This window comes from Plectropomus leopardus, chromosome 24 (assembly GCF_026936395.1).
Source record: "Plectropomus leopardus strain MGB_pleo_1.0 chromosome 24, ASM2693639v1, whole genome shotgun sequence".
In the NCBI taxonomy this organism is placed as follows: domain Eukaryota; kingdom Metazoa; phylum Chordata; class Actinopteri; order Perciformes; family Serranidae; genus Plectropomus; species Plectropomus leopardus.
Genome location: NC_142199.1, coordinates 15,487,431 through 16,500,516, shown reverse-complemented (window position 1 = coordinate 16,500,516; position 1,013,086 = coordinate 15,487,431). Strand labels below are relative to the sequence as shown.

Here is a 1,013,086-nt window from a genome sequence, read left to right as displayed (position 1 = left end):
CACACTGACAGGGTTTGAAATGATGTACCTACTGTACGCGAGGCCTGTTTAAACATCTTTACAGGATTAGAGTGGAGTTAAACTGCTTTGCGGGCGCAGTTAATTGAAGCGGATGAGGTTTTTAATAAAGCGTGCAGTGTTAGCAGCTGACAAATGGCTCAGCTGACACACAGGGGAAATTGCATTTAATGGCATCAGGTATGTGCTTTGCTGGAGCTTATCACATTACACTGGTGGGTGCACATACACACACATTTGCACACACGCATAAATGTGCACGCCGTGCTTTCCACTCCTTATTTGGTGTGTGTCTATGTGCACGTTGCCCCACATTAACACACACGCACACATTAGTTTATGCTTACCTGAGCCAGTCAAGGTGTTTTCCCCCATGGCTTCCAATTATGGTTCAGCAGGATGCCTCGTGTGGAACACATAGGTCGGTAGGTTGGTTGGTAGATAAACGGACAGGCACACTCGACCTATTACTGTGACGCTGAGATTTTTAGGTTAGGTTTGCAGACAGACATGATTGGTGGAGCAGTGTGTTAACCCAATAACCATAACCCAAACAACTCATCTTAGGTATATCTCCTTAAAGGTGCAATTTTTTCTATTTTTTTGTCACAAATTAAAGGTGCAGTAGGTGATTTTAATAGAATACATTTCTTGTTAAATTCAGTTAATATTTTCTCACAGTCCGCTAGCTGGCTGTTCTGTGTGTGTGCTTAAAATAAAAGTGGTGTTAAAGTAGTGCCCTGGCTCTGTAAATGGGAAACAATCAAAGTGGCTAATAAAATGACACACAACCGGCTACTCTTCCTCTTTTAAGTCCTTGCTCACGATAAATAGTCCATGATAGTAAACTTAGGGCCATGTTTAGATGAGAATGGCCCCACTAGAAACGGAAATCTCTTTCCTTTGCGTTTGAAAAAAAAATCTGCGTTCATATGATAGCATTTTGAAAACAATCCTCGTGTACACAGATCCTCAAAAACAACCATATACACTGTAGTTTGCCAGGCCAGCAGTCAGTGGTGTAACTTTGTAATGACACACTATAGAAGAACACCACATGCCTGCGCATAAATGTGTTCTTCTACAGAAAGTTGAGTATGAACAAACAGGAGGACGAAGGCAAATGCAAACATGAAAACCGACAGTGTTAATAAAGTCAGTCGAGTCAGCAGCACAAACACAGCTTGGTAGTCTGCAGTTGTTGTTGTTTTTGTCCCCCATGGCTATTTGTCTGAAATGTAATGAGCAAGTGTGAAGTGCGGCTTTGACGTCATCGTTCTCACAGGATCCACGCATTGCTAGTTTATAAGGGACAGACGGGGTGGCGTTTTCAAAAATTACACTCTAGAACCCGATTTCGAAAGTTTGCGTTTTCAGGCCCCCAAACCACTGTTGTCATGTGAACCAAAGGCCAAACCACAACGAAAGTTACACGTTTTATGCAGAAACTGCTACATGGCCCCATAAATAACATCGGATCTCCTAAAGGAGTGCTGGTTCGAGGGGTATTTGGGTGTTGAGTTCAAATATCAACAATCATTCTCCAGAATCTCTTACTTCACCTTTAAAGAAAATGTAGATTCAACCTGCAGCCACAGATGACCACTTGAAGATTCTGTAGGTGACATTCAGAGCATTAAAACTGCTGCAAACCACTACTGGCTATATGAAGATATTGTGACGTAATGGCGTTCTGAGTAGAGAATGAAGTCACGCTACCTTTGTGTGTTGTAATCTGAGTGTCGTCATTCGTTGGAGTTTGTTGGCAGCGCGTACTTGTTGGTGCACACTTGTATTCCACTGGCTAGCTCACCACTTTGTACTGCACTCATATGGTATTTACCGCTGATAATGGGATGCTGTTGTCCTGGAAGCGTGGCGCCACCCTTGAATTCCCCCTTGGTAACATAGCTAGCTCTGTCAGCACTTTTGCCACTGTTTCATCCTGTTATAGAGTCAGCATCGTTAGCTGCTAGCTGTCAGCTCAGCCACCTCCATGTTCAGAGCTGTATCCAAACAAAAAAAAGACTTTCGCCTTGACAACCATAGTTCTCATCTTGTATAAAACGAACAGTCAATGCTGTTTTTATATAGTCTTTTTTCTAAACTTAACAAAGTAGTTTTGTTGACTAAACTTAACTGCAACCCTGTAGCCATGAGCGCTGGCTTTGCTGGTTACTCTAACAAAGGTTATAGAAGAGTCAAAATAAACTACAGTGTGTATGTTCATAGTAATGAAGGAGCATGTCGCCCAGTGCAACAGTGTGGATCATAGACGTGTTTTTTATATATATTAAACAATAATCAGTGTTTCCTCTAGGATTTTTTTCAGCAGCGGGGGCAGGCTCTCCGGGGAGCCGTGGCGGCGTAAACAAATGACACTTGACTGCAGATTTTAGTTTTATGCCCAGCATAATGCCCCTTTTTATTGAATGGTTGGCATGAAAATCGCTTTTTAAAGGCCGAATGTAAAAATACATCATGGCGTGTATATGGCTTAATGCTATCAATTAGTTTACTCACGTTAGCGACACTGAGTTGAGTTGGCACCAGGCCCAATTAACTTAAGCTACGTAACCTTAGCTTGCCATCAATATTTTGCGAATGTTTATTTAACTAATAATATCTATTATAAGTTTTCTTAAGCTAATAAGTCTACCTTTTCTCCGGTAAGTTGCACGCTATTTTCAAGCCGACACTCCTCTGACTCTCCGACCTGATGCCTGGATGCGAGTAGCTAATTAACGTCGGCACCAGTTAGTTCTGTTGGGGGGTGGGAGGGGGCGGTGCTATCTACCCCAAAGAGTAGATACGGAGCAAGATAGTTATCTGCCTCAGCACTCGCGACACCCAACGCAGTGCAGGACTGTGCTGTGATGCGGCTGTGGTGTATTTGCAATTTAAAAAAAAAAAACAACCAAAAAAAAAACGACATTTGAAGGAGCGGCGGGTAGGATTTAGGAGTGGCGGGCCACCACTCCTAAATGAGTGTAGAGGAAACACTGATAATGGAGGTCTATGGCCCAGAGGATGTATCAGGCTTGTACTTTTTTGATCTTTGTTGAGGATGCCAAAAAGTTTCGAATAATAACAAGACTCATCCATTCAATATCAAACTTGTTCAAATAACAAAAACGGAGACAAATTATCCAAAAACACACTTAATGTAAATAGAATAAACTCATTCTGTCTCCCCAGAATTCATGTAAACTGAACATTTTAAAGAGTTTTCAAAGAGGCACAGAAAACATTGAGTCTTGGGTGATCATATTTCATGCAGTGTAAACATCATAAAGTTTCAGAAATTATAAAATGTTGTAAGACAGTGTGGAATAAGACAACAACTGTAAAGCTACTTTAGGGAAAACAAAAGGAGATGGCTGTATCTTTGAAGTAACTTAATCACCAGTACGCAAGTTACTTTCGTATTTAAGCCCTTTTCGTGCCTGAGTGGCCACACAGGCCATAAACAAAACAGAGCAGGTGCTTGCCATCTCTCTTTTCCTGAATAAAACCCCAAATCCTAAGACTTTTTTGTATCTATTTCTTGCTGTTATTGTTGTGTCTGGATTGTCGGGATGCAAGAAAGGCAAGAAACTGTCAGAAAGCACAACACCGATTATTTCAAGTGATATGTTGGGAGACCGCTGCATAGATGCCCTTTAGGAGTTGTCAGTTTGATATCTCACCCAGAAGTGCACACACACTCACAGATGCATGCACAACACACACATACACACACACACACACACACACACACACACACACACACACACACACACACACACACACACACACTCACTCACTCAGCGTCCAGTCAGAATTTCCTCACATAAGAGGACAATTAGAGTGTCTCATTTTCCCCTAATATCAATCATACAGCTCATGAATAAAGACAATTAGGTCCTCATGATTCTATACAATTGCATCTGCCCTTTGAGCTCCCCCTCCGATTTGGGAGCGATGCCTCTTGGGTATATGGTGCTCTCATCACCGCGACTCAGTGTGAGCCACCACAGTCAATAATAGGAGACAAAACAGAGGAGGCAAGGGCCCGGTTGCAGACTAGATCAGATCCTCCGGACGCGTGTCACTCTTCATTAGGGAGGCGGGGTAGCAGGGGATGCCCTTAAGGTGAGGATGGCCACAGAGTGGAGGGGGGTAACAGGAGGGAGGGAGGGGCGGAGTGGCAGCTGTGGACAATGACAGAATCTGTGTCCAAGGGCCCCTCAGGCCAAACACCAGCTCTCCTCCACCCTGAACTGATCTCTCGCCTCTAGACCCACCAAAAAGGGAGGGAGGGAGGAAAAAGCGACAGAAATAGACCAGTCACACTCAGTGGACTTTCTATCCAGACTTGCTGTACTCAAGACTCCGACTGACATTGATGTAACACATCACATCAATGTGTCTAATGTCATATTCATAGAAATGTGATTGGTTTTCCTCAGGCATGGGTGGTTCCCCTTACAGCACAACAGCTTGGATAATGTCAGGTATTAATCTTTCATAGCCTCCGTTAAATTAAGCACTTTGATTCACTTATTATTAATTTATACTGATTGCTGCAATATTGCCGTACATGCAGGCGAAGGCAGTTACTAAAGGATATCCCACCCTGGGATTGCCATTTGGGGAGACAGTGATCTTTTCACAAGGATAAACCTTTCTTTGTGGAAACATTTGCAATGTTCTGAAGCAGCTTTGGTGATTTTTACTTAGGTAGTTTAGCAGTTTTCACTTTAACTAATAAATCTCAGCATCTTTTATTGGCCTCTATTTGTATACTCCTTAAATGCATTGTCAAGCCTCAGGCTGAAACTAACCATTATTTTCATGGTTAGTTAATTCATTGTATGGTTCATAAAATTTTGGTAAAAAAGTAATAAAATAAAATTTCAAAAATGGCCATTACAGTATCCTTAAACCTTAGATGACATCATCAAATGACCAGTTTAGTCTGGCCCCCAGTCTAAAACCCAAACATATTGCAGTTCTATCTTGAGACAAAGAAAAGAAGCAAATGTTTACATTTGAGACAATCATTTTTGCTGAAAAAAACGTAGACACTGAATTTATTATTCTAATTGTTGCAGATTGCTGCCTGTTGTTCGACAAAGCCATTAGTCAACTAAACCTTTCAGCTATTTAAGCCTAAAACAATGCTATATTTCCCAAATATAATATATAGATTTTCCCATTGTCATGTGATTTTGTTATTGCAAAAATATTGATTATAGCCACATTAAGAAGAGGTGATTTGGTGACGACTGTGGTTGCTGGTTGTAACAGCAAATGGGGTTTAATACTACAGTTGAGCAGCTTTTTTGTCAGAAATACAACAGCAGAGCAGCTGATGTATCCATTTGCAGCCAATTATTTTTTTTTTTAATTGGAAGTTGGAAGTATTAAAGGAAGTTGGAAATGCTGGATTAAAGTAGCAAACAACTATTTCCTATGTAAAGATATAATGGAGTAATGGTGTCCTGAGCAGAGAATGAAGGCATGAACCTCTTTGTGTTTTCATCCGAGCATCTCTGGTCTGTGTTGTGGTGTATTGTTTGACTGCTTGTGTATGTTAGTGCATGTGGGCTCCTGTGAGTGTATCCCACTGGCTAGTAAATTGCCAGCTCTCTGCCCTGCGGTGGTTATGGCTGATATCGGAATGGCATTGTCGCGGAGACATTTGCGATTTTTCATTTTATTTTCATTTTCATTGGTTCCCCTCTAGTTAACGCCATTAGCTATGTTAGCACTGTTGCTTTTGTTAGCACTGTTTATGGGGTTTGCACTGTTTGCTGCTGTCTGCCAGGTCAGCCACCTCCACGTAGAGAATTGTCTGCAAACAGTCGCCAACAAACCTGCAAACTCTGAATCATAGATATGCTCCTAATGTCTTGTAGAGCTCCTTTAACATTAGTGGTTATTAACTACCGGATTACATGTTGCATCGTTTTCTGTGAATCCCTCATTCTTATGCCAAAAACACACCGAGCTGCGGTGAAGTCTGTCTTGCTGCAATAATTACATTTTTCTGCAGTTTGGAGGTGTGTTTGTGTGTTTTAGGCAGAAATATATTATTTGTAACATAGGTTACATGTAACAGGAGTCACAGGACTCCTCCGACTGTTTACTGATGAGCTGTGGAAATTCTTTGGCTGTAGTTAGCCGCTAAAAGTTGCTATCCCCAACGTTTAGTCTGACCGCACTTTGCTGCAAATCAAACAGCTCAGAGCGCCCATAGCAGCTTTCCAAAGCCGCAACAGGCCACACTTTACACTGCTTGGTGTTTTTTTTGGTGTTACGTAAGCAATCTGGATCCAGACCGGGAATGGCGGAGTCTGCTACGAATATTATAAAACTACTTTATGGAGAGATGATTATTAAGTTTTATATAACTGGCTATTACAAGAAGTACGCAGACCATAAACACAGTCTGGGTCTGATATTATTAAAATCACAAGAATAACAACTTAATTACCGAAAAGTTGATATTTTGGACTTACTATGTTCTGTTTTTACACCGTCTTATCACACAGACCACAGCAGTATTAACGCAATCGCTGTTTTAGCAACACGCGTTTTTGTCATCAGCAATACATCAAAGTAATAACCTCATCTGAAAGAGGACAATGGGGGCCGTGACGGAGGCTGCGGCGCTCTCCTGCCACATGTAGGTGGCACACACTCGCCTTATTAGCCAGGTCAAACATAATCAGTGATAGACACGGCAGGGCTGCTTAATTATGGCTGGCAGCTGGCAGCGGGGGCCTTCCTTTAGGGGCCGGGTTATGCCCATGCATGAACCCCCCTCCACCACCACCCACCCACACTGCCCCGAATGAAGAATAAATCAAACATCCCTTTTGTTTGGAGTGATGCATGTGGCAGCCCCTTCATTTAAAGCAAGAATAAAAATGTGGAGAGAATTCGGGATTAATAGAGGGGAATGGGGCATTAAATTAGTGTAATTGCGAGGTAACAGGGGTGTGTGTGTGAGCATATGTGTGTGTGTGTGTGTGTGTGTGTGTGTGTGTGTGTGTGTGTGTGTGTGTGTGTGGGTTCGTAAAGGTAATAAAAATATCCCTCAACAAGAACAAATCCTTTTCTCAGAGCAAACCAACAACGCACCTGAGCTATTACAGGGCTCTGATTTTTCAATTTCATAACACGGAAAGCCAGACAGCCTGTTTGCTGCACTTAGGATGACACGACAGATGTATTCACACGGCAGCTTCCTCCCAACTAGGCAGAACGCACTCTGAAAAGCCACCTAAGCTCCTGTCGCAAACAGCTTGTAAATCTGCACTTAAATGAGAGCAAGCGAGCGCCCGACTCCTGCCTGTCTGCCTGCCTGCTGCGTCACCGAAAGAAATATGGCTTCATGAAGTTTGTAACCAGCACAAGGGGGGAAAAAAGCAGTCACGGGCTGATATACTGTGTGATTATATTGTTTCTGCGCCGAAATGTTGCTCCGATCAAAACAGTCCACTCTGTGCTTGTGCATGCAGCGAAAAAACAGCTGTGTGTGTGTGTGTTTGAGAGAGAGAGACAGAAAGAGAGACACAGTTTGAAGCCGCAAGCAGTTGTGCACTCTGATCTCCCAAGGCTGCCTGTCTACACACACACACACTCACACATGCAGACCCCCTGATTCAGCCCCCTCTGGTATATTGATCCACTTCATTCTGCCTCAATGAGATGCAGACAGCATCCCAGCACCCAGACCGCTCATAATCATGATATAACACTCGGCTGTATTGAAACCTGCCATAGGAAGGCATAAATCGGATAATGCAACGGCCGGGATAATGAACAATATCAGATGACATATGGATGTTGTCATGCACGCCCATAATGAAACATAAATGTGTGTTATGTGATGATGAATTGGTGCCCCCATGCAGAAGCAGACACACAGCTGCAGACATGTTTCTGTCCTGTTCCATTGACATTACAGAGGAAGTTATAAAAGCAAAGTGTACTTTTAAAGCGAGACCTTGGACAGCGCTCCATTCACACTCAGTTGCTGTGTGTGTTTATGTATGGCTGTGAATGTATATGTGTGTGTCGGTGTGTTTTGTGGATATGAACTTAAATCCACTTTCCTCTCTGCTCCCTTCCCCTTCAGCCTCCCCCATCACATCACACTGTAGCCATGGCAACTATTCTGATCGATTCAGTGCCATCTAATACCAAATGTTTCTCCAAACCAAAACTTAAACAATCAGGCAGTCGTCATGTGACTCGCCGGCGAGGTGACGGCTCCAGCAGAGGAGCATGATGGGAGCACGGTAGTCTGTCGGTCTTATTGAGAGCTGTGGCAAGATGGTGAATTCAGCTCAGTACATTTCAAATGATTGTTGTCCTATGCTGGAGATGTTTTTGGAGATGAATATTTCAGCTGATAATCACAGTAATGTCAGAAATTAATAGATACATAATTCATTTATTTGTTAAGAATTTAAAAAATGTCTTTTTAAAAAAAGACAGAAATTTAGAAATTACAGTGTTGGATCTTCCTATCGGCTGTGACTAACAACAACAATAATTTTCGGGCAGACAACTGGCAGTTGCTATGTAGTGAAAAGATATGTAAAATCAGCAGACTTGTGTATTTCTGTTGTAATTTTCAGTTGTATCTGTATCATTTGAAGACATAAAGTTTAGCACGGTGGTCAGACCCATCTAACGTTTCTACTGTGCATATTTTATATACTGCGCTGCTTTTCTCACGTCTTTGAAGAACCAAATCTTCAGTCACAGAAACTAAGCAATGCACTGCTGTCAACTATGGCTTCAGCAAAATGTATTTAGAAACCGAAAAAAGTTTCGCCTAAAAAGATCATTTTTAGGGGGAACATAGATTGATCATTCATTCATTCATTTGGAGTCAGAAAAAAAATCATTTCAACAGGAGATTTTCCTAAAGGCAACATAGGCAGCTGCGTCAGGTGCCACCCGGGGGGGGGTATAAAAATTCAAAAAACATTTTACAAAAATTGAGCATGATAGAAATGGTTAAACGGAAAACAAGAGACAAAATGAGATTAAGACAAACTTTGCACTTATTGTTTGTTATGTATTGTTATTGATTGTCATCTAAGTTGTTGGTTTGTGTTGATTTCTTTATCAGTTCTTGTTCTTGTAAGAAATAAATACCATGATTCTTAAACATATAATATTGAATAATAATAATAATAATAATAATTTAAATAATAATATTTTTAGTTGGGGGAGGGGGGTTGCTGGGGGAAGCTTGCCCACTGTGCTGAATGTGCTAGGTCTGGCACTGTTATAAAAAAAAACCATAATTTTACTGTGGCCCTGAGAGTTCAAAGCTCTGCAACTACACAAAAGCAAATGAATAAAACATCTTTGCCAATTTGAGAACCCATTTGTGTTGGGACAAAAACATTTCAAAGTGAGAACACACAACCAAATACAGGAATTTGCGTCAAAAACAGACAACAGAATACAGAAAACAAGCGAATACAGTCTGCAAAAACAGAAGTGTTTTTTTTCTCAATGCTGCCAGAGCCATCGTATAATACCAATGAAACAAAGAAAATAAAATGTAGTACAGACTTTAGTGTGTGCCCAGCAGCTGGAGGGGGTGCACGGGTTTATGTGAGGAGGATGTGTCACGCTTACTTTATGTCAACAGCCATGGATAGCTGGTCAGGGTTCAGGGTTCACACTGTGATATTTCACAATGTCTCTGTTCCCCTAAACTCGCAGAGCCTGCGTTTGTATCCAGAAGCGGTCTCTCGCAGTGGATCTCTCTTGTCTGTCTACGTCTTTTTATGTCTTTGTGTTTGTGCGTGCGGAGACAGAAAACCTTCCAAAACAAAAAGCAAAATCAAACACAGAGAGAAACAAGAAGTGAGGACGAGAGGAAAGAGAGAGGAAGGATGAATGAAGAGAAAGCTTATTACCAGAAAACAGATGGCCCCCCAATTCACAGTGGCCCCACGGGGACCTGGAGGGACAACTCTTTGCACCTCCGGGTTACCAGCGCTGCAGAGAGGGGTGGGGCACTTAAACACGACTCTGTGTGTGTGCACTTTTGTTTGTTGACTTGTAAACAAAAAGCAAATTTGTGACATCTCTGGCAAGGTGCCACTCTGAAGATTCCCCAGGAGTTCGGCGTGTTTAAAGACTTTCTGATACATCTGAAAATGGATCTGGAAAACAACTCAGCCGTGCCATGGCGTCGCCGCCGCCTCTCTTTCCTCTGCGGATGCTGTAAAAACCATCGGACTTGCGTATCTGAAACAGCGGAATAATCCCTTTAAAAGAAAAACCACACACACACACATTTGGCGTTTTTTATTCCATCAAACCCATCACTCAACATCATCGCTGGACGAGCTAATGTCACAACATCCGTAAAATGAGATCTCACACGCGCTCAAACATTCACACCCTTTCAGCGTCCGTGTGCATATGCAACTGTACGAGTGGACACACACACACAGATGACAGGCAGTGAGTGGAAATGAAGGATTTGGAGTTCCATCCCGTTACATTATGCAGCAGATGGCGTTCAGGCCAAGCCCGGCCAGGCCTCTCCCAGGAGAGAAAGAGTGAGAGAGAAAGAGGGGAAGGGAGAAGATGGGGGAGGTGTAGAAAGAGGGGTGAGGGACAAAGCTGTTGTCGTTTTTTTTTTTTTTTTTTTACTTGCGTGAATGCACGTGTTTGTTTCCTATTTTTTGTCAGACTCCCTCTTGGGTCGCCTGTGGGACAGAATCCTCGTTGTCTCCCCTTTTCTCCTCTCCCTCTCCTCCCCCCTCCTGCCCAGCTGAGGCTACACCTGAGCCCAGCCACGGAGGCCCCGACCCCAGCTGACCCGCCGCCAAGAGGAAGGAGGCAGAGGACAGAGGAGGGAAGAGGTGAGAGTGGAGGGAACGAAGAGTCACGGTAAAGCTGCAGGTAGAGGTGTGTGTTAGAGAAAGATTATGAAAAGAATAGTCCCAGTTTTCACACTAACTTCCATCTTTATTTCACAAGACCTAAAAAAGAGGAGCATGATTATCTCCATCAGTAAAGCAGCTGTATACCTCGACTAATTTGAACAAAATTCACACACACACATCCACCGCAGTTGACTTGATCAAATGCCACAATCAATACGCATACACACATACAAAGCGGCCTGTTAAGTCCCCCCAGATCTTTGCCCCTGGCGCTTTTTGTTTTGTGTTTTCCGAATTAATTGAGCCAGCGCTCAAGTGTGGGGCCAGATGTCACTGCGACCTGTGGGGATTATTAGAAATCTGTTTCCCTCATTGTTTATGTGGACCCCTTCAAACCACAACGCCTCGCACTCTTCCTGCTGAAGTTTCACGGAGAAACAAGCCCCGGACCAGATTGCTAATGTACAAAATAACAGTCTGCGGCTCCAAGGATGGACATGGAGCTGAATATCGACATGTGGGACATTCTGGGACTTTCTGTCCCACCTCCAATGACCGTGGCCTGTGCCCAATGACCACCAGGGGCCCCCTGATGCCCTCCTGCTTTGGCCCGAACAGCGGCATGCTCCTTGGCAGAGCTCTGGGCCTAATGAACTCATCAGCCAGCTGGAGGCCCTGGATGGAGGGACAGGGGCCACTTGGGGGAGGCTGCAGGGCCAAAGGGAGGCAGAGAAAGAGGGCCAGCCGGCCGGGGTGCTAGGTATGAGGAAGATGGAGGTGTAGGGCGGCCGAGGAGAACTTACCAACATAGTAAATGAGGCAGGTGCAGCTTCAGAGGGGGGCTGGGGGCCAAGTCAGGAGGGTCAGCGGGCAGGAGGTAGAGGTTTGGGAGGCTGCGGAGATAGAAAATGTAGGTCTGTGCTGAACAGGGATGGAGAGGAAAAGATGGAGGCAAAGACCAAATTTATGACTCCAAAATAGAGTTTGAAGCAAAGTTAGTTGTCTGCTGGCAGGAGCTTCATATTTAATGTTCAAACATGAGAGTGGTATCAGTCTTCTCACCTAACTGAGTGTAGTTCCCAAAATTTTGAACTTTGCTTTGAAATGGTTACACACAAAAAAGAAGAAAATAATCACTGTTTTTTAAAAATTTTTATTTATTTATTAGTTAGTGCAAAGTGCCATACAAAAACAATAAGAAAACAAAATATTATAGTATAGCATAACAGAACTTGCTGTTACTGATGTGCAAACTGGGGTGGTTATTGAGGGTATATGTGTGCATACATATTAATGAATATGATAAAATAATACTTAAAATAATACATTTAAAAAATGTAAATATAAATAAATAAATAGAAATGATAAACTCAGTAAATAAAGAGAGAAGTAGAGCGAGAGAGAGGAAAAATTAAACCAGAAAATAACCAAAGGTAACAGTTAAATGTTGCAAGCTGTGCCGGACTGAGTACATTCAGCTTCCTATGCTAAAAATTTTGCATATTTAAGGGCGGGGCCACTTGAGTGACAGACCTATGTTGCCTATAGGAAGATCCACCACTGAGTTATCAGAATAAGTCAGAATACCTTTCCTAAAGAAGGAGACTGGCTTGGTTTTGTACTTTAAATGCTGAAGTCAAAACCATTTCTAATCCTTTTTCATGAAGAATATGATTTTTAACGGTGTAAAAAGAGAATAAAAGATGTAGTTTTGTGTGAATTGCTGAACACAGCTGGGTCATTTGCTGACTAATAATTCCTCTGTTGCTCTCCAAAGTCATCTCACTTATGTCAGCATCGTCAACAAGACGCTCTGATCATCCCGTTCACCGCACAATCAACAAACTCATCATCCTTCTTCCCATCTCTCACTGCTCACTCCCAAGTGTTTTCTATCTGCTTCCAGTGTGTGTGTGTGTGTGAGTGTGTGTGTGTGTGTGTGTGTGTGTGAGTGCACGTCCACGAGAGAAAGTGAGCACCTTTGTGTGTCCATATGTGTCTGGGTGACGGTGAACGCGCTGGGCGCCCTGCTGGGAGCACAGATGGTGCCGAGGCCTGCCACTGCAGCGCTGACGATGGCCACATTCTCACATGAGACCCCCAGCTTTCTGGATCCCACACCTCCTGTTCAAGCCTGAACCCCCCCCCCAACACACACACACACACACACACACACACAGAACCAGGCCAGAGTCCAGGCCACTGCCTATTTCATTACCCTGGAAGAAAAGACAGACCACAACAACACATGGACAAGTTGGCGTTCACACACTGCCCAGAGTGTTCCCCTGTGCGTGAGTGTGTGTCCGAGTGATGTAAGTGATGCAAATGCGAGAAGAGCTACATCGCTGTCAAATTAAGAGTTTCTGATGCTAAACGCTCCACAACTTTCTTTCTTAGTCTCACAAACTGCACTTTCTACCACTTCGTCTTCATTTTTGCACACTTTCATTTTTCTCCTGCGTGTCTGCTCCACTCTGTCTTCTCTTTCGGCCAAATCTCTCCCCTCTCCCTCTCCCACATGCCCCCTGTGGCTCGCCGTCCACCTGAGAGAAGCCCCATACATCTCCTGACAAAGTGACTAATCCTTCCCATTTCACAGCTCCATCCCACTGCTCCCCGAATGTTCAAAACTGTGTGTATGCATGTGTGTGTGGCGTGTGATAGGTGACAGGTGGGAGTGTGTCGCGCAGGTTCAAGGTGTTTTTTGTTGTAACAAGCGGCTCAGACAGCTGCGGGGTCTACTGAGCTCTGACTGATTAGAGAAATAACTCCATCACAGATGTCTCATCACTTTGCAACTTTCTGCTGACAGCTTTTTTAAAATGACGTCCACCTGCACACGCACAAAAAAAGGCTATTTTTATGGTCTTTACAATGTTTTTTTTCCCTTGGCGTGAATACAATTTGATCTTTTACAAAAACTCAGGTTTCACATTTGCATCTTATTTCCTCAGAAACTCCGCGATATTAGGTCTCAGCTGGATCGGTGATATAAGCCCGGCAAAGAATAATCATAGCCATAAATCAGTCTACTGCTTCCTGTGTGTCTTCCAGTTCTGGATGATTGTGGCAACCACAGTGAGAGGGCATTTTAACCCAGACTAAACTTGTGTTCCTGAGGTGGTCCTTTTAAAGGAATATTTCGCCCGAAAATGAATCAATGAAGCCTTTTGATTGTTTTCAGAGGTGTAAAAAGTTGGATCTGTTCATTTCAGTAGCTTGCCAGAACTGAAATAAAACAACCACGGTTTTCAAATAACCATAGGGGGTCTAAATACTTCATTAATGCAATACTAATGGTCTTTTTAAGCACAATGAATTGTGTGAAAAGGACCAGCTGTCAGTAGATATGTATGCTGTGTGTGTGTTGTTTGTTCTTGGTGATACATAATTAAGTTTTCCACAATTTTAAAGTGGCAGTCCAACCCCAAATCAAAGATACATATTTTTCCTCTTACCTGCAGTGCTATTTATTGGTCTAGATTGTTTCGGTGTGAGTTACAGAGCGTTGGAGATGTCTGCTGTTCTGCAATATAATGGAACTACATGGCTTGTGGCCTGAGGTGCTCAAAGCACCAAAAAATATATCTGAAAAACTGAACAGCAATGTCTCTTTCCAGTAATCATGACACCTTTACTCGAGAATACGCAGACCTTGTTGTGAGCAGTTTCATGTGGGAACTATTTTCTTTCTACTAAACGACACCAGCCAACTGTATCACTGCCCAGAAAAAAGCGTGCATCTACTCAGGAGAGCTGGACGAGAGCAGGGATGTCCAAACTTTTTGAATGGCGGCAAGCTACCTCTCATTTCAAATTAGTTATTTAAAAAATGAGACAAATACAGCTGTTTGATCTCGAGTAAAGTAATCTACTTTCCAGCCCTCGCTGTTGACTTTACGGTTCTTTGCTACCTAGCAGGAATCGTCTGCTGCAAAGTAACCGTTGAGTTGTTTTCGTTTACTGTTTGTTTATGTGTTTATGAAAATTACTTCCACCTGCATAGTTCTTACTCGTGTATATCTACAAACCACGAAAGTCCAGCCATCATGAGGTAAACATTAAAAACGCAGAGTTTTGCTTGATTAACCAATAATGCATGGTGGACCACATATAGTATATTTTGAAAAACGAGCTGGACAGGCGATGCCTGAACGAGAGGCTCCTGCCCGTGAGAGTGAAAAACGTAATCATCGGTAGCTCCTCAACAGAGTCGTAACATTCGCTCAGTGGTGCTACATGAGCTAGCAGTAGATGCACGCTGCGGTCTGTGCGGTGATGCGGTTGGTTTGTGACGTTTGCTAGAAAGAAAATAGTTCCGACATGAAACTGCTCACAACAAGGTCTGTGTTTAGACAGGCTTATTAAAACCCGTATCAATCACAGTTAGCGATCATAACAGTTGATGATCGATAAAACGGTTGTATTTAAAATTTGATTCAATTTGTGAAATTTAATTGATTAATTGATAAGCCGTGCAGTGCTATATATTATATATAACATATTATATATAATATGTTGTTGTGAGCTTTGATTGAAGAAAAAAACATTTGGTACTGTTTGAAATTAGTTTTTGTTTTTATTTTTTCAAAATAATAGATTAATTGATCGTTAATTTGATCAATAATCGATTAAGGAAAGTGCCGACAATTTAAAAACCCAAATCACAGCTGCAGGCAGCACGAGATTAGCACACGAGCGCTTTTCCCGCCTTGAAACATCTGCTCGCATTTCTGATTCTTCATATTGCAACCGATTGCTCTCCTGGTGTCACAACAAAGTCATTTTTTAAAAACGGAGCTATGACCTAATGTGAGATTTAGTGCACACAAACAACACGTCTTTTACCAGCACCGTCATGACTAAACCAGGCGTCATCCCTCTGACTGAAATGACCATCCTCTGGTGACTACACCACCCTGCAGTTCGCCTCGCTGTCTCCGCAGTCAGTACATCAGCTGTGGGATGTAATTGCAGCAGGCACAAACAAAACAGCCTTGGAGGGGTCCTTCATGTCTTTGGCCGAGGGCCTTGCGGACTTAGGAGGGGTCCGGGGCGACGCAGACCACCAAGCATATAGACCATCTCCACTTCCCCGTCTGTAAAGCAATTAGGGTGGTGGGCCGTGTGTGTGTGAGTGTGTGTGTGTCCGTGGGCTCCAGCTGTCAGGAGGCCTCTGTCTCCTGGTCCTGACATGTCTCCGATACACCCCGCTGTGAGTCTCTCTGTGTCACACACACTCCACGGACCCGGCCGGAGCCCAAGGCGAGCTGTCCGTCATCTCACACACATGTGCACACACGCACATTCTCTCTCTCAGGCACACACACACACACACACACGCTGAGTTTTCACTGATATGGTCCTTCTGGCACTGTGGTAGTACTTCTCTCTCTCACTCACAGTGTGTGTGTGTGTGTGTGTGTGTGTGTGTGTGTGTGTGTGTTTGTTTGCGTGTGTGTGGTGGCAATAAGCATGGCGGTGGCTGCGGGCCACAGCAAGTCATCCGTGCTTCCCCTTATCGTTTTAATCACCTCGTTAGGCGCAGCTAGTCCCCACACTTACTGGCCACTGCCCCTCCTCTGGAACCATGCCCTGATGACCTGGTGCTGGTGGTGCCACCGGGCACAGGGATGCATGATGGGAGGAGGGCGAGAAGAGTGGAGGAAGAGAAACTTCCATCAAGTTTCCTTTTAAAAGCATCACTGTGGTCCTGCAGAGTTGTGTCAGTATGCCTTACAGTAATATAGATAATTAAATATTTGCAGTTTGATTGGATTTTTTTGCCTCCGTGGCAGCGATAGCCGAGGTTGGAGGCATTGTGTTTTGGGTTGTCGGTACATCGGTCTGTACATTTGTCTGTTTGTCCGTCCATCTGTCTGTTCATTCGTCCGTCCAATTTATTCTTACGAACGCGATATCTCAAGAATGCCTTGAGGGAATTTCTTCAAATTTTGCCCAAACATCCACTTAGACTCAATGGTGAACTATTTAAATTTTGGTCCCTTTGATGCCATCTGTCTCATTCTTGAGAACCCAAAATCATAAGAAAACTTAAAGGGATTTTTTTTTCAAATTTGGCGCAAACTTTTGAGTGGCCTGAGGAATGTACTGATTAGAGTTTAGTGGTCAAAAGTCAAAGGTCACTGTGACCTTGCACCCGTCTCATTCTTGTGATTGCAACATCTGAAGATGTCATGTTTTCACACACATGGATGTGAACTGTAAGTGTAACCTGACTGGCATGCAACTGCGTGGCGGTATTTGTAGTTACTGTTGGCTTTTTCAAAGTGATGTAAAGATATGGAGATGTGGCATCCTGAGCAGAGCATGATGTCATGCTACCTCCGTGTGTGTTTTCATAGCTTCTGTGTTCTTTGTTGTGATAATCGAGTCTGGCCTCACGTGCATTTTACCGTATGTGTGTATCCCACTGTCTAGCTCATTGCTTCTGCTTTGCACTGCACTCATGCAACGGTTGCTGCTGATATGGCGTTGTTGCAAAAGGCATATAGTTTGCCCCTGGTTAACACTGTTCGCTCTGTCAGCACCATTGTTTAGTGCAGTTTATGGAGTGAGCTGCTAGCTGCCAGCTCAGCCTCCCCCGTGTTGAGAACCGGGACAACTCTGGGTTTTGCATCCTGCCGAAGAAGATATGTACGACACTCAACTTCATTTGAGTAGTTCTGTTTTGTGCTACTTTGTATTTCTTCTCAACCTAATTTTATAATGACATACTGTACTAAAACTATATTTTTTGATAGCTATAGTTAATTGGCAGATTAATATCCAACATCTAAATACTTAAATAATACTTTGAAACTTTAATACTAAAGTAAAATATGATGCACTGCTAAAAATCCTAGTGGTCCTCAACCTTAAAAAACTAAGCACCTGTTCAGGGCACCTTGTCATGTTTCTCTGTCGCTAGCAGCTCCTTCAAAAAGACATTTCTCCTCCAGACTTCTCTCATTGTTTTTTTTTGTTTGTTTCAATAGCTGGTCGAGGCCCAAAGAGGTCGAATTTTCCAATATTTTGCCCAAAAATAGCAAAGACAAGTGAAAGTCAATACACATTTTTCTACCAGAACTTTGTGTTTCTGTTTTTCCTCCTTCTGAAGTTGAAAAAACCACTGGGCTAAACAGTATATACATTTTGTTTTTCCTAAAGAAAAACATAAATAACTGTTCAAAAAAAAAGCTCCATTTAAATTTCAGACAGCATAGGCTGATACAAGGAGAGACTTAAAAAAACAGTTTTGGATCTGACCTCCAGATACTTTCAGATTTCCCCAGTCTTTTCTTTTCTCCTGTCTCCCTTCTTCTCTATATATAACTATTGCAGCAGCTGCAAATACACTGGTAGTGATGTGTCAAGATGAGAGGAGGAAAACAGAAATCAAATATGAAAAAGGTCACATTCAGATTTGTAGGTTTTAGACAGAATGTTTCAAGGATTTATTTTCCTTTTATCTTTCTTGCTTTATTGTTGCTTTTTTCCCTTGGGGGTAAAATTATTATTTTTTTTAATCTTACCTGTCTTTCAAATGACTAACAACTCTGACATTTGCTCCTGTTAAAAGGTCTTCTTGATTATTAACGCTTTAAAAGTAACTTGAATTGGAATCAAGCATTTAGGTGTTTATTACTGTAGAAAAAGGTGCGCTCAAAGCCAATTGCACACATCTAAGCCTGATAAAAACTATTAAAAGCAACTCATAAATCAGTCATATGTAGAAAAGGAATAATTATTTATTTAGATTTAGATTTCACTTAATTGTCAGAAATAATTCTGAAATTTGTCTCGCCTCTCAGGATGTCAGCTGTTTCACAAACAAACAAAACTTAAAAAAAAAACAACAAAATCATACGGTAAACACTACAAATCACCACAGGCATGACAAAAAGTGGGTGCTGAGCAAAATATAACTCATGAATTATTACGTTCAGTGTCTACAAACCACACACGTCGAGTATATTCACAGTGTCGCTAAGGGAACAAATCAAGGAAACCAATCAAATCTGGAAAAAGTTTCTTTTTAATGACAGCAAACGATATGATAAATCAAAAACACTGATGCTGTATCGGTCTCTTTCTGTGCATAACCTTTATGTATTTATTTTAAAGTTTGAAGCTTTTATTATTTTCCAAAGCCAGAAGTACACAGACCAATAGGCTATGTCTGAATTTCCCATTTCCCTCCCTCACTGAGCTGCTTTTCCAATGTCCCCTCTGGGAAAATGATCCCTTATCTTATCTCATCTTATCTTAAATGACAAAACATCGAAATAAAGACATTTTAGGACCAACTTTTGACTTTAAATCATACCGGACTTGTTTTAAGCTGTAAATCTCCATCCTTCTTCCTCTCCCTTCACTTTGAAAAACGTAGTTAATTTTTTAATCATCATTGTAAACACAAAAAAAAACAAAAAACACGTGCACGAACTGACAAAGGCGGACACGCGTATTTATTTATTTTTCTCCCCATCTTTTATCATGCACACATCTCTGCTTTCCCTTTGCCCACTACTCCCACGGGAGGGAGAGCGCTTGAGGGCTGAGGGGCGTGAAGAGAGAGGGAGGAGGTGTGTGTTTGTGAGTGTGTGTGTGTGTGTGTGTGAGAGAGAGAGAGAGAGAGAGAGGGAGAGAGAGAGAGAGAGGGGGCGGCGTTAGACAATACCATTCCTCAAATATATTCCATCCCCTCCGTCCCTGAAGTGAGCCTTTATTAGTCGGGATCGTTTGGATCTTATCTCGCATATGACACTCGGTGGAAGAAAGACTAGAGGAGAACAGAGAGAGGGGATTATCTGTCAACTGCCTTCCGATCCGCTCCATCCTGACACGGGAGAGCCGCGCTTATCTCGCCCCTTTATCCCCATCTTCCACAGGCGGATGGACCAGTAGCCCCGGCTGCACTTTCTCCACTATCTGCCCATCTCTTCTATTGTCTCTCCATCGCTGGGATCACAGGGGGGGGGGCTCACTGATCCCTGCTCACATCATTATTATCGTCTTTTTTTTTTCTTTTAATCGACTAATCATCTGTAAGACTTGAGGACTGTTCCGATGTGCAGAAACATTTCCCTGCTTGACGTTTGACCCCCCCCGCGCGATTCCCATGTCGCAAGTTTCAACCTTGAAAAAAAAGTACAATTAGTTTCTTTTTTAAAAATTTCATTTAATTTTCCGTGAAGCTGAAGGTCCGTCTCCCGAACATCTGATGGTTGTTGCGGTGGAATATGAGTTAATTTGGAGTTGAGGCTCCGCGCAAGAGCGATTTCAAGTTCTTTTCCACAAGATTTTGCCTCCCAACTCTTTATCAAGGTGAGTCCCAAATTTGGATTTTATTTTATTTTTATTTATTTTTTTTACAGTCAGTTGAAAAATTAGTTTTTAAATGTTTGTGTCTCCATCAGCTATTTTTTTCTATAGCTGTTAACTCGTTTTCTAAAAAGCACAATAGCGCCAGTGATTTCATGTCCAGCAGATGTCAACATTATTTTTCCGTCTTATGCTTCCATGCTGTCAAGTCACTGTGGCCTCAGCCAAGCAGATGTGTTCATCACACTGTGACAGATGGCCGATTCTGATTATGTTAATTCACAAAAAAGGAGTTTTTTTCATCTAAAACTTGCATTATTCCTTTTTAGGTATTAACGAATAAAAAAGAATCGTGTGTAAACAAAATAGGACAAGTCAAACGCGTTACTGTGTATGTAATTGTTCACCTCTTTTTTAGACTTTAATACATGAACCATTAGAAGGAAATTTCCAGGCATTTATTATTTATAGAGTTTAATGTTATTATGCAACAAACGTAGTCTGCATTTGGATTTATGGGGGGGCCCTGGCATCCAGACAGGCTCCCGCTGTGGGATCTGTCATGCTGGGGCCTCGGGGTGGTAGAAAACACTAAAAACAATTACATTTAATTGACATTTTGTCATTATTTTTGTGAATTTCGATCGAGAAGAAAACGCACATTTTTGGATTATAATTTTAAATTATTTCTAATACAAATTCAAGTGCAGTTTACCTTGGGTTGGGATAAAAACAATGTTTTTAACAGTTGTTTTTGTCCACAGCACAGGTTCTTAAGGAGGAGTGAGTTTCAACACCAGAGAATAAAAATGATGCTGAGCCCGGACCAGGCTGAGGCGGACCTCTCCTGGACTCAGTCCGATCCGGAGACGATGCTCAATGGCCTCAAGTCGGCCGGCTGCACCTCAGACGAGCCGGCGGAGGGCGAAGAGAGGGCCAAATGCAAAGCCGACCAGCCCCTGAGCAGGGAGGAGAAGAGGAGGAGGCGAAGGGCCACGGCCAAGTACCGCTCGGCCCACGCCACCAGAGAGAGGATCCGGGTGGAGGCGTTCAACGTGGCCTTCGCGGAGCTGAGGAAATTACTCCCCACCTTGCCCCCGGACAAGAAACTCTCCAAGATCGAGATCCTCAGACTGGCTATATGCTACATCTCCTATCTCAATCACGTGCTGGATGTCTAAAAGAGAGAGACAGGAATGGTTTGGTTTGGGTTGATTGGACTCAAGCGCGTGCAGGGCGTCAGTTGGGTATGGCAAGGTTGGCAGCTGGGGTCGACTGATGAGGGGGATTTTTAAAGCAGATGTTTGTAGGCCTAAAGCTTTTTACAGCTGATATTTTGTTCTGACATTAAAATTTGTTTATTCCTGGGTGAAAAAAATAGTGCTGAACTTTTTTTCTCCCATGAGAAAGTCACAAAATAAAATATTAACCCGAATGAATCAATGCAATATATTTTTCTCCCAGTTGGAATAAAATCGTTAATATAAAATGACAATAACAATCTAACACCGGTGTCACGAGCTCCCATCAACCTTTTATAGTTAATATATTAATTCCCGTTTGGAAAATGTGGATTTAGGAACTTATTTCTTCTACATGACACAAGTCACGTAAGAGAAAAAACGGAATTTAACATTTAATTAATGGAATATACGTAATCCTATGTTTTAATAAACTGGCTGATATAAAAAGACAATATCGGCGTAGTGATATCGGTCTTAACACCTGTGTCACGAGCTCCCATGTTGTTTTAATTACTGACAAAACCAGCTAATTTCAGAAAAAAAAATCAGAACATTATGATGTAATTTCCCCTACCAAAATAAAATCATCTTGTCCCCGGATGCTGGGATTTTGCCATACCTTCAGGTTGACTGAGTTGACCCCCAGTGTGAGTCCAGTGTTGGGTATTGCGATGGCGGTAGTGGTGTTCAAGTTGCTCCGAGTGAAAGCCTCAACTTTCAGTCCAGACCGCTCACTGAACAAAAGCAACAAGCGCAGAGTCGTTTGAGCTGTTAGATGCAATAATGAGAAAAATGATTATTATCCGAAATACAGTGGGGGAGCATGGGCCGCCTGCACGAGCCCCGCGGGCATTCATGTTCTCTCCCAGAGGTGACGTAGGAGAGAAATGCGGAGGGATATCATGAAGAATTTGGTTTTGAGGGAAACTTTAAAAATCGTCCCAATAAATGATATTAGTCCAAATGTCATTAATATATCAATTTGAGGTCTGATTAAAACAAACACTGGGGGCGTTTTCACATCGAAATGAAAGGATGTAAACGATAGCTGCTTTAGATCTAGTTTAGACGATGTTTTCCGTAAAGGAAGAAAAAAATGCGTAAGTGCCACTTATGACATATAAAATTGTGACCTTAATCATTTTTTTTAAAAGTGTATGGAATTATTTATTTAATTGTGTTAATATTTAAGGCTAATTTATTTATGTTGATATCATAGGCTGGCGTCTTTTTGTATAAATGTATATTGTTTGTTGCTTCTATATTTTAGGCTGTGAAACTGAACTTGGAAAGTGATGGTGTTCTCTTTAAAAAATGGCACTTTCTGTTAATCCATAGCATAAGTTATTGGTTTGATGTATGTTTGATGTATGTCATTATTATTTTGTTATTAATGTCACGTCTATTGCCTATCAATAGCAACGATAAGCACTTCAAGATGGGGTTCAATGGCCCCATAAATGTCTATTTCCCTAAATTGTTGTGTTAAGAGGTTGCTCGAATAGAATAAGAATTCGGGCTGCTTAAGAAATTTGCATTAAATAAAAAAAAAATAAAAAGACAGAATAATGTAATCATGTTAAGAATGATTAACAGTTTCTACCACCAAGGGGTTATGATTCAGAAGCAACCCTGTTTTTTTGCTGTTACCAAAAAATAATAATTTCGAAAAATAGTCTGAATTTATTCTCTTCAATGTTTTGATGTTATATTTTGGTTTATTTATTTGTCTCTGCTTTGTATTACGAAATTCAATAAGTAATTTTATAGTGAAGAAAAAAAAAACATATCCTCTATCCAAAGATTTTTTGTCTCTTCAGGGTTGTGTAGGCTACTTGTTGCTTTATGCAGATCTTTTGTAGTAGAGGTGTCGTGTGACAGCTGGTTTCTAATGGACAAACTTTTCATATTTTCCGGTGTTATTTTTAATTAAAACGGAAATACTTGAAAAAAAAAAAACGTTTCCTGTTTTGAAATATGTTGAAAAGAAAGTTACATTATTCGTGTTTGTAATGTCGGAGAAAAATGAGCCAGCAGCGAGTCGCGACAGCTGCTGATATTCAGCTGATGGGAATGATGGATGCGGCACAGGATGACGTCAGGCTCACGGGGACACGCGCGCACACGTACACGCGCGGGGTGCGAGAAGCGCTCATGCAAATCAGCATAAATTCACACAACATTTAGCAGTACTGTATACACACACACACACACACACACACACATGCACGCACAATGCAAAGGTGAAATAAGTGCAAACCCAGTTTAGCATACAGATGAAAATACACACACATTTAGCCTACTGTACAAACACACAATGCATGATAAAATAAGTGCAAACCCATACAGAAAACTCTCCCCATACATTCACACTCTCCCGCTCTCTCTCTGTCTCTCTCTCTCTCTCTCTCACACACACACACACACACACACACACACACACACACACACACACACACACACACTGTGGTCAGCAGCTAAAGGCAGTGGTAGCCTACATGTGTGCTCCTGGCTGAAAGGCTCTCTCCCTCCCCAGAGAGGGGGCAGGTGTTACTCCAGACGAGCCAAGACAACCAAATTACTGGCCGTCTGGCACCTCCCGTGGGAAACCCAGAGAGAGAGGAGGGATGGGAGAGATGGAAATTTATGAGCGAGTGAGCGCCGAGATGTAATATTGCCAAATGGTATGAACAAAAAGATCCAAATATTTATATTCATTTGTGATATATACGCCCGGGCCCATCGATTGCGCTATAAAAAGCTTGTAGTCGAGTTACAGAACAGGAGATGTGGAGGATGTGTGAATGCTTTTATCCAAAGCACATTAGATTATCATGAGTGAACCTTTTCTGTTTTTACACAAGCATGGCTGGCCCCAGTGGGAATCGAACCCTTCACCCTGGAAATGCCGCAGTTAAGCTGTACCAATTGAAGGCAAGATACAGAATACATCATGTCTAATATCGATGATTGGAAACATTCGTTTCCATCTATCTATCTATCTATCTATCTATCTATCTATCTATCTATCTATCCATCTATCTAGTCTGTCCTCAGGTGGCAGCTGCAGTGAGGTTTTAGCAAAACCACATTTCTCGTTTCAAATCTTTTTATCCGTGGAGACTGAAGGTAGCATGAAATGTTCTTTCCTTTTCAGCTCAAGGGCCTCTTGTGTGCCTTTTTTTTCTATTTGGCATCTGTCAGTTTGTCAGTCATCTGCCTGACGTTTCTTGTTTTACCTTCAGCTGCACCCACACAGGCCGAGAAAGTTTGTGTGGTGACAAGGCTGCAGTTATAAGTCAGACTGACGATTTTTGAAAGTGAATTACAAAGTGAGACTCTGTAACTCTTCAAGTAGATATAACACATTGCTCTCTTTCAAATAAAAAGTTGAAATCTGGAGCAATAAAACTCACCCTTGTTGACTTAAGTACCCTTTTTGGCTTTGCTGTTTTTGCATTAGCTCCTGTGATATGACCAGTGTTAGTTTGTGTTAGCTACTGTTAGACAATTTTTTATTGTCACTTAATTGTGTCTTTAAAGAAGCTGTAGTCGATATTTTAATCATAACAATGACACTTTGAAAACAACGTGACAATATCAAAGGTGTCACTCATAGCTTTATAGCCAGTTTCAGTCTTGGATGGCTTACTAAATGGGCACAGTCCCAAGGATCCAAAATCTTAGGAACACCCCTGGCCTTAATCTGCAAATTGTCACTCAAATTACTAACCAGCAAGACACTCAAAAAATACCACAAAGAGACCCCAAAAGACCACAAAGATATGTAAAAGAACTGCAAAGTGACACAAAATAACTAAAAAAAACTTGGAAAATGACCAAAACAGATATAAAAATGACCCTTAAAAGACACAAAAAGGTGCAAAACAATGTCAAAAAGGCGTAGAATAACAAAACAAATAGCAAAACAACCACAAAGCATGTGTGTCTTGCTTGTGGTGGTGGGGCCTTTAACATATCTGTGTCCAGTGACCCCTTGTCTCATAATCCGCCCATGTGTTTGATTTATTTTTTAGCTCTTGACAACTTTACTGTTTTGGTTCATTCTCACTCTCAAAAAGGTCTGAAGACCCAAAATACACAACGTGCTCTGCAGCAAACAGCAGACAAACATGGTTAGCAACCAACTAGTGAACATATTGGGGTATTTAGCAGCTAAAGAGACACGTATTTCCCTCAGGAGTCGGTCAAGACCGAAAACAGATAAAAGACAGTTAATATTGGACTTAAATTTGGAGCCAAAAGCACAACTTATAAACTAATGCTTATTTCTGCTAACTGCTAAATGTGTAAACAAGCAACTGTTTCCTACCAAGTTTGCCATATTAGCTTAAAAGGTGATAACATGTCAGTGTTTTGTTTACCAATTTGTTTGTTGTTTTCTGGGACAGGTGTAAAGCACCTGACTGAAGTGAAATATAATGTGTCATTATCTTGTTACAGTGATGCTGAAGTAGCCATTGTTCAGCATGTTTCTTCCTTGGTTTATTTACACCAATTTGACCATTGGACTGTTTGTGTTAATTCATCAAAAAAAGTCAAAAAACCAAATTTACAGACATTTGCTGTCAGGTAGCTAGCAATGGGTACTATGACTGTTTGTGTGTGAGTGTTTGTGTTCAGTTAAGCAGGTTAACTCTTTTATTCCCTTCCAGTTTTCTCCCCTTTTTTCCGTCGTAAGTCGTAAGTGCCCAAATTTTTCATTCAAGTTGACACTCAACAGTAACGTTAGTGACAATTTGCAGGGCCAAACCTAGCACAATCAGCACCCTGGGCAAGCTACCTCTGGCACCCCCCACCCCATCCCACAAAAAATTAGCATCTTATTACAAACCAGAACAGCCAACAAACTAGTCGCTAAGAGTGAATCAGACTGTGTATTAACATAACTACAGGGTAGAAAACTGCCATGTCATGTACATATAATCAAATTGCGTAAACTTTGCCTTTATTAATTAGCCAGATAAAAAGGCCATAGCCTATTTTTAGAGTATTTTCACTGCTTTACCTTGTGGTAAAACAGCCCTTACTGACAGGGTTTGTATCCGTTATTTCTGACAGGGATTTGTAACTCTATTTTATTCTACTGAACAGCAGAGTTGCCGGTCTACCGCTGCCTCCATCAGCTATTGTGTAAGGTAAACAGGAGCAACTATTAAAATACAGTGTACAAATAAACTGATAGCGATTTTTTTTAGGTGGCTAAAATATGTTTTGCTGCTGCCCCGTTCGCAGCAGAACGTTGCTTAGCTTCTGTGGCATTGTTACAGACCCAAACCTTGAAGGGTCTGGACGGAATTTGACTTTTTTATGTAACATAAATACAAAATAATACCATTTAAAGTTATTCCTCACCCAAGAGAAAATAAAAAAAGTCCCTCCTCAGAGCTTAACTTTTTTAGATGCCTAACCAGTTTTGCACCACTTCTTCGCCCGTCATACATATTGCCATGGCGACTGGGAGCGTGCACAGAACACCTCGGCCAGTTCAGGTCTGTCTGAGGTGTTTGCATGACGAGTAGCTCGATTCTGAACCGCATTATCTAGTTGGTTATTCCGATTTCAAGAAATTTGATTTAGTCTGATTTCAGTCGAACAAACATGTTTAGGTGTATATTAAAAGTCCAATTTAGTCCGACTAACAATAATTCAACTCTGTTTACCATCATGTCCATGTACTGACTGATGAACACGTTAAGGTGAATAGCAATAGATGTTTGAATCTTTTTAGGGGGTGGAGGCATGGGCAGCAGCTTACGTTCTCTGTAGGAAGGCGGCTGGCCCTGACAATTCATGTCACCCTGGGAAACTGTGCACCAACTTGCACCTTTTCATTGATGTATGCAGTTTAAAAGTATAAATCTGTCACAATGGCAGAGGGCCATCACATAAATCACAAAATAAACTCTGAATTTGTTCCGTCACATCAGACACACTTAACGCTAACATTTAAATGTTTGGTGAGCATTCGATTTCTCTCAGAACATTTGTTCTTTCAAACCTGACAGGCCCGATATTACTACTATGTCAATGCTTTTACAAAAAAAAAAAAAAACAACAAAAAAAATTAGAAAGAAAAGAACCCCAATATGTTGCATCAACAGATTGCCCTCTTCAGAACACAAAACAAGCTCTGCGTTTCTGGCATGGCGAGGAGATAGACTTCTGCTCAAGCTTATTGAATGGAGGAGTCCATCTGTACGTCGCCGTGAAGCACCGCGAGGCCATTTGTGCTCCTCATCCCAAAAGCTTCCGTAGCATCAGTCCTCTTCAATTTATTCTTTACAAACCCCCAGAAGGGGCAGGGGAGAGAAAAGTGACAGGCGAAGCCCAAACTGCTGAGGGCACTGAACAGCCTGGCTGACAGTGTTGCCGGTGCATGCTTGTGTATGTGTGTGTGTGTGTGTGTGTGTGTGTGAGAAAGTACCACGTTTCAACACAACCCCCCCACTCTCTGTGCACCGTAGGCTTATGTAATGGTGGAGGCCGAGGAGTGACCATATGTCAGGAGGTGTGTGCAGACAGCAGGGGATTATACAGCGGCCATTATCAGCGTCAGGACATCCTTCTCCTCATCATCATTCAGGTACAGTCAAAGCCAGGAGCACACACACACACACACACACACAGAGGGCTCCACACACACCCATTTAATTCTGAGAGCTCACTAGCTCTGTGTAAATTGGACAGGGAGAAAGAGTATGACAACAAACAGCCATATGTTCACAGTACGAGGAACAACATTTGGGGCTTTTGGTGCTGCCTCATTTTTTCGCCCTCTCTTTTATTCTCCACGTCGTTGGGTATTATGGAAGTGTTCATGTTCAAGGCGAGAACTCCCCCGTCAATATTGCAGCGCTGTGCCCCCCCTCCACCCCCACCCCATCTTTCCTCTCTCATAGAGGTGTGTGTTTGTGGGAGTGCGTGAAGCGTGCACACCCCTGTGAGTGTGTGTGTGAAGGGTGCTCGTGCAGCAGAAGTACAAAGCCTGGTCCATGTGTTGAAATGCAGCCCCCGGGATGGGCCGTATTATCCCTGCCTACTTCACCAGCAGGGTCCCGGGGCTCGAGCTGGCTCGTGGCCCTTTGTCTCCAAACAGATGGAAATGGGCAGAGGAGAGGAGAAGTGGAGAATCAGAGAGAGAGAGGAGGAGGAGGAGGAGGAGGAGGGGGGAGGAATAGAATGGACGGAGGAAGGCGAAGGGGAGGGGAGGGGAGGGAGAAAGAGTCAGTCTGTTCTCATTAAGTGCTGTATTGAAGACGACGTCCCCCCACAATGCGTCAGCAGCCGCGGATGGTCCCCCTCTCATTCAGACTCACGCTCTGACCATCTGTACCGCCGGCCTGTCATAAGGTGTGTGTGCATGCATTAGGCTCCGGCACACGGCCCAATCTGGCGAGTTAAAACGGTGATATTCATTGGGTTTCAATTTGGTTAAGATCTTTTAAATCCAATTGTTGGGCCTTTGTTGTGGACGCCTCATTGGTTGTGAGTCAGTGTGAGTCAGGAGGGGAGTTTATTCAACATCCTGCTGTCTCTTTTTTGAGTCTCAGAGGACACACACACACACACACACACAGGCAAGATGCAGATTTATAATTACTGAATCAGAAAGACATAATCTCAACTTTAATCCTCTCTTATTATGACTGAAAAATGAATTACTTGCTCATCAGTGCCCCGTCTTGAACTTTATCCCCAAAACATTTTATCATTCCTCATTTTATTATTATTGCGGAACAGAGTGGTCGCACAAAGGCGCAGGTTTTGTTTCATTATTAGGGGGACAGACATGAAGTGGGGGTTCAGGGGCTCCTCTGCCAGTACATTTATAGCACTAAACACCTTATTTTCTGCATTCTAATGAGGTTTTCTGCACCAATTTCCTCCTTTGCCGTATCAGTTCATGGCATCTAATTTTGTCAGTTTTCTGCTATTTTCCTATTTATATTTAGGTGTACAAATGCACATGTTCTTAACATTGAGGGGAGCACCCTCTCCCCAAAAATATACTCCTGTGTGGTGGCATTGGGCTGCAATCAGTGACTATTTTCAGAAATAATTATAATCTAGCGATATTTTTTTTTGAATTGCATCTTTTTTTGTCCATACTATGTCATGGACGGCATTTTCCTTTGTCTCTCCACATAAACTTCGCCACGTTTTTACTGTGATAATCGATTACTTTCTCGATTGATTGTTTGTTCCACACAATGTCAGCTAAAAAAGTTAAAAACGCAAGTTTCTAGAGCCCATGGTGCAGTTAAAAGAGAGAAAAAGAGCCCTTCCTAGCTTAAGAATTGAAGTTATTTTTTTGCATTTAAACTTTCTTGTGTCCTTATATTTTTAGCTAGGCTCGTTGAATCTGCTAGGCAGCCCTCTGGGCAAAATTACCCGTCGTCAGTATTAATTAGGTACAAATATAAGTATTATATTGTACTTTAGTAGTGCACTTTGCTGCACAAATTTGCAGTTAATCAAAATATCACAAATGTTATTGTCAGAACTGGTCAACCTAAGACCTGCAGGGCCCCTGAGGGGGCCCAGGTTATTCTGTCATTTTGATCCAGCCTTCACCATAACCATACAGTAGCATATACATGCACCCACTGGGACTGGGGCCTTTAAGCCTTATTTGTCACATGCTGAATGTAATTGGCCCCCGAACAGAGAATCTCATCAGTTTGACTGTAAAGTGCACTGAAAAATATCACAACCTCTCTCTCTCTCTGTCTCTCTGTAGGTGTGTGTGTGTGTATGCATATGCGTGTGTGTGGTCTCTCATAAGCCGCATCTCTTCCCACTTCGTCTTCATTTTTACGCGCGTTCATTTTTCTCCTCTATTTACCAAAAACCTCTCTAAACTCATAAACTCCGTGTCTTTGGGGAGGAATCCATCCATCTTCCGGACACCAAATTGAATTGATCTCAGGGGCCCCCACCTCGCCTTTTCAATGGGGGCCATCTGCGCGCGCCTCACACTTTGAATAAACGTGAAAAAGTGACAGCACGTGCTGCTGCTGCTGTTCGCCGTCACACGACGCGCGTGCCTACAAGGGTACCTCGCGCTGCCATTCAGCTGTGTAATCTGATTTCACTGCTTTCACCGCAGCTGATTGATTCACACATCCGGACATTTAGGTCTTTTGTTTACTTGCAGATATTGATTTTTAAAAAGAAGTTGAATTAATCACTTGTTTAAATTAACTTTTTTCAAAAAGTTTTAACCAAGCTAACATAATTTAAAAGTGTCATATGAACAAGCAAGCGATTTGGCACAAAAAACTATGATTAAATTTTAGATTTTAAAACATCAGAGGTTTAAAATCCAGCAGACATGCTACAAAGGAGAGTTTTGAAATGCCTGTTTAAGTGTCCAGCTCATGTAATAGCAGCAGAGTGCCACATGGTGGCGCACTCATCTTAAACTAGAATGCTTGACAGCTGCTGATACACACATACTGCGAGATAATCATCATGACAAAAGATGTTGTTGATCCGTGAAGAATCAAGATAATTATAAAATAAAAAAACAACCCCCTAAAAAAACTCTTTAGTCTCTTATTTTTATATAGCCTATGGATCTACTAGAATATAAATATTAATAGAACCACTCCTGAATTTAAAATAAATAAATAAATACATAAATAAAGTTTTACTAGAGTGTATTTTAATATTGCGTACATAACAATTTGTTAATCTGCAATTTCTTTTCTTTTTCCTTTTTTACTTTCTATAAAGCTGCGTACACACACAAACATTGTTAGAAATTAAACACACATCTCTGCTTCCATCCCCCATCCTTGACGCAGCATTGCTGTTTATTTGACTCTCCATGGGGAGAAAAAGGGGTCATGTCCCAGTCATGACCTCCATTGTGTTCTGGAGGGGATGAGATATATCTAAGGGTGTGTGTGTGTGTGTGTGTGTGTGTGCGTGCGTGCGTGCATGTGTGTTTGTGTGTGTAAGGATGCAGTTCAAAGGAGGACAAAATATTGATTCATATACAGCCGTGTAATTGCTGGAGGCATCTGTTGCCTTGTGATTTGAACTTTCGTGTGTGTGTTTGGAGTCTGAATGAACTGGTGTGGAGACCCTCTTTGTCTCGTGACACAATAGAGGACGGATGGCAGCAACAGCAGAGTAATGTGAAATCAGTTGGTGTAGATATATGTTTTAATTGATTTTGTGTAACCAGATATACTTATTGAGGTGAAAGGTGCACGAGGAATTGGAAATAGTGTCTGCTTGTGCACATGCATGAGATGTTAAAATGTTAACCGGTCAAATGTAGTTTCTGTGATAACGTTTAAAGGAAAAGCATTATTTAAAGAACTGCCAGTTTTACAGGCGTTTTGATGCTGATGCTGTCAGCCAATCAAGGTGCAGCATCTGTACTGTTCTGGCTGCGTTCTTACATTAATTCCCATCCTTTTTGAATTATGACACATTAAAGCTCAATTTGGGGAAATTTGCTTTTTCACTTCATTTCCCATTAGTCTCTATGCCAAGATAAACTAACCGGTTGCTGGCTGTAGTGTCATACTGTATATGCACTGTAAAATAATAGATAATAAATACATAATACATAAATAATAATAAATCCTAATATATATTTACCCTAAGTTTTAAGTTTCCTTGAAATGTAGCTGTATTTACTGAATTTTGTGAAGTTGTTGCAACTCAAAAATGTAATTACCTTGTTCTCTCTCAGTGTTAGCAACTTCAGTAAACCAAGTTAGTCTTACTTAACGTGATCATCACAAAGAGGATTTTGTAAACGGTGAAGTGAGGAGATCTGCAAGTTCTGTTTAAAATGTTTAAGTATATGCAAATATGGTTGAATTTAATATGTGGTAATTTATCGTATGTGTAGACCTTGAACTAATGACTAAGGACAAAATCTGGACTCCGTAGATGGATCAGTAGGGAACCACTGCTCTACATAGATTATATGAAATTAAAAAAAATGTAATAAATTGAATGATTTTATTCTGGTACAGTAGATAAATCCAGACTCTACAACTTCAACAAACAAACCATACAACAAAACAATATCACAATATACATACAATAATAACAAAGATTATAAAAAAGTACGAATCTGCTTTAAAATTATAAAACAAATATCAGCAGACTTTATCAATCTGTTTTGAAAAGAGTTAACTTAAGGAGGCTTAGAGACACACTTTAGTGGAAATCATAACTATTATTCCAAAAGTGGATAACAGGCTGAGCATCATATATTCTGTGAACTTATTCCTGTAAGCCACATATACAAATATCTCTAAATATCGCAACTCTTAAATATCTCTTCCTTGGCAGACACTCGAGCAATAAAGCATTCCTGTAGTTGATGCCAATAAAAATACCAGTGCCCCCGAGCTCTTCCTGTAACACTTTACAGTGAGTTATAGCATATATAGCAGCAGAGGAGGGTCAGCGTCGGATATCAAATAAATCTGTGGTCTCCTTGATTAAAGGGCTAGACGTTACAGATGGAAAGGAGAGATATTTGTTTACATTCTCCTCTAAGAGGCTGCTCCAAGGCCTCGGTGACTTCATTGTGTCTCTTTCACCGACTGTGTCCAGGCCAGATTGCTATCACTCCACTGTTCTGTTCTGTTGCTTCGAGTGTGTGAGAGGTTGTATCACTGACAACTGTTTACCTTGTTCGACTTCATGAGCTGTGACCAAAACACTCCCTGAGAGTGGGTGGACGGCACAATAGCAGGAGCTTTGACTCTTGTCTAAATATTTAAAAAAAACCTCTGTAGAAAAAGTCAATTTTTCGGTTTGGTGTGATATGTGTGCTTGGTGACAACAGAAGATGTTCCAGCTTGTTTTATTGAACGTTGACATTGATGTTAAGCAAATCTAAGACTTGTTGAGGAAACAGCAGCAGTGTGAGATGCTGCCATTCTCCGCTCCCATCTGCTTGTTTAGAGCGACATCACTGGCTCCTAATAGTTTTTATCTACAGGAGGTGTTCATTCACAAATTATCAGCAGTGACAAAAGAATTACAATATTATTTTAAAGTGTTAGATATATACTTAATCTTTCCATGCTATAACATCAGTGCTTTTTGCAGTCACTTTTAAATGAGCTTTAAGTTAATGATTAAAATCATTTTTCCCCCAGTTGCCGTAGTATCTGACCGTGTAATGACAAGAAGAAAGTGATGGTTTTTGGGAATTAAAGTCATGGCCACTTAGGCACTTAAATGTGCACTTACATCAATTTATGGACCATAGCTCTTCGGATTTTTGGACGCATTTGGGGCAAAAATTAAGAGCGCAATATAATCAGATTAAGGCGTGTCATACATTCAAGTATGATGGTTTGTAGGTTCACTTTTTTAAAGGTGTAAAATATGCAATTGCAATTTTTCCATCTTTTCAAAAAGTTTGTTGCAGTCAAATAGAAAAATGAATTGAAATTTTAAGACATTTTTACAAGGTGACTGATAGTTTGTGGAAAACCCATAAGCACATGTTATGTAAATATAAATATTTCTTAACACAAAATCAGAGGGAGGGTCTTGGTGTTTTGGTATTTTTTTTTTTGCCATTCATTTTTGGATTTTTAACAACTAATAATGAAGAATTTAAAGCAAGCCTACCCTCATTGGGGCCCCTCCTGGTGCCCACTGTGAGAACCAGTGGATTAATTTACGCCCTTGTATACAACACATTACTGTAATTAACCAACTCAATAATAAGCACTTGTACTTGCTGTGTGTGATATTGGTGGCGCCTTCACGTGTTGCAGACACCCCCCCCTAGCGCCATATTTCCGTACTACAGCCCCATATGCTGAGAAGCTCTGCCCCCTGTGAAATTCCTGACTGCCAGGGTGATTCCTCCGGTCACCAAAGGGCTGCTTCCTGCTGTAGCCTACCGTGAGCTCTGGGGCAAACTATTTAATAACCTCTGGATAAATGATCAACCACGGGAATGATATCTCCACCGATAAAGGGTGAGTTATAATTAAATAAGGCGGGCGATAGTGTCGGTCATATGTATTCTGCAGATGTTAGTGTGCGGGCTCAGTAGTGTGTGAAGCTCTCTGCCTTACATGCTATAATGTCCTATATTGATTCGTGAAGCCTATAAAATGTAGGTTACCGTGTCTGCCTATTTTTATACTCACAGGACAAAGGCTGTTGTTGGGGCTGAATGCATGTTTTTAAAGAAAGACTTGGGAACACGCCCTTGCTGTCTTTGCTACCTGTATGAAAGGGAACGCTTTCAACTTCATTTGAATGCCCTCAAACTGCGGTCGCACCAACGCACAAACACACTCTGGGGGAAGTTTAACCGTATTTGTGAATTTTTCGCCACAGTGTCGAGTTTGTTACATTGTCGCTTTGGTCGTGGACACGTTATCATAGCGCCTGTGTCACGCAGAAACTCGCAGAGCCTCTGTGAGACAGTAAAAAGTCAACTATGTTTCATACGGTTGACTGGATCCGCATTACCCCGGCTGGTGCACCGCAGCTCAGCTGTAAACTGTAACCTGCGGCGGCAGAGTTGACGCGGACGGATACATTGTAGCACTCCCAGCCTCTGAAAACAACCAGTACGCCAAGAAACATGCCGAACAGCCGTTTGAAACCGCTGTGGCGTGATTTGGGTTTTCATGTAGTCGCATAAATGGGTTACTGAGGTGAGGGAGAGTAGGAGGGGGGGCTGTCGAGGCCACGGTGAAACCAGGGAGTTTCCTGCCGGTAGGTCCGCCTGCCTGGCGGGTCACAGGTAGAGACAGGGCGGGGAAACCTGCTCTGGAGCTCCACCACACAGACGTGACTACTGGTAAAGTAGCCTACTTTCCTATTTGCTTGAATAATTTTAAGTTTAATATAACTTATTTCAATGACGGTGTATAGTTCAGAAGGTTATTTGGGGTTTATTAAATGTGTTATAAGCAGTTATTCATGTGAAATTGGTCCGAAATGTTAAGCAGGTGCTCCTGTGGCACGTGCTCAGTGTGGGGACGGCTAATAAATAGCTGTTAATGGTTTTTGTGCTGCTGGATGTCTGCTGTTTTTTAGTCAATTTGTATTATCACTTGACAGGAATTTTTTTCATATAATTTTACATACTTATATTACAAAAAGGGGTTTTGTTGTCTTTACAAATGTTGGGCTGATATTTTTTTTCTTGCAATAAAATTTAATAACTTTAAACTGACTAATAGCAAAATATATTGTATTTATAGTAGAGTGCTCCAGGGATACATTTTTGTAGGCCAGCACAGAAGTTAACATCGCCATAGTTCCCTCGCCAAAAAGCTGATGGGATTTTTCCATCGGATTTTGGATCATTGCGGAAATAAGCTCTGTGGTTATGATACTTACACATTTTGTTCAGCAAGGTAATTTTCACAGATAAACACCACTTTGAGGATTTTTGAAGTGCAAATGCAATTACCAGACGTTTTAATCCAACTTTAGGCTAAGTGAACTACACTATGGTCACGTGACTTTATATCACCACCATAACGAGGCTGTAAAGCCACTTTTTGGCAATTGCCTTTTAACACATCTGTCGGCTTCAAAATTCAAGAGTGAAGTATTTACTGACGTATTTTGTAATGTATAACAAAATGTGAAAGTCTCTTCAGCTTGTGTGAAACACAGACCTTATTTCAGGCTTCTAACCAAAAACCCATTCAAAAAACCCACTGACTTTGTGACGATGTAAGTGCTAAAACGCTTACTCATATCCGTGTTTTAGGAACTTATTCCTGCTCCTTACTCTATCATAAATTATCAGCAGTAATGACGATGTAATGACTAGCTGGGTAAAAGCAACACACCAGTCTGCTTTAAATTACATTACTTTATTGTAAGGCAGCCTTTAAAACCAGGAAAAGACAACATTTACGCTATTATGATACCCATATCATGATAGTGGTAATTTACAATGACATAAAATGACAAATGATTAATCAGCTGTCTGTATAATGGATTTATTGACTCTAGTCATGCAGCTAATGCCAGGCAAACTGTCAGTTTTATCAGGGTCTCTAAGCATACTTTTAACAAATGATTTACAACTTTATCCCTTTTAAAGTGCAGAAATATAACAAATAGACTGCTACTTAGGATTCACGTCATTCTCTTCATGTAACTGAATGGACATGCTTAGTACACAGTCATGCATTTACTTTATTTCATTTAAACATTGTGAACTACTCTCTAAGTAAGGTAAATTGCAATAGAAACGCACTATTTCTCAAATAATCGCTTTCTGAGGAAAAGCTGCTTGGTAGCAGAGCTTGACACCATGAGAACGACATTAAATGGTGACAACAACTGCTTCTTCCGCTCTTTTAATTATGCAAGACCCTCATTACCACGAAGACTTGTTTGTTGTGGGTGAGATAAACGTTTGAGAGTTGCGCACAGATTCTTCTTCTCTTTCCGTCCCAGAAAAGTGGTGGTGGTTTTTCGTGACAGCTGCAGAGAGAATATTGGTAGCGATGATGGCACCTGTCAAGAGCTCTCAGATGTGAGGTGTGTGCTTGAGCACGGCGAGCCTCATGGGTGTGTTGCTTGCTTACGGAGCTCACAGCATGTGCGTTAATATCAGTTAAAATCATTTAAATGCAGGGTTGTCAGGGTGAAGTTTGTCTAGATATTTAAGTGTATTTCTGCGGTTTTTCCAGTCACATCTCTTGTATCAGCAGAGCATAGTGCTGCATTAGCCAGAAATCTAAGCTGCCAGTCAACTACAACGGCCTTTTGTGTCGCCTTGGAGATTTTCATAAACAAGAGGTACAACCACCTCATGTGCCTTCAAGGGACTGTTAACACCTTGAGTACTTAATTCATTTCAAAGAAGAAGAAAGGACTCGCTTTTTCACTCCTTTTCATTTCATCAATAGACAGCTTTGCCACAGTAGGACTTCTGGCTTCTTGTTAGTTTTCAGTGACGTCTTAAAAAAAACAGTCGAGTCTCCTGGGAGGAAACAGGCAATATGCCAGTGTCATTTATTCCTCCTGTCAAAGTCAGGCCTTTGCAGCTCAGCTCTGAGCATGCTCTTGTGATATGCAAGATAAACGCTGATACCAGTGGGGAAATCAGGTCATTGAAACAGCGAGAAGTGAGATTCACTGAGGTGAAATGTGTAATCACACATCACAAGAGAAGAAGAAGCTACAGAAACACTGAAAGGCATATCTAAATCAAACATATGGCCCGTAGGCCAAAACCTGCCCACTAAAAGGTCCAATCTGGCCTGCTGGATGACTTTGCAAAGTATGAAATTTCAAAAATAGTCATTTATACTAGTGCCCGACTAGTATTCTAATTCTTTTTTTTTTTTTGGATTGCTGGAAATGAAATGAAATAGATAGTTCATGAAATCGACTAGTACATTTTTGTTGAGGACATCTGTAATTATATACAGACAAAAAAAAGTATTCATGTAAAAAGATTTAAAAGTAAAACTCCCACATATCCATCTTGGAATGACTAAAAATCAAGGTGCTATTAAAAAAATAGCTCCATTATTCCTAGCAATAACTGACATTTTTAATTTCATTTTTACTGTATCAGAGTTTAATGAACTGCGAAATATCCGATGGTTTTACTGCTCCCACCCACCTGACGTCTAATTGGACTGTATGTGGCCCCCAAACTAAAATGTTAATGAATTATAAATGCATTGTGTAAATATAATTCATCAGTATTCTAAAAATAGATTTCGTTCGCCTCAACGAATTTTTAACATTTAACTGTAAATAAGTCCGACGATTGGCAGTAGATTGTCAGTCGATCCCTGACTCATTTTAAAATGAGCCTTGAAGCTCCTGGATCAGCTGATGGTACTCCCCGTGATTTCTCCTCTTTCGAAGAGTCTCATAAACCCACCAAGATCTCCATTTCTCTGTGACCGATGCACTATTTTGGGAACAGCCTCTCACACTCAGTTAGAGCCAGACCAATTTAATGCAGATTTTTTATACAGATCTGTGTGTTTACTGCACAGCAAAATAAAGACTAAATAGACCTGCACTTGTATAGTTCGTTTATAATCTTCTGACCACTCAAAGTGCTTTTACACTGCATGTCTCATTCACTCATTCATGCATCCTTTCACACACTGGTGGCCGAGGCTATCATATAAGATGCCACCTGCTACTCAGTAACCCTTCACACACAACCCCAGCATACCTTTAATGCTGCCAGTCTCCCAAAGCACTTGTCTTGACTTTATCTGAGGTGATCCCACAGTGTCAGACTTTGAAAACCCCCGGTGTATAACAGCTAGATAAGCTCACCGCAGCTAATGCAATCATCAACAGCAGGTTTATTTACTGACCGTGCAGGATCTGGTCATTGTGGTTGCCTAGTAACACCAGCACAAAAACGCAACAGGTAAAGGCCAGATGTGAATCAGGCATAAGGGTCTGAGTCAGTGTTAGTCAGACATACCTTACTGAGAGCAGATAGAAACTGATAGCGGTTTGTAATCAACGCTGCCTGCATGCTAACCATCTTTTCAGTCAATGGCAAACAGATTATAAGCATCCAGTCTTTTGAAATGCTAATACAGACTTGGATCTGCTTGTGTTGTGTGTCTCTCTGCTTCCGTGTGCCTCCTTCACGTCTCGCAGGATATCTGAGAGGTTAAATTCGGTGACACTCTAGAATGTTGATTGAATTCCACAGAATTAATGACCCTCATTTGCTCAGTCATGGACAGGAACACAGCGAGCATGTGACCGAGGCCAGACTTCCACCACACTGACTCGCTTTTTTGTTCCCTCGTGTCCCTGCACGTCTCGTGACCGCGGCCGTCACGGAGTTACCTCCTCTCAAGCTGAAGCAAAGTCATTATGTTGCACGAGCTGGTTGTCTCTTGCTATGATGCGAGCGGAGAATGTGTTATCGTCGTGATAATAGCGGCAGATTACGAGGGCGTCGTGGTTTTGGAGGGAGGGATGAGGCGAGAGCGAGAGGTGTCAGAGTACGAGCCGCATGCTGACGGCTGGACGAGACAGAGCTGGCTTCATTTCTGTGAATGACAAAAGCAGATGTGTTCAACAGATTATCTCAAAATCTCACGGCCTAGTTATCCAGAATAAGTAATTTGGTAATTATGTGATAATCCCTATTTTTGAATGTAAAACCCATCATCCCATGTTGGGTCTTTTCTCAGATTGGCATTATCCCAAGACCACATGTTGTCTACAGCTTCAGCCACGGTGGGGATAACTTGTCTTTTCCTGTCTTTTGTGCTATGGTTCAGTGGGATTATTATTATTCTAAATGAAATAAACCGCTGTTCTACGATGGATCAGTGTAAAAACTGTGCTGTAATGGTACAGGAAGCAAAGACGTACCATAAAAGACTGTGAGATTTCAGGATTAATCACTGTAGAGTGTGAATGAGACGCAGGGGGCTTTTCACTTCTATTCTGCAAAAAGAGCGGATGAACGGCTTGCATGAAAGGAGGATTCAATTGAAAACATAACGGATCATCCCATCTGCTTCATTAGATGCTTAATTTTCCGCTTCACACGGGGAAACTGGAAGTAGTCTTCCTACTCTATGCTTGACTACTCAAACAGTGTCTTCAGAGGGTCAGGTCAGTTTGCAGGGCAGCGCCTTTGTGGTTCAGTGACTTCAGACTGGCTTTAAAGGGACAGTTCACCCCAAAATCTACCATCAGAGCTATTCTAAGTCTAGAATGTTTCAGTGTGAGTTGCCGGGTGTTTGAGATTTCTGCCTTCTTCTTGGCTCGTGGTGCTCAAAGCGCCAAAAAAAAACCCCACATTTGAAACCTCAATAGCAATGTCTATTTCCCTGAATCATGACCTGGTTACTCAGGCTAATCCACAGACCTTGTTGTGAGCAGTTTGATGTAAGAACTATTTTCTTTTTAACTCACAACAGCTCATCTGTCCATTTGTCCATTTGTCCATCTGTCCATTCTTGTGAATGGGATATCTTAAGAATGCCTTTAAGGAATTTCTTCAGATTTGGCACAAACGTCCACTTGGACTCAACTTGTGTTGATTAGATTTTGGTGGTCGACATCTTGTCTGTCTCATACTAGTTAATTCACATGCTACTTAAGACCAAATTTCACAAAAAATGTCTAAGGGGCTGTTAACACGGCAACAGATCTTGCATGAAATGTTAAACTCTTGTTGCAGGTTTGCCTTTTGTTCACTCGTCAATAACGTTTTGAGGGCATAAAAACGCAAACTTTTGAAACCGGGCTCAAGAGTGAAATCTTTTGAAAGCGCCGCCTCTTCTGTTACCGTGTAAACTGGCAACGATGTTACGGCTGCACTTAGCGAATATGCGTGGTGTTCTGTTACGATGTGTCATTTCAAAGTTACTACTAGCCTGGCGTGCGTACTACTGTGTTTTCAGTTGTTTTTGCGGATCCGTTTACACATGATCATTTCACAGTTTTAACATATGAACGTGGATTTTTTAAAAAGCAAAGAAAAGTAGGGTCGTTCTTGTCTATACATGCCCTGATAGGAAAAAAACAATGATTTAATGACATTTTATATTTAAAAGTCAAAGGTCAACTTCACTGTGACACCATGATGTTCTGCAAAAACACTTTCTGGCTCTTATTCAGCATCATATCTCAGGAACAGAAGGGGAGACATTTGGTCAGGCACTGAATTGGTGACACTAATCTGTTCACCCTGAAACTGTGCTGATTGTATAAATCTTCTGAAGCATCAACAACCAGGAGTCTGTCAGGAGTGAACTGTCTCTTTAAAAGTTTTTAGTGTGTTATCAGCTCTGTAAATCCAGTCGGTTCTGAGTCAGTCTTGTTCTTCCCTGGAGTTTCCCTAAACAGCTTCAGAAAGGTCTGTTTCAAAATGACTCTTAATCAGCTCAAGCTGCAGCTGTAACAATACTGTGCGTTTCTGTGTGAGCTTCACACAGCGTTTGTGCCCAGTATAAACATGAAAACACTGAGGATGATGATGTTTGAGACATTACACTACATACTGCCAGAATCAAGTTGCCAAAGTGTCCGTGTTTCCGTGTACTCTCTTGAGCCGTTGATAATAGCATCCCGCCAAGTGGCGACGCTGACTGCCTTTATTGGACGTGAGAGGTGCAGCCGAGCAGAGCTGATTTGTTTACGGCGGCTGACAGCAGACGTCTCGTGGCTCCGGTGTAACTTCGCTCCGGCTCTGCGCTCAGAGATGAAAGTATTTTCTTGGGCTGTTTGTGCAACGTTGTTTGTTTGCATTCCCAGTTTAGGGCTGCTGGATGTTTATCCTGTCGCTGTTCCTCGAGTCAGCGCGCAGGTTGTTACACCTGTTAGCTTGTGTGTGTGTTGTTTTTCCTCCGTATGGTTTATCTGTCAGGAGACTTTTTTTAGCCCCGGTGTTTTGTTGGGGCATTTGAATCTTGTAGTTTTTTTTTTTTTTCTTGTGAATATCAGAGCTGAAACGCTCCGGTGCTGTGTTACCTCGAGGAATTTGGGATAAGTTTGGCACGCAGAAGTTTCCCTAGATAATGATACATGCGGGGTTCCCACGGTCATGGAAAACCTGGCACAGTCAAGGAATTTCACAATCACATTTCAAGTCACGGAACTAGTAAAAACTGTTTTGAAAAAATTATGGAAATCTGTTGCGTGCAATATATTAAATGACATTAATGTAATATAATGGTGAATTTATTTTCTGTTGCTGATGATGTGTCTTAGCTGAAACGTGTCGACGTGTGACAAAGTTGCGTTTGTTTCTTTATTTTCTGCCCGCGTTCTGTCTCTCCCTTCATGTCCTCTTTTGGGCAGACATGAAGGGATCACTTTTGGCTGAGGGGAGGGGCATACAACTTCAAATGGCTGCATTTTTCATCGATTTTACCACTGATTTTTGAAGAAAACATACATTCCAAAAGGGATTTTTTGAATCTTATTTGTTTGAAAAATACCGGGCAATGGAGCAAGAAAAAAAAAAACAGGGTCTTTGAAAAGTCATGGAAAAGTTTTGAAATTTTGTCCATGAAAATGTGTGGGAACCCTGTTCATGTTTCACAAAGTGAATAAAACGGCCTTGTCAGAGACGGCACCCCCTCGTGCTCCATGATTGCTGTGATATGTTGCCCCTCCTCCTCTCCCGCTCCTTGTTGCCGGTGTTTGCCAGGACAAACAGACAAGCCGGCAGCTCAGCAGGGGTCTTGGATTACTGTGAAGAACCTGCCAGGGCTCCCGGCCTCCCTCCCCTCCGCGGTAGGGGATTCCTATTTCAGCTTCGGACTCTCCCCGCAAACTTGAAGTAGTTCCGCTTACCAATTTTCTCTGGCACGGCAGAGACAGAAACCACATGTGAGAACACCCGCAGATCCTGTTTCACTTCAGCGTAGACCTCGGTGGCGGGCCTCTGGCCGGGCCCGTGGTGAGCATGTGTACTGTACTGTGTGCTCAGCGGGAAGTATCTGAAACGGTTAGCCATGATGTGAGGAGACTCCTGCACTCTGTTAGGAAATAATCGATCAGCTCCTAACCGAGCTCCTCTCTTTCCTCGTGGCTGCACTCTGACTGAACCTGGACCACGCACTCATTTAACCCTATTAATCCCTCATTTAGCTGCGCGCCCTTGCTTTTAAGAGGATTAAAACAGGTGATGGAAATACCTCTGTGATTGTGTCCAGCTTGCTGAGCAGTCATTATTCATGGGTAAATTCCTGCAGTCGAGCTTTAGCGGTGTCTGGATACGTCCGTCCTGATGCAGGCCTCTTTAAAACTTCTCAAATTGTCCACAGAGGCCAGAACCACATGTTTAAACCAGCATATATTGTTAATGTGAATGTTTTTTTCGAACACTACATGTAATAGATTTTTTAAGCGAGGTTGCACAGTCTGTATACTTACGTTAGATCAGAAGATCTTTACCATTCTGTCCACACTTTGCACATTACATTTCAGACAAATAGCCAAATAGCCGTGCAGCCATGTGTTCGTACTGCCGACTCTACTGAGTCTGTTAACGCTGCTGATTCTAGTGCGTGCGTTCGCCGTCGTCTTCTTCTGTGTTTTTACTCGCCGCTCTGTAGACGGATGCCTTTATGTGCAGGTGCACGTTGTTCTTCTATGGTGTGTCGTTCCAAGGTTCTTTGCTAACTGCTGGCCTGGCTGGCATACTGCGGTGATTTTGGTTGTTTTTACAGACGAATAACATTTTCATGATCAATGGAATCTTTTAGAATTTTGTTTTTTTTTTGCGAGAAACTTGAATAAGCACAGCCGTTAGATACTTGTTGACGTTTTCTCACATTAATCCATTTTTTAAAAGATGTTTTTCATGTGAAAGAAGTATATATGGAAGGTTTTTATTATTATCATTGTCGTTTTTTCATGAGAGAATGGGCCTTTTCCAAGGTAGTGTAATGACTGACTGACTGACTTTAGTTATTTAGGGAACACTCATTGTCTCCCTGTCACACCAAGGGGCGAATAAATAACAACAAAACGAAATCAACAACAACAACAACAGCAACAAAATATGAGCTGTTGACCAAGGTGTTATTTGGTGAACAGTTATAGTGGCCTCCTGTTAATTTCACTTTGAGACCTCCGCTGTAAACTAATATTATCAGATCTGAATGACCAAATTAAGTCAAATGAAAATGTGTTTGAGGCTTTTTTAAAACTTGGAGGACTTGAAAGTTGCCCATGTTAACAAAGGCTTTCAGAAAACCCCGCTTCACTTGAAGTACTGAGTAGGATCAGTAGCAGCTGGCGGCTGCTGCTGCAGCTGCAGAGAACCAGTTGAGGGAGGATTTGTCACCTTGTGAGGATGATTCAGGCATTTAAAAATGATTTGCACAACGAGAATATACAAAATATGCAGTTGCGCAACCTTCAAAGTATTTCCAGTGGTGTGACAGTCACGCTAGCATGCATACACACACAACAGGGTCACTCACAGATGTGCCGTCACCACAGAACTGGGTCATACAAGATGTTTTGTGTATTTTTGGACCCAGTGAAGTGTGTTTCCCTCTAAGTGGCAGATAAAGATTGTAGTTTAAACTAAGTGTTTCTCTTTCCTGGAGTCATGAATGCAGAAAAGCAGGGAGGCAGACGGGTCGCTCGGTTTCTCACCACCTCTGAGGCGACTGGAGTCATAAATCAGTTATAAATCTTTAGTGCTGGAAGCCGGGCCTCAGAGTTTCAGTGGTGGTTTCGATGGGGAGGCGCAGCGCGGCTTTAGACCATGTCAGGACAAAGTGGTGGTATGAAAGAGGAGATAGGAGAGCGTTTGAAGCACTCTGGATGATTGATGCTGATATCAGAAAATAGGAATGTGCTTTACGTCCCCTAAAATACTGCAAATAGATTACTGTAAGCCCAAACATACTGTCACAAACTCAAATAGCTCTCTGCTTAATATCAGCTGTTTCTGTCCCAGAGGGTTTATGGATGTTTAGTGGTGGAATGTAACTAAGTGCATTTACTCAAATACTATACTTGAGTACAAATTAAGTACTTTACTGAAGTATTTTCATACTTTTACTCCTCTACATTTATACTTTTTACTTTACTGCATTTATCTGAACACTTTAGCTGCTTTACAAATTCACACTTTTGCATAAAAACATAACAAGGGTTTAAAATATGTTTGGTATACATTCAAATACCAAACAGTTTGTACAAGTACAGCTGCAATATTTAGTTGATTAATCATTTGATTGACAGAAAATTCCCACCCCCTCATTTTATGACATTTTTAAATTTCTTTTTTTTATAAATTTCTTTTTTTATTTGATAATGTTAAGTTATAAAATTCGGAGTGTTTAAATATATATATATATATTTTTTTTTTTCAAATAAATTGAGGGGGTTTGGGGGTATTTTTTGTTTTATATATTCCTAATAATACTTACAAACTTTTACTTAAGTTCCATTTTTAATGCAGGACTAAAACTGTGTGTTATCAGTACTTATACTTCGGTAAAGGATCTGAATACTTCATCCACCACCGTGGATGTTTAATGCAGAGTGTTGGCAGGGTAGCTCAAAGTACACATGTAGGGAAGAGCGTGTTATCTGAGCAGAAATTTGACTTATGAGTTAAGTTTTAACTACATGTGTATTTCACACCTCACATTTTTCATCTCACCCAGCGCTGTCTGTGTGTGTGTGTGTGTGTGTGTGTGTGTGTGTGTGTGTGTGTGTGTGTGTGTGTGTGTGTGTCATGCAGGTATGATTGGTGAGTGTTTACAGCATGCCTCAAGCTACCCATGACTCACTTCTCTCTCTCCATTCGTGCAGTTAAAGTCAAACACACTTTTAATGTGACTCTTTTTAGCCAAATGTGTCATTCAGGCAGCTCTCATCTTTCACTTTACTTACTCTGACTGAACTCAGAGGTGAAATGTACCCGAGAACATTTTACTCTAGTGCTGGACCTAAATTTTTGTCCTTTATTTTATTTGTCCTTTTTGTTTTCATTGCACTTTGTACTTTTACTCCAGGACATTTCAGGGGGAAATATTGCACTTTTTATCTTGCTATATTTACCTGAATGCTGTATTTACTGTAAAAATTAAGATTTGCATGAAAAAAGAACCAAAGAATGTTTTGTGTAAGTTTAACTATCCACAGTTTATAGAAATAAAGGTTAAACAATAAATTGATTAATCAATAAATTATTAAAAAATAATTTTTAATCATTTTAAGTTTGGAAGGCTGATTTTCTTTATTTTTTAATAATTTTGATTATTTTGTGTTTTTTGTGTCCTTTTTGTAATAGAATTTTGATGTTTTTTAAAAAGATTTTTCTGCATTGTGTACTTTTACTTTTAATACTTTAACTTCACGTTACTGATTATACTTACTTACTTTTACTTGAGTAACAATTTCAGAGCAGGCCTTTTACTTGTAACAGAGTATTTTCACAGTGTGTTATTTGTACTTTTACTAAAAACTAAAAGATGTGCATACTTCTTCCAGTACTGACTGTGCCAAATCAGAAACTGTCTCCTGATCGTCCACTTTTTCCCACTAATGCGGTCTTTAAACCTCCACCTGCTCCAGGGGCCGTACATGGAATAACTCAGTGGCTTTATTCTGTGTCTCTGCAAACAATTTGATGCTTAAGTCGACTCCTGCGACTGCACATGATGCTATCAGCGTTTTTACTGCACGCTGATCCTCTTGGGAAAGAATGCAGCTTGATTTGACTAAAAATGACCTAATGGTCCAATCGCCCAACGTAATTCCCCTGTAACAGCCACTAATAATAATTCATGCAATTATTGCGCGACGTGGATATCCAGCTGGAGAAACTTGATGTCTTGAAGTCCATAATTTTGCATGGATTTAGTTCCAAGTATGCATCAGTAGAAGTTTGTTTTGGTTCTTTTCGTGCGTTGATGGGCGGTGTTTGCATTTTAACAACTGTAGCATGTCTACTTGTGTTTCAGCGGTGCGTCATCAGTTAGGAATGCTGCACAGAGGGAAATAAATAATGATTATTTACATCAGCATCTATTAAAGGTCCCGTATTTTGCTCTTTTCGGGCTCATATTTGTATTTGGGGTTTCTACTAGAACACGTTTACCTGTTTTTTATCTGATATAACACTTTATTTTACTCATACTGTCTGCCTGAAAACACCTGTATTCACCCTCTGTCTGAATCACTCTGTTTGAGAGCCTGTCTCTTTAAGAGCTCCTCCTGAAATAGCCCTGACTGCTCTGATTGGTCAGTGTTTCTGGGTCTTCCACATCTGTGCTCTCAGTGTTTCTGCACTGTCATAGCAGCCAGGGAATGAATGTAACGACACTGAAGCAGCAGTTTTTACCTTTTTATAGTAGTCGAGACATCACAACTTTACACGAGTCCTGACAGCTCGTTTAAAGGCCCAGTTTCTGATTACAGGCTGACTTTTTACAATATAGGACATTTAATTTGTGAGCGCAGTGTCAATCTTGAAATCTTTTCATACCTTATATTCTAAAATTTGTGGCGTTTTTTTTTTTTTTTATATTTTTGTGTTAAGAAGAGATTAAAATATGGCCTTATCTCAAGTCTTAGTTGACCAAGTGCTTTATTAGGGAAGTATCAGTGTTTAATACCGGCCTTAAACCAAATGGCCTTTCAAACCATTTTACTGTTGCTTACAATTTTTTTTCAATGTCGGAATAAAATCATGAGAGTTTTACCTCAACTGGTGCGCGCTGCCATGATTTCATCGTTTGGTGAAACGTGGTTTTGAAACTTAGTCGGACCTGTCTTATTCAGTTTTTCTTGTCTCTACCTTCCGACAAAATCAAACATGTTCAATATTATCGAAAGTTTATAGTTTTTACTCATGCAAATATATTAAGTTGAATATTGTCAACAACCAATAGCAGCGCTCTCTCCAGCACCAAACAGAGTAACGGGTGAACAACATGACAACATGAACAAGTCTCAGGTCTCTTGGAAAAGGAGGAGAAACTTTTGGATTTGTGAAGTGAATAAGAGTCCATGTTTCTCATGTTTGAAACACCTTTCAGTCCCACGGTCTCTTTCCACTAAAATAGCGCAGCTAAGGCTGGCAGCGAGTTGAGGCGACAAAATCCGAATGTAAAGTTTGTACACAAATACAATTTATCTTTTTTGGATTAAAATAATGCAGAGTACTCTTGAATACTCTTGAAATAGGAAGCCTTTTATCTTACTTTAGAGTTGTGTTTTTTTGTGGACACATAGGGAATTGTTAATGTGGCATATTTCCTAAAGGGAGTTTAGCGTAGTATTTTCCAGCAGGAGCAGGATGGGAAATTATCTCACAGGGAATCTACTTGCAATTTTAACCCTGCAAGATCCCCAGTCTCTGCAAAATCTTAAAGTGCATGACTCAAAACTCATGTTGTCTTTAGATATGAGAGGGTGTCAGACTTCAGTCTGTTTAAAGACTTTTCAAAGTCGTGTAGCTGCTGTAGTAGCAGCCTGTTGCAGCAGCTTGTGTTCCCATCACTGAAACAAAATCAAACTTTCAGAGAGAGTGCATGGATAATACAGAAATGTAAGCCCCATTTCTTATTATTCTGGTGGATTACTAAAAGCCGCATGTCATTCCATGTGTTATTTGCTATCTGAATATAAATGGATGTAAATAATAATAGCGTTCGGCATACTGTCCCACACTCTGTGTAAAAGTGACACTTGTTATTGTAACAGCGCATATTTTAAAGATAGTATCACATTTATTAAGATAGGAAATAAAGAACAAGCATCTCTTTGTGACACGGTAACTAACCAGTATTGTTCTGTATTTTAACTTGATTAATAGAAAAAACTTTAAATACATGGATTTATATTAGATTTTTGGTGTTTGACTTATCAATTAATAACTGTTTCCACTACACAATCCATGCCTCTGTATGTGTAGTCAGTTGCTGAAAATGATAATGATCGATGTTATCAACAGCGATTTTTCAGTTGTGAGAAAGCTGAACATTTTGGATTGAACATGTTATCCATGCCTCTTAACAAATGCGTCCTGTGTTTGTGTTGCTACAGACGTCACGTGACAGTTTGCTGAAAGACTTTCATTATTTCCAAATGAAGCGTGTCTTCGACACTAGCAATTCATTTTTTTCAGTATCATTAACGGCATCCTCTGAGCGTTGCTGCTGCGACGGTTTGGCTCAAGAGCGTCGTAATGAAAATGTAACATGCGTTATACTGATACAATCGACTGTTTATTAAAAGTGATGATGTGCAGGTAGAGCGAGGACGCTTTGTTAGGAGCAGAATTTCTTCTTATTTTAGTTGCCGTCACGACTCCCTGAGACTCCCACACTGGAAACACCTCTGTCTTACTGAACGTCTCCTGCTTTTATCTTCACATTCTCTCTGCGTTAGTCGTCTCAAGGCCTGTCAGTGTCAGACTTAAGTAGTTTGCCGTGTGTCAGAGACTTAAAGCTGCCTCTGAACAACAGTTGTCAGCCGTGTGGGAATAAGAGCAAATTGCTGTTTCGCAGTAGCGGTGTTGCTTTTATCTGGAACGCTCAGCTGTAGCCTCCTGAGAGCTGCCTTTAACGTAGAGTGTCACTGCAGGTTTGGAGCCAGGACGTTGTACAGCAGCTGCACATCAACACCGGCACATCTGAGGATTTATGCACGAGGGGTGCTAACAAATCTGTAACGATAAAAAGAGAAAGCGTGTGACTTGAATGATGGATTGTGTGATGCTCTTTTTTTTCTGTCTCCATCGTTTCAGCTCCTCCTGTCTCTGACCGCCAGATGTGGGCAGCTTTCCCAGACATTTCACATTTTGAATTCAAATTTCCCGTCTGTCTCCCCCCTCCAGGTTGATGTTTCCTCACCGGGCACCCCCAGGGTCGCTTTCAAGCCTGACTGCCGACAGCTCACCACCCCTGTCAGCCTCGTGAGTGAGCCAATCGATCGCCTCTAGCTCAACAACACCGCGCACAAGGTACCGCTGCGTCTGCCAGCGGTCCAGTTGAGCAGCCGCTGCGTCGCCCCCCCCCAGCCCAGCTGCCTGGGCGGGACTGCATCACCATGGACACAGAATCCACGTACTCGGGCTATTCCTACTACTCCGGACGCTCCCGGGGATCCCACAGGCATGGGTAAGACTGAATGCTGCTTTGTCAATAATTCTGTTTGCTTCTGTTTGTGCTTTAACCTGGAGGGTCAAAGACAAAGTGTCCTTTAATAATCACCAACTCGTGACGCGGAACCAATCAGATCGGGGGGTCGGACGTTGAGCGAGGCTACAGAGTGGGGACTGCAGACAGAGAGAGGCGGCATCATCGGAGCTAAAGTAGCCCGTGTTTTAATTTATTTTATCAGCTATAGGATTTTAAAAAAATTATTTCAAGGATTGTAGAAATGCTGAATATCGTATCCGATAAACGGCCGGGCCGAGAATCGACTGAGGCCTACTTTGGAGTTGTTGTTTTGCGTGACCAGGATTGCACCTGTTGTTCATTTTTCTGTACTGACGATTCAGCGGGTAAAGATTCATGTCCATCCAAGGCGAAGAGGTGCTCTATGAGTCACATAATACTGTTTATGGAAAAAATGAAACAACCAGCAAAATCCTGGAGGTACTTTCTGAAAGTATTACTTATAAGGCAATATTTTCTTTCAATTATTCCAGCATTTTCTGTCACATTGTAGAAGCAGAATCAGTTGCTTTGCTTAAAAAAAGTACTACTACCACCCTGTAAAAATACTCTGTTACAAGTAAAAGTCCTGCATTAAAAATGGCACTTCAGTAAAGTAAGTAAGTGAGTATTATCACTTTAACTATAAACAAACAAACAAAATAAACCCAGAAAATACTTTAAAAAAGAAGGGGGAAAAAACATCCCAAAATTACAGACAAAACTGAAAACAACAGCCCTAAAACTTAATTTCTAACACAAATCATGTTTTATAAACCCTTTTAAAAAAAAATAATGGAGAAATCTGAATTTGTAAAGAAACTAAAGCTGTCAGATGAATGCACTGAAGAAAAAAACATACAATATATTTATATATATCAATAACAAAAAAGAATTACTACTACTACAACTATTATTATTGTTCTATTACTTCAAGTACGACTACAATAATAATATAATAATACAATAATAATAATAAACTAAAATTATTTAAATCTATACTCCATGTAGAACAAATAATAATAATAATATTACAACTACTTGTTCTACTAATAAAAAAAGAACATATAAAAAAAAACAAATTTGAAAAGAAAATTGAAAATTAGCAAAATACTTTACAATTTATATTTGGTCAACTGGCTAACTGATTGATCAACTAATCATTTTAGCTGTACTTGTATAAACTGATGGTTACTTAAATTTATAACAAACAAAAAATCATATTTTTCAAAGTCGCCTTATGTTTTTTTAATGCAAACATTTTGTGAAAATCTGTAAAGTTACTTAAGCGTTCAAATAAATGTAGTCAAGTAAAGAAGTACAGTATTTCCCTCTGAAATGTAGTGGAGTAAAAGCATGAAGTTGCATGACAACAGAATACTTAAGTAAAGTACAAGTACCTTGAATACATATTTAAGTGCAGTACTTTAGTGAATTTACTTCACCACTGTACGGAAGTGACAAAATCTATTGCAGTGTGAATGTCAGTTGATTTTGATTCCCTTTCCTGTCCCTGGATTTCTACTTCCTTATCCTTCCTGTCCCCTGCTCCGATCCCACCTCTTGTTTACGTCCATCTTCCTCTGCGGCCCCGCGTGTGCGGCGCCCTCAGTTTGTGTCGGCGCATTAGTCTGTCAGCGGTGAAATGGCCGGGGCTGACAGGCCTCAGGAAGGCAGCAGGAGACAGGTGCCGAAGAGGGCGACTGAATGATGGCTCAGCGGACGCGTCGAGAGCCTGAGAGGAGATGAGAGGAGGGCATCGGAGAGGAGGCTCCTGTTCCACAACAGCCCCTCCCTCGTCACTGACGGCGCCCTACTGCGTGCTCGCCATATATCTCTCTGGGTTTCTCATTCTCGCTGCCACCTGTTGCCGTTTAAGGGACTTTGTATCTCGTGTCGTCGGCCACTTTTCTGTCGCCGTCTCGTTCCCCTTCGCTCTTTATCCTTCCAGCTTTTGTCCTCTTTATCTCTTTTCTACTGCTCGTTTTTTTTTTTGCTCCCATGTGTCCGTCGTGATATGAATGCAGCAGCTGGCCCTTTCTCGCTCGCTCGTGACCTCTCCTCTGTATCCCCCTCCGCCCCCCCCCGTCTTAAATGGATTCCTGGCTACTCTCTGAGGATGGGTAGGCGCAGGCGTATCACTTGTTCCCCACTCGCCCACATTCCCCGGGGCAGGAATGTGCCCTTGTAGCTCAAAGTTACTCTGAGCAAAAGTGGTCTCGCTTCGTTTGGGTTCAGCATTAGGGGGAGAGGTTAGCGGGTAGCGGTGGGAGCTCTTTTCCCTCGCTACTTCTGTTTCTGAAACCTTTAAGTGAGTGACAGGAAGTTGGAAGGAAACATTCTGCACGGGCATCCCCGCCAAACGCTTTTCCCGCTCCTCCGCTCCTGCTATGACTGTGCCAAAGCCACCGGCTGGCCTCTAATTTGATATTCAAAAAAAGCGAAAATGTTGCCTTTGAAACCCCTCGCCATCGTCGTCTGAAGGTAATCTTTTTACACCGAGGCGTGCCACATGTGAGGCAGCTCTGGATCACTGTGGTCTAACTACACTGACACCCGGGACACATCGAAGCACATCTACGCATATTTGTCAGTCAGTGTTCAACATGATTTATCAGAGTATAATAGGAGAATGAAATGGGATTGGCTTTGGCGTTCATTGACAGACGGTGCACGGTTTTTGGAGTCGTTTCCTCACACGTCTGGCTTTTTGCCCCCCCTACTGTGTCAAACAATCCCCAACTAGCGTCCAAGACACTTCCACAAAAAATTCCCCCGACTCTTCAGTGATGGCGGAGTATCAGCTCAGTCGGTTACTTCCTGCCAAAAGCGTCCACAAAAACACACTGATGACACCGACTTCTTTATTTGCATGTAGAAATGATTTTTAATCCCTTCTGAGCGTGTCCACTCGCACCAGAGCGAAACACCAGCACACAGGAGAGCAGTCTTTTCCTTCATTACGGGTATTACAGTACATTGTTGTGTTTCGCCAGAATCCAGAGCTGCACAATTAACTGGGAGGGAAGGGCGTTAATATGATTGTCAGTCCTTGGTTGTTAAATTTCATTACCGCATGACTTCTTGGAAGCAGCAAGAGGCTGCCAGTTTTTGTTTTCATATCATTGGTGCAGAACAACGTTGCTGACATGAATTCACGTTTAAATTACTGTGTAAATCTGAAGAGTTTGGTTAAATTAATTAGTTATGTCAATATTTTGTATTTTTTCCGTTGAAAGGTGTAGTTTCAGAAAATCTTTGGATTATGTTGAGTAAGTAAGTGATTTCTAGATAGTTTTTCATGTGTTTTTGGGGGGAAAAGGGCACTTTGAGCAGCACAAGCTGAGTGCCATCTAGTTCCATCATATTCAAGAGAAGGCAGAAATCTCTATGGCTGATGTCTTCAACACTCAACTCACAACAAAACAAGCAACATTGTTGAACAGAACCATAGGTAAAAGGCAAAATGGGAATATTTAAATATGGGGATGACTGTCCCTTTAAGGAGCTTCTCTACTTAAGTTTTTCTCTCAAAAGTTTCCCAAAACTTGGCTCCTTCACTCTGTCAAATTTGAGTGTTTAAATGATCATGAAATTGCAAATCTCATATTAGCAGCTGCTCATGTGGAAAATTGGTTCTTTTGATTGGTATAACTACCAATTATAGGGCAGCACACAGCACTGGCACGGGACCGAGGGAGTCATTTAAACTAATTCATTCACAGTTCTAATTCCATTTGGGGGTTCCTCAAAGATACGCCTCTTAAAGGAGACGCTTTACATCCAGCTTGTGTAGATTTGTAGTTTCTGGCTTTATTGGTACAGTGAAGACTGTGGCAATAAAATGTGGAGCTGTATAGAAGAATAAAACTTTGAGGAGAGGACTTGTCTGAGATGTGCCGAATTAAGACCACTCACGGATTCCTGACAAGGTTTTCTGAAATCCCGGCCCCTGAGAATCTGAATGAATTTAACAGAAAAACCCACTCTGAATGCTGACGATCACTGACTCTGCGATCTTTCAGCGCAGAGCCTGCGGGCTTCGTCCAACTGCTTCTGCAACTTTCTGAAACCGACAATCCAAAATTCATCACACCCACTTCACGCCGTGCTACGGCTTGATCCGATTTCAACTCACTTTTTTCACGCTTCACACAACTATTCCTGTTACTTTTCACGAGAACAGCCGAGTGAAGCGCCATGAATGCCCTTCAGGAGAGACTCTGTGGAAATGTGCTCTGTCATCCGCACATTCAAACGATAGCACGTCTCCGACCTCTCTCTCTCTCTGATAAACATCTTTTCTCTCCACCTCGCAGTGTGGAGGTTTGGAACAGCTATTACACTTTAGATTTCCAGCGTTCAGAATCGCGTCATAAGAACCACTTCTTCTCTATCACCACCTTTTGTCCCTGGAACGTGTCAGCCAGCTGTAGCGTTATCTGTATGAAGCTAATCCCGAGGAGCAGCCAGCCCACATGACTGCTTATCACTCCCAGCGCCCCTCCAATTCAACCTGGGTCAGCACCAGGCTGCATGCGCTTCCGTTGAAAACTGGATAAAAAGTCAATTTATGACAGCCTGTAGCAGAAAACCACAACCCTGACGCCTGAGCAAAGAGGATATGATGCCACCGACTGTCAACGACGACCAAATGACACAGACTGTTTCCCTGATCACAATTACAGATTTCTCTTGGTTTGAGCATAGATGGAAATGTTTGGGAGAGTGTAACTCAACAAAATACATAAGTGCAGTCATTTTCAGTCATTTTGCTGCAGAAAGGATTCACATTATAATTGTTGGATCTATTAAGCTAAATATTTTAAGGGAAATTTCATCTAAATTCATAGAGCAAATCAAAGTTCACGATGGAGAGAGCTTTCTGTTTAATACTCCCGTCACACATGGAGCTCTTCATTTCCTGATTGCTCGCTCTCGCCCTCCCTCCCTCGCTCTATAACGTGTTTATGGGTTTGTGATGACCCAGCTGAGTGTGTGGTTGGTCAGTTTTTATTTGGCTTCTCGACTCTACCCGTTTGGCCAAGGCCGAGCCGTCCGCCGGTGCCTTGGCTGCACTGACACCAAACTGTGTGTCACACAGGTGTGTGGGTTGGCCTGCCAACCACGGAGAGAGCAAATTGGTCCGCTGACAGTTTGGCGTGCCATGCTAGTTGGCTCCACTTCTCCAACAGGCGTCCTGCTATCGCTGTCCCTCAGTGTGGGGTGGAGAATGCGACCGCAGCCGCACTCATCCTCAGGTGTTAGAGGGAAACGCTGCTTCCAGAGTGTAATTGGCAGGACCGTGGCCCGTCTTGCCAGGCGTCTCTGCCCTCACAGGACCCCCCTACCGTCCTCTACCTCTGCTCCAAAAAGCCATACCAGTTTCAGGGATCCACGCTGGAAGTCAAATTCCATTAATCAAATCATAGCACAGCACGCTGCTGGAATCCCAACGAGCCGGCTGCATGCTAATGAGGCAGGAAGAGGATGTGGGAAGGTAGGAGAGGAGGTGTGTGTGTGATGGGGGTGAGGTATCCACGCAGTGCGATCTCCCTAGAAGCTTGCTGAAGGGGGAGTGAATCAAGCGGGGGGAGGGGAGGGGCTGGTAGACAGAGGCCGATCTGTTCGAAACCCTCCCCGGCTGCCCACAGGTCTGCCCACTTCTCCGCTCCCTGTTTTTGAGGGTCCAGAACGGCACGTTTCAAAACGTTCAATTTTCCTCAGTTGTGCAATTTTTGATGTCTAACTTGCATCATCTTTGAACCTTTTCCTTAACCATTCGCAGTCTTGCCAGCGTGCTGAGAGCCTCGTATTCCTTTAGCAATCAAAGAGGGATCGCACTTGCCTGAGGGTGGAAGCTCTCCCTGAGCCTCTCAGAGCTGCTCTGGTGTATCTGATGGAGAAACATGTTATCCTGCTGGTTGGCATCTGTAATGATTCTCCTGGCCTTATTCGTGCAGCGTTTGGTGTAAACATCCTTCACGCAGGTAGCTTAGCGCCTGTTGTACGTTCAGCTGAATGAACAGCTGTTTGCAGGGCACTTTTGATCTTATTTGGTGCTGATAGTCTCAAAGGTGCAGGAGCAGAAATTCCTCACTATCTGTCCTCAGGTGTCCAAAGACCATTATACTTAGACAAAAGATAACCATCGTGACAGTAATGTGGGGATATCCTCGGTTGTGGCTCTAAAGCTGTTGTCCTACGACGCTCAGTGAGAGAGGTTTAAAGACGGCTGTTCCAGGCAGGAATAAAATTGTTAGGATCTACATCTACTGACCAACCAATAGAAATGCAGCACACAATGATGCACTGATCAGCACGAGAGCATGCTAAATGCTAATAGATGCTAATACTTTCTCCGAGCTCTTGTTGCAAAATTGCAACATTGCAAAATCTTTTCTCAAGAACTCTCTTCCTCTTTGACTTGTTCCGACACATAATTGCCTCTACAGCGAGGGCTGGCTTTGTTTGTTTACATTTTGCTGTCACCACTACAGCGGCATAGAGGGATGACGCACGCAGACAGTCTTTTGTTCTTACGTGTTGACCTTGATGAATCTACGCCGTAGCCTGTGATTCAGTAGGTGATGTCATCGTGCAGTCTGCATGCATCAAAGTTGATGTCTTAGCCAAGTTTAATAAGATCCATGTGGTAAAGTGTAGCTGCACTAAAATGATGAGATTACAGAAATGTCACAGTCTGCAGGAGGCTTTAGGTAAAACAGTCTCTGCTCGCCTTTTTTCAGAATGCAGAGTCCAGGTCATGTCTTCAGCGATATGGATACCAAAGCAACATTTTCACATTAATGATGTGTTCACATCGAACACGATGCGAGCGTTTCACATGCCGAGACAACATACAAAGTTAATGTGAAGATGCACATATTCAGCCGGGCGACGTGACGGATAAATCCACCAAACATCTGATAGACTGTGCTCCACTCGGCTCTTTACTTACCGTAGCCGTTACCTTAGAGCTGCTTATTATTCTGCTGATGACTTTGAAGTAGGAGCGCTGCTTCATGGGCCCCGCTGCTCCTCCCAGTCTCCTCCTGGTTTCCTCTCCTCCCCAATTAATAACCACAATCAGTGACAGCCTTTGACTAATGTTCAGTCCTGCTGGAGTACCCATTTCTACAGTGATGATTATAGCCATAATGATATTTCAAGTAATAATGATAGCAGTAATATATTTAAGGGCTTACATCAACCTAATCTCCAGGATTTATTCGACAAGTATATGCCAGTCACTCCGTCAGTTGGAGCAGTTGCTGCAGGCTATCAGAAATGAGCTCTCTCTGACTGCGTGCACATTTGAAACACGAGTTGCTGTTGTGATTTTCTGTAGGAAATTGTGTCCACATTTAAAAGGAAGTACGAGAATAGAGGCGGAAAGCAGACTGGTTAACACCCTTTAATCAAAACACTTGGATCCAATGCAGCTCTGTTGGACTGAAACAGTTCAGCTCCTGTCAGTCATACTGGTTCCACTGTTGCCCCTGCAGGCAGGATATCCTGTACATTATGGTTATGAATTGTTATTGTGTGGGAAAGATTTGTGGTTCAGTGTTAGGCTGTTGTTAATGCGCACCAGATCTTATTTTGCTGCGTCAGACTTTCATTATCCAAACCTTCCATCTTCACTGCGACAAATGTTATTAATATATGAACTGGAGAGCTGTTCGATTGTTTCCCACATACAGTGAATAAATCTTCTCATCTAATGGCGCCATTGTAATGACTTACCTTTCTGCTAAATGCTGACTGCAGGTTTTACAGCAAAAACAACACTGACGACCCAAAACAAGCCAGTTGCTCCTGAATAAAAGCACCAAGGGTTCCACTATGATTGATATGATTATACCAATACTTTAACTTTACTAAAAACAGGGCTTTATCATAGCAATACTTTATTATAGTACTTTGACTGTATTTTAACAGTGCTTCATCTAACTTTATCGTAACCGTGCGTTATTAAACTTTATTAGAACAGCACTTAATTAGACTTAATCATAACAGTACTTTATTAAATCCTATTGTAACAGTGTTTTATCGAACTTAATTATAGTAACACTTTATTTAACATTGTTATAACGGTGCTTTATCTAATGCATACTCTAAGTATTATAACAGTACGTTTAACTTATTATCTTTGATAGCGCTTTATTTAACTTTATCATAATAGTATTTAACTTTGTTAGAACAGTGTTTGTTTAAAAATGAATTATAACAGTACATTGTTTAACTTTATTATCACAGCAGCACTTTTTCCAAATTAATTGTAACAGTACTTTAAAAAAAACTTGATTATATCATTACTTTGTTTAACTTAACTGTAACAGTGGTTTATTTTGCAGAGAAGTTTTCAAAATACCCAGATATATATTGTATATTGGGATTTAGCCTTAAAATACTGCATTATTCTTTATAGGCTGTATCGCCTAGCCCTGCGTGAAAGGTGTTGTGTAGAGTGAGGACCTGTCTGTGCAGTGCCCCTCAGCTCCACTGAGCACTGTAGCATCTTTCAGCTCAATGTTTTGGTTTTAGGGCCTGCAGCTTTAATGTTTTGCTTTAGTCTCACGGCTCTCATCAGTGGCATCTCCTGCTGCAGTTGGCATCCGCTTATTTTTTTTTTTTTTAAGTCAAAAAAGCTTGAAAACATTAATGTTCAGCAGAAACGGTTCGCAACTAGCTGGTTAAGCTCGCTGACTAAAGAGCCTGATACGTCCTGCAGGAGTTGGTGGAAACCAGACCAGAGCTAAAAATAGAGTGACTTACATTTTCAGGTGGCCAGAAACACCAACTCATTGCTAATGTTCAGGATTGTATAGATTTATAAGTGTCCCAAAGTTAAGTAAATGCAGCTTTGAACAGAAAAGTAACACCATTGTGTTCCTGTGTGTCTTAATGGAGAGAGAACAACGAAAATGAGATCTGTTACACTTCTGTTCTTTCGTTGCTCATTCAAAACAAGTGATGAAAAAACAAGCATAGAGTGAGCAGGAAACTTGATTTGCATTTAGCAAACAGAATCTACAAATGTCCTTTGTCTTCTTCAGGCGCGTAGCTGAAAAAGAGCCGCAGTACGTCTCTTTTATTCCCCTGATGTCCAATATGTTTGTCCGGTAATCTCTTTGCAGCATCGTCAGTATGTAATATCTATATGAGATCTGACAGCCGTGGCTCTGGTGACGGTCTGTCTCTCGTTCAGTCTGAGCGCTCCGACAACTCAGACACACACAACACTTGGGAAATACAACCGCATTTTGATGTGTGCGTTCGGCTAAATCTATGAAATACTGTATGTGCTGCGTCCAAGATGTCAGCAGCCGGAGGGGGAGGGAGACAGATGAGGGATTAACTGAGGCTGCTGAGCCTTTCTGTGGTAATGGAGCTGCAGAGCGGGCACCGTGCCATGTGGTGATGGTGATGCTGGGCGGAGGATGTGGATACGGGCCGCTCATGTGCAATGCAGGATTAGAGCTGTAAGTGCAGGGGGTCAGTGTGGCTAATGGAGCTCATATGTTGGGGACAGAGGGGCCTGTAGTGAGAGCGATGCAGAGATGCAGGGTGGAAGGATGTAGAGGGAGGGGACTATGAGGGGCAGAGTTCACGCTGGTTCAGTCATCGGAAATTAGACGGAGACTGAAACAGAGTGCACTTTAATTTCTCCATCTTGTATTGCCATATGTTACTCCTTGTATTTTGTAATTTTTATTTATTTGTGGGAGTTTTTTTCCTGGCACACAGAGAATTGAAATTGTGATAGAGCGAAAAATTCTGAGATTATGAAATAGCAGGCAAAGGTTAACATGAAATGGGAGCAGAGATATTTTTCTACAGTTTCAAAATGATGATAACCCTGAAACGATTTGAACCTGCACTGTAACTAATGTTCTTTTTTTATCATTATACATAGATTATTTGTTAGTTTGATTTACCAATGGCTGACACATCTTTTTGTATATTTTTCTTTTAAAAAAGAAATGTCACCAATACATGTGTCATGTAATGATTAAGATACATGAATTGTGTCTTTAAAAATACACGAAATGTGTCTTCTCCACCTTCACACAGCGAGCTGCTCTGGTCTTATTTGACTCAAAAAGAAGCCAGCTGCTGTCACATTGTCCCTGCTCTACTTAAATGTGCACTATGTCCATATATGTAATTCTGTGAGTCTCTGCTTATCTCTGAGACTTATTTGTTGTCCACTAAGCTCTTTGGCTGTAAAATAGGACAAGGCAGAAGCAAGGGAAGAGTCAAAGGCCAGGGCCTTGACGTCATCTGGGTTACACTGGGTTCTTTATTTATAAGATTTTATGGATACCGGTGCCATTATCGGTTCTACTTGTCGCTCCAGTTCTTTCTTGATTCCGTTATTGATCCCCTATCGTTTGCCTCCAGGATGGCTATTTCTGTGTCCAGATGCATTATGTTTTTGGGACATCTGTCCGTCTGTTTATCCATCCATTTGTCTGTCACACTCTCATGAGCATTATAACTGAAGGAAACCTTGAGGCAGTTTTTTATTAAATTTGGTTCAAGCATTAAAGCAATGGACTGATTTGATTTTGGTGGTCAAAGGTCACGGCCACTATGACCTTACAGCCGTCTTATTCTCTTGAACACGATACCTAATGAACACCTTGAGGGAATTAAAATCTGGCACAAACACCCACTCAGACGCAGTAATGAACGAACATCGCGGTCGAGGGTCAAAAGTTAAAGTCACATTGAACACAGAACACATGAAATTACCGACAAAGCATGACAAAATTTCACACAAATGTCTAATGGGATAAAATAATGAAGGGATGATATTTTATATCCAAAAGGTCAAAGGTCAACTTTACTGTAAATGAACTTTTACGTGGAACAAGAGTTAGACTACACAAGTTTTCATTGTCACGCTTCTGTTTTATTATCTGCAGGTCTGAACACAACAGCGTAGAAAAAAGGGCATTCAGCATGGCACTAATGTTAAAACAACATGGCATATTTATCCTCCACAACAGACGTGCTGATGGTTGGAAGGCAGTGGCATGTGTGCGTAAAGTGTCAAATACGTGGCATTCCTGGAATTTAAATCCATGTTGCGTAGAAAATTGTTTCCATATTTTGTTGGTGTTTCCACTCTTAGTTGAAAATATAATTTCACAGACATTACAAGCTGCATTGTTGTAGTTTTTCCTTGTACAATGAAGCCATGCTTTGGAGCATTTCTATATATCTGCCGTGACTATATGACTATATCATGACTCCTTCGGGAGCTTCATGTCTTCGTTTTGCAATGGGCAACTTTCAGAAAACACGCCAGCATCGACAGAAGGAATTAATATGCTCGGATGAAATATTATTTGTTCTCAACTGTTAAACGGTTCTCGATTTCCATCCGAAGTGAAAAACTGATGAAATACACTCATATTTGGTTCCTAAAGGGTTACTCACCCACGATATATATAGATGTTAAAAAAGTTCAGTCAAATTCAAACAGCAGAGATCTTATAACAGCAAAAATCTTATAGCACTCACGATCTGTCATTATTTTTTAACTTTGTAAAAACCCCTGAAAGCCAACAGTTTAGAGCCGAAACAATAAGTCGATTGACAAACAATTAATGTGCAACAGCTTTTATAATCATTTTAGTCACTGTCAATACAAAAATGCTCAAAAATTCTCAGTTTTAAGCTTTTTAAATATGAATATTGGCTGTAATTTCTGTTTTCGTAAATAATAAAATAAATATCTTTGGGTTTTTCACTATTCATTAGACACAATAAGACATTTGAAGAAGCACATTGAACTCTGGAGAATCGTGATGGGCTCCTTGTGATCAGAAAAGTGAACTTATAAAGCTATATATTTGGTTCGTATTCCACTAACCATGATTTGTGCTTTATCTTTGTCTTATAGGGAGCGAAGCCGGGACCGCCACAAGTCCCGCAGTAAAGACAGCCGCTCAGAAAAGTCTGTAACAATTAACACACCGCCCGCAGAGCCGCTGCTGGGGGACTCGGCTGTTCGGGGTGAGCAGGTCCAGGTAGGGCAGAGCGCCGCACCACTGCACCATCACTGATCCACTGTCCTGTATCTAAGCTGCCCCAGAAGCCTCTTTTACATGATTTTACATCAACAGTCACCTCACGGTTTCTGAACATTTACCTTCATTTACCACTATTGAACAATGATGCTAAAAGCTGCTTCTGGATGCCTCCATGACAAGATATCTGTACTAGTCGGATTTATAAGGGATTTGGAGTACAGGAGATTTATCAGTCACTAGTCAAAATGAGTTGGAATGATAATTGTGTTTATCAGCTTCGGCTGGGACAGGCCATCTGCTATTTGAGGGCAAAAGCCAAAAGGACTAGTCCACTTTTGGCGAGGTCGGGGCTGTCACTTTCAGGAAATCTGTCGCAGATAAATATCTGCAGAAGCACATGGACGCAGCAGGTTGCTTTTCTGATCATTAAAACTTTGTTTTCTAGATGTTTTGTTGTATTTTACTGGAGGGAGAGCGTGTAGTGATGATACGGTCCAGTGTAAGGTGGGGATATTGCTTCGGCGACCCCTGCCAAAATGGACCAGACTGAGCCAAAACAGCAGCTTAGCTGCTTTTGACTGTCAGTCAAAATTCAACCTCTCCCCTCAGGAATCATGCTCACTTTGAAGTCAGTGACGGCAATTTCAAAATATGGATTATGTGATGGATTATTTGATAAAAGAGAAATATCAGGTAGGAAACTGCTTATCGAGTAACCTTTTCGTTTTGTGCATACGCTAAATAAGAACTCCAAGACCTGCTGAACATGTCATGTAAAGGCTGCACCATCAGTATGTGTTTGTTTGGCTGTTGGTTTGTACCTGTCGTTCTTTCCAAATCGACAGTCGGCTGACTCACTTTGATTTCATATCGCAGGCAGCCGTGTGATTATGTTCCTTGGAATCAGATTAAAGGCGATCAGATAGCACTTGTGTTAGCTGGGCAGGTTGGCATGTTAAGGCGTGAAATCCCTGTGAACACCCGAGGGATACAAGACTTCTTGGTCCAAGACAATCACGGCGAATTAAAATGAGTGATGGCCAAATTAGTTACCTCAAGTTTTGTACAGCATTGTTGAACAATTTACCTTTATGACCCTTAAGAAAGAGAAATTCAAAGTACTAGTATTAGTGTCTTTCCAAATTTTGACCTATAGCCAAAGTGGACAATTTTCAAACAGTTAAATAGAAAATTAATTTAAATGAATAAATCATACATAACCAAACAAAAGTCCTGTGTGTATAAATCCTGCAGTGTGAAATGTTTTCAGCTCATAAATTCGGGTTAGTTACGTTGATCAGTTAAAACAGTGCGTATTAGTGCTTTATCCTTGAAGTTTGATATGTTATTAGTGCATGAAAGAGCCTTCGGTACGGTTGCAGTTAGCCGCAGGGACGTTCCTCCGAGTGCTACTTGTTCCAGGGGATGAGTCAAATTGCTGCTGTTTTAGACTGTAAGCACTTATTTGATGGTGATGTTACGGGTAATAAACATAGTTTGTGGTTTTTCCCTTGTTTGTGGGCACACTTTACAGCAGTCTTAACAATATGCATCAGCAGTCTGTTTCCTATTGGATTTAAAGCAGCCCGGCCCTCTGATCCACAACCAGAAAGGACTTTAAAGGAGCACTTCACCCACAACATGATCACTGGTAAATCAACAGCAGTTTTTACACAGAGATTGTGCTACAAAGCTGTTATAAAGCCTCTTCTTTATCCGTCTTTTGCAAATTTAGACAGAACCAAACGACAGCGGCATCATTCAGCTCCAGTGTGTGATGACACACTGTGTCCCCGCATCCCGCGATCAGAAGAGGCACGACATGTAACACAGGAGCGTTGGCCTTCTAGTGTGGCTCACAACATATTTGTCGGCAGTACTTTCTAAACAATAACAAAGACATAACGTGTCAAGAGCAATCATTTAGCCTCTCTGTGACATGGCAGCTGATCTTGTCCTCTGCAAAACTAGTTGCCGAACTCACACAACTCGTCATCCAGTCATATGCTCAGCGCTTCTCAATCACGTACATTTTCACTAACAAAAACCTTCGTTTTGGAGTCTGGCTTTGAAAGAGATCATTGCTAAGTCTCACTCTCAGTTCAGTTTCGAACAGTAAGGTTTGAGTGAACATGCACAAGCTGTCGATCGACCGCCTGTCATGTCAGAGAGTGAAATGTGTTCAGATCTTCTTCCAGAGTGCTTTGAAAGCGGCAATTTCAACACTTGCTGGCGAGAGTCAAACGCACTTAATGAAAGATGAGATTTGAGCACACAGACAGCCTTTGCTTACCCAAGACTGACCCGCTCTCTCAGCCAAACAACTGTCTGGCACAGGGGCCTCCGTCAAGTGCTCGGCTTAACCGGCTGAAGGGAAAAGATGACAAACACAAACACACCCAGACGCTCCGACGTTCACCATCATTTACTGACCTACTTGGCGCTCACTTTCCCTTGTGGCAAGACTCGTTAGCAGTGCCCGTGTGCGTGTGACTGTTTTTTTTGTGTGTCTAATTTTAACACATGACAGGATTTGCCACAGAGCACAGCCATCCTTAGTATTTCGCTCTTCATGTCTTATTCATGCCGTGGCCTGCAGTGGTGCCGCTGACAGGGCGGGGAGCGTTTGGCTTTAGTTTGAGTAATCAGGGCTACCAATTCTACTGAGAGAGAGGCTCAGCACAAATCCCTGTGCGTCTGCGCGCTTGTGCGCTCTCGTCTCACATACGCTCCTGTGTGTGAGTGTTTTGCGTCTGCTTGCGTCAAGTCTCGTCTCAGAGTCTAACTGTGCAGCGCCGCGCTCATTACTCCACTGCCGGGACTTAATCAGAGCGTCGGCTGACGGAGCAGCTCATCGCTCCGGGCAGGGATGTCCTCACTATCCAGCACGAAAGTTTCTCATGGCTGTGATGCGTCTGTGATGCCTCGCCACAGGAATTATAAAAGAAGAGCGGTCGCTTTACTCGGAAATGTGTCGGAAAACACGAATAGAGATTCGAGATTAACACCAAACCAGACAGGGAATGTTTTAGAGCCTGCCGTCGAGATATTGTTTATGTGTAAATTATTCACTTTGCAGCAAGCATTCACACAATGCAGAGGACATAGCAAAGCAGCTGTGGGAGTATTTTGACATTTATTTGCACTATTACCTCGTGTGTGTGTATGCTACACAAGGCTGGAGCCAACAGATGATATAACTAGTGACTACATACAGTAGCTGAGGTGTAGACTCGGGTCACGTGTCAGTGTCACTGTTCTGGATTTTGTTGTACATGATTACATCTGCACATTGCTTGCATATGTGAGATTCTGCACATCACAGTCCACTGAGATTTGATAAACTGTAAAGCTCTCGCGCATCACTGCACATTTTATTCCACAGCTGGATGGCCATCTTAGGCCTTTCAGAGGCTCAGACGCTGGTATTTGTTTATTTACAAGTCTTACTGGGTAAACTACCTTTATACATTTGCAATTTTATCCAACGTAGATCTGACCGGAGCTACAGGCTGCAAATCTGGTCTTGCTTCTTGGAAAGAAAGCTTTTATCTGCTGTGCTCCCCTCACTTGATATATACGCTTTAAGTACAAGAACTGGTCTCTGCCTGTTTTCGCTCCCTCGACTCATTTAGATCACGCAATAAGTCTGCGTCGTCGTTAAACTAAGGCCTCCATCGTCAGCCTGTTCTTTAGTGAGGCCTTACTGTTCATTGTAAACTGACGAAAGTGTATCTTCACTTTGGTATACATTTCCATCACAAATTTAGTCTTAAATTTAATGTGAAGTGGTATCAAAAAGGCCTGAAAAAGTCTCAAATTTAACCTCTTTTTACCCAAAAATGTTGAACTTCTAGCTCCAGTAAAACTGCAAAGCCTTACCAATAAAATCCACCAATTTAAAAGGGAATATTGCTTATTTCTGTGCCTTGTGAAGACCAGTTGTTCATGTTTTTTTTTGCATCTGCCTTGAGATTTCAGTGCTGCTTGTAAATCCACCTCTAAGATAGCTTGATATGTTTGAACAGAGCCCCTCCAGCAGGTTGCTCCAATTTCAGGAGGCAGGCCAAAGCTCCAGGCTGTATGCTAATGTGTGAGTGTGAAAAATACACTTCAGGTGCTCGTTCAGCAGTAAAATCTTACGGTGGAAACAAAATATACGAGCAGATGTTTGCGCAGAGTCTGCCTCTGCTGTGTTTTGCCGGCTGGCCGTTTGTAAAGGACAGTGGAGGTGAGCAAAGCCTGGACTGAGCTATCAAAGGTCTGTAGGCGAGCTGACAGTAAATTATGAGTGATTGGGGGAGTTTATCCTGCTGTTGTTGTAGGAAACTGGATATCAGAGTGGACAGTGAGAGGTGGATTGGAGTAGCTCAGGTCAGTGTAGCATGGCAGCTTTGCAGCTTAAGAGTGTGATGTGGAGGGGCATTGTATGAGGCGTCAAACAGGAGAAATGTGATATGTTTAAACCATAAAGCATTCTTTGAGAATTAGCGCCTTCCTATCCCAACAAGAAGGGAGAACGAAAATGGAGCTGGGTTTATTTATAGATGTTTTTGTGGGGTTTAGAGAAGGAAGCGTTTTGCCCCCGCATGTGTTCGCCAGTTCTTGTGTTCATTTACAGGTGCTTTCTGAAGAAGCAGGGAGAAGTCAGGTAATATAGGACACTTTTTGATAGATTATTCAGAAAACCGTCTATAATCCTGCAGATTATCTTAACTGTTACTTTTATAACGTGTTGTGATTTTCGGATAAATTTCTATAAAGAAATGAATAACACGTCCAGAACTCCAACCCCAACTTACAATCATTTTTGTTTTTACATCTTTATCTTTTTAGCCGCAGTTCCTTTATTTCTAACCTGAGAAAACCAACATGCAACATGGCTTTTCCTGCAAGTTTTGGGGCCAGTGGATTTTTTTTTTTTTTTTTGGATCTTTTTGCTCCGCCATAGTAGTTATTTCACTTCTGTAGAAATAATTGTTTCACGTAAAGCACATTCGAAACACACTTAAACCTGACTTGCATTAGTGACGTGTGATTTCACAATCTCTGCTTACCCCCAAATTTAAGTTATTTAATGGTTTAAATGTCCTCACAGAGTTCTTGGTATCTTTTTCTTCTTGTATCTGTCAGCCCGTACCCCAAATACTAAGGAATAAGAGAAAACCAGTTGTGCTTTGACAGCAGCGTTTGCTAACTTAAACAAAAAACTGAACTAGTTAGTTCTTTGAAGTTGCACTTCTCTTCTTCCCCATCCTCCCTCGACTCCCCTAACTCGCATCCCTCCACCTCCCTCTGTTTCACCTTCCTCTCGTCCTCCCTGCAGCTCAATTCATTCAGCCCAATTAAACTCAGCTGTGTTGTGATCTCAGCTGTTCACTGACTCGATCCGGACCTCGGTATGCTGAAGCGGCCCCACTCATGGCATTCTCTCGCAGATCGCGGTGCAGGTAGCTCCGTGGGGCGCTCAGGCAGCCATGTCGGACTCTTGGAGGAGGCAGAGCACTTGCGGTCATGTTTGGCATCTCTTTCCTGCGGTGAGTTCTTCCTGGCTCAGTCAGAGAGAATCCCGCTGAGTTTCATGGTTATCCCGGTGCTTTGTGTGTGTGTGTGTGTGTGTGTGTGTGTGTCTGTGCTTGTCGTAAGCTGCGTGCCGCGGCCAGGCTGCAAGCTCTGTGTGTGGGCAAAGCCGGAGAGAGACAGAGGGAGAAATTCTTAACATTTTTCACTGTAGATTTGGAGGTGAAGGTGTTTTTTTTCTAGTGGGTGGGTTGATTTTTTTATGCCTTAATTTGTGAGTGAACAGTGGATAGATGACATGCAACAAAATGACTAGATTACGGGACGTTGGAGGTCATGGTTGTTGCTTTAACGCCTCAGCCAACACGGCGCCCATCGGAGAAGTTTAATACCACTGTGAGAACTTTGTGGCTAAAGACTTGAGGTACGGTCAGCACAACAGGTGGTTTTGCTTTGGTAATTTAGAGCTTTTTTTTAATTTAAAGCTGTGGTATAATCATACCCTAGGTTACATGACATTGAAATTCGAAAAGATCACTTGTTATTGTCACAAAACAGCACAGCAAAATGTATTTTAATGTCTTCATGCACTGTGAACTCTGGCAAGTTGGGTTTATCACAGAAACTGACTGCATGAGAAATATAACTATTAGTCTTAATTTATGTTGAACATGTTAAGAAAACAGACCTCGCAGATCTCCTCACTTCATCATTGGCAAAATCCTCTTATTCATGATCACGTTAACTCAGACGACGCTGGTTTATTGAAGTTGCCATCACTTTAGAAGAACAAGGTAATTCCACTTGTCATTTTTAAGTTGCAAAAACTTCACAAAATTAAGTAAATGCAGCTACATTTGAGAAAACTTAACATTCAGATATAAAGTAAACATAAATTAAGATTAAGTCTTTCCCCACCAGTCTTATTATTAAGTTGCCAGCCAGTGCCAGCATTTTTGGTCACGTTTACTAATCTTTCAAGACCCCCAGAATATTTTGTGTTTTGAATATATAAACAATGAAAACATCAAAATAAAGAACATCTTCTGTTTTCATACACACACAAAAAAATTCTACCTTCTTCCCTTTTTTTTTTACACGCCTGAATTTGAGCATTTAAAAAAAGATAATCTGACAAAGTGGAGAAAATTGCATTTTTTTTCACTGTAGCTCCCCCAGACAAGGTGACAGGTAAACCCTGTCCCATAACTGTCTGCAAACGTTTTCTCTCTGTTAGATACTCCTACGGAGAAGGGTTAAATAATATCGAATAATTAAGAATCAATCCGACCCGCCTTCCTCCTCCCAGCAAAACACCTAACACCATAAACAAAACACAGTATGACACTCTTTATTTACATTATTTACTGCAGTTGGGGCACTTCATTTCAGCATAGTGAGAGTCTTGCGTTTTGCCTTTTTCCGCCCCGCTCAGAGGAGATAAAGACAGCAGTGCTGAGTTTGCTACAGCCTCACTCACCACTCGCCACTGCAAGTACTCAAACTCTGTCAGCAAAATGCCATCATGGCTTATTATTAATGAAGCGTAATCCATCTAAAAGATGTGAGGATGACAAAAATAAACACTCAAGAGCACAGTTTATTCAGGTAACTCAGACACAGGCTGCACTGGAGAATAGACTACTCCCTTAAGGGGACAGACACTCCCCCGAAGAAAATGGTCAATGCTTCGCAGAGCTTTTCATTTATTCACATCATCGAGCACAAGCTATATATTGGATTGATTTTAATAACTTTACAGAAGCCGACTTAAAGTCTGCACTGTATTATCTGGAAAAGTAGAAGTGTTGGACCGGGACTAGATATCGGCGGATACTCAACATTAAATGACTCGGACTGAATAAGGGTGCAAAAAATTTGAACAGGACATCCCTACAAATAATCTACAATGGTTTTCTCCATTTTGCACTCTCTGGGTTTCTGTCCCCTCAGTAGTCAGCACTGCCAAGGTGCCTTGCTTTGGTCAACACTGTGGATATTTTTTGCATTGGGCTTAATTCATTTTACAAAAAAAGGTTTTTTTTTAAATTCTGTTCTTACAGGACTGGTGGGTTTTTTTCTTCTCATTGTCAGCAAATGCCACGAAAAGACCAAGAATAGTTCATCTCCCATTATTTTAAAATGTTTAATCTCTAAATATTAAAACAAATAGTCACAAATACTCTCACTTTAAAAAAAAACAAAATCATTCTCACTTTTAGCAAGAGTTACTCAAACAGGACGAAATATTGCATTTCGTTAGGGACTATTTTCAGCTGTGGATTTGTACACGTTTGTTGTTCTAGTGAGTATTTGTGGCAGCAGGACAGAACACACACACACACACACACACACACACACACACACACACACACACACACACACAATACTTGACTTCAGATTCATTCACTGTTGTTTTTGGTTCTTGGGATTTATTGATGATAGGAAAAATATAGAACAACAGTGCACCAACCCTTTAAAGACACGCTGTCAGGTTGTAGATCAGATGCTTGGATGAACAGGTTTTGACTTACCTTCCTCACACACACACACATGAACACACACACGCAGCCTTCAGTGGCAGCGCGGTGACACCACAGTGCTCACTGGGTCAGAAGCAATGGACTGAGAGTGGCACTGAGGCAAGAGACGAGCACAGAATGAGAGAGGATGCCTGGAGGGAAGGAAGGATAAAAGGGAGGGAGGAGGAGGAGGAGGAGGAGGAGGAAGAAACACATCTTCTGGTTTGAGTGTAGCGATGGCACCTAATTTGTGTTGTTTACTCTCCTGTCTGGACTAAGATGTTTATTTAGTGTACTCCTCCACTCCCCTTTCCCCCTGTTCTCTCCTTACCCTCCATCCATCCATCCTTTTATTCCCCCCTCCATCCCTGCTGCTCTCAGGACGTCCCATGTGATCACACCCCCCCCAACTCATCTTCCTCTCTCCTGCTCTTCAGTCTCTCTCGCTTTCTGCTTTTCTCCATAAAGCCCCTTACATTATGTGGCAAGTGAGCGCCCAGTCCCATACAATATCTCCTGAGGCATGATGGGAGAGATTTCTATATAAAGACGGATAAAGCAGGGCTGGACTGCAGATCAGGAGAAGGGTTAAACACACACACATACACACACACACACACACACTCTCTGGATCGGGGGGAAGGACAGCAGCATGCAGAGACGATGTTTGAGCGAGCTGGACTGAGCTAAAGTTTGGTGAGGATTTTGGGATGCAATCGCCAACGGTGATGGAGGCGGGGGATGAGGTGCTGCAGGTGCTTGAGGTTTTGGAGAATATAGAGGAGATAAAGGAAGTGATTGTTACCACCATAGAAGAAGACACTATTAATAACTCACCTCCAGTGGCCAGCTCTGGAACAGAGACGAAACCAAGTCAGGTAAGACAGACATGTGTCCTGATGTCTCAGTCTTACTGTCCATAAACAGCAGAGGATGCCAGTTTTAGTGCTCACTGTTGCTGTTTATCCAGTTCTTATAGGAATGGGTTTTGTGACCCAGGATGCAGGCCTGCTCAGGCATAATTGCTGCTTTATTTGGATATAGCTGTGCGCTAAAACATATGTGTGTATATGTTGGAGCATGTGAGTTTTCAAAGAGCAAAGTTGTCAAAATATCGATTTACCGATGGATGGATGGATGGATGGATGGATTCTGAATATTTGAAGTGGTTTCAGTACTAATATACAAGAAGAGACAAGTCCATGTCATGTAGCCTAATCCAAGCCCTCAATGCCAGTTTCCCCCGGTATTGAAAATTATGTTGAGTCTCGATTTTCTTTAAGGTATTGTATCAAAGTGAGAGATTGCAGTGTTGTGTTAACATTACTGTGGTCTGTGCTCAAACATTAAATTATAACAGCACCATAGGCTGCCTCCACTGTGAAAAGAAGACATTAGTGTTTTTGTCACTTCAGAAATACACATCTGATTCTGAAATATAATATTCTTCTTTCTTTTTAATTGCCATGGCAGTAATGTTTTTTTTTGGATTGCAGGTGCTTTTTAATTAGTCTTGGCAACGGCCTGCATTTATCAACCTGCTAAAAAGAGACAAATTCCTCTAGAGAAAGATTAAAGTATTTTTTCTCTTTATTCCCAAACATAAGTATGAAAGCTATTTATTACATTTCTTACAAATTAAATTCTTAGAGATTGCCGGTGGTGTCTGATCCTGAATGAATGCAGTGCAAACTCCTCCTGAGACATATTTTGGTGTGATTGTAAATGATATAATTGGTCAAGATGTTGACTTTGTTACCTAAGCAATATATGTAGGTCATTATAGGGTACTTGAATATTTTAATTTCTATGGAATAGCACAAACAACAGGAATAAAACTGGCATTGACTTAGTCCCTTTCCATATATCTTCATTGACTGTACTTGTCATGATGATACTAACACGTGACACAAACTACCAGCAGCTGAATTTCTTCCTGCTCCACTTTCCTTTTCTTTGTAATGTTAGCCCTCTTTATTAATTCCAATGTATATATTATAAGGCAGGTTATATGAGGGCTGCCCCTTTATAGATGGAGATTTGAATCAGCAGTTGGAGCTCGTTGACTGTTCGTATTGAACAGCAGAATCTGACGTTTTTGCAGAATAACATCGCTTTGGCTCTTTCTGCTCTGAGCACATGTGATTAATCAAGTGATCACTTAAGAGCTTCTCTTAAAATGTGCCAACACACTTCAGGTTCGTCACTTTTCTTAAGTGTAATTCTGCGAGTTAAGTTTGACAGCTACTGGCCCGGGTTTCTGCATCACTTCTCACTCTAACACTACGTAATTGTTACACAGCATTCTGGGTTTTGCTAAATTAGAAGGTCTGTCCTCCGCTCCTGGTTACCTGATGTTTATGGGAATAATCCATTTCAGCCATACTGCAATTTACCTCTTTATCAAGCACTGCTCAGCTGTCGGTCTCCCATTGTCTCAGCGTCTTTCCTCTATCCTGAGAATTATTCGAGGAAACTTTTTGAAGTGCTTCCCTTCCTTGTCCTGACAAGTTGTTGGCAGCCGCGCACGCTGTCCACAGTCTGAACAAAGGTGGATTTAAATGGCTGTGAAGAGCTCTTTGGGAATGCATGCTGCTATATTTTACACATCTCGCCTCCCAGGAGTGAGTAGAGTGCACTTGTTTGTGCACTGAGCGAGGGGCTTTGTCTGCAGCCCACTTATGGCGGAACAACAGAAAACAGGCTTTTAGTGGATATTTGATTTTCCGCGAGAGACAATAGCTGTTATTTATACCCTAGTGGAAAAAGAATGAAGAAAATACTCTGTTGAAAGCTTTGTAAATGCACCCAAGCTGACATAGCATGTCAGTGAACGGGGACTGTATGCTAAATATACCTGCACGCACATGTAAAAAGCCACATAGTGCTGTCTGAGTGGCTTTTTTTGCTATTATTTGTGTTTTTGAAACAATAATGAGGCTGCATGTCGGGATGTGCAGAGTATGCTGATTTAACCACAAAAAGACACCTCAGACCAGAATAAAATACTGTAAGCAATTGTGGTATTTTGGCCAAAACAGCTGCTCCTGTCATAAATTATCATCAAAAACACCCTAAAGGCCGTCTGAGCGGGGCCCATACCATTAGGAAATCCCTCCAATCCTGACGAGCAGACCCGTAACGCAATCCGATGCATCCGAACAAGTGCCTGTGTGCAGTTCAGATGTCGTGCTGATGTGTTTAAAGCTCAGCGGCTCCTGTATCATATTGCAGCAATTAGTTCCCAGCCCTCGCCAACGTTTCATCAAAGAAATACTTTGATGGCACATTCTACGTCTTATCTGACCGCTCTTGCCGGGCTTTTTTTTTGTGACTGCTCTGCTCAACTGTTTTTAATGATGCCGCGTCCTTTCCAGGGCGGTGTGACGGAGAGAGTGATTTCCTCAATAGTTTGCTGCACATGTTGGAAAGGACGCGTGCCTTCGCGCCTGATTGCTGCTTGTTTTAGACACGCTTTGATTTTCGTGCGGTGTTCATTTTGGTTCTGTGGGTGGCTGCAGTGCCAAAGTTAACAGTCAGTCATTTTGAAGATAGTGTCTCACTGCTTACTGCGCGTCCTTCACCGAGACGTGTAAAGGAATTGTTTGGCAGACGAGAAAGCTTGATAGCTACCATTCACACGTCTGTGCACTTAGTATGAAGTTAGAGCCGAGATATAGTTAAGGTAACTTAGCATGAAAATCTAAGAAATTAACTTAATTAAATTAAATCCGAATTAACACATACTTGTCAGGAGAAGTGTTAATTTTAGCTTTAGGGGTGCTCGCTGTGTCCCTCCGCTTTCAGTCCAGTGACTGTATAGAGTGCTGCAGGAATGAGTCAGAAAACCCAAAAATGAGTTAGTATATTTGGACCTCTGGTTCTCTCCTCTTGAAGTTAATGGGTTTGTTTGGGGTTTTTTTTATGGATTTTTGGTTAGATTCCAGGGGTAAGTGCTGTGGTTAACACAAGCTTAAGAGACTTTTATTTTTTGTTTTCCAATACAAAACATGCAAGTAAATACACTTGTGAATTTTGAAGCTTTGACTTAACAGGGCAATGTGAGACAACACGACTTCATCACGCCACACACAGCTTTTCAGCTTCTCTGTGGTGCTGACTTTACAGTGATGGGACCGTGGTGTAGTTCTTTCATAACCTAACTTTTGCATTTTTTCTTCTGGCGATTGCATTTACACTTTAAAAATCAGAAACGTGGTGTTTATATGTGCAGTGGGCCAGGTGTATGGTTGGGAAATAGTTACCGCAGCTCCACTTTCCGATCGCTACTGCGCAGACTCTGGCTCTAAATGACGCCCGTATTTTGGCTTTTGTACTGTGGGAGGAAATGGAGATGCGTTGTCCACTGTTGCATACAGTCTATGTTTCAGTCTAGGGCTGAAACGATTCCTCGAATAATTCGAATAACTCGATTACAAAAAATGATCGAGGAATTTTCTCTGCCTCGAGGAATCGTTTAATTTTGCCAGCTCAAAGCATGGTATTTCGCCCGGACTACTTTTAATGCGGCACAACGCGCTGACGTCACGCACGTAAAGGAATAAAAAAGAGGCGGCGGATATGTTTGGTTTTAACCACGGATGTACAGGTAACGACGAAGAAGGCGACGAAAGCGAAAGGCACAAAGAAAAGGCAGAAAATGTTAAAAGTGTGGGAGCATTTCAAGCTGGACACCGAGGCGAACACTGCTGCGTGTATTCACTGTAAGACAGCGCTTGCATACCACAACAGTACGTCTTCAATGCTGCAGCATCTCACGAAGGCCCCTGTTTACTCCGAGAGCGGAGGACCGTCACCCGAGACAAGGCAAAATGAAGTTAACGTAGCGCTAATTAATGAGATTAACGTTACTGTACCTTGCTAACATAACGTTAGCCCTGCGGAGGGCTAGGTTTCTATTAATTATGACTACTGTGGATGCGTGGCTAACGTGCCTTTCATACAGGCTTTATTTAATCTGTAAAAACACAGCGCTGCAGAGTGATGAGGGTGGAAAATAAAAACATAATAAAGCTAACTGGGTAGTTAAAAAAGGAAACCAATGGTTCATTGTTAGGTGAAATGTCTTATTGTCCCATGTATATTTATAATTGCTCTTTAACTAAACAAAAATATGTTTTATCCGATTACTCGATTAATCGATGGAATTTTCAGTAGAATACTCGATTACTAAAATATTCGATAGCTGCAGCCCTATTTCAGTCTTTATGCTCGTCCAAGCTAACAGTCTCTGGGCTCTACCATGAGAAAGGTGTTAATCTTCTCGTCGAACTATTGGCAAGAATTTGAATGAGTTTGATTCCCAAAATGTCAAATTATTCTGGTTAATCTCTGAGCCCACAACATCACCTGATGTGTGCATCATGAAAAATGAAACTATATGTCAGAGCTTCAGTGGTTACTATGTGGGAACTGTGATTGGTCAGCTTGGGTGGCCTGTGTTGCAGAAATGTGGTCGAGATGGTGTCCGAGACGGAAAATATTTTCATCTGTCTCCCAGTTTTTGACAACCAATTATAGCTACAGTAATTATCACAGTGTACTCTGCTGCACCAGATCTCTCTGTTCTCCTGCAACTCTTCTCTTTTCTTCTCTCCTACATGTCTGCTTTACTTTTCTCTTATCTCTCCTACATGGCCTCTCTTCTGTTCTCCTCTCCTCATTTCTTCTTGTGAGAACACGTCATATCAGATGTTTCCGTTATTCATCTGTTTAGTCTGCGCTGTAACGCCTCAGCTCCTCCCGGATCAGAGGAATTGCTTGTAAAACCTCGCCTGCCTTGTATAAATCACTGCAGATGTCGGACAAGAGTAGACGTGACAGGTGTTTAGTTAAGGTGCGTATATTCGTGACGCATACGTAGTAATGAGCGGAGGATTTCACGTGTGTGTGTGTGCGGTAATCCTCTGTGGCCCCTGAACTGTCACTGTCCTCACTTTCCCTCCCTCTCAGGATCAATCCCTCTCCTTTAATTGGCTGTCTTGTTATTGAGCATTTCTATCGCCCCCTTCCTCTTTGTTCCCTCTCTCCTCGCTGCTTCTCTGTGTTTCACCTGTTTTCGTGTGATGAATGGGACCGGGCCTCCCGCGAGGCTGCTGGTACTGAACCAGATCAGCTTGTGGTGGTTGGTTAATCCCGTGAGGAAATGTGGGTCACTGATGTCTATTTTTAGTCATGGAAGCTGAGGGAAAGCCCAGGTAGAGTAGTCAGGATCCAACAACAACAACAGTGTGCTGAATTTCATTCACACTGAGCCAGGACAGAGTAGAAAATGTGCTTATTAGTATTTACCAGCAGGGCCACAACGATAAGTAAAAAAAAAATCATCAAAATTAACGGGCAAGTATTCTGATAATTGCTTCATGATTTGTCATTTATAATATGCTGGAGAAATATATTTAGGCAATGTGAGTTTATTTGTCTCGCACCTCTAAACAAGGTGATGGTGATTCAAAGTGCTGTACCTGCCATGTAAAAGGTTATTTAAGGCATGATTTGACATTATGGGGTTCGCTCTGATACACACTGAGTTATATAAGCAGATTGATACCAGTCTCTCTCTATTAAGCATTAAGTGAGAGCCAGGACATAATTGGCTTTGCATAAAGACTGGAAACAGGGGCACACAGATAGCCTGGCATTTTAAAGGTAAAACAAAGAAAACAAATGCCTTCCAGCACCTCCGGAGCTCACTAATCAACATGTTGTATCCATTTTTTTTTTTTTATCTGTACAAAAACTGAAGTGTAAAAGTAACAAGTTAGGGTTTTATCTGGGCGCATGTATTTTTTGACCGGGTGTAGTGACTTTTTGAAGGCTCCACTGGCTGCCTGAAACAAGATATAATGTGTTAGCTACTAAAATTTAGAGACACATGCAGAAATATGAAGGTGTTCGAAGCCCGAAATATTTCAGTGATTTGGTGAAATGGTTGCACAGGGTGTCTGCAGGTCCTTGAAATGTCTTAAAATGTCTTAAATTCACTTTTATAAAAATGAGGTCTTAAAAGTCATTAAATAGCATCACATTTGAATTTGTGCGGTCCTAAATGCCACACATTTGACCTATTTTCATTTACCCAGCTTTTAATTTGTTTTTGTCAAAATGAGTCAAGCTCTTCCTGAAGTCCACATTTCTGATGTTACAAATCTTGCCACTGAACCTAATACTGTCTTTTTATTTATTCATGGTCTTACCTTTTGGCAAAATGTAGATGAACCTGACTCACTCTAATAACCATGCTCTGCATAAAACATACCTCTGCACAGGACCAAATAAATACTTCTTACCTTTAAACATAACTGCGAAAAAGACGATTTGACCAGAAGTCAGTGTTTAATTTGGTAAAAAATGGTTTTAAAATGTCTTAAAAAGCATTAAATAGAAGAAGAAGAAGCCTCAGTGTCACTATAACGATGTCAGAATCAGCCCTTTAAGTTTATCTTAACACAGAGGAAGTTGGCGGTGAGAAGGGGCCTGCAGCAAGGCTCAGGCAACAATACTACTTGGTTAGACCCAAAAGGAGGCAAAACCCTCCCAAAGTCAGTGTGTCTTGCTCCTGTGTAGTAGAGATGGTGGAGCCATTGTCTCATAATCTGCCCATGAATCGACCAATTATTTGCTTGAAAACTTATTTTTTTATTTGATCTGTATAATGTCAGCAAAAATTGTCCATCACAAACTCCCAGCGCTCACTGTGACATTTTAAAATGTCTCGTTTTCAGTCCAAAATATTCAATTTACTATCAAAGATGACCAAGAAAACCACGAAATATGCACAATAGCGAAGCTGAAACCAGTAACTTTGATGCATATTGATGACTGTATTTCTACTATTAAACTAATCATCGCAGCTGTAGTTTCCACATCGCTCAGATTTACCCTGATGTGTTGTTTGTGAGTCCTTGCTGTGTACAAATGGTGATAGACTCGTTAAAAGAGTCCTTGAGCGGTGTGTGATTCAGAGGTATGAAGCAGCGGCGGAGCGATGAGTGTTGATGAGCGCAGGCATGAGGAGCTGTGACTCACGTCTCCCATGGGTGCTCTTGAAGTACACTGTGGCCAGAGACACACTCTTCCTTACAGCTAATGCCTATTGATTTCCTTTCTCTCTCACACACACACACACACACACACACACACACACTCTCTCGGAGCACGCTCGTCTTCACCAGCGAGACGGTGGTCAGACAGGATTAAGACTCCAGAGTCTGTCAACAGTCACTCCAGCCGACACCACAGGGATCAGCTGAGCCCTGTTACTCCTTCAGTAAACTACACTCATAAAAGTACAGTAGCAGTACAAAGTAGTATAAAGTACATTTACTCAAGTATTGTACAAATTTGAGGTACTTAACTTTACTTAAGTATTGTCTTTTCATGCCACGTTATACTTTTACTCCACTACATCTCAGAAGGAAATATTGTATTTTTTATTTACTTGAACGCTTAACGAACTCAACAGATTTTCACAAAATGTTTGCATTAAAAAAACACAAGAAGACTTGTTATAAATTTAAGTAACCATCAGTTTCTACATGTATAGCTAAAATGATTAGTCGATCGATCAGTTAGCCAGTTGACCAAATATTAATTGTCAAGTATTTTGCTCAACATTTAAGTCTTTTTTTTTTTTTTATTAGTAGTACAAGTAGTTTTAATATTATTATTATTATTTGTTCTACACTGAGTATAGATTTGAATAATTTTAGTTTATTATTATTATTATTATTAATATTATTTGTAGTAGTAGTAGTAGAATTAATAGAACAATAATAATAGTTGTAGTAGTTGTAGTAAATCTTTTTTTCTGCATTAGATATAGTTTTAAATAGATTTTTCTGCATTAGGTACTTTTAATATATTAAGTACATTTTCGTTATTGTACTCACGTTTACTTAAATAACATTTTCAATGCAGTGTTTTCCCGGCATGGTTTTAGTACTTTTACTTGAGTAAAGGAACTGCATGCTCCTCCACTGACTGCTCGTTACAGGACTTTCCTCTTCATGTTAACGAAGGCTCTCCGGTGCTGCTGTGTAACTGCTCCGGCATGCTCGCTGTCAGCCCTGATGATTTGTGAATCTCCATGTAACGGAGGCTTGTGGCTGGCCTTTTGTGGAGCACTTATCTCTGCTAATACAGAAAGAAAATAATGAGGTTTTGCTTACTTTTGTTCTCTCTGGGGGATAATTGCTGATGTGAGTAAAAGGCCTGTTGCGTAAGTCTCTGCGGAGAGGCTGAGGGCCTCTTCAGTCCGCCTCGCTCATTATTGATGAAGTGGCTTTCACTGTTCGGTTTCAAAAGCAATCTCCACTCCAATTGACTGGACTGAAATATGCATGAGTTATGTCTGTTTGTTTGTGTGCTGAATTATGTGATCAGATTTTTGTACCATCGCCTGTCAGATACAATCAGTCTCTCTCAGCTCTCCCCTTAAATACACAACGTTGATATTTGGAGTTGATCCAATGTTGCTATGGTGACAATACATCGATGTGGACCGGTATATTTATTTAATGATCAACAATCCAAGATTATCTATACATAGCAAAACATCAATACATGTTTTTAGGATATGCCTTTTTTTTAAAAAAATTCCCATGGCACGTCTGTGTCGCCATTTTTGTCGAATCACACCTCCTTCTTAAACAGGGCTAGTGCCAAGCAACAACTGCAAACAGCCGAGGTAAAGACTTGAGGATATTAACTGATATCGTGTCATATTGATCGCAGGCCCCTGATTTGAATTGACTTGAATCAAAGTTGTATGGGGACATACTTTGCAAGTATCAGCAAGTATCATATTTTGTCCAAAGACAAAATAAAATACTGTATCGTGATTAAACTTGTGATTTACACCCCTAGCTATCAGGCATATTATTTAATTTTTTAAAAAGATGATCCTGGACATCAGAGTCAAACGTCCTCTTGGACTCAAGAATGAAGTGATTATAATTTAAAGGTCAGAGGTTAAGGTCGTAAATCAGCATCATCTGTCGGTGAGAAGGGAAAATATTTCGTCAGATACTGAATTGGTGACACTTATTTGAGTGTTGTACAGATCTGTGCTGCCGGGGAGAAGGCGCGTGTTCGAGGTATTCAGGTTTTTACTGACATGGATGGAAACTGCAGGTGCGATGTGACTGGCTCGTGAGGCATACGGCAGGAGAACACATAGGAGAGCTGGGTTTTCGGGTTTAAATGTTCTGTTTGGCAAAGCATTGTTAAATTAACAGCGATTTGTTTTATGGACACGTGTTTCTCTGTTTACGCTGTTGCCTGCTACTCTGGACGCCGGATTGTTTTCGAGGCGACTCTGGATGACGTATTGTTCTGATGTATAGATTTAGATAGATTTATAGAAGCTTAATGTATGGAGTCCTGTCACTACAGAAAAGTAAATCAGTCAATAAAAAACAACTTTACATCAAACAAGCGAAGTCAAACTTCAGAGATTTATCTTCTGATTGAATTTTGATATCAGTTCAACTTCAGTCCTATTTTGTCCTTCTTTCTACTCTCTACTTTTACTTGCATGAATAAATAAGACGCAGACAGTCTGTCCCCTCCAGCACACCCAAATGTCAGGTCGCGTCCCCGCTGAGACGTCTCAACATCGTCGCTCTGACCTTCTGAACCCGAGTCATGCATTCCAACGTCTGCTTTCCAGCTCATGAGGTCGCTCGCTCGTGATGTTCGGCTCGTTCTGCAGCCGTGCGGACGGCGAGATGAGTATTTTGTAACGGCATTGTCGTGTCAGAGGTCAGGTGAAACTGAGACATTTTTTAAGGGCTGAGATTGTCCGTGAAAACCTACACCAACAAAACGGTTAACACGTCGTCTCCAATGAATCACGATGCTGCCGTTAATAGAAAAAGTTGCATCATGTTCAAGGCTCATCGTCTTGAGATTCTTGGAATATTTTTTTTAAATGCTTTTCACTTGGCTTTTATGTCTCACCAGCTTTAATAACGCCTTAAAAATGTGGGAAAAAAGTAGTGAAGCAAGCATGAATTTCTCTCATTTTCTTTCCATCCAGTCTGTGTGTATGCAGTATTGATTTTCTGTGTAGTAGTGAGAATTCTAAAATTAGTCTGTGAGTATAGCTTCGTTCCAGCTTCAAAGACAACCTGAGCACACTGCCCGGGTCCTCCCATTGTTCTGCTTCATCTCATCCTCTGCTGTTTTAACCCCTGAGGCCAGTGGGATATTCTCTATCCCAGTGCACCACCCTCCTCCTCCTCCTCCTCCTCCTCCACCTCCACCTCCCAACCCCCTCAGCCTAAAGTGATCAGAAAGCATCCCCTCTCTGCCAGTGTGCAGCTAATCGCTGATACCTTAAAATAGCATTCACATTGCATTTTGGTCGCAGCGATCTGGTTATTGAATGTTGTCGCTGATGGCAGCTGATTATCAGTCCTCGTGTCGCCGGCAGCACTCAGCCGCTCCCAGAGCCACGTTAGCAGCTTGTTATGACTGCTGTGTAAAGAGTTCTTATCTTTGTGTTGTAGCGGCTCTGCTGCGACACCGCTGACCTTCATTATCTGCGGATGCAGTCAGACCCAGACGTCAGCGTATAGCCCAGTTGGCAGCTCGCTCTGTTTACTTTTTCCACTTCCTATCTTCAAATCCTTTCGTTCTCACGTGCTTGGAAATAACATCCCATGCTTTTGTTGAGCTGTCGTCAAAAGCAAAATATAATGCAGCTTCACTAAAGGAGCCTCGGCTATGACAAAATGTTATCCAGTCTAAAGCAGCGCAGTGAGATACTAAACAGTAATCCAGAACGCTTCAGATGGAAGCTTTCTCTCCTAATATTTACAATCCTCTGATGCCGTCTCTCACATTTTCCCCTTGAGCATGGAGCTATATTGGGCCCAAACCCCACTCTACCATTGTAGTTTTGTTATTGTGCATTGTGCTGAAGTCAGTGGGTGCAACTCAATTCCCTAAAATCTTCCCTCCACAGAGATGTGAGAAAATCTGCAATTTGAGGAAACACCTCTTTATAAATAAAATAATGTGGACGATCATCAGTTTCTTATGTTTGTGCAAATCATTCAGCGGATCTCACGTGACGAACACATAATGAAATATTAGTGTGTGCGCATTTCCCATTAAAAAGTAATGTTTTACAAGAATCCAACATGCATTCAAAATGTATTCTGTATCCACTGTGTACTGTGCACAGATGAGTTGAGCTAGTTTGTAAACTGACTTTAATACTCAGACACAATAAATGCACGAGATTTTTTATTTTTAACTTTTTCTTATTTAATTATTAGTTATTTGCACCTATATTTATTGACATTTGTATGGAATATAATTATTTATAATCCAGGTTATGGTAAGAGGGTTTCACGGTTTGTAGAAAGAGATCGACAGCTTAAATAATTAAGAGAAATTAATTTAATATCTGAAGCATCGTGGTTGTGGAAAAAAGTAGAAAAAAACAAACAAAAAACAAGTTATCTTTTGTAAGATAATATCTTGTGCTAAAAAGTTACTTTATTGTTGGCGCAAGTTATTGTCTTGGACGCACAAGTTAGTTATCTTGTGGGCATAATTTATCTTTTGGGAACAGGTTGATTGTCTTGTGGGAACAATTGAATATCTTGTGCTTAAAAGATTTAAAAAAAAAATGCCTTTTGGAAATCCACGGGCTTGATAAAAGACTAACCCTGTGTAATTTGTTTATTCCTGAACAGACTCTCCTCCTCTTCCTGACTCTAATATTATCCATCATTCAGATTAAAAGGAGAAATGAACTTTTTCCCTTTTTTCAGATCTCTTATATTAATTTTCTCAGAAACAAACACTGAACAAATAAGGACACATTGTTTAGCAGACATGTTTACATATATGACAGAGCATATTTATTATGCATCTGGATGGAAAAAGTGAATAAATCATACACATTTTCTCACACATACAATGTGAAAACTGTATCTGACATGTATGTCCTACATGGCTGCATAAAATCGAAATATGACAAGTATAGAGTGAATGTAAAATAGAAGAGAGTAAAGGAAAAGGGACTGTATAATAGTAATAACGGGTCACACTGATGGCATAGACTGGATCAGTTTCCTTCCTGTGAGGATCCAGAGGTGAGGAATGATAAAATAAGGGAATTGGGATGTAACTGTCATACTTAACGCATTTTTGTTTCCTCCTCCTCACATTTCCAGGATGACAACTGGGGCGAGACCACCACGGCCGTCACTGGCACATCAGAGCACAGCCTCTCTCAAGAGGACATCGTCCGCATCACCAAGGACCTGGAGGACAGCGTGGGGCTGGACTGCCGCCGTTACTTCACGCTGACCCTGGCCGTGATCCTGGGTCTGCTGGTGTTCCTGACGCCGCTGGCCTTCCTGGTGCTTCCTCACCTCCTCTGGCCGGAGCGGCTGCAGAGCTGCGGCACGGCCTGCGAGGGCCTCTTCATCTCCGTGGCCTTCAAGCTGCTCATACTGCTGCTGGCCGTGTGGGCGCTCTTCTTCAGGCCGCCGCGGGCCGGCCTCCCGCGGGTCTTTGTATTCCGGGCGCTACTCGCCGTGCTGGTGCTGCTCTTTGTGGTCTCCTATTGGCTGTTTTACGGAGTCAGGATACTTGACTCACAGGTGAGTTAGAGATGTATAACATCTCGCACTGCTTATAAGCACATTTTGACTAAATATATACATGGAAATTCAAGTCCACACACACACACTCACAAACAGAATTAAATATTTCCAAAAGCAACTTCTCATATATTGCAGACACATTAATTTTAATGCCTTCAGGATTTCAAAACACAGATATTTGGTTTCTCTGTGTTTGCTGTGCGAGTCATAATTTAAAATCCCAGTTGGTCGCTCATTCAGAATGCATGCATGAAAACACAAAACACACACACACAGAAACAGGGGGTCTAGAAAGCTTGCAATCCTTTGGAATATGTCTGAATATTAATATGCTCTACATCTTGTCTAACATGTGTACGATCTCCTTTTTTTAATCCCTGCAGGAGTATTTGATGCTTTGCACATGTTGACTGCATTTGCATGCACTATATATATATTTACTAAACTGTGCATATATTCCATTAAAAGGTACAAATGAACCCCTTATAACGTCATTGTGTACAGGATGAGAACTACCAGGGCATCGTGCAGTACGCCGTGTCGCTGGTGGACGCTCTGCTCTTCATCCACTACCTGGCCATCGTCCTGCTGGAGCTCCGGCAGCTTCAGCCGTGCTTCTCTGTGTGCGTCACACGCTCCACGGATGGCGAGATCAGGCATTACAACCTGGGACAGCTCAGGTAAGAAGCACACATTGACTTGTCCTAACTTATAGGTGTTTGATTTTGTGCCCTCATGGAAATATCTAAAGCAAACATGGCAGACTTATGAAGTGATTTTTGTCAATGGTTGTTTCCTGTTATAAGGATTTTTTTAATTAACTTTTCAAAAGGGTCAGTAGTTTCTGAAAACAGTTGCAGATCAGGCAGGAGGTTTGTGCTCGGCTGGCTAAAATCGAGTTGCTATATGAGCAGCTTAAGGTCCTTGTCCTCGGACCGTCTGTCATTTTCTTCTCCTCTCATTTGGCCGGTATGACATCCTGTTACCCACATATCAACAATAAAAGTACGGCTGCCCCTTAAAAATCGGAGATGCGTATTATGAGTCGGAGAGTCGACTGAGATTGCTTCAAATCGAGCAGTCAGGTTTTTTTGTTGGTTTTTTTTGCTCGTCAGTGAGCTGTGTAGTGTACTTCTTGGGGCATTTTGGTCCTCAGATTTTTTGCTGTGGAGTGAGTGCTCTTGACGTTCATGCTACTCTTTGATACAAGCAGCCGTGTGCATGATGCAGCGGCACAGAGACTGTGCACGTTATCTCCTCTTCTGCTTCTGCTTTTATCAATTGTTGGCAAAAAATTGTTGTTGTGCATATCTGATCAACTGTTACCACTCTTAGCTTGTTTTCATGAATGCTGTCACACGGAACATCCTGCCAGACCCATGCAAACTAAAAACTTTACACGGAATAAAAACAAATCGTCAAATATTTTTATTAAATGGCCAAATCTGATTCGACTGCCATAATTCTCAGTTGGGAACAGCCCAAAATAAAAACGTACTTACACCTACACATTTTAATTGTATCGATTCACGCATTAAAGAATCTTTTTTCCAAAATCACGACCAAAATGAATTCATTTTTTCCGCTCGTATTTGGGGCAGCAGGACAGTGCCATGGATGCACACGCTGTAAATTAATTTGAATCGACCCCACAAACACAGTGTGGCTAATTGATTTATTTTGCAATTTAATCCTTAAAGACATGCAGGTGCATATTTGGTTGCAAGTATTACACATTTGGCCGTGCCTGATAAGTGGAGAGCAGTCTTTAACATTGTCAGACTAGCAGAGGCATTAATGGATGCTGTTAGCATTGAAAGCAAGAGAGCAGAATACACAGATGACCTCTGTGCACGGAGAGAGCGAAGATAGAAGGTGTAAGAGGAAGGGTGATAACAGGAGGTAAGGAGAGGTTGATGTGAGCGACCGGGGATACACGGGGAGAATGCGGGGGATGAGAGGGAGGGGAAAGAGGACGTGTGGGCGAGATGAAGGCAGAGGGAGCGGTAGAAACTGGGACACCTCATGTGAGAGAGGAAACGGGAAGTCACTGGTAACATCCTCGGAAATGGAACTGATAGAAGGAAGTGAAGAAAGTGAGGGATGAGCCTGAAGTAAAAGAGTGGCGATCAAGTAGAGAGGGAGATCGAATGTTAAAGTAGAGATGGAAGAAAACAAGGAGACAAGAAGGCGTGCGAACAAAGTGGCTGGTAGTGAGAGGAAATCATGCCAGGAGAAAAAAGGAGAGGGCGGGGAAGACTTCAGAGAGGAAACTCCTCAGAACAGAGCAGCAGACAGAGGGCGGAGTACAGAGGGACGACCCAGGAGACTGAGGCAGGGAGAACGCTACAGGAGGCTGTGAGAGACAGAACAGAGGAGGAGGGATTAATAGTTAATGAGACGGTAGCGTTGGAGAATCCTAAAATGTATGTGGGAATGAAAGAAATGAAAGGTGTTTGTGTGTGCTGGAAAAAACAGCTCAGACTAGACCAACCAGGTTTTATGACCTGACAGTGTGTGAGGAAAAACAGGAAGATCCCATTTTTAGACAAACACAGCAGCTCTGTTGCTCCCTGGTATCAATACACGCAGCCTCCAGTCTCACATATTCTCCTGCTTACAGGCAGCTTATAAAACATGATGGATTTATGGATGAGCTCTTTATGACAGGATGGATGAAATTGGATCCTATGTCTCCTCTAACACTACGATCTGGATTTTTCTGTAGTTGTAGGAAAACTGTATCATACTTTATGCGCCCTTCCTTCACAACATTTAAGTGTCAGGATGAATGCAGTTGAAACCCGCCTGGACAAGTCTTTGTACTGAATTTTCCCATGATTGTTAATGTACAATAAAGTCAGTTAATCCCCTTTCCCATTGCACAAGAAATCCACCAACGCCTGCTTATAACTGGCTTTTTTATCTAAAGGCAAAGGTTACAGTCTGGAGTCAGCACCAAGTTTAAAAGAGAATAAGTAAGAGATATTAAAAACGAAGCAACCGCCGTAACATTTTCACTTCTAAACACGCTGCTTTCTGTTGTTTGTTCACCTGTTTTTCAGCCTGTCCATGACGCCAAACATGACACATCCGTAAAAAAATAACAAAATAACATACTTGTATACTGAAAATGGGAAATGGCCTGTTTTTAGTGGTTTTTTTCATGTTAGAAAAACCTGCGTACACGTGCTCATTTTGGTGTAAGCATGTCATTAGACTCAACCAGTGAACTCAAAATGTAAAGCTGACACTGTTTTTATATTACCTCAAACTTTGCATGGCATTTCTGTCCTGCGGTTTCGGCTGACATATACAACAGTACAGGTGAATCTGTCATGCTGTGCTCGCACGACCAGTGAAGAAGCAACAGGGCAGTTACATTATTGCAGAGTCGCTGTTAAAGTGTTGCCCAAGCGCTCATTTACATCATTATGTCCACATGTGCTTGTGTGTGTTTGCCGCTTATAGCAAAGCACCTCCCCTGAATATCATCCAAAGTTTATATTCGGTCCAAAAAAACTAAATCTGTGTTTGATCAATGTCTGAACCCCAATTTATCATCACATTTGACATCTCCGTGTGCACCAAAATGCACAGAAAGGTTGCATAATATCAGCTATCTTTGCTCTGTCAACATTTCTGTAGGTCCTTAAAACTTAAAATATTTTACATTCAATTTTATAGATAATAGACTTAAGAAGTCAGAGATGTCATGAAATTAGGTTTCCAGGCCTGAAAATAGTATGGAAATCATTGAACGTTTTATGTGTGTGTGTGTGTGTATATGTATATATATTGTTTTTAATATCATTAATATTATTGTTTTAAATACTCTAAAATATGTGCCTAAAAATCCCCCAAAACATGTTTAACATTACATGAAATCACTTTCTTTGATTGTATAAGTTATATCTGGAGCTACACTGCATGACAGTTGAAACATCAAGTCATGAAAATGGGGTAAAATATTATGGGAAATTTATGGAAACACAGTGAAAATTTGTAGGAATCTGTTAAATAGTCTTTGTCTTGAATTGGTAAGGTCTTACTTGTCACAAACATTTCATTTAATATGAATTTTCTTTTAATATTTTTGTTAAAACGTGTCAAGTTCTTCTGTTTAAAAATCCCAGTTTCTTATGTTACAATCTTAAAGCTCACAATGAACCGAATCTTTAAACATACGCTTACATGTTGCCAAAATGTAGATTGTAATGTAGAACTCACTCTGTTAGCCATATTCCCACCTTCATACTTACCTGCAGTGCTTGAATAAGAAAAGTCAGAGTGTCTGATATGTTCACACCGTGTTAATAACACAGCACCAAACTTAGAAACAAGAACTTATGATCTGAGACTCACTGGAGGGCGACAGAAAGTTGAGGCCAGCTGAACTTTGATTCGTAGCACATCATGCCGCTTACGCAGTGACGTGTCGATGGATCTTTTTTTCAGATCGGTGACGATGCATTTTTCAGATAACCCAGTGCATTTAGTTTTTGAAGTAGCATGATTTTCTCAGCTAATTAAAATTAAAGTAGTGTAGTGACAAGGCTATTTATTAACTTTCATTTTAAAAATATAAAAATGTATAACTGGTAAATCGGAGATAAATATTTTATACTAGAATACTAGTGTGTGTTGCGAGTTTTTGCAAGAGGCCATGCTGCATCATATTGTTGGAGTATTGTTAGCACTGATAAACAGTAAAACACACATCAAATATGCACTGCTGATACTGTAAAGCTGAACTTTAAACTCCTGAGAAGTGTATTGATATTCATATTGATTTTGCATTGGTAGAAACAGGTCAGACAAGTGTGTGTGTGTGTGTGCGTGTGTGTATTGGTCTGGTCAGTGTGTCCGCTGGCTGCCTTGGGGGTGTTGTCCTTTGTAAGCGGTGCCATTCATCGTGCTTGGCCGGCAGCAGGCCTGGCCTCGCTCTGTTGTCCGTCTGTGACTGTAAACACACAACTAATTAGTGCTCCCTGCAGACGGCAGCGCAGCATCTGGTCAGCTTGAAACACATGCATGAACACGCACAAACGTCGACACGTGTGTGTGTGTGTGTGTGTGCGCGCGCATGGGTAATTGCACTACATACATGCAAATGATTCATGCACATGTAGCCACAAACATGAACAATGCGCCACACAGAGAAACCCAGACACGAGCGTCTGTTTTCTCAGCCAATCTCTCATGTATCTCCTCCACTAACAGGCGGCGGCTGCTGCTCACATTCCTGTTTTTCTGGCATCCATCGTTTGCCTTATCATAATGGGGAGCCAGCCTGGGCCCCGGGGCCCTGAAGGCTTGTCTCTGTCTGCCTGGTCTTTGATGCCAATCTGAGGACCAGAGGAAGCCTTTCTTGTCCCCTTGTCAGAGCAGACGTGTTGAATATGAACGCATTCCTTCCAGTCAGAGAGGGTGGGGGTTAAACACAGCGACTGCTGCAGACTTCCCAGTTTACATTCCCTGACTGGTCAGTCCTGAACAGCAACTTCAGAGAAGGCAGTGGTCAGCTACCTTCATCTGAAGGGCAGCTGGGTTAATAAGCGTTCAGCAGTTGTTTTTTTTAATGCCCACCTAAGATGCTGCTTCATGTACTGTACTGAGTGTTAAAGGAGCAGTTTGCATTGCAGCGGTTCTTGCATGGAACGTGAAACTTTTGTTGCGGTTTGGCTTTTCTTTCACACCACAACAGCATTTTTGGAGGCCTGAAAACACAAGCTTTTGAAACCAGGTTCCAGATTGTAACGTTTTTGTAAACGACTGGCCAGGCACGCAGACTGTTGTCTTTGCAGATTCATGTACGTACACGAGGATCATATTAGATAAGTAAATGCTGACAAAAGTTCTCCTTTGGGGAACATGATTTACTGTTGTTGTTGGTATAAAATCGAAATATATAGCAATACACATTATCACAAAACTCAGCATTTCCCAAAATTTTTGAAATTACAATGATATTGGTTATGTGACTAAAGTATTAGGATAATATCATGTTGTGGTGATTTCAGCCCTACTGTCATCTATGCCACTTTATTTATAGTACTTATGATATATTTTAGTCTCATATTTGAACTTGGTATAATATATTTCTCAGACTCAGGTTTTGCTTTTACTGGCATGATTTCATGTTTTTTTTCTTTTATAGATATATAATAAGCATTGTTGGAGGGGAGATATAAGATATTTGATAAGAATAAAGACCTTAAAGGGATAGTTCAACCAAAAATGACAATTCTGTCTGTTCACCCTCATGCTGATAGATAGTTGGGTGAAGTTTTATAACCCACAATGAACACAGCAGAGTCCAAGGATGAGTTTCATATGTTGATATAAACGGCTCATTCTGGGGTATCTAAAGCACAGTGACTCTTAGTTTCAGGTTATTATACACTAATGAGAACATAATTATGAGTATTATATTTCTCTATATTCCTGTTTCTACATCCTCCTAAATCCAACACACTGGAGCCTTAACTTGAACCCGACTTGCTCGATATTCCAGTGGAGCAGCTTGGTTTTAATGGTTCTGTCTCGTGTTTGCTCAGCGTTAACAATTGATGGAAGTTGGGAAGCAGCAGGAGCTCTGACTCAGCATTTATCTAAGTGGCCACTAAACAATGTCTGTCTGAATGCTTAATGGAAAAAAGGGTTTGAGTTATCTATGAGAGCTGCTATCAGTCTCCCTGCTGCCCCTTCGGCGGAAATGAGCGCCGCCTCCGGCCCTGCTAAATACTCCGTCCGTCTCTGATGAGTCTGTTTTCATAGCGGTCTGCTTCATGAGTGACGCACTGTTCTCTGAAACCACTCAAGCTGGTTTACTTCTGCCACATTTAATACAACAGTAAACACATAACTGTTAAAGTTCTGCAATATGGTTGTTGTTTCTTATAGTAATGACAACAATTTTTTTTTTCAACAATTTTGAGAGAAACCTGTTGTCTGGTCAGTGTGTCCTGGAAATGGAATCGTGACTAACTGAGAATGTCCCTTAACTCTTAAGAAATTTTAAAGAAATAGCAGCCTTTTTGTCGACATTACACCTTCGTTTTCCATTTTCCCCCTTTCAGTTTGTCATTTTCTGAAGATGAAATGAAAATCTATAAGTGGACATAAACAGACAGCACCTCTCCTCTTTTCACAAGTCGTTTATTTTTGGCTTGCAGACCAATGGAAACATCTGTCTTGTAACGCTGTTATCCTGCCATGATGTTACTGTCAGCTCTTGTACATGTGACTGTCACCAGATGGCAAAGCAGTAAGGATGAGTGACATTTTAATGCTGACTCGATGCCTGAGGGCTTTCTGACTGTCATATAAAAAATGACCCGTCACTTAATGTACAGTTTGTTCTGAGGAAGGAATTGAAGTCACGAGAGGTCAGAAAGTATCTGAAAGAGCTTTCATCAGTGGCTCCGAGGTCACGCTGCGATCCTCCTTTGGGATAATAGGAAGCGCATGCTAAAGGCTAGCATGCGCTGCTGTGCGTGTATATTGAGTTAGCTCTCCACGTGGCCTGAAGAATGACACAGGACACAGTGACGGCTCAAATCCGTCCACACGCAGAATCAACAGGGCCCAGTGTTAAGCAGCAAAGTCGTGTTTTGCGTCAGTTAACAGCTGTCAACATCTGCTGTCATCCTGTCAGCCAAATGCAGGTCATATAGGAACTGAGCTCTTGTGGTGTCACAGCAAGTAAACGGAAAGCTAAAACCTCTGAGCGCGTAGAACTGAGCAAGAGTGTGTTATTTGCTTTTGAATTAGTAAGAAGAAGAATGTGTTATTCATCTTTAGAAAATAAAGTCTCTCATTATCGTCTAATGCAGCTCACTTCCAGGAAAACAGAGGCAGTACATTTACAAAAAGAGCCAATGATTTATGTCACATAACATGCAAAAACACCCCTCTGTGTACAAGCGGTTTAATGGTGCTGTGTTATGAAGGACAAGACCTGGCATGCTCTCTGATCCACAGTGTGAGGGATCAGGATGTGGGCTATAGCTGCCGCTCACGAGCACACATCAGTCCCAGACTGCTTCGACTTATTTCTTCTCTAGTCGACTTTCTCCTGTCAACTCAAATGTCACGTCCTCTCATTCAGTGTGGACAGGATATGTTCTGTATTCAAAGTAAAATGTCTCACGGATAGACCGTTTAATTCAGTCACAACTTCCGTAAAACAGATCCAGACGTCTAAGCCCTTTGTAAAATGTACATGATAGTTTTGATGAAATTTATTCAACCTCATGCTGTTAATTTTAAAATCGACAAAGTCTGAGCATTTTAGTCTTTGTCAAAGAAAACTATTTTAGTGTAATTTGAGTTGGGAAAAAAAAAACTGTTGACATTGTATTCTTATTTAGTCATGTGGTTATATTGAACATTTAAGTCAGTTCAGTCAAGACAAGGATTTTACCATTTAAGTCAAACTTATTTCAGATTGGCTTATCTTATTATTATCTGATGAAAAACAAATAATGCAGCTTTGAAGAAAGTGTCTGGTTTTGTGGTTTGATGGTATCAGTTTAAAGGATACATCCAGACATGAAACATGTTCTGATTTGCATAATTACTTTGAACAAAGAGGATTCAACAGAGTCTCTTTAACGCAGACCCGGTCCCTGATGGTGTCGCTGTGAACTTTACGTTAACTTGCGCGCTGTGCTGGAGTCCTGATGTGGCGCGCGCAGAACAAAATAGAGATTTTAGTGAAGTTTTTATTTTTTAAGATTACATTTTAGTCTTTGCGATCATCTCCTACATGTACACCCTCATAATCTCCTACATGTATATATATCTATGTGAGACAGACAGATGTTTTTGTGATGGCGAACATATAAGGTCAAAGTTTTTCGTGAACAGAATTAACATCAGTGACAAGGAAATGTAGAAATCAGGTTTTTCTGTTTACAGTCAGAAGCAATGGAAGAAAATTCCTCCTCCGTCTTTCTTCCCTCCCCGATCTCCATGTGATGAGTCTTATTAAATGAACACCGTGTGCCTCTACCTGACCTTTCGTTTTCCTGTCCCCACTGTGGTATTTTTTCTGTCTTTCTTTTTCTGTTTCACAGAGACATTTTCTTTTGGCGGTGTGAAAAGTGTTCTGCCGTGATGTTATTTCTGTGTTTGCGGTATCAAAGCATAAAGGGAATTTCCCACTAAGACATTAATTTAAGTATTTAAGTACCACTGTCAGATCTTCCAGTTCCTCGGAGGCCAGTTCTTGTTTCACGTCTCTCTGTCTCTCCCCCTCAGTGTCCCCTTCTGTCCATTCTCCCGTCTCTCTACAGATTTAGTGCCTGTTTTCTTTCATCTTTCCACATTTTATGTTGGAATTGATATGTAGGATTTGTTTAATTTTTTTAACACATATTTTTTTGATTTGAAGCTCCCATATCTTATGGAAGATATGACTCTTTTGATTGTGTATGCAAGCCTTCGGCAAACCGTAGATTCAGCGATGGACAACGAGCACTTTTCCAATGTCATTATTGCACATTTTCTTCCGAAATGTTTCTTTTCTCCTTTCTGCCCACGTCCTGGCTGACAATCACCAGACGATACTTTCTTCAAGAAATACGAGGAGGGATTTTTTCAAGCGTAGCAAGTTTTCAAAGAAAGCCAAAAAGGTGTTTTGGCTAATACTCCGTTCTGTTTTACCCTCACCTATCCTCCCTGCTGTTTTTCAGTTAGTGTTACAAGATAAAAACATCCAGCGGCTAATCGTAATGTGTCTCACGTTCTTCTTTCACTCTTCTCTCCAGCATCCAGCGGGCAGCTCTGGCCATCTTAGAGCACTACTACTGTGACTTTCCAGTCCATAACCCCGCGCTGCTCTCCGCCTCCAAGTCTCGCGCAGCCAAGCACCTGGCCGGCCTCAAGGTCTACAACGTGGATGGTGAGTTCCCAGCAGCCCCTGCTGAGGGTGAGTGGGAAGCTCTTTGAACTTGGTTTTTCTGTGTCCTGGTGCAGTGGAGTCTCTAAAGTTAATGCTAGTGTTTCTTTTTTAACCTAATAATGTTGTCTTCATTGATTAAGATTATTGTAGTTCTGCAGCTAACAGTTATTTCCATTATTGACTAATCTTTTTAGATTTTTCAGATTGTTTTTAACATTGGCACTTTCAGGCAGCCGTTCATTAAAACTCACATTAACACTTTACACCAAACGTCCACCCTGCTGTAAGCCGTTTGTACGTTTCTGAAGCCCTGACAGAGACCTTTGAAAATGCCGCTCACCCCGTTTTAGCTTTAAAACTTTCGGGTCGTGTTTCAGTTTGGACAGTCAGAGACAGACACTTGGGTGTCAAAACAGTCAAAACAAAGCGACGGCTACATACCTTTGTTGGTTTTAACCTTCTCGTTTAGGTAACGTTACCCCTTTCCGTCGCCTGGGCTTCTTCTTGCGATTAATATTGCCCTCAGTTCCACTCTGATATGTCGCCTTGTTTGCTTTGGAGCAACTTTCGGTAAATGTATCACCTCTTCTTTGGTCCAAGCGAAGAAAACTTTTACTTTTCTCTCTCTGTAGTATTTTCCAAAACTAAGCAACCAGCAGCAGAGAAGACAATCTGCTTCCTGTTCACACCAGCGTTACCCATTATACAGAAAGTCATGTGATGTGCGTTTTTGGGTCTGTTAGTTTGGACAAAGATCATTTCTGAAACTATACAAAAAAAAACTCCTGTGTACTGACATTCGTGCGGATGCGCCTCACATTTCAAAAACCTGAACTACAATTTTTTTGGCATTTACAGCAACTTGAATTAGCTCATTTTTCTCCCTTAAAACTTATCATAATTCAACATTTCTGTGATAGATCACCCATCTGAAGCACATTTCAAGTCTCTGCAGGTTGACGTCCGTACTGTGCTGGAATGCGCTCAAACAAACGGCTGCCTGGGAGGAAGGAAATAGATCTCCATATCATGATTGGAAAATTGTCGACAGTAATGCAAAGCATACATGATTTGTAGTTAACGGGCTACAACATTCAAAAATGCAAGTGTGGTTATTTGATATGTGCCTCAAGACACCTTCTGGTACTCTCTCCTCTCCTGTGCTAACCCTGTAAGAAGCCTTTAGAGCTAAACTGAAAGCCTACTTTTTGGACAGTAAGTAAACGCAGCGCTGCTGCTCACTAAAGCACCCCCACACACTGCTGGTGTTCACTTTATAAAAGCTATCCTTAAATCTCTCTGCATGTTGGAAGTCCTTGAAGCTAAGCCTCCTTTCACGCAGAAGTACTGTCACTGAGTGAAACCCACTGGCTGACACTGCGGATCCACTCCTCTTCACTCTTTGCATGCCACAGGTTGATGAAATAAGTTCAAAGTCGCCTTTACAACAGCCGGCAGAATGTAACACAAACCCTCTATATTAAATTATTGCTCTCCCTTAAGTGTACTAAAGCTTCACTTAAGTGCACTAACTTGACTCCCACTTCGTTTTTTTCTATTTTTTCATTTGCCATTTGTCTCCCTCTTTTCCTCTACCTCCTCTTAAATGTTAGTGGGAGACGGTCGCGGAGATGGCTGATAAATCAATAGCTATTACGCTGCTGGTCTTGTCATCTCTCTGGTGTCTCATCCTCCTTCATTTTCATCCTTCAGCAGCTCCTCTGAGACCTCTCCCTCCCTCCCGCTTCCTCTCCCTCGCTCTTGTCTGGAGCTTTTACTCACCACTCCTTCTTTCTTTCTTTCTGCAGCCGCACAGACATTTTAATAAATAAGCCGAACTCAGGGACAGACAATAATCATTCCTTGATTAAAAAGTGGTGAAGCCCCGAGCGCAAAGCAGCCGTAACACTCAATTACTCTGTATTCAAATGGATTCAGGTGATGTTATGATGTCTGACAAGCTATTCGGTCTCCACACTGTTTTCTCAGCTCCAGAGAAATGAATTCCAGCAGATTGAAACGTGTTTCTGCAAAGATTTCTTCTCAAATATGGAAGATTTAAAGTGCCTACATAAAAAGAAATCAACATTTTGTTATAAGTTTTCTCTCACAACCAAAACATGTTAATTTTTTCAACTTTTTGACTTTAGTAACTAAATTAAAACTTTGTCCATTTCACAGAAACATCAAATAAAACACGTTGATTTTTAAAATGTATTAAGTTGTGACACAGATAACGCATGTATGTGGTCAGAGGTGTGTAGTTATTAGTTGCCTTTACTCCATTACGTGTACACAAGTTCTTTGTTACAGTAAATAGTACTTGATAGTTTTAATGCTGCAGAAATTTCACTCCTATCTGATTTTGTGATTTATTTGCCGAATAATATTGTAATGCGAGAGAAAACAAGCAAAGTGTAGTACGAGGGTGATCTTCACATGGAAATGTAGTGATCACACTCGAGACAGACTGGGAATGTTAATCTGGTCTATTTGTAGATTATCTCGATGTATATGTTATATGTAGTATATTATTTAGGTGTATGAGATTATGTAGGAGATCATTTTGGTGTGTATGTAGGAGAATATCTAGCTGTATATGTAGATTATCTTGGTGTATATGTACGAGATTATCTATGTTATATGTAGTCGACTAATAAAGTACGTAGAAGATTATTTGGGTGTGTATGTAGTCGATAATGACGATATGTAGGAGATTATCTAGGTGTACATGTAAATTTACCATAAATACAGGCGTGCATTCAGTGTTTGCTGGATTAAAGTTTTTGGCTTCCCAGCCTCTGATTATATTTGATTTTATTACTGTGTTTGATAACTTTTTATTGACGCATTTTAAATCCTCCATTCAAGAAAGTGGTCAAACAAATGCGCTCCTGACCTGCTCCTGACATTCAACACAAGGCTCTCAGCATATCGCTCACCCATAAATCCCATCTAAGTGCGGTAATACCGAGGGCAGCGTGTGCTGAAAACTCCCTCTTCTCTGTCCATGAATTATTCTGTTCGTGCACGATCCCCGCTCCGCATTAATAATTCACCAGCTCTGCCTTCTTTTAACCTGCATTAACATCAGGCGGGGTTCATCAGCAGCCTCCCACCCTAATCCCAAAAATGTAAACTTTTGAAGTTGCCGGAGACACTTCTTTAATTGGACGCGCCGTGCCTCCTGAAGGCACCGAGTGGCAGAGCAAAGGGAATGTTTGATTATCAGTAGCCACGTGTGGCTGAGCAGTGCGTGTTTAAGAGTTTCCAATGATCACAGCACATGGAACAATTAAAAATTACGACTTTGTGTGGCTGCTCACGTCAGCTCCTGGGGTTTCAGCATTGCTGGTGATAAAAGGCAACGGGCCGTGCTTTATGTGCGTCAATAATCTCTCCCTCCTCTCTAAAATCACCTTACACTTTATGTCATCACCGGGGATTTCTTTGTTCCTTTATTTTCATCTCTAAGGCTTTACCTGCGAGATTGTGAGATTCAGACACACATGCACACGCACACGTACAGTAACCTTATCTGTCTTATGTCTTTGTTATGACAGGTCCAGGTAACAATGCAGCAGCAGGACTGGCCCACTCCCAGTCCAGAGCCATGATCGCAGCCGCTGCCCGCCGCAGAGACACCAGCCACAACGACCTGTACTACGAGGAGGCGGAGCACGAGAGGCGTGTTCGCAAGCGCAAAGCACGGTAATCCATGCAATAGCTCACGTATGGAGAAATATAAGTTACGTGTAATATTAATACATTATATAGTGGCTTACATCCCAACATACAAACAACAGTGACAGTGACCATAAGAAGTCCGGCTCTTACCCTTTATCCACCAACACGACACGGGCTTCATGCACCTAATTTTTGGAGCATTTCAACCCAAAAAACAAAGTTCAGGACCAGGAAAGTTGGTTCTCAGTTGGAACCACAAAATAGCAGGTTTTCCTCGATCTGAAGCGCAAACTGTGAGGACGTCAGTGACATATTCTACAGGTTGAAAAGAGAGGATGAGGTATTGCTTAAAATGCTTCTTCTTTTTTTTGTAAAAACTACAATCTGTAACACCAGAGGTAGGTAAACATGTAGGTAAACGTGTAAACGTGTAGGTAATCAATACAATTAGCATCACGCTAATACTATTTACTACCATTGTGCATTCTGAAACACCCTCCGTTTATGACGCATCCTTAATTACAGTGGTTCTACTCAATGCTCGTGAGAACATTGTTATTTATTACTGCAATTGTCACTTTTGTTATTGTTGTCATTATCATTGTCATCATAATTACCTAATTTTCTAAAAAAAAAAAAAAATCCATTAATGTGAAATGATGTATGGTTTCAGCAGAGAAAACTTTGGGCAAGATTGTAGATATGATTGTACAAGATGCTGAAACCGGATTAAAAACTAAGTTCAAGAAAGAAAAAAGAACACAGTCTGGTTATCTAGATGGCAATACAGTTCAGAGAGTCCTGAAAGGAACCAGTTCAAGATCCAGAGCTGTTTTCTGTGTTCCCCCCAGACTGGTGGTGGCAGTAGAGGAGGCGTTCACACATATCAAGCGCATGCAGGAGGAAGAGCAGAAGAAAGCTCCAGGTGACGTGATGGACCCGCGAGAGGCAGCACAAGCCATCTTCCCCTCCATGGCTCGCGCCCTGCAGAAGTACCTGAGGACCACCAAGCAGCAGCACTGCCACAGCATGGAGAGCATCCAGCAGCACCTGGCCTTCTGCATCACCAACAACATGACGCCAAAGGTCATTTTCAAGGCTTTCATCTGGTTGAGCGGACTTTTCTTCTTCTACAATATGATAAAAGTATGTTTGTATCCTTCCCACAGGCGTTCCTGGAGAGCTACCTGAACCCGGGCCCCACCCTGCAGTACAGCCGGGACCACTGGCTGTCCCGTCAGTGGACGCTGATCAGCGAGGCGTCCGTCACCAGCGGCCTGAAAGACGGCACCATCTTCCTGCTCAAGTGTGTGGACTTCAGCCTGGTGGTGACGACGAAGAAGATCCCGTACATCCAGATGTCGGAGGAATACATCGACCCCAAGTCACACAAGTTCGTCCTGCGACTACAGTCTGAAACCTCCGTGTAGTACTCCGAACTTTCTTCTGGTTTTTTTTTTTTGTTAGTTTGTTTGTTTTTTTTTAATTCCTCACCATGTTTTTTTGCTCTCAAATGTTTTCATTTTGGGTTTGCAGTTTTTATTTGTACTTTTTTGGAATTTTTATATATTATATATGAATCTATATATTACACTCATGTTTGAATATATTGATCTTTTTATGTTTGATTTGGATGAAATCAAAAGAAAAAACGGAGGCAGGATTGCGCTTTCGGACGCCTCGGAGCGGTTGTGCGCACATGCAGTATGTGTGAATGTGTGCGTGTGTGTGTGTGTGTGTGTGTGTAAGTGTGTACGCACGTGTGTCATTTTGTGTCAACACAGTCTCTCGTTCCTTTTCTGTTTGAGATGCTGGAGCCAAACAAGACGGGAACATTTTGAGATTGTGAGGAGACTCTTGTCTCGGTCACTCCTTTATTCCCGTGGGACAGACAGACAAACCACTAAGGACTGCGATGGTGTGACTTGGATTTAGATATTTGGAGCCTCGTGGAAACACATGACACATATCCTGCCTGTGTTTCCATCTCGTCTACAACATTTGAAGATATCTGGATGCTCTTTCGGACACCAACAGATTCTCCACAACCAAATTAAACCCATTTGACGAAAAAGCAATCAGACTTTGCAACCAGTGCACATTTATGTTTGCTCATAAGTGAAAAGGAAACGCCTAAAAAGGATGCAACATATGATCTCCGCCTGCTCCAAACGGATATCAGACTGTTTTCCCTCTCCACAATCTCCTCATCACGACTCCAGGACACTTGTCGAGCTCCGGATTAACGCTTTTCTTGACAGCTGAGATGTCAAACTCCGACACGCCTCATGTCCAGGCTTCAGGCGAACCGTAGCACCCTTGAGGTCTAATTCAAGCAGCCAGAGTGGGACGCTTTGAGCTGTTTTGGTGCATGATTCTTCTCCAGGTGCATCGGAGCACAATCAGAAATCTTTCCACTCCAGTTGGGAACAACCCACACATGCCATGTTAAACATCGGGGTGACCTCCCGATGATCCGGAGCATAAGAGGTGGATGCATGCTCTAAAACATTTGCCCTGCCTCATCGGTTCAGTAAGCTTCTCAGGGCTTTCATATCTGCCGTATCTGCCTGACACGATGGAAGGGGAGGTCAGCGAGGTGGAGAGACAAAGCCACGATGTCACAAATAAAAAGTACTACTGATTGAAACAAAGTCCCCCTCTGAGGGTTACATAGCAGAAGATCCAAATACCGTAAAGTCTCAAATGAAAGCCGTTATTCACGTCAGCTTAGCCGGCATGAAGAATCAAGGGAAGCTCACTGACGAAGCCCAGGTGAAAAAAAATAAACCTGTCGCCTAGTACAACAAATCACATGGTGAATTTAGTATAAAGTTCATTTCCATTGCATTAATTCTGTCAGTACAACAAAGTCATGCTATACTCCCCACTTTTTTGAGTAGAGGTGGGCAATACGGAGAAAAAAACGTCACAATATTTTTTAACAAATACCTCGATATCGATATTGTGAAAGTATTGTAGGTTGACTGTTGGAGCTTTCACAAAATATTTACTCAATGATATTTCTGATAGATTATCATCAGTAATGCTTATATAATGACTAATGGTGGAGGAAGTATTCAAGTACTTTACTTTATTCAAAGTACTGATACCACATTGTAAAAATTGCTCTGTTGAAAGTAAAAGTCCTAAAAATGTTAATTAGGTAGTATATTATTTAGTATTTTTCTGAAAGTACCCTTTTCAGAAAAATCTTTAAAAAAACAAACACACACCCTGAAATTCAAAACTTTAAAAAAAAAGAAAGAAAAAACAAGAAAGTGACTTTAATATTTATTATAATAATTACCATAATTAAGTACACAATTCAGGAAAAATAAAAATCAAATCCCAAAACAATTAAAAAGGGATTAAAAAAAGGAAAATGGCTGAAGTATTTATTAAATAGTTGCCAAAGAACCCAATTTGGGAAAATAAAAAAGCAGTTTTGCGCGTTTATTTAACAATGATGACAGCAACTTCCATGTAACTTAAGGATGTAATCAATCCATATTTTGTGATTGTTTTGATTGAAAGACAGCTAGCAGTTGGAATTATATTGCATTAAACGTTGAACAAGGACAAAAATATGAGACTCACTCATGAATCACTCCAGAGTCAGTGGTGTGGAAATGGACATTATACTGAATTTATTTACACAGCGGAGCAGATGGATCTTTCTGCCACTGAGCTGAATAAAGGCCAACATCTGAAACTTTACGGTAATTATAGTATGATTTAATGTTCCGGGGCTCACAGGGTTTATTTGTGTCACTAGAATACACCACAGATGATAAAGAACCAACAGAGTTAGTATTATTAGTTAAAGCTGCGGCAGGGCGGTACCTCCTTCCCAACTGGACCGTCTGGTTTTCCTTCACTACCTTGTCCCACCTCTGTTGTCTGACAAACACGCTCACAGTCAATCCCTCGACTTCTGAAAGGATTTTTCTAAGGATTTCTGTCATCTGATGAATCTTGTAAAGCCCGAAAAATACAGTTTTATTAAGCTAATGGCACTAAAATGACACTTTTAGATCATGATCTGTCACAACTGACGCGGCAAATTCACCAAAGTGGTTAAAAGAGAGTCACACTGAGTTCATGTGCAACTCACTCAAGAAGAAAATACAGGGTTGTCCCCTACTGCCCCCTGGCTGCTAGAGCTGATACTGTCAGTTTGTCGTCCTGAGGGCAGCAGCAACATGTTTTTATATCCAAAATACTTTTCATCTTCACTGTAAACTTGTAACTGTTAAACAGAAAAGAAAAAAAAACACTTTAGCTGTTTCTGCAACATCTGCTTGATTACAGCTGCCACTGGTCACATTTTGTACCTACTGACAGACGAACTTTGTATGATCCCAATGTGACTGTGCCTCCTGTTTTTACACTGTATCTATTTATGTAAACAAGCATGTGTGTATGTCTGTATGTATGTTTGCCATTCCAGTTCACATGACCAGCCCCCCCTCCTCTCCTCCACATCACCGCCATCTGTCACGCTGTTGCCAGGTTACACTCCTCTGTCAGGGTAAGGTTTCTGTTGGACAGCTCTACGATGATGACGTGACATCGCAGTGTAAGACATGTTTCAGTTTCACAGCATTAGCATTCGTTCAAAAAAATAAACGTTTTTATGAACATTTGTAAAACCGCTGTATGGGACTGCACTGTGCAAAAAATCTTACCATGTAAATTTGATGCCTTGTTTTGGGATTCACTGCTGTTGTCCTTATATTTCTGTTTCTAGTCTCCTACATATCCCAGAGTGCTTTTCACTTCTCAGAAGGAGCATGACGTTTTTACTTTAAGTAAAAAAAGGTGGCTGGTTAGTATATGAATACTTAATTAGCAAGTGAAGGTATTTGTGAAAAGACCAAGTGTTTAAAATCCAACATGCTTAATGGCTGCGTTGCAATCTGGTGTCTTTTAGTTTCAGACTAACAGATTTCTGTGCTGATTTATTTACCTTAAAAGTGTTAATTAAGGTTTTTGTAACATGATTTATTGAAAGATTATTTCTTGGGGTTTTTTTCCGCCTTTTTTCGATAGGACAGCATTAGCATGACAGGGCGAGAGAGAGGGGATGACTTGCAGCAAAGGGCCTTAGCACCACGGACACCCGATCTACCAGGTGAGCTACCAGGCACAACATAAGACAGTTTGAAAGCTTGATTTTTTAATGGATTATATGATATGTTTTAAATATCTTGTTTGATTAACTGCCTGGTTTAAGGAGTTTAAAAAAAACATGTTAAAACCATTTTTTCATGTTTTCTGGTCAGTTTTCTGGAGTTCTTAATCACTTTTAAGTGGTTTTGACCCTTTTTATCCCCCTAACCAAACAGGCCCATATTTTCCATGTTTTTGTTCGGAAGTGAATAATAGGAATAGCATTTTTGTTTGTTTTTTTATTGGTCCAGTATTAAGTGACACCAGCTTTAATGTAATCTGCCTGACAGGCTCAGATTGTTATTTTAAGTGCATGACAGCATTTCAACTACAGAGATACACCTTTTTATTAGAGATTATTTATTAAGATTTCTTTTTGTTTAACCAGAAACAGCCCTAAAATTGCAATTGCTAAACTCAGTAGTAAGTATCTTATTGGACAAATTAAGGGCTTATTTGGAACAGTGAAAAGATGAACTAATGATAAAATGGTGGGTTTGTAGATAGCAATTTTGGGTTTTTTTCTGTTTAAACAAAAAGGTCTTCCTCTGTAGAGATCCTTTTCATTGTGTTTCAGACGCTGAGAAAAACAATCTGGGCCCGACATTTGGAAAAACAAGTATTGTGAGAGGACATAATTTAATGGTGCTCAGTTGCCCGCCGGGATTTAATTCAGCCTGTTTCCCCGCTGCTGGCTACAGCACTGTCTCTCTCTCTCAGTACTGGACCAATTTCAAGTAAGTTGTTCCAATAAGTCACTTTGACACAACAACAAGGGAAACAGGTCTAGGTTAAAAAATACCAAAGCTGCCCTTTAACTTTTGTTTAAAGCATGTCAAATACTTGAACATGTTAAAGTTTCAGTTAATTGAGCCAGTAATTATCTCCATGTTTGAGATGAACAACTGGATCTGCACCAGAATTAAGAAAACTACACGGATACATGTAATATTATTTTGTAAATTTAAGGTGATTTAACCCTATCAAACCCCTTAAAATGAAGTTTTTAAGACAGACAAAGAAAATCAGATTATCATTCTAGGCTTCTGAAGACACGTCAATCGCTGATGTTAGATTTGTCCCGTTCTTCCTGCAGTCAAACTGTGCAGCAATTTTCCCTTCAATTGTAATGTTGTAGTTTCAAATTCAACATGTCTCTCATTACCTGTCTCCCACACTTCCTCCTCAGCATCTCCATATGCACTAGTTTCCTGCCCCGGCTGCAGTGGTGCTAACACTCTGCTCTGTCGCTGCCCATTAAGCGTCTGGCCCTGCTGTGTGACACGCCGGAGCAAAATTTCAGCTTTCTTGGCCTTGATTTGGCGGCTTTTCGTTGTCATGAAGCTCAATGGTAATTGGCTTGCCATCAGCCTGTCAGAACAGCGCAGCCGGGCCTTGCGGGTAAATGAATGTCAGTGTCCGGTGCTGGAAACAAACAACCTCATACCTCGGCGAGGCCAGGCGTGAGGCCGCCTGTCGGAACTCATCTGTCCCCGGCTTAATCCCCCTTCCTGCTCTGTGCAGGACGAGGACGAGGAGGAGAGAGATGGAGAGGGAGGAAAAATGAGGAGCATTTGCATCTAAATGGAATGTTTTCTTTCCCTTCATTCCTCCCTCTCGGTTTGTTTGGTAATGACTTGGTTATGTGCAGATGGAGGCGGGAGAGGAAATCACTTCACTTCTAGTCTCGGTTTAAACACAAAAACGACACCACAACACATCTTACCCCGAATTTGTTCTTTGCTGTTTTATATTGACCCTCACACCCGTGTCGCTGTCATCTTTCCTCTCTTGGGAGTGATGAGGTGAGAATTCAGTCCTCCTGCCCTTTTTACAGTCAACGTACATGTAATACACCATCACGCTTGACACTCGCAGGCTTATGTAACCTAAAGGCTCTGCAGAACATCACAACGCTCGCTCTGTGACACTGTCTGCCTCCGTTTCCTCAGGAGAGAGCATGACATGTCATCTTGCCTCGGGTCACGTTTAAATGCACACACTGTTAAATGTTCTCATCTCTCAGCTATGGCTGCATGGATTATGTGTAAATCCCAAGCCGTGATACAAACATCCTGTTTACACACTGCATCACATCCACCTCCAGGGGAATAATGATTCTTGCATGGCCCTGTATTATTAATTCATGTCCAGCAGGAGTGTGTCCGCTCCTTATGCAGTTTGTGGGGCCCCCGGTGGGCAGCCTTTTAGCTTGTCTCACCCCGACTCCCCCAGCCTCACTGACCAGGTCCCTTCTCCCATTAGGAGGCATAATGATGCTGAATTATTCACCGATGTTTGAATAATTCAAGGTGAAAACACTCATTGACTGAGGGAGAAAATGTGCCAAACTGCTGTCTTGAGCTTCAGTCTGGACACTCCTAATGAGGGAGAGAATGGAGGTGTGTGTTCTCGCATGCACATTTTAAAAACAGCAGAGATGGTTCACATTAAAACATGCGCACAGAGTCGTTGTGGGCTTTTATTAGGTCCTGAATTAATCACAAGAAATCAATTCTGGCCTTATTCTAGGCAAACGAATGAAAACATTCATAATTTAATTTCACATTGATATATATTCACACAATTCCTCATAATTATCTAATCAGTTATGTCAATATTAAAGATGCTACAGTTGATTTTTTTTTATAGTGGCGTATGCGTAATTGATAGATGTCACTCATAGTGACAAACTCCCTTTTAGCTTTTGGGCCCTGACACACCAAGCCAATGTTAGGCTGTCCATTGGTAAATGTGGGCCGAAGGTGAGCGTTTTTTGTTCTAGTTTTTACAGTGTACCACATTGTTGGCATTAGTTTGCTCTTGATGGCTGTTTTTGGTGGATTTTCAGCCAGTTCAGCATGTTGTGATGGCAGTGAGTGAAATCTCTCTGATTGGCAGTTCAGCTCAGCACACGAGGAGGGAAACAGAAGTCAGGAAAGCAAACGGACGGCTAAAGTCAAGAGAGCACGAGATCGAAACACTTGTTATATTGTGGAAGAATTTTTTACGCAGAAACGGTTTGGTTTTGTGATTGTTTGCCAGCCCACTGTAAATATCATTTGTCCTTTTTACAATAGGTTGTGCTGCTAATGTGCTACTTGGATAACTAGCATTTTAAATCCGTGGTTTCTCTTTTTGAATGACGATAAACACATGACCAAACGTACGTACTAGTTTACCGTTGGCTGCCGTCTTTTTGGTGTGTTTAATCGCAACTTTTTGGCTAAGACAAAAGCAAAGTGAGGCGGCTTAACAGTTGGCCCGAGTCACCAGTAGTTCATCAATGTCGGTTTGATGTTTTGGGCCTTTTATCGTCTTTCTGGTCATTATTTTGGTTTCATGACCCACATCCTTTATTTAGCATAGTTTCCATTGTTCTGAGAAGCTCTAAAAACCCTCCAAATGTTACCTGTTCGGCACTAAACCTTTGACAGGCAAAGTTAGCGTTTAGCTGGGGAGCATAGTTGAGCATACAGCAGCTAAAAGTTTTTCAGACATTTCCACAGAAGTTGCGTTAGAGTATCGTTTATGGTTTGACTCCACGTGAATGCTAGCATCGCTCCGTATCTGTTGGATGTGTGAATAGGAAAGTTGGTAGTGTGTTTTCAAAGAAACTTAAAGGGTAGTAACTGACATTACAGTATTCACAGTTTAGTGCTCTGCCCCCAAGTGGCCAAAATCATTAAGAGGGTCTTGAGTATTTTGCTATCTTGATCCTTGGTAAGTACAGGAGTATTGCTGCTTCAGGTGCCGTGTTATCGTTGTTATAAACCACACGTTTCCCATGATGACCTTTAATGTGTTATGTGTTATCTGCCTAACTATTTAAACCACAGTCTACAGAGAGTATATATTTAGGAAACCATTCATTTTCTTTTAAATGATTAAAAAAAGAGAGGATTTGTCAGTGATCTGATTCTAATGTGCTGAAGGAGTTCAGTGTTTTGACCCTTTTTTTTGAACTGCAGCACACCAACCGTCCACACTCTGGTTAGTCATCACTGTCGTCTTCACCGTCTGGGTCGTGACTTTCATAGCTGTCCTCTGGTACGTAGCTGTCGGGGTTTTCCCGGTCATCAGCAGACTCGTCATCATCCTCCGTGTTCACCCTCCCAGACAAGACGTCCTCTATCCAGTCCTCCAGCTCTTCAGGAGTGGGCAGGTCCTCGTCATTCGACATGTCCAGCCACACGCTGTCCGCCTGGAACACAAGGTAAAGGCTAATAAACAATAAACAACAATAAAACAAGCGAATGCTTAAATGCCAAAAACTGCAGTTCCTCTAATGGAGTTAGTCATAGACCTACGTGTTAAAATGCTCACCTTCACATTATGTTTATAGCCTGGTACAAAAAGTCTTTTGACTCTTTAATTATATTCCCCGTTTATGACAACTGTACAGTGGTTAACGTTTATAAAACTTCTGACTTCTGGGTCGAACAGCTAACTTCCAGTTTAGCCTTCTGCTAAACTGAATGGGGATAAGATGACTTAATCATATGTCTCTTGTAGACTTTTTAAACGTTATTGGACCGAATGGATCAAATCCCAATATTGAAACGAGGTAGCAATGCACGATAATATTGACATGTCATCGGTATCGGCAGATATTGGCTGTAAAATAAATTATCGGAATCGGCCAACTTCATGAGTTCTGCCAATATGACAATATTGGCCAATATGTTTTTCTGTTTTTGCACATTGTATGAATATTACTTCCACTTAAAAGCATTGTATTTTATGTCTTCATCTGCTGGTGGGCCATCATGAAAAGATTATGCGTAGTATGATGTTAATTTCACTACAGAACAAACTAGATGATCACAAAAATGACGTAGGGAAAAATTGGATATATTGATATAGTTATCAGTTAATTGCAAAATGAGCTGTTATATACTGGCATATCAGATATCAGCAAAAAAATCCAAGCAACCCTAAAACGTCTTTTGTGGCTTAAAAGCACCTTGTACGGACCCGCAAGTTGTAATTCCACTGTTTCGGCACTATGTCAAATTGGGTGATGTCACGATGGTTATGCTGGTTATTTTATGCAGTGTATGGATTTGAACCTTTACTTACATCTGTGACATTGACCACACCAATCTGAGGTCTGAACAGGTCCAACTTGAAGGTTTTTTCCCAGTAAGTGGTGAGCTGGAGGGACGAGACAAACTGGGTTAACACAGAATATCAATGCCCAATTTCTTGATACTTTATATGTTAATGATGAGAACCAGAGGGAAGTCATCGGGGTCGATCCAGACGATGCTCAGCTCTGGGTTGTTGGTGTTGTCTCTGGCCACGTCTTTCAGGATCTCCAGGAACTCATAGCCATCTGAGGATGACGAGAACAGAACCGTTCACCTTCAAATACCACAGAAAGAACTGCAAAACCAAAAGGTAAAACACACAGACCTGGATCCTCCTCCTCGGCAAAAGCAACAATATGTATCCCATCCATGTCGTCCTCCTAGAAATTGAAGGGAGTTGAGTATTAATGCATCTCGAATCGACCTAAGTTAACCCTGAAAATGTATCCAAAAGAGTTTTGGCAGCCTGAACAGCGACTCACCCATGTTTCAAACATATTCTCTGCACGGAGCTTCCTCAGAGTAGCCCTGTGAAGATCACATTTTCATAAAATGCTCAAACACATGTTAACAGTGTTGAAATAATTCTGAAAGTTATGAATCTAATTGACCTTCTGTGTTGGTTGACAAAATCGACAATGTCCATCTCCGACAGAGGTCTGCCAGGCAGGATGGCCGGCTCCTCCATGAACGGCTCGTAAAAATTCACCTCGTTCATCTTGAGAGAGAGATGTTTGGCGACCTAAAACATACAAAATGACAAGATTTTATCATGTGAAGCTGATGGAGGAAAAAATATAGGAATTAGTTTATGCAAATTAGCTCGACGCTATAATACGGTACAGTACATCCCTTGAGGATTAATAAAGTTATTCTTATCCTGTCCTGTCATTTATCAAACGTCAGACTATTACTAGTCTACATTAAATTTTGTATTAACAAGCAATGTGTATGTTTGAGGAATCAAAAGTGGGTTTAAAAGTGATCCTCAGATTTGGACACTAGAAAAGCAGATTGGTGTATTATTTTGTTGAGCCAAACTCACGGATTTATCAAATGTTGCAAAGAACTTGATGTAAGGTTGAAACCGCTCCGAGGCCTCCTGAAAAGCTTTGTAGTCTGAGAATAAAGGAGAGAGAGAGATTGATGAGGAGCTCGAGCGAGCATGGCAGAAACCAAAGTTGGGAAAAGTAAAAACAGATTTAAGAGAGGAACTTAATCATTCACATTCTGCTCACATCCTCAGCCTAAATCTACAGTATGTGATCAGGAAGGCAAGCAGTGAAACACTCGCTTCATTCAATTTCCCATCATGACTCCACTGTCTCCACCCCAGTAACAAAGTCTCCCTTAATACAGTTTTATACGCTTGTAACGCGCTCCTGGCTCTGCTCCCAACAAGGTCACAACCAAGGACCAACCTATCTGTGGACAGAAATAGGCTCCGTAATGAAACTTCATGCCACCGTCATATCGGACCAGATAGCATCTTCCCTGTCTTCCTTTTTCTCCCTTTTTTTTTTTAGAGAGGAACTATAATTGCAGTTTGACCTATTAGACGGAGAACTAGAAGCTATTTAAAGGCTCTCGTGGGACGAGTGAGAGTGCCACAGTCTGGAATCAGGTTTCCCTTTAGCATGCTGATGTCGCTCCATTAGCCTCTAGATCCCATTAGCATCTGGGGAGCACAGCGAGGCAACTTTAAGGAGCAGAGAAACAGTGAAGTGTATTTTTTTATCCCATCACACACTGCTTATGTTTGTTCATGCAAACACAATGCTTTAAACCAGTGGCGGAAGAAGTATTCAGATCCTTTACTTAGATGAAAGTACAAATACCACCCTGTGAAAATACTCTGTTGCAAGTAAAGGTACTGCATTGGAAATGGTACTTAAGTAAAAGTAAGGAAGTTTAATCAGGAAAATGTACTTAAAGTTTTAAAAGTACTGAATTTAGAAAAATCTTTTTTTTTTTTTAAATCTACACACATACAAAAAAGTATGTGGTGAACTAACATGAATCTTCTCCCTTGAAGTAGCCGATGAGGCGGATGTCTTCCTCCATCCTCTCGAAGGCTCGCAGCTCCATGGCAGTATTGATCATCTCCACTGGGTCCTCCAGCACCTACAGGGGGCAGTATAACACAGGTAAGTGATTTTCACTGCCAAGAAATGTTTTGAAATCCACTTTGCAGAGTTAAATAAGGAGATTGATATTACTTATGGATGTGAAAGAGGTATCACCCCTCAAATCTGCTTCTCAGCAGGATAGTGACTAAGCAAGTAGGGAATGGCTGGTTCTATAAGTTAGAAGTCTAAACTCTCCTGGTGACATTATCAGTTATAGTGACATTATCCTATACAAACTTGTATAGGAGCCCCAGTGATGAGTCCTTAAACCCAGAGATCCATTATCATTTCAGCACCTCTGGTTCCCTCGTCTTAAAGTCAGTGGACTTTTTGAATGTTTTTGGTTAGTAAGCCTGAAAAAAGGTATGTTTAAAAAAGACAGATCCTACCAAGTGGCTAAATGAGACTACAGAACGTCATCACACCGAATTGTGCCAAACAGCGCCACACTTTACAGCCTCGCAGTGGTAGTGACACGACCGTTGCGTAGTTCGTTACAGCCTAGCCTTACCTTTTTACTTACGGCGATTGCATTTAGGCTTCAAAAATCCTGAAACTGATGCTTCTTTTTAAAGATTATCTTGCCGAACAGAACACATAAGTATCATAAGCGATAAATGATACAAAACACCAATGAAAGAATCCCACAGGCATTTTGACAAGGGAACCAGGGCGACGTTAGCCTCCAGGTTGGCCTACAGAAATGTGTCATCACTGGGGCATTTTTTAGGTGTACAAAAACACTTGTCAAATACAACTTCCAAAGCTGTGGCTCCTTTTGAGTTTACAAATGATTTAAGACCAAATGGATCAAATTCTGATAGATAAATGTGTTATTTTTCAAGGGTTGTGACACTCAGAAAATGTATTCACTGTTTTACGGACCTTCCTTTCATTCTGTACGCATAGGAAGAAATCTTTTTCGGCCACATAGCATCATATGACAGATGCCGTTCCACTGTTTGGACTCTACAAAAATTCACATAAAAGCCCGCTGCACTTGTGCTCTGACTGGCCCTCTCTCCATAGCAACTGTAGCTGAGGCTTATGGGTATTGTAGTATATGTAAGCCATCCACCAAAATGAGACAAAACACATTTGTTACTTTAGCAGGAGAATCTTTTGTTTCTATTTAAATGGGGATTGGAGAAAAGCGCTTCCCCTCCCACTTCTTAATTCGATTTCCCAAAGCGTCAAATTATACCTTTAAATTTTATTCACATGAAAATGTTACTTTAATACCTTCAGGGGGTAAGTGACACGTAAGCTTCTCCTGCTGGATCTTGTTTTACTATGAAATTCATCATTTACACGTATTCTCATGAGGCTGCAGCTGTTAATCGGCTGCAAAGATTAAACATCGAAAAACTTGCAGAATCAGATTTTCCACTCACATCCAACAGAAACTCCACCAGCGTGTCTGCGGAGAGCTCCCCGTCAAACTCGATGACACGGTCGTCCTTGAAGACGTACAAGCTGCCCACCTCCTCCAGACCTGATGAAACAGCAGTTTATGACTTCAAAGAAGGTAATTCTGAGGTTTCATGTTTACAGAAAAGTAGCTGAGACGCCGTTGTCATCATAGCTGAAGTGCATCACTGGCAAGCTTGAAAGCAAAATCCAAATTCAGACATTCAGCATGCACAAAGCGATGCGGCTGATGCTGCGGAGTAACGACACAAGTCATACCCAGTTTTTTGGCTACTTTGGAATCCCTCTGAGAGTCCACCATCCCAAAACCGATGTCCTTGTTCTCCAGGACCTGAGCTGTGAGCTGAGACAGACACACTGTCAGTCAGTGCACTGACACACTTTCTTTGTGATAAAGACAGAAAATCAAAATACTTTAACTCTTTGGACTATCTGTAAAAACTGAGTCAGGCCAGAAAATTACGTTTTGTCGTTTTTTGAACTCAGATCAACATTTTAGCAGCATAATAAATCAGTTTATCACCTAAAATATCCCTAGCACAAGAAGACAGGATGTTTAAACGTTGGTCCACACATTCATTTAAACTAGATTTTTGTAACGGTTTCAAGTCAACCAGAGAAAATTTTTACTGGACCTTTTTATTAATGCAGCTGCCTGAGTTGTAACTAGAGCAGTCAAACAATTTATTAAAACAGTTTTTAAGTCCATATTGACAAGGTGAAGCAAAATACTGTAAGGCTCAAGCATAAAGTGGGCATGTCTGTAAAGGGGAGACTAATTGGTACCACAGAACCCATTTTCATTCAAATATGTGGAGGTCAGAGGTCAAGGGACCCCGGTGAAACGACCATGCCGTTTTTCCATCACCAAAATTTAGCCTCGTCTTAGTCTTGTCTAGTTTCATATGATACCAGTTGGTGGCTAGGGACACTAAATTATCTGCTCCCCTTTTTTCAGCACCTGTACTCTCACCCAACACAAAAAATTCTGCCTCATTTTGGCCTCAGTGACAAACCTTTATTTATTTATTTTTTATATACTTTTTATTGGCATTTACCATCACGTACCATCGGGGACCACTGATGCAGGAAATCAAACTCTGTTTTTTTATATGATCCAGGCTCCAGCTCCGTTTCTGACGGCCTCATCCTTGAAAAAGACAGACTGGAATCGCCTTAACTATTTCATCGAGGCTTCTTGTTTCGGCCTGGATTAAAACCTTTTAGTCTGCACTCTGCACTCGGCTCGGCACTTTCGACACCGTGCATCTGAGCCGGCATCCGCAGCTGCTGCTGTCTTCGTCAATACGTCTTTTCATTAAAGAGGTGCGTGTGTGCTGAAAGCCCCCTGTGGAGTTTTCTTGTTAGAGGGAAGCTGTGAGTCAGAACTGCTCGCCTTTCAGCTCGAGGAAGGACAGCAGATTTATAAAAACCATTGAAGAGAAGAGACGTTTGCTCTGTTTAAATGTGTTTCTGCTTTAAGTGCATGAAACGTGACAGGAATGCCAAAATGAGAACTGAAAAGGTAAAGTATAGGTCCCTTTTTCGTTTCATTTCAGATCATAAATAAGACGAGAAGGGATGCAAGAGCACACAGACTTATTTCTAGTTCACACTCAGATAGTAAAGAGTTTTGGGAACACGCTATAATTACCAGAATGACCTAGAAACAATCCCAGGATGCATCTGAACCTCAGAGGAGGGCACATAATGGGATTAAATCACTGCTTGCCAGTAAAGAGAGTGTGCAGGTGAAACATGTGACAGCTGTGAATCCTTTCTCACTTTATTTGGAAGCAAACAGTCGACATGTCAAACTGGCAGAGGAAAGACGAGGCATTCAGTGTCAGCGTCGTACGATGACTCGTTACGACAGGTTCGAATCAAATGAGCTCGGCGGCGAGGCCGCGAGTGTAAAGTGGGAATTTGAGCTTCAGTTTATTGAGACATCTTTACATTAACAGTGGTATCAGACACATCAGGGCGACGTATGTCACAACACACCCATCTTTGATCAGCAGTGACGTGTTCTTGGCTGGATTCGAGTGTTGCATACCTGAAGAAAATGAAGGATGTAGACTGTCAAAACAACGCGTTGATTCACTCGTGAGCTCAGGGACAGAAAATTGCCAATGCTTTCAGCTAACTGCTAACAGTTTCAGGGTCCACGCCAAAAAAAAAAACGGCAAAAAAATATGAGATTTTAATATTAATTCCCACTTTCCTTGAATTAAATTTATTAATTTTTTAAAAGATTTTTATTTATTTATTTATTTTTTTTTGCATTTTTGCCTTTGTTAGACAGGACAGAGGATCGATAGTGTGAAAGCGGAAGAAAGAGGATGACGTGCAGCAAAGGGCCATGAGCCAGATTCAAACCCGTGGCCACTGCGGCAAGAAAATCGCCATCATTTATGGAGCGCCTGCTTTATCCACTGAGCCACCTGACGCCCCACACAGACTTAAATCTTTTAACCAGCCTTCGTCCTAATCATGACCAAATATTCATTTAATTAATCAATTCATTATTTTTTTTCACAGGAAAAAAAACACATGGGACTATTATAAAGAGGGCATGTCTGTAAAGGGGATATCTTTACGGTCAAGAGACTCCTGTGAAATGATCATGCCGTTTCTCCATCGCCAAAGTTTATTCTAACTTTGGAGCATTATTTGACCCCCTTCCTTGGGGCCAAATAACGCTGGCAAGCCAGCTTGACCCGGTTGGTACCACTGGATTCTCAGGTCGTCTAGTTTCATACGATATCAGTATCATCCCTCTAGCTTTAAAATTTAGACCGATACAGCCCCTTAAATACAGAAATGTGAGCTGGTGATCAACAAAAAATGAATACGATTAATGCGTCGACAGCCCTAATAGCTCTAACCTTGAATAAGGACATTTAAACAGCATCATAGAATTCCTGAAATTCAGTCATGACTTTTGATTTTGGTGCCACCTCAAGATTTTCAGTGGCCCCATCCGGACACCCCATAAAAAATTTCTGGGCCGTCACCGCTGAGCGACCGACACTTTCTAACAAGCTGCCGTTTATACAAAGTTCATAAGTTGTGACTAATGACTCTGTGGATAGTTGATAAATCATTTGCTTTCCAGGCTGTCCAGCCTTCGACTGGTTAGACTGTTTGATCACTTAACCTTTGCAACCGCAGACTGCAGTTGACTCAGAGTCCATGAAAAAGAAAGAATATCAGCACCAATCAACGCCTCTACTTTAACTCTGCGCTTGGCATTTTCCGCCTCTTCACTAACTCCTCAAACTCCCCTCGTCCCACCTCTGCAGACCCTCCTCCTCACCTCCAGCACCAGCTCCGTCATCTGGAACCGCTTCTGCAGGCCCTTGTTGGCGGGCATCGGTTCGTGGTAGAACAGGCACAGCAGGTCGTATCTCTTTAGAGCCTTCTTGTAGTTGCGCTCGTTGATGTCCAGCACCCTGTCCTTCCCGTCGAAATTGGGGAACTCGAGACCCTCCTCGGCACTGCAGAGGAAAACCAGGCGAAGGCAAAGGCCAGACAGCAGAGAGAGCCAGAGCTGCTGCATTGTGGCTCACTTGTGGAGGAGTTTGCAAACCAGAAAGTTGGCAGAGAATTCAAAGAACCACTCAAGGCCCAAGTTGACGAGATAATCAATACCATACAAAGTAGATTCGTCCAAATTAATCTACAGATTACCTCTCGATTACCTCTCTAGTAAATGTGAAATATTTTCTCTCTGTATCTCTCCCTCTCCACCTGTCTTCTGTCTCCTCCTCCCTCCGTCACTCAGTCTCACTGCTTCAGATCTCCCAAGAGGGTCTCACTCCTTCTTCCTTTTCTGTCCTTGACTGAGAATCTCACCGCAACAATCTACGGACAATCATCCATATCGTACTCACGCATGCCCTTGACATAAATGCAGAAATTAGAGCAGAGAAACTGTGGGGATTTCATCAGCAATTTAATAACAGTGATTAGGCTGTAATACTATATGCAGTGGAAAATGAAATATGCTTTGAAATGAACGATAAATGTATTCATTTCTATATTTAAGATAAGACTGTTAATCACAGACTGGGAAACCCTGTGCAAACCTTTCACTTAAACAGATCATGTATGTCCATGATTTATAGTTGTTCAGGATATCTGAAATGTCATGTTTTATTTAGAACTAAGCTTGGTAATTTATCTTTTGGAGGGGGTGGGGGATGCACTAAAAATGGGGGGAAAAGTCATAAGAGGTATTAAAATTAAAAGTAACACTCAATTATGTTTTTTGTCTAGTGTTCATGTTTAATTAATTTACAGACATGATTGTCATTTATTGTTTTTTTTCTACTTTTTTTTTGCTGTTGTGGTTATATCCTTTATTCGTGACAGATTTGTCTATTTATTTTTAATTTTAATGTTAACTTTTTTGCCATTTTACAGATTTTATTGCTGTTTATTATTCCTGACAGAGATTGCTGCTAGTTATGTATTTTTTATAGACTTTTTTTCATCATTTTACTGCAGTTCTGAAGGAATATGAATTCATTAGAGCATTAAACTCTTATGCTCAGTCAATTTTCCCTGAATACACGATGGTTGATTTATTTAGACAGGCAGACTGTGAATGTAACTTTAAAAGGCAGATTTTGTGGGGATTATCCCTTTAATGCCAAGCGGGGCTCCTCTTCTAAACATTACGGTAACGTGTAGGATTTTCGTTGTGCGGATTACCGTAATGACTGTATTCAGGCAGTAGTAACAGATCCCAGATCCCCGCTTTGTCTCCTCCTCAGACAGCGCTGGAGGATAGAAAGAAACATGAATCGCTCTTGGCTGTGGAGGTTTTTCACACTATTGCAAGTTTCTGCTTTATGTTTGGTTCCCGCTTCAGGTAATAACAAATTTAAACAAATGCGACTCGTAAAACATCGTGTAAACGTGTTTGTGAGAGTTTGCCGCCGTTTGTTTCGCTGTGCCAACTTGAGGTAACTTTTGTTGTTGGAGTCATTCATCACTTCACGAGCTAGCTAACGGACGTTAGCCCGCGAGCTAACTCAGCCAAGCGCGCTGTGCTAACTTTAAGGTTTGCACGAATGGTTGTTCCGCTTTAAGCGACACTGTAAAAAAAAAATGATATCGACCATGGTAGTTATATTCATTGAGGCTGGGCGCAGATGTAGAAACACGTCAGCTAAGGCTAGTTAGCACAAACAAATGATCTGGCTGGATGCCCCGACAGTGTTTACTCAGACACACGAAGGCTCAGCGTTTATTTTGTGCTGCATTTGTAACTTGAGCCCATGATGTGAAAAGCGTGCAAAACCAAAGCAGGATATTTAAGGTCATTTTAGGACACAAGCTCCTTAATGACCCAATGGCCTTGTTCGGGGACACTGACCTGATGCTGACCCAATAAGCTCCATTTCTCCTTACTGGATCTATCAAGAAAGCAACTTTTAGATGGCACATTTAAACCCAGATTGAAGCACAGTGTGAGGTGCAAGTTGCAGACACAAAACAAAGCCAGCGATTGACCATCAGATGTGAATCAATTCCATTAAAACCAAGAATGAAACTTCCTGAAATAACAATTAAGATGAACAACCCAATAATATGATTAAACACAATAACCTCATCATTTAACAAGGGGGGCAGTTACTTTTTCACACAGGATCATGTGGGTTTGGGTAGTATTTTTCTCTTAACAAATAAAGTCAGCACAGAAAAACTGCATTTTATGTTTACTTGGGTTATCTTTGTTTAATATTTAAATTTGTTTGATGATCTGAAACAGTCGAGTTTGACACGTGAAAAAAAGTAAGAAATCGGTAAATACTTTTTCACAGCACTGTATGTGTCCTTAGATCATTCTTCGGGTATTTTAAGATGGTTAAAGGCACAAAGAAAGACTCAGTGATCTCTTTTTTGTTGTGCAGTGTTCCTGTCTGGTTGATTTATTGACATGATTGTTGTTTATCGTTTTCTACATTCTTTGGTTGTTTGTATTGCTGTTCTCTAACACTAGTTTCCTTTATTTGTAGGTCAACAGTGGAAGAAAATTAGGGACAAGATTTCCGATGCTGTCAAAGGATACACTCCCTGCAATCCCGTCAACTGTAGCTGCCACGTAAGGTGTGTGTGATGCCGTCATGTCTTTGCTTTTCCTCATATATTGTAATTCAGATTTCTCTCAACTACCATGAATTAGATTTGTGAAGGAAATCACGCAGCAATAAAACTCTCTTGAGACTAGTTCATGTTTATGCACCACTTGTGTTTTTTTTCTTAAGATACAGACGAGTAATTGCTATAGTGCCACTGCGCAGGTTTAATTTTTGGATCGCTTCTCCCCTGCCACTCTCGATATCTGTCTCAGTGTCCTACATGATGACCTGCGGCCGTTCAAAGGGAGAATCTCTGAAGATCTCATGGCTGCGACTGTTCAAAGAGGGGTGGGCACCCACTACCAGATCATCGGTCACAAGTTGTACAGAGAACACAACTGTATGTTTCCTGCCAGGTGAGGAGAAAAAGTCTGTCATGTGATTATTTATTATGTTTGGTCACCTCAGAAGCCGTAACGGCTCAAGTTGAACACATTGTTACTTACTGCTCCCAATCAGCTGATTGTTTGCTCTTTTTGTAGGTGCAGTGGGGTGGAGCATTTCATCCTGGAGGTGATTGACAGGCTGCCTGACTTGGAGATGGTGGTAAATGTCAGGGATTACCCACAAGTCCCCAGCTGGGTGCAGCCGACCCTGCCCGTCTTGTCTTTCAGTAAGGTCAGGCTCTAGGCATTAGTTTTACGCACACACTTTGATACACACACAAATGCCGGTTTTGATCTGTGTTTTATGTTTGATATGAGTAGACAGCAGACTACCAGGACATCATGTACCCTGCGTGGACGTTTTGGGAGGGAGGACCTGCCGTGTGGCCCATATACCCCACCGGACTGGGACGATGGGATCTGATGAGGGATGACCTTAAAAAGTAACGTTCAGCAATTTTTTTTGTTACTTATTGGCATGAATCATTGATGAAGTATTTACAGAAAAAGAGTTGATAAATATTACACTGAAGCAGCAATTATTTGCAGTTATAGCCGATGACATACACAGGGCCGTAATAGACACGGGGTACCTGTCCCCCGCAGCTGCAGCGTCTGTTCACGATGCCGCCCGCACTTTTCCATAATGTAAATCGAGCTGGACAGCGGTTCAATTAATTTTAACCAAGAGTTTGTTTTTCCAAGTGGTCCTGAATGCACCGTGAGTGGATACGTGAGGTGGTCACTTGTCCTCCTCTTATCTCAGCCTGACTCAAATTTAAGATCTCGAAGTGCTCTTTTTCCTCTCTCACTGCAGTAATCTCTATTCGTCTGAAATAATGAGCTCTGGAAATCAACAAAAAGAGACCCAAAAGAAAACTTTATTGGCTAAAATGAGTTTCAGCAAAGCATGTTTCTCTGATAAATTCTGTCAATGAAAATGGCGTTTTCTGCTTTTTTTTTTCCTTTTTTCTTACTCAAAACGTACGTCCTTAATTTCTCCCAAGTCTTGCCTTTGCATGCTGGAGTATGTTTTTTTAATCTATATTTTATGGGTTTCATTGGTCCGTGTGTGATCCTTTACTGTGGCTGCCCACCGCAGAGGATCACCCCTGTCCTGTCCGGTGTTATTGGTTACTTGGTTTGGTTCCTTTTTTTTTTTTTTCTTTTCTTTTTTTAAGTCTTCCTCCTGAACAATCTGTCCCCTTCTGAAATGATTAAATGCATCATATAATTGTGCCTTTCTACGTGATGTGTTGTGGCAGGTCTGCAGCACAGTGGCCATGGAAGAAGAAAGAGTTCAAAGGATTCTTCAGGGGCTCCAGGTCCTGATCTTATTAGTTTGTGTGTTTACGTGACATTATACAACAATTTAAATGTTTTCATGTCAGTTATCACAGTTTCTTCTGTCATAACTCTCTACTCACCTTCTTCTCACCACCGTTGGCTGCAAAGCTGAGACTTATGATGAAGTGACAGTTTAGTCATTGTCGTCTTTGTTTCTCTGACAGAACCAGTCCAGAGCGAGACCCTCTGATTCTTCTGTCCAGAGAAGCTCCAGACCTGGTGGATGCAGAGTACACTAAAAACCAGGCCTGGAAGTCCGAGAGGGTCAGTCATTCTGAAACCACACCAGGGTTAAAAAGCACCTGTATAAGACACTATACAGGGTTCGTACAGTCATGGAAAATCTGGAAAATTCATGGAAATTCACAATTACATTTTCCAGGCATGGAAAAGTAATGGAACGAGTCAAAATCATTGAAAGTTTTGGAGAAATGTGTTTTTTAAATTAAATTACATTAATGTAACACAATAGTGAATGTATTTAATAATTTAGGGGAGGGAATACAACATTAAATGGCTGCATTTTATTTTTTCTTGTATTTGAATTTTTGGCAATTTTTACAGAAAACTTTTTTTTTTTTTAAATGGACATGTAGCATTATTTATTTTATTTTTTTAAGAAAACAGGTTGGGATGGCATTTTTCTTTAAAATAATTTTGGCCTTTTTTTCTTTAAAATTTTGGGCACTTTTTTCTTTAGAAAACTTGATTTACTAAATTTAGGGCGATTATTGTTATTATTATTAATTTTTTTTTTTTTTTGAAAGGCATGTTTATTTTCAAAATGGCCAAAATGACACCATTCATCACAGAAACTGTAAAAACATAAATAATCATTGAATTTTGAATTTCCTACTGTCCTTAAACAGATCATGTGGGACGCTGAAATAATAAGAATAGAGTTTGAATCTTATGTTGTCCACGACAGTGTGTGGGAATCCTGTATTTTGACTCAAAAAGTTGATCAGTATTAATAATTCACTAACCCGTGTCTTTCTGTCTGTTTTAGGACACACTAGGGAGACCCCCGGCCATAGAAATCCCTCTGGTCGATCACTGCAAATACAAGTAGGCCGGATTTTGAATAACAGACAAAATGTGACCTTTAAGACGCTGTTGGATGTCCGTCTCACTGAGTGAAGCACATAACTTGTGATCAGTCTTAACCGTCCCTTCCTACACCTGCAGATATTTATTCAACTTCCGAGGTGTGGCGGCCAGCTTCCGCCTCAAACATCTCTTCCTCTGTGGTTCGCTGGTGTTTCATGTGGGGGATGAATGGCAGGAGTTTTTCTACCCGCAGCTGCGGCCCTGGGTCCACTACATCCCAGTCAAGCAGGATCTCTCTGACGTCAGGTACCTCAGCCGGTGTCACACGTTTTCTCCTCCGTTATGACATTTACATGCAGTCCTGGTCCTTGTGTGACCAGTTTCACTGAGTTCCATATTTTGCATCTCTCTTAAGGAACGCCTTAGAAAACACATGACACGAGACCAAACATGCACTTTTTCAGTTCTGCCAGTTTTTGTCCATTTTTACTGGCACAAAAAAAAACTTGGACACAAGGTTTGAACATAGCAACAGTTATGTGTTTTAAACAGGATTGTCAAATGATACATTTTTTAATTGCCATTAATCACAGAATTTCAATTGTTAATTGCGATTAATCCCATTTTTTAATCACGTTTTTAGTTCCATTGTTTTGCATTAGAAAACCTGTATCAAGTTCATATTGACAAGGTCAAGCAACTCTTACCAGATTATCTTGATTTTGCAAAAACTGCAAAAGACAAGTATAAGTATTGTCTATAAAGCAATACTCATGGGTAGCCACAGAACCCATCTTTATTAAGATATCTTGAGGTCAGAGGTCAAGGGACCTTATGTCTTGTAGTTTCATGTGATATCAAATTCATCCCTCTAGAAATGTTGGCTAACATTTAAAGCGGTTAAAAATAAAATAACGTCTGTCAGCACCATATACATGTGCAGGTGATGTAACAGTTGAAACCTGAGAAGTTTCATGTTCAAATTCACACGCCTGCCTCCGTGCAGGTCACTGCTTGAATGAATGAAATCAGCACTGAAGGCACTTTTTAACCTGTGTCTGCACCCTAACATATTTTGGTCTGAATGTCCTCCGTGTGTACGTTATGCGTTGACATGTCTTTACGTGTTCTGTCTCTTAGGGAATTACTACAGTTTGTCAAGGAGAATGACGACATCGCACAGGAGATCGCCACGAGGTAACACATCAAATGTTACGATCGAATTTTATTGGTACTGAGCTGCAGCATCCGTGTATTTGGAAAAAGTCGGTGCTCCACTGTTCACGTATTTTTTTGCCTCTGCGCCGGCTATAGCCGAGGCCGGAGGTGTTATGTTTTCAGGTTGCCCGTCCGTCCGTCCGTCCGTCTGTCCGTCTGGCACATTCTTGTGGACTGGGAGTAAACTGATATTGGTTTTACAGAGCCAATACCAATTATCAGTAGTTAATGAGACTGATAACTGCCATTTGGAACCGATGTGCATTTACAATAAAAATGAAAATGTTTCTGTTCATATTTAAAAAGTGTAATCTAACAAATTCAACACAAAACAGATAATCAGCGAAATGTCAATTATCGCCCCGGCCGGTAATCTGTCGACCCCTTTTTGCGAACGCGATATCTCAACAATGCCACAAGGGAATTTCTGCAAATTTTGCACCTGTTTTTATTTGGACTCAGCAATGAGCTAATTAGAATTTGGTGATCAAAGGTCAAGGTCACAGTGACCTTGCACCCATGTCATTCTCTTGAATGCAATATTTGAAGATAATCTTGAGCGAGTTTCCTCTAATTTGGTACAAACGTCCACTTGGACTCAAGAACGAAGCGATTAGAATCTGGTGGTCAAAAGTCAAGATCATGATGACCTCATACTAAATGTTTTTGGCCATAACTCAAGAACCACCTTGAAGCTGTGGTGATTTTTTAGATCTGTTGTTCGTGTGAAGCGTCCATGTTTTCACAGACACGGATGCAAACTGTAAATGTGGCCTGACTGCTGTGCAGACGTGCAGAACGGCGTTGCACGTCTGCCTGCATGCGCGCACACAGTTTGACTTTCTCTCTCTCTGCCCGCAGGGGAAAGGACTTCATCCTCAACCACCTGCGGATGGAAGACGTTTCCTGCTACTGGGAGCGACTCCTCACCGAGTTCAGCCGTCTTCTCACTTACAGACCCAAAAGAAACAACAGCTACAACCAGGTCGTCCACGGACCGGGCAGGACGGAGCTGTGAGAGTGAGACTCCGCAGGACCAGGGCAGCTGTAGTGAAGGCAAGCTCTACATTATCAGTGTAATCACTGACTGCACCGCAACGTGCGATTTCTATACAAGCAACATTACATGTCGATAAGTCTATTTTTGTCAAAAAAAAGAACATGAAGTGTAGCTGAAGTGTAAAGCTTTGTCCAGATACTTCTTCCATTATTTCTAATGAATTCAGTCTTTTAGTCTAATGTGGACCGTGTGTTACTGTTACTATGTATTCCACGGTCTACAGGCTGTGGTTCCTAACTGGTGCAGCCACTGGGTCTGGGATTTATATATATATATATATTACTGTTCTCAAAAAAAAGGGAAAGTGTCTTTCTTTTTGCAGTAGGAAATCACACTGAAAAAATAAAGGCACTGTGCTGCAAATTAAAGTGTTTCTTTTGACATGGTCGCGGGTCTCTTGCGGTCCATTCAGTACAGACCTGCAAACCCACCAGCTGGGAACCACTGCTCTCTTGTGGGTGCTGCTGTACCTTCACACGTCACTCTGTGTCTTACATGCCAGCTCTGAATCACTGATCGCTTTCTGCTTCAGTCAGTTGATTTGCCACTAAAAGAAAACGCCTCTTTCGACAGCCGCTGTCTGCACTCACCAGCAAAGTAACATCTATTTTATGTGAGCTGTGTTTTTAAACTGTTGTTTTTACTCGTTAAAGGGGCACTGCGCCGATTTTACACATCAAGTAATCGTCATGACGAAGTATGACTTGACCCGTGAAAGCGGGTTTATAATCCTTTCCTCTAAGGATTTCGTGGACTGTTTTTTGGATCGTTGCGGCCCAGAATGCCCGATTTCACGGCAGCTTTTTGAAAAAACAGGGGTGCTTGTTGCTATCGTTCGAAGCAGCACCCCTGCTGCGCTTTCCGCCCTGTTGGAATGAGCCAACAGCAGCAGCATTTGAAGTCCGACACTAAGTCAAACAGTACCGAAATTCTCCCACCGACGCACAAACGGCTTCACTCTGTCATTAAAACACTGGGCGCTGTCACTGTGAGGGTAACTCCCAGTGCAAAGCTCGCACTCCAGCTACAGTCGTCTCAGGATAAACAGAGAGAGAGACAAAGAGGCGCTTAGCGAATCAATACGCTGCATGCAACCCAACACTGAAACAAGATCTTACCTGTTTGAAATAGTTTTAAGTTGCGGCGATCGGACAAAATCGCACGGTTCCGCATTACTGACGGGGATTGGCTTAGCCATTAATTGATGCGATATCAACCTGTGACTGCATGTCTTCTGTGGCTTTGAAGGGAGAGAAAATAACCCAGCTGAGGTCACAGCGATGTCCTGGAGATGACAGATCTTTTTCAAACAAGCCTGCATTAAAAAATAGGGAGTGTAGAGTTTGAAAGATATGTCAGGGAGTGTCTAAGTGTAGGATCAACTGTTTTTAGAGGGTTAGGGCCCCTAACTAAAGCCGATATTAGGCCAAATAAAAGTAATGGCCAATATTGATACCTGCTTGGATTCCTAAGTCCAAGGCTGTTGATGGGGAGGCAGGAGCTTTGCCGCCCTCTACTGGACAACTAAGGAAACTCTAGCAGCCCTTCACCAAACGTTTTTACAACATCATCATGTACTGTCTGATTTATTTGCCACAATGATGTCAGTGTCTGCATTTGGATGCATTGTGCCATACCTTTAATAACTTGAAAGCACAAAATAGTCATTTACAATCAGCGTTTCATTCCACACTAAGTGCCAACAGGAAGCAATAATGACAAAACCGTAAATATTTGTATTGATGTTATGTCTAGACGTTATGAAATGATAGACGAAGTATAGATGATACAGTATGATGTTGAATATGTTGTAGTATTCACATTGTACTGTGATTGTCACCCATGAAAGGTCATTTTTTTACACTGTTGTGAAGAACTGTTGTGAAAAGATTAGTTTGTGTATTTGGCCAAAAAGCTGTGATAAAGCGTGCCCGGTCAAAGTGTGACTTTCAGGTGGTTGTTGCAGCTTGTAAAGAATTTTGGGGGGTTTTGTGTCAATAAAAAAGTTTTGAAACATCCCAGATCCCGAGGGCAGTATTTCTTTTTTGTTAAGAACATAAAAGGCAAGAAACAACAGGATCATTATCGGTTGCATGAAGTGCTTGATACGCTTTTTTCCCACCGGGATTTAGTGTACGCTGTGGAAAGACCTTTTTTGTTGTAAATCCTCCAAATCACTTTTTATTTCCCTTATATGCATCAGTGAGTATCCCGATCAAATTTATTCCTCTCTGTCCAGTTTTTTTTTTTTAAAATTGTTATCATAATGATTTCTCAACTGAAGACACCCAAAATATTTTTTCTGTAAACTGTGCAGTCTTTGCAGCTTAGTGCGGATGCAGCGTGCTGTTCAGTCCTCCCACCGCAGGGTGGCTCTGTCGTCATATCCGCTTGCGTCGCTGTAAACTGGCCGATGTCAAAGTTCATCGTCGAAGTCACCGCTGAGAAACAAACTCTTACGAGGACAGTTACTGAAACAGAAATATGTTGAGTATTTAGCGTCAATGTGCGTCGAATTGGGTTGCGGCTCTTTTGACTGTTTAGGAATTCAGCCTCTCCTGTTGGTGAGTTCATTTAAAGAAATGTTTTATCACCGATATGCTAGAAGCTAATAGCATGCTAAGTGCGTGTGCTAAGGCTCCCATTATCGGACAGACAGTGTATTTCCTATGAATGTTTTCATATAAACACGCAGTTTGCGTTCAACCCTTTATTTTAATTCCAACGTGTCATTATAAGGTCAAGCAGAAGATGTATTACTTACTTTATTTCACCGAATAACTACGGCGAGATATTAGCCGAGTTAGCAGTAGCCAGTAGACTGCAGTCTGCACGGTGTGACCTGACAGCTTTGCTACAGCAAGCGAGGAGACACTGTGCATAATGTTTGTTAATTATAACGTTTCAAATGTGTTATTTTTATGTAAGAAAAGCAAACAATGATTTGCATAAGTGAAGCTGTGAGTAGCAAGGGTGTCTGACATGGCCCTAAATTGATTTAATTGTCAAGGGTGTTTGAACTTATTTTTGGTACATTTCAGGATATGTTAAATATAATTAAATATATGGAATAAAGTGTGGTAATTATACATTCATTGTACACTGGTGAGCTTTCTGTATTTCAATTTTCTGTAATTTTATAATTCTACTCCACATTTCAGAGGGAAATAAAGCACTTTTTACTCTTATCCAATTATATGAGTTTTAGTTGATGATGAATGAAAATATAATCAGCTAATAAATTATGTTATAGGTTGATCTACCCAGCAGTGAAACAAACCAAAAAAAGTATTTAGAATGACCCCCACCTTTACCAGCTGCAACATTAACCATTTTAAACATGAGCAAATCGGTAAGAAGGCAATGAGCAACGGAAGAAGAAATGACCAAAAAATAGCATGAAATTTGTAAAAAAGTTCAAGAAAGTCCTTGAAAAATGAGTTTAAAAAATAGGTTAAAAAAATTATAAGAGAAAAAAACACCTGAAAAAAGTGCCGAAGATAGTTAATTTTGAAACTTAATTTTGAATATGTAATTATGAGTTTTCCCCTACGTTATTTTGTTTTCCCTAAAAAGGTTCTCTAGCTTTTTAAAAGTAGTTCTTTAAATCTACTCATTGCTGTAATTTTTGAAACCTTTAATGCAAAGTTGATCATATCCATTTTCCCATGTTTTTGAAAGGAATCAGACTAATTTTCTCAGTTTTCAAAGGTTTAAATACTGGTGAATATCTGAGCATCTGAGTGCAGCATAAGAAATGTGATATCACTCCATGTTTTAAGAAGGTAACCGTAATGAACACACCAATGCATCAAATATTATAACCCAATAATTAAAGACATATTAATCTGATATGGGTCATTCTGCATAATGAATACTTTAACTTTTAGTCATTTAAGTATAGTTTTGTACTTTTACTGTGGTCAGATTTTAATGTAGGACTTTTACTTGTAACAGCGTATTTCTGCACACATTGATTAGGCATTCATTTTTTTTCTTAACATGAAATCCTGCCAATGGTTTTAAAATAGTTTCTTACGACAGAAGACAGAGATTATCAGTCTGATAGCGGACATTCCCCGATTCTTAAGACGACATTTTAAAGATGCGATGATAACTGGATGTTATTTTGGAGTCTGGACCAGCCAGCAGACCCTGCTCAGAGGACCTGACTCCCAGCAGCGCGTTGAAACATCTATGACACATTCTGTAGTTAATAGAGAAATCTCTCCCCAGTAAGTGTGCTTGTGTGCCCAGTGTGTTTTGATAGGACTGCACCATTTAACAGCTGCTGAGCTGAGCGGCCTGTGCAGCCCTGCCAGGATTTCATTTGCCTTAAGGCTGTTTATTTTGAGGATGGAGCTTAAAGTTGAGGCAGAGAGTGCAACATCCCAACCCATGGCCATGTGTTTCTGCCTCTCCTCAGCAGACCAATGCCAGCTGAAGCGTGATGCATCCAGAGCGGCCCAGAACGAGCTTCGCCCTGCAGAGACGACAGGCAGATTCGGCCCCTCTGGGCACGCCGAGCACCGGCCTACTGCAGGGCCTCATCCAGAGCGCCAGGCCTCCTTCCTTCTGCTTCCTGCTCCCCAGGGTCCACGCAGCTGATGTGGCTGCTGCCCAGCCTGCACAGATGCCCTCGTCCTCCTCCTCCTCCTCCTCCTCCTCCTCCACCGGTCCTGCTCCTGCACCCATCCCCTCTCCCAGCACCTTGCCAAAGACCATCGGCAGGCCAGAATTCCCAGACACAGGATGGGACCGCATCAAGGACCTCTTTGACTTAGAGTTGGTATTGTTGTTCCTCATGCACTCATTTTATCACCTTCACCTCTTTAGAAATTCTAATCTGTTTCACACTGTTAGAAAACAATAGTTTTCTGCATTAGTTTAGTTTGTTGTTGACGTAACGTCGCTGCCAAATCTGGAGCTGAAACATCATTTTCACCTTAAGTGTTTTGTGAAAATAAATGTCAATGTATTTGCTTGTTTTGTCCAGCCAACAATCAAAAACCCCATTTAAAGGGTTTTTTTTGGCAGTATTCACTAGTTTTTGTCTAATCAAGAAATAACAAGCAGATACATTGGTAATGAAAACAGTTGTTAGCAGAGGGTGTTTAAGTTTTTATAATCAGAGAGAAAGAACTTAGTTCTAGACTCACCTTTTAAGTCGTTGTTACGTGAAGAGAGCCATTGAAGAAAGGCTGGGATGCACAGACTGTGTGCGCAGCAGTAAATGAACAGGGTTAGAGAAAAGAACAAGAACAAGAACAAGACCTTTATTAGTTGTTTTAAATGAAGCTGCCTTGTTTTTGTTAATATGCAGTAATGTCTTTAGAATCACAACAAAGCAATAGAGTATATTTTTTCACTGATCATTGTTCTCATTTAATGTTATGTGGATATAGTAACATTTTGAGCAAATACAACCAAACATTTTTTTTTAAATAATAGTTACCAACTACGGCTTTAATATACTTGTTCAGAACCACATGCTAACTACAGCGTGTCTGCTTTACGACTCAAGAGTTGTTTTTTGCATAAGTATTTAAACTTTGAACAAATTAGCAGTTTTCAGTTTCAATTTCAGTAGTTACCTCTTTAGGTGGTGCAGGTTAAATTGTGTGTTAAAATCGAGAAATAAAAGGGCACTGAGTTGAGTCTTGTCTCCTGGCAGCGTGACACAGAGGTACCCAGAGGAGCTGACCAACATCATAAAGAGCGGTTTAGTGGCTGGACTCGCAGGCTTCATCTACGGAGGCCTGCCGGCAGCTCGCCACGCCAAGCAGAGGTATATCCAGCTGAGCCAGGCGGAAATCTACTCGAGCCGAGTGGAAGCAGTGGTAAGAAGCAGACAGACACCTGTATGTGAGCGTGTAGCACCGTCAACCCTGCTGCTGAGGAACAGCGTGAGCAGAGAATTTAAGGAAAGTCTGAGACAGAGGTGTAATGACGGTCACGGTAAAGGAGTGAATTTATGGTAAACTTTTCTCTCAATCAAACCTGTTATTTCATATTATACTGTATATATATATTTATATTTTAGGGGGCGGCAGTAGCTCAGTCTGTTGGACCCCTCCTCCTTTGTCTGCTTTTTGTCTCTCTTCATCATTTTCAGCTTTTCTTTTCATCTTTCTTCTTCACGTTATTCTCCTCTCTCTTCATCTTCTCTCTCCTGTCCTTTTTCTCTTCTTCTCTTTCTTCTCCTCCTTCTGAAAATAATAAATGCTATAAATTTGGATGCCAGTGTTAACCCTCGATGAAGTTCCAGCAGAAAATGATCGCACCACTGTGAACATTTTAAGCGACACACTGATGTCATATCACATCATAAGAACACGGCAGCAACCTCAACACTGCGTGTCCTCTGTGTCTCAATCAGCGCTCGGCTCATAATGCAGCGATCCGAGGTTTTGTGAGGTACGGATGGAGATGGAGCTGGAGAGTGGCTGCGTTTGTCACCTTATTCAAGTAAGCAATCACACTGATCATCCACGAACGTTTCATCAGGTTAAGAGTTACATTTGAGACAATAAACTTGAGAACACTTTATTGTGTGTAAGGAAACTTTTACAGTGAGTAAAGGTGAGATTTCGGCGTGTTTATTTGTATTGCACCTGTCAAGAACACGGCAATCCTGAGTGCTTAACACGGACAGAAAAGCGTCATCAAAATGTATAAAATAAATACACAAGGCGATATAAAAAAAACACATAAATAGGATTTTGAAAAGAGTAAAACAAGACAGAAGATAGAAATAAACAGAATAAGAAAAAAAAACAAATAGTACATTAAAATCTTCAGCACAGATATGAAAAAGTAGTGGCACGTTTGAGATGTTACAGTGCTGTGGCGAACATTTTACGTCCTGATTTAAAATTGTCTGCGTGCTGTTACAAGCCTGCGGATATAGTGACAGTTTGAGAAAAGATTTTTAAAAAATATTTTAGAAAAATGAAAATGGCCAGGAAAATTTTCAAAATAATTTCCCGAATCTACTAATTTCTTGTAATTTGTGGAACATTTCCCTCAAAGTTGCTTATTACATTTTGTCCAATGTTTCTGATAGAAATTGCACCAATTTGTGAGGTTTGGCGTTTTTAGCCGTAACAGCCGAGAACAATGTTATTCAGAATAGATGGTTTTATTATCCTCTAATGCTTTGCTTTTTGCGTTTACTATGTTCCCTCACCTGTCTGTCTGTCGTCTTCTCTCTCTAGTTCTGCGAGCACGGGGCTGTCTGTGTACAGAGACAAGTATGCCATCAGCCATTATGCTGCAGCTGGAGGTGAGTCACATGGTCACACCTGTTATCTGATTATTTTTATCCTTTTTTTAAACTGTGTTTAGAAGCTGTGGAAGTGCACTTTGTCACTGCAGGGCTTCTTCACGTTCACACATCTTCGCACATTTCCATGTGGGAGTTGTTCTGTATGAACTCAGTGCACTGAGCGGCTCCGCGGCTCGCTCCTGCTGCTGCTGTGTGCCGTCTGCCAGAAGTTTCATTAACAGCTGACAGATTTTAAATGTCAGTTGCCAAAAAATGTTTACTTTTTTTTTTCTTAACTGACTTGTAGCGTTCTTGCGTGTTGTATTTCCACACAAATGAATTCCTCATGTCGTCAAAACAACAGCGTCTGAGGATGTGGACGTATTGAAATGCTACTTCACCCACTGATTATTTTAAAGAGACAGTCGAGGCCCAAAAATATATATATATTTTTCCTTGTACGTGTAATATTTGTTTTGCCGTGAGCTGTTGAACGTTGGAAATAATGAGATATCGGCCGTAGAGACGTCTGCTTTCTCTCCAATGTAACAGAACAGGCTGGCACTCTAGTTCGCGTGTAGATGCACGTTTCCTTCTGGGCTGATTGGATGCGTTTTCGATGACGATTCTGATTCAGTTAGTGAGACACTGTAACGATCACAAGTACGAGTGCAAACGTTCGGGTCAGCCCAGACAGAGACGAGACAGAAAGCGGACCGACTGATGCAGAACACGTGGAAACGCAGTTATGTATATATATATATACTTCTCACTGTGACACAAATGGCTACTATCGGTTATTTACACGTCAGCTATCATGGTCCTCAGAGGGATGTTTCTAAATTTGCTGGCACCGGTCGAGCTCAGGTATCGCAGACTTGTATAATCCAAGACTTTGCCATAGATAGGTATGAGTTTACTGTAGGTAAATACACTAACAGGGGCTTTGATACGGTCTAGACTGACTTAGGTAAGATACGTATTTTCTGATATTAGTCTGGTAGCGAAATGTTCCAGAAACTTCTAAATTCCCTCCTGCGTATTATCAAATTTTCTGATGTCTTCTACCCCTTCTCTATATTCTAATAGGTCCAGGCTTTTCGATAAATCCACTGTGACTGTCCACTCGGGACACTGTTGACTCCCCCCCCGAGGAGACAGACAGCACTGATCCGTCTAGTATTTATTTTGTCCATAGCAGTCACAGATCCCTCCGTGAACCACAACGTCCCCAGTTCACCTGTGGCCGAGGGCCTTTGTTGCATTCCACTCCCCCTCTCTCCAACCTCATTTCCTCTCATCTCTCCACCCCAGCTTCATAAACGGAGCACAACAACAATGCCCATAAAATATTTAATAAAACCAGATTAGTCCAAAAATGTACTTTCCAGAAAATATCAGTTTATATTGTGCTGGAATGATGTTTGTTCTGTGCCCGGATGCGAATCTTTCAAAAAGTTCATAATGACAAGTACCCTCAATAATAGTGAAACAATTATAATCCTCGATTAACCTGATGACAAAAGGTTGGAACACACAGTACATATACCAACGCATTTAGTCCTGAATGATAATAAAACTGTGTGTGTGTGTGTGTGTGTGTGTGAGCGAGCAGCTGTGACTGGAGGCCTCTTCAGACTGAACCTGGGCCTGCGAGGGCTGGTGGCGGGGACAGTCATCGGAGCAGTGCTGGGGTAAGCTCGTCTCCTGCTTCCACAAGTGTCCACTCACACCCATCGATCACCCAAACAGTAGCGCATCAACTTGTTGCAGTAACTAATCCAGTTTGTCCCCTGAAGCATTTTAATGTGTCACGACAGCACCGAGTCCCGTCGTCAGAAGCTGCCACGCATGTACGCTTTTAACAGACACGCGTATCTGCTCATGCTCGTGTGCGTGTCCACGTTCACGCCCGTGTGCTTGAGAGCAGTGAGCACTCTGGCAGCCAGCTGCGCCCCTCCCAGCAACCCTCTGTCGCCCAGCTGAACCCCCCCCCCCTCCAACTGTGTTGGCAGTGCCAGAGGGACTCATGTGCACTGCAGAGGGCCGTGTTTTGGGTACAAGAGCAAGGAGGCAGGCCAAGGCAGCAGCTGCCCCTCTGCATTTATACCATCTCTGTTATTCCAGCCTCTCATCTCCATCTACCATAGTCTGATCTGGACTTACGCTTCACTCTATCTCTCTTCAACCCCTCTCCTCTCTCTCTGTCCCACTTTTCACTCAGTCCTCTCTCCGCTTCCAGCCGAGCGCACGGAGCCAGGAGCAGATTTGTATTTGATTGTCTAACGGTGATTGAGTGTGAGGTGTTTGATGGTGTAACAGACCGGAGGGGCCGGTTTGGATTGTCTCTGTGATCGTCGGATCCGTGTTGGCTCAGTCCTAGTCTTTTCGCCTGTTGGCTCCGCACTAGCACCGCCTCCTCCTCCTCCTCCTCTTCTTCTTCTCGCTGTCTGCCTGAGTGACCAGCCACCTGGAGCATTTGATGTGCGCAAACAGCCCCGGACCCGGCTATACCAGGTGCAGCCGGGGCAGAGGGGGGCGAAATGAAAGCAGGCAGCTAATCGGAAAGCACATCACGCTCCAGATCTCACCCCAGAATGGTCCTCTTGTCCGTGCACATGGCAGAGGTGTGACTGGGAGGTCCGGGTTGGGCAAGATTGCAGAAGAAGGCGTGACTGTTTCAGACTGAGAGGAGATTTGGCACAAAATGATGTGAATGTCAAACAGCTCGGTTATGCAATTTAAGTTGGAATTTTCTCAGAACTTGCCGTGACAATTAGGTTTGTTACAAAACAGATTATGTAAAAGCAGGAATTGTTTTGGCAATCTATTACACGGCCAGTTTCCCCAGTGCGGATGTGCACTGTAAAGTGTCGACAGAAATGCTTTCATAAGTTACAGTAGCTGATGTTTTTACCTGTTTAGGAGCAATCGGGGTGTCTACAGGTCCCAACACATCTTTCCACAAAGAGAGAAACTCCCGTGCGCTGTCCCACTTTTATTGCTGACATACTTATTGGGTGAAAATTGATGTTTCACTCTAGCAGACCTTCATCCTCTCTGCCCCCCCTCATATCTGCCATCATCCACTCCTCACTCACCACCGAACTGTCCCCAAACTCTCCAAAACTGCAGCTGTCACCCCAATACTGAAAAAAACGGGTTCAGATCCCAACAACTTCAATAACCTCCACCCCCTTTCTAACCTACCTTCATCTCCAAAATACTTGAGAAATAGTTGCCACTCAACTCCAGTCCGGTTTTCACCCCCGCCATGGTACAGAAGCTGTTCTCATAAAAATCACTAACGACGAAAATGATCTTTAAAAGGTTTTAAAAATGTAAAATATCAGTGTCTGAGTCCTGCAGACACACCGAGCGCAGGTAGTAACGAACGTGCTCAGACATTGTGTTCTCATGCAAAAATACTACGTAAAGCATTTGAATATGGTCTAAATACACATATGGTGTTTTTAATAACACGTGCTACTTCTGGTCAGGCTTCCCACCGGTGCTCTGATCATCAGCATGCAGTCTGTGGCCGGAGAAACTCTCAGAGAGAGGAGGAGGAGAGAGCGAAGGGAACTTTATGACCTCAAACTCTCAGAATGGTGAGAATTTTTTATGATATTATTTTAAACATAAGCCCAAATTTGCAACGCAGCTGTCCGACTCACTCTCCCTCTTTGAAATCACAAGGACGGCCCGTCTGCAGCTGACAGACGAGCTGATTGACGATCTGAACGTCAGCTCTCAGGCAGAAGAAACCAGTAAGGACATGCAAAGGATCCAGGAACTGCTGGCTTTACCGCCGAAGGAGGATGTGATTCAGGACTCACGCGGCCAATGACAGGAGCGGCACTGCGTGTGACCTGCTGGACACTGAAGGTGGGACTTCACACACCTGGGAAGGATACGTGGGTCACTTGTTTTCCTGGACTCCACACACTGGCTCCACACGCCTTCTCTCTATCTGAATGGAAACTGCTTGACATATGAATTAAAAGACACTGTTATACCTCACCTGCTGTCCTCTATACAACTACTGTCCTCTAGCTCTTGTGAGCTGCTCGTGTGTATGTGTGTTCTTGTACATCTATCTTTGCGAGAACCAGTTTGACATTTTGGGAAAGTGAGGATTGTTTGTCCCTGTGGTAGGACAGACCTCCAAAGGGCTGTTTGAAGGTTTAGACTTGGTTTAAGGATATGGGTCGGATTTAAGTTTACGTTCAGTTTAAGGTTTTGGCCGGAGGTAAGGATTTAGTTGTGATTGTTAAAGTGACAGTTAACCCCAAAATCAAAAATTTGTATTTTCCCTCTTGTCTGTAGGGCTATTTATCAGTCTGGGTTTTTTTTTCGTAAGAGTTGCCGAGCGTTGAAGATATCGGCCGTTTTCTCTCCAATATAACGGAACTAGATGGCACTCGGCTCGTGGTGCTAAATTGCCATTTTAAGGGATAAGAGTAAAGACAACATCCTCACCTGAAAGCGGTCTTCTATGCTGACAGATTAAGATATATCCTTAACAGACCTTTCAAAGTCAACACAGGTGAAACCGGCAAAGCGTAACAGCTCACTGCTCGTGCTGGCCTGCTGAGACCTGACCTCACCTTTCTTGGCATTGTTGGTTGCTGGAGTACTTCCTGATGTTTGTTCATTAGGTGTAGCTCAGCAGATATTTGTACGCCAAGCAACAAATGTCAATTCATGTCAATTACAAAATGGCTTTTTTTTTGTATTCCTCTTGTATTATGCGTAGAGTGCTTTTGACTTTGCCTCTTGGGCTTTTTCAGCAACTAGGTCAAACATAGCCGTGGCCCCTGGTGTAAACAAGATGTGACACATCAGCAGCTGGGGCCCAGGGTGCAGCAGTAACCGCTGACGTGCAGACGGACAGCCGATAGAGACAGATTGAGGGAGCTTTGATCTCTTGCAGAAAAACACCGGAGGTAAGGTTTAGAAATTGCTGTCTTTGGCTGCGGCCGAGCATCGCTGAGTAATGAAAATGATTTGTCCCGGTATAACACTAAGAAAGATGTCTAAATTCCAGACCTTTTCCCTTTATTGTTTGTTGAATGGCAGCGTTAGTTTGGCTGAGCCTTTAAAACTGGTTTCCTTAAATGAACTCTGGTCCCGTCCCATCACGACCAAGCGGCAGCACTCCTGCATTCCCCCTGAGGAGTTCTCAGGTATGTACTTTTGTGGGTGGAAACAATGTTAAAATAAGCCAATACATTATGTAAATGTAATGTCTGAAAACGTGTTAACTCTGGCGATGACGGAAAAAACTGCACTCTCGGTCAGTCTTAATTTTAATGAATAATGAAGTCGACACAGTTTATCTTTAGCGAAAATACATGTAAGGTTTAACGACAACACAAATCAGATTCGAGACGCTCTTGGTTACAGCACATAGGCAGACAAAAGAGGTACCAAAAAGAACCAGAACAACTGTTGACCCTTATAAAGTGTATTTCACACGTCTCACAGCTGTGTCTCACACTGGGGACTTAACGTCCACATTTTGCAGTATTTTAACCCTGAACACCCCGGAGGCCCCTCGCACGCCTGCATGCAGACACTGAGGGACTCTGAAAGGACCCAAACATGACCGTGGATGAATCATACTTTTATATAATTGTTATAATACCCGATGACATTCAGATACTTTTGTACTCGCTAATTTTTCATGAGAACAGGCAACATATAAGAGTTTGGGATCATGTAGACCTATCAAAATGAGACAGTAAAGGATGGTAGCTAACAGGGTATGAACACATATAAATGGGCTCTTGGTTCCCTCTATTGGAGATGTTGTGGAACTGCAAATGTACCCCCAAAAAAGAGAGTACACATAAAAGTACTTTTATTTCACTTGTCAGTAACAGACTATTTGACACAACAGAATTAAATCGTAACTGATAAAATGCTATATTACCCCTGCATTTAGTCCAGCATCTCTTTAACACATTTTTATAATATTTTTACATAAATACAAAAAGTAAAAGTTTATGAAACAACCCAAAGACATCAATGATAAATTAGCTTGCATCAAAGACTACTTATACTTGCACACACAGGCTTCGCAGTTAAATTGGTGTGTAAACACACTAAATGCATCATCCTGACACACCTCACCCTCTTGGCACTGGTGTCCAAACAGCTGTGCCATCACACTGAAGTTACAATAGCAGGATTAAGTAGTAGCCCAGGGGAGTGATATGTTTTTTTGATGAGCCTTTTTTTAACTGATGGTTTTAGTCTATGTAATTCCAGTCTAGCAACTGTATGTTCCACAGTGCAGGGTTATATCAGGATGCAAAACAAAGACTCAGATTCTTCACAGTGTTGTGTCAAAGGGGTCAAGCACCATGTCGTGCACACATCCTCCTGCAGGGATAAGGCTTTCATGGTCGTGTTGTGACCAGAGCGCAAACTAAATAATGAGCTTTTTACAATATGACGGCGTTTGTACTAAACTTTGGCCACATTCCACGTGTCTGTACTCGTGAACATCCACGTGATTACCATATTTGAATACAGGCGTGGAGAAATCATGTTGCTGCAGAGGCCGCCTTCAGGGGCTGCACGTAAACATGAGTGTTTTTACAGTGGGACATGCAAAGCGTGTCCTTGCAAACGCTTTTGAGCCAGAATTAATTTTTTAAAGCTGGCTCGGTCATATTCCCCAACTATTAATTATCAGGTAAAATAAATATACAATTAATTTAGGTAAATTATATGTCGATTGCTCATAATAAAAACACGGATACATGTTAATAGTACTACAATAGGTGTAGTATTCTGTTCCTAGTGGTAATAGTAGTAGCAAAGGTTGTACCAGCAAAACATAGAAGTGAAATAATATCAGTGGATTTTACTTGAGTAGAAGTAGCAATAAAGCCCTGTATTTAAAATCTTACTTGAGTGTAATGGAGAAGCATTAGCATCAAAGTATACTTAAAATATCAAAAGTAAAAATACCTTTTATGGAGAATTGCCCTTTTCAGAATCACACGTATTGGATTATTGAATTATAATTTTTGATAGATTCATGTGTTTGTAGTTTAATTTTTGCAACAATTAAAATGGGATCTAATTTAAGTTGATGTATAGAAAACGGGATGGCTTGACCAATTTGCAGATGTCGGTTATTGATACGGAAATATAAATAAACGAATTAATTTGAAGCTTTAAAATAAATGTTGTGAGGCAAAAGTGTATTTACTTCTGATACATGGGGGAGAAGTAGAAAGTTGCATAAAATGAAAAAAAAACCTCAAGTCCAAATACCTTAAAATTGTACTTAATTAAAGGACTTGAGTAAATGTAGACTACCAAGTACTGAATAGTAACATCTAAATGAAGCCGTAAAATAGGCCACTGAAGCTCCGCTAATAAACCCGCATTTGACGCCACATTCCATAATATCAGGAAATCCCCTCGTGCACGCTCATTTGTCCTTTTTATCCGGTCTGTGGTGTCTGCGGTTATTGCGATGTATCAAACAGCACTTTAAGACAGTTGCCGCGTACACGGAGTCTCAGCTTTCCATGACGTTATTGAAGTACGCGCATACCTGTAGTTGAGTTGTGTCGCGCGGACTGAACCGGAGCGCTGGTTAGTTGAGTATTGTGTCTCCCTCGAGGTGTAGTCTCGCGACAGCCGGCTACACTTTAATGCTCCGGTGATCATGGATATCAATCAAAAAGAAGATAAACTTAATCCTCTGGCCACCGCCGGCGTTTTTTCAAGGCTCTTTTTGTGGTAAGTGATGATCGTGAAATTACTGGATTTAACAGCGTGACATGAATGAGCAGTGAGCTGGAAAATTGTTCTGCAACCAGTTGATCCAGATCCTGGTGCATCAGTGAAGCGGGGTCTGAAGTGCACAAATTCTGATAGTGGAGCAAAACATGGAAGTCCTAACTGGGCGCTGCTGACATGTGACTGAAGTCGGGCAGCGTGGTGCATATTCAGGACGACTTTTCATCTGTAACATAAGGACTTTTTTAGTTGTGAAGGAAGTACCCAAAATGCATACTTGTATAAAAGCTCAGATATTTGACCACAAATGACTTTTGTAGAAGTTTAAGCCACGCATTGGGACATGACTTGAGTAAAAGTCTTAAGGTATTTGATATTTACCGTACTTGAGTATCAGAAGTAATTTTAGGATGTTAAATGTACTTAAGTTAGAAAGTGAAAGTACAAGTAATAGAATAGAATAAGAGCATTGGTAATTTTGACATTTGGCATTTTTCTCACATCTTAAAGTGTTTCTAAAAAAAATCCAGCTATTCCTTCATATGTATCTCCGCCCTTTTTGTATCTTCCCTTCCTTCCCCGTTTCGCTGTAAATAGCTAAAATTCTTAAGGGAGGCCTAATGGAGTAAAAGTGAAAGTTGACAGACATGTAAAAACCCTTGTAAAATACAGATACTCGCAAACAATGTATAAGTAATGTAACAAAGGGTTTTTGCTTTTTTACACCACTAGATGTACTAAATTACTTTTTTTTTAGTGGTGGATAAAATTCAGGAAAGACAGTACAGATATCTTACCAGTGTAAGTCACCTATTAGAATATTACTTGAGTAAAAGTCTTAAAGTATCCGATACTTACTGTACTAATTGTCAAAAGTGGTTTTATAATGTTAAATGTACTTAGGTATTGAAAGAAAAAGTACAAGTAAATGCTGTTAATAAAGAAGCAAGCGATCAGAGTTGTGAGGATTATGTAGTGTATTTCTTTGTGACATGTACACCAAATTCAAAATTGTTTATAACACAAAAAAACAAGGTCTGTTTCACAAATAAAACAGTTTTTCATTTCCTCCCCTTCTGTCTTGTTTAGGAACAAGTAACAAAAATGCTTAGTGGAGGAAAGGCTTACAGTTAATTTAGCAAATGTATGTGAGTTAAAGTGACAGAAATGTAAAAACTCAAGTACATATACTCAGAAATACTCAAGTATTGTAACAAAGTATTAGCACTTCTGGAATCATATTCAAAGAATAGGTTTAGCCATTAGTGGGCAAAAGTATTTTAATCGTTCAGCCTAAAATCATGGGAAAAACGAGACGCACTGGAAGTATGAAGTTGAATCAGAGAACTAGAGCTTTTAAGATTGGCCTTTTTTTTTCTGGTTGATCATTTTGCGTCTACATTCAGTGCGTAAATACCGTTCTACCCGGCGTACACAAGATAAGATAAAAGAATGATTGTTGCAGTCGGAGATGTGTACATGCATTGAACTTTGTTGACCCTAGAGAAGTAGCAGCTATCTGATCTCATGATCTTTAAGCTGCATTCTTTCTGTGTTCTTTCACACCAGTGCAGATAGTCAATAATTCAGAGCATTTGCAGCCCAAAGTACAACATCTTCTCTCACCCCAAAAAAACAACCAGACACTGAAAATGACATAAGGATGCTCAACAAAGGATAAAACAGATGCATCAGTAGATCAAAATAGCGACGGTCAGCTCCCTTTAACACAAGGATCGTCATCAGTTTTCTTGTGCTGCGTTCAGACGCCTTTAACAAGCGAGAAAATTGGTTTGATTTATTTTGAAATTTTTGGGGGGAGAAGGCAGTGAACAACATGGAAGGAAATGTCCAGCAAATTGGGGGGAAAAAAAGGTATAATGTGATGAGAAAATCTTCCGGAAAGTTGCTGGCGATTATATGATATAATCAGAAACTAATCTGATCCTCATATATTTAGTTATTCTACAAAAAAAAAAAACACCTCTTTTTTTTACTACTCTTTTAATTACTTTTTGAAGGTTATTTTTGTGTTTTCACTTTATTCTATTCTGTTTTTTCAGGTCATTTTCTTGTAACTTTTTGTGGATAACTTGCAACTTTTTTGGCCATTTTTTTTCCAAAGTTGCTTATTGCCTTCTTCCTGTCGTGACTTTGAAAGACATAAAACCAATTTGCTAATGTTTTGAGGGATTAAGAACATAAATAAAACATATATTCAACGGAGCTGAGGAATCTTATATTCAGTTTGTATGGACTTAAATCACACTAAACTGAATTAAATGAATTTGGATTATGACTCCAGTGACTGCGAAGACCTGGGTGTACTTTAGTCTGCACACCCGATCTCCCCCTCTCTTTGTCTCACGAGTCTTTAACCCATTATTAGCCGCATTCAGGCGGGATGTTTGGCTCAGCATGCGTGCCCTTTGGCCTCTGTCCTTTGGTTAGGGTGGGGCAGAGGTCAGGGGAGAGTTTCCTCAACAGTTGCTCCGTGGCACATGAAGCCAAAAAAGTTCAGTTTAGCGTGTGACATCAAATGAATCTTCCGCTTTGTTCCACATCGTTGGGTCCAAAGAGCAGACGCACTAGAGACTTTCACAGGTCAAATGTCTAATGCAGGCATGTCAAACTGGTCCACAGGGGGGCCGGTGTGGCTGCAGGTTTTTGTGCCAACCAACCAAGAGCACACAGTTTGACCAATCAACTGTCTGAAGACGGAGATCAGTTGATTAAATGAGTCAAGTCTGGTGTGCTGCTACACACCGGCCCCCCTGTGGACCAGTTTCACATGCCCGGTCTAATGTCTGGTTTAGTCTCCTGCTGACTGGAATGGGAATTAAATGATTTAATCGTGCTGCTGTCGACTTTGCAAACGGTATTCGATCAAATGCGTCAAATCTCGGTAGTGAAACGAGTCATTTCACTGAGGTTGAATGGGTGACATGACGGTAGCTGCGTCCATTACTTTTACAGTCTGCGCTTATGTTGTTAAAGGGAAAAAAAGCTGTGATTTACAGGTGTGTCTTTGACAACGTAAGCCGTTTTGTCTCACCGGCGTCACGTGACGGTTGTACTTCTGTGGTTTGGCCACTATGTCAAATGTGCTTCAAACCCCTGTGCTGTTCCCGGGGGCTCGCTTTAAGTCAACGCTCGCTTGCCAGAATTTATTTTCTTATGTTTCCCTCTCCTACACTGCTGAATGGTTCAGTTGCATACATCTTGTTGCGCAGGACAAAAACAAAACAGGGACCTGCTCATTGAAACATTGCTCCATAGCACCACAAGTGGTCATAAAGTTCCCGTCCAGTCTCTGCCACATACAGGCAAGAAGAGCTTCACGTAGGCGAGAACTATCTGCTGCTGCCGATACAGCAGCAATGGAAGCTGTCTGATATCCTGGTACAAAGCAGTTCTGTGTAGATATTTCATTAGTCGAAGACGCTCGTGTGCAGCGCTTCTTTGTGAAGCTAATGTAATCCATGCACCACAAAGCATTTCACAAGTAACCTGCTGTCAAAGGACAAACGTCACATCTGCTGCACAAACATTAGCGGCGTTTGTCACATTCGAGGTAAAAAAGCAAAATAAGATCTGTTTTGGTGACATATTGTTCTCTAACTGCATCAATAACTGTGTGTTTCAGCTGGTTAGCCCCTTTGCTGAAACTCGGCCACAGGCGCAGGCTGGAGGAAACTGACATGTACAGCATTCTTCCAGAGGATCAGTCTGAAATACTGGGAGAGGAACTACACAGGTACTACAGTACTGTGAAGACATTGTTTGACTACTACCTTTTCACTTGTTTCTGTCTTTCAAATTCTTAGTTGGCGGGGTTTTCGTCAACCGTCCCGTATTTGCTTCAAAGCGATGGAGTAATTTGAAAACACGGATCACATTTTTTTTAAAGCTCTTTTGAAATGTCCCTGTGGGTTTTGTAATTTTGGCAAAAGAAAAAGGAAATTCTGAAATTTCTGAGCAGCAGCCTGAGAGACAGGGATCAGACGTCTCCTGCAGCCAGACACTTTAATTCTGCCGGCCTTAGAATCTGTCTGCTCATGGGTATCGATGTTGTTGGGGAGGAGAATATAAATGGATATTACTGAACGTGCGTGCATTTTTGGAAAAGCACCCGTAAGATAAATTGATCTCGTAACTTAAATTTAACATTTTTCTCACGACTATTTGTTGACCGTTTGGTTTTTAATGATGTTATTTTGGTGATCTGCATCAGCTGGTCAGTGATCACCTGCAGCTCTAATGTAATGGTAATGCCACTAACTCTAACTCCCGAGCAGACAAAATACCATAACTCATTACAAACTGTTACTAAACACTCCATTTGACATCGGCGTAATTTCCGCCAAGGGTAACTGACAAGTAATAAGTGGTTACGTTTTTAAAAGTAAATAAAAATAAAAAGTATTATCTTTAATGTTTACTTTGTATTGGAAGGATTCTGCAAATATGGACGCTGACACAGTTTTGTTAAAAAAGGCAGCAATAAGTACTTTAAAGGGAAATTTCTTAACTCTTGTTTTTTAACAATTTTGATTTTACCGAACATTATTACTAAATTAGTTGCGTTTTTTCCCCCCGTGCATAATGACATGCCGCTGCATTTTCTTTGTTGCAGATTTTGGGACCATGAAGTTAGAAAGGCTACAAAGGAAATTCGGAAGCCCAGACTCACCAGAGTTCTTACTAAGTGCTACGGGAGGTCCTACGCTTTGGCTGGCTTGTTTACATTTTCGCTGGTATGTTCTGGCTGTTTAAAGTTTTTCTATTTTTGCCAGGTTACTTTATCGTGGGAAAGTTATAAGAAGAAGGCTGGCACACCCAGAGCCATTATTCCTAAAATATCTTGTGACGAAAATTGTTTGGACCTTCAGAGAACCTTTAGTGCTTAAAGGGATCCTTCAGATTCTTAAGTGGGATTGCATGTACGTTGTTTTTTTTTTGTTTTTTTTTTTAATTTTAGGTGGCTAAAACACATTTTGCTGCTGACCTCACACATTACACATTACTCTACGTTGCTTAACTTCTGCGTCGTCACTCCTACCGCTTCTCCAGACCGGCTGGAGTGACAAACTCCATCTACAGGCAAAATATCAACTATGTACACGACGTACAACCGCACTTAATTTAACGACATGTCATTTATAAGGAAAACACGCATTAATCAGCATTTATATTAATGTGCCAGTGCTAACCATTTGGTTTTTTGTTTTTTTTTTAAATCTGAACTAGCACTGCTTTGTGTGTTTTTTATGTGTGGTAAAGAGGTGTTTGATTTCATTTGTAAAAAAGAAAAATGTTTCCATAAGTGCGAAGCAAAGTAGCTAAAAGGAACCAGTGCAGACAATATTGTAGACGTAGATGTCTCATATCAGTACATCAGCCATGTATGTATAAAGGGATTGTGCAAATAAGCGATGAACAGTGAGAAATTGGTTTTTGTTACTGGACAAACTAGAAGAGACTGGTGTATTTTTTTCTACTTTTTGATAGAAAACAATTTGGACTCTTGGTAAGCTGTGGTTGTTTGTGTTTTGCGTGATTGCTGTGTAATATATCTTTGACCCTCTTTGTCATACAGGAGGCAATTAAAGTCATCCAGCCACTTCTTCTGGGGAACATAATCCTGTACTTTGAGAATTACGACCCGAGCGACCAGAGGAGTCTGTACGTGGTGTACGGTTACGCCGCTGCAATGTCGCTCTCCTCGTTCGGGCTGACCATCCTCCAACATTTCTACTACTATAACGTTCAAAGGATAGGCATGAAGATGAGAGTGGCCATGTGCCACATGATATACAGGAAGGTCAGTGAGGATTCAGCAGATTTGCCGCGTGGATGTCAGTGTTTCTGTCATCACTCTGGTGAATTTTTTCTGTGACGGTCACCATGTGAAATTTCTCCGGTCAGGCTCTTGGTCTCAGCAGTGGATCCATGGGACAAACGACCACCGGACAAATTGTGAACCTCCTTTCAAATGACGTCAATCGTTTCGACGAGGTCAGCAAAACAAGCTCGCACTTACACACCAACACAAATAGTCTGAAAACTGGAAACGGAAAGTAAATTTGAGAGATTTTGACTGCTACGTGATCAAAAGGCAATTAGGCGTAAATCTGAAGTTTGACAGTTATTGTACTTGTTTTTTTTTTTTTTGTTTTTTTTACATTAACCCTATCCTCTCACACCTATGTTACAGGTTTCTGACATTGTTTCTGGTGTTTTTAGAGCAGCTGATTTAACGTTTATTCAGTTAAATGTTTTTCTGCACCATAAAACATGACACAGTTTTTTATTAAGAATTGTGAAAAATGAAATACAGGACTTTTAGAGTGGTGCTCATGATTCCTAATTGTTTCTGTAGATTACACTCAATCTGCACTATCTGTGGGTGGGACCTCTTCAAGGAATGGTGATCATTGTCTTTCTTTGGTATGAAATCGGACCCTCGTGTCTGGCCGGTGTCGCCGTCATCGCCCTGATGATGCCCGTACAGACCTGGTTTGGAAAGCTCTTTGGCATCTTCAGGTAGGCAGCGGGCGAAGACGTAAAAGTCGTCTCCGATCATCGATTAGTCTAATTACGCTCGGGGTTTTTTTTAATCACCTTATTTTAAAATGTTTTACAGGAGCAAAACGGCGGTTCTTACCGACAACAGAATCCGCATCATGAACGAAGTGGTGTCTGGCATCAGGATCATCAAGATGTACGCCTGGGAGAAACCCTTCTCAGCTCTGGTTACCGAGATCAGAAGGTATGTACAAAAACGACGTCCGATAAAAAGAGCGGGCAAACTTTGTTAGCGGTTTTGCTCGGATCAGCTGGGCACGCTAGGGCTCCCGTTGTTTTTGGCAAACACATTTTTATTGATTTTAAACTTGTAGCAAGGTAGTCTAGTTTAGTTAGTCTGTACTTTTAATATGCTCCCAAAATTGGATGATCAAAAGGGATACGGACATTGGTCGAAGAGGTCGTAGTCGGTGACCGATGTAGAAAATGTAGTCCTCATTTTGACGAAAAGCCGAACTTATCTCCACGAGCCTCATTTGAGCTTACTTCATCATAAGTTTGTTATATGTTTATACATTATAGTGACTTTAGGTGTATTTTACACTCAAAACCTTAAAATATGCAAAATGTAAATCTCTCCGGTCAGGCTGTCTGGAAAACTGACGTCAAAATCAAAATTCTCCTTTTTTTTTTTAATATACATTGCGCCAAAAAATCTCAAACACTAAGAAATAGTTATCTCACACTTTTTAATTATGTGTTAACACGAATTGTTAATTGTTTGTAGTTTTTTCGCATTTACTCTGAGCGTTAGTTTTGTGAGTAAGTAAAGCTGCTGTTTTTTAATGTCAGGCACAGGCAGTCCTGCACCGACGGAGCTGCGACAGCTTTAGCCTCGGACAGATCGAAGTGTTTTTTTTCATTAGGGAGAGCAGAAGAGGTCTTCTCCATGTTTGCACAGCCTCCCCAGCATTTGTCTTTTTTTGTCAATGATAACCCCTCACGATGTTTACCCTGTAGTTAATAGATCATCTTTTATAGCCAACACATTCCAGTTGTCTCCTCTACTCTAATACATTTGACAAACTCTTGATATTTAACATTCAGCTGTTAAATAAACGGTCGGACGGGGGAGAAGAGCCTTAAGCTGGAGGTTTGGGTTTCTACGGCTTGTTTTGATACTTTCTGTCGCCACAGCTTTCACGAAGAGAGAAAACTTCACAGTTACTCTCGGGGTTAATCAGGCTGAGCAGCGATGACAGTCGTGGGGTGGAGCTTTGACTGTAACGCATGTCTGAAAGAGCTGAGTTTTACAAGTGGAGTTGTCTGAGGTATTTATACATAGTCAGTATATTATCTAATGGCACGCTGCCAATTTGGACAGGCAGACAGTAAAAAGTATCAACATCAGTCTGAATAGATGCTGTATTTACAGTACTTTGACCGTTTTACCTAGAAAATTTGCACTTGAGTGATTTTAAAAAGTTTGTTTTTGTTTCAATGTAACGTGCCATTGTCTACATTTATGCAATTATGCAATATTTACGTAGGACAGAGTTTGATATGTTTTTAAAAAAAACACCTGGAAAGTCAGGCAAGGAAAAGAATAAAAATATTCTGGGTCCTTGAAGTCACGAAAAGCTTTGGAATTTTTTTCCATGACAATGAGCGTGAACCCCGGTATAACATCACAGGATTTTTGAAGAAAATCTGCACTTGAGGAGGTGTTTTTTAAAAAGAAATCCTGGTTTTAGTGGCCCGAACATGCATTTGCACGTGGACGAAAGTTCAAAACGTTGATGTAAACGACTAAAGCACGCACGAAGGATAACTGACGGTGCACTAATGCATAACGAGAACCTCCTTGAACTTGAAGTCACCGAGCTCACTCTTGTCCACATGTTGTCTTCCTCTATTCCCAGGAAAGAAATCAGTCAGATACTGAAGAGCTCCTACCTACGAGGACTCAACATGGCCTCCTTCTTTGCCAGCAGCAAGATCATCGTCTTTGTTACCTTCACAGTCTACGTTCTCCTGGGAAACACCATCACTGCCAGCACCGTGTTTGTCACCGTTTCCCTCTACGGTACTATCAAACTCACGGTCACGCTGTTCTTCCCGCTGGCAGTCGAGAAGTTGTCAGAGACGTTGGTCAGCGTTGGCAGGATCGAGGTAAGTTTTTTTTCTGTCGTGAGTTACAGAAACATTTTTGTATTTCCGTATTAAGTTACGGTATTAGCCGAGAATCAAACATTTATCTGGAAACAATTATTTGTTTTGCAATTTTAGAGCACACAGTCTCCCACACGGGCTTTTGTTGCATTTCTAGCAGCGGCAATTTTTTTTTACCGCACCGTAGAGGTCTTTTTATATAGACTTTGCACACAACTACAGCGCTGCATGCCTGGATCATCAGCCATACATCACACGCATGTGTTTACGGAGGGACACGACCCCCTTTTACAGGCCCGCACCGAACATCACATGGAAACAGGAGCATCGTTAAATGAGTCACCAAAGATAATAGTTTGATCGACATTGTAAATGATGTCTCTCCATCGGCGCAGACCTGAGCCGTGTGAGTGTTCAGTTAAACATTACATAACCTACTTCTGTAACGATTTCCAGAGCACATTTGACAACGTGAATGTCAGAATGCTAACGTGCCTGGCCTTTTGAAGAGTTTCTCGCACTGTAGATAATTAAAAAAGATGCAAATGCCACACTTGCTGCGGTTATAGGGATCACTCTGTAAAGGCTTGGTGTCGATTAACTCCCTCAGGATTTTCTCCTGCTGGAAGAGATTGAGAGACAAAACTCCAGGCTGCCTGTGGAGGAAAAGAAGGGAAACGCCGTTGAGATGGAGAAACTGACCTGCTACTGGAATAAGGTGAATGTTCTGTCCTCAGAGTGATGTTTTACAGAGGCTTTTTATCATTTTACAGGACTTGTGGGGGTTTTTTTTTTTGGTTTTTATTTGAAGGAATTTTCACATTTTAGACACAATAAAACAAGAACACACCATTTAAATAGTCTTGGTTCAACCTGTCTAATGTCCATCATTGTCCCTAGGTATTCACAGAGATAGCGTCCATTTCTTTGCTTATATTAATAATCAGTGTTTCCCATTTTCTTCATTTTCTTTTCTCTAGACCTCAATGCAAAGGTCTAGAGTAGCCAACTTCCATTATGACGATCTCCTTGATTTTGTCCACCCGTTGTGTGAGACCTGGCGGTTCAGATTTGTAGATTTGTTTTTAGACTGTATATTGCATGTTTTGTAAGTCTCAAACATTTCAGTTTTTACACGAGGTGATCAAACGCCAGACCTGTTATGAAATAGAAACATTGCTACGAGGTTTTGTTCCTATGAAGAAGTACTGTTTTGTTTTCCTGTCAGAGTTGGGACGCTCCGTCGCTGCAGAGCATCTCCGTCAAAGTGAAGTCGCAGCAGCTTCTGACTGTGATCGGTCCGGTGGGGGCTGGAAAGGTCAGTGCGTTTGCGTAGAGCAATCTGAGCACCAACAAAGGGAAAACGTGTTGACTTCATTCATTGCGTGTCACTTTCTGGCCAGCTCACATGTCCATAAAATCCATGTTCCCAACAGTCATCTCTGCTGAGCGCCATCCTGGGAGAACTGCGTCACGACACGGGGACGCTGAAGGTCAAAGGTCAGCTGACGTACGCCGCCCAGCAGCCCTGGGTGTTCCCCGGAACCGTTCGCAGTAACATCCTGTTTGGGAGAGAGCTGAACCCCCAGAAGTATGAGAGAGTCCTCATAGCCTGCGCTCTGAAGCGGGTGAGACACAAGACAGGACTCGGCGCTAACCCGACTGCGTTTGTGCTTACGGGGATTTATTTATGTCTCTGTCTGTCTCTGCGTTGTGTGATATAACTCCATACCCTCCACTGATTTTGGGTGCAGGACCTGGAGCTCCTCCCACACGGAGACCTGACTCTGATCGGGGACAGAGGAGCCACCCTCAGCGGGGGACAGAAAGCTCGTGTCAACCTGGCCAGGTGAGAGGACAGCGACATCTGTCATGTCTGTGTTACGCAGAAGGCACACTTCCTAGAAATTAATCTACATGTTTTGCTTCACACATTAGCTTTTATTTCTACCGTTAGGAGACAACGGTTAATATTTGCTAAAATCGTCCACTGATATTATTGACCTGGTATTTGTTCCATTCTCATTAAAGTTCCCGTCTTTAATTTTCGGTCACCACATCGGTTCACCCCACTAAAGTGTGTGCGTGTGTGTTTTCAGGGCTGTGTATCAGGACGCAGACGTCTACCTCCTGGATGACCCTTTAAGCGCTGTGGACACTGAGGTTGGGAAACATCTGTTGGAACAGTAAGTCACTGTCACTTCTGTCCAGATTGTTAACGTGTCCCAAATAGTAATATTAACCCTCTGGTATCACCGAGCACCGAACATGAAGGAAACACGAATTAAGCTAGACGTTAGAAAGTAGGAAAAACTAGAAACTACAAAAAAGCGTCTTGGAGCCATGCCCCAAACCCAAGTGAAGGTCCACTATTTGTAATTGTAATTAAGTTTTTTAACCAAATTTTTGCCCTCTCTGCTAGAGCCTGTCTGAATTTTCAATGAACCTATATTGAAAATGATGCTGAGTTATTTTCAGGTGGTTGTATTCTATAGTTTGTCCAGCAGAGTGCGATCTTACTCGGTTGTTTACACGACTGTCAGCACTGTAAAAGGAGCAGATTAGACTACATAGGGCTCTGCCATAAACACACAGGCTGGATCCATTCCACATATTAATTCTATACAGTATGTACTGCACACATAGACTGCAGTAACAATAATGTATTTCATAGTAATATAATATATTGGGGGACACATTTCTCCCAATATTGAAGTATGCCCAGTATTTATAAATATAAGTCTAAATTGTAAAAAACCCCCCAAAAAAAAACAAAACTTGGAGGCAATATTTGAAAGAGTCGACTCTTGGCTTTCTAATAATGATAGTGTTGTTTTTGTAGGCCGAATATTAACCCTCTGCTGTCATTATGGACGTTTTTCTCCAAATGGGTCATTTTATTTATTTATTTATTTATTTATTTTTATTGTGCAATATGACATTACAGTGACAATACAGGACAGACAGAAAACAGGTGTGAACAAAAAACAACGACAGATTTTGTGTGCGTGTGTGTGTGATTTGAGAGTAAGAAAGACAGTAATATATAATATAATAGTAGTAATAGATATTACAATCGTCAGACATGGAGATGGAGATGAGTATACAGAAGGAAAAAATAAATACATAAAGAAAATAACATAAGTAACAACAACAACAATAATGATAATAATAATAACAATAATAGTAATAATAGTAATATCAATAATAGTAATAATAATAATAGTAATAATAATAATGAGGGTAGAAGAGAAGGGAGGAAAGGGGGGGGTCTTTATGAGATGAGATGTGATGCCTCATGTCCCTTCCCACCCACACGTGACCAGCCTGCGGCCCCCAACACCTCCGGACCCCCCAACCCCGCATGCCCGTACTGTGTGTGGCACAACACCTTACCCTATGTCTATATGTATATGTAGTCTTTATCATTATTTCATTTTTTTTTTTTTATTATCCATTGTATTTATTTATCCATTTTATTTATTTATTTGTATATTAATATATATATATATATATATATATATATATATATATATATATATATATATATATATATATATATATATATATATATATATATTTATTTGATTTAATTTTTTATTTTATTTTAATAAGATAGTCTTTTAAGCGGTATGTAGTGAATTAAAACCGAGGAGATGGGTTGTTAGGAAATGGCATTGTGTCCCCTTTCCTCTACTTAAACTAGTGTGTTGTGCTTTAAAAAGGTGATGTGCCACCTGAAAACAGTCCAGGGCGGGGATTTTGGGTGGGGTGAGGGTGGAGGGGACCACAGGCCGTGGCCCAGCAAGCGTGACCCAGCAGGGACCAGAATTAGTAATTAGAATTAGGTAATTAGTAAGTATAAATAAATAAATAAATAAATATATATATAAGTATAGTAAGTAAGTATATAAGTATATAAATATTAATAAATGTTAATCATGTAAATCATAATAGTTATAGTAATAACAATGGTTGTATCAATTAACCCCCCACCCCAAATAAATAAATAAATAGATAAATAAACAAACAAATATATAAATAGTGCTCACAATGAATGGGAGTGAAGGTTACAGAGGCTGTAGTAATTGATGTAATAATAGCTTGTTGTAGGTGATGATTGTAAGAAAGTGATGAATGGTTGCCAGATAGTGTCATGATTATTGTCGGAGGAGTTTGTATTTTCTAAGGAGATATAACAGTTTGTAAATATGTGTCCAGTGGTTATTGGTCGTCAGGCAGAAGAAGAAAGATAAAAATAAATAAATATATGAATCGGTGGTAATTACTAAGGATGGGAATGAAGGTGTCAGAGATCTGGGGCGGATGATGTGACTGGTTTGTGGCAGGTTATGATTGTAAAAAAGTGATGAATGATAGCCAGGTAGGGTTATGATTATTGTCAGAGGAGTTTGTACTTTGTAAAGAGATGTAGTCTGTGAGCAGTTTTTTCCAGTGTGTGATGTGTACGGAGTTACGAGACTTCCAGTTCACGAGGATAGTTTTCTTGGCGACAGTCAGCGCCACTAGAAGTAAACGGGTGTGTGTGTTGTCAAGTTTTAATGTGGATACGTCTCCTAATAAACAGAGGGAAGAGGAAAGTGGGATGTGGCAGCCCATAATCTGGGATAAAGTTTCTGTGATGTTTCTCCAGAAGCGGTGAACAGGAGTGCAGTGCCAGGTTGCATGAATGTAGGTGTCAGTGTGAACAGTTTCCAGAGGCTGAGAAGCCCATTTTTTGCATTTGGTGTCTAGTCAAATGAGTTCTATGGAGGATTTTGTATTGTATGAGTTGTAAATTGGCATTTGTTGTCATGAAGAAAATGTTCTGGCAGATTTGGGGCCAGAAGTCGGCATCAGGAGCAATGGAGAGATCAGTTTCCCATTTTTCTGAAGGTATGGAGGGTGATGATATTGTGGGGTTTTGGAAACAGGGGTGTTTTTTGATAGTTTGACTGAGGAATGGTAAATCTGAAATATGGATGTCTTTGCTAACTGTTTGTTCTATGTCTAACCAAATGCTATCTGACTGAGTGGGGTGGGTCCATTTGTAGATGTATTGAAGTTGATTTGCTAGTGAATAATAATGAAAATTTGGAGCATTGAGTCCGCCTAATCTTTTTGATTTTTGAAGAGTGGCCAGTTTGATTCGTGGGGGTTTATTTTTCCAGTGAAATTTGTTGACGGATGAATCGAGCGAATGAAACCAGGTGAGAGGTGGATGAGTGGGGATCATTGAGAGGAGATAATTGATTTTGGGGAGGATTGTCATTTTGACTGTTGCTATTCTGCCTATAATGGATAGTGGGAGGTTCATCCATCGTTGGAGGTCATCTTGAATTGTTTTCTGTAGTGGAGTGAAATTCAAGTCGGTCAACTCTGACAGCCTGGGGGAAATGTGGATGCCTAAATAAGTGATGTGACTTGTGCAGAAGGGGATGGGTGTTGTAAGGGCTGCCACATCTGGACTGTTGGTGGTTAGTGGCAGTATGGAGGATTTGTTCCAGTTTATTGAGTAGTCAGAGAGAAGAGAGAATGATTTGATGACCCTGATTACTTCTTGTAATGATGTTTGTGGATTCTCAATAAAAAGTAATATATCATCTGCATAGAGGCTGATTTTATGGTGCATGTTGGGGGTTTGGATTCCTGTGATGAGGGGGTTCTGACGGACGGCTGCTGCTAGGGGTTCAATGAAAATGGTGAACAGAGAGGGAGAGAGTGGGCAACCTTGCCTGGTCCCCCTGTGAAGAGTGAAGCTTTGTGAAGTTTGCCCGCTAGTAATAACTGTGGCTGTAGGTGAGGTGTTAAGTGTTGTAATCCAGTTAATAAATGATTCCCCAAAGCCAAAACTGTGGAGGGTGTGGATGAGGAATGACCAATTAACTCTGTCGAAGGCTTTTTCTGCATCTAAGGTGGCTATGATTGAATTATGGTTATGTGTGGTTGAGTGGTGCATTATATTGAATAGACTGCGTGTGTTATTGGCTGAGTTTCTTCCTTTGATAAATCCTGTTTGGTCCGGGTGAATATTTGGTCTATGAATATTTGATTTATTTCATTGGGTGAGTTTGTCGACTTCCCTGCTGAGTTCATGATGGTGGAGATTGTGGATTTTTCCTTATTTCTTTTGATTTGGTTTGCGAGATATTTACCGGATTTGTTCTTGTGGTGGAAGTTTTCCTGTCGGAGTCTGCTGATCATGAAGTTAGTTTTTTTATTCAGGATTTCATTTATTTCTAGTTTATATTGTCTTAATTTCTTCTCGTTTTCTTCTGTTGGGTTGGTTGCATTGATGGATTCTAGCTGTTTGATTTTTTCTTGAAGTTCAGATTCTTGTTTGTTTTCTTTCTTTTTCTTATAGGCTGAATATGAAATGATAATTCCTCTGCTGACGGCTTTACCTGTTTCCCATAGAAGCGCGGGTGATGGCTTTGGAGAATCATTTATTTCCAGGAAGGATGCCCACTCTCTTTTGATGAGGTCGTTAAATTCAGAATCTTTCAGGAGGGATGTGTTAAAGCGCCATCTGGTGGCCGGTTTGTGTGGTCTCGGTGGGTTCCATTCGAATGATACTGGGGCATGGTCACTGATGATGATGGGGTGGATTTGATGATCAGAGATATTTGGGATGATTGAATTGCTGGTAAGGATGAAATCGATGCGTGAATATGAATGATGAACTGATGAAAAAAAAGAGAATTCTCTTACAGTTGGGTGTTGTAGGCGCCAACTGTCACCAAGACCAAAATCACTCATGAACTGGATTGTTGTTTGTGTGGATTGCCAGGTGCGTGTATTGCTAGATGTGTCGGATCTGTCTATCGATGGGTTTATTACTGTATTAAAGTCGCCACCAATTATTATTGGGGAGTCAGAGAAGTTGGATATGGATGAAAAGAAGTTATGAAAGAAAGATGGGTCATTTTAAGGCCCCGAGCACAGAACACGAAGGAAACACGAATTAAGCTAGACGTTAGAAAGTAGGAAAAACTAAAAACTACCAAAAAGCGTCTTGGAGCCATACCCTAAACCCAAGTGAAGGTCCACTATTTGTAATCGTAATTAAGTTTTTTAACCAAATTTTTGCCCTTTTTGCTTGAGCCTGTCTGATTTTTCAATAAACCTATATTATCAGCTGATATCAGCATTTTACAGACATAATGGAGCAAACCAGCCTCTGCACATATTTGTTCCCAAATGTGCTGATGGGAAAACTCTGTTTACAGAGCATGTAATGCAGAAAATGATGCTGGGTTATTTTCAGGTGGTTGTATTCTATAGTTTGTCCAGCAGAGTGCGATCTTACTCGGTTGTTTACACGACTGTCAGCACTGTAAAAGGAGCAGATTGGACTACATAGGGCTCTGCCGTAAACACACAGGCTGGATCCATTCCACATATTAAATCTATACAGTATGTACTGCATACATAGACCGCAATAACAGTAATGTATTTCATAGTAATATAATATATTGGGGGACACATTTCTCCCAATATTCATGTATGCCCAATATTTGTAAATATAAGTTTAAATTGTAAAAACAAAACCAAAAAAAACAACTTGGAGGCAATATTTGAAAGAGTCGAGTCTTGGCTTTCCAATAATGATAGTTTTGTGTTTTTTTTTTGTTTTGAACTTAATTTTTATTTAAGTTTCATTCAAACTCATGTACAGGATCATAATCATCATATCTGCTGTTTCATATACAAGGTGACAATTATGGTACAACGAAATAGACAGAGACTACAGTGACGAAGAAAAATATAAAATAAAGTAGAATAGAGCAAGATGGAATAAAAGAAATAGAATTATATCAGTATACCCATGGCAGGGCTCCACCTTTTAGTGAATATATGTTTTTGGAGACTCAGAGAATAAGTTATTTGTTCCATTTGATATATTTCCTTTATTTTTTCAGGCCACATATTATGTGTTGGAGGGTCAGGCTTCAACCACCTCACTGTAATGCATTTAATTGCTGTAGCTAGTAGTATCTGTAAGAGATATTTTTTGGCTCTACCTTCCATGCCTCTTGGTAGTAGACCTAGTGGGGCTACCATTGGGTCCATTGTAATATTTCCACCAAATATTTTTTAAGTGTTTCAAACACTTCCTTCCAGAATACTTCAAGTTTTGGGAATAGCCAGAGGATGTGGGTCGGATTACCAATGTGTGGGCCGCAGTTTCTCCAGCATTTATTTGAGTTCGTAGTAATAAATTTAGCTGTAATTTCAGGTGTCCGAAAGAATGTCACGACGACCTTCCATTTAAATTCTCTCCATACATTTGAATTAGTTACCAGATGTATCTCAGTACAAATTTCCTCCCAAATATCATGTGATATGTTGGAATTAATTTCAATTTCCCATCTCTCCTTGACCTGTGCAGTATTATTCAAATTCATGCTCAGGAATATTTGGTAACAATAGCTTATTAATTTCTTATCCCATTTTTTTGTTGATAGTTTTGGATCCAAGACGCTGCAAAAAAGCGTCTTGGAGCCATGCCCTAAACCCAAGAGAAGGTCCACTATTTGTAATTGTAATTAAGTTTTTGGCCACATTTTTGCCCTTTCTGCTAGAGCCTGTCTGATTTTTCAATGAACCTATATTATCAGCTGATATCAGCATTTTACAGACATAATGGTGCAAACCAGCCTCTGCACATATTTGTTTCCAAATGCGCTGATGGGAAAACTCTGTTTACAGAGCATATAATGCAGAAAATGATGCTGGGTTATTTTCAGGTGGTTGTATTCTATAGTTTGTCCAGCAGAGTGCGATCTTACTCGGTTGTTTACACGACTGTCAGCACTGTAAAAGGAGCAGATTAGACTACATAGGGCTCTGCCGTAAACACACAGGCTGGATCCCTTTTCAAATGTATCACAGCTGTGGCTTTAGCTAACCCTCATACAAACAGACAGAGAGACACAGACAAGGCTTTTGTATGTCTGTGTGTTCACGCATCAGGTGTATCTGTGGCCTGCTGAAGAACAAGTGTCGTATCCTGGTCACCCACCAGCTGCAGCATCTGAAGGCGGCTGACCAGATTCTGGTGCTCAAGGAGGTCAGAAAACCGTTACAACGAAGCCCTCTAGTACCTCCTAAACTTTTCCCTTAAACCCTGTCACAAAGACAAATCTTATACTCTTATACTGGTTTTACCCTTGATAGCAGAGTTTTGTCTTGTTTGTGTCTCCCAGGGTCACATCATGGCTCAGGGTACCTACGCCGAGCTGCAGAGCTCCGGCCTCGACTTTGTGTCTCTGCAGAAAAGCGACGAGGAGCAGGAGCGCTGCTCCCGATCAGCTGACTCAGACAGACTGTCGTTACTCAGCCAGAGGACGAGTCACTCGAACAGTTCACACAGCAGCCTCCTGCCACCAGAGAGCACCTGCACCGATCATCTCTCAGTATGTACATTTTTAAGATAAAATCTGAAGGTGAAGTTGGAGTTATTTTAACAGTCTTTCATTTAAAGATTTGTTTTCGGCAGTAATTCCTTTAATTCCGTTGTCTGACTGCAAATCTCCTCGTAATATTTCCGTTTTGGTGTCCACGCTAAACCCCCGGCCGTAGACGTCCTCACGTACAGCTTGATTTAGCCGCCCCGGAGCTGAAACGTGCCTGAATGTGTTCAGTTTGAATGCGAAGTGTGACGACACGGATGAACTTGTTTTGCAGGTCGACACGGTTAAAAGCATGGCAGAGGAGACTCGAGCTGAAGGGAACGTCGGCAGCCACATTTATCTCAAGTACTTCAGCGCAGGCTGTAACCCTCTGGTGTTACTGGTTATAGTGGTGGTCAGTGTCGTCGCCGAGGTAAGCAATGACTCCTCTGACGCCTCTGACATTCGCACCGGTTCTTAAATGTGGACTATTTATTCCGACATAAGACTCCTGCCCATATGAAAGTAACGTTATATGTTAGTGTTGACACCCAGTGTTTCACTTTGATAGTGAAATGATATATTTTATGCGTCTCTCACGTTGTTATCCGTTTAACATATAGCTACACGTAATACACGTGGATGTTTCCAAGATAGAAGCGATTGACATGGAAATAACTCAAAGACGTAACAAAAACAAACTATTAGATGTGCGTGTAATAAGGAAAGGTAAGGAAATAATCATAATGACCAAAAACACAGTCTTTGTCATCTTCATAACTGGACAGTCTGATCCTTGCGTCATGTCACGAGCCGCAGTCCCCCTTTGACTTTTTTAATGTTGATTCTGCAATTTACATATATACTCCAGTAATTTCCTACCACAGTCATGATTTTAAAGTATAATAATGAATGAAGCTCAGTAATTTCAGGCAAGAAGCTTGTTCATTATTGATCTTTGTTTCTATCTCTAGGTTGCATATATTCTGCAGGACTGGTGGCTGGTATACTGGTGAGCGTTTTATCCATTTTGTCATGGGAATTAAAGTGAGTACCCTGGAGCTGACTACCGCCATGTGAATATTCTTGAACCGAGTATTTAATCTTTAGTCGTGTCTTTTTGTCTTTGGGTGAGAATAGTCACACTGCAGCGGTGAGGCTATTTGCACCCATCCCTAAAAAGCATTGTTATTAAATCGGCTCAGCTCAGGGCTGCAGCCTGCATGCCTGCTTGTGCACGTGTCGGTTGTGCAACAAAAGCATAAATTGTCGGTTGTCAGCTCCGTGCCCCAAATGAGTCGTAAGTTAACTGAAACTGTGGGAGGGGCAGTGAAATCTGTTGCTCTTTAGTTCCTGCTCACAGAGTCATAAATTCAACGAGGCGGTTAGCCCAGGAATGTCTTCAAAGAAGTTTCAGTTTAAAAACAACAACCCCCTCCCCCAAAACACCTTGGGGGAGGGGGTTTGAAATGTTTAATGTCATGTTTAAAACTGAAAGAAATTAATCAAATCTGTGATAATAATAACAATTGTAAAAGAAGGTCCGGCTGCATACATGTACTCCTAAAGAAAAGAAACAATAGAAACAAAAAAGAACCACGAACAGTTGAAAGTTGAGCGTGAGTTTCGCCGTGACATAATGACATGCATATTGTATTTTATTATATTCCGCTGCCTGAATCTTTTGCCGTCCGTCCCGGCCGATGTGTCGATCTTGTCGACCGACAGGGCAAGAGCGGAGCACGTAAACAGCACGGTCGCCGCCGTCAGCACCGAAAGGAGCGTCAATGCTACCTGCTCAGATCAAGAGTCCGGGCTCACGTTTTACCTCAGTATTTATTCAGGTAAGCCCTCCATACCTTTATCGCCACACATGTTTTGTTTGACCGTATTGCTTTTAATGCGCACGATGCTATAAAACCTATAAAAAGATGCAGCGTGCTCCAACGCGGCCGACTGTTTCCGCTTTCAGGTCTGACAGCAGCTGCCGTTGTCTTTGGCTACTCCAGGAGTTTAGTGATCTTTCACGGGCTGGTGCGATCGGCTCAGGCTCTGCACAACAGCATGTTCAGTGCCGTGATCCGAACGCCCGTTCGCTTCTTTGACGTCAACCCCATCGGTAAGTCCCGCTCAGAATTTACTCGTGTTTAAACTCGGGATCACTTAATCCCAGGCAATCTGCTCCGTAACCTTTTTTTCCGAGTTTGTTTTTTCCCGCTTCGTAGGAAGAATTCTGAACAGGTTTTCCAAAGACATCAGCCAAATGGACTCCATGTTACCCATCACCTTCGTGGACTTTTATCAGGTAAGAAATAACTGAATGAACCATTTCATCAAAACTACTGCGCATCCACGAAATTGTTTGTTTTGTTTGTTCAGTATTCCTCACGGAGCGATGCGTGTCGCGTTTCAGCTGTTTTTACAGAACGTCGGCGTGGTTGCGGTGGCGGCCTCGGTCATCCCTCTCATCCTCGTTCCTGTCGTCCCTCTGCTTTTAGTCTTCCTGTACTTGAGGCACTTTTACCTCCGCACATCACGAGATGTCAAACGCCTAGAATCGATAAGTACGTTCACGGATTCTCGCTGTAATTGTACCAGGTGCAGAATTTTCACCCAGACTTTGTCGTGTTTCTCGCAGCTCGGAGTCCGGTGTTCTCCCACCTGTCTTCGTCTCTTCAGGGCCTGTGGACGATCCGAGCCCTCGGCGCGGAGGACAGGTTAAAGAAGGCCTTTGATGCACATCAGGACCTGCATTCAGGTTTTTATTGACTTGATATTAGTGTTTATAGTCATGTTTTCACGTCACTTGTAAAATACATACCTTGCTAAAAGCGATCTTGTGTCTCCCCTGTGTCAGAGGCGTGGTTTTTGTTCCTGATGACCTCCCGCTGGTTTGCACTTCACCTCGACAGCATTTGCTCCATATTTGTCACCTTCACAACATTTGGCTGCATCCTGCTCAGAGACGGTGAGGAACTGCACGCACACACACGTACTGACGATCAGTCGTCAAACCAAGCTTATCGCTACAGCAATTGTTTGGATGCTGCTTTCAGCGTCTGTAATGTGACCGTAATGTGTAAATAAATAGTTAACCGCACCTTGGATTACTTGTCAAACAAGAACGAAAACATATTAACATGAATCCTTAACTCTTGTAATAATAAAGAGCACATTGTCATATTGACTTTTAACTAGCCTACGTACTTTAACGGGTTTTTTCCGCAGCGTAGAAAAGTGTCCCTTGTTTTCTGCGCGTCTGTGTCTGTCAGGGCTCAAGGCTGGAGAGGTGGGCCTGGTGCTGACCTACGCCGTGACACTCGTGGGAAACTTCCAGTGGACGGTGAGGCAAAGTGCCGAGGTGGAGAACATGGTGAGAGCTGAGCGAGCAACAGAAAATCTTAAACAGTTGAGTCAGCAGGCTGCGGGTGCGAGGACGGGAGGACGCGTCATTCGCTGATTGGAAAGAGCCTCTTGTCTCTTCAGATGACGTCAGTGGAGAGAGTGGTGGAGTACACGGAGCTGGAGAGCGAAGCGCCGTGGAAAACTCACAATCGTCCTCCTCCCAACTGGCCCAGCAAAGGCCTGGTGACCTTTGACCGGGTGAACTTCTCCTACAGCAGCGACGGACCGCCAGTCCTCAGAAACATCAGCGCCACCTTCCAGCCCAACGAGAAGGTGAGACGTCTCGGATTGCCGATAGCCGCAGTCTGCTTTTTCACGCACTTTGATCACTCGGTCTGTCTTCTGTCCCGCGCGTCAGGTCGGCGTCGTAGGCAGAACAGGTGCCGGGAAAAGCTCTCTGGTCTCCGCTCTTTTCCGCCTGGCCGAGCCGCAGGGGAAGATCTACATCGACGGCGTGTCGACGTCCGAGATCGGCCTCCACGACCTGCGCCAGAAGATGTCCATCATCCCTCAGGTAGACATCGGCCGACCCGATTTAAAGATGTACGAAAATGCGATGCGTTGTATATGTGAGGATTTCCCACTTTGGAACGAAAGGCAGTTTGTCCTGAGGCCGTGCCGAATTAAATTACGAATCTAATCTCGTGTTTTTTCTTTCTGACCTGTCCTCCCTCCGGTCCCCAGGACCCGGTGCTGTTTACCGACACAGTGAGGAAGAACTTGGACCCTTTCAATCAGCACACCGACGGAGACCTGTGGAGGGCTCTAGAGGAGGTTGGCGTCCAATCAGCACACTCTAAGCGACTTTATAGCTCGCGCTGTCCGGCGCGTCGGTCAAACGCTCGCTCTGCGTTCCCTGCAGGTGCAGCTCAAGTCTGCGGTGGAGGAGCTGCCCGGGAGGTTGGAGACAGTTCTGGCCGAGTCGGGCTCCAACTTCAGCGTGGGCCAGAGGCAGCTGGTGTGTCTGGCCAGAGCCGTCCTGAGGAAGAACCGCATCCTCGTCATCGACGAGGCCACGGCCAACGTGGACCCCAGGTACCGCCGACAGTCACCGTCGTGCAGACACATGTAGTTGTTTGTTTATCTGCTTGTGAACCGCATCCATCCAAAGCATTAAAGCATGTTCCGTGTCTTCGCAGGACAGATGAACTGATCCAGAAAACCATACGGGACAAGTTCAGAGAGTGCACCGTGCTGACCATCGCTCATCGTCTCAACACCGTCATAGACAGCGACAGGATACTGGTGAGTCCTTCATGCTGCCATCACAGTGCCGTGATGAGCGTAGTAGGGCCCAACCTCTTTTCGACTGTAACAGAAACGAAGGACCGCTTTACAAAAAAACAAAAACCTTACAGATTTCATTCTGCATTTCTGTCCACGTGAGACAGGTGTCCTTGTAAAAGTAATCTCTGATCTCTGTGGGACCGTCCTGGTGAAATCAAAGTTATAATAAGTAGTTGCTATGTAGCTTCTAAGCTATGTCTTAGTTGCTATGCATGTAGTGTCTAAGTGTCTTTGTTGCTATGTAGTTTGTAAGCGTCCAATTTTTGCACTGGGTCTGTGATACACTGTGAGTAAACGTACTACCCTTTAAGGCCATTATGGACAAAAATGTCCACTTCCAAAACCATTCATAAAAATACTATCTAGAAAAAAGTAATTGGCCAAATTTGTCAGAGTGAGTCTTTTAAATCAAAAATATCAAATAGTTAACCAACAAAAAAAATTTGGAAAAGCATTTTTGATATAGTTTTTTTTTTTATGAAAGGCTTTAGAAGTGGACATTATTGTCCTTAAGCAAAGGCATTTGTTTAAAGTGCTCCCAGATGTTTAAAAATAGCTAAAACCATATAATCTAAGTCTCTCCTAAGTCTCTGTAAGTCCCTCTTAGTGTACACTTTATAATTTACCTTATTCCAAAAATCGCTCAAAAAGCCATAGCGTAGTATGTCGAAAAATTTGAAATTAAGACAGCTCCAAAACATGTCTGTGAGCAACATATTATAACTTGTAGACACGCGTCATAGCCAAAAAAAGGCCAACATCATAATTTAGCATGTCGAAAAAATGGCCAAAAACATCATAATTAAGCAAGTTGAAAAAAAAACACGGAATAACTTCTCAAGACGTGTCATAGCAAATTATTATTTTATTATTTTCCCTCGAGGCCAAGGGGGGACTAGCGGCAAGGCGGCGCCCCTCCAGCAGATGGCGCCAAAGGCGACCGCACAAAAAGCCGGCCCTGTATCATAGTGTAGTAGTCACAATCAAGCTTTTCTTTTGTCAAGCGGCTTAGTTTATATGTCATAACTGTGTGATAATAATAGTATAGTACGTCGGAAAAAGACGTGCTATTACTGCTCCTACAAATGGCTGAAAACGACATAACTTGTAGAGACGCGTCATAATATACAACGTCGAATTTTTTTTTTTTTTTTTTGTGAAGTCCCACCACCAAATGTGAAATCACTGAGGTGCCGACGCTTCAACATCGCTTAAAACACTGGTGGCGCAGCGGCGTAGTGACACGGCCGTAAGATCACCGCGGTGATCAAGAGATTGCCGGTTCGAGGCCCCGTTCCTGCAATCAAAATCGAGTTTTTCTTTTGTCAAGTTCCGCCACCAAAAGAAAATGTCGATCACACAGACAGAGTTTTGGAAAGCCTGCTGGCTCGGTGGCTTACTTACATGGCCGTACATTGTATATTATGAAGCGTCTCTACAAGCTATGTCGTTTTCAGCCATTTGTAGGAGCAGTAATAGGGCAATAGTATAGTACGTCTTTTTTCAACGTACTATACTATTATTATCACACAGTTTTATGACATATAAAATAAGCCACTTGACAAAAGAAAATCTTTATTCTGACTACTACACTATGATACAGGGCCGGCTTTTTGTGCGGTCGCCTAGGGCGCCATCTGCTGGAGGGGCGCCGCCATGCCGCCAGTCCTCCTTGGCCTCGAGGGAAAATAATAATAATAATTTGCTATGACACGTGACAAATTATGATGTTGTTGGCCACCAACATCGGATTTTTTTTTTTTTTTGTTAAGTCCCACCACTAAATGTGAAATTAGTCACGTCGAAGCTTCAGTATCGCTCAAAACACTGGTGGCGCAGCGGCGTAGTGACGCGGCTGTGGAGCGTTTATCGCGGGGAACCAGAGATCGCTGGTTCGAGACCCCATTGTTACAACTACTCGCTGATGTAATTTCAATGGTTTTCTTGGGGCATAGCATTTCGCTTAAATTGTAATGAAACCGATATCTTACAGACAAACGTGACGGACATGTCATAACAATGTCAACGACGTCGTTTTATATGAGTTTATTTTTTTTTTAAGTCCCTTTGCCACATGCAAATTTAAATATCGATTTTCGCTTCGTGGGAAGCGCGGAAGAGGCTGGTGGCGTAGTGGCTTGGTGACTGTCTTCGGTGTCCGACGAGAACCGCAGGTAAGCGGTTCAAACCCCTTGCGGTGCCAGACTTGGATGCATCCCTGAGTCCGTGGGTGGAAGGGAGTGGAGGGGGCCGTGTCCCCTCCCGGGCTCCGGGGAGTTTCTTTACAAGGCGTTATGCTAAACGATGATGAAATCTTTCACATAAAAGTTACGTCGGGGGAGGAGCTATGTCAAACGTGACGCGGAAGTGTCAAGTGTAAGGGGGAGGTGTTAAGACGGACGTTGTAGGAGGGGTCAAGTCACATGTAGTGGAAGTGACGTCAGGAGGAAGTGACGTGTGGTGAGACTGTTAGCGGGAAGAGTAAAGACAAAAGAGACACAGACACAGAGACAGTGTCCGAGAGAGCGTCGAGGTGAAGACAACTGAAGACCAGAGAGCGACGAAGACTACGTTTCTTCGACTTTGTTTTCCTCCGTGAACACCGAGGCGAATCGTGAGTTTTGCCTCCATGTCTGCCTGCCGCGGCCATGACGTGTGTGTCAACCGACCGATCTCCTGCCGTGAGGAGGCCTTTTCCACCTATCTGAAGCGAAGGAGGAGATGAAGGAGAAGATGAAGGAGAAGATTGCTAAACGGTGAGTGAGTAACCACATTTTCTACCTCTGAAGTTTTCGGACTTTGTGCTCGTGTTGTTTAATACGGAGGACGAGGGGAGAGAAATGACGATAGTTAAAAGTTTACTAAGTGATACAGATTTAAAAGTAAGTAAAGTTAATGTTTTTATTCAAAATTTAAAAGTTGGCGGGAAATGTCGGGAGTATACGTAGCGATTGTTGATTGGTCGGCGGAAGTCACGAGGTGGGTGGAGCGGGGCGGAAGTGTGTAGGAAGTGTCATGGAGATTAGCAGAGCGGCGTTAGCTTTGTTTGGCTACTTTTCGTGTCAAAAAAACTCGAAGAAAGTGAGATTTTGTTTTTTGATGCTACAACACGTTTATAGTGCTTAAAGTGAAGTTTGAGCCCGTGTTTGTGTTTGTGTTTGCTTCAGCGACGGCGACGCTGAACGGAGCCGGACTGAGAGGACCAGAGTTGAGGACGAGACTGTTTCTGCTAAACGGTGAGCGTGCACTCCTCTGCTCGTGATGAAGGACTTTGTGCTCGTGTTGTTTATTTCGGAGGACGAGGGGAGAGAAATGACGATAGTTAAAAGTTTACTAAGTGATACAGATTTAAAAGTAAGTAAAGTTAATGTTTTTATTCAAAATTTAAAAGTTGGCGGGAAATGTCGGGAGTATACGTAGCGATTGTTGATTGGTCGGCGGAAGTCACGAGGTGGGTGGAGCGGGGCGGAAGTGTGTAGGAAGTGTCATGGAGATTAGCAGAGCAGCGTTAGCTTTGTTTGGCTACTTTTCGTGTCAAAAACTCAAAGAAAGCGAGATTTGTTGCTTCAAGTTTGGTGATTGTTGGTGTTTGTGTTTGCTTCAGTGACGGTTTTACGGAGCCGGACTGAGAGGACCACAGTTTCCCTTCCTCCGCACGGCGGACGTCTCCTGCCGTGAGGACAAGACTGTCTCCTGCCGTGAGGACAAGACTGTCTCCTGCCGTGAGGACAAGACTGTCAAACCGTGAGTGTGTTTCCACGTTTTTCCGCTCGCGAGGAGAGACTTTGTGCTTGTGTTGTTTAAAAGCGATAGTATTTTTTGTAATGTAATGCGCTGTGTGTAAATCTGTAAGTGTGTTGAATTTCTGCTTCTGTTTATTGCTTTAAATAAAAATCAAGTTGTAATTACAAAAACTGGCATTTAATGGGTTAACATTTTGAACATTTTTTTTAATGTATGGTGAGAACTGCATAATAATATTAGAATTGCTAATATTTAAGTTTATTTAATATATTTCTGTTAAAGTTAAATGTCACGTTTATTGTTGATCACTTTAATCTAAAAATATATTTATAATTAGAATTGTGTATATACTTTTATATAAATGAAAAATATACTTATAATACAATTATATATAGAAAAAATATTTTTAAAATTAGAATTATATATGTAAATATGTTTACTATTAGAATTGCTAATATTAAAGTTTATGTAATATATTTCTGTTAAAGTTAATTATTTTTATATATAAGAATATGTTTATAATATTAGAATTGCGAAACTTAAAAAAATATATTATCACTTACTGACTTTAATTAGAAGTTAAATAATAGTTAAATAGTATATAATTCAAAGTGTATTTAACATATTTCTGTTAAAGTTAAACATTAAATGTCTCGTTTATTGTTGATCACTTTCTTAATATAAAATATATTCTAAAATATATGTATTCTTGATCACTTACTGACTTTAATTAGAAGTTAAGTAATATATAATTCAAAGTTTATGTAACATATTTCTGTTAAATGTCACGTTTATTGTTGATCACTTTCTTAATCTAAAAATATAATTAAATTAGAATTGTATATATACTTTTATATAAATAACAAATGTACTTATAATACAATTATATATAGAAATAATATATTTAATAGTAGAATTATATATAAAAATATGTTTATAATGTTATAATGTAATATATTTCTGTTAGATGTTCTTGATCACTTACTGACTTTAATTTAGAAGTTAAATAATATGTAATTCAAAGTTTATTTTAACATATTTCTGTTAAATGTCACGTTTATTTATTAATCTAAAACTATATTTATAATATTAGAAAAATGTGTTTATAATATTAGAATTGTGAAATTTATACTTAACTTAAAATATATAAATATTATCACTTACTGACTTTAATTAGAAGTTAAATAATAGTTAAATAGTATATAATTCAAAGTTTATGTAACATATTTCTGTTAAAGTTAAACATTAAATGTCTAGCTTTATTGTTGATCACTTTCTTAATCTAAAAATATAATTAAATTAGAATTGTATATATACTTTTGTATAAATAACAAATGTACTTATAATACAATTATATATAGAAATAATATATTTAATAGTAGAATTATATATAAAAATATGTTTATAATGTTATAATGTAATATATTTCTGTTAGATGTTCTTGATCACTTACTGACTTTAATTAGAAGTTAAGTAATATATAATTCAAAGTTTATGTAACATATTTCTGTTAAATGTCACGTTTATTGTTGATCACTTTCTTAATCTAAAAATATAATTAAATTAGAATTGTATATATACTTTTATATAAATAACAAATGTACTTATAATACAATTATATATAGAAATAATATATTTAATAGTAGAATTATATATAAAAATATGTTTATAATGTTATAATGTAATATATTTCTGTTAGATGTTCTTGATCACTTACTGACTTTAATTTAGAAGTTAAATAATATGTAATTCAAAGTTTATGTAACATATTTCTGTTAAATGTCACGTTTATTTATTAATCTAAAAACTATATTTATAATATTAGAAAATGTGTTTATAATATTAGAATTGTGAAACTTATACTTAACTTAAAATATATATATATATTATCACTTACTGACTTTAATTAGAAGTTAAATAATAGTTAAATAGTATATAATTCAAAGTGTATTTAACACATTTCTGTTAAAGTTAAACATTAAATGTCTCGTTTATTGTTGATCACTTTCTTAATATAAAATATATTCTAAAATATATGTCTATTCTTGATCACTTACTGACTTTAATTAGAAGTTAAGTAATATATAATTCAAAGTTTATGTAACATATTTCTGTTAAATGTCACGTTTATTGTTGATCACTTTCTTAATCTAAAAATATAATTAAATTAGAATTGTATATATACTTTTATATAAATAACAAATATACTTATAATACAATTATATATAGAAATAATATATTTAATAGTAGAATTATATATAAAAATATGTTTATAATGTTATAATGTAATATATTTCTGTTAGATGTTCTTGATCACTTACTGACTTTAATTTAGAAGTTAAATAATATGTAATTCAAAGTTTATTTTAACATATTTCTGTTAAATGTCACGTTTATTTATTAATCTAAAACTATATTTATAATATTAGAAAAATGTGTTTTTAATATTAAAATTGTGAAACTTATACTAAACTTAAAATATATATATATTATCACTTACTGACTTTAATTAGAAGTTAAATAATATATAATTCAAAGTTTATTTAATATATTTCCTTTAAACGTTAAGTGTCACGTTTATTGTTGATCACTTTCTTAATCTAAAATGTATTTATAATATTAGAATTTTATATACTTTATATAAAAAAAATGTGCTTATAAAACAATTATATATAGAAAAATATTTTTAATATTAGAATTATATATAAATATGTTTAATATTGGAATTGTGAAACTTAAAAATATACATTTGTTATGTTGCTGCTAAACTGTGAGTGTGCAAGTGAAGCTGTGCTAAGTTATTGTGTCTTGCTTGATTTGTTTTAAGCTTTTACACTTTAAACAACACTCGGTTGGCAAATAAATTACATTTCAAAAGTAAAGTAATTAGCTTACATTACTTAACTTTTGATATGTAATTTATTATAAACTGAGTGTTGTTTAAAGTTTTCAGGTTCAAGATTGTTTCTGCTAAACTGTGAGTGTGCAAGTGAAGCTGTGCAAAGATATTGTGTCTTGCTTGATTTGTTTTAAGCTTTTACACTTTAAACAACACTCAGTTGGCAAATAAATTACATTTCAAAAGTAAAGTAATTAGCTTAAATTACTTAACTTTTGAAATGTAATTTATTTGCCAACTGAGTGTTGTTTAAAGTTTAAAAGCAAGAGACAATATGTTAGCACATCTTCACTTGCACACTCACAGTTTAGCAGAAAGGATCTTCGACCAGAAAACTTTAAACAATACTCGGTTGGCAAATAAATTACATTTCAAAAGTTAAGTAATTAGCTTACATTACTTTACTTTTGAAATGTAATTTATTTGCCAACTGAGTGTTGTTTAAAAGCAAGAGACAATATGTTAGCACATCTTCACTTGCACACTCACAGTTTAGCAGAAAGGATCTTCGACCAGAAAACTTTAAATATTGGTTAATAAATTACATTTCAAAAGTTAAGTAATTAGCTTACATTACTTTACTTTTGAAATGTAATTTATTTGCCAACTGAGTGTTGTTTAAAGTTTTCAGGTTCAAGATCGTTTCTGCTAAACTGTGAGTGTGCAAGTGAAGCTGTGCTAAGTTATTGTGTCTTGCTTGATTTGTTTTAAGCTTTTACACTTTAAACAACACTCAGTTGGCAAATAATTACATTTCAAAAGTAAAGTAATTTAAGCTTAAATTACTTAACTTTTGAAATGTAATTTATTTGCCAACTGAGTGTTGTTTAAAGTTTAAAAGCAAGACACAATATGTTAGCACATCTTCACTTGCACACTCACAGTTTAGCAGAAAGGATCTTCGACCAGAAAACTTTAAACAATACTCGGTTGGCAAATAAATTACATTTCAAAAGTTAAGTAATTAGCTTACATTACTTAACTTTTGATATGTAATTTATTTGCCAACCGAGTGTTGTTTAAAGTTTTCAGGTTCAAGATTGTTTCTGCTAAACTGTGAGTGTGCAAGTGAAGATGTGCTAACATATTGTCTCTTGCTTTTAAACAACACTCAGTTGGCAAATAAATTACATTTCAAAAGTAAAGTAATTAGCTTAAATTACTTAACTTTTGAAATGTAATTTATTTGCCAACTGAGTGTTGTTTAAAAGCAAGAGACAATATGTTAGCACATCTTCACTTGCACACTGTGGTCAATATAGATGACTAAACATATAGATAACTCTCTCTCTCTCTGTCATCCTTTAAGGTGCTGGACAATGGCATCATCCAGGAGTTGGACTGTCCCTTCACCCTGCTGCAAAACAAAGAGGGCATGTTCTACAAAGATGAGCCAGTTGCTGTATTTGTGCATTGCAATATTTCATTAAACTTTTATATGTTGAGCCTTTACAATGTCTGGGGTCTGTTATTTAATTGTTGTTGTTGTTTGTACTCGTTGTATTGTGTTACAATGAGTACAAAATATATATACATATTATACAAAATACTTATATACATATTATACAAAATACTTATATACATATTATACAAAATACTTATATACATATTATACAAAATACTTATATACATATTATACAAAATACTTATATACATATTATACAAAATACTTATATACATATTATACAAAATACTTATATACATATTATACAAAATACTTATATACATATTATACAAAATACTTATATACATATTATACAAAATACTTATATACATATTATACAAAAATACTTATATACATATTATACAAAAATACTTATATACATATTATACAAAATACTTATATACATATTATACAAAATACTTATATACATATTATACAAAATACTTATATACATATTATACAAAATACTTATATACATATTATACAAAATACTTATATACATATTATACAAAATACTTATATACATATTATACAAAATACTTATATACATATTATACAAAATACTTATATACATATTATACAAAAAACTTATATACATATTAGACAAAATACTTATATACAGATTATACCAAATTCTTATATACATATTATACAAAATACTTATATACATATTATACAAACTACTTATATACATATTATACAAAATACTTATATACATATTATACAAAATACTTATATACATATTATACAAAAATACTTATATACATATTATACAAAATACTTATATACATATTATACAAAATACTTTTATACATATTATACAAAATACTTTTATACATATTATACAAAATACTTATATACATATTATACAAAATACTTTTATACATATTATACAAAATACTTTTATACATATTATACAAAATACTTTTATACATATTATACAAAATACTTTTATACATATTATACAAAATACTTTTATACATATTATACAAAATACTTATATACATATTATACAAAATACTTATATACATATATTGATATAAAATTTATTAAAAATTTGTACTACCGCCACTGACTACACAAACAACTCCATACTACTGATAACTACATATACATACAAATAATAATTCATACATAATATATAATATACATAGAACACAATAATATATATATATATATATATATATATATACATATACAAAATACTTATATATAAATTAAAAATTTGCGCCGCCACCACCAACAACTGACTACACAAACAACTCCATACTACTGATAACTACATATACATACAAATAATAATTCATACATAATATATAATATACATACAACACAATAATATATATATATATATATATAAATTCTGTAACATTGTACAATTACAATACTACATACATTTCACATGAACATATATATACTTATAATACATCTATGAAAATTAAAATATACATGCACACCCCTACCCACGCAGTCGAACCCAATGTTTAAGACAGTTGGAAAAAACACTTGTGGTCTGGCAACGCTTCGCGGCGTTAGGACCACAAGTATTTTTTAGAAAACACATGTAGCCGCAGCATGCCAGGCTACATGTGTTTCCAAATAGAACTCAATATAGATGACTAAACATATTTTCTTACATACTTACATACATACATACATACATACATACATACATACATACTTACATACTTACATACATACATACATACATACATACACCCATACACCCAACATACATGAAAATTAAAATATAGATGCACACCCTCACCCTGGCAGTCGAAACCCAATGTTTAAGACAGTTGGAAAAACACTTGTGGTCACAACGCGCTTGCGCTGACCACAAGTATTTTTAAAAGGGAAAACACATGTAGCAACGCAGGCGCTAGGCTACATGTGTTTTCAAATACAACTCAATATAGATGACTAAACATGTTTTCTTACATACTTACATACTTACATACATACATACACCCAACATATATGAAAATTAAAATACAGATGGACACCCTCACCCTGGCAGTCGAACCCAATGTTTAAGACAGTTGGAAAAAACACTTGTGGTCACAACGCCGCTTCGCGGCGTTGTGACCACAAGTGTTTTTTAAAAGGGAAAACACACATGTAGCCATGGCAGCTAGGCTACATGTGTTTTCAAATAGAACTCAATATAGATGACTAAACATATTTTCTTACATACTTACATACATACATACATACATACATACATACATACATACATACTTACATACTTACATACATACATACATACATACAACCATACACCCAACATACATGAAAATTAAAATATAGATGCACACCCCACCCTGGCAGTCGAACCCAATGTTTAAGACAGTTGGAAAAAACACTTGTGGTCTGCAACGGCAGCGTTGTGACCACAAGTATTTAAAAGGGAAAACACATGTAGCCTGGCAGCATGGCGTTGTGGCTACATGTGTTTTCAAATACAACTCAATATAGATGACTAAACATGTTTTCTTACATACTTACATACTTACATACATACATACACCCAACATATATGAAAATTAAAATACAGATGGACACCCTCACCCTGGCAGTCAAACCCAATGTTTAAGACAGTTGGAAAAAACACTTGTGGTCTGGCATGGCCAGCGTTGTGACCACAAGTATTTTTTGAAAGGGAAAACACATGTAGCCACAACGCCGCTTCGCGGCGTTGTGGCTACATGTGTTTTCAAATACAACTCAATATAGATGACTAAACATATTTTCTTACATACTTACATACATACATACATACATACATACATACATACACATACACCCAACATACATGAAAATTAAAATATAGATGCACACCCTCACCCTGGCAGTCGAACCCAATGTTTAAGACAGTTGGAAAAAACACTTGTGGTCACAACGCCGCTTCGCGGCGTTGTGACCACAAGTATTTTTTGAAAGGGAAAACACATGTAGCCACTGGCCCGGCTTGGCTACATGTGTTTTCAAATACAACTCAATATAGATGACTAAACATATTTTCTTACATACTTACATACATACATACATACATACATACACCCAACATACATGAAAATTAAAATATAGATGCACACCCCCACCCTGGCAGTCGAACCCAATGCTTAAGACAGTTGGAAAAAACACTTGTGGTCACAACGCCGCTTCGCGGCGTTGTGACCACAAGTATTTTTTAAAAGGGAAAACACATGTAGCTCATGGGCGCCAGGCTACATGTGTTTTCAAATACAACTCAATATAGATGACTAAACATATTTTCTTACATACTTACATACATACATACATACATACATACATACATACACCCAACATACATGAAAATTAAAATATAGATGCACACCCCCACCCTGGCAGTCGAACCCAATGCTTAAGACAGTTGGAAAAAACACTTGTGGTCACAACGCCGCTTCGCGGCGTTGTGACCACAAGTATTTTTTAAAAGGGAAAACACATGTAGCCACAACGCCGCTTCGCGGCGTTGTGGCTACATGTGTTTTCAAATACAACTCAATATAGATGACTAAACATATTTTCTTACATACTTACATACATACATACACCCAACATACATGAAAATTAAAATATAGATGCACACCCCCACCCTGGCAGTCAAACCCAATGCTTAAGACAGTTGGAAAAAACATTAGGAGTACAACGCGCTTCATGCCAGACCACAAGTATTTTTTAAAAGGGAAAACACATGTAGCCACAACGCCGCTTCGCGGCGTTGTGGCTACATGTGTTTTCAAATACAACTCAATATAGATGACTAAACATATTTTCTTACATACTTACATACATACATACATACATACACATACACCCAACATATATGAAAATTAAAATATAGATGCACACCCCCACCCTGGCAGTCGAACCCAATGTTTAAGACAGTTGGAAAAAACACTTGTGGTCACAACGCCGCTTCGCGGCGTTGTGACCACAAGTATTTTTTAAAAGGGAAAACACATGTAGATAACTCTCTCTCTCTCTCTCTCTCTCTCTCTCTCTCTCTCTCTCTCTCTCTCTCTCTCTCTCTCTCTCTCTCTCTCTCTCTCTCTCTCTCTCTCTCTCTCTCTCTCTCTCTCTGCCTGTCTCTCTGCCTGTCTCTGTCATCCTTTAAGGTGCTGGACAATGGCATCATCCAGGAGTTGGACTGTCCCTTCACCCTGCTGCAAAACAAAGAGGGCATGTTCTACAAAATGGTGCAACAGATGAGCCAGGCTGAAGCAGCAGCCCTGCTGGAATTAGCCCAACAGGTAAGGGTCTTGTTATCATTCAAACAAATACAGTTCAACCTGTCTTAACTCAAACAATGACTTTTCACTTTCCAAGGCAACACACAAGTCTTGACAGCCTGGGTCAACTGCTGCACAACAAACATCAGTAAGATACTCAAAACTTTTAGCAAAAATTAAAATTACCACACTTTTCCTCCAAATTTGTTATTTGACAGTTTTTCTTTATTTTTTCTTTTTACAGGAATTTTGATTTTTCAGAAACTTTACATGAATGCAGAGGGAAGTAAGAGAAAATGAATGGTTCTCACTTAGAAATCAGATTGCATAGATGTGACACTTAGTGTCCTGAAAAGCCAACTGTGAAACTTACAGTTAACATGGTGCTACTCTTTCAATTGTCAGACTGTCACATGCATCTGTCTTTAATAAAACAATATTTGATTTTTAACTTTCTGAATTTTGTCCTCGTGTCTTGTTTAAACACTGAGGATTTGGTTCTCGTTAATCCTGGTCTGTGTGCGGTGCTACACAGATTTACATTATGACATTAATAAATAAGGCACTTACAGTTTTGTCAGGATCGAGAACCTGGTGATAAATATGAAGCACAGACAATAAATAGTGATACATTTCAACATTCTTTACAAAAATGACATCCAAGCTCTCCGCTTGGATGAAATGACAAAGTAATGTCCATGCATTTGGCTCAGCCACTCCAGGCCTCATAACATACCGTCTCTGCGGTGGTTTCGGCCTTTCCGTCAGGCCACTGTCCTGTCATCCGAGACTGGAGGGGCTTTCTTACGTCTTCTGAAGCTTCCCTGTGCTCACAGAGCCGTCTCAAAGATGACCAAGTTCCCGTCTGCCGATTCTGCGTGTCCATTTAATATGCTGGGCTGGCTTCTGCTGTCGTACGCCTGAGGAGGCATACACGGCAAAGTTAGTTAGGCCCAAAAACAAAACAGCATCTTAATATGTTTCTGCTCTGCTGTTAACACTTGCCCGTTTAGCTGCTTCCAGTAGAGCTGCTGCCTCTTGCTTTCCAGTCTGCTGCACCATTTTGTAAAAGATGCCATCTGGATCTTGAAGCAGGGTGTAAGGCTCGGCATAGGCGTTGATTTTCCCTGCATCTAGAACCTGGAGACAAAAGAAACAGAGACAAAGTACAATTTATCCAAAAAGTCAAGCGTGATGACAGAAAATTAAGCAAGGAAGGAAATCATAATGTCAACAAAGTGACAATATGGTGTTTCACATTTAAAATAAGTCACAACAGTACGTCCAATGTCCCTGACAAAAATCCCGAAATCAGAGAAATGTTGTTTGATAGTAAGTACAATTTGTCAGTTAGATAAGTATAGTATTCAAAAACAAATCACAAAAACCAAGTACGATAAAATGTCCAATTATATAAAATGTATTTGTCCAAATATATGGTAAAATGTCTTAACATTTGTCCAAACAATAATTACAAGTCACAATATCAAAGTCAAAGTATAACTTCAAAAAACAAACAGGCGTGTCACAAACAAATCTTAATACATCATTAAAAAAGTCGCAGAGAGGCTGACACTTTACTGATTTCCTGTGTGAACCCTCAAACTTCAATATGTTGTGTTATTTTCACTGCCGCTGGGCTGGTTTGTATCAATTTGGGGTTTAGATGATACTTTGTTGAGTGGATTTCACGTCATCCCTTCACTCAAATAATTTAAAATCTGTCACAATTTCTACATTCCTACATCCAATTCAATGACAAAGAACACATCTTTTAAAACCTGCTGAGTGTAAGACGCAACTCTCTGCACACAACTGTCTGTTTTTCGACAATCACAGATAGACGGACTCACCAGTATCCTGTCGCTGTCTATGATGGTGTTGAGACGATGAGCGATGGTCAGCACGGTGCACTCTCTGAACTTGTCCCGTATGGTTTTCTGGATGAGTTCATCTGTCCTGCAAAGACACGGAACATGCTTTAATGCTTTGGAGGGATGCAGTTCACAAGCAGATAAACAAACAACTACATGTGTCTGCACGACGGTGACTGTCGGCGGTACCTGGGGTCCACGTTGGCCGTGGCCTCGTCGATGACGAGGATGCGGTTCTTCCTCAGGACGGCTCTGGCCAGACACACCAGCTGCCTCTGGCCCACGCTGAAGTTGGAGCCCGACTCGGCCAGAACTGTCTCCAACCTCCCGGGCAGCTCCTCCACCGCAGACTTGAGCTGCACCTGCAGCGAGGGAGCGGCCGTTTTTAAAGACAATAGAGAGTACAAAATCAAGACGATTTAACTTTCAATGTTGTTCCAGACTTTTGAACGATCTCAAAACGAATCCGTGCACTAACCTCCTCCAGAGCTCTCCACAGGTCTTCATCAGAGTGCTGGTTGAAGGGGTCCAAGTTCTTCCTCATGGAGCCTGTAAACAGCACCGGGTCCTGGACAAACAAAAAAAACCCAAAAACTGTGAGTCATTTCATCAACTGACATCAATACAGTTGACATCAGTTTTGGATTTCATTCAGTTAGTGAAATTGTTAGAGGTCGGCCGATGTCTACCTGAGGGATGATGGACATCTTCTGGCGCAGGTCGTGGAGGCCGATCTCGGACGTCGACACGCCGTCGATGTAGATCTTCCCCTGCGGCTCGGCCAGGCGGAAAAGAGCGGAGACCAGAGAGCTTTTCCCGGCACCTGTTCTACCTACGACGCCGACCTGACACGCGGGACAGAAGACCAGGTTGAACACGGATGCGCGGGGTTAACGTGGCGAGAAACGGCCCGCGTGTGAACACAGATGCGCCTCACCTTCTCTTTGGGTCGGAACATGGCCTTCAGGTTGTGCAGCACCAGCGGTCCGTCGCTGCTGTAGGAGAAGCTGACCCTGTCGAAGGTCACCAGGCCTTTGCTGGGCCAATCGGGAGGAGGACGCTTCTGGGTTTCCCAGGGTGCTTCGCTCTCCAGCTCCGTGTACTCCACTACTCTCTCCACTGACGTCATCTGAAGACACAGACAAAGAAGTGGAACCCACATAAGAAGGACAGCTGTGGCTTTTATGACGTATGTAACTTACTAACATTTTTCAGAGCTCATCTCTTACCATGTTCTCCACCTCTGCGCTCTGCCTGACGCCCCACTGGAACATTCCCATCAGTGTGACAGAGTAGCTCAGAGCCAGACCCACAGAGCCAGCGTCCATCTCTAACACAGACGGGAAAGACACATTCCATGTTTTACTGCTGCGGGGGACACTTGATCTTTTTAACGTCCGGTGTCTAAACAAGATTTAAACTTGTCCTCACGGTTTCTGAGCAGCAGGCAGCCAAAGGTGACAACCGTCACAAATATGGAGCAGATGCCATCCAGACGCACGGCGAACCAGCGAGAGGTGGTCAGGAACAGGAACCAGGCCTCTGTTCAAAGGAAGGGACAGTGTTATTGATGCAGGAGCGGCACAGGAGCTTTCTCTGAAGCGACTCTGACGGAGCGGAGGCGAACCCGAGTGCAGGTCCTGATGGGCGTCAAAAACTTTCTGGAACCTCTCCTCTGCTCCGAAGGCTCGGATCGTCCACAGGCCCTGAAGAGACGACGACAGGTGGGAGAACACTGGACTCCGGGCTGCGGGGAGGATCAAAGAAATCCATTTCAACTCAAGCCCTACGCAGCTGCTCGTTTTTACTCATTTCACGTGTTTGGGGACACTCACTGGTGGACTCGAGGCGTTTGATGTCTCTGGAGGTCTGCAGGAAGTAGCGACGCAGGTAAAGGAAGACGAGGAGGAGGGGGAGTACGGGGATGAGGATCCAGGGGATCACGGACACGGCCACTGCGATCACAGAGAGGATCTGCAGGAACACCTGCTCGGAGAGGAAACACAAAATGCTGGTAATGCGAGTAACGAGTGACGCCAGTGACTCTGATGAGCTGCTGTTTCTTACTGTGTCATCTCTCCTCACCTGGATGAAGTCCACAAACGTCCACGGCATGTTAGAGTCCAGCTGGCCGATGTCCTTTGAAAATCTGTTTAAGACTCTTCCTGAGGTGAGACGGGAGAGAACGGAGAACATCGTACTATGGAAATAACATGAGCCTTTCAGTGAACATTTGCCAATACTTTAAACGATGAGACATCGTTGATGTACAAACATGACTAAAAAACATTCAGAGTCGCAGATCGACTGCTGCCTCGATGAGCAGTTTGTGTTATTGTGTGAGTTTGGAGTTTCACAGGGTTAGTTTTGGGTTTACAAAAGTCGCACAGTAACACAAACTAACTGATAAAAGAAGCACGGGCTTCCGTGTTTGCTTACCGATCGGGTTGATGTCGAAAAAGCGCACGTGTGTTCGGAGTATGGAGTTGAACATGCAGTTGTGCAGAGCCTGTGCAGACCTCACCAGCACGTGGAACAGAGCGATATTCCTGATGAAGCCAAAAACGATGGTGGCCGCAGTCAAACCTGTCGACGCAGAAGCAGAGCATCCTCCTTTACAGCACAGCGGGAAAACAAAGCGTGCGGTGCACGGTGCACGACAACAGGTGGGATTACCTCCGTAAACACCCAGGTAGAAATCGATGTTCAGCTCTGCCGTGACGTTCGCTCCGTTTTGGATGCCGGTGCCGTTGGTGTTGAGCTTCTCTTGCTCGTCAGCCCTGATCAGTCACGACATTACCGAGTTACACAAAAGCAAAGACAGTAAATCGTACAAAAGCAAAGACCTGTGAGGAATGTACGAATACAGACATGAATGTACAATTTCTGTTTCTTTTCATACTCACCAGTGAGCCAGCCACCAGTCTTGCATGATGTATGCTACCTACAAGACACAGAACACACAAGTCTTTACGTACCGGCTCAACCTGTTCCACATTTTTGCACCGTAGGAAGTGACATTCTCTTTTCTTGGAGTCTTCTTCACGTACCTGAGCCAGGACGTTGATCAGTATGACCACCAGCAGAACCGCGACGTGGGCTCCGGCTTTCAGGTATTTGACGTACAGGCTGGCTTTGATGGTTCCCTGAGCGCGGCTCTCCTCTGCCACCGTCTGCACCGGCTCTGCCTGCGTGGACAACGAGTACGATCGCAGGTTAAAGGATTACAAACCGCATTCAAAAATAACAAGACAAAAACATTTTAGGATGACTCGGGCCAATGGAATCTCACACACACACACACAAAACAAGATATATTTCAGGTAATAATCAATGACTTTCATGAAGGCACAAGTTGGTTTCGTCATTGTCACTGGGTGAATGAGTTCACACAGTGGTGATGTTGACAGTGGGTGTCTGGGTGTTTTTTTTCTATCCCTTTTAGTGTTGTGAGTAAGCTGTTATCATGGTCCTAAGGTGAGATCTGCTGTGTTCCAGGGCAGCTGCAGCTCACACTTTAAGTAAAAAGAATAAATATGCAATTTGGAAAGCAGGGTAAGGTCCAAACGCTCAGCAGCAATTACTGTTTGCTGCAAGAGAAGAGATGCGACAGAGAGCAACACACAATGAGCTGCAACTTCCTGTGTGTGAAACCACAGGGAAATCAATTTTTTGACTTTTACTTTTACTCTTACCTATGATGTATTTCACATACACAGTAATTCACAGTAACTGTGAATGATAAATGTTGAAGCCGGTGTGAAGTGATCAGCACTGCCCCCATCTGGGGAAATAAAGGCAGCATGTTCACTGTGTGCGTCAGACCGAGAGAGAAAAAGGATGCACTAACCGGTAAATTGTCTCCGTCTTTCACCGAATGCACGGAGGAGGTCTGCGAGAGCACCGAGTTCTGGGACAGAGTTCTGCTCCTGGCGAGGATGTCTTGAGGAGGCTGCTGTTGCTCCTCTTCTTCCTCCTTCTTCAGCAGGGAGGTGAAGTCCACCCCAGACCGCTGCAGCTCTGTGTATGTCCCCTTTGCCACCATGTGACCCTGACACATGAACACACACAGTTAGCATGCCAACACATGAACACTATCTCATGATGTACGCACACTTTGACACATTAACGGTTAACACGCTTCACTCAGCAGGCTGTCACGTTCAGTATGGTACAGAAGTTACCAAAAGTGTGGCAGTGAAGAGCAGTAGTTAGTTTCATATTAAATTCCACGTTTTTAATGATCAAACGTGGTTATTTGATAAACATTAACACGTTTCAATGTGTGCTCAACAACAAAACTGTTCACAAAAATCCACTGTGTTGCACAGTGAAACTAATGTGCACTGTTCAGACAACTTGCATGTGTTTACATCGAGTCAAAAGCTAATCCACACTGCCTGCTCAAGGCTGTTATGTGGCCTCGCTGTTCTGTATGTAACGTGTCCGATCAGGGAAAAAAGAGCCGGGGACAGAGGTAGCGACGGCCCCAACGTAAAGCCAGAAAGATGAGACTATGGCGGCACCGGTTTGACGTTTTGACGACAACTTTTATGTGCGCAACCCATCGCGGGACGTTTAAATAAGCAACTGTCGGCATGGTGAATTTACACGTGTGTAAAGGGAGGACTCGTGTTGGGAATGCAGGGTTTATGAGGGATGTGGTGTACGCATTGCTTAAAAACACCAACCTCTTTGAGGACAACGATCTGGTCGGCTGCCTTCAGGTACTGCAGCTGGTGGGTGACCAGGATACGAGGCTTGTTCTTCAGCAGGCCGCAGATGCACCTGACACGTGCACACACAGTGAACACGGTGCCACATTTTAGAGCTGAAGCATTTCATCAATGTTATCACAACAGGGCAGAAACTTGTGTTACAATCCGAAGCAAAAACAAATCAAAGCAACTTCATCTTATGTGTCTAAAAGTGCGCGTGCCAATTCCTTATCACAGTTGTTTCAAACTGTCTGTGGGAATGTTTGATCCAAGCGGAAGAGTGAAACAGGAAGAGTGGGGCCGACTTCAATTGTCCGCCTGACACGAGCAGCACCGCACCTCTTCCTGACTCCGCTCTCAAACTCTAAAGCTTTTCTTCATCTGTCTTGTGTCACTAGAGTTTCATTTTGTTGCAAAGCAACGTGGCCAAAATAACCTGCAACAACACCACGAACTAACAAAAGCACCGCACATATCCGTCACTCAGTGGAAAGGGTACAGCGGAGACTAGCAGAAGGGCAGAGACATTTCCAGGAAAGTTTGTCCTGTTGTGATGTGTCACTCGAGGCTTTCCGCTGCAGCTTTGAAGCTCTCTACCAGATCTAAACAAATCCACCGTGCGTAGGTCTAACAGTGTGTGAGAACTTAACGTGCTATTTGAAGAGCACTCCAATCCTGTAGCTGGAACTCACTGTTCGAAGAGATGTCTCCCGACCTCGGCATCCACGGCACTCAAAGGATCGTCCAGCAGGTAGATGTCTGCGTCCTGATACACAGCCCTGAAAAAACCCCGTTATTTTGTCAGACCAAAAATATAAAAAACAAAGTCAAGATCAAAATCAATCCGTGCAGCAGAACCAGAGAAATCGTCTTTTTCTCCCCCCACACATTCTTCTTTTTTGTCAAAACATTGTGCCTACGTTACCCACAATGCAACTCCATCACTGACAGTTTGGTCAGAGATTTGAGGGTAATGCTTGTTTGGTATTTTCATGTACCTGACTGCAGATTCAGGATCAGTTGTACGATATTCAAGTTGTACTTGAAGTAAGCTCCGATCTTCTTTTGTCTGTACTTTGACGGCTGTGGTTTTAATATCTCATTTATCGTGACAGTAAAACTTTAAAAGTTATCTTGAGGTCAACTCTGCACTCTCTTTTGAGGTGTAACAAAAACAAATGTGGACTGTCCTCTCACCTGGCCAGGTTGACACGAGCTTTCTGTCCCCCGCTGAGTGTGGCTCCTCTGTCCCCGATCAGAGTCAGGTCTCCATCTGGGAGCAACTCCATGTCCTACACGCACACACACGACAAAATAAATGTGCAACAGGAACGTGTGACGTTAACGAATGATATATCACCACTGACGCTGCAATGTCCTGACAAGGAATGTTTTAAAATGTGTTAAAGAAGGCGACATTTGTGTGGCTTTGAGTGACTTCCTGGACAATAACTCATTTCCCAAATTAACCAAATACTATAACTACTAATTAGCAATATGCAGAGATGCTCTGTCTGATCTGGACACGAGTCTCAGGAAGAGAGCCAGCTGAGGGTAGACCCTCCACAGATGTGCTTCTCACGTGTCTCGACATGTGCAGAGAAAGAATGCGTACACCACATCCCTCATAAACCCTGTTTTTTTTTTTAAAAAAATACAAGGAAGTTAGAATCTTGCTTTAAATCATCAGTTTTCTCAATGAGCTCAGTCTGATGCATCACGCAACAGAGGCAAGAGTCGTGTCAAAACACAAGTTGGGGAAACTTTTTTACTGGACGTTCTTCTCTTCAGCACATAGCAGAGAGAGCAGGTTACGAGTTCAAGTCTAAATTTAACCCATTTTCCACTTAATCTCTGAGTTTGACGGAGAAACTAAGTTGTATCTGATTACAAATGACACGAGCTGACAATCGCACAGATACTTGAGCGCATGTTAACGCACAGTGAGTCAGCGTATTGTTCTGACACAAACGCTGTCAGGAACATAACGTGATGGCAGATAAAAAGAGGGACTTGGCTTATGCTGCAGAGATAAGTCACACATTAAATGAGAGGAAGTGTCTGTGTGAGACAAGGAGCCAATCGAGATGCAGATAAGTGTCTGGTCTGCGTCAGAGCTGGGGCTTTATTGGGTTGTGTCCAGTTTTAATTGGACAGAGTCACAGGACTGTCGGGGCCCTCTCCTCTTGTCGGGTTAGAGATCCTGACAGTTCAGTGCGATCACAGTTCAACATCTGGTGTTACGAGCGGTCAAACACCTGAGAGAGCAGAGGGCGCCGCTAAGCATCTCGGATTGTTTACAATGATGTCATAAAACTCAGGTGTGAGTGATTCTCCAGCCACTGAACTAGCAATGCATGGATGAATGGAGCTTAAACTGACAATAAAACAGTCATTAAAAACATTTAAAAACTGAGTGACATTATGTGACTTCTCCTCTCGATAACATCCTGAGATGTGCGCTGACGGATGACAAAAACATCAGCAGCTTTATTTCTCTGCAGTGTATTTAGTTTTGTCAAAGACGTCATTTTTTCAGTTGGGTTTGTTTGTTTGTTTGTTTGTTTGTTTGTTTGTTTGTTCGCAGAACTACAGAAAAAAGGAATGGCCTGATTTTCACGTTAAGGGGTGAAGCGTTGTCTTTCGTCAACGTTGTTGTGCCGTTGTCGCTTTAGCGTTCGATGAGTCGGCTGTTGATCTAAACTGCGTTGTGTACCTGGTGTTTAACGACGTCGCGTAAAGCAATACTCAAAGCATGTCTCACCCTCTTCAGCGCGCAGGCTCGGATGACTCTCTCATACTTCTGGGGGTTGAGCTCCTTCCCAAACAGGATGTTACTGCGGATGGTGCCGGGGAACACCCAGGGCTGCTGGGCAGCGTAGGTCAGCTGACCTTTGACCTTCAGCACCCCCTTTTCATTCGGCAGCTCTCCCAGGATGGTGCTCAACAGTGACGACTGGATGGACGTGTGGACGCAAAAAAGGAAAACGTGAGCTACGTGAACTACCGGCAGCGGTGTAACTTATGACCGTTAACTTGCTCCAGTATTTACTAAAAGTCGCATTTCCTGCTGATTTCTCACCTTTCCAGCTCCCACTGGTCCGATTACAGCCAGCAGCTGATTTGACTTGAGAGTGAGGGAGAGGTTCTGCAGAGAAGGAGCATCCAGACTCTGCAGGGGGGTACAAAACACATTTCAACAGTATTACGTGAACACATTAACCCCGTGACACCTGTCCCCCGAGGACATCGGCTCCTAAAGGTTTACTTTCAAATGACCCGAATGTAAAACAATACTTTTTCTAAAAATTATATTTAACAACGTGACTGTTGTCTTCAGGTACAAAACAATGTCTTCGCGGCATCGCAAACATCCTTTTCAAACGGACATGATATCATCGTTGTTTGTAGCTGTTAAGTTAATGAATTTCTTCATGTCTGTTGAAACAAATTTCAGACTTTTGTACATAACATCTGCGTTTTTCATACGTGTTTTTTTAACGGTTCTCTGATAATGCAAACTTCTGGCAACCAGTTCCAGAGTTTAATCTTGAAAACACCACGCCCATCCTGTTACAACAGTGATGTCACGCCGCTAACCATTGGCCTGGCACGCATGCTACGATGTTTTCGGTTGTTTTTGCAGATCTGTGTACGCAAGGATTGTTCTCACAATAATATCAAAGCAGACTTTTTTTGAAAACGCAAAGGAAAGACTTCTCTGTTTTGGCCTTAGTTAGGAAACGAGACTTTGCACCCAGTTCCTTTTTCCGTGTTGCAGATGTAGCTGTTGGTTACGCCCAATGTTCTTTCCCGCTTCTTGGTCAAACAACTCTTCAAAGGCTTTTGACAAATGTGACAAATATTGACAAACACACCTGCATAACAATAACATGCTCGTGGCACCCACGGCAGCTCTCATAACGTGATCGACTGGCCGATAATAGCCGACTAACAATGCTTACGATCAGTTATTTCTCTGTGACCTCTGAGCTGCACCCGAGAGCATACATTTATCCACTCTAGAATCTGCAAAACGCTGCATTAACTTGTGTCTGCCACTGGGTTTTGATTTCTCCACGTGGGTCCTGATGATGCACTTATGATGACAAACTCAGAAATGGTCCAATCAGCGAGTTACCTAAACCAAGTCTTTGTGAACAAAACCAAAACTAACAGAGTGTTTGAGAAAGCCCGCTTCGACCTGCGTGACTTTCTGACGGCTCCTGTGACGCACTTTGCTGCCAATAAAACGAGTCAAAGGTTTGTCGTGACGCGTGCCGCAGAAACAAAGCGACTCGTGTCAACAAATGCTGCTGTCGCAGATTGTGAGGCCTCGCAAAGTCCTCAGAATCATAACTTTCAGAGAGGAAACATTTTAACTTCAAAGAATCTGACAATTGACAAGGAGAGTACAAAAGACCAGTCCAAATCCCTGTTGATTTATTTTTTAAAGCTAAAAAAAAAATCAAAGATTTCCCTTTTATTCATTAAGAATTTAATGCTTGGCTTAAATGTCAGGGTCAGGGCAGGACAGTGATTGCTAAAAGCTTGAAGCAAATTCCTGGCATCGCTTAATCTCGTGAATTTACTCGTAGCTTCTCAAAGTGTCTGACCTTGTCCCAGTAGCAGACCAGGTCCTGGATTTCCACGAAGGCGTCCTTCTTCTCATCCTGTGGCAGTGCAGATGTGCTTTTTGTGATCTCTTCCAGCATCAAGAATTCCTTGGCCATTAAAAAAAAACGGAATAGCGTCAGTGTCACGTTGTAAGGGTAATAAAGAAATCCATCGGCACGCGCACAGAAGAGATCGACATGTGTTTTAAGATGAGTCTTTCATTATCGAGTACATCGTTATGTAATGTTTCATAACTGGCAGCTTTAAAGCCGCATTCAAAGCTAACCATATCTTCATGAGGAAAAAGAAACAAAACGGGGAGATGGTGGTTTTACGGAGCTGGAGTGAAAGCAACAGCGCTGTGATTAAATGACAGAGAGAAAAGAACTGGACGCACCCACAACAAAGCTGCCTTTATCTGCTTTAATACGACTGCCTTTTAAAGCGGGACCTCAAAGACCACGCTCGCTGAAGACGAGTGGATCAAGTAAACATTTCACAGACTAAGTCAAATGGGAAAATTATTTTTGGCTATTTAAAAGGGAAACATTGACCTTTAACTGGAAGTCACAGCGAGATCTGCTGACTTATTTTTTTCCCTCCTCTGACTTCTTAATGACCGGCAGCAGCCTTGTTTAGCTGTTTTATACGCACATTTTGACTAAAAATACAAACCAATGTTTTGCAAAATCTGCACTGTGGCTGGTGGGCATCTGCATCCGTCTCGCAGGTTAAAAACATGCAATAGATGTTATAAAATCCAACACTAAACCACATGTTTAGCTTTACACGGTGAAAGCTGCGTACCTGAATCCTGCGGATGCTGACGCGGCTCTCGAACAGCTTCTCGATGGCGCTCGGGAAGAAGAGCGTGACGGTGAGCCGCACGGCGGTGTACAGCGACACCGTCACGAACACGCGGCTGGCTGAAATCTTATTTCCCAGGAGGACGTAGAGGGTGAAGGTGATGAAGAGGATGATCTTGCTGGCGCAGAAGAAGGAAGCCATGTTGAGGCCTCGGAGGTAGGAGCTCTTCATGATCTTGGAGATCTCTTTCCTGAGGGGACACACGGTGACAAATATCACACGGACTCACTTAAAATGTCACTTACAGAGAGCAACACGGATGGATGTTGTCCTTACACAGCCCTCATAGTAATGACGAGGGCTTAATGACTGATGGTCTTAGTAAGACGTGACTCTACTAACACTTTGCTTCTATCCTTGTATCAAACTTTTGATCCAGATCACATCAGTCAGGGGACGTGGTGAAGACAAATTAGATGTACGAGGCATTTAGCAAAGAAGAATTTTAATATTTGCCAACAGAACCCAAATTCTACCCTAAACCAGACTAGACTAGTTCACAATGCTCACATTTGTCGCACATATTGAATGTCATACCTGCTTATGTAAATGAGCGTCACGCAAATAAACGCAGCCTTCAGGCATCAACATTCAATGACGCCTCCCTCAATAATGCACGACAACCGCTTCACGGTTCGTTAAGACAGGGGCGTGGCAAAAATGTCACCTTTGTGTGAGCACGTTCTGGCAAAGTATGGTCATATTACAAAAATCCATTTACAAATGATGTAAGAGGCCACTCCCACTGTCACACCGCCGTCTTTGACACAACACGTTAATCAGCTGTTCTTCTGCTCGAGATCAATCGGGTCTCGTGAACGCCCTGTCACACCTTTTACTGTTGGCATGAGCACAAACTGTGGCCTAGAAAGGGTGGGGAAATGCTGTGTAGACTGTCACAGCCATAAATTGTACATTTGACTAAGATGCACCCACAACAAGTTGCAACACAATCGATGATAATGTCAGCGCTAATAATGTTTCACGCAGCTTGCAGGAGCTGAATCTGGTTATGTAAAGCATCGTGCCACCATAGCGAAACCAAACGCAGTCGTTGATTTTTTTTGGAGCTACTTTTTCTTGTGATGAAACGCTGCCAAACTATTTTACAACCCTGCATCAAAATTTGAATATGATGTTATTTAAGTTGAACGGAACTACTGCCGATCTAACTCGTGATAATCGTCAGCAGCAATTTCTTGAATTGCGATTTGAGCATTGGACTGCCTTCTATTACTGGCGGATGTCCACTATAAAGTACTTTAAACACTAAGAACAAAATAGCAATGTAAATATTAGACCACAAACTGATTATCTCAACAGGCTTGATTTGTGCGCCGGCACCTCTTTAAACCCCTACTTCGATCTAAAACGATCTTCGTGTCACTGCTAAGCGCAAGAATCATTTCATGTTTTTACCTTCTGACCTCAGAGACCAGAGCAGCAAAGGGTTTTTCCCAGGCGTACATCTTGATGATCCTGATTCCGGACACCACCTCGTTCATTATGCGGATTCTGCTGTCGGTCAGAACAGCCGTCTTACTCCTGTAAAGACAATGTGAGTTTGCTTAAATACCGCAGAAATATCGTTTCGCTCATTATAAACAACACTGAGGACTTTCTGAAGCGTGCAGTGAGCGCGGGTTCTTTGACTTTTTAGGTCACGCACACCACGATTGACACCAATCGCAGTTTGTTTTTGAGTGAGAGACGGTGCTTCGATGCTGCATTTAACCTGCCGAACAGCAGCCGCAGAGAGTTTGCTGATCCGGCGGGGAGTCAGTCGGCATTATGTGAATCTGCGAGTGTGCGTTACCTGAACTTCGAAAAGAGTCTTCCAAACATGGTTTGCATAGGCATCAGGAACATGAGGACCACCATTCCAGCCAGGCACGACGGACCGATCTCCGACCACAGCAGGCCCACGACGGCCGCTGCCTGGAGGGGCCCCACCCACAGGAAGTGCAGGAAGATGGTCACCTGTTTGAGAACTTTGCATGAGTGAACCGTGACTACTTTCCAAACATATATGAGTCACACGGTGATCGCTGAGGTCCAAGATTGTCCTGAAGAACCGTGTGTGCTCATCTCCAAACACTCGGTGCGAGGCGGTTTGAGCAGAAAGGGTAGAGTCGCTTTTCAAAACAATTCAATTCAAACCAGCATGAGAGCATGAGAAGGTTAATTAAAAGCAATCTGCCAAGAAAATAATGCCCTAAAGGCGCACAGTGCCACAGTGCGTCAGAGCACTGATCCTCACACTGGGAGATGTTGCGTTTCTCTGAGCGAGACACTGTAACCACCATGTAATATTAAATATGTCACACCCCTCAAACTAGTCTATCCTGTAGCTACAATTATACCCTGACATCAAATGGCTTATAAGTGGTGACTTGCAAAACAAGGTCAAAGACAAGTTCCTTGAGTTCATGTCAGCAGACTCCACTCCCTAATTTCACAAAGCATTAAACATGAATCAGTTGTTGCCAGTTGTGGAGACAAAGTCATCTAGGTTGCAGGGCGTCTAAAAATAGTCAATGGATAGGCTGCAGAAAATGTAAAGGATGCAGAAGCAGGTTTTGCAAGAGGTGTGCATTGAGGCGTAGTAATCTGCATCAAGTAGTTTGGAATAAGAACTGTAGCTGTGAAATCTGACACCGACCCACCGTTGTTTTGCTTCTTTATTAATGCTTATCTTCGGTGGAATGAGAACGAGAAGCGCTACAATTGCCGTCGCTGCTTCGTAGAGCAGCGGCAGGATTCGCAGCATGTCAGATTTCACCTGACGAGAGTAACGAGACTTCGCCGACAAGACCGATTTGGGTCAAAGTGTAAAGCAAAAGAGTCTATCTGGCAGTTTTCCAGCTTTAAAACACAATGCCAAAAGGGAATCTGATGAAGTTAATAACAAAAGAGAACTGGGTTAGATTGCAAAGTGCAGCACTTTGTCTAACAGTTTACTGTGGCTGCTTCTTTTTGTTCCATCGCACCATGAAATACTTTGAACTGGCCAACTGTTTGTAGATGCATTTTTGATGAACAGTAGCGGCAGTGCTAAATCTCACTGACATGAGAAAAGTCACCTCGAGGTTTCTACTTTAAGATCCAGTTTGGTTTGCATTAACTAACTCTGATTTAAGACTTTATTAATCTGATAAAATTTAAGACCAATTTTCCAAAATCAACATTTAAAAAAAATAAATTAAACAACATCAACTGACATCACTAGTGGTTAACGGGAATTTTGCACAAACTCTTTTCGGCGTTGTTAATGTGAGAAGCAAGTTACCGATTATTTTAGGATTTTATATTTAAATAAAATTCAAAAGGCCTTATTTTTAAAGGAATGGTTTCAATACCTTTGACGACTTTTTAAAGGTCTGCGGGGAACCCTGTTAATGCAGCGCTCTACAGACACCAAGTGTCATCGACGAGTCTCTTTTCTCGTAAAATGTAAGTCGACAAAGTTTAACTGACTGGAAAATGTCCTCGCTGTGGCCTCCCTGTGTCGGACGCATACGTAGTAATTGTTTGAATACTTCACGTGGACTCTGTTCAGGGGGATGCAGCTGGGTTTGCAAACTCGCACAACAGACAAAAACTACGACTCCCGTGACTCTCGTCTACAAGATCTTAAATATTACCTACATCGTCAAACTTGTTGACGTCATTGGAGAGGAGGTTGACAATCTGGCCGGTGGTGGTTTTTCCTATGGCCGAACTGCTGAGACGCAGAGCCTAGAAAAAGACAGGAAGCGTCATCGGTGAGGAAACAATCGCAAACGCTGTTCATTTAACAAAAGCGATATCCTGTGTGGTTAAATGTCTCTGTTGAGCAGCGATCGCGATAACGAATCGGAACTCTGTGTTCTCCTTGAAGCAGCGCGAGCGAGTCGTCCTCCTCCTGACCTTGTTGTAGATCATGTGACACATGGCCACTCTGATCTTCATGCCCGTCCTCTGGACGTGGTAGAAGTAGAGGTGATGGAGCAAGGCCAGGCCGATGGTGCAGATAGACAGGCCGGCGGCGTAACCCAGAGTCTCGTACAGAGCTGTCGTGTTTTCTGGATCGTACGTCTCAAAGTACTCAATCATCTTCCCCAGGAGAACCGGCTGGACCACTTTAATGACCTCCTGATATGCAGAGGAGAGGCAATAATTACAGTGTGACAGCAGACAATGACACTCGCAAGAGTCTGAAATTAACAATTATCACTCCACGGTGTGTTCTTACGATAATCTGTTGGCAGACGTCTCCACAAATTAATCGACACATTTACACGTTACATTTGTTTTGGGTTACGCAGAATGCTGACAAACCTGCTGAACATCTGAACATGCGAGTTTGTTCTTTGTCTTTTTTGTACAACTTGGTTTGGCTTACTTTAATAAAAAGACTGTCTTAAACACTTACTTCAACGAGGGTGAAGAATCCCAGCACTCCATATGGCTTCCAGTAGCACTTAATGATGGCTTTGGTGAGTCTAGGTGTCTGCAGCTCTTTGGTGGCCTTCTGGACCTCATAATCCCAGTATCTGTCAGAGAAAGATGCCAGATACATCACTGAAAAGTGGCTGATTGCAGTGGAACAGGTCCAAAGCAGTCTTGTCTCAGCACTTCAACACTGCGTATAAATTCAAATCAACACATAGAGATGCATGACCAAGAGCCCGGAGGCCTCGAGGCCACGTTTTCAGGGCCACGTGTCTACCGATAAATTGAAATTTCACTCGAAATTAAAACGGCCGTCAATAAGATGCTAGATTACTACCAGAAAAGATGACAGACCGTGAAACAACCGAGTAATCAAGAGCTGTGGGTAAAAATCTAAAGCTGATCCAGTAAAGTCCAGAGTAAATATCACGCCAAAAGGCATACTTTTCCCGACATCTGGAGAAGACAACCAGTGCGTCTTTGGCAGCCTCGAGTTCATGTGGGTTTATGTCTGGAAGACGAGGGGAGTCATCTCTGGTGTGGGTGTTTGTGTTTGGAAGATAAGCCTAAACTCCAGCTGTTTGTTTCTGAGAGCAGCCTGCACATGTTGCGACATGTTGTAAAACACACGAAAGAGAGCTACATTTATACATTGATCATTAACCTGACTGTTTTTCGGCCTCCTGATTGTGTAGGAAATGTTTGACGTGGTCGACTAGGGTCTTCAATGCAACAACTTACCGTGACTTTTTATGACTCACTGCTTGTTTATATACGAGACCAAATATTAACACTCACATTTTCAGCTCGGACATTTGGCTGGATTTACACTGCGTTGAACGAGTGACCCAATTCCGACTTTTTTCCTTCTCATGTAAGCAACAAAAAAAAAAAAGCACATGACATCAGAGAATTCTCGGTTTGGTTTCAGGCCTCAGAAAAAGCGACGACGGTCACCCAAAAATGACACTTCTGTCATCGTCTCCTCACCTTTGTGCCGATGGAAAGTCGGGTGAAGTTTTTTAATCCGCTAGAGTTTCACGAGGAAAAAGTCAATGCGCTCGTCTCCCAAACAATTGAAGTAAGTGGTGACCAGGAGCTTGCAGAAGCCTCCCACACACACACTCACAAAGACACAGAAAAACTTGTGGAGTTAGCAGCAAGCAACAAGTCCCTTTGCTGGATTTCAAACCACTGTGTGTGTGGAAGGCTTCCAGGTAGCTGGCGTGCAGCTTAAGACTACAACAAGGCTAAAACATGACAATGTAACTTTTATCTTTTGTTTGGGAGAAGAGTGCAACGCCTTTTCCTGTGAAAGTCAGGTTTATTTTTACAGTCTACAAAACTGTAAAAATAAACCTGACTTTCCATCGGCATTAGGGTGAGTAGATAATGTCTGAATTTCCATTTTCGGCGAACTGTCTTTTGATGACGTGATTACTTGTGCTCGGAAAGTGGAAAATACTACAATGGGAGACGAGGGCTCAAGCCAGTGGTCAAATGCACAGATCATCTGTCTTTTAAGCAAAGAAACTGTTAGGCGCAAATACAGGGTTCGTAATGAAACAAACACGTTTATGAGGACATTTGGTTTTGTTTTCACATGCGCGTTATTTCGTGCGTACACAAAGGTCAAACAGGTGTAAATGCAGATATCGAATTTGAGTCACTTTTAAGAGTAATCAGGCAGTCAACAAAAACAAATCAGATATAGGCAACAAATCAGAGTTGGGCATCGAGACTTAAAGTAAATCCAGCTTTTGAGATCAGCTGATTGCTGACATCACAGTAAGCCATCTTCAAATTAAACTACTACAGTCATTGTGTGTCAGTGTATGATATGTAAGTATGGTATTAGCTTAAAGATATGACCAGGATTAAGTCTGGGCTCAGACTACAATTTGCTGGACAAACAAGTTTCTTCAAGTGTGTTTGTAATATAACAGTGTTTACTTAGTAAAAAGCATAAGTATGTTGACTGCCAGACAACATCTCCAAATGACGGATGATCGCTCTGATGAAGTACGGTATTGAGAAAGGCACGGTCACGGTTTTTCGGGGAAACTTTGCACGACGTAGGGTTGTAGGTGACCGAACAATCTTCAACCGATCGACTGCTCGACGAGGGGAAAAGAACCTTGACGTAAATAAATCGCTGAATGAATCACATTTACGCTGACTGTTCAAGGCGAGAATATCACGTTCTTAAGCTGCCTCGACGTTCTGTATATAACTTCTGAAATCGGAGGACAGAGCGGTCTCGCCTCTGAGCTGGGAACCGAGCAGCGCAGGTATGACGCTTTGATGATGCGTTGATGTGTGCGACAGACCGCGGTAGATTTAAAAGGAGCTGTTAGTAGCTGTAATGGAGGTAAATGATTGTGACTGACAGGTTATGCCATTGTTATTAATAATAACGCATGTCGACGCATACGGTGTTTGTCACGCCTCCTTCGATGCCGCGATGCACCACACTGGTGGTTTGATTCTGTGGGACGACCGATCAGAATTTGTCCCGAATCAGAGCGGATCGACCAACCGCCTAAAAGGTGTTAGTCTTCTCACCAGAACCTCAGAGTCTGACAGCCTCGCTTTGCAAATGTGGTGATCAATGTGGCGGCCGATTTGATTGGAAAATAATGGAGGCGGCTGGTCTGACAACAACAGCGAGGATGTGCTGTGAATTGAATGGAGCTCATCACAGAGGAATCTGTGCTGAAGGTGCGTCTCTATCTATTGACATCTGTTCAAGATATCCCCGGAGAAAAATGCATCTTTTATCATATGATTCATACAACAAGACAGCCTGTTTGATCTTAGATCACTGTTGCTCTCTGACATTGGTTTCTGTAGCAGCAGCTTAATTAGTCAGACTGATAATGTATTCATAAATACATGCTCATGTGTCAGCGGGGTCTGTTGGGTTAAAAACGTCTTTTAAATTAAAAGTACATTCCTTCCTTGTGAGATCTTAAACATCTTTTGTCGTGTTCTGACTCGGACAAAAGCTATTTCTGATTTAGATTGTTGTCTTTGAGATGTAACAGACAATATCATTTTTGAAGATATCTACATTAGTCCCAAACAATTAAAGAATCTTTTCAACTGTGAGCGCTCAAAATTAAAGTGGCCGTAACTTTACCGTGTAAGGGAGCAACTTAATGACAAGTGACAATTATTTTCACGCTGAAAGATGAGTCCGAAAGCGTCTCTACCTCTGCAGTTCCTGTCCCAGATTGTCCGACTTATCCTCCGTGAGCACTTCGTACATGTCATCTTCCTCCAGCCTGCGTTTGTATCCTGTGCGAAACAGCGGATTCAGCCACCTGATGGAGACATAAAAGAGTCAGAGGGACAATTTGGAGTTTGACAGAAATGAGCACAGTGTATCTATTCAAGACTGTTTTCAGACGATCGTTTCAGCACGGCGGTGTTGGAGCGGTGCCATAACAACCACAACATGCACATGCAGCCGTGTTGTCAGATGCAATAATGTGAGCAAAAGGTGTCACTTTATCCTCTGTGAGTATGACTAAAAGTGTGGTGAGTCGGCACTTTATGATCTTACGTGGAGGTCGACGACGATTAAACTGGAATTGGTCGGCACACTTTGCAATCGCTGCCATATTTCTCTGGCATAATTTTTGTTACAATATTTCAACCGGCAGCAAATTAACAGTTAAAGTCTCAGCTGTGAATTAAAGCAGTTTAACGGACACAAATGTTTTCTAAAAATTTAGGATTTGTGGTTAAAGTCGAGTTTTTCATTTGTGCCGACCTGCTCCGTTAGGGGGTTGGGTGGCACAATACAGTAATTACTAAAGTAATTACAGTAATTACTAAAATGAGTAAATAAAGCAACCAATAGAACCAAATTAAATATCAAATTTGAACAGGAAAAGTGAACGTTTCAAAGAAAATCAGCCACATTTTAAGCTATTTACAAGTAAGAATGCTGAATAACTTTAAAATAAAACCTCTCAATGAGGTTACAACTGTTAATTTAAACACACACACACATTTGACTCGGGCTGCACAGTGACCTAACAGCAGCAGCAGATGTGCTCTGTTTCTGATAGAGGGATGGCACACACGTACGAGTTTCCCATTAGACCTGAGGAACCAGAGCAGATGATTCAACAGGAAACCGGCATTACATAAACGCGGGGAATACAGTCACGGGGCGGTTCAGATCACTTAACAAAGTGAAAAACTTTTTGAACAAAGACTGAAACCGTGGAAAAACTCCGTCAACTTAATGTTAACAGTCGACAGCAACACTTGTGGTTACTGGCTGCTTTCACTTCACATGAAGCGGGTCACACGTTACTAACGCTGTGGACAACAATGACAGAGAAACACACCGTACACCTCAGTACCGTCGCGGTGTGTTTGCTACGTGTTTAAATCCCCCGCTGACGGCAGCTAACAGCGTTTATCATCCGGGACGTCTTGTCGACTTACCAGAAGAATATCTTGGACAAAAGGCTCGCAGTCGCTGCCGGGTTGGTCTTGCTATCTTTAGTGACTTTTCCCATGGTGGTCCTCACTCACTCTGCACTCCCCCCCAAAACTTCCACCCCCTTTTAAAAACTGCTGCTCCGGGCTATGTGGCGTAACTTCGGCTCGCACTCATATTAAATGGCTGTAGGCAGCCCCTAGGTGCGTTACGTGTGCTCCTTCAGGAACACGAGCTAGCAGCTCTACAGTACAGTTGCAAAATAAAAAAAAAAAAAAGCATCTTAAAGGGGCCCGCCCCCCGACACTCCTGATTGGCCGAACACAAAGACTCGCCCCCATCTAATTGGCTGCTTTCTACTCTGCGTTCACGCGATTGGTTAAGAATATTGACAGCGCAGACAATTGGCTGTGTATTCAGCATAAACTAATTTAACTCATATTTACCTTGATTTATTTGGCAAAGTGACAGCGAGGTGTGGCCTGGACACACTGTCACAACGGGGTCACATTTACAGTCACCGTTTACAATGTCACGTGGAAGCCTTGTAAAGATACAGAGATAAACTACTCTCATATGTAAGGCTGAAATTACAGCTCCAAAAGTAACGAGGGGAAACTTGTTTATAGGAATTTAACCCTTTAAAACCCGGAACACTAACACTTTTCTTCTGCTGCGTTCAGAGGTATTTCTCAAGTATTTAAACCTTTGAACCCTTTCAAAACAGGGGAAAAGGCACTGAGCAACCTAACAAGAAATGTCCTGCAATGCGCAAGATATGAGTGGATTTAGAAAATTATTTTTTTTCAAGGAGGGAAAAAAATTGACAAAGCTTTATTTATAATTATCATAACTATAGGTATTACATATTTAGAATGATTTGACAAAATTATTTTTTTTTTCAGGTCATTTCCTTATTTGCCTTTGTTTTTCACTCTTTTTTTGTTGCTAATTTTAAGTAGTTTTCTAATTGTCAAATCATTTCTTGCTCTAAATAATTCTTTGAAGTTGCTAATTGCCTTTTTCCCATTTTTAAAAGAAATAAAGCCAATTTGCTTGGGTTTTGAAATAATTCAACAGCTACGTTAGAATTCAAGACAAAAAAGTTGAAGTGAACCTATTTGTACTGTCACAATACTGTAACATGTAGAAGTCTGTTTCTTAAAATTGACCTCAAACCTTCTAAGTACTCTGTCACACAAACAAGAGGAAAGGAGCTTTTAGGAGTTCAAAAACTAACATTGGGCCACTGGAATCATGTATTAAAGAGTTATTTATACTATATTGTGTTGAATTATTTCAACGGGTGCTTTAAAAAAAGCGTCAAAAACAGGAAATATGATTTCACACAGGAAACAGTTTATACATTTGCCAGCCCTTTTGTTTTATTGTGAAATCACATTTGCCACTTAAATACATAAAGTCAAAGCCAATTATCAGAGTTTTTCTGAAATTCAGTACTTAAAACAGTTCGGGAAGTGTCAGCAAGGCGTGGAGTGAATACGCTGTCAGAATGGGGCTAAATTTACAGTCGCAGTTTACAATGTCATGTGAAAGTCTTGTGAAGTTATAACACATTTCTTAAAGTCTACCTCACAGCATCACTATTAAGTACTGTGTCACACATAAAAAGTAACACAGGGCCACAAGGATCGTGTATTAAAGGGTTATTTGTAAAATATTGTGTTGAATTATTTCAGCAGCTGTGGTAAAATGAAAGAAAAGAAGTGGAAAAGTGAACCAGTTTGCACATTTTCCTACATATTCTCTCCAAACCAACTACCACAGTTTTCTAAAAGTATAGGACTAAAAACAGTTCAAAGGTGACTAAGCGAACTTCCTGTTCACGTGCGGCCAGCCGCAATCGTGTCAGGATTACTCAGCAAATTCTCTATTTCACACACAGACACACAGAGATCTTAATTAGTCACGTCATGCAACCGCACGGACTGACTTTATCGCCCGATAACAACAGTAAACATGCACTGTTGATCAGGAAATGCAGCGTGCCACTTTAGTAGCAGTTAAAAGCATTCCTCATCATAACTACTCCGTAGTTAAGTAAACAACCACAAAACATTTAGCCTCCGGCTAACTTTTGTTTGCCTCGCTCAGTTTTTCTGGTCCTCTACACAAACACACAGACGCGTGATGTACACACACACCGAGGATATCCTACAAATAAAGCAACAGATGACAGATGCCCTCTGACACACTGCAGGTGTTTCCTGCACTAAAATAAAAGACCTGGGAGAGAGCAGAGGCACTGCGACACCTCCCTCCCAACGCCAAACTCCCTTCACGCGTCTCCCATTTCAGCACCGAAGGAAACTTTTGAAAAAATCCAGTCACATGTAACCAAGGTAAACTATTATCCCGGCACTGACAGCCTAATGATAACAGACCGCGGCGGCCCTGGCCCTCACACCTCGCATGTTATCCGCCTGTTGATGTTTAGCCAGCACCGACTGGGGAAAAAGGCTAAAGGAGAAAAACCAGCAGGAGATTATTACAAGCAGCTGAACTCGGCCCAAAAAACATTCATTTGCGAGGGATCAGCGCTGCTTTCCCATGCTGCCCCGGTCCTGTGATAGGCCTACTTTTCCTTCACATGCTTCAGTGAGCACAAAAGAGGAAGCGCTCTCTTCATTTCATTGTGGTTACAGTTCGCCAGGTTGACGCGGCGTGTCTTATTGTTTGGTTTAGATTGAATAAACTGATGAGGAGAGCTGACTTAAACCAACTGCCAATCTTGATCAAAACACGACATAAAACAAGTGTGCAGATATGAAGAAATCTCCTGTTATAAACTATCACAGTAAGAGACTGGCAAGTTCAAGCGTCGTAATTCATATTGCAGGAGAGCAAAGGAACGCGGACGTTTCGAACGCAGGCCGAAAGTTAAGTTCAGCCGCCGTGGAGACATAAATGTCTAAAGTCAAGAAGCCACAAATTTGAGGGCGTAAATTTTAAAGAGTATAACAAAAGAGGCTCGAAGTTGCAGGTGGCTGATTTCGACAGTCTGACCGCGGTAAACATACACTTAACATTTGACTCCGGGGGGCGAAACACTGCTGAGAGCCGGGTCAAAGGTCTCCTTCATGAGGATTTGAAGCTGAGGGGATGAATATAGAGCCGCTACTCAACATGACAAAGCAGATTTACTTTGACAAACAGCATTCAACAGGTAAACAGGGAAAACTTCCACACTGCACTAAGGCTGGCACCACATCGCATTTCCGCTAAACGATTATCGCCGGCAAAAGGATTCACAATCGCAACAATTCATCTTAAACTTTCTTAATTTTGCATTTCCTCGCTTTTTTTGGGGAAATGAATTCATGTCAATATTTTGACTATATAAGGAGACGGATTATCAGAAAAGACATCCGCTTGTGTCGGCAACCTCTGTGATCAACAGTTTGGCAAAAAAGTTCTTATTATTAATGTTTAAAGTGCCCCCATCTTTGCCCTGCTAATCTCTCAGACCTTCTTTAAGAGTTACCGCCCCTCCCGCTCGCCGCACCAGCCTCAGCCTGGCGCCTGCCAAACTGTGGAAACTCCCTTTCCTCAAACATCCACATACTGTCGTCCATCACAGAACACGAAACGACTCTTAAACGACTCTATTTCCACTTACTCACTTCATCAGTTTGAACCCCTTGCTGAGCCATGTTATGCCGCTTAATGTGTCTTTTGGTTAATTCCACTGATTTCCTTATTATTAGGGCTTTATTGCTGTTTATTTTTTTATTGTGTTATGTTCTATTTTGGATTTTCTGTGTTGTAAGGTGACTTTAAGTGCCATCAAAGGTGCGAGAAAATAAAATACATTATAATTATCGGATTTTTTTTTTTAAAAAATCTGTGTGGAGCTAGAAAAAACATTTGAGCCTTATAATAGAGGGAAGAGCCTATTTAGTCTAAATTAGCCTATTGACATCACAAAGAGGTCTGAGTGATGTTTTGCCACAAGGCGTCTACTCTGCAGATGAACACTTGCGATTGTTCGCGCCTTAAAATTTGCAGCGATGACTGTTAAAGAAAACAAATCTGTTCGCGCACTATTAAATACTTGATTTTACACGCCGGCGACAGCCAAGAACACTTTAGGAGAATTTCCTCAAATTTGGCACAAAGGTAAACTCTGACTTGAATGAACTCATTTAGTGGTCAAAGGTCAAAGTCCCTGTGACCTCACAAAACCAAAGAATGCATGTTCGAATCATGACCAAATTTCACATGCATGTCTAATGGGATAAAATGATTAAGTGATGATATTTCATACTCAGAGTGCAGTCAGGAGCAGAAGCGGAAACGTTTGGTCAGATACTGAACACATGACACTAATCATGTTGTCTGATTTTAGATCTTCTCTGCTGAACAACACCAATCATTAAAATATCTTTTAGTCACAGGAAGCCACTGGACAGATGAGCTAGATGAAAATTCATGTTAACGATTAATCGGTTAATTCTGAGGATGTGTGTACGATTGTACAAGAAACCTCGTGATTTTATAGATCGCGTTTCTTTTAACGTTCGGGTTTGTGGCACATTTAGTGTCATCTTGCTCGGCTGAATTCTGATTTGCACTCAAAGTTTATCGGGAAAGACATCCGCTTTTGTCCTGCGTGAACAATAAGTGATTTCCCAGCCATAAGACAGGTTGAGATCATCATCTTATTATACATGTGCTCTGATTGGGATGCTATCAGCAGGTTAACAGAGATAACAACCTGCTCCAGCTGCTGCCCTTTCATTAGCAGATTTATAGGATTAGGCCCTCTGAGATTGCTCGGCAACAGCGGCCATGGAAACGCATCGGGGCTTCAAATATCTAGAGATTTACGCAACAATGTTCCCAGCACCTTCGCGCTGACATTACAACACCTGCGTTTAGTTTTCCTGGAATGCTGACTGGGAACGAATGTACCTGTGGCCGTTTTATGACCCCGGGAACTGCACCGGGATCAGGGTCAGTGGGGGCGGCTGCAGTGCAACGCCGTCTGGAAATGTTTGGGGTAATTATATTGCCCCGGAAACAATCCTTCTTTTTCTTCAAACAGAGATTAAGATCTAATCCTTGTTTGGAAAAGTTCTGCCATAAAACCGGGTGACCCACAACAGTGTAAACAGTTTTTCAGCACAAGATTAGGAATTTAATTAATTAGTAGCCTAAGTGGCTCGCTGCCTCCTTCAGCTCAGGGGATTGATTATGCTTTCACACTTCTCCGCGTGTTATGTTTTTACTTGGAAGTTCACGGCTGCCTTTCCATTTCTGACTTATTCTTTACTTCAACCACTATGTTTTTTCCTGACTCACCTTCCTGTCACTCTTTGCATCGCAGCTGCTTGTTCTGCAGCTTTCAGTGAGCTGAGAGCAGGACAGCAGGAGGCCTCTGTCAGATCATTCAGTGATCCGGCCCGCGGGGGGATTTTTTTACTTTGGCTTCTCTGGTTATTTTCTGCTCATCTTACCGTCACTGACAATTACAGTATTAAATCAAATCATGTCATCCGACTGTGGTAACATTTCAACTTCATCACAAGACGTGCTCTTAAAGGGACAGTTCACACCCAAATCAAAAACACATAGCTTTCTTCTTACCTGACTGACAATTTTATCAGTCTAAATTGTTTTTTGGTGAGTTGCTGAGTGCTTGGGGACATGAAACATGTGAGCGTGGATGACAAACCAGGTCAGAATTTGTGGAAAAAGAACAAATATGTATTTCAGACGTTGGGGTGAACTGTCCCTTTATAGCTACTATTTCAAATGAAAACACGACTGAACGCACAAAGCCACGATGCAAGTGCCCAAACTGTTGCTTCACTCACCCGTAGATGAAGCTGTTGCTGTGATGTCGGGTTGTCGTCGGCTGCTTTCGGGGATACAGTCTAACCTGGAACAAGAAGACTTTTTTTAAAATCCAACCAACAGGCACATACAGTAAAATTATTCCAAATATGGAAATACTTTTTAGCTGTCATTAAAAACTGTGTTTTTGTCTCGATGTTATAGATGCAGGAAAGATTTGTTTTAATACTGAGTCTTACACCCTGCTTCAAGATCCAGATTGCATCTCTTACTAAACATCTTAGGCCTGTTGAAGAGATGCATGCTTCCTTTTGCAAAGTGAAGGAATCCTGATCAATTCAGAGTGAGTACATATTTACGAAAAACATGAAAGCATTTCAGTTTGAAAGTTATCTCTCTTGTCTCTGTATTGTATGCAACTGAATATAGGTGAAAATGGATTTGCAAATCATTGCATTCTGTTTTTAGCAACGTTTCACAGGAAAAAAACAGCTTTTTGCAACTCGGGATGCAGACTGCCTCGATTTAGTGCTGCTGCTATAATAAGGACCTGAAGTACTGGACTCTGCCGAAATGTGATCAGATCTGAAGTGAAATGAAAAAAGCAAACAGCCCACATCATCCATTCATTCATTCATCAGTCAATCCACCATACAAGCCTCTCCTATCTCTGCTCCTCATCTTGTGCTCCTTCTCTGTCAAAGACTTTTCAGATCCTTTCAATTAAAGACTTCCTCCTCCTGCAGATCCCCTTGCAGACCCTACGCACACTGTGTGGAGTGATGACAACCGTGTGCGCCCTCCACTCTGCCACCGCCGCGCACAAACACAATATGCAGCTACTGATTGTGTGTCAGTGAATGACGTGCGCTTTAAAGCACTGGTTCTCGGACGTAGATGCTTGGCAGGTGGAGGAGAAGCAGCCAATGCTGACGCACCTGTCCTGGTCCGACCCTCCCACCTCCTCTCTGTGTCACATCTGAGGGAAAGATCTCCGTCCTGTCCCGGTCCGGACCTCAAAGCCACAGGGGAAAAATGGGCAACATGGCAACAGAGATTGTTGCATTTATTCTGACCATCTCGGGGTGGATCCTGGTGTCGTCCACTCTGCCCACAGACTACTGGAAGGTGTCCTCTGTGGACGGGACGGTCATCACCACAGCTACCTTCTGGTCCAACCTTTGGAAAACTTGTGTGACTGATTCGACCGGTGTGTCCAACTGCAAGGACTTTCCTTCGATGCTGGCTCTGGACGGTGAGTTGTGAGAGGATTGTGGTGGTTGTTGTTGCAGCAGCGCATGTTGTCTTTCTGAGGCTGTGCATCTGTGATTGTCCGTCCGACCGAAGCGTCGATGCCCGAAACACCTGTTGTTTTCGGATGAATGACCGCCATTGTAAACAAACGCGCTCGGAACTCGATATTTCCTGTTCTGACTCTGGCTTCAGGCCACAAACAACATTTGAAGTTAAAGGCCACTGAAGGCACGTGTCAGTTACTGAGCTGAGCTGGACTGATAGAGCCTCCTAATGTGTCCGAACGGAGCAATCTGAGAAAGTCACACAGTCACCGAGGTCACGTCCCATTACGTGACCGGAACAACAAGGAAAAACACATTCTAATGTCTTGGGGCAATTTAAAACATCTGCGCAGTTTTAAGACACTAACTTCTAATTTGTTGTGAATTGCTGTTGAGGAAAGCAAAAATATTTTGTAAAGGTACTCTCCATCACAAATTTAAACTCTTGTCATTTTCCTCTAAGCCTCTGGTTTAAAACAGCATTACACCAAAGGTCACAAAATCAAAATTAAAAAAAATCAGTTACAGTTTTCTGTTAGTCATTCCAAAACTTTTTTTGTGTGTGACAAAAGATTTTTTCATCTACCGGCAAAAAATAAGCAAAATAACTGATACTTTAAACCTAAAATAATGTTTTTGGGCCACTTGTGGGCAGCAGAAACGAGCTGTGAAGAAAGTCAATATAAAAATATTGTAAATAGTCGTGGATTATATCACTTTCTTAAGCTTCAATAAGAATCGTTTGACATTTTGGAAATTAAGTTGGTTTTTTTATGGCAGAGTTAGCTGACAAGATCAATACCGCTGATATGGTGAATGAAATTTTGGTTCAGAAGCTTTTATCGAATGCAGAGGAATACAGGCCTACTCAGGTTCACTAAAGTGCTTTTTGAAAATTAAAATATGTCAATATGCTAAAGTACAAACCCAAAACACAACTATGAACCTGAATTTTGTCTGAAAAATTTGCAAAACAGGTCCCCTTTAAAAACAAGCAATACCTTGTACTTTAACTGCTTTAAATCTCTAAAACGTGTTTCAATAGGTGAAATTCTCATTTTTGGGAAAAAACTTCTGGCACGAGCCAAAAAGTTTGGGAACCGCTAGTTTAAAGCGCGCTCCCCTCTCATGTGTCTCTCTCCTGAAGCCTATATCCAGGTGTGTCGGGGTCTGATGATCGCCGCCGTGTGTCTGGGGTTCTTCGGTGCCGTCTTGGCCTTGGTGGGAATGAAGTGCACCAAAATAGGAGGCTCGGAGACCACCAAGGCTCGACTGACCGTCCTCTCGGGCTCCCACTTCGTCCTCAGCGGTACGATCCGTGCCCCGGCATTTCCTTTGTGTCTGGATTTCGGGGGAATGCAGCGTTTGAGCTGCATTTTAGGAAAGCTGTTTAAATTTGGACTAATTAGTGTTCAACTGTATGACATTGTGAGCTCTTTCTGCTTGATTTCAGTCAGAATTTAGAGTAGAAATCCTCTTATTTCTCTTCGCAGGCCTCTGCTGCATGACTGCATGCTCCATATATGCTCACAGGATCACAACTGACTTCTTTGACCCCCTTTTTGTTGCCCAGAAGTGAGTATTCGGGATTAAAAGAAGGATTTGTGTGACAGCAGATCAAAAGCGCGCTCAGATGAAAGAAGGTCCGGTTGTAAATATCTCCACTTCGACCCTTTAGGTTTGAGCTGGGGGCCGCTCTCTTCGTCGGCTGGGCTGGATCTGTGCTGTGCATTCTGGGAGGACTTGTCTTCTGTCTCTCCATGTCTGAAGGCTTCAGTCTCAGGCACGTTGCTTGATTTTTGCTAACGCGCTGGATGCTAACAATGTGATCCCGCATCTGTCATCGGCTTAGAGGAAATCTGATTTGGGCGGACTCTAAACCGCGCTGAGTTACCAACTCGATCAGGCAATTTAAATAATTACTTTAACTGCAATGGAGAGATGGTGGCAGTCAAAAACATCCAGTAATCTCTCTCAACATCTTGTCTCATAATTGCTGAACCTACGGAGCAGATTGCATGATCATCACTGTGATTAGAAATGCAGCCGTTGACGGCTGAATGTTTCCTTTGTTACAGTCGAGTAATGGGGAGCTTTTCCCGACGCAAAGTCACCTTGACAGAGAACTTAAAGGGCAGAAATACAGAAAAACAATCCACTACGCAACAAAAAACAAAGACAATATGCCATTATCATTACCACTGGTTCCAACATTACAGCGTACCACTGCTTTGGGCGGGACAATCACTTTCTCTCCATTTCATCGCTTTCAAATGTATTAAAAAGGCGAAAAATTGAGCATAAAGTATGTTTCGTAGCTCATATCACTGTCGACTGTCATAGCTTTTGTAAAGCCTTAACAGGTCATAAAAAATGCCCTATAAAAGTCAGAGTACACCATGTCATAAAAAAAAGTCATAGTTTAATAGGTTACGTAAAAATGGTTAAAAGTCATCGTGCGCGGCCCTCAGTCAAATGCTGGCTCCTGAAAATGGCAGTGAGTAAAACTTTGACAACCCCTAATCTAGGATGTTAGTTTCAAAATATTGTGAAAATGCTCATTTTAGCTGTTACGCTGCTACAAATCTCTGCCAGTGGGCCACATTCACGATGTTTTTTAGGGCTTTATTCATTAATCTTTTCTTTTTTTTTCTCTATTTGCAGAGCTGAATACTCCTACTCCGGGGCGACGACTTTTGTGACGGCGCGCAAAAAGCACAGCAAAACTATCAGCGGCCTCCAGAAGGAAGCCGGAGAGCCGCCGAGGCAGTTTGGGAGAAATGCCTATGTGTGACATCGGACTCGATCTCGAGTTTTTTTGTTTGTGGAATTTATCCCAGAAGCTATTTTCATCGGTAAAAGCAAAGGACCGCATTCACTTTGATGGACTTCTGTGCCTCAACACCATAAAAACAACAGCTGGAAAGTGTAACACGTGTCAGTTTACACAATCTATAGATTTAAAGTGGCCAGATTCATTTTAAATATGGCGATTTTTTTGGGGGGAGGTGGGGGGCATTTCTGTCAATGACGTTACATAAAAGATAAGCCTGTTTTTTCCTTTCAGGGCCGGAAAATTGATTTGGCACAAAACGCAGCTCAAACTCTCCGGTCACCTTCAGCAAGCTGGCCTTTCCTCCCGTCTCCCATCGACTGGAGACAAAATAAATCTCTGTTTTGGAATTTGTGAGTCATATAAGCCAATCGGACGTCAATATTTAAAAACAGATTCAAACGCTTTCATTAAACGCTGGTGGCTGTCACAGATAGCAAGCGCACTGTTTGTCTGAGCTTACAGCTAAATCTCACGTTATATAAACCCGATGGGAATAACATTTAGGTTAGTTTCGTTGTCATAGACTACCATATTCAAAGCATGCTGTTTTGGAATTCAACAATGTGACTAAATATTATTTTGATAAGTCTTGTGTTGCTAAGTTGCCTTCAGTTCAAAGCTGCGTCAGTGAATATGTTTTAAGCGGAAACATGACTGACTTACAGGCCTCTCTCCTTTTCTTTGCCTCGACTGTTTTCACCTCAAAAGGGTCACGAGGTCACTCCTGACCCCAGACGTGGCTGCGCGGAGCTGGAGGCCCGACCGGAGGTTTCCCCTCATATCAGCCATCCATCCCCACCTACGAATTATAATCAATAGGAACCCCGGGCTATGTTACGCAAAACCTCCTGGCCCACCGTTTGGATACTTGAAGCAGCTGGCAGAGAGCGGCTGCCCTGTGCTTTCTGGCGCCTTCTATCCGTAAACAAGTGTCAGGTGTCCCGGGCTCCGCGGCCACGCTCGCTGATATAATGGTGGTATTGTGCTGTCTAATGTCTGCGTTTGGATGTTAAAACTGCGCATGTTATTCATCAAACTGCCTCAAGCTTTTAAAATACATGTACTGCTTCAAATTTAGATATCAATCGATAATTTGGACATTGTCTTTCGCACGTCTTTGGTGTCCTCTGAGCTTCTTAAACACCTGTGAAATAAAATTATATAAACTCTACAATTTCAAAGTGTCCTTTTAAAGAGCAGCCGACCTGCACACGTGGCTCCCTAACTGGGGGTCGAAACCCAACGAGGGGTCGTGAGATGATTACCCGGGTAGCAAACAAGAAATATGTTAATTCTGTAACGCCAAGTATGTTTGCAGTTTAAATTATTCTTTATCTTTGTTTGTTCTGTGCAACTGTAGTTAGACACAACTGTGCTTTGAGCTAAATGCTAAACAGGCATAATGTTTAACATGCACATCGTGTTCGGTGTGAGCAGCCGATTAGCCTTCAACACAACATCGGCGGCTTTTAGGCGAGTCAGAGTCAGCTGTTAGTTTTACAGGTGTTTGGTCTGACCTGATGATGGAGCGAAAACATGAGGGATCATCAAGGCCATTACAATTCATCTGCAGGGAGGCACGAGCGCCCGCACCTCTTAAAATAACAGATAGTTCCGAAACCCCTTTCTGCAGACGGCCCCAAGAGGTTTTGTCATATGTCACGGCTGCTTCGTGCTATCATTCCAAATTTTCAGGACTTTGTCAATCACTGAGTTTCAAATAACTTCAGATCATTGTTTCTGTTTTCCTTTCATTCGCGCTTTTGTTTTGGGGTCCTGGGGGATCCGAGTCAAAAGCACCTAATTGCACCTCGGCAGTTACAGTAGCTGGAACTGATTTCGAGTTCACGTCGGTCACGGGTCTGAATTCGGGGCTCCTACAGCTTTTAAGACTTTTTAATGCCACTCAATGTAAAATTTAAGACCGCTTTTAAAATGACTAAAGTTGAAGGGGGAAAACCACGAAACCACATCAATTACTTACTCGAGATCGTTTTGCCTTAAATGTTTACTTAAACACAGAACTTTTTCATGGGTCAATTTAAACAGTTGGATGATTTTTTTTTAAACTTTCTACAGTGTAACAAGAAATATATTATTAAAGTATCCATCTGGTTTGCCTTGAAAAAAAGCTCAGTGGTTATTTCACTGGATTTGGCAAATGTATATGAGTATTGTCGGTTCCTCTATCCTGATCTGCATGACATTAAATTTGATATATTATCTTTTTTGAAATAGATATCGCCAATTTCAGATTTCACGACGCAAAGTCAAAAAAACAAAATAAAATTGACAATATCCTCCTCCCAATGTATCAGCATTTTTACGACTTTTCAAAGACTGATTTAAGACGTTTCGACATCAATTAAGGCCTTAATTTTAGATAAACGGATGATGTGCCTTATAAGAATTTGAAGGATCTGTGTGAAACCTGTTTATTCAAAGTATTACACACTGCCAGGGGGAGTCGGGGCACTCATCAGTCAGTTCGAAGGACACACGTAGGTTTCGCTAACATGATGTTCAAAGTCAGAAATACATTAAAATGTCTGGGTCACAATTAAACTAATTAATTAATAATGAAATGATTAGAAAACATACAACAAATAATGGTATTAATACCACATATAGCTTTGCTGAGCCTCCCTCAATCACTGCAGGAGAAATGTCGGCTCTATATGTAAAAAAAACATTTTATAAAAGCAATATGCACCTGAGGCCGGGGTTACAGTATTTTTTGAAAGGCAAACAGCCTCTGAACTATGGCTAAATGCTTTATTCTGCAACACAAAATTATGTTTATTTATCGGATTATCCTGTAATCTCTTACAGCATCTTACCCGTGACAAACAAAGGAAGGACCAGATGCCACGAGTACAAACGCGTCCAAAACATCAAAGTGAGCAGTGGATTGTTGCCAATGATTTCATTAAAAGAAAAAAAAAAGAAAAAAACATGTGTGTGCCTGCCTAAAAATATTCAAAAAAAGGTCTTTAAATGACACATAATTACATGTTGCAAAAACACAGTGCTTTGTATGAGGGGAAACAAAGAAGGTTAAAACGCACTGACCTATTAACGCTCCGATGGGAAGGTGGTCGCTGCAGCAGCAGAGCGAGGACGTCTGAGGGCTCCGTGCCAGTACTGCAATCACACCAGCAGAGAGCAGTATTAATACACGTTTAACGGCAGACAGAAGTGATCAAACCACACAATACACCTAATGTTGTTTCCTTTGAGCTTAACTGTTAACAAATGAGCGAAAATACAACAATAACTTTGACTTGATATGTTTAAAGTCTGGTCGGCTCGGGTTACATAAGCACTCTTTTGTTCATTTCTGCTATTTTTTCAGTGTCGTGCTAATTAAAGCTAATTAAATCCACCCTCCCCAAACAAATTAAGGCCACCCGGCGGTGTACTGTTTCCAATATCTTCCTACCGCTACCAATAACTCTGTAATAAGCCGAGAGGACTCTGAACAAAGAGGAGCTCTTTCATCCCCGCTGAACATTCATCGCTCCCCCTTACTCTCATTACCTCAGATTTAACTCTCATTATAACGGCACAAAGACGTTATGCTGGAATTATGAGAGCCACACACACTGAGGTCTCGGTGAAATTACTAATAACTAGCAGCTTAAAGCCTGAGGCAAAGACAAGAACGATGCTTCAAGCTGCTTCGGTCCCAGCGGCAGTTTTACATTTTTCATGGAACATGTAAAGGTCATTAAAGGTGCGCCCCCTCCCCAAAAAATATCCAATGTTTATACAATCTGTCAATGGAAATCAAACATACAAAAAGTATTCAAGACAATCAGCAACAGGGGGCCTTTTGTGTTTGTCCACGGGACGAGGGAAAGAGAAATGTATTATTTCATTTAAAGCGCACTACATTTTTATACTTCAGGGTTTTATTTAAACAACAACAAATAGAAACAGAGGATATTTTCTTTTTTTTTTTTTCAGAAAGACTTATCCGAACCATAAGCCTAACCAAAAAGCTGATTCAGTCACCACATCCCATCCCACAGACCTCTTTTATGGGTAGCAAGTGGCCAGTGGAAGTATGAAATTGTCGAAAATGACAAAAAATTCAATAAAATGCAATAAACCCAGATAGAGCATTGGTAAAGGGAGTGCATGGCGATAAGAAAAGGCAGAAATAATGAGGAAAAATGAATAAATTACCACTTTTAAAAATAAATTAAAAAATAAATCAATTTTTTGTTAAATAAATTCAACAGTGCCAGTAATTTGGGGAATTGGGGATTTTTAATAATGTTTTAAGACAAATTACATTTTATACTCTTCAAGACTTTTTAATGCCACTCGGGATGAAATTCAAGACAAGTTACAATAGACAAAATTGAAAAAAAAAATTAAACATTAACAGACATTTTCATTAAGAGTCAAAGACAACTTTGTGCAAATGTTTATGTTTATATAAAACTTCAAATTTTTACTTTGCATGTCTGAGCATTTTCAAGACTCTCGAAAAATGAATTTAAAACATTTTAAAAAACAATTCAGGCATTATTTTCATTTTAATGAAGTCAATGCCTTAGAAGACTTGCCGAGGATCGGCAGGAACCCCGTCAAGCGATAAACGGATCGTGAGTGAAGGTCTGATGGCGACATGATGCTGTTTGGTAACTGGAGACGAATGCTGAGGTGAGCACTCTCAGTCCAGATTCAGACTCCACGACCATCAGCTGCGTCTCATGGGAACCTGAGCGACTGTTGTCTCTCACCCACATGTCAAACAAAACCTGGAAAACAGCAACACTCCTCTGACTCTTACCTGTGACACGCTCATCCTCTTTTTTCTGAGACGAGCAGCAGAGCAGGAGGCTTCTTCCGCATCTGAAGAATCTGGATGAAAAGTAGACCATCGGCTCGGGATGTAAGGGACCGCCATCTGAAGACAAAACAAAGAATACTCAGTGGATTGTGGATGAGTTGTCGAGGATTAGAAATAATTGGATAGATCCACTCACGAGATGAAGGTCCGTGTAGTTCAGATTTGGGGCTTCCTGATGACGGTTTTGGGCTGGATCTTCGTGGCCTGCACCATGGCCATGGAGGGCTGGAAGATCACCTCCATCGGGGGCATGGGGGGCTCCTCCATCATCAAGGTGGCCTGGTACTGGTCCAGCCTGTGGAGATCATGTTTTACAGATTCAACTGCTGTGAGCAACTGTTACGACTACCCGGTGCTCTGGTCTGTGGAGGGTAGGTAGCCCGTTTCGCACTGACAAACCCGCCGACTTCTAAACTGGTTTTAATGTCGACCTGTGTGACTGCAGGCCACATCCAGATAGTGCGAGGCCTGCTGATGTCGGCTCTCTCGCTGGGCATGCTGGGGTTCGTGCTCAGTCTTTTGGGGATGGAGTGCACCTTCATCGGGGGGAAAGACCGCTCAAAGTACAAGAAGATCTACGTCGGTGGATGGTGCCACATAATCAGCGGTAATGTCTGTTTTTAATAAGACAGTCAGCAGAAGAACTCGAGCTGTGTCTGTGTGTCGTCTCCGTGCTTAACGTCACTTAAGTTGCGGCTTAAAGTGAGTTAGATTTAAGATTTTTTATTGCTACTCAAAGTAAAATTTAAGATGATAACCAAAATTAAGGGGATAAAACAGAACTGACATCAATTACTTAAGAGGTACAATGGTGCCCAAATTTTTACTTCAACATAAAACATTACTTTTTGGTCAAAAAGTTATATGATCTCCTTCAAATACTGAAAAAAATTTACCTTTCAAGAGTGCAACACCTGGAAAACAAAGAACATGTTACGTTATTAAAGCATCAGCTTGGTTTGACTTGAAAAAAGTGAGTTTGTTTTTTGATTTAATCAGAAGTGGTAAATATTTATGAGTGTTTTCATTGGTTTCTCTATCCTGATCATCCTAACATTAAATTCTGAAAATTATTTTTAAATTATTTTGAGATTTCATGACAATGTTGCAGAAAAAAGACTCGTAAAATACTTCTCTCGATGTCATAGCATTTTGAATAACTCTTAAAGAATGATTTAGGACATTTTAATACCAATTAAGGCCTTATTTTTTGGATAACGAATTTAATGCCTTTTCAGATTAAGATTAATTGCCTTTTTTGCCTTTTCTGTCAAAAACTTTGGTTGATGAGCAGTACCTCCAAACTTTAACCTCAGCACTAAACTAAGTAAAAAGTAAATATTACATTTCAAAACTTCAGCACTGTCTGTGTGAGCACGTTAAGATTTTCAAACAGCATTTACCTCAAAGAGTTAAAGACGCAAATGCTGTCGTTATCAGCTTATTTTTAATGGGTTTGTTCAAACAGCTAACGGTTCTTTCGACACATTACTGCATTTGTGAATGATGACACTAAAGACGGTGAAATCGCCGAGTGTTTTCCAATAAGTAGACTTTAGTGTCAAATCTTCCCGCATTTTACTACGCAATAAGAAACTGGCCAGAATTCGGTTGGGTTGGTTTTTTTTTACCCTAGCAAGAGAGGCGGGAGGAGGAGGATTTCTTTGTTCCCTCGTTTGCTTGCTTGTTTTGGGATAAATAAAAAGAAACACAGACGTTGCATAGACACTGAACTTCCTTGCCTGTGTACATCACAGACTTGGGAAACATTAATGTCTTTTTCTGATTTTAGGCTGATATTACTTAGTTAACTGATACCATTTTTAGAAGGAAAAAAAGGAGACGTCTCTATTTTTAATTAGTTTCTAAAAATCTTGCATTTAAATATTGTGAAAGCACCAACGGTAATTTAAATATATATATAGTTATCATATAATGGAAAGTGGCTTGTGCCAGCTTTTCTGGCCATTTCGAGTCATCTTTCAAGACCCAAAGAATATTTTGTACAAACACTCTGAAAACACTCAATAGATCAAATGAAAAAAGAAACTCTCTTTTTCGTCAAGGTAAAAAACATTTGTTTGCACATTGTTCCACTTTTGATTTATCGGAAGTTCAATAGAGGCGAGTTTCATCGAAAAGACCACAATTTTTCTAGAAAGCTGAGAAAAATGCATTTCTGTGAAAGCCAGTCTGTCGAGCAAAACAGTGATTTGAACATTAGAATTTTGCCTTCAATGACATACAAGACATCTGAAAATTGTATTGCAAATGTTACTTTATTGTAAAATAAATATGCAAAGTACAGCACAATGCAACAAATCATGGCCCCAGAGAGGGAAAAGTCCTTTTCCATTATTCCTGTCAAACACACTTTTAACTATATATACATCAGTGAGTTAACTGATACCATTTTTAGAAGAAAATAAAAGAGAGTGAATAGGTCTCTAGTATTATTTACTTTCTAAAAATGTTGCATATAAATATCTTGAAAGCACCAATGGTCATTTAGAAAAAAAAAAACTATTTTTTTTTTTTATTTAAAATGCATTGCTCAGTCTTAATTTGAATCACTTCAAATGCATTTTTCTATTTGATACAGTCAAACAAATTCTAGCTGTTTTTTTAAGTAATTGTTATGTGCAAATGAAGTGTTTTTCTGTCTCTGGATGTGATTTCTCTTCAGGTTTGCTGTCCACGTGTGGGTATGCGGTTTATGCGCAGTATGTCTCAGTCGAATACTTCAACCCTGACTTTGATGGACTGAAGTAAGTTAACTGCATTTAAGGGAACATCGCCTACGTTACAATTAGAATATGTTATTTCTGTGGCCTGTGAAAGCTCAATCAATAATTGTGAACATGAGCTACTTTCATAACACCAGAAACCAGAGAAATGAGTCTCAACTGTGATGCCATTAAGTGTAAGTCTGCTCCATAGACAATAAATGGGAGTCCACTGATTTTTTTGTGTTCTTTTTTATACTAAAACAACCTTTAATCAACTGCAGGTCTAACATAGTTAGATTATCACCCGAGGTGCTCGAAATGTCACCTTTCCTAATTAATTGTCTATGCAGCAGCTCCAGGCAGAGTTATTGCATTTTAGCTTTGGGGATTTTGGAGAGAGTTGTTCATATTTACTAATATTTTGGACTTACTTAGACCACAGGAATAACATGTATCAGTTTTGAAAATAGGGTTAGTTCCCCTGCAAGGATTTCTTTAAAAAAAAAAAAAAAACCACCTACGTTTTGAAACACCAACAGGTATGACCTGGGCACCCCGATGTTTCTCGGCTGGGTCGGCTCGGCTTTTCACACGACTGGTGGTTTCTTCTACCTGTGGTCGGTGTGTACGCCGCTCTGTGGAGGAGAGCCAGTGTGAGTACAGTGTTGTGAATAAATAACTCCACTTCCTAAATAAATACCAGCGTCCCGTGAGCTCTGCGGGGGTATGACTCATTATCTAAAATGCATGAGGCCATGTGAGCAGGTTAAAGGTGGGAGTGTGCAGATGTGCACTGTAGACTCCCTCTCAACACGTAATATAACCCCAAAGCCACAGCAGCCACACAAAAACAGAGGGCTGGTGTTTAACAGCACAGTAAATAATAAACGGCATGCTGTGGATCAATTTCAACACTGGAAGGAGCTCAAGCAGCATGAATTTATTCTGGGGAATGTGAAGTTGATGAGACATCCTGCTGCGGAGAGTGAAAGAGACACAAAGACTAACATTTATTGAACAACCCAATTATTGCTCTAACTCACGTCACATGTCTGGTTTGGTTGAACAGTTGACCTGACAGGTTTTCTTGGCTGCCAGTCAACTTGGCATAAAAAAAAACTTTACCTTTTCAAGTTTTGCTTCTACAATTTGGGAACTATGCTCATTTGCTTTCTTATCAAGAGTTAGATGAGAGAACTTCCCTCATGTCTATGTGTTAAAAATGAAACTAAAGCCATCAGTGAAAAAGCATTGTTTAATTTTTGTTATTTATAACAATATATTCATTGAGCTTATGTGTGTGCGTGTATATATATATATATATATATATATATATATATATATATATATATATATATATATATATATATATATATATATATATACATACTTGAGAGGAGATACCGCCCCCAGTGGTTGCAACAAGGACTACAAATCATCATGGCATCCAGTAAAAGACTACAAGACCCACAATAAACAAGCAGCCAGGGCACCATTGCTGCAAATCAGCTGATAAGGAGCTGAAGGGGGAGGGGAGTCAGAGAAAAACATAGACAAAAACAGAGACAGCAAAGTTTTTAGTCATGTCACCAATAACAAAATGGATTCACACACCTATTTTTGTTAGGTTTAACTTCAGTCTCAAACGTTTGACCGTCTTCGTTTCCGGCACCCAGACCTTGAGGAGAAGTGAAAAAAATATATAAGTTGGAGTATTTTTCTTATTTTGCACAATAAATAAAAATCACATACATTGAAAAGCATTGTATTCATGTCTCCATGCACTGGTGGGCCATCATATGAGAATGCATCATATTATGTTAATTCCACTACAGAAGAGACTTGATGATCACTAAAATGATGTGAGTTTACAAATTTACAGGAAAAAAACATTTTAAAACACTGCGGGGTGAAAGGGTGCGACGCGTCGACGCACGTTACGTGAATCAACGTATTCACGTTATCGCTTACGTCGATGCGTCGCCCCAGCCCTATTTTACATTTACGAAATAAATATCTACGGGAAAATATCAAGCACAGTTCAGCATAAATATGGTAAATACGACAAAACAGCTAGACAGGTGTAGTTGACAGTTAGACAGGTGCAGTTAGACAGCTAAACATAATAACACGATTTTCTAAATAACACAATCCACCAAAGAGCTCTTTTAAAAATCACCAACTCCGAACTCCCCGGAGAGAAGTGATTTTCTCTTACGTTTTTGCAAAGATTAAATAAAATGTGATATTATCATTATTGGGCTTCAAATACAGAGCCTTGATCACTGTTTCCTCGCAGTTCTGGTCGTGAAGCTAAATTAAGCTTAACGCCTGCTGACTAGCTTGATACTGTATAAATAAACATTAAAGTATTGTTGATTGCGCATTTACTTAACTGTATAATACTGTCACATATTTCCTTGTGCTTTCATCGGCAATCAGACAGCCTGTAAGCGGGTACTACTAGCCGATGTAGCACTAGCCGATGTAGCACTAGCCGATGTAGCACTAGCCGATGTAGCACTAGCCCAATTAGCACTAGCCGAATTAGAATTAGCCGATATGCTACCTAGCATAACTAGCTAGCTAGCTAGGTAGCACATCGGCTAAAACAACATCGCTCAAAACAACAAGAATTGCAGCTGAAGCAAGCTACTCACTTATAACTGGATATAAATTTGATAGTGTCTATTAACAGGTAACTTTAACGCCATATTTATAGTTAATTTTAACACGATTGGGGTGATGCAGACTATTCCAAGCTACAACCCTCACACGTGTCCAACCAACAAACATTTACAACTCACCCACAAAGCCTCGTTGTAATCCACCAATCGATTAATATTCCGATAAAAACGGCCCTTATACATTGGTAAATGTTCAGACTATCGAATTCAGTAAAATATCAAGTCCAAAAAGCGAGATTATTACCTGCAGAACAATCCGCGGACATCCGCCATGACTTCCACCGCAGCTTCCCTCCGAAATCGCCATTACGGGCTGAACTCTGACCTTTGGGTTGGACTCCTCCCCTCAACCAAAAGGGACTGTCAACGAAAGAACAAGCCCCGCCTTCTTATTTTGAACTAGCCAATAGCAACTTCAGGGGCTCGATTTCTTAAAAAAACATTATAAATACAAATAAATATAAAAAGATCATTACTTTATTCCCTCAATGGAAGAAAATCATCACTCATTTGGACTTTTTATATATACACAATCAGGCTGCAAAGAAACATTTATGCCTTCCTATATTTTTTAACTCAGTCCCATTGAGAACATTGTTTTAATCTCTATATTTTGGCTAACGCCTCAGAAAAACATGCCCAAAAGAATAATTTCCTTCATTTTTATTTTCGGCCTTGAATATTTTGACAATGTGAGGCTTCACGCTGTGTTTTACAGCCAACAACCACCAACAAACATTTACAACTCACCCACAAAGCCTCGCTGTAATCCACCAATCGATTAATATTCCGATAAAAACGGTCCTTATACATTGGTAAATGTTCAGACTATCCAATTCAGTAAAATATCAAGTCCAAAAAGCGAGATTATTACCTGCAGAACAATCCGCGGACATCCGCCATGACTTCCACCGCAGCTTCCCTCCGAAATCGCCATTACGGGCTGAACTCTGACCTTTGGGTTGGACTCCTCCCCTCACTGTCAACGGAAGGAAAAACCCCGCCTTCTTATTTTGAATTAGCCAATAACAACTGGTTGTGATAATGACTGACACTTAGAGCCATGGAAAATCAGAAAAAAAAAAGTTTGCGGCTTGAGGGGCTGGATTTCTTATAAAACCATTAAACATACAAATAAATATAAACAGATCATTCCGTTATTTTCTCAATAACTTTTATGTACAATCAGGTTTCAAAGAAACATTTATGCCTTCCTATATTTTTTTTACTCTCAGTCCTATCCATAACTTTGTTTTCATCTCTATATTTTGGTTAATGCCTTGGAAAAAACATGTCCAAAAGGATAATTTCCTTCGTTTTTGTTTTCTGCCTTGTATTTTGACAATGTGAGGCTTCGCGCTGTGTTTTACAGCTATCTGCTCGCAGCTATATTCATCTGCATGCCTCTGTTTTCAAGAAATGATTAACCCTCTGCAGCCGGCTTAGTCGCCGACGAATAAAATTTGCAAAATTAGAAAAGTTTTAATAACTTTGAGACCGTTTTTCGCTCCGCTTACTTTTATTCGCCAGTAAAAGCTGCCGTCAGTCCGACGCATCGTAGCTCTGTCAGAAGCCTCTCTATCCAGCCTGGTAATTCTTGTGTTTTTACGGGACCTTGTTAAATGAATGCGTAACGATAGATCTGATATTTGGTGTCTTCCGTCCGTATTTTTAACCATATTTCGATGATACATATACATTATACACATTAGCGTCGATGCTAAACGCCATATTGGTTTCCCATAGTTCCTTGGGAGAGTATTTTGAACAAACGTAGGTGTGTCGACCAATCGGAAGGCGGCCCTATGCATCGTGTCTGCTTACGTATGCTACACGTCATCTGCAACAAACTGCATTGTGATTGGCCGAATCCAACCGTATCTAACTCTCTTGTTATGGTGGCGTTAGGCCACAGGGTGGCGCCATTGTGCATTGTGGCGCTTTTCCACTGCATAGTACCGGCTCTACTGTACTGTACTGTACTGTGCTCTACTCTGCTCTACTCGCCTTTAGTATCGGGTAGTTCTCTGGGGTTCGTTTTCCATTGATAGTACCCGCCGTGGGACACTCCCACTTCGGAGAAAGCCCATTTTCTGGTGCGCACCACAACTGCAACATGTCAGATGGCAACCTGTTCGCTCTACATCGGCATCTGCTGGTAGAAGCGTGAGTTGCAGCCACACAATCATTTCCTGTGAGCTCCCTTTTCCCCAGCCAAAAAGCCTGTATATATGCATATGTGTGTGTGTGTGTGTGTGTGTGTGTGTGTGTGTGTGTGTGTGTGTGTGTCTATTTATCTATCTCTCTATTTATGTCTCTACCAACAACTCAGCTCAGTTCGTACAAATCTCCCTCTGCTTTCTCGTCACAACACAAAACCTCAAACACCCGCATTTCCTGCGGCCTTTTAAAATTCTGTCTGGGTTTGGTACATGGATCTATCAGGTTTGGTACCGATCACGTGACGTTTCGAAACCCGTCTCGAGTCTCGAAGTTACGAAACGTTTCGAAACAGTTCGATCATGGCTTTTCCACTTCATGATACTGGCTCTACTCTACTGTACTGTACTGTACTGAACTCTACTCTGCTCTACTGTACTCAACTCTACTGTTCTCTACTGTACTCTATTGTACTGTGCTGTACTGTACTCTATTGTACTGTACTCTACTGTACTGTGCTGTTCTCTACTGTGCTGTACTGTACTCTATTGTACTGTACTCTACTGTACTGTGCTCTACTCTATTGTACTGTACTCTACTACACTCTACTGTACTCTATTCTACTGTACTGTACTCTACAGTACTGCACTCTACTGTACTGTGCTGTACTGTACTCTGCTGTACTCTATTGTACTGTACTCTACTGTACTGTATTGTACTGCACTCTACGGTTCTCTTTTGTACTGTACTCTACTGTACTGTACTGTTCTCTACTGTACTGTACTGTACTGAACTCTACTCTGCTCTACTGTACTCAACTCTACTGTTCTCTACTGTACTCTATTGTACTGTGCTGTACTGTACTCTATTGTACTGTACTCTACTGTACTGTGCTGTTCTCTACTGTGCTGTACTGTACTCTATTGTACTGTACTCTACTGTACTGTGCTCTACTCTATTGTACTGTACTCTACTACACTCTACTGTACTCTATTCTACTGTACTGTGCTCTACTCTATTGTACTGTACTCTACTACACTCTACTGTACTCTATTCTACTGTACTGTACTCTACAGTACTGCACTCTACTGTACTGTGCTGTACTGTACTCTGCTGTACTCTATTGTACTGTACTCTACTGTACTGTATTGTACTGCACTCTACGGTTCTCTTTTGTACTGTACTCTACTGTGCTGTACTGTACTCTACTGTTCTCTACGGTACTGTACTGTGCTCTACTCTATTGTACTGTACTCTACTATACTCTGCTGTACTCTATTCTACTGTACTCTATTGTACTGTACTCTACTGTACTGTATTGTACTGCACTCTCACGGTTCTCTTTGTACTGTACTCTACTGTGCTGTACTGTACTCTACTGTTCTCTCACGGTACTATACTGTGCTCTACTCTATTGTACTGTACTCTACTATACTCTGCTGTACTCTATTCTACTGTACTGTATTGTACTGCACTCTACTGCTCTCTACTGGAGTGTGCTGTACGGTACTCTACTCTATCCTACTGTACTCTACTGTACTGTACGCGAAGGTTAAATAGTGGACACAGATGTTCAGAAATGTAATATAGTGAGCGCATTAACACATAACATTGAGATATTACTTAATATCTTTTATTATTATTATTTCAGGAACCTTTATGTGTAAAGCGTAGTGCCACCTAGTGGCCAGAGCCCAACCATCACACAGCTGTTCAGACCTCAGCCACCAGATGGACTCCTTGGTCTGCTCTAGTGTTACACTTTATTTATTAGGCCTTGTCAAAATCCTGTTTCTAACTTTTAAGGTCATTTACATGACTTTTATCAGCTAAACCACAAACCAATGTATGCTAATGGGAGTACAATTACACAGGAAACACGAGCAAAGCTATATGTTATTTATTGTTTGTTACAGATTATTGATATGGCTTTTCATGCATTTATTATTTCATGCAACAAACTGCATTGTGATTGGCCGAATCCAACCGTATCTAACTCTCTTGTTATGGTGGCATTAGGCCACAGGGTGGCGCCATTGTGCATTATGGCGCTTTTCCACTGCATAGTACCGGCTCTACTGTACTGTACTGTACTGTGCTCTACTCTACTCTACTCGCCTTTAGTATCGGGTAGTTCTCTGGGGTTCGTTTTCCATTGATAGTACCCGCCGTGGGACACTCCCACTTCGGAGAAAGCCCATTTTCTGGTGCGCACCACAACTGCAACATGTCAGATGGCAACCTGTTCGCTCTACATCGGCATCTGCTGGTAGAAGCGTGAGTTGCAGCCACACAAACATTACCTGTAAGCTCCCTTTTCCCCAGCCAAAAAGCCTGTATATATGCATATGTGTGTGTGTGTGTGTGTGTTTGTATCAATCTGTGTTTTGTATAAAAAACTTTCATGCAGTTTGATGCCTGTTTTTCATTTTTATCATCTATAATTTGTCACAGCTAGACAGCACATGTAAATATTCATTCAACATAACACATAACTAAAGCACGCGACGCAGCAATTTAAAGTGCAAATAAAACTCCACCAGGCTGATCAGCTCTGGTTGACTGTAAACAAGAGTCTGCTTCACTGTTCTTCAAACCTTCACACAAATACACAAGCAGCTGCTGTAAGAGGACGGACTTACAGCTTCATCACATCTCACTAAGTGTTTGTACTTAATAAGTAAAGAATCTTTTATTTAGCAGTGTGAAAGGATGTGGAGGAGGTGGGCTCAGATCCTGGGCCTGCTGCTCTGCACACTGGGCTGGTGCATTGTGGGCTGCACGCTTGCTATGGACCACTGGAGGTAGGCATAAAAAGAGTTACACAGAAGGATGCACACTAGAGCACTTCATTACTGTAAATTTAGGAGAGAAAGTGTCTTGAGGAAAGAGAATAGCTATAAATAAGCTCCTGTTTTTCTCTTAATTTATTCATTATTAATTCTCTCTTTAATTTCCTTTGCATGCAATTAATATCAATTTATTTGATATAACACTAAGTAGTTGGGTGACAAAGTGACAATTTAAAGCAACTTTTTTAATAGAGATGGCAATTTCAACACCTTGAAACATTTCAGTACTTTTAAACCATTGATTTGAACCGTTTTTAAACATTTTAAAACCTGTTCGCTCTACGACACTATCTGCTTGTAGAAGATTGTGTTGCAGATATTTATTTTTGTTTTTTGTAAGCTATAGTTATATGTATCTATATAAATCCATATATATATATATATATATATATATATATATATGTGTGTGTGTGTGTGTTTGTGTGTATATATATATTTACATATGCTATTTTATTATATAATATGTATGTATGTGTGTATGTATGTATCTATCAATCTATCTATATTTCTATCAGTCTACCAACAACTCAGCTCAGTTCGTACAAATCTCCCTCTGCTTTCTCGCCACAACACAAAACCTCAAACACCTGCATTTCCTGCGGTCTTTTAAAATTCTGTCTGGGTTTGGTAGATGGATCTATCAGGTTTGGTACCGATCACGTTTAGAAGCCCGTCTCTAAGTATGTGCCGAAGCCAGAAGTGATGAAATGCTCCAAAACAGTTCGATCTTTGGTGTCGAATTTGCCATCTCCCTTCTTTTTAATATGGTCAAATAAAAAATAAAATAAAAAGGTTAAAAGAATAATCAGCACAGTTTGAGAAATCAGCTTGTCAGTTCATGTTTTCTTTTCTTTTCTTTTATTCCAAATTGTTTGGAAAAACATGAAGTTTTCCTCTTCATGATCAGTGCCACTCAGCCTGTGAAATCTGTTATATATCTTTCTGTGGCTCTGGAAGAGCTTACTGAAGTTTGAAAAAAACGATCCTAATGGTGTGACCAGGTTGTTGCATTATGGGAAATGTAGGATCCAGTGTTTTAGTCAGAATATCTCCTCCTCTGCCGTTTCAGTTTTGACGATTCTTTTTAAATTTGTCTATTGTGAGTAATAGTCGTGGTTAATACTACTGTTTATGTTAATTATATTCTGCCAATGGCAAAGAAAGTCTAGCAGGGCAAAATCACAGAAGAGTTGTGGTTAGAGGGTTCCTACAGCTTAACGCAAGTGACATTTAAGACTTTTGAGGGCTCTTTAAATGCCACCTTAACTGAAATTCAGTGGAAAATACTGAAAGAAAAGAAAAAAACATGTATTGATATCAATTATTGAAGGATTTGGTGGGGATTGTTTTTAAAGTATCACTATATGACTTTTAATGTCATGGAATTTGTTTTTTAAGTTACCCCTTAAGAAGCCTCTCTATCCAGCCTGGTAATTCTTGTGTTTTTACGGGACCTTGTTAAATGAATGCGTAACGATAGATCTGATATTTGGTGTCTTCCGTCCGTATTTTTAACCATATTTCGATGATACATATATATTATATACATTAGCGACGATGCTAAACGCCATATTAGTTTCCCATAATTCCTTGGGAGAGTATTTTGAACAAACGTAGGTGTGTCGACCAATCGGAAGGCGGCCCTACGCCTCGTGTCTGTTTACGTATGCTACACGTCATCTGCAACAAACTGCATTGTGATTGGCCGAATCCAACCGTATCTAACTCTCTTGTTATGGTGGCGTTAGGCCACAGGGTGGCGCCATTGTACATTATGGCGCTTTTCCACTGCATAGTTCCGGCTCTACTGTACTGTACTGTACTGTGCTCTACTCTACTCTACTCGCCTTTAGTATCGGGTAGTTCTCTGGGGTTCGTTTTCCATTGATAGTACCCGCCGTGGGACACTCCCACTTCGGAGAAAGCCCATTTTCTGGTGCGCACCACAACTGCAACATGTCAGATGGCAACCTGTTCGCTCTACATCGGCATCTGCTGGTAGAAGCGTGAGTTGCAGCCACACAATCATTTCCTGTGAGCTCCCTTTTCCCCAGCCAAAAAGCCTGTATATAGATATGTGTGTGTGTGTGTATCAATCTATCTATCTCTCTATTAATGACTCTACCAACAACTCAGCTCAGTTCGTGCAAATCTCCCTCTGCTTTCTCGCCACAACACAAAACCTCAAACACCCGCATTTCCTGCGGCCTTTTAAAATTCTGTCTGGGTTTGGTACATGGATCTATCAGGTTTGGTACCGATCATGGCTTTTCCACTACATGATACTGGCTCCACTCTACCGTACTGTACTGTACTCTACTCTCCTGTACTGTACTGTACTGTACTGTACTCTGCTCTTCTGTACTGTACTCTACTCTCCTGTACTGTACTGTACTTTACTCTACTCTGCTCTTCTGTACTGTACTCTTCTCTACTCTACTGTACACTTCTGTGCTCTATTCTACTGCACTGTACTCTACCGTACTGTACTCCACTGTGTTGTACTGTACTCTACTGTACTAGACTATACTGTACTGTACTCTATTCTACTATACTGTACTCTATTGTGCTGTACTCTACTGTTCTCTACAATACTCTACTGTGCTGTACTGTACTCTACGGTACTGCACTCTATTGTACTGTACTCTCAGTGTATTGCACTCTATTGTACTGTACTGTACTTTACTGTACTGTGCTATATTATACTGTACTCTTTTCTACTGTACTGTACTCTACTGTATTCTACAGTACTGTGCTGTACTCTACTGTGCTGTACTGTACTGTACTGACCTTTGGTATCAGGTAGTTTTCTGGGGATCGTTTTCAGCACCGCTTCAGGTACAGATGACCTCGGCGAGAAAAACGCGAAGGTTAAATAGTGGAGACAGATGTTCAGAAATGTAATATAGAGAACACATTAACACATAACATTGAGATATTACTTAATGTCTTTTATTATTATTATTTCAGGAACCTTTAACGTAAAGCGTAGTGCCACCTAGTGGCCAGAGCCCAACCATCACACAGCTGTTCAGACCTCAGCCACCAGATGGACTCCTTGGTCTGCTCTAGTGTTACACAGTTATTGATATGGCTTTTCATGCATTTATTGTAGTACAGTTAGAGAGAGACAGGAAAGAGGGAGAGAGAACAGGGATGACAAGCTCGAATCAAACCCGGGCCTCTGCGAAAAACTCAACCTGTACAGGGAGGACACTTTGTTCACTGAGCTAGAGGCCGTCACAACACGGGTGAATTATCAACAGGAAACCAGCCTGACCTTTCACATGAACAAGACACAATCAAGTTCAAACAGTAAATAGATGCTGCAGTGGCGGGTATGCTTTTGCTTGCTTCCGCTTCAAAAACCGGAAACCGGCCCTGCCCGGCTCAGCATACCGCAGAATGGATTTCTGATGTTGGATAATTCTATTAAAAAACTTGAATTAAAATAAAAAAAAGTAAACTACACTGTTAGAACTCTTCTCTCAGCCTGATGATTGCCGAGTACACATGTTTCAGCTCATGAATTTGCTTGGTTCAGTGTAAATGTAAAAGCCGTGATGTAAGTCTGCATTCAGTGGCCCACCCAGGGGTCATAGGTCATGTCACACTTTTTTTTTTTTCAATAGGATATAGATGGCTGTGATTTTGGGGGGTTGAGCAGCCTGTGGGAGATATGTCAGGCAGTAATGACTGAGATAAATGCTGAGCCTGTCGGACACTGTAATGCAGCATTTATTTATGTTGGGAAAAACATTTTGAGCAAATAAAATATGAAAAAATGTCACAATTTAAAAACATTTTGGTGCTTACACTAATGACTTGAGTTTTTCTAAAATCCTCAGGTACAGCTCAGCATGGGTTGAGTGAAAACATTGTTCACAGCTGCTCATTTATCTCTCTCCAGGGTAATCAACGTCCAGCCGATACCAGACCCTGAGCAGAACAAGTCCACCACAGCTCTGTCCTCCGTGTCCGCGATCACCTCCAAGACCAAAGTGTCCTCCGTGTCCGAGCTGTCGTCCAACTCTGAGCGCTCAGACCTGTCCGGCATTTCCTCCAGATCGGAGCGCACGGCCAAATCTGGACGCACGGCAAAGTCTGCGCGCTCGCCGAAGAGCGGGCGCGCCACCCGGTCTGCTGGGTCTGCGGGGTCGAGGTCAGGATCCGGGTCAGGGTCAGAGACCGGTGTCTCATCGAGGTCAAGCGTGTCAACTTTGTCCGGGTCCAGGAGCAGCGGCAGCAGCCGGACAGTGTCGTCGTTGTCAGGCAGCTCTGGGAGTGAGACCACAGCGTCCATCAAAAACTCTTTTATTTGAATAAACGCGGTTCATCATGTGAGGGACAAATATGAATAAATGTCACGGACAGATGCTTTTCTTTTCAGTTCGTGAATCCGTTAGAGAGCAAATTCAATCTGTGTTTTGTATAAAAAGTCAAATCTTTTTCCCTGAATTGATTCAAACAGTTTGATGCCTGTTTTTCCATTTTTATCATCTATAATTTGTCACAGCTGGACAGCACATGTAAATATTCATTCAACATAACACATAACTAAAGCACGCTTGACGCAGCAATTTAAAGTGCAAATAAAACTCCACCAGGCTGATCAGCTCTGGTTGACTGTAAACAAGAGTCTGCTTCACTGTTCTTCAAAGTATAATTTCCTTCGTTTTTGTTTTCTGCCTTGTATTTTTACAATGTGAGGCTTCGCGCTGTGTTTTACAGCTATCTGGTCGCAGCTATATTCATCTGCATGCCTCTGTTTTCAAGAAATGATTAACCCTCTGCAGCCGGCTTAGTCGCCGACGAATAAAATTTGCAAAATTAGAAAAGTTTTAATAACTTTGAGACCGTTTTCGCTCCGCTTACTTTTATTCGCCAGTAAAAGCTGCCGTCAGTCCGGCCTTGTCGTAGCTCTGTCAGAAGCCTCTCTATCCAGCCTGGTAATTCTTGTGTTTTTACGGGACCTTGTTAAATGAATGCGTAACGATAGATCTGATATTTGGTGTCTTCCGTCCGTATTTTTAACCATATTTCCATGATACATATATATTATATACATTAGCGTCGATGCTAAACGCCATATTGGTTTCCCATAGTTCCTTGGGAGAGTATTTTGAACAAACGTAGGTGTGTCGACCAATCGGAAGGCGGCCCTACGCCTCGTGTCTGTTTACGTATGCTACACGTCATCTGCAACAAACTGCATTGTGATTGGCCGAATCCAACTCTCTTGTTATGGTGGCATTAGGCCACAGGGTGGCGCCATTGTGCATTGTGGCGCTTTTCCACTGCATAGTACCGGCTCTACTGTACTGTACTGTACTCTACTCTACTCTACTCGCCTTTAGTATCGGGTAGTTCTCTGGGGTTCGTTTTCCATTGATAGTACCCGCCGTGGGACACTCCCACTTCGGAGAAAGCCCATTTTCTGGTGCGCACCACAACTGCAACATGTCAGATGGCAACCTGTTCGCTCTACATCGGCATCTGCTGGTAGAAGCGTGAGTTGCAGCCACACAATCATTTCCTGTGAGCTCCCTTTTCCCCAGCCAAAAAGCCTGTATATATGCATATGTGTGTGTGTGTGTGTGTGTGTGTGTGTGTGTGTGTGTGTGTGTGTGTGTCAATTTATCTATCTCTCTATTAATGACTCTACCAACAACTCAGCTCAGTTCGTACAAATCTCCCTCTGCTTTCTCGTCACAACACAAAACCTCAAACACCCGCATTTCCTGCGGCCTTTTAAAATTCTGTCTGGGTTTGGTACATGGATCTATCAGGTTTGGTACCGATCACGTGACGTTTCGAAACCCGTCTCGAGTCTCGAAGTTACGAAACGTTTCGAAACAGTTCGATCATGGCTTTTCCACTTCATGATACTGGCTCTACTCTACTGTACTGTACTGTACTGAACTCTACTCTGCTCTACTGTACTCAACTCTACTGTTCTCTACTGTACTCTATTGTACTGTGCTGTACTGTACTCTATTGTACTGTACTCTACTGTACTGTGCTGTTCTCTACTGTGCTGTACTGTACTCTATTGTACTGTACTCTACTGTACTGTGCTCTACTCTATTGTACTGTACTCTACTACACTCTACTGTACTCTATTCTACTGTACTGTACTCTACAGTACTGCACTCTACTGTACTGTGCTGTACTGTACTCTGCTGTACTCTATTGTACTGTACTCTACTGTACTGTATTGTACTGCACTCTACAGTTCTCTTTGTTCTGTACTCTACTGTACTGTACTGTTCTCTACTGTACTGTACTGTACTGAACTCTACTCTGCTCTACTGTACTCAACTCTACTGTTCTCTACTGTACTCTATTGTACTGTGCTGTACTGTACTCTATTGTACTGTGCTGTTCTCTACTGTGCTGTACTGTACTCTATTGTACTGTACTCTACTGTACTGTGCTCTACTCTATTGTACTGTACTCTACTACACTCTACTGTACTCTATTCTACTGTACTGTGCTCTACTCTATTGTACTGTACTCTACTACACTCTACTGTACTCTATTCTACTGTACTGTACTCTACAGTACTGCACTCTACTGTACTGTGCTGTACTGTACTCTGCTGTACTCTATTGTACTGTACTCTATTGTACTGTACTCTACTGCACTCTACGGTTCTCTTTTGTACTGTACTCTACTGTGCTGTACTGTACTCTACTATTCTCTACGGTACTGTACTGTGCTCTACTCTATTGTACTGTACTCTACTATACTCTGCTGTACTCTATTCTACTGTACTCTATTGTACTGTACTCTACTGTACTGTATTGTACTGCACTCTACGGTTCTCTTTTGTACTGTACTCTACTGTGCTGTACTGTACTCTACTGTTCTCTACGGTACTATACTGTGCTCTACTCTATTGTACTGTACTCTACTATACTCTGCTGTACTCTATTCTACTGTACTGTATTGTACTGCACTCTACTGCTCTCTACTGGAGTGTGCTGTACGGTACTCTACTCTATCCTACTGTACTCTACTGTACTGTACGCGAAGGTTAAATAGTGGAGACAGATGTTCAGAAATGTAATATAGTGAGCGCATTAACACATAACATTGAGATATTACTTAATATCTTTTATTATTATTATTTCAGGAACCTTTATGTGTAAAGCGTAGTGCCACCTAGTGGCCAGAGCCCAACCATCACACAGCTGTTCAGACCTCAGCCACCAGATGGAGTCCTTGGTCTGCTCCAGTGTTACACTTTATTTATTAGGCCTTGTCAAAATCCTGTTTCTAACTTTTAAGGTCATTTACATGACTTTTATCAGCTAAACCACAAACCAATGTATGCTGATGGGAGTACAATTACACAGGAAACACGAGCAAAGCTATATGTTATTTATTGTTTGTTACAGATTATTGATATGGCTTTTCATGCATTTATTATTTCATGCAACAAACTGCATTGTGATTGGCCGAATCCAACCGTATCTAACTCTCTTGTTATGGTGGCATTAGGCCACAGGGTGGCGCCATTGTGCATTATGGCGCTTTTCCACTGCATAGTACCGGCTCTACTGTACTGTACTGTACTGTGCTCTACTCTACTCTACTCGCCTTTAGTATCGGGTAGTTCTCTGGGGTTCGTTTTCCATTGATAGTACCCGCCGTGGGACACTCCCACTTCGGAGAAAGCCCATTTTCTGGTGCGCACCACAACTGCAACATGTCAGATGGCAACCTGTTCGCTCTACATCGGCATCTGCTGGTAGAAGCGTGAGTTGCAGCCACACAATCATTTCCTGTAAGCTCCCTTTTCCCCAGCCAAAAAGCCTGTATATATATATGTGTGTGTGTGTGTGTGTGTTTGTATCAATCTGTGTTTTGTACAAAAATCTTTTTCCCTGAATTGATTCATGCAGTTTGATGCCTGTTTTTCATTTTTATCATCTATAATTTGTCACAGCTAGACAGCACATGTAAATATTCATTCAACATAACACATAACTAAAGCACGCGACGCAGCAATTTAAAGTGCAAATAAAACTCCACCAGGCTGATCAGCTCTAATGTCTTTCGTTTTTGTTTTCTGTCTTGAATTTGACAACGTGAGGCTTCGCGCTGTGTTTTACAGCTATATTCATCTGCATGCCTCTGTTTTCAAGAAATGATTAACCCTCTGCAGCCGGCTTAGTCGCCGACGAATAAAATTTGCAAAATTAGAAAAGTTTTAATAACTTTGAGACCGTTTTTCGCTCCGCTTACTTTTATTCGCCAGTAAAAGCTGCCGTCTGTCCGACGCATCGTAGCTCTGTCAGAAGCCTCTCTATCCAGCCTGGTAATTCTTGTGTTTTTACGGGACCTTGTTAAATGAATGCGTAACGATAGATCTGATATTTGGTGTCTTCCGTCCGTATTTTTAACCATATTTCGATGATACATATACATTATATACATTAGCGTCGATGCTAAACGCCATATTGGTTTCCCATAGTTCCTTGGGAGAGTATTTTGAACAAACGTAGGTGTGTCGACCAATCGGAAGGCGGCCCTATGCCTCGTGTCTGCTTACGTATACTACACGTCATCTGCAACAAACTGCATTGTGATTGGCCGAATCCAACTCTCTTGTTATGGTGGCGTTAGGCCACAGGGTGGCGCCATTGTGCATTGTGGCGCTTTTCCACTGCATAGTACCGGCTCTACTGTACTGTACTGTACTGTGCTCTACTCTGCTCTACTCGCCTTTAGTATCGGGTAGTTCTCTGGGGTTCGTTTTCCATTGATAGTACCCGCCGTGGGACACTCCCACTTCGGAGAAAGCCCATTTTCTGGTGCGCACCACAACTGCAACATGTCAGATGGCAACCTGTTCGCTCTACATCGGCATCTGCTGGTAGAAGCGTGAGTTGCAGCCACACAATCATTTCCTCTGAGATCCCTTTTCCCCAGCCAAAAAGCCTGTATATAGATATGTGTGTGTGTGTGTGTGTGTGTGTGTGTGTCAATTTATCTATCTCTCTATTAATGACTCTACCAACAACTCAGCTCAGTTCGTACAAATCTCCCTCTGCTTTCTCGTCACAACACAAAACCTCAAACACCCGCATTTCCTGCGGTCTTTTAAAATTCTGTCTGGGTTTGGTACATGGATCTATCAGGTTTGGTACCGATCACGTGACGTTTCGAAACCCGTCTCGAGTCTCGAAGTTACGAAACGTTTCGAAACAGTTCGATCATGGCTTTTCCACTACATGATACTGGCTCTACTCTACTGTACTGTACTGTACTGAACTCTACTCTGCTCTACTGTACTCAACTCTACTGTTCTCTACTGTACTCTATTGTACTGTGCTGTACTGTACTCTATTGTACTGTACTCTACTGTACTGTGCTGTTCTCTACTGTGCTGTACTGTACTCTATTGTACTGTACTCTACTGTACTGTGCTCTACTCTTTTGTACTGTACTCTACTACACTCTACTGTACTCTATTCTACTGTACTGTACTCTACAGTACTGCACTCTACTGTACTGTGCTGTACTGTACTCTGCTGTACTCTATTGTACTGTACTCTACTGTACTGTATTGTACTGCACTCTCACAGTTCTCTTTTGGACTGTACTCTACTGTACTGTACTGTTCTCTACTGTACTGTACTGTACTGAACTCTACTCTGCTCTACTGTACTCAACTCTACTGTTCTCTACTGTACTCTATTGTACTGTGCTGTACTGTACTCTATTGTACTGTACTCTACTGTACTGTGCTGTTCTCTACTGTGCTGTACTGTACTCTATTGTACTGTACTCTACTGTACTGTGCTCTACTCTATTGTACTGTACTCTACTACACTCTACTGTACTGTACTCTACAGTACTGCACTCTACTGTACTGTGCTGTACTGTACTCTGCTGTACTCTATTGTACTGTACTCTACTGTACTGTATTGTACTGCACTCTACGGTTCTCTTTTGTACTGTACTCTACTGTGCTGTACTGTACTCTACTTCTACTGTTCTCTACGGTATTGTACTGTACTCTACTATACTCTGCTGTACTCTATTCTACTGTACTCTATTGTACTGTACTCTACTGTACTGTATTGTACTGCACTCTACGGTTCTCTTTTGTACTGTACTCTACTGTGCTGTACTGTACTCTACTGTTCTCTACGGTACTATACTGTGCTCTACTCTATTGTACTGTACTCTACTATACTCTGCTGTACTCTATTCTACTGTACTGTATTGTACTGCACTCTACTGCTCTCTACTGGAGTGTGCTGTACGGTACTCTACTCTATCCTACTGTACTCTACTCTACTGTACTGTACGCGAAGGTTAAATAGTGGAGACAGATGTTCAGAAATGTAATATAGTGAGCGCATTAACACATAACATTGAGATTTTACTTAATGTCTTTTATTATTATTATTTCAGGAACCTTTATGTGTAAAGCGTAGTGCCACCTAGTGGCCAGAGCCCAACCATCACACAGCTGTTTAGACCTCAGCCACCAGATGGAGTCCTTGGTCTGCTCTAGTGTTACACTTTATTTATTAGGCCTTGTCAAAATCCTGTTTCTAACTTTTAAGGTCATTTACATGACTTTTATCAGCTAAACCACAAACCAATGTATGCTGATGGGAGTACAATTACACAGGAAACACGAGCAAAGCTATATGTTATTTATTGTTTGTTACAGATTATTGATATGGCTTTTCATGCATTTATTATTTCATGCAACAAACTGCATTGTGATTGGCCGAATCCAACCGTATCTAACTCTCTTGTTATGGTGGCATTAGGCCACAGGGTGGCGCCATTGTGCATTATGGCGCCTTTCCACTGCATAGTACCGGCTCTACTGTACTGTACTGTACTGTGCTCTACTCTACTCTACTCGCCTTTAGTATCGGGTAGTTCTCTGGGTTCGTTTTCCATTGATAGTACCCGCCGTGGGACACTCCCACTTCGGAGAAAGCCCATTTTCTGGTGCGCACCACAACTGCAACATGTCAGATGGCAACCTGTTCGCTCTACATCGGCATCTGCTGGTAGAAGCTTGAGTTGCAGCCACACAATCATTTCCTGTAAGCTCCCTTTTCCCCAGCCAAAAAGCCTGTATATATATATGTGTGTGTGTGTGTGTGTTTGTATCAATCTGTGTTTTGTACAAAAATCTTTTTCCCTGAATTGATTCATGCAGTTTGATGCCTGTTTTTCATTTTTATCATCTATAATTTGTCACGGCTAGACAGCACATGTAAATATTCATTCAACATAACACATAACTAAAGCACGCGACGCAGCAATTTAAAGTGCAAATAAAACTCCACCAGGCTGATCAGCTCTGGTTGACTGTAAACAAGAGTCTGCGTCGCTGTTCTTCAAACCTTCACACAAATACACAAGCAGCTGCTGTAAGAGGACGGACTTACAGCTTCATCACATTTCACTAAGTGTTTGTACTTAATAAGTAAAGAATCTTTTATTTAGCAGTGTGAAGGGATGTGGAGGAGGTGGGCTCAGATCCTGGGCCTGCTGCTCTGCACACTGGGCTGGTGCATTGTGGGCTGCACGCTTGCTATGGACCACTGGAGGTAGGCATAAAAAGAGTTACACAGAAGGATGCACACTAGAGCACTTCATTACTGTGAATTTAGGAGAGAAAGTGTCTTAATTTATTCATTATTAATTCTCTCTTTAATTTCCTTTGCATGCAATTAATATCAATTAATTTGATATAACACTAAGTAGTTGGGTGACAAAGTCACAATTTGAAGCAACTTTTTTAATAGAGATGGCAGTTTCAACACCTTGAAACATTTCAGTACTTTTAAACCATTGATTTGAACCGTTTTTAAACATTTTAAAACCTGTTCGCTCTACGACACCATCTGCTGGTAGAAGATTGCGTTGCAGCCATTTATCATTGTTTTTTGTAAGCTATAGTTATATGTATCTATATAAATCCATATATATATATATATGTGTGTGTGTGTGTGTGTGTGTATCTATTTACATATGCTATTTTATTATATAATATGTATGTATGTGTGTATGTATGTATCTATCAATCTATCTATATTTCTATCAGTCTACCAACAACTCAGCTCAGTTCGTGCAAATCTCCCTCTGCTTTCTCGCCACAACACGACACCTCAAACACCTGCACTTCCTGCGGTCTTTCAAAATTCTGTCTGGGTTTGGTACATGGATCTATCAGGTTTGGTACCGATCACGTTTAGAAGCCCGTCTCTAAGTATGTGCCGAAGCCAGAAGTGATGAAATGCTCCAAAACAGTTCGATCTTGGGTGTCGAATTTGCCATCTCCCTTCTTTTTAATATGGTCAAATAAAAAATAAAATAAAAAGGTTAAAAGAATAATCAGCACAGTTTGAGAAATCAGCTTGTCAGTTCATGTTTTCTTTTTCTTTTCTTTTATTCCAAATTGTTTGGAAAAACATGAAGTTTTCCTCTTCATGATCAGTGCCACTCAGCCTGTGAAATCTGTTATATATCTTTCTGTGGCTCTGGAAGAGCTTACTGAAGTTTGAAAAAAACGATCCTAATGGTGTGACCAGGTTGTTGCATTATGGGAAATGTAGGATCCAGTGTTTTAGTCAGAATATCTCCTCCTCTGCCGTTTCAGTTTTGACGATTCTTTTTAAATTTGTCTATTGTGAGTAACAGTCGTGTTAATACTACTGTTTAAGTTAATTATATTCTGCCAATGGCAAAGAAAGTCTAGCAGGGCAAAATCACAGAAGAGTTGTGGTTAGAGGGTTCCTACAGCTTAACGCAAGTGACATTTAAGACTTTTGAGGGCTCTTTAAATGCCACCTTAACTGAAATTCAGTGGAAAATACTGAAAGAAAAGAAAAAAACATGTATTGATATCAATTATTGAAGGATTTGGTGGGGATTGTTTTTAAAGTATCACTATATGACTTTTAATGTCATGGAATTTGTTTTTAAGTTACCCTTAAGAAGCCTCTCTATCCAGCCTGGTAATTCTTGTGTTTTTACGGGACCTTGTTAAATGAATGCGTAACGATAGATCTGATATTTGGTGTCTTCCGTCCGTATTTTTAACCATATTTCGATGATACATATATATTATACACATTAGCGACGATGCTAAACGCCATATTAGTTTCCCATAATTCCTTGGGAGAGTATTTTGAACAAACGTAGGTGTGTCGACCAATCGGAAGGCGGCCCTACGCCTCGTGTCTGTTTACGTATGCTACACGTCATCTGCAACAAACTGCATTGTGATTGGCCGAATCCAACCGTATCTAACTCTCTTGTTATGGTGGCGTTAGGCCACAGGGTGGCGCCATTGTGCATTATGGCGCTTTTCCACTGCATAGTACCGGCTCTACTGTACTGTACTGTACTGTGCTCTACTCTGCTCTACTCGCCTTTAGTATCGGGTAGTTCTCTGGGGTTCGTTTTCCATTGATAGTACCCGCCGTGGGACACTCCCACTTCGGAGAAAGCCCATTTTCTGGTGCGCACCACAACTGCAACATGTCAGATGGCAACCTGTTCGCTCTACATCGGCATCTGCTGGTAGAAGCGTGAGTTGCAGCCACACAATCATTTCCTGTGAGCTCCCTTTTCCCCAGCCAAAAAGCCTGTATATCGATATGTGTGTGTGTGTGTATCAATCTATCTATCTCTCTATTAATGACTCTACCAACAACTCAGCTCAGTTCGTGCAAATCTCCCTCTGCTTTCTCGCCACAACACAAAACCTCAAACACCCGCATTTCCTGCGGCCTTTTAAAATTCTGTCTGGGTTTGGTACATGGATCTATCAGGTTTGGTACCGATCATGGCTTTTCCACTACATGATACTGGCTCCACTCTACCGTACTGTACTGTACTCTACTCTCCTGTACTGTACTGTACTGTACTGTACTCTGCTCTTCTGTACTGTACTCTACTCTCCTGTACTGTACTGTACTTTACTCTACTCTGCTCTTCTGTACTGTACTCTTCTCTACTCTACTGTACACTTCTGTGCTCTATTCTACTGCACTGTACTCTACCGTACTGTACTCCACTGTGTTGTACTGTACTCTACTGTACTAGACTATACTGTACTGTACTCTATTCTACTATACTGTACTCTATTGTGCTGTACTCTACTGTTCTCTACAATACTCTACTGTGCTGTACTGTACTCTACGGTACTGCACTCTATTGTACTGTACTCTACGGTATTGCACTCTATTGTACTGTACTGTACTTTACTGTACTGTGCTATATTATACTGTACTCTTTTCTACTGTACTGTACTCTACTGTATTCTACAGTACTGTGCTGTACTCTACTGTGCTGTACTGTACTGTACTGACCTTTGGTATCAGGTAGTTTTCTGGGGATCGTTTTCAGCACCGCTTCAGGTACAGATGACCTCGGCAAGAAAAATGCGAAGGTTAAATAGTGGAGACAGATGTTCAGAAATGTAATATAGAGAACACATTAACACATAACATTGAGATATTACTTAATGTCTTTTATTATTATTATTTCAGGAACCTTTAACGTAAAGTGTAGTGCCACCTAGTGGCCAGAGCCCAACCATCACACAGCTGTTCAGACCTCAGCCACCAGATGGAGTCCTTGGTCTGCTCTAGTGTTACACAGTTATTGATATGGCTTTTCATGCCTTTATTGTAGTACAGTTAGAGAGAGACAGGAAAGAGGGAGAGAGAACAGGGATGACAAGCTCGAATCAAACCCGGGCCTCTGCGAAAAACTCAACCTGTACAGGGAGGACACTTTGTTCACTGAGCTAGAGGCCGTCACAACACGGGTGAATTATCAACCGGAAACCAGCCTGACCTTTCACATGAACAAGACACAATCAAGTTCAAACAGTAAATAGATGCTGCAGTGGCGGGTATGCTATTGCTTGCTTCCGCTTCAAAAACCGGAAACCGGCCCTGCCCGGCTCAGCATACGGCAGAATGGATTTCTGATGTTGGATAATTCTATTAAAAAACTTCAATTAAAATTAAAAAAAGTAAACTACACTGTTCGAACTCTTCTCTCAGCCTGATGATTGCCGAGTACACATGTTTCAGCTCATGAATTTGCTTGGTTCAGTGTAAATGTAAAAGCCGTGATGTAGGTCTGCATTCAGTGGCCCACGCAGGGGTCATAGGTCATGTCACACTTTTTTTTTTTTTAATAGGATATAGATGGCTGTGATTTTGGGGGGTTGAGCAGCCTGTGGGAGATATGTCAGGCAGTAATGACTGAGATAAATGCTGAGCCTGTCGGACACTGTAATGCAGCATTTATTTATGTTGGGAAAAACATTTTGAACAAATAAAATATGAAAAAATGTCACAATTTAAAAACATTTTAGTGCTTACACTAACGACTTGAGTTTTTCTAAAATCCTCAGGTACAGCTCAGCATGGGTTGAGTGAAAACATTGTTCACAGCTGCTCATTTATCTCTCTCCAGGGTAATCAACGTCCAGCCGATACCAGACCCTGAGCAGAACAAGTCCACCACAGCTCTGTCCTCCGTGTCCGCGATCACCTCCAAGACCAAAGTGTCCTCCGTGTCCGAGCTGTCGTCCAACTCTGAGCGCTCAGACCTGTCCGGCATTTCCTCCAGATCGGAGCGCACGGCCAAATCTGGACGCATGGCAAAGTCTGCGCGCTCGCCGAAGAGCGGGCGCGCCACCCGGTCTGCTGGGTCTGCGGGGTCGAGGTCAGGATCCGGGTCAGGGTCAGAGACCGGTGTCTCATCGAGGTCAAGCGTGTCAACTTTGTCCGGGTCCAGGAGCAGCGGCAGCAGCCGGACAGTGTCGTCGTTGTCAGGCAGCTCTGGGAGTGAGACCACAGCGTCCATCAAAAACTCTTTTATTTGAATAAACGCGGTTCATCATGTGAGGGACAAATATGAATAAATGTCACGGACAGATGCTTTTCTTTTCAGTTCGTGAATCCGTTAGAGAGCAAATTCAATCTGTGTTTTGTATAAAAAGTCAAATCTTTTTCCCTGAATTGATTCATGCAGTTTGATGCCTGTTTTTCCATTTTTATCATCTATAATTTGTCACAGCTGGACAGCACATGTAAATATTCATTCAACATAACACATAACTAAAGCACGCGACGCAGCAATTTAAAGCGCAAATAAAACTCCACCAGGCTGATCAGCTCTAATTTCTTTCGTTTTTGTTTTCTGCCTTGTATTTTGACAACGTGAGGCTTCGCTGTGTTTTACAGCTATATTCATCTGCATGCCTCTGTTTTCAAGAAATGATTAACCCTCTGCAGCCGGCTTAGTCGCCGACGAATAAAATTTGCAAAATTAGAAAAGTTTTAATAACTTTGAGACCGTTTTTCGCTCCGCTTACTTTTATTCGCCAGTAAAAGCTGCCGTCTGTCCGACGCATCGTAGCTCTGTCAGAAGCCTCTCTATCCAGCCTGGTAATTCTTGTGTTTTTACGGGACCTTGTTAAATTAATGCGTAACGATAGATCTGATATTTGGTGTCTTCCGTCCGTATTTTTAACCATATTTCGATGATACATATATATTATATACATTAGCGTCGATGCTAAACGCCATATTGGTTTCCCATAGTTCCATGGGAGAGTATTTTGAACAAACGTAGGTGTGTCGACCAATCGGAAGGCGGCCCTACGCCTCGTGTCTGCTTACGTATGTTACACGTCATCTGCAACAAACTGCATTGTGATTGGCCGAATCCAACCGTATCTAACTCTCTTGTTATGGTGGCGTTAGGCCACAGGGTGGCGCCATTGTGCATTGTGGCGCTTTTCCACTGCATAGTACCGGCTCTACTGTACTGTACTGTACTGTGCTCTACTCTACTCTACTCGCCTTTAGTATCGGGTAGTTCTCTGGGTTCGTTTTCCATTGATAGTACCCGCCGTGGGACACTCCCACTTCGGAGAAAGCCCATTTTCTGGTGCGCACCACAACTGCAACATGTCAGATGGCAACCTGTTCGCTCTACATCGGCATCTGCTGGTAGAAGCGTGAGTTGCAGCCACACAAACATTACCTGTGAGCTCCCTTTTCCCCAGCCAAAAAGCCTGTATATATGCATATGTGTGTGTGTGTGTGTGTTTGTATCAATCTGTGTTTTGTATAAAAATCTTTCATGCAGTTTGATGCCTGTTTTCATTTTATCATCTATAATTTGTCACGGCTAGACAGCACATGTAAATATTCATTCAACATAACACATAACTAAAGCACGCGACGCAGCAATTTAAAGTGCAAATAAAACTCCACCAGGCTGATCAGCTCTGGTTGACTGTAAACAAGAGTCTGCGTCGCTGTTCTTCAAACCTTCACACAAATACACAAGCAGCTGCTGTAAGAGGACGGACTTACAGCTTCATCACATTTCACTAAGTGTTTGTACTTAATAAGTAAAGAATCTTTTATTTAGCAGTGTGAAGGGATGTGGAGGAGGTGGGCTCAGATCCTGGGCCTGCTGCTCTGCACACTGGGCTGGTGCATTGTGGGCTGCACGCTTGCTATGGACCACTGGAGGTAGGCATAAAAAGAGTTACACAGAAGGATGCACACTAGAGCACTTCATTACTGTAAATGTAGGAGAGAAAGTGTCTTAATTTATTCATTATTAATTCTCTCTTTAATTTCCTTTGCATGCAATTAATATCAATTAATTTGATATAACACTAAGTAGTTGGGTGACAAAGTGACAATTTGAAGCAACTTTTTAATAGAGATGGCAATTTCAACACCTTGAAACATTTCAGTACTTTTAAACCATTGATTTGAACCGTTTTTAAACATTTTAAAACCTGTTCGCTCTACGACACTATCTGCTGGTAGAAGATTGCGTTGCAGCCATTTATCATTGTTTTTGTAAGCTATAGTTATATGTATCTATATAAATCCATATATATATATTTATATATATATATATATATATATATATATATATATATATATATATATGTGTGTGTGTGTGTGTGTGTGTGTATATATCTATTTACATATGCTATTTTATTATATAATATGTATGTATGTGTGTATGTATGTATCTATCAATCTATCTATATTTCTATCAGTCTACCAACAACTCAGCTCAGTTCGTACAAATCTCCCTCTGCTTTCTCGCCACAACACAAAACCTCAAACACCTGCATTTCCTGCGGTCTTTTAAAATTCTGTCTGGGTTTGGTACATGGATCTATCAGGTTTGGTACCGATCACGTTTAGAAGCCCGTCTCTAAGTATGTGCCGAAGCCAGAAGTGATGAAATGCTCCAAAACAGTTCGATCTTGGGTGTCGAATTTGCCATCTCCCTTCTTTTTAATATGGTCAAATAAAAAATAAAATAAAAGGTTAAAAAGAATAATCAGCACAGTTTGAGAAATCAGCTTGTCAGTTCATGTTTTCTTTTTCTTTTCTTTTATTCCAAATTGTTTGGAAAAACATGAGGTTTTCCTCTTCATGATCAGTGCTACTCAGCCTGTGAAATCTGTTATATATCTTTCTGTGGCTCTGGAAGAGCTTACTGAAGTTTGAAAAAAAAAAAAAACGATCCTAATGGTGTGACCAGGTTGTTGCATTATGGGAAATGTAGGATCCAGTGTTTTAGTCAGAATATCTCCTCCTCTGCCGTTTCAGTTTTGACGATTCTTTTTAAATTTGTCTATTGTGAGTAACAGTCGTGTTAATACTACTGTTTAAGTTAATTATATTCTGCCAATGGCAAAGAAAGTCTAGCAGGGCAAAATCACAGAAGAGTTGTGGTTAGAGGGTTCCTACAGCTTAACGCAAGTGACATTTAAGACTTTTGAGGGCTCTTTAAATGCCACCTTAACTGAAATTCAGTGGAAAATACTGAAAGAAAAGAAAAAAACATGTATTGATATCAATTATTGAAGGATTTGGTGGGGATTGTTTTTAAAGTATCACTATATGACTTTTAATGTCATGGAATTTGTTTTTTAAGTTACCCCTTAAGAAGCGTCTCTATCCAGCCTGGTAATTCTTGTGTTTTTCACGGGACCCAGTTACATCAATGCGTAACGATAGATCTGATATTTGGTGTCTTCCGTCCGTATTTTTAACCATATTTCGATGATACATATATATTATACACATTAGCGACGATGCTAAACGCCATATTAGTTTCCCATAATTCCTTGGGAGAGTATTTTGAACAAACGTAGGTGTGTCGACCAATCGGAAGGCGGCCCTACGCCTCGTGTCTGTTTACGTATGCTACACGTCATCTGCAACAAACTGCATTGTGATTGGCCGAATCCAACCGTATCTAACTCTCTTGTTATGGTGGCGTTAGGCCACAGGGTGGCGCCATTGTACATTATGGCGCTTTTCCACTGCATAGTTCCGGCTCTACTGTACTGTACTGTACTGTGCTCTACTCTACTCTACTCTACTCGCCTTTAGTATCGGGTAGTTCTCTGGGGTTCGTTTTCCATTGATAGTACCCGCCGTGGGACACTCCCACTTCGGAGAAAGCCCATTTTCTGGTGCGCACCACAACTGCAACATGTCAGATGGCAACCTGTTCGCTCTACATCGGCATCTGCTGGTAGAAGCGTGAGTTGCAGCCACACAATCATTTCCTGTGAGCTCCCTTTTCCCCAGCCAAAAAGCCTGTATATCGATATGTGTGTGTGTGTGTATCAATCTATCTATCTCTCTATTAATGACTCTACCAACAACTCAGCTCAGTTCGTGCAAATCTCCCTCTGCTTTCTCGCCACAACACAAAACCTCAAACACCCGCATTTCCTGCGGCCTTTTAAAATTCTGTCTGGGTTTGGTACATGGATCTATCAGGTTTGGTACCGATCATGGCTTTTCCACTACATGATACTGGCTCCACTCTACCGTACTGTACTGTACTCTACTCTCCTGTACTGTACTGTACTGTACTGTACTGTACTCTGCTCTTCTGTACTGTACTCTACTCTACTCTCCTGTACTGTACTGTACTTTACTCTACTCTGCTCTTCTGTACTGTACTCTTCTCTACTCTACTGTACACTTCTGTGCTCTATTCTACTGCACTGTACTCTACCGTACTGTACTCCACTGTGTTGTACTGTACTAGACTATACTGTACTGTACTCTATTCTACTATACTGTACTCTACTGTGCTGTACTGTACTCTACGGTACTGCACTCTATTGTACTGTACTCTACGGTATTGCACTCTATTGTACTGTACTGTACTTTACTGTACTGTGCTATATTATACTGTACTCTATTCTAATGTACTGTACTATACTGTACTCTACTCTACTGTACTGCACTCTACTGTACTGTGCTATATTATACTGTACTCTTTTCTACTGTACTGTACTCTACTGTACTCTACTGTCCTGTACTGTACTCTGTTCTACTGTACTGTACTCTACTGTATTCTACAGTACTGTGCTGTGCTGTACTCTACTGTGCTGTACTGTACTGTACTGACCTTTGGTATCAGGTAGTTTTCTGGGGATCGTTTTCAGCACCGCTTCAGGTACAGATGACCTCGGCGAGAAAAATGCGAAGGTTAAATAGTGGAGACAGATGTTCAGAAATGTAATATAGTGAACACATTAACACATAACATTGAGATATTACTGAATGTCTTTTATTATTATTATTTCAGGAACCTTTAACGTAAAGCGTAGTGCCACCTAGTGGCCAGAGCCCAACCATCACACAGCTGTTCAGACCTCAGCCACCAGATGGAGTCCTTGGTCTGCTCTAGTGTTACACAGTTATTGATATGGCTTTTCATGCCTTTATTGTAGTACAGTTAGAGAGAGACAGGAAAGAGGGAGAGAGAACAGGGATGACAAGCTCGAATCAAACCCGGGCCTCTGCGAAAAACTCAACCTGTACAGGGAGGACACTTTGTTCACTGAGCTAGAGGCCATCACAACACGGGTGAATTATCAACCGGAAACCAGCCTGACCTTTCACATGAACAAGACACAATCAAGTTCAAACAGTAAATAGATGCTGCAGTGGCGGGTATGCTTTTGCTTGCTTCCGCTTCAAAAACCGGAAACCGGCCCTGCCCGGCTCAGCATACCGCAGAATGGATTTCTGATGTTGGATAATTCTATTAAAAAACTTGAATTAAAATAAAAAAAGTAAACTACACTGTTAGAACTCTTCTCTCAGCCTGATGATTGCCAAGTACACATGTTTCAGCTCATGAATTTGCTTGGTTCAGTGTAAATGTAAAAGCCGTGATGTAAGTCTGCATTCAGTGGCCCACGCAGGGGTCATAGGTCATGTCACACTTTTTTTTTTTTAATAGGATATAGATGGCTGTGATTTTGGGGGGTTGAGCAGCCTGTGGGAGATATGTCAGGCAGTAATGACTGAGATAAATGCTGAGCCTGTCGGACACTGTAATGCAGCATTTATTTATGTTGGGAAAAACATTTTGAACAAATAAAATATGAAAAAATGTCACAATTTAAAAACATTTTGGTGCTTACACTAACGACTTGAGTTTTTCTAAAATCCTCAGGTACAGCTCAGCATGGGTTGAGTGAAAACATTGTTCACAGCTGCTCATTTATCTCTCTCCAGGGTAATCAACGTCCAGCCGATACCAGACCCTGAGCAGAACAAGTCCACCACAGCTCTGTCCTCCGTGTCCGCGATCACCTCCAAGACCAAAGTGTCCTCCGTGTCCGAGCTGTCGTCCAACTCTGAGCGCTCAGACCTGTCCGGCATTTCCTCCAGATCGGAGCGCACGGCCAAATCTGGACGCACGGCAAAGTCTGCGCGCTCGCCGAAGAGCGGGCGCGCCACCCGGTCTGCTGGGTCTGCGGGGTCGAGGTCAGGATCCGGGTCAGGGTCAGAGACCGGTGTCTCATCGAGGTCAAGCGTGTCAACTTTGTCCGGGTCCAGGAGCAGCGGCAGCAGCCGGACAGTGTCGTCGTTGTCAGGCAGCTCTGGGAGTGAGACCACAGCGTTCATCAAAAACTCTTTTATTTGAATAAACGCGGTTCATCATGTGAGGGACAAATATGAATAAATGTCACGGACAGATGCTTTTCTTTTCAGTTCGTGAATCCCTTAGAGAGCAAATTCAATCTGTGTTTTGTATAAAAAGTCAAATCTTTTTCCCTGAATTGATTCAAACAGTTTGATGCCTGTTTTTCATTTTTATCATCTATAATTTGTCACAGCTGGACAGCACATGTAAATATTCATTCAACATAACACATAACTCAAGCACGCGACGCAGCAATTTAAAGTGCAAATAAAACTCCACCAGGCTGATCAGCTCTAATGTCTTTCGTTTTTGTTTTCTGTCTTGAATTTTGTCAATGTGAGGCTTCGCGCTGTGTTTTACAGCTATATTCATCTGCATGCCTCTGTTTTCAAGAAATGATTAACCCTCTGCAGCCGGCTTAGTCGCCGACGAATAAAATTTGCAAAATTAGAAAAGTTTTAATAACTTTGAGACCGTTTTTCGCTCCGCTTACTTTTATTCGCCAGTAAAAGCTGCCGTCAGTCCGACGCATCGTAGCTCTGTTAGAAGCGTCTCTATCCAGCCTGGTAATTCTTGTGTTTTTACGGGACCTTGTTAAATGAATGCGTAACGATAGATCTGATATTTGGTGTCTTCCGTCCGTATTTTTAACCATATTTCGATGATACATATACATTATACACATTAGCGTCGATGCTAAACGCCATATTGGTTTCCCATAGTTCCTTGGGAGAGTATTTTGAACAAACGAAGGTGTGTCGACCAATCGGAAGGCGGCCCTACGCCTCGTGTCTAGTTACGTATGCTACACGTCATCTGCAACAAACTGCATTGTGATTGGCCGAATCCAACCGTATCTAACTCTCTTGTTATGGCGGCGCTAGGCCACTGGGTGGCGCCATTGTGCATTGTGGCGCTTTTCCACTGCATAGTACCGGCTCTACTGTACTGTACTGTACTGTGCTCTACTCTACTCTACTCGCCTTTAGTATCGGGTAGTTCTCTGGGGTTCGTTTTCCATTGATAGTACCCGCCGTGGGACACTCCCACTTCGGAGAAAGCCCATTTTCTGGTGCGCACCACAACTGCAACATGTCAGATGGCAACCTGTTCGCTCTACATCGGCATCTGCTGGTAGAAGCGTGAGTTGCAGCCACACAATCATTTCCTGTAAGCTCCCTTTTCCCCAGCCAAAAAGCCTGTATATATGCATATGTGTGTGTGTGTGTGTGTGTGTGTGTGTGTGTGTCAATTTATCTATCTCTCTATTAATGACTCTACCAACAACTCAGCTCAGTTCGTACAAATCTCCCTCTGCTTTCTCGTCACAACACAAAACCTCAAACACCCGCATTTCCTGCGGTCTTTTAAAATTCTGTCTGGGTTTGGTACATGGATCTATCAGGTTTGGTACCGATCACGTGACGTTTCGAAACCCGTCTCGAGTCTCGAGATTCTGAAACGTTTCGAAACAGTTCGATCATGGCTTTTCCACTTCATGATACTGGCTCTACTCTACTGTACTGTACTGTACTGAACTCTACTCTGCTCTACTGTACTCAACTCTACTGTTCTCTACTGTACTCTATTGTACTGTGCTGTACTGTACTCTATTGTACTGTACTCTACTGTACTGTGCTGTTCTCTACTGTGCTGTACTGTACTCTATTGTACTGTACTCTACTGTACTGTGCTCTACTCTATTGTACTGTACTCTACTACACTCTACTGTACTCTATTCTACTGTACTGTACTCTACAGTACTGCACTCTACTGTACTGTGCTGTACTGTACTCTGCTGTACTCTACTGTACTGTATTGTACTGCACTCTACGGTTCTCTTTTGTACTGTACTCTACTGTGCTATACTGTACTCTACTGTTCTCTACGGTACTGTACTGTGCTCTACTCTATTGTACTGTACTCTACTATACTCTGCTGTACTCTATTCTACTGTACTCTATTGTACTGTACTCTACTGTACTGTATTGTACTGCACTCTACGGTTCTCTTTTGTACTGTACTCTACTGTGCTGTACTGTACTCTACTGTTCTCTACGGTACTATACTGTGCTCTACTCTATTGTACTGTACTCTACTATACTCTGCTGTACTCTATTCTACTGTACTGTATTGTACTGCACTCTACTGCTCTCTACTGGAGTGTGCTGTACGGTACTCTACTCTATCCTACTGTACTCTACTGTACTGTACGCGAAGGTTAAATAGTGGAGACAGATGTTCAGAAATGTAATATAGTGAGCGCATTAACACATAACATTGAGATATTACTTAATGTCTTTTATTATTATTATTTCAGGAACCTTTATGTGTAAAGCGTAGTGCCACCTAGTGGCCAGAGCCCAACCATCACACAGCTGTTCAGACCTCAGCCACCAGATGGAGTCCTTGGTCTGCTCTAGTGTTACACTTTATTTATTAGGCCTTGTCAAAATCCTGTTTCTAACTTTTAAGGTCATTTACATGACTTTTATCAGCTAAACCACAAACCAATGTATGCTAATGGGAGTACAATTACACAGGAAACACGAGCAAAGCTATATGTTATTTATTGTTTGTTACAGATTATTGATATGGCTTTTCATGCATTTATTATTTCATGCAACAAACTGCATTGTGATTGGCCGAATCCAACCGTATCTAACTCTCTTGTTATGGTGACATTAGGCCACAGGGTGGCGCCATTGTGCATTATGGCGCTTTTCCACTGCATAGTACCGGCTCTACTGTACTGTACTGTACTGTGCTCTACTCTACTCTACTGCGCCTTTAGTATCGGGTAGTTCTCTGGGGTTCGTTTTCCATTGATAGTACCCGCCGTGGGACACTCCCACTTCGGAGAAAGCCCATTTTCTGGTGCGCACCACAACTGCTACATGTCAGATGGCAACCTGTTCGCTCTACATCGGCATCTGCTGGTAGAAGCTTGAGTTGCAGCCACACAATCATTTCCTGTGAGCTCCCTTTTCCCCAGCCAAAAAGCCTGTATATATGCATATGTGTGTGTGTGTGTGTGTGTGTGTGTGTGTGTCAATTTATCTATCTCTCTGTGTGACTCTACCAACAACTCAGCTCAGTTAGGTACAAATCTCCCTCTGCTTTCTCGTCACAACACAAAACCTCAAACACCCGCATTTCCTGCGGCCTTTTAAAATTCTGTCTGGGTTTGGTACATGGATCTATCAGGTTTGGTACCCGATCACGTGGCGTTTGAAACCCGTCTCGAGTCTCGAGATTCTGAAGCGTTTCGAAACAGTTCGATCATGGCTTTTCCACTTCATGATACTGGCTCTACTCTACTGTACTGTACTGTACTGAACTCTACTCTGCTCTACTGTACTCAACTCTACTGTTCTCTACTGTACTCTATTGTACTGTGCTGTACTGTACTCTATTGTACTGTACTCTACTGTACTGTGCTGTTCTCTACTGTGCTGTACTGTACTCTATTGTACTGTACTCTACTGTACTGTGCTCTACTCTATTGTACTGTACTCTACTACACTCTACTGTACTCTATTCTACTGTACTGTACTCTACAGTACTGCACTCTACTGTACTGTGCTGTACTGTACTCTGCTGTACTCTACTGTACTGTATTGTACTGCACTCTACGGTTCTCTTTTGTACTGTACTCTACTGTGCTATACTGTACTCTACTGTTCTCTACGGTACTGTACTGTGCTCTACTCTATTGTACTGTACTCTACTATACTCTGCTGTACTCTATTCTACTGTACTCTATTGTACTGTACTCTCCTGTACTTTTTTTTACTGCACTCTCACAGTTCTCTTTTGTACTGTACTCTACTGTGCTGTACTGTACTCTACTATTCTCTCTGGTACTATACTGTGCTCTACTCTATTGTACTGTACTCTACTATACTCTGCTGTACTCTATTCTACTGTACTGTATTGTACTGCACTCTACTGCTCTCTACTGGAGTGTGCTGTACGGTACTCTACTCTATCCTACTGTACTCTACTGTACTGTGCTGTGAAAGGTTAAATAGTGGAGACAGATGTTCAGAAATGTAATATAGTGAGCGCATTAACACATAACATTGAGATATTACTTAATGTCTTTTATTATTATTATTTCAGGAACCTTTATGTGTAAAGCGTAGTGCCACCTAGTGGCCAGAGCCCAACCATCACACAGCTGTTCAGACCTCAGCCACCAGATGGAGTCCTTGGTCTGCTCTAGTGTTACACTTTATTTATTAGGCCTTGTCAAAATCCTGTTTCTAACTTTTAAGGTCATTTACATGACTTTTATCAGCTAAACCACAAACCAATGTATGCTAATGGGAGTACAATTACACAGGAAACACGAGCAAAGCTATATGTTATTTATTGTTTGTTACAGATTATTGATATGGCTTTTCATGCATTTATTATTTCATGCAACAAACTGCATTGTGATTGGCCGAATCCAACCGTATCTAACTCTCTTGTTATGGTGACATTAGGCCACAGGGTGGCGCCATTGTGCATTATGGCGCTTTTCCACTGCATAGTACCGGCTCTACTGTACTGTACTGTACTGTGCTCTACTCTACTCTACTCGCCTTTAGTATCGGGTAGTTCTCTGGGGTTCGTTTTCCATTGATAGTACCCGCCGTGGGACACTCCCACTTCGGAGAAAGCCCATTTTCTGGTGCGCACCACAACTGCTACATGTCAGATGGCAACCTGTTCGCTCTACATCGGCATCTGCTGGTAGAAGCTTGAGTTGCAGCCACACAATCATTTCCTGTGAGCTCCCTTTTCCCCAGCCAAAAAGCCTGTATATATGCATATGTGTGTGTGTGTGTGTGTGTGTGTGTGTGTGTGTGTCTGTGTGTCAATTTATCTATCTCTCTATTAATGACTCTACCAACAACTCAGCTCAGTTCGTACAAATCTCCCTCTGCTTTCTCGTCACAACACAAAACCTCAAACACCCGCATTTCCTGCGGCCTTTTAAAATTCTGTCTGGGTTTGGTACATGGATCTATCAGGTTTGGTACCGATCACGTGACGTTTCGAAACCCGTCTCGAGTCTCGAAGTTACGAAACGTTTCGAAACAGTTCGATCATGGCTTTTCCACTACATGATACTGGCTCTACTCTACTGTACTGTACTGTACTGAACTCTACTCTGCTCTACTGTACTCAACTCTACTGTTCTCTACTGTACTCTATTGTACTGTGCTGTACTGTACTCTATTGTACTGTACTCTACTGTACTGTGCTGTTCTCTACTGTGCTGTACTGTACTCTATTGTACTGTACTCTACTGTACTGTGCTCTACTCTTTTGTACTGTACTCTACTACACTCTACTGTACTCTATTCTACTGTACTGTACTCTACAGTACTGCACTCTACTGTACTGTGCTGTACTGTACTCTGCTGTACTCTATTGTACTGTACTCTACTGTACTGTATTGTACTGCACTCTACGGTTCTCTTTTGTACTGTACTCTACTGTACTGTACTGTTCTCTACTGTACTGTACTGTACTGAACTCTACTCTGCTCTACTGTACTCAACTCTACTGTTCTCTACTGTACTCTATTGTACTGTGCTGTACTGTACTCTATTGTACTGTACTCTACTGTACTGTGCTGTTCTCTACTGTGCTGTACTGTACTCTATTGTACTGTACTCTACTGTACTGTGCTCTACTCTGTGTACTGTACTCTACTACACTCTACTGTACTGTACTCTACAGTACTGCACTCTACTGTACTGTGCTGTACTGTACTCTGCTGTACTCTATTGTACTGTACTCTACTGTACTGTATTGTACTGCACTCTACGGTTCTCTTTTGTACTGTACTCTACTGTGCTGTACTGTACTCTACTGTTCTCTACGGTACTGTACTGTGCTCTACTCTATTGTACTGTACTCTACTATACTCTGCTGTACTCTATTCTACTGTACTCTATTGTACTGTACTCTACTGTACTATGTGTACTGCACTCTACAGTTCTCTTTTGTACTGTACTCTACTGTGCTGTACTGTACTCTACTATTCTCTCGGTACTATACTGTGCTCTACTCTATTGTACTGTACTCTACTATACTCTGCTGTACTCTATTCTACTGTACTGTATTGTACTGCACTCTACTGCTCTCTACTGGAGTGTGCTGTACGGTACTCTACTCTATCCTACTGTACTCTACTCTACTGTACTGTACGCGAAGGTTAAATAGTGGAGACAGATGTTCAGAAATGTAATATAGTGAGCGCATTAACACATAACATTGAGATTTTACTTAATGTCTTTTATTATTATTATTTCAGGAACCTTTATGTGTAAGCGTAGTGCCACCTAGTGGCCAGAGCCCAACCATCACACAGCTGTTTAGACCTCAGCCACCAGATGGAGTCCTTGGTCTGCTCTAGTGTTACACTTTATTTATTAGGCCTTGTCAAAATCCTGTTTCTAACTTTTAAGGTCATTTACATGACTTTTATCAGCTAAACCACAAACCAATGTATGCTGATGGGAGTACAATTACACAGGAAACACGAGCAAAGCTATATGTTATTTATTGTTTGTTACAGATTATTGATATGGCTTTTCATGCATTTATTATTTCATGCAACAAACTGCATTGTGATTGGCCGAATCCACCGTATCTAACTCTCTTGTTATGGTGGCGTTAGGCCACAGGGTGGCATCATTGTGCATTATGGCGCCTTTCCACTACATAGTACCGGCTCTACTGTACTGTACTGTACTGTGCTCTACTCTACTCTACTCGCCTTTAGTATCGGGTAGTTCTCTGGGTTCGTTTTCCATTGATAGTACCCGCCGTGGGACACTCCCACTTCGGAGAAAGCCCATTTTCTGGTGCGCACCACAACTGCAACATGTCAGATGGCAACCTGTTCGCTCTACATCGGCATCTGCTGGTAGAAGCTTGAGTTGCAGCCACACAATCATTTCCTGTAAGCTCCCTTTTCCCCAGCCAAAAAGCCTGTATATATATATGTGTGTGTGTGTGTGTTTGTATCAATCTGTGTTTTGTACAAAAATCTTTTTCCCTGAATTGATTCATGCAGTTTGATGCCTGTTTTCATTTTTATCATCTATAATTTGTCACGGCTAGACAGCACATGTAAATATTCATTCAACATAACACATAACTAAAGCCTTGACGCAGCAATTTAAAGTGCAAATAAAACTCCACCAGGCTGATCAGCTCTGGTTGACTGTAAACAAGAGTCTGCGTCGCTGTTCTTCAAACCTTCACACAAATACACAAGCAGCTGCTGTAAGAGGACGGTCTTACAGCTTCATCACATTTCACTAAGTGTTTGTACTTAATAAGTAAAGAATCTTTTATTTAGCAGTGTGAAGGGATGTGGAGGAGGTGGGCTCAGATCCTGGGCCTGCTGCTCTGCACACTGGGCTGGTGCATTGTGGGCTGCACGCTTGCTATGGACCACTGGAGGTAGGCATAAAAAGAGTTACACAGAAGGATGCACACTAGAGCACTTCATTACTGTGAATTTAGGAGAGAAAGTGTCTTAATTTATTCATTATTAATTCTCTCTTTAATTTCCTTTGCATGCAATTAATATCAATTAATTTGATATAACAGTAAGTAGTTGGGTGACAAAGTCACAATTTGAAGCAACTTTTTAATAGAGATGGCAGTTTCAACACCTTGAAACATTTCAGTACTTTTAAACCATTGATTTGAACCGTTTTAAACATTTTAAAACCTGTTCGCTCTACGACACCATCTGCTGGTAGAAGATTGCGTTGCAGCCATTTATCATTGTTTTTTGTAAGCTATAGTTATATGTATCTATATAAATCCATATATATATATATATGTGTGTGTGTGTGTGTGTGTGTATCTATTTACATATGCTATTTTATTATATAATATGTATGTATGTGTGTATGTATGTATCTATCAATCTATCTATATTTCTATCAGTCTACCAACAACTCAGCTCAGTTAGGTGCAAATCTCCCTCTGCTTTCTCGCCACAACCACGACACCTCAAACACCTGCACTTCCTGCGGTCTTTCAAAATTCTGTCTGGGTTTGGTACATGGATCTATCAGGTTTGGTACCGATCACGTTTAGAAGCCCGTCTCTAAGTATGTGCGAAGCCAGAAGTGATGAAATGCTCCAAAACAGTTCGATCTTGGGTGTCGAATTTGCCATCTCCTTCTTTTTAATATGGTCAAATAAAAATAAAATAAAAGGTTAAAAGAATAATCAGCACAGTTTGAGAAATCAGCTTGTCAGTTCATGTTTTCTTTTCTTTTCTTTTATTCCAAATTGTTTGGAAAAACATGAAGTTTTCCTCTTCATGATCAGTGCCACTCAGCCTGTGAAATCTGTTATATATCTTTCTGTGGCTCTGGAAGAGCTTACTGAAGTTTGAAAAAAACGATCCTAATGGTGTGACCAGGTTGTTGCATTATGGGAAATGTAGGATCCAGTGTTTTAGTCAGAATATCTCCTCCTCTGCCGTTTCAGTTTTGACGATTCTTTTTAAATTTGTCTATTGTGAGTAACAGTCGTGTTAATACTACTGTTTAAGTTAATTATATTCTGCCAATGGCAAAGAAAGTCTAGCAGGGCAAAATCACAGAAGAGTTGTGGTTAGAGGGTTCCTACAGCTTAGCATAAGTGACATTTAAGACTTTTGAGGGCTCTTTAAATGCCACCTTAACTGAAATTCAGTGGAAAATACTGAAAGAAAAGAAAAAACATGTATTGATATCAATTATTGAAGGATTTGGTGGGGATTGTTTTAAAGTATCACTATATGACTTTTTAATGTCATGGAATTTGTTTTTAAGTTACCCCTTAAAGCCTCTCTATCCAGCCTGGTAATTCTTGTGTTTTTACGGGACCTTGTTAAATGAATGCGTAACGATAGATCTGATATTTGGTGTCTTCCGTTCGTATTTTTAACCATATTTCGATGATACATATACATTATATACATTAGCGGCGATGCTAAACGCCATATTAGTTTCCCATAATTCCTTGGGAGAGTATTTTGAACAAGCGTGGGTGTGTCGACCAATCGGAAGGCGGCCCTACGCCTCGTGTCTGTTTACGTATGCTACACGTCATCTGCAACAAACTGCATTGTGATTGGCGAATCCAACCGTATCTAACTCTCTTGTTATGGTGGCGTTAGGCCACAGGGTGGCGCCATTGTGCATTATGGCGCTTTTCCACTGCATAGTACCGGCTCTACTGTACTGTACTGTACTGTGCTCTACTCTGCTCTACCCGCCTTTAGTATCGGGTAGTTCTCTGGGGTTCGTTTTCCATTGATAGTACCCGCCGTGGGACACTCCCACTTGGAGAAAGCCCATTTTCTGGTGCGCACCACAACTGCAACATGTCAGATGGCAACCTGTTCGCTCTACATCGGCATCTGCTGGTAGAAGCGTGAGTTGCAGCCACACAATCATTTCCTGTGAGCTCCCTTTTCCCCAGCCAAAAAGCCTGTATATCGATATGTGTGTGTGTGTGTATCAATCTATCTATCTCTCTATTAATGACTCTACCAACAACTCAGCTCAGTTCGTGCAAATCTCCCTCTGCTTTCTCGCCACAACACAAAACCTCAAACACCCGCATTTCCTGCTGGCCTTTTAAAAATTCTGTCTGGGTTTGGTACATGGATCTATCAGGTTTGGTACCGATCATGGCTTTTCCACTACATGATACTGGCTCCACTCTACCGTACTGTACTGTACTCTACTCTCCTGTACTGTACTGTACTGTACTGTACTCTGCTCTTCTGTACTGTACTCTACTCTCCTGTACTGTACTGTACTTTACTCTGCTCTTCTGTACTGTACTCTTCTCTACTCTACTGTACACTTCTGTGCTCTATTCTACTGCACTGTCCTCTACCGTACTGTACTCCACTGTGTTGTACTGTACTCTACTGTACTAGACTATACTGTACTGTACTCTATTCTACTATACTGTACTCTATTGTGCTGTACTCTACTGTTCTCTACAATACTCTACTGTGCTGTACTGTACTCTACGGTACTGCACTCTATTGTACTGTACTCTACGGTATTGCACTCTATTGTACTGTACTGTACTTTACTGTACTGTGCTATATTATACTGTACTCTTTTCTACTGTACTGTACTCTACTGTATTCTACAGTACTGTGCTGTACTCTACTGTGCTGTACTGTACTGTACTGACCTTTGGTATCAGGTAGTTTTCTGGGGATCGTTTTCAGCACCGCTTCAGGTACAGATGACCTCGGCAAGAAAATCTGAAGGTTAAATAGTGGAGACAGATGATCAGAAATGTAATATAGAGAACACATTAACACATAACATTGAGATATTACTTAATGTCTTTTATTATTATTATTTCAGGAACCTTTAACGTAAAGTGTAGTGCCACCTAGTGGCCAGAGCCCAACCATCACACAGCTGTTCAGACCTCAGCCACCAGATGGAGTCCTTGGTCTGCTCTAGTGTTACACAGTTATTGATATGGCTTTTCATGCCTTCATTGTAGTACAGTTAGAGAGAGACAGGAAAGAGGAGAGAGAACAGGGATGACAAGCTTCGAATCAAACCCGGGCCTCTGCGAAAAACTCAACCTGTACAGGGAGGACACTTTGTTCACTGAGCTAGAGGCCGTCACAACACGGGTGAATTATCAACCGGAAACCAGCCTGACCTTTCACATGAACAAGACACAATCAAGTTCAAACAGTAAATAGATGCTGCAGTGGCGGGTATGCTTTTGCTTGCTTCCGCTTCAAAACCGGAAACCGGCCCTGCCCGCCTCAGCATCTGACAGAATGGATTTCTGATGTTGGATAATTCTATTAAAAACTTCAATTAAAATTAAAAAGTAAACTACACTGTTGAACTCTTCTCTCAGCCTGATGATTGCCGAGTACACATGTTTCAGCTCATGAATTTGCTTGGTTCAGTGTAAATGTAAAAGCCGTGATGTAAGTCTGCATTCAGTGGCCCACGCAGGGGTCATAGGTCATGTCACACTTTTTTTTTTTTAATAGGATATAGATGGCTGTGATTTTGGGGGGTTGAGCAGCCTGTGGGAGATATGTCAGGCAGTAATGACTGAGATAAATGCTGAGCCTGTCGGACACTGTAATGCAGCATTTATTTATGTTGGGAAAAACATTTTGAACAAATAAAATATGAAAAAATGTCACAATTTAAAAACATTTTAGTGCTTACACTAACGACTTGAGTTTTCTAAAATCCTCAGGTACAGCTCAGCATGGGTTGAGTGAAAACATTGTTCACAGCTGCTCATTTATCTCTCTCCAGGGTAATCAACGTCCAGCCGATACCAGACCCTGAGCAGAACAAGTCCACCACAGCTCTGTCCTCCGTGTCCGCGATCACCTCCAAGACCAAAGTGTCCTCCGTGTCCGAGCTGTCGTCCAACTCTGAGCGCTCAGACCTGTCCGGCATTTCCTCCAGATCGGAGCGCACGGCCAAATCTGGACGCATGGCAAAGTCTGCGCGCTCGCCGAAGAGCGGGCGCGCCACCCGGTCTGCTGGGTCTGCGGGGTCGAGGTCAGGATCCGGGTCAGGGTCAGAGACCGGTGTCTCATCGAGGTCAAGCGTGTCAACTTTGTCCGGGTCCAGGAGCAGCGGCAGCAGCCGGACAGTGTCGTCGTTGTCAGGCAGCTCTGGGAGTGAGACCACAGCGTCCATCAAAAACTCTTTTATTTGAATAAACGCGGTTCATCATGTGAGGGACAAATATGAATAAATGTCACGGACAGATGCTTTTCTTTTCAGTTCGTGAATCCGTTAGAGAGCAAATTCAATCTGTGTTTTGTATAAAAAGTCAAATCTTTTCCCTGAATTGATTCATGCAGTTTGATGCCTGTTTTCCATTTTATCATCTATAATTTGTCACAGCTGGACAGCACATGTAAATATTCATTCAACATAACACATAACTAAAGCACGCGACGCAGCAATTTAAAGCGCAAATAAAACTCCACCAGGCTGATCAGCTCTAATTTCTTTCGTTTTTGTTTTCTGCCTTGTATTTTGACAACGTGAGGCTTCGCGCTGTGTTTTACAGCTATATTCATCTGCATGCCTCTGTTTTCAAGAAATGATTAACCCTCTGCAGCCGGCTTAGTCGCCGACGAATAAAATTTGCAAAATTAGAAAAGTTTTAATAACTTTGAGACCGTTTTTCGCTCCCCTTACTTTTATTCGCCAGTAAAAGCTGCCGTCTGTCCGACGCATCGTAGCTCTGTCAGAAGCCTCTCTATCCAGCCTGGTAATTCTTGTGTTTTTACGGGACCTTGTTAAATTAATGCGTAACGATAGATCTGATATTTGGTGTCTTCCGTCCGTATTTTTAACCATATTTCGATGATACATATATATTATATACATTAGCGTCGATGCTAAACGCCATATTGGTTTCCCATAGTTCCATGGGAGAGTATTTTGAACAAACGTAGGTGTGTCGACCAATCGGAAGGCGGCCTACGCCTCGTGTCTGCTTACGTATGTTACACGTCATCTGCAACAAACTGCATTGTGATTGGCCGAATCCAACCGTATCTAACTCTCTTGTTATGGTGGCGTTAGGCCACAGGGTGGCGCCATTGTGCATTGTGGCGCTTTTCCACTGCATAGTACCGGCTCTACTGTACTGTACTGTACTGTGCTCTACTCTACTCTACTCGCCTTTAGTATCGGGTAGTTCTCTGGGTTCGTTTTCCATTGATAGTACCCGCCGTGGGACACTCCCACTTCGGAGAAAGCCCATTTTCTGGTGCGCACCACAACTGCAACATGTCAGATGGCAACCTGTTCGCTCTACATCGGCATCTGCTGGTAGAAGCGTGAGTTGCAGCCACACAAACATTACCTGTGAGCTCCCTTTTCCCCAGCCAAAAAGCCTGTATATATGCATATGTGTGTGTGTGTGTGTGTTTGTATCAATCTGTGTTTTGTATAAAAATCTTTCATGCAGTTTGATGCCTGTTTTTCATTTTTATCATCTATAATTTGTCACGGCTAGACAGCACATGTAAATATTCATTCAACATAACACATAACTAAAGCACGCGACGCAGCAATTTAAAGTGCAAATAAAACTCCACCAGGCTGATCAGCTCTGGTTGACTGTAAACAAGAGTCTGCGTCGCTGTTCTTCAAACCTTCACACAAATACACAAGCAGCTGCTGTAAGAGGACGGACTTACAGCTTCATCACATTTCACTAAGTGTTTGTACTTAATAAGTAAAGAATCTTTTATTTAGCAGTGTGAAGGGATGTGGAGGAGGTGGGCTCAGATCCTGGGCCTGCTGCTCTGCACACTGGGCTGGTGCATTGTGGGCTGCACGCTTGCTATGGACCACTGGAGGTAGGCATAAAAGAGTTACACAGAAGGATGCACACTAGAGCACTTCATTACTGTAAATTTAGGAGAGAAAGTGTCTTAATTTATTCATTATTAATTCTCTCTTTAATTTCCTTTGCATGCAATTAATATCAATTAATTTGATATAACACTAAGTAGTTGGGTGACAAAGTGACAATTTGAAGCAACTTTTTTAATAGAGATGGCAATTTCAACACCTTGAAACATTTCAGTACTTTTAAACCATTGATTTGAACCGTTTTTAAACATTTTAAAACCTGTTCGCTCTACGACACTATCTGCTGGTAGAAGATTGCGTTGCAGCCATTTATCATTGTTTTTTGTAAGCTATAGTTATATGTATCTATATAAATCCATATATATATATATATATATATATATATATATATATATATATATATATATATATATGTGTGTGTGTGTGTGTGTGTGTGTGTATATATCTATTTACATATGCTATTTTATTATATAATATGTATGTATGTGTGTATGTATGTATCTATCAATCTATCTATATTTCTATCAGTCTACCAACAACTCAGCTCAGTTCGTACAAATCTCCCTCTGCTTTCTCGCCACAACACAAAACCTCAAACACCTGCATTTCCTGCGGTCTTTTAAAATTCTGTCTGGGTTTGGTACATGGATCTATCAGGTTTGGTACCGATCACGTTTAGAAGCCCGTCTCTAAGTATGTGCCGAAGCCAGAAGTGATGAAATGCTCCAAAACAGTTCGATCTTGGGTGTCGAATTTGCCATCTCCCTTCTTTTTAATATGGTCAAATAAAAAATAAAATAAAAAGGTTAAAAGAATAATCAGCACAGTTTGAGAAATCAGCTTGTCAGTTCATGTTTTCTTTTTCTTTTCTTTTATTCCAAATTGTTTGGAAAAACATGAAGTTTTCCTCTTCATGATCAGTGCTACTCAGCCTGTGAAATCTGTTATATATCTTTCTGTGGCTCTGGAAGAGCTTACTGAAGTTTGAAAAAAACGATCCTAATGGTGTGACCAGGTTGTTGCATTATGGGAAATGTAGGATCCAGTGTTTTAGTCAGAATATCTCCTCCTCTGCCGTTTCAGTTTTGACGATTCTTTTTAAATTTGTCTATTGTGAGTAACAGTCGTGTTAATACTACTGTTTAAGTTAATTATATTCTGCCAATGGCAAAGAAAGTCTAGCAGGGCAAAATCACAGAAGAGTTGTGGTTAGAGGGTTCCTACAGCTTAACGCAAGTGACATTTAAGACTTTTGAGGGCTCTTTAAATGCCACCTTAACTGAAATTCAGTGGAAAATACTGAAAGAAAAGAAAAAAACATGTATTGATATCAATTATTGAAGGATTTGGTGGGGATTGTTTTTAAAGTATCACTATATGACTTTTAATGTCATGGAATTTGTTTTTTAAGTTACCCCTTAAGAAGCCTCTCTATCCAGCCTGGTAATTCTTGTGTTTTTACGGGACCTTGTTAAATGAATGCGTAACGATAGATCTGATATTTGGTGTCTTCCGTCCGTATTTTTAACCATATTTCGATGATACATATATATTATACACATTAGCGACGATGCTAAACGCCATATTAGTTTCCCATAATTCCTTGGGAGAGTATTTTGAACAAACGTAGGTGTGTCGACCAATCGGAAGGCGGCCCTACGCCTCGTGTCTGTTTACGTATGCTACACGTCATCTGCAACAAACTGCATTGTGATTGGCCGAATCCAACCGTATCTAACTCTCTTGTTATGGTGGCGTTAGGCCACAGGGTGGCGCCATTGTACATTATGGCGCTTTTCCACTGCATAGTTCCGGCTCTACTGTACTGTACTGTACTGTGCTCTACTCTACTCTACTCTACTCGCCTTTAGTATCGGGTAGTTCTCTGGGGTTCGTTTTCCATTGATAGTACCCGCCGTGGGACACTCCCACTTCGGAGAAAGCCCATTTTCTGGTGCGCACCACAACTGCAACATGTCAGATGGCAACCTGTTCGCTCTACATCGGCATCTGCTGGTAGAAGCGTGAGTTGCAGCCACACAATCATTTCCTGTGAGCTCCCTTTTCCCCAGCCAAAAAGCCTGTATATCGATATGTGTGTGTGTGTGTATCAATCTATCTATCTCTCTATTAATGACTCTACCAACAACTCAGCTCAGTTCGTGCAAATCTCCCTCTGCTTTCTCGCCACAACACAAAACCTCAAACACCCGCATTTCCTGCGGCCTTTTAAAATTCTGTCTGGGTTTGGTACATGGATCTATCAGGTTTGGTACCGATCATGGCTTTTCCACTACATGATACTGGCTCCACTCTACCGTACTGTACTGTACTCTACTCTCCTGTACTGTACTGTACTGTACTGTACTGTACTCTGCTCTTCTGTACTGTACTCTACTCTCCTGTACTGTACTGTACTTTACTCTACTCTGCTCTTCTGTACTGTACTCTTCTCTACTCTACTGTACACTTCTGTGCTCTATTCTACTGCACTGTACTCTACCGTACTGTACTCCACTGTGTTGTACTGTACTCTACTGTACTAGACTATACTGTACTGTACTCTATTCTACTATACTGTACTCTATTGTGCTGTACTGTACTCTCACAGTACTGCACTCTATTGTACTGTACTCTACGGTGTGCACTCTATTGTACTGTACTGTACTTTACTGTACTGTGCTATATTATACTGTACTCTATTCTAATGTACTGTACTATACTGTACTCTACTCTACTGTACTGCACTCTACTGTACTGTGCTATATTATACTGTACTCTTTTCTACTGTACTGTACTCTACTGTATTCTACAGTACTGTGCTGTGCTGTACTCTACTGTGCTGTACTGTACTGTACTGACCTTTGGTATCAGGTAGTTTTCTGGGGATCGTTTTCAGCACCGCTTCAGGTACAGATGACCTCGGCGAGAAAAACGTGAAGGTTAAATAGTGGAGACAGATGTTCAGAAATGTAATATAGTGAACACATTAACACATAACATTGAGATATTACTGAATGTCTTTTATTATTATTATTTCAGGAACCTTTAACGTAAAGCGTAGTGCCACCTAGTGGCCAGAGCCCAACCATCACACAGCTGTTCAGACCTCAGCCACCAGATGGAGTCCTTGGTCTGCTCTAGTGTTACACAGTTATTGATATGGCTTTTCATGCATTTATTGTAGTACAGTTAGAGAGAGACAGGAAAGAGGGAGAGAGAACAGGGATGACACACAGCAAATGACCACAAGCTCGAATCAAACCCGGGCCTCTGCGAAAAACCTGTACAGGGAGGACACTTTGTTCACTGAGCTAGAGGCCGTCACAACACGGGTGAATTATCAACCGGAAACCAGCCTGACCTTTCACATGAACAAGACACAATCAAGTTCAAACAGTAAATAGATGCTGCAGTGGCGGGTATGCTTTTGCTTGCTTCCGCTTCAAAACCGGAAACCGGCCCTGCCTGCTCAGCATACCGCAGAATGGATTTCTGATGTTGGATAATTCTATTAAAAAACTTGAATTAAAATAAAAAAAAGTAAACTACACTGTTAGAACTCTTCTCTCAGCCTGATGATTGCCGAGTACACATGTTTCAGCTCATGAATTTGCTTGGTTCAGTGTAAATGTAAAAGCCGTGATGTAAGTCTGCATTCAGTGGCCCACGCAGGGGTCATAGGTCATGTCACACTTTTTTTTTTTTTCAATAGGATATAGATGGCTGTGATTTTGGGGGGTTGAGCAGCCTGTGGGAGATATGTCAGGCAGTAATGACTGAGATAAATGCTGAGCCTGTCGGACACTGTAATGCAGCATTTATTTATGTTGGGAAAAACATTTTGAACAAATAAAATATGAAAAAATGTAACAATTTAAAAACATTTTGGTGCTTACACTAATGACTTGAGTTTTTCTAAAATCCTCAGGTACAGCTCAGCATGGGTTGAGTGAAAACATTGTTCACAGCTGCTCATTTATCTCTCTCCAGGGTAATCAACGTCCAGCCGATACCAGACCCTGAGCAGAACAAGTCCACCACAGCTCTGTCCTCCGTGTCCGCGATCACCTCCAAGACCAAAGTGTCCTCCGTGTCCGAGCTGTCGTCCAACTCTGAGCGCTCAGACCTGTCCGGCATTTCCTCCAGATCGGAGCGCACGGCCAAATCTGGACGCACGGCAAAGTCTGCGCGCTCGCCGAAGAGCGGGCGAGCCACCCGGTCTGCTGGGTCTGCGGGGTCGAGGTCAGGATCCGGGTCAGGGTCAGAGACCGGTGTCTCATCGAGGTCTAGCGTGTCAACTTTGTCCGGGTCCAGGAGCAGCGGCAGCAGCCGGACAGTGTCGTCGTTGTCAGGCAGCTCTGGGAGTGAGACCACAGCGTTCATCAAAAACTCTTTTATTTGAATAAACGCGGTTCATCATGTGAGGGACAAATATGAATAAATGTCACGGACAGATGCTTTTCTTTTCAGTTCGTGAATCCGTTAGAGAGCAAATTCAATCTGTGTTTTGTATAAAAAGTCAAATCTTTTTCCCTGAATTGATTCAAACAGTTTGATGCCTGTTTTTCCATTTTTATCATCTATAATTTGTCACAGCTAGACAGCACATGTAAATATTCATTCAACATAACACATAACTAAAGCACGCGACACAGCAATTTAAAGCGCAAATAAAACTCCACCAGGCTGATCAGCTCTGGTTGACTGTAAACAAGAGTCTGCTTCGCTGTTCTTCAAACAATAATTTCCTTCGTTTTTGTTTTCTGCCTTGAATTTTGACAACGTGAGGCTTCGCGCTGTGTTTTACAGCTATCTGGTCGCAGCTATATTCATCTGCATGCCTCTGTTTTCAAGAAATGATTAACCCTCTGCAGCCGGCTTAGTCGCCGACGAATAAAATTTGCAAAATTAGAAAAGTTTTAATAACTGTGAGACCGTTTTCGCTCCGCTTACTTTTATTCGCCAGTAAAGCTGCCGTCAGTCCGACGCATCGTAGCTCTGTCAGAAGCGTCTCTATCCAGCCTGGTAATTCTTGTGTTTTTACGGGACCTTGTTAAATGAATGCGTAACGATAGATCTGATATTTGGTGTCTTCCGTCCGTATTTTTAACCATATTTCGATGATACATATACATTATACACATTAGCGTCGATGCTAAACGCCATATTGGTTTCCCATAGTTCCTTGGGAGAGTATTTTGAACAAACGAAGGTGTGTCGACCAATCGGAAGGCGGCCCTACGCCTCGTGTCTAGTTACGTATGCTACACGTCATCTGCAACAAACTGCATTGTGATTGGCCGAATCCAACCGTATCTAACTCTCTTGTTATGGTGGCGTTAGGCCACAGGGTGGCGCCATTGTGCATTGTGGCGCTTTTCCACTGCATAGTACCGGCTCTACTGTACTGTACTGTACTGTGCTCTACTCTACTCTACTCGCCTTTAGTATCGGGTAGTTCTCTGGGGTTCGTTTTCCATTGATAGTACCCGCCGTGGGACACTCCCACTTCGGAGAAAGCCCATTTTCTGGTGCGCACCACAACTGCAACATGTCAGATGGCAACCTGTTCGCTCTACATCGGCATCTGCTGGTAGAAGCGTGAGTTGCAGCCACACAATCATTTCCTGTGAGCTCCCTTTTCCCCAGCCAAAAGCCTGTATATATACATATGTGTGTGTGTGTGTGTGTGTGTGTGTGTGTGTGTGTCAATTTATCTATCTCTCTATTAATGACTCTACCAACAACTCAGCTCAGTTCGTACAAATCTCCCTCTGCTTTCTCGTCACAACACAAAACCTCAAACACCCGCATTTCCTGCGGTCTTTTAAAATTCTGTCTGGGTTTGGTACATGGATCTATCAGGTTTGGTACCGATCACGTGACGTTTCGAAACCCGTCTCGAGTCTCGGGTTACTGAAACGTTTCGAAACAGTTCGATCATGGCTTTTCCACTTCATGATACTGGCTCTACTCTACTGTACTGTACTGTACTGAACTCTACTCTGCTCTACTGTACTCAACTCTACTGTTCTCTACTGTACTCTATTGTACTGTGCTGTACTGTACTCTATTGTACTGTACTCTACTGTACTGTGCTGTTCTCTACTGTGCTGTACTGTACTCTATTGTACTGTACTCTACTGTACTGTGCTCTACTCTATTGTACTGTACTCTACTACACTCTACTGTACTCTATTCTACTGTACTGTACTCTACAGTACTGCACTCTACTGTACTGTGCTGTACTGTACTCTGCTGTACTCTATTGTACTGTACTCTACTGTACTGTGTATTGTACTGCACTCTACGGTTCTCTTTTGTACTGTACTCTACTGTACTGTACTGTTCTCTACTGTACTGTACTGTACTGAACTCTACTCTGCTCTACTGTACTCAACTCTACTGTTCTCTACTGTACTCTATTGTACTGTGCTGTACTGTACTCTATTGTACTGTACTCTACTGTACTGTGCTGTTCTCTACTGTGCTGTACTGTACTCTATTGTACTGTACTCTACTGTACTGTGCTCTACTCTATTGTACTGTACTCTACTACACTCTACTGTACTCTATTCTACTGTACTGTGCTCTACTCTATTGTACTGTACTCTACTACACTCTACTGTACTCTATTCTACTGTACTGTACTCTACAGTACTGCACTCTACTGTACTGTGCTGTACTGTACTCTGCTGTACTCTATTGTACTGTACTCTACTGTACTGTATTGTACTGCACTCTACGGTTCTCTTTTGTACTGTACTCTACTGTGCTGTACTGTACTCTACTGTTCTCTACGGTACTGTACTGTGCTCTACTCTATTGTACTGTACTCTACTATACTCTGCTGTACTCTATTCTACTGTACTCTATTGTACTGTACTCTACTGTACTGTATTGTACTGCACTCTACGGTTCTCTTTTGTACTGTACTCTACTGTGCTGTACTGTACTCTACTGTTCTCTACGGTACTATACTGTGCTCTACTCTATTGTACTGTACTCTACTATACTCTGCTGTACTCTATTCTACTGTACTGTATTGTACTGCACTCTACGGTACTCTACTCTATCCTACTGTACTCTACTGTACTGTACGCGAAGGTTAAATAGTGGAGACAGATGTTCAGAAATGTAATATAGTGAGCGCATTAACACATAACATTGAGATATTACTTAATATCTTTTATTATTATTATTTCAGGAACCTTTATGTGCAAAGCGTAGTGCCACCTAGTGGCCAGAGCCCAACCATCACACAGCTGTTCAGACCTCAGCCACCAGATGGACTCCTTGGTCTGCTCTGGTGTTACACTTTATTTATTAGGCCTTGTCAAAATCCTGTTTCTAACTTTTAAGGTCATTTACATGACTTTTATCAGCTAAACCACAAACCAATGTATGCTAATGGGAGTACAATTACACAGGAAACACGAGCAAAGCTATATGTTATTTATTGTTTGTTACAGATTATTGATATGGCTTTTCATGCATTTATTATTTCATGCAACAAACTGCATTGTGATTGGCCGAATCCAACCGTATCTAACTCTCTTGTTATGGTGGCATTAGGCCACAGGGTGGCGCCATTGTGCATTATGGCGCTTTTCCACTGCATAGTACCGGCTCTACTGTACTGTACTGTACTGTGCTCTACTCTACTCTACTCGCCTTTAGTATCGGGTAGTTCTCTGGGGTTCGTTTTCCATTGATAGTACCCGCCGTGGGACACTCCCACTTCGGAGAAAGCCCATTTTCTGGTGCGCACCACAACTGCAACATGTCAGATGGCAACCTGTTCGCTCTACATCGGCATCTGCTGGTAGAAGCGTGAGTTGCAGCCACACAATCATTTCCTGTAAGCTCCCTTTTCCCCAGCCAAAAAGCCTGTATATATGCATATGTGTGTGTGTGTGTGTGTTTGTATCAATCTGTGTTTTGTATAAAAAACTTTCATGCAGTTTGATGCCTGTTTTTCATTTTTATCATCTATAATTTGTCACAGCTAGACAGCACATGTAAATATTCATTCAACATAACACATAACTAAAGCACGCGACGCAGCAATTTAAAGTGCAAATAAAACTCCACCAGGCTGATCAGCTCTGGTTGACTGTAAACAAGAGTCTGCGTCGCTGTTCTTCAAACCTTCACACAAATACACAAGCAGCTGCTGTAAGAGGACGGACCTACAGCTTCATCACAACATCTCACTAAGTGTTTGTACTTAATAAGTAAAGAATCTTTTATTTAGCAGTGTGAAGGGATGTGGAGGAGGTGGGCTCAGATCCTGGGCCTGCTGCTCTGCACACTGGGCTGGTGCATTGTGGGCTGCACGCTTGCTATGGACCACTGGAGGTAGGCATAAAAGAGTTACACAGAAGGATGCACACTAGAGCACTTCATTACTGTAAATTTAGGAGAGAAAGTGTCTTAATTTATTCATTATTAATTCTCTCTTTAATTTCCTTTGCATGCAATTAATATCAATTTATTTGATATAACACTAAGTAGTTGGGTGACAAAGTGACAATTTGAAGCAACTTTTTTAATAGAGATGGCAATTTCAACACCTTGAAACATTTCAGTACTTTTAAACCATTGATTTGAACCGTTTTTAAACATTTTAAAACCTGTTCGCTCTACGACACTATCTGCTGGTAGAAGATTGCGTTGCAGCCATTTATCATTGTTTTTTGTAAGCTATAGTTATATGTATCTATATAAATCCATATATATATATATATATATGTGTGTGTGTGTGTGTGTGTGTATATATCTATTTACATATGCTATTTTATTATATAATATGTATGTATGTGTGTATGTATGTATCTATCAATCTATCTATATTTCTATCAGTCTACCAACAACTCAGCTCAGTTCGTACAAATCTCCCTCTGCTTTCTCGCCACAACACAAAACCTCAAACACCTGCATTTCCTGCGGTCTTTTAAAATTCTGTCTGGGTTTGGTACATGGATCTATCAGGTTTGGTACCGATCACGTTTAGAAGCCCGTCTCTAAGTATGTGCCGAAGCCAGAAGTGATGAAACGCTCCAAAACAGTTCGATCTTTGGTGTCGAATTTGCCATCTCCCTTCTTTTTAATATGGTCAAATAAAAAATAAAATAAAAGGTTAAAAGAATAATCAGCACAGTTTGAGAAATCAGCTTGTCAGTTCATGTTTTCTTTTTCTTTTCTTTTATTCCAAATTGTTTGGAAAAACATGAAGTTTTCCTCTTCATGATCAGTGCCACTCAGCCTGTGAAATCTGTTATATATCTTTCTGTGGCTCTGGAAGAGCTTACTGAAGTTTGAAAAAAACGATCCTAATGGTGTGACCAGGTTGTTGCATTATGGGAAATGTAGGATCCAGTGTTTTAGTCAGAATATCTCCTCCTCTGCCGTTTCAGTTTTGACGATTCTTTTTAAATTTGTCTATTGTGAGTAACAGTCGTGTTAATACTACTGTTTAAGTTAATTATATTCTGCCAATGGCAAAGAAAGTCTAGCAGGGCAAAATCACAGAAGAGTTGTGGTTAGAGGGTTCCTACAGCTTAACGCAAGTGACATTTAAGACTTTTGAGGGCTCTTTAAATGCCACCTTAACTGAAATTCAGTGGAAAATACTGAAAGAAAAGAAAAAAACATGTATTGATATCAATTATTGAAGGATTTGGTGGGGATTGTTTTTAAAGTATCACTATATGACTTTTAATGTCATGGAATTTGTTTTTTAAGTTACCCCTTAAGAAGCCTCTCTATCCAGCCTGGTAATTCTTGTGTTTTTACGGGACCTTGTTAAATGAATGCGTAACGATAGATCTGATATTTGGTGTCTTCCGTCCGTATTTTTAACCATATTTCGATGATACATATATATTATATACATTAGCGACGATGCTAAACGCCATATTAGTTTCCCATAATTCCTTGGGAGAGTATTTTGAACAAACGTAGGTGTGTCGACCAATCGGAAGGCGGCCTACGCCTCGTGTCTGTTTACGTATGCTACACGTCATCTGCAACAAACTGCATTGTGATTGGCGAATCCAACCGTATCTAACTCTCTTGTTATGGTGGCGTTAGGCCACAGGGTGGCGCCATTGTACATTATGGCGCTTTTCCACCGCATAGTTCCGGCTCTACTGTACTGTACTGTACTGTGCTCTACTCTACTCTACTCGCCTTTAGTATCGGGTAGTTCTCTGGGGTTCGTTTTCCATTGATAGTACCCGCCGTGGGACACTCCCACTTCGGAGAAAGCCCATTTTCTGGTGCGCACCACAACTGCAACATGTCAGATGGCAACCTGTTCGCTCTACATCGGCATCTGCTGGTAGAAGCGTGAGTTGCAGCCACACAATCATTTCCTGTGAGCTCCCTTTTCCCCAGCCAAAAAGCCTGTATATGTGTGTGTGTGTGTGTGTGTGTTTGTATCAATCTATCTATCTCTCTATTAATGACTCTACCAACAACTCAGCTCAGTTCGTACAAATCTCCCTCTGCTTTCTCGCCACAACACAAAACCTCAAACACCCGCATTTCCTGCGGCCTTTTAAAATTCTGTCTGGGTTTGGTACATGGATCTATCAGGTTTGGTACCGATCATGGCTTTTCCACTACATGATACTGGCTCCACTCTACCGTACTGTACTGTACTCTACTCTCCTGTACTGTACTGTACTGTACTGTACTGTACTCTGCTCTTCTGTACTGTACTCTACTCTCCTGTACTGTACTTTACTCTACTCTGCTCTTCTGTACTGTACTCTTCTCTACTCTACTGTACACTTCTGTGCTCTATTCTACTGCACTGTACTCTACCGTACTGTACTCCACTGTGTTGTACTGTACTCTACTGTACTAGACTATACTGTACTGTACTCTATTCTACTATACTGTACTCTATTGTGCTGTACTCTACTGTTCTCTACAATACTCTACTGTGCTGTACTGTACTCTACGGTACTGCACTCTATTGTACTGTACTCTACGGTATTGCACTCTATTGTACTGTACTGTACTTTACTGTACTGTGCTATATTATACTGTACTCTTTTCTACTGTACTGTACTCTACTGTATTCTACAGTACTGTGCTGTACTCTACTGTGCTGTACTGTACTGTACTGACCTTTGGTATCAGGTAGTTTTCTGGGGATCGTTTTCAGCACCGCTTCAGGTACAGATGACCTCGGCGAGAAAAACGTGAAGGTTAAATAGTGGAGACAGATGTTCAGAAATGTAATATAGTGAACACATTAACACATAACATTGAGATATTACTGAATGTCTTTTATTATTATTATTTCAGGAACCTTTAATGTAAAGCGTAGTGCCACCTAGTGGCCAGAGCCCAACCATCACACAGCTGTTCAGACCTCAGCCACCAGATGGACTCCTTGGTCTGCTCTAGTGTTACACAGTTATTGATATGGCTTTTCATGCATTTATTGTAGTACAGTTAGAGAGAGACAGGAAAGAGGGAGAGAGAACAGGGATGACAAGCTCGAATCAAACCCGGGCCTCTGCGAAAAACTCAACCTGTACAGGGAGGACACTTTGTTCACTGAGCTAGAGGCCGTCACAACACGGGTGAATTATCAACAGTAAACCAGCCTGACCTTTCACATGAACAAGACACAATCAAGTTCAAACAGTAAATAGATGCTGCAGTGGCGGGTATGCTTTTGCTTGCTTCCGCTTCAAAAACCGGAAACCGGCCCTGCCCAGCTCAGCATACCGCAGAATGGATTTCTGATGTTGGATAATTCTATTAAAAAACTTGAATTAAAATAAAAAAAAGTAAACTACACTGTTAGAACTCTTCTCTCAGCCTGATGATTGCCGAGTACACATGTTTCAGCTCATGAATTTGCTTGGTTCAGTGTAAATGTAAAAGCCGTGATGTAAGTCTGCATTCAGTGGCCCACCCAGGGGTCATAGGTCATGTCACACTTTTTTTTTTTTTCAATAGGATATAGATGGCTGTGATTTTGGGGGGTTGAGCAGCCTGTGGGAGATATGTCAGGCAGTAATGACTGAGATAAATGCTGAGCCTGTCGGACACTGTAATGCAGCATTTATTTATGTTGGGAAAAACATTTTGAACAAATAAAATATGAAAAAATGTCACAATTTAAAAACATTTTGGTGCTTACACTAACGACTTGAGTTTTTCTAAAATCCTCAGGTACAGCTCAGCATGGGTTGAGTGAAAACATTGTTCACAGCTGCTCATTTATCTCTCTCCAGGGTAATCAACGTCCAGCCGATACCAGACCCTGAGCAGAACAAGTCCACCACAGCTCTGTCCTCCGTGTCCGCGATCACCTCCAAGACCAAAGTGTCCTCCGTGTCCGAGCTGTCGTCCAACTCTGAGCGCTCAGACCTGTCCGGCATTTCCTCCAGATCGGAGCGCACGGCCACATCTGGACGCACGGCAAAGTCTGCGCGCCGCCCGAAGAGCGGGCGAGCCACCCGGTCTGCTGGGTCTGCGGGTCGAGGTCAGGATCCGGTCAGGGTCAGAGACCGGTGTCTCATCGAGGTCTAGCGTGTCAACTTTGTCCGGGTCCAGGAGCAGCGGCAGCAGCCGGACAGTGTCGTCGTTGTCAGGCAGCTCTGGGAGTGAGACCACAGCGTTCATCAAAAACTCTTTTATTTGAATAAACGCGGTTCATCATGTGAGGGACAAATATGAATAAATGTCACGGACAGATGCTTTTCTTTTCAGTTCGTGAATCCGTTAGAGAGCAAATTCAATCTGTGTTTTGTATAAAAAGTCAAATCTTTTTCCCTGAATTGATTCATGCAGTTTGATGCCTGTTTTTCCATTTTTATCATCTATAATTTGTCACAGTTAGACAGCACATGTAAATATTCATTCAACATACATAACTAAAGCACGCGACGCAGCAATTTAAAGTGCAAATAAAACTCCACCAGGCTGATCAGCTCTGGTTGACTGTAAACAAGAGTCTGCTTCACTGTTCTTCAAAGTATAATTTCCTTCGTTTTTGTTTTCTGTCTTGAATTTTGTCAATGTGAGGCTTCGCGCTGTGTTTTACAGCTATATTCATCTGCATGCCTCTGTTTTCAAGAAATGATTAACCCTCTGCAGCCGGCTTAGTCGCCGACGAATAAAATTTGCAAAATTAGAAAAGTTTTAATAACTTTGAGACCGTTTTTCGCTCCGCTTACTTTTATTCGCCAGTAAAAGCTGCCGTCAGTCCGACGCATCGTAGCTCTGTCAGAAGCCTCTCTATCCAGCCTGGTAATTCTTGTGTTTTTACGGGACCTTGTTAAATGAATGCGTAACGATAGATCTGATATTTGGTGTCTTCCGTCCGTATTTTTAACCATATTTCGATGATACATATATATTATATACATTAGCGTCGATGCTAAACGCCATATTGGTTTCCCATAGTTCCTTGGGAGAGTATTTTGAACAAACGTAGGTGTGTCGACCAATCGGAAGGCGGCCCTATGCCTCGTGTCTGCTTACGTATGCTACACGTCATCTGCAACAAACTGCATTGTGATTGGCCGAATCCAACTCTCTTGTTATGGTGGCGTTAGGCCACAGGGTGGCGCCATTGTGCATTGTGGCGCTTTTCCACTGCATAGTACCGGCTCTACTGTACTGTACTGTACTGTGCTCTACTCTGCTCTACTCGCCTTTAGTATCGGGTAGTTCTCTGGGGTTCGTTTTCCATTGATAGTACCCGCCGTGGGACACTCCCACTTCGGAGAAAGCCCATTTTCTGGTGCGCACCACAACTGCAACATGTCAGATGGCAACCTGTTCGCTCTACATCGGCATCTGCTGGTAGAAGCGTGAGTTGCAGCCACACAATCATTTCCTGTGAGCTCCCTTTTCCCCAGCCAAAAAGCCTGTATATAGATATGTGTGTGTGTGTGTGTGTGTGTGTGTGTGTGTGTGTGTGTGTGTGTGTGTGTGTCTATTTATCTATCTCTCTATTAATGACTCTACCAACAACTCAGCTCAGTTCGTACAAATCTCCCTCTGCTTTCTCGTCACAACACAAAACCTCAAACACCCGCATTTCCTGCGGTCTTTTAAAATTCTGTCTGGGTTTGGTACATGGATCTATCAGGTTTGGTACCGATCACGTGACGTTTCGAAACCCGTCTCGAGTCTCGAAGTTACGAAACGTTTCGAAACAGTTCGATCATGGCTTTTCCACTACATGATACTGGCTCTACTCTACTGTACTGTACTGTACTGAACTCTACTCTGCTCTACTGTACTCAACTCTACTGTTCTCTACTGTACTCTATTGTACTGTGCTGTACTGTACTCTATTGTACTGTACTCTACTGTACTGTGCTGTTCTCTACTGTGCTGTACTGTACTCTATTGTACTGTACTCTACTGTACTGTGCTCTACTCTATTGTACTGTACTCTACTACACTCTACTGTACTCTATTCTACTGTACTGTACTCTACAGTACTGCACTCTACTGTACTGTGCTGTACTGTACTCTGCTGTACTCTATTGTACTGTACTCTACTGTACTGTATTGTACTGCACTCTACGGTTCTCTTTTGTACTGTACTCTACTGTACTGTACTGTTCTCTACTGTACTGTACTGTACTGAACTCTACTCTGCTCTACTGTACTCAACTCTACTGTTCTCTACTGTACTCTATTGTACTGTGCTGTACTGTACTCTATTGTACTGTACTCTACTGTACTGTGCTGTTCTCTCTACTGTGCTGTACTGTACTCTATTGTACTGTACTCTACTGTACTGTGCTCTACTCTATTGTACTGTACTCTACTACACTCTACTGTACTGTACTCTACAGTACTGCACTCTACTGTACTGTGCTGTACTGTACTCTGCTGTACTCTATTGTACTGTACTCTACTGTACTGTATTGTACTGCACTCTCACAGTTCTCTTTGTACTGTACTCTACTGTGCTGTACTGTACTCTACTGTTCTCTACGGTACTGTACTGTGCTCTACTCTATTGTACTGTACTCTACTATACCCTGCTGTACTCTATTCTACTGTACTCTATTGTACTGTACTCTACTGTACTGTATTGTACTGCACTCTACGGTTCTCTTTTGTACTGTACTCTACTGTGCTGTACTGTACTCTACTGTTCTCTACGGTACTATACTGTGCTCTACTCTATTGTACTGTACTCTACTATACTCTGCTGTACTCTATTCTACTGTACTGTATTGTACTGCACTCTACTGCTCTCTACTGGAGTGTGCTGTACGGTACTCTACTCTATCCTACTGTACTCTACTGTACTGTACGCGAAGGTTAAATAGTGGAGACAGATGTTCAGAAATGTAATATAGTGAGCGCATTAACACATAACATTGAGATATTACTTAATGTCTTTTATTATTATTATTTCAGGAACCTTTATGTGTAAAGCGTAGTGCCACCTAGTGGCCAGAGCCCAACCATCACACAGCTGTTCAGACCTCAGCCACCAGATGGAGTCCTTGGTCTGCTCTAGTGTTACACTTTATTTATTAGGCCTTGTCAAAATCCTGTTTCTAACTTTTAAGGTCATTTACATGACTTTTATCAGCTAAACCACAAACCAATGTATGCTAATGGGAGTACAATTACACAGGAAACACGAGCAAAGCTATATGTTATTTATTGTTTGTTACAGATTATTGATATGGCTTTTCATGCATTTATTATTTCATGCAACAAACTGCATTGTGATTGGCCGAATCCAACCGTATCTAACTCTCTTGTTATGGTGGCGTTAGGCCACAGGGTGGCGCCATTGTGCATTGTGGCGCTTTTCCACTGCATAGTACCGGCTCTACTGTACTGTACTGTACTGTGCTCTACTCTGCTCTACTCGCCTTTAGTATCGGGTAGTTCTCTGGGGTTCGTTTTCCATTGATAGTACCCGCGTGGGACACTCCCACTTGGAGAAAGCCCATTTTCTGGTGCGCACCACAACTGCAACATGTCAGATGGCAACCTGTTCGCTCTACATCGGCATCTGCTGGTAGAAGCGTGAGTTGCAGCCACACAATCATTTCCTGTGAGCTCCCTTTTCCCCAGCCAAAAAGCCTGTATATAGATATGTGTGTGTGTGTGTGTGTGTGTGTGTGTGTGTGTGTGTGTGTCAATTTATCTATCTCTCTATTAATGACTCTACCAACAACTCAGCTCAGTTCGTACAAATCTCCCTCTGCTTTCTCGTCACAACACAAAACCTCAAACACCCGCATTTCCTGCGGTCTTTTAAAATTCTGTCTGGGTTTGGTACATGGATCTATCAGGTTTGGTACCGATCACGTGACGTTTCGAAACCCGTCTCGAGTCTCGAAGTTACGAAACGTTTCGAAACAGTTCGATCATGGCTTTTCCACTTCATGATACTGGCTCTACTCTACTGTACTGTACTGTACTGTGCTCTACTCTGCTCTACTCGCCTTTAGTATCGGGTAGTTCTCTGGGGTTCGTTTTCCATTGATAGTACCCGCCGTGGGACACTCCCACTTCGGAGAAAGCCCATTTTCTGGTGCGCACCACAACTGCAACATGTCAGATGGCAACCTGTTCGCTCTACATCGGCATCTGCTGGTAGAAGCGTGAGTTGCAGCCACACAATCATTTCCTGTGAGCTCCCTTTTCCCCAGCCAAAAAGCCTGTATATATGCATATGTGTGTGTGTGTGTGTGTGTTTGTATCAATCTGTGTTTTGTATAAAAAACTTTCATGCAGTTTGATGCCTGTTTTTCATTTTTATCATCTATAATTTGTCACGGCTAGACAGCACATGTAAATATTCATTCAACATAACACATAACTAAAGCACGCGACGCAGCAATTTAAAGTGCAAATAAAACTCCACCAGGCTGATCAGCTCTGGTTGACTGTAAACAAGAGTCTGCGTCGCTGTTCTTCAAACCTTCACACAAATATACAAGCAGCTGCTGTAAGAGGACGGACTTACAGCTTCATCACAACATCTCACTAAGTGTTTGTACTTAATAAGTAAAGAATCTTTTATTTAGCAGTGTGAAGGGATGTGGAGGAGGTGGGCTCAGATCCTGGGCCTGCTGCTCTGCACACTGGGCTGGTGCATTGTGGGCTGCACGCTTGCTATGGACCACTGGAGGTAGGCATAAAAAGAGTTACACAGAAGGATGCACACTAGAGCACTTCATTACTGTAAATTTAGGAGAGAAAGTGTCTTAATTTATTCATTATTAATTCTCTCTTTAATTTCCTTTGCATGCAATTAATATCAATTTATTTGATATAACACTAAGTAGTTGGGTGACAAAGTGACAATTTAAAGCAACTTTTTTAATAGAGATGGCAATTTCAACACCTTGAAACATTTCAGTACTTTTAAACCATTGATTTGAACCGTTTTTAAACATTTTAAAACCTGTTCGCTCTACGACACCATCTGATGGTAGAAGATTGCGTTGCAGCCATTTATCATTGTTTTTTGTAAGCTATAGTTATATGTATCTATATAAATCCATATATATATATATATATCTATATATATATATATATATATATGTGTGTGTGTATATATCTATTTACATATGCTATTTTATTATATAATATGTATGTATGTGTGTATGTATGTATCTATCAATCTATCTATATTTCTATCAGTCTACCAACAACTCAGCTCAGTTCGCATACAAATCTCCCTCTGCTTTCTCGCCACAACACAAAACCTCAAACACCTGCATTTCCTGCGGTCTTTTAAAATTCTGTCTGGGTTTGGTAGATGGATCTATCAGGTTTGGTACCGATCACGTTTAGAAGCCCGTCTCTAAGTATGTGCGAAGCCAGAAGTGATGAAACGCTCCAAAACAGTTCGATCTTTGGTGTCGAATTTGCCATCTCCTTCTTTTAATATGGTCAAATAAAAATAAAATAAAAGGTTAAAAGAATAATCAGCACAGTTTGAGAAATCAGCTTGTCAGTTCATGTTTTCTTTTTCTTTTCTTTTATTCCAAATTGTTTGGAAAAACATGAAGTTTTCCTCTTCATGATCAGTGCCACTCAGCCTGTGAAATCTGTTATATATCTTTCTGTGGCTCTGGAAGAGCTTACTGAAGTTTGAAAAAAACGATCCTAATGGTGTGACCAGGTTGTTGCATTATGGGAAATGTAGGATCCAGTGTTTTAGTCAGAATATCTCCTCCTCTGCCGTTTCAGTTTTGACGATTCTTTTTAAATTTGTCTATTGTGAGTAACAGTCGTGTTAATACTACTGTTTAAGTTAATTATATTCTGCCAATGGCAAAGAAAGTCTAGCAGGGCAAAATCACAGAAGAGTTGTGGTTAGAGGGTTCCTACAGCTTAACGCAAGTGACATTTAAGACTTTTGAGGGCTCTTTAAATGCCACCTTAACTGAAATTCAGTGGAAAATACTGAAAGAAAAGAAAAAAACATGTATTGATATCAATTATTGAAGGATTTGGTGGGGATTGTTTTTAAAGTATCACTATATGACTTTTAATGTCATGGAATTTGTTTTTTAAGTTACCCCTTAAGAAGCCTCTCTATCCAGCCTGGTAATTCTTGTGTTTTTACGGGACCTTGTTAAATGAATGCGTAACGATAGATCTGATATTTGGTGTCTTCCGTCCGTATTTTTAACCATATTTCGATGATACATATATATTATATACATTAGCGACGATGCTAAACGCCATATTAGTTTCCCATAATTCCTTGGGAGAGTATTTTGAACAAACGTAGGTGTGTCGACCAATCGGAAGGCGGCCCTACGCCTCGTGTCTGTTTACGTATGCTACACGTCATCTGCAACAAACTGCATTGTGATTGGCCGAATCCAACCGTATCTAACTCTCTTGTTATGGTGGCGTTAGGCCACAGGGTGGCGCCATTGTACATTATGGCGCTTTTCCACCGCATAGTTCCGGCTCTACTGTACTGTACTGTACTGTGCTCTACTCTACTCTACTACGCCTTTAGTATCGGGTAGTTCTCTGGGGTTCGTTTTCCATTGATAGTACCCGCCGTGGGACACTCCCACTTCGGAGAAAGCCCATTTTCTGGTGCGCACCACAACTGCAACATGTCAGATGGCAACCTGTTCGCTCTACATCGGCATCTGCTGGTAGAAGCGTGAGTTGCAGCCACACAATCATTTCCTGTGAGCTCCCTTTTCCCCAGCCAAAAAGCCTGTATATCGATATGTGTGTGTGTGTGTATCAATCTATCTATCTCTATTAATGACTCTACCAACAACTCAGCTCAGTTCGTGCAAATCTCCCTCTGCTTTCTCGCCACAACACAAAACCTCAAACACCCGCATTTCCTGCGGCCTTTTAAAATTCTGTCTGGGTTTGGTACATGGATCTATCAGGTTTGGTACCGATCATGGCTTTTCCACTACATGATACTGGCTCCACTCTACCGTACTGTACTGTACTCTACTCTCCTGTACTGTACTGTACTGTACTGTACTGTACTCTGCTCTTCTGTACTGTACTCTACTCTCCTGTACTGTACTTTACTCTACTCTGCTCTTCTGTACTGTACTCTTCTCTACTCTACTGTACACTTCTGTGCTCTATTCTACTGCACTGTACTCTACCGTACTGTACTCCACTGTGTTGTACTGTACTCTACTGTACTAGACTATACTGTACTGTACTCTATTCTACTATACTGTACTCTATTGTGCTGTACTCTACTGTTCTCTACAATACTCTACTGTGCTGTACTGTACTCTACGGTACTGCACTCTATTGTACTGTACTCTACGGTATTGCACTCTATTGTACTGTACTGTACTTTACTGTACTGTGCTATATTATACTGTACTCTTTTCTACTGTACTGTACTCTACTGTATTCTACAGTACTGTGCTGTACTCTACTGTGCTGTACTGTACTGTACTGACCTTTGGTATCAGGTAGTTTTCTGGGGATCGTTTTCAGCACCGCTTCAGGTACAGATGACCTCGGCGAGAAAAACGTGAAGGTTAAATAGTGGAGACAGATGTTCAGAAATGTAATATAGTGAACACATTAACACATAACATTGAGATATTACTTAATGTCTTTTATTATTATTATTTCAGGAACCTTTAACGTAAAGCGTAGTGCCACCTAGTGGCCAGAGCCCAACCATCACACAGCTGTTCAGACCTCAGCCACCAGATGGAGTCCTTGGTCTGCTCTAGTGTTACACAGTTATTGATATGGCTTTTCATGCATTTATTGTAGTACAGTTAGAGAGAGACAGGAAAGAGGGAGAGAGAACAGGGATGACAAGCTCGAATCAAACCCGGGCCTCTGCGAAAAACTCAACCTGTACAGGGAGGACACTTTGTTCACTGAGCTAGAGGCCATCACAACACGGGTGAATTATCAACAGTAAACCAGCCTGACCTTTCACATGAACAAGACACAATCAAGTTCAAACAGTAAATAGATGCTGCAGTGGCGGGTATGCTATTGCTTGCTTCCGCTTCAAAAACTGGAAACCGGCCCTGCCCGGCTCAGCATACCGCAGAATGGATTTCTGATGTTGGATAATTCTATTAAAAAACTTCAATTAAAATTAAAAAAAGTAAACTACACTGTTCGAACTCTTCTCTCAGCCTGATGATTGCCAAGTACACATGTTTCAGCTCATGAATTTGCTTGGTTCAGTGTAAATGTAAAAGCCGTGATGTAAGTCTCCATTCAGTGACCCACGCAGGGGTCATAGGTCATGTCACACTTTTTTTTTTTTCAATAGGATATAGATGGCTGTGATTTTGGGGGGTTGAGCAGCCTGTGGGAGATATGTCAGGCAGTAATGACTGAGATAAATGCTGAGCCTGTCGGACACTGTAATGCAGCATTTATTTATGTTGGGAAAAACATTTTGAACAAATAAAATATGAAAAAATGTCACAATTTAAAAACATTTTAGTGCTTACACTAACGACTTGAGTTTTTCTAAAATCCTCAGGTACAGCTCAGCATGGGTTGAGTGAAAACATTGTTCACAGCTGCTCATTTATCTCTCTCCAGGGTAATCAACGTCCAGCCGATACCAGACCCTGAGCAGAACAAGTCCACCACAGCTCTGTCCTCCGTGTCCGCGATCACCTCCAAGACCAAAGTGTCCTCCGTGTCCGAGCTGTCGTCCAACTCTGAGCGCTCAGACCTGTCCGGCATTTCCTCCAGATCGGAGCGCACGGCCAAATCTGGACGCACGGCAAAGTCTGCGCGCTCGCCGAAGAGCGGGCGCGCCACCCGGTCTGCTGGGTCTGCGGGGTCGAGGTCAGGATCCGGGTCAGGGTCAGAGACCGGTGTCTCATCGAGGTCAAGCGTGTCAACTTTGTCCGGGTCCAGGAGCAGCGGCAGCAGCCGGACAGTGTCGTCGTTGTCAGGCAGCTCTGGGAGTGAGACCACGGCGTCCATCAAAAACTCTTTTATTTGAATAAACGCGGTTCATCATGTGAGGGACAAATATGAATAAATGTCACGGACAGATGCTTTTCTTTTCAGTTCGTGAATCCGTTAGAGAGCAAATTCAATCTGTGTTTTGTATAAAAAGTCAAATCTTTTTCCCTGAATTGATTCAAACAGTTTGATGCCTGTTTTTCATTTTTATCATCTATAATTTGTCACAGCTGGACAGCACATGTAAATATTCATTCAACATAACACATAACTGAAGCACGCGACGCAGCAATTTAAAGTGCAAATAAAACTCCACCAGGCTGATCAGCTCTATTTTCTTTCGTTTTTGTTTTCTGTCTTGAATTTTGTCAATGTGAGGCTTCGCGCTGTGTTTTACAGCTATATTCATCTGCATGCCTCTGTTTTCAAGAAATGATTAACCCTCTGCAGCCGGCTTAGTCGCCGACGAATAAAATTTGCAAAATTAGAAAAGTTTTAATAACTTTGAGACCGTTTTTCGCTCCGCTTACTTTTATTCGCCAGTAAAAGCTGCCGTCAGTCCGACGCATCGTAGCTCTGTCAGAAGCCTCTCTATCCAGCCTGGTAATTCTTGTGTTTTTACGGGACCTTGTTAAATTAATGCGTAACGATAGATCTGATATTTGGTGTCTTCCGTCCGTATTTTTAACCATATTTCGATGATACATATACATTATACACATTAGCGTCGATGCTAAACGCCATATTGGTTTCCCATAGTTCCTTGGGAGAGTATTTTGAACAAACGAAGGTGTGCCGACCAATCGGAAGGCGGCCCTACGCCTCGTGTCTGTTTACGTATGCTACACGTCATCTGCAACAAACTGCATTGTGATTGGCCGAATCCAACCGTATCTAACTCTCTTGTTATGGTGGCGCTAGGCCACAGGGTGGCGCCATTGTGCATTGTGGCGCTTTTCCACTGCATAGTACCGGCTCTACTGTACTGTACTGTACTGTGCTCTACTCTACTCTACTCGCCTTTAGTATCGGGTAGTTCTCTGGGGTTCGTTTTCCATTGATAGTACCCGCCGTGGGACACTCCCACTTCGGAGAAAGCCCATTTTCTGGTGCGCACCACAACTGCAACATGTCAGATGGCAACCTGTTCGCTCTACATCGGCATCTGCTGGTAGAAGCGTGAGTTGCAGCCACACAATCATTTCCTGTGAGCTCCCTTTTCCCCAGCCAAAAAGCCTGTATATATGCATATGTGTGTGTGTGTGTGTGTGTGTGTGTGTGTGTGTGTGTGTGTGTGTGTGTGTGTCAATTTATCTATCTCTCTGTTAATGACTCTACCAACAACTCAGCTCAGTTCGTGCAAATCTCCCTCTGCTTTCTCGCCACAACACAAAACCTCAAACACCTGCATTTCCTGCGGTCTTTTAAAATTCTGTCTGGGTTTGGTACATGGATCTATCAGGTTTGGTACCGATCACGTGACGTTTCGAAACCCGTCTCGAGTCTCGAAGTTCTGAAACGTTTGAAACAGTTCGATCATGGCTTTTCCACTTCATGATACTGGCTCTACTCTACTGTACTGTATTGTACTGAACTCTACTCTGCTCTACTGTACTCAACTCTACTGTTCTCTACTGTACTCTATTGTACTGTGCTGTACTGTACTCTACTGTACTGTGCTGTTCTCTACTGTGCTGTACTGTACTCTATTGTACTGTACTCTACTGTACTGTGCTCTACTCTATTGTACTGTACTCTACTACACTCTACTTTACTCTATTCTACTGTACTGTACTCTACAGTACTGCACTCTACTGTACTGTGCTGTACTGTACTCTGCTGTACTCTATTGTACTGTACTCTACTGTACTGTATTGTACTGCACTCTACGGTTCTCTTTTGTACTGTACTCTACTGTACTGTACTGTTCTCTACTGTACTGTACTGTACTGAACTCTACTCTGCTCTACTGTACTCAACTCTACTGTTCTCTACTGTACTCTATTGTACTGTGCTGTACTGTACTCTATTGTACTGTACTCTACTGTACTGTGCTGTTCTCTACTGTGCTGTACTGTACTCTATTGTACTGTACTCTACTGTACTGTGCTCTACTCTATTGTACTGTACTCTACTACACTCTACTGTACTCTATTCTACTGTACTGTACTCTACAGTACTGCACTCTACTGTACTGTGCTGTACTGTACTCTGCTGTACTCTATTGTACTGTACTCTACTGTACTGTATTGTACTGCACTCTACGGTTCTCTTTTGTACTGTACTCTACTGTGCTGTACTGTACTCTACTGTTCTCTACGGTACTGTACTGTGCTCTACTCTATTGTACTGTACTCTACTATACTCTGCTGTACTCTATTCTACTGTACTCTATTGTACTGTACTCTACTGTACTGTACTGCACTCTACGGTTCTCTTTTGTACTGTACTCTACTGTGCTGTACTGTACTCTACTGTTCTCTACGGTACTATACTGTGCTCTACTCTATTGTACTGTACTCTACTATACTCTGCTGTACTCTATTCTACTGTACTGTATTGTACTGCACTCTACTGCTCTCTACTGGAGTGTGCTGTGCGGTACTCTACTCTATCCTACTGTACTCTACTGTACTGTACCTTGAAGGTTAAATAGTGGAGACAGATGTTCAGAAATGTAATATAGTGAGCGCATTAACACATAACATTGAGATATTACTTAATGTCTTTTATTATTATTATTTCAGGAACCTTTATGTGTAAAGCGTAGTGCCACCTAGTGGCCAGAGCCCAACCATCACACAGCTGTTCAGACCTCAGCCACCAGATGGAGTCCTTGGTCTGCTCTAGTGTTACACTTTATTTATTAGGCCTTGTCAAAATCCTGTTTCTAACTTTTAAGGTCATTTACATGACTTTTATCAGCTAAACCACAAACCAATCTATGCTAATGGGAGTACAATTACACAGGAGACACGAGCAAAGCTATATGTTATTTATTGTTTGTTACAGATTATTGATATGGCTTTTCATGCATTTATTATTTCATGCAACAAACTGCATTGTGATTGGCCGAATCCAACCGTATCTAACTCTCTTGTTATGGTGGCATTAGGCCACAGGGTGGCGCCATTGTGCATTATGGCGCTTTTCCACTGCATAGTACCGGCTCTACTGTACTGTACTGTACTGTGCTCTACTCTACTCTACTCGCCTTTAGTATCGGGTAGTTCTCTGGGGTTCGTTTTCCATTGATAGTACCCGCCGTGGGACACTCCCACTTCGGAGAAAGCCCATTTTCTGGTGCGCACCACAACTGCAACATGTCAGATGGCAACCTGTTCGCTCTACATCGGCATCTGCTGGTAGAAGCGTGAGTTGCAGCCACACAATCATTTCCTGTAAGCTCCCTTTTCCCCAGCCAAAAAGCCTGTATATATATATGTGTGTGTGTGTGTGTGTGTGTTTGTATCAATCTGTGTTTTGTACAAAAATCTTTTTCCCTGAATTGATTCATGCAGTTTGATGCCTGTTTTTCATTTTTATCATCTATAATTTGTCACAGCTAGACAGCACATGTAAATATTCATTCAACATAACACATAACTAAAGCACGCGACGCAGCAATTTAAAGTGCAAATAAAACTCCACCAGGCTGATCAGCTCTGGTTGACTGTAAACAAGAGTCTGCTTCACTGTTCTTCAAACCTTCACACAAATATACAAGCAGCTGCTGTAAGAGGACGGACCTACAGCTTCATCACATTTCACTAAGTGTTTGTACTTAATAAGTAAAGAATCTTTTATTTAGCAGTGTGAAGGGATGTGGAGGAGGTGGGCTCAGATCCTGGGCCTGCTGCTCTGCACACTGGGCTGGTGCATTGTGGGCTGCACGCTTGCTATGGACCACTGGAGGTAGGCATAAAAGAGTGACACAGAAGGATGCACACTAGAGCACTTCATTACTGTAAATTTAGGAGAGAAAGTGTCTTGAGGAAAGAGAATAGCTATAAATAAGCTCCTGTTTTTCTCTTAATTTATTCATTATTAATTCTCTCTTTAATTTCCTTTGCATGCAATTAATATCAATTTATTTGATATAACACTAAGTAGTTGGGTGACAAAGTGACAATTTAAAGCAACTTTTTTAATAGAGATGGCAATTTCAACACCTTGAAACATTTCAGTACTTTTAAACCATTGATTTGAACCGTTTTTAAACATTTTAAAACCTGTTCGCTCTACGACACCATCTGCTGGTAGAAGATTGCGTTGCAGCCATTTATCATTGTTTTTTGTAAGCTATAGTTATATGTATCTATATAAATCCATATATATATATATATATATGTGTGTGTGTGTGTGTGTGTGTATATATCTATTTACATATGCTATTTTATTATATAATATGTATGTATGTGTGTATGTATGTATCTATCAATCTATCTATATTTCTATCAGTCTACCAACAACTCAGCTCAGTTCGTACAAATCTCCCTCTGCTTTCTCGCCATACAACACAAAACCTCAAACACCTGCATTTCCTGCGGTCTTTTAAAATTCTGTCTGGGTTTGGTAGATGGATCTATCAGGTTTTGGTACCGATCACGTTTAGAAGCCCGTCTCTAAGTATGTGCCGAAGCCAGAAGTGATGAAATGCTCCAAAACAGTTCGATCTTGGGTGTCGAATTTGCCATCTCCCTTCTTTTTAATATGGTCAAATAAAAAATAAAATAAAAAGGTTAAACGAATAATCAGCACAGTTTGAGAAATCAGCTTGTCAGTTCATGTTTTCTTTTTCTTTTCTTTTATTCCAAATTGTTTGGAAAAACATGAAGTTTTCCTCTTCATGATCAGTGCCACTCAGCCTGTGAAATCTGTTATATATCTTTCTGTGGCTCTGGAAGAGCTTACTGAAGTTTGAAAAAAACGATCCTAATGGTGTGACCAGGTTGTTGCATTATGGGAAATGTAGGATCCAGTGTTTTAGTCAGAATATCTCCTCCTCTGCCGTTTCAGTTTTGACGATTCTTTTTAAATTTGTCTATTGTGAGTAACAGTCGTGTTAATACTACTGTTTAAGTTAATTATATTCTGCCAATGGCAAAGAAAGTCTAGCAGGGCAAAATCACAGAAGAGTTGTGGTTAGAGGGTTCCTACAGCTTAGCATAAGTGACATTTAAGACTTTTGAGGGCTCTTTAAATGCCACCTTAACTGAAATTCAGTGGAAAATACTGAAAGAAAAGAAAAAAACATGTATTGATATCAATTATTGAAGGATTTGGTGGGGATTGTTTTTAAAGTATCACTATATGACTTTTAATGTCATGGAATTTGTTTTTTAAGTTACCCCTTAAGCCTCTCTATCCAGCCTGGTAATTCTTGTGTTTCACGGGACCTTGTTAAATGAATGCGTAACGATAGATCTGATATTTGGTGTCTTCCGTTCGTATTTTTAACCATATTTCGATGATACATATATATTATATACATTAGCGTCGATGCTAAACGCCATATTGGTTTCCCATAGTTCCTTGGGAGAGTATTTTGAACAAACGTAGGTGTGTCGACCAATCGGAAGGCGGCCCTACGCCTCGTGTCTGTTTACGTATGCTACACGTCATCTGCAACAAACTGCATTGTGATTGGCCGAATCCAACCGTATCTAACTCTCTTGTTATGGTGGCATTAGGCCACAGGGTGGCGCCATTGTACATTATGGCGCTTTTCCACTGCATAGTTCCGGCTCTACTGTACTGTACTGTACTGTGCTCTACTCTACTCTACTCGCCTTTAGTATCGGGTAGTTCTCTGGGGTTCGTTTTCCATTGATAGTACCCGCCGTGGGACACTCCCACTTCGGAGAAAGCCCATTTTCTGGTGCGCACCACAACTGCAACATTTCAGATGGCAACCTGTTCGCTCTACATCGGCATCTGCTGGTAGAAGCGTGAGTTGCAGCCACACAATCATTTCCTGTGAGCTCCCTTTTCCCCCGCCAAAAGCCTGTATATCGATATGTGTGTGTGTGTGTATCAATCTATCTATCTCTCTATTAATGACTCTACCAACAACTCAGCTCAGTTCGTGCAAATCTCCCTCTGCTTTCTCGCCACAACACAAAACCTCAAACACCCGCATTTCCTGCGGCCTTTTAAAATTCTGTCTGGGTTTGGTACATGGATCTATCAGGTTTGGTACCGATCATGGCTTTTCCACTACATGATACTGGCTCCACTCTACCGTACTGTACTGTACTCTACTCTCCTGTACTGTACTGTACTGTACTGTACTCTGCTCTTCTGTACTGTACTCTACTCTCCTGTACTGTACTGTACTGTACTGTACTCTGCTCTTCTGTACTGTACTCTACTCTCCTGTACTGTACTGTACTTTACTCTACTCTGCTCTTCTGTACTGTACTCTTCTCTACTCTACTGTACACTTCTGTGCTCTATTCTACTGCACTGTACTCTACCGTACTGTACTCCACTGTGTTGTACTGTACTCTACTGTACTAGACTATACTGTACTGTACTCTATTCTACTATACTGTACTCTATTGTGCTGTACTCTACTGTTCTCTACAATACTCTACTGTGCTGTACTGTACTCTACGGTACTGCACTCTATTGTACTGTACTCTACGGTATTGCACTCTATTGTACTGTACTGTACTTTACTGTACTGTGCTATATTATACTGTACTCTTTTCTACTGTACTGTACTCTACTGTATTCTACAGTACTGTGCTGTACTCTACTGTGCTGTACTGTACTGTACTGACCTTTGGTATCAGGTAGTTTTCTGGGGATCGTTTTCAGCACCGCTTCAGGTACAGATGACCTCGGCAAGAAAAACGCGAAGGTTAAATAGTGGAGACAGATGTTCAGAAATGTAATATAGTGAACACATTAACACATAACATTGAGATATTACTTAATGTCTTTTATTATTATTATTTCAGGAACCTTTAACGTAAAGCGTAGTGCCACCTAGTGGCCAGAGCCCAACCATCACACAGCTGTTCAGACCTCAGCCACCAGATGGAGTCCTTGGTCTGCTCTAGTGTTACACAGTTATTGATATGGCTTTTCATGCCTTCATTGTAGTACAGTTAGAGAGAGACAGGAAAGAGGGAGAGAGAACAGGGATGACAAGCTCGAATCAAACCCGGGCCTCTGCGAAAAACTCAACCTGTACAGGGAGGACACTTTGTTCACTGAGCTAGAGGCCGTCACAACACGGGTGAATTATCAACCGGAAACCAGCCTGACCTTTCACATGAACAAGACACAATCAAGTTCAAACAGTAAATAGATGCTGCAGTGGCGGGTATGCTTTTGCTTGCTTCCGCTTCAAAAACCGGAAACCGGCCCTGCCCGGCTCAGCATACGGCAGAATGGATTTCTGATGTTGGATAATTCTATTAAAAAACTTGAATTAAAATAAAAAAAAGTAAACTACACTGTTAGAACTCTTCTCTCAGCCTGATGATTGCCGAGTACATATGTTTCAGCTCATGAATTTGCTTGGTTCAGTGTAAATGTAAAAGCCGTGATGTAGGTCTGCATTCAGTGGCCCACGCAGGGGTCATAGGTCATGTCACACTTTTTTTTTTTTTCAATAGGATATAGATGGCTGTGATTTTGGGGGGTTGAGCAGCCTGTGGGAGATATGTCAGGCAGTAATGACTGAGATAAATGCTGAGCCTGTCGGACACTGTAATGCAGCATTTATTTATGTTGGGAAAAACATTTTGAGCAAATAAAATATGAAAAAATGTCACAATTTAAAAACATTTTGGTGCTTACACTAATGACTTGAGTTTTTCTAAAATCCTCAGGTACAGCTCAGCATGGGTTGAGTGAAAACATTGTTCACAGCTGCTCATTTATCTCTCTCCAGGGTAATCAACGTCCAGCCGATACCAGACCCTGAGCAGAACAAGTCCACCACAGCTCTGTCCTCCGTGTCCGCGATCACCTCCAAGACCAAAGTGTCCTCCGTGTCCGAGCTGTCGTCCAACTCTGAGCGCTCAGACCTGTCCGGCATTTCCTCCAGATCGGAGCGCACGGCCAAATCTGGACGCACGGCAAAGTCTGCGCGCTCGCCGAAGAGCGGGCGAGCCACCCGGTCTGCTGGGTCTGCGGGGTCGAGGTCAGGATCCGGGTCAGGGTCAGAGACCGGTGTCTCATCGAGGTCTAGCGTGTCAACTTTGTCCGGGTCCAGGAGCAGCGGCAGCAGCCGGACAGTGTCGTCGTTGTCAGGCAGCTCTGGGAGTGAGACCACAGCGTTCATCAAAAACTCTTTTATTTGAATAAACGCGGTTCATCATGTGAGGGACAAATATGAATAAATGTCACGGACAGATGCTTTTCTTTTCAGTTCGTGAATCCGTTAGAGAGCAAATTCAATCTGTGTTTTGTATAAAAAGTCAAATCTTTTTCCCTGAATTGATTCATGCAGTTTGATGCCTGTTTTTCATTTTTATCATCTATAATTTGTCACAGCTAGACAGCACATGTAAATATTCATTCAACATAACACATAACTAAAGCACGCGACGCAGCAATTTAAAGTGCAAATAAAACTCCACCAGGCTGATCAGCTCTGGTTGACTGTAAACAAGAGTCTGCTTCACTGTTCTTCAAAGGATAATTTCCTTCGTTTTTGTTTTCTGTCTTGAATTTGTCAATGTGAGGCTTCGCGCTGTGTTTTACAGCTATATTCATCTGCATGCCTCTGTTTTCAAGAAATGATTAACCCTCTGCAGCCGGCTTAGTCGCCGACGAATAAAATTTGCAAAATTAGAAAAGTTTTAATAACTTTGAGACCGTTTTTCGCTCCCCTTACTTTTATTCGCCAGTAAAAGCTGCCGTCTGTCCGACGCATCGTAGCTCTGTCAGAAGCGTCTCTATCCAGCCTGGTAATTCTTGTGTTTTTACGGGACCTTGTTAAATTAATGCGTAACGATAGATCTGATATTTGGTGTCTTCCGTCCGTATTTTTAACCATATTTCGATGATACATATACATTATATACATTAGCGTCGATGCTAAACGCCATATTGGTTTCCCATAGTTCCTTGGGAGAGTATTTTGAACAAACGTAGGTGTGTCGACCAATCGGAAGGCGGCCCTACGCCTCGTGTCTGTTTACGTATGCTACACGTCATCTGCAACAAACTGCATTGTGATTGGCCGAATCCAACTCTCTTGTTATGGTGGCGTTAGGCCACAGGGTGGCGCCATTGTGCATTGTGGCGCTTTTCCACTGCATAGTACCGGCTCTACTGTACTGTACTGTACTGTGCTCTACTCTACTCTACTCGCCTTTAGTATCGGGTAGTTCTCTGGGGTTCGTTTTCCATTGATAGTACCCGCCGTGGGACACTCCCACTTCGGAGAAAGCCCATTTTCTGGTGCGCACCACAACTGCAACATGTCAGATGGCAACCTGTTCGCTCTACATCGGCATCTGCTGGTAGAAGCGTGAGTTGCAGCCACACAATCATTTCCTGTGAGCTCCCTTTTCCCCAGCCAAAAAGCCTGTATATAGATATGTGTGTGTGTGTGTGTGTGTGTGTGTGTGTGTGTGTGTGTGTGTGTGTGTGTGTGTGTCAATTTATCTATCTCTCTATTAATGACTCTACCAACAACTCAGCTCAGTTCGTACAAATCTCCCTCTGCTTTCTCGTCACAACACAAAACCTCAAACACCCGCATTTCCTGCGGTCTTTTAAAATTCTGTCTGGGTTTGGTACATGGATCTATCAGGTTTGGTACCGATCACGTGACGTTTGAAACCCGTCTCGAGTCTCGAGAAGTTACGAAACGTTTCGAAACAGTTCGATCATGGCTTTTCCACTTCATGATACTGGCTCTACTCTACTGTACTGTACTGTACTGAACTCTACTCTGCTCTACTGTACTCAACTCTACTGTTCTCTACTGTACTCTATTGTACTGTGCTGTACTGTACTCTACTGTACTGTGCTGTTCTCTACTGTGCTGTACTGTACTCTATTGTACTGTACTCTACTGTACTGTGCTCTACTACACTCTACTGTACTCTATTCTACTGTACTGTACTCTACAGTACTGCACTCTACTGTACTGTGCTGTACTGTACTCTGCTGTACTCTATTGTACTGTACTCTACTGTACTGTATTGTACTGCACTCTACGGTTCTCTTTTGTACTGTACTCTACTGTACTGTACTGTTCTCTACTGTACTGTACTGAACTCTACTCTGCTCTACTGTACTCAACTCTACTGTTCTCTACTGTACTCTATTGTACTGTGCTGTACTGTACTCTATTGTACTGTACTCTACTGTACTGTGCTGTTCTCTACTGTGCTGTACTGTACTCTATTGTACTGTACTCTACTGTACTGTGCTCTACTCTATTGTACTGTACTCTACTACACTCTACTGTACTCTATTCTACTGTACTGTGCTCTACTCTATTGTACTGTACTCTACTACACTCTACTGTACTCTATTCTACTGTACTGTACTCTACAGTACTGCACTCTACTGTACTGTGCTGTACTGTACTCTGCTGTACTCTATTGTACTGTACTCTATTGTACTGTACTCTACTGCACTCTACGGTTCTCTTTTGTACTGTACTCTACTGTGCTGTACTGTACTCTACTATTCTCTACGGTACTGTACTGTGCTCTACTCTATTGTACTGTACTCTACTATACTCTGCTGTACTCTATTCTACTGTACTCTATTGTACTGTACTCTACTGTACTGTATTGTACTGCACTCTACGGTTCTCTTTTGTACTGTACTCTACTGTGCTGTACTGTACTCTACTGTTCTCTACGGTACTATACTGTGCTCTACTCTATTGTACTGTACTCTACTATACTCTGCTGTACTCTATTCTACTGTACTGTATTGTACTGCACTCTACTGCTCTCTACTGGAGTGTGCTGTACGGTACTCTACTCTATCCTACTGTACTCTACTGTACTGTACGCGAAGGTTAAATAGTGGAGACAGATGTTCAGAAATGTAATATAGTGAGCGCATTAACACATAACATTGTGATATTACTTAATATCTTTTATTATTATTATTTCAGGAACCTTTATGTGTAAAGCGTAGTGCCACCTAGTGGCCAGAGCCCAACCATCACACAGCTGTTCAGACCTCAGCCACCAGATGGAATCCTTGGTCTGCTCCAGTGTTACACTTTATTTATTAGGCCTTGTCAAAATCCTGTTTCTAACTTTTAAGGTCATTTACATGACTTTTATCAGCTAAACCACAAACCAATGTATGCTAATGGGAGTACAATTACACAGGAAACACGAGCAAAGCTATATGTTATTTATTGTTTGTTACAGATTATTGATATGGCTTTTCATGCATTTATTATTTCATGCAACAAACTGCATTGTGATTGGCCGAATCCAACCGTATCTAACTCTCTTGTTATGGTGGCATTAGGCCACAGGGTGGCGCCATTGTGCATTATGGCGCTTTTCCACTGCATAGTACCGGCTCTACTGTACTGTACTGTACTGTGCTCTACTCTACTCTACTCGCCTTTAGTATCGGGTAGTTCTCTGGGGTTCGTTTTCCATTGATAGTACCCGCCGTGGGACACTCCCACTTCGGAGAAAGCCCATTTTCTGGTGCGCACCACAACTGCAACATGTCAGATGGCAACCTGTTCGCTCTACATCGGCATCTGCTGGTAGAAGCGTGAGTTGCAGCCACACAATCATTTCCTGTAAGCTCCCTTTTCCCCAGCCAAAAAGCCTGTATATATATATGTGTGTGTGTGTGTGTGTGTGTGTGTGTGTTTGTATCAATCTGTGTTTTGTACAAAAATCTTTTTCCCTGAATTGATTCATGCAGTTTGATGCCTGTTTTTCATTTTTATCATCTATAATTTGTCACGGCTAGACAGCACATGTAAATATTCATTCAACATAACACATAACTAAAGCACGCGACGCAGCAATTTAAAGTGCAAATAAAACTCCACCAGGCTGATCAGCTCTGGTTGACTGTAAACAAGAGTCTGCTTCACTGTTCTTCAAACCTTCACACAAATATACAAGCAGCTGCTGTAAGAGGACGGACCTACAGCTTCATCACATTTCACTAAGTGTTTGTACTTAATAAGTAAAGAATCTTTTATTTAGCAGTGTGAAGGGATGTGGAGGAGGTGGGCTCAGATCCTGGGCCTGCTGCTCTGCACACTGGGCTGGTGCATTGTGGGCTGCACGCTTGCTATGGACCACTGGAGGTAGGCATAAAAGAGTTACACAGAAGGATGCACACTAGAGCACTTCATTACTGTAAATTTAGGAGAGAAAGTGTCTTAATTTATTCATTATTAATTCTCTCTTTAATTTCCTTTGCATGCAATTAATATCAATTAATTTGATATAACACTAAGTAGTTGGGTGACAAAGTGACAATTTGAAGCAACTTTTTTAATAGAGATGGCAATTTCAACACCTTGAAACATTTCAGTACTTTTAAACCATTGATTTGAACCGTTTTTAAACATTTTAAAACCTGTTCGCTCTACGACACCATCTGCTGGTAGAAGATTGCGTTGCAGCCATTTATCATTGTTTTTTGTAAGCTATAGTTATATGTATCTATATAAATCCATATATATATATATATATATATATATATATATATGTCTATGTGTGTGTGTGTGTGTGTGTGTGTGTATATATATCTATTTACATATGCTATTTTATTATATAATATGTATGTATGTGTGTATGTATGTATCTATCAATCTATCTATATTTCTATCAGTCTACCAACAACTCAGCTCAGTTCGTACAAATCTCCCTCTGCTTTCTCGCCACAACACAAAACCTCAAACACCTGCATTTCCTGCGGTCTTTTAAAATTCTGTCTGGGTTTGGTAGATGGATCTATCAGGTTTGGTACCGATCACGTTTAGAAGCCCGTCTCTAAGTATGTGCCGAAGCCAGAAGTGATGAAATGCTCCAAAACAGTTCGATCTTTGGTGTCGAATTTGCCATCTCCCTTCTTTTTAATATGGTCAAATAAAAAATAAAATAAAAAGGTTAAAAGAATAATCAGCACAGTTTGAGAAATCAGCTTGTCAGTTCATGTTTTCTTTTTCTTTTCTTTTATTCCAAATTGTTTGGAAAAACATGAAGTTTTCCTCTTCATGATCAGTGCCACTCAGCCTGTGAAATCTGTTATATATCTTTCTGTGGCTCTGGAAGAGCTTACTGAAGTTTGAAAAAAACGATCCTAATGGTGTGACCAGGTTGTTGCATTATGGGAAATGTAGGATCCAGTGTTTTAGTCAGAATATCTCCTCCTCTGCCGTTTCAGTTTTGACGATTCTTTTTAAATTTGTCTATTGTGAGTAACAGTCGTGTTAATACTACTGTTTAAGTTAATTATATTCTGCCAATGGCAAAGAAAGTCTAGCAGGGCAAAATCACAGAAGAGTTGTGGTTAGAGGGTTCCTACAGCTTAACGCAAGTGACATTTAAGACTTTTGAGGGCTCTTTTAATGCCACCTTAACTGAAATTCAGTGGAAAATACTGAAAGAAAAGAAAAAAACATGTATTGATATCAATTATTGAAGGATTTGGTGGGGATTGTTTTTAAAGTATCACTATATGACTTTTAATGTCATGGAATTTGTTTTTTAAGTTACCCCTTAAGAAGCCTCTCTATCCAGCCTGGTAATTCTTGTGTTTTTACGGGACCTTGTTAAATTAATGCGTAACGATAGATCTGATATTTGGTGTCTTCCGTCCGTATTTTTAACCATATTTCGATGATACATATACATTATATACATTAGCGTCGATGCTAAACGCCATATTGGTTTCCCATAGTTCCTTGGGAGAGTATTTTGAACAAACGAAGGTGTGTCGACCAATCGGAAGGCGGCCCTACGCCTCGTGTCTGCTTACGTATACTTACACGTCATCTGCAACAAACTGCATTGTGATTGGCCGAATCCAACCGTATCTAACTCTCTTGTTATGGCGGCGTTAGGCCACTGGGTGGCGCCATTGTGCATTGTGGCGCTTTTCCACTGCATAGTACCGGCTCTACTGTACTGTACTGTACTGTACTGTGCTCTACTCTACTCTACTCGCCTTTAGTATCGGGTAGTTCTCTGGGGTTCGTTTTCCATTGATAGTACCCGCCGTGGGACACTCCCACTTCGGAGAAAGCCCATTTTCTGGTGCGCACCACAACTGCAACATGTCAGATGGCAACCTGTTCGCTCTACATCGGCATCTGCTGGTAGAAGCGTGAGTTGCAGCCACACAATAATTTCCTGTAAGCTCCCTTTTCCCCAGCCAAAAAGCCTGTATATATGTGTGTGTGTTTGTATCAATCTATCTATCTCTCTATTAATTAATCTACCAACAACTCAGCTCAGTTCGTGCAAATCTCCCTCTGCTTTCTCGCCACAACACAAAACCTCAAACACCCGCATTTCCTGCGGTCTTTTAAAATTCGGTCTGGGTTTGGTACATGGATCTATCAGGTTTGGTACCGATCACGTGACGTTTCGAAACCCGTCTCGAGTCTCGAAGTTACGAAACGTTTCGAAACAGTTCGATCATGGCTTTTCCACTACATGATACTGGCTCTACTCTACTGTACTGTACTCTACTGTACTGTACTGTACTGAACTCTACTCTGCTCTACTGTACTCAACTCTACTGTTCTCTACTGTACTCTAGTGTACTGTGCTGTACTGTACTCTATTGTACTGTACTCTACTGTACTGTGCTGTACTGTACTCTATTGTACTGTACTCTACTGTACTGTGCTCTACTCTATTGTACTGTACTCTACTACACTCTACTGTACTCTATTCTACTGTACTGTACTCTACAGTACTGCACTCTACTGTACTGTGCTGTACTGTACTCTGCTGTACTCTATTGTACTGTACTCTACTGTACTGTATTGTACTGCACTCTACGGTTCTCTTTTGTACTGTACTCTACTGTTCTCTACGGTACTGTACTGTGCTCTATACTCTATTGTACTGTACTCTACTATACTCTGCTGTACTCTATTCTACTGTACTCTATTGTACTGTACTCTACTGTACTGTATTGTACTGCACTCTACGGTTCTCTTTTGTACTGTACTCTACTGTGCTGTACTGTACTCTACTGTTCTCTACGGTACTATACTGTGCTCTACTCTATTGTACTGTACTCTACTATGCTCTGCTGTACTCTATTCTACTGTACTGTATTGTACTGCACTCTACTGGAGTGTGCTGTACGGTACTCTACTCTACTCTACTGTACTGTACGCGAAGGTTAAATAGTGGAGACAGATGTTCAGAAATGTAATATAGTGAGCGCATTAACACATAACATTGAGAAATTACTTAATGTCTTTTATTATTATTATTTCAGGAACCTTTATGTGTAAAGCGTAGTGCCACCTAGTGGTCAGAGCCCAACCATCACACAGCTGTTCAGACCTCAGCCACCAGATGGAGTCCTTGGTCTGCTCTAGTGTTACACTTTATTTATTAGGCCTTGTCAAAATCCTATTTCTAACTTTTAAGGTCATTTACATGACTTTTATCAGCTAAACCACAAACCAATGTATGCTAATGGGAGTACAATTACACAGGAGACACGAGCAAAGCTATATTTTATTTATTGTTTGTTACAGATTATTGATATGGCTTTTCATGCATTTATTATTTCATGCAACAAACTGCATTGTGATTGGCCGAATCCAACCGTATCTAACTCTCGTTATGGTGGCATTAGGCCACAGGGTGGCGCCATTGTGCATTATGGCGCTTTTCCACTGCATAGTACCGGCTCTACTGTACTGTACTGTACTGTGCTCTACTCTACTCTACTCGCCTTTAGTATCGGGTAGTTCTCTGGGGTTCGTTTTCCATTGATAGTACCCGCCGTGGGACACTCCCACTTCGGAGAAAGCCCATTTTCTGGTGCGCACCACAACTGCAACATGTCAGATGGCAACCTGTTCGCTCTACATCGGCATCTGCTGGTAGAAGCGTGAGTTGCAGCCACACAATAATTTCCAGTAAGCTCCCTTTTCCCCAGCCAAAAAGCCTGTATATGTGTGTGTGTGTTTGTATCAATCAATCTATCTCTCTATTAATTAATCTACCAACAACTCAGCTCAGTTCGTGCAAATCTCCCTCTGCTTTCTCGCCACAACACAAAACCTCAAACACCCGCATTTCCTGCGGTCTTTTAAAATTCGGTCTGGGTTTGGTACATGGATCTATCAGGTTTGGTACCGATCACGTGACGTTTCGAAACCCGTCTCGAGTCTCGAGATTCTGAAACGTTTCGAAACAGTTCGATCATGGCTTTTCCACTACATGATACTGGCTCTACTCTACTGTACTGTACTCTACTGTACTGTACTGTACTGAACTCTACTCTGCTCTACTGTACTCAACTCTACTGTTCTCTACTGTACTCTAGTGTACTGTGCTGTACTGTACTCTATTGTACTGTACTCTACTGTACTGTGCTGTACTGTACTCTATTGTACTGTACTCTACTGTACTGTGCTCTACTCTATTGTACTGTACTCTACTACACTCTACTGTACTCTATTCTACTGTACTGTACTCTACAGTACTGCACTCTACTGTACTGTGCTGAACTGTACTCTGCTGTACTCTATTGTACTGTACTCTACTGTACTGTATTGTACTGCACTCTACGGTTCTCTTTTGTACTGTACTCTACTGTTCTCTACGGTACTGTACTGTGCTCTATACTCTATTGTACTGTACTCTACTATACTCTGCTGTACTCTATTCTACTGTACTCTATTGTACTGTACTCTACTGTACTGTATTGTACTGCACTCTACGGTTCTCTTTTGTACTGTACTCTACTGTGCTGTACTGTACTCTACTGTTCTCTACGGTACTATACTGTGCTCTACTCTATTGTACTGTACTCTACTATGCTCTGCTGTACTCTATTCTACTGTACTGTATTGTACTGCACTCTACTGGAGTGTGCTGTACGGTACTCTACTCTACTGTACTGTACGCGAAGGTTAAATAGTGGAGACAGATGTTCAGAAATGTAATATAGTGAGCGCATTAACACATAACATTGAGAAATTACTTAATGTCTTTTATTATTATTATTTCAGGAACCTTGATGTGTAAAGCGTAGTGCCACCTAGTGGTCAGAGCCCAACCATCACACAGCTGTTCAGACCTCAGCCACCAGATGGAGTCCTTGGTCTGCTCTAGTGTTACACTTTATTTATTAGGCCTTGTCAAAATCCTATTTCTAACTTTTAAGGTCATTTACATGACTTTTATCAGCTAAACCACAAACCAATGTATGCTAATGGGAGTACAATTACACAGGAGACACGAGCAAAGCTATATTTTATTTATTGTTTGTTACAGATTATTGATATGGCTTTTCATGCATTTATTATTTCATGCAACAAACTGCATTGTGATTGGCCGAATCCAACCGTATCTAACTCTCTTGTTATGGTGGCATTAGGCCACAGGGTGGCGCCATTGTGCATTATGGCGCTTTTCCACTGCATAGTACCGGCTCTACTGTACTGTACTGTACTGTGCTCTACTCTACTCTACTCGCCTTTAGTATCGGGTAGTTCTCTGGGGTTCGTTTTCCATTGATAGTACCCGCCGTGGGACACTCCCACTTCGGAGAAAGCCCATTTTCTGGTGCGCATCACAACTGCAACATGTCAGATGGCAACCTGTTCGCTCTACATCGGCATCTGCTGGTAGAAGCGTGAGTTGCAGCCACACAATCATTTCCTGTAAGCTCCCTTTTCCCCAGCCAAAAAGCCTGTATATATATATGTGTGTGTGTGTGTGTGTGTTTGTATCAATCTGTGTTTTGTACAAAAATCTTTTTCCCTGAATTGATTCATGCAGTTTGATGCCTGTTTTTCATTTTTATCATCTATAATTTGTCACAGCTAGACAGCACATGTAAATATTCATTCAACATAACACATAACTAAAGCACGCGACGCAGCAATTTAAAGTGCAAATAAAACTCCACCAGGCTGATCAGCTCTGGTTGACTGTAAACAAGAGTCTGCTTCACTGTTCTTCAAACCTTCACACAAATATACAAGCAGCTGCTGTAAGAGGACGGACCTACAGCTTCATCACAACATCTCACTAAGTGTTTGTACTTAATAAGTAAAGAATCTTTTATTTAGCAGTGTGAAGGGATGTGGAGGAGGTGGGCTCAGATCCTGGGCCTGCTGCTCTGCACACTGGGCTGGTGCATTGTGGGCTGCACGCTTGCTATGGACCACTGGAGGTAGGCATAAAAAGAGTTACACAGAAGGATGCACACTAGAGCACTTCATTACTGTAAATTTAGGAGAGAAAGTGTCTTGAGGAAAGAAAATAGCTCCTGTTTTTCTCTTAATTTATTCATTATTAATTCTCTCTTTAATTTCCTTTGCATGCAATTAATATCAATTTATTTGATATAACACTAAGTAGTTGGGTGACAAAGTGACAATTTGAAGCAACTTTTTTTAATAGAGATGGCAATTTCAACACCTTGAAACATTTCAGTACTTTTAAACCATTGATTTGAACCGTTTTTAAACATTTTAAAACCTGTTCGCTCTACGACACCATCTGCTGGTAGAAGATTGCGTTGCAGCCATTTATCATTGTTTTTTGTAAGCTATAGTTATATGTATCTATATAAATATATATATATATATATATATATATATATATATGTGTGTGTGTGTGTGTGTGTGTGTGTATATATCTATTTACATATGCTATTTTATTATATAATATGTATGTATGTATGTGTGTATGTATGTATCTATCAATCTATCTATATTTCTATCAGTCTACCAACAACTCAGCTCAGTTCGTACAAATCTCCCTCTGCTTTCTCGCCACAACACAAAACCTCAAACACCTGCACTTCCTGCGGTCTTTTAAAATTCTGTCTGGGTTTGGTACATGGATCTATCAGGTTTGGTACCGATCACGTTTAGAAGCCCGTCTCTAAGTATGTGCCGAAGCCAGAAGTGATGAAACGCTCCAAAACAGTTCGATCTTTGGTGTCGAATTTGCCATCTCCCTTCTTTTTAATATGGTCAAATAAAAAATAAAATAAAAAGGTTAAAAGAATAATCAGCACAGTTTGAGAAATCAGCTTGTCAGTTCATGTTTTCTTTTTCTTTTCTTTTATTCCAAATTGTTTGGAAAAACATGAAGTTTTCCTCTTCATGATCAGTGCCACTCAGCCTGTGAAATCTGTTATATATCTTTCTGTGGCTCTGGAAGAGCTTACTGAAGTTTGAAAAAACGATCCTAATGGTGTGACCAGGTTGTTGCATTATGGGAAATGTAGGATCCAGTGTTTTAGTCAGAATATCTCCTCCTCTGCCGTTTCAGTTTTGACGATTCTTTTTAAATTTGTCTATTGTGAGTAACAGTCGTGTTAATACTACTGTTTATGTTAATTATATTCTGCCAATGGCAAAGAAAGTCTCGCAGGACAAAATCACAAAAAGTTGTGGTTAGAGGGTTCCTACAGCTTAACGCAAGTGACATTTAAGACTTTTGAGGGCTCTTTTAATGCCACCTTAACTGAAATTCAGTGGAAAATACTGAAAGAAAAGAAAAAAAACATGTATTGATATCAATTATTGAAGGATTTGGTGGGGATTGTTTTTAAAGGATCACTACATGACTTTTAATGTCATGTAATTGTTTTTGTTTTTTAAGTTACCCCTTATTTTGAGCTTTGGCGATGCAATGTTGGAAAAAAAGAATAATAACAACCTTATTTCCAATGTCTAAGTATTTTTTACACTTTTGAAATATTAATCAAAGACATTTTAATGCCAATTCAGGCCATTTTTCTTCGATTAATGAATTCAATGCCTTTTAAGACTTTTTAAGGATCAGTGGGAACCCTGTAGAGCAACGCAGTGCAAACAAGACTGTAAATGTAAATGTGTGTATTTGATGCATTTTCTCACTGGAGGGTGGCGCAGTTGGGGGGTCGAGGGGGCTCCTCAGTGGTGGTGACAGCTTGGTACTGGTCTGACCTGTGGAGGGACTGCTACGAAGACTCCAGCGCTGTGGTGAACTGTGTAGACTTCCGGGTGCTGTGGACAATCAAAAGTGGGTAAACTCTCAAATACTGACTCTGTTTGCTCATATAATGTAAATAAATACAACGTTAACCCATTCTGTCTGATGTCAGCATACATCCAGGCAGTCAGGGGGCTCCTGATGAGCGGCCTGTGCCTCGGCTTTATGGGCACGGTGCTCGCTTTCTTTGGAATGGAGTGCACGCGCATCGGCGAGGACCACAGCAGTAAGGACCGGATGTTAATCACAGCGTCTGCTCTCCATCTGCTCGGCTGTGAGTGTCATTTGTTTGCATTCACGGAGCCGCAGCTGTTGTGAAAGCAGCTTCTCGGAACTCACTGGTTTGTCTTGTTCTGTTTTTCCCATGTGTCATCTGCTTTTTTCCTCATGCAGGCGCATCAGACGTGGCTGGTTATTGTTTATACATAAACACAGTGGTTGCGGCTTTTTTACACAGCCGTGCAGATCCATCTAAACTGAGGTAACACGTGACCTTTAAATGACCCTCATCAACAGACAATGTGAGATCATATCAAACAGCCGATTTGAACTGTCATCTCCTCAGATATGAAATCGGTACCCCCTTATACCTCGGCCTGGTGGGGAGTTTCCTCATTCTCCTCGGCTGTGCAGTTCACTGTGCAACTGCGTGCACAGTTAAACATCCAAAGAGGTTTGTTTATATACCATTTAACCCTTTGAGACCCGGATCAACATCACTTCTCTCATGCTACGTTCCAACACCTTCACAAGTACTGAAATCTTCAAAGTCTGAGCAATTGGTTTAGCTTTATTTTCAAAAAAAGTGGGAAAAAAAGGCAATGAGCCAGCTTATGGTGTCGATTTTGAAAGTTACTTTGAAAGAAGCAAATGTCCAAAAGACTCTATTCACAACTATATATTTAAAATCATTTGAAAGAATTATTATTTTTTAAGCACTTTTCTTTATGTCATTTCCTTTTATTGTTTGTTTTTTATTTATTTATTTTCTTCTTATTTTTACAGAATTGGCTCGTACGTTTTACAATTATTTATTGCTAATTTTTGGGTCATTTCTTCTAAAGTTGCTCATTGCTCTTTATCGTTTATACGTTTTTGAAAGACATCAACACATAAGCTTTTGCAGGGTTAACTGAATATGATCGCCTTCCTCTTTAGACCCTGCAGATTTTTAAACTAAAGCAGATGCTGAAAAAAAATCTAAAGTATGTTAAATTAAACAAATACTCACTCGTGTGCACTGTTGTTTCTGACAATACTTTCTCTGCAGCAGGCATCCCATGGTTCCCTTTACTGCTGGAAAAGGAGAGAAAACAGAACACATTTTTGGACCGTCGTACAGGTCAAAAGACCTCAGAAACACTGCTTGCTACAAGATGTCTTCTGTTGTGGTTGTGTAACGCCGGACAGGTTTGGCCCATGGGCTAAAAGTTGAGTACTACTGGCCTGAATGCTGTTTCAAAGAATTTATTAGCTATTTATTATAATTGCTTGTTTGGCCTAAAAAAATGTTAACATTTATAATGACACTGACTGTAAAAAAATACCAGAATATGCTTCACAAACACAAGCACTACATATATGTCATTTGCAACTGTAGACGGCAAACTCAAAAGTTCTTATATTCCCAGAAAAAATACTAAGCTACAGCACATAAGTCAAGTATTTGACTAGTTTTACCAAATGTAAAGTACTACAAAGTAAAACAATAACATATATAACCATCTTTAACACTCTGTGTATACAAAAATAAACAACTGAAAAAAAGGTCTCCATCCTCTCTGATTATTTTTCAAATTGAACCCCCAAAAAGGCATCTTTACATATCAATTTAGTTTTCATTGTGTGATTATTCTTTTGTTACAGTTTTACAGTTAATAATTTAACCGTTATGTTATGTTTGGACCATCTTTAACAGCTCAAAAATCAAACTGTGTTGTTTTATCAGCTTTCTCAGACTCACTTGGCAAACAAAAGTAAGTCATATTTGTTCATGTATGATGTAATTAAAATGCTTTAAAGCCATTTCTGTATTTTGTCCCATTTGTGGCTAAGAGCAGGATTATCGCTTTTATACTTTTCCACATTTTGGGTTTCAATGAGGTCAGAAAAGACAAAGCGTTTAGAAAAATAACTGCAATGATAAGGTCATTTTAACAAACACCACGTGGGTTGACACGACAGTGGACGTAATGCTTTACCATTTCTGCCTGAGTGCTGGGAACACGAAGGATGCTTAGTGGGCAAAACCATCAAAAAGATAAGACGACAACACAACAGTGCTGGTGTGACACCTGCGCACCAGTAACGACATAGAGGGCGAGCTCAGACCAGTTTCCCACAGTGAGACATTGTTCAAACTGGGACTCTAAATTAACACATCTTTACTGGTTTTTGCTCGAGGACCAGCGGCACTCACCATGAAGTTCAGGACGGTGGTGATGTACGTGGAGATCGGCTGCTTCGTGTCCTGCCTGTGCGGCTGGATCCTGGTGTGTTCCACTCTCCCCACAGAGTACTGGACCTTCTCCGAGGTGGGTAGCATCGTGCTGACCACCTCCAACTACTACTCCAACCTGTGGAGGGACTGTATCTCAGACACCACGGGGGTGTCCGACTGCAAGGATTACCCCTCCATGCTGGCCCTGCCTGGTAGGATACTCTGAAAACCTCACAGTAAACATTCCTTTAACGTTTTATTAAGCTTTAAAACAGTTGAAATGATTTAGGGACAGTATGAAAAGGGTCAGGGTGAGGAGGGGGGCTGAATTTTTAAGAGGTTACAAAAAAAGGCAGCATTATCAATATTTACTTTGGACCCTCCCCTTGACTTAGGAGATAAAAGCATTAGCCTCAGCTCCAATAACTCTAAATAATATAATATATAACGCATTAATGCCTTAAGCACAATGCAATTAAGGTCCGTACATGGGGCCTTTTTTCCATTTTTTTTAATTAGCAGATGCGTTTCCTGTCTTTAGGAGTTGGTACCACGCCCTGTTTAAAGGCTGTATGATTATACTGGTATCATATCAAACTTGAAGACCTAAAGAATCCATGTCATGCTTGCTTCTCAGGAGCGGGGATAAATTATGCTCTACAAACTCTGGTGATGGAAAAACAGCATGTCCATTTAACAGGGGTCCCTTGACCTCTGACCTCAAGACATCTGAATGCTTATGGGTTCTGTGTACCCATGAGTCTCCCTGTTAAAGACATGCATATAGCTTTTTTTGCTGTCACTTGATTCCTAATCAAGACAGGAATTGCTTTACCTCGACAATAGGGACTTCAAAATGTTTAAAAAGCAAAATAATGGATAAGAAAATGCAATTAAAAACAAAGTGCCATTAATTGCTTTTAACTATTGAAATTCTGCAACTAATGAAGATTAAAAAAAATACATTTTTTTGAGAGCTCCAATTTATAATTTTCATACAGTCCCAGTTCAAACAATATTGAAAGAAAGCGCTGCAGACAGCACTCAGGGCAGGCGTGTCCCTTTCATTTACGTCCACTAAAACGTTTCCTTTTTCCCACTGACAGGCTGAGGCTGTTATTGTCTCTGACAATATGTATGTATGCACGCTGTTGTGTGTAACCTTGATACCTTTTTTTTTGTTTTCTTCTTCTTTTCTTTTACTAAAAGCCTACCTAGGGACGGAGGTGTTCTATGTTCATTTTTATTGTCCCTATCAAATAAACAATATCAATAACATAAATACAAAGAGGACTCTACAGAGAAATGTAACGTTTTCCCATGACTTTGGGATGCAGGACAAAATTACGTTTTTTTTTAATTAACTGGAAACAAATCAGATGAAATCTTTAGCATGTTCCCGTCTGTTTTATGTTTAAGTCTCACTAACGAAAAGTCTTGTTACGAATATCTCACGAAAGGTGACTTTTCAATGCCATGGCTGATTTCGAAAATGCAAAAAAAAAAAATCTGCAAGAACAACACATCTCCTTTCGTGTGACGTGGATACAAAACAGGAAACGGGAAAGAATTTAACTTCTCTGTAGGGTCTCTTTTTCTGTCATGCTGTCAGACACTTAAATAACTTACAACAACCATTTAACACTTTAAAATGCTCTAATGGTACATTTAACATACTAATTTTGTTTCTCCATTTCAAAAATATACACGTATATTTGAATTATATTTGAGTTTCACCTGTGTTCCTTCAGCGTTCCTACACGCCTGCAGAGCGCTGGCCGTCTGTGCTGTCATCACTGGTTTTTTCGGAGGCGTCCTCACACTCATTGGGATGAAATGCACTAAAATAGGTGGATCAGAGATCGCCAATGCCAGAGTTACCTTTGCAGGTGGTTTAACCTACCTAGCTTCAGGTAAAAATAACATTATTCAGATGACTTTGAGCATTGAATTATGTGAAAATGATGCACTCAGGATGCTCTATTTTCTGACAGGATTCTGTGGGATGATCACCTACTCATGGTGGGCCAACAAAGTCATTACAGAGTTCCTGGATCCATCTTTCAGAGCACAGAAGTGAGTAAAGCAGTGGATTATTGTTAAAAGGTCCGTGGAAGTGATATGAACAAACAGTGCAGAGAATCTAACCATAACTGTTGATATACCTCGATACTTGTTCAGATTTGAACTTGGAGCTGCAGTTTTCGTTGGCTGGGGAGGCTCCATCCTCCTCCTCTCTGGAGGGACGGTGCTGACTTACTTCTCTGGAAAAGAAGGTCTACCATCAAGGTAAATATCAAACCTCTAACATTTTATTTAAATGCTTGTATTACGTTATCTACTTTAGAACCACGACTACCTGAGATTAATTACGTTTACAGTTCTTCAGAAAGACCTAGGAGACCGGCCACTTACGCCACCGCTCGGACCAGACGCACCTACATGCTGCCGGCCTCGTCGTCCAGAGTGACTCTGGTGCCACCGCTGTTTTATGAGGGCAGGAGGAGCCGAGCAACCAGAGCAACAACCAAGAGCAGCAGGACCTTTAACAGGGACAGCTTCGTCTGAGCTGCAGGGGAGCTGAGAGAGTGATTTACAAAACCTACAAGGAACGTTTGGGTAATATACTTTGTTGCTGAGAATGAGATGAGAAGATCAACACCACTGTGGTGTCTGTATGTTCAATATGAAGCCAGAGCCAGCAATCTGTTAGCTTAGCTTAGCTTAAAGACTGGAATCCAAATCTGTCTAGTTGAACCTCTAAAGCTGGATTGCACCATCATTGCACTTTTAAACCTGAATAAATCATAGTTTAGGTTTTAATTCTGTTGCAACAAACTATTTTAAAATTAAGATTGATTTTAAACCTCTTAAATCACAATTTAGTTTACTCTAAACCTAAATTTAATTTAATTCTGTTGCACTAAACCTTTTTCCCAATTTAAACTGTGATCCAGGGTTAACTTTAAACCCACAATGGAGGCAGTTTAACTTTTACACTGGCTGCCTTTCTGAGATGGACTGAGCAAAATAGTCAAGTTCCTAAAATTAATTTGAGAGACAGACTTAAGACAATTGACTTTTATGATGATGATGATGAATTTTTTGTCAAGATACTGATTCACCAGGAAGACTGGGCCAGCCGTCACCATTAATACCGTTAAGCTGGCAAATTTTAAGCAAGCTAGCAACAATGTAATGTTTATTGTTATGGAAAAGCAGACATGCATACAGGTAATCCTTGTTGGTGCAATCTGGCCTAAAGATCACTAAGTAACATATTATATCGCGCATTTTCAGACAGAGTGAAGCTAGCTGTTAACCCCTATGTCCAATATTTAAGCTAAACCAAGCTAAGCTAAGCAGCTGCTGGCTCCAGCATTATATTTCATGCACAGACATGCGTGGTATTAATCTTCTAATCTACCTCTCTGCAAGAAAGCACATAAAAATATTCCCTAAAATATTAAACTGATCCTTTGATGAGGTTACCATGGCTGGAGATATGAATTATGTTACTAAAGCAAAGCTTTTCAACAGAGATCCTGCAACAAATCTGTTGTTTTTTTGTTTTTTTTGAAAAATATTTTGTATTTATAGCTGTCTTTCATCAGGCAGCATCCATCGTCTGTGGACCCTTTGAGTCTCTCTTGTCTGTCTGCCTGCTTTGTTCTTTTGAGACAGGCTGAAAGCTTCAGCATAAAAGAGAAATAATACACTCACTTTGAGCTAGAGTGCATCGGAGCATGTGATACCACTTCGTATTTGTTTACAAATCTGTCCAAAAAGAAAAGTGCTTCATGATTTAGTCACCTCGTGTAACCTTTCTGGCTGTCTTGTCTGCATCAGCTTGTTGCCACGTTCCTTATTTACTAGTTTTTCGACTTATAGATCACCACAGATACAACGTATACAAAACATTACCATCATTTTTTAAAATGTCTTTTTGTTTAATATATAATATGTAACTTTCTGCATTAAAATGACTGAAAACAACTTCACTAATGTTGTGTCTTGTTGAGTTGTCTACTTGCATCATCTCAAATGGTTCCAATGATGTTTAAACCAAGAAAAATCTGTCTTTTTAATCAAAGACACAGTCCATGTCACTCAGTTGCCATCACTTATGATGCATAATGCCCCAGAGTAATCTCTCACACACACACACACACACACACACACACACACACACACACACACACACACACACACACACACACACATATACCGAGATGCTATAAGTCACATATCTGATCACTAGTAAACCTCAGATTCCATCATGTTGAAGGAAAAATAGCTGAAAATATCTGATAAATAAAGCGTTGTGTCCTGGGGGACAGTTGTGCAGTATGTTTTAGGACTTTGGCCCTCTGCGAAAGAGCCAATGATATTTCAAGGAGGCCAAAGCTGTCAGAGCAGGAAGTGGTCACAGCTGTCACCCCTCATAAAAAAACCCCAGTTGCTCAGATTACAAAAGACTTTCATGGACGAGGAAGCCAATCAGAATGAAGCTCTGAAAGCCAGGATTTCATGTCTGCTATTGACTCAATGAGTCACGCTTGTAGGTGGTGGGAACTGGTGGAGGAAGTGTTTAAAACATTTAACACACCATAGCTCAGGGATACTCAACTTACGGCCCCAGGGCCAAATCTGGCCCTTGATAGGGTGCTGGATGGCCCCACAACAAATTCACAATAATAAAGTGATTTAATCTGGAATTGTCTTTGCACTTATAGTACACAAAAGGTGCCAGAGTGCAAAAATAGCATCAAAATAGAGCTTCTTTATCAAAAATGTGCCAGACAAGATCCCCCAAAACCCCCACCTGAGGTCCAAGCTAAGCCTCTAAAATCCCAGAAATCTTGTAAAATCATCTAAACATCCCAAATACTAGAAAAGTCCTTAAATCCTATAGACATGTAGTATGGGGCTGCTGCGATTGGCCCCTGGCCACCTGTCACTTTGCAAAAGTGGACCCCAAGCAAAGCAAGTTGAGTATCCCAGCCATACACTATTTACTTACAATATTAAGAAGTATTAGCATCAAATGTAATTACATTATCAAAAGAACTAATTGTCAGTCAGCATCTTAGTGTCATGAATTAATATGAAAACTCTACTTGTATCTGCGGTGCAGCTGATTTAAACTGCTTCATCTACTGAAGGGTGACGTTAGCTATAACTATGCATCATCTTTCATAAACTCATGAGTTATAAGTCATCTTCATCAAGTCTCGCATGCCTGGAAAAGTTATTAAACAAAAGGGTAAAGAAATTTGTACTAAATCAGTTTTGGTTAGTGTGCTCAGACAAAAATAAAGAACCTTTATGACCCACATTGTCTTGTTTGACAATATATGTATTTCAAAAAAACATTTTTTTATTGCTTGTATAAATATTTTCTATATAAAATCACATCTCATTTCGCCCAATTAGCACATGAAGGCGTTATAAAATTTGATGTACAAAATTTTACACAAACTACATACAGCATCTCATTTGGAGCGCGGGTTATATTTTATCGAGTAAACCAAATGACGAGTCTATCTAAAAGTAAACACTGGAAAGGTCTAAGGCAAGCAGAGGATTGGCACAAGGCATAGGGTGAAATAAAAAGTCAGTCCAAGCTCTAATCTCAGTAATCTCTATCATATTTATGATATGGTATTTCTTCTAAAAACACATCTAAATCTCTTTGTTACAAGGTCACTTTGGTCATTTTCAATATGGACCCTATTTAACCATATTTCTGTTTTCATGCGAATGATGAGAGAACATTTTTTGTGCTCTCCAATACTGGACCAATTACAAAAGTTCTGCTAGTCAGTGGCACTAAAACATGGGAAAATATGGTCCAGGCTGAAATAGTTACCCTTTAATAATTATTGCCCTCTCTGTCTTACAGCGTCCGTGTGTTATCAGTATAAAATATGGCTATTCGGCATGGACTGCAGGAGTCAGAGGAGTTGACTGAGGTCTCAGTGTCTGTGTTTGGCGTAGAGCTACATCACCTGATCAGCTGTAGAGTTTATTGTACTTATTGCTAATATCCTCAGAGTCACTGATGTCACTGAGGGAGCACAGGCTGCTCTTCAGGGTGCTTCCTGTTCCAGCTTCAGTCAGACCTGCGGGGAACAAGACAGCTGCGTTTACTTTACTGCTTTACAAGAAAAGTCCAATATAATATTCATCACACCATATTATTGATTTAAAAGCATTTACACTTAAACATATTCTGCTATAAAGATCGTAACAGATGTGGGACTGACCAGATTTGGGACCCTTTCCTGTGGAGGTTCCCCAGACGCTGGTGCTGGGGGAGTCCAGGCTCTTTTTCATTGGTCCAGAGCCCTTAGGCGCTTTAGACATTTCCTGTTTGTCCTCCAAGGAGGAGACGACCCACTCGCTGCTCTCCTCGAGATCCGTGTACTGCCGCCACACACAGAAACATTATATTTATGTTTTACCATCCACAACAACCTGCTTCAAGCTTATGCTGTTTCTCAGTAACAAATAATAATATGAAATGAGCTATAGCAACACTGTGCACCAAAGTTATGCACTGATGTGGCATTATCGAAGTGAATCTCACCGTGAGCTCCTGAACCTCGTCCTTCCTCTCTGGTAGGATGCTGACGCCCCCTGCTGGTTTCTTTGACACTCTCTCTGTAAACTGCTTCTCCATTTTTCTGGCCAGGTCATTGATTCTGTTCTCTGAGAGAAATAAACACAGTTTCCATTTCTAAATAACATCTGATGACTTATCAGTGTGATTTTTATAGGCCGTGTTTACATAGCAGGGAAGTAAAAACAAACAAACTAATAGCAAGTTTCAATGTTGAAAATAACAGATTTTTTTAAGGATTGACTGGAACCCTGAATACATACAACTAACCTCAGCAGAAAAATCTATACTAATATCTAATATTCCATATTTACTAATAAGACAAACATAGTAAACACATGTTTTCACTATCATCACATGTACCTGTACCGTGACTAAATAAAGGGGAGTTATTCTGATGGATGGTTTGAGCTGGCAGTGTGGAGCACTGACTCACCTTTGCCAAAGCTTTTCTTCTCCAAGTTGCCGTTCTGGTCTTTGTGACTCTGGAGACGTTTTGGGTCGATCTCCTGCAGCTCGCTGACCTCGGACCACTCGTCATCCTCATCACTGTCGATCTTTGTGACTGCTGTCTTGGTCACGCCACCAACTGACCCCCTGACCTGCTGGGAGTTGGAGGAGGATGAGTGCCTGGCTGGAGCCTGCTTGGACTGGACCGGACTGGGTTTGCTTGATCTGATTTGGACCTGGTTCAGTCTGGGCTGTGGTGATTTGCCCCTCTGGTGTTTCGGGGGCTGTTCTTCCTCCATATCTGTGTCCTCTTCGTCAGATTCCTCATCTGAACTGAAAGGAGGGGTCCTGAAGAGTCACAAAAAGAACAGATTATACCCAACATTCATCATTTCTCTCAAAGCTGTTCAAAATATTAACCATTTCTGATTTCCATTAGACCTAATTCATAACCAGAATATATTTTGATTGTTTCATTATTTTTCTGGGCTTCTTATGCCTTTGATTGGATTTGAAAGGTCAAGCATAAAAGGGGGGAGCGAGAGGGGTGGCGACACGTAACAAAACGCCGAGGCTGGACTCGAACCCGTGGCTGCTGCGGTGAGGACGCAGCCTCTGTACATGGAGCGCCTGCTCTATCACGGAGCCTCCGGGCTGTAACCCTTCATGTGCTTGTCCCTGCAAAGTTCTTTCATTACACAGCTGCACAGGCATCATGTTTTGAGGTCTTGAGGTGTGAAACTGGCGGTACAGATTTCCCTGAATTTCGATCTGTGCTTCCATTTTACACGTGACCCCATACGATGTTCCTGAAAGCATTCACTGGTCTGGCGCTTCTGAAAAACTGTAGCTCACAATGAACGTTCACTGTTACATTCATGGTTTACTGCTAACTGGACATCCAGCTCAGCTGCCTGTCCCCAGTGCGCACACACTGTCTCTTTCTTGTCACTCACCACATGTACCACACTGAACTGTTCTGTAGAGGCTGATACACTCCTCTGCTTTCTAACAGTGTTTACCTTTTGCTTGTGGACTGACCCTGAACCACAACAGTTTTTGACCAGAGCCAATTTAAAAACCTGAACATCCAATGTAACCCTTTTGAGTTCGGGCAGAAAATCAAAGGTCTATCCAAGAAACACGTTAACATCAATTAAATATTTGTGGATGACCACGAGGTTGTTTTTTTATTTTAATTTTTTTTTCTTTACTTGGCTGTGAAGGTCCTCAGAGCGGTCTTGGTGTTGGGTGTAGACGTCTTGGGTTGGGTGTTGGTCTTTGTCCTTGGTGCCGGCTGAGGGGTCTTGGACTGTTTGACAGCGGGTCCAGACATCACCTGGGTGGCCCTGGAGGGCAGGCTGCCGGAGCGAGGACGGATCTGCAACACTGCACACAGACAGAAACAAATAATACAAACACAGTTAGCAGTCAGTCACTGACGGTGTGTCAGAGCTTTAGCGAGCTTATGTGGCGGCAAACGAGCTTTTCAGATTACACTGATACAGTGACATGTACACAGTCAAAACCAATTACAAGCTGCCAATGCAAAAGTGGGTCCAGTCTGAAGTAGTAATGACTGTGGGCAGAGTAAGAATAAAGAGATGATCTCATGTGCTAAGAGGCTTTCAGATGACTCACCTTGAACTGATCTGGATCTGGCTTGTGACTCAGGAGCAGGGTCGCTGCCTCTCCTCTGCCGTCCCAGCTTCTTCTCCACAGTGCTGGCGATCTCTTCCCGATGGCGCCAGTAGTCAGGCAACCCCCTTGCAACGCTCTCCCGCTTTGAATTCACCTTGGCCAGGATGGAAGTGAGCTCTCTGTCCTTCAGACCACTCTGATCCTGAGAGCAGGCAGAGGAAATAACAAAGCAAGTGGAGTCAACGCTAGTAGCTAGTAGCTAGTAGTAACGCTAAAGAGCATTTTCTTTTAGATTCTGCTTTGTTCAGTACTTCATAGGCTTACTCAAAATTGTGGACTTGAGGAGACAAGATGCAGCAAAGGACCACGGGTCAAACCTGCTGCAGCTGCAGTGAGCTCAAGGTGAACTACTGGACGCCCAAATTAATTGAGATTTTAAGTGAGATTTGTCTTAAAAATTGCAAACTTACAGGCTTGACTCCCAGGTTCTCCAGCTTGTCAATAAGAGCTTGCTCCAGATCGGGCCGCATCTCTTTCTTGATGTTGGGGTTCTTCTTCAGAGCGCTGCTGGTCCCCCTCGGTTTCCTCTCCGGTGCAGGCTCAGGCTTCTTCTCCACCGGCCTTTTTTCTGAGAAGCTGCTCGAGTCTGTAAAACAAATCTCACTTTATAAGCCACTTATGGATAATCACTATCTAAAAACACATGCGGCAGAGAAAAAAAAGGGAAAAAAATGAGCATGCATTTGCCAACTTTCAGCAAGCTCCATGCCAGAGGTAGAGTCTGGTAAATGGATGTGACTGCAGTGGGGCGGGCAGAAGAGGAGAATGTCTACAAACAAGGCAACGAGATGACGGATGGATGCAATGATCAGCGATGCTGACATTTCAAGCGTCAACAAAGAGCTTACTTTTCAAAAAGTGTGATCTCAGTCCTGACACACTCAAAGAAAAGGCCGCCCACTACAGACTGATGCATCCATGCAGACAGCATGCAGTCGACTGGCTCTGTTGGTTTGCCTGTTTTACCTTTCTCCTCCTCTGACAGCTCCTGTATAGGGTCCAGCTTTAGAGCAGAGACTGGCTCCTCTAATTGGACAGCACATGAGGTCAAAGGTCATGAAAGGTCATTAGAAGTCAGATAAATCTGTGTTAAAGGATGGCGGGGGGGGGCTAATGTGGTGTCAGCACTGCTTCATTTAGAGTTTGCTGTCTGAAACAGCATTATGGAAATCCTTCATGCACAAAAGCACATGCTCTCCATCTCTGGGAGTCATCATGGTATATTTTCTTATGATAGCTGCTCTCTGAACTTACCAAGTACCACTCTTTTTGGTTTTGGCTCTGGAGCTTGTGCGCTGATAATCACTGAAAAACAGAGAATAATATGAATGTGTAGGATCATACAAGCAGTTTCCTTTAGTGAAAAACTTTTATGATGACAAAGTAGCTGACATTCATACCTGGCACTTCCACTATTTTTGTGGGTGGATTGGAGGAAAGATTCCTTATCTGCAATTTGAAAAAAAAAAGAGCAGTTATTACATTTGGTCTTTTTTTTTTGAAAGAGGATTCATTTTACAGATGTCAAGGAGGAATGGAACAGGAAACAGCAGCCGCACGTGTTAGCAGTAACGATGGGAAAATGTGGAGCTATTCCAGGAAAAGCATCAGCTTCCTGTTCGCTGAAAATCCCATCAAACGTACAGTATCATCATGTCTCAATACAACACAATCTGAGTCCATGCAGCAAATAGAGGAAATCCTGAACAAGCGCTGACCCTCCGCCTCACTTCCTCTCCCCACATAATCACACTGGGCGCTGATGGCTGTGTGTTTCGGTGCTAACCTGCTCCCTTTGAGCCTTGATGATTTGCTCCTTCTCCTGCAGCCTCCTCCCCATCTCCTGCTGCCTCCTCCCCATCTCATGCAGCCTCTGGATGCTCCCCTGCTGCTCGGACACAGTCGATTGCATACTGCTCAGCTCGTTCAGCAACTGCAGCATGACGGACAGAAGACACAGCTTTTAACAAAAGCTTGTTAAATATTTCACGTGCTTAAAACGGCACAATAATTATGACAAATGCAAAAACATACCTGGTTCTTTTCAGACTCATGTTGGGCCTTTATTTCCTGCAGCCTGGATTCCCACTTTTTATCCTACAAGAGAAGATTTTGTGCTCAAAATAACTTCACTTACTTCGATGTTCTTAAAAATATCTCCCCCTTCACTGACCTGTTTCCTCATTTGGTGCTCCAGCTTTTGCATGGCTTGGACCTGCATCTCTTTGTAGTTGTCCAGATCTCTCTCTGGCTGCGAGTGAACAGGGCTAGCTGTTTTTTCCTGCCTGGCTGTCTGATTCTGATTTGCTTCCTATGAATGAAACAATGTGTCAAATAGTCAATAAAAAGTTATGCTGGAGACCAAACGGAGGTCGCGTAAATACGCTATTAAAAAGCTACTTAAGGGTTTATCAAAGTATTCTTTTCGTACATTGAGAGCTTGAATATTTCGGGTGTAAAGAAATTCTATCTTTCTGTCCATGCGCGCCATCTCCTCGGCCTTAAAGCGCTCCAGTTCTCTCTGCTGGTCTCTGTACATGGATTGCTGCTCCTTTTCCTGAAATCACAACAAAAACAAAAAGTGCTCAGTCACTATGGAACCACAATGACTGGCAGAGTGTAGAATCTTTTTTAGGATGCATGTTTGGCATCTCTGCTTTAAAAATGATTAAAAATAGCATCAAATAAATTTACAGTCAAATCAATTAATGATTTCAGCTTTGTCAGAATGGCCCGGGTTTCCTACCTGAGTTGTTTTGGCCTGCAGGTCCTGCTGCTGCTGAACAATCTGCTCCTTCAGACTGCTGATCTCAGATTTGAGATTTTCAATCTGAGATTTCTTCTCACTGTCAGACCGCAACTCTGGTGGAATGAAAAGGGAAAAAATATATAAATTATGTGAAACAATGTCAAGTGAGGAAATTCTTATTTCACCTGCAACTATATCTCCACAAGACTCCATCCTCAAACTGTGTCATTTGTGATTTATCTGATCCTACCTTTAGTTCATGTATTCTCACTCTCTCTCTCTCTGTCCCCGTCTGCCCAGCAAACCTTTCTGACTTGTTGACTTACCGAACTCGTACTCGTCAGGGTGGCGGCGCTGCATGTGATTCTGGAGAAACGTGGAATTGAGGAAGGATTTATCACAATGCGGACACTAAAAGAAACAAACAAAATATGGGTGTTAATATATCTGCTAATGTATATTCAACAGATAAAATAAATCTCAAGCACTAAATATGGTGACTGTGATTCTTTGTGGAAACAACCTGCCCTCTCCCTCCCAAACTCAGACCAAACTATGATTCAACTGTAAAACAGATAAACCAATGCTCTGTTTCTGGTTTGCCTATTTCTCGGCTAAAATGGTTTTAGAAAAAAAAAAAAATCACTTTTTGACTGTTATAGGGTCAATAACATGACATCTAAATTTTCTGTCCAACTGCAATTTTTACGGTTAAAGACAAATTTAAATGCAAAAAAACATACCATATATATATAGTACCTTTCCCATGTGTATACTCTTACATAAACAAACAAAAAAGACATTACTTATTTTTAATTTTCATGTATTTTAAGTGTCAAAATATCATGTCGTGCGACCGTCCTGCCATAACTTCTGTTTTGAAAACTTCTCTGAAATATCTCTAAATTTCTTCAAATTCATTTTCTGCCCAAACTGTTTTGCAGTTCTGTATAAAATTGCACATACACATTTTTTCAAAGCCATGGGAAAAAGGCAGTGAGCAATGAAAGAAGAAATGACCCAAGAATTAGCAATAAATTAGCAAAAAGTACTGGAAAATTACATAAAATTGGTAAAAATAAATAAACAAATAATAAAGATGAAAAACAAACAGAAAGGGAAAAAACTCAAAAAACTGGGAAAAGAAAATAATAATAATGATTCTGCAACATAATGTGAAACATGTAATTAACATATGTATAAACATAGATTTTCCAAAGCTTTTTAAAACCGATTTTCTAAATCTACTCATTTTGTGCAATTAATGGAGCATTCCTTATCGAGTTGCTTATTGCCTCATTGCTTTTTCCCATGTTTTTGAGGGAAATGACACCAATTTGCTCAGATTTTAAAGAGTTAAATGCTCGTGACAGGCTTCGGAAAGCAGCACAACAAAAGTGATGCTCGCTTAAGGAGATGGAACCATCAAATATTTCAAATTTTTGCTAGAAAGTTGACAAACTCTCAATCAATTATATATTTTTTTCTTCTTACAATCAACAAATCAGCTGATTGTTTCAGCTATACACTGTGTGCACTGTGTGACATCTGCTTTTATGACTTGGACAAAGCCTTGGTCAACATAAAGACAATGATCACGCTCCAAACAGGAGCATCGTCTGAGTTCAGGCATGTGTTCCCAAACAGACAGATAGCGTGAGTGATGTTGATTAGCTCCCTGCGGCAGGCGTCCTCACACTCCAGCTCACTAACACTTAACAATGAGAATAGATGCTGCATACGCGCTACACACACATACACACACATCACACGCTACATTTCACTCCGCTGCTCATTGTGCCACTGACTTCATTCAATGTTAAACCTGCTGCTACTGATATCTTGTCGCACCATATGGCAGCAAAGATCTGATGGCAGCCATATGACTTGGAGAAGTGTGCTGCGACAATGAGAACGTCTGTATGTGATGCAATGACATTAGGGTTTGGAATAACTGTGGAAATTGGGAGCAGAATTAAATTATTGTTCAAATGAAAGCCCTGTGTGTGTGTGTGTGTGTGTGTGTGTGTGTGGACTCATGCCAAGCAACAAATGCCAAAGGTCCTCACACCACACAAATAAACACACAGCCTCTCTATCAATTATTGAGCCACCTCTGTTAGCTGAGCTACTAGCGCACACCTAGCAACCACATGCTGTCATGACACACTATATCTGTTGCCTTGGTAACTGCTTGGCGAGGTCAGCGGCAGCCGTACACTTGAGGAACAGAGGGAGATTTTTGATTTGTGCTATAAATAACCTAATGGTAAGGGAGCTACGCTATCAAGCAGAGACATATTTACAGGTGAATGGATCCAACAGATAAACCAGTGGTGTCTAATGTACAAAAAGTCTTCCACCATCCTAAAAAGCATTTTCATTACCAATTTTGTGTGTCTCACTCTGCTTTACTTGTCATCATGAAGAGGTTAAAAGGAGGGTTTTGATCAATCATTAAAATAATAATAATAAAAAACCGGTTATCAATTATTTTGAAATTTTACAATGCAACTTCAGAGAAAAAGTGATAGATAAAATCCTACTTCCCATCTCTGGGTATTTTTAAGACTTTTGAAAAACGGATTTAAGACATTGTAAAACCAATAGGGGCCTTATTTTTAGATTAATTAATTCAGTGCCTTATAAGACTTTATAAAGATCCGAGGGAACCCTGACGGAGGACAAAATGCCCTAAAAGGACATGTATATATGAGGGTGAAGGAGGTAGGAGTCAGCCAGTCATCTTGCTTACTGCTCTTGTCACCCTTTTGTAAGTGGATTAAAAAAAACCTAATTGCCACCAAATGACACCATCTGCTCTGCAGCTCAAATCCTATTCTTCCTGTCTCAAAACAAAGCTTATTATGACCAGACCAAAGCAAGGCAGCCATGGCAGCTTTTACAGTACAGAGCACTCATTTTTAAAGCAAAATATCGCTGTGCTCTGATAGTATTTTCCCTCCAACCCTGATGTGAAATGCACAAAGCCGGAGCTGTGAATAGATCTTGGGAACAATGACACAGAGGGGGCCCTGGATGGGAGGAGCGAAGGGGAGGGGGTGATGGAACTAGCTGCTTGCCAAACATATGTGAAATGCAAATGGTAACCGATATCCCCCAGAGGGTGAGCGTTTAGTGTGTCAGCAGTACCTTCTGGCTGCTGATGATCCGTGGTGTGAGCATGGACTGCTGGGTGCGAATAATCTTCTTCCTCTCCTTGAGCTCGTTGGTCAGCGTCTTCACCTTCTCCTCCAGCTTCTTCTGCTGAGCCAGCAGCTGCTCGCGCTGATTGCCGGCGTTTGCCAGCCTGTCCTCCGCTGCTTGCAGGTTGAGGGTGAGAAATTCCTGGCAGTGGAGGAGCCACTCCACTGTGAGCTGGGCCAGCCGCAGGAGCTTGATCAGAGCTGGATCCACGGGGCTTTGGCAACGCTGACATCGCTCCCCATCCAGGCTGCAGAAGGTGACGCTGCTGATGTGCTCCTGAAGGGCGTCCACATCCAGCTGGCTCACAACAAGGTCTATGTCCACTGCGTTGATGCGCCGCCAATCCACACTCTCCCTGCGCAGGCGGAACTTGAAAGGGAGGACGGTGGAGGCTCCGCTGGATGGAGTCATGCTGGGTGCAGGTACAGAGTGGCCGTTTACAGAGGGCTGGCTGAGCGGGGAATTCAGGAGAGATGGGATCCCCGCTGATGAATGGGTCCCCTGGGTGTCACCAGTGTAGGGGTAGTATGCTCCGTTGTGAAATGGCTGAAACAAAGACAAAAGACAGATTTTGAATCCTCATCAAGACACAAATCAATTCACATTAGCATCACATGCCCTGCATACACCACACAATCACAGGAGGAGAGAATGATAGAAAAGACAGCCAGCAGCATCTGCTTTAGGTAACACAGCAGAGCACAGATTTCACTACTGACGAATAAATTTCCATCTACCTATAATGCTGTCCTGATGCAGCCGTGCTCTGCTTACCATCTTCGACTGATTTTGCCTTCATGGGAAGAAAGAAATCGACCCGTCGTTTCTCTCCGGTTCCGCCCCCTTGCAGGCAGCTCGCGACAACGCCGAGCGTCCGCCACGTTACTATGGAGACAGAGACGAGCGTCCCCGAGGGGAGAAATGTTATCAAAACACTGCATGCAATCAGCAAATGTTTCCCTACATCGTGTAGGAAATGGTCTATCTCCTGAGGGAAACACAGAAACACACCTTTAAGTCCTTTACTTGGATTAAACGGCGTGTAAAAACAGTAAAAACGCAACCTAACGTAGCTGCACGAGGACGTTCAGCGAAAAATGGTTTCCTTGCTAAGAGCCGCTAATGTGTCGGCATCACGTTTCCGAAACAATCATTTCATGTCGAGGCAAGCTTTTTAATCCCCTTGCTTGACCTCAGTCCCAAACAATAGCACACATGCTTGAACTTGTCTGAGCAACCGTTAAGATGTCTTACTTTGAAACACAAAAACTTTCACAACATGTCACACAAGTAACGCGGTTACCTCGCTTAACCGTTACCTCTTCTTACACGGCTAGCTAACGGACATTTTTTTTAGTCTACGAGTTTTAAAGCGTTAAAAAAAACCATAACTAAAGCAGTATTATGCATCACTAACAATTGTGAATTTTACATTTAGAGTTCTAAACTGCTAAAGTGCATTGAAACGACTTACCGGAGTGTTTGTGTTTCTATTTCATAGCCTTTGAAAAAGTTTTCTGACGACGGCACCCCAGGCGGTTTGAGGGTGACGTAGCTGCTGGGCTCCACATTCCTAAATCCCTGCTTTAAAAAAAAAGGCCCGCCGTGAAGCTTCCTGCAATAGAAGCATAAATTTCCGGTGTGTACCTTCAAACTAAAACGTCATGGATAACAGACTGAAAGATAAAAACAAAATTCAAGGACCATCTTTATGGGTTGGTGTCGTTTTGAAAAAAAAATGCAAATAAAAACGTTTGAATTAATCGCACAAATTTACAGATGTGCAATATTCCACAACAATGCAACTGAGATGAACTATATAAACACGAGGAGTCATATGCATCTCATTTCCGGTGTTATTGTGGTGCATTGACGCAGCTCGCAGAGAAGGAGGGGGATGGGACCGCTGGGCTGGAAAACGGGGGAGACTGAAAACAGGGATGAGGGAGAAGGAGCCGAGGTTTTAGGTTTTTAGTTCCCACTTATGATCACGGAAAGAGAAATAAAACAAGACGTAAACGTTGGAAGCAGAGTACATGTTGAAACACCGAAATAATATCAACACAGCTAGAGGGATGCAAGAGAAGATTGGGAAACTTTGCGACATGATACAGAAGGTGTGCCGGGCTTGTTTTAGAGCTCCACCTTGTGGCTGAAATTAATATTGACTCATCAACACCTATTTCACATTGGGGCCCAATAATAAAATGCTGTTACTTTTTTCAGTTTTTTATAATAATAATAATAATAATAATAATAATAATAATAATACTACTAATAATAATAATAATAATAATAATAACACCAAACAAACAAAACTCTAGCAGTGAGGAAAGCATTCATATCCTTTTTTTAGAGAATTGTTTTTCAAAATTTGCAATAACAAAGACAGGGATGACATACGAATAGGATAGGAAGGTAGGGGTGGGTACAGATTAATAATGTACATAAAATGAATATAGGGAAAAACTGTTAACATTGAAAATTGAAATAGAGACATTAACTGTGGATGTGCAGGGAGAAGATGTAAATAGTTATTGTTGGGAGGCATCTTGTGGAGCTGGTGTGGGCCAAAAAGTATTTGAGTCATAATAATATTTGCAGCAATATTAATAATATAAATTTATAAACAAGTTTTAGGGCCACATTGAGGAAAAAAATGGTGACCAGTTGACCCGTGTTCTCACCTGTTTTTTAGTTTGCTAGCAAGATGTTTATTTCCGTAATACAATATCCCTTTTCTTGTAAAGTTACAACTTTTTTCTTGCAAAATTGTGACATTATACTCGTAATATTGCAACTTTATTGTGATAAAATACAATTTCTTTTCTCACAGAATTACTACTTTTTTTCTCTTAAAATTATGACTTTATTCTCATCAGATAGATTATAATAATCAGCATAAACCACCATGTTCTGAATAGACAAACTATGAACACTAACAAAGAGTGACATTTGCACTTTGAGACATAAAACAGCTCAATTAAACTGCAAAACCACAAACTACTCAGTCCATCACCAGGCATGATGGGAAATGGGGCGTTGCCACAACATGGCCTACACATAGACTGTCTATGAGCCTACAACCTAAAATCTCTAAAACGAGGATGATCGTGAATAAAATGAGGATTTAGTCAGACATGATTTTTTTGGAAAACTTTATATTTATCACGTTCTTTGTAACTAAATCAAACACGTACAAGCTGTCTTTTGGGACACTTTGACATGCAGCTAAACTAAGCTTGACAGTTGCGCTGCCATGGAGCAGACTTGTTTCGGCAGCATAAGTTACCATGGTTACGGAGCAGAGACTCACATAAGCCACGTTCATGGAACAGATCTCTCACTTTAACTCGTGAGACAGGCTTTTCCCTAATCCACCTTGAAGGAATACCCCCTCTGTATTTACCCTCTACCTGAAACACTGGGTTCTGCAGGCTGGTAATGACTGTTACAGCTCTGTAGCTGCAGCTTTTGATACTTTCACAGTATTGAATATGGTACCTATAGCAGTACCTATACCTGCATTATGATAAAAAAAAAAGGCATGACAATCCGTCTTTTTTTTTTTTTAAATATAGGACATTTGTTTTTTTGTTAATGTCACCATTATGTACAGCGTAGCCTCTAGTTCAGTGAGTAGAGTGTGCACCCCATGTAAGCTGACTCCTATGCGGTGAGCCAGGGTTCGAATTCGAACTCAGCTTGAGGCCCTTTGCTGTGTGCCCTCCCCATTCTTTCCCCTTTTCCTTTCACTCTCTGACTGCATGAAATTAAAACAAAAACCTGAATTCAAGATCTTCCCAATGTAAAAGAACGGAGCAATTATCGGGAAAATGTACTAAAAACTACAGTAGATAACTTCTGTTAAAAAGGTTTTTGTCATTTTTGCTGAGACTGTCACTTTATCCTGACAGTAATACATGAGACAGATAATCATTGAAAAAATGAGGTTCCTCTGGCTCCCCCCAATGTTCCTAATAGAACAGAGTGCATCAAGTCCCACCCTCACCAATGGGAAAACAATAAATCGCTCTCCATTGACTTTGTATGGAGTGAAGGTGCCTTCTTGAAATTTACGTCTGCTAGAAAACAAAAAAATGTTTAAAAGCTCTTGTTTGATGACATGCACTAACGACAATGTAAATAACCCACAGCTAGACTTTTAGAAACCTCTAGCTCACCAGGTAGAGTGTGCGTGGCTAAGGCCTCTGCAGCAGCCCAGGTTCAGGTCTGGTCTGATCCATTCCTGCACGTTAGTCCCTCTTTTCTTTCCCATCTTTCCTGTCTATCTGAAATTATCCTGTCAATAAAGGGAAATAAAAATAATGTTTGAAAGAAAGAAGCTGCTGAACTGAAAAACTGACAATATGACAAAATATGACAAAATGTTAGTGTATAAAAGTCACCTACTGCAGCTTTAAATGATCAAAGTAAGGTTAATACAACTAGGGGCCCTTCAAAGGGTTACAAAACAAACCCGAGGGATCATAAGAAAAACAATGGTGTGGAAAGTTTGAAATGTAGTGGAACAAAAAGTTCAATATTTCCATTTTTTAAGTGAGCAGCAGGAACATTATTTCACCAGTGGAGGTCAGTCGTGATCTGATGTGAGCTCTGTGGCTTTATTGTAGAGGAGTGATGGTGATTCCCCCCCTCCCGTCTTCTCTCTCTGTCAGAGCAAATGCTGCCTACTGCTGCTGTGATGGAGAGCAGCCGCAGGAGGCGACACAGTCTCTGCTTTAATGGGGAGCAGCGCTCAGCGGGGTGGATCCACACACACTTGTCTATGCACGTACGCTGCTTGTTTTCAACAATCAGTCTTGAAATTTTTCTTTCGATGTTTCCTTTAAGCATAAAATTAAAGAATGATTCACATGCAGGATGAAGCAAGCGCTGGCTCAGCAGTAACACAAAGTGAAACAAAGTGTGAAGATGGGTGGAGAGCTCCTTTTTTCCTTCTTTTTTTACATCACACACGCTGTCAAGAAACAACCTGCATGGGCACATCCCAGAGTGCTGAACTCTCCATCAGAGTCCCACTGCTGGAGGAGGCTGACTGTGTGCCATTTTCCCGTCCAGTCCCCAGACAGCTTCAGTCGAGTCCTGATAAATAGAGATTTTAATTCCTCCGGACAGGGCCTGTGACTGTCAGGATAGCCTGAGGCGGGCAGGGGAGACTCTCCTCACAGGCTGTGTCCGGGTAAAGACAGGCAGCTCTCACCAGTGGCATCACAATGAGGCGCTGAAGTTCAGCTGTAGGACAAGACGCTCATGTTTCCCGACACAAGTTTCCCCCCTTCCTCCGTGTTCCCACTCTCACTGTAGCCTCCAGGCCAGAGTTATGATGTTTACTTGAAAATAAAAATCCACACTTTTTGATGAGAGTTTACCAGAGCGAGAGACACACGCGCGGGCAGAGAAGTTGCGGCGTTGCATTAGTCATGCAGTAAAAAGGAGCAGGGGTGTGTGGAGGAAGAGGAGCGGACCTCTTGAGATGAGTAAGCACAGCCCTACACTCAATTTACTGCTTGATTTATGAGTTCATTTCCTGCGCGAAGTTCTCAGCGGGGGTGAGGTGGTATATCTTTCCCACTATAGGTAGCAGTGGCTCCACTTCCCAATCCCCCATGAGACCCACTTTCACCACTCTGGGCCTTAGTGGGACTATAAATAATGGCCGCTGTAACAAGTACACATTGAACACAGAGAGGAGAGGATGCTGAAACATCTTTATTCATGAAGGAGGTTCTTATCTTCCCCGGCAAAGGACGAGATGGATTCAGACCACTCTGCATACTGAAGTGCTGCGTACAGTCAGACTTCCTGTGTTTCTGCTTCCAGATAAGCGTCTGGAGATGTTTTGATGAGAAGGGGAACAGAAACCTTTGTTACAGCTGATTTTTCTGTATCTGTGCGTGCACATGCATTTCATAAATGAGGGAGGGATTCATTTAAATATGGTGACTTTTATCTTTTAAAACAGTTGAATCAGATGCAGCCTGAGGACTCGTCCACATGTACACAGATATATTTGAAAACACAGCTTTTTTTCTGTGTTGTGGCCCTTCGTCCACACGCACACTACATTTCGGGTCACTTTCAGTAAAACTGCTTCCAGGATAAAGATTTTCTGAAACTTAATTTCGAGTGTTGAGGTGTACAAAGGGAAAGTGCTAAATTGGCGGAAAAAAAGGTCAACGAGGGCAAACAGTACGGGACACACCAGGGCGACTAGGGCCAGGGACGCTCAGCACTGGTCCAACGTGGGTGGACCATGGCTGTATTATAGGGAAGTGTGGACGCAGCCATGGGGGCAGGGCCTCGTTCATTCCGAAGAGAGCTGCTCATTGGTGCATGAACCAGGAAAAAGCTCTTTCTCCGAGTGTAGAAGTATGTAAAATAACCAGATCTACTGGCCCCTAAAGCATCCACACTAGAAACTCACGGCAGCCGATTGCAGCCGAGTGTGCCCGAGCGGGTAACTATTACCGGCGGAGCGACTGACTTTCTGATTAGTGACTCGCAAGCTCGAATGGTAGTCTAAAAAATGTAACCTTGCAGCTCTTGCAGACTTTACAAATGTTATCAAACAGGGGGGTTTAAATCTAGATCGTGAAATGAGTCGTTTCGTGGGGGTTTTGGCGCTCCCAATTTTTTTTTTTTTTTTTTTTTTTACTGATTTACAGACATCTTTTTCCCGATGTATGACAATGGGAAAAAAGCCTCTCTGGGCCTACGATTATATCCATCTGTTGGTTTGACATGCTCTTGACAGCGCTTCAAATGTGTTTATACATCTTTTAATTGGACAGAGGTTGGTTTTATAACAATGCTTGATTTTTGAGAACCAATTAAGGGAAACCCCGTTCTCAAAAATACCCTTGTTCACGCGGGGGGACTGCCTATTTTTTTTGACGGCCCAAAATCCTGAAGCCCCCCATTAGTCCAAAAAATGTCATATCGGACCAAAAGCCCATTTCTCTGACAGCCTGTTACCTACTGCTCCAAAGTCTCATTTCGACAAAAACACACACACTACCTGCAGTTAGACGACTGAATGTCCAGAGAAAATGTGCGCATTGTATGTTTCTGTAAACCACGAATATGTTACGTTTGTAAACAATGTTGTAGTGAATGTATGGTTAGGTTTAGGCTCAAAACTCATTTGGTTATAGTTAAGAAAAGATCATGTTTATTGTAAAACACCCACGTTTGGTGGCAATAGAAGTCAGTGGGGGGTGCGTTGGTAAAAACACCTGGGATCAGTGGCTCAAATGCAGCTGGGAAATCTTGTGAAAGGTCGATAAAAATACCTGCAATGGGTTGCTGAAAAGCCACTGGTACACTAAAACTAACTGCAGTATGCAGCAGTGTACTTTGGGAGATATGGGTGTTTGTTGTGATAAAGGGCTGTCAGAGAAGTGGGCCTCTGGTCCAATGGGACATTTTTTGGACTAATAGGGCTTAGGAAATTTGGTCTATTGTAAAAATGGCTTGTCACCCTTAGAGGAGGGGTGCAAAGTAAAACGGTGCCACAATAACTTTGTCAAAAGTGCTTAAATGAGTCTGCAAGGAGGAAAACTATGGAAGATTTAAAATGCCTAAAAAACAAATTCATGTCACAATTCATTCACTTATTCATGTCAAAAAGCTATTTGCCATTTAACATGTTTTTCATTCCATTATGTCACAGTACCAGAGTTCCCACACATTTTCACTGACACAATTTCAAAGCTTTTCCATGACTTTTCAAGGACCCATGATATTTTTTTTATACTTGCCTCAATTGCCTGGTGTTTTTCAAACATAATTTCAGCTAGCAGGCACACGTGAAGACAGAGACCGGATGAGGGGAGAAGATGACATATCAGAGCAATGTTACATCAACAGCTTCACAAAATTAATTTTCAGCTGTGCTACATTACGTGGAAGGTTATCTACACAAGATTACTGTAACAATTTCTTCAAACACAACAGAATTCCATGACTTTTCCAAAACTTTCAATGATTTTTAACTGTATGAAACCTGGATCAACATTTATTTTCTTGTGCTGCATTCAGATGCTTTCTACGAGTGTTTGATTTTAGAAAACTGTATTGAAAAAAAACAGGGAAAATATTGAAATAAATATATTTATAATTAACATAATTATCTATTTAAAATAATATAATTCTGGTTATGTCCATGTTATTTATTTCATTTTTCACTTTCCTTTCTTATGTTTAGGTAATCGTCTCTTACTTTTTACCAATTTGTTGCAAATATTTGGGTAATTTCTTCTCAAAAGTTGCTTGTTGCCTTCTTCCCATTTTTGAAAGAAATTTGCTCAGGTTTCAAAGGGTAAAGGGGTAAAGGGTTTCGTTTAGTTTTTCTTATTCCATGACTTTTCCAGGCCTGACAAATGTGCTTGTGAAATTCTAACCCTTTATTATTTTGTTTGATTTGAGGCATTTTAAATCTTCCATACTGCAAAGTCTGACAGGCTGGTGTTTTGTTAACGCTCACAGATGTGGGTGCAAGGCAGTGCCAGCTCGCTCCCTTTTTACACGACTAGAATCCAGACAAATGGAAGTGTCATCTCAGCGAGAGCGCTCGCCACTGCCTGACCAACTTGAAGCCGAGCAGCAATCTAGCCCACAACTGCCCACCGGTTTTCATCTCAGACACTTTGTTGTCTATTTTCAACGAGGCAGCCGCAGGGGTCACAAGTGGTGAATCAGCCTTGTGGGAAGGAGAGATGAAAGAGCGCTGCGGTGGGGAGGGGAGAAAGAGAGAAGCATCCCACCGTTTCCTTTCATTGTCCCCTATGAATGTTGCACAGGTCAGAGGAGGTACCGGCACCAAAGAATTATATATAGCAGACAAATGACGAAGTTTGCACTGATTTTTTTTCCCTTGTCCTCCCACTGAGCTGCGAAGTTCGGGCTCTATAGGGCAAATCAGCCACAGCAGCAGCAGCAGCAGCAGCAGCAGCAGCACATCCTTCAGAGGGAGCACGGGTAATGGAGATCGAATATGTGGAGGGAGTACTGTATGACGAATGTGCTCATGGGTATAAAACTTAACTCAGACTTTATTGTAAGGCAGAACCGTACTCTGCGCATTTCCTCCAGGAGCATCTGATGAATTCAGGTTAATTGTTAATGCGTCAAACTTTTTCACATGGAACACTTAAGGCTCTGGCACGTTTGAAAAGAACTGGCTCCAAGTGAATTTGTGTCAAATTTGAAGAAATTCTCTCGAGGTGGTGGAGATATATCTTTCACGAAAAAGAGACAGGCGCATGGTTACAATGACCTTGACCTTTGACCGCCAAACCACCAAAACCTAATCAGTTGTTCCTTGACTCTAAGTGGACATTTTAGCCACATTTGAGGAAATTTCTTCAAGGAGTTCTTAAGATATCACATCTGACCCTGACCTTTGACCAACAAAACGTAATCCACTGGGAAGAAAGTGATGTCTTTGACGGCTCCAGATTATGCGTTTCAGCATTTAACGTCACATGAAGCATACAATGGACCTTGCCTCTCTGTCCATGATGGATACCACTGTGTGTGTGAAGCCAGCAGTCCGCAGGAGGTCCATATGCGCCGTCAAATGCCAAACACAAGGGTATTTGATTTAAATTCCTCTTGTAACTGCACACAGTTTAAATATTCCATTTCACCGAGAGATACGTCACAGTGCAGAAGCTGAAGAAGCTCTAGCTTTTGTTTTCAGGCGTTTAAGTTGCCAAATTTAGCGAGAATGTTGCTACATTGGCAAAACTGGCTGTAGCACTCTCTTATCATTAATCTACAGCCAGCAGTTTAGATAAGCTAACAATTAAAGCTACAGTGTGTAGGAATTAGGGGCATTCATTGGCAGCAGTGGAATAAAATATTCATAACTATGTTTTAATTAATGTGTAATCATTTGAAAATAAGAACTGCTGTGTTTTCCTTACCTTAGAATGAGTTGTTTTATGGAGCAGGTCATTCATGGAGTCCACCATGTTGTTCTTCAGTAGTCATGCACAGACAGACAGAACACTGGCTCTAGCTGTGGTCATTTGTGTCCATTGTAGTTCTCCTTAACGTTTGGCACACAGGAGAGCTCTGCAACCCCACTGCTCCATGTCACTAAATCCCACACAGTGGACCTTGAAAGACAGGAAGTAGGAGAAAACAGAAAAAAACAACAAATTGCCACTTTGACAGTTTTTGTAGAGATTTAAAAACCAAGATAAAATGTCTTGTCAGCTTTAGAGGTGCTGGTAATAAATGTATCACTCTAAAAGTTGTTCAGAGGGATCACTTTTAGAGCAATTTGATGAATGACTGACAAACGATGACGCTTGCAGGGGCGTTAGGGCTATAGAATATCGGGATGCACGATAATATCGTCAGTATCGGCAGATACTGGCTTGAAAATGAAATATTGGAAAGCGCCCTGATCAATATGTGTTTTGTATTTTGATTTCTGCTTGCAAAAGTGACATCAACCCCGCACATTACAGGAGTACATAGATATAGTAAATAATATTTATGTTATGAAAAAGATTACTTTCTCCCTTTGCCTTCAGAGAAATAATAAACAATTATAATGTTCTATTCTAACTGCTGTTCTATTTTTCCTCAGTCGCCACCTAAAATATTTTACAGAACTTTTATATGTACACTTTGTCTCTCCAGAATTGTAAAAAGTTCTTACATTCTGGAAAATCTGAACGGTAGGGGAAACTGAACTGTCTTGATTTATGTTTTGTACCATAAACTGCTGTCCAGAAAAATAATTAAAAAACAAAACGGAACACGGGAATCAGCCATCATGCTGACTTCTGTTGACATCACAAATCAATATATTTCTTTTTGAACTAAAAAAGTGAACATGGACAAAATATTAACCCTAAGTTGATATATTTTTCTTATTTTACACAATAAATGAATATTACATACTTTGAAAAGCCTTGTCTTTTATGTGTTGCTGCTGGTGAGCATGCATCTTAATTCCACAACAGAGGAGACTTGATGATCACTAAAATTAGGTGGGGATAAAGATGTATTTATTTACATCGGTATCGGTTGTTGGCCAAATTAGTTGTTTTTATATCGGCATATCGGATAATCCAAAAATCTAATATTTGGCATCCCTAGTGCTATTGTTCACCGGTGTGGATGCTTACATCATTAAAATGACCACTGTCAGTGTGGACGGTCACAGACAGACGTGAAAGTTATGTGACTCTCAGCAAAAAACAAGCCAGCCCAAGTGTTCAAATATTCCTATAACAGCACTTTTGCATAAAATTTTTGTGACAAAATCTAGAGAAGCCTCTCTGTGTCTCTGCACTCGCCGTTGAAGTCACCACTTGTTTTAATTGCTGAAATTCTCGGTGCACTTCCCCAACTTGTATTCACATGTACCTGTGTGTGAATGACGTTAAAAACAGCACTGCGCTATTGAAAGGAAACAGACAAGGAGGAATTTAATTCCTGTCTCACACTTAATCAGGCGCAGCTCCACGCAGCTAAAGTAGCACCTTGTTATGACATTAGCATTTAAAGGAGGCATTATTTCTAGACCATTGCTCTCCTGATTTCTTACCTGAAGGATCTAATTATACTTTCCTCTTAGTATTAAGTTACAGGATAATTAGTGCACTGCTTTTGATATACCTGAACTGCGGGGAGGAGTGTTTTAATGTGAGTTATGTTGACTATAATGTTAATACCAGCGTTCCAAGCAGCTACAACCTACGCTTTACAAATGTTGCCAAAATTCAGTTAGGACCATGACAGGAAGTGTTTGCCGTCCTTTGGGTAGCCCTATTAGAGACTAAATGTTACTTTTGACAGTTTGAACAAATGAGGGAGAAAGCAGGAAAAGAGGAGAGAAGATAACTGTCGCTCTCTTTGAGCTATGGCAGCCATCCAGTATGGGCCTCCTTTGTATTCAGAGAGCACCTCGTTTTTGTGTCAGTGCGGGACAAGAGAAGCACTTAACGTGACATTTAGAGATGCTCAGAGATTCTCTCTGGAGGCCAGAGGGAGGGAGAAAAGAACCAATGATGTTATCGCAGACATGTGTTTTAAATGCCAGGAGGGGTGCTTTGCCAGAGAGCTTTGGCCACAAAGATAAGGGAATAACCCGGGCCCTCTGGTCTTGCACCTCTTGCACCGGTTGTGGGGCTCACGTTAAGCTTTGTCTGAAATGGTTTCATCTCTTTTTCTATCAGATATGATCTTTTAAGGCTTACAGAACAATCTTCTTAGATTGTACATTAGGGCCGCTGTTATCCGTAGAAGAAATCCACACATGCACGGTGCATTTTAAATAGTCGGCCACAGGATGGGACACACAGCTTTATGAGTGGGCGACAGAAGCTTTCTGGGATTCTGAATCTTAACCAGATGGTCGTAATACACATCTTAACAGTGGATCACAGCCATTTGAAAGACTCGCAGTCCCCTGAATAATGTCCAAAAATCTCCCTGCTATTAAACTAAATATCTCTTATTGATGTGGGTTTATCCTGAAGGGACCTCCACAACAAGGCAGCATGAATATTTAACAAGTGAAGAAAGGTCAGGAAGGAAGGTATGGACGCTGATCTAATCAATCATCATTTCTGCGTGAAATGTGTTCAATTAATGCAAAACTTGTTTACGTGGCCGCCAGATGCAGACATTACAATAAAAATATATTTCTTATCAAACAAATCCGCGTAATGAGTGAATGTTTTGCAATTCAAATGTGCCCCATTCATCCATCTTTCTTCACGCGGCCTATGTAAGCATTTGTACTTGTGCACGAAATGCCGTAGCGCTTGATGCAAGGTCTAGCGACTCCTCCATACCCTCCTATAAATCAGGCAGGGAGTTAGATGTATGAAGATCGAGCTGCATAGTGATGAAGCTGCTGCGCGGGGAACGGAGTTTAGGGAACAAGGTTAGCTATTCATCACAAGACATCCTACCGACAGATCCGGAGAACTTCCACAGACTCATTTTTCCATTTGTCTCCCCGATATGGTGACTCGCTCCTGTAGGCTCTTTTATGCTTCATCACAGCCTCAGACACCTCCCTGAACAGTTTTCTTGGAAACGGCACCTAATGTGGGAGGAGAGCACAGCAGAGGCATCACAACATTAATACTGTCACTGCTGACAGCTGGATATTGTGGATTGGTTTTACCGGTACGAGCTGGGGAGGAAAGCTGATTCTGTTTGATCAGCATTTTTAAAAAAAAAACTGGGCATCATGCAGCAACGTTCTCTTCAGTTTTGCTTCTATTTTCTCTTAATTTTATGATGAGAAAGAAAAATCAAGAAAAGTTAAAAATCAATCAAAATTTTCATGACTTGAGTGCAAAAATTGTAATTTGTCAAGTAGTTATTTAATAATTGTAGTGGAGTACAATACTCCCCTCTGAAGTACAGAGGAGTAGAAGTAGAAAGTGGCATGAGATTGAAATACTATGAAGTAAAATTACCTCCAGTTTGTATTTAAGTACAGTACTTGAGTAAATGTACTTAGTTACATTCCAGCACTGGTCAGCAGAGGGATGCACAGAAATGACAGTAATTGGGATCAATGCAACAAGTATAAAAGCATTTCTTTAGCCCTGAAAATGAAAAAATCCACTCATTATAATTACTCTGAAACATGATCAAAATTAGAATTCTTAAAATGTTCCTCAAATGTAAAAATTATTTAACACAGCGCTGAAAGAAAATGTTTTTCTGTTATCCTTGTAAGAGTTCTCTCCACCACTCGTAAAATGTTCCTCTTACCTTTGAGAAGAGAAAAAATGAGAAAACATTGGTGAATTCTAAAAATCAATGGGGGTACTAACATAAAAAGAACAAATCGTGGATACAAGAGAAAATGCGTTGGTATATTCTTGCATGAAGAGCATTAACTGCTCTCATCATATTCTACCTTTTCTCATCATCTTGAACCACTGCAATTTGCCAAATGCTCCCTCGCAGACCCTTTTTCTCACTCCGCCACATGCTTATATTCTGTGTGTTTACTCAAGGAGGAATAATCCATTTGTACATTTCTCGCCATCTGAGGGCCTCTTGAATATTTAAGGCTTTGATGTTTGGTTGTCTAATGCAGTAACCTAAGCAGCTTGCCATAACCGGCCTCCCAGAGATTCTCCCTGCACGCTTCTCCCCTATTTTATGCAATGTGTGTGGATTTCGAAAATAAAGTATCCTTTTGAAGCCGCTCCGTGCTGCCTCCAGGGAAGGTGTTTTCTGTAGATAATGACTTCTTTCAATTCACACCTCACCCTAAGAGTGCTGCACAAATCTTTTTCTTTTTTTTTTTTCTTAATTCGTACTTGCTAAAGGCTTGAGTACCTGCAAATGTTGTGACATGAATTTAATCATGGTCCATTGTTGGTGCGAGCACACACGGCAGATTTGGCCAGACATTAATTATTCCATCTCTATGGCTAATACAACAAAGACGCCCAGCTGCCAGGTAGCTGGCATGGAGGCAATTTGGAAAAATAGAAGCATAAACAAGGCTGAGGGCTGGGACAGTTTCCAGTGTATGTGTGCTTGGAATGTGTGATGACCGAATTCATGCGGCATGCAGTCTTAAGCAATGTTGCTGTAAATTGGCAATAAAACAGTGAACTGTTGACTGCCAGAGTTACTGGGCACGTGGCCCAGACAGGCCCTGACTCAGCTCAAAGGCACGGTTAACCTGGCACACACACACACCAGCTGGATGGACCATTAAGCGCTATAATCAGTAGGAACCTCACAACAATGACATACTCGTGTCTGTGTGCACTGCATCATTTTCAAATGTAGAGATCAAACCTTAGACAAACTGGTATTTTCATTTTTTGTTGTAACACAATAAATGCAGTGTAATAAAAGTTTCCCCTGTTGAAGACAAACAGCTCAATCCACCACACAAAAACAACACTTAGCTTACTTCAGAAGGGTCGGTACTAGGCTCGATTAACACATTTTTTAACTGACCAGGATCGGTTATTTTGGCAACACCTGATCCCTCGTTAATGTGGCGTCGTAAACGGAGAGCATGACTTGCTGCAGATATTCAGGTTTTATTGTAATGCTGCTGCTCCAAAAAGGAGAAAGAGATGTTTTTTACATGTTCAGCTGAAGCTACTACAACACTTTAGGTGGAGTTGAGATTTTTGTTTTTCATTTTTACTGAACTAGTTTTAATATAATGCTATCATAAGTGTGTAATTGTGACCATTTTTTTCTGTTGTGACTGAAAAAGTTCAGCTATAATAGTGTTCTGTACTTAAAATATGCTGCATTAGGTGGAATTTTGATAAGAGATGTATCAAAGTATTTTTAGTTTGTTTACTTTGATATTTTGCAAAAAAAGAAAAAAACCTTGAGAAAGTGTTTTGATGCAGAATGCTTTTCTTGAATTGCACTTTGGTTTGGTGTGTCCCTGTGCAACTTTTTGACCGAGTCACGGTGACGTGAGGGCGACGCAGCAGGGGGCTTTCGTGAGAGTGAGTTCTTGGATGTCGGCTTGGTGCATTACGGCCTTAAGAGAACTACAGTGGCTGAGACCAAAATGCGAAAGGCCCTATGGAGAGCCAGTTGTTATTTGGTTTGTCCTTTCTGGGCTACTGTCGAAACAACATGGCTGACTCCGTGGAGGAGGACCCTCTAAGTATGTAAACTGCTCATTCTAAGACAAGGAAAACACGATTCTTAGTTTCAGGTGATTATACACTGACTGGGCCTTTAAATTATAAAATGAGCATTTTATAAGAGTCTTCCTAATAAAAAACAGTGACTTTAAAATTACTGTTTAAACGAACATGCACACTTTTTTCTCTCAAAAGAAGACATCATGCCTTTTTAAGATGAGAAAGTGTTTTGACACAATTAAGTTCAAAGAGAAAAACACTATTTACAGACATCCTCAGAACACATTGACCTAATTAAACTTTTTGATCCGGTAATACTCGACTGCTTTGGTAGATATGTGACTTGTTGGAGAGGCGCTGTACATGTTGACAAAGGCAAGAAGATAAAAAACTAAAAAACGACTTGGCAACTGTCAAATATTCCATGATACTTTTTTTTCTCCTTAGCCTTGATCACAACTTGAGTTCGCATGCATCAATAATCACATTTCACTTTAGGGTTTCACTTTGAACACTATATATGCAGCTGCATGAGAAATGTGTTTGAAATGTTTTCTCAAGAATGAAGGAATGTTAATTAAAAGATATTTACCGGCGAGGTTTAGACGGGCGCTGCCCTTAACGTCTTGTTATTCTTTTATAAATGTGATTATTTTTCTGTCTGTTCTGTTATTCGCTGCTTTAAATCTAATGCGGCACATTTATTCTGTCCTTGGGACTGTCTGTGCTAAAGCCTCCTCCTGAATCAGCCAGTGGAACGTTTACTTAGTGAATGTGAGCAATGCGTCTCTTTCAATTAATCTCTCATTAAGAAAGTAGAGCATAAAGATGTTTTGTGTATCTTACTTTAAAATGTGTCAGGGTCAGAATTCAGACACTTTGTTTAAAGTTTGAAGACAGTGGCTCTAGTGGATTAGTCTTTTTTTTTTTACTAAAGGAGGTTCCTAACAGAGTGAAAAAAAGGATCTAAGTGGCAGCCATGATAAGAGCTGATTGAATTCTCTAAATGAGAAAGAAAGGCGCGTCAATGCTTCCTTTCTTATCTCCTTTAGCAAAGGATGCACATCCTTTACCAAAGGAAAGAAGATAATGCATCCTGTAACATTTAAAGCAGTGCACCGACAGTTGAGCAAGTTCTACCTATGTTGCATACATTTTAATCATTATTTCCATCAAATCATACTAATTGAGATTCATGTCGATAAAAACGGTATGAGTGGACAGAAAGGTGAACACGAGCAACCACTTTTCAAAGTGCAAACCAGGGTTTTAGTAGTTTGTCTCCGGGACAGTGCGGGAATCTACCGGACAGACTCATAACGCAGATTTCTGTGCCTCATTTTGGTTCCAGTCTGTGTGAGCTGTGAGACAGAGAGCATGCCCGTGTGAAAAGATAGAGTGAGCGAGACTCAGTGCCAGGTCCACAAAGAAAGGATGCGCCCGCTAATAGCACTGTGATACATGCATGCGTGAGTTAGCACCAGCACTCTTTTAGCACCATATCCACAAAAGAATTTGCACTTATTAAATGCGCTAACACGCCCACGTTTGGCAGCTAAGCGCAATTTGCCTTCCTTTCACGTTTTGTTGGGTAAGCAGATATTGTCCCAGTGTTTCAGGCTTTTCTCCATATATCAGAGCACAGAGAGCATAAAATTTTACAGAAAGCATCAATTTTGTTTGTTGCCCATATATGTGTGTGTTGCAGCTAGCTGCAGCATCTCACAGCAGTCTCCAAAGTTAGACAGGCTGTGCGCTTTTACGCACGGAGAGGCGGTTGCTTCCTTTAAGAGGTTCAGCCGGAATTTTGAGTATTCTGCTTCACATCCACACAGGTCAGATGTCACACACAGATCCAAGGTTCAAACGGTGACATTGTTTGTTATAAGGCAGCCCTTATGGATGAATCCAGAGCACCATCAGAACTGTTACATATCAAAATCCAATATACGCTCACAACCCACATGATTCCCCCTCTGACTGTAGATTTCGCTCACAATATCACTCAATATCAGTTTGTATGCATTTCACCCTTTGTGCGTGCTTTGTGGATTGCACACTAGATTTTTCTCTCATTGCACAAGTGTAGCAGCTGCAAAAGCAGTGCAGTGCTTTTGTGGATATGGCTCTCAGTGTGCAAAGGCCTTTAGACATCATAGTTAAGGCCTTGACAGTGTTTAAAACTCACTGTTAGATGTGCATGATATGCACATCTAACCATGAAACCATGAAACCATGAAACTGTTGTCAAACTTGGCAGACCACATCCGACCAGGAGCTAGCCTCGTCTGTTGCAGCATAGAAGCAGCATAATGAAACTTTCCAAACTTAAAGACACAATCAACATATTTTCTAAGACTTTATAAAGGGAGTTCTCTCCACGTTGGGGCCCTGGATACTTTGTTTCCCTAAACACTCACGCCCTTGCCGGGAAATGCTAACAATATTTGTTATCAGGTGGGCTCTTATCTATAAAGCTACACGTGGTAGTGTTAGTGTTATCAGTGCAGCTTTGATAGAACCGCTGCAATGGGAGTCAAACCCTCAACCTGAAGTTTGACTCTCACTGCATCATAATCTAAAGGAAAATAAGTTTCTGTGCAGCAGGAAGAGAAAAAAACAAAGGACAGAAGCAAATGTAGAATTTTAAAAAAGACATACATGTGGTATGTTTGGCACTGAAATTGCACAGCAGTGTGTAAATGAATCAGTGCAGCCAGAAAAAGGTGACCTTAATATTAGGGTACATGCTACAACAAAGCTTGACGAGCGAAATTACAGTAATTTTCCCTCTGACATTCACTCAGTGGCTCGAATCTGCTGGAAGTGACATGCGGGGCCCTGTTTGGAGGAGACGATAAACATCCATCAGTGCTGATGGTAAAGACAGGAAGGCTGATTAGGCCGCGGCAGGACACATCACCATCAGCAGTGTCCCCAAAGCTTCAATTACCTGCTAGAAAATGCAGATTGTATCACAGACCTCCTCTCCGATGTCCTCGCGCTGTAGTGGAGAGTAGACCAATCTGGGTTATTCTCTGTCGAGCTGCCAAGGTGCACAGCATGGGCCAACAGCTTCCTTTTCATGCGGGACCAAGTGGAGAGAGTGTCCCTTTTGATTAAGCGTTTTGGACGGGGCTGTGGTGGGAGCCCGGCACAGGTTGGCGTGGTGCCGTCGCTGCACTGCAGGTCTGCGGGACTGCTGGTGGATCCCTGTGGTGGAGAGTTCACACGTCTTCAGTCTATCGCTCCACATGCAGCCGAGGCAGACTGCCAGAGCTGCCAGTTCACTGAAACCAAAGCTGCTCTATGGCTACGTCTAATAATATCATTTACAATCTACACATTCAGTCCTGAAAATAAAGCACAAGGACAATGACAGTACACCTCTAGAGACAGTGCAGAACAAATCACCACTAACTGCTAAGATGTTAACCCTCTGAAACCTGGAACAACATCAGCTTTCTTGTGCTGCGTTCGGAGGCTTTTCACAAGCATTTAAGCCTTTGAAACACGGCCAAATTGGTTTGATTTCTTTCACTAACATAGGAAAAAGGCACTCAGCATATTGGCATCAAATGTCCTGCAATGTAAAAAAAAATTTTTTAAAAAAGGTGACAAAAAAATTAACTGAAAATGAGCTTTAAAATAGAGAGTGAGAGAGACAGAGACAAAATCATTCGAAATAATAAAATAACTAGAGGAAAAAATCAAGAAAATATTTATAATAATTATTAGAAGTATATTTCTAAAATTAGGTTACAGAAAACAATTTTATATTATTTATTTTCATTATTTTATTTTAGCGCTTTTTTTTTTCTCAGGTAATTTCCTGTTTTGTATTGTTTTACTTTTTTTGTTTTGTTGCTAATTTCAGGTCATTCACGTTTTGCTATATAGAAAAGTAATAGTAATTAGTATGATACAAATAATAATAATAAGACATTTTATTTGTAGGCACCTTTCAAATCACTCAAGGTCTCCTCACTAGGTAAACTAAAAATACTAAAAATAAAAAATAATAAAATAAAAATAATGTTTTGGCCATTTCTTGTTGTGTTGCTCATTGCCTTCTTTCCATGTTTTTTTTTAAAGAAATCAAGCCAATTTGCTCAGGTTTCAAAGGCTTAATGTGCTAAATTATCAGATGAAGGTCAGTACAACATACACAGTTTCTCAATGAAGTGCTTTCTAAAAAAAATGAGAGAGATGAATTGACTTTCAGCAGAGAAATTAAAAGTACTTACAGGATTTGACAGCCACCATATCTCCAACCATGTTTGAGCAAATCTGTGCCAAAATGAATACAAAGACACCATTACTGGTGACGACACCTACTGTCAATAAAATACAAACACAAAAATTATTTCTGCCAGTCAAAGTAGAGCTATAGACTGTATGTGGTTTCACTTACATGCAAAAGCAGCTAATTTAGGCTATTAAAATGGTTAAGTTCAACCAGCCCCACGGAAGCGTTAGCATGGCTACACGTGGTAACAGGGCCGTATAGTGGCACCTTCACACTATACGACTTTTGTTGGTGTACTGATCACATTTTAAGAGTAACATAATGGAGTATCTTGAAGCTATTTATGGTTTGCACATTAAACAAGTGATCAGCAACAGTGGGCCACACATTACAAGACATTTCACCAGGAAGTCTCCCCAACAAATCTGTTTGGTCTCCCAATCATGACACACACGACAAGTGTAAAGACACATAGCCAAGTGTGAAAATAGGAGTTCTTTCCTTCAAAAATGGATGGATGCAAGAAGCTAGCAATCCAAGTTTTTTTGTTATCTGATGTGCAGCGAAAAGCCGAGAAAGAATAAAAAGAGAGGATTGTCTGTTCTGCTTGCTGATGTTCTGTAGCAGCTGGTATGACTCCTAGCCCCTCTTATTTCCCTCACATTGTATCTCACACTTTTATTGGCTTTTGGTCTGTGGCTGATGTCATTTTGGGTCCAAACTAATTTCACACCACAGGATTGAGACGCGCAGACAGGTCCAAATATTTAACCTATTAGTTATCTTTTGAATGTTTTCCATGCATCGTCGCATTTCTCGGATCATGTCGTTGAAAATTCAGCGATTGTCGCTCACAGAAATAAGCACAGATTTGCCTCTGATCCGGAACTTTTTCTCTGTGACCTCGAAAAAAAACTTTCAGCAAGTGGAAAATCAGGGCTTAAAGCAAATAGTGTAAATTCTCCATTAGGATATGGCTGTGTCTGTATTAAATCTGTGGATCAAATTTAGACTCTTCAGATTAGTGGCTTAACTTTGATACAAATGACTTTCTTCCTGCCTGATGTCTAATAATCTTTTTATAGTTAAGTTTAGTAACATTAAGCCTGTGCTGCCTTTATTTGTTCTATCTTCAAACATGGCACCATGATTTGGCATCCTGAACTTTCCCCAGTATTTCCACCCGCTCCAACAAATAATGAAACAACTGGGACCAAATTCTACCAGCAATGCAGAAAAACCGACAGCCACAATGTCAATATTAGTTATTATTATCAGATGTAGGTCAGCAAAGGTACACAGCTTCTGAATGATGCACTTTCTAAAATATTTGCAAAATATTTTTAACAATGTATAAAGGTTGCAGGTTCAATCCCACACTGCTGCCCTTTACTGCATGCAAAGTCTTGCTTAATTTTGGGTCATTTCCTTCTTCCCATGTCTTTGAAAATTAAGTCAATTTGCTCAGGTTTTAAGGAGCTAAATCTGCAAAAACAACTCTAACAAACTGGATTTAAGTGTCATTCAGTTGTAATGAATGGCCAAAAACTGCCCAAAACTTTGGAAAAAAAATACACAGTTTCCTGCTTCCATCTGTTAATGCTGACATGGCACAATTATATGGCATCCTGGCTTTTTCCCCCCAGTATTTCCAGCTCCTGTAACAGTGTAATGAAAGAACTGGGACCAATAAGCAGCCTGCGTATAATCAGCAACAGGTTGCCAGTCAGCACAACAAACAAACCCAGAGACAGGCAGCGAACCATCCGAGACAGAAGGTGGTTAGAACACATACGGGAAATTAGACAGGAAGCTGCAGCAGCACCTGACAAACGCCAGCAGGTAATACGGCCATTAAACACACAGGAACTAATGAGGTGATGAGGAGAAGCTGAGCAGTCAGGTGACGGCCAGGTGATCAGTGACAGCAGCTAGTGGGCAGGTGAGGCATGACACAAGTCTGACACCCAAAATGCAGAGGAGCAGGAGGCAGAGGAGGCAGAGGAGGACGAAGCAGCAGCTGTCGCCATGACAGCACTGCCATCTGTACATTCCTCAAGATGACAGCTTACACAGCACATCTGCATGCTCCGAGCTTCATTTTCACATGTGCACAGCCTCCACCTGTAGAGCCGATAATGATGATGTGAGCAGAGCGGCCTGCTGGTTTTGTCACATTTAAGCATCGTAATATTAGAAACTAGACGCGCTTGAATGCCTCCGTGCACCAGTCAAGCTGCACTCGGTTTACATCGATGTCTGTGAAAACACGGACGTTTAACACACATCTTCCCCACAGCAGCACAGAGGATCTCTACAATCAGCAGAGCCTCAAGACTAGTGTCAGCAATTCAGTATCTGACCAAATGTCTCCACATCTGTTCTTAAAATATAACACTGAGTAATGGACAGAAAAGTGTTTTTGCACAACATCACGATGTCACAGTTGACGTTTGACCTCTTGGAAATAAAATGTAACAACTTCCTCATTATAACCTACAACATATTTGTGTAAAATTTAAGCTAATGAATTATTAAGTTATGGCCAAAAACATGTTTTACGAGTTCACCGTAACCTTGACCTTTAACCACCAGATTGTAGTCAAGTGTACGTTTTTGCCTTTTTTTTTTAATTCCCTCAAGTCCATCTTCAGATTTTACATTCACAAGAATGAGACAAATGCAAGGTCACTGTGACCTTGATCTTAGATCAGGGTTGGAAATTAGCAACAGCCAGCAGCCAAATGCTGGTAAAATATGCAAGTGGTAACTAAATTAGCTTTTTTTAGCAGCAACTTTTTAATCTACTGAGTGGCTGGTAGATTTTAGAATCCATTAGCCACAGTGTCAGGTGGACAAAAAAAGTTCATTTCCAACCCTGCTTTAGATCAGCAAAATGCAAACACCTCATCCTTGACTCTACTTGAAAATATGTGCCTAATTTAAAGACAATTCCCTAAAGGTATCCTTGTGATATCACTTTCACAAGAATGAGACAAACACAAGGTCACCGGGACCGTAACCTTTGAACCCCAATATCCAATCAGTTTATCCTTGAGGCCAAGTAAATGTTTGTGCCATATTTGAAGAAATTCCCTCAAGGTGTTATTTGAGATATCGCATTGACAAGAACAAAACGGATGCAAGGTCACAGTGACCTTGACCTTTGAACTATGGCCAAGTCCAAGTTGACATTTATGCCAAATTTGAAGAAGAGGAAATTCCCTCAAGGCATTCTTTAGATATCGCGTTCACAAGAATAGTCCAGACGGATGGACGACCTGAAGACATAAGTCCTCCGGCCTCGGCTATCGCCACCACAACTAATTAATTAATTAATTAATTGATTTATTTAAAAAAAGAGAGAGATGAACATGCTGTGACTTTGCCTCTGCGCATTTTTGCATTACTTTAAGTATGTATGCTTGTTAAAATGAATCATTTTTATCGTCTTCTTCTCTTTGTGTCTTATTCTCATCCTACTCTACAACCTGGAGAACGAGCAGCAAGAGGCAGATATTTCTTGAGGCTGTTACGTTTTGGATAATTTTTCATTCTCTGCAACCGCAGCTGTGATACCCTACAGTTCTTTTTTTTCCCTTTAAATGTTCTCAATTTTTCTTGTGCAGCACTTTTACATTCCATTTGCTTTCCTAATGTCTCAGGCTGCTCATTTGCGAGAAACGCCTAGAAACTCTCAGCTCGCCAGAGGTCCCACCGCAAGAGTCCGAAAGTGAACCCTCTCAACATCATTTTAAAATCAATTCTAATTCCAATAACTACAAAATACGAACACATCTGCAGTCGCATCGGACCTGGGCCCTCACTGGAAATGAAAAAGACAAAAACAGATAAACAGAAATCCCAAACCAATCCAATCATAATTTCCAGGAAGCTTCAGTTCCATTATAGGGAGCCCTGTACATTGCTGCACCCGGCTGATTCAGCACTTTCCGAGGTTATTTCTCATAAGGCTTGTGTAGTGAGCGTCAGGGACCTCGTAAATATCCCAGCTGCACAGCCAGAACAACACAAGTCTCGCTTCACTGCACAAAACATTAATGCAGATTCTTTCCCATCAGGGATTCTGCTCAGATTTTAATCAGCGTGCCATTTGTAGAGACGGTTTCTGTTGCAGAATGAGGACTGTATCATATCTGGAGGAGGCCTTAAAGGTAAAGAGCACGCTGACACGGGATGTTATCATCACTGAGGCAAAATACCTAAAGTCCAGCAGTCCACTTCTGCATGACCTTTAGAAAATGAGATATTTCTTGTCCTGACACTTTCCATAACAGATTCCTTTCATGCACCCACTCCACCCTCCCTGAGGAGGAGGGACGGTGACTCCTCTTTGACACAAAGAGAGGTGAGCCACAGACTAAACTGCCATACAGATTAAGTCGATGTCTGAGCATGAGGGCAAAGTGCAGAAAGAGGATTGAATAGAATACATACAGAATGCATCCTGATTAAATCCCTTGATGGAGGGCATTTAAGGCAAAAATAACAAAAGCTTTTGATCAGTGCGGGCTTAAAGGAAAACCATTACTGAGGGCTAAAGTGCCTTTAGTTCTAGCCTGTAGTGTCCATACAGTAGTGCTGTGTATTCAACTGTACCGCATCACGTGTTCAAGTCTGTTGTCCAGGAGTAAAGGAAAACCCATTGATAGAAGAAGCATTAAGCTCCTTTACTTAAGTAAAAGTACTAATACCACCCTGCAAAATTACTCTGTTATAAAATAGTACTTCAGTAAAAGTGATTATCAAGAAAATGTACCTTAATTGTTAAAAGTAAAAGCACCTAATGCAGAAAAATCTTTCCAAAAGAACACACATTCACAAAAAACAAACTATAAAAACAGTAAAAATAAAAAAAATTCAAAACTATTAGAACAAGAATATATCCCACAAAGTCTAAATTATGCAAAGAGGGAAAAAAAACACCCCAAACTTAAAAAAAATAAAAAAACAAAAGAACAAAGAAACAAACTCAAAATGTTTTAAAATAAAAGTTGAAGAAAAAACAACAAAAAATTAACTCAACATTAAAAAAAAAAGAAAAAGACTTCAATGTTTAACAAGAGAGTAAGCAATACATTTTCTTTCAATCAACTGATGATTAATCAACTTATTGTTGCAGCTGGACTTGTAATAATAAACTCTTCTAATAAACTCTTCTTTGGTTTGTTTTTTAATACAAAAATCTTAATTTGAAAAGTAACTAAAGCTTTCAGATTAACGTAGTAAAGTAAAAAGTACAATATTTCCCTCTGAAATGTAATGAAGGAAAAGTATAAAGTACCACTAAAATGAAATACTCAATTAAAGTACAAGTACCTCAAATTCATATCTAAGTTCAGTACTTGAGTAAATCTACCTAGTTACATTCCAACTCTGGGAAAACCTATGTGGGATGATGATGAAACGGTGGGCACTCACATACACACACAAGCGCGGGCATGCACACACACATTTCTCTTACAAACGATGCCAATTATTGACTTGACATGTTGGAATCTGTCCATGGTGCTGAAATGACTCGTTGCTCGCCTGAGGATTTAACGCTTTCCTGTTGGCTGCATGCTAACTTAAATCACAGCAGTCATATTTTCACACCATGGAAACCTGCTTACAATAATCTTATAAAAAGATATTCAGATATATATCTACACCACTGACACACAGACTGAACACAATAGACCTGAACCAGTGATTATATCAGTATTAAAATGATAGCACATGGAATAAACACATACCTCTTATCATTTAAAGTCACTGAGTAATACCACAGGCACACACATTCACTCAGTGAAAAATCATTCAAATAGATCATTAAAATCACTGTTGTTTACATCACTTCCGCTGAAAGTCCCTATAGGTTTCCTATATTATTGGAATTAGTGATTTTCTGCTCGCAGTTGTTCCAGGCCACTCAAATTGCCACTGTGTGTGTGATTAGAGATGCGGTTGCGTCACCGGCTCGGCAGCCGGGACAGATGACTGGCGCAGATGTAGAGTCAAGCCCGCCAGATTAAAACCAGAAACCTTATTTTATGGTCTTCAAAATAAAAGCACGGAAATATTATTTAAACTCCAGCTGATTTTGCTCATACTTCCTCCTTAAGGGTTAACAGTCTTGGGGTGATGAACATGCCTGTACCAAGTATATACAGGGTGTCTGCAGCTTAAGGCGAGGTAGATTTAAGACTTTTTAATAATTTTTAATGCCACTCAGAAGTTTAAGACCAATTTTTTTATAACGTAAGTTGAAGGATAATTATTTTGCCAACATGTTTATTATAATGTTAAACATTACTATTCAAAGAGTTAATTATCCATGTCAAATGTTGAAAAACAACAAGCCTTTTTAAAGTGGAACACGTGGAAGACAATGAACACATTACATTATTAGAAAATTACAAATTTGGTATGCCGACAGAAGTGGGAAATATCTGGCATTTCTGGACCGATTTCTGGGCAATTTTGTTTGTCAATCTGTATGTGATATTCCAGTGCTTGGATTAAGTCAATTTAAAATCAATTATGGCCTTATTTTTAAATAATGGATTTAACACCTTTTAGGACTTTTAAAGGATCCGCAGAAACCCTGTATATAATTTTGGCCTGACAGTAGGTCGTGAACAGAGGCCCCATTCTTCAGACTAAAATCTTCCTCCTTCCTGCTCTGCCTCCTTTAATGCAGCACTGAGATGTGACAGTCCAAAAGAAGAATCTCCAGACTAGAAGAATACTGTCAACAGTAAGTTGATGTAAGCATTCCATCCAAATTAGACACCAAAAATAGCCGCACTTAAAAACTCAATTTGATCAAAATAAAATTGTGATGTCAACTTAATTATGTTCACCAGATGCCATAAAGAATATTAGTGATTTACTTTTTTTGTTGTTGTTGTTGTTGTTTTTAAATCAATTTTATAAACTTTTGACAGTTTTACACATAAACTTGCCAGTGTCTAGTTTTTCAGGCTGAAATCTAATAATTAGATTTTTCCCACATCAATTTATCCAATTATGTTTCCCATTTGCAGCAAAGAAACAGTTGTTATTTGGTTTTGACATTATACGCATGTGATTACCAAGTTGTTTTTTCTGATTGATTTGAGCTGAATAGAGAGACTAATAATTTGATCTTTCCCTAATCATTTTATTCTATACAAAACAGTTCGATATTGCAACACGCTGGCAAAGTTTTTTATTTTAAGATCCTTGTATCAGCAGATATTGGCTGCTGCTTTAATCGGCCAACATGCTGATTTCTGCCGATATCACAAACTGATTTTTTTTTTAATTGACAAAGCAAGGGTACAAAACATTAACCCTAACTTGGAGTAAATTTTGCACAATAAATGAATATTACACATATTAAAAAAACATCTCTGCATCTACTGTTGGGCCATCACAATAAGAGTATGCATAATACGAAGTTAATTCAACTACAGAAAAGACTTGGTGAAAAATTACGATAAAAGTAGATATGTTGATATCAGCATTGTTTATCAGCAAAATGGCGGGTTGCTTTTATATCGGTATATCAGATATCAGAAGAAAAAAAATCAATGTTGCATTGCATTAATAATATTTTCATTATTTTTTAAGCAGTTGCAATGTTGTTGTAATATGTTGACCAAAATTTTATTTTGAAAGCCTCGAAGGGAAGTCATAGTATGAATTGTGTCCAGCCTGTCTCTGGTGCTTCTGGCTCAGATACCGATCAGCAGTTGGCAGGACAGCCGAGCCCGAACGCGTCTCACGCGGGGATGTGCCGCTTCGCGCTGACGTCTGGAGAGGTGTCATTGCGCGCGAGTTATGCCAGCAGTTTGTCACATATAAGGAAAAAGGGTAGCTTAACGTTTTAGGGAATAACTGGATGTTTAGAGTGACAGCCTCAAGTTTGACAAGTGGACCTGTTCTCGTGCAGGACGAGATCCGTCAAAGCTGCCCTGCAGGACGTGTCCCTATGTGCCGGTGGGACTCAAACTGCTGCTTTTGAGCAGACAGGAGCTGCACGTTTTTAAAGTGAAGCGGCAGGATGAGACACGGGGAAGAGGAGCACGACTCGGACATCACGTTATCGTTTGTGCCGCCGGCGTGACTTCCAGTTTTCCACCATGGAGGAGAAGTTCAACAGACTCATCTTCATTCCCATCGCGGCGGTGCTCTTCTTAATGATCGGCTACCAGTATGTGTGCCCGGCGGACAGCAACACCTGCTACTTCACCACTGACGACAAAGGGCTTTTCCAGCGCTACTCCTCTGGGTTGGAGTTAGTTTATACGGAACCGGAGGGGGACGAGGACCTTCCCTCCAAAATCACATCCAAATTTAACTTCACGGAGCGGGACCTGGACAGGCACGTCGACTTCAACATCCGCGGAGATGATGTGATGGTGTTCCTGCACATCCAGAAGACCGGCGGGACGACGTTTGGGCGGCACCTGGTCAAAAACATCCAGCTGGAGCAGCCGTGCGACTGCATGCCCGGCCAAAGGAAATGCACCTGTCACCGGCCCGGGAGAGCCGAGTCCTGGCTCTTCTCCCGGTTCTCCACCGGCTGGAGTTGCGGTTTGCACGCAGACTGGACCGAGCTCACGAGCTGCGTGCCCGTGGTGATGAACAAGAGGGACAAGAAGAGTGCCCAAAAGAACAAAAGGTGAGGTGTCACCCGAAGGACAGGTGTACTCAGAGAGTGGGCGGTCGCTCACTCTTTTATGATATATTAAATTTAATTACTCAACTCATTAGCTCATTCACTCATTCATTCACTCACGCACTCATTCATATTTTCATTTGCTTCCTCTTGTTTTCTTTTACTCAGTTTTCATTCACTTTATTTTTATAAACTGATTTACTGGGTCACTTATCTTTTAGGTCAGTCAGTTACTCACTTATTCACTCCTTCCCTTTCTCATTCACCCCCTCAGTCACTCATTCATTCTTTAATTCACTTACTGGTTCACTCCCTCCTTCTCTCATTCACCCCCTCAGTTACTCACTCACCCCCTCACTTCAGTAGTTATTCACTCACTCACCCATTTATTTTCTCATTTATTCATTCACTCACATTCTCATTCACTTACCTATTCACTCATTTATTCTCTTACTTCCTCACTCATTCACCAATTTACTCACTCACTTATCCACTCACTCATTCACTTACTCTCTCATGTATTCACTCCCTCCCCTCATTCCATAGGTATTCACTGACTCACCCATTCATTCGCTCATTTACTTACTCACTCACTCACTCATTCACTCCCTTATTTACTCACTGGTTCACTTACTCCCTTACTTATTCAGTAATACACTCACTTACTTATTTACTCACTTCCTCATTCACTTATTCTCTCACAAATTCACCCACTCATCCCCTCATTTCATTAGTTATTCACTCATCCATTCATTCACTAATTTACTCATTCTCACTCACTCATTCACTCACTTACTCCCCCTGTTAAAAGCCCTATATAAGTCCTATCTGATATTATATTTATCAGTTGTAGTTAATCACTCATTTACTCACTCACTCCTTCAGTCGCTCCTGCACTTATTCTATCACCTATTGACTCACTCACACTTATTCCCTCACTTACATCATTCATTCATTCACTCAGAGGGTTGGTGTTAAATAAGTTACGAGAGTGCACTGACAGACTCCTGAGTGTAACTGAAATGATACCTTGATTAATTGATGAGTTAATTGACAGATAATTTATGGACGACAGTTTTCATAATTAATTAATCGCACAAACAACTAGAGGAGTTTTGTCAGCAGATTGCAGTGAGCTGGGATGCGTCTCTTTATCGCTTAGAGGCACTAAGTCAAAGGTAACTGGATTTTGTAAGAGAGTAGGTTGTTGCACAGATTTCTCCCTGGCTTTCAGTCTCCTCCCCGGCTGCTCACACCAGACATGGGTGTTCTTATTGGCATGTAATGTGGGCTACAGAGCTGTTAAAGCTGCCGTGTTAACATGCACACCACATGGCATGTCAACACCAGCAGCCGTCTCCTCCGGCACATTCAGAAGCAGCCAGCAGACGGGCCGCTTCCCTCTGTGAAGGTCTGTTTCAATTTCCTGTAATTACAGAACCAATACAGCTAAGCTTAAGGGAGTAAATCACTTAAGAAGGGCAGGGTCCTGTGAGGTGTGCCGCCTGCGTGTTAGAGCCAATTTGCCTTGCAGTTGGTCCAGAGAGCAAATCTCCATATGTTACAGAGAGCGTTAAAGGGGGACGGGGAGCGCCTTCAAGAGTCCTTCCAATCCATTAACTGTCCTCTGTGGCAGCCATCAGACTTAATTTAACGCTTTTAAATAGTTTTGAAGCAGCGCCTCTGAGCCATATCAGCACTATGAGTGAGTCAACAACACTCCAGTCAACACTTGTCAGCTCAATATAATAGTCAGTGAAAAATCAGCATTCATTAACATTGGCACTTAGCTGTGTAAAGGCTGCAATCAGACATGAGTTGGCTTCATTTTTTAAAGATGGGACCAAAATTGCACCGTGCAGCAATTTCCCCGCTATGAAGTGTCAATTTTTTGATTAAGGGAAGTGTGTGTTAGAGGGTCATGTTTCCACTCGGAGCTAATGAGTGGGGAATTAACTCTTGTGGGTGTTGACTTACAGGCTGAGCTGTCTGTGCTTTATCACTGCAGCAGCAATATCTGATACACTATGATACTGCCGAGGGTGATCTTTAAGCGTACTCACTGATAACGCGATACCTTATTGATCCATACAACAAAATACTCTTTCTGCCTGTTCCCTAGGGAGGTCAGAGGTCAGGGAAAATCCTGAGCAGCTTTGTCAGCATCTTGAGCAAGGACAATTTTATATCCGCTCTGTTGTTTTATCATGCATATTTTATATATCATTTTTGTCATGAGCTATAAATTCTATAATGTCTTACAGCAAAGTTTTATGTCAGAGCCAGATTTTTCCCAAAGGGGTGGTGCTTGAGTCAGGGTACAGACTCAACTTGCTTTGCTTGAAGGCCACTTTTACAAATTGACAGGAGGCCAGGGGACAGTCACAGCAGCCCCATACATGCTTCTTTATATGATTTTAGATTGTTTCTAGGATTTTAGGACATTATCAGGATTTAAGGAAGTTTCTAGTATTTGGGGATATTTGTAGGATTTTAGGATGTTTCTGGGATTTGAGGACATATCTGGAATTTTAGGACATTTCTGTATTTTAGCATGTTTCAAGGATTTTTGGGCATTTCTAGTGTTTTAGCATGTTTCTAGGATTATTAGAACATTTCTAGGGGTTTGGGACGTGCTAGAATTTTAGACAATTCCTATGATTGTGGCTTTTCCTAATTTCTATGACTAAGCTTCATAACCCTATAAGAATGTAGAACTTTGGGCACCCTATGCTCTGTACCCCTATAAGGGCATAGACCCCTATACCTCCCATCTCCTCGGGGCACAAGCTCTATCCCTGAGAAGATGTTGTAATTGTGTCCTCCAGTTATCTGTTTACACTTTTAAAAAAAATTAGTTCATTTTTGTTTTCCAAAACACAAAGAAGACAAAATTTACTCAAATCTGCTAATACCATATGTTTTCTTTTATTGTTTATTTCTTAGTGTTGTTCGTAGCAAAGTTTTTTATTTGTGTTGTAGCTCTTGTTCTCGTTAATAATAAATATATTAAATATGAGATATTTATTATAATAATAATAAATGGGGGGTGGGGGTGTCTTGCATAGGGCGTGGAATGTCCTAGGTCTGGCACTGTGGCACTGCCTGTGCACAACTGTCACATATGATTAGATGCAGTATATATCTATGTATATTTCGAGGAAGGTATCAAATTTGAGCCAAACGCAACATGAGTCATAACTCAATCCATACCCATGAATTTGTTGGACGACTCATGAGTCAGAACTCGTCCAACAGCCACAAATCTGTCACATGAAGTTCTCATTTCCCAGGGATAATGCCTGGTTGATTTTCCGTCCGCACACTTAAAACACTGTAAAGAGAATATCAGGGGACCATTGGATTGGCCTGGAAATAGACCATCAAATTAAGTGAAGCCCTCCTGTCGTTTCAGATCAAAGCTGCTGAGTAAAGACTTCACAGAGCTTATTCTGCACTCGATGATGTGTTGCCAGCAGGTTTCGTGTCGCAGATTTATCAGACCTGAAAGGCCCTTGTCCTGTCACTTTGGGCGACGTAGCTCGATTATGACAGACTGTGACGCACAGTTTGTGCATACGTCTGTCTTTGTGCTGAGGCATGTTACTGCTCAGCTTAATACAATATTTAACGCGACTCTGATCTGTTCTGTACGATCACCCTGCTTTGGTAGATTTAAGTTTGCTTTAGCTTTTTTCCATCTGTTCTTAGAAGTTAAGAAAGATTAGTTGTTTTCCAATAATCCCCATGGCTTTATACTGTTCCTGGAGTCCAGACATAATCATGAAGATTTTTGCAGGCTGAACCAATTTCATGTTTTTTCATGTCTCAAAACATTTTTTTCCTAGTCTGTTTGCAAAACACAGTCAAACTCAGTAATAGCATGTTTTGAAAGATGACTCTCGTCTTATACAAGTCACATATAGCTATGGGAATGCAGACAGCCAGGGATCAAACATCATGGGAATGGATGACGCCCACACCTATCTTAGGGCTACATCCTGCAGGCTGTGATGTAGTTTGCAGAGAGAGTCTTATCACAGCCCTCAGACCCTACACTGGTTTATTTAACTTTTGAGCACAAGATGTACAGCATTCCTACAAATCCCTCCTAGAAAGTACATTTACTAAAATACCAAACTTTTGAAAAATTTGAGTAATTCCGTTTTCTGCAACTTTATGCTTTTACTTCACTAAATTAATGCACATTTTCATCTGCTGCTGTGATGTGAATACAAGGCGTTTTGCACATTGAGATTAGCAGTTGGCGGCGCTAGTTCTCCCATCAGGTACCATTAAACCACTGCAGAAGAAGAGGGAGCACTAAGATGACATGACTAAATAAGGCAAAACCTCAAACAATGCAAAACAGGGGAAGAAAAAGATTTAAAAGTGTCATTTTTGTTTGTATCATGAATTTATTTTAGTAAGGTGGTCTCCTCATCGCCGCCAGTTTGTGTCTCTTAAATGGAGCTTGGAGCTACAATGTGAACGTTTTCGCGATATTCTGACCTAATTTGAATTTCAAATTTTAACTTCAGTATTTTGAGATTTACTTTGTGAGTTGTTGCCAGCTGGTATGCACCAATGTATTGGCCACACATAAATTTTGCGCAGGCTAAAAAGCTAGGCTCGAGACTAACAACATCCCGGGGACAATAGCGAATGTGTTTTGGACAAAAAGAGATGTGCCACAGAACGCTGTGAACACGAAAGGATGCTATAAACTTGCTATCAATGCGTCAGGGAGTGCACCCTTTTTTCATGGTGAACAACAAATCCATATTGAAACAGTTGGAGTAGAGCTAGGTAACATTATCTTTTAGCAGCTAGTGGCCGTAACTAGCAGCTAACAGAGTTTGCATTGAGTTACATTATGATGTGTTCAAGCTCCATTCAGTAAAAATCAGTATTGGGCGAAGGTAAATTATAAGGTTCTCATAATATCTTCAAATGTAATCTTGTAAAAATTCATTGTTGGCACAAAACGTGAATAAATACAGAGGAATTAGTTTTCAAAAGAATATATATTGGAGAGGAATTTTGATATAAAAGTAGTAAAAAGTCTTTGAAGCAGCTTTTCAAAACAAAAAGTGATAGAGAGTAATTAAAGGTTGTTTAATTACTTAAATATGTTGTGTGGTTGAATTTGCACTATAATCTCTAATACAACCCCATTAATCACCTCAAGACATGTCAGACTTATTTTTTGACCCACTGGAGGGGACTGACCCTGAGGTTGAGAACAACTGGACTAAATAGCCTAACAGTATATACATTAGCTACACCTTCACCAGCTATAGCATTAACACATTGATGCTTCAGTATTACTAATGTAATAATGTCAAATTTAATAATATGTCAGCCACAGTGGACATTTTTCTGCTGTACTTTACTCAGTTAGAGTGCACTTGTGTCTTCTGCCTCTGCTCCCTCCTTTCTGTCCCCTGATGAAATATATTTAGGTCTCAGCGGGGTTGTGAAATGAGGAGAAGAGTGGCTAAAAACTCTTCGGTGTTCACTGAATGTACAGACTTCTTTACACAATCATCTCAGTTGTGTCAAAACATCAGAATTGGTAAGAGATAAAGACTTTTTGACCTTTTCACTGTATCTTATGATGAATGTATTGCCCATTTGGTGTACATTATCCTGCTGGTCCGTTCTGAATACAGAAGCATCTGTCTGCTTTTGAGCACTTCATAGTCACCTTGAAATCACCTCTCTCCTACACACCACACCAGTAAAAAACACCAGCAAATACATAACGTGGAGATTAGTAATACAAATACTTGGCCATACCTACAATGTATTAGGTGCTAATGTTTCATATTTTAAATTATATTTTTAGTATAAATACCTGCGCCGTGATTGTGGGCTGCTGACATATAAAGTTACTTTAAAGTAGACACTTGTACATGCTTAAGAATAAATAGAGCTGTGCAGTATATCAGTGTTACATTGATGTGGTGATGCAAGACAAGATATCGTCAAGATTTTGGATATTAACTGCTGCATTACAGTAAAGTGATGCAATTATTCTTAATTTTTCAGAATACCTGTTTTTTATTATATGACATTACCCACTTAGTCATATCCTATTACTGATAATTGTTTATAAAAAATCTCATTGAGTAAAATTTTTGTGTGCAATATGTATTTTTTTGCTCCTTTCTTCCATCCTTTGAGATTTCACTCCTGACTTGGCATAAGCAGCATATGCTGTATTAACCTGCATCTATTGTTCCGCCCTCCGTATGTCTGGCAATTTCCCTCCTGCTATGAAAAGTTTAGTGAGTAACTCGTGGCCGGTTCAAGTAGTTTTTGATAGGCACACCAGTGGTCAATGGCTCCTGCGGGGCTTTGCTCACAGCACGGGGCCACAGCATTTACATCGCAGCGGGTTACAAAATTGCTGTACGGACCAGACGTCAAACCTGCTTCAATTGCCTGGCCGCCCTGTTCGTCCTCGGCAGCCGGCCTCACACTGAGCAGTCAGAGTGTGTAACCTTATTACTGACCTCATTATTTCAGATTAGAGCAAAGAATGCAGGCCGGCCAACACACAGATCAGCCTGAGACTAATTAGCCCAGTTCGCTCTAGACACAGTTAAGGTGGTTTAGCTATTCATTTGACAATAGCACCCTATTACTGGTGACAATAATGACACTAACGGCATTAAAATATGCAAAAATATGCAGGGAGTTGACATGGTTTAGTAGTCACACAGGGATGGTGAAAAAGATGATTTTATCAAAGTGCAGTTTTCAAGATATGCAAGTTCCCTCTTATTCAACCATGTTTCACTGATATACTTAGCAGACTATGTGGGGGAAAAACATCTGGTTGCAAGTTTTTGACATTAATCTCCCCTTGCAGTCACAGTGAGTCAGTTTAAATCCTCAACCAAAGAGAGCCATGTGCGGAGATTGCAGAGAGGGATGTACATTATTGAGAAAATTTGTTCAGTTTGAAGCAGAGTATTTCTTAAACGCTTTAGGCGTAATACTGCCCTTTTACTGTCAACGCTGCTTTTGACCGCAGCGTCAGTCCCTAAGCTTACACATCAAGTTAATTCAAGTTGCTGACAGCCACACATTGTTGTGAAAACTCAATGTGACAAGAATGCTGATTGACAAAAAAATGTGACCCTCAGTCGCCAGAAGTCATACAAACTGCACCGAGTGGATCTGTGATGTCTTAAAGTGAGACGAGGGAAACTTTTTAGTGAAGAAATAGCACATCATCTCACAAAAAAAGTTCATAAGCAATCATAAGAAGTAGAACTCAATAATGCTCAATTAAAAACACTCGCAGGTTTTGCTGCTACAGCTTTACTTGGTCTGGTTTGACCCTTATGGTGGCTAAATGTTAGCTCATGTTAACAAATTTGAGGTAAATATTGCTGCATGACAGAAATTACAGCTTGCTAATTTTATATATGCTCAGGCTGTTCTCATGCACTGTTTGTATGTATACCTACGAAAAGTAATACACCAAAATTCATACTATCCCACATAATAATTCGTATATAATCCAACAGTGCGCTGATGGAAGTTAAAAAAGAAGCAGTTTACCTTAAGTGTGTATCTTCATTCATTCATTCATTCATGGGCCGGACCGCTGGGCCCTTCATCAGGAGAGCTGTTGAAATAACATTTGGTTATTCTGGGTTGTATATACAATTTGGGAAGTTCATACATAAAATTGAGATATCTTTCTACATTTACACGATAAAGAAATCAATAGCTATATACTGTACATAGATTGATATATAAAAAGGTGGTAGGAATAAATAAGTGTTTTCTTCTTCCCACTTTATGTCTAAAATTACATTTTAGTGGTTTGAGTATTTGTGGATTGAGACTGACATATAGATTTTGTATCGGCCTTCTTTTTGGTCTTTTTGTTTTTGATCATTACACTTGGTTGTAAGGCTTGTTTGTCTGTTTTGTTTTGCTTTGATTTTTTATGTTAGAAATAAAGCCTCATTCGTTCTTTCATTCATTCATTCTTTGCACCACAGACGCAGCAATATAGCGTATGGTGTACTGAAGGTGAAAATTTCACTAAAAGTCTAAAAGTCTGCATTCACTCGCAGCAGCTGCTCCTCTCACCCATCGATCTGATAAGCTCTGAGTGGATCAACTGATCAATTATCTACCCCGCAAGTCACAAACTGCCTCTGAGGAAGAAAAGAAGAGATGGAGAGCTGTGCTGCACTCACTCACCTGCAAAAACCTTCTAAATTTAGAGAAGGGACACAGAATAATACATTGTGTCACCCACAAGTGGGAGTGTTTATTGGCCTGGTACGGGAAGTTGCATTCTGGTAGTTGTAGGTTTTTTACCTTTCAAGCAAAAGCCACTGCCACAGTCTGCTCTGTTTTCTCTGTTAATGTAGGACCAATTTCAAAAGTATTTGCATTTTGCTCTTGCATAGACGTCCTAGTTTTATGCGAGGATCCTCTTTGTATCGTCGAAATACTTATTTAAAGAATCTCGGTCAACTGAGGGGTCTGATGATTTCAATCTGCGACTTTTAGTGGGCAGCCTAAAAAGAGGCATGAGTTCTAACACTGGTGAGTTGGCTTTAGTACTTTTTAAGAGACAGTTTGCATTTCACTGAAGTTCTGATTCGTCACTTCTTGTGGGTGGTAAGGTATATGTACAGCACCTGACACCAGAGTTTTATTTTTGGCAAAGGGTGAATGTGCAGGTCTTTTGGGAGATCCTATGCTGCAGCGTGACGTGGTGATGTAGGCTGATGAAGCATTAAAGTCTCCCAGGGTAGCATTTAGTCGTAGTTTTTTGTCAATACTTCCTACATGACTCTGGCTAACCCCTGTGGAGGAGGCCAAGGCAATGACATCAAACATTTACAGACATTACGTGTGCTCATCCGTGTGTGTGTCTCTTCACACTCGTGACACAACATATCCCCACCAGCCTGTCGATGACGTCTGGCTGAATTAAGAATATCACCGTTTGCATGACTTGCCATATTGTGATTTATGTCACAATCTGCTGTGCCAGTATTATGGGAAATACACTCACATGCATTAAAGCAGAGTGGTGATCATGTTAGCAAGTGGCTTTAACTTAAAATTTATGTTATCTTTTTATTAGCTTTACCTTAAAATGTACAGCATTCGTCGATTAGAATCAAAGGACAAAGCTAATTATACCATTTAAGTTATAGCGTGACATTTTGGAAACTTATTTGCTTTCTTGCCAAGAGTAAAATGAGAATATCGATAACACTCTCACACAAAAGTGGTGTCGTTCTTCTCATCCAACTTTCAGCAAAAAAATGTATTCCCCAGGTTATTTTTTCATTTAGATCTGTACTGTCGTGGTTTTCTCTCGGCTTGGGCAATATTTGTGTATAAATTAAGAAATCTCAGCATTGTGAATCTCACCATCGTCAACAGTGCAGACGATGCTGAGATGCTGTATTAAGGTGATGCATGTGGTGCACAGCACGCACCATCAGAGGTCAGTCTCTTCTGGTGCAGCTGAGCTGACTGACATGGTAACAGCAAGTGATGGGGATAATGTTACAGGACTGTAAAAAGCTGGCCAGCAACAGCAGAGATAGCCAGAGGGGGAAACAGCATATATCAGCATTGAACTCTGTGATTCATGGGTTTATCTTCTCTAAATCAGACGTGTTGATTGTTGGAATGTTTTATCTTGTTTTTGTCGAGTTACATGAATTGAGTTTCATGATGAGTTATTACGGCAATAGTAGTTGGGTCAGACAAATAAACTTGTGTATTTCTGTTCAATAAGGAAAAAAGGTGTGAGAATATTTTCTTTATTGACACTTTGTGTGTTAATTGAAGAAAGGAAAATGTTAAGTGTGCTTGTGAATTGTAGGGCACTCGCCACTCAATCACATTCTTCTGAATTTAGCTACATAAGGGTGCGGCGTAGCCTCCACCAGTTGTAACTGACAGCGGTTGGACCATTTTAATGGGTTGCCCAATCCTAGACAATGCGATACATTTTACAATGACTAGTATCACCAACAGCTCAGCTTTTGCGTTTTGGTTTTTTTCCCTTTTTTACACAAATATCTTCATGTACTGTACACCCTGGAGAAATGTCAGTAAGGTATGAAAAAATAGACACCACCTTTTTACAGTTCTGAACTGCTTTCCAACTCCAGAAAGCAATTAAACACATCCTGTCTCAATAACTCACACACTTCCATACACACACACACACACACACACATACACACATACACACATACACACAGAGCCCTTTTTTCTGTCTTCTGGAAGCAATTATCATGATTTCCAGTTATAGCGCCCCATTTATTTATAACTTTAGCATTGGACACACTTTTGCCGTATTTCTACTGCAAGGTTCTGCTCGACTAAACTCAAGTCACTGTAGGTACCATATCCTTTTCTCTCTTTGCTTTGCCACTGTAGATAACACCCCTTCAGCTCTAGGGGGTTCTCAGCTGATCCATACAGTGACACCGTGTGAAATTACTGTGACATCATCTTAAACGCGAGGTACTGAAACTGCACTTTTGCAATTGAAAGGCGTGGTTAAACATGTTGCCTTTCTTGTACTTCTGGGATGAGTAAATAAAACAACTGCAGTCACCATTGATGGTATCTTGGCCATTAAAAGTTTGCGCAGACTGTCCCGTTTTGCGCAAGTAAAGATTCTGTCCAACCAAGCAGTGGTTTTCAGGTTTTAAGCTCCGCCTTCTAGTAACGGCTCAGATTGCTTGGAACCTCAACTACGAGTGTCCCAAAGAAAGTGCCAGATACTATCCACAAATTTTGCTAATTGAAAACCAAAAAAGAGTGGGCCAAGAAATTGTACAAGAAATTTGGCATTTGCTGTCTGCGTCATGGTGCTGTCCCACTGTGTTTCTGTTATATCTGAAGGTACAACAGATCCCTAATGTGTATACATCATTGAAACACCCACATTTAAAATCTGCATTTAAACCTAAACCATAAACAAATTAGAGCAGATGCAGAGCAGGGCAGTTTATTGCATGAGTGTGTGTACGATAATGAACTGATAATGATTTCTAAACCCAGCACTAATGATGAATTTTGATGTTTACTGCTTGTGTTGATGACATAATTATGCAGTCGGTGAGGTCTTGTGGGAAAATTCCCAAATATACCGCTAGCAATTACACAGTGTTCCTGTGTGAAAACATTTTGTAGTTGGCAGCAAAAAACCAACACTTTCTGTCATAAAATATATGTCTAAAGACATTTAGTGATAATACTATTTGCTTAATGCCCTACTGACCAATCAACTCATTTTAAAGTCCAAGTAACACTGCTGTAAGTTTCAGCCAGCAGCTAATTGGACACTGTGTGAAGGCGAAAGGAAGAACATTTCTGTTACTTGGAAAAAGAAAAAAAAAAAGAAAATTGATTCATTTTTTTTTTTAATCTTGATGCGATATACCACTTTAGGCATTTCTTATAATCAGTATCTCAACCAAATAAATAACATTTTAAAAAATCATTGTAAGGATTTTTTTTAAAATTTATTTATTTATATTTTAAATTTAAATTCGATTTAATTTTTTTACTTTAAATATATCAATCTTGTAGCCAATCATTGACATATCCCAAGCTGTGATAATTTAAATAAATAAAAAAGTAAATGAATAATACTTTGCAGAGAGTATAGTGAAAATGATTTATTTTACGTGTTGTTCTTTTTCTTTAAATGTGTCATCATGAAAAAAAAAAACCCTGGCATTTAAAGGGTTAAAATCCTCAAAACTAATGAATATTTGATATTTATGATTAAGACTGATGTTGGTTAAAAATTAACTAAATGAAAGTAGCAAATAATAAAAATGTATGTTTTGTTAATGTATGTAAAATATGTTTTAAAGCTTGATTTTAAAAAGCGCACTTTGTGTGCAGAACAATACAAGTGTGCAATATTAAAGCAGGCCCTAAGAGTTAAAGATTAACATAGGCGAAAAACACGACAACAACTACTTCCCTTTTCTTGGTTTGTGAGAAACAGAAGGAAACTGCAGCTGGTACCTGTGTATTAATACTGCAGAAAATGAGTATTGAGACTCAGAATCAATATGTCTCAATAAATCAATTGACAACACTGATATAGGATCAAGTTACTCATCCACAAAGTGCGTTGTTTTGTTAAATCAAACCCTTCAGTGCACTCCCTCTATGACAGTGAGCAGCGTCTTGTATTCTTGTGAGAAATGTGAGATATTCAGAGGATCTTGGTAATCTCCACACTCCTTAGGGGGATTAGGGGCAGTCGGAGACAGGTTTTATTATACGAAGGAGGAGGAAGGGAGGGGGGATTAATCCTGAAGTCCAGATTTATACGGAAACCTGTCGACTGGATTGAAGATTTCTTTTTACAAAAAAGTGTTTGTTAAAAGAGAAAAAACATGGCAGAGGGGAAGTCTCTACTAGAAAGAACATTATGTGCTATCCATCAAACTGCCTCGTGGTTTCTGTTTTCTGCCGTCTTGTCGGATGGATGGAAAGTCATCAGGGACTGTTGTATGTGACGCAGTTCTCATGCTATTGAACAGTTTCAAAGTCCTATATCTCTTATTTTCGATGTGACCCTTACATAAGAATAGTATCTAGCGAAGTGTATCGTTAATTTAATTTCCAGAGTAATAATAATGGGATAAATACACGCTGCACAACACTCAGGGATTTCAAAGAGCCAACGCCGAAATGCTGCAAGAAAACATACAACACAGTCTTGGAAGAAGCCTTCACATATTGCTTAAAAGTGGATTGCCTTTCAGAAATTCCTCAGTAGTTTGTGTGGGTAGATGTGACCTTTGCAGAGTGCAGTCTCCCATTTATCCTTTCCATATCTACATGGGCCGAGAGGACTGGCTGACACCTCACAAAGCTGCAAAGATTAAGATGTCAAGGAAAGGTTAAGGCTAAGACGCTAAAGCTACTAAAGCTGCACACGCCAGGTTGTTGTGTGTGCGGATGTCCTCGACACTATGCCCGTCGTGGGTGTGTTTAAAAACCGCATGAACTGTGGGATCTGGAAAATTGTATCTACCTTCAAACGCAGCCAAATTTTAATAAATACAAATGGAGCATTCTGTCCCCAGAAGATGATCTGCATCTTTTAATCTAAGTCTTAGCTGCAGCTCCTCCCAAGAGCTCCCCTCACCTAGTTTTCAGCAAAACCACATCTTCACACCCTCGCTTGCCCGGACACCTCGTCTTTCCGGAAGCGCTCTCGGTTCCCTCGTCTCCACACCAGCATCCCTGGGGCTTTGCCTTTATCGCCCAAAATAGCATCTCATATCTGCGACCAATGAAGATCACAGTGCAGCACCAGTCTCCTTGCTCATCACTTCTCTCCTCACACTCTGTGCTTTTGGAAGATTTATCAAGTTATGCTACCTGCCGACGTTCCCTATAACTGGGTTATGTTGTGGTGTGCTATTGACAGATCATTTAGGGCTGAAGGAGAGTGTCGAATTTTTCGCATGTGTACGTGCTTGCTGGATAGTGATCCCGCTGTGCGCAGATGGGGACGGGGATCATTTTGCTTGTAATTGGCACGCAAAGATTAAATTAGTACAAGAGAGAGAATCAAATGAGTGAAAATGGATCCCTCTTGACCTCTTGTTCTGGAGACTGATGTGATGAGACTCCCCACGTCTCTGTGCAGCTGAGCAGCTTTGCTCAGTCATCTTGATAACATCCCCTTTAACATGCCGCCCTGCTGCTGCTGAATCTGTACCCTCTGACATTCCTCTTTCATTCATCTAATTGTCAGTCTCGTGTACTTTTTTTGGAAGCTGGGCCCGTCTGCTGTGTTTTATAGCTTGTCCCATTTGTTATCCGTGCTCCTCTGTAGATACCCATTCACCCACAGTCTGGTTGCCTCAGCTGAAAATCAAACCAGACTGATATTTCTTTCTGCTCTGCCAAATGCAGCGTGTTATTCACAAAAACTTTCTGGTCTAAAGGCTGAATGCTCTTCCTGTTAAGAGGCTCATTAAATGCAAAAAATAACCATTTTAAGAAAATATTCGGTTTACTTTGTTGTAAAATTCCATTCGTTTAATTAAATAAAGTTTTAAACTTTTTTTAGAGACATAAATATCTCGAATTAGCTAATAAAAAATCTGAATTAAAGTTTGTAAAAACAAAAAAAACCCCAACTTCTTAGTTTATATCAATTAACAGTCAAAAATTAATTAGGGATGTGTAGGTGTGCTTTGATCAGATTTGACAGTGCCTGGCAATTTAAGTAACTCATCTGCTTTTAACACATTTTTAAACACATTGTTAAAAGATTTGCAATATCAAAACCTAATTAAATCTAAGCCAATTAGTGTTCAGAATGTGTCATCGCTGTCACCTTTTTCACATTTATTAAAATCCTTGAATTTACATAAATATAAATTATTTATCAAAGTGTAAAAACCTACATTCGCTGATTTTTGGAAAGCTGTTAAAACATTTTTTTTCAACTAGATGTAAGCCTGGAGTTGATCACACATTAGGTTGCAGTCTGCTGCAGCTAATTCCACAAACTACTGGACCAATCAGCCTAACAGTTTGTGTGCACATTTATGACTGTGTGCTCTAATAGTAGCTGTGATGCATAACTGTTAAAAACCCTGTTTTACTGACTTTTCTGATACCATCAACATCATTGACTGCTAATTCCTCCCTCTTTTTCAGAAATGATCTCAGCTTAAAACAAGAAGCATTTTGTAGTCTGTTAAAAGGCAGTGTAAGGAATTTAGAAAAATATTTGGGGGGCAGCTTTCGGTTCCACTGTCGGAATAGCTTTTTTCTTGTGTGAAATAAGACACGTTTAAAATGCCTTGTGCCTGCTCGGCTTGGGCAGTATCTATTTTTTCCCACCTTTTTTTCTTTTTTAATTTCACTGGGCTATAATGGATATGACAGTGTTTTTTCTACATCCTGACTTAAAAACTGACATCCATGCAGCATCCACAAATAGGTAAATTCTTGATATCTTATAGGCCGTTAAAGTAAGGCACAATGGATGATTATTTTATTCATTTACTTAATTTCAAATCTTTGCTGACATCTTGACTGTAATTGAACCGAGACAAACAATTCCACATGGCACAGCTACGTTGTCTGCATGGTCAAAAGTGGCCATGATCAGTGATGGCAACCAGAGGGTGGCTTCCTTTTGGAGACCTCCTCTGTACTAGCTGCACTTTGCTAGTTGCCAAAAAAGTTAATATGTAGTGGCTGTACTCGACTCACGATTATGTCTGTCGAATCGGATTTGGCAGTTCAATACGAATACTCAAAGATTTGTTTTGTTTTCTATATAAAGTTTAACTTTTGTGCGGGGCTTAGTGGGACGTTCAGTGTGACAGTCGCAGTCACATAATATAGCACAAAGGCTAATGACATGAACTACAGGTCACAAATGTGCAACATTTTTTGCAGACATTAGATATCATACAAAAGCCAAGGACAGCAGCATAAGGTCGCTGAAATCTCACCAATTCTAAGCAAAACAGCAGCCTTTCTCTCCATCCCTGCCAAGTATCTCCTCCATGCTGCTACAGGTACAGCTGCTTGAACCAAATAGTACTAGGAAAGTCAAGAGCATTCACTGCACAGCAAAATCTGGGGACCAAAATATCTCCAGACGTACACTGCACAGCACACTGACTAGCAAAAGAAAAAGAAAAAATGACTGCTCAACTCGCAAAGCAATCTCAGTCAACTGAGGGGTCTCCAACTGATGATTTGACTCTCCAACTTAAAGGGGCAGCTCTACAAGACGGCACACTAGCGTTCATGTGGGGTGTTGTTCATCACTCGATAACTGTGATTCCAGTATTAACTCTTTGTTTGGCTCTGTGTTGTCCTTTACCAACTGATGAGGCTGGCTCTTTCGCTGCTAAATGATCCACTTGCTTCGTTGTTTGCTGTTTGGGGCTGGACAGGGCTTTTTTTGGTCGCTGCAGCTGGAAACAACACAGTGATGCTGTCTGAGTGAACCTCAGCTGAAAAAGACTAACATGTTCTGTATAGTTGATGGAAACTGTAGAGTTAAGTGATGAAATCTGTGTGGGTTCATCACTGCAAATGACCCCTTCCACATTACGTACAGTCATTTGATCCATTGTTGATGTGAAATGAATGTTGTATGGAGGTGCTTTAGTCACATTTATTACCTGTGACATCTAAGATATTTTATTTCGTTTTCTTTAGGCTGCTGCTGATAAGCTTCATTATCTTATGTTTGATGTGAGAAATGTGTGTGAAGCTGTCATTATCACAAGTAAAGCAGCATTGAAAAGTGATTTCAGGGAGAATAAATTGAACTGTTAAAAAGATACATGTGACTAGAGACGGAGATGACTGAAGGTTATTTTATTTTTATAGTAATTCCCACTTGGAAGCTATGGTTAAGGGCTCCCTCGAGGGCACAGAAACACCTTTAAAATGGATCTGCGCCAAGTGTGCAAGTTATCAACACCTAACTTCAGTGTGAAATCGATGTGCAGTCCTGTGCTTGTTTTCAAACTGCCTTCTTCTCTCAACTTGGCAGATAGAAATGGCTGCCAGAGTGATAGTTCATCAATGGCGCTCATTGGAACAGTGTGAGGTGGAGCTGGAGCAGTAACTGTTCTCCAGAAACGCCTCAACTAAAAGCAACATGATGTATTTTCAATTTTAAAAAGATGAAATGAATGAAATTATTGCCGATCCAGATAGGTTTTGTACGGGCTGCTTCTTCGGCAGCATAAATAGTTTCCATCAAGGCTTTTATCATGAGACTGACTGTGTCCTTGATGGTAGTGAGTGAATTAACAAGGCAGATATTGATCTTTTGCTGCAAGTTTCCTCTGTAGCTTTTTGATGGTGATTTAGAGAGTGAGAGAGAGACAATTGGGGAGAGAGACAGAGAGAGAGCGATCAATAGTGTTTGCAGGTTTGCTATATGGAGAAAGGTGACAGGCAGCAAGAAGGGCATGAATGAGGCGTTGGATTGATCGGTGGCAAAATGCGACAAGCTGATTTAACTTTACGTTTAAGAGCAAGCCTGCATTATTACACAGACGCGCATGGTTGTCAATGATTGTGCCATTATCCGACAGAATTGGCATCTTGTACATTCACTTAAATCACCGTGAGAATATTAGATTTAAGCTCAATCAATCAGGCATCCACGATCAACGAAAATGTTCCCACTTTGTTCTGTCAGGCCTGAAAGACTTAAAAGCCATTTAGCGCATTAGCAAAGAGGTTAGGCACTGGCATGGAATAAACCAGAGCGAATGACAGATGATGTTTGAGAGAGATGGATGGAGAACAAAGGTTGTTTTAGCTCAGGTCAACCTCGTAAATCAGCAAACACCTCTAGGCACTGTTTCTCCTCTGGATATGCAGGGATTTCACAAGAGGAATGCGTCATTTTAAAACACTGGAATTATTAAGACTGCTATAATCAATATTTTTTTTATCAATAAAAGATCAAATTACTATGTGTAATATAAAAGGGGTCAGTTTTGGATACAAACTCACCTGACAGTTTAGTTTGACCCAGTTATGGGCAGTTTTAGTGTCTTTTTAGCATCTTTAGCTGACTGTTTTGGATCATTCTCACATCAGGCTGGGTATTGTTTAAAAAATGACAGTGCCAGTACAAATACCAGTACCGTTATAGTGATACTGATATCAACACAATTTGATATCCATGTGAATAAACTGTCATGTAGTAGAGCCATAACTTGTATTTTGGTGAACTGCCATCTCCGGCAACACAATGCACAGACTGTATGAGTTAAGGCGGCTGCTGCTGGAGTGTGAGCTCCACTCCAGGGGTGGTTGTTGACAGTCCACACTCAGTAACAGAGCTAACTAAGCAGCAGCAAGTGATAGTTTAGCGGATCAGCTGGTAAACAGTGCCACAAAATGAGGAGTGCTTGAGACAGTCAGGTTTTGCCGAAGCGGGGCAGGTGTGTGTGTGTGTGTGTGTGTGTGTGTGTGTGTGTGTGTGTGTGTGTGTCTGGGACACACATAGCAGAGCAGCAGCAGAGCCAGGCGCCCCTGAATCACACCAAAAAAAGCAGTGACTCTCAGCATAAAGACTCACATGACTATTTCGGTACAAATATTTAGCTGCCAGCGTGGCAGATTGCCTTCCAAGATTTACTCACCAAGCGGAAAATTTACCCGCATTTGGCGCTTGGTGGGTGTTAATTTTGGATCCCGGTATCAAGTACCAATACCGAGGCCTATTCTCTCCGCTCTCATGAGTGTTATTTGTGACATGGCAGGAGGCTCTAAAAAACGACTGACAGCAGACAAAGATAGCAAATGCGTAGTGAACATAGTGAAGCATTTACAGGCACAATAGCTCGACAGCAGAGTTGGTGAGGACCAAAACAGAGCGAAAACAGAGATAATATTGGAATTACATTCATCAGATGGCCAGAAACACAACTACAAAATAAATTATCTATTGAAAGCACTTTTTGACATTTTTGTATCAACATGCACTCCTACTGACACCATGACCGTTTTCTTCTTTAATAAAAGCTACAAGATGCCCAAGGTGACACTTCCTGTTTCCTGCATGAGAATCCTCAGCCATTCATTCATCTAGTAATTATTCTTGACCTTCATAATCTGACCCTGCCTGTGTCCCTGACACGAGTAAGAGGAGAGCTTTGACATTTGCTGGTCTTTGTCAATAGGTCACGTTGAAAGCACAGACGCAGAAAGGCGGGGTTGCATGGACATTTATTGATCTGGCTGTCTCGCGGTTGGTTGTACAGATAGATGATAGGCACAGGAGGAGGAAAAGACTGAGCTGTTTTCCAGGAAGTACAACAAAGGAACGCTTTGTGAGGCGCTTGTGTGTGTCCATCCATCTAGTGCTGTCCGTTCAACCCGGCGAAGATGGCAGGGTAATTCACTTAGCCTCCACTGTGGATGGCCATTATCTCTGGGTGGTGTGCCTGTCTGCGGGTGTGTTCTGCCATGATATCATCATGGCACTCACTTAAGTATATATCACAGCTGATTGATATCTGCCGTCTGGCAATAATTGCTAAATTGTAGACCTTTTAAGGCTGTTTGGCTGTGCACTCATTGCACTTCTCTCTCAATTAATCGAATTTCTCACTTTAGCAGTGAACTCGAAACAATCGCAGCCGTACAGATGCTTACTGTCAATGCTCCAGTGCATCTAATACACCGCAGATTTGTAACAAAACAACGTAACTGGTGGAAATTAATGCATTTCAAAGGTATTCCATGCGGGATTGTCGGTCACTCTCTGTAAATACGGTTTACTTTATTCTGTTTTACACTGATATAACCATGCAAAGGTACTCAAAGGGTTGGTTTCTTTAACAAATAATTGTAAAGAATATTTAACATTATTACACAACGTCAACCAATTCTAAAACAAACAAATAACTGAAATTGTTAGATCTGTGGCTTAGCTTTGCAGTTATTTGCAGATCAATACAAAACATTATTTCTTTGAAGAAATAATCCCAAACTGCCTGTTCACTGTCACCTTTGCTGATAGAGGAAAGAATATTTTATTTAAGATGGAAACTTTTAAAATGCAGAAATGATTTTACTTGAACGTGTATTTCATGTCATGTGAAACTGATCTGATAAGTAATTGGTAACTTAGGATGTTAAATAAATGTTACAGAGTAAAAAATACAATATTTCACTCTGAAATGTAGCAGGGTATAAGTAAAAAGTGGCAGAAAAAGGAATTGCTCAGATCAAGCACAAGTACCTCTAAATTGAACTCAAGTACAGTAATTACTTTAATATCATGAATTGCTTGAGTAAATGTAACTTGGTTACTTTCTACCACTTCTCTCCAAACTAGCTATTAGATTGATGCTACAGCTTTGTTCCTATGCTGAACCACTATTTCACTGAACTGCAATCAGAACATTTTTTCTTGCTTATTATGAAATTAGGTCATCTTGAGCAACATTTTTCACCGTTAATATATAACATTAACTGTCACAAACAGTGACTCATGGCTTGCTGTTGGCATAAAAACACTTATTCTATCTCTAGTAAATGCGACAACTGGATTTGATTGGATGGAAGGCGTACCAAACTTCAAGTTCTCTGTGACAACATGCACACACATTAGCTTCCTCTCAGCTGAAAAGGCACAAATTAGCTACTTGGTTGGCTAAGTAGTTAATGTAGCAAGTAAAATAAGGTGGTTGTCACGGATTGAAAGAAGGGGACACTAGGCAGTCTTCCATTAACCCTAAAATTGCACAAATTGAAGCTGTGAATATAAAATACACCAAATGGAAATACGTCAATGTTTTTCGCTTTTATAGGTCAAATGAGTCTATGGCTATGCGCTTGACCATCCGGAAGTTTTGAATCCACAATTCCTCTGTAAAATCGTGGACTATCACCTCCCAGAAATCCCTCATACATGGCCCCTCCAAGATATAAGGGACTCGCCTTTCCATTATTGCTCGCATAAAATGCTCACTCCATCTTCAGTTGGAAATAATGACAGCTAGTGCAGTGGCTGCAGTAGAAATAAACCTGCTGATGTTTTGAACATCCATCGCCACGCCATTCTTGTTATTGCTAAAGGAGAAGTTGCATGTTTTATCAACATTTCGAAAATATCTCTTAAGTTTTGCACAAATCTGTAATGCAAACCCTATTGTTTATTTAATTTCCAGCACTGCAGCTCACCAACTAGGTCACTTCGAAGCGTGATGTCAACACTGAACAGACTCAAATCAATCTGCTTCATTACTGTTTTGACAAACTATAGCTGGTTAACTTTAGGTATCTTGCTAACATAGCAAAAAATGTAATAACCTCTGAGTATGAGTGACACAGGGGTTGTCAGGGACAGAATTAACATTATATTTATTTGTATTGAAATGGGAAAAATTATGTCATTGTTTAACTTTATGTATTTCACAGCTCGCTGACAGCTTACAGTGAAGCGATCACGAGACAATTACACAATTAATAAAACCCCCAAGCATCGATTTTTGCTTTATATGATCAGTAAAAAATTATTTCATATAATTCAAAACATATACCGATATACCAGTTGGGCTCTCCTTTTGTTTTTCACTGTATTTAAGGCTTTATTTTTTTAAATTGATTCTTGATGTAATCAGGAAATTAAGTTTTTATTGTGCTATTAGTCAAAGAGGAAAATTTGCAAAGGCTCACTAGACAGCAGTCAAATGCACATCTTGAAAGGGAAAGGGTTAAAGTAAAAGCATAGCTTCCTGACACCAGAGTTTGGCAACAGTCAGTCAGAACAGGTGGTCCAGTGTGGTGAAGCGGGTGGACAAAAAAAGAGCCAAGGGGTTATTATCAAAGCGCACAGAAACAGGAGGACTAAAAGGCTGGAACAGTGGCAGCACAGATGGCTGCATACAATAACTGAAGGCCAGGTATACTGAGGTACACTGAGAGCTGATGAGGGAGTGTGGAGCAGGTGTGCAGGTGTGTGTGGAGGTCAGCTGATGTTAAAGGTGGCAACACACTGGGGACCACTGCTGGACATGGAGGGAAGTGCATGTTCCAAAAAAACAGGAGATATTAGGGACTGTGTGAGAGTTACTCGGCGGGAAGCGGTGGTCAAAATAGGGGGAGGGTTTTTGTGTTGTTTTTTGTTGGATGTTTTTCTTTTATTTCCCAAAGGAATGCTGTATCAAGCCTTCCCTTGTTGGATTAATTATATATAAAAAAGAAAATTTTACTAAATAAAAAAAAGATCAAAACAGTTGCAACAAAATGATGTTTTCCATGTGTGCTCATTAAGGTTTGCTATATTCAAAGGACAACAGTGATGTCTGTATCATGGCTTTATTTTCTAATAATAATCGCATAATTAGCTGACAGGATGGATGTGTTTGTTTTGCAAAACAGAGCAGAAGTGATTGAACATAAACTCTAATAAAAAGTGCTTTATTTTTCAATTATTCTATTTTAATTAATTCTGTTAAACCAAAAATTTAACTTCTATTTAAATTGTAATCAAGTATTAACTTTAAACCTACACTTGAGGATGATTAACTTAATAGTTTGCCTTTTTCAGAAGGACTGATCAAAATAATTGTTCCTTGAAGAAATTTTAGGGACAGATTCAACACAATTTCGTTTTATGATGCTGCTGAATTGCTCTCAAGACACCAATTCAGCAAAAATTGGACCAACTGTCAAACATGGCAGTGAAAAAAAAGAAAAGTTAAAACCGTCTGCCAGTTGCTGCCAGGCAGCCTCTTCCTTCCTCCCTGTGCTGTTGCCCATCTTTTATTTTTATCTTCTATTATTTGGCTGTATTACTTCATTATTAGGACCAATGAGTAAGAGATATTAGAGCATCCCTGCTAAGCCATCTCGAGTAACTTCTGGCACTCTGATATTTTAGCTAGCTAGCAAACTATGTAAATGTATGGTTTGCATCAATAAACTTGAATTAATTAAACAGATTAAATTGTAATTGTGCAACAGAGAACTGCTTCATTTTAAATCTGAATGTACTGACTTTAAACCTAGTTTACTTAAAATCCAATTAGAACTAATCTTTTAGATCAACTTAATCTTTGTTGGTACAACCCAGTAAATGCTTAAACCGCCTTGCTTTCTTACCACTGTTTCTTTACACATCATTTTAAGTCACTACAGAAAGGTTTTACAGTGATCAAAGTCAGAGGTATCATTCCTACTTGCTGGACTGCTAAATGGCATCTTTTGTGTCTGTTTTAAGATATACTATGCCAGATTTTCCTAAAAAACACAGTAGTACATCACTTCGCTTCTGTAAAGGTGTTGTGGGACTGTACTTTACTATCAGAGGAGAGAGGTGGCGGGAATGTGACTTTTTATTTTTAAATAAATACAAAATACTACCGGCATAGAAGCTAAGCGATGTACTGCTGTTGACACCACTGCAGCAAAACATAGTTTGGCCACCTATAAAATTAATATCAGTTTAAGTGTACATTATATTTGAATATTTACTCCCTTTATGTCACACAACAGCTGATGGAGGCAGCGGTAGAGCAGCAGCTCTGCCGCTTAGTGGAGTAAAATATCCGTTTCTCATGTTAGAGTCTGGTGGCTTAAAAGTAATCAGTTTAAGGAAGAGTTTGTTTGCACCATTTATATGTGATGCAGCAATATTTTACCCCAAAGTTATTGTACATAAACAGCTGTGATTGTGATGTAGTCAAACGCATAGACTGTAGGCAATAAATAATATCGGTCTACAGCAACTAGCTGAACCTCGGTGGAGTCTGTCATACTTCCATCAATAAATCGATTCTCCCCCAGTGCTTGTATACTGGGACAGGGACAGTAGTCCAATAAAATAGCCTAAACAAGCTATAAGCTCCATTTAACTGTGCATGTAAACAGACCGAGTGACAGGATACCAACAGATCAAAATAGGTTGAAAAAGGTTAATAATTATCTAATGCTATCACCAGCTTTTACTGTGTTGTAGCAAAAGAGGCTGTAATATAAATGTAGAGGGATTCAGGGTTTATTGAAGAAAGTAGTCACTCACTCAAATTAAGTGTTTCACCAGTTGAAATATGCCAGTGTGTGTCTTGGCACAGCTTTTGTCAACACAAATCGTCCAAACTTGCCCTCACCTAATCACACACACTCAGGTACTGACAAACCCGTAGAACCGTAAGGGATCTGATTTTTGGGAGCAAATCCAGCTCATCACAGCAGTATGCGCTCTTCTCAGCCAAATCCAGTCCACAGAGACTTACTTACAAGGAGAGAAAATCGAAAGGAAAACACTGGCGTACAGCAGCACGATAACAGGTAGCACAACAAAGAAGCATCAACAAGTTATAAGACTGCAAATAGGGAAAAGGGGAAACTGATCACTCCTGTAATAGGGTTTAAAGGAGAACTTTGCAGAGCAATGTTGCTGCAGAACGTCCTTGAATCTGAATTTTTTATTTAGTCGTTGAATGAAAGCTCCCAGAAAATAAACTGCAGCCCTGAGGAATGAAAGAAATAAAATGTTCAGCTTTTTATTTGGGCTTTATATTTGGTTGCTGTCTCTGACATCGCAAGGTCACGGTGATCTTTGCGCACAAGATGAACGTTTTCAATTTCCCTTTTATCTATGTTGTGTTCCTTTTGAAAAACTTTTTGAAAATGGCTGAAATTCTCCCGGCGCTGACTCCTTCAGTCACCTCGCTGTTATGCCGGTCATCTCTGAACTCAATAGATAAGAGCTGAAAGCTGTGTTTGTTGGTTGAAAGGTTTGTGCGCAGCTGGGTTACAGCAATTTTTTGAAACGTCGTTCGAGGCAGATCAGAGCGATCCAGAAACACGAAAGGTGCTGGAGACGAAAAAAACTCATTACCAGAGGTAGACAGGAGCAAATTGTTGTGACAAAAACAAAAATAATTTCACATCTGCAGGATATTAAATGCTATACCTGCTAAGTTTGCATTGCTCTCTGTGTCATTATTCTCTAAACACCCTCAGACGCACTCGATGATGTTTTTCATTTAAACTCTAATCACACTCTCAGTGCGCTCCATAGACTTCCAGCGCTGTGGTATTTCTTCCTGCTCATATTTCTTTTTTAACTGCAGCAGGATATGAGAAATTTGATGTATAGTTTCATCCTCCCTCACTGTGTTGAAAATGTGGCTCATGGTGTGCTATCAGACAGTTTCTACAGCCTTTGTATCACTCACTACACTCATCCAAACCTCAAATACCGTTTGCCGCTGTTATTCAGCTTAAGATGTTGTTTTAAAACAGAATGCTGGGGCTGTATGAATGAAATAAAATTCATATTATTGATGAAAATTGGGCTGGGGCGATATGCTCATCTCCCAATTAGAGATTGAGAGAATAAGACTATTATGATACTTGTGTGCCAATTTGACATGTATTACAATTTTTAAGTATTGCGAAAAATCACGATACTTAAGTGAAACAATTTTTTTCTGCATCCCTATGTACAGAGGCAAAAAGTACGTCTTTATGCTAAGCTTAATTTACTGCCTCCTGGCTGTTGCTGCATATTCAGTGGTACTGATTTTCTCACAATTCTCAAAAAGAAAATGAATTAGTGTATGCCCTAGAACAATGTATACTAATACTACTGTTTGTATGACATCCTACGAATTAGCGCCCCACAAATGATGTGACATGCTCAGTGTCTCTAAATCCCTTAAAACTGTCAAAAATCTGCTGGAGAAATGCAAATTTCTAAGTGTTTAGAAATTATTTGTAGTTGTGGAGGAAAAACATTAAGATAACATTTTTATACAACCTATCACCTTGTTTCTAAATTCTGACTCCTGTATGAGCCTAATTGGACTAGTTTAAAAAACAATGACACAAGTCAGTGACTAAAAGTTGACTAAAATGTTCAAGACTTTTTGTCGGCTAAAATATTTTGAGGCGTCGACTACAACCAGACTAAAACTGTAAAGGATACAAATGACTAAAATGCGACTTAAACTTATAAACATTTTTGTCTAAATACTAGCATTAATTCTAAAGTAGGTGCAAAAATTAACACAGTCTGTCAAGTGACTGCAGCCTTCTCAAATACATGGATTATACACAGTACACTTTCAGTAAGAAACCGTTTGAATAGTGCATGAGATCAGCCTGCACAGACTGAACAATAGCTTGAAGTCACAGAAATGCAATCTGGACACAAGCGTGTCCTTGAGTTTAAGAGCTTGTTAGACACCTCATCTTATGTAGCTCTTTATCTGTCTCTGCAGGAATTTCTACTACATCACCATGCTACGCGACCCCGTGTCACGCTACCTCAGTGAGTGGAAGCATGTGCAGCGTGGGGCCACTTGGAAAACTGCCCTCCATATGTGTGACGGCCGCCCGCCCACTCAGGATGAGCTCCCTGCCTGCTACAGCGGTGAGGACTGGACAGGCGTGCCCCTTGCAGACTTCATGAGTTGCCCCTCTAACCTCGCCAACAACCGGCAGGTCCGCATGCTGGCCGACCTCAGCCTGGTGGGCTGCTACAACATGTCGTCCCAGAGCGAGCTGGAGCGAGGCCGTGTCCTGCTCGCCAGCGCCAAAGCCAACCTGCGCAACATGGCTTTCTATGGCCTGACAGAGTTCCAGCGTAAGACGCAGTACCTGTTCGAGCGGACGTTCGGCCTGCGCTTCATCCGGGCCTTCACACAGATCAACAGCACGCGCGCTGCCAGCGTGGGAATCAGCGAGAAGGTGCGGTGGCGTATTGAGGGGCTGAATGCCCTCGATGTGGAGCTGTACGAGTACGCCAAGGAGCTGTTTCTGCGGCGCTACCAGTACAACCGGCAGAAGCAGCACCAGGAGGAGCGTCTGAGGAGGTGGCAGGAGAGGCAGCAGAGACAACGGCTGCACAGGACCTATCTGGCTGAGCTGTGGAGACTAGGAGGAGGAGGAGGACGGGAGGAGGAAGAGGAGCAGATGAAGGGGCTGGAGGAGGTAGCCACGACAGAGGACTACAGCAGCCAGGTGGTGAGGTGGTGAGGAGGACACGGGGACTAGAAACCAATGAACTGACTGATCGCTGTTTGATTCATTGTGCTTTACTCTCCTCCCTGTCGCTCCTCTGCTGTGAATCTGCCAAAAACCTCCTGCCCTCATAGCTCTCTGTCGGACTGCCATACGGTGTCTTAATATTTATGATGGATGTATTTGTCATGGCAACTTAAACATTTTGTATTTCTGTTTTTTTTCTCATGGCTATTTTTGGCACTGCAGTTGTGAATTGTATTAATTTATTCATTAGCAAGTGCTTTGAATGTCTTCAAAGCGGTGAAAACGTTTCTTAAAATTTCGCTAATAATTAGTAAAAAATATGCTTCATGAGGGAGGCCAACTTTAGTCTATTTTAAAAATGGTGAATGACTTGAAGGATCCTCTGTGTCATGTTTGTGATCTAGCGCCGTGTTGATCAGTGAAATCTTGTAGTTACTCTGTGGTGTTTGGCTTCATAAGAATATCAAAGCACAAACTTGGCAATAGTCTGCAGTGTGTTTTCTTTTCTCTCTCTCTGACTGATTAAGCTGCAATATACAGAAAGGCAATCTCTCGCAGGAAATGTGTTCAATAAAAAATATGCAGCATCCAGTGATGTAAATGTGTCCTTGATGGACTCTCTCTGGTACGCATGTGTACATGTTCTACCTTGATCCTTTTTCACAGCATGTTCTCACCATAAAAATCTAAAATCTTCATGCCGTGTGCCAACTTCTTCCATATCCACGCACGCACAGACACGCTGACGCACACTAATGAAGCTTCTTTTTTATTTTTTTCCTCGAGAAGGAGAGAGGAGAGCTGCGGGCCTGAAAGACAGGCTGTCAGAGCCAGTTTCAGCGCTCTTACATCACAGACAGAGAACATTGGTATTTCCACCATTAGGGCATTGATCACAGGCTCTTCACTTCCAAATTGATCATTTAAAGTTCAATTGACCATGACTCTGGCGCAGCAGAAAATAGAAGAAACCAATTGGCTTGCTGAATGCTTTCTCCTCCACAATCTGACAAACATACAGTACTCTGCTCCATTTGCACTCCGCTAGAAAAACAATCTATTCCGACACATTTTTACAGACGTGCCTTTGAGATGTTAGGTGCCGGGATGATTCATATTAATATCCTGCTTCTGGAACATTGTGGCTGTAATAAGCACTTCCCCAACCACTCCACGCAGACGTTTTTGTTCACGAGGAGGAAAATGAGGATGAGGAGATCAGTCAGGAGGCAGAAAAGGAAATGGCTGTGTCCACAGACCAAAATAGCCTCTCCATCCCCAGCTGCAGTCTCTATTCTACTTGCACAGCATGCAACAGAGAAAGATTAGAATTATGTAAGCCTGTGATAATGATGCTGGATTTTACTTCTCAGCGCACTCATGCACACAGAGAAGTGACAGAAACCTTAAAATGTTACATTAATTCATCCTTGTGTCATAAAAGTCTCCATTATTTGGCACAGCTCTCTAATTGTTTTGAATTGTGATCTGAACCATAAAACGGGTATTGCAGCAGTGTGACATATGGTCTCCAGGATGAAGCAGTTTGGACAAATAGTGTAACAGCTTCCTTTATCTACGGATCATGTCTCTCTGTTGACAGGGAGACTTTGTTCCGGGAGGTTTGTGTTAGATGAAGATAAACGGATGTTTTTTTGTTCTTACAGATTTTCTCTGTGCAGCGAAACATTTCAGAACCCTTTGGTTCTTCCGTCGTCAGCTCGCTCTCTCTCTGTTCAGCTACACAGAGAGCAGGATGTAGGCTTTTCAAAATGAGGAATGTGCTGCCTGCCTTGTTAGCTCATGGGGAAGGTGAATGCATCTGCAAAGAGAGCTCGGCTAAGTGCTCAGACACAACCTCAGAGTCTTTCACAGATCAGTAGCTGCAGGAGGTGTTGGTGGGCTGTAAAATCATTTTATCACACTGTTGGAGAGACAAACGCAGCAAACCATGATGATTGATATAGTCTGGTTTTGCTGTCGTTTTAAAATTTCCATTCATTTCCAAACTATTGGGGACTAAGAAAATGCAAAAAAAGAGGAAAAAATGAAATAATAAATACAGAATAAGTCACATTTTTAAAGAAACACGTGGAATATTTCAAGTAATAAGTAATATTCCAGCACATTTGCATGAAATGAATTGCCTGGGCAACTGAGTTTCTGCAAACCACCAACACACTACATTAGAGCTGTGCGGTATACTGGTTCACCTGGTATACAGGTCATAAGTTTCCATATGATACAAATATTTTAGGGGTCAACTGATATTGTTTTTTCAGGGCCAATACCTATACCAATTAGTAGTAGTTGATGAGACTGATAACCGATATTTGAAACCAAAATGCATGTACAATAAAAATGAAAATATTTCTGTTGAGAATATGACAAACTCCAACAGAGAATTTTATTTAAATGGCTTTAGCAAATTTGTAATCAGAACTGAAACTTTCAACATCATACACGGCAAGTTTCCTGCAACTTTTTGTTTATAAAGTTCAGTGAAAATGGAAATTAAAAAATGAATAAATAAAAATAGATTCCTGAGGTTTTACAAAGTAAAAGTTCCTCCCATTTTTTTAGCGTTCATTAAAATAAAACACCAAAACAGATAATCTGCAAAATGTCAAATATCGGCCCCAAGAATCAGCCAGGCCAATAATCTGTCAACCGCTACAATATTTCTTATATAACCGTTAGATCTGACCGAGCAATTTGATTGGTCGAGAGGCATTTCATGAGTGCTGATATACAGTACAATAAACCTGAGCAAAATCCTGCCTGATGCAAAAACGTCCACCTGCAGCCCAGGTGGGGAGCAGTTGTGACGGACAGGTTTTGGTAAACCGCCATTCACTGGGAGTAAACCAGCTGTCACAAGGATATGCAGTGAGAGAGAGACACAACAATCTTACACTAACTGCAGCCTGAGAGCCACCGCCATAGAGAAACAGTCTGAGGTGACGGAGATCACAGCAGTGAGTGGACACACACTGGAGCGACGTACTGTCTGATCAGACTAACTCATCTGATTCACACAGGCCGCCAAAGTGACTGACAACAGACTCTTGTTTCAGTGGAAACTCATGAATAAATGTTCATGACCCTGAGCAGCTGGTCTGTACACAACATGAAGACCGAGCTCCTACAGATTAGCAAACTGGTATGAAGGAAAATGTTTATGTGTTGCTAGGCAACAGCTTTCAGTTCCAGCGGTTGAGGAACTATTTGTGTCGACGGAGCCAAAAAAAGTAAAAATCATCACATAAACAAACAAATCATAATCTGTTGTCGCTCTTTACTGTAACTAATAAATGATGCTTGCAGAATATCACACTCAAGGTTGTGATGTTGTACTCTGCCTGCAACCTTGTGCCTGTGACCAACACATAGGGATGATATACAGTACCATAGCAATCTTTCTCATGATTTATTGCTTAAATATACCATCATACCGGCACATAGTTGAAACACTTGCTACAATGCTACAACAGGGCGCACACTGCATGACAGTGATCACCGTAAGAGCACCATGGTAGTGACAAACTGAACAGTGGTTTGAGAGGGGATCCCCATTAACTGCGTACCATTCTTACCATATAACATAACAATTAGTTACTGACAACTCACTCTCCAACAGCTCATTAACAGCCAGGCACACAACAATATGTGGCACAGAAACCATTTCTTACACTACTAGTTGCACATTTACAAATTTACTCGCAGGATGTCATGCTGGGTCCAGCTCACTAGCTATCCAGTTAGCATTACAGTCAATTTAGGAGAGGCTGTCTCTATTCAAGAAAAAAGAAGAGAGACCAGAGATGCACCAAATGAGCGGAGCTTTGTCTGTCATGTGGATGCTTTTTTGTTTAAACAACATCCAATTCCAATTTTGTCAAAAGACAAAAAAAAACTTCAAAGACAACACAGTGAAGCTTAGTAGTAACGTTAGCCTGGAGCTGTACTTTTCCAGACACCAAAGTTACTGCTGATAATCTTACATTCAATCAGTCTAATCTTATCATGGATTCAGAGAATAATGTGTTAACTCCAGAGAGTAGAAAAAGCCACTAAATCTATATAGAGGGGGAAAGAATACCGTGATTTAAAGTGAAAAAAAACAGTCAAATTTTAGGTAATACCATCCAGCACTACTACATCTACATATTTCAGACATATCAAAAATGTTTTTAAAGTGACGTACAGCGTACAAAATTAACTTTTTGACTCAGTGGCCAAGTTGGCTGGTAGATGAAAGCATCCACTGGCCAAAATGCTAAATAGCATTTTATTTATTTTATTCCCTCTATATGTACAACATTATCTACCAGCAGATGACTGCAGGTAGGGATGGGAAAAAAAATCAATTCACATAAGAATCTCGATTCTCGTTTTTAACGAATCAGAATCTATTCAAATATCCTAAACATCAATTATTCTTAACCCTCTAAAATTCTTATCATTTAGAAAGGGCTTAATATTTCTGAGACCGTTTGTCAGATCATCTTACTTTTTTGGCAGTGACAGCTGCCGGCTGTGCCGTTCACAGGGATGTCTCGTAGCTCTTTTAGAAGCCTCAGCATCCAGCCTGGGAATTCGGGTGTTTTGCGGGACCTTGTTCAATAAATCCACAATGACAGATCCGATATCGGGTGTCTTCCGTCCATATTTTATCTATATTTCAATGATTAAAGTACATTAGCATCGATGCTAAACGCCATATTGGTTTCCCATGGTTCCATGGAGAGAGGTCAGAGGTTTGTTTTGGTCTTTGGTCCAATCGGGAGGCGAATCGACGATTTGTATCCGCTTACGTATGCCACACGTCATCTCGAGCAAACTGCACTGTGATTGGACTAATCCTACTGTATCTATCGCTCTGTGTTATTAGTAGCGCTTCGTGCATTATAATAAGCTCTGGTAGCCCCAATAATAATAATAATAATAATAATAATAATAATAATGAGACAAGGGTAAATCAGGAGGCAGTGTAACAAGCAGCAGGGCCTCGTATGGATGTAAACTCTGTGTTCACTGCAGGCAGAGCAGGCAGGAGAATCAGGGCCCTCTCTGAAGTGTCAGGAGTGTGATGTGGCCCTCTGCAGCATCACAGAGAGGAGCTGCTTTGCAAAATGGCACAGATAATGGCATACAGTGGGACTTTTTTTTGGAAAAGTGTGTCCATTTTTTGAACTATACACATACTCATGTTTATTTTTTCACTTTCTGATTCCAAACACTTGGGAGAAAGGTATACTACAACAAAAAAACTTGTACATAATAAAACCTCCATAATTTCATACAGGCTTTGCTTTCATAACATAATATGCCACTGGCAAAACAGACTGGAATAGATCCTGAAATTACATCTCCCAGTTTTTGAATCGGAAATCGTTTTGAATTGAGAATCAATTCTCAATCAAATTGTCACCCCAACAATCAAAATCGAATCAAATCAAATCAAATCGTGAGATACTGAAAGATTCTCAACTCTAACAGCAGGTGGTATTTAAGCAGCTGATGTCCCCCACAGTAAAAACAAGTAGCTCTCAAGATGGTCAGGTTTCACCGCATCAGCACAGGTGTCTGTGTGTGTGTGTGTGTGTGTGTGTGTGTGTCTTGGACACAGACAACAGAGGAGCAGCAGAGCCGTGCACCTCTAAAAGACGCCAAAATACAGCAGTGACTCTCAGCAGTGAGACTCTCACATGACTATTTTGGTACAAAACTTCACCTGCCAGTGTGGCAGATAGCTCTCCACGATCTACTTACCAAATGGGAAATCTAACCGCATTTGGGGCTTGGAGGGTGTTTAATTTTGGACCCTGGGGATGAAATATATGCGCTGGCTTTGTATATTTCCGCATATGTAGCATTCCAGATATATACAGCCAGGACTATCTAGGTTCTTCAGTTTCAGTTCAGTTTATATCTAGCACTCAGGGATAACAGGCCACAAAGGGATATGTTTGAACAGCATTATTGTTTTGCAGAAAAATTATAAGTGAGCATATGTATATTTAGGTACCAAATCACACATCTCTCTCTCTCTCACACACACACACACACTGAGGAATTGAGGGTTCAAATCCCTTAAAATCATTCAAAATACACCACAAATCTCAGAAAAATAGGTATGTCCCTATTTTATGTCACTCTGGCTTAATTTAAGACTGTTTGTGTTCAACAGATAATTTTAACTTTAGGGTCCTTTAAGTTATCCTCACTTCTCTTCGAGTTTACCCAGTTTAAAGTTCACCTTTTATCTTAGTTAGGCCTATTTAAAGAGTTTAGTGCTACCTTATCTTTTACTCAACAAAATAAGACATGCACATAGTGGTAGTGGTGGTTGCTGGACCCAAGAGGGACACAATGTGAAGAGATAGAGATCCGCACACCAGGAATCTCCCAGTGAAGGATTTTATTCTGCAAACACTGTGATTGCAGAATAAAATCCAGTGTGATATAATAATAGTTTAGTCCTACCGTGATTCAGGTGGATGAGTCCCTCTCCCTGGAGTGGAGGTTGGTGTTGGGGAAGCAGATGACCTCCCGAAAAAAAATCCCCCGACAGGTGGTTCGCCATCTTCATTCTCCAGCTAACAGTGCAACACGAAAATATATACGAAATGATATTTTAGTCTCACATAGGTTCAAACTAATACATGTTAATGGTAAATTAAATTTGAAACGCCCCCTTAAAATGGCGGCCTTCACCTCTCTGCATTAACGAAGATAAACTTGACCTGTCAAATGTAGCTTCTCAGTTCGCTTTACACAAAAATAAAACACATTAAATACACAATATGAATGTAGTCGCGCTTTCTTAGCTTAGCTACCAGCAATTTCGTCGACACATTAGGGAAATAACATGCTAACTGACCCAGAATAGTTTTTAACTCACCGTGTCCGCGTTCAAAACTCTAACAAATCCAATATCCAGCGATATAGACAGAAGGTGAGCACAAAATCCTCCAAAAATTGAAAAATAAAAGTGTACAAATTCGCTTCTGTCCTCTTGTTTTTCTCCTCTGCTTAAAGTTGACGGTTTGCGCAGCTCGCGACTTCCCGTCTCGTGCTGTTCTCTGTGTTTTCCAGCACGCGGTTAAAGGAACAGTACACACAGTTTAACTGCAAAAACAACTGTAAACTGGTACTGTTAATACTGGTTAACACAAAACAATCTTAATTTATTGCTAACATTGTAGTTATCACTGCAGACCACTGTTTGAGCCCATCAAACAACAACAGTTGTTTTAAGAGTCATTTAAGGTGTAATGTCTTTGTTTCCAGCAGTTTTTAACCATTAAACGTGGATGTTTTCTAGTGATCTGTCACTGTGTTTCAGCCCATAAGATAATCTTTTCCTACCCATAATAACCACACATTAACCACAGTGGTTTCATTTTATTTGCTAGAATACATAACAATTTAGAAATGTAACATGGTTTGTGGAAAAATACAATGCCAACATTTATTGGCAAAATTTATTGAATAAAGATAGATGTAATCCTTTCCTAAATTCCTAATATTGCTTTTATCTCACGCTTCATTTCATATTTGGTGGCTTATAGCCTTACAATAACAACATTTTCTCAATAGTACAAAGAAAATAAAGAAAGACAGTTAGCGACAACAAAATAAGAAAGAAAGCAATAAGGAAAGCTTAAAAAAAAAAGAACATTACATTACCTAAAAAAATAAAATAAAACAAAAGTTAACAAAAAGTAGCCACAAAAAATACTTAAAAAGTGCTTAAGAAATACTAATAATTATGTGACATAATTTCAAATACATAGTTATGGTAATGATAATATAGTTGAATTTACATGTTCCCCACATTAAAAAATCTAAATCTACTAATTTCTTGCACTTTGCTGAACATATCTTACCAAGTTGCCTTTTTTCCCATTATACTGAAAGAAAGCAAACCACTTTGTTTACGGTTCGAAGATTTAAATACTGGTGAAAGGCATCTGAACCCAGCACAAGAAAAGAGATGTTGATCCAGGTTTCAAAGGGTTAACGTTTAGTCATTTATATTTACATTTCAGGTGTTGGCACATAAAACTATTTATCATCTGTGGGCGGCTGACAATGCAGTAACTACAGCTGTTATGCAGCTTTCCCGGCACCGTGTCTGAATAAGTTTATAGAGTGTCCACAGAGTCAATCCAAGAGAGATTAAAAAAAGGGAAAGAGGTTTTGGACAGTCTTCAGTCATGCAGCCGGCATGTCACTACCTGCCTTGCTGATAACAGCCAGGTGGACCAACGACCTGGCCTTGGAAAGCCAGTTAAAGTTGAAGTTAAAGTTTTCCAAACAAAATGTACTGAGGAAGGCCCTCCTGAACCTATCACCTGACAGAGTGTACAGAGCCAGGTTGAAAAACGTATTGAGACCGGCCAGAGGCCTGGAGATAATATATGCTGCATGCACGATGCGCTCCACCATGCATGGCGTCTCTGGCGTCCTTCGAGTCTCTATCCGCAACACACGCAAGATGTGATATGGCAGAAAACACACCACAAACACCACCAGGATTAGCACGGTCACGCGGCGCGCTCGCATCCGACAGGGACTGGATATGGAGGGCCCTTTCACCAACTGTTTCACTACACCGATGTAACACATGGACACCACCACTAGAGGGAGGAGATATCCCAGAGCAGTAAGCAGCCAGCCGTACCACCGCACGTCGTCGACGGGTATGGTGCTAGCAAAGTCTAAGCAGTAGGTCTTATTGTCGCGCACTTCCAAAGATATCATCGTCAACATGGGCGTGATCTCAGCAGCGGCGATGATCCAGACGGCCGAGCACGCAATTATACCCCAAAACTTTTGCTGCACCTGTGCAGCCCTCAAAGGCTTGATCACGACCACGTAGCGGAAAACTGCGAGACACGTCAGGAAGAGGATGCTCCCATACAGGTTAAAGTGAAACCCGAAGCGCACAAAGCGGCACATGAAGTCGCCGAGTGTCCACGAGTCCCCGTTACTGTAGTAGTACACCAAGAAGGGCATGCTGAGGACATAGAGGAGGTCGGTCAGCGCCAGGTTGACCATGATGATGCTGCTGCTCTTCCAGGGTCGCAGCTTTGTCAGATAAATGCCAATGGAGGTGACGTTGCCCACCAGGCCCACGATGAAGATGACGCCATAGGAGACGGGCAGGTAATAGCGTTTCATCAGTTGGTCCACATTGGTGCAGTTGTGATGTTCTCCGTAGTATAGGAAGCTGGCCATGGCTGAGTCTGAGGATGGAAAGCAATTTTACAAACATCGTCCAGTCGCCACGAGAAAATGTTGGTATTGAACTCTTTTATTTTATTGCTATCTTCTCTTATTTTAAAGCCAATAAAGTTGAAATGGCAAACTTGTTGGCAAACAATTTGAGTCCTGATTCTGGTGAATGTGAGTCCGATGTTTACTTACTTTTGGCTCTTTTTTAGTCCCCACCATCTCCTGAAAACATCTGTAACCTACCAGCTTGTTGCAAATTTGACAGTGAATTTCTGACGGGTTTTACTGGAATTTAATGCCTGCTCAGCTGTGAAGATATACCCAAACATTAAATATTCAAGCCTTTAAAAAAACAACAACACTGCGCTTAAATTGCTCAAAAATGCTGAAATACTCCGTAGAGTTGTGGGACACCTGCAGAGTCAGGTGGGTTTGTCACAACAAACAAGTTCAAACTAACTCTTCAACATAAATTTGTGGTCATTTCATTTATTAATGCAAAATATTGATGAGTGCATATTTAATTTTTTCAAATCATGCTGATTAGATTCTGAATTAGTGCTCTTTTGTAATGGATTTTGAGCTGAATATTTAGCCCATTCCTCCATTTTTTTTCCAATTCAAAATTCAGGTGAATACATGTACATTGTATGTTGCTGTCAAGAAAAAATAGACTGCGAGCAAATCATTCCCTTTTCCCTCAGTTGTCAGATAATCGTCAATTACTGCCCGAGGAAGGAGGAAGAGAGCAGGGACAGAAACCCACAGGCGAGCAGCCTAAGAAAGAAACAAACAATCAAGCAAACGCAGTGGGAAAGAAGCAAACAAAACCTTTTTTCCTCGTCAAACAGTCTGGTTTCTCAAAGCCTCTCAGGAAATGACAGTGCCTATGGCGTGCTGGCTTGATGGCAGCTTCCTGTAATGCTGTGCAGCGCAATCTGCTCTCATTATAGATGTGAGGAGATGTATGAGGTGTCATTTACACATCACATGTACACTCAGATTTCAGAAGGCAGGAACTTGTATTCATTAAAATGATTACATTTCGTGGGAAAAAAAATACAAACTCTATGCAAAAGCTAATGTCATCCAGCAGTGCTGAAACACAGAGAGGCTGAGTCATAAAGGTAAAAAGATACTTTTCTACTCACTTTTAGTTACAGTGTCCTCAGCAGTGCTCACTCAAAGCCTTCAGCGTCTCATCTCTGTTGTTCACAGGCATCCCTCCGTCACTCCTCCTCCTACTCGCTCCTCTTCCCTTCCAGTCATCCACACCCAGGGGGAAACTCCAGCATAGTTTTGTTTGAAAGCTCGCTGTTGTGTGCTTCACCTTCAGCCATGTGCACTAACTTCCTGGTGTCATGCTTGAGCTAATAAAGCTCAAGGGTCACTTTATTTACTCAATCAGGTTTGGCAGCACATTGGGGTTTTTTTTTTGATGAATTTAACTCTCAAGTGCACCTTTTGCTCAGGAAAATAAACTCAGGAGTTTCTATAGAGGTCTTTGTTATATCTCCAAACATGTTTGCGTTTGCCTCAATGTGACTGCAGCGTTAAACTTGGAGCAGACCTTGGTTTCTGATTCAAGTAATGAGGAAGTTTTGCAGAATGTTAGAAATAATCCTTAACACTTTCAATCCTAAGCAAATTGGCTTGACTTCTTTCAAAAACATGGGGAAAAGGCACCAAGCAATTTAACAAGAAATGGCCAAAAAACTGCGAGAAATTAGTAAAAAGTTTTTTTGTTTTTAAATGTCACTGAAAAAAGTTAAAATAAAAAACAAAAAAAAACAAATGAAATAACAATAAAACAAGAAAATGACCTTAAGAAAGCGCTGAAAACAATCTAATACCTAATTATGAGAATTATAAATATGAAGTAAAAAAAATTAATCATTTGCCAAGTTGCTCATTATGTTTTTTGTTGTATGTTTTTGAAAGAAATCAAACCAATTTTCTCAGTTTGCAGGGGTTTAAATACTCATGAAATGTTTCTGAACGCAGTACAAGAAAACTGATGTTGATCCTAGTGTCAAAGGGTTAAATAACAGTCATTCATGAGTGTCCGAAATAAAAACAGCTGCCACAGATTTTTATGAGCTCTATGAGCAACTTTCAAATCAATTCCAAACATCTGTAAGAATATTTAATTACTAACACTGAAAAATGGATGCGTGTTGTGCAGGACACCTGTGAGTTCTGCCTGACCTGTTGAAACGTCACTGTGAGCAAATGTCGAGGCTGCCAGCACGCTTTAACACAGCAGTCCCCAGTGGTGGAAATTAATTGTATTTTTATCAACCAGTCACAGCACTTGTGTTGTGCAAATGTAAAATGAAAGCATTAATTTGGACTATTTTTTTAGCTCTATTTTGTTCTCCACCAACTCCTAAGGGAAATATCTGGGTCTTAGCTTATAAATGCTCTGGCAACTTCACAAGCTAGTTGCTAACCTTGTCTGGTGTCTGATGCTGGGCAGGTAGAGTACAGTGGGTTAATGATAAAGTTTCATTAAAAAGACCAGTAACAGTAAAACAGAAACAGCCCTGCAGTCAGAAAATGTTGGCTTTGTACGTTTCTGCGAACCGTGGAGGCAGTATAAATTCCAACTATATATCATTACTTACGTTATCTTACCTGTAAGTGTTATTGAGCTTACTTGCATCCTTGACACATCTCCTTTAAGGCTGCAGTTCACAGTTGCAAACAATTCTGAAAAATGATTGCTTTCAAATGTGTAAAATCCGCCCATCTCCTGTGTCATTATCCTGTTAATGTGAGAATAAAAACACACTCAAACACCGTGATGACTCACTGTGAATGCATTCTTCTCAGTGTGGGGGGGGCATACCTCAACTCAACAGTCACGTTTCAACCTCTTCAGCTTGCAGTGCAGTATCCCACGATCACACTGACACACACATGTATATTTGTCACGTGTCTGAAGATCATTATGCCGAGCTCAAATGTCAATACTTCACCTGCTATTAACACACTTCCACTTCCTTGTTTACCTGAGAGTACAAAGACGCTACAAATATATATCTTCTCTCCCTCGGCTGCCCTCGACGTGTTGATACAGTCTCTGTAATGTCACTTTTCTGTGGATCACACAAAGTCAGAAACAGTAAAAGAAGCAGAAGTTTACAAATGTTTATTTTACAAAAGAAACGCTAGAAATGGTGTAAACAGAGCTTTAAAGATCAATCTAAATTGTGGCTTCTTTTTTTTTTTAATACTGTGGGGATGGTGCAGTCTTTGAAGAGGCAGCAGAGCCGAGTGTTTATAGTACAGATAAAAATCATCTCAGTTCAGAGAAAAATTAATGTCAAAGATCAACTCGACACACAGAAATCTGAGTGCAGAGGATGAGACGGCTCGGAGGCAGCTCGCTGGGGGAGGAGGGGGGTGTCAGGAGGTGCTGTTGGGGGGTTAAGAAAGAAAGAAAGTGTTTCTGTCTACAGTTTGGGCATCCTGGCAGCGTTGAGGCGCATGGACACACAGGAGGAGCCGGCAGCATAACGCATCTCCCTCAACATCCCACTCCACTGCTTCTTATCATCCTCATACCTAACGAGACCAGGAGGAGAGTCAGAACTCCAGCAAACACACCGCTAACCAGCCGAACCATGTAAATACTGGACCCATAACTTGTGAAGACTTACTGCCACACGTCGGTGACCTCTGTGGGAGCCACCTCCTTGTTCTCCATCTCCACCATGGTGAAGCCGCCCACAGCAAACAGGGAGCCGCCATTGCTCAGCAGGTTGACAGAGCTCCTCTCCTGGGGGAAGTCTGTAAAGGGCTCCCACCTGAGGAGAAACGACATTAGGAGAAGGTCAAGTGTAAGATGGAGCTCTCATTTTAGATGTCCTTTGTACCTCAGTGCATTTGTCCAACTTTCTTTTCTTTTTTTTTCCATATGGAGGCCCAAAGACTTCAATTTTAAATATATAAATAAGAGATTGTGAAATGAATAATATAAAATACATACAAAATAAAATAATAAGATTATTGTTTTTTTTTTTTTATTTCACCTATCTTTTCAAAAACTGCTAACAAACTTAGCCATTTAGCTCCTCTTGCTATTGTAAATACACCAACATGTTCTCAATCCTAATTTGTCAAACATGGCAGATTCGTCATTGGCCCGACACTGCGTTGATGCTCTGTGTGCCCCTCTAGCTTCTGTTTTAGGCGCCAAAGGACAGAATATCCATATCCGCGTTTTTTTTTTGTGTTTGTTTTGACAGCAAAAGAAATTAAAGTTTAACCAACACAACTACTTGGTACGGTTAACAAAAAAATGTTTTGGGTTAAAATTAGGATATTTGTTTATTAACTTAAATAATCTAATGACTGTTAACATGCTGATGACGTAATACTAACAAAAAACCCCAATGCTTGGCAGAGGACACAAACAGTGGTTTTCTGGGGGAAAGTCCTGTGTTTGGTTGACCTATTCACCACCTTTCCCTCCCTCCCAACCTGCTTAGACTTAATCAGGCTTTGAATTGCGTCATTGCTACAGATGGGTTTAGATTGGAGTTTGCTGAAAGCCACTAACCACGCTGGCGTTTGACATCCTGGGAAAGAGAAAAGGCTGAATAAACACAGTAGATTAGGCGTTAAATTCTATTGTTATTTAGCTTAACAAGGTAGCACACGCTATCTGCCGAGCCTGCTAGTTAGCCTCGCATATTATTAGTCTGCATAAAGCAGCCAGTGCTAACAGCAGCTGCTTAGTGGTTGATTTAGAGTTACTGCAGCAGACTTTTTATTTCAAACTTGTTTATCAGAGAAAGAAACTTTGTCAACAGTCAGTGCAGTCTCCTCTGTGTTTTGATAACCAACAGGAACTAGCTAGCTGTTTGCCAGCAGCTGGGTAGTAATGAGGAAAAATGCAATTAGGAAATATAAATCCTGATCGTGATGAGTAGCTTGTTAATTTTCTGAAAACATCAGGTTTGGGGCATCAAAGCTTCAGTGAGAAACATCCGTAATTAACTAAAACTCTGGGTGGGATAATAAAAAAACTTAATAATTCTGACATTTCTAAAACATCAATTTCAAAAGAATACTTCACTAAACGGATGATACTCATACTCAGATGATACTTACAGTTGAGGTTTAACATCAGTAGTTCAGGAGTGCTGGTGACTGACATTAGATGGGAATGAGTCAAAACTATCAGTAACTTTACATTTAAAGACTGATTTGGAAATCAATTGGCAACAACTGAAGATTTGAAGAGCTTCTGTCAGCCCTTCAATTTATAAGTTTAATGTATAAGTTGCTGTTTTTTTTTTTAATTTTCCACAATTTACTCATGTTTGTCTCATTATGTCTTCCTGATGTTACACTGGACACTTTGGGGCTCCACAGGATGTGGTAATCTGAGATGAATGATGTCTAAATGCATTTGTTCATGTAACATTTAGATTATTTTAACACAATTTCCCCAGTAAAATCTTAAAACAAAATCATACTTGTTTGTTGTGAAGTCATAGGCTTCACATGAATTAGTGAGGCCTTCCTCGTTGACGCCACCAGCCACCACGATCTTGCCGTTGTGGACGACAGATCCGAACATGGCTCTGGGCGTCTTCATGGCTGCCAGCTCCCTCCACTCTGACTGCTTGTGGTTGTAGACAAACATCTTGTTGAGGGCTTTGCTGCGGAAACGGAGGCAGGAAGACAATCGTGGGATTTTTGTGTCAAAAGATGTTACATGACGGCCAGATGGTGCTCTCTCAAACACACACACACACACACACACACACACACACACACACACACACACACACACACACACACACTAATGAATGGATGGCAGAATCTTGTGTTCCTTCAGCTCATTCAGAGTAATTGTTACAAAAACACCTTTTTTCCACATAAAACGTGAAAAAAGCAAAACAAAAAGCAGACAAGTAGAGGAAATAAGGATCATTTAGAGCAAACTTCCTTTGTAAATGTGATTAGCAGCGTGTTTGTGTTCCCCAAAAGACAATTAGACATTCCAGTAAACGATGATGAAGATGTCACCTCATGTCTTAATCACTTTTGCTAATGTAACTAATGGACTGACAATGTGTTTCAGCATGAAGCCTTCATTAGAGCCTCACTGAGTTCTGTTTTTAAAGGATGAAGCAGCCAATCGACAATCAGCAGGAAAACAGAAACGCATGACCAAACAGCTGAATAAACTAATACCAAAACAGGGAAGAAAACCTCATTTCCAAATAGAATATAACAAAGAAAATATAACCGGAAGAGAAAATACTGAGTACAATAAAAAAAGAAAAAGAAATTACATTTAAGTTTTACTATTTTTACTTTTACCTAGATGAGTTTTAACCCCTTGAAACCTGAGCAAATTAGCTCACTTTCTTTGAAATACATGGGAAAAAGACAATGAGCAATGAAGGAAGAAATGACTCAAAATTTGGCAAGAAATTCATAAAAGTTACAAGCAACTGACCTAAAAACAGTTTTAAAAATTAAAAAGAATGTAAAAACAAGGAGACAAACAAAGGAATGACCTGTAAAAAGGTGCTTAAAATTGTATATTAAATCTGCAAAATAATTTTAGATATTTAATAATGATTATTATAAATAGAGTTTTTACTCAGCTTTTTCTTTTTTCCCTAGCTTTATTGAAAATACTTTTCTAAATCTATTAATTTCTTGCAATTTGTGAAACATTTCTTACCAATTTGCTCGTCCTTTTTCCCATGTTTTTAAAAGTAATTAAACCTTTTTTTCAGGGTTTAAATACTTGTAAAAGGTTTGGAGGGTGGAGACAGAAAAGACAAAACTCCTGAAGGTATTTTCTTCTCACCATAAGATATTTGTTCAGTAATTGATAATACAATGTATAAGTTTTTAATCATGTTATAACTTTTAGAACCTGCCAGTGCGATAAAGGCATTTTTTTTGTAAAGTTTTATGCACATTTTTTCCTTTGTTTGTAAAAATCTCTATAAAATCTGCTTTTCTTTTCTTTTTATTAACAATAAATTCCTTTTCTTTTTTCTCTCCACCTTTTTATGTTCCTCTTCCAGATTTCCAGGCCTTGTGGATCTTTTCTTTTAGCCACACAGATTTTGGATTGATTTATTGTTTTCCATGGATTGTTAATTGTGTCGTCATTTAAAAAGAGTAATTCACACCCTGATTTAAGGCTTTAACACCAACTGAAATCAGTGCAGGAGCATCGCTCCTGTTTCCTCTCAATTATTAGCAGTTATAAACACTGAAGTGATTGATGAGCTAATAGTGTCAAATCCTGGGGTTTAAGGTTAAAGTATCACTGACACACAGAATACAGAATGTCAGACGTCTTCCATGTTTGTAACGTATCAGAAAGTCCTGAACTGTCGGGGTGTAATTTTTGTGGATGAAGTTGTGTGCAGCCCTGCAGTTTGGCGTGGTGGTGAATGATAGACCAGACTGCAAACAGCTGCAGCTTATAGCGTAAGGCCCCCTCTTTCTCTGTCTCTCTCTGTCTCTCTCACACACACACACACACACACACACACACACACACACACACACACACACACAGACCCATTTACTCACTTGTCATCTGTCTTTCCTCCAATGCTGTAGACCATTCCCTTGTGGGAGACGACAGCGTGGCCGTGGATCTTCAAAGGAAGCTTTTTGGTCTCACTCCACTTCATCTTCCTGAAGAATTCATATTTAAGTAACAGTTTTAAATGATGTCAAATAAGCAAGTTAAATATCAAAACTATACATCCACAAATAAACAGCTCCATTATGACAGAGGAAACAAACAGAAGAATGATGCAAATGATTAAATTATAGTTCCTTTTTTAAAAATTCTCCAATAGAAGCAGTTGTGTTATTTAATTATCACCTCAAACTGCACAAAAGATGAGATACAGGGTGAGACACAAAGACAGAGAGAGGGAGATAAAAAAAAAAATGGCACGAACTCAACATCGTAGCACATCACAGAGTCCAGCGACTCGTTGGTCTGGAGGTCTTTTCCAGCCACGGCGAACAGCAGGTTCTGGCTCTCTCCGATGTTGAAGAGGCATCTTGGAGAAGGCATGGGCGGCAGGGCGACCCATTCAGGTGTGAGAGGATCCAACTGTGAGGAAAAGTACAATAAAACACACTCTTAACCCCTGTTAGCCTGTGACTTTATGTCCTCGTGAAGAAGAGAGTGAATCATAGTACTGCATGGTTTCCATATATCGATTATGCTATTAAATACAGTTATTATTAGATATCAAAGGCCTGTGTCACTTCATTGTCTGGCTCTTTTAGGCCTGATAGGCAGCATGGGAAACACAATCCATCAGCTGACTGAAGACTGCTTTAGGAAAAAATGTATTCTTGTCAGTCTGTCAGTCATTCTTCTCTTTTTGTAGTTTGAGTTTCATTTAAGGGATTGCTATGCAAAATAGGGTTTAGATGAGCTAAAATACTCCCTGGAAAAGACAGTTTGTGAGTTAACGCTAAGTGCATTATGTTCATGCATACTCAGACTTTAAAGGTGCTACGAACGCAGTTTTATGAGGAGGATTTGGACATTTTGGGGAAAAGCTTATTTGTTTTTTGCAGTGTTAGATGAGAAGACTGATCCCACTGTCCTGTCTGTCCTCTAGAGTGCTGCAGGGATGATGTTCTTCCAATGCAAAAGCTGCAAGCTCATTTTCAGGTTTTTGGACTCATTACAAGAATAAGACATGATTTTTTACATTAAAAATCTAAATTTGCGTGCTAATAAAGTTGCAGTTTGCCATTAATTAAATGTAGTTAATTGTCGTTTTTTTCCGTAAATAAGGTCCCGTTTGAGACGCTGGAGGAAGGGGGCCTCGCCTCGTTATAAATATAAAAGCTAATGAGCAGGCAGGTAGTTTAAAGTAGCACAAAGTTGGAGGAAACAGCCTTACTCTTTAGACATTTCAACAAAAACGTGCCTACTACATCACTAACTAACATGTTATATCCCGTTTATTCTTCATATCGCTGCATAATTTGTAAAAAAAAGTGTAAAACCAACAGCCATGCTAGCTGTTTCCCCCTGCTACCAGTCTCTGTGATTAGCTAGGCTAGCTCCGAATATAATGTTAAGATAATGGTACCATCGTCTTTTCCCAAATATCCAACAATTGAATTAAATGTATTTTTAAAGGGAGCAATAGTAGATAAAAGAAAATGTGGTTACCAGGTAGAAGTAACATTGCAGAGGTAGATCTTTGTTTTCCTCGTCCACAAACAGTCCTCCGATGATGAAGAGCTGGTTCTTCTGCGACACCAGGCTCACGTGGTTACGCGGAAGCTGCTCCGACATGGCCGCCAGGTAGCACTCGTTCTCGTTGACATCATACCCCACCGCTGCTGTATCATTGATCATGACGATGAATTCACGTACGTACATGCCGTGTCTGCGGTTGTCGTTCAGGAAGCCGGGGAACGGGCTGTCCTCCTCGCCTCCTTCCACGCCAGTGCCCTCCTCCCCCTCCTTCATCTTGGGTTTCTCCGGAAGTTTCCCCTTGTAGGCGTCCCTGATGACCTGGATGGTCTTCTGGAGCTCGGGGTCGGCCTTGATGATCTCATCGGTCTCCACTTTGTCTTTGAAGTACTTCTCTGGCAGCAGACGGAAGCGGACACAGTTGAAAGCATCCTTCAGGACCTTGATGCGCTCTTTGTCATGGCGGACCCATGCCATGACCGCCTCGAACACCAGCTCCTCCTTCTCCACATTCAGCGAGTCTCCACCGATGATGGCGAACAGTTCGTGGGCTGCGAGCTTGAGGAACTCCTCGTCTTTGTAGAGGAATTCAAAACGGTCGGCGATGTAGTTGCGTGCAGCCACGGCGAGCCTGGGACAGCTGAGCACCAGGCCCATCCTGAAAATGGCCATGCAGTTGCTCATAGACAGCTTCTTCTGGAGGTAGTTGACGCAGACGGTAAAGACAGAGGGAATCTGGAATCTGTTCGCCACAGCAATTATGTCCTGCACGTTGTCGTCGGTGAGTTCGATCTCGGCCGAGTAGAGGTACTGGACGATCATGTCCAGGATGGAAGGGTTGACGTCTTCCAGGACCACCTCCTTGGTGTTCTCCACCTCCTTCCCGTCCTCTGTGAAGAAGATCTCCCTGAAGTAAGGGCTGCAGGCGGCCATGATCAGCCGATGGCAGGGCAAACTGCGGTCGCCCACCTTCAGGGTGCAGTCCACAAACTTGTTCTCATTCAGCAACTCCTTCAGCCCGTCCTGGAGCAGGGTGCTCTGGAAGAGGCGCAGCTCCTCCTTGATGGCGTTGGGGTCCATGGCGTGTCAGGAGGAACAAGGGGGTCCGTGGAGAGAGGAAGGAGACGGTGACCACAGGTCCTTTTGGCAGTCGGTCCTGGCTGGAAAAGGCAGAGCAGAGAAAAGGTTTCCACTGTGAAGACGCTGCAATTTAATCCTGTCCCACCCTAAATATAGCTCCCTCTGCCCCCCTGCCTGCTTCAGCTCTGGTGGAATCTGACTGGGCCGAATCACGGCGCAGCGCAGGCCTCGACTCGAGCAGCTGCTGTCACAGACTGAAAGTAGCAACTGGCTGCTCAGGCTGAGGGTATGCCACCATGATTCAGCTCCCAAAGTGTCATGTGGCGGAGACAATGCTGTCAAAGCCCTCGAATAGATCGCCTCAAGCTGTACGTGTGACTGGGAGGATATTTAGAGCAGCGGCCGTCACGTTTAAAAATATGTGTATATATGTCAATCATTCTTAACTTATTTAGCCGTGTTTACACAAACACCTATTTCTTTATACTTTATAATTTATACCATGACTACACAACTGAGAAAACCAGTATCAATAATCCTAAAAATAGGAAACACAATTATAGTCACTAATTACCACGACAGATACGACCAGGGCTGCCACTTACGATCACGTTTATTATCAGTTACTCATCAGCTACCTATTGTTTTCTCTAGGGACCTTCTTTAAATTACCTTTGCTTCACAAACAGTTCAAACTCCCAAAATATTACATCAACCATCAATTGTGACAAAGAAGAGAAAATTCTACATATGAAGCAACAGGATGGATGTTTATTTCTTGAAAAATGATCAAATCAAATAGCTAAATGGTAGATAATTAATTTCCCAGTGGGCATCAGACGTCATATGACTGCAAAGATTAGGAGCCAGAGTCATCAAATTTAGGTCAAAACAAAAATTGGATTGCGTGGATGTTGACATTGTGATGTTTTGCAAATAGTAAGTTTTGTTCTCTGTACCTTACAGCTAAATTTCCTTATTTTAAGTAAAGATGACATTCACAGGACATGCTAGAAAACATTGGATTTTGGTTACTTAACAACATAACCAACAAACTACTAATGCCAGTTACCGTCAGTATTTTACAGCAAACTGACGTGAGTATTGGACGTCCTTTCTGTCACATCACAACTTAAATCCAACCAAAACATCAAACAACAATGGTGGCCATGCAGTTAGGTTTTTGAATTGAGTAACTAATTATTGAGAAAATACACATTGCAGTTAAAATTGCAGTAAACATTTTGTTTTGCTTTTGTTTCTATTATTATCTAATTTCTAACAATTTATTCTTAGTTTTAAATTTTCTTTTAGCACTGTTTTTTTTCCTCCTACAATTCCTCAAAGGAGCCACCAAAGTCAATCAACAATCAGATTATTTTATGTTATTTTATCACAGCAATGCATGATTAAAGTAAGATTGAAGAGCACAAAAACATTTGTGCTAAAAATGGACCAGAAGCGTTTGGGTGCAGCAGCTGTGTGCAGAAACAGGTGATAGTCACACATACAAGCTGTTCTGTCCACCAATCAGCACAGTTCTTCCTTTTCCCTGCAGAGTGCATTATTGTCCAGCTGCTTGTTTTTGTGTGTGTGTGTGTGTGTGTGTGTGTGTGTGTGTGTGTGTGTGTCTTTGTGACTGTGTGTGTTACTTTGCCATTAAACCTTTTAAAACTCACCTCAATCACCCAGATTATTTCACTGCTGCAAATATTTACTCAGTTATCTTTCTTCTGTGAGACAAATGGTGTCAATTTCCTCACAGCCACGCGTTTTAGAACAAAATGTTAAAAAGGCCATTACTGATGTGTCTGGATCAATGGGATCTCACATTGTTACGTCTTATTTCAGTGGTCTGATAAAGTGTGCGGAGTGTGTAGAGTTAGGTAACATTTCTCCCGTGGGCAGCACTAAAGATAGATCAGACTACGCCACTTGTCGAGGAGTGTCTAACATGTAATTTAAGCAGAAGGGGAGAGCAGATTCTGCGAAAGAAAGCTCTGACACTTCCCTTAAGCCTCAGTAGATTAATAAAGCAAAGCTCTGAAACATCTCTTGAAAATATGTTTTCATTTTTGTAGAATATTTAGGGACTGTTTCTGGGGGTGGGGAGGAGGGCAGAGAAAAGTGTATGTTGCACTTCTATAAAAAAAAAAAAGCTGCAGCTTCTTCAGCAATATTTTGTTTGGTTTAAGGGACAAAACAAAGAATTTGAAGTGAACTACCTGAATTTAAACATTTTAATTCTTGAAAATTCTGTATGCAGCACTCATAGCGCTGATAAAGCAGCAAACCAGTATTTGCTATGTAAAGATATAGTGGAGTAATGGCATCCTGAGCAGAGAATGAAGTCACGCTACCTCTGTGTGTGTGTTGTAATCTGAGCTTCTCTGTAGTTTGTTGTGGAACGCTGTGCAGTGCATGCATGTTAGCGCAGACGTGTATCCCATTGGCTAGCTAAATGCGGGCACTTTGCATTTAACCCTTATGACGGTTACCACTGATATCAGGACAGTATTATTGCATAATCGAAGTACCCACCATCCAATACCCCCGGGTTAACATGATTGGCTCTATCAATGCTGTTGCCGTTGTTTAGCACAGTTTATGGAGTTAGCACCATTAGCTGCCGTGCTCAAAGTTTGCATTAAGCGCATTTAAAAAAAACAAGATTTTGCACAAAAATGCACATTAGCAGAGACATTACTTAATGCAAAATTTATGCCAAATGATACCTCCATTTAACAGAATATTATTTGTTTTTTATTGCAAAATAATCTAAACAAAGTATCTTGGTTACAGTTTGGCTAACTGTCAGATTACCTATAGCTTAGAAACGCGTGCGTTCGTAATATAAAAGTCCCAAATAGACATCAACAGTCAACAGGTTTTATCTAACTCTCAAATGATTGGTTGAACAACTGGTGGGATATAATGCTGAAACTGGACTATATATTAAGCTGTTATCAGGCAAAATAAGTCATTTCTTTAGAGATAACATTTAATCACTAATCGAATTTGTAACCTATGTTTAATGTATTTCTCAAAATAGACATGTTGGTTTATTTGCTACTTATTTAATTATCATGGGAAAATAAAGCCCTAATACAGATTTTCTGTGTAACTAATTTGGCCACTTTTTTATATGATATGGAAAGACTGAATTTTAATATAAATACAGTAAAGGAAAAAAAAATCATATAGTGCTGCTACATGAATGTGATGTCTTTGCAAATACTGTATTAGTTTAGATCAGATTTATTAAACATGTTTGACATAAAATGTTGTAAAATATGGATTCATACAGTCAGTACAGCTGGGGAATATAGTAACAAACCAGTTGCTTAACACTGTAAGTACAATTCTAGTATCATGTGCTGTTGTACCGACTTCAGTGACATCGGCATGTGTTACCCAGTAGAGGGCAGTGTGTGTATGTGTGTGTGTGTGTGTCCGTCCATCCTGCTTGAACAAATGTAGACAGTTAGTAGTAATAAGAAGTGAAATCATGTAAACACAAAACATCACATTTCAAATTCAGAAAAAAAACACATTCAAATGCACAACATGAAGTTACAGAGCATCAGTCATTTTATATATAAAAAGAACAAACTATATTTTATTGATATAAGTGATGAGAGGCTTCATGTGTGTCGTGTTATTGGCTCTTTGATGTGATTATGCGCTGATATGCCCTACAGTGATTTGAATAGCTACACTATGTCTTTAATGACATAACGACTGACTGATGTGATTTGTGATTCTGACATTGATGAGGCACCAGTTAATTACGAGTCAGTCCATTTTTTTCACAATCTTTGCATCACTCACAGACCGAAGAAAAACCATGATCATGTCCTAGAGGTGTGGGAATCCCCGGGAAAGTGGACACACACAGTGAGTGCTCGTCTGTATTCCTGAGTAGGCGTGATGGAGCATCTCCTGCGTTGGATGCGGATATAAAAAATAAAAAAAAACACAACGGAGGTATCTATCAAAGCTGGCCTCTCTTTCACTGTAATTAGAGGAGGATAATTTTACAATAAGTGGTACAGGAGGGGGCGCAAAGACAGGAACTGTAATGCATCAGTGATATGGAACATCAGTGTACATGTTTATGCCTGAGAATTATGCAGAAACTTTACATAACCCTGTGAAAATGGCTGGTATTAGCTGCCCCTCCTTGAAGTATCTACAGCAGATGTACGGCAGATGCGTTCACTCAGCCTCCTGGAAAAAGAAAACACGTGAGAAAGTCAATACTCTAAAACATTTGGGACCAATAAAATTGTTACGGCCTCATTTCGGCTGAGGAAATTGCAAAAAAACATAAAAGGAAGAAAACGACAGATTTGTTGTTCGACAGGCAAGGTGTGAATGACATAAATGGCGTTGATTTGGTGGGGATGAATCATGAGAGCGTACCTGTGGATCTGCCCATCACACACGTCCTCTTGCACTCCTCCTCCGTGTCAAAGCGGTTCTTGTTGCCGTTACAGCCTCCGTACCAGAACTGGGCGCAGGCGTTGGCCTGCTTGTCATAGTACCAGCGGATGTTATAGTCCCGACATGTGCCCTGGTCCAGAACCAGGCCGCAGCGAGGGTCCAGGGGAACTGTCTCTGCAGGAAAAACAGCAGATTCTATCTAATCATCCACACTGCATCAAAAATAATTGGCCTCCCTGCTCCCCACCTATATGACCTCATTAAGGAGCCTGTCAATCACAGAGCTCTTATCATAACCCCGGAGGTCTCTCCAGCACGTGGACTCGAAACACAGCAGACTGGAGCTTCACTGGAGATTCATCTATCAAGCCGCATCAAGCAGATCTGATCACATATCAATACTCACATACTGACAAAGGGTGAAGAGGATTTGTTACCTTGCATCTGGCTAACTTTAGCTGTAGTTTTACTATAAACACGCAGCTGGATGCTGAGTTTGACTCGACTTACAGGAATATTTTAGACCAGGGTTCCTAAAACTTAAAGGAAGTGGGATTTAGCACTTTTAAGACTTCTGAAATATTCATTTAAGGCATTTTAATACCAATTCAGTCCTTAATTTTAGACTACTTACCAATACCTTTTGGGACTTTTGAAAGATCCGCAGGAACCCTGTTAGACTGGTCTGTAATGTTCGGCTAAAAAAAAGCCAAATTAAGACCAGCCTGATTCAAAAGACAAAACTAGAATCATCGCCTCGCTGATTTATGCCTCTGCCAACCAGCCAGGTCCCAGTTTACATCGATAGCCATGACATGATGGATGTTTCTGCAAAGAAGCTGCAAAGTCTAAAACGTGGATGTTTACACACATCTCCTTCCAAGCAGCGCAGAGTATGTATAAAATCAGTTTCACTTCATTATCTGACCACATGTCTCCCCTTCTGTTCCTGAGTCATGGCGCTGAATAACATCACGACGTCACAGTGAAGTCGCACGTTAATGTTTTAGACATAAAATGTCTCCACTCATTTTTTCCATTGAGACATTTGTGTGAAATGTTGTCATAATTAGGGCATGAATTCTTGAGTTATGGCCAAAATGTTTTTTGTGAGGTCACCATGACCTTTTTGTACAAAGATCTAATCAGTTCGTGAGTCATGAGTGTTTTTTTTCGAGATATCACGTGAATGAGACAAACGTATCTCCGGTAACAACAGATGCAAACGTGGCTCAAAACATGAGGTTTGTTAACAGCGTTGTGGAGCTAATAATGAGCAAACCTTTGGAAATATGCAGCAGCGAGAACACTGAGGACTTCGCTCAAACACTGAGCTCTGCTACGACACTGTTACACTCTTTGCTGAATCCCTGTTGAATTAACTGTTGAAGTCTTTGAGAATGGAAATATTTTCTGCAAGAGTGAACAGAGCTGAGGAGTTTGATGCAGTTTCTCTCTAAGCCGTGATTTATAATTAAAAAGAAAAATAAATCTTTTTACAGCCAGAATTCACGGCAAATTTGTCTTGCTGAACATAGTCAAAAACATCCGTGTGAAGTCTGACTGTTAGTTTGATCTCAGACGCAGTCACGGTCGATCTTTGTCAAACCAGCTCCTGATTGAGGAGCAGGTTCAACAGAACAGCAGCAAAAATGATGAAGTTATCTGCAGAAATGATTTAGAGGAGCACCACAGAATAGCTCCCTTTACACGGATATTGGTTCAAGCTTTCTGAATTTCCAGCTGAGTGACCTTATGCGATACCATTCGAACGGTACACAATGTTTCTTTTATGAATTATGGTCTCGTCTTTTCCAAACTGAAGCACATTTTGCAGTTTGCAGAAATATGTCTGTCTCTTTATACTGTAAAACTTAAACTGTAATCTAGAGGCTTAAATCTAAATTGCTGTGGGAATAGTCCTTACGCTACATCTTACACAGGTACGTTCGTTCAACACATATGATTCGAACTTTTGGAAATTAATATGAAATTGACAAATCTGCCCAATTGGACTGATATCTATGACCTTAAAACTAGGAACTACACGTGCCGACTGTATCACTGCGCATACCGTGACAGCTCAAATGAGGATATCGCCTTCAAAACCTTTGCATCTCGTGCTGTCACAAGCCTCTCGTCCGTTAGTAGATGCACTGGCAGGTGTAGTTAGGTAGAAAGAAAATAGTTCCTACATCAAACTGCTCACAACAAGCTCTGTGGACTATCTTGAGTAACTGGATCATTATTTCTTGTTGGTGCTGAGTTTTCAAATGTATTTTTTCGGCACTTTGAGCACCACGAGCCGAGTTCCATCTCGTTCTAATATACTGGAGAGAAGAGGCATGTTTTACGTCAAATCTGGCTATTTTTTAATTCAAATATGTGTCTCAGGAAAATACTATTTTGAGGACACTTAAAGGAATGACGCATTCAAATCCCCTCATGTGGACGCTATAGTAATATACAGTGTTGCCTGTTTGTTTCTAATAGAACCTGAGGGTATGATTCATTTTATTTGTGTTGCCTGAAGAGTTCCTGCATCATTCACAGGAAGCAGCTTCACTTGTTTCCTCTAATTACTATGAAACTGTTGTGGCTGTGTTTTGTGAATGTGAGTGTGACGGTGTCATGTCTCTGCGTGACTATCAGAGACAATTATAAAAAGTGTAAGAGCAAACTGCACCGTCTGTACCTTTGGGAAGAGCTGGCTTTGGTGCAGGCACGTGCTGTATGGATACACCTGAGGATGATGTGGTTATTCTTGTAGAAGATGATGAAGAAGATGATGATGATGAAGATGAGGAGGAGCCTTGGGTGCTGGATGAGTCCTCGTCGTCTGAGGTGTTGCGGTTAAATGTGTCCCCTCGCTCTCTTCCAAATTGTGTCTCAGTGAACACATGCTGCCCTCCTCCTCCCTGATGGTGACAAAACCAGCCAACAGCGTTAAACAGTGCGATGGTTACATTTTCATAATGATCACACACTCCTGTGTTTCATACATGTGCTGTGCTGGATCCTTTGCTGCCTTGCTGGGTGGTTTCTACCCGGCCTCCGTGGCTCTGAGCGCTGGTGCCAGTGCTGGTGCCGCTCTGTCGACCGCTCACGACTTCCTTCTCAGTCACAGGTCGGTACCCATAGCCACCGACCACATAGTTCCCATTGTTGCCATTCCTGTTGCCATTGTATCCATTGTAGCCGTTGTTTCCATAGCCGTTGTAGCCGTTAGTTATCCTGTTATATATCAGGGCTCCGTTCTCGTCCTCACAGAACTGGCTGACCAGCTTGGATTCCAGCGCTGAGACAGAGAGACAAAGAGAGGAGAAGTCAGAGCCAGGGACACAGGACATGTTGTCTCTTGAGACTGATAGAGATTTTTTTTAGCCAGGCTAGCGGGAGATGGCAACAGAGGGTCCACCATTATGGTCCAGACTGAAATATCTTAACAGCTATCGGATAGATTGCAATGACATTTCCTACAGACGTTAACGCTCTGCAGAGGACGTGTCCTACCGACTGCAGTATTCCCAGACTTTTCTTTAGGGCAACCATGAGGTTCACATTAGAGAAATGTCTCGAAAATGATTGGATAGATTGCCAATAAGTTTTTCGTGAACTTTCATCTTGTGTATTATCTGGTCAACAGTGCTGCCATCTCTCTCCTATTTCAATTTTTGAGATCATTTCTATAAGCTGCCAAATATATCGACTGATTCAGACCATCAGGGAAAAAGAGAGATGAAGAGAGTAATCGCAGTCCACGGCTCTTCCGCTCTCCTCTTGCGCAGTGCGGTAGGTGTGGGGCAGGTGGGAGGACAAGAATCGCCGCTCGCCACAAGAGTACAGTTATAGTGAGTTTCTATGGTTACATTAATATTAAATCAAATCTGGTACGTGGTTATCTAAGCTTAGCACATAGTCTGGAAACAGGTGGAAACAGAAAACATGGTTCTGTCTAAAGTTAAAAGAAACCAGCCTACCAGCATCTTTAGAGCTCACAAATTACTCCTAACTTTATTTAACATTTGTGTTGAGACATTTCTTAGCCAACACATGAGCAGGTACCAATATAAGCTAATCATTTATGCAATAATCTCGTATCTCTGCACTAGTATTGATGCAGTGTAACCAAAAAAGAGTTCCTCTAACCTGGCAGGGTGTTGAAGTCATCAATGAGGAACATGTGCTCGCTGTCGGGGTCGGAGGCGATCAGATTGAGCTCTCTCATGAACTCAGCTTGTGTTGGGTCAGATGTGTTCACAATCCCCAGAGCAAACATCTCGATATTGGCAGCGTGTGCTTCTCGCACGGCGATATCCAGCTTCACGGGCTCTCGCTTGTCCGTCTGTCCGTCGGTGATCACGATGGCCACTTTGCTGACTCCCACGCGTGAAGTGTAGAAGGCCTCCTGGGTGGCTTTGCGGATGGCTGTGCCGGTGTAGGTGCCCTCTCCCATGTATGGGATGTTCCTGATGGCCTGCTTGATGTCCTGTTTGGTGACGTATCGCGCCAGGTTGAACACCAGCTTCACCTCCAGGCTGTAGAGCACCAGGCCGATCCTGGTGGCGTTACGGCCCACCGTGACCCGGTCCACCAGTGCGTTCACAAAGTCCTTGATGATCTCAAAGTTCTCTGGGCCCACGCTCTCGGAGCTGTCAATGACAAACACCAGCTCCATGGGCCTCTCCTTACACTTGATCCCACATCCTGGAATCACATCACAGCAGCGTATGAGATCATGGCTGAAATGTCACTTTGACGAGGTTCACAGTGTGGAATCTGATCTACTGATTCACAGATAGGATGAGACAGTGGCTTCGATGCAGAAACTCAGTCTCCTCTTATAACATGAAGTCAATACTGAGAAGGGAAATAAATATTGCAAAGATCACAAGATACTCTACCACAGATCTCTTTGATCATCCGAATGATGTCCTCTCTCTGAAATGAATACACCAACACAGCGTGAGTGTATAAATAAACATGAGCAGTAACTGATGAAAAAGTCATTCAGATCCTTTAATTATGTAAAAATAGCAGTATTTTTAAGGAACACGCTATCCTGCGGTTTATCAGAAACTTTCAAATTCGGAATCGCTAAATTTGGAGACACGAAAGGTGTGAAAAAAATGTAATCTGAAAAGTTACTAAAGTGTCAGACAAACGTAATGTAAAAAGTACAATATTTACCTCTCAGATGTAGTAGACCAGAGTATAAAGTAGCATAAAATGAAATATTCAGGTAAAGTACAAGCATCTTTAACTTGTACTTAAGGGGTAACTTTGGTATTTTCCAACCTGGACTCTATTTTTCCTTATTTTGTGTCTAATGGGGACAACAGTGTTTGAAACTGGTCGAGTAAAAGGCAAGACCTCTGCAGCAAGCAGCTGTGAAACAGGCTGCAATGTAAAGCCTGGTTCCTGGTCTCTAGTCAATAGAGCACCGTTTATTTACATCCACTAAAAGTACTTTTTTGCCACTGAAAGACTCAGACTGTTATAAATGTCTGACAACTTTCTGAAAAAGATCCCTACAGACATACTTCATTTAGATAAACAGTGATTGAAGGGTGCGAGCCTGCATATTTCCACATCTAACTGAGTGAATTAAGGGTTTATTTCATATCAACTAGAGCTGGTGATTGTAGGAACAGTGGAGAAACAAACCAAGATGTTTTCTGTAAGTTCTATTTTGCTTTCGTGACTTTGAATGTAGTTGGTTTTATGATGATAAAATGGCTGTTTATGTAAATGGAGTCTGGCGTGTTTGGCTGCATCTGGTGTAACAAAAAGGATCTTACCCTTTGAAAGAGGTCGACCTCTGTAGGGATCCTTTCCAAAATGTTGTCATGCACTTAGAATAACAATCTGAGCCTGTCAGTAGCAAAAACAAGCACGTTTAGTTGGTGCTTAACTGCCGGTGCTTAATTACTTGCAAGGATTACATTGCAGTGGTCTCTTTCAACACTACACCGATATTAAAAAATGTTGTCTCCATTAGTCACTTAGATACAAAAACATGGGTAAACAGGGCCTATTTAGAAAAATACCTTATTTACCCACTAAGTACAGTACTTGAGTATATATACATATTTACATTTCACTGCTGGAAAAAGCAGATGACAGAAAGAGAAGACTCACAGTGAGGCCGGCTTCACCTTTGACACCAGGGCGACCCTAAGATGAGAATATAAAAAGTAGATATATATTACTGTAAAGGTGTCATGAATTTAACACATTTTAAATTCTATTAACTAGACAAATATTTGCTCAGGTGACTGATTACAAGGGTAAGAACATCAATCCCATAAAGCAGCATGCAGTTAATGGACATATAATGTAACTCACAGGAAGTCCCGGGGTTCCAGGATCTCCCAGATCCCCTTTGATTCCCTTCAGTCCTCTCTCCCCTGCTGAGCCGCGGTCACCCTGATGCACATGGAATGGCGAAATGTAAGCAATCAAATAATAATACATGCACACAAACGCACATTCAAATACTCGAGGACAACATGGTGACTCACTTTAGCTCCAGGGAAGCCTTCTCCAGGCATCCCCCTCGGCCCCGTCACGCCCTGAGCCCCCTGTTCACCCTGAATCACACACATACATTTAATACTTAATATGTGCAGGGCAGATACTTGATTTTTTTTGTAAGAATATAGCTAGCCAACCTTTGGTCCTTGAACTCCTTGTCCTTGTGGCCCTGTTGGCCCTGGAGGGCCAGGCCGTCCAGGGTTACCCTGCAGCACAGAAGAGGCAGTAAGCATCACATTTGAGCAGTGAAACGGTGGTCTGCAGCTTAGCTGATGTCGCGTCTAGCTGTCACGCCATCCACCGTCCCCTCCTCCTCACAGTGTCAGTGCGTACATTTACTACGTCACTTTAGAAGTACTGATATGATAAAACTGCCTCACTGCTGGCCCTTTTTGTCAACATTGTTAAATGTTTACAGCTTCCAGAATAGATGACTGACTCAATACGACTTCAAAATGAGTCAGATGTCTCATAATTACTGGATGGATCACATGTAATAACCTCAAACTAGGAAAATCTGCTCTGATCCTTTAAACATCCATTAACAACATCCTTGCAACTCTACTTTTGCTACATAAATCAAACTTGAGTTGACTGAGCACGTTACACAACAGACCAGCCATGTATCACGCATGTGTGCCCAGTGATTCCTCTTTCTTGAACAGATTTAGAACGAATTTGTCACATTATAAAACAGCTTGTCATATTTCTAGGAAAAAAGCATTTGGAGGTGAGGACTGTCTGTGTCTCATAATACTGAGTCATGACTTTCTGACATCATCATTATTCTCTCAATATGGACGAGGGCTGGAGTCTGCCAACATGACGGCAGTCAAGTCCCCAATTAAATCCTGCCTACCTCTGCATGAGTGTGACAGCGCCCAGACCTGCAGAAACGCTGCTCTGAAGCCTGCAGGGACTCTGGACGGGATATCTGGGGACATATGGGTGCTGGGTGTTGCTGCAGTCAGGCCTGCTTCTCATCAGACAAGTATGTCTGCTGAGATTCACACTCTGCACCAATGTGTCAGAGAGCTGCGAGGAAAATCAGGATAAATCCCCCGAACAAATGAACTGGCAGCTTTAGAATATACGGCCCCTGTGGTGGGCACGTTCACGCACAAGATGAAGCACTCGTTCTTCCAATCTGGAACTCTTTGACTCCAGCAAAGACGTAATCCTTCAGAGAATATGACTCAATCACGACTGTTTGGCTGTATGTCAAATAAAATTACAGCAGGCTTTCTGCATAAGTAAACACATTGCAATGTTGTCCTTGACTCGTGTTTGCAGAAGCAGAAGACAGGCTGCTTTTTTTCGACTTATAAAAGGTAAATGAAAAGTCTAAATTGAAGTCACTGTAGTTTGAAGAACTGCAATGTCAAATCTGAAAAAAAAAGTAAAAGTTATGTTGTACCACAGGTCCTTGGAGGCCTTCGCCTGGAGGTCCCGGTAAACCAGGCAGTCCTCGGAAACCAACATCGCCCTGCAAAGATATATGAACACTTATAAAACAGCAATTCACAATCCATCAAATAAATGAACTCCTGTGCTGAGTAAAACCTCGTTTCCTTTAATTAGTTTCCTCGAACAAATGACCACATCTTTCACTGGGGAGATACTTTCACTTATCTTCAGCGCACATTCAAACACTCTGAAATTGATCTTACGGTATTGGACAATTGCTTCGCCTCTGTTTTTTTAAAATTTTTTTTTTTTTTACAGTGGAGGTTCATTTTGCAAAAGTCTTAACGTGAGGTGAAGTGTTACGCTCCTGATTTTGACAAAGGAACCATCTTTATCATTCCAGGTAATACATCACATCACGCTGTAATGCTTTCTCATTGCTACAAACATGCACTCACTTTGCAAACATTATTTTTGGTCTGACAAGTCCAGTTTCTCACCTTTGGTCCAGGGAGGCCAACTCCTTCTAGGCCGGGTTCTCCTGGAAGTCCAGGCAGACCAGGAGGGCCCTAAACAACACACGGCATCAACGTAGAGTACACTCTCAGAAAGGGTAAAAATATTAAAGGAATAGTTCAGGTTTTTGCTAGAAAGCTCCAGGAAATGACTAGTCTTTGCCAAGAAACAGTATGGCACATAGCCTCCCCAACAAACTAGACACAAATTGCTCATTAGTGAGTTTTAAACTGTCCTAGGGACGATGTTTTTCTGTACAACTGGAGGCTAACGTCGCCCTGGCTCCCTCATCGAAAAGCCTACGGGATTTTTCCACTGGAATTAGCACAAATTAAGCTCTGTGGCAAACAAACAATAATGATACTTACACTTTTAATAATCTTAAAATTGAACTAATCTCCTCCTCAGAAGCCACATAAACGCCTACCAACCCATCCTTTGCTCTGAATTTGCCCTCCTGCGTCTCCTTGCTATGGTCCTCATCAAGGATATACGAGGGTCAGGTACTGTAACTTTTGGTAATAAATGTCTCATGGATTGATGTACGGCTGGAACTGATGGGCAGAATCAGGAAGACAGATGGACGGACGACTAAATGTGCTGTGTACAAACGAACAGATTTATATGCAGACAAATGGGCATGTCCTGCTTTTAATCAGTTCCTCACCATGGGGCCCGGATAGCCGTCTCCTTTGGGACCAACAGGACCCGTAGGACCTGAGTCTCCACGGTCACCCTACAGAGAAAATCGGTCAATAACTCAGTCACACAAAAGACACTTAATGATTCACAGATAGACGTTCAAAGGAAAGTGAAGAGGAATGTGGATGTTGAAACAGACACATGTGCTGTCTGCTCCGTTTGTGCTTCTGTATTTTAACTTTTGTGCAATACATCAAAACAGGGGAAAGTTAGAACAGCAAAACATATTGTAGCATTTTATGATTTGAATTTCTTATGAACAAATGTTGACGTCTTCTCTGTTCCTGCTGGATGCTGGGAAACGATTCCCATGATGAAAGTACGCACATGTGCTGCTGGATCTGCCTCTCATTAAATCCACCCGATAATTGATTTTCCAAACATAGACTGTTCAGCTATGACAACATGCTTCAAGTGTGTGTCAACACGCAATCATCCAAGTTACAAACACATTGTTGCGTTTTAGAATCGAGGTTAATACTCAGTGTTACCTTTGGGCCAGGAAGTCCGTATCCAGTCTCCCCAATCGGACCAGGAGGACCACCTGGGCCAAGATCACCCTAAAACACACATGAGCACTAATTAACTTATCATCCCATACAAAGGCTAATATTGTGATTAGTTCTCAAATATACTTATTTGGCAGATAAATCTACTTTGCAGATTAAGATTTTACAAACAAACCCTGTGATGAGATTATATAATATGATGCATTGCTATACATGAAACAGTTGGGGCCCACAAAACATGGGACAAAAGGGAGTTGTGGGCCCCTGATCAGACCCCATAAACTCCCAAGACCCTCAAGATGTTGACGAAGTAAAATGAGATCTTTTCGTTGACGAGACCAGATGGAACAAAAATCAGCGAAGAGGAGACTTAAGTTATCGTGATGAATTAAACGTTGATTGCACAATGTCATGGCATTAGAATAATGACGCCGTCAATGTTTGGATCGGTTCTCCATGAGCCTCGCTCTCACTGAAAAGAGGAAGTGCTTCAACCAATGTGCCTCCCCTGGTAGCTATTAGTCGCCATGCCCATTTACCAAAAAGTATAATTATAAGTCATTTGTTTCCTTTGCGACAGCGGTGCCAACAATGACACTTCCTGGAAACACTGTGCCAGAAGACACAATTAGGTAAAGGATTTCCATACTTCCACTGCTGCTGCCATAACTTGGAGAAAAAACATTTTCTAACTTGCAAAAATCAATATTTTAATACAACATTTTGGTACAAGAAACACTGAATCAAAATGTTGCATAAAAGTAATGATCTTTGCAAGTTTTTGCAGTGTGTGTTAATTTTTCCCTGAGTCGTGTCCTGCTCGTCCCTCTCTCATGCACCTGTTTGGAAAAAGAGGTACAAACTTTTCTTTTGTTCTGAACTGCTGCTGACATGACGTCACTGTGTTTAATGTATTCTCGTGGAACGGGTCGTATGATATCCTGCACGCTCAACAGTTTCGTACGGTATCCTCACCCTTTAACAGGAATTGCAACCGCATGGTGGACATTTTTTGCAATCCAATTGCTTTACTAAAAATTCAGCAAAACCCAATTTCATTTTATTTAGATGTTTTTATACAATGCATTTTACTTATTTCATTATACTGTAATTCTATTCAATTCCATTTTTATCATATTAAATTGACTATTTTTTTACATTTCAAAACAGATTTTATTACTAGATTCGTTATTATTTGTATTTATTTTCATTTGTTTATTTTTTATATTCATTTATTCTGTTTGTTTATTTTATGAAGTTACTTTCATTTTCTGATTTTTATTTTATAACTTTGACAATTTGTTTTTTTACCATATATTTTATACAGATTTTTTAAAACTAGATTCTTCTTTTACTCATATCTAAATATTTTTATTTATTTTTTTCATTATTTTTTGCGTGAAGTCACTTTTATATTTCGATTTTTTAAAAAAAAAGAAATGAATGCATTTTGTTAACATATTCTATAGTCTATAACGTTGCATATATATTTTGCAAAGGAATTTCTTAGTGTGAGTGTTAAAGGGTTAATATACAGTTACATGATAAAAAATCAGCCCTGGAGGTTAGATTTAGGCAAGTAAAGTTACTATAATTTAGGAAAACAATCACTGTGAGGATGTATTGATGCCTCAAAGTTTCGTCAAAGTTCACACAGGTTTGAACACGTTTCTTGGAAAACATATGAACAGTTTGTGAGAGCAGCCTGCTGTGTTACCAGTGAAAACTGTCACTCCTGCCAAGAGTTTCTTCCACTTTCAACCCTTTCGAAAAAACAACTGAAATGAAGAGTATGGTGACTGTGGAAAAACTTGTTTTTACAGCATTTGGAACAATCAGAATCACTTGTTTTGTGTAAATGTGCAAACGAAATAGGCTTTCACAGTTTTCTAATATCACTAAAGGAGACCGGGAGTAGTCACCTTCGGCCCGGAGACGAAACGGCCTGGAGGACCCGGTAAACCCAACCTTCCCTGTGCTCCTGGTTCTCCCTGAAGAAGATTTAAACAAGACAAGCAGTTACAATCAATAACTCATAACTCAACTTTTCTCGTAATTCCTTACCACTGTATGCCCTTTCAGCAGGCCGCGGACAGAGTCTCATTGCAAAGAAATTAATTGGAATTGCTCAATAGCTAATCAAGCTTAACAGCTCCTCACCTTTGGTCCCGAGGGTCCAGCAATGCCAGGTGGACCAGTTAAGCCCCTAATTCCTCTTTGGCCTTGGTCACCCTTAAAAATCACATTGGGAATACAGTTATTAGTCTGATAGCAGTGACTCTACTTATTATATATAAGTCAGCAAAGAGTGCAAAGCATGCCCAAAAAAGGGCAAGAAACGTCACTTTTTTTCACCTTTTCACCCTGGGTGCCAATTCCAGCTGCCCCCTCTGGCCCTCTGAGACCTACAGGTCCCGGCTCACCCTACAGACACAAACATTCATGATGCATTACTCCATTACTGCATTAAGAGCTTGACATCGGTGCAAACAGACATACAGTAGGTGGTAAGTTTAACGACCTTCTGTCCAGGAGCTCCGTCCTCCCCCGGCAGACCGGGCAAACCAGACATTCCCGGTGACCCCGGCTCACCCTGAGGACACATTCATGCATCTGTGTCAGCTTACGGATTGGTTAATGTACAATACTGTAAAAATATGAACTGCTTTGACTGACCTTGGCTCCAGGGTCTCCAGCCCCTCTCTCTCCTGGGGCGCCAACCTCGCCCGGCAAACCTTGGTCTCCCTGTGTGAGAAAACATCCACTTACTGTTGCTAATGTTTGGTGCAGGAGCAGCATTGATTTCTGAGCCCCTGAAAGAATTAATTCACCAAACTAAACAACATAATGAGTGTATGTTCAAACCTTGGGTCCAGGAAAGCCCTCTCCTGGTGGGCCTCTGCTCCCTGGTGGCCCCCTTGGTCCTTCCACGCCCTGCAAGAAAGGATGGATGCAGTGATTAAAACAGAAGCCAATCATTAAAAATCACACTAAGTAAAACTGGATTGCTAAGGGACTGTATGAAAATGACTGCATGGTGGTCAAGTCTGAAAAATACTACACTTAGTTCTATAATAAATTAGTCATTGAACGTAGTCTGCTTCAGGGTTTCTACAGCATGTTAGATTTTAAGAACTTTTAATGCCACTCGGAATTCAATTTTAGACCAATTTTACAATTAGCCTACAAAAATTTGAGAAAAAAAATATGAAACAAGAAAAAGTACTACTTTTGTCTAAATGTCTATTGTATTTTTTTTTAGATAACTTAATGAATTTAATGCCTTCATTTAATAAAGACTTTTTAAGGATCTGTAGGAAACCTGTGCCAGCTGTACTGTCTTGTATTAGTACAAATTTAGTATCACATTCCTTTAACCCTTTGGAACCTGAGCAAATAGGTTTGGTTTCTTTCATAAATACAGGCATAAGGCCCAATGATCAGGCCAAGTAATTAGTAAAAAGTAAAGCTAAATGTGTGCTTTTTTCTGTAACCTAATCTTAAAAACTTAATCAAGGGTTTCACAGAAAAAAGGCATCTGAACACAGCACAAGAAAACTGATGTCAATCTGGGTTTCTAAGGGTTAACACTGTCTCATGATGGGCAGTTAAAAAAAGGGATACAATCAATCAGAGAAGTCATTCTGTCTTATTACCCACAAGGGAACTTGTCCCCCGGCTGTTTGTTAAATCTTGTTTTATAAAAAGCAAAACACGAGTTTCAACCTTCCGCTGCACCCCAGTAATTTTTCCACAGTCCCCAAATTAGATCGATATGGCATTTACGTTCAGGAATAACATGCAAAACTATAATTGTATGGCAGTTAAGATTCGAAACCAATCATTTTATTTAAGTACTTGCCTTCTCGCCCTGTATGCCAGCTCCTGGGAGGCCGAGCGGCCCTGGAAGACCTGGAGCACCAAAATCCCCCTACAGGATCAGATAGGACTGGAGGTTAATGATGATAACAACATGTAAGTGTTGATTGAATGACAGTGCATCAACCTCACATGCCAACTGGGATCTTGATTTATCACATGTGGAAAGCATCCAACTGTAAATGAGTCTCTGCCAAGATCTTGTGCATTTCCTTTTGGCTCGGTGACGGATTTATACTGTTGTGTAGTAAATTCCTTTTGTACAAAAAAAACTTGATGACAATTGCCTTTTCATCTGCCATTATCTGCCATGCAACATTAACGTCATAAATGTGTGATGTTAATGCACAGAGACCCCCGTAGGCACCGGTTTGTCATTACCACACAAAAACATTGCAATTATCTGTGATGAACTTCTCCACACGGCTACAGTAAAGCTGTCAGCACAATCTGGGTCAGGAACTCCCATGTAAAAAAAAAACAAAAAAAAAAAACTTTATGGTTTAAAAGACCCATGTTTTCTGCGGGGAAACATTTTTATTCATTCCCGAATGTTAACGTCATATTCCAGTGACATAAGCTGAATTATGTAACTTTAAAACACATTTTAAATCAGCTCATGTCATGTTCCGTCGACGCTCGTGGGTTAGAAGATTACCAGATGGCTGCAGTGATCTGCAGAGACATCCTGAAAGGTAGAGAGAACACCTTTCTGTAATTGTGTGACCATGTCAGTGCAGAGCCAGCTTTCTCACATTCATCAGCACAAAACTGTGAAGCTGCACTCCTCCTACACTCTCCAGGCTTTAACCTTGATTCATCACCTGTAGACTGTGACCTCATATATAACAGCACGCTGAATGCTTTCACTGGTGACTCTGCCAACTCTTGGCCTTCTTGGAACAGGACTCTGGCTTTATCTTCACGCCTGTGTGAAAGCATTTCAGCCAGCCGTCTTATTTACAGCCGCTCTGTACTCTACCTTCTCTCCTTTGATTCCAGCGCCTGGCTGTCCTCTGAGCCCCCGTGGCCCCTCAGAGCCTCGCTCTCCCTGTGAAGACACACACAAGTTATCGCCTCTATAGTGTATATAAAAATGACAGCGTGAGAGGATGTATGACGGATAATCACATAATCTGATATCCACATGAATCGTCCAGTACACAAAAAACTATAGAAGCCCAATGTGTTTTCTGATTGAGGTTTGTTTATGTTGATGTCTACATGTCGAGCTCGGGCTGAGGCTGATGGACCGCGCTGTTTACGGAGACAGTATCCAGACAAACATTTTACTGCCTGATAGTTTTGGCACCAAGCGTGGGTATACTGGGACTGCAGAGTGTTACCGCAGAAACCAACACAATGCTCTTCAAAGGCGCTGTGACTTCTTACAAGTTTCTCTTGTGACTTTAAAGACCCCTTCACCCCAGGATGTTTGTTTCTTGTTGGTTGCCTCCCCTCAGATGGTCGACATTTGCATTATAAACTGATGTAAAGAATCTGCAGACTTTAGCGGGCTGTTTCGGCATTCCTAATGTGAAGGGGGAGGTCTTCTCTGGACCTCCCAGAAATGTCAAATTAAGAGAGTGATCTGTCATCAAGCTGCAAAACTACAGACAGAACGAACACTGAAGCCAGATTTATGGTAGGGGGCGACTGACACTTTTGATGTGTGTCACATGACAGAAATGATGTCATTTCAGTTCCTTTTTATGGCACGCAGCTGGAAAACTTTTCATTTTTTAAAACTTTTTTTGTTGACTTCACTTTTTAAAAACTTTTTAATACCACCTAGAATGAAATTTAAGGAAGGTGAAGGAACGTGGTCGCCAACATGAGTGGATACAGGACCTGCTGTCACACTGGACACTGGGCCACAGGATAACAGGGGTGTTTCTGGGACATTTTATGAATGTACCGCCTCGGCCCACAGAGCAGAGAGCCTGGGATGATGGCAGGAGGACAGTAAATAAAGCGACCATCATGGACAGTCTGATAAATAACATCAGAACACAGCAGGACGTGTGCTGAGAACTGTCACTGTGAAATTCAAAAAATGTAAGATCTTTGTCACAAAATTCAGGATTCTGTTTACAAATGTAAGACTCTTTAAGGCCTTATTTTGAGGGTATTAAATTCAAGGCTTTTTTTTAAAAGACTTCTAGGTCTCCGTGGGGATCCTGTATAAATGTTTGTGTCCCAGCGTGAGCAACACTGGGCTGGATCCAGTTGAGCAGAACGTCAAAACTGTTGGCAGACATCATAAAATAGCTAAAGTGCATCTCCGCATCCATGTCACGCTTTTAATTAACTCACTGATTTTATAAAATCCTTCTGTTATCAAAATGCAAAAGGGTACAAAGAATATTTACAGGGTTTCTCACACATAATTTGTAGCAGCTAGCCGCTAACAAAACATCCACCGCCACAAACAGAATTTCTATTTTTGGAGCAGGGTCACTGGTGAGGAGCACTGTTAGAATACATATATATATTTATATCCAGTTTGGTTATGTACTGCACCACACTCTTGGAATGCAAAGATACTCTGGGCACAGACCAAGCAGCAGACTGGCAGGCGCAGTGAGAGCGAGGCTTATTTGTTATTCTTGTAGGGTCTACAAGTTTGCATCACTCGCCTCTACTCTCCTCCTCTCAACCATCGACCTGATCTGATCAGCTCTGACTGGACTGACGGATCAATTATCCACCCTGCGACTCATTCTCCTCAAACTGCTGCAGAGGGAAAAAAAACAACTCCGAAAGAAATCTGCCTGCGCTGCCTTCACGGACACAGAAAAGCGTGTGAACATGGAGAATGGACCCAGAACGATAAAAAAGGGAGACACGCACAAAATGAAAAAAAGGGAAGTTTGCTAGAATGATTTCAGCTCCCTGTTTCAAGTAACATGATGTTTCGAAACCCCTTGAAGTGTTTTCCAGCCCGTTCAGTAAAAGCGTTATATGACAGTAACAGTATGCTGCCAAAATCAGACTATGAAACACACATGGGAAGACTCAGCTTGGCTTCCTTAAAGCCAGAGTATGTAACCTATGTGGCGTTTCCACCAGCAGGTTGGTGAGGTTCAGGTCGGTATGCATATATTTTTTTCATTGTGAAAGGTTGTGAATGGTATCTTTAGTACCTTTGGAACCATTTTTCATACATTAGTAAGCTACAACTATAAATGAAAAGATGTCTGCAGACTGACAACATACAGGTGAGGGAACATCGGGCCGAGACAACATAGGGATCTGAGGGAACGTGGCACTGAAGGAACATATGGATTTGAGGGAACACAGGGTTCAGGGAACATAAACATGCTGCGGTTGGCACTGTGTAAACTGCTCATTGTGTATTTCCTGGCCATTTGTGGTGGCATCTCAAATTCTCCATATTACACAGGGGAAGAGGAGTAGGTGTGTTTTTAACCTTGTCTCTTTTGTAAAAGTCGGGGTTACTGACCATTTAAATGAGAAGACAGAGTAGTGTACTTCTCTTAAAAATGTGTCTGGAGAGAATCTTTAAGTATGAAAACAGAAAAAGCAGGAATATAAATACAGAGACGGATTAAAGCAGTAATTCAAGTTGACAGTAAGTAGAGTGAAAAGAGTTGCAGCATAATGCCTGGCTGTGTACGTCTCTGCAGATAAGTCCCTTGAGAACATTCCCCTGTCGTCCAAGGTCATCCAAGGACAAGAGAAATACAGTGACAGACACTGAAGTACACTGATTAGCATAGTAATGCTGCATTTGCATGGCAGCTTCAAAAAAGCATGGATGTATTGTCATAACACTGTGATCTCTCATTTTGGCACACAAGCTGGGCTGCTAATGATGTGGAAAAAGGGTAATATTGCTGCTGAGCTCCTGTGAATTCGGGGCTTGTCGAAACACGTCATGTGAAGACCGAGGAACAAAAACGGCACCTGCGAGTCCGCGGTCAAATCTCCTGTTGAGGAAAAAATGAGCACCCTCGAGGCCAATCTAAGGGCGCGAGATCGCTGCCTCCTGTTCAGGGCTGGAAACTAGCTGTTACCACCGAAAAGACAAGTCGACAAATGATAAATTAGATGAAGGTATGAGGGAGGTGGAAAAAGTATGATTTTCACCTGAGTTATAGTTATGCATTTTCTCATGCAAGGCCTCTCTGTTCGTGTTGTATCGTTGCCAAAAAATGATTACATATGTCATCACCGAAAAACATTCCATTATCTTAATGACACTTAATTGTCTGCTTTTATTATCAAAACAACAAAGGAATTTGATGGTGTTCGTTTAAAGAGCGGTGTGTTATCTCACAGAGATGATATGGCTTTGGGGGAGATGTGCAAAGATATCTGCGCGTTAACTGAACTCAGCTATTACTGTTCAAAATCAGAAAGCATTAAAGGAACTGTGATGAATGACTTTTCACATCTGGAGGAACATTAACGCTGATAGAGTTTCAGAAATAGTGAGGTCGTGAGTCAAAGCTGTTACATGCCTGGATCATCATGACCACGGGCTCTTGGTACAAATTTTTTCACGCTTTGGGGCGCACACTGTGTATAATGCTGCAGTTATGCTGGTTTCTGACATTTTAGTTATTTTGCTCAATAACCAGAAATGACAATGTAAGTAAATATTAACCTACTGATTCTTTCTATTTATGATGGTTTTCCTTGCATGGGAATATGTGTAAAGATCTGACTGACTGATATTTCCAAATAAAGCCAAAAACAGTTGTTTTTAGATGGACACCTTAAGTGAAATGTAAGTGACATTAAATGAGTTTTATAGTTACCTGAAAGGAACAGATGGCACAAAAATCTCCCTAAAATGGCCAATTCTGAAATTCCACCTTTACAAGTCACAACTAAAATCTCTCTGAATTTGCTCTGCTTTACTTTATGCGCATCAGTGTATGCACAGGTAACGTTCAGGTGCTGTGATATGGTTTGCAATACATTTTTGATAGAAACTGCTTAATTCCAAATCGATATTCACTCTAAAAGTGTAAAGTTTTGTTCGACTGAGGTCAAATCTTTCATTTGCTGTCTTATTTCTGAATTTACTCAGGCCAAGTACATTCTGATGCTTACACGATCGCAAAAATCTCACAAGTGTTACATTTATTATGATACCAGGATTATTTATTTAGACCTTGTAGTTGCAGAGAAATACTATATTTATTTTGGGCATTTAATTTTCAAGCAGAGGCCTGAGTCAATGGTTATCAAATCATATCACATATTTTGAATTGAATTACTTAAATTTGAATTTAAGTACTGCATTTGGTCTGACATTAAATGAGAAAGTCTCAAATTATTTGGATTTTTCACATTTTATTGAGTCATTTAACTGTTTGATAATACTTGTAATTTTACTCCTGTAATGCTATTTCAGGTTCTCGTCTGCACTTCAAGGTGGAGCTGAATGGCTCTATTTTTTTCGCCCAGAAACTGTACATTTCAGGGATGTCTGCCATGAATTTTGGCATGGAAGCCGCATCTCGAGTGATGTGGAAAAACACAAACAGCTTCTTTTGAAGCTATTAAAAAACAGAAAATAATGAGGTAAGGAAAATAATGATGAAGTCACAAAATAAAAGAAAATGGAACATATGGTGGTAGGGAACGTGTCTAATCTTTGGGTTAAGAGCAAGTATGCACCTGTGAGTGTGTGTTTGAGAGCGACGGTGTGTGTGTGTTTTTGTGTCGGCACATCCTGAGGGGAGACAGACACAGGAACAGACTCATTCTTTCCTCTCTCGGTGACTCACTCACTCTGTCACGTCGACAAGTGTCCTGGCTATTTTCCCGAATCATCAGTGCATCTGCCGCTCTGCACCGGCATGTTCTCATGTCCTCGATCATACCGTGAGCTAATGAGAGCCATGCTACACCGTATGCTGGATATGAACTTATGGAACTTCTGTGTTGTGTTATCATCACTTGAAACTTTACATGTTGTCAATTTCCTGTCATCACGTCCTGGAATCTGGAGGCCAGACGGGGCCTTTGTTCAGTGGGTCGGTGGGTGGATTGAAGGTGAATTCATGAGAAGGAGTCAAGAGGGTTCAAAGCTTTTAACTGGTTTGAGTGCTTGAGCCTCCTAATAGCCTGAGACACAAAAGACACTGACTCACCTTTGGTCCGGGGAGACCTTCTCCGATCTGTCCTCTCTCCCCTTGGACTCCCTGTGGCCCTTGAGGCCCCTGAGTAAAGCAAAACGATGTCAATGATCACTGGAAGAACACTTAAAAAAAACCCTCTTTCACACTAAATGTGTGTTAAATGAACAGAGATTATTCAGTCATAGTTAGCACCTATTGACAGTAGTAACCTAAATGTATTGCCGCAGCCAAGCAGCACATTTAATGACTACATGAGTTTGTAGGATTAGCTAAAAGTGAAGTTATAAATATCTCAATTGAGGACAAAAAACAAAACCCACTGTTTAAAAAAGCAACCAAATTTTAATGGCAAATTGGCCTGTTATTGTTTTTATTATTTTATTTATCATTATTAAAGAATGGAGAGCTTGACACAGTAGCATCAGTAACCGGGGTTTGGGACTTAGTCAAGGGTCAGTTAAAGTACTGTGCAAAAGTCTAAGGCCAACATTGTTTTGTTGTTATGAGGATCTATATATACATTTATTTTTCAGCCCCTTTACAAAGATAGAAAGAATGCTGAGACCATGTGCAATGCATTAAAACCCCAAAAGAGTCAAACTAAAACAGCTTCTTCAGACTGAAGTCAATATAAAGTGTGAAACATGGAATCATACAAGCATAACAAATAATAATAATAACAATACTGAGCTGAACATGTCGTGATTAGTGTTGTAAATCTCATATTGTCTGTCCAAGAGAGCTCAAGACATGCTGAGCGGAAAGGGAGGCCTCACTAAATATCTGCAACTTTAGCCTGCTCAAGTTGTTTTATTCTGAAATATTTGTGTTTTTAATACTGCATACATGTTTCCTGTATGTTCTGGTTTTACTTTTGTAATAACAAAGTTGAAGGTGGCCTAAGACTTTTGCACAGTACTGTACTTTTGCACTGCTACAACCTGTTGCCTTTGTGTTTTGTCTGTCTTTAAGACGCTTTGGTCCACTGTTTTTTGTATATATTATTTTTAGGGCTTTTAACCTTACTATAGTGTGGCCAGAGAGGAAGGAAAGTGGGGAGAGAGGGGAGGTGTGACACACAGCGAAGGGCCGCAGGCTGGAATCAAAGCCGAGTCACTGCAAAGGCCTGTATGTTGCAGACACTCTAAAAGCGGAGCTCGAGATCTCCAGTGTGCTAATTTTTTAAAAGTTTACACAAACGTAGTGGCATTTTGAGAGACCAGACAACATAAAGCAACCATTGCATCCCTGGATACCAACCATGTCGGCATGGCTTCTTCAGAAGGAGGCTAAAAAGTGCTCCAACTGTGGAATAAATTTTGGTGAGGGAACAGTTGGTAGGGCCATTTTTAAAGGGGTCCCAGATATCTGAAGGAAAATGGGTTTTATTGGTACCCACAGGTCTCCCTAAACTTGAAAAGGCCGGTGTTCAGTACATGTTTTGTTCCTTTCAATCAATGTACTCAAATTTAAGCTATTCATTTATTCATTTGAAGGGAAAGGAAAACCAGCCTATTTGAATCACCAAAATTAATCAAAACTGTGCATGCCAGCTATACGCCGATGGACGTGACCAGAAATTTGCTCCCTTTCATTGTGTGTTAGAAGCGACTGATTTGCTCTACAAAGCATGCTGGGATACCTGTGATACAGACCAAGCTGGCAGTGCAACGACAGAGAGTGACAATTTGAGAAATTCAAACAGTGCTCACATCAGCACAGCCACTCAAGCTGCAGCTTTGTTGACTTTCTGAACAGCTCTGTGTAAAGCCAGGAAATGCTGAAATAAAACTTCTGCAAATGCATCATAGCTGATCATCTATCCATGTAAAGAAAACATGTTTTTCTGCCAATGTTTTGATTATAATATTATTTATGTGAATCAGTCATTTGCAGTTTAATCTGTGAAATATGATGGAGTTTGTACTGTTACTTTTTTTGTAAATAAAACACTCTTGTGTGGAGAAAGGGGCGGGGCTGGATACAGGCGCCTGGTGGGGCAGTCGTGCATAGCGGGCATTTAAAGATACATAACACAACGAAACAGGACTGCTGCGAAACTCCAAATGTGAACTGTACAAGTATTAGTCTGTGCACATCAGATAATACCTAATGTTAACTGTGAAAAAGAAACCGAAGTATATCAGTATGTGATCCTTGACTCTCCATATTAACATCGTTTTCAACCGGCCTGTATACATCAACAACATTATAGAATAACTAAAATTCAGTTATGGCTTCTGGTTTTGGTGTCCCACCCCATTTGGATACCCCTTTGAGGAAATTCCAAAAGCTCCACTGTTTCTTACTCACCGGGGGTCCAGGCTCGCCAAGTCCTGGAGGGCCAGGAGGCCCAGTTGGCCCGTGATAACCGACATCGCCCTGCAGAGTGTGTGAGAGTGAAATGAGTGCATGAACAGGGTGGAGCACAGGTGCACCATTATGTTCTCATGACTTCACTTTCCAAAACAATAGGGTGTCTGACTTTACCTTCGGTCCCGGAAGGCCGATCCCTGTCTCCCCTTGGATTCCAGGTGGCCCAGGAAGTCCCCTTTCCCCCTATAAAAAGACAGGCAGGGACAGACACGTGCAAACAAACAGATGACAAAACACACTGTTGTTTGTCTGATTACTGAGTCCAAAGCCACATTTTGACATAATCGGACATCAGGAGAGCTGTCCCGTGTTGGCTGATGACCAAAACCAACAAACCAATCTAGTTCCTCCCACTCCACACTTCCATGCTGATTTTCCGTCCTCTAATATTTAGCTATTTTAAAGGAGGGTTTAGACATGTACTATGGGGTCCTTTCATTCCTTCAGTCAAGACTTTATTGGTAAAGAATGCAATTATTCACTCAGAGGCCGTAAATCACGGACACGGCGTGCAGCAGGAGGGCATGCGAGAGCCGTGAAAAGGGGAGTGGAAATGTTAGTAGGTGCATACCGGCACTTTTTTTTTTTTTTTTTGTTCCCCTTGCCCTTTCAGGCAAGTTGGGACAATGTTTAAAGCCAGACATTAGTCTGCCATTTAGGTGATATAGAACGACAGGCAGACAATCAACATGAACATTCTTCCAAAATAATTAAGGAGGGAACACTTGGTGGGGAGTGTGGGCTCGTTGCAGAATTGGCAGCTGTAACACCACAGAGAGGGCTTTTAAAAGTACCAAGAGACAAATAGGCTGACAAGGTAATAACAGATGAGGTACTTTAGAGCCGTTTCAAATGTTCCACTGGTGATGGATCATAACTCACAAACAAGTGTTCAAATGTATGGTCACCCCATCAGTTTGTAGGGCTACTTGACATTTGTGATGTTATTTATGCCCGTGATAAATTGATTTAATCTAAACGCATTTTAAATGTCAGCTTCGTGAGTGTACTGTTACTCTGCGGAGCAGAGAGAGCGCTTTATTATGTCACGTGTTTTCTCACTTTCTGTCCCTCCACATGCAGCAACGCATTTTATTTTTCACCTTTTTCATGATCTTTATGCTGATGAAGCCGCTGACATGGATGCCCTTTTAATTCAGCTATGAGAGAAACTTACTGAAATCAGACTGACAAAGAGTTCATGGCCCCGACACACAAACCCAGTTTGCTTCAGATATGCATCTGGTTTTTAAGAAAGGGGAGAGGCCAATCTTTGGCACAAAGCGAGCTTACTGGAGCGTACAGGAAGGACCAGTCGGAGGGAGGAGAGAAATGATTTATGTCTGTCTTCGTTTCCTTTTGTACTTCGACACTTCCCAGATTTCAGAGGTTTGGTTCATGCAGAAGCACTGAGACTGAGGAATACTTACTTTTTTGCCCATCGCACCTTCAGGCCCGTTATCGCCAGGTGGACCGATCACACCCTGAAGTGTGAATAAGCGAGAGAGGGTTAAAAAAAAGGGAATTGCAAAGAGCAAAGTAGCAGTTATTGTAGAGTCTCAAGGATCAGGCAGAACTTATCAAATGAAATAGCACAACTGACCGTACGCCAAACCCCTCCACCAATCAGTGACTGTTGCATCGTAGCTTAGCAACTGTAACTAGGCACATCAAACTTTGAATTTCTCTACATGTTGTGTTTTAATAGTATGGAGGGTGGTGTATCTCTTTTAGTTCTTGCAAAATCAAAAACACAAGAGCATAAACATCCTTCTATAACTTAAGTGGCTAATGTTAGTACAGCTGACCCCCTTTTTTTGGTCACTCAGGATGCAGTGTGCACAGGAAGCTGCAAACGCGGAGGCAGCTGCCTGGACGAAGAGATTGGTTGCATAGTTAGCATGCACAAGCTTGGAGGGCTAATTTGATTTGAAATGTCCAACTGAACCCTGTTCAAACTCCATATTGAAAAAATTAGAACGAACAGTCAAATATTTATATTGAACACCCAACTCCAATTCATTTGACATAATTCTAATGATAATAACTAATAAAAGTCCTAAAATGCTAGCACACCTGTCCAGCTAGCTTAGTACTTTTATAAATAACCTGTCCAAGAGTCCAAGAAACACACTATAAGCTTCCAGCTTTAATTTTTTGGGTTACATGTTCTGTTGCATTCGAAAAAACATGTGAACTAAGATGTCAATGCTATTATAGGACATGGCAGTTTTTTGGACATGAAAACACGAAAACTGCGTACTCGTTCTTAACTGATCGTTACTCAAAGCCTATAGACAACTTTGACTGATGTATACGTGTATTTGTTCGTATGAATATGTGTGTGTGAGTATCTATGTTTCCATTTTGATTTATTTTACTGTTTGCTTACGTATGTCTAAGATGTATACATGCATGTATATGTGTATGTTTCATTGTAGTTTTATATAATTTGTCTTTCAGTTTCTCTGATATGGGTTGGGGGGGGTGAAAAAAAAAACAAAAAATGGACAACGTGCAAGCTTTGCTTTTATATTTTGGTATTCCACGCTGACTGTACTGCAGTTGCTATGCTGTTGAAAACACGCAGAATAAAATAAAATAAAATAAAATGCCGCAAAGGGCCGCAGGTTGTGATTGAACCCACAGCTGCTGCTGCAAGGACACAGCCACAGTGGGGCGCCCTTTATATCAGGTGAGCTACTGGGCGCTCTTTACTATGAATTTCGAGAGGTATATCTACTATCTCTATCGCTGTGAAATGTGCCATGCTATTGTAGATAGACAGACAGTTGTAGCAACAATGATTAAGAAGGTGTAGGATTTAGCGAAGGGTCAGTCTGGGGCTTCTTTATGATAAATAAGATGGTAGATTTTACCTGAAGTCCACGATTTCCTCTTGGGCCAACAGTACCTTCAGGACCCTACAAAAATAGGAGTTGCTTAAAATTTTAGTCATAAAACAGCACTTTCACCTTAAACGGCTTGTGTTAGTATTTAATCATTGGATAAAATTTAAAAAATGGTGTTAAAAGGATATGGATAATAAACTTACACCAGTGATTGCCATCACATCTCTTTCAAATTTGACTTACATTTGAGATAAAAATGGGAAAGTAATGATTGTACTTGTACTTGGTTGCATCACTGAAGCAATGACAAAAGCCAAACTTAAAGTTACACTCGATGACGGTTTGAAGTTCTTACGACATTAAAAGGAAACGTACTCTGTCTCCCTTTACTCCAGGTGTGCCGCACTCCCCTCTCTCTCCCTGTAAGAGCAGGAAAAGCAGTTTAATGAAGTCCTTAACATTATGCAATTTTGCATAATTTCAAGTTTATGACACAGGGGGCAATTTATCCTGGAATAATGGGTTTTAATATCCCAGCCAGGAGCTGCTTTGCAACAACTAATGACATGGGATTTACGTAATTAAATTCCTTAAAAAGAAAAGTAACTAGAGATACTTGCAGACAGGCTTGACATTAAACACAGATGAATAAAAAAGGAGAACAAAATGCCATGATATTTCCAAAGTCTTTTTCTGTGTACGCTCCCTTTCAGGTCTGGAAAACATAACTCTTAAATCTCTCTCATTGTTGCAGATTTTCCACGAGTGTGGGAACCCGATACTTTGACAAACAATGGGAGCATATAGAGACTTTACAGCAGAATCCATACAATACCTTCTCTCCTTTGTATCCCGCTTTCCCCTGTGTGTACAAAACAGTCGTGTTAAGTCAGGAGGAGACCGAAACACCGCCACACAGACTGCAGAGCAAGACTTCCTTTCAGAGGAAAATGACTGATGTGCAAAATGAAGCAAATTTCAAAAGTTTTGACTGAAAATCTTAACAACTTCATTTGTGACCGTTAGCTCACCTCTGCTCCTTCCCGACCCGGAAGACCACTGAGCCCACTCTCACCCTAAAGAGAAAGAGGGACGTTAGAGTTTCTAGGAAAGGCGACTCTCCTGGTTTGTACTAGCAGTATTCAGAAACTGGCGGTTCATTTGTAATGTACAGTTTCATAAAAAAAAAAAACATCAACACAAAAAACGACAACAACATCAACAAAGAGACACGTGATGGTGAAATAATTGCGCAGTACCTTCTGTCCTTTTAGGCCAGGGCTTCCATCATCTCCAGGACGGCCCTTCTTGCCCTGAAGAGAGAAAAAACATATTAAGTCGATGCTTAACCATCCCTGACCCTAACAATAAAACTCAAAGTCTCTGCAATGGCTACCAGTGTGTTTCAGGATTGATTTTAAGATCCTTTATTAATTTTTAAAGCTCAAAATGGTTTTGGTCCGAGTTATCCATCCAGTTTGCTCTTATCTTATGAGCCCTCTCGTAACCTCAGGTCTGCTGGCAGTGGCCTTTTAAAAGTCCCAAAAGTTAGAACAATAACTCACAGAGAGGCACCTTTTTTTTTTTTTTTACTACCAACCATGATTGTGGAACAGCCTGCCTGCAGACCTGAGGGTAACAGAGGGGGTTGATATTTTTAAGATATTTTTAACCCAAGACCTCCCTTTTTTGTTTGGCTTTTAATGTTTTTTTTAGCTTTTACATTTTTGTTACAGTTTTGCTATACAAATAAAGTCCGATTGATTGATTGGATATCAAGGTTTAAAAAAGAAAATAAAGGGTGAATGAAGGGGTGCAAGTTAGTTAAAGGGCACCTATTATGCCTCTCCGTGTTTTGTGTTTTCAATATAGTGTTATAATGTCAGATGTTCATATTAAACACTGCCAAATTTTAAAATAATGAGGAAAACATATGTAGAGGTAATCTAGCAACGTTTCCAACTGTTTTTTCCCACTCTGGCTACACTATGACATCATGGTGTGACAGATTTTTCTATATGGTTACTGGCTCCAGATTCAGTATTGCAGGAGCCTACATTGCTAAATGAAGCTACACGCTAACATCAAAGAAACATGTAATCATGGATTCTGATGTTAATTCCTCAAATTTTGGATCATATTCCTGTTGGAACATGAGTGGTTGTGTTTCGAAGCTTTCAAAGGTGATCGTTGTGTCGCTATTCTCCATCATTCTCCAGCTGCAATGACGGTGCGGAGACGCTGCGATACGGACGACCTGGAAAAATCTGAGCAGACTTTTTCAGGAGGGAGCTTGAAGAGACAGGTGCTAAAACAGAGCGTCTCACAGAGAACGTGAGTGCAGGTGCTCCAGCACAGAAAGTATGAGGATATTTAATCGTTTGTTGAACATTTAAAGCATATCAACACGTTCTAGTGGAAACCTTAAATACAAGTATAAACCTGAAAGTGAGCACAACAGGTCCTCTTTAACTAATTAAATGCAATCTGCTGTGTGTGTGGCTCAAGGTAAAAGAAAACATGTTTTCTTAACCCTGTCAGTCTCGTTCTGAATGTTAAAATAATTATATTTTTAATATTTATTTATTTTTTTTTTATATTTTATATTTTTTTTTATATTTTTTGAGAGGATCGATATGGCACTTGTATATCTACAACTACGGCTACAGCCAGCAGCCGGTTAGCTTTACTTAGCTTCCAGTCTTTCTGCAAACCCAAATCCTAGTATGAAGACTTAACATTTATCGCTCATCTAACATTTTTGCACATCTCTGCAAAAACTGTACAGCTTTCTTATTCTTAACAGCTATATTGCACATATTTAGATATCATGTTATCGTACTTATACATCTCTACTCATGTGTCTCTGACAGATTTATATTGTGAATTTTTTTTTCTATATTCAAGTTCTCGAGTGTTTCAGTACTTATATTATTTTGTATCTTTTTCTTTCTTCTTCTTAATATGTTGACTGTAGGATTGTCAAACCATACATTTTTTAAATTGCAATTAATTGCAGAATTTCTATAGTTAATCACCATTAATCACATTTTTAATCCCGTTTTCAACTATTGTGCATTACAAAACAATACAAGGTGAAGCAATACTAACCAGACTGTCTTGATTAGGAACCACAGCAATAACAAAGAAAAAAGCATGGGACTAGCATGAAGTGGGCATGTCTGTAAAGGGGAGATTCATGGGTACCCATAGAACCCATCTTGAGGTCAGAGGTCAAGGGACCCCTGAAAAATGGCCATTTTTGCCAAAATTTAGCCTAACTGTGGAACATTATCCCTGAGAATAATACTCCAAATAACGAGACGCTAGCATGGGATAGTTGGCACCCCTGGATTTATACCCTTTATGTCTTCTAGTTTCATATGAGACCGGTTTCATCACTCTGGCTTTAAAACTCAGCCTGGTACCGCCTCTTAAAGATGGGAATGTCAACCGGCAATTAACATGATTTTAAAAAATGTATGCGTTAATCGCATAGTGATTAACACGTTCACGCGTCAACAGCCCTACTTTATTGTATGTTTAGTGTTGGACCAAAAACCAAAGTAAATTCCTCGTGAGTGAAAATGTATTTGGCAGTCACTCCTTTTCTGATTCTGTTTCTGATCTAACCCTAGAACAAAAAAGCGAATGGGTCTTTATTACTTTCAGTCTGGCAATAATTGGTCATCCTAAAGTCAATAGGACACTTTAGCAACAGCTGTAAATCGTGGTGTAGCTGCGCATCCATGGTTTACTTTCATGTAATGACGGCCAATAAAAAAAAAAAAGTCTTATTAGCTGCCTTTTGTTCTGGGATAGGCAGTATAAGAGCTCCTTTCATTGACTTCTACAGGCCTCATGGAAGCAGCATGTTTGAAGTGCAGCATGAGTCAGAGGGGCTTCAAGTTGTCTGCATGTGTGTGAGCGGACGAACCCAAACAACTGTCTGGCTCTTCTCTCGCTCTTCATGCATGTGTGTAGAGGACTATGCATGTTCTTATCTTTCAAGCATTTCCGCGTCTGTGCGTCTGTCTGCACACTCTGCTTCCGCCAGCGTGCGCCTGTTGCCCGTGATGTGAAACAGCTTTTGTTCGGAGCATTAGGTTTAAGGGGGTAATTACTCTGTTCTCATCCTGTGAAAATACATCAAAGCAAAACCACTACGTCTAATTGTGGCTGACCTTCTTTGCGTAATAAAAGGCGTGCTCACATCACGACACGGCTTTGGCAGGCGAAGAAAGTCATGCGTGTAACATCTTATCCGCCGAGCATGTGTCCTCAGACAATCCCCAGTGACTGGGATCTTTCGGCAGACGTGATTCTTCTGATTTCCCATGTAAATATGTGTTTCAGCCTGTTCTCAATAAACTGCACGAGGAATGTGAGGTATTTGCTTTACTCTCACTGCTGCAGGGAAACAGAGCTCCTCCAAACCGCACGATTTACTAAACCCCCTCAAAATCTGCAATTATGCAGCCTGTTAGCATCAAGGGTGCCTTTGTCAGCTACGTTATCCTCTACGGCGCTTCATGAGGAGCCAGTTTGGGAGCCATTTAGAGGCAGCAGAAGAATGTATGTGGTTTAAAAAAACTGAAACATAATCTTACTGTATGTGCGAAACAGAGGAGGGTCAAGCTTGAACCCCAGGGAGTTCAATGTTGGATAAATGAAATGACAGCATTATGAAAATACAAATAAATTGTCTAAAATACATAAATGAATTCGTGAAATAAACTCAACTTATTGTTATATAAATAAATAATTTCATTATTTTTATTTTTTATAATAAAAGAGTTTCATTTAGCTTACCAATGCTGCTAAAGTCACTAAGCTAGCCTGCTAACATGCTAGGCTTGGTTATAAGCTTGGATTAGCAAGCATCAAAGGGGAGGTGGTGTTAGCCGTTTTAGCACCTTCTGAGTAGTGCAACCAAAAAGAAAGACTGCCTGCCTGAGATCTTGTTAGTTTCTGTCTGTGTAATTCCTTTTTTACAGCAGCAGCAAACAATTGATTCAGAATTTTGACACTGTTTACATTTGATTGCTGCTAACAGATGCTAAGTGGCTAAATTTGGTTGCTCTTGTTGGGCTTGACAGCTTTAGAGGCAAGGAAATGAAAGGCAACACTGACTGATTAAATGGCATTATGCAGTAGAAAGGCCACTTGTGAAAAAATGGGGCAAATTAATTAAAAAGTGTACAGAGAAACAGTCTCGTGACCTCCGGTCTAATGGTCTGAAGATGATAAGCCTCTGGGGGCCGCTGCCAACATACCGGTTCCAGTGTACTCAGCAGATATGCGGGCCAAGACTTCCCTTTCTGTGCGACGCTCATTGTCTACAGTTCGATTAGCAACTTGAACCAGATCCAGACAACATTTCAGATAATCACCATAACAGGAGTTCTTAAAGGATCCCTAAATCGATCCACATTAAGTCATGGACCCCGATTTGATTAAATTTCACTTTAGGAACCTCCATCTGCTAAGCTTTATGATTCAGACCAGGATTCGAGGTGACGACTACAGCTGTGGAGATCACAGTAAAAAAAGAGAAGCCTGTGATCACAATAGTCACCTTTTATGATTTTTGGGTGCTTTTCATTATACTAACATGTCTCCCCCCTACCTCACTCGCATCTGTGCTCCACCCAGCGAGGATGTCCGAAAGAGATGCAAGGGAAAGACACAAAGAATGCATCTGTGTTTCTTCACTCTAAGCTCCTCCAGAAGCCTCCTCCCTCCTCGTTTCCTCACAGTTCGTTTAAGGGATTTAAGATCCTCCATCATGGCACAGGGGGAATATATCCAGGTCATGGGAGGAGAGAGCGCTCAAAGTTTGCTAAATGAAAAGCGTCTTTGCTCACGCTGGGCTCACTTCTATAAATAAATTAATATTGAAAATAATGAGAATTAAATCTTCCTAAAGTGATAGCTGATGGGTTCTGAGACTGCATTTTGGTCCATGATTGCTCAAACATGATTGGTCGATACTACTTGAACTAACAAGACGACTACAAACATACCAAAATATGATCCCCTTGCCTACAGATCCTGTATAAATATGCAGATATCTGTTCATAGAGACCAATAATAGAAAATAAAATCTCTCTTTATACTTTGTGATTCTATTGTTTCTTTTCTTTAGGGAGCACATGTGTGCAGCGAGACCGTCTTTCCTGTTTGGTTTTTCTTTCTTTTTTATTTGATTGTTTCTCCCTTCGGGAAAACATACTATTAGTGTGTGATATTGCAACATATACTTCTAATACATTAGATTATATTTATTTTATTTTTTGTCCGTCCAGACTTTGGTGTTAGAAAAAGAAAATGATGGTATGCTGTGCTGTGTGATGTGCGCCAATTTTGATTCCAATAAAAACAAAAAAAGAACAAAAAAACATGAAATCTCATTATTAAGATAATAAGCGATAAAAAAAAATCACTGCTGGTAGGAGGAATACTTACAGGAGGGCCGCTGGGTCCCCGCTCACCCTTGTCACACGCACACTTGCTCTGAGCCAGAGGACACTTCAGAGACACAATGACACAATGGGTTAGACACAATGTCAGACGGGCCATTCGGGGACGCAAATCAACAAATGTCCAGAAAGACCACAGTAGAGACTTACCCCTTCATCTGCCAGCGCCGTCTGCGAAACAAAAAACACAAGAATGTCAAGATGTTGTCAGACTTGCTGCATATGGTTCATTTCTCCCTCAGCAGCGCACAATCGCAGAGAGAGATCTGAGAAAACTTTTCTAATCTAAATCGGAGGTAAACTTCGAATTCTAGTCTCAAACTTATGCTGTAGGATTAGACTGCAGCCAAAAACACCTGCTACTCAAACACCCAATTAAAGTTGCTCACAGCTGGCCTGAGTTCAGTCTGTCAAATGGCCTTCAACCCCTCCTCCACCTGACTCTGCCAGCGGACTCACATCCTGCATTTCCTCTCGTAACACACACTTCTTGCCAGAGCCCCGTTTTTCACCCCACGGCTTGTGTTTCTCTTCAAAGCTAACCACATTCTCGACACAAAGGAGAGTGGTCGAAATTCTGCCGAGACTAAACACAAACCACATGCATTGATCAGTAAAATAGCCTCGCTCAGCATCCAGGGGATGATTCCGCAGTCGGGAGGGGAGTCTGAGAAAAACACAGACAGTCTTCGAGGACGGAGCGGTGCAGTCCAATGCTGACACTAAAGATTAAAGACAGTTTCTCAGCTGAGACGGAGGCACATGCTTATGACATACAGATGCTGCCTGAGCAGGGCAGCGAGATGAAAGTGTGGTTGTGGAGCAGCTTCTCTCGCACGCCAGCAGAAGTGCAGGCTGTCAGGTTCAATGCTGTCGCAGCCTCAGAGCCGCAGTTTGCTATGAAGTTCTCCCTTATCGTATTTGGATGTGTACCACCTGTGTCAACAGTGAGCCTGAGTTTGAAGTGGTGTTGGAGGAGCTGGTTGAATGATGTAGCGTGCATGCACGTTCTTGCAGGGCTCCTGCTCTATTACTGTCCCCCGATTTTTCCCACAAAGAGTTTTAATGCGGAGCACATGTTCCAGCTAACAGCCTGGTGGTGCAGGATGTTGCTGTGCAGCACATGTTCTCATTATCTTTGTGGAAGTCGCTTTATGAAAGCAGTAACCCCAACCACACAAGTCAAGACAAACAAATGGAAATGAAGACATTTTTCTCAGTTTCCTCCAAACACATGCAAGGCAAAAGAAGACTTTTAACGCTTTATATTTTTTCAACCAAGTGCTGATTTTAGAGTGAATGTCAGGAATAATATAATCTCTGTGTGATGACAGCAGACCTGTTACTATGGCAGCAGGGAGCAGGTGTATGTCAGGAATGCAATAAGACAAGATATAAAGCAGTGGGTGGTGTTTAAAACTGAGGAAGTGCTTATTGGGTTCATGGAGACACTAACATTTGATTCATTTGGCAAAGGTCGCTCTGCATTATGGCTTTTTGAAGCTTCCACCTGCTGTTACTGGGAATAAACACTAATAAAATATATATGCAATTTTGAAAATTAGAAGTGCCAACCAAATTTAGAAGCAAAGTGATTATATGCGATAATGGTTGATGCAAAGTGATTAGAACGCCGACTTTGAGAAATTTACACAATCTTGCAAGTGATTTTTAGATTTCTGCAAAAAATCTGAAATGTCAGTTCAATAAAACTTTCATTAACAGGGACGGATTTGTCACGATGCAAGAGAGACTACACAGCTTCTGTTAAACGAAAAGGCTGCGTGGGCGTAAAAGTAAAGGCTGAAATAAAGTTTAACTGAAAGTAGAGAGGAGTCATCGTCTCAGCTAATGGACTCAGTAATGTCGATGATACAGCCACATGCGTTCATGGACAAAATTTCAAAACTTTTCGAAGGCGCATTTTGTTGCTTAGAGTCGTGGTTTTTGATTTGACAGAGGAAGAATGTGTTTTCTTTCTTCATAAAGTAAACAGTCACGAAAAACATCACAAACTAAAAAGCTGACTGATTAGAAATTGAGTATCAGTTTCACCAACTACAATTCTACATCAAATCTGAAAACAAAGATTTTTTTACTCACAATCTCCTTGATGAATTTATCCACAATGCCTCTGTCCTGCAGGTTGTGAAGGTAGCGCGAGGCCGGGGAGCTGGCGATCAGTCGCAGCTGAGCCATATTGGCGGGCTCATTGGCTTCAGGTGTGATGCCTATGGTGAAGAAGCGGACGCCCTGGTTCTTGGCGTCAGCCACGGCTGAAAATATGTCCGGGTTCCTGGGGTGCGAGATGCCGTCGAAGAGCAGAACGGCCACCTTGATGCTTCTGAGATCCGACTCCTCCAGGTAGATACGCGTCAGGTTGGTGATGGCATAGGTGGTGTAGGTGCCGTGGCCGATGTACACGATGGGAGCGATCCGGGCCTTGAAGTCGTCTATGCCCCTCCACTGTTTGAAGGTCTGCTCGATGATGACGTGGCTGCTGTACTGGAGGAGGGCTGCACGGGTGCTGAGACCGCGGCCGGTCTGCAGCCGCAGGTTCTGAAGCCGGTTCATCACGTCTGAAGCAAAGCGCTTCTCCTGGGCATGGTTGTCCTTGGCGCTCTCTGAGCTGTCGATCAGGAAGGCTAACTCCAAACCGCAGTCTTCATCGATGAGGGCTGAAACGAGGAGGATAGCCAATATTAACAATGAGATAGAGAATGAAAGAGTGGGTCCACTATTTTTCCATCATTCTGTTGCTTCCCAGAAGAGTTCCTAATGTATTAAATCTGAACATTCAAGTTTTAGTTGAAGTGTTTATGAGTCACCGCCACAGAAGCAAAGCAATGTACCAATTTGGACGCCACGTGAGTTTAGTATTGCAAAGTAACACAATGACACAAAGAAAACCAACCGATGGATGCAGTGGTGGACCAACTACTCCCATGCTGTGCGAGGTAAAATTAGACCTGACCTTTGATGTCTTGCTGAGAGTTTGGTGAGAAAAACTGAACCCACTCTCATATCTGCAAGCTATATGAAGCTAGAGCCAGCTGCCGGTTAGCTTAGCTTAGCATAAAGACTGGAAACAGGGGGAGACAGCTAGCCTTGAACCAGGCTTTTAAAAGGAGTGTGCACATTTTGGCATTTCATCATTAAACGGCAGCTGTTTTGGCTTCACACAAACCTGTGACTGTGAAAGTATTTTCCCTGTATTTTCTGTTGCCAGGTTGCTTCTCTAGACCTTTTTATTAAGATATTGGTTATAACTTTCATATCCAGCCGAATATAAAGATCCAAGTGATTACAGCCAAATGGATTTTATGAGTCAGGGAGAAATCTTTATCTGCGGAGCCTTCAGAGGGGGTAAAGGTGATATATTGACTGTTTAGCCTCTATAGGCTGATTCCTCTTCAGGAAAAGTGTGATAAGTTCATGAATGTGACATATAATTTTGAGGAGGAAATAAAAGTAACTCAACTTGCTGCACCAACCTTCAGCAATGGAAGGAGGTCACAGATCTAATATAGGCTGGGGATAAATCACATTAATCTTCACGGAAATATGTCACAGAGAGAATGCGCCCGGGGAGACGGGATTCTGAGCGAATAAAACATTTGGGTAACAGAGCACTGAACGGTCACACAGGAGATGGATGGCTCTGAGGAGCCTGAGAGATACGATCAGTCCAAGTGGATTGCATCCTCCAGCGATGTCCTTGTCGAGTATCATGTTCTTTTTTTTTTTTTTTTATACCTGTGGCAGCAGGCTTTTTTACCCGGTGATGAAAAAGTGACAGATGTCCCGCCTGCACAAATTCCACACCACTTTTCCAAGTAAGAGCATCAGTGGGAAAAGAGCCAATAAAACAGCCCGTAGAAAAACATAAAATAAAGACTTCTTTAGACTTACCTTTGCCATTTTGTGATATGGAATTGGTCGGGATTTGTTTGCTCTTCTTCTTGGGTATCACCACCTCTTCCTCATAGTCTTCTTCATAGTCCTGTGCCCAAAGACCTTGGAGTCCCCACAGTAGCAGGAGCCAGTGCAGCGAGGGGACCATGACTTCCCTAAGAGTCAAAGAGAAAACACAGATGGATAAAAAGGACCCAGACACGTCCTCACATTTTAATAGCTTCAAAAAAAAACCTGCACACACTCTGAGAACAAGCTTTAACAAGCATGCAGGTATAAAGCATGCATAACTCACAATGCTGCTGACTTAGGTCTCCAATGTGTTCAGCTCTACAAAGCAGTCCCAGCGGTGAGGAAATTCAGAAAAAGTGCAAAAAGGTCAAAGAAGAGAGTCTTCATTCACAGTCAGTTTGGCTCCATGTCCTGTGCATCAAGCTGAGTGTCCTCTTCCAGGGCTGGAGCCGCTGAAACTGTGGGTCAAGTGGGCACCTTATGTTGACACCAGCAGCAGCAGCAGTGTTTGCCAAAAGTTTATACTGTACTCGCTCTCATGAGACTCAAGCCATTCTGAGCTTGCAGTAAATTAAGGGAAGTCCAGCCCTTTTTAAAACTCACTCACTCCCATTTAGGGGAGAGTGTGGGAGGGGTGCCTGGGGGAAGCATACACTCCAGAAATCCCTCGACATGACGGAGCAATGACTGCCCCCCCCCCCCCAGCCTCCTTTTTTATAGTGTCATTTTTACTTTGTTAGCAGTGCTGTTTAAAACAGGGACAGAAGAAAGGAAATCCCCTGGGAATAACAGCAATTTGTCCAAGACAGCTGCTTAAAATCAAAAACAGGACTTCATCAGTTTTTTTGCCATTGTGCTGTCGGGTAGCTACCACAAGGACATCAAGGTCAGATTCTTGGTAATATTTCTGGAGAGTTTGAAACATTGCACATGTTCTCGTTCAGGCTGATTTTAATATTTAAACAAAATCTGGATAACTGAAAAAAAAAAAAAGATTGTGTTAGTTTTGAAAAGGAAACAAAACAATGTTCTTACTCTCTCTTACGAAGTAAAAGTTGAATTCATAAGCAATAAAACACATCATTGCTTAACTCAATACACTCACATACCAACGTTTGTGATCCAGTAACAATATAATGATGCTATTAAGCGAGCTAGAAAAGATTCAGTTTGTCCCAGTGCATACCTATATGTTTAGTTTATCTTTTGGGGAAAAAAATGTATTAAAATACACTATTTAAACTCACCACTGTCTTCTGTCTTGGTGTTCACACACATTAGGCTCCACACTAAAACCCTACTGTCTTCCGTGTGGTCGTCGGCCGTTAACTAATTTTACTCATTTTAAATTTAGCTTAACCCATTTGCTGCACAAAGCTTATCAAATCTAGATATTCTGACCCACAAATCCTCCACTTGGGAGCAGCAGTAACATGCCGCGAATACACAATATTACGGTGAACTTGACAAAAAGGTGGTATTTCCACATCTGGCAGACAGCAACATAAGCATTCATCTGGACTCCTGTTATCTCTGACTGGTCTCCACCAAATATCTGACTCTTCATCTTCTAAATGTTCAATGTGCTTACGAGCTAGTTGCTAACTGTGTCAGTCTGCCAGTGTAGAGCGAATATTTACGGCTTTTTTGCTGTCGGCAACAAAAAATGGTGCTATGAGATCAGTGAGGCAAACAGTAAAGTTGCGAGCTGTAAAACCAAAACAATGAGATACAAAAAAAGCTATAAAGCTGCCAAGCTGAGGGGAACTGTGATAGTTCTCTGTGGGTTCATCACTTCACAACCTAATCGGCGAAAAAAGTTGGCATTTCACGTTCCTGCAATGTTCCAAATACGTTTTAATGTTATTATGCAGATATGTTGACATTTTACATCATGTTTATGGTTAGATTTAGACACAAAAATCACTTATGACAAAAGATTTGCAGGATTCCCACACATTCTGCTGGACAACATTTCAAAAGATAATTTCAGCAATCTCACACACACGAAGGGGGGGACGAAACGCAGGGAGAAATTTAAGAAAAGCACATCAACACATATTTGAACGACGTTACGGCGGGAAAAGACATTTGCCGTTATGTTACGTGACATGGAAGGTTATCCATGGAAGATTATATGTACAATCATAACAAAATTCCATGACTTTTTCAAAACTTTCAATGAGTTTTACTAATTCCATGTCTTTTCCAAGCCTGGAATGTGATTATGGCATTCCATGATTTTTCCAGGTTTCCATGATCCTGAGAACCCTGGCTTTATTTTTGGCTCAAAAAACATGATTTTGGTTTTACAATCATGGCTGGAGAAGCCACTGATGTCCCACTAAAAAAAGAACTGAATTTAGTGGCACTATCTTCAATAGAAAAACAATGAGGGGATGTTAAAAACACCCAAATTGGTAACTAAAAAGCCACTGGAACATCGCAATGACTCGCTAAAAACCGCAAAAATAAATCAGTTTTGTTAGGCTTAACAGTGGTTTGCAGCTTGGCACGCATCTCTCCTCGGTGTCACGACCTCCACCATCGTCTCAAGCTTCCAATGACAAAGTCAGCTCCTTTGATACATTTGTGTGAAACATACAGATTTAAAATACTCACGGTTTGACTAAACCTACAATGAGAACATTTCCTCTGTCGACTGGGCTGCACTTCCAGTGACCCCTTTCACATTACACACAATCATGTAATCAATTGTTGTTGCAAAACTACTTTCTATGGCTGCTTTAAAGTATATAATATGTATGTTTTCTTTAATTGTGTGCCCAGAGGCCTGGAAAAGCTGGAAAACTTTGGATAGGTGATTTACGCCTTAAGGCAACACACCTTGCAAAGGCAACGTACCATGATTCATCTGTGACAACACCCAGAGTGGTGATTTGTTAAGTCTTTCACTTGGCATGATTTACTGTAAACACACATTTCCAGGAGTCGGAAAGAAGAACATTTGTATGAAGCCACTGCAGCTTTTATGGCTGAATGCGTATTTCATTCTTTTATGACAGGATAGATGTTTGTCTTTTTGTCTACAGTCAGATTTCACAGCAGTAAACGGTATTCTTCCACAGTTTGCTCATTCTGTGGCCCGAGATCTACCCACTATACATCTCTTCTATACTCCTTAAAAGTCAGATTTTCTCGGTTAACACAAGACGAAGTTTCTTTTCTGGCAGAGGTGTCTTCAAAGCTGGATGTGAAAGGTTATAGCCGGCGCACTTCCTCCTCAGAATCAGTTTTTTATTGAAACCTGGTGCGTGTCCTTTTCAGCACCAAAGAAAAGTCTCATAACTCCTTAATCTTATTATAATTCCTATGTAGTCCTGGATCAGAGGAGTCTTAACATCCCATGAGACTGTCTGCAGCCATAAAAGCTGGAACTGGAATCACATAACTCTGCAATAGGGATGACGTTGACGTGTGTTTTTATTGCCTACTGTATTACTGAAAGCAAGGAAAGGTGAGCTGTCGCTCAAGAATGTTCCCGCTGAAAGATGGACCTCCTTAAATCTGCTCCTTTTGCTGCGTGTGGAGAGCTGATGAAGCAAAGCGAGGGTTTATGGGAATTATTTCTGTCGTTTTAATATTGTGTCTGCTTGGAGCTGGTTTGCAGTGAGAAATAGGAAGAAGCTGTCTGACCTTCGAGGTCTAAAAACGCTCTGCTTTGGCTATTTCACATAAACGAATGAAACTTTTACAGCTTCCACACTTGTTTTGCTGCAATATACGGCAAAACTAGGACACGGCATAGCACTGAATTTCAATCTGAGATGCTGTATACAAATGGAAAGCCACAGACTGTGAAGTTATGGTATGCCGAAATAGGGCAGCTGCACATCCTCGTGCCTGTTATGACAATCTTTTAAAAAAGCATTTGGTTTCATAGTTAACTTCTCACTTTCTTGATTTCGTTCACAGCGGGGATTCAGAAATAATGAGCCCACATGTTCACTATGCTGCATTTAAAGTGTGCTTTCTAAAAGCAGACCCCACAGTGTCTCTAAACCAAGCAATTAGGCGACATTCATTCAACAACGCACGCCAACAGAGGAATAAAGAAGGTCTTTTATTCGAAATGAGCGCAGTGACGCTCTGAGCAGATGCACGCACCAATAAAGGGCATCAATAAAAAGCAGGACGTGGCTTTTTTTTTTCTTTTAAATTCAGTGCCACACAGTTTAATTTGAAAGAGCAAATAGTTTCCTCAGAAAAGGTGTGTGTGGTGTAAAAAGAGGAGGAGGAAAAACAAAGCCAGAGTTTCTTTTATGACACTGCGGAAGCCACCACTTAGCTCTTTGATACTCTCTTCCCCTGCAGGTATCTTTCCTGTGACATTTGGTTTAACCACTGTTTTTACAAGATAATGCATGTTCACTCAACATATAGTTACCGCAGCGAGGAGAGCGGCCCGCTGATTGTTAGCGGGTGAGTGGCGAACCATATGGAAGAGTACTGAGAGTAACGAAAGAAATATGTATGTCCCAACAAGTTTTCATACCAATCTTATGCAAAGTGGAGCTGACAGCTACACCACCAGGTAAAACTGAAAAAACTCCTCATTGTGTAACCGTTGTGGCCTAAAACAGGAATGCGTTACGGGCTGCTGTGCAGCAAACGTTCAGTTCGAGTTGTATAAGTTGTCAATCACAGATTAAAAGCATACATGAGCTACATGCGTGTTTTTGACTGACAGCTGTTGTCTCAGTGAAGTGGTTAAACGAATTTGCGAGCCTTTATGCGGATGTTCAATCAGTGCTTATGTTAAATGTGGTCTATTAAAGCAACGAATCCCTCAGTTTGCGCTATATTGCCCCAGAAAACAAAAGCTTGCAGCTGCAAAACCTCTTATCCTTCCTGCATCCAGCGCCATCATTTGACATGTTCTGAAAATGAACACACAAATCTTTTTCCTGTCCAGTACACACTGGCTCAGCTTGATTAACATTCATGTGCTCATGAATCCATAATGGGTCATAAAATAGTGCAGCAATGGCGCTGACTGAACAGGCGGGCGAGCCAGTCGAGGCTGATGGTGCATTCATGTGCTCCTTCACTTCAGTGTGTTTATCAGCTTTAATTTAGAATTTGGGAAAAAGGGGGACTCTACCGAGGTGATGTGTTGTATTATATTGCTCAGAGCATTCGAACAACACATAAAACATGAAATGTGATCTGAGAAAAATCAGACGCGGCTGTGGCGGTCAGTGGGATGGCTGCTACTCACCCCTCAAAGAACGACAGATCATTGGTCAGTGACGATTCTTTAACGTTGCACTGAGCTCACATAGCATGCCGACACAGTGGGACACTGAATGAATACTTTATATTTATTAATGTAAATGTATACATGATGCCGTGTAACGCTCTGAGGAGAGGGTTAGTGGGGCAGGCAGCACTTGCTATCAAACGTCCATGTACTGCAATAGAGTGTCACAGAAACACATAATGAAAAAAAGCATGAAAAAGGTTCGATACATCAACATGTATTAACTCGGAGGAACAGATCCTGTGAAGTGAAGTCGGCCGCCCACTGCTACTGATGTGACAATGATGTCGCTGGATGCAGGAAGAACTACAGGATTAGTGTATATTGCTTAGGGAGCGTGCTCTATATGCTGCTCAAAAACCAAACACTTTTTCTTCTCTCCCCTTGTGCTGCAAACTAACAACGTTTCTAACATCAAAAATGACTTTGCAAATGTGAGTGCAGAGAACATTATGGATGAGGACTCCCATATTTAGCAATATTTACTTGAAGCAGAGTATACGGCTAAAGAAATGCAGTGGAGAGAGGCGCTTTTATGCTCTGTGTTTAGATAGCAGAGGTAAAAAAAATAAAGTAGAGACTTTCTTCCAGTTGTCAACCGCTATCATTTTCAAAATCCACCACTCCCATTGAAAACTGAATTAAACTGTGGCACAACCAAGCTGCAAACGTCACTCTGGTGGCCTTGTACTGTTTCAACAACAAGCCAATGCATACTAAGATTCTGTGCAACAAAGTGCATACTTTTGAACTCGATTACAGACAAAGCTCCCACTAAAACACAGTGGCATGAGGTCATACGTGAGTATTTGTTTGGATTACTTGACACGTATCCTGCATTCAAAAGACGATGTGTTCCACTGAACATGGGAGTCTTTTGTGTCCTATGTTGGACTGGATATGTCCACTGTGCTTATTAGAGGGTTTATGCAGTAGGGGATTAACAGGTTTTGTTTTTCTTTCTTTAAGTTTTAGCGTGTAATGCCTGAGTCTCTTTCCTTTATAAATGTCTGTGAGCTGAGCCGAGTTGCTTTTTTTCCTGTATTTTCTGTTGAATGTTATGTGTGCTGTTTTGCCCTGAAAAATAAAAAAAATAATAAACATATGTCAAAAAAAAAACAAGCCAATGAATTATTTTTTAAGATTCCAAGACGACTGGATGATGCGCGCTTGCTGGGTTACAGCGATCAGAGGAGACAAGGGCACTGAGTAACTACGTCTGCAGCAAACACCAAAATTATTACAATTTATCCTCAGGGGAACATAAATGTGAACAGCAGATTTTTGTTGCAGAGATATTTCACCAAAAACTCTCGGTTTCATCGTGGCGCTACAACAGCAAAAGATCACCAAATTCATAAGGATTCATCCACGAGGGACTGTTAGTGTCTGAACAAAAATTTCATGTCAATCCATCCAACAGATGCTGAGAGATTTCTGTCTGGACTAAAGAGCGAGTCTGACACTGACATGCTGACACTGCTACACCGCCTGCAGCCATGCTGCTAGCAAGGCTTAAAAGATCAGTTCAATAAAACAAAAGCATTTACGGCAAAACCTCTGCAGAGCTGCAGAATCCCAACTGTTTCAATCTAACATTATCATCACCTTCAAGGTCTTCCATCAAAAAAAAAAAAAATCTTGAAAAGTAGAAAAGTGTTTGCTCACCTTTTCTGCATGGAACATGTCTGGGAGGTCAAAGGTCACCTGCTGTCAAACTCTTCTGAGGCTGATGAATGGGGGCTTTTCAGCATCTGACAGAGACAATACGCAGGTGTGATTTGGGAACATTCGCAAGGATTTGAATAAAAGCTATTGTTCACAGATGACTCCGTAAAGTGACTTTTCTAGCTGTGTAAAAATGGTAACCTCTGCTGCGTTTGGATCACGCTCAGGAACGTGTCCATTCTTGAATCTCACTGTTGTGAACTCATTCAACCTGATCGCTGTGGCTACAGTAACTGCAACACAATCGCAATCTTTCCAAACACAGAGGAGTACTACATGGAAAACCTTTTGGGGAATGATTGCAGAGTGATCTCAGCGCTGCTCCCTTGACTATCTGCCAAACTTTTCTCACAAGAAATTTTAAAACAGATATTTGACTTTAAGTGACATTCAGAGCGTTCTCCTGCACATACCTGCAACAACACAGAGCCTGGCAACACAAAGTATTCTCAGCTGTCAGTCATCAGTCTTTACTGTGGGGCATGCACAGTATGCTTAATTCAAATATGTGCTGTGTTTTCACAGACAAATACAGACTAGTAGAGATGCATTTACGCCTGCAGATACGCACATAGTCACATGTGGGTAGGAGGAGCAATGCCAAGCCCTGTTCAGTCCGTTTCAATAACATGCAAACTATCAGTAGGTTTGTTTGGAAAACATGGATATGTCTACTTGAATTATAACATATGAAAATTGAATTATACTGGATATAACTGTAATTGAGTTTTTTAATAGAAGTCAGTGATAAAACTTGACTAGCTCTAATTCAGTTACAGATATCTAACACTACAGATACAGATATCTCACACTCGCAGGAAGTTAATGGTTAATATCAAAAATTAATATTTTGCGATTGAGAAATAACTTGTAGATATCTTTAATTGAAATTGCGACTTGTCAAAATGACATGACAGCCGTGTTGTCTTGGAAATATAACAAGTCAAACTCGAATTGCAGATATCTGTCATTGAGTTTGAATAGAAATCAATGGCAAAACTTGACTTATTGAAATTACAGATATCTAGAAGGAAAACCTAATTTTGATATCAATAATTAACATTTTAACAAGTGAGGAATTACACTGTAGTTGTCTTTAATTAGAATTGCCACTAGTCAAAATGACATCATGGATATGCTGTCCTGGAACTATAACGTGTCAAAAAGTAATTGTAGTTATTTGTAATTGAGTTTGAATAGACTTAAATGGTAAAATTCAACTTACTGAAATTAAGTTACGGATATCTGGAATGAAAACTTTCCACAATTAAGAAATTAATTAACTGGTGAGAAATTAACTGCATATATTTAATTAGAATTGCTACCAAAGCTGTTATCAGCGCTGTTAAATATTAAAGGGGCTTGTCATACTTACACAGATACAGACACACACAGATTTTACAATATGCTTTAAACTGAGCCGAGACAACTGGAAGACTTAAGCTTTATAAAATCAAATATATCAAATACTTATTAGAAAAATCGATTCACATAAGAATTTTTACGGGACCTTCAATAAATCCATAATGACAGATCCGGCATTGGATGTCTTTCGCCGATATTTTATCCATATTTCGATGATACAAAAACTTTAGCGTCCATGCTGAACGTCATATTGGTTTCCCATGGTTCCACGGAAAGGTCAGAGGTATGGTCGGTCGTGTCCACCAACCGGAAGACGAGTCAACGCTTCGTATCCGCTTACGTATGCCATACGTCATCCGGAGCAAACTGCACTGTGATTGGTCTAATCCTGCTGCGTCTATCGCTCTGTGTTATTGGTAGCGCCTCATGCATTAGAATAAACTCTGTTAGCCCCTATAATAATAATAATAACAATAATAATAATAATAATAATAATAATAATAATAATAATAATGAGACAAGGGTAAATCAGGAGGCAGTGTAACAAGCAGCAGGGCCTCGTATGGATGTAAACTCTGTGTTCACTGCAGGCAGAGCAGGCAGGAGAATCAGGGCCCTCTCTGAAGTGTCAGGAGTGTGATGTGGCCCTCTGCAGCATCACAGAGAGGAGCTGCCTTGCAGAATGGCACAGATAATGGGATAAGATGGGATTTTTTTTGGAAAAGTGTGTCCATTTTTCAAACTATAATATTTACAATGTTTATTTTTTCAATTTCTGATTCCCAACACTTGGGAGAAAGGTTTTCTACAAGAAAAAAGCTTGTACATAATAAAGCCTCCATAATTTCATACACACTTTGCTTTCATAACATAATATGCCATTGGCAAAACAGACTGGAATAGATCCTGAAATTACATGTCCTATATTTTGAATCGGAAATCGTTTTGAATCGAGAATCAATTCTGAATCCAAACGTGAGATACTGAAAGATTCACACCTCTAATACTTATACATATATACTGTACTCCACACACACACACACACACACACACACACACACACACACACACACACACACACACACACAAACCAAAATCCCCACATTCTATGTCTTGTAATACAACAGCATCCTCTAGTGTAAATATAGTGAACCCTCATCTGGGCTGACAACGTTCATGTGTCCTGTGTCCCAAATTCCCCAGTGCACAGTATTTTTGTAGACAATATGCACCAGATATTGCTTTCCATTGTATACTCAGCGTTTGTTTTAGCAGGATAAGACAACAGACATTTTGACTGAAAAAAATATCTTTCTAGTATACATTCAGTGAATTTTCTCAATTTGTATGTGTCCCTCACTTTTCAAAGTCCTATTTCTATTTCATTTCACTTTATTGTACTTTTTACTCTGCTGCTTTTATTGAATTACTTTAGTTACCTTGCAAATTTAGATTGAAAATACCAAATAAAACCAACAAGTAAATCGTGTTGTATTATCACAAATTAAGAGAAGGGGAATTCGCAGGCTACCAATAAGTACATAAAGTGATTCACATGAGCTCCACCTTTATCTGTAACACTGAAGTGAGGTGCACATTCGTGCATCAATAATGGTAAATGAATAATATATAGAAAATGGGCCAATGCCGAACAATAAAGACTTTTACCTTTGGCACTTCAGTACTTCCTCCACCACTGCAGACTGCCTTCGCTGGTTGGTTATGGCTGTTGGGTGTCTATGCAGCCTGAAAGGAAAACATGCAGACACTACTTTAAAAAATGGTACAAATGGAGATGTTCTGCCAGTTAAAAGTCAAAAGTCATGTAAAATTTTATATACACTTAGGCCTAATATTCTTCTACAAAATGCAATATTGCCCTGACACCCACTCGTGTCGTGCTATTTATGAAATCGTGCAGCCTCCAGTGAACCAGATTAAGAATAAACAAACGGTGGTGGTCCATTTACTTATACTATTGAGACACATGTGAACTAGTTTACTAGATTATAAACATTTTCTGTTACTCTATACTTCTACTCTTCACATTTCAGATAATATTGTACTTTTTACTCCATTACATAAATGTAACATCTACACTGCTTTGGATATTTTGCAGATACAAATCTCATAATCTTAAAATAAGATGAAAGAAATATGACTGCAACAAACTAAACCACCTGACAATAATAATCCAATAATATAATATTCTGAAAGGGCAGTTCTGTAAAATGAATATTTTCACTTTTGACACTTAAGGTACATTTTGCTGATATTACTTGTTTACCTTTAGGCAAAGTTCATTTAAGGAAAGGGATTTACATGGAGTATTTTAATATTGTGGTATTACTACTTTGTAGTACAAACTACAGTATTTTCCTCTTAATTGCAGTGGAGTGGAAGCATAAAGGGGCCTCGCGTTAAAAAAAATGGAATGGACTCAAGTTTCTACAGCGCAGCACCAGCCAACTGTATCACGGTGAAGAAGGCCAAACATCTGAATCAGCTCAAGTGAGCGAGCATTATTGAACTAATGTTACAGCTCAGCCGAGGAGGACGTCACTACTGTTTACATCTCGCCCTCATGAGCACGAGCCTCACATCCATGAGTAGATTCACACTTCCATCTGCACAGTGATGATGAAGTTCCTACATGAAACTGCTCTCAACAACATCTGTGGATTATCTTGAATAAGCGGATCATGATTTCTGGAAAGAGACGTTGCTGTTCAGTTTTCCAAATGTAAAGCACCACAAGCCGAGTGCCATTTAGCTCTGTTATATTCAAGACAAAGCAGACATCTCTATAGCTGATATTTCCAACACTCGACAACTCACACCAAAACAATCTCGACTCATGAACAGCACTACAGGTAAAGTCAAATATGACATTTTGATTTAGGGGGTAAAGTGACACTTTAAGTCACTCTCCACCGCTGTCACCTGCCCGCTGTTTAGTCACTGCAGGTCCAGCGTTTTAGGTCCACACCACTCATGCCCAAAGTCTGGCCCGGGGGCCAATTGTGGCCCTCAGACTGATTTTAAACAGCCTTCAGCTTGTCTTTTAAAAAATACTTTATAGTTAACAGAATATTTGTTCGCAAAACGAATGTGTTCTCTTAAATGCAAGCCAGAAAACAAGCAAACAAACGGCTGCCTAACATCAGATATTTCCTGCAACGTGACCATAACAAAGAAGCATACAGTTGACAGCCATGGCTGACTCTTTAAGGAGTGGTGGAAAGTTGAATTCTTTTTCACTGAAAGATGAAAGAATTGCATTTGTGTCATTTATATGGGATTTCTTTTTTAAATAACCATATGATGCGAAAAGCAGCTGGCCCCCCAGGAATTTTCACATTATTTAATCCTGTCCAGATTTAGAAAAGTTTGGACACCCCTGGTATACACCACTGACAGTGTGAGGACAACTGACCCCTTATATTGAGGTAAAATAGAGTGGAACAGCCTGAAAACTATCATTATACTGGTTCCCTCATCAAAAAGCCTAAAGGATTTTTTCTGTTGGATTTTGGATCATTGCAGAAGATAAACTCTTTGTGATATACAAACATTTATGATACTTCAATATTTTGTGTTCACCGCAGATGTTATCTAAGGCCTCGAACCAAAAATACACTTCAAAAACACCAAATGACTTTGAGACAAGGGAACACAGAGGTGCTGACATGCTAACAGATTTCCGGGTTTTAGGATTCATATCTGGGGTTCTCTATGGCATAAATGATTATGTCTTATGGTTTAATTTCTGTAAACACAGGCAGAGTTCTCTAATTCTCAGTCAGCACAGGAACCTTGCTGTGGTTAGTTTAGAAATATCTCTCAACTGGGAGCATTGTTACAGCCCTAAAACAGGATCTCCAGACATGTACAACTGAAGGGGTGCAGCTGAAAAACTTCACTCCCCCTGACATGGGACATTGTGTACAAATGTGCAATGACACTAAAAGGCTGCCGAAGCCATTTGTCTCCATGCAGATCTACACATATTGATCTTTTGATCTGTATAATAACTTCTTTTCCATGTAACCTTTAGCGCGGACTGTCATTCAGCAGTCACATTTAGTGTCAAATAGTCCAGCTCTGGAGGGCAGAGTGTCAGCTGGATGCGCTCCACATCCACGCATGCTCAGATAGCCTCGCTTACGTAGCGCGCGTGCGCAGTTCGCCTCGGCGGCCATTCATTATAAAGCCGCAAGTTCCCCTGTCTCTTTCCACCTTCAGCCATTTTGACAATGTTAGGAGCTGTGGGACGCTGCTGCACCGGGGCACTGCAGGCTCTCAAGCCTGGGGCCCAGCCCCTGAAGGCTCTCGTTGGATCTCCAGCCGTCCTTTCACGTAAGTCCTGCATGCGTGGTGTTTTTGAACGAACTCGTAATAAGAAAACAGTTGTTAAGGCGGCCGCCTCAGAAGGGCAGGGGCTGTGCTAACGTGTTAGCAACACGCTGGCTGCCCTGCCGCCGGCGGAGCAGGCCGGAAAATTAAAATGTCTGATTTGAAATGAGTTTGAGTTATTCTCGAAGTTTATATGGAGACATAATCGCAGATATGCACCCACTGACAGATGTCATGCGTTAGAAAACGACTAGGCTGTGTCTTTCTTGTGCTAGCAGAAATGACCTCTATGTAATGACATGAGGCGGTGGGAGACTGTGCACAGCCTGCTAAGTTAGCATCGCAAGTTGCGTTTTTAGCAAAGTCTGGCTAGTGGATTAGCAATATTGTATAGCCATCAACGCCTACCCGCAGATGCATCAAAAATATTTAGCTAATATGTTGAGTATGAAACGGTAAACTCTGTTGCCATTGAGTGTCCTGCGTTTGTCATTAGCAGCATTAGCAAGGTTAGCTCAAAGTACACTTCATTCATCTGACAGTCTGTCCACGTTAACGATATTTAGCTGGGGATATATCAAATTCAGAATTGGTACAGATCAAAAGCTACTTATAGTTCACACTTGAACGCTTATTGATTTGTCAGATGACGTCAATCGGTCATTTAATTTGTGTTTAAAGGCTTATAGTTTAGCCGATCCGTTGACAATGACACGGATCAGCACGCAGTTAGTAGTCTGGTGTATTTCAGTGCGCAGGGTTGCATATTGGAGACTAATGCCTGCTGCTGGCATTGCAAGGTCATGACTGTAACACACATGTGCAGCACACTAACTGCACACATTGTCTGCGTTACTTTACAGGCAGAGATTATGTCGCACCTGCTGCTGCTGCCAGCGCCGCCGCCGGTAAGATCGTGGCTGTCATCGGTGCCGTCGTCGACGTCCAGTTCGATGAGGGCCTTCCTCCCATCCTCAACGCCCTGGAAGTGGCCGGCCGTGACTCCAGGCTAGTCCTGGAGGTGGCTCAGCATCTTGGTGAGCAGCGTGCATTGTGACCTTCCCTCAGTCCTGCAGGAACAGACAGAGAGCATTTAAGTTATATATAGTTCACAGTAAATGAGATGGATGTTGATTATGTGTTTAGGGGAGAACACAGTGCGTACCATTGCTATGGATGGTACCGAGGGTCTGGTCAGAGGACAGAAAGTTCTGGACACCGGCGCCCCCATCAGAATCCCAGTGGGTCCCGAGACTCTGGGCAGGATTATGAATGTCATCGGGAGCCCATCGACGAGGGGTCCCATCTCCACCAAGCAGTGAGTTCACCTTGAAAATAACATAAATGAATACACTTATGAAAGAATAACAAAATGTCCTGCAGAATAACAATAATGTTAACTCTTAGATTGATAATTCTAAGTGTTTATTTCCCACCGCAGGACTGCACCTATCCACGCTGAGGCCCCTGAATTCACTGACATGAGTGTGGAGCAGGAGATCCTGGTGACTGGCATTAAGGTTGTGGACCTGCTGGCTCCCTACGCCAAGGGAGGAAAGATTGGTGCGTGCTCACAGGCGGCATAGATAATGGCTTGTGTACTGAAATCTCTGAAGCCACTGATCAAAATAATCCCACTTTTTTTTTTTTGCTCACAGGTCTGTTTGGAGGTGCTGGTGTGGGCAAGACTGTATTGATTATGGAACTGATCAACAACGTGGCCAAGGCCCATGGTGGTTACTCCGTGTTTGCCGGTGTGGGAGAGCGTACCCGTGAGGGAAATGACTTGTACCATGAAATGATTGAGTCCGGTGTCATCAACCTGAAGGACACCACCTCCAAGGTGAGGACTTTTAGCAAGCCTTGACAAGAATTTTCGAATTGAAACATTAAAAAGGGGGGAAAAAAAGGCCATTTACTGTGGCAAACTTACCTCAACTGCTGTCCCTGCTAGGTGGCGCTGGTGTACGGACAGATGAACGAGCCCCCAGGCGCCCGTGCCAGAGTGGCTCTGACTGGACTGACCGTGGCAGAGTACTTCCGTGACCAGGAGGGTCAGGATGTGCTGCTCTTCATCGACAACATCTTCCGTTTCACACAGGCTGGCTCTGAGGTCTGTAAAAATAAGTGTTAGAAGCAAAGTCACATAGGCAGAAAACTTTTCCCTAAAGATAAAAGTAAAATAGTTTACGGGGTTCTTGTGAGGTTGAATTTTAAATTTAAATGCAGTCACACTTACAGTCACACGTAGACCCCCGACTGTTACTACAAACCTATAAAGCGATTCTTCATACTGACAAGTCCTCTTACCTTTCAGGTGTCTGCCCTGCTGGGTCGTATCCCCTCCGCCGTGGGTTACCAGCCCACTCTGGCCACTGACATGGGTACCATGCAGGAGAGAATCACCACCACCAAGAAGGGTTCAATCACATCTGTGCAGGTGAACATGTCTTCGTGTTAACCCATCACTGGATTTGCTAAACGGCCTTTGAAAGATGTTTACGATTGTGGCCCGAAGGGAAACTTATTATTACAAAAACTGACCAGGTCTCATTTTTCTCCATCAGGCTATCTATGTGCCCGCTGACGATTTGACTGACCCTGCCCCCGCCACCACCTTCGCTCACTTGGACGCCACCACTGTGTTGTCCCGCGCCATCGCTGAGCTGGGTATCTACCCCGCCGTCGACCCCCTGGATTCCACCTCCCGTATCATGGACCCCAACATTGTCGGCTCTGAGCATTACGAAATCGCCCGTGGTGTGCAGAAAATCCTCCAGGTTTGGGACTCTAATATTTACTCTGTAGAAACATGTATTTTTTTCAAGGGGGGGGGGGCTTTTATCAGGCTAACAAGTTTACTTTTCCTCCTATAGGACTACAAATCCCTGCAGGATATCATTGCCATTTTGGGTATGGATGAATTGTCTGAGGAGGACAAACTGACTGTGGCCCGCGCCCGCAAGATCCAGCGTTTCCTGTCCCAGCCCTTCCAGGTGGCCGAGGTCTTCACCGGCCATTTGGGCAAGCTGGTGCCCCTCAAGGAAACCATCAAAGGCTTCAAGAGCATCCTTGGTGGTAAGTGTATGAAGTCACTGATAAAAAGTATTAAATAATTTTTAAGAAGTCCCTCAACTTATTTGTTGTACATATATTTTCTTTTACCTGTTTCCTTGTAGGTGAGTACGACAGTCTGCCCGAGCAGGCCTTCTACATGGTCGGCCCCATCGAGGAAGTGGTTCAGAAGGCCGAGAAGCTGGCTGAGGAGCACTCATAAACATCGAAACAATCTAGCTGTTTTGGAGAGAAGTGGAGAAAAACAAAAGGAGAGAGGGGTTCTGCGGTTAGGAGCACTTGGTTTGTAAAACATGTCAAAATGCAAATGTACCTGTCTCGTCATCTGAAAGAAAAGTTCTATTTAATGTTTCCAACGAAAGATGGAATAAAACACTGTCTTTACAAAAAAACAACAACTTGTCAACTGTATATTTCCTAAATGCTTTCATAGTTGTAGTTGAGAATCTTGTTCCTAATGAAATGGCTGTCATCATCCACTCTGACCACAAGAGGGCAGCCGTGAGCCATGTTAAGCTTTCTGAACTGTGTTGCAGCTTGTCACGCACTGAAATAAAACAGTGGACAAACTATGCATGAGTGTTTGTTTCAACTTCAGGGTAACAAACTTTTGAGCTAATTTGTAATATAATACGAGGAGGAAATACATGTAGCTTTGATAGTAAACACTAGATCTCAGTGCTATTATATATATATATATATATATATATATATATATAAAATAACTAATTGTAATGAGCATTAACTGAGACTTGTTCATTCATGAGAAGGGAGGGAGTGGTGCAACATGGGAGAGGCACTTCAGATCATTTTTAAGCACTGGGGAGAGACTTCTGGGTTTTTTTGTTTTTTTTTTTGGCTTAATGTAAGGAACATAAACTTTAAATGACTATAATTTGTATTATTTTAATTATCACCAAAACTCCAAACCTGGCAAGTGGGTTTGAAATGCATGCTTTTCTGTAAAGTCTCCAAAATCACACCATTTACCATAGCCAGAAACTTTAAAATAATGTTATTTATAGTGGAGGGAAGGGTTGTGCATTTTCTCTGTCACCTACGGCAGCTCACGGAAATATGTGAAGCTTCAGGGCAGGTCATGATATATATATATATATATATATATACATAGTGCTGCTTGAAAGTAAGTGAACCCCCGGCTGCATTGGTAAAGTAGAGCAGGTAACAGTCTCAGGTGACACACATTGATGTGCTTAATCATTTAAGCTAACCAATGACATGAGACATCCTTGGGAAAGGGTTTGGCCAGCATTAAAAGAGAGAGGAAACCAACCAAACCATTATAGTCCCATACAGATCAACAATGCTGAGAGGAAAGGAAATATCTAGAATCTCCTGCCATCAGTCGGAGTTGAAACTGGGATGAAAATGGATTACTCAACAAGACAATGACCCGAAGCATTCCAGCAAAACTACAAAGGAATGGCTTCAGAAAAAGAGGATTCATACTCTGGATTGGCCCAGTCAAAGTCCGGACTTGAATCCAATTGAAATGTTGTGGCGAGACCTGAAGAAGTTGGTACATGTGATATGTCCCTCCAACCTCTCAACTGGCTGAGTTCTGTGAGGAGAAGTGGGCAAAAATCCACAAAAGCAGATGTGAGAGACTGGTTAGTGGTCACAATTATGGTTGAAGTAATGGCTGCAAAAGGAGAAGCCACAAGCTACTAACCAAAAGGGTTCATATACTTTTGCGCACGTTTAATCTTCAGTTTTTGTGAAATAAACAACTTTTGTTGAATTAAGAAATGAAAACACATCTCTTTTTGTGTGTGTGCCCATTATTTGTAAGGTGTACTTTACAAATTGGGATCTGAATGTATGTTTAATAAGGTTGTATTAATGTTTTTTTACAAAAACAGTGACCATGCCTGGAGAGTTCCCAAACTTTCGAGCAGCACTGTACATATATATATATATATATATATATATATACATATATATCACAAAGTTGTTCCTCAGCCACTCCCCCCCTACTCTGATAAGAGTACAGTCCCCTAAGTTACTACTCTGCAGTGGGCTATTTATGATTACTTGCTACTTAAATTTAGCAGTGAAAGCAAGTAAATAACACCATCCAATTCTCTATTTTCTTAAGGAGACTTTAACTTAGTTGGATTTGGAATCCATTGCTAGCCTTGTTCGGGAGACTAAAAACCAGCCACTACAACTGAGGTTTGTCAAAAATCAGGGTTGCATATTGGAGACTAATGCCTGCTGCTGGCATTGCAAGGTCATGACTGTAACACACATGTGCAGCACACTAACTGCACACATTGTCTGCGTTACTTTACAGGCAGAGATTATGTCGCACCTGCTGCTGCCGCCAGCGCCGCCGCCGGTAAGATTGTGGCTGTCATCGGTGCCGTCGTCGACGTCCAGTTCGATGAGGGCCTTCCTCCCATCCTCAACGCCCTGGAAGTGGCCGGCCGTGACTCCAGGCTAGTCCTGGAGGTGGCTCAGCATCTTGGTGAGCAGCGTGCATTGTGACCTTCCCTCAGTCCTGCAGGAACAGACAGAGAGCATTTAAGTTATATATAGTTCACAGTAAATGAGATGGATGTTGATTATGTGTTTAGGGGAGAACACAGTGCGTACCATTGCTATGGATGGTACCGAGGGTCTGGTCAGAGGACAGAAAGTTCTGGACACCGGCGCCCCCATCAGAATCCCAGTGGGTCCCGAGACTCTGGGCAGGATTATGAATGTCATCGGGGAGCCCATCGACGAGAGGGGTCCCATCTCCACCAAGCAGTGAGTTCACCTTGAAAATAACATAAATGAATACACTTATGAAAGAATAACAAAATGTCCTGCAGAATAACAATAATGTTAACTCTTAGATTGATAATTATAAGTGTTTATTTCCCACCGCAGGACTGCACCTATCCACGCTGAGGCCCCTGAACTGGAGAAGTGGAGAAAAACAAAAGGAGAGAGGGGTTCTGCGGTTAGGAGCACTTGGTTTTGTAAAACATGTCAAAATGCAAATGTACCTGTCTCGTCATCTGAAAGAAAAGTTCTATTTAATGTTTCCAATGAAAGATGGAATAAAACACTGTCTTTACAAAAAAACAACAACTTGTCAACTGTATATTTCCTAAATGCTTTCATAGTTGTAGTTGAGAATCTTGTTCCTAATGAAATGGCTGTCATCATCCACTCTGACCACAAGAGGGCAGCCGTGAGCCATGTTAAGCTTTCTGAACTGTGTTGCAGCTTGTCACGCACTGAAATAAAACAGTGGACAAACTATGCATGAGTGTTTGTTTCAACTTCAGGGTAACAAACTTTTGAGCTAATTTGTAATATAAAATGAGGAGGAAATACGTGTAGCTTTGATAGTAAACACTAGATCTCAGTGCTATTATATATATATATATATATATATATATACATATATATATATATATATATATATATACATATATATATATATATATATACATATATATAACTAATTGTAATGAGCATTTACTGAGACTTGTTCATTCATGAGAAGGGAAGGAGTGGCGCAACATGGGAGAGGCACTTCAGATCATTTTTAAGCACTGGGGAGAGACTTCTGGGTTTTTTTGGGTTTTTTTTGGCTTAATGGAAGGAACATAAACTTTAAATGACTATAATTTGTATTATTTTAATTATCACCAGAACTCCAAACCTGGCAAGTGGGTTTGAAATGCATGCTTTTCTGTAAAGTCTCCAAAATCACACCATTTACCATAGCCAGAAACTTTAAAATAATGTTATTTATAGTGGAGGGAAGGGTTGTGCATTTTCTCTGTCACCTCGGGCAGCTCACAGAAATATGTGAAGCTTCAGGGCAGGTCATGATATATATATATATATATATATACATAGTGCTGCTTGAAAGTATGTGAACCCCTCGAGCAATTTTGAAGTTTCTGTTGTTTGTTATAGTGATTGTGCAAAAGTAAGTGAACCCCCGGCTGCATTGGTAAAGTAGAGCAGGAAACAGTCTCAGGTGACACACATTGATGTGCTTAATCATTTAAGCTAACCGATGACATGAGACATCCTTGGGAAAGGGTTTGGCCATCATTAAAAGAGAGAGGAAACCAACCAAACCACTATAGTCCCATACAGATCAACAATGCTGAGAGGAAAGGAAATATCTAGAATCTCCTGCCATCAGTCGGAGTTGAAACTGGGATGAAAATGGATTACTCAACAAGACAATGACCCGAAGCATTCCAGCAAAACTACAAAGGGATGGCTTCAGAAAAAGAGGACTCATACTCTGGATTGGCCCAGTCAAAGTCTGGACTTGAATCCAATTGAAATGTTGTGGCGAGACCTGAAGAAGTTGGTACATGTGATATGTCCCTCCAACCTCTCAACTGGCTGAGTTCTGTGAGGAGAAGTGGGCAAAAATCCACAAAAGCAGATGTGAGAGACTGGTTAGTGGTCACAATTATGGTTGAAGTAATGGCTGCAAAAGGAGAAGCCACAAGCTACTAACCAAAAGGGTTCATATACTTTTGCGCACGTTTAATCTTCAGTTTTTGTGAAATAAACAACTTTTGTTGAATTAAGAAATGAAAACACATCTCTTTTTGTGTGTGTGCCCATTATTTGTAAGGTGTACTTTACAAATTGGGATCTGAATGTATGTTTAATAAGGTTGTCTTAATGTTTTTTTACAAAAACAGTGACCATGCCTGGAGAGTTCCCAAACTTTCGAGCAGCACTGTACATATATATATATATATATATATATATATATATATATATATATATATATATATATATATATATATATATATATACATATATATCACAAAGTTGTTCCTCAGCCACTCCCCCCCTACTCTGATAAGAGTACAGTCCCCTAAGTTACTACTCTGCAGTGGGCTATTTATGATTACTTGCTACTTAAATTTAGCAGTGAAAGCAAGTAAATAACACCATCCAATTCTCTATTTTCTTAAGGAGACTTTAACTTAGTTGGATTTGGAATCCATTGCTAGCCTTGTTCGGGAGACTAAAAACCAGCCACTACAACTGAGGTTTGTCAAAAATCAGGGTTGCATATTGGAGACTAATGCCTGCTGCTGGCATTGCAAGGTCATGACTGTAACACACATGTGCAGCACACTAACTGCACACATTGTCTGCGTTACTTTACAGGCAGAGATTATGTCGCACCTGCTGCTGCTGCCAGCGCCGCCGCCGGTAAGATTGTGGCTGTCATCGGTGCCGTCGTCGACGTCCAGTTCGATGAGGGCCTTCCTCCCATCCTCAACGCCCTGGAAGTGGCCGGCCGTGACTCCAGGCTAGTCCTGGAGGTGGCTCAGCATCTTGGTGAGCAGCGTGCATTGTGACCTTCCCTCAGTCCTGCAGGAACAGACAGAGAGCATTTAAGTTATATATAGTTCACAGTAAATGAGATGGATGTTGATTATGTGTTTAGGGGAGAACACAGTGCGTACCATTGCTATGGATGGTACCGAGGGTCTGGTCAGAGGACAGAAAGTTCTGGACACCGGCGCCCCCATCAGAATCCCAGTGGGTCCCGAGACTCTGGGCAGGATTATGAATGTCATCGGGGAGCCCATCGACGAGAGGGGTCCCATCTCCACCAAGCAGTGAGTTCACCTTGAAAATAACATAAATGAATACACTTATGAAAGAATAACAAAATGTCCTGCAGAATAACAATAATGTTAACTCTTAGATTGATAATTATAAGTGTTTATTTCCCACCACAGGACTGCACCTATCCACGCTGAGGCCCCTGAACTGGAGAAGTGGAGAAAAACAAAAGGAGAGAGGGGTTCTGCGGTTAGGAGCACTTGATTTGTAAAACATGTCAAAATGCAAATGTACCTGTCTCGTCATCTGAAAGAAAAGTTCTATTTAATGTTTCCAACGAAAGATGGAATAAAACACTGTCTTTACAAAAAAACAACAACTTGTCAACTGTATATTTCCTAAATGCTTTCATAGTTGTAGTTGAGAATCTTGTTCCTAATGAAATGGCTGTCATCATCCACTCTGACCACAAGAGGGCAGCCGTGAGCCATGTTAAGCTTTCTGAACTGTGTTGCAGCTTGTCACGCACTGAAATAAAACAGTGGACAAACTATGCATGAGTGTTTGTTTCAACTTCAGGGTAACAAACTTTTGAGCTAATTTGTAATATAATACGAGGAGGAAATACATGTAGCTTTGATAGTAAACACTAGATCTCAGTGCTGGGAGGGAAAATATTTCTACAGTTCTTAAAACTACAAAATCCAGTTTTGCTGAATGGCAGTGGGGACCCAAAATACAATTATTACATCAAAACCTGTCTATTCACCTGCAGGATATATGCACCTATGCACCTATATCAGCGGTATTTGCACATTATGAAATAATAACTAATTGTAATGAGCATTTATTGAGACTTGTTCATTCATGAGAAGGGAAGGAGTGGTGCAACATGGGACAGGCACTTCAGATTATTTTTAAGCACTGGGGAGAGACTTTTTTTTTGGCTTAATGTAAGGAACATAAACTTTAAATGACTATAATTTGTATTATTTTAATTATCACCAGAACCCCAAACCTGGCAAGTGGGTTTGAAATGCATGCTTTTTTGTAAAGTCTCCAAAATCACACCATTTACCATAGCCAGAAACTTTAAAATAATGTCATTTATAGTGGAGGGAAGGGTTGTGCATTTTCTCTGTCACCTAGGGCAGCTCACAGAAATATGTGAAGCTTCAGGGCAGGTCATGGGATGTTTAATTTGGGATCCATTGCTAGCTTAGCCCGGGAGACTAAAGACCAGCCACCGCAATTGAGGTTTGGCAAAATTCAGAGGAAAAGGCGCCAGGGTATAGACCTATTATGTACATTTCTGTTGATGAACTGTTATTTTTTTACTTGGTGTCTTGGCTTTAATCACTTTAGGCCTACAACAAAAACTCAAGTTCTTTTTTATTTATTTTTTTAATATGACGCCACCACTGTCAGCCACTGTAGTTCTCTTGCACGCCTGGCACGAGAGAAATTTTAGCTGGTTGCAATCTGCCACTTACCCTGCACACTTCAATCCTTTTAAATACCTCCTGTGGAGCAAAGTCACAGTCCTGTAGCTGCTGTCAAAAGAAATTATATTATTGAGCACTCTTACAATTAGACATGTAGGGACATCACGATCAGGGCAATAATGGAAGCTGTATTTCAAGTTGGATTTCCACAAATGTAACAGACGCTGACAGAGTCCTGCTCCATTTGTACTTTGTAATCATCAGGCTGCTGTTTTATTGCTGCATCCTGACCTTTCGCACGTCTATCATCAAGGCCGAGCGTATTAGTTTGAACAAACTCCTATCTACTTGTAGATAACGGGACCTTGAATGTAAATGCCTGTGATAAAAGCCAGTCTTTAGAACATATTCAAAGAAGGGATACAAACCAATCACTTCATTTAAAATGTATTTTTTATGTCACAGAGCCATCCTGCCAAATGCTGGAAATACAAACATACAAAGGAATGATTCTTTAATCAGGAATACAAAGATAGTGGTAAGACGAGTAGACGTATACTGTCAAATTGCATAAAATGTCCAGATATGAATACAAAAACAACACAACTTATTGCACTTTCTTGGCTATAGGAATGGCTTCTTTGCTTAAGATGTAGTCAGCGACACAGGTTGGCATGTACGACAGCGGCAGCCAGAAAAGCTTGGCGTCCCAGCCTGGGGAGTAGCGGCTGCGGGGCCGGACAGCGGACACAGCGTGCTCCATACAGCCGACCACCTTCATCAGATCTCCATCACTCATCTTGGCAACTTTGTCTTTAATTAATGCTAACGCTAGGAGGGAAAATGAGTGGATATATTGATAAATTGATAAATTAATTCAAAACAAACAACTAAAATCAGAAAATCGATGATCCAAACTTACACTTTGGTAGATATTCAGGTCCATATTCATCTTTGATCTCCTGCGGCAGTCTGTCCCACAGCACCTGGACGTTCTTGCTCAGGATGGCAGTGTCGGTTACGTTTGTTTTGAAGAAGCCTGGCTCGATGCAGAGGACTTTGACACCGAAGGGCAACATATTTAACCTAAGCAGAACATTTTTATTTGGTTAGTGGTTGCCTGAAAAAGAATCTGTGCCGGCCGACTGACAAACAATTGACTGAGTGAGTTAATGTATCACCTGAGGTTGTCATTGAAAGCCTCCACGGCGTACTTGGAGACAGTGTACGGGCCGCCTGTGGCACTGATCCTCCCAAACACACTGGCTACATTGACCACCCTTCCCTGGGCCTTCTTGATTAGTGGCAGGACACTCAGGGTCACTGCGATCACCCCATTTACGTTGACGTCCAGCATGGACTTGTAGTCATCGATGTTCAGCCAGTCAGTGGGGGCGGTGGGTACGGAAACGCCTGCATTGTTCACTAGAGCCCATAAGCCTGGGAGGATAACACAGAGGACATCCAGTCAATAAAATCATGTTTAACACTTTTAAACTAAATGCGTTCATTCACAACAAGCAGCGGCCCTCTTTAAGGAACATTGTGTAAGATTTAGGGGGATTTAGTAGCACTGAACAGTAGAGATCGTAGACTGCAGACACATGAAGCTTAACCCCGTTAGATTCTTTCAGTGTTCACTGCTCAGGTTTTTACCAGGAGTCAAATTATGAGCAGAGGCCTCTTCCTTCATGTGTATTCTTTTTTTTTCTCTATTCACTTAACATCCAGACATTCAGGTGGTTTTTACTGAGAGCCGGATTATCCACAGAGGTCTCTTTGCACTGTAGAAAAAAATCTCACCAGGTGTTTTAAAACAGTAAAAATACAGAAAAAAATAATAGTCAGTGTTTGTCCGACACTCCTGTTGAAGACAGGCTGCTAACTTAACTCTGATGGAAACATGGTGGTCTTTGTAGACGAGGACCCGCTCCCTATGTCACATACTTAATACATTCTCTTCCCCTTCTGCCAATATATCCCCCTAAATCCTACACAGTGAAGCTTTAACAGAGCAGAAAAATGTAAAGCATGCCTGTACACGCTAAATACAATTAATTCAAATAATGAATACATTTTACAGTGAATGACTGTGAACATCTACCTGCAGCGTTTTCATGAACGCTGAGAAACAACAAAAGCTACATGAGGCTGTTCTCAGTATCTCAGTTTAGTTTAGATTTTGATGTGATGATGGCAATAGGTGGAAACCCAGCGGGCCACCACAGCAGTTTTATTGCAATCCATGCAATAATGTTTGAGAAACTTCCCCTTAAACCACATATGTTAACATCATGGTGGCGCGAGAGGAAGTTGGGAAAATCAATGTCAGTAGACTTCATCCTGAGGGGAACGCGAATGTTTGTACGAAATTTTATGGCAATCAATTAATCCAAAGGTTGTGGCGACATTTCAGTCTGGACCAACAAAAACAGATAACACTCCACACTCACCTCGCGCCCCCACTTTGTCCTTGATCATTGCTGCCACTTTGGCAACGCTTTCCTTCGACCGAACATCCAGGTGTGTTGTGATTAGGTTGCTGGAGCAGGACTTCTTCAGATCCTCTTCTCCCTTCTCTGTGAAACACGAGGCGATCACTCTGAAGCCCTTCTTGTCCAGATGGCGAGCCAGGAGGTTACCAAAGCCCGAGTCACAGCCTGTGATGTACACATACTTGCTGGCCTTGTCGGGGACCCGAGGCAGCTCCCTGACCCAGCGGTACAGGTAGTAGAAAACCACCAGGCCCAGCAGATACAGGTACATGGCTGTGAGAACAAAGAGGATTCAGTGCTGCATAATCATGATGATAAAGTATTTAAATATAAAATGTAACAAAACTACAATAGGCAACATTCTACCATTATATGCAATATGGTATACAAAACTGAAAAAAAGACTGTCATATCATTTTGTCTATCTTTCTGCCTCATTGAGCAAAACTCACTTCCCTGTTATTATTCTGCCAATTGCTCCAATAAAAGCAATAGACTTTGGGTGAAAAATTATATTACAACCATGGAAAGCAAGCGAGGCTGTCATGATTATCTATCCACTGCTACATTTAGTATTTGAGCAGCAGTTCAGGCAAACCAGTCGAATGGGTAGTTAGTTGTGTGTAAAAAAAAACTTACAAAAACATTACAAGCAATAGTCCACCTTCCATCTTCTCTCTTTCTCTGATCACTGTCTGTGTCGCAAGTGTTTGTCACATGTGGGGAGTGCCAACACAACTCTATGACAGGGCAAATAGGTCAGTTTAATTTAATAACACTACCACCACTACTACTATTATTAATAATTTTATAGCCTGCATTAAAGGGAAAACAAATCAAATATTGTCATCGGCAATACACTGATCAGCAAGTTAGACTGTAGAGACCATTATGTCCCCTCCAGTTGATACTGAATTGCTGTTTTTGAGTTAACTGGTGACCCCTAAGTGATTCATTTAACATTTATTTTATGTTATATTAAATGACTAAGAATACAGATCAGCTGAAACTGTACCATTGAACCAAATAGTGACCGCAATAACTGCAGGAAGTTTGGTGAAACAAGAGATTGCCTCAGAGGAAAGTTCTCAGATCTTAGTGAACAATTAGGCTTATGCCCCTTAAATTTTCTCCTCTTTATCCAAGTTCAGTGCTACTTACACATTAATGCATTACTATTACCAAAACTGTAATATCATACATAAACCTTGAAATGTATATTTATGTGTGTGTGTCTATCTATACAACTACATTTTGTGAATACACACACCTTTACTCTACCACTGCCACTAATTTCTACCTCAGAGCTTAAATGTTTCTATAAACTTCTTTTACACACTAAAACTCTGAGTAACTTCTGAATCATCTATGATAAACTAGACTGGAGGAAGACAGAACTTGCTTTCCATGACCAACTTTAAAATGACAGAATAACAGAATGTAATCTGTATTAATTTTGTCATCCGCTTATATACTAATTTAGATAATTATATTGCACAACTTGACAGTCAGAACAAACAGGGAGGAGAGCGAAGGTAGCGGATTTCAAAGTTCACGACTGTTAACCCGTGCTTTCTGTCTGATTAGCTGATTAGAAAGTCAGTGGCGTCTCTTATGGATTTGAAAACGACGTTACATTGTATATGTACAAGCTGTGTGACTTCTGTGTACTGCAGGTTATTTTTCAATGCGCGGATCACGGGATGCTTCTCAGAAAGTGCTGTACAACAATTTACAGAAAGTTTTTAAAAAATGTGCCAAACTAATTCACCGATCCCACCTGGCACGGCTCAAATCTAGCTATGCTCCTGTTGCGTAATACCAAATCAGACACAGGAACGAGTTATGATGAAGAAATGCTGTGCTGTTTGCTCCTCAGCTAAGAGCTTTCTCGCTGTTCGTGTTAACAACATAGAAAAAAAACAACACTGAGTGTCTCACCTGTGGAGCAGAGGTCTTCCTGTACTCTATGTACTGATACTGCAGTTTTATAGCAGGAAAACAGCCCGGTCCACCAATGGCAGAGGCGCAGCAGCAGCAGCCCCGAAGTCTTTCCGAGGGTGGACACGGCCAAGCGCCACCTATCGGCGAAGACAGCAACCGCAGCCGCGGAGGGTCGTTCAGCTCCGCCGCCGCCTCCGGTGACACGGCGAGTGAATGAATACATGAGTGCGGTGGAAGAGGACATACCAACACCTTTGACGTGTGTAAAAACAGCAAAAAACACCGAGTAGAAACTATCTTTTGCAAGTAAAATCCCTGCTTTCAAAACTTTTTTTTTTTTACTTAAGTAAAAGAACAAAAGTATCAAAATATACTTTATCACCGAGATAAACAACAGTTTATGAGTTCACACCTCTGAAACCTGAGAAAAATACTTTAATTTTAGTTTAGTTTTAGTTGTTGTTGATGTCCAGAAAACTATTTTTGTTACTCCTATAACTATACATCTAACATGTGAAATTATGTTACATGAAAAGAATACATATGTATATATATATATATATATATATATATATATATATATATGCATTTATGCTGAGTTTTTAAAGTTTGTTAAAATATACATTTAGAAAATATACAAATTTGTACCTTATGCCACATTACACTGTATAAACTATTATGTAAAGGATGAAATATTTAAATATGTGCATTATGCTACAGTGAACAACACATTATCTTTATAGTACAAATTAAAAAAAAGCAAAACAGCACAATACTTACAAATAATAAGTACAAACAATAGGTGCCTCATATATTAGATATATTCAATAGTGGTGCAGGTAAGAACACATAAGGATGATGAAGACTATTGCACAGATGAATACTTGCACAGAGAAGTGGTGTAATAGTTGCACAGCTAAGGCAGTGATGCATTAATGTGTTTATTACTCTGTCGCAGCTGGTTAAAGTTATTTATAAAGGAGAATAAGTAAAAAGTAGCATAAATGGAAATACTAAAGTACAAAGTAAGTGGTTAAGATCCTTAAAAATTGTACTTAAGTACAGTACTTGAGTAAATGTACTTCGGCTGTTTTCCAACACTTCATGAATTTATGTATTAATATGTAATAAATTACTGTAAATCGGGCCAAATCATCTGTGTGATGACCCTTTTACGCAAGAGAGACTCTGAAAATGTGGGAGTGTTTCTGTGCCTGAGATGTGTTTGGTTTTACTGGAGCGGTTTGTCTAAAAAGAGGAAATTATGACACCTATCCACTGTGTAAAGTATAATGTCTCTCCTCTGTAACTGCCAGGATAAAAACTGCTGCTCTCTCATTCACTGTTTTAAGGCATATGCACATTATTAACCCTTTAAAACCTGGTTGGACATCAGTTTCCTGATGCTTTGTTAAGCAGCCTTTTACAAGCTTTAATTTAATTCTTTAATTCTTGAAACATGAGCAAATTGGTTTGATTTCTTCCAAAAACAAAGTCAAAAAGGCATTGGCCAACTTTGCAAGAAATGCCCCATAAATTGCATGAAATTGGTAAATGGTGATGAAAAGAACGACCTCAAACCTGAAATTCTGCTTAAAAAAAGGAGGAGAATTAATTATCAAAAAAGGGAAAATGTCCAGAAAACTATATCAAGAATAATTTTAAACTCATAAATTTATCACTTTTATTTTTGCATTTTTTTCCTGGTAATTTTCTCGTAACTCATTTCTCGCTATGTTTATGGCCACATGTCGATGAGCCTTCTCCCCATGTTTTTGAAAGTGATCAAACCAATATGCCAACCATGTGTGTGCTGAGCATCATCTGAAGCGTTTCACAGTTTTACCACAGGGCGGCAGCAGTGTTGTTTTGTAATTCATTGTCTGTGCAGACGCTGCCTTCAGGTGCTCCTCTTTCCAATAACAGAGCTGCAATTACATGTTCCTGTACAAGTAAATGCTGCAATACTGTACTTGATGTTTCAATAGAAAATATATCATAGAAAAATCCAATAAGGTTGTTATTTTCACAGCGCTGCTGAAGAAAATGCCATTTAAATTGTTATTGCAGCCTTCAGACTTCTACACGTCGCAGTAACTCAGGAAACAAAGAAAACTGTAACATTTAAAGTTAAACTATTTTATACTGCATACATTTCGTTTATAGCTTAAATACATCTGATGGTACTGAAGTAAAGCAGTTACCTTTAGACAGACTTTACACAACATTCATACGTGGTATTGACCTTTTGAAATCTGAGCAAATTGAATTGATTTCTTTCAAAAACATGGGAAGAAGGCCACGAGCAACTAAACAAGAAATTGGCAATAAATTAATAAAACGTTTTGAGACAATGACCCAAAAATAAGAATTAAAAAAAAATTACATTAAGAAAGTGCAAAAAATATCTACGTTTTCTGTAATACAATTTTAAATATATCATTATAAGAATTCTAAGAAATTACAATTTTTTTTCTGGACATTTTTTTTCCTTTTTGTTATCTAATAATTGCAGCACAGCTTGACTAATTTTCAAGTAATTTTCTTGTCACATTTTACTTTCTTTTTTCTTTCAATTTTCCAGATATTACTTGTCTTTGTCCAGTGTTTTAGAGTGAAAGCAAACCTAATTTCTCAGGTTCCATGGATTTAAATACTTGTGAAAAGCGTCTAAACGCAGATAACAAAACTGATGTCGATCCAGCTTCTAAAGGGTTCATTTTAATTTTAATTTTTTAATTAGTTTTCATTCTCTGGCAGTGTTTTCCTCTTGCGGTTGCCCTTTCACTAAACTGAATAAAGTTCTTAATAACCTCATCCTGCACTTTTCAGCTGATGTTAAACACTCAGCTGAAGGATCCAACACAAAATCAATTATCATTTCTTTTCTTCGACATATTATCATGTTGGACATGTTCATAATTGTCCTTTTTCTGAGGGCACTTGAAGGCAGCAGTGAGTGACCGACAGTTTAAGGCCATCAGCAAGCAATCGGTTGTTTTCATGTTTAAGTGTGCAGCCCCAATCAGCCATTTTTCTAACAACATAAATCACAAGTATTATCTCCTACATCCTCTCCTACATAAGTGAGGGGCCGGATTGATAGATGGAAATTCAGAGTTTTGGTTGATTTTCAAATGATTAAAATCTGAAATATAAGCCTGTGTTTTTCCTCACTTTAATAATGGACACGAATCTTAAGCAGCACCTGAAAATGTGATACAAATGATGTTATTTTTAGCTTTTAGCAGTGTAAAAATGATATGTATTCTCCTAGATGTCGCATTCAGGGTGAATGTACAACATAAAGCTGGAAGAACTGGGAAGAGGGCAATAACCTAAATGTCAATGTGCAGCAAAATCTATACACAACTCATGCACACATGCATGTTGCAGCTTTAACAGAGACTATTATAGTCTATGATATTGTTAAATATAAACCCCTGAGTGCACTCAAGTGAGAAAAAGTGTTTTAAGAATTTCATTTCCATTTATGAGAAGAGAAATGTGTCATTTCTTCTTTTAAAAGTACACGGTCTTGCTTTAACTGATGGCTAAAGACAGCATAACTAACAAATTAACAAAAAGAGCACACTGCTATACAACGTGTGATGAAATAATGACAACCATTGAATATGTTGAAACTAAGGCTAAAAATAATAAACCTGAAAACCTATAACGTATAACGATGGTCATGAAGGCTGAGTTAACTTTACGTGTAACAGGTAATGATGCTGTATTTTTAGCTGACTCTGGTGCTACATTGTCTGTTTTAAAAGCATCAGCATTACCCAAAACGCCTACAAAAAGTGGAAAATATTACAAAACAATCTGTGCTGGTGGCAGAACCCTACACCGCACCTTTACAATGCACACCTGATGACACCACGACAAAACACTTTTTTCTGTTATCTGAGCACTGTCCTATCAATTTAAAGGGAAGAGACTTAATGTGCCATTTTGGCGTTGTGTTAACTTCACACCCAATAATCAGACTGCCTGTGAACACACAAACGCTGAGATATGACCCTGACACGCTGAAGTGTGTACATGAGCGGTCTCTCGTGCCAACTGGTGACGCTTATGTGGCAGCACGACTCACCTCATCTGAACACACACACACACACACACACACACACAAATGGCACACATGCATCATGCTTCATGCAGACTCATTGCACTGACATCACATGTGTCAGAAGGGCCAGATGAAAGTTTTGAGAAAATATGGTAAAAACAGAATCAGGAAGTCGAACGATTGTCTTTACAACATGTTTTCTGGACAAAAGAGGCTGCTGCTGTTTCTGTATCTCTGTTTCAAGTGCAGAATTAGCTGTATAAAGGTGTCCACGTGTCGCTGGCCAAGCCTGTGGGGTGGCAGTGGAAGGATTTGGGAATGTGGGTTTACACTCAGATGAAGCTGACTGACATCAGTCCCACATGTTGGGATCCCAGAACACTGTACAGTCAGAGAGGTGATGAATACAGGACGGCATTTACATCGGTTGCCTTAGTTAAGAGAACAATGAGCGTATTCCTATTTTGAATAGGACACACACCATGGTTCAAAAAACAACAATCGACATGGCTCGGTTATCCGAGGTGCCATCTGAATTATGGGCAACACATAAGTATGACGTTGGTCTGACGAAAGGTGTTACACCCCTGCTAATTCACCAAAAGTCTGATTTCCGGCCGTGCATTAAACAATACCCACTGAAACACAAAGCGCTCGAAGGAGTTAAACCCGTTTTTGATTCACTGTTGCAGGCCGGAGTCATTGTTCCTTGTGATGACTCTCCTGCACACACACCCGATTGTCCGGTAAAAAAAAATGCTGGTCAGCCAACAGAGATTTACAGGCTGTTAATGCCTCTGTCCAGCCACATCCGCCGCTAGTTTTGAATAAACACACAATCCTGTCATTAATTCTACCTGAAGCCACACATCTTTCCGTCGTGGATTTAGCGTTCTTTTCCATTCCCGTTCACAGAGACAGCTGCTTTTGTATCGTCATTTATTCCTTCACTTCTCCACCACGGTGCCCTTTTAGACTGTACAGTTATGCTTTGATGTTGAGAAGAATAAAAACAGCGTCTAATCAAAGAGGCTTAAGTGGAGTTCATGTTTTAAAGACGTCTATTACAATATTAGACCAGTTTTAGAATTTCAGAAAATAGCCAAGTTTTTTGTTGTTTTTCTTTAAGGGTTTTTGAAGCAGTTCAGCATAATTTACATCATCATTCACTTGGGAAGTTTGGCTTTGAAGATTACTTTTGTAATGCAATAAAACACTATAGTAATCCCCACTGTAAGTGAATTTATTGAGTCAACTGCCTCTTTGTGCATTGTTTTTAGTCCACTGAAGCAATCACAGCCTTGTTTTAAAGGACATTACACCAGCTATTAAAGTAACTGAAGAATTGTTGACTAAAGCTTCCGGTCGTCACTTAAATCCTATTAATCCCTGCACTAATCAGGATCTTATGAAGTCTTGGAGAAATAATTTCCACAGTCCAAATGCTACTTCAGCCAAATGTTAATGTTTAAACAGTTTGGTTGATGCTGCTTCAAGTTTATTAGTATTATCCGCCTGGTTGACAGGCAAGCCGGCGTAATAATCCCGTGTACAGTTTTAGGAACTACAGCATCCGTGTCCACACCAAGTAAACAAACAACTGGACCTTTATCTTCAAAGCCTCACATGATGTTTTCTTTCTCTGTAAAAGCACATCAGAATATGATTCTTAAACTAAATAATTTCAAGAATAGTGAATCTCCTCTTTGCCTGCTCCCTTACATAATTCTCATTTAAAGCCATCACCTGTGTGAAAACATAAGTCACGTTCAGTTAGTAAGGGTGCACGGCCTCTGCAGGTAAAATATTTGCCTTGAGGGGGTCACTGGCCTTCTTAGTGGCACAAACCGATAGGACACTTACCCTAAAAAAAAAAACACACACACACACACACACACACACACACACACACACACACACACACACACACACACACACACACACACACACTCTGTCCCCGTGGTGCAGCCAATTCTGTTCAATAAGAGCATGTCAGTCAGTGCCAAGACACACAGTGAGTCGTGGCACGCTGCTACACGCTGAGTATAACAACTGAATGTGTGGATACGGGACTTTAAGCAGAGGAGTGCTGCTGTTGGTTTAATTTGACTTGACTCCTTTTGTTAGAACTCATCATTATTTTCAATCAAGGAGCAGAAAAATAGCTTTGTCTTAAAAAGGAAACGCGCAGGTAAGTCTCATCTCTATGTGGAATACGAATGTCTCAAATTCAAAAGACTTTTCATTTTCGTCAAAGTGGATGACTGCTTGAAACAAAACAACAAACAAATAAACAAACCCATAATGTACTCTCAAGTGGGGTTTAAATTTTGACAAGACTGTCACATGCTAATTGTTGTTATTTTTCTGAAACGTGCCATCTCTTTGCTTCTCCTAGATGAGTCAACATGCCGACTGGATCAGTAAAACTGCAAAGCATCAAAAAACTGGGACAGGAAAACCACAGCTATGAGTTTTCAGATGAAGGTAATGCACACTGACAGTGAAGACGCTCCATTACACAGAAACACTCTAAAAATCAGCCAATAACATGGATATCTAAATAAAACATTTTGGATGAGAGTTACAGCTTCAGATGTAAATTGAAAAAAAATGTTGTTTCTTTTCGTATTTCAGAACCAGATGCCTCTAAAACGTAAGTACTCGAGAATATTTTCTGTGATTAAGGGAAATCTTGGATATAGTTTAAGATCCATGAATGACAGTGTTATGAGTAATACTCATTATGAGTGATGCTTGAAGTCTCGTGACGGCAGCCTCTTCACAGGAAATGTGGTAACTAGAAAGAGATGTTATCTCTGTGGAGGTCAGTGGCCATGTGGGCCTGCCCGCCAATCTGCGGGTGTGTGTGTTGGCAGGCATTTATGTGCTTTTGCTGATAGAGTCTCAGGTGAGACAAAAGGTAACATTTCCATTTATAGTGCACCTTTAACAGCACTGATCCATCAGAAATGAGTAATGAGAAATGCATTCTTAAGTAACACATTCCTGTCAAGAGACATGATTTTCTGCATGATAAGGGCTAACTCATCCTTACTTTCGTTATTGATTAATCAGGATATTATTCTTTTGACCAATCATTTTGTGAAAAATGCCAACCACAGGCTCTCAGAGTTCTCAGTTTACAGCAATATAAAACAGAGAACAGCATCATATCCTCACACTAGACAAGATGGAAACATAACTGTTTTGCTAAAAACAACAGTTTTTGTTAATGGTCACAACGGACACAATCAAATATTAAAATAGTTGATGATTCATTTTCTGTGACTGATTCATCTACTAGTTGTTTCAGCTCTAACAAAACATGCATCATGAGTTCCTGCTTGTAACTGTTGTAATTATGGCCCTTAAAGTTGATCACGCTGCAGCGTAAATGCACTGTGAACGACATTCAGATCATAGAAGAGCAAACAACTATTTGCTATGTAAAAAATATAGAGACAAATGGCATCTTTCATCGAGCATGTACTCTTAATTATATGTTTTGCACCTGGGCAAATTTAGATACACAAGGAGTAATGACCGTGAAAAGTTTGTCAAAATTTGGCAACCTCTCTGGTCCCATTTCATTTCTTCAAACTTAGTGAGCTCTACTCTCCAGCCTTATACTGTATTGTTTATGTGGTTTCTTAAAACCGTGTTAGTTCTGAGCTACCCTTACTGTTCTCTCTCTTTCTTTTTTCTGCAATTAGTATGATCTTACCATCGTTTTTTTTTTTCTGCTGTTATGGCCCCCTTTTATTCATTTATTATTTAATTTATTTATTATTTGTAAATGAGTTTATGTGGCAGAGGTTGAGGTTGGGAGGGTGGGTGGGAAGATGGGAGTAAATTGTATTTGGTGTTCACTAAAGAGATCAATCAAACAGCATCCTGAGAAAAGCTTTAAGCCTAACACGGCGGTTACAGCTGATAACGGCGTCTAACCTACAGAGGCGAACAGTGTCGTTAAGCGCCCACCCACATTGCAGACGGTGAACTTTTATTTCACGTTATGGGAAATTAAGTGAAGTGTGAAGTTTTTAGGTTTGACTGATCAATTCTGGCACCAAAAAGAGGAGAAACCAAACACAAAGGGTGAGGCAGGATGAAGGGAAACTATCTGAACGGACTTACAGGCAATAGGTGGGCAAATCCAGGGGGCGTGGCTGTTGAGCAGGTCACGAACAGGATACAGGTTCAGGTTCAGGTTCCTTGTCATCATGGCAAATATAATGATCTGGCAGGGAATGAGTAAAAAAAAAAAAAAACTGGTAAGAAACTGCAAGGCAAGAAAGGTAAAGAAAATGTCACAAATCAGCATGAGAGCTGTTAGTCGACACACTACAGAAAATAAAGCTGCAGTTACGTTACATTACGCAGAACTTTATCCACAAAGGATACCTGTAACTGTGTCATTATACACAACAAAATTCCCTGACTTTTACAAAACCTTTTAATGTGATTGCAACATTTCATGACTCTTCCATGTCTTTGGCGACCCTGTAAAGTGTTTAGCAGCTCAACATGTGTTCTGTCTTTTTCTATGCAGGAACGTGACAACTTCCAAGGATGATAGCAAGTGAGTAAAAGATAGCACCAGAGGCCCTTTATACTTTCACATATTCATCTCATATAGAAAACTAATTGGTCCTCTATTCCAAACAGAGATAAGGGAAATGCGGAGCAACCAGCGATAAGAGTTGGCTTCTTTGAGCTGGTAAAATATTTATTTTCCACTATGTAAGCCTCATTCTTCATCCCAGCTTGAGATTTGTCCACTTAATTTAAACGTTGTGCTCCTCTGGCTGCCCAGTTCCGTTTTTCCACATGCAACGAGGTGCTGATGATGGTGGTGGGCAGTGTGTGCGCGGTGCTGCACGGCTCGGCCCAGCCCCTCATGCTGCTGGTGTTCGGCCTGCTCACCGACACCTTCATCGAGTACGACATCGAGCTCAACGAGCTGAACGATGACAGGAAGGAGTGCGTGAACAACACGATCCAGTGGAAGAGGAACTACACTGTGGTGAACGACTGGAGCCACATGAACAATTCAACATGGGAGATGCTCAGCCCGCTGAAGCCCAGGTCGTGTGGGTAAGTGGGTTATGAGAAATGCATGAGGTGGCTTTTTTTCAACATCAAATATACCGTCAAAAGTGATTTCAAAAGTTTTACATCCGTGTTTAAGTGTACGTGGTTTTGTAGCCCTCATATATGATTCATTTACTGTACTTACTCTCTCTTTCAGGATTCTCGACATTGAATATGAAATGACCAAATTTGCCCTCTATTATGTTGGAATTGGCGCAGCTGTCTTCTTGCTGGGATACTTTCAGGTTGGTTTTTTTAAATGTCATTGCTTTCATACAGAGAGACTCATCTAAAATGAGTCTGTGTCATCCTTGCATCCTCTTTGAACCAGTTCAATCAGCATGACATATTTCGATCCTATCAGCTATGATACCTTGAAGGAAACGGTGTAACGCTGAAATCCTCTTGCTGTTTTAATATTATCCCTACAAACTTTTAAAAAGAGGTTGCGTGGCATCAGATTTTCTGAAAATAGCAGCTCAGACGACAGGAGAAAATTTTATTAAAATATTAGCCGACTCTGTTGGTCGGAGCACAAGCGGATGGTGGATGGTGTCATTGTTCAAGCACTACTTTCGTTTTAAAGCTCCACTATTGGTTTATTAAGCATTAAATTGGTTAGAGATTGTATTCCACTTTCATAAAGTTGGGAGACGTATAAGAATTTTAAAAAAGAACGGCCAAATTTAAATCAGGAGGCAGAGATATCCTGATTTTAATCCTTAGTATTGATCAGAATTGCTGGATCCTAAATTTCCCATTGAGCAAGTCAATGTTTCCATATTAGACTCACCATGATCACATTTTTTTTTAAAGCACAGGCTTCATGTGAAAGATGTAGCCTCCAATCCAAAGCTGAGACATTAATAGAGCTTCTCCAAAACCACAGAAGATTTTGTACAACCATTTCCCCCTTTTGAACGAGCTGAACTTCATCATGTAAAATCAGTATAGTGCCTCTTTAAGAGTTAGATTTGGTTTCCTCTTTTAACCCAGCAAATATTGAGACTCTGAATGACCGTTGTTTAAATGTCCAATTAAGACGTCCCGTTATGGTTCAAAAATAGTTCCAAACTGAAAGTTGTGCCAACATCAGCTGCATTATCTACTCGTCATCTGGCTGTCCTTTATGAGCACCCTTGCATGTTGAAATATGACATTAACAGACACATAGAGCGTGACGTATGACCTGCGTATGAATCAGTGCAGCTCGAGTTGACTGCCTGATCTAGCTCACAGGCGTTGCTCCAGTTGACCCACTTGGGACTGATACCTCGGTCTCACGGGTGACAGCCCTGTGCTTTATCCTTCATCCACCAGACTTTCTGTCTATGTTGTTCCACTTTGGACGTAGATACAGTATCACCATCTGGCCGTTTGACTCACTGCCGCGTTGGCATTTTTGGTGTCAGTCCAGGACAAGTTTTGGCCAGGGACGCAACATCACGGTCTGACCAATGTTTGCTGGGTAGCTTTAAAAAAGAGGTCAAAGGTCAGGGTCCTGATACCATTCTGTCGCCCTGCTTGCTTTTCTATCCAACAATGAACAAATCTGAGTGTTCCCCGTCTCTTACTGATACTCTCATAGATCTCCCTGTGGGTGACGGCTGCTGCCAGGCAGATTCGGCTCATCAGGAAATTATATTTCGGCAGGGTGATGAGGATGGAGATCGGCTGGTTCGACTGCACCTCTGTTGGGGAGCTCAACACTCGCATGTCAGAGTGAGTGGGACCATGATGACTTTATTTATCTCATGGAGCAGTTTGGAGCATCAGTGTGTACGTTTTACGGTGGTTATATCTGTCTTGCAGCGATATTAACAAGATCAATGACGCCATTGCGGATCAAGTTGCCATTTTCCTGCAGCGCTTCACCACCTTTGTGTGTGGTTTCTGCATCGGCTTTGTGAAAGGATGGAAGCTAACGCTGGTGATTGTTGCAGCAAGTCCACTGATCGGTATTGGAGCTGGTCTTATGGCCGTGGTGAGACCTCACTTCTCCGGACTTAATTTACTATTGACTTGATTTCTTGACGACTGTACTTGTTTTGACTTAACTTCTCGTGACCTGTTGATTGACCTCTCTTGACTTGTTGAATAATCTTATAGACTTTTTGACTAAATTTCTCTTGATTTCTTGATTGATCTCTTAACCTTTTGATTAACCTCTCTTGGCCAGGGTTCCTACAGCTCAAGGCAAGTGGGATTTAAGACTTTGATGCCACTTGGAATGAAATTTAAGAACAGAAGCCAATACTGAAGAAAAAACATGTACTAACATTAATAACTTACAGTTATGGGGTGATTTTTTAAAGTCTTACTTTATTTTATCATTCAAACATTTATTGTAACATAAGACATGAGTCTTTGGTTATGGTAATGCAAGAGGCATTTGGTTATTTATTGTTTTGAAGTTACCCCTTTTATTTAGAGCTTTTGCAATGAAATTAAGAAAAATCATAAAAATCACACCTCCAGTGTATAAGCATTTTAAGACTTTTGAAAGACTGATATAAGAAAATGTCTTTGCCAATCATGGCCTTATTTTTAGACTGATGGATTCAATGCCTTTTGAGACTTTTTAAGGATCTGCAGGAATCCTGCTCTTGACTCGTGAACTGATTTCTGCTGACTTGTTGATTGACCTCTTTTGACCTGATTAGTCTTGACTAGTTGATTAATCTCTCTTGACCTGTTGATTAATCTCTCTTGACCTGTTGATTGACCTCTCTTGACCTGTTGATTGACCTCTCTTGACCTGTTGATTGACCTCTCTTGACTGGTTGACTTCTCTTGTCTCAACTTGTCGACTCTGCTTGAAATGACTTTCTGATTCGTCTTCACGTCTGCATCAACTTTGCGTGCCTCTGTGTTTCTTCTAGTTTGTGGCTAAGCTAACAGGGATGGAGCTGCAGGCCTACGCCAAAGCTGGAGCTGTAGCTGACGAGGTTCTCTCCTCCATCAGGACAGTCGCTGCTTTTGGTGGAGAGAATAAAGAGGTGCAGAGGTACACTTTGCCCGACGAAAGATTAAATTTTTCAAATATATATTTATATGCAGCTGAGGTGAGCTCCTCTATTCCTCTACAGGTACGACAGGAACTTGATCTCAGCGCAGCGCTGGGGCATCAGGAAGGGTCTGATCATGGGCTTTTTCACCGGATACATGTGGATGATCATCTTTCTGTGCTATGGTTTGGCGTTCTGGTATGGCTCCAGCCTGGTGGTGGATACTGAGGAGTACACACCAGGAACGCTACTGCAGGTATCACACTCATCATATTAATGAGACACGGTTCAACCCAACCACAACTGACAGATTAGCACCGGAGCAGATGGCAAACTTTTCTTGTCGGGAGTTTAGATTATGCTTTAATTTGTGATTGGAGGTTTTTGTAACTAACTTTCCTTTATTTGGTTTTCTTAACCGACCAAACAAAAAAATTGTTTTGACAAAACTAGAATTACTGCCTTGATGTGGTATTCCTCCATTCCTTCCTATCATGTACTGACCTCTTTATTCCAGGTGTTCTTTGGTGTTCTGATAGCAGCCATGAATTTGGGGCAGGCGTCCCCATGTCTGGAAGCGTTCGCCGCGGGCCGTGGAGCCGCCACCATCATATTTGAAACTATCGAGAGAGTGAGAATGCTTCATGTTAAAATTTTGCAAGATATTAATCCTTACAAGGTATTGTACTTACACAGAAAAACATTGCCTCTTATTGACATGTCTCCTTTTTGAAATGTGCTACTGTCAGGAGCCGGAGATTGATTGTCTGTCTGAGGCTGGATATAAGCTTGACAGGGTCAAAGGAGATATTGAGTTTCACAATGTGACCTTCCACTACCCCTCCAGACCTGAAGTCAAGGTACTGGCTCAGGTCTACATTCATCATCACATAAAATTGAAGGTCGCAAACCATTTATAGGAAAACAATGTTACTGTCACAGATTCTGGACCAGCTTAGCGTTGCAGTGAAGGCAGGGGAGACCACAGCCTTTGTGGGTCCCAGTGGAGCTGGGAAGAGTACTGCTGTTCAGCTCATCCAGCGCTTCTATGACCCCCAAGAGGGCATGGTAGGTTTGACAGCTGAGACACTCAAGTCAGGACCGCTGTCCTGCATTGACCGTGACACTCACATTGACACTTTTCACACGCTCTCATTCCACCCGTCCATTTACTCATGCAATAAAATTTTATAGGCCTACCTGATAACATCACGGTATTAAACCGGACCCTCACAGCACACAGACAGAGCAGCATAGCACAACAGTAAAACAACCGTCAAGTGAGGCGTCCTTTGTGAAAACCCAGTCAAGCCAGCAGCAGCCTGGATGTCGGTGCATGTCTGTTTGTTCTGTTACGTCACAGTAATAATTTCTTTCATTTTATGCACAAAACAAAACCATCCCCAAAAGTTTGATAAAATAGATTGCATAACAGGTTTGCTGAAAAGTAGTGCAATAGATTTCTGTTTAAAATGGCCCTGATTTTAACAATAAACTGTTTCACTGCAAATTACTGCACAAGAAAAGTCAGCTCAAATGATACTGTCAATTTAAACCCCCATAAATTAAATAAAGTAATGTTTTCCTTCAGAGGTTTGCTGAAATTTTCAATATATCCTGTTAAGAGTAAGCAGGATTTATACTTTAATCGACACCGTAGCATCATGTGCAAGATGCAGACCTTTTGGGTTTTTTTGTGGGTTTTTTTGGTTAAATGAAAAACATTTCCCCTCATAGAAACAAAGTTTTTCTTTAATAATATTTCGAAAATTAGAAGAAATGTGAAGACATAAAGACCCCACTTTTAGTCTGCTAGCTGCTATGCTAATGTATGCAATGGGAAATGTCATAGGCTTATGCTAATAATGTAGGCATGTTGCATATAAGGGGAAAAACTTTTCTGGTATAAGACAATTGTTTTGTCGGTAAACCTTTTAAGAGTTATTGTGGAGCTGTTTTAACGCGATGTTTCTTGACTTCATATGAGTAGAGGGGAAGTCAGCTAGCTGCATGGCTAATTTATGAGTTGTAAAATGTCATAGGCTTTTTCTAATGTGTTTAGCATGTTGTATTTGTGGAGAAAATATTTAAAAAAGTGTTTTTCTGTACACTTTGTGACTTCAAAACTGGGGTTTTAACAAAACCATTTTTTTTGACTGTTTTTTAATATTGTCCCTATTAAGCCATGTTTAAAGTGTTTTAGATGTGTTACTTGAATTAATTAAACTTTACTACAGAGACTCAGCACAGTGGCACAGAAACCTCACAGCCATCTAGCATTTGAAATGTAACTGCAGAGCAGCGCAGACACATCAGTGCACAAGTATAAATCCTCACAACAGCATCGGCCACTTGCACAAGCTCAGGCGCAGACACTTATTATGACCATGTCAAATCTAAAATCACTTTACTATTCAGTTGCTTTCAAAAAAATGAAAGAGAAAATTAATTCCAAATACATGCCCTCATACTTCCACTCCCATTAAATCTTTTCCCTCAAAGGTTCGCTGAAATGTTCAATACAATCCTGTTCTGTGCGACCCTGACTATGGCTGTGATGTAAAATCTGAGGTCATATTACTATCTCACTCCTAACTCAATTTAAAAGTTGGCAGCCCTGCTCTCTCAATATACTGTGATTCTTCTATCACTGATCCTTTTTGTCAACTCCTGCGATTGAAGATTCCCTCGACCCACTGTAGCTGCCGACTCCTTCTTTTAAAGCTTTATTCTAGTCGATTCAAAAATAACCACCCCCCGAGGGTGATAGAAGTACATGATAATCTGTTTCATTATTCAGCCAATGGGTCCTAACAGCCTCATTTTTCACTTTTACTGGAATTAGAGGCCTTTGTACACCTTACTCTCTTATTCCTTTCAGCTTCTCCAGAAGGAAAAAGCCTCTTACAGCATAATGAAGATTATACACAAGACTAACAACCCTACCATTTGGAACTAGCATTGTTGCAAAAAAAAAAAAAAAAAATCACATTATAGCAGCAAAGTACTATAATAGCATCATCCATCAATTTTAGCCTAACCAGCTGTGTCCCCCACCTCAGGTGACCCTGGACGGTCATGACATCAGAGGGCTGAACATCCAATGGCTGCGTTCCCTGATTGGCATTGTGGAGCAGGAGCCTGTGCTGTTTGCCACGACCATCGCCGAGAATATACGCTATGGTCGACCCGGCGTCTCCATGGAAGACATCACCAGTGCTGCAAAGCAGGCCAACGCCTACAACTTCATCATGGACCTGCCGCAGGTGAAGCCGCACAGAGGATCTGAGTAATAAAGTTTCATTATTAGGATTGAAATTCAAATTCAAAGTAGTTTTAACAACTTTCCCTGTATTTTGTAACCTGACAGAAATTCGACACCTTGGTGGGGGAGGGAGGGGGTCAGATGAGCGGCGGTCAGAAGCAGCGTATTGCCATTGCTCGAGCGCTGGTCAGAAAACCTCGTATCCTGCTGCTGGACATGGCAACCTCTGCCCTCGACAACGAGAGTGAGGCTGTAGTTCAAGAGGCTTTGGACAGTGTAAGTCTGACTGGTGTATGTGCTGAAATTGATTCTGTTTTCGTCTCAGGTTTGGATGCTATAGGGAACGTCATAAAACAGAAAAAAGTCACTTTCTCTTGTCATATAATGGCATGAGAAAATCTTGCCACATTTCTAATAGAGCCAATTATGAAAAGTACATAAAATAAGAAAACAGATCCACCTCATAGCCAAAAAAGAAGGGAAAAATATTGGTAAGAGAAGATCTTAATAATAATAATAATAATATTGCAGAGAAGATCTTAAAGATCAGAACTGATACACCAATGTGTGTTTGATTTCACAGGTACGCATGGGTCGCACCACCATCTCCATCGCCCACCGGCTGTCCACCATAAAGAACGCTGATGTGATTGTTGGCTTTGAGCACGGCCGAGCCGTGGAGAGGGGCAAACACGATGAGCTGCTGGAGAGGAAGGGAGTCTACTTCACTCTCGTCACCCTGCAGAGCCAAGGGGACAAGGCTCTGAATGAGAAGGCTCGGGAAAGTAGGTCCAACTTTGGGCGAAAATATCTCAGAAACACAAAAAGTTGTACTGATCGTGATCATCACTCTTTGTTGTCTCTATTTCATCAGTGGCTGACGATGAAGAGGAGCCACAGAGGCTAAATCTATCCAGAGCAGGCAGCTACCGTGCCAGTTTGAGGTATGAAACATTCCCAGTCGCCTCGCCCCTCATCGTTTGCTTACTTGTGTATAATATCCTTTCCCTGCTCCTGCCTGTGCATCTAAATAGGGTTATTACAGTAGTCATTTTGAGGCTGAAATTGAGGCGTGTCATGGTGCAAACTGGCACCTTCATTTACTTAATTACCCTCTTAAATTCACTACGACACTTGGAGCATTTAGCTGACACTATCATCCAGAGCCACTTAAAAGTTCAACAGCAGAGGAGGTTTCAGGTCCTCTATCACATCCATTAAAAGCACCTACTAATTTGCTCAAGAACAACAGCAGCAGCAATATATTCCTGTGTCCTTCGACTAATCATGTGCATTAAGTGATGTATATAAAAGCAGCTCCTTTTTTGAGTTGGAAAGTGTTTTTGTTTTTGCAGAGCCTCTATTCGCCAGCGGTCCAGATCTCAGCTGTCCAATCTGATCCCAGAGTCCTCTGTTCCCATTGCCGGAGAGCTCGGCCCCAGAGCCTACGCTGTGTCACAGGCAGACAAGTCCGAGGTGTGTGTGCCGCTGGAGTGTTTGCATCCAATTTTATACGTGGGTGGCTGAAGCAGGTCAACAGTGATTACATAGCGTTAGAGTGTAAAGCCTCTTCATGGAAGTTTTTTTTGTATCGATCCACAGACAGTACACACAGTTAAAAGCTTTGACTGTCTGCTGATGCATATTTGTCCGTGTGAATGCTCAGAATGCCGTCCTGGAGGAAGAGGAGGAGGTTGTGGAGCCTGCTCCAGTTTCCAGGATTCTGAAGTACAACCTGCCTGAGTGGCCATATATGCTTTTTGGATCCTTTGGGGCTGCCATAAATGGAGGGGTCAACCCTGTTTACTCTCTACTGTTCAGTCAAATCCTGGCGGTGAGCAGCAAGACCTAAACAAAGACTTTATAAAATGTACAAATGTAAAATATACGTGGAAAAGGAGAGTTCATGAGAGAAACCAAATTGTAAAAACGTTGATGTTAGTTTCCTGGCTGTAATGCAAAGTCAGAAAATAATTGTCTGACAGCAACAATCTCTACCACTAAGTGAAAAGAAGTACTCAAACCAGTGGCAAAATAACTGAAAAGCTAATATCGCTGGCATTAGTTAAAATCTAATATTAACACTAACTGCTACAAATATGTAAGAAAAAAATAGCTAATACAGCCTGTTCAAATGCTGTGACTGCAAAGCTAGCAGTGGCTAACTGTCAGCTAACGAGCGTGTTAGATGATACGATAATGATGGCGTACATTTCTGCATCATGTTGCATTTGCATGTGATCATGTCGGGGATATGTTTTAACAACACTGTGGTTAAGTTTTGGCACAGAAACCTGTGGTTAAGAAAACATATCTTTGCTAAATATATCTTGTTAAAGAGGCACTACCTTGGCAGGGAAAGCAGCAATGTCTTGGTTAAAAAATAACTGTTGTTCTTGGCACTATCTAAAAAGTGACAGGCTGCGACAAAAACACCTACATTTGGAGCCTTAAAAGCAGCAAGAAATACAGTGACGAGTTGCTAAAACACAACTGGGCGGGAAATTTTCCCTGCTGTGTATGCACATTATGTATGTATGTTGATGATGGTCTTGATGGATATTAACATGCTGTTGTACTTGCATGTATGTCTGTGTGTGTCTGTGTGTGTATGTGTGTGTGTGTGTGTGTTTGCAGACATTCTCGGTAACAGATCCTGTGGCTCAGAGGAAGGAGATTGATAGTATCTGCTTGTTCTTTGTCATGGTCGGCGTGGTCTCTTTCTTCACGCAGATGCTGCAGGTAGAGTAACAGTCTGCTCCAGCAGGACTGATTGCTTTGCTGCCTCTGTACTGCCGTCACCCCCCGCACATCTTCAAGGTTGGGGGAAAGTCACAAGAGATCTTCTTTATTCAGGCAAATTAATACCTCCTTTGGATAAAAAAGATTTCCCTCCATCCTGCAGAGATGCTGTTCAATGATTGATGCATGAGTTCTGAAACTCCTGGGGTACAGGGATGGCAAAGGCGCTTTTTTTCCAGATGAGTTATATATTACGTTATGCTGAAGATCACTGTGTTATTTTGGATTTAATAAAAAATGTCCTGTGTCTCCAGGGTTACGCATTCTCCAAGGCTGGAGAGCTGTTGACCCGCAGGTTACGGCGGCTCGGCTTCCGAGCCATGCTGGGCCAAGAGATTGGCTGGTTTGATGATCACAGGAACAGCCCCGGAGCTCTGACCACGCGCCTGGCGACCGATGCCTCGCAAGTTCAGGGAGTGAGTTACAGCCTCAGTGTGAAAATATGGTGATTTTGAAAGAGTCATTCAACTCTATATTCAGCAATAACATGGCAGAACTGGATAATGTAACGTCACTGATTTATTTTTCTTGGTATCCTGACTACTTAAATTCTGCTTGGATGACTGAGTTAAATCCGTGAGAAGAATCAGCACGCTGCACAGTAGCATTATCCTCCTTTCAAACGTCTTCTTCACAGGCCACGGGCTCGCAGATCGGCATGATTGTCAACTCTCTGACCAACATCGGCGTGGCCGTCCTCATGTCCTTCTACTTCAGCTGGAAGCTCACGCTGCTCATCCTGTGCTTCCTGCCGTTCCTTGCTCTGTCGGGTGGCTTCCAGGCTAAGATGCTGACAGGGTTCGCAAAGCAGGACAAGCAGGCGATGGAGGCCGCCGGACGGGTCAGACATTGCTATTTATACTGTACAACTTCACCACAATTCTACTTTCGCGGAAACGGTGACATAACCGACTTATCTCACAGCTGCTATGAGAAAACTTAACAACAGTGTCTATTTTAGGCTCCAGGACCCAAATGCTCAGGAGTGAACTGATGGGATTTTGATTTTCAGATTGGATCAAATCTTGATAATGGGTTATTCAAAGGGAAAAAAAAGAATCTAAAATCGTATTAGATAATGTAATCCAGCCTTCAGTATGTGTTGTTCAAAACTTTTTGTAGGATTGGGGTATCTTTGATCCAAACAATCCAGATTATCATGATCCCAGCAGAGGGATGGATTCAGGGTGGATTTCAGGAAAAAAATGTAATAAAACTTTTAAAATGTAATCATAATATATATATATATATATATATATATATATATATATATAACCATACACTAGTATTATTATAATGCAGATATGGGAAAACTTAACGTTTTTTTTAAATTTTATTTAGTTTAACTTAATGTTTTAGAGATCATATTTTGGCTTAAAGTGCCCAGTTTTGTTGTTAAAGCGAGAGAAAAAAAAGGACCACTTCTGTGGCTCAAACCCGTCTGGAAACGCAGCAATTTGTCGCTAAAAAACATCCATGTTCATTGACTGAAAAGCCACTGAAAACAGTGATGACTAACAAATGTCTCTCTTATATACTGCATCACTTTTAAAACTTTGATAGGATAAAGTACATATGAGGTGTACAAATGAATTATATCAAAGGTTTGCAAAAATGTACTATGTCAAAATGGATTATCTGATCCTGGAGTACAAAACATGGGATGGTCATTCTGATCCAGATTATATTTTCTGAACAACTGGGCCTAGGTTGCAGTTGTTTCTCATCACTGCAGAAAAGCTCCACGGCGCTACAGCTGAACTCAGATCTTGATACAGTAACATTTTATTAGCTGCTCCTGTAATTGGGCGGTAAGTTAAACACAGAGCTAACACTGTCGGGCTCTGTTCCTACTGGGGCCACCCAGGCTTAAAATGCTGTCTTGGTAGAGACAACACATAGTGAATAAAACCTCGGGACAATACAGTGGGAGCCAAAAAGTTCACAATCAAAGAAAAAGTTAATTCACTATGAACTTCCTTTCCACTATCTCAATTATCTCCCTGCAGTAAACCCCACCCATCCCAATGAAGTGGATTAGATGAAAGTTTAATGATCCCTGTGGGGGGAAATTGGCTTACTGCTGCAGCATAAAATAGGATATAGATAAGAACAGAGCAAATGCTTTATCTATATCGAAGTCTCCCAAAAAACATGTAGGGATTAGGAATCACTTCTATTAAACTATCTGCATCTTTTCCCTCCTGTTTTTTACCGTGCCATTTAATCTGGTATTGGAATTTAACCCGAGTCCTTTTTATGCAGATTTCCGGCGAGGCGCTGAATAACATCCGGACCATCGCAGGCCTGGGGAAAGAAAGGGTGTTTGTGGAAATGTACGAGGCACAGCTAGATGCTCCGTACCAAGCATCCCGAAAGAAGGCAAAGGTTTACGGAGCCTGCTACGGTTTCGCCCAGTGCGTCGTCTTCTTAACCAACTCCGCCTCCTACAGGTTTGGAGGTTACTTGGTGCGACAAGAGGGGCTCCATTTCAGCTTAGTGTTCAGGTAAGAAGGCTAGCGAGTGGGGCGCCAAAACTTGGGGAGAAAATGACGAAATGTGCTTGATGGTCAGCAAAACGTTGTCGCACATATTAAAGCTACATTATGTCATTAGCTAGCCTACAGGAAATATGTTTGCTGTTATGCGACATTACAGAAAAAGTTGTTAACCGAAGATTACTTTAAGAATTAATTTCACTACACACAAAAAAATGTCATGACTTTTGCAAAACTTTCAAGGATTTAAGTGTTTACACGACTTTCCCAGGCCTTAAAAATGAGACTGTGAAATTTAGTGACTTTTCCAGGTTTTCAATGACCGTGGGAACCCTGTTATTGTCATTTATAACTACTTTCAGGCTATACTGAATTTTATCAGTAATATTTCCTTTTTTAATTTTTTTTCAATGGAGGACCTCACCACAACGAAAACTACTGTATAGGGACATAATTCAGGAATGCAAATATATGTAAAAGCTATTGCTTAAAATTCAAACCATAAATATCATCTAAAGATGGCTCTGATTTCACAACTATGTTCAGAATTATGACTTTTAAAATTAAAAATCTATTGCTTCTGGGGAAGGAGGAAGGAAACAAAGCTGTGGTGAGGCAGTGGATATATAAAAAGATACAGCGACTGATACATGACTTACATAATGCTGCTCTCTCTGGCAGGGTCATCTCAGCCATCGTCACCAGTGGCACAGCCCTCGGCAGAGCCTCTTCTTACACACCCGACTACGCCAAGGCCAAGATTTCTGCATCACGTTTCTTCCAGCTGCTGGACCGTGTGCCTCAGATCAGCATCTACAGCGATAAGGGAGATAAATGGGTATGAGGGCATATGTTATGCTTCATGTTATGTGCTATTCTGCCAAAAGCGCACGCCGAGGGTGTAATAAAATGAGTGCCGCCCGCACTTTCCATGATAGATTCAGAGAAGAATCCAGATGAAAAGTCTAATTTATTTTTCCTTTATTGCTTTACTTATTAATTTTAAATTAGTCGTGACAGAGATGTGTAGATGGAGAGAGGAGACGAGGAAGGATTGTTAGCCCTTTCATCACATATTGCTCATCTGAAGGAAAGAAAATCCAGAAAATACGAGCACACAGAGCCTCTTAAAAAATGTGAGGCATTTTGAACAATAAAAAAAGCTCCTAAGACAGTTATATGAAATTAAACTCTTTACTTCCCGTGTGATTGGAGAGTCTGAGCTGCCTTGTGTGGACAGGAGGTGGCACCCTAACACATCAAAAAACCCACACTAACCTTTGTTCTCTGTCATTGTTTGTGTTTCCTCCCCCTCCCTCTGCTGTGTTTTCAGGATAACTTCCAAGGGAACATTGAGTTCATTGACTGTAAGTTCACCTACCCCACCAGGCCTGACATCCAGGTCCTGAATGGGCTGAATGTGTCTGTGAAGCCCGGCCAGACACTGGCCTTTGTGGGCAGCAGCGGCTGTGGGAAGAGCACCAGCATACAGCTGCTGGAGAGGTTTTACGATCCTGACCATGGCCGAGTGGTGAGAACACACAGAAAAATACTGCAGATACGAAGTGTATTATGAATAGCTTTTAAGTCTGTTCTGGAAATGGTACAATTTTGAACTACTTGCCCTTGAGTATTTCCATATTCTGCTACCTCCTATTTTGCACTATTTATAGGGGAACATTAATTAAACCATTTTACTATATTAAATGTATCTGACAGCTAAAAATTACTCACTATTTTTCACACATAACAACCTAATAGTCATTAAAATGAGCTCCAACTCAACCAGCAACAATAGTAAAATACTACTTATACCAAATAACTAAATAAAACCAAACTTATCAGAAACAGAACAACCACTTGAAAATACAACAGTGTGATAAGAACTACTTAATATCACAGCAACTGTTTTTTAGGAAAAATTGATTTGATGTGAAATAATAACTTTTAGTTTGGCCCATGTTCCATCTGCGTACATGCAGGGGGCAGGGTTTATATCCTATACTGCAGCCAGCCACCAGGGGGCAATAAAGATGTTTTGGCTTCACTTTTGGGGAGCTGACATGCTGTCCATCTTTATATACAGTCACGGGCATAAACAGTTTGCTTAGGATATTAGATATTAGGCGTAAGTGTTGCATTTACAGCTTGTTTGCCCACGAACAACCAAACAAAAAACAGTTATTTTAGATTCTGAGAGAGATGAAAACACCACCTTCACTAGGGATACTGTTATGGTTTACCTGCACAAGAGGAATCTGGTGAATTCTTTGCAGATTTCAACAAGGATCATTATCACACCGTCACAGCAGATGCTGACCTTTATTAAAATGTCAGATATGTCATTGTGAAATGAATAAGTCATGCAGTATGTATCGTCTGCTTTCAGCTTACGCTCTCACGAGGCTCAGTTGTACCTAGACTGTCACTGTTTAAAGTCAAATCAGAAATCTGTCAAAGTCAAAGAACAATTGTTGGACATTCAGTGATTGAAGCACTTCTGACTCTCATATCACTTAATTTCCTTTATCCATTAGACATTTCTGCTGACTGTGTGCTTTATCTTTAAAAAGGGGCACTCCATCCAGGAAGGAGGTTTGCCTTAGTGCCAGGAAGGGATCCCTGCCAAGATTCAAATGGCCTTAATTGAGTTGGAAGTGGTTTGGAAACGCCTGGTCCTGATTCTGTGTTTGAGATTTAAAAAAGGCAGTAACACCTCTGCATAGTTAGGAGAGAAATCACAGTGGAGATGGTGTTATGATAGCTCATTAAGTGGATTGTATTTCCAGTCTTTGCTTATTGTATTGCTTTCTCCTAATGGTAAAATCAATCGCTTCTCGCAGCTGATTGATGGCCATGACTCGACTGGTGTCAACGTGCCCTTCCTGCGTTCAAAGATTGGCATCGTGTCCCAGGAGCCCATCCTGTTCGACTGCAGCATCGAAGAGAACATCAAGTACGGTGACAACTTGCGGGAAATCAGCGTGAATGAGGTCATCGCTGCCGCCAAGAAAGCCCAGCTTCACGACTTTGTCATGTCACTTCCTGAGGTACTGTGGACATTTTGTGTGGGACGTTTGTGATGAGAACTCAAACGTAGAGGCACGGCGGGTTGAAATGAGGTCTACTTTGTTTATGTTAACATTGGCAAAAGTCAGTGAAGCAAAAGTAAAAGGGGAGCCGGCAAACACAGACATCATGAAGAGAACAAAGGCACAACAGATGATCTGGTGAATGGCAGCAGAAGAGAGGCTGGTTTATACACACACTGCGGTTGATCAGGGACACAAGTTGCTCGATGTGTGAACGATAGGCTGGTGTGCCAAGTGCGTATCCTTTAAAATCACAAGGTGTCCTTCAAAATGCCACTACATGTTCCAGCTGATCATTTCCTCTTAAAGAGATTTTCACAAACTTGTAGGGAGCAACTTTAATACTAAAAGGAATGGCGTAATGGTGACCTGTTTACCTCTGCCCACTATTTGTCTACAGGCTGTTGCACTGACATTTAGACGTAGTTGGCGCATGCAGACCTGTGTCACATCTACAGCAAAATCATCAACACTGCAGAAAGTAGTTTTCCAGGGGCAAACTAAAGGGATACTTCACCCCTTGCCTTCACCATTTTAGTATTAAAGAAGTATTTCACCGATATAAAGAGGGTCCTCACATAAAACTAATCCGCATCTGCCGTAGAAAGATGCAAATACTTTTGAAATTGGTGCTACATGAGCAGAGAAAACAAAGAAAATGACACTTTTGCTCAATTGGTGGAAAACCTACAACTACCCGAATGCATCGTGGTCATACCAGACCAATAGATGCTTTCGCTTGGGGGTGACATAACATGAATGGGCCGTGTGAAACAACTGCAGCTGGTGATCTCGTGTTACAGTGAAACAGTGAGCTAAAACATTTTTCTACAAACATTTGAGGCATGAAATAGTGACAGAATCTTGGTTTATATTTGATCAGTGCTGCCAAGTTCGAGTGTTTGATCTCAGTTTTTCCAGCCTCTCTCTTCACTGTGCAACAGGCAGGATGGCGCCAGCTTCCTGTTCACAATATCTGGCTATTACAACTAAATAGGGAATTAAATATGTTTTTGAGGACATTTTTGGAGACCAGTCGGTGGTGCAGTAACATAATCTTGATTTATATTCAATCAGCTCTGCCTAGTTTTACCATCTGATCGGATTTCAGTCTGAGTTTGAAAGACCGAGAGAGGGGAAGATAAGTCTATTGATCAGCTCTACACTCTTTGTGTCCATGGTGTCTCATCTACACACACACACACACACATCATTTTCATACAAAGCTGGTTAAAAATCAGTAAAGTATCCCTTTAATTACCCATCCTGTATTACAATGAATTTGTGAAGACAACATTGTTTTTCTTGCATGCCTCAGGTGAACAAAGAATCCAAAAAGAGCAAACATTGTTGATATATTGAAGCCATTGGGGACCATTCTTTGTTCACTGAAAAGCATGCATGAAATCAATGTTTTCTTTACAAATTCAAAGGAACACTGTGAGTTATTGATAGATACATAATGATTTGGGTGGTGAAGCATGCCAATAATAAGTAATGCACCCTTGATCTCCAGTTTAAATTCTGTTATTTCAATATGGTGTCACTCAGTCACAGCGACTGACCAAAAGCCAGTTTATAAGCTTCTAATAATTGTATTTTCCCAAAATGCTGATGCATTACATGAGACTCAAAACCTTCAGCAGGAGACTGATTGCGGTCACTTCAAAGTGCAGGCCGACTGATACTGGATTTTTAAGGCTGATATACTTAGGAGTTTTAATGATATATCGTATGATGGTCTTTTTTTCATTTTTTTTTAAAAAACACATATAATCAGTGCTCTCTAGTTGAAAGGCTCCTTAGTTTTTGGGAGTTTTTCGTAACTTGGCCTGTTAGGAGCTGTTAGCCTTAGGATGTTTTGCACATACAGTCCCAGATGAAGGTGAGAAAGTCTGAGGGTGAGTTCTGGAAAGTTCCATTAATACAGGGCCTAAGGGGACTGAGAGAGGTCTGAAGCTGAGAGACAGAATGTGTCCGCATGATATTTCCTCACTGTTGCTCATTGTTTTTAAAAAAGGACACTGAATCAAAGTAAGGATCTTTACACCTCAACACCATTAAAATGCAATGGTCCACATGGGGATACGATATAATATGATGTCATACGATACGATACGATACGATAGGATACGATACGATAGGATACGATAGGATACGATAGGATACGATAGGATACGATACGATACGATACGCCACAATTCAACAGGATACAGGGTTGGAAATTAGCACCAGCAGGTTTAAGTAACATTCTTTAAAAGTTTGATAGAGGAACACATGACTTACCATAATGTTCTTTTCTGCCTCAGAAATACAACACAAATGTCGGCGCCCAGGGTTCTCAGCTGTCTCGTGGTCAAAAGCAGCGCATCGCAATTGCCAGGGCCATCATACGTGACCCCAAGATCCTGCTTCTGGATGAGGCCACCTCCGCCCTGGACACTGAGAGCGAGAAAGTAAAGCTTAAAAGAACTGAGCGACATCGTCATTATTTTTTAAATTCACACACATCAAATCGAAGCAGAGCGTGGCTGCTTGATATTCTTTGGGCACGGAGAGCAAGGAAGGCCAGCAGTTAATTACTATTACCATTAACATCATTATCATTCATCATCTCTATTATCATCACCAGCAGTTCACAGTTCACACCAGCCCTCCAGCAGAGCCTCTTTAAGATGTGGGCCGATGCTGTAGCTTTTCCAGCTCGAATAGCTGAACCATGCTGCGGAGCAAAGAGGCCTCTGCAGCGCACTGATACACTGGAACATTCTAATGATAGTAATCAACGCATGATTGTGAAATTACTATAATTGTGGGGCTTGTGTGTGTGCTGACTGGGAGAAGATGATGATGGTTCTTGCCTCTGTGTGTGTGTTTTTATGCTCGTGACAGACCGTGCAAGAAGCCCTGGACAAAGCCAGAGAGGGCCGGACCTGCATCGTCATCGCCCATCGCCTGTCCACCATTCAGAACTCTGACATTATCGCCGTCATGTCTAGGGGCTATGTGATCGAGAAAGGAACGCACGACCAGCTCATGGCGCTGAAGGGAGCCTACTACAAGCTGGTTACCACGGGAGCACCAATCAGCTAACTGCCCCGGGAAACCACAGCCAATTAGCGAGGCAGCCGAGAGGAACGAATGTAAGGAGCAGTGTTATCGCCGTACATCCAGAGACAGACCAGGACCGGAAGTATGCCATAGCCTGTAAAGAAAGTAAAATACACTGATTCACTCTCATAGTATTTATTTTTGGTTGGGGACACTGTTTTAAAGAGAGGGATTTTGTTGGGGTGTTTTAAGGTAATTAGGGACTGTACTTTATTTATCAGAGTAGGAGGGCGGCTGCGGTGTGACTTTTTTTAAGATAATGACCCTCCCCAGAGATACAGATATTTTTCGTTGAGCCTCCCTGAGTGACTGGGGGGAAATGGCCCTCCTTCCACTATAAATAACCACATTTCACTGTTTCTGGCCAAGATAAATGGAGTGACTTTGGAGATTTTCAAAGAAAACATGTCTTGAAAACCCACTTATAGGTTTTGAATTTCTGAGTCAAATCAAAAAACAACTCCCCCCATAGTCCCTTCGTTACTAATTATCTTTCTGTTATATTGGCATTTTTTGGTCTTTAGCCTAAATTTGATGCAGCGGTATTCAACAAATGTGCACCACAGTTCACCACAGTCTACTGCTTCATCCAGTCCTTTGGTGGTAATGTGCCTGTGAGCTGGTTTTATTACCAACAATAATCGACAGGCATGAAGCTCTTAAATTTCAAGCCAAAATATTGCATTATTCATGTCCAGACACAACACAGTCATGGCAAAACACCCACAAATGGTGATCATTTACTGTACTCTTACTGTACTATAAAAAAGATGATTCTTGTTACTGAGCTTTATCAGTATTATACATCATATATTTATATTTAATATCGCATAATTTTATTAATGGCTTTAAAGAAATACACAAGTTCAATTTTTTTGAAAACGTGCCTTATTTTCTATCTTGCTGTGTAAAGATGAACAGATTGATATCACTCTGATGTATGTAGACTAATTATTAGCCAGACTGAACGGCTAGTTAGCTTAGCTTATCCTAATGATTGAAAGCAGGGGGAAACAGTTAGCCTGGCTCTGTCCCACCAGATCCTCTGAAGCTCACTCTTTCACATTACAGCACATGACTACAGTAAAAACACAACGTGTCGTCTTTACGGAGTTTAGACAGGTGCAAAATCAGACAGGACCGGGCTAGCTGGTTTACCCTGCTGCTAGATTTTAGGTGGAGCTATGCTAAGCTAAGCTAAACATCCGGTTCTCGCCCTATATTTTGCCTTATATTAGGGTTGTGTTGTTTGTTAAAATACTCTATATAAACGATCTCTCATGTAGTATTTTTCTGCAAGCTCAGAGTTCATAAGTTTTGTCTGCCTATGTTTTCAGATATGGCAGAGTTCAAGAAAGTCCTTTTTTTGGTTGACGGTAAAAAAATACATTAGAATTTTAGTTGTTTATAGATTTTGGTCATAATATGCACACAATAAAAACAGCCTTATCTTTTTCATCTGTCTTTATGCCTTTAAATTTCCTGCCGTATGGTAGCTTACTAATTTTTTTGCTTCTGTGGCTTCTAGATGCTGACAGTAGCCTACATATTGCCCATTTGAGAAAATGACCAAAAATGCCATACGTGGTATGGCATAAAAAGTCAAAACATAACTTACCAAAAATGAAAACCACATTAACCACTTCAACATGAAGTATATTGTGTACACACAATATAAAATTATAATAAATAATTCCCGTTTAGTGCCCATGAGTTTACAAATTCAATTTGAAGGCAGCACGATTTATAATACAGGAATGACGGTTTATCTTCCCATTTAGCTCCCAGCAAGAAAGTGAATATTTCCCTAAATGTCAAATGATCCTTTAACATTTCAATAGACAGGAACCATTCAAAACCAAAATACCATGATGTCTCAATTTGTATGTGCTTTAAGATAATTCCTTTAAATTGCTTGGTCAGATGTATTCCTTAATTCTGTATGGATAGTTCTATTTTTTATGCTTTATGTGAGAATTAAATAAACCATCAAAGTCTCTGACCTCCACTGAATCTTATGTAGTGTTTGCACAAGTATGAAGGATGGTCTCATTAATCAAACACGTCCCAGAGAGCTCTGATAAACTTGCTTGCAGTCTTAATGAGCACCTGGCTGCTGTTGGCAACAACAGCTACACAAGTTGGCGCTTGACTATTTGCAAATACTGCCACATAACCAGGGTTCAAAATCCAGACTGATAGTCCAAGATGTATTTCATCTTTATTGCTGTAAAGTTGTTGATGAAAGGCAGTTTTATTTAAGAGTTTTAAAACAATTATGAGTTATGAATTCCCAAATGATATACAGTATACCATGAAGTTAGATCTAATATCCTCAATAATGTTTAAAACCTGTCTGTCTGTGGTCATTTCAGTCAAATATCAGAAGAGTGTATCACAAAGTGAAATTAGTGGGTTCACGGATACATTGAGTTAAAGCCAGTGCTTTTGTTTCAGTGTTATGAGTTGGCTCTCTTTTGACTCAGCTGCTATAATAACATTCGCTGCAGACCTAACCTGCTCTGGACCAGTTTATTTTCGGTATTTTAAACTGAAGTCTGGTAAAAAGTGCCTTTCATTAATCAGCTCCTTTGGAAATAGTGTCACTCTGTATTCTCTTTATAGTCAGTTTTCTATCTATGAGTGATGCAGATTCTCAGCTGAGGGAATTTGTTATATAGGCAAACTTTGTGAGCCATAATATTACACTGGTGATGCCACTGAAGGAAGCTGTGCAGTTGTCTCAAATCCCAATCCTGACGCTATCGGGGAAACTCTTCTCTCATCAAAACCTTTTACTGAACAAGTGTTGCAACTGTTGCAAATTCACACCGCTGCTGGTATGAATGTTTCCTAGCCAAGTATTTCACAAGTTCATGTCATTTATTCATCACATCCTTGGTGCCTTTAGAGTTTCTATGATAATGCTGCAGCAGCATGTAGATGATTAATAATAGCCTATCTGTTTACTGGTGTAGTTTTATGAGTTGGTTGGAGATAGACAGCTTCCTTATAGACTGCTGCGATGTTTTTGAGGAAGCTACCTGAAAGGTTTCAAAATGTTATTTATTGCATAAACTCAGTGGAGGTTAAAAGGATAGTTGTTGTATTAGTTATTTCAAAAGTGAGGCTGTATGACATACTTATGTGTAGTCAGTGTTTTACATACAGTAGTTGGTGTGCTCCCGGTTTGCAGAAACATAGGAACGTGCACCCCACAGGGGTTGATATCAAAACGTATTTCAGCCACTTAAAAAAAGAATCAATATCAATACAAAAAAATCAATATCGGTCTAAGCAGATGCTATATTTAGACTATTTTCACAGCTTTGCCTCGCTAACGCACAGCCTTTTCCTTTGGCACTACGTTTCTTCATTTCTTCAAGAGCTGATTTCTTCAAGAGCTGATCGACTAAAACGAAACTTCCCCTCTCTCAATACAGCATCCACTTAGCTTTGAGGTGCACACCCGTCTGTTTCTGCAAACCGGGAGTGTGCTGACTGGCAGCTACTGTGTATAATACACTGACTACACATAAGTATCTCATACAGCCCCACTTTAAAAATCTATCATATACCTTAAAACTATCATTTTAAGGAAAATTATAAAGGAGAGAAAGATCTGGATTTATTTTTTATTTAATCTCAGTTGTTGACAATATTGTATTTATTAGTGCATTTCTTGATCTATTCAGGTAAACCATTGCTTTTGTCCCTTTTTGGGCTCCACAGCTTTCAGCACAAAAAGAGAGAAAATAGCTCCTGCTTTCCGGTGCATTTCCACATGATGATAAAATAACTGACGGAAAAACAAGGGCAAGGAAACGGTCAGTGTGATGGATTACATATCTCAAGCTTGTTTCAGTCTCAACACCCAGAAGAAATTAATACAAATCACTCAATGCCTGTAAGGCACCGTAGAAAATCTGCCTTAAAAATGGATGAATGCTATTTTTGAAAAACTCTGTAGTAAATGTGATTTGGATTTAATAGGCTAAAAATGTTAAATCACTGGTATGGTCATTATATCGGAAACAAAAAAAATATTTTCTAGCTGTCAGTCAGTGACAAAATGACAAGATGATATGCTTGTAATAAACACAGAGAAGCGCTGTCAGTGTACCAGCACAGCAAAGCACAACAGCATTAAAACCTGCTGCTCTGAAATGCCTTCCACTGAGACACATGTTGGGATAATGCATGGCAGGGCTTCCTGCTATGTGAAGATAATGCCGGATGGCAGCATTTCAGGGCTTAGACGTTTATAGCTGAGAGCTGCTGCAGGCCTCTCCCTCTACTTTTTCACTTACATAAACCAAACCATGAATAAGCAGTTTGATAGCATAACACGGCTACTGAAGAACTCCGTGACTGAATGAATTCTCGATTCTGACTGATTCCCTACTCCATGTAAACGCGTGTTGATGCCACCGCTTGTGACAGCCGTACCGTCGGAGTGCAGATGTCAGAGACGCTCCATCAGTTAGTGGTAATATGTGATCACACCACACTGACCTCTGGGAAATTGAGTCTTTAATCACGACATCTCCAGACCCAGACTGCGGGTAAATTAGCATTCCTTAGATGCGATCTCATCTCGCGGCTTCTTATGCCAATTCATTGGGCGAGAGGACACTGTTTGACTTTGTGCCATGTAATGTCAATGCGATTCTGATTGATGAAAACAGGCGCCTGAGGCTGAGGGATGTGCCTCTGCTGGCTGTGAGAGTGATAAGCAAGCTCCGCTGTGTGTTCTCTATGATCTCAGTCCACATAAACAAACACCACACAGGCAAACAGAGAATTTCATATCGCTTCTTTTCTGATTCCAAATGTTGCTCGGTGTTAATAAGATTTATTTTTGAGTAGCACGGCATAAAATTTTAAAAGCGATGCTAATAATTCATTAGGCTCAAAAGGAATATTGATGGTAATTTCACAAAGTAAACTCACTTTATTTGGTGCAGGTGCATTCATGTGGATTATTGTGTGTGTGTGTGTGTGCCTCTCATAATTACATTTCCCCTTAATTTCCCCTAAGGATAATTTGTTTTACTGTCTTTTCTGCCCCAGCTTCACCTGCTGCGTGCTGGACAGCGAGTCTCTGAAGGATTTAAAGCGCTGACACTCAAGAAGCCATTACAGCTCACTGAGAGGATGGCCAGCAAATTGGTTGGCTTGAAGCAGCAGTAAATAAGATGGAGGAGACCCTTGTTTTTCGGCTTGTCAATAGTTGGCCTTAGGGCGGCGGTGTCTTGAGTCAGAATTTAAATGTGGTTGAGAGGAGAAGAAATTAAAATGAGACCTGGCTTCAGGCGAGAGGGAGCATAAAGAGAAAGTTCCACGTTTGATCTGCGGTAGCAGCTGCAGGTTACGTTCCTGCTGTGAGTGACTCTAAGTGTGTGTTGCTGTTTGAGGCTTCACTCAAAAGCTCAATCGTAGTAAAAGGCTTCCTTTGTTCGGGTCTGTTGAAGTGTCGTCTTAACTTAGAACATTATTCACTTGTGAAAATGGCTGTTGTGCACTGCTCAGTAACACACATTGCTGCGAAAAGTAATCCACCAAAATTCATATATATACCACTTGTTCATGAGCTGGTATTTCCACGTAATTGATAATGTTGCAATCACGTGAAAAAAACTCTGACAGATGTCAAGATGGAAGGAGTAAACAGACTTTAAGTCAGCGTAAGAAGTCATTTTGGGGTAGTGGATGGCTCAAACAACACTATTTGAGTTATTTTAGGGTACGCCGTCACCATCTTGCTCTAAATCTAATATACATAACTTTTGCTTAAGGCTGGCCATTTGGCTCTTGAGTTATGCTCAGGTTGGGAACGGAGTTAAAAGGAATCTCTGGGAAACTATTCAATGGTCTCAACATTTGACTTGTACACCAGCTAAGCTCCGAAAGTATAAATAAGTCTGTAAAGATCTCCGAAAGAATGCAAACAAAAGGAGGAAAAAAAATTCTGAATTTAGCTTTTACATCAACTTTAAGTGATCGTTTGAGATTTGTGAAGTGCGGCTGCATGAGATAACCAAAGTACAGATTATTACATAAAGTAGCTGGTGGTCAGTGCGCTCCCATTTTGCAGAAACAGACAGGACTCGCACCCGCAGCTCAGCATTATACTGCTATTAAGAGGGGTTGATATCAAAAAATATCATAGCCACGTTAATGTGGTTTTCAGCTGATATTTTGACATTTTTTTGCCATACCGCATATGGCATTTTTGGTAATTTTCTCAACCTGCTATTTCAGTGTTTTTGCATGTTTTTGGTCGTCACTGCAGCAGTGTATGCTATGATATGACTGGGCATGCTATTTCATGGTGTTGCCAGCTGTTTTTTGAACATGTCATATTGTGACTTACTAAAAAAACTTAATTATTTTTAGATTTCTCTGTGCAACGTTAGAAAAAAAATACTCCTAAAACCCTACTGCACATGTCTGAGCAATATTAAGCATCAATTCATTTGATATCATATGAATCATTGTATGTGCATGCGTAATACACAATATGAACTGCTGAAGGAGGATACATTTGAAAATACACGCGTGACCTTTGATCAACACAAAAGCAACACTACTGAGGTGGCAGAGACTGCAAGAATTAAACCTAGCTGCATAGGAAAATGGAAATCCATCCCAGATTTGTTTTCTACCCTGAATCTGATATTAGGTTATGAGTTTGTGTCTGGACTTGATTGGATTCTTCCTGCTTTAACACAGGAAGGCAGGGCCAATATTAAAAAGCTGCTGAGCTTTCATGTCTTTCCCTCTGTCAGGCTCAAACATGGTCAGTCCCATAAAACTGAAATTACAGCGCTCATTGTAAAATAAATCCATACTTGAAGATATATCATTAACCCAAGGGGAAGTGAAAAGGAGCTACAATATAACATGAGCCTAATTTCATCATTACTGATGACAGTCATTACCATTAAAGCTTTTCATTATCATAATCATTATTACAGCACCAATAACAGAGTGACTATGGCCACAGGGAGGGCAAGAGGCTGCATTAGAAGAGGATCCTGTCATAAGTTTTTTGTTATTCATTAATGTAAGTGCGTAAGGGTTCAGTATTAGCGGTGCAACGTTCAGGGACTGAGAGGAGGATAGAGACGTTTCCCAGAATCACTGTGCGGCAGGACGGTAGGGAACATATTGCTTCGGTGCCATAATAGCTTATATATGAACATTTGAGTATTCATAAAATAGAGAAACTCACTGAGGCTGGGACCACCACGGTGCAGATATTATGGAGGACATATTTTCGTCAGGATCCAGGGAGAGTGCCAAGGAGATGACGATGAGAGGAAAAGCTGCCAGAAGTTCAGATGAGATTAGAGCAAGTTTACTGAAAGCGATGAGTATCACCAACCACTGATACAAAGGAATGACTGAATGACAGAGACAACCAACCTTTGTGTGTGGAGCCTGAATGTTCTTCACACGCCTGCATGGGAGCAAACATTTCCTCGCAAGTTGCACCTAAAAAATGCAAAAAAAAAGTGTTTAGAAATGGTCACCTGACTTTTTGATTTATTACTGTTGCTCTTAAGAATCCACAGACAGGTACAATCTTGTGTCTTTTTTACGTCATTTGTGAGTCCTGGAGGCAATTTAGTCTCTTATTTGATCATTTTGTGTTGCTTTGAGGTCATTTTGTGTCTCTTTGTGGTTGCTTTGTGTCGTTTTGTAATTATTTGTGTGTCTCTGAGGTCATTTTTTTGTGTCTCTTTAAGTCGTTTGTCACTTCGTATTCATTTTGTGTCTCCTTGTGGTTGTTTTGTGTCTACTTCAAATTGTTTTGTGCTTCTTTCTGTTTTTTGGCCCTTTCTGCAGTTATTTTCTGTCTTTTTGCGTTTCCTTTGCATCTCCATTTGGTCTTTTTGTGTTTCTTTGTGGTAATTTTGAGTCTCTTTCTCATCATCGAATGTTAATATGTTAAGTGTAATTTTACAAGCGAAGGCCGTGGGGCCCTGTGACACTTTAGGCCCTTGTGTCCGTGCCAGGTAAGCCTATTCAGTAATGGTGCTACCCCCCCTCTAACGTCCACTATTGATTTATCACACTCGAGCTCTGCCTTGGGATCCCGAGACAGATCTTTGCACTCCCCACCCAATCAGGAAGTAACAATCACACTCTATGAAACCCCAGCGCACCCGCTGTTCATCTTCATTTTTCACTCAGCTACCTGGAAAAGATTCAAGTCATCACATGTCGTGCAACATGTGCTATTTGCCACTGCAGACCTTCAGGAGCCACAAGACCTGCTTTTGCTGCCTCGGCTGGCATCACCAAGTACTGACTTAGGCTTGAATAGCAGTGTCAATTCATTGAGTTTGCACAACTTCATAAATTAGTGGAAATTGTGGCAGCAACACGGCAGCCACGCTGCATGTGTGAACACCACAAGCATGAAACACGCTGCAGTTTGGTGAGGCTGCAGTTACGCACTGCTGCACGTGCTGTGTGAAATGGGTCTGAAGATACAGACAACAGCATTGTCAGGCCGAATAACAAAGAGTGTTTCATCGCAAACTAAGACTGTTTAGTTGTGGAATTTGTGCTTATAATTGTGGAAAAACAGCTGCAGCACGGCAGCAGCGGCACGGCAGCAGCGGCGCGGCAGCAGCGGCGTGGAAGTAGCGGGGATGTCGCTCTTATTAAAATTAATCACGATTCCTTTATATAACCTGCATTCATATTTTTAATTTTAAAGATAAAATCTTAGAATCACTTTACACCTTCAAGGTGACCTTTAAGACATATGGGGATCATTCTGCACGTAGCACAGTGTTGGACCATATGAATAAATGACATTATGCCTCTATTAAAAACAGAAGTCAATTTCCTCCTCATCTTGAATATTACATTTTTTCTAACGGTGAATATACCTGATAAAATCACAATTATAAGACATAAATTGCTAATTATAGCCTGTGATTATTGTTTAGTTCTGAGTACTGCGGCCGGCCTTGGGTGAGCCTATCTATTACTGAAGCATTCGAGTGGTAATTTAGGTTTCTGCTGGCAAGTTATGAAGTTTTTTTAATAGAGCTATGTAAGCAGCTCAGCTTGCATAAGCGTAGACCTTTGTCACCCTGAATTTACCGTTTGCTAAATAACACGGATCTGTGAATCGTAAAATCAAGGTGATTATTTTGTATGATGGGTTTTCCAGGTGTACTTTTTCATTTCAGAGCACAAAAGTGAACCTTGCTAATGTGCCATTCAGCATTTATGGACAGAATTTGCACAGCCTGCCTAAGTCACTCACAATTGTTTGTTTGAATCAAACGTGCCACGGCGACACAGTGGAAATGATGTGAGCATCAGGCTGAGGATGAAAGCCCAGCGTTCTGTTAACATGCAGGCCGGTCTGGACGCACATTAGATCTGAAGCACACCTCACGCTGAGCTGCATCTGTGTGCACTGCAGCTCTTTGACCTTGGACACTGCTCAGTGGAAAAGCGCGTTTCACATGTATGAAGTCCACGATTAATCTCCTGATTCATTAGTAGAGCGGGCTGATACCGAATCTCACTCTGCCGTCTTTAAACCAGGGATGCCAGGTTATGAGCTGTTTGGGGTTCTCGCTCTGCTGACCCTAGTGATAACAACATGTCCCCACTGGGATAAATAAAAGTTGTTTGTGGACAGCCATATTATATATATCATGGCTTGGCGTTCATTGTTGCTGCAGCTGCAGCTCCTGGGAACAAGAACAACCACCCTCCTGTAACCTCATGTGATTTGTTGCACCTCCTACCCCGCCGATATTTCTCATTTCAGCTCCACTTCATGAGAAATCACCTCATTCAATTCCCTTGAAAGAACCCAAGATAACATTAATGTGCTTCTGTCTAAATAGTATGCTGTCTGAGAGCAAATTCTCAATCAGATACAGTCTCTGAACAGGCCCATTAACGGGATTAGCAAATAGCTTTTCAGCAAACGAGGCAATGATTGACCTTGCGGTGATACTCAGCTGAACAACCTGTGAGCTCTGCCGATGCGCACCCAGCTCATTGAGTTTTGTTGCACTACGCGGCTCTGACATCCCACTAAGTGAGCTGTGAACGGCTGACTTAAAAGAATATCCAAACCAAGACATCAGTCTGTAGCAGGCCTTTGATACTGAAATGAGCAATTTGCAGAAATAGCATCTCTGCAGAAACAGCAGCGACTTTCCTGCAGAGTGACAGCTGCTGTTTACCACCTGTGTTTATCAACTCAGACAGAACAGGTTGGTTCTCATGATTTCTGTTGGAATAATATTCAACCCCGGATGCAGGCGGACTATTTTTATCATTATATGGACATTTAACATACAACTAGTACAAACATGCACAGAGTGTGTAAGCTTGTTGCTGCTACCATTAAATGATAGGCCTGTATTACTGATGCCTGAGTACAGCGTGACGCCATATGTGACGAACATATACTGACACACACGTGCTCAGAGAGTTTTCCTGTCTGACAGACATCCGAAAATTCACACGCAAAAGGCCATGCCTATTTATGCAACAGACAAATGAAGTAAAAGCAAACAACAAACATCCATTGTAAAATCTGAGAAGCTGATTTTACTTACTTATCACCTGGAAAAAATGCAACTATATATAACTGTTAATCTTAAATTATGTTTACTTCATATCTAATTGTTAAGTTTACTTAAAGGTAGTTATATTTACTTAATTGTGTGAAGTTGTTGCAACTTAAAAAGGAAAAGTTGCATTAAATCAAACTCTCTAAGCTTTAGTAACTTCGGTAAACCAGGTGTACTCTGCCTTATATCTGTATTCTGTCGGTCTCACACTTGTCAATCATGTTTGTGTAATCTTAAAGATTTAAAAAGAACTGCTAACTTCATCACTGGTAAAATCCTTCTGCCATGATCAAGTTACGTCAGACTAACTTAAGAACAACATCATTTCTTTTGTCATTTTTAAGTTGCAACAATCTCACAAAATTAAGTCAATACAGCTACATTCTCGCTAACTTAACACTTACGTATGAAGTAAACGTAAATTAAGATTTATAGTTATATTTGCTTTACTTTTTCAAGGTCTATCAATGTAATATCCATCATCACAATAGCTGCAGGAGGTAAATTTTTCATACACGCAGAGACAGGTATAGGTTATAGGTTATATGTTTTTTTTAATCTATATTCTGCTTTTATGTCTATATCTATATATTTTTTTTGTATTTTATACTCTCCTTTTGTTTTGACTTTATGTTTAATGGTGCACTAAGCCACTGTAACGTGAATTTCCTTGGTGTGGGGATTAACAAAGGCTATCTTATCTTTTTACAGATATGTTACAGTTGCGCATTATTATGTAGCAGATATGTTGAATTTTTACATTTCAAAAACGCTGTGTATAACGCATGGTTATGTTTAGGGAAGAAAAAACTATTTGGTTAAAGTAAGAAAAAGATCATGTTTATGCTTAAAATGTTTGGTTTTGGGAGTGGGAAAAGTAGCCATGTCCCTGTAAAAAAAAAACCAACCTGCTCCTCCTGCAAAATCTTGTCAGGAAACGCAAATAAGTCTTTGTAAAACAACAAAAAAAAAAAACTCCCTGCTCCCTGCTGCTCCACTTCTTTTGTACTCCAACTACGAATCCCAGCAGCCCCAAAATTACACACAGGGAGCGTGAGAGCGCCCCCTGGTGTCAGCCGCTGAAAACACACTTTGATGTATATATACCTCAATGGCACTCAATGAGTTAATATGATACATAAGTGAAAATTTAAGACACAATATTTTGCAGACATGCACAACAAAAACATTTTCTCCTGGCAACTGGGCTGATATTTCAGACTCAAAAAACGACCTTTGATCCAGCAATATATGGCTGAATCAATCAAATATAGACACGATTTTTTAGATGGTTGTGGTAAAATATGTAATTATTATTATTATATAAATGCATGTATTTTACCTTGCTCTCAAAACTCGGAGACCAAGAAGATCCAGTTCTTGGAGAAAACAGCTCGTGTTTCAGAGCCAGTCCTCTGTTGGTGATTTTCTGCCACAAAGAAAAACATAGTTGTGAACATGTTGGTATTTATAAAAGAGAATATCTGTGTTTCTGATTCAGTAATGTTGTAGATGATAGATGCTGCCTGTTTTAAATGAGAATTGTCTCCTCCCTGGGAACATAAGAGAATAGAGAAAAAAAAATCACATTTGTTAAGAGATTGCTTTTGATTTTTCCACACTTAAATCATAAATTGAATTTAAAATTGACACAGTTTGCAAAGCTGAGAAAATGTTACGAATAATCTTTTACCTTCCCCATTACTAAGAATAGAAGCTAGTTCTGATTGTTGTGGGATTGGTCTTTATTCATATCTGGACAACATAATGTTTGCTTTGCAAATACTACATAACATAAAAAAAACGTAATTCTAAATCTAACACAAAGGTAAACATCAATCCCAGCTCGAGATCTTCTCTTTAGATGAACCATTTTGCTCCGATGATCAACAATCCCACAGGGAGAAATCCATCAAGGCAGAGGCAGAGATACCAATTTCTCATCTGCCAGTGGTCTCAGGGGACCAAAATGCAATGCAGCCACAAAACATATTGTGTTTTGACTAACGGTCGATTCGCTCCCCACCTACAGGTTTAACCCCTCAAGCTCAAAGCAACAAGTTCACACCAGCTCTCTTTCTCCCTCCAGATGGCTGGAAGTCTGTCTGGAAAAATGGAAATCATAACAGCAAGTACAGACTCGCACTGATGAAAAAAAAGGATTATTAATGAATTTACATCCATTATATATTTTTCCTTAGTCCATTGGGCTCAGATGATGTAGAGATGAGGTTCATGGGTGCAACAAAACAGTAAAGTTGGGGCCCAAAAAACTCAAATGCTCACTGTAAAAAGGACAACATGCACATGTTCTGCTTTTTCCTTTTGTGAGCATTTCATCTGAAGGCCTAAATTTGGATTGGAGTATATTTTACACAAAAAACAAAAGATATGAGGATGGCAAACTATTCTGCACATTTTTCATACCCCATAGTTATGGTGCACAACAGTTGAGATAAAAACTATGTTTGGGAAGTCTGCTTTTTCCCTGGTGTGGCTGTCTGGGAAAGTTCAGTGCAGCAGAGGACTTACAAACAGCACTGAAGCCAGTCAGACTCCAGTCTGCATTTCTGAGTGCTTCTGCTTCCATATTGGGGCTGTACTGTACAGAAAAGACAAATATGCAAAATATGAAATGTTTTTGGTTAATGTTAGACTTTCTTCAGTGCAAAAAGAAGTCCTTAAATGAGTTAATCTGAGTACAAAAAACAAGACTTGTATTACTTATATTAATGTAGCACTAAAATAAGAGTGCACATTGAAACTGGGAACTGAGGAAATGCTACCACAAATGAGGAAACACCAGAGGCAGGATATAACCTATAAATAAATAAAAATACTACTACTACTACTAAAAGTAATAATAATAATAAGGTGCGCTCGTGATTGACGTTAACTGCAAATGCGATGCTAACTTCGGCGAGCGAAAAAGCAGGCTTAAAACTAAATGTACTTACCGGAAGGTACTAAACAGACGTCACCCACGGGGTGTTTTTTTAGTACAACCGGACATTTCCAGACGTCCAATATATTAAAATTAATTTCCACGAGCCGCAAACATGTCAAAGGGTCAGTTGACGCCATGCTGCGCCTCCACCTCGAGCGACAGGTCTCTGTAGCCACGCCCCCAAAACACACAAGAAATAAAAATCGTAATTTTATGAGAAAAAAAAAAGTCATAATATTAAGAGAATAAATCATATTTTTTACAAGAAAAAAAGTCAGAATTTTACGGGAATAAAGACAGAATTTTACGAGAATAGGATATTATATTACTAAAATAAACATATTACCAGCAAATTATAAAACAGGCAAGAGCACAGGCAGCCACTGCTCCCGGTGTGCAGGCACATCCAGAGACTACACACAAAAAAAAGAGCAAAAAAAGACAAAAGACATGAGAACAAATCCTCTCCCATCCTGTTTCTGTGATGCAGGATTAAAAAATGTTAAAAAAAAATTATGTTTTTTTAAAAAAAAGGAAAACAGAAATCATGAATTAAAAAAAGGAGAATTTAAAAGTCAGATTTTTGTCTGAATCTAACCCTATCCTGTTTCTGTGTTGGATTAAAATGGAAAATGAAATGAGTGTTCAGTTAAAAAAGAAAACAGCGTTAATTAATACTATTAATCATTCCTATTATAAGTACCTTCTTAAAACATTCTTTAACGCACAGCCTTTCCTGATTGAGTTTTAATTTCCCTTTATTTTTTTAACCCTTGTTTTTCATTCACCAAAAGCTTTTTTTATGTTTTCGTTTAAAATTGATTTAATGACCTGAGTATTATTTTGCAGCCTTGTGAAGCATTTTGTAATGTTGTTTTTGAAGTGCTCTGTAGATGAAGAATATCATCACTTTTAATTTAGAACATGCAGTTCGATAATAACGGTAAAAGCATAGCATAAAATCATACTTTGACAAGTTCAACTGACGTGTTTTGCATATTTGTATAGTCCACTTTGGGTCTTAAACCTGAAAAGTAACTGTTATTCGTAAGATTTGAACACACAACCTCCTGGTTTGGAGAGCAGCATTTCAAACTCCTGAGCTTTCTGGAGTTGGAGTGGAGCAAGTTGGTCCTTGCATTTTTGCCGATGTTTTTTAAAGAAACAAACTGTTTTGCTAAGGTGTCAAAGGGTTAAACAGTTTGACAAATGCGCCTGACCACAAAAAAAAAAACAAAAAAAACCCCTGATGCCCAGCCGGCTTCTGAAGGGTTCACCTATCTGATTGTGTTCACAGCAATAGTTTAGATGCTGCTCTGGTTTACCTTCAAAGGGCGGACTTCACAGCAGTTACCTCGCGTGTGCGTGTGTGTATGGCGTTGGCACGGTGTAATCACTGTGCTGTGCCTATTTGCAGAAGTGATTAGCTCTGACAGACACTGGTCTTTTACAGTGTTTAGTCAGCTGAACGCAAACAAGAGGAGGGACTTGCTGAAAATGCTGAGAGTGAATGTTCTGGCTTTTATCCTAATTTGCTATTAACATGCAAAAAAAAATAAAAATACATATGAGGTGTATTATGCTCAGTTTCTTAAGGTTCTTATTTCGGTTAGGCAAGGAGGCCTCGAGGTCAAAGGTCTAGGGATGGTTAGGCCTGGGAGCCAAGTGTGCAGCATACTGGCACCAGGCTAAAAGTAACATATGTCCTTTCATAAAAGGACATATTTGTGGGGTCTTGTGATTGATCACAGCAGGTGAGAAGTTGCTTTACTGACAAATGTATTGATGCCTGTACATATATAAGAGACTTGCATGAGCTGTAAGATAGAGAGATTCGCACTGGTCCTGAATCCTCTCCCAGGCAGACCATGGTGCCTGGTGGATGCTGAACTTTGTTGTAATAAATTGATTCTTATGCATCCAAGTCGGTGTCAGCGGAGGTTTCTTCATCATCTACACATCATTGCTACTTAAGAAACAACTACACATATCAAAACACTGAAAGTCAATGTCACGCAAATCGTGAAATTAAACCGCATTAATTTGCCAGCTGTTCAGATGCCTCACCCAAAACACACACACACAAAAAGATCAACTGAGATGAAAACCGGCAAGATTAAAGGCATTTCTGGGAAACTTTGCTCAGCTGCAGCCGCAGAGAGCGAAATGGAATAAAGCAGGCCGATAACATGAAGGTAAAAGCGGTCGCCAGGTTCAGTGCTTCAGCGCTGGTGAGTCGCCTCTTTCCTCATCTGAGCCGACACTGTTGTTACACCCCCCTTAAGGTGGGACAGCCAGTGGAAAGGGTCATTTGTCATGATTGTGTACACTCCTATGAAGTGTGTGAGCACATGTGTGTGTTGGAGTCGATATTGCTCCAGGGGGGAAAGTTTGAGCTGACAGTGACATAATTCACACAAGCATCTGAGAGAGAGGGGTGTTAGCGAGCTCGTGTGTTTGATCTTTTTTTATGTACGTGTGTAACAAAATGTTTGTGCCAGCCCGTTTGACTTACCTTACAGTGGCAGACAAGGTTACGCTTATTATGACCATAAAGCAGCCCGGAGCAATTCTCCTGGCAGCGGTTATTGTGGCCTGTGATTATCTCCCATCAGCCCCGAGCCGTCACGTCCTCCACAATCCCCCGCTGACACGGGCCCACTGCCACTTAATTTCATTGTCGATTATCTTCCAGAGAGGAACAGTGCTCCTGTATTAAGGAAATTGGAAGTGATAGGAGTGAGGAGGAGGCCTCTGATGTAATGTAACGGTTCACCTTGTGTTTCTCCCTCTACCCATCTGACCCCAGCCTGCTGGGTAATTGAGTTTCTCCTTCTTTTTTGGGTAACAGCACTCTGTTGAATCGATTTTTGGTGTTTGATTATTGCTAAAAAGTTTTATCAGCTCCACAGTGGGTAATATAATCTATCTCGTCTCTTCCACATTCACATAGTCACATAAACAACACCCGCAGAGCACCTGGAGTCCAGTGTGAATAATGGCAGCTATTAATCTCCCGGACACTTGAGGTTTGATTGAATTTTCTGCAAAGCTAGCCTTGACACCGGGCAGGATTTTTCATCTATCCAGGCTTCACATTGTCAGTCATTTTTTAGCTGTGTACCAGCGTTCAGCCCGAATTTGTTTGATAGATGGGAAGGCCTGCAAACAGAGCCAGCTTATCAGCGCGAGGATGGCGCAGAGAGAAATTGACAAGGGAGATGAGATGATTACAGGAGGTCAGGCAGAGCGGAGAGTGGCACAACATCATGTCGCCGAAGGGAATTACGTAAAAACTAATCGCATCATGTTGAGATTCAGCGGCTGTACTTAGTGGACCTTGGTTTTGTAATTCTGACCTCTCACCAAATGAATTTATGAGATCTTTGAATGCAGCGCAGGGCAGGAAACACAAATGTCAGAAAGGTTTATAAAGCCCCGGGTTAGCCAGGTTTATGTGGGCATGAAAACAAAGGTTAAAGGTAAAATTATTCTCCAAACTGTGTGCTTTCTTACTCGGCTTTGACCGAGCCGTTCTCATTCCCGGGATGTCAGATATGGCATCCTGATCAGCGGCTGTCAGCTTCTGTTACTGACACAGTGCCCTACAGCAGCTGTATAAGACGCCCCAGGCTTCAACGAACTCCAAGAAGTGTTGTATAGATAAACACACACTGGACTTTCACCCAGGAGACAGGGGTTCTTGTCCTCTGTGCAGTGGTGGAATGTAACTAAGTACATTTACTCAAGTACTGAACTTCATTATAAATTAAATTCATTTAAGTCTTTTTCTATTTTTTTTTTTTTATCAATTTGAATTTTGTGGGGTGTTATTTTTAATTTTGTTTATAATTTTGAGTTTTTGTTTTTTTTGGTATATATTTAGGTGTTTTTTCCCCCTATTTTTTGTTTTTAAGTTTTAGGTGTTTTCTTTTTATAATTTTGAGGTTTGGGGTGTTTTTTTAAATAAATAATAACATCTTGAAGATTTTTCTGCAATGAGTACTTTTACTTTTCATAGTTTTTCCTGATTATATTTACTTGTGTACAATTCTGAATGCAGGACTTTTCCTTGTAAGAGTTTTTCATAGGGTGGTATTAGTACTTTTACTTAGGTAAAGGATTTACATACTTCTTCCACTTCTACTCGTTTTTTGTTTTAAAGAATAGTGATGTAACTAGTGTAGTATGTAAAGTGACATACTTTATAAGTTACTGTAAAAACGTAGCTATTTTAACCCTTTACAGTGTGTAAAGGTAAGTGAAAGATTGTGTTTTTGGTAGATAACTATGTTTAGTGCATCCAATGTGTCTTTTGAAGTTTGTATTTGCTGTATTTTTATTCTTTTATTGATTTATTTATGTGTGAAAGCACAAACCTCTCAGATGACATCTTCCTGAGCATGCAGGGTGAAAGTTTAACCTCTTCTGAGCAGGTCAGCAGCGTCAGGTGCACAGAATTAGAAGAAATCAAGCACTGGCATAGAAACAGAACATATGGAGCAGGTTACATAAAAACCAAGTGGCATTACATTGACTTAGAGAAGAATTAACCACAGAAATATTAATACTAGATCTCTTCAACACCTTGTTGAGATTGGTGGTTGATAAAAAAGCAAAGCTCTGTGTCACAAACTCTAGTGCAGAATTATCCATTATGGATGTTATGCCAAGTGATGCTGAGCTGTTTACTTCGTCCTGTCTGATTTCTCTTAAGAAATATTGCTGCATTCCATTTTCATGATTATTGCCAATAGAGATAGTGTCCAAAAATATGATTTTTCCCCCTTTTTTTTAATACAGATTTTTTTTTTTTTATCGATTTAAAAGATTAATTTATCTCCAAGTACTCTCCTTAAACATAATTGGGATTCATGGTGGTTTTCTGCTGGATCAAATTATCTCTTAATTTTTTCCTTGCCAGCGGTAATTTTGGTCAAAAAAGTTGTATGTCATAATTAAATTGGCAGTGACTTGGATATTAACTTTCTTTCCATCTCACCACATTTAACAGTGAGTAAAAAATGCAATTAGTAAACGTAATATGGCTGCTGTGCAATCCTGATCAATAGGAATTTATTTTCCAATGCGTATCCCTGTGTCGTGTGAGTAACGTCTCGGGATAAAGCCCTCACTGTGACAGGCACAAAATGTTTGCGTTTTCCTCCATGCTGTTCTTACAAAGCATTTCGTGTTGACAAGTTTGGGGAAAAATGTCAAACATGTGCAAAGAAAACGTCGGTGAGGCTCCCCCTCCACGCACACTCACTCTCTGTCTATAAATTCATGCATTCCATCTCTGCAAAGCCTGCTGGAAATAGCCTTGTTTTCACATTTAAAGCTGTGTTGTCTGTCAACTGCACGCAGCCAGCCAAACAGTCTCTCAGGCATCTGCTGAGGATTTTTCGGGCTCGCAGTAAGAATCAGACAGAGGGAAACTGCGAGAGAGGGAGGCAGATAGAGTAGATGGAGGCTTAAGCCCGGCTTAGATTATCAGAGACAGAAATGGGGAAAGTGGTGAAAGACAGTAAAATGGGGCCAAGTCAAAAAACAAATGAAGAAAGAGACAAAAAGCAGACAGGTATGCAGTGAAAGAGAAAACAAGCCTGCCATTATTCCTCTGAAACACCTTTTCACACCACAAATGAGATTCTAAATTGTTTTTACATTTTTCTCTGTCTTTAAAGCTCTTGTAAAGCACTCATCCCCTCTTCCTTTTCCTTATTATCTCTACAGGCATGTTCCCAGTGGTTTGTGTTCTGAAGCGCAAAATTGCATGTGAGATGTGGGTCAGGTAGGGAGCGAGATGGATGTGGTTTTAATAGAGATTAATTACATCACAAATGAGGCAATGAAGTCCCCATGGGTCCTCGCCAGAGTGGTTTGGATCATTGTTAATGACTGAAAAAGTCCACATCTAGCCTAAGAGCACACCACAAAAGCAGCTTAGACTAAATGCACGGACAAAAGTGACTCCTTTCCAGATGTCATGACTGAGATGTAAATGTGACCAAACTCTATATATCAATAGTTGGGTTTTCATCCAAATGCAGTGCAAATTTTAACCTTTTTTTTCAGAAAATCTGCAAAAGAAAATATGAATTTATGCGCTTACTGTCTGCTATTGGTAAGTAAATATTGACTTAATACTGTAAATGCACATAAAAAGAGGTGGGTGAAAATGCACCTATAGTTAGAAGTCATGTGCAGTGGATAGAGACTTAATTAATTATTTTTTTGTAGCATGAAAGGGGGAGAGAGAGAAGGAATGATATGCAGCAAAGGGCCGAGGCCGGATTCAAACCCACAGCCTCTGTACATGCGGCGCCTGCTCTACCAACCGAGCCACCGGGCACCCCAGCTTAATTTAATTTTAATACAGAGACCCAATAATTCGCCCAAAGTAAGCACTAGGAGTCTAGGAAAGAATAACAAAGCTGCTTTGTTATTTTGTGATCATGACATATAGTAAGAAACTTGTTTTCTGACATAACACTAATGATTACAAAACCCCATTAGTCCCAGAAACCATAAAAACCCTCAAAATAATGTGAGAACATCATCTTAAGATCTCACAATAATTATTCTGTGATAAAAGAAAAATAAGACCTAATATGCTGAGATTGTGAGGCAGTTTTGTTATCATGAGACCGCTTCAGACCTTCCATAAAACTCTGTGTATTGATCTCACATTGGAGGATTGGCCAACAAAGATAAAACATAGATCTGTCTCGGGACGTAGTTAAAAATCCTTAATTTCGACTGTAAAAAAGAGATCATGTTTTGAAGACTTTCTTTGACTACATGCTACAGTATATAACTAATTAACCATTTTCCCAAAAGTATCCGATAATGTAGCTTCAGGCCTCTGCAGCTTCATTTCACTAAGCTCTAATTAAGACAACAAGGATTTAGTATCCTGCTATCACATAAACGGGAAGTTGAATGGAAGTGGCCAATTCTGTTTCTCTACAGTTTGGGAATATATAAAAGACCAAAGTGCCAGAGCTTTTTTGTTGATGTGAAGATTTTGAATCATAAGCCTGTTTTATGCTAAGCAACATTTACAAGCCTTATTGTAATGATTATGTGAGCTGTAGCTGTAAACCAGTCTGTTAAAATACATCATTTAAAGACAATGTGACAGAGCACAGTGAAATACATTATACCTGTGAATCCCAAACAGGCTGACTTACATCCCAGAGGGGACTCCTGCAGTAGTCATACCAGTACCTGGAAAGATTGGGGAGTACTGCAACTGTTAAAAAAGTTATAAATCAATTATAATTTAAAAACACATATTTGTGGTAAGAACAACTATAAGTATCCAAACAGGATTACACAATGCAGTAATCCCAATCTTTAGGAAATGTTTTATCACAATAACCAGTGAAGCTGGGTTTCCAAAATCAGGTCGGGTCAGTTCAGTTTCATTTTTTGGGCTTCAGTTGCGAAACGTTGTGAATGGTACATGACATCAGTATGCAGTATTACACAATCCTGTCTCACTTCCAACCCGTCAAATACTGATGCTTGGCCAGTGACTCGCACAACCAGCGTGAAAGTCCACATAGGGCAACAAATTTGTGACTTTCATCTGGGAGCTGACTTTTTGTTTACCCTGTGAAACGAAAATTCAACTGAGGTCTTTTATTAACAGCAAAATGTGTGTAGTGACATAACATGAGATTAGTAACAAATGCAGGCTACTTATTTCCAGTCAAACCATGTACTTTTCAATACTTTACTACTTGCTTTTGTTGCAGAACCCTAAGAAAATAAACCTAAAAGTGATGTCACATGTTTACATAGATACAAAAAAAACCCAACATAACATTAACGAGAGGATACATTTCCTGTGAAATTCATTCATGCACAAGCCTGAACTGAGGTGTCCTCCCTGAGCATCCAAAACTGACCTAGTGCATCATATTTTGACCTGTAAGCCCACGGACTGAGAGTCGATATTTGATGAGTTGGGAGTATGAATGTGTTGCGCTGCACGCTGGGTAAAAAGCTAAAATAGCCAAGTCAGGTTATGTAAAAGTACGCTTGTGGATAAATGGTTGAGAAGATCAGCCCTTGTGATTTTGAGTGGTGGTACCAATGCAAACTTGACCAAACTAATCACTTACAGCTGAAATGTATAAAAAGTGTGTACTGCCACGTAACTTAACATTTACTTTAGAACAAAAATGAACATATATGGAACCTGACTGATGAATTGGCTATTTATGCTCATCTGATGGATACGTAGGGTCCACTGCATGATGGGATGCTGTAAGCTGCTGTTTGCCTAAATGCAAGTGAAAGAAAGGAATACAAGGATCACCTTCATATACAATTAAACAGACTAACAAACTGCTTACTCCAAAGATCTTGAGGCATAAATATGACTCGCATACGTACCCACGTATGCTAAATTATAAAACTACTAACGTCAAATACACAGCCAGCTCGTTGCAGGTACCTTGTTCCTTTACCTGCTCGCTGGATTGTTGATATTCATAAACCCATCAGATATTTATGAGACTCCACTCTCATGCAAAAATGCAAATATTCCTCCCCAGCTTGCAGCTGGTCATAAATATGAGCCTGCTGCTTTTGGAAGAAGGTGAGGTTGAGCCGCATGCTTCCATCACTTACAAGAGATCGGCTTCCATCCCAGAGCATTAAGAGTTAATTTATCGCTTACGCAATTCAAATTCAGCCTAGCTGTCACACTTATCTCTGTCAAGTGCTGGTGGTGCTCCTGCCTCATGTTCTGATGTATGCTTCCTATTTAAATCCTATCTATCTGTTATGGATGACAGAAAATAATTCATGCAGCTGAAACGCTGTCATCGACAAGGACAGCTTCTCCTGGCAAATATATCCACATTAAGGTTACCCATCTGAGTTGTTCTGCAGCAGGGGTTAACTTCCTGCTGCCGGACGCACTTGGAACGGTCGCAAGAGTCCTGCAGAGTGTGATTGCATATAAAACACCAAGTGACAGGTGCGTCATTTATGCAGCGATGCAAAGGCGAAGGCAACTGGAGCTTATTCTGCCCCGCTGCCATTGATTTGTTTTGCCGAGAAGTAATTTCACAACAAATTTGAATGTTCAGTCTCAGAGGCAGCCCACATCCAAAATCGACTTGTGTTTGCTGTATATTTATCAAATGTTTGAAACGGGGAAGACAGGACGGAGATTAATAGCTTCTGTGCTTTTGATCGCTGAGCTGAATCAAGTTTTGACCTTTGAGTTGCAAGTAAATATCACTTTCAGTGCCGCGCTTTCTCCAGGTGGGAAACACAAGCGACTGCCGCCTGATGCTGTGGATGTGTGAATGTCCAGTCAACATAAACAGCTTAAATTCATCTTGAGGATGATCAATAATACGAGATAAAACATCCAATATTGATTTCAAACATCTTCTGTTTTCATTCTTTGATGTTTCTCCAGACTGTCTGAAAAGAAAGATCATGAGGGAAAATTCTGTGTTAATACCACTGTAAATGACACTGAACAGACCCTTAAAGGGACAGTTCACCAAAAAATAATTGTTTTTAATTTTGCATCATTTTTCTTTTTTTTTGGCATTGTTTTAATCACAATTAGAGGTTAGATACTGCAGAAAAAGTACAGAATATATATATATATTTTCTAAATTTTAATTAACCAAAACCAAATTCGAGGGAGTTTTAGAAAGGACATGACGTCAGCACTCACGTGCACCTCTAACCATCACATCCCATTATCAGCCAACAAAGGCACATCCAACACACCCTGATCACTTCAGGCCAAGTTTAAAACCGAACTGCGCGCACATCAAGCTGTCATTATCATTTCAGGGAAGCTGTGGCGTTGTGATGCACACTCGCAGCGCTCTCATGGCACTTTTCCTGGAGGAAGAAGAGAATTGTTGAGCGGCTCCCCAGCTGCTCTCGATGAGCCCCCCTCTCTCACCTTGCTCTGACTGCGCCTGCACAGATGGCGGATTGCACGATGCCAATTTATTCCACGGCTATTTCCTCATAAACTCGCTTCCCTGGTGCCTCAAAGGACAGGTCATGACGAGGTCAGGCCAACTGAAACGCTGAAAAGAATGTATTTAGGGCAGAAGAATATGCATAAGAATATGAATATGTATATGAAGATATAAAAAAAAAAAGTGGCGTTTTTGTGAGATGCTTTCTGCAGCGGATTATGCAGCATTAAGGAATTTGCCTCCAGTGTTAACAGCATCAAACTAGACAACAATGCCAAAGCGAGGTCTACTCTGTGCGTAACAGCGTTGTGTTTCTACTCAAGGCTCCACAGGCCTGCCTTCCCAAGCTTTGTTTTGAAATCTGAGCGTTCCCAATTGTGGAGCACTCCGCCTCGCTCGTTATGAGGTTCATTTACCACAAGCCCCGGAATAATCACTCGCTTTTCATTTTCCCCAAGCTTTAGCCTTTTTAAATGCTCTACCACTGGGTTGTTTGGCCAATTACAGAGCAGACTTTCTATTACTCAGCATATTGTATCAGATTGCATATGCCATAGGGGGTGATCAGAGGAATGCAAAACACAGCACTGAGGATAAGAAGCTGTGAATAACAATTATTTCACATGTGTACTACTGGGCAGATCTTTTTTTTTTGTGTGTGTGGAAGTAAAATAAAGTCATTAACTGATAACATACTGTGGCTCTTAGAGCTTCTTTTCTTTCCCGCTCAATAAAGAACAAATGCAGCCTAAACTGATACACGGGAATAAAACTGCTTCAATTATTTTTCTTGTTTCCAAAACTGTTTCGGAGACTGATCAAAAAGAAGTATTTGACGTAAAGATGTCAACCGGGAATAGGTTTTATTATGAGGGAATCATAACAGCGATGGTGTGTTTTCTGCCTACAAGCTCCCACAAGAGTTTCCAGAGCGAAACTGTTTGAGGAAAGAGCCTCGCCACAAGTGCTTCCCACATTTTTATGTTTATCTTTGCAAGTAAAGAACAGAAGACATTTTTCATTTCTCCGGCAACAAATCCCGCCGGAGCGATGCTGCTCCCTCGGATGATGATGATGCCTGGAACAAAGAGTTCACAAATCCAATGCATGCACATACACACACACACACACGCACGCACACACACATACACGCACCTGTAGGCATGAGAGGCTAGAGCAACCTAATTACAGTGATGTTGCCTGGTGCGGATTTGTCCGCACTCGCTGACATCTAGCATGCACATGTCTACACACATGTATGTACACACACACACACACACACGCACGCACGCACGCACACACACACACACACACACACACACACACACACACACACACACAGTGCTTCACACTAAAGATACAAAAGCTCTTGACCTATGGGGGGGGGCAAATGAACAAATCAATATTTCATTTCTTTAGGGCATCATAAATGGATTCTTTTTTTTTTTTTTTTACTGTTTTTATCTTGAGAAACAACAAAAATAGTTCTTATTTCTGTTTTGTGGATTTCATCATCGTGCAGATGTGCAGGAAAGCATGGCTGCTTAGAAGTCCATGAAAAAAAACAAGAAAACCAGCATTTTAATGATTTGAGTCTGTGCATGTCAGATAAGACCTTCACCAACAGGTTCAGCGGGGCCTGTATTTACATCATCATGTACACAACAGGCTTTATTCGACTCACCAGAAGTATCGTGTTTATAGACCACAGCAGGCTGAGCTTTACTCTGAAGATGGAGGCCACTAGATGTCCCTGCAGAAGGCAAACATCTCACATCAAAGGATTGTTTGGGAAAATGACGTCATAAAAATCACAAATTAAAAATGTTGCTTATTATTATCATTTTTTTAAAAAAATCCGATTTGGTAACTTAATTTATAAACTCTTTTTACGTTTTCAATGCAAACACCTTCATCTATAAAGTAACAAAAGCAGCTCAAATCCACACTTAGTAAATTTACATTCCACAAGTGAATCAGACCGACTGCACTGCAAAGTATAACAGTCTAAACATCAATGCTTAAAAACAAATTGGTGAAGACAACAAAATATTTCCTTGTAAGGAAACTGTAGGCCAGTCTAATAATGCACCTGTTCACTCTTATAAAGTATGTTAGAGTCAGTCTGCAATCGCTGATGACCCTGTCAAGTGAAGGTTATCATCTGCCGTCATCGTCTCTGAAATCATCCCTAAAATAGAGCATAAAATGGAAAACAAAGTTTTAAAAACAGACATATGAAACTCTGTCATGATTAGTACTGAAATATCCAGGCTGTGAATAGGAAAATATTTTTTCTGGTAAGAAAATGTGTTCACAGTGTGTGTGTGTGTGTGTGTGTGTGTGTGTGTGTGTGTGTGTGTGTGTGTGTGTGTGTGTGTATGACCTGGAGGCTGCAAGTTTCCACACATCACATATAGTCGCTAACTGCACTATAATTTGCTTCTGAACTAGTTATGATGGAACAAATCCTGCTTGTGCATTCAGCTGTTAAACTGAGATTTAAGGTGAGCACAGAGAAACAGAATGAGGAGAAAGGACATTCCTATTCTGGTAAATGTGCAAGGATGTCAAAGCAGCGCCATTTTTATGTAAACTGTTGCCACTGCACCTGTTCAAGTGAGCTAATAAACTGACTTGCAGCATGGCACAAACTCACATATATTTCTGTAACTGTTATTTGCCTGTTTTGTTGTTGCTGCTAATTGCACGTTTGTTGAAACATGACATAAAGTTGCTGCCTACGGAGAGTGAGGTAGAGCTGCTGAGAAGCAGAGGCCGCAGGGATACTTAGTATTTCACGAACAAGAACTACTTCTTTGAATGTTGTGTCTTTTTCGATGAGCTAACAAGGCAAGCTATGCAAAGGTGAGTCTTAAGAGGTTAGGGGTCATTTACACGGCAACGGTTCTTGCATGAAACACTTGTCGCAGTGTGGCGTTTTCAGGCTATCAAAACGCCACACTGCGACAAGTGTTTCACTGGGATCCTGAGTGTAAAAACTACAGAAAACAGTTTCTACGGCGATAACAGCCTCTACAGTCAAGCTCTTTACTTTAAATATTTTGTCTGTGACTTGTGCGCAGTTTTTGGATTTGCGGGGTTGTAAGGAAAAAAACAAAACAAACAAAAAAAAAAAAAAAAAGAAAGAAAATGAAAAAAATACAAACAATAGAGAAGGTATCAATCACATTGAGAAGAAGGATTTATGCTCTGTATTTTAACATAAAAATCCAGCCGGCTCGGTGATTCCTCTTGACATTATGGTTGAAAGCAGCCATTCAGCTGCCAATTGCACAGATGCTACGTTTGATTTAATCACACAATGCTCACAGTCTGCTCTCCACTTACGCACATGCGCCAACACCTGCACGGAGAAGAGTGCGTCCGTGTTGTTTCCACAGCAGCCCGTCGGTGACGTGTTGAGAGCTGGGACCCGCTTCAAACTGAGCACAGCTGCCGCAAAGAGCAGCAGCCCTAATGAGACGCTCCCACTCTACGGCTCATGTTTCTCAACAGTCGAAGAGTGTAATCTCATTTCCTCACATGCATGCTGGTGTATTAACTTGTGATAAATCCAGCAAATTCAAAACTATTAGATTGTTTTGGGTAATAACTACAATATCGGGTCTTATAAAAGCGCTTTATTTAATCTCAAGTAATTGAAAAGAAGAAAGCACTCAAAAGTGTTATATTCGTCCTCACTGCTCTTACAGTACATCTGTTCTCCTTCGTGTTCAAGTAATAGAAAATATAATAGTCTGCAGCCTGTTCACAGTGCTGCCTGGGACAAATAACTGCACATTACACTTTTAACAGAAGTAACATTCACTTGGGAATGCGAGCAGCCGATGTCTTCACGCTGTCCGGATACTTTTTTTCATTGCATGATACAAAGATCAGCTGTAAGAAAATACGTCTGCTCCTGAAAAAGAACATCACAGAGGCAAACAGGTCCAGTCATTAACACTTCTAGTTCCACTGCTTTCTAGAGCAACATGACACAACGCCTATCTAAATGAGTCATCACATTGTAAACTCACCACGGTCCTCACGATGACGACAGCTGCTGCGGCGCCAGACAGTACATCCAACATTAACACCTTGTTCAGAAAAAGTACAACAACTGAAAATACATGAGGAACATTCATAATTAGAGCTTGTGATTGACCCGAGAGGCGAATGTCTGGGTTCAAAGAAGTGTTGGCATTAATGTAATCTGCAGTTTAGTAACTGGGAACAGTTTGTGTCTTGTGTAAATGAGCAGTTGAACATGAGCTGCTAAGTTTCCTGTCGTGTTTTTCCCTAAGAATTATAGTGCTGCTGGCAAACAACCACCTGAACTTTTTAAACATTTTTTTGGGTTTCCAACTTTGTGGCTGTTTTGTCTCATAAACACCTTGAAGTGAGAAAATATGTAGAATACAGAGGAGTCTGCTTTGGCCTTGCACTGTCTGAGACTCCTGGCAAAGCAATCGGCGTCCGGACAAAGCGGCGGACGCTTCGTCAACACTGTTCCCTCGACTCCCTGCGTGCTGTACAGTATTTGCCAATGATGGGGACGCAGGTGATAAGAGGACATTCAGTTCCTCCCTGACTCTCCCCCCGGCGCTAACAGTCGTGCTAACATTTGAGATGTTTCTTGCTGGTCATGTCGTTCCAGATCCGGTGCATCTCCTCGGGGGAGATCTGGTGCACGGTGACCACGCGGCGGTAGCGGCAGAGGCTGTATGCCATCTTCCAGTGGTTGAAGCCACTGTTCTGGAAGGGGTGGATGCCCAGCTTGCGGAGGCACACGCCGACGTACACGTCCTCCAGGTGCAGCAGCCTGGTGTGTAGAGAGGTCTTGTATATGAGCTCGGCCACGTCTGCGGAGAAGACGTACCCGGTGCCGGAGCAGAACGGCGGGTACTTGCTCTCAGGGTACAAATCCCTGGGCATGTACCACTTGCTGCGCATGTCTCTGATTGGCCCGCCGTTGATGACGTAGCCGGTGAAGTACCTCCTCCTGGGCTTGGTGGTGGGCTTCAGCAGGTTGTAGATGAGATTCTCCATGTTGACGAAGATGTCGCTGTCCGTCTTGAGGACATATTGAGCCTTAGAGCAAAATGTGGCCAACCAGCGCATGCCCATCAGGGTCTTAAGCGTCAGATTGTGGTAAGAGTCGATAAAATCCTCCACGACGATGTCATGAAATATCTGACTCTCCTGCTCCACCATCTGGTTGAGGACAGCATCGGTGCTGCGGCCCAACAGGAAGAGTGTGACCACGCGCACATCCGGAAATGTGCTCTCATCACCCCATGTTTCTCTGATGGCCTGACGGGCGTCGAATTCCTTGTGGGTGGTGCTGATGAGGATGACGAGGAAGGGCGGCTCCGCCTCGCACTTCTTGGCCTCGTTAATGAGGTAGCCGAAGTCGTGCGGGTTGAGCGAGCGCGTGCGGATGTTGCTAAAGGTGGTGTTTTTGTTCAGCTTGGGCGTTTTGCGTACGGGGATAGTGAGCTGGCCCACGTAGGAAGTGGAGGGGCGGGACACACTCAGGTACCACAGAGCGCTGGCCCAGCAAACCACCGTCAGCAAGTATAAGCAGGAGACCTTAGAAGGCATCGCTGTTCACTCGGCTGGTGTTAGCGGCGGCAGCGTTGGAAACGTCGAGGCCACGCCTCCATGGGTTGTCTCAGATCTGGCGGTGCAGCTTGAGGCTGCCTCCGCAACGCAGCTGACATTAATCTTAGATAATGGACTTCCTTACTGTCTAGTGTTTTGATTGAAAAGGAGCGCTGCAGAGATCTCTTATCTCGTCGGCGGCCTCACTGTGTCCCATCGCAGCTCTCGCGAACGCTTTCAGCTCTCTGTGACAGCATCTAAAAAAAGATGAGAAAACAGACAGTCAGTGGACATAAATCATAACATAATGAAACGGCAGCAGGAAGATAAGCATGTTGACAAAAGGTGAAACTTCTAACATGTTTCATTTTCAGAAAAAGGCATTTATAGCAGCGCGGCGTGCCACATATCTAACAGTATTTTTTTATCCCCTATTCATTACGGCTCATAACGTCAGTCCAGTGGCTCGGCAGGCGGCGCGGCGCCACAGCCAGTTACCCTATCGTTCTATCACCGCCTCTGATAACAGCTCTGTGGTCTGAAGACTGTGAATATCCCAGGAAACTCTCCCCATTGATAGGGCCTGATCTGCCTCAGCTTCGACCACTTTCTGTTTGCAAACGCTGTTTATCTCCTTCTTATCCCCTCCGGAGCAGACGCGGGCTGGCAAATCAGAGCCACTCCGGCAGTCTGAGAGGAGAAGGAGGAGGAGGAGGAGGAGGAGGGAGAAGGATCAAGGCGGAGAAGGTGAAAGTGAAACGTTCTCATGGGAACAGATTAATATCCACTTCCTTTTATTCTCGTGGTCTTACTCCCCATTTGCTCCCTTGCTTTCTCACTCCTCAATGTCAGACTGAAGTTGGCATGTGGATTTTACATATTTTTACGATAATGAGCTTCTCCTTCGTTAGCTGGACTGCTGTGGGGAATCTTCCACCGCTCTAATTGGACACCCTGACAGACCATGAGGGGATGAATTTAAGCTCTAAATATGGCTTTATTATACTCAAATGCCCCCTGTGTGTTGATGTTTGCATTCTGAGGCGTTGATGGATAATCAATTCACAGAATCCGTCTTTACAAACAGACTTTTATTTGCTCCAGACATAATCTCTTTTGATGTTCTTCTTCTGGGGATGTATTTCGCAATGCATAACTGACGACGAACAAAAAAAGTGCTATAGATCCTATTACAGATAGAGAAATGTGCGACGATGCGGCTCGTGCTGTGTTTTAAGATGGAAGGGCTGAGATAAAAGCGGCTCATTCCTTTATCAGACTCCAGATTTTGTCGGGTCTTTCGGGGCGCTATGGTTCTTTTCATCAGGGCTTTTTTCTTATTCCTCCCCCCGTCCCGACTATCTCTTCCCTCTCCTTCTCTTTCTGAAGCAGAGTCATCAATCTCATGGTCCAGTAGAATCCATCTCATCATGGCTGCTTTTCCACACCTCCTCCCTCTCCATCACTCCCTCCTTCTTTACTTCACTGGCTGCTTGATCCATTTTTATGTCTCGCTACCTCCCCCTCCCCGTCTTTCTTCGTCTCACTCTCTGTCCTCCTGGCTTTTTTTTGTTTTGTTTTTGTATGTGGGACTTTCAAGGCTTCATTCCATGTTGCGCTACCTCTACTTCTCCCCGTGTCATCTCCTTTCCTCCCCTCACAGCTCGCTTCAAACTTATCGACAGCCCTTATTGCAATCAGTCTCCCTACAGCCACTCAATATCCATTTCTCCTCCTTTCTCTGACCAAATCACTAAATCATCATATTCGTCCCCTTTCCTCGACCTCGCTCCCCCTCTTCCTGTTTGCAGATCAGCTTGTTTTCACCTCTGTCCTTCCCTGAGCGAGGTCTATTCCTACACAGCCACTGCACGCTTAGTTTTCCTTCAGCCCAGAATATCCTCATTTGGCGATGCACCTCACGAAATCGTGAGACCCAGCTTCCCCTCTGAGCAAATTGAAAGATGGCTGTATCGTTTCATGCTGTCGTGTCACTTTGAATTACATTAGTACTCAGTGGAAGTCTCCTGAATAAGTTACAAAAAGTATCAGGCCACAGGATCATAGTTTTAACCTCTTACACTCCACCCCACCACACCATAAGCCCATTTTTGTTTTTTTTAAAGGGGTCAGGAGATCTTGTTGGGGAGATATATAGAAATGGTATACACTGTAAAATCTGACAAGTTGATTTTACTTGAAAATATCCTGGAAAATGAACTAATTTATGTTTACTTTATATCTAATTGATAAGTTTATTTTATTAATCAGTTAGTTATGTCACCGTCTAGTGATGAACAGAAAAACCGCTACACTGTATATTCAAGAGAAATGGGTGAAAGAAAGCAAAATACAGTTATAAGATGAAAAATGGTTTAATATATGAAGCATACGACAATCGACTACCAGCTCCAGGATGTGCAAAGAATTTTGTTGGAAGTTTATAATCAGATATTCCATTATTAAAAAAGCATTATTATAAAAGTAAATATACTTTTAGAAGGGAAAATAATGCAGGAAATACTCATCTTTTTTGGGAATGTATGAAAATGGAGAAATACTGGAATGATGTATGGATGGAGTTGAAGCTGATGTTAGGTTATGAAATACATCTGAACTCATTCTCAACTCAATTTCAAAGCAGTTGTGTTAATCGAACTTGTGAAATTGATTTGAATGTGAAATGTGTTGCAGATTGAGGTAATTATTTTAAGTTTTTTTTAAACTTTTTTTTTTAAAGCTGAGTCAGTGACTTGGTCGCTAACACTTACAAAAAACTTAGGATAACTTTACTGGTCATTTTTAAGTTGCAATTATATTCACAAAAATAGTAAATACAGTTAAGTTTTAAGTAAACTTAAAACTTAGATAAAGAATAAACACAAATTAAGATTTATAGTTATATGTACTTTACTTTTTCAAGGCAATCAAGATTATTAAAAGTAAGATCAACCTGTCAGATTTTAGTGTACATGATGTGAAAGCTAGAAGATTAATTTGAGCTGCAGCTCAGCTCTATGTCAAGGCTCTTTAGTCACATCTCTAAAAGTAACACGGTGTTTTGGTTCGGTGCCTATTCAAACTTGTGAAGGAGTATTTCACTGCTGAAAAGTTGCCCTTTTAATAAAACTGATCTGTGTCTACAGCAGAAAGATGCAAATACTTTTGAAATAGGTGCAACATGATGAGAGAAAACAGAGAAAAAGGTTGCGTTTGCTCATGAGATTGAAAACCTACAAATACCAGAATGCACTGTGCCACACTACAGCAATAAATGCTCCACCAAGATCTGGAGGAGCACCATCGAAAAAATTCATGCTGTGACTTTTAACATTTGGAGATTTATGTGACAATTAAATGTTTTGGCAAGAAAGCTGCTAAGAACCCCCCCTTATTACCAAAGAAAGCCATCTATCCTCTAAATGTCCAAGTTTTATAGTTTGTGTTCATAAAGTTTCAAGAGGCTGTGATTATTCTAGAGGTCATAACCGATCATTTCATACAGTGATGTCTCTTTCAAAACATGGTCTCACTCCGATGAAATGGCTACTCTGAGGACTAACATCATCACACATAAATAAAAGCCGGCGTCCTGGTGGAGTGGAAGAGGTTAATTGTGGTGATGCAGCTTTCGCAGTGGGAAATACTAAGTAATGACAGTGTTCATTTGTGGTTAGCAGAAACTAATTAAACACGGCCCAAACAGACCACACAGAGCGCTGATTCAACAGCCTGGAGAGGAAACACATCTGTTAGGAGCTGGGGCGGCAGAGCAGCTCTTTGGGCCACCTGCATTATTTTTAAACTGAAAGACATGAACTGTACACATTAAGTTTTACAGGCTGATAGGTGACTCATTCACTGAACAGTTTTTGTTGATGTCATCGTGCATCATCAGCAACACATGGGGCCTCATGGAGAAATACAGATGTGAGGACTGAGAGCAGGACATCCTGCACTTTAATGCTTCTCATTATGTGTTTATCTTCTGTGGCGTCACGCAGACCGCACAGAGAAATAACTAGGATGTGCATTATTGTGACTGTGACTTGATATTATTTAAAGAATAACAAGTAGAAACTGGGTGGACTGTATTATAGAGACTGTAATATTACTGGGGGAGACTTTTTACTGTCGTACCAAAGGCTGCAGTTCCGCTAACGGCCATTTGAGGCTGGCTCCAAGAGTGAGTCCATAGACCTCCACAATAAAATACCTAACTTTACTGCAGAAATAAACATGTTTACAGCCTGGTACACAAAACAGTTTTGGTCTCTAGATAATTTCAACATATATCACAACTGTAAGGGGAGTTTTTTAAAAAAATCGTTCACTTGAAAGTTATTAAGGCTTGAAGTTTTGCGGCTTCTTCTAGTGACAGTTGGGTGACGTCCACTGACAAGCTGCTACCACAGTAATAACGTTGGTTAGGTCATGTAACCGTGCCATAACTCCAGAGTACAGGTGCAGCTGCCACTGTCTCTATTTCAGTGTGTTTTCAGTTTATAAAAATCAATTGTGACATTTCTGTTGCCTAAAAAAAGTCTTGTTTAGCATTAAGTTGCACTCAAAGACCCTCCAAGGAGTCAGATGTTCAGTTTGATGGTTTTAAGCCTGTTTTTCACAAGTGGAAATGAGCATTAGCATTATCACAGTTAACCATAGCTGTAAATGCATCGCGCTAACCAAGCTAACAGCTGGCATTAAGGGTTTTCTCCACCATCTCCAATATAGTCAAATCTGGCTCCAAAAATCCAAGATTGCAACTCAATGCTCAACTCAAGGCTTCAAAACAGGAGAAAACGGATAGATAGCTCACATTCAGCATGTCAGATATTAAAATTCAGGTCCGCACAGGGACAGAGAGGAAGGACAGCTCAGTCCCTTCAGCCGCGGTGCCAAATGTAAGACGTCGGGAGAGAGTGGTGACAGACAGAGGAAACTCCAGTGTAAAGAGGCACAGGAGCAAACGTGGCCCTTCATTTGTCTCGTATTGGGATTTTTCTCAACAAACAAAACAATAAAATGAATCTGAGTCAATGTGCGTAACGTTTGTTTCCCGATGATGGATTCAAAAAGTGCAGACCAAAAACAACAAAAGCAGTGAGCAAAAGCCTTAAGACACAGTCACGTTCTGATGTATGACAGAATACTCCCCGCTCAAGTGCTGTGTGTTACCCTGGTTAGCAAATGATTTGCACAAATATAGCTATACATTAAAGGTCGCTTATGAGATGACGTGCAATGTTGGTTAAAAATGGCTACAAATGACACACTGATTATCATATCATTTTGCGGTCGGTGATGGACATCAAACAGTTGGCTACTGCACAGAGCAAGTGTGTGTGAGACGTCCTTTTGGCTGAGTTATGACTGAAAAGAAGCGCTGTGACATTTTTGCCAAACTTTGTCAGTTATGTGACATTGTATTTGTAATATTAAAACATTTCCAGGAACAGGAATTTAAGTTTTAACACCAATCGTCCTGTAGATCATAATTATCACCACCCTGCTGATCAGAGGGCAGTTAAACATGCCAATGAAATAATAACTCCAAAATCCTACACCGCAGTAAAATTAGGCATTAACATGTGAAAAAAGAGCATTAAAGTCAAATAATTACAGTTATTATTAAGATCCATTCACAGGGCTTATTGCTAATGATCTGCTAATCTGAACTGGTTGTCATGACAGCACAGTGACAGGCCATAGGGGGAGAGAGACAGCGTGAGAGAGACTAGTGAGGGAATGGCGGTGTAGTCAGTCTGCTGTACGGCAGCATTAAGTGCTAAAGTGTTTTGAATGAATCCCTCCACCCCCCCGGGAAGTCAATTTAGCAGCCTGGTTCTGAGCTCTGCTTCAGTCGCTGCTCCATTACGCCTCACACTGATCGCAGACTCCACATTGTGTGGCGAAGACGACGCTCATGATACTTTTGTACAGTGATCAAACATTTATCCACGTCCAGAAAGGTAGCCACTGACAAAAAGGAGTGCTTTTTGTCACTCCACACTTTGGGACGGTATTGTGCTGACTGATGGAAAATCAGTCTAGTACACAACTGTTTTGATAAATAATTAATCATTTTGCAAGCAAATGCCGAACATTCACTGGTTCTTAAACGTGAGAGTTTGTTGCTTTTTCTGTTTACTAAGACTGCAAATTGAATGTCTTTGGAGCGTTGATGAGTCAGAAAAAGCAATTTGAAGACATCACCTTGGGCTTTGTGATGGGAAATTGTGCGGGGCATTTTTCATTACCTCTGACGTTTTATTGACAAAATCATAAATCACTTTAAAAAGGTACTCCAGCGACTTACCATCATATTTCCCAAAAAACTGGAGGATTTGCAAACAACATTTCATAGAAAGAACGGTCGAAAGTGAAGTGGCAGAGGCCTAACATCGGGGTTCAATAGCATCTCATTAACTCCTAATCCAAATCTGATGATTTCAAAGTTTTTAAGATTTTAAAGTAGCCAAAGTTGAAGGAACTTAATTTAAGTTAAATGTTACCTGCTGAGAGGGCAGACACAACAGTTTCATTTCAGGTGTAAAACAGTTTTTTTCTTTTTCTTTTTTAACAATCTGCCTTCTCCAAATACGTGCGGTCTGCTTACAGAAGTTGATGGGGGTTAAATATTGATTTTCATTTGACTTTGACAGAAAGATTCCCCTAAAATTGATGATCAGCTACATAAATTCTCTATAGAGGAGTCGCCACTACATTGTTCTTGTTAAATCCTAAAGAAAAAATATAGTTAACATTAGTTAGTTATATTAGTTGTTTGATTGTTTAATAAAAGGTTTGATAAGACATTTATTAGCATTGAGACTTCATGAATCAGGGTAGTTTGCCAACTGGGAAACAGAACCAAGACAGATCCATCAATTGCAACCAGTCCCTTGTAAAACAACTGAAGCAACTGACCCAAAACAACACTTAAATCATAACACAACCAGAAACTATGGATTACCAGAGCCATCCCGGATGCTTTGAACACACGAAATACAGACTGCAGTCTGGAAACTTATAAAGCAGCAGCCTACAGTGTAAGAAGAGCCGTAAAAGATGTAAAAAATGACTATAGGAAGAAAGTGGAACTATAATTTCAGAAGAGCAATCCCAGAAGCACATGGCAAGGTCTAAGACTGTGTTTCTCAACTGACGGCCTGTAGGACACATACGGCCCGCCACACCATCCAGCCTGCGTAATATATATGAATTCAGAAAATATGAGGGAAAAAAAGCGTCCTGATACATATGGAACATTTTTTTCTTCTTGCTACTATGATGCATAAAGTTATCAGTTTTGTGGCTGGGGTTCGGGTGGTTGATTATAATTTGGTGCAGATTAGAAGGCAAAGTTTAGACAGATTCCTGTCTTTTCCAAATGTATGTCAAGTATATCAAGTATGAACAAACTCATAGATCTTATTTAATTTTTTTTTTTAATTTATTATTAATTCTTCTTATTTTTAACAAGTCTTAAATTAGTAAACAATAACTATTTTTTTCTAAAGTTTGGCCCACAGTATCAGCTGAGGAAAATTCCTGCCCTTGGGGATGCCCAGGCCGAGATAACCCTAATGACATCACTATGACATCACTGGGTTGTTGTCTGGAATTATGAAACTGTTTTAACAGGCTGAGTAGTGCTCCACATGAAGAACAAACTTATCTTCAATGTGTGTAATTGTTGGCATGTCGCTTTAATTAAAAAAGATAACTAATGAAAATAATTATTAGTTGCAGCCCCGGTGCAGCCCATTATTCATATAATAAATTGATCAATCGCTTCAAGAGCTGGAGTTTACAGCAGCACCTTGTTATCACACATTGAAGAAATCAATTACAGACTTTACTACCATGCAGTGTTTGTGCTTTGAGAGTCACATGAACTCCGAACAGACGAAAATCATCTGCTCTGCTGTCTTTACAATCAAGTGACCTCTATAAGAGGGAGCACAGAGCTGCAAGGCTACAGAGATGTGGGAGTTTCGGTCTTGTTTAATGTTGCACCAGATAATTGATTGCAGTCATTAGTGCAGCGTAGAGTGACCTTGCTCGGGGGGGGGATGACTGTGCATGTGAGTCAGTGAGGGAGGGAGTTAGAGAAAAACAAAACAAAGACGTGTTTCTGCAAGGTGGTCTAATAGACTGTAACGTCTGCTGTCTCTGCTGCGTCGGAGGAGCATGCGTGTGACAGGTGAGCATGGAGGGCAGACACATCGGAGGGTAAATAAATCATAATCTGAGCTCAGGGCTGACATGTTACATTCACGCTGCCTGCTTCAATATTATGGATTTAATGATTGGCAGAGGAAAACAGGAAACGGCCTCCAACACTTGCGGTTTCCACGAGTGCTGATTTAAGCAAAGCTGTCAAAACGTTTTGCGTAGAAATACTTTACATCGCGGCATTATGATGTGGTATTTGCAGTCGAGGCGGTACCTTTTAAATATTCAATAACAACAAGAAAGAATCAAGTGGATAACGGAAAGAAAAAATAATTGCTTTTTTGTGTCTGAGAGGAAAAAAAGGCACTCAGGAGCAAATTATATTTATCAAACACACTTGCCACTTTGACTCTAGGGTATGTGACATTGTCTTAGAGTGCCTGCGCATGCTTTATGGCTATGATTTATGATAGACTCAGACACACTTTCCCCTCGAACGCTGAAACAAAACAGACTCCAAGGCCAATGAGGGCTGCATATGAATGCAGTGACACTGGAGGCATGAGGATGTGAATAATACGCAGTCGCGTTTCTAGAATTTCAACTACATCTGAGGATTTGAACTGCTCTTTTCTTCCGGGAAGTAGCTAGAAATTTAAACATATCAAACACAAAACCTTTCTTGCTGATGCTGACATGCGCTGTCCACAGCCCCATAACTCAACACCTTATCTCAAGCTCCTGCTGCTGAATATGTGATAAGCTCAACAGGAGGTTTATAATTGTCAGCTGCGAAAAAAAAAGAGACTGTCTTCTGTTCGATGTTTGATCCTCTTTTCCTCCAATCTTCTGCCAAGTCTAAAACCCATTATGTCGCCTTCTAAATAGTCAAAAGAGGAATTAATGCGTGAGGAATTTAACAGCAATGGCCAAATTGGTTCGCATCCCACCTAATATGAGTGAAGCACAATTAAAATGTCAGAGCTAGTAGGCTCCCAGTGTGGCACTAGCTAGGCTTTTGTTTCCTGGATAATAAAAGGACTTGATGATTGTTGTGGAGCGGCACAGCCAGCCGTATAGTCAGTATTACAGGCCACAGGCTGGACACTCTGGGCTTAGTGCAAAGCCTCTGAATGCAAAGCAGCTTAGGAGTGACAGAGGAAATGGGATATCAATAGCGGCCAACAGATTTGGCTGCTGTACAGAAGCCTGATGCTCCATCCCCACTTCGGTGCTGACTTGAGCCCAAACTGTGCTGTGCTGGGCTGTATCAGTCTGCGGCCAAGCAGAGCTTGCAGAAAACTCTCGGCATTTGTTTTAACTCTGAAGCTCTCCTCAAAGGATATTTTAATGATTGTGCAAAGTTAAAACTTATTTAAAGTCAGTTTAAAACTTATCAGACAATGCTTCATTTGTGGTGAGCTGTGACTCCCACCCATCTGGTGCTTTTGCACAGGTTATAACAAGCTGAGAATCATGTGCAAAGGCCACTGTGCTGGTGGATGAGTAAGCAGGGAAAAGACGAGGGGGGTGTTCGGTGCAGAAACACAGCTGCATTTCATAATTACACAGTATTTTCTCAAGAAAAATGAGTGCAGGTGCATTTCGGTTTGTTTTGCAGTGTCGCTGACCTCAATGGGAAGCAGCGCTGGGTGTTGCTGAGGGGCTTCGGAGAGGCAAAAAGCTTCAGCCGGCTCCCCACGCCGGGCAGACATGTGCTCTGAATGCTAAGCACCCTCATAAATTGGAAATGACAACTTGATTCATGCAGGTAATACATTTCACTGTCCGACTGGGTGACATTGCCGTTATACAATATTCAAGCTTGGTGCTGCATCGGGGTAAGTGGGGACGACGCTCCCAGAAGACTCAGCACCCAAAATGAAACATTATATGAACAGCTGGTGAGGACAAACGCTGGACTAACTAGGAAGCAACGTGTTTGTGTTGCGTGCTGCTGCAGAGATCAGGAGAATGAGGTGGTAATAACCTTCTTAGATCTGGCTGCAGAAGTTTTATAGTATTGATGACATGTATCAGCTGTAGTCACTAGAGAGCGCAGGTGCCTGGGGCAAGGCAGTGTTCGCCTTTTTAAACTTTTACATTATCCAGGCCGCCGTTTTGCTGAGCACGCACTCTCAGCAGTGGCCTGCCTCACATCTGTACACTCACACCTGAGAGCTGCTTGCTTGCTCAGAACAAGCGCCGTTCTTCACTGTCAGGCACTAAGCATCTGCAGAGGAGCAATTTAGTCACAAGTGCCTTGCTCAAGAGAATGGTGCCAAAAATGTGTTAAGTCGTATTATTAACCTTTTTGCTACCCACTGATCTGCTGGAGGGTGCTGGCACTGGAGTTTTCACAGATGGATTAGTCATCCAGCTGCTGCATACATGCCTTTCCAACCAGCTTCTTAAAACTCTTTCAACAGTGTGGCATAAAAACAAAATGTAAAAATCATTTAGACTTTCTACCAACATCTTACTGAATTTATTAATGTATCTGTCTGGGGTTTTTTTGCTCGGATTATTGTACTAAAACAACTTTCTTTAAAGTCCTAAACATTCAATTAAGCAATATCACACAAGAGGCAGTGATGCTGTACTTTATATCATCACGGCTGTGATTCGGTCGTCAAAATTACATGGTCACTTGATAACCATGTAATTTTTGGGATTTGTCCCTGCTTTTGCTAAACCATGTAGCATTTATTACTCTCATTTAACTGTTTATGTTCTTATCTTGTTTTGCGTATTCTATGCAATCTGAATTGCAACTGTGTGTGAAATACGCAATATTGATAATCCAGGTTCAATTTACTGCACAGCATACAAGTGAATCCTAATAAACCTGGTATCTCCCTACATTTTAAGCACTCTGGCAGTCCAACAGTGTAATAAATCCGACGAAACTTTATGTCCAAAGTTATCACAAGCGTCTAACTATCAAATATAACAGTCCATTAGTTTTAGCGCACATGTGTGGGTGTTTCAACGTCAACTTAACTGACAAGGCCTTAAACAGACATCCCGTTATGTTATGACATCGACCGCAAAATCATCTGAGAGGAAAAAGCAAAGCAAGAAAAATAATATAAACGCTTTGAAACTAAATCTCCTCTTGGGATGGCTGTTGAAAGCAGGTCATTTTCCACATGCAGTAAAGCATATCCATCAGCCCCACTGGACTCTCGCAACACAAATCATCCAGAGCCAACATAATATAGTATTAACACGATAATGAAGTTTAAAGCTGAATAAGCAGCATCATAAATTACACTGAAAAGACTAAAGTCTCATTTTTTCTAATCGACAGCAGAATTTAATTCGTGTAAATAAGGCAAAGCTATCTTGTGATCTTTATCTCAATCCATCCTTTGTGATTTAAGGTGATAAACTGATTGTTACCCTTATAATCTTCCCTTGTAAAGATTTAATATTCAGTCATATCAGCTCATCTGTAAATCACGAGTCTCTCTCGGAGCCTCAACACATGCAGAGGGACCTTTGTGCGAGACTGAAAAACAAAGCGAGAAGGCGATCGATGCAGCAGCAGCCTGCAGCAGGAAGTGTAGACACATCATGAGGCGCAAACCTCTCAAACCCTTCTCTTGAGTCGACTGTTTTCATTTAAACACTTTCTCACCTCTTTCCCCTTTTCTCTTCCTCCCGTGCTCTCTCCCTTTCACTCGAACACTGACCTTAAATCCATGAAAGTGTCTACAAGCACCTTCAACACTAAAAGCAGCAGCAGCAGCAGTAGCAGCAGCGATAAGTCTCTGATGAGCTTGTAAATTCTCTGCTATTGATCCAGCTCTGGAGGGTCTCTCTGGGTGTTTCTCTGTAATTTTATTTTTATTTTTTGTTACGTCCATCAGCTAAGCAATGAATCAGGCTTCCATAACACTGTGAGTTTAGTATCCTGAGGACCAGGACTTTAATCAAAAGCCCGAAATCTAACGGCAAATACAGAGTAAACATTAAAAAAGGTAATGAGTGACTGACAGTGAAGAACAGACTGATAGAAAGACATACAAGTGGCCTGAAATTAAAAACAAAAAAAAACCCTGACATCACCATTCTGAGTGATCACCTTTCTCCCATCATGCTCCTCTGTCCATATGGCAGCAGATACTGTGGGGATGAATTGCCCCGATCTAACAGACGTTAAGTGATGTGAATTGCATGTGAACTGCAATATTCCTATGAAGTGTTTCATTTTCATGAGGCGACCGCCAATTGAAAAAAAAAGTGGCACTCAGCTCATGATGGATAGGACAAAAATTGAGATAAGTGATGTTCCATTCTGAACACCAATGGGCAATTTTGGCACTTAGTTGATCAAATTAGATCACTTTAAATTGCACTATTCTCTCTACTTCGAGGGGCATTATTTCGCAAAAATGAGCCAGGATTGTAAGTGCGGTGTTGTGCTTAAAGGATTTGCTCAACAACCCCCCCCCAAAAAAGACAGAAAAATCTCAACTCCCTTTAGTGCTATGTACTCATCCAGCGTTTCTATGAACACTTTTCCTTAAAACTTATTTAATCTAAACTAGTAACCATTAAAAATGGGAGACAGTGAAGTCTGTGAAAGTGATTTGACATGAACACAATTCTATTTGTCTTCATTGTATAAGGGCTGAATGACACGTTGCAGAGGCATTTATCTCTAAACCTAATAAAAAATAAAACGCTCTCTGTGACCTGAAAGAACTTACTACTGCTAGGCTACTGAGCCACAATATTGCTGGCCACTTCACCTCCAAACTGCCAGCTTCTGTGGTAAAACCCACTAGGCCAAATTCAGCAGCATTCACACCAAATCAAGTGATGTGGTGAAAAGGCCAGTCCTCCCATTCATCTGAATGTCCACAGTGCATCTAGACTGCAGCGGTAGGGCTGCAGGGGAGGAGAAAAAAAAAACAAAAAACAAAGAAAGAAACAAACAATAACAGAAATGCAGAGGACTATGGGGGAAAGCTAAAACGGATTCAGCTTTTGGAAATACGCACGCTTTGGTGGCCGATCACATTTCGGCGATCACGTCACGTAACCTGTTGTTTTCTTTCAGCGCCCATGTTACCAGGTTAGACTGGCAGTGGCGGTGTGAGCAGTGCTGCTCAGGTGTGCCTGATGTGCATTGTTTTCAAAAATAGACAGTGAAAATGGTCCTTTGATAATTCTATCCACTCCATACTACCTTTTACTCAATGTCTTTATCTGTCACAGAGATGAGGAAATACAAATGTATCAGTTTTACTCAACTTTTCATTTTTCTGTTTAAAAATAGAAGCCCTCTAACAATCTTTCTGTTAACAGAAAGTTGTTAACTCAAAGCATTTTCTGTGAAACATGCAGACAATGCAGCAGCTTGCAGTCTCATTTATGAGTGGAGTATGCTTTTATCTGCAGGAAAAGCAGTAGTTATAACAGTAGGCAGCTCTGCAGCAGTGCTGTAACAACAAATGTTGCTAAAGTGAACACACACTGTGCATGCATTGTGGACCATAATATACATATAAAATATATACAAAAGTAGTCAAATACTATGTGTGACATCACAATTATAAGGCCACATGCTCACCACAGTCCCTGTGTTGAGTAGAGAATTACTCATCGGGAAGCTTCCCAAGTGAAGCTCTAATGTAAGGTGGCTAATTAATCATGGACGTCTGAATACAGATATTTCCACATAAACAGCCATTATTCACATTAAGTAATTCACCTGGAAAAAACACCTGGAAGGGAATGATGGAGACAAAAGCTCAGCACTACTCCAAACATATGTGCAGTACTGTTGCCCAATGGCTGTAATTCGCCCTGCTGCAGCCTCTATCAGGGGGCGAGGAGTTATCAGAAACACCATCTCGCTGCTGGCAGACGGAACAGCGTGGAACAGGCTGAACACATCCCATTATATAGCGGGGCACAGACAACTGCACCTGTCTAGATAACACGAGCGACTCCAGGCAATAGTGATGCTGGGAGGGGAGATCGCACACGATGCAGAGACAATGCAGGCGGACGCACTCGCAGTTTTTTATCTAACATGTGCTCATGTGCAGATGTCCTCAACTGTCTCCTTGTGTTAAAAAAAAAAAGTAGTTTTTTTTTTCATTTTTTAGGCCCACAGGTGCCTCCACACACACCTGCTTGGTGTCTTGGCTGTGAGCTGACAGAGCTCCTGTTAGCTGCTCTGTTGAACCTGAGAGCTGAGCGGATGCCAGATGAAGGGTCCTGTGGTAATTACCTTGTCTCCTTGCCTGTCCACCACACACACACACACGTATACATGCACTTGCACACACACAAACGCTGCCACTGCTGATGGCAGCACAGGCCGAGGACATGCAGTTTCAGCACTCCTTCCGGTAAATAACACTCCTCTTACTAAGGGGCACTGGGAACACACAGACAGAGACACACACACACACACCACGACAATGCAGTGTCTCCAGAGCTGAGGTCTGCAATACCTCCTATCCTGTGCCCAGGTATAACTCTTATATGTGCAAACACAGGTAAGAATTAGTATTATTGTCTGTATATTTGTATACACTAAGTTAAGGAAGGGAAAACTGAAACCATACAAAACATACATGCACTCTGTTCCATACAGCAAGAATGTTAAAAAAGGCACAGAAACACATGAACTACATCTAAACTCTTATATAACTGAAACAATTTCCGAGTCGTTCTGCAGATCCGTAATCAGCTTTTGTGTTTTTAGCAGCAGCCTAATTACTGATGACAACCTGCAGCTACAAGCTGAAAATGAGGTGTTAATGAAATGTACAGGTTTTTTGACACATTAAGGTAACAGCTGAACTTAGTTTCACACTGCACTTTTTTTCAGACTTGCTTCTGCTGATTTGGAATTATTAAGCTGATATGCTCAAATATTTATATTCATAAAAGTTTCACTTCTACCCGAAATTGATGTGATGCAACTGGCCAGATCATTTCCATAGAGACAGCATTACACTCACAAAAAAAAGTGCACTTAAGAGCTTAAACCTTTGGTTTACCTTTTTACAGGGATTCCCACACATTTCTTTTAAAGAACCTATAATAATGATACTTTGCCCCACTTGGGTGTCAATTCTCAAATGAATTCAAACTCTATTCAAACACAATTTCAGCTAGCTGGCATACATGGATGGAGAGACAGAGCACTGCCAGAAAATGAAGAAACGTACGGTCAAAAAACCTGTCGCACATAGATGCCTCTCAGAGAATCGTTACACTAACAGCTTCAGAAAATTGTCATTATGGTAAATGTAAACTTATCCACAGAACAATACTATAACAATTTTCATTACATGCAACAAAAATCCAAAACTACAAATGATTTTTTTTTTACTAATTCCATGACTTATCCAGGTTTTCCATGACCATGGGAACCCTGCCTTAAACTGATTAATCAATCAACGGGCAGCTGTTAATCGATTAATCATTTCAGTCAGTTTTCAGACAAAGATACCAAATATTCTCTCTAGATCCAGCTTCTCAGAAATGAGGATTTCATTTTTTCATCTTTGCCATACACTAGAGCACTGTTGAAAACATGACGGTCGTACAGGGACGATTGCTTAGCCTGTGGTTTCTCAAGAACGGCTCATACGGACATCTCTACACTCAACACTGCGCTTCCTTTGCACTCTGAGCAACACACCTGGGCCAAGACATCTTTAGATTTATTATGATGTTAAAACATATTTCATCATGTTGCTATTTTAAGTCACTGTACAACAAAATAACAGGCGCCTGAAGCACCTGAAAAATATGCACCTCAACAGTATACTTCCCGTGTATTTCTCTTTAATTCAGGGGAAAATATCGTACTACATTTACCTTCCCACATAACTCAGTAACAGTTTGCTCATGTTGATCTCCAAAGAACCTGCTGTAATGGACAATGTGCAAAATAATGCTCATTATCTGTCTTTCTATGTTGTGTACGTGATCTGTTTTCTGTGTTTCACTGGACTGCATGCAAAATATAATAATCATGTAAAATACAGGGTTCCCACATATTTTTATTTTTATATAATTTTTAAAACTTTCCCACAGGTTTTTAATAATATTTACATAGTTTAAAATAAGATGGCTCATATAGCAATGCAGCCAGATATTATTAAAGACACACTTCCCAGGAATTTTTCGGATAAGCAAACTGCTAGCACATGCTATCACCCACCACCAAGTAGCTGCATTTGCAAATAGACCAGACCGGCACATGCATGCGCTTGTATCTGTGATCTATGTGTATCACATGATACTGCTGACATCTATATGACTGTCACATCGTGCAGCACTGCATTTTAAGGGTTTAGGGACATGTTTTGGGATTTATATTAACATATTTTTAGAAAAATAACCCAAACAAAGAGAATTCAAAACTTTTCCAAAACATTCTGTCGATTCCAAACCATTTCCAGGCCTGGAAAACAGCTTTTCCAATTTCATAGCTTTTCCAGGAATTTCATTACCGCGGGAACCCTGTAAATACTTTCAAAAGACTTTCTAAATTTGACTGTAGGACTCTTAATGTCTTCTAGCATTTGGCAAGTTGTGGTTAAAAGGTGGATAATTAGATTTTTTAAAAGGTTTTAATCTAATTTATGTCTCTAGTGCTGTAAATCCGAGATAATGTTCTATTCACAAACCCTTGGCAACCAATTTCAATGACAACACAGTAAATCCGACTGGTGTTCAAAACAAGGTAACACTGAAATGATGAATCTGTATAAACGTAAGCTCAGATTCGTATATCCTACATGGTGAGATATTGAATATAAATTATCCAGACAAATAGCGGCCAGTGGATGTCAGGGGAGGAAGATAAATATTAATGGACACACGCTCCTCTCTCTTCCTGCGTGCACAGTGACACGCATGCACAAGCCTCGCTGTCCTGCAGAAATCACAGCGGGCACTTAAGCCGCTCTGATGTGTGTGTGGATGGCGTGATAACCCGCCGTCCGGCTGCCCACTGCTGCTCGGGGCCTTGTGAGGTGAGGCTGCTATCTCCAGCCAGCATGAGGTCCAGTCAGAGGCCGAGCTGCTCAGTATGCCCTCGGTAAATAAATGATTCCACCTGTCAGACCCGCTAGGTTTCAGCTTCACAGAGGTGAGACTTGGGAAAAAGCATGTCTTTGAGTCCATTTTTCTGTTTATGTGCCATAAGTGTGTGTGTGTGTGTGTGTCTGTGTCAGAGAGAGAGAGAGAGAGAGAGAGAGAGATCAGAGGGCAGAGGAAAAAGTGAATAGTTTCAGAGTTCGGCTTCAACCTAAACCCTGACAGAAATACACACTCTGGTTTTCATTGTTCTGTCAGGCTGTCAGACACAGTTTGTCTTAAAACACACACACACACACACACACACAGACACAGACACACACACACACACACACACACACAGACACACAGACAAACAGACACACACACACACACACACACACACACACAGACACACAGACACAGACACACACACACACCCTATCAGCATACACACACACACAGACACACAGACACAGACACACAGACACAGACACACACACACACACACACACACACACACACACACACACACACACACACACACAGCAGACTGCAATTCTCTGAACTTTTAACCTCTGGCAAACACATCAGTATTGGCTAGAGGTGTATTCAGAGAAGTGGTATTAACCTTAAACTGTGCTTTTGTTTGTGTCGGAGCAGCCCTGGGGAAACACTGCGAGATCAGAGGGATTGTGTATAGTATGCATGTGTGTTTGTGTGTGAATAAATGTATGTTTAAGAGCCGAGCCGAAGAGGGAGGAGGGGAAATACTACGGCGTGGGTGTTTACTTATGCACATTTTACAATATGAATGATAGTAAATCTGTGACAAAGTTACCATGGTGACTGCGTCACGCCAAGAGCTACAGGACGTAAAGCTCAAATCATATGTGCATCTTTAAAGAAGGCGGAATAATATGCACCCTCTCTAGCAGCCGGAAGCTTCTTTTAGGCTGATGAATATTTAAATTGTTCCGCAGAGAGCTGGACAAGGTTAACCGGTGTGGATACTGGCCGACTGCACCTCCAGCTCAACGTCTGGATCTCTGAATGCCACTTTAATGAGAGCTTTCCAAACACTCTCACCTTCAGGCCAGACTTTCACACAGGAGCCATTGTTACACAGAGGAAAGAAAAATAAGACTACATAAAAACATTAAAAATAAAGGAAAGATATGGGGCAGAGTAATGGGGCGACCCTAAATCTCATAAGTACAGCTTTTATTGTCTCATAGCTCAGAATGACCATAATATGTCTGCTGGCTTTAACAGGGCTGTTGATCAATACCGGTGACTCAACGACTTTTTTGCCAAGTGCTGACGCTTCAAGTTTCAGACCTTGTAAATAAAACAGCCATTAGATGACTTAACCCCCCTTTAAAGTGTTTCTCTAATGAGGATTAAGGAGAGTGCCAGTGAAGAGGTTTAAAGTTAGGAGTCCTCACAGGCATCTAAAGGGACTGCACACGAGTAACTGCGGTGAGGAGGCGGCACTTTTAACATTAGTCTGGACCCTCCTCTTGACTTAAAAAAATTAATTTCCCAATATCAAGGGTTAAAATTGTAAGCGCTTTCAATAAATCAGTAAAATTAACGATGGATGAATCCTTATTTGACAAAAAAACAACATAAAACTTTGCTTATTTCAAACAATACCAAATGTGTTTTCTCTTCAGTCAAAGTTCACATTAACATATTGCGTATGTGCTGACGGCATTTCAGAGCCTATCAATTAATAGATTAAATTTTAGGTTTGTTTAAATTCTTACCGATCAATGAATTGATCATCGATCAATTGTTATCATCCCTACTAATATCCCAAAATTATATGGCAAACTAGAGATACACAGCAATATCTACACATCATTAGTATTGGCAAATATTGGCTTTATAATAAATATCAGAATCAGCCAACATGCTAATTTCTGCTGATATCATAAACTGATTTTTTTTTTTTTAAATTGACAAAGTGAACATGTACAAAACATAAACTCTAAGTTGAAGTATTTTTCTTATTTTGCACGATGAATGAATATTATATACATTGGAAAGCATTATATTTTATGTCTCCATCTGCTGGTGGACCATCATGATAAGAGTTTGCACAATATGATGTTAATTCCACGACAGGAGACTGATGATCACTAAAATTAGGTGGGGAAAAAAAGACGTCAGTACTGATTATCGGCTAAAAATCCAATATAGTGCATCTGTATGGCAAACCTAATAAAATGGTAAACTAGAATTACCATCTCATGGTTGTTTGCCTCTGCCAACTACTCAAATCTCAGTTTCCATCCATGTCTGTCCAGAGTCCAGACCAGCTTAAAATATGGATGTTGCTCCACAGAAGCTACAAATACTGAAAACATGGATGCTTCACGCATCTTCAGCTCTGCAGCACAGACAATCAGCACAGTTTCAATGTGGACAACCAAGATCAGTGTCACCAATTCAGTTTCTGATTTATTATTTTATTCTATTAGAGTTCTACTGAGTTACGGCCAATAACATGTTTTGTAGGCTCACAGTGACCTTGACCTTTGACCTCCAATATCTTTATGCATAATCTGAAGATATTTCTTCGAGGCATTTATGAGAAGAGTGGTGCAATCCAATACCCACACGACCATATTACTGAGTATGCAAGAAAAAGATTTTGTATATCCCAACACATAATATTTTTTGCATTTTACAGTTTGCGAGCCAGCATGCTTTTCTGGCTATTCTGATCCACAATCCTCTGCACAGCAAAAGACACGTCACACTGAGTGAGCCACAGACAGATGACAGCTCACTGACAGCAGACAGAAGCCGCAATGACTACAATCAATCACAGCTACTCTTCAATATACGCAGCCAGAAGTTCAAAGTTAAAACTGTACACATTGCAAAGTAACAACAGCGAAGCTCTCCGGGTCGACGGCCGTCTCTGGAGAGCCCGGTGAATGGCTTTTTGTTGGATCTTTAAGATAAAATTTAGTGAGATCTGTTGCATTCTGCTGATATGTTTGAGATCACACCTCCATCTTAATTCAATCAATCAATAATGGAATGTAATGTAGCAAATAACTTGTGGTTTGATTTTAAATTGTCTGTCTGTTTCCATAAGTGGAATAAAAATTAAAGTTAAAATTTCACCATCGTAAAATGTGAAAAAATGAATCAAATCACCGCGGTGGCGCTGAGGTTACACAGCCAAACATGCCGGAGACATATCCTCCTGACAGGTCTTTCAAATCTAATGTGTCGATATAAATAACATCTTAAATATTAAAAGCACGGTAATTGCCGTTGATAAATTGAATCTGAGCGGTTGGTGGTGTGTGGAGGAGAGAGAAAAAGCCGTGTGCAGCGTGTGCTCTCGTTCTACTGATGATGGCGTCCTCACAGGTGGCGCAGGTCTTTGCTTTGGTATAATCCCACAAACATGTTGTTTTAATCATGTTTTTTTCTGCAATTTGCTTGATTTAGGTTATGAACATTTTAGATTTGGTTTCAGAGAAGAGATGAGGTGTATAATTTAAACTGAATTTGGTGGAAGAACAGACGATGACGTGTGTGAGTAACAGTGAAGGAAACATTCAAATTAATGATCTGATCATGTGAGCTTTCCAAACTGTCCATGTGCTTAAACTGATTTCCTATTAGTAGAACAACTGAGTCTCTTATTTTACAAAAAATTCCACAAGGGATGAGCGAGATGATATCTGGGCTGGAAAAAATGTAAAAGACCCCGCTGCAATGTGCTGCAACAGTGGTCTCCAACTGGTGGGTTGCAGTCCAAAAGTGGGTCAGGGGTCTATTCAAGAGATTCAAGTGTGTCAAGTTTGTAAAAACACACTTTATTTTGAAGTGCACACCTACAGACTTTGTTAAGGGCTGCATTTATCACACCGGCCTGCTTGTTTTTTTAGTGCAGCAACTGTTTTGTTGCTCTGTTCTTGGTATTGTTTGGCTTATTAAGATGCTACTTTTATGTCAGCAGTTTTGAAGAAATAATAAGCACCTTTTTGGATGCAGTGCTATTTATTCACTACGTTTTCAGTAACTGCACTTTATTCTAGTAAAAAATTTTTTATTATAGTGTGTTTTAAGCTAAAATGTGGATTACATTTGTGAAATAAAATAGTAATTTCTCCTATGTGTGGAGGAGATATCTGGACCCTGTGGCTACACCAGTTAGGAGCCACCAGTTTACAATATGCTCCCTTCAGCAAACAGAAAGAATATAATGATGTTTTAACAGTGCCTAACAGCAAAGTGTGTGTGTGTATGTGTCTTTCTGTTTGAGTGTGTCAGTGATGACAGGAAGTGATCCAGTAGCAGTCTCACTGCCTATGACGGCTGTCAGACAGCGGATCCATCTGTGTGATTAGCCACTGGACCGGCTGACTTTCCTCTGGGACAGATCGATCTGAGCTGCCCACGGAGATGACTGTGTGTGTGTGTGTGTCTGTGTGTGTGTGTGATAACAGAACAGGGTTGCAATACACTAATAATTCTATGCTGTTCCTACATTTCTCCTCGAAATCAAAAAGATAAGAAAACAATGCAGAAAAAAATATTTCAATCTTATCACGATGTGCTAAAATCGTAGCACATTAAACAACAAATTAGCAGAAGTGTCCTTGACTGACCGAGCTTTCACTTCATACAAAATTCAGAAACTGATGCACAAGCCTTCAAGCCTCCTTCTCGTCACTCCGCTTGTTTTTTTTCCATTTCTTTCCCCTGACACCTCCTTCTCATCTTCCAGACTGTCCAACTACAAAAATGGCCTCCATCAAAGCAGGATCATTCAGCTCCTTGTAGAAGTCACTTGGGTTTAGTCTTTCGAAAAAAAAAAAAAAAAAGCCCAGCTGATGGGGCTTGACTGGAGGGGCACAGTGACAGATGAAACCAAAGCTGCCTCTCACAGCATCTGTGATTGGACCATCTCTCTCTTTTTGTTGGCTATTCAACACAGTTAATGTCTTATCATATGTGGTCAATAGGGCAGTGTGGCCGGTGCTGCTGGGACGATATTGACCGGAGATTTCACAAGAAGACAATGCACCACTCATTCTTCAATTCCTATAAAAGTAACTGCATAACAATTTCAAAGTTGTCTGTACTGTCCAAGATCCTCTCGGGTTTTCAAGTTTTCAAATTCAAAAGACTCTAAGCAGCATCTCAGTTCGTCGTTTTTCAACCAAAATTGAAAAACAAAACAGAGGCTTAAATTAAATTTCTTTCTTTTTTTTTTTTAGAAATAAGTTGTCACAGGAGTCCTCACAGGGATCACATCATCCTTGCAAATAAGTTTGTTAGATTTATTCATGAACCAAACAGGTATTATAAGCTTCTATCAGCAGTCCTGAGATACCGCACATCAGAAATTTAACACCTTAGCCTCATACCAGTATGATATTTAACTTTCTAATATTTATGTAAGTTTCAAGAACAATAACAGATGCCAATATTGACTGTGTCATGCAGTCTGATCACCAGGAGCCACGCAACTTTTTTTTTTAAAAAAAAGGGGTGGCCACATTAAATTGTACAGGAAGTACTTAGTTTTGCATGTCAGAGAGTCTTACACCAACAAACAGATGAGCAAGTCTGATCTATTTCTATTTTTTACGTTGTATAAATACATTTCTGCTGTAAATTCACATCTCAAATGTTCGGCAGAGGCTCATAATTATAAGACGAGGTGGTCAGTTGTTTGCAGTGCCCAAAGGAACTAAGAAGTGCAAAAAAACCCAACATTTTTTCCAATTTCTTCCTCTGGATGGGACCGATGCCAATTTTGGTGAAAACATTCAGTCCAACAAAGAAAACCTTTTGTACTGCCCAAGGCCATTTCTTTGAGCCTTCTTTCAAACCATTGTGTTTCCCAGCATCCTCGGCTCCTATGTCTGTGTCGCTGTCAGGTCAGTGTACTTTTCTGTGCGAGCAGCACCTTTATCTTGTTCTGATAAACCAAGTGAAGATGAGGAAGGCAAGAGTCACAAAATTCACAAAGAGAGAGGGCAAAGTCTTATTTTCCTTTCTTCACAGCACTGACGATCACACGTCCATCTGAATGAGACTTTTTCTTTTACATCTTAACACTTTTCTTTGCCATAAATGAGTAAAACACTTACTCTGCATGCACTCGATGTGGTGAAAAAGATGAGTCTAGTTTGTACTTGGGGAAAAAAGTATCAGTTAAGTTGAAATTGGACAGGTTTTCACCTTGTCAATCATTCTTAAGTATACAGTTGCTCTGTCTGCTCAGGTCAGGAAGCAGGAGGCAGGTGGAGGATTGTGTCCAGCAGCAGAGACGGCCCTCCCTCTCCTAAAAACTCTCCGCCCGCTCAAACGGCAAACATAGCTGCTCACTGACCCCCCTTCTCTTGCCGCAAATTCATTTTTCTATCTCTGCCCTTGAAAAGAGGATGTCTGAGAGCTGTCAGGATCAGAACTTCTTGGTTGCGTAACAGCTGTCGTACCGAGGCGGTGAGAATGTTGAACTTGGCGTGTCCGGCCTCAATGAGGCACTTTATCTGATTGATTTTTCTGCTCACTTTGTGATGGAATGGGTGGCTAGGATTTGTTTCCAACCAAAAAAAAGAGTTAGAAAATGTACTAGGACTGGCAAAATGTAAATACTTTCCAAAAAAATGGAAATCTATATCAATAATGTGAAAGCGCTGACACGAAATAAACGAGGACGAAGGTGGATTCCAATACTGCATAAGGAAAACAGGTCTGACTGATATTAAAGGTTTTGCTCAATCTGCCCAATAAATCCAGTGTACTTACATTACTGAAAACCATTTTTCAATTAGTTTCAACAAGGAGAGACATAAAGCCTGCTCATCATACATAATGAAATGCTGAATTCCCATTTGTTTTCAGGGATGGGAAAAAAAATCAATTCACTCAAATATTGACATTTTTTAATGCCTGAATTGATTGAGTCTTTGTGAAACCCTGCTGGGCGCTGGTGCGACTGAAGGTCTGTCTCCAGAGCTTCCTCCCGCTCTCCTCCTGAGCATATTCCTCTCAGAAGCGGGGGGGACTGCGGGATGCACCAGCTAGCTAATTTGTGTTATTTGTGTTATATGACAGATCTTAAATCACACGGAAATTACATCACATCTTAAAAAGAGAGTGGGGTGAGGGGCTGAGCAAATGACCGCGCTGAGCACAGCTCTACATGCAATAAAATCTGACCTATTTTAAATACCAAAGAGAAAGAGAAAAATCAATAAGTGGCAGTCGTGTCGATATTGTGGCAGCCACCAGACACACACACACACATACACACACACACACTGTAAATGTAGCAGTTTCAGTGGAGTAAAGCTATTATAAAGTAGACCATAAAAACAGTTTTCAGTGTATTTTTTTCCACTTTTCTATGCGATGCAGGATGCTGCTGAAATAAAAGACTAGATGTGCATTGCTTTGGGAATTATGCCTTATGGTATTCAGTGACTGGAAGAGTATGATTCAACTTTTTCCCATGGTCTATTGTTAAAAAATCAAATCACAATACTTAAAAATTGTAGATATGTAGGAATTGGCAACCAATTGCCATGAGAGTATGCAATCAGGAGGTAAGCATACCATCCCAACTCTACTGCTTTAGTTCATTTTACAGGTAGCTCAAGGTCACACATGGTGTAGACTGTCGGTTTAAAATAGGATATGCAAAATACAAATCATCTGTTTCTGCCCTGTAAAATACCATGAAATATGAGATATCTAATTATCTTCTAACTGTGTCTCATCTGAGCACTTCACAACCATCATGACAACAGTGACTAGCAGTTCACACAGTAGGGCTTCTTTTGCTGCCATTCAATAACCAGGCCTGCAGTGTAGCTTCCATTAGATCACTAATTAAATCACCCATAGTCAATGTTAAGAGTTTATAGATCATCTTTCTATCAGTTTAATTAGGCTAATTGCTGTTTGCTACAGTGCTCGCTGTGATTTCATTTCATTAAGTGTAGAATTAATAGAAGAACCCGTGGTGAGAATCACGAGGGTTGTGCTCCACATTCAAGCTTGATGGAGTTTGATCAACAGGAGAAAAGAATGTGCCATTTGAGTTCATCTCTGAATAACAGCGATGGTGAGAGTAAAATGAAACCACTGTTTTTATACACAATTAGATGAGACAAAACTATGAATACAAAATTAGAGGGCTGGTGATGTTCAATTCTAATTGAACTCTAACACCAAAGCAGAGCTTGTTTCTCTCTTCAAAACAGAAAATAATATCATACAACCCACTGCACTGGATTATGGAGATGTCCATTCTGCTGCCACTTTGAAACCATTTACCTCAGTGCCACTCAGCTCATTATTCTGGACAATTATAACCCACCACTGTGAGTTAGATGAAAAGTATGGCGGTCATCACATCCATCCAGAGGGAGTCAGCATACCTGTGTTTTTATTTCATGAGGCTACGCTATCTCTAAGTTGCTGGGATATTAAACTTCCTTAGTGGAGTTTAATGTGATTGCTTCACTTTAAAAGCTCCTCATATCAACCATTAACTGGGATAGATTGGTTTCCAGCACTACACACTTTACTACTGGGATGAACTGCAATACAAACTGAAGTTCAACAGACTCATTCCTCAAATGCCCGGGCCACACTGCGTACGTGAGCAGTGCGTGACGGTTACCTCGCCACATTGCTGTGGCTTGCACCTGCCGTGTTCACGCTGACAGCCTCGTCGGTGCAGCGCTGCTGCAGAGCTGCCTGCTGCTGTAACTACTGTATTTACACAATTAAAAGCCGACTAATTTATCAAGCCCTGTAAGAAACTGCGTTGAAAACAACATAGTCCTGCAAATGTTTCAAAATAAAATGACTTGTGTTAACAACTTGAGGGATTCTGTTGACAGAGACGCTGTCGGAGGGCTTTTATTTTGAAACACAAACAGGAAAGGTTGAGTAAAACAGATATTTATATAATATATTTCTTCATGTCTGTGGCAGATTAAAAACATTGAAACTGTAGTAAAAGGTAGTATGTCAATATAATTATCATAACACAATTTTTGCTGTTTATTTTTGCTGACAACCGCTTGCATCACGCAGAAAAAAAACATGGGCGAGACTCAGTTTATCTAGATGTTCTACAACTGAGCAATAGCCGCACCGCGCTGCTTACGCTGCTTACGCTGCTTACGCTGGCAGTGTGGCTGCTCTAACCTGAGCGCTGGAATAAGAGACAGTGACACTGAGATTACCAATGAACCTATCCATTCCACTTCACACCTACTTCTGCAAAAATAGTCAAAATAATCTTGTAAAAACCACAATCAGCTAGCAAACTGGTTCATTAAAAAGTCGAGCAAGCTCCTCCCAACACTATTTTGCTCTGCCATCTCATTAGTTCTTACTCTAGACCGAGATTAAAGTAAACTCTTTTGCATCAAAAATTTTAACCATAGTCCAGCTTTAACTTTGAACCAACAACTCAGGAGGTTTCAATTTTACAGTTGCTGCCTTTTTTAAATGGATTGAGTAAAATAATGAAGTTCCTCAAAGAAACATGAGAGAGAGACTCAGCCCACTTAACTTTTATGATGATGAATTTTTATAAAGATCCTGGTTCACCAAGGAAACTGTTTTTTGGCTGAACAGGAAGAGTGGGCCAACTATCAAACATTTAAAACTGTTTTATTTTTTGGCAATATTGTTCTATTTATTCTGCCAACAAGTTTTTCTCAAACTCCAAATATTCATTGGGTGCCAACAGCATGTTGATTATGTATTTATTTATTCATTAAACACTATTTGTTTATTTATTTATTATTTTCATTTTGATATTATGCATGTCCCTATTTATTGAATTAAGTTTAAATTCAGTTATAGTGACTAAACTTGGCTTTACTAAACCAGGATTAATTGTTTATGCTGCTTAATTTTAAATCTGTACTTACCCATTATAAACCTAGTTTTATTAAACTCTGATTAAAGCTAGTCTTGGTTTAAATAAATCCTTGTTGGTAAGACTTCCTTAATGAATAAATCATAACTTCTATATGTGTGACATAAGAGTCTTATGTCAAACATGCCTTATGATAAGACATGAACATTTTAAGTCCTAGAAATATTGGTCAAATCTCATCTAATTATGTGATTCAGACAGAAAGAATACAACTAATTCAGCACAGGCTTAAAAAAAGGGAGGGGACAATAGTCTGTCTCATCCCAACAGATAATAAATGCAAATACATTTATCATTTAAATTAAGTGGACGCAATACTAAATGTAAATCATGATGCTGTAAAAGTGACTGCAAGTGAAATCTTTACCAGCTGAAGGTGGCTGCGAGCACCTTATCGCATCACGCTCATGATTCATACGCAGCTGTTGGACTGTATATGTGTTGACTGTCAGCTTTTACAGCTGGGAGTTATGCACCTGCTATCTGTTTAAAGTTGACGTCGCTACAGAGCACATTTGTATCACGCCCCCCTCTTGTTGTTTTAGTGCATGCGAGGACTTTATGGGCCGTACATCAGCTGTATCAGGTGATACATCTGAGAGAGCTGCTCGCAGTGATCCGTCTTCCCACCGCCAGCCAGAAAGGTTACGCTTACATTTATGTAACACTACGACTGAGAGGAGAGGAGGCAGAGAGGAAGAGATGTTCACTGTGACAACCAGTTGTTTCTTAATTATTCAGATCAGATCTAAAGAAACATCTAGCTTCGTGTGTACTTGCGGAATAAGCGATGGAGCAATCACACAGCTTATTCTTTCCACTCTGACGAGGAAGTGAGCAGCAGACACTCAATATCTCCGAGCACATGTAATCCAATAACTTCTCATACAGACAGGATCAGCTCCCATAAGGGTGTAAATCTACCAGTGTGTGATTGCTCAGCTACACACACACACACACACAAATACACACACACACACACACACGCACGCATACACACACACACACACACACACACACACATATGCACGTACACGTATTCAGTGTTGAGACGCAAAGCCAGGATTGGGATTCCTTTGAATTCAAAATAACCACAAAGACAACAATTAATCTGATTAAAAAGGCTTGATTATAATTTTGTTTTGGATCTGCACTAGAGATACACTTCAGCCTGTCGAGGATTTATCGGCACACTGTGTGTGTGCCCAGAATTGATGCGCTGCTAAAGCCAAACCAATCCTTTCATCTGTACATTTGCAACAAATAGTGTATTGTTTGTGTACATGGCTATTATGATCTACTTCATGCATTGTTTTTATGTGTCGTTTTCATTGTTTCTTGCATTAAAGAGCGTAATCAGCTTAATTAGAGCATTGAATTATGACTGACAGAGGAATATTAAGGATTAATAAAGACACTGACCGGGCTGTTTTTGACTGACTGGCATTATTGCCACCTTTAAATCAGTGAATTAGTGTGTGAAAGCACTGGCGTGTGAGTTGGGCCACATGCATGCGAGCGTGCATCACAAAAGTATTGCTCCACGGCACTATTAGTGATCAAAAAGTCCTCAGAGTTCCTTTAATAGTTTCCTGTCATATTTTGTGCAGCATCCTATTTTTCTGAATAATAAAAACAGTTGCAAATGTGCAGCAGCCAGAAGATTTAATTAATAAAAGGTCTATGACAGCGAGTGTAAGCCTCCAGCAGAGTGACCCCCTGTTGAGTCCGCCCCCAGAATCTCAGCATCAGGTGTAAAGCACAGTGGGAACAGAGGTTTTATTTAACAATGAAATATATGCTCTATGACACACTATAAAGGTAGATTGGGCTTCTGAAATGAATTACAATAAATTAGCATTTCTAAAATGTTATCATCGGGATTGTAAGTTTGATCATATTTAATGACATTTTGGACAGGTGTTCCATGCTGAACAGTCCCATCACTGACAGAGCAAATGTGCCTTTTCTTTTAAAATGTAGTCCTCTGCCTGGCCCTCATTGTCAGTAACTACTTCTTGGTGCATAGATGTGCTGGAGGTAGGAGTTTGGGATGGTCAGTATTAAAAAAAATAAATAACAGTAACCAAGGGCAAACAAAACTATATTTCTGCTGGACAGTAAAAATGATACTTAATGTGAAGTATCGACTTAAGTCAAGTGGCATCATCTGGGGTCGGAAAATGAAGCCAACTCCCCTTGAGGCTGACTCCAAGAAAGAGTCAATCCCCACAGACCCTCATGTTAAAATGCCAAACTTTATGGCAGTTATAAACATGTTTACAGCCTGGTACAAAAACAGCTTGCTTTATCTAATTTATCTCTTCAAGAAAAAAAAGCATAATTAAGGGCATGGCCTCTTTGAGTGAAAGGTGGATGTGTTGTCAACTGCCAAGTTGCTCCAATGATGAAAACGTTGGTTGGGCAACATAAGTATGGTATAACCCCAGATTCAGAGTATGGGAAAAGCTGTCCCTATTATCACAGTTAATCATAGCTATAAATGCAGTGTGCTAGCAGAGCTGGCAGCTAACATTATGGTTATATCTTCTGGTCCAAATGTGGTCACTTTTTACTCCAAAAGTCCAAAATGGTGGTGGCCAAAATGCCAAACTCGAGGCTTCAAAACTAGAATTTACAAAGCAGTGGGTGATGCTGTAAAAGGCCCTCGCAGGAGATGAATGTTCTGTTTTTCCAGTAACCACATGTTTAAATGTTTCAAGCCCTTTTCCCCAGCAAGAATTAGCATTGGCATTATCATTGTTAACCATAACTGTAAATGAACTGTGCTGGGAAACACATAGACAAAAAATGCAAGGGCAAAGATTTTATAAAGATTTAAAATTGATTCCCTGCCAGCATGTACAGTCAGGGTCAAAACATACGTCAGTGCATCTGTATTTCTGTCATGTCGGCCTCATTTAACAGACTTCTTCAACAAAGTACGGAGCTCAAGTTTCATTTAAAACGAAAGGCTTAAGCCTGCCTGCAGTGTCAGATGGTGCATTCAAGGACAGCAGGATGAGATGCAGGGTGTGATTAACACTTTTGATATCCTCCACCAGTTTTCAGTTCTGTTGTCTTGCTTCCTCTGTCTCTCCTTCTTGGCTTTCAGATTTAAGATAAGATGAAACTTTAATGATCCCCATGTGGAAAATGGGTCGAGCCACAAACAGTAACAAGACACAGCAAAAAAATCCAGAATAGAGCAAAAGCATATGCCAACAATAAGTTAAACATTGGTACACTGTTTATGTGAGAAGTGTAGAAGGAATTACACCAGAAAATAGGTAAATTTGTACATACAAGCTTATTCACCACAAAAGAAATGGGCTTTTTTGTTGATCTGAACCTGCTCTTCCTGTAAATGCTTTGCCTCGGGTGAATAGCCAAGCTTATTGTCTGTCTAGGTCATCACAAAAACCATAACAACTAGAATAAATCAGTGATGAATTATTTTTCCTTCCAACAAAGATGTTCACCAGGAGCCAAATTCAGGTCAAATGGGGTAATTTGTGCAACTGCAGTGGCTGATCAATGTGTCAAAGATTTGGAAAGAACCTCAGCTGAGCTAAAAGAACTTCGAGTAACAGATTCAGAGTTTGCACCATTTGGCCTTTAGTGTTAAATACCGTGGTGACACTGCGGAAACCTTAAATGGAGCTGAACAATGTTTTTGATCTTTGAACTGTAAGTTTTATTGATTGCTAGATTCTGTATTTTCCTCAAGCAAAGGCAAGCAGAATGACCAAGCTGCTAAGCATTCAGACTTTACTGCAACTGATGGTGTAACTACTGAATCGGATGCAGCTTTTGGCTTGAATTGAAAGCCAAGAAGATCTTCCTTTAAAGATGTTAATGGCCTGTATTATCAAGCATTTCATTATATGAGATCAGTTCTAACTTGCCACAGATCTGATCTTTTTTGGACCTAGAGTAAAAGCATTTAACTTTCTGAACTTGGTGAATGACCTGTTGGAGCTGCAGGAGATTCGGGCAAAGACGTGTGTAATAGATAAAAATTAAGATTTCTTGTGACTGACCTTGTGTGGGATGCTGCAGAGAGCACCAGAGAAAAAAAACAAGGTCCTGTTGCTGAGAGGTCCTCTCAGCAAGAGAAAAAAAAACAGCTTTGACACAGTGCTGATGTGATCTGTCGCAGCCAACAATTCCAGCTATAATAAACAAAACTTTTAGCAGCTGTACAGATACAAGCTGCCTCAAGCAAATAACCGATTCATTATTCTATTTATTGAAAATTGAGCTGGCATGATTTTATGGAATTACGTCAGTGGAATTAAATGTAGCTGTTCAATACAAATTTGTCAATTAAAAAAATATCGGTTTGTGATTTTGGCAGAAATCAGCATGTTGGCCAATTCCCATATTTCGCTTTAAAGCCAATATCGGCCAATACCAATGACATGCTGATATTATCGTGCATCCCTAGTTATTTTTCAAGCAAAAATTGACAGCTCCATCAGAAGATGCCTTTCTTATAAGACACCAAATGAAATATCTATGGGTTTGAACTAAATATACCTTTATTCTTTTAAGCCACATGAGTAGCCTGTGTTTAGTCAAACTGTGCAAATGGAAAACTGCATTGTAAGATTTAAGCTATGTATTAATTTTGGCATTATTAACTGTAACCTAGATAACTTTGCTACCTATGTTCGTAAAACCTGCATTTTAAAAAAGTGTGCTATTTTTAGCATTTTAAATTACTACTGTCTAACATCTCAAACCACAACTGTCAGAAAACATCATCATAATTTGTACTTCTCCTTGCAGAAAGTCAGCGTGGGAGGCTTCAGAAGTATCTCTCCGTTTCACTCTGAGGTTTAACTTTGAGTGCGATTCCTCTGAGGCCTTCCAAGCTGCTTGTAAACACAGGCCCTGAAGTGCTGTTTATTTTCAGGTCTCCCTATACGGTTCACTTTAACTTAAACAAATTGAAGCAGCTGGAGTGTCCACACTACTGCATTTACTCTTTAACACTGACAAGAGGTAGAAAACAGAAAGCAAATCAGTCCCTCTGTAACTCCCTCCTCGGTTCAAGAGCAATATGTGGAACAAGTGCACACGAACTCGCCTACTCTGGAGTATTTGCAGAAATTGCTCCCATGTGTTGAATTGTGAAAAAACAAAAATATACACCTTATCAGCTTCCTACTGTAGATAACAAGCCCAGTGTGTGCAGACGTGGATATGTGCCTTACTGTTCAGCTTATCACAAACTCCAGGCGGACGAGTCTTAACACTGTGACAAAGTGCAGGATGCCTGTGCTTGTTTCACACAATCACTATCATCATCTGGATATTATTTATGTGTGGAAGCAGTGTATGTTGAACATATGTCCACAGATGTGCAGTGATTCATTCATTCATGAAAATATTACCCCTTTCAAACACCTATTTCTCTGTAATTTAATTGTCCTTTAAAGAGGAGCCACATATGTATTGTGTTGCTCTGATTTTATTCTGAATTAATTATCCACAAAGTATCTACACACATGTATGGAAATAGACCACAGTAGGGGTCGATGCTGAATGCTTCTGCAGCCAAAAATGAGTAACAATAGTGATGTAAAAAGCATAATCCTGCGGCCACAGAGGTAATTATGGTTTCTAATGTAGAACCAATTACCCAGACCCATCAAACTGTATGGCTCTGGATGTGCAATTAGATTTAATTACATGATAGAAGTTTGGCTGATAGCAGGAGAGGAAGAGAAAATACATGCTTATCTCTCAAACACTGTCCTGTCTTTGATATGCTGGCTTTGTGTTCCAGCCCATGAAGTGGAAGGCACACTCCAAGGCCAGCGCTCCAAATTTAGTCACATTTGGCGTCTTTTCAGATGCAAAATGCACGAGGGTTTGGGACCAACATGGAGAGAGCCATTTGGCTCTGAGTGCTGCAGTGTGTGCAGACTGCTCAGCCATCTTGTTGGGATTTTTGGACAACTGTTCCTTTCTCCATCTTCATCTACCCACTTTGGCTCTCAATCTCCTTCTTGTGATGAAACAAAAAGTCCTCATTCAACGGCAGAGAAAAGTTACATCGTATCTTTCTAAACTTATATAGAAACAATGTCTGAATGCAACAATACAGAAGGATTTTTAAAAACACACCTGCACTTCTGTATGTATCCATAGTAGCTTGAAACACAGTCTGAAACCTCAAGAGGGAATATTTTCACAAAAGTCAGATACTCTGCTGGAAATCATAGCTGATCCACGTGAGACACAGCCTGAGGTCAGAGCTGGCTTTTGGTTTGACTGGCCAGTTAGTGAGAGCTGTCAGCTCTGCTTTATGTTGCTACAGCAGCAGCGGTGATGTAGTGGGAAATAAACCAGGTGAGCTCCCTCCGCTCTGTCAATATCACTCTCATTTTTCTACAGGAGAGTATACTTCCTTTCTCCAGCTGTCTTTGAACTTAAGTTACCGTCCAGACTGATACTGCTGAGTTACCCTTAAGACCAGACGTCAGATGCCAAGTCACACCTCCTATCAGGAATACAATAATACAATGTAATGAAGTGTACAAAAAAAAGTTTGACACTTATCCATTAATTGAAGGTTTTGTAGCATATTTGGAGATTTGGAGATCGTTAGAGCGATCCTAGCCTGAGATTAAGCCTTATACCTAATTGTTTCCCTGTTTGACACTGTTGTCAAGGCAACGTTGACAGCCGGTGAGCGTAAGACGTTAAAGTCATCACGTGTCAGAGTTCAAGGGTCGGCTAACGGGCGTTGGTTCTAATGGGCCCTGACGTTCTGTCCTGTGGGCAAAAGAAAGCAAGACATCGGTGTCTTCTGTCAGTGTATTTTACGTCGCCGAGGCGGTGAGGATGTCTCTATTCAAATGTGCAAAGAAAAGAAAAGCTGACCACCAAAACCGCGCTTTCAAAGACAAGTGGGCGGAGAAATATGTGTTAATTTTGCACCAGTCCAGCACGAATGTGTTTAGTTTGCACAGACACAGTGGGAGTTGTGAAGCGTGGAAATGCTAATCGCACTATGACACAAAGACACAGACTGCAACATCCTCAGAAAACAGAGGTGAGGATAACAAAACTTAGACAGTTAAAATCTTCCTATGAATCAACAAACAAGTTGTTTGTGAGATCTCTGACACAGCAGGAGAGAGCTACTGAGGCCTCTCACCGAGAGGTCTGAGTGCTGGGCAAAAACAAAAAGTCCTTTTTTGATGCGGAGGTAGTTAAAGAGTGCTTAAATGAGATAGCTGAGGCCTTGTTTGAGGGAAAGGAGAGACCGGAGATGTCAGAGAAATTCAGTTATAAGAAAGCTTCATAACAGTCATTTGCTCATCGCCAATTGTTACGGACCTTCGGCCTTGAATAGATCAGATTTTGGACCTTTGAATATTAAATTTGAGAACCCGTGCTCTTGACTGATATTGCCAAGTTATCCTCGAGAGCGATATTGCTGAACTACCTTGCAGAAAATTTGAATCATTTTCACAATTAACTCTTCACAAGGGATGCACAATAATATCAGCATGTCACTGGTACTGGCAGATACTGGCTTTAAAATGAAATTTTGGAATATCACTGCTCCTGTAAGAAAGTGTCTGAAAGTGCCATAGTGGCACAACATGTCACGTGGACACAGACCATGGTTGGTTTAGCTACAATAATAGCATATATGCTTCTTTATTTTTCCTCCTCCTCCTCTCAAGAGCCATATAAATGAGAGAAATGTTGGCACAACATATAATTTTGAACTTTACTGATGTAACATCACAGACTTCCACTTAAAAACAAATATTTTGCTGCCTCAGAGCTTTCAGACAAGTTGTAATTGATAAATTACAAGAGCCAGAACAGTCCACAGTTAAATAAAATAGGGTCTAACTCTTAAACACAAACGTCTAGCTCTGCATGGACTCTTTCAAAAATCTTGCCAGACACTTATCTTGACACCACTTACAATCTGAGCCTGTGAGTGGGAAAAACAAACACCTTCAGTGGATGAAAATTGATAGTTCAAATACAACATAAGTGCAGGCTTTACGTTGCAGCCCAGCCCCTGCTCTGGCTCTATAGACCAATTTTTAAAAATGTTTTTCCCATTAGTCACTTAAACACAAAAACATGGGAAAATAGAGGTTGAGAGGTTGAAAAATACCCTTTAAATCTGGATTTTTAAGTTCTGTTGATGTGCAGAAAGCCTCACAGCAACTCTTCAGCAAGTGTTTCCTTCAGCAAAAACATTTTTTTTAGTCAAGTTAGCCTAATCAAAAAGTTAGATGATCTACTTCAAATGCTTAAGAAATTTAAAACTTTTTATAGTGGAACACATGGAAGAAATGACATATTGTGTTATCAAAAATGATCCATTTGGATAATTTGAAGCTTTTTTTCGTCATTTCATCAAATATGGTAAATGAAATGGTAGATTGAGTAGGTTTATAAAAAAAAAAGAAAATAGATTATTTTAAAAAATACAAGGTTTTATGATGCAATGCCAACAAATATGAATCATAATATTCTGCTTCTGATATCTCCACATTTTTTCAAATTTTTAAAAAAGATTAATTTAAGACATTTTAATACCAATTAAGGCCTTATTCAGAGATTAATCATTTTAATGCCTTTTAAAAATTGGGATTTAAAAAAGGATCTACAGGAGCCCTGCTAAAGGGGGTGGGGCTAAGTGGTCATTTCATTCCCTACAGTCTTTGATAATTAAATAGAAACCCTGATCAGGGCTTAACCAAAAACATTTTGTGAATAATTGTAGAATATTTTATGGTTACTTAATAAAAATCATGACGATTAGTCTCAGCTATTTCTTATTACGGAGAGTAAATCCTTGACTGGTTGTAACTGCATTCAAAATAGAAGCTTTAAATCAAATTTGCGAGGCAACAGTCTGAAGGCAGATTATGCAGAGCAGTGTGGTCGTACTGTTCAGTGTTCAACACTAACGCACTAAGTGAAATGTAAATGTAAGAGAACAAAAGCAAACTAGTGGTCACAAACAAGTGAATGAGCAGTGCTGCTGAGTTCGGCTCGCTGCCTTGCTTTGTCAATATTTACCTCTTACAGTTTGATCTCAGCTCCTATTGTAAGTTTGTCTCTTCCCTTAATGAGATTTGTTCCGCTGATTCTTCGTCTGCCTCCACTAGACTATAACCAGGAGCAATGCAAAGGCGAGCAAATCAGACCTGGATGTGAACTGAGACGCCATAATGAGCACAATTTTGCAGGCCCCGCTGCAGGAGAGCCTAATGCCCTGTCAGTAACCCACTGTGAAGTAATGACTGTGCACGTCACTCTCTAATGCTATTTCCTCAAACATACACACAAACACAGATATGGAGAGATGTACACCCATGTGCAGACAAACAACAGTGTTGTTCAAAAAGTGTTTCATTATGCTCTTTTACCCCAAATACACTAATGGCCAATTATTCCTGGTATTTTTCCAGCGGTAAACCTAGCGAGAGTTTTAGCAGAAAATACCCAGCAGACGATGTCCTGTGAACTATGTTGCTTCATGAAGGCTTTGTGTATGGACGGCAGAATTCTCCCGCGGCCAGTGGGAGATGGGCTTCATCCAAAACAGGCCGGGCTGCTCTGCAGCACAGACATTTGTAGGAGCTAATAAAGCTGTATTTCTTTCTCCCTTTAAAAAGGAGCTAGCTTCCACTCTGGGTCTTAGTTGGTATCCATGGTGCATTGTTTCCCCCAGAAATGTATTACAGCGCTGAAGAGGCCTGGGAAAGTGCAGCTAGACCCCATGGCATTAAAACTCTCCACTCAATCCAATACCAGTGAAATAGTTTTAGGTTGAGTGCGGGTCAGCTCCAGAGCAGATTGGACCCCTTTATCTCTTCAGGCAACTGCAGCCCAGAGTGCGGCCGCACTGAGGAGAAGATACTCGGTCAGTGTTGGCAGATTTGACTGACAGCAAGTGTCTCAGTCACACCCAGTTGCCAGAGACAATGTTGGCATGTAAACAACAAATATGTTACATTTCTAGGTTCATACATGTTGTGTTGTTTCTAAAGTGATGAGGTATATGAGCTGACCTTTTGATGTGGAGGTGGAGGGGACGGTGAGACGGCTGCCGAGCTACAGACCACTTTGCCACACCTATAAACAAGATTGGTTGTGATTTAGTGATTGCACCATTTCCAGATGCATTTTAGGCACCAAACATGGAGATTTTGTAGGGACCCGTTGCTGTTTTTCCACCAGGGATCACACCACAAGAAGTTTTTTTTACCAAGACATCTCAGCGTTTCCTGCTCGGTTAGTGGCGCGAAAAGTGGCTGTAATTCATCATTGCATTATCTGGCATGAAAAGTGGTTACCTGCTGGCATTGTGGCACAAAGAGTGGTGTAATTTTTCAGTGATGGTGAAGACTGCGCCCCCAAAACTGGGTATTTTAAGCCAAAATATGATGTTTTCCTAACCATAACCATGATTTGTGTGCCTAAACCTAACCACAGCCAAGGTTCAACATATCAGCTGTATCATCACATACAGATATAACTTATCTGTGGTTTGCAGAATATTACAATGCCAACTACATTAAGCATATTGGGTTGCTCATTTAGAGCCTCAAACCAGCCCTGTCATCTTTAATTGTATCATTTGAAATGTCACTCAGTTTGATTGGTCCCTAGGTATCTGTCATTCAGTATTGAGCCTATAGAACTCAGAGCCGTCAATCTCCAAAATTACTGGGGAGGAAGTTACCCAAAACATTTTGCTCTTGTGCATCAAAATACAAGAAGCCTTATTGGGCAGAAAACCACCTAATTTGTCAACATGAAGGGTGCTCACAACAGACAGTTGGGTAATATTTTTAACATTCACATTTATTTTCTCTCCCAATTAAGTTTGACTAACCTGAAGGTTTGTTTACAATCTGTCTGATCATCTGACATTTATTTCTCATCTAAAAACTTTTCAAATGTATGTGGCTACAGCCGCCAATTAAAAATGGACAAAATAATTACTATCTGGGCAGAAATACATTTGCATAAAAACATATCAGATGGGGCCCAGAGCTAATACAATTTTGTCCTTGTGCTGATGGTTTCTTAAGAGAAACAAAATTATAATTATGATAAAATAAAGGCAAAAGATAAAAATACTGAAATATTGCAAACTTGACCAAGAGTTGGTATTTTCTCCGCCCACTGTGCACATCATGCAACAGACTGGAGTGTGTTTGGCTCATTAGCTGCGGAGGTGTTGCGCAGGATGTTTGACTGCTCTTTGAACGTGTAGCCGTGTCGTAGTTTGGACTAACGTCGACATGTTGGTGACATCAAAGAGAATGTGTGAGAGGCTGACAGGTACGGCGAGCCGACACACGCGCTGCCATCAAAGTGTGAGAGGAAGGAAAAGTAAGCTGGAGAAAAGGGGAATGCGTGACGTTCTGCATATGTTGAATATTTTTCTTATTTTGTATTCAGGTGTTTGTATTTGTGTTATTGTGATTTTTCAAGTTTGGACTGTTCGTACTGTCGAGCTTAGAGACAAACATTAAATGCATAGATAATAGTTTTATGCTTTCATGCAGCGAAAACACGAAATTATAGTAAATTGACGCTGTTTCTCTGCAATTATTCCCCACTTCCTTCTGCCTCTATATAGCAGGGATGTATGGAGTGATACAACTTTGCCAGAGAGGCGGCAAAAGCCAGCGCTCCATGGGAAATGTGTCATTTGCATAATGCAACTGTGAATCAAAAGGGAAAGAATAGAGGGGGGGAAAGATGGGCAGAAAATGACAGAAGAAGCAACAAAAGTGGATGTTAGCAGACAGAAATATCACACTGGTGGAGCAAGCTATGGAGCGAGAGAGAAACATCAAGAAAAGGATTTCTTTCTACTGATGTCACAGGGGATTGGGAGCACAGGGAACAGAGATACACAAGTCTATGACCCCAGCCAATAAAAATTGCTTTTGTAAACCTAAAAGTCCCCTGTGACACCCGTCGTGGGGTTTTCTGATCTCCTGTTGCAGCGCAGCAGCCTCCTTATTCCCCGTGTGCTTGTCACTGCTGTCTGTTTACCCGCGCATAAAAACGGAAAACAAAATCCTGCAGAAGACGAAGCTTCCCTTTGAGATGTAGCGCTGGGTTAGAGTGACGGCTGCACTCTTCAACTTGTCCTCTGATTCACTGTCTTACCAGACAAAAGGCATTATCACATAGTCGCTCTTTGCCTCGTATCTGTGCTTGAGCACGTGGGCTGTGCTGCTTTTTTTCAGTGTCATTTGTGCATATGTGTAAATAAGATGCAAAATTTATTTTCTCTGTTGCTACGGATGCACGTACGTGTTTTTTACAGCCTGGAAGTGCAGTTAGAATAACAAAGAGCTAGCGTGTAGGTGTGTGTGGGCATAGTTGCACTCGTTATGTGTCCAACTGTTCCTAACAATGTATCAGTGTATGCGACAGCGTCTCACCAATTAGTCGGCCACTATTGAACTCCAATACTCTTCTGTTCTGTTTCAGCTCAGAACAATTTGCACTACTGATGGATTCAACATTGTTCCTTCTAACTTATAATTTAGCTGAATATTTAAAGCTAGCGAGCGTGACCTACGGTGTCTTGTTACAGCACTTGAATGACAATGCCAACCCTGTGCTTTGGGTGAAATGAAACGAAAAATGAACAAAGCTCTCGCGGAAAACGTCTTAATGACTCTTAATTATCTTTGCCATAGTGCCAAGTGATACACTAGTCATGTAGGACACACTAATCCCTCTTAGGCTAACTACATTTATTGAGCTAATGTCTTAATCTACGAGTTGGTGGAGAGAATAGCTTAAAAAAACACCTAGGTACATCAAAGAAAAGATAATAACTGATAACTTCCACACCTATATAAAGGATCTGTGAAATGAAGATGCCTTTGTTCATTGTCTCTACATGGAGCTGTCGTTTTCTGTGCCAAAATATCAGTGTTTTCGCATGTGGATGTATTTTTTATTCAGGCTCAAATCTGACCTTTTTTCTGTTTTTACAGTTGTTTCAAAGGCACACAAAATTAATAATAGCATCGACTCTTTATACATCATATGGGCATAACTTTTCACTTTTGGAGTGGAAAACGCAGAGTTGTGATAGGTACAGGTACTATAACTGTTTATATGCAGTCTCGAATATCAACAGGTGTTAATTACTTTTTAAAAAAATATGTTAAATATGTTGTTCATATTCCAATTTCAATGTCAAAATATTCTTCTCGCATTTATTTCTGAGAAAATTTTGTCCAATAAAAGTATTTATCGTAAGTAAAAATCTGCTATCTGCGTTCTAGTACTTGCAGCACAAACCTGAGTCAGAGATGTATTTTTGAGCATCAGTGGTAAAACATCTCTAATCACTTGCAGCTGTCTCGGCTGCTAAAAGCTCAAACATACACCAGTACAAGAGTTCTTTTTCTTCTCCCACTTCAACCTTCAGTGTCTATTTTCCATCTTTTGCCAGCTTTTGAAGCTTAAAAACCAATTTCCTACCTACAATTTATTCATGCCGACCATTCTGTTCAATGTGAAAACAAGGGCGACAATTACAGTTTTAAAGGCCCTGAAAAAATATATATTTTTCTCAATCTGCTTCTTCCTCTGAGTGCAAACACACATAAAACAAAGTAGGAACAGTAATAGCTCATTTGGGCTCCAATTTCCACTAAAAATCTGATGACAGTGGGGTCATTTGCCAATGTTGTCCAGCTACTGTCACCTGTATCTGATCAAAACACCCCCACACAGTCCTAATGAAGCAGAATAGCATTGAGTTTTTGAGTTACACAGTAAATAACAAATATGGTATCTGCATAGATGAAGAACTTGTGTCCATACAGCCATTCAAATGGCTTCATTTAAATCCGTGTTTGCAGACAGCCATAACATCAACTTTCTTTCATATACAACCAGACAAAAACCTACTTAACAACACTGGGGCCACGGAAAAAGACATTTCAACGGATCTGCAGTCGCAAGATGCAGATCTTACTTGGGTCTGGTTAGATACTGATGTGGTCCTCTCTCGTTAATACCACCACCAAAACCCTCTCTGCCCTGTGCATGTAGGTTATGGCGCCAGTTTGTTTACTAGATCTCTTGTTCCCCTGCTGGTGCTTAGCCTGCCAGCTACAGTCAATCAAACTGACACAGTTCTCAAGCACCTGAGACGCAAAGAAGGAATTCTGATATCAAGACCTATTCTTCCTACTTTAAAAAGATATATATTAAAACTACAAGAGTGGAGATTTTCTGACCTGATCATTGTCACTGAAGACAATATAAAATCAGCTCTCTTGCAGTCAACATGGTGGCAAAGCTTTCAAAAACAGGGAATATTTTTCAACTTATATTGTGCCAAACATATCAGGTATAGAATTCATCTGCAGATGCTCTGCTTCAAGGTCAGATTGAACTTTTCTATGAATGTCAGTTTTTGAGCCACAACAAAGGAAAAAAAATGTGAGCCACAACTGACAATGAAGCTTCTTGTATTGAGCCAAGATGATTTCTGAAGGTGCTTCTTTCTCTATGCTTTTGCTATGAGATGTTGATGACTTGCATCCCCTACAAGCCAGTCAGAAGGAGTGAGCAGTCTGCAGTCAATGACGGTAGAAAACGATCAGTAAAACAGGTTTTTCAACAATTAAGAATCAACACAACTACTAGATGTCCTTGAGCATAGAGTCATAAATGTGCACACAACATATTAGGCTGATTGATTCAATAATATCTGAGATTATCTGTGGACAGAAAGATGTACACACTCACACATCCACGGAGGCTCTCCTTCAGGAAAATGCCTGGTGAAAATAATAATAACTAATAATGAAAAAAAAAACACTGAAATTATTTGTGAGTGGAAAAAGTGATGACTTCGTGTGGTTTCAGTTGGACTTTTAGAGATTTTAATGGGACTGTCAGTAATGCATAACATTTTTGGTCTCTTGCATTTTAGCTGGGACCATTAAATATATTTCTAGCTGAGTCTGACAGAGAGAGAGAGGCCATAATGTTGCAGTTTAAAGGCCCTGCACATCTCAGGTCCAGCTACACAGGTGTCTTCAGTTATCCTATCTGATTAGACCTCTGCTCAGGCGCGCAGCCATAAATATGCAAATAAAAATATTGAAGGCACGAGCTGGCCCACTTCACCAGGTGAAGGAGATGTCAATCATTAAAAATTTTTCATGTGAGACATTTTGCATGTAACACCAGGAAAATTACAAGAGTAAATCATTAAATGACTAATCGCTAAATTCCGTTTAGCTGCTTCAGTTTCAGTGTCTGAGTATTGTGCATGCTGGCTTACTGTCAAGCTTTTCTTGGGACACCTTGATTAATAGTGTGCATTTCCTATGAAAAGTCAAAAAGTCGACAGATTCTGTTCACCAACACACCCCAAATGAGAGCTGATCAGAGAAAATAAATGAAAACATATATGTGAATACACTTAATAAACGAATCTGTACGTGGGAGTTAATCATCAAAAAAAAGGTGAAAAAAAAGTCATGCGATCATATTTGCAACATCAAAGATGATGTGTGCTCCTCTGAAAAACGACTCTCCCCGTAAGAAAAATTAATTACTGTTCGAATGCTCATCAGTGCCTCTCTCATGACCCCACATGTGAAACACTCCACGTTACACGATCACAAAGTGTGTCCTGCAGAGCCGGCGTTAAATTACACAAGCGTAGGAAGGCAGGTCTTTACACTATGTGGCAGATCATTTTCTGTTCTATTCACCCCGGCTTGTTTTACTCCCTCCTCTCATTTCATGCACAATAACCTTCTCAGATAGAGAGGCTTATAGCTGGGGCGATACAACGCATGAACTATTACTGAATATCTAATAGCAATTCCAAATTAAATTTTTAATTACATTTTAAATGGGCTGACATTTAGAGATTCCTTTTAACCGACATCAGAAGATTCCAACGTGTTTGAATTTTATTTTTGTGCAAATATATTTACCAGAAGCCTTGCGGCAGATTTGTTCATGACACAGATTTAAACATGTTTATGCTGCTTTGGGCTGTTGTCTGAGTTCAAAGATGTGTTAGAGGATTTTTAGTGCTACGTTTAGGAAAAATCATAGAGTGCATGTTAATTAAGCCTAAGTAGTTAATTGTTTTTTTTGTGCAAGAATTTGATGAGTTTAGAGCTCTAAAATAAGCTGATTTCTATCCTTAGAAAATACATATTGAACTAATTGTGCTTTCAAGACCCATCATGAAAACACTTACAGCATTTGATCAGCAAGATGAAGGTTTTTCTTTATCACTCTGCCTCCCAGACTTGTCTGTGTCTTCTGATTGCTATCAGGCGTCCACAAAAGTCCTCTGCAAACACTCCACGTCCAAACCAACGCTGGCAGCATCCCTTCCAGACAGTTATGGCCAGATACGCATCACACATGCACAGCCACAGTTTACCAGGGGAACTATTCATCTTCCCTGTCTGCTGTGTACATTTCATAAGTGTTATCGGGTTCGCTGTGACATTAAGTCGCCCTGGAATGGAGCAGCAGCTTGTTTGGAGCCCATTTATTTTCTCGTGAAATAGTGTGTCATTACATTCACTTCATCCAATTAAAGGGAGGTTGAGAGAGTGAGGAGGGGAATATATACAGAGAAAGAGGGAGAGGCGAGTGAATTAATGTATGGTTTTTGCTTTTGTCTGGTCATTGACCCATTACACAAACCAAACATTCTCGTGTTCATGCAAAATAGAGATAGTGTTCATATTTGGGATATCATAATACATAAAACACAGAGAAACTGGGTTATTTATACCCCCGTAGTGACTGACTGATTACTGCAGTCTATTTGCGCACGCGCTGTGATGATTACAAAAAACAAACTGGCAATGGAAGATGACAGCCACACGAACACTACACTGTATATTTATTAGCACTTGACAACTTAACTGCTAATTTCGTCTCTGCTCTGATAGCCAACAGCTGTCTGCTGAGTGCATCCACTGTCTTTCTCACTCACTCTTTCTCAGTTACTCGTTTACACTCGCTTTGGGATAAGCCTCGAGGTTGATACTCTGTCCATGTAAACACACACATTTACCTGTTTGATGATTGTCACTTTCAATAAAAATGTAGAACTTAAGAGTGCCCCAAGGATGACGAGTATCCTCTTTGGATTTTTAACAAAAAGGCTACAATAAACTTTGCAAGCACAAAATATATTTCACACTGTCCATTTCATCATTTCACTAGAGTTTTAAAAAAGGCAACTGTATTGACAATAAAAACGTCATACAGTAGCAACCGCAATTTCTTACTTTGTCGCCCAGGGAGAAAGACCACAGATTCTCTCAAACTTTGACTTTATGAAAAATCTGTCTTGAACATATTTTTAATTAAATGTGCCAAGTTGTAAATAGCAAATGTATAATTTTATGTTATTAATTCTTGGTATATAAACACTATGTAAGTCTGTCTCAGCCTGTTATCACTGCAGGTAAAGCCAGCTGCTTAGTAAGTGCTGCATAAGCTTGTATTTCTTACTGTATATCATTTGCTAAGCGTGTGGCTTTCATGTTCATATGGTTCTGTTGAAAAACACATCTCAGAGCTTTAATGGAGAGAATAGAAGGTAGTGTATGTAGTAAGCTATCGGCTGTCTCACTACAATCTGTATCAGGGCTTTACAAAACTCTCTAACATAATATTTTGGTGACCTGATCATCGTGTAATAATAATAATAATAATAAAAGTCTCTCATACACCTCAAATACGGTAAGAACAACTCATGTGCAGTAAACCCCTTCAGCTACCATATCACTGCTGCCCCTGGTGGATAGATAAACTATTGCAACTGGTTTTCATTATGGCTTAATTCCACTGGGTACGTCAACACCCGGCACAGCCTCTGGAACCGATTGCAGACAATGCTCGTGATTCCACCGGGCGCATTGCGGAAAATACAACACTACTTTTGCCAGAGGCAGACAACATTTGCGTCAAGCTGCACAGAATAGTTTGTACTACACAGGAAGTCAAGCAGCGCTGCATCCGGTCAAATTTCAAAAATAAAATGCCTTGCACAGACTCAGGATCATGTGTCACTGAACTAACATTACATCAACATTATCGGTTTCTTCTCCTTCTGCAAGCCCTCTTTATTCTGTCCAGCAGTGTAATGAGCCTGCTAACAGGCACTGTACATCAAAACAGCACTGTAGTTAAAACCTCCTACATATCTATTTTGTTCATAACTGATATATTAATTATTAAATTGTATAATTATGAAGCTGGATGTGTTTTTAATTAAAATACAGCCACAAATCTCCAATCTATTCCATGCATATCTGGATTTTTTCATACTGATTTGTCTTATTAAGATGAACATGTATGTTAACTAAAACATGGCGAGAATTCTTTGATCTACTTTGTTACTGGCTGGACTGTAAGGCTACAGCACAACAAAGTGGGTAAAACATCAATAAGCATAGTTTAAATAGACAGAAAAGGCACGGAAAAAAAGGGAGGAAAGCATTTATATATGTGGCCTACTCAGCTATGGTAGAATCACAAAAATCAAAGAGAAATGATCACAAAATCAAGGGAAAATGTTGAAATAAGCACAATCTCAGCAAGTCTAAAGTATCAGCTGGCAGGACGCTCCGCTTCTGAAATGCTCCCGGTGGGATATAAAGCTGCGTGGGGGACAGAGCACAGCAGCGCCGCAGACATAATGTCATTGACATGCTGCTGGTGGAACCAGGGCCTTAGGCCAATACGAGTCGACCTCACGTTTAGTACATCATTGCAGGGGATCTCATTCCAGCCAAAGACCAGCAAGGATTCGCCAAGGATCTGTCTCAGCCCCATCACGGAGGAAAAGAAAAATTCTATGTGGCTAAGAACAGCCTAAATAACATCCCAGGAGATAACTATGAGCCTATAGTCCTGACAAATAAGCTAAGACAGGACAGATAAATGTCTAATACAGCTTATGCCCATTAATATGCACAACAACCCAAATCTCACAGAATTTAATTTAACTCAGCAAACATCTCGGCCATGACTGTGGTACAGGTGATACAGCACCACTTTGTTCCACAGAGATGTACGACAGTTAATGACATTAAGATAGATCCATATCATACACCTCAGCGATGAAGGTCACACGCGCATGCATCGATCACACCCAGGAAAAGTGTGAGGGAGATGCTTGATTGAACCACACCAGAAACACACTTCCAACTGAACACAGTGCAGGAAGAAGGAACAACAGTGTGTGAGTCAGAAGAAAAAAGCAAGAGGACAAGAGAGAGGTACGGTATGGGATCCTACACACCTCTCCTGTACGCTTTGACATCAAGCTTTCTCCTTGAGCTTGCCGCCAGCGGAGGGTCCCATGGTAACCCACCGCAGGAAACAAGGAGCTAAGATCAGTGAAGCAGCCCCTAACCAACAGGGTAGGAGAGTAACCCTGCAGCATTAAAAAAAAAACCAAGTGAAAACCAGCATTGGCCGCATCCTTAAATTGGCTCTGTACTGTTACTGTACTGCACACACCCACCTGCTGCAAGTCATGCTGCCAGCACACATCACAACCGCCCACACACACACACGCACACACTGAAATACACTACCTTTAACAATTCACAGTCTCTCTGATCTCTCTAATCTCTGGATGTACAACATCACTCTTCCTCCTGGTGGATTTATATCAAAGCTGAACGCCAGAATAGTGAAATAACATAAAGGATCAAGTTTGAAAGGGAACTCCTCGCCATCATATACACAGTGAAAAAGTTTGACAGAGCCCGTTGTTTCAGTCACAAAAATCAGTCCACCTGCTGCTTTTGGATGTGGCTCAAAACTAATGGATTTTGTTTTGTTCACTGCGGCGTCAGCTAGCTGCACACGACCCTCTATGGAAATATGTTGTCTGTGAGGATAAAAATGTTCAGCTCGCACCTGCTTCAATTACCCACAGCGAGCATTTAACACTTTGCTGATGAGTGTTGTATTGTTTTTCACATTGTGTGTGGATGCACATAAAAGCTGTTAAAGTAAAACAGCTCTGAAAGAAAATCTGCCAGCGTGCATGAGGCTGTTCTCTTTTGTGCACCCTGTCAGGTGGAAACCTTGTACTTCTAAAATGTCAACTTTTCACAAAAGCAGTCTTGTTTTTAGCCTTGAGCAACATGTACTTTTGGCTCAGTCAGTGGGTTATGAAATAGGTTTGAAAAGACCAAACTTACATAAATTGATCAAACAAGGACACCATGTAATAATTAAGAGAAGGTTACAGCCTGTTCTGTATCTTTTTGTCCCTTATTGATATGTAAAATATACACATAAATGCCTTTTTTTATGATTAAAATGAATACTAGGAATCTCAACTGTTAATCATTGATCGGATGAACTGCCAAAGAATATTTTTGAGTGTTTACACATGTTCATTTACAGGTTACTCTTTAATTTACTTCACTGCAATTCAGGGTCTGCATCCTTCGGAGGACCCAGCCTACGCAGCCTTCGGAGGCGACTCCTTCGGAGGCACCTCCGAAGGCTGCATTAACGGTTGTTAATTGGGACAGTCTAGCCTTCGGAGGATTTCCTGGTTGCGTCACCAGATGTTCCCGCCCTTACCCCCACATCAGCTGAGGGGGGGGAGAAATTATTGTATTTTTAAAATTTACTTTTTATTTAAATTTTGCTGGAGGAGGAGGACAAGCGCCTCTGTCCGCGTCGGAAGCTGATTTTTCGCGCAGTAGAGCTCTCCGCGGCCGCGGACGGAGCTCTCCGCGGCTGCGGACGGAGCTCTCCGCGGCTGCGGACGGAGCTCTCCGCGGCTGCGGACGGAGCTCTCCGCGGCTGCGGACGGAGCTCTCCGCGGCTGCGGACGGAGCTCTCCGCGGCTGCGGGCAGCACAGCGGGGCTGCTAGGTGGCTACATGTTAGCATTACTAACGTCACGTATTATGAATGAAATTATGAGATTTTAATGTCCCTCTAAGTTTAACATATCTGGCGTTTGATTTTCAAATGAGTAAAAACCCACATTAAGTTAAATCAACGCTCCGATCTCCGCTCTGTGCCGCCATTATTTTTGAAGATCGCGGGCGCGCAAGGAATCTTGGGAAATGGAAGGCCGCGAAGGATAGTAGCGATGTGTCCTCCAAACAGAGGGAAAAGGAGGACGCATTTGTGGGCTGCGAAAGGAGGAGCCTTCGACTTGTGACCAAATGGGACAGCCTTCGCGCAGCGCTGTGACGTAATTGGCCTTCGAATGCAGCCTCCGAAGGATGCAGACCCTGAATTGGGACACAGCTAAAGTCTGATGGGAGCTGGTGTTGCTGAGGAAACCCTGTACCCACCCTCCAGTCTCCTTCAAAGTTGCCCTTGGGAGTAAGCGGCTAAATTTTGAGCTGCAAATTAGTATTAGTAATAATGTTATCACCATTACCTCTATTGGCATCGTTAGCAGTGGTGCTAATATAGATAATAATGCTAGAGGGGTTTTTGTGGCTCAAAATTAAGCTGCTCACTAATCAAAGCTCCCTAGAAGTAGGGAGGGTGGCTACCATGTTTCCGCAGCAACGCCATAGTGCCACCAGAAACATGTCACCAGCAGTACTCGCTAAATGAATGGCCTAGCTCCCACCAGACCCTGGTGATGCATAGTAATGATACGCCAAAGCTAACATTAGCTAACCAGCTTCATTTCTGCAGCTGCAAAGAGTGACGTGAAAAACTGCCCTGGAAAAATGACTGCTTAACTTGAAGCAATCTCAGTCTACTGAGGGTCTCCGGCTGATGATTCGAGCCTCCAATTTTCAAGGGGCAGCCCTGAAGTAGTTGATCACAAAACATTAAAATTTTAACAATCTAAATGGATAGTGGATAATGGATAGTGCTATTTTTTTAAGCTGTTGTTTTTTACTCTTAAAAATTAACCTGCTGGTTAATTTCAGGCTATCAAAAACAAAATAAACTGAAAATGAGAAACCTAATATGGCTCGAAAACACTCAACAAGCTCTCAATATATCATGACAGTATGAGGCCTCTCCTCTCTCTCCTCTCTCCTTCTGTGGCTCCTCATGCTTACCCTGTATCACTCTGAGGTGAATGAGCATGGCAAGGTGAGAAAAACTCAGCCTTTGCTGCATCACCGTCCTTCCTCCTCCTCCTCTAACTCTCTGGCCTCTCAGTCCTTCCTGGCAGCTGGGGCTCCAGAGTCCCTTTTGTCATTTCCACTTCAATTACAGCCACCTTCTCGACGGCAGCCCCCACAGCACTGCGCATTTTCAGGTGTCCCTTGAAAGACGAAGCTCCTCGCCCAGCAGGAGCGTATACATTCAGTTTACAGAGTGATCAAACAGTCGGGCACTTTGATAATCTCCCGCTCACTGTCTGAGTCCTTCGCTATCTTCCTGGACAAGCAGTGAGTAATGAGAGTGGGGTCTGAGCCAAGCCGTTTGGCTGTGTAATCCCTTTCATAATGCCCTTCATTGGAGGGCCAGGGGTCATAAATAAACAACAGAGCGGACGGCGGCGCGGCGTCACAGACGGCTGAGAAGCAGCGTTGAGGCGGGCAGATTGTAAATTGGTCTTGCCTGGAAGGAGGGGTGGGGGTTACGCCGCTGATGACTGAGGGGGTCACACAGTGCCATGGTGTGACTGCTGCAAACACTTATTATGCTGAAGGTGTGACGGGCGGAGAGGGAGAGGAAGAGAGGAGGGAGCGCTGAATGGCAGAGCTGTCTAGGGGTTATGTTGACTGCTGGACCTTGTGATGATAGGGAGCTCCCGTGGGGAGATGGGGACCTAGAAACAGCGTCCCTCTGCAGACGTACTCTTTGTGTGTGTTAGCGCATGACTGGATGTGCATGTGAGGCTGTGTGTGTTTGTGCATGTCTCGGTGTTGGTCTGTCAGCTGCAGGCGGTGCTCCTCCCGTAGCTGTGAGAGGACCGGCTAGGTGTGCATTTGCAAATCGCTGCAAGGTCAGAGCGGGCCTCGTTGCTCAGTGTCAAAATGGAGGACGGGAAGGAGGTAGGTGGGTGTGTGGGTGTGGGAGGAGAGTCATCATTGTCTCTGTGGGGGGGCCCCTGGGGACCTGAGCCCTTGTGAGTCCTTGAACTCCTCTCTTTCCTGCCTGCTCGCAAACACAAAATAAATGCCTGCCTCTCTGCAGCACAGTCATACAGATACACAGAGCAGAGGAGGAGGACACAGCGTTTTTATGAATGACATGTTATGTGCTTTCATGCTATAACAGGTTGAGCTATTGTGCAGCGGGCAAACATAAAGGTGACAAAAAAATTTCACTCTCAGGTCAATTAAGCATCTATCCATCTATCAAGTGCTAGTTATAGCACAGCAGGCAGCCACAATGGCTCAGCCTAACAGCCAAGGTCTCTCACAGTCCTCAGGAAGGATGTGCCAGAATCAACAAAACATCAGTGCTGCAAGACGTCATGAACAAGACCAGAGTCTACAGAGACAAGACCAAGACTTTGAGGGGTTAACACCAAGGCTATATCCGTACTGATACATTCATTTAAATAGGGATGCATGATATTGGATTTTTTTTCGCCAATATCCAATATGCTGATATTTGAATACTCATTTGGCTGATAACTGATGATCATAATATATCAACTTTTTTTCTTTTTTTTCAGTGATCATTAAGTCACCCCTGTAATGGAATTAACATCACGGTAAGAGTATGCATAAGCATACTCTTATCATGACGGTGCACCAGAAGACGGAGACATGAAATACAATGCTTTTCGGTGTATGTAACATTCATTCATTTTGTAAAATATAAAAAATACTTCAACTTATGGTTGTACCTCTTCACTTTGTCAAAAACAAAAAAAAGGTAGTTGCAATATCTGCAGAAATCAGCCTGTTGGTTGATTCCAATCTTGCCGATACTGATGAAAGGAAAAAACAATCTCCATGAAAACGAGCCTTTTAGCACAGTTTAAGGAATAATCTCTGCCCATACCAACACGCCTGAAAACACATATCACATGACCGTTGACGCACTCTGGGCATGTGCTTGCCAGTGCAAAGAGGAAACAACTTCTCTGCAGCTGGTTGCTTAGTTACATAAAATACTACAAAGTTGGTGAAAATAAAGACCAAAATTTTTTTTTTTTTTTTTTGCTTGGACAGCCAAAGAGCTGATAGTGTTACTGAAAGCAACATACGAGTATAAGGCCGTCAAGGCAGCCGAAAACAGATCGGGAGTCTTTGCAAAGCAAATTTGGTGACATATTTGAGCAGTGCCAGGAGCGTTATCCTTTGCAAGAGGAAGCCATGGTGATGGGAAAGGAGTACTCACACAATGAGGATGAAATCACAAATGATATGTAGACATAGCTATAATGTTTTGGCTTAAAATGTTGTGACTGATAAGACAGTCAGGCAGTGAATGTGGTTGTCTGCATCATTATTCTAAAGAGTCTCTGTCCGCCTGTCCAGACTAAAATGCAACCCGAGTTTTCAATCTAAAACTGGAGCAGCAGTGTTTTCAAAGGTCTCTGTTTAAGGGGTTTTAGGGAGAAAATGTGGACACTAGGCGTAAACACAGTAACAGTTATGTGTTTTTAAATGAAAACATATTCATATGGATGGATGTAGCCCAAGTCAAGACCAAGATCAAGGTAGAGTAGGTCCCACACCGCATGACACACTTAAGATAAAACGTGAGACCTCAGGCACTTTTCAAATTGAGCTGAAAGATCTACATTCCTACAAAAAACACCCACACAAAACAAATATTCACCTCTTAAACTGCCAAATACAGTGCATATCTGTGTGTATATGGATATGTGCACCATGAGAAATGTCTTGATAAAATAATCAAGACATTGCGGAAGTGAATTTTATGTGTGGGATTTTTTCTTTGTTTTCTATAAGCACACAAATACAAACACTAAGGAGCTGAGATCAAATTAACCACCTTTATGCAACACTTCTTTTTGACAGGCAATATCCGCCTAGTTGTCATCTTGACTATTGAAATAAAATCATCTTTGTCTGTGACCAAGAGAAATAAATAATGTGGATGAGACTGAGACGAGACCTTCAAAAAGTGGTCTTGAGACCAATCTCGAGTACCACAGTGCTACCAAGTACAGCTGCAATACCGGGCTCTGACACTGGCACACTCAGCCCAGTACATTATATATCAGACCAGTATCCATACATTTACAGATCATATGTGCATATCACATCAGTGGAAGTTAAAAGATGGACATAATTGTGACTTATCTGGCTAAAAATGAGCCAAAACTGTCAGCCGTATATGGGCCAGAGCTGGCCCTCAGTTGTCAGAAAACAACCAAATGTGCTGCCGCTCTTACCACTTATTTGTAGTTATTTCTTATAATCATTAACAAGAGCTTAAAGATTAGTTGACCAATAATAAATCAGACAACAATTTTGATGACTAATTGTTGATGATGATTTGGATTGGCATCTATGATCAGTGTAAGCTTGACATTTTCTGCTTACTCTTCCCTCTTACTGTGTCAATCTATTTCTAGTTTGCGTTGCAATTACTCCAAGAACAAGTGTCACTCTAGTTAAAAGCGTGCAAGCCCCGTGCCCACCGCAGCCCACAGCTGTGCCACAGCGTTGCCCCTTTAAACTGAAATTAGCCCGAGAATTACTTTTACATAACATACCACCGACACAAAGTACTTAGTATGCTGTGCAACCCACTTTGAGCCACCAGAGACGGCTACAAAGCCTGCACTCCCACGGATAGGAGTGGAGAGTAAGCGTGTGTGGCAGAGTGCTTACGTCCAGAGAAATACTTTTGGGCAGAACTTTGAAAGTTTCGGCTGTCTTTTCTAGTTCAGTCGGAGCAGCAAGACAAAAATGTTCCGAAATGTAAAAAGTCAACATGTTTACCGAGACGGAGCGGTGAATCTGAAACTCTCAGATGAACGTGGTGGGAAAAAAATGTGGATGAGTACACACAATCTGCTGTATATCCTGCACTTTTCCTTCCTTTGTCATTTCTCTTTATCTATTACCTCATTTTCCCTGCACCTTCTTTCACACTCTAGCCCATTCTCTTGCTTTCCTTTTACTGTCTCTCTTCCCCTCTCGCTCGAAAAACACGAAGAAAAATGAAAAATGACCTAGTTGATAAAGGCGGACGTGATAAATGGCCATCGAAAATTCTGCCTTTTGAACCTAGTTCTAATTTTATGCGGCATCAAAACACCATTGTGCCAAAGTCCAAGCCTCCACATTGAAGTAAAGGCATTGCAGTGCATAAAAGCTCCCTTATGAAGTGTTCTGTCAGTGTGTGGAGGGAGGGTCTATTCATCTACACTGAGATTAGCTTTATCAAAGTCATGCATGGTTAAGAGTATGCAATTGCTCATTGAATACACAAAAGACTAAAGGATTTTGGGGAAGGAGAAAGCCTCCCAGTCCGCACACCCTGGTTCAATTCTAACATCAAACACCACTGTTCAAAGAGATAGTGTGCAGTGTGTGTGTGTGTGTGTGTGTGTGTGTGAAACACCTCTAGGAAAAGGAAAATGTGGGGAGTGTTGGGGAGAAGCAGGGGGTAAATGGTCAAAGCAGAAGTGGGCAAAGAGGCGCAGGGAATGAAAAATGCATCGACTGTTCGCTGAAAGTAGCTGCGCCTGTGTCTCTCTTTGGAAAAACATTTTCAAGCACTTTCACCTTGATGCGTCATCATCAATGGCCAGCCTCAGACATCATCAGTCAACCTCCAACGTGCATAAACCACCGGCAGCCTTTTTATGCTCAACGAGGCTCTTGTTCTAAAGCCAAGTGAGCGGCCCCTTGAGGCGAAAAGGTTCATTTAAACCCACAATACAATGCTGAACACAACAAACAAATTGCTGTGTATTTTCCGTCTCTTAGAGCCTCAATGTTTGGTAAGCACTCAAAGAAAGGCCACAGGGGCTTCTACATCAAAAGTGTTTGGAGATCAGATTATTAAAATCAATGCAAAAGTCACTAATAGTGTCACGGTTTATCCACAGGGGACAGCCCAGTTGCGAGAAGAAAATGTTGGCACTGTATATCTCTGCAAACCACAGATATGTTACATTTGTACATTTCACACAAATCATAACACCGTGTCTAAAATGATCTATTAAAAGAAGCTGACTTTTGCATTTGAAGGTGGAGGGGGTGGTTGATGGTGTGTTACCTGGATGAGATGCCTGCCAAGCTGTAGAGCAGCGTTCAAGACAACAAAAAAAACAAAAATGCCATTTTTTTTCTTTGTGAATCAGCACTTCATCCCAGTGGCTTTTAGTCATCAAACATGTTTTTCTTTTTCTTTTTTAAGCGACCCATTGCTGTAGGGATACACAATATCAGATTGTTTTGCCAAAATCTGATATGCTGATGTATAACAACTCATGTGACCAATAATTGATATTGATATATCCACTGATCCACTTAATTTTAGTGATCATCAGGTCTCATCTGCTGTGGATTAAACAGAACCTACCATGCATACTCTTGTGATAACCCACCAGCACAGAAACACATGAAACACAATGCTTTCCAGTCTATGTAATATTCATTCATTGTGCAAAAGGATTAAAATACTTCAGCGTACAGCTGATGTTTTGTACATGTTCACTTTGTCAATAAAATAAAAAATACAGCATGATGGCTGATTGTCATACTTCACTTTAAAGCCATTATCTGCTGATACCGATGATGTGTTGATATTATCGTACATCCCTACATTGCTGTTTTGCCACTGGGGATAGTGCTACAAAAAGCTGTTGTTTTTATTTGAGCCATTGTTGCATTTTCTGCTGGGATAGCACCACCAAAGGAATGTATATTTGGCTAAAACATGATCTTTTCCTAACCATAAACAAACAGTTATTGTACCTAAACACAAACACACATTAGAAAACGTCATGTTTTTTAAATGTCTGCTACATAATAGAATATAAATGTAATGTAGCCATGCTTTGCAGAGACGTACAGCGATGCATGAGTATCTACAGTGAATTTCATGTACAACAAGTCACTAGAGGATTCTCACCATCAGTTGCTCCTTAAGGGAACAATTTGACTTGACAGTGGTGTTAGTGGGGAATGTCACATGATCAATAAAATTCCTTAGGAATAAACCTCTAGGGATCACAACAATCAATAACCAATTTAATAGAAATCTTGCAAGTCACTGTTGAGGTACTGGACTAGTGTTGGACACTCTTTGGTAATGCTTGGAAACGTTTGTTGTGAAGTGCTGTAGGACCACATATATTACCCATTGCATATTAATGCATATTTCTTCAGGGTTTATTTGTATGAGAACACAAACTGCAATTTGATACCTGTTTCATGGTCATACTGAGCAAAGTATTATGGAAAAAAACAAAAAAAAAAACCAACAACAATCAGATACAAAAACATTATTGACATTACCCAACAGCAGTCAAGAGAAAATATTTAAGACTTTAGTAAATTAAATGTCAGACTTTTCAATTCCTTCTAAATCCTTTGAGGATATTTTTTAAAAAATTGATTTGAGAGGTGTGTGAGGAGATTTCACACACCGCTCGACCATTCCAAAAGCACTTCTGTTACGCATACTGATGTTTTCAGCCCAGAAACTGACGGGGGGGAAACAAACAAAACACCAGCGCTATTTTACTGTGCTGGTTTGGCGCCTGTTAAACTGTGTACATGTTCGAGCAGAACCGTAATGTTCCTACACAGCAGAAGTGGTTAAATCTACAGACAGCTCACGCTGGTGACTGACTGCTTATGGACTCCTCACAAGGATGTGTCAGCCAAAAACTTTAAATTAGCAGCAAAGTGAAATACAACTCAGAGAGAGGGGATTCACTCCAGCGATTCCAAAACAAAAGCAGCTCACGACCTTCACTTTAAATGAAACCTTCATTTGTCAAGAGATGCTCTGACTGGCAGAGCTCTCTGCTCAAGTGGTTATGCACTACCACTAGACAGAAAACAAAGCAGCACTCTTGCACAGCACTGCTCCGTGCAGCGCTGCATTGTGCCGGGTTCAAGGGCCAGTGTAAACACTATGTGCTGCCTCTTTCACTGATGTTAACCTTGCAAACAGGAAGTGACGACGAGAATCAGAAAGCTCGCTCTGCCCACTGAACAGTCCAGGCTTTGTGGTAGAAGGTTAAACGCTGCATTCATTCAACCTGTGAACTGAGGTATAGACCGCCTCCACACAGCTGGGTTAAGTGCAGACTCATTGATTGGTCTCATTGATATTTGTAAGCACCGCCTTTGATTTGTTTAACCTGCTCAGAATGAGATGAGTGGAATTTAATGCACAAAGCAGCCTGCAGAAAACAGTCCACAACAGCATAACTAAAACATCACTAATGCCAATTCTGCCCCCAAAGGAAAACATCACATTCTCCTTAACATGAGTGCATTTACAGTAATATTATTTTGATGATCCACTGAAAGTTGATTCTGAAAGAGAAATTAAAATTGCAGAGTGCATGTGCATAACAGCCACAGGGAGTTTTTTTTGCTCTGGAGTCCACTGCCTCCTGTTTTCTTGTGCATGTGCAGCTTGTTCAAAATCCTAAAATGTTTTCAACTAAAAATATAAGAATTGCATCCACCTCCACAGAACAAAAGGATCTAGACAGAAGTGCAGCTTAACCACAGAATAAAGCATAATTCTAAGTAGGATATAGAGAACTATGGCGTTCTGCAGTCAGTCGCTTGTTGCCACTTTGGACATTTTCTTCATCAATCAGGCTACTTTTTATTCACTAAGGCTGGTAAAAATATCTTTGAGCTGATTTAGATAAGTTAGGCTGCTATTTGTACTGTTTTGGGCCGTTTTCCCCTGATGTTTTGTAATATTCCTGAAACTGGCCCCACTTCCCATCGCTGTAGTGTGACTGAGATTGACAGTGTAGAGTTTAATAAACTACCAAAACAAAAGGACAATTCACAACTTATTTTTCTATTGAATCATTATTCTGTCACAGTTGTTTGATCAAAGCCTTGTTCAGACAAATTAAACACTTAATGCAATATTATCCAAAAGGCTTGGCTGAAGAAAAAAATGATATTACTGGAACTGAGTAACAGAAAAAACTCTCCAACATGAGGATTTGGTAGGTTCTAAGCTTTGAATGAGCGGCTATTTTTTAAGTCTGATGAGTTCATCTACTAGCAATGGCACATTTCAGATGTCAGTCAACTGCTGCCATGGAAATGTCACTTAACTTGTGTCGCCAGTTGCCTCCCTGAGAGAGTAACTTCACCTACTACTTAGTGTATGTCACAGTGATTAAGAGCATCAGTTTAGTGTTTCTACCTGAGACTGTATGAAATAATGACCGAAGCAACTGTGATATCATCTATTGATTTTTAGACCGCAGTTTTAGAGACTCGAGCATTTTAGCTATCGCCATCTTGTTTTTGTGGAGCCGGAAGTGACCATATTTGGACTACAGTGTTGGAGCCAACTCACTGTCCGTCACTTAAGCGGCTCTGTTCTTAATTTTGCTTCACTTAAAGTCAAGCCTTAATAAAACGTGAACTAGAGAGTCACAAAAACATTCATCCCTGTACAGTTGAAATTGTGGAACATTTCTTACTAAGTTGCTCATTGGCTTTTTTCCCATGTTTTTGAGAGAAAGCGCACTAATTTAGTTGAAAGGTTTAAATACTTGTGAAAGGCATCTGAAAGCAGCACAAGAAAAGTGATGTTGCTCCAGGTTTCAAAGAGTTAAAATACTAAAAAAAAAGGCACAGCTGGGCACCAGTACCTGATTCCAGCTGCCGCAACTGCCTCAGATGTGCACAGTACCAAACTCCTATATGAGATTTTCATACAGATATCCTAATTCTAACAGGAGAAATTTTAAAATATGCACCATAGCTTCAGTATGAGCATTGCAATATTTACTTTACCTAAAAAGGTTTACATCAACTAAGGTCATAGCTGCATATAATCAAAGTAAGAATGGTTACATGGTTCCTGACCTGTTACCTTATTTCCTTAATGACACTGGGCTATTGATGGAAATGTATTAAAACAGAGCTTAGCCGTGAGAGTTGTCCTGACACAGCAACTCCACCCATCAACAAGTTAAAAAAAACCCTAATTTGCATTTACTACTTGACCCCAGTTCGATCTCCAGCCTGCTCGACCCCAGATATGATTTGAAATCTTGTTCATCAGCAGAGAGAGGTCCTGTGGGGGAGAGGCTCCCGTGATTCACGTGTCAGACAAGACAAATAACCTGCACTTGAATTAATCACCCTTTCATCCTCCGAAGCACTTATTTGAACCCGGGCGCACATTATAAATCAGCTCGCACACTGCCAAGAAAAAAACCTGTGAGGTGCATCCACAGTCCTCTGGCTTCTGTTTTCAAAGCGCCGAGATGTTATTGTTCGAATGGGGAACCTCTCGCTGCTCGCCAATTGAAACCCCACCATGGTTTCATTTAATCTGACAAGTATAATCTTCTGAGATTGCCCTTTACCGCTGTGGTGTTTGGAAAGCTTATAAAAGACTCACTTCATTGATCTGAAGACACTTTAAGAGGCCTTATTGTTGTTCCCATGCCATAATCACAAATAGAACCTTTGAAATGGAATAATGCCAAACAATGCCAGTCTGTGAGCGAGTCAGTCGTGCACTAAGGCTTAATAGTTTTATCATTGCTTTGAAATTGTGCGGTCCATCTGTGTGTGTGTGTGTGTGTGTGTGTGTGTGTGTTGCTGCCTGTAAATCTGCCAGCAGTTAAAGCGCACTCCGTTTAATGTAACTACAGAAGCTGCCATTGTTGAAGTAGTGCGATAATGCGATAAACTCCTAAATCTTTTGGGATAAATTACTATTTTCAATGACAATCAAAGCCATTAAGGAGAGTTCAAACAGTATGAGGGATGCAGACACGAGTCCTCTCCCACTCATCAAGTCCTTTACCTCCCACTGAGCCAAAATGGATCTCCCCCTGAGGCCTGCATTCAAGTTTTATGTTCCTAATGACCTGCAATAATTCAACTGTGATTGATCGGAGAAATCGACTAATGAGTTACAACCGCCACGCCGAGACACGGGCGTTAATCTCTGAGGCTTCTTCGCCACTGTATTAAGCATTGTGCGCCCTGATATCTCACTGTGTGGTCAAATAACTCAACGCCATTGGCTGGGCGGATATCTCTGTGTGGCGTTTACGCTGAACACATAGTCTGGCGGGAAGCCATGCGTGACAAACGGAGCCCTGCGTTCGCACTTCATTCGCAGAACGACTGCTCGCCGCAAGGACAGCCGGTGAAGATGTATGAGTCGGTGGCGTAATGTATTCATAGGGAAAAAAAAGGTGGAGAAAGCGGTCTTGAGACATGATAAAGTGCCCGCTGAGGTGTCTTTGATAAATTATGATGAAGCTATGCAAATAGCGCCTGCAGCTGGATCTCCGGCGTGCACTGTTCAATTAGCGCGTCACTGTGGCGGTAGACTAACACTTGGACTGCAATAAATCCATCTTTTACTGAGACTCTCAAGCATTATGATGAAATCCAAAGTAATATTTTGAGCTTCATATAAACAATTCTGGTTCTCAGATTAGTCCACAATCTAAAATCAACACTTTAGGCAGGGGATCCTTGTTAAGACGCCAATTAACAAGCGTAGCACTCACATTTTTTTCAGTGAGAAGAAGCCTCGTGAAGGGAAGTTAAATTACGTCAGCACATTACACTCTTCTATCAGGATCTGTGTCAGAGAGCTGCTTCTAAAGCTGCCAGAGTATTCACTACAATTCATCACAGTGTCTTTCTGTTTCCAACCAAATAAGAGAAAAGAAATCAAATAGTCCGACTCGTCAGACAAATTATCTGGAGCATTGATTGAATATTTAAATTCAATAGATATATAGATTGGGTGTTAAAAATAAAAAGGCTGGATAAAGTGCTGCTTTTTACCATTTGTATATACTCATAAAGAATTCACAGTAACTCCCAGAGTCCTGATCTGGGAGGCAGGGAAGCGGTTCAAAGAAGTCGAATTGCCTCTTAGATACCGCCTGCTCTTCCCCGAGGCCCATCAATACGTTCACTCCTTTTCAATAAATATTTCACCACGAGGTTATACATATAATCACCCATGCATTCAGATTTTACATTCACGTCACACAGTGCCACTGCGAAGCCCTCCTCTTTGTAGTGATGACTAGATTTGGCTTTGATGCCCAATGTTGCTTCCTTGTAGCCAAAGAAAAAGCATAAAGACATACTTCCACCCTCAATGACAATCTCTCAAATTTAATTTGGGACTGAACTTTATTTATCAAAGTTGAAGGGTGGCCAGGGTGTCACTCTATTTAAAAAAAAAATCTATCATGATTAGGGATAATGACAATAAATTGACAATCAATTAATCAGTCCTTGAGAATTTGATCAAATATGTGATTCTGTTATATTCTAGCTATCAGCTGAATGGTGTATTTTGAATGCATCTATCAGTGACCAGCATCAGCAAGTAAAGAGTGCACTATTTAACTATTTTGTGACAATGGAGCTATCTTGGGGCCTAAAAGAAAAGTTCAGCAGCGACATTGCAAAATAAAGTGGGCAAAACAAAAAGCATGATTAAGCTATATTGTATATATGTGTTTCACATGTCGAGGCCTTTACGTCTTTATGCGTTTCATATATGATGCAGTGCTGTCAGAGAATATGGATAAGGATAAAACACATTTGGAATACTTTGATACAAGCAAAGTTTTCTTTTTCTTTTTTGGGTTTAGTCAATTTACGGCTTGTGAGTGTTACCAATGATCGATTAAGGTACAATTTGCAAGAAGCAAGAAATATTTTTCCTTAAGCCTCCCTGACTGACTGGGGGAAAATGCATAAACATCCCTTCACCATAAATGCATACTATTTTAGTTTGTGGTTATGATACACTGTGTGAGTTTGAATATTTTTAAATAAAACATGCCTTTAAAACCCACTTGCAGAAGTTTTCAGGGTTTTTGAAATAAATACAAAATACAACAAATTAAAATTAAATGTTCCTAACTTAAGGCAAATTAAAAAATAGACTTTATTGTTTGCATCTTTCTGTTTAAATAGGTTTTTAATAAGCATGGTAATCGCTTGAGCTTCCATTCTTTCTGCTGCAGAAAGCAAACACTTACACTAACTTATCTTACGTGCAATGCAAACACAGTATTACACAGGAACTACACTGAATATCATTTCGGATTTTCCCATAATGGCTGCAGGAGATTGTTGTTTGCATTATCCTGTATGTATGTTGATCTAAAATAAAAACCATTAAAGCTAGAACATTCATTCTTGCAGCAGAAAATGAAGGCTTCTGTCTTCTGTTTCATCAGATTGTGAGCTAATAATGACGTCATTGCACCAAAGTTATTTGTGGTGGAAAAAAGCGTGGTCACGCCAAAGGAATTATTTCACGACACCTTCGAACTCTGCTTATAAAAATGAGCATATCTCAAAAACTAAACAATATTGTTCAAATAACTTATAGAGTGTTGAGAAATATTTAGTTTATGCGTCTACTATTTCAACTTTTATCAATTATTATGATTTACTGACTGACTTAACTTTTAAGCTCAAGTTGTGCCAATTTTATAGATATGAAACATTTGAAAATATTTCAATAAATGACAAAACATCTATGCTGGCAGTGGCAAACCATTTCTATTGCAGAGTTCAAAGGGTTGAAAAATTATTTTAAGTGCCTCCCCCGTTTTGCACGACCCTCTCCCCTTTCATAAATAATTAACAGTCCCTTACTTCATCTGAATTCGAATCTCTCCCCATTAACGGCTTTAGAAAGTGGAATTTCAGTGTAATTACCGTATTGAATATCATAATCCAGCTGAAGACACAATGTGTCCGGCTGCGGAGCCGCTGCAATTAAAAATGACATCATATAAAAATACTCTTCAAGGCGAGAAAATGCTAATTCTATGCAGATTTGTAATATGATTCATGTATTAATTTGGCCTGCTGAGCGGTGATTAGGTGAGTGGGAGTAAGCAGCAGTCTGCAATGCTCAGCTAAGGCTAAAAACAGTATGGTGAGGGGAAGCGAAAGCCGGCAATTTCCTTCATTTACTCAGTGTGAGAGATGACCTTTTCACTGAGTCCCTGCCTGTGGCGCTAAGGAAGCACGCATCTGAAGGGGATGTGAACTTTAGCTTGCATGGAGCATCTGACATATGTATGCTAACTGTTGGTGTCTCTGCGGGCTAGCGCAGACACTGGCAGGGCACTGAGAAGGGAAGACACAGAGGGAAGAAAGAGCAGGCTGTTCTTAATGTCTTACTTAAAGATACATTATCCAGATTATGTTTCGGTGGCCAGTGGCAACCTCAAACTGCAGAATGTCCTCCCACCTTTGGAGGAGGGCACTGTGGCATTTGTGGGCAGCACACAATAATGTAAATAATTTTCAAAGAGCCCAATTCAGACAAATTTAAAAAGACTCCAAAATTCAAAACTATTTAAAAAAAACAAAGAAAAAAACGACTGAAATGTTTATTAAAGTAATTGCCCACCCAAAATAACTGAAACTATAATAACAAAGAGAAAGGAAAAAATGACTTAAATGGTTATGAAAAGAGTTGGCAGATATAAGGTAGTTAAATTTATAACAAATATCATATTTTGTAACCTTTTCTTACGTTTTATGCAATTCTTAATTTGTAAAGTAACTAAAACTGTCAGATAAATACACTGGAGTAAGAAGTACAATATTTCCCTCTGAAAAGTAGTGGAGTAAAAATAGGAAGTGGGATGAATATAAAATACTGATGAAAAGTTAAGTACAAGTACCTGAAGTTCCACCGCTGATTGTGACATATATTAGTGTCCTGACAGTGTTCAGCTGTGGTACCATGTCATTTTTATGTCTATATGCATCCAGATGTGATTATAAATAAGACTATAAACCGATACAGTTTATAATATAGATATGTAAAGAGACTGTACACAAAAAGGTAAAAATGTGTACCTGCCTCTGAATCATGTAAACATCACAGTAACATATACCACTGATCGTGCTCAGATTCAAGGTTGTGAAGACCTCCAAGACAGGACATGCGAAACATGGAAGACGAGAAAGAGTGGTAAACCCAAGCGCCACCACAATCAGCAGCATGATCCGCCATTGATCAATGAGCGGCCACCGTCATAACAGCCAGCAGCCAGCAGCCCGCGCCATTTTCCCTTTTACTTCACAGATCGCATTCTCCATCCTGCCAAATAAAACACAGTTTTCTCCTCTGGTGATAATGATGCTCCAGGTGATCACAGCTTACAGCAAGTCTGCTCAGGAATTAGTAATATTGACAAACAGACCCGGGGCCAAAAGCAGCACAACACCATTACATCGAGTAAAAAAGTGTTGATTAAGGTTAGAAAAGGTTTTGTTCAAAACAACGAAAAAATTATCCTTGGTATAAGCATCATTAACATTCAGCCGAGTTATCAGAATGGAAGGTAAATGCATAAACTCATCTACAGCAACAGCCTCCTCTTTCATCATATCAACGTATGTGCAGTATAATACGCATGTGATTCATGTGCTGGTCTTTAACGCAGGGAGACGGCACAGACTTGAGAAAAGAACTGACATAAACCGCCGGGATGCACCACACACCGTATTTCCTCCTCAATTTAGTAATTCCCTTTGATGACAAAGGGAACCCAGGAGACTTAAACGCATGCAAGGGTGACAAAGCCTCTGCTTCATTAAACAGCGAGATTGAAGCGGTGAACCTCAGAGGCAACAATAACTTTTATCCAAAGCTTCTGTTTCAGTTCTCCATCTCCTCTGGCTTGTTTCCAGCAGAGAAAAGCTCTGAGAAATACAGGACCACTGTGTCTACCTATTATGAAAGGCCTTTTAAAACCAGAAATAGGCTACATCCCTGACTGAGCAGCGCTTTGACAAACGGACAGGAAGCTGAGGTCAGTGTAGCATACCGTACCCGATGCAGCTGGCTCTTGTCCAAGGCAATATGGGCTCCGTCTCTTCATACCATCTCTGTGAGACAAAAAAAAAGACAGAGCCAGGTCAGGACGACTGATATGAGACTTGGAGAAAGAGACAGGAAAGAGGTCAGATGATGCTGTGAAGAAAGTATGTGGAGCATTAAGGCTTTTTCTTTTTCTTTTTTTAAGGCTCTGTTGTCAACCTAAAACAAAAAAATTTATTACTTCTCAAACAAACATGATTTACCGAGGCTAAGATGCCAAAATGAATTTGCAAAAAGCATCTCTTTAACATAAATGTAATTCACTTGAACCCATTCTGTCGGAAATTAAACAATAAATCAGCACGGTACGTTTCCAAGAAGCAGACACACGTATGCTTTGCTTCATGCAAACTGCATAAGGCTCTGCTCAACTCAAATGTATCTTGACACAGACCATGAGGGAAGTTTTAAGTGTAATCAGCCGATGGCTCATCAGTATGCTGCAACCAGCGCTTGCTATCTAACCACGGCAACAAACAGGCGGAGAAGGTGGAGGCATCTATTGATGTATGCTCTTTTATAAGAACTTATCATTCAAGACTCACTTACGCCCAGAAAAGGTCAAATGAAATTTCTCTCATATCAAATTGAGTTTTTCACTTGATTAATACGCTTCCGCGGCGGTTGCTGCTGCACCGACACACAGACTCAACCAATTTCCAAACATTCTCTGGTTTTCATTTACCTTGAGGATGGCACTGAACTGAGATAACACGAGTCTAATTAACAAATTCCACACGAAATATTTCAATTACCAGACTTGGCACTATCAGCGTCACTGTTGTGTTTGACTGTATGCCTACAGTGTGGACTGAGAGCACGGGTGGTGGCAGAGAGCGGGCTGTTTCATTCACTACTCCCTACATAACAGGCGGCGTTTACCATTTCATATGCAGATAGAAACAACCCTTTCACCAAATCAGAAGTAGACAAGCCTCTCTAATAGGAAAGACAAAATCAATTAAGCGCAGTTCAACTTTAATTAAATGAGTTGACTCATTTGGCATTGCATTGAAGTTTCATTGAACAACAACAATAAATAAACACTCCCTTTGATCCCCGTCCAAAAAAAAGCCTCCTCTCAGGCCTCCACATCGTCCATACTGCAGAGTTCCAACAGCTTAATACAAATTGGATCTAAGACTGTTTTAATGCCACTCGAAATTAAGTTTAAGAACAATTTTCTATTCACCTAAATTAAGGAAGGACAATTTTATTTTGCCCAAATGTTGATCATCTACGTCAAATGTCAGGAAAAAAAAACTTTTTAGAGTGGAACACATGGAAGGCAATGAACATATTATATTATCAGAAAGATATCAAGTTGGTTTACCAGCAGAAGCAGAAGCGGGAAATATCTGGCATTTCTTCCTTATTCTGGCCTGTTTTCCAGACAATTTAGTGTTTTGTAATGTGCATGTGAGTTTCCATTGCTTGGATTCCCATCATGACAACTTTAAGAAAAGAAATGTTTTAAATTAAAATGAACTAAAAACAGATGTTATTATTTTTGAGATTTTACAGTGCAACATCAGGAAAGATAAATAATAATAATCTTTCTTGCATTTTAAGACTTTTATAAGATTAATTTAAGTGAATTTTATACCAGGTCTTTTTAAAAAGATAATAAACTGAAAGCCTTTTCAGACTTTTTAAGGATCTGCAGGAACCCTGCATTGACTTCCTCCATGTCTCCATGACTCATGTGATGGGAGAATGCACTTTGCATACAGAGGGGTTGTAATCTTATTGAATTTCCATTTAATGGGATGCTGGCCATTGCTCTTTACCTGTGAAGAGAAAGTGTGCTGCTGACTGCAGTGCATGACTACAATTAAATCGGCATACTTTTAGCCAAAGCATGCCATAAGGCCTGGTATTAATTCTTCATGTTTTTCCCCTAAATAACTTCATTGTAAAAAGGTACAATTTCTATGTTGAATTCCCAATCCCCATCTAACACATCGTTAGATCAACTGATTACATTTTTCCCTGTCACTTATTAATTTTGTGTTAATCAACAAATCAATTCCTCAGTCAAAGGTTTCAGCCACATGAAAATTGTTGAGACATTTCTGTGTCGGCCAAAACGTTGAACAGACAGGCCTGGAGTCACGCTGCTGGTGAGCCTAAAAGCACGGCTGGAAAGAGAAAAGCAACTAAAAGTATAGACCATCATGGGGTGACATATCTCTGTGCCATCAGGCTTAAAGAGAGAGAGGAAACGCCATGTCAAGGACAGGATGGAGCCCTTTCACCTCTCCCGCTAACAGGCAGAGAGCATTGTCTGCTGGGTAATTGGGAAGAACTTCCTGCTCTCCGACCTGACTGGCACGTCTCAGCCGTGGCATGAAGTCAGCTACCTGATCAGAGCTTAGCTGCAGCGAGCCGTCAGCTCAGCTCTGGAGTAATCGCAGCCCTCCATTAACAAGCCGCTCGCGCACCAAAATGGCTCTCGGAGGGGGAGTGCGGTGTGCACACGCAGAGGGAAAAACACAACCACATACGCACACACACACACACACACACAGATAATAGCGTAAACACTCTGAGGCAGCTGATGAGCAATCACTTTGCAAATTGGCTTACTATAGAGATGCAGAGAAATACTTATTAGTGCATCAAACATGCTTTGGTGGCCTTGGCACAGTTTCGCCGAACTATAGAAGCTAATTCACACACTCTTCTCGTGCATTTACCTCTTTGTATAAACATGCCTCTGTTTGCTATTAACATAATTTTTCTGACGCTGGAAAAAATGTTGCCATGTGGAATGCATTACGCCCCCCCCCGTCAGCGTGCTACTCAGCATAATATGAATTATTGCTATCATTACAGTGGGTGGCCAAGAAATAACAATAGGTCTTAATTATTCAACAACGAGGAATAATAAAAGGAAAGCAAAAGCACCTTTAGTTTCTGCTGCCAACTATCATTAGAGTTGGTATCTCTCTCCCCTTTGGGAGCAGAACAAGGCTCCGTTTCACTGTTGTTGAAATCATTTCCAAGACCTCGATGAGTGATGAGCTTGTTTTTCGCCCTGAATATACTCCTGGTGTTGTTTGTCTGTGAGAGCTCAGTGCGGAAATTACCATAACAGCCCAATGAAAATGTGCTTTGCAATATTTTTTTGGAGTTATAATTTTCTAGTGTGTAGGCTAATTGTTATTGTTTCTGGGTGCCATTAAAGGGATGACTGGGAGGGTAATTTTGCTTAAGTTCCATTTCTAGTCATGGTTTGGTCCCAGATTTGAAGTTAATGTGGGTTACGTCATTAAAACATGTTGTTTATGTGGATACTTTATCATTGTGGATATATAAGTAAAACAAAAGTAAAAGTTTGTTGATCTACTGTATATTATATACTTATATAATATGATTATCACCAGTTATCACCACTGATAACTAAACAGAAGAAATTACGCTCTGCATATAATGATCTGCTTAATGTCTGTGAAAATGGAGTTTTGTTCTTTATCTATATAGAGAGACAAACCCCTTCCCCTGCCGGTGTCCCGAAAGGGACCTATTTCAGAAACAAAAAAATAAAATAGTCACATCACAGTGTTTCCCACAGAATGGCAGTGTGTGTGTGTGGATGTGGCGGTGGGGATAATTCATTATCATTAAAAAAATCATTATCATATAATCATATCATCCTTTGACGTCAATCTAAAATCCAACGTTTTTGCAGAACTTCATTTATTCCTCAGCAGCAGTTTGTCACTAACAGGGTGGATAATTGATCTGTAGATCCTTTCATAGCTGATCGGATCATAATAATGGATGAATGTCTGTCAGTCAAAGCAAAGTTTTAGACCCAGCAGACTGAACACTTTTCACTTTCACTTTCAATGCGCCTGACATTCTCCTGCACATCTCTGCCCCAAGTGCACTATAAATAACTGAAACATATATTCCAGTAGCACTCCTAACCAACAGTTCAGCTCCAAAAATCTAGTTGTGGCAGCAGATGAATTAGATTTGGTGGAATGCCACATATCAATGAATGTGCGGGAAACCCTGCAGTAATCAATGGCAAGAGACAGTATTTTGATTGTGTTTGCATTATGCCATGAATTACACATATTTGTCAATTTAAAACAATTCACTATAGTACCATTTAGTTTACTGCAAAATGAACTAAATCTTATGTGTCTCACAATATACATCACCAACACCAGCAATGTAAGCTAACATTTGTTACATGCCAGCTAGCTAGGTAGCTTAGCTCTGTTCCTTGCATGCAACGTTACTTTACCTGATGAGTTTTATTCAGCGAATTGTCATTGTATCAGCCGAGAGGCAAAAGAACAAGCAACTGTGCTTGTGTGAGTATATCCCAGACACAAAATTGTATTTTCAAGGATAGCAAAGACATGACCAACCCTCCTCTGCCTATGACTGGCTATGACCATTTGTTTTTGTTGGTTTGGTTGGTTCGGTTTTGGCAAGAAAAGTGGTATTATTTAGAGTTAGCGTGAGAATGTCTGGAAAGCCATGCCTTTGCTATCCTAGGAAATGCAACTCTAGGTTATGAACACTTTCTAATGACATATTTTCACCATCTTGTGCTTCAAAAGTGTGATTTTCTTGACTTGCGACATATGTGTAATTCATAATGCAATTCAAATGAGATCCAAATTATTTTTGTCTCTCCTAATTAACTACTATACATATTTCCCAAAACTAAGGTCCCATGCTGGTCCATCTATAGGGGAAGGACTATGTTTTTGTAAAGCGTTGTTACAGAAGTTACAAAAACTGGAGCTACACCTGAGAGCTAGTTCAGGCAGTCGGCTTGAGATGCATTGATTCACACACACAAATGTCATACATCATGCTTCACATGTCATGTACAAAACACACCTTCCCGAGTCTATTTGAGCTGCAGAAACTTGCCATCTCTCCCCTCTGCTGTCAGTATTGCTGCGGCCCTGCATCAGTGTTGCTGCCTGCTCTTTCAGCTCCACATCCACCCCAGCATCCATCGGTAGGCTCGAGCTAGAGGGTAAGATATCAATCATCCCTGCCAAATATCTCATATAAACTTATATGTGGGAAGTGATGAGGCTAGATGCCAAACTGTAACTATGTTCTGCTGTTGAAATAAAGATTTCAAACATGAGTTCTCTGATTAAAATATATCTAATGAGAGGAGATCAAGTGAGGCACAACTGTACCTCAAGCTACATGCTAGCATCAGCATGCTAACAGGCTCAAAATGACTACGATAAAAGGCTTTAGATGAATCCACAAATCCGCCTGTACTGCAGGGTTCCTCTGACCTTTCAAAACCAGTTGCCAATCAAATTTCAGCCCGTTTTAATGGAGACATGGTGATTACCGCAGACATGATTCAGAGCTATAAACTGCTGCCCTTCAATCGAAAATAGAAGTAACAAATGAATGATTACTGCTTAGGAGACCTTCCACATGATAGAGAAAATACCAGAATGATTTCACTGGAGTTTTCATGGATCACTTGTCTCTTTCTAGTAATGATCTAATGGCTAATCGACACACCTGTCAACCCTGGCATTCATCCGTCTCCACGTCCTATTGACACTCTGACAATCCTGATTGCTGATCAGAGCTGCTAACTGCAGGGGGTGTGTGTCACAATTCAAAGCGTGTCTTTGTGTGGTCTGAAAGCTCCAAACAGATACCGTCAGATCCTGAGATACCCGCCGGGGCGAATGAGATAATTAACTTTCAGCTTGAAGGCGTCCTTAAGACTTCCTGTCAGCTGCTGTTAGCGTTGTTGACAAAGTCTCCCATGACAGACAGCACATATGGAAATGGCGTTCGATTTCTTTTGCTTATTTCTATCGTTTCACAGGTGATTCACGCTCTGTAGACACCCTGAGCTCCAGATCAACCCTCGCTACTGTTCAGTGTATTCACCATGCCGTGGGGCACAAAATTCAAGGTCACATTATTCTCCCCTGCTCACTGGATTCGGTTTAAATTGAAATTCAACCACATATCCAGATCACATGGGTCTTTGTTAAACCAAAGCAATACTCTGCTGCTTTATGTGAACTCCTGCCAGCTTCACACAGGTACCTGCTTTCTTCCTCACGGGTACAAAGTCTCTGGAAAGGTTTTTAGGTCAAGCACATCTCTGACGTCTGTAATACATGACTGGTCACTTTGGCGTGTGCCTCACCAAAAAGTCTGTTCGCACAAATAACTAACTGAAAACCTGCAACCTGAACCAGACATTACCTCGCAATTTTATTAAGTCATTAAGTTATTTAATGGATTTCTGACAGATTTTGTGTGGATCAAAAGGCAGAATTACTGGATTTTCTCTGGAAAAATGTGAAAAATGCTGCAATAAGCACAACAGAAGTAGACCTGGATCAATTGATAGTTATTAAGTGGCTGTACATCTTATTTACTAACTCAAAAGTGGATCCAGTCTGAAAAAGACTGTCTATCCCAAAATCAAAAATGCATGTTTTTCCTCATACCTGTGGTGCTGTTTATCAATCTAGACTGTGTTGGTGTGAGTAGCAGAGTGTTAGAGATATTTGCTGTGGATAACTCTACTTTCTCTGAGTATAATGGAACTAGATGGCACTCTACTTGTAGTGCTAAAAGCACCCTAACAAAAAAAAAAAGAAAAACTCAACAGCAATGTGTCTTTCCAGAAGTCATGACTTGGTTACGCAACATAATCCACAGACCTTGTTGTGAGCAGTTTTATGAGGAAATTTTCTTCCTCGCAGACTATATCACCGTGCAGAGGGAAGCGTGCATCAACTGCTAGCTCACGCATGTCATTGCACTATCTTGGCTGGAAACGCAGCAACACCTCTAACAAAAACAGCTGCTTTTAAAGGCACTAGCCCTGCAGGGAATGCCATGATGTCTGGATAAAAGAAGAACTGCTTTTCGTGGCACTTTCACAGGTGGAAACACAGCAACGGGTCACTAAATAACACCCGCGTTTGGTGGCTAAAAAGGCGCTGGGAACAAAGCGACAACTTGCTAAAAACTGTAAAAACTACTTTTGTTGTTTTTGTGGTCTGTAGCTCGGCCGGCATCTTACCTAGGTGTCGCATTATCCACCATCACCAGATGATAAAATCAGCTCATATACTTCATCACTTTTAAAATCATTGATACGATACATGAAACATACAAATGGAGCACATTTGGGGTTTGCAGACAAATACAATGCCCAATTTTTTCTTTTAGCGGCTGGTCTAAAAGAATATCGCTCCTACAAGGTCTGTGGATTATCTTGAGTAACCGAGTCATGATTTCTAGAAAGAGGTATTTCTATTGAGTTTTTCAAATGTATTTTTTGGCACATTGAGCCCCAAAAGCCAAGTGCCTGTAGTACCATTATACTAAAAGAAAGCAGACATCTCTTTGGCCGATATCTCCATAAATCGACAACTAACACCAAAACAATCTAGAGTGATAAACAGCACTGCAGGTAAGAGGAAAAAAAAGTATTTTTCTAAATCAATATGGCTGTCAGATCTATGTGATATTTTGAGTGATAAGAGTCTGCTTTTTATTCAGGCAATCAACAGGAAACAAATCATGTTAAGAGACTGTGTCTGGTACCTTAGGAGCACTGTATTATAAATGGTGCATTAGGAAATGAATGACTTTTTCATTTTAATGGAAATGACCCAGATCTAATTGGAAGTGGCCTAGATCTTGATTACTCTAATTATGCACCTGGAGCAGACAACAGCGAACACTTGCCTCGATGCGAGGCCTGTCGAGGTGTTTTTAACATAACCATAGGCTTAATTGGTTGACCTTTCAGATTTACAAAGTGTTATTAAAGCCCTGATTAAGAGTCCCATTAGAATCTGAGATCCTGTCAATTAAGCCCTTACACACAAAGATTTAGGTCTATCTGAAACTCTTAACAGTCATCATCTAAGGCAAATGTCAGCTCAGGATAGAGGAAAGCCCACCTGTTATTGCTCTGCGAAATAAAAAGATTGTCTTACAGGAAAAAAAAGACCTTACTGGGGTTGATTCTCAAAGGTATGACATTATGTGGACTTTAATTAAGATATTAAAACAAAAGGCTTTAGAAACTTTTGACTGACAGTGCACATTCTTTTTAAAAGTCTCGTCCAAACTGTGTCAATTAGTGACTCGTGTTGAGATGTAAAACCAGTCCTGTGCTGTCGGCCTGGGCAGAGAAGTGGAAATGTAAGCTCGAAGAAACACTCTTCTCTTCTTCTCTTTCTATTCCTGGCTGAATAAAGCTATGGAACAGAGATTTACACAGGAGACATCCATCCACACTATTCATAAAACATCCACTTTGTGCGCACATTTACATCTTATATCCAGTAAGGACGCCCCTCTTTAGTCTTTGCCTGGCTGTTGATGCATAGTAAATCAAGAAAATGTCATCTCCTGTGTATCAAACTGTAGTGTGTCCTCTTGTTTCTCTCTCCTGCCTTCAGTGCTGAGAGAGCAGCTGCACTCAGGAGGGAGAAATAGGTCATATCTCCCTAGATCGCCTCTGTAACCTCTCACTTCATAATGATCATGTTTAATGAGTGAGACGCTCTCCAGGCATTCTTAGGCATGCAAGTGTGTTATTGTGCTATATAAGTCGCCTTTCGCCAACGTTCCAGTCTATGACACCTTGATTTGAGTTATAATTGGAGTTCTACCTGGGGCTGATCATTGCAATTTTGAGGGCCGGGTGCAGCTGTGAGATGCATCCTTTCCTCGGGTTTTGTCAAAACGAGATCAGTGAGGTCTGACATATTGCATGTGACACATGAATGAGCAAACAAATTATGGAGCCCCCTTCAAAGCTGGGCTGACGCTGCGTAAACCGTGAAAAGAGGTGAGACGCTCACTCCAGTTTCAGAAAACTCTAGCAGATATATTAGACCAATTAGTGAGTTTCTGGAGGGGTTTTTGGTCATCCGCTTCTATCAGCTTTTCTGGGGCAGGGTTGCAGGGGGCAGCAGGATAAGCAAGGTTTTCCAGCTTGTCCTAGGGGATCCAGAGGCATTCCTCGGCCAGATGAGGTATAAAATCCCTCCAGCGTGTCCTGGGTCTACCCCGGGGTCTCCTACCAGTGGGATGTCGACACAGAACCTCTAACGGGAGGTGCCCAAGAGGCATCCTGATCAGATAGATGAACCACCTCCGCTAGCCCCTTTTGACGCAAAGGAGCGGTGGCTCTTCTCCGAGCTCTCTCGGGTGCCTGAGCTCCTCACCGCATCTCAAAAGCCCAAAGTCCCGTGGAGGAAACTCATTCTGGCCACTTTTATCTGCAATCATTCTTTTGGTCACAACCCAAAGCTCATGACCATGGGGACCAAAGGGAATTCACCGTGATCAACTTATTGTGAGTGTTTTCTTGCCTATGGTTGCGGCTGATGCCATTGTCCATGGCAGTCAGTCATCGTCCACAGGGCCCACCATCATGAGTTAAAAGCCCCTCAGCTGTCTTTCTGTCCTTTAATACCGTGGGCCAGGCAAAGCTTTGTGGTGGCATAAATGGTATTTATTGCATGCTTTAAAAGCAACAATTCCAATTTATCTTCCAAATGAACTGTAAGCTGCCAGATGGGCAAAGTAGTTCCTGTTTAAATTACCAAGTTTGTTGCAGATACTGTAAATATTTTGCTACCGTCACTGATCAATTTCTGTTCACATCCGCTTGGCTGACTGTCGTCTATTAAAAATGTAACTGGTATAATAAATATCACAGGTTTGGCAAACAAAAAAGTGACAAAGCAGGGTCCCAAGTGAGTTATTAATTAGTTACAGAAATACTGCATGCACGAATCCACCTACTCCTCTGCTCTCTGTCACCCTGTCTCTCAAGCACACACTTGCTTTGGCTCTAAGTCCTTGTGTCTCTGTCTTGTCCTGCCCTCTGTCTCAGACCTGTGCTACTATGATGCATAAAGCTGGTGGTTTGCAAACAGGGTTTGGGTGGTTGATTATATTGGTTTGTGATATCTGCAGAAATCAGCACGTTGGCCTGTTCCAATATCTAATTATAAAGCCAATATCTGACGATACTGATAATGTTCCCATCTTACTGTGCATCCCTAATGAGAACTGAAGCATCACCAATCTGTACAGTCACAAACACCAGTAATTAGAGAAATCCCATATATCTTGGTACAATTTGTTATTTTAAAAAGGTTTTCGGTGTGCATACCACTCTTGGTCACTCTTCAGCTGCTGAAGCTGCTCATCAGGAATCTTAAGGTTAAGGGTTTCTATATGTTAACAGAAATAGTGGCTCCACAATGTGATATACAGGCATGATAACACTTACTGCCATGTTGCCCAGCCCAAATAGATATAGGAAATTGGCTTGATTAATTTCAAAAACATGAGCAACAAGCAAATTTATAAGACATGACCCAAAATTTAGCAATAAATTAGTAAAAAAAAAAAAGTTCCAAGAAAAACACCTAAAAATATGAAAAACAAAGCAAAAAAACAAACAAAACCCAAGAAAATGAAATAAAATAAAAAAATTCAAAAAACTTTTTTCATTTTTCTGTACAATAATTTCAATTACATAATTAAGATACAATATAATATGTAATATCTAATAATCCCCCACATTAATTTTCATATTATTTCCTTGTTACCTTTTACTAACTTTTTCTTTAGCATTACAGGATTATTTCGAGCAAAGTTGCTCAGTTATGTTTTTTTCCCTCAATTTTTGAAATAAATCAAACCAATTCTTTTAGATTTCAAGGGTTTGCTATTAAAAGGACTTTGAACGCAGCACAAGAAAAAATGAGGTCTATTCAGGCGTTAAAGTGTTAACTACTACGGAACACATATGTAAAAATAATACAGCCAAGGGCAAAGTGTGTATATACTGTCCATATGTCCATCATATTCCAAATGCATGAATCTTTCAGGGAGAGTGCAGAGGAAATTAAGATGGAGAAAGTCGCCACAGCAGAGAGTGCTGAGAGGAATATAAAGCGACTGAGCTACAGGTGAAAGGATTACCCTCTCCTCTTTGGTTTTGTTATAGCTCTCCGGCCTCAGCCTACAGTCCTCATCGTCATTGACTTTTCATTCAAGCCCCCTCCCTCCCCCACCTCTTTGCCCCTGTCAAAGGAAAGGAGAGACAAGTCCTTGATGAGTGCACCTTTGATCTCTGTGAGGCGCCTCTGCTCCTCCTCCTCTCTTTCTCCCATCATCCCCCCCTGTCCTCTCTGCTGGGGAGCTGTCAGAGTTCTGAAGGCTCCGTGTGTCCGCGCTGCTCCCTCATTCCACCCGACCACGTCTCCGGACTCTTTCATCCTTCATCCAACCAATGCTTCATGAAGGCCGCTCAAGTCCCAGAAGGACCTCGCCGCCACCCAAGTCTAGCCTCGGCCAAACAGCCGCCACCTCCCTCCCCTCAGCCCTCCGGTTAATCGAGGTTGGCTTTTTCTTTTAGTAAAAGCGCAGCCATTAGTGGGAATTGAGGCCTCATTTCTCTCTGTTAACACCTAATTGTTGCAATCGCTCTACTGAAGCACCGGCAGTGTAGTGTATGAGCGCTACGAACAACAACGTGCCAAGCTTGATCCTGCAGCATTGATCAGGTTCACACATTAAATGTGCATAACAAATAGGTTAACACATTGTTTCTCTCCTTTTCGGTTTATTTATGAAACTGTCAGCGCTGAAATGGCCAATCAATTCGGGCCCAGAGGGAGGTGTTTCAATCATAGCTCAGCCTTTGATTTAATCTTGTTATTTACACTATGTACTGGGAGCTCCTTGTTTATCATCACTCCGCACATCTCCAAGCAATATTTCACTTTAAAAGAACAGTCGGACTCGCGGCTCCCGTTGTGGGACTTGCTTGTGTCATCTCTCCAGCCCAGCATTTGTTATCTTCCCATGAAGAGATACAGTGACTGGCCCATGCTTCAGCAATGCAATGAGCCGGGCCCCACTTCAATCCCTTGTGCTATTACATATTCAATTAAATTCCTCGTCTCCTCGCTAGTAATAGTGATGAATATGCAGGGCGCTAATTTCTTTGTGTCACAGTCTCAAACAAAGGAGACATTGGGGGTTGACAAAGTGTGCCAGTTGACTGGATCTCTTGTTGCCGCAGGGCAAACTGGTGGAGGTTAATGATTCAAGCAAGGACGGTGTGTTCTGAGTGAGACATTCCTGAGCGCCAGTGTAACTGGCACACTAAGCATCGCTGACACAGGTCACGGAGAGATCACACCTATGGGGAAGAGGTGCCTTCAAGAAAAATGCTTTCAGGGACAGTTTGGAAAGGCAGTAAGGCACAGAAAATGCCTGACCTGTCAATTCTAAATCACAAAATCCATCAAAACTGGGCTCCACTAAAATCAAAGCAGGACCGACAAATCTTCTTTTCTTATTTGCCTACGTGTGCACGTCGAAATATACAAAAACTACACTACTAAATCAACACAGTGAGGCATAGTGGTAGCCCGACAATTTCCCAACAATACAGAAAGATGACGCAGGTACATGGCTGGTGATATGATACAATTGAGCATTTTTATGCAACATAAAAGTTAACAACATTAAATGGCAAATTGCTATTGTTATTGATCTTGTATCTGTATATTTTGCAAGCAGCGAATGTTTTATCAAGAGCCTCTCCGTTTTTACAAAAGCCAAAGTGTCCAAACCCTGGACTACACATGCTGACTACAAATCTCTCGCTTTCTGTTGACCTGGTGCTTCCCTTCTATGATGTGCCCTTATCTGAAGTGACAGTGCTGAGTGCTGATGCAATATGCATGCCCAGAACATCAGAGAATGAACCAGAGTAACGTTTATAATGATTTACCATAATAAGTGTGAAAAATACATCAACATAATATGATAAATAAGTGGTAGTTATTACATTTTAAATATAATTTTTTAATTTGACTATATGGCTGGGGCTGGATTATATGATATGGAGACATTGTAATATCTACTTTTCTTTTGTCCAAATACACTGATGACATACTGCAACAATACTGTAGGGTTGATTATTGGTGCTTTCACAAAATATTTCCACAATGACAGTTTTGACAAATAATCATCAGTAATGTGGATATAACGACTCAGTGGGTAAAGGCTAATTACAGAAAAGCTAGAACTGTCTGTAAGTTCAAAAAAGCCTTTAAAACCAGGTAAAGACAAAACCTGTGTTATTAGAATATCCAGACAATAATCTAAAATTATATCTAGTCTTATATCACAATATCAGTATAATATAATTTTATTGCCCATGCCTACATAGGGCCTTAGTGTTGTTCTTCAAAAAATAAGGCAGTTGTATCACACACTTCTTTAAAAAAATAATTTGAAAATCAAAATAAGTGTCATAAAACCTATGATGTGTTTACTTTTTATGACTTAAGAAGAGAAGATTATTGGCATAACAGTCGGTGCTGAAGAAAAAAGCCATTAAATCAAAAATCCAATCGTGACACCCCTGCTGAATAAGCCTGTAGCATCAGTGCAGCAACTTGAGGCTTTTGCTCAGCCTCCACTATTTGCAGTTTGAAAAGCAAACAGGCCTCATTCAACATTTTTCTATCCTTATAATAAACCTCTCATTGTTTTTTGTGCTGACACCAGAGTTCCCAGTCAGCATAACCGAACTCTCTTAAATGCACAACCTTGTCACAGACTGCTTATTTCAGTTTGATAAATGCCACCGGTGAAACGAGATACGATCATTAGTTTAATCAACGCGCCAAATTGCTACCGTTTGCAAGTTTTATTCACAAAAAGACTAATATCACACATTCTTCTGCTGAAATTCAGCAGATGGATGCAAAACAGATGTAGCAGCAGCATTAGTCATATTGCACCTGAAATTATTAGAGAATATTACAATGACTGCCAACAGTGTGTGATTGCAGAGCTGTGATGTGACAAAATGATAATAGTCCTAAATGCATGAAGTGCCATTCTCAAATATGTTACTGAAATCAACCATTCCTTCTTTCTCTCTCACAATGGTTAACACGTGTGTGATTGGTCTATTGGTGTTGTAAAATCATGGAAAAATGAATTTTACCAAAAGAAAATGCATATTTGGTGCTCAACCACTATTGCAGTGATGTACTGCTTCATTTTAAGATGGTTTAAATGGATAAAAACAGATTCCAACACAGAGTTAACAAAGATACCATCAGGATTGTGTAATCCAGTCATGTCAGCGACATAACCTCAGATTTGTAATTTGTTCAAAAAGAACACTGTCTCCATTAACTGTCATGCACTTTTCATTATAAATGTCTCAACGTATCTTCAGAGTAATGCTGAAAAAACTGGCCGACCATGACTCACACCTTGCCAAACAAAAGGAGGCAGCCAATGGTTGCCGTAGGAACCCTCGGAGCAGCAATGACAGCTTGCGCTCTACATGAAAGGGATTTGTTCACTCCTATTCCAAAGTTATCGCCTCTCTTCCAGCAAAGCCATTACGAGTTCTGAGCAATCGATGGCTTCAAATATGTGCAAAAACTAAAGTTGCAAGAGACTAAGAAACTTCGGCAAGCTTAAATTGCTTTTCCCCAGACCGGCCGTAGATAAAGATAAAGTGCTGACCTGATAATAAATAGTGGAGCATTAGTAAACTTGTGCTTCACTGAGGACGAGCTGCTATGAATAGATCATATGTCCAAAGAGGCTGAATTAACACTTTCTGGGACTATTTGTGCAGAGTACCATCATCCTAACAGCTGTGAAAAAGGCATTTTTTCCCCTCTTTGGACGAACACAAGCGGTGATAGTGAAAGAAAGCAGCAGATGATAGGTGGATCCCATTGAATTTAAGTGGGAGTCCAGGCATAGAAGGTCAGGCTTCATTACTGGAGCAATTTCAGTGACAAAGCTACTGTTACAGCTGCATGGTAGCACTTAGCAATTGAAGTCTGACATGATTCACCCCCCCCCAGCCACACTTGATGTTTCCAGAGAAACCTAAGAACAATTTGACAGGCTTTATAGACGCTGCTGATATAATAATACGTTAAATCTGACTTTAACATCTTGTTTTTGCCTTTGGGCATCATCTTTTCACTCTCTTATGATCCTACTGTATCAGAATACAGTCAGGTGTTATACTCCCAGATTCATATAAAAGGTAGAATTCTGCATATTCAGCCTTCATTTAGTGACTTGAATTTTATATCATTTAGGTTTTCTACAAAGGTCAACACATATGTTAGAGTAAAAGAAAGGTCTTTGAGCAAATCACTGACTAGATCTACATGCACACTAATATTATGCTTGTATAATATAATATTATACTATTATTCAGAATAGGCCAATATTCAGTATTTGATTCTGGCCATGTAAACAGCACATTTCATTTGGATATCCCCAATTAGGCCTTTTTTCCAAAATTCATGCATTTTCCAATGCAGACATGTGGGATATGCTGTTTATATTCATGTTTAAGCAGCATTATTTGGATAAGTATAAAGTGAATTCATAATATGTGTCTCAACTATGGATGTGCTTAATTACTCGATTAAATGCCGCCTTGCTAGCTGGCAGCAGAAATACCAGTCAGCTAAACTTATTACAACTTGAATTATTATTCATTTATAATAATTTAGTGATTTATTGTCATGTTTCATAGGTTTCATATGCAATGTTCCTACTGTGTGATGCAAAGTGCCACACATTTCAGAAGCATTTATTTAAAATGAAAAGTTTGACTATAGTGATGCTCACTGTCTTCAAATGCTGGATATTGTATATCATGGAGCCCTAAGATTCATAACGAACTGTGCATCACTTACTCACTCAACCCCTCAGTCACTGCTATACAAATATTTAGTGATTGCTGGTAAAATTTTTACCAACGTATCTTTTGAATGTGAAATACGGAAATAGAAATCTACGTTTGCAGGACTTTTTCAATCTGGTTATGCCCTAACTCAGAACTTAATTGGGAAAAAAAGTTTCTCAGGTTCTTTGCACCTACAGCATGGAATAATCTGCAAAATGATCCTCAACACATGGTGACCTTGAAGGAGTTTTTTAAACCATCTATTGAGTCCAAGATGTCTGTGTGCAACTTTTTTATTTGCTCATTTTATGTTACTATCTATGTGTTTTTATGTGAATATTAATTGTTGTTGAAATCCTGTGCTGCTGTTCTTGGCCTTTTAAAGGAGATATTTGATCTCAATGGGGAGAAAACTTGTTAAATTTAAAAAAACATATAATTAAATGGCTCTTAAACACTGTATTGTCTGACAATGTTTGACGTTAGGGATTAAATTGTGCTCAATTTTGACCTCTTCTTTTTTTCTTACTTTTAGACTAGTTGACTTGTTTGACTTATGTTTACTGGTTACATAATGGATATATATATATATATATCCATTATGTAACCAGGTAAAAGACTCATTGAGATTTAAAATGTCTTTTCTTCTCTTGCATGTCTACAGTCAGCTCTGTGGGTTGTCGCAGATCTGTTGTACACAAACAATTAGCCAGCAGCTGGTTTGGTAGAGATAGTTTGGCAGGACCATCCTGATGACATGAGCTCAACATTCTGTTTTGCTCTGTGTATCAGTCTGGTGCCACTACGCCTGGTATCCAGACATTACAATACAATCGGAGTCAATCAGGGATCCACACAATAGTTGACAAAGTAAGCAGCCAATCAGGGACGGTGTTGTAGTTGATGATGTAAAATGCAGGCTGCCGCTTGCAGAACAATAACACTGCCAGCTAATATTCAGCAGTCCACAGGCAGCTGGTTGCTGAATGAGAAATGTCGAAATATGCTGGTCACGCCAATGTATCACAAAAACCTCATGGGGATTGTTGTCGACAAGGTACACGTCGCACACAAGTAGTACATTTAAATGAATGGTATTTTTTAGATATACTGTTTATGTCCAATCGCAACAAAGTAGAGTAGAGTAGAGTCTAATGTTAACATTAAAATGTCAAAGCAAGTACTCCCGCCTACCGAAATTGTTTGGATGGACTTATCAGGCAATGGTAGAGATGCATGCCTCAAAAGGATGCCCAAATTTCTGATTGGAAGAAGAAACACACCTACTTTTAATCATTATAAAAGACATGGATATTAACAGGTTTTGGATTACGCAAATTATGGTCAAACACGTCCCAAACCAGTGGAACATTTTTTTATCAGAGAAGCAGATTGGCACATGCAGCTCAAGTTATGTTACATGTTAACAACATGTTTGGGCACTTTATTCAGAGTACAAACGGCTACAAATAGATGGGAATGTAAGAAGATTTTCATCTGCCATGTAAACTACTTGGTACGAATATTGTCTTTTTTTGGAAAAAAAAGCAAAAAGTGGAATATTTCGAGCATGTAAACATACTCACTCTGTAAACAAAGTCAATGGTGGAGTGACAACTAAAACAGGAGGAAACACACTGCTGTCATGACATCAAACTTCAACATAGAGTATTTGTTCTCAGTTTACCCCTTCATTCATGACTACGTTGACTTCACTGCAAGTACAACCAGTCTGTCTCCCTCTCTCACAACATCCACTGTGAAAACTGATAATAGTGAGAGAGTGTGGGAGGCAGATGCTGCCAGCGCGGTGTCATCCAGAGTCGCTGATGTCACCTCTACTGTACCCTGCACTGGGAGCGCTGCCAAAGTGCGACTTTTTACTGCTGATTCAGCCAGCACTCAGCCTGGCAACCATGGTGATGTGCATCGTGGGATGCCTGTAAGTGTCATTAACTGGCATGGATGAGTGTTGGTCATGGCGGGGCACTGCCACATGCTTTTTGCCATCACACACACAGCTGTACCTGGCGCTGGTGTCAAGGGAGAGACGGTGGGAAGGAGGTAAAGACAGAGAGACACAGAGGAGGGATAAAGAGATGACGGTAGGTTTTAAACAGGGAAGAAGTGCGAGGGCAAACCAGGAGCAAAACTCTGGAGAGACAGAGAGCAAGAGCCCACAACACAAGGTGAGAAAGTGAGAGGAAAAGTGGGAAGCAGGAAGAAAGGCAATCGAGTAAAGTCAGCCTGACTCATTCCCGGAGGCTCATCTGAAAATGCTCTTTCGTCTTCTGTTCTCTGTCTGCAGAGTCCACAATAACAGCATGCCGAAAAGACGCTGCATCCTCCACAGGAGAAACAAATAATAGATTCATAAAGAACTGCCTCTTTTTAGTTGAGGTACAGTCCTGGACATTCTCTGTCTCAGAAGCTGCTTTGAGATGAACACTGACGGCGGGCTCTTGGTGTTGGCTAAGAATTCATAAAGCTGTTGCTACTGGCTCTACTGTACTGCACTGCACATCACAATGCCCAACTTTCATGTTACAGGATTAGGAAGGATCAGTTTTCTGGATCAATAGGATTATAGCTGTCGTTAACCCCTCTGAGATGAAAGAATCACAACCTACAGACGAAACAAGGGGATGTGCAGATAAAAAGTCGGTTGCAGGGTGGAAGGAGGACAGCTCTGCCGGTGCTTAGCACACCAAAACAAACAGTTATTCCAAGCAGGAATAATCTGTACTTGGAAGCAGACAAAAACCAAACTGCCCACAGCATAGCATTCACAAAAGCAAGCTGCAAAAGAAAGAAAAGAAAGCTCTTATTGTTCAAAGAGCCCAAATAGAAAAATCACTCACTGTAATTGGTCTGTCTTTCTTCCACATCTACCTCTGGAGAGGAAGAGAAACATGCTTGAATATGAGCACAGAGAGCCGCAGTCTAGATTTTCAAAATAATGAACTACTGTGCAGGGCAAACACACCCGTCAATACCTGCCATCAAATTCACTTTCAGCCCACTGAGGTTGAGACTGTTTAAAAGCTTGCAAATTAGTTTCAGATTAGTGTGCACTCTGCAAAACCATCTATTTGTTTTCTGCTTAATCACAAATTATCTGGTCATGACAACAAATATATTATCCCAGAAATAATCGCGATAAACAATATCCCACACATTCATTTATTGTGGCAGCCTGCCATGATTCAAGCATCTGCTGCTACATGTTTATATACTGTACTATGAGTCAATAATGTAATTATCATAAGAGGTCTCCTCACAAACTCATAGGATAGACTGCAGAAGAAGAAAGCAAAGAGGAATGTCATAAATGCGTTGTTTATATTTTTAGTTTTTATGTTTTGATGCTTCCTTTCTCGACACATTGACTTGTTTGGGTATTTTCCCTGAGTGAGTGTCAAGTTTACATGTGTACATTATGCGTCTGCTTTTCTCACACCAATGGAGAAACACAACTCTTGCCCAGGTGTGTTTGCAAGTATTTGATTTGTGTGTGTGTGTGTGTGTGTGTGTGTGTGTGCATCTGACTGGCTGAGCACTGCTCCCACATCAGCCCCTCACTCTCAACAGCACCAGATGGATCCTCGGGAAATAGCCAGGGAGAAAATTAAGAACAACAGCTGTCAAATCAGCGAGCGAAGTGAGCAGGAGAAAAAGAGGCAGAAAAAGAAGAGGAAGAAGAAGAAGAAGGAGAAAAAGAAATCCCTGTGAATTCATAGAGTTGCATCTCGCTCAGGTAAAGCCGGATTGACATTCAGCGAAAGGCTTATTAGGAAATTTCATGGGAGTCGTGAAGTGATTATCCCGAACCTGTCAGCTGCAAACAGCATGTCAAAATGCCACCCAGGCATTTCCCCCTCCAGGTGGTTGATGCGTTGCTGCAATGAAAACTAAACATGTGTTCACGAGACTGATGGCTGATGAGGGAGCGGGGGGGTGGAGTGCAGATGGAGGCCAAATAATAAACACACGCATCAAACATTAACTCTTACGCAAACTGAGCACACAAAGAACGAGTGCACTCGGGTGTGAATGATTCCCTTCTTTCTCCTTATGTCTTTCTATCCGTCTGTCTGCAAACTGATTTGATGCGTACGGTGCGGCTAATAAGGGATGTGAATGAATGAAAGTGTGTCATCCCCTCTCCTCCTCCCCCTTCACAGTGTCACTCTGAGCTGTTTGATCATCACAAATCATCTATAATGCATTTTAATCTGCATTCATAAAGCAAGGCAGAGCAGTTCTTCTTGTATAGAGGCTTTCAAACAGAGGCATTTCGACGTACTTTACATATGATGTACCATGTTGTCACAGTCACATAGCGATCAAATGCCCTATTGAGTGGTTTCTGAAATTCAAGAGGGCAGGAAGGGTGGGCTAAAAATTTTCAGACTGGTTAGATATGAAACCAAACACAAGGATAGCGAATTTTACCAGGTGACTCAGTTGAATCCTTTAAATATGCTCTATTGTTACAGCAAACAAACCAGGTACCCTCCAACTGTGCGCCTTAGATCAGACTGAGACGTCACCACTTAAAAAACAGATGAGTACTCACTATCTTCCAACATTTCTACTTTTTAAACAGAAAACACATGTTTTATATTGTGATATTTACTGGAAATAACACGCTATTCAGCCAACAGCAGGTAGCTTGTTATGAGCGGTGGTCATTTAACAGAAACATTCAGCTCCCTGGCAAACTGCCAGATTCCTAATTTTCCTAATTTTGTCTTCGTGAATCAGCAGTTTTTCATCTATTTCAGCACACAACAGGAAAAAGAGACAGAGCAAACGTTCAACTCAAAACGGCATGTGGCATCGCTTGTGGCCAGGTTGGTGTCAAATGTTTCATTTCTGAAATATAAACTCTGCCATGTCTTGTCTTCTCAGCACAAATGAACTTTTTAGTAAACAAACACAATGTGCACCGCTCACTCGGCCCCTCTCCTACGGTGTAAGATAGCTGTCAAAAAGATGTATCCATAATTAATCATTCTTACTTGTAATTTTAACAATTTCTATGTCAAAAAAGTAGTTTTACACAAAGTTCTGCTGTCATATACGTGAGTCTGTGAAACTGGGTTCGAGTTTGGATTGTTTTTATATGAGTGTAAAATCTGTGAGTGCAAAGTCTTACGAATACAACTCACGTTTTTACAACTACGAAGTCTTCACTGTGAGCATGCATCCAAGTTTACGGGTACGAATCGAAAGTGCTGAAATGACATCACTGAGGTCACAGTCAGGTCACAGGGAGAGTAATCGATCCATCATTCCTCCAACAGCGCATGCGCATGCCCCAAACATGGAGGGCAACAGCGTACCAAACAAACATATAAACATAATAATGTGTCAATCACATCATGTTGCTTATTACCAAAATAACTGCTGCATAAGTGCTGCAGGAAGTCCAAAAACCCAAAAATAAGTAACCCCTAGTTTCCTCCTCTCAACGTGAATAGATTTTTTTGAATGTGAAAATGCTGCATGGATGCTGAAGTCATGCAAACCAGCTGTAGCTGGTTTGTAGCCTAACATTAGCTTTTTTACTTCTAGCCATTGCACGTACGCTTGAAAAATAATAATTTGTGAAGATTATCTTTCTAAACAAAAGTATTATAAACTTTTGTTTGCTGCAGAGGGTATTCTTGCAAAAATTTACCACCACATACAAGTTGGATTTAGCACTATGATGCCATCAACACAGGCTGCTTGTGTAGGCTACTTCTAATTTGCCAGAGCATGTTGTCCAAGCCGTTTGCATAAAATCAAACCAGTTTTAAACTGGTACACTGGACTGTGAGAGGGCAGACACCCCAGAAAAAAGGAAATAGGAGGTAGGACAACAAAAATCGAGAGTAGAGACTTATTTTACAAATGACTGATATGTTCAATAATCACATGTGGGTGCAAGGTATCGTTGTCTGCATAGTTTTGGCCGTGTTGTGTGTATGAAAAATGACTGTAATGGAACATTTCTGCTCATGCATAAGCACCACGCATGGATCCCCTACAGCTCTGAAGCTTAATGGGACATAGGTAGTGACTGAGCATATTCCTTGTAACTGTCTCACTGTCAGAATCTCATCATAAACAGTACACCGAGCTAATCATAAAAAATGGGAAAACATTTGTTTTAGTTGACGTGTGCATAATTATTGCCAAGTATAGCTCCTGTGCGCAGCAAAAAAGTTGTGCAAAAGAATTATGAGGTAATAAACTAAGTCTGTTGATCAAACGGTCAACTTTAAAAACATTATTCCGGATTTAAACACACTGTTTCAAAGGTAGCCTTCTTCAATTAATTGTTCTATTTTGGATACAAGATCTTTTGAAAATGAAATGCAGTCCAAAATAAATAAAATCTAAACCCTGAGGAAGGCCAGCTGCTCAGAACAGGCTGGATTTGATGACTGTGAATGAAAACATATGTGGAACGCACAGACAGAAGATGACGGAAGTAAAATAATATGGTGTTGCGTAACTTCAGGAAACATTGAACATTGAGAGAGTTTCACAACACTGATAAAACAGGCAACATCTTATTAATGCATGCCTTTCACAGCTTTACAATGTCTAAATTAACATAATTCCACGTAGCTGTGATCATATATTCCACTGCGTTCAAAACTGAATTTAGTATTTAATCAAGTATTCTGTTGGGGTCTTGTTTATTTTGGTAAACTTTCACAGCTGAAAGATAAACTCGAAGTTACCGCTGGGAATATTTGGAGAGCAAACTTTCAGATACTAAGTGGAGTCATTAAAATGTTGATCATAGTTTGTGCTGTGTGTAACTCTGGTTACAAATTCTATTTCAAGATTATTTATCTCATAACTCTAAAATCATGAACATCCATTCACACTGGATTCCAACATCATTCTGGTATTTTTATCCAGCAGCATTTAAGAATAAAGCTAAAGTTGGAGCTGGTAGACTTTTACATACGAATAAACATCTGTTTCATCCAAGCCAATGCCAAATGAGTTCACACAACACTGATTAAACCCCTCGCAGGCGAGGGAAAGGTCTCCGTATTTCTTAGTATACCAGAGACGTGGTGTCTGTGGTGATGAGGGGAGAGGCAATAGGAATGAAGCAGCAGCGAGTAGTTTGGCAGAAGCTATGGCAGAAAATCCAAGAAAAATTCTCGAGTGGATGCTAGAAACAAAACTTCAAGCCTGAAATGTCTAATTTCACAGCAGCTTTTCGAGAAGAATGCAAAAGCATCTTGCAATGTTTTGGTGCTTTTTTTTTTGCAATGAAATTGCATTGGGGGGAAGAGAAAATCGCAAAATAATTGCGTGAGCCGCTCTCCTCCTCAGCAAGGGCTAACACGGCAGCATCATACAGCAACAAACCGTGAAACGGTCCCAACAATCTCAAACCGGCACCAAAATGACTTAATTTTACCATTAAACCTGTTGATAATCGTGGGTTAAGTTAGCCATATGTCTCTATCCCAAACAAAGACCTCACACTCCTGCAGCAGTAGTCAAACTGGCGGTGAAGTTGCTGTGAGTGCACAAAATCGCAAGGTTGCACAGAATTCACAAGGTTTGCCTGAAAATGTGTTAGATGTGTTGCCATTGGAATATTGAAAAAACAGAGGAACTGATAAAAAGGTTTTTAAAAAAAGACAGTAATCGGAGCAGCCATTAGCTCATTGCTGCATGTAATCCCCTGTTTCTCTCCCCCTTTCACGCTATAGCTGTCCTATCAAATAAAGGCAAAAAAGCCGCAAAAATAATCTGAAAAAAAAAAAAAGTAATCGACAGAGTGATAAACACGACATAGCACTGATGGGTGCGTGGGGGTTACTGTGGAAGTGGAAGATGCTAGCAAAGGCAACATTTAGATCTTTTCTGTCTGTTGGCTCCAGTGGACATTGAAGTGACAGCGTGGCTCAGCTTTTTCAGTTAACACAAACCGCCAAGCCTCCTTCATAAATACATTTGACTGGGCTTTATTTATATCCATGTCTGCAACGCAGCACGTCATAGCCATACTACATATGTATGCAAAAGACCATATAGTAGCAATAGATGAGTGCATGAAGATACATAAAAGGAAATTATTTCAATTTGACACTTTTGAAATTGTTGGAAAAATGTTTGGCTTCACCTGTCTTTATTTTCTTTTCTGCAGCAGCTGGAAGGATGGACTCTCCATGTAGGTCTTGCAATTATTGTCAGAATACTGTGTTCTCAATCCCAAATAGCACTTGAAAGCAAAAAATGACACAATGACACTTGATGAAGCAGCTCCTCTTAGTGACGAGTTTCGAGCTTGGCGCTCTCAGTAAATGCACCGCCGAGCCTGTTGCATAATTTTTGCCATCAAATGCTTTTTGGAATTGAGCTCTAATATCAGAAAAATATTAGAAAATGGTATATTCTTTAGCATCACACAGTTTCCACCATATTCTTTCACGTACTCATCCATCTTTTTTTGCTACTTTTCCAAACTCTAATAACGCCTCTGCAGGAAAAAATGGGCGGAAATGCTGTGTACCATTATTTGTCTTTACAGCTCTTCTACAGGGCGTTGTGCACAGTAATATAATTACACCATCATGGACAATGAGTCCTAGGACATTATCCACATCGTAACTGTTGACCAGAGGAAGACAAACAACCTCTGTTTTCCAATTCAGAAGGACTTCATAAGCAATGCCACAAATTCAAATCAAGGCCCTGCTGGGTGGGTCTGTACTGACACACAGCTGACACAGAACTGAGCACTGACAGCCGCATTCACCATCAAAATCACTTAAACCAGAGTTTTGCTTTTGTATGCTACATACCCCATGCAGGGGAGGTATAGAGACTGGCTAGTGTTCCATACTGGGATTTTTCCAGACTCCAAATGGGTCTTTGGGCGGGTGACAACACACACAATAGCATGATCAGTTCGCATACAGTAAACCCAGTGACTCTGTGGTTCCTTGTTTATCAGAAATATATGTATTTTCCTATAATTTCTGACCATTTTATACGAAAAAAATGCATAGCTACAGTTACAACCAACATCAGCAGCATATTTGACCTTTGTGTCTTCAGATACTACGCCTGTTAAAAGTTAAAAGTTCATCAATTTCATTGTACGTGTACAATGACAATAAAAATATTCTGTATTTTTTTCTATTCTAACAGGTCTGCAGCTACAGCAGTTGTTTTTGCTCTGTACAGAATCGACATACAACACATCTAATATTCAACAGGTTTATTTGTCTCCAACCTGGCAAACTTAAGGCTACAAGCACCAACAAGGACAAATGAAAATAAATCTGTACTTTCTAGTTTCTACCTGCTTTATATATATATATATATATATATATATATATATATATATATATATATATATATATATATATATATATATATATATATATATATATATATATATATATATATATATATATATGTATATAGCAGGTAGAAACTAGCAGACACATATTATATAATATGTGTCTGCTAGTTACAGGTCCTCTGCTCTCCCTTTAGAAACAAAAAAACACCTTTACTGCTCCATTGGAAGCTCATTTGTGTCACTACACTCAATATTATGTATCTACACCAAATTCAGGAACTTGGCTTTCCTAGAAGGACTGCATAATTCATTTTACAACAAAATGTGGCTCACAGTATACAGCTGCCTCCACATTTTATACTCCTCACCCAGCTCTGCCCCAATCACCACACCTGTCCGCTCTGACAGCAGCTTCACGCCGCTCCCTCATCCACCTACATCACTAGTTTACCACTAGTCAAATAGCCTGTGTACTGGTGAAAAACCTTGCATACTTTGGGAAATGGAGCCAAACCCAGACCAAGAAGCTACGAATGATGACATTGTGATCATTAGCTTCAACTGTGCTTTGACAAGCTGCATTAACACATGGCAAAATACATTTTATTGTAGGCCGGAGTGGTGCAGAGCCAAACTGAAATTCTTGACTCTGCAAGAGTTCTTGATAACAATTTAACCATAAGTTGGCATAGACACAGCCAACAGACGGCACTAGGGGGCAGCGTCAAAAGTTTTATTACTTTATTTAACTTTACAATGACAGCACTTTAACTACATACTTTACTTTATGGAACATTATAACAGTATTTATTCAACTTAATTATAACAGCAATTCATGTAACCATATTTTATGGCAGTAGCTACTTTATTTGTTACTTAAGCTAATTCAATTATTTTGTATTTTGGTAGTTTATGGTAGTTTAGAGTAGATTTATATATATATATATATATACATTTAAAGCCATATTGCACAGCCCTAGGTCATATTTTGCCTGAACTATGCTGCAAGATCTCTGGTGTTACTGCTCTGTTTTGTCCTTAATCATAAGCATTCAGAAAATGCACATTACATGAGGATGACCATCAGAAGGCCTGGACACATTTTGTGAAATTCATAGAGCTAAAGTCATTCTACATATAATAACTTCAATGTTTTCATTGCTTATTGTTGTGCTTGAGGAAACATGCAGACCCGACACTAACAGAATAACTGGTTAATTATTGGCTCTCATCAGCGACATTATGTAACGTTGCAGCCCTCTACAAGTGGAGCTGGTATATTTTCTAGTCAACTGATTTTTGAGACGAACACCATTTCACCAGTGCTTCCAGTGATCAGCTAAAGACAACTTTTTACTGGCTAGTTGACAAAAGTTCACTAATCATGCAGTCCTACTTTAAAGGCTTTCTTATGGCTCTTGACTCCAAAGAGCACCTTTGCTCACAAAGTGTGACTTTTTAATTCGTTTAAATTACTTTTACTTATTGAGTTGAAAAAGGCACTGCAGTTTTCTCATTTTATGGTCTACAAATTATCTCTCAAGGATGAAACACAAGTACGTTTCTAGCTGTGCTGTGCTACTTAGAAATGACATCTAGAAGGGGCGATTCTCCTCTGCCTAGTTTGAAAAGCAGCCTTTTTTTTGGGTCATCACACAACTGTGAGCTTAGCTCAACTCAACCACTGACGGGACCAAGTAAGAGATGAGAGGGACTCAGGCAAAAGTGAAAATAAGGTGTTGCTTCGTGGATTCAGGGCTGCTGCGTGTCAGCACTTTGGGTTTCCAATTAAGGTCGGAAACGACAAGACAGCTGACAAGTTGCAGACAGCTTACAAGTTGAGCATTGTTTTACACCTCCAACACCAGCCTGAAATAGGTTTTTAATAGGAAATGTCTTGGAGCAGATGCATGAAGTTGTACTCTGTGCTGTTTTTAATTATGTTTTTTTTAATCATCCAAGCTCATTTAGAGATAATATTGTTCTTTATATTCAAACAGGCGTTAAACAGCTTTGAAATGGTTTTTCTATTACAGCATATATGATGTTATTTATTTATATGGCCTGTTTTATGCATACATACATTCCTAGAGCTGCCTCATTTGATGGTGACATTATAATTTATGAAGCAGAAAATACACCACAGGAAATCATCCTGGGTGCTCTCTGTCGCCTTCATTATCCCTCTTAATGTATTCTCTCAGGAGCCACCAAGGATTTCTCATTTTGATGAAATGACAAGTTGAACTCTTCTTTTTAGTTAGAAAGAGGGGCTCAAATTGACAACATTTATTGGATTCTGACAGACCGGTAATATTAAAAATCTGAATTACAGCACCAGTTAGGGTTGGGTGAGGAGAGGTGATTAGAGTAACGTCGCAGAACACCAGTGATGTCCAGCACGGACGACTTTTAGCCGTTTCTTACCAGTGCAGTGTCAAGATGCAGAATATCAAAAATCTGCTTGAGAATTTATCAAATCAAAGCAATGCACAATTAACGGCATTGTCATGTTTGAATTTATTTTTATATAATACATGTATTGCTTTTATTCCTCAATGATATCTAATTTTTATTTTGGAATATTTTATCCTTTCCTTGTACTCAAATCACTTTGACTCTTGAGTTGCTTTGAAGCTGTACCTTGTGTTATGTTCCCTTATCTTATCTTATCTTATCTTATCGTATCGTAATCCAAATTTGCGATCTGAAGGTATTACTTGAAAAAGGGATTTCATGGGTGAAATATATACATATATATTTCCGTTGGCATAAATCCACTGAAATCTAATCTTTTTAAAACAATTGCTCCTTTTTTTAAGTTGGTGTGTGTGTGATTGACAAGACAATATCAGCATCAGCATTATTGTCTCATCTTTATTATCCAAATCATATTCACGATGTTAACTACTCTTACCAAGAGCAGAGCATGTGAAGAACAGAGATGCTGAGTATCAGATTCGTGTTAAAGAGACGGCAAACTGGTTTGTAATTAAGGATTTGAAATTCACTCGTCACTCGTGCTGATTAACGGGGCTCAGCAGGCGGACGTGCCGCTCCACCAGAAACATCTCTAAATGCACAGTAGGGCGCAGATTCAAGACATTACTCTTATTACATCTTAGCTTTGATAGCAAGCAAGTTTAAATTGCTTAATATGGTCACAGTCGTCAAACAATCCTTTCATCGGCAATACACGATCTAACCGCCAATCGGCACAAGGCTAAACTGAGTGTGTTAAATGTTGAAATAAGTGATTTAATGATGACACAAGCCTGAAGAGAATAAAACAGAGCCAAAGTAGTCAATATGCAAAGCAACATCCAGTATCTGTGTTCGGTAATAAGCTGCAGAGCACATATTTCCACTGGAATTATATGGGTGTTGAATGGATAGAGCAAAAGCAATTGTGAAAGGAAATATCAAGCAAAGTGATTGTTTCTGTGCTGTGTGTGTGTGTGAGAGAGGTGGTTTTGTATGCCGGGTTGGACGGTGGCTGAGGGGACTGATTAGCAGCAACATCTTGTGCCAAGCTTCTTCTTATCAGTACTGATTTCACCCAGCTATCTGTATTCATTTATGCATGGAGCGACCGTGGAGGATGAGTGGTGTGCAAAACAGAATATTTTTCTTCATAGGGTCTCTCACAATTCACCCTCACTATTGCTATCTCCTCTGTCTCCAAAGTCTTCATTCTCGTCGCTGATTCAGTTCAATATTGTGAGAAATAGCATTTCAAGATTCTCAATTTGTCACTCTTTTGTGTAGGATCCCAGACTGAAGGGGAACATTGTTGTTTTTGGATTTTTAATGCTACTATGCAGCCACCCACTGCTCAGGAACAGTCTTACTATGAATAATAACTAAATGACTCGCAGAGAGCAAAGCAACTGCTGCACATTACACATGATCATCAGGCTTTCAGCACTGCTCTCAATTATCTGCCTCATTTTTGATGTTGGTTTGGAGAAGGGAAAAACATGTCTGAATAAGCCTCCAGGACTGTTGCGCTGAATTAACAGTTTGATTACTTTTGAGAGCACATTTTGACTTGTCATAGCAGGAAAATTGCAGGTTTTACTAATAGCATTAACGATTGCTCTGTTGTATTAAAGCCGGTGATGTTGACAGGTTTTCAATGCAGTGAATCCCCACGAACCACAGGTGGTCATTTGAGTGGGTCCTTGGACTGCATAATTTTGCCCAAAATGATAAACACAATTATTTATTGATTTTAGGCACAAAACATTTTTATGGCACTGTCACATCTGAAAGAACAGAGCACTGCTTTCACTTCCATGTTGTGCAACATCCTGCTAATGTACAAATATTTGCATCAAAATAAACCTGATCGTTATTCAGTTATTCCTCTAGAGGCAAAATATAAATGAAATCTGTACCTAAAACATAAGCTATCTAAAAGTAAATATGCCATCATAGAGTGCAAACAAATGAAAACAGTGTTTATTGGATGCATATCTTTGGACTAATTTGTTTGTATTGGTTATTTCAGTTTGTCTGTGGAGTTGGATGGATACAGTGATGTGCTGTACACTGTCTCTGTTATGAATGTCTGAATTGCTGGCAAGGACAGGGATTCAGTGAGGTAATGCAAGGTAAAGTTAGGTAACATTAGTAACGTTATTCCAAACAACAGATCCTCCAATGTAAGGACTGGCTGTTAGTTGGGAAGCACTTGATTTGATTTGCAGCTGAGTTTTCTATGACAGGAGCGCACATTTTTTAAGTTTATATCACAATAAATCATGGTCATTTAATTGTGGGAAATCCAAAATTGTGATTAAGATTAATATATCACAATAATGTTTTACTATTAACATTCATATTCGTCAATTCCAGTACACTGTACGAACCTAAAAAAATAAGGTTATTTCCTACTGGTCAAGAGAGCTGGGGATGACGGTGGGTGGGTGGTCAGGTGTTTTTGCAGAGCTTGGAAAGATGTTGGACTCTTACATCAGTCAGATGTCAATCTACGGTCAGAATGTAAATTTTGTGGACGATACCTAAAATATCTAACGACTTTCGAATGTCATGTTGTGTGGACGTTTAAATTATGACATTTTGCAGATGTTGGGTTTTATTCTCAGTTACTCGGTTACTTAACAACTTAAAACCAACAAAATATCAATGTTGTCTATCAACAGTATTCTACGTCAAATTCATGTTGACATTAGACGTTATTCTGACATTGAATTTTGGTCACCCAACATCACAACCTAAATTTAACGTCTAACAACGTCGGAGGAGAGCTGGGAAGTTTCACTCCCTGTGGTTTTTGTTCTATGATTTCAACACCAATTTGTTGTGCACAACGAATAGTAAGTTTACTGCCTCCTTTCAGATGTTAATGCGTCAGGGAAACATCCCAAAATCCTAGAAACGTCCTACAATCCCAGAAATGTCTTAAAATCCCCAAAACATACATGCAACAGGCCCCTGGCCCCCTGCCACCCGACATCAGTGGCCCCCAAGCAAAGCAAGCCAAGAATCTATGGTGCACAAACTGGTATTGTAACAGACACCGTGCACGTGCCTGATACATCTTCACAAACTCAAAATACAATATTTACAAGGCTGATTTGATCTTGTGGAAAGGTTCAGAAGATATATGAAGAATAAGAAGAATTATTTATATCTCAAAGTCACAAACGTCATGAAAAAGTCTGCTTGCAGCATCACTGCAAGCGTCCCGGTAACCTGTGACAATGAGCCAGCGTGCACTACACCAGGAGTTTAAAACTAAAGAAGCTAAATGGACTTCAGCCATTACTCATCTTATTATTTACATTTGTGGTTTTCCTGCTGCGACATGTCAAAATGTCTTTTGTGAAAAAGGCCTATGAGCTTATTAACCTATGCACAGGCAGCTGTGACACCTTTCCCCCAAGGCTTTGTTTTTGGGCTTTCCTGAAGAGTGCTTCATGTCTCCAATTAGCGACAAGCAGGTTTAGCAGGGCTGCTGACTTCTGGAGGGCTTACACAGCCCACAAATGGGAAGTTAATCAAGTGGACCTGCTCCACTCTGAGCTGATCACTGTAGACCTGCTGCCCATATATACTGCACAAACACAGTAATGATGGCCCCGGCACGATCCTCAATGCTGTCTCACTGCTACATTTGTTAACATGGAAACATTAGCATCTGAATCTGTCAGTAAATGTGGATATAGAAAACTGACATACTCAGCACACTCAGAGTAACACAACAGAGATGCAGCAGCAGCTGTGGGCACCGTGCAGACACCTTAGTGGCTGTTCAAACTCCCAGCGACAAATATATTGCAACAATATGATAATAAGCATTCCACTTCTGGTGTTTTCTTGCAAATCTCTCATAAAAAAAAAAAATCAAATTTGATCAAAATACCTGCAGGCGAGAGACTCCACAATGAAATATTGGTCCTCATTATCAACATTTATATGATCAATATTCATCATACTGCAGCGTTTGGTTATCTGGCATACTACTGTGTCATCTAGATGTTACTGCACATTTACAAATCGAAATCCCTCCAGTCCACAAAGAAGGGGGAAAACCAACACACCTTCAGTGTGAACTCCTGACTCCACAGTAGCTGCTAATGCTGCTGTAGTTAATTCACTCCCCTGCCTCATGAAGCAGCAGCTTAGAAAAATGTGTCTAGTTCAGAGAGGTACGCCAAGTCTCCCATTGCTCTCATTAACCAACTAAATAATGATGACAGTAATGACAGTAACTGTAAAACTGTGCAGAATGGACACAGACGGGTGACCAATTAAAGGAAACAAGACCTGTTTCCAGGACAACGGAAGGTCATTTGTTAAGAATATGCACTTGAGCAATACCCTGCAAAAGGATAAGTGAACTAATCAATTTGTCAATCATTGGTAAATTAATCAAGAGGAAATACCAAAACGTCTGAAGTTGCAGTTCTATTATACTGTATAACAGTGCTCTGATTGAACGTACGCCAATTGTTATCGGACGATGTGTGTTCTAAATCATTTGGTCAGTGGTCTCTATGAAGACCAATATTCATAAATATTGGCCTAGCTAAGATTAATGTCAAGATAATACTGTCATAGAGAGGGTTTCCCACACAATTATTCATTTGTGGTGGTCCACCACGATGGAAAACATCTGCCACCACTGATTGATTTGATATTTTTGGAGCTGGAGTGTTTATTTGGAGCACTATTGGAAAATTATATTCTTTTCAGTTATTCATTGAACCAAACTCTCGGGGTGCAGAGTGTACTCTGGGCACAGATGGAAAAGCACAATGTCAGGTGCTGTGAAAGTTAAACTTAATCATTGCACTGGGCCAAAAAGTTTGTATTCACTTGCCTCTGCAGCAGCTCTTCTTCTCATCCATCAATCTTATGAGCTCTGACTGGATCAACAGATCAGTTATCCACCATGTGACTCCTAAAACTAAACTCAAACTCATAGATCGATTCAAATAATCAGTTGGAGACCCTTAAATCAACTGAGATTGCATCAAGGCCACTTTTTTTGTTATTTTTTTGCTAGTCTGTGTGCTGTGCAGTGTACTTCTGGGAACCTTTTGGTCCCCAGATTTTGCTATGGAGATACTCTTAGTACAGGGAGCCAGGGACACTGTTCAGGGGCATTGAGGAGACTTTGCATTGTAAGGCTCCAAGATAACATTGTCTTTTGCCTTCTGGATAGAAGTGGTGAATTTACAGCTCACAGCATCTTCAGAGGTTACAGTCTCTGGCTTTTGTTTGACATGTTTGGTGTCAGCAAAACATGTTGATTCACAATTCTGATCCGTCGTTAAGGCAATTGGCTTGTTTACTATGTTAAGTGAATGCCCCGTCACAATGAACATCTCGCTGAGCCCAATTCAAACTTAATGGAAAAAAAAAATAATAAATATTGTCAGATATTCGTATTGAAGAAATCAACAAATCTGATTCGACTGGCATAATTCAGTCAGGAAACAGCCTTGCATACTCATGAAGAGCTCCGCTTGCGCGGTGTTCATACGCATGCAAAAATGTCCAAATTTAGAGGGGACACAGAATGATAAAAAAAGACACACGAACACACACACACACACACACACACACACACATAAGATTTTTCAAAAAAGGGAGGTTTGCCAACACCCCAAGAGATTCAATTTACTATGGTAGACAACTAAGAAAACCTGACAATATTCACAATTTAAAAGCTGGGAATGCAACAGAAATTTCCAACCAAGATGAAACAGTACAGATTCACACCAAGCAGCCAATTACTAGCCATAGATGTCCACTATTTCCAAAAATACTAATTGGTGCCTTTGACATCCGAGGACCCAGTTGGACAGCAGCTGACATACAGCATCAGTAATGTGCATGTATGAAAGTCGATGTCACATATATACGGTGTGTGCTTGTTAGCTGTGGTCCATCAGCAAAAAAATTAGTAAAATGTACTACGGCTTGTCCTCAGGCTAACAGGCTCAAGTAGCGCAATGGATGCTCGAATACACATTGTGGTTTATCAATAGCTTTCTGTTATCGATAACCATCAAGCAGTACACCTGTACCCTTGGAATATAACTCCCAGGCTTTGCTACAGTTTTGTTCATCTGGAAAATGTGATGTTTGGAACACTAAATGATCAACTGGCAGCTTTGTGCACACCCAGAGGGATGTATCAAAAGCAACAGTCCCTGGCTTTGTAGTCATAACTGAATACAATAAGATGCTGGCTTCAAACTCTGCATCCAAATGGAGCCACAAACAGCACATGGGCCATTAAAGAGTGAGCTGTAATACCGCCCCCCTCCCTGGCACACCAGCATCTTTTGATTTATTATTGGGCTAAACTCCTCACTGTACGATGTTGCAGCCGTGCTGATGTATCCCTGGAGACGCATCGCAATAAAATGAACTGCCATTGTTTTCTCGCAGAACTGTACAAATTGCCTCATCAAAGCCACAACATGGGTCCTCCACCTCTAGCCATTAATCAGTGGGAGAGACGTAGGCGCCAACAAAATGCCTTTGCATTTTCCTGAGCTTAGAAGAGCATCAGGCTGACAAGTGTTGTTGTTTCCACGTTTTACTCAGGGAGACAGAAAATGAAGACCTATTGGTGTTGTCAAGGCCAGATGTCTTAAAGCCGAGACATCTAAATGGACTCGAATGTCTTCATACTATGTTTTATTCAAATGATATAGATTTAGTTTCAGGTTGGGAGTGACAGCAGGCAATGCTCTGCCAGTGTTAATCCCTGACCTGTGAGTCAAAGACAAAGACACCCAGCTAAGTGTCTCGTATTAGACACGCCGTTGTTCTAAATGACATTCTGCGATGGAAATCTTGCCGTCGCCTTCGCCCTAAATATGGAACGGATCCATAAATGAATGACACCACTTTGGGAATAAATTAGACGTGCTGCGGGCTGAATTCTAATGACCGTGTTAACCTTTGCTAACAAAGTTCCGTTGACATTCACATTTTAAAGGGGAGCGAGGGAAGAGGGCCTTCTGTAATTTCCACTTCCACCCGACTGTTCTTTTAATAATTTCCTACCCTTGTGTTCACAGTTTTTCATTTCTAATTGGGATGAGAGTTGTGAGGACGAGACACTTGAATTTCATTAAATTACCAAAAATGGATTTAATTCCAGCCCCCCATGTGCGGCGTGATTGTGCTATTTTTTGCCCAGGCATGTGTGAGATCTTCAACTCTAATTGTGCTTGTGTGTGGTGGGGTGAGGGGGTAGCTTCTTATCCCAGTCCTGGGGGACTGATGAGCTACTGGAATCACATGGCGCAACATGTATGCAGCAAATACTATCTGGGATTAGCTCAAATCAATAGCTTCCGAGCTTGTGTTTCCACTGCAGCAGCAGAGAGGGTTTGCACAAAGTGTGAGTTATGCAAAAAGCTTGTGACACAACAGGATTTGAGCTCCACTGCTCTTATACAACAGAGAAAACAAACAAGCCATCCCCCTGAGTCCCGGCCTGTGTGGCCAGTTAACCTGAAAACACAACATTCAGACAGGCAACAAATGAAATTTTCTGTACGGCTGAGTCCTCACAAACTAATGGAATGCTCACACACTGCAGCGTTTGTCATTTAGCCGTATACTGACTAAAATATCATTGCGTCTGATAAAGCCTGAAAGTAAACAAATCCGCTTCAGTCTGAGCAGGAAAAACGTACTCTAAAGAGCTAACTTTGACTTAAACTCCTCACAGTGAAGTGACTGAGCAGCTGAAAGCATGTTAGCTGCCTTTATGGTTGCTGCTGTATTGCACTATTCAGGATTCTTCCAGATAAGGGGGTGTCAAATTCAAGAATTTTCAAGTACTTTCTCAAGCACTCATTTTTATTTTCAAGAGAAAATATGTTTTTCTTCCACAACCATGTGGTGCAAGAGAAACATACAAGCATACAAACGAGTGCTCAGAAATGGAGCTAACACATGCTAGCGTTGACTAAAATGAACTTATTATAAATTAACTTGTTATCATTATCCAGCATGTGATTGGCAAAGGACAAAAATGCAGAAAAATATGAAGAGCAGACTATGGGACATCAGTTACTTTGCTATTACTTTAAGCTCCGACTCACATGCTCTAAAAAGCACCTCAAGTGTTTGTGAATCTTTATAATTTGTGCCCAAATTTAATGTTTTTTTCCTGCTACTAAAAATAATGTCTACACATTTACAAACCTTCATTTCTCCAGCAGAGTTTTGGTCTAAAACTTTAGAGCATAATTTAGAAGCACAAAATTACTGATCACCATCTAAAAAAAGCTTGTTTGCAAGCCAACGTAACATCCTGGCGCTGATTAATTAGTTGGCATTTACCAGCCAGTAAACGATAAGTAGTAGCTGCTCTCTTCTCAATCTTATTCAAGTACTTTTCAAGGACCAAGTAAATAAACGTCTGAATTTCTTGGTATTCAGTACTTGAATTCGTGAGTGAGTGCCAAATTTTATCAAATCTATTGTGACTAAAGAGTTGAAATCTTTATTTTACTTGAATGATTTGTCTTCAGGAGGAAAGGAACAAGTTGTTTCATATGTAAAAAGAAAACTATATATATATGGTATAAGCCAAAATTAAGAACGTTTTATCTTACAAAGGATGGTTATAATGTAGAACCCTATGTGAAGTATAATTCAAGCAAAAGACAAAGATCACAAAAATGTCATCAATGTATGCCGACTTCTTATGGTTGGATGATTATGAAAAACTTGAGCTATGTTTCAGGAAGGGAACCTTTTTTGTTGCTTGCTCAAGCTTGGGAAAGAAGGCAGAATATTTTGTTTAAAACTGAGCTGTGAGACAAAAAAGTCTTAAATCCCTGTGATGAATTTAATTGTGATAAACTGCTTGGACTGCTGCAATGGAGTTTTTCTTTTGGTGTCTTATAAACATATGAGGGCTTGGCAACATGCTGAGATTAGGGTGCAATTTATTGGAATTTATTGCAATTTACCCTTTTTTCTGTTTTTTGCAAATCTTTGTAAAAATGTTTTGTTTAATAATATAAGAAAGTTTTCAAATCTGTATCTCAACCTCAATAAATGTGTGCTACTCTTATATAGGTACTATAATTTCATAGATATTTTCTTGTGTATATTAACAGTTGTTAATTACTTTCAAAATATGTAACACATTTTTTTAGTACTCTAATTCCAATGTCTGAATATTTTTAAGAATTAAAAGTGTATTTCTCTTTGAAAGATTGTACTTGCATTACTAAGCAACTATATTATTATATCAGTGGAATAAAATGGTCTGAAAATAACTTGAATTATATTGTTTATTACAAGCCTAATTATGAGCTAACAACAACCTCATAACCAATAAATCAAACCGGCAAACATCGATCAAGTGCTCCAAGAATTATACTCAATAACTATGCTCAGGTTTCACTCATGTAAAACCAAATCACAAACTGTTTCACTGAGCTCAATCTTCAACACCTGGAATATTTGCGCTTTAAAAAAATATAATAGCCAATAAACAACACAACTATTCAGCGAACTCTGAGACACAACCAAACTTTGATGTGCACACACACCTCCATAAAACATGCTACAATGCGTGATATTGCTCATTAGGACCAGATCTATTGATGTGTCGCCAGATATCACTATACAGCAGTGGGTTCAGGAGCAAGATTCACTTAAACGTGGGTGGATGCTGGTGTCCTGCTGGGATTGAAAGGAATGCTCTTTAATGTATGCCATGCATTTTCAAATGCTTCCTTACATGTGATGTGGAGCTGCTAACTGCCGCTGTACATACACACTGACTCACTGCTCTCAACATATGAGCCTCCATCTTCACGATACGGCAGATTTCTTCCACATGTGAGTAACACACACCAATTCCCTCACAGGGTTGTTAAAAAGGATGCCGTGATCATGGGCGTAAGAGCTCAGCACATACATCAAAAGCAGGGAAATGTGGACAAAAAGATGGAATTGTTGGCAAATGTGTCACTAAAAAGGGATTACGGATCACTTTCCTTTTGTGACAGTGTTGACTTTCAGTTTGTTCTGCCAGAAGAATCTGAGCTAACTTTATCTCTGAATCCTCAAATGCTGCCTGTGATTAAACCAAGGAGGGCAAAGCTGAGTCAAACTATGTTTTCCAACTGGCTTCATCCCTTCCCTAAAAAAGCCCAAAAGATTCTTTCTCTGAACCTCAGCCTCTAAATCCTGTCTGCCAATCCAGCTACAATCCCTCTCACTCTGAAAGCTTTTCACATAAAAGAGATGCTTGCAACAAATCACTGAATATAAACTAAAGCTGCTCGATACAGGAAAAAAAAAGCTTTTTTTTCTGCTATCTAAATTGCAATATGAAGAAAGAAGAATTTTCACCAGATGCCTTGCAAAGTTACATATGATAAGAAATATTAATTCAAGATTTTGGGGGAAATTTCGAAAGAGACTGAATTCCGAAAAAAAACAAAAATGATAAGAAAACGTAGCCGTTTGGCGAGCCATGTGACTACTCCTCTGAATTGAATTTGGAGGGGTGAATTATACTGACTCACAATCAATCAATTCTAACTAAAGGCAATGATTTAACATGTTATATTAATAATGCACGTTGCTTACCTTAAAATAAAAGGGTTCCCTTATGTTGCTCCGCCTCCAAGTCCTGCATCAGGTGAGGTTCCAGCAGGTGCCCATGGGTATTTTGTCTTGACTTAATTTCTGGATTCGGTTCTGGGTGAAAAAAAGAACATGTGGGTCAGACTGCAGGTATTAAATGATGGCAATATTAAATAAACGGAGTATAATCATTTTATTTAACATTCTGACTGCTGCATTGTGCGTAGGTCCTGTTCTCCTGCGCCAACTGGAATATAAGCAATCACTTCAATCAGGCATGTTAGCTGTGGACGTGCTGCTCAATATTATAAGAATGAGCAAAAAATATTAGTTTAAACTGTATTTCCTGCATTACCTTTGTCTTTACATTGATTATCATAGTGTCACATGTATAAAATGTCCCCAAATAATCGCCAAATTATTTGTACAGCTCATGTATAGTAAACAATTTGCAATTTCAGGTCAGGCCACAGATTTTGTGTCTGAAGATTGGGTCCCGTTGTTGAACTAATGGTCACATGTGCCTGTCGCAGGGCGATTGCGAATTGCAGTTTCAGTACTGGAGCAGGTCTTAAAAATCCGACTCCTGCAGGACTCGGAGTTGGGAGTTTTTTTATATGTAAACTGTTAGCGTTAGCTTGTCTCATTACTGCTTTTCTGCAGACTTTCTGCTCACTTAAATTAAGATCCCTCTGCTCTCAATTAAATGTTCTCCCTCCACTGACACTCATCTTAAGACATACATGTTTTTAATGGCCTTTGGTTGCTCATAGTGGTTTTGATTTTTTGTACTCTTTGTTTATATGTAATTGATCTTACCAGTGTTGTATTGTTTTATATTTGTGTACAAATAACACTGCTTTGTCATTTCTACCATCATTTTGGTGTTGTTGTTGTTTTGTGCCTATCTAAATGTTATCTATCTGTGTGCCATCGATTTCAATTTGCACAGGACTTTGGTCAGCTGCAGTTGTTTTTCAGTTGCCATATCAATAAACTTGATTTGATATGACCACTGTAGCTTTAATACCCATGGAAAAGTATGCAATCTTTACGATACTTTGACGCACTGACACAGACACACACACTTCCCATCATAAACCCTACCATACGTCACAAACATTCGTAACCCACAAGGCCACCAGTCTTTTAAAGGAAGTCTTGGCCATTAGTCATGGAAATGAGAATCGTGCAAATTTTCCTTTAGACTCACTTAACATCGCACATTCTGCAATGTGACTGCTGTGCATGTGCACACTGCAAAGCTGATGCTGAAATAATATATAGTGCAGCCTTGATATAAGCTGTGATGTCACACAGTGTGCCATCTTAAGATTTATGTCCAGGCTTGATTGCTGTCCATTCTTCATAATTAAGATGTCACCACTTGTTGCCCACAGTGCGCGGGTGGTCTTCCACTGGGCCTGCTGTCAGCTCACCTCTATTAGCCGACTGTGCTGGGAAATCAGCCAGGGAGAGGGAGAATAATGGCGTTTGCATGCCAGTGTCTCACACCTCAATAAACATGGAGAAATGCAAATGGAGAGGGCATTTCTCTGGCGTGATTACAACACATGGTGACCTGCTGCCTCACAAAACTTGCACAGAGTTGGAGAGAAGGGATTGAATTACTTTTAAGACTGTTTACATTTACTTTTCTTAAGCCTGACATCTGTGACGCAGCTTTGCCAGCCTTATTTGGGAATACGACTGTCAGATAATCTTTTTTATCAATTTGATCAAAATGTCAAGTTCCTCCGAAAATGTCACTTCAGAAATAACCTCAAATAAAATCCTTAAAGCAAACGATACTAACACCGAGGGGCTCGGAATGATCTCAACAATGCCGTTCCATGGAAACCAATATGGTGACAAACATTAGCTGCCGCCGCATTAAGCTGGGGCTTTTTATTGCTTCTGAGAGTTACAGTGTAAAGAGTATTATAAAGGCATAGACTGGAGATTATGCCACTAATCTGTCCCGACAACCACACTGTCATTGATTATTAAAGGCCCAATCTATAATCCAGAAGCACACAGAGAGGGACGCCTTGCTGCTGAAAAGCTTCTGTAAGCATTCATTTATTTGTTGTCAGGAGCGTTGATACAAAGAATGACAAGCTGGGATAGTAGATAACGAGTCTGTGATGTAGACTTGGATGCAAATGTGCATGTTAGTAGAATATAGCTCAGTGATTTGTTGTAATAAACAGCAGAAAGACTCTAATCCTATCCTTGAATAACGGTAATATCTACAGCATTAGTGACATTTAAAACATGCTTTGGGGTTTAAGGAAACATCTGACTTTTGTAGTTGCACTTTAGCCTTCTCTGTATTGATTAAATGAAAAATAACATGCATATGGTCAATAAAAGACAGTCAAATGTCAAACACACCCATGACATTTCATTTCATTTCAGAATTAATCCCATAAAAGACAAAGCTGTCTTTTCACGAGTCTGAATTGAAACTGTAAGACCAAATGCAGTTAACAGACAGAGGACATTTGAGGGGGGGTTATATAATAAATTACAATATTTTACCGCATCCTCAGTGTTTATAAGGAATGTTAATGGTTAATTAGTTAACCACTGAGAATATTTTTGAATGGCTTTGCATGTTGGTCTATAGGTTGTTTTAGGCCGGTAACACCACCCCCGACCCAACAGATCTTCCCCCAGCTTGCTCCTGTAAGTAAGTGACTCAATTTTACACCACAAACCCTGTGTAGCATTGTTAACTCACTAATGTTAACGCTGTTAGCACAGTTTGCAGTGTCAGCACGGCTAGTGGTGCTAATGTAGGCTAAAGGAAGTTTGCGGTGTACTCAGTGGGTTAGCCTGAGTAGTAACACTACAGCTAGGGAGGCCAGGATAACTACCCGGTGGACACTGAAGGGTGGGCAGTCTGCTCTGTTTGCACATGTTAACATGGCAGCTGGCAAAGCCAAGAAAATAGGCTTTTACATCAAAAAACATTTGAATTTCTAACATGTTCTCATCCCAACTCTTCAAATACCACTGCTTTGTCAGTGGACCTTAACGTCCAAATGTCACACGAGGTACCCTCCTACTTCTGTCGCTGACGCTGGAGGATGGCATTTCAATTTACGCTCGTAATATGCATTTTTGTCTTTTCAAATTACATTTCTGTTTTCACAGGAAATGTACAATTTTTGCTTGTGACGTGCATCTTTTGATAATACACATACAATGTTTTTTTACTTTGATTTCTTTGTGAAACAAAAGCACTCTTTTGGAGTGAGAGTGAGCTGGAATTTCACCACCTCTGAAAAGATGGTGCTTTAAAATACGACACTAATGCTCACTGAATCTATGGAGCGCACAAACTGAAAGGAAAGGCCCCTTTTATTTCACATAATTTTGTGGGGCTTTTTTTCTTCTTCCCTACTGATTGGTTTATGGGTGTTGGGCTACCAAAAACAAAAATAACCCAAACTAACAAGCCTAGTGTTAATCTACAGTAAAATGAAGCTCATGTAGATGTGAGAAAAATTAAATAGCTGCCGACCACTTTCAATGAGCAGCTGTAGGAACTGTATTCTGTCAAAAGAAAGGGAAGAGCACAATGGTTCTCATTTTTCTAGCTTCAGCAGATATTTGCTCATGTTATAATGACAGAAAAATGAAACGCGAACACTTCCAGGATAGATTCTCCTTGTTAGTCAGACGTGCTTTCAATGGCTACAGATGAAGGAGGAGGAGATGCCTGTCGCAATTAATATCACGCTACTTTTCAGCAGCCTATTTTATTATGACATAGGCCTATCATTTGCTGGAACACGAGGCACCTCTGGGCGCCAAAGTCTGAAGCTTGGCATCCGTCTTTGCTCCCCTGACACCTGTAACGCTGGCGTCTCAGCACGGTCCAATCCATCCTTTTTCATTTTTCTCCATTAATCTCCCAGCCTGGTAATTCAGTTTTCATTTGTTCCTCATCTTGCAGGCTGGTGAATGCCAAGCCGACGGAGCAATCTCTGACTCTAGACTCATGCCAGATGACTGCTCAGCGCTCTGAATTTTATTTTTTTTTTTTCACAGACAGGAAGCCAGGGGACAGATTAGGCAAACCGCAATTACAGAGAACAGTGAAGGGGAGGATTCTCTTCGTTTGTTGTGGACCTCTGCTAACCTTGGCTAGTATCTGTGCACCTGGACTGGCCCTCCTGGGCTCCTGTACTTCACTCAATTAGTGGAGATCCTTTATTGCACCTGTGCCTCCCATTCACCAGTCTGCGCGTGCCCTTTTGCTCACTGAAGATGGCAAACATCCAACAGCATAGCAAAGACAGCCCTTTTATCATTGTCTCTCTTTTTATCTCTCTCTCTGCCTCTCGTTCTGTCTCTCATTCTCCCTGCCTCTCAGATACTTCGACTGCAAACAGTTATCAAAAATAGATACTTTGAATGATTCTTGCAGCACCTAGAAAAACACAAACTCTCAACTTGCCACTTTCTGTGAATCTAACGACAGGTGACTGGGTTGAAAGCTGAGAGGAAAATAAGGCAAAAACCTACTTCAAATGAGCGTGACTGCCAATCTTATTATGAAAAACGTATCATTTTTATGTATCTTTCCTAAAAATAATCCCTGTTGACCCCTGCAATCAGTGTCTGAAAAGCAGCTTTTTCGACATTACAGATGACAAAGAGAGAAGAGCTGGTCTCCACTGTGATTCATACATTATAACAACCCCACAGTGGCCTATCACGTTAAGTTGGCCTTGAGGAACTGACTCCAACTGACTCTTTATCATGAAACACAAGCCCCCGTGAAATTGAAGAAAACACAAACTACAGATAACACAAGCAGAGCGCGTAAATTCAGTGCACACCCTGCAGCCAGAAGCTAGAGGGGATTTATGGACAAGGGAGACGACTTGCGGTTACGCTATAGGGTGTTTGAGTCCTTTTTTGTTCTCCATAAAAAAGAAAATACACCCTCCCAGTTTGTTTTGAGCTGAGTTTGTGTTTGCGCAGTCTTTTGTTGGAGGCTTCATATCAGAACAGGTATAATAAAGAGAAAAGCTACAACTGTGGAGCTGCAGATAACACACTATTGTGTCCATATATATTTTATACTTGGAAAGTAGATAAATAAATGACTGATGATTACTTTTTGTGAGTTCAAAATGGGCCCATGTATCATTTCACCGACATACTTTATCTTATTTGGTTACCTTACATACTCTTGATTGAGATTTCCCATTTTAAAAAATGGTAAAACCTGCCTTCTTTATTGAAATATTCTGTGAAATAGCGCTGTTTGGATTTTCTGTTATGAAACATAAACTGTTCAGTACATCACCTGGCTTCTTACCAAGCTTTAAAAGACAGGTAATTTTCAAAATCAGGGTGAAGACAGTTCTACGAGTGTTTTTACTATTTACCCATGGGCTATTATAATGAGCAACAAAACACCACAGTAAAAGTGTTGTACAGCTCCATAAAACCACAGGTGACAGTTAAGTACCAAGCCTGAGAGTGAGGTAAGAAAGGATAAACAAGCTACGCCGAAGTAAAAAAAATATGGAGCATAAAAGAATGTAAAGGTTCAAATAATAAAACAGGAGTCTATAAAATGAAAAAATAGAGAATAAAAAGGGAACATAAAAGCAGTTTTGCATTAAATTTGTTATGCAGCTGGATTTAAAAGGAACACAAACTCAACAAATGTTTGGGGGGTTCAGATAAGTTGTTCCATAGCTGAGGAGAGAGTGTAAAAGCCTCTTCGCACTGAGCTGGAGGTTAAAAAATGCAATTATTAATAACTACAAAGACACTGTCATTTGAGGTTAACCCTCTGAAACCTAAGCAAATTGGTTTGATTTTTTTTTTAATATAACCAACTTGAAAAGAAGTGGCCTACATATGGCGAGAAATAAGTAAATGATGACGAAGAAAATTACCTAAAAAGTGATTTTTAAAAAGGATGGAGAATTACTAGAAAATTTGCAAAAACAAGGGAAATGTTTGTGAAATGTCCAGAAACATATTCATAATCATTCTAATTATATATTAGAATATATTCGGGGTAATCTTCTTATTTGTTTTTAGGGTTGTCTTTTTTTTTCTTATCTTACAACTTTTCACTAATTTCTTGCTGTATTTTTATGTATTGAAAAAAAATATGTATTGAATAACATTGAAACCATCAAAAACTTAGAGACAAGGTCTGCTCACAAGCATGTTGGGGCTTCTAGCAGGCTGCCTGCTGTTAGCAAATACTACCTGGCCTGTTATTATAGAGTCCTGGCTGTTCTCATCAGCATTCACTCTGGGGAGCACCTGCTGCTGAGGTGGATGCTCCACGAGTTATTGGATTGCTAATCTCTTCCTGGGAGGCCTTTTCAGCCAGGCGGACAGATGAGGGTGGAAAAGGCAATAAGCCATCTACGGGGAGCAGCTGATGATAAACTTGAGTGAGACAGCAACATACGGAGGGTGGGGGAGGGGGGGATGGGAAACGTATGTCCGTATACACTGCTGTGTTGGGGAAGGATAGATGTCTGACTTGCCAGGACACGCCTGCGTCCTGATTTCCTTCTCCACAGCCACAGAGTTATTGCTTTTATTTGAAGACCGCTCTGGCTTTCTCCCTCAATAGATCATAGCGCTCGATAAAATGGTGGTGGAGGGGGGGTGATTGGGAAGGAGGGGTGAATCTGGATCTGTCATCTACACTGTGTGCTTCCTATAGCCTAAGCTGATCTCCAGCACCGCTGATTGCTCTCTTAATGGTGATGAATGCACAGGAAAGAGCAGGCTTACCTCCATAGATGCAGTGATGGAGGGGAGCGATAACTCTACATCATGGGACCCATCCCATATGCACAGGCACGACATTACGCACTGTCATCATGGAAGCACTAAAATAAGTAATAACATTCAAATAAAAGGGATATGCTCCCACTCTGGCCTTCTAAGACAAAACTTTTGCATTTGTCTGTTCTACATTAAAAACCAGGAACAGACTTACTTCCAATATTGCGATATCCAAAACCTAAGACAATATCCATACTCCATATGACATTAATATAATAAAGAGTTCATACAAACAGGGGAGAGTCAAATTCAAGGACCTTCAAGTACTTTTTCAAGCACTCATTTTCATTGTCAAGGAACATCTGTTGCAAAAAATTATGCAAATTTGTAAATGGAGCAAACATGCCACTAGAGCCTGAAATCAACTTATTTTTAATTAACTTCCGCTTATTTACTTGCAAAGTACGGCTCAAAACTCGTGCAATGGCTGAAACGCTGGTGTGAGTGTTTTGCAGGCGACTGAAACATCCTGGTGCTGACAATTTACTGGTGTTTACCAAAGATTTGTACTTAAACAGCATAAGCAAATACTTGCAACCTAGGCCATTCTTTTTCGAGAACCAAGACAGAAAAAAATATCAATACTTTGCCCTGGTCTTATTGTAACTATTTCTAAAACCTCTGCACAGTTACACCGTAGGTTATGGCCTGCCATGCTGTTTTCCTGAATTGCTGCTTAAAAAAAAAAAGATTTGACATTGACATATACAGTTACTGCATGCAGAGTAGGTCCACTTTCACTCCAAGATGTTTCTACAGTAGCCCAGAAGGGATAAACCAAATACTGGGTTCTGGATAGGTACGTTCACATTTTAGCGCTGTTTGAGTTCTGCCACTAAATCCTACACACTGGACCTTTAAGAGGGCAGCCCTTGCTGACACATCTTTATTCAATGATAGACTAGTAGTCAAGCTTTTCCTCCTGTCGAGTACAATGATTGGTAAACTATTGCTTTTCACCATAAAACTCTCCTGTGTGTCCTATTTGGCATGCATGGGGAAAGCCGCGAGCTCGGCTTTGAACCTGCAGGACTATTGTGGCATCTTTAGGCGTCACAGCACATCAAACACATCTCAAATGCAGTGGGGAGTCAGAGCTGCAATCCTGCAAACCGCAAAGCAGGACTATCATCCTCTGGTTCATTACACATGGGCTCTTTATACGTCGATGGGAATAGGAGAACTGTCATGGCGGCGGCGAATAGATGATGGTGATCGGCTGTCCTGCTTTTTCTTCGTATAAAAACAGGAGAATGTGCCGTTTATTATGAGAGTTTGTGTTTGCTCTCTATAACGAGATAGAAAAGGGGGTGACACAGCAGCAAATCCATGGCTGGGACACATCAGCGATAACTCAGCTGAATCAAATGACTCTGCAACAAATTTTCCCCACAGCGGATTCTTGCCGGAAAAGGTCACCAGGTGTCGGCGATTGAGCCAACGCCGCTTTCCCCTCAGGCAAGATGGATGGTGACAGTGATAAATGAAAAATGATGCAAATATCAAGACTACCTGCTGAGCTGGAGAGTGAGCAAACGTCCAATCACGCCATAGCCACATGAAGAAAATGACGTTATTTGTGTGTTTTTGCATAATCAGGCAAATTAAATGGAAAGTATTTTCTTTCCAGCTGACAGCTTTTGTTCCGCGTTATTGCAGTATCCTTGTTTTGTTGCTTTCAGGTGCAATTATGATCCTCATTATCATCCTGGCTTCCACTATTTTCCTGGGAACCTTCAATATGAAATGTGATTGAATCAGTGTTATTTGAAGATGAATCACCAGACTAGATATCAATTAAAATTCATTACAGGGGATGAGAATGCTACAGTTATACCAGAGGCTTATAAATAATCCCTCAAAACACAGAATTAGGGGTAATATCACCAAATGCTAAGTACTGAATATATTATTTCCACTAAAACTACTCTATAAGTCCACAAAACAAAGACATAGCCGTGAATGCAAACAAAGTAACCGCACGTCTGAAATGTGGATACACTGAATATTAATGGCCACTCTTGTGTAAGTAAAACCCAAAGCGCCTGAAGCTGATTAAATATGAAAAATCATCCAGAGAATGTAATCAACCGCGTTGTGAAAAATGCATGGGGTTCACATATTAGAGAGGACACAGTGTGCATCTTACCAGAACACACATTAGCCTGGCCCGCTTACATTAGTTTTTCTGTGAAGAAAACTAGAAAAGACAGACATTCCTGAAGTAATCTATGCAGATAAAGGGATCTCTAGAGCTCGAGCTTCAGACGAGTCATTTATCATTTACACGTGATAGCATTCATGTTGCAAAGCATGTATGTGCTCAAAACTCAGTGCCTAATGGAGTGCAACATATAGTATTCAAATCACTACACTACGTATTTATAGGCTTTTCTGGAAAGATAAATGTGCATTGTTTGCCTGGAGTACAAATATAACAAAAAAAAATGCCCTGAGAATAAATACGCTCCAAGAAAAGATTATACCAAACAAACCTCAAATGTGTTTTGCCTCTATCCCCATGTCTTCTTTGGGTGCTCAAGGGGAAGAATGTTTTTTTACCCCAGTGCCACTGTGAGAGCACAGTCAAACAACAAATAAACTATGTCTGGTGCAATAAATAAAAAAGAAAAATCGAGTGCGTGTGTACACTTGCTCAGATATCCTCCCAATATTGTTTTTCATTTGTCATTGTTTCAACCACATGGGCCTTTGTGGCCTTTGTGGTAATAACACATATCTACTTGGGGTTGTTTTGCCTTTGTCATGTGACGCTGCCACTGTCGATTATTTTTCAGTTAATCATTTGGTCTAAAAAATGTCAGAAAATATGGAGAAATGTCTGCACCACAACCAGAGCCCAGGGTGATGTCTTGAAAAGTCTTTTTGACCGACCAACTGTCCAAAGCCTGAATATATTTTAACACTATCAGAGTGCTCCAAGAACTAGACAAGACGAGTTGAAACTGGCGCCAATCCACAATGTTCGTCAGAGTTTCACAGAGTTTAAGCTTCAGCATCCACAGGAAAAAGCAAACATGTATAAAGTCCATTCTTGGATTTTATGATTCGATATCAGATCATTCAAATAAAATCAGTTTTAGTTGGTTGAATCAATCAATCAATTATTTCAAACCAGCCATAAGAAAACCAGCAAATACTCCTACTAAAATTACCTAAATGATTGATCCATTTAAAAAAAAAAATTTGCTGAATAACCATTTGAAACCTGGAGCAACATCACTTTTCTTGTATTTGTATTCAAACTTTTGAACCCTGAGCAAATGGCACAATCTCTTTCAAACCCATGGGCAAAAAGGCAATGGGCAACTCTGTATGAAAAAAAAGTCAATTTAGAAAATTTTATTTTTAAAACAGCTAGGGTAAAATGTCTGGGGAAAAAGATTTTACACAGTTTTGAGCACTTTTCCAGGTCATTTCCTGTTGCTTTTTAATTTTTCTTTCTTTTCTTCTCATTTTTTTAGTTTCTTTTTTTATTACTAATTTTTGAGTAATTTTGTTGTAATGTTTTGCTAATTTCTTGCTAATTTGGGGGTCATGTCTTCTTTCGTTGCTTAATGCTTTCTTCCCGCTTTTAAATGAAACCAAGTCAAATTTGCTTAGGTTTCAAAGGGTTAATCAATATACTATTCCACCTCTATGTGCTACACACATTTTCTATCTTCACAAAGGCCGAAGTGGTTGAAATAAATGTATACATATTGTATTGGTAATACGTGAACAAGTGCATGATCTCCACTTCTCTTCAAACGCTCTGACCTAAAGCTAGTAAAATGAAAATGGAAAAATTCAGAGGATGGAAGAAGAGCAAGAGTGTGTGCCGGAAAAAAGGTCTGCTATTATCATTCAGGCTTAACTTAGTGTTTTTTGACCTTTTGAGGCTCCCTCACAGCTGTTCTCAGGCAAGAAAAGGAATAAATGAGACAAAAGTCTTTGAGAACTCAGTACAAACATTACAGCCACACTCCTGTACTGTATCTACGCTTTCAGTGCATACGTACTGGTCCATGAGTGGAAAGAATACGCCATACAATACATTATACTTTCACCTTGCAGCCTTCTGTGAAGTTTATACTTTGAACATTTACGAGTGAAATACTTCCTCCAAGGCGAGACATTCCACCAACTTGCTCTCACATGAAAAGAAATCCTTCCCACTGCAACACCTCAGCCATCTTCAATTCATTTCTTTAACCTGCAAGCACCCTAAAGATGTCAAATCATTTTCATAGTTATGACTCAAAGAACTGTTATCTCCATCTGGATTTCTACATCAAATTCAGGGATGGGTTCAGAAAGTCTGCTCCAATTTGGATTTGGGAAAATACCCGGATTTGTTAAGCTCCGTGGCCTACGAATCCCTTATCCAATCTTTCATTCACAATCTCTCTCATTTGCCTCCATCTGACACTACAGCCAAATGCAAAGAAGAATTAACTGTTGATGTATAAAAACGTGTGCAACACAGACATAGCTAGCTTAAATGTGTGTCTAGCATCCATCGTGTTAAAGTAAGAGCCTTGTAGACAAATAGGACGAGCGCTCAGCCTCAGTCTACTGATGGTGTAACATCATTTTCTTTGACCGTCAGATTATTTGACCTGTGGCAGTGCAATAATCATTTCACATTAAAGTCCAAATGAAATGAAAAACACATTCTCTCAGTTTTAATCCTGTGCCCCTGAGTTAATCATTTAGCTTTTGTTATGCCAAATATATTTTTTAAAAATCTGAGTATTTTTACATTTCTCTTTCTGTCAAACAAGGTAAAACGATTTCAAATGTACGATGACTCATCCTGCTCTCAGGGGAGTTCAAATAAGTTAATCCAATCAAATGAGACTTTGGGCGACTAGCTAGCCTCATCGGTCATATAAGACTACACTTAACCATTAGTCGTGGCGACAGGAGACATGAAGAGATGAGTGTTTGGGTATCACATTGTTTCATCTCCAAAACAAAAGGGTCTAATTCGTTCATCTCTCCCTTGTCCTCCTCTTGATCTCACAGCGAGGGAGGTGTGTGCTTGGAGCCAACAGTCCGCTCAGCGCTAAACTCTAAGCCTGCACACTTTTTAGCAGTTCAATCAAATGCAAAGGGTTTCATTTAAATTTACCATGTAACTGTAAACTGCTCAAATATTCCCTTTCACTAGGGGAATAAATCACAATACAGACACTAAATACTGTTTTATTGGGACTTTAAGAGCATCATACATGCAAAAAAACTAATTTATTTAGTTGGTAATTCCTGAATGATCAACTAGAATTTATTTCCACTGTGTTGTTTTTTTATTTTTGCAGCTGTTGCACAATTTACTCATATGATAGAAAATTGAATATTTGGGGGAGAGGATGATTGTTGCGTCAAAACAAACAAGACCGTGATGGGTGTTTTTTATTTTTTCGTGATGTTATAGACCAAGCAAAAATAATCAGCAGATTAATGAAATGTACCTCATTCTCACTTTCATACTAAAGTTTATACTTTTTGGTGTGCTTTCCAAGCCCTTCTAACTTTCCTGTTAGTTATTCATCCTTTTTGCAATCATCAATATTGAGAGCTGAAGAAGAAAAAATCCTCAGTGTGAGCAGCGGCAGTGAATCCCTGAAGCAGCTAGAGCTCGATATCGACTAAACTTAAACTTCTTTGAGATTTTCTGCCAAAGTGAAGCGCCGCTTTGTATTTCAGACAGCACAAAAGCAACACGTGTATAAATCTAAAGTGGAATATGAACTTGTGAAATCCAGCGTCACAGCCTCGACCAGGATGAAAGCACCTATACTCAACATATCGCACCACTGTGGACATACGGTAACCTGCTGCTGCTTCATTTCATCAACAAGAGCGGAGGCAGAAGAGATCAACTATTTGATTGGGACCATCTGTTCGGTCCAGAAGGTCAGCTCCGAAAACTCCATTATCTAGGTCTGTCAGTCTCATGTAAATATATTTTCTGTCTTACAGCTGAGAGCAGAGGCAGTTAACAAGACCAACTGGGATAAGATAGGGATAAGATTGCTCCACATTAAATCTGCCTGCCCTCAAAATCAATTTGGCGGAAAGAATTTTCAGAGGCAAATGTCATATTTACATACAGGCCTCAAAGGATAAAGACGCTTAAAGATGCATCAAGAGTATCAAACATACCTAAAATAATTGGTGCTGCAACTAGTTTGTCTAAGATTAATGATGTTCTGTATGGTGTTTGTGCACACATAATAGTGCATACTCTATAATTAGGCCTAGGAGTCAAACACACGACTATTCAAATGGGTTAGTCGGGTCCACTGAGGAATGTGAGCTTGTTGAGAGCAGATGCTGATTGAAATCAACCGTGCATACAGCACGATATTAATATCACCTACTGAATTACGCCGAAAGCAGTACAAAATGTTATACATACAGCCTCCCAAAAATAAAAAGTAAACATCTTCCTCTGTGACGACTCTGTATTTAATTAATTTAGCTCAAGAAATAAAACAGCATGACTCTGACTCCTGCTTTCCCCCACACACCCTGCTGCATATACATATCAGTATGGAACCATGTTGGCCTTCTATAAAGAGGATTAGAGTGAGGAGGGGGATCACACTGAAAAAAATTATAATGCTTTTTCTTAGCATCTGCCTTCAAAGTGGATAGTGGCAGCACAATGCTACTGTCCAACATCTCTTCCAGAAGTCTTTCTCTCTAATTGAGGAAAACAGCCTCCCTATTGAAGCATGAATTTTAAAAAACGGGTGGTTTTGAATGTGTTTCATAAGCCACAGGGTTTCCGAATATGCTCAACATAAACTTTCAATTCACAACCTCAAAATTAGAGTGACAAGGTATCCATGCGGTAGCAGAGATAAGGTGGAGGGAAGCATGCCCTAACACAAACAAGGCTTCCTGGTGTTATAAATTCAGTGCTCTGGGAAGCCAAACAGCCTGTAGACGTACACAGGGAGACAGCTGATAGGGTCCTAACCCTTATATCCCCCCTCTATTTGACCACTCCAAAGAAAATCCAATCATCTACTTGACCAAGGGGGGAACTGGGAGACAGCAATAGCTGTGGCGGCCAGCTTGGCAAACCGGCAAAGTCCCGTCATCAGAACCCAATTAGAAAAAAACAGGGCTAGGAGACTCCGCTCTGCACTCATCCCATGCCAAGTGTGGTGGCGGAGGGGGCTCGGCAAGCTTTGCAGCAGAGCCTCGCGTGTGGAAATGGGAAGGCGAAGGCAGCCAACATGCAACCGCAGCTGGTAGAGTATGAGATAACAGGATGCGGGGGAGCGGCATGAGGCGAGCACAGCCCCGCTCTCCCTCCCTCTAACCTGCCGTGTGATACGACTTGGGTCATAAAAATGAACCACCGTGACCCTTAGAGCTGTGCACAAAAGGGAATAAAATGCAACTCAGCACTTAACCACGACTCCCCCTGACAAACTCAGCATTATTGAACAATGTAATCACCTGGCTGTTATATCAGGCCTGGCTGCAGCAGTCAGTAAATCACCTCATCAACCTGACATGCACCAGCGATGAGGACAATGACATTTTGGGTCCGTCTTTTCAGATTGTGTTTGTTTTTGTCCTCAGTAAAACAAGGACAGATATCTGCCAGCTGAGCTTTTTGGATAATGACAGCATATTACTCCTTATCATTTGACATTTTCGTAAACAAAAACAGGGAAATGGATGACAAAATGTTACTTAGTTTCTCCTTGCTACGATTTTAATGTGGCTTGCATGTTTTTGAGTCAAACCCAGTAAATATAGCCAGATAATAAACAACCAGGCTGTTTATTGTTTGTTTTCATGTGCCATGTTGTTGAAAGGGCTTGTGGGTAAAAAATCAGTATGATCACAGTATGCCGTTGCTGGATTTGAATCCATCATCTGTGCCTACGGAGTCAAACGCAGAGCTGGGGGCACACGTGGCTAAGCTCTGGCCAACAAGATTATCAAATGATCCAATAAACTTTGGACGGCAGTCGCAGACATGATCGCAACTAGCTAAGCTCGACAGATGAAACACAGAGCCGCCTGTGTAGCTCTCCAAGCCCTTCTCCACAGAGACGGAGGGAGCGGGGCTGAAAGAGAGGGGGCAGGAGAGGGAGCCAGTTTGGAGCAACAGCATAGGTCAGAGCACATCAATGTGAAACCAGTGAACGCCCCCAGAGAAAGAAAAGAATCAGAGAGAAATACTACAGCCACGGTAGCACAAAACTCAAGGCCTTATAAAAGATGACAGTCTTGCAAGTTACAGCCTCCTCCTATCAGTAATTACAGTGTAGCTGTGCAGTCATACAATCTAATGCAGGGTAAATTACAACTTCTTACACAGAAATCATTAATTCTGCATGAAAACGGGCAACTGGACAGTGCACTCCTTCATTGGTTTGCTTTCCCATGTTGTGATTAAACTGAACAATTTGGTCATTAATTATTTAGAGAGAGAGCTGAGCCAATAATAATACGCCATTAATTCCCTGAGGGAAATGGTCTTTTCGTTTGCCCTGCCTGAACAGGTCAGGGTCAACAATTCCAGCACCCCCTGAGGGAGATGTTCAAGGAGCAGGGGAGCATCTAAAAAGAATCCTACTGCTCCGTCAGAGGGACATTATGTCCCTCATTGTGTAAAATGAATAAATTATTAATCATTTCTCTGAGTAATTTGAGGAAATGATTTGATTTTTCTCACCAACAATGTGATTGCTATTTAAATTGCAATTATCTTCTGTGGTTCAAACTACAATCGCGCATTTGTGGTTTGTTATTAGAGATACAACAGTTCCAAAACTGAAAAAAAAATGTGCTGACCTTTCCACAAAAGTCCTTGTGTTTCAGCCCATCTTACATAGTTTGTAAAATAACAATATGGGAAAAAAAAATTTATGTTTATCAAGTCAGCAGGTCCTGTTAATATAGTTTATCTATGTACAGTTAATAAATAAAGTTAAGTTGTGATCATTGTTTTATAAAACTCATCCTGTTTCTACATTATTTAATCAGATAAAATGATGTTTTCCTTTGGATAAGTCACTGTTAACAGCCAGGTTTACCTAGCTGCCATAGCTCCTTCTGCAGCTAACATTGGTGAGGCTGTCCAAACCCATGGTGGCATTACTGTGAAAATATGGTGCCCACCCTCCTGTCTCCCCCCAGGTCACCCTGGTTAATAAGCGGTTTAATTTAGAGCCAAAGAAACCCTTTAGTAGGAATGTTAACTGTCTTAGTACCAACATCAGCGCAGCAAGTGGTGCTAACATAATTGACAGTGCTAAAGGGGTTTAAAATTAAACCACTAACTTAACGGGGTAACCTGAGGGGAGACCAGAGGGTGGGCAGCAGGTTTTCAAAGTAAAGCCTTCCCAACACCATGGGTCAGCACGGCTTCACCAGCAATAATTGCCAAATGAATGACAGCACTAGCAAGCTTTCGCCTGGCCCCTGTTCAAATATATTTGAATGAAATCATGATTCACCGTAATCTGCCTTTGATTGGCTTACCCTAACCATAGCATTCTCTTGCCTAAACCTAATAAACCCAAACAACTAACGCAACAAGTGCTAGCCAATAACAGTAAGAGTAGTGTGTAGTGCTGGCCGGAGGGTGTGCAGTGCGGGGACGCCGCAGCGGAGATCAGAGGGTGGGCATCATGTTTCCACATGTTAATGCAACTAACTGCCTGCCTGTCAGCAAAGCAAACAGAAAATAAAATCAAAGGCAATACATTTACATCACAAATCGCTCAAATGTCAGCATCTCTAAATGAAGAGTGCTTCAAAATGTAGCACCTCAGCTCACTGAGTGAATGGAGAGCTGCACTAAAAGGGGATACACGTCTTGTAATGTTTGTCATTTGGGTTTTTTTCTTAAAAATTAACTGTTTTCTTGCTGGTTAATGGGTATCTGGTGAAAGCAAAATTCACCTGAAACTGACATCTTGAGCTGAACAGTTTGATAAGAGATTAATCAGCGTCAGAGCTTGATAGATCCAGATATAAATCAAAAATGAAACCCTCAATCACAACCTATTCCTACCTTTGGCCAAGCTTAAATGTAAAGGCACTGGCATGCAGAGCGCTCATTAACTGGGCAACAGCCAACAGATTATTTTTTGTTGTTTTTCCCATCTCGCATAATTAAGATTGGCTGAGTAAATTTATCTGTTTTCTTTATAGCCGGCGGAATCCACAGCTGACATCTTAAATTTTCTCTTGCTACAGCTTGTTAAACAGTTAGTTATGTACGTTATAATTAAAATTATGGCTCTCGCAATTGAACATTGCACTTTTTTCCAAAGTTATCAAAAGAAATTATCATTCAGCACTTCACTGTTGTGAACACATTTAAAATGTAAAAAAAAAACTGCAGGAGTGAAGTCTGAATACCAGACACACTAAACTGGGTGCAAAGTACAGTCAGTGATGAGGCATTTGTCTTAGTGACACTGCTGCAGGAATATATTACTGCTTTATGGACATGTTGGCTTAGAGGTTTGGCTCACAGCAGATAACACATTTCCTTCTATGTATATTTAGCATTTTGTTACTGTCAGCCTGTCACTTAAGCAGCACAGTAGCCAGCCATTTGCATACAGGAAGAAATGCAGGGTAGCAATGTACTGAAACACAGCATTAGCCCTGACAGGGTTCCCACACTTTTTTACCAATGAATTTTCAAAACTTTTCCACTATATTTGACCCTTTTCCAGGACTTAACTGAGGTAGTTTTAAATGGGTGGGCCTTTATAGTAATACGCAGCGCTTCACACACATTCAGCAGCGGCAGTCACTTTATATTGATTTTATATTTTTGGGGGCTTAACTGTTGATGATTAGCACTGTTGAAATATATATATCGTTCTGTTATTCAATGTACCACACTTCCTGGAAAGCAGAGTGTACTCTGGGAACAGATGGAGAGGCAAAAGGCCATGCACAGTTAAAGTGAGACTTAACTGTTCGTTCTGCTGGGTCTAAAAGTTTGCATTCACTCACAGCAGCTGCTACTCTCACTACGTAGATTCATGACTATGTTAACCACGCACTGAGTACTGGACTATAGTTCAGCCTGCGTGTATGAAAGGACAAGTCAGCCTTGAATATTTGAAAGTCACCATCCAGTGATGCTGGGCGCAAAAAGGAAGCACTGTCATTTTCTGTACTTTCTTTGATTTCTCATATTATCCACAACAGCAGAATGTGTCTAAGCCGGATAATGTCAATCACAGCTGGTCATACGGGTATAGAGTATGTGCTTTCCAGCTCGTCTACAATCATATATCTATGATTGCGGGCATGCCCCTTACTCAGCGGAGAAATTGGTATATCTTCCTCTTCTATGATGGATTCCTGCCTGTATGATGCTTGAATGTTGATGCAGAAAGACTTGGAGTGACTGACAGTAAATCCAGATGATGAATGGCAGAGCAGGTTTGCCAAATATTAAATTAAACCAATGGTGGTGACGGGGGGGGGCTAAATTGAACATTAACTGAAGGTCTTTATAAAGCAGCAGAATCCAAAGGAGATTCTGACAAAACAGCGGATGTTCCCTGGGGGCACCAAAATGCCACCGCACGCCGTAACAAACAGCAACCCAGCATCCGACAGATTTCCTATTTAAATCGTGCTGACGTGAAAGGCAGCCGCAAAAGCGTAAGTGCATTGAAATTGTGAACGAGTTAATAAGCTGGTTTGTGATACACTTTTCTGGAGCGCTCTTTGCTAATGTCATTCATCACTGTCACATATAGTTTATCTCATCTGGGAGCGCGCTGTTGCCCAACAAATCGAATTCCAATCACTTCCAGGACAAAAATATGATGTAATTAAAAGAATCGGGTCTTGCCTGAGGGCCTCTGCTCCCAGATTCATTTCAGCCAAATAAAATCTTCAATTTCCTAATCGGTGCTACACGTTAAAATTGCATCAAGTTATTTAGTGTGGAGCATTTCAGAAGATCAATTTTGTGTGTCACATTCACCCAATAACTCCGACAGGAAGGATGCCTTCACATATAAATCCCCAACACTGGGGTTAAATGAGTTAAAAGCAGCCCGTGAGATGCACACCCAGGGGCTTGCTTCCTCTCACAGGATGTCAATAATATGTAGTTCACAACACAGCGGATGTAAACAACCTATTTATAGATATAAGGGCTGTGATAAGACTCAGTGTAAGTGTTAAATCCTGAAATACCACTACTACACTTTAAAAAGGTCCGGTGTGTAGGATTTAGGGGAAAATATTGGCAGAAACTGAATATGACATAGAAAGTACAAGGGCTGGGTATTATCAAGAACCTCAAAACTCAATTCAATTTTGATTATTTGGGTCACAATTCGATTCGATTTCAATTCGATATTGATCCAGCTGCTTTGATATCGATTCAGTTATGTGTATTGATGTCAGAAATACCCAGATAATTCATCAGAATACCTTCTGATATGTGCTTAAAAAAGCGCGCATTATCTGTATTGATTTAGAACAAACTGACACCAAAACTTATTTTACTACTACATTATTCTTTAAATTAAAAGTACAGAAAAGTGTCTTCTTGAGTGTATATGGATTGTTGTGTTCTTGTTACCTTAGAATGATCCGTTCATTTCTACATAGGGAGCAGGTCCTCGTCCACAGACTCCACCATGTTGCGCCGCCATGTTTCTACAGTAGCCCAGAGCAGACAAACCAAACACTAGCTCTAGATTAGGACTGTACAAGTAACTGAAATACTATTCTGATCACAATGTGGTCATGTGAAATATCAAATTTTCAGAAGCTGCAATCACATACATGTCATTGTAAATGCAGCATTGCGGTGCTGATGTCTCGGCCTACAAATCATTGCTTGACTCGCGGCCCGTCTGCGATGAGCCCAACAGCAGCACAGATTCACTGAATTGCAACATGAAACTGCTTTATTTGCTCTCTCAAACACTCAGTCCATTTGTTTTGTAGAGAGAGATACCTGTGCAGATGATTCAGCTCTTGAAAAAAACTTGTTAACAGTAACACTTTTTGCACAGAGAACATGTGACTGAGCTGATAGACAGTCCCTTCTTTACGCTGCCTTTGCTGTTATTATACCAACCCTGTTCTGCCGGGCAGGGTTGGAAATTAGCACGAGCCACAAGTCAAGTGGTTGCTAGATTTGCTTCACTCACCAGCCAAAAAACAATGGCGATATATTGAGTGGCTGGTAGATTTTGGTATCTACCAGCCAAACCGGCAGGTAGACAAAAAAGTTAATTTCCAACCCTGCTGCCGGTAGTCCGTTTTACCAAATCAGCTGCACACAAAAGACATTTTCATAGTTCACAGTGGGGTATTTGCCAGAGTATGCCATAAAACAAAATGTAAAAGTCTCTTAAGAGTCTTTAACCAAAGACCTTATTTCAGGCTTCTAACCAAAAAACATTCAAAAAACCCAATTACTTTGAGACAAGGGAGCTGGAAGTGCTGAAATGCTAACAGATTTCCGGGTTTTAGGACTCATTCCTGTTGTCTATTCCTGCCTCGAACATGCAGTGTAAAAGGGGTTAATGAACACTGAAGAATCCTACCCTGAATTGCAGAAGCATGGGAGATGTTTCTGCAATTCTCACAACTAGATGCCACTAAATCCTGCACACTGCTCCTTTAAAAACAAGGCGCAAATCATTGATTTTTGGAACTTACAGGCTTCATAAGGAAGAAATTCTGAGGGTCTCTTATTGAGCTACACTCATTATCATAATCATTTTTTAAAAGACTATCAGCTGTGGCATGACGAAGAAGTTATTAGCTCAGATCTGAACCTTAAGTCTGGAAATAGCTTCTAAATCTCAACATTTGTTCGAGCTTTAGAGACAGACAAAGACTTCAATCAAGATCGGCTTTATCAAACAGTCTCCCAGGAGAAAAATGGATATTGTCAGATGAAGTCAAGCAAGCTGAGATCAATTAACATTTTCTTTTTTTCTTAGAGAATCAGTTATTCTATCACCTTCAGTTCACCAAACTAGACCTCCCAACCCATGTTCATCACTGTCATCTGCAGTCACCCGTGTGTGGGACCCATTCTGATATGTCATTGCCTAATTGAGATTAAACCACTGTATTTCATGTCACGGGAGATAAATGGAGGACTGTGGGACATTTCTGAAATTAAATGGAACATTTTCTCCCCCCACTCATACAATATCAGTATCTGGTCATGCGCCAGCACACAGGCTTAAATGAGAGAATTTGGCAGGGGCTGCTGGTATTAACGACCCAGGCGGCGGTGTAAGGTTGAAAGCCACGGCGCTCAGAAAAAAAGCCAAGCTTGCTTCTCTGGTATTACTTCACGACAAGAAACAGTGTGAAGAAGTATTGATGTAACCTCTTCGTGGAGCGGTGTAATTCCAAAAAGAGGATCAGTCCTGTAGGAGGGAGATGCGTTTGAGATCTGTGGTATTCAGGTTTCAAAGCAACTGTCAAAATAAATCTCCAGAAATGGATTTTTAGAGGCTTAGACACACTGCTCACAGTGAGCAGAGACACTGGCCGTGAATTGTTGTTGTGACCCGTCCACTACAAGGTAAAATCCTATTGAGCAGCTTGCCACAGAGGGTTATATCCCCCCGCTTTCCATTTTAACTGTCCCCTGCACTTCCTAGGAGTATCTGACTGAGTGATAAAGCACAGCAGGGTGACATTAATTCCTTTATGCTATGAAACAAAGGGCTTATGGATTTTACCAGTTCATGTTAAGTGATGTGGATTAGCAGTCAGATGAATCAGTGCACTTGATATTAGGCTATAATGTGCACAGTATTATGAAATGCACAATGCTCTCATCTACTTATCTGGATTTATCCTGTCTCTGCTTTGCTCTCTTCTCCTCTCACACACATATAAATACCAATGAGCCAAAAAAATTACATTTAAATGATGGCATGCACTTAAAAAGACAAAATTAAGTGTGTCAATGATGCCAGGCTAACCTAGTGAGCAGTAAAACCTCACAAAATAGGTAGCAGCTCCCAGCACCCTTACCTCCCCGCTGTGCAGCACAATTTAAAATGTTTTCAAGTCACATACGTCAAACCTAAAAAAAAAAACCAGTCAAAATCCGCTTTTAAATGACAGTCCAGTCAACCTTTAAAAAACACAGCTTCCTTTGACACAAATTAACTTCGAAACGGGCAAATTAGCTGCCACAGCTGGGGTCAAACAGCGCATTCACAAACATAACAGCACATGATGGACTTAGCAAGCCAAAACTCAATTTTACTTCCAAAAACAGCGTCCGTCCGGAAGCGCACGAGCGCCTGAAGCCACTAATTAGTGCCTGGAAAGCGAGCAGCGCAGCACACACCGGAGAAACACGGTGTTTTTAGCATTTTTACTCACCTTCCGGTGTTGTCCTCCGTGTCCCGTCGTTAAAACTTGTCCTAGCAGCTGAGCACCGTCCGCTCCACACCGCGCGGAGTCCTCCTCTGCTGCTCTGTGTCTCGCGCTGCACGCTCGTGGAGGGGGCGGCGGCAGCCGGCGGAGGAGAGGGGCCGTCCAATCAGCGGCCGCCTGATGGGAGGGACAGCAGCCAATCGGTCCCTGGCCGCGAGCGAGGAGCATGATGCTGCTTTGTTTAACGGAGACTGACTCTCAGGCAGCGCAGCGGCCGCTTGTCATGCCTGGATGATCTGAAGGCATCAGGGCAAAAATAAACCCGCGGCCCTGTTTCAGGGGAGAGCAGTGATTGACCGGCTCTCTTAAGGACATTCTTGTTTGATTGAGCACCATTAAAGGAAAGGTTCACATGTTTTTAAGTCCATTTATTTTAATAGCCTACTCACATGTCAACGCGTTTGTTAAAAGAGTTATTGGTCGCTATAATAACTAAGAAACTCATATAATTGGATGATAAATTGACTAGTGGATCAATAGAAAGCGAGTCAACAAAAAAAGATGATTGATTAATAATTTCAGTTAGATTTTCTGCAGTTTTTTGCTGGTGTCTTAAGTCTCTTATAAAAGTATAGCATATAATGGGGAAGGAATATATTTCAAAATATATTTTAAAAATTGCTGTGACAAGTAACAATGCACCCAGACCCCACCACCCATATATTGCTATATAAAAATGTTGAAATATATAAATAAATAAAATAATAATAATAATTAATTCCTGTGCTTTGACAGGTAACTAGCATTATGTCCATATATATATATATATATATATATATATATATATATAGATATATATATATATATATATATATATATATATATATATATATATATATATATATATATATTTAAATAAACAACATTTAAATTTATAAAGAAAAAAAAGCAATGCTCTGATTGGTAACCAAGCATCACACCAGCTATACTGTATACATATGCACTGTATATATATTCCTAAGATATTGATTAAAATAAAAATTAAATGCCGTGCCCCTAACAAGTACTGATGGGTTTGTGCAACTTTTGTTTTTTAACATTGTTGTCCATACATATGTTCAATTTGCTTTAGATAATGGTGTTGACATAATTGTTGTTCTTGTTGCATATTGTTCTGTTAAAATGTGCTTTGGCAATACTGTTTCACTATTGTCGTGCCAATAAAGCCTCCTTGAATTGAGCTGATTTGAATTGAATTGTTTCCCCCCTTAAATTAGCATTCAGTTATCAAAAACTTTGAGAGCCCCCAATCTACGATTTTATATTCCAAATGCTCTTAAATTGTTAGTTTATCTGTTACGTTTTGAAAAATGACTCCTGAGGGTAATTACCCCTTGCAGTTGGATAACAGAAGGCGTAGAATTAATGATCACCCCCCAATGTTTAATAAGTAGTTATGCATTACCTTTTGCTTTAGGAAATAGTGAGAGGAATTCTTTGCAATTTTTGATCTTTATGTAACAAATAAATCAGTGGAAAAGAAAATCAAGGGCAGATTAATTGATAGTGAAACTGATCTGAAGTTGCAGATCTAACTTTTTCCTCCTCCTAGTTGGACAAGTGTAGTACATAATTCCCTCCTTGTGTTTCTCGAAACAATGATTCTTTTATGAGACATTTTACTGGAAATGACGAACAGCAAGATGGCATGACATTAAACAAAAGGCCCCCCTCAGATTTAACTTGTGGGCATGGCTGTTCATTTTAAGATTAGCTAAAAATATCATCACCAAACCAAACTGAAATGTTACTTTTTAAGCTAAAATATAATGAAATTACTTGACAGCGTGACTTTTTAAGCATCTGACCTATTGAGCAGTGAACAGCAAACTGTCTCCTGAGACTTAGAAAAGAAATAATGAAAAATACAACAAAAACACATCATAAACACATTGGGTGTTAAAGTTTTGGATAAAGTGTCGTTAGATGTACATATAAGCATGTGATCACTGTTAGACGACAGACTTGAAAACATGTGAACTTGCCCTTTAACCCTTTCAAACCTGGATCGACATCACTTTTCTTGTGCTGCGTTCAGAAGCCTATCACAAGTATTTAAACCTTTGCACAAATTGAGCTAATTTGTTTTATTCTCTTAAAAAACATGGGAAAAAATGAGCAACTTGGCAAGAAATGTTCCACAAATTGCATGCTATTGTCTGCATTATTGTTTTGTTTTTTTCTTTGTTATGGGGGGCGGGGTAATTTTCTTTTACTTTTTACACATTTCTTGCAACTTTTTGTGTCATTTCTTCTTCTTCTTCCCATGTTTTGGTTTGGTGATTTGTCAGGCAGCCAGGCCCCAGAACACCCTGCTTGGCTTATGTATAAATCTGCATTTTTATTGCAAAACTGAGCACCATTTTAGCTATCTTTAACAGCTGTGCATGGGCAGTTTTATTATTCTTGCCTGTCCTGTCTGACTGGATAGACAGTTGTCTGGGTTTATAATTGTTTGTCAGAGGGATAAAACGATTAAAAATGTACAAAATTGCATCTTCTTTGGGTTGTCAATGAAAACATTACAGGAGAAAAAAAATTGCCTAATTAAAAATACGCCAAACTGCATTTCAGGAGAGGAAGCTGAATTATTGAACCAGCAACTGTGCTTCCCCAACTTCAAGGAGCTGTCAGCACAATGTAGCATGACCCACGCTGAATGCGTAAAGCCATCACTTTTCTGACACAGAAGTTTTGTGCCGGTGTAATTAACATTGCGGTATATTCTCTTTGCAGCCAATTACCCCACGTGTTCAAGCTGTGAGTGAGCAAGGGGGGAAAAAATCCGTCAGAGGTGACAAAAGCCACCTAATGGAAAAATCTGTAACTCCTGCAACAGGCCTGCTCTATCAGTGAAAATCAATACACCTTTCGCCAAAGAGATCTCAGCTGGACTGTGTTATCAAGGTGCACCATATATCAAACTCCCCAGCCACACAAAGGGGATACGGCTGAGCACCATTACTGCTCCTGTCTGTGCGCTCGCTGATTAAACAGTCATATATTGTCGAGTTCATGAAGCTTTATTTCAACCGGAAGACATAATAGAAATGAAACCTCTTTATTCAGACACAAAAGAAAGCTGGCAGCCATTCATTCAAAGATTGTTATTAATGCACATATTGAGAAAAATATAGCTCTTTAGATCAGTCAGCAAAAAAGTAGATAAGTTTACTAAGTAAGATACAAGAAAAAATATCCACTCTCCGTTTCTCTGCACACCAGGTGCATTCAATCAATCAAAGTTAGATATTGAATAAAAGAGTATCAGTTTAAACTCAGTACAAAAACACTAGATTAAAGGAGCAGTGTGTAAGATTTAGGGGGGGATCTAGTGGCAACTAGTGGTGAAGATTGCACATTGCAACCAGCTGAAAGCTCCCGGTTAGAATTCCTGCAGAGTTCATTCTTCAGGAGGTTTTTACCAGGAGTCAAATGATCTCTTCTTCTCCAAAATAAACAGACCTTGTGATTTAAAGCAGTTTCACGTTAAAAAATGTATCCTACGCTATTCGGCATGTCACAGACAGCCCACATGTCAAGCACCAGCTAACATTTATTTTTTTTTAATCCAAACATTTAGGAAGTTTCACGGGGAGATAAATAATCTGCAGTTTTTTCTTTGTTTTGTTTTGTTTTGTTTTTCAATCATTTTGAGTTTTGTGGTGTTTTTTCTTCGTATTCTTTCAATAATTAAATAATTTTTTGTTTGATTTGATTGATTGATTTGTCCACATTGGGTACTTTTACTTTAAATACTTTAAGTACATTTGCCTGATTATACTTACTTTTACTGCAGTGCCTTTTGCAATGCAGGTTTTCTGCTTGAGTATTTTTTTAAAGTGTGGTACTGGTACTTTTACTCAAGTAATGGATCTGAATACTTCTTCCACCACTGCATGATGATCCCTGCAGACGACTGTATGTAGATATAAACGGATTCTAAGGTAACGAAAACACAATGATTCTTATTTTCAGGTGTTAATACACTAAAGAAAACATACTTATTATATTCCATTTCTGCCCATGCATCCCCGAAATCCTACACAATGGACCTTTGAATCACAGCAGTTCATCTCTCCATGGACATAGATTTGAAGCAATTCGTGGGCAGTGCTGCCTGATTATTTGGTTGAATGGGCTGAAGAGTTCAAGAGTTGTCGCTGTCGTCGTCATCGTAGTATCTATTCCTCTTGATCTGCTCCTCCACTGTCAGGGCGCCGTCTCCGTCTTTCCACAAAGACGTGCCGTCTCTCCAGTCTGTGGCAAAGCTGTCACTGCGCTCATCCTTCCCCCTCACATCTCCCGCTTTACCCCCGCTCTCTCTCGCCTCCATCCCAAAATCCAAAAGGTCATCCAGCACTGACACCGGCGGCGTCTCCCCGGCAGATTGACTGAAGATGTCGGATTTGAGATCAGATAGCAGGCTGGAGCTGCTGGTGCTCAGGCCGGCGAAAATGTCCTCGAGGAAGCTCGATGTGCTAATCTTTGGCTCTGTGGCCTCGTTTTTGAAAGTGAATGCTCCCTCGGCTGTGTCTGCGGAGAAATTTGTGTCTGAATAGCAGTCTGTGGCGTCAGTACATTTGGCACCCGCTGGCACAAAAGCATCATCCCTCTGTGCCAATTGCAGCACTTCGCTTGGCATCCATTTTGATTCCTCGCAGCGGTCGGCTTGGAAGAAATCTGTTGTTCTTGTTGTATCTGTCAGAAAGAGTGACTGGTTCTGCTTTTCTTCATCCTCGCTAAGCCCTTGAAACAAAATTTCATGCTCCAGCAGCGTCTGGCCGTAATTATTGTTATTGTTGGAGTTTGCATTCTGCGCCTGTCCTGCCGTCGCCTCCTCATCTATTAAGGTGACCTTTACCGCCTCCCCGTTGTTCACGCCGTCATTATTTCCTTTACCTATCTCCTCCTGGCGTTCCCTCTCACCCGCTGCACTTTCAATCTGCCCATCATGTCCATTTACTTTCACCTCCTCCATCCTTTCTACACTTTTCTCCACGTTCTTCTGCTGCTCTTCCACAGCTCCTCCATCACTCCCAGCGCCGTGTTCCTCCTCCTCCGCCACTCCAGGGTGCACTTCAGAGTCCATTTCTGAACACGCTTGTGCCGCAGCCTCAGAGACATTGTTTGACTCTTTAGTTGCTGGAGTGTGAGCAGCTCTCTCTGGTTCCTCGGTGACTGCTGCCGGGGAGGCCGGAGCCTCCGACTGTGCCGGAGTCTCTTCAGGTTTTTTCACACTCTCTGTTGAGCAGGCGCTCTCTTGCACTTTGCCATTTTCCTGGGGTCCATTTTGTACTTTAGCTGCGGGGGGATCAGTCTCCTTTAATGAAGGCTTCGTAGGCTGATTTAGGTGTTCATTTTCTTCAGCTGAGCCCTCCTTCGGGGGCCATGACGGCTTAACCAGCTTCAGCTCCTCCTCGATAGTGAAGGATTTCTTTGGAGAATCTGGTTGTGGAGGCCACACGACAGAAATCTTCGTTGTGAGCTTTTTGTTTTCGAGCTCCGATTTGTCATCATCCTGAGTGCCTAATGTGCTCTGAGTGGTGGAATATCTGGACTCCATGATTTTCTTTTCAGGTGACGGTGATTTGACTTTTGTCTTTTCGGCTGAACTCTCCTGGTTCTTATTATTCCATAATTCTTTGTGAGGTTTCTGTCCGAATCCCTCGTCATAATTTCCTTTGGACTTGAAAAGTTGCTTGTAGTGTGGCTTGCAGTACATTCGTCCATGGAGAGAGGCATAGTTACCAAGGCTACAAATAAAAAAATAAAAAAGGAAGAAAATAAGAAGTTAAATTGGCGCAAAGAAAAATCAGACAAATGCTTTTATGCTCTGTGAAATAGCTTCACCTTAGTTTGCCTCTGCAGTGTTCACAGCGAAAGCAGCTTTTATGGAAGTTTTGTTTGTCTGCGATCAGCGATTCCATCGGGTACACCCTCTTCCGACACGCCCTGCACAGTTCGGACTCTGGAACTCGAATTTTCTGCAAAGAAATGAGGTAAAAACTTTTACAGAGTTTACAGGGTGGTTATTTTCTTGTAATTTCCTAGGAAATTACCTGGAAAGAAGCATATAATTTGGTACAAATCACAGGCAGAATTTAGATGCTCAGTTGGCGCTTTTGTAATTGCTTTAAGAGGAGCAATTATGCTAATTTTAAAGTTTACCCTTGCATTTAAGGTTTATAATAGACCATGTTTACAAGCTTTAACATTCAAAAAACAAAATTTTATTTGATGAGAGTCAGAGGACAATGTACTTCACTTTTCAGGATATCATCAATGTCAATATTTTTATTTATTTGTCAATTATTTTATTTTTTTATTTGACTCTGTAATATGTCATAATTATTATTTTAACTTTTTTTACAGCTATATTTTACCTGTTTTTTTATAACAAATGTCCTTTTTTATGTTGCATGTATGTGTGCTTGGTGGATGTGGGTTCTAACTTTTTATACGTTATAACTATTGTTTGAATTGTTTTCTAATACTATGAGCTTTGTGTTCTGAAAAAAGTAAAAAAAATATATACATATATATTTTCTTATACTGTCTGAACTCTGAACTGTCACTGAAGCCACAAGAATGATGTCACGGCGAGTTTCCGCTGTGAAAAAAACCACCGATAAAAGCTTTTAAACAGAACCAGACTTTAACATCGTTATTTATGTAATTATTTATGTTGTTAAAAATCTATTTAAAAAATGTGAAAATGTTAGAATATGAAAATATCTTTAAAAAAATGTAAAAAAAAAAAATTTACAACAAGAAAAATGTCGTACTATAACAAAAAAATATTTTTGTGTAAAGATATTAAAAATATCTTGCTATAACAAGGAAATTTTCTAGTTTTGAAATCATTTAAATAAATCATGTCATTACCTGATCGTGGTCATTTTTTTTCTGGCAGTTCTACACTTCCAGATGGAAGATTCTCCTTCAAGGATTTCTTTAGCAATTAATAACACACAACATTCAATGATTTTTTTTCAAAACTTTCAATGATTTTTACTAATTCGATGACTTTTTTAGTACTGGAAATGTAATTGTTGAATTCTTTGACTTTTTCACGTTGTCACTGACTGTGGGAATCCTGAAGATCAGCAATCGTGTTTACATGTTACCCTGATTTTAGCATCTAAAAAACTGTTAAAGACAGATTGTTCAGAATGGGAGAATTTTTTTTTATCTGATAGTTTTTACTTCTACACACTTCATTATTTGAAACTTTGGCCACATCTTATATAGCATCCCACAGTGACAGAGCAACAAATGACACAAAATGTGGAAAAGTGTAATCTGTCCTCATAAAATCTAAATAATTGCTAGTGGAACATAGAGCACTGTTTCCCTAACCTTTGTGACCCCTTGAAATGAAGCAGTGTGCGCTTGTATATAAATGTAGTAATAATTATCAGAAAAAATAAACTGTTTTGTGCCAAAAAATAATTTTTTCTCACTTTCCTATCCCTTTTATTATCTTGTGACCCCTGATATATTTTGGGACCACTTAGAGAGTCATGACCTGCAGGGTAGGAACCACTGACCAAGAGAGCATTTAAAGTGATACAAATGAATGAATATTTTCTGGGATTTAAATAGAGCTTTTTCTATTAATCAATTAATTAATATCAAATTACAGAGCTCCTTCCAGGGAAGTTAAAATATTATTAGGAGAGTGGACAAAACACACTTTATCTGTGTTACAAGGCAAAGAAAACAAAAAATAAAAAAGTAACACAGTGTAGATCTTCCTTGTTGTTAGAAAATGTATTATTCTGTAATTAGTGTCAGAATTAGATTTGCAATTACTTGTCTTCAAATGGCTCATCTTTGAAGGACTGAAAGTGATTTTCATAATTACCGCAACAGCTTTGAAATGTCATTAATTCACTTTTTAAAAAGTTACTTTATTTTGGAGGTCCCGTCATGAGCATGCAATAAAAGGTGAACTGAAGAATTTAAAGAAGTTTAACATGTTGCTTTCTTCTCGCTTGTGACATTTCAAGTGTTGCTCTATAGTGAGAACAGCATCACACACACACGGGCATGAGAAATGCTAGTTCAATATGTTGGCGTCATTGCCAGTTTCACACATCAGAAGCATAAATAAAAAGGACAACGTGTAACCGGTGAATATTAAAATCTGTGGAGCTGACAGTACCCTAAACTGCGAGCAGTGCTGAGCTTTAATGCGAGTGATTCGAATAAAAGCAAACACATCAAAGGAAATCACGGCATGTAAATAACAGTGTCAAACCAATGTTAATGCTTCTTTTCTTTACACACAATGCAGCTGATGCCTTAAACTTCACACACACATAACGCATGTTAAACACACCGTCACGCCTGTTTAGTATCCTCATGCTGCACAGCCCGCTTTACCCGTCATGACAGTCTGCTGCTGGTGCGTTACAATCTGCGAGGTCCTCTGCTCGGTGACACTGAAACCCAGGTTCTTGAAAACTCCTTGGCTCTCAGCCCACGACTGCTGGAAGTTTCTCAGCAGCTCCTCGGTGGAGGCCTCGGGGGGCACAGCAACAGTTGGAACTGCGCCTCTAACCACGTCGGCATAGGATGGAGGGTTACCGCGGGTCAGGGAGCTCCCAGAATGCATCTCACTCATTGTCCCGCTTGTCATGTTTCCGAAGTCGTCAATGGTGCAGAATTGCTCAGTGACTGCTGTCGTCTCGGAGTGACCCACCGGCTCAGAAGGAGCCGATTCAGGTTCTCTTCTTTCTATTTGCTCTCTGAGCTCTCGCGCTGCCTGAGAACTGTGCTCTCCGGTCTCAAACACGTACTTTATCGCTTTCACGTTGAATGACGGGATTTCTTCCATTTTTGGTGTATCGGCATCGACATCCTCTGTATCGCTCCCGAGTCTCTCTGTGATCACGATCGGCTCTTTTCTGGTGTAGACTTTTGGTTTTGGGGATTCAAATCTGTTCACCAGCTTCGACAGATCGACTCGCGGGAGATCCTCTTTCAGGAGATCAATAGCCACGGTCTCGGCACTTTCCTCCGTATCAGGTCCCAGACGTTCTGGAATATCGATGGGTTCCTTCCGCATGTACATCCTGCTCACCTCCGCCTTCTGCGCCTCCTCAAAAAAAGACTTCTTATCCCTCACTGTCATCATGGAGTCTCCCACTTCAGCTGCGTCCACCAATCCTTGCTCATCTTTCTCTGTCGGAGTCCCTCTGTCGCTGAACGAGGTTGATCGCTCTCTTTCCAAGGACTCTGGCACCGGCACGGGCGGTGGAGGCGTTATTCCACGAGAAAGCTTGGACGTGGTGTCCCGAAGCTTCATCAGCTTCTCTGAGCGGCTCAGGGTAGGAGACGGCGTGGCGCGGCTGAAGGTGGGCGTGTGTGACTTGCGAGGAGGGGGCGGAGGCGTCCCAACTGACTTGTAGGGTGGAGGAGAAGGCGTCACCCTGAGCGGCGAGTCTACCTTCCTTGACTCAATGCTTATGAAAGTGGGTGACGGAGTGCGGATGCTTGCCAGTGGGGACGAAACCCTCTGATCATGCGTCTGCTCCTGCTGTACCTTTCTCTCCTGAAGTGACTTTTTCTCCTCCGTCACTTTCTTTTCACTTTTGGACGACCCGATGCTGATCTTTGATATCTTCGTTCCGCCGAAAACTTTCTTGTCTGGTTTTGGAGGTGCTGGCGGCGGCGTTGGCGGTTCCTCTTTTTCCGTCCCCTGCTTTTCCACAGCTGTCAAGGTTTCCTCCAAAAATGTGAGCTTTGCTTGAAAAATATTCCTCACGTACGCCATCATCTCTCTCAGCTTTTTCTTGCTTTGCTGTTTAGCAATTTCACTTAAATTCTTTTTCTCATCCGAACCCATCGCCCAGTCAGGGACTTCGCTTATAATCATCCTGACAGCATTGGAGTCTATTTTGCTCGGTGTGCCCTCCAGCTCTTTTATTTGAGCGAGCAGCTTCTGCATTACATTACATTTCTCCAAATCTGTGATTTCTTCTGAATGAGCCTCGTCTTTATGGGCCATTTTCCCCGTCCCTTGCACGGCGACATCCTTAGGCTCACCTTTTGACTTCACTGCTTTTATCTGCATTTTATTTGTGTCAGCTGCTTGTACCTTTATTTGCTTTTGCATCTGAACGGCCTCTTGCTTCTGAAGGCTTTTCTGTACCACACGCTCCGTCACAACCACCTCCTCATGTCTTTGAACGTGCTCTGCCATCACGCTCTGCTGGCTGTGGGAGACAGATACATGGCCTTGTCCTTGATGAGTTGCCGCAGATGTTATCTTAGCCACCTTAGGCATTAAAACAGTAACGGATGGTGACAGCTTTAGTTCAGTCTCATTCTTCTGCACCTGCTTCCCCTTTTTCACCTCCACTTCAGCTTCTTTTATCGGTGGGATCACGTGACTTTTCTTCTCCTTTTCTTTCACATCTGTTTTCACCTCTATTTTCATCAGCTGGCTGCCCTCTTGATTCACTTTTGTTTCACTTTTTTGTGACACACTCTCTTTCTGCAAATGCATTTCACTTTTCATTGCACTGTCACATTTCTCCTCTTTCTTCTCCGGCGGCATCTTAAAGGTTTTCACCTTGAAACTTGGAGTTACCTTTGGAATTTTAGTGGGCTGCGAGGGACTCATTTTCCCCTCCTGTGTCAGAGGCGCATTAATATTCTTTACATCTTCGGCTTTCAATGTGACCGCACTCTGGCTTTGAAGATTTACATTTTCCTGGACAGCGCTTTGTGTGGCGGCGATAGACCTGCTGCTGGATTTCTTAATAAACTGCTGCTGCTCCGTGACTGACGAAGTGACCACATTGGAGCATGACTGGACTTCGATATTGGAGGCCTCGCAGTGAGACTGAGAAACAGAAACAGCTTGATTCTTGGGTGCAGTTTGACTCTTTTTGACATCTGTTGAGGCGAGTATTTTTTCTGAGGAGTGCTCGCTGGCAACATGCTTTTTATCTAAGGATGCAGATTTCTTATTTAGCACTGAGATCTGGGGCTTGCTCAAAGGGATCTGGGTTTTCTTGCCAGGCGACGTTTCTTCTTTGGTCTTAACTTCCATGGCCTTTTCTTTTGTTGCCTCTGTGGTCACTTCTGTCTCAGTTTCCTGTGTTGCAGAAAGCTCAGGACTGGCAGGAAAGGATGTTAAATTAATTGGAGGAGAAGTGGGAGTTGTGACATTACTCCTCGCCGTTTCTTGTTTCTCCATTTGTTGGCGGTACCGCTCCTCTGCAAGCATGAGAGGGGTTTTAAATTTGCGAGCGTACGGCCTCGGCTTTGAAACTGGAGCAGGTTCAGGAGGCGGGGGCAGTTTAATCGGAGGGACAAACACTTTCTTCGGCGGCTGCGGGCTCTCTTTTTGCATCGGCTTCACGGCTGAGATGCTTGGTATTTTTGTTGCTGTTAATTCAGACTGTTTGCTTGTTTCAATCAGCTGAGTTGTTTCCTTTTTCACTTCCTGAACTTGAGCACCTTCTTTACGCTCTGTTGATACTGTTTGATCAGGAGGGAGCTGAGGAGGAGGTGGTGGTGGAGGTGGAGGTGGTGAAGGAGTCGGCTGCTTTTTCTGCCATTTGGGTTTAACTTGTATGTGCGGCTTTGGTGTTTCTGGCTGCTTGGGCACTTTGAATAAAGGCTTCCCGATGGGTTTCCCCAGCTTTGCAGGCAGAGGCTGAGGCATGGCGTTTAGCTCCTGCTGTGAGGGAGGTGGGGGGAGAAAATCTTGTCCGCCCTCTGCAGGTGGAGGCGGAGGAGGTGGAGGAGGAGGGAAGAAGTCATGCTCAGACTTGCATTCCATGGGAGGCGGAGGAGGTGGAGGTGGGAGGTCGCTGTCCTGCCTCATGATGGAAGGTGTTGACACTGGGCTCTCCAGCATGGGCGATGGCGGCGGAGGGAGCGAGAGCTCTGACTCTGAGGGTGGAGGCGGTGAGGAGGGAGGAGGTGGGAAGTGAATCTCTGGCTTTGCCTTTTTCACCACACCTTTTGCTTTCATGTCAAGGTTACGGTAATCACCCTTCATATTTTTGTGCTTCTGTGTGATCAGCTTATTCTCTGTTTGCTCGGATACACTCTGCTTATTTATGATGGTCTTCTCCATCACTGTCGTCTGCACCTGTTTGATTGTCTTTGTCTCACATATTTGTCTGTTTGAAGTGTTGGTCTGTGATGTGTTTTGCACCTCTTTCATCACACTCACATCAGCTGCTTTCGTCTCTGTTTGATCATTATTAGCCATTTGTTTATTCTTTATCATAACAGTCTTCGGAGCTTGTATTTTCTGTGGGGGCAGCGCTTTCTGTTTCGGTTCTTTCATGCTCTTGTGTTGAAAGGCCCCTGTAGGATTGTCTGTTTTGGCTACAGTAACAGAGTGGTCCTCTTGGGTGATTACCTGTGTTCTCACCGATTTGCTTTCCTCGTGCCTCTGTGTGTGCTTCTGTGACTCACCGCTCTGAGAGAGCTTTTTCACAGCGGGGGCTGGATTGACTGCCACACTCTCACTCTTGGCTTCATGTAAGCATTCATGCTCCGCTTGCTTCACAGTTAATGGATTTTTCACGGGCACTTTTGCTTTCTTCAGGCCATGCGAGCGCTTCGGATTTGAATATTGTTTTCTTTGCATTAGGTTCTTTATTGCCCCTTGAACGTCCCCTTTTACTACCTCCTCTTTTTCCACCTGTGTCGCCTCCTGTCCTTCATAAAGACATTTAATGGATGTTTTCACATCTCCTTCGATGCTCCCTCTGCGCTGCATTCTGGGAGACGTCGTTGGCTCAAGCAGCAGCTGAATCGTGCCTTTAACATCCCCTTGTTCGCTCACTTGATGCTGGTAAATCTTTTTCTCAGTTGTTGCCTCGTGTAAACTTTGCATGGCGGTGTGGATGTCTCCTTTGAGAATCTCCTCTTTTTCTAGCTCCTTCACGGCTTGCTTCGCTTCCTCCAGGGACTTCAGGGTCCCTTTGATGTCACCTGGCACGAGATCTTCAATAGTTGCTTCCGTGACGCTGGTTGCAGATTTCTCCAGTGACTCGAGAGCCCCTCTTATGTCTCCCCTGACAATTTCTGGCTTTTCCATTTCTTTGGCTTGACGCTGTGCCTCCTCCAGAGACCTCAGAGTAGTTGGTATGTCACCCTTCACCACCTCCTCTTTCTCTATTACCACTTTCTGATTAATAGCTTGTGTCAACGAATCCAGGGCTGCATTTAGGTCACCTTTAACAATGTCCTTTTTCTCCAAGTTTCTGTAGGTAACAGCAGGTTCCGTCATGAAAACTTTAACACTGCTGTGGACATCGCCAGGGACTATATCGTCCTTCGCCACTGTGCGACCAATCTGCTGCTGATTCTTCCGCAGCAACATTTTGGTTTCGTGGACGTCACCACCTATGATGTGCTCCTTTTCCACCTTTTCCTGAACTTCATCTGAATCATACTGAAGTTGCTTCAGGTAATCCAAAGCTCCCGACTCAATGCATGTGGAGTAAAAGCTGACATTGCCCCTCTCTGTGTCTCCAACCCGAATCTTTTTGGAGTCCTCCCCTCCTGAGTTAGAAAGAAGACGATGAAGGGTTTTGCTTACATTTCCTTGAATGATATCTTCTTTCTCCATGCTAGCTCTCTCCCCTTTATTCAAGAGGGAGTAGATGGTCATTCTCACGTCTCCTTTCTCGTCCTCCTGAATCAGAATGCCACGCTTTGAGGAGCCTTCGCTCTTGAGCAGCTTGTTTACAGCCTCTTGGATGTCACCGCGGACAATCTCCTCTTTCTCCACGTTGATTCCCCTCTCTTGGTTGAAAAGCTGCTTGACTGTGGTGTTGATGTTCCCCCGCTCCTCCATGTCAATAGTTATCCCCCTTTCAGTGGTCTCCCTGCGATTCAGGAGGTTCATCATTATGTTGCTCAGATCCCCTCGGATGATTTCTTCTTTTTGGATTTGTGGTGCTTCCTGGTTCATGAGTTTATACTTTGCCATTCGGACGTCGCCAATCTCATCCGCCTCGATAAGAACACCTTGTGAGTCGACTATTTTCTGACTGTAAAGTTCCTCAAGTGTCTCTTTGATGCTTTTGCCTATTATTTCTGTCTTTTCCGTGCTGCTCTCGTTAAATTCATGGAACGGAGTGGTTTCAAATAGCCATGTTGTCGTCTTCACATCGGCCTGTGGGATTTCCTCCTTTGTGACAACAAGCTCTGTGCCGTCAGTCTCTTTGATGCTGTCAAGGGGCTGTTTCTCAAAGAGCCACACAGACTGTTTGACATCCCCTTTCATTACTTCCTCTTTTGTCACTCTCTCCATGCCATCATACTCTTCGCCTTCGCCGCGGATCTCATCAATGGTGCGCGTTTCAAACATCCACGTGGCAGATCTGACATCGCCTTTTTGGATTTCGCTCACGCTAACGGTTCTGATGTACTTTTGAGACATTTCATCAGTCTCAAATCGCTGCTTATTTGTCTTCACGTCGCCACCTTGGATATCTGCGACTGTTTTCGACCTGACCTTTATTTCCTCTGTAATTTCATCCAAAGGTTGCGTTTCAAACTTCCACCTCGCGGAGCTAACATCTCCTTTGTTGATGCCTTCCTCAGTCACAGCTTTAATAACGTAGACCTCCTCTGAATCTCTAATTGAATCCAGAGGCTTTGTCTCAAACTGCCAGCGAGCCCCCACCACGTCTCCTCTAATGATTTCCTCCTTGGTAACTGTAGTTACTTCATGATAATGGCCCTCTTTGTCACGGATGGCATACAGCGGCTGAGTTTCAAACATCATGGTGTAATTTTTCACATCCCCCCGCTCTACTTCATCTCTAAAGATACTAGTGAGTTTAGAGATATCCGTCTCAGCAGAGTCCTCTTTAATTTGATCCAGAGAGAATGTCTCAAAAATGAAGCGCCCTTTGTCAACATCCCCCCCCTGAACATCAGTCACGGTGCGACTCTCCTTCACCTCTGTGGAATCGTCACGGATGGCGTCAATTGGCTGATGCTCAAACATCCAAGTACAATTGACAACGTTTCCCTTTTGGATGTCCTCGGCCTGCTGCGTCTTCAACCTCTTCATTGTTTCTTCAGAGGTGGAGCTCATGATGTCGGAGGAGCGATTCTCAAAGATGTACTTCATCCTGGAAACATCTCCTGACTGTACGTCGATTTCTGTAACCCTCCTGAAAGATTCACTGTCTTCACCTGTGATATTTTCGAGGTTCTCAGTTTCAAAGAGGAAGCGGGCCAGACGCACATCTTTTCCTTGGACGTCCTCTTGCTTCACAGTGCAGGTTTTCAGAATGGTCTCAGACTCTGTGTGATCGCGTATGTTGTCAAGCGTCTGGGTCTCAAAGAGCCAAGTGCACGTTTTGACGTCACCTTTTTGCACTTCTTTAATGTCAGTCTCGCTCTTCTCCTCCTTTTCATACAGGACATCCATCGGTTGAGTCTCAAACAGCCACCTGCATGTCTTAACATCCCCTTTCTCAATCTCAATACTCTCCTTAGATATATGTTCTTCATCCCCTGAACATTTAATGGCATCAAGCGGCTGAGTTTCAAACAACCACTTGGCCGTTTTGACGTCCCCTGACTCCACCTCCTGTTTGGATATACCTTTGATGATCTGGAACTTATCAATGCTTTCGTCAAACTCATCAATGGGACGCGTTTCAAACATCCATCTGCAGCTGCGCACGTCTCCCTTCACAATCTCCTCACGCCTCACAGTCTTCACCTCGTGGTAATGGCCGGAGCTGTCTTGCATGGCATACATTGGGGACGATTCAAAGAGAACTCTGTTGGATTTGACGGATCCACTTGTGACGCCTTCAACTTGGATTTTCTGTGTTCCTTCACACTTGCTTAAATCCATACTTTCAAACCTTTCTTTATAGTTTGTCACGTCTCCTTTGTCGAGAGCTTCAACGTTCACGGTTCTTGTAATCTCCTTCTTCTCCTCCCTTATATTCTCCAGTGGCTGGCTCTCGAACACCCACTTTTGATGCCTCACATCACCTTTTTCCTCTTCTGATGCAACCATTTTCTTCAGTTTCCCCACTTCAAGCAGCTCTTTCAGATTTTCCATGGGTACTGTTTCAAATAGGTGTTTAGCTGACTGAACATCACCTCCCACAATCTCCTCTTGGGGTACAGGTCTAGCATTGGCGTTGTCTTTCAGAGTATCCATAGCCTGGGTCTCAAAAACCAGACAGTGCTTCCTCACATCAGCACCAATTATGTCTTCCTTTTGCTTCCTTGAACTCTCCCATTCCTCATCATTGATACTGTCTAGAGTCTTCGTCTCAAACAGCCATCTACCTTTGTTGACGCCGCCTTGAACGTTGTCCTCCATGGATATACCACAGATCAGCTTCACCTTAGCAGGGTCTTTGTTGATGAGATCTAGCGGCTGGGTTTCAAACATCCAGCGTGATGTCTTAACGTCTCCTTTCTCGGTCTCCTCCCTGCTGATGGTGGTGATCTCCAGCATCTCTCCCGAATCGCCCCTGATGACACACATGGGCTGCGTCTCAAACATGCGAGTGGTTGTCTTCACATCCCCTTTGATTTCCTCCAGCTCTGACTTCAGGTTCAGGAAGTGGCTTTCTTCGATGGTTTCTGTTTTACCCAGAGAATCCAGATGCTGGGTCTCAAAGAGATATCTCGCCGTTTTCACATCTCCGCCGGTGATGCTTTTGGTGATGGAAACATCTGTCTCCTGCTTGTCTTCTTGGTAGATCTTATTTAGATAATCGAGCGGCTGCGTCTCAAAAAGCCATGTGGCAGTGCGGACGTCTCCTCTCGCAAGATCGGCTGATTTTTGCGCCTGCTCAGCTGAATCCGACGCCTCTGTCCCCAGAGCGTCCATGGGCTGAGTCTCAAACATCCAAGCTGTGTATCTGACATCTTTACCAGCAATGATTTCCTGCTGGGCGATATTCCTCCCCTCACTCTCATCTGGGGTGTCGTCTTTGATCGTATCCAGTGGCTTGTTCTCGAACATCCAGCGCATGTTCTGCACTTCGCCTCTAAGGATCTCCTCCCATTCCACAGACTCTCTGTCGGGGCTCGAACATCCGCTGGAGCCGTTTCCTTCATTTTCAAACATATAACACGCCTGCTCCACGCCTCCAATAATTTCCTCACTTTCTAAATCCTTCTTTTCTGCTTCGGTGAGCTGACTCAAGAAGTCCTCTTCAAGGTTCTTGCGGACCTCTGGATGAATGTGTTTGTAGAGGCGCTTTAGTTCAGCCGTACTCTTATGTTTAAAGTACTGCTCCTTAGAAGCAGTGTGCTTATGTTGGGAAACCAGCTCCTGAGACTGAGATGAGATGTGCTCAGAGCTTTCCTGTAACAGGTTTGACGGCGGGGGTGGAAAATGGTCTGTCATCTCAAAAGCCACTGAAGAGGCAGATGCTGCTGATGAAGCAGTCGTCTTTACAGTGGAGGAGGTGTCATAGCTTGTCATGGTTGAAGCTTTGGGCTGATTTACTGGTGCCCATTGAAACTGGTTGAAATCCACTTCAACCTGTGGTTTGTAAGTGCATTTGGTTAAGGAGAGAGGGTTGTGTTAAAGTTAGAAAACTATTTTTTTTGTTTTTTGTCATGAAAAAGTACAGAAAACAACAGATCTGAAGTATAGAGTAATTCAGGAAATAAAGTGCCAACCTTCAACCTATAATGAAAATCATTATGAATCTTATTTCAATGACTTGTGCTTCTTTTTCCAAATACTGAAGCGCCAAATATCAAAACTTATTTGGCTGTAAATGAACAAAAACAGACACATCACTAGTCTGTCAAACCCAGACATTTCCAGTTATGCATGATCCTAATTACTGGCTTTATTGAAATATTCATTGAAGATCCAAACTCCTTGTTTCAGTCTGGTTTTCCCTTATGGCACCATGAAAAAAATTAGACATTGGCTGTGTAATGACATGAGGTCTTTTATCCAATCCAATTTACTCTCCGTCAACTCACGACATGCAATTTTCTTTTGATGATTTCATGATGTGGCCTCATCTTCATACCGATACCTCATGAAAAAGCCAAACTATTGTCTATTTAGATAAACAGACACCATCATTACCTTAATTTCCTTGGTGGGTGCGGCTTCCTCAATCGTTTTCTCATACTGCTGCTTCAAAGCCTGAGTGGAAACCTTTGGTAGGTCCTCTCCTCCGATGAGCATAACTGAATTAGACACAGGAAGAAGGCTGCCTCATTAAGTCATTCGCAGTGAGGGAGCTCAGGGGGATTGGAAAGAGAAATAAATCATTTTATTAAAAACCTGAGTAGTTTTCATTATCTGAAACCATGCAGCGGTGATTGCCCAATTTCCACTTTCCAATATTTTACCTTCCTGACTTTGCCCTGATTAGATTTGCTGCTATGCACTGAATAGAAAATCATCTGCACTCCAACTCATTTTCATAGCTCATCCCTTATTCAGCTGTAGCGGGAACAATCATTAATATACAGGACACAAGCAGCACTCTGATAAAAACGTGCAAATTACAATATAAAAGGCATGAGCGGAATAACCTGTTTCATTGTAATGGTTCCCGTAACTGGCGGCGACATTGTTCTGGTGGGCTCTTTGATCATGGATCACCTGTGAAAAGATAAATCATTAGTGTACTGGCAAATGCACCGCAGCCTCCAACTGTTTTCAATCAGTGAGAAGTTGGAGGCTTAGCGTGAGGCTAATTTTCTATATAGAGCACATCAAGTGTGACAAAAGTTCAGAAATAAACCCAAGAACTGGGTTTATTAGCAGACTGCTAGCATACATGCTGGTGACCAGGGGCGGATTATGAGATGATGGGCCCCTGGGCATAGGAGCAAGACACACACACTTTATAGCTTTGGCCTCATTTTGTGACTTTGTTTTGCATCTCTTCGTCATCATAAAGCATCTTTTTGTGTTTTCTTGTCTCTTTGTAGTTGTTTTGTGTCTTTTTTGGTTGAATTGTATCCCATTGTAATCATTTTCTGTCCCCTCGGGGTCATTTTTTGGCTAATTGGGGTAATGTAGTGTCTTTTCTTGTTTGTTTTATGTCTTTGTAATCATTTTCTGTCCATTTGAGGTCATTTTTTGTGTCTTTGGCGTAATTTTGTCTTACTTGCTCATGTTGTGTCTCCCTTTAAATCATTTAAGATCTTTTTTTGGTTGTTTTGCGTGTCTTCTTCAAAATGTTCTTTCCTTTGAGATAATTTTGTGTCTTTTTTGTTGTTTTATGTGTCTTTGAGGTCATTTTGTCTCTTTGTAATCATTATCTGTCCATTCAAGGTCATTTTGTGTCTCTTTGAAGTCCTTTTTAGTACTTTTGGGACTCTTTTTGATCATTTTGTTATCATTTTTTTGTGTCTCTTCCAGTTCATTTTGTGTCTCCTTGGGTCGTTTTGTGTCTCTGAAGTAATTCTCTGATTGTTTTTTGTTGTCATCTTATGTCCCACTGAGGTCATCTTGTTTCTTTTTGTGGTGGTTTTGCCCCTTGAGTAGTTATTTTATGTGTCTATGCAGTTCCTTTGCACCTCTTTCTTGTCATTTCAAGTCTCTAGTTGATACATTTTGTCTGACATTTTTCACGTGAAGGTCAGGGCCCCCCTTTACATTTTGGGCCCCGAGGCCTGTGCCCAGGGGGTCTGTTCAGTAATATTTCCATACTGGTGACAAGTGGTGAGTGTAACAGCCTGTACCTCTTGATTGCGAAACAGGGTGGTGCCGGGGACGACCTCTCTGGCACCGCTCCTCACTGTCACCTCTGAGGAGCTTGACATCTCCTGTCAAACACAGAGAGAAATGGGAACGCTGGAATGAGAACACATGCACAAATGGACACAGACAAACACACACTGAGACAGAGACAATTTTATCACCTCATGACTGCAAGCTGTAAGAGACAGCGGGTGAGTAAGTAATTTTTATATTGTGAAAAAGCTTAATAATCCCCTCTGTGGCCTGCAACAAATGTTTTCCCATTACGGAGCTGCTTCTTGGGGAACTACTAAGTTTAAATTCCTCTAAAGGAGGATTTCAGTGTCGGAGAGGAAAAGCAATAGATTACGAAACCAGTACAAAACTACATCAGCCATTTCCTCCAGTGAGATTCATGCAATTTGAAGGAGATGAAAGAGAAATATAATATTTGAGCTTGTATCCACTGCTGTTAACATGAAAGATACATGGAGGGTCGGGGTGCTCCCTACTTCGGAAACCACTTATGTCAGAATAATAATATCTCCCCCTGATGTACAACTAGTTTTAAACCCAGAGCTCGGATATTACACCTGTGAGGAAAACTTGAGCGGAGAGTGGATTGCTGTTGCAGCACAGAAGCAATAACTCGATCAAACAGACACTTCCCCTCACGAACCCCTCTGTAAAATTTAGCATTCAGCAAGGTCCTTGTGCGCTCGATGAATCCGCTCTGCTCCCCGCCTGAATGAGCAGATGGGGAGAATACATGGAGGGGCGGAACTGACCTTACCTCGCTGAGATCCGGCCCCGTCCAGGACTGCTAACGTGTTCTGGCATTTTCCTCACGCACTCTGTGACAGTGCCACATATTCCAGTTCAAAGTGCCCTCTTTGATTTGACCTACAAGAAAGCCTCCGAGCGCGGCCATAGCAGCCAAGTTTTTCCAATAAAGAGCTACAGTGGAATGTAAATCACTCAGTGGTATTCATATGATTTTCACTTTATGCTGAGCTGGTGGACAGAAAGGGCAGCAGCACTATGTCCTCAAAGTCCTTAATAACTTCAGGGCCCTGTCTACATGTATGCAGATATTTTTGAAAACTAATACTTTTAACCTTCTTTATAAAAAATATTTGTCCACATGATCTTTGTTTTACAGGATATCTGGAGCCACAGTAGAACAACTTCAAACACTTGCCTGTCCAGTAGGTGGCAGTAAAAGCTACACCAATGATATGTCAACTACCAGAATAATACAAAAGCGCTGTTTCTGGTGGACTTCATACCGTGGATATTGAGGTGGAGGGAGCATCGGGCACCTCCGTTCAACCTTGTAGTGATGCAGCAATACAAAATAAAGATGTAAGGTAATGACTGGACCAAGCAGGGCTAACAAAATGTAAACAAACCGGTAGTTCACTAATGTTGTTTCTGGCGCATGCTCTTTACGAAAAGCTACAATGGGCACGCAAGGGTTAAGGACATGATGTTATTGTTTTCGGGACACTCTTTTACACGTCCACACTGATATCAAGGAACCAGAGTTTTAAAAAAATTGGAACCTTAGAAGCGTTTGCAAAAAATGTACCCAATCGCCAGAGAAAATGCAGACATTGTACATCTCTGAAAATCACAGACGCATTATTTTTTTTTGCTATTATGTAGCGGATACGTTGTTTCAACAACAATGTGGTTAACCTTTGGTTAGATTTAGGCACAAAAAACACTTGGTTATGGTTAATATTTTAGCTTAAAATACCACCTCTTGGGGCAAAATCAACAACAAACAACAGCATTTTGTGCCACTATCATGGCAGAAAACACAGCTGTGAAAACAACAACAGGCCACCCAAAAAAAGCTGCTGGAAACAGCTCCAGATGAAAAAGTCAGCTTATATATGATATCACTTTAGCAACATTGATATACTATAAAAAAAATCAAATGTAACATGTTTGTGCTTTGCAGAAACATAAAATGCCATTTTTTTGGCAATATCTGTCTTAGTGACCTAAATTACCATTTGCATGTGGAGAAGGGGCAAAAACGTAGAGGAAAATATCCACTGACAAAAATATTTGTGAATGTGTAGACAGGGCTTCAGTAGAGGGAGAAAAATAGTCATTTGGTCTGAGACATAAATCAACATTTGTTATTCAAAATGCTTGAATTGTTTTGTGCAAGACTACAAATTCTGTGATTATTGCTCGTCTTACACAACGTATTTTGCTGTGCTCTGTTAAAGAAAGGAAGAAACCACATAGTGTCATCACTGAAAACTGAGGAGAGTTCACCTATTCTAACCTCTCCTAGAAGGTCCTGGAAAGTCTTTGAATTTAATGTTTAAGTTGGTGTGGGAGCCCCGGTCATTTCTTTAGCGTTGTAGAGAAGTTGCATATTCTATATCTGATGATGTTATCACATGACTTCATGCTCATTGCACAAGATTTTCTTAAAAACCTGTTGAGCAGTGACTCCACTCTCACCTGGACGGATCTCTGCTCGAAATGAAACTGGGTGACGCTGGACTGAGATGATGAAGCTGCGAACTCCTGGTTCTCAAACTGTCTCTTCACACTAGCCAGGCCGCCAGGCAGCGAGCAAGCCTCCGACTCATCCATCACCTGTCAGCAGAAAACAGATAGCATGAAACACACGTGGGAATCAATCTGCGTCAACACACTGTAAACCTGCAGTTGATATGAGATTTAGAGGATTAGATTAGACCAGGGTGAATCAGTCTCTGCCCTCATTGATTTTGAATATGTTATACATTCACTTATGCTAATATCAAAGTGAATGCAAAGGCATTATGCTAATGCTTTCAGAGGCTTTAGCAGTGTTGCTGTTCTTTGAAACGTGCGATGAGTGCTGTAATTGTAAAACATTAACAATGGACTGAGTTGGTTCCTTCACATTTCCCCAGTGGTGTAGAAAGCGGAAAGCGGACAGCGTAGTGTAATGTACCTTTAATCGTACTGGGAGGCAAGATAGAAGTCAAATAGGACAAAGTTACATCATTGTGATGGGATCAGCTGAAAAGAAATAAATGAAAAAAACTCTTTTTTGTGTTTTTTTATTTCTGGCAGAAATTTCAGAAATAGCAAAGATGGCAGGCACCCAATTTTAATGGATTTACTTTTTCCATATCTATCCTCCAACAGGGAGTGAAACATCAATAGAGAATTCAGTCTTTCAGATTAGTCACTTTAATGGAACAAAAAAGCTTTTCAATACTTTTTATTGAGCTACGGAAGGAATTATTCCTTAAAACTGAGAAGTACAAAAGCCGGGTTTCTTTGCAGAGAGGAGGAGGAAGAGGAGAGAAGTCAGCAGTATGGAGGACGCAGCCCTCACACTGCGAGATCTGGGCAAGAATGCACACTGACTATTTGATACAATAATCTCCTTTTGGGATTGTCAATTACTTTGCTAATAAAACATTTATATGTAGGCTCCTGCATATATAGCTTCTGGGAAACTGCAATATATATGAGCAGCTTGCTGCTGTGGGTGTGTGTGTCTTGACGTTGAACACACCCGTCACCTTCTCCTTTTTAATGCAAATGAGGGGTACAATGCTATTTGCAAGTTATTGCAGAGGAGTTCAGGTCAGTGACATTTTATGGCAGGGCACCGTGTTATCAATATTTTACTACTGCAGGGTACAATAGCTGCATTGATACAACATGAAATCAACATCTCTCATTTTAAATGGCTGTCACAGCAGCCCATTCTCATTCCCAGGGCATCAAATACTGCCACTTCGTCACGCCCCTCACCGTGTGATACCCTGTGCTGTCTTTCTGAGATGCAGCTAAGTCCAATATAAACTCACCCACGGTTTTACTTAAGGCTGAGAGCAAGTGTCATAGTGTAAAGAGTGAGAAAGTCTGCATCGGGTGGGAGGGAGCTGGGGTCGATGAGTCAAACAAAACTGGAATTTCACCTAGGAGGTCACAGTTTGTGTCCTAAGTTGTCAAAAGTTGACAAAAATGCAGATAACCTAGGTACCTCTGGGGGTGCATCACTGTGAGAGGCTGAGGGGCGAGACAATGAGTCGGTACTTTTTCAGAATGAAAACAAGCCGGTCAAAGACATAATGTCCACACGGTGTGCATTCAGGCAGGTTCAAACAGTGGGGAATCGAACCAGCATTGTTGTTGCGTATTAGTGTTTTATATATATATATGTATATACTGTATGTCCGGACATTTGTAGGTGAAAGGGCTGCTGGGTGATGGACTGGACAGACTGAGTGGTGTCCGTCAAACGTCCTGCTATCTTTAAACACCTTGTCAGTTGTGTTCAGACATGCAGACAGCAGCTGCAAAGGTATAGACGAAAAACAGGATTCCTATGCCTCCCCCCAACACACACACACACACACTAGCATCCACATTCAGCTGTCAGTAGCCACATGAGGCTTCCCACTGAGGCTGGTTCTTGCTTCTCTGTTGTTATCAATAAACCATCGATAAAAGAATAAAGAAGATTTATTGAACATGTCGGATGGCTGTTATTTTAAGGATAATTACGTGCTACAGACATTAATAAAAAAGCAACAAGCCTCTTGAGGCGGTGCTTCACTGTGATGGTAGTGCAGCTAGAAAAGCACTCTGTGTTATGTTAACAACAGCTCTCATCTGCTCTGAAATGGCTGTAAAGCTCGGCCTCGAGTGGCTTGTTACTATGCAGACCTGCGACCAGCAAACAGCTAATGCACTCACTGAAAATCACCACTCGTAAAATCAAGTTGTGCTGCACAGTAGGACATTTAGTTATTACTATTATTGCTTTTAATTAGTTTTTGAATGTTCGAAGTCTTTCTCCCAAGATTTTTTAATTTATTTATAAGTTTTTTATCACCACCATTTCATAATTACGGTTAAACACAGACTCTTGCGCCTTATTACACACTGCAATATACACTATATAAGAAGCCTGCTGCTATGTGTGTGAGTGTGTGTGTGTGCATGTGTTGATATCGAACACATGCAGCCATCACCTTTCCTTTTTAATGCAAATGAAATTTACAGAGTACTGCAGAGGAGTTCAGGTCGGTGGCATTTTATGGTACCGTGTTATCAATATTTTACTACTTCAGCGTACAACAGCTGCATTGATATAACATGAAATTAACAGCTCTCATTTAAAAATGGAATGGCATGCATTCAGGAAGGTTCAAACAGCAGGGAATCGAGCCGGTGTTGCCGTTGCAAATCTACCTGGTCAAGCATGCAACTGTCCTGTCTCATCCTGAGCAAAGACTGCAGAGGGCGGCGGGTCTTTGGGTCATGCAGTTCAGCTTCCAACTCTGACATTTTGACAGTTCAGTTTTCAGGTTCTTCTGCAGTGCAGCGCAATGCATTTGCATTTTAAGATTCCCGATTTCAGCTGTGAGCATTCACATGCACTTTCTCGAGGAGATACATTTTCCAGTTTTAAATACTGAGCTGACTTACTGCAGTGGTCTTGGCTGAGTAACTGCTCACACAGTTGAATTATTGGGTTCATAAAGTGCACGCAGGCTCTTCAAAGCCGCTGAGGCTTTTTTGTTCTTGGTAATGACTAATGACTCAGGGATATTCAGAAATGTTTTTGTGTTTAATTAAAGCGTGAAGGCCTGCTGATGTGCAGGCTGTGTGAGTTCATCTGAATTTGCTGCAAAAATACATATTTTCTCCTCTCCACAGATGCAGTTAAAACTACTGTGACACAGTGATTGATGGTCTTGTGCGCTGCTTCTCTCTTGCAAGTGTGTGTGTGTGTGTGTGTGTGTGTGTGTGTGTGTGTGTGTGTGTGTGTGTGTGTGTGTGTGTGTAGCTATCCCTGCCTGCATCTTGTCATTGCACCCATATACCCTTTATGCCAACAGTTTGTCATCATGATACAAATAATCAACGTATAGAATAAAACACATCAAATATTACTAATTTTTTAAAAATCACATGAATCAACAGTATAATTTTGTGGATTTGCAGCTGCTTTTTCACAGTTTTTCATTTAATTATAATGAATGCCTCAAAAGTTGTTGCATTTGCTGGTCTCATAAAAATGTGTTTGAGATTTATGACTGAAAAGAAATAGTTTGCAGTTAACAGATGTCTAAAGGTTCGTGTTGGGAGTAGTAATCAGATCTTTTCCATCAGTATAAATACAACAATGTCAAAATACTCTATATAAGCTAAAATAAAAGGTAGCAAAATGAGCTTTAAGTATCAAAAGTCCCTGTGGGTATTATATATAATATCATGTATTACAGGATTAGATTGTTAATGCTAATGCATCACTGCATATGCCAGTTCTTTCCAGCAGCCACCCTGAAGGGTCACAAGACTAATCTGGGAGGACGTGAGATAATTAATGAGACAGGAGAGACGAAAACACAAAGTTCAGCTCCACATTTATATTCATTGTCTGGACTTTCCTCTAATCCTTGTTTTTTTTGTGTAAACTATTGAATAATAGAACTTCTATAAAACTAGAGCTACAGCTTAGAGGGGAAATGTCTCTTTGGTGGATCGGCTAATAACCCATACACATTTTAAACACAACTAAACCCTGCTTTTTATGTAAGGGGTCCGGTTCTGCTTGTACTAAACTGAAGAAAACAAACAAAAAAGCAAAGGTTAAATGATCGGCGCAACTTGGAGAAATACTAGAAAGCATTGATGGAATTGTTAAAAAGTATCTTTTACATATATTGCAAACAACTGTAGTTAAAATAGTTGAGTCTGACGCACCAATAATTAATCTATGGACTGAGAGGATATGGAAAATCAACCAGACGTCACAAATAACATACTCTTTGAGACTTCACTATATTTATATCGCTATGGCAGGGCTCCACCTCTTAAAAATATTTTTGAAGTGATCTATTTTCTTTAACATATTCTGAATAAGTCAACTCCTGACCCCTACCGCTTTATTTCTTTTTCTTTCTTTTTTTCCGAATTTGTACCTCAGATCTAAAGGAACCATTAGAGTCAATCCTTCAAGCTTCAGTGTTTTTAAATTATTATTAATTATTAATTGTAAAATAAACTTTAATTTAATTTAGAATTTAATTCAAATGTGTACTTAAATGTAATTATTACTTTTTATTGTTTTTTTATTATCATTAATAATTATTTTTTTAAATGTTGTTCTGTTTTTGTTCTTTATCTGTAAATGCTTTGTTATCAAAAACCATACAGCTCAGAAAATATTAAAAAAAACTCTGGGAAAAATTGTGAATATGATTATGTACGTTGCTGAAACTGAACAAAAAAGTAAAAAAAAAAAAAAAAAAAGCGCAAAGGTTTTGTCAGTAGGAATTGTATTTTCAGATAAAATATCTATTTGGAAAAATAGTCTTAAATCGTCTATGTTGCTGAAACAGTAGCCCTCTGTGAAATGACTGTTACATGATTCCCCTTGGCTCCCACTCACACTCTCGAGGCTTGGTTAGCCCATCCAGTGCTGAGCCTCATGACACTTTGACAAATAACGCCACCATCCCAGCAGAGCCCTGTGGCGGTCCCCTCTCTCCTGTCTAACAAGGAGTAGCCTACGAGCAGGACAGTGCTCAGTGACAGCAGATTTATACTTTGGGATGAATTAAAAGCTCATGAACTTCATAGTCAATTTAATAATTGAATCTAAACATGTCTGTGACTGTCTGCCGTCTCCCCAGCTGTCTGCATATCCTCACTGCCGTCTCTCCTTACACCCGTGTGGAAGTATCATCTTACCGCAGTCGAGGAGGAACTGCCTGTTTCTTTCTTGGACACGGCAGCCTGATACATCGCCAGCCGCTCTTTCACCGACACTGGCTCGTCCTCCTGGTCCTCGGCTCCTGACGTGGGTCTACCTGCAGCCACACACAAAGAAATAACCCTCATGTTACTAAAGCATTACATAATCCCACTTTTTGCCCTCGTTCTGCTTAAAATCACACCCTGAGTTTGATAACGGCAAAAAAAATCTGCATAGTTGTAGATAACTGTAATAGTTTTAACCAAAGACGTGGCCAGAGGCAAACAAAGCGCAACAAATGTTGACACAAAATCAAAGTGGACTCATCGATCACGAAGCACTACCGTATGATTCCTCATATTGCGCAGCACATCCCCATGGATAGCCAATTAGAGAAGACCAAGGATTTTACATTTGACTCCTCTGTGCTACAAAGCATCATTAGGCAACAGAGAAGGCTCCATTAAGGCTCCGCGTACACCCTCACTCCCACACTTTTAGCTCTTGGCATGTTCTCTCTCTCCAGGCAGCAACACCGTGGGATGATAGAAGACCCTAAATAGAAATGATTCCCTCTCATTATGTGCTCACAATGTGACCTTTTGACATTTTCAAATCCTCCCCCCTTGTTGTGTTTTCCCACTAGATCATTACATATTTTCTTCACATATATGCGTATGAATATAACCTTTGCTCAAAGCAGAGGTCGCAGGGAGTTCGACTTCAAAACCGATTGAAAAGCCTCACAGCAGCTGCTTGTTGAATGCATATGTATCCTGTGGCGGCTCTGGCTGCTGTGGTAAAGATTAGTAACGGTGATATAGAACATGCCGTTCATCTTAACTGTTCTCTTATAGTCCACTTATAGCATATCTATGACTACACTGGCTTGTTATAGCCTCCTCCTGGTATCTATAGCAATAAAAGAGGAAATTAAACACCCACTTTTTGATCTTGTACTAGGAGGAGCTGCTGGTTCTGTTATGTTTTAAATTTTCTTTCAGACAGAAAGCGATCATAGAAAAACACAACTCTCCCTGATTATGAACATATCGTATAGCTTTACGTGATAGCTATCAGTTTTAATTATTTCAACTTTGTGTTTGAGATGGCTCCAAATGCTACATTTAGGGGGTTGGCATATTGTTGGGGCCAATTATTGGGCCGATATTTGGCTTTTTGCCAGTTATCTGTATCAGGGTTTTATTTTAGCGATAGCCGATAACATTAATAATTAAAAAGTGCAAAGAAAGTGTCAGCATGGGAGAAACTTTAACTTTGTAAAACCTCAGGGAGCAATTTTTCTTTCTATTTTCACTTAACTTGATAAAAAAAAAAGTGGCCGGGAAGTTTCCGTATATGATGTTGAAAGTTTCACTTTAGATTAAACATTTGCTAAAGGCATTTGAACTAAGTTTTGAGTTGGAGTTTATTATAATACAACTTCTAAATATTAACAGAAATATTTTTATTTTCATTGTAAATGCATATCAGTTCCAAATATCGGTTATCGGCCTCATTAACTACCAATAATCATCTGCCCTGAAAAAACAATATCGTTCGACCCCTTACTCAATAATCCTGAGCCCCAGCTGCTGCTGCTATGGAGAAGAGAAAAGTCAGAGGTGCAAATCAAAGCTGTGGAAAAACACAATAGTGAATTAGTCCAAAATTCTTTTGCTTTCACCTGCTGTTAGTGGACGAGGATTTGAACTTGGCGATCGAATGATTCTGATTGCCTTGGGAATCGTAGTTAACTTTTGCCCTGAATTTGTTTTTGACAGAACAGAGACGGAGAGTCCGAAACAGAGAAAAATATCATAGCTTTTAGCTGTGATGCATCATCTTAAAGGCAAAAGCACTCTGTCATCATCATGGATGTATAAAGAGAACTGGATATAGCATCCTGGAAGTTGCTCAGTGATGCATGATGCCAAAAAAGTGCTGTGGATAAAATTAACCCCGACGATCAGCACTGCTTCTGCACTGTGTGACCCGCAGAACAGGCGCACTAGAGACTACTGAATGGGGATTAAGTAATTCAGTCGTGCAGCTCTTCCAGACTTGAATATTAACAGACTGAATTGATCAAACCCCGATATTAAAACGAATAATTTTGGGGGGATTGTAACACTCCATAAAACATGTATCCACTGATTTCCACATTTCTTTTGCAACGTAACTCTGGGAAAAAAGTCTTTTTGGGGCCACACAGCATGATGGATGTATTTCAACTGTTTGGTCAAGACAAAAAATGGCTTCAAAGCCTAGCGTACTACCTGGGGGCCTGGCCGTCACCAACGGAGAATTGGCCAATTTGGAAGGATAAGAGGGCCATCCCCTGGCTGTTTACTAATGTCAAAAAACTGCTGAATACTTTAGTCAGTAAATAAGATTTAAAACACCAAATATAGTATAAAAAGTATACAGTCATACACACAGGGAGGCTAGGATCATGTGTTTCATTTTGGCTGATACTGGTAGATGAATAATGCATGATTATCCAGTGTTTTGTGAGCATTCAATTAGCGTAGCACTGGTTAGCTTTGTCTGGGTGACTGTGTAGTCGGCAGTTGGTTTGTAAATTACACACACAGGCCTCCAAAGACTGAAAGTTTTGACTTCAGGGACTGTGGCATTAATGAGTGACAGGCTGTGAAGATCTGTAAGGATCAATATCATTAACTAACTTCAAATTGTAAGACTTTGCTTCTGTCAAGAGCTTCTCTGTATGTGGGCATTGGTATTCATGCATACTTACACATTTCTGATGAGCAATGACTGACAAATGGTTATTAAATGCTTATTCTTGATTCCTTCCCTTCCTATTTTATTCAAGCCGCTCTGCCATCATATCAACTGCTCCACAAAGGAGGAATGGATTACACAGTTATTAGACAAAAGTTAATGGTTACAAATACGTCTTCTGAATAACTGTGTGAACTCACTCTCCCATTAGGGGCCAAGCTAGGAACTTTTTTGAATGTCAATTAGCGCGGTAGCTCTTTGTGAGATTTTTCTTCTCCTGCTTCAACAACTCTTAATTGAATGAAATGATCCTGAGAACAAAATATCAGAAGCGGTAAATAGCACAAGGGCAGAAAGAAGAGGAAGAAGCATGGGGAGCTAGTGAGTGACGAGCAGCAGATTGTTTCAGGGTGGATAATGTGTTAGCTGTTAGCTCTCTGGCAGCTCTGCAAATGCTTCCTGAGACAAAACTTCTATAATCACATATTTTGTGACAATGCACGGATGGATTTTGTTGTGCCGTTTACCAGAGTGATCTTAATACAGACAAGACGAGACTGACAAGAGCACACTCATCCCACCAATTTTAGCTTCCTGCTACGTCCGGCATGTTTGTGTAACCAAGAACCCGTCAGAAATAGGCTGCCTGCAACAGCATCATGTGAAAATAAACACGAGTTTTACCGCAATATCCTATAAATACTGGTCAGAAATCCTACACCTGAGGCTGCGGCGTAACCTAACACCAGCTCGATGACAGAAACACAAGGATAATGGCCTCGTTCATCATCCGGGACAAACGTCCACGTCATGGTCTGGAGCTGTCAGGGAGGCAGAGACATGAGGGTTTTGATGCCTCAGAGCGGTGACAACAGCGCTTTGGATATCTCTGGCTTCTGAGAGGGGAATGCCGTATGCAAAGCTGCCATAGCATGGAGGTGAGGTAACCAGGGCTCGGAGGAGGAGGGGGGTGACTTTTATAACTCGGCTCTGCAGCGTCATGTCCCCGTGTGACAGCGAGATTTATGGAGAGGAAATGTGTGTGAGAGGAATGAGAGGAAGAAAACAACGTAAAGGCAAAAAAAACTTAAGGATATTAAAGGATATTTTTTGAGATATAAAAGTCGCCATCTCTGTATGCTGCCACTAATTACTAGTGGCACCAACGCATGTCTAATTAGCAGTAATAATAGCTTTCTCAGTGCTTAAGATGCCCCAATATAATGAAGGCCACGTCTCTGTTTACAGTCTGATATCCATTGGTGCATGAAGTGTTCAGATCCTTTTCTTCAGTAAAACTACTAATACCACACTGTACAAATACTCTGTTACAAGCTAAAGTCCTACATTGAAAATGTTACCTAAGTAAAGTAAGTATATTCAGGAAAAATTACCTCAAGTATTAAAGTAAGTACCAAATGAAGAACCCAACAAAAAACACTCAAAAATACTGAAAACAAAATCCCCCAAAAATTATTTAAAAAGGAAAAAAAACACCAATTAAAAAAAAACCCTAAATACTTAAAATTATTTTCACCCCCAAAACTTAGATTTATTTAAAAAAGGAAACAACACCCAAAAAAACTCAATATTATTTTAAAAAATGAAAACAAAAAACACAAGTCTATTGGAAAACAATAGTAAAAACACAAAAAAAACCCATAAAATTAAAAAAAGCAACACCCACAAAAGTCTTAATTATTTTTAAAAAATTGAAGACTCGTACTTTTATTAACATAGTTGGCATTTTTTTCTGTCAAGTTGATCAATCAACTTATCATTTCAGCTGTACTTGTATAATCTCTTTGGTAATTTAATTTAATTAGAATTTATAGCAAAACATCCTATTTCATAAACTCTTTTTAAAAGCAAAAATCCTAATTAGTAAAGTAACTAGAGCTGTCAAATAAATATCATGAAGTAAAAAGTACAATATTTCCCTCTGAAATGTGTGAAAAGTGAAAGTTTAAAGTAGCATAGACATAAAATACTTACGTCATGTAAATTTGTACTTAGGCACAGTTGCTGAGTAAATGTACTTAGTTACATTGCTGCATATATCAGAAAACCTTTCACAGGCTTACAATTGTAATGTGTCAATTTTTGCTTTTGATGGAGAGCATTTCAGACAGCTTAGGGCGTATTTGCCTCCCCGCTCGCTCTTCTGTTCTTCTTCTCTGAGTATTAGCTTCTTATCTGTTCAATGCCACAGCAGCAGCACGAATGACAGCACCGTGCGAGGGGTAATGGAAGTGAAAGAGGCCGGGTAAACTCAATGGTGAAGGCCGTGCTGCTGCCGGTATGCACCACTCTATGGCTAAATCGAGCCCAGCCAGGGGCGACTGACCTCGCTGTCACCGCTTCCTCGATGCGAAGCGATCAGAGGTGAGGTGCAGCACCGCCAGCTAGCTAGAGAGTGAGGAGGTGAAGGGTGGCACGGTGTGTAACAGACAACAGAGGACGAAGTGTCCAGGAAAGAGAGAAAAAGAACAATAGAGTAATTTGAGGGTGAAAGCGAAGGCGGCGCGGCTTTGTGGCTCAAAGCTAAATCAAGGCCCATAGATCTATGTCAAGCAGAGGCCGTCCCCTAATCACAGAGGTGTCACCCCCTCCTCTGCCCTCTCCGCAGAAAAGAAGCCTTAAGCAACCCAATTTTCTGTTCAGTACTTACTGACCAAAGCTTTTGGATGGTGAGGTTTGACAGGAGCGCCAAATCGAGCTACACTAATTGAAATGTCAGCCGTGGAGGGCGATTTCTTCCTTACCGACGAAAGCAAAACAGGCACAATAATTGAGCTGTCAAATCTATCAAAATAACTTCTTTACATGGGAGCTGGATTGCCCTGCGGTGCTTCCTTATGCGAGGCTAAGCACTTTGTCTCCGATTTGCTATGCTTTCAGAATATTCCAGATCAGATTGCTGCTGGTTATGTCTGGTGGAAGGAAACAGGAAGGGCCCATGCATGTTTTATGACAAAGCACAAATCCTAGAGGAATCCTGGAAACATACTGCAATATCACGTCTGGTTTCTTTATGGAGCTCCAACAAAACAGCCCCTGCACTTCATCTTATTTTACACTCACGTCTGCGCAGCCCGGGCACATCAAACCGATTCATTATCAGCTAAAATGTCATCTACCGCTTCCAATTTGTCTCCTTCCTCTTGTGCTTGGGTGGAAAATCCTTTAAAAAGAGCTGTGCTGACAGTGTTGATACAAGAGTCGGCCTTGAAATGCTGATAGTCCTCGTACGACGCTTACCTTCTTCAACTGTGTAGGTTGCTCTGCGCGTCAAACCACAATAGAATCCAACACAATAGAAACGGGCCTTGGATCTCCAGGAAATAAAATGGGCTTAGTCGCACAGCGTTAACCCGACACAGAAAGCCAATCCTGGGCAGACAGTGAGGCTTGGAGACCAGCTCCAGCAGTGCGCTCCACAGCTCAGTGAGGCCCCGGCGTCCAGCGACAGCTGATTTTATTTTAGAAGTCCCCTCTGTAAAAAATAGGAGTGACTTAGGGGGAGAGGGAAGGTGGATGTGGGTTGGCTTTTTTTAGGATCGAGGTACCCAACATGCCCTTAACCTTATGTCACAGGAGGCTTATGGACACAGACACAGCCGGGACACAGACACTTAGCACATCTTTCATTTACGCAGCGCAGAGCAGGAAGACACTTGGCATTTGAAATCACTGCTTGTTAGCATGGTAAATACCACGGCATTTCATGATTCAGCACACACAGAAGGGATTTCACACACACTGCGTCACAGTCATGCAAACACAACTTCAGTCAAACTTTGGGAAAGTGAGGAGGATTTTACTTATATGACTTATACTATGATATGTTCACAAAACAAAAAACAGGTATGACGCTGAGATTTTTAGGAAGCAGCTTATTTACTTTCGAGTTAGATGGTAATATTGTTACGGTGCCACTCATACGCTAAAAACAGAAGCCAGAAAGTGATTCGCCGAGTTTAGCATAGAGACTGCAAGCAAAGTCTGGCTCTGTCCATTGTCCAAGTCTGCGTCTCTACTTCAAATGTATTTTTTATCCTTATCTGCTTGACAGTAGTGCAAGGGAAATTTAGTAAATTATTTTTTAAAAATAGATATTACCAATTTTTTGTGATTTTAAAACACAGATTCATATTATCCTACTTTCCATGTCTAAGCATTTTTTTAAATTTTAACATTGATTTAAGACATTATAATGCCATTTAAGGCCTTATTTTTAGATGATAGAGGGATCCGCAGCAACCCTGGCTACCTTGTTTGATCAGAGGAGAGCAGAGGGGAAGCAGCGGGCATTATGTTTTTGCATGTTAATATGGCCAGCTGCCTTCCTCACACAGCCAACAGAAAATAAAATAAAAGGCAAAACATTTACATCACAAAACGCTAAAATTTCACCTCCTCTAAATGGATAGTGCTTTAAAATGTGATGCTAGAGCTCAATGAGTCAATTATCGGTTTATGGGTGTCAGGCTATCAAAAGCGAAATGAACCGAAATTGACATCACCGACACAAACTGTGACACCTCGAGTGGTTTTCCCACTCCTTTTAGGATATGCCTGTATGCTTGTGTATGTTTAGATGTTCATTCTTACCTTTTCTTTTTTTTTAGACATGTTAAAAATAAATTTCAATTTCAAAAATGCTGTCAAAACTTTTTTATTATAACTGCCTATGCAGCCTCTGTAATTACCGACCCAGAAAGAGGCAGAAAAGGACAGCAAGGAAACAAAAAAAACACTCAATTATGACCTCAAATCACCATGCTGATTAGCACATGACTGGTATTAAGACATAATAACTAACAGACATGGCAGATTCACGCAGGATTTAGATCCCAGATGACTCTGAATATTAGAAATTATAAGAGCTCCCCGGATAATACTAGTCCCGTGCGAATAGGGCTCGCTATACTTTTTCCTTCCATAGCTCTGCCTCTGTGTGTGTGTGTGTGTGTGTGTGTGCATTACAGATTCATGTGCACTGCATCACTTACACAAGTGTTGCCACTACAACAAGATCACTGCTTCTCTGACATGTTTTTTCCCAGAGAAACACTTTGATAGCGCGGCTCCTACACTAAGTTCAACGTGCTAAAAAGCTGCTGTTGTATAGGTCTGAGATACATGCTCGCCATGTCCCTCTTGAGTTAAATATTGCCGGTAAAAGCTGCTCAACCTCTTTTCAATGTCGTGAATGATTTAAAACATTCTGCCAAGCGGACTTGAGTGTACCTTTCTTTGAACCTTTTTTCAAAGGCAGCTCCTCAGATGGACGGCGAGGAACTGCAACCGGCACAAAGTGAGGAAATTCATCGCAGTGCCTGCTGGGCAGAGGCTCCAGAGAACTGAGCGAGAAACCTTTCCCGATTAAGACGTAATCAGTCTGAAGTTAAGTGGAAGATAGGAAACCAAATTGTTATCCTGTCTCTTTCTTCTCTCCCTCTGGGTATGTCTTTCTTGGACAGACGTTGCCCTAAAGCAGTGGCAAAGGTCCTTTTTTAAACAAGCGACCTTTGGTTCACTCTTTTAAAACTACATCCGTTTTGACAACACGAGAAAGACTATAACCCCCGCAGGAATCGTTCATGCCTTTTCTCTCCATATTATTTGCTGCGGTGATGACTGTTTACCGACCTCATATATGAAACACAGGGTGTTCTCCGGGAGCCCACCCTGGCACATTGACGAGAGAAAAGCGCGGTTATCGGGCTCGTGGAGAAGCTGCACTCTGCTGATAATCCCACTGAAATTGCACATGGATTTCCTGTTCCTAAAGTGGAAAATAAACACACTCCTGTAGAATACCTAATGAAGGGGTCTGACAATCTCCCCAAACTGAAGAGTGCACATTCAAGTGAGTTTCAAACTGAAAAAACTTGGAGAAAATAAAGCGCTACATACGATAAATATCTTTAATTTGTTAGAGTAGGCTGTCAATAAATAGATGAATTGTTCCGTGTTGTCTAAAGTGCTGTATCTGGATGTATTGATCAATACGAATGACTAACAGGGTATTTCACCTGTTACAGTTACAGTTACACGCACAGCAATATTCCTCTATTATTCCCATTATCACAATATTCTGAATTTGATGAGGGTCATATAAAGAGCATTTTTTTTAGAATATGAGTCTCAACAGGGGGTTTCTACTGCAGTTTGTGACACACGGCCTCTCATCCGTTTATGGTTCGCTCAGTATTTTGTGGACACGTAAACAAATCAACTCACGACAGCTGCTTTTAAACATTATGAAAGGCTTTTGGATACGTGCAAATATCACTCACCAACCTGTTAAAAACGGCAGAGGAAGGAAAGAGAGTCCAACAAGTCTGCCACTGGTAGGAAACTGTGAAAAAAACAACTATTTAATGAAAAACAGAAAAACAAAATGATCGGCGGCTCTAGCTGTTCTATTTTTCCACATTTTGACGTGATAAACGACTCATTAATCAGAGTATGCACAGCTGCATGTGAACGGGAGTGTTGGTTTTCATTAGACATGGAAACAGCTTTGTAAAAATATTTTCTTTTTCTGAATAAGGGCAAAAAATTGATTATTTTGCGCACGTAAACGTAATTAATGTCGAGTCAAAAGTCAGGATTGGGGGCTGAGAAGATGAGGGTTTAAGATATTACATTTCAGTGTCATGACATCATTGTAAATAATGATAAATCACCTATTCAGATATATATTCAGATAAATATTAATCTCCAATTTATTTTCACTCAATGTGAGCAAAGGTGTCAATAAAATATTAGTTTCTGGTGGAGAAGCAAATTTGCATCTTCACATTGCGAGTTCAACTTCAGTGAACTTTGACCAGCAAAGTTGTAGCCTTGACCAAGAACAAGGAGGTAAATGTCAAGGGGACATTGATTTTTTTTTTGCCACGTCTTACCAGCTTATACTGAATAATATTGCCATGAAAATACAAACTGCTCCACATAAAAGATGCAACCTAGCTGGCAGTGAGTCAGGAGACGGATAAGGAATGACAGAAATAAGAAAATGTACTAATAACACCATATTCTGCAGTACTTATTAGCAAGCCAGTTTTATATGTGTCACATCCAGCAGACAATAAGCTTTTTCACACAGATGGCGCCACAGAACCGCTACAGTCCCTTCTTCATGCCTCTTTTGCATTTTTACACAGAACCAAACAACAGCAGCATCATGCCTGCATCCCGGCATCCCACATCCAAAAGAGGCATAACGTAACAAAAAAACACACGTCGGCAGCACTTTATAAACAATAACAATGGCATAAAATGCCAATCACAATCATTAACTGTCTCTTTTACATGGCCGGTCGTCCTCTGTTCAGAGTGTTCAAACTAATGGTTAGTGTGACCGTACCCTAATGATGCTATCCAGTCTGAATGTACTTTTAAAATAAATTTGGTGGAGTTACATAAAGTATTCACAAAGGCTGCTTTTTCAAGGTACGAGGTAGATTTATTAATGGTCTTTTAAAAGTAGTATTAATTATTATTTTTAAATAGTTATCAGCAGCTTTAAACTTTAACACGAGAACAAGGAAAGGTAAGGGCGAAAAATACATGGGAGGAAATAATCTTTCACAGAAGGGAACTTCCCCTGAGATGGTTGGATGAGCGACCAATGTGCTCACTTCCTGCTAGTTATTAATCTTCGGAGGTGCTGGTAGGCGGATGGTTTGACTGTGGACAGAGTCGTGCCTGTTGCTTCTCCATTCTCCCAGTCTTGTTGCTGAGCAAAGCTAATCAGCTGTTGCCTGCTGCTCCATTTTTAGTGTACAGAAGGGTAACAATCTGCTCAGCTAACTCTAAAGGCCCTGACACACCAAGCCAACAGTCAGCTGTCGGTCAGCGTCACTGAGTACTGTTTGCTGCCCAAGTCTTTGCATTTCCTGATGGTTTGTGTCGTTGCTAAATAAGCTCTGTTTGTTCAAAAAGGATTATTTTCTTTATTTGCTTACTGGCCGACTAGCATCATAGCACACCGCTGTCTGCTGGTGTGGACGGTTATTCCCACTAATGCAGGAGCAGAACATATGTGCCGGAGGACCGTGGGTTGCATACTTTGTGGTGTGTTTATGTGCAATTTTTTGGCTGAAACACAACACGAGGCAATGCAGCAGTCGGCCTTCGTCACCGCTAGTTTTTATTATGTTGGTTTGGTGTGTCTGGGCCTTAAACAGGAAAGCCAACAGGGGCTTTTCCCAAAATGCTAAACTATTCCTTTAAAGCAGGACTATGTAACTTTTGCCGAAATTAAATTCTCCCTTCTATTCAAAAGAATTTTCTTAAGTCATGATACCGTGATTAGCACTGCTACAGTGTACTACCAATTGGACCACAAGTTCACCATATTTACTGTGACCATTTTTTTTTTATTGTGACCATTGTAACCATTATCATTTATCCACATCACATCTATCTAATGTTTGCTAACCAAAGCCAGCTTACATAAATTACCATAATAAAATAAGCCTACCTGCAAACTTGTGTGTGTATTTGAGCATTTTATTCCTCATTGTATCAACTTTTTCCATCTTGTCTTTTAAAAGTTTAAAAGATGAAATGCAGGTAACATAAAAGAGCAGAGCCAGTAAACAGAAATAATATGAATAATAATTGCTTGGATAAACAGACCATTAGTCAAGGTGAAAGCAAAGACATTGAGTGTAATTATGATAAAATGCACTCAGATTATGAGGATGTATTTGCTCTGCAAGGTTAAAAAACATTATGTTTAAATGTCAAGGATTTGAGAGAATAACCACATTAAGACACTAAGCCTCCACAGAGTGTAGACATTGTTTTGGTTCACCCGGAAGAACCATGTACCAACCTTACATTAATTCACATTATAGTCTCACCTCATTTTACAAACATCAATCATATATTAAGGGCTAATTTGTGTCTGATAATAGACACTGAGGCGATGAGATCTGAAACAGACAGGAAGAAAATCTTTGTTTTTCCTAAGGACAATAATATAAAGACATCATTATTTGGCAGACAAATCTGGGAGGAGATTAATTAAAACAAAAAAGTGTCTTTTGGCAGATCAAGCACCAATTGGCAGCATTTGCACACAAATTCTCCTGGGCCAAGTGTGTCTGACAAGTTAAACCAGACACAGACTAATAAAAATACACACACACACACACACAGCCGCTAAATAATAAAATAAAAAGGCATTCCTCCCACTATTGTCTGTTCCACGAAGGCAGCCACAGTTTCATGGAGGTGATTCTGGCGACGTTATACAAGAGGAAGCAAGTAAACAAGGAGGCTGTTTAGAAAGAGCAGCAGCGCGGAGATTTAGAGGTGAGCTTTGCATCTGCTTAAAGCACAGTTATTTACACGTTGTGGCTTTACAGAGAACAGCTCCTGTAGGCCCTCCTGTCATCTGACCTGGCAGATTATGTCCCGTTGTCACTGACAACTTGACAGCGAAGACAAAAGCCGTCGCTCAGTCAGGGCAGCAGGATTGTCAAGAAGCTCCAATTTTAGACACGACACAGAGATTTAGAGACTCGCAGGGCGACGATGCCTGACTGATCTCAGGTGGAGATGGAGAGGCTCTCAGGCTGCGTGTGTGAATATATTGAGTGCGAGCATGCATGGTTAAGTTTATGAGAGTGTGTGTGTGTGTTTAACACCTCGATACCACTTTGAGGCCTGTCAACGCCTCCATCGCTTTAGATTCTTGCTCTCCACAATCACCACCTCTCGTTGTTTTTTTAATTTCCATTTGCGTTGCCGTGACGTGTAAAGACGATTATATTGCCGAGACGTAGAAGAGAAAACGGAGTACAAAATAAAGACGATGGGTTATAACATTAAAGCAGCGATGCCAAATATTTACATAGTAATAATGGATCACATGAATATTTGTATGTGAAAGGTGTCGCTCAAAGTAACAAACCCACAGATAATTATCACCGAACTGCAGCTCCCCTCAGCTTTACAGAGCTCTTTTTTGTGTCTCTAAAGCTCAATGTTTTAATCTTACAGCCTACAACTTTTTGTTTTGGTTCAGTCTCACCGCCCTCAGTTTAAAGGCTTAAGAGCCAGATATTTTCTCAGAAACTGAGATCAAAAACAGACCTGAAAGAGAGTGAGTATTGAACAAACATTCATAGAAACTCCAAAATAAATGCTCACGTTGCTCTGTGACTGCTGGTTGCACAAACTGGCAACTCTATGATATTAACATATTTGTCATAGCAACTTAAAAGGTGATAATATGTCAAATTTTGCATTTATAACCTGTTTCTGCTGCACCCCGAGTGCCCCAAAAAACAGCCTGCGCTCCCTCTAAGGGGGCCTTAAAATGCCGCTTGATCTCAGCATCAAATACAGAAGCACAATGCACCCTTTAGCTTCTGTTTTAGACGCACCAGCCTTCAAAACAACTTCAACATAAACACACCCGTGTCATTATAAACGCTCATTTATCCTCCCTTTACACACACAAATAGAAATGTTCATTTAAAGCATGTTAACCATCGCAGCCCACATACAACGCTTCCTTCACAACAACAAGACAGACGACAACGGTGGAGGAGGTGTGACAACGCTCCTTTTAATGGAGGCAGTGTTCCTACAGTTGAACTATACCACACTGTCTTGTCATTGAGAGCATGTTACAATGCCAAAATTAAGCATCGCCCTTTAAATGGTTTAATCCACAAAAGTAACACCGACTTCATGATCAACATGTGATACCTGAGAGGCCTGTGTGTTAGACCTGCTCTCTATGTTTTGCACAGTTAAAAAAAACCTTGCACTGTAAGCTCCATCTGTGTGTACACCGCTATCAGCGTCTTTGGAAAACTAACTGGAGTTAGCCACCACGGCGCCACTATCACAGTAATGGAAGCTGTATCTAGCGAGCCCCCAGCTTCCCATTAAAAACCTGCCAGGGAGGCAGCCTTATCTAGCAATGAACAATCTAGTTTTCAAAAGCTGCTTTCTGCCAAATGTTTATCTCATAGAACAAATGGGACGCCGCGTTGCATTAAGCATGCGGCAGCCTCGCTTGTTTGTTTGACAGACTAACCATGATGCAATCAGAGAGCTCGGCCCGCTGTCATATGTTATAGCACATCTGATGCTGCGTCAAAGCTCTCTGAAACTTTTTAACTCTGCTTTTACAAATGCAATTTCCAAATGGGAAGTACTCACAAAGAGTGGCGTCCTGAGGTGAGGCCATGGTGTGATGTGTTGATGGGTCAGCCTGGGTGAAACTGCCGGACTTCACTCTTTTGGACGCGGAGGTGTGGACGGTTGCGACTTCCTGGTTGAGAGAAAGAGAGAGAGAGCTATCAGCGAAAACACCTGTGCTTTTCTCAACGGGGAGATGGAGAAGCTGACGTTACGGGTCATCAAAAGCATCTGGCTGTGCTCAAATCACCCGCACACACACGGATATAGACACACGTGTGCACACACACCCTCTCACACGCAGACAAACACAAGATAAACATGCTTCCACACATACCTGAATGAAAATGATACAGTTAAGCGTCTAGTGACATTTAAGCTCCAGTGAAACTCTGTTGCTGTCGTCTGAGCTGCACACACACACACACACCCCCTCACACACACACACATCTGTGAGTGTAAAGAGAGGCGACCTTGAAACACAATGTGAACGGTAAGCATTGACTGGAAAGTTAGTGCAAACAGCACTTGGTTGAATTTTAATAGAGCCACTCTAGCAGTAACTAAAGGTGTTTTCACGGGCTTCTATTGATAAAAGGTACAACATTGGTAAATGGCATGTCCTTGGTGCATACAGGCTTGTTTTTCCCCTGGAAGCATTTTGTCAGCCGCCGCAACACGCCTATTCAGTTGCAAATCATCCCCGCGGGGAACAAACACACCTGTGTCTCCGTGTAGGTGTGTGTGTGGTGTGTGTGTGGGCGTGTGTGTCTTTGCATATGAGCGGGTGTGTATTTCATTTGCAAATCAAATGTATTCCCAGTAGCGGTTTTTCGACAGCGTCTTGCCTGGCGTCAACGCGGAGTGACAACCACACACGCAATAACTCCACACACGGCGTAAACACGTGACACACACACACACATATGCACACACACAAACACACAAGCCGGTATCTGTCTAGTTTGGTCTCCTTCTCTCTGAAGAAGGTGTCAACCATAATTTCTGAAATGCTCTAAAGGACAAAACATCGTCCTCAAAAAATCCTATTTAGCAAATCCCCGAAAGACATGCATGGTCATTTGCATACTTTCCTACAGTAGCTTATTTTACACACACACACACACGCAAACACACAGAGTATGGCAAAACAGGGATGTAAACATAATCTCTCCCTTTCTGTCACTGTCATTTTCTCTCCCTCTTCCTGGAGTAGCTCTCACATCGAATGAAGCTCAAATGAGCGAGCTGCGAGGAGAAAAAGCACACGGTCCAAACCGGCTGCTAACCACAGCTCCCCAGTGCTCTGTGTTTGACTGCTGATATTAAACAGAGTATTTTGTCTACAACGGGGTGTTACTTTGCTCGGGGGATGTTTAAGTGCGCGAGCGGTGAGGACGTTTTACAGGCCGGTGTGTGAAAATGTGTGTGCGTGAGTTTGTAGTGGCTCAAGTTCATTACAGCCGGTTTAAAAAAGTGAACATCACTGAACGAAAGCCATTAAAGGGATTCAAACATTTCTCTCTCTTTGGTTGTCTGATGGGCTCGTTTACACTTCACTTAAAGCCCAAAGTCGGGGGTGAGGTATGCATCTAGTGCATGTGTTGTGTGGGTGGGAACACATTTTGTGATTTTCTCTGTACATCGACGGACATATTTCAGCTGCATCGCAGCAGATGGAAGAACTCTGAGTCTCATTGAAAAATTCACATGAGGGACTGTAAGAACTGTATATCATAACAGAAGAAGGCGAGAAAAAGGGAAACACGGTATTTGAGCCCGTGCCTCTACATCTTTTGTGTCTAAAACTAAGAGGACATGCTTTTAACCCTTTAACAGGAATCAAACTGCACAGTTGACACTCTTTGCGACCCATTTTCCAATTGCATTTTTTTTTATACGATGCATTTTAGTATTTTCATCAGGCTGTAATTCTATCAAATACTATTTTTGTTACTCTCGAATGTTGTTACTAATTGTTTTATTTGACCATATGCTTTATACAGATTTTTTTTTCTAGATTCATAGTTATCTGTATCGATTTTTTTGTTTATTAATTTGTATATGTTTATCGTATGAAATCTTATTTTCAGATTTTTATTAAACTGTATTGACTTTTGCACTTCTTATCCTGGGAAAATGTTTTTTTCTTAATAAATTGATGCGGTTAGTTAACATATTCTACGGGCAATAACGTTTTTTATTTTTTGCAAAAGCATTTCTTCGCGTGACTGTTCAAGGGTTAATTATGCATAACTGTAAGCCTTAGTTAAATGTAAATCAAGTTACATTAAGATTTAACCCTCTGTATAGTTGTCATGAACAGGTAAATTTGAGCATTTTAACATGGCGGTCTATGGGGGTTAACCCTCTCAAACCTCAAGTGACCATTGAAATAACTGCAGTTTTTTAGCACTTCAACACAACTGATTTCATAATTACTTTAATCTACACCACATTTGAGACGTCAGCATACAATTTGAGATCACAATTCACTGTCATTAGAAATATAACAAACGAGTTTCTGGACAGAGCTCATGAGGACGAAGCAAATATATAGACCACTGTGTCATCTCCATAACAAGCACACAGATCATGTTTACCTATAATATTGCAATAATACTTAACAACTGAACATGTTTTTCAAAAACATATTAAGTTGAATATTTTTATAAAGATATTCATGTGTTTTTGGGGTTTTCTGGGGTTTTTTTTTTTTGTTATTTTGAACAGAGGAGGCCATACAAAGGCAATTTTCCAGAGCCAAATAAAAAAAACAGCCAGTCTGCCAGGAGAGACTGATAATGTGCAGTAATTCTGCTGACAAAAACCAATGAACCTCTTTACAAAGCTGGTCAAGGGCACACAGGGAGCTTTCGGAGAGCACAGTCCTTGGCTTAAGGAAACAGCATCAGCTGCAGTGCCTTCCAACAGGATAGTGTATAATTCTCAGATGCATATTACAGAGAGATACAGCACATTAACATCATGGAGTAGCAAGCCTGAGTTTGAATATAATAACAGACATAAGGAAAGGGATTGGCTTTTGCTGAATCTGTTATCTGGGAGCTTTCTGTTCAGATTTTTAAAAGCAGGAACTGATCCGTGATCAGTATCACATCAGTCAATTCTAAAGACATCACATTCCTGATTGTACCGTCTCTAAAAAGACAACATTTTGACTAAAGCACGCTGTTTGTTGTATAATTTCACCCATCAGACATGAGGACCGCAGTTATCCATTTTATGAAATACAATAACCGGATGAACAGCAGCAGTGTCACAGCCCAGTGTGTCGTGCAACCATCACAGAGTGCTATCTAGCTTTGACTCCCTGCCATATGTTGTGTTTGGCGCGGACTGCCACAGAGGAAAGAGGAAGAGGCAGGGGGGGTAGAGGTAGTGGTGGTGGGGGGTTGTCTCTCTGTTTCCCCTGCAGACTGACAGAGTTAATAAGGGACAGTGCTTGGTGAAATCTGTCTAAACGTTGCTGGCCTGTCACGAGAGATAATCCATGTGAATAAAAAAAAAAAAAATCACTGGATCCTCTTAAAAGAAGCTCAGCTAATGAAATCAATGCTGGCCATCTGGGACCATTTCATGTGTGACAGTCGCCTACAAAGAGGCCAGTCGGACCTGTGATGGTGAAACCATGGTAACAGGAAATAGTACACTGCTAGCCAAGGGACGTGACACGGTGACACCCACTACCTTCACATGGGTGCCTATTAGGGGGAGATATCACCGGAGCATAAACCGATGCAGGAAACTATCACACATGCAAAGACTGTGATTTTCAGATGATTGTCTAATGTCAGCTGTTGACATTTTGTCCTCTAACAAGCGGTGCTCGTCATAGTAGGGCTTTAACGGCATAGCAGCGTGCATGGAGGGTCTCTAAGGAGAGCTGTCCGCCTCTTTCTCTTCAAATGTTCTCAATCTGTCCTCCCCCTCCTCTTCTATGTCATCCCTGTTTTTAAAAAATGTCACTCTTAATAAGTCAATTAGTCAGAAACTGAGTCCAAAGGTTTTATTTTTGCTTAAGCCAAGTGACCTAATGTCAGTCATGAGGATGTAACCTAAATTATGTGGGTTTAACTTTGTCCACTGCGGCCTTTTTTTTTTACAATGGGAAAGAAAATACGAGTCAATCCTGGTCTGCACTTACTTATGATCAAAGTGTCAATCAATCATGTAAATCTTTGAAAGGTGTTTTTTTCCTTCAGTGTGTTTATTTTGTCTTATACATGAATGCTTAATTATTGTTTTTGTTATTATTTTATTGTTATTACTAGTATTAGTAGCAGTAATAGTAGTAGAAGCAGTAATAGTATTGTTATTATAAGTATTATTATTATTTTCTTTAATTACGCCCCCATGAGGCAGAGGGGGGTTGTGGAGGGTACACTTAAGTAGGAAGAGGAAAGTGGGTAAAACCAATCTATCTATTTCTGTAAATCACATAAAACAGCCCAAAAAACCCCCAAAAATTACTCGCTCTGAAGTCCGGTGTTATTTCTCACAAGTTGATGCCAAAACTGCTCGTTGCCTCAACAGCTGTTTTGAAATGACATCTATGCAGGCGGAGAAATGCACCGTTTATGCCCTCCTAGCTTAGGCAAAGATTAGGTGAACGGCTGAAACAGATGGGGGACGGCTGTGACACCTCACGTAGGCGGGCAGAGTGTGTTTTGTACCTGTTACACAGACTCCATCATGGTAGTGTGTGGTCGCTGCCAGCTTTACTGTGTTTTGTTGAGTGTTGCCGAGTGGTAATGCAGTTTTTTATGCGGGGTTTGAAAATGTAGTCTTTATTAAGTAGCACTGAATTAATAAAATGTTTGAACTACAAGATGTATTCATTTGTTTGGTTTATTTTAATGTGAAATGTGAAAAAAACACACACAAGGTTGCTCTTCTGTGTTGGATTTCCTCTGGTTCAATGAGGTATATATAATATAAAAACTGAGAAGAAGGGCCAATGCAAGACTACAATCATGTGCATCAGGCACACAACGCTGTGTGTGAGGCATTTTCTCAGTCTGGAAAATGAGCTCTGAGAGTACCGTGTGGACAGGAACTGCTCTTTCTTATTTTTCACACAGCTACCTCTGCCACTCTGTATGCACAAATGAGTGCAACAACATTAACACTTTTGAGGAAAATCTGAAAGGCTGCAGCATATTCCAATTTGAACTTTGAAATTGCTTCTCATCGAGGGCTTGGTATCTTGCTATAAATTTGCGACCGAAAAAAAACAAGTACCAAGTAGTATCAAAACATCTCCAGTCAAACAATACTCGCTGTCATCGCTGCAAATGGTCAGTTCAACTTCTGCCTCGTCAGTGTGAGCTAACACAGCAGCAGCAGCTAACATCCGACACTCACATCACCACCAAATTATATTAGGTACCATTAGCTGTGTGACACCCTCAGTTAGCCCTGTCACTGTGTGTACAGCCAGACGGACTCTCACGATTGTCTCTGGTGCAGCAGCAGTAACTGATCTATAACCTATACAGTCTGTGGTGTGGTGAATTCAAGTGCGCCATTTTTGAGTGAAGTTGGCAGTTCAGCTTGCCGAGATGCCACCAAAACAAAAATATGGCGGGAAAACACACCGCTCCATTCACATTATGGGTACCATATGAAAGACTCTTTTGTTTTATTAGTATCATTAAAAGGGTACTGGTATTATTTTTTTTAAATATATATATATTTTTTCAAATATCCATCTTGGCTGAGAGTTAAACAAACAAGCGCTCGTGTGTTAATCAGTAAGCTTTAAAGATGCTGGCAGGTGAATTTTGTAACCTTTGGACAGAGCCAGGCTCGCTGCTTTCCCCCCGGTCCCAGCGAATCAGCTGCTGTGGCATTACATCTAACAGACAGATATGAGAGTGCCGTCTATGTTCTCACTTAACTCTCTGCAAGACAGAGAATAATTATATTCCCCAAGATGTCAAAGTGTTTTTTTCCACCTCTGCTAAGTGAAGTTTAACACTGCTGGACTCCTGAGCAGATCCAGTGTGTAAGAAATATCAAAGCACCTCGAGTGCTGTTGCTTTGCATGCATAAAGAAAAAAATCAGTCGTTAACCCTAATTAAAGTTGACTGGATCCACCAGTGCACAGACTACTGTATGTCCCACCGTTGTCCTTGTCTGTGCTCATTAGAGGAGGATGTTTCAGTGAGACTGCATTATTTTTGATTAGTGTTCAATTTGAGGAGACTTGGGCACACTTATAAACAGTGTTTGTTGATCACTTGCAGTCATTTTTTAAAGTGCGTAATCCTCTGTGGTGTTTGAATCTAAAATCGAGCAAATTAATATAAACTAACACGCACACACTTGCATTTCATTGTGTAACTTGTTGTAAAATGACAAATAAATGAACTTTGTAACCTTGACTACATGTTACCACTGCCAAAACTGAAAGCTGCTCTCCATCTCTCCTGCTGCTACTATCACTACTTTGGACTCAAATAGCTCAGAAATGGCTCCGAGTGCTTTTGCTGGAGTTGCTGAAGCTACAGTAGCAGCTCAGATCGATAAGGTCCACTTGTTCGATATCAGGTGTGACATTTTGGAGGAGAGAGGGCACCCACCTCCACGGGATGTACTCCTTAGACACACAGACTTTATTTTTGGATTACTTTCTGTTCCTTTTCCTCTCCATCTCTTTCTCTCTCTCATGTTGCTACCCTGTTTTCCCATTCCTTCTCTATCTTTCTACCTTTTCTTTTTTTGCGTGTGATGAGACAGCTCCTTGGCTGACTTGAGTGCATCTTTAGCATGCCGGTTACCCCGATTGTCTCACAGGTGAACGCTTCTACGTTTGAACCTCCTCACAGTTCATTTCAAGCCTATGACAGTGTCTCTGGAGAGGCACTGAGGCTCTGGCTGGTGCACAGCGTGTGACTGAAGGGGCCTGCCAAGAGAAGAAGTCACTCGCACATGACTCACTGTTTGGGTACTTCATTTGAAATCAAAGGATTCTTTGTTGGCAAATGGTGCCACACGCGAGTGAATCCGAGCATGTGGACACAGACACTGTATTTACATACAGTTCAGGGACATGCACACTCCCTCTGTCAGCTCTTGGACTGAGCGCTGCTGGCTGTGAAAGCTGCCTTATGGGTTTGCTGGCGTAACATACAAGTGGCTGCTCTCGAACATGACTCATGAGACTCTACGACAGTAAACAAATCACCGGGTTGACCGAGAAGCAACCAGTTGCTTTGGATTTGCTTGTCTAAACACGCCTGACCTTCTCCAGCAATTCAAAGCAGCCAGCCAACGGTATTAGCAGTCATTCAAAGCTGTTACCAGGCAGGACGAGCAGCGCAACATGTTGTTTGGGTTTGGTACTGGTCCGTCTTTAAGTCAGCAAAGCTGGCTAACTCAAACAAAAACGACAGGACCATGATTCAAGTAGTTAATTTGAAATGTATACCCAAAAGAGTGAACAAATGATATCCAGCGAGGTAATACATATAAAATATAATCACCAGAGCTGTCAAACGATTAATTTCTAAAATCACGATCCATTGCAGAAAATCAATAGATAGTCGCAAGATCACATTTTTATCACATGCAGGAACAGAATATGGGAGTAAAAGCTCCCTGATACTACACACATATGAGAAATCCTGTCAGGTAATATAGAAACTTATCACAATTAAAGCTGGGGTAAGCTGTTTTTGATGAAAGCCTGCTTCAGTGGCGGAGAATCCTACAGAGAAAGCTACTATTCCAGCACTGCCTGCACTGCAAAGCAACTCGACAAAGAATTAACTAATAGAATTTAAAAGACAGTCTATCAATATTCATTATTGGCAAAACGTTTCAGAGATGGAGAGAAAATGTTGCTACTAGTTTGGCCTTCTGCTAGCCACGACTGTGGCTGATTTGAGTTCATGTTTCATTCGCTCACTTGTGCTCAATTCACAGTGTCACGGAGTCCAGCTTTCGAGGTCCACAACTTTGCAAAGAAAACAGGACACTGGGCACAGAATCGTGTTCAGAATTTTGCATCAACCTGCTACGCTTCCCACGAATTGTAAAGTATTTTTTCAACCCAACTGTGGTACCATGAGACAGGCCAAACGGGTGTACTGGAAGGAAAAAAAATCATAGCCAGTATCAATTCAATACATTCTGGGACTTTTGATGCTGTTAGAGGAAATGCCTCCTCGGGCACTGCTGCTTTGGCTTCAACACTCAGCTGTGGCTGCAGCTGGCTGCGGACACTCACTGCAATGCCTCCATCACTGAGGCTAAATCATTCAGGCTGTGTGAATAAATAGATGAGTGAATGAATGAAAGCGTGCCAGAATGAGAGCCTTTGTTAATTATGTGAGGTAATTGTCACCTTGAAAGAGACGGCTATTGTGAGAAAAGAGATTGAAACGTACAAAGAGACCCAATGCAGCCCATTACTTTGATTTAAGTGTACTTCACATTTACTCACACTGTTTTGATAGGTTTGCCAATGTAATTAGTTTTTAAACATTTACTCGCATTGACGGTTTTATCTAAATGTTGCATGTGAAGGTTAAAATCAGCCGTTATTGTATATCCAACAGGAAAAAAAAAGATGGATATGAAAATCAATTCTTTAGGGCAACAGGGAATATTTGCTGAGTGTCCTGTGATTGATAGTGAGACATTCAATTTAATGACATAATAATTTAATCCAAAAGTGTCTCCTTGACTACATGTTTATTGTGATGGATTACCTTTCTTTGTGAAGTTGCTTTCAGTATTGTACCAGAGTGAGTGGCAGCAGAGAGCAGAGACCAAAGCTTTATATCTCTATCTATACTGTGCAGAAAACCAGAAAGACACAAAACTCAAAGGACTGACACATTGATTGATTTGCAGCCTTTTTGTAATGAAAATCGCCCATTTAACCCTTTTTGATCACATCTCTGGCCATATTATGCACCCATACAGGCTTAGCTATCCTAAATATATATATTAAAACCCAATCATGTTTTCTTCCACTTTTTTAACATTTGTTTCCAGAAACATTTAGCTACCAAAAGTGGGTGTTTTGTGGCAACCTGTCAATGTGTTTCCAGCAGCTTTTAAGGGATCGACCGTGGGTGCTTTGTAGCAACCCATTGTCGTTTTTTCCAGCCGGGACAGCACCCCAAAAAGCAGTTGTTGTTTTTCTGTGACAGTGCTGCATTTCCTGCTGAGATAATAGCACAAAAAGGGTTGTTTTTTGAACAATCCATTGCTGAGTTTCCTGTTGGGAACTTGCTAAGAAATGCGATTGTTTTTTATTGTTTTTTTATTATTGTTTATTGTTGTTATTTATTGTCTTCTGCAGCTTTTCCAGCCACCATTGTGCCTTCAAGACTGGATATTTTGAGCCCAGTCGTGATCTTTTTCTAACCATAACTAAGTGCTTCTTTTGCCTAAACCTAACCAAATGATAAACAGTGTTGGTTGAGAAGTTTCAATGACCCGCTCCATAATAATATACAAATGTAACATATTTGTGGTTGCAGGTTGGGCTGCATGCTTCCCGTGTTCGCTGTTCTAGATGAAATGACTGTCAACTTTGACGAAGGACACATTAGTGTTGACACTTTAGGCTGTTTCCACTATCAAAGGATGCAAATCAGTCAGATTGTTCCAGTTCTTCCTCTTTCTCTCAGGTTTGCTGTCTTTGATCTGAAGCACCTGAACTAGCTGCACACGAAAGGTGCGAGAAGAACCCCTTTTTATCAGGAAAAATGAGCCGAGTCTAAGCAGCCTGAACTATTGACACAGCTGGAAAATGGAGCCGCTAATTGCGACAATTTTTCGGAGCTATGCCATTTTGTTATCTGAGGTAAAAACATGCACAGAAAGCAGCCCGGAGCCACACAAACAGCAAACACACCAATAAAGCATTACAGACAAGTCTCTTAGTGGCTGGATTTGGATCTCAAGGCTAATTCTATCCACTATCACCTCCTCGTTGTTGATGTTATGCAACTGGGTGCATTGTTCATTTGAAGGTCATCCCGGCTTTCATGCCACCCCCCCCTCTGTCGACTCCTTGGCAGCTGCTTTCTCATCGCCAGTGTTTTTGTTTGCGCCGGGTGCCATAAGCATTCCCTTTTGCAATCCAGTAGAAGTATGAAAACAATTTTTTTGGGGGGGTTTCAATCCTCTATTGACTGTCCTCATTATGACTAAACAGAGGCACATCAATATTTCAAGCACTCATGGGCTAACATGGGCACAAAAGAGACACAGTCCAGAAACAGAGAGGGAGAAGAGACAGAGATAAGCCACAGGCCAACGAAGAAGTAAAGGAGACGGAATAGAGTGTAAAAGTACACTGGCAGACAGAGAGGGCACGATATCAGGCATAAAAAGTCAGACAGGAAAAACAAACAGCAAAAAACGAGTGATAGAGAGGTAGAGAAGGCGACTGTGTGGGCCCGGAGTCTGGTTCGTAATAGTGATTTGAGATTTTCTACCTAGGCCAGCTGGGACAGAATGGATTAACTAAAGGCCAAACAACCAGACAGAGTCACAGTGAAAAGCTAGGAGGCGGACAGCAGCAACACAGAGAGACGTTCAGAGACGGGCAGACATATAGCGAGCAAGAACAAAAGCCCACAGGGAAAAATGATTCACATTTATGGGTACAGACAAACAGTGCTGCAACAGATGGGATATTTTCCTACTGAAGCTCCCCAGCGCAAAAACCTGTCTTGATATATGAGCAAAGGGCATCTATACTGCTGCTCTGGTCGCACTGTGTGCTGCACTCTCCTCTCTGGTAGTTTTTAGAAGCATAAAAATTTGGGTGTTTTCATCCCATGCCGTGTTTGTGTAGAAGGCTGTTTGGTGCACATGATGCAACATTTAGTCAGAGTTTTCCCTCGGCTGTATTTGTGGTTCTGTCCTGTCAAAACCCTCCCTGCCGTCTCTGTTTGACGAACAGTGCAGTGGTTTCTCCTCTTTATTTTTTCATTCTCTTAAACTGTTTAATGCAGCGAGGTAAGAACCTGGGTGAAATATTTTTTTAATGAATATTGTGACAGGTGCTGGATTTACGCCTGGTCATACCAGAAAGTGGTAGAATAAAAGCTCGGTGACTTAGCGACTACACGAGCAGTAGTCACAGGGCTGCGACTCATGGATGTGTAACGAGGACTGGATACAGTGTTGAAAGTGGGGTCCTGTTCACTGTGTGGTCACACTTCTACCAGCAGAGCCAGCTACTTTCCTTTTAGCGCCGCTAAAATGATGATAAAATGATTCAGCTGTGCAGCTCTTCTAGACTTTCCAAATGTTTTTGGACCAAAGTGATCAAATTCAGAGGTTGTGGCGCTAAAAAATAGTAACCCTTATTTACAGACGTCTCTTTCACAAATAAAATCTAAGGGAAAATTTATATTTTTTTGTGACGGACATAATTCTAATTGCTTTCAAAGTCGGCCACATTTCCTGGTGGCCTGCTGTACTTTGAGAGCGAACCACTAACTTTCAAGTCATCTGCGCTCACGCTGGTCATTCAAAAATAGCTCCTAAAAGCTCTTTCTATTTTCTCCTGAATGTTTCTTTTTACCTCTTGAGCTAAAGACCCAATTTGTGAGCCCATAAACTGGACAATATGCTCACAGAGATTATCCCAAAGACTGACTGACAGCTTTAATAAGAGCGGATGGTGCAACAAAACACTGATTTTGATATCTGCGGCTTTCTGTCTATGGTTTGCAATTCATTAAAGGTACTAATTTGTTTAGCAAAGTTGAACTTCGTGTGAAAATCTTTTTGAAATATATTTTGAGTAAATCCATTAATAGCAGCTAATCCATTGGAATAAATTGAAATTGCAGTGAAATTTCAATGTTTATTGGTGTTAGCAAGCTTTTTTAAATTTCCCCAGAAACTAGCATTAAAAATCTCACTGAATCAAACATACTCAACTGTATATCCAAAACAGACCTCGAATGCACACACTCGGCTGTTTGATTATGACACATTTACACCGGGGATCTCCCCAATCCGACCCCAGCTGCCTCTGAGCAGCCTCACTGGTGCAGTTGGAGGTTATGACTAAACCTGCTGCTATTTTTAGCAATACTAGAACTCCTCATGGGGCAGCTTTGGTACAGGAAAGTCAGTCCAGTAAAGCGGCAACATGGACATTTTTTTCCTCCAATTTGAATGAGGAGAATTTCACTAATAGGTTTGGGGCGTCAAAAGAGCAGCAGCTTTAAAAACTGTTAGCAGGAGTAACAGAGTAACAGTGAGAAGGGTAAAATGGCTGCAATGTTCACCTGCATGATGGGATGTGACCACACAGCTGGTGAGTGAGCCAGTGATTGTGAAGCATCAATCAGACCGCGGATGCCAAATCAGTGAATTCAGACGCGACTTCAGCGCTGCACCTGAACACACATGCTGCTTATCCATGAGCAAAAAACAAGCCATCCTCACAGTGCTGACTTTTGAGGAAATGGAGAGTTAAAGAGTCCAAAATGTTTTTCTATTATATTAAACTCGATATCATTATATTAGTGTACCTTTACAAAGATGCCATACATCTATATTAAGCATTTTATCCCATGCAAATACTGGTCTTTTGTTGCTTTATAAGGCTTTTGGGGTCAGCCCCCTACAGAACAGCACTTTCTTTATGTTAAAGATAAAACTCATTCACAAAACATTCATTTTCAGAAACTGAAATATCACTTTTTCGTCACTTAATTCAATTTGATTCCAATTCAATTCAAAAACACTTCATCATCCCTGAGGAGCAATTTGTAAAGCACGCAGAGCAGTAAGGTAAAAAACTATACATAAGGACAATGACCTAAAAGACAAGAAATAAAAGAAAACAATGACGTGGGGGGACAAAATAATAATGCAATAAATAAAAGGTATATAATACCCTAGTCCCAACTTTTAAAAAAATCCTTCTGACGAAATAGACCTATTTCCCATTACATTAATTATGCAAAAAATGGTTGCCTGACTTTTCTCACTTTTCACCTGCTGGTAGTCGCCTGCTGCCTGTGTGTTTGCCCGCTAATTAGTTAGCTAAAATTGATTCATGTGATAACATAATATAAGACATTACAGTACAACATGGTGCACATGTGAGCTGCGATTTGTTCCTAAGCATTTGTGTGGAGACTTAGTCACAGGACAACTCATTGGTTATATCAGAAGTCAAAGTTTAGTTAAATTTGGTCTAACTTTAACAATTACAGGCTACTTATATTTATGTAACCACAACAGCAAAATTCAAACTCAGCCTTGTGCACATCCTTGACTTTTTGTTGCGTTAATGTGATGCTAAACTCCCGGCAGTTTGAGCCTGGGTTTGAGTGCTTCCCGCTCCTCTCCAGGGTCAAGTGTCTTGCTCAGAGACACTCTGGGGTGGAAGCTGTTAAAGGAGAGGAGAGTCATTAAGCTTGCCCAACTGGGCCCATTTGCAAATGACAGTTTTGACCCAGATCTAGTGAGCAGCAGATAAATTAAAGCTTGACAGACGTCCAATGATTTTGAGTTTCAAAGCTCGGCTGCTGAAACTCCCAGTGCGTATTGACCGCTGAAAATTAACAGGGACATTATCGGGGCGTTAATGCAGGCAGGAGGTGCGCTCTGCCAACAGAGGACTGATATGATGACATACAACAGTCACCCAACATGTGAACCTTAAATCTTTCTGGGCATATGATGAAATAAACCAGAATAATAAGGTCACACTGATCCTACATATGTTGTGTGTTAGTTTCTGTGGAAGAGCTCCTCATTCTGTATTCTGGGTCTTTCTCCGCTGATTATCAGTGCTCCTAACTAGAGCTGAAACCTGACAGACATGTGCTCGTCTCCAGGGGGGGGTTGTGGGAAAAAGAGCAAATTGAGAAAAAAAAACTGTCAGTGTCGGATCGTGTGCAGCCGCCAAGCGGGGCCTGATGAAGCCTATCATTATTGAAACATGAATATAATTTGTTAATCAGACTCTGACCCGCTTTACCTGCTAAAATATGAACTTGCTTTTCATTTTGATTCCCTCTCTTAATGCCCCGGCTGATTCCCTCTGAATCCCTATCCATCTTCATCTCCCCTTGCTCTCTGGCTTCCCCTCCCATCCACTCTAGCAGTCCTCTCTTTCACAATGTGGCCCTGCACTCGCTGAATGTAAATCATATTTCAGTCTCTTTCATCAGGCACCGTGCTCTCTTAATGCTCAGCGAGCGAAGCCAGCATCACCAGGCACTACTATTTATACATGACGACTCTAAAGTGGCCTGGGATCCGGCTCTGTTTTCAGCCTCCCCAAATATACACTGAACCACGGACCTGACATCGGCTGACATGCTGCATGCCTGCTCGATATTCTGGGGATTTAAGTCTATAATTGTGCAAACCCGTAATGTGAGCTCATGCATGTGGACCAACATCACGTCACCTGAGCATACCGTCCTACTGGAAGACTGAAATGTCTCAACAACTATTGGATGGATGGCAACGAAATGTTGTACATTCAGATTCCTCCACCTATGGACTTTGATAATCCCCTGACTTTTCTCCTCATGCCATAAGAAGGTCAGTCAGAGCAAAACAAAGTCAACTGCTGAACTGTTCTGTGATTTTCTTTTCTTATTTTTAATTTTTAATATTGGTTCAAGCACTGTTTAGGCATTGTTACCTTTTTTTTTAAATTTTTAATTGTTTTAGCACTGGTATCAGACCCTTTTCACACACATACACCATCACAAACAGATACTAAGTCTATGGGCTCATAGTAACAGGCTCCAAATCTGTGGCAGCATCACAACTATGGTTGCAATTTTCATTTTAACTGGCAATTTCACTGCAAAAATAAAAAATAAAAATAAAAAAACTATAAAAAAAATTGCAACTTGCATTTCAATTTTGAATAAAAGCTGCCCGGAAATCAGGTATTTCACAGGACAACAATCCCCAAAACAGCCTTCAGGGGCCCTTAAGTCTTCTCTGATCTCTAGCTTGAAACGATGATGGAACATCAACAGGTCGGACCTCGTAATCCAGGATTTATTTGCACTTTTTCTTCCTCGTTTCTCATGAAAACAGTCCGACACACAGTCCTGTCCAGCTTCTATCTGTGGACATGTTGCTTTGTTATCAACTGGTATTACTAACAGTGGCGAAACAGGCAGAACTTGTATTGCCGACAACATCTTGGTTTTCGACTTGGAAGGTAAACAACGTGGGTGTGACGTCATTCACAGACCGGACCTCCGCATTCTGAGCGAAATGGAACGCGGCATTAATCCACAGCAGCACTATACCTAAACACAACACGTGTGTACATAAGCATGCCCTTTTTTTCATCAAACCTGTAAAATTACTGCATCAAATGTGGACTCAGTCAACAATGTCAGTATCACTAGAAGCTAAACTTAAAGTCACATGATATTTTTCCTGTTTGATGTAAAAAAAAATCAAAATAAAAAATAAAACTCTAAAAATGTTAGCTTTTGTTTGCTGCTTCCATTTATTAACGCTAACACGGCACCATGATTTGGCATCCTGACTTTCCCCCTCAGGTATTTCCAGCACCTGTAACAGTTAATGAGACAACTGGGGCCAATTTTTACCTACAATGCAGAGAAACAGCCAAAATGTCACTATTTAATATGCTAAATTATCGGATGAAGTTCTGCAAAGGTACACAGATTCTCAGCAAGAAGGCACTTTTTAAAATATATTTATGAAAAGAAAAAGGCCCTGAGAACTTAAATGAAGTGTTTACAGATCAGAATATAGATGTGGCTGCTTGTATGGCTTTTGACTCTTTGGGTTAAACTGAACCCCGATTGTGTCTTTATGCTGTTTTCTCAGTCACAGGATTTAATGATTGAGTTTTGGTTACGGTTACGCAGCCAAAAGGATTTGCATTGTAAACCTTGAAGAGTACTTCCTCTTATTTTGCCATGGCAATGATGAATGGCAGAGATGGCTTGGTGCTGCCCTCACATTGATATTGTGCCATGATAAATGATTGAAAAAGGAAGCCTTGAGCTTTTTTGGCTAATTGTTGAACACATATGCTCTTGTGGGGCTGTGTCAAGCTGCGTTAGAGAAAAGACAGTCTGAGTCACACAACAATCTGTATGGAAAAAGGCCCGCAGATATGCATTCGGTTCCCAGCTAAGGGAATGGATTATCATACGACGGAGTGAATACGCACATGCTACCACAATACCTCTGAAAGGAAAAGGGCTGTCTTAACAACAGCGAAACAGAACGTATGTCTTAATTTGCCAAATCCAGAAACAAAGCAAACGCCAGGTAGTTATCTGAACGAGCTGAATGAAGCGGGGAGTTTCAGAGCTGCGTTTGGCAGACCACGTAACAGAGCGACTATTCTGAGAGCCAAGGCGTCGAGCAACAAGTCATCATCACACAACAGACTAGCAATGCGTCACCCGCACGGCTCCGCTGCCAGCTCCATTAAAAGATTTGAATCTGTGAAACTGAGACGACAGAGATGCCTGGTAAAAGTTAATGGAATTTTTACGAGCTCAATGGACTTGATGAGGACGCCGGTGTCCTCATCAAGTCCGGATCAATTTCTTGCAGACACATTGTGGCTTTTAGTTTATTTAACATTTAATGAAGTGCGTTTAGGAACGGTGGTGAATATTGATTGAATTTTTTTTCATTTGGGTGGGAAATGGTTCACAATGAGCCAAAAGGCTGTCTCATTCTCATTTTTCAACATGCCGTTTGACACTTTAAAGTGAGATTTTTCAACGTGGCAGAGTGACAAAATTCACAGGCTTTGCTTAAAAGCTGGAGAAAGGTGACTTTAAAAAGCCATTGAAACAAGCTACATGAGAAGCCTAATGCATTGCTCCAATTAGCGTCTTTTAAATTGAATAATGGCTGATGGTGTAATGTTTCACTCAAGTACTGTACTTATTACAAATTTAGTTAGTAGGAATTTAAGGGACAGGCTTAAGGTAAGGTTTAAGATGTATAAAATATGTTTTTTTGTTGGTTATAAACTTTTTTTTGTTATAAACTTCCCAATAGTTTATAAAAGTAAAACTGAAGTGATTCAAATCAATTAGTTTTGGATGAACACCTACGTCATTTTCTTGATTTCTTTATATTTTTTAGTAGTTTTGAGATTTGGAGGTATTTGTTTTATTTTTCTGAATTGGATTTTGGCAATCATTTAAAATCTTTTAAAAAATAAATCTGATTTGGATATTTTAGCTATTAACTATTTTAATAAACACTTTAAGTCATTTTCTTTTTTTTTTATCTTTTTTTAAAAATATCGTTTTTTCATTTTTTCTGAATTGGGTACTTAATTATAATTAATTATTCAAATAAATATTGACATTATTTCTTCTTGTTCCTTTTTTTTCATTGTTTTGAATTTTGGGGTGTTGTTTTTTTTTTCTCTAGATTATTCTGAATTGGGTATTTTTACCTTTTTTTTAAATTTTATTTCTACAAGATATTTTATGGACTTTTTCATTGCCTTTACTTTTGATACTTAAAGTACATTTTCCTGATTATGCTTATTTACTTTTACTTCAGTAACATTTTAAAGCAGTATTTTTACTTTCAAAATTACATTTTTATACTGTGGCACTTACTTAAGTAAAGAAATGGAGTACTTCCTTCACTTCTGATTGTGACTTTTGAAAACAGCTCATTTAGGCGATAGAGCAAATACACTTAGGGGGAGAAAATGATCTTTTAACTCCACTGAGCCAGATATAAACAAGAGTGAGTCAGTGAGTCAGTGACAGTGACGATACAAGACATGAAAATAAACCAAGGCAACTTTCCAGACCTCCAGTGCCACTGAATGCATTCAGACACCTCATTTAGAGTCACAGAGTGCTCCGCCTAAAAAAAGTTCCCCTCTCCCTACTTAAACATGTTATCCTGTTAGCCAGGTGTGACCAGCTTTACCCTAAAGTCTGAAATCCTTTTAAATTCTTTTATGTTGTGTTAAATTTACTAAACACATCAGAATTAGATATTTCGCCAATTATGCAAATCCTGATAATCTGACTGGCTCAGACGCAAGAGAAAAGACAGTTTAAGACACCTTCAGGCGTTAAAAATGAACTCCAATTAACAGCAGGTGATTAGTAATTGTCTCCCTGTGATGAAGTCCTGATTAAGAGCAGAGCATTGATCCTCCCTCTCACACTTTGGCTCATGACGGCTCACTCGCTCAGTGTCACAGATGCTACACTGCCACCTGCTGGCCAACAGCAGACATCACAACATGAATGAATGCCAAGTCAAGTCATGAGTATTAGAAACATTTAAGTTACGTAACTACTAATTTATGCGTGCACATTTTAATGAGCTGGTGCAGAATAATGGGAAGCTTTCTAAAGTGCAAACCCTCTTGATCAGTGGCCTATTTCTGTGCATGTGTGTCAATTACCCAACAGTGTGTGCATCTGAGAACCCCCCTGCATGATGGGAAATGACACCACAGCACAGTGTCACCTCATCTGTCTCGTGCGTGTGCATCAGTATGTGTGTATTCCTCCCCGTTTGCACAGTCGCGACCAGAAGGTCGGTTAGATGTTGTAAACACAAGCCCGCGTCCCTGGAGGATTGGCGTGCTTCACAAGTGGAAAAACACGCTCTTTGCACTCAGGATAAACCGTTGCATCACATCTGCGGACACAACGCCGAATGTCCTGTCTCCCACTGAGGAGCCACAGCCGAGCGACCACCTGGGAATCAATCAGTCACTGTTATGGCTAGCCGTCCAATGACATCGCACCGTTTAGATAAAATGAAACGGGGCGCAGAAAGAAAAATACAGTGCATCATCAAATATTAAACTTGGCCTTACAGATGAGATGGAGACAAGGTCGTGTTTTATAACCAGCCGGCTGCAGAGCTCTAGTCTGCTTCTCTATCTGGGAATCTGGGAACGCTGCCCACATGCTCCATTAACACTGACTACGGGCTTTTTTTCCCTCTTTTTTAAGAAAAGATAGGAACAGACTACAAGCACTCATGATACAATGCCAAGTTACAGCATGTGTTCCAGTGCCAGCGTGTGACACTCAGACATTTTGACCAGCTGTACAGCCTGGTATTTAAAAAAGAATATAAATAAATGATCTTTTTCCCCCCGGGGTGAAAAAAAAAGAGAGGAGTCAGTTTGGGAGCAGAAGAAAATATGCATGAAGTGAATCCGAATAGAAATGATTGCAAAGTCAAATTGTTTGCCGCTCCTTTGTAATTGTTCTTGTTCCCGGATTTCTCTGGTAGTCCGTGGTTTCGGGTTGATTTAGCTGTAGTTCTGGGTGCAGTTGCTTCTGATGTTTTACAAATTAAATCCACTGCAGACTCGGTGAGTTCACTGACGTCGTCGGTGACATCAACAGTGGCTGCCTGTAATGCGTTTCAGGCTGATTTCAGACAGGAGCTTGTGTAGGTAACAATAAAGTGCAACAAATTAGACATACAGCTTGCAAACAGGCATATTACTCTTCAGTCCAACAGCAACACAGCCAGCTCAGCTTCGGACTTGCAGCTTACTGTTTACATAAGAGCTACGTGGTTACGTTTTATCTGAAGGCTGGCGTGTGCCATAGTGCTGTAAAGCCTTACGCACTTCTCACCAGAGAACCGCAGCTCGCTGGCCAAGTTACATGTTGATGAAAGCAGGAGACCGGGATGCTCTGTGGGAGTGGGATAGATGCCACTCTGCCTAATCAAAGTTAATGTGCTATTGGATCAGCTTCGCTAATTGTGAGGTGGAAAGGCTGCGGTGTGTTGCTTTAACGTTGCACCGACACTAACAGAGTACTAAAATGCCACCAGCGTTTACATAATCATACTCTGAAATGTTTCGGTGTCATTTTGGCACACTGAACTGCCAACTCCATCTAATATATCATGCTCAGCTTCACCACACTACAGACTGCATGGGCTGTAGCTGCTGGAGGAGGGGGCCAATCACACGTCCCATTGAATCGAATAATGCGCGTGGTGATTGACTGCGAGCAAAGATATACAAATACAGACTTTTTTTAAAATCTGAGTCAAAAAAGGATCAAATGTAGATATCTGTGACTGAAGAAGCTGTGAGAGTACTTGGTACTGGGTTATTTCGGTCGATATTTTAAAGGTATCAAGTACTGATATACAGCCCCGGTGAGCAGGAATGGGATGGCACCTCGCTCCCACTGCCACAGTCGACTTTTCTTACCATAAAGCAAACGCCTCCTCATTTTCTGATGCAAGAAGCCTCTGCTACTGATATGCTGTTGTAAACTAATATGGACACGGGAATCTTCAAATTTACCATCATCAACGCCTGTGCAATGGCTGTTAGGCTGCTGATTCAACAAATGGATCAACAGCAGCTGTTCTTTATCTTTTCCATGATGTTTACCTGGCCAGTTAGCAGATGTGCTGCAGCACACCAGCACCGTCCAACAGCAACCGCAAAAAAGCATCACCAACACTTGCAAAATAAGACAAAAGAGCATAAATTTGCGTCATTCAGTTTTCCAAAAGGAGCAGGAGACTAACTCCCATACTTCTATTTGAAGTCCACTACAGACTAAATACATGCTTTACACATTTAAAAAGAGAGATAAAACAGAGACTTATGGTGCATACTGAGATTGAACTAAAACAGCTTCAGTCGATTTAGTAAATGCCTGGTCATGATGTATCTGACTTCTCCACTCCCAGTTTGGAAAAACAGCAGATATAGTACTTGAAGCTACAATAATTGATTTTTTGGCCACTTGGGAAAGGGAAGACAAGCTGTAGACACAACACTGATATATTATCACCTTTCATGTTACTGTGTTACGCATCCAGCAGTTATAAAGCAACATTAACAGCCCTCTCGATGAACAGAAAACCCAATATTTACTCTCCTTTTAGTTCTGCTTTTGGTCTGAGAAAAAAATGCTTTTGAGCTGCTAATGCTCCACTATGTTCACCAGCCACCGTGTCTGTCTAATGTGTGGCGCTGAGCAGGTAGTGTACAATGTGTTTTAGAGCTTCTTCAAGGAAAACGGTGGCCTGATGTGGCTGGAAACAACACTAATGAGAGCACTGAGCATAAACCAAAACAGGAAAAGTGCCCACAAACATCAAAACAATGAGCTGAAAGACAAAAAGGCTTTCTCAAAAAAAAAAAAAAAATCCTGTCCACACAGCAGTTATAAAAAAATGTCTGTCCAACTGAACGCAAAACACAACTGAGGTGCTGTCAAGAATGCCAAACCAACAGGTGGCGTTAAAACCCTAATGGGCCGTCAACGCTTTAAGCACTTTAACTGTAACGCAATAACAACGTCAGCATCCACACTGATGGACTAACATGTCAGAGCGGAGCACGCGCGACAGGAAGTGGGAGAATCAAACACTCTTTTACGAGAGCTGTCGTCTTTTGCAGACAAGTTTCATTCATCCTGTGGTATGAACATTAATGTGCCGACATTCTGGTGATGGGAAAAGAGGACATGAGCAGAGACAAGTCCACCTTCAGGGACCCCCGTCAGTGCCAGAGACCGTTTGGCTGGATGTCTCTGGTAAAATGACTTTTCTGTGTAATCTGCAGCCCAATAATAGGTAACACAGCCGTTAATAGCTGTGACTGAATGATTATACCGTGCAAAAGATTCTTCCTAAATCCTAAATGAAAGAGATCAGCTGCAATTAAAAAGCCAATATTGTAAGCGCTCCTGGCACTTTATTTTGGAGAAAAATGTCCCTGAATTGTAGTGATGACACCCAACACACTTGAACACTTTGAAATGAGAGGATTTGGATCTAAATTCAGAATTCGTTATGTAGCCTCTAAATCATCATATTAAGGTGACGTTTTTAAATTAACACGAGACACTAATCAATTGATGACTAAATTCACACGTATAAAAACAAACAGAAAACCAGTAAAATAGGGCACAGCTTCCTGCATCCTTTTCAACATAAAAAACAGACATTTTGTGGTCCAAATTAGATGTTAGGACGTGACGTCTAAATAAGACAGACTCCAATTGGCTGTTAGTATTTCTATCGTTCATGAAATCGCTGTAGGAGTATTCAAAACGATATCATTTGCCACTTTCGTTGTCTTTGTAGTTGTAGTGTGGACTCCACCATCAACTTGAAGTGGAGCTAAAACTATCTTTTTATAGTTATCATGATAGTTATAGTTATCAATTTTGGTGTGGATGACCTTTCACCCTAAAGCCACACAAAGAGGAAGGAAATATTGGGCAATCAAAGCCTGAAAAAAGCTATCATCGGAGGGCGTCCTGGAGCGGCGACCTCCGTAGCACATTCAGACGTCCTCCCCTGTACGTTTATGTGTAAATATGTAAAAAAAAATCCTGTTATCACAGTTATAGTCAGCACTGTTTGGACCACATCCACCATTGCATTAAATGCCACCTTGTTTATGGCGCCTCACAGAGGGGATAACGTCGTGCACATTTCAAGGCCAGTTTTCCCAGTCTACTTATTTACTATGAACTTTATAAACTAACGAGATCATAAAAGTGACCGTCAGTCAAAAGCCTGAGAAATTCTCCTCATGCTGAGCTGAAGATAGGAGAGCTTTACACACACCTGATGCTTCTTGAGATACTGGAATGTTAAACAGCCATAATAAAAGAAAGTGGAGCTCTTATCTATCGAGGCTGTTATGGCTCAAGTCGCAGGAGCCCAAACACACGTCTGATGGCAAAAAATAAGCAAACATTAGCCTCAACTACTGGACTGAAAGCAAAAAAAAAAACCCAGACATAAAGGGGCCGTCTTTAGTGCACGGCTTTGGTGATGTGGATCATTAACCACAGTAATCTGCAAAATGTTTTCATCTCAGGAGCCAGATGTGATTTAACTCCAACGGATCCACGTCTCTGCTCTGTTTCAGGCCTCACGGAGAAGCTTCGCGTTGCTTCCAGCAGCAGCTGCAGCAGCCGACGTACCAATTACAGAGTTATTTTTAAAATCCTGCTTAACCATAAAGCTCCCCAAAATAGGTCTCAAATAACCGGGTGTCGAATATCAGCAACCCAGTGGCCCTGCACACATGCAGCCAGCGTGTATCTGTGCCATCAGTCAGTACTGGCACACGCTGCGAACCACATTCCCCATGATGCATCAGCTCTTGCAGATTTTAAGAGTTTGGATGAAGAGAAAGGTTTCCATGCACCATCATAAAGCTCATTGTCGTTGGAAGACTTCGAGGGGTTAGAGTTAATGTCACAACCACATGACGAGCAAAAAGTAGGTCACTTTTTGTCTCATCGTCAGACATTTGGTAAATGGGAGGTTTTCTCATAATGACTCGCTTCACTTCCAACAGACTTAGATTTTCCTCTCAGAGAAGCCAGCTGAGACGGAAAAAATAAGCGGGAGAGAGAAGGCCACCCTCCTCTCTGGCACAGAGATGTGTAATGTAAGCATTTTTTCACCAGAGTCTACGAAATGATGGAAAATCCCAAATTACCAACGAGTTAATCATATTAAAGTAAATGGAGAGATAAGCAACATCCTGTTATGGCTTTATCAAGGGCGTAGGTTTAGTTTCAACATTGGAGAGGGGTCCTTTTGAGCATCAAACACTAAATTTCCTGCTTTCTGGTGAATATTTATGCATCATTTTCCCTTTTTCTGTATCAATTTATGGTGTAAATGTCTTTAATTTGGTCAAAATAAAAGTCCTCTGCTATTTCCATGTTTTACTGGGGGACAAACGCATATGTTCCATATATTGAAGGGAATTTGTCCCCCCCAAATCTACACCTGTGTCCATTATATCCAACAAAATGTCATCAGTAGGGTCAACGAGAAGAAGCTACAGCTTACAACAATGAAATTTACACAGTTTACAGTTACACCATTCAGAAACTCGATCCGTTTTGCCTGAGGCATGACCTGGCAGTCATGTCACCACTACTGACTTTGCATTTTCAAGTTTCTTTTAAGGTTGCAAAAGCTTTTCTATGTGTTGCATCAAACCCATCCTTCTATGCGACACAATCACACAAAGTGCAAAGCATGGCAGTTACCTAACACTCAATTTACCTCTAGCAGAATGGGATTTCATTGCACAAAAATATACAGTTCATAGGAGAAAAATAAAAATGCACAGTGGCAGTACTTACTGTGTTTGCCACAGCAGGCTGCTCAAACATCCTCTTCAGGTTATCAAGTGGGATGTCAAACCTCTCAATCCTCTTTGCAGCCTGCAGGTCCTCTCTGAGCACTGGCTCGTCTGATGCCTCCACCTGCGGCCCGGAGGGACTATGGGAAACGTAGCCCGAGGTCGAAGACACCGCGCTCGCCACCTCCTCTCCATTTCCTGATTGAATTTCCATTGTTGTAGACTGAGAAACCGTATCTCCCCTCTTTTCCCTTCAGGCTGGTGCTTGCAGAGGAAGTCTATTGTGTGAGGTGAATCAGGAGGAAGTGGGGGAGAGAAAGCGGGTGAGGAATTGAGATGGAGATGCAGGAGTTGTAGGGGTTCCTCTCTGTCTGGGAGGCTCTCTGGGTCGTGCAGGCACACTGAGTAGCTGGGGGAAAGAGGAGGAGAAAGGAAAAGTTCACAGGGGAAGTTTTTCCCTCTCTGCCCTGCTCTGTAATTACTCATGCATACACAGAAGCCTATGTAAACTCACATGTGGGCTCAGAATAGCAAATTGAGATATGAGTTGTAAGAGCAGGCCAAAGGGGTGACGACAGAGGAAAGGAGAAAGAAGGAGTGGCTGCCAGAAAAAAAGGAGGAAAGAGGAGGGAGAAGTTTTACTAAGTCTAGAAAGTTCACCCTGAAGCTTTGTTTTCTGCAGATCCTCTTTAACCCTTTGAAACCTGAGTGAAATGGCTTGATTTCTTTGACAAAGATGGGGAGAAGGCTTAGTTAAAAGGAAATGACCCAAAATTTGCAAGAATTTAACAAGTACAATAAAATTACCTGAAAAACAAAACAATAAAACAAAGTAAAATTCAATTTAAAAATAATAATAAATAGAAATAATAATTCCGTAGTATACGTTTAAATATATAATTATTATAATAATGTATGTTTTTGACATTGGCTTTTTTTTTTTACCCAACTAATCGAACTTAACTAATTTCTTTAACATGGTTTTGATAGAACTCACACAAATTTGCTCAGGATTCAAAGGTTTAAATAAAAGAAAAGTGATACCAATCCAAGTTTCAAATAGTTAAGAGCTTTAAAAAAAGAATTGATTACTTTACAAATTAACATTTCATGAACAAAACATTTGTTCACTAACAACATATTATATATATATATATATATATATATATATATATATATATATATACATATATATATATATATATATACAACTTAAACCACCCAACAGGATATAAGTGGATGCTTTAATTAATTTCATTGAATTTTTTGTTTATTTTTTCAGGGACAGGGCACAAGTAAAAGAAGCTAGTCGAACCAGAGTTAGCTAGCAGCTAATTAGCATCTTTTGTCCTTGGCCTATTCCATAAAAAAAACAACAGTAAATCCACCAAAAAGACAGCAAAACCCATAAAAGTCAAATAAATAAAATCATGAATACAAAGTAATAATTCACACTTTTGTGCTGACTTTAGCCCAAGTTAACAATGCATAGCTTCCTCTTTAAACTACGTTTAGCTTAACTGACCGTTAGCAAACTAGTTAGCTCGGAAATTTTTCTTTTTTATCTTCTGGACTGATTTTCCAGATATCCAAAGACATTTGCCAAAAAACATTTCACTCAAAGAACCTGATTTGTTACTTAAACTTTAAATTTCTCCAAGAATGACCAGTATATAACTAATTTGCTTATAATTTTAGTTACATCTTACATTAACAAAATACTTAAAGAAATTGCCCTAATATAACTTTTACTTGAACATTTTCAAAACATATATATATATCTTAAAATGAGGTCTAACTTAAAAATGTGCAATAAAAATTTACCCAAAACTATTAATTTATGCAAATCTTACAGCTTTTTTTATATAATTAATAAGGTAAATCCCTGTGTGTGTTCATAGTTGTGTCTATTTTATTTTATCTTTTATTTTATTTATGTCCTTCTGGTTTGCACCTATTTGTGTCATTATTATTTGTAAAAAAATTTTATTGACAATTGAATGCACTCTTTTCAAAACTATTAATTAAAAGTTTGGGTTTTTTTTTTTAAAAAAGAGCATGCAAGTCAAAATGTCTCGTTAAGACATGAGCCACTATGTACTGAGTTTGCCATTTTGTAATATTTTCTGCATGTAGTGAGACAATTGATAGCCTATGTAACAGACTCAAAGTATCTGATAATGCATCGTGAAAAGTAGTGTACAACCTACAGCTGACGGTCACTAAAGACACAGATACAGATGTTCACTTATGACCAGTTTATCAAAAGGCAAAGCAGATTTTATGATTGCCAGCTTTTAACCCCCTTCTTTTTTTTTTTTTTTTTTACGCTGTCTTTTCCTCCTCAGTTTTTGGGGTCCACAGTCCTCTGTGTCTAATGTGTAGACTAAAAATTGCAAAACCTTACTAAAACCCCATATTTATGAAAGAGCTAAAGTCTTCCTGCTGTTTTCCACAAACTGGCCTAACACGTTCAACGAAAGCCACAAAATATAATAAATTACCATAAAGCACTGTTATCACACCAAGTTAGAAGACATTTTTTAAAAAATAAATGTTTTAATTGAATGATTATTGGAGTAGTTTAAGGCAGCTTGAATGGAGCTGAGTGAAATGACCAAAGTACCATAAAAGTAACAATAACTTTTGCTGTTAAATAGTAAAACAATGTAATTAACTTTAAAATAAGTAATAAAAATGAGTCATAGAGTTTAAGTACCTCAGCGGACACCAAAAGTAAATACTGTCTTATTTGGTGTGATAACAGTGCTTTATGGTCCTTTCTGCATTTTGTGGCTCTCATTAAGCTCAGTTTGTGGCAAAAGGCAGGATGACCACTTTATGAACCAGTCCTCCACATATTCAATTTTAAAAAGGTCAGAAGAGAAAGAAAATACCGAAAATGTGTTTTTTGTGTACTGCATTTACACATTAAGCATTAAGGACTGTGGGACCCTAAAAACTGAGGAAGCAAAGCCAGCATCAACAAAAACAAACAAACAGGGGCTGGCAAATGATAAAATGTGCTTTGCCTTTTGACCAGTTGGTCATTAGAGAACATCTGCAGGCATTCAGGAAACAGATTAACAGCTTTTTGCCTCACCCATCCTCCCTTAACACCAGGTCTGAGGCGGGTAGGAAAGCTCATTATTCCTGAACAAATCAAGGAAGGCCCAAAACAACTAACCCCGCTGGCCTGCACTGCACCCATGATGGTGGATATATTGTTAATTTTTCACTAGCCACACCAGCACTTCCTAGGGAGTGTTTTCCTGCACTCAGTCCTGGCGAGAAAGGGGAATTTAACACGTTGACTCGGCATCCTCTGTGACTCACATTTCGGCTGTTTTCATCCCGCGTGACTCTCACTATGTTGGAGGCAATAGAGAACCCCAGGAATGAGTCCTAAAATGCCGAAACCTGTGAGCACTTCAGCATCTCTGACTCAAAGTCAATGTTTTGTTTTAATGTGTTTTTTGTTTGAAGCTTTAACCCTTGATTTGATTTCTCTCAAAAATATGAAAAGAAGGCAATGAGCAACACAAGAAATGACCCAAGAAATTAGTAAAAAAAAATATATATATTTTTTTAAAAAAGGACAAAAACAGAAAATGATCTGGAAAAAGTGCAAAAATAAGATAATAAATAATAAAAATAAAAAAAAATTAATGTCTGGAACATTATTTAAACAAATAATTATTTTTTAAAAATTAGATAAAGTTTTTTTTGTATTTCCCTGTTTTTTTTTTATCCTTTTCTAATTATTCTCTTCATTTATTTATTTTTTTTTATAAATCTAAGTTACAGGTTATTTCCCTATTACCTTAACTATTTATATGCAGGATATTTTTTGCCAATTTGCTGATTGCCTTTTTTCCAGTGTTTTTGAAAGAAACCATACCACTTTGCCCATGTTTCAAAGGTTTAAATGCTTGTGAAAGGTGAGAAAAACTGACATTGATCCATGCTTCAAAGGGTTAAATAAGGTCTGTAGATAAGACAAGCTTAAGAGACTTTCACATTTTGTTCTGAGACATAAAATACGACAATAAATACCCCACTGTAAATTTTGAGGCTTTTAAGTATCTTAAAAAAAGGCGGTTGCAAACAAGGGTCAAATAAGTCTACAGAAGCCGAAATTTTCAGCCTCGTAGTGGTGGTAAAGTGGGGCAATGGCATTTAGGCTCCAAAAATCCTTAAAATGGTGTTAGCCTGTGAAGATTACCATGCTGACCAAAACATGTAAGCGTCATAAACATTCGTTTACCATAGAGATTATTTTCTGCACTGATCCAAAATCCAGTGGAAAAGTCCCATTGGCTTTTTGGTGAAGGAACCAGGGCGACAGCTTCCGGGCTGGTCTACAGAAGAATCCCGGGGGAACTCTGTGGGGCTTTGTTAGCTGGAGTCGAAATTTCCCCTCTGTCATATTCACACGAGAAAGAGAAGCAGGGGTCAAGTGATGGAGAGGACTGACAGGGGAAGCCAAGAGAGATTGACGGCTTAGTTACAGGATCGGGGACGGACAATAACGGCAGTAACAAGCCTGAAACAGTCAGTCAGAGCGCCACAATAGAAACATCAATACAGCGGGAGAGAGAGAAAGGAGCTGAGAGGCAATCCAGATAATCCAGTCTTAATGAATGAACCGTCATGATATATGCATCTGATAGTACTTTGGAGGACACAGTATCACTCCAATTATACCAGTGGCAGATACATTATTCAGGGAGGACCAAGGGTATGTGTGTCACTTTCAGCTGGATCCTGTGTCCATTGAGACCACTCAGTTTACAGCAGTTACTCACGTATACACGGAAGAATGCAATTTCATGTCGGATTATTCCATTTTGATAGCTGTTAACTTCCCTCCCCCGATGTTATTTCATTTCTGCAACTGAAAAGGTCAATTTTGAGAGAAAATAGGACGCTAAGGACATGTTCTGGACTAAAGGAGTAGAGGGGATTTTCCGTGATATGCATCTTGGTTTGTTGAATAGTGAAAGTAGATACACACACACACACACACACACACACACACACACACACACACACACACACACACACTAACACGTTGGTTTAAGTGCGGGGCTGAGTGGAATTCAGTGTGAGAGCGAATATAATGCCCTGTGACACAGAGCTCCAGCGCAGTTTTTCTTTCATACAATAAGACCATATTTCAGCCCTAATTTACACTCTAAGAGACAAGCATTTTTTTAATATTTCACATCATACAAATTATATTTAATTATTAAATAATAATTGTGAATTTTTTAAAATATTTTTATCTATCTTTGTAAAGTGTATTTAAGTAGAAAGGCACTTATAAATAAAATGTATTATTTATTATGTATCTATCTATCTATCTATATGTGTGTGGTTACATATACAGTATATACTGTATATATATATATATATATATATATATATATATATATATATATATATATATGTGTGTGTGTGTGTGTGTGTGCGTGTGTGTTTTTAACAGACCCCAATATAGGTTCTTGTAAAAAAGAAAGGAAAAAAAAAAGTTTAAAAAAAAGCTTGTACCATATACGCATGCACGCATACGCGCACGCATGCATACGCACGTGTATACAGAAATGGTGAAAAATCCTACTGATACATATTTTAGTGATCATAACCCACACAAAGTGACATTGTACTAACACAGCAGAAACTGTACCTGTAGCAATAAAACCTGATATCTGAGCAGTGTGCTTGCTGTGCTTTATTGTGCTTTACGCCGTGTGGATTTCCTGTTAAAACAGGACATCCTCTGTGAAGTTATTCTGGCACATTTTCAATCAGGGGTAAGATGTAATCGGAGTGACGCAGTCCGAAGGAGAAGCTCGGAGCTTTTGCTTTTGTAAAGGTCACCTATAGAATAAGAAAAATGTTAGTGACGGATCAAAATGCAAAATATCGGTGCTTTTATCAAAGCCCAAATTAGGTTTCTTACCTGCTCAGGATAGTGTGCACCAGGTCCTGGTTTCTGGGTGGTTTCACCTGTTGGGAAGTTGCGGCCCGTCATGCTAAACTGGGGAGGCTTTTTGCTGTAAATACATGGATCTACTACTTTATAGGCAGCAGGGCCAGGAGTCTGCAGGGGGGGTAATGGAAGAGAACAGGAGGAAATCAGAGGAGTTCTCGATTTTTTAAGTAAATTGTTTTTATGACATTCACATGTACCTTCTTCAGATCCTCACTGAAGCCTCCAGTTTTGCTGCGGCCAGAGAAAGAGTAGGTGGGAGCTGTACATGTGGCCACGGTTTTGCTGCCCAGCACCGGGGGCAGAGTGTAGGAGGCTGGACCTGCAGTGTGAGTGACAGGAGACAAGTTTAATCCATGTGCCATGAAACCAAATAATCCACAGTTTAACCCTTTAAACCTGACCAAACAGCAATTCTCGTACCGTGTTCGGACGCCTTTCACAGGCTGCTGGACCCTTTGAAAACTAAACCAATTGGTTTCATTACTTTCAAAATAAGACACACACATCCCTTAGTGGGTCCTGGATCTAAGAGACAGATATCTCTTTACACTTGATTAATTTCAGAAATATAAGGAAGAAAAAAGGAAATGACTAATTTGGCAAGATATAACCCAGAGATTGCAAGAAATCAGGAAAAAGCGTCAATAAAATTACCTAAAAATTAGTTTAAAAAAATGAAAGAAAATGAAAATGAGGATTTCTCCAGAAAGGTATATTTATCATTACAATAATAATATATTAAGTATTGTATGACAGAAAAAAAAACTAATAAAATATATCAAATAAATATTTTTTGTTTTTATTTCATAGCACTACTTAAAGGTCATTTTCTTCTTTTTTGTGCTTATTTTTGGGTTACTTTGTTTTTTACATTTTTAACTTATTTTTTGCTTATTTTTTAGGGTTGTGTCTTGTTAAGTTGCCCTCCTCCTATATTTTTGAATGAAATTACAACAATTTGCTTAGGTTTTAAAGAGTTAAAGTTGAAACCAAAAACCACGTTACCTGGCGTTTGGATGATGTTGAATTCTTTGCATCTCCCAGACAGAGAAAAGGCAGGAGCCGAGCGGAAGACCGCCTTCTCTGAGTGCTCTGGGGAGTATTTACCTGAAGCACCAAAGAAATGTGTATGAAAACACTGCTGACGGGCTAACGCAGCGACAACAGTTTGAGTGTGTGAAGGGGCCGGCTGACCTGGTCCAGGGGCCTGGAAGACAGCCGGCTCCTTTGGACGGCTCTGGAGAGAAAATGCAGGCGTGCCGTCGCGGCCCACTCTGGTGACATTTGAGGGGATGAGGTAGCTCGGCCCGGGGGAGCTCTCACACCTGCTGCTATGACGGGCCCCAAAGCTGAACATCGGCGCTTTGAGTTTAGTTGGATCATGTTGAGAGGAGCCTTTAAGGAGGAAACAGGGACAGAGGATGTTAGTCATAATAAATAATAATAATAATGGTTTTGGTGATGAAAAAATCTTTGTCTATACCAGTGAGTCCCGGCAAACCATACTTAGGCCCTGGACTACCATAGAGGGCCGCTATGGGCCCTCTGGGCCTGTGGGGCCTCCAGTTTCCAACCCAAACTTCAGCACTTGGCATTGTCCTGAAAGACAGATGCATTGTGACCAAAAGTATACTGATAAATTGAATTTATCCATATACTTGTACTTTAATTCAACAGCAGTGTTAAAAATAAACAAAAAATGAAAATGATCTAAACTGTGTTTTTTAATGTCCACTGTGAAGCAGATTTTTAAATTTAGTTAATCTTATCACTTTAACTATGTAAATATGTAGCTCGCTAAATAAAATATTCAAGAATTTAAAGCAAAAAAATAGAAAAATGTTCAAAGAAAAACATCAAAACATCTGAATGATGTTTTAAATTTAGAATATTAACGTATGGCTCTGTGTTTTTGTGGTTTATTGCATTAATTTCCTTCACTTTTTGCCATGTTGTGACTATAAAGCAGCAGAGTAGCTAAACACAAATTTAACCTGCAGGCTGCAATGTTTGTCTGTTAGCTCTTCTGTACGTCGCAGCAATGGAAATAACTGCAATAGTTACTGTCACTTGTTGAAGTCGTCTCATGAAATTTTGGGTAAGCTGCAAGCTAACTGTCTGCTGCAATAGAGGCCTACAGTTTATCGGTCATTTGTGGGTAAAGTTTAACTAATGCTGCACTAAAAATCAAACAGCCGCTGTAACAAAACCGCAAGAGAACATTCAGATCAATGACTTGCTTTCACTTTAGTTCAGTTAGTAACTTAAAATGAAAAAATATCTATATTTTACCTGATATTTCTGCCTCCTGCCCTTGTGTTGTGCGTATTACGGTCTGATCTCCGGAACTCAGCATGTGAACCGAACCCAAACACAGATTGTTTAATGCTTGTTGTCAGCTTCACTATGGAAACGCTGCCGTGGAGACATCTCTCTGACAGGCATGTTTAATATGTGCTGTGTATGAATGTGAGCGTCAACAGAGCGGGTCAACTGAAGGAATTCCCAACCGTGTTATGACAGAAAACACAGTATGCAGATAGTGTGAATGATTTATGAGGCATGAAAGGCTGACACAGGCCGCGGAGTCACGCTGCGGACACTGTTTGGATTTAATCTGCTGGCACTAAAGTGCAGCTTACATGCGACTGAAATTTAACTTTAAGGGACTGATCAGTTTTTTAAAGTGGGGCTGTATGAGGTACTTAATGCCATGTTAAAAAAGAAAAGTTAAAATATTACAAGAATAAAGTTGTACTTTCAAGAATAAACTGGTAATATTATGAGAAAAAAGTCATAATTTTATGAGAATCAAGTTGTAATATTATGAGAATAAAATCACAATTTTAAAAGAAATTAATTCAATTTCCTGGACATTTATTATTAGCAAATAAATAAATAAAATTAAAATAAAATAAAGTAATTAGAAAATTTATTATTATTATTTCAGGTGGTTTTCTTTGTCACCTTTTACTAATTTCTTGTAATTTGAGGTATATTTCCGGCCAAGCAGCTCATTGAGCTTTCCCTCATGAAGGATATGATGTCTCTTGATGTTGCGCACAATCAGGTGCACATAATGAAACACCACCAATTTTTAAAATAAAAGCTCCTCATTTTGCTCTGATATGGACTCTGCTCTTCAAACCAGGGACAGATCAGGACACAGTGGGCACAGATATGCAAAAGGTGGCCTACATAGGAGCAAGACACATAGACTTTGTGTTGGTTTTGCTCTTTTTTGTTGTTTTTGTTCTTGTTTTGCATGTTTTTGTAGTTGTTATCCCTGTGGGGCTTCAGAGAGCCTTTCTGGGTGAAAACACTGTCTGCTTCTATTAAATAAGATAAAACGAATTCTGTTTGCTCCCATGTTGAATTCCTGGTCGAGGACTCCAGACGATTTTATTTAAAGGACAGGCTGAAATATGATCCCTTGGATAGATAAGAGCAAGGAAGTAACTATTCTTATTTTGTTTTGTCTACACTGTCAGAAAGACGTATTTAGAAAAAATCAAATGTTCCAGTAAACCATTAAAAGATGCTGTCACTAAATCCCCTCAATAATAGTTTAACATCTACTTACAGAGCCAAAAGGTCCCTCTGGTTCCCAGGAAAAAGTCTGGAAAGCCAGAAAACACAGATCAACATTTCACAATCCTGATACAGATCCAGCCAGAAAAACTACTCACGACTCTCGCCAGGAAAATCTGTCACAGCTCTCCACACATTATTCATTCCTGTTGGTTTGTCGATATAAAAAAGGAACAGCACGCTCTCTGATTCCCACTCCTTTTCAGGCAAAAATGACATTTTGTCAGGCCTTTAGAAGCCTGTTGAGGCTACACCATTATATTCCTGAAGAAGAACGTTTTTGAGCTATAAACTTTCAGTAAAAGTGCACTAGTCAAAGTTTTGTCAACACTACCTCGAATGCCTGTGCATAATGTGAAATGAGTCACTTGTAATGATAACCCCACCGTGAATGAAATCATGTGAATCCCAGGCATTTTGTTAATTATCTAAGAAGCCCAATTCTGACAAAAGAACAGGCTTTTTTAATGAAGTAATTGGTTGATTAAGAACTAATTTTTATCTTACTGTAATGTGTTTCAGGTAAAAAATATTGCCCGTAATAAAATGAAATTAAATGAAACTATTATTGTGTTTTATTTGAATTTGACTGAAGTTATCAATTTAAGTCTATATTTTACAAATTTTGCAGGTATTGAAGCTTCAGAGAAAAAGCTATCTTTGTGTAACCTTTCCATCTCCTCCCTGTCCCCTGGCTTATGATGACCTGTGATGTCTAAGTCATATAATTTAACAAGTGAAAATACAATACAATAAAATAACATAAAAAAAATAAAATACAATACAATAAAATAAAATACAATACAATAAAATACAATACAATAAAATAAAATACAATACAATAAAATAACATACAATAAAATAAAATACAATACAATAAAATAAAATAAAATACAACACAATAAAATACAATAAAATAACAGAATAAAATAAAATACGATAAAAAAACCCATAAAACAAAATAAAATAAAATAAGACAAAATACATACAAACAGAAAAAATAGGACAGCAAAATAGAAAAAAAATCTTTCTCATCTTACTCAGATAATGATAGTAATAGGACCAATATATGTACAGCTCTACACATTTACATTAAGTATGTAAACACATGCCTACACATATTGATATAAAGCAAAACAGATATGTTAATACATGTATGCACATATTCCTCCTCCCAAATTTAAAAAATAATAAGAATAATTATTAGAATGTATTCTTTTGTCATAAATAAATTCTGTAATATCGGCATATTGCAAAAGAGACTACATAGTGCTATGTTACAAGTTACATTTTTTGTAAGCGTCTTACAGGGTGATTTTTTATTTCCACATGAACTTCAGACTGATGTGAATTCTTCTAAATAATGGGCTCATTTCAAGTTTTAAAAATGCACATACAGTAAGTCAATAAAGGTCACACATCTATTGCAGTGTATTTTTATAATTGTTCCTTTCCAGCCTACATAATTACTGAGATCTTTGACAAAACACAGATGAGAAAAAAATTGTTAACATTGCATTTTACTGTCTCATTTCTCAGTATTTAAGTGGTTAATGATTTTTCTTGTTGGCTTTTCAGATTACTCTATTTGTCTTCGCCCTGTTAGTTTGATGCTTCAGTGACCTAATTTTTCAGCAGAAATCAATAAAGTTGCACGTTATTATCTTATCTTAAATTAAAAACCTCTCCACTGACACTCTAACAATGTTTATTTTGAGGAGCTGCAATTTGCTTTTTTTTCTGTGTAATTATTTATCTTCAGCCCAGCTTCAAGTACTTATTTCCTTCATCGTGCTTCAGAATGCCTTTTGGCAGATCTCAGAGAAGCTTTTAGTATGTTGACTTAATATCTCTGTCCTCCCAGAGACATCCCAGGGCTTAATGGATTAAGGACCGACCCATGACTATAACTGAATCAGACAGTGAACAGTTACAGAGCGGCATCATTGACCACAAAAGACATCATCAAACACACAATGTGCACCATGAAAAATATATCACAAGACCTGTTTTCAAACAGTGTTTAGTCTTGATCTTGTAAGGGACCCAGGTTCATGTTTTAGCACGGAGGCAGTGACAAAGTTGTGCAGCAGACCTCTCAGCGTGACATGCATTTTTAAGCTACATGCATTTTAATAAGTTGCACAATTTCAAAAATACGATGGACAGCTGAGTTTAAATAGCTTAATATTGCATTACTGGTTCCCACTACTACCTTCTGATAAGACATCTGTGCAGTGTACTGTAATTTAAGATTTAAGGATAACTAACGTTCCTGCTTTTAGCTTCTGTTTTATCAGGCTTATATGATGGTAAACAAAAACATTCTGGGTTTTGAACTGTTGATATAAAAATAACTAAATAACTAAATAACTAAACAACTAAATGTGAGAAATTTGGATTTTAATAATTTTGGGAGACAGTTTTCAGTTTTTTCTGATAAATACTGAATGAATAAAATTATTTTTATTTTTTACTTTTTTTTCAGAAATCCAGAATTGCTTATAATGTGATGGACAATAATATTATTATTATTATTATTATTATTATTATCATTATTGTGTTGTATTCTTAACTTCTACATGTTTAACTATATTGTGTGCCTTTTTATCTTAATTTTGTTTGTCTTAATCATTTTACATACTGTATCTTCTTTTTTTTTCCTTTCATAAGGATGCCTTTTTACATCAGGCAAGTGACTACCAATTAAAACCAGCTTCCCAGCTAACTCAGTTGTATTTGTTTAAATGTGGATTAATGTACATAATCCCCTCTTAAATGACTAAATTACAGTGAAAAATTGCTTTGTTTAAAAATGTTTTTTCAATATTCAAATCTGTGCATTATTGACAGAATTCTGGGGGGTGCTGATCAGATGTCACAATATCCAAATTAATCCTAATTTTACAACATACTAAATCGTTTTGTGTCGACCTCCGGACTGAATTCTTGGAGCTATAGTTTACTTTACATTAGCATTTACACTGGCGCATTTCCTGCCATACACACTATGACACTTCATGCTCACTTTCTCGGCACACTGGTTGACACAGCAGTCAGCAAGGATCAGATGACAGCGACGCGACTCCAATTACTGAGGTTTTACTTCCGACCTCGCCTGCCGTATAACACAGCAGGTCATCGGATAGGGCCAAAGGACAGTAAAGCCAGGTAGTAACAGTCTAGTCTACTAACAGTGAAACCAGAACGCTGCAGGTGTCTTTTAAGGTGAAGCTGTGGTACATGTATGGAAATAAAATTTTCATTCTTTGTTAATAGCATGTCATAATTTTGGATTTATGAGTGCAGCTGGGTTTTTTTTCTAAGTAAAAAACACTATGTGCTCAATTTTGTGGGACTTTGTTATTCTCTTCAATGTGAGAAGGATAACTAATCAGTTAATTTCAAGAAAAGCCTTTAGTGTGGGCTCCACTGCGCTGTGCACTGATTCGGAGTTCAGAGCAGGATTATATTTTGATGTCTTCAGGATGGAGAGCAACAGTGGAAGCTCTGAGATCATCCCGGGCCGTGTAGTTGGCTTGTTTGACTTGGGGCTTCGCCTGCGGTGTTCTTTAAAGGGAGCAGACAGACGGAGATGCCATCTGCTTTCCTGACCGGTTCTCAGCCACCTCCTCCTCTTCTGAGTAGGAAAAAATTACGATCTCCACTTTTTCACATTCATCACAGCTGGCTGCAGCATTATGCCTGCTTTAAAGGGAGCAATAAAACACAGTAAAAGATGGGACTGCTGTATATTAGAGGGCTAGATCCCCTGTTGAGAAATTGCAGGGTTGCATAGGTCTTTTAACGGGCCGGTAGGTTGACACGCTTGAAAAATCTCATTTACCGTGTGGTTTCATGGAGAAAATATCCCATTCATTGTAACAAGAAAGCCCAGTATACATTGGTTTTTATGTGGTTTCTAAAGCAAGGTTCGGGCACCTTTAGGGGTCTTTGTATGTGCTCTTGTTGACCTCTATAGAGAAGAAAAAAGTGGAACTAAATTCTATATTATAGGCATCACTGCCCCATTTCCACATGTAATATTAATAACTAATAATAAATAATATTTGAAAGAAAGTATGCTATTATATGTGATTGTTCATACACTAAAGTTGCAATCGCACATCTATTTTAGGGGCCCTCAGGGTTCCTTTATTCCACCATCAAATGCCTGTAATCTGTTATCAATGCCAAGGCTGCCATCTAGTGTTCAAGGCCTGGAAACACACCATGGTTTATAAAACCAAAGGTGAGGTCACTCGTTAAAATAAAATAAAATAAAATAAAATAAAATAAAATAAAATAAAATAAAATAAAATAAAATAAAATAAAATAAAATAAAATAAAAAACCACACATTTGTATTTGTGTTGAAGGTATAAATGGTAAAAATATCTGCTATGTGCCGTTTGAAAATGTCCCATGAAAGCAGATTTGTGACTAAAACAGCAGGTATTTGTGCAGTGTAAAAATGACACTGCATCTAAATATCCTGATGACAGAGCTACATCACCTGCCACTTGCTAATTAGTTTGATTACATTTTTGAAATAAACGTACATTTAATTGAATGAAGCAACTGAGTATGAGAAATAATATATATTCGTTGACATAGATTTTTTTAATGGAAAAATTATTCATGTTAATTATCAAGGCATTTCTGGCTGACATTTCTGCAGCACTGCAAGCCATAATTTTTGGGCACAGGCAATTAAAAATTACATTAGGAGCTCAGAGGTTTTGATGTTGGCCACTGTTATGCAGTCGAGGGACCACGGTTCTGTTCATTTTCTTTTTTGGCCATTTAAGGAGCGTGTGACTTACACCTGTGACACCGGGGCAAGCTCAGTCCCGACAGAAGGTTGCAAAAGGTTTTTTTAAAAAGGAAACAGCAGTGTGTTGAACACCATGTTGTAGGGGCGCCTTGTAGTACAACAGGGTTTAATTTAATTCATGAGGCTTTATGGGCATGGGAAACATATTTAGATTGCAGTAAAGTAATTGTAGTAAAGATCTAGACATTGAGGTTATGCAGTTTTGCATTTTAAATTCCAGGTTTTTCATTAGTTGCTTTTAGATTCCTGTATTGTAAGCGGTACTTTGTAATAAATTTTAGCTTTCAGTATCACATGCATTTTCTGCAGGAAATGCATTTTCCAGTTTACTTGCATTACTGTGCAAAAGTGTATTTGTGTGACCTCCCTTTCCACTCAGCATGTCTTGAATTCTCTTGGGCAGACAATATGAGATTTACAATATTAATCTTCTGGTATACCAGAAACATCATTTAAGAAAACTAGCCTACCCAAGAGAGTTCATGAGGTGCTATATTAACTGAATTTTAGTTCATAGGTGCGATTCAGTGTGCCACAGTCGTGTCTAGCCTGACTAAAGCCTAACTTTTACTCACCCTTTATTTTCTGGAAGTCTGCCCGAGGGAGTAACCGACACTTCATAGCATTGTGATGTTAAACACGAGGTTAAAAGGGAAAACCTGGAAGTGCAAAGAAAAAAAACGACATAAAAAAAGTAAACTGAATATTTCTTTCAATTTATACCATATAATGCTGCTTTGACAAAAAGAAGTGATTTATGATATTTACCTCTTGTCCACTCCGTAGGCAAGAGCCTGGAAGAAGTTCAAATTAGGCAGGTGGTCCCCTTAGCTATGAAAAAAGTACAAGAACATAAAATAAAAACTCCCAAACCCACACTGGTACGCATGTTCTGGTGTTGTCAAGGTAACATGATAGGTCACAAAGTGCTGTCCAATTGCTGTTTGTACTTTTTTGAACCCTTGTAGCCTCTCTCGCTGGAGCACTTAGCAGGTGACGTCAGTAAACCCCGTTGAGGGTTCAGCGCTCGGGTGTCGGACACTGGTACCGGGCCTCAGACGGTGAATAACATCTCCCTCACACTGCTATAGATCTTTCTCACAGCAGACATTTTGACTTGCCATAGTAGGAAAAACACAAGTGTAATCATAACTTTATGACTCTCCTCTATTCAAGTGCTCCAGTAAGTCTGAGGCAGCTAACTCGGACTCAGCGGTCATTAAACGTCATATTTACACCTGTGCTTTTCTTCTGCAAGTCAAAAAGGATGAAAAATAAAGCATGTGAAAAACGCAGTCTTATAAATCTTACAGTTAATCCCCCAAACATATGTCGTTGCCCAGTTTTGTTCAATTTTACATGGAGTTTTTGTGTCAAAATGTTCCCCGAGCGATGCCAACAGGAGGACAATGAAGCATTGATGTCTTAATTACAGCAGAAAAAGGAATAACATGAGTGGAAATATGCATGGCACTGAGTCTCAGCGAGGGACACAGGTGGGAAAACAAACTTGCCAAGTAAGTAATCTGCTTTATGTACTTGGAAGAGTAAATGGATTTTGCAGATTTTCATTTCAAACAAAGTGACATTTATGAGTCCCAAGAAGAATAGTGTTGGCAGTGATCTGTATCTCTCCCTGCCATCATTCTTGTAAGGCCTGAACGGCATGTTGGGCGTCATAGATACCTCTATTTCTTACATGAACTAATACAATAATCTAAAGGACATTATTCTAGCTGAAAAAAATGGCTGTTTTGGGTAAAAATGGAAAACAGATAGATTATCAAGAAATTATGTAATTATGGCTTTGCTTTTGTGCCTCTGAGGTAAAGAAATTCCCTCAATGTATTCTTACCCCCGCCTTCTCTCTCTCACACACACATGCACACACACAGACACACAGAGAAGAGGTCTATGGGGTAGACAGCTAAGCCATTTATCTGGGTCCCTGGGGAAACAATTACACCCCAGCAGGCAGCAGAACCGGACAGCGGCTGGGAATTAATGATGGTCTCATGACTCGAGCCGGAGCAAAAACTTACAGTGAAAGGAGATGGTGTCACTGACCATGACCCCGCTGCTTGCTGGCACCACGGTAAATTACATTAACCGCTCTCAGAACTGCTTCATTTCAATCTATATGCGAAACACTAAGCGTGGTATTTCCATAGACTGTATAAAAATAATGCCACCCTGACGTCCCCTTTTGGTTTCCGGATTCCCGTTTTGAAGCCTCCAGTTTGGCATTTTAAATTTCTGGAGCCAAAAGTGACCGTATTTGTATTTATATAAAAATTCTGCCAAATACACTTTTCTTGGATGGGGAAATTATCTATAAAGACCAAAACTGTTTTCGCACCAGGCTGTAGACATGTTTTTTTTCTGCTTCCTTGTGGGAGTCTACGGGGATTGACTCTGTTTCTGAGCCAGCCTCATGTGGTTTAAGGAACTGCAGTTTTTGGCACTTTGGCGTTGCAGATTGGGTATTCAAAGTTTATATTCAATTACCAAAGCAAAGTTTTATGTTATGATGATATTATACAACATACCTGTTGGTTTAAAGAAAATATTTGGGCCACAAACTGAAATGTATCTACACGTCAAGGTATTAACTTGACAGCACAGATGATGTATGGATGAAACTTGCCTGTGTGCACAACTGATTATCAATTATTGTATAACCTTACTGGAATTAATCAGAAAAGACAGAAAAAAAACACTCAGACAATCAAACAAAAATGACCATCATTAAATAAAAAGAGCTATGGACCCTGTGGTGGGTACAACAACATTATTAGGATAAAAAGTAATGTGGGCAGTAGAGTTAACAGTTTGAAACTGAGCATATTGGCTTGATTTCTTTCAAAAAAATATGGGTAATAGGCAACGAGCAATGACAGATGTGACCCAAAAAATTTGCAATAAATGTGTAAAAAGCACAAGAAAATTATCTGAAAATTAATCAAATTAAAAAAAAAATTAAATAAAAAGAAAATCTGGAAAAATTATAATTTTAATAAATTCTCTAACATCATTTTAAAAATAGAATTTTCCCTACCTGTTTTCCCTTGCTTTTTTCTGGTTTTCATACATATTTTTCCCTTTATAAAAATAATTTTCTAAATATATGAATTTCTTGCGATTTGTGGAACATTTTTTACCAAGTTGCTCATTGTTTCCCCCACTCCGTGTTTTGAAACGAAATTGCACCAATCTGCTGAGGACTCAAAGGTTTAAATACCTGTGAAAGACGTCAGAAAGCAGCTCCAGGTGAAATATCACCAAAGCGACCAACAACAACATGTATAAACACTATAAACATCACAGCAGCTGCAGCCACAAATACACACACATTAATGCAAAAGTAGAGTTGCACAGATTTTGCACGATGTGCGGTGCACGCGCACAATGTTACGTTACCTAGCAACACTGGTGTTCTTCTCAAGAGAGGGAACTACAACCATCAAAGTGAGTGTGCTGCTGTGCTCACCTGTCTGAACGACGTGATGTTTCTTGTGCGCTGGAAAATCCTCCACAATCTGCTCTGGGTTCAGCTTCTCTGCTCAGTCATTCTCAGTGCATCGTTTAATCCAGTCCACTCAGTCTCTCTGTCCTGCTGAGCCCTGCAGAGTTTTCAGTGTTGTCACACACTCGTCTGGATGCAAAAGTTCCTAAATGAACACAGAAGTCGCTCTTAGAAGACCTATCGTGAGCAATTTAACATTTCCAGTGTTTGTTTTGGGTCAATTATTCACTTGGTGCTGCATTAAACCAGTGATTAATTCATGCAGATGCAACCCAATGGCATTATTATTATTAACAATTTTATCAGTCTTAATTATAAATATCCAATATTCATTAATTTTCAGAATTATAACCCTTTAAATGCCATTTTTTCTCATGATGCTGCTATTTTATGAAACAAGGTTAATCATTTTCAACATACTAAATGCAAAGTAGATTTTTTTATTATTATTATAATCTCAGCCTGGGATATGTCGGTGATATGCAGCAACATTAATTGTGCCAGTGCACGTCCTGGATATAGCATGTATTTTCTCCATATGCCAAATATGGTAAAAATGACATCATCAGGTGGAAAATAGTGAAAATTTAAAATTCCAAGGCAAAAGCCCAGAATGACACCCAGAAATAACACAATGCACTGCAGTTTGAATGGGTTTCAATTGTGCATTTTTTTCACTTAAGAGTATGAATGTAATTTTGTATCCGCTGTGTATTTTAGACTTATTGTAAGAGCTGAGCTGTTTAATTCCAAGATTAAACAAAAATTAAACAAAATACACAGCCTTGCCAAAATGTATGCCATATGCATAAACACAGCCAAAATTATTAAAAAAAAGAAGAATGACAAGCACGTAAACTGCGCCAAACAGTCCCTAACCGTTAAAATGCTGCCTTTAATCATCAGCAATAACAATATCATATTTTTTCTGATCATGCCTCTAATTTTACTAATCATGGATCTTTGTACATCTTCCAACTCTGATTATAATTAGGAATATCCCTAAATGATGTCCTGACAAACTCGCTAACGTTGTTAGATTATAAGAATGTTGTCGTCATGCAGCAGATGTCAGTCACGTCACTATAATCTCATTTAGTTTCTGCAAATGACACACTGCAGGTCTCTTAAAGGGAGTAATACGAGATTATTATAATGATTACTTTGTCTGCTACTATTTAGGTCTTTTATCCGGCTGATATGAAACACAACAACAAAAGTATGTTGTAATTTATGACGGGATGCTGTGTGGCGTCTTAATAGCCTCGGCCACAGTCGTCACATGTACAGATGGTTGCAGTGTCCTCTGTTGACCTTAAGAGCCACATCAGCACAGACTTTGAAAGGATGCATGAGGGAGTGAAAAGGGTGCTATTTATACATGTTTTCCATCTCAGTATAATATTGGCATTTGATGTAGTTTATAATAAATAGGCCGGCATGGTCAAAACATAATGACGTGTGATAGACAGCTATTTTAATGTCTAATATTTGTCCCCATTGTTCAGATTTCCAAGCGCACACACTGTGTTCTTTCTCTCGCTGCGAAAAAGCAGACCTCTTCCAGCTTTCCCCTCATGCTTCAACGTTAGGAGCTGCCACATCCCAGCCCCCACCTCCCCACAACCCCTCTAGCTGCCTCCTCCTCAAACCCCCCCCCTCCCTTCCTCCCTCCATCCTCCATCCTCCCTCCCTCTCGTGGCCCGTTGCCATGGAAGCTGATTGGAAGGATCACTCTGACTCTCCAGCACATTGCCACTCCATCCTTGCCAGGAGAAAACAAGCGGATTCAGAGCACAGCACAAACCCAAAAAAAGCCCTCCTCCAGCAGCAAGAGAAGGTCAGGTATTAGTTATTGACAATAACAATTACGATAACAATATTAACAATTAAAAATAATTAATTAACAATAACGATTTGTTGCTGCAGTAACTTTTGATTTCTCTTCTTAAATGATCAATGCTTAACTTCTAAGATGATCACGTAATAGAAATCAAAAGAAATGAGAAACGTGCATTGATGCGAGCATATTTATTCACACCAAACACTTGATTTATGTTGCGATGTGTTATTTCGCCCTCACGGTCAAGGACATTTTACTCCACGCACCGTTAGCTCCATCCAACAGCAAACAGCAGCCTGACAGCTTCAGTACTTTTTAATTACCCTTTCAGCTAATAAATGAAGCTCCCCACTGCAGAGAGAAACAACAAGAATCAGCTGTTGCGGATCTTAATGCGCTGTAATTATGTTCCACCTGACAGATGTGCTTCCAACAATCATATATGGGCTTTTCTGCTTATCACAATATATCAGCTCGGTTTATTATGAATATATTCTGAAGTGGTATGTGACACTAACGCACCGATTACATTCTATTTTAGTACAAAGCTGTAAAGCTAATTGAAGAACCCAGATGCTTCTTGTGAGTCCATATTTCCCACTTCCTCTGTGCTGCGATTGAAAGAGAAAATGTCTTCCTGACAGATGAATCATTTTAACGCACTCTCCCTCTGTGTGTGTGTGTGTGTGTGTGTGTGTGTGTGTGTGTGTGTGTACTCATGTGTGTACAGTACATACAAACTCAAGGCTAAGGCTCCAGGTAGCTTTAGTTCTGATATTTTTCAACCCAAGCATGACTATAATGGGAAGATGGAACATTCAGGGTCTGGCATTGCTATAGCAACAATATTTAGGGGCTTGTGGGAAGGTGTTCAGCGCTTAATAAGACAGTTTTGAAAGATATGTAGTTTATGTCGATTGTAATCTGTTAAAGCACTAGGGCTGGGTTATATGGAGAAAATAGAACATCATGATATTCTTAATCAAATACCTAGATATCAATTTTGGGATGATATTGTTAAGTTGAGTATTGTCGTTTTCGCAAAGTATTTACACAATGACATTTTTTAATAAGTAATCATCAGTAATATGGATAAAAGTGGACTAATTGGGTAAGGACAAATAATTGAAAAGCTAGAACAGTCTGCTAAGTTTAATGACTTTATTGTATTGCAGCATTTAAAAATAGGAAAAGACAACATTTACAATATTACCATATCCAAAATATCTTATGCCACATCACCATAAAGTCGAAATACTCTATATATAACCTATATTTATTGATCTATTTATCAATTTATTTAGTTATACTGATATATATTGGCCCATATAAACAAATGTTGCCTTTTTTTTAGACTAATTTAGATTGGGGTTCATTTTAGACCTAATTTGACCAACCTGTTCTCATTTCCAGGTCGCCAAATATGCTTTGTCACGCCCCTGGCACACTATAGTGTCTGTATGTAACTCACAGCAGCCTTGTGGGTGAAAAATGTTGTAATGCTTGGTTAATGTTGTTAGATAGAAAAAGAAGTACTTAGAAAAAAGCACACAGTTTGGTTAAAAATAAGCACGTTTGTTAGGGTGCAACAGTCTTTTTGTGCTAAAATAACATTGACTTTTGGTTTCACACGGGACACAAACAGCTGTCTCTTGACTAAAAGTCCCATGTTTGTTTAACACATCCATAACTCTCCCTCTAAACCTGCAGACTTTCTCGCTTTTAACAACATCAGCTGCTGTCAGCGTAAAATATTGTTTTTCTGATTAACAGTTTGTATTGCTTTTACAATACACAACAAAATGGGAATGAGTGCGCATAAGTATTAACCAAATTGAGTTGATAATTGATTAATGATGTTTTTTAACTCATCATGTCAGTGTAGTCGTTTAAGACACTTGTGTTGATTCATCTCTGTTGAACGCATACGGTGCACGGTGAAACACCTGGATATTCCATGTGTGCATCTGAACACGTGAAAAGAGGCAGTGAGTCATCACCACTGAGCAAAAAAGACAGCTTTTTCTAATTTCAGTCAATGCCATGTCTCATGCTGTCTTAAAATAACTGACTGAGAGATTTAAGCTAAAAAGTGACACAGCACTTAGATGGTATATTTAATCAGCCACTGTGACACGTGAGCATGGGACGGCTGTGATCATGGAAACTGTGTGTGACTTCTGCTGGTTCACTCCTGTTGTGCATGTTGTGCTTCTTATTGTGTTTTTAATTGACATCTGTCTGCAAGCATGTCTGACTGCGCTGTCTCTGCATGTGCACTGTATGATCAGAACATGAAACTTCAAGTACTGTTTGACTTTATGATCGTAAAAATATCTATTGTGATAAACTGACATCTCGCTTATTCAAATATTCCACATAGCAAACGTGGTGATAGCTAAACAGTAGCAAACGTTAGACTTGCAGAGTCGCAGTAACTGCCATCTCATCTTTTGAATCTTGCAGAATTTATGGGACGTGGTTGTGCAATGCAAAAATATATCTAATTGACAGAGTATACTGAAAATAAATTGGTCTAGGGTGAAAAATTTTACTCTCAAAAAATGTTGCCAAACTAGGAATTTCCCACCCAATTAAGCAATTTATAGATTATGGATGGATTACATCAGTTAAAATTGGGTGGGTTGACAAAATATTCGCCTGGTTTTTCATACCAGGCCAATATTTGCAATTTGAACCAACCTGGCAACGTTGCCAAAGGGCTACTTGAAAAACCAAAGTCTTGCCTGTTGGCCTCCAGCTGCTCAGAGCTGATCTGAGCAACAATATACATACAAACAATATGTCTGTAGGCCTCCCAATATCCTACATATTTGTGAGTTCAGGTGCAGCTTATAAAGCTAAAAATATAAGCTTATTGCTTACCAGTGGTTCCTGGGAACTTCTATGTCCGCATTTGGCTACCTGATGGCGCTCAGACTCCTCGGCTCTGATTGGTCGACATCATTCAGGCCTGGGGGATTCTTGCAAATGCCATTCGGAGCACTAGAAGGAGCCAGAGAAACATGGTGATCACAGATGATCCGTCTCATGTACTTCTACTACTAGATATAGTGACAGTTGGAGAAAATATTATTATCAAAAATAAGTTATTTTTATACAAGTTTCCTACTGCGGCTTTATTTCCTGTGAACTTCGTAAGTGATCATCATACTTTTTTTTAAACAAACTAGATAAAAAAAGTTGCTACATCGACATAACAAATCACGACTGAACCTTTACGTCTTGAACAGCGCACTCTGAAAACATTTATGAACCTCTGACCAAACTTCAGCTGACTCTGTATGGAAAAAGGAAATATGTCTTGTGACCAGAACTGATGTATTTTAATTTTTCGTTTTATTATTTTGTCATTTCATTTATTTATTCGTTCAATATTAAATAGTTTATTCATTTATTTTTTTGCCCTTATAATCGTTTTGTGTAACTATACTCTTTTTTCTGTTTGTCAAGTGTTAAATATTGAAAATAATAAAGACATAATTGAAAAAAAGTGGCTACATACTGTTTTCCTTTTGAATATCATAAAGACGACTGAAATGCAAAGTGGAGGATCTGCATTTCTTTTGTATTATTTAAGTTTTAGGGCAATGAGGCTTAAAAGCATAAAATGAATTTATTACAGAGTTTACAGGCCAGCCTAAAAACCTTAAAACCCTGTTTTTCAAATGTAATGCTTCTGCAGTCACAGATGTATTTTCCCTTAGATGAATATCAGCGACCTTCACTACATTCAGAATTATTTTCAACATTTCCAAGTCGTTGTCTCCGTTTCCTGTGATCTATTTGTCTCTGCTCTTAATTTAAATTTCAGATTAGCTTTATGGAGACTAAAAGAAGCAAAGTAACAAAGGAAAAAGCATTTGCACTATAAACACTCTGCAAAGTAAGAAATGTGAGAACTATAATATTCTGCGGGGGTGAAAACAATCAGATATCCCCGTTGGCACCAGGTGAAAAAATCCCACTTGTCTTTGTTTTAATTGTAGGAAATATTGCTTGTATATACTTCTCCTGAAGACTGAGGAAAAAGAGGTGTTTCTCACACAGAATCCACACTTTCCACCCCCAACCCATCCTATTCACCACCACATCCACTACCCACCACCCCCCCCTCTCTCTGTGATCTCGGAGGGCTTGCTTCACCTCAGTCAAGCTCCAGCGCTCCAGCCGGCAGCAGCATCGAGCTAACAAGTCTTTGTGAGGAGAGAGAGGGAGAGAGAGAGAGAGAGAGGGGGAGGGAGAAAGGAGTGCAGAGCAGGAGAGAATCAGACAGTGAGAGACTTGACAGTGGGAGAATAGGATGAGGGTGCAGAGGGAGGACGCATAAGATAGTGACAGAGGCAGAGGTGTTCAGTGTTGCACAATAGTGCCAGAGGCTGCTGGAAAGAGAGAAAGAGAGAGAGAGAGAGAGAGAGAGAGAGAGAGAGAGAGAGAGAAAGCAGGCATCATGGCAGCGCTCACTGCATCATCACGACACATGGGGATGTTTGGCTGCTGCTGGTGAACACTGTGTGATGCAGAGGAGAGAGTCGAGGACTTCCTGGAAACCAAAGGCAAGCCGAGGAAACAGGTCAGTGTCGGTCACTCACACAGAGCCCTCCTGCACGCAGCAGCGCAGGTACTGAGAGATCTCAACACGTCACTGGATGATGCTGATTTACATTTGTCAATAAGAATTCCCCTGTTTGTGTTTGGGATGGGGACATGCATGGGGAGTGGGAGGTTGCGCATGCATGTAGACACGTGAGCGGGGTTGTGTGTGTGTGTGTGTGCAGGTTTTGTGCTCTAAATGAGCTCGCCCAGGGACGTTTAGGTTAAAGAGGCGAGAAAAACTGCAACACCCTCTGTGACATCAAATACATGGAGATGTGTTACGTAGAATGATGTGTTTAGTGTTTTTTTTTTCTTCTTCAGATCTTTCGGGTTTTACAGTTTTTTTTTCCTGAAAAGCAGCAAGCTGGAGTGTAGGACTAAACACCTGGGAGGCTGGAGATAGAGAATAAAGAAAAAGGGAAGTAATAATAATGGGAAATAATACGAAAAGAAGGATAGGAATTTAAAAAATGAAGATAAGGCAGTATAAGACATAGCACAGAAATTGTATTGCAGTAGGTAGTAAGAGAAGGGAGACAAAGCCTGAGGAAACGCTTGGCCCAGCATCCAGCTCTGCTGCATATGATGTAATCCTCCACCAGTCCAAGCAGTCGGCTCAACAGTTTTAACAAATTTGAAATTTAAGTATCAACAAAGTGCACAGGGCTAAAGACACACTCCTCATTATCAGCGGTGTTTTTTGAAGCGTGGGGAAGAACTTACCATGTGTGCAAATCACCTCTTATCAGAAGTGTTAGCGCACTTTCAATTTTCCACAAAAGCAACCAATACAAAACATCAGTTAATCAAAATCTTAATGAGAGCAGCACTTCATTTGACACGAGACTTTTGAAGCTGCACAAAGTTTGGCAAGGTTGCCTAATCACACACACACACACACACACACACACACAACACACAACAGTTTGGTGCCAAGTTTTGCATAACACATCTAAAATTAATCCTTTGAATCCTGAACAAATTGGCTTAATTTCTGTCAAAAACATGGGATGAAGGCCATGAGCAAAGAAAGGACCTAAAAATTTGCAATTTTTTTTTGATGAAGTACAATAAAAGGACCTGAAAATTAGTAAATAAATAAATAAAAGATTTTAAAAAATGTAATTAACTGGTAAAAGTGCTTAAAAATATAATAATTCTGTAATACTATTTTCTTAATCTACTCATTTCGATTTCAATTTATTCATTTTTTTTTTTACCACGTTTGCTTTTTTTTTTTTTTAAAGAAATCACAGCATTTCGCTCAGGGTTCGAAGGTTCACATACTTGTGGAAGGCGTCTAAAAGCAGCACAAGGAAAGTGATGTTTTGTCAAGGGTTAAACAGACTTCCCTACAAAACAGGGCCAAAATTAAATAATTAACAATGTGAGGGAACATCTCCCATCAACACCTTTTGTGACTCAACCTTTGAATGGGGTCTGGGTGAATTACATGTTTAGGAACTCAACAGCTACGATGAATATTTCAGAGAAATGTGTCATTTTAGGGAGGCAGCATGTGACTGAGGGCTGCACAGGAGAAGCGTACAAACGATGACTTTTTTATGACATAATATTATTTATAAAAAAACTGGAGCAGCCGTCGGTGATATAGCTTTCGTGACGCTCAAATTACATTCTAGTTTTCTTATTTTTTCATAGATTTTAAAGTAACAACAGAGAGGCAGTACAGTGGTTGACAGTGATCGCTCCGACCCACAGCAGTCGAGCGACGGCTGCTGCTGGGGTACGGCAACACCACCTGGACAAACCACATGCAGAACTGCAGAACACCGTGAAACTAGGACTGGAGGATATAAGATTTGCAATTTGTTTGTTTATTTATGATTCTGATTAAATTTTCAATGATTATTTTGGACTGCGGTGCATCGTTTCCTTGTAGTAAACCTTTTTTTCTCCTTTATTTTTTTATCAATATATACCATAGGCATTTTTAACATATATCAATATTGGAGGATGTGTGTCCCCTTCAATATATATTAATTACTGCAAAGCTTCAAAATATGTTTTTGAGCTGTTACCAAGCTCACTTCTAAAAAAGCAAATCCCGTGCATACCAAACTACAATTTTCTAAAAACATAAAATCAAATGCTTCACTTATATTTCACCTCCTTTTTCGCTGCTTGCACTGTGATAATACTTTGCGAGTTTATTACAAAGGTTTGTTTTAAATGCTGCATAATTCGGTTTCAGTTCTGTGCATGGAGTTGTCCAGTCGGTGTAATAAATGAAATGGGATAAAGATAAATAAAAAGGGGAAAATGGGTAATCCAGTCACAGAATGGCTTGAGGATGACAGGCTCTGTTGCATCAACACTGTGAGGGATTCATCGCGTATACAGCACATTATTATTCCTTTTGCCTGAGCTTAAAAGAGTGCTTTGGAGCCACAACAAACATTGCTTTATTTCTAAGTAATTATCAGTCATTTTTGGAGTCCTTTGTGTTGCCGCATCAAGGTTTTTCTTTCTAAATAAGTCACATTAACTCTGTGGCTACACAGTTGATAATCTGTATGAAATGTCAGCATTTCACAAGACCTTGCTCGTCAGAATTCGAACATTGGCGATTCAAGAGACAGTAGAGGACAGAATAACTAAGATGTCACTGTCGGGTAATTTCCAGTTTTCCATGTGCTAGAGAGCTTCACTCAATTTTGAGGAGGCCATCTGAAGAAATAAGCCGTGTCGCAGCAAGCTTGAAGTCAACTTTGAAAAAATATGGTGTAAAAAAAAACTGCGATAACTTTTAATTGTGGCCACTTGGAAATTGAAGAAATAGTCTGATAACATGTTAAGAAATAGTTGCATTCATCTGAAGTCATGTTTCTGCCCACCTGACGACTCTTTTAGCTCAAACTATTATTATCATCATCGTTATTATTTGACCCGTTATCTTACCTTCATCTTTGTCCTTTGTGCAGGTGTGACCAGCAGAAGGAGCCACATGATGAGTGGGATCCTGAAGAGGAAGCTTGAAGAGGGCCCGTCTCCTTACTTGTCCCTGCAGGGCTCTGATGATGAAGTTTCCTGCAGCGACAGCGGCAACAGCAGCGATAGTCTCAACCACCCCGTCCCCTCTGGCCTGCTGGACTGTAAGATCACATCACCACACTGTAACTGTCAGCAGCTCCGGCTGCTATGTTGTGGTACACTGAGGGGAGCAGCATTTCTGTAGTGTCATTTTAACAAGAACATTGAGATGGATAAACAATTCAAAACTCTGTGGAATTGACCAAAAAATAGACAAAAAAGGTGGAACCACCATGTCTCAAAATTAGCAATATGTGAAGAAGGAAAGGATGGTTACTGTACGGGTCATTTGGGAATTTTTATGCATACCTATCGGCATTTAATGTTATTACAGTATGCACCAGAAATATGCAGTTTTGAATGTCAAGAAACCTTTTCTTTCCAAGTGGCCCTCGAGCAAATGTTCCAACAGGTCTGAGTATAAAGAGTTTCTAAAAAGTGATCTCCCTCATTACCGATTTGAGTCAAGTACAATCTAAAACCTTATAATCATACGATTTCAGTCTGGTTTTAGCTTGTTTTATAGAACATAAACAGCTTCTATTGTGGTCACCAATGATTTACGCCTTTAATCTGACTCTGGTTGCTGCTACATTTTAAATTTTACATCACTTTTCTCTCGCCATCTACAACGTTTTGTTGGACAAATTTATTAGCATGACTTTCGGTCACTATTTGCTTTCATGTAAAAAAGTTAGTGTCCTGAAAATTTTGAGAAGTCAGATTTCAATATTATAGCATTAACTTAACTTAAAATTTTAAGGCAGCTTTTCAACTTTTTTAAGTTGATTTTTTTTTTTTAACAGTGCATTTTATGGAAATTTTACACTAAATTCCAGCTCTATGCTGATGAAGTGTCAATGCTTTCTTGTTACATCTGTCAGAAATGAAGAGGCGGTGAGTTCTTTATATTATGTTGACTTAATAAATATCTCCTTCCTTATATCTCAGTACTTTAGTGAATTTGGCAGCTGCTCTATTATGATTAGTTGTTTTTGCTGCTAAGAAAGAAAAAACGCTCATTACATGTGCAGTTAAGAGTGCATGTAATGAGATGAGGTAACGTTTGAAAGGAAAAATAACATTTTTATTTTTAAGAATAAAAAGCTAAATTCATAGGAATCATAACACACTCTACAGCCTCACTTGATCTGACATGACTAGTAGCACATGATGGCCAGTTTTAACTATTATTAGCAAATTTTAGCAGTAAAAGTATATCAGTATCACAGATATCACTTCACTTTGTTGACTTTGAATCTTCTTTGAATCTATGTTTTAAACATTTACCATTATCTTGTAATATTACTCAAGTCTGAGCACAAGTTATAGCATGTCACGGCTCTTTTTTCACTCAGTATATTTCCACCTCTCTGTTTATACCTCAGCCACTCTCCAGCAGCAGTCAAAGCGACTGCGGGGCCGCAACGTGCACTTTGAAAGCGTGACAGTCTACTACTTTAACCGTAGACAGGGCTTCACCAGCGTGCCCACGCAGGGTGGCAGCACCTTGGGGATGTCACCGCGTCACAGCGGGGTGAAGCGTTTCACACTGAGGGAGTTTGCCATGGAGCAGAAACGGAGCCACCGGAACATGCTGAGAGATCATCTCAAAGAGGAGAAACTCAACGCAGTCAAACTCAAAGTCAGTGGGTCGACTCAGTGCAGCCTCTGTAACTTCAAAATGTTCCACATATCAGTTTCTTCACATTCATTTTTGCTCTATAATGGAATAGTTTCCTTTCAAATATCAAACTGGTTACTCATATGTCAGGGCATTAATAGTCTACATTATGCAAGTTCTTTCACTAAATGGGTTTCTCACATATAATTATCCAGAGAGTCGAAATGTATGTGTAGGTGTTTATGGTCCAGTTTTAATTTCACTTACGTTTTTTCTTGTTCCAGCTGACTAAGAATGGCACTGTGTCATCAGTGGAGGCGGATAACCTGACGCTGGACGACATCTCCGAAGACGACCTGGATGTGGACAACACGGAGGTGGACGATTACTTCTTCCTGCAGCCTCTGACTACCAGGAGGCGCCGCATCCTTCTCCGTTCCTCCGGGGTTCGGCGCATTGACGTGGAGGAGAAGCACGAGCTGCGAGCCCTCCGCATGTCCCGAGAGGAGTGTGGGTGCCGCTGCCGGGGGATATGCGACCCGGAGACCTGTGCTTGCAGCCTGGCCGGCATTAAGTGCCAGGTAAATGGAACTGTGGTGAGGCCCATCTATAATACTAAAGTGTTTTTCATGTCTCTCTGTGCAGTAGAACTTCTCTAAAGTCATGCTGGAGTCAAACAGATATACAGGAGGTTTACTCGGGGTGAGATGGACCACTATTTAAAACGGCCGATGTTTGCCTCTTGGCTGGAAAAGTCTCTAGTGTGCTGTCTGTGCCCAATGATGCTGAAGATACGAAGAACTTTTTTTTTGGTTTAATGCGCCACTGAGCAACTTTCATAAGACTTTGTAAATTCATGGTACGTGCAGTGCTCCATCACTGTGGCTAGCTGATTTGTAAAATCATAATGTTGCTGTGGAATTAGAGGCTCGTTTTAAATTTTTACATTAGAATTTTTAAAAAGTCCCTAATGGGCTTCCATACTCAGTCTCATTATAGTGTGTATTATCTTATAAAACACATGTTTGAAATTAAATTGTACTTTAAAGATATGAAGAATACAGTAAGTGGTGCTGTCTACAATTTCCCAAAGGGCCTGTAGTGCCAAGCCTCTGAAAACCTGACTGCATCAGTGCACACCACCTCTCATTTTACAGAAATTGTCTGGTGAAAATCTAATATTCCAAATATGTTTAAAAATGTAAAAATGTTCAGAATCTCGCAGCCTCGTTTTTGGGCTTACGCATTAAGAATTTATCCCCAAGGTTTGGGAGGATGTTTTTTTATCCAAATGATGATAAGCCTCGAAGATAATGTAACCTCTACTTGAACTTTAACTATCCAAATCAATTTTAGTTTAGATTTTCAGGGTATTTAGTAAATGAAGTTCTACTGCATTACGGTGTGTAATCATATACATGAAACACCCACAGTGGAATCTGCATTTTCGTCTCAAGCATGACCAGCTATGATTGGCAGCTGAATTCATCTTTTCTGTCACTACAGTTCAACTCTGGTGGATTCAATTTTCTTTGTCCTCAGGTGGACCGCATGTCCTTCCCCTGTGGCTGCACAAAAGAAGGCTGCAGCAACAACACGGGGCGCCTGGAGTTCAACCCGGTCCGGGTGCGCACCCACTTCCTGCACACCATCATGAAGCTGGAGCTGGAGAAGAGCCGCGAGGAGCAGCAGCAGCAGCATCAGCAGCAACCGGAGCAGCAGCTTGTAACCAATGGCAACGGTTACCATGGCGACTCCTCCTTGGTCCAGCAGCAGCAGCAGCAGCAGCAGCAGCCGCCGAACCTGCAGTTCCCATTGATGAGTGGCACGCCGCACATTCCCATCATGCACCTCCAGAACACAGGCGATTCACATCTAGATGAAGAGGAGGAAGAGGAAGAAGAGGAGGAGGATGATGAGGAGGATGAGGATGATGAGGCATATGAGGAAGACGAGGATGGCAGCAGTGTTTGCAGCGGGCTGTCGGACTGCAGCACACACAGCTTGGAAACAATAGACCCCGAGGAGGAAGAAGAAGAAGAGGAGGACGAGGAGGATGAGGAGGATGAAGATGATGAGGAGGAGGAAGATGAGGATGAGGAGGAAGATTGGGATTTGCACGGAACGAGTCCTCCGCCCTACTCTGTCCCACTTCCCTCTGTGCTGAGTTACTCCAATAACACACTCATGAGCCTCAGTAACCCCTTTCACAACGCTCCCTCCATGCAGCATTATCAAATAGACAGCTCTGTAAATGACACTCCTGCTTTCCTCAGTGAAAATGTCACCGTCGCCCCAACGCTCCCCACAGTAGAGACGGCATTAGAGTCTGACATAACTCCTGAACTGCGCCGCAAAACTGAGCAGCAGAGCATTCCCTGCCATTTCCCCGACCCCACAGAGTCCCTCCAAACTTGCTCACATGTAGACACCCGTGAGAGTAACACTGCCCCTGCTGGTGCAGCCGAGGAACAGCCGCTCTCCACAGACCTCCAGAACAATCCAGACCACCATGACTCACAGACTGAGGCTTCACTCGTGTCTGCGGAGCTGACAAAGGAGCAACCAGGACTGCATGATCAAATCACAGACACGTCAGAGAGCACCTGATGATTCAAACGCTTTAGAGAGGGATCCCTTAATAAATATTTGGAAATCTTTATTCAAGAATTGTGACCTTCAAATATCTGTTTGATTTATTCTTGATAAGTGCACTTCCAAAGACAGAATGAGTCACAAAGATTTTGACACAGAAAGCTTGAAGAGGTGATCTAATTTTAACTTAATTTGTCTCTAAACCTTTCTAAAATATTTGGTTTAGACTATTAAACTTTCAACAAAGCTCTGTAAAACAGTGTTTCTGTATGTAAGTATATGGAGTATAATTTACGCCCTCTTTCAAGGTCATTGCAGCATGTTTTCTGGTTGTGACCGGCACTAATGACAAATCAAGATTTTGAGGTGCTGGTTTTGTTTCACTATTTTCCATTGTGCTGGTGTCTCATGGTTGCTGCTAATTGTTCTGAAATGCCTGTCTGTGTAGCATGTGTTCAGTTTACCTGAGATGTTTCAAGGCTTAACACAAACTGTAAAATGATAAATGATGTCACTGGCAAAACACTGGCATTTATATGGATCACTACCAACACATAAATCTGTTTTAATTCATACAAAAGGCCTTTTCTTGTTCACTTTTTTTGTGCTCATATTTTAGCTTCGCTAACAGCATGTCTTTGGTCCAGACAACTATGATTTGCCAAGAAATGATGGACTTTTTTGTCATATTTACTGAAACTGTCTTGTCCTGACAGTAGTACATGTGCAGAAGAGGACTGTCTAAAAGAATTACTTGAGTTCTGAGTTTGAAGTTATATTTATGATACCTGCAAATGCCTTTGTGGGGTGTACGAGGAACCAGATGATCATGTTTTTTAATTAATTTATTTTTTACAGATTATCTGTCTAATGTCAGTCTGTTCTTATCTGAAGTCATCGAATACCACCGCTTTGACAACGCTTTTGGCGTATGATCCAGATGCCAGAAGCTACCATTCACATCAGCAAGACACACCCCTGGAAGACATCAGCAGATTTTACCAGACAAAACCTGTCGCGTCCACATGATACACCACAAAACAGCATCAGGTTAAAACGCTGCCGGCAGCAATGTAATATTAGTGGCATTCTGGAACCTAAACAGCAGACGCAGAGAGTGATATGTAGACACGGAAATCCACCACAAAGTGGCAATATGTGACAACTTGGGATGAGAATATTTTGCTCATGTAGCTACAACTGAGAGAGTGACAGCTTCAGCAAATATGACAGTTATTTTGTAAAAGTTTCCTACTGAAAAGCTATTTGCAATGCAGAGACACAGTGGAGTAAATACATCCTGAGCAGAAACTAAGTCACACTATCTCTGTGGTTTGTTGTGGTAGACCAGTTCAGCCACACATGCATGTTAGTGCATGTGGGTCTCTCTCCGGCGAGCTCATCACTGCAGTGGTTGCCACTGTTATCATGATGCTGCTACTCTCCAGTCCCCCTTAGTTAACACAGTTAGCTCTGTCAGCACCAGCTGCTGTTATTAAGCACTGTTTATGGCGTTAGCACCATTAGCTGCTAGCTGCCGGCTCAACATCCACATTGAGAATAATGTCCAGACAACTTAAAAGCTCTGAATTTTGCATAAAGCCACATTAACATTACCACAATAACAAAATATCACATAATTACTTGAATATGAAAGGAGTCTCCAGTAGTGACGAACCTGCAAACAATTATAACTTACGTCTGTGATTCCCCTAAACTATTTAGAGCATTTTAGCATTTTTCACCTATTTGTTTTAGCTTTGTGGCCTAAAATGTATTATTTTTGCGTCACATACCTCATAGCTTAGCGTTTAGCCGCAGCCGACAGCTCTTCACAGCAATAATATCTGAATAAACCGCGTTACATTAGCAGTCCTCCACCAAACAGCTGCGTTAGCTAGCTAGTGAACATAGTGTAGCATTTAGCAGCTAAAGAGGCAGTTAGTTTCCTCAATAATTAATAAAGAGCAAAAAAGAGAGTGAATTTCGGACTTACATTCACCGGGTGGACAGAGACATTGTTCCAACATAATGCTGAAGTTGCTCCGTGTCCGCAGGATGCTTCAGAAGTCACCTGTATGCTAACGTGTTAGCCGCATCATTACCTGTGATGCTACATCAATGTTGTGTTTCGAGCTTCTTTTAGGTTTTCCCAGTGTTTTAACTATCAAATAAATGCTACCGACTAATGACACTCACGTGGACCTCAGCGGTGACTTGTTTTTTGTGCTAATTACCAAATGTCAAGCGCTAAATTGAGATCGTAAACATTCATGTCAGCACATTTGCATCGTCATTGTGGGCTCGTTAGCCTGCTAACATTAGCATGTAGCTCATAAGGATGCCGGGATGGCGGTGTTCAAGCTTGCAAGAAAAAACAAGCAAAAACGTTTAAAATGATGATGAATATGATCGTGTCAAAATGCAGGAAACATAATGCCAAATCATGTCCTTTTAGATAATACAAATAACGTTCATATCTGCAAAAAAAAACAACAAAAAAAACCACCATTTGTCTGTCCATGTTTTTTTTTTTTAAATCATTTTACAGTCGTGAACAATGTGATAAAATTGCACTTTTTTTCCTCAGTTTTCAGCTAAATTTAGGCCTGTGTCAGATTAATTAACTTTGTCTCTCACTACTGCCAAAACTGGGGGGCCAAATATGTTTCATGTTCTTTTAAAAGCAACTGTACATTTCCATGAGTGTGAATAAAACACTTTATAAACATCCATCTCAGTTTAAATGTGCTTAATTCATTGTGTTGGTTGTTAGTATTTACTCCTGTTAACACCCCCCAATTATAATAAATGTTACTTTAGGGACTGTTAGTAATTTATAATAGGGGAGGCTGTGGTGCAAAAGGGGGAAGCATTTCGGATAATTTTTTTAAGCACTGGAAAGGGACTCGTGTTTTATTTAGGGTTAGATGAGGGGGATAAAACTTTAAATGACTGTATTTTGTGCTTCTTTGATAGATTTTTGCTTATTTTCATTGAAACATTGCCTTCTAAACCTACTGCAAAGGCATGTTTTCTTTAAAAAAGGCAAAAAATACCAGAATTACACCATTTATCATAGGCAGAGGATTTAAAAACAGAAATTATTATTGGATTTCCACATTTCTGATGGTCCTTGAACAGTTTAGGAGAGAGATGATTCTGTCAGAACAAACATAACCAAATCTGAACTTAGAATTGAGTTGTTTCATTGAAATCACTCTGTGTAACATGTCTAATTTAAAGGTTTGCCAAAAATTAAACTGTTTGCTCTAACTAGCATGCAAAACAACAGTGACAAACTAATGCTTCTTTTTTTTTGTTTTTTTGGTAATTCCAGGATCTCATCTTCATCTTCATTTTGAAGTTTTTATAATCTTACAACTATTTATGTTGGAGGAAGGGTCATGCATTTTACCAAAATAAGTCAGGAAGGCTCAAGGAAAAATATATTTGCAGCCACAGGGATCGTAAAACAAATAAACAAAACAACAGAAAACAAAAACAAAGCCACACCCTCCTCTGACAAATAAAGAACAGTCCCTTACAAGATGTTGACAATATTTTTTTTGAACAGCACAAAATAAAATCCAGGTTTGAATGTGTGTGTATTCTATTTTTCCACCAGCAGATGGCATCTGTTGCCCAACAATTGACTCCATGTTTCCAGAGACATCCTCAGACATGAGGGGGTTAAAAGCCAGTCTTTTCTGACGTCAGTACTTTTGATTACATTTCCTGCCTCAGGACAAACTGTGATCAGGTTTGCTTGGAACATATGTCCTCTGTCAACAAAACAAACATTATTTAAGTCATTTTCTTACTAAAAACTACAAAAAAATAACAAAGTCTGGCTTCAGGGATATTTTGGCGTCACACCTGTGGCCCCTCTGTGTAACTGCTGTGTCACCCTGCTGTCCCATTCTCATGTATACTCCCCACCAGTGCTCCCAGTCTGAATGTCGCACTGTGCAGCCTATAGAGAGCACTGCTGAGTTATCATCAGTGTGTTTGGGTGAGGTGGAGATCAGACAGCAGCAGGAACAAGCCCTGTGTTCTCACCTCAATGGCCAGTTTATTCATGTATAGAATATTTCATGGCTCATTGCATAACAACACAGCTGCTGCAGGTGCTGCACAATAACTGCATTCACAGGTGATCCTCCAACAAACAGAACACACAGGGGATTTCATTTAGAACACTCTCCTCTCATATAATCCAGCCACGAAGGTGTGTGTCCACTGTGCTGGGGGGTGGGAGTGGGAATGCCTATTTGCTTTTCAGCCAGTAAGGTATTGTGGGTAAGCAAGCTCAGAGACGCTGCTGATCAATCACAGGAAGGGGAGCTGTAATGTTAGGTTGCCAGGCAACAGGAAGAGAGAAGCAGGAAAGCGTTTGCAGGGGGCTGCAGGGTGGGTGGGGGTAGTCTCAGCTTTTCACCTCCGTCTCTCTGCCGCCTATCCCGATACCACCTTTTCCTCCTGCCTGTACGTGTCTGTCTGGCTCCTGCGGTCGACGCCACTTGATTCTGCAAAATATGGAGCACACACTGATGCTAAACATGGACTGTGATGTCTTGAGCAATAAAAATGTTTAATAACGCATAAATTGTTTAAAATGCACCTTGCCACTCACTCGTTCAGTTGCGTTTTCTTATTCTCTCCAACCCTCTGATCCAATCTGAGATTTTATTTAGCCCTTAATCCTCTGAAACCTCAGTAAATTGATGCTCTATGGAAGAAGTTTTCCGAAAATGAGCAAAAAATTAGAAAAAAAAGTTATGAAATTATCTTAAAATAAGCACAAAAAAGAAATTAAAAAAAGAAAAGAAAGAAAGTGCTAAAAATAAAATAAATTTTATAATAAATATTTTTTTCTGTAAGATAATTGTAAATTATATAATTATAACAATTATAAATAGCACCATAAGCCAGGTGTCATTTAGGTCCATTATATTGGAGAGAAGGCAGACGTCTCTGAGGCTGATATCTCCAACACTCAAATTCACACTAAAACAATCTAGATTAATAAAAAGCTGTATAGATAAGAGGCATCTGTATGCGTAGTATTAAGGTGTTTTGCCCTTTACTACAATTTTCCAGCATTTTTGGATGAATTGGAAAAAAAGTAACATTTTGGAACATCATTTTTTAAAATTGCAACACACACAATCAAAAAACATTCACCTGCACTGTCGTAACTTGCACATTTGGCACCTTGGTCAAGCTCCCTCTGCCCCCTTATTATGATTTTTTTGTATTTTTTTTTGGTAATAATTACTAACAAGAACAAGAAGTATTGAGAATTTTTTTGAATTTAATTTAATTTAGAAAAAAATCTCAAATTCAAAAAGTAAATTAAATCAAAGAACAAGAATGAGAGATCAACACAAATAATCAATTTTTTGAACTGCGCCCACGTGGCTTTTGCTTTTTCATTTTCTCTTACTCCAACGCTCTCCATATGAGCAGATATTAGCAGATAGTGGTCAGTAGCCCGCGTGGCTCCATTTCAGCCTCTGGCAGGGTTTACCAGCCGTCTTTATTCAACACATTATCATCAGACGGAAAACAGAGCATCATCTGCGTAGCTAAGGATCTGCTGAAGCATCACTGAATATGCTGAGCCTCTCACCTCCCACAACACGAGCTCTCACCTCACAATGAATGCAACCTGCATGCAAAATATGCTTCCCAAAATAGGTTTTATTTTGGAAATCTAGATTTTGTCTTTTGTTGCCACATCTTTGGTTATAACAAAAAAAAGTCACTTGTCACATTTTGCAAATCGATACATGGTTTAAGTGTAACATGTACTTGAACCACATGGATGATCCTGTTCAACCAAAAGTTCAGATCACAGACCAAAGAGTGTGTGAAACTCACAGAGAAACCTTTATGATCCATCCAACAAAGAAAAAAGGCCGGAAACAAAATGGAGAAAATAAACAAGCATTTACAAAAAATATGTCCTTTATTCTTTTGGCTTTGAAATGATATTACCATATGAGTGGACAGTAGTCACTTCTTGCATGCAGTTCACTAAAACACTACAAGCGCAATGAGAGATGGCTACTGATTGCTTCATGGTTTCTATCTACAGATATGGGGACCATACATGTGTTTCATCGTGTGTTACAGTGCAGAAAGGAAAAAAAAAAACGAGTTCTAGAAAAAATCAAATCCGAGGACTGGAAAAATGCACTCATATCTACAGTAAAAATGTTATTTATAATCGGTGGAACAACCCGCAGACCCCAGATGCACACAAACACACGCTCACACATAAAGAGATAGATGCTTACATTCTCCCGTTCTTACAAATATACACATAGACACACACCTCACACACACACACACACTTACATGTATGACCGCCACACGTGGTATTACATAGCAGTGGGGATAAAAAGTGCTCTTACATCAAATGTAAGTGTGATGCATACTGTGGGCCCAAATAGCGATATTATTTACAAACCAAACCACTACATTAAAACCACTCGCTTCTCAATTTAAACGACATAAAGGTCATACAAACATTTGTGATATTATAACCTTAAATGTGATATATTGTCAGGTTCTAGAGCAGTTAGAAAGATTGACAGTTTCTTTTTAGAATATTTCATTATTTAAGGTTTTTTTTTTTTCTTTACAGAGGCTGTGGGAGGAGAGAGGGGAGGACGACAAACGTGTTCGAGGAGACACTGCAGTACGACAGCGGATGAAAAAGTAGATATGAGTGTCACCTTAAAGGAATTCTTTTGACATTTTAGGGAATTCTTTGCTTGGAAAAGTTATTTTGGTACCAATGGGATCGTGTGATTGGCTCAGAAGTTGTGAATCGACTGTTTGCCGCTATAAAAAATGCCTTTAAATATTGGTGCACTTTCAAGGAGCCTAGTTATCCACAGCTGTGAATGCACCGTGCTAACCACGCTAGCAGCAAGTGTTGGGGAAACCTCTTCCCTTCAAAACAAAAGTCCAGCACCTGATGGATAATGTCAAAGTGGCTGCATCCATTATTTGAAACAGTCTGTGCAGAAACACGAACAAATGGCTCTTTTCAATTCAAGTGTCACAACAGCGAACCAGCTCACCTGAACTGAACGCATTTATTTGAATGGTATGAATGAAATCTGTGCTTTTCCTCCTGTAACAAGCCAAAATATCTGCACCCATGTGTTAATTAGCTTCTCTAGCTTCTTATTTAAGACATGAGCTGGGAACATTTCAATGTAATTCCCAGCAAAAAAAAAGCGACTGAGAATGTTTCCCAAAATGTCAAACGACTCCTTTAAATGTGTCTCATTCCTTGCATACATTCAGCTTCTCTGTATCCAGAGACTTGTGTTTTTCTACTGAAATGGGGAGCTGGCAGTCCAGAAAGAAGCACAATACAGATTTCAACAATCACCGATGGCACAGCAGTGAACGCGGTGTGTCTGTCCGTTGTACCTCAGTGGTTTGCTGTTTGTTTCGTGTACTGCATGGAGCATTCTGGCGCCCTGCGCTGTCGTTTCGGATGGTCGTTGTCGTTTTCCAGCATTGACTTGATCTGCCCTTGGTGATTTCACGACAGTGAAAGCAGTGGACACATTCTCACAAGAAGAAACACAAAAAAGTAGAAAACATTCTTTCTCATAAAAAAAAAAAAGAAACTTGGTAACAAAAAAAATGAGCCAAAAAAAAAAAAAGCAGAGTATTTGTTACAGCGATTGTTAAATTCAAGACACTGGATTTATAGTAGTAGCAGCAGCACTAGCTAGACAACTCAACAGTACACTCAAGTGTGTCAGATAGTAACAACAACCAATAGGAAAATCACAAGCGTTTTGCAGAGAGGCTTTTCCGTGTTCCCGTCGATCTCTGGCAGTGTCTGCTGGATCATTTGTTTCCACGTATTCACATATGACGTAACCACACTCCCGTTGTAGGCCGTCCTGGCATCGCGTCTCTTCACAACCAGCACACAAGCGTACGTCTATCTACCCCCTTTAGAAGCTGTAAACAAATCTCCCCCATGTCTCTGATGCATTATTATTTTTTGTTCCGATTTAAAAAGTCTATTTCTTTCTGTCTTTTGCTTTGTTTTCTTTTTCACTTTTTTCTTTCTCGTATTTGTCCTTGTCCGATTTCGTCACGCTGTTGTAAGATGGCGGGGACGCTGTGGAAGGGGTCATGTCCGTTTTGTCCGAGGTGGAGTTCTCAGTGAACTTGCTGATGACCATGACGTCCTTGTCCGGGTCGCGGATTCCCTCCTTCAGCTGCTCCTTGTAGAGGGCGGACGCCTTCTTCATGGCGAGGCGGATCATGTAGCGGCGGAAGGCTCTCTGGATGATTATAGCCGCCATGTCCTCCTGTTTGCGGCGGAGCGTGGTGGTGATGGGCTCGTAAGACACCTTCGAAGGGTTTGACGCCATGAAGCGCTCCTCCATCTGCCCGCGTAACACGTCCATCTCTCCGCCTTCGCCCAAGACGCGCTTAGTGAAGGCGAACAGGATGTCGAGGCAGTGGATGCGCTCGCCGCTCACCATCGGCAGATCCATGGAGATGAGCTGGATCATGTTCGGCTTGGGCATGCGCAGCGGAGGATCTAGAGCGTCCGCAAAGTCAGAGAGCTTGCTGTACTCCACGAACTGAGTGGCGTCGGGGTCAAAGCGCTCCCACACTTCGTAGAACATCTCAAAGTCGTCTTCGCTCAGCGGCTCGGCGCTCTCCTCCGTTGCCACGCTGAAGTTCTCCAGGATGACGGCGATGTACATGTTGACCACGATGAGGAAGCAGATGATGATGTAGCTGACGAAGAAGAAGATGCCCACTGACGGGTTGCCGCAGTCGCCTTTGTAGGAGTTGCCCGGGTGCTCCATCTGGCTGTCACAGTCGGGCTCCCGCTTGTTCAGGATGGGCGCCAGGAGGCCGTCCCACCCGGCGGACGTGGTGATCTGAAACAAACAGATCATGCTGTTCCCAAAGGTCTCGAAATTGAACATGTCGTCGATCCCCGCCTCCCGCTTGACGTAGGCGAAGTTGGACATGCCGAAGATGGCGTAGATGAACATGACGAGGAAGAGGAGGAGGCCGATGTTGAACAAGGCAGGGAGTGACATCATCAAGGCAAAGAGAAGCGTCCGGATGCCTTTGGCACCTTTGATAAGGCGGAGGATGCGGCCTATCCTGGCCAGACGGATCACTCGGAACAACGTCGGGGACACAAAGTATTTCTCAATCACCTCAGATAAAAACATACCTGCAGAAACAAAAAAAAAAGAATACTATTACTAAAACTATTTTACTCAAAATCCACCGGAAAGCCGCAGCGCCTTAAACACCTCTTACCTACGATGGACAGGATCACCACCACAAAGTCAAATATGTTCCACCCGATGGTGAAGTAATAGTGACGCAGGGAGATCATCTTCAGCACACACTCCCCGGTGAAGAGCACGATGAAGACCAGGTTGATCCAGTAGAGGATTTTGTCCATGTCTGGCGTCTGGTCGTCCGTCTCCACCATCATGGTCACCATGTTAAGGCAGATAAGGATCATGATCACGATGTCGAAGGCCTGCTTCGTGATGCAGTCGAACACGCAGCCTTGAAATGCGTTCTGGTGACAGAGCGGGACAAGAGAGCAGCAGTTATCTTACACGTCCACATGTAGTCCATTCGTAAAAACTGACAGTCAACACGTTTACGTGCACGGGGGAGTGGAGCTACAATAATAGCTCCGTTAGATTATTTAATTGGACAACTTGTCCTTGTCCCAGTACACAAGCACCGGGGAGAATCCATTTATTGATGAAGTGTGTAAGACTCCGTCACGGCAGTTGCTATAAACCTATAGACCCAATCGCAATCAGCTGTTTATTGACAGTAACTTGGGGATAAATTCTGCCTAAATGATTTGTTTTAAGCCACCTAAAAAAGTCAACATCTGTCCTTTTTTATGCCATATTTAGGATATTTTTACTGGTTGATCTGGCCGTGTTGTGGGACTGTACTTTATTTATGAAAGATTTTTTTGCTTAATAATGTCTGACCTGTTTTGCAGCTCCCCTTCCCCCCTCATAAATAAAGAACAGTCCCTATCTCTAACCACTGGCCAGCACCGTAACTCGGAAGACACAGAGACCACCTGGTCCAGAAACGTGTTTACATGTACTTTCCAAGTAGTCCAAGTCCAATTTTAGTCGGACTAACACAAAAATTGGATTTTTTTCTAACATCATGTAAACGCTGTGAGTGTGAGCACTTTAAGAGTCTCACATTTGGCCGAGGTATAGGTTTCTGTGGTTTCTTGGAGCCCAGCTTCTTCATGGCGTTGTAGTATTTCTTCTGTTCTTCTGTCATGAAGATGTCCTGACCTCCAAAGTAAAGGAAGCAAAACAAATATTGGTTATAATCACATCATATAAGAGAGCAATGTGAGCAGCAGAGCAACCACATGTCTTACAAATATCTTGGGTTTATTAACCAGGTGTGAGTGTGTGATGATCCACTTAAGTAAGACAAGATACAAGTTTAATAAGTCAATAATTTTTGTAATCTTTGTCGCTGTCTTCACTGTAAAGAAGTTAAGACGGACAATTCCTTGTTATTTCCTACTTTGTTGTGCTGTAGCCTACAGACAAAGTTAATCCCTTTCAAAGTCCAGTTACAAAGGATCAAATATTTCTGTTTTATTATGATTATATTGTATTTATTTTTCACATAAAGTGCCTCTTAGCAGGAGAGCTCAATCTGCTCTGTGCAACACGCAGCGGCTTAACTTCTGAAACGCGCTGTGCTGCAACTATTTCCAAGAGTGGCCATTTAAGTCCCCTACTGAGTGCACTTTTATATTTTTTGATGAAATTATGAGCTTCACAGAGGGCAGAAAAGTACTGACAGAGTCAGGGGAGGAAGAGTGCTCGATTCTGTGATGGAAAAAAAGAGAACTGCGACCTTCATGTGGACACAGAATTAATCTGCAACAAGTTTGATAAACAGTCATTTTAAATTAGTAACATGGTTTATTATTATGATATATTTCTGTTTTTCCTGTCATGTCATCATCCGGGTCATGTGATAGCTTCTTATTGGTTCCTGTTATATAGGTGGGGCTATAGCCCCCCTAGGGGTCGAAAACATGTTGACTTAACAATGTAACCCTATAATTAAGGCTTCCTAATGTAATTCCTCCTTGTTTTTCACGTTTTTTTTTGTTTTTTTGTTGTTTTTTTTTTTACATTTTTGGAGTGCCTGGATTTCCTTCCTGCTTGCATACTTATATTTGGAGCTGACTCTGTACTCACTTTTCAAAATGATTTCCATATTTCAGCCAACACAGTCACTACGCTCTCATTAATCACAGCAGCGAATCCCCCTCACGATCCGATGCACGAGGCACGCATCACACTCTCTGCTGCTCGCTGAGTGTATGATGTGTGTCTGGAGGGAGGACTGGTGTCAACACTGAGCTACCATCTATGTGCCACTGTGGCTGCAGGGCTGCTGAACTCATCATGCAGTGTCTCAGTCAGTCAGTTAGTCAAGAAAACCCCCCCCCCTTTGGACGTTGCCAATCCAGCTTGTTAGTGCTTGGTTGAATGAAGGGCACATTTCCAGACGACACTCACTGTGACACTGCATGTGTGTATATAGATTGTGTGTGTGTGTGTGTGTGTGTGCGCAGGCTTGCTGTTTCTCAGTGACTCATGCCCCCTCAGTGATCCTTGGCAGCAGTGGCAGTCCCTCACCGTGCTTGCAGATAATCATTATTCTGGAGCTCACTTCTTTCTTTAACACTGTCGCTGCGGCTCTGCTGTGAATAAATCTGGGTTGTTTTGTATCCAGACTGCGAGAAGCTGGCACAGTGTGGCACAAGGCTACCTGTTGGTGTTCTTTAACAAGAACGCAGTGCAGAACCAAAGCTGTGAGTGTCAACATGAGTGTGAGTGACAGCGGCTAGAAGGGTGCACTAACAAGCTCGGATTTTCTCTCTGCTTTGAATTATTATGAAGTCAAGGTTATTTCTGGTGTGAGAGCTAGTAGTGACTGTTCATGGCTGTTTGGGATAACCAGTGTTTTAGAGTATGCATCTAATAAAAAAAAATATATATATTTTTTCTATATATCTTATCTGAAACGTCAGACCTCCGCGTTTGACTATGTATCTTTAAACGCTACAGTTATGGGTGACAATGTTAACAGAGATAAACCTGTTTGCCAGTTTCACAAATCTCCATTGACTTTCCTGAGCACTGATATCTGAGTTTATATCATGAGATAGAGACTGTAACTAAAAGCGACTTATCTTCTTCTTCTGCTGGTTGAAGTTGTCGATGATGACACCGATGAACAGGTTGAGGGTGAAGAAGGAGCCGAAGATGATGAATATGACAAAGTAGAGGTACATGTACAGGTTCACTTCGTACTCAGGCTGGTCTTCCACCTAAAACAAGCAAACCAGAAAAAATGAAACATGTTGCTGACCTCCATAACTTGTCTTTGTCTTGCACTTTGACTGATGAATAAATCGCTTTGGTGAGCACCAAGAGACTTACATTTCGAGAGTCCACGGCTGCGTACATGATGTCCATCCAGCCCTTGAAGGTGGCCTATGAATGACAGAAGAGTCAGTGTTAATCTGCTTGGTATCTGTTGTAACTTGGAAAAGGCAAAACGTAAAAAAACAAAAGCAAGAGGAGATAACATTACGGCATGTTTTCTGTAAAAATCTCCAAAAGTTACAGCAGTTATCACAGCCATAAACTGTAAAAACAGAAATAGTTGTTAGATATTAAAATTCCCTACGCTTCTTGAACACATCATGTGCTAATATACAGGTTTGTGACACAAAATTATGTGACTTTTCTAAAACGTTTATGGTATATTTAGTTTTTCATTTCAGTTTTTTTTTTATGACAAGCCATCAAAACAAAGCCTGAATATTAATAAAACCCACTGATTTAGCTTCTTTAAAGGCGTTTTCTGCGTCTGACTGTGTTTGGTTCATTGGTGGAGTGCTGTTAGCCCCATCTGAACACATTTCATAGATTTAATGATTAATAAGAGTCTAATCTTTTTGATTTGGCTGTTTTTAGTATTTGTACGCTCTTTATATGTAATTTTGTAGAATTTTCAGAAGCTGTGCAGGTTGCTGATGGGTTGGGCCTGATCACAGTTTTTATTGTCAACTGCATGATAAAACAAGAAGCCAGAGATCTCCATCTGAAAAAAACTTCTAAAAACGCATGCATACTTTGAAATTTTGTCTTCATAACGCCGCCTGTGTCACTGAATCTAAACTCACCACTTGAAGCAGAGCCAGGTAGCCAGCTCCGACGTTATCAAAGTTGATTTTGACGTTCTTCCAGCGGGCGCTTTGATCGACCAAGTTCAGGCAGTCTGACTTGTTGTTTACGACGTCGATGGGGAAGATCTCGTCTGTTGTGGTGTTGACGCAGTAATAGTACTTCCCTGCAAACAGGTTGACACCCATGATGCTGAAGATGAGCCAGAAGATGAGGCAGACCAACAGCACGTTCATGATGGAGGGGATGGCCCCCAGCAGCGCGTTCACCACAACCTAGAGAGGTCGAAGCACACGGACAAACTCAGCACGCTCCGGGCGCTCAAACGGAGGTCTCTGCTTCCCAAAATAGAAGCTGTCTGATTTCAGATAAGTGGCAATTACAATCATCTAATCACTTAAACAATGCATGTGATTTGACTGAGCTGTAAAGCTACGTTTTTTCACAACAAAAAGCCAAGACTGATTTAAAAATGCCTCCTATATCATTCAAAGCTCTATTTAATATGTAAAGCCTGCACACATAAAGCTCTTAGCACCGTCTACAGAGAGAATCTAGCAACATGACAGTTGGAAAGAAGAAGATGGATAGGCGAAAAAGTTAAACATTTGATAGGTAAAAAAGCAAAACAGAAAAAAACCTTAGAGAGGCGGGATGAAGTCACAACATTTTGTTTGACTGTAAATGAAAAAAGACACACAACAAAGAAAAAAATTACAGGTCAAAGGCACCACACGAGCAATGTCAGAGAACAATGCCTGAGAACAGCTATGCACAGTAATCCATTGACACAATGTGAAGAAGGTCATGCAGATAGAAGAAGTACGGTGTTGTGAACTGCAAGGAAAAGATCAAGTCAACACAAGTTGTAATAAGCATGCAGTCTTACAGTCAGGCTCCCTAACAAGCTAAGACTATTTAACGGACATCAAACATTAACCGAGAAGAGATTCGAAGCACAAAAATATACATTGTACTGTAGCATTTTCAAATGCAAAGGCCAAACAGACAAACAATAATTGCACGGGCCAGCTGAAAGCAGCAATATCCTGTAAACGCCTCAATTTAACATATTGTGTTTTTTGGATGTGCTGGCTTTCAGTTTGCCCACAATCATTATCAACAGGTTTGTTTTGTGTCGCTGTTACCCCCACGATATCCTTACCCTCATGCCCTCGAACCGCGACAGGGCCCTCAGGGGCCGCAGGGCTCGCAGCGTCCTCAGAGATTTGATGGCTGTGAGCTCAGAGTAGCCCAGAGCGTTGGCTACAAGGCTGACCAGGGACACCTGAGAGATGACGAGGACAGAGACAAGCAGGGTGAAAGGGGAGAAATGAAAACGCTTCCTCTTCACAGTGTCAGTCTGAGCAGCTCATTGCACATTAATGATGAGTCTGCACACAGTGAAAGAGATAATAAAGAATTTAAGGTGTTTAAAAATGAATAACAGAAGGATCTTCATACATTTCAGATAGAGAAATGTGACAACAATGAACAATGACTTAAGCAGACTGAATGGTATTTATATCTGTATGTGATTGGTATTTATAACGTAAAAACCGACTAAAAAAAGGATAACCGTTGAAGAAACAGTTTGACATCTTGGGAAATGCTGTTTTGTGCGTTCCTGCTATGAATTAGGGCCCCGAAAAACCAAGCTGAGAGTCGGCTGTCAGTCAGCGTTGGGCTGGCAGTGGGTGTCCCTAGTTTTTGTAGTGTGGCCCGCACTGTTGGCACTTGTCGGCCCTTTTTGACTTTTTTTTGGCCAATTTAGTGTGTTGAATTAGTGTTGGAGACAGCAGAGCTTGATTGAGTGAAATCACTGTAATTGGCAGTTCAGCTCAGTGCATGAGAAGCCTAACAGAGGTCAGCACACAAACAGCTAAGGCCAAGAGGACCTGAGAAATCGCATTTTTTAACTAAGTTAAGATTTATCTTTTCGTCTTTGAGCTCTGTTTGAGCAGAAACTGTAATTGTTTGTGTTGTTGTTTACTGGCGCACGGTACATTTCTTTTTTTCTTTCAACACTGGATTGTGTTGTTAATGTGCTAACTGGCAAACTAGCATTTTGAATGCATCCAATCAGTCTTTTGGTTTAGTTTTTAATTGTTGAAAAACTGACGTTTGCCGCGTACTGCTGTGGAGAGTTATTTATTATTTATTCTTAATGAACATATTTTATGAGAATTTTAAGAGTCATTAAAAGGTATTCCAACAATGAACCTGCACCACCCACACCCCTCTCATCCGTGGCTGAGGATAATAAAAGCTATAACAACAACATAGCAACACAAATCACTCATTAATGAGAATAATGAGGTAACTGAGGTAAGTTAGTGTAAAACAGAGAAAAAATAAAACAAGGGGGATAAAGACAGACAAAATAAAATAGGCAATAATCAATTAATTAGGATAAAATAAAATAAAATGAAGAGAGAGGGAAGTCTGGAGGCTTTATCTCTATATGGACTGAATATACATACGTCTACGATGAGGAAGTCGAGCCAGCACCAGGCGTTGGTGAAGTACTTGACAAATCCGTACGCGACCCACTTCAACAGCATCTCCAGGATGAAGACGTATGTGAAGACCTTGTCTGCGTACTCCAGCACTGTTTTAATGGTCCTCCTCTGTTCAATGTAAATGTCCTCAAACGCCTGCACAGAACAGAGTCATTAACAAACACTGCTGATGGAAACAATGAGGTGGGAATTAGGTTTGGCCGCCGGGGCTGGGGAGAGTCTTTGTGTGATGTGTCAGCGCTAACCACTTACCCAACAGGAATTATACCAGAAACGATCAAAAAATGTATCGAAAATCATGACTGATTTGAGTCACAAAGGGAGCTAAGTGCACACACACACACACACACATATGCACCCACTTACCAGCGCTCCGCTGCTGAGCAGGATCATGAATATGATGAAGGATTCAAACCAGTTGTGCTCCACTATGATAAAGCAGGTTTTCCTGAGAGTCCACCAGTGCTTAAAATGGTCCCCCTCCTCATTGATCTGGCAGCACTGGAACCTGCTCACACAGCCTGCAAGCATGGGGGGAAAGAAGTGGCCACAGGAGTTAATACGGCATAATCGCATGAACATGAAATGAAATGACCCTCATCTTTTCCATTTGAATCGAATGGAGAATCTCACCAAAGTGGCAAAAGTAATTAAAATGTGCATTCCCAACTACCATATGTGCAGATTTAGGACCAGGGGACACAGGGGTTGCACAAACCTTCATATATTTAGAATGTGTGCATATTTCACCTGGAATTCAAAAATAAAAATATCAGTAAATGTGTCTAGTTTAACATTTGCACATTTGTATTAAACACCATAAACTGATGCAGAATGCAGGAAATTATGTGTTTGGTGCAGAAATGTTTTTGGCAAAAGATCCCCAGTGATTCATGCCTTTATTTCAAGCCGACTTGACAACTGTAATGCACTTTTGATAGGCCTCCTGAAATACAGCGCTGAGCTCAGCTCATTCAAAACTCTGCAGCGTAGCTATTAACCAGAACCAACAGGAGCGAGAGCACATCAGGCCAGTCTTTGCCTCTCTGCACTGGCTTCCTGTGACATTTAAAATTGACTTTAAGGTCCCCCTCCTTGTACACAAAGTGCAAAATGGGCTCTGACCACGTTACATCGCTAACTCCTTATATACCATCATGAATACTGCGATCGTCTGCTTTGTCAATTACGCCCCAAAGCTCTGGAACACACTACCAACAGATATCAGAGAAGCCAGCTCATATTATATGATACATATTATATTATACAATATTTTCAAAAGAAAGCTAAATCGTATCAAGTCACTCTAGCCTTTACAAGCTGACTTTCTGACACTCTTCTTTTCACACATCAGACTGCTGCAACTCTTTTAAAATGCTTTATCTTTATTGATTTTATGATATGCTCTTCATTTTATTTTAAACTGTTTTTAAATGTCCTTTTATGCCGAGCTGCCTTGCTGGCCTGCTTTTATTGTAAAAGCGCTTTCTTGTATGAGAGGTGCTTTATAAATAAAGTTATTATTATTACGTTATTTCTGTATTCCACACTCATGAAAGGCTGAAGAGGCATTTGCAGACTCAGAATTGCACTGGAGGTGTGTCAGACTAAATGTCAGGTTGCATTACAAACTCAGACCATCCCACAGACTACTTTCTTTCTGTCCTGTTGAGCATTTGTGTTCACCGTCACTCAGCGGCGAGTATGAAAACACCGGTGCTACGCACAAGCACTCAATGCGATTTACTCTGCGTCTTGAAATGTGCCATGGGAGCATTTCCACTCCCACCTTTCTCTGTCCCACTTTCACCATCATCCTTCACAGCCCTCTCACCCTCTGTGAAGCAGGCCTCTGGGTCCAGCGACTCCTCCGGCTCCAGCTCCACTGAATCCACCCCGTCTCCTGGGGGGCGAATATCGACTGTGCTCCCCTCCGATGAGCTCAGAGGCTGGGGCTCTGCATCGAGCTTCTGCATGGACGAGGAAGGATACCAGAATACAAAGTCAGGTGCCACAGAGATTCAGGCGTTATAGGAGCCAACCTTCTGAGCTGGTGATCATTGTGATTCTGCACTCACATGGACTCCAGTGCCACAGCTATATACGTCAGCACGGAGGCTTGGCACTGTAATAGCTCACAGAGTTGGGCTCTTTAAAAAAATCACTGTATTTTCATCATCACATGCAGCATCGATCAAATGTACCTACAGGCTTTTTATTTGACTTTTATCTGATGGCTCGAATCAGATTATGTGGCAACACATGGCCCGGGAAGGTTGGCCTTACAGAAATGCGCTGTGGGTACGTTTGATGTGACCTCAGTTTGGAGGAAGAGTGCATGCAGTATTCCAGTGCATTATCAATCCAAGCCTGAAATAGTACCAAGCAGAACGTGTGCTGAAGTATTTTCATGTCAACTGAAAAATGACCCCAAGTGAAATTTGTCTACAATTTATCCCAAAGTTACATCTATGAACAACATTTTACCTGCCCTCAAAGCTAGAATCCACCCACAGAAGGACCACTAGAACATTTTCCTGAGTGACATGAAAACACGTTTTTTTTCCATTCCTTGAAAGCAGTGTACAAGCTTCTTCTGTTTGTGTTGAAGTAGACGGAAAACCACATTAGCTTACCAGCAAAAACCAGTACTGTGCACTGTTTATAAGACAGCATGTGGTCTTTCATTTTATTTCTTTTTTCCCCCCATTTATAAAATGTGAATTAGCACCCATGCATACCCAGAAAACATACAGGACTACCGTAAAACTTCAAATATTAGCCCATTCCCAGTTAGATGCCCACTCCCTTTTACTGGCTCAAGTTCTTTGGATATAACACCTGGTTGCTGCTTAGATCACATACAAATAAATATGTTTACATTTTAGTCAGTATGGATGTGTTAAACGCATCAGCTTAGTAAGATTCTCTCTCGATTCAGTCATTTTACTGAAACCATGAGCACCAAAGAAGACAATAATACATAGTAAATATTATAGTAAACTAAAGAGATGCAAAAAAAGACTTTTAAATAAACAATCTGATTGTATTTCTGTCTCTACTGAGCAACACTTTGTGTGAAAGGAATAAAAAGCTTCTCCCATATAGACGCTTGCCCCAAATAAAAGCCTATTGTGTTCAGTGGTTTAAGTAAATAATAGCCCGGGCTATTAATTGAAGTTTTACGGTAAGTGACGACGATTTTCCTCTCAGCAATACGCAACAGACTGCTGCTGCTGTCAAGGTTATCTTCCTTGCTAACTTTGAAATTTGAACCCTGGCAACACTCCTCTGAATCCCTTTTTTTAAAACATCACAACATCATCTGCATATAGTGCGACTGTTTGGTGTTGTAAAGCTTCCTGTCTGTTTTTCTTTGGGCAAACATGGTGTCATGTGGCTTCATCTCTGATCTGTCTGGCGTGTGGAGTGCAGGAACATGTCATCCTAGACAGTGCAGCAGCTCTGATTGCCGTGGGACCCAGCTAATACGGCATGGGAATGATGGAAGCATGCTGCTCGCATGTGCATCGTGTTTTGTTTTCTTTTTGGAGGGGTTGTTTCCCTCCACTTTCTCTAACTTTTCTTCAGCAAGTGACCCATTTCACCTTTCCTGGGCATGGATTATATGAGGCTTTCACTCTTAACCTAACATGCTTTTGTTGTCAAGTTTTAGTATATTTGCACAAGTTGTGTGACGAGATATTTGCAGTGGAACAAAAGTGGATAACACAGGCACGTAGAACAAGGATGCTTAATCCACAAAATTCAGGGTAATTTGGTTCTTCAATTACATATTTGAGAATATAAACTGAAGAAATCTCAAAAATTTAATCATAATATTGAATAAGTCGAATTGAATACAAACTGCCATGTGTTATCTGTTCTGCCATCCTGCAAAAATCAACGTTTCTATTTCAAAATGATCTCCTCCGAAAGATTTCTGTGAAGAATCTTTCATCATTCCACTATTATTCGAGTGTCACAGAAAACAAGTACGTACAATTATTTAACGTGTGTATGCATGGGCTATGAACCAGACAAATGAATTTTGTCAAACTACAGCAAAATTCATTCCTCCTTTCCATCTCTCTTTTTTCCTTTCTTCTCTTTCTCCTCCTCCACCTCCTCCTCTCTTCCTTCATTCTCAAGCTCGGAGTGTTGGATGCCAATCAAGTCCCAAAAAACCAAGTGAAAACCAAGCAATGAAATCAAAAGCAAAGATCATGTTAGATGAGTTTGTCTATCGATGGAAAAAGGTGGTGTTGCTCATTCCTAATGGTTTGTAACTGCAATACAGCCTGATGCTTTGAGATAAATTATGAAAGGGGGGCGGGGGGTAAAGGAAAAAGATTACAGCATTGAGTGTGCTGCTGTACGGGGAAGGGGCGGGGTATAAAGCAAAGAGGGTGGGGGTGGGGGGGACGGAGGGCAGACCAGGCAAAGAACGAAAACGGGCAATCCATTGAAAGAAAAAAAATGTTGTTTGTCTGTAAATGGCATAGGCAGTCCTCATGGTTAGTGCTATGGTACAATAAAGTGGTCTTACAATTCTCCTCTCACTGAAAACCTTGAGAGCGCCTGTGACAAAGCTGCAATAACAAACGGGGGGATTAAACAAAGTAAGTCAAACACACTAAAAGCCAGCATACAACCTGAAAGTCTGCTTTCACTGCTCAGCCACAAGGCACAGTGGGAGAACACGTTAGCCACAGACAATTCAGATTTCCCTGAAAGCATTTTCCTTCAAGGAATACTGCACCTCCTTAATGATCGTGAGTTTATCAATTGCTCACCCTGTGTCTCGCTGAATTCATGAGGAAAACTCCGGTCATGCCTCCAGAGAACGATGAATCCAGACATGGAGAAAACACTTGAAGAATCTGATTCATAGGCAACCATGTTGAATAACAGTTAATCTGTATCACAAAATACTTTTATAAACTCCAACTACTCATGTATCGTAGTCCAAGTCTCGTGTATCCACAGTACTTCCCAAACAGTCCTTTATTGACAATAAAGTAAAAGTTAAACTAATCTATGCTCTTATCAAAACAAAAAAAAAAAACAGCATTTTTCCTTGCTGAGCACAAGAACTGCTGGTCTGCCGCTGCTTCAGTCTGTAGTTTGTTTGCATTATTGTGTGACTTTTGTGAATCTTAACTAAGTCACACAATAACACAAGCAAACTACCTGATTGATGCAATGGTAAGCAAGCAGCCTTCGTGTTCAGTGAGGTAAAATTACTGTGAAGAGAGCGTCGCTAAGTTTTAATTTCAGTTCAGTTCCTCACTGAAAAGAGCGATTTGAACTGGATGAATGAGACTTAGACTAGTTTATACTACACCAGTTTTGTCAGAGTATGTAAACAGATGTTTCTTTACAGTTTTACTGTTGTTAAACATGGACTCATTTCACTTCAATTCATCAAGAATTTTCTCCTGTTTTCGATTCTTTGTTCACCTTGAAGGCACGCGAGAAAAACGTTTTCTTTACAAATTCAACATACATTAGGTGAGTTATTGATATGCAAATGGCCGTTTAGGGGGTGAAGTATTCCTTAAACAGATTTTTCACACTGGCAATAACACTCGACACACATCTCACAGAACAGACACACACCCAATGTTCATAGTGTAACACTACATGCACGTATTTCCTATCTCTGATTTGATCGTTTGTAGTGTTCTGAGTTGAACTCTATGACACAGTAGCTAAGAATCGTCTTTTAACTGGAGCTTAATAATAACAATACACCAACCCCTGGCTACAGGGTGTCGGGATCAGCAGTGACGTGAGAGAGCATGGTCTGATCCAGATACGGAGCATGCGGTGCCATGGCTAGAAATAGCCTCCTGGGTTGTTTTGAATCACAGGGAATTGGCACCACACCCACAGTGGCAGGTTGACATCACCAGGGAGCGCAGTCCCAATGCTCTGTCAGCCTGACAACACTTAAACGGCAAACTTGGCATTTGCTCTGTTAAAATAAGCAATAAATTACAAAAAGAGTTCTGCTAACAGTGGTGAAATATTTGGCTTTGTTTAAATTGTAGTTTCATTCATTTCAGCTTAACACATGCACACATACTGTACATTTTGCTTCCCCTGAGCACAGGACGAAGAATGTCAACCATGTTAACACTGCACACAAACACACTGACACGTACATCCTTATGAGCGCTTCTAAAAAGTGAACCTGCGACTGAGGTTAAAGGCTTATTTGAGTCACTGTTTGTTATGACACTTTCTTCTGCTGCCAAGGGCTTCAGAAGTGAGTGTAAACTCCAGAAGATTTCCTCAGCATGATGCATGTACAAATGAGTCAGCAGGTCTGTTATTTTCTGCATGACTGTTGAACATTTCTCTTTAAAGGCCATCTCTATGCAAATCTTGACATTCATACATGGGCTGTCTCGGGTGTTACTTATTTCACATATAAAGGAACTAAACAAATACAAAAGCGGAGCAACTCAACATATTCCACACAAACATCAGTCATGCAATCAGTCTTTTGTCTTACCTCTTTGCTGCCCTCCACATCTGACGAGTCGCTGCTGAAATCTTCTGTGTTTAGGTTCTCAAAGTCCGACTCGCCCACTGCGATGGGCACCGTGACTGTCAGGCTGGGGTTATGAATAAATGACATGTAGTCACATTCCTCCGTCGGGTACTTCTCTGTAGTGTCCCCACCAACCCCGACCCCAACCACCAGCCCTCCTCCCGGCCGTCCATTGCCCTCCGTCATGTACACCCCACCGGGGTCTTTGGTGATCTCCACTGACGTGTGGTTGGAGATGCAGTTGCCCTTGCCGTTGCTGTGCAGTTCATCTAAGGGTTTGCTCTCCTCACCCAGAACGGAGCCCTTACTGCCCCCGCCGAAGCAGAGGCTCTGGAGAAACTGCCGCACCATGGATTTGACAAATGCGATGCCTCGCTGGATCCGGCCCACAGCGATCTGCAGGTTGTTCATCTCGCTGTCGTCGTCAGTTGCTGCCAGGTTGTCGGCGCTGAATGAGCTCAGGAGGAGAGCCAAGAACAGGTTTAGAACCTGAGGAGAAGAGGACACGTTGAGCTTATTCAGGGGTCCTGCAGCTTAAGCCAGAGTGGATTTTAAGACTTTTTAGGACTTTTTAAAAAATGTACAAATAACCAAAACTGAAGGTCAATTTAATTTTGCCCAAAAGTTTCCTGTAACGTAAAACAGCCAGTGAAAAAGTTTTATTATCTACATCAAATGCTGAAAAATAAAAAACAGACCCTTTTTAGTGTGGAGGACATGAAAGACAATAAACGTATTATATTATCATAGCAGTTTCTATTTCATTTACCAACAAAGGTAGAAATTAATTTAATGCCTTGTAAGACTTTTTAAGAATCCTCGGGAACCCTGTTATCACATGCAAACAACTCAACTTTCTAACGAATCCAATGAAACATTCAAAAACTTCAAATCCAAACTATTACCATAATTGTAACAATGTTATTCAGATTCTAAGGAAGAAATAACGAGGAAGAACTCCATACCACCAGGTTTCCGATAACCATGACCATCATGAAGACGATCAGACACATGCTCTGTCCAGCCACCTCCATGCAGTCCCACATGGTCTCGATCCACTCTCCGCACAGCACCCGGAACACGATGAGGAAGGAGTGGAAGAAGTCGTGCATGTGCCAGCGGGGCAGCACGCATTCGTCCGAAATCTTACACACGCACTCCTTGTAGCTCTTGCCGAACAGCTGCATGCCCACCACGGCGAAGATGAAGACGATGATGGCCAGCACCAGAGTCAGGTTCCCCAGAGCTCCCACCGAGTTTCCGATGATCTTGATCAGCATGTTCAGAGTGGGCCATGACTTGGCCAGTTTGAAGACCCTCAGCTGTTTAACACGAAAATAAAAATGTGATTTTCTGGATTTTTGGCAGACGACTAAAATTTAATCGATGACTAAACTTATAACTGTATGGAACTGTACTCTCATATGCTTTTTGCTGTGTAATATGCCTTTGCAATTTTCGACAGTGCAATATTATACCACTTATTATGCAACTTTCAATCATGAACAGTGTCTGTATGAGTGAAAGCTGTATATATTGTATACAGATTTGATCTTATCTTATTTACAGGGTTCCTGCAGCTTAAGGTAAGTTAAATTTAAGACTTGTTAAGACTGTTTTAATGCATCTAGGAATAAAATTTTCAGCCCGATTTTACGTTGACTAAAACTGCCCACTGAGCAATTTAACCTGGGAAAGACATTTAATAAATATCTGTTATAATTAATATATTTTGACCCTAATGTGGATTGTAAAATGCAGCATGACTGGGCGACTGCGTTTGTCCTCACTTTTGTCACTCTTGCCTCGGAAACAAAACAATGAGTATTGTTGTTTTTAACTATTAACATCTCTCAATCTGAGGAATTTTAGAAAATTATTTTTTTTAAAAAGGAGTTAGTTGTTTTTTTTTTAGATTTTACAATGCATCAGAAAAAAAAATATTTAAAAGATTTCTTTTAAACATTTTATAATATCAATACCAATCAAGACCTAATTTTTAGATCAATCTTTTAATACTATAAACAAATAAACCTGCCTCACTTTGTCTTTAATTATTAAATACTTACTAATTATTCATTTAATTAGTTATTTATTACTTTGACTTTGATGCTCAGTTTAACAGTTAATGAAGATTGTTCATTTCCGACACTGTCGATTTTCTTTCTGTGGGCTGTGGGGGCAATATCTTCATTCAGCCATCTGCTTTTTCCCGTTTCAAACTATCATGATTAAATCTGCTTTAAAAAAACAGCGAGGTCAACAATTGGAACAATTTGATAACCTCTAATGTGGTATTGTGTCTCAGCTTGTCAAATACGTGTGTATGTATGTTCACTGTGGGTGCGTCAGAGACCCGTGGCTGCTTCCTCACAGTCTAGCAGCTCAGATGGTGAGCAGAAAACAACACACTGTGCCCCAAAGGCCATCGACTCCCAGTGGAGCTTTTCATGCACTGCACAAAAGCCCTCATTACATCATTAATAACATGAATGTTATTGAGAAAGACACTGTGGCCCGATCCTAGAAGTACATGCATATCAGGGCATCATCATGGAATATAAGATGAACCCTGTGACGCAGCTTTTGACATCAGAGCTCTTACCAATCTGAAGGACCTGAGCACAGACAAGCCTTCTACGTTGGCCAAGCCGAGCTCCATCAGGCTGAGACTGACGATGATGCCGTCAAAGATGTTCCAACCCTCCTGGAAGTAGTAGTAGGGATCCAGAGCGATGATCTTGAAGCACATCTCTGCTGTGAAGATGCCTGTGAACACCTAATGACAAACACGGGCGTGATTATAATGTTACACCTGAATTTGCATCAGAGATATTTTACATTTATATTTTTCAGATTTTTTTTTAAGGATATCACTTGATACTTGCCAGGTTTCCAACTGAGAGGACATTATCAAATTCTTTAGTCATGGGGTAATGCTCCATGGCCATGAAAAGGGTGTTGAGGACGATGCAAATCGTGATGGCCAGATCCACAAACGGGTCCATGACCACCATGCTGACCACCTCCTTGATTTTCAGCCACGCGGGGCAACAATCCCAGATCAGACAGGTGTTGGCGAATCTATACCAGCAGGGGGGGCATTTTTGTCTGGACTCTTCGAGCTCTGGAAAAGCAGAAATTACCCCATTTCATGACAAGGAAATATGGTTAAATTAATGCTGCTTCTCCGGAGCTCCGAGGCTATGAATTGAAGTTCAAAACATATGAGTGATTCCGACCTTCCATGGTGTTGGTGAGGATACTGGCCACACTCATGGCTCTCTGCCGGCCGCCTGGTTCATCCAAATAATCCATGGATGGCTGGTGAAAACCTGATCGCCGTTTCTTCAGCTCAGTATCTGTTGTCGTTCCCTTGAGAAAAAAATTTTAAAAAAATTTAAGAAAGAAATATTCCAGAAAGCAGAAAGGTAGATTAAGTCAAACAGGTGTTGAGATCACATGAAAAAGCGTTGGAACAGGGTTCCTGCAACTAAAGGCAAGTGGGATTTAGGACTCTTTTAATGCCACCTGAATTGAAATTTAAGACCAATTTTCACTAGCCATTACTCAAGGAAAAACATGTTTTAATATCAATTACTTGAGGTTATGGGGGAATTTTATTTTATTTTTCAAATTTTTATTGTAACATAAAACATGACTCTTTGCTAATGTTAATGCAAAAGGGCTTTCCATTTTGAGCTTTTGCAATGCAATGCCAGATTCATATCAAACCTACTTTAATATCTAAGCATGTTTTAAGACTTTTTAAAGATGTATTAAGACATTTTAATGTAAACATTTCAGACCCCCCTCCGAGGTCATTTTTCTCTAGCTTAACCCATTTGGAGATGGGACCAGTCAGTTGTTACAGATATTTTTACGTTAATCTACACTTTGACCTCTTTCGTGTCCTTAAATTGTTGAGAAATGGGAATTAAACCTGGCTCTTTTCTAACCTATAATCATCCCTTATTTTCATTCCTTAATTGGTTTCTTCATATCTTTAGTTACTTCATTCTTATAATATTCTTTTTTAAATTTCTTGTGTTGCAATTAATTTCTCCTTACAGAAGAACTATATTACATTTAGGACACGATCTGTGACAGAACGTTTCATCACTCTCATGATTTTAGTCCTTACCCTCATTTCCATTATGTGTCACATACATTTGAGGAACAGAGAACCAAGAAAACAAAGGAATGATCCACTTTAACCCTTTGAAGCCTAAGAAAATTGATTTGATTTCTTTTGGAAAAAGGGAATGAATGAATTTACAAGAAATGGTCAAAAAATGAGCATAAGTAAAGTAAAAAGTTACAAGAAAACTGGGAAATAAAAAAACAAGAAAATGACCTCATGACCTAGATAATAACAAAAATATAGAATATAGAACCTTTAGTTTGAAACATGCACCAAAAGAAGGATTTGCATGATGGAGATTGGCTGCCAAAGTGTGTTTCATGACGTTTCATTCATCACCAACGTGAGAACAAAAGGATGAAAATAAAAGGTCTAAACTTAAAGCAGATCAATGGCAAAATAAAGCATGAAACAAACAGTCACCTCAGGCAGCAGGAGACCTACAGGGGAGGTTGTTACAGAAGTTCCACCGACCAGTGATACGACGCCGTTGCAGTCTACGGCGCAGTGCATCTTGCCGTTGGCAGGGAGCATGATCCGCGGCGCCCCGAGGCTGGTCTGGCTGACTGCGCTGCAGCGGCGCTCAAGACGGCGTGGCAAGAACAGGGAACCCCTGCGGCTGTCGCTCTCCTCGAAGGTGCTGTGCTCGTCGTCGGCGAAGTCGTTCTCGGAGCCCATGTCGCGTGCCCGGCCGCGGAAGCTGAACAGGCTGGCGCGGCTGTTCCTGCGAGGTGAAAACAGGGATCCACGGATACTGAGGAGAGACTGATGGAGAGAGAGAGAGGCAGAGAGAAAAATTAGGGTTAGATGAAGGTGGAAGGTGGAGTATTTCCTAAAATGCTTAACTATTCCTTTAACCCTTTGAAACCTGAGCAAAGTGGTTTCAAAGCCATGTTTTACATATTTGTTTTTAAGGGGCCTCAGCTTAATTGCAGCTGCAAAAATTTCAGTTCATCAGGTAACACTCAGGTGACAGCTTGTACCTGGTTGGGTGAGGAGCATCTTTTCTCATATGAAAGTCTATTGGCATCAATGGAGAAGCGGAAGCTGGTCCTCTTGATGCTGTCCTCAGACTCTGACTTGTGAAACTTGTCGCGCACCCCCCTCTCCTCCTCCTCCTCCCTCTGCTTCCTCTTCTTCCGCCTGTTGCGTCGCTCCTTGGCACTCTTCGAGCTCAGCTTAGACGTCCCTGAGGAGGATTCTGAGGTGGGGCCCCCTCTCCCGCTGTACTCGCCGCTCTCCATGGCTGCTGCCGCGGCAACCTGCCAGCCAATGGGAGCACAAACACAGTTGTCATGACGACCCAGCGCCTGTCTCAAAGGCTCTCGCGGACCGGAGCGGAGGAGAGAGCCTGGCAGCTGAGAGCAGCAGCAGCAGCAGCATGAAGAGCCAAATGAGCCTCAGACACCTTCTAAAAATGGACGCCTGAGTGTTTTCATGCAAAACCAAAACATTTTTGAATTCTTGCATCTATAATAGTTGTTGAGAAAGAGACCGCGTTAGGTAACACCCTTTTTGTTTTATACACAAATAGGGAATTTTACTCTAAGAAGCCAAGCAACAATAATCAAATCACTGCTAAAAAAACATCAGAGACAGAATTTCTTGCGTCTGCCCTTGAGGAATATGAATTATTACCACGTGCATGAACTGACATACTGTTTTATATTAGGCTTGTTCCACAGAAATGTGCTACCTCGGGGAGATGTTTTTGGGAGGCTAGGCTGGGGGAGGTGAGTGGGTAAAATCTTGTGCTTTAGAAGGGAAAAAATTACAGTTAGCGTTGCCAAAAATATCAGACACTCTGTAAGTCCAGTAATTACACACAGTTGTCTTTCTGCCCCCTCTCTAAATTCAGAGGTTTTTGTGGGACCGGAAATGCAGCGCAGGTGGAGCTCTATGTGAGTTGTTTTTTTTTCCTCATCAGCAGTTTGTGACTCGAGGTGGATAATTGATCAATCGATCCATTTAGAGCTGATCAGATCAGATGGACAAAAGGAGCAGCTGCTGCGAGTGAATGCAAACTTTCAGACCCAGAAAAATAAACACTTACGTTTCACTTTCAATGCGCCTGACGTTCTGCTGCTCCACCTGTGCCAAGAGTACGCTTTGTGCTCTGAGAAGGGCACTGCGTAACCTAATGGCATATATAAACATTTAAACAGCTCTCCTACTGAATGATCCAGCTTCAAAAACAGAACATCTATCCGTGGCGGCAGATGTTTTAATCATGGCAGGTCGCTTCAAACAAATGAAAGTGTGGGAATGTGTGCCACTTCATTTAGATTTCATATTTCCTATATTTAACCTTTTAACTTTGTTCTAATGGAGAGAAATTCCTCTGGGGCCACTGAATGCTCAGCATTTTAGCACAAGGATTTAGGAGACTGTCATGGCAACTACAGCACAACCAACAACAAACAGAATGTGCAAAAGCCTGATAAGACAGTGTTGAGTCTGACAGGATCGCCGTTAAAGGATCAAGCAAAGGGGGGGAGAAAGTCTATAAGGAAGCATAAAGCAAGGCAGCAATACAGAAGACAGTTTATCTGACCTTACACTAATGAAGATGAGAAAGAAAGGATGCTGTGTAATATTGTGAAATATGAAATGCAGACAATGAAAGGGATAAATGTACCCCACTTATCATTCAGACATTCCTGGACAAATTGTACTCTACAGAATTTCACTCATTGGCTTCAAAATTGTTCACTTCCAATTTCCAGCTGTAAATTCGCAGTTTTTTGCTTTTGACTGTTTGGTGTGCCTTTATGGGAATATGCTGTTTGTGTAATTGTATGTCTAATTTGAGTGTGAACTTCTTGAGTGGAGCTTTCTGACGACGCAAAATAAATTTCAGTGTATATTTATCTATTGTGTATTGTATCGTATCGTACCATATCGTACCGTATTGTATTGTACCGCATCGTATTTTAAATTTACCAGATGCAATCTACTACAATGAACATGGACTTGTTGCAATCATGTTACATGCGTAGCAACGCAGAAATAAACTGTCTGCCTTTGAAAAACAAATGGTTATTTCTATTACCATTATCATGCAATTCACTTGCACTCAGTGTCCATCTGCTAATTTTTCTGTCTGTAAGCCGCCACAGAGGTCAAACCCCCGAGGAAGCAGCAGTGGGGTGTCAGTCACCCAGGGGAGCGAATCCTTCTGTTACCCAGAGCAACACTGGAAGCTGGCACAAGACATAAAGCCCAAGAGTCTCCCCAGCCACTTGTCTATGTCTAAAATTGGCACTGAAGCAGTTTCAAAACATCATTTTCTTAATGGACCTCTCAATGAATGCTTTCTTTTCCGACAAATAGCTTTCAAATGAAATTTCGGAGATAATCACACTAATGAAATGGATGCACTGAGCAACTGCTAGCCTGTGTCTCAATCCCAGCTTGAATTTAAACAAAGATGAATGTCCTGCCTGTGCCTCCTCCTGCTGCCTCTTCAGCTGCTCCAGCATGGCCTGGAACTCCTCCTCCTTCTGCTGCGCCTCCTCGATGGTCGCCTGGTTCTGCTCGTCGTAAGCCATGGCCACCACGGCCAGGATCAGGTTGACCAGGTAAAAGGAGCCCAGGAAGATCACCAGCACGAAGAAGATCATGTAGGGTTTTCCTGCCGCGCGCAGAGTCTGATGGATCCGAGACAGACAGACAAAATTATTTAAAAAATAAACGCATGTATGAGTCAAAGCAGGATGCCATCGGATGGAATTTTCCTCTTTCTTTCTTTTCTTTGTTTAGTTGCGGTCATCCCATTGTTTAGTGACTTTGCAAATGTCAAGTTGCTGCACTGAAATGCTGCAGCACGAAACAAAACACAAAGTAGCCTTACATAACAGGACCGGTGTATAACTGCAGAATGAAACACCCTTTTGAAAAAAAAACCCACCCAACTAACTGGTTTGCTGAAATATTAACTGACTGAAGGCTTTTATTATGAAATTATGAAATGTACTGCTTTCAGCTCAGGTTTTTGTTGTTTAGCACTTAACACTGATACGTTAGTTTAAGATATGATGTGTTATCAATAATAGTCACTGTTTAATCTGTACTGATCAGACTTAAGCTCTACTGACCTGCTGGTAGAGGTTTTCCCAGAAGTCCTGAGTCATGAGTCGGAACAGGGAGAGGAACGCCCAGCTGAAGGTGTCGAAGCTGGTGTAGTCGTAGTCTGGATTACGGCCCGCCTTGATGCACGAGAAGCCCTCCGGACAGAGCCTGTCAGGACACACAGGTGTTATGGACAATACTTTGCATACCAGGTGCTATGTGTAGAATTTCAGCATTTAATTATCAATTTAATTATCATCTATTCATATTCACAGCCTCACAACGCCACCAAATGTACCACTTCACTTGTGTTTTTGCTCCTTTTTTCACAGTTTTTGTGCATGACTGACAGAAAGAAGACAGATTACTCTCCCATTTTTCCCAAAGTAAAACTTTTTAATGCCGATCTGTATTAAATTTTAGACCAATTTTTACAATAACTACAATGTGCAAGAAAAGAAAAAAAGGATTGACATAATTAAGTTTTTTTAGGCAAGGGAAGGGAGGTTCGGGATAACTTGGCCTAAATGTTTATTGTGAGATAAAACATTACTTTTTTGGTCCAGTGATGCCTCAACATGTTCCCAAATACTGTTCTGAGATCTGTTGCTAATGACCCTAGTGCTGGTATCACATTTTTAAGACTTTTTCAAATATTTTTTTAGCCTAACAGCTTATTTCTAGATGAATAAATGTATGGTAAGAAAACATCCAAACCTGCAGGCAACATAAAAAAACACCAGAAATGAAACCACTTATCACAGAAACTGTAAAAAATAGAAATTATAGTTGGAGATTCAAATTTCTGATGGTCTGATAAATACAGAGCGGTCCCTTACTTTTCTTATTATTGAAAATAAATAAATAAAAAATATAAATAAAATACAGGCCACATAATACCAAGAACAAGGCAAATTAAAAAAAACTCTCAACTCTCTCTGCTTCAGCAGGAAAATGCACTTCAAAATAAAAGCTGTGCATAAATTTACTATACTGAGTCACTTGCAATCCATTCAGGATGGGACCACGACCCACCAGTGGGGAACCACCGGCTTAAACATCAGCATATAAGCATATGCATAAAGGAGGGAGTTTTACCAAAACACATTAAATAAAATGCACCCCGACTTAATCAGCGGTTTAGATTCCAGTAATGCCTCAGCGCGGTGGCGAGTGTCGACACTAATTGTGTATGCTCTGCTTTGTAGTGCATCTAATTGGCCATATAAATAAAACATGTCAAGCCTTACCCTGCGCCACTGCCGTTCCCACAGAGCAGAGCATCCCTACGGCCAGGGAGGTAATAGTAATTACCTACAGGAGAGGGGAGACAGAGGGACGGTCAGTCACAGGATATGAGGACACAGAAAGACAACATGCACCCTGTTGGGTTCTCCTGACTTTTTGTGTGTGGTGTTATATTGTACATTTGCTGGGAGACAGAGAGGAAGGTGGTGATTTGTCTGTTTTAACACCCAACCCTGTTAGTCATCCTGTTTTTTGTGTGCGGTCGTGGCCACTCATCCGCCACTTCACCGAATCACATCCGATTTCCTGCCAAACATCGATGCGATAAAGACGCCAGATTTTATAACATCTATGCAATTTTAATCAGCTGTCTGTCTCTTCGTCTCTTTCTCTGGCATCAGCTTGTCACGTAGCTGGTGCACGTCTCCTCGAAATCCTGCTGGCGGTCAGTGACTCACCCTCCTCTGGCACTTCATGCCACACAGATGGGCGATGGGAGAATGATGAAGCGTAGTGAGGGGGTGAAACTGGAGGGTTTTATTGTTGTGGCGATTATCTGCCACATTTGCTGCGTTCTCCCACCAGCCCTTGTTAGAGAGCGCAGCCCCTGCTCCCAGCCACCGCTGTCACTCCTTATCACGGCAGCAGGGCAGCCAGCCTGACCTCCCCAACACACTTCCTCCACTAGAGCCGCCACCGTGGCCCGTCTCTGCATACGTAGGCATTATTTGACTCAACCAGACTGGGGCAGACACTAACTTGACCCCTGTTAACCCCTTTCACGTCACTTACGCTCATCACTGATGTACTCAGTCCAGTTGAAGGAACTCTCCGTCACGTTGCTTTCCAGCAGGCTGCTGTTGGAAAACGTGTCTTGGGGATCGAAGTTGCTGCTGTTGGTGGCGTTGATGGAGACTGGCACGCGCACGCACTTCTGCCTCAGGTTGCCCATGAAGAGCTGCAGGCCGATGAGGGCGAAGACGCTGAGGCAGAACACAGTGAGGATCATGACGTCCGACAGCTTTTTCACCGACTGGATCAGTGCGCCGACGATGGTCTTCAAGCCTAAACGAGAAAGAGAGGGCGAAGGGGGCGGGAGGGGGACATCGCGGAATGATTACTGCCCGCTAATTATAGCCACAAGCTTGTATAGAGAAGAAGCTGCTAATAAGAGCTCACAGTAGCAAGCAGCCAGAGGGATCTGCAGAGGAGGTTCCTGTATGAACAGTGTGCCGTCATACAGGAACCAGGCTGACACAGATCACCGATAATCATGGATGAACCACTAGAGAAAGTTATGTTTCTCTTGCCCATTATAGTGCTATGGTATCGGGCTCTGGGAAAATGATCATCGATAAAATAACTTGTTATAGATCTGTGCTGTTGTCTAGTAGAAAGCCACTGAAACAGTTAAATTGAGCTCTTTTGAGTGCAGTTGCAAAGACCAGCAAGTAATGTGCACACGGTCAAGCGCTCATTTTTATCCACTTAAGCGCGGCACTGTGCACAAGAGGCTTGAGTGAAGTGGACAATAAATTGAAGCGTGATTGTTGTGATGCAATCGTTTTCCTCTCAGCCAGTCATGTGACTCTTCTCATACCTAAAAAGCATAACTGCTTATAAAGCCACAACTTTCCATGTTTGCATTGTGGGTTTTGTAGTGTTGTTGCACCTCTTCACCCACCTTTGCACCATCACGTGCACTGCGCTCTGCACACTGTAAACTTGCAAGCTTGTCTTACTTTGAACAATCTAGGAAACAGACTGCCTTAATAAAGGTATGTAAATATAACTATTAGTTTTTATGTATGTTTATTTATATCTAATTGTTAAGTTTACTTAAATTTAATTGAATTTACTTAAATTTGTGATGTTGTTGCAGCCTGCTGAGAAAATCAACTTCTTTTTTGTAAGTGACAGCAACTTGGCAAAAAGGGGGGAAATTGAATTTAAAAAACAAACAAACTAGGGAATAATATCAAGAAAACTATATTTATAATTTTTATAAACACATATTTGAGTTATGTTACAGAAAACAAATTATACATATTGCCTTTTTTGGGGGGCAAAAGAATCCTGCGAAGTAATTGTTCTCTGGTGTACTTATTTAATTTATCACTTTCCTAAATTCTACCGAATAAACGCAGCTGTTAAGACAGAGCAAGCTGATTTGATTAGGTTGCTATCCCTTAGAAGTTAATTTCACTGGTTATTTTTAAGTTGACTTTACAAAATTTTAAGAAAACCTAACAAATACATATAAAATAAACAAACCTAATAATAGTTATATTTCTTTTTCTTTTTCAAGGTAATCGGCTTCCTGCGTTTTTAAAGTAAGATCAGCTCGTCAGATTTTACAGTGCATGTAAATACCAAAATGCGTCAGGTCAGGTCCGGAAAATACCGACACTTGTCCTTGGCTTTGCACTGCACCATAAATAGAGCCCAAAATGTTTGAAATGGGTCTGGATGTAGTTGTGACAGCTAGAATATTTAATGTATGTTGTGGAATTAGATGATCCTCTTTATACAAAGAGCCAGTGGCAAGTTTTCCTTGATGGTTTCCATATGACCTTTTTGTTAGTCTGTGATGTGGATAGTGTTAGTGTTCAGAATGCCATTACCCAACCACCACTCACCAAATCACAACTTCTCCAAAAAACACACAACATTGAACAGGACATGCACAGGAAAAACAAGGTAAGGAGGAACCCTGCACACACAAGTGCTTGCCACCAGAAAATCGGCTTTTGCAATGTCTCATGCAAAAAGGAAAAAAAACAAATAGTGCACAAAATCTACTTGGAAATTCTCCCAATGCAAGAGTAGATTTCAACCAAAAAGAATTCTGCCTTAAAGGATGTGTCTAAAAGCCGAGAATCCTGTCAATCTGTGCAGATTGGAGCCAGATTCCAGCTTTTACTGGCCTTGGGACGAAGGCAGCATGAGGGACGGCGACAGGCGTCATAAGGCTTAGCTACAGTGAGATGAGCTGAGAGGGGGGGCAGGGGGTGTGCTTGGATGTTAGCCAGTTAGCCGATAGCATTTCATTAACCCTCCGGGCCTTGATGGCTCTCTCACCTGGGATCACTGATATAGTTTTCAAGGCTCGCAGAACCCTGAAGGTTCGCAGTGCTGAGACATTGCCCAGGTCCACAAACTCTGTGACATATCTGTAAGGGAAGGGGAGGGAAGGGAGGAGGAGGGAGGGGTTGGGTGGAGGGACGTTTGGGAAAAGGTGGGACGACGCGCACACGCACGCACAAATCAGGCACCCGCACACATGGCGTGACGAGACAAAAGGAGGGAGGGCGGGAGGGGGAAGAGGAGGGAACGGCAAATGGTCACGCACAGAGGACAAATGGCAGGAGTGCTGGCAGCAGGCGCGGGCGGCCTTACCTGGTATTACTGAGATAGTTTTCAAAGCTCGCAAAACTCTGAACGTGCGCAGAGCTGAAACATTGCCTAGGTTTACAAACTCTGTTATATACCTGCAGGATCAAATGCACAGTTACTACACAGCAAGACACAGGAGGACACCCATCACACGTGCACAACATCTGAGGAAAATCATGAGATACAGGAATCTCTGAAACAAGATTACAGTGTTATTATATTAGGAGACCAATTCATTCACAGTGTAACCCAATGCTGAGGGCTTTAGTTTTCTGATTCAAGCTGAAGTCAGTGAGGCGCGGGACAAATAAAGGCCAAGATACTCCACGCTTTGGGGGGCTCACATCCATTACAACAGAGCACATGATTTCAAAACATCCACATCTTCATTCTGTCCCTCTCACGTTCACTGGCTCTCACTGTAACAGGCTGCTGGGGCTGATTAACGTTAAAAGCATTTGGCCTCTTAATCTACGCCAGATCACGTTAAGCTGATCCTAACCGTGTTTGTCATGATACTTACGCCATGAGGATAACACTGAAATCCAGCCAGTTCCACGGGTCCCGCAGGAAAGTGAACTTCCCCACACAGAAGCCCCTGGCCAGGATCTTTATAAGGGACTCGAAGGTGTAAATCCCTGTGAATGTGTACCTGGGAGACAAGTGTGGGGAGAGAGGGGGACGAGACGCGCAGAGAGGAAGAATCATGCTGGTTAGGGGCAGCGCGGCAGACTCTCAGCGCTGGATTATGACATTATCTGTATCACTGCGTCCTCAAATCTCATTAGTCAACCATTTTCTTGATGGAGTCTTGATTATTACATTATCTCCAATATTTGCAGTGCTGATCTACTTTGATGGACAGTGGATCTGTGGTTCAGTTTCAATAATCTGTCAAATGCTTGCTGAGCCTCTACTAGTGTTAAATGTGTTGTTAGTTGGTGCTAATAATCTTTTGGCTGTCGTGCTTAGACACTGCATGTTTTAGTTGGCCATGCTGTTTTTTGTTTTGTATTAAAGACACATTTGACTGCTCAGAAATTGAATGAATGTGTGTGTTAGCGTCACATCTTTAAGGACAGCTTCATGGGGAACAAAGTGTCCTGCCAAAGTGTGTTTTGAAGGTAAAACCAGCTGCTGGAGGAGCTGCCTCACCTGGATGATAGTCGGTTCACGGCTTATTTTAGGACACCGGCTGCTTTGCCTAGGGGCCACTTTTGCAAAATGACAGGAGGCCAGGGGGGGCCAGTGGCAGCAGAACCATACATGTTTTTTCTTTCTGGGATTTTGGGTTATTTCTACGATTATTGGACAATTCTCAGAATGTATTTATTTTGTTTTATTTTGGCTTTTGCCTTTACTGGAGACAGGAAAGTTTAAGTGTGAAAGGGGGAGAGAGGGGACGACGTGCAGCGAAGGGCCAAGGCCGGAATCGAACCCGCTTTGAACATGAGGCGCCCGTTCTATAAACTGAGCTACTGGGTGCCCCACTTATGGATTTTAGGGCATTTCTAGGATTTTTGGATGTTTGTAGGATATCAGGACATTTCAAGAATTTTAGGACATTTCTTGACTTTTAGGACATTTAAAAGTCTTTAGGACATTTCTGGGATTTTAGGACTTATTTAGGATTTTAGGGAAATTTTAGGATGTTCTTAGGCTTCTAGGACATTTCTAATGTTTTAGGTTGTTTCTCAAATTTTAAGATGTTTCTAGGATTTCAGGCCATTTCTAGAATTTTAGGATATTATCCACAGGCACTTTTTTGACAAACAAGCTCAATTTTGAAAGTGTTTTATGCACTCTGGTACCTTATGTATACTAAGAGCACAAAAGCAAATCCAGTGTCGGTCATTTTACATTTATCGTAAATTAGAAAATGGTTTGGGGCCGACCCGTCATCCTATCAGGGGTCAGATTTGGCTCGAGGGCCATAAGTTGAGCGTCACTGTTTTTAGAGGAGTTGGGCAAAATCACGGTTGGTAAAACATTGGTAAAAAGTTGAGGCTACAATGTCTTAAGATGTATCTTGAAGCTAAGAGTGACGATGGAAGTTAGTTATTATTAATATTAGTCGGATGTACAGACACCATACGCTTGATTACTTTTGGTACTGCGGAAATCATTCAAAGTGTCTTTTTTCAGATTTGTATGTTTTATCTCCAATAAGTGTAAATCATACTGAACCCAGCGTGTGTAACACAGATTTGACTGAGTTATGATGAGGAAGAAGTGGTTTTTAAAACAGGTTCAAAGGACGAATGACTGTGTTTTTCAATGTACCATTAAAAAAAATGCCTTGTGTTAGAGAGCAAAATGAGAGAAAATGCAGACTTACTCTACATTCTTGGCCCATTCTGGGGGATTACTGAGGGTCATGAAAGCACAGTTGGTCAGGATGGTGAACATGATTAACATGCTGAACAACGTAGAGACGAAGTCAAGGAGCAAAACTGAGCACTTGTGTTCTCAAACATTAATAATCACTGTACTCGTGCACAACAACCAAGCCTGACAGCTAACTAATATTTTCCTGTTCGTAGTAAAACATGTTTCTGTTACTCTGTAATTTAAAACGTCTTCCACTTCTCATCATGTCTGTGTGGAAAGTATAAACCAATTGTGACGTTTAGCCTCCATCATTTAAATCTCTCTTTTGTCTGATAAACCCTTTAATCCAAATCAAGCTGCGTCCGTAGCAAACTGTGAAAGGATATGAGTGTACTAAAACTCTTATAGCTATCCTCCTTAGAGGGTTGAAGGGGTTTAAGATGTACAAGGCAGGAGTGGCGTTGAAACGGAAGATTGCCTTCCCGCGATTCAATACTATGAAGGTCTGAAAGAGAGAAACAGAACAAAATGTGTTAAAATCTGTATCACACAAAGCATTGGCTACTTTTTCTTTAGAAATCATTTTTAGGGAAAAAAAGGGGGAAAAAAAGGTCTTTTTTTTTTTAAAGAAAAAAAAAGCCAAAATATTTTAATGAAGAAAAAAAAAATCACCAAAAAATACTTTAAAAAAAGGTGACAAAGAAGAAAGAAACTGCCTATGTTTTAAAAAGAAAACATGCCTTCCAAATCCGAGGTATTTGGAAGGCATTTCTGTAAAAATTGACAGTAAAATAAATACAAAATACAGTCATTTAAAGTTGTGTGCCTCTCTCGTAAGCCAAAAGTGCTTAAAAATGATTTGACGAGCCTAGTGGTCAGACATGAAGGCAGAGACAGATGAACAAATGAACAAAAATAACCAAAAAGCTACATTTCGTCATCAGCTTAAAAACAAACAAATTTATCGTTATGTTTCAATAATGTCATTTAATTTATTACGCACAAGAAATTTCCATACATTTTCCAAATCTTTCAATAATTTTGACTAATTCCACCACTTTTCCAGGCCTGGACAATGTAATTGTGAATTTCCATGTCTTTTCCAGATTTTCCACGACTGTGGGAGCTCTGTATAACTGTTCCTATTGACCTTTTTAGCGCCAGTGACGTACGCAGCAGCAATATGTAATGTAAAGAGGGCAGTGAACGGCCACATGTCTCTACTGTCCACTTGTGTTCGGATCACTGAAACGCATGTTCACGCCAGGTGTAAACAGGCTCGTAGTGTCTGCTCATCACTGCGATTAGTCATAAGAGCAGAGCAGACTGAGCTGGCTATTGGTGCTGGATGAGTCCACCTCAGGCGGGACATGTTGGCGCTGCAGATCAACTGGCACAGCAGCTCAGATTAGCATTTAGCACCTCTGTTGGCTTTAAAGGCTCTGGCTTGGCTGAGCACATGACTGCTGAGATGGGTTTTACACCTCGCCTGTTGTCTAATGTAGTAAAGAATTAGTCATTCCACTACAAAGTTGTTACCAGAAATATGCTGATCTTTTACTTATTCAAAAGCAGCAACGCTACGATGTAAAAATATGTTCCAAGGCTCTAAATTCATGATTGTGCTTGTTTCATTGACTAAAGTTAGATTATTCTCAGTGGTAGAATGTAATGAAGTACATTTACTCAAGTACTGTACTTAAGCATGAATTTGAGGTACTTATACTTTACTTGTTATTTTATTGCTGCTTTATAATTTTACTCCACTACATTTCAGAGGGAAATATTGTACTTCACTACATTTATCTGACAGCAAGAGTTTTGCATAAAAAAAATCAAGAGTTTGTTAAATATGTTCTGTTATAAATTAAATTACCAAAGAGTTTATGCAAAGTCCAGATGCAACAATTAGTAGATTAATAAAGCAGTCGATTCAAAGAAAATTAATTGAAAACTATTTTGATGATCATTTAAGACTTTGTCTATTTATTTATTTATTTTTATAATTTTGAGTTAGGGGGTATTTTTTCTGTTTTTATTTTGAATTCAATTGTTTCAGTTTTCTTTTAAATAATTTTGACTTTTTTTGGGCTATTTTCTTGTTTTTGATAATGAGGGGTTTTTGGATTTGTGTGCTCTTTTTTTATTTTATTTATTTATTTTTAAAAGATTTTCCTGCATTGGGTACTTTTACTTTTTAAGAAAGCACATTTACTTATATACTTTAATTCAGGAACTATTTTCTCCCCTCTGCAGGAGTGAAGCACCTGAGAGTTATCAGCCATCAGGAGAAAACAAAGGAACCTGAGGAGCAGGGTGCGGCTCTCAGACACACCTGACTGCAGTGCAGCTTTTGTGGGAATCTTTTCCCTTTTTTCTCCCCAGTTGTTCTTCCACAGTGTAGGTTAGAGCAGCTTTTCCCGAACCTCTCCACCTCTCCTCGAGAACCACTTGTCCTGCATGTTTGAGATCTCTCCCTGCTCCAACACAGCTGATTCAATAGAAACTCGTTACGAGCTCCCGAGGCGGACTGATAACGAGCTGCTCTTTTAATTCAGCTGTGCTGCAGCAGAGAGAGATCTAAAACGTGCAGGGCGTGTGGTACTCGAGGCTGGCTTTGATTACTTTAGTTTGAGTAGGTAGTCCAGTTAAAAACTGACGACTGACACAAACACACACACATAAATATATATATGTGTGTGTGTGTATATATATATATATATATATATATATATAACAATAAAAGGACATCAGTGTAACATAGCGGTAAATGTATTTTCTGTAGCTGACAATGTCACATAGCTTTAATATGTGTTGACACGTGACAACACAAAATTTGACTTTAATCTTTGTCTTCTTCTTATTCTTCTTATTTAAATCTCTTTATTTTGCCGTTTTTGCTTTTCCTCATCACATTTTTTTGGCATTTTGTTTTCTTTGAATTGCTGTGGTGAGTTTTTTTTTTTTTTTATTTCTTTTTTAAAATAGATTTTGGACCATGTTTTTTTCTTCACTCCAATTTTTTGGGCAATTTTCCACTTTAAAATTGTTTTTTTTTCCTTTCTTTTTTTTCTTAATTGTCAATTTTCTTTTTTTTGGTAAAAAATATTTCTAAAAACCAAAACATTTATGTTTTTAAAAATTCTGCAATTTTCCCCCCTGTCATACACACACACACACATATATATATATATATATGTATATATCACATTTTAGATTTGTATAGGGGAGTACTTTATAGAAGAAAATATTTGCATTAAGATGATCTGAACTTATATCTGCCCACAGTGAAAGACAGGAGGTTAATGTATTCAGTTGCTACCTTTCCTCAGCAGCAGTTTGTCTTGTGTGGGAGAAATATGCTACATCTGCCCATGTGTTTCCTTAAAATAACTCGTTGAGAGCTTCGGCCAATTAACTTTAAGCTTTTAGTGGCTAAATAGCTTTGAATGCAAAGTACAGTGCTGTAATGAATAAAACTCCCTGCTTGAGTCATGCCATAATTGAGGGCTAAATCCGTACACATAATGATGCTTTAAGGGCAGCACAATCACGAACATGTCCTCCAACATATCCTTTCACATACGTTTCAGTGTTTTCCTCTCTGAAGATGGTGTGGAAAGGATTATTGAGTGAGTTTGAAACAGACCTTCTGATTGCTGTAGAAGGGGTCCATGTCCTCCAGAGGGGTGGACACCAGGTGGGGAGGGATGTCCCCATAGATGAAGGGGAGAGATTTCCCCGCCTCCAGGTCACTGTTAGGCTTGGGCCCATTTTCATCGTCGCTGTCGATGCGGCGCTCCACCCGTGGTCTCCGGGCCTCCTCCTCGGCGATGCGCCTCTCGATGGCGGCCAGCGACTCGGGGACGAAGGGGCGGAAGCTGTCAGGTCCGGGCGGTACAAGCAGCTGTGCCATCTTGTCATCCTGCTCCTTCAGAGGGCAGCGAGGGGCTCAGCTGGGGCAGAGAGCTGCGGGGAGAAGGGGGCGAGGGGAAATGAGTCAGCAGAGAAAACCTAGAGTCGTTTTAAGGGGAACAACCTTGAGACTATTTATACGTCTATTTGTATCTGCTGGGAACAACAATTTTTGAGATTGGTCCAGAAACAGGCTGAAATATAAGAGTAATTGGCATTTGTGCACTTTCAGTTAACATCAAAGTGATAGGTTCAGATTGTTATTTTAAATTATGAAAAGTATCCCTACAGAGATAGATCTCTCCTATTTGTTTATCCAGAAACAGCACTGAATTCACCATCTCCGAACCCACCATACTCCAACTGAATAAATATCAATTTTATCACAATGACAAATCTACCTGCTCATTCTGTACAACATGAACCACAAAGTATTAGTATTTATTGATGCCTTCCATTCATTTGTACAAGATTTTGCTCGTGTTTTACAAGAACAGCAAGACCATATGTTATTTCATTCATCTGATTAAGAAATACAGTCACAACTTAGGAAATTGGTTAATTGCATGACGGAGTGAATGTTTTCAGGAGGGTGGTTAAAAGGGTATTTCTTAACCTGGAAATACCTTCAGAATGGCAGTACAGTAAATGCTGTTAAAAGACCTTGAGGGTTTTTCAACAATCGCCGAGTTTTTATCTTTTCAAAGCATCAGATGCTCAGCTCTGTGAGGGGAATGTAAGAGTAATACACGAGTAAAATGAGATGGAGGCAGCAATGCTACGTATTCCCTGTCTGTGAAGGGCTTCAGAGTGGGAGACACTCACTTATTCTTACATAATTCATCAAGCTTTATAAGTGTTTTTTTTGGTCACTCAAACTAAGACTCTGCGATAGGGACAAAACCATATATCACAATACGTACAAAAAAATATCTCAACATCAATATTGCGACAATATTACAGGGTTGACTTTTGGTGCTTTTGCAAAATATTTTTAAAAATGACATTTTTGTCATAGTATCCACATTCTCATATGCTCATTTTTTGTGAGCGTGTGGACTGTATGCACGCCCGCTGCACGTTAATCTTTTGTTCCACACTTTAGTCCATCCCAAAACACTGCAGTCAAAGGAGCCACCATCTTTGTTTTGAGTTGAATATTAAACACATATTCACATTTTTTCCACTGAAACACAATGTCAGCAATAAGAGGATCCTCCCATTTACTGCTGGAGGCTGACACGACCCGTCAATTGTACTGGAAATAGAGTTGCGTGCACATTTATTTGAGGCGGCTGTCTGTGAACGTCCATTGTGGAGAGTATGTCTGAGCCTTAAGTGTGTAAAGGCAAATAATATAACACCTTAAACAGTGTGGTAAGTATTTTCTACTTAAATTTACTTTTGTATTATCTTATCTATATCTGATTTACAGAAGGCTTGGAAAGATAAGGCTACTAAGACTACTATCTGTTTGGACCTTGTCATAACTCATTAAAAAGAGAATTAAATAATAATAATTGTAGTCATAAATAATTATAATAATTTCATAACTGTTGATTCATGAATGCTGGGATATTTGCTGAGAGGAAGTGATGTCACAAAGTAGCTAAGTAAGTAAAATAAGAAGGAAGAAAAGTGTTTTCTGTCATCTCACAGGCTGTTTTAGTGACGCACCTGTGCAATACTAAAATTGTACTGACTTATTAAGACTTGCGTTATGAATTTTACATAAAAATGACTCATGCACTCGGCCATGCATTAGACCACTGTGTTAAATTGCCGTAACATTTACATAAAGAGGCGGATGTATGAAACTGGTTCAAAAGAAATATGACCCTATATGCGTAATGCCTTCATATTTTAACTATCCACTCCCTGTATAATAATAAAATGCCTTTCTATAGGTGACACAAGCATGTGGACATTTCGGAGGTAATACAGAGATACATTTGAAAGGCTGAACTACCAATTTGCCTTTCTGCATAACACAACAGCTTTTTATAACCGCTGACAAGAATTCACATCACAATCATGATGTGGGAAAACGAGTTTAAAGGCACATTCATGCGTTTGTTTTCTCCGCGTGTCACACTGACCGCCGGGTGAATGTTTCAATCAAAGCAGCGAGAGGTCGCAGGTAGGGCAGAGGCTTTGCAGAGGCAGGAAATATGGGGGTCTGACACTGGCGGCATGCCTTCAGCTGATTTACAGGGACACAGAAACATGAGAAAAAACACTCTCAGTAAACATAATGATGCCACTTCGCCCTATTTATTGTTCCGTCTAAATCTACTTACACTGCTCCATGATTAAAGGGATTCTGGAGTAAGCGGCTGTCCTTTCATTGCATAATCAATTGATGGATTGGCTTGAATTAGAAAAGAAAAGAACTGTAAACCATTTATCTATCACGCCCAGAAGCCTGTCATGCTCCCACAGGAAATAGTGGGACAAACAAAAAAACCCTGGTGGGCCAGTATCAGCCTCAAAGGTGGGGCTTGTTCCTCTCGGGATACTGCCGTGGCCCAGAAAACAGGAGCCTCCCCCTCGGCAGAATTGCAAAAGTGATGTCTCCCTGAAATGTAGGAACAGAGACAGCCCTGCAACTTCTTTTCTTTTAAAAAGCAGGGGTAGAGCAAGACACAAATTTAAGCTATTTTGACATTCAGCCCGCGCAACAGCAGCAAGCCATTCAAGGGAGAGTCTGGAGCGCAGGGTCATCACAGGAGTACAGTGACGCTTCGATATGATCTAAATATGAGTTCTTTTAGATGTTATGTCTAACAATACCACACCGTACGCAAACTCATTCATAAGCTCTAATTTTAATTTTTGAATTAACCCACTGAAACTTGACAATTTTTTTTTTTTTAATGGGAAGAAGGCAGTGAGCAACAAGAGAGGAAATGGCAAGAAATTAGCAAAAAAATAAAAAATAAAAAAAATACAATAAAATATTGTTATATATTTATAATATTGTATATTATAATATAGTTATATAGTTTTCCCTTTTTCCTACAGCTTTTCTCCCAAGCTTTTTAAAAATTAATCTATTCTTTTTTTTTTTTTTGCATTTTTTGAAACATTTACTACCAAATTGCCCATTGCCTTTTTTCCTATGTATTTGAAAAAATCACAACATTTTGCTCAGCATCCAAAAGTTCAAAATACTTGTAAAAGGCAAGCAGCACAAGGAAAGGTTAAACATTACAACCATATTATTTATATACCAAAACCCACATGATAAAACATTAAATTTGAACTGTTTCTTGCTGAGAGCACAACAGATAAGTAACATGACTAATAAACTCTGGTGAACCACTCATAACATCCATTACTGCTGGACTGGAGGCTCATAAAAAGCCACAGTAACCAGCTAATGTCTTGTTTCTAAGAATTCATCAGGCCTAAACTGTGAATTAATTGTGGCTTCTCCCATAGGGGACTCTCATGAAACACATCTGCCTGTGTCCCAAAGACTGCCCCGGGACCCAGAGTCATGATGTGTGGCCTGACAGGCTGTCTGGCATGAGCTGCCGGGTGATGGTGGTGGTGGTGGGAGGGGGGTTGGGAGTCTGTAGGCCCAACATCCACACCCACCTCTGAGCTCAGCTATCAGCGCGGTTATCCCTGGAGCCAAATATAACATGACAGACTGAAAACATATAGGGACGGCTGACATTTCTGCACTCATGTATCCTGCCACTGAGAGGAATCACAGTATCTATGAAACCTGGTTCACATATTGCATCCACAGAGTAAATGTTAGCATTGTACATTTCTACACACCGTGGATATGTTACGTTTGTATGTTATTGTGTATCGAATACCTTAAAACTTGCGGTTTCTACATGTTTTAACAACGCTGTGGTTAACATGTGACTTGGGTATGGTTAAAAGATCTTGTTTTGGCTTAAAATACCCACTTTGGGGACACTAAAAAAGAAAAAGAGCGTTATCGCTGTTAAAAAGCAACTGCTCTTTGTGGCAGGAAACGCAGCAAGAGACAACAGCTTTTGTGTTTCAATTCCAGGAGGAAATGCAACTTTAACCTGGTGAAAAACAACTGCTTTACATGTCTCAACCTCAGCAGGAGGTGCAGCAGTGTCTTGGTAGGAGACAACTGCTTTTGCAGTGATGTCTATGTGAAAAACAAACGCTTTTTCTGACACCATCCCGGCAGTAGGCAGAAATGTCTCAGAAAGAGACAACCACTTTTTGTGGCACTATCTCAGCTGGAAATGCAGTGATGAAAAACAAGAAAAAAAAACTTTTTATGGTACTTTCCTTACAAAAAACACAGCGATGTTTGCTAAAAAAACAATTGCTGTTCGTGGAACTATCCTTGCAAGAAACACAGTGATGTCTGGGTAAAAAACAACTGCTTCATGCTACTATCATCATTGAAAAAATGTTGAAAAGTAAATTAAAAAAACATTCACATTTGGATGGACATCAGTTGTCTCGCACAGGGTTGAGATGCCTTTCGCAAGTATTTAAACCTTTGGAATGGGATTTCTTTCAAAAACATGGCAAAAAAGGCTGTCAGCAACTCGGTATGAAATGTAGCAAAAATTGCAAAAAATAAAATACAATAAATTAATTAAAAGGTGATGAGAAAATGACATTAAACTTCACTTAAAAAAAAGAAAATTATGAAATGACTATGTAAAAATGATAGGAAAACTATATTGCAAACATTTTAATTATATATTTAAAATTAGATTACAGAAAAAATGTGTTATTTTTACGTTATTTCAGCACCTTTTCATGTAATTTTCTGCTTTTTTTCCGGTCATTTTCTTACAACTTTTCACACATTTCTTGCTGATTTTTGGGGTCATTTATTGTTAAGTTGCTCACTGCCTTCTGTCCATGTTTTTAAGAGAACTCAAGCAAATCTTCCCATGTTTTGAAGGGGTTAAAGTAGCAACCGGTGTGCACCTCTCCACAGCAGCCCTGCCTGCTCACAGCTTTGTCTCCACAGACAGATGTTTCTCTGTCCATGGTGCTAAAGCAGGAGAGCAGCTGCCTCCCGGAGCAAACACCGCGTGGAAACAAAGCACCAGACAACAACAAACCTCTCTCTGGAGTGTCCCCGAGCTACACATTTGCTCTGTTTCTGCTAAAGTTGCCCACATTTCATGAGAATAACCACAATTTTAGTTGACATGGAGTCAAAGGGCGCTGCTGTTACAGGAGAGGAGCACTGAGAAATAAACGGTTGCCTTAGAAACCAAAAGGAAACCATGCTTATATATTTGACATTTGACTACAATTACAGTATATCTCTAACACACATATACATTAGTTTCTCCTTATCGAGTTCATGGTGACCTGAAAGCACTTTGAGGGCGTTTTCCTCTCCTATGTCACCTGTGATAAGCTAAATGCTACTTTATATTTGCTGTATTGATTTTCTCACTTACACATAGAGGCTAGCATGAAAGTATGCAGCTATTAGCTTCTTTGGCTAATTAAAAATCAGAAATAAAGAGACGACGGTGTCACCTTAATTGTCTCGCTTTCAGCACGAGCCGAGGGGGCCGCGGCAGCTGTCGCCATGTTGATGATGTCTCCGCGTTTTCTCAGGGGCTCCGGAAAAAAACGACACTTTTTTTTTTGTATTTTGCCTCAAACCTGTCGGATAAACAGCGGCCGTCATGTCCTCCGCGGCTCCTTCCAGATACGCCGCCAGCAACACGACGACACCCGGGGAAAAAAACCGGAGAGCCGCGGACACACCGGCGAGAGACCGACCGAGGTTGACGCTTTCAAACGCTTCGGCGGCGGCAGCTGCCACCCATCAACATCCCCTGAAACCTGTGGTGCCCAAACTGAGGTCCGGGGCCCACAGGGGGTCCTTAACTCTGGTTCAAATGGCTCCAAACAAAACCAGAAGTGTTTTCATTTACTAATTTCCGACTTGTTTTCTCCTCACTTCCATACTCAATATACTTTTAGGGACTGTTCGTTATTTAGGCTCTGAAAGGGGAGGAGGTGGTGCAAAACTGGGGAGGCACTTTAAATATTTTATTAAGTAGGCTACTGGAGGGAGTTTTTTATTTGGTTTAGGGGAGAGAAAATCGCATATTAATGGGTGCATTTTAACTCTTTCAAACCTGTGCAAACTGGCTTGTTTTCTTTTTGTTACATGGAAAGATAAGAAACTAAAATTTGAAAGTTATGAGTAAAAGGTTACAAGTAAATCAACACTTTTCAACCAAATCTAGATGTAGTTTACGTGTCGGCAAAGTTGTCATTTTGACATTATGTTTTGCTGGGTGGACAGATCCCACAAATGGTGTTTAAAGGCATGTTTTCTTTTAAAAATTCCCAAATCACACCATTTGTCATGACTAGAAGCTGTGAAATATGGTTATTTAAGGTGGTGGGAGGATGAAGGAAAATATTTATAGTTTCCTAGAAGGTCATGATATAAACATTTTTAAAAAAAGAGTTGTCACACGAGCCACCCCTTATTCTAACAAGTAATGAACAGTCCCTTAGTTAGTGCATATGGTTTATTTTGGCAAAACTTGAAATAAGACAGGTAGAATAAAGTAATTTTGCTCAAATACTTTTAGAGTAGAAGAAATATTTTAGTTTTAATTTAATATATTTTTAGAGTAGATTTGGTTTTGTGTTTTTCTGACAGAAGCGTTTGTTCCTCATAATGTGTTCAACGACTTTTAGAAATTGAAAATCCAACAATAATTCGTTTTTACAGTTTCTGGCTATAGTAATTGGTGTAATTTGAGATGTTTAAAGAAAACATGCTGGCATGTTTCATGTTTCTGCCTCCCCCTTTTTTAGCACCACCCCCTCCTCTCTCATAAATAACGAACAGTCCCTAATTTCCCCATTGTGTTACGCTTGTCTCCTCACTTCCATTTTCCACATACTTTTACACAATTAAACACTGAACAAGCAACTGGAGTGCCCTCATATCAGGGTCGTATTAAATGTGAAATATGTAAAACTATACGTGTATTTGGCCTCACTGACGTACAAGAAGTCCCACCATGAGACACTCGGTGTGTCTGAATGAGTCTGGGCGTGTCCTTGCCAGATGTGTCTATTGCTTGTAATCAATCCCCCTTTCGAGAAAGCAACTGGCTTACCAAAAATAGAAACAGACCTTTTCTGTCACCTCACTCGACTTTTTCTATATAAAACATCTGTAAATGTGCCTGAACAGCAAACATTTTCACACAAATTTGACCCTTTTCTCCTCCCATCACGTCGGGGGTCGCTTATATTTGAATCCCATGTTGTTTGTCACGACGTGGAGGTTATTTTCGTTCATTTTGGTCATTTGAAAATAAAGGTGAACGTGTCAGTAATACTCAGACGGTCCATATAAAAAGGCAATTGAAGGGAAGACAAATATTATGCGTTATTAAAACGATAATTTTGGAGGGAAACAGCCTGAAAAAAATATCTGTTGCACCGTGGTTGTGTGGACCTATCACGCGCGCAATTAGCGGATTAATATCAAAGATAAAAATGTCAAAAACGGTTTTAAACCGCTCACACGTTGTTTATTTTGTAACTAATAAACACAAATACAACAGTAAACGTGTTACTTAAATTTAGCTAATAATTAACCCGAATATTTTTCAGTCAAAGGCAGCTGTCACATTGACATGGCTGAGAGACCCTTCTCCAAAGATACTCACCACCATTACGGTGCCCCGCAGGTGGGGACCCTGAAGGTAGAGCCCATATCCCGAAGAATAATCCTTTTGTTTAAGCGGATAGCCTGGCAATTCAAGATTTAAAACGCTTGTCTCCTTTTGAGAAATCCCGTCCGGGGCTTGATGGATTATCATTTAATAAGCGCTCCTTTGATTTTTTTTAGCCGCCCTTGCCATGGAGAAATCAATCCGCGCTTCCGGTTGGATAGACTCGGAATGAAGGTCCCGATAACTGCGGCTGTGACAAGATGGCCTGGATGTACACTTCCAGAAAACATCAGAGTCACAGGGGACGGACAGCAACCTGTTGGTAGTTGTTACAATACATTAATTATAACATAAAACCGTATTTTTTAGGCAGACTGGGTTAATCATTATTTAATAGGCCTATTGAACTATATTTAATTAATAGCTACTTTATTTTGGTAGTTACTAATCATCACTTCCTTCAGATTATTATCCTACTTAATTACACTAATATCTCTGTTTTATATTTTTTTGCAATTTAAATGTTGCCTATTTTTAAAAAAAAATAAATAAATAAAAAAAAGAATATAGTTGTTTTGTTACAGAATGCATGCGTGCTTTTTCAAGTTTTTTTTTTTTTATCAGTGGAATATCAGTCGTACATGGGAAAAGTTGAGCAAAACTTAAGGTAAAAGCTGTTATTATTTCATTTTCTATATAAAATGATTGAATGGACAGAACAAAAAATAAATAAATTTATAGACTACTTATTAAAAACTTTTGGTTTTTAATAAAGATTGAGGTGTCAGGAGGTTGGCACGCGCGCGCTCACGTGGACACTTCCTCCGGTTTGTTTTGAATGAATGCCATCTGCCGGACAGTCTGTGGAATTACACCCAAACACGGTGACATTAAACCTACATTGTGCAATTAAGCTCTTTCTTCTGTAGTTGAAACTATTGTTGTCTAAGAAAATCAGAAAGGTGTAATAAAAGAAAAAATAAAAATAAATTAATAATTATATTATGTTTATTAATATAACGATGATCGTTTTCATACTACTAATAATAGTAATAATTCTTATTATTTGTAGTAGCAGTATTTTACAAAACAAAACTTAAGGTAAAGCTGTTATAATTATTTTTTTCTAAATAAAATTGAATTGGAAGAACAAAACATTTTTATAAAAAAATTATAATTTATAGACTACTTAGTCATATTTTTCATACTACTACTAATACTGCTACTGGTACTACTACTACTACTACTACTACTAATAATAATAATTGTTATCATTATTATTACTTTCCAATTGATTTCACAATGTAGTTTTAATGTCAACCTGTGTGGCTGTAATTTTACAGATTGTCCAGCAGATGGCATTAATTCAAAAGAAACCACAGAAGGTGTCCATGAGAGCGCACGCGTGCCAGCATCCTGATACCTCAATCTAATATTATTATTTTAATAAACTTATTATAATTATCATTTTATTTTTTTATTACACTTTCTGGTCTGATGATTTTTCCTTTGACTACAAAAGTTTCAACTACAGAGGGAAGAACTTAATTCCACAATGTAGGTTTAATGTCACCGTGATTGGGTGTAATTTCACAGACTGTCCAGCAGATGGCATTAATTCAAAACCGCAGAAGGTTATTATTATTATTATTATTATTATTATTATTATTATTATTATTATCATCATCATTATTATTATTATCATTATTATTATAATAATAAACGTATTGTTATTATATTATTATTATTATTATTATTATTATTATATTTATTTTCCATTACACCATTCTGATTTCCTTAGACTACAGTAGTTTTAACTACAGAAGGAAGAACTTAATTCCACAATGTAGGTTTAATGTCACCGTGATTGGGTGTAATTTCACAGACTGTCCAGCAGATGGCATTAATTCAAAACCGCAGAAGGTTATTATTATTATTATCATCATCATCATCATTATTATTATCACTATTATTATAATAATAAACACATTATTATTATTATTATTATTATTATTATTATTATAATAAACATATTATTATTATTATTATTATTATTATTATTATTATTATTATTATTATTATTATTATATTTATATTTATTTTTCATTACACCATTCTGATTTCCTTAGACTACAGTAGTTTTAACTACAGAAGGAAGAACTTAATTCCACAATGTGGGTTTAATGTCACCGTGATTGGGTGTAATTTCACAGACTGTCCAGCAGATGGCATTCATTCACAAAAAACCGCAGGAGTGGTGAAGGGATGACGTATTTTTGTAGGCCAAACAGGAAGTTACAATCGCACTGGTTCCTTCGTCAAAAACCTTATGGGATTTTCGATTATCGCCAAAAATAAGCTCTGTGACGAACGTAAATTTATGAGACTTAGACGTTTTGTTCAGCATGATAATCTGCAGAGATGAACACCACTTTTGTGTGTTTTGAAGCGTAAATAAAATCGCCAGAAGCAAAAAGCTATTGTTAGGCTATAAACCATAAACGAACTACATCGTGGTCGCACGACTTAAACGTCACAACTACAAACTGTAAAACAGATAGAGGCACAGTCTGGCATCCTCTGGCAGTGGAACATTTACTGGAATTTATTTCATTATTAGAGGGTTATTTAATGTTCTTATTTTTATATTTTTCATGCGCCTATTTTGTTTACAGAGACATTTTAATCACAAAAGGCTGACAAACAAGTTATTATTATTTTAAAATGATTATTATTATTATTTTTGTAAATTCATATGTGTGTGGTGACTGTTAATAAACCAAATGTCAAGGCACCTGAGGCCAAACGGTAGAAGTATTAAAATATTTCCCAGTTCACTTAAACTTTAGTTAAAACTTATTTAATGTGCTTGTTTTTCCCCTCTGTCACCTCATCGGATATTGATAGAAAAAAACTCTCTAATGCACAAAAAACTGTACACTGACACAGTCAATACCACTCAGACACAGCCTGTCATACTCCAACACGCTCAAAACGTCTCTCTACACAGACTTTTCATTTTTGACTTGACCCTGGCAAAAATAAACTTTCCCCGTAAATAAAGCTCCACCCGGTGTGGGATTCTGGTACTGCATGTGTTAAAACTCAAAAGCATAAACTAAAAAATCAATTACAAAAGCCACAAAAGTGGCTCCAAAGACGTGTAAACATGCAACCAATTTTTCCGGTTCTATTTTTTAGTTGATATTTCCATTTAGAGTATTTAAGTTGCAGACGTGTATTCATTTCTAGATATCTAATAATATTAAAACTGAGTACATTTTACATGATGTAACTGATTGCCATAAATATCTGGCCTCGTGGTGTAAGTACTCTGTAAAGAAAAATCAAAAAACGATGATAACGTGCCTGCCAATGCCACCAGAGGAAAGCCACTGCTGCTGCCTTTATCCTCAATGATTTTCATTCACTTACTCATTTGCTCGACTTGTGACGTGTTTCATTGTGCTGCAGGTGGAGTTCAGCGGGTCTCTCATTTTGGAAAGCCAGTGCAAAGTGAACAGATACTTTGAGGACACTCTGTCCTGTGAGACACTGTTTGTGCCATTCTAACCTCTGAATGTACGGACTTATATATTTAACCCTTTTGTGCACATAACTTAGTGATGGCAGCATCATGAGTCATGATTAAATGTTAGCAGCATTTCCATGTAACATGACGCTGATTTACACTGAATTTCATACAGTTTAAGTGCATTTTCTCATTCTTTGTCATTCTTATAGATGCATATTAGCTTGGTGTTTAAAGGGGCAGTTCGCCTCAGAATGTGTCCTCTCAGCTGTAGTGCTGTTTCTGAATTACGGTTGTTTTGGTGTGATTTGTGATTTGTGTCGGAGATGTCTGCCTTCACTGCAGTATAATGGAAGTAGATGCTGCTCAGCTTGAGGAGCTCAAAGAGTCAAAAATAAACAACTCAACAGCAATGTCTCTTTCCCGAAATCATGACCTTGTTCCTCAAATAACTGGCTTTCTTTAGTAGAGCGTTTCCTGCTCGCTCACTTAGCAGCACAGAGTTAGCTCAAGTAACAACTGAGGAGGACGCTGCCAGAGTTTAAAATAATAATAAAAATATAATTCCATTTCCACACACAGATTGAGCTATAGAGCCACTATTAAGTCCCATCTTTGTGGTTTTCCTTTGCTTGGAGGGAAAGGAGCTCCTGAATGTCGTTGTTTTAAAGATTTGCAGACATTAATGGCGCTAACTGCTTTTTAAATCTCTCATGGTGGGTCACACGCGTACCACATGATCTCATGCTGCCATGTTGTCGTAAACATCACATTTTGTTACTCACATTAAACACTTTCTAATCAGTATGCATTCTGTTTATTAATTTATACAATTGCGCGCACCCCCCACCCCCCCCACCCACGTCTATTTACACAATATATTTCATTTCTTTAAATATAGTTAAGAACAGAAACATTCAAATTAGCTGTTAAGTGTTGCATTGTATAAAATACAGTGGCAAACATTTAAAAAATGCATAAAAACAATTGTGAACAGCACTAGATTTAAAAAGTGACATTTATATCCAGTACAGCAAGTTTTCTAATCTGTGCAAAAGTTTGCAAATCCCATGAAAGTTCAGTAGACTGTTCAGGCGTTGGACAGGTCGAGTTAGGCTTTAGCAACTTTTGTTCTACATCTGTGCCCGAGAAGAATAAAAAGAAAACACCCAGTGCTCTGCTGGAAACGTGTTGTTTTTTTCTTACCTAGTATCTTTCCACTGAAGGACTCAGGGGACTAAATGACGCCCAGGCTTTAGATGACAGCAAAGTGTTCAATAAGGGTAAAGTCAACTCTGCAGAAATGATATGAAAGTCAATGTGCAATATTGAACTATTTCAACAGCATACAGTAAACGCAGCACCCAGCTGAAAGCCCGTCCCTCAAGTCTCCGTTGCTACATTGAGAGGCTGTGCATTGCATTCATCATCTCCCCCTCGTCCCATCTGCAGTGTTCAAACATCCGGGGTTTAAAAACATAACGTACATAGAAAAATAATGGCAAATTAAATACTTTGTATTAGAAAAATAGGTCTAAGGTTTTTCCTAAATCTCTCTGGGTGAGTTTATGTGCTGTACCTTACAAAGCAATACGTGTCACACACAGTCGATTGAGACCTTAATAATTTAGTCGAGTGCAGTCTCCATGCAATACATGAGCTTGTGTTGGAATTTGTGTAATTAATAACTAAGATGACTAATTCTTTTTTGTCATGCAGTTCACCCTAAAATGATTCGGTACATTTACATCTGATGGTGGAGAAGCAGATTTTTGATGTTGTCTGTAAAAGGCTAGAACAGGCTTATAAAGCTAAGGCTATCGGAGGCTGGCCTGTGTCCTCGGCCCAAAACATGAAAACGTTATTTTTTTTCTTATTTGCTTTTCTAAAGACTCTTTTTAATTTTTTTTTTTTTTAATGAAATTGTATTTTTTAAGGAGACGTTGGAAGACCTAAAGCATGCGAGCGAAATCTATCGCGTGGGATTATCTGTTTCAGAATGTAAGGATGTGGCAGCGTTACGGTCGCAGTCAAAGCTACGCACGCATTTCGAAGAGGCATTATGTCGAGGCAGATTGAGGATTTTAAAGAAAAAGTAGCTTTTAAAATGATCATTTGTCTGTCAAGTACGCAACACGTGTTTCCTTGAATTCACATGCCGCTACTGTGATTGAAGAACCCAAAAAAGGCAAATATTCTTGACGGGGCTGCATCTGCTGTTTGAGTTTTTCCTCAATTAATCTAACAATTACTGTTTTTATTAGTCTACGAATCAAATGACTACTTTATTATATTTTTTTTTACTACTCAATTAATGTAACAATTAAAGTACACAAAATATATGTTTAAATTGTGTCTCAGTAATATTAAAAAATGTTTTAAGTCTAATTTCCAGGTCACTGCTGATATACTAATTAAGATAATAATAATTTGTATTATTTGTTATATAATTCACTCGACAGATGCAGTATAATCCAGCTGAATGTTCAGTACTTTACCAAACACTTGTATTTATGCTAAAACATAAAATACTTCCATCTACAAGAAGTGTGCCTGGACATATGAGTTCACACGCATGTGCATGTCCAGGCACACTACTAACGCCTAATTTCATCCAAATCGTGAGTTATTAATATTATTTTAAGTATTTCTGTCATTCTTTTCTTTTTTTAACACGGAATAATGAGAAATGTACTTCTTTGTCAAATAATGGGGAAAACTGGTTATTTTCTACATTTTCTGTGGGATTTTGAAAATGTAATGGATAAACAACATACTTGCAAGTACAAGTACTTGCAAGTACTGTATATTGGAAATATCAGAGGCATGTAAATTTTATAGCAAATTCAAGTTACAGAAATCACCAATGCAAACTAGTCTTATGGCTATAAAGGAACTTTTTACTTTGATACCATTTTTAATGGCAGAGGGGGAACATTTTCACTGCAAGCATGAAATGCAAAATTTGAATTAAAATTATTAACGCAACATTTTGTGCGACGATAATCTATCAATTCATGTCACACAACATTGATTTTTTTCCAATGATATAAATTATAAATGTAAATACAAATTAAACTTTAAGTAGCCCACTGGAGTAATGGCATCGGCTGCTTTTTCAGTTTACAAGATACATTTTACTGCAATAACAATGACTACATTGAGAAACTTTATCTTTAAAATTTTAGATAAATCAGATGTTGATGATTTTTTTTTATAATGGGATATAATATGCGGTTGAAAAAAGGTAATAAAAGTGCAATTTATCGCACTATGTTATTGCAAAATGAGCATATTGTGAGCATATTATGAAGCAATATTGTAATGTTAAGTATTGTTATAACATTGTATTATAGTGATTCCAACCGCTAGTTATCAAGAATAAGGGGGAGGGAGAAAGCGCAGCTAGTACTGGTGTACTGATACTGCGGAAAATGAGTACTGAACTGTTCTAAATGTATAGCTATCAATTGTTAAGAACTACTGTACAAGTACTGTACTGGAAACAGGTGTCTGTAAAAAAACTGTCACCTTCTATTGATCCGGATGGTTAGATGTCCAAGATTCACCAAAATATAACTGCCATGATTTAGGAACTGCAGGAAGAAACAAACAACAGTTACAGGAATTATTTAAATCCCCAAACTACCTGGACAGAAATGTCTCTTTCAAGTTCTGACTCCAACTGCAAAAAGGCCACAGCTTCGCCTCCGTGATGTCGACAGGACGCAGCTGGTTATATGCTAACTATGTTTCCTATTTGACATACTGAAGCCATCATTTTGTTGTCTTGAACTTCTGAAATGTTCTGCGTGTCGAGGTTGAGCTATTAAATTCACATACAGATCGTAACAAAGCAACATAAAAGCTGTTGAAAGATGCTCTTTTCTTTGTTCAGGTCGTATAAAATTATCTCCAGAGCAAATTCTACTCTAGATTGGGTGCACTTCCTGGACTGGTTCATCTTTATTGCTCTCAAAGACTGACAAAAGTCTTATTGTGCTTTGTGAGGACCACACAGCCTCCACACACATTGTTATTATTATTATTATTATTATTATTACAGTGTTCTGCATTTTGAGCTGAAGAAGAAGTGATTTTTATCTGCTGAGGCGATGGTATGTACAGTAGGCACGCTAAATATACAGACGGATCTCCTGGTGAGTTTCAAAATGTCGACCGTTTGCTGATAACAGATGAACTTGAAAGCAGTGGAGTGTGATACAGAAATGCCTCGGAAAGAGTTTCAAGTAGCTTTGTCCCTGTGAAGAGGGAAGAGTCATAGAAAATGAGACTTGAGAGCTACAGTCGTCTGTAAGCATGCCGAGATCACACCTGATCGCCCAGAGAGTTGCAGTGTGTGTGAAGAACATGCGACACAAAGGAAAAGAACCCATGTGAAAGGACAACATGCATATCTGGTTTAGAAAAAGCCCGTCAGGTGCCTCGTGTTGCTGGCAGTGTTCTCTTTGAAGTATGTACAGGGTAGATGACGACTTTACATGTGGTAATAATATAGTGTATAAATACCTCTGTATAAATGGACTTTATACATCTAAATCCGAGAGCTGGAAGGGTGGGGAGGTTTTCCCAAAAGGAATGGAAGAAAGTCTACAGTTTTTCCTTTGCATATACAGTCTCTTTCTTAGACCCTGAGTCAAGCTTGAGAGGAGCCCTTCGGTGGACGTCGAAGAGCTCCGGGAGGCCTACTTTCCTGGAAGCCCCGGGTCAGAAACTGGCCTGTGGAGTCCCGGCGTTCCTGAGCTGCTGGGGACGTCAGGTAGAGAGGCCTGTCGACCCGATGGGAACCTCGGGGGCTGTTCCACAGAGTCCACGCTGTTCTGCGTGTGTCTCTGTTCTGTGTCCGTGTCGCTCTCGAGCAGTCCAGCAAAGTTCCCGTCTGGAAGAGTCTCTGTGCGAAGGAGGACAGGGGAGGTTTCTTTGGACTTGTTGTGGGCCTGTTCTGGGCCGGGGCTCTGAAGAAGACAACGCAGAAACTAAAAACAGATGGATCATAGGAAAAACACCACTCACAGCTGTTTAAAGCACGTTCTCTAAAGGACACTTGGAGTTGACTACAAGAGCGAATCAGACCCCGTGATAACACGCAGAACTTTACAGCACAAATTAACTCAGTGAGTGCCATTGACGTATATATACATCAAAGTGTGTTTTCGGCAGCTGGCACAAGGGGGCGCTCTCACGCTCCCTGTGTGTAATTTTGGGGCTGCTGGGATTCGTAGTTGTAGTACAAAAGACGGTAGATCAAAGCATGAAGTGGAGTAGCCGGGATCAGAGTGATCTGTACAGAGGTGATTCAAAACTACAGCAACGAAGCGAATTCAACTCAATATCGGCATAAAATGCCCCCCAAAAAACGGGGAGGGTCAAGTGGCCAGTTTCGCCAGCGGACGCTAGAAAAAAACTCATGGATTTCATGTTCAACTAAAGCTGCTACATCACTCTGTTTTTCATTTTTAGTGAACGTATTTTATTATAATGCTTCAATAAGCCGAATTGTGAGAGATTTTTTATTTGTTTTGACTGGGAATGTTAAAGTGTCAAGTCTTTGCACTCAAGTCCCAAGTCAGCAGCCAAAGCATAAACTTTGAGTTTCAGGTCCTAAACAAACCAGAATGCGCCTTACATAACTGCACTGACAATAAATTTAAATAATTTTTATTTCTGTTCTGTCTTATTGTATTATACTTGTCTCATCTTATTTATTCAGAACATTAAGGGACATGACATGATTTAATCTTTGGACTTGAAGGAAGGTGAGGTCATGAGGCCAAAGTTGCAAGTTTATTTTTTATTATTATTATTTTCATTATTATTATTAAGTCATCGTATTTGTGCCTTGAGTCCACACATCTGAGAATTAATTGGTCAGAGTTTTTAAAAATTGAATCATTATTAAATTCAGGAATAACCATCAAGGGGCTGCGAGTAATGATTGTGAGTGAATCTTTTCAATCTGTGGATCGTTTTCTTGATTGGACTGGTTGGCGTTGAAGCGGTTAAAGTGTCAGTTGTACCTGTGGCTGAGGCGGAGCAGGAGCCAGGCTGAGCTCGGTCTGGATGGTGGACACCGGCTGCACCCAGATGGCCGGCCTCTGGTACTCGGGGCTGGAGGTGACGGTGCTGTAGGCGGGGGGGCCCGACGCTGTCTGCCTCTGGAGGAGCTGCAGGATGGCCTGAATGTCCGAGGTCATCTGGGACTCCAGTCTGACACGTGGACAGAGAGGACGACATGGATTTACAGAGGAAAGGAAGATGTCAAACAGCTGAGGGGTTCCTGTGGTGAAAACTAACATGAGTAATAAATGATCAATGTAGTGAGTGCAGAGTTGATTGCTCGGATGCTGAACGCTCCTCATCAATACTGATTTAACTGCCGAAAGACAAACAGGTGATGAGCTGCTGCACACCAGCTCCCTGCACATCAGTCAGGGAGGGAAATGAGCAGCGTGCCCTCATCACACAGGAACACGTGAATAACAAGTCTGACCTTTTTCACTCAGTTAGGATGACATTACTGACTAACATCCTGCAGCAGGCTCGGGTTTAACACTCCACATTTAGACGACATGTCGGCGACAGAATAACGGGCATGCTCATTTTCACAGGGCTACATCGACCTCTCACCTCAGGATATTTGAAAATGGGCTTTCTGCAGCACCTATGTGTTATTTTTGCATATTATGTTTGAATATTTCTGCATACTGAGGTCCCTCTCCTGCATCAGAGGATTAGGGCTATGTTAAAGAGAGAAAAAAAGTCAGATTTTGAGAATAAAGTTGTAATATTATGAGAAAAAAGTCATTATGCTACAAGAATGAAGTCATAGTTTCACGAGAAAAAGTACACTTGATTTGAATAAAGCTGTTATATTACAAGAATACAAGAATGAAGTCCCAGCTTTGAGAAAAAGTCGTAATTTAACGAGAATAAAGTCATATTTTAGTCACAACATAATGAGATTTTGACGATACAATAACAGTCAGTGTGTTACAGATTTATTGTTGTTAGTTACAATGACCCTTAAAGGAATAAAACCAGGTTTTTTTTCATGTTAAAAGTTTTCCTACTGCAATTAGGACTTGAGAGGAGAGATTCTCCGTGATGATCATCATAATTAAAGGTGTAACAGTGTGATCATTACCAACGATAACTAGAAACCCTCAGAGCTCTCAGTGCGCCGCTCTCAGTGTCCCATCAGTCCACTGTGCTCACTGACGCTGGTCAGCAGCGCTTTGTGCTGTTAAGTGTGTTTGTGCTCTATTCTTTAGTTTCTGCAGTGACCTCATTTCCCCACGAGGATCAATAATTTCATCTCATCGTCTCTGCCGCTCGGCTGTCTGCCCGAAAATTGACATGACGGATTGTAACTTTTCCTCTGCTTTGTTCAAAGTAAAAAACACAAACCCAGGAGGGAAAGTGTATTTAATCTGTTAAAGAATTGTACGCCACGTTTCCCCCTTATATACAGTTGTGTAACACAGCGCTATCATTATGGGATGGTGTGTGGTCAATGCTCATACCAAACACTAGGGGGAGGCTCAGCCTTACAACTCCATGGTTTATAGTAGAGGAAATGCTTTTCCTCTACTGGAACATAGTGCAGCAGAAGTATAAAATAGCAAAAGAATAAAATTCAACTACCTAAAAATTGTATTTTCAAACAGTACTTAACTAAATGATCTAAACTCCACCCATGGGTTTTGATTTTCAGTGGGACTTCATCCCGATGATTGTGATAATCGCTGCAGCACGAGACTCAAGTAAATAAATTCAATAAGAGTGGATAATAAAGTTATCTTATGATGGAATTCAGTATTCCATCATCAATTCCTTACACAACACACTTACAACAAGAAGGTCCAAAGTTTGGCTTCTTTCACAAAGTCAGATGATGACAACAGCAGAAATTTGCTAAAATATCTCTCTACAAAACATGAGCTTAAATTCTAGTAACGCTGTGTGCTTGATGCTCTGTGCACAAGTGCCACTGCTTCTCAGCTGAACAGCACGCCTGTGACTGAGGGTACATTTCTGCTGGTTTACTAACATTAGAGCCGTGCAGGAAGGCGGAGCAGATTCTTTCTTTGACTGAGAAAACAGTTCAACAGTGGAGCCTTTGCACACCCAAAGCCACATGAAAGCCTTTTTCCAATCATTTCTACACTGTGTTAACACCCGGGGAGAATAAAAAAGCTGTGCTGCTGCTGAATACCTGTGGAGGTCCACTTATTTTACACACACACACACACACACACACACACACACACACACACACACACACACAACTGCTCAGGAATTCAAGAATCTGACCGATAAGCAGAATAGATAATGGCACTGGTATAAATAAAATCTTATCAGTTCCTATCCCTAAAAAAATGGCTGCACAATTACTTCAATATTAATCATAATAATGATTTTTGCTTCCCACTTTTAAATGAAGACAATTAACCGCATAACTGACTTTTAAAATGGGCGCTCCACTGTAAAACTCTGCTGCATATCAAATCAAGAGCTTTGCAGACTAACAGCCTTCACTCTTAAGTAACTGTCTGCTGCGCGTGCACCGTGCAGCTGCAGCCTCTGACAGACTTACCTGAATGTTGCCACTGCAGACGGGCTAAACAAAAATCAACCTTTAATAACCTTCATAATCTGTTGTGACATAGGAGAGAACAACTCAAATGTAAAGAGTGCATGAGACACCACAACATGTTAAACCACCTGACAACAAAACACTCTCTGCAGTACGATGAATATATGAAGGCCAACGAGAATGACGGCACAAACATTACCATCCCGTTACTGTTATTCCTCGGCCTTGTTCTGCATCGACTCAGACATTCATAACGGCTGCGGTGCGTCACAGCGCCACGACACTGGAAGATTTATGCGGCTGTAGGAGCCACATTGTGTATTTAGCCTCTGTTTGTTATTATTTGTTTAGGTTGCACATTAACTGACACAAAAGGGGGTGTGGTCTGACATTATTTAGACAAAGACTGGGAGTTTGGCTCTGATATTTTCTGTTGCCAGTATTTTAATAAACCACCATAAAACGCATCTCTGTACTTAATAAAAATAATTTTCTTCGAAAGAGTCACATTTATGAGACTACTTTTTGACTCTTAATGGGATTTTTTTTTTTCAATTGACAATGGTCGCTATAGCGGCAGATACTTATCCATTAACAATGCACTGAATTCACGTCAAGAAGAACCTTATTTGAAGTTTTATTTTGATGCAAAAATTTGCAGGGCTGCCAACTGAAAGTCACAGATTTGAATCATCAGTCGGAGACCCCTTACTCGCCTGAGATTGCTGCAAGTTTAGCTGACATGTTTTTTTGTGCTTCTGGGGACATTTTGGTCCCCAGATTTTGCTACGGAGTGACTGTTCTTAACTTTCTGGCTACTATTTGGAGCGGCAGACGTGTTGACAGTGGTGCAGAGGAGAGATGAAATACCTTCTGCTTAGAAGTGGCAAATGTGCAGCTCACAGAAAGAAGTTATTACAGCACAGTCTCTGGCTTTTGTTTGATATCTACTGTCAAAAAAAATGTTACTGTGCATTTATGACCTGTCATAAGTGCCGTTAGCTTGTTAATGTGTATGTCGCTGTCGCACTTAAAGTTCCACCGAGTCCATTTAAACTTCTAACTTTGCATTGAAAACACACCCAATTGTCAAATATTCATATTAAACAGCCACATATGATTTAACTGACCTAACACTTAATCAGGTACAGCCCTAAAGATCTGGAATGCAGCACAAAACTGAAATTAAAGCAGCGTTCTTTTTAAATATGAAAGTGAATAAAACATTTTGTCCTTAAAATCAATGACTAATCATTATAAGTTATTGTGATCTTAATATTGATGTAAATAAACATTATTTTGGCCATAAATGTGCAGCCCGAGCTAAAGATGAGACCTTCATATCTGCTGGAGAGTCTCTGAGGTCCAGGTAGGTAAAATCAAACACCTGCACTCTGTGTCATCACCTAATGCAGCAAGTTACATCACGGCGTGCAGAGTCTGAGATGGTGATTCACCTCTTTTCTCCACACACTCCTTTTTTTCAGTCCATCAGCAAAAAAAGGTAGCAGACACAAAGAGCGAGCAGAGCCTTCCTGGCGTAGAGGGAATGCCTGTTGTCGCTCTGCCAGGTGCCTGTTTGCTCTTTAGAGGACAATAAGTGCAAATAAACACTTTGGCTGTGGCCTGTTTGTGCAGAATGAGAGTTGGTGGTGCAGTGAGTGTTTCTGCCGCCTCAGACTAACACTCAGCCAAAACAGCTAAACGGATGACTGATGGGGACACTCAGTGGCCCACGTTTCCACTGGGATCAGGGTGCCCGATACTTCATCATTAGACCTGAGTGTATGAAGCCATGAAGGAGCAGACCGTTCCCTCCTCTTCCTCCATAATTGCACCAAAAACTTCAGCGTGACGTCCAGCGTCCCGACCTCACAGGATGACGTCGGCAGCCTTTGCAATGTGTCTGCATCTCGTGGCTTCCTGCTATAAATAGACAGCCGCTGACTGTCTGCCTCCCCCTCATCTGTATCAGTGCACCAGCCGAGAATCACACGAGCTGCTCGCACAGTCCGCTCTCTGCATTAATACAGCTGCAGCGGGCGACTGGCCTAAAATGTCTCCGTGCACGCTCTCAGCCAATTAAAAGCAGAATCACGGGGGTCTGCAGTGCCAGCTGTCAAAGACGACTTCATTGAAGTGAAGCTCAGGAAAAAATAAAAAAGCTTATAATAGGAAACTGAACATAAAGGTGTCTTTAGTTATCTAAAGGTCAAGAGCCTCATCTTTGTAAGAACACTGTCTGCGCTTCAGACTTCAAAGTTTAATTACGTATATTAATTTCATCCTGATCTATTTGATAACTGAAATTACAAAATGAGTGTTCTGCAGATTTAACAATGCAGTCCCGTAACATTAGGCAGGTTTGCATTCCGGATTTGTGCAAAACTTTGGTCATGTTTTTGTACTGTTGAAAAAACAAAATTGTGAGATGACTGAGTGATGTTATGCAACAATCCAGTAACCATGGTGATGGATGTTCAAAACATTAGCAGCTTCATTTCTATTGCAGCCACCGCACTAACCATCATTATTTCCAATCGAATGCGACGTAGGCGTGTTTTGCGAGCCATGATGGAAAGGCGAGCCTCTTATACATGGGAGCGGTCACGTATGAGGGATTTCTGGGAACTGATAGTCCACGATTTCCAGGAATTGTGGATTCAAAACTTCCGCGAGATTCGCTCAACTTTTTAAGAGTTATGTGATGCAATAATAATTCATGTAGCTGAGCGTAAAAACCTTTTTTTTTTTTTTTTTTTAAAATTGATGTGTTTCCATTCGACTGATTTTATATTCACAATTTTGATTTGCGCGATTTAAGATTCAATGGAATCCTGCCGACTGTCAGTCTCTATGTTAAAACCTGGCTCCTACATTACCCAAAATCCAAGTTTAGCCTGATATTTGGGTGTGTTGTGGTGCATTTCATTTGCACTGGGATGTCAGAATTTCCAAGCTCCAAGTCGGAAACTTTAACTGAAATATCCCCCGAAGTCAAAAGGAGCCTCACCAACCAAAATGGAAAAATCCAAGATGGCTGCTCCGCCCATCAACAGCAGTGAAAGCTTTAGAAATGAACGCTTCACTGGCACTTCTGTCTTATTTGTGTCTCATTACAACAGTCGTACACACAGTTCTGTCCAATTTGTCTATGAACATGGTGCTATGTGCAAAACACAGCGTAACACAGGGTTATCATCTGCTACTGCTAACAATGGCTAACCGGGCTACAACTAGTATTGGCAACTTGTACAGGAACACGGTTAACTTGTTAGTGATGTCATTTCCTGCATCAAACTCAGAAATGAGCTAAAATTATAAACACTGGGTTGTCCAGTCTATTAAAACTGGCTCCGTCTGACAGCCTGAAAAGTGGCATCAAAGAAATATCGATAAATAAATAAAATGCAGTGTGGAAAGAAAACTCTGCTGCTGTCAACAGCGTTACAGCGGAAAACTGAACTTTAGCTACAAATATGTACTGACCTATAGCCGACATATCATATCAGCCGACATGTTATATATGGAGGACTGAATCTGACAAAATCAAAAATCAATGTTTCAATAATTAAATGAAAATACCCAAAATTACAATATTTATTTAATTGCCCATTTTATTTGTCAAGTCATTCATTTTCAGATTTATTTGCCTATTTATTTATGTCCTATTTCCCACTTTGCATATAAATTCCCCTATTTATTTAATTTCCTATTTTACATATTTATTTATTCATTTTTAAATGTTTTTTTGTAGTTATTTATACATTTATTTATGTATTATTCATTCAGCAGCAGCCCACCCAACCCGTCGTTTTTTGTGTGCACGCTCTGACCAACACTGTCTTTCAAGACATGTTAAGTTGATCCATGCTCTTTGATGTCGATCAACCAATAGGCAAAAAGGGGGAGGCAAAAACGGAAAATAATATATAAATAAATGTATAAATAACTACAAAAATAAATACATGTAAAAATTAAGAAATAAATATGTAAAATAGAAAATAATTGGAAAATGAATAAATAGGGGGATTATAAAAAATGTGGAAAATAATAAATAAATAAACAAATAAATATATCATTGGAAAAGGGGAAAATGAACGAACTGCAAAATTAAATGGAAAATTACATGCAAAAACAAATAAATACATAAATAAAATGAAAAATTAAATGGGAAACTGAATAAATTGATAAATAAAATGGAAAATAAAATGGAACAATGAATAAATTGATAAATAAAATGGAAAATAAAGTGGGAAAATGAATAAATTGATAAATAAAATGGAAAATAAAATGGGGAAAATGATTAAATTGATAATTAAAATGGCAAATAAAATGGGAAATTAATAAATTGATAAATGGAAAAACAATGGGGAAAATGATTAAATTGATTAAATAAATGGAAACCTGAATGGGTAAATAAATAAATATTGTCATCTCGGCATATTCATTCATTCATTGACACATTTATTTACTTATTTATTTATTCATTTTTATTTTGTAAGTCTCAGTCTTCCATAGTTACATACTATACATTTTTAAAAATTCATATAAAAGCTTATAATCGATCCCTTACGTGTAGCGTGTGACCGTGCGCGGGCTGCTGTAATATAAGGTGATGGAGGAGGCAGACACTCCACCTGTGCCCAGTTTTCTGTTGTACTTCATAAATGAGGGCCCTCATGATTTTCATACCATTATTTGAAACAATCATTTGATGGGATTTAAGCTGCATTACATAAATGAGGTCACAGATCATCAGCTCCTCCATCCTCACAGAAAAACATATAAACCTCTGTTTCCCCTCAGAGATCAGCTGTGTCTCTGGATGTTAATGAGGCAAACGTGTGTGTGTTGTGAGCAGTGTTTCCTCTCCTCACCTGTTGAGGTGCTGCTGCAGCAGGTCCAGCCGTTGCTCCACCTCTCCGTAGGTGAGGTCTGTGTCGCTGTCGTCCTCCCCGGCTGGCGTCTCTTGACACTGGGCTGCCTCCTCCGCAGCCTCGTCGGGACGCTGACGCACCCACTCGTCTGCATGGAGCTCTGGAGGGGGGAGACGTGAGCAGACAAACACACACACACACACACACACACACACACACACAGGGTAAGTGATGTGCGTTATTAAAACAGTACCTCGGGGGAAGCATCTTCCTGTGTTGTGCCCTCTCATCATTTAGCTTTGCTAAGCTCTGATCAGCTTAGAGCCTCCTGAATCCGAACAACTATCCTACAGAGGAAAACACTCATCTGACCCCGTCCACAATCACACCCTCAGCGGGATTTCTGCTCCCCTCCTTTTGGGTTTCCGCAAGTGATGGCTGGAGATTAAATTGGCATTTCCTGTATGTTGTTCTCGCCGGGCTGAGGAATCAATATCTCTCTGCTCTCCGCTTTGGCAGAAATCCTCTTATGGCTGCAACAGCTGAATTATGGGATATTAATATCAAACCAGTTTCCTCATCTGAGCGCCAAATCACGCTGAGTTTAACTTGACAGTTAAAATACAGGAAAAATGTTATGTTCCTGCGTGCAGGAGCTTTGTTCACGCAGGATGATTTTATGGAGGTTTAAGCCAGCAGAGCGGCTGCATCTTCCGACAGGAGGTCACATGAGGTCAGGCTGCAGACACTTACTGGTGTGTTTGCTCGACATGGAGCAGCAGGCAGACTGTGAAAGCGAGGATTTCTCCCAGAGCTTGCCTGGGATCTCCATCCCAGATGCAGCTTTGTGTGGATGCGCTCAGTCAAGCCTGCTGCTCCCCCTGTCTCCACTACACTGAGACCTGCAGGGGGATTTTAGATCTCTTTACTTGTTGTGTTTGGATGACTGTGCAGCGTCACAGTGTATGTCAAATAAACAATTAAAAACACATTTATGTCTCTAAAAAAAAGATTTTAACATGACACAACCAGCAGATACAATAATGTCAACAACACGATTTTACCTAATGTTTCCTGTAAATCCTTTTTTTGGTCGTGACCTACGATCACAAGGGGTGACCCCGGGCGTGCTGCTGGATATAATCCTCTTATGTTCTATTACTGAGTGGGTTTTAGGTTTCGCCGTAATGACACATAATCCCTGTTTGGATTTTTAATAGGTGTGACATTCCTCCTCTGGGGCTTAGGGATTTTTGGGGGTTTTTATAAATTAACTTCAGAGCCAATTACCATTCCAAGAGGAAAACTTTTGAGGACGAGCTTTTGGATTCAGAGGAATTTTCATGTCTGTTTAAAATAGATGGCAATTTGCTTACAAGGAGATTTCAATTTTTTTCAGCGGGACTGTATGAGGCTCTTATTCAGAGTCAGTCTATTATATAAAGTACATGTCAGTCAGCACGCCAGCAGTTTGGAGAGCGCAGGAGTCTGACATGGAAGCTGAGCCGTGAAAAGTGACGTGGGATGGGGGAAGAAACAAAACATATTTTAGCCACTTAAAATAAAAAAAATCTCTATCATTTTAAGTACACACTATACTGAGTTTTTCACTGCTTTGCCTTGCTGTCAAACAAGAAAATAACGGCTTCAGTTCTCCATTTATGCTCTCGTTAAAGCCACCAAACCCCACAGACAAAAACATTAATTTTGGCTGGCTGAACACTGGAGCTGCTGCTTTCGATCAGTTAGTTATTTTTTGTTGTTGTGTGACTTTGGTGAATCTGTACTACATTTTTTAAATGGTACAGTTGCATATTCGCACAAAAAAAACACACCTCCGAGGCGGTGGTGGACCAGCAGCTCCTGTAATCAGTGATGTTAATTCACAGTTTTTCTCGCTGTAGTCTGGCTTTGAAGAGAGCAACATGATGGCTTCATTTTTCAGTTGGAAATCACTGACATTAAGGCAAAGCAGTGAAAAAACTATTGATTTTCTTAGGTGGATATAATGTTTTGTTGCTAAACCCTCCACAGCAGTACATTCAGGGTTCATACATATTTTTACCAACACATTTTAATGAGTTCTCCATGACTGAGGCAAATTTTCAAGACGTCACATCCTCTGAAACGACCAATGATACTTCTCATTGGTTCTTTTTCATTGTAGATTTTTTATTTGTATTTTTTCAAACTTTTTTGGGTGATTTCTTAAAGACAAAAATTTGCTATTTTTTTTAAAATTTTCTCTTTCTTTTTAAATGTATTTTTAGCAATTTTTGAGATGAAACAGTGTTACATTTTCATATCACGATTAGTGACCAAAATCGGCATGATAATCAATATTATCGCGATAATTTTGAAATATGCTGGAAAATGTTCAAAAAGCACTGATACACACACTGTGCTCGTGACGATCAGGCTTCCCCGCATCGCGCAGGTGTGTGTGTGAGACAGAGACAGCAGCATCAGCTGCACAGAGCAGCAGAGTTGTGCGCTCCTAAAAACGCAGCAGAGACTCGCAGCAGAGTTTAATATGGGACTATTTTGGCACAAACATTTATCCACCAGTGTGGCGTACAGCCCTTTAGAGGTTTACAGTTTTTACTGTGATTTCAAAGCATGTTGAACACACACGTTTATCAGGTTAATTATAATTTGTATGATATGACTAAATACTGGGAAATTTCACCGCAATTGCCATGACAACCGGTAACCATTACATCTGTATTTCGAAGGCATGTTTTCTTTAGAAATCGCCAAAATCACACAGTTTATCATCGTCTCAAAGTGTAAAAACAAATATTGTTGGATTTTCAGATTTCCAACAGTTCTTGAACAAATCAAGTGTTATCATACAGGTTTTTGAAATCAAAATCCATGACTTTTCCTAAACGTTCAGGGTTATGTAGTTTTCCAGAACTTTTCCAGGCCTGGGTATTACTATGAACAAATTCTATGACTTTTCCAGGTTTTGACTGCACACACCCTGCACATTGCTTTTCTCCAACCTTGTGCTAACTGACATTTCCTGTAGTTAACACACTGTCTATGGATAAGTACGTCATACAAAAAAATCTTTATCGCTTTAAAAATCCCAAACTATCTCTTTAATACAGATGGAATTAAAATTGCCTCCTCTTTGTGAGATTGATTGTTAAGAATCAGTTCTTTTATGTTTGGAGAAAAAAATAGAAAAATCTGTTTTGGAAAAACATTTATCTAAATGACAAGGGAGAAGAAAAGTTTGGAATGCAGTTTATATGTACTTGATCCCAAATAAAACCCATGTTACTAAATAAAAGAATGAATGTTTTTACCATCACCTTTATATGTCTGATTCTGCATGTTGTCTCCAGCCTGTGCGTCTGCAGCGCTGCTCAGCCCGAGGCCCACAGCGTGGTCCCTAACCACCGGGTAACCCAGCACACCAGAACACAAGGGCCTCTGCTCCTCCTCCTCCTCCCTGCCTTCTTCCTCCTCCTCGTCCTCCTCGTCCTCTCCCTCCTCAGCGGACTCTCTCCTCTCCTCGGCTGCCGAGGAGGCGTAGATCTGCCTCCCTTGCCTGGTGTCGCAGTAGGTGGCCGCCGGCTCCTTGTTGTGCGAGCCTAAGGGGAGAAATGGTAATCAGGAAATCTGCTGGGGGAACACCGCCTGCTTTGCTTCGACGTCCTCTGGGGATGTCAGGTAGTCTCATTAAGTCTGACAACAGGTTGCGAGTGTTTTGCTTCGGGGTTGAACTGAGGACAAACAATGTTAATGGAGAGTTTAGCTCCTGAACTACTCGGGATGTTTAATGTCATGCAACTGACACTCACTCCACACGTGTGTTTACAAGTGCAGTGTGACCAACAGTCAATGAAGAACGCTCCTGTTCATTAAACAGCTCATGACACTGAACTCTCCATCCTCACACCTGACGGATGCAGGCAGGATCTGCCGGCTGCTGGGCTGTGAAACGCTCTGTTCAGTACATTCTCTGTCCTCGCTTGTGTTATATCGGGAGACGGTGATACTGTACTCAGATGGCTTGTAACCATGGTGACCAATTAGATTTGCCTGAATCAAAGCCAAACTGCTGAGCGCTGCTGTGCGAAGGATCTGTCTCCAAGTCCCAAGTCTCTCGGCTGTTAGAAGTCAAATTACAACTGTTTCCACGGTGCAGGTTGCTCTGTACACTCTGTACACTGTCATCTGGAAGCTGAGGGCAACGAGGAGGCTGCTGTGTTTATCTACAGTAGAAGTGATCTGAAGACAGCTTCGAACCAGAACGCACATGTACCAGGGCTCCACACACCACACACTTACGCACAGCATTCAGGGTCTCTCACACATTCATTCATTTGTGTCGGCCTGCCGCGACCATTTTTGGTGCACTGCTGGAATATACACAGTGTTTGGATATGCATTGCACCGCCCTTTTAAAACGCAGAGTCCACTGTGGGCAGATGGAGCAGCACATCAACAGGCGCAGTCAAAGTGAAATTTACAATTTGCACGTACAATTTGAACTGTGCAATTAATTCTCAGCTCCACATACACTGGTGCATGTAACCTAAAATTTAGGATTTTAATGTTAAATGTATGTTCCGAACTAGTATGATAAACAACCACAATTTTTTTAAAAAAAAAGTTCAATTCTTGATATATCAGAGATGTACTCAACTACATTTGTGTTAAAAGTGCAGCAGTAAAGGGGAGCCCCTGGGGAAGGTTAGCTGTCAGATTTATTATAACATTTTTTTGGCCTGAAGTGAAGCTAAGCCTTAAAACTAGCCTGGTCAAGAGGGGTAAATCACCATGGTAACTTAGGTCAGACTTAATTTAATCTTCTTTATGAAACAGAACTCCCTGTAGATAAGCCTGATTTACTGAAGTAAGCCTGGTTTAACTGGTAATCTGCTATTCATGAAACACCCCTCTGATGTAACCATTACTATGGATATTAAAGTTCAGCAGGGAGAATAATTGAGTATACCTTTGGGAGGTTAAGTGGGCACTTGCAAATAGCAGCAATAACTCAAAATTACTCAAAATGTAAATAAATTATAATTAAACCCTCTCCACCTGACTGAAGTGCTTTAATCAGCACAAAAATGATGTTTAATGTTGTCAAAGCAGAAACATCAAACTTTATTAATCCTTAAATTACTATGATCGACTCTGACAGTAAGTGTTGTCCAAAGCTGCTTCAGACTGTATAAAAAGCTGCTCGCTAACATCATAAAATCCTGCAGCGTCTGAAGGCGGCTGGATGTTGATGTGTTGATGAATCTGCAGCCTCTGACGGGAGAAGTGCTGCACCAGAGCACAGTGACAGTATGCGCAGCTGGACGCTGTGTTTACCTTCATTAAACCAGGTGCAAACGACACCAGGCTGCTACTACATAACCACACACACCTCTGCAAACAGACAAATCAGCTGGAGCTCTGCATTCTGTTAATTATGTGTCAGATCATCACCATTGCTGTGTGTCAAAGCTTTTCAGCTTTTTAAAAAAACAGTATGTTCATGGATTATTCTTGAAATGAATCAGGATGATCCCAGATGTGGAAGCGACACCAATAACAGTCTTCATAAAGGTATTTGTTTTATGTGTTAGGATCTTAATAATTGTCGCAACTATAAATTAAATTTGAAAGATGAGTTAAGTGTCTTTCAATCACTGGCACATATCGTTACTGAAATAATCAGTCTTACACCCGAGCACACGCCATCGGAGGGGAGTATTACGCATATTACGCATGATCTTTTATGTAGTTTTCCTGTCTTAATACTCTTATGAAGGGTGCAGAGGGACTAAGATGTTAGTCAGCTCAAAAAATATGTTGTTAAAACTTAAAATATTAACAGGAAACAAAGAGTAGGGTCTGAAACCCTTTGAAACCTGAAATGACTTGATTTCTCAAAAAAAACTTGAGAAATGACCCAAAAATTAGTGAGAAGTTAATAAAAAATTACAAGAAATTTCCCTGAAATTAGCAAAAGTAAAATAACAAAAGCAAGACTTTTTTTTCAGTCTAATTTTAAATATATAATTATAAATATACATTTTTCAATATTTTTCCTTGTCATTTAATATCTTTTAATGATAATCTGTCTTCTTTTTAAAGGCTCATTTATAGGTCATTTTTTGTTACCTTTTACTGATTTTTTTTTTGCAATTTGCAGGACATTTTATAGCATGTTTTTGAGAGAAATCAAACCACTTTTCTCACATTTTTAAAAGATAAAAAGCTTTAAAAAAGGTTGATGGTACAGAAGTGCAGTGGTGATGTGTGTCATGCTGACCTGTGGAGGTTTTCCTTTTGTAGGACACTCGTCTTCGGCACTCGATGTCATCCACGTTTGAATCCGCCGCATGTGTGCATGTTGCCTGTAAAAGACAATGTATGATCAGAAGAATGTAATATAAAAACACATACTAATAGATATAGATCAACGTCATTGTCCACCTCAGCGGAAATATGTCCTTGGCTTCTCTCAGACATACAAACACATTAAACAATACACGACTGAAAATGAACAAATATACAATATACCTGTAAACAGGAGCAAAAAGCAGAAATATAATAACAGAGAGCACATTTTACAAAATGACCGTGTTCCCTGAGGGAATGAAGGACTTCTTAAGTGTCCTGCAACTGATACTGAATGTCATGGATCAGAGTTATCTGCAATTATATACAGATACACACACACACACACACACACACACACACACACACACACACACACACACACACACACACACACACACACACGTCTAATGTATCTGCATAATGAAGTGGCTGACTTTGCTCTAGTCACCTCTGCTGGTCCAGGATCAGATTTTTTTAATTCATTTTTTCATTTTCTCATTTTATTTCGAACATGTAATGCGAAATTACAACAATTCCAAGAATACAAAAGACAATGGTGGTTTTGTTTCCACTTCTTCAGAAATATATATTAATAAAGTTCTCAAAACCAAAACCATATTAAAGTTTTACATATTCGAAAAGAGGCAGGAAGAAGCGTGTGCTTATTTAATCCCACCCCTTCTCCATAAGCAAGTCCCTGTATAATATAAACCCCCAGAAACAGAAATAGTAATACTACTGATAATAATAATGATAATAATAAAATAATAATCTTCAAAGTATTTAAAAGGAGCTGAAACACTGAGCAATGTGACTGTGGATTATCATTTATCAACCTAAGCGATCGGAAACGTGAAACACTATTTGTTTGTCAGGCAAATCAAGGTTGATATCAAATTCGATTGTGATATCTTAAAGGATTAATGTGTAGGATTTAGGGTAATATACTGGCTGAAACTGTACATAACTACTATGTTTTCTTTAGTGTATAATCACCTGGAAATAAGAATTGTTGTGTTTTTGTTTCCTCAGAATGAGCTGTTTATATTAACGTAGGAGGCGGGTCCTAGTTTATGGAGCTCGAATGTCTGAATCTTCAGTTATCAGAGAAAAAAGACGGCTTCACATTAGCATGTGTTGGACCAGCCGCTTGTAATGTGAAACTGCTTTACCCAGTGTTTAAAGCTGTTTTAATCGACTGATTTGTTTGTTTTAGAGAGGGAGAGACCTCTGAGGATAATTCGTCTCCCGATAAAAACCTCCTGAATAATGAAAACTGAAGGAATTCTAGTTGGGAGAAATTAGAGATGGTTGCTAATGCCACTAAATCCCCCTAAATCTCACACATTTCACCTTTAAGGTAAAAAAATCAAACAAACCACAGTCTTTTTGCACAGTGTTTCATTCCCACTTTAAACAAACAGGTGAAATTAAAATAGAAACGGGGGGAAGACAGAAGCGTTAGGTGTTATAGATTTTATTTTAAAGCTATTTAATCAGGATTATGGAAACCAAGAATGTTCATTTTTAAGGAATTAATCTGGTTTTTAAGTTTGGTGCAACATGGTTTCAAACTCATGACTAACTCGGGTTTTAAACTTAATCCTCATTGGTGCCTAAAGGAACATGAACTCCGGCCTGTCTTGTCGGAGCACCATGTAGCTCCTGTTTTTGCTGTAATCCTACCAGAACCCTGTCTTGTGTCTCCTCTGCTCTGTCTCCCTCTCCTCTTTCCAGTTCTCTGAATAAATAACAAAAGGCCAACACAAAGTGCACTTCCCGCTCGCTTTAAAAGATAATTAAAACAACTGTCTAATGTGGGTTCTCGTTGGTTTAATGTCACATCTTTCCACTGCTCAATTCATCATAATTACAGCCTACATCATGTCCACAGTGTCCACCCCACCCTTTGAGCCTGACTAACGCTCTGTATCTCTCACTTGTCTTCTGGCCAACGGCAGATTAAAGAAAAAAGTCTAAATTAGCCGTCGTGCTTTCATTCCCTCAACCATGGAAATATTGAAGCACTAAAGAGAATTAATAAGAAAGACATTCATACGGTGGAGATGGACATGGCAGAGATACGGTTCAAGAAAAGGACTGCTTCATTCGAGTTAATGGTCCCCACACACAGCTGTCCTGCTGTGCAGCGTGGACACTTAACTGGCTTTGGCTGGGGGCTGCTTTTGCAAAATGACAGGAAGCCAGGGGCCAGTTAATAAACAAACAATACATGTAAATAATGAATTAATTCACTTTTCTTTTCTTTGCCGAGACATGAATCCAATCGCTGCAGTCCCACACAGGCCAGGGGGACGCAGGGGTGTTTCTAGGATTTGGGGATCAGGGGTCCACTGGGATCCTCCCCTGGCACCGTTTTTAAAAAAAATAAAAACCTATATTTGGATTTTTTTATGCACTCTGGTATTTTAATATGTTCATTAAAAAAATAAAAAATAATCGCAGTGTGAATGAATTGAATGAACTGGTCGGTGGGATTTCTTTCACTTGTAACTGCAAATGCGGCAATATACAGATGTGGTGGCGCTGTATCGTATCACTCCTGTAAACACGAAGGAAACTTGATGAGAGGATTATTGTCTAATGTTTTAATATAACTGTGTATTGCCAGCTGGCACTTACAAACACAGCTGCCGATGGGAGTTTGCATTTGTGAATGCAGCTCAATGCAGTTCGGTGAAGTTGGAAAGATATTCACAGATTCAAATTTCCTGGAACAATAACTAACTTTGGGCCTTCCCCAAACCACCGCTACACCCTCTCCCTACTCACTTCCACTGTGCGCTTAAAGGCACGGTGCACATGCATGTGTGTCCGCATGATAAGGATGGTACCACCTCCACCTCGTTCTGAGCCACTGCTGTACGGTAAAAACTTGATTTTACGCTTAGTCTTCATCCATGTCCCTACTTCATTGATATTTCTAATTGCTAATATTTATTTATTTATTTAGTCTAATGAGAGACAAAAACATGTGGTGGCACTTCGATGCTTATTACCTTGGTTTGCTTCTCATCACGGAGGTCAAAGGTCAGCTCCAGGTTTGTGAGGAAGTGGTCTGCGAACTCTGGATACATGTCCAGCACCTCCAGGATCTCCTCCCTCTGAATGGTGTGGAGGTCACAGTAGCTCAGCGCTCGCACGTCTGCACAGGATTTCCCCGGCTTGGCGAACAGGTGGATCATCTCGCCGAAAATGTCGTTCTTGCCTTTAGTGGGGGTGAGAGAGGCAATTAAATAATAATAAGTAAGCGACTCCTGTTGGCTAATCAAGGACACGAGCCTTTCTCCACATCTATTCTCGGCTTGTTACGAAACAACGTCCACAGTTGCTGCGAGTATGTGCTGTTGCTGGACAGTATGTGGAACAGTATGTGGTGACCTATAAAGAGACGGGCCACCTGGCAGAGGAGCATGACAATGTTACAGAGGCTAAAGGGTGTCTCAGTTTGCTAAAAAAGGATTTACACGATGTCCGCATGGAAGTCACACAGGCTGAACATTCCCATCTCCGTCTGTTTTCGTGTAGGTGTAATGACCTACATGGGATGGCCACAGGGTTTGCCATGCTCCCTTATTGGAGTATCCGCGTTAAATCAGGGATTATTGAGCTCCAACGTGTTCAATGTAATGAAAATAAAGATAAATAAATAAAGTTGCTTGAAAAAAATGTGTACAATATATAAATGAAAGAAAAAAATGTGAAATAAGTGATGGCTAAGCCCCTAAAATTCACCAATATACAGTCTAAAATAAAAGTAATAATTAAGAATAAATCAAAAAATAATTAAAGTGATTTCAGTAGACTTGTGTTGGGTTGTTGTTGTATTGTTTGGTTGTCTGTGGGCACATAGAGCTCTACGACTCATCATCACTACTTCTTCTTCTACAGTATTTCATACTAAAAAAAAAACACCTCTTTGTATATACATGTGTATCTGCAAATCAACTAAACTAAAAACTGAAATTAATTAATTTCATTAATTATTATAAAATAATATTAAAACAACTGATTCATTCATTGTGCAAAATTGTCTATAGTGTTATTTTCAGTAACCAAATGGATTTTTGTGTATCTATTAACTGGCCACTTTGAGGCTCTGCACAGGAATAAAATCTCCTCAGATCTAATTAATTATGAAAACTTCAAACACTGCTGCGTATTTAGTTTGTTGGTGTTTGAAGATGCTCACATTTATCTTGTTCGCAGCACTGAGCCATGTAATAATTATTTCCACCTACTGAACCTGCGATCATAACACTATCGTTTCATGTGTCGTGTAATGAAGTGTAGTACGCGACCACGTGACAGCGGTGTACTGTGTATGCAGGATAGTGTGAAAATGGAGTAATCAGCAGTTGTCCTTGTGTAGCAGAGAAAATGTGCTGAGCTGTGAGGAACCTACAACTTCAGCGCTCGTGCCTCTCGCTCATCATGACCCCATTGTGTCGCCGTCTTCTCCAAACCTTATTGGCTGCATGAAAACAGTCATTAAGAGAAAAACTTGTGCATGGTAGTTTTAGTAGGATACACCTGCTGGCTGCTGGGATGTAAGAGGATGAGAGGGTGATGTGATTACATTCAGGTGCCTTTGATAATGACTCCTGTGACAAAGATCTGCATCACACCGCTCTGGCTGCAAACTTCCTCTCTCCCTCTGTCACTTCTCTCTGAATTCTTCTCCTCTCCAGTCGCTTGTCTTTCCTTTCTCCGCTGCCCACTCGTCCAGCTTGCCGCCCCTCCCTGCTTCCATTGTCATCCATCTTTATTTGAAAGCAATCATGCTCTCTTTTTTCCCCATCAGCACGGATCCACTGTTACCCTCGGCCCACCATGTGTCCTCCCCCACTCTCTTCTGTCCGCTCCCTTCATCTAAGACACGACAGTGAGGCGGCGGCAATCACTGCGTTCTTTGAAGTAAGTTATTACAACATGCCCAGTAGGGATCACAGCTGCCAGCCCAGCCATATCACAGCACAACGGCGCCACCTTCATTTAGCTGGCCCACCCATGTCTCCACTAATGGAGGTGAGTTGAGGCAAAGCTGAGCAGGCTTGAATGACAGGACGATCACACGTACGCGTCTGTGGTTGTGTTTGAAGTGTGGTTGGACTCCGTGCTGGCTCGACAACAGAATAAACTGGGCTAATTAGACATATTTCTCTGGACAGGATCGCTGAATGAATGCTGCTAAGTTGTTGCGTTATTAATGTGCACTGGCATTCCTTCCGTCCTAAGACCTGTTCTCCTGCAGACAGACAAACTGCTGGATGCCTTTTTAAATGTCTGCGTGTGCAGCTGAAGGTATGTCGAGTATCTCGTTGACAGTGGCTCAGTTTATGGATGTATGTGACATCTAATGTCGGGGACAAAGGGGAGGCAAGGGCATCTTCATCATATAGGAATGTGAATGTTTCAGTGCAATCCATTTACTTTAAATACAGTAAATGGACAATAAACCCTTTGAAACCTGGCGAAATTGGTTTGATTTTTTTTTTGTTGCAAAAATATGGGGCGAAGGCAATAAGAAACTTAAGACATGGCCCCAAAAAATTTGCATGAAATTATCTAGAAGTTACAAGAAAATTACATGAAAATAAGAAAAAAAGTATCGAAACAAAAAAAGATAACTTCCCCAAAAAAGTGCTTAAAATTATATAAAAAAATGAATTAAAAAACAGAAAAAATGGAATACCTTTTTTTAAAAAATTCACCTGTTCCTGCAATTTCATTGCAAAAAACATGTCCAAGAGCATCCATTGCAATTTTTTTAAAAGCCACCTTGAAATCTGGCATTTATAGGCCACAACAATGCCATAAAAAACCCACAAAATCCTAATGGGCTGAATATTTACTCTACAGACATGGCAGTGGTATCGCTCTCCCTATTCAACCCAATGAGTGTACTTTCCAAAATTTCAAACTATTCCTTTAAATACAATAAAAATCAACAATAAAACTGCAGCCTTATTCACCATAGTTCAGTTTTTTCATTGTACCCATCAAAGAATTTGGCAAAAACAAAGAGATCATTTCAAACTCATACCAATCCATAACCAAATCACAGGTGATGTTAGTGGACCTACCTAGGATTGCCACTACGACGTCGTCTTTGAGGATTTCGATGGAGCCGCGGGAAACAAAGTAGAGCGCCGTGAGGACATCTCCGCTGTGGACAAGGGTGTCTCCAGGGGGCGCGTGGGTGGTCTTGAACCTCATGGCCAGGGCCCGGAGGCAGCCCTTTGTGGCTCCGCGAAACGCCTTACAGCCCTGGAGGAGGTTCTTGTTGAGGTGGAGGCAGATATCCGCCTGCAGGCACTCTGGGAAACCCTTCAGGACCTGTGTGTGAAACACGGGTCAAAGCAGACGAGACGGAGGTCAGATGTTACATCGAAGCGGTTTCTCTACAAGCTGTCAGAGCTTTGGTGGATGATTTATAATGCGTGTTGAATTTGGAGGTTGCAGTTGCAGGTCAAATTTTTCCAGAGAAATTTTGGTACAATTGCCACTTGTGTTCTTTCCTTCTTCTCGAAACCTATTACACCCTGCAGTAAAAATAGCCTGTGATGTCTTTCAGCACGGAGCTACGATCGACTGTTTTACCGAGCCTTTCAGCAGCTTGAGCAGCAGATGAGAGACAAGACAGAACATTTAGAAACCGAGAAGCTGCAGATCAATGACAGCACAAAGTGAAAACACAGGTTCAGGATTTATTATGTCTCCTCTGTCTGTGATACTTTAGCACATTTTGAAGTTGTTGTATAAGAGTTTCACTGCCTTTATGTACTAAGACAACCCAGTCACCAGAACAAAATCGAAAAAAATATATTACTTTTGCATGTTATCATGTAGCTGATAGGTTCAAACTTTACAGCTCATCGTTGTGTCCAAGTGAATGTTTGTGCAAAATCTGAAGAAATTTGAGGCCTTGTTGAGCTATCGCGGTCACAAGAATGAGCCAGACGTACGGACAACCCCAAAACATAAAACCGACTGCTTCTCACGGCACTATCCCAGCAGAAACGCAGTGATGTGTCTTAAAAAACGACTGCTTTACATGGCACTATCCCAGCAAGAAACGGAGCAGTGTCTTGGTATAAAATTATTACCGGTGACTAAAAAGCTGCCCGACACAAAGCGATGACTCACGAACAAACAGTTTTGTGTTTTGAGTGCAGTGGAGCGCAGCTTGGTTGGCGTCCCCAGGTGTCAATTTTCAGATGAGAAAATCAGCTCATGTACTACGTCACTTTTAAAACGATGATATGACACGTATGAAACATACAAATGTAACCAATCTGTGGTTTGCAGAAACACGCAATGCCAACATTTCTTCAGGCGACTGGGCTGACTGAGATGATGAAACTCTTTGATCCAAAACATTGTACATGTGAGGCCAAACAGCAACAATATTTAATCTTGTCTATTAAAACATTCCTCAAATCTCTGACCTATGTTCAGATGTGTAGTTAAAAAACAGAAATAAGTGTTAAAAAAGTTGACTCAACTGTGAAGCTTCAAGCATTCCTACCCATCCAACCAAGTTATCCTGGGAGATGCTGAAAATACACTATTTGGAAAGGTCATTTTAACATTAACTTTAACATTTTCAATGTTAGGCCTTCCTGATTCAAAAAAAAAAAAAAAGACTGAAGTAGTAATAAGACTTACCCTTTAAAGACAAAGATACAGTGAGCACTGACAACACAGCTAATGATCCCGGGACAACGTGAACTGACTGTAAAGGACCACAATTTCTGTTCAAACTTTAACACCATCACAGACACTGGGAGGTGAGGAAAAGGGGCTTTGAGGACACATAAGGGACAACTGAAACAAAAAAACACATTTCTTATCTTTGTCATTTACACATAAAATACAATGTGCTAATGACACGAGCACAACGAAAGAAATGCAGCCGGATCTGGTTTTCTGGCTCTAACAGGCTTTTTTGTTGCTCGGAACAAAAACTGATCAGTAGATTTGGAAAGGAAAGACTGAACAACATTTGGCAAGCGCAGGTGCCATTGCCGAGCGTGCCGCCAAGCCTCCCACGGTGGGAGGGAAACCTGGCAGCGCCCGGCGAGGCTGTGCCCACTCTCACAGGCGTGATTCACTCTGTCTCTAGTACCAGATGAATATCATGGGGTTGTGTTTGAATACACAGATTTCATGCAAAAAGGGACCTCGAGGCAGGCCACGTGCATGTCTACCAGACAATTAATGTGGCCTGCGGGGAACTTTGAGTGTCCTCTGCAGTAACTGGCATGCATAAGTAGATACTGTAAATCTATCACAGCAGCTCTTTACAGTATGTGTTCGTGTATGAAACAGATAAGACACTGAGGGAACAGTAACATGCACGTTTGGGGCACTAAAACAAGGACATTTTCCAACTCGGGAACACTTTCTATGAAGACCACATGAAGATCTATAATGTATTATGTGGGTGTTCATAGTGAATTATAATGCATTCATAATGCTTTATGACTACACTCATAAACACACATAAAGCTGACAGATGCACTACATGAACAGTCATAAAACTATATGGATGTGATTTATAATGATTTATTAGTATTAAGTGTCTTACGGATACCCTTGACTAGTTCTGAACTAGAGGTTGACTGAGGGGGCTTATAATGCATTATACATATACTTACAGGGGATTCCCACAAGCTAACATTAGCTACAAGAATGCTGAAATGTGCGGTTAGCTTGCAAGCTAAAAGCAAACATTCCAACTGCTAACCTAGTTTGCAAATAGTGTATGGTAGGTGATAAAAGGTTATAATAAAGCATAGATTCTTATAAAGGCATGGCAATGCATTACACTTTTCAGTAAAAATTATGATGAAGCATACATTATTATGAATGCATCAGTATGTACCTTACTTTATTTATTGATGCATATGTGTTATGTACTTTACTTAAGATATTGCACGACCTGTTATAGCACATTATGAGTCCTTACTACAGTTGACTGCTGATGTGTGTACAGATGAGTATAGGTATTTATGATGTATTATATGCCTTATTAGATGTCGGTCAACCTATACTTTATAACTAGTCAAGACACTTGATACTTATAAATCATTATAAAGTCACATTTATAATGTTTTATGACTGTTATGTGTGTTTATGAGTGTAGTCCTATAGCATAATGAAAGCATTCTAATTAACTATGAATGCGTTCATAATGCATTATAGATGTGGCCTTCTTAGAGAGTGTTACCTAAAACTTTAATGCTTTCTGTTACTTTTTGTACAAAAAGCTAAATGCTAACGACTCACTCCACTGCTAGAATGAGACACAGCTAGATGAGGCTCTACCACTGAGGGACATTCATATCAGCATTAGTTGTGTTAACACATGTACCTCCTGCTCTTACCAGAGTGGTGGGGTCATTCCATTTGACATGAGGCAGACATGGAAAAGACAAACTTATATAAGTACCATGAACAGTATCATGATGAGAAAAGCCAGAGTTACTCTAACTGTGGCTTTCACTTCACTTGTGGCTATGACTGAACATTGCACAGTATAATCAGGATGAAAACATTATACCATGCCAGTGACATAGCAAGATCGCTTCACGATGTGGTAAGAGCATTTCTCGACAGGATAGTTGAAAATCACACAAATGATATTGGAAAGAGAGAAGAAGCAAGAACAAACTTTAAGGGGAAGTTCACTCCAAAATCAAAAATTCAGATTTTCCTCTAATCTGTAGTGCTATTTATCAGTCTAGATTGTTTTAGTTTTTGAATGTATTGACATACTTTCGCATGCTTGAAATGTCCCAAAATGATCATTTTAAACATGTCCAAATCGTTTGTACAGAATTTAAGGACGGCATCTTGGACAAAAGGGAATGCGGATCAATATTTTTTTCACCATTTTCTGACATTTTATAAACCAAAAAACAAATCAATTAATCAAAATAGAAATGAGTTGATTTTTCTTTTTAAGGAAAATTAATTGAGGAGGGAAATATTTATTTCCTGCAAGTCTAACATTATACTGTTCACAAAAGATTTATGGACCATGTTGATTAACATGAGCATGATTTTCGAGAAAAGACATTGCTGTTAAGCTTTTCAAATATATTTTTTGGCTCTTTGAGCAACACAAGCTGAATGCCATCTAGTTCCCTTATATTGGGTAGAAGGCAGACATCTCTTTGGTCGATATCTCCAACACTCAGCAGCTCACAGCAAAACAATCTAGACTGATAAATAGCACGACAGGTAAGAGGAAAAATTATCTGTATTCTTGATTTTGGGTTGAACTGTTCCTTTAACTTGATTTTTTTGTTACCACTGTGGGGAAAAAACAAGAAGCTAGAGGCAAGAAGCCCCTCCCCTATATAACAGACACAGTGGCACACACACTCCTCTCGTACCATATTCATGTCGATGCCGTTGGTGTATGTCCAGGCGTGTTGGAAGTACTCCTCCAGCCTCTGCCTCAGCGGGTTTGGGATCTGGTGGAAGCGGATGAATTCTTTGACCCGTAGCATCTGGAGGTGATACCTGGCTGTACCTGAATACAACCTCTGGATGATGGCGGACACGTTTCCAAAGATGCTGGCGTACATTAGAGCTGGGAGAGAAGCCACACAGGTGAACATTGAGCCGCGGTGGCTGAGGCTGCTTGTACACTAACTACTTTACTACTGTTTCTTCCAAACAAACAACCTCTGCTGCTGAATGACCTCCTATGTGTCAGCTTTTTCATAAGACCCAACTGAGACTGCAGTAAATCTGAGGGAGATAATCTTACATTTAAATATGGATCTTTCCTTTAACCCTTTCAAACCTGACGCAACATCACATTTCTTGTGCTGCTCTCAGACATATTTTACAACTATTTAAACCTTTAGGCCCTGAGCAAATTGGTTTAATTTCTTTCATAAACATATTTTTAAAAATGCAATGATCAACTGGGCAAGAAATTTCCTGCAAATTGCAAAAAAACCCCCCAAAAAAACAGATGTAGAACATTCTTCTAACAAAAGCAAGGGAAAACATTTCCAAAGAGCTATATTTATCATTATCATAATTCTATAATTAAATTATTTTATAGAATTACTATCATTTTTAAGCATTTTTTCCCAGGTCATTTCCATTCTTTTTTTCCAAGTTTTCCATTTGTGTCTTTTTCTTTGTTTGGAGTTTTTGTGCTAATTTAAGGTAATTTTCTTGCTTGTTTTTTTCCTTATTTCTTGCTCATTTCATCTTATGTTGCACATAACCATTTTCCCACATTTTTGAAAGGGCAGATTTCAAAGGGTTAAAATGACCATGATTAATTGTTGATTACATTTTTAACTATTATTGGCTTGCATCTTTTTAAATGACTGCAAAAGTGCATTAAAAAAAGCTAAATGAAGCACTGTGTGACTCATTTTCTCTCATATAACCCTTCAGTAATGACAGGATTCTAATACTAAATGTTCTGTGACTCAGCTGTCACTCACATCCAATGAGCATGACGCAAATGGAAAAGATCTTCTCAGAGTTGGTGTTGGGGGAGACGTTCCCAAAGCCCACGCTGGTCAGACTGCTGAAGGTGAAGTAGAGCGCTGTGACGTACTTATCTTTGATGGAGGGGCCAGAGCTGGGGTCACTGTAGTTGTATTTTTTGCCTATAATGAATATCAGCACATACTGAAAGTTAACAAATCTGACTGGAAAAATGGCCCTAAATTGTACTTTCTTACCACATTTTTTGGAAAATAACAAGAAGGATCACCTATCGACACCCCCAGGTTGTCCAGCCAGCCTATCTTATGCTCCAGGTAAGGCTTCTCCACATTGCCAATGGCGTACCAGATGCAGGCCAACCAATGAGCGATAAGGGCAAAGATGCACATAAGCAGCATGAGGACGGCAGCGCCGTACTCTGAATAGCGGTCCAGCTTACGGGCGACTCGTACCAGCCGTAAGAGACGGGCCGTCTTCAGCAGACCGATCAGAGTGGTGGTCTACGGTGAAAAACGGAGAGATGAGCATGAAGAAGTTAGTAACATGAAGGTATATATGGTATATATGATCAATCACAGCACATTAAGGTTTCATCCATGTTTGTGAGAACATGGACGCTTCACACACAGAAGATCTATACAATCAGCACAGTTTCACGGTGGACACCCAAGGTTCTTGAGTTATGGCCAAAAACATGTTGTATGAGGTCACTGTTACCTTGACCTATGACCTTTGACCACCAGAATCTAATCGGTTCATTTTTTAATCAAAGTGGATGTTTGTGCCAAATTTTCAGATACTGCCTTCACGGAAATGAGACAAATAAAAGGTCACAGTGACCTTGACCTTTGATCTCTAAACTCTAATCAGCTCATCTTTGAGTCCAAGTGATTTTTTTGGTTAAATATGAAGAAATTCGCTCAAGGTGTGAGATAATCAAATGATCAAGTGTCTATTGAATGTGCAGTTTTTTTGTCTTTTAAATACATGTCGTATTTAGCAATCATTGTAATTTATAAACACATGAGGAGCATTCTTGTTTTGCTTTTTAAAACTTTGTATTTATCTTATATGTTTTTAATATGTTTGATTTTTGATTCCCTTTTTTTGCACTGTACTAAGATAGTAATATAAGGTCTGTTATTCTGCTCTATTTTACAGCATGGAAAATCTATATTAAAAATATGGAGAGAAAATCCCCCCCTCCAAATATCTGAACTAAATCAGCAGTTATATCTCGTTAAAATGTGAGCTTTATTTTGTCCTATCAAGGCTAAATTTATATCTCTGATGTTATTTCAACATGTGTGAAACAAAAATCCTGCGATGACAAATTACTTCTGTTTTGAATTATTTATGTTATATTATTCAAGTTGTATCTTTATTCATTTTCTATGAAGTATCTTATTTTTATTTTATTTATTTTTGTCCTTTATTTATTTAGCTGAGAAATCTTTTTTCACTCAGGTTCGTGCTCATATACTTTGTTGATATGTTTGACCTGCCTTATTTTTGTACAAAAAAAAAAAAAAAAGAAAGAAAAGTCCTGCATCATCTCAAGTGTCACCAGACACCGATACTAATCTTCCCAGCAATCAAAGTGAACAAGCTGTTTGTCTTCTTTCAGTGTCAAGGGTTAGGATCGGGGTCATGAGGAGGATCGGCTCAGTGCAGAGATTCAAAAACATATGCAGCTTAGGAATGCTTAATCTTATTCACACGCACACACACACGACATATAGGAGACACACAGACTAGACAGTGGATCATTCCTGGATCATTCCTGCTGCTGTAAACAAATCTTTCAAGGTCTCAGCGTCCCCGAGTGTCAACACGGCTGCCTATGGCTCTGCAAATCACGCAGTCAGTATGGAAGTGGCTTTAGTGGAACAGACTGGTATGCAAATAAGCGTATGGGAGAGCGGGGAGAGTTGGTGAATCATTCATTTGGCTGATGATGAGGCAATTTTGAATTACTGCATATGACAATGGCAATATTAGCAGTAAAAAAACATAAATATGAGCTGCTTGGAGCCTTTGACAAAGCCTCGAGACCAGTCAGTGGGAAGTAAACAGTGCATAAGCAGCTCTGTAGAATACACAGACACACACACACACACACACACACACACACACACACACACACACACACACACACACACACAGAGTGGCGTGCATACATCACAATGTACACACACTGCCTTCTGTTCTCTTTAATTTAAAGCACTGTAATCCTCCCATCTCAATTTTCTAGCCCGACTAAATTAAGACAGTCTATGGGAGGAGAGTCGGGGAAAGGGGGACAGCACAGAGCCATAACACGAGTCCGGATTTATTAGTGTCGTGCAGTCCGTAAACACAATAAGTGAGAATGCTAATAGGTGCTACCACTCCCTATCGTGCCTGACAATTATCTAATATCCTCGGGGAAATCATTACCCGCAGCCTCCTGCAGAAGTTGTGCTTCCTTCACGTCCTTATTTGGGCCTCATGAGCAGGTGAGCGTAAATATAACACTGCTTATCCAAAGCATTGGAAGCAGGAAGGAGGCCGGTGGAGGTTTTTTTTTTTTTTTTTTTTAAGATGATTCATGAGGGAGAGTGAGTCTCTGTCATGGTGAGGAAAAGTGCTGTAGCTGCTTGTGATGGGTCCATTAATGAGCCTCCGTCCTCCCAATCTCACCCCTAAATCACCGCCATCATTCACCACTGTGCATCCGGCCAGCGCGCCCTCTCACTGACAACTGAGCGAACAGTGAATGAATCATATATAGGAACAGATGAGCCCTAAATTATCCATCATCTGTGAGCGTGCGCTGCCTTAGGTGTAGTGACTATGTGAGTGACCTGCACAGATGACACAGCACATGCTGTATGATGTGGCCCACACAGTGTAATGTTGATTAAAATCTGGGCTTACAGTAAGTCCCAGGCGTTTGGAGCTGAGGAGCCAGGCTAAAGCTCCCATTAGCAACCAGCTGTATAAAACATATCCGCTGAATATCCCTCTGGCCATCTGCCACTGCGGCTTTCCAGGCTCGTCCGGCCACTTTAAACACCAAGAGTCAACCCAACTTAGGATGTAACCTTTTGACTCTTATTCTGTGGACACAACATGGGATCTAATGCTGAAGGTGGGCTCTGTTTATCCTCTGTATCGCACTGCTATTTGGGCGATCAGATTTTTCTGTAAATGCTACAAATCAGTGGAACTCAGTGCCGATTTAAGGAGCTGCAGCTCTAATTTGTTTTTTTTTTTTTTACATGCATTCACTTGAATGTAGCTTTTAATTGTGTATTTTTATGCTTTTTTGCGTCGTATTATGTTGCATTGTCTGTCTCGTGTCTCCTTCTTTGTATCACTTTATATCATGTGCTATTGTGTGTATTATTTGTCTTTGTCCTTTTTTTGTTTTCTACCACCTCGTATTATTATTTTTAGGTATGTTTTTGTTCTGACCTGCCGAGGGACTGCAGATGCAATTTAGCTCTAAGCTATAATCTGGTACGGTGCATTAAATGATAACATTTATGTTTAAAACAAATAAATCACATAAATTGCTTACAAAGTAGTTATATAATAATTCTATAAAGTAAGTAAACCAGGAAGCTGAACATGATGTATGAAACTGGACAGACACTGATTAAGTTCAGCCACTGGGCACATTTAAAACTAGCAGTTTTTTGACATGTGGGAGCATTTTTTTGTGTTTCAGTTGATTTTGTTTCGATCTAAAACTGCTCTTTACAGGGTTTTCCATAAAACAATGACTCATACAGAAGTAATCCCTCTCAGTCATCATTTAAGACCCACTAGAAGTGTGTGGCAGTGAATTTTTCACTCTGCTTTCTGCCTGTTTTTTTCCACTAATTTTACTAGTGATTTTACTACTAGTTTTTGAACTTGATTTCAAATCATTTTAAATCATCTTTTCTTCTTTGCACCTCTTCTCTGGACTTTTACTTTTCTAATGGTAATTTTTATTTTAATATTTTTACATCATTTTGTAAGTAATTTTACCTTTTATAACTCATCTCATTACTCTTTTATGGTAAATCTGTATCCTTCATTACGCTTTAAATCGCCCTGTTATACAAAACGTGCTATACAAATAAAGCTGCCTTGCCTTTGTTCGGGACGTCTCTGAGTGTTTAATCCCACAGCTCACAGGTGAGGTCCGGACTTGAGGAAGTATTTCACGAATATAAAGACTGTCCTTTAATAAAACTAGTCTGTCTCTGCAGTAAAAAGATGCAAATACTTTTGAAGTTGTCCAGAAAAAACAGAGAAAAAGGATGTTTTTGCTTAAGAAGGAGAAAACCTACAGCTACCAGAATGCACCGACCACAGCAGACCAAAAGAGGGGTGAAGTGATGAGTCATAAAACGTGGAAGTCCGTTTTCAATAGCTTTTTGCTGCTGGTGATTTAATTTACGCTTCAAAACACAAAAGTGGTGTTCCTCTGTGAAGATTATCACACTAAACAAAACGTGTAAGTCTCATAAACTTGTGTTCGTCACAGAGCTTATTTTTGGCGATAATTGAAAATCCGATTCAAAAGTCCCATAAGGTTTTTGACGAGGAAACGAGTGCGATGCTTACTTCCTGGTTGGCCTACAAAAATACGTCATCCCTTCACCACTCTGTAAACGCTCACACTCGTGGGTGATGTCACAAAATGGCGGCTGGTGTGAAGCAGTGAGCTAAAAGATATTTCTGAAAATGTTAGAGGTGAGAAATATGCAACTCAGTGACGAATCTTATCCTGTATTTGATCAACGATCAGTGGTTTGATCTGAAAAGCGAAGCAGGCTGATGCCTACTTTCTGTTCACAAACTCTCACTATTGCAGCCGAACAGCTATTTTTGATTTTTTTTTTTCTTAAAAGTAAAATAATTTTGAGTTTTAGGGTGTGTTTTTTTTCCATAAATTGTTTTTAAATTTTACTTTAATGTTTTGGGAGGGCTTTTTTCTTTTCTTTTTGAAATTTAGAGTTATTTATTTTTACATACTTCAAAATTGTGGATGGTGTTTTTTTTTATTTTCTATTTAAAATCCTAATATTCTGTTCACAGGGGTATTTTTTTAGAAAAATAATATCAAGTATGGGCGGGGGGTCTATTTTTTTTTACAATTTTAATTTTTGTGTGTTTTTTTCTATTTCTTTTTTATAATGTCTGTGGGGTTTGGGTTTTGTTTTCTTTCTTTTTTTATTTTTTTGCATAGGGTACTTTTTACTTACTATACTTTAAATATACCTTCCTGATTATTCTCACTTTTACTTGAGTAACATTTTTAATGCAGAACTTAAACTTGTAACAGAGTATTTTCACAGGTTGGTATTAGTACTTTTACTTAAGTAAAGGAACTGAACACTTCATTACTGGTCATATTCCCTCTGTCACAGAGACACAATATTGTTTTGTTGCTCATCTAATACAAAAGACAACAATATAATTGTCTGAGTAAACAGTTGTACATGGATTTTGAACATAAGTCTGTGTCTATTGTGACGGTTTGCACAATTCCAGCAGGGCAAAAGTGAGATTGAGGGGGCTGCCTGTTACAATGAACCTGCCTCCTCTCTTTTCTTTGTTTAGCTCAGCAGCTGCTGCAGGTTTTTGCAGCATAATAGAGTTGGAGTGGAGTGCGTTTCTGTTGTCTGCTTTAACCGACAGCAAAAATAATGCATGTTTTAACTGAAAAAACAAAGCCAGAGTGAATGCGAGGGGAGGGGGAATTAATTAAAAAAGCGTGATTTGCGTGAAAATATATGAAAAAATCTGCCACAAAAGAGCTTTGTGCGTGTGTAGTTCCCTTTGAGCTCAAAATTTAATATTTGTGAGCATAAATAGCTGTTGTCCCTGGATAAACTCCGATCAATAATAATTATTGACATGGGCAATTTTCCGGAACTGCTTCACTGACGACAAATAAAAGCCTGACTGTGGACTAATGTTTGCTAATTTATTGCTGAGTACTGAAAGAGATTTCTCTTGCGAGTGTTTAGGACCACTGAACCAAAAAGTCGACTAATTTTAAAGTAAAATCACCCGCGCCCTGAGACATTTTGGGTAAGAAGTGTCTTGGCTTAGTTCAGCTGTTAATGTGCATCAACAAAACCCTGAAAATAATATTTGAATTCTGGTTTAGAGCATATTTTCACACTAAGCCTCTGTAATTCACCATTACCAAACTCTGGGCACATGAACGAGGACATGACAGGAAAACAAGCTCATTTAATCACAACAGGACATTAATATGAAAATGATGGAGGAGCTCAAATGACTCTTGCAGGAAAATTCTGCACCGCACCATTTCTTTTCATTTGCCAGCCTGCAGAGCTGAAATCCAGCACTGACAAGAATCTCTCACGGGAGATTTCAACCTGCCATGTTTCTAATGAAATCAGAAAAAAAAAAAATCTTACCATATTGTCTGTTTCCAGGCAACAAAGGTGCACGGGATTATGTCTAAAAATAGTCTCTGTCTCTGCACAAAGAGCTAAAATAACACACCTTAAAGACAGGAGCTAAAAGTGTGCATGGATGTGTTATTTTCAGTTTGTGCTCGTGATTGGAGGAGCTAAAAATACAACGTTTTTGTCGCAGCTCATCCTGTCACTGTGTGCTTTTGACACGAGCTGTAACGGGAACACACATTCTGTCACTGCACCAGTCATCTAAATGTATGACGAGGACATACATCGTGCTGTGGCGTCCCTCGGCTGTCCGCTCTTTTTTCTCCACCTGACACTCACTGATGGCCTCCAACCATGGACCCCCTCACAGGAACACACACCTAATGGTAAATAATGACTCTGCAAACCAACACACTGACATCAGGGCCTGCCCGCAACACACACATCAGTTTGGGATGTTGTGTGTGTGTGTGTGTGTGTGTTTAAGGGGGGTGTTACGTCACACATCCTAACATCTGGCATTGTAACACATTTTAGTAGCTTGTGTGTTTCTCCTCTGCATGCTTTAGTCCAGTGGTGGAATGTAACTAAGTACATTTTCTCAAGTACTGCACTTAAGTGCAAATTTAAGGTACTTGTACTTTACTTGAGTTTTTACTTTTTGTGTCACTTACTAGTTTTACTCCACTACATTTCAGAAGAAAATCTTGCAGTCTTTACTTAATTGCAATCATCTGACAGCTTTAGTTACTTTACAGATTAAATTTTTGCATAAAAAGATAAAAAAATATATAAGAATATGGTATTTTTTGTAACGAATTAAGTTACCAAACAGTTCCCACAGGCAGGACTGCAATGATTCTTTAATTAATCTTAAACGACTGACTTTTTCCCATACTTTTGAGGTTTTGAGGGTGTTTATTCTGCGAATATTTTTAAATAATTTTCTTTCTTTTTTTTCTTTTTCTGACAATTTAAAGTTTTTTTTCCCTATTTTTAATCATTTAAAATTTGGGGAGTTATTTATTAATTATTTAAATCATTTTTTGGTTTTTGATTTTTTTTATGGTGATAATTTAGAGTTTTTTGGGGTGTTTCCTTTTTTATAATTTTAAGGTTTTTAGGATGCTTTCTTGTGGGTTTTACATTTAATAATTTTGAGTTTTGGGGCGTAAAAGTTGTTTTTTCTCCCTTTTTTCTAATAATTGTAAGGTTTTGAATTGTTTTGTGTTGGGTTTTATTTAAGTAGCATTTTTAGTGAAGGGGTTTTACTTGAAACTGAGTATTTTTACTGTGTGGTATTAGTACTTTTACTTAAGTAAAGGATCTGAATACATTATCCAACACTGCTTTAGCTCTTCCATAAGAGATGTCAGAACTGCAGCTCACCTAACTTATTAATATTCAAGAGTACAGTGGGATCTAAATTTAAGGTAAGCATTGCAGTGTAGGCTCATAATGATTGTTATTGCACTCTCTGAACTGCTCTCTGCGAGCGTTAGATAACTGGCAGTGCCACCTCCCTCAGACACACATCACGAGCAAAAGCAGCTCTCACTGGCAGAGCGGTTAGGGAGGCTGAGACCTTTTTAACTGATTTGGATTGCCCGGGGCCGTCCAGTCTGGCTCTGATGAAGAGAGAGCGCAGGGAAGCAGATGTGACAGCCGGGCGTCAGATTGCTTTAGTCGTCTAAACAGCTCAGAAACATGACTGCTGGAGCTGCGGCTTCACGTCATGACACAGGAGTAATGAAGGGGGGAAGCCGCTCTGCAAGGTGAAAAAGTTTGCGCTCTCAAATTTTGGGCTTGTCAAAAAGTTAGCAAGGTAAGTAAGTAAGTAGGGAAAGTAAACTTTCCCGAATCATTAGACATAAAAAATCTGTTTCTGCGTCACTTAGTTCTATACTACATGTCAACAATAAAAACTCCAAATGAATTTAATAAAGTGAGCAGGTCGACAGCTCAGCGCTATTATGTTCCATGATCATTTGCTTTCTTTCTTTGCTGACAGCATCGTTATAAACCTCCTTAAAATCAATCAAATGCAATTATTCTCTTTTAACAGTCATCTGAAGGCAGCTGCACTCAGTCTCTAACTAGCTGGATGTTGCACACTGTCAAAGCACAATCATGCACGGATGACCCGCAAGTTACATTTCCTGTAACCAACACCAGACTTCTGCAGAACGACAACAGAAGCCTTCTGCATGTCTTTTCAGGGTTCATCAGGAGCAAGTTAAAATAAAGGACTTCCAAGTACTTTTTCCACTCATTTTTAATTTCAAGGATGAAATTGTGTTCTCCACAACCAGCTGTTGCAAGAAAAAATTGTAAATTTGTAAAACGGAGCAAACATGCTACCAGAGTCTAAAATCAACTTATTATTAACTGTTTTTTTTACTGGTACAGCTCAAAACTTGTGCTAATGGCTGAAACTCCAGTGTGAGTGTTTTGCAGGCTAATGAAACATCCCATTGCCGACTATTTACTGGTGTTTACCAAAGATTGTCAAACAATTGCTGAATATTGATAGTGAACTGCCAAATGTGATACGACAGTCGAACTGGTATCATATGAAACTAAAGCACCCATTGGCACCATATGTCAAGCTGCATCTCAAATTAATCTTCAGGTTGCGACTTTAATATAATGTGACTATAATATAATGGTTTTTTATATAATTTGCATCAACCAGCTAGAGCTAAAGGGGGCAGGAAAGGGGGAGAGACCACAGCGACAGAACAGCAGCTAAAAGTATGGCGGAAGCTATGGCAAAGTATGAGCCTAAGAAGTGTCCAAGAAAAGTTTCTGGAGTGGATGCTCCACATAGTAAAGAAACTTAATGTTCAGAGGAAGAACTGAAGTAAAAAAAAGAGACTTGCACCACCCGAGGAGATGCAGCAAGCTTACTTGGCGGCATATATCATAAGCACACGTCGACAGTGTTTGTTTAATTACTCTCCCTGCCAGAGAGGAGGGAAACAAAAGTTCCGCACTGCAGATTTAATCAGCCAACTATCTCCTTCCCTGACTGTCAGCAATTATTTTTCCAAATCTCACTGAATTAAACACATGAAAATAAAACATGAAAAAAATAGATACACTGCTGTGTGGTTTTATGCCTCCAGACACCAGTCAAGTCTCACGTACAGTTTACATCCACACCACAGTTTTAAGGTTCTTATGTTATGGCCAAAAACATTTTTTATGAGGTCACCGTGACCTTGACCTTTGACCACCAAAATCGAAACAGTTCATCCTTAAGTCTACTCAAACGTTTGCGTTTGAGTAGACTTAAGGATGAACTGTTAATGAGTTAATGTGTTAATGAGTTATCACGTTCACAAGATTGAGACTGACAAGGTCGCACTGACTTTCACCTTTGACCTCTGGCCAACAAAATCTAATCAGATCATGTTTGAGTCCACACGAAGGTTTGTGCCAAATATAAAGAAATTCTCTCAAGGTGTTCTTAAGTTATCGCGTTCACAAAAATGAGACAAATCCAAGGTAATGGTGACCTTGACCTTTGACCACCAAAATCGAATCAGTTTATCCTTGGGTCCACTCAAACATCCGTGTCAAATTTGAAGAAATTCTCTGAAGGTGTTCCTGAGATATTAATCACAAGAATGAGACAGAAAAGGTCACTCTGACTTTCACCTATGACCTATGACCACCAAAATCTTATTAAATCATCTATGAGTCTAAGTGAAGTGCCAAGTTTTTCTTGAGATATCGAGTTCACAATAATAGGCCAGAAGGATGGACAACACGAAAACATAATGCCTCCAGCCTCGGCTATGAAGGCGGAGGCATAAAAATATTCCTTCTTCTTAATTCCTTTGTGGGGATATCGAATAAAATTGTAAATAACACACAAAAAAATCACTGTAGAATCTTTAACATGTCAAACAATAATAAGCTCTCTCTCTGAAAAACTCTCTGCGTGATTTCCGGACTGTGAGTGCAGCAGGACTGAGTAATAAATCCTCCACTCTTACCTCATCTGATCCGGAGCCAAAGATGAGCAGGTCGAAGGGGATGGCCGCCACCATGTCTATGAGGAACCAGCCTTTAAAGTAGTGGATGGCGATCTTGGCCGGGTGGCTGACCACTTCCTCGTTGATGTTGACGTACGTGGTCCTGAAGTTTATGAGGATGTCCACGATGAACATAATGTCCACTATCAGATCCACTACGTTTAAGGGGGAGCAGGAGTAGCCGCACTCCCGCCTCCTCTGCTCCTCGATGTCGTTGAGGAGGAAGGCAGCAGAGTAGGGCGTGAAGATGGCGGTGTAGATGACCAGCAGCAGGATAAGCCAGTCCCACACTGCTTTGAAGGGACTGTAGTGAAGGATGGTCCACTTGTCCATACGTGGAGTTTGGAGTTTATACTCAGGCAGCACGTCTGCACCTAGAGAGAGGACCTGAGGAGGAGGACACACAAAACACAATTTATCAACTAAAATAAAATATCGAGACATATTTTTCCAGCAGACCTCTTTCCGTGCATGGGATCTAGTGCATTGAAATACACCAATACCTCGCCATTCTCCACAGCAGCATGGTCCACGAGGCGTTTATGTCCATCAAAAGAAGTCTTTTTTTTACAAGTCTTATTTCAGGGAAAACAGAGGAAAAAAAGTGTGTGGTTTGTTTCTGTGTGGTGGACGTTAGAGACAGAAATGTAAAATGTGTCAGTCCTCTTAAGTCCCTTTCCTCTCTCTCATGGTGATGTGCTTTTATATCGAGGTGTGTTTTGTTGTGTTTAGTTAGAGTTGTGGATTTTTTCACGATTACCTTATATGCGTTGTTCAATCTGGGTCATTTCCGACAAAAGCCCTCTGCTATTTTTAAATTTTAAATTTTATATATATATATATTATATATATATACATATATCACTATTTATAGCACTTTTTTAACCTTTTTTTTGTTTTGTGTGCCTATTTTCAGGTATTTTTCTCCTTTACTCATTTCTTGATAATTTTACCCCAGCTGTAATATGAAATGATATTCTTGTAAATAAAATGAACACACTCAATTTCTCCACTGTATAGTATTTCTGCATAAATTCCCATGCAGCAGAAGAATCATAAACATGCCTTGAGGTTTAGCACAACATGTTACATTCAGTAAAATGTAAGTACAGTTCGATATAAACCAAGGAGCTTTTTTTTTTATTTCTGTGCCTTTACACTGATGCGCGTGCTGGGATGTGGCGTTGAATTATGACATACCACTGAAGATAAGGTCATGTAAAGGTCATGTTTGTTGATATGTGAGTAATCTGACTGTAGGAGTTGAACTTCAGCGCTGCGACTGTACACACTGTACAATCCTAACGCACTTCATCTAGCAACTCAAAGAAACACCCTGCATGAGCTGATTACTGGAGGCATGAATTCCCCGCTCACACAAATAAATCATGCAAGTGTTAAGTGAAGGATGAAGAAAAAAGCTTTGAGTCTAATAATTTGAAATTTGAAGTATGCATAAAAAAAAGGTTAATAAAAAAATATTGTGTTTGCTTGTGTGACAGAAATATCTGGGCAAGTTGTTCCGAACTTCAAACAGAAAATAAAACTCTTTGAGGTACAAAAAAAAGAAAAAAAATCCAAAGAACAACTGCATGCGTAAACTCTGAAGAGTGTTTTGCATGGAGGACGGAGTTATAATCCATTTCAGCGAGCCGGGATGTCGCTATCATTATCTCCGTTATTGCAGTTACCATATATACCTGAATGGCTTTTAACATCAATATTACAGCGGCGTCATGGACCATTTCGGATAAGAGTCTCAATGACTTGGAAGTAATTATAGGCGCGGGCAGAGGATACATCTATTCATCTAAGTGTCTGACACTTCAATAGCCAGGAATTTTCAGGGCATGGCTCGCTCACTACTGATTATTGTAGCTCTAAGAAGGACCGGCGGCGAGAGAGAAGCAGATCGAGTACATGAGCTGGAAGGGCAGAGAGACAATTACTGTGTATCAGCGAGAGAACGGGACAAAGAAAAGATCCTGTACCCATCGCATGTGCCCTTATCTCTAACCTGGTCACCTTGACAACCCCTGTGATTGAGAGGAGACGACTGAGGGACAGAGGGATGATGTATGGGACAAAAAAACGCTGAAGTGTTAATAATTGAATTGGTTATTAGAAACTCCTGCCCTTTCTGCAATGAGGAGGGTCAAACGCTTTACCCTCTGATACGGGGTAACCTTTGAAATCGATGAGAATCCAAAGGACGGACAAAGAGAATGTGTTCTATTATTCATCGGGCTGCCACTTCATTAAAAAGCGGGTGTTCCTGACGCTTGTTTCATTACGGTCACGACACGAGGCGTAATTGCTGTTGACTTTCGAATAACTGTGCTTCGATTGCCGTGGTCTTAAATTGATTTCTGTTAGACGCAGCAGAGAAAGAGGTGCGAACAAAAAGAAAAGCTTTCACGTTCCAATGACTGTTTTAAGAACTGAAGAAAAAAAAAAACCTGTACCAATTATTAGGCGTCATGCTGGCAGTGACATACAAAGAGATTTTCTCAGTTTTGTACCCATGACTCGTTTGTGTTTTGTGAGCACCCTTTGTTTACTGGGATCCTAAGTTTTGTTATTTTTCTTTTCTCCTAGGTTAGAAATTTTTTACACAATCCAAGAGCGCTCTTACCAAGATAAGAGAAAAACTTCTTTTTTTTGACATCCACAAATTGTTGCCCAATGCCAGTGTTGAACATTAACGAAGTACATTTACTACACAAAACCTCTGTGAAATCGTGGACTATCCCCTCCCAGAAATCCCTCCTACACGGCCGCTCCCACATATAAGGGGCTTGTCTTTCCATTATCTGTCTCATTATAGAAAAAAATATTTTTTAGTACTATGTAAGGGTCATTTTCGTCTTGTTTGTTTGGTTTATTAACTTTTTGAAAACAAATTTTCAGGTAATTTTCTGTAAATTTTTATTTCTATTTTGGGGGACAGTTTACATGTGAAAATCAAGGCAATTCGCTCAGGTTTCCAAGGGTTAAATAACATTTAGGGGGTGTTACCTGTGCGAAAACGTTACTTAGAACTCATTTGTCAGCACTTCTGGGTCAGTGCAGATTTGGATGTTTCAGAATGTTTGTTGCATGTCGAGTTGATTTATCTTAATTTATATCTCAACAGAAAATAAAGCAAATGAGAGAACTTGAAGAAAATGTTGCCGAATGAAGCCAAATGTTTACGTCCTCGCACAAACATTGCTCTGCTGTCACGCCGTGATGATACAAACAAGACGGTAACTCTGCATTGCACCAACAGCGCTCCCCGCCATGGATACATTACCCCTCGGCCTGCTGGGAAGCCTGGGAGGAGTTGCTTTGTTGGCAGGATGACAGCTCTGGATTAACGTGTTGTAGCCAATCTGTTTCTAAATAAAATATCCCATCTCAATTATTTAACCTACCTACTGTATGCTATGTGCACTTGGCGCAAATGAACTCTCTTGTGGGATAATGGAGGGCTCGATGTGTGTTTGGCTTGGCTTCAAACAATATGCAAATGAGCATTAGCTTTCTCCCCTTCTCCGCTTCTTTGACGCTGTCAGGGCTGGGCTATTATTTATAAGAGCCGAGTGTTGTTTCATGTTTCTGCGGTTAATCACGTGGCTTCTGTCATGAAAAATGATGCATGTAGCTCTGGTTTTGATTCCATATCAGGCTTCAGATAACCCCGGGACATTTAAAACGAGACATTAACGGACAGTCGTGGGCATCTAAGAGATGTGTGTGCATGAGCTGCATGCAGCGAGACGCTCAAAGTGTAAGAAACAGCATGGGAGCTGGAAGTCTGCGTTCTCTCCGGGCTGACCAGCTAAACCTCCATCTGCCTGGAAGGCACCAAGGCCAGGAGAGAAGCGGGTCTGTTCAGACGCCTTGATCGCTGCTTCAAATTAACCCAGAGGAGGCCGGAGTCGGTTTCGAGACATCTGCTGCCGCTTTGTGTTCCTCACAGTCAGGTGTCTAGAGAACTGTTTGCAGATCTAAACTGTGGAAGATGGGGATACGCCGCAATCCCCCCATGACTTATGTTTCTGTTTGTTACTATGATGATTTTAATGCTCAGCAGCATGCAGTAAGCAAAGCACAGAAATGACACACCATATGCTCGGTCGTAGAAGGAGGGGAGGGGAGGGAAGGGGGCTTAGACAGACAGTCAGGGTCCCAACACATTATCCTGAACAGAATTTCAAAACTACTCAATGACTTTTCAAGGAGAATAACATTTCAGTGACCATTTAAATTGTATAACACAAACAAAACTGCATAGCTCCAAATTAGGGTTGTCAAAAAATCAAAGCTCAGATACTAATCAGAGCTCCCCCTTTAAAGTCTGAGATTTGAATCATAAGTCAACTTAGACTGCCTCCAGTCAAGCAGCCTTTTTTGTCTGTGCAGTGTACTTCTTGGGATGTTTTGGTCCCCAAATTTTGCTGCGCAGTGAGTGCTCTTGACTTTCTTGCTGTTCTTTGGAGCTGCGGACACGCAGGAAGCAGCACAGAGGAGGAGAGAGCTTCTGCTTTAAAGTGGTAAATTATAGCTTACAGCAACATAACACAATACAATCTCTGGCTTTTGATATTTAGTAATAGCAAAAAATGTTGTTTCACATTTAGGACCTGTTGTTAGCGCCGTTAGCTTGTGTATTATCTGATGTGAATGTCGCTGTCATACTGAACGTCCAGCAGAGCCTGACAAATTTTAAAGTCTATGGGACACCAGTGCTAGTGTAGACTATATACACACTGATTTTTGGGCCCCAGTGTGCTACATGTTACAAAATTGCATTAAAACCACATTAACAAGTGTGCTCTCTCTGCTGGGTAATAACTTTGACTTCAGCAGCGGATGGCGAGGTCAGTGCGGTCTGCTCTGCCTCTGGCTCTGCTGAAGTTGCCTTTGAGTGCGAACAGGGGTCAAATTTTGTGCCCTCTATCCGTTACACCATTAATGGCAAAATGCAAAACTGAGACCTAATCAGTGGTTTGGGGCAGCCTCGGCGTACTCCAGGGAATACATTAAGGTACGGTCCTCGTCTAACCCGCGCCACTTTTCAGCTCCAGCAGGGAAGGTGAGAATGACCTCTAACCTTGTCCGTAACTCTAGAAATATAGCCCGAGCTCTGGACACTGTCTGGCAGCGGTAAGAGAATCCCTGATTATCTGCTACAGGTGATAGACACCTCTGCCGTTTTACGTATCAAACCCCTTGAGGTTCAATTACTCATCACGTGGCGCGGGTGGAGGGAGGGCGTGGATGCAATCTGCTGACTTCATCAGCTGCTCAATCTGTGCGAGGCTGATTTGTGATGATAGTTAGTGATTTTATGATGGACATTACTATTGAATTCCAATGTCTCTCTGCTCCAGTTTGCACAACCACAGAGACAATCAACAAAGGATCAGTGTATGAATTATTAATAAATGCTAACTATACATGCCCACGACTGCTCTTAATTGTTTTCCAAACAAGATCTTACAAACAGATGGCTGGGTAATGGATTTTATACTACACTGATAATAACAACCTCTGACATGCAAAAGATCGCTTTTAGAGGGAAAAACCATGCACATTAAAATTAAAAAAGCCCTTAAGGTTTCAATGTGCATGCTTGAAATACTGAACATGGGAATGAAATTAGCACTTAAAATGGGGATAAAAGCAGCGCACAAATGTTAAAGCTGTCTGATCTAATCAGCTTTGATCAATGCGGCTGTAAACATTAGTTGGTTAGTCGATTGTTTGGTAATTATGCTCCTGTCAGGCCAAATTGTCATTAGTCGGACAATAGCTGGTGTTACTTAAACCCTTAGGGACTGTTTGGTGCATTTTACACGCTTTTCATTCTTAATTTTTGGATAATTTTGGCTGTGTTCATGCATCTGGCATACATTTTTTAATGTGTATGTTTGTTTGCTCTTGTAATTTACAGCTCAGCTCTTACAATAAGTCTAAAATACACTGTGTAAATGAAATTATTACTTTCATACTGTTTTTTTCATCTAAAAACATAGTGGCATCATGACAAAAACCTGGCATTTGAAGGTTTTAAATTCTGAAAATTAATGAATATTTGGCATTTATAATTACGACTGGTGTTGGTTAAAAAAAATAACTCAATGAAAGTTGAAAAAATATTAATGCCTAATATTTTTTAAGCTTGATTTTGAAAGGCGCATTTTGTTCGCAGAGCGATACGAATGTGTAATATTAAAGTTGGCCCTAAGGGTATACAAGGCTGTGTGTTCACAAAAGTGTGAACAGTTGTATTGGCTTGATTTCTTTCAATAACACGGAAAAAAGGCAATAAGCAACTTAGGAAGAAATGACATTGAAATTAAAGAGAAATTAGTAAAAAGTACAAGAAAACTACCTGAACATTAGCACACACACAAAAAGAATACTGCAGGTAAGAATAATGGAAAAGGACTTCAGTTCTGTTTTGTGGGTTTTCTCTCTCTGAACTGGGGCCATGATTTGCTGCATTGTGCTGTACTTTGCATATTTACACATTAACACATATTTGTAATACAATTTTCAGATAACTTTTATGTCATTGAAAGCAAAATTATAACATTCAAATCACTGTTTTCTTGACAGACTCCCTTTCACAAAAATGCATTTTTCTCAGCTTTCTAAAAAAAGTGGTCTTTTTGATGAAACTCGCCTCTATTCAACTTCAGATAAATCAAAAAAGGAACAAGGTGCAAACAAACGTTTTTTTCCATGACGAAAAGGAGCGTTTCTTCTTTCATTTGAGCTATTCTGTGTTTTCAGAGTTTTTGTACAAAATATTCTGTGGGTCTTGAAAGATGACTCAAAATGGCAAGAAAAGCTGGCACAAGCCACTTTCCTTTATATAATAGGGCTGGCACTCAATGAGTTAAGACCCCAGACATATGAACTGAATATGCTTTGGACTCTTTTGCCACTTTTCGCACGAATACAGAGGCTTTAAAAGGACCACGTGATCGTAGAACATTCTCAGAGCGCTTCACTTGGTTAGCATCTTACCTGCGTGACCTTGTCGGTGACATTGTGTGTGTGGTCTTTGACCTTTGGGGCGATGATGGTTTTCTCAGAGGACGGAGGGGAGGGGCACTTCTTCTCGTTGTTGGCCTCTGAGAAGTTGAGCGTGATGAGGGGGATCTTGTTGATGGTGCTGTACTTGTTGAGATTGGAGTCGGAGGTGGAGCCCAGCAGGCTGGATTTGATCTGGCTGAGCGGCCCTGGAGGAGAAAGGCGACAGAGGGGAGGTGTCGTCATCAAAAGTCGTCACATCTTTTACTAACGCTGGGCTTATTGTTGATGTAGGCGTTCTGAATCGTGGACATCAGTCTCGTATTCATTTGTGATTGTTGTGACATGGGTAGCGAGCATGGGGTGGCCCTTGCTTTTGGAGTGAGTTCAACCACAACACAACACACGGAGGATACAACAGATACTGAAATATAAACTCGACACCCTCTGACTGACTCGTCTAGGGTGAACAGGCCTTTCAGAGTTTCTCATGAAAAGATAATGAAGAACACTGCTGGTGAAAGAAAAGAATGATTTAATGCACAATCAAAGAATGCAACTCCACGCAGTTAGTCAAACCACTACGGAGATATATTTCTCTCTATATTATTTGTGTGAACAGATTGACAATCTGTGTTTTAATGTGAAGTCTGTAAATCTAAAACACCTTACAAATATACGAAAAAAGATATTTTGCAAATATAGAACAAATTGGCAAAAAGTATTCAAATTTTTAAAAAAAAATCTCTGAATACATTCAAATAATTATGAGTGTTGGTCACTGACATCCAGACATCTCTCTACAACCTTTCGGAAAATGGGAAAAAAATAAAAATCCAAAATAATGTCATCATAAAATAGCTGATTGACACGTGACTTTGTATTGAGACTGACAGACAGTTTGTCTCAAAACTGCCTGTAAAGCACAAATCCACAAATGAAGAACTGAAATCCACAAATGCCTTTTTTTTATTCACAAATAGAAACTGGATTTACAAATACCTGCTTGAAACTACATTTTAGAAATATATTTACAAACGCTTTTTAATCATTTGTAAATTATTTAAGCGTATTCACATATTTTTCTTTTTTATTCGTAGATTTTGTTTGTGTATTTTCAGATCCATTTTATTTACGAAATATTTTTCTGTGTTTAATTTTTTCTTGTATTTGTGGGATGTTTTCTACTGATTTCACATTATCACATGGATTATTGATCTGTTCACACAAATAATGTCGAGACGAATGCATCTCCATAAACCATCTGTCTGATGACAAGTTGAAAATTAACAAAATCTCCTCAACGTTCTCTGAAAGTCCACAGCTTCATAAAAACTGACTCTCAGACATCAACTGCCTTCTTGTGAAAGCATTCGACAATATGTGACAGCACTACACACACCAACATGAGACCCAATGAGAGTGATAAAAAGTGAAAATTGCTGATTCAGCCCTGTGAGCCAGCAGAGGAAGGTTGCACTGTTTTTTTGCCCCCTTTTTTTCACAAAGTACGATACAGTGATTGAGAGTCAAGGACGGAGAAACAGACAGCTGAGGATGAGAGATTGCATGCACAGCGTCAATGCATGCCACAGTAAGGATACATCATTGCAGTCATGAAAAATAACTTCAAAAGGAAAAGCTGAAGCCATACCCCCAGCCATCCAGGAGCGAGACACTAGCAAACCAGGAGAGAGAAGAAATAGGGGGTAAAGGGGAGAGTGGGAATGTGGAGGGGTGGTTGGATTGCAGGGTCAGTTGTCATGGATACAAGTACATCAGTCATATTATGGCATTTATCGAGGAAACTAAAGAAGAAGGAAGGGTCATTACGTCAGTGACAGCAGTCAGATTTTGCCAGACTTTGGTACCAAGTCACACTGTATTCTGTCATATCTGTCGAGCCTTTTGACCGAAAAATGCTTCCACAAAATAAAACAAGGAATACCGCAACGTGGTTTTATGCCTTCACGCATCAGTCAGAATGCACATAAGGTTTACATCCATGTGTGTGAAAACATGGATGCTTCACACAGAGGATATATACAGTCAGCACAGTTTCAAGGTGGACACCCATAAATCTTGAGTTAAGCCAAAAACATGTTTCATGAGGTCACTGTGACCTTGACCTTTCACCTTCAACCAACAGATTTGAGTTCAATCTTGAATCCAAGTGGATGTTTGTGCCAAATTTCAGGAAACTCCCTCAAGGTCATCTAAAGAAGAAGTTTCAGCTGGTTGTGATCTGAAATCGTCACGATGAGATGACACTGAATTATACAGTGTTCCTATAAAAAAGTACTGTACAAAACAACACAGCTATGATCTGTTTGGAGACACAGACGGACGGATGGACGAATAGATCGATAGAAAAATGTACTTAAGTGATCCCAAGCTGGGAAATTATTTTGTTACAGAGTAGATATACTCTGCACTGGAGCGGCGAGAACACAGTGATACATACGTCACAGCAGAAGAGAAAAAAATCATCCATAGACGACTAAAACTGAGCACATTCTTTGACACTATGATATATGTAGAATATCTATAGAATGCACAACATAAAAAATATACTATGATAAACTTTTAAAAAACAAACATTTAAATTCTAAATGCTTAAAACAAATTTAAATATGCTATATAATAAAACATACTATGTTTATGTGTATGTGTATATACATAAAAACGTGCAAATTGGTATAAACTAGTTTGCAGTTGGGTAGAGTTGGAGAATTATATGTGCAACTAATAATGCAAAATAATGAGTAATAACAGGGAAAATGAACCACATTTCAATAATGGTGGAAGCATTTCGTCAGTCACAGATGAAACAGCAAAGATATGACTGAACATAATTGGACTTGCGGGGCCAGCTCCATTTACTGCGACAGAAGTGGCACCAAAGTCCAGCACCAGTGCAGACTAACGTAATAAACCTTCCTCCTTTCTTTTTTAGTTGTATTGGCATTTATCAGGAAAATAAAGCACTTTGGCAGCTCTGTGCGTCAACCTTTATAATAGTACGAAACATTTTGGGAACTCCTCATTTGATCCTGAACACAACTAAACAGAAATGCATTGAGTCACAATCAGCGAGATAATGCTGTAAAATGCATGCAGCATCAGCACTGCTATGGGTCCATTGCAATTTAAATTCTTATGGGAAAAAGGACAAGGGTGAGTAGTATTGAATTTTAATGTAAACAGTCAGGTTTCTATTCATTCACTGAGGCATGGCAAAGAAAACAGAGGTTACAGACAGTGGGAGGTTTCATCTCGTAAAGCTTCGTTGATTTTCTTCAATGAACAAAAGCAGCAGAGAGATGTATTGCTTCATGCAAGCGCGTGCAGAGGTCAGTGTGTTTTTTTAAGCGAGCCTTCCCCTGGGCCACTGGCTTGGGATCAGCAGGTTGTGCGCGCTGAGACCGAGTCATTTAGTGCTGTGCCAGTGTTTTCAAGAACTTACAAACACAGGCAGTCAACACAGACCTCGGTTATGAGGGGAATTTCATGCAGCAAGCAGGCGCTGTCGTCCAGTAGACATGCTAAAATTCAAAAAATGCAGCAGGCTGATTTTTGTTACCTTTGATATTGCGACCATTGTCTGCGAGGAGCGTCGGAGAAGAGAGAAAAAGGGCGGTGAGGGGAGGTGAGAGAGGAAATTCTGGTGCTTCCGTGATGACAAATGGGGACTGGCATCAACCCCCCGCTACTGTCCCCATGAACAATTCATTACTATGAAGTAGACGGATTACTGTGTCAGCCACTGGGAGCTATTTGAATGAGGATTGTAGATAAGGGGATGGGGGGAGACTGATTGGCCTGGAGGAAACGGCCAGTCTGGGGCACTTTTACCCTCATCCAAATGAGGGCCAAAAGGCTAATGAGTGATCCAGACTCAGGGGAAGATCAATAGCACACAGTGTAGATGGTGACTCAGTATAATACTGATTAAGAGGCGGAACGCCAAATCTCCAGCCTCCTATTTTGGGACCGCAGGGAGTTTGGTAATTAATAAAGCCAAATTATACTGGATGTTTGTCATAAGTAATAAAACCCGTCACAGGTCTCTTAATGTAAATTACAACACTTGGCAATCATTAATCATATTGCGGTCTTTGTTATCAGCTGACATCACTTCGGGAAATAGTGTTGGAGCAGTGCACACAAAATACGCACGTCAAGGGCAAACGTTGACTTTTTAAGAACAACTTCTTTTTTTACTATCGCTGAAGTCCCTTGCATTTTAAAAGCTTATCTATGGAAAAGTCTGTTTTAAGTGTTTGGGCTCTAGAGTTTCCACATCACACTTTTAAAAGGATGCTTTTCCAATTTTATCTAACCAGTGCCTAGATTTCCCTCCCGGCAAAACTCATCTAAATGACTTCATTTACATCATGTGGAGGAGTTTCACTGGCTCTTAAGGCTGTTCCTCGAAATACAGGCTGTACTTCTGCATTTTCGTATTGACTCATTGCCTCAAAGAGTCCATAGCTGATCGAGAGTTACCTGCCCCTCTCTCTTTTTCTCTCTCTCAAACTTGGAATCTGATCAAATGGTAAAACTAGTGCTGATCGAATATAAATCAAGACTGCATTACATTACTACTGTTTTCGGTTTCATTGTAATCACATTAAATAATTATTATTATAATATAATTATAATTATAGAAATAATTAAATTAAAAATAATTTTAATGTTTTTCCTGATTTTTTTATGTATAATTTTGAGTTTGGGGGTGTTTTCCATTTTATGTAAAAATCAAATCATTTTGAGGAATATTTTGTTTTTCCTCAAAAATTTTTAAGGTATTTTTCTAAAAAATTTTCTGTATTTTGGTACTTGTACTTTTAATACTCTAAGTACAATACACTACTGGTAAAAGGGAAATTAAGCAACTGACGGACGACCAAATGTAACGCACCGTTGCCTTAAATAAAATAAAAGTTTTCTCTGGGTTTGAGAATTGTGAACTACATTTGGGATTAAGTAAGTACACAAATCATCAAATATATCTTGTTGTTTTTAGAGATTTCAAAGAGGACAAGTGACACACGATATTTTTAAGGGCATAGTAGAGCAGGAGATTCCTACCTTCGCTGGCGTGTCTGTCCCTGAACACCATCTTGGAGTTGGACCCAAAGCCTTCCATGTCGTGTACGGAGGAGGCTCTGCGAATGCTGCACACGCTCTCTCTGGAGGCGGTTGGCGTGAGGCCCGGGATCGATGGAGCTGCGATGAGCGTGTCCTCGTTGCTCTGGTGTTGGGTCTGGGCGATGGACTCGTCCTGGTACGTCCGATCCCAGGGGCCCTTGGGTGACGAGTGGTCCAAAGGCCCGGACACAGGGGTGGAGCAGTGGCTGGGGCCGATGAGGGCGCGGGTGTCATTGGCGTAGGAAGGACTGCAGCTCTCGCGGGTGGTGGGAAGTTGGTAGTCTCGCGTTGCCACTGAGCCATCACTGTGGCGAGGGGAGTCCACCATTACGGCATCGGGGTCTTCCTGGGGAAGGGACTGCTTGCTGATGCCCAGGAGAGGTAAGGCCGGGAAACGGAAGCGGAATAATCTCCCTTTCCCTAAAAAAGAAGAAGGCAGAGCAATGAGATTACATCATCTTCATCTTGTTCCATACGACAGGGTTCCCACACATTTTACGACAAAATTTCAAAACTTTTCCGTGACTTTTCTAGTTTTTTTTTTTTTTTTTGCATCTACAATAAAAGCAAGAATACTTTTAATTAATCAATATTGGATATAACAAACTTCAACACAAAACTTTGTTTAAATGCCTTTTTCAACATCATATACAGGAAGTTCCCAGCAACTTTTTTTAAATGACGTTCAGTGAAATTTCTAATAAAAAATGAATGAAAAAAAATAGCTTCCTGAGTTTTTACAAAGTAAAAGTTCCTCCCATGCTGACACTTTCTTTGGATGTATTGCCAACTGCCTTCCTTGGTGTTGGTTGAGTGTAATACACACATTTTTTGATTAATTAATTTCATCTGGGATAAAATAATAAAATATCTGACTAAATACCAAATATCGTACAATACTGTGATAATCGGCCAGGCCGATAATCTGTTGATCCCTACTACAAATCAATGAAAACTTTTGTCATCATCTGTTTTCCTCTAAAGCGTTGCTGTTGTTATTATACAGGCTACTGAGACTTTAATATGTATTTGCAACATTAATAACTTCTATAATCAAATATCAATACATGACGTTCGTGTCTGGAAACTCAATTTTTTCCATCAATAGCGGCAGAAAATAAATGCCATTATGTTACATTAGGAAGATTATCTCAAGAAGATTACTGTAACAATTTTATCACACTCAACTAAATTCCATGACTTTTCTGAAACTTAATGAATTATTTGACTTTTATAAGCCTGGAAAATGTGACTGTGAAATGTTATAACTTTTTCTATCACAGTGAGAGCCCTGGCACAAACAGGTAATAGTGACCTATATCACTGAATATATAATGCCTCGGGGCAAGTGCTGTCACTTATGAACATAAATTCTCAAAGCTGTTGTGTTGAGTTATTATGAAGAAGTTATTTGAGCGCTTTGAGACCTAAAACAGCATAGAAACAGCGTGCGTGGTAGTTTTTAATGAGACAGTGGGATCGACATAACCCCCACCGACCCTGTGTTGTGTTTTCATGGTGTGTTTGCAGCAGAACTTGCTTGCAGTCTTCAATATCCCCGCTGATATCTCGTACTTGTTTGCCAATAGCACGGAGAAGCCTGCCAGTGCAGCTATCTTAAAAAGACCCTGGCAGATCAAAACACACGCCGTTCTGCCTCAGGCACGATTCAATTTCCTTCAATTATTCATGGAGGAGGACATTTGGTGAAATATTATAATGGCAGTGGTGCGTTGAGGAGTGAGTCCTGGAACAGATTATGTGCAGTGTTTGAATGAGTGATTGACAGCTCCTGGGGAGATGATGGAGATGTAACACCGAGTGTTGACAGTAGGTCGTTCTGAGGGACCGTTGTGCAAGAAAAAAGTGGAAAAAAACACAAGAATGTAGTTTAAAGTTAAAATTAACGCTCTGTTATACACACACCCATGCACACACCATTCACAAATAGGCACATTTAGTTGCATCTAACTATATCTGCAAACGTGTACGGAGAAAGAGAGGCGCAGGATTTCACATATGGACCGCAAACTGTGGCCTGCATGTTGTGAATCATTTAGTCGCCTGAACATATGCCGTACATATCAGAGCGCCGTCTCACTCCTCGAAAACAAGCTACAGTGAAAACTAAGGTCCTGTTTAAACTCATTCAAGGAAAAGCACGACACGCACGCCTACAGTTATGAAACAACCATATCATGATGTCCCCTTTGTGCTGTATATGTGCACAAGAGATACTTAACCAGCTTTGCATCAGAACAGGGAGGTAAGTATGTGTAAATGAACTGTGGTAAACTTCTCTCCATCTCACAAGATCTTCCTGCTCATCTCTCAGCTCAAACGCGTCATCTGACAGATTTCTTGCTGGCTCTAGGGCTGTTACTCAAACTGCAGTACCGAACGCCTAAGGAAGTTCTTCAGAGAATTCAATTCCTCGCACTTTGCACATAACTAGGCTAATTTGCACAGGGATTGTGATGCACTTGTGATGCACTTCATGCTCTCAGTCTAATCTCAACTACAGACTATACTTCACATTTTTGTTTGCCCGCCACCACGGACACAAAGAGCATAGATGCCGATCGAGAGAGAGCGACCCCTCTCTCACTCTCAGACCAAACACAAATCCAATGCTTAAAAACTAGGTAGTGATGATCAAATATGAACCAAGATGCAGTTACTCTATTGCCCATTTCCAGACGGCCCAGTTTTATGAATCACTCCATATGCAACATGCAGAGAGCGCAGCAGTGGAGGATGTGCTCAAAGACTTAATAGGAGGTAAAACAGAACATAAAGTGATTGTTTGAAGCTCAGGAGGGAGCAGCGTGCATCTTTTTCCTCCTCATTACTCCTTGTACTGGGGGTGAGACTGAGAGGGAGGAGAGAGACATAAAGTAATTTGAGACACAATGCCCCGTGTCTTCTTGGGTCGGTGTAGTGTGTTTAAATTAAACCTCCATCCAGATGCTGATGAAGCTAGAAATGATCATTAGCCTTCAACTGGTGATACAGAGCTGGATGTGAAGCTAGAGCTCCAATCTGCAGCGGAGTGCGGCTACATCTTATCTGGTGGAGCGGGCACCCCATGTGCAAAGGCTAAGTCTTTGCTGCAGCGGTCACAGGTTCGATTCCAACCTTGGCCCTTTGCTGCATGTCATCCCCTCTCTCTCCCTCCTCCGTGCTTTTGAGGAGTGGATAATATTGATATTTTTAACATAAAAGTAGTCTTTTAGTCTGGCTTTTATGTAGTGTCTTAATATCACTATTCTATGGTTTATTACTTTATGTTTAAGGTCCTTTTCTAAGATCGATTTTTGCTTATTTCATTTGTTATTCTTGTTTGTTGTTTCTTCAAACAAACTGTAAAGCACGTTGATTTGCATTTGATTTGTTTGAAAGGTGCTAAACAAATAAAATTTGATCTATTAATTGGTTGATAACTGTCCTGTCTAAGGATGATAACAATTAATCAGTTGTTAAGAATTTAACATGTGAAATTACAACAATTTTTTAAAAACCTCATTTGAAAAAATGACGATTAATCTGTTAATTTCAACAACAATCAAGCTTACCATTTTAAACCCTTGTCCTGTCAATTAAAGGCAAAAAGCCCTGAAATATCTTCTAAAAAACATGAAATGCAGTTGAATTGGTCGTCTTGTCTCTGCTAAAGAATCGTGAGCAAAGTTCTGTTTCATCTGAGCTCGCTGCTTTGAGGCAGATAAGACCGCTGATCAAAAATACCATCTGATTCATCACTCTGAAGCTGATCCCAAACCAGCACACCCAATTTATATTCTAAAGAGTCTGCACACAGCAAAGCTCTGTTTAGCGGGGCTGACTCAAACACTTTTCCCTCCAAACGAAAAACTGTTTTGCAATCACACCAACCGCAATCCTACAACACTGACACTTTTCCCAATTAATAGCGCGGCTCCGGCATTTCACATTTCCGACAGTTTGATTTCAACACGGGCCTCCACTGTTAAAACGACACCTTAGCGAAATAACGAATGGCAGCTCGTGAGCGCTCACATGCTCAGAGCTGTGTTTCTAATTACTGCGCCTGGAGGATAAACATATACCCCCCAAATCTTTTAATTAGCTCATAATTCAGTCATGCATTCACGGTGCGTGCAGACAACATCGTGTGCAGCTATATTTGCTTGTGATATTGAAAGGGCTGAACCTTGCAGGAATATGCTGCCCTTTGAGTGCTGTTACTGGGGTGAGTGTGTGTGTGTGCTCTCACTCCCTCTCCAAGCCTCTCATTCTTTCCCTGCAAAAACTCACCAGCGGCTTTACACAACCAATGGACGCTCAGTGGCCGTTGTTGCTATGATACCGGATAGTAATATTTGCATTGAATATTAATTGGGCCCTCAGATCCCCATGTTGGGGAGTGGGAATGTCTCCCTGTAATGTGAGCATGATTCAGATGTCCTGGAAAAAGTAGAAAGAGAACAATAATCTGTTAAAAAAAAGCGTCACAAAGACGGCTTTGTATCCTTTTGTTTCTCTGTGCTTGTACTTGTGATTTTGCTGACGTTAAACGAATAAAAAGCAACAGTGCAGTTAATGCGCTTACTAACTGATTTGCATGCAGGGTTTTTTTTTTTACCTTAAGGAGTTTTTACCTGGGCTCCCAGTCCTCCTATTACTCACCAGCTCTGGAGAATAACAGATAATTCTGCTGTGTCCCCACTTTGCCCCACGCTCATTTATAGCAAGAGAAAATTAAAGTCTGATTGCAGCCAGCCTCAGTTTGTGTTTTTTATGGTATTTTTCCTAATTAGACAACTGGCGGCTGAGCGTGACAGTAAACACGATGAGAATGAATGCATCTTAGTCTATATTCACACGTGGAAACAAAACACACCTGCACACTTGACTGGCAACATTTTACCACAGATGGTCTTCAGGTGGTTGAAATATTGTCACCAAACATTTAATCTTCTCTACAAGAAAATATGCTGCTGTTTTTCGGCAGTTTGGAGCAAAAAGAGAGCAAGACTGGCGGCTGCCGGTGTGTCCTCTGGGCACACTCGGCTCTGCACAGCTGGTGCGCACACCTCACAGCTCCTCACGAGGTTATGTGAAGCTCCAGTTGAGGGACTGTAAAGTGTTTGTAGTAAAGAGCTAAAAGAGGATGCTGATGGGAAAATGGCTGCTAAAATGAGCTGACAAATTAGTTATATTGTAAAACAAACGCTTTTAATTTGCCTCAATCATGAAACGCAACCGGCGTCTATATGGGACTGGCCTTTAATTACAAGGATCGTAGATACTGATTTAAAAAAAAATTTAATCAGTATGAATATTACTTGTATAAAAATCAATTAACATATAATAACACATACATTCATTTGATCTCACTCCAGCTGTTGCATAGAAAGTCCCCTGCAGTGAAGGGTGGCTCCACAGTGCGATGTCCCGTATTATTGTAATTTTGTTGTGTCTGGTTGCTATGATACGTGTTTCGCTTATTGTATTTGAATATTTCTGCATATTGCCGTCCCTAAACAGTCTTGAAATTGCAGCCACCTACAAGCTGAGCACACGGGTACATCAGACAGATGTCAGCGGGAAACCGCATCGCCAAAGCCGACAAAGCACAATCCACAGACCTGTGGATTAAACTAAATTGAAGATGTTAACTACAGCACTGCTAAATGACTGCAGACTGAAAATGAGACAGCTGCAAGGTCACAGTGACCATGACCTTTGAACACCAAGTTTGAATCAGCTCATTGTTGAGTCTAAGTAAATGTGTCAAATTTGAATAAATTCCCTCACAGTATTCTTGAGATATTGCATTCACAAGAATAAGACAGGCAAGGCCACAAGGACACTGACCTTTGACCTATGACCACCAAAGTCTAATCAGCTCATTGTTGAGTCCAAATGAATGTTTGTCTCAAAGAAAAAGAAAAGAAATTTTCCCCAGGGTGGTTCACAAGAATGAGACAAATGCAAGATCACCATGACCTTGACCTTTGACCACTAAAATCGAATCAGTTCATCCTAAATTCCACTCAAACATTTGTGCCTAATTTGAAGGAACACACCCTCAAGGTGTTGAGATATGTTGACAGGAATGAGACAGACGAGGTCACAGGTACCTTGACCAACAGAATCTAATCATCAATAAGTCCAAGGGACTGTTTTTGTCAAATCTAAAGAAATTCCCTCGGAAGTGAAATATCATGTTCACAAGAATATGTCGGACAGACGGATGGAACCGAAAACATAATGCATAAAAAAAGTGATTAATTTCAATCGACACTTCTCGCAATTAATCACTATTAAAAAAAAAAAAAAAAAAACAATTGACAGCCTTTCTACTAACATGTATGAAACACGACGCAAAGCTTTGTGAAGCTCTGAAATAATTGAAACATTTTTACACCTCTTTCCCCTTTAAACCACCAGTGTGGAGATGCAGCCAATATACTTAGCGGCACTTGTCTTTTTGTGTACGTGTGTGTTATTAATGGATCTGTTGAAGTGGCCCTGCTGGGAGAATCCAAGATGGTGGCAGAATGGATGGATCGTCGCTGAGCGACAAAGGCAATCGATAAGCAGCAGCGATTGGTTGCACGTTCCCAGGAGGGAGCCGAGGTAATGCAACACATGGATCATCCGCTCACACAGCCGCTCCTACACACACTGCAGAGCTATTCATGGGAAACGTACCACCACGGGCTTCACCGAGTTAAATCTGTAGCAGTTTGTTCATCAGTGATGTCGTAAATTATGCAGATATTTATGATTTGTGGCCTCTGTTCATCTGCCAGTTAAAAATCGCAGCACAAGGTCTCTGCAGTTAACTGAGGGAGCGCTGTGATGAAATACCAGCTCTCTCTGGTAATCTGTGTGACGGCAGAGGTTGCGTGTAGGCAGAGAGAGAGAGAGGCGGTGTCCGGCGCTGAGACTCGACCTTGTGAACAAATCTGGACCTCAGCACCAGAGTTGCAGGGACGCCCACTTAGATATTCAGATAGGCATGAATAGAGTGTAATTCAGAGAGGCCGGCTCCATCAGGGACTGCCCCTGTGCTCCGGCTGAGCAATTAGCTCCCATAGAAAAGCGAATGAGGAAGGCCTTATCAGTGACACTTACACTCTTGCACACACACACTCTCTCAAATTGAAAAGCTTACTCAGTAACGCATGGTTTCGCAGCGGTCTGAGTGTACACACACAAACACTCTTGCTTATACACTCAACACACGCATCCCCACTCTTTCCGCCGCACACCCCACGAGGCATGCAGCCTGTTAGGGCCTCATCCAATTACAGTCATCTAGAGGTGACCTCTGCTCCTCCATGCTGCTCCTTTATATGTCGAAGACACAAGTGGAGGAAGAGGGAGGCGCAGAGGAGAGAGGAGGCTTTGAGAACATGTTGGAGAGCACCGCGGGGGAATTGCATTAAACACGATTATACCGACAGCTCTGGGAAGAGCGCTCTCCAGCACTGCTCCGGTAGTTCATCAGGCCATCCTGGCAGGCTATGAGCTATAATTGGGCCAGACCTTTGAGATGATGGCAGGCTAACACATCAGTGTCTGCTAAACGCTGGTGTCAACATGCCAAAGGAGCTGTCTAACAGGGGATTCCTGCAGTGCACTGCTGCAAGTGGGAATGAATGCAAAGGGTGAAGGACGCTACATGATGTGAGTTTCAGCTCTGTGCTACAAAGGCATCACACTAAACAAATCTCACAAATTTTCATGGATAACATTTCAGAACTTTTCCATGACTTTTCAAGGACTCAGGTCCAACTCAAAAATGAGGGGGGAGATAAAACGAAAAAAGAGACTGAAGACAGGTATGTGACCGTAAAGCGTCACACACTGACAAATATCAATGTAAAAAAAGCAACCAGCAACTTGGTAAGAAATGATCCACAAATTGCAAGAAAGTAACGGATTTAAAAAAGCTAAGGAAAAACAGTGCTTTTGAATATTATAATTACAAATTTTAAATTATTATAATGTTTAGTCATTTCCTTGTTGCTGTTTTTTTTTTTAAAAAATAATATCACTTTCTTTTCATTTTTTTCCCCCAATAATTTCCAAATTTTTATGGTAATTGTAGTTTTTTTTTTCTCTCTTTATTTTCACTTTTCAAGTAATGTTCTTTCTTTTAACTTTCTTTTCTTTTTTTAACCACTTTCTTTACTATTTCCTTGCTGGTTTTTGGGTCATTTCTTGCCTTCTTCCCATGTTTTAATAATAAAAATGAAAAAAAAAAATTGCAATTTTATATTACTTAACTAACAATTAATTTCATCACACACAACCAAATTCCATGATTTTTAAAAAATTTTAAGTGATTTTTACAAACTCTTCCAGGCCTGGAAAATGTGATTGTGAAATTCCAGGTTTTCCAGGGAAACCTGACAAATGTCTCCTTTATAGTATCTAGCAGGGAGTGCAACATAAATAATTGGCTCATGTCATGAAGAGGCACAACTTGATGAGTATGTGGGAAAAGGTTACGAGGAAAAGGTCACGAGTGGCTGTGGCATTACTATCATTCCCTTCCTCCCTCCTTGCTTTTCCACTCTTATCATGTGACAACTGTGTTCTTCAGCTGCAGTGCAAACACCACATGAGGGAACAGAGAGAGTATGGTTTTAAAGGAGTACTACGCCCATTTTCAGAATTCATGCATGTTAATTCTACAGTGTAAAACTGTCCAAAAATATCAGCCATCATGAACAACTGCAACAGTGCAAAAACTCAAATTTGTGAGTCTGGAGCTGCTCCATGGACATAAATTGGTAAAGATGTTCTATGTGCTGTTTATACCTGGTATTAACTTCTTAGGCGATCTGATTAAAAGTGGACAGCGCTACATCCAAGTAAAACAACCATCAAGACGCACTGTCATCTGATCACTCTAACCAATTGCTGAGGCGATCTGGGATGCTTTTGACCACATATGTTTTGAACTGTAAATGCTAAGGCACCCTGATTACAAATGTCAGTTTTACTTTCAAAAGGCTTATTAGAAAATAAATAAAAAAATAAAAGACGTGAAATTAAAAAAACGTCTTTTGCCTTTTCACCCTCTGGCATAGGTAACGTTGGCAGTGACAGAATGGGAAACAAACTGGCAGCTGAGACACATGATAGACACAGGTATGAACAGTGATGTGTCTCAGCTAACCGCTCGAGTTCAGATTACCGAAATGCATTTTAATACCAGGTGATGACACTGAGAGCACCCACGGGAATGTTCTGAGTATACGGGCACATTTTCACAGCACTACAATAGACTTAGGCTCATTTGGGTGTAACAAAGAAAACAAATATTCTGTCGGTCCAAAAATCAGGCTTCACTGTCTGTGGAGCAGATCCAGACTGAATACTTGATGACATCACCAGTTTGAGACTCACTTCTCTGGTTTCTGGCTTTGAAAAAGAGAAGTTTGTGTTCACAAATATTGATTCAAATTTTCCAGGCCATGGAAATAACCAGTGGTGGACCAAGTATTTAGATCATTTACGAAGTAAATGCACTAATACTACTAATAGTACTAATAGTCCTGCATTGAAAATGTCACTTAAGTAGACGCAAGTAAGTATAATCAGGAAAATATACTTTAAGTATTAAAAGTTAAAGTGCTAAAACAAACAAAAAAAGCCAAAACCGTAAGATTATTAGAACAAAAGGAGAAAAAATAAAAAAATAAAAAAAATAAACTTAAAAAAAATCCCCAAATCTCAAAATTATGAAGAAAGAAAATACCATAACTCTCAAAATTATTTTAAAAAAATAAAAACACCTAAAAAAAATAAAAACACCCTAAAAACTTGAAATTATCAGGAAAAAACACCCCCAAAACCCGTCATAATTATTAAAAAAAAAAAAAAAAAGTCCTCAAATTCCAAATTTGTACTTAAGCACAGCACTGTAAACGCTGTTACTTCCCATCACTGGAAATAACATATTGTAGATCTAAATTAAGGTGTTGTTCCTCTTAAATGCAACATCTGTAGTTCCATATCTACAGAACGGTAGCAACAAGGCCAGGATTAGAGAAGAACGGCTTCCATAAATGTCATGTGACATGGTATCTCTGCAGCCTGTTACTCACGTTGGTCAGCTTTGGACGGCGAGGTGTGGTTGAGTCTGTTCAGTGAGTCGCTGCTGCCTTCATCCAGGATGTAATCGAAGTTGAGGATGAACATCATGACCACGCCTTCCTCGTTCTTCACGGGGATGATATGGGTGGCGCACAGGAAGTTTGAACCTAACCAACAGGAAATTAAAGTTAGAAATGGGTCATAAACTTTCGCTTTTTGTTCACTTATAGAATAATTCAATTTGAGCCCCATAAATCTGAAATAAAAACTAATTTAAAATTCATAACTTAATTTGTTTCTGGGCAAAAACAAACAAAAAAAGATCAAAGACTTCAAGTAACAGAGCAGTTTTTCAGATGCAGTACAGTTTGACCCTGGAGCTTTCCATTAACACTCTTTGACATTCAAACATCTTACTCCACATAAAGCTGTGTGTGCGGAGATGCCCTGGAAGAGGAACAAGGGTGAAAAGGTCAAGAGGTCCTCTGAGAGGACAGCCTCTGGAGCAGAATGATTTCATAAATCCAGACATGCCCCGAGTCCGCCCTGCTGCTGCGTACTGTACGCACAGTTTACTACAGTCACGTCCACAGAAAACAGCTATTCAGCTCAAGTTCACATTCAAGGAGCGCTGCGAAAATTCAGAGCGGTTCAACTGTCTGCACACAGTGCTGAACATGGAGGTGACTTTGCACTCAAGCCCCGTGTCAAGACTGACACGTCCCAAGTCAAGACTCACATATGCCAAGTCACATCCCAAGTCAAGACTGACAAATGCGAAGTCAAGTCCCAAATTAAGACTGAAATCCACAGTCATCACTATGTAACATGAGTACCAAAAAGCACAATACATGCTTGGTATGTATTTCCCCAAAATACAGCAACCAGAAAACTCTCTCTTTCCTCCCTAAATTCTCAGTCTTGTAGAAAAAATGAATTGCTCTCAGCTCTTAAACCCCAATTACTGTATTAGAGTTGCCGATGGCTTCGCAATGGGAGGTAAATTTAATGCGACCCTGCTCGCTGCTAATGCCTCGTGTCTAAATGTTTCTCATTTATCAAACAGCCGACAAGAGGTTAACGGAGATGAAACAGAGATGGTACGCTCTTTATACTAGCTGTCCTCTCTCAGCGTTGAATGTAATATTATCACTCAGAAAAAAGGAAAAAAAGATATTTTTGGCTTGCCTGACTCTAATAAAAAGTTTAAACAGTGGTTTCTGTGGTTCCCAGCGCTGGCTGGATAAGATGTACAGAAGCTATGATCAGGATTACTGATGTAGAAAATGAAATGTACATTAAGTTATAAATAATGAACATGGACATCTCTGGAAGATGCTCTCCCGCACATTAGGCTCTAAGTCCTGCTGTCACCAGGAGGCTATTTATAGCTCACCCAGCAGGCACCCGGCCTACAGCATTTCTTTTCTGGGGGAATACAGACACACAGACACACACTGCTGCACAAACACATTCAACTTCAACTCTGCTCAAATTTGTGTGTGCTGAGAAATATGCACATGCACACTGCCACACACGGACCTACGCAGACAAAAATAATTGCAGAAAAACAGTCTTCAGTCTTTTTCTCGTATTGTTTTGTCAGGCTCTAAAATCCTATTGTGCAGCAACATTACAAAACAACTGCTTCACAAGACTAAGGTTTGATTTGTGTATCAGGGAGCCCAGATTCTGCTGGGCGAAGCAGTAAACTGCTCTTAATAGTATATCAGTGTCACCATGGCTGGATGGTGCCATTACTTTCATTTATTTATTTACTCACAGGGTTCCAACAGCGGATGACTTTAAAATACCTTTTTAATGCCAATTTTACAATAAACAAACAAAAAACATGAACTGATATAAATTACTTACGTGTTTTACAAATATTTACTGTGACATAAAACATTTTTGGATTACCTTAATGCAATACATTCTGCTGCTCCGTCTGTGCCCAGAGTACACTCTGCGCACTGAGAGTGAGGTGTTGTGCATCACTAAGGGGCATATATATATACAGTATATATATATATATCACTTAAAATTAACGTTCCAGCTCTGAAAATATTAAATGAATACCAGAGATGTCAGTTTTGATAAAATTTACTTTCGAAAAGGCCGACACTCATTAACTGCTAACTAAGAGGTTTGTATTTTTAAGACGTGAAATACAAAACGGTCTGGCAAATACAAAAAGTCTGGCGCTCCATTGACTTAGTCATCTTTAGCGCTGCATTTTAGGCATTATCAGTTGTGGAGGTGGTGAGATTTTGATGTTTCATGTGGTAAATGTCTTGACTTTTATTTTTTATTTTCTGTTGGCTTTTCTGACAGACAACTGGCCATTGTGTTGTCAAGTAGAAACGTGCCCACTGCCCAGCCTCTGGTCTTTGATGGTTCCTCAATTGCTCTTCAGTGAGCACCACCCTGGTTGCATGGAGGCTGATGCTAGCTTGCTAGCGGCGATGCTCATTCGGCGATCAGCTGGAAACGGCATCCCGGTGGAAGACCACATTGCTGCAGGAACATTATGCTAACCCTCTGGTCTCCCTGCAAGATCGCCCTAGTGAGTAAGTTACTTCACTTTGACCGCAAAACCCCTTTAGCATTGTTAACTATGTTGTGGTAGTAAAAGGGAGCTAACTGATAAGTCAACAATGCTAAAGGGACAGCTCAAAATTGAGCTGATATTCACTGGGGCAAGCTTGGGGGGAAAACTGGAGGGTGGGCACAATGTTTCCACAGCACTGCTAGTAGACCCACGCGGCGTTATTGGCAGTAATGAGCTGCACCGCTAGCTCGCTAGCGCCTAACAGACCTGGGTTGGGTGCAGTCATTAAACTACGGAATAAAGAAACAAACTGAAGAGCACAATCAACCTATAGATCGACACGTGTAACTAGTCAAAAGTATTTTTCTTAGTCAACGGGTGAACTTTTGACATCGCTAATCAATACGTGGCAGCAGATGTTTTAATTGTGGCATGCCGCCACAAATTTGCTAATGTGTGGGAAACTCTAAAGGATCTGCAGGAACCCTGATTTAAAGCCTCCTTAAATTTTGGGAGGAAAATTTAGATGATAATGTTTCATACTGACAAATGTCATGATTTACCCCTAACTTTTCCAATTGATGTATTTCTCTACAAAAGACCTTGTGACTAATAAAAAAAAGTCATTAACTTGTATTTCAGCACCTCAACTGAAGCCAATTTGTTGATATGAAAGCACAAACGCGTCTCTCTTATCTCCTAAACCACAACGAGCAGCAGTGACAATAACGAGCATTCTATTATTTGAATCTTGACAATTCACTTTGTTTGAAAATTAAAATTAAAATGATCAAGTCCGTCTCCATGGAAACAAGTGAGCACTCAAGAGAAAAGCAAACTCCCCACGCCAAGTTGGATATTAGTTTCATTTGTCTGCAGCACAAAGCAACTTTGAGATGTTTCTCAATTCAAATGAAATCTTTATTGTGCTGAGGACAATCTGCCGGTTCGTGGAGAGCTCTGACAAACAGAGATTTGCTTCTCAAAATGGCAAATTTACAAACTTAACTCACATTTCAAGTGCGGAAAGTTCATATAAACAACAAAAGAGGAAACAACAATTAAAGATGGACCTTTTGAGCCATGTATGCAGCATCATACAGCATCATCAGGGGCCATTTTCCAGTATAGTATAGATACAGAGAAAAGCTTTACCTAAAGAGGATGAATTCATAATGACTGAATGTCTCCCTGTGGGTGAGTTTAAAGGCAAAATCAGACACACGCACACCTGCACATTCTCCACACACGTGCTCATCATTCACAAAAAGACACAGAGGTTCAACAGGCGCAAAAAAATTCAGTTACACACTACAGAGAGAGTGCTTTGTGTTTAACCTCTGCATGCCTCAGGAGGGGACGTAACCCCAGCTTTGTAAAGCAATCTGTGTGCGAGTGTATGTGCGTGTTTGTGTGTACGCACGGAGGCATGCTCTAAAAATAAGCCGCTTGGAAACCATCGGCATTTATAATTCATCGGAGCTAAGTATTATGTTCGAGAAAGCATAATGGTTGGGCTTGTTTAGGCAATATAAGAATGAGAGGCGGCTTGATGGTTGTGTGTGTGTGTGTGTGTGTGTGTGTGTGTGTGTGTGTGTGTGTGTGTGTGTGTGTGTGTGTGTGTGTGAAGGAGAGGACAAGGAGATATATAAATAAATTTGGCTGAAAAAATACATTAATTCAACTAATTAGGTTGTGAGGAGTAAGTGTGTGGATGCTGTGCATTCATTTTTATATTAATCTGCCTTATTACTGCTGTTGACTTTTTTTGTTCATCACTACGTTAATAAATGTTTTCTTCCTGCATGTCACATTGTTTTGGAACGATGTGAATATGAAAGAGAGGAAGAGCGTGTGAGACTGAGTGTGTTTACATGAAGCGTAGGTGTGTGTGAAGAGTAATATATGGTGCTGTTTGTGTGTGTGACAATACGAGGATGACAAGAGATTTAGTGGCAGGTTGTGTGTGCATGATTGTGTATTTTGACTTGCGTGCCAGCGTATTTGTGCTTTTTAAATTTGCATCCAAATGTTAAGATGACAACATTTGCTTGCGCTGTCAGCTGTACAAGTCAGAGTCAATTCAGTTCATCTGTGATGATGCTCAAGTAAAAGACGCCGCACTGAATTAAAAATCAATCTGTTAATAGAGATTGTGAAATAACAATTTGGCCAGTAGCCGATACAAGTGTTTTTTGTGTTGTTCAATGATACAAATTGACGAAACAACAAACATCTTTTAAAAAGATAAAGATCTGCTTCTAAAGCCTGTTTACTTTACAATATTGTCTCTAATCTGTATTTGATATCGCTGTAAAAACATAAAAGAAATTCTCCTTCAAACAGCTGTATTTATTTAACTTTCTTGCCAAAAAGCTACATTTTACAAGATTATACTTAACACATCATAAGAACTTTGTAATTTACCTTCACCCAATGCGCATTTTTACTGAATATGGCTTGAGCGCATTGTAGTGTAACTCAGTGCTATCTCTGTTAGCTGCTAGTTCACGCCCGGGCCCCAGGAACAGCTCGAGGCTTTGACAGCAATATGACATAGTGGCCAAAAGCGCAACTTCTGGGTCCATTACTTGATGCCATTCGGCCCAAAAAGACTTTTTCTCATTAATTATATTGTGAAAGAGACGTCTGAAAATCAGTGGATACATTTCTTTTAACGTCACAACCTCTGGAAAATGGATGTCTCTGGTTCACCTGCTCTGCGGGCCCCATAATGTGAAAGATATGGGTAATTTCATATCATGGAAATTAAACTTTTTTGCCTTCATGCACCACTGAGCAACTTTAATAGGAAAGGACTGTGGCCCACCTACACCACTGTATCCAGTTCTCTTTATACATCCATGGTTCTATCATCACCGACCGTCAGCAGCTAACATTAACTCGCTCTCCTCCTGCTGATGTCAACATCTTGCGCATATTATGGATGTTATTTCTTCGAAACTTGTTTAATGGTTGTTATGTACATCAGTGAATCTCTGTCTGTTATTACAGTTTTACATTGCCTTCTCTTTTGCCTCCGTCACTATTTCTCTAAGTTTTCTTTTTCCATGTCCTTGTCTGTCTTCCTCCGTCAGTGTGAATAAATCCACCCTAGTCCTCATTTGTTTTTTCTATTTCTCTCTCTCTCTCTCTATCTGTGCGTGTCCCTCTCCCTCCGAAATGAGAAAGCTGCCCAGGTTCTCTGCAGGAAGGCCACCTGACGTGTTATAAGTGGACAGATCAAACAGATCCCCGGTGCTGCTGCCGATGCAAATTTCTGCCAGTCTGCCTGCATATCCTGCCTCAGCGGAGGGTCAAAGACAAACACACACACACACACACATCACATGCACACACACACTTACGCAAACAGAAATAACATTTACATTTCTCAGCTGCACACTGGCAACCATGCACACAAGCATGCGCACACAAACACTAATGAGGTTCACAGATCTGAGTTCAGCACGCTCCGAAACAGGCACAGACAGACCCTGGCTCACACACACACAGGCGCTCACACACGGCCTGCCGGCAGCATTAATTAGCAGAATGTTCTCTGTCCAACTAAATCTAATAAGCAGGCGATGGAGCTGGTTTACATGGTGCAGTGTAATGAGAGAACGCACCTTTGAAAGGAACTAAAACAGCTTTAGTCAGAGCATGTCTGACCTGAATATTTATGTGGAGCTGCAGAGCAAAACGTAGTTAAGCATCCTAATGTGATACATCAGGTGACACCTTCTTTAGAGATACTTTTAGACAAGAAACTGACCTTCTCTGTCTTAAAAAACAGCATGACTCAGCAGCGGTTTCCTTTGTAAATCTACAGTCATGGTTGGATGGACTGAAACAGAAACAGACATAAAATCTGTTCTTTTCTAGTCTCTAATCCTCCGAGGACGGCGGCTGGAGGAAAGTGCTGACTCGCAGTTTGCAGGAGAAGTAAATAATCTCAAACTCTGGCAAGGTGAAAGTGAGTTGATAAACAAAAAACCACCAATCGGCCACATAAACAACCCAAAATCCAGAGTCAATCTTATATATAACAGCATGATAAGCCTGCTGGTGCATTGTTGCACTTGCCTGGTGTGTCAAAGTCAAGCCACACGCTTTAAGCCTCAGTGGAAATGTGGGTCTTATTGATTTAAGCATTTTCCACTCGGCTTCATTTCCTCCCTGACCGCGGCGCAGCCTACCTGGATTAATAGGGCTACCTGGTAATCTGGTGCTACACAGATGGCTCGGCAGGATGACAGCACAGTGTGGCACCAACAGCATACACAGAATATGCCAAATCACAGTATGCCGAGGGGCTTTGATGTTTCACACCAAAGCTGCATTGTTTTGTGTCATCTCTTTTGAATGCACTGTGACTCTGGTACTGGAGAAGATCATATATCACAGTATGTAAATAAATTACCTTGATATTGATATATCCACAATAATCTAGGGCAGTAATACTCAATTTACAGCCCAAATCTGGCCCCTGATACGGTGCCAGGTGGGCCCTCCAATCATTTTCTAAATCACAATAAAAATAAAGTGATTCACGCTAAAATTGTGCATAAAACAGCATCAAAATAGAGCTTGTTTATAAAAAAAAGTGCAAGTGGAGGATCCCCCACACCCACTGACAGAGGTAGCCAAGCCCCAAATGTCCCAAAATCCAAGAAACATCCTGAAATCTGAGAATGGTCCTATAGTCCTATCAAAGTCCAAAAATCCTAGAACTGTCCTAAAATCCTAGAAACGTATGAAAGTCCTACAAACATCCAATATTCTGAGGAACGTCCTAAAATCAGAGAAACCTCCTGAAATCCTACAAATGTCCTGAAATAATATCCTAGAAATGTCCTAAAAAAATGAGAAATCATGGAAACGTGCTAAAATTCTAAAAACCTGCTAAAATCCTAGACACTTGCTAAAATCCTATAAAACATCCTAAAATCGTAGAAACATCCCAAAGTCTTAAAAATGTCCTGAAATCCTGGAATTGTGCTAAAATCCTAGAAAAGTCCTAAAATCCTAGAAACATCCTAAAATCTGAAAAATGTCCTAAAATGTTAGTCAAATGCTACAACGACAAGTTGAGTATCCCTGTTCTTGGGCTGACTATTGGTGCTCACAAATTAGCTCAATGACGAGATTTTTGATAAATAATCATCAGTAATGTCGATATAATGAAGGAATAAAGGAAAACAACAGAACAGCTAGGAAAGTCTGGTGAGTTCAGAAATTACATCACTTTAGCAGCTTTGAAAACCAGGAAAAGACAACATGTAGGATATAAAAATATCCAAAACCGATGACGATATCCAATCACATTTCCAAATATCAATACAACACTGACATATTGCCCAGCCCTCATGTTAACTCTGACAAACCAAAAGATTAAAATCAGCAGGTTTGCACACACAAAGTCACCTCCACGCCGGTCTGTTTTGGACTGGATGTCTCGCCAATAAACTACTTGGATGATTGGCCCGGCCAAAGACATAAGTCACGGAATAAATACAACTATACGTATAGACGTCCAGAAAAATGTGGCTACTCATCCATAAACAAAAACAATGAGGTGACTTTTTTATGCATGCGGTTTCTTTCGGCTCATTTGACCTTGGGGTTTGGACTGAACACGGCGTCGCAGTTGGACGTCAGGTTCAGATGAGGACACTGTATAATGCACTAATACACCACTGACCAACTGTTCCCACAGAGTTGTGTCTTCATTACACGGAGCTATCCAATACCCCCCCCCCACCACACACACACACACACACACACACACACACACACACCTATCTATGAAATTAGCTCCCTGCTCACCTCAGCTCACTCACCCTGCACCTCCTAATTCTTTTCCTAAACTTAGATTAATTACACTCTATCATGGTTATGTCAGTTCCACCTCATTTTAAGCTTGAGGGCTCACTACTCCTCTGTGGTGAAGGTGATGCACATTTCCTTCCCACTTTCATGCAACCCTACTCAATTAAAACCTAAGCCGTGACGTGTTTTTAGTTTTTTTCTGTATATTTTTGGAGATGAGGTTTCAAGTTTCCACATTGGGCTTGTGTAAGTTGCTCACTGGACCGCGACTGGCTCCAAACTATTTGTGATGTCGTAAATCCTGCAGGTACAGTACGTACAGTTCTTTGACTCAGATTCAAGGTGAGCACAGAACTTTCCCCTCCAGCAGATAAATGTGAAAACAGCCTTCAACTGTCAACCAGCGCTCGTACATCATCCTGCTCGGTGAAGCTCAAACATCACAGTAACAATAAATAAAATACAGTTTGCAGTGGAGAGGGATTTTAAGTGAAAAAATACCACAATGTAAAAACAGCAAAATACATATACTTTTTCACAACTTCGGGGGCTCTCCTGCTGCTGGGAAAGTTACAACTCTCTCATCATTACACGGTGATCTCATATATACCAGTAATATGAAGTCTGACAGAGAGGAGAGGAAACAATTTTCAACAGTGTGATTAAGCTGTCCCTTTAAATCACTGCTCTATTATTTCACTGCAGCAAAGCCATATTTCTTTGCATGTTATCACCACATGTTGAGGAAACTTTAAATTATTGAATGAATAGGAAAAGTCGAGTGTGTGTTCATAGGCGCAGCAGAGAGGGGAGTTCTGGTTTCAAGATGCTGGAAATTTCATTAGATTCTATTTCCACTATCAATAATTAAGACAATGCAGCTCAACGTGCACTTGTTCATGATGGCAGGGTAGCTAAAGCACAGCGCGCACATTGACCGGCTAGTGTGATTAAAATGCATTAAATCAAGTCTCTCCTTTCTCTCTGTCATGCAGACACACACACACACACGCACACACACACACACACACACACACACAGACCAGTTTAACATCTGCTGACTGGTTGTGTCTGACAGTGATTGTGGGATAGTGGCATATGGGAATCTTGATAGCCCTCATTTAGAGAAACCGCTGCCAAGAGTACAGCAGTCAAAATCATTTTAAATTGCAGCCCGTGCTTTTTGCCCTGGCCTAATAGACACAGTGTGTGTATGTGTGTACATATAGGTGTGTTTGTGTGTGTGTGCATGCCAGTGAGTGACACTGATGTGAGCTGAGCCTCCGGCAGCAGGGAGCTGTTGGTTGGTGCTTCACTGCTTGAGGGGTTACAGTGACATCTCCCTCCTTGTTTCCCTGCCTCTCTGTCTCCGTCAAAGGCTCAGCGGGGGAGCGTCTTCGCGGCTAATTGTCATCAAATCCACTCATCCGGGTCGCTCTCTGACCCTGCGTCTGCATGTCAGAGTGTCTGAGTCAATCACTGCTACACGATCATTGCCTCCTCTTTGACTTTACATCAGGAGGTGAGCAAAAAGACATCATTTTGAGAACGATGACGGAGCGTTTTCAACTTGTTTTAGGGACAAAAATACAGTAATTCCATTAACTCGAGACCGCTGGGGTAAAATTATTACAGTGTGGAAAATAAAAAAGTTAAATATATGAATTGACCTTGCTCCAGAGGGAGGAAGGCTTATGTTTTGCCTTCCATTCTAGGTAAAATGTGATCCCTTCCCTTTCTCCCCCGGGAACATTCAGTTGTACTAAGAGCTGTTTAACTCTGATGCACTCTCTAATCCAGGAGGTCTACCTTATCCCGGGGTTATGACATCATCAGTGGCGGCACGGTGGCCTGGTGGTTTGAGGAGACTATCACCACAAAGGTCATATGTCAAATCACTGCAACACGGGTGTTTTGCCATCATGAGGCATATCCACGAAAATGTCCACAATCTACACACTAAGACATGTTGATGTTGACATGATTTAGTTATGGCAAAAAAAAAAGGATTTCTGGACGTGAAAACATAAATGGAAACTCTAAGATCAACTTTCTAAGTTGATGTTCCAGATTTATTTTTTTACATAATTTATGCAAATCATGATAAAAAGGAAAGGCTGCATGACTGCAGCATGGTAACAGGTGGACTTGTGCATCACAAACATACAACACAGAAGCAAAATTATAGCAATTTGTGTTTCATGCTAATTATTTACCCCATAATGCTAACTGCATAACATGCAACTTTAAGCAACCAAGTTGAATTTCATTCACTGAGCCTATAGATGCCAAGGAATTTCCAGTACAGTAAAGTAATTTCCGGTGACAAATGTGAGTAAAGCAGCACTCAGAAGTCACAATTCACATCTGCTACTCACAGTTCAGTGCAAGCTAAGTACAGTGAGAAAAAATGCACAAAGATCTGTTTCTTTTCATCTATATTGAACAGACAGCGGCAGACACAATCCCTCTGGGGTCTGAGGTGAAATTCTACACACTGGAAACTTCAGTAAACTAATTTTATCGGAAAAATAAGAAACATTTCAAACACTTCTGTAACACACTGTTCAAACACTGTTCCAAGCCAAAGAAGCACTTTCCCAAAAGGCAGCAGGTCAAAACAGGCTATAAAATGAAAGTAATCTCTTTAAGAATATGTCAAATAACTAGATATACCGCCACACTGTAGTATGCCTCTAAGCACCAGTCAAGTTGCACACACAGTTTACATCCTCCTCTGTGAGAACATGGATGCTTTTATTTCTTGAGTCCAAGTAGACATTTGTGCCAGATTTGGGAAAACTCCCTCTACGCCATCCTCAGATACTGCTAAAAGTGAAACAGATTCAAGGTCACGGTGCAAATTATCCTTGAAAACCAAATTCTAATCAGCTCATCGTTGAGTCCGAGTGAATGTTTGTGTCAAATTTGAAGAAATTCCCTCAAGGTGATGAGGTCGCAGAAATTCACCTTTGACCATCAAAATCTAATCAGCTCATCATCGAGTCCACTCAAATGTTTATGCTAAATTTGAAAAAGTTCCCACAAGGTGTTCTTAAGTTATCGTATGCACAAAAACAAATCTGACAAGGTCATGGTGACCTTCACCTTTGACCTTTCAACACCAAAATATAATCAGTTCATCGCTAAACCCAAGTGATCAATGTGCCAAATTAAAATAAATAAATAAATAAAAATCCCCCAAGGTTTTCTTGAGATATCCCGTTCACAAAAATTAGACAAACGGGGTTACAGGATCCTTGACCTCTGACTACAAAAATCGAATAAGCTCATCACTGAGTCCAAGTGAATGTTTGCTGAATTTGAACAAATTTCCTTGAGGAATTTGTTGATGCTTTCACAAGAACGTGTTGGATGGTCAAGTGGAAAACATAATCCCTCCGCTATTACCGGCATGGACGCATAACAAGCACTTAGCACAACACCACTTAGCAGACAGGAGGTGCATACCGTGTTATAGCACTGGCACGGCCTGGAATGCTTTATCTTTTGTTATAGAGCATCTGTGATACCGTGTATTCTGCATGCAGCTGTGTGGACCAGACCATGACCCCATACCACAGCAGTTCAGTATGAATACACACACTTTCACAACCCTAATGGCAAGGCAAGTTAAGCTTTTGTCACTCTACTGCTCAGTGTGTAACCTCTACTCAATACCTCTACAGGGCCTTGACCAATTACAAGATACACACACTACTGGTGTGTGTTCGAATAAATTAAAGAAAATCAGTTATGAGTAAAACAAATCTGTGTACTCATCATTGTGCAATTACCTTGACTAAATTGTTATGACCTGCAGTTGTGATAAACTGCAGCCTTTTGGAAGGCAACCAATATTATTTGCAAAAAAAAAAAAAAAAAAAAAGGAGTGAAAATCAATGTGGAGAGTAACATGGTGAGAAAAACCCAGGCATTAAATCTTCACACATTGCAGCCGCATGTTGTCAGAGCTTTACTACTTTGAACGGGACTTGATCATTTTGAACAGAGAGTATTATTTAGGGAGACGGTCCTTTAAATAGAAGATCACACATTTGAGTCATGCAGACCTCAAGGTCACAGCGTCCCGTTCCAGTATCTATGTGTAAGACACTTCCCGTTCTCGTGTAAGTTGCAAGCTGGAAGAGTGGCTAAATGATCAGATGACAAGATATTGGAGTGCACTCAAAGTCAGGGCCAGGGTTTAATATCTCCAGAAGGGGTTTGATTTCACTCTAAGATTATTAATTGATCTGAAATTAGTTTTAGTTAAATTAGTTTTGTAAAAAAAACAGAAAGTGGTGTCCTTTCTTAGTTTGTGCTTCAGAGACAGAGGAGTACCAACGGAGAACAGAATAAAATCATAAAGTCATTTTTAATGTCACAGAATATCTTCGTCCATGCCTCATCCTCAGTGTAACGCTGCTATTTTTTCCATGTTAGCTATTTCACGTGTCATTGTGTTCTGCTAATAGAATGGTTTGATGTTTAAATCCCATTACGCCTGTAAAGTGAAATATAATTGTACTTTTTGTTGACTTGCTACGTCCGATTTGTGGCAGTGAGTGAGGAGTTAATCTGCGGCCGCAGAACAAGTCTGAAGCAATTCACGGAATACAACAAAGCCTTGCATAGCAGCATTAACAGGAATAATCTGTCTGAAGCTGTGGACACCATGTGGCGTCACTGCAAAAGGTTATCTGGGAGATCATGGTGGGTGATGGAAGGCTCTGCAGACGCTGTCAAACAGCAAGCTGTGAACGGGGCCATAAATACAGTTTATCATTATGAATGTGGAAAATATGTCAGACCTGATGGACGACGCAGCAAACAAGATACCACAAAACAAAGTGTCAGAAAATAAAAGTCGATTTTTGCAGAACCCCGACTATTTGGACTCTTTGAAAACAGATGCCTGCTTGTTCATTTTTTTTATAAATGTCACAGAAACACAGACTAAAAGACTATTTATTTGCACTGCAGTGCTGGAACTGCAAAAATGAATTTCAATACATCTTAAAATGAATAACAGTATACTTAAGATTTTTCACTTTTAGTCTATTTCAGCCCTCAACGCAGACTCAGGGCGATGACTTAGCATTTTTTGCATATATGTAAATCAAACGAATTCAAACCCCTCTGAAGTGAACCAAACTCAGACCACCTCAGGAGGTTTTTCTGAATTCGGCTCGCTTTATTTGTGCATTGTGAACACAAAGCGCTCGTTTTGCTCTTTGTCTTTGCATTTTAGCCCAAATCACATGCTACTGCGCTGATCCAGATATAATGACGAACACATTAAACAGAAACATGCACACGCAGCCTGCGCAGATGCGTCAGGTGATAACGTGGTTGAACTGAAGCGGTGGCGTTGTTATCATACGCTGGCGGACAGCTGGATGGCAGCAGGTGCGCGCACATGAAACAACGCGCATGAATGGCGTCACTTGAGGCATCAATTCGCTTCTTGTGTGTGTGTGTGTGTGTGTGTGTGTGTGTGTGTGTGTGTGTGTGTGTTTTAAACCTAACTGTCTTTGTCTTTGTTGCCTAATCCCAACCATCGTGACAATCCGTGCTGTTGTGTAAGCACAGCGACCGTTCTGGTTCATCCCACCACTTGTGCATTGTTAAAATCACAGTAATCCCGCCATGACATCATCCCACCGTGTGCATATGTTGACATCATCATAACATCATCACGGAGCGTAAACAACTGACAGACAAGGATAACTAAAAGCGGCACCATGCGACGAGTTTGCGGTGAGAACGTGTTGAACATGCACTATAGGGTAGATAAATAAATACACTATGGGCTCAATCAAACAATGCAAAGCTTATGTCATTTTCTAACACTGAGCTGACCGAACACAGGCTGACAAGAGGCCACGACATCTACAAGCAAAAGCTATTCCAGCATCACAGGGCTTTGCTCCAAGTGCTCCTGTAGATGAAGCAAATTCGATTAAAGAACACTGTAAAAAGCTTGACAGGCTCCAGTTCCTGTCACCCTTGTCTCGTCACAGCACCTCCATACTAAATTACTTTTGTCAAATTGCCAATGAAGCAGCTATCCATGTATCCGTCTGCTCAGGCGGAGGAAAAAAACAGAAACAGTGGCGTGTCTCAGCTGGACAAAACGCATAAGGAGGACTCAAATGGACAAAGACAAATCCGCAGCCTCAGTCACAGAGAGGGACCACTGTGGTCCAGCGCCGTGATAATGTGTGGGTGTCAGGTTTTGTTGAGGGCATGACTATCTGTGATGAAACAGGCCAGAGGCCGTTGGCTGTCCCCTCGGACTCTAAGGGCTCGTTGAATTTATCTCCATCAAAGTGCCTCTGCAGGCGCCGCACGGTGCTGATCCCAGCCTGGCATTTAGTGGTGGACTTCTAAAAATGAGTTCATGAACACAGGCTTTCACGTAATTCAGCTGGCAGAAATCATGTCGGAGTCATCAAAAACAAGTGCCTGGGCCTGAAGATACCGTAATAACATCAACACAGAAACGACCTTGCCAAGCACCAAGTCTGCCACGTGAGAACTTGCAGAAAAGTTTAAACAAAATATAAAATTCTTTATATTTCAATTCCACAAATACATCTAGAAATCGAGCAAATGAAATCCTGAATTCATTTCAGTTATCTTGTGCTGTGTTTATACACCCTTCACAAGCTATTTAACCCTTTAAAACCTAAGCAAATTGATTTGATTTATTTAAAAAATGGGGCAAAAAAAGGGCAATGACCAATTTATTAAATAAAATTTAAAAAAGAAGTCAAAAGTGACCTCAACATTAGTTGAGAAAAAAAAGAAATATAAAGAAAACTGTGGAAAAATGTCTAAAAATGTATAAAAACTATAATATTTATTTTAAAATTAAAATGTATACTTATGTTACAGAAAAAATACATTTGTGTTTAAAAAAATAAATACAGTTTTTATTTATAAAATAATTTTCTTTTTGTCTTTCACTTCTGTTTTTGTGTCTCAAAATCGAACCAATTTTCCCAGATTTTAAATGTTAAACAACAGCCACGTGAATGAAAACAATCAGGTCAGCATGTGATCTGATGAATGAGTCTGCTGTTCATTCACAGATGTGCGCATATCCAATCTGTGAATGAGAGAAAAGCAGGGATCATGCTCTGAAATCACATAGCGACAAATATGAGTGGTTTAAGAGGGGGAAGGGGGGGATTACATGTTTACCAATAAACCTTTTACTGCACGCACGTGAGACACTCTGGAATTCCTCACGTCAAAAAAATCTACATAATCTGGGAAAATAATCTTCCCTGCTCACATCCAGCTCGCCGTTTCCCTCTGGATGAACGGTGTCTGTCTGGTTTACAGCTGTGGAGGGTGGGTGAGGGTCGGTGTTAGACCCTCAGTGAAGCAAGAGTGAGGATGCACGAGGGGGAGGGGGAGCCGCAGAGCGAGGTGTACGAGTCGCAGCAGGTTGGGGGAGGGGGCTGTCAGACTGTTCACTGTCTGTTTGTGGTAATACTGACACATAATGGCAGCGCGTGTGGGCTTAATCCATAGATCCAACATCACAGTGACCTATATTTATTCATTGGCACGCTGTCTGCAAGCCGCAGCGGTGAAATACATTTCATATGTACAAACTGAGGTTAAACTGATGAATGTGGTTGATATTGGAAATCTGAAAATATTGTATGTAAGACGATTATGTCTAAAGCAACTTGCAATCATTTTTTAATCTTCTTAACCCATGTTTATGTGTATGAATGTATCAAAGTGACCCCCCAACTACCACCTGAAGAGGCTGTTTAAAAGCACGTCAGTCCGTGTTGTACACACATTTCTCTCTGTTGCTGTTGCGGCTGACTAGAAACCTGCAGGCAGCTCCTACAGCTCGAGTGTTTCATTTATGCATGCTATAATGTGAATCAGTTGCGGCCATCAGATTAAGCCATTCAAGCTGTTCTTTTTTTTCATATAAAGTTTTTTCTGTTTGAAGGAGCCTCAGCAGGATGTTCAATGTGACAGCAGCACTAACGACGGATCATAAATGCGCAGTAACTATCTCATATTAAGTTGCTGTGAGCTGTAAATTCTCCACTTTTAAGCAGAAGAGGGAGGAAAATGTTTTCTCAGAGCCTTACACTGCAGAGTCTCTTCCTCCTCTGTGCCGCTGCATGCAGCCTCTACCCAAGAGTAGCGTGTAAATCAAGAGCATTCAAAGTTTGGGTACCAAAATGTCAGCAGAAGTACTGCACAGCACACTGACTTGCAAAAAAAACCAATAACCTACTGCTCAACTTGTAGCAATCTCAGTGGACTGAGGCGGGGCGTGACCCCTGGACTGTGACAAATCCACAAACCATTACAGCCCTGGGGCCTCATGTACAAAGGGTGCGTACGCACAAAAACGTGGCGTACGCTCTTTCTCACGGCAAAGTTCAGATGTATCAAGAGTGAAATGACCGTGGAAATGTGCGGTGCCTCACGCCAACTTCATAGCTGGCGTACGCACGTTTCTACAGCCGTTGATACTTTGGCGACACTCAGAGGTGATCCTGGGAAACATAAAATAAACACGTGTAACCAATCCGTCCTCTGAATGATGACTTAATGATGTGCACATCAGAGACACATGAACAATTAACACCAGTGAACAATTAACACACACACACACAAACATACGTGTCTCCAATTACATGAGTGGATATAAAAGCGTGCGCAAAGTGGTGCAAAAAGTACCGCTGAAAACAATGGCAGCTTTAGCAGCATTAGAGGACATTGCAAATGGTGCAATTAGAAGAGAGCGTGTGTTTCGAGACAGAGACGATGTACTGGCACACGATGACGACTGGCTCATCAGCCGCTTTAGGTTCCCGAGGGCAATCCTCGTGGAACTGTGCGCAGAGCTGCGGCCGGCCTTGGAGCGCAACACAGCCAGGAGCCATGCGCTGCCTGTGCCCATACAGGTGCTGACCACACTGGGGTTCCTGGCAACCGGGGCATTCCAGAGGGAGCTGGCCGACCGATCGGGACTGTGCCAGTCGACCCTCAGCCGAGCCATGCCAGCCATATGGGACGGAATTATCCGCATGTCAGCCAGATATATCAAATTCCCATACCATGCAGCTGAACAGGTCAACATTAAAGCGCAATTTGCAGCGAGAGCCGGTTTTCCTAATGTAATCGGAGCTATCGACTGCACACACATTGCTATAAAAGCGCCGTCACATGATGAATTTGTATACGTGAACAGGAAACACTTTCATTCCATCAATGTACAGATCATATGTGATGCGCAAATGCAGTTAACCAACATTGTGGCGAGGTGGCCTGGTTCAACGCACGATTCACGCATTCTGAGTAACAGCATGGTTGGGAACAGACTACAAGCTGGCACTGTGCGCGATGGGTGGCTTCTTGGTAAATAAATTTGTCGTGTAATTGTCCTAATATTAGTCCCTGTGATGCGCATTGAGCATGTGCGCCCCCAAATCATATCCCGTCTTCACCGCATCATTACAGCGGTTAGAGTTAGTGACTTGCTGTGTTTTGCTGGTTAAACTACAGTTTCAGATCTTTCTAACAAGCCCCTATTTGTCACTGTGCGCAACGTACTCATGTTAATAACCCCGTGCGTAAAGACTTATCTGCCTCACCTTCTCCCCGGCGCACTTCTGCACTAATTTGCAACAATAGTGTGTGATCCGTGTAAGTGTATAAACTTAATGAATGGAAGCTTAAAATCCCGTCTTACTCATCTTTTGTTTCTTATTTTCTGATCGTGCAGAGAGGGGAATCTCAGGTGCAGGGCTTATTTAAATATGATTTGCGTATTTAAATGGGGGCGTGGACAGGGAGTGGTCGGGTACTCCAACATGTGCGCTCAATTCCACGCTGATTGGGATGTACAAAGGGAATGTGCTTGGATTCATGCGTGCGCCCAGATTCATGCATCAGGATTTTTTTGTGCGTATGACGTTTTCTGGATTTGAGCGTACGCCATGTTTCAGTAGGAAATCCACGCAAGTCTTTGTACATGAGGCCCCTGGTGATTCCACATCAACATACATTTCCAATATCAGTCTGAACTGTCAATAATGCCCATGACTCCATTAGTATAAATGAGGAGCACAGATACAGATCATTTACTTGTTACACAAACCCATCATCTAAATTTGGTTTTTGCATAGGGCGGTCCTGGCCAAGACGACAGCACGAAGAAATTCACGTAAAAGCACAAGTGGAATAAAAACAGACAGCAACTTAACACAAACAGACATTTAGCAGCTTTCAGATACTGAACATGTGCATTTAGTGTCCAAAAGTTCCTTAATCCTGTTTTTAAAATCTCCCAGGTTGAGAAAAGAGTTTAGTTTAAGGTGACTCTGCAGCTGACACCGAGATGACAAAGCAAACACACTAAAAGCACTTCCACCGAACACAGTGTGGGCTCGAGGAACGACATAAAAAAACTGTCCATGTGACCAAAGCTTGCGGCTGGAGTCAATAAACAACATAAATAAGAATATACCAGTGTTCCATGATACAGTATATACACCCTATTTCTAAATATTTACATTATTACCATCCTGATCATAGTATATACACCCTATTTCTAAATATTTACATTATTACCATCCTGATCATAGTATTTGCTACGTTATACACACCTGTATACATAGACCCTTATTTATCTATTACGAAACATATTTCTGTCCTCCAGCTACAAAACCCCCAAAGCAGACATGTAGGATCAATTTGAGAGTCACAGTGATATATCACGGCTATTTCATCAGTTGCCAGGACAACACTGTGCTGTAATGCGCACAGAGATGTTTTTTTTACAGGGATGGCAAAGTGACAGTGTGACAGGCAGGAGGAAATCCATCTGAATATTGAGGCATGCTAAAAGTACAGCAGGTGTCTACTTCACATCCGTCCACTTTGTCTGTTTTTAAAAATGCTACAAATCTCCCAGAAAACGACCAATCTGCAATTCCTCTCCCCGGCAGCCTGAAGACGCCGTTCAAGAAACTCGTTATAAATGCGATCCACTGTGAGGCATGGACACGGAGGAAATCGAAGCCTTCGCTACAACACAAATCTGTCCATGTCACTTAAGACTGTGAGTGGGGGGGCTTGCTCATTACGCTCCTTTCTCCCGGGCTCATGAGAACTAATGACAGCGAGCCGGACAGCTGCATTCAAAGTCACACACCATTTGCCAAAAAGCTCCTTTACTTATATGATCATTTATGGGTTTAATCTCTGTTGGGCGCTACAATAACTGACCATTTTTACAGCAGCCTATTGAGAATAATTCCATCTGCATAGGCCTAAAGACAGAGGGTGCTGAAGACAGAACTAGGGCCATTTATTATTCAAAGAGCTCTCAAGCTGTTGGACTGGATTCAAGAGGGCATCCCGCAATGGAAGAAGCCACCTGATATTCACCTGATTTCTCTCTCTGACACCTTCATTTATTCTCTCTTTCCTGCTCACTCACTTCATCCCTCACAGTCACACACGTCACACTGAGTTTAGTGCTTCTCCCTACATCCCCACACTCCCTCTGTCTCATTTATGTGCCTAAATTTGTCTTTGTGTTGCCCTCTCTTTCTCTCTCTTTCTCTCCCCACGCTGCATCCCAGCTTCTCCTTTCTTTCCTTTTATCTCCTTTCATGCATATGTCTTTCACAGACACAAGCTGTCCACTGTATGCTCTCAAACACAGTCAAAGAGTGTGAAAGAGACTGCGGGCAAAAAAACAGAATAAGAGCTTATCTTGTTTGCGCAGCGGTGGATCTACAAGAATTGGTTTTACAGAGAATGGCTCCTAGTCCAGAGTCACACCGTCAGACGAGCAAATAACCCGAGTCATATCGTCATCACTTATCACGTCTGGCTTCCTCTCAGGCTACAGAGCCTCGATGAGGAGTCACTTGTTATTCTTAAGAGCCGTTCACACAGCTTGGTGGGGTTGCATCGGCAGCTTCTACACCGCAAGAATATGAAATGTCCAGCATAAAGACGCCTGAAAACTGAGGCTGTCAGAGTCATCTTTTTTTTAGCTGATGACTAATTGTCATTGAGAGAATTGCAATTAACACTTTGTGTTGATTTTATGACACACAGTGGTGCCATTGTGTGTTTGGCTGTGCATCTAGACAGGAGTATTTCGTGATGTTTAGAAGCAGGTATGTCTCTCCTTTAAACCAGAAATGTGGGATTTTCTTTTGCATGCATCTCTACTGCAGCCTGCAAACTGTTGGCAAGTTGGTTTGTGTGCAATGTATCCATGACAACACACAGAACTGACCGTAACCAAAATGCGAGGCCATGTGTCACAAACTGCAGTAAAAACCCCAGCTGAGACTAGTAATCTTAATTGGCTGTATACATGCCCAAATAATGCTCCCAAAACCCAAATTATACTGGGATATCCCACGTCTTAATCTGAAAATGCTAAATTCTGGGGGGAAAATGGCCTAATTTGGACTATTTAAACGGAATATGCTTTTAAATGACCTGAATTAAATTCAGAATATTGTCATATTTAAAATATTAGTGTACAGGAAACAGAAGCCAATGTTGTTCTGCTGCAAAGACTTATCTTTAATGTAACAAAACATGGTTCATACTGTGGAAAAAGGCTTGAATTATTTTGAAAATTTAGCATACTATGTGGATAGTAAAAGCACTGGATGCACTGGGGAGGCTTTGTTTAGCCTCCAGGGCTGAAGTTTGGTGTTACACTGTATATTTACTACTAGACAACTTCACAGCTAATGTCCTCTGTTCCGTTCGCCAACACACGTCTGCTCCGAGCGCATCCACAATCGCTCTCTTTCTCTGTTGCTCACCATATACTCAGAACACACTACACATGGAGCTATGACACCATCCAAACATTTCCATGTGAGTTATCTAATTAGAAGAGCTGAATGGAAGCAACAGCTCTAGCGTAACTTCCCCAGAGCTGTCGAACACACTGCTGCACCCGAAGTGGAGACTCTCTGCTGTGAATCACGAGACCCGTTACGGGCAATATCTTGCTTCAGAAAGCAACAAATACAGGAACATATGAGCTGAAACAGAAGAACATGCCCATCAGCAGTGAGGTCAAACAGACACTGGAACCTTGTGCTCCAGTAGACATCCACCAGATGATTATGCAGCGAGTTCACTTTCTATCTAACGCCACATTTTTAACATCAGCTTTAAATTCCCCTTGATTGTGGAATCAGCTCAAATAATTCTGACCAGGACGATATCGGTATCGGCAGATATTGGCTTTAAATCGAAATATCAGAATTGGCCAACATGCGGATTTTTGCCGATATCCCAAACCAATAAATCTATTTTTTAATTGACAAAGTGAACATGTATAAAATTTCAACATTAAGTTGAAGTACTTCCTTATTTTTGCAAAATGAATGAAAATAACATACTAGGCATGATAACAATTATCAAAAATTGATTAATCATTCGCTAAGAATTTAATCGAACGTGAAATTTAATGGATTAATGGATTAAAAAGTATGTAGCACTCTCAAAGTATATGCAATATGATGCTGTGAGCTTTGATTAAGGAAAAAATGCTTTTGGTTTTGTTTGAAATAAGCAAAGTTTTTATGGTTTTTTTAAATAACGATTAATCAATTACTTGATCGTTAATTTTATCAATAGTCGATAGAGGAAAGTGCTTACGATTAGCAACCCTATTATATATGTGTAAGTATTGTATATAAGTATTGTGTTTTATGTCTCCGTCTGCTTCATGATCACTAAAATTAGGTGGGGAAAAAGTCGGATATATCAATATCAGTATTGGTTATCAGTTATCAGCCAAGTGGTTGTTTTTTTATCCACATATTGGATATGGGCAAAAAATATGAAAATATGGCTTTTAAGCGCACAGAGACTAGATGAAGGTAGTTGGCTAGGAACAGCATGGCATGTCGGTGTGTCTTTGTGTCTTCATGGCCATTTTTCAACAATCCAGTCCAATTCATCCTGACAAAATGTCCTGCCTACGTGTCCAGCTTTCTTGCAGGAACTGGTCATAATCTAAAGCGAGATACTCCAGTAATGTCGTTTCAATTTACTTCAACAATATCTCTGGTTCTGCTGTCCTGCAATGTTAGAGTGCATGCTAAATCAGCAGGGCGCTCCCTTAAAACAAAGTCAAATAAATTACATTATTTCACTGATATCAAGCATCACGTTTTAACTGATTAATCAACAGAGTCACTTTTCAAGCAGACCGATACGTTTGGCCTGTTACTTGGACAAAACGGGTAATCCAAAAAATTGTGCCAAGCATTTTACTTTTTATTATTAGATAAAACTGTAGCGAAAATAACATTTAGTCAAAGGGGCGAGGTATTCTGGTAGATGAGAAGATGGCGTATAACTGATCCTGAGCGATCGCAATCTGAAGGTGATACTGAGCGATCACAATCTGAAGCGTCCGCATTGACAGGCGACATTTTAAAGTTCGGAGAGGAAAAAAAAAAAACAAAAAAAAACTCTAATCTCAGTGTGCATCACTGAAGCACAACTAACTTTAATCTATTTATAGCGTGACATTTTCAGTCTCATTTGCTATTTGCAAGTGAAAGCTTTTCCCATGTACTGAGCTTATGGATTTCTAGATACGCCGGGGCCCCTGAGAGTCGGCTCTTTAGCAGGGGAAGCGAGACACTGTGATTATTCTATTTGAATCACTAAATGGAGAGGCAGATAAAGCTGCTGTTGATGAGTAAGTGCACGCTGCTTTGGGTAGATCTATTTATTTTTGCTCTGTGGTTTAAATGCTCATTGAATCTAACTTGAGCCGTTTTTCATTAACAAATAAAAGACCGTAGACTGAGAAGCATTGACTGTAGCGTTAGCCGTGGCTGCTAACTACAGCGTGTGGTTAAATGGAAGATATGAAAAAACATGGTCTTCAAAAATAAGATTGTGCTTCTTAGCCAGCTTTTTGCTTTTTAATTTGCATTTGTTTTGACGGGATCGTGTCTTCCTGCAAATCCAATTTCTCACCACTTTACTGTCTAATTACACTGTGATGCATTAGCATTTAAATAGACCGCGTGGCTATCTGTTACAAAGCCGTGCCAGAGGAAAACGAACCCAAATCCAAAATCTTGGCAACAGTCCAGCCTTTACTGTAGGGCCACATGATGGAGGGACTTTGTCAATGGCTTATTGAATGGAAAACGATTATGTTTCAGGTCTTTTCCCTTTGCTCTCATCCGCCGTTTGAACAAATGATTGCTCTTTGTGATGGTCGCTCTGTATTTTTTTAATGACGTTTTTGGCTCTGACCTGCTAGTTCTGCAAGGTGTAATGTCTCACAAAGAAAATGATCTAATTTAACATGAAGGATATTAGATTTTTTTTAAACAGTTTTGCTATTTGGAAAGCCAGTGACTTTATATGACCAGGTGCAAGCGGAATCGGAGTTTTCTCCTTTATGTAATTTTAATTGTATTAAATATATCTGTTATCATCTGTCTCACATCGTACACCCACAAAACATACTGGGTGCACACGCCAGTCTGCATATCATACACACACATTATTCACAATGACCACTGCGGTATCCTTTTGTTCTTTCACACAGGCAGAGGTTGTTTTTTTCCATTGGTTGTGATTGGAATAACTAAAATGCACAGCAAAGAGCAAAGCACAATAGCACTAGTGCTCCTGCTACTGCAACAAGCATTTTCAGTGTCCTAATCATCTTATTAAAACTGCTACAAAAGAAAGTTTGCATTTCTATACCTTTCAACAACACTGTGGTTAATGTGAGGTTATGATGAGGCACAAAACCCACATTTTGTGTCACAAAAGCTGCTGGAAATGAGGCAAAGGGTCACAAAAACATTTACATTGGGGGCGACTGGAAACGCTGTGGTGACTTACTAAGAAAAACAAGCATCAATGGGCACAACCACCTCTGGAAACTGCGATGTGTCACCCCAAAACAGAGCACATTCGGGGCAACAAACACTGCTGGCAACCCGACAACAACTTGATAAAAACTAGATTTACAGCCACATGGTTGTATGCCTCCATACATCGGTCAAGTGTCACTTACAGTTTACATTCATGTCTGTGAAAACATGATATTTCACAAACATCTTCCCCCGACAGCACAGAAGATCTCTATAATCAGCTCAGTTTCAAGGTAGACACCAAAACTTCTTTAGTTATGGCCAAAAAACAGTTTTTTTAATCAGACATAAAGCAATATCACATATACCATAAAGAATTAAACAATAATAATAAAAGGTCACAGTGATCTTGACCTCCAGCCACCAAAATCTAATGAGTTCATCCTTGAGTCCACTTTGAGTTCCCTCTTGAGATATCAGGTTCACAAAAATGTGCCGTGGAGACATAAAAACACCCATCATTGGTTTGCAGAAACATGGCTGGAAACACAGCAGCAGCTCGCTAAAAAACACCTACGTTTGGGGGTAAAACTCCCCTGAAAATACCACCATGTGTCACTAAGAACACACTTTTAGGGGCATAAATGCTGCTGGAAATGCGGCGAGAAAAAACACACTGGAAATGCAATGTGTTACTAAAAGCACAAATGTTCAAGGTTCAAGATTCAGGAATCAAAAACCTTTTTGTCTATTACATCGTGCCAGAAAATTGCCTTCAGTTAGGGGCTCAAACAACATGAAAAAGAGGCATTCACACCCATGAAACTGACATAAAATCACACAACAGATCCATAGATCAATAAAAACATGTGCAAAGCCACATTAAAAAAGTAGTGACTATTTCACCTTGTTTAAATTCAAAGTTTTAGTTACTCAATTATACAAGAAGCTGCCATGACTGACAGCTGTGACAGCCAATCCGTGCGCTTGCATTCAATGGCGCTGCTTGCGATTGGTTGGACAGGTGCTTTGGCAGGAAGCATAGCATTGGGGCATGTTTTCCAGCTCTTATTCATGTCGCTGCATAACAAGAAACACAGCCCTGTCATAGCTGATAACAGCATTCTAAACATACTAGGCAGTGCAGCAGAAGCCTTCAAAGCTGTATCTATAACGCTGATAACCACGACTGACGCCTATGTTCAAGACTTGAACAGGATGGTTTCACTGTTACTCAGAGCTGACTGAGCTGAGATGAAGCAGAAAATGCATCTTGGTCAACAAAAATCCAGGTGACACAAAAGGTAAATCTGAGAATAGCTGGACTGTCCAGACGTAAAGAGACTGCTGTTGAAGCAAGAGCAGCAACCAGCTCAGCATCTAAACGCCGAGCACAGGGGTTTAGAATAAACCTTCGACACGGGTTTGAGTCCTGCCCGGGCCCTTTGCTGCATGTCCTCCCCTCTCTGTCCCCTGCCTTTTTCTTTCTGTCTCTTTCTATCAAATGAAGCAGAAATGTCAAAAAAAAAAATCTTACAAAAATAACTTTTGCCACTTAAATGACTGCTACTTCTCCTACAGAGGTCATCGAGATTTGTGCACTGGAAGGCAAAAGGACCAGCGGCTCTGCGAAGGCAAAAATCAGAAAGTATTAAAAATGTGGCGAAGATTGTGCTGACGAGGAGAATCTCCTTCACGGCCCGTAAAGGACAGCGGGCGATGCGTTTATGCAGACCCTGGGTCACAGGATTAAAGAGGAGAAGATTGCCTCACAGAAACCCCAGTGGTCCACCACGAGGAGAGCAATCAGCTTGCCGCAATGACATTTCCCCTGGAATTCCAATACAGGAGACAATAGAGATAGGGACTGAGAGCTGTGTGTGTGTGTGTGTGTGTGTGTGTGTGTGTGTGTGTGTGTGTGTGTGTGTGTGTGTGTGTGTGTGTGTGTGTGTGTGTGTGTGTGCGCGCAGTGGATAGGGACAGGGATAGAGGTAGTTACATCTAAAATGAAACAAATTCTTAAACAGCTGCAATCCAAAATCCTTTATTTTTAATCTTATTGTGCTCCGTTCTTTTTCACTTCGCTCATTTATGTTTTCAAAGATGTACTATTACAATGTGTCAATTTTTCCCACCGGAGCTGCCTCTTCAGTTTAGCTCACAATTGGATTTTGCAACGAGCAATTTAAAACCAAATGTATTGTAACTGTAGATATGCATTCATGTTCTTTTGTTAATGAAATTTTTCCATCATTGACTACACAATCTGATATTGACTCCATCTCAACGCTGAGCGCAGCCTTGGCTATTTACTGGGGTTATCTCCACAAACGTAGACTGTGTAAGATGAGAAGACACTCATTTATATTAATGTTGCTCAGTAGTAGGGCTTCTATTTAAATTTCAGAGATTTAAATCATCAGTCCGAGACCCTCAGTTGACTGCGATTGCTTCAAATGAGCAGTCTTTTTTTTTTAGCTAGTTTAGTGTGCCGTGCGGTGTACTGCATGGGATGTTTTGGTCCCCAGATTTTGCTGCGGAGTGTGTGCTCCTGACTTTCACGCAAAGAGGCCATGTGCTTGAAAGTGGTGAATTTGCAGCCCACAGCCACTTAATGTTCTCTGTCTTTGTTTCTTCAGTTCAGCTCCTACAATAAGACTAAACTACACTGTGTAAACAATAATGTAACATTCATTTTGTTAAGTTAAAAAAATGTGGCACTGAAACCCATTCAAACTGCAATTTTTGATCCTACAGCCATAAAAGCAAAAAACATGCATCATATTATTTCTGGGTGTCACTCTGGGCTTTTGCCTCAGAATTCGTAATTTTTGACCATTTTCCAACCAATTACATACATTTTATCTTATTTGTCATATGGAGAAAATGCATTTTATTTACACTATGTGCACTGTCACAGTCAGCGTTGCTGCTAATCATTGACATATCCCAGGCTGTGATCATTTAAAAAATCTACTTTGCAAGTAGTAAATTGAAAATAATTTTTGTGTTCCTTTTTCATCTAAAAACAAAGTGGCATCATGTTCAAAATTGGCTTTAAAGGGTTAAAAATCTGAAAATAAATATTTGATATTTATGATTGGAACAAATGATGGTAAAAAATTATGTCAATGAAAGTAGAAAATAATAGTAATGTGTAATCTTTTTTTAAAAGCTTGACTTTAACAAGTGCATTTTGCGTGCAGAGTGATACGAGTGTTTGTAATATTAAAGCGGCCGCTAAGGGTTAAAACAACTGTGTGCGCATACCAATTTGAGTGAAAATGGAGTATAAGTTGTAAGTTCAGGCAATATCCTGTCAGTCTTGCTACAACAGGGACACATCATGAGCGCTCGTGTTATATATATTCAACTCTCAGGAGCAAATAAAGCTGAATCGTTGCACGTTGGAAGTGAGATTGAGTACATGCTTGAATCAAGGCTCTTTTAGCCATTAATTAAGTCAAACTATGGAAACAAAGACTCAAAGGATATTCAGCCATACTTGCTTATTATAAAGAGGAGCGTACTGGAGCAGTGTGCCCTGTTGAAACAGGTGTATGACCTTCCCTGGAGAACCTCTGAGTCAGGTGAGAGGAAAACACTGAGGTAATTAGAGGCGCAGCATACAGAATGGTAATGAGGCCTTTTCTCCCCGTTGCAGGGTCCGACTGTCAGAAGTCCTCCAGCTCTTTTTATCCAAGTCTCCCGTGGGCCAGCCGGCAGAAGGAGGGCGTTTGGCCATCATTGATTTCCCCTCTTCAATGCACCGGTTTTGAAGATCAATGCAACATGAAGGTATTTGTGTCCTCATTAATGCTGTTTGCTCAGCGGGTCGATGCAGATTGAACCCCCAGCTTGGCTCGGCTGACATTAGGCTGGCCTAGAGAGGCATCAGACCTCTTCTGGTCATGTTTAAAGTACTTAAATCCTTTATCTCGCTAATAGCACAGAATACAAATAGTCCTTTTGGAAGTAAATGTCCTCTATTCCAAACTTAAGTTCACTAACAGTGACAAAGCAAAAGAAACATACTCAAGTATCAAATGAGAAAGTATATTAGTCATCCCGAAGCTTGGCTCCCCGAAGGCTGCTCTTTGGTAACGTGTCTTAGAGCCTTCAAAGATTTTTGCTTGGTTAATTAGTTCAACAAATATTCCCAGAAGGTTTCTACATAACGTCATCTTGTGGTAATGCAAGACTGTTCCCTGATGAGAGGGCTCACTAATAGTTCCTGCCAGCTCATTTTTAAGCATATCCCAACAGAACATCTAGAGAATGTTCCTTTAAAAAGTGCTCGTAACAATGACGTGTTCTGGTAAGCTTACGAGAAGCAACCAAGAAAGTCGTGTTCAGGTTTCAGGAACTTCCTGTGTTTGAAAAACATGGCCTGAAAATCTTGTGCAGTAAGGCTGTCACAAAAAATGACACCAAGTCAATGCCAAAATATTGAAAAGTGCCACAGGTACCAGGGATGCAATTCTTCTAGACCTGACAGGGCAGCATAAACGCCTACAGTCCTTCTGGTCCGCTGCAGCTGTAGCAACAGCTCTGTATCAACTCATCGAAAAACAAAGCATATTTTTTAAATTCTTTGCAATGGGAGTGCCACGTATTTACGCTGAGATTCAAATATCATGGCGAGTCACTGAGAGTCTGTTCTGCACTGAAGGCTGCACCTTCGACATTTTTTTTAGGTGTTACAGTTGAAAAATGTTCAACTTTGGGTAAAACGATGCACTCGTCAGTGTCATGTTTTACCCGCCGTCCGATCATAGTGAGGGCCGTCCTCAAAGACCATCTGTCACATCTTACACGTACAAGTGCTCAACATCAACAACAAAGGAGGAGAAATATGTCAATATACTGTCAGTAATACTATAAAGTATTATGTTTCCTTGCCCACAAAATTTCATGAACGTACTTTACATTCAAGGCAAATCATCAGAATAAAATTTAAATTAAACTGAAAATGTTTTTTATAAAGAGAAGTGTATGTTTAAGTGCATGGGATTTATTGTGTAGTTCTTTTTTTACCGTTAATGAACTTCTAGTTTTGTGACATACCAAATCTTCAGCAACTAAAACAGAAAAATTAAATGGACTGAAAAGGAAAAAAAATCTCTCTAAAAAAGGAGAGTGTAAAACTGCTAAGCTGAACAAGAAGGAACTTGCTGCTTGATTAAATCAGGGTTCCCACACATTTTAATGGGCAAAATTTCAAAACTTTTGCATTAATTTTCATGGACCCATAATAAAATTTTTTTAAAAAAGAGTTAAGAAAGGTATGTGATTGCAAAATGCACATATTAACCGTTTGAGCCAAGAGTAAGTTGGTGTAATTTCTCTTAAAAAAACTTGCGGAAAAAGGTAACCAGCAAATTGGTAAGGAATGTTCCACAAATTACAAGAAATTAACAGATTCAGAAAATTATTTTTGAAAAGCTAGGGAAAAATAATATGTACGAAGACATTTCGAAATTACAACTACAAATTAGAATACATTTTTAAATTATTTTTATTTTTGAGCACTTTTTTCACTAATTGTTGGGTAAGTATCTTTTCTTTTTTAAACTTTATTTTTCCTTTTTTCCCACAAATTTTCAGATAATTTTCTTTTTTTTTTAACTTTCTTTTTTTTAATCAGGTATTTTTTTCTTTTTTCTTTTTTTTTTTAGCTTTTTTTGTTGATGCTAATTAAGTTAATTTTCTTGTACTTTTTACTAAATTCATGCTAATTTTTGGGTCATTTTTTCTTTTGTTGTTCATTGTCTCCTCTGCATGTTTTAGAAAGATATTTTTACCGAGGTTTCAAGGGGTGAAAAGTGTGTTATGTCGACAGCTAGACAAGATAACCTTGCCATTATGTTACATAACTTGGGAGTTTATCCACAGAAGATTGCTAACAATTAATTTCAGTACACACAACAAAATCTCATGACTTTTCCAAAACTTTAAACTATTTTCATAAATTCCACATTTTTTCCAGGTCTGGAAAAAGTGACTGTGAAATGCCATGACTTTTCCAGATTTTCTTTAACCGTGGGAACCTTGATAAATGTTCTTAGCTCATTTCCACCCCTGAATGTGAATTTAGTGACAAGATAAAAAGAAAGGGCGCTGCGATGCAGTCACAGGGGCAGGATCTGATCTTTAGCACAGGGAAGCAGAGGGAAATTGTCGTTTTTATGATAAGGACTGACCTCCTGATCCTTGTCAAAGTTCAGTAAAGATAATATTAAAGAAAAGGCTATGGGTTGCATATCCACACCAACCACTCCACTCAAAAAATAAGCTGACATCTCCACTCTGCCTATTCCCTCAAGAATTTTTCAAAAGCTTCATCTCACTCTCTCAACCTTTGACCTCACACATCCGTGTCTCCACGGATACTATCATTTGTCACTGCTCTGTAAACCGCCGTCGACCTAATCTACATCACCTCTCTCCCTCTGGGTTTTCTTAAACCTGCCTCAGAATGAATTACACCGACGCACGCACAAGTGGTCAATCTTTAAAAGCCACATCATCATCATCATCATGGCTGACCCAGAGCTCCTCTCTCACATCAAATCCCCCTGATAGCTTCTTGTTTCAATATGCATGAGAAAATACATCTCTTTGTAAGCAGAGAGGTTTTTTTTAACCCTTACTCCACATCGGGAGCTTTTAATGTTTCTCCTGCAGCACTGATGAGTCACCAGGTGCAAACTGTGCTCCCTCACTCACAGATGCTGCTCAGGGGGACATCCTCCTTAACTCAAAGACGCCGACGCTGACATAGATCTGAAGTGGGCTTCACAGGAGTTTGCAGAAGTGGTTTATTCAGCAAAAATTGCTCAATATTTCAGAAAAAAAAATTGGCAGGGCTCCAGACTATCTTTTCCACTGGTAACTTCTTTGTTATTAACTTTCTCAGTTGGTCGCTGTAGCAAATGATTTGGTCGCACCCTTTTTTTGGTACACTAAATCAATGACCTTGCATGTTGATGAATAGTTGTCTTAACTTGCATCACCTCACGTCACCGTGTCTCGGCCAGAGAGTTGCACATGAACACACCAAACCGACACTCCAAAAAGTATGCATGTTCTGCGCCTGCATGAGAGGAAATATCAGCAGATACAGCAGATAGACACATAGACTAGAATGTAATCTATTTGCTTCATTTGCCGTGCCAGATCTGGTGAAAATTAGGGATAAAAGTTTGCGTTCACTCGCAGACAGCTGCTCCTCTCATCCATCAATCTGATCAGTCTGAATGAATTTACACATCAATTATCCACCCCGTGAGGAAAAAAGAACTCATGGAAAGCTCTGTCTGCACTGCAAAAAACTGACATGGACGCACTCATTTAAAAGAAAAAGAAAAAGTATGCTGTTATGGTCATCAGCTATAGTCTGCTGCACATTTTGAAACATGGTTACTGCTAAATCAATTGTTTTGTAAAGTTCTATGTCCATGCATACACAGGCATTCACGCACTGTACACCAAGTGCTACCGAGGGAATCATTGATAACTTTCATCATGCACTCACATAGATGCAACCACATGAAGTTTTAACTCCAACACTCCCGAAACACAGCTGCATATGTGGCCATTTTGAGTTTCAATGATTGTTTTAACATTGTTTTCTGTTAAATAGCTACCAGTTCTGCAAACAAGTTGTTTTTCGTCGACTGATTCAGGCTATTGAGTGTTATTCATTAATACAAAAAGTATAATTTCTTGTCGTTTCAGGCTGTGTTTTAGCTAACGTTTTAATTCTGCAGCAATAATAAAACTCATTCAACCTTATTAAAGACTACTGCAAATTTATTTTAAAAATGCTGCACCCCATGGGCTCAGCATAATTGTGGTAGATTGATTTTTTTCTATTAAAAATAACTCCTTACACACCTAAGTATTAGCAGTCAGTGAGGATAAAACATAAGGCGCAACATTTAACAAACACCAGACGATCTCACATAGAAGATCCCAACATCATCGGTTTTATAAACTATTCATCCTCATTTGCACCATCGTGAAACCTCACATTAAGCGTTATGCAAGGAGGCTTAATCATCTGAATACATATGTCATTGTTAGAGGTCAGCGCATGAACTCTCTCTGAACCAGCACAGTCGATGTGACTGGTTTAAACTTTCACTCTGCAGCTCGCCTTGGAACTCATCAAAACAATACCAGCTGTCAAGCCAAGTCATGATCTGCATGCAGTATTCATAAGCAGCATATGCACGCCAGTACATTATCTAAAGTGTGGGGAAGACACACAGACAACTGTCAGGTCTGTGAGGATGTTAAAACTCTAATGTGACAAAAATGTGGCTGAATGAAAGCAAAGCGACATCTGTGCTCACTGAATTGTACAGACGCTATTTTTTGGAGATGATGAGAAGAGAAACAGAGAGACCACACACCTCACTGTCTTCACATTATTCTTTAGGGAAGTGAGCTACATCCTTCCCAGGGTGCCCTATCCTGCGCAGGCTAATGAACATCTCTCCCAGCCACCCAGCGCTTGCATCATTTCAAAACTGGACTTCACAGCAAAGGAAACGTTCACAGCTGCTCTTCTCCCCCCTCAGGGTTCTAAATGGGTGCACTCAGTGATTTGCTGCTGCAAAATGCTCCAGATAGAGCCGACTCAGAACTAAAAATTACCCACTGTGTACCTAGAGTGTGAGACGTTGTAAGAGTCACCTTTTGCACATTTATCGCACATCTTTGAAGCTTGCATCAACACTGCAGCTGGGTCTTGCATGTGCAGCATGCAACAACACAAAACACTGCAACACAATTTTTTTTCAACCATTCTTATCAGTCTAATAGTGGAAAAGAGATCAAAATACTTTTGGACAGACCTTTAATGCACTTTACAGCAAAACTACAGCAACAGCTTTGTGTTGTCTTGTGCTGCACACGCCACCTGAGCCCACATGAGACAGCGCTCAGCACTCACCATCCTTGCGGTGGTAGGTGATCTCCACCTTGCGCTCCTCCGAGCCCAGCAGCGCCTGGGCCACCTGGGCCACCGAGTGTCGGGTGGTGAACTGGCCGTGCAGGAAGTCGCACGTGCACGGCTTCTGCATGACGTCCGGCCGGGAGAAGCCCGTCATCTCGCAGAAGCCGTCGTTACAGTAGATGATAGCGCAGTTCTGTACCCGGGCATTGGCTATGATGAATTTCTTATCTGTGAAGGAGAGATAGAGGGAGGAGGAGTGTTAATTTGGTAATAGGCAGAATGTCACATAACCACTTTGCTGTAGTGAATCACTTATCAAACATGTGGATATTGAAATTAATACTTTAAACAATATGCAGATTAACATTTTTACGACAGAAAAATAAAAACACAGGTAGGTGGGCGTAATCTGTTTACATGGGATTATCCTTCATAATATTCATGAAATATACATATATATATTTAAAACCCTTTGTTTTAAAAAGGCAGCATTGCTTTAGATTTTTTTAACCCTTTGAAACCCAAGAAAATTGGCTTGATTTCTTTAAAAAAAAAAAACTACTAAAAACAGCAACATGGGAATAAGGCAATGAGTAACTTAAGAATTGAGCCAGAAATAAGCAAGAAATTAGTAAAAAAGTAAAAAAAAAAATAGTACATTAAAAAAGTACATGAAAATGAGCAAATAAAAAATGAATAAATAAAATCCCCCAAACAAAAAAGTTATGTAAAAATAAATTATTATTATTAATAATAATAATAATAATAATGATAAAAAATTTAAACTGCTTAAAAATTATAATAAGAATAATTCTAAATATACAATTTTGATAATTATAAATATATAGTCCTCTGGTCTATTTTATTTTTTATTTTTAATTCTAAATCTCCTAATTTCTTGCCAAGCTGCCCAGGGTTCATACATTTACTTTTATTTAAAATGTTTATATATATTTACTTAACTTAATACTTGTGAAAGGCATCTGCATACAGCACAAGAAAAGTGACGTTGATCCATGTTTCAAAGGATTAAAGTCATCATGTAAACATTTAAGCTTAATTATTTCTTACTTAACATTCATTTAAAATAGAATAATGTGAGAAAAGCTGCACATTTCCAGCTTTACAACCACAGTTATGGCACAGGTGATGATTGTTTACTCGTTTGCTTTAGTCAATAGGCCTCCAGTGTGCAACACAGCACACATAATCTATGAAAACTAAACAACACTGCAGGATTTAATAAGGGCAATGCAGGTATTTGGGGGATATGATCTGAAAGTTATTAAATCCCTTAATCCTTGTTTTTCATATGCAGCTTTTTAAACTACAGTCTCCACTGGAGCAGGAGAGCGGAGGGTGCACTCCAGCACCACAGAGCTGTAAAACAAGATAAGGCTGCAGGATGATTAAGTTAAAATTACTTTTCACGGATCCTTGACAAATCATTATCTATTTCCTGAGAGAATAGTGAGGATGCAGCAGGACAGACACAAAAGGCAGGCAGCACAACACAGCGCACCCACACAGCGCTGGACGCCGGGGAGATGTACTCACTTTGTCCTTCGAATTTCCGAATAATTACTCCCAAAAATGTGTTTTGTGGCGCAACATGACCCCTCCGGACAGGCATGATTCCCCTCCAAAATTAAGGATGATAAAAAAAAAAAATCTTTGGCTGTCCAAGTAAGCCGGTCCCCCAAAACCGTCAAGTTCTCGCGGATGTCAACCGAAGCCAGAGGGGGCTCCCCGTTTTCTTTGTCACCAGTCAGTCATCCTCGTGAGAAAATCTCCCCCCGCTCTCTTTTTATTCCCGACCCCCCGTGTTTCCCTTATTTCAACTCCGACGCGTCCCCGGTTGAGCGCATCGCAGACGCTTCCCTGCGCTCCTCGCCGATGTGAAAAGAAAGGAGTCGCCAAACCGCAGTTTCACCAACATCTCACCGCCGCTCCTCGAAAGCACTGTGCGCGTTTGTGTCGGCGCGTGAGCGAAATGTGCGCGCGGGGGTCTATTGTTGTGAAGGCAGGAGCGATGGTCTCTGAAGCCAATGGCTGAGAGGAGAGGCGCAACACCGACACTGCGAGCGGAGAAACCCACATGGATGCGTAGACAAAGCGGCAGACGGAGAGATAGTAGAGGCAGGGCTGGCTGGTAGCGGATTACTGTAACGCGTTACAGACACGCTACTTCATGATTGCTTTTATGAAGCTTAGGGACTATTCGTTATTTATAAGAGAAGAGGGGGTGGTGCAAAAAAGGGGAAGGCATGTCAAATATTTTGAAGCCCTGGGGAGTTGGCTTAGAGGAGCATACTATTTTGTTTTTTGTATTAACATGTTTTTTGGGGGACCTCTGTAGATAAAAAACACTATTTATAATAATAATAATAATAATAATAATAATAATAATAATAATAATTTTAAAATGCCGTCCTCTTTTCTTTATGTTTTTTGGACCATTTTTTTCTTTTAAAAAATTTTTGCTTATTCAAAAAAAACTTTTTTCATTAAAATGTTCTGGCAATGATTTCTTTCTTTAAGAAAATTTTGATGGGTTTTTTTAATGATGGTTGTCTTTTTTTTTTAAAAAAAAAATTGGGGGTAATTTTTTTCCCTTAAAACGTTTTTGGCTTTTTTTCTTTAAAAAATTATGGTAATTTTTAAAGAAAACATGCCTTCCAAACTCACGGATCCACAAAAATAAAAATTGCCCAAAAAAAACATTATTTATCACAGTCCCTTAGGCCTGTTCTTATTTTGGGGAGGAAAGACAAAAATGGCCACATCAGACCAAGAGGGGTGCAATAAAACAGTTACTGTTCTCAAAAGAAAAAAAAAGCCACTCTACAGCAGGAAACTACACTTTAATATAAAGGCTTATGCTGCAAATTCACTGTACTTCAAAATAAAGTGTGTTTTTCACAAACTTGTCCAGCATCACATACAGTCCATTAAGAATGTATTCACAACCTACTTTTAGACCGCGACCAGTTGGGAACCACTGCTTTATTCCACGTCTTGTTTGTTTTGCCAAAAATAAATGTTTGCTAACTTATCAGCATGCACAACAAGAGTGAAAAAACAAGGCTTTTTTTCCAACTCCTGAATTTGTCTTCACTTTAAACTTTCAAACATCAAAAAGTAAGTTTTTAAAATCTATCAATTAACAAAGTCAGGGAGGCTCAAGGACAGATATTTGTAAACTCGTCTGATAAATAAGGAACAGTCCCTTAGTCAGCAGCATGAACAATGTGTCACGACCAGCTAGTTTATCACATTAAAGTCAAATGATAAAAATATTAACCCCTCCTTGTGTTCATTCCCGGCTATCTCACTGTTATGCCCATAGATACAGTCTATGGTTAAAAAGTTAGCTTCCTGAGTGCTAAGTGCTAACATTACCTGCTAAAACTGAATTACGTAACCGTTCTTACTTTCATTTTATGGCGCCAATGACGTTGAGCAGCAGCACAATTTCACCAAAATGCAACAAATCACGAAGACGAGTAATAAAACATTATTTTTGACACTAATTCGATATTTACGATGACTTTTCTGTGCGTCACGAGGACAGTGTTGCTGGGAGAGGCGACGTCAGGGCAGCAGGTGTGTCGCGCGCGTCATGAATGAGGAGCCCCGGGCCACGCGGAGGTTAGCCGGTCCTGTTTTAAATGTCCTCTCTAGGCTCGAGGTCTCTTTCTGCACATTGTTTGCATAAAAGGCTCCTGTGTCCTCAGAGTGAAGGAGGACCATGAGGAGGACAGCTGCGCACGAGCAGGCGCTGGCCATGGTGCTGCCGAGGCTTTTCACTCTTTTTTGTTTCCACTGGTGGTTTCAGTCCAACAGTGGAGACATTTTGTAAGAGGCGGACACAGTGAGGACTCAGGGGAGGGGCTCAGCCATGCTCAGGGACACTTCCACAGGTAAAAGGCAGTGGCGCTCCCAACAAGGGGCCATAGGCACCCTGGTGAAAATAATGAGGCAGATATCAGTCTTTAAAGGCTGAAGTGGCCTCATTTTTTAAAACAGAACTTCACTTTTCATTTTTTGATTCAACATAGCCTATACAAGCGCTTTTACAATTGTACATGTAAAACACAAATCTGACAAAAACAAACATTATTATCATCTCTGGCAACTTGTAACAAATTCAAATTGTTATTAATAATGATGATAATAAATACATAAATAATACAGATTAATGGTGTAGCAGGAAAAATAACTGATACCAAATGTAAAAATAGAACAGAAGTATGTAAACAGCACGCTAATTTTTTAAGCTATTGCAGATGTAATGGTATGTTGGGAAATAAGACAACCAAAAGCATACAAAGCTATAAATTATGTTGGCATAGCTTGTCTGGAAGGAGGCTAGAAAATGCTCCAAATTCAGCTCTAAACGATGCACCACATTGCCTGCAGCCAGTTAAGAAACCTCTCAAGTTGCCATATTGGTGCAATTTTAGTTTTGTGTAGAGACTATGACATGTCTGCTTCTTGTCGCCCCAAAAAACACATGAAGTTTTTTGTAAACAAACACTAACACTGAAATTTGATCTCCATGTCGCCAGTGCTCAGCTCACAGCCTGTCAGACGCTAGTTTATCTCTGTTTATCAGTTTCTAAATAAATATAATATTCTAATAATCATGTTGTCATATTGCTAATTACTAATGCAAAATGAGATGGACTTAAGGCCGTGACATCATCAGCACAGGTTGCTGATATAGGCTACAGTTGGCTGTAGCATCAGTTTGCTGTAACATGCTATAATGACAATGTCTGTTTAGCCAAATGTTAACTGTGCTATTAGTGTATGCGTATCAGATAATTAGTAACATTAACTGTAAAATAAGAAACCAAAAGGTAGGTTTATATGCTTAAACAGCCTTATGAAATTCCAAAAATTCAGTTATGGCTGTTGGTTTGGTGTGCCACCCCATATGGCCACCCCGTGAAAAATTTCTGGGTACACCACTGGAAATAGGGCTCAGTTAATATGTTAAGTATAGAAGTATTATCAGAAAAGTTAGTAAAAGTTCTTATTCTCCGTGTTCTACCCTTTCAGACCTTGTTCGTAATGATGTACTGTACATTATTTGATTATTAGCTTAACAGCAGAGGGGTGAGACATGCATCAAATGTCCCCAGCTACAATCAGCAACGTTGTAATTATGTGGTATGTAACCATTCACCTATATAAAGGTTCTATGTGCGGTAAGCAGCACTTTAATCTTACAACTGGTAGATGCTGAGCTGATTTTCTATCCTATTGGGAAGTTAATCCTATAAAAAAGCATCATATAACATTTTTTGATCCCATGTTTTGTATGTAAAATCTTAATCCAAGGTAAAAAGTAACTCCAGCTGTCAGATAAAGGTAGTGAAAAACATTTCAGGCACGCACGCATGTTTTATATATTGGATTTTTTGCCAATATATAAAACAACTTATTTGACCAATAACAGATATCGATATGGATACATCCACCTTTTTTCAAATTTTAGTGATGATAAAGTCTCCTCTGTAGTGGAATTAACATTATTATTATACATATTCTTACCATGATGGCATAAAATACAATGCTTTTCAGTGTATGTAATATTCATTCATTGTGCAAAATATTAAAAAAAAAAAACCTTGTTTTGTTCATGCTCACGTTGTCAATTAAAAAAATTCAGCCAATTCTGATATTTCATTTTAAAGCCAGTGTCAGTGGATACCTGTTACATGCCGATATTCTTATAAACATGCCGATTCTTTTTTTTTTTTCAGTTTTGGTGGGGTGTCTTTTTCTATTTCTCAATAATTATGAATTTAGGAGTGTTTTTTTTTGTTTGTTTTTTAAATAAGTGTGAGTTTTGGGGGGTGTTTCTTTCCTGTTTCTTTTAACAATATTGAAGTGGGATTTTTAAACATTTTTTTCTGCATTGGCTACTTTTTCTTTAATACTTGAAGTACATGTTTCTAATTATACCTACTTACTTTTACTTAAGTATTTTATTTTAGAGCCAATACTTGCTGATACTGATTACATGCTGATATCACAGTGCATCCCTTTTTAAACCTTCCCTGCAGAAACAGAGTGGAGAAGAAGTATAGAGTTGCATAAAACACTAGAAAAGTAAAGTTCACAGCCGACCTCCTGTAATTAAAATCCTTATCTTGTGTAAAAACAGACCTGTTCACGTTTAAACAACGACAGGTTATCTGGACCGCTGGTTTTAATACTCCCCTCCACTTGATTTCCCATGTTTCAATTTCCCCTCACATTTCTCACAATTTCTTCCCCTCTCCGTGTCTCTCTTTTCGTGTCTCACTCAGGACACGCACATGCAAATAAACACACTCAGAGTCTCGTGAAACATCTGTCCTGGTCTCCCGCTCGCTCTCCCTCCATCTGGTCCATTGAGAAAACCACTCAGTGCACACGGACGTGGGGGGGTTGCAGAGAAGGTAGCATATGCTGCTTTTACGACCTTTTGTGTGAACAATGACTACAGGAGATTCCACTTGAAGGCGGCCTCTGTTCAACACTTTTCTCTTCCTCTCACACCGACAGCTTTCTTTGGATACAGCATGTGTTATCTTTCCCCTGCGGCTCGTGGCCTGCCTATTGCTCAGCTTCTATTGGCAGCTTTTTTATTTATCACCACTAATCTGCATTTTCTTGCCCACATCCAATATCTCATCACCCTGTAATAATATTTAAATCCATAAAAACAATCCACATTACAAATCTTTTTTTTTTTTCCTGGCTTTCATTTCCCTCGCTCTGTCTCTGTCACACGGCGAGCACGACTCACTGACTCACTCACAGCGGTGAAACAGTAAAGGGTATGCCTGCCCCTGAGTCATATTCACATTAAAGGGAGTGACAACATTAATTAATTGTATTTTAGCTCATAATACACTCACTGAAAGGACAGCTGGTGGTGACGAATACCATTTTAACAGAGAGGGGAACATAGTCCTTAACAAGTCACTCTGCACACACGCGTCAGGGTTTTTGTTACTGAAGCTGAGCACAGTAGAAATGCAGGAATTCCTGTTTGGCATATTGCAAACGTGTAAGTGAACAGTCAAAAAGCAGGGTTTCCCGCCCTAAACACGACGAAATCATCTGCCACCACAAATAGATTTTTGGAGCTGGACTGGTTTTTGGGAGCGCTATTGAAATTAGCGCCAGAATTATCCTTGTCAAATCAAATTTGTGACTGAGGGGCCTCCGAAAGGGGATTCGAGTCTCAGATTTTCAAGGGGCAGGCCTAATCGGAATATATATTTACCACTGGGGTATTTATAGCGCACAACCGCTCATTCTAAAATTTTACTGTCACTTCCAAACTGCTCCGTTCATCCATCCATGTGATCTGATCAGCTGTGATCAATCATTCACCCCACGAGTGACAAACTGCTGCTGAAGAAAAAAAAGAAAGAACTAACGACGAGCTTCGCCTGCTGCGTTCACGCCGAGAGATGATACGAATGCAGTTCCTATGTGGGGAAATCTCTTCTACAAGACAAACTAAACCTTCATTTAGGCAGTTTTAAAAGTCATCTGGAAGAAATATGTTTGCACTAAGAGCTGATTTTACCAAGCCCTCAGTTTTTATTATTTCATCAGCCACAGCACAAAGACTGTGGGTAACTGGGGAAACACAAACATTATTGCCTTGGAGCCAGGTCAGAGGCCTCACCGAGGCAACAGGAAACTATATCTACACGTCCAGTTCAGCACAAAGGACAGGTCCCCGAGACGCCAAACCAAACAACTAGCATGTAACAGCGCCGCGTCGGCCGATGAGTCACATTAATACACGCAAAAACAACAATCAATGGCCAACCAGGACACATGTTCTGCACCTGCGTGACAGGAAATAACTCTGCATACCTGCAGATGGTTGTCTATGACTGCCATTCAAAAAGAGAAACTGGAAGCCCGTCATGATGCTAGTTAGCCTGTTAGCACATTAACAGCTGTGAGGCTGATATTTGTGTCAGCAGTGTCAAAAACACAATAAAAATAAAGAAATAGAAAAAACAGAAACACTTTAAAAGGTGAATAATATAAAATAGCGAGTTGTCAAATAAAAAGTATGATGTGTAAAGTCTGGTTCTGAAAACCAGAGTGCATCATGGAGATTTATTTTTAGGTGAGATGAGTTTGAAATAAAAAAAAGTTTACATTTTGTTTCCATATGCCTCTTTAAAATCTCTTACCAGATTCTGTTGGCAAGCAGTGCTTTATGGGAACTGATAGCTAAAAACAGATAATGCTTTATTTACATTCCATTTATCTGGAACATCACTTATCCGTTTACGTCCTTTACGAGACAGCGTCCTCCTGACCAGGTTTATGAGTCACTGTAAGAAAAGCAAATTAAGTTTTAGCCCGAAGATACTCTTAAAGGTGTAATGAATAATTAAGTGGAAATTAAACAATACACGAGGGATGTGGGTCTTTGTGGTAATACTCGAGGGAATTTTCTGAAGTAAAGCTAAAGGGTTTGAGGATATTTCAGACGAGATATTTACTGTGGTTATGAGTTCGGCTGAATTCCATTAAGCGCAACCAAGTGATCATTTCTATCAGACTGAAATATGAAGAGCCGCCGCCTCATGGGGAAAGCTGTCTGTCAGGAGAGTCACTTTGTCCGGCAATTTTACGGTCAAATGACTCTATCCAGTAATTCAGTTCTTCAACAACTGTCATAATAAAGCATTTACACAATATGTGAGTGACGCATAAATGGTAAGTAGAGATAAAAAGCCTTAAAAAAAGCCATAAAGCCCCTACAGAATATGCTGTTTTAGAAGTTTAATGATGTAAGGATCAAATATCGTACTTTTTGCTTTACTACATTTTTCTGACAGTTTTAGTTACTTTAAAATAAGATGTTTGCATTAAAAAAAAACATAAGAATGATTTATAATAATAAGTTAATGAATTTGGTTATGTTAATCCTGTTTTAGTGTGTTATGTATCTAAATGTGCTGTTTGTCCTTTTCTTTAAAAGACAAACATAGCTTTCATTTGAAGAACTTTTATTGTAACAACCAAAACATTTACTGAGAACAAGCCTTTTCAAGTTTTGGGGAGATTTGTGGGTAACCATAGAACCTATTTTCATTTAGATAGATTAAGGTGAAAGTTAAAAAAAACCTTTGAAAACAGCCATGACAATGAGTGAGCTACAACCTCTAAAAACAGTAATCCCCGCCTTTTTTTTTTTTTTTTTTTTTTTTTTTCAAAAGGATGGACAGCAATTGTTGCATGTGGACCCCAAGTCTTTGCCTTCGGAGCGCCGCTGGCTGACAAAGTAACAGATACACACCACCAAGCCTGGAGCATGGATGCAAATGACTCTTAAGTGCAGCAGTTAATGCTCCAACAGAGGAGGTAAAATAAAAGTTGATGGTGCAACACATTTAATAAGCTACAATAACTGCTTCTATTTTGGGCTCTCCATTCCCCCAAAGGGCAGTGCTGTCAAGGCAGTTTGCTATTAGTCAATGGTGCAGGTTTGGGTGTTAGAGTTTACCAAGGTGACGCAAAAATATTTAGGGGAATTACTTAGTCCCTTCGCAACTGAATCTGTTCCTTAGGAAATGCGCATTTTACGTGCTTTTCATTATTTGTTTGAGAATTTGAGCTTTATTTCTACCATTTTTGGCATGTGGACAAAATACATGTTACTAGGTGCACTGTCATAATTAATGTTGCTGCTAATCACTGATATACTGATTATTATATATATATATATATATATATATATATATATATATATGTGTGTGTGTGTTTGAAAATCATATGTTTATGCACAGTGCAATATGAGTGGGTGTAATATTAATATTAAAGTGGGTCCTAATTCTTCTTGTGACCGAGCCTTAAGGGGCAAAGTGTTTGTCTCTAGCAATGCTTTTCTTTGGGAAATGATGGATGTTCTTCTCTGGGTTTTGGTAGGACATGCCTAAGCTGAAGAAGGATAGAGCTGAAGCAGCGGCTTTATAATTGGAGCTGAGTCAGCAGGTGAGTGATTACAACTTTGCCCTATGGGATCATCACCATCGTTATGATGTATTGGAGAAAGAAAAAAAAAAGGTTATTACTGCAGAGTGTTACCTTGCCCTCAGCCCTGCTAATTAGATAGAATAATACCAAACACTGCCAGCTCCTGACAGGCTGTCACTCTTGTAGCAAAAAGGTCCAGATTTGGGATTGCATGTGGCGGAGTGATACAGTGACACGGGAGGTGTAAGTGGTGAGCATGGAGGCTGTCCTTCAACCTGGGTTCAAGACCCCTTGACAGCAAACATCCATCGTGCTAAAAGCGAGAGCAGACATTGAATTCCCACCCGCTCCCGAGATGTTCAGCCAATCTTCGATCGATAGAGTATCACATCATTTCCGCCTCTGCCGTCAGCGCCACATCATTTAAAATTGGCTTCGTCACGCAGAATTTACAGATCCGAGTCGTCGTCAAAAAGCCCTCGTCTACTTAATGTGACACAGGATTTAAAGGTTAGGACCTACGAAGGGTTTATCCTCCAGATTTTCTTAGTGTAAGAACGCTAACGTGGTTAATTACACGGGCTGCCGGCAAACCAGCAGTGATTTCCCCCGGTGGTTGTAAAGGATCTCTATTACTATGAGGCATTTTCTCTGACCTCAGCCCAGGAGACAGGCTCAGTGTACTGTAGCCTGTGCAGCAGTCATTAAATAAACCCTGCGCGGCCTAATCCACTCAACATCAGCTCATTCATGACTGCAGCGAGGAGCAAAGACGTGTATGTGAGTGCGTGCGTGTTTATATTTATCTGGTTATATCTGGATTATCTGGGTATTCCTTGACTGTGTATCATAACCCAACAGAAAGTCTTTTTGAGAGACACAGGCTCTCCAGAAAATTGATTTTTCTTTTCTTGTTCCCATAAGACACACTGTTGCCCTGTGTGGGCAATCAATTTAATTGATAAACTATTAGAAGACTCCAATTTTCCAAATAACGGAGTCAAAACATTGGCAAATAAACGCAACTGATGCAGTAGAAGGATATGACGATATAGGGACTTTCTGGAGATTAGCATGGTTTAAGATAAATGCTAACATCAAAGGCTGTCATTGTTCATACATATACCTATGAAAAGCAACGCAACACCTTTCGTAAATAACCCGTGTAATTGAAAAGGCTGCGATCACATGACTAAGGTTGGGGTGGTGGATGGGTCAAACAAACACGGGACTTTCTTCCAGTAGACCTGTGTTTGTTTCCTGTGTCAAACAAAGAGTTATTTTAAGGTAAATCATCACCATATTTCTTTTCCTAAACCTAACCTTTGTTCCTTAACTTTTCGCAACCAACAACATCTTCACAATAAGAACATCACTTTACATTGAGTACGTCCAGGGCGTGATCTGTTACATATCACATGAACTGTTACATTTTCACAAGATATCATACAAACTATTGAACGAGGACACAGAGAACATCAGTATGCTAACAGGCTGATAACTTTCTGATTTTGCAAAGTGGCAGCCTTACTAACCAACCGAAAAACCGGCATAGCCTTTCCTTAGAGGTAAAAAGATGGAGATGATGGCGCTGTCTGGACTGTAGTCATGAAACTAAACCACTGGTGATGGTGATGATTAAAGTGGTAATTATGAAAAGCGTAATCATAGTGACAGTGGTGTCAAGTGTGGTAATGATGATTTATCTGGATGGTGATTACGGTTGTGATAATTATGATGCTAAATCAGTAGCATTAACGAGAGTATACCCACGGCAGACAGATCGGTGTGTTCCTCCGAGGGACGATAAATTCCAATCTGTGTTATGGCCTTTAGCCTCCTTGCTGCTGCTGGGAGTGTTTTTGAGAGGAGAATATCCCCCCGTAAGCCTGACTCGATCACGTCGGTCGGCCCATTCATTTTAACTTAATCTGTTGTGTACATGGAGCAATTTAGATCAGGCAGCCAGGCCTTGGACCCCTAATCCACGGATCACTGTGGGGCAAATGGCTGCCTACACGCAGAAATGACCCTCACAGTCGCTCTGTTCTTTCTGTTTATTTCTGTCTGTTTCTGTTTTTGTTGGCCCTTGATCTCCGCTCTTGCTGGGAGCCAAGGCAACATGACGAACTGACTGTCATGAAAGTCAGAGCTAAATGATACAGATGAAGTACGGCAGAAAAGAGAAGTCTCCAAAAATTTTCCAATGTTGCCGGTTGTTTTTCCCGCAGTCACCCTTCAAACTTTATCTCAGATTTTTTCCACAGCTGGCCCCTTCCACAGATAAATGTCTCACCTTTCCTCATCTGCTGTCTGGCTATCTTTCGGGAGCAGTTCAGCTCAACAGTTCATGGGAAATACGCGCCAGGGACCGCAGTGTTGGTGTGTCAACGATAACCCACGTGTCACTCCAAGATACCGCCGGCGGCTCTCTGTAAACCCGTGGCTTTGTCTTCTGTCAGTGTCGCCATCACAGCTAAACGCCTGTGACTGCACAGCTCATCGCCAAAGAGAGGTGTCATCCCAGAGATGTATCGCCCTGCACATGTCCCCGTCTCTTTGCTAGTCCACTCGAGGTGTAAAAGTGGAGTGACTGTGACTCAAAACACTCTGTGTGTGTGTGTGTGTGTGTGTGTGTGTGTGTGTAAATACTTGTGTGACTGTCTTTCTGAGAAAAGATTTGACTTTTAGCTGATTGGAGGGAGGCAATTTTGGTAAATTTGGCCAGTTCCCACCTCTTGATGGAGTCATGACCATGCCACACGTCTACCAATTATAAAAATTGGGACAGGCGTCTTTATTTGACGGGCTTTTATTTCCTTTTACACGAAACTATTGCTCTGCAAAGATAGGAATACAGTTACATTGTTAATTTAAACCTCTTTTTGCATCTCTCTTGTTTACTCTGCCGGCGTTATTGTCTTCTTTGGTGTAGCATGTCCATATTGGAAAAAAGTTTGAACATTTATATGTTTATGTGGGATTGTGGCGGGAAACTTACAACCTGGTTTTATATATTCAAAGAACTTCTATAAAACGAACTTCATGGCAACCAGACTGTGCCTCTAAGTGAGACGGGCCTTTATTTGTCATAATGTGTAACCACACTGGGCCATTAAATGGGACTAAGGTGTCTAATTGGCAAAAATTAAAATTCAATTATGAAATAAATCAGCACTACAGCTGCTGTCAACCTCGCAAATTCAGTGGGGTTGCTAAAGATGGCAGCAGCCGTATCGAGGACATTTTGGCTTCACCTAAACATGAGTGAGGGTGTGTCGTCACATTTTTATATACAGTCTGTGATTTGCATTAAGTAAACTAGAGTCTACTTTGTACAAAGTTTGTCCAGCAAGATGAAGCTGGATCACCAAACTTGGTCTAAGCATCAAATTGGGCTATGTAGTCCTAAAATAAGGTTCAGCAGTGACGTTACCTATATTTCGCCTCAAATGTTTTCAGAAATACAATTTTTTTGAATTGTTTGGGAAAGATAACAGAAAGTTTATGAGCATGCTGCAGTGTTGCAGTGTGTTTATCCACTCAAGAGCATTCACAACAGGATACATTACCCCTGGGAAGCCCAGGCACGCAGGACCAGATCGCCCACCACAACAAACAACAGAGAGGATTGGATTACAGCACACACACACACAGAGAGTGTGACTTCTTTCTCTGCTCAGGATACAATGACTCCACCGTACCTTTACATAGCAAGACATTATGTTCTGAATGCTCAGTTCTCACTCTGGCACCAGCCACGACGCAGAGAGAAAGGCTTAGGGACGTCAAATCAAGTTTTACGGCATTTTACGGCGATTCTTTTCTGACGTGTACATATGTAGATTTTTTATAAGGCATGTTTCTGTGATAATAAATGAGCCTAAAGTAGTAGTTACGTCTCCTGTATTGATTATGCTCTTAAGGACATGATGCACAAAAATAGAAGGAAGGAACATTCAAACATATTTTTGGCCAAACTGAAAGCACCAACAAACAATTGTCAGTACTCCAGTACTCCTAAACTGGAATACTACCAGTTTTATTGCGTCTCAACATGATTGTAATTTGATGAAACACACAATATTTGGGAAAATTCGCCATGTGAGGACAAATAAACATAATAAAGTTATAAGAACAACCTTCACTGGATGGATCGGCACAGTTTGCACATTCACGGTTCCCAAAAGATGCGCGCTTTCCAGATAAACAAATATTTTTTAGTTTATAAAGTAGCTTTTCAGATCATCATTAGCACAAATCCACAGCCAGGTCTCAGATCAGCTTTTTGTGCCAGTTCCTACCACCAAACCCATGAGCATAGCGCTCAGTCCTGTTTCTGCATTTAGCATTTCTTTGCCCTACAATGACTCCTGCCGAGAGACCTCAATGAAATTCTTTGTCACTTCTTAAATTACAGCCACGGCTGGTGCCGGGCTCCAGCGCTCCTCGCTCTGTCTCCTCCTCATCTTGTAAACAAGTGTTAACACCTGAGATTTGCGCTCATCATACACCTCTGTGTGTAATTAAATGAAGCCGTGATTGCCATTACAGATGGTGACAATCGCATCTATTTATGAGAGCAGCTGGATGTTCCCCAGCTACAGGATCACAAACAAGTCACATGAATCATCTTCTGGCAACAATGGCGAGCTGGCGTTTGCATCTAACGAATGATATTGGAACGGAGTCTTATAAAAATATCACTCACTTGGCAGCAGAACTACAACATTAAATTTCAAATATAGCCTACTTTCTACAAAATCGAACAAGAATAGAGTCAAGAATGTGAAAATATGCAAAGCTCACACCCCAGGTTGCACTTTGGAGTCATCATAGTCATTTTTCTCCTCCATAAATTTGTCTCGGAAACTGTTTTTATATGGAATTACATGTTATCATAATGCTGCATACTCTCAGTACAACACACACACACACACACACGATTAGAGCAGCATTATGATGCGCTGCGATTAGTGTTGACAGAGCACACAGGGACCGAGGTATTTTTAGATTTTGTTTACCTATTGAATTACTCTGGATCCTGGTAATCCCTTGTATTTCTCTGATGATTTGTACAGTAGATGGTCTAAATCGAGCCCTCTAATATTTCTAGCCTTTTTTGGTCACAGTGCATATTCACAAATAGAATACATCCTGCAGTTATGCAGCGTTTTATCCTTTTCTTAAGAAATACAACATTTACTCTTAATTTTTCATTTTTAACATGCCATATAGATTAAGGGTCCACCGATTTAGTTTTTTCAGAGCAGCACAGCACTTTTTAATTCATTAATTCTATTGGCGATCATTATAATAAAATGCTGATACAGATAATTGGCAAATATCGGCCCCGATAATTGTCCAGGCTGATTATTTGTCGACCCCTAATTTAGATCTTAGAAACTATTGATTAGAAACAACAAGACTGTTGGTGGTTAAAAACGGCACGGGCTTTACGCAATGTCTATTTGTAACACACAAACGTTTTTTTTAGAGGCCACAAAGATTTGAAGCCGATGCCGATGTTCATCAAGCTTTGTAGTGTCCGATGAATTTGTGCTGTTTTTTGCTCAAACTACAGATTGTACTTCCTCTTCTTGGTTTGTCCGCCGCCGCCAAACTGTATAAAAGAGCCGCCAAAATTGGACCAAACACTGCTGATTAAATATAAACCAAGATTCTGCGATCATATTGCCAATTTTCTGCCTGAAATGTTTTCAGAAACATTTTTACTTCCCTGTTGTACATAGTGCAAGAAATTAGTACATTGAGTAAATATAGATTTTTTAAAGCTGGGGAAATTGTGTAGGGAAAAAACAGGAAAAAAAGGCAAGGGCGAAACAATATTTTTAATTTATGTTACAGAATTATCATATTTTAAGCCATTTTTTCCACATCTTTTTTTGCCTTGCATGTTTGTTGTTTGTTACTTTCTTTTGTCATATATATATATATTTTTCATCTTAATTTTATTTATTTATTTATACTAATTTTCAGGTATTTTTCTTGTACTTTTTTTAAAACTAATAATTTTTTGCAAATTTCTGGGTTATTTCTTTCTTGAATGCCCATTGACTTCTTCCCAAGAAATAAAGCCAGTTTGCTCAGGTTTTGAAGGGTTAATATGTCTTCATAAAAATATTTTACTACCCTGTTTAGCTTTAATGTGAGAGTTTGTGAACAGGAAGTTGGTGCCATATTGTTTCCTGAATAATGAAAACTGAGACTGAAAAAATACCAACCAAGATTTGGTTTCTGTGATGCAAATATCTTGACTAAAATGTTTTTAAATCATGTTTAAAGTCACTGTTTCACTGTAATATGAAATTGTTTGTTTCCAGCATGCCCTCATATTGATTTTGGACAGGCACTGTTTTTCCAGTGAGGGAAAAACAGCATAAAATATGATTCACACTGGCATAAAAAAGCAAAAGGAGAAAGCACTAATTTTGTGAGCTGAAAATAAACATGCAAAGATACATGCAAACATCTTGAAGGAATATTATATTATTTAAGGAAATGCACTTTTGCTTTCTCTCGGGTAAGAGACAGATGTTAAGACTGATATCACTCTCATGGCTGCACAGTAAATATGAAGCTGTAGACGGCATTAGCTCAGCAAGGCAAGGGAAACAGCAAGGTGACGTGTCGTGTTAATTTTATCTGATCAAAAAGTGTAAAAACGACAGGTTGTGATTTCACGGGCCTGTACCTTGGCTGGACGCAGTGACTTCATGGAGTGTCCGCTGGTGCCTAACAAGACTCCAGAGCGTCTCTGCACAAGGCCGACATATGACATAATCTCGTGTAAAACTACAACTTGTTTTTTCACAATGGTTTTGTTATGTTTATCCAGTCTTTATGCTGAGACCAGCTAACCGTCTGGAAGCTGTAGCTCGGAGCTGGATTCTGTGTGTTTATGCATTCATGTGCATCTATGTTCTGTACTCGCTGTGTTTGCATGTTTGTAAATGTACGTTGCTCCGCACTGCTGGGAATTCAAATTCTCAGTAAATGTGTGTGTGCACCTGTGTGTATGTGTGTTCAGTCTTGTCAGTTCATGAAGGGTTGATGGTTTTTCAAATGGCCTAACAATTAGGAGGTCATCCCTCTGGAGACTCTGGCTTCCTTTACAATGACTCCATCCCTCGAGTTCATTGTTCATTGCTGTTGTCAAAATCTCTGGCAGCTCTTCAGCCATCTCGCCTCCCCCCTTCCCTCTCCTCCGGTCTGTCTCTCTCATGCTCGCTTGCTCTCATTCTGTGCCAGCTCCAGCCGGTCTGGGGGATCAGGAGCCAGGGTTGCCGTGGCAACTTGTCCTATCCCTATCACCGGGTGGATCATCCCTGGATTGTGTTCCTCGCCACCTCTACCTCCCTACCAACACAAAGCAGACACACACACACACATTTCTTCACCTCTATTTTTTGCCCTGCTAAAAGAATATTTTGTGATTTATCTGTCTATTTATCCATTTTCTCTTCATCTGTCACTGTATATTTCCCTGAGCCAGACAGGTCAGGCAGCTGACGTTTGGTGTGGCAGCCAGACGCAGATGAAATAAGCCTTTATCAATGGCTTGTGTAAGTGGAGCGATAAGGTCCGTCATGCCTCTGTGGGATTTCCCATCATGCCGTCTCAACTGCCAAGGCATTAGTCTGAAGTCAGCGGCTGGCAAGAATCTGAATCTCCAGACAGTAACGCTGTCATGGGGGTGGCCAGATGAGCCACAGATAATCTTGGGGTGGTACACCAAAACATTCATATAGGTGCAAAAGGAAAAACCAGGAGATGATCAAAGTCAGTAGGGTTTATCCTCGGAGGGCGATGAACATCTTTACCAAATTTTGTGGCAATCTGTTCGGAAGATGTTAAGACTTTTACTGGATAAGTGAATGAAAAAATCCTCCTTGTGGCACAAGAGGAAAAGCCAAGATCACCAAAGTCATCGGGATTCATCTTCAAGGACCATGAATGTCTATTCACAGTGATCCATCCAAAAGTCAAGATCGAGATTTATCCTCTGTGAACCATGAATGTCTTAACCAAAATTTGTGGCAATCCACTTGGTAGACATTAAGGTATTTCACTGGATTACTGAGTGAAATAAAATGTACCTGCTGGGGATGATACAAGAAAAGTCACAAGATATCCAAAGTCCTCAGTATCTATCCTCTGCGAACCAGAAACATCTCTATCAAGTTTTCTGGCAAATGATTTGGTAGATGTTGAAATATTTTATTGGATAACGTGAGTGAAAAATGCCCTAGCTGGTGGCAAAACAGGAAAAGTCAAGAGATTGTCAAAGTCCTTGGGATTCATCTTCTGGGGACCATAACAAGCTGTATTAACTTGCATGGAAGTCCATCTAATTGTTGAGATATTTAAGTCTAGAGCAAAATAGTGGAAAAACATTTGCATTCCTACAGAGCCACTCCACTGGCATGGCTGAAAAAAAAGTGTACCTAACATTTTGATAGATTTGGACGTTAACCTCTGTCCTTAAATTGCTGTTTAAGTTTCCTACTTTGTGCTTCTCTCTGTTCTCTCTTTGTTATTTTTCACATGAAAGTATTTCCTGCAGTGCCCAGCCCTTCGAGGTGAGACAGGCCTCCACTGTATATTAAAAGCACTGTGATCACCACATCACTTTAGATTAAATGCGGCAGCACTGCAAGTGTTCGTGCGCTGGCATCAGCCGCACCAATTTACCACCACAAGCCGTGGGAGTTGACACATTGCTCCCCACAGTCCAAATAAAACAGCTAAATTTGTGTCTGAATGCTCCTGATAAATCAAGTCACCCGGGGTACCTGAACAGAAACGAAATGTAGTTACATATGTGGCTCCAAAAAATGTTTGAAAATCCAAATTCTTATCTGCGAATATACATTTACTACACACACACACACAGATCATCGACCCTGCCGAATATCTTGACAGGAGAATCCATTCAAAATATGTCATACAAGGTGAAGTAACCCACTGATCAATCTCTTCCATTGATTTATGGCTAATGACATTGAGATACGACTGCAAAAAGCTCCTACATTTAGCTTATTGATGCGCTGTATCGAGTGACAAATAGCTGCCTGAGAATCATATTCCAGGATATTAAAGCAACCCGCCAGCTAATTGACAGAAGAAAGAGCTAAATATAGAGCGCAGCTTTAATCTATGGGGATATTTATAGTACTGCTGCTGGATGTCTCTTGAAAATGTAATCAGTGACTAAGTTCAGCGCTTCAGTGTCTCCACACGCTCCTGACAGCCTCTGTTTCTGTTTCTCAGGGCCCAAACATCCAAGACCGGAGCTATTATTTGTCAGTGTTTAATTCTGAGAGAGCAAATACCAACTGAGCCAGCATAAATCCATCAGAGTTAATCGGCTCTGTGAGCGCACAAACAACTCGGCGGTCAAAACCCTGACAAGCCGTCACTGAAAATCAACACTAATTAACAAATAGTTTGACATTTTGAGAAATATTTGCTTTCCTGCTGAGATTTAGATGAGAGGCTTGATGTCACTCTCACATTTGTCTATTAGGTCTGAAGACAGAGCTGAGGAGACATGATATTAGCTTGGCGTGATTTCACTATGTCCAGCTGAGAAAAAGTTATGGCACATAACTCTGTAAAAAACACATTTTAACATCTACAGACCAAACAAAAGAGATGGAACATGTTTATTATTTAGCATTAGAAGTGCTGGTGTGTGATTTGTTTCAACTTTGGACAGTGTCCGGCTAGTAGTTTACCGCTACTTGCATCTCTAATGCTAATCTAAGCTAACTCGCTATTTGCTCAAGCTTCATAGTTAGCACACAGATTGATTCTACGTTCCCAAAATATGGAACTATTTCCTGAAAGCACTGGGTAACTTTTTAGCCTTATTGCCACTGCAAGAGTGAAAGGGTGAGAGACGGGATGACGTGCAGCAAAGAGCCGAGGCCAGAGTCAAACCCAAAGCCGCTGCACCGAGGACACAAACTCAGTACATGGGACACCTGCTCTACCAACTGAGCTAGTGGGTGCTCGAACATTTGGCTTTCTGATGCAATGGGAAACTGGCGAGATGCAATAACGCGCTGACTTTATTTTTAATTATTTACTGTCCGTCTTCACCTACACAGCGCTCACACATCCATCCAAAAGAAAGACTGAAATATATAGAAAGAAAGAAATATATAGAGAAGTAACCACTGTAAAATAGTCACAGATCTATGTCCATGCCGCTCTCTATAAGTCGCAGGGACAGACCAAAACAAAACCCTGCACGCACACAAAAGGCAGACTCATCTGCTGCAGACTCATGTACACAGCTCTGCTCTTTTGGCAATGGGAAAGCCTCCCATTGCCCATTTTCAGATGTCTTTACCCGTGTCTGAAAAACCCATGTGCACACTCTTATTTCGGAAAGATGTCTTTGCCATATTTATTGAAGTGGAAAGTATATCCTGTCAGTATTACACGGGGCAGATACTCTGTGAAATGTGTCTTGCTCCTCTGTCTTTTACAAGAGTCCACTGCATGTTAACAAAAACATCCAAACACATCTGACTCCCCGAAGAGGGGAGGGGAGGTCATGGCCTCCTTGATACAATTGCTGGTTGCCCAACTGGCTACCCCTGAAGAAAAATAAATGGAAGCTGCCTTAATTGTCTTTAAGAGGCTGTGGCATGGTGATTTCATAAGCTAGCACAAAGATCACTGGTTCAAGGCATCCATTGGTATCAACTATTTCATGCTGGCTTGTCAGCAATAACGCTTCAGAGTTACTCAAACTGGCAATTTTCAAAGGGGGTTTCTTGAACTTTACCAGTGCAGTAACAGAATTGTAATTCATATTTGAGTTCATATTTTGCCTGGTTTGACAGTTTGACCGCAGTAGAGCAGTGACTGACAGCTGCGTTAGACGCTCCTCATCTCTGGCTGGTTGTTTTCTTTCAGCCGCAGTAGATTCTTGCAAACACCATTAGAAGCACTACATGAAGGGAAAACAGGATTTATTTCACACAGTTTCATGCACCTCTGTGTGAACAAAATGCCAATTTTAGCACATATGACAACATATTGTTTTCTTTAAAGTTATTCACTTTAGCTTTAACTTCAGACCAGTTTCTGTGTCGCATAGAGCCAGTCAGATCTTCCACAAATCTAACCCTTTAACACCTGCATTGACGTTTTCTTGTGCTGCAGTCAGATGTCTTTTGAGAGGATTTAGCCCTCTGAAACCAGAGAGAGCTGGTTTGATTTCTTTCAAAAAACACGGAAAAAATGTCACATGGCAAGAAACGTGCCACAAACAAAAAATTTGTAGAAGGTGATAAGGAATAATTAATTAAAATTAGCAAGATATAATAAAATAAAACAAGGAAAATTAGGGGTTTTCTTTGGCACAACCTCTGTGCGCAGGGTACCTGCACTATCCACTGAGCCCCCAGATATCTGTTAAAAATGGTATCTTTAGATCATTTTTTATAGACTTAAAATTATATTACAGAAAAAAAGACTAAAATATATATAGATTTATTTTTATCTAATTATTTATTTCTTATTTTTCAGATTATTCTGGGGGGGATTTTCCCTTTATTTGATGAGACCGAAAATGTGAAAAAGAGGAGACGGCATGCCACAAAGGGTTATGGGTAGAACTGAACCCATGGCTGCTGGAGCAAGAACATAGCCTCTGTATATGGGACACATGCTCTACCAGGTGAACTACTATGGTGTGTTTTTGTGAATTTCTGGATACTTTGGTTGCTCATTGCCATTTTTTTAAAAAGAAATCAAACCAAGTTGCTTAGGTTTCAAAGGGTTAATGCTTCTCTTTTGTTCTGACGACTAAATGAAGCCACCATTTCACACATAATCACTCTACAGTCACGATATCTTGTCCTTTTAGTTTATTTTTAATTAAATGAACTAATTATACCCTGTTCCCAAAGGACACTGCTGTTTGGTAACTGCAGACGGCTGCTGGACTATTTTTTTTGTACTTATTTCTATCCACTGCAGCAATTTACTCACACTGAGAGCTTAAATAAGGCTGAAAAACAAGCAGTAAAGTGTAACCAAAGACAATCACACTGAGTTTACTCAAGTTATAAAGATGTAATCAAACAGAATTAATTAGAGCTGTAAGCAGCTGGTGACGCCATCAGCGCGCCTCAGCCGGCCGGGGTGTAACCGGAGCCTGCGGCTGCCTATCGAGGGCAGGAGAAACTATAGAAGCGTCCTATAAACTTCACAATGACTGCAGGATTCAGTTTCTCTTATAGGGCACCTCTGAAAGCAGCTGGCCTCATTAGAAGCTAGAAAGTTATGCAGAGGTAAGGAGGGAAGTCACCTGAATAATTTGCCACGGCGTCAATGATGTTTTTTTCATGCATTCTCGGAGGATAAAGGTGTTATAGCCGTGCAGTGAGGTGAGCTGCAATCACACCAGAAGTCTCTGGGAGGTTATAAAGGTGACATACTGCGTGGTGTTATCCCCACCCTAAATATTTTATGAAGTGGTTGGCAGAGTATATGAATCAGGGGCCAGAGGTGTGTCACTGTAAAAAAAAAAAAAAAAAAAAACATGGCTTGGTTAGAGGATATAATCCAGCTTGAAGGGAAGCACTATGATTGTTAGAGGCGAATGGAAATGTTAAATCTGAGTGGTTAAAAGGGATTTAACACTTTTTTTCAGTGTAATATGAGAAATTTGTGGCTCATATTATTTCACATCTCATATGTCTGATATCACAGTGTGACGTCCATAATCACTATTTCCAGCTGTTAGCAATTAAAAATGAGCAATTATCACTGCAGTGGGGCTCCAAAGATCCCAACCAGACATGCTTTCAGATATACGATGTTAAACTACTCTGTTACTAAAAATACTCTGCTTGAATTAAAAAAAATGTGATAAAGTTTCTCAATAAGGTTAAATCTAAATTAAAGCGACACCTCAATACAAATCTAATATCTATGAATATGTACATATTGTGTGTGTAATTATTTAGTGCAAACAAAAAAAAACGATTCGGCATAGAAACTTACAGACCAATTACCCTGCAGCATACTTTACAAAGTGTTTAAACATTTTTTTTTTGGCTAGGCTTCAGGAATATATTCTATCCCCTGAGAGTCAAATTTGGTTTTAAATTGGTTTTAATATTCATGCTTTTTTCAAACGTTCCTCAAATATAAATCTTACCTTTTCTTGTGCTGTGCAACAATTTGTGGTCCATGAAGATGAGATGTTTTCCTCTCATCTTGGTCACAGTGCTCTCGACCACCCGAAAAATCTTCTCCCACCTAAGAGAAGACAAAAATAAGAAAACATTAGTGAATCTCAAAAATCAATGGATACGAACAAAATATAAATTAAATGTGGATGCAAGAAAAAATAAGAGAAAATTTGTTCCTGGGTAGTTTCATCTTTTTTTAGTAGTAGTAGGTAGTTTCGTGATTGAGTGATCATATCACGTTAAAGATTGTTCCCAAATCCTAAATGAAAGAGATCAGTGTAAGCACTCCTGAAACTTTATTTTGACGGAAAATGTCCCTGAAATGTACTGATGACTCTTAAACTGAAGACTTTGAATTCATAAGATTTGGATTTCAATTCAGAACTTGCCATGAAGCCTATACATCATCATTTTAATCAACACTAGGGACTTTTTTCTTGCATCTTCTTCTGCTGATAACAGTCAAACGCTCCACCTACTGGCCACAATCTGCTACAGTCAGAGAGACGAATCAATTATTGATGACTAAATTCACAGGTAGAAAAACAAAATGAAAACCAGTAAAATAGGGCACAGCTTCATCCATCTTTTTAACATAAATACAGACATTTTCTGGTGCAAATTACATGTTAGGATGTGACGTCTTAATAAGACAGATTCTAATTGGCTGTTAGACCCTCAACAGTCCTAACTGAGCCTCCACAAAGACACACAGACTCATGATGATGTGTACGCACAAAAAACATGAGTTCACCTTTTCCACACACGAAGTCATATTAAAGAAGGAAGAACATGTGGTACCGAGTGGATCAGTGGATAGAGCAGGTGCCCCATATACAGAGGCTGTGTTCTCACCGCAGCGGCTGCGGGTTTGATCCCAGCCTCTGCCCTTTGCTGCATGTCCTCCCCTCTCTCTCCCACTTCCATGCTACATCTCTCCTAATAAAGGCTATAACTTCAATTTCTCTTATTTTTTCCTTTTGATTTCTGGTAAAAGAAAATATGAGACTCCAGATCTCAACCATCTAAATCTGCTCTGACATCATAAGTCACCTGTTAGCATAACTAACTCCCCCGAAACACCATGTAAGGACAAGTTTTGTGCCGTGTGCAAGACTCTGGCACACGGCCAAGACTGGAGACGCGACGCCAAAAAAGGCTTTAAGAAGAACTTCTGCAGTCGTGAAAACTGACGTAGGTCTGCTGTTAAATGAAAAGAATTAATTTAATTTCATTTAAATGTATCGAAGTAAAGAAAAAAGCAAAAGTACAAATGCAAAAAAGTTTAAATAAATTTAATAAATCCAAATAACTGAAAGGAAACACAGGAAAGCCTCATTCATGCAGTATTTATAAAAAACTGGAACCATTAAATGGTTTTTGCATGAAAAATAACTTACAAGATTATAATCAAAGCTGCCAAATAATTGTCTCATTCAGCCAATTCTTACAGCATACTTTGAAATGGTTTGTGCACAAAATGTCTTTTTTGTAAAGATTATTTTGGGGGTTTTTTTGCCTTTAATTAATCGGGCTGCTTAGGTGTGAAAGGGGGCAACATACAGCAAAGGGCCGAGGGTGCAACTGAATCTGCACTCACTGCAGCGAGGACACGGCCTCTGCTCTATCCACTTAACCACCAGGCACCCCTGGGTGCCAAAAGTTTAATTTATTATATTCATGCTTTTTTCAAACGTTCCTCAAATGTAAATCTTACTTTTCCTTGTGCTGTGCAACAATTTGTGGTCCATGAAGACCAGATGTTTTCCTCTTATTCCTTTTCTGTGCAGTCCTCTGTGCAGTCTTGAATGAGGCCCAATGTGTATCAGCTTAAGGATCTTTAAGGTTTACTTTATTTTGAAGAAAAATGTCCCTGAAATGTACTGATCACTCTTAAACTGAAGACTTTGAATTCAGAGGATTTGGATCTAAATTCAGAATTAGTCACGTAGCCTATACATCATCATTTTAATCAACACTGTGGGACTTTTTTCTTGCATCTTCTTCTCCTGATAGCAGTCAAACGCTCCACCTACTGGCCACAATCTGCTACAGTCAGACAGACTCTCTTTCTCTCTCTTTTTCTCCCCCTTTCACGCTCAAACTGTTCTGTCTATTAAAGGCAATAAAAGCCCAAAAACTAATCTTTAAAAACAATAAATAAGGAAGAAGTTGTGGTGAGAATGTGCAAACCTCCGGCAGACTTCAGACCAGGTGTATGCACGGTTTTAGCTAAAACAGCTGCAGGTGAGATGATAAGGACTACATCGAACACAGTTTTAGATTGTCTGTAAATTCTACTGTTATTATTTTTGCAGGTGTTCTGTAAAATGGCAATAAAAGGCGATTTATGAAGTTCATCTTAAATGATTTATGAGTGGCTAACTTCATCATTATTCTAATGTACACGTATCTCCCTGTCAGCGATCATTTCATTTCATCCTGTGAGGCACTTTGTAAAATTAGTTCAACATAAGCGCTATGAATGAATCACTGATCCTTCACGAATCATGATGATTGAGATCTTACTGCAGCGACGGTTCACAAAAATGTGATGAGTGAGTGATACAGACGCTACATATATGTACAGCAAATGGGTCGATGAGTGGTGGAGGGGCACACGGATCAATATGCAAACAGATGTGTAATGCTGTGACACTATGAATGACACAGCAGTGGGTTCCCTTTTTATTCCATGGAAGTCGGATGCATGAAGTTACTAATGCTGCCATCTGTTTAAAAGTTTAAATACTTGTGACATGTGTCTGAATGTAGCACAAGAAAAGTGAAGTCGGTCCAGGTTTTAAAGGGTTAATAATGAATCTGTGCAGAGTTTCATGCACCTGGCCTGAGATATTCCTCTCGCACGCTTCCTTCTGCGCAGTGATGCAGTTAACAGAGAAAATAGCTCCATTTATCTGCTCAGAACATCGTCTGTGGATTATCTTGAGTAAGCAGGTCATGATTTATGGAAAAAGACGTTGCTGTTGAGTTTTTCAAATGTAGTTTTTAACGCTTTGAGCGCCACAAGCCGAGTGCCAACTATTTCCACTATATTGGAGTGAAGGCAGGCCGATATCTCCAAAACTTGGCAACTCACAGCAAAACATTCTGACTGATACAAACACTACAGGTAAGAGGAAAAATGTGTATACTTTGATTTTGGGGTGATTTGTCCCTTTAAACTTTACCTGGAAAGCTTTTCAGGTTCTGAAAGCACTCAAACACATGCAACCCTGGTGTTCAGCAGCCTAATTTGATTAATTGCGATGATTTACAAGTCTTGCGCTCGAGGGGGAACGCAATCCGAAAGAGGAGCCACGACTTTCACGTTATCTGAAAGGGCAGGCTGCACAAACACACAATCACAGGTGTCAGTTGACCTCGTCTGTAAGGTCACGGCTCAGCGCGCACTTGATTTCATGATATGACTTGTGTCCCGATCAATCATTTAGCGCGCCTTTTCGAATTAAAGCTGGTGTCGGCGCGGGCCTGCTGCCAGAGGAGCCGAGTATCGCTTGCTGTCATTAACTATATAACAACTAAAGAGAGAAGGAGCAGAATGAAATTGGAGGAGTGAACTTCACCAACCGAGAGTAATACACCTGCCCATCTGCCACTCTGTCTCCATCTGTCTGCTTCCCTTTCTCCATTACTCAGCCCGAATCACCAGTGTGTCTGAGTGTGTGTGTCCGCACCGTGGACCCCGACCAGTTCAGATGAGAGGCCTTGTCATGTCTGGAGAGATCTAAACCACTTAGAGGATGAGCAGTGGTCTGAGCTCCCTTCAGACATCCTAGCGCAGCATTCTGCTGAGAATAAGATCCTGGAGTAGCCCTGTTTAGCCACAGATAGCGGCTAAGTGCCCTGTTAGTTCACTCTATCTCCAACCCTTCAAGCTCGATTCCCAAGAGCCTCTTAAGAGACGCTGTGCTGCTTCTTCTTTTTTTTTTCCCCCTCCTCACAAAAGCAGCTGAGCTCAGAAAAACACATTTGTCACACTGGGGAGCTTTACAGGTATCTACGCCTGTTACAGCCCATCAAGCTCCTCTCACAGTATACTGCAGGTTTATAGACACAGGTTGCACTTGTTAAGCGATTAATGGCAAGTGTTTGCTGTTTATTTTCTCAGTGTCGCCCTGTGGAGCATTTAGAGCGTGCTGTGATCCCGTTTTAAGTTCAAGTTAACAGATGAGGTTGGCAAGAGATTTGTTTTTGTTAACAATGTGTCAACCTGATGCCCACTGGCCCGTTTTTGTTTTAAAAAAAGAGGTCACAAATACTCTTTAATTCTTAAAAATAAATAAATAAATAAATAAATAAATAAATAAATAAGTAAATAAATAAATAAATAAATCTTTAATTTTAAAAGGGGCTTAGTTATTTCCTAAAACATGTGGGAATTGTAGTTTTTAGCAAATGTGTAGCAAAAGGCACCAAACATCTAAAAAAAAAAAAAAAATGTCTGCCTTTTAAATGTCTGCTTAAAAAAAAAAAATTTTTAATTTTTTTCCCTTTTTTAAAATTTTTTTTCTATATCGCCAAACATAAAAAAAAGAGAAAAAGAAATCGCCAAAACGCTTTAAAAATCGGCACTAAAATAAAAGCTGAGCCAAGTTGTATGTAAAATACGTTGACTTAAAGTTGCCTTTAAAGGAAAGAAAAAGAAAAAAGAAAAACTGTTGACTGAGGCAGTTAGACAGATAAGTACAGACGTAAGCGGCGTCCTCTAACGTTACGCTTCTTTTCACTCGACAGGTGAACAAATGCTCTGTGCTGCAGGAGCAGCTCACCTGACTCTGTCTTCCCATGTAGAAGAACATTATATGGCCTATAGGTTTACTGATACCCCTGCGTCCTGTCTGAGGGGCAAGGGGTTAAAGATTTCAAGAATGCTGACTGCTTTGTAACATCCACTTTGAGGCCACGCTGACTTTAAAGAGATCCAGAGCACACCTGTCAATCAAACTCTCACATGGACCATCTCTTTCCATTGATCCGAGGTGCCGGGAGTCACTTTCAGGCAAACGGAGCAGAGGCTGGTTTGGAGACGGAGGTGAAAGGCGACCCGATTCAATCTCTGACTTGTCACATGTTGTTGTTTGGGTATCGTTAGGATTCTCCTCATGAGTTTTTAACACCTTCTTTAGATGAAATGTGAGTCCTATAACATGCTGTTTTTATGCACTGTTTGTACATATATTTGTGAAAACGAATGCACCAGAAGTTTGATGTACTCGAGATAATCATTAGCCGGTAATTTTAAAACAATCCACAAATGCTGTGAACACATGACAAATGCACCGAGTGGAGTAAAGGAGTAAGCAGTATCAACAGGCTTCCCACACATTTTCATGGATTTTCATAACTTTCAGTTCAGAACATAATGCGATGATGCTCAGCTATGATTTTTTTCCCCAAAACCTAACCAGTAGGAGCAGTAATTTGCTGCGCACTAATTCTTGAGAAATCATACATATGAACTGCCGTATGAGGACACCAAAGTAAAAAACTAAATGTAACGGCCCTTCAGCAGCATGGAGACACTTTCTGCGGCTGTTTTTTAAATATTCATGCGTCTGCTGTGGAAACTCTATAAGGAGAGAATGGCCAAGTTTCCTTTCAGCCTGTCTGACTGTATCAATAAAACACCCATATTCATCAAATTACAGCCCCACTTAGGCAGAGTACAGTACATGATTCCTCACCATACAGTGTCCATTACCCCTCTGTCTGACTGTCACATTAACTATAGAGAGAGTGTCCCGCCCTGAATGTCATACGAGAAAATAGTCTCTTGTTTTAGTTGATTTGTCTTAAATCATTAAAAAAAAACCCTGATAATTTACGGTGATAAAAGCAGAAATAGAACAAAGGCGAAGGGCTATTTTGTGCAGGTGAGATAAAATATATCAAGCGTTGGAGACGAATGAAAACAGTGTATCTAATATTAGCGCAACACTGATACTTGTCTTAATATTTCCTCCAGCCATCACACACTTTCCATCACTCAATATTTGCACAGTCAGAAGGTTATGAAGACTGTGCACCACAAAACAAGATGTAAAAGAAACACAAGGAAATAAAAAAGAGAAATGAATATGATTCAAGTAATTAGAGTAAAACTAGAAGGAAGAAAAAGCTAAATTGAATATAAGATAAACCTTTACTTTGCAGTGTATAAAATAATTAATATGATCTGTGCTTGTTTTTAACATCAGACTGTCCTTTGCACTCCGCACCAGCAGATGGCACTATTTGCGCGTAAATGGCAAAGAACAACAATAATCCCATTTTGTAACATTTTTTATCCTATTTGTTCCTGCCTGAACTGCATTTTCAACATATTCAACAATAACCAAAAAAACTACAATTAAGTATACATTTAACTTTATTTTGACTGCGACATCTCACACAAATGCAACATTGTCTCAGTCAAATATTGCATTTTAAAAGTTTTACATGTCTATAAAATTTACAGCCGACTTTTTTCTTTTTTTTTTTTTTAGCAAAAAATACATTTTAAAGAGTCCCTACAGATATGCTATTAAACATGTAAAAAATGCTTTGAATAACAATTTCTCTGATTCTTTCCTTTCAACATAAAGTTGAATAAATAATTTAAATGACACCAGCTGCCCACTCAGTGGAAAATCTGGAAGCTGTGAATATACTTGCATGTTATTTAACTCTGATTTCATTGGATCTTTAAGAATAATTTGCAGTGTAATATAGTTCAATAAAAATTAAATGTTTATATGAAATAACGGAAGGGGGAAATTTGGTTTCTACACAAAACAACACAGAAATGTTTATCATAAATTAAAGAGCATGCAGAGGTTCTTGTGTGCTCAGGTGAGATCTGATACCTTTACCGCTGCCAACGAAGGTAGGCAGATACCAGTGTGTGTATGTGTGTGTGTGTGTGCAGCGTTGGTGTGTTTTTAGTGATCTTGTTTTTTTTTAAGAATACATTTTATTTAATTCCTATGATGTCGCTTCACTTTATGAAACCATATTTTGTACACGGAAACATCAGGTTGTGCTTCCTTGCATCATGATGTAAGGACCAAATCACACATCTTTCTAATAGTTACTGATTTGTTTTAGCTTCATTGACAAATAATATGAAGGAATATCCTACTGGGGTAATTAATTTATGAATTATTTTATGAACTGAAGATATCTCTGTTGCAAAAATCCAAATATGTTAAGCATTTAAACTCCCAAAAATGCCCACTGAAATCTCTATACCAACAGATGCACTTATATTTCTTTCAAGTTCAACACGCAACACAAAAGAAACCAAAAGACAAAATAAAATAGCCAGTTCTATTTCACAATGTCCCAATGGTATAAAATAAATAATTTAACATATTATGCAAGGTTCAGCCACGTGCACGCTTCTTTCAAAGTAAATATTGCATGCAAACATGAAAGTAGGGGAGGACTTATTATTTGGATGTAATTAAAGACATTCTCAGCCTAAACTGATGCAGAAAAGACAAAAAATGATGCATGAAAATCAACTAAAAAGCAGAAAATTAAGCATTTGATGCTCAAAATTTCCACCAGTTTCACATGTGCATTTTCTGCTCTAACAAGTCAATTTTTTTGTTGTAAAAAGGACAACAGTAACACATTTAAAGGCAGCTAAATATCATTCATAAAAGCCATATCCAGTTTTCTGAAAATACACCTAGAGACATTACGCTTTTTAAGTGCTTTTGTACAAACTTGTTGTGGAGTAACTACAGATAATGTCAAAAGTGTGCATATTTTAAAGAAAGATTAAAACAAAATGATGTAATAATCTGTGTAAAATGTTGTTATTAAAGTTTATGCAAGTTATTATGTTATGAGTTTAGTGGCAACCTTTTAGATATTAATAACCAAATAACTTGCATAATGTAATGACGCATTTAAATCTAATAAAATTGCTGCAGCAGCCGTGGGTTCGATACCAGCTCATGGCCCTTTACTGCATTTATCCCCCCCTTTCTGTCCTATCTAATAAAAGCAAAATTACCAAAAAATATAATCCCAAACAAAAATTTGATGTAATGAACTATTTCCACCTCAAACATTATTATTTTTTTATCATGTTCACACCCAGCTTTGATTTTTGATTTACTGTTTTATCAACGGAGTGAATAAAGAAACGACTTATCCTCATAACATATTCTTTATTCTATTATACAAGAATGTTTTGCTAAAAAAAATAATACAAAAAAGCGTGCTTTGTGCTTAATTCATGACACAGTGCTTTATCTGCATCTTGTCTGATTAAATGTACATAATAGTCCTTTAATTCTTATTGAAGCGTTACATGCATTAGTGCAGCTTGTTTAACGCTTTTCTAAAGAGCATTAAAAGCCTTCACTGTGCAGCATTTTGAACCCTGTAGTGTTATCTTTACCATTGTCTATCCCAACCTTGGATGTGAGCTATCTTACGAGAAACAGTCGCCTGTAACGCTGCATTTATCGATGTGGAATGATCTTTTTGTGTGCAAAAGGCCTTTTCTACCACAGCCGAGATCTTACCCGGCGTGCCCTCAAGGTGGCGATAAATATCAGGAAACAAAGTCCACATCAACACATCCAATCAGGCTGCTTCATGTAGGAAACACAGAAGTAAAAAAAAAAAAAAAAATCATGCCTGATGTCTTTCTGTGTGGTTAATGAGTGGATGAAATAAGGAGCTGTTAATACTCGAGTCGAATGATACCTTTTTAATTCCTCCTTAAACTGTAGCCGGCTGCGAGGAAGATGTTTTCATAAGGAGGAAAAGGCCAACTAATTCAACCGTGGCTGCGTTTGAATTATAAAACAGGATGAAGAACAGATGATGAATATTTAACCGGGAGAGTTGAGGTTTGACGGTGTAAATATGCTGCTTTGTTATGGCACCGCAACCTATTCGGATTTCACCCTCCACATCGTCATTAAATCTGATCTAAATCTCATAACATGTTAAATGATTACCACCGCGGTACACATAATTATCATCACGTTAATGATGGCGATCCACTTATTCTTGCACGTCTGACTCGAAGGTATCCAAACAGGTGCAGTTTGAAGAATCCTCGTATTGGCCCGAGGTCATCAAGCTGATTGCGGTTCATTATGTGAGTCTTGGGAATGCACTGCGGCCTGCACGAGTGGGGGAAACAGTAACCTACAGGTGGGCTTTCTCTCCCGGGGCGTGGGAGTGAGGTAGGAAGTAAGGTAACTGAATCAATATCATGTGAATTATTAAGAGCTTCCTCCGTTGTCACGCACCGTGGATCTCTGAGAGATGCACTCCCTCCTCCCTCCTTTTGTTTTCTTTCTCTCTTCCTGCGTTTCCTTCTATAAGTTTCCCTCGATGCACAGATATATACCGCACCATTCTTCCACACATGTGAGGTGCACGCCGGCCACACATGCACTGGTCTTTAAGCTCACCCTTGTTGGAGTGCTCATTAGTCAGTGCAGTGATGCAGAGTAGCCCTGTCATTAGCTGAGAGCTCTGTGTCCTCCACTCCCTTCCCTCTGTTTTATTCTTCTTCCTCTACTAAGGATTCGTCTTCATTTTATCTCAGACGCCGGGGGCATTCCAGAGATCTACATGACAAAGATCTCCCTAATCCCACTGACGTCTAAATACCCTCTGCAGACCGTCTTTATTAGCAGAATTGAGATCAGGTATCCTAATTGCCTTTGCCGTACGTGTCACTTGTTACCGACGGAGTTAAAACTGTTGAGGAAAGAGTTTGTTGGACTCCAGCCTTTGTTCCTCCACTCTGGATGGCCGTGTGTTCAAAACTCTGTCCACTACTGTATCTTAATGGGCTTTAATTAAGTGGTACAACAATGTCAAAATACTCCATCGCAAACGGAAGTGCTGTATTCAAAATCCTACTCAATTTAAAGTATGCTCAGATAAATGTACTTAAGGTATCAGAAGTACTCCTTCTGCCTGTGACAGCTTATTATTAAGACATTATCAGAGATACTAAATACTGATGCATCAATGTGTAAGCACCATTTATTTTTAATGTAGAACTTTGCAGCTGCTGAGATGAATGTAGTAAAAAGTGTAATATTTTGCTCTACAGACCTCAAATGTACTATAAATAGTACCGTGTGACATCACAACTGCACACAGGTGTGTTTAAAAGTTCCATACAACATTTGAAATTTTAAAAAAGTGCTAAATAAAATGTGATTACAAATAAAAACGGAAAATTACAGCATTACATGGCGGTGGCATATATGGGGTCAAATACATGGCGGTGGCACAGTTAGGTTTTTAAGAGTTATGTTTTTTTTACATAATTATCCCATAAAATGAGGTTAGTTTTCACTTTGGTAAAAAGTCCTGTGTTTTTTTGACCAGTCCACCACCCCAACCTCCTCCGACACAAATTTCTGTGACACCAAGTTGGTGAAATACTGTTTAATAATATTTGTTTCTTGGAAAGAGCTGGATATACTGCACTGCACTAAATGTGTATATCGATGGCTGCATATTAAATTATTCACTGTTTACGTGGTCATTTGTGTAATGCTGACTGAATCTGGTTTCCATTTTCACAATCCATAGAGGGATGTTTTTTTTATTTCATACAGGGTGCTCTATTAATACATTTTATCAGATACAAGAAAATGGACCCATGTCTGAAGTAAAACAGACAGACGTGTAAACTTGCCATATAAAACAGAGACAATAACACTATTTTTCTCTACCTTTTTTGTATTATGCATAATTTTCCTAATTGTGGATATGTGAGAAATGTTTATTAGTTTATTACACCAAAGTTTGAGGCCATACGAGGTCCAATTTTTTAACAAAAAAAGCTTTGAAGTTTAAGAGAAGGAGCAAAAAATGCCAATATATTTGTATTTCAGAAATACATTAATAATCATATGCCTCCCAAGATTAACTGGGTGAGTCTATGGGAACCAAACTGACTGCACATAAAGTAGTTAAAAATGCTGCGTACACACTGAGGCATCAATATTTACAATTCCATAATGTAAGATATAATAATATATCAGTTAGAAAGGTCGTTCCAGCAGAATGAGTATTTTTGTGTTTTTACTTATGTATGAATGCGGGACTTTTATTTCTATATGTTGCATTACTACTTTGATAAAAGGATCTGAGTACATCCTTCACCACTGCCAGAGGTCAGTAGCATATGCTGATGTAAAGCTTTAAGTGTGACGTATACACTGGTATGGTCAGCATTCATACGGCAGAAAATGAAAGGATTAACTATTTCAGTGGGCAGCAGAGCTGGCAGGTATTTTTGAACGGGGTCACCAACTGCATCTTCACTGCTGCTTTTCATATTTGTATTTTTCTTCCCAACCAAAAGTAGACCTTGAGATATTTCCAGCTCAGCTATGATGGATTGTATTTTGCATCCATCTTAACATCAACAGTAAATACCAGGTTCGGGTGTCAGTCTTTCAGAATCAAAGACTAATGGCCTCTATCATCATTTTGCACCAATATTCAACAATTACACAGTGAGGAATACATCAGAGAGGAGGCTAGATAAAATGTTTCCGCAGAGTGCCGCCTCCGTGATGCAGCACGCAACAAAGCCCCGACACATGTTCGGAGACGAGGGCTTGACTCTCACTTTTACTGGACTGGAGGACCTCTTGCCCCGCTGCTGCAATCATTAGAACTAAAGCTACCGCCCCCTGCACCTGTGTATAGCTCACAGCCCAGTGCACTAAGATCATGCCCATTATGTGAAAGGCATCCTGGGAAATGTAGAAAACCGGTATCTCAATTTAATTTGGTGAAGCAAGCTTAGGTAAAGAAGGTTCACCCCAAAAAAACGTAAAAAATCCTAAAATAACTCTTTCATACATTTGACATTAGGGGTCGATTGATATTGTTTTTTCAGGGCTGATACCAAATATTAGTAGTTACTGAGACAGAAAACCGATACTGACGTGCATTTACAATGAAAATGAAAATCTTTAAAAAAAATATTAAAAATTATGAATACAATAAAGTCCAACACAAAACCTCGATTAAAAATCTTTAGCAAAAGTTTAATCAAAACTGAAACTTTAAATATCGAATACAGCAAGTTCCCTGCAGCAAGTTCCCTGCAGCTTTTTTGTTATACAGTCAAGGGAGATTATTTAATAAAAAAATCATGAATAAAAGTAGCTCCCTGAGGTTTTACAAAGTAAAAGGTACTCTTACTTTTAATAAATTAATTTTATCATCGATCATCATAATAAATCGCAGATGCAGATAAACAGCAAAATGCCAAATTTCAGCACCAACAATCACTCAGGCTTATAATCTGTCGACCCCAATTTGACGTGTGATAGTATATTAAATCTAAATTTTCCATATATAATGACATCACGCTTGCTCCTTAAAACTCTGCTGTTGTCCAAAACTATTACAGACGTATCAACGGGTCACACTGCTCCACTGGGTGGCAACTTCATTACCATGAGCTCACATACTGGAGTTTATTTTGACAAAGCTGCAACCTCAAAAATGAAGCAAATGTAGCCAGAGCCAAAAACTGCAGCTCCACGAATGACCACTTGAGGCTGGCTCCAAGAGTGAGTCAATCCCGTCACTCAAGTCCTCAAAACGCAGGTCCAAAAACCATTAGGTGACACCACCATGGCTCCTTTCATTATTTTATACAGTTTATAAGTCAATGCCACACACACCGTCTTTCTGCCAAAATATTTACTAGAGCAGCGAATATAAATTGATCCACTGAAAGAAAACCCAAACAAAGAATGCAAAATTTCCTCCCAGACAAGTTTCATACAAATACATCAAATAGACACAACGTCTTTCAACATTTTATGCGGTGGCAACATGTAAACAATGCCAGTGCAAAGTCAATTAGGATCTTTTGTCAAGGTGGACACACACATAAGTATAAAGATGAGTCCTCCAGAGTGGGTGGGTCAAACAAACATGGACTTTCAACCAGAAGACTGCTTTTCATGTCCCTTAAGAAACCAAAAGTCAACATGGTTACCTGGTTTTACAGACTTAATGCACCTATGCAAACTATGGTGCTTTTTGAAAATGTTTACATTAATTACATCCCGTAGCTATGTAATTATTTTGACCGAAACCACAATCTTTAATGTCTTTATTAGATAGCAGACAGTGAATAAATGGCAGGAAATAAGAAGGGAGAGAGATTAGGAACGACATGTAACAAAAGTACCAGGCCAGCTGTGAACCAGTGACGTGGTGGTTCATGGTTGGTGCCTCAAATACTACGACGCCAGAACCACCAGTATGAGTAAAAAAAAAGAAAAGAAACAAGACTATATTTTCCAGCAAACAAAAAAAAAGTAGAATACTAACATACTTTCTGGGAGACAGAGTTGGTGCGTACAAAACAACTAACCGACTACAGAAATAACTAACAGTCAACTTCAACCCTTTTCAATTAGGAACCTCTTTTTAACCTCATGATTCACTGGCATACTTAGTCAACCAGAATATAAGGCTATTGCAGCATATCAGGAATTCCCGACCACCACCTACACACACACACACACACACACACACACACACAAAACCACATGCACAGTGCAGCTGAACACCATCCTCCATCACTCCTTCCTTTCCTCTCTATCCCTGCTTTAGCTCCCATGACACTAATGCTTGTTCGTCATGTGTAGACCCATGGGTGATAAATCCATCACAAAGCTGAGATATATTTATTCTGTCTCAGGATGCACACCCCACATCCAAAATCCTAATTTGTCTGAGCGGAGACGGGTCCGACACACAGACTGATGGAACACGCTGCTGTACGCATGTCGTCCTATCAGTCTTCCCGCGGCTCTCTGCTTGCTGTTTCTTATCTCTGAGCTGGCCTCTTGTTTACTGACACCATCAGTTAAACACAACATCCTCTAATATCTGTTCGGCTAATGACTGTGTTGTAATATCTATCAATCTGCAGGCAGCAGACACCCAGGGAGAAGTTGAAAAATACAACTGTTCAAACTAAATTCCAAAACATCACAGGCAGGTAAATTTCCCAACAGATATTCTTAACAAACACAACTCTCGGTTTCAAGCAAAACTAAATTTGCAAGCTATTTTCGTCCCACAAACACTCATCACATCCAACCTGCTGTGTTACCAACTACCATCAACAATGCAATTAATGGACACAATGATGATAGCACCAGGAGGACATTCCTCTTTGCTCATCATGCATTCTGCACTGCATGCTATTACAAATGACCAAACACTCCATATAATAGCACATCATTTAGCCGATGTCCTTCGCTGGCTTGGCTCCCCACATACTCCACACTGGCCATCAAAATCTCTGTGATAGAGCACATTAATTACACCCATCCAGAGACAGCTATGATTACAATTTCACACGTTTGAATGGACTACAGCCATTTGCCACAAAACTGCAGAGGCAGAGCAATGACTTTAGTGAAATGGGGGGAGAGAGGGGAGGGGAGGGGGGGGGGGGCGTTGGTAATTCTCCGGAGAACTGCAGATGCAGGATATGTGGACGCATGGATGCTGACAGCTCTGGCGTTTAAGCAATGTGCTGTAATTGCATGCAAATGGACCTGAATCTGTATCTTAACACGTCTTCATTAGCCGGTTCACAAGTGTCTGCAGCTTAGATGGAGGGACAATGGAGGGTTGAAGTTAATTCTTAGTAGGCTGGTTCTGTTTTCATATTGGACAACTTTAATTAAGCGATAGATTAAGTTTTGAAGGGATGGTTTAATGCATTGAATCCCATGAGTGCTCTAATAAACAGCAGAATATAATCAGTCAGTGATATCTGATGGGGTTGAAAATAGACACAGACGTCTATATTTTCAACACCAAGAGACTCTTTTTTTTCCACTTTAAACAGATCTCAAACATTGTACTAAATGTCTAAGTGTATTTCAGCTGTGGCTCTATGCAAGAAATGCACTTTATGATGAGACATTTCTTAAAGGAGCTGTACGCAAAATTCAAAGCCCCAATTGCCATAATAATTGTTGGCATTGTAAGTACATTTATGTAACATTTGTATGTTTTATATGGAGCAGAGATGTGTTGAGACTTAACGTCTAGGTGCCAAAACGTACCCAACTGAGCTTGCTTGAGTTTCTTGACCTTTCACCTCCAATCAACAACACCGCCAGGTTTAGGCACAACAACCACTTGGTCAGGGTGAGGAAAACGTCTGGCTGAAAGCACCCGGTTTGGTTGATACTCTGCCAAAAATGTTCCAACCGCTTCCAAAAAAAATACTCACTTAGGCCCCTACCAACAAGACTGGAAATGTCTTGAACTCCCATTAAAAATGCCGGCATTTGTCATTTCAAACATGGCTGGAATTGTCCCCAACTCTCGTTAAAAAATACCTGCTTTCTTGTAATAAACCTGGCTGAAAAAACTGCTTTTGTTACTATAAACACTGCTGGAAATGTTTAAAACTCTCATTTAAAAATACCTGCATTTGCTACAGACACAGATGGAGATGTCCTGAACTCCTTAAACCTTTAGGTGCCATAAATATGGCTGGAAATGTCTTGACTTCATGAAAAAATATCTGCTTTTGTCGATACCAACAGAGCTGAAAATGTTCCAAACTCTTATTAAAAATACCTACTTTTGTCACAACTAACAGGGCTGCAAATATTCTGAACTCTTGTTAAAAAAAAACCTGCTTTTGTCACTACAAATACAACTGGAAATGTCTTAACTTCATAAAACATTACCTGCTTTTGTCACTACCAACAGGGCTGGAAATGTCCTAACCTGACGGTGAGAAATCTTGCTTCTACAAACACAGTTCGAAATGTTGCAATTTCTAATTAATACCTGCTTTTGTCTGTCTGGTCGCTGTTTGCAGAAGAATATAATGCCAACAGTTTTATTCTGATGATGACTAAAAATGCAAACAATGCTTACATTTGCAACAGTGCTAACAGAGCCAACAGTGCTAACCTGGGGGGTAACAGGGGGTGCTACGCCGTTAACAACAGCATCTGCCTGTAACTGCTGTATGAGTGCAGTGCAAAGCAGCAGTTATTAGGCTGCCAGTGGGACATAAACAGTGACTCACATGTACCGGTTCGCACACGCAGCCGATCTCATTTTAGCTCGTTAGCAGCTCGTTTCACTATAGTCCCTTTTGCTGCTGCAAGGTGGAAATTATACGCCATTATTCTGCCTCACCATTATTTGTAAGTAAGCAGATTGGTTTTTAGTGCCAAGTGATGCCATTGTTATTGATCATAAAGCGCTGACGTCGGGTATGATATATACAAACTGCACTGAACACAGATTTACAGTCTCATAGTGGTGGCAACATGACCGTATTGTAGTTCTTTGTAGCCTAACAACAGTTTTTTACTTCTGGTGATTACAGTTAGGCCTCCAAAATGCTAAAAGTGGTGCTCAGCTGTGAAGATTATCTTGCTGAACAAAACGTTAAAGTATCAGAAAAGTTTGTTTGCCAGAGAGCTTATTTTTGGCAATGATCCAAGATGGAAAAAAAACCCAATGACTTTGAGGCGTTGGTGTTGTTACCTTCCGGGTTTGCCTCCAGAAAAACCTTCATCCTGAGGCAGTTTGTAGCCACTGGCTTTGCTAAGTTTGCGTGTCTGCGGTTTAGTTGCATACAGTAGGTTTATCAGAGCCTTTTCACTGAAAGACATTTAACCAAAACAGTAAAGATAAAAAGAAAAAATCTCGGCTAAAGATGCTAAAGGCTTCCATAGAGCTATTTTGTGGAATTGCCACCACCAGCGACATCGTTCACATTGCACATAATCATATAATCCAATGTTAATATTGAAATATTGATTGTTGCAGCTTTAAAAAAAAAATCCCATCCCAAAAAAGTCCATCCCCAAGAGCAAAGATTTTGTTGTTATCTATTTTCTGTCTTAATCATGACCAACAGCTCTGGTGCGCTGATGGGGATGAAGTATGTGGCAGCACACATTATATTCATTCTCTGTAGCAAAGGGTGTCTCAACTCTGTTTTTTCTTGTGTCTGGAATCGTTTTGACCTGTAATCCCCAAGATTATAGTGGCTAAACTGCCCACTGTGTGTTTTCATGCTCTTTATCAACTCCTGGTATGCTAGGCTGAGAGGACTGCTGGCCTCTGGATGCCCTTAGCCTGACATTCAGGGATCACAGGGGTAGCTCGCTGTGCGCGTGTGTGTGTGCTAGTGTGTCTGCGTGTGGCTGTGCGAGCGCAGGCGTCTCCGATGCCCTTGGGGCGGAGACCAGCTCCTAGCAGGTAACAGTAGGTCAGGGGGCACGGCAATTAGGAAGCAGTTGGAACCATTAATTAGCCGATATATCACTTACACCATTGTTGGTATAGACTGTGTACTATAAGCTGGAAATAACCTCTGGACAACTTTCCCTCCTCATCATATTCCTATTAGGCTGAAGTCGTGCTAATAATTGCCACCTACGGTTTTAGTCCTCCACCTTAAACAACCCAAAAGCTGGACGGAGATGACATAACACGCAACACTTAGATGACACTTAGAATGGCAGAAAATAACAAATAAGTAAGTGAACCTCAGAGACGGTGCTTGGCATTGAGAAAAACTCTTTCAACTCTGTGCCCCGTCTTCAGGCAACGTGTCTCTTGAATTCATATCAGGATTTTTTTTTCCTCCCTTTTTTTCGGAGGGGTTTCACCTGTGATCCGAGCCCGCCTTGAGCAGTTTGATTTTCCTCTCTGTGCCTCCAAGACAGGCTGTGAACTTTCAAAGGCTGCGAGTAAAGCCGCGGTGAAAACTCGGAGAGGGGGATCTGAGCCCGCGAGCTCGGGAGCACTGCGGCTGAAAGGGATGGTGGATGGGCGGAGGCTGGGGTTGTTTAGAAACCATAGAAATGCGGGTAGTAATGGGGATTGACAAGGCCACCCACATGAAGGAAGGATAGTCTGCTGAGACACACCAGAGGGACACGATGTGCACGCATGTGATTGTGCGCGCGGACCTCTCCATAGAAACGTCGCCAACCCCCCTGTGTGTGGCAAGTGGGGTGATATGGTGCCGAGCAACACACCGCCAACCCTTCAGTTCAACGATAAGGCTCCTCCTGCTGTTGCTGTACCTCTCTAACCCGCAACCGAAGGATAAGTGAGAACACAGTGGCGGCTCTTCAGGAGTAGCAGAGGCCATTTTGCCCAGCCACCGAGTGATTGACAGGAGCTGACGATAAAGGGAGAGAGGAGCGGCGTTGAAGGATAGCGGCCCCTGTGATGGAGTGCTCGTGGGGAAGAGTAGCTATTGAATCCTCTTTTTAATCTGTCTGTCAAGGTTATTGAAAGTGCTGTCTTCGTTATTGCATGCCAGCCTTGGACTTGGAGGGGCCATAAGTATGAGAACACACCCTGTTCTGGAGAGCAGATAAACAAGCTGTAAGCAAATATATATATATGTATGGACAGATGCTCGAACGTGTGTAAAGACGGCGAAACAAATGTGAAATTTCAGCCATTAGAAAAGTTTTTCTCTGGCCTGAGTGACTGCAGGTAATGAATGGAAAGAACAGTGAGCACTACATCCATATTGAAGCTGCGACTGTGGCCACACCATTGATCCCATCAAGCCCCAGTTTGATGCACTCGTCACGCCGACGGCTGCTGGTTTTGCCCCGCTGTTGTCCCAGCCCAGGTTAGACCGAAGGGGCCCCCACTCCAAACCAGACCCCTTTTTCAATCAATGTTCATCAGCGGGTCTAGCAATAAGTTGTCAATGGGATTCTCATTAGGATTCAAGTATGCTTTTGAACAATATTGTATAGTACTGAATCACGCTGACAGATGACTGGCTGAGTGGCAGTTGAGAGCTCGTCATGGAGTGAATTTTAATCAAAAGAGGGGATAGTGTCAGGCCGAAATTGATGTGTCTGTCTCAAACCACTGATACTGCCTGATCCTGTTTTGTCTAATAATCTTTAGAAGGAGTTTACAACATCATAATGAGATTTACATAAGCTTTTATACTCTTTCAGGAACTTGAAAAGGTAGGGCTGCCACTACTCTCTGTCACAAAAAACTTCTGAATCATCCGAGTTCTTAGCAGTAGGGGTGGGAATCGTAAGGTAACTCACGGTACGATCCTGTCATGACACTTGACCCACAATAACAATACTATCAGGATATTGCAATTCTGCAATAATCGATATACTGCAGGATTATTCATCTGCGATACATCGCGGTATGTGTGACCAAAGAAATAGAAGAAAAACTCAAAAGGCAAAAAAACAGCAATTACGTATTTACTTACCCCATTAGGGGTCGACAGATTATCGGCCTGGCCGATTATTGGGGCCGATATTTGGCATTTTGGTGATAATTTGAATTGGCATTTTATTTTAATGATCACCAATAAAATTAATTTAATCTAGGAAATCTCAGCATGGGAGGAGTTTTTACTATGTAAAACCTCAAGCAGCTATTTTTATTTATTGTTTTTTTATATCTTCAGTTGACTTTATAAAAGAAAAAAAAGATCGCTTGGAACTTGCTGTATATGATATTGAGCTTTTCAGTTTTGATTAAACATTTGCTTAAGGCGTGTTGGAGTTCATTATATTCCAAATTCTAAGTACTGACACAAAGATTTATATTTTTATTGTAAATGCATATCAGTTCCGAATACTGGTCTCATTAACTACTAATAATCAGTATTGGTATCGGCCCTGAAAAACCCATATCGATCAACCCCAATACTGCATTGAGGTCAGTGTCACACAGTTTGACAACTGACATGAGACTTTACACAACAAAGTGCATAGCCTTAGTATAGTGCATCATATATAGTGCATTACACACACAGACTGCAACTTGTCCATGACGTGTGGCGTCATTCCAATGTAAAATAGCCATAAACTGGCAGAAGGCCAAACTGCCAAAAAGCAGGACAGTTCTGGAGTTTCTGCAGAGCTGCCTGCTACTGTGAGCACTATATTTCCACAATTAAAGGCACATACTCCACTCATTCATGAAGCCCTGTAAGCCAGTGTCTTGTCAACAAAAGGCCCTGAAACTATTTCACAATAAAATGCCCTGTGTTATCAGCTAATGGGATTTTGTTGACAGAATTGTTGTCAGAGGGCTTTTATTTTGTGACAGTTATAGACACTCAAGCTGTAGTGAAAGGAGGATTAAAGTCAGTTTGACCATTAAAATATGTTGTATTTTTGCAGAAGACCGTGCTTGTCATGCTGTAGACCTTGTTTCTGTAGACACGCAGCAGCTGAGCAGCAGCTGAGCCACCCCTCAGCAGTGATGCTTCTGCCATCACTGTGGCAAAAAATGATCAAATACTGAAATGGGTTGCATTACAGTCCTTAACTACACCTTTAGTCACAGGCAAAAAAAAAGCTTTAATATTAACTTATATTTTAACTTCTCATTTACCAAAATTATACTGTTTATATATAGTTTACCGGCTACCTGCCTGATTCTATAGTAATGCAGTATAATACACATTTGATTAGTATTTCTGGCAGCAGGATGGTGATGCGAGATTGACTAAAAATATTCTTTGTTTTTATGGTAATGAAGGAACATGTCACCTAATGCAACAGTGTGGCTTATTTTAATTATTTAGAAGTATTTGGAAAACACTAAAGTTATATGGGCCAGAGGAATAAGACAAATCAGGGTTTGGATACACAGAAAATGTTACAATACATTTCATTTGATTTTTTTGGAGAAGACAAATGCAGAATATCACCAAAGTTTGCAGTATAAAACTCTTACAATGAGTGGAAAGCAAACTTTGTGGTACAAAAAAAAATCTCCCTCCTGTCCATTTGTAACATCCCGAGCTGTGTGAATTGCATGACCACCCAAATGGAACTAAATGTAATTAAGATCTACTCAAGGTTAATTTGGTCAGTAATGGCATTAAGTATGTATGGAGTCGCCTTTTTCTAAATACCAGTCCATTAAATCTGTGTTATTAAAAGACGATACTGAAATGAGACCAAGCATATACACATTAAAAATAATTAGTTTGTTCTGTGTGTTTTTCTTAAGAGAAAGAGCAGAGTGTGACTGAGGTTGGATTTTAATGTTGATCATCACTAATTGTCTCTTCATTCAAACATGTTTTTTTTTGTCCACAATTTCTTTCCCTCCTCGCTCTGCATGGAGCGAGTTATTCATGCGCTCTGGGTAAAATCGATTGGTCGACGTCCACTCATTTGAGCTCTATTCAAATGAGAAATGAAAGACAGTCTTTTAGAAATGAGCTTTGGTAAGCAAGGAGTGCTACTTGAAAACTGGCATCTATCCAAGAGAAACAACCTTCTATTCTCTTATTCATTTCATTTGAAAACTTGGTCACAGATTGCCCTTAAACACAATAATTTTTATATGCCAAAAGTGTTGCTTTGTTATCCCTTGCAAGGCTAGCCTCCATCAACAGAATGGTCTGAAATTACCAAATAATCCATCAAGAGCCACTGCTTTTCAGAGAGCGCTACCTTGTATCAAAAGCTTACCTTGCCTTGTATTCAAATTTTCCTGAATTATTTGACCATTCATTTCTTTTTAATAATAATAAACCTCTGGAAGATATAAAATCTCTGAAAAATATATTCCAGTGGAGCAAAATCATTTAAATACTCATAAGAGGCCTGTAATTTGTTCTGTCCCTGAACCATCAATGGCTATTAACAAAGACATATCAAAAGCTACTGTATACAAATACACTCTCATACTAGTCAAGTCTTTCCATATGTCCTTTATTCATACAATATATTAATATGCTATTTGACTGTTTTGTGTTTTGAAACAAAATATCTTTGACACCACGGGCACCACACGCTCTGTGTTTATCATAGATATATAAAAAGAACTTGATAAACACATTCCGACTTCCAACTCATCACATACCAACGCTCGGTCAGTAGACTGTAGAAAATATTGGAAGTAGCTACCATGACATTGTGTTGATTTGTGGACTGCTGCTTTGAAGCCTGAAATTCAGTAATTTGGCCATTGCCATCTTTTCTTTTTTTTTTTTTTTGGAGCCAGGAGTGACCATATTTGAAGAGGCTAGAACTGCTGAGGAGCGGATCTGACTTATAGACCGTAGCAACATCTCGCAGACAGCCTGTCACTCAAACAACCCTGCCCTAAATGAGCATAACTGTACGCCCTGGTAAAATCATAACAGTTGAGTTATATAAAATTTCATTTATTGCTGCTGTAGCATTGGGCATTTTAACATGGAGGTCTATGGGAACTGACTAAAGATTCAAGTAGACATTTGAGGTTGACTTTCCACTTGTTTAAAATAAACTTATTCCGGTAACAACCTTTGTTTTTAGGTTTACGTTCCAGATTAAAGCAACAAAAATAATTGTTGAGGTTAAGAAAAAAAAAATCAGGGTTTGCTTATAATATGTACGTTTTTCACTTACATGGTGTATCGTTACATGATATGTCACTAACATAGTATATTACATATACTAGCACACTACGTTGTAATTTAAGTAATGTGATTAACTTTTAGTAACACATGGGAAACAGCGGTCTCACTGGTAAAGGTCTGGAGTTTATTATCCACCTGCACTCCCAGGGGTCTTTGTGGACTTCCTTGCTCTTTCCATTAAAGCTGTTGCATCTTATACTACAGGGTGACTCTGTCCATCAGTACATGAGGGCCACTGACCAAGTGTCGGTATTTGATGAGTCTGGAGTGAAAACGGGTTGACTGCATACAGCATTTGAGGCAGGGCCTTTTTCATTCCCATAAAAGGTGCTCAATGTCGCACGAAGGCCCAAAAAATTTGATGGGTTAGTGGAGGGGTCATGTGAGTTTGCCCATCCGCTCTACATATGCTTTGTCGACTTAGAGAACGCTTATGACCGTGTCCCTAGGGGAGTCCTGTGGGGGTACTTCAGAAATATGGGGTGCCAAGGTCAATGCTGTGAGCCATCCAGTCCCTGTATGACCAAAGTGAGAGATGTGTCTGCATACTTGGCGTAAAGTCAACTTGATCCCAACGGGTGTTGGCCTCTGCCAGCGTTGTCCCTTGTAACCGATCCTGTTTGTAATATTCATGGACAGGATCTCAAGGAGCAACCGGGGGAAGGAAGGGGTCTGGTTCCTCAGAATTTCATCTCTGCTCTTTGCAGATGATGTGGTTCTGTTGGCTTCATCACACCATGACCTCCAGCATGCATCAGGGTGGTTTGACTGCGAAGCAGCCAGAGGGAGAGTCAGCACCTCCAAGTCTGAGGCCATTGTTCTCAGCCTGGAAAACGGTGCATTGGTCCCTCTGCGTTGGGAGAGAGTTACTGCTCCAAGCGAAGGAGTGCAAGTATCTCGGGTCTTGTTTAAGAGTGAGGGTAGAGTGGACAGGCGGTTTGGTGCAGCGTCTGTCGTGATGCAGGCGTTGCGCCGGACTGTTGTGGTGAAAAAGGAGCTGCGCTGAAAAGAAAAGCTTTCAATTTACTGGTCAATTTATGACCCAAACCTCACCTATGGTCATAAACTTTGGGGAGTGACTGAAAGAACAAGACTGCCAATACAAGCGGCCAAAATGAGTTTCCCTCGTGGATTGGCTGGGCTCGGCCTTAGAGATAGGCAGAGGAGCTCAGATATCCAGGAGGAGCTCTGAGTAGAACCGCTGCTCCTTTGCATTGAAAGTGGCCAACTGAGGTGGTTTAGGCATCTGATCAGGATACCTCCTGGGCTTTAGAGGTTTTCCAGGCACGTCCGACTAGTAGGAGGCCCCGGGGCAGACCCAGAACACGCTGCAGGGATTATACTTCTCATCTGACCTGGGAATGCCTTTAGGTCCCCCAGAAGGAGATGGAAAGCGCTGCTGGGGAGACGGATGTCTAAAGTGCCTTGGTCATACTGCTGCGCCTGCGACCTGGCCCTGGATAAGCACACAACAATGGATAGATGGATGGTTGATATACAGACGTCTCTTTCACTATGCAAGTCTATCGGAAAAGGTTGGGGGTTTTTTTTGGCACAATGGACATCATGTGATGGACCCGGAAGTTGTAATTCCACTGACTGGCCACTACAAAAATTGGCTTCAAATTTCAGTGCACTTCCTTGGGGCCTGGTTTACATACACACATATGTGTGTGTATGCATGAGTGAGCACATGGGAATATTTGTTTAAGAGAGAGATTGTTATGACCATAACATTATCAGCTGCAGTTTACACTCCAGTGGCAATTAGAATGTCTGCTTGTGTCTGCTTGAATGTGTGTGTGTGTGTGTGTGTATGCTCACAACATATGCTGGAGTCAGTGGGGAATAGTTTTCCCCAGAGAGTATTCCACACAGCCCTCCAGTCAGTGTCTCAAATTAGAGAGAGCAGCGGCATAGCTGTGCCTCATCCACTTTAATAGCATTTTAACTGTTATTGGAGCGCTTATATATGAGCATTCAGTGATGCTGGTCATGCCGGCGTGCCTATGAAAAGGACAGTGCCACAATAGCCTCCAACTGAACTGTGACAGGCCAATTAATGAGCCTTCATTGGGAAACAGTCGTTACATAGGTCACCTAAGAAGTGTAATTAGAATGCATTGTAGATTCTTATTTTTATTGAGAGCGTTAAATTGAAAGAGGGAGCGCAATCAATGGCAAGTCGTTATAACGATGTAGGGTGATAGATTTGGGTAAAACAAAAGGTGACTGTTTATGGTAGAGATGCAAAACGGCTTACATGCAAGAGTTAGCACATGTATTTGCAACCCCACACACACACACACACACACACACACATAAATGTCGCCCATGAGGCTTGATAGATGTGTCACAGTGGGGATGTGAATGGGAGCCAATTACATTTATAATGTCAAACGTGGTGCAGAAATTAGCTTCAGTATTATTATGTGAAAGCTAATTGCAAGGAAATGCTAAAATGATTTAAATCACCAGGGCTATTTCAAGACATTAAGACATTTTGAAGATAGCTACAGCACTAACAATTTGTACCACCCATTTTATAATTACATTTAATAGGTTGTCTTATCAGTACTCTAAAAGTGGATTCGGATTATCGCAGGCTGGACCAGACCGACAGAACAAAATTGTATTTTTTTTCTTTTTTTTTTGAGTGATGAGTGCCGGCCATTCTGCTCATAGGAGAAGGGAGAGAGATAATATTCTGGGGGTTAAACTCTTGGATTGCCTCTTCAAAAGGTAAAATGGAGCAGAACGCCATTGGCAGGGCCATGCTTTGTATTTTCAAGAAGGCAGTCTGGAAGGTCTACTATTGGCATTCAGCGCCACTTAACTTCCCACCGCAATAGATTTCCTACAGTATGCAAAGACACATACAGAGCGTGTTGCCAAGCCGTCCTCAGAATTGACCCCATCCAGCGGCACTGACCTCACCATTGTTGGCGCTCTCAGCATTCAGATTGTATGCTAATAAGGGCAGCGGATGGAGGGAAGGGGAGTCAGACACATGCTTTGTTATTAAGTGTACGCAACACTTGAGTTGCTGCTGCTTATTAATGTTCAGGGTCCAACACTTGAATGGTGCTGCGAATTATGTTGGTAATACAATATGTAAGTATTTTCCATAAAGCATGATTGTAAAAAGGTTGAAGGGACTAGATCTCGTCTTAAGGAAAATCTTGACTTTTTTACTGCAAGTTTTGGCACCAAACTCATTTCACTCAGTGTGAAGGACAATCAACACGACAGATTGATAATGACAAGACGGTGACTGCCTCTGGTTTTGTTGTATGTGTCACAAGTGCTCTCTGAACTGTGACTCCAAGTCAGAAAAAGAGCTACAGGAGATGTGGCAAAGAAAAGAGAGGAACAGAGCAACAGAGGCTGATGAATGGAGGAGACATGATCAGGAAAGTGTGTGATTGTGTGCGCGTATGAAAAGGAAGCCTGAAGGGGAGATCTGTATTCTGTTAGCGTCGGCCGCCGAGGGCTTAGGGCTCTCTGTCCGCAGCACCTGAAAGCCTTATCCACAGGTGTACAATCAGCAACATAAGCAATAGGCCCTTTACCCTAAGACCACATCATCCGCAGGCCAGCCGCGCAGACCCGGGGTGCCGCTCGGAGCTTAGAAGGAGATTAAGGTCTGGATCTCGCCAAAGAGAAAATGTATCATTCATAAAGCAACATTTCCTAATGGTGTATGATGTCTTAACCATTTAACCTCTGGCTCAAATTATTTCCATTTTCAAGTTTCGCTGTGAAGTTTTCACAGGATTTCCATGAAAGAGTCACAGCTTCTTCTTTTTTTTTCCCCATATCACACACTCTCACTTCAAAGAGCCATACATTTATGTCCAGTTGATTCGTTTTTTTAAATCGTGTCAGTATACAAGTTTACGCCAATTAAGCCAATGGTATTGGTTCCCTAACATTTTCCTTCATTAGCATGAACCCACACACCGTAGTCTATTTTAGTTTCATCAGTGGTGGAAGAAATATTCAGATCCTTTACTTAAATACTATGTCCTGCACTTAAAATCTTACTTAAGTAAAAGTACAAATGTATTAGCAGCTAAATATTACCAAAATAAATATAAAATAATTTTATAAAATATAAAATAATATAAATATAAATTACCAAAAGTAAATGGCTCATTTCAGAATGATAAATGTTTATTATTTAATTGTAGTTATTAATGCATTCATATGTAAATCACTTTCATGTTGCAGCTAGTATAAATGGGGCTCTACTCCCCAAATATCCATATTTGATACAATTTTTGCCACAGTGAGAAAAAAATTAATTGTGGGCATAAAATCTAAAATTTTCATTAAAGAATAAATATAAAAGGGCTACAAATGACAACTTGTTGGTTAGTAGCAGAGAGCAGCAGAATGGCTAAAGTAAACGTTAATGATGGGCAAGGAAGCACTGCTGGCTCTGGTGTATCAACACTGTAGAAAATGAGTATTAAAACCATTTTAATATTTAGAATCAATATGTATTGATAAATCAATATTTTTGACAATACTACTCTACATACGGCTGGGTGATTAAACCTATGATATATTATCACCTATTATTTTTTTTCAATTTCTTATCAATAATCTAAATTTGCAAAGAAACTAAAGTTTTTAAATAAATGTAGTTGGAGAAACAAAGTACAATATTTATACAAGATTTAGTGGAATAGAAGTAGAAAGAAGCATAAAATTTAAGTATATTCACTCAAGTAATGTACGTGAGGTACAGTATGAATTTGAGGTACTTAAGTCTATTATTTTCATGCCATTTTAACTTCTACTCCACTATATTTCAGATGGAAATATTGTACTTTTTATTTCACATCATTTATCTGAAATTAGAAATTAAGGTTTTAGCATAAAACAAGAGTTTATAAAATATATTTTGTAATTAATTAAAATACCAGACAACGGAAAATGATTACTTAATTAATTAACTAACCTGTTGACAGATAGTTAATTGAAAGTGGTTTTCTAATTTAGTTTGAGTAAAGGTGGGTGCATTTAGGTACTTTAAAACAAATACATGTACCTGATTGTATATACCTACTTTTACGTGAGTAGCATTTTCAATGCAGCACTAATACTCTAACAGATCATTTTCACACTGAGTAAAAAAGAAAAGTATTTTTTATTAAGTAAAGGATCTGGATAGTTCCTCCACCACTAAGTTTGGCAATATTTGAATTTAAATCTGATAACAGTTCAGCCATTTGCTCATGTTGCCAGGCCTCTTTCTCCATAAATAACAACTTAACATTTACTTTCACTCTGATTGGTGCACATTTAGCAATGAATATTTTATGTTCATACTTGAGATTTAAAACCTAATTACAGTAGCACCAAAACTATATTTAAAAGAGACATTTCCCCCACAAAGAGCTTAATTTAAATAACTTTCAGAAACCTGAAGATGTGAAATATTCATTAGAAAATAAACTCAGAAATTTTATTGTTTTCTTATTTCCTGCACCACTTAAATTTGTGACACTTATGGGATCTTCAGTAATGTCATCGCATCCGTTAGGAAATAGTAAAAAAAAAAAAGAAAACAACAAGTTGTTTATCTGTCTTTGAACCGTTAATCATGAAACTGAGTGTTTTGTGTAGTGACTAATATTGTTCTTAGTGTTCTCTTTTTTTTAAATTAAATGAATCATGTAGCTTTTCATGTTTTAAAACAGTTAAATATAGCTGAAAAGCAGTAAAATAGTATAGATTTTTTCACACTGTGTGGTATCGTACAATACATGTCATCATAAAATCAGCCCAAAGTGTCATCCAAGTTAGTGTTTTAGAGACGGTCGGCAGCAGGGAGTTCTGTGGTGAAAACTGCGGATGGTGATGACTTGGCCTTGATTTGAGTGTGTCGGTAATCAAGCTCTGTGTGCAGTTAATTCTATGTTCCATTATGTGCTTACATGCATAGGCACACGGTGAATCATTGCACTCACACACACACACACACACACACAAAATACCTCGGCACACACACACCAAACAGATAGCGCTCTATATGTGAAGCGTCTCTGTCTCTCCACCTCGCTGTGAGTCATTAGCCATTCCAGACGCAGGGTGATCAGCAGAGCCAGCCTGGCCTGAGACAATTAGAGACCCCAGAGGTGGCTGCACATCACAATGAGCCCTGCGGCCATGATTAAAACATCAGCCGCTCTCTATGCAACGCTGACGGGAAGAGAGAGAAGGGGGGGGGTGAGATCACAAAAAAACATGAAGGGATTGAGAGTTTAGTTCTATCAGCTGTCTATGTTCCTGATTAAAAGAGGGGTTTGTACATCATTTTATGAGCTGGAAGAAGTCATCAAAAAAGGGGTTGAGCTTCATTTATTCTTCATTGTACATAATATTCCCCACACACATACTGTACACACATGAGGGAATTGGAATCTGGTTCATTTTTAATATCCACATTCAAACTGAGAGATGTGAAAATATTCACACAGCACAAGCCCACAGACGCACTTGCGTAAGACTACAGCAGCCAGTGGATTACCACTGCTGCAATGTTGCTATCTCCTTTGACATTTGTGGCTTTGATATGTATCTCAGTGAAGGGAGATTTAGATAGCAAATCCCTCAAGTGCTTCATTGAGCCAAGGTGCATACTTCTCAAAAAGCTTACAGAGACGGTCAAAATAACTGGAACGCCACTTGAAACAGCGCAGCTTTGAAGTAACTAAATCATAATTACAAAGGCGAGTCAAACTATGTTTAATACCAGCCATTGAACTCCTCAAGTCCTTTAAAGCTGGGGTGGGCAGAAATGTGAAAAGGCAAAAAAAAACAAAAAGCCAGTAGAATTTAAAACATTCACCATCCTCCGCCAGTATTCTCCTTTCTGCCCTAAGCCCCTCCCACCCAACAACCACGTGCATGTGCATGCGCTGTATACAGTAAGCCCCTGTTTAACATTTATTGATTTTTCAAATCTTATTTCACTGTAGAGCTCTCCTACTGTTTTAATCAGACCACGAATGAGACAAGAATTAATCGGGCTATACATGAATTATGTCGGTGGAATCAAATTTGGCTATTCAATGGGAATATCTGACAACTTTTGTTTTCCATACAAAGGTTTAAAGTTTGACGGGTTTCGCAAGACAGTCAGTGAGACAGCGGCATTCACTGAATATAGTAAACAAGCTAACAGTACTAACAACAGGACGTAAACATTAGTCAAGTCTCTTTTTTGTTCAACTTGGATTTATCAGTTAGCTGACTTTGAGACCTAAAGACCTAATCCTACATGTCCCATCATGCCACTCGCTTGTGTTTTTCATTGGACTCTAGGTGAATGATAGAAGCCCACATCGTAAATCAGATTTCAGAGAACCCTAACAATCATCTTACAAAGGTTCATATGATAACTAAAGAATTACTGCCCAATGAATTAGCGCCCCTAAGTTAGGAAAAGAATCATGATAGGACGTCGCCATCATGATTGGTCGCCATTACGTTACAACCTTTGTTATATATTATATACGTTAAGTTATGTAAGTTAGGTTTCGGAAAGGAATCATGGTTGAGCATTGTCACAGTACGTGCTTAACGTCAAGTTACATAGGTTAGGTTTAGAAAAGCAAGGTTACGTAGGTTAGGTTTTGCAAAAGAATCATGGTTTGGTGACTGAGCATCGTCACATCACGTAGTTAATGACGTCAAGTCTTCTGGAGGAAAAGCCTGTGTTTGTTTGACCCTTCCACCACCCCAACATACCTCATTATGTGAACTTACTCTACAGTACACATACAACTTCCTTCTTTACTTTGCTTTTGTGCCTTGTATTGTCAGTGATGTTGTCCTTGATGCTTTTGGTGTTTTGTGTCTGTTTTGTGTGGGACTACAAATGGAAATTAGCGACTTGCTAAATCTGGTACAACCGTCTTCTCATTTCTCTATGTATAAATGATTAATGTCACTGCACACTATCCCTTGAGAAATAAATAAAACGGAAAATGGATATTTGTCATGTGATCACAGCTTTTAAGATTTCAGGGGTTATGATACGAAATACTGGCCCATGAGAACATAGCTTATGTAGAATTCTGTTGCATTACTTTTTCGAGGTATACATTAGGGATGTCAGTTTCGATTATTTTACTTTCATAATACTGATACTCATTTTTTAGAAAAAAAAAAAAGACTTTAAATTGATAACTTTTCTTTGAGTCTGGCACACCGTTCACCAGTGAGCTTTAGTGCTGCATTTCAAAGCGTTATCTATTTATAGGTGGTGAAATTTTGATATATCATGATGTTAATGTCTTGACTTTTATTTATTTTCGGTTGGCTTTGCTGACAGATAGCCGGGCAGCTGTGTTATCATGTAGAAACATGCCCACTGTCAGACTCTGCTGTCCACTGTCCTCAGTTGCTCTGCAGTGTGCACCAAGCCGGTCGTATAGGAGCTTACGTTAGCTGCTAGCAGCGCTGCTCATTTGGGTCTGGTAATGTCATCCCAGTGGAAGAACGTGTTGCTGTGGGAACATCATGCCCACCCTCTGGTCTCCTCCCGAGGTCACCCAGCATTGTTCACTATGTTAGCAGCACTACCTGTGCTTGCTAACAGTGACAGTCAACAATGCTTTAAGGGGGTTGCATGGCTCATAATAAGGCAACCAAGGGGGCAACCAGAAGGTGGGCACAATGATTCCATAGCAACGCTGTTGGGTCTAGACCATGTTATTAGCGGTTTTGAGCTGCGCCACAAGCTCGTTAGCTTCCACCGGACCCAGGCTGGGTGCAGCACAGTAAACTGAACTGACAGGCGACATGTGTAACCAGTCAAAAATTGTTTCGGAAGTTAACAGTTAACCGTTGACATCCCTGGTATACATATAAACAGTGCATGAGAACACCCTGACCCTGATGACATCATCAGAGGACTCGGTGTCCTGAATGGTAGAGACTGCTCCAGTCTCATTAGAAACATGCACTCCAGGATGACTGAAGTTTAACAAAGTGGACCTGATCCTAATAAGATACTGACATTTAAATATTGGCAGGTGTTTCTATTATTTCCTCTTTCTCGGGTATCTGTATAAATCTGAGTGTTGTTGTTGTTGCAAAGGAAATGTTTGATATGACATTTGGAAACTAAATCCAGAGTCAGTGCAACATTCAATTATTGCTGTGTCGCTCAAATGTGCATAATGCTCTATGTAAACAATCTGTGACTGCACTATTATCAGCCCGCCCGAGCTTCCAATACTGGCTCCAGTCAAAGAAAAACCAACCTATTCACTGCTATTCCCACTGTGATCTGCCCTCGAATCCCCAGTCCTCACTGCCTCGGCCGACCCTCATCTCCCCCCTGCCTCCCCTCCAACTCCTGCCACCCCACCCTGCTCCGCCTCCCCTCAAGAGCCTCGCTGTCCTCTGATCTGGAGCGACACCACCACTTACCCAAGGCAGCGGTCCTCCCAGAGAAGGTTGAGCTATCCCAGAGTCCCTGTGGTGTACAGCCCTCTGTCCCTCTGTTCTTATGGTTCAGTCACCATTGAGCAAAGCCACATGGGAGCTCCACTACAGCGCCTGCCTAACCCACAGTGGTCCCACCGAAACTCCCAGCACGCCCACTGTGCAGTGTTGTTCTTTCGTGGAACCAGAGAGGATGAGATGTCGCAACTTTGAGATGGATAAAGAAAGAACAGTTGCAGGTCAACTGTGCAAAATTCCTTCAATCTAACGACTTCACTTTTTAAAAAAAAAAACACCACTCCTAACTAAGAAAATGCAATAAATGACGCCTAATTACACGGCAGCCTGCTGGTTAAACCTAAATGAAGGGAAAATAACGCTTGTCGAACACAATTTCGTATCTAATGTGTCCAAGTTGTGGCTGCCGATGCTGTCTCGTCGCATTTGAGATGTTGCCGCATCCCCTCCTGTTCTGACACATGCTATAACGGCTAATTAAATGTGATGGCTGGTATTATTCAATTCGGAAACAGTCGTACCTCAAAGAGCAAAGAAAATTACAAAATTGATTTGATGACAGCTAAATTGCAAGAGAAGGCCTTGATTTAACCAGCCAATGTAAATGAGTCCAATTTAGAATCGTGTAATGCGGCCGGGAGAACGCGGCGGAAAAATGATCAGGCCGGCCAGTCACAGATATTAAAATGAATTATATCTAATCGGAATTTTAGTCACGCTACATTAACTAATAGAAAGTTATTAACATTTCAAGAGCGCGGGGAGGGGGGGAGGGAAAAAAAAGCTTTTGCCTGCAAAATTAACAGTGGCTGGGCTGACCCGTGGGCCTGTAGATGTGAACACTGTAATGACAGCATAATGGCATATTTACATTTAAAACCTCGCCGGCTAATATTCAGATTCAGAATTAGACGTTAAGTCAAGGAATATTTGGTTTGCCCTCGTGGCCTCTCTGCAGAGGGTTTCTGTGATTTCAATAGTACAGTCTAACTTTTAATTTCCTTCACTATTTCTACCTAATCTCTCCTTTTCATCCTCCCTCCACTTGTCACCGCTGTCTGTGGTATGGTTGTAGTATGTCTTTCATCTAGCATGTTACAGTAAAGTGCCAGCTCCTTCCCTTGTTCCCATCTTTATTTATGCCCCTCTTTCATCTTTTCATTAGAGTATATCTATAGAAATATTGCGTCCCCACCTGTGTTTGTCTTTGTCTCTCTCTCATGATGAGCCCAGTCTGTCATTAGGCTAGAAGGCCATCCCTGACAGCTATTTTACCTCTGGCAACAGAGTTTTGTATTTTAAGTGTTTTACTTTTATATTAATTTTTCTTTGCTCACCAATATCACTTCAGTCTCTTATGCGTCTTCAATCCGCTCCGTTTTTAAGTTCAAGGGCTGCGGAGAACACAGAGGAGCGCTTAAAGACACAGCTTTCGACGCTGTTGATACCTGCCAGGTTTTGCTAATTTTCAAAGTAGTGAATATCCATAATGAAACAGCACCCACCAGTCAGCCAAGGACAGCGCAGCATTCAAAGACGTTTCATCACTTATCACACACTGCCCACTGAGCCATTAGTATTCACAACATATTAGAAGTTTCATGGACATCATACAAGACGATTCAGATGAACTCAAAGCATAGTCAATCCTTAATAAAGGCATCAAAATCTTTCAGTATTCACAAAGTTTGTTTTCATGACCGGGGGTTATTCAAATTCCAGTGTTTTTCAGTAAGTGAATAGAACAATTTACAAGCACACAATGTGAATGTGTGTGTGTGTGTGTGTGTGTGCGTGCATCTTTGTGTGTTATTGTTTCTGGGTTTTCGCCGGAGTTGGGCTGACCTCTGGCTCAACACGTTCAGCGCCAGACATCACCGCTCCTCTGCTCTCCTCATTTCCACTCCTCCGCTTGTCTGCAACTGCTCTGTTCATCCGCAGCAAGCGATGAAATTTTTACATAGGACAGACTGCCTTTTTTATAATTCAACACAGTATGGAGGCGAGCAGGAACCGATAGCTCGCAGTATAGTGTGGTGATGTATTTAATGTTTGATATGAAAAAAATGAAGCGTGCTGCTTTCCGCGGGGCTGTCGTCGAGGTTTTAAAAGCCTTCAGGTTTCTGGAGGGGTTAGCTCGAATGTGTGTGTGTGTTTGCAGACACACGAGGAGGGACAATATCTGGGTTCATGTGTCAGGGTCGAATCATAAAATGTTCCCTTTGCAAGATGGTATTTGAAGGAAAACGTGCCTCTCTATGTCCTTTGAGGTTGACACTTTTAGCTTTTGACATTCATATGGTCTGTGTGTGTGTGTGTGTGTGTGTGTGTGTGTAGGTGTAGGTGTGTGTGTGTGTGTGTGTGTGTGTGTGTGTGTGTGTGTGTGTGTGGCACTGAGCAGTAGTATCTATGTTCAGCTTGCTGGTGCCAGCGGTGGTCTGTTTAAAAAATAAAAAATAAAAAAGCAACAAAGAACGTCTTGAGCTCTGACGTCCAGCCAGCAGACCTTCCTCTCAGCCCACCATCTGCTCCCCAGGTCACCAGACCCCCCCACTGCTGCCTGCGAGCTTAGTAACTGGTTTCAATATGCACTGATGTGTGAAGCGCTAAGAGACTGAGCTCTGATTTTCTGTCTACTACAACTCCCCCCGACAGCCATTTTTAAACACATCTCTTAGTGCAGGAAATTCTCCTGTCCAGCTTTATCCTACATGAGCAGAAACACCTCGAAATAACCTTGGAAGCAGGCATTTGACATTTTATCCTTCATACCACAATACATAAAAGCAGGGCTGAAATCACCTATTTAACATGGGGGGACCATTTGAAATCTACACCTCTCTGACACAACCGTTGAGAGGGGCCTGGGGGGGGATACATTTTTTTTTAGAAAATTAGAAGCTAAACTGACCATTATAAGACACTTTGGAACAAAAATCTTGGAGTTGGGACTATCAAACTTTTGAGTGCCATTTTTGGGAGCCAACGGATTGCGGAACCCGAAGGAAAAGTGCACACTCTGTGACTTTTTAATGACATATTATACTATGACTTTTTTTGACATACTAACACTTTAACAGAGCTGCAGTGGCAGTCGTGTGAGCAGGTGCGTCTTCGTGTTTTTCTATCTGCAGAGCTCCAATCATGACCATGAAGTCACATTCAGTGGTCACGGCAATAACCAGTGATTTAAATATTCATTTTCGCTTTGATTTATTTCATTATTACAATACTTTATTTTACTTTACTATAAAAGTACTTTATTTAACTATCTACTTTACTTTATGTGACAAAAATATTGTGATATTATTTAAAGCCATATCACCCAGCCCTACTCATGTTACATTGAAATTTTCTATTTTTCAAGACATATGAAGGAAATGACAGAGAGACACTACAGGTTGACACTGACTCTGGGCTACCGACCCACCGCAGTTGAGCAACAGCAAAGATGCTCTATAATAAAACATAAACAATGCATCACATGCTGTACTAATGGTAAAGAAGTGAAAAGAAATGGTAAAAACTTCAGGTCTGGCCAGCGTTTTTTACAATGAGAATGCAGTGCCACGCAGAAAACATCGACGGCGTGATGAGGTTCTGCATCTTGCGCTGAGCACTGCCAGTTGGACGTTTTTTTTTCCCGAAACACTCAGTTTAAAAAAAATGTTCATCATTGGGTAAAAACACTGTGCTTGTCCATGTCACTTCAGCCATTCAATCAAGTGAAGGAGGGACAACCGTCACAAAGACAAAGCTTCACGTCTTACATGTACAAGTGCTAAACAACAACAGCAATGGAGGAGACATCTGTCAATATAAACATCAGCTTGAAAGACACGTCTCCTGGATGCTCTGTCCTGAATCCCCGTTGACCGGCGGGTCTGAACAGGAACAGAGCAGGTATTCTACCCTGTGCACAACATCTTTACTGCAACCGCAAGCAACCAAAGCATCTCAGCTGAAAAAAACGCCTGCTTACAAAGCGCTCTCAAATGCCCCCACCCATTTCCAGAGAGGCACTTGGCTTTTTTTAATTAGGGAAAAAAAAAACATTTGGAGGACACAGCCCATTAGTGGGTGCGGTCTTCTCTGTTGTGAAGTGTTGTGAAGTTGTGTGGATGAATTAAGGTAGGTTTAAAACAATACAACGCTATACACGGTACAAATTGAATGTTTAGTGTTTATTTTGATGCTGATTTTTATCTGCTAGCTTAATATCTGATATCGCCCCACAACAAGGCCAAAACCTGGATCGACATCACTTTTCTTGTGCTGCTTTCAGACGCCTTTCACAAGTATTGAAACCTTTGAACCCTGAGTATACTGATGCAATTTCTTTCAAAAACATGGGGAAAAAGGCAATGAGCAACTTGGTCAGAAATATTCCACCAACTGAATGAAATTAGTTGATTTCGAAAATTATTTTTAAAACAGGTAGGAAAAAAATGTCCAGGGGTTAAAAAAAATAGTTTTATCATGATTTTTACCAGGTAATTTCCTTTTTTTTTTAAAAATTTTCATATTAATTTTCAGCGAATTTTCTTGCACCTGTTACCACTTTCTCACTAATTTTTGTGTCATTTCTTTTTTTTTTTTTTTTGTTTCTCACTGCCTTCCTCACATGTTTTTGAGCGAAATTGAGCCAATTTGTTCAGGTTTCAAAGGGTTAATGGTCTCTGGCAATGGTTTCTACTGGGGTACTGCAACACCACTCAGACAAACCACATGCAAAACTGCACTACACCGTAATACTGCAAATTGCTGTCTTAATTGTTTTATCTCAATACATTGGGAGGCATTTTAAGAATATTTGAAGGTTATAATATTATATATATTATGATTAACCTACTGAGTAGCACAAAAGAAACAATAAGCAGCTCCATAGAGCCTGGTTACATAAATAACAGTTAAGTGAACCCCAGATTTGTGGCAGATTTACCATCACAATTCACAGTAAATTTGAAAAAAAAGAGTCTTTGATATGAATAAAAGACAGCTGATGGATAACAAAAAACAAAAAAAAAAGCTTCTGGGATTCAGAATCTGTCAGCTTCTCTGCTGCTCAGGTGGTACATGTGCAGACAGAGAAGGATAGCTTGTGTCAAAGGCTCTTCTGATTTGCTGCAATGGTTTACCCTGCAGAGGAACAGAAGCAGCCGAAATGTAAAGTGTTAAGTGCAGGTTACAGTGTCCTCTAAGCAACTGCCTGCACGAGTCTAGCAGCAAACATCTCTAAGATGTTCAAAGTAAAAATGTGTTTGAGGATTGATGCATCGTGCAGTCTCTAAGGTACGCCGAGCAATTTAATTGTTGTTTTCTTGATACTTTCAGCCTGCAGCCTCACACATACCAATAATTTTCTTTTGCTACCTTGCTGAGATAGTTTGAGATGTATGCAGCATGTTGTAGTTACTTTATATAATTAGACTCCCTGTAATGGCAGGTTGAGGGGGCTGCAGGAAAACGACTGTGGACAAAGTCAGTGAGTGTGTGTGCATCTGCTGATCAGTTTTTTATGTCCCTGGGTATGTATGTGTATGTGTACCTATGCATGCTGGAGACCAAGGTGAGCGGCAGGGGCACGTATACAGCGTGTGTGCGAGCTTGCATGTTTGTGTTTTGGTGTGAGAGCGGCGTCTGCATTACGGCGACTCCGTCCGTTAGCACACCGAGGAAAAAAAAACGAACAGTTTGTCTCCCCCCACCACTTTACAAATGAAATCAGTGCTGTGAGGCGGTGGATTAATATCATAAGGAAGGCCAGAGTGGGCCATTAGAGTGGTGTAATGTTGCTCCGGGGCCTTGTGATGGATGGCCATCGGCGCTACGGCCCTATTTGCACACAGTCACCTCTGTGGTGGCCGCCATTAGCAGGACATGGGAGGTAAGGGCTAAGGGATGGTGGTGAGGTGGCTGGACCAAGGTTTTATTAGAGAGGTGTGTGTGTTTGTATTGCTCCGTACATGCCTGTGTGAGTATATGAGTGTGTTCATATGCGATTATGTGTTTCTAAAATTGTGTGTTTGTAAAGTGTGTGTGTGTGTGTGTGTGTGTGTGTGTGTGTGTGTGTGTGTGTGTGTGTGTGTGTGTGTGTTCCGACTCTTCAGCAGACAGATGTTGCGCTCCCCGCCCTCCACTCTATCTAACGTGTCTGTCTCTCTCAGTGGACGGCGGTAGTAGGCAGCAAACACACTCAGTGTAATTAAGACAAATTAGCCCGGATGGCAGCTTGCAATAACAACAACATATGTTGGGAGGTTTGTGTACAGAAGAATACAATCAAAATCATCATTAGCAAATCACTTATCGTAAACAGAATCACATTTTCCACCTTGGAGCTCTTGTAGATTAATAAGATGCCGTGATTTCTTTTAATTTATTTATCTTATTACTTCCCTCTTTCATTACATTTTTTTTTTCACAGTGCACAAATGCAGTTTACAGTAATGACAGTGCCAGATTAACCATCAAATAAAAATTCTTAGCATTTTCTGAACAATGAGTCCTTGATTAGAGAAACAAATAGACAGCAGGAGCATTTATGTCTGGTCGACTGAAATGCCACAATTAGACTCTTAATCTGTAACTACCAAGTGTAAGCTCATGCAAGCGATTAAACTGCGAGTTGCTGGAAAACTCTGGCAGACTTTTAATGTTTTGAGCTGTTTTAACTCAAGAACCTGGTAAAAGGTTCTTAAAAACACACATGACTGCCAAATGCTAAAAGACGAAGGTTAAAGTTGTTTTCCACTTTGGAACCAAATCAAAAAGAAACTCTGATTTCTCCTAATTTATGTATCTCATTCTTCTACTCTTTGCATCACTTTTTTTCCTTTTAACTCTCGCTCTCTTAGTTTCTCTCTTTTTTTTTTTGCGATGGGCTCCATGTTTTTACCTTCCTCTGTCACTTTCAAGATGTCTAGTCTCACAGAGAATAAATGCATTAAATAAATATTCAAGACATTTTTAAAGCATGACTCATTGATTTAAAACATTGGGAGACACTAGCAGCTTCTCATTTTTAGTCGACTGCTATGCATTTATTTTTTTTTACTAAAGGCCCCAATACAATATTTAGAACTGTAGCTTTCAAGTGTAAAGTTATGCTGAAACTCTGTGAGCAGTTTGAAAACAAAGTCTCTAGGTGACATTTTAACGTTTGAAACAAATGTGTTTTAACTCAAGACCCTGGTAACAGGTTCTTAACAAACACACAGGATTGCAAATGCTAAAAGACAAAGGCTGAAATTGTTTTCCGCATTGGAACCAAATCAAAAAGATACTTTGATTTCTCCTAATTTATTTATCTCTTTCTTCCCTGCTTGCATCACTTTTCCCCTCCTCTCAAGCTTTCCAGTCTCACACAGAATAAATGCCATAAAAACAAAAATAAAAAAATAAAAATCCTTAAGATATTTTTTTAGAATGAGACATAGACAAGAGCAGCTTTACATTTTTGTCTGTTTTTGGCTATGTTTTTTGTTGTTTTTTTGTACTCAAAGGATAAATGCCACAATTAAATAATTTGAACTTTTGCTTAGCAAGTGTAAGCGAATTCTTAAACTCTGTCAGTTGTTTGAAAACGTCTCTGGGTGATGTTTTAATGTTTTAAACTAACGTGTTTTAACTCAAAACCCTGGTAAAAGGAATTTAAAAAGGCACATGATTGCCAAATGCTAAAAAATTAAGACTGAAGCTCTTTCCTACTTTGGAAGCAAATCAGTTTCTTCTCATTTATTTTTCTCATTCTTCCCTCCTTACATCACTTTTTTTCCTTTAACTCCTGCTCTCCTTATTTCTCTCGTTTCCTCTCATGACTTAGACATGATGTCACTCTTAACTCATTGAGTGCCACTGACGTATATTTACGTCAAAGTGTGTTTTCGGCGGCTGGCACAAGAGGGCGCTCTCACACTCCCTGTGTGTAATTTTGGGGCTGCTGGGATTCGTAGTTTTGGGATAGAAGCGTTTACTTTGAAAAAAATCGAGTGTTCAAAGCAGGCCCGGTCGCCCGAATACTGCAGGTCATAATAATGGAAACGGACTCCGGTTCTATTTTGTGGGTTTTCTCTCTCTGAACCGGGGCCATGATTTGTTGCTTTGTGCTGTACTTTGCATATTTATTTTACAATACTCCCTTTCACAAAAATGCATTTTTCTCAGCTTTCTAGAAAAAAAAGTGGTCTTTTTGATGAAACTAGCCTCTATTCAACCTCAGATAAATCAAGAATGAAACAAGGTTTTCCATGACGAAAAAGAGAGTTTCTTCTTTCATTTGAGCTATTCGGTGTTTTCGTACAAAATATTCTGTGGGTCTTGAAAGATGACTCAAAATGGCCAGAAAAGCTGGCACAAGCCACTTTCCTTTATATAATAGGGCTGGCACTCAATGAGTTAAGATTTCTGGTCTCACACAGCACAGATACTGATTACAATGTGCAAGATTATAAAAATTCTTAGTAGTTTTTCAACGATGGGTCCTTGATTTCAGACAGAATTAGACAATTGCACAGTTCTCATTTTTAGCTGACAGTTTTGGACGCTGCACCCTTTAGCATCTGTATGAGATGCACTCCAATATAAACCCATCCGTCATCATTGTTAGACGTCAGAGCAACAGCGTAAGACAGAGAAAGTCCACTTGAAACACAGAAAAGAGGAGATGGGTCCAACAAGTCAACGACTTTGACCCAACAGACTGGTGTATGTGTCCCATGTGAAAATATAGACAACATTGAGTTATTTTGTCGTATTAGTTATTAGTCACGCGAGTCCACCACAATGTTTTCCTAACCGCTACCAAGTTGTTTTTTATGGCCTAAACCTGTTGCCAAACACTTCTGTAACGGTTAAGTTGGCTGTTTATGGTTAAAGTAGCGATGAAAAGATATTAAATTTGTGTTTTTTATTAACCCCTTGAAACATGGATTAACATAAGTTTTGTTGTGATGCATTCGGACGCCTTTCCTTAGCCTTTTGACGCTTTAAAACCTGAGCAAATTGGTTTAATTTATTATGAAAACATGAAACATGTGGAACAAACTGTCCCACAGATTACAATTAATTTTAATGAAAAATTGTTTTTTAAAAAAAGAGTAAGGGATTGTTAGAAAATAATCCAAACAAATAGGGAAAATGTCAGAAAAGACAAGAGTATTTATGATTCTAATAATTGTATACAGTTACAATTATGTTACAGAAAAAAAATATAAAATAAAATATAAAAAATAAAAGATATTAAAATAAATACACTTTAAAAAAAATCAACACTTTTTAAGGTCATTTTCTTGTCTGTTTCTGTTTATCTTCAGGTAATTTTCATACTTTTTTTTTTAATTTTGGTAATTATTGGCCATTTTTTTGTTAAGTTGCTTAAGTTTTGTCCTGGAGAGTTCTGCAATATGGCGGCGATGTTTGCTGCAATGGGCTGACACAGTCAACGTCTACATCTTTATGCCGATTCTCTCAACATCAAGCTTTCCATTCTCACACAGCACATATGCAATAATAATAAAGGCAGATTAACCATCAAAATTCTCTACCGTTGTGGATTTTGTCGACTGAAATGACAACTGACAAGGAGAATCTATCAGCTGTAGCCAGCAAGCCTTAGCTAATGCTAATGGAAAATTTGTTTCTTTTCATTTATCTCCCCCATCATGTTTTTTTTCTCGCCACTGCCGCTCTCTCTAATTCTTTTTCTCCGTGTTTCTATCGTCTTCTTTCCTGCCCTTCTTCTCCATCTCTCTGTCTTGCTCTATCGCTCTCCATGTCACTGCCCTTCTCCTCACTTCTCTCTCCATCTCCCTAAACATTTCAAAAGAATGAATTACTTTAGGCTGTCACTTGGCCCTGGCCAAGAATTCATTTTTGTGGGTCAAGTGTTTCAAACTGTCATCTTTGACAGGAACCATCTCATACAATAACTACATGGATGGACCTTGACTTGAAGTGCTTTCGTTTTTTTCCCCCTCCTCTCTTCATATGCATGCTAAAAAGATCTCGGCTATTGTTGGTACAGAAAGAGGGAGGGATGCAGAGATGGGAGAGATAGAGAACGCGGAGAGTGTAGCCGTGAAAAGGGCGGCAAAGCAGAGATCAATACTGGATTAATGGATTCAACTCGACCACATGCAAAGTTATATGAGGAGTGAAAATATCAAGGGCTCTAGCTGAGTACTGAAATGTTCCGATGAGAGGATAAATAAAGGGACTCGACTCGACAGGAGCGCTGCAACATTTAGCGATGCCAAGGTCTTTAACATAACTAATTCATTAAAGAAAAGGAAAACACATAAAGATCCTGGATCAATGTGTGCAATAAGGTAAAGATGGCATTGAAGTGAACATAAAGTCTGTGTGTGTGAATGTGTGTGTGTGTGTGTGTACGTTTTCTGGGGACAGCAGGGCTTCAATGGCATTGGACTTGAGCAGACAATCTATTTACAGTGTGCTCAGGGGAGCTTATAAACAAATGTTGAGTAATTTCAGCCAGGAGTAATTACCCTTGCCGCTGACAAGGAGAGTGTGTTAGCACTCCCCTTCACCCTCGGCCCTGTCCAGAAGGCTTCGAGCTTGTGCGCAAACACACACACACACACACATGCACGGACATGCACAGATGCACATCCACAAAGTAGAGAAGTTCCTCGCGTACGTGTGGCGTTTGTCCAGCAGTCGATACCACAAACACCTCCCCAGCCTCTCGGTTTCACCCCCACGTTTGAGAACGAGCTGATGAAATATTCCTGCCTGCTCGGAAAAAATGCACTAAGAGCCCCGAATGTTCAAGTCAAGTTATTTATTGAGTTTATGTTAATTAGCTACAGCTGATAACCTGCCACTCGCAAAGTTTGTTGTTTTAATCTGCAAAAGTGACGGTCCATGCCTGGAAAATATGCGCAAATGTGATAGAGGTTTATCAGAGAAAAAAAGCATGGTATTTCTGAAACCCTGAAAGGCACAGTGAAGAAAGTTAAAAAATTAAAAATTCTGGGCCATGTTGGCCAAAACGTTTATCTCCTATGTTGGAGAGTTTAAGTAATCTCTTGTGTAGGAGATAATTTCTCCCATGAGATAACATATGTTTTGGCTCACACCAAAAACGTTTCACCTTGTTTCTCAGGTCTTCCGTATGGAGGACATAAAAAATTCAAATAGATTTGTGCGCCTTTGAGCCAAAGCTCAACAATTCGAGAAACATGCTAATTTTATGTCGAGAGTAGGAAATAATATCTCCCAAGAAGGGAAGAAACTTGGATGTTTTGCAACATTGTCTGGAAAAAAATCGGATCAGATCGACAATTTGAGAAATGTGCTTATTTTCTGCAGAGAGTTCAATATAATATCTCCTAAAAGGACACAAACGTAGGTTTTGGGCATCATTACCCTCAAAAAATGTTTTGCCTGGTGTCTTTCACAGCCCATTAAAAAAAAAAAAGTTTCCTGTGGTCTCTCAGGGCTTCTATATATGAGAGCTCAAAAAAATCAAAGAGATTCAAGTAGCTTTGAGCCTTAGATCGACATTTCGAGAAATCAGATGATTTTTTTGCAGCGAGTAAGGAGATTGGTAAGCCCCTCATATCTGCACACTAAATATGAAACTACACTTAACCTGGCTCCATCCGCCGTTTAAAAAGATCTGCATACTGTATACAATTATATGCCCGTTTGTGTACGGATCAAAAAAATGAGATATGATGTTTAATGGTAACAATTTATATTTCTTGAAATCTTTTTTTCCCCTCTAGCCAGCTGTATTCCCCAAATCTACCTCCAGGCTCAAGTTAAGCTACTTAATAGATGTTATAGATGTGATCTTAGTAAATATAGATAACAGAGATTAGTCCAGTTATGCTCTGTCAATATTTAGTATAATTGCAATTGGTTTTCCAGCTACGCAGTCTGTTTCTGTTTCAGTTTTGGGGATTTAAAAAGTCCTAAAAATCACCTTTAAGCCTTGATTTATCTGGAGACTTTTGCCTGATATCACTTACTGTCTCTGTTTCATCAGTAATGCATCTCCTGTGTGTAGTTCACAAAGATTTTTTTTGTAAAATTTTGAGCTTTTTTGCAACAATTGTTGTCAAGTAGAAACTAAAACAATACTGCTTCCAAGATAACAACAAAGCAACATTAAAAATATATATATATTTTCTGCAGGATGGGTTTCTCTGAGCCAACAGCTCACTCGTCTTCATTAGGATTCTGCGGGCACGGCAATCAGGCCAACAGATCATGTTATCGAATAAAACAAACAAGCAATCAAAGTCACATTCATTGCTCCATTGTTTTACATTTTAATCATTTGCTAGACTTAATTACAGGATTGAAATGTAACTAACGAACAAGCAAATTAATTTTCACCTTAACCTTTGAAAGGCAAGCAGGCCAGATACAGGCTTTATCCCATCTGATCGATTATGATCTCTCGGCTCAAAACGGAATGGATTCCCATGCAAATTTAGCCGGATCAATCTGCATCTCAGCAGAATCAATGAAACAGCTTTTTCTAGACCTTCCGCGGACAACTGTATGATTAGGAGATGAGATGATAACGACTGGAGAAATAACAGGATCTCAACAGATTATATCAAATCAAAACAGAGGGAAGCTGGAGGCTTGAAATGGAACCAGTGTTGTGTGTAGAAAAACAGAAACTACAGCATGTCAAAGCAGAGGAATGAGTGTAAAAGAAAAAAAAACAAGAGAAAAAACTACTTCTCCTATTCAGCTCTTTAAATTCCACATAGTGAAGCTTTAAAAGCCACCGCAGAGACCCTTTCCTCCCTCATCCCTGTCTCTGTTCTCCCTGCCTTTGATTCCTACTGAGCAGGGTAAAGATGTGAGAGAGGTGCCTGCTTAGGCGGGGTCTCCTGACAACCGGGCGTCACATGTATTCTAGTGGTGAAACTATTAAATAGCAAGGGAGGTGCTGTGTGTCACATGCAAACTGAGCAAAAGCTCCGGGATGCAGAGAGCGAACAGGATTGAATTTACTTCCACAATGGAAAAAAAAAGTTATTTCATTGTTATGAGCAATGCAGGAGGAGTAAATCTATATTTAAAAAAGCTTCTCAACAGCAAACCCTTAAAAACAGTATCTCCACATTCTCTGCAATACACACACTCGCCAAGAGTTACTGTAAATGAGAAGATCGATAGCGCTCTCATATCTGTAAGCTGTATATGAAGCAATAGCCAGCAGGCCGTTGCAGTAGCTCGGAATAAGACTGTGTAAAAACACAACTTACTTCAATACTTTGGTTTGTGTTTTGATTAATCTTTATAAACAGATATTTTGGGTTCCCACATTTTCATGGATGACATTTCAAAACTTTTTCATGAGTTTTTAGGAATGCAGGTTTTTTTCATTTTCTTGCAAAACTCTATTCAAACATGATTTCAGCTAACTGGCATACATGAAGATAGACACGGAGCACAGGGCGGAAATGAATACGTGATCGGAAACACAATGCTGTCACACACTAGACTTCTGTTACGTCAACAGCTGCACAAAATAAATTCACTGCAATGTTACATTACATAGAGGGTTATCCACAGGAGATCGCTGCAACAACCTCATTATACACAGCAAAATTACTTTTCCAAAAAGTTCAATAATTTGTATTTATTATATGACTTTTCAAGGTCTGGAAAATGTGATTGTGAAATTTCATGACTTATCCAGGCTTCCATGAAAATGGTAACCATGGATATCATGCAGAATCTGTTGACAACGGTGCAAGATTTTGGTATCTAAAGTTTTGTTGACAAATCACACTTGAACAGCAACCCCAAATACTGACCAAAAAAAACCAAGCTTTGCTTTGATTTGCTTCAGCTGCTCATCAATCGATCTGACCTTATCAGCACTGATCGGATCAACTAATCACTAAACCAACCCGCAACTCAAACTCACACCCAAAAAGAAAAAAAATGATGTGGGAAACACTGAAAGCAGATCATAACTAGCAGACAGGAATACAGACTAAAGACCAAGAGATACGTTTGAAGTGCCCGCTCAGTTATGTCGAAACATTACTGTAAACTGGTACCAAATCTGCATTTCACGCACAAAAACTCTTAAACCCATCCAGAATAAAACACAAAATCTCAGAAAAATATGTCTTTCCCTGTTTTATCTCACGTTGGTTTGATTTAAATTTATTTGAGTTCAAGAGATACATTTAACTTCAGGTGCTTCAAGTTGTTATTCAGCTTGTAATTTCTCTTTGAGTTCACTCAGTTCTGGGTTCACATTTTATGTTAGTTAGGCATATTTTTAATAATTTATTTATTATACCTCAATGTGCAATAGGGTTTTTAATGTGCAGTAAGTGTTCATATCACTGTCTTCAGAGTAATATTTGGTGCAATATTTCAACTAAAGCACTCATCTGTGGAATTATTCAAATTTGCAATATTCTTCCAACTCGTGAATGTTAGCTATATTTAACATCTAACACATATTGTATATACTTATTGTTATTCTAATACTGTATGTCTGTTGTTCATTGTGGCATTACAAGCGTATTTTATTTTATTTTTTTAATTTTTGAACTTACATAGTAGTTTTTATGCACTGTATAGCAGCAAATGGCACAGTTTTCTATTTTATACACTTTACATACTCAGCACAGTATCCATATTAAAATTTAAATGTTCACATACTACTACTTATTGTCTATTACTGTATTTTCTTACGTTCATATTTTTAGGTTCTTTAATACCCAGCACATTATACATACTTTACTTTTTTAATATTTCAATATTTCCATATTGTGCGTATTGTTTGCCATTACTTGCACTTATTCCTACTTGCTATTTTGCTTTGCTTTGTTTTCTTAACTGTAAAGAATCACAATTTTCCCCTGGAGTTAAATAAAGTATTGCTGATTCTGATTATTTTACTGGCTTCTCTTTCACTTACCAGTTTTTTAGTTTCAACAATTCATATGTTTTGAATTTACAGTTACACTATCTATTTGCATGACCATTTTGGCACAAAACAAATAAAGCAAATAAAACTCAATTAAAACAAGAATTAAGACACAAAACCTCTAATGTCATAAATTAACACTTTTAACCTCACTTTAACTCCATACACTCAAACTTCAACTTCAAATCAGTGTTTTAGTTAAGTCCTTCAGTGATGTAGTGATAGTTTATGAGGTGGAAGTACAGTGAAGATGGGTAGATTACTGAGAAAGAAGAGGATTTACTCTCATATGTATTTCAATAACTTTTTGGCTGACAGATATGCTGTAAAATGCCAAAAATGGGTTTGTATAACACCACATAAACCTTCATATACCCTCCACTTAACCGCTGTTTACAAGCTCAAAAGAATCCCGCTGCTTTTTGCAGTAAAATGCTAAAAGTTTAGTCCTACCGTGATTCAGGCGGATGAACCGGAGTCCTGCTCCCTGCAGTGGAGGTTGGTCCCGGGGATGCAGATGCCTTTCAAACACGGTTTCTCCACAGTTTTCCTCGCCATATTCGTTCTCCATGTGTGTCCAAACACCAGCTAAATCACCGCCTGTTGTATCAATGCAACACACAAGTAGTTTAGTTTTACGTAATTCAGAAGAAACGGGAGTTTTTTAAGAGGAGTGGTACCTGAAACGCCCCCAAACATGCCGGCGGCGTTCACCGCTGTAGCTGTAATACGCTGAAACATTGTACTAACTAGAGTGAACTTGACTGTGAATGTCGTGTGTGGCTTCTGAATTAGCTTTACACGACAAAAAAAAAAACAAAACACACAATAATAACTTAGTCACACTGTATTAGCTTAGCTACTAGCAATTCTGGCTAGACATTAGCACGCTAACGGACACCCGAAGATGCGTTTTTAACTCACCGCGTCCTCCTTCGAAACTCCAACAAAACCGGTATCCAGCGACAGAGACAGAGGGCGAACACAAACCCTCCAAAAATGGGAAAAAATAAAAATATACATTGGTCAAAATAGCTTCGTTGCTCTTATTTTTAACGTCTCCTCGCGGTCTCGTGTTTGTCTTTCCTGCACGCGGCGCTACGGTCGCTCTGATTGGCTGTTTCCGCTTGTTTGGTTAAAGGGACAGAACACAAATATAAAACGCAAAAACAACCGCAAACTACGATAATACAGTAACTGTTAATACTAATTAACAAAAAACAACCTTCATTTATTTGCTTACATTGCATTCATTGTTTTTTTTACATTTACATTACATTTTTTAAGGTTCCATAAATCCAGGTTATAATCGCATAAAGATGAGAGGAACTGCCGAGTTATTATTGTTGTAAATAAAATTTTAACTGATTACATTGTCGTTTAATCCATTGTTGACATAATAATCTTGATTACTGCAGCTTTAAGTTAAATTTCCCTTTGCCTGAAAGCACCCAATTTTTTTTTTTTTAAAAAAAGGCTATTGGCCAAAATATTGTTATATAATTTGTTACATGTAAAATAATCATTAGGTCATTCAATTCCTAAAGAATACTGAGCACATGTCCTTAAAGTCAGTTACAGGTTTAAAAAATAACATAAAATAAATAAAAAGTAATAGCCTGAATAAATACATAAATAACATTGGCTAAAAGGTCAATGAAAAGATAGCAGCACAAAGTATAATAATAGATAAATATGTTAAAAATAATAAAATGATATAACATCTTGTACAATGGTAAAACAGACATAAATGTATTAATGAATAGGCAATAAATAAATAGATGAGGTTCCATTAAAAGGTAGGTCTTGAGGTTGATTTTAAAAATCTTTCACACTGAACCTTTAATTATACGATTTAAACACCTTGGTTCAGGCAACTCAAACATATGTTTGGAAAACCTCTGCTCATGGCAGAAAACTTGCATCGGTTGCATCAGCTGGGAATAAAACTGAGGTCACTGGAGGGAAAGTCACATTTTCACATTCCACCGAACCATTTCAATGTCAAACTTCTCTGCCGTGTCCTCCCATCATACATAAATGAGACATACACTATCTCCAGCTTTCCACTTATAGAGGATGTCATTTGCATTTTCACACATTATGCTCAATTCCTATGTTTAACATGAGTGCATATACGTGTGTATACCGTACCTGGATATGTTTCTGTAGAATTAAATGCATACTTCTTTGTCCTTTCTTTGAACAAGTTTTCTCCCCAGCTGATATAATATGCTGGGAGGGTGCTGGGCTACGTTAAGCGCCATTGTGTTGCCTTGGCCGAGGACTGCAGGAAGTTGTGCTTGGCACGAGGCCCAGAAGCAAGGTGAGGACAAACACTCCCAACAAACACTCACAGACATCCACAAATCTACGTACCTGCTCCATAGTACACATCGGTTTGTGTGTGTGCGTGTAAGTGTGTGTGGGTGGGGAGTGGGGATGAGTGTTGTGGACGCATGTGAGCACGTGTTTGAGTGTGAGTGCACATGTATGAGCAGGTCCACCTTTCATCTGCGCTGAGATTTGGAAAGGCTTCACTTTGCACTGGCTCCTTAATTCTCCCTTAATTCATTTGTGCTCCAGATTCACTTGGCTGCTGGGATAACCTGGGAATGATAATGAAGCGGAGAGGGGGAAAGAAAGAGATAGAGGGAGCGGGGGACATGAAAACATCACAGCACATGGCTCCTTCTCCTATCTCCCCTTTGAATGTGTTCGGAATGGATTTAGGGTCTTTTCACCGAGTCTTTTAAGAGAAGATGGATCTTATTAGTGCTGATTGCTAGTCATAGGACGTTTTCTGCCTCGGGAACCCACCTTACTTAACCCTTTCACACATTCACAGAGACTGGAGCATTACTAGAGTTGGGGTTTGATAGCATTTTTATCAAGTATGAATCCGGTATTGACTCCTCTTATCGAATTTGAGTCCTATCAAATGCTTTATCTAATCTGCTGTATTCAGGCTCAACCATGTTTCAAGACAACAACGTCATCAAGATTAGAAGATTCCGAAAAACACCGGATTTCCGCCAATGTACAATATCAGTGCATGGCGTCTATAATATGGTTATAGGTACGGTTAGGATTTGGCGACTGGGACAGGTGGAAAAGTTTGGGGACATGCAGTGGACAGGTAGATAATAGCAGGTTTGGGGAAGTTGGACTGTGGCTGGTAAGGGTTAAAAAAGGCAGAGTGTGTAGACATGAAAGGTCATAGGTCAAGGTGCTCATATAAAAGGACCTGCACTTATGTAGTGCTTTTCTAGTCATTTGCAAAGCACTTTCACACTACAAGTCCCATTCACCCGTTCACACATACTGGTAGCAGATTCTACCATACAAGGTGCCACCTGGTGCTCAGTTTTTAACCAATCACATGCACTCACACACTGATGGAGCAGCCATCGGGAGCAATTAGGGTTCAGTATCTTGTCCAAGATACTTTTACATGTTGACTGGAGGAGCCGGGGATCAAACCGTCAAACCGAAATATATTTTAATCAAGCATCTGGATCCAATCTATCATCAGTCTTCTTGAATTCAACAGACTTAGCTTTAAAAATTAAGTGTCCCCCTGATTGCCATACATCTTTTGTCCTCTGGGGTCATTTTGACCCAGCACTGTTTTGACTGTTATTTAAAGCATGTTGTATAAATTGCCAATCAAGTCTGTGTTACACCTTTAGTCTTACTTCAATCCAACCCATTACCACACATTTTTCCCTTCATTTTGGAATTTAGGGCCAACAGACCTTGTTTAGTATATAAAACATCTTTTGATGGCAAAAGATTTTATTTGGGGACAAGTTGACCCTAAGGATAACACAAGGGTTAAAAGCACAATTAGCTCCCTTTATCCAATCGCCGATTTAGTCACTTTTTTGTAAAGAAAGCTCCTGAAAATCACCCTGAATTTCCAGGCCTCACTTAATTGAGCTGTATGCATGTCTTGGTTAAATAAGTATTCCAAATGGCTTCAATTACTTCTCTGTAACTAATTGATCCTCCCTGAAACAATGGCACCAATAGAGTAGTCCCAGCAGGATGCAGGCCTCCCCTCCAGGAAAGCAAACGCAAATGCTGCCACTAATTGAAATTATTTCGATTAATATGGAGCCTAATCGAGGCTAACTACGAGGCATCACAGTGGGTCATGCAGTCGGGAGCGTATTCCCGCTCTCTCAGTCTCCTTTTTGTTTTGACATGGCACCTCGGTGTTTTGACAATCTCGCCCTCCTCAATACACGGAGCAACAATTCATCCCGCGGAGAAGAACGAGCAGACGCTGGGGGGGGAAAAAAAAAGAGCTCACAGCAGGGCCGATCGATAAACAGAGTCGGAGCTGTGATTTATTTACCGCTGTGTGTTATGTAGAGGCGAGAGCAAGGAGAAGAAAAGCCTTCTGATACGGCCACAGGCAGCCGACATAATGGGGCCCTCTCAATCTTCAGTGAGTGGCTTGTTGGATTGTCAGGCAGGTTTCCGCCGGTGTTCAAAAGCGCTATCCGATCAAACCCCCGAGACGCGAGCGACCAGACAGATGATTACTCAGTGTAAACGATCCAGGAGGGGAAAAAAGAGAAATAACTACAGCGGATATTGATGACTCAATAGACTCAGTGACAGACGATTCCATTTGTGTCGAGATTAAGTGTTGACTGTCTTGGATCAATCATAATATAGGCCTCTTATTGAGCATAAAAACCATGTTTAATGTCATTAAATCCCGATCTCGCTCCTGCCCCTCCTCTGCCTACTCCTCCTCTCCTATCTGGCAGTCTGCCTTCTACAGTAGGAGCATGTGAGAAGGAGGCAGAGAGACAGTGGGGGATGGGGAGATGTTGTTGTTGGTGTTGGTGAGGCGGGGAGGAGGAGGAGGAGGAGGAAAGGCATGGGTGAACAAGGGGAGATGGGAGAAGAAAAAAAGAAACCTCGGAGGCAATCATTCCTGGCAGAGCGGTGGCAGTCAGTTTGGGTGTGTGTGCTTTCGCCTTTTTTGTGTAATTTCAGACAGTTTGGACGCCGCCGACGCTCAGCAAGGGCCAATAACAGTTTGCAGACTGCTGATGTCATCACATTTTGACAAACTTCTCAATCTGGAGTGACCTTCGCGGCGCTCAAACGCACTCACCTCTCTCTCGCTGCATCTACTCTACTCCCCCTCATCTCTGAGCACAAGTCGCCGGTAGCGGGGGGCCTTTGGTTTATTACAGGGATTTGACTAGGAGAAATATACAATTTACATAACTGCCTGCTTTTATTCAGTAATGAGGAATATAGACTGTTTGATATCCTGTAAAATAAAAACAATCCTAAGAGAGGAGGTGATTCGGGTGGACTAAAACCAGTCTGAGACACCTCAGAGTAGAAAAGTTAGTCTTTCCTACTCTGACTTTCAAGTGAAGGATTATTCCGATACTTGTTTCTAGGAAACACAGCAACAAATTGAAGATTCATCTGCGTTATTTGCAGTTTTCAATAAAGCCATAAACAAAGCAATGATTTCATTTTCCCCTTTTGTTGTCAAGTGTTACTCTTTTGCATCAGGTCAGTCAAATCAAAAACATTTTTTTGTCAAAGCTGTGTCTTTAATAGGCTTATTGTTATAAATGAATGTCTCTAATATGTGCACATCTTCGCCTGAATGCCACTGGTTATGATGCTGTTGTGCATTTTCATTATCAGCAGAGCTATTTATAAATTTATGATCTGGACCCTCATTTATCATTTAATTCACACCCAAATGCAAACCGAGGGATTGTATTTGACAAGCTTCTAAGAATTTTATTTGAATATAACGTGTTTAAAGAGCCAGTTTAAAGGGATATTTTGCAGATATCTTGCCAATACTTGGATGAATTGAGTATCTGATATAGATAATAAATTTCAGCACAAGTATCATATGAGTAAAATGTGTCAATATCCGTACTCATGAATATGGCAACATGCAATTAAGTATAAGTCCCACCCACTTCTGGCTCAAACTCCACCCACTTTGAGAACAGATAACTTAGCTGGTTGAACACATTAAGGTATGGCCAAAATTTTAGTTGTAAAATTTAAAAATGAACTCACATCATGGCCAGAATGTGATAAAGACTTCTATGTTTTGTGTTGCAGAGGCCGAGTTAGCCAGCAGGCTGACCGGCCCGTGTGTTCAAGGTCTGTGCTCGCAATCCCGCTGAGGTCTGCAAGCAGCTAGGCTAACATAGCTAGGCTAAGATAGCTTGAAGGCTTACAGTTGGTTAAGTCAAAGCCAAAATATGTCCTGAGCCAGATAATCAGAGGTCTGAGAGCATAAAGCAAAGAGACACTCGAATTACAGTCTCCTTCATATAAGTGAGGTAACGTCCGATGAAATGTTCAAATCAGACGCAAACAGAAGCTAAAACAACGTCTCAGACGATGTGTGTTTACCTTAAAGAGCATTTTAAGCCAAAGACATGATAAATCAATCATATTTTTAGATTTGTAAATAAGAGTAAATGTGTAGTTTATCTTTGATTAACCAGTTTGAAACATGTGGACTAAGATCGCATTTTGGTCGATAGTTGCGATTGCTGAAAATGCAAATCACCAACCTGTGTGAATGCGATGATGTGATAAACCTGTGGAGGTACCCAGAGTTGACACTCACCCCATCAGTCAGGCCCTGTCCTCGCCAACCCCATCCCCCCCAACATCAGACTTCCACCCTCAGCGCCGTCCTCCCCCCACCGCCAGAGGCCTTCGCCCTGGGGCCCACCTGACTGACAGCTGTTGATTTGGATCTCTCCATCACACGCCAGATAAAAGAGGGATTCAGGACTCATTCCTGTTTCTGCCTCCGCTCCATTCCTCCCTCCAATCCCCGCCGCAAACGCAATTCCCAAGCACCGGACTTCTACAGGGCCTCCTAATGAAGTCATTCCCAGCACACATGATTGGGTGAGATTGCCACCACCGCCACCATTGCCGCCGCCGCTGCCGCCACGAACCCCGCTTTCCCTTCACATCTCCCATCCCCCCACCTTCACCGAGCGTACTCATGTGGAAACAGCAAGTGGTTGTGTGCATTTTCTGTGTGCATCCAGCCTGAGTGTGGGTGTGTGTGTTTGTACATATGCGACACGTGTGATGTGTGTGTGTGCGTGTAGGTGTGTGTGTTCTTAACTAAGCTAACACAGCCTGACTGGCTACTAATTGGATGTCTCCATCGGCAGTCATACAAGATGTGGCATTATAGCCGAGAGAGAAAATCTTGTAGGAAAGCACACCTTGGACACGATATGGAGAAAATAGACGTTGGCGAGGGATTTTCCTGGCGGTACAGGAGAAAATCAGATGATCAGATGTGCGTACAGTATGTGCTGTTATAAAATCAATCAGGGAGGCAGGAGTTATTTCAACCTGTCCATCACTGTCTGGGAGGATGAAAGGCTTTGATGAGTAATGATCTGAAAAAAGGCAGACAGCTAATGAATCTCTCATAATAAAAAAAAACACCCCACCCACTCTAAAAAAACTTGTCTTTGTAGAGGTCTCTTGCACAGCCTAATGCACATCACAGTCCCTGATAGTTCACTCAGCGACACCTCCTCAGTAGGAATCCTCCAGAGACAACCTCGCTGGCTGTCAGTCGGTCGGTCTGCCACTCACCGCTAACACGACAGCCCATCCCCGAGTGCCTGTGAACACTCCACAAGCGCCGCCAATCTGACAACACACACACAAAAAAGAGTGTTTCTGAAGGTACCCTCCTGTGACGCCGGAAAAAGGCTCGTTTTAAGTTTTCTCTGCCGAGGGAGGTGGGCATCGGAGTGAGGATGACTCACGTCTGACTCCCTGTTAGCGTGGGGGCCGCGCGATCAAATGGATCAGATTTTTGGCGCCTTTGAATCTCGACGATGGCTGCACAGGAGCCTCTTAAGCGAAGAGCCGGATTGATAACAGCCAGCTGTTAAAGCTAAAGAACATCTCAGATGTGAAATAGTGAGTGACACCTTTTAGATAAGAAGCAATGATCACGTTATTAATTATTATTTTCCGCCAAATCAAAGCATCTCCCCATTGCGATTTGGGATCTCTGATAAGTGTCAATTAATAAGCCTCCATTTGCATGACAATAAATGCAATGCATTATCAATATGCCAACATCATGCATTATTAAAGATGAACACCATTAACATAATAATATATTTGCATAATCAAGACCAGCATTTGCATGGGAGAGGTTCTTGTAAACCACACAGGATCTCCATGCATCAGCAAAAGGTGGAGCCAATTTACTTCCTACGACATCTTCATCTTCAGAGCCGTTTCAAATCTCAGCTGACTTTCAGTCACATCCAGAGCCTTTTTCAAAATTCTAATTTAATGGATCCAGAGCTCAGCTGTACTGGTTAAAGGTACATACCCTTTTTCCATTTTTATTTTATACTTTTATCTCATTGCAGTTCACAAGGAAATGTTTTTACTGCACCACATTTATGTGACAGTTGTGGATTTTACATAAAAATATAAAATATAATACATACTTATTGATTAAACCATCCAGCAGTATATAAAGTACTGGTAATTAAAGCTAGCGCCCCTTCACCCAGCTTCAACATTAAAATTATACTTAAAAGTCGATTATAAATCAATAATATGTTATAACAAGGGGCCATTCTGCCTGCATAATTAGTTCTATTTTTGATACTTTAATATTAGACTGTGTTAAATTAACTTAATGGATAAATATTGGAAGTAAATTTGTGTGGATGTTTTGATGCTCACAAAAATGTATTCACTGGTTTAGGGATGTGTTTTTCTCAATGTAAGTCAATGGGAAAAAGTCTTTCTGTGCCTCATCGCCTCATGTGTTATTCCACATTTGGCCACTATGTGAAATTTGCTTCAAAGTGCGACGCTCTTCCTGGGGACTTGGTGGATACCAAAATAATAGTTTCCATTACCAATATGTGCAAAACTTTAAGCGAGGTTATCGAAACGTCGATAAAACACAATTGCTAGATGACTGCGTTTCTACTGAGCGATATTATACTATTATATTATACTCGTCTGGTGATAACATTCCAGTAACCATGGCGATGGATGTTCAAAACATTAGCAGCTTCATTTCTATTGCAGCCAACGCACTAGCCGTCATTATTTCCAATCGAAGGTTGTTACGCGAGCGGTTTCACAGAGGAATTGTAGATCCAAAAACTTCCCGATGATCCGCTCAACTTTTTAAGACTTATGTGATGCAATAACAGCTCTTGTAGCTCCTGCTGCATCATGAGCGAGCCAGTTCCTACCAACATGCGCATAGCCATAGCATCATGTGACATATGTTTTTTCGAAATTTGGCGTATTTTATATTCGCAGTTTTAATTTGCACAATTTGAGGGTTAATGGAAACCCGCCTACTGATAGTTGGTGATATTTCTCATTGGTTTCTTCACTATGAGCGACATCTTTCATATACAAGTTGTCAATAATTTTGCATTATTTACGATCATTAAGTAACATACAGAACATGTGATAGAGTATTTTAACATTTGTGTGTTAAATAAAGATTTTAATGGACTATTGTAATGCACTGTATGGACAGATGTCAGCGGCACGTGATAGAAAATAGACAATGTGATTAATTAGATTTGTGTGTTCCAATACACAATGGGATTTTTATCATTAAACCAGAAAGGTATGGGTTTTCAAGTTATATTCAAAGTGAAGCAGTGTGCCCCTGATAAAACAAAGCAAAGGCACTTAGCATGTGTTCTCCTAGTTAAGATTCCCTCTCAGCAGTAATACAATGTTTCTGAGTGTCTGCTGGAAAACAAGTGGAAGGTCAAGAACACGAACAATAGATGTTGATTCCAATTATGTGTAAAGCATTGAACAAGATGCGCTAATGATGGCGTTGTCGGGAGAAAAAAGGTGTTTATGTGCTACTCTCCCAAAGCCTGTGGAACAGTTTATTAGGCAAAGGCTTTATTTCCATAAAGGCTGATAAGACTTCAAATGATTCACTGAAAAACAGTCCTGGCATCAGCACAGCAAAGCGGCGTGTGTATTTATCTCTCCCGACGCTGGGAGACAATCAAGACAAAGATGATAGCACATTTTGAAATGCAGCACAGAGGCATAATGAGATTGCAGCTACTTCAGGAACAAAACCAGACAAAATGCTTTTTTTTCATAAATGGCTCCTTGTTTTATTCACTCACACCAAAAAAAAAAAAAAGGCCATCGTTTTCAATTAATGAAGCAGGGAATTGAGTCCGAGGTCCTGCGGGATATGGATTAACCATGATGGCTTGAGGGCCCAATCTCACACTGAGCCTGCGCTGAGGTCTGCATGGAGGAATTTCTCATTCAAGGCCTCCACCAGCCCCCCCGCCGCCTCCTACCTCCAACTCAACCATCCATTCCTCTTCCTAAGGTGAGTTGCTTCAGCGCGGACCGCTATTAGTGGTGGGGGGAGATAAAACTGTAAGTGTTGCTCCCAATTAGTGCATCAGTGACCGCTCTGTGCCTCCTCCACGGCGAGGCCTGCGAGGAGGCGGGGGGGTGGGGGGGGGGCACAGAGTGAAAGATTGGAGGAGGGATGACAGGAAAGGAGAGAATGGCGGGAAGACGATGGCTTTGGAGAGGAATAAAAAGAAAGGGAGCGGGTTATAGAGGTAGCCAGATAAAGAGAGGACAAGAGATGAAAGGCGGCGAGAGGAGTGAGTGGTGTACAGAGGGAGGAGGAGGGAGAGAAAAGTGACTAAAAAATGGCTTAAGCATTCATTTTGAGTGGCGAGACAGGTCCTATTAACATTTAACAGCGTTTGCGCAACTTGGTGTGGAGGTTAGGATGCAAATGAGGAGGAATTAAAACTGGCCAGAGGTTTGTCATTGATGGATTGCAGTCTGGCGGTACTCACCACTTCCTAGTGTCCATCACAGGCGATTACTGTATAATTAAACCTTATTTCTGGACTCTCCGACGCATAATTACTTGTGTGGGAATGTAACCATCATCTAAAAGCTCCAGCAAAATGCTTTAGCATTTAGTCTGGCAGGCTGCAGTCATTTCACAGAGCAGTGACAGATAGAGCCATCTGATGATCGGCAAAAGAACAGTCACTTTTAATAAGAGGTGGGAAAAAAATATTAGGCGACAGTGTGCTGATTATAGGAAAATTAGGCTTTTAAGTGGTAAAGTCCTTTGTGTTATTTGCATAATTTATTCCGGCTTTACCCCCCTGTTCAACCACCTCTGGTTTTTTTTGCGAGCTGTGGGCAATTTCCTCTCATATTTGAATGGATTGCACATTTAAGACTACTTAAGGAAAATGATCACTTAGCATATTTTAATTGTCGTGCAAAGAGTGAGCAGAGGTGTAAGGCAAAGCTTACGGAGCGAGGACCCTTTAAAGTGAAGAGGACACGGCGGTGTTGTGGTAGATAACCTCGGGGTGCGCACGCAGGCGTTGACTCATGCAGACCTCATCGCACGCACAGTCCTGTGGACTGTTGGAAGCATGTGGACCTTTAAATTACAAATAAAACTAAAAAGACGGTACATGAAAGTCTGATTTGAATTAAAACTTGCCTTAGATTATTTTTTTTTGTTTTCTTGGCGCTGTTTAAATGATATTAACAAAGATGCAGCAGGGCAGTGGCGAACCGAGCATGTTACTTAAGACCCAGTCTAAACCTGGTTTTAATGGTAAACAATGTGCCAGAGTGCAAAAAAGAGCACTTATTCATCAAAACAATCAAACAAAAAATTCCCCGGGAAGCATCCCCTGGCCCCCCCTACTGAGGCCCAGGCTAAGCCCCCAGTGTCCTCAAATCTGAGAAACGCCCCTGTTCACATCAAATTCAGGGGAATATTATTAGTGATTTGTATAATGTATGATAGTGAATGTGAAAATAAAAAGGTCATCCAGGGTACAAGATTTTTTGAAAAAAAAAAGACAAAGAATATGAAATTTGCCTATACCATATTCTGTTTTTTTTTTTGTCATATTATTGTTTGTTTGAGAAGTTGTTTATTTGAGTAGCTTTCTCATAAGCTCTTGTTCTTGTTTTTAAATACATAAATCTAAATTATAGTAAAATTTTGACGTGAGGTGGAGGAGGGCAGGGGAAGTTTGCCCAGGGCCCTAAATCTGCTAGGTTCACCACTGTGCCGCTGCAGCTTTGTGAATTATGTTATTTACAGAGCAGCAACATGATCAAATCTCTCCTCGCTGGTTGTCTCAAACTCCACGTGGAAAATATCAGCTTCAAGTGTGACAGACAATAAAAAAAAGCTTGTGCCATAGATTATTTCTGATCATGGCTATAGCATGTTTCAAAGAGGGAAAATAAAGAAAACAGCAGCCCCGGGTGCACTCTAACCTCTTGTGAAGCGTTTGAGTTTTCACAGATAATTATAGAGGCTATACAGCAGCTTCCCACACCTCACCGCCAGCTATATAATGATACCTTGGAAATGCAGTGGGCTAATGCACATCATTTTCATTAAGAGTACTCACGTAATCCAAATTCTTTGTGATGGAGGAAGATAATTAATGCTTTAATGTTTTGGTCTTGCCACTCTTACCACAGCAAGAGAAATGAATTGTTACATTTTAATGAGAGGAGCGACAGCGCCGGCTTCCCGCGCAACACGGATGATTTTATAATTGCACACAAGGGTGACTAACTCAAGGCTCATTAAGACGATTTTTCAGCTGGGCTATTTTTTGGCAGGACAATACATATATTTTTTTCCATTCTACTGATAAATAAATTCTGTAATTAATCTTTTTTTTTTTTTTTTTAAATTCATCCCTCAGAGTCTTAATGTGACCGCTGACTTAAAAAAAAACAGACGTGTACAAGATATAATCTCCCAAGAAAATGTCTTTAATGAATCGTTTGTTGCTGCTTGTACCTAAGATTACATGAAAATACATTGACTGCAAGTATGGCAACATATTCACACATATAAACAAGTGGTGCATTTGTATTGTATGTATAGGTATGTACAACGGAAACACGTTACACTCTGGTTTAAAGTTGTGCAAGTGTGTTATATATACTAACAATTTATAAAATTCAACACACTAAATTAAAAAAAGAAGAGTGTGCCCACGTATATACACATTCACACGCGCACAACCACAGTAGTTCACAAAAGATTAAAGCAAATGTATTGGATTATACATTTCCGGGTCGCCTTTAGGTCGACCCCAGCTGTTCCTCCCTCACAAATCGCTTGTGAGTGTGTTTTTGACGTCAGTGTTTTTCAGGTGTGTGTGTGTGTGTTTAGCTCCGATCTGACACACAGTGACAGACACACACACACACACACACACACACACACACTAGGCTATGCTGCAGCCTGCGGTTGCACCATCAGCTAAATGTTTTAAGTACAGTCATGTGAGGTAGACTGCGCAAAACTTCATGGTGTTATTCTCTTTGCTTTTTTTTTTTTTTTTTTTTTTTTTAATTTTTCAATGCATTTTTTCCACAAATGTGTGAAATAAATCAAATACCACGCGTGTTTTGTAGCCATGAGGTAGAAATGCTTTAAAGAAGAACTCTAGCGTCCGTTTTAAAAGAAAAAAGGGTCTCAAAGTAAAAAGCTAGATTTTTAAAACACCATGTAGAAAAAGGTCGAGACACAAAAGAAGGACCACAAAACACGTAACAAACAAGCGTAGCATTGACCGGCGTGTTTCAAGTCGTTTGTTCGTCGGCTGTGGAGAACGGGGAGGGGGGGGGCGCCTGTGCTGTTGTTGTGTGCTCTGAAGTGCATTAGTACGTTTTTCTGTCTAAAGGGACTCTCTCCAGAGGATTTGCTGACAGAAGGAATTCTGGTACAGATTGTTTTGAGGGTGGTTTTCTGACGGACCACTCTGCTTTCCCCTTGTGCTGCCGCCACACTGCCTGGCTGTCTTTCCTTTCCGTCAATTTTGCTGACGCTCAGCAGAACTTTTTTTTTTTCCCCCCACATCAGGTGCTGCACTGATGGTGCCGAGACCAGAGATAGCAACGCGGAGCAGAGGCCTGAACACACACTGATATTAGAAAAGAAAAGAAAAGAAAAGCAGGATGTGAAAACTGATCTTCATAGAAACGAAATCTCCTTCAGGATAAATACCAGGCGGACGAAGCAAATTTCAACAAAAAAACAATATTACACAAAAAATGCTTTAGTGCACGTACATGAAAGTATCTTAAGTACTCCCGTGTCACGGAGGCTTCATACACGGAGATGAGGAGGAGACAAAAATACATTCTGATGCGACACAATGGGCAACAGATAACCTTCAGCGATGAAGGACTTCAAGACTCGTGCCACGATTCCTCACTCATGTTACAAAGCTTTTCCAAGTGTGTATCCAAATGCATTAAGATGCCATCTGTGCGAATGTAGTGAAAAATAAATAAAACCGAGAAAAAAAAATGTTTGAATTGGATTCTGGGGTGTTCATTTTGGATATTTCATTATAATCTTGATTAATAGTGTTCTTGCTCACCATATATCTATATATCTATATATATACATATATATATATATATATATGTATATATATACGCTGATTGGACGACAACATGACCACTACAATAATAACACTATTTGCATTACAGAGACGTCAATCAATCAGAATTGCTGTTCTGACCTCCGGCAAAAACGCTAATTCACGCTCGTCTTTCCACACGTGTAAAAATCACAGCTACGCACTGTTTGAATGACCTCGTCTAATTGAGATTACACAAGCGGCGTCCCATTCTACAGCTAATCCAGTTCAGATACAGCTAACCAGTGTGAGTGACGAGGCAACCTCGCAAAATCCATATTTCCATATCTGGGCTGTGACACCTATCAAATCCAACTTCAAATCTAGAAAGACACGAGGAGTGAGCTCCCGTAATCCCAGCGTACTGTTGTGAAAACAGATTTTCCTCAAACGCAACAGATGAGCTGCTTACTGGTTTCCAGTACAGCATTTCTGGCTGTAACCAGCTGGAGTAAACTGGATCCAATGACGTGAAGTCAAACATTTCATTCACATAAAGAGACAGAGTAAATAGTCTTTGATTCAGCCGTGATTTAAAAGAATAGTTTGACATTTTGGGTAATATGCTTATTTGTTTTCATGCTGAGAGTTGATGAGAAGGTCGATATCGCTTTTAAGTTTGTCCTTTTGCTGAAAAGCTACAGCCAGCAGCCTATTAGCTTGGCCACAACTGCAAATTGTTGTTTAACATGTTGCCAAGGCAACAGGCTGCTGACTGTAGTCTGTTAGCTTCTGTATCTGAGTGTATATCTTAGCTTCAGCTTACCGGCACGTAAAAACGTTTTACGTGCTGCTATGCTAATGGGCTGCTGGCTTTATGGCATTAGCACAGTGGAACGTAGAACCACAAATATTTTACGGACTGTGAAACTAACTGCCTGCATGTGCTGCCGGCATATAAAACAGCCATCTGTTCAGCCATTTTCAGCTGTTTGTATGCCCACTATACACCAGGGCTGGGCCATTTCCATTACAAACTTGGCTTTCCAAATTGCGGCGACCGGAGCAGAGAGCGTGGAGAGAAACGCAGCAGAGAGATGAGAGGCTGTTTGTCAGTGAATAAATGCTAAGCTAAGTTAGCCTCCCTGGCCCCCTTAAGGTGGACTGTTAAGGTAGTCCAGCTGTAGGTGACAATCTCAGCCACTCCTAAACACATAATAAAACAATGTCTGAGTCTCTCCTGAGTTCAGGAAACAATCACTGATCCCAACTCAAAATATTTAGCTGTTATTAATAACGTAATTGTTATATATTGTTAAATTGCTGTAGTTGGGTTCGATTTTTATTTATTATGTGAATGTGAACGAACTACAATCGTGCAAGATGTGGTTGTGTTAAAAAGAAACGCCGGGGTTAATGCTAAACAGGTGCATATTGTCCTCAACGCCTATGAGTAATCCTGTTAAATAATTTTGATTTCAATATCAATAAAACAATCAGGATTATTATTGTTGCCATAATCGAGCGGCCCTACTCTCCACTAGCTTTATCTTCTTATTTACCTCTAAGTAAAAGAGGGAATTAGTGTAGGCCTATTTCCCAAAATGTCCAACAATTCCTTCTATTTTTTGAGTTTTTTTTAGCAGTAAGCTTATCCATGTCAGAGAATACATCCCCCTCAAACTTAACATGAGCTGAAATTTTGCGCAGAAGTTAGCTGACAAACAGATGGAGCCTCCATGCAGCCTAGCCTAGATCGTATACTATAAACAAAATTGATTATGGTTTTAATAAATATACAATTCCCATCACCCCAGCACCTACCAGACTCTTAAAACCCCCAAATCACACAACTGGGCAGCAACTGTGTACATTTTTAATTTTTTTTTTTTTTTTTTAAAGCGATGGAAATAAGCTTTAGGATTGGTCAAGTAGAAGCAGGTAACTAAAGCACCTGCTGTGAGGAGAAAAAAAAGAAAAAGAAATAATGTTTTTACTCTCACTCTTGATTATGTTCCTTCGTTTCAGAACACATCTAGTACATTCATTGTCACCTCTTTGCTATTGATCCTAGCCAGCTGAGGTACACCTAACGCTGCCTCGCTAAACATAAACCGCCTCGGATTCTGCTCTCGGATCTTAGTGCTTTTCGTCAAGATATCTTGAGGTACTGTACAATTCACAAACGCTTTCCTGAGTTTTGTTTGTTACGTTTGTTTGTTTTGCAGACACGGGATCAGAAGAGATGAGTGCGTGTCAGGGCCCAGACTACTGCCGCCCCAACAGATTACTGCTCTTAGCAAGACAATAAAGACGGATTGACCACCACCGATGGCAACTGTCAATCTGTGTTTTTCAGACTCACCGCTGAAGTTTTAAAGCTCTTAATAATCATCAGCTCATGCCATGAATGTAGATTGTGAGGCAAATGAACAAAGAAAGGAAATCAGAAAGCACCACTTCAGGCACTTGGATAGCCAACTAAATCTCAAGAACAAGAACAGAACGATATATACACAGACACTGGGGCGTCTCTTCTGAAGCCAACTTGCTTGCAATGTGTAAACAATGCCTGGCTTTCTGGAGTGTCAAGCATCCAAATGAAAACTCTCGCTCATTAACTGCAAAACTGCCAGTTGTCTCATCAAACCAGGTCTCTGGGTGCGTCTAAACCCTGCTTGTGAGAACTCGGTGGGCTCGTGTTGGCCTTCTGTGTGCCTTTCCCTCCAGCACAATGCGTCTGCCCTGAGGGGAGGAATTGTGGATGCCTCTTTTTCTCAAGGGCGGAATCTATCTTTTCACTGGCTGCAGCCGAACATTTTGTTCCACTCAGTGTACGTGTCAATCTCTTTCTGTGATATACTGGCTTGGAATTTACAAAAGACACTCTCAAAGTCCTGGTAGGTGAGGGGCCTGACCTGTCCCCTGGGCATCATACCCGACATGTCCATGCCCTGCGCAGAGACGTGTAACAGACCTACGAGGGCCTCCTGGCAGAGTCTGGCCAGGTCCAGTCCGGAGAAACCCTCGGTGCGCTGGACCAGCAGCGCCAGCTCCTCCTCGCTCAAGCAGTATTTGTGCTGAGATTGAGACAGGAGCTGGCTCACGATCTGGTGTCGGGCTGCGCCGTCCGGCAGGGGCACCAGGACCCTCCGCGCAAAGTACCTGCGCAGCCCTTCATCCATGTCCTGGGGTCTGCTTGTGGAGCAAACCACCAACACTTGGTTGCCTCCGTCCTCGCCCGAGCCCATGAGAAGCGAGTCCAACTGGGCGAGGAGCTCCCCCTTCAGCCGGTTGATGGGACTCTCTTCGCTGAGGTGGGCTGACAGCAGCATGTCCACCTCGCTAATGAACAGTACTGACGGCTGTCGGCAGCGCGCCACCAAGAAGGACGCTCGGATTATTTTTTCACCCTCCGCCAGCCACTTGGTGGCCAACGTGGAGCCGTTGAGCTGGAGAAATGGCGCTCCCAGCTGGCTGGCCAGGCAGCGGCCAAGCAACGTCCTGCCGCTGCCCCTGGGGCCAAACAGCAACACACAACGTGGGGCCGGTCCTAAACTGCTGAACATGTCCGGGCGCAGAATGGGCCAGAGCACCTCCTCCTTCAGGGTCGCCTTAGCCAGTTCTAGTCCTGCGATGTCACTCCAATCCACTGGGGGCCCCTGCTGAACGATTTCAGAGGTAACCATGTCGAGGAGGTGAGGGTCACTGGTTTTTAGCTGCTCTTCAGCAGGCCGGGAGGAGGAAGTGGATGAGGAGGAGGTAGGCCCTGGTGCTGAGTGGGACAGGTGGAGACGATGTTCATCAGCACCTTGCTCACTGAGGGACGGGGAGGTGAAGCTGGCGAGGGAATCTGCTGAGCGGGAGCCCCCTAGCGTGGAGGTGACATAGGCGGGCGGAGTCAGCGGTCCACCTGTCGCCTGGCTGCTATACTTCCTCTGCTGCTGCTCCGCGGACATAGCGGACTGCTTCTGAGGATTAAAAGGTAAAGACGACTTTTCAGCACTTCTGTCAAATCCTCCACCACCACTGGCGCTGTTGGAGCCTCCGTTCGCACTGCTGCTGTCTGCTATCCTGTACATGGGGCTCTCAGCCGAGCTCCGAGCCTGGCCGTAGCCGAAGTTGCCATAAGCGGAGTCTATCTCTCCTTGGCCTGTCATGTAGAAGGCTTTCCTCTTGAGCGAGTTGGAGGAGCTACTGTTGAGAGGAGTAGGGGCGATGGGGGTCAGGTTGTGGCTCTGGTATGGGTATCCAGGTAAAGAAGAAGATGGGGGAAGAGGTGTAGGTGCAGCGATGCCTGAGGGGAGGTATGAGGATGGAGGGGGCGCTCCCCCTGGGCTGTATCCGGGCCCGACTGAGCTCTGAGCTGGGTAGCCTGCTGGGGGGTAATTATAACTAGACAAGTTGGGGGAGCCTCCGTTGTAAGCTGGGACTAAAGTGGGGTGGGAGGGCGGAGGAGGGGGCGGCTGCAGGAGCCCGGAGCTGTGCAGCGGGGAGGGGAGAGCTGGGGCGGGGGCAGACTGGGAGCTGTAACTACTGTGCAGGTAGGAGCTGCTGTACGGAGGGCCGTATTCCTGAGAGGGCATGGAGGAGGAGTGCAGGGCGGTGGCAGTGTGGCTCCCACAGCTGCTGCTCGAGTAGCTGGGCTCGCTCAGGGTGCTGGAGGCCAGGCCAGGGGAGCTGCACATGCCAGACACCACCTCTGAGGCCGCTGCCACCCCTCCCTTTCTGACGGAAACCCCCTCTGGGATGCAGCTCATGGGATAGACGCCATCTTGCCACGGCTCTGATTCACCTTTCCGCCCATTCATGACTCCAGGAGCCTCCGAATAGGAGCCCGGCATCTCCAAAATGCCGGAATACTTCTCGGCATACTTCTTGAGCAGGTTGGAGGCTGTGAGGGCGGAGATGTCGTCATTGGCCCAGGCATACTGGTAGGTGGCTGAGCGCTGCAGGTGGCCAGGCACCGCCCTGTAGGCCTCAGCCTTGTGAGCTGGCGAGCGCGTGGTGGAGGATATGTCGAAATGCTGTTCGGCCCACTGGCTGTGCTCGGGGGTCCACTGCATCTTTAAGCCTGGGAGAAAGGGAGACACAGACATCGGCACGTGAACATGTTGACATGTTGAAATCATTTTATCAATAATTAAGATGCCAACACCTTCAAATTGGCAATTAAAAAGGTGACATTCAACTGGAGGCTTGTTTGCTGTGTTGCTCTTTATTTTTATTTATTTTTCTTCTGATACACATCAAGAGAGGGTTTTGTGTCCACACATGGATTGTTAAAGACAGAGTTCAGATTTTTTAAGTGGGGTTATATTGGGCACTTATCATTAGACAGTATATTACAAACTGGAGATGTTAGTCTGCTCGCTCCCAGTTTGGAGAAACAAGCTGGAGTCCAACATGAATACTAAGAAATGTACTGCTGTATATGGGGGCCAGAGATAACATGTATTTTAGCCACCTAAAAAAAGTCCCAACCAAAAGAAATCAATATCAGGTCAAGAGTAAAATAACATTGAAGAAGTATTTTCAGTGTTTCACCTTAATATCAGATTGTGATTTCCAACTGGAAGATGAGGTCATTATATTGCTTTCCTCAAAGCCAGACTCCATTGAGAAAAACAGAGATTTAGAGACTTTGGCGTTTAAGGGTTAATTCAGACTTATGTGTCCCATCATAACACAAACTAAACATCTGATTGAAGTGGCAGTAGGCCAACAGCTACCATGTTCAGCGAGCTAAAATGACAGTTTCTGTCACTGGAGTCTGGTGGCTTTGAAGAGAGAAGAAATGAGGGACTGAAGCTGTTAACCCTTGTAAACCTGGATAAACATCAGTTCTGTTTTGCTGCTTTCAGATGCCTTTCACAAGCTTTTCAACCCTTTGAAAAGGGCAGTTTGACACAAAATATCCTAAAAATATAAAGAAATTAGTATGAGTTGACAAGAAAATTATGTTTTTTTAAAAAAAAGGATTGTTAAATTATCCCAAAATTTGGGAACAATGTCAAAAAACTAGTTTTTTGGGTTTTTTTTTAGGTATTTTATAAAACAATTTGCTCGGGTTTCAAAGGTTTAATAGGTTCCTTGTCATAACGGGCTGTCTGACTGAAAGGTAAAGCGGTTATATTACACTCAATATAGCTTACAATTAAACTGATATCGATTTTTTAGGTGGTTTAAGTATCATTTTATGCTGGCCCCCATCCACAGCAGTACATTGCTTAGCTTCCGTGTCAGTACTCCAGCCTGCTTCTCCAAACTGGGGGCGTGCAGACTGACATCCACTGTGTGTAATACACCCACTATGTTTAAGTACCCAGTACAACCCTACTTCAAAAAATCCAAACTATGCCTTTAATTTCTCCAGATCATAAGAAGGACAGAGTGTGTGTCGGCAGGTATAGTGCGGTACAGAGGGATGGCTGGTTACGGCCGCCTAATGCACCCTGGCCAGTCCAATAAGACAGAGGCATTGAGGGTCACTCTATAATCCCCGGCTCATCTGAGGTGGCTGGAGATGGGTTTGAAAATGCGCCTCGCCGAGTACCACAAAGCAACACACACACTCGTACACATCCACCCCCCTCTGCTCACCGTGCTTTCATCCAACACACACATACACACACACAGCCCCGTGCTCAGACACACAGGCGTTTAAAAAAAACTATCTATGCCTGCACTCAGGCGTGCTGGCGTGCACGTGCACACACACGAGCTCACATCCACTGACCCAGACGGACAAACACAGGCACGCACACAGGAGCTGTAGCGAGCAATGAATTACAACACATTGTGTCTCAAGCTTAGTTCCTGTCTGCACAGCTCCACCTTGACCTCCTCTCTCTCCTCCGTTCTCTTTACCTTTCTGTCTGCCTCTCTTCTTCATGCCTCCCTGCCGCCTCCCTTTTTTTTTTGTCGTCCATTTTCCACCTCCTCTCCTGCTTCTTTATTTCTCTTTACCTCCTTTTATTCTGACTCCATCTATTTCGATATATATCTCTCCTTTTCATTCTCTCTCTCCGCGGCCACCCCTTCTCTTATTTACTCCCTCTGTGCTTGCTTTGCCTCCTCCCCTCCCTCCTTTCTTGCTCCATCTCATCTCAGACACACTCACCTGGCTCTCCCCTTTATTGCCTCGGGAGGCTGGAGAGCCACTGTTTCCTTTAATCCCAGCCAATGCCATCTGCAAACACTGACAGTCACACAGCGACTCCATCGTTGTCTCACTATCAAAGCCGTGGCGCTATCAAAGGCTGGACGCGGCGTAATCACAGCAGCCGCACGGCAGATTGAACCCCGTTTGATTTGACTTAGTGCACACAAATAAAGGATAATATCGGTGTCATTTAGGCTGCTTCCTCCGACTTATTGACTGGCTGCGGTTGCATGTAGAGATCCACAGTCGGGGGTCTGGTGAGCAATGCCTGCTTCGGAATTGGTTTATGTGTGTGTTTTTGTGCTAGTGTGAGTAAAGCAGGCATGCACAATAAAATCCATTCACGGAGGAGCAAATCTTCCCTTCCTCCCATCCATTTACTGCAAACACAGACACACGAAAAAAGCAAACACACACACGTTCACACTCTCTTGCTCTCTTTTTCCGAGGCCCCGTGTTTGTTTGGTAACAACACAGAGAGGGAGGGGGGAATCCCCAGACTCCTATTTCCTCTCTGATTCTCCTCTCTAGCCATCTCTCGGCAGACGCCAGTGGCTAATTAGCAGAATGGCGATCTGCTAATTGTGTTAATTTACAACATTTTAGCCGAGGGGAGTCTAGCAGGGGCTGGCAAGCCTGTCACCCTCCCAGTGTACCGAGCAGGGAACGCCTCAGACAAAGAGCTGAGCCGAGGAAAGTTTTGTATTAGCTGGGAGGCTCCTTTAATATTGAGAATATATTAAGTGGAAGCGGCGCTATAAAAGGGCAGTATTTCAAGGAGAGAATTACCAGTCTGTAGAACTGGACAAAATGAGAGGAAATGAGGCTTTAGGCCAAACACAGGATTCACAACAGTCCTTCTTTAACAGCCTGGTTTGTAGACCACATCATGTTCAAGGCTGTAATTATAATATATATTGGGACACACACACACACACACACACACACACACCATTAAACTGCTAAAAAACATAAACAAAAGAAATTGCACCTCTACAACAGGCAATGACACACTGCTGTCTGAATGTAGCAAATGGAAATACTATGGAGGGGTGGAGGAAAATGTCCATACAGCTGTGATATTTTATGGCAATTTTGTTTTGATACACAGAACCCAAGTATTTTTTTTTTTGTAAATTATAAAAACGTATTAATACTGCAAATACAAATTAAACTTTTCATTGCCTATCAAATCAATAGAGATACATATTGCTACAATAACAACCATCGAAGTGAGAAACTTTATCTTATGAGATAAAACAGATATTGGCACTTTTTACCTTTGGAGACATGATTTAGTTAATTTTTTAAAATTAAACTGCAACTTATATTATCACAATACTCAGCATTTAAAATTGCAATAATATTGCATTGCAACTATATATATAAGTATCATGATAAAAAGATATTGTGGGGCTTCTGGTGATAACCACCCATAATTCTAAGGGACTGTTGCTTATTTATGAGAGGGAAGGAGGTGTTGGAAAATGGGGGAGGCACTTCTTTTTAAATTTTTTATGTTTTTTGATTTGGTTTAAGGGCAGGACACTCAACCCTAAATGGCTGTATTTTCAATTCATTTTAATTATCCTTAGACCCACAAAGGGGTTTGAAAAGCATGTTTCCTTCCATAATCTTCACAATCACACCATTTTTTATAGCAAGAAAATGTAAAATATAGTCATTTATGATGAAGGGAGGTTCATGCATTTCTCCCCCCATCACTCAGGGAAGCTTAAGGAAAAATATTTGTACAAAAAGTCTTACCCCAGCCACACCCCTATTCTGATAAATAAAGTACAATCCCTAAATGAACCAAACTGCATCTGTTAGTAGCCTTTTACCGGTTCTGGTATTACAGTGTACTGCAGTTCTGCATGTGGTTTGTCATGGTGGTGTTGTCGTAGTCCACCAGAAAACAGCTCAAGGGCATATCCAGCTGACGTTACTGTCTTTATAACGTTATATTTGTCAAATAAAGTGACAATCATTGATGTTGCACTTCACGTGTAATTTAAGTAGACAGAAGTAGCTCTCAATTACTGCATATTCTAAAAGTAACCTGTACTTAATCATGATTAATAATACAACATAGTGGAACAATATTCACATTGACTCCATGGCTATGGCCTGTATTACATTGCTGTGTTTTTTTTTTAATCAAAAAGAGGATGTAGTTTGTCATTTCATCAATATAACAATACTACCTGATAACTGGCGGGCACATTTTGTTCTTTCTGTTATCCCTAATATACCATGTAATCCCACCACAGTATGAACAAAAAAAACCCATAAATAAAATAATATCCTGATTGAACTGTTGCCTCATGGCAGCAGAGTAAATCAAACAATGTTTAAGGGCTTTTAAAGTTCTCAGCATTGTATTCTCAAGCTACACGTTTGATCTGTAGCCAGAAGCAAAATGCCGGTTTGGCAGCGCCCATGAAATCTCTATTATTTCTACATTAGCTCATTAATAGATAATATGCAGCTGAGGAGAGTGAGGAGAGATCAGGAGACCCGTGGCAAAGGCTCGAAGCCAGATTCAGCCATGTCTCCTTCTGATATCAGTGTGTTTGCCTTCACTGCACGTCTTTTCACAGTCTCTGGACTTGGAGGTTTGCAGACTCACACGCCTGCTGTGAAACTGCCCGGGGTCAGTCTACCATGTGTCTCTGGATTCTGCTGCAGAAATATCCACCTTCAAATGTCATTTAATGGGGCATTAAGTAACCTTCCAGTCAATAATACAAGTATTGACCATCACTGGTGAGCAAAGTATCACAACAACGTTGTCCAAGTACTTCACCTTCACGCTGGCTGTGTAGTTACTGTAATTCTGTATATTGTAGTTATTGCCTGACATTAGTATTACCTGAACTCTAGAATATGTCATTGCACTTCAATACTTTGTGACACAGTAGAAATTTTACAGCTAATGCAAAATGTCCGGATAAAGCTGGTTAAGAGCAAGCCACCACTAGTCACAGCTAAAGGCAAATTTACTGATGTTTTTCCCCTTAGCAATCATTTCTAATTGAATAAATGTACATTTTGATGATCTGACATATTGGTTATTCAGTTAGCTTTCCTGTATAAATGAGGTAGAAGCTTAAACAAGTTATTATTGAGAAAAAAACACAGCTAAACTTGTTTTGAAACTCGTAAGGGTTGTGCAGGCTGTTTTAATGCACGGTTTGTCAATTTCTATGAAAACTATTGCATCAAAATATGCACATATCGCTCGTGATCATGCGCCAATAATAACTGTATAAAGATGCCCAGCTAAAGAGACTTTGACGTTTTATTTTACAGCATAAAATACGCCAGTAAAAGCCCCATTTGAGAACTTTGAAGCTTTTATGTCTTAAAAAAGGTGGTTGCGAACAAATGGTTAAATAAGACTACAGAACGTTATCACATCATGCCGAACATAACTTTATAGCCTTATAGTTGAGGCGACACAACCGTAGTGTAGTTGGTTTTAGCCAAACATTAGCTTTTTACTTCTGGCGATTGCATTTAGGCTTCAAAAATTTTGAAAGTTGCGTTCATTTGTGAAGACTACCTTGCTTAACAAAACGAGTATAAATGTTTGTTTACAGAGCTTATTTTGTGCAAAGATCCAAAATCCAATGGAAAAATCCCACTGGGCTTTTTGATGAGGCAACCTGAATGTCTGAGGGAAGGCGGAGATCATGTGACCCATGTGCTGATGGGAAGAAAGAAGGAAGCTGTCTCTTATGGAGGCAGTTTTGGGCGTTGGATGGGTCAAAAAACACAAGACTTTCCCCAGGAGACCAGTGTTCAGAATCGTTTAAACTTTAAGTGAACTTTAAATCATTTTTAAGTTGTTCGTCTCTTTGTTGTTTCTTTTCCTAACCACAGTAACCTAACCTGCCTAAAACCTTACCTCCTAATGTCAATACGTGGGATATCATCCAGACCGTTGTATGAGGATACGATAATCCCTCTCTGCCTGCTGACAGACTCATACTTATCAAAGTTTCTTTTAATGTTGGTATAATTATATGAAAACCGTACTGTTTTAGTTAAACTGGAACTAATCATAACGAATATTTAATTGTTTTATCTGTATTTGTATTCTTGGGAATGTATTTTTGTCCTTGGTATTTATATGAAGGTATTATGTGTGTTGTTACAGTTACCCCCATGTGCTTTTATAATCACTGTGGGGGCAGTTGTAACATTTGAGGTTACTTTTAGTGTTAATATCAACATCGTGACCCGATCATTGCAGTTAACCATTTGACGACTGTTAAAAAGCAAAACACAGATACAAGTTACCCACATAAAAAATGTACTCAAATACTTTAAGATGCCTCTGATTAAGGACATCAAAACCAAAAATTGTCACGATTGCCCCTGGTTTTACATTTTCATTTGAAAATTAAGTGTATTTTCTCTCACAAGCTTCTTCAGAATAATGTGAGACATGTTCATAACATTGTCAAAGGCACTGTGTCTCTATTATGAGACTGTAGAAATTAATTTGACATTTAATCTCAAAATAAAATAAAAAAAAATAAACTGCTAAAGAAATGAAATGACTGTTGTCTGCCCGTTGTCAGTGACATGCAATCTGGCAACAACTTTGTGGCCAAAGGCTACATTTTGCAATAAGATTGTTTCCAGATAATCACTTGATTTAACACATCTCTTCAGAGGCCGCCTTGCATTGAAAACAAGCGAAAATATAATAACATGTTAAGGTGGATGTGTGTCTTCACTGTTATGATGAATCGCCCCGTCATTTTAAGCGCCAGGCTCTGGTTCAACTTTTCTGTGCAGGAAGGCGGACAGAGAAATGCATGGAGATAAAAAAGACGTGAGGATGGAGAACGGACCAGGAAGGAGAGGAAGGGGGGGGGGCAAAAAAACAAAATTAAAACCGGCCTTATGAATGGCACGCTCTCTCCCCTCCACATAGTTTGACACTCCATCAAACTGTGATATGTCTTCCATTTAAAGAAACATGAATCTTTCTAATTCCATCATTAATAAAGATAACATATATAAAAGAGTGTGTCAGCCTCCATCAGGGCTTTCATCTCTTCTATAATGAGGTTAATGCAGAGACGCAGTGATTACCCCAGCAATGCAAATGAAGGCCAAATGATAACTTGCACTATTTAAATAAGGTAATAGCGATTACTCTACGTTATTCAAATGAGGACAGATACTTTGAACTGAGCGCTTTGAACTCGCTGCTCCTTCTCCAAAACATATGAAAGGGATGGAGGAGGATTGACTTTGGAATCGTTCAGTGTGTATCCTCTAATTCAATGTGATGTAAACCAAGGGCAATGAGCAAAGCAAAGTCGCTTAATGTGGTGGTGCAGGATGGGCGGGGTGAACTAGGACAATGTTTAAGGTAGCCTGACTCACTGCACTCCTTTACTCACTTCAAAGACCTTGAAAGTCATTGTAAAGTCCTTGAATTCGCTGTCAAAGATACTGCACGTGGATCAAAGTCAGCACAAATGTCCATCAGAGAGTTTTTCTTTGGGTTAATTACAAAAAAAAAATTACCCTGAACGCCATTCATTCTTCTCCAAAAAACTTTCAAGGCTCTATTCTTGTTTAAAACGTGAAAAGAATTCTGTGGAGTCCAATTTGTCTGAGCTTCAACTCTGAAATGAGTGTGTTCTGGCTGCCACAGCCTTCGTCAGGGTTACAGGCTTACATGCATGGGCCGTGCAGTATAAAGAGTTGTCCGCATTTTCCTAAAGAGCTGAATTCTTTCCTTTCATTCATTCTCGTTACAACACCTCGATGGAGCTGCAAACTTAAAGCACATCCGTTATTTGATTTTCGCCACAATCTTTTAAGGCTTTTAAGGCCTGAGGGGAAATTTGCAAAGCATTTGGACGGACACATGCAGCAAAAGTGTGCAAGCGAAAAAAAGTGTTTGTGTTGAGAAAGAGAAAGGAGGGAGAGAGAGATCGTGCACTCAGCTGAAACAACATCCAACAGAAATCTTCTCCACCTTCTGAAGTCTGCCAGCGCTCCTTTTTTTTTTCCTTCTTCTCCTCCTCCAGCCTCCACATAGAGAAGCCTAATCATTCTCATTACACTCGGCGTCCATCTGCATCAACAGAGCTGCCTATTACTGTGCGTGCGTGCATGTGCAGTAAACAGCTCTTTAGAGAGAGCTAATGAGCTCTTTTAAGTCTGTCCGCTGTGTGATTCTGCAAGCGGGGTGTCAGAGCAAACTGCCCATTTTGGTAACGTCATAATTAAGCCATGTGTGTATGTGCGGAGAGAAGAGATGCCGGCACACATGTCGACGCTGACATGCCCACACACACAACCAGAGACAAGATGTGTGCCCTTCTTTGTCTCTCTAACATAAACAGACACCGAGGACCTTCAAAAACAAACTACCGTGTCATATTTTTATTTTTTTTAAAAATCCGACGTAGGAGGAGGAAAAGGAGCCGCATGACAACTTCATCAAAAGAGACCTGTTTTCACACACCACCGGGGAAATCTAACCAGTTACTCAAATCCTTATCAAATACACCAGAGGGCATCTTTTAACCTCTAAATCGCTGCACGTGTTTGCTCGCACACAGACACACACACACGAAAAAACCCTGAATATGTAGCTTTTGTTTCATGAGTGTGTGTATTCTCATGCGCGCAGGCCTTCTGTGTGTTTGACAACCTCCGGACCACCTTGTTAATGAGTCCAGCACACTGTGACTAAGCCACGGGCTACGCTGTATTGGCACACAACCTACAGTTGAGAGTCAAATAATGTGATTAGGTCCTCCAAAAGGCAATTAATTATGAAATTAGTCATGAGCTGGTGTCACACACACACACACACACACACACACACACACACACACACACACACACACACACACACACACACACACACATACACAGCAATCAAACCCTGCGTTTATGTGTAATGCTTCCTCTTCGGAGCAGCAGAAAAAGTGTCAAAAATTTCAAACATTCATTATTAGTCACATTTATTTGTTTAGAATTGTGTCAAGATGTAATATAAAAAGACAAGTGTACGCTAAAATCCTCTTCCAACTGTTCTGCGAGCCAGACGTTCCCCCTGAAAATAACCAACAAGCCTGAATCCACATCTTTAAAGCAATTCAAGCCCAGCCACAGCTTACCATTACAACAACTAGTCTGTCGCAGAGCCACGACAATAACAACAACAACAACAACAGATAAGGGAGTAAACAGAGCGAGTTCAAAGTCTAGACGGCGAGCAGTGACCGGGAGAGATGAGCTGTCACTAACTCAAAGACAGTACGGGGGGAAAAGAGATCGCTGTAAAGATGACAGCTTGGAGCTGCGATATAAGGATATTTGACAAATGACAGCGTTTTGTGAAAAAAATCAAATATTCATTGTAATCCGTGATCTTTGACCTCGTGATAAGTTTTCGCTGCTCCGACCATCAAACTTTGAAATGCCTTTGTGGATGAGTTAAAAAAAAAAAAAAAAAAGCGGCTTTGAGAAATTCATTCTGGTATGTAAGATGTTAAAATATTAGGGGTATGTTTAATGACGACTCTAAATTTAGCTCGCAGGAAGGAATCAGATTTAACTGCTATAAATCTCAGACTAAATTCCAGAGGCATATCATGGTCACCCCTGCCAGCCAGTATCAGATCTTCCTTAGAGCTGTATAAATTGACACTGTCTAAATTTCCTTTTACTAGACAGACTATTGAATGGGTGGGTTAAATGGGTAGGGCGCAGTTAAACAAATGCTCCGGATCAAGGAAATTGTGCGTGGCTTCTTTTGTCATTCAGAGAGGAAATTGAGAGATATTCGGCGGGGGCTCGGAGCCGCTAACGCATGGCATTCATCTATAATGCACTCGGCCTGTCCGTCAGCTACTCCATTTCCTGTGACTAGCGCAGCGTGCCTAATCACCCGGCTCGACGCAGGGTTCCTTCCTCAAAGACAGCCCCGCGCACACACACACACACACATACGAGCGCACACACACATACGGTCACACACGCGGGCATGAATGAAGACAGACACATGCAGGGGACACAAACATGCAGAGGAACATCAGGTCCGCTGAGGCGAACAGATCATTCTTATCTGGGGAACAAAACATCTGTAAAGACTCTCACTGTGCCGAGAAAATCCCACAAATAAATCATCAGAGAGGGAAAAAAACAAACCTCACCTGAACTGAATGGCTTATTACTGATCTATAAAGGATTAACAAGTATATATTAACTCATTGAAGCCATTATCCACAACTTGTAATGCACTGCACTTTATTAAGGGTTCATAAGGTGTCATATATGGCTTTATTAAGTCAATAAATCTTTTCTTCTTATTTTTAATCTATGAAGCCTTCACATTTTATTAACTTAATAAAGCCACAACTTATAACCCTCTACTGAAGCACAGTGTGTTGAATCTTTATGAGTTCTTACTAATGGCTATTTGAGGTCAATTATCATTATAACTATCTATCTATAAACATTAATAAGCATTTTTTTTTATCTTTATAAAGACAGTAACAAGGTGCTGTGTAAACACTCAGCAAAGTATGTCTTATGAAGCATTAATACGTTGTTACTTCTGGATTTAGTAAATAAATAAATCTTTCATTAATTCATATTACTGATCTTTAAATATTAATAAACAATTCACGGACTTTATGAAGACAGTAACAAAGTAAAGTACACACACTTAATGTAATGTTAAGGAAGTGTAGGTTGTTAGATATTACTATGTATACATATTACTGATATCTAAACCTAAATATGTTATTCACTTTAATAACAACTTCAAGTGTAAACAAAATGTTATAATAAGGATTTTCAAGTTGTTACTTTTGGCTTCAATTTATTTTACAGACCAAAATAAAACCCTAAAAAACTATTTGTTAACTTAATGAAGTCATGAGGAAAACCCCTACTAAGGTATATGTTTTATAAAGTTTATATGTTGTATAAATGTTATATTAGGTTAATTAATCAATTACTTCATATTAACCTAATAAAGACATTAGTTACAACTTATAAAACCTTAATAAGCATACTTTATTTAGGGTTAGTTCTTTCTGACCTTATCAGATAATTTAATGCCCATTAATTCCTGATAGATTAAAGTCAAGTAATAATATATCAACTTAAAAAGCCCCTGTAATCAACCAATAAACCCCTTAATAAGCACTTTATTAAGGGTTATTACTAAGGGTCAGTTATTAAAGTCTGTACTATGTTAATAAGTCATATCTTAAAGCACATTTATTCCCACCAAGTATCTATTAACATAAAAATAATTTTAACTCAAAAAAGTTATTAATAAATTCTATAAACCCTTATTAAGCATACTTTATCAAGATAATTATTAGGGGTTAGATACTTAAATCTTTACCACTTCAATGCATCTTTTACCAATGATCATTCACCTCTATTACTGATCTATTCACATTAGGGAATAATACATGAACTTAATTAAACCATCAGCAACAGCTTCTAAATCCTTAATAAGAATACTTTAGCAAACATTAATGAGGGTAAATTAGTTAACTCTTCACCTCCTATTAATTATTTATTAACATTAGAAACAACATATTTTCATAGAGCCACCTTTACTAAGCATTTTTTACTAAGGGTTGTTATTAAGGGTTAGTTACTGAAGTCTTTATTAAGTTACTAATTCCTTTATTAATGCCCATTAATTCCTGTTAATGATTTATTAACATTACCATTATTAACAACAAACCCGTAACACATTCTTCATTAAGGTTTGTACATTGTTACTAATGACTTTATTGTGTTGATGTATTAGTTATCAATTCATATGATTTATCTGCAAAGCATTGATGCACAATTTATTCATTTAATAAAGCCATTAATAACAACTAATTACGCAACAAACGCATTATAAGGGAAAAAGCATTCAATACGTTTTATATATCTTGATCCCCAAAGTATCCCTGAAGACTAACTTTACTGACTTTGTGAGACAAGTAAAGTAAATAAGTTGTAAGAGGAACATCCTCCCACACTGGTGTCAATTAAAGCTCCACTGTCCACGTCTGCAGTGTTTGTCAGGTGACAGCAGGAGCAGCTCCACATCTACATTCCCTCCAAACAGCTCCGAGGCTGCCGCTGATGTGCATCTACCTGAGGCGCGGGGTCTCTCAGAGCGCCCCAGAGGTTAACATGGGCCACATGCTATCAATACTCCTCTGACGCTTAGATCTATACCTGTGAACCACCACCACTTTGTTTACCTGTGTGTTCAGTAATTAAAATAGATTTCTGAGAGGAGGCCTAATCCTTTTAGAAATGACATCGATCCGGCTCCCAATGCAAGAAAGCTGTGGTGTAACTTTTTTTTCCCCCCTCCACTCCTTTCCATACAAGCAGTGTTGAGGACGCAAATTCTCCTCGATGGAAACTTTGGAAAGTCCTCGACATGAAGGACGTCATTTAGGGCCAGGCGTGGAGGGGGAGGGGGGAGGGGGAGCTGCAGGAGAGGGGTGGCAGGTGGAGATAATAGAGAGGAAGCCTCTAACCTCGTCTAAAGCTGTCTGTCTTCGTAAATAAAATGAGATAATTATTGAGTGAACAACATTATACGCCGACGACGCACTCTTTCTTCTACCCCCCTCCTGCCGGCGCAGTTGTAAATCTCAACAAACACGGTGCTTTTGGACATTAAGTGCTCACTAAGCACAGTGGATGCATCATATTTCAAGAGCAGGCGTTGTGTGGGTGAGGAGCTGGGGAAAATGGAGTGTAATGGTTATCCATTATCTTATACGGCAACGGCGGCAATGATCATTTTCAAGTGACTCATTTCTGGAAGTACCTATCTATTGGCCACTTCGAGAGAAGACTTTGATGGCTAATCCAAAACAACTATTCAGAGGTCATTTACTGCAGCAGCTCCGAGACACTCTGCACAAGAGAACGCTCCAGCCTCCCTCATTATTCAAATACAATCCTCAGGAAGATCCACATCACAAACAGCGGCGCCGCAGCCCCAGAGTGGGCGATTACCTACACAGCATACTCCGGTCCAGAGTGGAAACATTAACAATGCATCAACAAATGAATATATCACAATCCAAGTAAGAGTTTGAAAGCGCACAAGAGATATTTGTCACGGGAATTAAATAGTGATACTGGAGTGTATTAACATATCAATGATCCCACTTGTGGAAAAAGCTTCAATAATACAAGTCGTGTCTGAGGGAGAACTTTCATGTTATTCAATCATATTATATTATTCTGCCGAGGTAAATGTATTTTAAGAAGTGTAGGTGCAATGTTTGTTTGTGTGTGGTCTCGGCTCCACATGAATGGTTACTTAACACCACACTGATTTCCCCTCAGCAGTTAGAGAAAAACCAGCCGATGCTCAATGATGCATCACCGTGTTTGTTGCCGCCAGGCTGTGTGTATGTGTGTGCATATGTCTGTGTGTGTATGTGTGTGTGTGTTATCATCGCTGGCACGTAGACAGACAGCCCAGGAGTGACTGCCAGAGTGTCACCATCTGTGGATGCATTTATGTCTGTCTGCACTGGGCTGTGTGTGTGTGTGTGTCTGAGTGAGTGTGTGTGCTTATGTGTGTGTGTGTGTGTGGGTGGCTTGGAGGGGAGGGGGGTGCACTCAGTCAGACAGTAGACTGGACCACGGCTCCATAGTTTGCTACTTCTGACAACAGCAGGCCAACTCGGTGCCAAATACTAACTACACTGCAAAAACTGTCAGTTTAAACAAGATTTAAAATATTCTTAAAATCTTTTTTTCTTAAAAAAAGTGAGAAAATTAATAAAATAAGAAAGAAAAAAATAGAGAAAATAAACTGACATTTTAAACTGTTATTTCATCAGAAGCGCTGACAAATAAAAAGACAAAATTAAAGCACTCATGTTAAGATGGATTTTTGCAGTGTGCGAAACACTTGGCAAGCAAGCAAGATTAGAGTTCAACAGCAGTTGGTGGAGATTAACGCCCGCAGTGAGTGGCGCACGTGCGAAGGTGTGCGTGCATGTGTGCGTGCACGCCCGGAGAGTGTGTATGTGGATTACCAAAGAGGCCCTGGCTGGGATAACCTCTACCCCCAGCCTGTGAACTCACAGGATCCTTCACGGTGCATGTTTGAAGTGTCAAATCCTGCACACGTCCTATAGATTCTGGCAAGATCTGCCAACTCACGCGATCTCACTGTCCCGAAAAATAGGGAAAGTGTGAAGTCTCATCGCATTTAAACTGAATAAAATCAGAAGGGGAGGTTTTGTGCATTAAAAAGGTGATTTATCTACACAATAATTTGTCCACAATGAGTTGGGAATAAACTCATTTATATTAACGTCACTCTTTTGACCTTGAGTGGCAGCAGATATACAGGATGTAGATGTGACTGACAGGACAGGTGAGAGGGGAATAGAGGACGTGTCGCTTAAGGTCATGCAGTTGGTTTTAAACTCTACGAGCTCCAGCCCACACTGAGTCATCAGGACGCCTCAACAGGCTGTCAGACTCGTCCTGCAGCTGCTTACTCTCCATCTGAGCTCACGTGTGCTCTGTATCTGCAGCTCCCGGGTGTTAGGAGGAACAAGCGCTCAGGTATGACAGCGCAGTGTGCACGTGCAGCCCGCGCGCGTCTTTAAATCCACTGTGGCTCGCATTATGCTGGAATTCACACAGGTTGTCTAAACAGTCAAACAGCGGATCAATACGTGCATCGATCGGTGGCATTGAGACTGAACTGGTCGTGTCGAGGGGGCAGGAGATTCTCACTAGAGCTCTCTGCAGGCTGCCGGCTGGAGGACGCACGTACACACACTTTTAGAGGGTGGTATAAGCACACATATACAGGCTGAGGATGTGGTACGGTATACAATACAAATATTTGAGAACGCGTGTATACAGATTTATGAACACACACTTGCTTCACTCATATCTGCAGCCCACTCCGGCAGAAACTTCCTTGGGACGCTTGAGCAAGAACACAACGGCGTTCATCTCACATGAGCAGATTCAGGTCCTGTCTGTTCAAGTCGGAGCAGTCTGCCAGCAGTTTGTCTCAAAGTGAGGGCATCCAGTCAGCTTCAGCAGCTGAATATCAAGCTGGCTGCCGCCGCGTCTCCTCGCGCTCAACTGACACAGTCGATAGCTCTGCATTATTCATGGGGACGGCGGGGGCCGATGAGATGGCCTCTCACTGAGGGCTGGATTTCAACAGTCCCAAACTTTACAGGGGCTGGCGGACGCGTGACACCTTCAACAACTGCTTATCGTCAGCGAAAATGACAACGTGAGGCACAAGAAAGGGCACGCAACTTTACAGTGGGAGGCGTTTGAATTTGTAAGCAAATTCTAAAAGCAAATTTTCTTCGTTTTCAGCCGGAGTGTAATTTTGACATGATAGTTCGAAGACACACCTTTCACAGTGAGGTGCTTTTTATATAAAATGGAACAGAGCTAAAATAGCCCCACTCTGACAAATAAAGTACATATTACGGCTCTCTTGTCAGCTCCTCTTGTTTGCTATCAAGTCAATAAACACGGATCACAAAGTGAACATGAAAACCTGACGCGCTAATAAAAAGAAAACAAATCATAATTTCAAATGTTGCTCATCCGTGTTTGCTGATTTCCATTACACAGACTAAAGACATCAATTAGCTAAACTGCGTGTGGAAAAAAAAAAAGAGGGGGGAAAAAAAGAGAGAAAAAAGACAGTTATTTGGAGTAAATCAAACAAGACGCAAAGAGAACCAGAGGCGATAAAAAACGTCAGGCTGCTTGATATCAGATCTCGGAGGAGAAATTTGATGGGCACCGATGAGCAGAAGGCATCTCAGGAGAATTGGACAGAGGAGAGATTTAATGTGATCATAGGGGACGCTCATCTTTCAGGGAACGGGGTAATAATGAGCAATCAATAACGTCCTTAACAGAGTTAGAGCGAGTGGCTGACAGCAGATGTAAGGCTCCGGCTAACAGGCTACGTCTGATCTCACATTACCACTCTGGATCTGGGGTTGAACATGCATGCACACACACGCGGGCGTACAGTATGAATGTACATGCGCACACCAGCATATGGACCAGCACACCAACATATGGACACACACTTCCTTTCTGTTTTTTCCTCACTCACCCACACACACGCGCACGCCGTCTCGCTGGCGCGCACACTCTCTCCTCAGGTGACATCCACCAGCGTCGTGTCATTGTCTATCGATCAATAGCTGTAATCACATTCACAGGCGACGAACACGCTTGTAGGCTGTGAACGGTGAACACAGGCGTCTCAGTTTATCCGCCGACGGCTGATTTCACAGGCTAAAATGACAACCGCTGCTGGAAGATCCTATCAGCTGTGCAGGTAATAAAAAACATGCAGTGTTTACTTACAGAGAAAATAAGGCTCTGTATACTCAGCTGTCTATATGTGCAGAGTGTAAAAGCCTGACTATAATAATGTGCATGTAATAATCATAAAATACCATCACCATCTCCTCTGTTCGAAACATTACTAAAGCATACTGACTGGGCTGTCACTTTTTATATAAAATTCCAACGATCCAACGAAAAGCTTTTTATATCTGATATGCAGGCCGACACATTCTGACAACAGCGACGCAAATTTTCCACTAATTAAAAAAAAAAAAGATATCACATTAGAGCCAAAACCAACATTTAGCTATATTCCACAATTTTCTGTTCTGGATCACTGGAAACTGTCAACAAAACTTAAGCTTGTGATCCCAAAATTAATGCCAAACGCTTCAATGTGATGCTCTGAAAAATCCATGCTTCTTGCCAGAAAAAAAATTGCACCGTACATTTTTGTAAACCATGAGTATGTTGCATTTGTATACAACGCTGTGGTGAGTGCTTGGTTACATTTAGGCACGAAAATCACTTGATTATGGTTAGAAAAAGAAAAGATGTTTTGACTGAAAACTCCCACATTTGTTGACAAAAGTCGCTGGAAAAGCAGGGCTGAGTTGGTAAAACCACTTAAGTTTGGTGGCTTGGAACCGCTGCAAAAGGTTGGTAAAAACACCCAGAATTGGTGGCTCAAACGCAGCTAGGAAAGGCAACAAAAAGTTGGTTAAAACACCCAGGATCGATGGCTCAAATGTTGCTGGGAAACTAAAAATTAACTGCAGGGAATCTGTATTTTTGGAAAGAACAGAACTTAAAAGCAAAGGCCGTCACATGGATATTAGGCTTTTGGTCCGAGGGGCATTTTTTGGACAATGAGGCTTCAAATGTCCCTTTGACCCATTGCATTGACTGTTATCCATCTATGCTATTGCTCTCGTAGCTAACACAAGCTGGATAAAATGCAACAACAACAACAACTCAGTTCACTCAAGTGCTAATGCTTCAATCCTAGAGACGATGTAAATGAGTATCTGGTACAGATAAGGGCCTTTATGAGTTTGAGTATCCTCCAAGTAAAATGTGTCCAAATCTGTCCCCCTAATGACGGAAAATCTAATAAGGCTGACTAAATAGCATCATACATTATAAAATCTGACAAACTGATTTTAGAAAAAAAATCTACGCAACTGATTGCCTTGAAAAATGTGACTAAATGTGAAAATTATCTAACTGTTAACTTTACTTCAACTTTAGTCATACATAATTTTGTGAAGTTGCTTCAACTCAAAAATGACAAGTTTAATTAAATCAAACTTTCTGAGTTTCAGCAACATTAGTACACCAAGTTCATTGTGCTGGTTGCATAATAGTCAATCATATTTGTTTTCTTAATCATGATAAGAAAACAGAACTTGAAGATCTAACTTTATCAATGGCAAAATCTTTTTTGTCATGATCAAGTTAAGTCAGACTAACTTTCATTTTTAAGTTGCAACAACTTCACAAAATTAAGTAAATGTAGTTAAATTTCAAGTAACTTAACACTTGGATATTAGGTAAAAATAAATCAAGAATTGTTACTTTTCAAGGCAATTTGTTTCCAAGATTATCTGAAGTAAGGTCAACTCGTCAGATTTTACAGTGTACTCATGTCATCAAAAATGATCTGAAGCTCCGTTCTGAGGCCAATCTGTAAATAGTCTTCTAATACATAACAAATATAGCATCTTCTGTTGAGCCCACACCAATTTCAGCCTTAAAATATCAACATTCGCTTACGTTCCACCCACCTTTGATTTAAACTTCACCCATTACGAGTACAGATATGTAAACAGATCATTCAAAGAAGCTAGTTGAACAGATACAGATAATGGTCTACTCTGTGATCCAAGTTTTAGGTAAAGTAAACGGTAAAAACAGAAACAGCTTGCAATCAAACGTGTATGTATTGCAGGGAGATGGCACCTCAGCAATGATTTTTGTATAATAGGTGAAAGTTTAGTACTACAGCACGCAATACAAATATCATCAGCAGTAACTATAATTTTTCTCCAGGAGAGCATCCATATATACAAAGTCACTGACGCTGTGGAGCAAACAGAGAAAGAGGTATGTAATGCCTCTGGTGTGCATTTTCTCTGCAGTTTTGCCTCATCTGGACTGATAAAGACTTGATGGTGTGGATGTGTGTGTGCAACTTAATGTACTTTCACATATTTTCAGTGCAATGTTTCTCCCGGCAGCCACAGTTAGAAACTCTAACTAAATAAATAATTACAGCTTTATTACTGTGGGGCGCAGCTCCAACCCTGAGGCAAACACAAGATCCGGACTTGTTTGTCATCTCGGCAGAAAACAAAGTACTGTATCTCCAAAACACAACGATAATCCAGGAAGAGGACTCTCCACTCTCCTGTGATATTTCTGACGCTTCCATGTATGAACGGCATGGCAAAAATCAAGACGGAAATGGCTGTGATTAATATAAAAGTGCTACGCAATAGTATAAGAGCCAGAGAGACAAACATCTTCTGGTTCATGGAGAAGATGGGAGTACGATCAGGTAGAGAGGTGGAAGAAAAAAGGACGTGCACTATTTATTGAAGAGATGAGCTGTGACATAAGATAAGGAGTGACTCTGCTGTCCTGTTGGACGGGGGAATGTCATTCCACCGCAGAGGTCCCAGGAGGGAGATGAGTCAAGGCCGAGGAACGAACGGCCAACAGCACAGCTTGAAATTCAGGCCATGATATTGTCATTTTTGGAAAGTTGTTGTAATACAGCAATTTCCTGTAAAATGAAACCTTTGGTATCTAACTTTTTTTTCCATTCAAAACGTCAAGCCTGTTTCCAGTGTTGCACAAAATATTCAGATCCTTTACTTAAGTAAAAGTACTAATTTCATCCCGTAAAAATACTCTTTTCAAGTAAAAGTCCTGCATTAAAAATGGTACTTAAGTAAAAGCAAGTACGTACAATCTGGAAAATATACTCTTAATATTATAAGTAAAAGTACCCAATGCAAGAAATAATAAAAAATGCCAAAAAACTTGGGATAATTAGGGGAAGGATTTTTCTTTAAATTAAAATCATTTAATTTTTTTTTGAAGACTCCTAAAAAAAACTCATTCGATTTAAAAAAAAAATAACACAGCAAAAGCAAAAACGTTTTTTTTTAAACTAAAAAAAACACAAGCCCCCATAAAATTATTTAAAAAAAAAACAACCAATAAACTCTAGATTATAAAAAAGTAAAACACGGTATTTTAAATAGAAAAAAATCAACGCCCAAAAAACTCTAACTAATTTTAAATTAAAAAACACCCCCAAAGCTTCAAATTATCAAAAAAGAATAAGAAAAAAAAACACCCCAAGAAAAATGGAAAAAACTTTAATGTTTATCAAAACAGTTGGCAATTCTTTTTTTGTCAATCAACTTATTGATTAATCAACCATCATTTGCTGCAGCAAAACTTGTATAAACTGATAATTTATTACAGAAAATCATATTTTAGAAACCCTTTTGTGCAGCCCTTCTTACCTCACGACTCTGAAATGTTGTGGGGTAAGAACCTCAGCACTGTACTCGAGTACAGTGCTTGAGTAAATGTACTTAGTTACATTCCACCGCTGCCTGTTTCTGAGGACATGCACTCAGACAGAAGCCCTGAATAACTGAAAAACTGATTGACATTAAGTCTATAGACGGTTTCATTTTGTAAACAATATCATGCTGCTCCAACCCTTGTCAACAACTTGTACTAACAGCTGACCAGATGTGTCAGAGGGTTTCAGCGTCTCCTAGCAACAGTAAAACGTTCTGGCCCTGCGGGCAAATCTGAAAGCACAACACAGATTTCAATACTGTGTAATTTCTAATGCTGTCCAGCACAACTTCAAATAACGCTGCAAATGTACATTTATGATTAATCCTGTGTTTATTTTGTACATGTGACCCCATGTTAGGCCCAGATTTCCCTACGAGTGCCCGAGCCAACACCACTTCATCACAGATCACGGCTTTAGCGCCACCGTTCATCAGGTTGTTAGTTGCGCCGTGGCTCTCAGACGCGGGCCTCTTATCTTATCAGTCAATCGGCAACAGCATGCAGGAAATGAGACACACAACAGTGATACTGCCAACAACGCTCATCTGTCAAGACACGTTGGCTCAATTACCATACCGCAGCACAAAGACTCGCACAAAACAGGACGCACGGCGCGGCGGTGAAGTGGATAAATTAAATTGCTGACGTTATACAAGCTAAGTCATTAGTCGCGTCCATATAGGGAAACCAAAAGCTCGGCGGAACGAGAGGACGGAGGTGTTGTTTTATTTGGTGTAGCTGTGCAAAAGAGGAAGTGATAAACTTCTTGCAGCCCGGGCATAAATCTGCATTTTTCTAATCATGAGTGTGTGTGTTTGTTTCTGATGCAGCCCCCTCATATTACTGTACTTGTTTGCTGCCTCTGTCTGGAGATAGAGAGGAAAAAGGGAGGAGGGGGGAGGAAATATATAAAGAGAGACAGAGACAGAATGGGAAAGAGATACACTGAGAGAAACAAAGAGTGAAACAAACACATACAGAGAGAGAAAAAGGGAGAGAGGCACAGACAGAGAAAGAGAGAGAGAGAGATAGGGAGGGATGTGTGTACTGCATCCCAAGGGATCACTTACTCAGTATAGACACAGTACTGGAGGACAGAGCACAGCAAGGGTTCATTGGCCAAAATCTCTTTACACACACATACACACACACAATCCCTCCAAGCAATATTCCTGTAAGCACTCGTCCGCTGAGAATAACCGCATTGACTGAAGTGGAGTCAATGCAAGAGGACGATAGAATGAGGGGAGGAAGAAAAAAATAAAACGGAGGGATCAGGAGGAAGCAGCAGGAGGAGGAGTGTCCACCTGGCCGGTGTCCAGGGGAATTAAACAGTCTGTTTACCGCTCTCAGCGCCTCAGCAGCGCCATGTTAGCCTAATGGCACGGACATGAAGCCAATTGATTTGTGGACCAATAGACCTGTCCCACAGCACAGGCAGATTACCTAGATCACTGGCTCCGCATCGAGTAGACATCGCTCCTCATTCGCGCCCCACAGGCAGTGGAATGTGAACGGGGTTTAATGTGTGTCTGTGTGGGCACGCTTGCATATATGTACACGTGTCCCAAGGATTAGAACATGCAACAAGGGGGCCGCTTCATGTCTGTGGGGATGCATGCTCAATGCATTTTGTGGCTTTCACAACTCGTTTATGATGTATTTTTTAACGATTTAAGCTCCCACGTGGGTTTGGGTAATAATGCAGCTTTTGGTGCAATTTAATTTTATATATATGAGCAAACTGTGTTATGTTTTATAAAATTCTGTGACCCAAATTGATTGTTCTGACCAACTTGTAATTAAAAATAGGGCTGGGTAATATAGAGAAAATGAAATATCACAATATTTTTGACAAAATACCTCGATATCAATATTGCATCAGTATTGTAGGATTGACTTTAAGGTTCTTTCACAAGATTTTAACACGATTTTTGAATTTTGGGGGGCTTTTTGCCTTTGTTTGACAGGACAGCTTCAGTGTGAAAGGGGGAGAGAGAGAGGGGATGACATGCAGCAAAGGGCAAAGGTTGAAATCAAACCTGCGCCCACTGCAGCGTCGACGTAGTCTCCGTACATGGGCCGTCTGCACTACCAACTAAGCTACTGGGTGCTACACAAGTTTTCAATTTTTGATAAATAGTCAACAGTTATATGGATATGATGACTAACTGGATGAAGGCAAATGATAGAACAGCTAGAACAGTTCAGTAAGTTCAGAGAATTACATGAAAAACAACACTAACAATATTCTGATATCCCAAATCTAAGATGATATCTAGTCTCATATCAAAAATCAATGTAATTTCAATATTTTGTGCAACCCTAACAAAAAAACAGACTAAAAAAGGCTAAAAATCTGGGTTGTGAGGAAATATCTTACAATAATTTGCCAGCGAATACTGTCATTGTGACTAAAATTGGGATTTTTGATTTAATTCAATCAAATGAGACGATGCAATTACTTGAAAAAACTTGAATGTGATCATGACATAACTTTGCAAAAGTGGCATTACTTATTGATTAAAGATATGCAGTTGGCATATTATGGCAAATATGACAAACTTGTTGAAGGTTATGTCTTAAAATGTGTTTTTATAGCACTACTGTTGGCTTAAGTGGCTAAAGTGCAGCGCTTTCAACACTATTGCTATAAGCTACTTCACAGCTATGAATCCTGAAGGTCTCAGTTATGAGACTTTTATGTTAAAAGCTTTGAAATCACCAAGCCTTCAGGAAGTGCACCGGGCCTCAGAGCTAATTTAAAAGTGGCTAAACTGTGGAATTACAACTTCCTGGTTTGCCATGTGACGCCTGTAAATGTAGATGAGATCTGTAAACAAAAGGATACATTTTTTGAACATCATAACCACCACAAAATGACTCATTTCATTCAGGGAGTCTAGAGGAGCCAGACAATTAAATCATTATATAGCCATTCAAGCTAGTGGAGGGCTAAACCAGAATTTAGCCGCTCGACTCATGAAAATTTGCAGCGCGCTTCACTAAAAGCCCAAAGATGCAGAAGACCAAGGTAATTTTGTATCCTGGAAGTCAACCTTTTTGGCCTCATGCGCCAATGATCAATATTCCTGCCTCCAATGCTGCATCAAGTTCTGTTTATACATCCACGCATTGCACTCAACAACTGCCAAGCTACGTGCTAAACGTCTAAAATTTACATGAAGCTTTGCCTGAGATCATGCAATTTCTGGCCAAGCCTACATACAGAGAGCAGAATTAACAGTCAAGAGCTTCTGTTTCATTGTTATATGGAGACACAAAAAAAACCCAATAGTTATCAGTTATCAGTGGTTCAAATTGGTAATGCATCACAATATGATATATCGAATCTTTGGACAATGATGGTATTTGTGATATCAAAAAGTCCAAAAGTCAGTTCAGGGGTCTTTGATGGACACGAGACAATAACAGTAAATATTATCACTTGGTTGCTTGCACTGTGCGTGAATGTGTAGGATCGAGGGGCATGAAATGGTGACATGTATCAAGGCTTTCACTTTGCATTGATGAATTTGGATCACTGATCATTGAATCAATACATGAGTCCAGATAAGGGATGCGCAATAATATTGGCAGATATGATTTCTGCCGACATTGCAAATCAATATATATGTTTTCATTAACAAAGTGAACATGTACAAGTATAAACTGAATGAATATTGCATACACTGAAAGCACTTTATTTTGTATCTTCATCTGCTGATCAGAGTATAATATGATGTTAATTTCACTACAGAAGAGACTTTATGATCACAACAATTAGGTGGGGATATAAGTGGATTGATCAATATCAGTATGGGCCAAATGGGTTGTTTTTTTAGTAGCATATCGGATATCAGCAAAAAATCCAATATTGTGCATCCCTTATCCAGATCAATGTATCGTTACACCCTCATTAGATAGCTGGGTAAGTTTACAACAGGCCTCCTTAGAGGTGGGCAGCTTCCTGCTGAAACTTTTAAATTATGATTAAATTGCAGTGGTCTGACTACTGTGCTCTTTCAAATTACAATATATCTGTACTTAGATATAAAAACAACTAACTGTTCAGCTCCAGAATCCAATAAGCTGCAATTAAAAACTGACAAAACTAGTTAAAGATCTGGTTTCATGCATGTGAAGAGTTTGTTTCCTGTTTGTACTGAACATTAATTCCATTATTTTAAATGTTGTTTAAATTTACTGTATACTGTATTGGAATAGGATCGATGCCTTTTTATCAATGTCAGCCATATCCCACTCACGGATTCTTCCCAAAAGCAAATTTGACTGTAAAGAAAGAATGTATACAGTGTAGCTAAAGGCTAAATTTGCTTTCTCTGTTCCGATCAAGTTGGCATTGAATAGATGTAAAGTCCGCCAAAACCAACAATAGGTACATACAGTATGTACCTTATGTTAAACGTGGATTTGGGACTTTTGTGAGATTTTCTTTGAAGGATACAGTTTGTGGCCTTAGGAGCGCATTGTTCGAAATTGAATGTTAGACCCAAATAAAAAAACCTTGCAGCATGACAATGAAAGACCACACACACTTGAAACTACAGTTGTCCATGTGTACGGCCGCGGAGTGAGAATAATTCCACATTCTCCACAGTTTTCACTCATGTCAGTGTCCCACTTGATAAGCATGAAAATCCATTTATCTACAAAGGAACTGTACGGTCCATATTGGACAATGTCTCTTTTATGGTCCCTCGCAGGCCCTTTTTCGTCCACAAAGCCACCCAACTGACTCCACCACGTCTGTAATAGGCCACATTCATTTGATATAGACACATCAAGGGAGATATTGCAGTGGTTTTGCCGTGCATCAAGAGAAGTGGGGCTGGTTCACAGAAGCAGCAATATGCTCTGAACATAAAAGAACAATGGAGCGCACGGCAGATGCAGTTAGGCAAAAAAAAGGAGGAAAAAAAAGAAAAATACAGCGGCCTGAACACCAAATATGTATGCTCGCACGGGGAACCATAGGGAGACGCGGTAAGGCTCGCTGTCATTATCATTCAGCCTTCTCCTCCTTTTGAGAGTTGTTCTCCAGACTGCAGTGTGAGCAGGAGGACGGAGATCCAGAATTAGGCCTCTGAGGAGGATGAGGAGGAGGAGCCGTCAGATTACAGATTAGAAGGTGGGGAAGAGGTGGGATTAAACATGCGGGCTGGATGGACTAATACAGCTCACAGCTCAGCTAAGGTCCTGTAGATTATACCGCCGTTGGAGGGAAATGTTTAAAAGAAAAACGACTCTCCTGGAGATTGTTATTGAAACACTTTGCAGCGCCGGTCAATGTTATTCATTGCTCATCTAATCCATATTTGTGTAAATGAGGTGCGGGGAGCTTTACAACACAAGGCAGACACAAAAACCTTTGAGACTTTGGTATTAACAACGATGCTCCGTCTTAACCACCCCTCTGGCTAATGCAGCTAATGAATGAGAAAGCGCTAGCAGGCTAACGGCTCTAATTCTCCTTCACAGGCTATCATGTTGCAGCCCGGAGACGGATCAATACCATTTGCTCAACACACAGGAGGCCTGGGAATCTATAAAAGGGCTTTTATTGAGTAATTAAACACCCATTACTGTCCCGTGCAGCCAAACAATAAATTTGATCAGCCTCTCAGGCGCAGATCCAGCCGTGATTAATACTCGGTGCATGCATGACATAAAAGACCACAATGACATTTTGCAAAGTCTTGTCTTAGACCCTTTGACTGCTGGTTACAGACGCACTTTCAAGGTTGTTTATCCGGGCCGGACCTATAGAGCTCTGTGTGTGTGCACCTCAGCAGCTACATGCTGTCCGATTACACTGGTCTGGGATCGAATCCCACCAGTACCTACTGTCCTGACGACGCCAAAGCACCCGGCACGCCGAGCTTTCGTTAGAGACATCTGATAGCAGCAATGTGCTTCAGACGCTGCTCAGACAAAAGCGATATTTTAAACCTTTTTCTATCTGCACTTTGGACTTTAACCTTCTAAAGGCAGACAGCACAGTTAAGTCACTCCTTAATTTGGTATTCCTAAATGCCATTTTTATCATATTTTAAAATCATTCATATTTAAAATTAAAGTAATTGGTATAGGCTTAAAATCATACTGGGAACAGCTGAGGCTTGTTGTTTAACCCTTTGAAACCTTGATAGACACTTTTCTTGTGATGCATTCAGACAACTTACAACCTTTAATCCAAAAACACTGGAGAAAAGGCAACGAGTGATATGATAAGAGATGCTCCACAAGAAAGCATAAAATTAGTCGATACAGGAAATTCTCTTTAAAAAGCTAGGGAAAAATGTCAGGGGGAAAAAAAGCTAGGGAAGAACTGTTTCTGTAATTATCATGTACATATTAAAATCATGCTACAGAATTATACATTTAAACACTTTTTTCAGGTTATTTCCTTGTTTGTTTGTTTTTTTAACTTTCTTTTTTCTTTTTTTCAGGTAATTTTCTTGCACTTGTTACTACTTTCTTTCAAAATGTTGGGTCATTTCTTCTTAAGTTACTCATTACCTTCTACTAATGTTTTTGAAAGAAATCAAGCCAATTTACTCAAGTTTTAAAGGGTTAAATTTACGTTAAATATGAACTTGTACTTTACTTGAACTAGCATTTACAAGCAGTTTAAAAATATTTTACAAATATTTCATAACACACTATAATGTGAGCACATATAAGTCAAAATATATAAGGAAAATTATTTAATACATGTTTAAACTTTGTGAAAAAGGAATAGGTTAATAAGATTAAACTTTTGAGTTGCAAAATTAATTTTGAAAAACATATTATTCGACTTGACATCCTGTGCAGAGCAATGCAGAGATGCTTGCATGAAGAAAAAAGACAAATGCACACACTGTATTCTTGCATGGCCTCCAACAAAATTAAAACAGCAAAGCAGGAACACTATCATGTCACATTCACTGTCCGCCCTTTTTCAGACTGACTGAAGGCTGAACTGTTTTCTCCCCAATTTCCCAACGTCCTTTTCCACACTTGCACAATTCAAAAACCTGTTACAATCCCATCCTTGTTGGAGAATATTTAGCGTTGTTGAGCCAACAATATGGCATCTGGGTGATTCTCCTAAATATGAATGGCCCATTCACGGGGCTCAATGGAGTCGCTTGGCAATGGCCCTTCTTCCCCTCCCTCCTCCATACTCAAAACAATATTCAGCGCAGCAGTCTTGGCACTTTTCCCCGAAATCAACAAAAGAGGAACTCGAAGCTGTCCCTGAAACCCTCAAAGCATTAAGCCTCTGTGAGATGCAAGTACTTGGCACAAGCAAAGCGATTTAACGACAATGGGCAAATCATACAGTGCTTTGTGAGATTTAGGGGATACAATAGCACTCCGTTTCCAAAGCACACATTAGTAAGCATGTCATTGGGACCCCCTGGGGGATTTGAGCAGCCTAGAGGATTGTGTAGTGAAGAGGATAAATATATGTTACTGGGCAAGAAGATGGATCACTGCCAACACCTCCCTCCTTCACACAACATACTGTGGATTATGAGTGTGTGGAATACATTAATAGAATAATCTTCTGAACACACAAACTAACCCGCAAACTGAACCCATTTGGCTTGTTAAGCGTATACGTCGCAACACTTCCAAAATCAATTTACAACCATTTAACAGAGCTCAAGAGGTGCAGATGAGGAGAGAATCTCGCCTTAACAAAAAAAAAAAAAAAAAGCTCATGCCATGGAAATAAAACACACAAAAAAATACTTGTTATAAATGTGCGGCGCTTGCAGCCATGCTGACCTCTGAGTGCTAAACAAAACCAACAACGGACAAGCAGACACCCACTCAAAAGTCAATACCATGCGTGCCTCCTCTTCCTCTTGTATGGTTAATGCATGATGCCAGGTAGGGGAGACAGACGGAGAGTAGGATCTCATTATACGCTGCATGCTATCATTAGCTATCTACCACATGTGTCCATCCTGCCAACGGAGTCGTACAAGCAACATCCTAATGCTCTCGCCTGCTTCCAGTGGGGAAACTTGGCCCGCACACACATAGACACACACACACACACACACACACACACACACAGTACAAGTGTGCACACACATGATTACAGATAAGCATACAAACATGCTCCCTTCCCAGCAGGCCTGGGTGCACCAACAGATTTTAAGTCATTTTTAAGTCATTTTTCAAGCACAAATACCAAAAAAAAAAAAAAAATCCAGCTCTCAAACATGAAGATTTGATACTTTTTTCTGCTTTATGTGATTGTTAACTCAGGTGGTTTGACAAAACAAGATATTTAAAGACGTCACCTTGGACTCTGGCAAACTGCAGTGGACACTTATCGATTGTTCCCGGTTTTATCTTTAATACAATAAAATCTTGAGGATTTGCTGCTTCTTAATGTCATACATGATAATAAAGGGAATATATTGGAGTTGAGGAGTTCTGAAACACCAAAATGAGACACATAAAGACATCAACTTGGACTATGGGATACTGCGGTGGACAATTACCAGTTGTCCACTGTTTTATATTGAATACTTTTACATTCTTAGGATTTCCAATGCAGTATATGATAGTAAACAGAAGATATTTGGATTTAGGAGTTTTGAAGCAACAAAATGAGACATGTAAAGACACTGCCTTACTCTGCAGAAACTGCGCTGGACAATTATTGATTGTCCACAGTTTTTAAATCCTTAGTCGTGGCTCTAATTCTTTTATCAAGGAAAAATAGTAAAAAAAAAATCTCAGGTTGCAGCTTCTCAAATGGGATTATATGCTGTTTAATAATGTCATATATGACAGAAAATGGAATATATTTGGGTTTAGGAGTTTTCAAGTGACAAAACGAGAAACGTAAAGATGTCATCTTGGACTCTGAGAAACTGCTGTGTACAATTATTGATTGACTGCAGTTTAATCTTTTACTATTACATCCTGAGCTGTGGCTCTAATTCTCGTACTATGCACACAAGTTAGACATTAGACGAGAGCTAAACAATGAGTCAATGGACAGAGAAATAATCAGGAACTCTTTTACTGATCAATAAATCCCTACAGTTATTTTTCAAGCAAAAATAGTAAAAAAAAATCTCAGGTTCTGGCTTCTAAAATGGGAAGATTTGCTGCTTCTGAATGTCATATTTGACAATAAGAAATATGTTTGGGTTTAGGAGTTTTAAAGCCACAAAACAAGATTTTTAAAGACGTCACCATGGACTCTGTGGTGGACAATTATCGATTGTCTGCAGTTTTATCTTTAATATTATTAAATCCTTAGTTGTGGCTGTAATTTAAGGCACCACCTCGCGCTGTAAATACAAGTCAGTCAACTAATCCCTACAGTGATATATCAAGCAAAAATACTAAAATTCCAGCTTCTTAAATGGGAGAATTTCCTGCTTCTTAATGTCACATATGATAGTAAACAGAATATATTTGGGTTTAGGAGTTTGGCGAGACAAAACTCGACATCTGAAGACATCGCTTTGGGCTCCAGGGAGCTGCGATTGCTCTTTTTTCACTATATTTTGACATTACACGAACCAAACCATCAATCGAAAACCGAATTGGCACCCTAATCGATAATGACTCTAATTGCTAGTCGCAGCCCAACAATGGACGCTGGGGAAAAAAAGAAATAAATACTGAAGCGACGTAGCAACAGCAGTTGTTTTTGCTCTCGCTCCCAGTTTGTGTCCATCTCCCAGAGGCCACAGGCAGCTCAGTGATGCTGTGCCACACGCCCAGCCACTCAACATCCTTTGTGTCCATCCCCTGGCAGCCTGCCAAGCTCAAACACACACACACACACACACACACACAGATTCTCCCTCGCCCCCAATGAGCCATTGTTCATTAACGCGCACGCACACCTTTGCCGCCTCGCAGACAAAAGTGTCCGACTTGCTTGCCGCTCGCGCAAGATGCCTCGCTAATCAAGACGTTCAAGCTGAGCTGCAGACGGGAGGTGGAGGTGGTGGTGGTGGTGGGGAGGGGGCAGCAGACGGCCACTATCTAGCCCAGGCTCGCTGTTACCAAAATCAGATCATCCAGCCAGAGCCAGAGAGAGGAGCAGCAGCGGCGAGAGATTACAGTCAGATCCTTCCTCTCTCCTAGCTGTCATTTTCTTTGGCCCTTGTAGAAAAAAAAAAAGGCTCTCGTCCTCCATCGTCGGGCCAAATGAGTGGCGAGCTCCTCCGCATATCAATGCACAATTTAACTTAAGACTTCCATGGCAATAACCTAATTAGAAACGGCGCCTTCTCATTTGAAGGCACAATGTAAAGGATAAGCTGTATGCCGCCATGTCTATTGAGGTCTAATGGTGCGGAATATTCCAAAGTGGAAGTTTTTTTTCCCCTTTTTTAATAAGTCCTTAGCATATTTAACGCTTCCACATGCTGAATGTTTTAATATCTGCCAGAGAATCCGGGCCATGGGTGGTGGAGATTGCTGGTAAAGAGTAAAGGGAGGTGAGCGGGGGTCTGCTTAAAATTCAGAAAAGGGGGCAGCAGATTGCAAAGAAGGTAGGAGGGAGAGGAAAAAATCTACAGCTTTGATTTGATTAAAACCTATGAAAATGACGCGTTACATAAACCAAAGAAACTTCAAACATTTTGGGGGATTCTGAGTTCAAAGAAAGTGAGATAATGCTTTTAATGCCGGAATTAACATGGAAATGAATTTAGCCAAGTGTCTTGTCTAGGGTGGGAAATAAGAAGCGGGGAAAAGTCTGGAAATTTGGTGATCTTGGATCAGTTTCGGCTCTAGCGGTTTAAAAGGTTCCCAGATGCTGCTGGGACTTGAACTGACCCGTGGATCTGCTTGTTCTAATCTTTAATTTCAAATTTACAGGACTTTTCTGAGATTTTTTTAAAATTGAAATTTAGATGATCTGAAATGCATTTTTTAATTCCCCCCCCCTGGGATTTTATTTTATTTTTGCAATATCTAACACATCATTTAAGTCCCATTATCTTAAGCATGGCAGGGTCTGCAGTATTGAGCTGTAAGTATAATTCCACCCCCGAGTCAGTCTTGTGTGGATCCCCCTCGCCTTAAGTACACCCATCAGATTCTGACTGGATAATAGCCAGTCAGCACTGGGAGAAAGACGTGAGGGCAGAATGAATATAATTTGGAGTGTGTGAGGGCACACTGTGTGTGTGTGTGTTTGAGAAAAGGGTTCAATTGCAACACGCAGGAGAAAAAAATCCACCAACCGACAACTGTCAGTCACAGCAACATTACACCCCCCCACCCTAAAAAAAAAACCCATTTGAAGGAAAAAATGCAGCCAGTGTACCAACCCTGAAGGAGGAGAGGAAGAGGAGTGAGTGGATCATGGTGTCAAGGATTTTAAGGAATTGGCGTCCACTCATGTACGGCATTTCGTGCGGCGGCGCTACCGACAGCTGCCTGCCGTCTCTGGGAGAGGAACTTAAGATCAGCGAGGAGGGGCTGTCAGCGAGCATGCAGGGAAACACACAAAGACTTACACAGCTACAGTTAGCTGACACACAGCCCCAACGCTGTCTTCTGGGACGGAGACGGAGAGAGAGAGAGGAGGGGAAATAAGTGGACAAAGAGTGAAATAGATGAGAGAGCAAGGAGACAAGACAGGCTGACGCACTGTCGAGCAAACGTGGAGGAGAGACGGAGGGGAGGGGGGGGGGGTGAGACAGAGAGAAGGGAAAGATGGAGAGAGTGAAACAGACAGACAGGTCCGAGAGGGATTTGTTCTATTTGCATGCGCCGGGCTCCCATGGGGTCCAGCTCCGCTCAGCGAGCCGAGAGCACAAAAGATAACACTTAACATATTTGCTAAAAGATGACAACCCTGGCTGGATCTCGTTTGAAGAGGCCCTTTGTCAGGATGTGCAGACAGGAGAAATACACTGACATGGACGCGGCGGAGACTAACAAATGTGTTCAAAAAAAGGCACAATATTTCCCCACATCCTCTTACATCTGGTGGGAGTCCCACGGGGGCGGGCTAGATCGCACGCCGGTGGCTCCGGGACGGTAAAACAGCTTTTAATGGTAAACATTACAGACTGATAGAAAGTGTCAGGATAATTTATTTATACGGTCCCACTGGGAGTAGCTGAGCCACCCTCGCTGCACACCGGCTCTCTCTATTCATTTGAGGGAAAAGTATTTAGATAAATAAAGGCAGAGTAAAGGGGTGCCTGTTTGTAAAGCAGTTTTTCTTCTATTCCTATTATCTCTCCTCTCTCTGTCCCTATTAGCTGTATCGGGGGGCTGCCGGAGATGTGAGGCGATACGTTATGTGTATAATGAGGGGGATTATTGCTACTGTCACTGCAACACGCTCAGACAGCGGATGCAGAGGGACGGATCTTAAGCCGGGGACTGTAGCAAACAAATAGACTTAGAGGAATAAACAAACCGCTGAGTATCTACATTATTTACATTACACACAGAGCCGACACATGCACCGCTGCGCCTGGGTTTCCTCGCCTTGAACACACACACACACACAAACATTTCAAAACTCCCATCACTTCCCATATGTTCATCTACTGGAGAATTCTTTGACAAAAACAGCAGTAAAGCAACTTCTTTGCACAACTGTCAATTATGAGCAAACTGAAAAGAAAAAGCTGCAGAATTATGTAATTTTGGGGCAGCTGTAAACATGCACCTGCATGTGTGTTAAATGTCATTTTAGATCAGCTGAGCGCCAAAAAGAAGCATTATTATTCTGTAATTTTAAGTTAGTTTGACAATATGGACACACACCTAATGGCAGAAAAATGAAAGCATGAACGAGGTGCCGTTTGTGCATCAGGAGGAGAGAGGATGAAGCAGCACGACGTGGAGCAAATAACTGTGTGTGTGTGTGTGTGTGTGTGTGTGTGAGACAGAGAGAGAGAGCAGAGAGAGATCAAAGGTGAAAGGTTGAGTCCTCACTAATAACCGCTACGAAAACCAAGAATGTGCAATCGCGGAAGTTGTGTACAGAACACACATTGTCGGATCTCGGATGTGATTATTCATCAGAAAACTATCCGCTGCCGTTCTCACTTGCAACAGGGTTGGGATGGCTATTTTCTATTTCGACAATCCACCATTGTTCCATATGAATGTCGAACATGTTTCCTGCAGCGTCACAAACAAGCTCACACGCAATGTTTTTTTAAAATTATTAAAAATTTGCATGAGCACTTGTATGCACGAGGCAGAATGTGCAGTTTTGCAGTTAGTTCCCAGTGTCTCATTAACACTGTTTTATAATGTAATTAATGCACATCAAAAACATTAATAATTATCAGTGAGTTCAATTTCACTGCAATAACGTATGACAATAAAATGAAGTGCAAATAATAAATAAATCCTGGTTATAAATATGCATTATGTCCTTGCAGTGACTGAGGCCTTTTGACTCCATTTACACCCATTCTTCCATTAAACGATATGAATTTCTATAATTTTTTAAATTGTGTGTGTATGAGTGTGTGTGGGAGTGCTGAAAAATAACTTATCTTTCTGATTCACCTGCAGGTTTGATTAGCCAAAAAAGTTAATATTTAAAAGCTTATGTCAACAGCTAAAGAAGCAAGATGAAGCAATGTGTAATGTAAATGTATTAATTGTAAGGTAGTGTGGCTGCTGTGTCACTGCATGTGGAAGAGTGAAATGAGCAAAGCATAAAGTTGAAAAATAAACCTAAACATGGCTGCTCCAGTTTTGAAAATTTATATCAAAAAAAATTAAATGAATGCACAAATTCAAATCAAGCTGAAGGTGAGAATTCACAAAAAAATAAATTATTGCAGTATAAATATATACAATATGATCGGTGGAGTAATAAAAAATGCTCCTGGAACTCATCTGTGCATTTTTATACCTTCTGATGCATTAATAAAATGAAGATAAATCAACCTACCATAGACGCTGCTGCTGCTGATCATCTCGTGCTGGAACAGTGAGAGGAAGAGGGAGAGGAAGAGGAGATGAGAGCATTGGAATTAATTTGTGAAGAAGAGAAAAAAAATCCACCTTCAACCAAAAAACATGACAGACACTTTTTTTTCTGTTTTGGGTCCGGCACTGCTCGGATTTCAAGCCGTGTGAAAGGTGGGCCCTTCAAGCACTGGAGCGAGCAACTCAATAGGAGAGGCATCTAACCTACATGCATCTCATTAGAAAGTGGAGCCCGGGATGACAGGCGGAGGTGGGGAGGGAGGGAAGGAGGGGAGGAGAAAAATCAACTGGTGCAGCTCTGGGATTGTTTGGAAATGATGCGCGGAGTTAAATCTCTTGATTACGCCCTAAAATGCCCGAGCTTTTAAAAAATACATGCAGCGGTGACATTGGATCCGCTGTGTGCACGCGTGCATAGGGCAACTTGTTGTAACCGTATCGCTGCAGAATAGAAGCGCGAGAAGCCTCCGTGTGCATGCAAGTTGTGTATTTTTCCTGTTTGGTGCCGCACAGCCTGCACAGACAAACCTATAGTGCAGGCTACGTGTCCGTGCCGATTTCACCGTGGCGCAGGTGCGCTCTTTGCAAATTTAAAAAAAAGAAACGCGCAAGCAAATCGCGCTCAGGTGTCGTTTGCAATTGAGGAAACTTAGAAATTGAGCTGCACATGCATGATCTCGAGATAAACGCGCACACGCTGCTGTGATCGCCTCCTCTCCAGCCGCGCTGCCCGGAGAGCCTGTCTGCTCTGACCACTCAGTCTAATTGCAGACGCAGCGGACTATCCTTCTTACCTGTTTTTTTAGCGACAGGTCGACCTCTCACGTGGGCTGTTAGGGTCGCATCGATCCCGCGGAGGGGTTCTGCTGACGAGCGGGGTGCCGAGGTTAAGCCGGGTTGCGTGCGAGCTGAAACCATCCCAAGTTAACGCAGGAAACACTGACCACAGCCACTGCCATGTTGGAATTTCACCAGCCCTGAACAGCTGCTTCTCACACTGACCAGTACGGATCTCACTGCGCATGCGTGCAAAAGGGGATAAAGAGGGGGGAGAGAGAAAAAAAAAAAACTCAATTCCAATTATTGCCCATAAGGTTATTATGGGCGGCTAGTTTGTGTGGCAAAGTGGTGAAAGGGAGTCCAAATGGTGCGAAAGATGGAGCGTGATATTAAGTGTTTAGAAGCCAAGAGTGAGGAGCGACTGCACTGCAAAATCTGATGAGGATCATGTTGAAAATAATCTTGGAAACCTATTGGCTTGAAAAAGTAAAGAAAACATAACCATAAATCTCAATGTATGTTTGCTTTGTATCCAAGTGTTAAGTTTACTTGAAATTTAGCTGTATTTACTTAATTTTGTGAAGTTGTTGCAACTTGAAAATGACAAGTGAAATTAACTGTTAGCAACTTATGTTGATTGTTGATTGTTATTGTTTGTTTGCCAAGTTATTTGTGTTGATTTCTAAATAGCTGCTCTTGTTTGTAATAAATATAATAATATAAAAGACATGTAATTTTATTTTCTTTGATCATGGGGGGTGTGGGGGCTCCTGGGGAAGATTGCCCAAGGCGCTGAATGTTCTAGATCTAGCACTGGTGTGAACCTTGACTTTTACACATTTTCATTTACACCGTTTTATTAACCCCTTAAATTCTTTGTTTTTGGTAGAGGGAACATTGGGCGCCCATAGAAAGATCTGCCACGGCCACACACATCTAGAGGGTCAGTTCACCATACGTGTGATTTTGTAAAGATGTTGCAATTCAAAAATGACAGTTGAAATGACACAATTCTTTCTAAGTGTTAGCAACTTCAGTTAATCAAGTTAGTCTGACTCAACTTGATCATGACAAAGATGATTTTTCCAATGATGAAGTTTGGAGATCTGCCAGTTCTGTTTTCTTAACATGTGTAAGAAAATACAAATATGAATGACTAGTTTGCAACCAGCAGAATACAGATTTATAGCAGAATATACTTGATTTACTGAAGTTGCTAAAGTATTTTGCTAAATATATTTTTAATTACACTTAAAACATAAATTAAGAATAACATATATATTCACATATTTTTCCAGGCAATCCGTTTCCTAGATTTTTTTTTTTTTTTAAAGTAAAATCAACTTGTCAGATTTTATAGTTTGCGCCACAGGAGAGCTGCACTTAATCACTTCTAATGACTTGAATTTTTAACAGATTGAAGGTGAGCATGTTTTTTCTACTGCACACTAACTTTAAAAGCATACGAGAGGCTTGTAAAAATTGTTGTTTATCTGGGTAATGTGTATACATGATTGAAAATAGTTATGATTGCCCTTATATTCTCAGAAAACTGTTGCAAATGATATCAGATGCAAAACAGTTTAGCGAACCAATCAGACAAACTCATCTCTAAAGCCTTTTAAGTGCAGTCCATCTACAACACACTAGAGGCCCACTACAAGCCCCCCAGCCACAGTTTGGGAACCCACCGAAGTGCACGTAGGGGCAAATCTGCAACCCCGCCTCCCAGTCTGCCCGAAATCTGACTGCAAAACGCGCCTGCAGTGTCCGTGTATCTCCCCGTGATAATTATAGCAGCAATATGGAATTAGCAATTGAAGCCCTAATTAGAATGAAAATGTCCCAGTTAGCCAGTTATCAAAGCATCAGCAGGGAGACCAGATTTAAACAAGACATCAAAGATGAAATAACTATCAGTTCATTGTTCCTAATCACACCCACAAGTTGATGAAGTGTGCTTGCGAAAATAATGTGGTCAAATAAAATTTAAGGGGTTAATAAAAGGGTGTACATATAAATGTGTGGAGGAGAAGTCATGACTCACACCAGGGCGAAACCTAGCTTCCCCTGGAGCCCCCACACTCTGCGCGCCAAGAAAAAATAAATACTGTACGTCTTATTACAAACAAGACCAAGAACTGATTCAAAATCAACACAAATAAATATCTTTGCTAACATTTCCAGTTCCTGTAGATTCTAAAATTCTCCCCAAATAAAATTTAAAGGTTAATAAAAGCGTGTAAAGGGAGTCCCTGCAACCCCCCAAAACATTTTTAAATACAAAAAAAGAAGAAAAATCAAAAATAAGCGAAAAGTGAACCTAAGATATGATGCACTGATGGGCAACTAAGAGAAAATGAAAAAGTTGAAATTTCCAAATTTGCACTTACAGCATTCTGTTATTATTTGAAATGTATTATTTTTGGTGGTTAGCCAGGTAATTTGTGTTGATTTCTAATTAGCTGCTCTTGTTTGTAATAAATATAGTTATATAAAATGCATTGTTTCTTGGAGTGGGGGGTGTGGGGGCTCCAGGGGAAGCTTGCCCAGGGCGACGAATATCCTAGGTCTGGCCCTGCTGTGAACCATGACTTTTCCTCCACATTTTTTATTTACACCCTGTTATTAACCCCTTAATTTTTTTTATTTCAGGGTGGGGAAATAAGAATTTCCGCCACTGGCACACACACTTCTCTAAAGGGTCAAACTCACCACACGTGCACACACCCCCTCCAGTCAAACATGAAGTCACCACTGAGCAGCACATGTAGAAAAGTGGATTGTTTCCTTCCTCCACCTGCTGTTATTCCCTGCCTTTGTTTATTAGAGCAGCGGCTGCAGCAGATTACACACTCCTGCAGGCTCTATATTACTGAGAGCTGCAGCTCCACCTTTCACTCTCCATGGTCTATAATTAATTGTCCTTTTTTTCTTTTTCTTTTCTTTTTTTACAATTTCATCAATTCATTAAATTTGTCAAGCCCGCAACGCAATCAAGGATTTGTTAGCGTACTGAAAAATTGATTGAAAACTCAACTAATTGCTGTGTAATAGCTTTGTAAAGGAGCCTTTTTTTGTGATGTGGTGCTAATTATTAGTTAGTAATTAGACAAAGCCTTAAATTAGTGTCTTTAATGTTTAAGTGAGGAAAACAGAGCTTTGTAGTGTATTATAGTGTGCACAAGCGTCCTCCTCTCTGATTTACATACTGGAGGCAAAGGTATAATTCAAGTGTGTTGAATATGCATTGTTACTATAAAAGGCACGCACCGATTTGGAGAATATCACATAGGACGCGTTCAGGGTTGAATTTATGACATATTTTCTGATTTGTGATGACACAAAAATGTGTGTGTGGTGGAGGAGATTTAACGGCAACATAAATCTAAATAGATTTTAACTCATTAGCCATTGGAGAGGTAATGATGTAAGTCTGCCACTAATGAGCTTAAGCTCTTAATTGAATAGGAGGGGGGTGGAAACACACACACACACACACATATATAGCTACACTGCGCACACACACCCACACAACCCTAAATGCACAAAAGGATCTACACACAAAGACACACACACCTACAAATACAATCCCGCCTCCTGTGTTGGTATGGGGTGTTTTTTTCCTCTCTTCTCTCTCCGGGGTCACGAAGGGGGGGGGAGTCACAGTCACATGACCAGCTAAATTTCAACTCCAGTGCCTGCGGACTTCAGTGTCGGCCCTCATCACTTCACCACTGCACTTTTCCAGCTTTTCCCCCTCTCACACACTCTAAAAAATATTAAAAAAAGAGAACAAATAAGGCAGATTGAATAAAATCCCTCGTGTTATTTATCAAATCACTCCTATAATTGATACACAGAGATTTTTCTTTAATACAAAGCTTTTTTCACAATCAGCGCCTAATCAAAGCACCCATTGAACGTCACACTAATCAAACCCTCTACCACAAATGTTCCATATTCGCAGTATTAGAGGAAAAACATGCGACAAACCCCTCTGCTTTGATGTCACCTCTTCCAGACACATTTCATATTTTTATTCATCTCTTCCAAATAATTATCGGCACTTAACCCGCCTTGTCTGCGCAGACGTAAAAATGTCAAAATCAATTTGGATAAAGACGAAAGCTTATAGGATAAAATGTCCATTCTTTCTAAAGTGTGCGATACATTCAGAGTGTTCCCTTGGTAATACAGGCTATGGAAATGATGATATCCAATTTCTTAGTGTCTTCTATCAAATATACCCTGATATAAACAAAGCCCCAGTGAATGGGGGACAATGGAGGGGAATCTCAAAGCAGGTAATCCAGAGGGAGAAAAAAGGGAGATTAGAAAAGCCCAGATAGTGTTTCCAGTAGCTCAGATAAAGACGAGAGGAAATAATGTAGGAAAATAGAAGAGGGGATGAGTCGTCTTTGCTCAGGCAAGTGTGTGTGTGTGTGTGTGTGTGTGTGTGTGTGGCCAATCCACTTTTATGAGCCCGGACTAACGCCCTGATGGGACACGGCGTAGATTTGAACAGAGCCTATTGAGCATAAGCTGCTAAATTTGGCAATAAAGGGAATGTGATTTACTGTAAGCTCCAGTGGGCCGAGAGCGACGCAGCCGACGGCACACACACACACACACACACACACACACACACACACACACACACACACACACACACACACACACCTGAGAGTGTAAAAACACACACACATACACTAACAATAACTCACTCACTCTGTTACTGTCTCTTGCTCTCTCCCTCATTCTCCCTGACACACACACACACACACACACACACGCACACACACACACACACACACACACAGAGCGAACGCCTGGCCGGCTTGCCTCTGAGCCCCACACACTCGCACAGCCACTCATGCGGCTCAGCGGCAGTGACTTTGACAAATAACCAGGAAGTCCTGGTGTTGGCTTAAAAACTCCAACTTGTTCAGTTGCAATTCTGCATTTGTCCTGCTTTAATGGCTGTGGAAGTGGCTTTGGAGGTAATCTGTCAGTGATTGATTAGAGCCCGGCCAAATCCCCTCGCTGAACGCATTGGTAGGCTGCAGGCCCGCCTGCGACTGTGTGAGGCAGAGAGAGAGGGGAAGACAGAAAGATGAGGAACAGAGTCCTTCAGTGCGGGGGTGCATGTATGGAGATGTATCAACTCAGCAGCAATTTAAATGGCAAAGTTTACCCATGCAGTATGGGTGGGCTAATTAATACTGGATACATTTCAAAATAAATTAAAACATTATTAACATTATTGAAAAATGTCTTTTGTACATATATTTCTTTTTTATCTAATTAAAACCCAATATGCAGAAATTATTTATGATAAAAATACATAAAGTAAAATGTACAGTGTGTTTTCATATGTAGTAATGCTGGACAACATATCAATTATATATCATTATCATTACATATTACTAAATATTGTTTTAAACTTTTAATATTGTAAGTGTCTTTTTATTATTTTAAAGGCTGAATTGCAG

The 1,013,086-nt window shown here is 40.7% G+C and overlaps 26 protein-coding genes and 6 long non-coding RNA genes across 73 annotated transcripts; 13 read left to right on the top strand and 19 right to left on the bottom strand.

Annotated features, from left to right (window-relative positions):
* The first annotated feature begins 19,636 nt into the window (after positions 1-19,636).
* LOC121962644 (helix-loop-helix protein 2) lies at positions 19,637-22,015 on the top strand. 2 transcript variants are annotated; one of them, XM_042512873.2, is made up of 2 exons: positions 19,637-20,270; positions 21,037-22,015. In XM_042512873.2, exon 2 carries the CDS (start codon positions 21,077-21,079, stop codon positions 21,446-21,448), a length of 372 nt encoding a protein of 123 aa, XP_042368807.1. In that variant the 5' UTR covers positions 19,637-20,270; positions 21,037-21,076; the 3' UTR covers positions 21,449-22,015. The 2 variants fall into 2 exon arrangements, with proteins under 2 accessions (XP_042368807.1, XP_087930854.1); XM_088074728.1 differs by having other exon boundaries at positions 19,642-20,270; positions 21,032-22,015.
* Positions 22,016-34,369: 12,354 nt separating this feature from the next.
* LOC121962831 (vang-like protein 1) lies at positions 34,370-100,921 on the top strand. Of its 3 annotated transcripts, none has more exons than XM_042513142.2 (9): positions 34,370-34,512; positions 49,845-50,127; positions 62,087-62,213; positions 83,473-83,904; positions 84,412-84,587; positions 93,684-93,817; positions 97,381-97,528; positions 98,356-98,590; positions 98,674-100,921. In XM_042513142.2, exons 2-9 carry the CDS (start codon positions 50,057-50,059, stop codon positions 98,932-98,934), a joined length of 1,584 nt encoding a protein of 527 aa, XP_042369076.1. In that variant the 5' UTR covers positions 34,370-34,512; positions 49,845-50,056; the 3' UTR covers positions 98,935-100,921. The 3 variants fall into 3 exon arrangements, with proteins under 3 accessions (XP_042369076.1, XP_042369075.1, XP_087930980.1); XM_042513141.2 differs by having other exon boundaries at positions 93,684-93,844; XM_088074854.1 differs by lacking the exons at positions 34,370-34,512; positions 49,845-50,127; positions 62,087-62,213 and adding an exon at positions 70,633-71,136 and having other exon boundaries at positions 93,684-93,844.
* Positions 49,212-53,274, bottom strand: LOC148185521 (uncharacterized). Its single transcript, XR_015775951.1, has 2 exons — positions 51,567-53,274; positions 49,212-49,673 (listed from the first exon to the last, which is right to left on the bottom strand). It is a non-coding gene; the product is annotated as an uncharacterized LOC148185521 (long non-coding RNA).
* Positions 100,922-101,957: 1,036 nt separating the features above from the next.
* LOC121939336 (protein O-glucosyltransferase 1-like) lies at positions 101,958-124,568 on the top strand. 2 transcript variants are annotated; one of them, XM_088074855.1, is made up of 16 exons: positions 101,958-102,086; positions 102,258-102,641; positions 106,651-106,895; positions 107,995-108,082; positions 109,808-109,919; positions 111,305-111,429; positions 117,362-117,452; positions 117,697-117,840; positions 117,967-118,102; positions 118,192-118,313; positions 119,136-119,195; positions 119,382-119,481; positions 120,227-120,285; positions 120,406-120,573; positions 121,408-121,464; positions 122,347-124,568. In XM_088074855.1, exons 6-16 carry the CDS (start codon positions 111,348-111,350, stop codon positions 122,501-122,503), a joined length of 1,176 nt encoding a protein of 391 aa, XP_087930981.1. In that variant the 5' UTR covers positions 101,958-102,086; positions 102,258-102,641; positions 106,651-106,895; positions 107,995-108,082; positions 109,808-109,919; positions 111,305-111,347; the 3' UTR covers positions 122,504-124,568. The 2 variants fall into 2 exon arrangements, with proteins under 2 accessions (XP_087930981.1, XP_087930983.1); XM_088074857.1 differs by lacking the exons at positions 101,958-102,086; positions 102,258-102,641; positions 106,651-106,895; ... (1 more) ...; positions 109,808-109,919; positions 111,305-111,429 and adding an exon at positions 116,058-116,211.
* LOC121962832 (calsequestrin-2-like) lies at positions 103,434-115,413 on the bottom strand. Its single transcript, XM_042513143.2, has 11 exons — positions 114,652-115,413; positions 111,591-111,675; positions 111,296-111,396; positions 109,788-109,896; positions 108,818-108,891; positions 108,384-108,514; positions 108,255-108,300; positions 108,098-108,152; positions 107,917-108,017; positions 107,762-107,836; positions 103,434-106,883 (listed from the first exon to the last, which is right to left on the bottom strand). The coding sequence occupies exons 1-11, from the start codon at positions 114,892-114,894 to the stop codon at positions 106,674-106,676; spliced, it is 1,230 nt and encodes a 409-aa protein (XP_042369077.1). The 5' UTR covers positions 114,895-115,413; the 3' UTR covers positions 103,434-106,673.
* LOC121962834 (complex I assembly factor TIMMDC1, mitochondrial) lies at positions 122,400-135,001 on the top strand. Of its 5 annotated transcripts, XR_015775949.1 has the most exons (10): positions 124,716-125,109; positions 126,972-127,330; positions 128,220-128,385; positions 128,925-129,013; positions 129,763-129,830; positions 131,428-131,506; positions 133,313-133,423; positions 133,512-133,700; positions 134,606-134,761; positions 134,895-135,001. XR_015775949.1 is itself a non-coding variant. In XM_088074861.1 (8 exons), exons 2-8 carry the CDS (start codon positions 126,996-126,998, stop codon positions 133,660-133,662), a joined length of 999 nt encoding a protein of 332 aa, XP_087930987.1. In that variant the 5' UTR covers positions 122,400-122,541; positions 126,972-126,995; the 3' UTR covers positions 133,663-133,835. The 5 variants fall into 5 exon arrangements, 4 of the variants coding, with proteins under 4 accessions (XP_087930987.1, XP_087930986.1, XP_042369078.2 ...); XM_088074861.1 differs by lacking the exons at positions 124,716-125,109; positions 134,606-134,761; positions 134,895-135,001 and adding an exon at positions 122,400-122,541 and having other exon boundaries at positions 133,512-133,835; XM_088074860.1 differs by lacking the exons at positions 124,716-125,109; positions 134,606-134,761; positions 134,895-135,001 and adding an exon at positions 122,401-122,541 and having other exon boundaries at positions 126,975-127,330; positions 133,512-133,835.
* Positions 135,002-137,070: 2,069 nt separating this feature from the next.
* On the top strand, positions 137,071-173,168 carry LOC121962978 (ATP-binding cassette sub-family C member 4-like). Of its 5 annotated transcripts, XR_015775948.1 has the most exons (33): positions 137,076-137,579; positions 141,226-141,336; positions 142,216-142,336; positions 143,179-143,403; positions 143,508-143,597; positions 143,962-144,125; positions 144,226-144,351; positions 146,030-146,279; positions 146,890-146,997; positions 147,508-147,597; positions 147,716-147,907; positions 148,034-148,128; positions 148,379-148,465; positions 155,256-155,352; positions 155,489-155,698; positions 155,970-156,107; positions 156,649-156,686; positions 157,403-157,518; positions 157,647-157,793; positions 157,900-157,979; positions 158,088-158,238; positions 158,313-158,432; positions 158,532-158,642; positions 158,947-159,047; positions 159,161-159,352; positions 159,438-159,593; positions 159,764-159,853; positions 159,942-160,114; positions 160,219-160,324; positions 163,534-163,602; positions 163,971-164,030; positions 164,078-164,110; positions 168,319-168,464. XR_015775948.1 is itself a non-coding variant. In XM_088074853.1 (32 exons), exons 1-31 carry the CDS (start codon positions 137,506-137,508, stop codon positions 172,825-172,827), a joined length of 3,888 nt encoding a protein of 1,295 aa, XP_087930979.1. In that variant the 5' UTR covers positions 137,071-137,505; the 3' UTR covers positions 172,828-172,860; positions 172,957-173,168. The 5 variants fall into 5 exon arrangements, 2 of the variants coding, with proteins under 2 accessions (XP_087930979.1, XP_087930978.1); XM_088074853.1 differs by lacking the exons at positions 163,534-163,602; positions 163,971-164,030; positions 164,078-164,110; positions 168,319-168,464 and adding exons at positions 172,623-172,733; positions 172,810-172,860; positions 172,957-173,168 and having other exon boundaries at positions 137,071-137,579; XM_088074852.1 differs by lacking the exons at positions 163,534-163,602; positions 163,971-164,030; positions 164,078-164,110; positions 168,319-168,464 and adding exons at positions 172,599-172,733; positions 172,810-172,860; positions 172,957-173,168.
* On the bottom strand, positions 172,916-208,541 carry LOC121939349 (ATP-binding cassette sub-family C member 4-like). Of its 4 annotated transcripts, XM_088074846.1 has the most exons (33): positions 208,440-208,541; positions 206,708-206,779; positions 199,522-199,586; positions 192,438-192,548; positions 189,203-189,323; positions 188,698-188,922; positions 188,437-188,526; positions 186,605-186,768; positions 186,208-186,333; positions 184,729-184,978; positions 183,921-184,028; positions 182,387-182,476; positions 182,069-182,260; positions 180,502-180,596; positions 179,997-180,083; positions 179,278-179,374; positions 178,437-178,637; positions 177,637-177,774; positions 177,493-177,530; positions 177,263-177,366; positions 177,026-177,172; positions 176,672-176,751; positions 176,422-176,572; positions 176,214-176,333; positions 176,018-176,128; positions 175,816-175,916; positions 175,524-175,715; positions 175,276-175,431; positions 175,065-175,154; positions 174,776-174,948; positions 174,566-174,671; positions 173,718-173,852; positions 172,916-173,632 (listed from the first exon to the last, which is right to left on the bottom strand). In XM_088074846.1, the coding sequence occupies exons 4-33, from the start codon at positions 192,491-192,493 to the stop codon at positions 173,543-173,545; spliced, it is 3,834 nt and encodes a 1,277-aa protein (XP_087930972.1). In that variant the 5' UTR covers positions 192,494-192,548; positions 199,522-199,586; positions 206,708-206,779; positions 208,440-208,541; the 3' UTR covers positions 172,916-173,542. The 4 variants fall into 4 exon arrangements, 3 of the variants coding, with proteins under 3 accessions (XP_087930972.1, XP_087930970.1, XP_087930973.1); XM_088074844.1 differs by lacking the exons at positions 199,522-199,586; positions 206,708-206,779; positions 208,440-208,541 and adding an exon at positions 193,687-193,926; XM_088074847.1 differs by lacking the exons at positions 172,916-173,632; positions 174,566-174,671; positions 199,522-199,586; positions 206,708-206,779; positions 208,440-208,541 and adding an exon at positions 193,687-193,928 and having other exon boundaries at positions 173,715-173,852.
* On the top strand, positions 200,331-205,745 carry LOC121962984 (claudin-10). The gene is made up of 5 exons (XM_042513340.2): positions 200,331-200,756; positions 201,947-202,108; positions 202,293-202,374; positions 202,478-202,582; positions 203,464-205,745. Exons 1-5 carry the CDS (start codon positions 200,537-200,539, stop codon positions 203,591-203,593), a joined length of 699 nt encoding a protein of 232 aa, XP_042369274.1. The 5' UTR covers positions 200,331-200,536; the 3' UTR covers positions 203,594-205,745.
* On the top strand, positions 208,494-223,594 carry LOC121962985 (claudin-10). Its single transcript, XM_088074858.1, has 5 exons — positions 208,494-208,870; positions 208,945-209,106; positions 211,186-211,267; positions 211,768-211,881; positions 222,838-223,594. Exons 1-5 carry the CDS (start codon positions 208,639-208,641, stop codon positions 223,247-223,249), a joined length of 1,002 nt encoding a protein of 333 aa, XP_087930984.1. The 5' UTR covers positions 208,494-208,638; the 3' UTR covers positions 223,250-223,594.
* On the bottom strand, positions 217,717-227,412 carry LOC148185520 (uncharacterized). The gene is made up of 3 exons (XR_015775950.1): positions 227,181-227,412; positions 221,965-223,205; positions 217,717-217,794 (listed from the first exon to the last, which is right to left on the bottom strand). It is a non-coding gene; the product is annotated as an uncharacterized LOC148185520 (long non-coding RNA).
* Positions 227,413-258,008: 30,596 nt separating this feature from the next.
* On the bottom strand, positions 258,009-259,595 carry LOC148185519 (uncharacterized). The gene is made up of 2 exons (XR_015775916.1): positions 259,337-259,595; positions 258,009-258,741 (listed from the first exon to the last, which is right to left on the bottom strand). It is a non-coding gene; the product is annotated as an uncharacterized LOC148185519 (long non-coding RNA).
* A 15,033-nt stretch (positions 259,596-274,628) lies between these two features.
* Positions 274,629-284,932, bottom strand: LOC148185518 (uncharacterized). Of its 3 annotated transcripts, none has more exons than XR_015775910.1 (3): positions 284,676-284,932; positions 282,607-284,095; positions 274,629-275,811 (listed from the first exon to the last, which is right to left on the bottom strand). It is a non-coding gene; the product is annotated as an uncharacterized LOC148185518 (long non-coding RNA). The 3 variants fall into 3 exon arrangements; XR_015775912.1 differs by lacking the exon at positions 274,629-275,811 and adding an exon at positions 278,619-278,633 and having other exon boundaries at positions 282,854-284,095; positions 284,676-284,930; XR_015775911.1 differs by lacking the exons at positions 282,607-284,095; positions 284,676-284,932 and adding an exon at positions 276,349-276,602.
* Positions 284,933-293,760: 8,828 nt separating this feature from the next.
* LOC148185517 (claudin-10-like) lies at positions 293,761-297,965 on the top strand. 2 transcript variants are annotated; one of them, XM_088074513.1, is made up of 6 exons: positions 293,761-294,178; positions 295,883-296,022; positions 296,105-296,218; positions 296,386-296,473; positions 296,558-296,665; positions 297,263-297,965. In XM_088074513.1, exons 1-6 carry the CDS (start codon positions 294,087-294,089, stop codon positions 297,390-297,392), a joined length of 672 nt encoding a protein of 223 aa, XP_087930639.1. In that variant the 5' UTR covers positions 293,761-294,086; the 3' UTR covers positions 297,393-297,965. The 2 variants fall into 2 exon arrangements, with proteins under 2 accessions (XP_087930639.1, XP_087930638.1); XM_088074512.1 differs by having other exon boundaries at positions 293,764-294,178; positions 296,105-296,266; positions 297,263-297,963.
* A 279-nt stretch (positions 297,966-298,244) lies between these two features.
* Positions 298,245-303,667, top strand: LOC148185516 (claudin-10-like). 2 transcript variants are annotated; one of them, XM_088074510.1, is made up of 5 exons: positions 298,245-298,644; positions 300,184-300,345; positions 300,427-300,508; positions 300,614-300,721; positions 300,814-303,667. In XM_088074510.1, exons 1-5 carry the CDS (start codon positions 298,413-298,415, stop codon positions 300,998-301,000), a joined length of 771 nt encoding a protein of 256 aa, XP_087930636.1. In that variant the 5' UTR covers positions 298,245-298,412; the 3' UTR covers positions 301,001-303,667. The 2 variants fall into 2 exon arrangements, with proteins under 2 accessions (XP_087930636.1, XP_087930635.1); XM_088074509.1 differs by having other exon boundaries at positions 300,184-300,508.
* A 123-nt stretch (positions 303,668-303,790) lies between these two features.
* dzip1 (DAZ interacting zinc finger protein 1) lies at positions 303,791-314,665 on the bottom strand. 3 transcript variants are annotated; one of them, XM_042513330.2, is made up of 19 exons: positions 314,639-314,665; positions 313,939-314,049; positions 313,111-313,710; positions 310,284-310,368; positions 309,955-310,070; positions 309,640-309,765; positions 309,382-309,519; positions 309,243-309,305; positions 308,995-309,141; positions 308,609-308,657; positions 308,463-308,513; positions 308,175-308,234; positions 307,619-307,794; positions 307,149-307,350; positions 306,722-306,896; positions 305,494-305,855; positions 305,025-305,146; positions 304,702-304,861; positions 303,791-304,557 (listed from the first exon to the last, which is right to left on the bottom strand). In XM_042513330.2, the coding sequence occupies exons 2-19, from the start codon at positions 313,939-313,941 to the stop codon at positions 304,448-304,450; spliced, it is 2,745 nt and encodes a 914-aa protein (XP_042369264.2). In that variant the 5' UTR covers positions 313,942-314,049; positions 314,639-314,665; the 3' UTR covers positions 303,791-304,447. The 3 variants fall into 3 exon arrangements, with proteins under 3 accessions (XP_042369264.2, XP_087930634.1, XP_042369266.2); XM_088074508.1 differs by having other exon boundaries at positions 310,284-310,323; XM_042513332.2 differs by lacking the exon at positions 308,175-308,234.
* A 26,059-nt stretch (positions 314,666-340,724) lies between these two features.
* On the top strand, positions 340,725-368,992 carry LOC121962980 (heparan-sulfate 6-O-sulfotransferase 3-B-like). The gene is made up of 2 exons (XM_042513337.2): positions 340,725-341,737; positions 367,528-368,992. The coding sequence occupies exons 1-2, from the start codon at positions 341,196-341,198 to the stop codon at positions 368,282-368,284; spliced, it is 1,299 nt and encodes a 432-aa protein (XP_042369271.1). The 5' UTR covers positions 340,725-341,195; the 3' UTR covers positions 368,285-368,992.
* A 6,669-nt stretch (positions 368,993-375,661) lies between these two features.
* Positions 375,662-380,555, bottom strand: LOC121962981 (2-oxoglutarate receptor 1-like). The gene is made up of 2 exons (XM_042513338.2): positions 378,694-380,555; positions 375,662-377,553 (listed from the first exon to the last, which is right to left on the bottom strand). Exon 2 carries the CDS (start codon positions 377,543-377,545, stop codon positions 376,520-376,522), a length of 1,026 nt encoding a protein of 341 aa, XP_042369272.2. The 5' UTR covers positions 377,546-377,553; positions 378,694-380,555; the 3' UTR covers positions 375,662-376,519.
* Positions 380,556-380,681: 126 nt separating this feature from the next.
* LOC121962977 (kelch-like protein 41b) lies at positions 380,682-389,400 on the bottom strand. Its single transcript, XM_042513334.2, has 6 exons — positions 386,745-389,400; positions 385,504-385,661; positions 385,124-385,231; positions 383,032-383,217; positions 381,208-381,354; positions 380,682-381,112 (listed from the first exon to the last, which is right to left on the bottom strand). The coding sequence occupies exons 1-6, from the start codon at positions 387,849-387,851 to the stop codon at positions 381,001-381,003; spliced, it is 1,818 nt and encodes a 605-aa protein (XP_042369268.2). The 5' UTR covers positions 387,852-389,400; the 3' UTR covers positions 380,682-381,000.
* Positions 389,401-390,591: 1,191 nt separating this feature from the next.
* Positions 390,592-436,263, bottom strand: LOC121962975 (uncharacterized). 3 transcript variants are annotated; one of them, XM_088074504.1, is made up of 37 exons: positions 436,126-436,263; positions 434,556-434,641; positions 427,589-427,746; positions 425,780-426,354; positions 423,827-423,847; positions 423,663-423,725; positions 418,454-418,507; positions 418,226-418,270; positions 418,030-418,056; positions 417,570-417,614; positions 417,222-417,266; positions 415,773-415,826; positions 414,457-414,525; positions 414,280-414,348; positions 411,979-412,047; positions 406,830-406,898; positions 405,831-405,899; positions 404,834-404,902; positions 404,645-404,713; positions 404,490-404,561; positions 404,324-404,392; positions 404,129-404,200; positions 403,891-403,959; positions 401,951-402,019; positions 401,425-401,493; positions 400,742-400,810; positions 400,252-400,320; positions 398,972-399,040; positions 398,822-398,890; positions 398,646-398,726; positions 398,439-398,474; positions 397,202-397,238; positions 396,447-397,004; positions 395,300-395,595; positions 394,993-395,215; positions 392,277-392,471; positions 390,592-392,081 (listed from the first exon to the last, which is right to left on the bottom strand). In XM_088074504.1, exons 2-37 carry the CDS (start codon positions 434,564-434,566, stop codon positions 392,074-392,076), a joined length of 3,711 nt encoding a protein of 1,236 aa, XP_087930630.1. In that variant the 5' UTR covers positions 434,567-434,641; positions 436,126-436,263; the 3' UTR covers positions 390,592-392,073. The 3 variants fall into 3 exon arrangements, with proteins under 3 accessions (XP_087930630.1, XP_087930632.1, XP_087930631.1); XM_088074506.1 differs by lacking the exons at positions 390,592-392,081; positions 436,126-436,263 and adding an exon at positions 427,887-428,061 and having other exon boundaries at positions 392,263-392,471; positions 434,556-434,667; XM_088074505.1 differs by lacking the exons at positions 390,592-392,081; positions 434,556-434,641; positions 436,126-436,263 and adding an exon at positions 427,887-428,232 and having other exon boundaries at positions 392,263-392,471.
* A 3,917-nt stretch (positions 436,264-440,180) lies between these two features.
* atp5f1b (ATP synthase F1 subunit beta) lies at positions 440,181-443,985 on the top strand. Its single transcript, XM_042513336.2, has 10 exons — positions 440,181-440,339; positions 441,200-441,373; positions 441,483-441,654; positions 441,778-441,899; positions 441,995-442,179; positions 442,291-442,449; positions 442,654-442,776; positions 442,904-443,116; positions 443,213-443,414; positions 443,516-443,985. The coding sequence occupies exons 1-10, from the start codon at positions 440,237-440,239 to the stop codon at positions 443,611-443,613; spliced, it is 1,551 nt and encodes a 516-aa protein (XP_042369270.2). The 5' UTR covers positions 440,181-440,236; the 3' UTR covers positions 443,614-443,985.
* A 6,883-nt stretch (positions 443,986-450,868) lies between these two features.
* LOC121962982 (retinol dehydrogenase 7-like) lies at positions 450,869-455,021 on the bottom strand. Its single transcript, XM_042513339.2, has 5 exons — positions 454,870-455,021; positions 452,887-453,201; positions 451,615-451,873; positions 451,356-451,519; positions 450,869-451,264 (listed from the first exon to the last, which is right to left on the bottom strand). The coding sequence occupies exons 2-5, from the start codon at positions 453,197-453,199 to the stop codon at positions 451,041-451,043; spliced, it is 960 nt and encodes a 319-aa protein (XP_042369273.1). The 5' UTR covers positions 453,200-453,201; positions 454,870-455,021; the 3' UTR covers positions 450,869-451,040.
* Positions 455,022-460,951: 5,930 nt separating this feature from the next.
* abcb11b (ATP binding cassette subfamily B member 11b) lies at positions 460,952-483,825 on the top strand. The gene is made up of 29 exons (XM_042513328.2): positions 460,952-461,141; positions 461,349-461,437; positions 461,588-461,606; positions 463,506-463,535; positions 463,622-463,673; positions 463,770-464,050; positions 464,205-464,292; positions 465,636-465,769; positions 465,860-466,031; positions 466,930-467,054; positions 467,137-467,311; positions 467,573-467,686; positions 467,805-467,915; positions 467,998-468,123; positions 470,118-470,321; positions 470,426-470,596; positions 470,904-471,105; positions 471,195-471,264; positions 471,676-471,796; positions 471,987-472,154; positions 472,958-473,062; positions 473,377-473,538; positions 473,760-473,963; positions 475,388-475,629; positions 476,302-476,458; positions 476,954-477,151; positions 478,464-478,670; positions 481,022-481,168; positions 481,605-483,825. Exons 2-29 carry the CDS (start codon positions 461,359-461,361, stop codon positions 481,803-481,805), a joined length of 4,065 nt encoding a protein of 1,354 aa, XP_042369262.1. The 5' UTR covers positions 460,952-461,141; positions 461,349-461,358; the 3' UTR covers positions 481,806-483,825.
* An 87-nt stretch (positions 483,826-483,912) lies between these two features.
* Positions 483,913-495,549, bottom strand: LOC148185515 (uncharacterized). The gene is made up of 5 exons (XR_015775838.1): positions 495,406-495,549; positions 494,981-495,050; positions 493,791-493,877; positions 489,255-489,323; positions 483,913-489,154 (listed from the first exon to the last, which is right to left on the bottom strand). It is a non-coding gene; the product is annotated as an uncharacterized LOC148185515 (long non-coding RNA).
* Positions 495,550-508,998: 13,449 nt separating this feature from the next.
* On the bottom strand, positions 508,999-635,860 carry LOC121962812 (beta-1,3-galactosyltransferase 1-like). Of its 6 annotated transcripts, none has more exons than XR_006107166.2 (6): positions 635,710-635,859; positions 632,921-632,997; positions 613,468-613,578; positions 575,195-575,250; positions 509,413-511,236; positions 508,999-509,294 (listed from the first exon to the last, which is right to left on the bottom strand). XR_006107166.2 is itself a non-coding variant. In XM_088074727.1 (6 exons), the coding sequence occupies exon 6, from the start codon at positions 510,977-510,979 to the stop codon at positions 509,993-509,995; it is 987 nt and encodes a 328-aa protein (XP_087930853.1). In that variant the 5' UTR covers positions 510,980-511,236; positions 548,240-548,303; positions 575,195-575,250; positions 613,468-613,578; positions 632,921-632,997; positions 635,710-635,859; the 3' UTR covers positions 508,999-509,992. The 6 variants fall into 6 exon arrangements, 5 of the variants coding, with proteins under 5 accessions (XP_087930853.1, XP_087930852.1, XP_042369052.1 ...); XM_088074727.1 differs by adding an exon at positions 548,240-548,303 and having other exon boundaries at positions 508,999-511,236; XM_088074726.1 differs by adding an exon at positions 635,353-635,404 and having other exon boundaries at positions 508,999-511,236; positions 635,710-635,815.
* A 5,519-nt stretch (positions 635,861-641,379) lies between these two features.
* Positions 641,380-706,475, bottom strand: xirp2a (xin actin binding repeat containing 2a). 3 transcript variants are annotated; one of them, XM_088074125.1, is made up of 11 exons: positions 705,549-706,475; positions 701,283-701,690; positions 677,151-677,262; positions 663,197-663,315; positions 657,947-658,084; positions 655,462-655,545; positions 654,304-654,373; positions 653,849-653,952; positions 644,155-653,284; positions 641,617-641,750; positions 641,380-641,519 (listed from the first exon to the last, which is right to left on the bottom strand). In XM_088074125.1, the coding sequence occupies exons 2-10, from the start codon at positions 701,493-701,495 to the stop codon at positions 641,656-641,658; spliced, it is 10,065 nt and encodes a 3,354-aa protein (XP_087930251.1). In that variant the 5' UTR covers positions 701,496-701,690; positions 705,549-706,475; the 3' UTR covers positions 641,380-641,519; positions 641,617-641,655. The 3 variants fall into 3 exon arrangements, with proteins under 3 accessions (XP_087930251.1, XP_087930252.1, XP_042368809.2); XM_088074126.1 differs by lacking the exon at positions 705,549-706,475 and adding an exon at positions 701,796-701,895; XM_042512875.2 differs by lacking the exons at positions 677,151-677,262; positions 701,283-701,690; positions 705,549-706,475 and adding an exon at positions 669,210-669,424.
* Positions 706,476-706,997: 522 nt separating this feature from the next.
* Positions 706,998-730,782, bottom strand: cimap1b (ciliary microtubule associated protein 1B). Of its 4 annotated transcripts, XM_088074129.1 has the most exons (14): positions 730,638-730,782; positions 730,130-730,423; positions 728,615-728,806; positions 723,962-724,081; positions 719,197-719,377; positions 716,475-716,537; positions 716,282-716,365; positions 710,863-710,898; positions 708,763-708,878; positions 708,474-708,674; positions 708,285-708,386; positions 707,477-707,598; positions 707,247-707,387; positions 706,998-707,164 (listed from the first exon to the last, which is right to left on the bottom strand). In XM_088074129.1, the coding sequence occupies exons 9-14, from the start codon at positions 708,872-708,874 to the stop codon at positions 707,072-707,074; spliced, it is 771 nt and encodes a 256-aa protein (XP_087930255.1). In that variant the 5' UTR covers positions 708,875-708,878; positions 710,863-710,898; positions 716,282-716,365; positions 716,475-716,537; positions 719,197-719,377; positions 723,962-724,081; positions 728,615-728,806; positions 730,130-730,423; positions 730,638-730,782; the 3' UTR covers positions 706,998-707,071. The 4 variants fall into 4 exon arrangements, with proteins under 4 accessions (XP_087930255.1, XP_087930257.1, XP_087930254.1 ...); XM_088074131.1 differs by lacking the exon at positions 730,130-730,423 and having other exon boundaries at positions 730,638-730,780; XM_088074128.1 differs by lacking the exons at positions 716,282-716,365; positions 716,475-716,537; positions 719,197-719,377; ... (2 more) ...; positions 730,130-730,423; positions 730,638-730,782 and having other exon boundaries at positions 710,863-711,583.
* On the top strand, positions 725,272-735,690 carry LOC121962612 (uncharacterized). 2 transcript variants are annotated; one of them, XM_088074127.1, is made up of 5 exons: positions 725,272-725,669; positions 728,638-728,808; positions 730,135-730,391; positions 730,655-730,966; positions 731,913-735,690. In XM_088074127.1, the coding sequence occupies exons 2-5, from the start codon at positions 728,661-728,663 to the stop codon at positions 732,978-732,980; spliced, it is 1,785 nt and encodes a 594-aa protein (XP_087930253.1). In that variant the 5' UTR covers positions 725,272-725,669; positions 728,638-728,660; the 3' UTR covers positions 732,981-735,690. The 2 variants fall into 2 exon arrangements, with proteins under 2 accessions (XP_087930253.1, XP_042368758.1); XM_042512824.2 differs by having other exon boundaries at positions 725,273-725,669; positions 730,655-730,951.
* A 2,707-nt stretch (positions 735,691-738,397) lies between these two features.
* Positions 738,398-782,372, bottom strand: LOC121962886 (sodium channel protein type 2 subunit alpha). 3 transcript variants are annotated; one of them, XM_088074890.1, is made up of 27 exons: positions 782,135-782,372; positions 774,184-774,503; positions 770,922-771,039; positions 770,542-770,632; positions 768,727-768,855; positions 768,207-768,298; positions 765,600-765,872; positions 764,810-764,873; positions 763,586-763,727; positions 762,932-763,138; positions 760,472-760,750; positions 759,912-760,253; positions 758,587-758,719; positions 758,233-758,471; positions 757,950-758,123; positions 756,310-756,666; positions 755,306-755,833; positions 750,617-750,752; positions 749,149-749,303; positions 748,744-748,917; positions 747,426-747,548; positions 746,260-746,535; positions 745,511-745,564; positions 745,261-745,398; positions 743,232-743,336; positions 742,302-742,572; positions 738,398-742,212 (listed from the first exon to the last, which is right to left on the bottom strand). In XM_088074890.1, exons 2-27 carry the CDS (start codon positions 774,448-774,450, stop codon positions 741,029-741,031), a joined length of 6,051 nt encoding a protein of 2,016 aa, XP_087931016.1. In that variant the 5' UTR covers positions 774,451-774,503; positions 782,135-782,372; the 3' UTR covers positions 738,398-741,028. The 3 variants fall into 3 exon arrangements, with proteins under 3 accessions (XP_087931016.1, XP_087931015.1, XP_087931018.1); XM_088074889.1 differs by lacking the exon at positions 768,207-768,298 and adding an exon at positions 767,889-767,980; XM_088074892.1 differs by lacking the exon at positions 768,207-768,298 and adding an exon at positions 767,889-767,980 and having other exon boundaries at positions 759,933-760,253.
* Positions 782,373-786,529: 4,157 nt separating this feature from the next.
* On the bottom strand, positions 786,530-885,237 carry kcnh7a (potassium channel, voltage gated eag related subfamily H, member 7a). Of its 4 annotated transcripts, none has more exons than XM_088074434.1 (18): positions 884,594-885,237; positions 883,034-883,264; positions 849,801-849,956; positions 839,629-840,108; positions 838,118-838,138; positions 836,189-836,212; positions 834,529-834,743; positions 827,467-827,892; positions 817,309-817,540; positions 817,034-817,201; positions 815,957-816,156; positions 811,637-811,889; positions 808,550-808,758; positions 805,459-805,543; positions 802,493-802,774; positions 799,170-799,329; positions 791,711-791,900; positions 786,530-790,648 (listed from the first exon to the last, which is right to left on the bottom strand). In XM_088074434.1, the coding sequence occupies exons 1-18, from the start codon at positions 884,667-884,669 to the stop codon at positions 790,379-790,381; spliced, it is 3,678 nt and encodes a 1,225-aa protein (XP_087930560.1). In that variant the 5' UTR covers positions 884,670-885,237; the 3' UTR covers positions 786,530-790,378. The 4 variants fall into 4 exon arrangements, with proteins under 4 accessions (XP_087930560.1, XP_042368757.2, XP_087930561.1 ...); XM_042512823.2 differs by having other exon boundaries at positions 811,637-811,880; XM_088074435.1 differs by lacking the exon at positions 836,189-836,212.
* A 6,110-nt stretch (positions 885,238-891,347) lies between these two features.
* LOC148185514 (uncharacterized) lies at positions 891,348-954,278 on the bottom strand. Of its 2 annotated transcripts, none has more exons than XR_015775923.1 (4): positions 954,111-954,278; positions 953,640-953,786; positions 906,258-906,358; positions 891,348-891,402 (listed from the first exon to the last, which is right to left on the bottom strand). It is a non-coding gene; the product is annotated as an uncharacterized LOC148185514 (long non-coding RNA). The 2 variants fall into 2 exon arrangements; XR_015775922.1 differs by lacking the exon at positions 891,348-891,402 and adding an exon at positions 904,875-905,610.
* Positions 954,279-966,627: 12,349 nt separating this feature from the next.
* Positions 966,628-1,012,630, bottom strand: LOC121963030 (fidgetin-like). Of its 2 annotated transcripts, XM_088074630.1 has the most exons (4): positions 1,011,171-1,012,630; positions 1,007,606-1,007,827; positions 1,006,774-1,006,804; positions 966,628-972,743 (listed from the first exon to the last, which is right to left on the bottom strand). In XM_088074630.1, the coding sequence occupies exons 3-4, from the start codon at positions 1,006,796-1,006,798 to the stop codon at positions 970,468-970,470; spliced, it is 2,301 nt and encodes a 766-aa protein (XP_087930756.1). In that variant the 5' UTR covers positions 1,006,799-1,006,804; positions 1,007,606-1,007,827; positions 1,011,171-1,012,630; the 3' UTR covers positions 966,628-970,467. The 2 variants fall into 2 exon arrangements, with proteins under 2 accessions (XP_087930756.1, XP_087930757.1); XM_088074631.1 differs by lacking the exon at positions 1,011,171-1,012,630 and having other exon boundaries at positions 1,007,606-1,007,848.
* Positions 1,012,631-1,013,086: the final 456 nt, after the last annotated feature.

Coding starts and splice junctions, on each gene's coding strand:
- LOC121962886 (XM_088074890.1), bottom strand. CDS start 774,450: ATGGCACAGCTGCTTGTACCGCCCGGACCTGACAGCTTCCGCCCCTTC. Junction 765,873..768,206: donor AACTATCTCAGTAATACCAG/GTAAGGCCGCCC, acceptor TTTCTCGTTTAG/GCTTGAAGACCATCGTCGGC. Junction 743,337..745,260: donor TCAACCAGCAGAAGAAGAAG/ATAAGTCGCTTT, acceptor TGCTTCCTTTAC/TTTGGAGGTCAGGACATCTT.
- LOC121962812 (XM_042513117.2), bottom strand. CDS start 510,979: ATGCCTTCTAAGGTCTCCTGCTTATACTTGCTGACGGTGGTTTGCTGG.
- cimap1b (XM_088074128.1), bottom strand. CDS start 710,927: ATGTTGATCTGTGTTTTCTGGCTTTCCAGACTTTTTCCTGGGAACCAG. Junction 708,675..708,762: donor TGGTTTGCCGGGACTCACTG/GTATAGACAAAG, acceptor TCCTCCTTAAAG/GCTCCTCTCAACATGATCCA. Junction 708,387..708,473: donor CTTCCAGGCCCCTGGACCAG/GTCAGCCGGCCC, acceptor TTGGTGCTTCAG/GTAAATACTCCCCAGAGCAC.
- LOC121962978 (XM_088074852.1), top strand. CDS start 137,506: ATGGATATCAATCAAAAAGAAGATAAACTTAATCCTCTGGCCACCGCC. Junction 146,998..147,507: donor TGACCTGCTACTGGAATAAG/GTGAATGTTCTG, acceptor TTTTCCTGTCAG/AGTTGGGACGCTCCGTCGCT. Junction 159,854..159,941: donor TGTGGAGGGCTCTAGAGGAG/GTTGGCGTCCAA, acceptor CGTTCCCTGCAG/GTGCAGCTCAAGTCTGCGGT.
- LOC121962975 (XM_088074504.1), bottom strand. Junction 398,891..398,971: donor AAGGAGTTCAAGGACCAAAG/GTTGGCTAGCTA, acceptor TGTGTGATTCAG/GGTGAACAGGGGGCTCAGGG. Junction 398,475..398,645: donor CTGGAACCCCGGGACTTCCT/GTGAGTTACATT, acceptor TTCTCATCTTAG/GGTCGCCCTGGTGTCAAAGG.
- LOC121962981 (XM_042513338.2), bottom strand. CDS start 377,545: ATGGCCAGCTTCCTATACTACGGAGAACATCACAACTGCACCAATGTG.
- LOC121962831 (XM_042513141.2), top strand. CDS start 50,057: ATGGACACAGAATCCACGTACTCGGGCTATTCCTACTACTCCGGACGC. Junction 50,128..62,086: donor CGGGGATCCCACAGGCATGG/GTAAGACTGAAT, acceptor TTTGTCTTATAG/GGAGCGAAGCCGGGACCGCC. Junction 83,905..84,411: donor TCAGGATACTTGACTCACAG/GTGAGTTAGAGA, acceptor CATTGTGTACAG/GATGAGAACTACCAGGGCAT.
- LOC121962832 (XM_042513143.2), bottom strand. CDS start 114,894: ATGCAGCAGCTCTGGCTCTCTCTGCTGTCTGGCCTTTGCCTTCGCCTG. Junction 111,397..111,590: donor CAAAGTAGCCAAAAAACTGG/GTATGACTTGTG, acceptor CTGTTTCATCAG/GTCTGGAGGAGGTGGGCAGC. Junction 107,837..107,916: donor ACCCCGATGACTTCCCTCTG/GTTCTCATCATT, acceptor TCGTCCCTCCAG/CTCACCACTTACTGGGAAAA.
- LOC121962980 (XM_042513337.2), top strand. CDS start 341,196: ATGGAGGAGAAGTTCAACAGACTCATCTTCATTCCCATCGCGGCGGTG. Junction 341,738..367,527: donor AGTGCCCAAAAGAACAAAAG/GTGAGGTGTCAC, acceptor CTGTCTCTGCAG/GAATTTCTACTACATCACCA.
- abcb11b (XM_042513328.2), top strand. CDS start 461,359: ATGCCGACTGGATCAGTAAAACTGCAAAGCATCAAAAAACTGGGACAG. Junction 470,322..470,425: donor TCATCATGGACCTGCCGCAG/GTGAAGCCGCAC, acceptor GTAACCTGACAG/AAATTCGACACCTTGGTGGG. Junction 475,630..476,301: donor CATTTCAGCTTAGTGTTCAG/GTAAGAAGGCTA, acceptor TCTCTCTGGCAG/GGTCATCTCAGCCATCGTCA.
- LOC121963030 (XM_088074630.1), bottom strand. CDS start 1,006,798: ATGATCAGCAGCAGCAGCGTCTATG. Junction 972,744..1,006,773: donor CAGCAGCAGCAGCGTCTATG/GTAGGTTGATTT, acceptor CCTTTCTCCCAG/GCTTAAAGATGCAGTGGACC.
- LOC121962644 (XM_042512873.2), top strand. CDS start 21,077: ATGATGCTGAGCCCGGACCAGGCTGAGGCGGACCTCTCCTGGACTCAG.
- LOC148185517 (XM_088074512.1), top strand. CDS start 294,087: ATGTGGAGGAGGTGGGCTCAGATCCTGGGCCTGCTGCTCTGCACACTG. Junction 296,267..296,385: donor TGCTCTCCATCTGCTCGGCT/GTGAGTGTCATT, acceptor TTCCTCATGCAG/GCGCATCAGACGTGGCTGGT. Junction 296,474..296,557: donor GCAGATCCATCTAAACTGAG/GTAACACGTGAC, acceptor TCATCTCCTCAG/ATATGAAATCGGTACCCCCT.
- LOC121962977 (XM_042513334.2), bottom strand. CDS start 387,851: ATGGACCCCAACGCCATCAAGGAGGAGCTGCGCCTCTTCCAGAGCACC. Junction 383,218..385,123: donor GGAGGAAAGACAGATGACAA/GTGAGTAAATGG, acceptor CCGTTTCCGCAG/CAAAGCCCTCAACAAGATGT. Junction 381,355..383,031: donor TATGACTTCACAACAAACAA/GTATGATTTTGT, acceptor GTTTCTCCTCAG/GTGGGAGCCCTTTACAGACT.
- atp5f1b (XM_042513336.2), top strand. CDS start 440,237: ATGTTAGGAGCTGTGGGACGCTGCTGCACCGGGGCACTGCAGGCTCTC. Junction 440,340..441,199: donor ATCTCCAGCCGTCCTTTCAC/GTAAGTCCTGCA, acceptor GTTACTTTACAG/GCAGAGATTATGTCGCACCT. Junction 441,900..441,994: donor CGCCAAGGGAGGAAAGATTG/GTGCGTGCTCAC, acceptor TTTTGCTCACAG/GTCTGTTTGGAGGTGCTGGT.
- LOC121962612 (XM_088074127.1), top strand. CDS start 728,661: ATGATGAGTGGGATCCTGAAGAGGAAGCTTGAAGAGGGCCCGTCTCCT. Junction 728,809..730,134: donor CCCCTCTGGCCTGCTGGACT/GTAAGATCACAT, acceptor TTTATACCTCAG/CCACTCTCCAGCAGCAGTCA. Junction 730,967..731,912: donor GCCAGGTAAATGGAACTGTG/GTGAGGCCCATC, acceptor CTTTGTCCTCAG/GTGGACCGCATGTCCTTCCC.
- LOC121962985 (XM_088074858.1), top strand. CDS start 208,639: ATGAAGGTCCGTGTAGTTCAGATTTGGGGCTTCCTGATGACGGTTTTG. Junction 209,107..211,185: donor ATGGTGCCACATAATCAGCG/GTAATGTCTGTT, acceptor ATTTCTCTTCAG/GTTTGCTGTCCACGTGTGGG. Junction 211,268..211,767: donor CCTGACTTTGATGGACTGAA/GTAAGTTAACTG, acceptor AAACACCAACAG/GTATGACCTGGGCACCCCGA.
- LOC148185516 (XM_088074509.1), top strand. CDS start 298,413: ATGAAGTTCAGGACGGTGGTGATGTACGTGGAGATCGGCTGCTTCGTG. Junction 298,645..300,183: donor CTCCATGCTGGCCCTGCCTG/GTAGGATACTCT, acceptor GTGTTCCTTCAG/CGTTCCTACACGCCTGCAGA. Junction 300,722..300,813: donor AAAGAAGGTCTACCATCAAG/GTAAATATCAAA, acceptor TTACGTTTACAG/TTCTTCAGAAAGACCTAGGA.
- LOC121962984 (XM_042513340.2), top strand. CDS start 200,537: ATGGGCAACATGGCAACAGAGATTGTTGCATTTATTCTGACCATCTCG. Junction 202,375..202,477: donor CCCCTTTTTGTTGCCCAGAA/GTGAGTATTCGG, acceptor TCGACCCTTTAG/GTTTGAGCTGGGGGCCGCTC. Junction 202,583..203,463: donor TCTGAAGGCTTCAGTCTCAG/GCACGTTGCTTG, acceptor CTCTATTTGCAG/AGCTGAATACTCCTACTCCG.
- LOC121939349 (XM_088074844.1), bottom strand. CDS start 193,760: ATGGGAAAAGTCACTAAAGATAGCAAGACCAACCCGGCAGCGACTGCG. Junction 182,477..183,920: donor TGGTCTGCTACTGGGACAAG/GTCAGACACTTT, acceptor ACCCCCCTGCAG/AGTCTGGATGCTCCTTCTCT. Junction 177,775..178,436: donor AAGACGGAGACAATTTACCG/GTTAGTGCATCC, acceptor TTGTCCACGCAG/GCAGAGCCGGTGCAGACGGT.
- LOC121939336 (XM_088074855.1), top strand. CDS start 111,348: ATGACACGGTCGTCCTTGAAGACGTACAAGCTGCCCACCTCCTCCAGA. Junction 117,841..117,966: donor AACTGTATGTTTCCTGCCAG/GTGAGGAGAAAA, acceptor CTCTTTTTGTAG/GTGCAGTGGGGTGGAGCATT. Junction 121,465..122,346: donor GCACAGGAGATCGCCACGAG/GTAACACATCAA, acceptor CTCTGCCCGCAG/GGGAAAGGACTTCATCCTCA.
- LOC121962834 (XM_088074861.1), top strand. CDS start 126,996: ATGCATCCAGAGCGGCCCAGAACGAGCTTCGCCCTGCAGAGACGACAG. Junction 127,331..128,219: donor AAGGACCTCTTTGACTTAGA/GTTGGTATTGTT, acceptor GTCTCCTGGCAG/CGTGACACAGAGGTACCCAG. Junction 129,014..129,762: donor GCGTTTGTCACCTTATTCAA/GTAAGCAATCAC, acceptor TTCTCTCTCTAG/TTCTGCGAGCACGGGGCTGT.
- dzip1 (XM_042513330.2), bottom strand. Junction 304,862..305,024: donor ACGAGGTTCAGGAGCTCACG/GTGAGATTCACT, acceptor GTGTGGCGGCAG/TACACGGATCTCGAGGAGAG. Junction 304,558..304,701: donor AGGAAAGGGTCCCAAATCTG/GTCAGTCCCACA, acceptor TGTTCCCCGCAG/GTCTGACTGAAGCTGGAACA.
- xirp2a (XM_088074125.1), bottom strand. CDS start 701,495: ATGGAAATTCAATCAGGAAATGGAGAGGAGGTGGCGAGCGCGGTGTCT. Junction 654,374..655,461: donor CCCTGTTTCGCAATCAAGAG/GTACAGGCTGTT, acceptor ATCTTTTCACAG/GTGATCCATGATCAAAGAGC. Junction 641,751..644,154: donor GCAGCAGACTGTCATGACGG/GTAAAGCGGGCT, acceptor ATTTCTTTGCAG/AAAATTCGAGTTCCAGAGTC.
- LOC121962982 (XM_042513339.2), bottom strand. CDS start 453,199: ATGTACCTGTATCTGCTGGGCCTGGTGGTTTTCTACTACCTGTACCGC. Junction 451,874..452,886: donor GGACAAAGTGGGGGCGCGAG/GTGAGTGTGGAG, acceptor TTATCCTCCCAG/GCTTATGGGCTCTAGTGAAC. Junction 451,265..451,355: donor ACCTGAATATCTACCAAAGT/GTAAGTTTGGAT, acceptor TTTCCCTCCTAG/CGTTAGCATTAATTAAAGAC.
- kcnh7a (XM_088074434.1), bottom strand. CDS start 884,669: ATGCCTGTCCGGAGGGGTCATGTTGCGCCACAAAACACATTTTTGGGA. Junction 838,139..839,628: donor GGACAGACACGCCAGCGAAG/GTAGGAATCTCC, acceptor CGCTCCTCGCAG/ACAATGGTCGCAATATCAAA. Junction 808,759..811,636: donor CGTCGTAGTGGCAATCCTAG/GTAGGTCCACTA, acceptor CCCCCACTAAAG/GCAAGAACGACATTTTCGGC.